This window comes from Sus scrofa, chromosome 9 (assembly GCF_000003025.6).
Source record: "Sus scrofa isolate TJ Tabasco breed Duroc chromosome 9, Sscrofa11.1, whole genome shotgun sequence".
Taxonomy (NCBI): domain Eukaryota; kingdom Metazoa; phylum Chordata; class Mammalia; order Artiodactyla; family Suidae; genus Sus; species Sus scrofa.
The window spans coordinates 53,397,677-54,551,109 of record NC_010451.4 but is presented as its reverse complement, the minus strand read 5'-3'; the positions used below and the strand labels follow the sequence as shown (position 1 = coordinate 54,551,109).

At 46.3% G+C, this 1,153,433-nt stretch overlaps 3 protein-coding genes and 1 long non-coding RNA gene across 19 annotated transcripts; 1 reads left to right on the top strand and 3 right to left on the bottom strand.

The window, feature by feature from the left end:
• Positions 52,953 to 74,396, bottom strand: LOC110262291. The gene is made up of 3 exons (XR_002347114.1): positions 74,327 to 74,396; positions 74,042 to 74,221; positions 52,953 to 53,158 (listed from the first exon to the last, which is right to left on the bottom strand). It is a non-coding gene; the product is annotated as an uncharacterized LOC110262291 (long non-coding RNA).
• KIRREL3 (kin of IRRE like 3 (Drosophila)) lies at positions 484,620 to 1,057,375 on the top strand. 5 transcript variants are annotated; one of them, XM_021063118.1, is made up of 18 exons: positions 484,620 to 484,767; positions 487,256 to 487,684; positions 929,521 to 929,598; positions 961,710 to 961,859; positions 967,383 to 967,532; positions 1,013,580 to 1,013,737; positions 1,022,426 to 1,022,576; positions 1,030,150 to 1,030,255; positions 1,035,206 to 1,035,354; positions 1,036,691 to 1,036,818; positions 1,038,022 to 1,038,148; positions 1,041,962 to 1,042,062; positions 1,044,119 to 1,044,317; positions 1,045,684 to 1,045,719; positions 1,049,607 to 1,049,714; positions 1,051,116 to 1,051,225; positions 1,055,419 to 1,055,505; positions 1,056,119 to 1,057,375. In XM_021063118.1, exons 2-18 carry the CDS (start codon positions 487,630 to 487,632, stop codon positions 1,056,560 to 1,056,562), a joined length of 2,337 nt encoding a protein of 778 aa, XP_020918777.1. In that variant the 5' UTR covers positions 484,620 to 484,767; positions 487,256 to 487,629; the 3' UTR covers positions 1,056,563 to 1,057,375. The 5 variants fall into 5 exon arrangements, with proteins under 5 accessions (XP_020918777.1, XP_020918774.1, XP_020918778.1 ...); XM_021063115.1 differs by having other exon boundaries at positions 1,049,607 to 1,049,789; XM_021063119.1 differs by lacking the exon at positions 1,045,684 to 1,045,719.
• Positions 1,059,263 to 1,108,315, bottom strand: ST3GAL4 (ST3 beta-galactoside alpha-2,3-sialyltransferase 4). Of its 11 annotated transcripts, none has more exons than XM_021102151.1 (13): positions 1,105,261 to 1,105,519; positions 1,096,970 to 1,097,057; positions 1,095,747 to 1,095,816; positions 1,075,246 to 1,075,318; positions 1,074,601 to 1,074,685; positions 1,074,164 to 1,074,244; positions 1,073,857 to 1,073,954; positions 1,073,606 to 1,073,666; positions 1,073,044 to 1,073,139; positions 1,072,759 to 1,072,948; positions 1,071,926 to 1,072,069; positions 1,067,771 to 1,067,914; positions 1,059,263 to 1,067,505 (listed from the first exon to the last, which is right to left on the bottom strand). In XM_021102151.1, exons 2-13 carry the CDS (start codon positions 1,097,020 to 1,097,022, stop codon positions 1,067,419 to 1,067,421), a joined length of 1,182 nt encoding a protein of 393 aa, XP_020957810.1. In that variant the 5' UTR covers positions 1,097,023 to 1,097,057; positions 1,105,261 to 1,105,519; the 3' UTR covers positions 1,059,263 to 1,067,418.
• DCPS (decapping enzyme, scavenger) lies at positions 1,113,949 to 1,150,360 on the bottom strand. Of its 2 annotated transcripts, none has more exons than NM_213790.1 (6): positions 1,150,123 to 1,150,323; positions 1,148,160 to 1,148,334; positions 1,126,422 to 1,126,567; positions 1,120,797 to 1,120,910; positions 1,116,094 to 1,116,204; positions 1,113,949 to 1,114,240 (listed from the first exon to the last, which is right to left on the bottom strand). In NM_213790.1, the coding sequence occupies exons 1-6, from the start codon at positions 1,150,321 to 1,150,323 to the stop codon at positions 1,113,974 to 1,113,976; spliced, it is 1,014 nt and encodes a 337-aa protein (NP_998955.1). In that variant the 3' UTR covers positions 1,113,949 to 1,113,973. The 2 variants fall into 2 exon arrangements, with proteins under 2 accessions (NP_998955.1, XP_020957818.1); XM_021102159.1 differs by lacking the exon at positions 1,113,949 to 1,114,240 and adding an exon at positions 1,114,976 to 1,115,811 and having other exon boundaries at positions 1,150,123 to 1,150,360.

Genomic DNA, 1,153,433 nt, shown 5'->3' with positions numbered 1-1,153,433 from the left:
ATAAATTAAAGTCTGGGTCATTGACTGAATTTAACATATTTTACTATATACTTCTATATTCAAGAATAGACCTTGATTTTATACTCAATTTTGCAATATGTTCAGTAGTTATTAATGCTTAACGTTTTATATTAATGAATTGTTCTCATTCAGAGAAAGTAAATATTTAAGAAGCTTCTTTAGAAAATATGCATGTTTGCCTGTTATCTTTGCACACCATGAAGAGCTTGGCTAGTATAATTCCTGGGTTGTCAACAATTCCTGTTTTTATCTTGAAAACTTTTAGAGATTGATGTATATCTTCAGGTATCTTGTTATTATAAGTCTGATGTTTGTTTTATTTACTTATTTTTGTACTGTTATCCATGGTATTCCATGCAATCCTCTAAATTTTTCATCATTGTAATTGAAAAAAAAAAAAGCCCAAATAATTTAGGTAAAAGCTTCTTTTGTTAATTTAGGAGAAAGTGAGCGATTCCTTTCTAATTGTAGTTTGGTCTCCTTTCTAGTTTAGGAATTCTTTTCTCTCTCTGATTATTGTTTCTATTCCAAAATTTCTGGTTTTCTTTTTTTCACAAATACTTCCAATCTTTAAATTGCATCTTCTCTCCTGCTGCTATATTTATAATCTTCCACTATTGTTTTCATCTCTTTGTTCATTTCACTTTGCATTTTCAGAAGGAATCATCGGTTTGTCTTTTGCATATCTGATCTGATTGCCATAGACCTATTCCTACTATTTCCTTTTTATTCTTTTGCAGGCTTTTCTACCAACAGTTGACTTATTTGAGTCTCTGATTTCATCTTAGCAGGTTTCCTGCTATACTTTTCTTTCCCATTCGTGAAGGTCAAATCTGTTTTTCTACAGACTTCAAGTAGGGATCTTATTTTTTTCCTTGATGTTATTCTGTTTAGAAACTACTTTTCTGAGACATTCTTACTTTGGGTTTTCAGGCTATGCATTGGTTCTTCTTATGTTGTAATACGTTTTCCAAAGTCCCTGTCTACTTTTATTTTTTCATGTTGGTTTGTCCTGGATAGGTGAAATTTCAATGCAGGCTTTGCATTTGCCAGAATATGATGGGAGTGGGGGTGTGGTTAGTGTCCTTAGACCTTGCTAATGGCATTTTTTTTTCCCCCTCTGGCCATGCTCCTAGCATGTGGAAGGTCCTGGGTCAGGGATCTGACCTGAGCCACAGCAATGGCAACACTGGATCCTAAACCACTAGGCCACCAAGGAACTCCACCAATGGCATCTTAAGTGCTAGGATCAAACTACTGTGAGATGTCAATGAGAAGGACACACACAACCCCTCCATAAATTAGGGTGACTGGCACAGTTTATTGGTAGGAGTCTTCCACTGCTTCTGTTACTGCTACTATATCTTCTAGGTAAGAAAATCAAATGCTTATTGTGAGCAGTGTCAAACAATAAAAAGCCATTCTTTCCAGTAAGAGCTGTTCTTTATGTTATTTCTACCTCTGCCCTTACTTTTGACTTTTTAATCTTAAATGATAAATGATTCAAACATGCAGATAGAATGACCTGCCATTACTTCCATCTCCATTCCTTGATATGCTGAATATTGAGAATCCTGTTCTCTGAATACATGTAGAAAGAGATCCATTGACAAAAGTCCGAGAATTGAATGTTCACCTCTCTTGCTAAAAATGTGCATTTCATGGGAGTTCCTGCCATGGCACAGTGGGAACGAATCTGACTAGGAACCATGAGGTTGTGGGTTCGATCCCTGGCCTTGCTCAGTGGGTTAAGGAAACGGTGTTGCCATGAGCTGTCGTGTAGGTCACAGACATGGCTCAAATCCCGAGTTGCTGTGGCTGTGGTGTAGGTCGGCAACTGTAGCTTCTATTAGACCCCTATCCTGGGAACTTCCATATGCCACGGGTACAGCCCTAAAAAGGACAAAAAGACTAAAAAAAAAAATAGAATAAAATATGCATTTCATGACATTCAGAGTCTGGTGGCTTGTTTGCCTAACAGTGTGACCTCTGCCTCCCAGATTTAGGGGCATAAAGATGGGTAGGTTCTATGATCCTCCCACCTTTTCAGACATTCTAGGCTATGCTAGATTGGAATGTTTCACCCAATTTATAGTCCAAAGGATTATGCTTTGTTCTGTTCCCATCAATAAAGCAGCTAAGAAAACAGTGTCTCAGCATTGACAGTCTGTTCTTAATTCTAGTTTGTAATTCTGTTGTCAACAAATTCTGTTGTTAAAAATAAATTTGTAAATTGAATGAAAACTGTTTCTTAAAAAAATGTTCAGAGAGGTAGAGTAGGCATATCATGTTAATCTTGAATACCTCACTATTTTATACTGAGTTTAAAAAATGTGAAACTTCCAAGAAAAATAAATTACAAACACCTCCTGTCAACATGTCAGTGAACAAAAGCCACTGCAATGTGTGAGTCTTCTCCGAAGGACCATGCTAAATGTTGAGTCCATTGAGAATAAGTGTTTGCAAAGTATGACCTGAATATCCCTGACAAGATTTGAATATCATCTAGGAGGTGTGTTTATCCATGACTGTACAATTTTGTGAATTATTATGTGTGTTATTAAAAGCAGTTTTATAATCCCGATTAATTCTGGTGGAATTTTTTTTTTTTTTGAAGTAATAGGGAAGAGCAGGTAAGGTAAGTATTCCATGGACTACAAATTGGAAATCACTATTTAAAAGGAATAATGAAATATGTGAGTTGTGTATCAATGATGGGGTACAAGAAGATATTTCTTAGAATGTTAAAATGTGTGATGGAAATGGCATAAAGTCAGAGGTATTGATATTTAGCCCTTTCTTATCTCCTTCGTTCCAATAACACGGGGTTAAAATATGAAGTTTCTCTCTCCCAGAAGTTTATCTGCTGGGTGATAAACTGGCCATTGCTTATAAGGTGATAAGAGCTTCAATAGTGCTCAGTCCAGGGTCCAAAGGGAGCACTGAGCCAAGTGGTCAGAATCAATACACAGGAACTCACAATACTGACCAGCTGGACAAGGGCTTGAGAGAGAAAAAGAATTGCATGTTCGGAAACAAGAAGGTGAAACAGTGTTTGGCTCATGGACCTGAAAGTAGTTGGTAAGCCTAAGGAGACAGGCTGAAAGAACAATTGAGTGGAAGCTAGTGGGAAGCCTTCTATCCCATGCAAATGAGATGCAGTAGGTGAGGTAGCAAAAATCTATGAACCCAAATGTAAGAGAACATCAGTAAGAGAACAGATAAATGAGTTGTGGTATATTTATCCAATTGAATACTACAGAGTAAGGAAAAGACATCAGTTACAGTCAGGTGTATCAACATGGATAAACTGCATCCAGAGAATATGGTTCCCTCCATTTATGTTATCTAAAAATGTACCATCAGGGAGTACTCTTCTGGTGCATTAAGGGGGTTAGGGATCTGGTGCATTAAGGGGGTTAGGGATCATCACTGCAGCTGCTTAGGTCACTGCTGTGGTTCAGGTTCAATCCCTGGTTTGGGAATTTCCACATGCCACACCCTTGGCAGAAAGAAAGAAAGAAGGAAGGGAAGGAGGGAAGGGAGAAAGACAGACAGAAAGAAAGAAAGAAAGAAAGAAAGAAAGAAAGAAAGAAAGAAAGAAAGAGAAAGAAAGAAAGAAAGAAGGACAGAAAGAAAGAAAGAAAGAAAGAAAGAAAGAAAGAAAGAAAGAAAGAAAGAAAGGGAGAGAGAAAGGAAGGAAGAAAAAACTTACTACCGAAAATTTTTTTTGGAGTTCCCATCATGGCTCAGTGGAAACGTATCTGACTAGTATCTATGAGGATGCAGGTTCACATCCTGCACTCTCTCAGTGGGCTAAGGATCTGGCCTTGCCGTGAGCTGTGGTGTAGGTCACAGACATGAACTTGGATCCCGAGTTGCTGTGGCTGTGGTGTAGGCTGGCAGCTGTAGGTCCTATTAGACCCCTATCCTGGGAACCTCCATATGCTGTGGGTAGAGTACGGAAGACAAAAAAAAAAAAAAAAAAATTCTTATCAGGAATAAATATATGTTTAAAATAAGAGAATAACAAACCCATACTTCAAGAAGGGGTTATCTCTAGGTTTCCCTCTAAGAAAGATAGGGTTGGACACCATGGGGTGTGGAGACTCCAATCGGTATTATTCTATATCTTAGACTGAGTGGCAGGTGCTCTAGTGTTCATTTAGTTTGTATTATTTAGTTTGTACCTGTATATTAAATACTCTTTTGCATCTATTGAAAACTTAGTAGAAGTAGTAAAAATATTCTTGTCCTAAACTTAATTACTCCACCCAAATTAGCCTTGCTAATTGTGAGCTTCCAAGGAAAAATAACTTATTGTGAGCTTTCAATTTCAATTATAATAGAAATCTTAATTGTTAAAACTCTTTCGATGCCCAGAAAGTTAATCCAAAAGTTCAAGAGATTTTTTTTAAAGCCTTTTCTTTTGAAACTAGGAATAAAGAAGTGAAGGAAAAAAATCCTCAAGTGTCAAAAAGTAGGCAAAGGCCAATGGCTGAGAACTCTAAAGCCCTTGATTGTACTCTGGGTTCACTGCTTTGGCCACAGAGGAGACTTCACCTTTCCATTTAACGGACAAAGCAAATGTAAATTTGTTCTCGATCACAATACACCCTGTATTAAATTTAGTAAGAGAAAATTGCACTAAGAGCTGAATTTTAGGCTTAACTTTCTGACGCTCTCTTTTTTGTATGGAATTGATCAGCTCAAACCGAGAGCTCATGACTGGGAAAATGACACAGTCCACTGGTGCCTTGTTCTAAATTTTAATGGTGCCAGAGCCCACTCTGACACTAATTTTACAGCTGCTGTTACCTCTGATTGTCTAGCAGGAACCAGCATTCTTCCTGGGCTTCTCTGTGAGCCAAGCAGCTGTGGGACAAAGTCCGTTTAGTATTAATCATTGCAGTTTCCCAGCTAGCGCTGTGAAAATGAAATAGACTAGCCTCATAATGAAGCAAAAGGATTATTTGGAGAAAATGTGGAAATCGAAAACTTGGTGTTCTGACTTATCAGCTTTGGCAGAAGTCTTTCTTGACGCTGTTGGATCATCTTCTGCTCTGTATCCCTATAGAATCACTAGAGACATCCAATTATGTGCATGGTCCCTTCCATTGTCCCCAAAGAACTGACCCTATGCTCATTTTTTGGTTAGTGATATTTACAAAATATTCTCAATGGCACAGTGAGCATGATATGTTGCACCCAAAATTGATTTCTGGACCAGAGTCAAGTTCGTAATGTGTGTTTATCAGAGTGCTTAATTATACTCACTGCAACACAACTTGCATCACTGGCACAAAACTCTGCTCATCAGCTTTTTCAATATTTTTTCTTCTTAGAAAACGGCCACTCCCATCTCTCTCAACTAGATAGTTTTGTCCCTACAGATAATGATCTCATGGGCTTCAGATACATGGTACGTGGGAGGTTCTCCCTGAGAGGATGAGACTGGGAGCTTAGACTGAAAGTTAGACACAGGCATGTTTTGAAGGGAAATGGTTGTGATTCTCTTTCATTGCAATAAGTGAAAGGATAAAATTATACAGATAGTAGGTTCATAGGCTATGAATCAATATGTACTCGGAAAATGAGAGAGAGAGAGAAAAGAGGAGGAAAGTGAGAGTAAGAGAAAAAAAAAGTTCATACTGGGATGCAAGGGAGAAATACTCTTTAAAAGAAATTTAAAAACAGATGGTCCTCTTTTCATAGGTTTATTTACTATTTCTATTTTTCATTTCTTTTCCCATGGATTTCCTGTTCCTGTTCTCTGCCTAATTTTCTTTTGACTTGTCCGTCATTTTTCCTACTTAACACATCCTTATACATTTTAAATTCTGGAAAGTTTCCTTTGGCATGTGTGCTACTTACATTTTTTGGGTGTTATTTGTTTATCATAGTTGCTTTCATTCTAAAGCTGTTAATTTTTATTGTGGTAAATTCTGTCAGTATTTTCCATTATGAATAATTTTTACTTTGTCTCTTTTATTTTATTTTATTTTTTTTTTTGGGCAGTGCCCACAGCATGTGGAAGTTCCTAGATCAGGGACTGAACCTATGCCATAAAAGCAACCCAAGCCACTACAGTGACAATGCCAGGTCCTTAACCCACTGAGCCACAGGAGAACTCCACATGTAATTTTTTTTGGTAAGGGCCACACCTGCAGCATATGCAAGTTCCCAGGCTAGGGGTTGAATCGGAGCTGCAGCTGCTGGCCTACACCACAGCTCATGGCAACGTCAGATCCTTAACCGACTGAGCAAGGCCAGGGACGGAACCCACATCCTCATGGATCCTAGTCGGGTTTGTAACCGCTAAGCCACAATGGGAACTCCTCCATGAGTAATTTTTAAAGCATATTATTCGCTGGGTTAATTTTTCAATTCCAGAAGCAAATGCCATGCCTCTTCAACTACCCTGGGAGTGCTATGCTGGAGGAATGTGGTATGCCTTCCTCACCTCTTGTCCTTTTTAGAATGTCCTTCACAAATGTTGAATTAGTCCCCCAATAGCAAACTGTTGAGTAGCTGACTTGAAACTGAGGCAATGACTCTTGCAAGTACCAAATGAGAGATGAGCAGAGACTGGCCTTTGGTTTATGCTCATGGACACTGGCCGTTGGGAGATTCATTGTGTTTTTCCTTTTTCCCCCCTCCTATTTCCTGATTTTTGTTGAAATATTCATCAATTCTTAAGGAAAAAAAAATCTTTCTCCCTTTAGAAAAATTTATTTTGCAAGAATTTGAACTAAGTAGAGCTCACAATTAGTTTCTGAGTAACTGTTAATTCGCACAGATGTAGGAGGCAGGTTTCCTACAGCTGCGTGTAATTGAGTTCAGTTCATCATCAGATCTCATGGGTTACTTTAATATTTAACCCTCCAGCAACACTTTAAATGCCACTACCCTCTCCAGACTTACAAAGTGTAGAATGCAAAAACCCTTGTTGAGAACTTTGAAATGTCTCCTGTCAGGTGTATTTGACAAAGATTACTTGAAGGTGGTGCAAAGTAAAAGTCTCCTTGCAGTTATTTCTGTAATAATGGCTTACATTTATATGGTACAATGCATTTCTCAGAACATGCTCATGCAAATAATTTGACTAGGTCCTTCAATAGTCTTTCGAAATGGGAAGGCAGAATTTATTTTCTTTATCAAATGAGACAATAGAGGCTCAGATTCCTTAAGTGACTTGTCCCATCGTAGCTGTCAGATATTGCTTGAGCATGCAGTACAAAAGACCATGAGTTAAGCTTTCTGAGTTAAATACAGTCCAGAGGGCAAAAGTCTTACCACTCTAGTAGAGTGTGGTCATTATGCAAATAGCCCTATTTGTGGCTGAGTGAGGAGTAACTTTTTATAAGCATCCCATGACATTCATAAAGAAGCAAGGATTTGAACATGACTTTGGAATCAGAAAAGTTCTTTGAACAAGAAATTTTACTTCTCAGGCCTCACATTCTTCTCTATAAAATGGAACAGTGATGGGCTGTCAATAAAAGAGGATTGAATTTGAATATCTTTTTTTTTTTTTGTCTTTTGTCTTTTTAGGGCTGCATCCATGGCACATGGAGGTTCTAGGGCTAGGGGTCTAATCAGAGCTGTTGCTGTTGACCTACGCCACAGCCACAGCAACGCCAGATCAGAGCCGCATCTGCGACCCCCACCACAGCTCATGGCATCACTAGATCTCTAACCCTCTGAGGGAGGCCAGGGATTGAACCTGCAACCTCATGGTTCCTAGTCAGATTCGTTTCTGCCGCGCCACAAAGGGAACTCTGAATCTGAATATCCTTGTTTAAAATCCTCCACTACCACTTGCTAGCTCGACAAATCTGCCATGTTACTGAACTTCTCTATACTCCTTTTTTTTTTCCTCATCAAGTAGGAATAATAGTTCTGCCTCATCTGTATTTAGCGGATATTAATGAGATAAAGTTGCATGGTACCTGCTGCCTAGAAATTGCTCAGTGCATGTTAATTGCCTGAATTGCTATACCACTAATAATAGTATGTTTGGAAGCTCAGAAAAGATTTGATTGACATTATGACAATGAATCAGTTATAAACAGTGAGTCAGACTATGATTGCCAGAAAGTAAGAAAAAGGTACAACTTCTTAAAATGCAGGATTTTTTTGAAGAACACCAAATTATCACCTTTACTGATACATATGCTATTGGTAAATTACCAGAGGGATGCTTAGTTGAAAGAATTATGAAGGCCTTTGAATGGTGGCTTAGAAATTTGTGGCTAAACGGTCAGGGATCTCTGGAACACCCATAGCAACAGTTATGGTTGTTAGACTTCTAAAGATCTATTAATCTGTTTGGTGTAAAAATGGTATCTGATTGTGGTTTTAATTTGACTTTTCTTAATTATCAATAAGATTAGGAATCTTTATATAAATGACTAATGTGCATATATATATATATATATACACTAGCCTATTTGTATACTAGTCATTAATATATATATGTCATTTATATATATATATATATATAGTCTCTCTATATATATGTATATAGAGAGACCATATATATGTGTGTGTGTGTGTGTATGAATGACTAGTATCCCTAAAGCTTGTCTTGATTTCTGGTACCTAATATGGCCTAATAAATAAATATTAAACAAATGAGTAAATGAATGAATGTTCTAAATAAATGCAAGACATGTCCCTTTATCCTAGACAGCGGGGATTATTAACAAGCATGAAGTGAGACAATGTGCTTACTGCCTAAGGAAAGGGTATAACCTCTGTGATAATCTTCTCTGTGGAGGGAGACATTGCCCTGAAATATCCACCTGCGCCCACCTCTTACAGGCATCAGTGACCCTTTAATCACGCCAGGCAGGCATCTATCTCTGCTAGATATGCGAAGCCTTGGCCCTTTCCAGAAATGAGCTTTATAATGCAGGGAGCAAGCATCACATGATTGAAAGAGGAGATAATTACCAAGCAGCTGTTTTAGCGTGAGCTGATCCTAGACCAGCGACGACAATTTGAGATCCTTACTGAGAGGGTTTGGCCCTGCAAATGGATTCCTTAGCCATTCCTCTCCTTATTGTCTATAATCAAGAGACAATTAAGACCTGACTGTAAGTACCCCAGCTGATGGAACCTGTTTTCAAATAGAGGTTGCATTATTATTCATGTAGGGTAAAACCAACAGATCAAGAGACAACTGCCATTGAAAGGATGATATACTCACAGATCCCAAGAGAATGGGCGCCCCACACTACATGGGGGTATCTGCAGAAGTAGTGGGATGAGTCAGGAGGCAGAGAGAATGGAAGACGTGGTGGGCAGGAGACTTTTTCGTGGTTGTGGCAGGCAGAACAGGCAAGGCAGGTAAGCAAGCTTAGGATTGGGTACTTTGAATCATATCAATAGACTCTGGAACTTAGAGGCTGTCCCTCCTTGTTTGGTACCTGGCTCGAGGGTAATTAGGACATGTGGATAGTGGCCTGGTTAGTGCCTCCAATAAAGAAAGTGTTTGCTGAGTTCCGGTGTGGCTCAGTGATTAACAAACCTGATTAGTATCCATGAGGGCACAGGTTCAATTCCTGGCCTCCATCAGTGGGTTAAGGATCCGGAGTTGCCTGAGCTGTAGTATAGGTCTTAGATGCGGTTCAGATCCCTGGTTGTTATGGCTGTGGCTGTGGCTAGGCTGGCAGCTAGAGCTCTGATTTGACCCCTCGCCTGGGAACATTTCTAGGCCGTGGGTGCAGCCCTGAAAAGACAAAAAATAAAAATAAACGGGAAAGTAATTGGGATGTAGGCTCAGGACTGGTTGCTTCATATATGAAAGGCTTGCTCACATTTACTCTTTCTAGGAATTAGCCAATACTGGGTGGGACACTCTTCAGAGTCAGTGAGGCCATGGACATCAAAATATTAGAAGAGAGAAAATAAAAGACACAATAAGATAGTTTTCCATTTTAGAGCATCATTTACTCATATCCTAAAGGAAGCATATGAACTAATAGCTGCAATTTGTTGGCTATATATAATATACACTAAATTTTGAATGAGTTATCATATTTTTTTCAACAACCTGATGTTAGTGTTATAAACAAAAGGCCTACACGATCTCAAACATTTGCACTAATAGAGAGAGGATATAAAGTCTCTGAAATCCAAAGGACGGATGGGTATAAATGCTAGGGAGACAGAACACAGTTCTACATATGGAGGTCATCATAAAAAGTAGGCCTTTCCGGAGCTCCCGTCGTGGCACAGTGGTTAACCAATCCGACTAGGAACCATGAGGTTATGGGTTCGATCCCTGCCCTTGCTCAGTGGGTTAAGGATCTGGTGTTGCCGTGAGCTGTGGTGGAGGTTGCAGACTCGGCTTGGATCCTGCATTGCTGTGGCTCTGGTGTAGGCTGGTGGCTACAGCTCCGATTAGACCCCTAGCCTGGGAACCTCCATGTGCCACGGGAGAGGCCCTAGAAAAGGCAAAAAGACAAAAACAAACAAACAAATAAACAAAAAAACAAGTAGGCCTTTGCACATGACACATAGAAATTTCCATCAGAGGCCACGCAGATTCTCCCACCTCACACTCAGTCCGGAGGATCCTTACATTGGCTAGAATTTTAAAACTAATGACCCCTAGTATCCCATTGGATCCCAGACTAAGCTCCCCGAGCAATTTTGTTGTTGTTGTTGTCCACAAATGCCTTAAAAAGCAGAGGTAAACGGAAAATAAAATTTGGCCTAATGCTAAATGGTTGAGGGTTAACAGCAATTTTTGGCATCGGCTTGTATTGATAAACTTATGAAATACAGAAACACTTCAAAATTGTATCCCTTCTCCCCCCAAAATTGGATGAGCATAGGAGAATAGCCTAAGATTGCATGCTCACAAAGCAGTTTGCTCACATGGAAGTTATTTTAATATTTTCAGCAAAAGTAAGTTATAGAGTTAAAATTATATTCAAAATTGAAGTTATAATTAGTTAATACCCCTATAAACATTTTACTTAATGGTATGCTCATCTTACACCCTTTCCCCACCAACTTCCTCTATCTACAATTTTTTTTTCTTTTTATGGCCACACCTGCGGCACATGGAATTTCCTGGGCTAGGGGTCAAATTGGAGCTGCAGCTTCAGGCCTATGCCACAGCCATGGCAATATAGATCCGAGCCCCATCTGTGACCTACAGCACAGCTTGTAGCAACGCTAGATCCTTAACCCACTGAGTGAGGCCAGGGATTGAACCTGCATCCTCACAGACACTATGTCAGGTTTTTTAACCCACTGAGCCACAATGGGAATTCCATCTATTCACAGTTTTGATTAACTGAAAGTATTCTGTATAAGAAAGAAATTTTAAATGATTGAGTATATGCAGGCATAACCTTGCTTGTGTAAAAACCCAGACTGAAGAAATTTTAAACTGTGGTATGTTTTAATGATTCTAAGGAAATTTGCCAAGCTCACACTTCTACTTTATATTGCATTATTATTTTTAAAGACTAATCTCATGAAAACACAAATTTGCCTTTCTCCATAAACAACCACAGATTATTAAATGAAAATATGTAATTTCATCCCAATTCATCTCATACTCAGTGAAAATGGTATTGTTTCTTTGGAATAATTGCCAATTGGATAGTAAACCTCAAAACTTTTCCACCTATATAGCAACCTTCTAGCTTAACCCCAGAGGTAAAAGATCTTGCCTTAACTATCACTATTTTGCCTCAAAATCAGCAATCTGTGTACATTGTATATGTACATTATTTCCATCTGTCACCTTAATGTGTCCATTGACTGTGACTATCAACTTCATTCTCTGTGCTGCCTAACAAAGTGCCTGATTCAAAGGAGATGCTCAAAGAGTTCCTGCTGTGGCACAGTGAGTTAAGAAGCTGACTGTAGTGGCTAGGTTCACTGTGGAGGCACGGGTTCAATCCCTAGCCCAGCACAGTAGGTTAAGGATCCAGCATTGCTGCAGGTGGGCATAGGTCACAACTGCTGCTCAGATTAGATCCCTGGCCTGGGAACATCCAGATGCTGTGGGTGGGGACATTTAAAAAAAAAAGGTAGTTGCTCAATAAATAATTATCTTCGAACAGCTACAATTCTGTCTCATTTAGCAGACCTCAAAGACCAAGAGGAGAAGAGCTTAATTTCAAAAGATAGAGAGCTCTCGTTTATGCCATTAATTTACTTCACTATATGTGATCAGCCCTGGACTCCGTGGCAGTACCATCTCCAGAGCAGACTGGCCACGACAAGGCTTTCGGGCAGAAGCAGGGATAGGTCCTGCTCTTAAGTTGCCAGCAGCCCCAGAATACAGACAGCAGTGCCTGAGAAGGCAGAGCCCATGTGGAACCACAGAACCTCAGTCTACCTTTATCTCTTTGGGACCTGAATTAACTTAAGTGAGGAAGAAATCTTTTAGCTTAAATTAGCCTTTTTTTTTTTTTTCCTGAATTTTAGGGCCACACTCGTGGCATATGGAAGTTCCCAGGCTAGAGGCTGAATTGGAACTATAGTTGCCAGTCTACACCACAGCCACATCTGTGACCTACAACTCAGCTCATGGCAACGCCAGATCCTTAACCCACTGAGCAAGACCAGGGATCGAACCCATGTCCTCATGGATCCTAATCGGGTTTGTTATCACTCAGCCACTATAGGAATTCCCCCCTTTTCTTTTTATTTTTCCCCCGTATTTTCTCCCTGGCCATCAAGGAAGTTAGGTCTGCGGATTTCTCCAGCTTAATTCCAAAGCAAGTGTTCAAACATGACACATAACGTTAGAATAACTATTTCCACCATATTATCTCACAAGTCCCTCCCATTTAGTATCTCCCTTAAACATCATAATAGCTACATCATATAATGAGGTAACAATAACATAGGAAAAGTAAGAAGACTTGTTTTGAATTAGGGATGTTATCCTCAAATTTCTGTCTATTATCACCCTGATCTTATGATATTACACCCAGAAATATTGACGTAGTGTCTTCAGGATATCATTTCACTAACGCTATGGTTTGAGACATTGATTTATGACCATTATCAATAGGTCATATCAACATTTAAATTTTTCAAATTATAAATATCCAATAGGAGGATTGGAGGGAAGTAGACTAATTTTTTTAAAAAGATAAGTTATAGGGAATTCAGTGGTGGTCTAGTTGTTAGGAGTCAGTGTTTTCACTGTTGTGGCCCAGGTTTGATTCCTGGGTTACATTAAGCTGCTGCAAACCACATTTAAAAAAAAAAAAAAAGTTATGAAATTGGCTTTGTTTACTGATAAAGGATTGTAGGAATCCTGGATAATATTTGCAAAGAAATAGTAACAAGAACATCTATGACACTAGATCGCTGTATTATCATTAAGAATCCTGCAATAGGGGTTCCCTGGTGGCTCAGCAGGTTAAGGATCAGACATTGTCACTGCTGTCACATAGGTTCGATCCTTGGCCCAGGAACTTCCACATACCCTGAACACAGCCAAAGATAAATAATTTTTTTTGGGGGGGGCACACTTGTATCATATGGAGTTTCCCAGGCTAGCGGATGAATTTTTGCTACAGCTGCCGGCCCATACCACAGCCACAGCAATGCAGAATCTGAACCGCATCTGTGCCCTATGCCACAGCTCATGGCAGTGCCGGATCCCCGACCCACTGAGCGAGGCCAGGGGTCGAACCCTTGTCCTCATGGATACTAGATGGATTCATTTTTGCTGCGCCACAATGGGAACTTCAATAATGTTTTTTAAAAAAGAATCCTGCAATAGATTCTAAATGACAATCTAAGGGATCATCATAAGACAAAAGTATAAAAAAAAAAGATGAAAGACTTTAATAGCCAACAAAGCCAAATGTTTATAGTAGGAGCAGAACCATATAGACCGAGGATCCCCATAACAACAAAATTTCCTTCAAGTGGAGAAAATGACTTAACTAGAAAAAAACAGAAGATATTCCCAAATGAATATTTGTTGTTTATAGTGCATTTTTTTCCTATTTCCTCACATTTAGAAGTCTCTCCAGAAACTTCTTACATTGACAGGTAATTATTTGATAATGAAGTGAATAGCAATGATGACAATTAAAATGGTGATGATCACTATACGCTGTAATGAACCGTGATTTTTCTGTGCCACCAAGGTGTCCTCATCTGGAAGACTCCTTTGTCATCAGCTGAAATTATTAGCAAGTACAGTGGGATTTCCAAATTATCTAGTATGTATCTGCTCTCTGTCAGTTTTGAGCTGCAAATATAATCAGTTTTTCTTTAGATATATATACATATCTATGTGTGCCAATGTATACGAATGCAGGAGTTCTCTTGTGGTGCAACAGGTTAAGGATCTGGCTTTGTCACTGCAGTGGCTCAGGTCATAGCTGTGGCATGGGTTTGATTCCTGACTGGGACTTCCACATGCAGTGGTTGTGGTCAAAAATGTGTATGAATGCATGTTTAATATACATAGATGTGTGTTGTAGGTATAAAAAAGGAGAATCATTTTCACATATATGTTATCTCATTTATGCTTCAGAGAAATCATGTAAGGCAGATATTTTAATCACACCTTTGCGTACAAAGAAACAAAGTTTCAAGTATTGAATAGTTTCTGAAGAATACAGAGACCATCATGGGTAATAGCAGGATTCAAATCCAGATACCTGTTTGCAAGTTCTGTCTCACCTAAGGGGAGAAGAGTGGGTAAGTTTTGTAGTTTCGAAGAAAGGTCAAGTAATGTCATTACCCATTTGTCGTGTTCAGTGGCCAAGCTACAGATCCAAATATAGCATTAATTGGTTATGAAATTATTTTCATTTTTTTTTTTTTTAGGGCTGAACCCTTGGCATATGGAGATTCCCAGGCTATGGGTCGAATTGGAGCCATAGCCGCCAGCCTACACCACAGCCACAGCAATGCAGGATCCAAGCTGCGTCTGCAACCCACACCACAGCTCACTGGATCCTTAACCCATTGAGCAAGGACAGGGATTGAACCTGCATCCTCGTGGATCCTAGTCAGGTTCGTTAATTGCTGAGCCACGAAGGGAACTCCCTAGGAAATTATTTTCATGTAAACTTGATATAAATCTGTTACCATAGCTGAGACAGAATATCATAGTAAATGAATTTATTAAATGAGTGGCCAAGGCAAGTCACTTAACCTCAGCAAGACTCAGTTTTCTCATCTGTAGAGATAATACCCACTTAATAACTTAATAATTTAATTTAATAGTGAGGATAACATATATATAACAAAGGATATTCAGGATGGTAGCTGGCATTTAGCAAACCATCCTTAAAATTCAACTGCAACTGCTTTTATTATTGTCAATTTTGTGCCAATACTGCACAGAATTTGTGAGGTACTCCAGAATGAAAGCAATATTTTTTTACGTCTTAATTTTAATATAGACAATGGAGGGGGGGGAGTGTACACTAATTTTTCTTAACTTCCTGTGAGTTGCTATCTAGCCAAGAAGACGCTGAAGTATCTTTTGTAAGACTAGGCACAGTCCCAAAAAGAAAAGTGGCAACAGACTGAAAAAGCAGGGGCTGATTTAAAAAAAAAAAAAAAAAAAAAAAAAAAAAAAAAGATGCAGGGTAGAGGATCTTGAAGGGAGAAATTGACACATTTATGGATGCTCTGTGACACAAGCTGTATTTAGCCCCTCTGCTGCCTTGTGCCAGTTGATTAAGACTGGGAACATTTTCTCAAGTTGTGTGAGAGAAGCACAGCTGTCGTGTTCAGGAACTTGAGTACGAAACGTATGCTTCCTGCCAAGCTTTCACGGGGTACAAGCTCAAAGCTTCACAAAAACAGAATGGTTTTAAAAATGATTGGAAAGATTCATTCTCAGTGACAGATGGAAAGTATCAGAGATTAGGGAAGTGTGCCGTTGTGAGCGTGCACATATGTGTGTGTGTGTGTGCACACCCACGCTTGCACACATTCGTTGGGTGAGGTGGCTGATGATAGAACTTGAAAACTGTATGAAGAATGTTGGGCTTCGCTGTTGCTGCACTGTGTTTTCTCACAAACCTATTGGTTTTAATGAATAATAAGCATGACAATTGTTCCACAGTCTGGAATGGCTATAGACCAAAGATTTTCCCTGGCCTTGGCATGCACATATATGTGTGTGTGCATGTGCGTGTATGTGTGTGTGTAAGTGTGTGTTTATAGAACGTGCTTCAAAGGCTTAACACACCCACATACACAAACTTAAACAAAAACACAGACAATTTTTCCATCCTACCACTATAAACTCAAAATGGCATATTCACTCAGCTTTCGTAACAAGGAAAATGGGGCTGGTTTCAGTTTGAAAATATATTAGGGAATTTCCCAGAAAAAATGAAAAGCAAAGATGATTTTTTCCCCCTAGATACTTCTATTCTTGGATATTTTAATCCCACCTCCCATGTGGGATGATTACACCAGTCAAGGTAACTATAGCAACACTCAATCCCAGGGTTGATGGGCTGCCTGAAATTTAGCCAATAGCTGACTGCATCATTACCTCTTTGCCTAGAAATTGGAGGTTTCATATGCTCGATATGCTTGAGGTGGCCACTGTGATTAAAAACCATTTTGAGGGACAGTCTTCCATTTTTCTGAAACCATAAAGCTAACTTAGAGAACAAAATATTGGTATTGCTGGTGTTGGAAACTATAAATATACATGCGCTCTCATCCTCAGAGGTTCATCCTTAGAATAACTTCCTGGCCGTCTACTGGATCCCAGAAGATCAGTGACTGTACTTCAGTGGCAAGGCAGAAATACCTGTCCATTTCATAGAGCCACAAAGAGCTAGAATTCAGGTTTGTTGATGCTTATAAGCATTTTTATTTGACAATCACTCTTTTGCAAAAAAAAGTAATAAATTTCACTGGTTTAAATGGAATTCAAAATTTCACTTTGGCTTTCAGCAAAACTAAATCCCCCACACCCATCAGTAGACGACCTAGATGAGAAAGAACATTTCAGATTCTAAGATTTGAACGTAACCCCATAGCAGCTGGCACAAAGATATAGGTTAGAAGTTATTCTTTATAAATGACTTTATCATCAATGGTAAGAATATGTATTCCTTTGTTTAAAGTGGGAAAGACATAGACTCACCAAGCTTGCAATTAAAAGCTTTAAAAATCTTTAGAAATAACCAAACAAGAGGTAGATGGAGGATTACTAGTGCTATGAGCCAGCTTTTTCCAAGTTTAATCTCTAGTTAAATAAAGGTCCTTATTTCCCCCTCTATATACACAACAGAGGAAAAGGTAAACTATCTCTTAATGAAAATAATATTTTCTCATTCCTCTATACTTTTTAAAACACCATATTTAACATTTGAAATAAACTCTACTTGGCATGTGAGTAGGTAGGACCAAATAATTGATACATGTGAGAGAGAAATAACTATATGCATATATAATAGAAACAAGTTTACAAGTTATTCAGATATTGAAGTTGGCACAAAAGAATTTGAACTAATTATAAATAATCTGTGTAAGAAAATAGAGAAATAGTTGAATAGGTATAAAAAAAGAGAATTTACAGTATAGGAATCTATAAACATGAAAAGCAATTTAAAAATTAAAAATTAAAATTAATGTGGCTAGAAGCCAATAGAGTTGTTATTTTTATTTATTTATTTATTTTTGTGTTTCTGCCTTTTCTAGGGCCGCTCCTGCGGCATATGGAGGTTCCCAGGCTAGGGGTCTAATCGGAGCGGTAGCTGCCAGCCTACACCACCTACACCAGACCCACAGCAACGCAGGATCTGAGCCGCGTCTGCGACCTACACCACAGCTTGCAAAAACATCAGATTCTTAACCCACTGAGCAAGGCCAGGGATCAAACCTGCAACCTCATGGTTCCTAGTTGGATTCATTAACCACTGAGCCACGCCAGGAACTCCCCTGGAGTGGTTATTTTTAAGGTGGAGGGGAACCATGGGAAAGGAATATGAGGGCATTAAGGGTAATGGTATGATATTTTCTTAGATGGTATGATATTTTCTTAGCTACTGCTGTAGCTCCGATTTGACCCCTAGCCTGGGAACTTCCACACGCCACAGGTGCACCTCCCCCCAAAAAAAAGCAGTTCTAAGTGGAGAATTTAAAAAATCCAAAACTAAAAATCAATGATATTCTAAATAATAGTATAGAAGAATACCTTCATTATTTCAAGATGGTAAATAATTTCTTTATTAAAAAAGAAAACATCAATGATGAATTGCATTATGTCAAAGACAAAGCTCCTGTTCATTGAAAGACAACACAAAGAGAAAAAACCATACATAAAGATAATAGCTGGAGTTCCCATTGTGGCACAGCAGAGATGAATCCAACTAGTATCCATGATGACGCGGGTTTGATCCCTGGCCTCAGACAGTGCTGGTCAGGGATCCAGCATTGCCATGAGCTATGGGGCAGGTCACAGATGCAGCTTGGATCCCAAGTTGCTGTGGCTGTGGTGTAGACTGGTAGCTGCAGCTCTGATTTGACTCCCAGCCTGGGAACTTCTATATGTTGTGGGCGCAGCCCTAAAAAAAGAAAAAAGAAAAAAAGAGAGAGAGAAGAATTAAAAAGATAATACCTTTGTAATGTATACAACTGACAAAGAGCATGTGTACAGAACAAATAAAAAATACAGGGAGTTCCCATTGTGGCGCAGCAAAAATGTATCTGACTAGGAACCATGAGGTTACAGGTTCGATCTTTGGCCTCGCTCAGTGGGTTAAGGATCCAGCGTTGCAGTGAGCTGTGGTATAGGCTGCAGACTCGACTCAGATCCTGCGTTGCTGTGGCCGTGGCATAGGCCGGCAACTGTAGCTCTGATTGGACCCCTAGCCTGGGAACCTCCATGTGCCATGGGTGCGACCCTAAAAAAAAAAAGAAAAAAAGAAAAAAAGAACAAAGTGAAATAAATAAAAATGTGAATAGGCACTTCACAAAATAGAAATCCAAATGACTAATAACTATATGAAAACACTTAATTCATTAGGAATGGAGAAATGCAAATTAAAACCATGCGATACCACCAAATTGCCAACAATTAAAACATCTTATGATACCATAGACTCCACGAAAGAAGCCAGACAAAAAATAATAGATATAATATGATTCCTATCATGTGGTAAGAATAGCAAGTGAGAAATAAAATATTGCCTGGAACATCAGTAAACAAAGGATGTCACAGTCTTCAGGGATTGCAGTCACCTCCAAGGGTGAGCTGGTGAGCCCTGAGGACACTCAGGATATGAAAACACAGGATGCTGGCCCCAGATAGCTGAAGTGCATATCAAAGGAATGATTTCTGTGAGCCGGACCTTCTAATCTTCCTATACACAGAAAAGTGCTAAATTCCTTAACTGGAGATATTGAGTTTTCTGTTATTAACAGTAATCTTTGGGAGTTCTCTTGTGGCACAGCAGGTTCAGGATCTGGCGTTGTCATTGCTGCAGCTTGGTTTGCATCCTCAGGCAGGGAAATTTCACATGTCGTGGGTGTGGCCCCCAAAATACAAACAAATGAACAAAAAACAGTATTCTTTTTTTCCTACTGCCTGCCCTTTGTTGCAAAACTCCTATATATCCTAGCCCCCTCCACGGCCAGCTCCCTCAGAGCAGTTTTCTTTTTCTTTTTTTTTTTTGTCTTTTTTTTGTTGTTGTTGTTATTGTTGTTGTTGTTGTTGCTATCTCCTGGGCCGCTCCCACGGCATATGGAGGTTCCCAGGCCAGGGGTTGAATCGGAGCTGTAGCCACCGGCCTACGCCAGAGCCACAGCAACGCGGGATCCGAGCCGCGTCTGCAACCTACACCACAGCTCATGGCAACGCCGGATCGCCAACCCACTGAGCAAGGGCAGGGACCGAACCCGCAACCTCATGGTTCCTAGTCGGATTCGTTAACCACTGCGCCACGACGGGAACTCCCAGTTTTCTCATGGTTATTTGAGATGTTGCCTCCCGGGCTAAAATCCTCAGTTTTGTCCACCAAATAAAACATAACTCTCTACTTTTAAGTTGTGCAGATATTTTTTTTAGTTGACACAAGTGATATATAGATGGTATATAGATAGATTAGATAGATAGAGAGAGAGAGAGATAGGGAGATAGATAGATAGATAGGTGATAGGTTTTTTTAATGGGATACATACACAGGTGTTTTGGTTTGTAGACTCAGGAGATTCTGTGATGAAATCTGAAACTGGCCCCTTGGCATGGAGGGCAAGAGAGACAGAAGAGCCAGACTCTCCAGGTTGGTAAGTGGCAGTTTTGATAAACATGGGAACTTACCTACAAGGATGGTCTGGGTTGGCCAAAAGATGAGTAGATCTCTGCATCACCCCACCAGGGTCTTTAAAGTTCATAGAAAGGCTTTACCTGGGTTCAGTGAGGCGTATCGCCCAGATGATCTAAACAACACCCTGCTCCAGGATCACATCCTTGAAAACATGGGAACAGTGGGCAGAGCCTACATTCCAAAGACAGAGGGCAGGAGTTCCCATGATGGAGCAATGGATTGGCATCTTGGGAGCACGGGGACGCAGGTTCAATCCCCTGCCCGGCACAGTGGGTTAAGGATCTGGCATTGCGGCAGCTCTGGCTTAGGTCATGACTGCGGCTCAGATCTGATCCCTGGCCCAGGAACTCCATATGCCCTGGGGAGGCCAAAAATGAAAAACAAACAAAAACAAGGACAGAGGGTAGGCGAGGAGCCTCCACCTGCTTGTGGTTTACCTGGTGGTGGTCACGTCCTCTGGCTCTCAATGACCTCCTCCAACAGGTGAAACAAGGTTTTATAAGACATATAAACACTGCTATACATAAAATAGATATAGGTAACAAGGACCTATTTACAACATAGAGTAACTCCTCAATAGTGTGTAATAACCTCTATGTGGAAAAAATCCGAAAAGAAATGGATATATTTATATGTGTAACCGATTCACTTCGCTGTACACTTGAAACTAACACAACTTTCTAAGTCAACTATACTCCCATAAAATTTATTTTTTAAAAAAGATTTTAAAGGAGAAGCAAGAAAGGTTTACGACTAAATCTAGGAGAGTGGAGGAATGGGACCTTGCTCACCGAGGAGCAGAAGGGGAAAGGTGTTAGCAATGCCCTGTTTGTTTATTCCCTGTTCAAGGAATAAAGACATGCATTAGCTTTATAATTCTGTTAAACTACACATATGCTTTGTTTTTCTGTACTTGTGCTATGTCATGAAACAAAAAAATAATACTTTAGAGATACAAAATTTACTTCTTGTTAGGATAGAGATGGTAGAGTGTTGGATTGATTCCTAGCCTGGGAACCTCCGTATGCTTTGGATGCTCCCCTAAAAAGACATTAAAAATAAAAAAGTTTTACCATAACAAAGGCACACCCAATTTTTTTTTCTTTTTCGTTTTAGGGCCACAGCTATGGCAAATGGGATCTCCTGGGCCTGGGCTAAGGGTCAAATCGAAGTTGCAACTGCAGGCCTACACCACAGCCACAGCAACACCAGATCCAGGCTGCGTCTGTGACCTGCACCACAGCTTGCAGCAATGCTGGCTCCTTAACCCACTGATGGAGGCCAGGGATGGAACCGACCTCCTCATGGATACTAGTCAGTAGTCGGGTTCTTAACCCACTGAACCACAATGGGAACACTTATGCCTTTCTTTAAATGGCTGACTTGAGCAGTTGGGACAGAGACCGTATGATTTATTAAGCCTAAAATATCTGCTTCCTGGCCTTTTACGGAAAGTTGATTGATTCTGCTCTAAAACACATGATCCTTTCCTTTTCAAGGCCAAGCTGCCCTCTGCCTTTAGAAGACTGCTCTGCTGCGTGGCTGCCCTTGGCTCTGCTGCCTGGGGAAGATCCCACCTGGGTTCTGGCGATTTGCATGGACGGGAGCCAGCCTCATCTGGAACAGGGGCTGTTTCTGAAAATTGCTGGCAGCCTCCCTCTATCTGCACCACCCTCTCCTGCAGCTGTTACTGGAGCGATTAGGAACCACTCTGAGCTCCCTCCCCACCCCCACTCTGAGGTTGCTGCTTTATGGAGATTTGGGCCAAGTTGAGAAGTCAGGTAAAGCCAGGACTTCTGGGTTGGAATTCCAACTCTGTGGTTCATCAGGTATAAAATCAGAGGTTATCTGTATTAATGTTTAAGAGTTTTGGTTTCTCTTTCTACAAAATGGGACTGATAACACCCACTTTGAAGAACTTTCAGGAGAATTAGGGGAATATATGCAACATTCTTGCAAAGAATAATGGGTTCAATTAATAGAAGTTATTAGTATTCATAATTATCAATTCAGAAGGTATCAGGGCAGAGGAAAAAAGATCCCAACTAGCCTCTGTGGTAATACTGGGTTTCGGCTCTAAGTCCCTAAAAGACCTCAGTTGCCAGGAAATGGCACAAGAGTGTAATTAATTAATTCCAGAAGACAAGACCTCCAAGTTTCTGATCAGCTCTTTTATCACCCTAAGTGATTTACCAGCCCCTCATCCACTTTGCTCTGATTCAGTTGTATAGGGACCCTCCCAAGGCACTTAGGCACCTCTTACTCATAGTTCAGCTCATTTTACAATTCCTGGTGATTCTCATTGTATCTAGAGCACTCAGGTTAAGAGCCAAGGTCTCTGCAAGTTACTAAGAAAACAAAAAGGGAATTCCTGAGATGGTGGCTCAGCTTTTAGAGCCACTGAGGAAGAAAGGCAGCTTCAATCTGAGGTGTGAATGTAGAGGCGAGCCTGTGGAATTATCTACATATTCACATTAGAATATTTGATAATGAAGATAAAACATGGACATCAGAGAGTGAAAATGACTAATTAAGATGAGAATGCATTCAGTTTGCTTTCAATTTAACTATGTATAAAATTATATTATTAATGTATCAAAACAGGACATCATAAATTATCCCTTGTTGCTAATTCTTGAGTCTTACATTAGAAATCTTGTGTAAAAGGATTAGACGTAAGCAAGGAAATGATGTTAGGATTATTTCATGCAAAGCAACATATCCTAGAGGAAAGTTGAAAGTCCTTGTTTCTGGGGAGGTGGCCCTGGGTTAGGAGGGAATTTGCATCTCTGGATAAGCTGGACAGCCCCATCCCACACACAAGGTTAAGAGCCTCTGTAGAACCACAGTGGGGCAGTGGCTAGATGTGCCCACTTGGGGCCACTGGTAACAGAAAGGTAATTCTCCTTACTAAGCACCTAAGAATGGAGTCCAAGCATAAAGTCTGTGGGATGCTTCTGCTGCAGGAAGAGGAACTCCTTCCATGGCCTGAGAGTGGGCTCTTGTCTAACATTCAGAAATGAATTGTCCAAGGAGACACATGTGCTGATAAAGCAAAAGACTTTATTGGGAAGGGGTGCCCGGGTAGAGAGCAGCAGGGTAAGGAACCCAGGAGAACTGCTCTGCCACGTGACTCCCAGTCTCTGGTTTTATGGGAACAGGGTCAGGTTCCAGGTTATCTCTGGCCAATCATCTTCTTTGGCTCATACTTAGTCTGGCTCAGGGTCCTTCCTGATGGCACAAGCACCTCTCAGCCAAGATGGGTTCCAGTGCCAAGGATCCTGGGAGGTTGGTTGCCTCCTCCCTGCTACTGGCCCCTCCCAAAGCCTCCTGGTTAGTCTTCAGGGCAGCCCCATGTTCTTTATCAGGGTCTCCTGTTGTGAGACAGCTCTGCAAGGGGCTATTATTGTGTCTGGCCAGGGTGGTTAAGTTTCAGTCAATGGTCCGCTAACACTGCTACATCTGTTCTCCTTGGAGAAGCCCAGAAGGAAACATGGGCTCTTTTTGAACTTTCTACTGCTCATGGATCAAGGAAGACTGAAGTTCTTCCCAGGGACCTCACAAGTCTGTTCTGAGAAATCATACTGGTCAGGAGTTCCTATCGTGGCTCAGTGGTTACTGAACCCGACTAGTATCCAGGAGGACGCAGGTTCGATCCCTGGCCTTGCTCAGTGAGTTAAGGATCTTGCGTTGCCACGAGCTGTGGCAAATGCTGTGGGTGCAGCCCCAACAAGACAAAAAAAAAAAAAAAAAAAAAAAAAAGAAAGAAAAAGAAAAGGAATCATTCATAGTGGTCAAAACAATAGTAATACTCAAGTTAACAGTTCCCAGGTAATTATTCTGTGCTAGACCTAGAGCTTGTGCTAGATATTTTCTCTGTGCTCTCATTTAATCTTCAAAACCTTCAGGACCTTATGAAGTCCCAAGTGTCCCTATTTATAGATGAGGAAACTGAAGCTTCGTAAGGTGAAGTATGTGCCCCGGAGGCCCGACAGCCAGTGACAGTCAATTTCAAACTATGTCCCCAAAGTCTATGCTCTTCACCCAAACCCTATTCATACTCCCTTGCGGTCACACTCTCCTCATCCACCCCGCTGGCAGGCACTCACCCTCTCCCGCTTACCACACATGATAGTTTTATTTGATAAAGGCTTTTTCCTGTCATACACAGATTTCTTCAATTCATGTTTTGCCTGTACCCGTAAGTGTCAGTGACCATGGCTATTTATTGCTGAGTTCTTGGAGAGCACAGACTGTGTTTAAGGAAGACGACTTGTATACCATTCAGCAGGGTCACACACAAACGTACAAATAAAACACATTTTCTGGCCAAAACGATGTACTTTCACTGTTTGCTGCTTGCTTCCACGTCTCAGGGAGAAGAAAGCAGCACAGAGAATCTGCCTGAGGTCCAAGTGACACCGATTGGTGGCTCCCTCACCTGATCCGCCCTCTGAACAAGTTGGAGATGAACAAATAGATGAACAAACAGATGGTTTTAACGTGCTGAGTAGCCATCCCAGAAGATCTCATTACGGCTCCACAGTAGTCTAGACTTTGCATTGAGTTCTGGCGTCACCACTTATCATGTGTATAATCTTGAGTGAGTTCCTTAACCAACCCAAACCTTGGCATTCTCATTTGTAAATAGAGTTGGGATGGTGATTGTAGGGTTTGTTCCCTGGGCTTGGCCAAGACTTTCTGGCCCACATTTGCTGACCAGGCCACTGTATCTCCTGGCACTAAAGATGCCTTTGGGCCTTGGCCATATTCCTCGTCTTGCCTGGGGTTTAGGCCAAGCACCCTGCACTGGGGAGGTGGTGAGGCCATCGCTCTGCTAGACTTGGCATCTCCAAGGCAGGCCCCAAGGTTCTGAAATTGGCCACCTCTGCTTATCTTGAAGCCCATTCAGAGATACGTGGATCCCATCCACAGGAGCTGACAGATGCCCAGGAAGGCGAATACATGCTGTCTCTCTGCCCAAATGTGCTGTGTTTCCACTGGTACTCTACTGAGGCCCACTGTTGGCAGGAGCCAAACCTGTGCAGTGCTCTCCTCCCAAATTATACATATAAAGAAAGCATTTTATCCCTTGTCTACACTCTCCCCTCAACCCTTCTAGCTCCACCCCCTTGATTTGCCCTAAGGTCAAGATACACACATTGAAACCTCACGCTTGCCACATACCTGCCTCTTCTGCCTCCAATATGTTCCCTGGGACCTGGAAGGGCCTTCTTTTGTCCCCATCTTTGATGGAGGTCAATCCCCTATGTGACATCATCCTCAAGAGGTAGTTGTCACCTCCTCATTCTCAAAAGTTCTAATAGTGGAATGGCTGGTGGGGGCCATGGTTCATGATTGGGAGGGTGAAGAAGATGAAATTATTATCAATTTAATGTTTTCAAAATATTATTGCATGTATACTTTTTCATTTACGAGTCATGGAAACCCAGTGAGATAAGCATTATCATTGCCATTTCATCAGGGAGAACTGAGGCCCAGAGAGACTTAGATCTCTTGACTAGGCCACTCAGGAATTGATGTCTCCTTTGACTAATGACAAAGACTTAGCTTTTTCCACTGCACAATCCACCTCACACCTCTGAAGGTATTCAAGCCGAGGCCAAACAACCCCTTCACATGTCTTTTATTCAGGTTTTTAGACCATTAGGAATTTAGACCCTGTGACCTCTGAGGTCTTTCTGGGTTAAAATTTCAATGATTCTCTATTTCTGCTTCTCTGTCACATGAGTTTGCTGAGTCCAATGATGGTTCTTCCTTTCTCATCGTCTTTTCTTCCAAGAATGCCTGAAAAGCCCAAAAGAGGTGAAATGGGCCCCTTTTAAAACTCTCTAAAGGGCTCTGCAATCGCATCCTCCCAGCCACCTAATAATCCTGAGAGGAGGTTTTTCACCATAATTCACTCAGTGCCTGAGAGCTGGAGCTGGACAAGAGATACATAATTTATACAGGCAATTACACATCAATTGGTTATTAAAAGTGCCCTCATTGAGATGTACTGTATTGAGGACACAGAGATAAATCTGGTTCCCCAGGTAACAAACTCTCGCACACAGACAGAAGGCAAATTTTCTGATTTGGGATTGGCGTAACTTCTCCTGACCCTGCTACGCTTCTTTGCCTACAGTGTGGGGTTCTGCCTGTGTGTGGGTGGCTGAAGACAGGTGCCGTAGTGAGAAAACCACGGTATAAATAATAGCCTGGTGGGGATTTTTTTGGAGCCCTTTCCTCTAGGGAAAAATAATTATTTTTCTAATTAATTAAACATTCATCCAAGCATTCATTTATTCATCAATTCATTCATTTAAATAATGTTTTAAACGTGCAAGGTGCTGGAGGAGACATAAGAATGAAAATGACATTCTCTCTCCCTTGGAAGAGCTGGCTATTGCGTGAGGAAAGACAGGGGCAAACAAATAATTTCAAATATTTTGATAAGTGCAGAAATGGAGAGACATACAAATGAAAATGTGGTGGAGGGGGGCATTTGTTCTCTCCAGGGCAGCTCGGAAAGTTTTCACACAGGAGATGGTAGATGAGCAGAGCCCTGTGATAATAAACAGGAGGTCACCAGCTGGAGAATGGAGAGGCCACCCAGAAAGAGGGCCAGGGATGTGCAGAGTCACACAATTTTCCATCTAATTAAAGGTGAAAGTTTGGAGTTCCCATTGTGGTTCAGTGGGTTAAGAACCCAACTAATCTCTGCGAGGATCTGGGTTCGACCCCCAGCCTTGCTCAGTGTGTTAAGGATCCAGCATTGGCACAAGCTGTGGAGTAGGTCGCAGATGCAGCTGGGATCCTGCATTGCTGTGGCTGTGGTGTAGGCTGGCAGCTGCAGCTCTGATTCGGCCCCTAGTCTGGAAGCTTCCATATGCCGCAGGTATGGCCCTAAAAGCAAAACAAAAAAACAACAACAAAAGACTCATGGAGTTCTCCTGTAGCACAGCAGGCTAAGCATCTGGCACTGTCACTGGAGTGGCTTGGGTCGATGCTATGGTGCATGTTTGATCCCTGGTCCAGGAACTTTTACGTGCTGTGAGCACTGCCAAAAAAAAAAAAAAAAAAAGAAAAAGAAAAAAGAAAAAGAAAAGAAAAGAAGAAGAAAGAAACAAAGTAAAAATTATTCATAATGGAAAAGATTGATAGAATTTACCACAATGAAAATTAACAACTTTTCCGGCTCAACTGGCCATATAAAAGAAAAAAAAAAAAAAAGAAGCCAAAAGAAATAACTGGAGGAAAAGCCATCGAGAACACTCTGATGCAGTTACCCCTGTGGCCAAAAGAAAGTGAAGACCAATTCGTGACGCTGTTGTTGATGGAGGGGGTTGGCTGCACCAGGATCTTCCAGGTAGTCGTCTTTTGTTGTTTGTGTTTTATTCGTATACAGAAATTTTGATTCAGAAGGTCCAGGGTTGGACCTATGAATATGTCTATTAAAAGCCCTCTGGGTGATTCTTTTGAAAAGTGGACTCAGACAACACTTGAGAAAAACTAGGTTAATGTCTAGGCTGCTCCCTTTCCCAATTCTCTTTTTTATGCCTGGGCTGCCGCCTCGAGGCTTCGTTTAGTCATCAACTCTTAGGCAGTTTGCTTAATGTCATCCAGTCAATTGTATCCCCAGAAGAGCCTAATGTTTTTCCAGTTGTGTTTAACATTTGGGAGGATGCCCAGACCCTGGCAGTCCTTTGGCACCAGCTCCCAATGAGATCCCTCAGAAATATGGCCACAGCCAGTCCCGAGACCCAGGCTCCAGAGGCACGGAAGTGCGAGCCACCTTTCACTGTGCAAACTGCTTTGGGGATTCCCATGACCTAAGAATGAGGGTTCGATCCTTGGCCTTGCTCAGTGGATTAAGGATCTGGCGTTTTTGCAAGCTGTGGTGTAGGTCGCTGATGTGGCTTGGATCCAGCTGTGGCTTAGGCCAGCAGCTGCAGCGCTGATTCGACTCCTAGCCTTGGGAGCTTTCATATGCTGAGGGTGTGGCCTTAAAAAGAAAAAGAAAAAAGAAAAAAATTAGTGCCAGACTAGAAATTCCCAATACCCCCACCCCCTGTAGGTTTTGTGTAGAGAGTCTTAGTGGAAGCCCAGATCTGCTTCCACCTCATTGGTAGAGATAGACTCGTAGCAGGAAGATCCAGATCAAGAAGAGACGTGAAGCTGGTGAGATTTCTGGACTTAAGACATTTTCATTAGAGCCAGAAAAGAAGCTGGGAGGCATTTTCTGTCTCAGAGCAGCAAAGATTTTACTTCCTGCTCTAATCCAGTGCTTGGAGGACTCTGAACCCCACCCCTTCCAGAAACTGGTCTTACCACAAGAGTATTTCTTTAAGGATACATAAGGAATACAGGATGAGATCTCAAAAAGCTACATTCCATATGAAAGGAGAAGAAGAAGCTGATTTTTTCCCCCCTCCAAGTCTCCTGTGGTGCAAAGGGACCCAATTAGCAGGAGAAGGTAAATCAGAATAATTCAGTCTTCTCCTCCATTTCCCTGTGGCCATCCTCCTAGGACTGTTTGTTGCTGGGTGTTTTTGAAGAGCAGGCTCCCCTTGGACTTGGGTCCCTTTCATCCCTCCCCAGGCTGGGCAGGTGGGCTAAACGTGCTGGGAAATGACGGACACACCGCTGCCACCATGCAAAGGGTACAGCGAGTGCAGGTGGCTTCCGTATCTGAGAGCCCACATCTCTCTTGCTCTCTGATGCCTTTTCACTTTGGCAACATTAATGGGGCCAAATGTACCCACACTTAAAAAAAAAAAAAAAAAAAAAAAGGCTGGTTCTCATCTTGGATTACTAACCATTTCTTTCCTTCTACTTCATGGCTTTTCCTTTCTTTTTTTCTTTTCCTTTCTTTTCCTTTCCTTTCTTTTCTTTTCTTTTTTCTTTTTTTTTTTTTTTTACCCAAACTCCCTCTTCTTAACAGACCTACCTGCCCACCATACACCGATCTTCCTTACCTTTTTTAATTTTTTTTTTGTCTTTTAGGGCCGCATCTGCAGCACATGGAGGTTCCCAGGCTAGAGGTCGAAGCTGAGCTACAGCTGCTGACCTACACCACAGCCACAGCAATGAAGGATCCAAACCTCATCTGTGACCTATACCACAGCTCATGGCAATGCCGGATCCTTAACCCACTGAGCAAGGCCAGGGATCGAACCCGTGTCCTCGTGGATACTAACTGGGTTCGTTAACCCCTGAGCCATGACGGGAGCTACCTCCTTACTCTTTTCTCGGTTTCTTTTTCCATCACCTTTTTGATTTTCTAACCCACTCCCCCGTGCCCTCCCCACATTCTCACGCCCCTCCTTCCTGGGGTTTTTAGTGCATCCTAAATGGATAACTAAGCTACACTGATGATCAAAGATAAAAATTGCATGAATTTGAGCATCACAAATAAATAACATCCAAAACAAACTCAAGCTTCTCCCTTGTAAGGGTACCCATAATCGTCACCGTGTGTGCGTGTTTGATGGAGGGGAGGAAGGGAATGGATCACAAATATTTTCCTGGTTCTCACAATGGCCTCAAAGAGCACACTTTTTTTTTCTTTATCCAAACAAATGTTGTAACATTTCTTTTGTTCTTGTTACAGGTCTATGTCTCGAGCCAGCACTGATGGTAACAGAGGCCCTGATTCTGTGTCGAGTGATGTCTTCATTCAATTCTGACGGCACTGAGATGTATTGATAAACAGAGTCCCCGTCCTGTTTTTCTAAAACTCCCCTCTGTCATTCAGCCCCTTCTCCATCATGGTGTCCCCATACTGATAGGTTCCCAGGAGCATGGAGACAGACTCCCCCCACCCCCAAAGGTGGCTGTTCACCTTGGACACCCTCTCCCGGAATGTGGAGGCTCAAGTTGGGCAGCAGAAACAATGACCTGCGGAAAACAACTGCCTGCATAGATTAACCTCCTACAAGGATCAATGACCTCTTGTCATGGGACCCGACCCCTTCCCCTTCCCTTGACCTTCCCCTCCTCCTTCATCATTCCTGCCACAGGTTTCCGCCACGAACTACAGCCACAGAGTCCAGTGGCAGAGACTTTTTTTTTTTTTGTCTTTTTGCTATTTTTTGGGGCCACTCCCGTGGCATATGGAGGTTCCCAGGCTAGGGGTCGAATCGGAGCTGTAGCCGCTGGCCTACGCCAGAGCCACAGCAACGCAGGATCCGACCCGCGTCTGCAACCTACACCACAGCTCACGGCAACGCCGGATCGTTAACCCACTGAGCAGGGGCAGGGATCGAACCCGCAACCTCAGGGATCCTAGTCGGATTCGTTAACCGCTGCGCCACGACGGGAACTCCGGGTGACAGAGACTTTATAAGCCTAGGACTTCCTCACAGTCAGAGCTGGTGCCACCTTGAGCTCTCAGCCCGTGCCCCTCTGATGCCTTCCTAAATCTCTCTTGCTTTACCAGCTTGGCCCTGTGCATTCCTCCCCCAGCAAACCTAACACACACCAGCCTTAAGAGGCTCGGGGGCTCCTACAGGGCCCAGGAGACGGGTCAATTGTTTCCAGTGTAATTACTGCTCCCTGAGGGCTCCCACCCAGAACCCGCCTACTTGTTCTGAGCAGTGGGACCCTGTCGAGGTGGGAAAAGGAAAAAGGACGACCAGAGACACTCAAGGCAAGCTTACTTACCTGTATCCTATTTTATCAAAGGCCACCTTCTAACTTTCCAAAAGTGCTTGGATAAATAAAAGCTACAACCAGAAGTTTTGCTTCCTGGACCTTCATGCCTGAGTACCTAGCAGAAAAGTGGCTCTTAACTACCTTTAAATCATTCTCAGTGTGGCCCTTTCCCAAAGCCCTCACCCTAAATGGTTATCATTGCTTAGATCTTAAAGCCTCCGTTGACCATCACTGTCTGCTCTTACTCTTTTCCCCCGGGGAGCTGTACTTCAGGAAGGGAGAGAAACCTTACGTTTGAGGGGGCAGAGCTTCCATATGAGACAGCGTGAAGCTAAATCCAGAATGGCACCAACTTGAGCAAAAACATAAAAACAGGCCATACTTTTCCAGGACAAACACAGGAAAGACAGTATGTAAAACCTGTGGTAGCTCAGGAAAGCTGAGAAAGTAGAGTCGCCCTCTATTTGCATAGCACTTTATCATTTGCCAAGGGTTTCCCCTAATGACCCCACTTAATTATTCTATCCAGTGTGAGCAAGATTGTAATCCCTTTATGGATAAGAACACTGAGGCTTTGAGAGGCCGGGTGATGCCCTTAAGGTCCTATACTATGAGATGGGATGGGCTATATAATTTGCAGGCCCCTGGGGAAAAATGAAAATCCAGAATCTCTTGTTTATAAAAAAACAAAAACAAAAACAAAAAAAAAAAAACAAGGAATTCAAGATGGCAACAGCAGATCATCAAACAAGATGTGGAGCCCATCGAAGCACGGGCTAACCCTAACCCTAACCCTAACCCACTTGACTGTATGGGTCATACACTCACGAAGCTGGCCTGACTGCTACAGGGAGGTGGAGTCAGGACTCAAACAGCTGCTGGCGCTTGGCCTCTGCAGACTGGTGCCACATAGAAAGGCAGAGACAGAATGAAGGAGAAGAAGAGAGCTTTACTGCTTTTCCAGGCAAAGGGGGCCACAGCAGGCTAATGCCTGAAAGGCTGTGCCCTCCTAGAGAGAGATTAGGAGGTGGTTTTATAGTTTGGGAGTGAAAAATAGGGCCACAGAGAAAGATCAGTGTAGATGAGAGCTTGCATTGTTTTTCAAAGCTGGTGTTTAGGTGGTCTCGGGATTCGCTCTGATGATCCTGCTTTTAGAATGAAGAATGCTTCACCAACATCTTCCATGTGTCGGGGGTTTCAGATCTGTGGAAGAACTCCAAGATATTGCCATGTATATTCCTTGAGCTGGACCCAGGACTCTGCCCCAAGGCTGCATTGTTGTCTCTGGACTGTTCCTCCCTGGTCTCTGCATCCCCTCCTTCCTTTATTAGCAACCATTTGAACCTGCTTTTTGGAACTCAGGAAAGGTCATGGAGGCTGAAGCCCATTCCGCAAAACAAGAAAGGCTTGTGTGCCCAGGAGCCCCACGGGGCCCCACTCAGTTTCAAAACTCAAGTCCGTATTTCTCAGCAGGCTCTGGCTGCATCAGAATTCCTTCCCTGGTCTGGCTCCAGCCATCTCTGTGATGTTGGACAGACACTGTTTAACTACCATGCATCCCAGTTTCCCCTAATGCAGACCCCGGGGTGAGAGAAAATCATCACTGCCGTCTCTTTCCTCTCCCAAGTTCCGTGATCTTTACCCCCTAGCTTCTGAAATTCTAGTGGACAGCTATGTCTACAATAATTCCAAGAACGGAGGGGAAAAGCAATCACCGGGGTGTTCCCACTGTGGCTCAGTGGGTTAAGAACCCAACATCATGTCCATGAGGATGCAGGTTCAATCCCTGGCCTCTCTCAGTGGGCTCAGGATCCAGCCCTGCCACAACCTGTGGTGTAGGTGGCAGACACGGCTCAGACCCAGCATTGCTGTTGCTGTGGCTGTGGTGTAGGCTGGCAGCAGCAGCTCCAATTGAACCCTTTCCCCGGGAACATCCATGTGCACATGTCCGGCCCTAAAAAAAAAAAAAAAAAAACTGCATGGATTCTTCTGTATTTTTATTTTATTCTTTATTATTTTGCTTTTTAGGGCTACATGTGTGGCATATGGAAATTCCCAGGCTGGGGGTCGAATCAGAGCTGCAGCTGCCGGCCTACACCACAGCCACAGCAATGCAGGATCTGAGCTGCATCTTCGAACTACACCACGGCTCAGGGCAACACTGGATCCTTAACCCACCAAGCAAGGCCAGGGATTGAACCCGCATCTTCATGGTTACCAGTTGGGTTCTTCACCCGCTGAGCCATAATGGGAACTCCAGTCTCTGGTCAGGATATTGATCATTCTTTTGAAATCCCACATCTCATATCCACCTCTTCCTCTTACCCTGATTTAATCTATTACTGAGGGCTGAATGTTTAGAAAAAGAAAATAAAGGAAAATAAAAGGAAGGAGAAAGGGGGAGAGAGAGAGAAAGAGGAGGAAGGAAGAAAGAAATAGAACTAAAGAACTAAAAGAAGGCTTAGAAGTCACCCACTGTGCAGATGGCCCTGGAGCCTCACTTCCACTCTATTATCAGCCGACTTCCCTCCAGGGGTGACACACTCTGCAATTTGTTTGGCAAAGATACGTTTTTGAAACCAAAGGGGTTATTATTGCAGAGACTCCTGCTTCAAGCAACGGTCTGGATGTTTCTCTCCCTGAAATCTGAACATATTCATCAAATTGTGTTGCGCTCCTGGACTTGCAATTCATCACAGCTCATTTCAAGCTTTGTTAATTAATACCAAGGCCCAGGACCCAGTGGAGGCCTCAAATTTAATCTGCAGCACTTTAAAATTATTATAATCTGCTAGACGAAGAGCTGTTGGATTTTCAATAGCCTTAAAAAAAATTCCAATACGGTCTTGCCAACACATTAAAAGAAATCCTAGGAAAGTCTTGCTGGAGCAGCTGCCCAGAAACAGCCTCCCTCTGCTGGTGCGAGGTGGCGTCTGGCCAGCAGAGGGAGCTGAACTGAACTGTGAGCCCCAGGTTCTCAGAGCTAAACAGAGTCAAGGATGTAAAGGCAGAGAAAGAAAACCAAAGGGAGACAGACCACCAGGCAGCTTCTGGCAATAACAGAACCAGGGCCACTGAGTGCAGTCTGGTTGGACAAAACTGGACAGAAAGAGTTATGTCTTTTTTCTCATTTTTGAACTTTGGGAAGAATCCCTGAGTATGAATTCCAGGCAGTCAGAGAGAGGGAATTGTTAAAACAAGTGATTCCAGAGGAATAAGGCATAGTTTATCTGAAATCATGCTCAGTGGTTACTGAGGAATCTCACTAGACTGAGCTCGCTAGTGCCTTGCAGGCTTTGTTTTCTTTGGTTGTCTTCCTCCCAAAACTAAAGCAAGGTAGGCACACCTATGTTTCTCGTATTTGTTTTTTACAACCTAAACGTTTGTAGCAACTCTACCCTGTTATAATGATACTTGCTTCCAACTACTGCTTCACCTGCTAGCTCAATTGTTTAAAAGTGTTGGATTTGAAATGAACCTTAAGCAGATAAATGACCTCCAATTATTAATAAAACAACTGGAATGTTCCAGAGAAATATGAGAATTTATGCATAAATATAGATGTATGAGTAAAGACTTCCAAAGGAATAACTTACTAAAATGCTTAGCATGGGGAGTTCCCATCATGGCTCAGTGGGAATGAATCTGACTAGCATCCATGAGGACGCAGATTCAACCCCTGGACTTGAGCACATGTATAGATCCTTATAATAAATTATGATGATAATGAAAAGGTTATAGATAAGGATGTGGTGGTGCTGTGAGCTGTGGTGTAGGTTGCAGATATGACTCAGATCTGGCGTGACTGTGGCTGTGGTGTAGGCCAGTGGCTACAGCTCTGATTCAACAACCCCTACCCTGGGAACTTCCATAGGCCAAGGGCGTGGCCCTAAAAAGACAAAATAAATAAATAAGTAAATAAATAAGTAAATAAATAAATAAATAAATAAATGTATGTTTAGCATGGAGTATGCAGCTCTATAAAACCTTTCCTTGTGGACTCTTCAACCCCTTTTTCCAATACTTCCTGCCCAATTTCAAGCCATTCCAAATTTCCTACATCCCCAAACACCTTAACTTTTATGCATCTTTGGCTTCACACATGATACCTCCTTAACCTGGAATCCCATTGGGTTTCTATTTCTACTTCAAGACCCACACAAAACTCAGCTTTAACTCTGAAGACTTTCCTGCCTCCTGCAAGAACACCTATTCAACGCTGCACACTTTCCTGTGCATGTTTTTTCTTGCTCTATCACACTGCTTTGTAAATAGTATGGATATATTTTCTTTGCAAAACATGTATGGATCCTTATAATAAATTATGATAGATAATGAAAAGGTTATAGATATAAAGACAGAGGTCTCTACTTCTGAATTTTAAGATGCCCAAGAGTGGTGCTATTATGTTTCTCATCTTTTATACACTGAGTTCCTAGGACAAGCTCTGTGACATAGCAGGTGTTTGCTGCATATTACTTGAATGAATCACCTGAGTGAATATGTAGGGGTCAGTCAAGGTCTAGTCTTGTTTTATAAGAGGAAACTGAAGCACTAGCAGGGCAAGTTACTTGTCTAAAGTCACACAATTAATTATCAAACACTTTTGGCATAATTTCAAGCCACAGAGTGTTCACTTCTAGAGGTAGACAAACTCAGACACGTTTCTATTCTTTAGAGCTGACTAATCTGCAAGAAACCACATGGTCGCATGCAAGGGGAAGAGGGAGAATGAAGAATACCTAAGTCAGCTATGAGTGGGCGGTTTGTAGAACCATGGATAGAGCTGAAAGTTATCTACCTGGGAGGTACAGTATAATTTAAGAGTACAGCTGAGGAACACACTCAGGTGGCTTAGGTGCTCCAGACTATAGGGCTAATGAGTCTTGTCTCTGCACCCCCCATTTTTGAGACCTAGGGAGAACAATTTGGAGTTTTGAATTAAAAGATCCAAATGCAATCCGAGGTGTTCATTCCACAACCAAACGTTCACTAATCATTTCCAAATAAGGAGATGAACCATCCCATTATGGCTTTCATGACCGTGCACTCCAGCCCAAACTCAAATATTTGCCAGGGGCCCAGGGCAGAGGCTCCTTGTCTAAGCCAAGATTACAACACTTTCATGGACCTTAATAGGAACCTGACAGCGAAGAGCTACTTGAGAGTGAGAAGAAAACAACGAAACATGAAGCATGATTCCAGGGGCAGATGCCACCTAGCCTCGCCTCAGTGTCAAAGATGCGGTGGGAACTAAAGAGGGGTAGTGAGCCTGCAAGCTGTTAGATCTCAAGGAAGCAGCAAGTGATAATGTAATCCAATGTTTCTAGTCTTCTTGTAATCCAAAAGAGCCAAAAACCCAATATGTGTGGGTCTAGTTCTCCATGTGAGGCAACCCAGAGAGAAACATTTTGGCAGGACACAGCTGTGCTGTGAACCACACATGTCTGACGCCTACCTTAAACTCACATGCCCATAGAGCCATCCATTGGGTATTGGAGCCTGGAGCAGAAAATCTGCTTCTCCAAGCAACTGTTGGGGGGGATGATAGATGTTAGTGAGGGAAGAATATATGTATTTTCACTGGAACAGTTTAGAAATTCATAGAATTTCTTCTCTATCCTGTCCCCACATAACCTCTGCCTCAGGACAAGAGGCCAGACTGTTATGTGCCAGATTAGTGAGAAGCTCCCAGTTGAAAATGTCCTTACTATAGTCAAATCATGTAACAAATGCCGCATCCCGATTTGAGGGTTGGGAAATTCGGTGACAGGAGCCATTGCTCTGTTGCTACCAAAAGGATGCCAAGTCACCAGTGAACAGATTTCTGCAGTGTGACCCTCTGCTTTGTCAAGAGCAGATGCTACTATTCTGCCAGGAGACCACTACAATTCTTCCTCCCTCTTTTGGGGCTTCCACATACCTTGGAACATTCCAAGGTGGAAGTTTCCACATGAGGTGAGTGGCCAGGGATCAAGCCAGGTCTCATAATGTAGATGGCTGCCAGGTAGTCCCTGCAAGAGAGGCTGCTCACTGTGGAAGGGAAAGCTACCCTGTCCCTGGAAAGCACTAAGACAAGGTGGTGGCCACTGCGCTGAGCACCCTTTGGTCCAGAGGCTGCTTGCCTCCATGGTGGTCCTCATACTATGACTCACAGCTCTCACAACATCCGGGCACGCCAACAGTGCTGCCCATACCCCACCCCCGTCTTCTCTTCCTGGACCCAAACCCCTTCCTTGTTTTTCTCCTGTGTCTATCTTCCTACCCTATCTCAGGGATTCTTTGTTTTTGCTCTTGGGAAAGATGGAGAAGGAACCCTTTACTCTCTTAGATGATTGTAGATATTTCCCTCAGAGGACAGAATGTCATCACTCAAAGGTAATGTCTCTGCTTTCTAGACTCTAGTATAATCTGCTTCAAGGTTTGGGCATTTGGAAACACCAAAGTTCAGGAGTTCCCACCGTGGTGCAGTGGGCTAAGAATCTGACTACAGGGAGTTCCCTTCATGGCTCACTGGTAATGAACCTGACTAGTATCCATGAGGATGTGGGTTCTATCCCTGGCCTCAATCGGTGGGTTAAGGATCTGGCGTTGCTGTGGACTGTGGTATAGGTCACAGACGTGGCTCGGATCCTGAGTTGCTGTGGCTGTGGTATACACTAGTGGCTACAGCTCCATTTTGACCCCTAGCCTAGGAACCTCCATATGTTGCAGGTGCAGCCCTAAAAAAGACAGAAAAAAAAAATGGGCTCTGGCTACAGGAGTTCCTATAATGGCTCAGTGGTAATGAAGCTGACTAGTATCCATGAGGACGTGGGTTTGATTTCTGGCCTCACTCAGTGGGTTAAGGATCTGGCATTGCCATGAGCCGTGGTGTAGGTCATAGATGCAGCTAGGATCTGGATCTGGCATTGCTATGGCTGTGGCGTAGACCAGCAGCTACAGATCCAATTTGACCCCTAGTCTGAGAACTTCCATATACCCCAGGTACAGCTATAAAAAGAAAGAAGGAAAGAAAGAAAGAAAGAAAGAAAGAAAGAAAGAAAGAAAGAAAGAAAGAAGGAAGGAAGGAAGGAAGGAAGGAAGGAAGGAAGGAAGGAAGGAAGGAAGGAAAGAAAGGGAAAGGAAAGGAAAGGAAAGGAAAGGAAAGGAAAGGAAAGGAAAGGAAAGGAAAGGAAAGGAAACAGAGATATTCAAAGGTCCACAAGCTATGCCCTGCTCTTAGCCTTGTCACACCTGTCCCTGAGGTAAGTCCAAACCTGACTATCTGTTTAACATGAAAATTCTGTGGGTGCAATTCTGATGCTCTCCACTCTCTCTCTGTCAGGGAGAACCAAACTTGGGACTCTCCACCCAAAGGGGCAAACAGGACTTTCGCAAGCCCTCCGGAATCCACACTGGCAAATCTCCAAATCAGGTTTTGGTTGGGTTGGTCTCTGCCTATTCAAAAAGAAGGCGTGTTCAAATCCAGCTTGAGGTGAGAAGGGGGAGGGTTAGTGAAGAAGGCAGCTGTGAGCCGGGCCCAGGCACCGGGGCTCTGTGGGCACAGCCATCGAGGTCGACCGTCGTCTCAGCCCCACCGGCTCCCTCCTGATGGAAAGGCCTGTACAAATCTCACCTTCTCTTCTAAGCTCCTTTATTCCTGCGGCCTCACGCAGGGTCAGGAGAAAGGCAACTGCTGTGTAAAGAAATCAGCAAGTCAGAAGGGAAGACAGCGAGGAACAGTTAACCAAGTGGACCTAGTAAAGATTTCACCGTGTACCGGCAACACCCAGCATCCGCCCTTTGGTCCTTCTCGCGCCTCACCTCCTCCCCACCCAGGAACAAAGGAGTGTAGTCAGGAGAGCAGCTGGTGGGTTCAGAGCGTGGATTTCATCCTGCTATCGGAGGCATAAAGAAAGGCTCCCCTAACTCTCCAAAGACGTATCCTGCCACCTGCCAGAGAGTCTGCCCACCAGGAGGGCATTGCTTTGGGATGTGATGTCCATCTGCAGGTCACTGTGAGCCAGGCACGGTAACCCAGGACAACCCCATACATGTATATACGCATGTGCAGACATAACACACTACATATGTCCATACCTGTGTATATGCAAAGGTGTGAGTATGTATACACACCAGCTAAGAAAAACAAACAAAAAGACGATGTTGCTTTTGCCTTCCAGAAGCTTACAATCTAAGAAAGCCTGCCACCTAAAAGCAAATTGCATTTACATGAGTACTGTGTAGTCACACTGATAGAGTACAGATATTGTACTTGAAGATTTTGTTGGCAGTATGGCGAGAAGGGGTCTGGGTTTGGAATCAAAGGACTGAGGTCTGAATTTCAGCTTTTCCTCTTACTATCACCTGCGAAAACTTGGACAACTCACTATTACCTAAGCTATTACCTAAGCTTTTTTTTTTTTTTTTCCAGGCCCACCCAGGTCATATGGAAGTTCCCAGGCCAGGGATTGAATCTGAGCCAGAAAAGCAACGACACCACAGCTGCAGCAACGCCGGATCCTGAACCTACTTTGCCAGGCTGGGGATTGAACTGGCAATGATCCAGAGACAAGCCAGATCATTAACTCACTGCACCCCAGCAGGAACTCCTCTCCTAAACATCTCAGAAGAGTCCCTAGCAGAGAATGCACACTTGTTTTGTTTTGTTTTTCTTTTTTGGCTGCCCCTTGGCATATGGAGTTCCTGGGCCAGGGTTCAGATCTCAACCACAGTTGCAACTTAAGCTGCAGCTGCAGCAGTGCTGAATCCTTAACCCACTGTGCTGGGCTGAGAAACCTGCATCCAAGTGCTCTCCAGATGCCTCAGATCCCATTACACCACAGCAGGAACTCCTTTAATTATTTTTAGTGTTATTACTGTTACCATTATTAGTAATGTCATCATTGTTATTATTACTTTCTTTTTTCTTTTTCTTTTTTTTTTCTTTTTTTTCTTTTTTTTGCTTTTTAGGTCCGTACCCCCAGCATATGGGAGTTCCCAGGTGAGGGAATGCCACAGCCACAGCAACCTGGGATCTGAGCTGCATCTGTGACCTACACCACAGCTCACAGCGATGCTGGATCCCCAACCCACTAAGCAAAGCCAGAGATTGAACCCTCAACCTCAAGGATACTAGTCAGATTTGTTTCCTCTGCACTACAACAAGAACTCCCATTATTGTTATTATTAAGTGGTGATAGCAGTACATACTGCACACAGCTCTGTAGCTCTGAACAGAACAGCATCTTACCAACACTAACCTGTCCCAGTATTTACTAATTTGCATGGTTATCACCTGTTAATAGCATCCTAAATGGATTCTGTGCTTGCAGTCCTATTTTGCTTCTAATCTATGATTGCATGCTGTTTCCAAACTTATCTTTCTGAAATAGAAATCTATTTGCCATGTCAGTCCCCTCCCTGAAAACCTCCAGAATCTCCCTTTGCCTACAGAAGAAATTCTAACCTTAGTGGGGGGTTTTGACAAAGGAGCTATTTCATCTTCAAGTGGGAGGAGAAGAAACAGCGAGAAGTAGGGCCATACCTAACTTTAGGTTTTCACTTTGATAACTTTGAAACATTTTCAATATTCTTGAATAAAAGAAAATAATGTCCTAAGTAGTCTCAAGAATGTTCTCACTCATTCATTCAATAGTTATTTATTGAGCACTCAACTATGGACTGTATACGGGAGATACAGTAATGAAAAAACAGAAGACGGCCTGTCTTTATAGAACTTAACCTCTATTGCGAAAGAGAGACATAAAGAGACAAATAAATAGATAAGGTGATAGTAAATGATCCCAAACTACAAACTGAGGGCTCAGAAACCTTCTGAAAAGGCCACAATCCAGGCATTGGTCCAAGTCGATTGTAATGAAACATATTTGTCATATTTCACCAGCGTTTATATTTTTTCTTCGATAGAATCAGTTCTCAAGTGCTTGAGCCAATTCTAATTCTCTGAAGCATGGCTGTACATTGTTAAGTGTGTGAGTGTGTGTGTGTGTGTGTGCACTGGTGTGCACCCTCTCTTGTGTGTGTCTGTGTGTGCATGTGCATGCCTTGGTGGAAATACTTTCCTGGAAATGGGTTCACGAGCTAAATCAGTGCTGCGTGGGGCCTGAGAGCAGGGACTTGAGGAGACGCCTTATTCCTGGCTTCCTAAACCAGACAAATCACTCTCCCCTTCTTTTCAAATGCCCTGAGGTCTCTGCCTCTAGCCATAGTTGCATAAAGCTGCCCTTCATTCAACTGTTTTGATCACTCTTACCAGGCTTCAGCAAAGCCTTTCTAATGTCAAAAACTTCCACCCATCCCTGCCTGCAAGGAGAGTAGTGCCCTGCTGTCTGCTGGCTGGTGGAGTCTGGCATTAATCTTGCCAACATAAACACAGCATCTGTTTTGACTTAGGCAAAACTTGGGTATCCACATGCCTGCCTGCTACAAATTCTGCCCTTGAGTCTTCCTGCCGGCCCTTCTCTGCTGCTGCATGAATATCTCTAGGACTAAACTTTCATACAGAGATCTGTGATTGGAGTCCTCATAGCCACATAAACTGAAGGGATGACATCTGGGTTTTCCCGGAACAGCCTCCTTCCTCTGGCACCTGGCACAGCCCTGCCTCCTTTCCCCTGGTTCTCAGCCCCTTGTTGGAGGACTGTGATGAATGACGCCATCCACGAAAAGGATGTTGCCAGGATTGGGGTCTTGCTGACCACCTGGAATCTCGAAGCTCATCCTCATCTGACTGATTGACATCTTTACCTCGCCTGGCATCTCACACACATCAATTCTAATTTTCAAACTATCCCTACAAAGTCACTATCAATTCTTCCCATTTTTTTAGATGGAGACACCACGGCTTAATATCAGTGAATAGTTCTGTCACAGCCCATAATGTCAAAAGGAATGGAAGCACAATGCTCTGGCTTAGCTGCCAAAGATGGGTACGTCCTTCCCGTCCTCGTGGTGGAGGACAGGGCCTCCTTCAGCCCATCTGGTTTGGAGCCTTGCTTTGCCACTTGAGATGTCTGAACGTGCTGAGCCAGCCTGAGCCAGCCATGCCACTGAGGTCCCAGCAAGTCTCACTAAGTTTAAGGGCAGCGACTTCCAGGCTTGGTGTCCTTTTCACATTAGCAGCCACCACGGGTCCCGAGAAGCCACACATATCGCTTACCTAGACTTGACAGAAGACTCTAGCCTAGGAAACCCTAGCCTTTGTTCCAACCTCATTTGGCACTACCAGTTGCTAATTTCTCTGAAACAGATCATATCTTATCAGTCTCTGACTTTAAAAACTAACATTTCTGGAGTTCCCGCCGTGGCACAGTGGTTAACGAATCCAACTAGAAACCATGAGGTTGCGGGTTCGATCCCTGGCCTTGCTCAGTGGGCTAAGGATCTGGTGTTGCCGTGAGCTGTGGTGTAGGCTGCAGACTTGGCTCAGATCCCACATTGCTGTGCTCTGGTGTAGCCCAGCGGCTACAGCTCTGATTAGACCCCTAGCCTGGGAACCTCCATATGCCGTGGGAAGTGGCCCTAGAAAAAGGGAAAAAGACAAAAATAAATATATACATAAATAAATAATAAAACAAAAACTAATATTTCTGGGAGTTCCACTGTGGCTCCATGGTAACGAACCCAGCTAGTATCCATGAGGATGCAGGTTTGATCCCTGGTCTCGCTCAATGGGTTAAGGATCTTGCGCTGGGAGTTCCTGTTGTGGCACAGTAGAAACAAATCTGACTAGAATTCGTGAGGATGTAAATTCAATCCTTGGCCTTGCTTACTGGGTTAAGGACCCGGCATTGTCATGAGCTGTGGTGTAGTTTGCAGACGTGACTCAGATCTGGCTTTGCTGTGGCTGTGGTATAGGCCAGCAGCTGTAACCCCAATTCAACCCCTAGCCTGGAAACTTCTATATGCAGCAAGTGTGGCCTTAAAAACACAAAACAAACAAACAAAAAACCTAACATGTCTCCATGCCTAAAAAATAATGCAAAATTCCATATCTCATCATTTAAATTTTCAAAACATATCACCATTCTAAATTTGTAATTTTTGTCTCACTACAGTGTTCATTCACCATATAAATCCATGTGTAATTCTCTTGCGAACATGTTGGCAAAGTCGCATGCAGCCTTTTTTTTTTTTTGGTGCCTGGGGGCCTCACCTGAGGCATACGGAAGTTCCCAGGCTAGGGGTCAAATCGGAGCTGCAGCTGCTGGCCACAGCCACAGCCACATAGAATCTGAGCTTCATCTGCGACCTACACCATAGTTCATGGCAATGCTGGATCCCTGACCCACTGAGCGAACCCAGGGATCGAACCTGCATCCTCAGGGATACTAGTCGGATTTGTTTCCGCTGCTGCAGCACAGCAGGAACTCCCCAGGAAGCCCTGTTCTGAAGCTGTGTCTTTCTTAAATGCCTTGCTTACCTCCTCCCTTCTCTACCTAAGTCCTCATCCTCATCCTTTAAGGTTCAATTTAAGTTTAAAGTCTTTCAAAAGCTTGCTAGTCCTCCCACCCAGGCAGTAATTAATTAAGACAACAAGAAACAACATAGCATGTCGAGTACAGGCCTCTCTCCAGCACCTCAAAAGCACAGACATTAACTCCATACAATAGAGTTACCTTGGGATACAGAGTATTGCAAACTAGCAAAAACTTAATCTGTTGTTTTCCCACCTCCTTCCAGGTCATTCCAGAGGTGTCAACGGTGAAATGAGCCAGCCTTATATTAGACCCCCAAATTGGAAAGGGTTATACCTGACTGAAGAAGCCCATTTGATGAAATGTGTTTTTATTTTTTAATATAGGAAGATATAAGACAGGCCAAAAAAAAAGTGTTAGAATGATTATTTGTGATGTGATATGCCATGGATATATAAAATGTTTCATTAACTTGGTAAGTGACATCCCTTAAGTCCAAGACTAAATGTGATTTCGCATGATGCCAAGAAAGACATTCTAAGTGGCATATTTAGATCTCTCCCATAAAGGAACATCACTGTGTGGCATTTGTTGCCTGCCCCACTCACATTGCACGTATCATGATCTTTTTTTATACTGCAGATGCTTTTGCTCATCCTAATCTTTTGTACTCGATTTTACATTCCTGGAAGTCAGGGCCCACATCTGACTTATCTCTGTCAAGCGTCACAGAGCCCATTAAGAAGGCCTCCAACGTATTAGTCACCCAGGTAATGCATTCTAAGTGACAGCTGCAGGTTGAACAAATATATCATGGACTTTGGAGCCAGCCTACCTTGGGGTGGGTTGCACTGTTATCTCTGCTGGTCAACGACTCTGTAAGGCACTCATACCCCCTGGATAGAGGTGAAGTAAAGATGAGTAGGATGAGATTTGTAAAATATCACTTCGGTGTCTGCCATGTAGTAGGTGAATGGTTCTAATGGCAGTCATGGTAATTATATGTGACAGGGCCAACTTTTTAACATGTCACTGACCTTTCCCTTCACTGTCTTCTGAAACAAATTTCCTCTGAATTTTTAAACACCCCAATCTTCCCCGAAGTGTCATGCTTCGTCAGGATAATGCTTGGGCCTTTCTGGGGCAGGACTAGAAGCAAAGGAGAATTAGGAGAACAAATAACACAGAGGCTAAGACTGGGGAGGAGACATCTACACGAGGCAGCAGAGGACAAAGGAGACCATTGTGGGAAGAGTGGATTTCAGGGGTACTGTTGTGATCTGAGCATCTCCTCGTATTTATAGGCCTGGCCACAGTCTGTATATATATTTCCTGCTGAAAGTCTTGAATTGTTTTGTAATTACCTCTTTGGCTGCTTTGCGACTGGCACCGATGGGTCACAAAGCTTGAAACGCTAATACATGTGATTAAAAAATGGATACTACTCAACACCCATCTCCAGAATTTGATCAAGGACACACACAGATCTGGAAAAGCAAATGACAGTGATGTCTGTTCTCTGAAGGAAATGCTTCCTCATGGGCTTTCGTACCCCCAGATGGTGCTGGCTCCACCCATCCCTGAAGGAGCCGATGTGTGGTCCTGATGATTGGCCTGGAGGAAATGGGTAAAAACCTCCCTGAGCTCCAGCCTGTGCAAGAGTTCTTCATTGGGCAGGTTTGATCCACATTTTTGGCTCTCCGTGTTGTTAATCTTTAAAAGTCAAGCCTGCCGAATCTCAGTCCTCTTAGTGAGGCCTTTGGGGAGCCAAAAATATAAAGCAGGAAAAGACAGATAGTAGGAAGAAAGAAACTTGGTTTTAATCTGAGATTTCAAGAATTCTTGATTACAGACCTTCAAAGGTCTATAGGAATCATAAGCCTCTGTGAGATGATTTTATCCCATTCATTTATTCAACAAATATTTACTGTGATCATACACTTGACAGTGGCTAAAGGAAGTGCTGTAGGTACGATATTATATTGAATCCTCCCAAGCTATATGACAGATCATATTACTATGCCCATAACAAAGATTAAAAACCAAAGCTTCCAAAGAAGTAGTAAACTTGCCTTAAATTGAACAGCTAATAAGTAAGTGTCTGATTCCAGGGTGAAAATGTAATAGGATATAAGCAGAAATGTCCTGAAGAATTCCTTGGGATTCTCTGCAGGACTGGATACTTAATCTGTAGGGCCCAGGGTAAAATAAAAAGGCAAGGTCCCTTCTTCATAAATTACTTAGAATTTCAAGATGTCAACAGGAGTCCAAACAAGGATCCACATCCATGGAGCCAGCTCTGGTTTTGATTTCCATCAGCCAAGATTTATCCTAAGGGCTTAAAGTCCCGAGGACAGAGATTTGTAATTATGAAGTTTTGGTTCTTTTCTATTCAATCTCCTTAATTCTGTTAGTGATTTCATTTGCATCCTTAAGTTGGAAGAAGCAGAGCTTAGCCAAATGGTAGGCTGAGAAGAATTGGGCTGACTCTTACGAGCCAGAAAAAGCCACACTTCTGAAGTAATGACATTTACTTGAGCTTCAACATCCCTTGAGCAAGTTTTTGGGTGGGGATGTGTGTGTATGTGGGGGGGGGGAGAATCTGAAAGAACACAACCAGACAAAAAACACTCCGAAAAGGTAAAATAAACTCATTTCTGGCAAGAAAGAGCCACCACTCTGGACTCTGCAGAATAAAAATGATACTCATGATTACTTAAGCTGGCCTGTGCACCTGACTTGCAAGGCGATTTCACAGCACAACACACTGCCTTTTGACAGCCATCACATTTGCTGAGATTTGAGCTTTAAGGATGTTGTGTATTATTACATAAATATTATCTTTCATGCACAGCAGTGCTGTATTTTGAGTGGTGCCATCCAGGCTGATAGAATAAGATGCCAATACCACAGTTCTCTATATTGTGTTTATTCATTTATTTTATAGAATACATTCTTTGGTTCCTTGTGCTGTGACAGCTGGAAGCTCTTACAAAATTTAAGGGACACATATATTATCTATAGCTGCTCCAAACTATTGGCATTCAAACCCTAGTTACTGACACACCACAGGACTTTTCTTTCACTCGATTTATCAGAAGTCATGTTAGCTACTGAATCATTCTTCCTGGCCCCTGGTTCCCAAAGCATCCCAGAAGTTGAAGGTTCAGCCGGCCCAGCCAGTTCAAAGGAGCCATTAGGACATAAATCTTAATACAGAAAGCATCACTAAAATCAATAGGAATTGGCAGGCCCTGTCATACATCAAAGAATGCAGAAAACGGGAAAGAAGTCGCAGTCACCCTCTGTGACTTTACACCATAGTTCATCCACCTGTCACTCAAGCTGGTCTGGGAGTGGGGAAATGTTTTTGCCCTATTCCTGGAATGACCATATATTATGGGTTTTCTGGGACAGTCTCAATTTCAAATATTCTGTCCTGTTGTCCCCCTAAGTGTATTTGAACTTGTCAGCCCCTGAGTCCTGATTTTGGGGGTTGAGAATATATGTTCTCCATGATTACTTCTCATCATATCCTTAGTGAATTTGGGCTGTGGACACGTACATAAATTTTTCTTTTTTAAACTTAACTGGGCTTCAACATTTCTTCACTGAAAAATACTGGGAAAGCAAAGTGGCTGTCAAGGACCCATGGCATCCCATTGTTTTAAAGCGCAAGAGCAGGTTTTAAACAATAGCTTCTATGGAACCACAATAGCACATAAGGATGAAAGCGGAGATGTTCTGGTGGAAGTGGGTGACTCATCCAGCCCCACACCTGAGAAAAGTGTCCCCTGAAGCATTTCCTTTGACACCTCCGGCTCAGAAGCATGCAGTTTGAAAATCCTTGAACTGAGGGTGTCTAAGTCCCCTTCCAATGCTAATGAGTGCAGCAGAACCCTGGAAAGTGCCCTGAGCTCAAAGGTGGTACACGGTTGGGCAGGAGAAAAGCTGGAGGTAATACGGTGACTGGCTCTCTCGTATTTACAGATGGTCGGAAATGTTAGTGTTACTGGTTGGCCGTCTAGTGAGTTCCGTCACCAGAGAAGTGATCGTGGTGTTCGTGGAGGCGAAAGGCAGCACTGATTAATGGAGCGTTTTTCTGTTTGGACGTAAGACAGACGATTTCAGTTTGGGGCTCAGTTCTGCCACAAACTGGTTGGGCAAGTCCCTTGATTTTGAATGTCCATTTCTAACAGGATAAAACTGTTCATTTGCAAAACGCGATCGGAAAGATCGTGTCCACCTTCAACAAAGTCAGTCATCACACCAAGAGAGGTAAACACTTTTTGAGGAAACCAACTCCATCTCTAAATATAAGAAGAAAGAAACAACAGTATGCTTGTTTCCTTTTTCTCATTTTTCCCTCCACCCAACTCTTGGCTCCATTCTATTACATGGTACATTCTGGTTGACCTTGCCTGAGGTTCAAGAGATATAAACAGCAATTTCATAGAAAAAAAAAAAAAAAGGAGGGGTGGCTTTTTCTCTTGCATGGTAGAAAGGCAGAGAGAAAAGAGCATAGAGTTTGGAATTAGATAACCTTGGCTTCCCATGGCCACCTGCCACTAAGAGAACCTTGGAATAAGGCTGACAATCTCTAAGTATTCTCCCCATTTAAAGTGCTCACATCCAAGGAGAAAGGTGGAGTTCCCGTCGTGGCTCAGTGGTTAGCGAACCCGGCTAGTCTCCATGAGGATGTGAGTTCAATCCCTGGCCTTGCTCAGTGGGTTAAGGATCTGGCATTGTGGTGAGCTGTGGGGCAGGTTACAGTTTCGGCTTGGCTCCCCATTGCTGTGGCTGTGGCTGTGGTGTAGGCCCGCAGCTGTGGCTCCGATTTGATGCCTAACCTGGGAACCTCCATATGACGTGGGTGGGGCCCTAAAAAGACAAAAATAAATACATAAATAAACAAATAAATAAATAAATAAGTAAAGAGAAAGGTAATTTAGTCCTAGAAGAGCAATCTTCCAAAAAGATTCAGGAGTGTTACCTTGTTCACATGTTAGTGGGAAAACCTTACATGGCCCAGTGTTAATTATCACTCGCTGTAGTCAGTGGCAACTGACGCTTGGACCATCCAGTGTATTCAGAACTCAGGCAGAATTCACAATTAGATCGCCTCAACTCAATCCCTACATGCTCTTCAGTTTTATCAAGGGGCTACACTTTTGCCAACTATTATTAAATAATAGACACCAGTGTTAACAACGAATGCAATCCTTTTTGCTAATGAATGGCAGAGTCAAAAAAACAAATGTAGACACTCAGAAACTGAATGTGTGACTGAAAGATATTTTCCTCTTAGGCCATCTGCTAACACAGTGTGCTTTAGGTTCATTCATAAAATTCCTCATGTGTGAAAGTTTATGCATGGGAAACACTGTGCTCTTACATGGGTGGTAGTTTTTATCCAAGGTCCCTCCAGATATCCCAGGACCCTGTGATTTCTTTGTATGTCTTTGAGGTTGCACAACTAGAGGAGACCTAAAATAGAGCTTCTCAAACACAAATGCGTGTATGGGTCACTTGGGAAACCTTGGTAAAATAGAAAATAAGACCTGGGAAGGGTCTGGGGAACAGACCTAGATGCTGCATTTCTAATAAGATTTCAGGTGATCCTGAGAGTCTGCCAGTTCTATGTTTCAGAGGAGATACAACTAACTATCCTTATAACAAGTTACTGTGACGTGTGGGCTCTCTAGCTGGATTGTCTGGGTTCAAATCCAAGATCTTTCACTTCCCATCAACGTGACCCTGGTCAACTCTACTTCTCTTCTTCTTCGTTTCCTCATGTTGTTCTAAAGCACAAGAGTTCGGAGTTCCCGTTGTGGCTCAGTGGTTAACAAATCTGACTAGGAACCATGAGGTTGCGGGTTCGGTCCCTGCCCTTGCTCAGTGGGTTAAGGATCTGGCATTGCCGTGAGCTATGGTGTAGGTTGCAGACACAGCTCGATCCTGTGTTGCTGTGGCTCTGGCATAGCCAGCAGCTGTAGCTCCTATTAGACCCCAAGCCTGGGAACCTCCATGTGCTGAGGGAGCAGCCCCAGAAAAGGCAAAAAAGACAAAAAATAAAATAAATAAAGCACAAGAGATCATGTGTGCAGTGATGCACAGAACACTGCCTGACACACAGGCACCCACTCAGTCAGTATTAGTTGTTATTACTCCAACAGCCAACTTTTTAAACCTCCATTGAAAGAGTGGGAGATGTTATGAGGCATCTGGAAGCCAGGGTTGAGGAATACATATTTATATATGCTTCTTTATTCAGGAAATGATTTAAGGCAGCTGGTTGTTAATTGCTTTCCCCACATATCCATATCTCTAACAGATGACGTGAATACCAATGCATAAACATAGACTTGAAAATAACTAGGAATGTGTATGTCCCAAAAGATGGGTACACCCCAGGTAAATGTTCAATTGGTAATGCCATTAGCCAGCTAATCTTAAAGTCATGGAATTAATGGTATTTTTTAAAGTATTAGCTTACCGTGTCTAGCTAATTTTCTAAAATGTTGTATTCTTTGAATTTCAGTTGGGGGTTAGGGTTTGAGGTTGAGTTTGGTTTCAGAATAAACTGAGAAAAAGGCTATCTGGGTGTGTCTGTCTTTCCTGTTACAATCACTTAATTTTCATACTGTTAAGATCCTATGCATTCTGTTACGTCCGGTTAGATACTTATCAGGTACCCCATGGGGTAAAATCCTGGACCAAAAATGCAAAAGACTCTGAAAAGCATTAACTTTGCCGACATGGGTGGAAGAATCTAGGTTGACTCTGAGATGTCTTGACCATGGACAGGATTTCTGTGTAAGTAAAACATTATGAATGTGGTTTCCCTGAACAAATATATAATTTATCTGGGGCAGCAGGACCTGCAGGCTAAAGCATCCATCTAGGAAGCACTAAATCCTTTTACCCATGCTGAACGATGATCTAAGACATGGTTACTTTGAAATCATTTCATCTCTCTCATTCCCCCGTGTGCAAAGGAAGGATTAAAGATGCCCATGTCACCTCCTCAAAGCTCTGGCACAAACTAATTATGGTTTAGAAACGGTTGCAAAAGATTATCACCGAGACATGTATATGACAAGAGGATGTTTACACACACCCATGGCCCAATTGGAACATAAGTAAATGCCAAAGAAAATTGATGACAAATATCGCAAGGCAAATTGTTTACTCTCAAGTGAAGGAAGGTGGTGTCCTTCAGGAAAAGGAGTCAGCTTAGCGCACAGGCAGCATGAATGTGTGATTTAAAGAGAAATGGTGTGTGGAGGAGTTCCCGTCATGGCTCAGTGGTTAACGAATCCGACTGGGAACCATGAGGTTGTGGGTTCAATCCCTGGCCTTGCTCAGTGGGTTAAGGATCCGGCGTTGCCATGAGCTGTGGTATAGGTTGCAGATGTGGCTCGGATCCTGTGTTGCTGTGGCCCTGGCGTAGGCCGGTGTCTATAGCTCCAATTGGACCCCTAACCTGGGAACCTCCATATGCCCAGGAGTGGCCCTAGAAATGGCAAAAAGACAAAAAAAAAAAAAGAGAGAGAGAGAGAGAGAAATGGTGTATAGAGTCTAGGAGTTGGAAAAAGGGGCCATATACTAGGTCTATTAATCTAACATGATAGAATGGAAAAAAAAAATAAAATAAAATAAAACGGTGGAATGGGAGTTCCCACTGTGGCACAGTGGGTTAAGAATCCCACTGCAGCAGCTTGGGTCGACGTAGAAATGCAGATTCAATCCCAGGCCTGGCACAGTGGGCTAAAGGAATCTGTATTGTCTCCCATGCAACATAGGTCACAGCTGTGGCTCAGAGCAGCCGTGGCTTGGATTCAGTTCCTGGACTAGGAACTTCCATATGCCGTGGGTGCAGCCATTAAAAAAAAAAAATCGACAAACAACTCCCCCCCAAAAAAAACCAGTAGAATGAAATGCAGTTGTCAAACATTTGTTCATTCGTTTATTTCCTTAGCAAAACTTGAGAAGGGATTGAGAAGCAGTAATGAAACAAGCAGGGCTTTACGTGCCAAAAACATCAAATCAAACAAGGTATTTATTGTCCTTCATTTCAAGAAGCCCATAGTCCAGGGTGGAAACAGACATGAGGAACAATGATCACAATCAGGTGTCACAGGTGTCACTGGTGAGATCATACACAGCGGTGCTTAAGAGCAAAGAAGAAATGCACCTGTTTAAATAAGACTGTAGGTTGGGAATAAGATTGCAAGATCTGTGTATATTTGGCTGTTCCTACAGCCTACAGATGTTCCTAGGCCAGGGGTCAAAGTGGAGCCACAGCGCTGACAATGCTGGATCCTTAACTGCTAGGCCACCGGGGAACTCCCTTGAGAGCAAGATTTCTGGAGATGATGCTTACCTTGCATTTGGAAGATAAATCAGAGCTTGCTTCATTGAGCAAGTTCAGGGTATGAAAAACATCTCAGCCAGCCAAGCTCAGAAACCTCCAGAGGCTTAGATAATGTATGGGCGTTCTCTCTCTGGCAAAGGAGGTTAAGATTTTAACAGAGACTTTTCCATCTGAACATGGAGGAAAGTAACCAAGGCATCAGAAGGCTTTGGAGGTTTTCAGCTTAGGATTTTTGCCAAAGGCCCTTGGGCTTTTGTGTCTCCCAATCAGAGAAGCTTCACTTTTTTCTCTTTTGCATGTTGGTCACCCTTGTGAGAGTCCAATTCAAGAAGAAAAAAAAAAAATCTGTAGCGAAATGGAAGTCTAAAACCAAGGCATAGTGTTCAGGGAAACCTTCCCCCAGTAGAGAAATTGGTCACCTCTCTGAAAGTAAGTTTTCCTTTTCTTTGCTTCTGTACAGGTCAGAGCCCTCAGCACTTTTCCTGAAATCCCGGTATCTCTCCGACCCCCCTAGTTCGACTAACTTCACAGACATACATCTCAACCTCGCTGCATCGGAAAACAGCTCTATGATCCGCTTGTTCTGCTCTTTGCTCGAACTTCATGATAGATTTCCATGTTACGAGTAACAACAGCTTCATGGTTTACCCTTCAAGGGGAGCCCACATGTCCTGCGTAGCCAGGGGCAAAGTTTCACCTCAAATAAGTGAACACAGGGCATTAGCAGCACCCATGAAGTTTTGAGAGGAGGGTGGTCAAAATGATATGTTTAGCTGCATCCTAGAGATTCTCACATTAGGTGAAGTAAGTCAGAAAAAGACAAAGACCACATGATATCACTGAGATGTGGAAGCTAAAATACGGCACAAAGGAACTTATCTGCAGAGCAGAAACAGACTCACAGACCTAGAGAACAGACTTGGGGTGGCCTGGGGGTGTGGGGTGGGGGAGGGAGTGGCATGAACTGGGAGTTTGGGGTTAGTAGATGCCAACTATTATACTTAGAATGGATAAACAATGAGGTCCTGCTATATAGCATAAGAAACTATCCACTCTCTCGGGATAGCCCATGACAGCAGATGATATAAGAAAAATAATATATGACTGTGTCACTTTGCTATATAGCAGAAATTGGCACAACACTGTACATCAAGTATATTTTAATATAAAAGTAAATAAATTTAAAAAATGATATGTTTAAACCAACTGCCTCCTATCTCTGCAACGGGTGGGTCCTGGCCGTGGCTCCAAGGGCAGAGGTGCACTGAGACATCTTGCTGCAGCAGGTGTAAGGAGATGCTGGATGATGCAGCTGCCAGAGGGTCCTGGAGGACTTGAACATCTGTTTGATCAGGAGCTCACACATCATTCTGCAGGAGAGAAGGTTGGAAGGGTTGAGGGGGGAAAGGAAGAAAGGGGCAGGTCAAGAGAGGTGCTGATGAACAGACATTCGGGGGGTTTAGAAGTTGTCTCAATGCCTAGAAAGGAAGGGAACAAAAAATGCAAGATTACACTATTGTTTATAAGTGCTAGATCGCAAATCCTTCCCAGAACAAGAGAAATGTTAGAGAAATCAAGACATTCAGAGAGAAAAAGAGAGAGCAAGAGAAAGAGAGAGAGAAAACTTCCCCCACGAAATTGCTTTACTTAACAGTTTAGGTCAGTTTCAACTAGGTCACAGGGATGTGTGTATCTTCAGAATAAAGTCTTTAATCGGCTGATGGATATGAAAAAATAAATTACTGTGGCAAAATGTAATAAACGTTAAAGGGAAAATGATGAAGGTAATATAACTACATTGATTTAACTAGGATGATATAGAGGAATTGTCTGTTTTATAGGTTTCTAGATGTCTATTAGTGGCTCTGTATTAAGGAATAGGGCTGTTCTCTTGATATACTTAAGAGCTGTCAGTAATTCCTATTTCACAGTCCACTGCCTCAATTCAGAAAGTGTGTTCCAGCCCTTGGTGACCCCATCCCAGGGGCGCTGGAGGGTGACCAGCTGCCAAAGGTTTGCGTTCAAGCAGCTTTTGGGGAAGCAGCTGTATTATTCAAAATCGGGCTGCATTTAAGAGGAGCCAATTGCTCCAGCCACCTCCCCCTACCCCGCCACCTTGTGAGACCGCAGTGTCATTTGTTTTAATCACTCCTGGCATTGGGCTCATTATGTCCTGATCTTCTCTGGAGAGAGCAGCCTCCTTGGTGGGTGGAAGCGGTAATTGAGGACACTTAGGGAGCAGGCATCATGCCAGTCCCTCGGGGCATATGTCCCCCAGTGACAGGGCACCTTCTCAGGATGAACTAAGAGACATGAGCTTTAGGTAGTTTGTCACTTTTCCACTATGATAATGTCTCTGACCTATAAAAAGGACCCTCTGGTTCCCCCATGACCCATGGAATTAAGCCCAAACTATCATCAGGAAAGGAAGAAAACTCACCATTTCTGTTCACTTTCCAGGCACCCCGCACTGTGCTGGACACGTTCTCGTGTCGTTAAAGTGTTTAATATCCATATGAATACTTCTCAAATAGGTGGCAGCTGTGGCACCCCTTAACAGAGACCCAGCTTAAGGATACCTTTGGCTCCTTGACACCTAAGTCTTTTTAATTATATTTTTTTCTTATTTTTTCCACTTAATGTGGCAAAGACCATTTGGCCACTTTCCAAGTGTCTGGATAAGGATAAAATGTTGGAAGTCTCTAGACTTGGCTCTGCAGCCTCAGGCTGTGTGTCCTTGGCCCAGGCACACATCCTCTCTGGGCTCCAGTGATAGTCTCAGCAAAGGTGAGAATGTTGGGCTGAAGCAGTGGTTCTCCACCAGGAACAATTTTGCACCCAATGCCTGGAGATATTTTTGATGGGCAGTACTGGCAGAGAGTGGGTGCTAGTGTTGTCTAGTGGGTAGAAGCCACTGGAACACACAGGACAGCCTCCGCAATGATTTACCCAGCTTAGGATGTCAGTGGTGCTGAGGTTGAGAACCCTAAATCGGGGTCATCACAAAGGGCTTTTCCAGTCCTCGCTCACCTAGCCCATCTGAACTGCTTTCCACCCCCAATTTGTCCCCAAACATGCGATCTTTTCCCACTTCCCTAACTTTGCTCATGTTGCTCCTTAAACCTAAAACGCCATCCCTCCTCATCGCTGCAATCGAGATACTGGCTGTTCTTCAAGCCCTTTCTCAAATGAAAACGAGCTGTCCTTCCTTCCCCCATGTGAAGCCCACTCACACTGCCTCAGCATCAAAGACATGGAAACTCCTTTTGGATCTTTGACCTCAAATAAGTTTGTTTCCCGACTTTGATCTATTGTTCAAGGTCTTCTTTTAATATTAATGGTAGCTATCATTTATTAAATTCCTATTATCTGTATGCCACTGTATTTCTGAAATTTATTTTTAAAGGTATATCATTTAATCTTTACACAGCCCTGCAAGATAAAGAGCATCCCCAGGAGTTCCCACTGTGGCTCAGCAGGTTGGGGATCCATCGTTGCCACAACAATGGTATAGGTTGCAGTTGTGGCTCAGATTCAATCCTGGCCAAAAAAATAAAATAAAATAGTATTTCCATTGTGAAGAGGAGGAACTGAAGCTCGGCGATGTTATATAATTTGTTCAAGGCATTCTTTGAGTCCTGGGTCATATTGTTTAATATTTACTATGTCACAAAGTGGCCAATCCTGATTCAAAACCAGATATGCCTGATGCCAAACCTATGAAAATTCTTTCCATTATGTAGTAGAAACACTACCTGATTTTTTTTCAAGGGATAAGGCCACTCTCAACTACTTGAAATAAGTCAGCCCTCAGAGTTGTTGCTAGGGGCAACCTAGTAAGCCTTGTTAGATAAGTAATCTCAGTGTTCTATGCAAATCAGTCAGGTAGCTACAAACCTGAGAGGTGGGTTTGGGAGTCAGGGGGAAAAAAGTCAGAGAAAATTCTTCATGATTACAGCAAACTAATTGTGGGTCTTGCCAAACAGCTTTTAGCAGGAAAAAAAAAAACAACAAAAACTAGTTGGTGATGGAGAACTTTATGTATTGTACTCATCTCCTGTGCATGAACTATCACCTTAAAATTTGTGTGTCACCGTTTCTGAGCATCAGGAATTTGGAAGCAACTTTTTTTTTTTTTTTTTTGCTTTTTAGGGCTGCACCTGTGGCATATGGCTAGGGGTTGAATTGGAGCTACAGCTGCCAGCCATAGCCACAGCCGCAGCCACAGCAACGCCAGATCCGAGCCTCATCTGTGACCTACACCACAGCTCATGGCAATGCCTTAACCCCCTGAGTGAGGCCAGGGATCAAACCCACATCCTCGTAGATACTAGTCGTGTTCTTAACCCACTGAGCCACAACAGAACCCAGAAGCAGCTTTGAAGGGCGTTCCGGCTGTCTCGTGAGGATGTAGTCACCTATATGCTTGATGGGCTGCAGGGTCTGTTTGCAAAGTGGTTCATTCACATGACTGATGCAGGGTCACCTGGAGCAGGAAGCCTTGTTCTTTGCCTTGTTTGTCTTTCCAGAGGGTTATGCCACTGTCCTCATTACTCCAGAGTGAGTGATCCAAAGAGCAAAGCAGAGGCTGGGATAACTGATATGGCCAGCCTGGCTTGGAAGGTAAACACCTTCGTTTCCTCCCTGTTCAGGGTGGGAGGGGAATACCCAGGGGCATAAATCCCAGGAGGCAAGGATCATTGTGGCCACACTCTGTTACAATTACTTTAAAAACAAAAACTTTCAGTCACAGAAAAGTTTCCCTAAGTTGTCATCCTTATACCTGGGCTGGAGGACACGCTGCTCCATCAGAGTTTGCTGCCAGACTAGTTCAATCTGGGATTGTTGGGAATCAGGATAAGATGCAGAGTAAGGAGTTCCCGTCGTGGCGCAGTGGTTAACGAATCCGACTAGGAACCATGAGGTTGCGGGTTCGATCCCTGCCCTTGCTCAGTGGGTTAACGATCCGGCGTTGCCGTGAGCTGTGGTGTAGGTTGCAGACGTGGCTCGGATCCCGCGTTACTGTGGCTCTGGTGTAGGCCGGTGGCTACAGCTCCAATTCAACCCCTAGCCTGGGAACCTCCATATGCCGCAGGAGCGGCCCAAGAAATAGCAACAACAACAAAGACAAAAGACAAAAAAAAAAAAAAAAAAAAAAAAGATGCAGAGTAAGATATAGATATTGCATTTTATGTAAATTCTGGAATATAGATATATGGTTTCAGGGAGTTGAAGAATTGCATGCTCAAAAAGGGACTTTAAGGGGTTCCTGTTGTGGCTCAGCGGTAATGAACCCGACTAGTATCCATGAGGATTCAGGTTCAAAGCCTGGCCTCACTCAGTGGGTTAAGGATCCAGCATTGCTGTGAGCTGTGGTCATGGACGTGGCTCAGATCTGGCATTGCCGTGGCTGTGCTGGTGGCTGCAGTTCCGATTCAACCCCTAGCCTGGGAACTTCCATATGCTTCAACTGAGCCCTTAAAAAAGGGGGAACTTAAGACACTCTGGTTTCTCTTCAGATTGAATCAATCTTTCACATCTTATTAAAAAAGACCCTGAGGCCCCCAAAATGAAAAGGTTAAGTAAGAAAAGAGATTACACATAGAAAAAAAGAAAATGGGGACCACCAGAAAAAGATTGAACATTTTTGTGTTATTGTGGTTTTTTTTTTTCTTTTTCCTTCTAGAGACGTCCAAGAGTGTTTGGTGATTTGTGCCTTTGCTAGAGAAAGGGCTTTAAAAGCAGACAAAAGCTAGTGGGCAGCCTACAGCTTCCCACAAAGCAGAAAGCAAGAGGATTACAGCCTAAGAAATCAGGATGGAAAGGCAAATACTAGCAGGGGGATAGTGCTTCCATTGAAAAGAGCAAGGAAAGAATTACTTGTCCCTTCTAAGACAATATATTTCATGGAGACCCATGAAATTTGGGGACTTGAAGCCAAAAGTATAAACATCATTTGTTTTACAGGCTCACTATGAAAAGGAGGTGGTGTCTCAGTCTCTGTGATACACCCAAAGCCACCAGCAAGTTCTCCTATCCATAGAGAACGGGAGTTCTCATTGTGGCTCAGTGGTTAACGAACCCCACTAGTATCCATGAGGACAAAGGTTCGATCCCTGGCCTCGCCCAGTGGGTTAAGGATTGCTGTGAGCTGTGGTGTAGGTCACAGATGCACCTCAGATCCCGCATTGCTGTGGCTGTGGCATAGGATGGCAGCTACAGCCCTTTTTCGACCCCTAGCCTGGGGACCTACATATGCCGTGAGTGCAGGCCTAAAAATACAAAAAGACCAAAAAAAAAAAAAAAAAAGACAGAGAGCCAATGTAACATGAGATCAATAAATTTTGGTACATATATGTTATATAGCATTTTCTCAATTAAACTTCTTAGTATAACTTTGTATTTGGAACATTCTTCTCACTTTTCAAATGTTTCAAGGATCCTTGTTAAGGGTAATATACTACTTGGAATATCTCATGAAACTTATTATCATGGGAAATTTGGGGAGTAAATAAACTTGAATAATAGTTTTATAATTAGTTATCCTATAAGACAAACATTGTAGTATGAGTAATAATAGCCTCTGAGTAATAATAGTTACTGAGCAATAAAAGTCAAATGAGAAATGGGGTAACATCATTAATAGGCTCTATAAGCAGAATGAATGCCTGAGATATGAAACATAATTTTATCACTTACTAGATTTAGAACTTATCCATATTATTTCATACATTTCTGCCTTGCTTTCTTTATCCAAGTATCGTAATATTAATAGTTCCTACTTCATAGGGTTTTTGAGATCTTTGAAGGATCCACCATTTGGAAAGTGCTTTGGCTGATCCTAGACAACAGCATGTTAGTTATCATTAGCTCAAAGTGTAGATCATGCTATTCACAAAGTATTATCTATTTTGACATTTGTTATGTTTTCACTTTTAATGAGATATTTAAATAATTGTAGAAATGGATATTTTAGTATAAATCAGCACTGGGCTAGAGCAGCCATTGTATATTTTAGGGAAAATATACACCTTTGAGTTTGAACCACATTGAGGTTGCACGCTAGCACTCCCTAGTGGCAGCATGGCTAAATTACAGCCTTCTAGAAGACGCATCATCTCCTCTAAGGTTGAAACTACAAAAATAATCATGGGGTTATGTTTCTATATGAATCCAAATGGCCATTGTCCAAACTGAATAATTCTATAAGAAACGGAAAAACTAGATGCATCATTTTCTAGGCCTCTTTCAACAATCTGAAGAGGTTGGAATTGATCAGGCTTATCTAACATTGTGATTGGCCCAGCTCTTTTGTGTTCAAATCTATCAGGCCAGGTCCATGAGAGCCTATCATCCTAAGCCTTTTCAAAATAAATGAGGCTCATGTATCTGTCAGGAATAGGGTATTTGGTGTCACTTGTAAAAATCACACAAAAAGCTTTTCTAGTTTCTTTGCAATGTCTTTAGCAGATTAAGAGTTACAAACAGAAAACAAGGAGCTGTAATACCAATCTCTGCAGGGCTTGTGCTTCTAGCCAGTCCCAAGCCTTAGTATTAATAGATTTTCCACTCCAAGTGTTCTTACTTGAGTGACTGCAAGTTAAACTGATGAAAGGAGAGTAGCAGTTACTACTCAGACATGTTCTTGTGGACAGCTACTCGTCTTAAGTCACTTTTTCTTTTCTCTTTCTCTCTTTCTCTCTTTCTCTCTTTCTCTCTTTCTCTCTTTCTTCTCTTTCTTTCTTTCTTTCTTTCTCTCTTTCTTTCTTTCTTTCTTTCTTTCTTTCTTTCTTTCGAGTCCTAGTTGTCTACTTCTACCTTGCTGGAGAGTGAAGTAATACCAAATAAAGGTGTTGCCAAAAAAGAAAGAGTTCCCAGGGTTTAGAAGTCTTCCTCTACTGACCAACTCATATCAAAACAGTATCCTTGAATATACTCTCTTGACTACTCTCAGGATCTTCCCAAGCCCTGACCCTTCTTCCTAAGCCACTGAAGAGAAATCAACCCATCCTTTACTTAAAAATATCCAAACAGATAAATCCAATATCTCCAGGCTCACCTGTGAATACCTGGTTACACTTCTACTCATCTTACGCCTCAGGGCAATGATTTTTCACAAAGCTGCACATCAAAATCATCTGAGTTTTGGGAGGTCCTGGAGTGGGACAGCAGAAATGAATCTGACTAGTATCCATGAGGGTGCAGGTTCAGTCCCTGGTTTTGCTCAGTGGGCTGGGTGTCTGGTGTTGCCGTGAGCTGTGGTGTAGATCACAGACACGGATCAGATCTGGCATTGCTCTGGCTATGGTGTAGGCTGGAAGCTAAGGCTCTGATTTGACCCTTAGCCTGGCAACTGCCATATGCCTTGGGTTCAGCCCTGAAGAGCAAAAAAAAAAAGGAAAAAAAAGAAAAAATCATTTGTGTTTTTCCAAACCACTCATACCTGAGTCCCCCCTTCCACATCCTCGAAGCCACACTAAGAAACTCCAAGTGGACAGCCCAGGAATATGCATTATATAAAAAGCCCCTTGGAGCTCCTGATGCTTAGCTCTTCTTCCTCCTTACTGAATAATGGGGCCCCATATTGCCAAAGAGAAAGAACCTCATTCATTCCCCAAGACCCTGGAGCAGGCAGCAAGGTTTGCTCTGCTTACCCATTGTGTCTGTGCTCATTGCTGTGTCTCAGCTTCTGAGTGATGCAAACTACACCTTGGCTTTTCTTTTGCCTATTATTTCTTCCAATCCTTCTCATCTTTCTTCCTCAAACCAAAGTAACAGACAGGTTATACTTCTCAGGACATGGGCAGAATTGGGAATTGGAAAATCTTGTTCCGATATAAAAGATGTAAATCACATGCCCAGTGCAAGGGGTATTTGTAAAGACTGTAGGAACACAGCTCCAGAAACACAGAATTTCAGCAAGACTGGAAACTCTTTTAAAAAGGATCTGATACAAGATATCACAGCTAGGATTCTCAAAGTGTGGTTTGAAGACCCCTAGCAGTTCCAGGGACATTCTTAAGAGTTCATGAGATAAAAACTCTTTTCATAAAACTACTTGTCATTTGCCTTATTGATGGTATTGGCAAATAACGTTTGTGCCAATAAGTCAAAAGCAATGCTTCCACCTTAACAAGCATTAAAACACTGACAAAAAAAAAAAAAAGCCCATTTCACATAAGAATGGTCTTAAAGAAGTAGTAAAATTTATTAATTTTATTAAATCTTTTTTTTTTTCTTTTTTGGCCACCCCATGGCATGTAGAGTTCCTGGCCCAGGGATCAAATCTGAGCTACAGTTTTCACTTATGCTGCAGCTGCAGCAATGCCAGAATCTTCAACCTACTGTGCTGGGCTAGGGATTGAACCTGTATCTTGGTGCTTCAAAGATACCTCTGATCCCATTGCACCACAGTGAGAACTCCAATTTTATTAAATCTTAATTGTTCATACATGTATTTTAATATTATATTTTACCAAATGGGAAATTCACACAAAGCATTTCTTCTGCATAACTGAAGAATAATGTGGTTTTGTGAGAAAAATGACTGTGCAGTTGTTGGCGTTGAAAGCTGAACTTGCTGCTTTTCTCATGAAATACTTTTTTTTTTTTTTTTAAAGGCCACACCTAAGGCGTAAGTAAGTTCTGGGAATAGTGGTTAAATAGGAGCTTCAGCTGCCAGCCTACACCACAGCCACAGTAACCCAGGATCCAAGCCACATCTGCAAACTTCAACAAAACTCGTGGCAACACCAGATCCTTAACCCACTGATTGAGGCCAGGGATCGAAGCCATATCCTCATGGATACTAGTTCGGTTCTTAACCTGCTGAACCACAACAGGAACTCCACCATTTTTTTTTTTTTTTCTTGAAAGAATGGTGGGCAGACAAATCAATGGTGGGTTGTTCAAACTTGGATATCCTGGCTGATTTTTTTAATTAATAAAGTTAGTTTGTCATTTAAAGGAAAACGATTTTGCCACTGGTAAAGTTGGTGCATTCAAAGAAAAAAAAAAAAAAAACTTTGGAAACTTTCACCAGGAGCTTGACATATGCCCAATTCTAATGAATGTAATTTTTTGATGTTTTATAATAAATTGTGTCAACATTTGTAAGACCTATATGAGTCAGTAAGCTGATATTTTCTAAATGAGCAGTACATGTGTAAAAAATGTACTCAAAGTGCAAGACAGACCCATGGAATTCATGTAAGAGATTATAAATATTTCTTGATATGGTTTCAGATCCCATATTGCCACTACCTTTAAGAAACTAACACTTTTTGAATACTGGTGTTACAACTAAGAAAAAAAAAGTCCACAATTGTACCAAAAGCTATTAAAATATTCCTTCTTTTTTCAACTATACATTTTGTGATTTAATGTGAAATCCAATAGGAAAATCCTATCTGTGTTCCATTAAGCCTGGTATTAAAGAGATTTTAAAAAATATAAAAAAACCACTCTTTTCACTATTGCTTTTGTGTTGAAAATACATAATCATTTTTAAGAGGTATGTTTATATGTACTGCATTTAGTAGTATTTTTAAGCCAATTAAGAATACGTTTTTTGAATTCTGATTTTTAATTGTTTATTTTTAAATATTACTGTGAATATAGATGTATATTATATTAACCACATAAACAAAATTTCTTCACTATCTGAATATTTTTTATGCATGTAAAGGGATTCTGAGATCAAAACATTTGAGAACCATCATACCATGTAGTAGGAAAATATCTAAATTTTCCACTGGAAATTATTATTATTTTCTTAATGGCTATCACACCCATGGCATATGGAAGGTCCCAGGCCGGGGAATGAATTCGAGCCACAGGTGAGCCTATGCTGGCCACGTCAAATACTTTAACCCACTGCACCAGGCCTCACACAGGAACCCAAGCCACTGTATAGTTGGATTCTTAACCTACTGTACCATAGTGGGAACTCCTGGAATTTGTGAATATGAGGGCGAGGAGCTAAAAAGGACGGAAAGAAAGAAGTGAACCTCATCTGTTCTGTTCTTAAGGAGAGTGAAACTTGGGAGGAAGAAACTTATCAGGGGCTAAAATTTGGCTAGGAAATTCATGAACCATGAACTGGAACAAAAATATTAATATGTATCAAAATTCATCCAGCCTTTGAACAGCTTCCACACCATCCACACCAGACAGTCAACAAGTCTGTGAACACTTCCACTGAAGCAGGAACTTGTGACAGTTGAAAAAAAACCTCTTCTATCCTTGGACATGTCTGACTACTAATAAATCATTTATCGACATTTATTTCCTTATGACTTGTTCCTGGTAGTCTGAATCTTTCCTTTTGACACCACATAGAATTAAAAAGAAAAAAAGAATATTTCTCATACCAGCTTTGCAAACATTTAAAAAGGAGTTCCTATGGAGTTCTCACCGTGGCTCAGCAGTTAGCGAACCCAACTAGTATCCATGAGGACACAGGTTCCATCCCTGGCCTTGCTCAGTGGGTTAAAGATCGGGCATTGCCATGAGCTGTGGTGTAGGTCGTAAATTCGGCTCAGATCTGGCGTTGCTGTGGCTGTGGTGTAGGCTGGCAACTGCGGCTCCGATTGGACACCTTGCCTGGGGAAGCTCCATATGCCGTGGGTGCAGCCCTAAAAAGAAAAATAAATAAAAAGGAGCCCCTATATTTTTCTGACATAAACATTCCCAATTTCTGTAACTGTTTCTCATTCATAAAGCAATGTGTGATTTTAACTGAGACAGTAACTCTCACATAATCACTATTTTTCTTTAAATATACTCTATTTACTGATGTATCACTTAAGACATGACCCACCCCTCAATAAAGAAAACATGACATTTCAGACATGGTCTGATCAATATGGAACAGAGCCATCATCTCCCTTTTCCTGAGATTCCCTTAGAATTTATTTGAAAGACACAATAGCCTTTTTATTCATATTGTACTTTTTGATACCAGGTATCTCTAAGTTTCTTCTTGTTGCTGTTTATTTGTTTCCCATGTTTCTATTAAACCTTATCTCATCCATCATGAATAAGTGAGATTAGATTTTTGTCCTGAATTTAGGGACCTTAAGCTCACCATCTATTAAATGTTATCTTCTTAGAACTGACACCACAAAATCACTTATTTAAATCTCTTTGGATCCCACTTCTATCCATTCAACTTTCTAAAGTGTAGCATCTACAGATTTGATGTTTATCCAAGTCTCTGATAAAATATTTAACAGGATAAGACCCTTTAATACTCTGCTAAAACCTTTCTTCTATGTGAATTGAGCCAGAGCATACAAAACTCCAGATACATAGTCTATGGCATTTCTAGAGTCACCAGCAAAAAAAAACCTCCTATTTTTTGAAAATTGCAAACAAATACGCTAACTGCCTATTTTCCAGCATTCTTCTTGTTTTCCAGGATTCCTTGAAGATTTCCAATGATGGTTACAAAAGTTAGAATCTCCTGCCCATGAATCTCTCATTTGCTTAGGATAAAAACTAGGTATCAATTCTCTTAAAATTATTAAGTATGCCATTTTTCAGAACAGAGATCACTCTTTTTGACAGAGAAGAGAAAATCTGATGATTAAGAGAGCTGTGAAATTCTATCTATGTTGGATATAATAGCCTTTAAGATCTAAGCAGGAGACCTGTCCTATTTCAATTTTTGGTCTCCAAAAAGATGCCATTAGCCCCCAGTTCATTTTGCAGTTTTGCCTGTTGAACGTTGAGGTATGCCAACATTTTCTTTTTTCTTTTTCTTTTTTTTTTTTTTGTCTTTGTCTTTTTAGGGACGCACCCACAGCAAATGGACATTCCCAGCCTAGGGGTCCAATTGGAGCTGCAGCCACTGGGCCTACACCACAGCCACAGCAAAGTGGGATCTGAGCCACATCTGCGACATACACCACAGCTCATGGCAACACCGGATTCCTGACTCACTGAGCAAGGCCAGGGATCGAACTGGCATCCTCATGGATGCTAGTCAGATTCATTTCTGCTGCGCCACAAAGGGAACTCCTGCCAACATTTTTATTGATCATTAGTCATTTTATTTATTTCCATCATTTGTTCAGAGAGCTCCCTGTGCAGCACCATTGAAAAAAAAAGTCTCTCTCTTTTTTTGCTTTAACAGAATTGCTTATAATTTCACCTCCTACTCACGTCTCTGGGTAATATAAATATCCCTTAAAAACTAAAATGCTCTTCTGACTTAGCCCACTGCTTTGTTCTCTGGATTTTAGGAACACCAGGTTGATGGAGTCACTCTCTCCCATATTTCCATCAGTTCTGTGTCACCATCAATTCTTGTGGATTTGTACTATCTAGTATCCACACCATTTGCTGGTTCCTGTATTCTACAGAAAGTAAACAGAAATGTAAGTGGTTTTTGTGTTATATCTTTTGATTTTACTACTGAGACCTCTTGGAAATGTCCACATGTTTTCACTTTTTTATTGCCAGTGAACTCTGTTTCTGTTATGATTTAAGTTAACAGGCAAGAAATGCATCATTCTCCACTTCTGTCTGGTTGGGCAATTTATAATATAATCCCACAAAGCCAGTCCTCAATTTCACTCTCCTTTTATTCTTACCTGTATATCCTCATGTCCGTGAAGTGTCCATCCTCAGTTTCTTGCTTTTCCAGGTGTATGTGACTTCTTGGCATTTACAACTACACTTGCTAGCCCTACAAACAACCAGTGTTATCCAAACTTTTTTTTTTTCTTCTTGTCATGATTCCTCCATCTTGCCTCCATCACTGCCAGCCTTGGTGACATCTACGAAGTTTGAACATTATTGCCAGATGTCCTACCTTCCATTGCCCTTGTTACTTTAGCAAACCCTCTGCATCTAGGTCTGGGCCCCTGAGGCCATGAGCCTTATATTCAAGCTCCCTTGTTCATATGAGTTGCTAGCTTCCCAACACTGTCACTCATTTATTTTGTCATACCCTACATAGCAACTGCTCTGTTTGGGATCATCTACTAGGACTACAAATACATACGGTGACTGAGCAAGAAGGCTTCTTCGGCCCTACAAAGATTGTATCAGACTCAGGTATGTCTTGTCAGAATTGCTGGCTTAAGAGTTCCCATTGTGGCTCTGTGGGTTAAAAACCTGACATAGTGTCCCTGAGGATGCAGGTTCAACCCTTGGCCTCACTTAGTGGGTTAAGAATCCAGTGTCACCATGGCTATGGTGTAGGCTCAGCTGTAGCTCCAATTCAAGATTCAACCCCTAGCCTGGGATATGCAGTGGATGCGGCTGTGGAAAAAATTTTTTTAATAATGAATGAATAAATAAATACATTAATAAAATTAGTTGCTTGTTTAGAAATGAAAGTAGCATCAATGTTGTTGGGGCCCATGCCATTGACCTTGAGGGGCTAGGGGCTAGCTGGAAGTGGGTCATCATAGGAGAGTGTGCTTTTGTGAACCTTTATTTGCAAATGTGCTTTTAAATCTTGAGCTCTAGCAACTGGGCAGAAATAGCACTCCTGTTGTTTACATGGCAGAGTCTGTGCTGGAAGAGAACATTCCTCAGCCTTTCATCAACAGGAATCGAGCCTGTGTAGCTGGGATTTGTAAGTGCACAGCCCAGCCTAACAAATGCCTCGTCCAAAATGACCCAGCATTTCAGGCCCAAGAGGGACACAGCTGGCCTGTTACCACAGGGCTCTTATTACTGTTGTCACCACCATTAGCATCTCAAATTGACCAATTATCCACAGAGTGTAAGGCATACAGTCATACTCCTATCTGGAAGCTTGTGACACAAGAACATGCCTAGCAGGAGTGTGTTCTTGGGGCCCACTTTTTTTGGCTAGAAAGACCTTATGAAGGCATGGGAACGTGTGCTGCAGTGATTAAAGGGGTTCCTAGCGATTTATTGTCCAAAGGCCCCCAATGGATTTCAAGACCCTGATATTTTTGAAAATTAGCAGCTGTGGCCTTTCCCGAGCCAGTGCCCAGCGTGAAGCTTTCAATACTGTCACAATGCTATGCATTTGCCACTTGGATCAATACCACGAATTCCATTAAGCTGTGCTCTCTCTGCATTCTGCTTTCTTCCTATCCCTGTGACCTCCTTTCCCTGCTTTCATTTGCAAACCTCTGCAGGCCCTGTGCAAGGAACCTATTAAGTGTCCTGAATTAGGGAGGGTTTATGCAAGTCTCACTTCCCTTTCCCTGCTATGAGCTTGAGAATCAGAGTGAATGACACTATAGGTCCACAGAAATGAGCCTGCCTATAAAGGATCACTCTCTTTAATAAAAATAAACTGCTAATGATAGTAACTTGATGATGATGTCCAGGAACTAACTTTAAACTCTTGCCTCCCCATGTCCACCCTTGGGGACAAACCTGTATAATATTTCTCACTTTATCTTTTCTTCCAGATTATTGGTTCATAGTCCACTTTCCCTCCCTCGCTCCTCTATCCCTTTCCTTCCTTCCTTCTTTCCTTCCTTCCTTCTTTTCTTCCTTCCTTATTTCACATAGTGTTTGTTCTTAAGGAATGGGCAGTAAAGCCACAGTTGTTTTTAATCTTTGGCTTGAAACTATGAGGCAGGAATTTCTGCTGTGGTGGTGTCTCTGAGAGCTGAGACCTCTTTCACCCTTATAAAATGAAAATTTCCAAGAGAAACTAGAGGCCCTTTCAAGTGAGCTCACAAAACTGTTTTTCTAACAGGTTCGATCCCTAGCCCAGCGTAGTGGGTTCAAGGATCTGATGTTGTGGCAGCTGTAGCACAGGTCGCAACTGCAGCTCAGATCCTGGGAACCCCATGTGCCATAGGGTGGCCAAAAAATAAAATAAAATACATAAATAAATAAATAAAACTTGAGGCATTTCCCCAGAAAAATTCATCTGTATACACATGCAAACATTTGCATCGAATTACAGGTATCTTGGGGTTAATAGATGTACACTATTGCCTTTGGAAGGAATTAGCAATGAGATCCTACTGTGAAGCACTGGGAACTATGTCTAGTCACTTATGACGGAGCATGATAATGTGAGAAAATAGAATGTGTACACGTATGTGTAACTGGGTAGGAAAAAATGTATTGGGGAAATAACAAAAACAAACAAACAAACAAAAAGGAAAGTATTACTGCTAACGAAATAAATAAATAAATAAAACCCCTAACATGTCTGTCAGGGACTCCCTAAGGTATCAATGGGCTAAAGGATCTAGAGGGATCTAGATCCTCTGTGGGATCCTTAGCACCTCACATTAAGGACAAGTCATATCCCTCTAGAAAAGAGGGAGTAGAAGAAACAATTATATCTTTACCAGTTTAAACAAACATTTACTAAATACAATTTATATACAGTCAAATCCACCCTTTCTACATTTCAAGCATAACCATCATTATAAATAAGATGTAAAATATTTCCAAGCCCTGAAAATCCCCTTGCACTGCATTGAATAAATTATCTCCCCTTACCTCCTGTCCCAGATAATAATCTGAGTTCTCTTTCTCAAGTTATCTTTTATGGAATGTCATATAAGTTAACCAATACAATATGTAGCCTTTGGTGTTTGACTTAAATCACTTAGCATAATGCTTTCAACTTATAAAAATATAAAATAAGTGAAAATGTAAAATAAAGTAGAGTTGTTGGGGAGCAGGTCACCATAGATAGATATGGGGAGGGGAGAGTTTGAGGCTTATCATCACCTTCCCATTAAGTAGCTGGTTCCTTATTAACAAGAATGCTACCTGATATATTCATATATGTGGCAGTAGTTTGTTACTTTTCACTACTGAGCAGTATTTCATTGTATGGATGTATCACAACTTGTAAGCTTTTATTTCTTTGGTTATGCGATTACTTTTATGCGTATCATTCTCTAGCTGAACACAGGTCCAAGGGAAATGGGAAATTCTTTGATTTTCTTCAGAAACGCTCTTCCTACTTCCCCTATGTGCACTGAATAGAACTGTGAACTAACATTTCTTGAGACGCTATTATGTGATGAATGCTATGTAGGCATTTTCTTACTTAAACCTAGAAGCTTCTTGTGAAAGGAATTAGTATTTCCATTTTGTTAGGGAAAAAATTACAGCTTTACCAACTGAGAGAGTCATTGATGCTTAAGGCACAGACAAGGGGCAGCATCCAAATTCTCTGATTGGAGGTCCAGTATCTTTCTTGAACTTCATAATTGCTCACCAAATTTAGCCATTGGCTTAGGGTAGAGAAGAGGTAGAAGGGTCAAAATGGGGGAATGTATAGATAGACATGGAGATTTAGCTCTACCCCATGTAGAATCCCTAAGCAGCATCCTCCCTGTCCATCTTCTCACCCCCACTCCCTGCCTTGCCAATCAGCACCTCCAACTCTTCTCGGTCACAAGCTGGGTCAGTTAAGTGATCCTTTGGAGTCATGAGAAACCAGCCCAGTCATTTTAAGGAAAAAACAAAAACAAACAAATAAACAAAAGCCAGAAAGATCTAAAGAAAGGAAGCATCTTCCTTTAAAACCAGTGGGCAGACTTTTTTCCGCCCTCTTTAGTTCAAAGGAGATAACGTTTGAGTTAATTATTCAGCTCATTTAAACCCTCAATGGGACACAATAGATTCCCATTCTCTCTATTTCCTCAGACAATAAGAGGTGTTGGGCTCCAGGCAGGATTATGTATCTGGGAATCAGTAGAGCTCAAGATAAAACCCCTTCCACTCTCTTCATCCTAGTGGCCTAGAGGTTAACATTCAACTATTTTAGGGTCTAAGAAATTGCCTTTTTTGCCTGAATTAAATGAAATCTGATGAAACAGAAATCCAGGTCAGTGCAGTTTACTATCAAATCTTTAGCTTCTACATTGCTGGCAGCTCCCCTTGTAATAATTAAACAGAAAGTCGTAGGCAGGCAACAGTGAAATCCATTGCTAATCTCACCCCTCATCAGCCTATCTTACTAAATGTTCCTTAATTAAGGTTTCTAAATGCTCTGCATTCCCTCTGCACCCAGGGTACCAAAATGAAGCTGACTGCTTCAGGGATGCCCAGCAGCCAGGGGTAGAAGGTCTTCTAGGGGTATTTCTCATCCAGAACTTAAAAATCAAAGATAAAATCCAATAAATGGAAATGTACATGAGGAATGAGCAGGGAAATGGGGATGGAGAGGTTGGGAGGGGATTTTTTTTTTCTAGAGGATTCCACTTTAAGGATTCTGAAGGCGCATCACTGGCTTTATCACGGCTTCTCCAACACACCAGGGAGTGAATGAAACAGCTGTCACATTTAAACACACACAGCGGTAATCCTCTGCTGAGCACAATGCCAGGACAGAACAGAAAATCTATCAACACTTACAAAGCATTCTATTTATTTAGCAACTCATCCCCCTTTACCAAAAGTTCCATCTGTGGGGTTGAAACTGGGGCCACATGCCACTGGTGGCTTTTTGCGGTTCAGCAACTCCTAGGGGAGGGAGTGTGGAAGTGGTCAGATGAACTAGATGGGTGTTTGAAGATGTTAAAAATCACAGAACTGGCATTTTAGGATGGCCAAAGGTCTGTGGCAGAGTGAACTCACAAGCCCTTTACATCAAGAGGCAGAAGGCATGTGAGAAATGCCCCAAGCAGCGCTTTCTTCAATCCCCCTCTCTCTCCCAAGGGCTTCATTTAAAGACAGAGATTTCCTCTTTTTCCCTGCTCATGGGTCCTTTGGGGAGATGCCTGCTGATCACAGGAGGTCTGAGAGAAAGCAAACCTGCTTTGGGGGCTTGTAAAGCAAGCTGCCTGACCACATGATATATACAAAGAATACTCTGGAGAGAGCCGCTAAAATGCCTCCATGTCAATAGTATCTCAAAAAATTTACTTACTAATTTTGGGATGTTAGACTCTGAGGATGGTGTACAGTAGCTCTGGTAGGAGTTTTAAAATCCAGTGTGCATTTCCATCCAAGGAAACCAAGGCCCAGAGAAGCTGTGGTTTTCCAGAAGCCCATCCCAACTTCCCACGAGAGGAAGAAGAGAGACAGGGCCAGAAAGAGACCTCAGAGACCTGGCTTAGTGTGTGTGATGGTAAGAATGAAATATGGGCAGGGGAATGGTTGTCCACAAGGGGCTCTCACATGGGAAAATGAGGCAGGAGGGAGAATTACAGAAAAGACAACTGAATGACACAGATAAAGAAATCTACCATTATCGGCCTTGAAAAGGCTCTCTGCTGAGTCCAGTTTGGGGCCCATGGAGAGTTTTAGAGAACCAGGGGAGAAGTCAGCAGAGGAAAACAGAGAGCTCTAAAGGTCTGACAAACAGAACTAGCAGGTGAAAATGAGCACAAGATTTTAACTGAAAGACCAATTAATTAATGGCCTTATGAAAGCATATTCAACTGAATTCAGTGATATTCGAAGAAATTTAATTCAGATTTTTTTTTTCAGTTAGTTTGTGTGAAGTTTTATGACAGCCACTCACAGCTCTTCTTCCAATAATTTCTAATGTGGAATCAGGGAACGATCAAGAAGTTGGGAGAAAGAGAATCAGATTGGGGCTCAGACAGATGCAGATGTGAATCTTGATCCTGGCACACTCTACTGGGTGACTTCAGGCAATGCCACGTCCATTGCCTCACCTTATACTTCCCAGAATTGTTATGAAATTTAATGCAAAGACAGAGAGGGGTACAAAGGTCTATCTGTTAGCAAACTCTATAGATATTAGCTTGCTTTTCCCACAAATACTATACCATCAGCCATGAAAAGGCAGGAGGTATCAGAGAATAACGTAGAGTTAATACTAGCTGGAACTCAGGGCTCGTGCAGTCCAAGGAGAAGGATTGGGAAAGCTTAGGAGTCATACATGCAGGGCCTGTAGAGCCTGGCTAAGGGTTGGAACTTGGCTGTGAAGGTTACAGAGAGGCCATAAAACTTTTGATGACAGCAGCGTTGGGCTGTAGGAGGAGAGTGGAAACCCCAGTAAAGAGACCATGGTCACAGCCCAAGTCAGTGTTTGTGTGTGTGTGTGTGTTTTGCCTTTTTCTAGGGCCGCTCCCGCAGCATATGGAGGTTCCCAGGCTAGGGGTCCAATTGGAGCTGCAGCCACTGGCCTATGCCAGAGCCACAGCCACGCCAGATCTGAACCACGTCTGAGACATATACCACAGCTCCTGGCAAAGCCGGATCCTCAACCCACTGAGCAAGGCCAGGGATCGAACCTGCAACCTCATGACTCCTAGTCAGATTTGCTAACCACTGCGCCACGATGGGAACTCCCAAGTCAGTGTTGATGGATCCCATCCAAACCCCCATCCTCCTATCTGCTCAATGTGTTCTTTTCCTCCTTAGCATTAATCACATTATTTCCCTTTTTCTAAATCAATTTTCACGAGGGCAGAGATCTTTGTTCTGTCTACTGACGTAATCCAAGCATATTGAACATCCCTTGGCAGATGGAAGGAGCATATGAAAAAGTCCGTGGCAAGAAAAGAAAGGAAAAAGGTGCAAAGCAGCCCTGGGATTCTTTGCCTGAGGAGCTAGAAGAATGGTGTTTACTGGCATTAGAGAGAAAAGGCAGGTGAACAAGTTCAGACAGCAAGCTGACCAGCTGTTTTCTGTTTCCTCTGAACAAAAGTGGGCTTAACTGCAATCGTGAGAAATAGGAGTTAAAGATTTTTCAGATCAAGTTTGGTGAAGTATTTGTGTGTATGGCCAGATGGAGCAAAGAGAAGGGACAATGGCCAGAGATGCTTTTGTTAGATGCTCGATGTCTGAGACCGAGGGGCTTTTGACATCTGGGGATGCAGCAGAATAAGGTGCTCCAGCCTGTCCTTGCACAGCTGAGCCTCCAATACAGGCAGCTCTGCAGGGGGGGATAACCTCTGCCATCAGCCCTCAGTGCCCCACCTTGGGGATGCTTGTCTTGCCCTGGGGCCTCGTTGTCAGGGTGATGGGCCAGGCTCATCTGCCTTTCCTTCTTAGGATTCTCAGTACCACTCCCGTTAGTGGCTTGGAAAATGTGAAACACATTGTAATCCTTAACTCTGCTGTTTTGAAATGTCCCTGCAATGGCTATAATAATCATCTTACAAACAACCTAGAACAAGCTCTAATTGCTTCTAATGTTGTATTACGGCTGAGATACAGGGAGAGCAGAGACACGCTGGCTGTCACAGCCCCACTCTGATTATATGGTACCTCCGGGAGCATTTGCACAGAGGAAAAGCCAACAAACCTATTGTTTTTTTTCTCTCTTTTTTGGTGAGCCTGGCTCAGAGGAGCCCTCCCCACATTGGGGCAGCAAAATGTAGAGGATTCCGAGCCAGCAGAGGAACCCAAACTACTGGTCCTCTGTATCAGTAGAGAATAAGGTACAGACAAAGGTGCAGGATCGTATTTTCACGTCTCTTAACTACTGCTGGCCATGGTGCATACCAGCCAGCTCCAGTTAACAGTGAACAATTCTTAGCCTCCAGTGACCTCCTGGGACCAGGCACTAACCCAGGACTGTGAGACGCTCTGATCCAATGAGGGAATAAATGAATGGCTGAGTGGATCCCTGAGCCAAGGCTCAAGGAGCCTAAAACGCGCTAGGGTTTCAAATAAATGACTGCATCTGTTCCTCCCGACAACGCCATCAGCAGGTTCTAAAACCACCCCCATTTTATCAATGAGTAAACTGGTGCTCAGAAAAGTTGGGTGAACCCATCCAAAAATCACAGAACACATCACACGTGAGACCATCAGGACAGGTATCCAGCTTCGTTTTATCACATTACCTCCCTTACCACTCAGATTTGGGGAGATTGACTCTGGTTTGGTTTCAATGGTCCTCTCCAGCACAGTTGTGATGCTGAGGATCAGTTTAACTCACAGCTCTCTGTTCCCTCCCCAGGCCCTAGCCTTGCAGCCTATACTTCAGCTCTAAAAGCCCCAGTTCTCACCTCCACAACCTGGCAGGGAGGCTGCCTGCCTGGCCTCTAGTCGTTCCTTTGACCTCTCCATTTCTTCTTATGATTAGGCAAAATCACAGGATCTCAGTTGCTGAAAACTCTGTGTTATCTGCACATGTAGTTGGCACTTTCAAAGAGCTTTCCCAATTATTATTTCATTTCATCTTCCAACAGCCCCTGGGGGCTCAAAAGGCTGTTATTACCATATCCCATGTTATGGTCAGGCCTGGAGAAGAGAAATCTCCCACTGGAGCCAGAGTGCAAGTTGGAGGAATCAGGACCTGCCCGCAGGTGCTTGACTGCCAGGGCCAACACCCTAGTAGAGGGAGCACAACTCACCGCAATCAAACTCAACGCAACCCAGGGTCAGTTCACAAGGCTATTTGAGCAAAACAGATGGGATGCAGCCTCCGCTGGAGAAGTGAAGACCAGAGGGAGAGAATCTGACAGAGCAGCGCTGTGGATGCTGGCTATAGATTCTACATCCCGCTCTATTCCTGCCAAAGGCAACTTCCAATCCTGCTGAAAAAATAAAATATAAAAAAATTCTAAAATCTCCAAAGATAAAAATTGTACCGTCAAGCCCTGTCCCCTGCTTAATGCACTTGAGGGTCAGGGGTGGACCTTGTGGGCAGCGAACAGCTTATCTCTTGCAGGGTCCTCTCCAGAGCACCTCCGCCAGGATCCTCGCGCCACCAGGATCTGGGTCCTCTGGGACAGCATATGTGCCTGAAGCAGAGGCTACATGTTGGGACTTGTTATCACCTGCCCACGGGCCACATTCCTTAGCCCTGGCAGAGGTCCGTGGAGGCTTCCTGCCCCTTCGCTCTGTCTACAAGCTATCTCATAAAGGCAGAGCAGTAATTGTTTACTCTGCTACTCCCAGGATATCAGCCCCTCTCCAAACACTCTGCAGGCATTAACCCCTTCAGACCCTGTGGCAAAACAGGGTAGGGAGCCAGGAAGAATTCATTAAACCAATGTTCCATTGAAGAGTCACCCTCTATGCCCCTATTCCCAGTCTGGCCCTCTGAGGGGTAAGATTTGCTTGCCTTCAGTGTTTTAACAGGTCACTAAAGTGAGCAAGAGATACTCAGCTCCAGACACACATTTCATGCATTTATTCCATAAATAGTTTTATTGTCTGCCTACTGCCTGCTATTTGTCAAAGGCTGGTAGAGGGGTTGGCCGCCTGGGAAGACAGACTGCTACACTGTCCTTTTAAAATGTATCATCCAGCTTGAGCCTGTAAAGTCCTGGTAAGGCCCAGAGAAATTTTGGAAATCAGATAGATAAAACAAAGGCAGGGCTGGGAAGAAAGATTGTATCTACGACTGACATGAAAACTCTCAGCCACTCTGAAAAAAAAAAAACAAAAAAACAAACAAAAAAAAACCATAAATAAATAAATAAAAATGAGAACAAACAATGAAAAAACAACGTAGCCACAGCAGTTGACACTTCCCACAATGCACCGGAAAGTCAATTTGTGTAGACGTGCAGAAAAGGGCTCTTTTCATTTGCCATGGTGGGTTGCAGCAAACTCCTTGTTTCATTCATGTAATTAAGCTAACCTGTCAAAACAATTACCTCTTTTAGACAGCGGCTGGTGACACGCTTCTTCTCTTTCTCAAGTTTCCTTTGAACAGAGTGATCAGGAAAGTTGTGGGCAGAATAGGGGGACCTGGTTTCAATGTGGCTTTCTCTTCAAAAGGCCACCATATCACCCCATGTCTGGGGACCCCCATGTCTGCAGTTCTGTCCTGCTGACAGTGCAGGTTAGAAGGGGTGTCACAGATATGTATGATGTCAGGTTCTCTCGCTCCAGGGAAGCCGTCTGGCAAACAATCCAGGGCAGCATGGGGAACTATTCTTTTATAAATGAATACATGCCTTTGGTGGCTGCAACAGAAAGCCGTCTTGCAAGAGGACCAAATAAAAAAAAAAAAAGCTTCTAAGTCAGGTTGAGACGTTTTGACACTATGAATGCTACAACAATCTATTACCATAGGAAGCATCCTCCACTCGAGGTGTTTGTTTGTTATAAATCACTCGGGCTCCTTTCCTTTCTCCTGCAGTTAATATATTTTCTTCCAGCAATATTATTTGCTGTGCATTACCAGCAATGTTCGGCTGTTAACATTTGTGTCTATTGTTAGCATTTTTATTCAGCTAATATTTTCATTCAGTAACACTCACCAAGCGTCAGTTTTATTTGCATCATATCTGCCAGGAATATTTTCTTCCGTTAGCGTTTGTTTCTCCCTTTAAGATTTTTATTGCTAGGTATTTTTATCCTGTAAAGACTGTCAGCTTCAACTAGCATTATAAGAGATTCTGATCATTTACTGCAAAGAGCTCTGAGTGAGTGGGTGCTTCCCAGGTGACACTGAGCCTCAGTCTTTGGCATCTTGAAAATGGGGATAATAAAAATTTTGTGAAGATAGGGGAGTCAAAGGCAATAACTAAGTCGAAGCCTAAGTTGAGCTTATCCCAATGGCAGAAAAGGAGAGCTAGGAACTCCAAAGAAATAGATGTCATTCAGTTGGTACAAGGAGAAAGGAAATCTTAGAAGAGGTCTCAACAAAGACAGAATTTGCTGCCTTGGGAAACAGAGAGTTTATTCTCCCCAAAGGCATTAGAGTTCTTAAAATTTCTGCTGGGCTCCGCCCCAGAATTTTAGATTCAGGAGTCTGGAGGTGGGTTATCTGAAAATTTAGATTTCAAACAACTTCTCAGGGGAGGAAGTTGCTCTGGTCGAGGGACCACCCTTGAGATGTAGCCTTCTAGAAGGGATTTCCTTCCTTGCTTCTCTTCCTCCCAGATGTTTTCACTGTGCTTTCCTTCAGTGTCTTGTTGGTTGTTTATTTTTATCTTTTCCAAGTCCCCACTCTCTAAAGCTAAAATCTCTAAATAGTTGACATGGAGGTCCATGCTTGGGCTCGAGTAAGGGGAATGTTAGTTCTGAGGGGTGCAGGCGGTGAAGTACTGGGTGCAAGATGCAGGGGAAAGGTCTACAGCCATATGTAGGTAAATGAAAGGAATTCCAATTGCTTATTTGTTTATTTATTTTTTTCTACTGTACAGCATGGGGACCAAGGTAACATACATGTATACATAATTTTCCCTCCCATTGTCATGTTGCCATGTAAGTATCTAGACAGCCACTATGGAGAACAGTATGGAGGTACCTTAGAAAACTGTACATAGAACTACCATATGACCCAGCAATCCCACTTGTGGGCATATACCGGACAAAACTTTCCTTAAAAAAGACACATGCACCCGCATGTTCATTGCAGCACTATTCACAATAGCGAAGACATGGAAACAACCCAAATGTCCATCCACAGACAATTGGATTAGGAAGATGTGGTATATATACACAATGGAATACTACTCAGCCATAAAAAAGAATGACATAATGCCATTTGCAGCAACATGGATGGAACGAGAGACTGCATACTGAGTGAAATAAGTCAGAAAGAGAAAGACAAATACCACATGATATCACTTATACTGGAATCTAGTGTACAGCACAAATGAATCTTTCCAAGGAAAAGAAGATTAAGGACTTGGAGAATAGACTTGTGGTTGCCTGGTCAGGGGGAGGAGGAGGGAGTGGGAGGGACCGGGAGCTTGGGGTAAATGGATACAAACTATTGCTCTGAGAATGGATTTACAATGAGATCCTGCTGTGTAGCACTGAGAACTCTGTCCACTGGCTTTTATACCCTGGGAAATACCTGTGATATCTTTTTAAAAATACTTGTAGCAAGTTTCTCGGCCTGCTCCTTATCCCTAATGCCTAATGCGTTTTTCCATCTTGTTACGTGAAAAAAGGTTATTGCAGATTTGATCCCACCCCGAATGTTTATTATTACCACTATCCAGCATTGCTTAAGGCCTTCTTTAAGCTCTCTCATCACTGGAAGTATTCCTGCTCCAATTTTGTATTTTATTCCTCTTCCTCCCCAGTTTAAGATAATTGCTTCCATGCTGGGACAAAAACTCCGTGTACGGCAGAGAGGGCTGCTAGGTGCTGAGCTCTCAGTTTGAATGCAGGAAGCCAAGTTAGTGTCCATCTACGTGGATTTATGGAGCCTCGGGGGTGACCACATTGGGCTGTCACTGGCAGGACCTTTGAGCTCCCCTTCAAAATGCTTTATTACATTGAAGCTTTCACATCCAGTCCTGCTCAATGGCTTGCATTCCCCCAACCGCTTTTGGAGACTGGTCCTGGGACGACTGGAGTGAGAGGTCACCCCAGAGCCAAGCTGGGATCCTGCCAAGCCCCATCTGTGGGAAATGACGTGATGCCAGTTGGGAGTAAAGGAAAGTGTGGCAGTGCTCTGGACATGAGGCCTAAGAGGGGCCTTGTACTGAATCCAGGAACTGAAAAAAAAAAAGAGAAGAAGCAGAACTGGTGGCCGGCTGCCTTTCTAAAGAGTGCATTCTGGCATCCTGGCAAGTACAATGACAGAGCTGACCCTGGGCTCAAAATGACATTAGAAAGCTGTCAGTCTCCAATTAGCAGCTGGCAGACTCTGCCTGGATTTGGCTTGTCCAGAGAACCTCCCCCTGCCAGTGTCCATCACCTCCAACTCCACCCCCACCAAGACCCAGCAACATACTGCCATTATGACTCTGTATAGTGCTTATGAAGTGGTCTCCAGCACCCACCAAGTAGGAACACAGGGCATGTTATTCTTTTTCTCCTGAGAAAACTCTACCCCAAAGAGGCTGTGATGATTCCCTTCCCCAACAGGAGAAGCAGCACGAGTTTTCACACCAGCCCATGCCCATCCCCCTGAGATGCTTGCTGGGCTTTAATAAAACGGGAATGGTCCTTCAGGCACAGCATCCCTGGGGTTTTTCTTTGTGTTCTCTTTTGCATTTCTCAGTTGGCTGACATCTCTCAGCTGTCAGAATCATTTCCTTGAAATAGATGGGGGATCTGGGTATGAGAGATATCTCTTCATCCAAGAGCATCATACCTGCCTGCTGGAAGGGACCAGGAAAAGCATGCTTTCCAAGCCAGAATGTAGGAGGGGGGGAGGTTGGCAAAATGGTCTGAGGACACAACACAAGCTGAAAAACGACTTCCTTCTACTCAAATGGAAACAGACCACTGGATTTCATAGTTTCTTGGAGCAAAATGGGAAGCAAAAATGTGTGTCCAAGATGAGAGATTTCTCTCATCTCCTATTTCTGATAAAGGTAATCCTTTAGGTTCAGATGTTTCCGAGATCTAATTCTTTTCTTCTGCAGGGTTTAAAGGCATTTATTCTGATGTACCAGGAAAGCATGCTTTGTGCCCATGTCCACTGTTCCTTAATTCTTGGTTCTGGTGCTGGCTCTGCCACTTACCACTTGTGTGATTTTGAGCGAGTTATGCATTCTCATGGACCTCACTTTTCTCATCTGTGAAAGGGAGAAAATGATACCTAACACCAGAGGGTGACTGAGGAGTAGGAGTAAATGAGGCCACAATTGTAAAATCATTATGTGTTTGCCCCAAACTTTAAAGTGGTTGAATCCCTCCCGCCCATCCTCTGCCTCTTCATTCACAGGAAAGGAATTCATCTCATATATAAATATATATATATTTATTCATACATATGTGAATAAATATATAGATTTATATAATGTATGTATAATATATATTTACATAATATATTTATAATAACATTTACATAATATATCCAGAATATATATTTATATTGAATATTGAATATAATGAATATATTTTATATATTCATCATATACATTTTTAATATATATTTATTTCTCAATCCACTGCCTTCTTGCCCTAAGAAAATGCATAATCTATGTCTATATCTGTTATGAGTGCATTTAGCTGTAATAATGGAGACCCCCCTATCTTTATGCAAATAGAGATTTAGGTTTCTCATATAATAATCTGGATGAGAGTTTTGCTGGCATTATTTCAGTAGCTCCATGGACCAGAGCTATTGTCTCTGATTCCCTTGATCTTTCCTCCATGGAGCAAGATTGCTGTTGCATCTTCAAATATAGCATCAGCATTAGAACAAGACCAGGGCAAAGGTGGCAGCTCGGTGTGTCCTTTATCAGGAGAACTGAAAGTTTTCCCAGAGGCTGCAGGAGACTCACTTGTATTTCTAGGTCAGAAAGATGTTAAAGAACTCTGTCACCTCTAGCTGCAAGGGAGTTGGAGGAAAATTTATTTAGTTTTTTCCTGGAGTTCCTGTTGTAGCTCAGCAGGTTAAGAACCCAACTAATATCCATGAGAATGCAGCTTTGATCCCTGGCCTCATCAGTGGGTTAAGCATCTGGCATTGCTGCAAGCTGCAGAGTAGGTCGCCGGCATGGCTCAGATCCCAAGGTGCTATGGCTGTGGTGGAGGCTGGCAGCTATAGTTCTGATTTGACCCCTAAGTGGGGGACTTCCATGTGCTGCAGGTGAGGCCCTAAGAAGAAAAAGAATTTTTTTTTCTTGCTTCTATATTAGACAAGAGATGGGAGAAGGAGGTTGGAAATGCACAGTTACCAATGAACTGGATTTGCCACAAAGCCCAACAGAAATAAGGTCACATTTTTTTTTTCTTCTGGTATCTCCCCTTCATACAGCTAACTAGAATCTAGCTATTGTGAATGACTTTTGATCATGGAAGGAGTCGCTACAGCCAAGAAGAGAGGTTAATAATATTATACAGGAAGTTTCCTCTGCTTTGTAGTTTCCTTCCATCGCTGGGTCATTTCAAGAACAAGAGCCAACATTTATTGCATTTTGACTAAATACAGGCTACTGTGCTGAGTGTCTTAAGTATGTTGTTTTACTTAACTCCTTAAAATTAGGAAGTAGGGTCAAAGGCTCCCCTGAAGGAATTTAAAATTTAGCCTTCCAGAGTACAAAGCCGAAAGAGAGCCCAGGACAGCTATGAGAGAGACAGGCAGAGCTGTCGGTCAAGGTTACAGTCTCAGTTATGTCAGACGAGTGAATTCTGAGCATCTAACGTACAACTCAGAGGCGAATCTTAACAACATTGTCTTGCGTGCTTGCCATTCCCTAAGAGGTGCGGGGTTCTCACTGAAGAGTGAAAGAAAGAAGGAAAGGAAGAGTGACTATGTAAGGTGATGACTATGTTAATTAGCTTAATTGTGGCAATCAATTCCATGAATTCAAACAGAAAGTTGAACTTTTTTTTTTTTTTTTTTGGTCTTTTTGCCATTTCTTGGGCTGCTCCCGTGGCATATGGAGGTTCCCAGGTTAGGGGTCTAATCGGAGCTGTAGCCACTGGCCTATTCCAGAGCCACAGATTCAAGCCGTTCTTCGACCTACACCACAGCTCTCGGCAACGCCAGATCCTTAACCCACTGAGGGAGGCCAGGGATCGAACTTAAAAACTCATGGTTCCTAGTTGGGTTCATTTCTACTGCGCCACTACGGGAACTCCTTGAACATTTTGAATATATACAATTTATATGTGTCACTTATACTTTAATAAAACCAAAAAAACTAAACGAAATCACAAATTAAAAATAAGCACTGTTTTATATGCAATTAAAAAAACAAAGACAGGCAGGGTACATTGAAGTAAACAAAACTAAACAATTCAGTCCTGGGGGTGGGCAGATAAGAGAATTGAATTTGACATCAGACAGACCTGGGTTATAATTTCAATTCTGCCATGTATTTCTACGGGTGAGACACTTGTTATTTGTCCTCTCTGAAATTCTATATCCTCATCAATAGAATGGGACTAATAATAAGGCCTATGCCGTAAGGTTCCTGTAAATACAAATCAGAAAATAACAGGAAATAAGGAGAAAGCACATTTTATGTTCTGTTGTTCTAAGCACCACCACACACACACACACACACACACACACACACACACACACGTGCCCTGTATGAGGACCTCTTTCTCCATTTTATAGATGAGAAAGCTGGCATAAAGAACATCATGCAGAGTTCCTGTTGTGGCTCAGTGGTAATGAACCTGACTAGTATCCATGAGGATGCAGGTTTGATCCCTAGCCCAGCTCAGTGGGTTAAGGATCTGACTTGGCTGGGAAGCCTAGCCTGGGAACCTCCATTTGCCACAGGTATGCCCCCCACCACTCACAAAGAACATCACGCCCAAGGATTCAGGATCCATGCCTCATGGTAGTGACCTCCCCCCTGCTCTGCTGCTTCAACACCAAATATAAAACATTGGCCCACACAGCACTCAACTGGTGTTGTTTCCCTTTTTCTTAATATCATCACTTTTATATTCTTTGATCTTCAGGGAAATGCAGTTTAAAAAATTTAATTAGTTTTTGGGCTGTGACCACGGCATGTGGAAGTTCCCAGGCCAAACCTGTACCATGACGGGAGCTGAGGTGCTGCAGTGATAACACTGGATCCTTAACTGGCTGCACCACAAGGGAACTCTGGGTAAATGATTTTAGATCAATGATTCTCAGTCAGAGATTTGCCCCTGCCCCAGTTGGAAAAGAGATATTTGGAAACACTGGAGACCTTTTAGGCTGCCACATCGGGGGCAGGGACACATGTTAGTTGCACCTAGTGAGTAGAGACCAGAGATGCTGTTACACATCCTACATTGCACAGGACAGATCCCCCCTCAAAAACTTACCAGCCGCAAAATGTCGACAGCAACAAAGCTGAGAAACTCTGCTATAAACTAAGATCGATCTCTAAATGGCAATCAGGATGATAGCATCAGGAAGTAACCAATGCAGGAAGAACACGTAGAATGATCTGGAAGAAGCAAAGTCCAGATGTGCTAGACAGCAGCTATTCTTCTAGTGAAGACTGAGGGTGTAACAAGGGAGAGGAATTGGAAATTGATATCCAAACCTTCTGTGAAGAATATAATTTATGGTACAGGTGTATACCTAAATTAAACTTGTAATGAAATATATATTGTCCTCAGGTCCCAGTGTTGGCTTGTCCAATCTCACAAATACCATTAAATATGTTCATAACATTCTAAGCGGTTTAAAAGGTAAGTATTTGAAATAAGTTAACGTTATATGACTCTTTGAGTCAAGATTTTGGTGCCCAAACAGGTCACACCATGTACACAGCACTGTATGTAGAACCCACTTCAGTCAAGTGTTTCCAGTCTGAATTTTCCACATGCTACCGAGGGCTTAGAGGGATTCTAACAACACAAGAGGCGATACTGGAAGGTATGCTAGAAACTATTCTGGAGAAGCAACATTTGGAACCCTCCTTTCCGGACTGAGCCCTGAATTCTAGTGTCTGGATCAATCTCAATTATAACATCTGCCATGAGCACAACCGCCAGCATTGATGGAATGATTATTACGTAGTGGACACTGTGATAAAGTCTTCACATAGCTAACTCATTAAATCTTCACAACAAAACTGTGAGGTCAGTGTCATGACTGACAAATGGAAGCATTAGATAACTTTCCCAAGATCACATTTGGAATAAGAGTTGAAGTCTTAACAAGAACTTGTGCAATCAGATTCCAAGATCCCTGTTTAGACTTTGCCTTCTCTGGGCTTCTGTAAAGACCCTTGCTTGAATCAAAGAGTCATGGGCTAGAAATGTGTGGAGATATGGCTCTTTTCTATGCCAATGACCTGGATCAACCCTGGGACCCATCATTGATATTCTGCCCATCAGGACCAGCATCACAGTATTAAATATGAGCCCTCTAAACCTCATTTCCCTCCATAACCAACCTATGGGTCTATCTCAACCTAGTGAGACTTTCAACATTTTCAACATGTTTTACCTTTTGTGGGAATGCTTTCTAAAAATTTTCTTCCTTCCCACTACACATGTAATTTTGGTTGTAGGACTAAATTGCCTCTTCATCGCTTCAGAGGGAGCCCCTAGTTCTTCTGCAGAAAAGCCTTGCCAACAGTTCTCATAAACTTATTTCTGTACTGTTCATGTAAACCAAATTTCTTCTCCTCGTCAATCTTTCCACTTCCTTGATCCCTGAAGTGGGCCCTTTTCTGATTATGCTCAGTTTCGTTTTAGAAGATGCCTGAAGACCCAGAGGAAATATGGAACACTCCACAGCTAAGCATTCCAGACATCCGCTGCCCCTGTTCCATCCATTCTGCCACTATTCCATCCTTCTGCCCCTCTTCAGGGCTTCTTCCTAACACCTGGAATCGGGAAGAATGGAGTCAGAAGCACTTGGAAGTATTGCGTATGTGCCTCTACCTATTTCTATAATAATTAAATAGGAGAAGGATGTGGGAAACTGTCTATAAGGAGTCACTTTACAATTATCCCTATAAACCTAATTTAGTAGTCATGAGTCCAGAAAATGGATCATGCTAAGTTCACTTGCTAGATAAGGAAATGGAGATTCAGAAAGATGAGGAAATCGACCCAAGGATACCCAGTTAGTGTTGGCTTGGAATTCGTGCTGGACCCATACTCCATCTGCTATACCATCTTGGCTCAGCCATGACCAAGGAGGAATGTGATGGTTAATTTTATGTGTCAACCTGACTGGGCCCAGGGAAGCCCAGATATTTGATCAAACAATATTCTGGCTATGTAGTGAGTGTGTTTCTGGAAGAAATTAGCAGTGGCTTTGGTGTACTGAGCAAAGCAGACAGCCCGCCCCAGTGAGGGCAGTCTTCATTCAACCTATTAAGGAACTGGATAGAATTAGAAGGGAGAGGAAGGATGAATTCACTTGCCTAACTGTTGACCTGGGACTTTTATCTTCTGCCCTCAGTACTCCTGGTTCTCAGACCTTCAGACTTGAACTGGAATCTACACCAGCAGCTCTACCAGTTCTGAGACCTTCCAACCACACCACTGGCTTTCCTGGGTCTCAAGTTTGCAGATGGGAGATGGAGTGATTTCTCAGCCTTCATAAGATTGGGAGCCAACACCCGACAATAAATGTCTTTCTAGATAGATAGGTAGAGACACAGATAGAGACAAAGACATAGACATCCAGTTGGTTCTGTTTCTCTGGAGAACTGTAACATGAGGACCATGAAAGCACAAATAGGGGAAATATATTTATATTTTTGTCCTGTGTTAAGCAACACAAAGGGTGATTGGAGGGGACTGTATCCACCTGCAGAATTAAGAGCTTGTTATCCTCCAAGCCTCACCTCCTCCACCCAGTCATTAGTGGCTCTGACATATTTGGCTTCCTTGGAGAGGAATGTTACTTGCCTGAGAAACTCTTGAGACACCATAGTCAAGCTTTCGTTGATTAAGTTAAATTGCAATGAGGGGGCAGCAATCAGCCCCCTAGAGGAAACGAAGACTATCTGGAGAGGAGATGATGTTCAGAGAGTTAGGGGTTAACAGCAAGGTGTTTGTAAACAATCGCCACCATCTTCACTATGGCCGTATTTAAGACATAGGCCTTTGCCCTGCAGCTGCTCTCAAACAGAAGTTTCTACCCTTTTTGTTGCATTTGTTAGATGACACATCCTTTTGTATCAGGCACCATTCCCAGAGCTTCACTTTGATTAACTCATTTACCCCTCGAACACCCCTCAGGCACAGGCACCCTGACTATTACTATTTCAGGAAAGAAAATGTTCTACAGGGAGGTTAATAGCTTTCCTGAAACCACCCAAGGAGTGGATTGGAGAGCTGGATTTGAACCAGGCAATCTGGATCCAGATTGTGTGCTCTCAACTTTGATAGAATCTGGCTAAAACCCCCCTATGTGGGATGGAGGTGCTGGTTGAGGTTCTTCATGAGTCCCATGATCATGACTGGGAGCCGAGACAGGGAGAGGCTAAGACTTGGGCGACACATGATGTTGTGGTCATCTCTGGATTCCGGAAACTGGGATTCCACCTTACTTTTCAAACTCAAACCTCCCATCCCCTTAGCCTGCACACTGCCTCTAGCAGAAAGGCTATTATCTTGCCTTTTGGGGACCAAACCAGATTCTGTGTTATCATGACCTTCTTAATCCCTTGTCTTTTTGGGTCCAAGTCCTCACTTTGCTTTATTTCCATATCCTTTTCCAAGGACTGAGTTCCTCCCTGAGCAGGCTGGAGTGGAGAGGTGGGGTGGGGTGGTACCTGATAATAGACTTTTGCCCATCATGACTTGTCGAAGTTGTCCTTTCCAAGATTTCCTCACTGTTGGCCAAGGCACACTCTTAGCCCATCCTGAGCCTCCCTGGAAACCCAGCTGCATACTGAGCTTGTGACCTGTGACCTGGGCCAGAAGATAGTTCTGCTCAGGCTCACACTAGGGCTCAGAGATCTGTGTGCAGAACTGACCTGCCCCAATAGCTAACTCACCAAGTGAGTGGGTCTGGCTTTAGGTCTCCAAACTTCTGTTAACCAATTCTTTAACTAGACCAATCTTAGCTATGTCCTGAAATTCAGTAGAAGAAAGAAATGCAACATACAAAGTAGTAAGGAAGAGCAGGATATTTTTTTTGGAGATTTTGAAGAAATTTCTCGGTTTCTGTTAAGGGTTTGGGATATTCTGCTGACTTTTCGGTCTGTGTTAAATGCCTCTGTCAGAATCAGAATCTTCTTTTATTTTTGTAGCTTTCATTTGTACTAGGAATGCTTTCAACTTTAGAAACAGCTTTAGGTTTAGAGCCTGAAAAACCCAAGGCTGGGCACAGAAGGCAGAAGATGGAGATCATGTTGTTAAACCAACCCAAACTCAAGGGTAATTATTATATTTATTTAATGTACCTGTTTGTTTTTTTTTTTTCTTTTTTAGTGCCGCACCCACAGCATATGGAAGTTCCCAGGGAAGAGGTCGAATCAAAATTACAGCTGCTGCCTATACCACCGATGACAGCACCACCAGATCCTTAACCCACTGAGCGAGGCCAGGGATCGAACCCAAATCCTCTTGGATACTAGTCGGATTCATTTCCACTGGGCCACAACAGGAACTCCCTGTACTTGTTTTATGAATTCTGAAGAAAGGCAAAGGTTTTGAGCCATTTCATTATATTTTTCACCAACTCTAATTGTTAGAAAGCTCATCTTTAATTGGTTGACATCAGTCTCCCTATAATTTCTACTCATTGGTCCTAGGTCTGCTGGCAGAAAAAACAGAAAATAAATACACTGCTAAACTCTCCAGAATACCTCTTCAAGTATTTGCAGCTAAATCTCTGGAACCCTCAACATGATCTTTTTTCCCTTTTCAAATGATTATTTCTTTATCCTGCCACATTCCAGTCATCAATATCACCCAACTAAAACCTCGGGGATGAATTTAAAATGATATCCGTTGTCTTGTTGGAACTCATCCCATTGATTTTTTTTTTCCCCTCCCATGTTTACAAGGTGACATAATGAGGCCAACACAGTAGAGGAAGATGCTGGGTGTAGGTAGAAACCTGTTTAGGAGGGTACAGAGAAAGGCCATGTGCTTCTTACCTGGTTGAAAAGCTCAGCCTGCAGCCCTTTGGACAATATTAAATTAAGAATGGATCCAATGAAGGACAGTAATGAATGTGCCATACGGCTCCTAATGAACAAATTCCAAGTTGTCAGGTCAATGACCCAGTGTTGGGGGCTTTAAGATGTAACAAGATAACCACACATAAATGCCAGGTGTCCAGCATCTGAACAGCCCTGAAGAAAGACACCAGGCAAAATCTTGGGTTGATAAAACTAATGATGCAAATAATAATAGAATGAATAAGAGCCAGTACATATTGGGTCCTCAAGATGAATTAAGCACTGAACTCAGTTTTGACAGGTACTAACTTCTTTATGAGTTCCCAAACCACAACCATACACATTTTACAAATAAGGAAATTGACACAGAGATTAGTAAGTGGCATTCCATCCCTAGTTGTCTGACCCTAAATCCTTTTACCTTCTTTTTCTTTTGTCTATAAGGCCACACCTGCAGCAAATGGAAGTCCCCATGCTACGGGTCGACTGTAGCTTCCAGCCTACACCACAGCCACAGCCTCACTAGACCTACACCACAGCTCATAGTAATGCCAGATCCTTAACCCAATGAGTGAGGCCAGGGATTGAACCCATGTCCTCACAGATACTAGTAGGTTTCATTTCCGCTGAGCCATGAGGGGAATGCCAGTCCTTTCATTTTAACATCTGTTCTGTACTGGTTCAATCACTTTCTAGAGATCAGGACATGCCCCTGGTTATTAAAAGGCTGACATATTTGGTGCAGGAAATCAAAGCAGAAACTCAGTTCAAAGGAGCAGGTCAGCCTCGCCAGAGCCAGAGCTGAGATCTATGCAGATGCCCCAAACCCTCCAGGATTTCCCTCCAGATCTGTCCCATTGGCAGCACAGAAAACCTGGAGCAGAGACACTTAGATCCTGGCAGCAATGGCAGGCCCACCAGGCACAGCATGTCTTTGGTTCAAGACTGAAATGTCTTAGGTAAATAACTTGCTCTCCATCCCTATTTAAATTGAATCAGAAACCCAGTCTGGGTCTGCAGCCAAAGCACACCAACAAGTAGAGCTGCAGGGAGCTGGCAGAGAGCAAACCCAAGGGAAAAGGGTAGGGGCTGCCCCGCACTGGAATAGAGATGTCTAGGGCCCGAGAATCTTGACCCTCTGCTTTCTTATCTTCTCCAAAAAATAGCAGAATAGAGCCTGTATCATGATGCTTCTCTCTGTGTCATTGTTATCCTCAGTGACATCCATTTTTGCAGTTTTATTTGGGCATTTTTCACTTTCTTTTACAAATTTCACTTTAAAGGCCTTTGGTCAGGTCAGCAACTTTCCTCCCACGTTCCCTGTGAGATGAACACCATCTCTTGCCAGGAACTCTTTGTTCTGGAAAGCCATGGTCCAGGAAAACAAATTCTGCTTTGACACCATCTACACAGCCAGCTGTTCCCTACTCATATCTCACTTTCCCTGCCAAACTTGCAGCCTTCAGTTGGAAAAGGAGTTGAAAAAGCAACACTTGTTATTCCTACTGTTTTCTTTTTAAATCTTATAGCCAGAACTTCAAAATCTTTAAAGATACACATCAGTTTTGCTCTGATTACATCATTTCGTCTCACATTAGCCAGTAGAAAAGTAAAAGTCAATGTGTTTGATGTGTTTTGAAAATGTTTCTATTTCTGTATCTCCTTCCATCTCTATCCCAGGGATCAAGAGGAGCTGCCATAACAACCCTCCTGCCAGTCATCATTCTCTTCTGAAGAAAAAGTCATTGACTATTATACCTCTTCTCTTCCTTTTGGAAGAAATGAAGTACACCACCTTGTATATCATTTAAATTGTCCTGTGAAAGGAGGGACATTTCTTCTCAAAGACAACACTGCCAGACTTGGAAAAAATCTTGATACGTATTATACTTATTAAACCTGTGTCTTTGGTTCAAGACTTATTATAACAGATATTTATTATACCTGATACTTATTATGCCTGTTCTATGAGACAGTTTTTCCTACTCAGGTTTGAGATAGCCAACAGGATGGAATTTGGGCACAGAAGGTGGGAGAAGGGAATCTAGGTTCATGAAATTGTGTATATGTAGCTCTTAAGAGACAACACAGTCCGGTGTGCTTGGGAAACAATCAAAAATCTAGCCTTAGGTATCTCCAAACTGTTCTCCATAGTGGCTGTACCAGTTTACATTGAAATCTATACACAAACTTCCATATGACCCTGCAATCCCACTCTTGGGCATCTATCCGGACAAAGCTCTACTTAAAAGAGACACATGCACCCGCATGTTCATTGCAGCACTATTCACAATAGCCAGGACGTGGAAACAACCCAAATGTCCATCGACAGATGACTGGATTCGGAAGATGTGGTATATATACACAATGGAATACTACTCAGCCATAAAAAAGGATGACATCATGCCATTTACAGCAACATGGATGGAACTAGAGAATCTCATCCTGAGTGAAATGAGCCAGAAAGACAAAGACAAATACCATATGATATCACTTATAACTGGAATCTAATATCCAGCACAAATGAACATCTCCTCAGAAAAGAAAATCATGGACTTGGAGAAGAGACTTGTGGTTGCCTGATGGGAGGGGGAGGGAGTGGGAGGGATCGGGAGCTTGGGCTTATCAGACACAACCTAGAATAGATTTACAAGGAGATCCTGCTGAATAGCATTGAGAACTATGTCTAGATACTCATGTCGCAACAGAAGAAAGGGTGGGGGAAAAAACTGTAACTGCAATGTATACATCTAAGGATGACCTGACCCCCTTGCTGTACAGTGGGAAAAAAAAAAAAAAAAAAAGAATAACAGGAAAAAAAAAATCTAGCCTTGCTGGAAACTTTGTGTTGAATGATAGTAGGAAATGAACAATAGTAGGGAATAATGGATTGGTTATAAAGCATTCCCAGAGATAACTTTTCAAGCTTCCATGCTAAGGAGACATGTCTAAACTTTGCAGAAAACTGAAGCCCCTTATGCGAGATTTTGCATCTAGAATAGGACCTGGATACACAGAAAGTATCAAGTGAAAGATGTGGTTGATCAGAGTGTGGATTGGTGTTCGTTAACCATTGTGTCTAATATGAAGGCAGACAAAGGATTAGGGAGTGATGCCTCTATTTCACTCAGGAACTTTCCCTCTGTTTCTCAATGGGAGAGTGAAGATGTATTGAGAATACCCAATGTGAACTCTACGATGCTAAGTATATTGTCCATCCTTGAGGTTCTGTGTCCAGGTCAGTGCTCTAATCAAAGAAGCACTTTTCAAATGCCTCTTGGCCATAAAAAGAAGTGTGATTATTCCTGGACTTAGTATCTGATCTGTGTTCCACTGACCCTGCTTAAGGTCATGAGGGAGGAAGGCTCCAGGTACTCCTGCAGAAACGTGGCATCCTGCACCCATTTGCATGACAGCTCATCATACAATGGATCTTTGCTCTGAGCTGCCACATCTGAGGGGAAGGAACTTGGTGCTTTCCTGGGGCGTGAAATTCCCAAAGGATGATTCCAAGAATGAATTCTCATTCTGGTTTATTAGTTCCTAGCACATCAGAGCTGAACAAATGGGCCAAAAGCTTCCCAGGCTTAGTAGGATTTACAACCTATTACTAGAGTTGTGAAGGCAGCTCTCACCCCTAGAGAGCTCCTTACAGAGGAATACCGAGTTGTGGAAGGAGTTACTGAAGATGCTTCTTCTCTGGCGTGGACACTCAGGGCTCAGGGAGGATGGGTGAAATGGTAGTGATTAACACAGTCGTCCTCTTGCCTCAGGCTTCTCACTCCCTTAGAAGGTCTGCCTGAAACCCAGATGTTTATTATGTAATTTTTGACACTTCAGTGTATACTTGGAGGCTTCTAGAAATCCTAAAATAAAAGTGTTTGGAAATCAGTTCTCTCCTTACCAACCAAATTAGGTCTTGATTTTTCTTTGTTTTTGTTTGTTTGTGTTTGTTTTTAAATGGGAAGCAGGCTCTTCGGCCAGGGAGGTAGTGATACTAATTGCTAGAAGCAAAGATCCTGTAGTTGGTCACACCTACAGTCTAATAGTCTATCAATCATGTTCTTAAAGGCAAAACTTTGGAGATATTGCTGGTTGGGTACCGGACCACCACAATAAAGCAAATTTTGTGGTTTCATGTAAGAGTTAGGGTTACACTAAACTGTAGTCTTTTAAGTGTGCAGTATCATACCTATGTCTAAAAAAGTATACATACCTTACTTAAAAAATGCATTTTTCCAAAAAATACTAATCATCATTTGAGGCTTCAGAGAGTCCAAGTCGATTTCGCTGGTGGAGGGTCTTGCCTGGATGTTGATGGCTGCTTAGTAATCAGGGTAATGGTTGCTGAAGGTGGTTGTGGTTGTGGCAGTGTCTTAAAATTAGACAGCAATGATGCTTAGTGCATTGATTGACTCTTCTTTCACTTGAACACTTATAGCCTATTGTAGAGTTATTAATTGGCCTAATTTTAATATTGTTGTGTCTCAGGGAAGAGGGAAACGTGAGGAAGTAAAAGAGGGAACAACCAATCGAGAAGTCAGAACACACATTTTTTGGTTAACTTTGCCTTCTAAGCGCTCTCTCTCTCTCTCTCTCTCTCTATATATATATATATATATATATACATATATATATATATATATATAATCAAGAAAATATGGCTCAGCAGGTTAAGAACCCTACTAGCATCCATGAGGATACAGGTTTGATCTCTGGCCTTGCTCAGTGGGTTAAGGATGCTCCATTGCCATGAGCTGTGGTGCAGGTCACAGATGAAGCTCGGATCCTTTGTTGCTGTGGCTATGGTATAGGTCAGCAGCTGTAGCTCTGATTTGACTCCTCACTCAAGAACTTCCATATGCCACATGTATGGCCCTAAAAAGAAAAAAAAAAGAGGTCAGAAGATCTAAATATACATTTTTCCAAAGAAGTCAGGCAGATGGCCAAAAAGCACGTGAAAATATGCTCAACCTCACTAATTATTAGAGAAACATGAATCAAAACTGCAATGAGGTTATCATCATGATGCACTGGTTAGAATGGCCATCATTAACAAGTCTACAAACAATAAATGCTAGAGAGGGTGTGGAGAAAAGGTAACCCTACTACATTGTTGGTGTGAATATAAATGGGTACAGCCACTATGGAGAACAGTATGGAGGTTCTCTAAAAAACTGAAAATAGAGCTGTCTGTGATCCAGCAATCCCACTCCTGGGCATATATCCAGAGGAAAGCATAATTCAAAAAGATACATGCACCCCGGTGTTCATTGCGGCACTATTTTCAGAGGCCAAAACATGGAAGCAACCTAATTGTCCATCAGCGGCAGAATAGATAAATAAGATGTGGTGCACATATATGGCAGGGTATCAGCCATAAAAAAGAATGAAATAATGCCATTCACAGAAACATGGATCATACTAAGTGAAGTAGCCAGACAGAGAAAGACAAGTATCTTATGAGATCACTAATACATGGAATCTAATAAAAATGATACAAGAGCGTTTATTTACAAAACAGAAACAGACTCCAAGATCTCAAAACCAAACCTACGGTTACCAAAAGGGAAACGTTATGGGGAGGGATAAATTGAGAGGTCGGGATTGATATATACACACTACTATATATGGAATGGATGAGTAACAGGAAACTACTGTATAGCACAGGGAAATCTACTCAATACTCTATAGTGACCTATATGGGAAAAAAATCTGAAAAGGAATGGATGTTTGTATATGTATAACTGACTTACTTTGTTGTACACCTGAAAGTAACACAACATTGTAAGTCAACTATACTCCAATAAAATTAAAAAAAAAAAAAGAAGTTTGCCATCTAACATGGGCACAGTTCTTGGTGCCCCAAACAGTTACAATACATGGTTACAAAGATCACTAATCACAGATCATCATAACAAACATAGTAGTAATGAAAAAATTTGAAATGCGGTGAGAGTTAGCAAAATGTGACAGAGACATGAAGTAAACAAATTGCTGCTGGAGAAAATGGATCCAATAGACTCGCTCAATGCAGGGTTGCTACAAACCTTCCATTTGTTAAAAAAAAAAGTTGCATTGTCTGAGAAGCATAGTGAAGTTAAGCACAATAAAATGAGGCGTGTCTTTAATAAGGGCTCACTAAGCAAAAGAAAGTGTTGCTTAACCCCAATTTCCCCAGCTGTAAAACAAGAAAAGTCACTTAATCTACATTTTTTTTTTTATTTTCCCACTGTACAGCAAGGGGGTCAGGTCATCCTTAGATGTATACATTGCAGTTACAGTTTTTTCCCCCACCCTTTCTTCTGTTGCGACATGAGTATCTAGACATAGTTCTCAATGCTATTCAGCAGGATCTCCTTGTAAATCTATTCTAGGTTGTGTCTGATAAGCCCAAGCTCCCGATCCCTCCCACTCCCTCCCCCTCCCATCAGGCAACCACAAGTCTCTTCTCCAAGTCCATGATTTTCTTTTCTGAGGAGATGTTCATTTGTGCTGGATATTAGATTCCAGTTATAAGTGATATCATATGGTATTTGTCTTTGTCTTTCTGGCTCATTTCACTCAGGATGAGATTCTCTAGTTCCATCCATGTTGCTGTAAATGGCATGATGTCATCCTTTTTTATGGCTGAGTAGTATTCCATTGTGTATATATACCACATCTTCCGAATCCAGTCATCTGTCGATGGACATTTGGGTTGTTTCCATGTCCTGGCTATTGTGAATAGTGCTGCAATGAACATGCGGGTGCATGTGTCTCTTTTAAGTAGAGCTTTGTCCGGATAGATGCCCAAGAGTGGGATTGCAGGGTCATATGGAAGTTCTATGTATAGATTTCTAAGGTATCTCCAAACTGTTCTCCATAGTGGCTGTACCAGTTTCCATTCCCACCAGCAGTGCAGGAGGGTTCCCTTTTCTCCACAGCCCCTCCAGCACTTGTTATTTGTGGATTTATTAATGATGGCCATTCTGACTGGTGTGAGGTGGTATCTCATGGTAGTTTTGATTTGCATTTCTCTTATAATCAGCGATGTTGAGCATTTTTTCATGTGTTTGTTGGCCATCTGTATATCTTCCTTGGAGAAATGTCTATTCAGGTCTTTTGCCCATTTTTCCATTGATTGATTGGCTTTTTTGCTGTTGAGTTGTATAAGTTGCTTGTATATTCTAGAGATTAAGCCCTTGTCAGTTGCATCATTTGAAACTATTTTCTCCCATTCTGTAAGTTGTCTTTTTGTTTTCTTTTTGGTTTCCTTTGCTGTGCAAAAGCTTTTCAGTTTGATGAGGTCCCATGGGTTTATTTTTGCTCTAATTTCTATTGCTTTGGGAGACTGACCTGAGAAAATATTCATGATGTTGATGTCAGAGAGTGTTTTGCCTATGTTTTCTTCTAGGAGTTTGATGGTGTCCTGTCGTATATTTAAGTCTTTCAGCCATTTGGAGTTTATTTTTGTGCATGGTGTGAGGGTGTGTTCTAGTTTCATTGCTTTGCATGCAGGTGTCCAGGTTTCCCAGCAATGCTTGCTGAATAGACTTTCCTTTTCCCATTTGATGTTCCTGCCTCCCTTGTCAAAGATTAATTGACCATAGGTGTCAGGGTTTATTTCCGGATTCTCTATTCTGTTCCATTGGTCTGTCTGTCTGTTTTGATACCAGTACCACACTGATTTGATGATTGTGGCTTTGTAGTATTTCTTGAAATCTGGGAGAGTTATGCCTCCTGCTTGGTTTTTGTTTCTCAGGATTGCTTTGGCGATTCTGGGTCTTTTGTGGTTCCATATAAATGTTTGGATTGTTTGTTCTAGTTCTGTGAACAATGTCATGGGTAATTTGATAGGGATTGCATTCAATCTGTAGATTGCTTTGGGTAGTATGGCCATTTTCACAATATTGATTTTTCCAATCCAGGAACATGGAATATCTTTCTATTTCTTTACATCTTCTTTGATTTCTTTGATTAAAGTTTTATAGTTCTCGGCATATAGGTCCTTTACCTCTTTGGTCAGGTGTATTCCGAGGTATTTGATTTTGTGAGGTACAATTTTAAAAGGTATCATTTTTTTGTATTCCTTTTCTAATGTTTCATTGCTGGTATACAGAAATGCAACTGACTTCTGAATGTTAATCTTATATCCTGCCACTTTGCTGAATTTATTAATCAGTTCAAGGAGTTTTGGGGTTGAGTCCTTAGGGTTTTCTAGGTATAGTATCATATCATCTGCATACAGTGACAGTTTGATCTCTTCTCTTCCTATATGGATGCCTTTTATTTCTTTTGTTTGTCTAATTGCTGTGGCTAGGACTTCCAAAACGATGTTGAAGAGCAGTGGTGAGAGTGGGCATCCCTGTCTTGTTCCAGATTTGAGTGAGAAGGCTTTCAGTTTTTCCCCATTGAGGATTATATTTGCTGTGGGTTTGTCATAAATGGCTTTGATTATATTCAGGAATGTTCCCTCTATACCCACTTTGGCGAGGGTCTTGATCATGAATGGATGTTGAACTTTGTCAAATGCTTTTTCTGCGTCTATTGAGATGATCATATGATTTTTGACCTTTTTTTTGTTAATGTGGTGTATGATGCTGATTGATTTGCGTATGTTGAACCATCCTTGTGAGCCTGGGATGAACCCAACCTGGTCATGGTGTATAATTTGATATGTTGATGGATTCGGTTGGCTAAGATTTTGTTGAGAATTTTTGCATCTATATTCATCAATGATATTGGCTGATAGTTTTCTTTTTTGGTGGTATCTCTGTCTGGTTTTGGAATGAGGGTGATGGTGGCCTCATAGAATGTCTTTGGGAGTATTCCTTCTTCTTCAACCTTTTGAAAGAGTTTAAGGAGGATGGGCACCAATTCCTCTTTATATGTTTGATAGAATTCACCTGTGAAGCCATCTGGTCCTGGACTTTTATTTGTAGGGATTGATTTTATGACCTCTTCAATTTCATTTCTAGTGATCGGTCTGTTCAGTTGGTCTGTTTCTGCTTGATTCAGTTTTGGCAAGCTGTAAGATTCTAGAAAATTGTCCATTTCTTCCAGATTGTCAAACTTGTTGCCATACAGTTGTTCATAGTATTCTCTTATGGTTTTTTGTATTTCTGCTGTATCCGTTGTGATTTCTTCTTTTTCATTTATAATTTTGGTTATTTGGGTTCTTTCTCTCCTCTTTTTAGTGAGTCTGGCCAGGGGTTTGTCAATTTTGTTCACCTTTTCAAAGAACCAGCTCTTGGTTTTATTAATTTTCTCTATTGTTTTTTGAGTCTCTATTTTATTGATTTCTTCTTTGATCTTTATAATTTCCTTCCTTCTGCTGACTTTAGGACTTTTTTGTTCTTCTTTTGCTAATTCGTTTAGGTGGAGGGTTAAGTTGTCAATTTGGGATCTTTCTTCTTTTTTGAGAAAGGCCTGGATTGCTATAAATTTCCCTCTGAGCACTGCTTTTGCAGCATCCCATAGATTTTGAGAGGTTGTGTCTTCATTATCATTTGTTTCAAGGTAGTTTTTAATGTCCTTCTTGATTTCCTCATTGACCCATTGGTTTTTTAGTAGCATGTTGTTTAGTCTCCATGGAGTAGATTTTTTCTCTTTGCTTTTCCCATGGTTGATTTCTAATTTCATGGCATTGTGGTCAGAGAAGATACTTGAGATAATTTCTACGCTCCTAAATTTATTGAGATTCGCTTTGTGTCCCAATATGTGGTCGATTCTTGAGAATGTTCCATGAGCATTTGAGAAGAATGTGTATTCTGCTTTTTTTGGATGTAGTGTCCTGAAGATATCAATTAAGTCTAACTTTTCTATTGTTTCCTTTAGGATCTCTGTTGCTTTATTGGTTTTCTGTCTAGAGGATCTGTCCATTGATGTGAGGGGGGTATTTAGGTCTCCTACTATGATTGTATTCTCATTAATCTACATTTTTTGAGAATTAAATGAGGTGATGCATGTCAATCACCTAACATATTTGATTATAAAATGTGGTAGATTTACCCACAAAAGCAATTCCGGATATTTGTGGGCCTCTCTAAAGAGGGGCCGCCCTTGTAAAATTTTACATGTGGGAAAATCCACAATGTGAGTTCTCTTAGCCAAAAAGGTATGAAAATAGGAAAACAGAGGAAAAGGTGAGCGTTCAAATCCACCCATCTCTCCAGTTACTCCATTCAAGGGGTGGAGTATGTGAGGGAGAAAAGAAAGACTAGAAATAGCCCATTGTCTGCCAGGATGGGCACATTAGGAGTAAGCCTTGAGTTCCATATATTCAACACCATCCAGAAGTTGTTAAAGGATTTTCACTTTAACCATACATATTTTTCTGTAAACATTGTTTCTAATGGAAAAATTCCAACATGGGGATGACTTATATAGCCATTCCCCTGCTATGAGCCATTTCATTTTTCCAGTGTTTTGCTTCAATAAATAACTCTTTTGCAGAAGTTTCCTGGTGGTTCAGCAGGTTAAGGATCCAACATTGTCACTGCTGTGGCGTGGGTTCAATCTCTTGCACAGGATCTTCTACATGCCCTGAGCACAGCCAAAATAAAAGATAAAAATAACTCTTTGGTCAATATCTTAACATGTAAATCTTAGTCTGAATTTCTGATTATTTCCTCAGAATGAATTTATATAAGCAAAATTACCAGCTCAAAAATGATTTTAATATACTCATTACATTTTACCACATATGGCAAAAAAAGAAAATACAAGTTACATTCTCAACAGCAATCAATGAAGTTGCTAGTCTCAGGAGCTCTCAATTGGAACTAAATATTATTTTAAAAGCAGGAGTTTCCAACGTGGCTCAGCAGTTAATGAACCCAACTAGCATCCATGAGGACACAGCTTGAATTCCTGGCCTCGCTCAGTGGGTTAAGTGATCTGGCATTGCTGTGGCTGTGGTGTAGGCTGGGGGCTACAGCTCTAATTTTGACCCCTAGCCTGGGAACCTCCAGATGCTACAGGTCCTGCCCGCCCAAAACAAAAAGTGTTATTACTTTAACAATGGGTATCTTACTGTAATTTAAATCTATACTTAAATCTGTATTTGATTCAGTAGATGCATTCTTATTTTTAATAGCAATGAGCAATGTATTTGTTATGAATATCTGTTCATGCCCTTTGCCAGAATTTTGAGTGTTGGAGCTTTAGTACGTTTCCTAACGTTTTGCAAGAGTTTTGAATATATCAGCTAGAATTGTGACAAATGGAAAAATCAGGATAAGGAGTTCCTATTGTGGCTCATCAGGTTAAGAACCCAGCAGAGTGTCCATGAGGATGTGAATTTCATCCTTGGCCTCGCTCAGTGGGTTAGGAATCTGGCATTGCCACGAGCTGCAGCATAGGTCACAGATGCAGCTCAGATCTGGTGTTGCTGGGACTGTAGTATAGGCTGGCAGCTGCAGCTCTAATTTGACCCCTAGGCCAGGAGTTTCCATATGCTGCAGGTGAGCTGTAGAAAAACAAAACAAAACAAAAACATCAAGATGAAGCGTTGATATCAGGTTTGCTGGAGTTGTGAATTTTAGACAATGGAAATTTTATGAGCAGAAGTGTACTTACAGGAGATCTCAAGTGATGTATGAGAGTACCAAGTAGTCCAGTTGGATAAGAATCCATGTGGAGAGTACCAAGGATTAAGATTTTACACTTTGAGGAGTTTCCGTTGTTGCCTCCAGGAAATGAATCCAACTAGGAACTATGAGGTTGTGGGTTAGATCCCTGAGCTCACTCAGTGGGTTAAGGATCCAGCGTTGCCATGAGCTGTGGTGTAGATTTCAGACTCCGGGGGATCTGGCGTTGCTGTGGCTGTAGTGTAGGCTGGCAGCTATAGCTCTGATTAGACCCCTAGCCTGGGAACTTCCATATGCTGTAGGTGTGGCCCTAAAAAGCCAAAAAAAAAAAAAAAAAAAAATTTAAAATTTCGAAACTGGACCTTTTAAAATGCCAGATTAAGAAGTAGGAGCTTCATTTAATGATTAGTGGGAGGAGTTCCCATTGTGGTTTAGCAGACACAGCAGACGTTACCACTGTTAGCAGTAACGAACCCAACTAATATCCATAAGGATGAGGATTGGATCCCTGGCCTTGCTCAGTGGACTAAGGAACTGGCTTGGATCTGGTGTTGCTGTGGCTGTGGTGTAGGCCGGCCGCTACAGCTCCAGTTTGATCCCTAGCCTGAGAACTTCTATATGCCATGGATGCAGCTCTTAAAAAAAAAAGAAGAAGAAGATTAGTGGGAAAACACCAGTGGTTCTCATGTCACCTGAGTCAATGTTTGGTAAATCCGGGTTCCACCCTGGACCAATTAAATCAAAATCTCTAGACTTCCATTGATTGGTAAATCAAGATTGAAAACAAATCCTTTGAGAGGTGTTGTAGTTTTTAAAGCCAAATTTACCTCATGGTAGTAGTAGGAAGGAAAGAAAAGAGACGGCCAAACAAAAGGGGAGGAGGAAGCAGAACCTTCTTTAGAAATGAGACAGAACCATCGTCATGCAATAGAACAGCACAAAGGAGATTGTTAAATGGTTGCAGTAGTTCAGGAAGGAGCAATAAGAGGCAGACTAGGATGATGGAAGTGAGAAGATGTGGAGGGAAGAGATAGGAGAAGCAATGTACTCACGTAGCCATCAGCTGAGAAAGATGAAAGCAGGAGTCGAGTTTGAGGTTTGAGGGAGAGGAAATAAAAAAGTTATAAGGACTTCCATGGGAAATTAACTAGAAATTCATAGAATAGTTTCCAGGCAACGATAAAAACTGAAATAAAAATGGAGGCAAAGGAAAAGAAAAGGTCTAAGATAACAGATAGATGTAGAATCTAGAACGAGGTCTAATACCTAGAAAATGCTTCACACATACATCAAAGAGTAAACGAAGAAAAGGGAGGCTGAGGATTGAATCTTTTCAAGGGCCTCCTTTTGACAAGAAGAAGGAAGAAGGCACAGAACTGGAGATAAAAATGGAAAGATAGGAGTTCCCGTCGTGGCGCAGTGGTTAATGAATCCAACTAGGAACCATGAGGTTGCGGGTTTGATCCCTGCCCTTGCTCAGTGGGTTAACGATCCGGCGTTGCCGTAAGCTGTGGTGTAGGTCGCAGACGCGGCTCGGATCCCACATTGCTGTGGCTCTGGCGTAGGCCGGTAGCTACAGCTCCGATTTGACCCCTAGCCTGGGAACCTCCATATGCTGAGGGTGCGGACCTAAAAAGACAAAAAAAAAAAAAAAAAAAAAAAAAAGGGAAAGATAAAAAGAGACAAACGTACTGATCTACATTCCAAAATGTTTGTGGGGGATGCAATCATGACACAATGGAAATTGAAGAGGGATAGTCGTGTTTTATTAGGATAGAAGCTCTACTATGAAAGCAGGCTAAAAGTTTATAAAAGGTTGATTAAACAGTAGAGAATCCGGGAAGGTGAGTATAAATCATTCCTGGTAAGGAAACTTATAGCGAGAAAGAAATCTTGTGTTTGTTGTTGTTTTGTTTGGTTGGAGAGTTTACTACTACGACTACTGTTATTATTAAAGCATAGTTAAGCTATAACCGCATTTGTGTCAACAGCAGGCAGATGTTACTAGATAGAGACAGAAAAAAATATACAAAGGAAAAAGGGTTTAATTTTGATGGCAAAATCCAGAAGAAGTCAGAAGGAAATAAAATAATGAAGAGAGACTGACAAGGGGAGAGGAAAGGAGGAAAGCCAACTCATGCCCTGACAGAGAAGGAGAGGAGTGGAGATGATTAAAAACACAGAGAAACATCCAGGTTAGGAGAAGGGACTCAGGGGAACCAGAAATGCCTAAGGTTAGACTTCTCACGAAAGTTGCAGGGTGCATTGCCAGCTGAGAATGCCTGTGTAGGAATAAGTTTGCAATGTTTATGAACCACAGGAAAAAAATCCTGCATGTCAAACTCTTTCTAGGCAACCGTGAAGACCAACTTAATGTTGACATTTCAGGTTATAGGGTATACAGGCAGCAGGGTATTAAATAACTTAAGTCCCACACCCTGAATTTGAGATGAGAAGAGTTAATATATAAGGTTCCCCAAGTGCATTTGTAGAGCTTAGCAGCTTCAAATGTCATTTATGTTGGCATGGCTTAACTGGACCCTCTACTCCAGGTCTCTCACAGGCTGCAAATGAGGTGTTGGCTGGGCCGTGGTCATCTCAGGGCTTAACCCAGGAAGGTTCTACTTCCAAGTGTGTATGGTTGTTTGCAGGATTTAGTTCTTTACAGGCTGTTGAACTAAGGTCCTCTGTTCTTTGCTGGGTGCTGGCCCAAAACCACCCTCTCTTTTCCTTATCTTGCTGGTCTCAACTGCAAGACTCTGTTTCATCAACATGTGCAATCCAAGATGGCAATAGAGAGGGTTGGCAGCAAGACAGAAGTCACAGCCTCTGTTGCCTAGACGTGGAATTGACATTCCATCAAAATTATATTAATCTATTAGAATAAGCCAATGGATCCAACCCATACTCAACAAAGCTGTGAATGCCAGGAGGCAGGGCTTACCTGGGGCTATCTTAGTGTCCAGCTCTTAGATCAGGATTACACTAGATATAATTTGGTTGGTATTTCAAAAAGTGTCCACGTTGATTTCTTTAAATGCTTTCTAAATCTGTTGGGGTTTTTTGTTTGTTGGTTTTGTTTTACGGCCGTCCCCATGGCATGTTTAAGTTCCCAGGCTAAGCCAAGCCTTGGCAGTGACAATGCTGGATTTTTAACTAGCGCACCACCAAGGAACTTGCTGTTTTTGAAATGATGCTTCTGCTAAAGAATTGAGAACAAATTAAGTCCCTGGGGATGAAAAAAAAATGTATTTACCTTTGAAGGTAGGCTGGTGTAGGTATCAATATCAGGAAGGAAGATAGGTAAGCAGGAAGAAATGAAGGAAAATATAAATTTGAATGTGAGCTTATAAGTGAAGGTGAGATTTAAAGTCTGATGGTCCTGCTGCTGAAAGAGTCAGGTGAAGATCCAGGGAGCTGTGAATGTTGGAGTTCCTAAATGTCATCTTGGGGATCAGGACCGCTGCTAATACCACTGACTACAATGAAGGCATGTATGGAGGGTCTAGTGGTCCCAGGCGCTAGGTACTTTACATAACAGTTATAATGATGATGATGTTGGTGGTGGCATCCATCAATCATAGCAAGAGTTTGTTCCAGACTCTGTACTAAACACTTTACATACATATGTCATTTATCCTCATAATAACTCTATGGTAATATGATTATGTCAGTTTCACAAATGCAGATGTTAAGAATTGGAGAGTCTGGAGTTCCCGTCGTGGCGCAGTGGTTAACAAATCCGACTAGGAACCATGAGGTTGCGGGTTCGGTCCCTGCCCTTGCTCAGTGGGTTAACGATCTGGCGTTGCCGTGAGCTGTGGTGTAGGTTGCAGACGCGGCTCGGATCCTGCGTTGCTGTGGCTCTGGCGTAGGCCGGTGGCTACAGCTCCAATTCAACCCCTAGCCTGGGAACCTCCATATGCCGCGGGAGCGGCCCAAGAAATAGCAACAACAACAACAACAACAACAAAAAAAAGACAAAAGACAAAAAAAAAAAAAAAAAAAAAAAAGAATTGGAGAGTCTAGGCAACCTGCCCAAGATCACAAAGATAGAGCATGGCATAGTAACAATGGTAATCTCAATCTTTGTACTATGGAAACCATTCATTGATTGTCTTGCTATTCAAAGCTCAAATTGTTACAGTGAGCTTGGGAAGCCTGAAGTCAGTAAACAAGCAAGAGTATAAGAGTATAAAATAAGAGTATAATTTTAAACAGGATATGGAGAGATGAGCACATTTTGGAAGCTAGAGAGGTAAAATGCAGGTGATCAGATGAATGATGGTATTAGTTTTTAAAAAGAGGAGGGAGAGAAAGATGATGGTAAACAGGGAGTAGTAACTTTTAATCAAGTGATCATACTTAATCTAATTTTTACAGTTTGGAAAGGATTAGGAAATTAGTTTAGGAAGTTTTTATTGGGAGAGAGAAAAATAATTACGAGGTCACAGTAAATTAAGGATGGAGAGGACAGTGTTTTACAATTTTAGAATATCCCTTGTGTGAGGTTTTTTGATAGTGACAATTTAATCATAAATTAGTTATGTCTTTAAGAAGACTTTTGTCCTAGGAACTTGATATGCAATGGTAAAATTTTAAAATATATATAACAGCAGCAAAAGCAAACAAACAAAATCATTGGTATTGCTCTCATGATGCTTATAATCCAAAGTGTAATGTGAACCTTTAAACTCAGACAATTTTCTGGGGCAATAGGCATTGGCTAGGTCTATTGCAAACAAACTATAACTTCTTACCAATGAAGAAAATAGACAATAAAAACGCCAACAAACAAATAAATATGTAATTGCAGTTTGAGTCCTTTAAAGGGAACAAATGTATTTGTACAGAAAGACCAGGGAGAGATTATCTGCAGAGGTGATAGTAAAACAAGACCTAAAAGATGCAAAGGGAAAATCCATGTGAAGAGGAAAGAGCATCGTAGTTTAATAAGATGGGGTCTGGGAAATAGCTCTGCCAGTCCCAAGTGCTGGAAGGGAGCAGTGTCTCTTGAGTGCCCCACTGAGAGGAATGGCATGAGAGAAGGCTGGAAAAGGGGGAGAGCCGGTAGATCAAATATCATTTTAAGTACAATAGAAAGCCATTGAAGATTTTTTTTTTTTTTTTTAGGCCACACCCGCAGCATATGGAGGTTCCCAGGCTAGGGGTCGAACTGGAGCTGAAGCTGCTGGCCTACACCACAGCCACAGCAACACGGGATCCGAGCAGCATCTGTGGACTACACCACAGCTCATGGCAATGCTGGATCCTTAGCCCACTGATCGAGGCCGGGGATCATCCTCATGGATGCCCGTCAGGTTCACTAACCACTGAGCCATGACGGGAACTCCATTGAAGACATTTAAATAATTGAGTGAGATGATCCAATTTCTGTTGAAATGTGCCATGGATGGAAGGAGGGGTGGTTGCTGTGAAAATATTTTGAGGAAGGACAAAAGTAGCAGTGAAGATTGAGACAAATGAACAGGATCTATATATAATCTGGAGATAAAGCAATCGCATATGCTGATGGCTAAATGTAGGGGATGATAGAAAAAAGAATCAAGGATGACTTCCAGTTTTCTGGCACGCGCCAAGGTGAAGAGAGTGGTGACAGTCTCCAAGATGAAGAAGACTCAAACAGGAAACCATCTACATAGGAGAGGTGAGAACACAGATTCCAATTTTAAGACTTTAATCTCTCTCCTCTGGTTTGAAAGCAGGAACTAAAACATCTGCATCAGCACTTAGAGTTCCTTAGTGAAAAGCATCAGACATAGACCAGGAGAGCTTGGGCAAAGGTGGTGAATAGGAAAACTAATGGAGACTCACAGAATCAAGGAGAATCTGGAGACCCAGACTGGAAAACAAATAGAAAAGAAGGTGTTTTGTGGAGGCAGGAGCTTCCTGTGACTGATTAGAACCATTTACTCCTGGGATAAAATGGAATGACAGTCATTTTCAGGGATTTTGAATCTCTGTGCAAGAGGCTGTGCTCAGGAAAGGAGTGTCTGACTGGCTTAGACTGTATCCAGGGGGGAAAAGCAAATTGCCAGAGTCCCCATCATGGCTCTATGGTAACAAACCCGACCAGTATCCATGACGATGCGGATTCGATCCCTAGCTTCATTCAGTGGGCTAAGGATCTGGCATTGCCATGAGCTGTGGTGTAGGTCACAGACGAGGTTCGGATTCCAGGTGGCTGTGGCTGTGGCATAGGCTGGCAGCTGCAGCTTTGACTCAACCCCCAGCCTGGGAACTTCCAAACTTCCATTTGCCACAGGTGCAGCCCTAATAAGAAAAAAAATCAAATTTCTTATATGAAGAGCAGGGAACACTCGTTGGGCAGCCAGACCAACATCTAATGTGGGCATAGGAAGCTGTTGAGAGTAGAGACTTAAAACTGAAATATCCAATGGTCCAGCAGTCATTGGGCATCTACCCAGACACTTGGAAAATTTTGAGATGAGGAGGGAGGTTGGAGGGTACAAGTGTTCTTGAATTGTACCTAAGAAGGTGACAGGTACAGGGATATGGTCCTCAAAGCAGAAGGGCCTTTTTCCACAGACTACATTACTCCACCTTGATGTAAAAATAGCATCATGACTAGCCCTTTTATCAGACATATTTAATTTTCTTTTTGGTCTGCATTTGGTGATAATCCAGGGGAATTAGTGAACCTGGGTCCTCTTCACTACACTGGGCTGATTTAGCTAATGATCTGTTAATGAGTTGTTAATCACTTATTCAAATTGGGAAGGTTGGGTGACTGAACAGGTGCTAAACCTGAAGGAAGAATCTGCGGCAATAAAACCTTCCAATTTCCATTTCCCCAGGAGCAGCCTCCTCCCTGCTCCCTCTTCACTTTTCTCTGGGTATTTTTTTTTCTTCCACATTCTGGCAAGATTTTGAACAAACTTGGCTCTTGCTGAGTCCTGAAGTGCTGATAGCCAGGGTCTACTAGTCTTGAATGTGTTATATCTTAGTTGCTGATGGAATAAGGAATTGTATTCTCTCTAGCAGCAGTTTGGCTACTGCAATTGGAGAACTATTGAGCTTCAGAAAAGTAATAACTGATTGATCTGTCAGTGTTCTCTGGTAATAACACACTGTAAATTTTTTTTAAATGTACAGAGTTATACGGTGTATGAAGATATTTTCACAGGCACAATCGCCTTTGATCAGAAACAGCAACCATGTGAGATGAGGTGATGGGTACTTTCCAGATGATATGATGCAGAGTGAATAAGGTTAGGAAATACTTCCAAAGTCACTTAACTTGAAAGTAACAGAACTGGATTTTAATCCAAGTGTGACTGACTCCAAATGCTACTTACTGGACCATGGTATCTCTCTTAGAATCTGAAGTAAACATTTTAAATGATACAGAATTGATGCCATGAGCATCATGCAGGAAACATGTCTTTTGCTTCTTCTTTTTTTTAAAAAAAATTATTATAGTTGATTTACAATGTTCTGTCAATTTCTGCTATACAGCAAAGTGACCCAGTCATTTATATATATTCTTTTTCTCATATTGTCTGTCATCATGTTCTTTCACAAAAGACTGGATACAGTTCCCTGTGCTATACAGTAGAGCCTCATTGCTTATCCATTCTAAATGTAATAGTCTGCATCTACTAACCACAAACTCCCAGTCCAGCCCACTCCCTCCCCTCTCCCACTTGGCAGCCACAAGTCTGTTCTTTATGTCTGTAAGTCTGTTTCTCTTTTATAGATAGGTTCATCTGTGCCATATTTTAGATTCCACATATAAGCGATATCATATCTTTTGCTTCTATATAAGTGTTATTGAACTACAGACAAGAGAAAACCTCCTTTAGAAATACATGGAGCTTTGCTTTAAACTCCCAGTCTCCATTCCAAATCTACCAGATTAAAATCTCTGAGAGTAGCTTCCATGAATCTGTATTCTATACATTCCCCAAGCAGTGTATATACACTGTAATGTTTGGGAACTTGAGTTCTCACTGAGTACTTCACCCATTACCATGGTCAACACATTTAATCAGCTCTACCGAGACTATATTAGAAGCATGACTTTGGAAAATGAAATGGGAGAGGAATGGATTTTGAGGTGAGCACACATGTGAGGTGTGATGTTATCTGACAAACTCCTAGTGAGAAATAGGAAAGACACCCTAAAATATAGATACAGACTTATATTTATTACAGTGAAGTAATAACTGAACAATGGAAATAATTATGCCCATCTTAACTCAAGAGGGAAAAAAATTTAAATTATCTTCAGTTCCCTTTCTCAGAGAATACCAGGAAAGACATAATAATATTTAATAATGTTTGTAAAACAGCTTGAAACTGAAACTTATTTGGTGCTTGTAGAAGTAAAATTCATCTTCAAGAGTTCCCTGAAGAACATTTGCCTACAAGTTAAAACAGTAAGGTTCAAATCCCACACTAATTTTATAAACACAGAGAAGTGTTTCAACCTCATTTTATCACTTATGGTTTTCTCATAGCTGTAAAATGGCCTAAGTTATGAGGATGAGATGAAATAAAGGATGCAAAAGCCTTGTGCCTATGGAAAAGTGTTCCTTGAATGTTAGGTATTGAGCATATCTGAAAATTTTCCATACAGCATTTGATTCCCTCATGGTTCTGGATTAATAAGGCATCACTGTATTCTACTTATTAGCTATCAGAGGGATACGGGGCTTATCTATTAAATAAACATAGTCATGAGTCCAGTGAAGCAACCCACCAGAAAATTCATGTTCCTGGCCTCTGTTCTTAGTTAAAATGTGTGACTTTGGGCAAGAATCCCTTCACTTATTATAAGGTTTTTACCTTGAGAATGAGATTAGAAGTCCCCACTGGATTGTATACAAAAAGCATGTCATGAGAGTGGTAGAAAATGTCTTGGAAAACTGAACTCGTTGGACATTCCTACTCCCTAGATGTGAAACTGTATTATTATAAGGCATGGAAAAGTATTTTCATGGAAGTGGCTCATCACCAGTGCTGGCAGGTGACCCAGACAACTTTTATGATTACTTTTGTGTCATTGAACCTAGAAATTCTAAAGCAATCATTCCACTGACAAATTCTACAGGAGATTTTCAGAGGCGGGATAATTTGGGATAAATGCAAGAATGGATATTTTTTGTTATTGTTTGTTTGCTTTTCTACTTTGTTTTGCAGTGTGTGTGTGTGTGTGTGTGTGTGTGTGTGTGTGTGTGTGTGTGTATCCTGATTCAGTGTTTCTTCAAATTAATGGTCTAAAAGAAATCTAAGGTAAATGAGCAATATTTTTTAAATTTTCTATTTTTCTTCTGAGTCCGATTTTCTCATTTTCTAGAGAAAAACAAAGGATGCCTGCAGCTTGCTGACCAGCAGGGATATTTTTCCCAAAACTATAGAAACAGAAAATTTTAAAACCAAGGGGAAAATGGATAAACCTGTCACTCCAAACAATATGTGGGGTTATTTTTTTATTTTTTTGGTTCTTTTCCTTAACACTTTGTAGGAAAATGAAATTTAAAGGAACCAAATTTTCCAATATATTTATATCCACATTTTCTAATACATACTAGGTTTCATAAATGCTTTTGTGGTACACACTTGCTAGATTTACTCACCTCATGATTTTAAGAGAGCAAATAGTTGTGTTTTCTTTTTCCTCCAAAAGCAGAAGTGAAATGTTATTTTATTCTATAATCATAGCATCCAATAACAGTCACCTGAAATCATGTTGATAGCCTTTTTTAGCACATTACAAGTTTGAATATTTTATCCCAGTCGAGGGATTAAAATTTGCTTTTAATTTTCTTTTCAGCGTCATTGATTCCTGTTACGGAAAGAAGACCCAGAATTCAAAACCGTTACCCAGAACTCCCAAACAAATGATATTTTAAGGTATGTAAAAGGGCTTGGTGAAGGGACAGTTAGTTCTCCTCTGTGTTGGAAAATTCTGCCAGTTCACCATCCTTCAAAGATAAATGCATTCGTTATCCTAATCTGAGAAAGAGATGTGGTGAAATAAATGAAAGTTATTAAAGAAAGGGAGATGGATGGCAATGGAGACACCCGTTTGTTTTGCCACAACCAAATTTATTTCCAGAAAAATGCCCTTATCAATTTCTAGGGAATGGTTTATTCTGTCAGGGTGGATGCAGTGTTAATGTTCTTTACGGCTCTCTCAGAGCCAGTGCAGTGACACCAATCTAAATAAAGGAGAAAGGAAGGCTTAATCACGCCTGTCACTGACCAGTTATTAACATTTTCCAACAAGGGCACTGGAAGAAAAATTCAGAGAGGTCAATTTGTATTTCAAGAGTGGAGCCAAAAGGAACAAACTTACTTGAAAGCAATGTGCTTATGGAAAGAGCAGGTGTGTGAAGTCCACTCCAATTTGGCAAGCTTTTATTAAGCATCTTCTGTGGTACAAACATCATCGTTCAAGAAGTTCATTGTCTAGCTGAGAAAACTGTTAAGGAAAAAATTAATTCAGAAAACATTTGTCAAAGCAATTTGAATAGACATATATAAGAGACAGAGGAGAGATTGATTAACCCGTCTCAGAAAACTAACAGCAGGGAAAAGCTTGAGTTAGAAGTTTGGCTGTGCAAGATAAAATGTCTGACGCAAGAGGTGGCAAAGAACATGAGCAAAGGCTTGGCATTGTAAGATACCATGGAAAATTCTAGAAAACGTGTTTCCATATGGATGGAGCATTATATTCCTGGGGTAAGAAAAGAAGAGATTTAGGGGCCATGCAGGACCCTGTGAAACAGAAGCTTAGGCTGAAAAACTCCTGATGAGTATTTTGAAGAACAGTTACATGACCAAATCTCATTCCACAAAGATTGTCCAGACAGCTTTGCAGACATTGAGTTAAAAGAGCTCAAGGGATGGAGACATGGAGATAAACTAGAAAAATATGTTAAGATCTAAAAGTGAGAAACATGATGTTCTAAATTAAGGCGAAATCAAGGGTAAAAGTGATGATACATGTTGGCTAAATTTTGTTTAGAATTTCTAGGTCTTGGTATGCTTTGATATAGAATAGATGTTTAACTGGATGTAGACCTGATACCATGTATTTTGAAGTGACCACTGAGTCCAAAGCTTCCAAGCCTAGTGTGTGCTTTTTTGGCTGGCTGTCCTCCATGTAACACCTTCATATAAATCTGTGTAATCCCTTACTCCTTACTCAGTCTCCCATTCTCATATCATTCTGCTATGCCCCTGGAACTGTCAATCTGCCAATCCTGCTACATGTGATACGCACACATAATCCTCAATCCAAAGTCAGTTTTAAATTATAAATGTCATGGGTACAGTTCATTTTGGCATCATTTACTGACTTATTTTTACTACCTTAAGTTTTAGATAATTACTTTCTCCATCTGTTTTAAGTTTGGATAAAAAAATGAAAGGTTCTGTCCCTCTGGTTCCATGTGGCTTCTTATTGCACCTCCTATTAAAATTAAACTGTTTCCTAGTCTTACACTAGGTCTTTAATCCATTTTGAATTTATTTTTTTGTATGATGTTAGAAAATGTTCTAATTTCATTCTTTTGCATGTAGCTATCCAGTTTTCCCAGCACCACTTATTGAAGAGACTGTGTTTTCTCTATTGTATATTCTTGCCTCCTTTGTCATATTAGTTGGACAAAGGTGCTTGGGTTTACTTCTGGACTTTCTATCCTGTTCCATTGATCTATATTTCTGTTTTTGTGTCAGCACCATACTGTTTTGATGATTGTGGCTTTGTGGTATACTCTGAAGTCGGAGAACCTGATTCTTCCAGCTCTGCTTTTTTTTCCCAATCTTGGGCATATATCCAGAGAAAAACCATAATTCAAAAAGATACATGCACTCTAATGTTCATTGCAGTACTCTTTACAATAGCCAAGACATGGAAGCAACCTAAATGTCCATCAACAAAGGAATGGATAAAGAAGATTTGTATACACACACACACACACACACACACACACACACAATAGAATATTACTCAGTCACAAAAAGAATGAAATAATGCCATTTGCAGCAACATGGATGAACTTCTAAACCATCATACTAAGTGAAGTTAGTCAGACAGTGAAAGAAATACATCATATGATATCACCTATATGTGGAATCTTAAAAAAAGGATACAAATGAACTTATTTGTAAAGCAGAAACAGGCTCACAGACTTTGAAAAACTTGTGGTTACCAAAGGGAACAGGTGGCAGGGGAAACTGGAGGTTTGGGATTAGCATATGTACACTGAGGTATATGGAATGATTGGCCAAATGTGACCTCCTGTATAGCTCAGAGAACTCTACCCAGTAGTCTGTGATAATCTGTATGGGAAGAGAATCTGAAAGAGAATGGATATGTGCTTATGTATGATTGAGTCACTTTTTGTACAGTAGAAATTACCACAAACTTGTAAGTCAACCATATGTCAATAAAACAAAAAGAAAAGAAAGAAAATTAATCAATCTAAAAATAAAAACAATAAACTGTCTCCTTTCAGGTTTCAGCTCTTTGACTATACCATTCTCTAAATACTATTATCTATTGATCTTCAATTTATTCCTCTTCAGTCATTAAATAGCCTATCTCATGAACTTTCAGTCACTAAATATTCCAACTCACTCTCTTTATTGCCAACAGAAACTGTCAAAATTCTCACATCAACTCCCACTGCTTCAAATTCCACAAGGACATTCTATTGAACACTTTGGTTCATTTCCTTAACCTCTTTATCTCTAAATGACCTTCTCCAATCCATTCAAGTTCATTCCTTGAACTCAGTTATATGGTAGACTGCTCCACACTCCAAAACACTGAAGTCCATCAGTCCCTTCTCTAAGCAAAACTTTTAATCTTCCACCTTGCCTATCAAATCATTCCTAATTTAACCTCTCAGATACCTCTGCTCCACTCCAGTCTTCTTATCTTTGGAATCTAGAATCCATTATTTAAATAACACTGCCTGTAAATCTTAAACCCTAGTGTTTTGTTTCATCCCTCTTTCAAACTCCCCAGTACCGAATGAAGTCAAACAAATATGTCCTCCAAGCCTGCACCTGCATTGCAGAGTGCAGATTAAACACACACACACACACACACACACACACACACACACACACACACACACACACACACACACTCTCCCACAGAGACAGCCTGGTTCTACCTCAATGTTAAGGTCTTTAAACGGTGATGAGTTCATGACATTGACTGCAAGTCTACTGTTTCTCTAGTAAACTCCTTCTCTAGCTCCCCAAATATTTCTAACCCTATTTCAGATGGAAAATAGAAGCTATTTCAGGAATTCTTTCATATCCCCCTTACTAGACATAAAACTCCCCATTATCTGCAGCCTTCTTCTCTTCCTTTTCTGTTACAGTAAAAAGCTTGTCTGAATTCCTGAAAAAAATGTGCCTTCCAGTCCATTCCTTCTGACCTTCTGAAGAACTTAATGCCGTTTTTTAACCCTTCTCTCTGGAACAGTTAATATCTCCTCCTCCTTTAGATTCTTCCACCAACTTTTAATTAAGCTAAATTTAATGTAAACAACCAGAAACAAAACAATGCCCAACAGAACCCTCCCTTGACCCCTAACAATTGTATCCAGCTAAATTGCTGTCTTTAAACTCCTCTTCAAAAGCATCAAAGAGATGTGTATATTTCCTACATCAATTTTCCAAATCTTATTAAATCCTCAATGACTTCTGCTTGATGCTAATTCTAACACACAACTCTCTACTGAAACAGTGTTTACTAGGACAATCAATGACCATCACATCGTTAACTCAAAGAATGGTTTTTGGTCCTGATCTTAATTTATCAGTTTAATATCCGAAACACTCTCTTCTTGAACTCCTGTGAAGTCTGTGCTGAATTTTCACTCTGCCTGCTTGATTTCTCTCTCCTTTGCACATCAGCCTCCTCCCCTGGGACGGTGAATATTGGAGTTGCCTGAGACTCATAGTCCTACTTCTTTCAAGCTGTTTTGTGTCTCTACACAAGGGACCAGTAAACTTTCTCTGAAAAAGTCCAGAGAGTAAACATTTTAGCTTTTGAGCACCATACAGTCTCTGTTGTAACTATTCAATTCTGTCACTATAAAGTGAAAGTCACCATAAACAACATGTAAGTTAATAGGTGTGGCTGTGTTCCAATGAAACTATTTACAAAATCAGCCAGCCAAAGGCTGCATTTGCCTCATGGAATTTGCCAATCCACAATCTAGATCATCTCTTCCATATCCTTGGCTTTAATTGCACCTAGAAATGAATAAAAAGAAAATCCATCTGTGACCTCCCCTCTAAGTTCCAAACTGACATGGGATATTTGCACTAGGACAGGTAAAAAGAACCACAGACTCGACAAAGGTCCTTATGATCAAAACTAAAGCCCTTACAATGATGTGCAAGGCTCTAAAGGAGAGGCCCAGCCATTAATTAATTTCAGGCACAATCTCTGTTATTTCCTCCCTCATTCACATCACTCACCCAACAGTCCCCTTGCTGTTCCTTGGATCTGAGCAATTGCAAGCCACCGTCTGCCCCAGGGCCTTTGCACTGACTTTTTCTTCTACCTGAATACCTCATTACCACACAACTCCACAGACATCTACATGTCTAGGTAATTCACCTCCTTCAAGTCTTTGCTCAAATTTCACTTTCTCAATAAAGACTACTACCCTCTTTAAAATCCTCCACACTTTGATGGTCCCAATCCTCCTTACCTTGCTCTAGTTCTGTTTAAGTAGCTTTCACTTTCTGAAACATTGAATGATCTTCTTAATTATTATATTAATTTTTTATTGTCTAGCTCCTTTCACAGGAGGGCACCTATGGTTTGCCTATTTTATTCCTCCATGTAGTCCAATAACCTAGATGAGTGCCTGACACTTAGTTCAACTGAATAAAATATAAAGAGCATAAATAATAAAAATGCCTAAAGACAAACTCATAATACTTAAAATTAACCTTTAGGTAAAGACCCAGATCCTAGCTTCTCCATACCAGCTGGCTGCACCTAACTCTATCTACTCTTGTTATGACTGACCTTCTTTCATTTCCTAGACTTCACCATAATCCCTGCTTCCTAGGGCCTTTGCATGTACTGTTCCCTCTGCTTGGAATGCCACTGACATTGCCTAGATAACTCCTTTTTAAACTTTTTTGACTTTCCTAAGTCACTTGCCAATATTAAAGGTTTTCACAGTGCACATTTATTTACTTTCGTGGTTTCTGTGTTATTGTATGTCTCCGACACGGGAACTGAAAACACCACGAGGACATAAATAAATGTTATCTTCCTTATCTCTCTCTCTCTCTCTCTCACACACACACTGTCTCTCTCACACACGCACGAATGCAATCTTTGCAGTTAGCACAATGGTAGGCACACAGTGGGCACTCATTGTATGAGGGGAAAAGGAGAGAAAAAAAATACCAGCCTTTACTCTTTTTTTTCCCCCAGGCTTTATTCTTGAGTGAGATGAATGATGTGATCTCTAACTGAATTAAAGAAAATACACAAGATAATGTGTTTGAGTTTTAATTTGTCAAGTTAGTGATGCTTATATATTGGATTATTTGTTATTTGGCTGTGTAGTATTGGAACATGGGAGAAGTCAACAATTTTCTATTTTATTCCTTTTGTATGAAAACAGGAAAGTTCCCTAGCTTTTGAAAATTTTTATAATTAATCGTAACTATTATTACATTTAATATTCAAGTTATTATATATTTCCTAATAAAGCACCTTTGAGGCAGTTTTTTTAATTTTTTATTACTTCCCTTGATAGTCTTAAAAATGTCCTTATAAATGTCAGTAATAGTTTTCCACTGAAAAACTACACGTAATTCAGAGGTAACATAAAATCTAATACAGCTTTGAAAAGTAAGCAGTGGTTATAATCCAGAAGGCATTTTAAAGCCAAGATAACATGTTCAAACTTAATTCTATGCCCATTGTAAAAGCATCGATGGAATTTGGTAAAAGACATGTGATGAGAATTGCATCTTTTTCTTTTTTTTTTTTTTTTGTCTTCCATCTTTTTAGGGCCACACCTGTGGCAAATGGAGGGGCCCAGGCTAGGGGTCGAATTGGAGCTGTAGCTGCCGGCCTATGCCACAGCCACAACAATGCAGGATCTGAGCCACATCTGTGACCTACACCACAGGTCACGGCAACGCTGGATCCTTAATCCACTGAGAGAGACCAGGGATCGAACCCTCATCCTCATGGATCCTAGTCGGTTTTGTTAATCACTGAGCCACAACAGGAACTCCACATCTTACTTCTGAGTTGTGGCAGATGGATCCTTCAAGAAGGAGAAGAAGAGTAGGAAGGATGAAAATGAAGTCATGATAATAATTAAGATATCACAGCAAGAAATGATGGCAGCATGACATAGACCAAGGTTGTGAAGGTGAAGAGCAGCAGAGGAGAGAGTAGATCCAATCCGTACTGAGGAGGTTAACAGAAGGTTTTATGGTATGTCTGGTAGATTTGTGACATTGCTTCCAAGGGGAAGGTGGGAAGAGAGAAGAATCAAGGATTAGATTCAGATTTTCCAGTAGAATGAGCCAGTAGTCTTTGAACCAACAAGTGAGCTAGAGAACACAGGAAGAAGGCTGAGTTTAGGAGGAGCTGCAACATGTTTGCTCCTGAAATCAGGTATGCGCATTTTTTATCTAGTTGACCCAACATATAGCACCATTCAAATCAAATAGCAGACTGGACAAATTGAAGTTGTACTAGAGTCTCAGATCAAGTATCCAAATTCTCAAATTCCTGTTGAATCAATTCCCCCACAGGCAAAAAAGAAATGGCCAGTGTTGGGGGCAAAAGCAGGAAGTAGGAGTCAGGCATTCTACTGGTTTCCAAGCCTGCCTGGTGTTCTGAAAAAGGAGGTACTTGCCAAAGTTCATGGTGACAGAATTGTGGAGGAAAGGAGGCTATTGGAGTGGAAAAACAGAAATGCTTTGCAGAATTTTGATTTAGAACCTCAGCTGTAAATGCCAGTTGTTCCACTAAGTTCATTTTGCTAATGCAAGAACAGCTTTTGCAGTAATAACATATTTCAGTGTGAATGTCTTTTTAATAATCCTTAATTTGAGTCCTAATTCCCTTGATAGCCACTTTGAGGAGACAACTGCATTCCAAAAGTAACACTGCATGAGCACATTTGAGAAAAGACTAACCATATGCGCGTGCACACACACAATCAGAAAGATGTTACATATATTTTAACACATTATCATATTTCTTAAATGTCATCAAAGGAAGACCCTGAACCCTTTAATAGCAATCACTCAGAATTTCATAGGCCTCAGCAATTAACAACCCATACCTTATCGTCAGTCAGAATCTGAGCAGGATGGAGATAGAAGGCGAGGATGCTGTGATAAAAAGAGCAATAATAGACAAAGACAAAAGAGATGAATAGAGAATAAAGCACAACTCATAATGTAACCACAGAGGCCAGGGCAGTCTTGCACCAATGCAGACAGCTGAATATATTTTATCATGGGATCCGATATAATTTAGCAACTTTTTTTTTCTCCTGTGGAGAGAGCCAACAAGCTAAGTCGGGATCAATGAGTTGACATTGATGGGTCTAGAGTAACACAGCTGCCAAGAAAACATAAATGCCAACAAAGAAATATGTGTGTGCCCTCACCTTTCCCCTCCTGAGCCCTTGGTAGAACAAATTTATTTTTGTATTATAGAAAATTGCTCACAGTAGCACCCCCACACTCCTCATCCATTCCCAACTGTCTTCCATTCTTCTCACCTGCAGAAATTCTTAACTCTTGCTCGGAGAACATTTTCGTGAGACAAGTCTTGAAAACTTGGGCCAGAAGGCTCAGAGAGGCTTAGTCACCATGGAAGAAATATCAGCAATGCCCTATGTTTATACAACACGCTTTACCTATCCTGTCATGTGGGAGGAACTAATACATAAAAGGTAAAAAGAATACACATATTCATTATTTTTCAATCTCTTACCTCCCAGGGCACACTGAATGTCCTTGCTACTAAGGCTCCTTTTTATCATCTCGTGTTCCTTTTCTTTCACACTTACATTCTTAGACAATTACATTTGCAAGTATTTTTGTTGTCGTCTGTTTCCTTGACTTTAAGTTCCCCAAGAATAGGGATGGTATTTTTCCTAATCTCATGGACCCTCATCAAAAATGTGTTTAGGGCTGATAAAAGGAAGATACAGAAGAAAGGGGGGGGGGGAGAAAAAAAAAAGGAAAAAGGAAAAAAAAGAGGAAATGTCCTCTCTTGGTTACTCATGATTAGACTATAGAGCTAAACATCTCTCAGGCATTTTGGCTCTGCACATTTAATAAACATTTGGGTCACATGACCCCATCAAAGTTTTACTCATACATAAGAGAAATTATTATTTATGATCTAGGTCCTACTTGCCTCAGTATATATCAGATGCTGGCCTGCCGTTTCTGTGCCTATTATGGTGAACAGGGGAGGGAAGATCAGCTCTATAATTTATGGAATTTCTGTCTCAAGCCCCAGAAAGGACAGAAAAGCATAGCAGAGTGACCTAAAGGAAGAAAAAAATAGGAGGCAGAATTTATTTGACCACAGTTCTCTACCCCTTGCATAGACAGTTCTGTCATTTACACACTGGTCCAAAAATAGCCCCATTCACAAGAATAGGGCTCAAACATCATTAAACACTACCTACAAATAACAAAAAGAATTGTGTCTTGTCTCCAGTGATACCACAAGTACAAAAACAGACAATAAAACCCCCACGAAAACATAACAGTGGCCTCTTAAAATGTAGTCTTACTTTCTTATGAATTTTCCAGAGGACATAAGTCTACAACACTGTGGAACAGAATTTTCTGTGATGATGAATATATATATATATATATTTTCTTTTTTAGGGCTGCACCTGCAGCAATGGAGGTTCACAGGCTAGGGGTCGAATCAGAGCTATAGCTGCTGGCCTACACCACAACCACAGCAGCGCCAGATCCCAGTCACATCTGCCACGTACACCACAGCCCATGGCAATGCTGAATCTTTAACCCACTGAGTGAGGCCAGGGATCAAACCCACAACCTCATGGTTCCTAGCTGGATTTGTTTCCTCTGTGCCACAATGGGAACTCCAATGAATATTTTTTTTTAATCTATACGATCTTCAGTATGACACACATGGCTATTCAATAATTGAAATGTGGCTGTTATAACTGAAAAATTATTTTTTTCATTTCATTCAACTTTACTTTGCTCACATTTAAATTTAAATAGCTACATAAAATTAGTGGTTACTCTATTGGCCAACTCAAGGTAACACCAAAACAAATTGGCTAATGAAGAAGGCTAGCCTCATACTCTGACTTTCTGATTCCCAAAACAGTCTGAAGGGTGCTTCTGGTAGCATCTGACTATACTTCAGATAGGTCCATAACAGATTTATTAAACTATAGTACTAAATCTTTAATCCTAACTTTTTACAACCTGGAAATATGCATTTCTGGAACCACCTCTTTGGTTTATAAAATAAAGAATGGGAGCATTTTCTCCAAATTGTTTTCTTTAAATAAGAATACACATGCGGAGTAACCGTCGTGGCACAGTGGTTGACAAATCCAACTAGGAACCATGAGGTTGCGGGTTCGATCCCTGCCCTTGCTCAGTGGGTTAAGGATCCAGCATTGCCATGAGCTGTGGTGTGGGTTGCAGACGCGGCTCGGATCCCGCGTTGCTGTGGCTCTGGCGTAGACTGGCAGCTACAGCTCTGATTCGACCCCTAGCCTGGGAACTTCCATGTGCCGTGGGATTGGCCCAAGAAATAGCAAAAAAAAAAGACAAAAAAAAAAAAAAGAATACACATGCCTTATGAGAAAGGAAACATGTAACTGTACACTTTGTGGGTCAAGGTGGTACCAAATGTGGAAGACAGTTTGGGCAGGAAGGATCATTGAACATTTGGGAGGTGAAGAGTCAGGGGGGTTAATTCACATTCTGAATCTTGCAAATCAGAAGATGGGAATGCAGTGATCATTGATTCTCACAGAGGCTCCGCAGAGAGGGTACCAGACTATATTCTAGTGAACATTAGTCTGAATGCCACCACTAGCACTGTAGTCTATCAACACTTGTCCTGGACCGTGAGGCATATAGGAATAAATTTTCACAAGATAACTGCTCCTAAGAGTGCAAAGAAACTTTAGGAATTATCAGAAGATTTTAGTTATCAGTGTTTATCCTTTTCTCTCTCCCTCTACCCTCTCCTCATCTTTTACTTGATCAATAATTATTTATTAGCAACCTACCATGCTCTGGGCTCTGTATGGAGCACTGTAAACAGAACATTATACTAGTCTTAGACTTCAACTTTACAAAAGCCACGCATGATCCATTGGGGCAAAGCAAGTAAACAGCATTCAGTGGCCTTATAACATCTTATTGAAAAACTTAATTTCAAAAATCTAAAGCTTCTGCTGATGAAAGCTGGTATTGATACAGCTTTCAATGGTATTGATACATGGTTTGGGGACCAGAGAGCACTACTAGCAAATCTACTGCCCTCCCCAAACACACACACACACACACACACACACACACGTTTTTTAAACTCCGTTGAAAAAAAGCCCAGAAAAATGACACGATAGATTTGTTTTTTCTCTTTTGTTTTATATTTGTAGAAAACATTCATATGATGATTTTTGCTGCCTTTGCCTTTCCAGACTTTCAAAGGCAACACTGTTCAAAATTACTAGAACTCTTTATTCATTTATTTTGGTTTTGCTAATGGTTTTGCATTTCTAAAGAAATTGGGTATTGGTCAATGAAATGAGATGGGAACCAGGTAACAACTCTGAGCTCTATAACCACCCACACTGAGAAAACTCTAGCTTGGGCACTGGTGTTGGATTGTTGACACTCATTTGGAGAAGGGGGATGTGATCCTGACATACTTCTATTCCAGAGGGACCCCTTGATTCTATAATTGAATTTAAAATGTGAAACAGATTGGCTTTGCTGGCAAACACAGAACACAGGTGTTTTTATTTCTTCACGAAACAATGGTACTCCCATACAACGCCTGGGACCCCAGATGGATCCCCTATTGCTCTCCACATAGTGTCATCTCCTGAATTATAGATGGAACTCACTTAATGCACTCCTTACTCCTCTCTCTCAGGATCATCTAATCCCTCATGGTTATTTCTGTGTTATCTTTCAAGGACATTTTAAAAAATTGTGTCTTTTCATTTACCAATGGGGCACACATTACAAAATATCATGAAGTTCTCTGGTGACTCAACGGGTAAGGATACAACCTTGTCAGCGCTGTGGCTTGGATTCAATCCCTGGTCCAGGAACTTCTGCATGCACTCGGTGTTCCCCCCACCCCCCAAAAAATCTATGCTTCCTTAAAAAAATGCTGCAAATTGAATGGGCCCCGAATACCCAGAGCCATGTGATGACGTTAATATGCTTCATTTTCATTATATTTCATGAAAGTCTTCTTATGGCTATTTAACATGACTGTTAATTTTTCAGATAACCTGCCAACCAATAGATAATTTTTCAGATAACCTGCCAACAAATAGATTACTTTCTTCAGCTCTTGAACTTACTCTTTATTCCTTACTCTCTATTTTTGACTAGAAGAGACATAGTTCAATGCTGGTAGAAACATTCCCTTTTGTCAAATAAATCAACATACAAAAAAATCAGATGCCTAATATGAATAAATATCTCCCTTTAGTAGGGAAAATGCCCTCACTTCCCTAGATTTTCAGTTTAATGGAAATCCTAGCCTTGGTCCTGACTTCATCCTTTTATAATACACCCTCTGCACTATACCATCTCAGGCCCCACAAAAAGCATTTCACTTTCCCAAATTTTCCCATATTGAATTACATAACCAAAGTACAAGATTTCCTCCTATTTATGACTCGGACCACGCATAACCCAACCCCCACTATATATCTTAAGTCATAAAGGAGAATATGACAGCAGACTATTTTTTTTCAAAGACTACATGAAAAATAAGACAGGTATATAAATAATAGGCATGTAATGATGTATAATATGTATATAATTATATAAGTATGATAACAAAGCTGGGATGCAGACCTGAAGAAGGAGGGACCCTTGGTCTGGAGGACCAAGAAAGCTTCATGGAGTAGACTCTCACTGTTGGGTTTGATAAGAGCCAGTCATATACAAAAGCAGACGGAAACTATTTGAGGCATAAATGACGTGAAATTTTATATTCACAACTATAGGTAGGTATAGGAAACTAAATATTTATTAAGAGCTTCCTACAACATATAGTAGCAAGATTAGATAGACTTTGGACATAGTTTCAGTTTCTGACTGTATTTCTTTAGGCAAATTGTTGACACTCTCTGAGCTTCAGTTCCCTCACTTGTAAATTGGAGAAGTGTTACCTTCAATACGGGGTTGCAGTAAGAATAAATAAAATAATGAATACGAATTCATAGTAAATATTTACCACATAATGAGCCCCCACTTCTATTCTTGCTATGAGATAATAACACACAATTTTTTTCGGCGGGGGGGACGATCTCTAACGGTAAGTTCTAGAAGTTCAGGATGCCAGACTCTTTTCTGATAGGATGTCCTCTCCTATGAAGGTCACCATTTCCTTGGCCATCATTCCTAACTTTTTTAGGGAAGCTAAATTCTGCCTGACAGTCTTCAGGCTCTAGGCTCTGGAAGTCAGTCCAAAGTCAGGAAAGCCAATAGTGCATTTCCTGTTCATTAGGTTCATTGACACTCTGCATATAGTGCATGCTCCATTAAAGAGCTGTGTGATCTCTAAGGAGAAGCAAAACAAGAGCCTGAATGACAATAGTGGCATCTCTGAAAGCAACAGAGCCACATCCTTGGCTGGGTGGGTGTGGGGGGGAAATCCTTAAAAGTTAAGCTGCTTTCTGAGTAATCTCTACTCGTTATTCATACCAAACTACACTCAGCAAAGGAAAGTCAAGGAAACCCTTCACTGTAGTGAATGGATTCTAACTTTACACAGATGCCAGTTTTCTGACAGCTGAGGAGTTGCTCTTGGAACTTGTTCTCCTTGGGAATCAAACTGATGTCTCTTGACCATGGCTGGTTAGCCCTGTTGGTTAGGGGGCTATGACAACGAGGTTATTATGGTTTTGATGTCAGTGATGTCCAGTCAACCATGTCTTGTCCCTTCTCATTCATTCCGCAGCCATTCACTGAACTTTCACTAGGTGCCAGATCACATGCGAGGCAGTCAACAAAAGGGAAATGGACTTGTTCTTACTCTGAAGGATCTCACAATTTAATGGACAGACAACGATGACAATAAAGTAACAGAATAAGTCACCAGTGGACAACTAATGACAGTGCTCTGATGGCAGCATGGAGAAGCAATCCCAGAGGTTTGGCAGTTGTTGGGAAACAGTAGCATCCTTGGAGGCTGAATTAACTATATAGTGAGGAAACAATGGGCCTTGCCAGTCTTCCAGGTCATTCATACTCACACAGAGATGTTTGCTGCTAAGTATGGAGCAAACCACCTGTGAAAAATGTATGAACATCCTGGAAAACCTGTGGCTAATCTCATGTGGGTAGAGCCATTACAACCCAGGACTTCCACCTAAAAGCAGTACTATGTGATCAGACCTCAGCATCTGGAGTGAAAAGTGCCAAATAGGTTTTATCACAGGCCAGCATCTCCTCTTTCAGAGACATATCAGGGTTAGTGATGTTAGTGAGGGCCAGTGCAGGTCCCCAACCCAGTCCTCAGGAAGACCACATGTAGAAATCTATATTCTGCCACCTGTTGCCATGGAGAGAGACAGTCCATGTCTACAAGGTGAGAAAGTGTGAATGGGGCAATGCAGATGGACTACTCCTGGAAAAAATTAATATTTCAAAGTGTAAATCATGTAAATATTAGACACATAGTGTAGCATAGTTATACAGTATTTTTCTTACTGCAGTGCTTTGGCCAAATTACTCTGCTGAATGTCTGATATTTGAAATAGGTTGTTCTTCTTATTTTACAAAGAAGGCACTGAGTCACGAGCATAGGATGACTTCCACAAGGCTCTGCCATGGATCAGAGAAGTAAGGGTAGAAATATCACCAGTGCATAGGGTGGCCCAAGAATAAGGAAACAGTAATCCCCTCCTTAGCAGTTGACTGATCTCTCTAGAAGAGAAGGATGGGAGGATCCCTGGATCTGGATTAAGAAAGTCTTTGGATCTGGCCCTAGCTCTTCCACTTATGGACTGTGTAGCCCAGCACACATTGACTGAAAATCTCCTGGGCTCAGTTCTTTCTTGTAAAATAGAAATCATCATTCTACCCCCGCAGAATGGTTGTGAGGGTTAAATAAGAGATCCAATGAATGTAAAATAGCTCAGATGACAATAAGCAGAAATCAAAACATGCCAGGGGTCTCCCCTTGTTTTGTTTGCTTCTGAGAAAATGAATACCACCTCCCCAGGTATGTCAAACTTTGAGGTCCCAAGGGCCAGACCTAGAAATCCCAAGGGAATGCGTGAGATGTCACTTGATTCTGATATTCAGAAGATTTCTATAGAACAGCCCCAAACAGGTGTTTGGATAGCATTAGGAATGTGCATCAATTTGCTCCTGCTAACCCCTGGTCTTGCAAAGCATCAGAGGGTTGAGCTAACTGACACATTATATTTTAAAAAAACAGGCAGCTCCCACTCCGGCTGAAGATTAAGCTGAGCCTGCCTATAGCCAGAGCCTTGTTTACAACTCCTGCATGTTAACTGCTGCCATTTAGCAAGCCTGGGTGCTGTAATTATTACCTGAAGCAAATAATATAGTCAGCACTTCATAAGAAATGCAAACTCCTCACCCTTTCTTTGGTTCTCAGAGCAATACCATTAATTATGATAAATTTTTCTGATATTTGTGTGACTGCGGTAGGTAATTTCTTAGGTATTCCTCTGCAATTTGACATCAATCATTGTCCATTTAGCATAAATTAGGGCCAAGACTCCGTGGCTGAATTTCACCACGTATCATGCCTCAATCGGGAAAGCCAATTCCTTTCTTAAATATGTATTAAATTGTTTTTAAAAGATATTTCTTTAGCAGTAGAGGTTCTCAGGGCTTCATGTATGTTATTCCCAATGCACAGAACACTTCAGAGAGTTTTTAGCAGCCATCCTACCTTTCAGATAAATTTCTTAGACAATCCCTGGAACTTCCGGATTCTGTGAATTCTTTCATACCACGTTCAATTAACATCTCCCACCACTTTGTCTAATTGTCTATTGCCTTCCTCTTATCCACAACTCTTTTAATGAACCTGGTCAGGTTGATTCTCATTAACTGAAAATGTGAAAAAATATCAGGGTGTTGATTGCTTCTCTTCTTGGAGTTAAATACTCAGAATAGGTACATCCCAAGAAGAAGGGATGGAGCAGAAATATCTCCACAGAGCAGAGTCACATGGCATTAGGCCACCAGGAAGAACTTCCTAAGATTTGTCTGATGCCTTCTTTCTTTTCTTCCCCTCCTCTCACAGATTCAAGCACTTCAATTTGCCCCTGGGAAAATGGCTGACAACCCTCCATGGTCATGCAGAGGAACCTCCTAGCTTATACAATCTGCACTGAGAGTTGGAGAAATCTCATGGTTTCTGGGATGCAATAATTGATCAGTAAGCATGTATACAGTGACGTTCCAGAATTGAATACAGCACTGCTGACACAAAGCAAGCATGGGGTACAGCCTACCGAGGAGCACGTAGGCTGTTGATCGATGAGACTTGTTCTTCTGAAATGTCATAAAGATGACAATCCCCACAGCTCTGGGATTGAAAACAGCTACTTCACACAATCGGAGATGGAGGAGATCATGGTTCTGGAGAAATAAGTTAGGATTCATAAAGAAGGTGGAATTAGAGGGGCAGCCTGATGTATCCTTGTTGGGGCAGAGCAGATGAGTGAGGTGGATATTATGGAAAATCACAGGAGCGTGAGAAACACTAAACAGGTGAGGAAAGTGGCTCATGAAATGCTTCTGCAACCAGTGAGAAGGCTGCTTGCTCTGGGATAAAAGTCTCACTGGAGAGTAAAATTTTGTACCGGATTACCGAAGCCAAAATTACAATGTTCATGTTCTTTCAAACCTAGGACATGTCACAAGAATAGTACAGCAAATTGAAGGAAAAGGGTGAGAACCTCCAATTATTAAATAAGCAAGGCATTCTGATAACCACTGTATAGAAACACAAGTTCAAAAGACACTGGCTACTTAGCAAAAGAAAACAAAAGGATCACTAGACTTTTAAAACTCAGAAACTCAAATTTTTTCATTGTATAGATGAGGCTGGGCCTTTGGGCCCTTTAGAGACTTACTAAGGACACATAGTCTGCTAGTGGCTGAGAACTGTTTCCTAACTCTGAGGCCATTTTCTTCTCTCCTCCTCACCTTCAACTCACTCCTACTTGCTTTTCTCTCCCTTAAGAAGGAAAGTTTCCCTAATGATCATTTACTGAGTCTGCTCCTTCATCCAAAGTCCTCCTGTATCTCAGGTTAGGATCTTACCACACCAAAGGCTAGCCCTAATGCCACCTGTTGAAAAAGGGCTTGCTAATTTTGAGACCCAACCGTGATGCTGCCCCTCTGCTGCCACCATCTGTAGGTCTGATTGCCCTGGTTCTGGTCCTATCTTGTTCCTAGTCACCCATCTACTTGTCTCATCTTGGGGATAACAAATCCTCCCAGGATGAGAATCCTGCACTGTTCATCTTGACACCCCCTCTCCATTTCGCACAGTGTCTTCAAAGAATAGGGTCCCTAAATACTTAATGGATGTGTTGAACTACTACAACAAATGCGTTTATAGCAATCAGTAGCTATTAAACACAAGGTTCCTGAGCCACAACCAACATGGCAAAGTGTAAAATATAGCTAAGGATGAGGCTTCTGAAATGCATTTCAGAGCATCTCCTAAGTGAGGTAGCCCTCAATATACTACTACTACTAATAATAATTGTCATTGTTATTGCTTACAATGTGCTAGGCACTCATGGTGAATTGGAACGTTACACATTTATGGACATTCTGCCTATGAAGGAGCTACCAGCTGAGACAAGATACCTTGCCCTCTAGACTCACTCTGCAAATACTGGCAGGTCTGATGGATTTGCCAAGCTAAGCCGGCTTTGGTGGGAACTGAAACAATTTGTCAAACTCTAAGGGGTTGTGAGCAGAAACGTGTATGGGAAAGGAAGTTTAATGCTGCCTGGAATGTGAAATCCAGAACTTTTAGCCAAGGCCAGACAAACCAGAGGAGAAATGGCCCAAGGACACGGAAGTGGGCGGCACAAATTCATGTGCGATTGGCTCCGATTAAAGGTTGACAGGAGGGCAGATTGTCATCCCAGATTTACAGGCAGTCAGAATCCCAGGTTCCCATAGAAACAGGCCCCAGCCTCAAATTAAAGCTTAAGCTGTTTATAGGAATAAAAGGGGGAATCAAATCCCCAAACCACCATGCTAGCCTTTGACCTCTCTTCTGAAGCTTCAGGTGTTTTGGGAGAGACATATGCTGAATCGGCAAGTCCAGAGAATGGGAGAACTGCATGTGATAGCAGCCTGGGATGGCTGCTGGTAAATGAGCATGGTCCTGGGGCCTCTTCGGTCAAAAGCTCCAATTCAACATCATTTACTGAACACTTCTTATGTGTCAGGCATGATTATAAGTGTTCTGGATGTACGACCTACATGCAATTTCAAAATAATTCTATCGTGATATGCCAATATCTATATTTTAAGGATAAGAAGTTGGACAGAGTTCCCGGGTAGCCTCACAGTTAAGGTCTCAGCATTGTCACTGCTGTGGCTTGGGTTCGATCCCTGGCCTGAGAATTTCTACTGCAGGGGCAGCCAAGAAAAAAATAAAAATAAAAAATAAGATAAGAACAGAGTACCCGTCGTGGCGCAGCGGAAACAAATCCGACTAGGAACCGTGAGGTTGCAGGTTCAGTCCCTGGCCTCACTCAGTGGATTAAGGATCCAGCGTTGCCGTGAGCTGTGGTGTAGGTCGCAGATGCAGCTGGGATCCTGTGTTGCTGTGGCTGTGGTGTAGGCCGGAGGCTACAGATCCGATTAGACCCCTAGCCCTAGAACCTCCATATGCCTCGGGTGTGGCCCGAAAAAAAAAAAGACAAAAAAAAAAAAAAGATAAGAAGACTGAATCCTAGATTCCAAATGCAGTTCTGTACAAAACATGAGCTCTTAGCCAAGAACCTGGACTTCCCCATAAGTGGCATACATTTGCTACACACACCATTTTACTCTGAAGCCCATTCCAATCCTACTTTCATTCATCCCAGTTCCATTAAAACAACACTTTTGAAAGCATCAACCACTTCCTCGCTGCCGGATCTTATCATCTGATGTAGTTAAGCACATCTGTCTGCTTCAGACACTTTCTTCTCTAGGATTCCATGACCACACACCCTTCTGGTTTGTTTCCTACCCTGAAAGGTGCCAGTCCTCGGTTTCTTCTTTTCTGCTTCTTCAACTGGCCTCAACATGCTGGAATGACTAGATCTCAGTCTTGCATGCTCTTCCCTTTTTATTTCCCTTCTCTCCCTCAGTGTTTTTAGTGTGATGCATCTCAGTGCCATGCTGATCCCCAGTCTCTTGTATCTAAACTTCCACCATGACCTCTCTAAGAACTAGATTTGTACATTTCCACTTGAAGATCTTAACGAGTCAACAGAACTTGTCCAATATGGAGTTTTTGATAAGCTACCCCTATCTAAATATCTTTCTCCTGCCTCCCTTCTACTTTTTCCTATTAAAAAATAGTATCACAGTGCATCAATTTAAATACTTAAAAATCTTAAAAAATAAATACATAAATAAATACTACTGTTACATCTGCCACAAGAACACTGTGCCTTCAATCTCCACCTTTCCTCCGTCCTAAATCCAACTGGTTTTATTTTTAGAATATATCTCAACCTTCTCCAATGTCATGGTCCTCTAGTACAAGTGACCATCTTCTTTTCTACAGATTACTGTGTTAGACTTCAAATATTCTCCTAATCTACCTGTGTGTTATTACAGCTCTTCACATGGCAGCCAAGCTGATCTTAGAATTACAGATCAAATTGCATTACTCCTTGGATTAGAACCTCTCAATACTATCCCACTGCACTTTGATCAAAAATCTAAACTGGTTCCATAGCTAACTTCTTTTTCCTGTTTGGACCAAATTTCTTCTTTTCACTAATTATGCTTCCCTTCCACTACCTACCCTTTACTTCTGGGAATGCCAAGCCATTTCCCACCCCTGGAAATTTCCATTTGCTGTACATATTCCTTGAAACACTCTTCCTCTAGCTTTATTCAGTGCTGGTACCTTCTTCCAAGGCCAACTTGGATAGCACCTTCTTGAAAAAGCTGTTGCTGACCATTTTATTTGAAATAGCTTTCTCTACTCATTCTCTATCTCATTACTTTCTTAATAGCTTTCCTAGTATGACCACCATCTATTATAAAACACGTTTATCCATGTGTTTGTTTAATTGTTGGTCTCCATCTGTAAGTAAACTTCAGGGGAATATGAATCTTTTCTGCTTTTTTCATTGATATGTTCACATAACCTCTCATATGGTAAATAGTCAACAAATATTTTTGAGTGAATGAATGAATGAACTAATGGATGAATGAGTGAAGGAATAAAGTCATGAATTGTGATCAACTGTGGATCAACTGAGCACACTATTAAGCAGGCAACATGTTAAGTCCTTGAATAAAATCCTATAAAAATGGATGTCCCACAAAACACGAAATGGAAAAGTCAATCCTGTTTTCAATAGACCCCCAACTTTTCTATAGATAGCTGAGCTCCCTTTCACAGCTGAAACCATACACTCTCTTTCTAGGGTTCAGAGTGGAGGACAGGGAGGGGCCCTCTGGATATGTGATGAGCCTGAGGCAGCTCAGGAGAAAGACAGTTGGAGGGAAATGTCCTTTCCATCAGAACAAAAGTCTCCAGTAACTCTTCAGCATCCTGCATGATCACAGCCCTGAAGGCTCCACTTGGAAGATTTTAATCTGAGAAAAATGGTTTAATACATAACATGCTGTGGGGATATTTGTTTTGGAGCAGATTGAGCTCAAGTCAAATACTCTGCATTTACGAATCCAACGGATTAATAAACAGCCACAGCATTTTGCTCTTTCACTACAATACACTCAGGAAAATGGATGTATTTTATTATTCTGCTTATTATTTTTTATCAGTGAAAGCAAAAAAAAAGTGATTTCTCCCATCCCTCCTAAGCTGTAAAATGAGAGAGGCAGTATGATTATGTATTGTTGGAAAGAGATGCAATTGTGGAGAATTATAAATCATATTCTTTTGTTTGGTTGGCATTTTTTTGTTTATTTGTGTCTAATGCAAAGAGCAGGAGATTTACCATAATTTGAGTTTTATAACCTGCAGTACAAGTGACAGGAAGGGAAAAAAAAAATCTATTAGCAAAAATGTGTTTTGCTTTTCTGGGCCAAAAGCAAAATAACACAGGGTTGAAATATTCATCTGTTTCTCTTGCCAGGGTTTATTCCTTCTAGCGACAGTCCTCTGCCCTTAGAAAACAAACAGACAAAGAAAAACTCTTAGGGATTTTCTCATAAAGTATTGGTAAAACCACGAAGCTTTGTCTTCCAGTCTGCTCTTTATAGATCATTCATAACTGTGGTGATGCACTCCTTTCTGAGAAGGAAAAAGACTCCTTCTCTTAGGTTTGGGGTGTTTGTAAATAAAACGCGAGTGACCAAATATCTTCTGCACAGATTCTAAGTGGGGGGCAGTATGGCTGGGAAGGAAATCTACAGCATCACAGGCATCTGTAGTAGGAACACTGTGTAAGGGAGAATTCTTCTGCATTATGAACCCACATGTCAGGGCAGGGTTCAAGTCTGTGAAGGAATAATGCCTGAGTGTGCAAGCAGGTTTTGTGATCATTTTCTCTGTATCCATTCAGGGCAAGTCAAGAGGATACATATTGAAATGATAGTGTTAAAATCTTCACGCTAGACAATTGGAAAATCACTTAAATGCTGAATGTAATACGACATAAGGTGGTGTTCCTAAGGAAATCTTGATGTTATAATCCTTTCCGGATAATTTTAGTTTTGTGTTACATAACTAATCCCAAATTCAAGGGCAGATATACAACAAGCAAACCCACATCTCTTTGTGTGCGATCTATACATTTACATACAAAGATGCACTTATACACACACACACACATAAAAGTGGTAAAGATACTTATAATAGGAACTTCCCCTATGGCTCAATGGGTTAAGGATTCAGGGTTGTCATTCCTATGGCATGAATTCAATTTCTGGCCTGGGAACTTCTGCATGCTGCAGTGCAGCCAAAAAAAAAAAAAAAAAAAAAAAAAAAAAGATATTTGTAATAAATTAGGGGTAAAGATATTTTATATTCTACGACTTTATTTTTTAGAGCAATTTTAAGTTTGTAGGAAAATTAAGAAAAATATACCAAGATTTCCCACCTGCCTCCTTCTGCACATGCATCCTCCCAATTTTCTTGTTTTTTAAATAAGTTTTTTAATTTTATTTTTCTATTTTTGGCCTCACCAGAGGCATGTGGAAGTTCCTGGATCAGAGATTGAATCCATACCACAACAGCGACCCAAGAAGCTGCAGGGACAATGCCAGATCCTTAACCCACTGTGCCATAAGAGAACTCTGCATCCTCCCCAGTTTCAACACCCCCAACCAGGGTGGCACATTTGTTACAACTAATAGAACATCATCACCACCTACAGCCCATAGTTTACATTATGGTTCACTCTTAGTTTTGTCCCTGCGGCCAGCAAATGTATAGTGACATATATCTACCATTACAGTATCATACAGAGTGTTTTCATGGCCCTAAAAATGCTCTGTACTCTGCCCAGTCATCTCTCCCCTCACCTCTGGCGACCACTGATCTTTTTACTGTCTCCATAGTTATGCAATTTCTGGGAATGTCGTATAGTTGGAATCATACAGTATGCAGCTTTTTCAGACTGGCTTTCTTCAATTAGAAATGTGCATTTAAGTTTCCTCTCTTTCTTTTCATGACTTAACAGTCTATCCCCTTTTAGTGCTGAATGGTATTCCACTGTCTGGACACACCACTGTTTATTTGTCTACTCACCTACTGAGGACATCTTCGTGGCTTCCAAGTTTGGCGGTTATGAATAATGCTGCTATAAAAGTCTATGTGCAATTTTTATGTGGACACAAGTTTTCAACTCCTTTGGGTAAATACTGAGAAGCACAACTGCTGGATCATATGCTAGACTGCCAAACTGCCAAGTCTTCCAAAGTGACTGTACCATTCAGCATTCCCACCAGCAATGGATGAGAGTCCCTGTGGCTCCACAGCTTCACCAGCAGTTGGTGTTGTCAGTGTTCCTCATTATACAATGTTTATTTCATTTCCCTAATGACATAGGATGTGGAGGATCTTTTCATACGTGTATCTGTGTTTGTCATTTGTACGTCTTCTATGGTGACATGTCTATTAAGGCCTTGGCATATTTTTTAATTGGGTTGTTTGTTTTCTTATTGTTAAGTTTTAAATGTTCTTTGTGTATTTTGAATAACAACCCTCTATCAGATGTGCCTTGCAAATATTTTCTCCATTTCTGTGGCTCATCTTATTCTCTTGATATTGTCTTTCCCTTAGCAGATTTTAGACTTGATGAAGTCAAGGTTGTCAATTATTTCTTTCATAAATCAATCATGCCCTTGGTATTGTACCCAAAAGGGCATCATCATAGCCAAGGTGATTTAGGGTCTCTTTCTTGTGTTATTTTCTAGGAGCTTTATAGTTTTATGTTTTGCATTTAGGTCTATGATCCAATTTTGAGTTTATTTTGGGAAGGTGTAAGTCTGTCTCTGAATTCATTTTTTTGACATGTGAATGTCCGATTTTTCCAGAATCATCTGTCAAAGCGACTATCTTTGCTCCATTTATTGCTTTTGCTCTTTTGTCAAAGATCAGTTGATTATACTTATGTGGGTTTATACTTTTGTGGGTTTATTTCTGGGCTCTCTATTCCATCCCATTGATTTGTTTGTTTATTTTTTTGCCAATACCACACTGTCTTGATTACTCTAGTTTTATTGTAAGTCTCAAAAACAGGTAGTGTCAGTGCTCCAACTTTGCTTTTCTCCTTCAATAGCATGTTGACTATTCTGGGTATTTTGTGTATCTATACAAACTTTCATATTAGTTTGTCAATATCCATAAAATAACCTGCTGGGATTTTGACTAGGGTTGCATTGTATCTATAGATCTAATGTCTTCCTATCCATAACATGGAATATCTCTTCATTATTTAGGTTTTTCATTGATTTTGCTCGCCAATGTTTTATAGTTTTCCTCATCTAGATTCTGTACATATTTTGTAAGATGAGAACCTTCTTCATTTTTTCAGGTGACAATGTAGATGGTATGCTTTTTTGAATTTCACATTCTACTTGTTCATTGCTGGTATATAGGGATGTCATTATCCTGAATCCTTCAATCTTGCTCTATCTGCTTTTTAGCTCCAGGTTGTTGGTTTTTTTTTTTTTTTTTTTGTCAATTCTTTTGGATTTTCTGCATAGACAATTATATCATATGTGAACAGTGACAGTTTTATATCTTCCTTCCCAATCCGTGTGCCCTTTTTTCTTCCTTTCTTTCTTTCTCTTTTTCTTTCCTTATTGAATTACCTAGAACTTCTGTCTCACTATTACAGAGTGTCAAGAGGAGATATCCTTACCTTGTATCTGATCTTTGTGGCAAAACTTTCAAGTTTCTGACCATTAAGTAAGAGAGAAGAGTTCAGTTAATCAGAGTGACCAACCACGGTTCCCTACTTTGGGGAGCCCAATCTTAACTGCATTGATGGGCCATTGCTAAGAACCAAATCACCGAAAGATAGGAATGGCTTTATAGCTTATTGCCTAAAATTCATATGTATGCAACTGAAATCATAGAAATAGGAAAGCACAGTGTGAAGACTTCAAAGGAGTCTGGAGCAGAGGTGAAAACTGCTGGAGAGAGTTTTAAGTGATGATCTCTTTTAAAGAGAGACTAGGCCCAATGGTACAGTGCACACGAATTTACTAGTCCCTCCCCCATCGTCACTGAGGATTAAGGAACCTGGCTGATGGTCTTCATACCTACCAGAGAAAAGACCAGTATCCTGGGAGACATGAATGTCCATCTGGACCACCTTTCAGTCCCTTGAACTCATCATCTCCAATGACATTTTCCATTCCACTCATGCTGTCCATCCCTACACTTACATTCTGGACCATGTCATGTCATCATTCATTAGTTCTATCTCAAAGTTTCCCATTCTTCTCTTAATATTCATGTTCTTTAAAGTAATTGAGAATTTCAGTCTGTTAACCATATATTCTCATTTAATCCATCATCCTTCTTTTTTTTTTTTTCCTTTATGCATGTGAGGTTACTCCTTTATTATTCATCTCCAGTTGCATGGTCTGCATTTTTAATCATATTCTTACCAATACCCTTAAAGACTATTTTTTTTCTTTTTTAACCATTCATTCTCTAAAGGATTTAGTCTTTTGAAAACCAAACCTTCGGTGTGCCTTCTCTTCCATAAGCTTTCTTGCGACAATGCTTGAATGAGGAAAAAAGAAAAGAGAACTGCCTGGAAAGAAAAAAAAAAAGTTGGCTAATATTTCAAAAAAGAATAACTGGCCACATGAAGAGTTTATATATTAATTTTGCTGGTTACTGTGAAGAAGAAGCTCTGTGTACCCTCAGAGCATGTAAAAGTGATCCTTACTCTTCCTTCATCAAGGGCCCAAGGAATAGGGTGAAGGCTTCCAAATAATCAGACAACAATGCCCACACCCCCCTTGATAGTTATACTTCAAGAGGTCACATCTGACTCCCATCACCAAGGGAACATAGATGGCTAAGCCTTCACTCCTCTTACACATATTTTTCAGCATCCTGCCATCTGTGACTTATTTTTGTTTTTAGGGCCTCCCTAGATAATTGTTTACTTTCTTTTAATTTTGTCTGAAAAAGAGTGACAGATTGTGTAAGTATGTGAGGATGGGGTAAAGTGAGAGAGTGAAGTGAAAAATGTCCTCCAAACCAGACTCCCCTTAGCATGAATCTTGGCCCTGCATTTGCACCCTAGCACCCCCCTTCCAACAGCTGCAGCTGCAGAAATGACCAGGTATGCAGGTATGATGGTGTTGAAAAATCCTGACATTCATCCCCTGTTGCACTTCGTCAAAGAACATTAATTTCTTAACATAAGTAGTCTCTCTCTGGAAGTTAATGAGAGCGAATGATTGTCTTCAAAGATGGGAAATAGCCTAAGTTACCCGTAAGAACTAGGCACAAATCCTTTGTTTGGACTCCAAATCTTTTTCATTTTTCCACAAAGGGGTCTGTTCCATCCACACTCACTGACCATCAACTACAGACTGTTGCCTGGCTCTGGAGCAGTTAGTGCTCAATGGAACCGTTTTTTCTCATTCAAGAGCCTGAGAAAAGTCTACAGACTTCTTCCTTTCAAACACCCCTCTTGCTCCTTTATCTCCCTGCACCCATTCTGCCAGTCTCCAAGAGCTGTGAGGAGCAAGATAACCGCCAGGCCCCATGGTCGTGTATGGTCTGTCAGTTGCCAACATGTGTTCTTGGTGGTTGGCCCTTCTATCTGTATGAAAAATCATAGCAATTCATTTAGGCACCGCTGTTCCTTGCAGGCAAACATGCGATAACACAGTCGGCCCATTAACATTGCAGCTGCAAAGAAGATTAGTCACTTGTGCTTTGCTGCCTGGTTAAAGCATCCACAGCCACTTATGGAATTAGGGGCTGGAGCTGCTGCAATGAGCTGGCACACTGTTTACAATCATTTCCCAACACAGACAACACAATCTTCATTTTCCAAGTGGAGTGGGTGGCAGAAAACATCTCCCACCAAGTTGGTACTCTCTACATAGCTCTAGAGTGAGGAAAAGAGCCCATGGTCAATCTTCATTCTGTTCTCCATGAGACTCTCTACTGAGGAAAAGCTGTGATGGTCTTCATTGACTTTTCCTGGAAAATAGAGTGATACCTTCATCTAATACACTATGGCTTTTGATTGGCTACAATGGATCCCGAAGTCTCTACAGAACAAGGACTTTCCATGATTGCCCTTGAGCAGCATTCAACATTAAGGCATTTGCTGTCAGGCTCTTTGATTTTAATTTATCCTGAGAAACACATTCTCCTTTCATACAAATATTTTAGGATAAATAGAAGACCAATGTGCAGAAGCTTCCATTTTTACTACACACCTTAAACATGAGGAGAAAAAATGCTCTTGGCCCCAAGGCTAAGTATATTTCCAGACCTTCCCTAGAGCTGTGCCTCTTGAGACAGTGCAAGGCATGACAGGAAGTGGCCTCTCAAGACTGCACAAGACATGATGGGAAGTGGATTCAAGTACAAAAATAACTATTAGCAACTCAGGGAATTAGGCCAAAGATGCCCTAGATCTTACCCTGGGCTATAAACTGGAAGTTGATCATGTTTCTCACATTTCTCTAAGATATTGCGCATTACAGAGAGAAAAAAACATATTTAAGAACTTTCGCATAAACATATGTAAGCACCTTCTCAATGTGGAATCACAACTGAGTTTGCCAAGACCTTCCCTGAAATTATAAACTCACTTCTGTTGCCCCCAAGACATCACAGAAAGCCCCTGAGTTAATTTGCTAGGGTTGCCATAACAAAACACTATAGTCTGGGTGGCTTAAACCAGAGGCAATTTATTTTCTTACAGTTCCAAAGGCTAGAAGTCCATGACCAAGGCATCAAGAGGTTTGATTTCTTCTGAGGCCTCTCTCCTTGGCTTATAGACAACCGTCTTCTCATTGTGTCCTCATGTGCTCTTTCCTCTGTGGTTTATGTCCTGATCTCCTCTTCTTATAAGGATACCAGTCACATTAGCTTAATTGCCCACCCTAAAGGCCTCATTTTATCTTAATAACCCCCTCCTCCCATTTAAAGACCTTATCTACAAATACTGTCACAGTCTTAAGTCTTGGGGATTAGATACAGGTGAATATTGAGGGGACAAGCATCCAGCTGTAACAGCCCTTCACACATGCAGGATGTGTCTTCCAGGGAAGAGGGAGAAGGCATTTTCCCACAGACAGTTTAGCTCATTGCTTTTAGCACTGGCTGCCCATTAGAACCAATTAGGGAACTTTGAAAGCTATCAATACACAGAGCTCCAACCCAGATGAACTAAAGCATCATCTTATCTCAGGGGGCAGGAACTGGATTTCAGCCTTTCTTAGACAATTCCACTAGGTGATGATGGGGTCCTTTCAGTATTGAGATACACCAAATTCATTCAAAAAAGATAGAGGAAGGAGTTGCAGACTACAACTTCAATGCCTTCTCTCAGGCTCACCAAGCCCATGAGTTACATCTCTTCTCAGGAAGATGAGTAAGGAAAGACACCGACCATCCCCTAAGTATCCTCTTGCAGATGTTGAGGTACCTCTAGACAAGTAGCCTGGCTCAGCAGAGACACATTCATCACGCATGTTTGGGGGAAGGGGGGAGGGAGTGAGGAGGTCTCTTCCTCCTCCACTTCCCCCAACATTGATGAGGGAGGCAGTGGCTGGTTTCTCCAATAACCAAGTCTCATTTTGCAGCGTCTGGGCACCACCTCTCAAAACTTCATCTCAGACTATCTCGCTGGGGCAGCAAATTGTTTCACCCTGTCTTTGCATGAGACATTTATGGACCTCAGAAAGCCAAGATTTAGTTCTCCATTCCCTGCACCCCTCTGGCTACTGGACCTCAATTCCAGGCAGCCAGGCAACACATCAGGAATCCACTAAAGCAAATCATTTTGCTTCTCCACAGCAGGCTGACTCCAGTAACCACCAGGAATTCATTACTGCTCTGGTTTGTTTACACTAGCTAGGAAGAGACAATGTTATGAATTATTTGGAGCCACTCTTTTCCCTATAAATTAGCTTCATTCTATGCTTCAAATGGATGGGTCAGCTTCAAGAGTTTCTTTTTCTCCCTTTCATTCTTTGGGCAAATGTGTATTCAGGCATGCCCCTTTACAGAGTATATCCAATCAGAAAATAAAATGCTCAATTTGTAAATAAATACATACCCTAAACCTCAGCTATATGGATCTGGAGCTGTAGGAGGCCTGGGTGTCAGCACCAGCACCGCCATTAACCACCTATGTGAAATTTAGAAAAGTCACTTATCTCTAAAAGGATGGGAGTATTGGGCTGGCTATGATTTATATGATGTGGAATCCCACATGAATAATGACAAGTGAAGAGAGAAGAGAGATTCAGGATATTTTTCATTTTAATTGAATTAACTAAAGTGTTACTGATGGTAGAAAATGAGGATACTGACAGGTAATGCCAGATATAACGATCTCTGAGATTCTTTACAAGAACAAAATATTAGAGTTATGGCTGCATTTATATAAGTTTCTTTGGAGAATATGAGGAGCATCCCTTCCTCAGAGACAACACCCTGCATAGCAATGGTAAAAAAAAGAAAATGCAAACAGAAGCCCAAAGTGAATGAAGAGTATCAATATTTAATCACGGCCAACTGAGGGTTGGTGAAGCAACAGGTATTAAATGTAATTGAAATAAAGTATCCTGGGAGGTCTGTTTTCCAGGTGTCTCTTTCCCACAATCTGCTGGAATATTCTGAGTGGATTGTGCCATTAGGAATACATCAAATCAATAGCCTAAGAAGGGTTCATGTGTGCAGGGCAGAAGCACACCTTGGGTACTTTCACCTCAGGTAACACATCAGTATCTTAGCTGTATAATACATACAGAGACATTTTCTTTCTACAAAATGGATAGCACAAAAGAGTAATCTAGCTAACATACTAATAAAGGGAAACAAAGGGGTCTGGGAAAACTTTTTGAAACCTCGATGGCTAATTTGGGAATTCTAGACTCTGTGTACTGGAGAGACACAGCAAAGATGTTATTAAACAACTCGAATGCAAGAGGTGCCTTATATCAAGCACGCACTCTGGTTTTTGTAATTGCTGCTCATCTCAGACCTTTCATTCGGGATCTCCGAGGACATTTCCAAAAGCTAATACTGTCACTCTAACCTGATCAGGGTTGTGTGAGGCTTTCTTTTTCTTACAGAAGAATTACCTTCCTGGTCACTTCTCCCAAACACTCCAGTTTAATAACGTGTCTTTTCTGGCCACTATTATTAGCCTGAGGTTCAGGATCCCTTCTCCTGAGCATCAGTTTAAAACTATCACCAACTATGAACTAGAGATAGTGGCATCTGTGTTTTTTATATGTCCCATTTTTTGGATGCCAACACTGATTACAGTCCTAACATGGTTTTGTGTGTGTGTGTGTGTGTGTGTGTGTGTGTGTGTGTGTGTGTGTGAGAGAGATGATGATGATGATTGATAAATATTTGATAAATAAATAGATAGATGGGTAGATAGATAGATAGATAGATATAAATAATAAGGTCTCAGGTGCTACCAGTTTTCTATTTCTGTTTTTAAAGGTTAGTGACCAAGACCATGTTCTTGGCCCATAATCCGATGCTCACCTCTCCAGCTACAAACTGTTTCTGCATCCATCCATCCCCATCACATACTTGGCAGAACCAGACACAAAACCAATATAGAGATAACCTTACAGGTACAGGGGAGAGACAAAGTGACCCCCCAGCCTCAGGCACAAGCACAGGGTAGAAGTTCCCTTCATTGGACTCCAATCCCTTAAACACAGGCAATGGCACTTGTGGACGATCAAAGGCCCTCATGATAAATTGCTCCAGTAACGTCAAGTGAATCTGAGGCAGAATTTTATTTCCTCATAATTTTTCTCTTTATCGGAATTGCAGTCTGTTGTGATACTCAAAATATGCAGCCAAAAACATGTTTTACAATCTGCTGGACTAAAGTTATTTAAGGATTTTTTTTTCCTAAGAAAGAGAAAACTTGTTGGGAAAGAGATGTATACCCCTGACAGCATTTCAATTTGTTGAGATCATCTTCATCATAACAAACATTGAAACATTAGGCAAGGCCCAGAAGTTTTTTATGTCTGTATTTCCTCAGCTGCAAAATAAAGTTGAAATTGTCATTTAAGGGCAAGATGGCCTATGATGTATCATACACACATAGCAGCAAACAAATTGCACACTGAGTTGAGAAATATATTTATTTATTTTAGAGAGGTTATTTGTTGTTTTTTTAATTATTTTTATTTTTTCCATTATAGTTAGTTTATAGTGTTCTGTCAATTTTCTACTATACATGAAAGTGACCCAGTCACACATACATATATACATTCTTTTTCTCACATTATCATGCTCCACCATAAGTGACTAGATATAGTTCCCAGTGCTATACAGCAGGATCTCATTGCTTACCCATTCCAAAGGCAACGGTCTGCATCTATTAACCCCAGACTCCCAGTCTACCCCACTCCCTCCCCTTCCCCTTGGTAACCATAAGTCTGTTCTCCAAGTCCATGGGTTTCTTTTCTGTGGAAAGGTTCATTTGTGCTGTATAGGAGATTCCAAATATAAGTGATATCATATGGTATTTGTCTTTCTCTTTCTGACTTACTTCACTTAGTATGAGAGTCTCTAGTTCCATTCATGTTGCTGCAAATGGCATTATTTTGTTCCTTTTCATGGCTGAGTAGTATTCAATTGTGTAATATACTACATCTTCTCAATCTATTCATCTATCGATGGACAAATGTCCATCGACAGATGAAAAGATTGAGAAGATGTATTTATTTTTTAAAGGAATTCATTAAATAAGAAAAATAACAAAGACTATTTCAGTAATATGGCTTTATAAACTTCCCATCTTCCATTCATTATGGGAGGGAACCAAGTTCTGCACAATCCACAGAGTGTGTGAATTTCTACATAGATTCTGTGGGGATCTAATAGGTATAAGATTCACTTGGGGAAGATTCTTCAAGTGTCCATAAAACCCAGAGTCATTCAGAGTGTTCTTGTGACAGTGAAGTCTACAGACATTTTGCCTACTCTTTCTGGGACCTGCAGTGATTAAGGCTACTACAAGACAAGTCCAGGACCTCCTCTACTGGCAAAGGGCCTATCTAGAATTCAGAGGTAGGTGTGGCCTCTGGATAGGGCAGACTGATTGGGTAGAGAAAAATTGTGCCAGGGTTGTCAACATTATTAGGCAGGAATCTGCAATTTAAAGTTGAGTTCTGAAGCTAAGCTTTTATATTTAGGCCATCATTAACTTGTTCTCTGTGGCTTTCTTACTTGGCTGGGTTGTGTTTGTAGAGTTGCAGAAACGAGAGTAGCTTCTGGCTCCTATTTCTACTGTGACTTCCACCAGCACCAGGATTTTGAAAATGTAAGCTATTTGATGCACTTTTTACTTCCTTCTTATAATAAACACTATGAGCCCACAGAGAGGCTGCAGGTATTTGCTTTGTAGTACACAGTAGGTATGATTCCAGAATGTGGGTCTCACCTCTATAGTTTTTTTCCAAAGAGTTATTTAGGAGAAGGTGATAAAGACTGTGAGGTCTGAGTGAGATAACCTGGAATTTAATTATTCTGGCTCTATCACTTACCTACTGTGTGACCTTGGGCAAGGTATATAACCTCTCTGTGCCTCAGTCTTCTCATCAGGAAGAGGGGTAATAGGTATATCTATGCTATAGGGTCAATGTGACCATTGAATGAATTCTTACTTGTAAAGTTCTTAGAAGAATGTCCAATGCATTCTAAGTACCAATAAATATCAGTTAACGTGTGACAGTAAAAAAAATAAAAATAAACTTGTGTTAAGAATGAGACTTTCTTTAAGACAATCAAAATTTGCTTGAAAAAAAATTCAAGACTCTGATTTTACAGAGGCTTTAGAGATGATGCAATCCAACCCATATTATTATAGATTAGGTTACAAAGGTCCAGGGATGTTAGCTCACTGGCGAAATTACATTGCTAATAAATTACAGGGGTGGAATTGATACCAAATTCTTTGGCTCAAAATTCCATCTCTTTCCTCACCGTAAGGTGCTGCCTGCAGGGAACCCAGAATTCTCTGCCAGGGTCTGTCTTCAGGAAGGGCTGTCCAGTCTGCTCCGTATAGTTTGTTCAAGCACAAAGGAACTGCTGAGCTGCACCCTGCAGGTCCACAGAGGCCCTGTGCTTGCCCAGCTCTGAGACCAAAGAAAGAGCGTGGACTCAGCAACAGAGTTATCAATGGGAGAGCTTATAGGTCTAAAGTAAGTCCTGGGGAGACACTCTACCATGTGCTATGAACATTGGGCAGGACAAGGAGGCAGGCTTCACTCCTGGTGAGTGGGAGAGATTGCTCCGTTAAAGGGGGAGGGTCCTCAGCTTTGCTCATTAGTTACCAGGGAAACCAGCAGAGGGGCACACCCCTCACCACTCCTTTGACAAGTTATCACTAGCTGGGGCCAAGGGCAAGTACCTTGGAAGGTAAGCCATGAGAGTAGGGTAAAGGTGAAGCAGGCACAGGTCAAGCAGAGGATGTACAGAGAGCAAGAGAGCAGCTGTCTTGGGTGACCTGACCATCCATGAACCATCTCAGGGAAACATCCTGTGATGCACTGCACTGCTAACCTGACTCCTGGGCTCACAATAGTTATAGCATCTTTATCTATGTGCTGAAGAGTTTGGCATGTATTTCTGTGGTATATACTTTTTATCAGTTTGTGATATTGTGATTTATGAGAAATATACATTTGCTCATTCAGATGACCAAAGTATTTTTTTTCATATATATTTCTTCCTCAGCTAAAGTTCCTGGCTCAGAGCCCCCCAAACCCTTGGAATTTCCCAAGTGATAAGAGTAATGGGAACATCTCTTACTGTAATATTTGGTCACTTTCCTCAGCTTCTGAAAAACTCTGGAGCCATAAAGGTGAAAGGAGTGTCTTGTATTCATAGCAAGGGTCTTTCCACCACTACTGGGTTTATGTGACTCAGGGAAAACACCTAAAGATGGGAACTGGTTCCCAGAGGAACCAACCATGAGCAGAGAAATTTTCAGCCTCAGGCCCTGATTTTCAGGGAGGGAAGAGAAGCTAGGGATTGAACAAGTTACCGATGGCCAATAATTTAATAACTCATGCCTGTGTAATGAAGTGTTTCTAAAACAACAAAAGGAGGAGGTTCAGAGAGTGTGCCCAGGTTGGTGACCCAGAACATGTGCTGACCACTGGCTCCACACTCCATGGCAACAGAAGCCTCTTGTGAGGCCCTCATCCTGTATGTCTCTTCATCTAGCTATTGATGCCTATCCTTTAAAATCCTCTGTAATAAACTGGTAGTCTAGTGAGTAAATGTGTTTCTTGAGTCCTGTGAGCTGCCCTAGCAAGTTAATGGAACCCAAGGAAGGGACTGTGGGGTCCTCCATGGCATAAGCAGTCAGAAGCAAGATGACAAATCCTTTTGTTTTGATCCCTGGGTGGACACTTTTCTTTTTGCTTGTTAGGGCCAAACCTACAGCATGTGGAAGTATGGAAGTTCCCAGGCTAGGGGTTGAATCAGAGCTTCAGTTGCCAGCCTACCCCACAGCCCAGCAACATGGGATCTGAGCTGTATCTGCAAACCACACTACAGGTCATGGCAACTCCAGATCTTTAACCCACTGAGTGAGGCCAGGGATTGAACCCACATCCTCATGGACCCTAGTTGGGTTTGTTTCAGCTGAGCCACAACAGGTGCTCCCAACATGGGTGATAAGTTGGACTTGTGACTGGTATCTGAAGTGTGTGTGTCAGGGGAGGGAGAGCAGTCTCAGTCTGTACATTGGTGTCATCTCTGGGTGGAACTTAGTAAGATTTTCCTGGAGAGTTGATGTCCCAGCTGAATGTAAAAGAAAGGTATAGAAGAAAAACAAGGGACGAGGAAGTGGATGATACCATTAGTCCCAGAGCCAACAGAAGGTTCAAGTGCACAGGATCCTGAACGAGAAGGTAATGTTCAGGAAAAGGAGTAGTTGGAGGTGGCTCGGCGTGGGTGTGGTGAAAGCTGAAGCTTGTGAAGTACATAAGTGGCAAAACTATGAGGGAAGTTTATATCATACTGTTAATGGGCTTCAGCTGTAATTGGATGGCAACGGGAAGCCACTGAAATGATATAACAAAGCATCTTTTTATAAAAGTTTCATTTTAGGCTCTGTGTGAGAATGGATGTGGGGGGAGATCAGTTAGGAGGTTGTTTCAGTGATTCAAAAAGAGTGTGGTGAATGCCGTGATGTCTCACTGTGATCCCTCTTCAGGGACAAAGAACTTAACGCCCCCGCCAGCTGAGACAGCTGCCCAAGGCAGACCTCAGCCCTTGGCTTCTTTGAGGATGGACTTGGCTGAGGAAGTGACGGGGCCAAGGCCACGCCTTCTTCTAGGAGCAGCTCACATCTAATGGCTGCTCTGGGTGGGTTTAAAGGCCCAGCTTCCTTACCCTGACTGGGAACACGGCTGAAAAACCATCCCAGCTATTCGGCTCCCTCCAGGGTCATCGAAGCCTTCACTGGGATCCCACCACGTCTCAGCTTCTCCTTCTGCCCAACCCTGCTTCCTTTTGCTCTGTCAAGGTGTTGATGCCAAAAGAAGTCCTGTATGAGTGACCTGTGCATTGATTGCTAATCTCCATCTCAAGTCTGTCTCCAGGAAACCCACCCATGACAATGACACAATGGTTTTTTATATATATATATACATACACATACATACACATATATAAATCACATATACATCTCATACATATATGTCACATAGACAACTGTTGACCTAAGATGTTATATATAATATATATTATTATATTAAATATATATTATTTATATACCATGTTATTTATGTTTTATAAATATAAATGTGTATAAATTATAAATATATACAAATATTTATATATACATAAATTCAGTCTGATATATATGTATCTGTACGTGTGAATTTTATTTATACACACACACACACACACACACACACATCCCTGGTCCTCTGTATCCCCATCTGTGGATTCAACCAAATGTGGATTATAAATATTTGAGAAAAAATCCAGAAAGTTCCAAAAAACAAAACTTGAATTTGCCACCCCATGCAAACAATGATTTAAATAGCATTTACATTGCATTTACAACAATTTACATATCATTTGCATTGAATTAGGTATTGTAAGTAATCTAGAGTAGAGCAGAGAATGTGCTTAGGTTATATACAGCATACTACACTATTTAATTTTATTTTATTTTTTGTGTTTTTGGTCACACCCGGTGGCAGGTGGAAGTTCCCAAACTGCTGCAGTGACAACATGAAATCCTTAACCCACTGAGCCATAAGACAACTCCATATACCATTTTATAGAAGGGATTTGAACATCTGAAGATTTTGCAGATTTGTTCTGGAACCAATCCACCACAGATACTGATCCTATCAGATACTAGATGCAATTTGAAGCTATTTTAATGAATGAAGCCAAGAGAGAGAGGAAGGACATCTCAGGACCAAACCCTGAAGAATTCCAACATTCACAGATCTCCTAGGGGCAGAGGGATGGACAGAAGAGGCTGAGAAGGGGCCACCAGAAAGAAGGAGGGAAATAAAAACACGACGATGTCACAAGAGCTAAAAGCAAAGAGTGAGGCTACTGTGAATTAACTTACAGCCTACTGAAGAGTCTAAGGAGATGAGAGGTAAAAAATTTCCACTGAATTTTTCAGCATGGGGGATATTGGTAACCTTCGCAAGGGTAGTTTGGGTGATGTGACGACATGGGGGCCAAATCAAAATGGGCAGAAGAGTGACCGTGGAAGATATTTTTGAGTAAAGGGGTTGACATGGATGAAAGATGCTGGCATGAAACAAGTTGCAGTCTACATTTCTACACAAATCCATAGAAATTATAGAAACTGTTTATTTTTAAATATGTTTTAATCTGAAAGAGAATGGATGTGTGTGCATATACAACTGAATCACTTTGTTGTACAGAAGAAACTGTCACAACCTTGTAAATCAACTCTACTTCAGTAAGACTTTTTAAAAATTAAAAAATATAAAATATTTGTTTAAAACATCTCTAATAGTACTGGAAAATGAGGAGGGGTATCATCAATGAATCGAACCCTGGGAAGGACCTCTCAAAAATGGAATGTATGTCGGATAAGATGGGAGGCGGGTGCCAAGGCTGAAACTCACTCAGGGGAGGGCTGATAGGCAGGTGTCAGCGGGGGGGGGGGGGGAAGAGTTGATTCTCTATGATGGTGGATATAAAAAGCAAGAGGCAAGGAGACGAGACCGGTGGGCATGTGGTCGGAGAACACCAAAAAGACCATTGGCCATCAGGACCTTGGCAAGCAAAGTTCCACTGCAGATCTAAGGCCAGCATCTAGATGGCACTTGACTGAGAAAAGGTGGATAAATGAATGGGAAAGTGAGAAAGTGATGGGTGGCTCTTTCTTAAAGTTTTATTTTTAAGGATGGAGGTGTGGAAGGAGTGTGCAATGCAGGTGGATCAGTGTGACTCCCCATCCACCATATGCAGAGGAGGCTAGGAAGGTTTAGCTGGAGGAGAGATTATAGAAACCCATCGCCCGGGCCAGTAGTGACGGCAAGTTTTCTCAAAAACAAAATAAGAACACAGGAGGAACAGTCAAATGCCACCAGAGGAGGGAGTCAGAGAGCTTGCCTCTGTCAGAAACACCTCAGACCCTTCCTTCTCACAGGCATAACCACAGAACTACCCGAAATACTTCCGTGCCCTTAGTAAGGTTGGGTTTTGAGCTCTTTCTAGGATCATCACTCTGAATGTCCTTTGAAGTGTCTTGACAATTGAATGCAGTATCCTCAGGGTATTGGTTGGCTCCAGAATCCTCTTGGATAACAAAATCTGCAAGTGACATAGTATTTGCATATAACCTACACACATCCTCTCATATACTTTAAACTATTTCCAGATGACTTAAAATACCCAATACTATGGAAGTGCTGTGTAAATAGTTGCCTAAAGGCTATAAATTCAAGTTGTGCCTTTTGGAACTTTCTGAATTTTTTTTTCTTGAATATTTTGGATCCCCGGTTGGTTGAATCCTTGGATGTGGAACCAAAGACATGGAGGGCCATCTACGCTGCAGACTTTTTAGCTTGAACCTGGACCTTTTCTCATGTTGACCCTGTCATTTCAGACCCTCCTTTGCCTCTGGACTCATGTTCATTAGAACCCAGATAGCAGCAGCCCTGTGTTTCCTGCTCCATTACTGGCAGGAACTCGCCCACCATACATCCCACCCTGGCAATTAGAATCCAGGTTTAGAGCAAGTTCTTCCCCCTTGTCCTGCCCAGGGAAGGAGGGAAGGGCCAAGAATAGGAGGAACCAACTTCTTAGAGGGGTGCCTAAGAAGAGGAAATTACTCCCCTGGGTGTCTGAGATGCAAAGAGGGTAACAAGAGCTCATTCGGGTTCTGTGTAGTGCCTGCATACAGGAAGCATAAAAGTCAGTTGTGGGGATGATGGTGGTGGTTATTCAAAGGGAACAAGCAGCTCATCTTCCATCAGTCACAGCAAAATGGAAGCAGTCCTGAAGAGGTGGACTGGGCTAACCCGCAGCCGTGTGCAGGCTACTTGCATGCGATGATTATTTCATCTAATCTTCACAATAATGCTGCAAGGTACCCACTCACCCCAAATTTCACCGCTGATGAAAATGAAGCTTGGAGAAGGAAGAAACTTGCCCAGAGCTATTCAGTGGCTGGGGCAGGATTTGAACCAGTCTATCTGCTTCCACACCACAGGGGAAACATTTTACAAGTGATGGAGAGGGACTCCAGGCTCTTAAGGCATTTGCTTCTCCAATTAACGTTACCTTCCAGAACCCAGATGCCCCATCGCATCCGCAATCCAAACTGAAAGAAGCCGACTAGTTTTCAGCCTTGAAGGAGCAAAAGGTATTCCAGGGGCATTTCGTGTTCCTGCCTCCTGCTGCGAAGGGACTATCAGATTACAGAATCTGGCCCGGAGGCATTCTTCCCCTCCCCTTTTCCATTCTCTCGAAATTAGTTTTCATTTCATAACAGTCATTAGCTGAGCTCTGGGAATGAAGTGTAAAAATTTTCCCCTCACCTCTGAGTCCTAACTGGCAGCGGTTCCTTGCAACTCCTGCTACCAGAGATCCATTTAAGCATCAAAACCTCATCAATTAGGCGTCGGTGTGCAGGGATCATGTGTCTTGCCTGCCACGCTGAGCCGGACCCACGCGGAGGTGGACCAGGAGCCTCATTACCGGCCCTGGGCTTTTGTGAAATTCCTGAATAAGCAGCCGTGGAGTGTCTGCCGAAGGCTGTATTTTCTTTTTCTTTCTTTCTTTCTCTCTCTCTCTCTTTTTTTTCTCCTCCTGGTTTTAACAACTGATCTTATGGACAGTTTAACACAGTGGATTGCCAGCTGTGTTAACGCCTGACCCCTTTCCTCGTGACGTCCGCCTGGTGAAATGGCCATCAGATGTAGTAGAGTCCATGGCTCCCTTTTCCCAAGAAAACTGTGCCTTTCCTCACGTCCTGGGCCAGGGCTCCACGCCAAGGACAAAGAGAGCTCCTCATCCCAATTGCTACTTAGACCTAGAAGCGAATAAGACCATGACATCTGGGTTCCCAACATAGACCATTGGTTATTGAGGAAAGGTGGCAACGGGGGAGAGCATGTTGATGCCTCCTGGTGGATGGGGAAGCAGAAGAGGAGGGAGGATGAAGTCTTGGTCTCAGTAACTGCAGGTCCGCTGCCTCTACACTGATGAGGCTGTTTCAGCCTGTCCAGTCCCATTTGTTCTTGCCCCATTGAACAGATGCCCATGTCTTGCGTGTCCTTGGGCTGCTCAGGCTGAGCCTGGAGTAGCAGGATCAACTCAGATCCAAGGCTTGATGCTTCACGTGAAAGATTGAAGAAGTGAGCTTTTTTGTTTGTTTGTTTTCAATTTGTTCCCTGCTAATTAGGTTCTAGAGGCATTTAGCAGACTGACCTAGTTCCTGTCAGACATACTGCTAAGCCAGACTTTACCCATGCCTTATCCCACAGATAAATTCCAAAGAGTAATTTATGGTGATAAATATTAGAATACTCGTGTCCCATGGTCAATGTCTTCTCTATTCGCTACCCTTAAGTAAAATAGAACACACACACACACACACACACACACACACACACACAGAAAGAGACTTGATATCTATTTCAAAACCATTAAAATACTCAGAAAATGTGAACCTACAATTCCACCTAAAGAAACTTGAACTGTGAAAATCATTAGAATTATATACAGATTTAGTTAGACAGCACTGCTTATACAAATAATAAATATTTTCCTAATATTTTGGGGAAAAAACACACAAATCTAATATTTGGTGGGAAAAAAAACCCTGAATATTCATAAATAGAGGATTGACTTTAAAAATTGATTTAGCCATGCATATTAAACTTCGGATTACTATCTATCCTATAGAAATAGGGCATCGTAATTTAAGTTAACCAGGGCACAATAAACATCTTTTAAAAAAATGTCAAACTAAATAACCTGACTTACCCTCCTGCAGAAAACAAATTCTGGGTAAAACATAAATTAAATATCTCTTGAAGGCCTGCAAAAAAATGAACCACCAATATAAGAACATTTATATTGCTCAGATTGTGTTTTTAAACTATGAATTCTTATTGAAAGGATGCAGAACCTCTTGGAAAAAATAGCTGATTCTAAGTCTAGGGCAGAAAAAGTAGAAGAGGAGCCTGGAATATCTGGGGTCCTGTTGAAAGGGATTTGAAGGCAAAGCCCTTGAAGAGACTTTCCGTGGTCAAAGATGGAGCAATTTTTTTGCTTCTCTGAGGATGCAGGCAGAACTTGGAGAGAATGTGGGTTCTCTTCCAGACCACCACAATAAAGCAACTCCCACAATCAAGTGAGTCACATGAATTTCTTGGTTTCCCAGTGCTTACAAAAGTTATGTTTACATTAGACTGTAGTCTATTAAATGCGCAATATTATTATGTCTTAAAAATGATGTACATGCCTTAATTAAAAAATATTACTAAAAAATGCTAACCATCATCTGAGGCTTCAGGGAGTAATAATCTTTTTGTAACAGCAATATCAAAGCTCACTGATCACAGACCACCATAACAAATATAATAATAATGAAAAAATTTGAAATATTATGAGAATTACCAAGATATGACACAGAGACATGAAGTGAGCCAGAGCTACTGGGGAAAAAAAAAATGATGCCCTTGACACAGGGTTGTCATAAACTTAAATTTGTAAAAAGCACCATATCTGTAAAGTGCAGTAGAGCAAAGCACAATAAAATGGGGTATGCCTGATATCTTTTCAATGGATTTGAATCTACCAAAGACATTTGCATCTATGCATTCATTATAATATGCACTAACTACTCATGTATGTGTATACACAATTTATACTATTACATATATATATGTTTATATGTCTATAAACACACCACACACATACACACCCCCCCGACACACACACACATTAGTCACCTTCAGGTCAATAGGAAATGAATTCCCTATAATAAAAACTGATATATAAACAAAGCAATCATTCTGTCTTTTCTAGGTGAACTGTATCACCAGATAAACAGCTAGTTGATGAGAACTATCTCTTCATAAAAGGATTCCAAATAATAAATGCAAGAGAAATTATTAGGTATCACCAGTGACAACCCCAAATTAATGAACGGATCAATGCACTGAGTATAAGCATATGCTAAAATCACATAAAGCAACAAGACATTACATAGTTCTTGATGAAAGTACACACCATCACCTAAAGACCTGCCCAGGAGTTGGACTCGATGCCTTATGTGGCCTTGGGATCCAGAGAACAACTTGTAGACAATAAGAAAACAAAGGAACATGTTGGACATCACCATGAATATGTAATCAGCAAAATCCATTCTGTGGATTTTGCTTTCAATAGATAAATATTAAGGTGGGAAAAAGAGCTGTAGGGGGGAACATGCAAATTATAAAGGACTTAAAAGACAAATCAAATAAAAGATGAACATGATTAAATTTTAATGTCTGTGAATGCACTTTTGCGTGATTAAATTATATAGAAATGCTAGAAAGTGATTATTGTAAAAGTCAGGATAATAGTTATTTGTGGAGGGGAAGAAAGGATGTGTGATTGACACCAAGCAGATGGAGAGGGTGTTAAAGTCCTATTTCCTGACCTGAATATTGGTTAAAAAAGGTGTTTCCTTTATATATTAAGCTATATATTTTTGTGTCTTGTTCTGTATCTGTTTTTGACTTTATGATAAAAGGTAAAAATACATTGAATACATCATTGACATGACAATAAAACAAACAAACTCTTAAGAGTTTCAAAACTGGAGTAAAAAGGAGTATTTCATAGAGGTTGCGGAGGACTGAAGCTGGCTTTTGGCCTGAGGACAAATGCCGAACCTCGATGTCCTTGAGCCTCTCTGTTTTAAGGGCAAAAGGAGACACTGGTTGTTGATTTCCCAGGATCCCTGTCAGAAGCAAATTAAAATCCTCTCTGAATGAGTACACCTTCAAATCAGGCGACAAAAAGCTCCCACAGATAAATTCCAAAAAGTATGAGCTCACAGAACAAGTGCCAAAATACACAACAAAAGAAGGAACCATGACTAGGAGACAGCAGAACAACAGACAGAATGATCAGGTCTGTAAAGAACTCAGAAAATGCCACCAAAAGAGAAAAGAAAAGATAATAAGCATGCTTCATATGGAAGAAAAACAAAGTATTGGAAATCTGATCAAGTCGGGTTTTAAAAACATCTAATTATAGAAATAAAAAGAAATACACCCCAAATTTACGACACAATGGAGAGCTATCCAGCTTCAAGCATGATGAAAGAGCCTGTGGCAGGCAATGTTCTTGCCAAGAACAATTGGAAAAGCAGAAAAATATATATATATGTACGAAAACCTATTTTAGGAAATCTTAGAACTAGAAAGTTAATCAAGTTTAGAGGAGAACAAAATAGAAAAAAAAAAAGGAATCTCAGGAAAAATTAAACTAACATTCTGCAAATGAGAGTTTTCCTTCATTGTGTTTGCTAATTTGTGGCGCAGGATAACAGAGTGATGAGCCAAAGCTCTTTCCACTCAGTACTGGCATTGGTAGTGGCCAGTACTCTAGTAGGTGGAGCAAACAGAGCAGCTTTTACAAGTCTACTGGCCTGCAGAAAGACGAGGTTACAGACTTGAAGGGCCAGGTGCTTAAGTGAGAAGGGAGGGGAAATGCTGTGAACCCAGCACTGCCATTTTTTTCCTTCAAGGCATATAGCAAATTCTAGACTTCCCTCATGGCTCAGCTGTTAAGCATCCAGTGTTGTCTCTGCAGTGGCTCATGTTGCTGCGGTGGCATGGGTTGGACCCCTGACCCTAGAACCTCCACATGCTTTGGGCATTGCTGAGAAAGAGAAGGTTAGATGTTGAGACCTGCCAGTGGGCAAAACTGTAGTGAAGATCCCAGGCCATCCTTTGGGACACCTGAAGCAGGGACAAGCCAGAGGCAGATGAAAGGAGATGGTATAAAACAACAGCAATACAGTTTTTAAATAATTTAAAAATATACACAGAATTAAAATACAAGGTAATAATAATATGAAAGACAAGAGAGGTTTACTGGAATTGAAGTGTTGTGTGTTTTTTGCTTTGTTGAATGATTTTCTACTAAGCCATGGAAAAACAAACTATAATCTCTAAACTTAAATTGAAATCATAGTACAATTACACATGCTCAAATGGAGGAAAAAATAAAATAAAAAATATTCAATTAATCCAAAAGCAGGAAATGAAAAGAAAAATAAAATAACATGGAACAAAAATAGAACAAATAGTAAAATGGTGGATACCCACTTAACTATGTTAGCAATTTCATTCAATGTAAACCAGGCTAAATTCAGTTAAAAGACTAAGATTGCCACACTGGAGCAAGGGGTAAAGCAAATATATGTCACTTTACAAAAGATATGATTTAAATATTATGATAAGGGAAGATTGAAATATAAAGTAGAAAACCATGTTCCAAGCATGCATGGACACTCTCTATTCCCCCAAACACCAGGAAATGCATGTAGTTTAAAAGGTGTGTCAACCTCGGCCTTTAATAAAAGAAGCTTTTCCAGAAATAAAGAAGGTGTTTTGTAATACTAACAATAGGGTCAATCCACTAGAAAGATACTGCAATTCTGCATCTTACGTGCAAACAATAACATAGTTTTAAAATAGATAAAGCAACAATTGACAAAACTATAAACAGAAAGGGACAATTCCTCAATCAAAGAAGGAGACTCGAACATAGCTCTCTCCATAGATGCTAAAATATGGATTAAAAAGTGTATAAATGCAGACGATCTGGGCAACATAAATAATAACTATGATTTAACTGATATTTGTAGAATGCTGATTCAAAAACTACAACATATATTGACAAAGTTTTCTTTGAAAGACTAGACAATAAATATTTTAGACTCGTGGGCCGTATGGTCTCGGTTGCAACTACTTAACTCTGCTATGGTAGGTGAAAGTAGACATGGATAGTATGTAAATGAGTGGACATGGCTGTGTTAAAATAAAGCAATTTGTAAAGACAGGTGGCCTATCTTTAACAAATTTATTGGGTTTATTGGGTTTTAGCCTAAATAATATATAAGTTGCCTGCTTTGGCCACTTCTTAAGTTCCATTCCTATGAGAACTCTGTGTGCATAAATTATTTTTTTTTCTTTTTCTCCTGTTAATCTGATCTTGTCAATTCTATTGTTAGTAGAGTCACAAGAATTCAAGAGGGGTAGAAAAAGTAATTTTCCCCTCTCTGACATTAACTATTACTCTCACAATATATGTGAGTCAAATCATTATGCTCTACACCTTAAACTTGCACAGTGTTACATGTCCATTATATCTCAACAAAAAGAAAAAGAGTAGCAAGTGGAGAGTAGAGACAAGAATTAGGGAAAAATGTAAAAATTCATGAAAGACATAAAAGGCATGCATGCATCCGAGAAAATTAACAAAACTAAAAGTTGGTTCTTGAAAAGAAGAATAAAATAGGCAGAACTCTTACGACTGAAAAATAAATGGGAAAAAAGGCACAGGTTTTGACAAGATCAGACCTGAAAAGGGAGACAACATTAACAAATTTCAAGATGGTAAAGACATATGTTAAATGCTTTCTGATAACAAATTAGAAAACTATGATGAAAAGAAAAGTTTTCTCCCTGTAGATAGTTGGTCTTTCCCTTCCCACTCTTGACATAGTCCACACCCTTGATTCCACGGGGAATTTCTTCCTGTCTTGATTTGACCAATGAAGCAAGCTGACAATTAGGGAGCAGAAGTTTTAAATGTATTTGCATGGTTTGGTTTTGTCTCTTGTTCTTTTTCTATCCACTGAAGAACAGGCTCTTGGAAGAGTGAAAGAGGCTTGTAGAGCTGACCTGAACTGTACCTACAGTGGGGAGGCAAGGCCAGCTGACTTCATCAGAATCAACACATCTGTGAAAATCGGCAAAAATAGAACACTAACTTGTGGAAAGCCACTTAGTTTTAGAGTTGTTTAGCATCATTTTTAATTTTTTTTTCCATTTTTGGCCCCCCGAGGCATATGGAGTTCCTGGGCCAAGGACCAGATTGTGTCCTCAGATCTTCTTCTTCTTTTTTTTTTTTTTGGTCTTTTTGTCTTTTTAGGGCCACACCCGAGGCATGTGGAGGTTCCCAGGCTAGGGGTCCAATCAGAGCTGCGGCTGCTGGCCTATGCTACAGCCACAGCAATTCGGGATCTGATCCGCATCTACGACCGACCTACGCCACAGCTCACGGCAACATTGAGTCCTTAACCCACTGATCGAGGCCAGGGTTCAAACCCAAGTCCTCATGGATGCCAGTTGGTTTCGTTTCTGCTGAACCACGGTGGGAACTCCTGACCTCAGATCTTTTTAACCCACTTCCAGCAACCTCAGATCTTTTAAACCCACAGTGTCCTAGTGCTCCAGAGACATTGCCAATCCCATTGCACCACAGCAGAAACCCCAAGAGTTGTTTAGCATTATTGCAGTTGGTTTTGACTACAATGGTTCTGAAAAATATCATTTACAGAAATTGAAAAAAAAAAAAAAAAGAAACAGAAAATTGAAATGTCCCTATATCTACTATGGAAGGGTGTGATTTAAATACAAAATAATAATTTAAAAATAAACTTCCTGGAGCTCCCATGGTGGTTCAGTGGTAATGAGCCCAACTAGGATCCATGAGGATGCAGGTTCTATCCCTGGCCTCACTCAGTTGGTTGAGGATCCAGCATTGCCATGAGCTGTGGTGTAGGCTGCAGATGCCACTCAGATCCCATGTTGTTGTGGCTTTGGCGTAGGCCAGAAGCTGTAGCTCTGATTCGACCCTTAGCCTGGGAACTTCCATGTGCTGTGGATGCAGCCCTAAAAACCAAGTAAATAAATAAATCGATAAAATTCATTTATAACTTAATCAGTAACTTCTAAATTATTTAGGGTAGAAGCATTCTTGATATTGCAAAATTTATTCCCCAGAATCAAGTGTGAGCATTTCGTAATTCATTTTAAAAAATTATCACCTGGATTACAAATCCTGACAAGGACATTACAAGAGAAATTAATACTAATCTCTCTTAAAAACATGAATGCAAAATAATTAATAAAGTGTAAGCAAATAGAATCCAGTAATACATGAAAAGTATAATATATTGTAGACCAAATGGACTTTATTCTAGTTATGAAACAAATGGTTAAACTTCAAAAAATCAATCATCATAATTTATCATGGGGAGAGAAAACAAGAAAATCATATTATTTTGATAGAGGCAATAAAAGAACTTGACAAAATTGTCTCCATTAATGATTAAAAAACACTTAGCAACTTAAGAATATAAGAAAGTGTTCTTACTCTAATAAATGGTGTATTAAAAAATAACTGAAAGCAAATACCATTTATGAAATACTAAGTTTTCCCCTTGAATTTAAGTAGAAAACAATTGTGCATCCTACTGCCAGTTTTATTCAGGCCTGAGCTGGTGCTGCCCGCAAGCGTAGTAAGTAAGAAAAAGAAAAAAAAAATTATAAAAATTAGAAAGACATAAAATGGCAATGATTCAGATATAACATGACTGTGCACAAACAATGGTTTATCAGCAAATTACTATAATTAGTAGTAAATTTAACAAGATTCTTGGATAAAATCAACCCAGAATCTATTTTTGTACAATTAAAAGTGAAATTTTAAAATAAATTGTACTATTTATACAATAGGATAAAAATATGAGTAAGTCTAGTGATCAATTTGCACGGTTCTACAATGAAATCTACAAAACATTGTCAATAGAAATTAAGACCTAAATAAATAGGTAAATAAGTCATTTACCGTTTAGCCTTGCCTCACACTATGTTAAAAAAGTGAAAAGAGTGAATTCCCGCCGTGGCTTAGTGGAAACTAATCTGACTAGCATCCATGAGGACGCAGGTTCGATCCCTGGCCTTGTTCAGTGGGTTGATGATCTGAGGTTGCCGTGAGGTGTGGTGTAAGTTGTAGATGCAGCTTGGATCCATGTTGCTGTGGCTGTGGTGTAGGCCAGAAGCTACAGCTCCGATTCAACCCCTAGCCTGGGAACCTCCATATGCTGCAGGTGCAGCCCTAAAAAGACAAAAAAAAAAAAAAAAGACAAAAATTACAAAAAGGTTAATTCTACTCAAGATGACATACAGATTTTTATGAAATTCCAGTAAAAATGCCCCCAAATATTTTTTGGTGGAAATGGATAATTTGCCTTTAAAATTTTTATGTGGTATATGGAATGACTGGCCAACAGAGACTTGCTGTATAGCACAGGGAACTCTATCCAATATCCAATGATAATCCATACTGAAATAGAATCTTAAAAAAATGGATGTGTGTATATGTATAACTAAATCACTTTGTTGTACGGTAGGAATTATCACAACTTTGTAAATCAACTATACTTCGAAAAACTTTTAAAAAATGAAAGACTGTATGTGTATATATATGCAAACGCAATAAGTTTTTCAATAAAAATGTGTTAGGTCAATTGGGTAGTCACATGAAACAATGGATCTTTACCCTTGCCCCACACTATGTAAAAAATAATTCCAGGTGGGAGCTAAAGCTCTAAAGTTAAAAGGTAGAGCAATGATGCATTTAAAAACATAAGAGCTGTGGTGTAGGTTGCAGACGCGGCTCGGACCCCGAGTTGCTGTGGCTCTGGCGTAGGCTGGTGGCTACAGCTCCGATTCAACCCCTAGCTTGGGAACCTCCATATGCCGCGGGAGCGGCCCAAGAAATAGCAACAACAACAACAACAAAAGACAAAAAGACAAAAAAAAATAAAAAATAAAAAAAAATAAAAACATAAGAGGATATATTTTTTTACCACACCCATAGCACGTGAAAGTTCTAGGGCCAGGAATCAAACCTGTACCATAACAGCAATCTGAGCCACAGGAGTGACAATGCCAGCTCCTTTACCAAATGAGCCACCAGGGAACTCCAAGAAAACATGAGAGCATATTTTTTACAACATCAAGGTAGGCAAAATTTGGTTTAATGCACCCCACCGCTAACCATAAAGAAGAATATAATTGATACATTATACTACATTAAAACTGAGAAATTTTATTCATTGAAAGACATTGCTAACAAGTGTGAAAAAGTATTCCATAGAGTGGGGAAAGGTATGCCTAGTATCCCATAAAAAACTTTCATCTGGAATATTTAACATATTTCTATTTGTCAATATGAAAATGCAGACTAGTCAAAAGAAAAATGAGCCAAAGTGTTGAGCAGGCATTTTCCAAAAGAAGATCTCCAAATGGCCAATGGAAATATGAAAATGTATCTAACGCCAGTGATACTGTGATTTATAATAATAAATATACTTGGTCTTTGTCCCTGTTCCTGGCACAGAGATCCTAAGATCCTCATAATTTCCCAAGTGATGAGAGCTATGAATGTGTCTTTCATGTTAATGGGGTGACTTCTGGAAAGCCCTTCAGTGGCCAAAGGATGAGGCTGGTTGCCAGGGGAATTGGAACGTTGGAACTTTCAGATCCATCCTCTGATTTCCTGGAAGAGGTGAGGGGCTAGAAGTTCAATCAATTTCCAATGGCCAACGATTTAATCAGCCATGCCTAGGTAATGAGACTTCTGTAATAAACCAAAAAATGGGATATGGAGAGTTTTCAAGTTGGTGAACCAGAATGCTTGCATGTAATACCATCCTGAGCCCCAAACTCCATGGAGACAGAAGTGCTTTTGTTTGGGATTCTTGTTCTATGTATCTTTTCATCAGGCTGTCGGTTCATGTTGTTTAGTATCCTTTATGTAAGAAACCAATATGCTAGTGAGTAAAAAGATTTCTTGAATTCTGTGAGCTGTTCTAGCAAATTACTTAAACCCAAGGAGGGGGCCATGGGGACATATGATTTAGAGCCAGTTGGTCAGAAGCAAAGGTAAAACCAAGGCATCTGAAGTGACAGGTGTTCCTGTGGAACTGAGCCCTTGACCTGTGAAATCAGATACTACCTCTGGGTGGGCAGTGTCAGAACTGAGTTGTCTTGTAAGGCAACCAGCTGGTGTCTGGGAATTCTTGATGTGAGCAATCTTTCGTATATTGATTTTGTATCCTGCAACTTTGCTAAATGTGTTTATTTGTTCTAACGGGGTTTTATTTTAGTGGGACCTATAGGATTTGGTATCATGCCATCTGCAAACAATGACTGTTTTACATCTGATTTGGATATCTTTTATTCCCCTTTTTTTTTTAAGTCTGATTGGTCTAAAACTAGTTCTAGTCTAGCTAGGACTTCCAGTACAATGTTAAGTAAAGTGGCACAAACTGGCATCCTTGTCTTGTTCCTAATCTTAGAGGAAACGCTTTCAGCTTCACACCACTGAGTGTGATGTTAGCTGTGGGCTTGTCATAAATGGCCTTTGTTGCTCTATACTCACATTATTGAGAGTTTTCACCATGAAGATATTTGAATTTTGTCATTTGCTTTTTCTGCATCTAGTAAGAATACTTTTTGTGTGGGGTATCACACGTATTGATTTGCATATGTTCAATCATCCTTGCACCAATAGAATAAATCCCAGTTGATCATGGTGTATGGTCCTTTGTATTGTTAAATTAGGTTTGCTAATATTTTGTCAGGGATCTTTGCATCTACATTCATCGAAGAGACTTCTGCCTGAAATGTTGCTCTCTTGTGATGCCTTATTTGGTTTTGGTATCAGGGTAATGCTGGCTACCTACAATAAAAACATCTCTAATGCGGTATTGAAAATGAGCAAGAATGGTATGAGAAAGGAACATTATATAACTTTGCTTACAAATAGAGAAGCAAAAATTTTAAACAATGTTAGTAAACAGATAAAAGTATGCAAAATAAGTTAATGAAATATATCTTAATTGGTTTTTCAACCGATGCAAAAATAGTTTATAATTACAAAATAAACTAATGTTATTTTTAACGTTACCAGATTAATGATGAGAAAAACCATATGATCACCTGAATAGGGAAAAAGAACTCAAAAAATAACCACTACTTAATTATAACATGTTTTAGTAGATCAGGAATAGAAAGGAACTTGGGACTATCTCCATCTTTCTAGCAGCTTTTGCCAAAAAACAAAAACTATGAATATTAAGTTATATTGTAAAACTTGGGAAATATTTACAGCAAAATCAGGAACACTAAAATAACTCTCATTTTTACTATTTCTTCTTAACATTGATAGTCCAGGGGGAAAAAATAAGAGATAGGGACTGTGAAGAAAGAAATAAAACTGCCACCTCTGGCTGCTCAAGATTGTTGACCTAGAAAACCAAAATAATACAGAAACATAGAAAAATCAATAGCATTTGACTTAATGAAAGTTGTCTACATTTTCTGCATTTTATACACAACCCAATTATATTTATTATACTGGTTATAAATGTATAGATCACATCATTTTAAAAAAGATCTCATTACTGGAACAACTAAAACATTAATTACTGATAGGATAAAGCTACAAATTATATGAAAAACTTTATGGAGGAAGTCACATACACTGATTACAAGAAATTAAAGAAAACCTAGATGAATGTAGAGATGTTTATTTTGGGAAACAGCAGACTTAGCATTGCAAAACTTTCAGATCCTTCTTTATTGATCTACAAAACAATTTAAGCCAAAATCCCATTTTTTTTTTCTTTTTAACTAAAGGTACATCTAAATTTTTGGAAGAGCAAAGGTCCAAAAATGGACAAGACATTTCTGAATTAATCAAATAATTAGGGGGATTTTTCTTACCAGATATCAAGAAACAATGGCAAGGAGTTCCCATCGTGGTTCAACAGTGAACAAACCTGACTAGCATCAATGAGGACTCAGGTTTGATCCCTGTCTTTGCTCAGTGGGTCGGGGATCCCAGTATTGCCGTGAGCTGTGGTGTAGGTTGCAGATGCAGCTTGGACCTGGCATTGCTATGGCTGTGGCGTAGGCCAGAAGCTACAACTCCGATTGGACCCCTAGCCTAAGAACCTCCATATGCCATGGGTGTGGCCCTGAAAAGACAAAAAAATAATAATAATAATAATATAAAAATAAATTTTAAAAAATGGCAAAACTATACAATATTAGTTCAATGGATAAATGAACCAGAGTGAGAATTCAGAAAATGGCCTGCCTGTAAATGAAAAAGTGGACTTTTATTCTGTCCCAGAACTGGCATTTCCAATTAGTGAGGAAAGGATAGACTTTAAATCAATGATTTTAGAGCAATTAGTTTTTTATCTGAAGGCAATGGAAATTGATTCTCATCGTCTTACTATATGCAAAAATTTTTGTAGTTGGATTCAATGGCACACAATTTTTAAAAGACAGCATAATCTGAAGAAAATGAATACACAAGTCAGAAGAAAGGAGATGATATTTGCAGATGTTTGTGATATTTGACCTAGAATTAGTATAGAGAATATATAAAAAATAATCATAAAATATAACCAAATTAAATTTGGCAAAGAATTTGAATTAACAGTCCACAGATGAGCAAAAGGATTGGCCACAAACAAGAAAATAAGCTCAACATTATTAATCAGGAGATACATGCAAACTAAAACCACAATACAATGTCATTTTATTCTCCAAAAATTGTAAGTCTGACAATTTTAAGTGCTGGAAAGAATAGGAAATAAAAGTACATTGCTCAGGGTAACATTGTACATTTTGGAAAACAATTTAGCCTTATCTAGGCTCCCAGAGCTCCAATTTGAGGCATATTCTGATATGTGTCCACCAAAACAATGAGAGAAATTTTTTTTTTTGCTTTTTAGGGCCACACTTGTGGCATATGGAGGTTCCCAGGCTGGGGTCGAATTGGAGATGTAGCTGCCAGCCTACACCACAGCCACAGCAGCATTGGATTCTGAACCCACCGAGCAAGGTCAGGGATCAAACCTATGTCCTCATGGATCTTAATCAGGAACATTAACCACTGAGCCAGGAAGGGAACTCCCAGAATGAGAGGGATTTTTAAGGAAATGTGTAAATGACATAGTACATTTATATAATAGAAAACTGTAAATAAAGGTGAATGAAATCCAATTATGTATGAATCTCAGGAACAAATGCGACATTAAATGAAAAAAAAAACCAGGTACAGAAGAAAACGTTCAGTATGACTCTACTTACACAAAGTATAGATGCATGCACATGTGGTTAACTGTAAAGAAAATCAAAGAAATGCAAAACAAATTTGATGATTGTAATGTTATAACTGAAGAGAGTGGAGAAAGGGTGATTGATGCAAATGGATGAGAAAAGTGCACTCAGGCCTTCAAAGTCTTGATAATTCAATTGTATATGTGAGTAGTTTGTTTTTAATTTCAGATGATGTTTATTGTTTTTAAAACATCTTTTTTATCTTAATCAAATTTTTATAATGATCATGTGTTACATTTATAATGCAGGGGAGCTTTTGATTGTGCATGAAAGTAAGCTTTGGAAGTGAAGTGTGCTTATACCAAAAAAAACAAAAAAAACCACCCAATTGAAAAATGCTCAGAAGATATAATCAGGCATCTTTTAATATATTCTACATAATTGATCTTCATTCTGACACCAACTTATGTGGATAGTTGTTTTATTGCTTTTTAAACCTGTATACGTATTGAGAATTTTTGTGTAAACTGAACATTTCAGAATGTTTTGTTTCAAATCAGACTCTAAAACGTACAATATAATTACAGAAAAGGAAAGAAGAAAATTACACGGATTGTAAAATTTTCAAAAACAGGGAACTGATCATGTAAAACAATTTTTTATTGAGAAAATAATACGTGTCTCCCGAGACCTAACTTATGCTTAGGTAGGAAGTGTGCCTTTAACATATTTAACAGATGTGAGGCTCAGAGAAGTGATTTTCCACAGGTTGCCTAATTGCTAAATGATGTTTAAACTAGGTCTTTTGATTTCAGAATTTGTCCTCTTTCTTTTTCTTTCCCCCTTTTAGGCTGCACCCATGGCATGTGGAAGTTCCTGGGCCAGGGATGGAACCCTTGCCATGGCAGTGACCGTAGACACAGCAGGGACAATGCCAGATCCTTAACCCACTCAGGCACTCAGCCAAAGAGAATCTGTTCCCTTTCTTTACTCCTAGGCTGCATTCTATAAAAATGCAGATCCAAAGTTTAGACGTTTGGGAAAGTCTTTAACATTAATCAATATTCTCCATTATAAGGGTGTCTTCTATCAAGACAAAGCTTTGAAAGAGAGGTTATTAGGTTATTTTTGTGCACTGTAATTTTTTTTTTTAATTGTGTAAACTAACATCCTAGAGTGACTTCTTGAAAAACAAGGTTACTTTCTAAGAATAATATAACAAAAAAGAGATAAAATACAGAACATATAATTCAAATGTTTGTAGATTGAAATGTTAATTAGGGTACATCTTTTTTTTTTTTTAACTTCTAAGTGAAAAATAAATCACCATAAATAAATTTGAAAACAAGAGGAAGTTGGAAAATAAAACTGTTTATACCTGACAATGACCTCTGGGGGAGAAGAACAACGAATGAAATAAACCTCCCTCAAAAAAAAAAAAAAAAATACAGACAGGTAATATGACCTTAAATGCTAAAGATCCAAAATAACTAATTAATCAAAGAAACACAGGTAATGAGGAACTTTTTAAATTATTTGTTTAATCTATGAGTTTGTGAAAGATTGGAGCAATTTACAGTGTTTGGCCATGTTTCTATTTCTGTGCCCTATTGATACTAAGGTAATTTGGTTTAAGATTTCAAGAGTACATTTGACAATATTTTTCAAGGCACAAAATCATTTGACTAGAAATTATATTTCTAAAAATGTTTTCTAAGAAAAAAAAACAGCTTTCCAAGGCATGAGTATTAGGTAGTTTATCACAGCATTATTTACAATAATTAACTTTTGAAAACAATATTCACCAATAGGATGTTAGTTTGATAAATTATGGGATTATATAAATGGAATATTATGCAAAATACAATGCATTTAACTAGTCATATCAATCAATGTTATTGACACAGGAAATGTCTGCTTGTTGACTGAAAATAGATTAAAGAACATATATTCATTCCAATGGATGATGAATTTTATGAGATTTTTATTTTCTTCTTTACAAACTTCTCTATTTTACTTAACAATGAGCATATCTATACATAAATAAGCAAAGAAAAACAATATTCCTCCAAAAGAAAGAAAATAAATCCTCTAGTACACATATTGTTAGCAAATGGGTTTTCAGGAATATAACAGCTACCACTTAGCAGTTCCCCTTTTTATGTCAAGTATGATTTTCCAAAAATCTTGAAAGGTATGGCTCAGTGATATGCTGAAGTGTAAATGTCCAAGGATTTGCACAGAACCACATAATGTGTGGAATCAAGTACACAATGAAAATTCAGCCCTTTGTTCAAAAATTAAGACTCCAAGATGCAGCAACAGTGCACTAAACCAAACAAGGAGCCCGTCTGAGCACAGGTCACGTGTCAAGGGTCCCTGGTGTGCATTTTAACAAGCACCCTGGTGAAGCTTCTGCCCATGATCCCGGGGCCATGATTTGAGTGTTAATGAATGTTCTAAATCACCTGCCATCCACTTTAGATTTACAATTCTGTTTATTATTTTTTCTAAAAATAAGATACTTATTTGAGGAATTAACAAAGACATGCCAATGCTAGCCATACGTCAGAGACCGATATTTGTCTTTTTTGTTGTGTGTGTGTGTTTTTTTTTCCCTGCAGGATAGTCAATAAATATATGTTACATTTGTGAATAATTTGGTAGGTGGACATGTAAGAGATTTGTTCTTATTTTCTCTCCTTCCCTCTTTCCACTCTTCCCTCCCCTCCTTCCTGTCACTTTGTTTGTATCCCAAATTCTGGAATTTGAATCACCTTCTTCCTTCAGTTCTACTCATATTCATTTCTTCCAAGAAGTCCACACTCTTGTCAAACACCTTCATCTTCCTATGGGAACGTAAGTGTAAGTGTGTGTATCACTCAGTGGGTCCGCGCTGGTAACAGAAGTATCGGAGTGATTTATCTCCTTTCTAGAAAGTAGGGGATTTCATTGTTAAGTATCCATAATTGATTCAAGCAGTTTGTTATGGAAATTTTTTCTAAAATATATTACACACACACGTTGCCTTACAAAGAGAGGATGAAGGACAGTGCCTAGATCCTGGGGTTCAGCTAACATTTTAGGGAGCTCTGTAACGTGGTTGAATCCTGAGAGGTACTATGACTGGGGAGGCCACTTGCTCTTACATGAAATGACTGAGGGAGCTGAAAATGTTGAATTCTTCCTTTCATGTTTTTGTGTTTTAAAAACTTTTCCTGAGTTCCCATTGTGGCCCAGTGGGTTAAGAACCCGACATAGTGGATTTCCTGTTGTGTCTCAGAGGAAACGAATCCAACCAGTATCCATGAGGATGTGGGTTCAATCCCTGCCACTCAGTGGGTTAAGGATCTGGGGTTGCCATGAGCTGTGGTGCAGGTTGCAGATGCGTCTTGAATCCCGTGTTGCTGTGGTTGTGCCATAGGCCTGCAGCTGCAGTTCCGATTTGAAGTCTAGCCCAGGAACTTCCATATGCCACAGGTGCAGCCCTAAAAAAAGTTAAAAAAGAAAAAAAGAAGAAGAAGAACCCAACATTGTGTCCTTGAGGATGTAGGTTCAATCCTTGGTCTCGCTCAGGGGGTTAGGGATTACAAGATTGCCACAAGCTGTGTACACCGCAAGTGGCAAATGTAGCTCAAATCTGGTGTTGCTGGGGTTGTGGTATAGGCCAGCAGCTGCAGCTTTGATTTGAGCCCTAGCCCAGGAACCTCCATATGTCACAGGTACAGCCTTAAAGAGGAAAAAAAAAAACTTTTCCACAAATTGTCACCTATATCTTCTTAGTGTTGCTGTTGTCATTTTGTTTGGCCAAAATAGAACTCCCACTATTAAACTTTGCACTTTTAATACGGTTCTGCAAAAGAATAGAGCCAACTTTATTACGATAATTCTTTGGCATTAACAGTCCTTTATGTAGACTGACGGTGGAGGTAAGGACTTCACTTATGAATAAAGAATTGAACTTTAAGTGTTTTTATTTGGCCTCTGTACTATCGATTCTGAATATAGTCAGGGAACTTTCTTTCTTCTGTTGTCTTGATGAAACTGTCAGTGATTCAGATAGTTGTAGTCTTTTCATGAGTTTGTCTGACAATGAAATTCTTAGTTTTATTTTACATTTGGGTTCCAACTGATCCCTAGGTCTCTGTGTGTATTTTTTGACTGATTAGCCTTCAATCTCCAAGTTTTTTAGGTTTTTTTAAAAAATGAAAGAGCTTTAGTCCCAGTCCTTAAATGTTTCTAAATATATATGTAATAAATCACTTAGATACTGGACTATTTAAAGGTTGGCCATCCAGTAGATAGATAATTTGGTAGTTTTTTTATCTTCACTGTATCTCTCCTATATAATACACACACACACACAAAACATAGAAATAGGTACGTGTACATAGGCATACAAACATATGTTATCGCACTGAGGAGAATTTGGAAAAGAAAAACGAAAGAGGAATTCCTAAGGTGAGCAATTTAGGGAAGAGAGATGAGATGCCAACAGTGGTGAAATAAAAACACAGCACAGATTCCTGTTCCTTATGAGCTTATGTTTCCATCAGGATTACTGAAGCAGCAGTGCTCCTTTTGGCACTTTCTTCTAGAATACTAAAGATTTCAGAGAACAGAAAAACCTTCCAGATTTATGTAGGTAAAAGAAGCAAACTATAACCCATGAAACAGCAAAGCACCTTTGGGGTTAAGGCAGAAGGAGGAAGTGCAGGCGGGAAGAGGTGCTGGGTGTAGAAGTTATTCTCTAGCAGTGACCCCTAACCCAGAACCATGAATGTAAAAAGAAATCTCAGTCCAGATAGGTTGTCTGCACTAAGGAGACTAAAAAGCTCCTAAAGCAACCCAAGCAGAGAAGGAAACTCAATGCAACTACATGGATCAGATGCATTTCAGGAGAACCTGTTTTCTCTATGTAATTCTTAGATTTCTTATCAGAAGCCCTGTTGCTTTCCCAATCCCTCTGCTTTTTTTCTTGCTCCTTGACCTCATCCACTCTTGGGCTTGTACATGCAGGAAGAGAGAAATGGCTTGGTCAGAGGCCTAAAACCGTGCACAATTCTGTCATGAGTTCATCCTAAATCAACTGAGAGCAGCAGAAGAAATAGCTTGGAAAAAACCTAGAAAACAGCAAGTGGTTTTTTTTTTTTTTTTTTTTTTTTTCCACATCATATAGCTTTGCAGCCACCAGATGGCGATGTTACAGACCAGCTCTGAGAGCCGCTGGGTGCCGTGGAAACATGAGGAATGGAAGTGGGTGTTAAAGGGAACCCTGGAGTGTGTCGGTGCCTGTGTCCCTGACTGGAAAGCCAGGTGCAGTGCAAAGAAGAGCCGCAACTCACAGGTGGCTAACATCCTTCCAAAGTTCATTCTGAAACAGCAGGAAGCTACCAAGCAGCTTCCATGGGGTTAGATCAGTTTAACCTCACCAGCCAGATCACCTGTGAATGAATGGAAAGAGTTTTCAGAGAGCCCATGTTTACTTGATGACTCCAGAGAAAAAGATAAAAGTGCAATGAACCCCATAAAACCAGTCAAAACAAGCTCTCAAGAGCTTCACATCATCGCTATCTTCTGTTTAATTCCTTCCATCACTGGGCCCCCAGCCACCTCTCACTGCGACCCATGCCTACACTGGCAAAGCATACACACCGTCACATTTAAAAATGCAAAAGTTACACGAAGTTCTCGTTGTGGCACAGCGACAACGAATCCGACTAGGAACCATGAGGTTGCGGGTTCGATCCCTGACCTGACTCAGTGGGTTAATGATCTGGCATTGCCCTGAGCAGTGGTGTCGCTTGGATTGGGCATGGCTATGGCTGTGGTGTAGGCCAGCGGCTACAGCTCCAATTAGCCCCCTAGCCTGGGAACCAGCATATGCCATGGGTTCAGCCCTAAAAGAAAAAAAAATTTTTAAAATGCAAAAATTACAGAGTTGCCAATAACCAACACTGGCAAACCAAAGAAAGCTTCCATTGATTTCCTGTGTTGTAAATTGATCCAGATAATTTCTATGGCTTAAGGGGCTCATTAACTCACTAATTTGAAATAATCTGAACATAAACTGAGTTAAAGTTTTCCCTTGCCCTGTGTCCAGACTCATTTAACTCAATTTCTTGGAGCACAGTGCAAAGGAGGCTAAAACTCAGTGTACATTTGATTTTAATGTGTTCCATTGGAACACTTCTTGCTCTTAACGCTGGCTGTCTGTCTAGGAATAAGGTCAGAAGAAGGAAGTTAAGGAGAGTGGACAGAAAAGAGAGTGTGAATAAGAAGTACAAATATACTCTAATTACCAGGGGGAAAAGATCCCAAATCCAGTCTCTGGTTTTGGTTCAAGGTAAGATGAAGTAAACACAACCACACCATTTCTCCCATTCAATGCAGCTCTATCACCTGTACAGACTGCAAGGAGCGTCCTTTTGAAGACTCCAACTAACAGGACAGTTGGGGAAGAAGATGAAAATTCAAAGTACCACCAAATTACCAGGGAGTTTCACATTTTAACTCCTCTTCCACCTAGTGTGGGCACAGCGTAGCATAACATCCAGAAGTAGACACTGACCTGTGGGGAGAAAGCATGTGAAGAAAATCCTGGGGAAGAAAGAAAGCCATCCCTATTTACAGAAGACGTGATTTTCTATGTAGAAAACCTCAAGAATCAAGAAAAAAGCTCCTAGAAGTGAGTTAGCAAAGTCACAGGGTATAAAGCAATACACAAAAATCAATCGCATTTATATATAATGGCAATACATGTTTGGAAACAGAAATTAAAAAAAAAAAAAGCACTACTTACAATAGCTTTAAAAATATACAATACTGGGAATCCCCGTTGTGGCTCAGTGGGTTAAGAACCCAACTAGTATTCATGAGGATGTGGGTTCAATCCCTGGCTCCACTCAGTGGGTTAAGCATCTTGGCTTTGCCACAAGCTGTGGTGTAGGTGGCAGATGTGGCTCAGATCCAATGTTGCTGTGGTTGTGGTGTAGGCCTGTAGCTGCAGCTCTGATTTGACCCTTAGCCCAGGAACTTCCATATGCCGCAGGTGTGGCTCTAAATATATATATAAAATACTTAGACGTAAATCTCACAACACTTGTACTGTATCTCTGTGCTGAATGTTGTCAAATGCTGCTAAAAAAAAAATCAACGACTTGAGTAGAAGACCGAGAGTGCACAGATATTGGAAGAAAATAGGGTGAAGATGTCAACCTCAAATTCATCCATAGACAACATCATCCCTATAGTAAAAAACAAAGAACCAAACTGAAAATGGGAAAAACACTTGAACAGACACTTCACCTAATAGGACATATGAAACAAAATGAACATACACAGAAAGATAATCAATAATACCCAAATATAGTCATTGGGGAAATGCAAACTAAAACCATGCACCTAGTAGAATGGTTAAAGTAAAACATACAGATGGGGCCAAGCCCTGGTGAGGACACAGAGCAGCTGGAGCCCTCAGACCTTGCTAATGGGGGTGCACAATAGTATAGCCACTCAAGAGAACAGTTTGGCAGTTTTTAGAAAGCTAAATATATATTTATTGTAGGACCCAGATGTCCTACTCCTGCGTATTTTACTTTAGAGACATGAACATTCGCATTAGCACAAAAAGCTGTAAATTGAATGTTTATAGCAGCTGTATTTGTAATTGCCAAATCTGGGGACAATCCATGTGTCTTTCAATGAGTGAATGGCTAAACAAGCTGTGATACACCCATGCACTGGAATGGCCCTCAGCCAGGAAAGAAGCTAACTATTGATATACATCACTGCTTGAATAAATCTCAAAAGACATTATGTGGAGCGAAAGAAGTCATTCTCAAAAGATTATATAATACCTAGTTCCATTTATATGATATTCTCATAAAGACAAATCTATAGTGATTGAGGATATATCAGCGTTTGCCAAGAGTTGGGGGTGGGGAGGTCTTTTGGGGAGATGGAACTGTTTTGCATTCTGTGGTTACAATAATCTATAAATGTGATAATATTCATAACCCTCAAAAGATTCGATTTTACTGTATGTTAATTTCACATTTATATGGCAGACACTTTACATACGTTATATCATTTAACCCATACAACTCTCCAGTTGGTTGCGTTTTATTACTCTCGGGTGTTAAAAATGAGAAATGGGCATTTAGAAGGGTTAGGTAGATAGCTAGTAAATTGAGGGATACAAATTTGAAAAGACAGTTGCCTGCTTTCAGAAACTAAATGCTTACCTGCTATGCTGTATCTTTCCCATCACTTAATTAAAGGAGATAGGTGAATGCTACTTAAAATATGAACCCCTTTAATGACTTTTAAAACTATATTTACAACATAAAACATATCTATTAAATTATCCCTATTAGAACTTCTACTTGGAAATATGTTATTAGCTATTGGTTAGTTTTTCTGTGTAGTTTTAGAAAGTCTTGCCCAAATTTTATAATTCTAGTCTCTACCTAATTCTGATCAACCCTACCTTGCTTATTACACTCAGAGAAGGCTTTTATGTTATTACATACTTTTCACAGATGAAAGGATTCATTCCTGAGGTTGTTCTATCTCAAAGCTGAAGTCTTACTCAGGTCCTAATTAAATATGGCATTGCTATTTGAACCCTCTGATTTAAGAACAAGATGTAATGGTGTAATCTTTTGAAGTAAATCACTACTGCATAAGCAGTTAGTAGAGTTGTAGTAAGCCACGTCTGTGTGTGGGACCAGAAAGGACTATCTAGTTTTCTCTTCCAAAGAAATGAATAGTATATGTCAAGTTCTGACCATCACCTTGTCATACATCATTCATGCCAAAAAAGTAAGTCTGACCTTAAAGCAAGTAACTTTAACAACTTCTACAATAGGTGTGATCATTTTCACCACATGACACACTCACCAGCCCTGGATCTGACATTCTATGCCCAGGAAGTGAAATGGTTTGAAAGAGAGAACACATCCCACTTCCAGGGAATAAATCCTATATGTGACATTATCATTGTCAATGTTGAGCCCAGTTCTAAGTCACCTGTAAGTAAAAAGAGAATTAGAAAGAAGCTCTGATTTAGGAATCTAGGTGAGGAGATTCGTTAAAACATTCAAATTGTTCCTAACTTCTGACCCAACAAGTAAAAAGTACCAGGGATGCATACCCTGGTCAACTTCCAAATCTAGCTGAGTGTATACTCAATTTTCTTTCACTCGACAGCCTTTCTTTTAAGTCTGGGTGAGCAAAGGAAACGCATCAAAGGTGACCCCCGTGAACTATAATAAGATATTTTTTAATGATTTTTATTTTTCCATTATAGCTGGTTCTGTCAATTTGCTACTGCACAGCAAAGTGACCCAGTCACACATACATATATACAAATTCTTTTTCTCACATTATCCTCCATCATGCTCCATCACAAGTGACTAGATAGGGTTCTCAGTGCTATACAGCAGGATCTCATTGCTCATCCATTCCAAATGCAATAGTTCACATCTATTAACCCCAGATTCCCAGTCCATTCCACTCCCTCACCTCTCACTTGGCAACCACAACTCTTTTTTTTGAGGAAAAAAATTAAGTACCACTTATTTTTCTGGCACTTACCATGGACCCTAGCATATAGTAGGTGCTTCACAAATGTGGAAGGAAGAGAGAGAAGGCAAACAGGGAGAAAAGAATCAAAAGAAGAGAGATTGCTGGCCAGGAGGCCAGTTGTCTCCCAATTATGCAGAGAATGAGCCTACAAAGAGCAGAAGAGATTCTCCCAGAAGGCACTGGTAGTGTCTCTAATGGCTCTGCATCTTCTCAAGCTACCAAGGAAGCAGGTTTACAACGCTTACGACTATAAGGAGCCATGAGGCACTGGTAAATATTTCACCAGCTTACCACCTTCTAGCCTCTGGCAGGAATTTAAAGGAAAATAAGCCTATGTCCCACCATACCAGCCTCTATGATTTCCTGGTCTGGACTGCAAGCTAGTTGGGTGGTTAAGACAACCTCTGTGGGAATTTTTCGCTACTTTTTTTAGTTTTACTTCACACATAAAATCAATGGCAACAATAATAATTAGTATAAGTAACCTTATTAATATGATAACAGTGTCACACCTACTACAAACACAGGCACTATGCCCAGTATGTTCTACAAATTGTATCAGAGATTAATGGAAATCCAGGGCCAATTTATGTTGCCATGACTGAAGAGTCATTTTCTTTTTCACTAATCAACACAAACAAGTCTTAATTCAGGTTCAAGGGAAGCAGTGTCATAGGGAGGGAAAGTAGCACGCCTGGAGAAAGTGGAATTGTGAGCTCTGATTTGTCATTGTGTTACACTAGCTAATAACTCTTCAGATCGGGGCTGCAGTGTCCTAATCTATAAAGTAAGGGGTTCAATCTAGAGCAGAGCTCTTGAAACTTTAATGTGTATATGAATCACTTGGGGATCTTGTTCAAAGGCGTGATCCAATTCAGTAGGTCCAGGGTGAGAATTCTACATTTCTCCAGGCTTCCTGGGAAAGCAGTGCTGCTGTTCTTTGGGCTACATCTTCATGAGCAAGGATGCAGACCATCTATAAGGTAATATTTCACTCTAAAGTTCTGAAGTAAGGGAGAAAGTATCCGGAAGCTGTGTAAAGATCTCTGGGTTGCAATTTCAGAGCAAGAGCCTGGAGGGAGGGGTGTATCTCCTTCTGGGGCCCATAAGTCAATGGATCCTATGAATCAAAGATGCAGAGATTTGCCGCCAATTAACTTTCAAGAAGAAAAGTCATCGGAGAGCAAACTATGAGAGCACCAAATTTGCACCCCTTCCAGGGACTTCCAATGCCACATTCCCTGTTGTGAAAATGCAACACGTTTCAAAAGTCCTGCTTCATTCTAAAATCCTCCTTTTCCTTCTTACCTCCTGCCCACACTGCCACACAAACAAATTTTTTAAGAAACATCCTTGCGTGGCAAACCAGAGCTCGGAGCAGGGTTGAGGGTGGGGAACTGTCAAGACGTGAACAGCTCAAACTCGGGTTTCTTTTCTCTTCAAATCTCAGCCTGTTCTAACATTTTAGAGACTACAGCTCATTAAGAAAGAAGGATGAAATTCTGAGCAATACCTCTCTTTCAGTTCCCCAAACAGTGGCTTTCCAAGTTGAATGTTAACACCCACTTTACAAGGAGGTAAGCACACAACTAAAAAGACAACTAAAAAAAACAACAAGAAACGAAGAAACAAACCAACCTGGATTAAAGAATATTCTTGAATCATAAAGCCAGCCCCGCTAGCTTATTATACATCCTAGGACTTAATTGGAAACCAGTTAATCTCTAATCTAAGAAAATAATATAGTCTATCTTGCTTTAATATGTTTGAGCTTTGACTGACATTTCATTTGTTCAGGAGGATTTTCTTGCTCTTTCCTGTCAAGAGACATTGGCAAAGCTGTATGTAATCAACGTTTTCATTCTGCCTGGCAAGGACTATTAGATGCTAAAACAGGAGATGTGCAGTGCCTCTGTCATGGATTTGGATATAGAGCATATGGATATACAGTAGTAAAACTGGGAAGTTTGTAATGAGACACCTCAGCCCTCAAATGTGACCTGTTTGTATCCTATTCAGACTCCTCCGTGGCTCTGCCAGCATTTGCAAGGAGAAAGGAATGAAGCAAGAGCACATTATCTTCCTGAGTCTGCAAATGTCATTCCCACGTGAGGTGCCTCCATTTCCCCCTCTGGAAAATGGTGATGGAAATGACCTACCTTATTTAATCGGTGTTTATAATACTTGATGAGCCCCTCAGGCCACAGCAGCTAGGTTTAGCTAAGAATGGAAAGTTCTCTACATGGGGCTTTTACCTTCCCTGCTTCTGGGAGAGATTCTGTGTGCAGCTGACAATAGCAAAGTGACTTTCTCTCCCATCCGCCCCTGGTGGATGGAAAATACAGAACAATGAGGGGGAGTTAAAATGAGCCATGGTTCAACGGGGCTCCCAGGAGAGCAGAAATGGAAAATGGGCCAAACAAAATAATGCATATTTTTAACTCATAAATAGGCCGGCCACATCATAGTCAGTCTTTATAAAGCACTGTGGCACAAATTTGGCCACAAAGCTCCTCCTGTCTGGTCATCTCCACATTTCTTAATGCCATTTTATTTTACTACCTGAAGGGAATAATAGGAGGCTTTCTTAGGTAATGACTCTACATTCAAAAGGAATTAAAAATTTAAGTAATCACTCTGATTGTTTAAATGATTATGGCTACTTAACTCCAATCACAAGGGTGTTTCAGGAAAGTTTTTATGTACAACCTTGGCTCCTGCCCCCAGTAAAAATATCTCCATAAATATTGCTGTTTTCCTAGACTCTTTGTGTGTAGATAAACTAGATCCTCAGCTTTCCTATTTGGAAACTGACTATTAAATCTTTCTCATTTCTAGGTATATGAGTTTTAGGTCACTGTCTTACCTCCAGAAATTTACAAATTAAAAACTCATTCATTCACTATTTTTTTCTCCAAGAAACACTTATTGAGTATCAGGTATTTGCCAGGAATTGTGCTATATATATGCCCTCTAAGAGTGACCTCAACCAAATAGCTCCTCCCTCATGGGAATTACAGTCTACTGGGGATGACAAAAGTCAAACAATCAAATAAATCAATCCTAATTAACAACCGTACTAGGTACCAATTCTATGAAAGCTTACGGCTTAAGATCAGGGTACTTCATGGGTTCTGTGAAAGTAATATTTGACCTGAGGACTGAGGGATCAGGAGGGATTGCAGTCAGAGAAAACAGCAGGTGCAAAAGCCCTGTGGTAGGAGAGGGCACCGTGTATGAACAGAAGTGAAACAACTTTAGTCTAACTATTGTAGCAGTTGAGCTAACTGTACATATGGGTGCTATTGAACATGAGAGGTCTCTATTCAGGACAGGTGGTCAGGGAAGCCTTCCTGGAAAGAATGGGACTTGGAGCTAAACTTTAAAGACAATCAAGATTTTTAGAAAGTGTTAAGCATTTCTTGCAATCCAGCAAAAACAAAGGCACAGAGGTATGATGGCACAAAATACTTTTTCTCATTTTTACTACATGTATTTTAATTCATGTATATGTGAACTTGTTCATTTGAAAATCAAGGATATATACATGGACATATTTTAAAATTGAATTTATACAGAAATAAAAAGGATAGGTTTTCCTTATACAAAAATTAATTCAATAATGGGTTATAGACTAAAATGTAAAAGGTAAAACTACAAAACTTTTAGAGAAAAAAATAGAGCAATTTCAGGATCTAGTGCTAACTAAAGAGTTTTTAGGCTCTGTAAAACACTCTGTAAAAGGAAAATTTGATAAATTGAACCTCATCAAAATTAAAACTTTTGTTCTGCAAAAAGGTCATGCGAGGAGTATGAAAAGACAAGCTAGAGATTTTAAGGAAATATTTGCAAACCAAATATCCAACAAAGAACTTAAAGCTAGAACATATAGAGAACTCTCAAAATTCGACGAAAAATAAAATTGGAAAATGAGCAAAAGACAGGATGAGACATTTCGCTGAAGAGGAAATACATATAGCAACTAAGCACATGAAAAGATGCTTTACATATTATCCATCAGGGAAATGCAAACTAAAAACCACAAGGAGCTACCACTATACACCTGTGGAACAGTTAAAACAAAAATGTGACAGCACCAAATGCTGTCAAGGATGTGGAGAAACAGGATCATTTATACATTGTGGTGGGGTGTAAAATATTACAGCCATTCTAGGGAACAGATTGGCAGTTATAAAATTGCACATTTAATTTCTCTGTGTTCCAGCAATTGCCTTCTTAAGCATTTATCCCAGAGAAATGAAAACATACTCACATAAAAACCTGTGTATACCTGTGTCTACCAGCTTTATTTAGAATAACCCAAAACTGGGAACAGCCCAGATGTCCTTCAACCAGTGAATGGCTAAACCATGATACATATGTACCATGGAATGAAATGAACAACTATTTAGTTATTTCAGAAATTCAACATGACCAACTATTGATCTACAAAACAACTTGATGAATATCCAGGCAATTATGCTGAGAAGAAAAAAAAAATCCAAAAGTTACACACCTTATGAGTCCATTTACATGACTTTTATGCAATAAAATTTTAGATGTGGTCAATACGTTAGTGGTTGCCAGGGGGTTAAGGATACGGAAGGTTGTGCATTAAAAATTACAGAGATATTTTCAGTCTAGAGTGATATTATCTTCCCTCAGAACATTTTCTTCTGAGAGGTAACTACTAAAGTAGCAATCCAAGTCACCTTAATCCAATAAAAATATATATGATTAAAAGCTAGACACTAGTCCATGAAAAGTTGGGTTCATTTGGGATTTACGCTTAATCCTAGTATACTATCCTTCCATGTCCTAACCTAAAGCAAAATGGATTCACCAAGGACCCTCTACTTGCAGACTGTGAACTTCAATATTTGTTCTCAAGTTAATCTGAAGCTCTGCCCAGCTATGCTTCTTAAATTCACAGATGTCCCTACCATTAAAAGCTCACTTCCCTCTGTTTTCTTCTTAGGGAAACTTGGCTTCATAATTCTTCACCACTTTGTTAATTCTCAGTACTTCAGACAGATTCTTTCCTCCAGATTTTCTAGTTTTTCTCACTGGAAGCTGTACAGCCTGCCTTTACTGGAAGAAGAAGTTTCTGTTGTTTTTTTTTTTTTATGATGATATTTATATGATTTATCCCACTTTTTCTCTAGATACTGTCACCCAGACATATCAATCCTTCTGTTCCAATACGAAATATTTACTCCCCAAACTCCAAAACTTGTGAAAGACAAAAATTCTTTGTCCTTGGATGTCTTGAAAATATTTGTATTCCTTTTGACTGGAACTGTTTCTGGCCCTTGCAGTTTAGTCCACCCATCATTTTCCCTCAGATGACTGAAGTCATATTGTCTTTAGTGCTTAGAGCTGCTGATGAGAACACAGCTTCATTGGATCCAGGATGTTTCTTCTTTCTCTTCATCCTTTTCTTTTACCTCTCTATATCCTTTTCTTTTCTCTTTCCCCACATCCAGTTCTCTTCCTTCTCCCACCCACTCTTGTTGTACCTCCCTCTTCTTTGTTGACACACAACTTCCCTTGCATTTCCTATTGGTTGGATGCTGACTCCTCATTGCCAATTATGTATATTCTTATTCCTTATTTGCTAAATGTTTATCTTTATAGGTTTTCCTAATAAATTCTGAACACTATTCTTATTATGTTTTATATCTTCTAGGGTGTGTGTATATATATAAATTATATGTATATTATATAATTATATATATATACATGTATAATAATATATATAATTATGTGTATATATAAATTATATATATAATTATATATATAAATGCATATCTATTGTGGCAATCATATTAGTGATTTTTCCCTTAATTTTCTGGAGTTTCTTCTTGTTACCTGGCTTTTCCATTCTTATAATAGTCTATAGTTATTTTAAAAATAAAATATCTACTTTATCTAAGAATACTGATTTTTGTATGTATCTCTTTGTGGGAGTTTTAAAATATGTCCACAAAATTTTTTCCAGTTTATCCTTCCCTCAAAAGGTAGAGACTAATTCCTCTTCCTCTGAGTATAAGCTAAATTTAGTGGCTCACTTCTAAAGAATATAATATAGCAGAAGTTGTCACCAGTAAAATGGCAAATTAAATGCTTTAAAATCTAGGTGTACTAATGTATATATCCTCAAATCTCATTTATCTGCCCTCATAAGTTGTGGAATTACTTCTCTATAACAATGCTTGAGAACACGTTTAATTTCAATACACATTGAAATATTTTAGAAAGATAATAAGACACCTGAAAACATAGGAGCAAAATTTACTTCAATAGTGAGCTTAAATTCCACAAGCTACTAAAGATAGCTTTTCTACAATGAGATATATTGAGCATTTCTTTCCCAGCAAATCAAGACTTGCCATAAAGGACAAGGCAGAAAATAGAGAACACATTCACTTCGTGAGATACGTAATTCCATACAGAACAGACAGATAGATGGTTGGCTGAAATTGGAACAACCCCAACCCAAAGGTAAGAACACCCCAGTGGAAGAAATCTATCCTGAGGCTTGATACATAATAGGATAACAGGCATCCTTGTTAACTTACTGGCATACATTACTAGTTCCTGGGTCTACGGATATTAACACACAAAGCATTTTTTTGTTTGTTTTTTAGTATTTACCTATGTCAGAAACTGAGCAAGTTTCTAGAGATAAAACAGTGAGCAATAAATAGACATGGAGCACTATTGAAAATGTATTTTCTTGAGAAAAATAGAAACATTAATCAAATAGTCACACAAGTAATTGTTTGACTAAGTCAGCATTTTTCAAACTTTGGAACACAGAATTTATTAAAAATGAAAATGTATTGATGCAATGCCAATAGGAGATCATAAGATATAATGTGCATATGAATGAAAGTAGACAGCAAGAAGTGGTATCAGAGATTACTTAATTACTGTGACGGGTGATAAAAACTTGATTCCTGTGGGGGTTTTTATTCTATAATGGAAAAAAATCAAAATTAGAGAAATATTTTATTAAAAACAAGAATAAACAAAATAATTCAGTATCACAATATATGTGAAAAATAAGACACGATATACAAGACAGGCCAGCAAAGACAAAACAGACCACATACATCAATATGATAGTTAGTTTGTAAATGCTACCTATGCATCAATGCACAAACTGAATGTCATTTATACACACATCTGGTGATCAATCATGCAACATCTTGGCATTCTTCATGATTGCACCCCATTTCCTGAAAGGCAGACTACAGCATAGTAAAAAAAAACAGTGATATAAATATTCTTAATATTTTTCATACATATACTTTTAAAATACTTTTTATAAGAAAACCTATTCCATGCCTCACTTTCCTTTTTGATGGGCACTCCCTCTCACCAAGTATATTTTGGCATATTCTGTACAAACTCCAGTGGGAAAATCTCTGGGGGAACATAATTTAACTTTTTATAGCACAACAGGATAATAGAAAGCTAAGACTGGGAATGGACTTCAGAGACCATTTTAGTTAAAGATCATATCATAAAAGAAGAAATTCAGATGTTTCAGAAAATTACAATATTCTAGAAATTAAAAATATCCTAAAGTCTGTCTAACTAGACCTCTTTTTGAAATTAGCACTGCACAAAATTCCTACCCTGGATTCAGGTAGTATCTGCCTTGAAGTTTTCACTGGTATGTGCATTTCCATATTTGTTTATTCATAAATATTAAGGGACTACTTTAGTTATGTTGTGCTAGAGATAATTGTAAAATCTCAGGAAACATAGTTTTGTAAGCCCTTTAAACAACCACATTTTAATAAGGGATCATAATAGCAATCTGGTCATACTTGACACAGGCCACAATAGAGGGGAAAAAAACTAATTATTGGAACTTCAAATAAATTAAAAATTAGATGCTTAGTACTCAATCTAAGCTTTATAAAAATATGTTATTTCTTCATGTGCAATGATTAGGATATAGGGGAAAACTATTTTAAGTAAAAAAAAAAAACCTAACATTAATAGAGGCATATGGTAAACAACCATCAAGAATTATCATAACTACTAAGTGGCTCAGTTTGGCTAGGGCTAATGGAATGTCTTCACTGTTAAATTCTATAGGTTTTCTTTTAAGCAAGAAAACTAACCTATCTATCAACCCAAAATATTTTCTTGTGCTTCTTTGTAATCCTTCACTCCCCTTCCACCCTTCCACTAAGCCTAAGCAAACATTAGTCTGCATATAGTCATTATCTAGTTTAGTTTATTTTCTAAAATGTCTCATATATGGAATCATACAATAAGCACTCTTATTTTTCCTGGATTCTTTCGCTCAGTGTAATTATCTTGAGATTTACCCATATGGTTGTATGTATCAATAGTTCATATTTTATATTGCTGAATAGTATTCTGTAACTATGAAAAAGAATGAAGAACACTGAAAATAGTAATTATGTGGATAAATATAAAGATTTTTAATTATTTAAATCTGTTAAAAAGATAAGCCCAAATGGAAATGACCCAAATGTCCATCAAAGGTAGAATGGCCATATCGTGCTGGGTTTATACAATGGAATGCTATTTAGCAATGAAAATGACTTGACTATAGTTAATACAACACATGTGAATTTCATAAAAGATTTTTGAAAGTCAGCAGACACAAAGCTATGGGTATGTATATACATGCAGGTATATTTGAATACATACACACAAATAGGAGATAAAGGCTTGGGTATGAGGGCAGGGGTGTGTACACATTCACACGCACCAAACAAACAAACAAAGAGACAAATACTTGGATATGAGAACAGAGGTATGTGTCTTTCACATCAGTAAGAAAGAGAATGCAAAATTCCAGGGCTTACCATTCTTTAATAAATAAGTCAGGTGTTTATTTATGGTTGGGTCACCCATCTAACCTTTTGGCTTGCTCTTATGTTTTCTGCATATGACTGAAGAGAGTAACTTTGGGGTTTCTGAAAAGTATGTGTAATAAGCAGGTTGCCCAGCAATTCGAGGCTCCAGTTAATTCAGCTAAACTACTAAAGTGAGAAAAATTGCAGTTCCTTATATTTGATTGTGGTGGTGACTAGAAATCTATACATGAGTTAAAACTCATAGAATTGTTCACAAAAAAGTTAATTTTATAGTATGTTTATTTAAAAAAACATAACATTCCAATCTATTTAATGACCAGAACTCTTATTTATACCTCTGGCAAAGCCCAAAACACAGAAGATAATGCTAAGCACAATTTCACTGATTTCTTTTAAAATTCTGAATAGACAACCATGTGAAAATTGAAACAATTTATGACAATGAAATACATATGAATATTTTAGCAGCATAATCAAGAAAATCATATCAAGTTAAATTCATAACAAAGTTCATTTAACATGTATTACAGTTATGAATCATTATTATCAGTTTGCATGATATGTAGTCCATTTAAATGAGTGTAATTAATATTACTTTTATAGTCAACATGTTTTTTAAAAATTCACTGATATCTGCAACTATTGTCAATGTTTTTAATCCTGATGCTCATCAAACACAAAAGTCCCATACATCTTTCATATTTGGTGGCCTTAGTAACAAGAGAAAGAACTGTTAGGAAGCAACATCACTAAAGTATTGAGCTACTCAAGAGAAAAGTTGGAAAGCTTCTCCTAAGCCATGGCAATTTATTGCATCCTCATGCATACAAGTAGTGTATTAGAAACTCCATAAATACAACTGCAAATAATCCAAGATCTCTGACTCGAAGAGATTCACAGAAGAGTGAGAAAGACAGAATCCATGAAATGGCCGATACAAGTTTGTGAACTCTAACGTGTTAAGTGAAATGTACATAATGTAAAGTAGGATTTGGTACACACAATAACCAAAATAGTCACAAATTTCATTTGGTTTTTACAAGAGGAGGAGATTGTAATTGGAAAGATCTAGGGCCCTGCTGGGAAGATAGTGATGGTGTCTCATAACAGACACCAGGGCATACTGAGACATGAGGTATCAGTAACTGAGTTAGGTGACATTGGAACAGAGGCAGAAAAGATGAGCAATGTGGTTGGGACAGGTTGAGTTTGAGGCATGGGTTAAATGGAGATGCCTACTGGTGAAAAAAAAAAAAAAAAGTGGAGAATTCCCCTTGCAGCACTTCAGGTTGAGAACCCAACATAGTGTCTCTGAGGATGCAAAAGTCCCATACATCTCTCATATTTGGTGGCCTTAGTAACAAGAGATTTGATCCCTGGTCTCGATCGGTGGAATTAAGTATCCTGCAGGCTATAGCGTAGGTTGCAGACACGCTCAGATCCAGTGTTGCTGTGGCTGTGGCGTAGCCTGCAGCCACAGCTCTGATTTGACCCCTAACCCAGGAACTTTCTATGCCCCAGGCACAGCTGTAAAAAGAATAAAAAAAAGTGAAAAAGATGAGATTGTCAAGAACATGGATAGAATGAGAAGGAAGGAGGACTGTGCACAACATCTAAATCCCATGGGTTTTAGTAGGAGAAGGAGTCAAAAGATATAGGCCAAGCATTGGCTAGAGAGGCAGGTGAGCAGGGAAGGTTGACGGGAGAAGTAGGGAAAAGACCATACCAAACCCCGAAGGATGCTGGTGAGTTCCTTTTCATAAGGCCGGTGTCAATGGGAGCCAAATTTCGGATAAATGAAGACATAGTGAGAGCCAAGAAAGCAAAAACATAAAGTTGTTTTAGCTTGAAGCATCAAGTGTGAAAAGTTCAGTAAGCCTGATTCTTTAGGACATGATCAAGTATCAAAGAAGGTCTGACCTTGGAGTGTCCATTGGTATTCAGCAGTAACAAACCCAACTGGTATCCATGAGGGCTAGGGTCTGACCCCTGGCTTTGCTCAATGGGTTAAGGATCCAGCCTTGCCGTGAGCTATGGTGCAGGTCACAGACATGGCTCGGATCTGTGGGATAGGCTAGCAGCTTCAGCTCCGATTCAACGCCTGGCCTAGGAACTTCCATATACTGCAGGTGCAGCCCCAAAAAGCCAAAAAATAAAAAATGAAAAGAATGGTCTGACCTCAGCAGACATCTGGCTTATACACAGAGTTGTCCCTGTCTCTTCTTGGAACAAAGCATCTGTGCATTGCCCCAGTACAGAGCCACTAAATAAATACCTGCAGCTATATCTGGACAACACCAGAGCACAGGAGGTGATGGGAGAGGCATTATTTTTTGATGGTTTGTAGTCTTCCAGAGGCAAATAGTGTAAACAGAAATGTTGTAAGCAGGGTTGGTCTCCAGCTGTGACCCATTTCCCTACATTGCATTAGGGCACGCAGCTCAGAAGTAGCAAATTCAGACTGAGCTCCTTGCTCAGGCAGGAGGGAATACACAGTATCACCTCTTTGTCAGGTCATAATTTTCCTTTTGTCTTTGGGGGCACATGGCTATCCCTTCCATAACTGATTCCTTGGAAAGTCTGTCAGCAAGGCTTCATGGAGTATCCTCAAGGTTTGAGGTTCCGGAGTTTTGTTTTTTGTTTTTTTTTTTTTTTTTTTTTAAGGGTTTCACCCATGGCATATGGAAGTTCCAAGGCAAGAGGTTGAGTCGGAGGTGCAGCCACTGGTCTACCCCACAGCCACAGTAATACCAGATCCAAGCCGCATCTGCAACCTACACCAAAGCTCACGGCAATGCCAGATCCTTAACCCATTGAGGGAGGCTGGGGATTGAACCCGAGTCCTCAGGGATACTAGCTGGGTTGGTTACCGCTGAGCCACGACACAAACTCCTCACAAAGTATTTCTTATTTGCTATGACCTGCTCTGTCATCAATGAGGGTAGAAATACTCTTCATGACTGGGGGAGGTATGCCTGAGCAAGGCAGACTGGAGAAATTTGAATAGGCTTCTCTCTAGAGGCCCTCATTCCATTTTTTTCCCCCATTGGTCACACATGATAGTGGCCCCAAAGGTTGAAGTATGACATTTCACATCCAAGAAAACAGAGAACAAAGACAGCTCCCCTCTTTTGCTGCCCAGACTCTTCTTCCAAGACTTGATTACTCCAAGACAATAAAATGCCCTTCTGGAAACAGGCTAAGTGGGTTTTTGCTGGTATGAGTTTTTGTTTCGTTTTACTGAAGTTTTATTCTGCTGCTGTGGAGACCTGGCTTGAGGGTATTGGATAAATGCTAAATAATAATCGGGCTGAGGGAAAGAAATGGATTTCCCAGCATAGTGGGTCTAAAGAGAACAGGCTTAATTATCGATTCTCATTCCTGCCTTGTTCACACCTCGGCTCACATTCAAATAACTTGAGGGAGAAAATAGTTCAGAATCTAGTAAAGCAGAAACTATTCTAAGGCTGTTAGAGTGTCAATTCCATCTTTCCTTTAATTTGGGAATGCGTTTTTATGCTGTTGTACTAGATCAATAAAGAAAATACAGGAAGAAAGTTTACCGATATATAGTCTAGTGACTGGAGTTGTGGCTTGCCAGATGGAAGATTAGGCACAAGAGGAATCAAGGCACCTGGCCCATGGGAAGTTCTGAGGCCACCTTTCTATAGGATTTTCAGTTTAGAAATGTGTACTTTTAACCACCAATTGAAACTTCAGGAAATCTTTGGGGCGGTGGCATAGCATGGATTTTGCTTGGGCATTTTTTAACAGTGAGTTTTGACTCATTCTAGCTTTTTGCTAAAGATAACACATTAAAAATAGATGTCTTTCCAATTTATGAAACTAGTTCCAAACTATCTCATGATATGCAAGGGTCAAAACCAATGAGTTAATTTAGATGGAAAAACATGTCCATCCAATAGACATATTACCTTTTCCACTTTCAACATGAAATAATTCAGGCTTTTTGGTGAAATAATAAAAAGAAAAAGGCTGAGCCATATGAATAACAGGAGCATGTTTGTAATTGTTTCATAAGCTTGACTTTCAAGATGTTTCTACAGAAGCACAGTGAAAACGAGAATTGAGGCAATTACACATTCAATCTAGATGTCAGCTGAGGGCCTTCTGTCCTCTGAGACTTAACATAAAATTAACTTCAACCACTATTCTCATCTTTAATAAGAAGCTCAATATCCTCTCTAAGATTTTTACACACATCTTAAATGTACCTCTTTCTCATGGTTATCTGTATTTTTAATTAACTATTCCCATTGCACTTGCACCTCTCCTCCCAAGACTGTCCTCTTCTTGTTGTGCAGGGCTAACTCACATGCCCACAAGGTCCCTTTATTGCCTTGAACTCTATTCTTAGAAGACATGTTTAAGTGGCAAAGGGCTAGAATATTTCAGCCATGCACAGAATTACTCTTAAAATAAATCTTGCTGGAATTCCTCCGGCCACTCCTATCACCAGGAAGTTCTCATCCAGCCTTTCTTTCTGGAATTCTTCCCCTGTCCACCTACACTGCTCTCAACTTGCCTGGCCCTCTCTCCTGCTCTCAGAACGCTTTCCCTCTTTTAACATTTTGCTCCCTCAAATCAGTGTTAATATTCACACAAAGCAATTTACCTGTCTCTTCATTTCCTGGTCTTCTTCCAGAAGGCCATGTTCTTAGAGCTTCCTCTTTCTCACTGATGAGCAAGACCCAACAGAAGAACAGAAGGCCATCCTCTTAGGAAAGAATCATGCCACTTCCCTAGGAGACAAAAACAGCAGTTATTTATTGCGCTTTTTAATTTTTTTCCTATGCTACATATAAGCACAGCAGACCACAAAATCAAGAATACCTCTATATCTAGATATTTTAGACCATTAAGGTAGTGTCAGGTAACAAATGATGTTCTAATTCTTCCCTGTATATGCCATGTTTATGCCCAGCCTCAGACATACCTCTGTTGGTAACTTGACCCATGAAAATGATACTGAATTTGATGTGAGTTCCTAGTAAATACAAATTACTAAGCATGTGATTCTGTCTCAAAAGATAAGCAGATAAAAATGTATTGATATAGGATACAACAGGGTGCAGAGTTTTAATTGACTGGAGAAAGAGAAGATGTCTCACTCCACCCAGTAAATAACATTGAGATAAGGAACTTTGAGAAATACTCCAGCCTCTTCCCCAGCCTCATTCCGTACAGTAGGACAGCAAACTAACAAAGCATACACTCTTAGAACCGGGCTTAGGAGTTCCTGTTGTGGTTCAGCAGAAACAAACCTGACTAGTATCCACGAAGACATGGGTTTGATTCCTGGCCCCACTAAGAGGGCTAAGGAACCGGTGTTGCCATGAGCTATGGTGTAGGTTGCAGACAAGGCTCAGATCCCGAGTTGTTGTGGCTGTGGTGGAGGCCAGCAGCTGTAGCTCTGATTTGACCCTTAACCTGGAAACTTCAACATGCCATGGTGCAGCCCTAAAAAAAGACAAAAGAAAAAAAGAAGAAGATGGCTAAGAGGATATCAAAGACTGTCTTCCATGGAATTCCTTATAAAACACTTTATGAATTTTCATTAGAAGAATGACAATAGTGTGTTGTAAGAACATTCAATATTAGAAAGTAAGGTGTTTGTGGGTAGAAGACAGTACTATGTCTTGCACATAATGGAAGCTCAACAAAGAAGTTTAATTTCATCCCACTCTTCCCATTACCTCTTACTGAGGTGAAGATTCTTCTTTTGAACTTCCATTTACTGGACATTGTTCTACCTACCAACGAAAAAGGAGAATATTGGTTCCCTCTTTTACATGAGAACATTTCAGATGCTTAAAGTAGCTACGTGACTTTCTCTTTTATAGCTCCTTCAACATGATTTTTACATCCTTTACTATTCTAATTTTCCAACTGTAATTGTGTTTCTTGGCTCCTAGGATTTTTAAAGGAACCAAGCTCCAAATTTCGTCCAACTAGCACATCATACAGTGAGGATAGCCTCTACTTTGTACTGACAATCAAATTGTTAGCACCACCCAAATTTGCATTTGTCTTTTTGGTAGCCACTTCACACCATCAGCTTCATCCCAAGAAATGAAGCCATCCAAATGTACAGCTCTGTACAGAGTCTCTCTTTTTTTTTTCTGATGGATTATTTTGAGGCCTATTTCCCCCATTCTGCATTTAATGCACCACTTCTTTTAAAATTCCTTCAAACTTTACCCTATGCTATTTGTCTCTATAAGTCCAACCTGTTAAGATATTTTAAACTTTTAACTCTTTTTTTTTTCTTTTTATGGCTTCACCAGCAGCATATGGAAGTTTCCAGGCTAGGGGTTGAATTGGAGATTCACCTGAGGCCTATGACACAGCCATGGCAACATGGGATCTGAGCTACATCTACAACCCATGCCATAGCTTGTGGCAACACCAGATCCTTAACGCACTGAGTGAGGCCAGAGGTTGAACCCACATCCTCACAGACACTATGTCATGTTATTAGCCAGCTGAGTCACAACAGAAACTCATGGATTTTTAATTCTTATTCAGAATAGGCTTTACTCCAGCTCTGATTTATCAAAATCCATGCCTCTTTTTAAAGTTTATATGATGTTAATGACAATCATGATAAGCTAAGCAGCTGCAGAGTCTTATGGAATGCTGTTTTAAAATGTACCAGGATTTTTTTCAATCAATATGGTAAGACATGGAAATGACTCTCACGAAGGAAGAAGTTGATGCTCACAGATCCCTAGAAGGAGGAGGCACAGCATGCGAGGCAGGGCCACACAAGGAAGCACCAGGTCATTGAGAGTGAGGGGAAAGCATGTGTGTGAGACTTGTGCTTTTCATGTGAAGAAATGGGAAGGGCAGGTTAAACAGGGCAGACAGGTTTGGGATCAACTTGTCTGAAAAATTTCAATGTGCTCTGGGATATAGGGAGGAGGTGTCCATCTGTCCTGTGCCCAGTCCTGCAGTGATTTAAGACAGGGCCATGGAGTTCCCTTTTTGGCTCAACAGTAACGAACCCAACTAGGATCCATGAAGATGCAGGTTTAATCCCTGGCCTTGCCCAGTGGGTTAAAGATCAGGCATTGCCATAAGCTGTTGTGTAGGCTGGCATCTATAATTCCGATTGAGCCCTAACCTGGGAACTTCCATATGCCACAGGTGTGGCCCCTAAAAAGCCAAAAAAAAAAAAAAAATGAGGCAGGGGTGGGCGGGAGAGTTCCTGTCATGGCTCAGCAGAAACAAATCTGACTAGCATCCATGAAGATGAAGGTTCAATCCCTGGCCTCGCTCAGTGGGTTAAGGATTCTGTGTTGCCCTGGGCTGTGGTATAGGCTGCAGACACGGCTTGGATCTGGCGTTGCTGTGGCTGTGGTTTAGGCTGAAAGCTATAGCTCCGAGTCCACCCCTAGCCTGGGAACCTTCATATGACATGGTGTGAGCCTAAAAATACAAAAAAAAAAAAAAAAAAAAAGGAGAGAGAGAGAGTGAGTGAGTGGCATAGTGTACCAGACTACAGGGACCTAATGAAAGAAGGCTGCTAGGGATACAGGTTCTGAATCCGTGGGTTGGCATTTAGAGGGTGTTTGCTGTCTCTAAGAATTAGCTAATTCTGGGAGGGGTAATCTCCTCCCAGTCAGGCCCCAGATGTCAGAGCACCAAGAAAACAGAAAATGGGAAAACAAAGTTAATACGCACACACTACTAAGGTCTTCAAGTCACCTAAAGTAGCCACTAGGACAACTTGCCTGCGCTGTACACCACTAGGCACTGTCTGCAGTACATTCTATGAATTAACTTTAGTGTTCCTCATTTCCATGTAAAGTAACTATCCTTACTGAAAGACGTGCAGAAGTTAAGCAGCTTATCCCAGGCCACAGACATAGCAGTGGAACCGGTCTGGTAATTCAGAGCTCATCCAGCTCTGAAACCTGAACTCTCTTTTGTGCTTGTCTTAACTTTGCACTGCTTGGTTCAGATGTGGGTGCTCAACCAATGCAAACCCAGTGTATGATCCATGCTTGCCATATTATGCAAAAGAATACCAAATATGCCAAAAAGCTAGTAGCAAGTGAAAATGGACTAAACCTAAAACATAACTGTATCAACCACTGATTTAATCCTAGATTTGTTTTTAAAATGACGTAAGGAGTTCCCTCATGGCTCAGTGGGCTAAGGATCCGGAGTTGTCACTGTTGTGGCTCATGTCATGGCTGTGGCATGTGTTCCACCCCTGGGCCAGGAACTTCCATGTGCCATGGATGTGACCAAAAAGAAATAATATAAAACGACTTGAAATTTGTATGACTAAATTTCTTAACAACCTAAATTCAGTTCAAATTTTAATTCAAGTTGTCTCATGTTAAGCACATGTATTATATATATATCTGTATATATATATATATATAATACACACACACATACAGCTTTTCTTAGCTTTCAGGGATAATTGTCTATTCTCTAGTCTGGAATGCACCTTTTTTTCCATATTTACATAGCAAAACAGTTTATCTCCAGTAGCCTCTGGTATGGTTCCATTATTCAAAGTATATCACAGTTGATCCCTGAATTGTTTTTACCATTTTTTCCATACCCTGAGATGTAGTTTGTTTAAAACAAGTAACTTGGACACAATTAATACAGCCAACTATTCTTTCACCAGCTCCACTGATAATTACAAAGTTTCCTCTCCTTTCTTTGCCTCTCTTTATCTCTTTTTTTAAAGTTTTATTTTCTGATTATAAAAGAAGAAAGTTAAGTAGTAAAGAAGACAGTGGACTTGAATCATGTTCTTTCTTTCAGGGTTTATTTGGGGGGGGGATTTTAATGGGATTACCTCTAGTGTGCTTTGCCATCAAATATGATGTTAAATGTTGATTTCAGATAGACATCCTTTTGCAACAGAGGGTTTAATCTTCTAAATCTAGTTTCCTTAATCTGTACTTTTGCAAAAAAAAAGGATTATTATCAAACATTTTATAGCATCTTTTTAGATTATTATTCTTTCAATCTTAGGTCAAATCCTACTTGGTCATGGCGGATGATTATGTGAAGATACCTTTCATTTGATTTGCTAATAGTTTAAGAATTTTGCATCACGTTTTCTCAGTGAACTCCCTTACAGGTTTTGTTCTTCTCTTTCCTAACTGGTGGAAGCTTTCTCATACAGATATTCTTGTGACATTTGAGCTTCAGAAAATGAAGTGGGTAACACTGCAGTTTGCAATGCTTTAGAATAGTTTGTGTAGCATGGAAATTATCTCCTCTTGAAATTCTAATGGTAAAATTATTTGATTAAGGATCAGTTTTGAAGACTTTTTGGTAATTTATTTCATATTATTGTTCAAATCAAATTTTCCACTTTTCCTTAATTTAATTTTGGCCAATTGATATTTTTTTTCCCTAGGAAGTCATCCATTTAATGTAGTTTTAAAGTTATTTAGCATAATTTTGTGCCATATTTCTTTGAATTAAAAACAAATCTCTATTGTGTCCTCATCTTTCTAAAAAAATATTTCTGTTTTCTCTTTTTTGTCTCAAAAATATTTGCCTTTTGTCATTTTCATTGGTATTGGTGTGCTGTACTTAAAGAAACAGCTCTTAGATTTACTGAGAAATTACATTATTTAGTTTTGAATTCATTAAAAATCTCTCTTTATACTTATTACATGTTTTCCTCCCTTTTCTTAGATTTATTTTGTGGCTATTTTTCTGAAGTATTGACTTTGCTAAATTCCATCATTTTATTATTAGCTTAATAATGAAGGCATTTAAGATTATTGCCTCTGAGAATAATTTTGGTTGCATTGCACTAGAATAATAAGCAATGTGTTTTTTTTAATTTCTGTTATTTTCTAAATAGGCTTTTATTGCAATTTTGATTTCTTTTTTGATCTAATAGGTTTTTTAAAGAATGTTTTAAATTATCAAATCACTAGGCTTTATTTTTGTTTGTTTTTTTAACCTTTGGCTATTAATTCACAGTTTGTAATATTGTGACCACATAACATTTTCCTGCTCAATTTCTGATTTGGGAATTTCACGTGTGAGCTACAATCCAATCAATTTTTATAATTGTTCCTTAAAATTTGAAAAAAAAAGATATACACTCTGAGTATAGAATACAAGGTTCAATAGATGCAAGAATTAAAACTTACTATAATATTAAAATTGTCTGAGTTCCTGTTGTGGATCAGTGGAAACGAATCTGACTAGCATCCATGAGGATGCAGGTTCCATCCCTGGCCTTGCTCCGTAGGTTAAGGAACTGGCATTGCCATGAGTTGTGGTGTAGGCTGCAGATGCGGCTTGGATCCTGCATTGCTGTGGCTGTGTCAAAGGCTGGCAGCTATAGCTCTGATTTGACCCCTAGCCTGGAAACTTCCATATGCCATGGGTTTGGCCCTAAAAAGAAAAAACAAAAAAATTTCAATCATCTATGTCTCAAAGACATATTTTAACAATCATGTTTCAATCAATTTCTCATTGATTCATTTAGCAAATGTTATTAAGCACCTTCTTTGTGCCAGGCTCACTTCTAGGGTACTGGGGACATAGCAGTGAAGATAATGTGGGGGGACCTCCAGGGATAGGAGTTGAACCCTGATGCATGGGGGGAGCTGATGAACTTATCACACACTGTAAGAGATATATGACTTGGTGATGTGCACATATGTCCCTTTTTAACAGAAACTGAAACGCTTCTACAAATACTGTGCTTTCTGAACACCTGGCTTTATACTGCGACTTTTACCATTTTTCTTTCAATCTTAGCCTTAGTGCATCTTATTTTCTTGTGTCTTCGTGGATGTCACAGTAGAAGAAACCGAAACCAAGAGTCAGACGTTTTTAAATCGCCAAAGTTCCCCCTTTATCACGCTTGGCTTATCCTTCATAGTTTCTTTGTTTGTTTCGTTGCTGTTTTTGGTTTTTGTCTTTGTTTTTTTCCCCCTTAAGAAAGAAGTTGTAGTTCAACTATGTTCGTTTCCCTTTCCGCTCTCTGTATACTTTACTGGATCTTCCTCAGCAGGTCACTCGCCCTTCTTTGTCCAACACCGTTTGAACAATCGGTGAGTCCTCTAAGCTCCATCTCTTACTCCAGCCATGGCTGCAGCAACCTGGTTCAAGCAGACTTCCACTAACCTAAAGCCCCGCATTGCTGTGCTGGGCTCCCGCCCCCCGCGACTTGCTGCCCGGGTCCGCTCTGATAGCAGGGGTAGCCAGCATGCTTCTCACTCAGTCACAACCCAGAAGTGCAGGGCACCAACCTCAACCACCAAAGGATGAGAAACGATGGTGATAGACGTGGCTTTCATTTCTACATCAGACAGACTTTGAGACCCATCTCAAAAGGCTCCTCAGAAGGATTCACAGGGTCCAGCCCTACTCTCTCTCAACAGCGACCTACTTGATAAGCATCCTAGTCCTGGCTTCTCCTCCTTCCCCGTTTCACACCTCTGCCTGGAAGCCTGCTTTTGGGATCATCTCTAAGTATGTTGTTGCACTCACACCTTTGTCTTGGTCTCTGCTTTCTGGGAAACCCACGCTGGGACACCTTGCTTCTTCATCTTGCTCAGCACATCACTTTTAAATCTCTTTATGCTTCTTAAAGGATCTCTCTCAAATCTTTGTCTCATTTGAACATTTAGTCTCCCTAACATTTATCCTTACAACTTGGTGCTGCTCTTTTGTACTCTCTTTATGTTTATTCTTCTCCTTCAATATTAATATGTGTCCTTTTAAAATACAGGTTCAGCTTTCAATGATGTTGGTTCCTTTAAATTGATATCCATTTTTTTATCATCAGAAAAAAATTCTGATTATATAGGTTTTTCTCCTGAGATTTTTTTTTTAACCACCTTATTTCTCTTAAGCTGTGTTATTCAAGCCTCTTTCCTTGGGTTAATACACCCCCACACATTTTGATTATTTTTAACTTTGCTGTTCTGAGGTCATGTCTGTGTCTTTCTGGGCTCTCCTGACTATCAAAAGATTGCTTTCTCCAAACACTCTCTCATGACAGTGACCAGATTTGCCTTAATGGTCAGAATTAAACCAGTGCAACAATTCCCTCCTTGTGACATTCTTCATGATTTAAAATACAAAATAAGAGCAAGTCATGTCATGGCTTTAACAGGATGTTCCACTTTTAGGAGATGCAGATCCTGAAGTGCTGCCTAGATGGTCAAAATATTCCATTAAGGCAGTATCTTTCCCCTGAGGGGTTTTGTACCATCTTTAAGGTGCATTTATATGGTGCATTTATATGGTGGCTTTAGAGAAGCTGTAGCCTCCCTCTGCCGTCTTAATAGTCTTATTTATTTCTGCCTTTATGCAACGTTCAAATACGTGCCACCATGCTCCAACCTTCAATTGAAGATTTCTACAGAGATGTGTATCTTTACATCATCCGATTCTCTTGCCATTTTTATTAGATTAGTTTTGTTGATGCAGTGTTTTTCCATTGCTCATTGTAGCCAAGTTTAAATTATATATATATACATATATACACATATATATGTCACTTTGTATTGAAATATACAGCCATATTTTATTTATTGACAGCGATCAGTGTCTGACATAGATATCTGAGGCCTACTGATATTGTTCCTATTATATTCATTATTTCCTCATTGTTCTCCCTGTCAGACATGCCTTTTGCTTTCCATGGTATTAATGCTGCAGTTTAATCTAGGTTTTCCTCTGTCTTTTCATATTTTTTTTTGTTTTGATCACATTGATGAGTGTGTTTACATATTCTTCCAGGTGTTTGAGTGATGTTCTCCATCATTTCCTCAGAGAACATCATTCTTTTATAATAAAGCGTGATGCAGAAAACCAATTTTTCCTTATTATTAGTGTAATCAGAAGATTATTCCTCACATCCTCCTCCTAGTAATAATAAAAATAACAACTACAGTAATAAGTAATTGAATTTCTTTGACGCACTAGTCTTAATGTTTTTTTCAGGTACATTATATCAAATCCTCATAATAATCATGATAGGTGAGGTCTCCTGGCCCCTTTCCAGAGTTAAGAAGATCGAGTTCCTGTAGCTATAAGTTGTGGATCCGCCATTTACCCTAAGTTATCTGATCTCAAATCTTTTGCTCTTTTCTCTACTGCAAGATATTTGCTGATTATGCTTTCAAGATTGTTTTAATATCCCTTGGTTGCTATTATCACAGGGAAGATGAGAAAGAAAAGAAATATATAGATTTTAAAGGCAAGATGTTCTGCCTCCAGTCGGGTATGCAGATTCGATAAAGACATTTACTGATTCTCTGTACCTATTCCTTTTTCTCTTGTGAAACAGATGTAAGTTGTGCTCTGAGTGTTTTGTGATACAAGGGTACAAAGAAGGCAGCACACTTTGCATTTCGCCATGTCACGTGTACTTTGGCCATTTCTAGGGCGCTCAACTTTATACATCTCGTCCTCTTGGGCCCATAATGGGGATCCCCACACCTGCTCTATTTCTCTGCTAGCACAGGCTGCTGTCACTTCGGCAAACATCCTGGCTCAGTCCTCTAATGGGAAATACCCCAATCTTTTTGGTAGAGCTTTTGTAGTTGTAATATTTAGTACCCAGTGATGGAAGAACAGACAGAAAATGCGCTACAAATGAGTTAATTAATAATGAAAATAGTTGAACATTGTAAAGACAAAACCTGAGAGGTTATAGAAGACGGGAGAGTTACATTCCTCCCACCCACTTGCAAGGACTTGGGAAGATGACAGAGAGTTATATTCTTATCAAAATCAATGCCATTATTACTTAAAATTTCATTTAACTCATGCTTCCAGAAGTCAAGAGTCTGGCATGGATGATGCCTACACTGTCCAACTGAGTACCTCTTGAGTCAAGGTAAGATCAAAAGGCAAGGAACTGGTTCTTTTTGTGGAGCTAATTTAAACCAAAAGGCTTTGCATGTGATCGCAAGTTCTACCACTGACAAGCTGTGTGTTCTTCAGCAAGTTATTTAGACTCTCTGTGCCTCAGCTCTCTCATCTTCCACAGAGCTGTACCTTAATTTCTGTAGCTACCACATAAGTTCACAGACGCCTTAGAATCTCAAAGATCAATGACTGGCATGGTTTTTAAATTAGTAAAGATGTTTGTGGCTGCTCTAAAAACCTCTGTAAACTTTATGTCTCTTGCCACATTGCTCCTGTCATGGTGAAATTATCATTACTCACCAGTTTACTCAATTCTGCAACTACTATTTATGAACAAGGTCATATATAGTCTTAGGCCCTGAGGTCTGTCTCTGAAGTGGCTGCTTACTATATTTTGTGGGATATACCTTCTCTTTATTGTGAGAGCAAAGTCTTGATGGTAATAACCAAGTTACTGGTTTACTTTTATTTCCAAAGGAGAGTGAATTTATACGTTTGTTTTTTAGGTGAAAACAGAAAATACATCTAAAAGAGACTAAAAAATTTCCCAAGGTCATATGATGACTTGGGTGAGAAAACCAGGCTTAAACCCAAGTCTTCTGGACACTAAATTCTATGTTTTTAATATTTCCACTATTATTCCAGTGGGAAATACAGATACATTTTTGTTTGTTTCCATTTGCCGCAGCTGCTGCATGTGGAAGTGCCCAGGTTAGGGGTTGAATCAAAGCTATAGCTGCTGGCCTACACCACAGCCACAGCAATGCTAGATCCAAGCCTCATCTATGACCTACACCACAGCTCACGGCAATGTGGGATCCCCAACCACTGAGCAAACGCAGGGATCGACCCACATCCTCATGGATACTAGTCAAGTTCTTAACCCACTGAGACACAACCAGAACCCCCTGTTAATACATTTATCCAAAAAATTCTAGTGCCTGACCATGAAGCAGATAAAGTTTAGGAGAGAAGAAGGGGTTTAGGAGAGAGCTGAAATAAGACGGCGTTGAGGAGGTGGGGGTTCTACAAGGAATTCCACACTGATGACCTGGTAGCTCTGAAGAAGAAGGTTCTAGGAGAAGAACAGCACCAAAGGGGTGAAGGCTCTCTGAGGACAAAATTAACCAGTTTTATAAATTTGTCTAAGGATGACAATATATACTCTTGGAGTTCTTCATGGGTCAATATTCAATACATTATCCATTATCCAGGACAGATTGTCTCTGCTGCTGAGGCAATTACATTCCAATCTTTATATGTATTCCAGCAACCACAAATTTTAATAAATATTAATGGATGAGGAGGGGAGAGAGGAATAGAGACAGCAGTGGTGTTTGGCCTTGGGACATCATGCAGAACCCACCTCTTTAGTTTAGATATCCCCAGTGGACTAGATACTAGTTTTGTTGCATTGATTGCTGTTTCATAATATAAAATTTAATTATCTCTATTATTTTACAATAAGCTTTTCTGCCTTGGGGCCTCTGGCACAGGGTACACTTAGTAACAAATCTAATAAATAAAGAAATAAAACACTTCATTTCCTTTTCAGAAGGAAGCTGTGCTTCGCTCTAGATGCTTTGAGCTTAGGGGAATTCACTTCAGCTTCCCCCAATACACTTGTTCTTTGACTGAAATGAGGCAGAGGTGTCTTCCAGAAGAAGTTTCAAAAGGCTACCCTAGGAAGCTCTAGGACTTTAAGCCTTGGGAACCACTGTGCTCCTCCCAGCAGAGACCACAGTAAACAGGTCCCATGTCCATATGTGTGCTCAAGGGCTTTTCTTACTCTTCATGCTTTTATTGCTGGATTCCCCCTCATTATGTTCATTAAGTCCAAGGAACATAGAATTAAGAGTCTTAACTCTGATTAGTCTTTCATCTACTTACATTTGTCTTACCCAGTGGTTTTCTTGGGAGTAAAGATTTCAACATTAGCCAAGTTCAGGTTAGCAGATACAAAAACACCGCTTCTGAGAGAGAAAAAAAATGTTATTGAGGATGTAATTGATGTCAAACGTGGAGCCGATCGTGCACAATATTTAGTAAGATGAGGAATAGACGAGATGTATTTATTATTAAACCAGACTTTGGAGAATATGCGATATTATCCATCTAAATATATACTGTAGATCTCAACAGTTTGCTTTTAATAAGCATTTTATAAGCTGAAATTATGCATAATCACTAGGTCTAGTGCTTTTGAGGATACAAAGAGATCTGAGACAAACACTTTAAAGGGCTAAGAAACCCAGAATAAAAATAAGAGAGATGCAAAACCATACACAAAGCAGAATGTAGGAACTCCTAAAAAATAAGGAAAACTTAAATTCTCTATCATGGAGCACATCAAATCTGGTAGAAGGATTGTAAAGACCCCATGGAAGAGATGGTGCTTAAAGTTGGCCTAGAAAAAAAAAATGAATGCTCTACAAACATAATATTGAGCAAAGAGATAATTTCAAAAGGTATAGTCTCTATAAATTTCACTATTTTATTTATTTTTATGTAATTTTTTATTAAAGCATAGTTGATTTACAATGTCTCTTCAATTTCTGTTGTACAGCAAAAAGATCCAGTCACACACTGTTCTCTATGCTGCATGGTAGGACCCCGTTGCCCATCCATTCCCAATGCACCCACTGACCCCAAACTCCCCAGAATACATACACAGATGGAACTAGAAATAAAGGATAATTATTACAAAAATTAGGAAGAGGTATTTTTACTCTGGGAAAAGGCAATAGGATATAATTGTGTTTGTTCCCTATCAGTGTCTTGGAGGGAATAGGCAATAGATATATACTCTTTCAAAGGTTAAAATATACACTTATAATTGATTTTAAATAGTATGATAAAAAGAGAAACGGCTTGCCATTATAGAGATCAAGCTATGTGGGACAATGAGGTTGTATTATAATTCTAATAGCCCTTCTATGATTAAATGAAACCGAATTAAAAATAATAAGGTAACCTATTAGTATTTCAGCATGGGGGTGAAATTAACATCTGAACTATGTTAATATCAATAGAGATTTAAAAAATAAAAAGGTGGTTCTGAGGCTTTGAAGATGAACAAATCCTATTGATTAGAGTTTTATTTTTTAAGCCACAAACACTGGTTCGTCTCTCTTCCATCTTTCAAAGGTCAAAGTTTTGAAAGAGTTGTCTATGTTGGGTGTTTCTAATTTCTGTAATTTAATGACATAACATTGCCTTTCTGTATTCCAAGATCTCCATTTCCTACCCTGATTTGTTTTAAAACCACAGCCAAGCTGGAAATATGACAACAGCCAATCATCTCCTTTCTCTCATCTTCCTACATTAGGATGAGGATGTAGACATAGCAGTAGCAAGGTTGAAAATTGGTCTCTGATGCTGTAGAATCAACTAAAAGAATCCTAATAGCTCTCCCCTGGCTCACTCTGATCCAGCCACAGTAGCTTCCTTGCTAGTTCTCAGATAGTCCAAACTCTCGCCTCCATGCCTTTAGATGTACTACCCTGGCACTCTTCTTCCCCCAAATGTTCAAATAATCCTCTTTCTCACTTCACACCGGTCTTTGCTCAAATATGCACTCATCAGAAACACCTTCCATAGCTTTACCTGACATTTTCCCTTGACTCGCAATTTTTACTGCCTAATATATGTAATAATGTAGGTAATATACCTAATATTTCATATGTTCAGGGGTGTCTTTTGTTATCTGACTTGCAAACTCTAAGGGGGGGGGACATTTTCTCCTTTTTTTTTTTCTTCTGTGTCTCTAAAATTTGAAATAAGACCCTGGTACATAAGAGGGTCTAATCATTATTTGTTAAATAAATGCGTTTGTGTTTGAAAGATTTTAGTAGATTCAACAGCTCTGGTGCCCAAAGAGTTGGCAGCCAACCTGGCAAATGAATACCATGAATATCCTTCATCTTTCTCTCCCTGATGGCCATTAGAACACACATGCAATGAAGCCTGGATCAAAAAAGAAAAAAGTTAAAGAGAACAGCAGAGCTAAAAAATTTAAAAATTCAAAAAAACCCTTCCTTTCCACTTCAAGTGAGTCTTACAAAGAATCCAGAATTCCTAGTTAATCTGAGAGAAGCACCTAAGGTGGAAGATTCCAGCAGCCCTTTAAAACTACCCCAAACAAACAAATAAATAAACACAATCAGTAAAAAGGGGGCTTGCAAAGTATATGTAACATCAGGATAAATCCCTTCCCAGCCTTGCTTCCTGCCCTGGCCGCCTTCTAACAAGGTTATCTCTCTAATATAAAAATGCAGGAGCCACCACAATTGAAAAGATGAGTAAGAGGTATTTTGATTCAGTGAGCGTGGGGAAGCTGTTTCAAGATTCAGATATAATGGGAAAGGCAGCTCAAGTGCGGGGTGGAGAGGTTCTGCCGAGTTTCACTAGAAGAAAGAGGATTGGCAAGAGTGGAGTAGAGATGAATAGAGATTAGGGGAAGGGAAGAAAAAAAATTCAAGGGGGTATCTAAGAACCAAGATTAGGAAAAGGTGAGTGAAGATGTCTCCTACTTAGGGATGCTGTTTTCAACCTCCAGCTCTGTATACACTCTTCCTAATGTCTCCATGCCAATCTGCTCCTTCACCACCCACTGCCATCACGTATGAGCAACTGATGCATGTGGCTCATTTTCTTTGATCTTTTATGAGGCTTTCCTTGGTGAGACCATCCCACTGTGTTCATGTTCTGTTTACCTACAATACTAATATATGGCATTGAATTGAAGAGCATTTGAAAAGTGGGATGAAAGGAAATGAAAGCTCGTCCTTACCTTGAATCACATATCGGGAGCTGAAATTAGATCCCACCTACTGGTAAGGAAGAGAGCCTGTGTCACCCAACAAAGCCCCGTCCCCTAGGCACATCCAAAGCCTTATGTCCCTGCCCCCTGGGCTTTGGCACTAGGGGTTCCGTGGCTGTGCCCAAGATAAAAGCACTGTCCCCAGTTTGCTCTCAGGCAAAGACAGCCTGCTTTTAATTAGGAGCAGGAGCCGTTGTTAGATTTGTATTTTTCTTCCCCTCTTTTATTTTTTTCCCCTATGCTTGATGGCATGATATGTGTTACATATTTAATTAAAGAGGATCTAATGAGTACTTCTAACAGCCCTGGGGTCAGAAGAGCCACTGCAGAGATCCATGCAAATGAGATGGGCTTTATTGCCTCCCCAGTGAGCAGCAGTGATGTTGTCCAAAATGGCAGAGTCGGTGGGAGCCCATCAGCTTCCAACTTCCACAGGAAAACCCCAGGGAAGGCAAGGCAGAGAGGTGGGGAGTAGAATTTGCAGGCTTATGTCTGGGCCCAGAAATGAGTCTAAATATATAACAGGGGGAAGTCCAAACCCTATGACGAAAATGTACGAATGAGCCAATTGGGTCAACGGCTTACACCTAAGAGCAACATCACTTTTGGATGTAGGAAAGTGAATCAGGGAAGAGTGAAGGAAGGGGAAGCTAAGCAAAATCTGCCAAGGCATTGAAAGTTCATTTTAAGGGAAATGGATCATTAAATGAATTTATACGCATTTTCTCCCCCATGCTGTCTTCTTTTATCTGTTATAGCACGTGTCTTGTGATTCATAAGCAGACATCCCTATATCCCTGCTAGACTCTGAACTGACTCCTCTAGAGGGGGGACCTCGTATCTGTCTGCAGCCATGGCTCCTACTGATTATCCTTTGTTATACTTGGCATCCCACTAGAATATAATTACCTACTGAATTGTATTTCTGTCTACCTTGTCTAAATAACAATTGACTGAGTATGAAAATCTTTTTCCATATTATTTTTGTTATTCATGTTTATATGCCTAGCATCTCACCCAGTGCCCAGAATATGGTATGCCCTCGATATGTTGTCATTAAGTGCCTGAATAAATAAATGAATGAATGAATCTAATGAAGTTAGTTTGATTTGAGGCCAGTCTTAGCATAGTTATTGCCTCCAAAACAAAGACAGACCACAAATTTGCCCTGAAAGCATTAAAGAATTGTTTAGATTTTTAACTGAAAGTCAGCTCCTTGGGCAAATGGTAAGTGATATTACATGAATTATACCAGAAGACTTCTTTAAAACCCTCCTTAAACTAAGACATGGAATAAGAAAAACAACACATTGGCCATGGTTAGATTCTAGTTTTGAAAAGAAGAATCAGTTATTAAAGATGTTTTTGAGGTAATTGAGAGATGGTTGGTATTAGCTAAAACTCAGAAATCATTTTTGTTGATATGACAATAGAGTTATGTCATGTAGGAGACTGTCTTTGTGGTGGCTTTTTAAAGTAGTTACAAAGTCTTTGACACTCACCCTGTGGAGAGAAGAGATATATCCTCTCCCCTTCCCCTTGAATATAGATGTGTTTATGCCTGAGTTGATCAACAGGGTCCAGTGGCAATGACGCTGCAAGTCTCCCAAGCCCCCAAATAGGTTCCACCTGGTTATTCTGGAATGACCATTCCTTTCTTGAGATATTCCCCATCAGAACCCATGTCCCAGGCTGTCAGATGCCCAAGTGGAATGGAGGGACCATATCTGGGGGCTCTAGTTCACAAGCCCATCCAAAACCATATATGGGTGTTTCCTAGGCTTATTTACAGAGGCCACCAGATAATTCCAGCCCCCGGCCACTTGAACATTCACTACTAAAATTCCAGATATCATGGAGCAGGGCGAGCCCTCCCTCTGTGTATTCCTGACTCACAGAGTCCATGAGTGCTAATGGGATAATTGCTATGTTGTGCCACTAAGTTTGGGGTGGTTTGTTAAGCAGAAATAGTAATGGCAACTGTCTTTAAGATTTTCTGGCAATGCATGCTAAAAACTGAGGAATGAAGTGCCATGAAATCTTCAGCTTATTTTTAAATGGTTCCCCCCAAATGTGAACAAAGACAGCCAGAGAGATGGATCAATCAAATTCAGCACAGCTCTGGCAATTGTAAAATACAGATGGTGAATATTTTGTTTTTCATTGAAGTAGTTTTCTACTTTTCTATAGGCTTTAAAATATGTATAACAAAATTTTATTTTAAAAGTGTTTTTAAACATCTCCTTCTTTCCCCAAAGTTCCGTTTGTCGGTAAAACCTAAATTTATCACTCACCCATATCTTTGATCCCTTACAAATCTCCTTTGTACAACTGTCTTTGAATGGGCCCTGCTCCTTCCTCCTTCTACCTGGTGGTTCCAGTAAAAATCATTTCTCTTTGTTGAGATCCATCATTTTACAAGGCAGAGAAAGGGAATAGGATTGTAGTAACTAAAACTTTAATAGGGTCTCTTTCAAAATAATGACATAATTTTTAAAAGAATTTTAGGAACTACTAAAATTAGGGGTAAAAAAAAAAAACAGAAGATCTTCATTAAATTTAGTATTTATTGGTAGAACCAGGGCAAAAGACTTCCTGCACTTGAAACTTAAAATTTCCAAAGCAACGCTATGGATTTTTATTCTCATCAAAAGAAAGCAAAGCATTTTTCTAACTCATTGTAGGGCAAATCAAGACCAAAAAAAGGAACATTAAAAAAAAAGCTTTGATCAGAAATGTTTCTGCCTCTATCCTGACTCCCAACCCCAGGCTCCTTTTACTGTATAATTCACTCTTGAAGTTCCAGTCTGAGCCCCTCCCTCCTTTGCCAGCTCCTGGTCACTTCCCCAACTAGCTGTTTCCTTCTCCTTTTGAAGGTCACTGTTCCCCTAGAGCAGAACCAGGGTGAAGCTTAGAACCATAGTTGTATTATAGACAAAACTTCTTACATTCTTGATATTTTCTTTGAATAATACTCCCCACCAGGTTACATAAACAGAAACCAGTTTTCTCCCTAATGATACCACTTTCTGTACACCCCTTCAGATGACAGTAGTAATAGTAGTAGTAATAATAATAATAGCAATAACTTTTTTTTTTTTTTTTTTTTGGTTTTTAGTGCTGCACCTGCGGCATATGGAAGTTCCCAGTCTAGGGGTTGAATAGGAGCTGCAGTTGCCAGCCTACACCACAGCCACAGCAAGACAGGATCCCAGCCGAGTCTGCGCACTACACCACAGCTCACAGCAACACCAGATCCTTAACCCACTGAGCAAGGCCAAGGATCAAACCTGTATCCTCATGACACTAGCTGGGTTCGTTACCACTGAGCCACAGTGGGAACTCCATCCATAGCAATAAAGCTAATTTTATTGAATGTTTACAATGTAGTGTGTTTATATGACTCTCATTTATGAATTACTTCAATTAATCTTCACGGTAGACCCATGAAGATACCACCATTGTTGCCACTATAGAGATGAGGAAACTGAAACACAGGGTGGTTGAGTAGCTTACCCAGGACTGCAGAGCTAGGAGAGACTGAACCAGCATAGAAACCAGGGGTGTAACCAAAAACCTCTGCTTGTAACCGTCATGCGTTCTTATCTCCCCTAGAGACCTTTCAACAAGCTCCATTCCTGCACCCCTCTCACCCCCAACACCCAGAACAAGAAGAAGGAGTCTGCTTCCAAACACTGCAGCATTCAAACCAGTCCCTGAAGTCCACACCTTACTGTCCTCATTATCAGCACCAGGACACCTAAGGATTCCTTGCCTTCAACAGGTGAGAGCCATTGTATGTCTGCTACTGTTCCCTGATCTGTATACCAGCTTTCATGCTGATGATCTTGATCTCAGAGACCAGCTAACCTTCTGGCCCTCTTACACTGTTCCTTCCTGATTTCTCCCTCTTGATCCTCTATATCCCTTTGGCTTTTGCTTCTACTAAAACAGTTCTTTCTTGTAGCTGTAAGTTCCAGGAAGCAGACCATTCCCCGTTCCCCTATAACTCACAGCCCCTCTCCCCACACACACCTCCATGTAACACGGAGCCATTTCTCCATCACCCTCCAACTCCTTGTCCTCCTTGCCTGACTTCTCCTCGACAGTTCTCAACTTTGGGAAACTACCCTCGGTTTTTCCCATTCATCCTCCTAGGCTGCGAAAGGCAAGTGGAGCATTTCATAAAAACATGTTTAATCTCTGTTAACCACAAGTCATCTTAGTTCACCTCAGCTGGGCATTTCGTCTGAGCTGAGATCTCATTACCTATTTATCTCAACTCCACATCTCATCTCCCCTGGATGATGCCTGAAAATTTTCTATTTCCTGACCCACCCAATTGACCCATGCTTTAGCAGATAAAAGGGATGGAATCTGCCAGGGGTCTAGAATGCTCACTCTCCATGAAATCACTTATAAAAGAAGCAGCCACCCTGCATCTTCTTACAACCAAGCTCACTAAGCTCACTACATACATTTCTTCCCCACCACTGCCTCCTTTCTCAAAGATCTTGCTCTATCAAAAATCTCACGGCCTTCTGTCTTCTAGCTTCAGCCATTCTCTCTTCTCTGGCTATTTCCGCTCTATTTACAAACATGTTTTTATTTCTTCTCAACCATAAAATAAAATGTCCTTCTGCTCTCTTGCTAACCTATCTCTCACCACCTTTAAGCTGCTACACCACCCCAACCCTCATCCAAGACATTGTCACTCATATACTAACCATCTACCCACCAATCCAATCTCTGCAAAATGGCATTCCCTCACCAGTCTCCCAAAAAGGCTCTCCTGAGGATGCTGGCCATCTCTCAATCACTAAAGCCAACAAGTGTTTCTTAGTCCTCATTTGCTGATTTCTCTAAAGAATCGGAAACCTTTGATTACCCTCTACTTTATAAAATTCTATCCCATATGCATCTCCCTGTTCCCCTTCCTCTCTCTTTTTCCTGTTCCTCTTTCTCGAAAAGAGAGCCCTGAGGTCAGGTCTTTTATCACCTGGTCATAAGGTTCCTTCCCTTTCAGAAGCTCCTTTATGTTGTCACTTCTACGTAACTTTATATATAAATGTGTATTTTCAGCCCCTGACTATTTTCTCCTGATCTCTAGTGAGGAATTTCTGAATGCTCCCAGATGTCTCCCTTAATTGCACAGACCCAATTTCAGACCCAACATGTAAAGCTGAACAGCCAGAGCGAGCATCTTACCATAACCAGCCTGTCTCTGTCTCTTGCCAAGTCTGTTCACAGTCTCAGCACCCCGTCCCTTACTGAATGAGGTCACTGATCCTCCAACTGGACATCCAGAGTCCATAGTCCTCATCAAGGTGTGCCTCTGCTCAAGGGTCTTCAGAGCCTCTCTAATGCCATTGAATCAAATCCAACCTTTTGGAACCGGCAATCAAGTTCTTCAGTGCTCTCATGCACTGTAATTTTTCAGCATTAGCACTTCTGCTATACACTTATTCATTTATGTGATAGGAACTAATGTGTGCAGAGCTTAAGTTCTTTATAAAAGAGAGTGTCATCAGTACATTTATAAACATGGTGCCTCCCCCAATACACCTCTAAATACTCTCCAGGAGAATGTAGTGTTTAAAGGCATGGGCTTTGTGGTCCTATTAAAGCATTTTAGAATCCTAATTCTACCTATCTGGGAGCTGTATGCCCTGGACAAATCACATAATTTCTCTGAGTTCTGATGTTCGCATCTATGAAATGGGTGTTTTAAGAATCAAAGCAAGCCAAGTGTTGTCCAGAGCACCTAGCATCATTTTATAATGATGGATCTGTGCTGCTTCACTTTGGGTCCCACCCGAAGAATCTTTATTTCAAGCCCACTTCATAAACAAGGAATGCATTTGTATAGTGCAGAATTGGGACCTCATCAGGCACTGTTGTGTTGTCCTTGGTTAGAAGCATCTGATCAAGAGATTTAGGTAAACAGTCACTTTCCTGGAGGCCACCTAATTTAATAATTAAAACTACCCAAAGCAACCAAAACTAGAAAATGAGCGCTTGGGTTTTCTGAGCAGCCAAACAGCAGTCCAAGAACTCCTTTACTAATTGGAGGTTCCTTCCTTGGTTTTCTTGGCTCTGACTCTCCCACCCACGAACCAGCTGACCAGGTTCTTTCTGAACTTGGAATCAAGTACCTGGCTTCTAGCTCTGAATCTATCAGGATTTCTGAGCTTTTGTTTTCTCAACCCCAAAATGAAATAAGAATTCCCCCTTCCCTCACCTAAAAGCCCACAGAATGACACGTTAGGTGTTCAGTAAATAATTTGTTAACTGAATAAGTGAATACATGAATTAATATCTTCTCTGAAGGCTAAATGAGTTATTAGGTGTAACCACACCTTGAAAAATGAAATAATTTAAATTTACCTAAGTTATTAAATAGCAGATGATGAATATACCAACCACTTAGGTTCAAAGACAGCAAGGACCTTGCCGAAACAGTCTGTATCCACGGGTTCCAAAACCGCGGATTCAACCAACCCCGATACACAGGGCCCACTGTACTGAGCCATTGTACATAAGGGGCTTGAGCATCCGTGGATTTTGTTAAATGCACAAGATCTTGGAACCATGCCCTCATCCCCCCCCCCCCACCACCACCGGGGGCAGAAAGACAGATTTACTCCTCTAACTTCCCAAACCTCCCAGCCTCTCCTAGAAGCCTTCCCCAAACACTTTTCAGTAGCAGTGCACCTAAGGAATAGCATCCTGCCCAGCAGCTCTCTTTGTATTGCCAGCACTTGAGGACCTAACTAAATACAATAATACTAAATCAATAATTCCTCCAAGATGCCTGTTACCCATCCCTTTTAGCCTCAGATGAGGCCAGAGAGCTAGGGAGGCTGCTGGCGCCTGTCCTGGTGCGTCTGCTCTCCCGGTGACCTCAGCCTCAGCATCCCCCTGAGGCGCCTCCCTGGCACGCGAGCCCCGGAGCTCAGTCCCATTGGCTGGCGGGGTTCAGCCCTCCCTGCTGGGAAGCAGTGACTGAGGTAAACCTTGGCACCGCAAACCCCACAGCCATAAATTTCACTTACATCTAGTAAAACACAGGCATCCAATTAAAGCCATAATCCTATAAACTTGCCAGCAATCAAGCTCACAGTTTAAAATGAAGACGGACAGGCGCACTCAATCAATACCATCGAGGTTACAGCCTGCAGTTTGTAGGTTGTTCCTAACACGGAATCCGCTGCTGTTCTTGCTGCTGTCTGTTTTCTGCCCGGGTAGAAATAACAAATGCTCTTGTTTACGCTTCCGTTACATTGTCCTGCGCACCTGAGCGTGGCTGAACCCTGAGGCCAAGCAGTTGTGGGACACGCAAGAGCAGAGGAGCCCCTTCCGCGGCTGCGTGCCCTGCGCCCCACCCGGCGCCGTGCTCTCCCACCCCGAAGGTCCCTGCTGCCCACAGGCTGGTGGGGGAACACTCGGCCCCAGCCCCGGGCAGGGCAGGGTCACCTCCTCGAGGACATCCTCTGACCTTTCTGTCATTCCCTTGGCCCTCTGCCCCCCCTGCCCTGCCCCCAAGGAACAATTTTCACTCTGCTGGGTTGCTAGGGTTATCCAATGTACAGGGGATTTGGTTTAAAGGTGAGCACATTTGAAGAGTATGAAAAAAAAGTTAAGCAGTTAATATCTGGGCAGGCTACCGCCCTCTGAAACTACAAGAGTTGGTGTTGGGGGTCTATAACTTCCAGCACTTTCTTCAGTCCTCACCTCTCCTCTCATCGTGTCTTCTTCCTCACTTTCCTTGGCTGTGCTCCAGCCTTTTTCCCCTTGGTTCTCTTCAGCCTGCCCCTCACCTCTCCCCCTCTCCATAACCCCCTTCTTTCTCTCCCCTCGCCCTCTGTGCACCTGCTCAACACCCACAGTATGCAAAAGGCCCTGTCCGCTGGGTCCTTTTCCCTTTTCTTTCTCCAGCTGTACAATGGACACTAGCCCTACCTGTCTGTTAAGTGAAAGTGAAGTTGTAGTTTTGTCTTCACGGAGCTCTAATTTTTCCAAGAATAAAGAGGCTGCATCAGCCTCTCAATAGATTTCTTCGAATATGATTTAATATCTCCCAGAGATTTCTTTGCCTCTTGGAAATAAAGATCTGGAATGGGAAATTTAAATGATCAGTAAGGAAAATACATCTAAGCAACACATCGAGGGCTTGTCATTTGTTAGAATCCGAAGAGATTCTAGTGACTAATGCCTTTTTTTTTTTTTTTTTCCCCTCTGCAAAGTCCTAATGGAGTCTCCAGTTGGGCCTTCTGACTCTTAGCTCCTCTGATGTGGACATCGCTCCTGTTGGCTCAGGTACCCGGGCCTGGCATTTGCCAAGTCTTGTTCATCATCCCAGGGACATGAGTCATTACAACATATAGAGGAAATGTTTCTGGCAGCATGCACGTCTGATCCCTGCAAGTAGCAGCATCAGGAGGATAGGAATGCTTTGGAAGAAATTCAGGTCTATTTCTCACATAGGCATCTATGTTTCCTTTGTCCATGCAGCTCTTGAAATTGTGGGAAAATGGTGCATTGGTAACATAAAGAGGGTTGTTAAGAAAATCCAACCACATGAAAATGTTCTTCTCTTAAAAATCATACAACTCATGCCCATATACATACATCATATATAGTATATATATATATATATCTGTGTGTGTGTGTGTGTGAGAGAGAGAGAGAGAGAGAGAGAGAGAGAGAGAGAAAATACATATATATGGTGTTGTAGAATAGTGGAATTAGCTCTATAAACCGCATAGGTCAGACCCTAAGCCTGGAAGAGAACATGAAGTCTTCTTTTACACACTCTGCCTCCCAGCAAGTCTGCATGTGGATCAGAAAATAAACACCTGCTCTAAGCCAAGGCGGCTGATTTGCCAAAAAAAAAAAAAAAAAAAAAAAAAAAAAAGCTACAAAAAAATAAGTTCTGAGGCATCCAAAATACCACAAATAACAACCAGAACTTGGGTCCAGGCCCTTGATCTGGTGTTCCCACTTATGTAGTCTTGTTCAGTTTTCAAGGCAACCCCATGACGTGAGTATCACTATTTTGCCCATTTTGTCAGGGAAATGTCAGAGCCAGAACTGAGACATAACGTGGTTCTTCGACTCTGCAGTTTGATTCTGGCCCCTGAGCCAGGCCATTCCCGCTGGGCTTGGACTGGCTTGACAGTGAAGAGAACTAGTCCACCTGCCATTTGGCACGTGAGCAGAGCAGACATTATCTGGCAGATTTGCCCCAGAAGAGGGGCGGAACGGCCTTTCCTGCCTCTCCAAGACTGGTGACAGGGATAAACCCCACAAAAAAGGTAGGCTTCAGAGAGTGGGGATAATCTTCAAACACTGGTGGATGGGAAATAGATATCTACTTTGTCATTAAAATAACCCCATTTTTCTAAGCTGCTAATAGGATTATTCAAAATGTTTAAAGCAAAATCCCAAAGCCTGTTATTGGTTTGCCAAAGAAACTAAGTCTTTATTTTATATTTTTATTTTAATCTTTCTGTGAATGTTGATTCTGAGTCAGGCAAACAAATGGGCACCAGTTTCTGGGCTGTATCTGTCACTCCACATGCAAGGGTTTCCTGAATAGGTTTTGCCAGCACTAAGTCCCTGGGCACTGGCCCCTCCCTGTAGTCACCCTGTCTGCCTCCCAGCACCTTCTTGCACCATCACAAAAACACACAAAGCATCAGAGTGAGCTCAGACAACCTTCCTGAAGTAACGGGGACAGATGGGCAGAAGCAGGCAGTAATTGTAGCTTCTTCGGAAGTTTAGCCCTCAGGTACTCAGCTTGGTAGTGAGAACTAGTCGTTTCTGAAGGTTGTGCTCTGAGTGCCTCAAGTCAATTCAAGTGAGCATGGTTTCTCCAAGCAATTAGACTTGAAGGCATGTGAGGACAAAGGCAAATTTCTCTTCTTTAGTCTGGGTCATTGCATCTCTCCTTCTCCTCCTTCTCCATCACCACTCCACTGCTTGAAAATCCAATGCCTTGGCATGGGCACCCTGCCTAGGGCTGGCCAGTTAGGGGACAGCACCAGAGTGAGAAGTCAGCCTTGGCAAAGAGGGAGTGGTCACAGGACCAAGTACACAAGAGGGCACATCTTTTTGACATGACACCCAGGCAGATAAAAATTGAGGGGTGAGATGCCTAGAGGTATAAACACTTGTAAACATAGGGTTACAGGTGTTGATAGGAACTTTACAGACTGTTGGAGTTCCCGTCGTGGTGCAGTGGTTAACGAATCCGACTAGGAACCATGAGGTTGCAGGTTCGATCCCTGCCCTTGCTCAGTGGGTTAACAATTCAGCGTTGCCGTGAGCTATGGTGTAGGTTGCAGACGCGGCTCAGATCCTGCGTTGCTGTGGCTCTGGTGTAGGCTGGCGGCTGCAGTTCCTATTGGACCCCTAGCCTGGGAACCTCCATATGCCGTGGGAGTGGCCCAAGAAATGGCAAAAGACAAAAAAAAAAGAAAAAAGAAAGAAACTTTACAGACTATTTACGAAAATGCAAAGCAGAACCCCCTCCAGACAGATTAAATATCCCCACATGCTTTTGCTGCCTCCTCGCCTCTACTCACCTCTTCTTCCTTCCCATCTCCAACCTCTCGTCACCTCTAGACCCTATGCCATGGCCATATAATATTGCTAAGACTGGACTTAAATATCAGATCCTTTGCGAAAGCCTTTTCTGATCACGAACTGCACAGCCCACACTTCTGACACCCCGACTCCGACAGACAGGTGTCCCTCCGAAATCAGAGTCCCCATGACACTTTGAGGTCACCGCTACTTGCTATACTATCGTCTCCTACTATAAATAGTTCTTGTTGATTTTTCAAATCTCCAGTGCCAAGAACATACAGTGAGGTCATTGAGCACATATTCAACCAATGCCTAAGATATGGAAGATTTAACAAATGACCGGATGACTCAGATTGCTGAGCCCTTCTTTCCCCTCGGCCAAGTTTTCTCCCCACTTGTTATTCTGCCCTATGTTTCTACCCTAAATGCAAACTGCTGAAACTGGAATTTACTCAGCCCTCCACCTGGTACATCTCAGATTTTGCAAATAATGCTAGGTAGTTAGTTGCTGTGCAATAATTTGATGGTATTTATTTGTAGAATATCATTTCCTTCTATAAGCTTGTGTTAGAACTTATACATATACAAACACTAGTGTGATAGCATTCATTCGACCTGGTTGCATGGTGACGTCCTCCATGGATTGCATTTGGAGGGCTGGGTCATTTGTCTGGGAGGTATGGGAGGAAGAGTGACATTGTGGGGACAGAGACAATTAGCATAATAGGGTCATTAAATTGACCACGGAAGAGACTATCACTCCATGATTTCCCCCCCAAAGCCATCAGGGTGGCCTAAAAATGGGAGAGTGGCAGTGATCATAAAAGAAATGGAACATATTCTACCTTGCTTTTGTAGTTCCCCTGAGCCTGGATTTCAGTCAAATCTGCATCTGGGGAAGGCTCTGAGCATGTCTGCTGCACTCAGATGCCTGGGTTCTTGGAGCTGAGAGCCAAATGGAAGGAAGAGATGGTAGAAGGTCTAAGAGGGGCAGAGGTAGTCAAAATGCAATGGGGGGAATTGGAAAAGTGATCAGTGAAAATTTGTGGGTCAAAAACTATTCGGGAGGGTTTGAAGGGAAGCTAATAGTTCTTGAAAATTGTTTTTTCTGCAAAAAATTTTCATCTGAGATCAAATTTTGGGGAAAAAATACAAACCATCACACGTGAGGCTTCTTGCTCTCTGAACATCAAATCTACAAATCTGTTTTCCCTTCATTTATCTTCTTCCCTCCTATACAAAGGGACATGCCAGCCCCTCGTGTGTCAAGGGGAAAAAAAAAAAAAGAGTTATCTTGGATCTCTCCCATTCTTTCATTTCCCTCAACTGGCAGAATACCAAACTCATAGTGTTTCTTGAATGTATCCACGTGCTCCTTCTCCTGGGTCACAACCCTTATTGAGTCAGTACTTCCCTCTTACCTGGACAAATGCCACAGCATCCTCCAAGGTGTCTGCTCTCCCACCCAAACCTCCTCTAATCCACAGAAGCCAGAGGGATCTTGTCAACTCTCAAGTCCTTTAATGTTCTGCTTGAAATTCCTCAGATTACTTCCTGTTCCACTTAGAATAAAGTCCAGTCTCCTTATCACGGTCTTCTGTGTTCTTCAGGATCTGGCCCTCCACCCTCTCTCCAGCTTCAGGCCACATTTTTCCCTGTTCCCTAGCTGACAGGCTCTAGCCAATTGGACTTCTTATGGGTCATAGAAAATACCAAGTCTTTTTATTCTTATACTTATGGCTGACATGCTCTCCCCTGCTCTCCACTTTGCAAATGCTTATTCATCTGTAAGCCTTTCTAGAAGGCTTCTCTGTCTAAAGTAGACCCCTTCCATCATTCTCTCCTTGATCATCACCTTATTGATTCTCATAAACTCTTCACCGCATGCAAGAATTTCATGCAAGTGTTTATTTGTCTATTTGTGGGTCACTGTCCAGACTGCAAGCTTCCTGAGGGCAGCACCATCTGGGATGGTTCTGTTTATTGGGTCTCTCAGGGGTTCACTCTTATGTCTGTTAACATAGTAGGCTTTTGGTTAGTTGGGTGGATTCTAGCAATTCAGAGGAATTCAAATAAAGTAGGAGAGTGGTATGATGATAAAGACCTGCCCTTTTGTGACTTTCAGGACACATCACGTGTTCCTGACATGGCCTGACTTCTTGAATGGATGAGACTTAATCATAGCTGGCAGCTTCTCTTTGTACCCATCTGCAACCCAGGCAGTAACGCCAAGTTCTTAGAAGCAGTCTGTTCCCTTACCGAGGCAGAATCTGTGCTTAAATTCGATAGAAGTGGCCTGGGTAATAGGAGAACTTGACAATATTGTCTTGAAATGTTCTCTGTTTTTTTTCGCATGTGAGAGTCTTTTCAAATAATTGTAAGACACTTAATAGGGAGGATTTTGCCCTACATTTTCTGTTTGTTAAAACTTTAAAAACTGCAAACTTTTCTTTCAGTTAATTCTAAACAAAGAAGACATCCTTCCTGCATGAGATGTGTGTGTGTGTGTGTGTGTGTGTGTGTGTGTGTCCCCGCATGCACAAGATTGTAACAGCTCACCAGCATTGTCCCTACCATGCAATGAATACTGTGTTAGAATCTCATATCACCTTTTAATTCAGATGAAGAATATATTTCTGCTGTGCCATCCCTGTTATTTTCTGTTGCTATTCAGAATATGATGGAAAAGAAAATATGGTTTAATTCCATATACATAGGCTAAAATATGAATTCTATGAAGGCAGGACACCAGGTCTCTTTTGCTCCTTGTTGATTGACCAGTTAGCACAGAGCACCACATCTGCTGCTCTGGAAATGCTCAATAAGGACTGAATTGATGTAACAATTCCTGTAAGTTTGGATCATTTCCATAGGCTATTTTTTCTGTATCTTCTTCCTGGTCCATACTCCATAGGGATCAGGGCATGTACCTACAAAATAAACACCTGTTGATTTTCCCTTAGGCTGTCAGTACCTTCCCATGGCTCCAATTCCTCCAGCTAAGTTCTTTTGGGGAAATAATATCTTGCCAGCAGTTTCAGTGGCCATGTAGTTTATCTGCAGGCAGTTTTTAAAAAGCCAAAACATGAGTTCCCACTGTGGCACAGCGGGTTAAGAATCCAACAGCATTGGCTCTGGTCATTGAGGAGGTATGGGTTCAATCGCTGGCCCGGGGCAGTGGGTTAAAGTATCTGGTGCTGCTGCAGCTGTGGCATAGGTCACAGCTGCATCTCAGATTCAATCTCTGGCCTGAGAACTTCTGTATGTGGCCATAAAAATAAATAATTAATTAAATAAAACAGCCAAAACAGGAGTTCCCTGGTGGCTCAGTAGGTTAAGGCTCCTGCATCATCACTGCTGTGGTTTGGGTAGCTGCTGTGGCACAAATTTGATTCCTAGCCCCAGAACTTCTACAAGCCAATGGGTATAGCCATATAAATAAATCAAATAAACTAAAACAGCCCAAACAAACCAGGGCTCTGGGACCCAAAAGGAGTTGAGTACTTCCCAGCTTGTAAGGGATCCCACCTTTCTGAGCCCTGCAGAGTCCTTGGGGAAGGAAACTTTCCTGTCTCAACTCCCTCTGGCACTTGCAGAGTTAATGCTTCAAGCGTTTATCCCTGTACCTTTTCTGTTCTGAGATAACTCAGAAATGGTTGGATTAAGAATGTCAAACTTGGCCTTTAGGTAATCCTCAGTGCAGAAGGCAGCAGAGTTAAATTTGAAGGGAAAAATGGTTAAAAGATAAAGAAGTTCTGAAGCAGCGGGAGGAGCTGGCACTTCTTATTTCAGGGAACACGGAGACATTTTCAAAACTCTTTTCATCAATTAGGTGCCTGGGTATTTTCTGCACAGTCACCAGGGCCATTCTGGTGTGGGCTGCAGGAGGCCAAATATAGAGGGAAAAGCTGGAAGACTCTTCCATCTTTGGAATCTTGCTGTGGCTGGAGGAATCTCCATGCTTTTACCTCTATCTAGGTCTTGTCTCAAGCGCCTTGGCTCAGATCCTTTTCCTGCCCCTTGCAGTGTGTGGGAAGTTGGACAAATGACTTAACCCCTTAGAAATTATTTCTCATCTGTCAACTGGAGGTGTTAATGGTGTCTGTCTTAACACAGCTGTTGCTATGAGTTTACTCATAAAGATTCTTCCTACAGGGCATGGTCCATGGTAACTGCTGACTCCTTGTCAACACTTTCCTCATCACCATCCTCCATCCTCATCGTCATCCTTACAAAAACCCATTCCTTTTCCCCTCCTCTCAGCACCACAGGGGGGCAGATCAGGACCCACCATCCTCCTTGGCAATAATGTGAGGACTCACCCCATCGCCTTCCATCTCCACCATGATGCAAGCTCTCACCAGCTATTGCTTGCATTAGACGCCAGCTCGGAGGTTGGCCCTGAGCTTCCAGACCACTCCACCCCACATTCCGCCTGCCCACCACTTCCCTTTTCCATTTGACTCTGGTTACTCTACTAAATGAATCCTTAGTGCTGTGGCCACTTTGCCCTACTTAACTTATACCCATCCCTGGCTCCTGGCTCAGCCCTTTTCACTACCTAGATCATCTACCTCACATTTCTGTTTCATCTACATACATTCAGTTTAAATATTACTTTCTCCGTGAAGCTTTTCCGATATTGAATCCTGAATTTCTCTAACACTTTATAGCCTGTTTCTCGCTTTTGAGGGCGTGGTTCATCAGACACCACCTGACGCATGATTAACGTATTATCTGTATTGGAGAGCAAACAAGCCTTGGTTCTGTCTGTGTGACTTTGGAGAAGTTGTTAAAATTCTCTGGGACTCAGTAGAACAGTACGAAATGGAAGTAAATGGAAATAACTGTGTATGCCTTGACTGGTTATATAGATCAGCGGATCTAAGGGAATTCGTGTTAACAGAGAGTCAGGTTCATTTTAAGCATGTAATAAACAGAAGATGCATTGTCCTGAGTGTGTGCATGTCTGAAACCCCTTCGAGTATGTGACTTTGTATTTCTTTCCATGTTCTGTTGCCTAGAAAAATGCCATACTTGCTATATACCTTTATTTACGGTGTTTAATACCTACTTATCGAACAGATGAATGAAATACACTTCTACCCACCAATCTTTTCCATCTCAATTAATATATTTGCCATCCGGCTATTCTGCTGTTCTCTGTCTCTCTGTGTGTGTGCACATATGTTTTGCAATTCCTCTAACAGACCCGGCCTCATATGTAAAATATGTAAAATATGTAAAATATGTAAAATAATTAGAGATCTTAAAATTGACTTCCAATACCAAGTTGTCAGAATGACTGAAATTGTACCATTAGAGAGATTTTCATGTGGATTTAGCACTGGGTTCACCCAGTCGTCTTTTTTTTTTTTTTTTTTAATGCAAGAATCCCATTTCAAGGTCTATATTCATCAGCTCAGGCTTCCTTAAGAAAATACCACAGACTGGGAGACTGAAACAACAGAAATTTGTTTTCTCACGGATCTATAGAGCCTGTAAGGTCCAGGATCAAGGTGCTCTTGGGGTCAGTGTCTGGGGAGAGTTCTCTCCGTGGGTTTCAGACAGCCGCCCTCTCACTGTGTCCTGGCACGGCCTTTTCTCGGTATGTGGGTGCAGAGAGCGGGACATCTCTCTCTCTCTAAGTTCTTATCAGGCCACCAAGCCTATCAGATCAGGATCCTGCATTACCTCCTAGAAACCTTAAGGGCTTGGGCTTCAATACATAAATTTGTGGAGACACAATTTGCTCCATAGAGAAAAGTCATTCGTATCTTAATATAAATTCCATTTTCAGGTACTTTTTCCTCCCTGGAAAAGACAGCAGGCTAGGTGGGGAGTAGGGTCCTATAAATGGGGAAATGACTGCAGGCAAACTTCATCGGGGCTTCCTGAGCACAAATTCCTTGCTGCCAAAGTATTGTCCTTGTCCAAATACATTGTGCTGTGTCACTCTACATTTGTCAAAGCAGCTCAGACCCCCATCAACCAAACCTTCAGAGCTGTGGGAGAGGCGGGTGGGTGTGTGCTACTTACTTTTCTTCTCGTGACCCCACCACCGAAGTTAAATCCCAGCCTTCCAGCAGCTGCTGGAGATGGAGGTCACCTCTCTAGCCAATGGACAGTGTCATCAGTTTCAAGTAACTATCTCCATCCATGATGGGACATGGGAAAGATCAAAGCCATAAGGTCTAACACCTGCTCAAAACACAGAGCAGAGACCTCTGTAAGGAAAAGGGCGTTTAGTGAGAAAAGTAAAACAGAAAATGAGTTTCCAAAATTCAGTGTGCATAAGCTTTCATAAATCACTGCCAGCCCAGAGGGGGTTCTTTATTGTTGTTGTTCTTTGTGCTTATTTGTTTGCTCTCTAGTTGCTCTTAAACTAGAATCCTCCCCCACCTTTGTGTCTGTTGCTTTTTATGATAATAATTTTTTAAAGAGTACAAACCAGTTGCCTTGTAAAATGCCCCTTGTATTACTTTCGTATAGCTGTGAAACAGATTACCATAAATTTAACAGCTTAAAATAGCATCTTCCCTGCTTCCCAGTTTCAGTGGATCAGGAGTCTGGGCCTGGTCACTTGGTCTTCTGCTTAGCCTCTCACTAGGCTGAAATTGAGGAGCCGGCCAAGGCTGAGAAGCCTCAGGGCTCTCTTTCAAGCTCACTGGTTGTTGGAAGAACTCAGCTCCTTGCAGTTGTTGGTCTGAGGTTCTAAGGCTCTAAAGGCCACCATCTGCCACTTGTCCTCTCCACCACACAGCAGCTTCCACCTTCAAGGCTAAAAGAAGAATGTCTGCTGCACCTTAGCCCAGGGAAAGGGCTAAGCCCTTATTTAAGGCCTTCTGACTAATTGAGTCGGGTCCACACAGCATAATCTCCTTCCAAGTAATCATCTAAAAGTCAACAGATTAGGGACTTTAACTACATCAGCAAAATCCTTCCACCTTCGCCATATGCACAGTCACCCATTAGTATTCCTGGGGGACTTGTTCTAGGAACCCCCAAATTCACAAATGCTCAAGTCCCTGATAAGTGGACATATATAAAATTGCCTTGTGTAGTTGGCCCTCCGTATCCACAGGTTTTGCTTCTGAAACCCATGGTTATGGAGGGCTAGCTGTATATATATAATTAAGGGAGGGACTATCTATCATGTACAAGTCCTGCCCACCCCCACGCCCACCAATGTGGGTGATTACATGTAGAATGCGAAGCAGAAGGATCTGGGATCCATCCTAGGAATCTGTCCCATCCTTCATTCTGGATTTACCAGACTTGTCTGTTTTCTCAGACAATTAAAGTCATGTTTTTGGCAAGAACACTGATAAGGTGTTTCAAACAGGTTTTCTGGTCTCCAGCATTCTGGTTATTCCCTTGTTCCATTTTCTCCCATGCACGCAATCTACTCACCTACCAGAGCCCTCAGGGGACACTCCACTTCTCCTAAAACACAGCAGGAGAGGAAGGCTGTCCATTTGTCTAACAGCTCTAATCCCATCAGGATATTTGTTGACTGGACACCTCCCCAGGGTGTCCCCCACCCAAACCAAGAGGAAGAACCAGATACTGGTTGAGTGTGCAGATCCTGCAGAAAGACTGCCAGGATGCAAATTCTGACTTCAACACCTACTAGCAAGTGGCTAAACTCTCCATTTTCCACTCAAAGAATATATATATATTTATATCCCTACATAGAGTTCATCCCTAACATTTTTAGGGTCCAGAGGAGAGTACAAATGTCAGCTTATAAACAATATGTCAAAATATTCAAAAGAAAAGAGTAAGCTAACAAATCTCTATGGGAGTTCCCACTGTGGCACAGTGGAAACAAATCTGACTAGTATCCATGAGGATGAGGGTTGGATCCCTAGCCTCACTCAGTGAGTTAAGGATCTGATCTGGCACGTTGCTGTGAGCTGTGGTATGGGTCGTAGACACGGCTCAGATCCCATGTTGCTGTGGCTGTGACATAGGCCGGCAGCTGCAGTTCCAATTAAACCCCTAGCCTGGGAACCTCCATATACCATGAGTATGACCCTAAAAAGCAAAAAAAAAAAAAAAAAAAGCTGTCAAATTTCAAAATAGGACATGTTTTATCCTCCTATCTTGACACATGCATATTTATGATGACCTGGAATCTCACGGCCTGAGTTCAGAATTTTGGCCTCCACGGAGGTCGTTGCTGAAATGAGATGCTCTAGGGGAGACCATGCCCCAGGCTTCTGCTAGAGGTTCACTCTCCTCCCTTTTCTTCCCCCTGGCTCCATCCCACATTGCAAGTCACATGGAAGTAAATTTACTGACAGTCCAGCCCACGTGAAACACTTTCTGTGTGTCCATCAGCCACACAGAGGCCAGCCCTGGCTTGGAGAGCCAGGATCATATAGCAGACACAGCCTGCCAGCAAAAACACACCTGGGTAGAGGGCCTGCTCAGAACCTCAGTTTACCTCAGGGATATTAGGGAAGGAAACCAGGGTATGACCTGGTAGGTATGTCCTCTTGTCCCCATAGAGCAGCTTCTTACCCTCTGGGGAGGGACACATCTGGAAAAGAGCCAAAATAGGGCCACCGAAGCTGGAAGTCCAAGTAGAGGCATTTCTTATCTGCATCTAAGGGTGAAGCTGACCTGTCTCATAGAGTTGGATGTGAAACAAATGAGGAAAAGTGGTTTGAGTCCTCAGACCAGGGTCTGGTACAAAACAAGTGTCACTCGAGGTTAATTCATTATTTTCAGATGCCCCATAGATGGAGAAGGGAGGAATATCCAGCTTCACCAGCATCTGGGGCTGAATTCTCCTAAACTCTTGCATGTTCTAGCATCTTCTCAAACCTAAAAGCAAACAGAAAGGGACAGCTGTAGGCACGTTGTGTTCTCAAATCAATTTCTGCAGCCAGGGAGGGTGTCATGGTCTAAGCCATGTGAGTCAAATTAAAACCCCGCTATATTCCCCTACCTCACATAGAACCTGCCTGATCAAACCACTGATCACAGACAGGGACCCAACACACAGCTCACCATGCCTGACATCCCCGTTCCTTCTTCATTTGGCCCGTATTCATTCGCTGTCTCTCTGAATCTTCCTTCTGTTTATGAGTTATTGTTAATTACCGAATAAATCACGAATACATGCTAATCTGAAGGAGCTTGTCTTTGAAAAGCTCCTTCCTGCCTCCCCAGTTTGTAGAGAGCTGTGTTGGGAAGGCAAATGCATCCCCGGCTGGCAGACTTTGTCTTCCTTAGAATTTAGGTGTGATCTATATTCAAATGACAGTTTAATGAGGCTTTTCCTATTTCCAGAAACCTTATCACATCATTAAAGCGTAGAAATGAATAATACATCTAGCAGTTGGATTAAGCTGAACTTGAGACCTGATGCATCTTCAAAGAGAAAAAAAAAAGCAGAGGAGAGGCAAAATCGAGGGATGCTGAGCCCAGGAGAATGGGTTAAATGAGAGGGTCAAGAAGGGATATTTTTATTCTCATGAACCAACATAGGTAAATGTCACCAGCATTTTTCAAAGTCTTAATATGGCATTCCTATTTCTCTGGGCATGGACTGGAAGAAGATTTTGGAAAATGATCTGCTGCCAGTTGTCACGGCAAAGAATGAAGAGTCTACCTGCCATAACATCATTGTGAATAGATGTAAACTGCCTGAGTTCATGTCCACACCATCCCTAACTTCTTTCTCAAGGGTAGGGGAGCTCACAGTGATTAGAGGCCTGAGCCCAGAGGTCAGAACCCCTCCCCTGTCTCCAGCTGTGGTCCTTGGGTTAAATAGCTTGACCTCCTTCCGCTTCGGATTTCTTCATCTGCAAAATGAAAAGAGTTAGTGTAGCTGCTTTGATGGATTGAGGAGAAGATCCAGTGAGTAAGCCTAGAGCCAATTCTTAGCACAGGGCTTGGTATACAGTAAGAGCACAGTGCCTTCCAGCTACTACATTTCATTCCTTGGTAACTTTGCACATGTTATTTCCTCTGCTGAGAATGAACTTCTACCTTCCTAGACATCAGCCCAGTCCTCTCTCCAGCCTCAATTCCCCAGCACTTTCTCTTCCTGAGAACTCCTACTCAACTTACAAAACCCAGTTGAAATTGTTCCCCACCCTGATCCTCCCAGACACAAATGTTTCTTTCTTCAACCACCCTAATTCCTTTGACACGCTTGTGATCAAAGTAACATGTTCCTGAGATTTTACAATGAGTTCTTAAATGGTAATTGAATGAGTCAGGATTGACTTTTCTCTCCTTCCTGACATGTAGAAATACAAAAGTCAGCGCACATGTCCAGGTGGCCTCAGGGCTCTCGGTTCAACACTGGCACATGGCTATGTTGTTGAAAATAGCTTTTCATCACCCTGGAGCAAAGCCCTGTAGCAAAGTCAGCCAAGACAACAAACATTCTAACCCAGACAGATCCCCTCTGGACTGTAGGCGTGAATGTGGCAAGTAAGGTCCCCTCTCAGTCCCACTGCCCTGGACAAATCCTCCTAGATGCTAGAAATCTGGAAGGTGTCATTAGCGACTCCCTTCCTCCCACACACACTTGGGAACAGCCAGGGTCTGTGCGTACCACTCAGGGTGCCCCCATCAACCCCTTCTGCATCCTTCTCATCACAGCCAAAGGTCTATATAAACAGGATCTCTCTCGAGGCCCCCTAACTGGCCCCCTTTTATCTTCCTGAAGAATAAAGCAAATAATGACATTCTCCTACTTTCGAAAAAATGGAATTTTTCCTGACAAAAGGAACCCAAACTTCTTTTTTTCTATAGACAAGAAATAGATTTATTGAGATAGGAGGACTGTGAGGGATATAGGTGGGCAGGCAAGGAAGCCCTGCTCGAGGATCAGGTAGGCTACATTTTTATAATCTAAGGAAAGTGGGGAAACCACTGCCTTCTTCCTCATTCTTCCAGTAGAGTCAGGCTTACCTCATTAGCTCCTCCTTCGTATCGGATAAGAGAGTATTTGACCCTATGAGGTCAAATTAGAACGGAAGGAACCCAAACTTCGAAGCTAAGAGTTCGACCCCTCCATATTCCGCTTGCAGTTTCTTTTAGATTTGCTTCCTTCTATTCTCCCCTGTGAATGTGTTATCTTGAAGCTACACCTCTGTGCCATTGCAACCCTCTAGCCAGTGATCTTTTAAATGTATGAATGAGATCCTGCCACTCTTTTGTTTCTACCGATGTTTATAGATCTGCCCCGGAGCCCTCGAAAACGGTTCAGCAGTTCTATGAAAGGTGTTATTGGTCCATATCCAACGTAAATCTATGCATAGGTTCACCTAAGAAAAACTTATGTTCAGAGATGTTCAGAGCAGTGTTATTTGGGATAGCACTGAAGAAAATCACCTAAATTGGAGTTTAACAGTAACGGTAGAATGGATCGATTCTGTTATAATCACACAAGGGAATACTATAGAGCAATGATAATAAATTTTCTAGGGCTATATGCAATGGAGTGAGTGAATCTCGCAAATATAATTTTGAGTAACGGAAGCCAAACACAAATAGTACAAATGTGTGATTCCTTTTAGGCGAATTAAAAAAAAAAAAAAACAACACTTGGAGTTACCTGGTGGCCTAGCAGCTAAGGATTTGTCATTGTCACTACTGTAGCTCAGGTTCAATGCCTGGTCTGGGAACTTCCATATGCCTTGGGCATGCCCCCCCCCCACTAAAAAGTTAAAACTATTAAAAATTGGAACAGTTTTGCCTTTGAGGGAAGTTTAACTAACAGGGGAGTGTAGTGGGTTAAACTGCCTCCCAGAAAGGCATGTCCAAGGCCTTGGCCTGATACTTCGACTGTGAGCTGATTTGGAAATGAGGTCTCTGGAGATGTAATTTAGTTAAAGATCGCAAGGTAAAATCACCCTAGATAAGAGAGGCCCTCGACCCAACAGCCTTACAACAGAAAGGAGAGGGAGGTTGGAGACACATAGAGGGAAGATTATGGGAAGGTGAAGACAGAGGTTGGAATGATGCATCTACACAGCCAAGGCCAGCAATGCCAAGGACTGCTGAGCGGCACCCAAGGCCAGGAGAGAGGCATGAAAGTGATTTCCCGTCAGGGCCTCAGAGGAAACTAACCATTCCAGTACCTTGATTTCAGTCTCCTGGCCTCCAGAACTATAAGGGACTAAATTACTGTAGTTTTCAGTTGTTGGTATTTTTTTGCTTTTTAAGGCCGCACCCACAGCATATGGAGGTTCCCAGGCTAGGGGTCCAATCAGAGCTGCAGTTGCCGGCCATGCCACAGCCACATGGGATCCAAGCTGTGTCTGCAGCTTACACCACAGCTCATGGTAACACCGATCCTTCACCCACTGAGCAAGCCAGGGATCGAACCCGCAATCTCATGGATCCTAGTTGGGTTCATTAACCACTGAATCACGAAGGGAATTCCCAATAACTATAGTTTTAAGCCATCCAGGTATTTGTAACTTGTTACAGTGACCCCGAGATCCTAATATAGGGCGTCAGAAGGGGACTTGGGATGCAGGTACAATTCTTTTTCTTGTTCTATGTTCAGTTTGGGAAGATTCATTCAGCTACACTTCGCTATATGTGCACTATTCAATACATACTTCAAAAAATTTAAAAGTATATATAATTTCTCTTTATTATACTCTGAAAGAAGACCTTCTTACAGCAGTAAGAATAAGATAGGTGAGAGGTCCCGTTGTGGCTCATTGGATTAAGGACCTGACACAGTGTCCATGAAGATTTGGATTTGATCCCTGGCCTTGCTCAGTGGGTTGAAGACCTGAGGTTGCCACAAGCTGCAGCGAACGTCACAGATGCATCTCAGATCCAGTGTTGCTGCAGCTCCAAATCAACCCCTACCTGGGATCTTCTGTATGCCACAGGAGCAGCCATAAAAAGAAAAAAAAAAAAAAGAGTAAGCTAGCTGTTATCTAATAACCAATCATCCCCTGTGACCGATGACAACAAAAGCCTATACGTCATCCAGGCAACGCACATTTGGGGGGTCAGCTGTGGCTCTACTTCACATCATCTTTATAAACCAGGTCAAATTTTAATTCCTGGAATGCCCTTGAGGCACACCGGGTTAAAGATCTAGCTTTGTCAGTGCAGCAGCTCAGGTGGCTGCTGTGGCAAGGGTTCGAATCCTGGCCTGGGAACTTCCTCAAGCCAAGGGTGCAGACCAAAAAAAATTTAACTCCTGAGTGAAGCTCTCCAGAAATCTCTAGGCATACAAGTGATACAACAGAAATGTCTTTCTCCAATTTTATTACTTTTATTTTGGCTGCTTGCTTGCACATTTATTTCTGGCACTAGGTGTGAATACCCAGACTGCAGGAATATCATCTTTACAGAGCAGCACTTAATGATGGGGAGAACATTTCATATCAAACTTGCCATCAGATTCAGATTTTAAGGCCATCTCTAGTGGCCTCAAGCTACTTCATGAATCCCATTTAGTCTCAGTTTCCTCACCTGTAATATAAGGAGGACAACTGCCACTGACCTTACAACATTATCGTGAAGATTAAACACAGGAGTTCCCCCCATGAGAGTGGGTTGAGAACTTGACTGCAGGAGTTCCTGTCATGGATGAGTGGTTAACTAATCTGACTGGCATCCATGAGGACGCAGGTTTGATCCCTGGCCTTGCTCAGTGGGTTAAGGATCTGGCATTGCTATGAGCTGTGGTGTAGGTCGCAGACATGGCTTGGATCTTGTGTTGCTGTGGCTGTGGCGTGGGCCTGTGGCTATAGCTCTGATTTGACCCCTAGCCTGGGAACCTCCATATGCCATGGGTGAGGCCCTAAAAGGACTAAAAAAAAAAAAAAAATAGAGCCTGACTGCAGACTCAGGTTGCAGCAGAGCTGCAGAGGTGCAGGTTCAATCCTGGCCTGATGCAGTGGGTTAAAGGAACCAGCACTGCTGTGGCTCAGATTCAATCCCTGTCCCAGGAACTTCTACATGCCTGGAGTGCAATCATAAAAAATAAACAAAAATAAATAAAGAATAAAACATGTATGGGCATTTTGGGGGTTTTCTGGATACAAACTCTTATATTTGGAATCGATGGGCAGTAGGGCCCTTCTGAACAGCACAGGGAAATGTATGTGATTGGGTCACTTGGCTGTACAAGAGAACTCAAAGAAACATTGTAAATCAACTATATTTTAATTTAAAAACACTTTAAATAAAAAATACATAAATTTCTTAAAACAACCCAAAGTCTATATGAGGTATTCAGTAAATATTCCTTGCATATTGAATATTATTTCATACCTACTTCAGGTCATGTAGGATCTAGGGTAAACAAGACAAAATCCTGGATCCTAGTGGGCTAGGCTGCTATTGTTACTATTATCAGCTGTGATTTGTATGCCCAGTAGCTTGGTCGGTGCTTGACACATAGTAGGCTTATGATAAATATGGTTGAACAATTAATACTCATCTTCTGACTCCAAATTGCCAAGCTTACTGCTTTCTTCTGGCCCTTTCAGACTTTGCCTTTAATATTTTTTCTCCCTTGATTCTCATTCTCATTTTTCCATGAGTCATTCCTTTTAAAAAATTAGCTTTTTGGGTGAGTGTTTGAGCCTAATCATTTTAGCATCGCATTCATAATAATCCATGTTAACAGATGCCCTATTTATGGGGAAATGTAAAGCCATGATGTGGGGAAATTATTCATCTCATGTTTTTGTTGAAGAAGCAAAACACACAGTAAATTAAGTCTGGTCTTCTTGAAAGTCTGCATTTTCAAAAAAAAAAAAAAAGAAACTATGATAAGAACTGGGAAGCACACTTTGTACCATGTGGCATTAATTATTTAGTCATTCTGAATAGGTTTCAATTGCATTACATGGAACAATGTAAGAGCCCTCCAGTGGCCAAACAGTCCCTCTCAAATCCCAAGGGTTATTTGCTACAGACAACATCTCCAACGGAATGAAATGCCTACTTCATCTTCTGTAGGGAGAGAAAGAGGGTGAGATCTATTAAAGTCCCATTTTCCCATTTTAAAAAGGACTCTTGTCTGATTCCAAACACTCAGACATGTTTGAAGCAAATTGCTTTATCCCTCCAAGCAGAGATAACACCTTCTTTCTGGCAGCCACCCAAGGCAATCAAATCATACTCTTTTACTGAGCAGCTACTATAGGTCCAGCACCACGCTGGACTTTCTGGAAGGAAATAGCTTATAGAGGGAGGGAGAAAGATGAATGGGACACAGAGCTCTTATCCTCAAGGTTCTTACGATCTGCTGGGGAGACAAGACTAACTCCTTGAGACAACATAATGATCATTGATAGGGCTACACTCCATCATTCTCGTCCGTAACCACGCTCGGCTGGCCCTCTCTCCAGGGCAGGGCAAAGAAAGTGCCTCATAAAGTAAATAAAAGTATATTTGGAATTTGCTGATGGTAAGCACTTGTCTAGGTACTGGAGGGGCAGAATCAATACAGACTTGGCCCTTTGCTTTCCTGGCCCTTACAAACTGTTGGAGGAGGAAAACAAGGAATAAACAATTGTAAAAAGACCTGACAAGTGCTGGACAGATAATGTATGGGAGCTATGAGAGCCCACAGAGGAAGCGGAAGTGTCTAAGACTAAAGGGGGGATGGTGGTCAGGGAAACTCCTAGGGGGAGTGACATTTAGGCCAATGCCTGAAACATCCCTGTGGCATGTGGAAGTCTCCAGGTGAGGGGTGCAATCAGAGCTGCAGTTGCAGGCCTATACCACAGCCACAGCAATACCAGATCCAAGCTGCATCTAAGACCTACACCACAGCTTGCAGCAATGCTGGATCCCTAACCCACTGAGCGAGGCCAGGGATCGAACCCACATCCTCATGGACACTATGTTGGGTTCTTAACCCACTGAGCCACAACAGGAACTCTCCGAATCTGCTCCATCCTGAGGTCAACTCCTTGGCGCCAACCTGTTTCTGGTTCCTGGTCCTCACTCTCACATCCTATCAAAAAACTCCAGTCCTTTCCTGGGACCATTTTTCAATCACTGTTTCCAATACTATTTCCTCCTGCCTCTCCATCCACACACACCCTGGTTGAGCCCCTCTGCTGGACCCACCCAGGGTTCACAAAAGGGTTCATCAGCCAGGCCTGGGTCAGGCAGGAAGATGCTGGAACAGCTGGGAAAGCCATCCTATAGCCACCTCGGGTATCAAAGGGTCTCATCACTGCTTTCGCTCTCACCTGCAAGAATCGCCAAATCAGGAAGGTGGGGAGGAGGGGTCCAACATCCAGGTCAGGACAGGAGAAACCCAGGGGTGGTGTAGGTGTGTAAATTGTCCCTGAGATGAACAGCAAATCTGTGTTCACCTTGGGACTTGGCTGTGAAATGATGTTCTAACTAATGTCTCTGTGTATAAGCCCCTCAAAATCAATCCATCCATACAGACACCAAGAGAGGGCGACACCCTCTCTAGGATCTGATGCAGGCCCACGCGAAACCTGTCCCAGTGCCCCATCAGACCTCATCCCCCCGTGGCCATTAAATCTTTTCATGCTGCACTGTCATCCTGGAAATGACCCCCAGCCTTCAATATGGGAAAAGAATGGTTTTCGAAAGGAAGTAAACACATTTTCTTTTTTCATCACAGAAAACACTTTGCAGGGGTAAATAAGGAAGGTTAGACCTTTGAACTAAGGGGCTGGGGGACAGGCTCACAGTTTATACTTGTGCAGAAAGTCATTTGGGCCCAGCAGCTTTGGCACAGCAGAGGGCAAACCTGCAATTCCCTTGAGCCAGGTCCTCACGTTCCCTGCTGCTGAGTGACCTCCTGGGGTGGTCCCAGGTCCCAGGGAGGTGAGCTTTCCAGAGGAGATGCGTGCAAACTTTGAAACTGAGGAGGGAAGTTCCCGTTGTGGCTCAGCAGTTAACAAATCTGACTAGCATCCATAAAGACGCACGTTCAATCCCTGGCCTTGCTCAGTGGGTTAAGGATCCTGCGTTGCTGTGGCTATGGCTGTGGTGTAGGCCGGCAGCTACATCTCCAATGTGATTCCACCCCAAGCCTGGGAACCTCCATATGCCATGAGTAAAAAAAGCAAAAAAAAAAGAAAAATTAAAAAAAGAAATTGAGGATCTTGAAACCCTGAACAGCAGCTGTCACATCACCCTGGCCTAGAGTTAAATGCAAATCCAGCTACCCTTAGACTTCTGCACTTGCAACCCTTGATTTTTCTTAGGACACATTGTCTTCACTGCTCGGGTGGGTTCAATCATTGGTAACAAGACTGAGAAGGGTAAAGGGTATATAGATTCCAGTTCAAATGATTCTAGCTTTTTGCTGCCTGCGTGAGGATCCTGAGAAACACACACGGTGCAGTTTCCACCATCCCCTTACGGGACCCATCTCCTCTGCCTTTACTTCTTCTCCTTCTTCGTCTGCATTATTATATTTTAGTATGGCAAGCACACGTAACTTGAGATCTCCCTCCTAACAAATTTTTCAGGGCATATTTCACTGTAAATCTAGGTACAGTGTTGCACCAGAACTTGCTCATCGCACATGACTGAAACTTTATTCTCATTGAAGAGCAACCCCTTCTCTCCCCACCAGCACCCCCAACAACCACCATTCCACCCTGTTTCTTGAATGGGAAGAAATCGCTGCAACTCAATAGCAAAAGAGGAGTTCCCATTGTAGCTAGAGTTTCCATTGTGGTTCAGAGGGTTAAGAATCTGACTAGTATCCACGAGAAAGCAGGTTTGATCCCTGGCCTCGCTCAGTGGGTTAAGGATCTAGTGTTGCCGTGAGCTGTGGTATAGGTCATACACAGACTAGATTCAGATCCCGCGTTGCTGTGGCTGTGGCTCCTATTCGACCCCTAGCCTGGGAACTTCTATATGCCATGGGTGCAGTCCTAAAAAGAAAAAAAAAATAGAAAAAGAAAAAACAAATAATCCAATTTAAAAACAGGCAAAGGAATTGAATGGACATTTCTCCAATGACAACATAAAAATGGTCAACAGGAATATGAAAGGAAACACAAAGACACAAATGGTCAGAGAGGTGCGAACCTTCCCCCTTAGTTTCTGAGTCATCTTTAGGCCTAAGGAGAGCTCATGGGAGGGAGAGGGTGGGACATTGGGGTGGGGTGGGCAGTGGAGTCCCAGAGATTGCATTACATGTGCGCTGAAAGAGCAGATGCTCTTCAGCCTGCTAGTCAGAGGTCTGTGTCCTGTGTCTGACGCTGACCAGCTGTGAAATCTCAGCCGAGGCAGTGTTCTGGCACAGCCTGAGATTCTTCACCTGTAGAAAGAGGAATATTAACAAAACTGACCCAATAGCCATCATATGTGCATTCACAGACACAGTAAAGGAGTCAGACAATTCCAATAGCAGTAGGGCCCACAGCAGAAAGAGCAGTGATATCAAAGTTGAAACTCAGCTGGGTGTGAGCTAATGGAAAAGCAGGGACTGGGGCACACTGATAAGTGAATGCCCCATATGAAGCATTTTATTTTTATTTTTATTATTTATAAGTTTATAAGATTTTTATTTTTTCCATGACAATTGATTTAGAGTGTTCTGTCAATTTCTGCTGTACAGCAAAATGACCCAGTCATACATAAATATATATTAATTTATATATAAATACTTAAGAATATATATATATATATTCTTTTTCTCACATTATCCTCCATCATGCTCCATCATAAGTGACCAGATACAGTTCCCTGGGCTATACAGCAGGATCTCATTGCTTATCCACTCCAAATGCAATAGTTTGCATCTATTAACCCCAAACTCCCACTCCCATCCCACTCCTCCCCCTCCCCCTTGGCAACCACAAGTCTGTTCTCCAAGAATATATTTTCTGCAGAAAGGTTCATTTGTGCCATATATTAGATTCCAGATATAAGTGATATCATATGGAATTTTCTTTCTCTTTCTGACTTACTTCACTTAGTATGAGAGTCTCTAGCTCCATCCATGTTGCTGCAAATAGCATTATTTTGCTCTTTTTTATAGCTGAGTAGTATTCCATTGTGTGTATATACCACATCTTCTTAATCTATTCATCTGTTGATAGACATTTAGATTGTTCCCATGTCTTGGCTATTGTGAATAGTGCTGCAATGAACTTACAGACACATGTATATTTTTCAAGGAAAGTTTTGTCTAAATATATGGCCAAGAGTAAGATTGTTGGGTCATATGATAGTTCTATATTTAGTTTTCTGAGATACCTCCATATTGTTTTCCACAGTGCTTGTACCAATTTACAACCTCACCAATAATGTAGGAGGGTACCCTTTTCTCCACAATCTCTCCAGCACCTATTATTTGTCGGCTTGTTATTGATGGCCATTCTGACTGGTGTGAGGCAGTACCTCATAGTAGTTTTGATTTGCGTTTCTCTAATAATTCACAATGATGAGCATTTTTGCATGTGCCTGTTGGCCATCTATATAGCTTCTTTGGAGAAATGCCTATTCAGGTCTTTTGCCCATTTTTTCAGTTGGGTTGTTGGGTTTTTTTGCTGTTGAGTTGTATAAGTTGTTTGTATATTTTAGAGATTAAGCCCTTGTCAGTTGCATCATTTGAAACTATTTTTTCCCATTCTGTAGATTGTCTGTTTTTTGTTTGTTTGTAGTTTTTTTATGGTTTCCTTTGCTGTGCAAAAGCTTGTCAGTTTGATTAGGTTCCACTGGTTTATTTTTCCTTTTACTTCTGTTGTCTTGGGAAACTGACCTAAGAAAACATTTGTACAGTTGATGTCAGGGAATGTTTTGCCTAGGTTCTCTAGGAATAAACCTGACCAAGGAGGTGAAAGACTTACATGCTGAGAACTATAAAACATTAATCAAGGAAATTGAAGAGGATTCAAAGAAATGGAAAGATATTCCATGCTCCTGGGTTGGAAAAATTAATATTGTAAAAATGGCCATAGTACCCAAAGCAATCTACAGATTCCATGCAATCCTTATCAAATTACCCATGACATTTTTCACAGAACTAGAACAAACAATCCAAAAATTTATATGGAACCATAAAAGACCCAGAATTGCCAAAGCAATCCTGAGGAACAAAAACCAAGCAGGAGGCATAACTCTCCCAGACTTAGGTAATATTATAAAGCTACAGTAATCAAGACAGTGAGATACTGGTACCAAAACAGACATACAGACCAATGGAACAGAACAGAGAAACCCAGAAGTAAACCCAGACACCTATGGTCAATTAACTTTGACAAAGGAGGCAAGAATACAAATGAGGAAAGACAGTCTTTTCAGCATGTGGCGCTGGGAAAACTGGACAGCCACACGTAAATCAATGAAACTGGAACACACCCTCATACCATGCACAAAAATAAACTCAAAATGGCCTAAAGACTTAAATGTAAAACAAGACACCATCAAACTCCTAGAAGAGAACATAGCCACACAAAGCATTTTAAATTCAATTTAAAACAAGCCGATCAAGGGAGTTCCCACTGTGGCTCAGTAGTAATGAACCTGATTACCATCCATGAGGATGTGGGTTAGATCCCTGGCCTCGCTCAGTGGGCTAAGGATTGCCATGAGCTGTGGTATAGGTCACAGATGAGGCTTGGATCTGATGTTGTGGCTGTGGCCGGCAGCTGTGGCTCCCATTTGACCCCTAGCCGGGGAACTTCCATATGCCGTGGGCACATCCCTGGAAAAAAATAAAGGCAAAAAATAAATAAATGATTAAAAAATAAAACAAGTCGGAGTTCCCATCGTGGCTCAGTGGTTAGCGAATCCGACTAGGAACCATGAGGTTGCGGGTTCGATTCCTGGCCTTGCTCAGTGGGTTAAGGATCTGGCGTTGCTGTGAGCTGTGGTGTAGGTTGCAGATATGGCTCGGATCCCACGTTGCTGTGGCTGTGGCGAAGGCCAGTGGCTACAGCTCCAATACGACCCCTAGCCTGGGAACCTCCATAGGCTGCGGGAGCGGCCCTAGAAAAGGCAAAAAGACAAAAAAGTAAAAATAAAATAAAGTAAAACAAGTCGATCGATGTGTATCTAGTAGTCAATATGACCCACAGCCCACTTTTCTTTCTTTTTTTTTTTAACCCCATAGGAAAACTAAAATGAGGCCCTGAAAATGAGGTTGCAGTGGTTTTGTTATCGTTGTTTCCTCCAGGGGAAGCCCCAGCTCAGACATTCCAGATCCCTCCAAAGATCCCTGGCCTGCCTGAGCCAGAGGCTGCTCTGGAACCAGACCCCACTCTATGGCTAGTAGAGCTAGAGGCCCTCCCGCACCGAGCTCGGGAGAGAACTGCTGATTCACAGCTAGAAACAATCTTTATTTCCAGATGCTTCTGTAGCTTCCTTCTGCTATGGTGCCCCTTCTGCACCCCACTCCCCCTCACTTCTGTTGCCAGCCCCAACCCAGGTACTGGCAGGGAGCTGACAAGGCCCCCAGTCAAGGTGCATGGCAGGAGCCGTGAGCCAAGCATCTGTCCCGCCCCATCCCCTTTGGTGTGTCCTCTCACCTGCACTCCTGCAGGTTGGAGCCTGACCACAGCGTGATGAGGTTTTCAGGAGAGAAGCTTGCCCCATTCTAATCACTCAGAAGCTGGAAGTGGAGTCTCATAACAGCAGACTGCTGACCTGTGGACCAGATCAGGAGCAAATTAGACAGAATTTCACCTTTCTCCATGGGCAAGCCTTTTATCCTGGAGGTTAGACATGGCAAATAGCTTTTGACTCATGCTGACCGTCTCTGCAAGCCCCTCCAAACTGAGTTTTATCTTCCAATGCGAGGCCTGGACCACAAAATAAAGAATAAAGGAGGGTGCTTTAGCCTTCACATTTTAACATAAATCATGGCTGGGGAGTCATCCAAGCATGCTCTGACTGGTCTCCTGTTGTTGATTTTCCTGGAAGCCCAGAGGGCCAAGAGATGGGACCAGCTGGAGCAGGTGATTTTTCGTATCGAAGTTGTAGTCCCACATCCCTCCCTTCAGACATCATGCAGGATATTCCCCAAGTTAGATTAGGAAAGAGAAGTAGCACCTGTCCTGCTTTCATGCTACAGACACTCCCTCCACCCACCTCTGCCCGCCACCAGATGTCATTCCTTTCTATGACCGTCCTGGTCGATCATGTTGATGACGTGGTAGAGCTCTGACTCTTAACAATGGGCTTCCCCAAATCCCCCTGTGCAGTTTTACAAAATGCATGTGCCTCAGACACACCCCCCATGGGAATTCTTCCTTTTTTTTTTTTTTTCCTTTTTAGCTGCACTCACATCATATGGAAGTTCCTGGGTCAGAGGTCAAATTCATGCCACAGCAGCAACCTCAAGCTACCAGACCAACAAAGCCAGATCCTTAACCCACTGAGCCACAAGGGAACTCCCCCATGGGATACTTGTTCAGTTGTTGGGGGTGCATTTTTTTAAAAATGTCTTCTAGTGTCTACATAGGAACCCTTGGCTCAGAATCCCTGTTTTAGAGAATAGAGGGGAGTAAAGAGTGAGGCCTGGAGTCTCTCATCTTCTGGGCTGTAAGAGGCAGGGGTCATGTCTTCTAATCACCTAGCACAGTATACTCCAAAGGATTGTTCTCATAGCCACTGCCTGTTGGAGTTCCTGCTGTGGCTCAGTGAAACGAACCTGACTAGTATCCATGAGGATGTGGATTCAATCCCTGACCCCACCCTCAGTGGGTTAAGGATTTGGTGTTGCCATGAGCTGTGGTGTAAGTCACAGATGTGGCTCAGATGCCAGGTTGCTGTGGCCGTGGTGTAAAGCTGGCAGCTGCTACTCCAATTTGACCCTTAGCCTGGGAACTTCCATATGCCACAGGTGCATCCCTAAAAAAAAAAAAAAAAAAAAAAGAATAAATAAATAAATAAACCTGTTGAATTTCCATGGAAATTGTGAGTCCAGGGCAAGGGCAATCCAGAACATCAGGTCGAGGTGTCTCAGTCTCAGGCTTGGTCCCATCACCACCTGCTCAGATGACCTTGAGCTAGGCAGACACCTGAAGACTTTTTCAATCTGTTTCTTCATCAGTAGTTATGGTGGGGTTAGAATAAATAATAAGTTCCCTTCCAACACCAGAACTGCATGATTAAACAATTACAAAATGGACCTTTAATGAATTCAATATTTTTTTCCCCTTTGGAATCTCAATCCTTGGTTTCATGGTCTAATAGTGAAATGCAAAGTGATAATTATCTTAAGAATTAAACCAAGAATTTTAACTCTGTCATCAGTTTGTATTTGGCTAAGTCTCTGTTCTTCTTGGTGCTCATGTGTTAAGGGAGGGTATTAAGGTGAGAAACAGGTGCGGGCAGAGCACCCAAGCCTGCAGAACTAGGAATGGGCCCATGGAGATCATGGCCTGACATTACCAACAGGGCCCAAGGCCAAACCTGAGGTCTCCAGCTCAGAATACAGGAAAACTATGGCTAAAACTCCCAGCCACACAAGGGCCTTTTCTCTTGCAAAGATCTTGCTAAATAAATAAATAAATAAATAAATAAATAAATAAATAAATAATGGGGAAGGAGGAGAAAATGGTTGTATTCGAAGAAGAATCATGAATCTAAAGAGAATCTTTTCAAAGATTTCTACGATGCATCAGCAGCCCCTTAAAGTAACAGCGAAGAGTTTAGATCCATTATTTCGTCTCCGTGGAAAATAAACAACAGGGTCGGGTAGAATAGCAATCGTGGATTTCGCCCTCAGTCTCCATTCATCTTCTGTGGCCATGCGTTTTTCAGACAGGAAAGCATTTGCCCAATTACAGCTGGAGCAGGAAGGAGGAGAGGGGGGTGCGCCAGCCCGGGCTTGCCAGATGCTTGTGTGTCTAGGGCCTGAGGTCAGAACAGACCCACTCTCGAAGGGACAGGGGCTGAGCAGTCTTTAGGGTCAGGGAGACCAAGCCCTGCCCAGGTGGAGGCTCCTGATGGTGCTGTAGCAGCAGAAATGTTTCCAACCTGAGTGCTTCCACCCCCAGATTTGTGCCTCACGACTGCAGAGGTCCTCCATGCCCCTGCCACCTGGGCAAGGGGCTCAAGTGGCCCAGAACCTATCTATTCAGAAAGTCCGCAAAGTAGCCCCACAGCCCAGCACAAAGGCCTCCCTCTCCCCTGTCCTACCCTCCCCTGCAAATTGGCTCAACCGCCTCCTGGACAGCAGAGCAAGCAGGGAGACCAGATAAGCTGTGTGTCTCTTTGGCCAGGCGAGCTGCTCACCAGAGCTCCTACAGGCAGGCTCTCCCTCCCATCTGACCACACTTCCTCACTTCAGAAATGACTTCACCAACCCAAAATAGCAGCAGCCACAATTTAAAAAAAAGAAAAAAACAGCTAGGCTCAGCCCATGAAAGCCAAATCAAGACAGGAAAGCCAAAAGGAAAATGCAAAACACCCACCAGGTATCCAAGGAGGGATTCTGGTCCTCTTGTGAGGTTGGAATAGGATGAGCTGAAAGTCTGGGGCGGGGTCTCCTAGAAATGGCTCTGTTCTAAAAAGGCAGCAGAGAAATTAGATGCAATTTTTCTAACACCCTGCTTTGGTGATTTTCTAAAAGATTTGGAATACATCAGAGTTAGTAGTGGCTGGAGTTATCTGAGACTTTTCCACAACCAAGGGCACAGGGCATCTCAAATTCCAAAACTTATCCCATCTTCTAGGTCCAAAGGGATGCACCCTACTCTGTCCACAACATTGACCGTGGGAGAGAGAACCACATCTTGCCAGCTCCAATCTCTCTCATCTCACCTTTCAGACTAAATTCCTGTCTAGTAATTACTGCCTGTGATTCTGAGCCGTAATACATAGTTATCAGCAAGCACTCATCAGAGAGGTTAGCAGAGCAGGGCTTCCCACTGTAGCCTCGGAGAAGAGGCTTCATTATGTTTTTGCTGAGGTTACTTCACCCTATGGCTGTTTACAGTTATCGCCTCTCTGCAGAGCTGCTGGGCTATTCCGGGTCTGCATTATGGACCATTTCCCCTCCCCCACTGGAAGGAGGGAGAACTCACAGACCAGACACCCCTCGAAGTCATCAGACTGAGTCACAGTCTTGGAGTCAGTCCTTCACTCTTGTGTTTCTCTTCCCAGACACACACCCTGGTGCAGCCTGGATCTTTGACTTAGGAGCTGAATGACCTTAAGACATAGACTGAATCATTTTGGACCCCATGTCCCCGTCCATAAAATGCAGAGTGGTCATACCTCCCTCATACTGCTTTTATGAAGATGAAATTAAATAATATAGAGGAAACAGGAGTTCCCGTCGTGGCGCAGTGGTTAACGAATCCGACTAGGAACCATGAGGTTGCGGGTTCGGTCCCTGCCCTTGCTCAGTGGGTTAACGATCCGGTGTTGCCGTGAGCTGTGGTGTAGGTTGCAGACGCGGCTCGGATCCCGCGTTGCTGTGGCTCTGGCGTAGGCCGGTGGCTACAGCTCCGATTCAGCCCCTAGCCTGGGAACCTCCATATGCCGCGGGAGCGGCCCAAGAAATAGCAACAACAACAACAACAAAAGACCAAAATAAATAAATAAATAAATAATATAGAGGAAACAAACAGGACACACAGTAAATTTGACTGAGCCTAGCATCTTGGGCCTTGTTGAAGCTCAGGAAATTGTAGATGAACTTAGTATCATTTCCTACTGAGGTTTTGTTAGGAAATTTGAAAGTAACAGATACTATGTTAGAAACAAGACTCCACGAAGATGTTAGCTGCCCTCCTCCCTCCCTTCGGCCCCTCCTCCCCTCACAGGTATACATGCTGCACTTGGGGAAGGGGGCACCTGAGCCCAGGCTCCACACCCACCTCGGTGGCATCTCTCCCCCTGCACCCACAGCATCAGTACCTTACACAGTGTGATTTTTGCATGTTGAGGAAAGAATCCTCCTTTCTCTCCTCAGTTTGTCTCCTGCTCCGTTCTCACCAAACGAACATCCCAAGAGAGGAATTGGTTGGTCTGAATCCACCCGTTCCCTCGGACCCACTTTGTAGCCCCCACACTGACAGAAACAGAAGTCTCTCCCGTTTCTATTGTTTCACCTTCCTACCAGCCCTGAGAGGGAAATATGATTACGCTCCTTTTCCTATGATGTTTAAAAGCTTGATCTGCCTTAGCAATCTGTCCTAGGGTGTATGACATACATGCAGGGGGAGGGGGAATCTGAGTCTTGGACACCCGAGGGGGTCAGGTAAGGAGAGGTGATGCATGAGAGTGCCTAGCACAATGCAGACATACAATCTCAGGAATCCGATCTTTTTCCTTCCCGTTGTCACCTCCCAGAGTAAACCATTATGTGGACACGGTCCTGCCAAAATATTTACCTGCCCCATCTCCCACCTCTGCACCCCTCACACCCCTGCTGCAGCCGCGATGAGTTTCTTGCCGGTATCTAAGCGTGGCCATTTTTTATCTATGCACGCTGTGCCTGGGTCACCCCCTCCTTCCTCCAGCTACAGTCCCCACCTGCCTTTTTTTTTTTAATTTTTCTGATAAGAAATAGGCTCTACCTAAGACCTAAATAGACAGTTCTTCAAAGAAGACACAGAGATGGCCAACAGGCCCATGAAAAGATGCTCATCATTGTGAATTATTAGAGAAATGCAAATTGAAACTACCATGCAGTATCTCCTCACATCAGTCAGAACGGCCATCATCAAAAAGTCTGCAAGCAATAAATATTGGAGACAGTGTGGAGAAAAGGGAGCCCCCCTACACTGTTGGTGGGAATGTAAATAGGTGTGGCCATTACTGAGAAGAGTATGGGCATACCTTAAATAACTGAAAATAGAGTTACCATATGACCCAGCAATCCCACCTCTGGGCATATATCAGGAAAAGATGAAAACTCTAATTTGTAAAGATACATACATCCCAAAGTTCACACTAGCATTATTTACAATAGCCAAGACAAGGAAGCAACCTAAGTGTCATCAACAACATATGAGTAGATAAAGGAGATGTATAATTATTATTATATGCAATGGAATATTACTCAGCCGTCAAAAAGAATGAAGTAATTCCCTTTGCAGCAACATGCCTGGACCTAGACATGATCATACTTAGAGAAAGAGAAATATTATATGATATCACTTATTTGTGGAATCTAAAAATAGTACGAATGAACATATTTACAAAACAGAAACAGACTCACATTCATAGAAAACAAACTTATGGTTACCAGAGAAGTAAGGGAGGGGAGGGGCTTCATTGGGAGTAGGGGATTAACAGATATACTCCCATATATAAAACTATCAATGAGATTTTACTGTATAACATAGGGAAATATAGTGAATACCCTGTAATAACCTATAATGGAAAAGATTCAGAAAAAAAGAACACACACACACATATATATATTACTGAATCACTTTGCTATATAGCAGAAACTAATACAATTCGCTACACTACATGTCTGATTATACATTCCCTCTCTGTTTTACCCTTTAGTTTATTACATTCAGAATCTTGAGTGCCAGAGTTTACAGCGGGCACGTACTAGGCACTTAATACATGTTTGTTAAATGATTTAAAGCTATTGTATAAAATTTGAGGAGTCCCATTATTTGCTGACCCCTGCTGACTCCCTTGAACATAGATGATGAAAGGCTAAAGTTGAAGTGATAGCAATTGAGAATCTAGAAAGAAGTGTGTGCAAAATGAAGGTCCTGCTTAGAGAGTCACCAATTCTGTGCCTTGTCTCTCCAGGAGCAGGGGGATTTCAGTCCTTTCCAGGCCCCTGAAAACTTTCACCACCTTCTGTGGAGCTAACAACAACAACAACAAAAAAAAACAGGAGGGTGGAGTTTCCATTGTGGCTCAGGGGGTTACAAACCCGACTAGTATCCATGAGGGTGTGGGTTCAATCCCCGGCCACACTCAGTGGGTTAAGGATCTGGTGTTGCTGCAAGCTGTGTCGTAGGTCTCAGATATGGCTCAGATCCAGTGTTGCTGTGGCTGTGGCATAGGCCAGCAGCTGTAGCTCCAATTTGACCCCTAGCCTGGGAACTTCCATATGCCATGGATGCAGCCCTAAAAAAAAAAAAAAAAAAAAAATTAATAAAATTAAATTTAAAAAAAGTTTTAATGGAGGGTGTTCCATTGGCTGAGGCAGCCTGTAGATGGCAGGAAGGATGGAGCCCTGCGTGCAGAGGCGGGCTCCTCCGGGTCTGACTGTGATGGAAAAGCACTGCAGGCACTTCCAGGTGGTACTCTGGATGGCTACAATGGCCCAGTTTGTGCTCAGATGCAGAGAGTTCTGTGGGTTCCATGAGGGTGCCCTGGCATCAACGTCCCGGATTTCCATTTTCCTTTTTCTCATCTCCATACATATTCCCTGACAAGATAGGCAATTGCTGTCACAACTGCCCAGCAGCATAGTCAAAAGCCAGACTAAGAAAAAAGGGATTCTTGAAAGGCCAGGAGAAGGAAGATAACAGGTAACTGGGAAGTGGGATAAAAGGACCTGACAAACCTGCAGTTGAGTCTAAAGAGAAGAGAGTGGTCCAAACTGTGGCCCTTGTAGGTATGCTGGGTTCTGATTCACCCTCTCTGAATGAACTTGGACTTGGCACAATTCTCTTCTATAAGATCAGGAGTGTAGCGTTTCATAGTCATAGGGTAAGAAGGATCCTAGAGTTGTTTGTCCAAAATCCTTCATTTTAAGGTGAGGAAACACAGGCTGGGAGAAGCCATGTGATTTGCAGAAGATCCCATGGCCACTTTGCCACGGCAGTGAGGTGAGCACCCAAATATCCCACTGCATCTCTCAAGCATCATGTTGCTTCTCAACAGCATTTCAGATTCCTAGAAGAAAACTCTCTGTGCCAAATAAACTTAAAGAGTCTCGCTCTGTGTTGAACCTGGTAGCTAGGAGTAACATAGCAGCTCTAGGAGGGTAAGGGCTGTTGAGATCATTTGTCCAAGGTTTGTGTCTATGAATTTGTCTTTGTGGCTTGATGCTGCATTGAACATTAAAGATGGGGGGGGGGTCTTTTCCATGCTCTATAACCCCAAACTTGATGAGGTCTCTAGGGATTTTTTTTTTTTTCACTAAGCTTTCATTCCTGAAGCCTCTGCAATTTGATTCCTCAACAGCTCCTGCCCCAACTCTCCCTGTTCCACATGCCAGCATGCCCACCCACACTTACCAAACAGAAATAATTTTATCAAGTGGCCATGCTGCAGATTGCTTCTAAACAGCTGGGCTCAGGAAAAGCTCTGGGGATGAGTTCAGATCAGGAGTTATCTTGCCTGGCATGCTGTTTCTGGATTTGCATACACGTGGGCTGAATGTTTTAATTAGGGCTGTCAGCCAGTCTGGTCACAGCTCCGCACCAAATGCTTTCCTTCTTAGGTGAGTGGTCGAAGGCTGTTCTGCAGAGGTTGAGTGTTCTGGCTTCTAAAGAAGGAAAACAACACCTGGGTGACCGCATCTTATTTGTTCATCCACATTTGATAGCTCTTCATGAGGATGTATGAAGTACCTGGCTTTGAGCTAGAACAGGGGGGATTCTAAGAGCAGTAAGACCTGGTTCCTGTTTATAAAGAGAACACAGATAATGGATGTTAAATGAACATGTTATAAACAGACAGTGGGTGGTATATGTGCCCTGTGATGATACCAAGATGCGTGGGGTGTCACCGGAAACCACAGGAGAAACATTTAACTCAGTCTTGGGTACGTGGTGGGAGGGGGGCCGGGGAATGGTTTTCATTACTGAGAATCAGGGAAGGCTTCCTGGAGGAGATGTTCAAAATGAATCCCAAAGGATCCACAGGAGCTAATAAGACAAAAGATGGAGTTGGTAAGGCTTTCTTGGCAGTGAGAACAGTATGAACAAAGAAATGAAGAAGAGCCGCAGCACAAGAGGGAGGTGGCTTCATTTTCAAGAAGGGGTTGGCAGCTGAAAATATCATTTGGGAGTGTGTGATGGGTGGAAGGGGAGGAAGAAGGGATGCAGCCAGGGAACACATACTTGATATTGGTCCAGGTTCCAGTCTCTGGTTTTTCATCAACCCACAGAGCAGCCTCATAACATGCATAGAGGAGATGCTAGTTCTGTGTGAGTCCACCACTGCCCCCTAAGAGCCAACCCAATGATTCATCTTCCATCTCCATCCTGCTCTGTCGCCCACTACCCAGCCTCTCTCAACCTACAGCATCTTCTCATTCCTGGCCTTCCTCAGAGCGCTCTGATTTTCCCTTTCCGTCTCAACAGCTAATTCACTTCAGTGTAACCCCCAAATGTTCCTTTCTCTGGAACACTTCAGGTCACAAAATTGAGGTCTTCCATTCTCATCACCAAACCCCAGCCGCAGCTTCTCCTTTCTCTGCAGATCTGGTCACAAATCCCCACCAGACCAAGAGGACATGTCCACCTGAGTGATGGCATCTCCCTGAACGCTTTCAGATGTGAACTCATGATTTCTCCATCTGACCTTCTTTGGTGAAGCAGATCCCATTCTTACTCTGCCTTACCCCTGAGTCCTTCTCTTATCCTCAAACCTCATCCATCTTTCAACCGTGTCTTCTAATTCAGGGCCCTTCCCTGCACCAGCTCTTCTCACTCAACCAAACCACCTGCTGCCCCCATCGCAAAAACTTCCTCTATAAATACAATAAGGGCCATACTCTCTCCCCCAGGGATATTATCTCCAGTTTTAGAAGAAATCCCTTCTCCTCCCCACAAAAGGCTCTCATTTGGTCTGTTTTTCTGATTAAAGTTTTCCACTGACTCAGGGTAAAGCCCTAACTTAACAAAGCCTGCATGACATGACCCTTTACCAGCTGCCCCTTCCAGGGCTTTCCAGCCTTACCATCTACATCTTCACTCATCAACATAACACTGGTGGCCTTTCATCATCTACAGCCTGACACAGCTGATCCCTCAGCTTGAAATTCTCCTTCTGCCCCAGATGAGCCGGAAGTACTCCTGTATATACTCACTGCGGCTTTCAATGTTCCATCCCAGAGTGGCCTCCCCCCCATCACACTAAACATCTTAGACACAGGATATTTGTGTACACCCAAAGCCTGGCACAGCACCTGGGACATAATAGAAGGAATGCACACACATACAAACACGCACACAAACACCCCAGTTAAAGTGAACTGAACTCCCCATCTGGTCAATTTGTAGGTTGATTCAAATGTCACCTCTTCCGTGAAGCCTTGCTTGATTCCAGGAGACATCCATAAATGTTTTCAGTCTCTATTATCCCACTTGTTTCACTGAATGAGGATTACCTTTTTAATTCATCTGCCACTGGACTGAGTTCCTAAAGAGTAGCGTCACCTGCCACTGGGCTAATCCAAGGTCCAGACTCAAACAATTTTCTGGTGACTAAATGCATCATCAGTTTACAGAAAGGAGAGCTGAGGTTTGGAGAAGTTGAGCCTCTTGTGTCAAGTCCGACACTGGTTATAGCTGAGACTAAAAACTTGGCTCTGGGTTCATGGGTATTTTTTTTCCTTTAAAGCCAAAACTGTCATCGCTGATTCTACCCCATGGCACCACATCTGAGAAAATGCTCCATAAGGGAAAACTCTCCATCCCCTCTTTTCTTAGGCAGCAAAACCTCCAGGGGTTCCCATCCCAGTGCTTGGAGGGCAGCCAGCCATTTACCCTGGAGAGGGACACCGGGAGTGACAGCCCTCATGGCCGTGCATCCAAGTTGCTTTTCAAATGACATGTAACAACATGTGAACCCATAAAAGAAGAGATACACTCAGTCCCAGGCTGAGTTTCTCATCCTGAATCAAACATGCACTTGACTCCTGTTCTGCTGTTTCTCAATTTTTGACCTTAAGTAAGTCACCCTGCACAGAACTTGTGGGGTTTTTTTCTCTCTCTCAACAATGGGAACAAAGATAACTAGCCCTCACAATTATTGTGCAGACAACAGAAAACAACAGCAGCAGTGATATACATATTTTTCATATGCTCTATTACTGTATCTCTGTGAATATACAGACACAGCCAGAGCTCCATAAATGCTCTCCATGAGGACATCAAGCTACGCTTGATCTGTACAATGATCTGTTCTTTTCAGTAATGTCTCTGAGCCGTGGATCCTCCTTAGCCCTCTTTGTTGGTATCCTAGCCCTTGAAAGTACAGAGTAAGAAGAATTCAAAGTCAAATAAAGAAAATATTTAAATGGATTAAGGATGCAGCACTGCAGTGCCTTGGGTCACTGCTGTGGCATGGGTTCAATCCCTGGCCCAAGAACTTCCATATGCCATGTGCATAGCAAGGAGAGAGAGAGAGAGAGAGGGAGAGGGAGAGAGAGAGAGGGAGGGAGAGGGAGAGGGAGGGAGAGAGAGAGAGAGAGAGAAAGGAAGGAAGGAAAGAAGGAAGGAAGGAAGGAAGGAAGGAAGGAAGGAAGGAAGGAAGGAAGGAAGGAAGGAAGGAAGGAAAGAAAATATTTAGAGCCTCTCTGATACACTGTATATCCACCCTGGTCCTCTCTCACATGGCTTTTGTAATCCTTACTGTGATCACTTTAGCAATATGTTTTGATATCCCCAGGGGGAAAAAGGCACTCAAAAGAAATCCAAGATCCAGGAGAGGTAGAAGAAACCTATGGAAGAGGTGTCCCTGAGGGTTCAAGGCATTTTCCCAAATGGCCTGTATGGATTCCACAGGTTTCATGCACAGTTTTTTGGGTTTTTTAAAAGAAAAAAAATTGGTGCACTCCTGACATTAGAAATTCAGCCAAGTGGTCCAAGCATCCTGAAAAGGTTTGGGTCTATTTCTAGAATTCTCGCAGGCTTAGTCACCCCAACTTCTATTTGGCTTATATTATAAACCAAACATTTCCAGCCTGTGTTCCAAGGGCCCTTGAAGGATTCTGCAAGCAGTTTCAAATTTGAGCGTGCGTTAAGTGTCATCTCTCACCTAAGGAAAAAAAAAAAAAGTGCTTTGCAAATACATCCACACTTATTTTATTTTCAAGTGTATTTTGTATGGTAAATAAAATGTGTATCTGTGTAAGATCATTACTGAATTTATAACAGCTGTTTGTCATTACGCATTTCCCTACAAAATAAATATTAAAAGGAGTACTAATAACTTAAAATTTTATTGTGGGGAAATTGGCAAGGGGTGTGTGCTCCAAAATGTTTGACATAAAAAGCGATGCGATGCCAGTAAAAGTTTAGGAATTACTCTCTAGGTGGAACCCAGGATCTGAGCAGACCTGGCACTTGGCTTCCCAGAGCAAGTCAGAAACATATGTGTGTTGCAGAATGACCTTGAGAAATCTTCCTGCTCCCGAAGATGAAGCTATTCGGGTCTGTCTGCCAACCTAATCCACCACACAGCCCTGGCACAAGATGCAGGGAGAGCTAATCTTTCCTCCTTCCATCTGGGGGGGCCCGGGGAGGGAACTCGGCAGCAGCTGCCAGCCGAGGGCCAACAGGAGGACAAGCAGAAAGGGCAGCGGCAGCGCCCCCAGGAGCATCGCTCCTCCTCTGATCCCAGATCCCTGTCAGCCCCCATGACCAGACACCAGCAGAAAGTAAGTCTGGCGAACCCTCGGCCGTGAGAACACAGCGGTGATGAGCAAGGTGACTAACCTCATCAAGCCGTCACAAATTAAATATTGTCTGTGCGGAAGGGTTCACCTCCCCGCTTGCTTTGGGAACAGGAAGCCGAGATTTTCCACGCTCGGATCGGATAAGAGGCTGCAAGCCGCCTAGTCCGCTTAGGTGAGGACAGGACCAGTGAGCCACACTCACAGCGGGATCGTGTCAGGTTGGCAACCCATCAGCAAAGGTACACATCGGTCACCCAGGCAGGTCACTGCCTGCCACTTCAGTGACACAGACATGGCCCCCGGTGAATGGACTGAGGGCTCCTTTTTCCCCACTGGGCAGAGTAACCAGCCTCTAAACCCACCACTGAACCCCTCCCCACGCCTGCGTCCCTGCGCAGGAGGCAGGGTGCTATTAATGACTACCTACATTCCTTGGGGAGCCTGAGCCCTAATTAAGGCCGTTTGTGAAGTGCTCCGAGGTTGCTGGGATGAAAGCTGAGCTCTGAGTGCAAACTGTTATTGCTAATTAATTATTGTCAGCAGAACTATTTACTCTGTGTTTTCAGAGCTAGGCGACCTTGTTTACTGGTCAAAGAATGTTTTCCTTGTATATTTTCCATCCTTTTCTCCCACCCACCGCTCTGGCTTGTAATCAACCTCTCGTCTTTCTGCCCCTCTCCCCCAGCCCCCTTTTCTTCCTTTCACCTTTCTCAGGTGGCTAACTGGAAAGCGAGGTATCCAGCCTCCCCCTAGCACCCCAGACATGAGCAGACTTTCATAAAGGGAGGATGAGAAATCTTTAGGCATCTGATGCCAAGCTAGAAAATAAGAGGGGATCTGAAACCAAATATCTGTAGTGTTGGCCCAGAAACACAGAGTCCCTTTGGGAAAAAAATAGGCGATTAATCCTAGACAGAATATAGAGCTAAAATATGGGAGTCTTTCTGCTAAGATGATTTCTGCCGGTGCATGATTATGACCTCTGAGGGGCAATGATACGCATGATCAGGTGGCAGTGGCAGCGGAAATTCTGGGAGCAGTGAGCCTATCGCCAGGACAGCAGGCCTCCTCTTTATTCACCCCTCCCCGTGCCACCCCCCTCGCCCAAAGAACCCAAGGCCTTTCAACTTTAATTTCTGTCTTCAATTAGTTAGGAAAACAATCCCATAGAATTCCTAGAATTAAGTGTGCCTCTGAGATTAAAAAGAGGGAGACCAGAGGCATTAGGAGAACAAAGCACCCGGGCTGGAACAATGCACGTCTTCCCATCTTGGCTGCCACCTGGCGCTCACCAGGCTGGCATCTGAATCAAGGGCATTGTGGATGCAAGACAGGAGGATCCCCAGTGAACTGTAGCTTTTATGAATAAATTGTACTTGCCAAAATCGGTCGGTTGTTTGTGGACATTGATTTATTTTCTCTGATTCTTTCTGATTGTTATATTTTGGATGGTGCTTACTGATGTGAAAAAGCCATCTACTGTTGCTGATAAATCTAGAGATAACGGCAGAGGTCAAAAAAGTAGAGAGGAAGGAAAAGAAGTTGCTTGCCATACGACAGGAAAATTTTTTATGTAAAAAGCAACAGCCTGTGCCCATTTCAATGCATTCACCCCATTTTGTCATTTTATAATTAGTCAGGTCATCTGCTTGTTTTTGTTTGTTTTTGTTTGTTTGTTTTTCCCATTTTGGAGTTAAGGATAGAATAAAGAACATCATGAAAGCATGTGTTTTATCTGAGTGCTCGGAGGTTTCTGCTGGATTTCTTTTTTACTTCTTTGCCTTTTACTCCCTTGACTCTGTGTGTGTGTGTGTGTGTGTGTGTGTGTGTGTGTGTGAGAGAGAGAGAGAGAGAGAGAGGGAGAGAGGTAGCGAGCATGCGCCGAGAGAGAGAGAGAGAGAGAGAGAGAGAGAGAGAGAGATGGGCAAAGGAGCTTGCAGTGTAGTAATGATGAGTACCCTGGAGAGGGAATATTCTTGTATTGCTTTGAGTGTGCACACCTAATATTTTCAAGGTCATGATGGGAGCCTTCAAGGTGAGCCCCAGCCGATGGATTCCCTGGGTCTCGGTGCTCTTTATACTGGAGTCCTGATGCCAAGTTTGCATCTGGCGGGTTTTCTAATTTGAGCATTGAACTCACTTTAACTTCCAGGGGGATCGTTAGGCCTGAAAGTTGAATGTGAGCCCTGGGGCGGTGCGGGGTGGGGAGGGAACATGGAATGGGAGGGTGGCAAGAGGCTGCTGACTGACTCTGTTTCCTTCTCAGGATCACGACGCTTGAAACATTACACCTAAAATAGGTCAACGGGGATTTGGGATAAAGTGGGATAAGCTATAGTTAATTATCCCAATGTGCAGAACGCCTGCTTTTAAATCCTGAGTTGGATTTAATCACAGAAGCTGAGAAGATCTTCCAGCAACCAAATCCATTTGAAAATTGACCGGAGGGGCACTCTCTCCAAAGAGATAGCTTGTTCGGTAATAAGGTAACAAACGCAGCCACCGCGCAGAGACGGGAACTTACAATGGCGCATCTGTGGTCTGGCCCCCGCTGTCATCCAGGGAGCACAGCAGACAGAATTAAGGAGCAAGGGCTGGCTCTGATCACTTTCCACATCCTCCCTGTCAGATTGGGTCCTCTCAGCAGAACAAACCTCAAGTTCAATACAACAGAGACAGAAGAAGAGACACCTCATCTGCAATCAATGGGTGGGGAGACATTAAAAACACAGATGCTGAAAATGGGGGAGGGAGGGTACTTTAAAGCTCACTTTTAGACACACTTTGTATTTAGAGTCATCTTGGCTTTTTGAGAATCTTGTAAGAGTGAGAGTCCAGCGGGGGGTCCATTTTAAGGAGGAATGGGAGCCCTGCTGAGGTGCATGGTTCTTAAAAAGACTAACTTTGGCTATAGGTCTACCAGCAGGTTGATTTATTTCAAGAACAATTTGAAAACCATCCTAGAAAATGGTTTGGATTAACTTCTACCGATGTAGAAAAAGCTTGAAACAACTTTCCATGACCTTAGCGAAGCAGAGATACAAACACATCTCCTCAACCCAGATTTTTTTCCTCAACCACAAGTCCATCCCACCTTCTCCATTCACAAAAGGGTCGGATGCTAAAGCTATTTCTTTTCATTTTTCTTCCTCTGCTCTACACATCCCAAATCACCCATTTGCAGAGGGCCAGAGCCATGTCCATTTAGGTTTAGGGGTTCAAAATCTCAAAGAGGACTGTCACTTTGCAGAGCACTTCGATGGGGCTGCTGTTCAGGAAGGGGGATAATAATGAAGTGAATTGATCTAACAAATATTTGTTGAGTGTCCAATAGGCAATGTCACCTTTGTGACACTGGCAAAATTCAGGAGTCCTTTACCCTCTGGAAGCAGGTGAGTCAATGGAAGGGAGGAGCAGAAGCAGAAGATATAGGAATAACTATAGTAGAGGTATAAGTGCCACATTAGTCGTATAAATAACCTGCTGGGAGAAAACAGAGCAGGAAGAGTTTCAAGGAGATGAGAGGTGGGGGGCCTCACGGAGGAGCATAGGAGCTGGATTTTATGGGAAGACCAGGGCTCTGATGGAATAGGACAGGAAAGGAATTCTAGGCTGAGGAAGCTGTGTGAACCACAGCAGGCAGAGGGGAAAGTGATAGTGGAGTTAGAACACCAATAGTTAGGGTCTGCTTTGACACTGGGTGTGCCTAGAGGGCCATGGGAGAAGCCCATCCAAGTTCCCCTGCAGAATGACTTCATTTGCCTGCTTCTAGAATGAGCAAATTCTCTTTAATCCCCAGGAATCTGAGAACTAAATTTCACTTGCAAAATCACCTTAGCACTCCAGGGCAGAAGCCACAAAGTGATCCTGGGGTCTTGACTCCCAAAGATCACACCGATGAGGACCCTGCATTGCCCAGATCTCACTCTCCTGAAATACCTAACGTGGACCCCCACACACACACACACACACATCCCCACTCCCATAGGTCCCTGGAGAGAGCTTACACTGTCACAGATTCAGAGCTTTCTACCAGACTTTAAAACAAGAATTTCACCTCCGAGGTGAGAACGGATATGAGAAATTTCAGCCCAAAGAGTGATTTTTCCCCCAAGGCTGTCATAAGAACCTGAAAACAGGGGTTTATAATGGAAGTGCCATCGCAACTGTAACTACATTGCTGCAGAAGTGTGACACTGTCCTCAATTACAAGCACTATAATAAGACGAAGCATTTAAATGATGCTTGGAAGGACAACCAGGGTATGTCGTCGATTTTTCTAGATCATCGCTTCTCTCAATCACTTCCATTTCCAGCTAAAAAGACACCCAGGTTTTATGCAGGAAAGATTAGTGCAGGAACAGGAAGGTTTGTCACTAGAGAAAAATCAGTTATGAAGGATGCTGGTTTCTGACTTGAGGCAACTGTCACAAGGAGGCTGTGATAACCTCAGGGCTCCTGGAGAGTTCGCCAGGGTTCAGTTCCCTTCTGGCCAGCCCCTGAGCCTCTCTGAGCAATTCCCAGGGATGGTCCCAGACCTGGTTATCGCAACATTCCCTTCCAGTTTATAATCAAGGTGATGGGATCAGGCTCTGCCAGTAGACAGTATAACATCAAATGCAACTCTTGGCAAAGAAGCTATAGCCAATATTAACACATAGAGAGGTTTTTCTCCAACAGGTATGTGAGCTACTTCACTGATCTGCTTCCAGAGACTGTATCCTGAAATTATGTGGAGTTTCATCTGTCCACTAAATACATACGCAGAGCCTAAAAGTTGAGAGTTATGTTTTATTCGATGGACAAACCTGAGGACTTAAGCCCAGGAGGCAGCATCTCAACCTGCAGAAAACTGCTCTGAGGGTGGGGAGGGGGGAGCTAGGATATATAGCAGTTTTGCAAAAAAGGACAGGTGGTAGGAACAAAAGATTACCATTAATAGTGGAAAACTAGATATCCCGACCTAAGGAATTTAGCACTTTTCTATATACGGGAAGACCCAAAGGTCTGGGCTCACTGAAATTGTTCCTTTGATAAACACCTCTGTTCTCTGGGGCCAGCATCCTGTGTTTTCAAATCCCGAGTTTCCTCGGGCTCACCTTTGGAGTGGCTGCAGTCTGATGGTTCCTGGATGGCAGGTGTTCTTTGTTCTCTTCCTGAATTCCCTCAGGGCTCACCAGCTCACCCCTGGAGGTGGCTGCAATCGCCAATGACTGAGACATCCTTTGTTAACTGATGTGGCAGGCAATATTTTATTTCTCACATCAAATTAGTAAAATTTGGGGAAAAAAATGAAATTCTCATGCTCTCATGAGATCTCAGGAAGAAAAAAGGTGATGGAAAATGAAAAAACCCTTTCACCATCAGAAAACTGTGTGTGTGTGTGTGGTGTGTGTGTGTGTGTACATTTTATATTATATCCATTTGTTTCAAAGTAGTAAGCAAGGATCCACATTACATGAGCCTATATGAATATAATTTTGGTAGAACGAAACGCCACACCGAAAACTATGAGTCTTGGTCTTTCCCTCTTGCTAATGGGTGCAATTTAGCTAATTTTGCCTGACTTTTTTCCATTAGTAGAGTTCCAATCTCTTTGAATTATTCGTTAGTTTAAAGAATAACAAGCTTGCCTCTATTCCATATTTAGCTTGACATCATTTACTGAGGTGCATTGGCGCCTCAAGAGAACAGGCTCAATCAGTGGGCAAGGCTGCAAGAGGAAGCAACCACTTGGACACTTGCAGTGCCTATTTGCATGTTTAATATAAGCTCTGAGAAATCAATTCTACGAAGAAAACACAGACTTCCCCAAACTTGTTTCTCCATGATGTTTCGTATTCCCCACCCTGCTCTTATGTTCCTAACATGACAGTTTTTTATAGACGCATATTTGGGAAATGGTGGCATGAATTCAGCATGCACAGTGCATAGAGTATCATGCAGGGTTAGGGGTCAAGGTCATTTCCCTGGCTTGTGTTTCTATGTGGAGGGTCTTACACTAGAGAAGTGCCTCTGGCTTCCCTCCCTTCTCTCTCTGGATCTCTCCTCTTCCATGCCTCACTTGAGGAAGCTGAGGATGAAGGACAGTAAATCCATCATTCAGTTCTGGGATGAAGTTTTAGCAATTGCCCCTGACAGTAAGTCTAAAGCTACAGTCTCCAAAGTGTTTCATCTACAAACATTACTTTCTGTTTTTGGGTTTTTTGGCTGCACCCTTGGCATAAGGATGTTCCTCAGGCCAGGAACTGAACCCACACTGCTGCAGAAATGCTAATCCTCAACTGCTGTGCCGCAGGAAAGCCAGACTCTTCTCTGGCCTTTTGAGATGGCCCTCGCTTTGTCTATCTCTTCATAAATCTACTTCTTACCTATCACTTTGCCTGCTGCTGAATTCCTTCTGTGCTGAAATACAAAGAAAGAACAAGAACTCCAGTAAATCCTGGGACAAACTGTATGATTTTAATTTTAAAAAAACAGGTGCTTCAAGTCTCAGTCTTGGTTTTGTCTGGGTTTGAGTGCTGGCTGGTGGGTTTGAGGCCCAATCTGAGTTGGCTGGGTTAGAGTCCCAACGCATGGGTTCATGTCTCAAACTGAGGGGTATGATTTCAAGAGTCCTCACAAAAGGTAGCTTGATTCAGGCAAGCCACATGCCAAAGCCCTTCCCAATCGTGCATCTGTAGGTCCTTTGGAGAAAATCCATCACCATTTCTTAACTAGATGCCCAGGGCATATACTCTATGGACGGTGGCTGAGCAGGGCTGTCTTCATATTCATAGTAGCTTTAGGCTCATCTCTTCAAATAAAAGCACATATGTCCTGCTCGTGTAGCATGCATAACCTGCACTCAGTTTACTGTTTTATGAGCATCATCTCATTTAATTCTCACACTGAGGATAAATTATACCTATGAGATAGGTATGATTATTATTATCCCCAGGCCACAGATGGGGAGGCCCAGGCTCAAAGAGTTTCAGTAATTTATCCAAGGTTGCACAAAATTGGTGGGGGAGATTTGGACCACCAGGAAATATTTGAGAAGGTCTAGAGACATTTTTGATTGTTACAACTGGCTGGATGAGGATATGGGGGTGAGGGATGGGGAGGGTGCTACTGTCATCTAGGAGGTTGAGGACAGGGATGCTGTTCAAAATCCTGGAATGCACAGGAGTTCCTGCTATGTCACACTGGGATCAGCAGCTTGTCTGCAGGGACAGGACACAGATTCTATCCCGGGCCCGGGGCAGTGGGTTGAAAGATCTAGCATTGCTATAGTTGCAGCATGGGTTGCAACTTGCTGCTCAGATCAGATCCCTAGCCCAGGAACACCCTATGCTTCAGGTGGCCAAAAAAGAAAAAGGAAAAGAAAAGAAAAAAGAGTTCCTGTCGTGGCACAGTGGGTAACGAATCCGACTAAGAACTATGAGGTTGCGGGTTCGATCCCTGGCCTTGCTCAGTGGGTTAAGGATCTGGCGTTGCCGCGAGCTGTGGTATAGGTCGAAGACGTGGCTCAGATCCTGCATTGCTGTGGCCCTGGTGTAGTCCAGGGTCTACAGTTCTGAATGGACCCCTAGCCTGGGAACCTCCATATACCACGGCCCTAGAAAAGGCAAAAAGACAAAAAAAAAAAAAAAAAGAACAAAAAGAAGAAGAAGAAAAGAAAAGAAATTCTGGAATGCAAAAAACAACCATATTTCCCTCAAAAAGAATCATTTAGCCCAAAACATCAACTTTGCTAAAATTGTAAAACTCTATGTTAATACAGGATTCTCAAAACAGCAGATATTTGTAAAGCACTTTAAAGTTTACAGAAGAAAGAGTGGGGGAAAAAATGTAATTGTAATGTATACATGTAAGGATAACCTGACCCCCTTGCTGTACAGTGGGAAAATAAAAAAAAATTAAAAAAATAAAATAAAAAAGTTTACAAAAGGTCTTTGGCCATGTTCTCTCATTTGCTTTCATAGCATTTCCCTGAAGTAGGAAGAAATGTCACCATATTCATTTCTTCACAGATACCGACTGAGGCTCAAGTGGCTGAGTGGCAAGAACAACACCAGAACCCCTGGGGTCTCACACACGGGCCACTCCTCTGGTGAAAGACACACTCTGACACAGCCAGGCTGGGGTGCACAGGTGACATAACAACCTCTTTCCAGGGAAGTTTATGCCCTTACAATTCTTCCAACAGCCTGTGAAGATAACAGGGACCAAATGTTTATTTCCTCCTCAACGGTATGATAGAGCCTAATCATTTGAAGTTTGTGAGGCACAGCTTACATAAATAAAAGCTCTACAATTTCTCCTTTAAATCAATGAATACTACCTTCGCTGCAAACACACACAACTTACTAGTTGTCTTTCTTCTCTCAGTAGCACTCAGCGCTGGCAGAGGAGAAATGATATTCATAGGTGTACCTGATGTTTTAAAACCCCCTCCATCTGCAAAATGATCTTCAACTTTTGTGTTTTTTCTCTCTTCTGGCTATCCTGCAGCATACATGGAGTTCCTGAGTCAAGGATCAAGTCTGAGCCTCAGTTGTGACCTACGCCACAGCTGTGGCAACACCAGATCCTTCAACCCACAGCAAAGGGCTGGGAATCGAACCCACATCCTGGAGATGCAGAGATGCCACCCATCGTGTTGCACCACAGTGGGAACTCCAGGAGCTTCAGTTTTAGAGGAAGCCCAAGTGTGTGGCTTTGTAGTGACAGCCACTCCCCTTATAGTGCTCACCTTTAAGTAGCCGATACTTCTCCTAACTGAATATTTAGGAGAACAATGAAGAGAATCATAAAGCCTTTTCATTTTTCATTTTACCACATGGACCAAAAGGTTTTTTTGTTTTGTTTGTTTTGTGTGTGTGTGTGTGTGTTTTTTGTTTTTTTGTTTTGTTTTTTTTTTTTTTTTGCTTTTTAGGGCCTCACTTGTGGCATATGGAAGTTCCCAGGCTAGGGGTCGAATTAGAGCTGCATCTGCTACCTACACCACAGCTCACAGCAATGCCGGAGCCTTAGCCCATTGAGCGAGGTCAGAACTCAACCCCACATCCTCATGGATACTAGTCAGGATCATTAACTGCTGAGCCACAAAGGGAACTCCCAGGAGCAGAACTCTCTACAAGGTTTTTCTAGTCCTCACAATCCACATTGTTGCCGAAATCTCAGCCACCGAAATCTCACCGGTGCTAAATAGAAATACAGAGACAGGGTTTTGGAGGAAATAGAAAGAGTAGCTTTATTTCTTTGCCAGGCAAAGAGGGAACGCAGCAGGCTAATGCTCCCAAGGACTGTGTCTGGCCCTGGAGGGAGGAGGCAGGAGTCTTACCGTGTGTAAGGGCGAGGTTGGCTCGTGGACATTCTTCTGACTGGTGGGTAGTGAGGTCACGGAGAGTCAGTGCCATCGACCTTCTAGCTCCAAGCTGTCTAGGGTCTACGTGCTTGTGGGCAGCACACCATGAACTTCTTCTACCCGGTGGGGGCTTCAGCACCTGCAAAACTGCTCTGAGGACATGGCTCAGAATATTATCTATAGTCCTTTAGCAAGGACTTGACTTTATTGAAGGCTAAAGTATTACTGTTTGGTCTTGCTTGACAGTTTTCCTTTCTTTCTGCATTGTCTCATTTCTCCAACTACATTAATTCTTTGACTAAAGTTTTTCTACAGACAAAAGGCAGATGGTGGTCACGGGTGGAGGTCTATTCTGGAAGGCCTCATGGGGTCCTGCTCGGTTCCAACATCACAGCCATTGAGAGGGAATCTGAAGGAGAGAAGGGGAGCGCAGAGCACTAACATAAGCTCACCCGAAATGTAAGTACAGCGTTTGTGATGTACTTTGAGGATCCCTTCTGACTCCTCTCCAACCAGAGAGAACTCTCGTTCCTCAAAACTGAAGTCCCACCACTCAACAGCCAACTGTCTAAGTTCAGATTTGCACTTGTAAGACTCTGTCGAAAAAATTTCCTCCAAGTTCTCAGAGGAGAGGATTACCAATTTAATCTTTAGCAAACCTTAGCACTGGCAATAGACTATATTAGACAATCCGTGGGCTTTGCCATCAAATTGACCTCAATTTAAATCTCGTGTCCCCCACCAAGAATGAAATTTGATATGCATACAATGACACATCATTGGAAACTTGTATGGGTGAGGTGGCCTCAAGCATGTGGGCAGCAGGTGCCCTCAACTCCATATTAGCGTGAAGCTATACATTAGATTACTGCCATCAGTGCCCCTCCCCCCTGTCCAGCCCTGGGTGTAGGAGAAAGAGTACAGCATCCTCAGATGGAAACAGAAGAGAGCCCTGGGGAGGGGTCTCTGATGGACAAAGGGCCTGCCTATCTCCTCCACAACTGGACTTGAGCCTGTGTATTGGAGCAGGAGCCTATGGGGCCTTGGGTGGGGTGGGGAGTCCCCTCCCTCATAGTCTCTGCTTTAGCTACCCTCCCAAATACCTATATAACAGTAGCTGATACTCATTCCCTAAGTTATTTTATAAATATGACACCCCCTCCCCCAAAAAAGGAGCATGTTAACTACTTGATAACCATGCAGCCCCCAGGCCTTCTGGAGCCTAAGGATGGATGGACGGATAGAGTTACCCCTGGTGACCCCGCCCTCTTTCCTCACCATCAGCCAGAGAATTGAGCACAAGCTGATCGCTTACCCTGCCACACTCCCCACTAATTTGGCTTTTAAAAATGCTTTACAATTTTAGTTCGGGGAGTTCGGGCCTTTGGCAGGGCATGAGCTAGCCGCCTCCTTGCATGGCGCTGTAATAACATTTCTCTGCTCCAAATTTTGACGTTTCGGTTTGTTTGGCCTCACTGTGCATCGGGCACATGAACTTGCACTAACACCAATTCCGACTAAAATCTGTGGGCTCCTATTCTTCTGGCCAGTAGGGTATTTCTTAGGACACCAAGAAGGCTGTGACAAGTACAGGGACTAGCTCCAAATTCTGCTCTAAGATTCATCTAAATATGGCTCTGTGCCCAGCCACCTCCTGTCCAGGCCCCAGGCCAGCAAAGCCAGGCTCAGGGCCTCTCTGCAGACCACTCCCACCTCCATGACTTCGGGGGCAGCAGCAGCCCCATTAGGGACAAGCATTGCTTGCAATGTATGTCATTTTACGTCTACACCATCTGTTCTGGGCCCTCATTATGAATTCACAATGAACATAAGTGACAATTACATCTGTAAAAGGAAAAAAAAGTGAGAATTTTGTGATTTAGTTTCAAGTAAATACTCTTTGAGGAAGCAAGTGTATTTCTGAGGACTTCAGTTTTGGTTTTGATTTTGTTTGTTTGCTTGTTTGTTTTTCTCCTGATACCTGAGAAATTATTTGTGGCATACAAGTTTTAGTTCTAGGCTCAAACTTTCAGCTTAGAGTGACCAAAAGTGGGAGGCTACAGCTCCCTGCTCTAAGAATAATAAATTAAAAAGTAAAAACCTGGGTCCTCCCCAGGAATGACCTTGGAGTCAGGACGCAGTAAACGATTGGGATGGAGGGCATGGGCCATGGCGCCGACCTCCTCCCAGCTCTGACCTCAGGCAGGTCACTCTAAGCCATGTCCCCTCTACCGAGTAGAAATAATAACAGTAACTCTGCTGTGGCATCAGAAGAAAGAAGGGAGACACGCAGAGTGACCAGCACAGCACACAAGGTGGCTTTGAGTCCTGGGTCTCGGTTTCACCAATCTCGAAGAGGGAGGAGGGCTGACATTTATTTTACAGACAAATAGTCAGAAATAGATCTGGCCTTCTTTCCAGAAGCCAAGAATCCTATGGTGATAAACCAGAAGCTTCAAGTTCGTGTGTGTGTGTGTGTGTGTGTGTGTCTGTGTGTGTGTCTGTGTGTATGTCTGTGTGTGTCTGTGTGTGTGTAGCTATGTAGAGATAGATAAATAATAGACAGGTAGATAAATACATAGATTAGATACATACATAGATTGGATATATAGATACAGAAATATGGAAACATAGAAGATGGATGATAGACAGACAGACAGATAGATAATAGGTGGATGGATAGATAGATGATAGACAGACATAAAGATGTGTTTCACACACAAAAAACGGGGAGATCATAGTTATCATTTGAATGATTATCTGTGATAGTGTGATTGGAGAGACAAGAGGAGAAAGTTTAGAAGAATAAAAAATAACCTGAATACAGGCTATATAAAGACCCAGGAGGTTAGTATTCTGAAGGGTCAGGGGTTCAGCACATGGATGAACGTAACTAAGAGGGGCTCTCTGCCCCTGGCAGACAGACCAGGGAGACATCACAGAATGTTCTGGATTTCACTGCATGCATATAAGCCAGGTTAGGTTAAAAGGAAACAGTTTTGGGAGTTCCCGTCATGGCGCAGTGGTTAACGAATCCGACTAGGAACCATGAGGCTGCAGGTTCGGTCCCTGCCCTTGCTCAGTGGGTTGACGATCCGGCGTTGCCGTGGGCTGTGGTGTAGGTTGCAGATGCGGCTCGGATCCCGCATTGCTGTGGCTCTGGCGTAGGCCGGTGGCTACAGCTCCGATTGGACCCCTAGCCTGGGAACCTCCATATGCCGCGGGAGCGGCCCAAAGAAATAGCAAAAAGACAAAAAAAAAAAAAAGGAAACAGTTTTGAAATGTGGGAAACAGAATTCACTGCCTCAAGAGTGTTGGCTTGGTTCGGAAAGGCACAAGCCAACCCCCACTAGCAGCAGAGGGCACCATGAACTTGGCTGGGAGACTGGCTGCAGAGCCACATCAGCAACAGGAGTAGGGATGTGCCAGAGTCCAGGAAACACTTGTGTGCAGGGCCCTGGAGCTACTTAATCCCATCTGAGCACAACACAGGAGGAAGGTGTTTGCCCCCTGAAAGCAGGTAGAAAAAGACCTATGACATGCCTATCCCACATGGAGTGGATTTAATGAGCTTAACACTTCAGTCAGTTGCTTCTGCCCCCAAAAGCAAAGAAAAAGCTTAGGGCCACCTGGTGAATGGTAATTGCTAGCTCTGCATCTGGAAGCAGATCAGGCACAGCAATAATAGATTTCTTTTTTCGTAGAAGAGGTAGCAGTGGACAGCTAGCAATGCTCAGCCAATCCAAGCTCTGCTTTGCAAAGGCACTCTGTGGCTCCTGTTAGTGCAGAGTAGCGCAGGCTGCTGAGGCACAGGGCTTAGAGTCTGCCCAAGGACACGGCGTAGAGAGTTTGGGAGTGTGCCATTTCCATGTCATACCAACAGTGCGTGACAGATGGGGAGTCAGGCTGGGATTGATCCCTGCAGAGGTGCAGTGACATGTGTCAGGGCTTTGAAGTCTCCTAATGTCACCCTTCACCTTGTCCCCTCCAGAGACCTGGGGACACACACAGATCGGCAGCTACCTGAGAACTGAAAAGCCCCCTGATTCACCTAAGAAATGACTTTGTGCTCCACAAAGCAAAGCTTTTGGTAAACTCCATTGTACAATACAGCTTTTGCTTCTTTGCGGAAATCGAAACGCGGCAGCCTCCTTACTACCCTGTCTCTATGCCTTGTCCAGTTTGCCTACCTTGAAGAGAGAGGAAATGAAAGTGCCCATGGCACTAAGCCCAAAAGACCACAAGCAGGGGAAAAGATGCTGCTGGGTTGATTCCTGCCCCCTAGGTATGTAACTCCAGCCACCAGCAAGCGTGACCTGGTAGACCTCCAACATTAAGTGTTTGGCTTGGCTGCTTCTACTCCTGTGGGGATGAGGGACTGGACAGAGAGATTGGCAGTGGTTTTGCCAACATTCTTCTGGTACAGAGCTAGCAAGTGGTCTCTCCTTTCTCGGAGTGGAGCCGGAAAACAAGTCCCCCTTTCCAACATGGTCACCCCAACTAGTGTGCTTAAGAAGATGGTGGTTCTCCCGGATCTCCCTATGCTCTGTGGCAGGAAGGGGATACCCAGGAGGCTTTGCTGCGGATGGAGCTATTTCGGGAACTGCCTTCTGACCTCCACTGCCAGCCCGAACCCCTCAGCTCCTTTTGAAGTGTTTCCCCTACAGCAAAAAGAGGGTGAGCATTAGGAGAGGAACCACCCCTCAGCCAGTGCTGAGAAGACTCTGAAATCTCAGGTAGCTCTGTTTTTTGGGGGGCACCAATTCAAAGGCTAATTTAGGGAGAACTTCATAAGTGCACCTGCTTGCACACAAAACCTGTATCACCTTTTTTTTTTTAACTGAAACTTGAGTGATCGTGTTACAGCTTCTTAATATCCTCTAGATTAATCCTCCTCCCCCACTGTATAGATAAATCTATGAATCCTCAAGGTGCAGGCTTTCTAAACTTTGTGCAGCGTTTTTCCCTCTGCCTTGTTGATGAATCAATGTCTCTCTCTCTTTATTACTTTTTGGCCTCAATTTCCCATTTTTATTCTATTGAACTATTGTTGGTTTACAATAGTATGTTAGTTCTAGGTGTACACCAAAAAAGATTCAGTTTTGGATATACACATATTTTTCATATTATTTTCCATTATAGGTTACACGATATTGAATATAGTTCCCTGTGCTATTCAGGAAATTCGTGTTGCTTATCTATTTTACATACAGTAATTTTTTTTTTTTTTTGGTCTTTTTGCTATTTCTTTGGGCCGCTCCCGCGGCATATGGAGGTTTCCAGGCTAGGGGTCAAATCAGAGCTGTAGCCCCCCGGCCTACGCCAGAGCCACAGCAACGCGGGATCCGAGCCGCATCTGCAACCTACACCACAGCCCACAGCAACGCCGGATCGTCAACCCACTGAGCAAGGGCAGGGACCGAACCCGCAACCTCATGGTTCCTAGTCGGATTCGTTAACCACTGCGCCACGACGGGAACTCCCACATATAGTAATTTTTATCTGTTAATCCCAAACTCCTAATTTATCCCTCCAGCCCTCTCTTTCCTCTTTGGTAACCATAAGGTTTTTTTTTTTTTTTTTTTTTTTCTATGTTTGTGGGTCTATTTATCTTTTGTATATAGATTCATTTGTATTGTTTTTTATTTTATTTTATTTTTTGTCTTTTTAGGGCCACACCTGTGGCATATGGAGGTTCCCAGTCTAGGGGTTAAATCGGATCTGTAGCTGCTGGCCTACACCACAGTCCCAATGTGGGATCCAAGCTGTGTCTGTGACCTACACCACAGTTCATGGCAACGCCAGATCCTTAACCCACTGAGCAAGGCAAGGGATCGAACCTGAGTACTCATGGATATTAGTCAGATTTGTTTCCCCTGAGCCACAACATTGTTTTTTAGATTCCACATATAAGTGGTATTGTGTAGATTTGTCTTTCTCTGTCTGAATTACTCCACCAAGTATAATATTCTCCAGGTCTATCCATGTGTCTCAAATAGCAACATTAAATTCTTTTATATAGCTGAGTAATATTCCATTGTGTATATAAGCCACATCTCCTTAAGCCAATCATATGTTGATGGGCACTTATGTTGCTTCTGTATCTTGGCTATTATAAATAGTGCTGCCATGAACATTGGGGTGCAGGTGTCTTTTTGATTTAGAGTTTTCGTCTTTTCCAAATAAATTATTTTACTTATCCTATAATGTTGCCCAATCATCACTCTTCAAGTTCCCACTCCTCTAATTTGCAGTATTCCCCTTCACTCAGGGAAAAGGTAATGGGTGTTACCTGATTACTTTGGGGTGGGGTAGTGAGAAGAAAGGATGAAATCTTATGATTCTCCTTTGGTCCCATTTTAAAATTATGGCAGAGATGCCCTCCAAGGATGCTCTTCTGCCTACTTCTCCTGCCTCCAGTATCCTCCCCACCCCATCATATGCAATCTGATCCTGACAGTCGCCTGTCTATTGATCTTTGGTAATGTCCCATTTGAACCCAGGTATCTGACACTTGGGGGTCTTCAGACATAATTCAATAATATTAGGGATTTTCCATGTATGTTGCTATTTTTGATAATATAAAAATTAACACAAGCATTTTGAGGGTCACCAAGATACTCACCTTGGAACAGAAAACTGCCAAGCAATTAAAGTGCTTGTGTCTGTGTTTGTGTTTACAATAGCGATGGTGACAAGTTGGGCTTCTTTCATACCGAAAGCTAATGAGAAAAGAGCAGAGGCTGACTAAATACATAAATTATGCTTTCTTTCAAAGTGAAGGTCAAATGACCTCAATGTTCACCATATGAATGAAGATTTCCCAGTAGCTCTGGTGGAGAGATTTGGTGGAAGAATTGAGTTATCACACTGCACAGGGTAATAGAAGAATGACAAACACAAAAGCTACACCATGGTGGGTGATCAGTCACCCACACATAATTGCAATTTAGGCAAACAACCCAGTGCATCATATTAAGCTTTGTTTAATTCTTATGTTACTGGCTTTTAGTTTCAAGGGTATTTAGTTACATTATTTCTTTTGATTTTCTTTTAGTTCTTATAGAGCTACAAGGACTGCATCCCTGAATATGTTTGTACATATAAAGTTATGTTATAACAAAAATATTTTTGTCGACATTGAAAATCTATAGGTGGTCCCTCCAAGGAAGGGCTGGAACGTGTAGAAGGGTGTACCTGAAAATAATTTAATGGAGGGGTGTGAGCATGGTGAAGGTTAGTGAGGAATCCAAGAACTAACAGCAGTGGACCCAAAAGTGGCAAAGGGGGAGTCTCCTGGGGAGCAGAAGGAGCAGAGCAGTGGAGGAAGTGCTGCCTGATGGGAGCCATAGCCTGAAGACACTGGACCTCTTCTAGAACACAGCACCAGGCAGGGAAGGGCACAGGGAATACATACCTGCTGCTTTTCCCATCCCCCTCTGATCACGCCCATCATTGCCCCAGTCATTAACTCATTACTTATCCTGTAATGTTGCCCAATCAAGCCAGAGGACAAGGGAAACTGGAGAATGCAAGGCAAAGAAGGGTCAAGACTGGATAACAGGTGGAATGAAGAATAAGTGGAATAATGGTTTTTTTAATTTTTCCTTTAAAAAGTGGAACATACATTCTTCAAATTTGAGGAACATCACCCTGAAAAGTCTACATGCTGTACCCAAGACCCTCCCCTGGCTCGACTTCACCCTTCCCTCCATCCTAACCTTCAGTCATGTGAAACCGCTAACTGTTTTCATGCTAAACCATGTTTCAAGCCACAATTCCTTTTCTACCATTAAATTTCCTCCCAAACATCCCACTGAATCCCACCTGCTTGTTTATCATCAACATGTAAATGGTAACTCACCTTGCAAGATTCAACACAAATGTCAATCCTTCTATTAAAACCCCTCCTGGCTTCCCTTAGCACAGATGAAGCAATTAACTACACCCTTCTCTGGATTCCTAGTGAAATATATTTATACGTCTACAATAGCCCTTTAAATGGTATGGTGATGCTTCTCCTTAGCACTAGACTCTAAGTTCCTAAAGGGAAAGATGTGTGTCTTCACTATCTTTTTATTCACACCAGTTAAAAAAGTATGCCAGAGTTCCCTGGTGATTCGGTGGGTTAAGGATCCTGCATTGTCACTGCTGTGGCTTTGGTTACTGCTGTGATGCCGGTTCGATCCCTGGCCCAGGAACTTGAGCATGCTACAGATATGGCCAAAATAAGAAGTATGTCATATAATAGACCTCAAGAAGCACCAGTTAAGAAGGAAGGAAGGGGTAAATGAGACCATATGAGTAAGTTTTGCCTTTATATAATCTTAAGCAATTTATAGTTTCTCTGGGTCTCAACATCCTTATCAATAAAATGAAGAGAATAATATTAAAGTTCTCATGAATATTGAGAAATCCAAATGAATAAAGAAGAGCGCAAGGTCCCAGACAGTAGCTGACTTACTGAGGACGAATAAAAGTATCCATTTATCTAATCATCCATTATCTCCACATATACACTGTCTTCCAGAAACTGAAAACATTTGTAATTCTGATCCAGACAGTTTTCTGCACCTACTCCTGAGTCTACCACAGCAATTAGGTGACTCTCATGGTTGCTTGTATTTCCCACTAATGGGAAAAAAAAAAATGCTGCTTTTTTCCTTGGCTGAGCAGGAAGGGAGAAAGTGAACTGTTAAAGATAGATGGATGGGAGTTTCCATTGTGGCTCAGTGGGTTAAGAACCTGACATAGCATCCGTGAGGATGCGGATTCAATCCTAGGTGTCATTCAGTGGGTTAAGAATCCAGAGTTGCCACAAGCTGTGCTGTAGTTCAAAGAGACGGCTTGGATGCCATGGCTGTGGTGTTGGCCGGCAGCTGAAGCTCCAATTCCACCCCCCTAGCCTGGGAACTTCCATATGCCATAGGTGGGGCTCTAAAAAGAAAAAAAAAAAAAAAAAAAGATAGGTGGATGGACATGTGTTCTGTCCTTCAGCAAATGTGTATTTTCTTCAGATGACTCACTGACTAAATGGATGGATGAATGAATTTTCTTCACTAAGTGAGTGTGCTACCTGCATGACTGGGGTCCTTGCTATCCAGCTAATTTTATCCATGAAGGGAAGTTTTAGACCAGACAGAACCCATAGGAACCACTGGTGATATGGGAAAGAGCCAAAAGAAGTCAATATCTCCTTCCTAAAATCAAGTCAAATCAAATCAACCCTTAAGATCTTAACCTACAAGGTCATTTATTGTTCAAAGAGAATGTCCCACCAACAAACAAAAACCAGACTAAAACAAAGTGAAAAATGAACTACTATGAGAGACCCTGGGGTCTTTCTTGAGTTCTGCCCAGATGTCCAACAGATCTACAGTGATACATTTCGGCACAAAAGTTCTAATTGAACATCAAGTGCCTGACAGTTGATAGAAAGGGATTTACTCCCAGGCTCATTCTGTTGGAGACACTGGCCAGTTTGGGAGATCTCTGTTGTAATGAGGCAATCCTGCCAATGCCAATGTTATTTTTTTAGCAGAGTAACATATGACATCTCAACCATTTTGCAATGTCATAGTAGGAAACTTAATATTTCACATAACTTGAATTCCAGATGTGTGTATTTTACAGATAAGACAACAAATTTTACAGTGACTCCTGTTTGGATCCCTGTTTTTCAGCAGCTCAGTTTCATGTAATGTTGTAAATGAAAAGAGGAGAGAAATAAATAATCTGAGCCAAGAGCATGGAGGGGAGGGCTCTCCAGGGATGGAGGAGATTCCTCTGACCCAAAGATTTGTGATGTTGCTGCTTTTTAAATTCTCCAATTTTTCTATACCGTCTTTAAAATGCCATATGTAAAGTCCTAATAACATAGGGCAAACTCTTCTGGAAAGATTAAACTTTTACAATATCTTAGTGCTTTTATTTTCATCTTGTTATAGCATTTTTATTGTGATTCATCTGCAGCTTGTGATTTGGTGTCTTTCAGATCTTTCCTGTGAAACTCCCCAGTCTTACCCTATCAATCTCACATATTTTCATTTTCTAGCTTTAAGCATATTACTCGGTACCTCTTCATTTTGAGCTTTATGACAATTTGTCAAGGTCATTTGAATGACTTGTCAAGGTCATTTTGAATTTTCTTTTTCTTTGCAGTGAGGTACATGTTAGTGTTATTTTCACATTTTCTCACTCTGTACTTGGGACCTGCAATGACTTGACCATCATCTAGGACCTCTCTTTCTGAAACATAACTTGATATGCTGCTGGTCTGCTGTCAAGCTGACAGAAATTACCTTTCTGGAAAGGTGTTGATTATCCATCCAACTAACAATCAAGGATATACCTTTTAAGCCTATGTTGAAAATATCATTTATACAATAAAAAAAAATCGTATTGAGAACAAGAAAGATCACTGTTAAGAGTTTCTATTGTGGCTCAGCCTGTAACAAACCCAACTAGTATCCATGAGAATGTGGCTTCAATCCCTGGCTTCATTCAGTGGGTTAAGATCCAGCATTGCCATGAGCTGTGGTGTAGGTTGCAGACAGCTTGTGCTGTGGCTCTGGTGTATGCTGGCAGTTGCAGCTCTGATTTGACCCCTAGCCTGAGAACCTCCATATGCCAGGGGTGTGGCCCTAAAAAGACCAAAAAAAGAAAGATTATTATCTACTTCATCTAAGTGTTATAATAAGAAACCATATTGATCTAGAAGCCTCACTTGTCAAAGGTCCATGGACAAGCAGCATCAGCACCATCTGGTAGCTTCTGAGAAATGCAGAATCATGGGCCCTACCTCAGACCTAAATAAAAACCTGCATTTAACAAAATCTTGGTGATCCATATTCACATTCAAGTTTGAGAACAAGTGCTCTAGATGATTTATTTTTTCGATAAAGGATCCTTGCTTTCCTAGGTGATTGTAAATTGATAGGTTAATGGTTTGCCTTAAGATTGCCCAGATATTGATGGGCCTGCAATTATCAGGGTAATAATTTTTCAATGATGGCACCACATGTGCCCTTCAGCACTCCTCAAGCATTTTCTACTCCTATGTGGTTTCTTTTACAAAAGTATTTTGAACTTACATTGTCCTCTCAGTATATTTCCAGACTTTAATCTCTATTCCTCTCATACCCAAAGGAAAAACTTTGAATAGTTTAACAGATTACATAAAGGAAAAATAAATGATTGACTTTCTTCATACAGGTACCACATACCAAATTCTTAACTGATTAAGTGCAATGTTAGGGAAATAGAAGCATAAACATATGTGTGCATGTATACACTGAGTAATTTGATTGAGAAGACACTGACTCTTGTAATAAGCTGTTCTATAATCTCATGGGCAATCTTTCCACTTTTCTGGACTAAAAGACTTCACTGTGTAATGTAGAAATGTGGGTTTGAAGTTAGGGTTGGGTTGTAACACTAACTCTACTAGTAATTATGAGGTCCTTGGCATGTTATTTAATCTTCTTTCAGTTCAGACTTAGCATCTGTAAAATAGAAACAGTAAGAGTACCTCTTTCAAGTATACTTAAGAGATGAAAAAGAACAATGCATGAAAAACACCACTCTGAACCATATGGAAACCTCAATAAATAATTGCTGTTATTGTTGTTATTTTTATAATGATATTCAAGTATTATCAAGGTTTCTGAGGATTGAGACCCCCTCCAACTAATTAAAAATTTTCTCCCCTGTTCCTGGCATACAGTAGGGGTTCATAAAATATGTGTCAAATTAATGATGAACTGGATGGATGGATGGATGGATGGATGGATGGATGGATGAATGGATGGATGGATAAATGGGTCTGTGTTTCCTAATCTGTAAAATGAAAGACTTGAGCTAAGTGATTGCCAAATTGTTTTCTAACTTTAAATTTTTGATCTATAGGGAGTTTCCATTGCGGCTCAGTGGTAACAAACTTGACTAGTATCCATGAGTATGTGGGTTTGATCCCTGGCCTCATTCAGTGGGTTAAGGTTCCGGCATTGCCATGAACTGTGGAGTAGGTCACAGACAAGGCTCAGATCCTGCATTGCTGTGGCTGTGGCTGTGGCTGTGTCTGGCAGCTACAGCTCCAATTCTACCCCTAGCCTGGGAACAGTCATTGCCACAGGTGTGGCCCTTAAAAAAAGGAAAACAAAGAAACACAATTGACCTATATTTTAATTAATCCCTAGGTTTTTGTTTAGCACTGATTTCCATATATGCTCCAACCTTAGAAACAAAAACATGGGCATGTTCAGGAGAAACACTGTGCTATGGCCAAGGATAAAGTTACCAAGCCTACTAGGGGAAGCCAAGGGGAAAAACTGTGATACCCAGAGAACACATTCAGCCAGGCGTTCTGGTTGTGAATATCATCCATTGTTGCTTTCAGCAAACCAGGGATCCATAAAATAGGTAAGTGCTAATGACCCCAAGGAAAATGCAGCCTATCTATTTTCATACGCACACCTAGAAGAAATTACACCTTCCTGACAACTTGATTTAGATGAAATGTCATGAGAAAAAGAATGTGCTCAATTTTTCAACAGGGAGAAAAAAAAATCCAGTAGGAAACTCAGTCAGGACTTGGGGGCATGATATTCTTGATATTAAGCTGATGATGCCCTGTGTATAATAACCCCTCTTGACTTTTATTTGTATAAAAATACTTTTCTTCATAGGTTCAATCACATTTACTTATTTATTTATTTATTGTCTTTTTGCCTTTTCTAGGGCCGCTCTTGCGGCATATGGAGGTTCCCAGGCTAGGGGTCTATTCCGAGCTGTAGCCACCGGCCTACACCAGAGCCACAGCAACTCAGGATCCGAGCCACGTCTGCGACCTACACCACAGCTCACAGCAATACCGGATCCTTAACCCACTGAGCAAGGGCAGGGATCAAACCCGCAACCTCATGGTTCCTAGTTGGATTCGTTAACTACTGAGCCACGACGGGAACTCCGGTTCAATCACTTTTAATCATTACCCATGTTTAGGACCTCATTGCATACAGAGCAAGAGCTCGGAAAATAGTTCTCAATGAAATTACCTCTTTAACCCTTATACTACAATTTGGGATGGTGGATGCAACAGAGTTGGTATGCTACTTTATGGATATCAAGGCTCTGAGACGTCAAAAATGGCCTAAGTGCACTTGGTAGGTACTAGCAAAGTTAGGTCTGGAACCACTTTTTGTTGTCCAAAAGTCACTGCACAAAGCAGAATACCCTACTGCCTCCTGCAGCTACAGAAGCTGAACTGAAACCAGGAGTCACTCATTCAATTAATATTCATTGGGTGCATGCTAGGTACTAAATATATAATGATAAACAAATCAAACATAATCACTGCCCCAGGTAAAGTTGTTAGGGAGCCATCTAGGTTGAAAAAAAGATGATGAAATATTGCCTGCCTCCCACCAAGGGTATCCTTTGACATTCCGATTACCCATTTAAAATATTTGGGGAAAAACCTATAACCCCTTAGAGGACCCAGTGATAGACTTTCAAATGGAAAGGCTTTGTAAGCAGGCAGATTTCTGCACACATCTGTCCTCTACTGCTTGTTGGCTAAAAGCCCCAGGGACTTTCAGGATGTTCACTTTTCTGAACATCAGTTTCACCATCTGCAAAAACTGGGATATAATGTATACTGCGAGGAATCATGAGAATGAAATCAACTTTCACACAAGTGATCCTGGAAGGTAGGTCCTACAACATAGCAGGAGCTTAAAAACATATTTTCTGGCCCCTTTCAACTTTCTACCCTACAAATCAATGGCAAGCACTCTGATTTCTTTTGAAGACATACAGACCTATGAAAAGCAAGCAACAGAGGCACAGGAAGGAGAAGCAGGGTGATTGTGACTGGGCGCCTAATGGGAATCAGACTGGAACGTATCTGCCAGTGGCCCCTGCGACATCTGAAGAGATGCCTCATCACCATGTCGCTAATCCCGCTAAGCTGCAGCCAGAGGACAGCTGTGAGTTCATGTCTAAGAGCACGGGGGTTCTGGCTCTCCCCAGAAACCAGTGGCGTGGACAACTACTGAGTGTCTCTGGCTCTAGCATTCTGAGTGCGCACAGCGAAACACCCAGGATTTTTAATGAAAATGTGCTTATTCAAAATGATTGAGAGTTCTCATTGTGGCTCAGTGGTAACAAACCCTACCAGTATTCATGCAGACTAGATTTTGATCCCTAGTCCCACTCAGGGGGTTAACAATCCAGTGTTGCTCTGAACTGTGGTATAGGTCGTAGTTGTGGCTCTGATTGGACCCCTAGCCTGGGAACTTCCATATGCCGTGGGTGTGGCCCTAAATTAAAATGAAATAAAATAAAATATTGTGCTGCTTCTATGATTTGTTACCCGTCAGCCCCTCTATTCTGTCCCACCAGACATGTCTCCTCAAACATCCTATACTCACTCCAAACTGAATGTTTCATTTTCCTCCACTTTCTTCTGAGGTCCCATGACTTGGATCATGCTTCTTGCTCCCCATGGAATGACTTTTTCCCCTTTGCTACTTCAAATCTTAACCATCCAACAAGACCCAGACCAACACTCCTTTCCTTTTTTCGTTTTAATCATTTTTTAAGTTGAGGTATGGTTAATGTACAATGTTGTTTGGGTTCAGGTTTACAGCAAAGTGATTGAGATATGTGTATATATTCTTCTTTTTCAAAGTCTTTTCCGTCATAGGTTATTACAAGATATTGAATGCAGTCCCCTGTGCTATACAGTAGGTCCTTGTTGCAAATCTATTTTATGTAGAGTAGTGTGTATATGTTAATTCCAAACACTCCTTTTCCATCACAGTTTCCCTGAAATACCCACCTCCTACCCCGCTGACAGCTAAAATTAAACTTTTTTGACTCTGGTCTCTCATTGCACTTCCTATCTCTTTCTACCTGCATTCTCATTTTCTTTTTTTTTTTTTTTTCTTTGCTTGCTTTCTTTCCTTTTTTGTTTTTTGCTTGTTTGTTTGTTTGTTTTGTTTTGTTTTGTTTTCCTCTGTCTTTTTAGGGCCGCACCCATGGTATATGGAGGTACCCAGGCTAGGGGCTGAATCAGAGCTGTAGCCCCTGGCCTATGCCACAGCCACAGCAATGCAGGATCCAAGCTGTATCTGCGCCATACACCACAGCTCATGGCAACGCTGGATTCGTAACCCACTGAGCTAGGCCAGGGATCGAACCTGCATCCTCATAGATACTAGGCAGGTTCGTTACCCACGTAGCCACGATGGGATCTCCTGCATTCTCATCTTCTATCTCGTATTAATGTTATTTCTGTATGAGTCTTATCTTCCCTTTTACATCTGAACTTCCCTAAGCGGGGGAACAAAGTTGGATTCATTGTTATGTCACTATGGAACCAAACACGGTGACTTACACATAATGAAGGCTCATCAAGTCTTCATGAAAATGAATGGAAATGATGACAGCAGTGATGCTGATGACAATGATGATGATGCTGAGGAACTAATATTAACTAAAAGTAACTATGTGTCAGGCCTATAGAATGCTTGGTTCTCGATGTGGCTTGTCTCGTTGAATGCACTCAGTAAACCTAAGCGAGAGAAGTGGCAATTATTATCTTCCTCTGTATGGATTATAGAATTCAGGCTCAGAGATACCAAGCTTCCTACCCAAAGCCACATAGCAAGAACAAGGATTTTAACCAAGTTATATTTCTTCAGAGGGAAGATGGAGAACTCTAAAAATGACTGGGATAGTTCATTTTGTGCATCAATTTGACTGGGCAAGGAGGTGCCCAGATTAGTATCATTTCTAGGTGTGTCTGGATGAGCTCTTATTTGAACCCGGGGACTCAGTGAAGCAGATGCTGCCAGCATGGGCAGACATCTCCTAATTCATTCAAGGTCGAAGGAGAACAAAAAGGTGAGGAAGGAGGAGTTGGCTCCTTCTTCCTGCCTCTCTGCTTGAACTTAAACATCTCTTTTCATCTTCTCCTGCCCTTGGACTGGAATTTATACTATCAACTAGCCCTGATTCTCAGGTCTTCAGACCTGGACTGGAATTACACTTTTCCTGAATCTCCAGCTTGCAAACAGCAAATTGTGAAACTTCTCTGACTCCATAATTGCAAGCCAATTCTTCATAATAAATTCTATCTCCCGATCTGTATCTATATTATCAATCTCTCTCTCTTGGTTCAGGTTCTGGTTCTCAGAGAACCCTGACCAATACAATTTCCTGGCTTACCTATGTTTTGGTCCTTACTTTCCCATAATTTTAGGCAAGAACCTAGAGAATTATGAATTATGAAAGAATTTAGAATGATGTGGCCTCTGAAGAAAACTTTCAGATTCATTTTTTTCTTTGTAGTCCCTTTCCCTCCTATCTTTCAAAAAGCAGGCTTTTAACAACCACTTAGTGAGAAGACATTTGTGGTAATCCTGCTCTGAGCAGAGCTAAAAGGACACCCCCAGCTGAGTGGACACAAATCTTTGATGCATACAGGGTCCTGGCCTAGTCAAGTGCTTTCAACTTCCCTTTAAAAGGCGTTATTCCCATGGGGTTCTTTTTAAAGCCCTGCGGATATTAACAAGCGGATGGAATGGAGCAGCATGACTTCCACTGAGGATGGCAGGACGGGAGGGTATCCCAAAGTCCCCCCCTCATCCCAAGGGTCAGAGTAATGCAGTAAGTCTTGCTGCCAAGGGTGGGCATCGCAAAGAAGAGAGTGTCGCTGCATCAGTTAGCATCCTAACAGAGAGATGCATGGTGCGTGTGATCAAGGACTGAAGTGGGGGGGCTTCCAGTAAACCTCAGGCAGAAGAGCTGGGGAAGGGGAGAGAAAATAACAACAACAACAAAAATCTAGCCTGGGGTCTGGCACCAGCAAGGGTGTCATGATGAGAAAGCGAGGTGACAGGATTCCAGGATCTGTGAGCTCTCTACCACTCTGCAACCCCATCTGGAATGGTCCCCATAGGGGGTCCAAAGGTGAGGGGAAGCAGTACCATTTGCGGGTTCAAGCATTTCTATTGAAGTTCCTAACACATCGATGCAGGGTAAGGATCTGAGCCATTTCTTGACTTCCCCTGCCCTTTCTTGCATACCCTAGCCCCGCGTCTCACTTTGCACTGAATTCTCTTTCTAGCCCTGGGTCGCATTTTCTCTGTACCCTGAATTTCCTCAACCATTTCTCTGACTCTCTCCATAATGGACACAACACACGGCCTTACCTGTGGGTGCTCAAGGAACATTTATGGTGGGGGTGACGGTTTGGCAAAGATAGTGAGTCTTTGTGTCTTTGGCACACAGCTAATCAATCAATGCTGATTGGAATGGAATGAGGGGTGCATGGCCAAAGAAAGGTTTTTTGGAAGCTCGGCGAGCTCAATTGCTTGATTTCAGATGGCAGTTATGCCTTGGCAAGAAGGTATCCATTTCCAAGTCCGAAGCGTAAATTCCATTTAATTAGTGACATGAACTAGATGGCCACAGCTGCTGTTTCTTGCAGCAGCCAAGGGCCTGAGGGCAGAATAGCAGCAAAATGCAGCAAATGGGCAGGGAGCGGAGGGTGGTGGGCACAGATGGACTTTGCAGACCTCTGCCTACTCCACAGGTCCTGACCTGGAGGAAGTGACAGCAGAGATTCAGAGACGTAGCTCCTGGCCTTTAATTTATTCAGAAAATTTTCACCTTTTTTATTCTCACGCATATATTCCAAGAGAAGCTCCGAAGCAGCATCGTTTAGGAGACTAAACATAGAATTTAGCATCAAAAGATGGAGCTGAAGAATTCTGTTATGGTGAACAGATAGTTTTTAAAAGCGTTAACTCTGAAAGATGGATGGCATGGGGGTTGACAGAGGTGTTTGCTGACAAAGTTGTCTCTAAAAGAATAGCAACTGGGGTCAGTAAGAAAATCAGGCAAAATGATACACATTTCATCTTTACAGATGTAGTTGGGATGGGAGAAAGGGTAATATGTGGACGCTTACGTTATTATTAATGCAAAATTAAGAATCTCTGTGCACTCAGAAGTTCTCTCTTTAGTGGGGAAATAAAGTCCAAGTGAATGGCTAAAGAAAAAAAGGATAACCCCTGACTCCATCTGTAAACTCTAGCCAGCACCAATAGGAAACCCAGTACTTGAATTTGATTCTTGAGCTTCCAGCCAGTTAAACAGGAATGACAATTCCAGCCCTACTTACCTCAACAGACTACTGCACTTAGCAAGTGGGTTCATACATAGATAAGCATTGAGTAAAGAGTAAAGGATCCTATAAATGCAGATGAGCTAACAAATACCAAACAAGGGCCTGGCCTCCTACCCTATCAGGGACACTTTTGCTCAATAATCCCATCCACTTTTCATAATACCTCTGTGCAGTTAGCTTTCTCCTCAAATTACCAGGCAGGAAATTAAAGATAGTTTTTAAATTTGCAAAAAGTCACAGAGCTCACATGTCTGGATTCACTATCCCTTTCTGTTTGTCAACTCTTTTCATCTATTTTCTGTCCCTACTCCAGTTAATTCTGCGTGTGCTTCGCATTTGAGCTTAAAGATTTGACCTACAGTATAATGATCTGTATACTGGGTTCCACATTCATGGAATTAACCATGAATCAAAAATACTAAAAAATAAAAATAAAAAATAAAAATAAAAAATAAAAATTTTGGAGTTCCCCAGTGGCCCAGGGGTTAGGGATTTGGCATTGTCACTGTTGTGGCTCAGGAACTTCCATGTGCCACCTGTCATGGACACAGCCAAAAAAAAAAAAAAAAAATCTGGAAAGTTCAAAAAAACACAGCTTAAATTTACCAAGCTCCAGCAATTTTTACAAAGCATTTACATCATATTTACAACTATCTACATAGCATTTATACTGCATTAGATATTGTAAGTAATCTAGAGATGATTTAAAGTATACAGGATGGTGTGTATAAGTTATATGCAAATGTCACTTCACTTTATATAGAGGACTTGAGCACCCTCAAATTTTGGTATCTGTGTGGGGTGGGGGGAGGTCCTAGAAGCAACGTCCCTTGGATACCAAGGGACAAATATCCTATCCTTTGAACTACCAGATGATTCTTTCAGCTCTCCAACCCACGTGTTCACTCTATGTGTAAGGCATTATTTTAGGTTCTATGGAAGACTTTAAATGTCTTAGCGGCGGTATCTTCCTTCCTGGAGCTTGCATTCTAGAAGAGAGACAAACCAGGAAAAATTACTCATGATATATATCAAGGACAGATGACAAGCTGTGGTATTGAACATTGACTATGGTTACTACATAACAAACTCTCTTCTTCTTCCTAGCACTTGACATGCACTAATTGTGGAAATAAATGAAGACCACCCAAATAAGAGAAAGCAATTTTTTCAGAGCTTGCTAAGGCAAGGGAGGCAGTCACCATCACTTGCATCTGGCGGACACTCAAATGCAGGCAGAGCATGAGATAGTTTTATAAAGAGGAAAGGGGGAAGGCTTTAGGAATGCCCTGATTGGCAGTTGTTGATCTGGGCAAGCTGAAGGGGGCCATCCTATGTACCAGTTAGGGGAACATATTTGGCTCTCTCCAGTTGGTCCTAAGTTGGAAACAGGGGTAAAACTCAGGGAACCTGGCAGTTATTGCCACAGAGGTTGTGGTTTGGACTAGTCACTTCCTAGACTAGCCATGATGATTGTGGATGTTCTATTTTTAGATATGTTTGGCCATTGTCTGTTGTTTTTTTCAGTCATTCAAAATTCGCTTACACAGAAAGAGGAAGACAAACAGCATATGATATCACTTATATGCGGAATCTGAAATCTGGCACAAACGAACCTATCTGCAGAACAGAAACAGACACTGGGACATAGAGAGCAGACTTGTGATTGCCAAGGGGGAGGATGACTGGGAGTTTGGGCTTGGTCAGTGCAAACTATTACATTAAGAATGGGTAAACAATGAGGTCCTGCTGTATATAGCACGGGGAACTATATCCACCCACTTGTGATAGAACATGATGAAAGATAATATGACAAAAATAATGTATATATATGTATGACTGGATCACTTTGCCATACAGCAGAAACTGACAGAACACTGTAAATCAACTATACTTTAATAAACAAATTTTTTTAAAAAGAATTCACTTAAAACAATCATACGGCATAGACACTGTGTTAGCCAGAGAAAACTGAGGGGCAGAGAGGTGAATTACCTTGGCCAGAATCACACAACTAGTAAGAGGCAGAACCATAATTCTAACTTAAGTTTCCTCCAGAAATTGTACCCCCAACCACCACACTAATAAGATTGAATATTTTTTGGAAAAAAAAAAAAAAAAAAGATCAACACAAAAGATAACAGGCAAAGAATCAGAGCAGAAATGTCACAGAAAAGAAATATAATAACCCAACATTAAAAAGGATGTTTAGACTCAACCAAATTAAGGGAAATAGAAAACAAATTAAAGATAACCTTTTTATTCACCTACCTGGTTGGTTGGTAAATACCAAAAAGTTTGATGGTGTACATTGCGGGTGAACTTGTAAATTTAAAAAAAAAAATCTGTGAAGGGGAATTTGACAGTATCTATCAAAATTACAAAGACACCTCTCCTTGTCCCAAAAGTTTTGTTCCTAGATATTTATTATACAGCTATAAATCCATGAGTGAAATGACATACACACAAGGATATCCATTGTCACATTTATAAGACCAAACCCTAGGAATGACCTAGATGACCATCACTAGAGGGCTGGTACGTTCATATCAAGAGTTATTTATACAACATGGGCACTTACTGCTGTCAATGGTTTACATGTATTAACTCATTCAATCCTGTAACGATCCTATGAGGTGGGCACTCTCTCCCCATCAGTCAACTAGATGAGTCAACCAACATACAGAGAAGTTAAGTAAATTGCCTGAGGTCATACAGATAACATTTAGACTTGGGTAGTCTGTCTCCAAAGTCTGTTCTTTTTTTTTTTTTTTTTAATGGAAGTTCCAAGGCCAGGAACTGAATCTGAGCCACAGCTGTGACCTACACCACAGCTGCGGCAATGCTGGATCCTTTAACCCATGGCGCCACAGCAGGAAATCCCCAAGTCTGTTCTTAACCACTGTGCCACGCTGACTTCTTCGTGGCAGTTACAAGAATGATGCAGTTCCATATGTACCAGTATATAATAATCTCCAAGGTACAAAATGAGAAAGAAAAAAAAAAAAGAACGCAACACAGGGCACGTTACAGAATGGCAGGTATGTGTGTTAATTTTAGATATAATATATAAGTTTATGGAAATATTTTATATTATATATATGATATGTATGAAATATATTCAGAAGGATATACGACCTGCGAGGGGAAAGAAAGGACAGGGGAAAATAAGAAGGAGATACTTCTATCTTCTATCAGAAAAAATTATTTTTTGAATTTTTGGCCATAGACATATTTTTCTATTAAAAACTGAATCCGCTCTTATCACTTCCTGATGGAAATCCTTTAATTGCTCCTATTGTACTTAGAACAACCAACTCCAGACTCAGTAGCACAGTCAGCAAGACCCCTCCTGATCTATGAGGGTTCAAGTCTCCTTCTGGTTCACTGCCCAGCTTCTCAAGACCCCTTTCTTTCTTCTTTCTTTCTTTCTCTTCCTTTCTTTCTTTCTCTTCCTTTCTTCCTTTCTTTCTTCCTTTCTTCCTTCCTTCCTTCCTTTCTTTCTTTCTTTCTTTCTTTCTTTCTTTCTTCCTTCCTTCCTTCCTTCCTTCCTTCCTTCCTTCCTTCTTTCTTTCTTTTCTTTCTTTCTTTCAGCTCCCCCAGAGGTATGCAGAATTTCCGGGGCCAGGAATTGAGCCCGAGCCACAAAGGTGACAATGTCAGATTCTTAACCCACCAAGCCACCAGGGCCTCCTTTCAGCGCTTAACCATGATGAGCTGTTTCCAATCTCAGGACCTTTGCACTTGCTGATTTTTCTGTGTAGTTTCATTTTTCCTTTAGTTTACAATCTCTTGTCTGCTTCTTAGCCAGCAGGCCTTTTCCTTGGCTTCCCAAGCAAACAATTTAAAATTGTTGTCCTAGTTCCCATTATTTATCAAGTATTCTTCTTTTATTTATTTATTTCTCAATTAGCACTACTTATAAGCTGTAATTACTTGTTTTGATTCTACTTTCTTAATGTCTTTTTAATTTGTTATTTCCTTTACCAGAATAGGACGGTACTTGTCTTCTTTGGCCTGACTGTGCCAGCACCTGTCACAGTTCATAGCAAATAGTAGGTACTCAATAAACATTTGTTTAATTGTTTACTTAATTAACTAATTAACCCCATCATTCATGTAGAAGCAAACCCAGCCCATAAAGGGGTTCCAAGGACAGGATTTTGCATTCCTAGCCTACAGTGCAAATAGGAGGCAGGAGGATTTCACAGGAAATCTTACATTCACTTATTGATAGGAGTGCCCCCAAAATCTTGAAGCGAGGTTGTTGCATGATCTGTGAGGGAAAGATAAACACATACGCTTTGAAGTTACATAAGCCGGAATTCTAAGCGGAATTCAAATTTCTCACTCGCTGCAAGTTCTATGGCTTTTGGTAAAAATGTAACACCTATGAGCTTGAATTGTATCATCTACAACACTGGGATGGTGAAATTACTGTGAGGTTCAAATAAGAACAAAACATGTACATCTTGGCCTGGAGTAGCCCCTCAATTAATGGCAATTATAAATACCTCCTCATCCTTTTGCTAAGGGCACGGATGCCTTCAGAGACCACAAACAGCAGCAATCACAGCAAAGGCTGGCTTTCAGGTCTGGCATCCCTCGAAGTCTGGAAGGAGGGTCCTTGCTCCAAGACTGTTATCTCTTTGGGCCTGATGATGACAGGGGACAGCAGCAAACCCTACAGCATCATAGTGCTTCACCTACTCAGGCTCCATGGTGTCGTCCTTGCAGATGGAGCTGCATTTCCATAAAGAGTGCATTGTATTCCTGCGGACTGCCGTTTCATTAGTATTACCCAAGTTCTGTTGTAGTAATAAATTTGGAGCACAATGTCTGCATGTCAGGTCCTTTCAAACACTTTGAGTAAGGAGGATTTGGATGTCATTTATTATTATTATTATTCCATTTCTCCTTGGGCTGTGCAACCAAAGTTGGCTGGATCCTGTGAAGCACACAGGTTATCACTGGCCTGCCTTTTCCCTGGGACCAGAGGCTCAGTGCCCCTGCACATAACCCTCACCCTCACCCTCACCTTAACCCTAACCCTAACCCTAACCCTAACCCTAACCCTAACCCTAACCCTAACTAAGGAGTGGCAACTCCGGGCTCCAGACTCCAGGCTGCAGGGTACCAGGGCCAGCTGCTCCCAAGATGAATGGAGACACTCGCACGCAAGTCACACTTCCCAGGCAGTCTGTCTGTCATGACTCACATGATCAGGACAAGGCACTCTACGCAGCTATGTCCTTGGAGGCAGTGTCCTTCCAGCCCGCATGGAAGGGTATAACACAGACCAAGAGGAGAAGAGGGAAGCTGAAATGTCCTGGATGGCTTTGCCCGATGTTGCGAGACATGTTTTTGTAACATTTTCTTAGCCTCTTTGCTGAAAACTCCATCTTGTCCTTCCTTACTTTGTCCGGTCTTCCTGCTTGAGAAACAGCCACGTGATGGTAAATGACTTGAGAATTCTCTGAAATGCTCTGCAGAGACAGCTAACTCAAATGCTAATGATTCTTAAATGCCTAAAGTTTAGAGTAAAAGTTTAACCATCTACCAGCCAAGTGACTTTTAAAATAATAAAAGAACTTTTAAAATAATCTAAAAAACCTATATCCTGCACCCACAACCCCCTTTTCACTTGATCCTCAAGAGCACAATAAAAGCAGTGTGGTTTCTTGAGGCGGGGCTCTTGGTCCCTGAGACCTTGAGTCCCCCGGTTCCCACCTTTACTTAAGATAAATGTCTCTGTGTCTTGTTTTATGTTAACTTTTTTTCCTTAAGTTCCATAGCACCCGTTCTTCAGCCCCATCCTGCTGAACTGGTCTCGGCAGCCCGATTCCAGAGGAAGAATTGTGGACTCCTGCCTGCTGGCTTCTTAAGTCAGACTTCCAGGCCCTTCAGACTTCATCCCACCATTCCAGAAGGAAAACTGAAGGAAGGTAGCCAGCCGGAAAAAGGCAGAACTCTGCCAGCCAGGCTCATTGGTCTGTCCTCAGGCTCTGAGCGCGTGAAATGGAAATGGATGGTATCCAGTGAGCTTGCTCTGATTTTATTATTTCAAAATGCTCTGGACCCAGATTAATTCTCTTTGCCTGGTGTGTAGATTTTTCCCCTGCTCTTTCTTCTCCTAGGGGCTGGAGACAAGATGCTCAGCGATGGATTCGCTGGACAACACTCAGTCTCCACCATGACTCCACGACATGCCCCTCTCTTGCCTTCTGGACAGAAGCCTTCCATCTCAGAGCCGTGCTCCTCACTGAGTCAACCCAGCCACCCTCCTCCCATCCCTCCCCAACAGCCAAGCTACCCCCATCAGGAAGCAGAGAGGAGGGAGCAAGGCGGGGTAACCACTCCCCTCTGTGCCGGCGTGGACCACGTACATCCATCTCCTGAAAGGATGAAAATGCAACCTGACTCTCCCAGAACCCAGGAAGTTAATAAGAAGCTCTAAATGCCCTCGAATTCCAGACCCTGTTCCCTATAGGTAAAAGATCATACTTTTTGCTGTTTTAGGGCTTGCTTTCTGCTCTGTACAAAACTTTGTGGAAGGGGAAAAACAGGCCCCTGAGTATGTGCCTCTATGCTTGAAACTTCTTGAAACTGCTCCTAACTGCTTGTTTGGCTTCTGTAAACCTGCTTGCATAAGATAAAAAGAGGAGAAGTCAATCGCCTAACCGACCCCAGTAAGATCGGGCGTGCCACAAAATGTTGAAAATCCTGATAAATATATCTTGGTGACAATATGTCTCCCCCACCCAGAGACAGGCACAAACATGTAACTCCAGAACAACTTAAAATTAATTGGTCCACAAAGCGCAGGCTCTCGAAGTTTTGAATTGACTGGTTTGCGATATTTTAAAATGATTAGTTTGTAAAAGCGCGGGCTTTGTTATGAACCCCATAAAAGCTGTCCCGACTCCACACTCGGGGCCGCAGTCCTCTACCCCTGTGTGGCGTACGACTGTGGGCCCCAGCGCGCTCGGAATAAAAATCCTCTTGCTGTTTGCATCAAGACCGCTTCTCGTGAGTGATTTGGGGTGTCGCCTCTTCCGAGTCAGGACGAGAGGGATTTTAACTCGACTGGCCTTTCACTCCCAGCAGTGCTTTCCATCCCAAGTGGGTTACCATCCACTTAGCAGGGATGCAGATGGTCTCTCTCCGGCAATGTCTAGCTGCTTTGCTCCCAGGACCTCAAGGAACTCTGGCAGGAGGTGGGCCACCTACAGCGAGGGACGATGTTGGCCTCCTCCAAGCTGTAGCTGATGAAAGTCATACTCAATACACTAGACGCCATCTGTACAGAACCCAGACGTCCAGGAAGTAGGCAGCTCATCCTGCAAAGTCACCACAGTGAATTTGAGTAAGGCCATGCTCAATAGGAAGGCACCTAAGTCCTCCTTTTCCAGTGCTGATCTCTCTTAAGTCATTAAGTGCATTTTGTCAGCCTTAAAGTTTCTCCATCTGTGAAATGGGCTGACTCCTTACTGAAAGAATAGCATTCTCTTTTTCCCCGTATTTCTCATGCATTGCTTTGAATCCTTTGGCATCTCTGAATATGCATAATATCTTCTCTTCCAAGGCAGCCTGTTATAGCAAAAAAGCAGACAGGCTGCAGAATACCAGCTCAGCTTTTTGCCATCTGATCTTGAGCAGGTTATTTTACCTCTTTATGCCTCAGTTTTCTCAATTGTAAGACGAGGGTTAGTGCTACTTCCCTTGGAGGAAGTAAGATCATATTTTGAAATAGCTTAATGCGTGTATTCTAAAATAGTAGCGACCCCTGTTGTTACTAACTGCCACCAGAAACTTACTTGACACAAACGCCCGATGCCCCTTCGTGCCTAGCCCATCGTTGGCATACGGCAGACAGTAAATATTTGCTAATTGATATACTTTCAAGCTTCAAGGCAGAACAGAACTGTATCTGCTAATGGTGTCATTCTTGCAGAATGATTTTATAACCCCATTAGTTTGAGAGAGGTAAATGGAGCTCAAAATGCTCACGTCAAGAGTGGTCAGATCCAGGCCACTAAAACATTTGATTCTCTCCTTTTCTCCATCAAGTGCCAACACGTGAGCGAATTCATCTCTCCTCTCCATTTTGATGTCTGTCTTGACGTGAAACCCATTCTGGGAATGAGCTGATGACACCCAAACCGTATCCTATTAACACATCTTCCCTGCAGAAGCTGCTGCTATTTTACAAAATGCCTTTGGGTGTGTTGCGGAGAAAATGCCTGTGACAGAGGAATCCAGGCTTTGATCAGAATTGTTTGCCTTAGCACTCTCTTTAGGCACTGCAGGAAGTTTACTCTCACAACAGATTGACACAGTTATCAGTGATTCTCATGAAAATCCTGCTGAAATATTGCTTCTGTTGTCCCTGCCTTTCTGGGTCTGAGGCCAGCAAACCACACAAGCGCTGGTGTCCTGGACTGTGCACTGTTCAGCTCTGATCACCTCGCAGCTGCGGCTGTGACCGTTTCAAAAGGGTCCGTCTATTTATCGGATTATCAATACCCTGATCTGGGAAGCTGGGGCCACTTTGCCACTAGCCTCCCAAGACTGATCCTGTCTTCAGGCAGGGTGAATACAAGTTTCCTAATTCAGCATGGAGTCGAAGTTTCTGAAATTCCCATCCTAACAATATTTATTAAATAAGATAGTCTGTGAGCAGGTAGCCTGCGTTATTTCGTTTACTTTTCTCCACAACCCTATAAAGCAGTTAGTGGTATGATTCTCATTTTACTTATGAAGAAACTGAAGTTCAGAGAGGTTACATTTCTTGTCAAGGTCCCTCAGCCAGGAAGTTCTGGAGCCAATGGTTAGACGTGGGAGCCTGGCTTTTAACTCCAGACACACTGCTATCTCCCTGGGCTGCCTCTGGATGTCCCACCACATGTTTCCGATGCTGTATCTTCTGCAGGGCTGGACTTCTTGATCTTGAAATCTGTACAGAGCTGATCAGACTTTAATGTGCATATGAATGACGTGTGGGTGACCTGCGAAAGGAGAGAGCTTCCTGGAGAAGTGAGTAGGGGCTGGTGGTAAAAAGGCAGAGAGATGGCAGGAATCACAAATAAAGGCAGGAGTTCCCGTCGTGGCTCAGTGGTTAACGAATCCGACTAGGAACCATGAGGTTGCGGGTTCGATCCCTGGCCTTGCTCAGGGGTTAAGGATCCGGTATTGCTGTGAGCTGTGGTGTAGGTTGCAGATGCGGCTCAGATCCCGCATTGCTGTGGCTCTGGCGTAGGCCGGTGGCTACAGCTCTGATTCAACCCCTAGTCTGGGAACCTCCCTATGCCATGGAAGTGGCCCTAGAAAAGGCAAAAAGACAAAAATTAAATTAATTAATTAATTAAAATAAATAAATAAACAAAAATAAAGGCAAGAGGGAGTTGCAACTGTAGCTCAGGGGTAACGAACCCAACTAGTATCCACGAGGATGTGGGTTCGATCCCTGGCCTCACTCAGTGGGTTAAGGATCCGGCACTGCTGTGAGCTGTGGTGTAGGTTGCAGATGCAGCTTAGATCCCACGTTGCTGTGGCTCTGGTGTAGGCTGGCGGCTACAGCTCCAGTTCAACCCCTAGCCTGGGAACCTCCTCATGCCGCGGGAGCAGCCCTAGAAAAGGCAAAAAGACAAAAATAAATAAAAAATTTAAAAAAATTAAAAAAATAAAGGCAAGAAGGAGTTCCCACTGGGCTCAGGGGTAACAAGCCCAACTAGTATCCATGAGGATGTGGGTTCGATCCCTGGCCTCACTCAGTGGGTTAAGGATCCAGCATTGCTGTGAGCGGTGTAGGTAGCAGACATGGCTCAGATCTGGTGTTGCTATGGTGTAGGTTGCAGTTACAGCTCTGATTCGAACCCTAGCCCAGGAACTTCCATATGCAGTGGTGTGGCCCTTAAAAAAAAAAAAAAAACAATAGAATAAAGGCAAGAGGCATATAGTCACCAGGAGGTCCACATGCCAGCCATGGCAGCCATCTCTTCAAGTTCCCATCCTAGTGACATCCTGGATGGCCCAGAACAGAATATCCAGATGAGGCAGGAGATAGAGGCAAAGCCTGTCCACCAGGATTGCAGGCCTTACAAAAGAAGCCACAGGTGGGCTACCTGAGGAAGGGGTCCCGGGCTAAGGGAAAGACCAGTCTAGAAGTGGAGAAAACTGACTCAACATGAAACTTATGTTATGTTCAAAAGTTCAAGGTGAGTCCAAGATCAGCCAAGCCAAGTGCCAGGAGGCACGAAGCTCCTGGCATGGAGGCAGGGAGGCCATCCTTGGTAGAGATAACAGAAGACAGCCTCAGTGTCCAGGCCTGCATCCTCTCAAGTTTTGGTATTCCAAACATGGCCCATGACCCAATATCAGTATTCCTGCCAACAACACATAACATGAATCTAATTATGAGCAAACGTCAGACCATCTCAAATTGAGGGGCGTTCTATCAAATAACTGGCTTCTACTATTCAAAGCTTTCAAGGTCAAGAAAGACAAAAACAGCTGAGCAATTCTGGATTTCAGGAGACTCAAAAGACACAACCAAATGCAGCACGTGATCTCGGATTGGATCCTGGACCAAAGGGGAAAATAGCTATAAAGGACATTACAAGTGAAAAACTTTGAATATGGCCTAAATTAGATAATAGTGTCATGTCAGTGGTATCTGTTATCAATGTTAAGTTTCCTGATTTTGAGAAACATAAGAGAATATCCTCTTTTCTTAGGAATTTAAGAGTAGAAAGGCACATTGTCATCAACTTACTGTCAGGTACTTTAGGAAAAAAAATATATAATTTATAAATACGTAGAGAAAGAATAATAAAGCCAATAAGACAAAATGTAAACAATTGTTAAATTTCAATTTGGATAAAAGTATGTAGTATTTCTTGCACAATTCTTGTAATTTTTCCATAAGTTTTATTTATTTATTTATTTATCTATTTATTTATTTTTCTTTTTCTTTCTTTCTTTCTTTCTTTCTTTCTTTCTTTCTTTCTTTCTTTCTAGGGCCGCATATAGATGTTCCCAGGCTAGGGGTTGAATCAGAGCTGCAGCTGCCAGCCTATACCACAGCCACAGCAACGCAGAATCTGCAGCTCTATCTGTGACCTACACTGCAGCTTGCAGCAATGCTGGATCCTTAACCCTCCAAGTGAGGCCAGGGATGGAACCGTTATCCTCATGGATACTAGTTGGGTTCTTAAACCCTGAGCCACAACAGGAACTCCACTTAAGCTTTGAATTAGTATCAAAATATTTTTTAAGTTCCAAAAAATAAAATAAAGAAGACATGTGAGATTAGGAGATATCTATGAAAGAAGAATGGGCTTTTAACCAGTGATTTATTAGAGTGACCGACTCTCAGACCATACCAGACACACAGAATCAGAGCCTACATTTTAATAAGGTCCCCACATAATTTATATTCTCATGCAAGTCTGGGAATCTCTGCCCTACCTTAGCTTGGTGTTGATTTAAAAAAAAAAAAATTGCACAATATGAGAGTTATGAGTTAAGTTTCATTTAGATCAAAGTGAGGACCAGGAGTTCCCATCGTGGCACAGTGGTTAACGAACCGGACTAGGAACCATGAGGTTGCAGGTTCGATCCCTGGCCTCGCTCAGTGGGTTAAAGATCCGGCATTGCGTGAGCTATGGTTTAGGTCACAAATGCAACTCGGATCCCCCACTGCTGTGGCTCTGGCGTAGGCTGGCAGCTACACCTCCGATTAGACCCCTAGCCTGAGAACCTCCACATGCCATGGGCGAGGCCCTAGAAAAGACAAAAAAAAAAAAAAAATGAGGATCACAGCCTAGGAGGCAGCATTTCATTTGGCTCTGAGAAACTGCTCCAAGGGGGCGATGGGGTAGGTAGGATATATAGGACTTTTGCAACCAAGGGCCAGTAGTAGAAACAAAAGATTACTGCTGCTAAAAGAAAACTAGATACCCCAGTCTGAAGAATTCAGTCTTTTCTTTGAATGGGAAGATGCAAGTGTCTGGGCTCAGTGAAATCATTCCTTTGATGAGCACCCCAGCTATCTCCAGCATCCTATTTTTTCACACTCTGAGTTTCCTCAGGGCTCACCTTCCAAATGGAAGGTGTTTTTTGTTTCCTTCCTGAATTCCCTCAAGGCTCATCAGCTCACCCTTGGAGATAACTGCAATCACTAATGACTGTCACATCCTTTGTTTACTGATGTGGCAGGCAATATTTTATTTTTCACTGAGTGGGGCATCTGGTCCTGACTCTCAGATGTCTCAATTATAAGTCATCTCTAAGCTACGTCCTAAACTCCTATTCATCCCCTAAAACCCAATTCAGAAATCATCTTCTCTATGAAAACGTTTTTTATCCCTGCCTACAAGCTTCCTTCCAGAATAATGTGCTATACTCAGTACTTTCCGAGGGAAATTTATTGTGTCTCCCTTTTCACATGATATTGGAATCCAGGTTCATTTTCCTAATAGGCCCAAATACTTATTCTTTGTGTGTGCTCAGGCAAATGCTTAGTGCTTAAGAAACTTTTTTGAGTGAATGAATGAATACATATTTGTTTGTTTGTTTTCTTTTTATGGCCACACCAGCAGCTGTGGAAGTTCTCAGTTTAAGGATCAAATCAGAACTGTAGCTTCAGGGCTACACCACAGCCACAGCAACACTGGATCAGAGCTGCATTTGCGACATACACTGCAGCTTGCGGCAATGCTGGATCGTTAACCCACTGAGTGAAGCCAGAGATTAAACCCACATCCTCATGGACACTATGTTGGTTTCTTAACACATGAGCCATGATAAGAACTCCTGAATCCATATTTGAATGAATAAATTCAATGTGTTGTCAACCCCCATGCTATATTGATGGCTCCAGGAATATACTACTGGAGTCTCCCAAGGGCCAAGAGGTAATTTAGGTTTGAGCAGGCACTGGGGTCTCTCACTAGCAGGGAACAAAGGCAGTGGTAAGAGGAGGAGTCGCAGAGCACAGATAAGCCGCCACTAACCTACTGATTCTCCTATTCACTACAAAGATAACTAGTTTCAAGTTTCCTCACAATTCTTAACAGTTGTATAAATTGCCACTGGCTTTATGACCCAGTGATGCATTGTGATAGTAACAATTCATGGATAATGTCTACAAGATGTGTGGGTGTTAGGAAAATACAATAAATAACAAAAGATAAGCTTAGCCAATACAATGGTTTAATCTTGGTTACTAGGGAAAAAAGAAGAAAGGCTAAAGAGGCAGATCTCAGGACAGGCTTGTTTGAAAGCTCCTGACTTTGCTCTTCTAATGGCTCTGTGCCTTTAAGAGGCAGCCCTTTCTGGAGGCTCTGGCAGGTGCAGGTTGGGGGATACAGGATAGAGAATCAGAAAGCTCATGTGACTGAAAGGAAAGAAGAGGCTTTGGTTTGGGAGACATGATCTCCCCACTTGCCATCAAATGCACAATAAGGAATGGATTTATAATGAGCTGCTTCTATCCCAGAACGAAAGCAAATTTAAAAGGACCTACTAGTGACAATCCTGCCTCCCCAGTGTTTTCAGTGAAAGGATAATTTCAGATATCAAACCAAAGCCTCCCAGGCTACACAAGGCGGTGTGGACTTCAGGGCTTTCAATAGAGACAAGATCTGCTACCACAGTACTTGCAGAAGAAATGCTTCATTTTAAATCAGCATGGGACTTTTTAAGAATTCCCTCCGGAACAGAGTTTTGCCAAAAACTGGAGCTTAATTTAATGAGGGTGAAAAGTTTAAGAAAGAAATATAAAAGGAGAAGTCCTGAAAGGACAGATGAGCCTTGGACCAGGAACTTGTGCCCCACTAGTTGAAACATGTCAGCAATGGCAGTGAGCAGGTTCAGGCCATTATGAGGCTCTGAGCCTCTCTGGGGATTTTCAGTGAGACTCTCCTCCGGCTGCTCCCTGTGCAAGAAGGAAGTTTCTCACACATGCAAAGAAGAGCCATGTAGAATTGCTTGAGGGAGCTTGTTTATTTTAATACCTACTATGTGCTAGAGAGCTGCATCTGAGTCTGGGAGGTAGGCAAAATAGCTTTGCTTTGCAGACAAAGGCACATCTCTGTGCGTCTGCCTAAGATAATACAATCTTCAGAAAAGTCCCTGCCCCTAACTTGAGTGAACCACAGCAGCCTAATAAAAAGCCATCTATTTAGGATTTCCTGTTATGGCTCAGTGGTAATGAACCTGACTGAGGACTCGGGTTCGATCCCTGGCCTCACTCAGTGCGTTAAGGATCTGGTGTTGCCTCGAGCTATGGTGTGGGTTGCAGATATGGCTTGGATCCCATGTTGCTTAGGCTGTGGCATATGCTGGCAGCTACAGCTCCAATTCTATACCTGGCCTGGGAATTTCCATATGTTGAGGTTGCAACCACCCCCCCAAAAGCTATCTCTTTGTTTACAGAGCAATCAAGTCACCCCTCTCAGAACCTCTTCCTATTTATCCTCTGAACATCCTGGCCCTGCTGCTTGCAGACACCTCCTGGGATCTTTGCTTGGGACCCTTTGCATCTTCTGGTCTCTCATAGATTTTTTACCTCAGTTCCCTCCTTCACTTCAAAGTCCACCTTTGCTTCAGATGTGCCCTCGATTCCTTTTGGTCCCTATTATCGCAGCCAAGAGTGCATGCACCCAATTCCTCTGCCCAGCCCTGACTCTCAGAGCATCCACCAAGAGAGTCCAGGCTCTTGGTCTACAGCAGAACCAGGATTTAAATCCAGTTGTTTACTCCAAAGCCCAAGTTTGTCCTCCTGTTCCATGAAGCTTCTGCATGGGGTCCAGAGTGGGGGCTCTGTTTCCAAACATAGACTAAGAGACTCAATAATGCTAAAAATAATAATGCTAAATATCACACAGAATATAGATTTTAATGAAGTATCAAGACCTTAAATTTGGAGTCCACTGATCAAGAATGTGTGATTCCTTATGTCTGTTAGAAAAGCCATGATGAAAAAGACAGGAGATAACAAAGGCTGGCATGAATGTGGAGAAAAGGAAAGCCTTGTGCACTGTTCCTGGGAATGTAAATTGGTGCAGAAGGTGGAAAACTAGAGGTTATAGAGGTTTCTCAAAAAATTTAAAATAGAACTACCATATGATCCAGCAATCCCTCTTCTGGGAATATAGCCAAAGGAAATAAAAACACTAACTCGAAAAAATATCTCTACCCCCATGTATCTAGTAGCCTTATTTACAATAACCAAGACATGGAAACAACCTAAATGTCCATTGATGGATGAAGAAATAAAGAAACCACGGGATACATATAGACATACACACACAATGGAATATTATTCAGCCATAAAAAATAAGGAAATCCTACCATTTGTAACAACACAGATGGAACTTGAGGCATTATGCTAAGTGAAATAAGTCAGACAGAGAAAGACAGATATTGTATGATCTCATTTATATGTGGAATCTAAAAAACAAGTGAACAAAAAACTCCAAACTCAGAAAAAGAGATTAGATTTGTGGGTTACCAACCGCAGGGGGTGGGGGAGGGGGGATTAAGAAGAAGGTAGTCAAAGGATACAAACATCCAGTTATAAGATAAATAAGGTCAGGGACAAAATTGTGAACTGAAGGTTGGCACTTGCCATCAGCTTCTACATGGATTAAATCATGAGTCACCACAGCTGCCAACACACAGCACCCCTTGAGCGGAGCCCAGGGTGGAGACGGGAGTGAGGCCCTCTGCTCTGGGAAACCTGGAAGAACAGTCTTCAGAGAGTAAGATATTTTTAGATGAAGATTTTATGAGTCCACTCCTTGCATCTCCTCATATCTAGAAAAATACTAAAATCCTTCAGTGATGACTGGGGTCTGTGACTAGTGGTAACCTTCTCCAGACCAGCAGCAAACTCCTGTAAAAAGGCGCATGGCCGCAGGCACCTCCCCCTTCAATTCTATGACTTACATCTTGATAGTCCGTCTTTCCTCTTTGGGGCAGTATTTCTTAGGTTGTAATTAAGGGGCTAAACGAAAGAAGTCAAGGTCCACTCTGAGAACAGCCACTCCCAAGGGAGCCCTGAGGGAACCCAGGAAAGAAACAAAGCAGACTGGTCCCCAGCTGAGATGCATATCAAAGGAGTGATTCCAGGAAGCCCAGACCTTTACAACTTCTCTTAGAAACTGGTTTTCTGTAAATCTTTTTCTGTAAATCCGGTTATCTGTAAACCTTTTTATTTCTCCCACCTTTCTTCTGTTGTAAAAACTCTTATATCCTAGCTTCCTCCCTTACCTCCTCAGCATTTCTCAGGGCTACCTGAGATGCTGGGCTTAAGTCCTAATTTCACCCCAAATAAAATGTAACTTTCAACTTGCAGGTTGTGCATTTTTTTAGTCAATATAACGCACAACGTGATGACTCGATAGCTAACACTGCTGTATGATATACGGGAAAGTGGTTAAGAGAGTAGATCCTAAGAATTCTCATCACAAGGAGAATTCTTTTTCTTTTTATTGTATGTATATGAAATGATAGGTGTTACTTAAACCTATCGTAGTAATTATTTTGTAATATGAGGAAATCAAACAATCATGTTACACACCATAAACATTTTTTTTCCCTTTTTTTTTTTTGCTTTTTAGGACTGCACTCTTGGCATATGGAGGTTCCCAGGCTAGGGGTCGAATTGGAGTTGTACCTGCCAGCCTATGCCATAGCCACATCAGGTCCGAGCCAAATCTTCAACCTGCTCACCTCAACGCTGGGTCCTTAACCTACTGAGCGAGGCCAGGGATCGAATCTGCATCCTCATGGATGCTAGTAAGATTCATTTTCCACTGAGCCACAATGGGAACTTATACATTGATGTATGCCAATTATTTCTCAACAAAACTGGAAAAAATTCAAACAGACAAAAAAAAGTGGAGTTCCCATCATGGCTCAGCAGAAAACAAATCTGACTAGCATCCATGAGGATGCAGGTTCTATCCCTGACCTTGTTCAGTGGGTTAAGGATCCACTGTGGCTGTGGTATAGGCCAGCAGCTACAGCTCTGATTTGACCCTTAGCCTGGGAATATCCATATGCCACAGGTGCAGCCCCCCCAAAAAAGATAAATAAATAAATAATGTGATTGTTTCAATGTTGGCAGGTCTGAAAATTTCCTTAATACCATCTATAAGCAAAAGAATGATATAAAGAGAATCAGAGAAGGGAGAAGAAAAGCCCAGGGGGCAGACTCAGCCTGTTTTATTGGATAATGGCCATCTGGAAGTGGCCAAATTAGTACAGTTGCAAAAAGGGGGACCCTTTCCAGGGCCCAAGAGTGCGCTCTTGTCAAACACTTGGAAATGAATTGTCTGAAGAGACACACATGCTGACAAAACAATAGATTTTATTGGGAAGGGGCCCCCCCGGGGGGAGAGTACCAGGGTGAGGGAACCCAAGGGAACTGCTCCACCACAAGGGTCCCATCTCCAGTTTTAGGGGAATGGGGTTAGTTTCTGGGTTGTCTCTGGCCAATCATCTGGCCCTACTGGTACTGGCTCAGGGTCCTTCTTGGCAGCATGTGCACCTCTCAGCCAAGGGTTCCTTGGATTCCATCGCTAAGGATCCTGGGAGGTTGGTTGTCTCCTCCCTCCTATTGGCCCCTCCCACATCCTCCCAGGTAGTCTTCAGGGCAGCACCAAGTTCCTTAACAGGGCCTCCTACTGAAAGACTGTTAGGGTAGATACCCAGCAGCCCTGGGCTGCAGCGTATCAGCTCTGGCGACAGCTCTGTGGCTGTAGTGGATTAGCTCTTTTACCCGGCGAGAAACCAAGCGAGCACTCGGAGAGTTGGAGAACTCAGTTTTATTACGCAGGCGGGCTCAGAGGAGATCGCTCTCCAGAGTCTGAGCCCAGAAGCAGGGTTTCACAAGGCTTTTATGGGCTACATCTTCCGGGTCCAAGCTTGGCTAGTTGGACTGGAGTGACGTCAGGCAAGGTAGTAGATGCGGAAACAAATTTACAGAAGCAGATGCAAGAGGGAGGACTGGTTGGGGCAGTTAGCTAGACTTTGCTTAGTCATCATGGCTGGGGTCTCTCCTTTCTACATTTTAGTGGGACATTTTCTCCTACAAGACAACTCATGCAAGCAGCTATCATCATGCCTGGCCAAGGTGGGCAGCTTCCGTCAATGGCCCCCTAACAGTACTAGAGGAATAAAAGTGCCCACAATGGAATCTGATAACACTACAAAAGGGCAATGAAAAAGGAAGCGGTCAGGAGCAACATCTTTAGCCATTTCAGTGAGAAAACAGTTTCCAATATTGTGAATTATTTAAATATTACTTTTTAAAATGTCTAATTCTGAGAAGGTAGCTGAAGGCTTTGATTTGAGTGGTTATTCCTCTATTCTGAACTAGGTGTGGGCCTCTTAGGACCCCCAGTGCCTGTTGGACTGAGAATTCTGATCCAGCCTGCTTACAGCATCATGCTGTACCTGGCACATAATAATTACCCAATCAAAGACATCATGATATAAATTATATATTAGCTAATTATGCTGTTTGTTTATCTTTCTTTATATATACCACCAGCCTGTGAGCCTCATGAGATAAGGGCCCATGTCCTGTTGTATTTACCTCCCCAACCCAGCCAGAGTCAGTACATAAGATGAAAGCTATTTGTCTTACATGATAAACCCCTGAAGACTGAGTCCAGCATTCAACATACTTAATAATCTGACCCAATCCATCCTCACTAACATAATTTCTCATTAACCCATTATCCCAGTCCTGCACTTTGCTCCAGCCAAATCGGTCTTCTCATTTGTCCCCCAACATGCCATGGACAGCTCCATTCCAGGAGCTGCATGCTTTACTATTCCAAGCTAAAGGACCATTTCCCTGCATTCTGCCTAGCAAAGCCCTATTCTTCAAGTTTCACTTTCATTAGCTTCCCAGGACCACTCTTTTCAACACCTTTGCAGTTAAGATCTCTTTGCCACTTTGTTTAACCTGCCTTGCACATTCCTTTCTCTTGTTTAGTGTTCTGGTTTTCTCAATGTTTTGGAAAGATATAAGGCAGCCAAAAACATTCCTTATATTTCTTTGTACAGACCATACCTGAAACAGAAAACAGAAAAAGAGGAAGAATGTAATAATTTTGTGGGATTGGAGATGTTAATAATAAAATGACATTTAGGTAATTATAAATTCAGAATGTATTGCATCTAATATTCAAATTAGGACCTAAGTTGTTGCAAATTACTCCATTGTTCTAAAGAAAGGATGGTAGTTAAACTAGAGATATTTACTTGCAGTGCTGCTCATTGTTTCAATATTCATTTTTGTCAGTTTAGGGTTTGTTTGTTTGTTTTAATTTCTATACTCCCCTTTCCCTTCTCCTCAAAGTCAGCTGTGGATATTCTGTGCTCTCTCTTCTCTCTGGCTGAATAATTAAACATATTGAAGTGTCTTCTTTTCTGCTCTAAGAAATTTGTCTTCTAAACTGAAAAACCTAATTCTTCCAAGATTCATACATCAAATCCAAGAATTCTCCTGCTTATATTCCATTGTTCCACAAAGAGTTTAAGAGCCAAATGAAACTCTGTTATCATTAAATGGTAACATACCATTTAATGTAAGCCCTGGAGCAATAAGAGTGCAAATAAGAAGATATAAAATACTCATCCCTATCAAATATTTAGTTTTTTTAAAAAAAGAGTGCATTTGGAGTTCTGGTAGTGGCTCAGCGGTTAATGAACCCAACTAGGATCCATGAGGTTGTGAGTTCGATCCCTGGCCTCACTCAGTGGATTAAGGATCCGGCTTTGCTGTGAGCTGTGGTGTAGATAGCAGACATGGCTCAGATCCCACGTTTCTGTGGCTGTGCATTTCTGTGGCTGTGGTGTAGGCTGGCAGCTACAGTTCTGATTCAACCCTCAGCCTGAAACCTCCATAAAAGGAGTGCATTCATAGTGCAGGTATGAGGTGGGCAATTGGAAAGTGAGATATTGATAGACTGAGAGGATATTGGTAGGTCAGAAGTTGTATAAGTCAAATTCTTTTGTTTTTCAGGGAAATCAATTAAAAGAAACTTAGAATGGGGAACTCACTGGTTCATTATGAGACCATAGATAGAGGGTGTTTGGCAGAAGATCTAAGTCAGCTCATCCAAAGACTGGGTGCTGACTGGGCTTTTGCTCTCCCTGTGTTCCTTGATGAGTATCACCTTCGAGTTTTCACACTAGCTTTCCCCAAGAGGCGGCACCCACAGCCACTGGCAGGTCCAGGGCTTGTGTCTTCTCATCTTTACTGCTAGGGTGAAAGGTAATCTCTTTGCTTGGATTTATTTCAAAAGAAGTTCCCAGAGAAAGATTCTGATTGGCCTGGCTTGGGTCACATGATCAGTCCCATCGACAGTAGGTTTCAATAGCATAATTGCCCATGGATGGAATTTCAAATAAGTTTCACAGGAGAGAAAAGGTGAAATCTTCAGAGGAAATAAAAAAAAAAAAAAAATGACCTCCACTATGTACTTGAAGGAGAGAAAAAAAAAATGTTTTTAATTCACAAGTTGTGGTGAGGATAAAAGAAAAAGCTTTACAATAGTAAATTCTTTCCTTTCCTATAGTAAGCCCCAGTACAGAGATGAAGTACTTTGCTATACTTGGTGAAAAAGCTCAAATCAATATCTACCATAGCCCCCATCACACTGCATTACAATTTCCTAGGCACAGGACTGTCTTCCCAATGACAATTGAGCTCTTTCAACTCAAGACTCTATTATGTCTTTACTCCTGAGGCCAAGGCCAGCACCAGCATAGAGTAGAGGATTTTCTGCGAATGGGTAAGAAAGGAAGAGAAAAGATCCTTTACTCAAGTTGCCCACCATCCAGTGAAAGGTTGCACATGATGCCAGCAATGACAACTCAAGACAGAATTATCAGTGCTAAGTAGAATTATAAAAGCATTCTTCAGTAATTTAGAAGAAGTGATTTATTCTGCTGAGGAAAATCAAATACAGCTTCATAAGGAAGTTACCTTTTGAGTTTTCCCATAGAAATTCAATTTAATAACCCAAAAAGCAGAGATGGTATTCCGATCAAAACAACAGGTGGTGCAGTTCCCATCGTGGCTCAGGGGAAACAAATCTGACTAGTAACCATGAGGATGCAGGTTCGATCCCTGGCCACACTCAGTGGGTTAAGGATTTGGCATTGCCGTGAACTACAGTGTAGGTCACGGACTCAGCTTGAATCCCACCTTGCTGTGGCTGTAGTGTAGGCTGGCAGCTACAGCTCTGATTCGACCCCTAGCCTGGGAACCTCTATATGCCGCGGAAGCAGCACAAGAAATGGCCAAAAAAAAAAGAAAAGAAAAGAAAAGAAATTGTCCTGCATAGTCTTGATGACAATGCAGTTGTGATCTGCAACCTAGTTGATGACAGCTATCCCCCTCTCAAATGAGGACCAATGACCAGCCTCTGAGGCTTTCTCCTATTTGCCCATGGAGCAGGCCTGTTAAAAGGAGTGCGTGCTGTCAGATGAAAGTATCCTGAATATAATAATAGACATAATCAATAGAATAATATATAGATTTTATAGTTCCATCTATGCTGCACTCAACTTTTTTGCAAAGTATTGTTACATCCATGATTGGTTTTGAAACCGAAAACCAGGGAAATGCTAAAGGCATAAATGAAGTTCGAGGAAAAAAATAAACAAAAGGGGATGGCATGAAGAAAGAAGGGAGCTGAGGCTAGGAAGCATTTCTGTCGAAAGACAGATGCTAGAAAGAGTATTTCTGTGGAGAGTTCTGGGCTCCAAGGGGACATTTCTGAATTAGATTTGGAGATGGATAGTGAGTAGATGAAGATGACAAACAGTATTAGGAGGGATGTACGTCTCCTGGAGCAACAGAGCAAAACAATACTTTTGGAAGATGAATTTAGGGAAGACAATCTTCCTAGGTGTAAGCAAAAGTATATTCAATGTGGATATGTTTTCATTTGTTTGAAATACATTTCTTTCTACCTCTCCCTTTTCTTAGAAAAAGAGAGCAACGGTGAGGAAGGAAAAGACAATAAAGAGGACAGGAGAGGCAAGGACACCAGACAGGCATGGAAGGCTTTCTCCCCAGGGTTCTTCAAAATCATATCAGGCAGCAGGGAGGTGGAAATGGAGCAGGGGGCTCCCCAAGCCACGAGGGTAGGAATCTACAGCATCAGAACTCAGCCAGCACCTGAGCTTGCTGTAGCACGACTAGGACAACAAAAGCAGTGCCACGATATGCACAGCCAGGGTTCACTCTGAAATGACAGAAGATTTAGGCAGACGCGCTAAGGGTTTGAACATCACTGCCCCTGTTGGCATGATGACAGAACTCCCCCCACAGCTGTCCCCAGAGGAAGGTCAAGTGTTAAAAACATACCAAGGATGGAATGGTCTGATCGTAGCACACAGACCCTTTCAACTGCTCAGGGATATCAGGACAGCAGTTTGATATTTATTAAACATCAGCAGGGAATCTGGGAGAATACCAATCCCTGTGAAAGCACAGGTCCCAGCTCAGAGAAAATTTAAAGGCACAGAGCAAAAGGTAGCAGGTCTGAGCTACCACCATCCTCATACGGTCAGGCCGTACTTTTATAATCTGGTCACTGTGGGCAGAGATGGAGTCAGTATTCAGAATGAGATGCTGTATTAATCTTCTCCCTCTTGGAAGCGTTTCTACAGCCAGCCACCAGAGATGATCAGAAAATGAGGATGTATTTTCTGGATTGGCGAGTGTCAAAAGAAATTGGAAATAAACGACGTAGAAGGAATAACAGCCACAACCAGCCCATTTCAGCATCTTTGCCAGGCACAGACACTAGAGAAAGTCACTACATAAATTCACTCTTGAAGGAGAGTCTGATTCGGGACAAACATAAGGAAAAAAAAAAAAAAGACTAGGCTAAACCCATCAAGGAAAGTCCAAGGAGTGAAAAGTAATTTAAAAAATTTTATCCAATGCCACTGATCAAAATCAATATGAATGCAACATGATTTGGAGAAAGAGTGCAACACTGAAAATTAGAAGCAACGGGTTCAAATTCTGGCTCTGCCACTTACCAGCTGTTACTTGATCTCTGTCTCAGTTTCCCCCTAATCAATGGGATTAAAATCCTAATTCACAAGATTCTTACGAACATCAAGGAGAGAAGTCCTAGGAATGTGCCTGTCAGCTATAAATGCAGCTTTTCAAATGTTAATGTCCGTAATTGGTATTATCATCATGTTTGATTTGTTTAAAAAGTGATCCTAGCACATAAATTTGCATATTCATTAAAAGCTATGAAAATGCTGATGTTGTAACTGTAGTCACTGCTGCGGAACCCGTTTTCGCAGTCTAGATCTGTCGGAAAGAAAATTACAGAAACATGCCTGGAGTAGACCTGCCCTCCTCAACACTGATAAGAGAAATGAAAAACGGACTGTATCCTTTGCAGGAACCTCCCCTTCACTGTCTTCAAGCTAAATATTCATTCTTGCCAACTCTCAAAGCTATTTTGAGACAAAGCAGAGATCATAGTTTATCTCTTGGGCTTTTAATATCCCCCATTTGTATGGATTGAAAAGTTGAGGTGCGTGCAGCTCTAAAGCAGCTCACACCAAACCTGCATCTGCTGGAAAAGCCCGGCTTCCCTACCCAAGAACAAGCTCCTGCCAAATGCCCCAGCTTCTGATGAGGAGCAAAACACAGAGAAGATGTAAAATATTAAACAAATAAAGACCAAGGAGGGAGAAGAAAAGGATATATTCTGGGACATATTTTCAAAATAAGAGAGATAAATTCTGAGAATGAAACACATTGGGAGAACATGACAAATGCTGAAATAAATAGGAAAAGAAGACACATTTGGGCCATACGGAAAGTAAAATTCGAAAATGTTAGACAATGGTCAAAGAAAAGGTAAAACTCGGAAAGTAAGATAAATACCAAAGGGCAATAAATCATAGAAATAACACTTCAGAGAATTATTGTGAATAAAACACATCTCACAAAGTTAGTCCACAAGAGGAAGACAAATGCAATGCGACTCAAAAATACAGATACCATGACAAGGATGGAAACCACTGTTGGGAAGATAAATATCCAGAAAAACTCTGGCCGCCCTGGCCTTCTGTAGGGAAATCCTATTTACATGCATTTCCTTAAGCCCTTCCTCCTGGCTTATTCGCCAGTCTTTTTCTGTTTAGTACTCGCGTGGAGGTCACCTCTCCCTTACCTGATAGTAGCTCTCATTTACTTTGTAAGTGACAGATGGACTCATCCCCTTAGGAGAGACACTGTTCTCCTTCTGTCACTGATAACTTCTCCCTGGGAAAAAGCCAGAGCACTGCTCTCCTACTCCCAAACCCTGGCCTTGTCACATGGAGGCAAGTGGCTTTAAATCCAGCATGCATCATCCCCAACCTGTCCTGTCCACCTTTCTCCAACTCCCCACAGGTGTCGGGATCAAGGTGTTGGGTTCAGGCTCATCACCAGACTCTACCATGAAAGGCCCTGGACAACATGGAGGAAACAGTAGCTTGTGGTGAATTCTGGGCAGACTTTGAAGTCAGACACACGAGGACTTAAAGTTCTATAACCATTCCAGATCAGCTGTGTGATGTTGAACTAGTCAGTTTAACTCTCTGAGGCCCCTGTTGCCTCATGGGGGAAATGGGAATAACACAATATTCTGAGATAATTAGAAAAGCACGTATGCTTTACAGAAAACATCTAGGTGCTCACAGGACTCGAAAATGGTAGCTCGTGGAATAAGGAGGACCCATCACACCGCAACCCTCACCTGCATGTGGGGTCTGGGTGCTGGTGGTCTGGGCTCTCACCATCACAGAAAAGATCAGACGGGGCAGAGATGCTCTGAAAGCAGGAATGAGTCCGATTAAAAACTATGCAGCACCCAAAATGCAGTGATAACCATGACACTAATATATCTACCACATGTTACAAATTTGAGTGCTTTTACTCAAGAAGGGGCTTCGATTTTTGGGTACAAATGACAGAATACTAAGGCTGCTTACTCTCTTTATGGAACAGTTTTGTGTTTGTGTTTTTTTTTTTTACTTTGCAAAGTAGCTTCACATCCATTATCTAACACCAACACTCCCACTCTGACGTAAATGGAGCAGAGAATATCCACGGTGTTCTCTTACATAAGGACCCCCGAGGCCAGGAGCGGTCCTGACCCACCTAAGGTCATGCAAGGTCACAAAACCAGTAGGTGGCAGCTTCTTGGTGGCTCCAGATCCACAACAGAGGATCCCTCCCAGGCTTCCCCAGGCCTCTGGTAAGAGAAACATTCATTGTTTTCTGTGCTGCATCAAGAGGATCCTCTTAGCTAAAAATACCTCATGCAAATGAACTCTCCTAGAGGGAAGAGAATACAAAAGCAAACAATCAGTGGGGGAGTAAATGCAGTTAATATCAAAATGGAGCCCTGGAAAGTGCCTCTCCTCTACACCCCAAGTGAGGTCCTGAGACCTGCAGCACCATGCCACCAGGGTGCTTGCAAGAAATATAGAATCTTGAGGTCCATTCCAGACCCACCGAGACTTAATCTGCATTTTAACAAGATTCCCAGGTGATTCACATGCAGATTAAAATTTGAGAAGCCCCGGTCTAGGTAATTCAGACAGGAAATCATTTTGCCATTGACATAGTCCCGAATTCATTTTGTCAGGGAAGAGACCTATGTTGCATTTCTGACCCTAGACGACTTTTAGGATCTACCTACCTAATGACCTACCTTCACCCCCTAAAACTTCACTAATACAGACAAATTAGATGAGCACATACATCTAATTATCTAATCAGTTTGTCTACTCAATCCCAGTTGGCTCTTATACATATACAGGGAGACCATAGTTGGGGGAGGTCTTTTCTTCAGAAATAGACTTTATCGAGCTGCAAAGAGAAGGAAGTAGACCTAAGCTACATCATCTCAAAGTTTCTTGCATTCCTAAAATCCCACGGTTCTGTTTCTATGTTGCATTCTTGGTCCAAGCTCCTTGTTCTATATAGCTTTCAGAACTTCACCTTGCCCTGATCTCTGACACATCCCCAGTTGTCAGATAGTTACCTGGGGATAAATTTACACACATAGCTGACTGTTCTCCTGATTACTTCTGACCTCTATAATCTGAAGAGTTGCCGAGACTCTACACGGTCACTCCTATTCGAACTGCTTCATCTGGAATCCAGAGGAACAACCCTTCCCAAATATTCTTGGGAGAGGCATGTTCAGTCTTTGACCCAGTTTCATCTGCTTTGCAAAAATCAGACAGCTATACCTGGCTCTTTCCCTTGGAGATGTGGGGCCACATTACGTCATGCATACGGAGGTCCCACACAAGGGTGTGCCATTATTGAACAGTATTATTACCCTATTGCCCCTCAATTAAAATAAGTAGCACTTTAAAATGCAGTAACAGTGGCTCCCCGCAGGGTCCCCTTGCAAAGCATTTGTGTTCTCCGTTTTTGCTTTTCCCTGTGGGCTTTTACATCTTTGCTTAAGCTGTGCCTCACACTTACCATTGTGAATCCATAGGAATCTTAAATATGAAATGTCCAATTCCATCCAAAACCAAAAATAAGCCCAAGGACCAAGGGAATTCTATACAATGTTCATACCTGGACCCTCAAGGCCCTTTCCCACAAGAGCATTTGCAGCAGTTGTTTTATGAGGGCTTCCTGTGATGCAGTCAATTCCACCGGCTTCACACTTGGGCCCTATAAGAAGCCAGCCTCACGCAGGGAAAGGTAACACAATATGTCTATTACAGATGCTAGCACTGGAAAAAGATCCAAGCGCATCAGAGGCAAGCGAGGAAGATCTCCATGCTTACTGTCTTTGGTCTATTTCAAGCCATAAAATAATGAGTGTTAAATATAGATAATAAAAATAATCAACAGGAATAAGTTAACTATACCTTCTATTCTCTTCTCAAACTTCCAACACACTTTCCCCTGTCTAACTCTTGGCTGATGACCTTTCTTCTTATTTTTCTGAGAGCTACTAAAGAAGAACATTTATAAAGTTGTAGCACATCTTTGTCCTTTTTCTGTCCCCCCCCCATGTTAATCCTTGAAAAATAGTGCTTACTACTAGCCAAACCCAACCTGTAACCCTGGGCACAGATCTCGTTACCTCTCCCTACTGGAGAAATCACTGCGGAAATTCTCACATCTCTCACATCATTCTTTCTTTCTTTCCATTCTTTATTTCTTAATTCTTCTCCACCACTGGGCTGTTTCCATTAACATCCAAGAATATTGTAATTTTTCTCATAAATAGACTCTCTTTAAATTACAGGTGCAACTCCCTCAATCTACTGACGCTCTCTTTTTTTAATTTTTACACTCCTTTAAAACAAAATTCCCTAGAAATATGTATCTATATTCACCATCTCAATTTATATTCTCTTCCTTTCCAATCTAGCTTTCTCACCCTCTCCCCATCTCCAATAAAACTGCTCTTATCAGAGTCAATAGTGACTCCATAGAGTTAAGTCCAACTTCTACTTTTCAGTCCTTATGTCATTTGATCTAATTAGCAGCACTTGATAGGATTGATCACTTCTTCCCCTGGATACAATCTCTTCACTAGACTCCCAAGACTCAAAAAGACCATTCTTGGTTTATTTTTACCTCACTGGTGGACCTTTCTTGGTCTCCTTTTCTGTGTCTTCCTCAGTTCCCTGATTTTTAAACATTTGCTTCCCTGGGGCTTGAATCCTAGTCCTCTCCGTTCTCTGTCTACATTCGTTCTCTTGGTGATCTCATTCAGCACAATGGCTTTTTTTTTTTTTTTTTTTTTTTAATTATTTGTAACATTTTTTTGGGGGGAGCAATTTTAGGTTCACAGTAGAATTAAGAGGACTTCCTCTATACTTCTTGCCCCAAGCCCCCACGTATACTCATAGGTTCACTCATTATTAATATTCTCCACCATGACGGTACATTTATTAGAATCAGTGAAATTGTATTGACAGATCATTATCATTCAGAGTCCATAGTTTACATTAAATGTCATGTTCAGGTGGACGACTCCCAAGTTTACATAGCAGCCCTGTCGCCTATCTTTAACTTGAACTCTTGGACACGCATCTCAAACTCAATGCACTCAAATCAATGTCCTGATCTTCCTCCTTGAGGCCACTCCTCCTGCAACTGTTCCCATTTCAGTTAAAGGCAACTCCTCCTTTATTTGCTCAGACCAAAGCCATGGGTTCATCCTTGATTTCTTTCGTTCTCTCACACCCCACAGACAATCCATCAGAACTTTTTAAAAAAAATTCCATTAAATCATTGAGAATGTGATCAGTTCTCATCAACTGCACTGTCCTCACTTGGGTCCACACCATCATCATTTCACACTTTCTAAATGACCTCTGGGTTTCTGTCCCTGTCCTCTGAAGTCCATACAGCAATCAAAGGGAGCTTTTCAAAATACATTAATTAGATCATGTCACTATTCAGCTCAAAACTTTCTTATGGCTTCTTCCAATCCTCTTTTAAGGCTGAGTCAAATGACCCCTTCCAGGACTCCATTTATTCATCTACAAAATGATGATAACAGTGGTATCTACCTCATAGGATAATTGTGACGAGTAGATGCAATAATGTTTGCAGTGTGTTTAGGAGTGTTCCTGGGATAAGTTAAAAGTTCAGAAAATGTAAACTATAATTATCATTATTACAGACATACTGATGATATAGTTAATCAAAATAATCAATAATATTGTATGTCTACCAATTATAATTAGATCTAAAAGTAAAACTATATTGGAGCTAGCAGATACAAACTATTATGCATGGAATCGATAAAAAACAAGGCTCACCTATCTAGCACAGGGAACTATATTTAATGTCCTGTGATTAAACCATGATGGATAAGAATTTTTAAAAATTTGAATATATATAGATGTTATAACTGAATCACTTTGCTGGACAGAAAAATTCATATAACATTACAAATCAACTATACTTCCATACAAATAAATAAATAAATAACTAGAAATTCTGTTCTATTCTCTGTCCATTTATTTCTGAAGAGGCACATGTAACATCAGGCACAGCACAAGCCCTTTTGGATCATGGGGCATCTGGAGGGATAAATAAACTGTCTCCGCTGGCAATGACAGTCTCCAGTGGCGGAAGCCAATAGGTGATGATAATGATAACAACAAAGTCAGGGAGAAAGGAAATGTCAGTAAGAGCCGACAAGAATTCAGACAGAAAATCCATCCTGGGCACATCTGTGGGCATCTCTCTACCTGGTTTCTCTTCTGCCAACTTTATCGCATGGCAGCTCTGCCTCCAGGGTAAAAGCCATCCGACACTTCCAACAGTGTGGTGCGTCCCATTCCTCTGGTTGCCACATCCCCTTCTGCCCTCTGGTGCCCCCAGTTCTGCCCCCTTCCCTGGTCCTCCCTACCAGGACCCGCTCCTGCTGTTCTGTGCCTGCTTTTTAAGGAGAGCTGTGTCAGCTCTGTACCAGCTGGCAGAGACCCATAGGAAAAGGTGAATGCATCTTTGTGCTGGAGTCTGGTGATTTTTCCCTATGTGTCTGGTTTCTTTTTTCCCCCCTAAATTGACTATTACCGTTTTCCTTTTTTTTCCCTTTCCCAGCTGAATGCTACCACTAATGCAGTGAGAGCAAAAGAAAAAGAGCCAAAGCCCATTAAAATATAACATGGAAATAACCCAAGGCTGAGAACGCTGAGGTGGCTTAAAGGAGTCCCCCCTTTCCTTTCTCATTATCTGTCTAATTCAGCCACTTACCCTAACAAAGCAGTCCTCCCCCACTTCTCCCTCTCCCTTGATGGTTTTATTCTCCCCACTTGGCTGCCTTGTTTCCCATATTCTCTTCCTTTCCTGCCATGGTCCCGTCGCTTTCTCTGTCCCTCCTTCCTGAAAGATTTCCCTTCACAGCCTCTTTTTCCTTCGAGGCTCTTCATAGGTTATTGTTACAGGGTCTGTGTACTATTCATTCTCAGCAAGAGCAAGCCCCTGAGGACACAGTGAGAATAGCAATGGATGAAGGAAGACCAAAGGAAGCAGGAAGGAAGCTGGCTATTCCTCCTCACAGTAACTCACTAGCCAGAGGGAACAGATGATGAAAGACAAGTAAACCACAGGAGGGGCAGAGGACAGAGAGCCCTGCTGGGGGAGCACAGAGACCAGGGCTCAGGGACAGCAGGAGGAGTACAAGGAAAGCTGGCCACCGTGTTGCTGGGTAACTATAGATGGGTCGTTGAACACTGAGCCTCATCTGTAAAATGGGCATCATAAATGGTACCTGCTTCTTAGCCTTTTGGGACGATCCAATGATCGGTATGTGGGAGAAGTCAGCATAACCAGAAATTGCTATAAAACAAAGTGGTTGCTAGTTTTACTATGGAATCTCTTCTGAGGAAAAGATAAGTGTTTACTCATCCTGGCCTCAGAATCAACAGATGACCTTGCACATGGCCGGCAGTCATTGAATTATTGTGAACTATAATCGAATTGAGTTCGCATTCTTTTCATGTTTTATGGAACCACCCTACATCTTTTACCTCAACAACAGTCATATCTTCTACCTCTCAGAATTATCAGAACTAAAGCAAACATGGCACTCCCCTACAATGAAATTAAAATTATCTGTGTAATAAGTTTGAATAGCCTGACAAAGTGTTCTTGTTATGTTATTGTTTTAAAAGCAAGATATAAGACTGCCTATGTCGTATGCATCCGATTGTGTTGCATGTATATAATTGAAATATTAATATCTGCAATATTAATACTCCAAAATACTATTACTCCAAATTTTGATATTTCTGGATTATGAAATTACAGTATATACACATACATATATATGTATATACCATATATGTGTGTGTGTATCTATATATTGCTATTTAGAAGTTTTCAACAAAGATCAAGTAATATTTTAACAATTTAAAGAAAAAATAAAATGCTGTTTTAAACAAAGATTGTAGAGTTCCCGTCATGGCTCAGCAGAAATGAGACTAGTATCCATGAGGATGCGTGTTCCATCCGTGGCCTCACTCAGTGGGTTAAGGATCCGGCATTGCCATGAGTTGTGGTGTAGGTCAAAGACACGGCTCAGATCCTGAGTTGCTGTGGCAGTGGTGTAGGCTAGCAGCTACAGCTCTGATTCGACCCTAGCCTGGGAACCTCCATATGCCCCAGGTGCGGCTCTAAAAAAAAAAAAGACCACAATGGCCAGGAACAATATGTATTCCCTCCCCACTCCCACCTGACTGACAGTGCTGAGTTGTTTTAAGACAGAACAAAGGGATAGGAAACCCGTAAGACACCAGTGAGCATATGAGTTACTTTATTTCTAAGATATCACATCTAGAATCCCAACACCTCTATTCTCTCATATACCAGCGACATCATCTCCCCATGCAGAAAGTGTGCATTTTCTCCCCATGCAGAAAGTGTGGACTGGCATTTTGTGTTAGTCAGTCCCAGTCCCAAAATGGGGTACCACAGAGTAGAAAGCAGAGGAAGAAGGCGGTGGCTATATGCATAATTCACCTGAACTCCCTAACATCGTCTCTCAATCATCTGGCAGTGAAGGTCGACAGGTAGTAATTCATTTTTACTTCTTTTTTTTGTCTCTTTAGGGCTGCACCTGTGGCATATGGAGGTTCACAGACCAGGGGTCAAATTGGAGCTACAGCTGCTGGCCTACACCACAGCCATGGCAACACGGGATCCAAGCCTCGTCTATGACCTACACCATGATTCACAGCAACACTGGATGCTTAACCCACTGAGTGAGGCCAGGGATCATGAACCCGCACCTTCATGGACGCTGGTCAGATTCGTTTCCTCTGAGCCACGACAGGAACGCCTCATTTTTACTTCTTCTTGAAGGAGTTGTGCTCACTGATCGGGAGGAGGTTTAGCCCGTTGTTTTAACTGGTGTGGACCTGGCAGAGCGTTACTGAGGCCTTGATGGAATCCTCCAAAAAATATATATAATCCAAGTAGAATATAGCATCTGGTAAAGGACAAGGAGGAGGTAAGATCTATGGAAAACACCACCTTTCTGTGCAAAACCTGTATATTATGTACTCGCTGTTCTTCTAAAAGATATACGTATCCAGCTGTTGACTCATTCATACCAACCCCCAACATTCCCGAAGACAATGGGGAGAAGTCCCTCACCCTTATTTTATATTTTTACATGCTCAAGGCTTTAATATTCTCCATTTAACCATCCCGGTCCATTATTTATCAGAGAGGGTTTTTGTCTGCTTGTCTGGGACTTTTCCTATGTTAGGTGAGGTATACCGAAGGGTTTTGCTTCGAGAAAAGTAAACAAAAGTATCCTCTCAAGGAGAAATTTTAAGTATTTTAAACCTTCCAGACATTGTGGACTGAATCAGAAGGAGATGCAGTGTAAAATGTAACATCATGATCAGAAAGTAGGTATCCTATGATGCTGTGACTTGACACTTAATTCAACTATAATAGGAAGCCAGCAATTAGCACAACGAAGCAAGAGCTTGCAAGATAAAGAGACATTTCTTGGACTCCAAGACTGAACCTCTTCCCCAGAGGTGGAATCTGTGCAGAGAAAATTCCATTATTGGACCCACCTTTTCTGGAAGTCCATCCCTGGAAGATATTTTTTAAAGCATCTGAACAAAAATGTGCCTATTTTCTGAGGAAGCATATTGGCCCCAGGCTCATATCTTTTAACCAGAAGGACCCCTCTAAGCAACAAAATCCCAGGTAATATTCTTTGTGGTATGTGGACAATTTACAATGTTTAATTTTCTGAATGTACTTTGGAGAGGGTATCCAGTTTGTAATATGGATCTAGGGTTTGTCCTAGGTATTTATATTTATGTGGCCCACTTTTGTCTGGTATGGCAACATGTTTAGTGCATCCCATTGGCCCCCCTACCTAACCTAATCCTTTTCTAATACTGAATTAATGTCTAGGAAATCACACAAAAGTCCTATGCCAAGATCCCCTTCCCAGTAATAATAAAAAGACTTGGTGATCATTTTCCCTTAAGATATCAAATTCCCCCCCCCATATATATATGTGTGTGTGTGTGTGTGTGTGTGTGTGTGTGTGTAACCACTCCTGCTGTGTTATTTTTATTTCAAACTTCTACCTGGGTTCACTCCAGCTCTCACTCATACCTAAGCCATTTATCTTAGCTTGGACTCCAAAAGAATTTTTTTTTCATTGTATAAGCTTTCGAATGTTGGTTGAATACTGCTCCTTGGACACGTCTGAACCTTCAAAATAAATCTTTCTTTTTGATGTTGGGTCACTGAGTGCCTCATACCTTTCCTACAGTGCCATTTGTCTTAACCAATGTATTTTCTCATTGGCTGGATAAATACATATATGTTTTCCTGTTTTATTCACCTTGCAGTAGAGGGGAAAGAAATGAACTCTGACAATATAACCTGGTTATTCCTCTTCTGCCACTGTCCCAAGAAGAAAAAGTAACACAGAGAATGTCAAAACCTGGAGAATGCCTGAAGTGCAGACTTTTATAACTAGCTTTCACAATATAAACCACTTTGAGAAGCTTCCAGAATGGCAAGCACAACAGTAAATCGACAGTGCCATCTGCCAAATGGCCTGGAGAGGCAGAGAACCGATGGGCTCATTAATTATGGATGACAATCAGAGTCAATTTGACTTCATTATGGGCCAAGAAGAGGAAATCATCAAGGAGCTTGTTCTTAATGGACCTAAGTGTAACAGGGGGCATTATAGGGGTGCGAGAGTCCATCACCCCACCTCCTCTCTTCCATCTCTTTGAGAGCAGCTCTGTGACCAGGACTACATGAAGTATCTAAATAATTTAGGCAAAAGTCAAATGGTGGGAGGCCATGAATTCCAAAACCTAATGTCTATCTGCATCATCGGGTAAAGGTACGATCCTCTCTTGCAAAGAGGGAGATGGCTTAACCAAACTGGGTTGGTTCTTCAAGAATTTGTACCCCTCTTGTTGTGTCTACTCTGCTGGGGACGATGCAAGCAAAGTCCCTGAAGACAAGACATGCCATTCAGGTGTGAGGATGGAGGGAACTGTGGGGCTACACTCCTTTGCACTTACTCAGCTTCCTGGGCCCTTCCCCCAGCCCTTGCCTGGAGCTTCTCCTTGTTAGAACACAGATTTGGAAAAGGAATGAAGCTGAGCACCACATCTGATTGGACCTACAGGCAGCTTTTAGGAGACAGGATGCAACCCTCTCACTTGGATGGCAGCCAGAGCCAACACTCCTGTGATCACTCTGCCTCCTTTGTGATTCTCCAGCACTTTCCATAGCATAGCTCCTTGTCCTACTCCCACTGGAGCTTAAGAAGAGCGTCTATGCTTCTCTAGCAGCTTCTCTCTTAAATGATTCAACTGAACAACAACAACAGCAAAGCAGAGACTATGATGTCCCCACTGTTGTGCAGGTCATTCTGGGGGTTATAAGCAAAGCTGAGGGTATAATCTATGTGATCAAGAAATTTAATCCATTTGTGGGAACAAAATGTAAAGCAAAGAAATAATCAGAGCCAGAGGAAGCATACATAAGTACTAAAACCAGGGGCCACAAGTCAATGTTGTTGCTATTCCTGGGTGGGAAAGGGGAATGCACACTCTCTCCTTGGGCCCAGGAGGCACAGAAAATCTTGTCTTGAATTTAATGTGTTAACGACCATGCCTGTACATTGAAAAATTTATTAGGATAGTATAGATGTAGTTAGATTATCTACACTGTGCCAATTCATTTCTCAGGGCCCACATCTGGAGTTTCTCTCCATTCTAAACCATTTTTTTTTAACTGTGCTTTGTTTCCATTTTTTTTTTTTTTTTTTTTCCTGCACTCACAGAATGTGGAAGTTCCCAGGGCAGGGATCAAACCCATGTCACAGCAGTAACTTGAGCCACAGCAGTGACAACACCAGCTCCTTAGCCTGCTGAGCCACCAGGAACTCCTCAATCATACTTCCTAGAATCATTCCTTAGCAGATGGCTTGGTCACCATAATACTCCATACAGCTCCTCTTCACTCAAACATGGATATGTTTGAGCTCCTGAGCAATACGCATGCCCCTTGACCTTTAGCATGCTAGGCCTTTACTCTGATACATACTCATGTAACTTTCTCATTAGGAATTATAAGCAATTATATTATAAAAATTTCTTCTGCTCATTTTTAAGTATCCTGGGCAGTCCACTTATAGTTATCCTTTGAAATTATTACTTTGGGCTTTTTAATGGACATGAAATTAATTGGACACTATTGTTACATCTAATAGGAGCCAAATCAAATGCAATATTGAGAAATACCCATGATCATTAATGCCCACTATGCAACTAATGTGGTCCTTCCCAAAATATACTTTAGAGAGAAAGCATGCTCCTTTGAAGAGTATGTTTGGAAGACTGCTATTTTCAATATAATAAAATACCTTCATTACTAGTCAAACTACTTGCACAGTATTATCATATTTGATTCTCACAGAGATACTCTGAGGCAGATAAGGCATATTTTCTTACCCTCACATTCCTAGTAAAGAAACTGAAGTTTACCATGCTCATGTGACTTGTCCAAGGTCATACTACCAGGAAGTATCACAACCAGCTATTCAGCCGACTCCTGATCCACTGCTCTCTCTGTTATAACCTCTTGTGACATTTCTAGATACCAAGTGTCAAAAAGTGAGAAATTAAATGGGATATTTAATTTGCCAGCTGGCAGTTAGACTGCAAGGTATCATGGATGATGGCAGAAGACATGAGACTCCTGGTTCAGAGATAAAGGACTATTATACACAGCAAACGTCATAGCCAGAGTAACAACATTTTATCCCCAGACCCCATGCCCAGTCCCCTCAGTATACTGGGCCAAATGACTCCAATGGAGCAATAAGCTTCAGAAAGCTAACCATAGGGGACCAAGACTTATATAATGTGTATTAAGTGTGCCTGTCTTTGCACATTATTGTACTGACAATGAGAAACTTCCCCGGGTCTCCAGAGCATTCACTGTGTGTGTGTGTGTGTGTCCTTTAAAAAAGGGTCTAAAACAAAAGCAGTCAATACCTCTATTCGTAGAAATAGAAGAAACTGAAGAAGGGTTGTCTCATTCTATGAACTAATACTATGATGAGTAGGTCTTACAGTTTACTTGAGTTTAAGTCACCTATGCCATGTGACAAAAACTAGTAATGGTTGGATTAGTATTTAAACCCCCATCTTTTCACTCTGTATTCCCTATTCTACTATTCTCTGCTGCTTGGCCAAGGTTGAGGCAGGACCAGGAGACAATGAGTGGTTCCACATCCATTAAATCACACCGTTTGGTCAACAACCTCTCCACCAGTCCTGATGTAGTAGAGAGCCCATGCATCTTCTTCCTATGCATGCATACTACCTCCTGCATGTAGCACGAAGTGCACTTTAACTCTAAAGAGGGTGAACACAACCCAGACGAGCCAGGCCTGTCAGTTGGAGTTCCATTGTGGCTCAGCGATAACGAACCTGACTAGTATCCATGAGGACATGAGTTTGATCCCTAGCCTCGTTCAAAGGGTTAAAGATCTGGCGTTACCATGAGCTGTGGTATAGGTCCCAGATGCGGCTCAGATCTGGCATTGCTGTGGCTATAGAGTAGGCTGGCAATTGTAGCTCCGATTTGACCTCTAGCCTGAGAACTTCCATATGTCATGGACTCGGCCCTAAAAAGACCAAAAAAAAAAAAAAAAAAAGAGAGAGAGAGAGAGTGAACGTGAAAGGACTTTAATCCATTGAGTTCCTTGACAGGAGTATGAGTCCAAGATTTGGATCCAGTGGGCAGGAGGAGACAGCAGCCAGAGCATATCCCCAGCTCCCTCCACTGTTTGACGGTCCTGCTCTACCTAAGCTCACCGCTCTTGTCAGGCCATTCTCTCCAGACATCTACTCTCACCAGCTCCATACCATGACCTCAAGGAAAACCTAGTTGCCCTCAAAGTAGGGCAACGTGCCATCTCTTGGATTCTGAGTTAGGCTTCACCACTTGCTAGCTGTGTGATGGTGGGTAACTAATTAACTTCTCTGTGCCTTAACGTCTTTCTAGGTAAAATTGGGCTAAAAATAGTCCCTATATCAGAGGGGCGTGTGAGAATTAAGTAAGATAAGCCTTTAGCATAGTGTTTAGCATACAGTAATAGCTGACAAGCATTAGCAAATTTTTATCATTTTATTATTGTGGTTGTTATTTTTAACATCATCAGTGTGGAAAAGAAGAAAGTTTTGCTCCCCAAGGCCCATTAACTTTTAAAACTGAAAGACCCAGCTAGACACCCAGTAAATGTCAGTAAACACATGGCCCTCCTAAACTAGGAAAAGTCTAGAGCCTATCATACTCATAGCATATTCAGAGCATAGGTTGCAAATATTTCAACTGGCATGTCAAATATTAACAGCGTATGTTTGAATATGTTCATTCAGTTCTAGAAAAGATGTCATCTCCACATCAAGGGATTAAAATCATTGTGTGAATGTTTCCTCTAAGCTGAGATTTCTTTCACATTATAGGATTCTCTATTATTCATCATTTTCTTTAATATTTTAATAATGTGATAGGAAAATCAAATTAGGTTGGTAGGATTTTTCCATCAAACCATATTCACTTGGTCTAGTAGAGACTTCAGTTTTCTTCCTAATGAGAATGCTAACAGCCAGTTTAGCAGGCATGGATCAGACACATTCCCAGCCCTGCATTTTTGGACTGTCAGAGTCATCCTGCATTCTCTCCCCTTTGTAGCCATTTAGAGCCAATCGGTTTGCAATGTTTGTCTATTCTGCCTTTGTGTCAACTTCCCATTCTCTGTTCTCTATACCAACTGCAGGACCCTCACTAACCCTTGTTTAGACCATCCTAACCTCCAGCAATGGCCCCTACCTGGCCTATTAACACTGTAATCGATCTTTCATATATTTGCCATGTTAATCTATCAAAGGCGCATTTCTTTCTTTTTTTTTTTTTTGTCTTTTTGCCTTTTCTAGGGCCATACCCGTGGCATATGGAGGTTCCCAGGCTAGGGGTCTAATCGGAGCTGTAGCCGGGCCTACACCACAGCCACAGCAACGCAGGATACTTAACCCATTCAGCAAGGCCAGGGATCAAACCCGCCACCTCATGGTTCCTAGATTCGTTAACCACTGACACACGATGGGAACTCCTCAAAGGCCTATTTCTAATAGGTCATTTCCCTGTTCACAAGTCGTCTATGATACATCAGACAGGGATTTAGGAAATACACTCTTAGCGCTTCATGTACTGGTCCTAAATTACTTTTCCAGCCTGATCTCACACTATTCTCTTTACTCACTTTCTTTGGCAGCGAAACTGGATTTTGTTTGTTTGATTAAGGCTGCACCTGAGGCATATGGAGGTTCCCAGGCTAGGGGTCCAATCGGAGCTATAGCTGCTGGCCTAACCCACAGCCACAGCAACGTGGGATATGAGACTAGTCTGCAACCTATACCACAGCTCACGGCAACGCCGGATCCTCAACCCACTGAGCAAGGCCAGGGATCGAACCCACAACCTCATGGTACCTAGTCGGATTCGTTAACCACTGAGCCTCAACGGGAACTCCCAGGCCAGGGGTTCAAACCCAAGCCGCAGCAGTGACCCAAATTGCTACAGTGATAATACCAGATCCTTAACTCGCTGACCCACAAGAGAACTCCCACAGCATAAACTTTTTTTTTTTTTTTTGTCTTTTTGCCATTTCTAGGGCCGCTCCTGCGGCATATGGAGGTTCCCAGGCTAGGGGTCCAATTGGAGCTGTAGCCACCGGCCTACACCAGGGCCACAGCAACCCCGGATCCATAACCCACTGAGCGAGGCGAGGGATCGAATCCGCAACCTCATGGTTCCTAGTCAGATTCGTTAACAACTGAGCCACAACAGGAACTCCCCAAAGCATAAAGTTTTAACTGCAGTAATGCACCATCTTTATTAAAGTAAGTGGAAATAAAAGGAAATTTACAACATGGATGAATCTTGAAGACAATATGCTAGTGAAATCAGCTAGTCACAAAATGGCAAACACAGTATAATTCCATTTATTTGTTTACAGATGGGGCTTGGATCTGGCGTTGCTGTGGCTGTGGCATAGGCCAGCGGTTGCAGCTCCAATTGGACCCCTAGCCTGGGAATCTCCATGTGCCGTGGGTGCGGCCCTAAAAAGACAAAAAGACAAAATAAAAAAAAAAAAAAAACCCTAAAGAATATCATGGCAGGCTCCTGCCTAAAATCTGCCAATATTCTTCTTTTGAACTTAGAGTATAATCCAAATTCCTAATGCTCTCTTACAAAATTCCATATAATTTGGACCCGCCTACCCCTCACACTTCACCTCCTATCATGTTTCTGCTTTCCCATTACATTGCAGCCTGGCTGGTCTTCTTATTCTTCTTAAAATTACACCCAATCATACCGGCTTTAGAGCCTTTACATTATATATTCCCTTTACTTACACTACGCCTCCCCCTGAAAATTCCAGACTGACTCTTTGATAAACTCCAAACTTCAGCTCAAAATATTACCTCTTCAAAGAAGTCTTTCTGGACTGTCCAATCTAAAGTAATCACCAACTTACTCATTAATCTTCATTAATCGTCCCCATAACACTTTCCTTCCTTTTTTTCTTTTCTTTTCTTTTTTCTCTCCCTTTCTTCTTGTCTTCCTTTTTTCTTTTTCTTTCTTTCCTCCTATTTTCTTTCTTCTCTTCTTTTCTTTTTCTCCTTCTTTTTTGGCTATCTCCCCAAGTAGAACAGAAGGTCTGCCTTGGTAGAGACTACTTCTACAGCAAATATATTTCCCACTATATTAAATGGGCATAATACATAGGAAGCAGTCAGTATATGTATGTTGAATGTTGATTATGAAAGGCATCCTCATTTCTAATAAACTGCTTGTCCAAATGGCATACATATTCACTTATATTTTTGAGTTTCATTGGCCTTTTAGTCCAGGAACCAAATATGTTAAAATTCAGGGTTAGGCATTACTCATATTACTAAAATGAGGAAACAACTTAAATATCTACCAACTGATAAATGGACAAACAAAATGGGACTATCCACAGAGTGGAATATTATTTAGCAATAGAAAAGAATGAAGTAGTTCCCGTCGTGGCGCAGTGGTTAACGAATCCGACTAGGAACCATGAGGTCGCGGGTTCGTTCCCTGCCCTAGCTCAGTGGGTTAATGATCCGGCGTTGCCGTGAGCTGTGGTGTAGGTTGCAGACGCGGCTCGGATCCCGCGTTGCTGTGGCTCTGGCGTAGGCCGGTGGCTACAGCTCCGATTCAACCCCTAGCCTGGGAACCTCCATATGCCGCAGAAGCGGCCCAAGAGATAGCAGCAACAACAACAACAACAACAACAACAAAAAAAAAAAAAAAAAAAAAAAAGAAAAGAATGAAGTACCAATACATTCTACAATATGGACAAGCTTCAAAAACATGATGCTAAGTTTGAAACATGAAACTAGATACAAAGAGCCACTTACAGTACAACTACATTTATATCAAATGTCCAGAATTGGTGACTCTATAAAGACAGGAAGTAGGTTTTTGTCTGGTTGCCTGGGGCTGAGAGGAAAATGGGAATTAACTATAAACAGGCCTGCAGGATCTTACAGGGGTAACAAAAAAAATTGTTTAAAATTGGGTTATGTTGAGAGAGAGGACAAGATGGCGGAGGAGTAGGAAGACACGCTCGCCCTCTCCCACAAACACAACAAAAAAAGCACATCTACAGAATAAATGACTCACACAGAATAGCAACCAATCGCTGGCAGAGGAACCTAAACTCCAATAACGGCAAGAAATTCGTGACATTATTGGGCAGAACAGGAGAAAAGAGGAGAGTGAGAGAAGGCGAATCCGAGCAAGACGGGGGCTCCCGAAAGGGAACTGCGGAGGAGAAAGGGATCCCGCACCCTGGAAAGTCACCTACCTGGCGAAAGATCAAACGAACCGGAGGAATCTCCAGATGCAGAGAAGAGTGTAGCAGTAAGTTGGAGTACGGAAAAGCCGATCAAGAACCCAACGGACCATCTGAACTACGGGCAGAGTCACCAAAAATTGAGACGCCTGGGTGGGGGCTGGGCACCGAGACCTCGCCTCTGAAGGTTAGTCCCCGAGAGGGGGCCAGGGGACGCCGGGTGGGGGCTGGGCACCGAGACCTCGCCTCCAAAGGTTAATCCCTGAGAAAGGGCCGGGGGACGCCTGGGGGGGGGGCTGGGCACCGAGACCTCGCGCGAGGTTATTCCTGAGGGGGGGGAGCTGGGGGGGGCTGGGCACCGAGACCTCGCCGCAGAAGGTTAGTCCCCGAGAAAGGGCCGGGGGGCGCCGCCTGGGTGGGGGCTGGGCACCGAGACCTCGGCTCCAGAGATTAGTCCCCGGCTAGGGGGGCGGGGTAGAGCGGAAACTGCTTGGGAGGTCTAGAAACCAGTTGACGGGGCAGAGACTGCCTGGGAGACTAGAAAACAAAGCTGTCGCAGAGGAAGGGAGCAATACTCCAGGAGTGGGGAAGGGGAAAGCCACATCAGAGGGAACCTGGGAAAAGAGCCTGGTCTGCGCCCGTGCTGGGGAGGGGAGAGAAGAAGGGTGGGTCCCCATAGAATACCCCCACGCCACAGCAAGCTTACAGGCCCGCTAGCTAGCTGAAAACTCTGCTTCCCAGGGCATCCCCTCCCCCCACCCCCGCCACGCCCTACGCTCTCACCTGGGGCTGCCTGCCATCCAGGAGGGCTGGCCTCAACAATTGCCTGAAGCCTACCACCGCAGGGGCTGTCCCTGCACAGGCCTGCTTGCCCTTTGGAGGGCTACACTTCCGCAGAGCAGCACCAAACAGCACCAGCCCCCGAGAAAAGGCCTGCAGCCTAGAAAAGCTAGAACAAGCTTAGCCAGGCTGTGAATAGATCGGCCTAATTCTCGGACGGTTTTTCTGAGTCAGGTTGCCCCGGGGAGGAGCCCCTTCGGTTTCCAACGGCCCTGCTACCCGCCCAAGCCCCCAGGGGGTGCTCTAGTGGACCAGCTGCATAGGACTGCCAGCTCCAGGCAGGACCCCCTGCAGCCCAGAAAAGCTGCAACAAGCTCGGCCAGACTGTGAAAAGATCCGCCTACATTCTCAGGCTGTCCTTCTGAGTTGGGCTGCCCTAGGGAAGAGCCTCTCAGGTTCTCAGTGCCCCAGATAGCTGCTCCAGCCCCCAGGGGGTGATGCACCCCTAAAAAGCAGCTGCCCAACACCGCCAACCCCCTTCAAGAACCCCACAGCCTAAAAACACCAGAGCAAGCTCTGCATGGCCAAGTGAAATCTGCTACCATCGCGGTGTGGACCTCTCAGACCTGTCTGCCCTCAGGAAGTCCTCCTTTGCTTCAAAGAAACACTGTTAGCCCCATCAACACTCCAGAAAAGCCACACTGCCTCAAAAAAGATTGACCAACAACGCCAGCCCTCAGGAAATATTCCACGGCAGTGACAAGGCAAACACTGTCACGGAGAGTACAACTCCCTCAGGAGAAAGAAAACAACAAGCAAGATGAAGAAGCTGAGAAACCACTCCCAGTCAAACCAACAGGAGAACTCACCTAAAACAGTCAACAATGAAACAGATCTCGGCAGTCTGACAGACCTGGAGTTCAAAAGAGAAATAGTGAAAATACTGAAGGAATTAAGAGAAGATATGAACAGTAATGCAGATACCCTCACAAAGGAACTAGAAAATATAAGGAGGAGCCAAGAAAAACTAGAACATTCATTTGCAGAGATGCAAACTGAACTAGGGGCAGTAAAAACCAGAATGAATAATGCAGAAGAATGAATCAGTGATATGGAAGATAGAATAATGGAAATCACTCAATCTGGTCAACAGACAGAAAACCGAATCAAAAAACTGGAAAGCAATATAAGAGACCTATGGGATAATATAAAGCGGGCCAATCTACGCATAATAGGAATTCCAGAAGGAGTAGAAAAAGATAAGGGAATGGAAAATATATTTGAAGAAATTATTGCTGGAAACTTCCCAAATCTAAAGGATACTGGATTCAAGATACAAGAAGCACAGAGGGCCCCAAACAAACTGAACCCAAACAGACCCACACCAAGACACATCATAATAAAAATGGCAAAAGTTAGTGATAAAGAGAGGATCCTCAAGGCAGCAAGAGAAAAACAGAATGTTACCTACAAGGAAACCCCCATAAGAATATCAGCTGATTTCTCTACAGAAACACTACAGGCCAGGAGGGAATGGCAAGAGATATTTAAAGTGCTCAAAGGAAAAAATATGCAACCTAGAATACTCTATCCAGCAAGAATATCATTTAAAATAGAAGGGGAAATAAAAATTTTTCCCAACAAACAAAAACTTAAAGAATACAGCAACACAAAACCCAGGTTAAAGGAAATATTGAAAGGGCTTCTCTAAACCAAAAAGAAAGGAAGGAAAGGGAAGAAAAAAGAAAAGAAAAAAAAAAAAAAAGAAGAAGAAGAAGAGGAAGAACTAGGACTGAGGAAACTGCAATCAGAGAGAAGTCACTCAAATAAGCCAGCATACAGATTTAATCATGAACATGCTTCAAACAAAATAAAATTAAAAAGAAAAAAATAAAAAAGAGTCATCAAAACCATAAAATGTGGGCAAGGGATGTCAGGAGGTAAATAACCCTTTTTGTTTATATGTATGTCTCTCTTCTTAATTTTAATATAGTAATGAAGTGTTTGAACTTACAGGACCATCAGGCTAAAACACACATTTATGGGAAGGGGTTAGCATACTTAAAAAACAGGGCAATCACAAGCCAAAACCAAATATTGCATGTGCAAAAAATGAAAAAAAAAAAACCACTCAAGCAGATAATAACAGGAGACCATCCAACCAAAAAAAAAAAAAATGGAGAACCATAGAATCAACTGGAACACGAGGTTCAAATGGCAATAAATAATCATCTATCAATTATCACCTTAAATGTCAATGGACTGAATGCCCCAATCAAAAGACACAGACTGGCTGAGTGGATAAAAAGGCAAAAACCTTCAATATGCTGCCTACAAGAAACTCACCTTAGGACAAAAGATACATATAGATTGAAAGTGAAAGGGTGGGGAAAAATATTTCACGCCAATAGACATGACAGAAAAGCAGGAGTCGCAACACTCATATCAGACAAAATAGACTTTAAAACAAAAGGCATAAAGAAAGACAAAGAAGGACACTATTTAATGATTAAGGGATCCATCCAAGGAGAGGATGTTACTATTGTCAACATATATGCCCTAAATACAGGAGCACCCAGATACACACAACAAATATTAACAGACATAAAGGGAGATATTGATGAGAATACAATCATAGTAGGAGACCTAAATACCCCCCTCACATCAATGGACAGATCCTCTAGACAGAAAACCAATAAAGCAACAGAGATCCTAAAGGAAACAATAGAAAAGTTAGACTTAATTGATATCTTCAGGACACTACATCCAAAAAAATCAGAATACACATTCTTCTCAAATGCTCATGGAACATTCTCAAGAATCGACCACATATTGGGACACAAAGCGAATCTCAATAAATTTAGGAGCGTAGAAATTATCTCAAGTATCTTCTCTGACCACAATGCCATGAAATTAGAAATCAACCATGGGAAAAGGAAAGAGAAAAAACCTACTCCATGGAGACTAAACAACATGCTACTAAAAAACCAATGGGTCAATGAGGAAATCAAGAAGGAAATTAAAAACTATCTTGAAACAAATGATAATGAAGACACAACCTCTCAAAATCTATGGGATGCTGCGAAAGCAGTGCTCAGAGGGAAATTTATAGCAATCCAGGCCTTTCTCAAAAAAGAAGAAAGATCCCAAATTGACAACTTGACCCTCCACCTAAACGAATTAGAAAAAGAAGAACAAAAAAGTCCTAAAGTCAGCAGAAGGAAGGAAATTATAAAGATCAAAGAAGAAATCAATAAAATAGAGACTCAAAAAACAATAGAGAAAATTAATAAAACCAAGAGCTGGTTCTTTGAAAAGGTGAACAAAATTGACAAACCCCTGGCCAGACTCACTAAAAAGAGGAGAGAAAGAACCCAAATAACCGAAATTATAAATGAAAAAGGAGAAATCACAACGGATACAGCAGAAATACAAAAAACCATAAGAGAATACTATGAACAACTGTATGGCAACAAGTTTGACAATCTGGAAGAAATGGACAATTTTCTAGAATCTTACAGCTTGCCAAAACTGAATCAAGCAGAAACAGACCAACTGAACAGACCGATCACTAGAAATGAAATTGAAGAGGTCATAAAATCAATCCCTACAAATAAAAGTCCAGGACCAGATGGCTTCACAGGTGAATTTTATCAAACATATAAAGAGGAATTGGTGCCCATCCTCCTTAAACTCTTTCAAAAGGTTGAAGAAGAAGGAATACTCCCAAAGACATTCTATGAGGCCACCATCACCCTCATTCCAAAACCAGACAGAGATACCACCAAAAAAGAAAACTATCGGCCAATATCATTGATGAATATAGATGCAAAAATTCTCAACAAAATCTTAGCCAACCGAATCCAACAACATATCAAAAAAATTATACACCATGACCAGGTTGGGTTCATCCCAGGTTCACAAGGATGGTTCAACATACGCAAATCAATCAGCATCATACACCACATTAACAAAAAAAAAGTCAAAAATCATATGATCATCTCAATAGACGCAGAAAAAGCATTTGACAAAGTTCAACATCCATTCATGATCAAGACCCTCGCCAAAGTGGGTATAGAGGGAACATTCCTGAATATAATCAAAGCCATTTATGAGAAACCCACAGCAAATATAATCCTCAATGGGGAAAAACTGAAAGCCTTCTCACTCAAATCTGGAACAAGACAGGGATGCCCACTCTCACCACTGCTCTTCAACATCGTTTTGGAAGTCTTAGCCACAGCAATTAGACAAACAAAAGAAGTAAAAGGCATCCATATAGGAAGAGAAGAGATCAAACTGTCACTGTATGCAGATGATATGATATTATACCTAGAAAACCCTAAGGACTCAACCCCAAAACTCCTTGAACTGATTAATAAATTCAGCAAAGTGGCAGGATATAAGATTAACATTCAGAAGTCAGTTGCATTTCTATATACCAGCAATGAAACATTAGAAAAGGAATACAAAAAATTGATACCTTTTAAAATTGTACCTCACAAAATCAAATACCTCGGAATACACCTGACCAAAGAGGTAAAGGACCTATATGCTGAGAACTATAAAACTTTAATCAAAGAAATCAAAGAAGATGTAAAGAAATGGAAAGATATTCCATGTTCCTGGATTGGAAAAATCAATATTGTGAAAATGGCCATCCTACCCAAAGCAATCTACAGATTCAATGCAATCCCTATCAAATTACCCATGACATTGTTCACAGAACTAGAACAAACAATCCAAACATTTATATGGAACCACAAAAGACCCAGAATCGCCAAAGCAATCCTGAGAAACAAAAACCAAGCAGGAGGCATAACTCTCCCAGACTTCAAGAAATACTACAAAGCCACAGTCATCAAAACAGTGTGGTACTGGTATCAAAACAGGCAGACAGACCAATGGAACAGAATAGAGAATCCGGAAATAAACCCTGACACCTATGGTCAATTAATCTTTGACAAGGGAGGCAGGAACTTCAAATGGGAAAAGGAAAGTCTATTGAGCAAGCATTGCTGGGAAACCTGGACAGCTGTATGCAAAGCAATGAAACTAGAACACACCCTCACACCATGCACAAAAATAAACTGCAAATGGCTGAAAGACTTAAATATACGACAGGACACCATCAAACTCCTAGAAGAAAACATAGGCAAAACACTCTCTGACATCAACATCATGAATATTTTCTCAGGTCAGTCTCCCAAAGCAATAGAAATTAGAGCAAAAATAAACCCATGGGACCTCATCAAACTGAAAAGCTTTTGCACAGCAAAGGAAACCAAAAAGAAAACAAAAAGACAACTTACAGAATGGGAGAAAATAGTTTCAAATGATGCAACTGACAAGGGCTTAATCTCTAGAATATACAAGCAACTTATACAACTCAACAGCAAAAAAGCCAATCAATCAATGGAAAAATGGGCAAAAGAGCTGAATAGACATTTCTCCAAGGAAGATATACAGATGGCCAACAAACACATGAAAAAATGCTCAACATCGCTGATTATAAGAGAAATGCAAATCAAAACTACCATGAGATACCACCTCACACCAGTCAGAATGGCCATCATTAATAAATCCACAAATAACAAGTGCTGGAGGGGCTGTGGAGAAAAGGGAACCCTCCTGCACTGCTGGTGGGAATGGAAACTGGTACAGCCACTATGGAGAACAGTTTGGAGATACCTTAGAAATCTATACATAGAACTTCCATATGACCCTGCAATCCCACTCTTGGGCATCTATCCGGACAAAGCTCTACTTAAAAGAGACACATGCACCCGCATGTTCATTGCAGCCCTATTCACAATAGCCAGGACATGGAAACAATCCAAATGTCCATCGACAGATGATTGGATTCGGAAGATGTGGTATATATACACAATGGAATACTACTCAGCCATAAAAAAGGATGACATAATGCCATTTGCAGCAACATGGATGGAACTAGAGAATCTCATACTGAGTGAAATGAACCAGAAAGACAAAGACAAATACCGTATGATATCACTTATAACTGGAATCTAATATCCAGCACAAATGAACATCTCCTCAGAAAAGAAAATCATGGACTTGGAGAAGAGACTTGTGGTTGCCTGATGGGAGGGGGAGGGAGTGGGAGGGATCGGGAGCTTGGGCTTATCAGACACAACCTAGAATAGATTTATAAGGAGATCCTGCTGAATAGCATTGAGAACTATGTCTAGATACTCATGTTGCAACAGAAGAAAGGGTGGGGGAAAAAACTGTAACTGCAATGTATACATCTAAGGATGACCTGACCCCCTTGCTGTACAGTGGGAAAATAATAAAAAAATAAAAAAAATTAAAAAAAAAAAAATAAAATTGGGTTATGTTGATAGCTGCACAATTTGGTAAATTTACTAAAAAAGTCATTTGTGCACTTAAAGGGGTGAATTTTATGGTATATAAATTGTTCTTTCATCAAATTTAAAGCAGGTCTGCTTACAGCGCCCCCCCCCCAAAAAAACCTTCAATGAAAACACTTGAAAATTTTTCTCAACTAATGCCTGCTTTGGGATACAGACTCCTTCCTTTTTTTTTTTTTTTTTTTTTTTTTTTTTTTGTCTTTTTTGTCTTTTTAGGACTACTCTCATGGTACATGGAGGTTCCCAAGTCAGGGGTTGAATCCGAGCTATAGCTGCTGGCCTACATATGCCACAGCCACAGCAACTCAATCCAACAGGCCATATCTGCAACCTACACCATAGCTCACGGCAATGCCAGATCCTTAACCTACTGAGCGAGGCCAGGGATCAAACCTGCTCTTTCATGGATGCTAGTCGGGTTTGTTAACCACTGAGCCACGACGGAAACCCCACTCCTTCCTATTTTTGATTAACTAAATTGATTTCTTTTTTTTTATGTCGGAAATCTGCAGTTTTTCCATTTCCAATGGCATCGTGCTTAGCTCATCAACTTTTTTCAGCTCTTCGTTTTCACTGACACTTGGCACCTCTATTGCTGTAATATCAACACAGAGTAAATGAGTTGTAGTTGCAATTTATAAAGCCCACAGAAAGAGCAAGAGACTCCCAGGAACAGAGATTTTAAGCACTAACATGTGAATATATCTTATTCTTATAACTGGCATTTTTCAAATCTTGTATTTACCAAATTGGTAAAGACGTATATCTTATTGCTTTATTGCCTTAAACAACAAACATTTTTGTGCATCCACTGTTCACACATGACACCATAACCCCTCTACGTGATCAAACTTTAAATAATGGGATAAAATTTCTTAAGGGCAGTGTCCATGACTAGAGTAGAAGGGATGAGATTGCAGGAAGCGCATGGAATCAGGCTATCCAGGAAGCATACAGACATTCTTACGGCCTGGAGATAAGTAGACAGAAGGGCAAAAGGCATCAAAAGTACAAGGAACAAAAGAGCCTAGAGGCTATAAATTACTACAAAATGTCAAGAATCAAGAGGTAGTCATGAGAGAGACTCCAAGGTTCTCACTGAGTATGATTTTCCTTGTATATTACATTCTTGTCTCTTAAATCATAAGAATAAATGTTTTCTTACCAAAAGATTTCAGTTGTGTCTGTGGCTCATTCACATAACCAGCATATACTGTGAGCCTGCTATGCCTCTGAAAATATATTATGAAGAGCAAAATGGTATACCATAGGGAAAGCAGTGTGGCATGCTTGCTGAGTACAAGTTTCAAAGCCAAACTCCTCAAGGACAAGTCCAAGCTGTTCCACTTATTAACAATGTGACCTAAGGTAATTTACTTAGCTTCTCTTAGCTTAGATTTCCTCATCTGGAAGGTGGGGATAAAATTATGCTCCTACCTCATAGGAATACTTGGAGAGTAAGACAGAATATATAAGAAATTCTTAGTAGTGTCTGGTAAATAACTCCCCAGTAAAAGTGATCTTTTACTTTCTGAAAGAGTTCCTGAAGAGTAGTATTATTTCAGCAAGAGAAATTACCAGTGAAACAAATTAGATTTGGAATTTTCTTTGTAGGATAATAAGTTTAATTGCTTTAATAGCTATAGGGCTATTAAGATTTTCTGTTTCATCTTATATCAACATGTAATAATTGCATTTTCCAAAATATTTGTTTCTTTCACCTTAGTTGTGAAATTTAATATTATTTAGTTGTTCAAAATCTTATTTTTCTTTATATATGATACATTTTATATATATTATAATATATGTGTGTGTGTATATGTGTGTGCGGGTGCATCTGTGTGTGTGTATAAATATATATATGATCTATGGTGATAATTACTCATAATTCTGATATTGTTTGTTTTGTCTCTTTCCTTCTTCATAAGCTTATCTAGGGGTTTATCAACATTGTTGAGTTTCCTTTTTTTTTAATTTTTTGAAATTTCATTGGAGTATAGTAGTTGATTTTTTTTTTTGGCTCAGGGGGTCAATGGGATGGAAGCTGCATCTGGGGCCCATGCCACAGCCATGGTAACACCGGATCCAAGCCACATTTGCAACCTGGAACCTTAACCCACTAAGTAAGGCCAGGGATTGAACCCACATCCTCACAGAGACACACTGGGTCCTTAACTCACTGAACCACAATGGAGACTCCCACACATCCCTTCTTTTTCAGATTCTTTTCCATATAGATAATCACAGCATATTGGGTAGAATTCCTTGTTCTATGAAGCAGGTCCCCCCCATTGGCCAGTAATCCCATACACCACAGAGTGCATATGCCAAACCCAAACCCCCAGTCTATCCCTGCCCCCAGTCTGTCCCCTTTGGTATTGTTGATTTTCTTCATGGAACAAACTTTCTTTTTCTTTTTTTTTAATGGTAGCACCCATGATATATGGAAGTTGCTGGACCAGGGATTGAGTCTGAGTCTTGGCTATGACCTATGCTGCAGCTGCAGCAATGCTAGATCATTTAACCCCCTGTGCTGGGCTGGGGATCAAACCTGCACCTCTGAAGCCACCCTAACCACAGTAGTCAGTTCCTTACCCCACCACACCACAGGAGGAACTCCTCACAGAACCAACTTTTGGCTATGTTAATTTTCTCTATCTGTGAGTTTTCTCTTTCATTCATTTCTGCTTTTATCTATTATGTCTTTCCTCCTCCTTTTTTTTTTTTTGCTCCTCTTTTACTATCTTCCTAAGATTCAAACTTAGTCCATTGATATTATACTTTTTTTTTCTAGTAGAAGCATTTTAAATGTTATTAATTTCCTTCTAGGCACGGCTTTGAAAACAAATTCTGATATATCGTGTTTTTATTATTATTTAGTTCTATTTTCTAATGTTCTCTGTGATTATTCTTTGATCCATGTATCATTTACAAATTAAATTTCTCTGCTGCAGTTCCCTACTTGTTCATTCATTACTGTCTTATTTTCTTTTACATCCTTGAACGTAAACATCAAAGCTTCTTTGAACTCTTTATTTGCTAAAGTCAACATCTAGGTCAGTCTCTATTGATTGCCCTTTCTCTTGAATACAAGTTGCTACAATCTAGGTTTTTTCCTACACCCTAGTAAAGGTGTTATTTGTAATTGGGTTCCAGATTTATTGAGATGCAATGGACATATAATACTGTATAAGTTTAAGGTATACAACATGTTGAATTGAAACACCAATATATGTAAAATAATTACCACTCTAGTATTAGCTAACACCTCCACTGTCACATAATTACCATTTCCTTTTTGTCATGATAATATTTAAGATTTACTGTCTTAGTAACTTTCAAATATATAATATAGTATCATTAACTATAGTCAGAGGGCCTGAGCTGGTGCTGGTACAATTTCTGAACTTGCAGTGGGGGTGGGGATGGGGAAGAATGGCCAGGAGCAGAGAGAGTCTCAGATGGAGAGTATCGCAAATGTGAAAACCTGTGGAGTTAAAGATGATGAATTTACAGGGAGTCCTATGTGATGGCCGGTGGCTTTTTTGGTGGTGTAATCCACTAGGTTTGTCTACAGAGCAGGTCTCTGGGAACTACAGTTGCTTCCACTGTGTGGCTGCTACTGGTAGCCCATGCTTTTCTTCCTTGTTTCCAACTACCTCTGTTCATCTCAGCTTTGCCAGCCTGGGTGGGGTAAAACCAAAGCAGGACCTTTGTGCAGTGACCAGAGACTGTGGAAGTTCTTACTTGCTTAGCAAAGGGAACCCTTCCCAGTGAGGAAGTGCCCTCTAGGCACTGAGCAATGCTGACTTGTAGGGGGTGGGATAATATAGATGAAATAAAGCCTTCTTCTCTTCTTGTGTGGTTATTCTTAGTGGGGTTTTTTTGTTTGTTCCACTCTGTTACTAAGTTTCCTAAGTGAACTCCAGAGCTCCCCCAGGGCTATTTTTGCTCATTGATCTTTGTAGAGAGTTGGAGTCTGGGGCTCCCATGCCACCACTTTTGTTTGTATCTAGTAAATTTGAATGGTCTCCTGAACACTATCTATGATACATTGCAAAAACCCTGGATCCAGTTTTATCCCTCTAAAGAGTCTTTATTTTGTTGTTGTTGTTTTAGAAGCCAATTAATTCTGAAGCCCAATCTATTTTTAGTGGGAAGAGGCTGAAATATCTGTCCACTCTTTGTGTCTAAACTGGGATGTTTGGAGTTTACCCTATGCATGTGTATTTCAGGAGTTAGTCACAAATTTCCACGGTATGTTTATTTACGGAAACAAACAATCCTTGGGGCTCCCCTTCCAAGGATTCCTCTCCTTTTCACTTTACAGCTGTTGTGAATGCCATAAACTCTGGTCTCTTGTTCTTCAGGAAGGTATTATTACAGTGTTCTATCTAAGTTTTTCCCACTTTGTCTAGGATGTACTGGGGTCTGTGCTCAGGAAACGAAAAAATCAAACATAAACCAGTCACTTGAGAATGGGTTGAATAACACTGCGGAAATTAAATTGACAAACCTGTAAACTAGTTAGAAGTAAGGGAGTAAGAGAGAAATCAAAGGTACACACACAACAGCATTTCTCTTGTCTGGAAAGCCTTCCTCTCTTGCACACATCGAAAGCCAGTCCATCCTTCGAGGCATAGTTCAAGCTTCTTTTCTCAGTCCGTTTCTCCCTTCCACCAAACATCAAGCAGGCCCCTCCTTGGCTTGTGTGGGGCTTTGTGGAGTATACAGTTTGCACTACCTAAGTTGATTTCAAGGTCTATGAAATTAAAAACCTGCTTTATGCACGGTTGTATAGTCACAGGGCCAATCATAGAGAAGGTTCTTCATAAATACTTTGTGATTAATTGATTCTCCCACTCATCTCACTTCACAGTGTCTCTGATAATAGAGGAAGAGCTCCTAAGCATCTCTAATCCCCACCATGCCTCCTTAACACTTCGCCAACCTCCACTCAGAAGGAATTGCTACTCTTGCAGTCAAGTTTGCTGATCCGTTTGTGAGGTCAGGTTTTGCCAAAGTTGTTCATTTTAAAGGGACAGAAGAAATACTGCATTGAGGAGGGGGAACTATTCTTTTTCAGGAGCTAAAGACCTGAAGAAATATACTGAACTGGTAAATACGTCCCTATAGCATGGCTCTAGCTGGTCGTCCATCAGGAAGAAGGGAAGGAAAGAAAAACATTGTCTGTGGCCACAGGGCGTTCCCTTTGGCCCTTACCTGTTGATGTTAGTGCAGAGAGAATCCTGTGCAGCTCTTTAAAAATGTTGATGCACTAGACTGCAGTCATAATAAATGTTAATATGCAGCTGTTCACACCCAAAGCCTTCTTTGTATAAATAACAAAATGCAAAATTATAATAAATGGAGGCTCTGTACTTTTGGAAAGTTCCCAAAAGGCAGCAAATTGAAACAGCACAAAACCCCAAAGCAAGAGTAACAGGAAGGAACGCCAAGGTGCCTTGGATCACAGACCCCGGGAGAGCTCCGAGCAGAGAGAGGCCAAAGGAGCAGGCAGCTGGAATCCCCCAGGAGGAAAGCCCGGGACTAGCTGACAATTCGATGGAGCTTGTTTTAAAGCTATACACACACACACACACACATACACACACACGAGTTACATATGCACATACATACATGCTCACAGACGCATACACACAGAGTTATATATGCATATAAACACATGCACACATGTTCATGCACGAACTCGCACACACTCTTTACCCCATCATGGAAAAAGATAAGTCTTAAGACACAGTGAAGTCTCCAACCTGTATTCGCCTTACCTCTTCAAAATATCAGGGTTAGCTTAATTGAAGGCAGAATACATTCAGAAACCTCTATAAATTAAAGACAGGATTTAGGAAACAAAGCAGAGGCAAATGTGGGACAAGAGCAAGCGTAGAACAAAGACAGGTTAATTGCTGCCACCACAGTTATGCCCTGCACACTGCTCCTGGGGCCACAGCTGTGTTCCCTTCAGCCTCTCTTGGACTCCGGGCCCGTGAGCCCTGTGTCCATCCTTTATTAAACAGGCCCCGAAGGGAGAACAGGTGCATTCTGGATCTCCCTCATTCTAACATCTCCGAAGCCTCCATGACCCTGGGGTGAGCTTGGTTCAACACAAGAACACGATTTGTTCCCTTGCTGGTTATGCCTCTGTGAGGATGGCAGAGCCACCCTGATCATCCCTGTGACCCTGTATCCAGCAATGCAGAGCTTGGCACATGGTCAGCACATAGTGCAGGTCTCTTCATCTTCAAATCAGGCTTGGTTTCTTCATCTTTAAATCGGGATAATTAAAATGCCCAGCTCACAGAGTCTCATTGTTAAGATAAGTTAATTTACACGTTTAAAGCATTAAGTCAACACAGGTCATAGTAAATGTCCAATAAGTGCTGCATATTATTTTAATAGTTGATATTACTAATATTATTTCATTGGATCATCCCAATGAATGGTCTTTTTATTTTTTGGCCACACCCATGGCATGCAGAAGTTCCTGGGCCAGGGATAAAATCTACATTCTTTTTTTAAATTGAAGTGTAGTAGACTTACAATGTTGTGTTAGTTTCAGGTGTACAATAGTGATCCAGTTATAGATATATGTATACCTATACTAAGTATATACAAATGTATACTTCATATGTATGTCTATGTATGTATATATACTAAGTATATGTTTATATCTATGTGTGTGTATATATATGTGTAACATACATGTGTGTATGTGTATATATACACATACATATATTCCAGATTCTTTTATCTTATAGTTTATTCTAAAACATTGAATATAGTTCCTTATGCTATACAGTAGGTCTTTTTTGGTTATCTATTTTATATATAGTAGTGTGTATATGTTAATCCTAAAACTGCTCATTTATTCTTCCTTGCCTCCCTTTGTCCCCCTTTCCCCTTTGGTAACCATTAGTTTGTTTTCTATGTCTGTGTGTCTGTTTCTGTTTTGCAAATAAGTTCATTTTTATCTTTTTTTTATTGTTTTTTTTTTTTTTTTTTTTTGTCTTTTTGCTATTTCTTGGGCTGCTCCCGCGGCATATGGAGGTTCCCAGGCTAGGGGTTGAATCGGAGCTGTAGCTGCCAGCCTACACCAGAGCCACAGCAACTCAGGATCCGAGCCGCGTCTGCAACCTACACCACAGCTCACGGCAACGCCGGAGCGTTAACCCACTGAGCAAGGGCAGGGATCAAACCCGCAACCTCATGGATCCTAGTCGGATTCGTTAACCACTGCGCCACGACGGGAACTCCTATTGTTCTTTTTTTAAATTTTTTTTAAAATTTTTTTAAGGGCTGCACCTGCAGCATATGGGAGTTCCCAGCCTAGGGGTCAAATTAGAGCTGCAGCTGCCAGCCTACGCCACAGCCACAGCAACACAAGATCCAAGCTGCATCCAAGCTGCATCTGCAACCTACATCACAGTTCATGGAAACGTCGGATCCTCTAACCCACCAAGCAAGGCCAGGGATCAAAACCACACCCTCATACATCCTAGTTGGGCTCCTAACCCACTGAGCCACAACGGAGACTCCTTGAATCTTTTTTTTTAGATTCCACATATAAACGATATTTCATTTCCTCTGTCTGACTCACTTCACTTAGTATGATAATCTCTGGGCCTATCCATGTTGCTGCAAATGGAGTTATTTCATTCTTTTTTATGGCTGAATTATATTCCATTGTATATATACATATATGGCAACTTCTTTATCCTTCATCTGTCAATTGGTATTGAGGTTGCTTCCATGTCTTGACTATTGCAAATAGTGCTGCAATGAACATTGGGGTGCATATATCATTTTGAATTATGGTTTTCTCCAAATATATGCCCAGGAGTGGGATTACAGAATCATATGTTAGTCCCATATACATATTTTTTTCTTTTTTTTTTTTAAGGGCCACAGCTGTAGCAGATGAAAGTTCCTGAGATACGAACTGAATCAGAACTGCAGTTTCCAGCCTATACCACAACCACAGCAACATGGGATCCAAGCTGCATCTGTGAATAACACCACAGCTCACGGCAACCCTGGATCATTAACACACTGAGCAAGGCCAGAGATCAAACCTGAGTCCTCACTGATCCTAGTTGGTTTCATTACTGCTGAGCCACAATGGGAACCCCCGAATTTATTTCTTTAAGGAACTTCCATACTGTTTACCATAGTGGTTGTACCCAATACATTTCCACCAACAGTGTAGGAGAGTCCCCTTTTTTCCACCTTCTCTTCAGTATTTATTATTTGTAGACTTTTTGATGATGGCCATTCTGACCAGTGTGAAGTGGTACCTCACTGTAGTTTTGATTTACATTTATCTAATAATTAGCAATGTTGAGAATCTTTTCATGTGCTTTTTGGCATCTGTGTGGCTTCTTTGGAGATAGAGTCTTTTACAAAAAAAAAAAAAATTGTGATGTTTAAGAATACCTCTAAAGACCCCCATATTTTAACATACTTCCCTCATTGAAATAAAAATAAAAATTCCACATAAAGATTATCTTTTATTTATTTTTTAAAACATTTTAATTTTTTTTTTTTTGGCTTCACACATAGCCTGTGGAATTTCCCAGGCCAGGGATGGAACCCCCATCACAGCAGTGACCCAAGCCAATGCAGTGACAATACCAGTTCTCTTGCACCACAAGAGAACTCTAAGCATCTTTTTTTATAGCATTTTTTATTACTAAATTACATTTCTAGTTGTACAATAATCATCACAACCAAATTTTATAGCATGTCCAACCCAAACCCCCAGCCTATCCCCCCACCCCCAACCTGTCTCATTTGGAAACCATACGTTTTTCAAAGTCTGCGAGTCAGTATCTGTTCTGCAAAGAAGTTCATTGTGTCCTTTTTTTAGATTCCACATGTAGGTGATAGCATTTAATGTTGGTGTCTCACTGTCTGGCTGACTTCACTTGGCATGATAATTTCTAGGTCCATCCATGTTGCTGCATATGCCGTTATAAGAACTCTAAGTAACTTTTATTAAACATTTTCTGTTTTACTTACTGATGCTTTTGAATATAAAACCTCTGGGTGGAGAAACACCACACGTCTCTAAAACCTTTCTGACTTTGAGTTTTTAAGATTTTTTTTTCCCCTCGGCAGATGGAAGCACCGAGAACCGTGGTAAGGAAGGGACAGCACAAAGATAGAAACTGTTAGAGAAAGGTGAAGCCAAGAGGGATAAAGAAAAACTACTCTGAGATTCAATTTTTTTTCATTTATAAAATGATGTGGCTGGCCTACACGACTTAAGGAGCTTTCACTTCTAATAAGTCATAAGCTCATTTAATAAGCTAACTTGGTTGAATTTAAAATTTCATCTAAGCTCAGACTTGCCAGTTGCTAGGATAAATTCCAACTCTCTTGTTTTACCTTGGAAGCTAGCCTTCTGGTTATCTGAGCTTCCATTTTCTTATCGTCATATGGGTTGAGCAGATAGACAGCAGAGCCTCTTAGGCAGTGTGGCTCAGAATGAGACACGGGGAGTTCCCATTATGGCCCAGCGGGTTACAAACCCAACTAGTATCCATGAGGATATGGGTTCCATCCCTGGCCTCACATCAGCTCATCCAGTTGTTTCTGTGGTTGTGGCTGTGGCTGGCACCTACAGCTCCGATTTGACCCCAGTCTGGGAATTTCCATATACAGCAGGTGAGGCCCTGAAAAGCAAAGAAGGAAGGAAGGAAAGCAAGCAAGTGAGCCAGAACTATTACCACTCCTGCCCTCAGCACTTACAAAGCCTACAATCTTCCGCTCACTGTCCTTTCTGGGAGCCCCCCTGATGTTACATGTAGGCCAGACCTTCAATACAAAATGACTTTGTTTCTGTGCTAGCTGTGTGTGTGTGTGTGTGTGTGTGTGTGTGTGTGTGCGCGCGCGTGCGCGCGCACATGCACAATGTCTGATCTTCCTCTAAACATCAGAATTATGAAGACAAAATGTATGGTGCCCATTTTTCAGATAGAGGAAATAGTCTACAGTGTCTTACACAAAGGTCTTCCCATAGCACAGCCCTGAGGACTCTGTCTTCTAGTTACACACCTGTAATTAGGTCTTTATATACTTGGGAGTAGGCTTGCCCCAAGAAGCACTCAGTATGTTCTCAGCACTTACTTGAGAACAAAGTAACAGATTTTCAAGGTGCAGAGATCCTAGAACCAACATCAAACTAATCAGGTCTTATGTTCCCATCCATCGAACCTCCATAGAAAACCCAACCTGGACTGTAAAGTATTGCACATTCCCTAAAGAGCAATTTAACACTAAGGGCCAAGAATCCTCCCAATAGGAAAGATTACCAAAAAAGTCCCCGTTGTTCCATCTAAATATGCAAATGAGACCTCGTATATAACATCTCATCTGGCTTCATTGATGGTACCCAGATTCCTGCCCTCCGCGTCTCAGCCCAGTGAGGACCAACCATATGCCTCCAGGCTGTGCCCTCCTTCTTTGTTCTAACTGCTGGAAAGATGAAGAAGCCCAGTGGGTATTTTCAATCATTCAGCCTCCTCACCTCCAAACGTAAGAAAAAGAAGTGGGGGTAGGGAGAAGGTTAACGTGCCAACTTTTCCCTCCTACCTCTTTTAGCTTTTCAAATAGAAAGACAGGGGAAAGGTGAGATGTTTTGGCTGATATCCAAGCCAAGAAAATAAAGTTCTGAGGCCCTGCTAGGGAGAGTAAAGAAAAGACTCTCTTATACCTAGAGGTGAAGAATTAGACAGTTCTGCTTGCCAATTGAATCTAAGAAAAACATTTATTTACTGAGAAGCTGCCCAGGCCCCTGGGGCTCTTGCGGGGAAGAAATTAGGTCTCCAATCTCCAGCTGGCTGTGGGAAATCTCGAGAATCCAAATGCGGAAGCACAGCACGTAAGAAGAAACTTCTCCTTGCCTGGGCCAGGCTCTGTGTAAAACACGGCAGTGAGAAAGATGGCTCTGTAGTGCTGGGGCCATGGAACCCAGAGCTTGCATCATGGAGTATGTGAGTAGCCCCCAGCAAAGACAGAACCCAAGAGATTTTAGGGAGTTACGGGTCTTGCTGAAGGCTTAGGATGAACGGCAGAACCAACCATGGCCATGGCAGCAAAGAGGAGTCCATGTGGAAGGGGATTCATTGCACCTAGACTGGGAGGCCAGGCAGCCATATAACTGCTGAGCCCCAGAGATACATGGGGCTGAGCTAGAAAGACACCCGTTAATCTAGAGAGGGGTTGCCATGGGTAAGAAACTAAGCCACTGCCACTGGAGAATCCAGGAGCAGGAGGAAAGAGGCAAGACTCCTCTCATGGAGCAACTGCTGTTAGTCGGGCTGCAGCAGCAAAGTGCAGAGCCATGGGCTGAGACTCCTGGTCCAGAACACAAAGCAGCCTCGAGGATGATTTTTGGCAACTAAGTGCCCACTCAGAGGGAATGTTTGGTGCCTGGCTCTCTACCTAGAATCTTCCTCTGGGTCACTTAGCAAGGGAACGGAAGGTGTTCAGGTTGTAGAATGACTTTCCTGAGGAAAAATACTCCAGGAAAGTTGTTTGGGGTCCATAAAAGCTGACTCTGATCTGTCGATTATTTGCAGCAACATGTCAACGAACCACATCTTGCTACATTTAGAGGAACTGGATAGATTTCTAAATGATGAAAAATTAAATAAATTTAGTCCAAGGTTTGTAAACAATTGGCCCAGGGCTAAAAGTGGAATTGACTCCAGAAACATTATCTCCATATATATACATACACACATGTCCTGCCATCTTCCAATCTCCAATTCAACGTAGTCCCCATTGTTCCCTATTGTGAGGAATATTACTCGTCTGCTAGGCACTGTAGGTATGTGAGCTTGTTATTGGCTGTGATGTTTACTCCAAGTCTTTCTTGAATTGATGAGGACACCCAGACCCAGAGAGTTAGGGGCAAAGATGCTTCTTTAGGGTGTCTCTGGTAAATAAATATCTGTATTATTTCTTCCAGCTCTAAGGCTTTTAGTTCTATACTAAGAATTGAGTCATTTTCTTCCTGGAAATTCTGACAGTACCATTCCCTCCCATGCATCAGCTTTGAGATGGGATCAGTTCTTTGCAGACTGAGCCCCTGGTAAACGTCCAGGACCTGAATGAATGTTTCCATCTGGGTCCTTCTGACCTTTACCGCATTCATCAAGTTCCACTAGGTTGTAAGAAAGGTAATAGCACCTTTTCTCTCCTCTGTTCTCACAATTCATCACCTGATCCTCAATTCAAGTCTATTACCTTTGAAAGGATCGTGAAGAATTGTTTTCCTTTTGTCAAATCTCATCGAAGTAAATACTCTTATTCACGCTTTTTAACTGGCTTCAGCTCTAGGACCACCTGTTAAACACCCATCTTGGTTTACTAAGTTACTGGCAAATTGTAGAGAGTTCAGTTTGTGGTTGTTGTTAATTAGTCCTTTTTTTTTTTTTTTTTTTTTTTTGGTCTTTCCTAGGGCCGCACCTGCGGCATATGGAGGTTCCCAGGCTAGGGGTCTAATCAGAGCTGTAGCCGCCGGCCTACACCACAGCCACAGCAACACCAGATCCAAGCCACATCTGCGACCTACCCTACAGCTCACAGCAACACCGGATCCTTAACCCACTGAGCAAGGACAGGGATCAAATCCGCAACCTCATGTTCCTAGTCGGATACGTTAATCACTGAGCCATGATGGGAACTCCAGATAGTCTTTATTTTTTAATGTTTTTATCAAATATAGTTGACTCACAATGTTGTATCAATTTCTGCTGTATAGCAAAGTGATCTAGCCATACGTAATACACATACACACACACACACACACACACACATATATATATATTCTTTTTCTCATATTACCTTCCATCATGTGATAGTCTTTATTTCATATAATGGAAAAATCTACAGCTTTTCCTTTCTATGTAGGGGGAAAACCCAGGTCCCTTCGTGTGTTTCTACCTTCATGAAGACCACTTCGGTTCTGATGCGTCACATCCCTTCTGGTCGGCACATGTGTGAAGGATTTTCCCGACATCAAACAATGCTCTGTGACCCCAGCTGGATGTCCAACCATCTAACTCAGTCTTGATACTTTACCTAGAGATAGCATCCAATCCCACAGGTTAAGGGCTCACTCCCACAAGACCGGCCCCTAACGCTACCAATACACACACACACACGCACACGCGCACACGCGCACACACACACTTCAGATGTGAGTCACAAGTCAAGGTTGTTACCTGTACTTCTGACCAATCAGCTATAGATCAGAGGTTCCAACAACCCCAATCCCTTCTTTGTGTTCAATTAATTAGCTAGATCGGCTCATGGAACTCAGGGAGATGCTTACCAGTTTAGTATAAAAGGATATGATAAAGGACACAGATGAAGGCTCAGGAGGAAGGGATGCATAGGGCAATGCATGTATGTAGAAAGGTGCGTGGAGCTTCCATACCATCTCCAGACACACTACTCTCCAGTTCGCCAACCTTGAAGCTCTCTGAACCCTGTACTCTGGGGATTTTGATGGAGCCTTCATCATGTGGGTATGATCCATCATTAATTCCATGTCTATCCCTTCTCCCCTCTCAAGCGAATGAGGGGCAGGACTGAAAATCCTAAGCTTATGGTCACAGGTTGGTCTTTCCAGGGAGCTCTCATCCAGGAGTCCATCTGTAGTCATTTCATTAGAACAAAGGACACTCCAATCACCCAGGAAATGACAAATTTTCCTGTATCAGGAAGCAGGGTCAAAGACCAAATATTAGGAAAGAAAAAAAAAAAAAAGATGCTCCTAGTACTCTCATCACCCAGGAAATTACAGGGGTTTGGGAGTTCTGTCAGGAACTGGGGGCAGAGACCAATATGTATTTTCTATTATCTCACACCTTGGTACCATTTACAACCCCAAACTGAAAAGAACTTCAGCCAAATGTTATAGATAGGGGGCTTCCTTAAAGACTGTAACACATGTGTCCATCAGACTTAATGCTGCCTTCTTTAAGGCAGCTTTCAGAGAAAGGCAGGAAATTTTCCCGAGTTTCTGATCTCACAGCATCCCTTTAATGTGCACCTCCGTTATTTGATCAAAAAACAAATGATATCTCTGTTGCACAAGTGAATGAATAATTGAATGGGTGAATGGATGAGCACATGAATGAATTCATGAACGAATAAACAAAAGAAAACAGCAAGCAAAGTGGGATAGATGATAATTAATCAGCTGAATTGTTCAACCGTCAATTCTGTACTTTTATAGTGTAGAGAAGAAAGATGCTGAGCATTGTTTAAGGTAGTACAAGAGTTTCATTGCAGGAAGAACATTTAGAGTCCAATTCATTATCTTCCTTGTTCCATAATGTCACTTGACATTTTCACGTGCTCTAAAGTGAAGTCACCCAGACACAGGGAAAGAACCTAGGTCTCTGACTCCCAGACAATAGGCTCTCCACCATGCCAGGGCCTCTTCCCAGCTGCAAAGTTGTCAGAGAATTTTTGAATCTAGCTGGGCAGGAATTTCAATAGCCACCCTGCAACTCTGTTCTTAAAGTGCTTATTTATTTTTGTTTCCTAAAGCAGGTGCCAATCTATGAGGGATAATGCACCTTTTAAACAAAAATTTTGCCTGACACTATATTCTCAGAGAACAGTCAATAAATACACATTTCTCTAAAACACATATAAGTGACAGAAAAAATGATTATCTTTCAAGCCAGTTTGGCAGCAAGAAGAAAGGTTTGCATTATGCCTAATGGTCAATAGCCTGGAGTCATTAAAAAATCTGAAGTCTTGACCTAAAAATGTTGATCGTCTTCAAGGAAAAATGATGGTTTAACCAAAGAACAGATGGCACGGAGCAGAAAAAACTCATGTGACAGGGGCTACAAGTGCTTCTGAGATGGAGGGATGGAGTTGAGCAGGGGAGGTGATGGGCCATTTGACAGATTGGAAAGGAAAGCTAAAGTTATCAAGGTCATCTAGTCCACTGATTACTCTGGGGGAGTCTTCTCCACCGCCCACCAACTCCAGAAGGCCACTTTGTGCTCAGAACCCTGGATCTGGCCTGGGCCAACTCCACAGCACCTTTGCAAGGACTGACAGCTTGACAGACAGATGGCTCACATATTGATGGCACAGACATTCAGCCCTGCCACCACACTGTCCATTCCTTAGCACTTCCAGAAGGACGAAAAAATATCCCTTAGTGGAAACAAAGGAAAGAAAAGAGAGCAGAATATGCCTTCCTTAAAAAAAAAAAAAATCATAGAATTTGCTTTCGTTTGAGCCCTGCCCTTCCTTCTTCCTCTCCTCCTCCTTCTCCTTATTTTTCTTCTTCTTTTTTTCATTTTTTTTATGGCTGAAGCTGCCATATAGAAATTCCTAGGCTAGGGGTTGAATTGGAGTTGCAGCTGTGGCCTATGCCACAGCCACAGCAACACCAGATCCAAGCTGCCTCTGTAACCAATGCCTCAGCTTGTGGCAATGCCACTGAATGAGGCCAGGGATCAAACCCATATCCTCATGGACACTATGTCAGGTTCCTAACTCAATAAGCCGCAACGGGAACTCCCCCTTCCTTCTTTTTAGTTACAGTTAGGTCTGGGCTCTCCTGCTAGTCTGATCTTGACCTAGGGCTGTCTGACATCTGCAGACCAGTCTGGGCCTCTCGGCATCCAAACAGTCATCCAGTGGGTATCTACCGCTGTGGCCTCTTCCTCCTTTCTGCTGGCTGGCCCAGGTATGCCCCAGAAGCATGACCTTCACCACAAGCTGTGGTGAAGCCTGGGGCTCCAAATTCTCTCTCTGAGCAGGGAGTCCTCAAGATCCCAAGAGGCAGTCTGCATCTGATTGGACTGGTTATAACCAGTTGCTAGGGACGGCAAACAGCCAAAGCAATCAAAGATTTCTTGAATGAATGAAAGAAAGAATGACTGACTGAAAATTCCTGTGACATTCAGCTAAAAACCACTCCAGGAAACTTGGACTCACCACCTCACACTCTAACCAGAACTGGATGGATTCTGAACCCTAACTTTCTCTGTACTTGCTATGACAGTTGCCATTCTGATTTATTATAATTATTTTTAACTTAGTAATGAGCTCTTTAGAGCAGAATCTGTGCTTACTTCACCTTCATGTCATTCATTCAATACATTTATTGAACACTAAATGTTCTGAGAGTTTTAGAGAATAAAGAGATAAAAGAGGTCCATGCTGATTTCTCTAGTGTGGATGTTGGTTGGAGGTGGTGGTGGGAATGCATGTGGGTCCGGATGGAAGAGTGTGGGGACCGGGTGGAAGGGGGTGAGACGTAGATAATCATTCTACTAGCACACTGAGTGCTTGCTGTATAGTGGACACTTCATTAAATGCATTGCAAGCACCATCTCAATCCTGGCAAGACCCCCATGAAATCAGCATCCTTATTATTTCCCCTTTACAGATAAAGAAACCAACGCAGGCTCAGAATGGTTAAGTAATTAGCAAAGTAGAAGAGCCAGACTGGGGACAGGGAGACAAACTAGGAGTTTGGGATTAACATATATGCACTACAATATAGAAAATAGAGAAAAAATAAGGACCTACTGTACAGCACAGGGAACTATATTCAATAAAAAAAAAAAAAAAAAAAAAAGAGCCAGGAAGACTTTTCTGGCTCAAGAACCAATTTATTTCCTCTTCTCTCTCTCTCTCTCTCTCTCTCTCTCACACACACACACACACGTTTGGGGTTGAATTTATATTTTAGTGACATTAGCGTTATATGACTTGGAAACCAGACTCACATGTACAGCAGTTTTATTGAAGGAACTGGATAAAGTGCAATCAAAAGAGTAAATTTATTCTTTCTTCCAGAGTCCCTACAAAATCACTCTGGATTAGTCTTCTCTATCCCTGGGATAAAATTTCAGGAAAGTCTTAAATCTGCCCAAGCTCCTTTTAATCACAAAAGCAGTCTCAATTCAGGAATTGAGTCCAAAAACATCCCATGCACTATAGTTAGCAGGATGCCAAACAACTTCCACTTTCGGGAGTCTCTTTAAACCCCAGCCTGAGCTCCGGAGGCTTGCAGCCCAGGGTGAGGCTAGGTGTACCTGGCTTTCTCCCTCCACCCGCCCAGTTCTCTTCCCAGGCCCCCCGTCGTGTCCAGGATGAGAGGGAAATAGAAGGAAACCACAGCATTTTTCACGGAAGGCATAGTTGTAATCTGGAGATGGGCACGCTAGATAGCAGATGTACATCAGTTGGGCTTTTTGCTGTATATTGTTTGTTGTCTGTTGTTTTTAAAAGCCTCCTGCAGAGACCTCTCATTGCCTCTTCCTTGAGAGAAGCAAAATCTTTCCTCCTGAGACCACCTAGGATTTCCCTTCCAGAAATCCAGCCATCCATCTAGCTCTTGCTGTGGGGTTCCGCCCTTTCTAGCAAAATCCTTTGTAAACATCCCCAGGTCAAACTCCCCACCCCCTGCCGGGGAATCCGGAATGTGCCTTTCTTTGTGTGTTGGAAAGACATCGGTCCCAAGAGCCTCTTTGTGCTGACACCAGAACAGCTCCAGCCTCAGCCTTAGTTTTCCCAAGCAGAAGTTCAATACCAGTCATTAGGTTTCCCAAGATCTAGAAGAGTCCTGACAGTTTCTCTGGGTAGCCACCTAGAAGCTTCCATCATTCTGCCTTGAAGAAAGAGAAGTGCCTAAGCACTCCAAAAAACTCCCTCCCAGGCTCTCCAATCTGAACTGCTCCTATGGGGTGCACGAGAGAGGTCCATACCTATGAAGATATTCCAGAAGCCTCCCAGCAGCTCCTGCGAAGCTGGGGTGACAGTCCATTCTGGAAACAGAGCTGCTAGGCCCTTATGGTCTTATTCTTCTACTTCTTTTTGGGGGAAGGAAGACTTGGAGTTTGGGCTCTATGGCTGTCTTTCATCTCTTTTTTTTTTTTTTCCGTGTCAATATATATTTTATCAACAGATACTAACAGCAATGACAAGAAGATTAAATATTCCATCCACATATCTGCAGTTACATTCAGGGTGATTTTTGTCTTTGCCCCTCCCCCTCCCCTCAAGGAATGATTCTCAGAACATTCTCTTTCCTTCAGAGGCATTAAAAAAAAAAAAAAAAAAAAAAAGCTGCCATTGGTCCCTGGTACGGAATACGACTTCCGGGAAAGAATATAAACCTTCAGCCAGAGGACTTTAATTCTCTCCTACTCCTTCCTATCAGTGACTGTGTCAGCTGGGTGCTGTTACAAGAGACTTTATTACATCTTATCCAACTGTTGGCAAGTTCTGAATCTTACAGAGAACTGTTTTGTAGTACAAAGATTAGAGTGCGTCATAGAATACTAAAAAGGGAAAGGGGAAAAAAACTAAGTCATCAAGAAAAGTTTTTAAAACCCCTCTCTGCATATGCTTATTTGAAGAGCCTGTATTATGCACTTGGAATTTACTTTAATTATTAACATTGAAAGAACATGTTCCTTCTAAGCATAGAAACTTCAAAGAGTAAATAGTGATGGGGCTTCAGGTACCTTTTCCTTAAAGTGCTGTCATAATAGCAGATGCAGCCACGCAGCTCTTTGGAGGTTTGGTGATGATGGTGCTTGTTTGTTTTGTTTGATTTTACTCCATGATGGCAGAGTGCTTTCTAAGGGAAAAATAATCGATAAAGCTTCTACCCACTTGAAGCACACTGAGACACAAACTCTGACTTGGCCCAGGGTCATTCTGCCAATCCTGAGAATGTCCTGCTCTTGACTGTGACTGAGGAGCTAGCTTCCAAGGGAGAGTAAAAGAAGGCATCTATGTGTGGCAGCTTGCTAAATGATGAATATCTGAGACATGACAAGGATCTCAGTACCAGGAGGAGAGGGACTGATTGGTGAGACTCAAAGAAGGAGGATGCAAAGAGCTGGATGTCTGTGCAGAGTCCAGCCAGATATGTGCATGCAACCTTGGTTGTCCTGTAAATGGCTTGGAGACCCCAAAGCAGTCTCCATCACTGGAGCATTTTAAACCCAAACTCAAGGGCACCCCAGCTCCCTTCCTCAGAGACAGGAGAATAACCTGCTAGCTATTGGCTGTTTTCACCTCTTCCCATCTGCAGTATAGGTAGCTCCAGTTAGACTTTCTGGTGTGAAACAATGGCTCAGAAGTCAGAGAATCAGTCTCAGGCAACACTGACCTCTTGGAAAAGGTCATTATCATTTTCTGAGTTAAGGTGTAATTATGTTCCCATCCAGCTCATATTTGTCCAGGTTCCTTTGCATCCCTTAAACATCTTTTTCACCTGGAGTGCCCTTCACCTTGTTACCCTTAGCTGAAAAGTTTCTTTTCAACCTTAGTCTTATGACCTTGTCTCTCTCAATTAGATTCTGTGTTGCAAGAGTAAGCTACATAGACACTATAACATTTATGCTCATACATTCCTGCAGGTTGCCAAGGGACCTGCCACTAGAAATCCTAGAAGTCATTTGATTCAGTTGGGAGACGTACACGCTTACACACACACACACACACAGTCCACACTCAACATTGGTGCTTTAGTACGGCTGGCTTATTCTGAAGGTGACAGAAGAAAGGAGAAGAACAAGGGGCGTGGACAACACTGAACATTTGCTCCCTGATTAATTCATTCAACAAAAATGTATTGAGTGTGTAAACTCGAAATGCTCGCTTGTACAGGCTTGTCCCTCATTGAACTTGATTCTATGCAGAGTTCAGCAGAAGCAATTATCTGATGAAATCGAGCCCCATCGATTGACAATCTCATCTAAGTAAATGCTGTATCCTCTTTTTTTTTAATATTCTGCCTTTATTTTCAATAAATGCAGGATCCTAGATCCAGATCTCCTTCTCAAATTACAGAATCAGCCTAATTTCAGGCCTCTCCTTCCTAACAACGCCCATTTAATTGGTGTCATCATTGCTGCTATCATTGTCATCAATAAATATTTATAGAGCAACTGCTGGGTAACTTATACTGAAACAAAACCTTTAAGGATTTTACCATAGAGGCTGTGCTGCCCGGAAGGTTAAAGAGGTAGGTGTTAAGTAGATTAACTGATTAATGGTAGAGAGTTGTTTAAAAGCTACAGAGCTGGACCAAGCCTGAAAAAAAAAAAGGTCTCATGTATAATCATTATTTTTGATTTCTGGAAAATGTACTCTCTTCCCCTCTAATAACAAGCAGGAAAATAGTTATTTTCTGTTTCGCCTAGGGATCTCTGCATACAAATAATTCAAACAAAACTCAACTTTCAAACTTCACGGTTTCCCAAGGGAATCATCTTTTATTAGAAATAGTCACTTCAAAGGTTTGAATAAATGTGGGGTTTTTTTTAAAACACTGCGAGCAATTTACATTTTTGTGTGTGCATTCACTAAATGATTCTGATCAGATTCAGGGAATTTATCCTGCCAGGAGTGCTAGGAAAGTGTGAAACTTCATAGCAAGGCGATATCAACCAATTAGTGACAGAAATTGGCTGGGTGTTCAACCCCCCAAATAAACTTTGGAGCCGATGAATTTCTGACCCAAACTCAAGAAATGATAGCAGGAGCCTGTGTTTATGTGGAACTGCTTCTCCAGCAATATCAAGATCTTTTAAAGACATGCTGGTCTCTGACAAATGTCATTTTTAACAATAATAATCTGACATTTCCTTATCAAAGTTTGCAAAATTCTTTTGCACCCAATATTTTATTTCTGTCCTCTTTAAACAATTCCCATGAGCTCGATCTTCTATTGTTCTTATTTTATGATCAGAGAACTGGAGATCAAACTCGACAAGAACTGCGGAGCTACAATGTGGAAGAGCAACGTCTTGGAGCCAGATTTTATCTGAATATATTGGAATCTATCCCAAGCTGTTTGGGCCTAAAATTTTCAGATGGTTTTTCTATCAAACATTATGGGGAGAGCAATAGTGATGGTAAAAAGAAACTAAATTATCCAGCATGACAGTATGTGCATTACAAATATTCTATTAATAACAACCTTTCTGCATCCCTTGATGCTAAGCAGAACTACTTCAGTAAAAGACTTAAATCAAATTTCTAACTAGTCCTGTCTTCCTAATCACTAAAACCATGCAGTGTGAATAAATTAGTGAAGCCCCAAGACTCAGTGAACCTCCAGAGCTGATAATCATGGGTAGACGCCGGTACAGCTAGTCTAGTCATCAATGACTAGCATCCTTTCTCATGAATGAGCACCTGCAATTAGATATCAAGTGCTTTTTGTGAACCTGACTCTAAGCTGAGCAGTTTGTGATACTGTAGCTCATGGAACTCTTGCACCATTTTGCAATAAGATCAACCTAATTTTTTGTTCTTCTTTTATTTTTTGGTACACTTTAAAGAAAACAGGCAAAATCTCTGAAGATGAAGTTCTGTAACTCACAGAGGCTGTAACTATAGGGACACACACTAGAAGCCAGCTATTTTTAGATAGAGGGGAGTGGCAGTAGGACTTTCATTTGAGGGGCAATTATAATCTATTGTAGAGCCACTATAGGAGAGATTTTTTTTTTTTAATCTGCTTATCTTCCATGTAGGCTTTATTTGCCTTTGCCAAGACCTCTCTCTTAGCATCGCGTTGCATAATACACAGCAGAAGGCCAATGAGGCGTGGCAAGCTCAGTCCTAGGAATCCTTAGGAAATCATCAATTCCCCACAGGGACTGGAGTCATTGATTCCCTCCTGGGAACTGCTTTTAGAAAGAATGATCTCAGAGGAATTTAGAAGAAGCATTAGCTCTGTCAGTAAGCCCAGAGGGAAAAAGTAGAGACAAATTCTACTCTCAGTTCAACTCAATTCAGCAAGTATTTATTGAGCCTAACACAGTCTTCAGGATATAAAAGTAGAAGGAGGCAGCCCTTGTCCTCAAGGAGTCTGCCATCTAAGGGTGAGATGAAGGGATTCTGGTACTCAACCTGGACCAGGTCCTCAACCTCTTGGAATCTGACTCCTACAGGGCAGACGAGCATTGCCCCCCCAAACAAGCCTTCAGCTCTTATTTGGTCCACAGGACTAGCTCCTTACACTCACCCACCCTGTTCTCTGGCGCTGGCACTGTAAGTGTTTGGGCTAGATCTCACTGTGGACCACTGATATTTTCCAGCTGTTCTCTGCTGAAGTCTTTCCTATACTCTGTTCACAATAGTTGGTCAGCTCCCCTTTGTTTGTTATACATATTTTCCTAGCATGGCAAACACCGGTCACCATAGCATAAGGCACTGGGGGCCCCAAATACCTTCCTACTCTCCCTAAGACCTCACTGGCTTCTCTCTCTCTCTCTTTTGTTTTTCTTGGAAAAGGCAGAAGGATCTAGATTTGCTCCTTCCTTTGGAGTCATTTTAACTCTGGTTTGTGTTGTGCCTACACTTGAAACAAATTTCCTAATAAACACACTCATAAAGAATGAGGTTCAGCAGAACAAAGAGGGTCTGTCATGCTGGAGCAGTGACTTAGAGAAGAGGCTTAAGGACCAATTAAGAAGGATGATTTTCAAGAGGGGAAAAAAATGACAGCTTACTTTCTACCAATAAATGAAAGTTGTGTGTGCGGTTCAGAAAATACTAGTTAGATTTTCTTTATTTTTCCTGAACTGGAAAATACTAATTAGCTATATGTCAATTACACACACACACACACACACACACACACACACACACTTACATACAAAAGATACAGATTTTATCAGCCAGAAGTAGTCTTGCCTCTAAGTATACGAGACCCTTTATAAGAGGAGAACCACATATATATCTAAATATTTAAAAGCTTTAAACCAAATAATAAACTACGTAAAATCTGCTCTACCTTCCTAGCTTAATAAACATAATCCATAATGACCTAAAAGATCAAATTTAAATTTAGAATTGTGGGACTCCTCTGAGTTCTATATTGCAACCTGGCAGCAGAGAGACAACTGGTATCTAAACCACTCTGTGCCTCCCACCTCTAGTTCAGACCCACAACCCCAAAAGCCTCAAATATACAAGTCTCTGGACCCCAGCCTGCACACCCACACAAAGTCCCTTCCTGCTGCCAACAGCTTCCTGGTCCCCCACAGGTATAACAGTGTGCACATCAGTAATGCACTGGGTGATATCCTCAGGAGGCCAGACCAGAAGAGAGAGGCTTTCAGATGCAGTGAGCAACCCAAGAGCCATTTGAGTGGAGAATGTGGGGATCCTGGGTAGCCAGAAAATGATGTAGAAAGGGGTGAAGGCTCAGAAGATGCACAGCCCCTTGGCCCCACAGACTCCTTGCCCCATTGGGAGAAGTAGGACTCAACCTCCTCAGAAGTGGTCCATGGATCAGCATCACCCACATCACCTGGGAGACTCAGATTGCATTTTCACAGTATCCTCAGATGAATTGAATGCACAGTGAAGTTTAAGAAGTGATGCTCTAAAGTGTGAAGCCTGAAAGTGGGTTGTCCTACCTGGGTCAAAAGTCAGTGCTGTCCATAAGCAGCGTGTATCCCTATGTCCATCTCCTCCCACCCTAAATAGCCACACGAGGTACAGAATCAATGAGCCTGGGATTCTTCCCTTGCTGCCTGACCACCCTCTGATATTGGTGGGTGGCTAATGGTAAATCAGATTTCATCTGAGTCATCCAGCCACACATGAGGCTACTCAGCCGGTTATTCCAAGGCCGTTTTCCTGGCTGGTGAATGGATATAGAAGAGCCTTGGAGATTATTGCAAGAAGCACAACTTCGATACCAAAGAACATGCCTTTCTTTGTGACCCCAATGCAAAGTAGGTCAATAAACTCAAAGATAATCAAAGCATTTTAAATTGGAATCAGCTCCCAGATACCCCATAATGGTTTGCAAATGCAGCCTTATCTCTTCCCTGTTTAATTCCTTTCAGTAGGTGCAGGCAGAGAGAGGCCTCCTTATTCCAAAATATCATTGAGTCATAGCCCCTGGACTCCTGTTACTGAAGACATTACAGCATTGATCGGGGCTATGATTTTGAGCTAAAGGGTGTCTATTATTGGAGGACCCTGCTGCTAGGCAACATTAAGAGTGCTAGAGGGACTTTAGAAAGATATTAAGAGACCCTAAGATATGAAACAGTTCCCTTAACTGTCGTGACTCCGACCCACAGATCCCTGAATGAGGAAAGGTAGAGGGAAGTGCAAACACCCTATAAGAAAATGAAGACACTGACTCAGAAGAGTCTGTATTTTAGATAGGTTCCTTCCAACCCATTGAATACTTGATGCTAAGGTTTTGGGAAAGATCAAAAGGAATTGACCTCAGGTCTTAGAAAATTATTTCTTCTGCCAGGCGTACCTCTTCTGATACAGGTAAGGGAGAAAGGCTGTTTTTGACATCTCTGTGTTTTTAATCTTTGATAAGAACTTTATTTAGACATGTTCCCCAAAGTACAGGATTTATCGTCTGCATTTTTTTCCCAATTCATAACCAAATAGAGACATTTGGAAGACTGAGTTTTTGTTTTGATATTTAGAGTGGGAAGACATGTTCCAGAAAATCTGACTTTAGAAAGATGACTAATTATTTGATTAGAGTCATTACTAATAGAACAGGTTGACATAACTCAAAGTGAAAAATAAGGAATTATCAAGATAATTTTTATTCAGCCCAAATGAGCACTAGAATGTCTGCCTTCAAATCCCAACCTGCTATATCAGTAGTTCTCCAAGTATGGTCCCCAGACCAGAAGGAATGGCATCATTTGTCAGAAATACAATTTTCAGACCCTACCTCATACAGGATCAAAATTTCTGGGGAGAGAGCCCAGCAAGCTTGTGTCTTAATCAGGTGGTTCTTATGCACAACAAATTTGAGAACCACTGCACTGGATCCCTGGCTCTCAAAGCTGGTAACAAATACCAATGCAGGGTCCATCCTAGACCCACTGGGACACGATCTGTTACATGGAGCCCACACTCCTCAGTTGTGTTTAAAGCTCCCTAGGTGATTCCAATATGCAGCCGGAGGCTGAGACCCCCACCCCACCCCCACCCCCATACTGGATAATTGTAGTTTATAGACTTAACTCTCATGTGCTTCCCAGAAAACTTTTATCCAAGAATCGGCAGCCCATTCACAAGCAGGGGCATGTAGGCAAAGACCTATGCCACCAAGATAGGGACACAAAGTCGAGCTGGGCTTTGGGCTTCCTTAGCTTAAAACTTGTATTCCAAGCTACCAAGCATCATTTGCACAGCTACAATTATTTCAACCATGGTTAAAAATGAGAAAGGAATTAAATTAGCTTGCATTCTTTTTACATGTTTCTAGAGAACATGTCACCTGTCACTCGGAATGAGAAGTGCTTCTCCCTCTCTCAGGATGTGGTGTAATGAGGTCTCTCTCTGAGTGCTGAATGCAGAAATGTATTTATGGCACAAAGGGAGATTTATGTATTTTCTAAAAATCCTGGCAGCCAATAATAGCCTTGACTGACTCTCTGGGGCTCCAAATGCAACTAGAGTGTATTTGGATATAAATCTGGAGGCATTGTAATCTTAGCCCTGTTTCCCTCCATTAAAGGCCAGATGGGGCAAAGGGGTTTGGAGGGGGAAAGTAATAAAATTATTTATAAAATGCATAAAAATAAAATACTAAGCCAGAGAAGGCCATTTTGGTATAATCTGTGCAAAATTCTCAAAGATATCATGCATAAGTACCATCTTGGTGACTATGCTAATGAATTCTAGGATAACAAGGATTCTGTACAATCACAGCTTGGTGGGTAACATTTTATTTTCCTTAATGTCATAGAAAGTTGTAAGGAAAATATATTCAGTAAAGGATTTGTCCCAGGGTAAGAAAGAGATTCCAAAATTGCTTAACATCTGCCATCTGATATTTCCTCTCGCCTGGATCATTTCATCATTCAAGAAAGTCTTAATAAGAGAATGAAAAGTTGGGAATGGAACCCACACACTTCATAGCCCAGTCTGTAATGGACAGGGTGACCCTAGGTTTCAAGATGACAGGGCAGAGGCAAGGGGCAAACAGGTTTAGAATGACTGGACTCAGAGATGTGACATGCATTCCAACAGTTACATATTGTAAGTGCTCAACAAGAACTTAAAAGAGCTGACACAAGGCAATCTATGAATTTGTGCTAAATAAGGACCACTGTCACCTTAGGAATTCAGAGAAAGGCATCTTGAGCTGCATTCAAAATTGTACCAGGAACACCAGTTTCCATTAGGTCTGTCCCTACTCTGGGCCTGAGCATTCTTGGAAATAAGGAAAATCATATACAAAAGAATGTTTATGTGTATATGATAGTGTCAGTTTGCTGTATAGCAGAAATTGACACAACATTATGAATCAACTCCACTTAAATAAAAAATAAATTAAAAAAAAATTTAGCTCAAAAAAAAAAAAAAAAACCCTAAGCACTCTTCTGCACTGTTGAATCTGGACAAATTGTATCCATCACCCATCAGCTGCAACCAGCTATAGACTCATGGCCACACCCAGGAGGACACAAGCATAATGTGAAATCATGGTGACAGAAACCCAAGGGCCACTGTTAGTGCTCTGACAGAGGGTGGCAGGTCAGCACTGCCATAAATTCCCATCCTCTTGGACAGGAGAATTCATTTGGTCCACAGCCATTTGGGAACTTGATTTAAAAAAAAAAAAAGTATCTGTCCTATGGAGCAGAACCAAGAGGATCACAAATGCCCTACAGACATTTTTTCCCAACTAAATTACATGCATTCATTTTTCACCATGGGGGTCAGAATCAAAAAGCTAACAGGCACCAGAGGGACAGCACATGCTAATTCCACCCATGGTAAAGGTCCTTTAAAATGCCACTCATGCCTGAAGCACTGATGGGTTTGCGAGTTGTCCAGCATCCTCCCACTGGAGCCATTAGGTGACCTATAGATAGTCGGGCTCTGCACAGCCACACAGGCATCTACACCATCCCAAAGTTTTCAAAAATTACTAAGTAATTACACAGATTTCCTAGCCCTAACAACAAGGCTAATGGAAACTCATTTGCTACCAAGCACAGTAGATTGCTTGGCACAAAGAGAGTTAAACTGGAGTTCCCGCGGTGGCTCAGCAGAAACAAATCCGACTAGGAACCATGAGGTTGCAGGTTTGATCCCTGGCCTTGCTCAGTCAGTGGGTTGAGGATCTGGCATTGCTGTGGCTGTGGGGTAGGCTGGCAGCTGTAGCTCCAACTGGACCCCTAGCCTGGAAACCTCCATGTGCCGAGGGTGCAGCCCTAAAAAGACAAAAGGCAAAAAAAAAAAAAAGGAGAGAGAGTTAAACTGTTTAGCATCGGATGCAAAGTTTCCATAAGGACTCACATTCAACTGCAATTTACAGAAAATTGTGGGGATGGGCTGTGTTTTGTGGTGCACATACTCCTGACCCATGTGGACCCAGGCCACCCTTGACCCTCCAAATATTCAGAGATGCTTTCCTAATCAGCTTAAGGTATATCCAGATGCCAGAACACCAAGTTTGGGTATACATAAGGAAGCATAGACATTTATAGCTAAAAGCAAGCCTCATGTGCCCATCTCTCAGGCACAGCTAAGGAAACCGAGACTTTCAAATTTATGCATCAACACACACACATGCACGTATCTGTACGCACATTTGCACACACACACACACGTGGTTATTCATGGGTGCGCACACGTGCATGTGTGTGTGTGTGCATGCACAGACACAAACAAGTGACCAACTGTCTCTTTGCCCAGAACTGTCCCAGTTTCTGCACTGAAAGCCCCCTTTCCTGGGAAACCTTTCAGACCTGGGCAAACTAGGACACCGGGTCATCCCCAAACACACACCTCTCTAATGAACAGTCTCTAATCCAGAAAAGCTTAAAAGGCCAAGTACGATTAAAGACTCTTCCACAGAATTGTCACTCCAACAAAATTCTCTTCACAGAAAACCTAACCCAGTAACCCAAGTCAGGTTACTCCAGATCCAAAAGCATAAAGTAGAGATACTCTCTGGGTTGCTATCTGTTGTTCTACAAATCAGAGTTGTAATTAATGATCTACTGCACAATCCGTTGTTTAATATCTGTCACTTGCTGGGTAAGCTTCATGAGGTCAAGGGGTCATCACAGGTTTGTTCACTGTTTGATGCCCAATGCCCAAAACAGTGCCCAACCCACGACAGGTACTCTACAAATATTTGTTGAATGCAATGAACAAATTAAGAAGAAAAAGCTGTAGGTGTCGTGGTATGGTGTTGGGACCATTTCATCTGAGCCACCTAGGGAAGTATCCCTCTCTACAGAGAGGAAATCCAGAGAATAAGTAGGCTCATTTCACAGGTAAAAGTCACCCCACCCCATCCTACAACCATGATCTCCATCTTTGTTTTTTGTTTTTTGGTTTTTTTTTTTTTTTTTTTGTCTTTTTTTTTGCCTTTTCTTGGGCCGTTCCCACAGCATATAGAGGTTCCCAGGCTAGCGGTTTAATCGGAGCTGTAGCCACCGGCCTACGCCAGAGCCACAGCAACGCAGGATCCGAGCCGCGTCTGCAACCTATACCACAGCTCACAGCAACACCGGATCCTTAACACACTGAGCAAGGCCAGGGATCGAACCCACAACCTTGTGGTTCCTAGTCAGATTCGTTAACCACTGCGCCACAACGGGAACTCCTCCATCTTTGATAATGCTATTCTGTCTGATAGTAATAATAATAACCATTGTAAGAAAGTCAAGTCCTTCCCACAGGTCAAGAAGTATAAGGCAGAGGTTTCATCTTATCTCAGGACAGAGTCACCATTCTCATAGCAAAGGACATTTGGAGAAGGCTTGTACCTTTCCATGTGGCATCAGTCAATGGAAGGGACAGGCTGGACTCATTGCAAAGAGGTTAAGTCTTTCATCACCTTATAAAGTGTGTGGGGTGCAAGCCAGGCCTGTATCTGGCTGAGGGGACTGACCTCTTCTCCAACAGGACACTTGTCATGACCAGCCCTGCCGAGGATTAGAAGGGTACCCAGCACTGGGGGCGGTGGGGGGGGGGGGAAGAAGGGCGGCGCAGCGGCGGTGGGGGGGGGGAGTTCCAGAAGTGTTGTTGAGGAGTTCCCATTTTGTCACAGCGGAAACAGAAATGAATCCAACTAGTATCGATGAGGACACAGGTTCAATCCCTGGCCTTGGGTTAAGGATGCAGTGTTGCCAAGAGCTATGGTGTATTTTGCAGAAGTGGCTCTGATCCTACATTGCTATGGCTGTGGTGTAGGCCAGCAGCTGCAGCTCCAGTTGGACCCCTGGCCTGGGAACTTCCATATGCCGCACATGTAGCCCTAAAAAGACAAAAAATAAGTCTATTTATGGAGAGCGGATGTGGAGTAAGAAAGGATGATGGTTGAAGGAAGAAAATATATGATGACAGAGATGAGGTCCTGCTTACTTTGTGTCCCCAGTTCTGGCACAAGACATACATCACGGAAATTGTCAAGGACACAGAGGGAGCATACTGGGGATTTCCATGCTAAACTCAACCACACCTTCCTGCCATCTCAGGGGAAGGGTCCAAACTGACGCGTGTTGAGCTTCATATCAGTGAAGGAAAATGACCTGGTCCTGTCCGTTCAGCAAGTCAACCGAGGTCTCCGGGCACAATGTAGGTTTCACATTTGACTCAGCCAGTCCCCTCCATCCCATCTACAAGAAACCTCCCCATCCAGTGGCAGCCTGTCCACTCTGCTTCTCTCCTCATCTGTTTAATTTCCTCCTGCAAGGCCAGGGCAGCTCAGTCGTAGACTATGTAATTCAATAGATTCGCAGATATGTCTTGAGTCAATTTTAATTCTATTTAAAGGACAGTCGATAGAGTCATCTCTGGGCTTTCTGAGGTGAATTTCATATTCCATACTCTGAAAACGTGGACAGGGAAAAATGTACTTCTCTCTAAAGAGAGACGGCTTAGATTTCCAAAATGTTCCCTGTTCCATTTCTCCATTTCAATGAGATTTAGGCTAAAACTTTGGAGGTAATTTAGAAAATATGAAAGGCAAAGAAGGCATGCACTTAGACCTATAGAAGGCTTTTGACTGATCATTTTCTTTGGGATTTGCCAAAATGGAGCTGGGAGTCACATCTTTCTTAGAGATTTTTCACCCTTGTGCCTCTTCCTGAATTTATGCCATTCCCTCTTCCTGGGATACCATTCCCTGCCTTCCTGTATATTCTCGTCCTTCCATGCCTTCAAGATCCAGCTGAAGTACCACATCCACTGTGAAGCTTTCTCTTACCCAACGTCCTATTCATCGCCTCTGTCACACTGGAGGGAACCCCCCAGGAACATTGCCTCTTTTACTCTGTTTTGCTGTGGAATGTTTGTTTTTTTTTCTTCCTAGCTCATCTGCAAGCTTCTTGAGGGCAGTGTATATATCTGATTTACTTTGGTACCCTCCTGAACTAATCTGGTTTTGTCAGTGATTAGTTTGCTATTCCAATGAAGGTAATAAATATGCCCAGACTTTCACTAACTTGCAACAATGAACACTGATCTTCCTCATGTGTGAATGTGACAATTAGCAGTGGTAATTCTTCCGGGGTCTGAGTTCAATCTGCTCACTCATCTCTCAATCTGGGACCCAGGCTGAAGAAGCAGCCACCACTTGGGTAATGCTTTCTCCCCAGAAGATCGCCAGGAACAAGAAGTCAGGCTAAGCCACACGAGCACATATAAAGCCTCCACTCATATCACATCTGCTGCCATGATGTTGGTCAAAATATGTCACGTGGCCAAACCCAAAGTCAGTAAGGAGCGGGTGGATACTTTTCCCTAGAAAGTTACATGGATGCAAAATTCTGTCCCATTGGCTCCACCTCTCAGCCTGCCGGCTTCTCACCATGCTTGGATGAGTGACTGGAAAGCCCATCTGATGTCACATTCATTCCCAAGAAGCTTAACCACACTGCCCACTGCCTGTATTTGGCCCAGCACAATCCTGTAGTTGTTTGAGAGTCCAACATAAAAGCGAGTGAGAGTAGGGTCAAGAAAGTGACATGTGGGACACAATCTGACTGCTGGAGTCCACCTAGCCTGGCTGTATCCTCCACCAAGGGGAAAAAGGGTGGGAGGAGCAAGCAGCCGTTGCCATGTCTACACACTGGTTGGAAAGTTTGGGGAAAGTAATCCATTTCGAGACATCAGTTCTAGTGCAAGTGCTTATTACTAGACTTCTGGAGATGGAAACAAGATCTTTGCTCCTGAAAATTTTTATCTGCTCCCACTGCTTTTTTCCCACTTGCAGTGCCTAATCCTCTTCTGGCCACGTCATGACCGCCTCTGTCATGACAATGCTCACAGCATTGTCCAAACACTAGCTTGTGAGTTCAGGTGGTGAATGACCAGCAGGTGTGTCTAAACAGATTAAACAACTACAATGTTGATTTCTCTGAGATGATAAAAAAATAAAAAAGAGAGAAAGAAAAACAGATTCTCTAGGGAAGAACCTCTTGGATATACTCCACCTAGCCAAGTTCAAAGTGTTCTCCCCACATTCATCGAATACTGAAGAGGAAATAGATTGGAAAGAAGGTTGGTGCACAGCTGCTCTTCCTCAAAGGATGAAAAAGAGGAGCCCAAGAGAGGTCATTTCTTATTGGAAGGTCAACGTGGACTGGGTGGTTGGACCAGCGCCTGCAGAGACGCTGGTCCCCAAGGCTCGGTGCTTATCATCCGACATCACTCTGGAAAGTATTATTATTAAAGCACTTATTCTGATATTGGATTTCATTCCAGTCAGTGTTCAAGTAGGTTTTTAATTGTACAATAAAGTCCATTTGTTTGATCCATGATCCCAGCTTTCTAAATTGTGTTTGCCTCCCCCACACACTCTAATCCACGCTGCTCCCTGTGCAGTAATTAGGTGAGTCGATCATAGCCCTTAGTGCAAATTAACCAGGTTCTACTAGAGTGGGCTTCTGAGGTCTTGATGAGACAAAAGAATGGTTCTCCCTCCCCTCCTCCACTCTCCTGATAGATAATCGATTTCTTTAACCTGAATTGCCTGTTCAATAGTCCTCTCTTCTCAGAGTCATCATGTCTGCTGTAACTTACCCTTGAAAGGGGAGCCAGTGACCAGGTAGTGTGGCTGCAGAGAAGCTGGATAGAAAGAGAAGCGGGTTATTTTTTGTTTGTTTGAGTTTTGTTTTGTTTTGTTTTGCTTTGCTTTTTTAGGGCCTCGCCCAAGACATATGGAGGTTCCCAGGCTAGGGACTGAATCAGAGCTCCAGCTGCCGGCCTAAACCACAACCACAGCAACAGGGGATCTGAGCTGCCTCTGTGACCTACACCACAACTCATGGCAACGTCCATCCTTGACCCACTGAGAGAGGCCAGGGATTGAACCCTTGCCCTCACGGATACTAGTCAGGTTTGCTATCACTGAGCCACAATGGGAACTCCTGAGGGAAGCCAGTTTTGCACACCACCTTGGATGAGCACAGTAACATTTTGAGCAAAGACAACAGTGTCAGTGGTAGCCACCGTCCTCCTCAGCCAGGAACAATTATCTGGGGATCGTGTGTTGCTCAGGCTTTCCTGTAAGTTCTCCCGATGTGATGTTAGTGGAATAATTAATGTGTATCAAAGCGAAGCCCTGCCCAAGTGGATATTTAAACAGTATACCGTGTTCCCTTGTCAGATGGTTTCTTTTTAACTGCATAGAACGCCCAAGTGAACATTTACTTCCCTATTATGCCTTGGAAATGAACTTCGACGGCACTAATAATAGCATCACTTGGAGACATAAAGTTGAGAGGACATATTCTCCAGTGTCACCAGTGTGGCATATTTGTCTTCTGCTTAATTTGCCCTCACTGTGTATTATTAGGAGTTAACACTGTAGTTTTGTTTAATAACCGGCTTCACCGCCCATGGCTGACTCCAAACTGATCACTCAGGCCTGCTGATGAAAGTCCTAATTCATCCTTGTTAGAGCAATTAGAGGGAAATTGGATAACCGTGCCTCTTCCAGCAAAGGTCTACGTGCAGCTCTAGCCTATCCCCCAAGAGGTTAAACAAACGCTCACTTCGGCTGCAAGTGAAATAGATACTTTCCTGGTAAGTGAGATTGGACCAAATTAATTTAGACTTCAAGAAGTTTTTAAGTGGGAGCTCAGCTTCTATTCTCTTCCTCGCTCCGTTCCCCTCACTGCACACGGCCAGGTTAAATGTTCTCTGCCATCAGAAATCAATTATGATGCTCCGCTGTACTGTGTATGCTGTCCTGGCATGAGCTACACCCCAGCATCTGGACTTCAGTTGCCTTTTCTTCTTGCCCTTGAACATTCGCGTAGTTGTTTGAAAGAGGAAAACTTCTCAGAGCATGAGGACACATCCTGTCTCCGGCCAGTTCCATGTGCCTGATAGGAAGATAGCCACAGATGGCTTGCTTCTGCCTGGGAAGGTGGTGTTTCTTCTGAGGGTGGAAATTGAACCACGTTGGAAACGTTCTGGAGTTGGGGAGAGGGCTGTGATGCGCCAGGGAAGCTAGAGATGGGAGGACAAATGCCAAATTTACATGAGATGTGAGGAGAGGTGACTGTTGTGTTATGGTAGAATTGGTTTGAACCCAAAGAAGAAGGACAAGAAGCAAGTGCCATGGAAGAACTGCAGATTTTCTAATCCCTAGCCCAACATTTCTGCTCATTTTGCTGGGAGGCTTGAGTCTGTGTTTAACTTCTTGGGTCTCTTGCCTGTTTTCTTATCTGTTGAATAAGGGCCTTATGACCCCCAAAATTCCCGCTGACTCTGTAACATGAAGGGTTTTTTTTGCTACAAGTAACAAAGCAAATGGAATATTTGTGAGTGTCACATCATGAGAAATCTAGAAAGTAGATGCTGTTGACCTTGGTTTGGCCATTCGTAGTTACCAAGATCTACATCTCTGCAATTCTTTGGGGCTTTTTCCCACTTTGCCTCCTGATGGTCACCCAGATGGATGCTGGCTTCCAGGTGTGACATCCACGCTATTCCATACAAGACTAAGGGGACAAGCACCTCTGCCTCCTGAGGCTTTGTCTCTCTTAGGAAAGAGATGCTCTCTCATAGGTTTCCACCTACATTGAGTTTCCCCAGAATCTGCACTTGGTCACCCCTGGCTGCGGAGAAGCTGGGAAGTCAAGTGTTCCATTTTTCAACCTCTGGAGAAAAGGAGGCAAGGCAGGAGGGTGTTGGGATGGGTTCTGAGTTAAGTTGCAAACTTGCCACAGGCTTTGAAGCTTGGACCATGATCCCCCTCGGCTCGCCTGTCTCAGACACACAGAGGAAGGTGATGGGCAGGCATTATTATTGCCCAGAAACATTCCCAGCTCTTCTCCCTTTCCAGCCACACTGAGGGACAATACTTCGCCATCAGAGGAAGACAGTGCAGCCAGGTAACTGTCTCTGGCCAATCACATACCTGCCAATGTGGTGCGTTTCCATTCCAGACGAAAACATTTATGAGCCAATGTGCATTTCTCAGTGTTTTCTCATCTGCCTGCCCCTATAGCTAGAGATGTTGTTGGGTCAGAAGGTCCATCAGTTGTGGTCCAGATGTGAGGATGAAATGGAGCAAGCTCTCTGAGGTGGCACACAGTGGACATGCAGTAGCAGCGTGATTCGGGGAGTTGCTAATTATCCTAGTATAACTTAGCGTATCTGGACTACAATCAGAGATTTTTCTTTTTTGGGCCACACATGCAGCATATGGAAGTTCTCAGGCTAGGGGTCTAATTGGAGCTACAGCCACCAGCCCACACCACAGCCACAGCAATACCAGATCCAATCCATGCCTGCAACCTATGCCACAGCTCGTGGCAATGCCAGATCCTTAATCCACTTTGTGAGGCCAGGGATGAAACCCATATCCTCATGGATACCAGTCAGTTTCATTTCCACTGAGCCCGACTGGGAATTCCAAGAGTGTTCCTATTGTTGAAAAATTCCACCACTATTGCTCGGCTCAGGCTAGAGCCTGGTATCTCTAGCTTTTCCTGAGTTTGGTCGTTTTCTTTGATCCTTCCTTCCTCTCTGCCCTGCAATCTTAAGAACTCCCCAAATGATGGAGGGCTATTCCGGCCATGGAGAGGTGATAATGGAAAATCTGCGGAGGGCTGAGCCCCTTTTAAAACTTTCGGCTCTGTGCTGTGATGGGGACCACGTGGAGGTAGCCCTTTCCACATCTGTCTGTTAGGTTTCTCTCTGGCTCCTCAAAGCAGGGGAGAGTGGGGATCTTCCCTAGGCTGCAGCCCTTGAAATCATTTCAGGCTGCAGCAAATGTGATGATAATGAAGGCAAGGGTTTTGTAAGAGAGTTCCCTGGGATCCGTTTTCCCCATCATCATTCTCACTGCCCCCAGCATGGCCATCATCGTCATTATTATTATTGCCTCAAATAACACGGAACATTCAGGGAGCACTGCCATTGGGCTGTGGAGGGCAAACATGAGATCGCTTCCCACTGAACACACATCTTTAAAAAGCCCCTGGGATAAGTAAGTCATAGAAACTCCAGTACGGATCCTCACCTCTAAATGCTAAGAAAGGCAGAGGAGGGGCGTGGAGAAGCGGGGGGTGGGGGGGGGAGATGAGACATTCAGGAAATTTGTTCCTTATTCATTTGCAGACACTTTCCGTGACCTAAACCAGGCTCCTGTCTTTCTAGGGTTCCCCTTTCTCCAATTTAGTACTACAAAACATAAAGGGCATCTGTACTCCAATCCTTCCTGTGTTTTAAGAACCCCAGAGAGACGAGCACTGATCTTTGAAAAATCTACCTAATGGTCATCCTGCCCAGGTCAAGGGTGGGTGTGCTGAGTGTCCCCACGGACACCAATTTCTCCAGATCAGAGGGCATCTGAGGCAGTGGGTAGGCTTCCCCTACTCTGTAGAAGCTATTTGCTTACTTGGACAGAGAAAGGGACAGGCAAGCAGGAAGGGCTAAATGACATTAGGCTGTTTATTTGCAGACAGCAGCAGTCCTGTAGTGTCCGTATAGGCAGGAAGATACTGCATAGGAAAGAAGCAGCAGCATTTTCTTTTCAACCAGGGGCTTCTCACTCACGGCTACAAACACTCACTCACCACCATCTAGACACCCTAGCCTCAGTGTTCTTCCCTACAAAGCATCCTTCCCTACGAAGCTTAGTAACAGTCTGAGCCTCCCCTGGCACTTGTCATATGCCTGTGCCAAGCGACTCAGAGACCCTCTGAGCAGTCTGGAGAAGAGACTGCTCCTCCCTCCTCTGGTCCAGGATCTGGCAGCTTCCAGGGCTAGATAGAACACAGGGGTGATGGAGTCCTCTAAGGACTTGCAAATATCATTTGGAGGGGGTCCATTTCCTTTTGAAAGGAAATGCAGCAATCATGATTGCCCCCCATCCTGGGAGGCTACTCTTTCTTAATCTGCTATTCACCAGTTTTCCGTACCTATCCTTTTTCTGCCGGAAGATACCACAGGGCATGGGCTTGTCATGCCTCGTTTGTCTTCTCCTGTGTATGGCACTGTCTCTCTTGTTTTTCTCCATCTTGGCAGTTTTAAAGAGTGCTAATCAGTGGGGTATAGACTGTCCCTCAATTTGGATTTATCGGACCTTCTTCTCTTGCCTATACTGGAATTATGGGTTTGGGAATGAAAAGCACAAGAGGTGATGTGCCCTCATCATGTAACAGGGGCCATGTGGGGTCAACGTGACTGTCTGGTGATGTGAACCTTAAGGTATCTTACAGTTTCTTCTCTGCAAAGACACAACCATTCTGCTTCCAAATGGTATTCTTGGGAGGGCCAGTCCACACTCAAGTAGGGGGCGATTAAGCTCCACCTCCTGGAGAAAGAATGCTCATATGTTATTTGGAATATTTGTATAAGGAACATTTGTCCCTTTACCACCATTTGTTTATTTATATATATTAGTATGGATTTTATAAAAAAAAAAACAAAACAAAACAACTTTCTGTCTTTTTAGGGCTGCACCCACAGCATATGGAAGTTCCCAGGTTAGAGGTCAGATTGGAGCTGTAGCTGCTGGCCTACACCACAGCCACAGCAACGCCAGATCCTACACATGCCCTGTGACCTCCACACACACTTATGGCAAAGCCGGATCCTTAACCCACTGAGCAAGGCCAGGGATCGAACCTGCATCCTCATGGATACTAGTCTGATTTGTTTCTGCTGAGCCATAATGGGAGCTCCGGTATGGACTTTATCAATGTTTTTAGACTCTGGGTTATAATTTAATGCCATGCTATTTATTTTCTTACTTAGAGTCTCCCCGCTTTGGTCATTGCAGCTCTTTCTTTTGTGTTCTCTTGATATGCTTCCATTTTCCTCCCTCCCTCCTTCCCTTCCTCTTCCCTCTCTCTCTTTCTTCCCCTCTCTCGCTTCTTCTTTCCTCCTTTATATCTTTTTAAAAAGGTTTAACACTTTCTTGCCTTCTGCCCCTATAATATGCTCCAAGCTCATCCTGCATTTCCCCTGAGAACAGGCATTTCTCCAAGGAGCCCTAGTTTCTTTAATTGGAGAGAGGCATATAGAAACCAAGTCTTAGTACTGAGTGTGCTCCTTGCTACTGGGGTGTCACTGCTTCTGGGCCATTTTAGCTAACTGAGCTAGAAAAAAAAGTATGTATACTAACCCACATATGCACACATATCTATATCTAACCGTATGTGTGTGTACAAGCATATATGTGTGTGTGTATATATATATGTACAAATATAAACATGAGTTATAAATACTGATGTCTCAGCATGAATCCAGGACCACAGGGTTCATTCTAGCCTTCTTCTGCCCCTTACTTACTGAAAACGTCTTTCTCTGACAGTTACCTCCCATCATCTGAAATGGATTTACTTATTTGTTCAGCTCTTAACATCATCTTAAATCTCCCTAATCCTTCGTCTCTATAGGGCTCCGATGTATAATTTTGCAGCATGCTATTCACATCTCATTTGGAATATCTGGCAGAGTGACTATCCGTTTGATGTCTACCTCCCCTGCCACGCTGAGTTGCCCCGAAGGCAGGACCACGCTGCCCTGCTCTCCACCGTGCACTATGAAAAGATTTACGGACTAAATGAAAGAGAGAAGACCAACCAAAGAGACAGCTGCTTTTACACAGGCCCCTCCATCCAGCCCTCATTTGCACTGTTGTTCTGTTAGAGAGATGGAAGATTTCCCTGTTTAGTCTATACCACTCAATCCCTTCACCCAGTGTTAGCACATTCAGAGGAACTGCTGACTGCGTTATCTGCCACCATCCTGACTGTTGGTTTTCTGACTCCTCGACTAGGCAGTAAGCTCTACATGGGCAGAGATCTTGCCTGCTTCTTTACCACCGTATCCTAGAGCAGTATACAATCAAAAGCAGGTGTTTGTTAAAAATTCCCTGAATGCTGGAATTGCCCTTGTGGCTCAGTGGTAATGAACCCAACTAGTATCCATGAGGTTGTGGGTTAGATCCCTGGCCCTCTCAGTGGGTTACGGATCTGGTGTTGCCACAAGTTGTAGTGTAGGTCACAGGCAAGGCCTGGATCTGGCGTTGCAGTGGCTGTGGTGTAGGCCGCCAGCCGCAGCTCTGATTTGACCTCTAGCCTGGGAACGTCCATATGCGGTGGGCGGCCTTAAAAAGAAAAAAAAAAAAAATTCGCTAAATGCTGATGAAGCCACGCTATTAACAGTAAATAGTAAGGTTACTGAATTATTAGTTTTCATACATTGTATCAACACAGATATTAGCCAGATGGGTGATTTGTATTTTTATTTTTGAAATGTATTGGTGACTTTATCTTACAGGTGAAACAAGCAATCAAACACCCTAAACAAAGAAAAAAAAAAAGACAGGAAATCAAAGAAAAGCAAAAATAAATGAAAATCCTAAATAGCTAATATTAGGCTTCAATAAGAGAACCACTTTCAGGAGTTCTCACTGCGGCACAGTGGGTTAAGGATCCAGCCAGCATTGCTGCAGCTGTGGTGGATTCAGATTTGATCCCTGGGTTGGGAATTTTCATATGCTCTGGGTGTGGCCAAAAAAAAAAGAAAAAATAATAAAAGAAAACAACTTTTAATAGAGAAATAGATTTTGGAGATCAAAATTTGAATCATTTATAGCCTGGTTGGGATTTTCTGATCCTTTTTTCTAAAGCTTCTCATATTTATTTGTATAGCATTGCCTCTGTAGGCAGCTGGTTTAGGCTCTCTCCCCTCCAACGTCCACCTTTCCCACCCACAAAACTTATAAAACCTTATAAAAACTTATGAAAAAATATAAGTCACTCAGAACACAAATAAAGTGGAGATTCGTCAGTTGAAGTACAATAGGAGGCTGTAGGTGGGTTTGCAGAACATTCTGGGTCTCAAACTCCAGCCCACGGTCTTCTTCCCAAGTCCTCTTTCTCAGTTTCAGTATCTATAAACAGCCTCCCTTCTTGAAGCAAAGCTTCTTAATTTGAACATTGTTATATCCACTTTAAGAAACCTTGGAAACGCCCTGGGGTAATGATTGTTTTAACACTATTTGAAGAAATCGGTTCCTGATACAACCCTGGCCAAACATCAGAATCACCTGAATACTCCTACTCGTTGAAATACAGATTCCTGAAAGTCACCCCAGTCCTCCTGATCCCAACTCTGCGGAGGGTCAGCCTTAGAATATAGGCTCTCAGCCCACTCCGGGTAATGCTGATTCCAGCAGCCCTGGTTTGGGTAAGGCTAACTAATATAATACTATTATAAAGGAGTTTGTAATGGCACAGTTTAAACTAAATAAGACAATCCCTTCAAGAGCTGGAACTCTGCTTAATCAAAATTCTAATCCGTGTACTCCAGTGTTCATTTCAGCACTATGTACAATAGCCAAGACATGGAAGCAACCTAAATACCATTGACAGAGGAGTGGATAAAGAAGATATAGTACATAGACACAATGGAATATTATTCAGCCATTAAAAGGAAAGAAATTATGGCATTTGCAGCAACATGAATGGACGTAGAAATTATCTTGCTAAGTGAAGTCAGTCAGTGAGACACCAACATCAAATGCTATCACTTATATGTGGAATCTAAAAAAAAAAAGGACACAATGAACTTCTTTGCAGAGCAGATACTGACTCACAGACTTTGAAAAACTTATGGTTTCCAAAGGAGACAGGTTGGGGGTTGGGGGGTGCACTGAGGGTTTGGGATGGAAATGCTATAAAATTGGGTTGTAATGATCGTTGTTCAACTATAAATGTAATAAAATTCATTGAGTAATTTTAAAATAACTAAAAAAAACCTCTAATCCATTTTTTCTCTATTTATTATTTAAGTGTGAATTAATTATTGAATTTTTTTGTTAAATAAAAAGAAGTCAAGGAGTTTGCTGGTGGCCTTGCAGGTTAAAGGATCTTGCATGGTCACTGCTGTGGCGTGAGTTAGATTCCTAGTTTGGGAACTTCCACATGATGTGGACACAACCAAAAAAAAGTCAAACTTACTTTTTACCATAATCCACAGGAAGAAATACATTTTACATGGATGCCACTATAAAGTACAAATATGCATATATGGACATGTACCTATATATAAAGTAATAGAAAATTCATAAAACAATATGATAAAGTAAAATGAATTTAATATTAAATATGGTGTTGATGTGATAAAATATCAGCTATCAAATAAATATCGAAACAGCCACAAATAAAAAATACAAGAATAGTCTAGTAAAAACTCATAAACATTGGAGTTCCTGTTGAGGCTCAGGGGCAATGACCCTGACTAGTATCCATGAGGAGGTAGGTTTGATCCCTGGCCTTGCTCAGTGGGTTAAGGATCTGACATTGCAGTGACCTGTGGTGTAGGCTGCGCAGGGCTCAGATCTGGCATTGCTGCGGCTGTGGCTATGGTGGGCAGCTGCAGCGCCAATTGCACCCCTAGACTGGGAACTTCCATATACCACAAATGCAGCCCTAAAAAGCAAAAAAAAAAAAAACAAAAAAAAAAAAAAAAAAAAACCACAACCATAAACATTGACTTTATGACCCCTAATGAGATGCAGCTTGTGATTTGAACAACTGAACTGAACTAACTAGCCACTACCCTAAAAGCCCTGTTTGTTGCTTAGAGATATTTCAAGTGTTTGAAAATAACCAAACTGCACTTTTTAAATTAAAATTTAGGAAATGGGCCTAAATTATGAGATGTCAGGAGGTTTATGAAACTAACCTAAAGCACTTTGGATCAAAGGAAACATACTAGTTACAATATTTGACAGTTCCATGTTTGACTATGAATTTATTTATTCTAAAGCCTCACTTAGAGGTCTCCTGTTTCCCACCCTTGTTTCCCAGCCACTCGGTCCACTTCTGCTCTCAGTGTTGACTCAGCAATTATTGACTCTGTAAGGACCAGAGTGAAAGGGCCTCTGACCTGGGATTTTAGACAAACGCTATAAAGAAGGACTGGTGTTCTCCACTGATGTTCCCTGCACATCTTTCCTCACTGGTGTCTTTCTGTACAACAGGCAGCAATAGCCCTTCTGGTGTCACCTCTCTCCTCTAGAACCCTGGTGAAGTTCAACCTGTTCTGCAAAGTCTTAATAGAACAACATCTTCCCAAACCAACTACCCTGGTCGCAAGTCTTTTCTTTTCACTTCCCATCCAAACATTAGTTTTACTCCTAAAGCCTATTAACTCCTCATCTGCCTACTCACCTTCGATGCTTCTATCTGCTCTCATGTTGGAAAGTCCGTGGGGTCAGGGACAATACTTCGTCTGCTAAATAATAATATCAAAAATAGGAGGAGTTCTCATAGTGGCCCCAGTGGTTAATGAACCCGACTAGTATCTATGAGGACTCGGTTTGATCCCTGACCTTACTCAGTGGGTTAAGAATCTGGTATTGTGGTGAGCTGTGGTGTAGGTCACAGATGTGACTCAGATCCTGCATTGCTGTGGCAGTGGCTTAGGCTGGCAGCTACAGCTCTAATTGGACCCCTAGCCTGGGAACCTCTATATGCCATGGGTGCGGCCCTAAAAAGACAAAAAAAAAAAAAAAGAAAAAAAAAAAGAAAGAAGGCAAGCAATGGGAGTTCCCACTGTGGTACAGCATATTAAGGATCCAGTGTAGCTTCGGCATTGGCTGTAGCTGCGGCTCAGATTAAATCCCTGGCCTGGGAACTTCCGTATGTCTAGAGTGAGGCCAAAAAATTAAAAAAAAATAATATCAGAAATGCTGCTAATGATGAGGATATCTTAAATTCATTTCAGTTCCTCTTCCAGCAACTTAGGATGTCCCAAGCTTATGAAAATACTACATACAAAAAACTTTCATTGTTTTATTTTATTTATTATTATTTTTATTTATTTATATATTTATTTGTGCTTTTTAGGGCCATACCTGCAGCATAGGGAAGTTCCCAGGATAGGGGTCAAATTGGAGCTGCAGCTGCAGGCCACAACCACAGCAACGCCAGATCCAAGCCACATCTGCGAACTACACCACAACGTACAGCAATGCCAGATCCTTAACTCACTGAGTGAGGCCACAGATCAAACCTGCATCTTCATGGATACTAGTCAGGTTTGTAACTGCTGAGCCACAACAAGAACTCCTGAAAACTTTCATTGTTTTAGACCAGAGGAAAGAGGAAACGAATGATGTATTCTTTAACATCTGAATTAAAGACAAATAATAAAGCAGTTCATTTTTGTTTCTTATAAATGCAAATAATAACAAAAGTCAAGATGAAAAATTAGTGTTGAACTGAGGGACCTATCTTCATACAAATAAATGCTATTTATATACCTGGCATGTCAGGTTTGATTCTAAACGAATATTAGATGGCAGTTCATAAGTAACAATGGAAATAACCAAATTTTATCAGACTGTGTTATGGATTACTGCATTTGAGCCAACTGCAGTGCACTAGAAATATGCCCATTTATAGAGGCCACTGATGTACTGAGACATTACCTGCCCAGAGGGGCACAGCTCATAAATATTGGGACCCAAACTCCCATTTTGGAGCCCTGCCCTATAACCTCACTTCTCAAAACCTTATTTATTTTATTAATTTGCTTGCCAACCTCTGTAACAATAAACTTCATTCCAAACCGCCATCCACCTCTTTAAGAATTTGGAAAGGTGATCAGAGGTAGAGAAATGCTACCTTAACTGCTTGGGGATATTGGAAATAAAGGAATGAACTGCTAGAAATGGCTCCATCCTTTGGGCTCTGAAAACAACTTCCCTGTGAACCTTTTTTTTTCCACTCTTATAAATCTTAGCAGATCAATTCTGTGGGGATGCCCCTGCTCCCACCTCACTTGGACTCAGAGAGTCATTTCTGAGAGTTTCCGCAGAAGCGGAGGTGCCCTTTGTGAGCTACAGGCCTGAGAAAAATTAACGTGTTTCAGTGCGCTTGTTTTGTTTTGTTTTTAAAAAGTCAAGACCTTTTTCCCCCAGCTCCCCATAAGTCACAAATAGCTTTTCTTTCAAAGTTCAACCTTGTCAGGCTGTTAATCCTCCACCAGGAAAAGTACATGCAATAGGTTTAGAAAGGTTTAGCTTTCCAATAAGGAAGTTATTAACTTTTCCATTCCTGGTTGGCGTCTTCTCGATGGTTCTGGAAGTCTCTTGAGGACTCAGCACCTGAGGGGCTCCAGCACTGAGACAGCAGAGCAAATTTTTCTCTGGGTGACCCTTTGCTCCAGCCCTGCACTTTCTCTATGAGGACGAAAGGTGTTCTGATAGAGAAGTCATCATAGAGCACAGGCAAGATGGAAAAAAGGGGGCAAATACTTGAGGGCTACTCAGCCTTCAGGGGGAAGGCAGCCTGGACTGGGGGGTTCTTAGCATCAGAGGCCGACGTACAGGCTCACAGGGAAATGCTATTCATGTGGGCTAAAGAACAAAATTTAAACCTCAAATATTCTTGGACATGATCAATAAGTTAATAGTATCCTTCAGATTCATTATCCATCAGGAAACCAGAGTGCCCAAGACAGCTTTGGGAAAAGGATGGAAATAGAGTGGAGATTTCAAGTTAAAAGATCTGGCTTTGAATCCCAGCTCTAGGCAAGTTGACACTCTTGAGCGAATTGATTTTTCCTCACCTATAAAATGGGGATAATAATGCCTATGTTTTCAGATTTCCATGAAAATAGTAATAACTGGCATTTATTAAGTGTTTGCTCTATGCCAAGCACAGTGATTTATGTTTTTTTTCCTTTTCATTCTTTCTTTCCTCTTTTTTCTTTTTTTCTCTCTTTTTTTTTTGTCTTTTTAGGGTTGCACCTGCAGCGTATGGAGGTTCCCAGGCTAGGAGTCTAATCAGAGCTGTAGCCACTGGCCTATGCCACAGCCACACCAATGCCAGATCCAAGCTACGTCTGCAACCTACACCACAGCTCATGGCAACACCGGATCCTTAACCCACTGAGCAAAGCCAGGGATCAAACCTTCATCCTCATGGATACTAGTCAGATTTGTTTCCACTGAGCCACAATAGGAACTCCCCCTTTTCTTTTTCTTTTTCTTTTTCTTTTTTTTTAGGGCAGCACCCACAGCATACGGAAGTTCCCAGGCTAGGGGTCGAATCGGAGCTGCAGCTACCAGCCTACACCACAGCCACAGCAACTCCAGATATGAGCCAAGTCTTCGACCTACACCACAACTCACAGGAATGCCAGATCCTTAACCCACTGAGCGAGGCCAGGGATTGAACCAGCATCCTCATGGATACTAGTTGGATTCGTTTCCACTGCACCACAACAGGAACTTCCCTTTTCTTTTCTTTCACAGGAACTCCCGTTTTCTTTTATCTCTCTCTCTTTTTTTTTCTTTTCTTTTTGGCCACCCTGTAGCATAGGGAGTTCTTGGATAGGGATCAGATCCCAGCTGCAGGTGCAGCAACACTGCATCCTTAACCCACTGTGCCAGGCCAGGGACCTGCATCCCAGTGCTGCACAGTTGCCACCAATCCTGTTGTGCCACAGTGAGAACTCCTATAAATTTCATATTTAATCTTCTCAGAGGCACAGATCATTATCATCCTAATTTTCCAGATGAAAGCTGAGGTTTGCAGATTAGGTAACTGTTTGCCCAAAGAACAAGAGGGCTCCCCAGCTAGTACAGCTCAGAGCCCATTCTCCTAAGATAACGGGTGTCAGAGCATTTCATAAATTCTAAAGAGCTGCATAAACTTGGTTATTTCTCTTTATCTTTTATGTATTTATTTATTTATTTATTTATTTTTTATTTTCCCACTGTACAGCAAGGGGGTCAGGTTATCCTTACATGTATACATTACAATTACAGTTTTTCCCCCACCCTTTCTTCTGTTGCAACATGAGTATCTAGACATAGTTCTCAATGCTATTCAGCAGGATCTCCTTCTAAATCTATTCTAAGTTGTGGTTATTTGTCTTTATCAATGTGCAGCATCCTGAGCATAATTCCAGGCTCTCCAAGTGACCTTGAAATAAACCCAGAAGAAGAAGGGCCATGAGCCCCTAGTGGTGATTTTGTGTAATGCAATTGTTCTCAAACTCAAGCCAACTTCAGAATCACCTGGAGGTGCTCCTGAAACACAAATGATTCAGACTCCAGGCCAGAGTTTCTACTTCAGTAGGCCTGAGGTGGGGCCAAGAATCTGCATCTCTCACAAGTTCCCAGATGAAGCTGGCATCCACGGCCTGCAGCACACTTTGAGAACCACGGGTGCAGAAGTTCAAAGCACAGCATTGGAACCAGGAGGCAGTTTTGCCCCTCACTGATGGAACAACTTTGCTGTCCCAACATTCTCACCCAAGAAATGTAGGTAATACTAAAATCTACCTTGCAGATTTTCTATTAGGGTGAAAATCAGTATAAGACATGGACAGCCTTACACTCAGACCCGGAACCCAGGAAACGCTCTGTGGCTGCTGTGTGTGTGGACACCGTCCTCTGCAGACCCAGCTTTGCAACCTTGGAGAAGCTTTAGCAGTAAATCCTGCAAGAGTTAAAGAGACCATCGAAATTTTGTGTCTTTTAAAATCTGCAATTTCATTTTTCATTGAAAGGGGGATGAAGTCATACTAACATGTTGTATCTGTCAGGCCCCAACAGGAAACAGATGGTACGCTCAAAATAGGAAAATTCCAGGAGGGTTTATTTACAAAGGGACTGTTTAGAAGGTGTGGGTGCTGGGGAGCCACAAGGGATAGTGCAGTAACCTGGGGCTTAATAGCAGTTAAGTTGCAATCACTCCTAGGCCAGAAGGAATGAGGAGGGAAGAAGCAGTGAGAAAGAATTCCTTATTGCCTTGAAAGCAGTAAGCTTTGATCAAGGAACACAACTGGCTATAGGCTACCTGGGAGGAAGAGAACCCAGGAAATGAATGCTCTCTCTCCTCCCTTCCTCCATCCTGCCAGGGCTCCCAAATAAGAGCAAGGTTGACTCTCTCTGTCCAACAGAGACCAGACCAACTGGGAGGGAGCCAGAGAGCAAGGGAAGTGGGGTGAATCCAGCAGGCAGGTTGAATTATGTTCTATCATTTGATCCCTACACCACACCTATATTCTCCCCATTGTACAGATGAGGAAACAGAGTCAAATTGGTACAAGTAACTTACCCAATGCCACACTGTTTGGAAGTGGCTGGGTATTCAAGCCCATGAAATCTCATTCTGCTGCTTGTCCACTCAACAACTACAGCAGAGGAAGCCTCTGGAGAGAAATAACAGAAATCGGAATGCTTATTCCTAGTTAGTATGAAAAATAAATACCATAAAATGGTGAGTACTACATAGTTGTGGGACCTCAGGCCCCAGTGACCTGATCTGTTCTGTGAAGTTTAAAAATAAAAATAAAAGGAAACAACCTTATCTGTGCACTGCGATTACAAGTTGGTAAAATATGTTTATGGTAATTGATAACGCTGGCTGTAACATGGCGTTAGGATGATGGATGATTTTCTTTTTATTTTCTCCATTTTCTGAAGTTCTGTAATGTGGCCAGATTGAACTCACATCTTTTTAGCATAAAAGCAATCAAATAAAATTTTAAAAAATATAGTAAAATGAAGGGTGAACCAGACAATCTCCAAGTTCCCTTGAATGTTTTATGAGCCTACAATCTTGATGTCAATCTCTTTATCTCTCCTCTTTTACATTAAAGAAATCCTACAAATATGAACAAAGGTCCATAGAATCCATGTCAAGCCTGCAGACCTCATGCTTTAAGAAACTGGGGTGATAAGAGTGAAAGGAGGGAAGGGTTGCAAAATTGCCACGAAGCCATCCAGAGCAGATACAGTTGTTTTTGCCCTCTGGTGGCATCTGATCCATCCTCTACATTTCCATGACTTTTGGAAAGGTCGTAGAGATTTAGAACAGGGCTGGGCCAAACCAATATGGGGAGATCATCTTCTTTTGAGGCGTCCCAGGTGGAAGTTGCCACTAGAGCATGTGGAAATGAGGGTTGGTATGTCCCATAATGTCTTGCTTGGTACATGAGCATGGGTGGCAGTGGCCGATGAGGGAACCCTGAGAACTGAGCCAATGATACCTTGGAGATGCCCCTGAAGAGGTCACAAGTCTCTTTCAGGCTGTGGACCATTTTCCACAGTTGTCTCCCTACAGGTGGGTCATGGAAAGCCACCCCAGTTCCTCTCCCCTGAAACAAATTGCTCCATAAAGACTAGGTAGAAGGTCAAGAGTCTGCATTTCTGAATATGATACCAAGTTTCATAGTCACAAATTTGAGAGGCTAGGAGTTCCCGTCGTGGCGCAGCAGAAACGAATCCAACTAGGAATCATGAAGTTGCCAGTTCGATCCCTGGCCTTGCTCAGTGGCTTAAGGATCCGGCGTTGCCGTGAGCTATGGTGTAGGCCGGCAGCAACAGCTCTGGATAGACCCCTAGCCTGGGAACCTCCATTTGCCACAGGTGCGGCCCTATAAAGACAAAAACAAAAAAACAAAAAACAAATATGGGAAGCTAAAATAAGACTATCAATTCTTAATACAGTAACAACATCTTTTTCCTTACCTTTCACTTGCCCACCATCCATGTCTAAAATGGCTTAGCTGGAAGTGGGATGGTCTGGGAATTTGGGGTTAGTAGATGCAAACTATTGCATTTAGAATGGATAAACAATGAGATCTTACTGTATAGCACAGGGAACTATACACAGTTTCTTGGGATAGAACATGATGGAAGATAATATGAGAAAAAGAATATATATATATGACTGCATCACTTAGGTACACAGTAGAAATTGGGACAACATTGTAAATCAACTATACCTTAATTAAAAATTAAAAAATAAAAAATAAAATGGCTTAGCTCCATCCTAAGCAGAGAGATAATCTAATCTGGCAAATTACCCAATTTCTACTCATATCTCTTCAAGGGCACAGAGTCAACGATCCCCTGTTGACATTTTGCTTTGTACCTCTTCTCAAACCTTGTTTACATAAGAACAGTCAATCCACTGTCTACAGGCAAAGGAAGTGCCCTCTCCTTTTTTAAAACTCTGTTCTCAACATAAAAGAAAATAGTATTTGGGGCAGATGGAGGTGAATAGAGAAGCCAATAAAGCTTCACCTTCAGTACCTCTCAATTGTAAGAACCTATTCCTAGGCCTTAAAACTGATTTTATGATAATTTTGCATTCTTTTTTTTTTTTCAAAGAGAGTTCTGCCCAATTGTATGGCATTTCAGATATTGCAAGCCCTAGATCCACGTTGTGCATAAATATAAAGATTCCGGACTCTCCCAAGCTCTAGAATCCACCTGTGTTGAAATAACAAAAGCCTCAGTTACGTTTTCCTCCACTGCTCCCCCACCCCCACAACTAGTCAGTCAACTAGAGGAGAAGAGGAACTGGTGACTGAACAGATAGAGCTGAAAGGTGCTCACTCGGATGGACGGTACTGCAGTAATGAGATGGGAAATAATTTGAGGATGAGCCACAGTGACACAGGAAAGTGAGAGGACAAGGCAGAGCTGCCCACCAGGCATCCAGCACAGCACAGAGACCGAGTCACGCAGGGTGGTTAAGAAAGTGGGCTTCAGGTACCCAAGGACTTTCCTCCCTGCTAAGCCTGTGACACTGAGTCTCCATTTCCTCATTTATCAAGTAAGAATGAGGAATGCTGGGAGTCCCCTAGTTAAGGATCTGGCATTATCCCTGCTGTGGCTTGGGTTTGATCCCTGACCTGGGAACTTCTGCATGCCATGGACACAGCCAAAAAAAAAAAAAGAAGAAGAAAAGGCAACAGTAATGCCTAATTTTTGAGCTTTCTGTGAAGATCAAATGGGACAATCCATGTAAAATGTCCAGTGTGTCTTTCTGCCCATCATAACTGCTCTGGAAACAGTAGCTGCTTCTCTTACCACTAATCCAGAAAAAAAAAAAAATGATAATCAGCTCATTTCAGTGAAATGTTGATGTACAAGGTAATGCTTTACTTAGCATCTATTTTTTTTCATTTTTTAAAATTTTATTGAAGTATAATTGATTTACTATGTTGTGATCACTTCTGCTGTACAACAAAGTGATTCTTCCGTTACACATGTACACACATCCTTAGAATTTCATATTATTCTTTTGCCCCAAACATCTCATGTCTTTTATCCATACATCACTATAGCTATTATAATTTTATAACTATCTTATAAATGGGAAAACCTGTCTTAGAATTATGAACAGAAATGAAAAATGACTTTCTCAAGTTGACACAACAATGAAGTACAAAACCAGAATTGTGACTTATATTCCTGGGGAAACCAAAGAGTTCCCAGTGTCAATAAAATTTATTTCATCTTATATTTATTGATCACCTACTATGTATAGTACAGTATACTTTATAGTATCTGGCTTGATACTCTAGGGGAATCAAAGGTAAGAATGATTCTCCATTGAAGTTCCTGTTGTGGCTCAGCAGTTTAAGAACCCGTATCCAGGGGAGTTCCTGTCATGGTGCAGTGATTAACGAATCCAACTAGGCATGAGGTTGTGGGTTCAATGCCTGGCCTTGCTCAGTGGGTTGAAGATCCGGCGTTGCCGTGAGCTGTGGTGTAGTTTGCAGATGTGACTGGGATCCAGCGTTGCTGTGACTCTAGCATAGGCCGGTGGCTATGGCTCCGATTAGACCCCTGGCCTGTGAATCTCCACATGCCACAGGAGCGGCCCTAGAAAAGGCAAAAAGACAAAAAACAAACAAACGAACACCTCCCCCTCCACCACCGCCAAAAAAAAAAGAACCTGTATCCATGAGGATTAGGGTTCGATCTCTGGCTTCAGTCAGTGGGGTAAAGGATCCAGCATTGCTGTGAGCTTCGTTATAGGCTGCAGATGCGGCTTGAATCTGGCATTGCTATGGCTGTAGTGTAGGCCAGCTCAGGAACTTTCATGTGCCGCAGGTGCAACCCCCCCCAAAAAAAAAAACTTGTAATAAATCAGAGTGGATTTCCCAAAATGAATTGATGAATTGTCTAATTGTCTCCATGGAATACTAGTTAGTAGGTGTTATGTGAAAAAGTTGTTCTACGGACAAATTTCAGAAGCTTTGGGCTGAACAGAAGTAAACAGGTTTCTCAACCATACAACTTCTCAGAATCTTTATAATGCTTTTTCTCTTTACAAAGTTCTCGGAGGAAAAAATTAGTCTGCAACACTTTCCAAACTGATTTTACCATAGAACTCTTTACAACTGTAGAATCTCTTGGGTCTAGTGTTCCTGGAAGATATGGTGGGAAATACTAGATTAGAGAATTAGAGAACTGCAACTAAGACCGAAGACAGATTGAGCCCCATTCAATATTTTATAAAACCTGTAAGGAGAGAGCAGGTGTCCTAGTTAGTAAGATTCTGGAAAGCCTTCCAGGGAAGGTATGGTTTGAGATGGTCCTTAAGGGACCCTTAAGAGCTGGGTCAAAGGTTGTGTGATGGATACACAGACAAGAGAATTCCAGGTGGTAAATAACAAACCAGTAAGGAAGTGAGGCTGCAAATGTGGAATGATGGAATGGTTTCATTGAACTGGTGCATAAAATATTTGTAGACAATGCAAGGGAAACAAAGTCAGAGAGATTGGGTGGAGCCCACTTCGGAATAGCATGAAAACCCCAGCAGAGGGTCCTTGAAGTGATGGAGCTGGGACTGATGGGTCCTCCAAGAAGAAAATGTGAAGCCTGCATTGGAGTGGGGAAAGTTGGGAGGTAGGGAGACCAGGCCAAGTTATTTCAGTCTCAGCAAGAAGCAATATGTTCTGAAGGCGGTAACAACTAAAAAGCTGAGGCTGAAATATTGTAGAGATAAAATCGGGGTGATTTGACAGCTTCTGTATGTTTTATCCTATTGAGTGACATCTTTTCATAGTCATAAATGGTCAAGTTGTGTATATTGAGTTTACAAGATTGAACTCAGCTTATGTTATTCTCAGCGTGGTGTGAACCCTGAGAAGAGGAGCAAGTTGCTAACAGACAGGTATGTAAATTCTCACTACAGAAGACTTCACAGGCAGGAACCAGTGACACAGGATGTGACCAGATAATGGCAGACTCTGGATCTCCCAAAAGGTGACTGCAAGGTGAAACTGACCAGGAACCAGGGCTGAAATCCAAAGGGCCTTTCTTTTCCTTGTCTCGTGGCTGCCAGTATCTGTGAGGGAACCCAAACACCGCTCATTTAGAATCCAAGGATCTGCAAAGCTGAAACCAGATTTAAAACTGCTCCCCACACAGTACCCAAGCAGGCCCCCTGAGCAATTAAAGTCCGGCGCCTCTGCTGTCTTGCAGACTAATTGGCCAGTGGACTGCCTGTGACGCTGTAAATCTAATTGCTCAGGGTTCATCCGACTCTCAGCGCCTCCTGACCTGGATCCTCTGAGCAGAGGATGCACGCCCACTGCCATCTCTGGTGAGCAGGCGCACACGGAGGCTGTGCTCCATCCCTCAGATGAAGACCTTGCTGTCCCATCCTGTGAGAGGCAGATGTTTTCCTCCTTAATTGTTGAGGATTCAAATTTACAAACCACAGAATAAAAACCCTTCTCCCAGGCAATGATGGCCAATGAAATCACAGGCTTTGGGAAGAAAGATGATGACTAAATCTCCTAGCAAAGCCCGTGCTAGGTACAATGATAAAGATTCAGGTGTTAAAGAGACCTCACCCCAGTGAGAGAAAGTGGGGGAGTGATCTTTGAGCTGCACTTAAAGACCAGAAAGAATTTAAACAGGCAAAGAGGAAAAATAGGGCATCTGGGGGCGGGGGAGAGAAATAGTATAAGTAAGAAAATATTAAGTAAATAATTAAAAGCCATGTTTGGGGTCCAGTATGGTAAGCCAGACTGAAGGCATCTTAGATCAAATACATGCAATCTATGCCTGCATCATGTGACTAGATGAATAGATGGATCTTGGATTATTTGCATGACTGTTGTAATAGTAATAAGCCTTTCATGTTTTATGGAACGTGTCCACGATCTAAAAAGGCTTCAAAGAATTAACTTGGTTGCAGAACAATGTGCAAAATCAAATTAGAATTGAAAACACACCCATACAAACACAAATTGTAATTGTTCTAGAAAAGGAAAGAATTGATTTATCAGCAATTGTTCCTAATTAGACAAGTCCACTCAACTTTCTGGCTACCCAGCTGGCAGACACAGCAATCTTTACTCATCTACACTTGGCAAAAACAAACTATAGTTCGTTTTAAATTTCCAGGTCTGTTTGTACATATATATCCCCCTTGGAATATAATGAGATACAATCAGGATGATATATACAGGTTGATTAATGTGTACAGAAATTTAGTCTAATAACTGTTTAACAAAAAATTATTTGGCTATTGTTAAATCTTAATAAATGTTTTAAGTAATAAATTGGCTTGCATCAATGGCTGGCTATTACTTGTTATTATCTACTCACATAGTGCTTTAGATTTAATATGGTATTTATCATTGTTTACATTCACAGTTATTGCTTTGACCTCATACTGCATTTTTATTCCTCCCGATACTCAGAGCTCTCTTCTAATGCTAGTAATGACTTCTTTCTTTTTCTAAACCTCCACTGACCTCCACCCAGACACCCTGCACCACTGAGTTCATTCCAGTGCCCACCTACTCAAACGAAGACTCTGCTTCCAGAATATTCTAGACTCTTGTCTTTCTAGGTCATGGCTTTGACTAGGTTTCCATCTCAATGAAGCTTCAGAACTTACTGCCACCTGTTATTCCTTGGGGTGATGGGCACCCATTGAAAGGACTCACCATAAGTGAGTCCCCCTCTGTCCTTTTATCATAATGTAGGGACTGAAGAGTGTATTGAATGAGAAAGAACCAGAGGTGTCACAAGAGAGGAAAGTGTCCATGGTGCACGTGACACTGGATCCAACGAGGGTAAAGCCCAGCCCCCTGCTGGAGCTTCTTTTGCACTTGAACCCTTAGAACAGGTCTTGGCTCCTTTAAGAGCCACCAGTGAGAATTCAATAATTGTCTCTGTGGAAAGTACGGGTTCCCCCTAGTGTAGCGTGATAAATCACGGATAATAATAGCTCTTTCCAAAATAATCCTTAGGCAGAAGAAAATCCAACTGAGAAGGTTGTTCAGAGTCAAAATGTGGGACCTGGATCTGTCTTTCATTTAGCTCTATAAATACAATGAGTGTTTCTTTTGTCACTACTGTTGACATAATGTATTATTATTACTATTCAGCAATTATTCCCTTAACGCCTATATTTTTGTCTCTTTATTTCCTGCCAGACCTTCATTCAATGGGCCACATGTCCACTTTTAACCCTTAGTTTTCTGCTGATCAGATTATAGTTCCGAGTCTCTCCACATTTACTACCAAGAGTCAGGTCCATACATTAGGGAGAGCTCTAGAAACAAAATCCTAGCATGAAGGGAGTAGATCCAGGTTTCCAATTCCCCTGATTTTCACTGCACGATGGTTGGAATGATTGGGGTCATAACTCTTTTTTTAGGCAAAATCCCCAACATATTTGTTAAGTAATTTTCATGGTATAAGAACACATTCAACAGAGTTCCCGTTGTGGCTCAGCACTAATGAATGAGGATGCAGGTTCAATCCCTGGCCCAACTCAGTGGGTTAAGGATCTGGCCTTGCTGTGAGCTGCGGTATAGGTTGCAGACATATCTCTGATCCAGTGTTGCTGTGGCTGTCGCTGTGGCATAGGCTGGCAACTGCAGCTCAGATTCGACCTCTAGCCTGAAAACTTCCATATGCTATGAATGCGGCCCTAAAAAGACAAAACAGGAGTTCCTGTCATGGCTCAGTAGTTAATAAATCCGACTAGGAACCATGAGGTTTTGAGGTTCGATCCTTGGCCTCACTCAGTGGGTTAAGGATCCAGCATTGCCATGTGCTGTGGTATAGGTCACAGACTCAGCTTGGATCTGGCGTTTCTGTGGCTCTGACATAGGCCAGCAGCTACAGCTCCAATTAGACCCATAGCCTGGGAATCTCCGTATGCCGTGGGTGTGGCCCTGAAAAGACAAAAAAACAAACAAACAAAAGACAAACAATAACAACAGAAACTAACACATTGAACTTTTTGTGTCCGAATGCAGGGAATTTCACAGCGACTTCCAGCACTGTTCTGACTGTAACCCATTGTGATGGCTCATCTTATGCGTCAACTTCCCTGGGCTGAGGATGCCCAGAGAGCTGGAGAGAGGTGTTTCTGGGTGCATTTATGAAGGCGTTTCCAAAAGAGAATAGTATCTGACTCAATTCACTGGGTTAAGATCTGCCCTCCAGAGTCCCCATTGTGGCTCAGCAAGTTAAGGACCCGACATAGTGTCCCTGAGGATGCAATTTCAATCCCTGGCCTCAATCATTGGGTTAAGGATCCAGTGTTGCCATGAGGGGTTCTATAGATGGCAGATGAGGCTTGGATCTGGTGTTGCTGTGGCGTAGGCCTCAGCTGCATCTCCGATTCCATTGAAGATGGAACTTCCATGTGCCACAGGTGTGGCTATAAAAAGAAAAAATGAAGAAGGTAAAAGATCTGCCCTCCCCAGTGTGGGCATTATCCAATCCACGAGAGCCTGGCCTGAATGTAACAAAAATGCAAATGAAGGGTGAATTATCTTTCCCGGTTCCTTTGATTTTCTCCTGCCCTTGAACACTGGAGCACCTTGTTCTCAGGTCTTTGGATCTGGGAATTGACAGGTGGCCCCTTGCTTCTAATCACTTTCCCAGGTCTCTAGTTTGCACAGGGAAGATTGTTGGACTTCTCAGCCTCCATAACCACATGGGCCAATTCCTATAATAGATCTCTTCATTTATAGATGATAGATAGAGAGAGAGAGAGAGATGTAGAGATACATAGAGATAGAGATTCCGTTGGTTCTGTTTCTCTCAAAACTCCTGATTAATACACTTACTCATTATCTTGCATTGCCCAGGATGGGTTAGAGTACAATTTAATAGGCAGAGATGTGGAAGTTTTGCCAAAAGAGTATTCAAGGGAGTGACTCACCATGAAATTCGCACTTATGGTTCTTAGTGTTACCCTAAGATCGAGCCCCCATCCTGAAGACCCCATGTCTCTACAGTTTCACACCTCAGGCTCCCCCCATCTCTCAGATGCCAAACTTAAGCATAGCTCAGGAAGTTAGGTCCCATCCCTGGGAACTTTAAGTCACTAAGACCCCAGGATATTACATCACCCACAAGTTCATGCTTTGCTTCTTTTTGATTTATGAGACAAACCAGAATCATAATTCTATTTTAAAATATCGTAAGGCAGATTGTTTCATTTTCCTTCTTTAGAGTGTAATTATTCCTAATTCCACAATTACTTTCCAAAGTGACAGTGTAGTGATTAAGAACGCTCGCTTTTAGCAAATTTTTCTTATCACCAAACTCTATAAAAATTTTACTTCCTCCAAAAATTATGACGGTGTTGGGTAGTTTTTATTAGACAATTTTGGGACTTGAAAGTTCTTTGTGACTAGTTCTCCCATATTCCAGCACATATATAATTATAATTAATTGCCTTTCTGCGCATTTCCTTTTTCTTTGGAAGGAAAGAAATAGTTTGGGGAAAAATAAGAACAGTAGGAAAAGCAGGGAGGGGCCCTTTCTTTGTTCATTGTATGGGGCCAAATGCCTATCTAGTGTACAGTCAGCATTTCAGTAGTGCTCCTTTGCAAGTCGTGCCTCTGAACAGCTGGAATATGCTATGAGACACAGGCCAAGATAAAGGGCCAAGGCGTTGCATGGTTTCAAGCTACAGTCAATCTATGACTCCCTGTCTCTCTCTCTCACACACTCTCTCTCTCTCTCTCTCTCTCTCTCACACACACACACACACACACACACACACACACACACACTCACACACACAGGGGTTGGGAATTAAACTATTCCAGGGTCATCATTAAGCTGGATCAGATGTGCTTTATAAGCATGTGAGTTGGTAAACCTCTGCTCCTCACCTTCTCTGAATTCCAAGTGAGGTCCGAACCTTAAGTCATGAAAAACGTAGAAAAACGAGTAATCTCATCACTCGAGCTCATGTCTCCCAGGGGCCTCATCATTGATCATGGAGGCTCATGGTTTGAAAAATTAAGCTGCAGGTCTCTGGAGCCTTGTCCCAATGTGCGCCTGGGAACGAGGATGAGAGAAAAGGTTCAGATGCCCGAAGAGCTCATGGCCATCAGAGGAACAGACCCGCCTGGTCATTAGTTTTCTCCCATGGCCCCAGCTGAATCAGCCTCTCTTTGGGGCCCATTGTTGCAAGTTAAGAAGAAAACAATATGTCTTTTCATTCAACCTCCGGGGAAGGCTCACAGAAAAAAAATACAGAGCCTGGCATTTGATGGAGACCAGAAAGATAAATAATCCCTCATGCTTGGCTCTCTTAATTATCTGAGGGTCAATGAAGTCTAGCTAACCTACCCTTCATTATTTCTGACCCCTGCTTTCTGACTTTGGACAATGGAATTTGAAGCTCAGAGCTGGATGAAGGGCGTAAGCAGATTCTCAGACTGTTTTCTGGAGGAAGTACCAGAGAGAGCTTGTGAAACTTCCTTCCAGCAGGCCCAAGAGGTGGGGCTAATAATAGCTCACTACTGTGCGTGTGTCTTAAATGCTGCTAAGTGCTTCCTAGACATGAGCTCATGCAGCCTCACGGCTCCCTGGTGAGGCAGGTGAAAAGCTCTGATGTCTATTTTGCATGCGTTGAGCATCAGTATAGAAAGCGGACCTGTCTGTGCTAAACCCGAGAGCGTCCCAAGTACAGAGAGCTCACTTCCCTTCACACACTCAGATCTGATGGGCAAATATGGATGAAGTCCCTACTGTGTGCCCCGAACTGCTCTGAGTGAAATAGACATACTGGGAAAGTGTGACTTTCTTCTTGAGGACCTGACACTTTGGGGTCAAGAAATAAAGCAATACGTGCCTGGAAAGAGGTAACATGGCCCATGGGGAGAGCTGGACAGAGACTGCAAGCGCAACTGAAATGGCCACATTTTGTATCTCAGAGCAACCTTGGTGGGAGACTGTTGTGGCCCCTTTTTCAAGGCTACAAATACACCATGTGGGATGCGTGGGCATCTGTAAAGAACCGCCAGCATGTCCTTCACTAGCGGAGGTCTTGACTGGCTTGGGTTTTCGAGACTCTGTTCTGAAGACGATCCTCCTTGGAGTTCTCCAGCGCAAACAGTACAAGGACAAACGCGTGTCCTGGAAGCGCTGATGGCCCCTCAAGGATGCAGTTGGAGCCCCTAGACGGTCCCGGTGGGGCAGCTGATGGCCTCCCGTTGGGAGGGCGCACTCCTTCCCCGTGAACTTGCGGCTGCGGTTCTTCCATTAACGAGCCCGTGGGTCAAACCGAGAGGCAGAGGTGGAGGGGGACTCAGCACCGCCCTGGCCTCCCGCCTGAGGGTTGCGGAGGGGAGCCTGGAGGGCCCGGCGGGGCGGGGAGAGGCGGTCCCCCCTGTCTCTCTGTCAAAAATAAAATAATAATAATAATAATAATGTGGAGGATGAAAAGCCCATTATGGCTGGAGGGCGAAAATAACATTTTCATTCCAAAGTCTATATGAGACATCTTCCCATAGAAAATGATGAACTTGCACATCAGGAAGTGCAAAGACTATTTAATCAAAGCCTTTAAGAAGATCAAACCTAATCATGAGATGCTAAAAAAAAATATACAAAAGCAGATAAGAAGAGGCTTGGACTGCATGACCAGAATCTGAAAATCAGAAAAGAGCCTTTTAGGTCCTTCTGTGACAAGGGAAATATGTCATTCTTTTTTCTCGCTCAGCAATCTAATTTACTCATGATGGTGGTACGAGATGGGACTTAATAGCATGGCCAGTCCAACAGCCTGGAGACCGGCGATGCTCTGCCAGCCTCTTGTTCTCCATGTGGTCGTTGCTGACTGTCCCCATTATCTTATTTTGATTCTTTTGGGGTTTGACTTTAAAAAGAGAGAGAGAGTAGAGACATTCCATAAGACATAGATGAGGAGGAGCCATGGAAGGAATAAACAAGGGCAGAGGAGGATGCGGAGTGTAGAGTTCCCTCTTGCTGATCTGAGGGTTCAGACCTGCACTCCTAAGACCAGACCGGGACCAGCCCCATAGAGGGGCCCTGGACAGACCGTGGGGGCACAAAGGAAAGCTGTAAAGAAAATAGGGGTGGAAACAGCACCGTGAGGGCAAGATGGAGGACTTAGGGGTAGCCAGGATTTTAACCCAGTCGTGTGTCCTTTTGTGAATAAAAAGTCAAGTGTGCTTGGCCCGGGGTACATGGGGAAATCTTAACACCTAACTACCACTGAGCATTTCATGTGCCAGGCGTGAGCTAAGCGCTTTCGTACGTGATATCTAATTCCTCGCCACCTTCAAAACAAGGCTTCTTTCACCTCGTTTTGCCCAGAGCCGGAGAGGTGAAGTCACTTGATAAATCTAAGTCATAGCCAGAAAAAGCCAGACGTGGAATTCACCTTAGAGCGGCGTAATAACAAAAGCTTTGCTCTTTTACTTACTGAATAATCCAACCCCCGCCCCCCCCAGCTCCTTTCAATTCTAAAGCCTTCTTTTTTATACCCACCTCCCACCCCCAAACAATTCTAGAAGTTTTGCAGAAAAGTAGTTGCCAGGTATGCACGTATCTTCGGAGCCCCCAAGCAACTTTTCTACAGCCCCAGAGGTTCTTGGCCTTTATCGCAAAGAACGTCCTATCAAAACCACTCCAAGACAGGCCAACATGAGGGGCAGGCAAAGTGTCACACGTTCAGGCTCCCATTCTTTGACTGAACAAAGAAAGACATCAAAGACTTCAGTTGGCACATAGGCTCCCAGTGGCAGCAGCCACCTCCGTCCTTCCTGGCAGCCCCTCAAGCTGTTTAGGTTCTCTTTTGGGGTGGGTGGGGTTATTATTATTTTTTTTACTCAGTGAATTTTATTATACTTACAGTCGTACAATGATCATCACCACCCAATTTTATTGCCTTCCCATCCCAAACCCCCAGCCCATCCCTCCCCCCACAAGATTCTTAGTCTTTTGTAATGTCCTCTTCCTCCAGCAACTTTGCCAAGTGACTGCCTTCCTGCTGTTGACTCTCCAGGCTCCTGATTAGGACAGCATTGTTGTTTAATCAGATTCCACCTGTAAAGAAACCATGGGGTCATTTCCCAAACCCCTCACAATCAGCCAGGAATGGCTGTGAGTACAGCAATGAACAGGGCAGACACATGAAACACACACAAACACACAAAAATACAATGAGATCTCAGTGCATGCAACACACACATGCAAAACCCAATGATACCTCAGTGCATGAAACACACACACACACAAAAATACAGTGAGATCTCAGTGCATGAAACACACAGATACACATAAGACCCAGTGAGATCTCAGTGCATGAAACACACATACATAAAACACAATGAAACCTCAGTGCATATAAGGAATATATATATATATATATACATATTATATAGATAATTGTAGTAATTACTAGAGCATAAAAGTGCACGGGTATGTTAAGAGGATGGGATAAAATGGAGAAGAGGTAGCCATATACAGTTACTTAAAGAGGGTTGGCACGTGGGAGGAAATGAGTTAAAAGCAGATGTTGAGCAGGGGAGGGAAGATGAAATGAACCCTCCTTCAGTGAGAAGTAATCATTTAGTAGTAATGAATTATACAGAACATGAGTTTTGATATGTTTATAATTTCACTGAGGATAAATAAATAATCCACATTAATAAAAGAAAAACAAAAGCAAACACTACAAGGCAGCCTAGAAAATGCCACTGCTAAGTTTTGCGCTGTGTGACCTTTCTCGTTCCAGCCATCTCCCAGGAGGAGTGCTACTCAGCGGAGGAAAGAAAAGGCCCCAGGACAAAGGCTGGGCTTCCGGTCCTCGGCCTCTGCCCTGGCGTTTTCAGAGCCCAGGTCAGGTCCAGGAGAACCCAGCAGGAGACACACAGGGCATACATTTCTGCCCCAGCCTCACTTTGGAAGTTGTAAATGTGCTGACTACTATCCGGAAAAGGATAAAAAGTGAAAATACGAGATGGTATGTATAATGTCTGCATGTGCTTCTCTCTCTCACCCAAACCTGTCACTTCCAAAGAAGGGAGTGGAAACAGGTAACAAGGAGGCTTTCTAAGGGAGAAGTGTTGCATTTCAGAAGAAGCAGCTGTGCACCTGCTGCCCGGGCTCCCTGCCCAGAAGGAATTGGCCTTCTGCAACTTTGGGATAGCCATTCTCATACTCCTGAGAACAACTCTATTTTATAATCAGCCAATAGGCCGGGGTGGGGGGGTGCTCCAGGCTTTAAGTAGCCTCCCACTACTTTGGTAAAATTGCCTTTAATCTTCTCGTATCACATATACATAATCAACAGCACTTAGAGATTATGGATCCAAATCCTGCAGAAACCACCAGGACACTGGTGACCAGAGCAGGGGTTCTGGATGCCAGAATATTTAGACAGTTATCTGCACAGTGCTTCTCTCTATTTTCTCATCTGAGTAGCTGGATATGTTTTGGGGAGAGAGGGCTGCTAAACTCTCTCTCTGCACTAAACCATTCCACCATCAGGATCTCACTTAATCCCTTCAACTTGCCTCCAGGGTTGATAGCTTTATGATTATCATTACTTTAGCAAGGAGGCAACTACCTTGTGTAAAATCAAATAGCCAACAGGGTTTAAGTCAAGGGCAGATAAGCCTGATCCACAGCCCAGACTCTCCGCCACTAAGAACCCTGATCCCAGACACAGATGGCACAGAGGGAGGCTTGCTTTTTGGAAAGTGCTTTGGAAAAGGGATGTGTGGAAAGAGCCAGTGTGTATGATGAGTCAAGATTCTCTGCAGAGGTTGACTTGTGTCGTGAAAGCAGAACGGGTCCCAGAGCTGAAGGTGTGATGCAGAGGGCGAGGCTGGCTCCAGCAGTATCCTGGGGACACAGCATGCCCTGCTGAGCACAGCAATGCCCATCTGGCTGAAGACCCAGCTCTTCTGGCCTTCGGTAGAAAGGGAAAGCAGGAAAGCTTGACCTTGGTGTGCCCTCCATTCATCCCCGACCCCATCTTGCCCTGAAGTCCTCCTTTCTCATCACCGATTTAAAAACCCATCCCAGAAGTTCCCGTCGTGGCGCAGTGGTTAACGAATCTGACTAGGAACCATGAGGTTGCGAGTTTGGTCCCTGCCCTTGCTCAGTGGGTTAACGCTCCGGCATTGCCATGAGCTGTGGTGTAGTTTGCAGATGTGGCTCGGATCCTGCGTTGCTGTGGCTCTGGCATGGGCTGGCAGCTACAGCTCCGATTCGAGCCCTAGCCTGGGAACCTCCATATGCCGTGGGAGCAGCCCAAAGAAATAGCAAAAAGACTAAATAAATAAATAAATAATAAAAACCCATCCCAAGGAATATCTTCATGTGTGCTCTTTTCATCAACATTCTAATTTGTTGGCCTTTGTGTTCTTCCCCTAATCTTGGATCTTGTTTTCATCTTTCTCCTTATTCCCCCTTTTCCTTTCTGTAATATTCCCTTACTTCCTGCTCTAGTTTCTCATCTATTTTTCTCTCCTGAGATAGCAAAGAGAACAAAAGAATGAGAATGGGAGAGATCCTTTGCATCTCCCTGAATGATTCATTATTTGATGTTTTTTCATTACATTCTTTGAATGAGCTTCATAAGATCTATGGTAACTAGATACCCCATTTGTGTCAAATGCTCTTTTGATATGTTGGCACTGACTAAATAAGCACTTCAGAGTATCTTCATTTCCCTTTCTCTATTTCATAAGTCTGATGGTTAGGGTTTCCAGCTAAAGAGAGGAAAAGAAAGGAAAAAGAGAAAAGATTTGCAGAGAGACCCAGACACCCAGAGAGCAGACCCTTGTCTGGTTCCTGGGCTGTTCGGACCTTTCTTTCCTTTTGGAAAGAGGAAAGTAGTTAGGGAAGAAGTTTAGAACATGTCACCCCAAAATATGCCACTTTGGCCTGTTAATTATTTTGAGCTGATGGCACTTGAGAAACAGCAGCTACTGGAAGGGGCCTCTTCCCTCTTCTTTTCTACTGTCAAATTTTTAAAAATCAGTGATTTAAAATTTTCAAGATCTAATTGTCTTTATTGAATGATTCATGAACAGGGCAGCATCCCATCTAACAAGCTGAGAGGATCTCTGAGGAGTTGTAGAAAATGGAAGGCTTTTATGGGCTGATGGGGGAAAAGAGTGGGTTGTTGCTTAGGAGGCCTACCTATAGGGGATGAGAGGAAGCAATGTGGCAGATTATCTCATTGGAGCTGACCAGAAAATTCCAGACTGACATGTTAAGACTACACTCCTGGGAGAAATTGTAACTACAATTAGGTTAGATATTAAATCTTGATTTACTGATGTGGGGCTTAGCACAAGTGACTCCATATTGGGTCTTTCATTTCCTTTTTGAAACTATCTAAAAGCAGGGGAAAATATCTGCCATGAAAAATGTGCCCTCCCTGGACTAGGAAAGAAAGAACCTTCTTATCACCAGACACTGGGAGTCAGCAGCAAAAGAGACCCATACAAACAGATTTACCAAAATGACCCTGGTCTTCTGTGAAGTTTCCCCCGTGTATTTCCTAGTCATTTTCTCACAAGTTACCACCCTTAGAAACTTAATCCCCGTTTCCTTTGTCTAATCATTTCTCCACAAATTTATCTTTCTTTGTTAAAAAGTATAGAAGCTCTCAGTCTGAACCTCTCTTTCACATCTTCATTTTTCTTATGAAGGTTCCCATGTGTGTGAAAAAATATTAAACAAAATGTGCATGCTTTTCTTCTGTTAATCTGTCTTTTGTCAGTTCAATCCATAAGCCTAGCCACAAAACTAAGAGGGTAGAGGAAAATTCTTTGTTCTCCTTTACAGCATCAGTTCAGTGTTTTGTATACACACACACACACACACACACACACACATACACACACACACACTTCATTTTCTCTGGGAATGTCAGAGCTGAAAGTATGAGATCATGTAGACAGCCCAATCATTTTGGAACTGCAGCGACTAAGACCCAGAGAAGCAAAGTGACTTCTTTAAGCTCATAAAACCTATTCCTGTTTAAACTGGGGCTAGAATCCAAGCACCCTGAGTCTTACTAGGCAATGTTCTTTCCACTCACCCACCTAGAAATGGAGCTCTGAATCTTTCTGCCTTTCCTTATAGTAGTCATTTTTGACTCTATTTTCCATGAACTTGTCTGAAGCCTTCTTAAAGCTATTTCTGGTTTCAGTGTCATGCTCCCAAGCACAAGCCTAAAGCCACTGGGACAGAGGAAGATGGGACCAGGAAGGGTTTTATTTTTGTGCTTGCACAGATTCATGACCTCTGAGGGAGTCAGAGGCCTTGAAATTTAAGAAAGAGATGTTGAGGTAAAGGACTTTGTTTTGGGAGGGGGCCTCCTGGCCAGCTGTTTAGACTTTCCTGGGAAATGAATTATCCTTTCTCCCACAGATAAAGGTTGGCAACCAGTGTAGATATAAAGGGTATAATCTGGTCTGACTCTGCTCTTAGACACCTGACACCTGTCCACTTCTTCTATTGCAGTCGTCAGTGAATTTAGAGTCAGAGTTGCTAGTCAGCAGATGTCTCAGCAGAGGCCCCCACTTGCATCAGCATTTATTAGCCCCTGGCAGACAGACATGGGGCCAAACTACCCAACCAGCTCCTAAATATTATAAAAATAGTCAGTGGTAAGAAATGGGTTATCTCCAGCAGAAGATCATGAGAGAGTCATGAATAGAACCCAAGGGTCTGGATTTCTAGGCAACAGAGCAGCTCCACTTTGCTCTGGGAGAGCTTTGCTTTGGCCAGCTGTTCAGAACCTAGAAAAATTTTTGGCTGTCTCTTGAAAATCAAAAGTTGGGAAAGGTCTTCTTTTTAAGGATCACGGGCGCCCTCCTGTTAATTTCTCAGCAACCTGAGCTTTCATTTTACCTGAGGTTCAGTATAAAAGGACTTGGTTAGGGTGGAGGAAGAGATAGGAGGAAAAAGATAACCACCTCAAGGCTTGGGGCTGGATTCTTTCCCTGCAAACTAGGAAGATACCAGCTGCTTGGGGGATTTGCATAATTAGAGAAGCCTATGGATGCAGAGAAACTGGGGTGACTGGGGCTGAGGAAGGCTGAGGAATGGGGGGACAGTGAGGTGGAGTGTGCTGCAGTGAAGAGAAAGAGCCTTTGGTGCCACAGGATAGAGCCCAACTGCTCCCTTTCTCCTTAAGGAAATTATCATTTCAACTTTGCTCTGTCTTCTCTGTGACCATTTAGAGGCAGGGAGGCTAGCAATCTGCATTTAAATGCAATGATTTCAGGAGGCACAGAATAGAGTGTAGGCTTATCACTTCCCCTCCAGGAGAAGGCCTTAGAGGCTTTAAAATTGACAGCTGCTCCCTGCAAAAGCTGAGGGCAATTTCCACCCATCTCCAGTGGCCCCAACAGGCCACAGGCTTCTGTGATTTGGTCTCAGGGATGGAGAAGGTCCTTTGCTCAAAGGAAGGATTGGATGCTGCCTGGAATGCCATTTAATCGAATAGAACTTCCTCCTGTGTTGCTTTGATCTGTCTTTCCACTACGGATGTCCCAGGAGAGGTTAAGATCAGCCATTTACATCTAGGAATGACTGGGGGCCTTGAAAAGAGGTTTCCATCCTTTTAACAAATATTTAAAAAGCAGCTGTCAGCTGGCAGGCACAGTGCTGGTTTCTGGGAATAAGGCAGAGCCTGGCCCGAAGAAATCCACAGTCAGCCGCAGAGAGTAAGTTTTGCTGCTTTGGGCCAGGTGAGAGGGCGTGACGTGCAGACAGAAATTGAGCTCAAGGGAAGGGAAGGTGGAGCAAGAAAATGGAAGCTGGGGAGTCCTGAAGAGGCACGTTTATGACATATTTACGATTTTCCTTTTTCGTCCAGGGCTGGTCCTGCCTCTGATGAATGGCTCCCTGCTTGACTCCCAGGGAGGGCAGTCACCTGCCCTTATCCTGCCATCACTGAAAGGAGAGCCAAGGGCCTGGGAAGGAACTCTTCCCAGAAGCCAGGATGCCATTTTCTGAGTTCTGTGCATCCCCGCCCCAGGGCAGCTTTCCTGCAGAAAGCATCCAACCCTCTTATTAAAATCGCCCCTCTGGTTTTGCTTGGTCAGCACATGAAGGACGGAGGAATGTGCCTTTTCATTAAGATTATTTCTATTTCTGACAGGCCCCCGGGTGGGTCACAGGATGGACGCCTCCGTCGGGTGCTGACAGCTGTGCTCCTGCCACCAGCGGTCCAGTAATTACTGTGGGAGCTGGCTCTCCAAACGCCTGTGTCGCCCGGGGGCCAGGAGGTCCCGTAAACCCTCCAAGGGACCCTCCAAGGGACGGTTGGAGACAGTTGCGGGAGAGGGGGGCAGGTGGCAGGTGGGGAGTTGGATGTGGAGGGGCCGTTTGTGTGAGAGACCCTGTGAAACACCCCACTCTTGGCTTTCAGAAGAGATGAATCAGGCTCCCAGGGGGTGGGGAGGGGGGCGGGGGTGGAGGGTGGAGGGAGCGCATCTCCACCAGCCTGGAAGATTTCCTGTAGAAACAGTCCTTTCTCAACAAGACAGGCTTCTGCTGTCACTGCATTTGCCCCCAAGGAAAGATCTTTGCTCCATTCTTTCCTTCTGAGGAATGACTTCTGAGCTTTAGCCTTGTTACAGGGAACATTTACAAGTATTGTGGAGTCAGGCGTGGGAAGAACGGATCGTTGTCAGAGGATGGAGGAGTGTTGGAATGTCCCACGATTGTCCCAGGAAGGACCCCCTTGGCCCCTCACCATCTGGTAGGCAAGAGTTTAGGATCTGCCATATAAATGAGCAGAACTTCCAGGATAGGAGTTGATGATCACATGGACCTATGGCCAAGCTATAGCGCTGCTTCCAGCCAAATAAGCATTGATTGGACCCACATTCAAGCAGGAAATTCCTTGTTCTGATTACTTATTTATTAGCTGAGGTAGTTTCCACGCAGCTACGGGATTTTCCCAAGGGCCCTCAGAGACAGAAAAGGGGACCAGAGCCCTGGCCTTCCTCCCATGATGCAGGGACTCTGCTAAGCCCGCATTCTCTCTGTTTAGAGTGTGGATAACCAAGATGCTATAGGACAGATGCTGCACCTTCCAGGAAGCCAGAATAGATGCTGCGGGGAGGAGGCCGGCTGAGGTCCTGCTGCCTGGGGTTCCCAGCTTCCTGCTCACCCTCACTGGCCACCGGCTGTCCAGCCTCTGCAGGGAGTCAGTGGTGGTCAGTGAAGACAGAGTCAGCTCCACTGGAGAGACGCGACAGAGTGTCTATAGTAGCTTTTCTTGGGGCCAAAAAAGACACTTTTCAGGGTTGCTTCTCTTACAAGTCATCTCTGTCTTGGGGCAGGTGCCAGAAACTCTTGGCCACCAACAGCTATGTTTACCCATCTAAACGCTCATGTGTTCTTTGGTGTTGAGCACAGCTAGGCCAACCAAGTGGGGCCCCCGACCCCAATGCATGGGGGATGCAGAGATGGGCAGGACCAGACCTGCCTACGGGGAGATTTCCATCCAGCAGAGGCCACAGCATCTCTCCATCTTCACGGAGCAGCCCCGCCATTGTCCTTTGTGCTTCCCAGATGTCCTGTCCTAACTCAGAACAAGTCCATGGGGTAGTTGCTGAGTAGCCCAAGGTCACACAGGTTGAAGGAGCCGTGATTCGAAGCAGGTTCTCTGCCAGAAAGCTCTCGCCCTCAGCCACCATGCTGAGCACAGATACCCAGACCAGGTACCCAGATCAGGTACCCACCCATCAGAGGGTGCTAGGGCCTTTCAGAGAAAGGAACCTTCTCTTCTACTGCCTCGGTCTCTGCCAGGTGGGTTTGGAGAGCTGCTTCCTGATGTGCCACCAAAAGACCTGGCAGTTTTCCTAGGCCAGCTTATGGACAGGGACAAAAAGATGCTTTGTTCAGAGTGGCCCCTGCGTTCCCACTCCCTGGCTTCTGGATACCAGGCTCTCTGTGTCTACAGGTGAGAGAAAGAGTGAGGCTGGGAGGGCCTTAGAAATAATCTAGTCCAGCCCCATCGCCTGCTTGATGGGAAGGAAAGAGGCTCAGATCAGCTTACCAAGTGTCACAGTTAGAGGCAAAGCAGGATCCCTGCCCTGGTCCCCTGTGTTCCACCTACTTCCCTGGCTGAAGCTTACCAGGGAAACAGCAAGTCTGTCTTCTTAAAGAGCGTGACTGGCTTTAGCATGTGCTATCTATGAGGTCAAACTGGGGATAAACAGAGAGAAGCACTGATGTGGGGGTCTTAGCTTCTGTCAATCCCTCCTCTTTCCAAAGCCCAGCGCTGGCTGAACACTGGATTCTGAAAACTCCTATTCAAAGGGACGCTCTCTTTGCTGATTTAACCTAACCAACCACATTTATTGAACACACCCCACTAAACTAAAGGTCTCAGGGAATTGATTGCACAATCCTTGCTCTCCTGGTCAAGGGATCAAGTCTTTGGAAACACTTGGACTGGAGTTTCTCTCCATGGTCTGGTCCCCACCTTCCTTCTTCTCAGCCCCATCCATTAGGTGCAGCCATGAGCGACTCAGGGATGGTTTTGAGGCTGATCACATCTGGCCATCGGGGCGGGGGGGGGTGGTGTTAGAAAAGCTCTGGATGCCACAGGACCCAGAGTCATGCTGGACTTTGAGTTTGGGGGGTGGGGGGACGGTACATTCCCTAGGGCCATCTCCTGAGTAGGAGCGGTTGTGGAAGGAGCAGGGCAGACCTGAAGGGGACGGCTCTGAGGGACATAACCCCTCCCACCTGAAGAGCAAGGAGGGTGATTTACTGGCCTGGAGCCTAGCACCTGATTCAGCAGAAGCCCTTTGTTTTATGGCACCTGGTGAAATTCAGTCATTCCCAGGGAGGGCCTCCACCCGGGAGGAGGGAGATCCGGGCTCTTGTTAAGTGAGGATTAAATTGCTGACTTCAGCAAATGAAAACTAATGACCACTGCTGGCCTCTCATTGGCGGGGCGCCTGTTGAGGAAACTCAGCCTTTCCAGCGAGGAAGCTTGGAAAGCTTGACCGGGAGGAGCTTCTAGGGGTGGCCATGCTCTAGGGCAGCCCTTAGAGTCTGACATTTCAAAGGACACATTTCTTGCTGGGGCTTATTTTCTCTCTGAGTTGGCCCAGAAGGGGGGAATGAGGGCGAAGATGCGAGCTCAGGTTTCCCAGCAGCTGTGACGCTGGGTTGTCAAAGGAGCTCTCGCACAACTGGCAAATCACCTCGGCCCCCTGCACCCGTGCACTCATGTCAGCTTTCTGAGTTTTCCTTCTGGAAAGCGGGGGAACATCTCCATCCTCCTCCCCCGGTGCCCTGGGCTTGGCACGTTCCTTCCCAGGGAAGGAGAAGATGCTCACTTCGGGGCAGTTCACATTCTCCCCTTCCAGCATCTTCATCTTGAATGCAAATGTAACTGAGGCCGATGCCCCATCCGACAGCACGTTAGTGTGGCTTAGTAACAAACAACCGAGACCAAAAGTGAGGCTCGGCATCCACAATCGTATCTATCATCTATTGAATCCTGACTCTGTAGCAGGCGCTACCCTACGCTCTCTACAAACAATATCTGTCTTTCTTCTTTTCTTTCTTTTTAAAATCCTCACCGCAGTTCTGAGGCAGGTACTCCATTTCACCTTCAGAAAAATTCAGTCTTGTATCCAGGGTTACACCCCAAATAAGTCTGAGTCAGGAGCCAAACCCGAGTCGTCCAACTGTCTCCTGCTTTGCTACCAACTGGTGCTGGCAAGCTGGGGGAAGGGAAGGCTGGAGGCGGGAATTTGGCCTCAAGGGGAGCTAGAGAGAAGCAAAAGAGCGTGCTGTGAGGGACAATGGAAGTCCCTGGTGGGACCCAGACCGACTCCAGCCCCAATTCTGACAGAATCTCCACAGCTTCATGTGATCTGAGGCAACTCAGGCAACTCACTGGTCTCCATCCGTGTCCTTATCTGGTAACAGGGAGAGTGACACCCCATTCACCACCCACGCTCAGGTCTTCCGCTTCGGGTTTCTTCTCTGAAGCCTCTCTGACCTTTTACCCCACACCCTTTAAAGGCAGGGCTGTGTCTTGTCCACAGTTACATCCTCACGCTTCGTAAACCTTGCATGAATGATGAATGAATGAATGAATTCGCTAACAGGGAAGAGGAAGACAACCTGGAACACAGAAGACGTTCAGGAGATTAACTCCGCTTGTCCCTTTGGTCATGTTGCCTGGGGTCGGCTCCAGCATCAAGGCTCAGAATCTCTCCCGTAAGGGAAGATAACCGCCCTCCAGGGCAAGGAGGCTTTTATCTTTCATATTTCTAGTGTTGGTCACTCAGGCTTGTGGTCCAGTGCAGTGGCAACAGGGCGCTCAGAGAGCTGAGCTTCTCAAAGGCCGCCAGTGTCCTCCTCAGCCTCGGTTTACCAGCCATTCAGTGAGTGTGCAACGAACGGGACAAGGTAGTTTGCCTGCTTCACGTGTGTGTTCACCAGAGCCCCAAGTTCACTCTGGGCCCACGTGGGGTCTACACAGGCAGAGCCGAGGCCACAGCTCTTCTGTGACTCCGCAGGGCGTCAGGTGCAGTCCGTAAGAAAGTGGAGCTTGTGCCTAGAACCATCTCGCTAAGGCCTGGCCACTTTCGGAGCCTCCACACAGCATCTCAGAAGGTGTGGGGAGGTGGGTGGGGCAGAAGGTCAGGGCAGAACAGCCCCTGCTGTCTCTGCATCCTGCCAGAGTCCTTGCTGCTTCCGTGCTGGCAGAGCAATAGCCCCAGTGCCTCCTCTCCCCTTCCCCTCCCTCCCCAGTTACCCCTCCAGCCTGCAGCTAGTTTGCCTCCATGTCTTATGCTTCCCACTGGGCTCTGCTCCACAAAGCACTATGGGGCAGCAATAGTAACCACAGCTACTACTAAACAACAAGGTCCTCCTGCATGGCACAGGGAAATACATTCAATACCCTGAGATAAATCGTATAGAAAAGAATATATATACACACATACCTGAATCACTTTGCCGTACAGCAGAAATTATCATTGTAAATCAACTATATTTCAATAAAAACATAATAATAAAAGCTACTATAGACAGAGAGCACTCTGTGTCAGGTCCTGATCAGAGCCCCCATAGCAACCCTCTCGGGAGGTGTTATTTTTTTTCCCCTTTTACAGATGAGAAAACTGAGGCATAGTAAATTTACGTAGCTGGACCAAGGTCACACAGGAAGAAAAGCCTGAAATCAAACCCGAGCAGTCTAGCTAGAGGGTCTATGATCCCAGGAGACAGAGGAAGAGCAGACAGGAACAGGAGAGGACTGATGTGCAAATAGGAAACAAGAATGTCCTGAGTGGGCAGTGCTGGCCCCTTGAAAGGTGTTCTGTCCCTTTACCCTCAACCTCTGGTTTCCGTGCATCCGTTTCTCCCACTCACCACTTCATACTGTGCTGCTTGGGGAGCAGGGCGTGAGAAAGGTGCTCTCTACCTAGAAGGCAGCTGACAGTGTCCTCTGTCCTCCAGGTAAATGTCAGACCTGTCCCCCACCTGGCAAGCAAGTGTAAAGACCTCCCTCTCCAGCCAGCCCAGGGGTTCTTCAAAGCAGAATGAAAGTGAGCTCAGACATTGAGGGTCGCACACCCACCTTTCTTCCTACTTACATGCGTGCGCATGCACGCGTACACACTCCTGCAGGACACGCATGCACACACTCATGCACACACCTCCACTTTAGGCCCCGCCACAGACACCAGCTTCTCCCCCTCCCAGGGAACGCTGCGGTCACCCCATGTCACAGGGACAGCCTCCTTCCTGTGCCTCTTCCTTACCCGCCTTGGCTTTTGACAACCAGGCAGATAGTTTTCAAACCACTTTTGTTTTTTACTGAACAAAGGGGGGAAAAAATTTTCCTGTCATTGTTCGCTGTGCTGTTCCTTCCCCCTATTAGCTCTGCTAAGATGCACCCGAAGAAAAGAAAATACAATTGCATACAATTAGCAATGGAAATTATTAATAGGAGCAAGAATTCAATCCATTCTACAAGCAATGCTGTAGTGATTTTAGTAATTGATAGTAATTAAACACTAATTAATTCATTTCCTAACTAATGTATTTACTTTATTTATGGGTATTCACTTTAATTACACTTGTTTGCATTCCTTGGGTTAAGTAATACCAATTTGCTCTGTTTTCTGAAAATATTTATTTGGGTTTCTTTGAGTCATTCTTGGAGAACAGGAGGGAACAAAGACTAATTGCATTAGTTTGCAGCTAAGCACATGGATCTCTCACCTTGAAAGGTGAGGCTGAGGGAAGGTCAGGCTTTGCTGCCTACCGGATTCAGCCTCCCCTTCACTCCCCTGATATTTGGTCCAGCTGTCTGACAAAGACTCTCTGCCAGCTCTCCTTCGAAAAGATCAGAATCTCCACTATGGGAATCTGTTCCCCCATGGACTTGAAATGTCAGGGAAAGAATGACGATCCCACCTTTGGGCCTCATGTTGGAATGAGTGTGCTGACCTTCAAGAGACAGGGCGGCACGTGTCTATTCTGAGCCTGTTAGCTACGTGGGTTTGCCTCCCAGATGGGAAGGGCTGTGCAAGCCCTACCCCCACCCGGGTCCAACCACTCGGCTGATGCTTACATGTCTCTCAACTGGCCATGCAGCCCTGTTCAGACACTTCCTTGAAAGGACACTCTCTCCACTATTCCATCTCTGGGCAGCTCCAACAACTGGAAATTTTTCTTCACACTGAACATGAAACTCTTTCTTCAACAAGGAGTTCCTGTCATGGCGCAACAGTTACGAACCCGACTGGTATTCATGAGGACATGGATTCAATCCCTGGCCTCGCTCAGGGGGTGAAGGATCCAGTGTTGTGGTGAGCTGTGGTGTAGGTTGCAGATGCGGCTCGGATGCCGAGGTGCTGTGGCCATGGTGTAGGTCAGCTGCAAAAAAAAAACCCTCTTTCTTTAACAATATCCTCCTCCCTGACTACCCCAACCCCACCCCCAAGTGCTCAATCCACAGAGCCATAAAGAGTGACTCCAATCTCTCCCACAGCTCAGACCCTCTGATGCTGCATATCGGCAGCTCTGGACATGCCAATCCATTCACCATTCTCCCGTGGAAGGCATTTGCATCCCTTCAGCCTCTTGTTGCCTAAAGGAAATCTAGTCTCTTTCATCACCTCTAAGATATGCGAATGGCTCTGGTCTGACGAGCACGATGAAAAATGGAAATGACCTCTCTCAGTCAAGATTCTCTACATCTGTGGATGAGTGCATTAGCTTGGGTTGGCCGCATAACAATAATGACTCATTTGAGTTGTGGGCTCTGCTGGTAGAGCAACAGGTGAGTTGCTGAGTGTTTCTGAGGATGGTTATGAATAGTGGGTAGGTCACAAGTGTGAAAGAGAATCCCGGTCATGAATCAGCTTTGGAAATCCCGGCCCTGGCATCCATTGTACAGAAGGAGAGGTTTGCTTCCCCACGCCTCCTTCTATACAAACCATGTCTTACTGCAGACTGGCTGGGAGCAGATGGGTAAGGGGTCTGCGGGGGAAACAAAGCATGTAGGATGAGATGACAAGCAGGGTCACACTCGTGGAGGATTCTTTAGGCAGCAAAGTTGCCTTTTAAGTTCCCATCACTCTGTTTTTATTTGCTCTTTTTTTTTTTAGGGTCGCACCTGTGGCATATGAAAGTTCCCAGGCTAGGGGTCGAATTGGAGCTACAGAAACCTGGGATCAGAGCCACATCTGCAACCAATGCCCACAGCTCACAGCAACACTGGAGCCTTCACCCACTGAGTGAGGCCAGGATAGGACCCACATCCTCATGGATACTAGTCGGTTCTAACTGCTGAGCCACAGCAGAAATGGCCCCCATCATTCTGGACCTCACATATCTTGTCTATTTTGGGGTGGGAGGAGGACAAGATGAGGGACCAGTGGTTGAAGGTGGAAAGGTCAGGAGAGCTGGGAGGTGGGTCCTGAGTAGAATGTCTGTGAGGATGTCACAATCGTGAAAAAAAGGGAAATCCCTTAGATACTTATTTCCTGTATGCAGGGACTCCCCAGAAGACATGATTGATGTGTCAATTTTTTCACCTATGGGTCTGGACAAAAAGAGGACGAAAATCATTGCCTCTTCCCTGGCCGGGGGGTGGGGGGGCCCTGTTCTTCAGGCTGGAGCCTGGCCAGAGGGAAGGGGCTGAGACCAGGGACAGGCCTGAGCTGCGAGGCTGGAAAAGTGCTGGGCTAGCCCTCACTCTGAGCACATGGGGTCTGTGGCAGCTGCTGCCCAGGGCCCAACTTCTGGTAACCCCCGCTTTTCCAAGAAAAGCAGGAGGCAACAGAAAGAGCTGCACAATTGACTTGTGGCAGAATCCTATTTGAGGTTTGAATAGCTGAAAGAATTGTGGTGGGAGAAGGGGTCGGGGCTAGTCCTGGAGGAAAGCCCCATCCCTGCCCAGACGACCACAAGTGCTGCACTGGGCGGCCAACAGCCAGGTGCACACAGAGGATAGAGGAACTGCAGGCTCCCTCCCTTGACTGCTGGAGCCTCTTGTCCACAAGAGAACCTTCGACTTGCAATCCCCTCAAGATGTCCCATGGAAATGCCTTTCATCCCATTAAACAACTGCCTAACTATTTTTTGAAATTGAAAAGGGAAGGATTTCCAACTGTGTGGAAGGGATTGTGCCAGAACTACGGATGTGCGAGGATTTTAATGAAAATAGTTTGTGTGTGTATATGCATGCCATCTAGAGATACACAGAGGTGTGTGGCTGAGTTTCATCGGCGTGCAGAGTAGGATTTGCATCTGCTAAGCAATTCAGGATCCAGAAAAGTAGCTTCCGATAGAAGAATTCCATTACCAGTCAGCCAGCTGTGAAATACAGTACCTGTTCCATACTTTATAAGGAAAGTCCTGTTTTCATCTACACACACACACACTCACACACACACACACACACACACACACACACACACACACACACACGACCCTGGCATACCACAAGGGAAATCAGGTAAGAATTCGTGAAAGAGTCCCTGAAAGGGAAAAAAAAATCAAAGTTCTTTGAGTTTAGCTTTTCTATGAACTAGAATGAGATTTCAGGACTAGAATCTTTAACATGCTGTTTTATAATTAAGGAAGAAAGGAAGGGAGGGAGGGAAGGCAGGAGGGAGAGAGGGGGGAAGGAAGGAAGGCAGGAGGGAAGGAAAAGAACTCTTGCAGACACAAAGGAGTGTGAGTTCTATAAAGAGCTGTCAAGAAAAATAATAATTATAGGAATAATGTGCCCATGACCAATATATAGGCCAAATTGTCTCACCCTCTCTCCTTCTCTCGTCATCTTTGCAGTGGTGACATTTAAGCATTGACCGCAGTTACATCCCCTGAGCCGTTGATCACTGGGATTTGGCTTTGAGAGTGTAATGTTAACTAAACTTTAAGAAAATGAACGTATGAAAGAGAAAAGAAATCAGATGGAATATGATGGAAGAAAAATAATGAAGCATTACTGAGAAGCTAAGTCCATTATATTATTTGTTGCTAACTCGGATCCTTTACCTTGGTTTCTTATCCCAAAAATAGATTCTCTCTCCATTCAGTGTGAGCTGTGTATTTGATGACATGTAGGTAAGGGGATTCCTAACCCAGAAAAATAAGTGGGACACAGCCACCCTTCTATAAGGGGAACAATTCTAACTGGCACTCGAGCAGCACCCCCACCATTCTGTGTACAGTCTGGAACAAGCAGAGTATTCAGACTGGCTTTCTATTTAAAGTGAATTTCATAATCAAGAGTCTAATTACTGAAAGGCCTTCATTGACATGAGATAGAAACTGGAGCAAAGCAAGTGACCTAATAATTCCACACCTAATAAAAGACTAGGAGCCTAAATGAAACAAAATGAGCTGAGGACACAGACAGAGTCTAATCAAGGTTCAGAACCAAGTGAAGAAATCCACATAACAATCAAGAAAATATTCAGTTACGAGATCCGGTCATGGCTCAGTGGTTAATGAACCCAACTAGTATCCATGAGGATGCAGGTTTGATCCCTGGCTTCGCTCAGCGGGTTAAGGATCTGGAGTTGCCGTGAGCTGTGCTGTAGGTCTCAGACATGGCTTGGATCTGGCATTGCTGTGGCTGTGGTTCAGGCCAGCAGGTGCAGCTCTGATTCGGCCCCTAACCTGGGAGCCTCCATTTGCCTCGGGTGCAGCCCTAAAATGACAAAAGACCAAAAAAAAGAAAAAAAAAAAAGAAGATATTCAGTTGGGTATATATCTGTCAGATATGTGATGTTCCACTTATTGCTGGCTCTCTCCCCATTGACAATTTCACTCAATTTCTATTCCCTGCTTATGTAATTCTTTAATCCTTTTCCTATATGTTCTCTCATAGCAATGACATTCATTTATAAGGCTTCAATGATCACCTCTACACATATGATTATCAAATTTAACTTCAGTCCTGAAATCAATCCCAAGAACCACTTCCAAATGTCCAACAGGGCTTGTAACTTTCTATATCTCGTTGTTCCCACCAGAACTTTAAACTCAGTACTTTCCAGTCTGCACTCACCATTCCTTCTACAGTTCATCCAAAAAGAATGAACGTCTCTGTGTATGGCCTGGATCTGTCATGACGCCTCCATCATCGCAGGTCCCCAGCCCTCATCATCGCCCTTCCTCTTCCTCTGCAGCTGATTTATTTTTGAGTTTCATCAACACTGGTTCTACAATATTTCCTTTATCTGCCTCTGCCACTACCCTAGTCAGACATTCCCCATCTGTCTTGGGGGTTCCCATAAGAGCCTCTTAGCTGCTTTGATGCCTCTAGTCTTCTTCATCTTTAATCGTCTTACAAATCCCTGCCAGAGTCTTCTTCCTAAAGCACTGCCCTGATCATCTTACTGACCCGTCTAAAAAACATCCACCTCTCCTGGTTCCCTCTGTCCCAAACAAAATGAACCCAACAACTTCATAATCTACAGCCACAGCCCCTGCCATAATCTAACATACACGGACCACATCACCCGCTGACCCCCTCCCCCACCTTGGGTGTTTCAGCCAGAGGAGACTGCCTACCACCTCTTTTGCATCTGCACCTTCATGCCTGGGGCTCACCTGGCCTGGAAGGCAGTGTCCATGGGCACAGACGCAGATCTCTGACTCATATGCCATCTCCTCCTGGAAGTCATCCCTGGTCTCCAGGTGAAAGCAATCGTATATTCATCTGATCTCATTTATCTGCTGGGTTTTTTTTTTTTTCATGACCTTACCACTTTCAAATTTATATCAAAGTTGCATAATGGCATCTCATCTCTTTAGGAAACAGAAAGCCCTTGAAATCAAAGCCGGCATCTTCATATGTGCAACCGTTGTTTATCACACATCACTCACCTTGTGCCTTCTGCAGGGCCCATGCTTAGCATGAACTGGATTGACGATCATATGTGAATAAATACAGGGGTCTGAACACTCATACATGCTCACTAAACATGCAGCCTTTCATGGTGACAAAAAGATGAATCAATCACTAGATCAATCAATCCCTTAACCACAAATTTACAATGTTACCACGGTGAGAGCCATGGGTATATAATTGCCTGCCCTCGTGCCCTCATGCTTCCAAAGACAGAAAAATGAATTCTTTGAACAAATGGGCAAAGACTATTTCTCCAAGCAGTGCAAGGCCTCCTCGCATGGGCACCAGCTTAAAAGAAGGTGGAAGCACTGACGTTGCTCTGAGAACACCAGACCAGATGAAAGAGCAGCGGGGGCTGGAAGAAATCCACAAGCATTGGACATTTATGAGAGCAAGGACGGGGGCCAACACAAGCTTCCACTGATGGGCTGAAGCAATCGAGCTCAAGAATGTGCTTTAGAGGGAAGAAAACCAAACTGCAGACAGCCCCAACATGGCTCTTTATGAAAATATACAGCAAAAACATTGGCATGCCTGGCATGGAGCTGTGTGTGTGTGTCTGTGTGTGCGTGGGGAAGGATATGGGAATGAATGAATGAATGAATTCAGGGCACCCTGATAAATTCCCCCTGGGATAAAATCCAAACGTCTGCTTCTAAGAGATAAACAGAAAACCCTGCTCCTCAGAGGCATGGCCAGTGGCTGAGCACGCTAATCTCCTCTGCACCGGGTCCCAGGCACCACGGCAAATGTGTGTCCAAAAAAAAAAAAAAAAAAAATGGAGGCAAAGAAGACAAACTCACTAAAGGCAATATTGTGACTTCAAATACTCTTTGCAGTTTGGATGAAAGGAACCCAAATGATGTTGTTTCTAAGAGGGTAGAGGAGCAAGAGCCAAGAAATTGATTATGTTGGGTGGGGAGGTGGGGAAGACTCCCTGGCTGAAGGGGTGGGAACCAAGCAGCTGCCAGTGAGCAGACGATGCCCTAGGTTTCCCACGTACTCCTTCCCCTCTCTCCTCCGCTGAGGGCTTTTCCGTTTATTGTGTCCTCTGATCTTCTACGCACAGCAGAGAAAAGCAGCACAGGCTGGTGTTTCTAGGACAATAACATAAATATCACATCACCAGGAGGACGTATTGAAAGCCAGATTCTAATTGCACATCTGAGATGGGGTCTGAGACTCTGTATTTTTACACTCCCCCAGGGGAAGCTGAGGCCGCTCATTAGGGAATCACACCTTGAGCAGCATGGCTTTATCGGTGGGTGCTGGGTTTAAAAGGCTCGAATCAATGAACCCAGATAATTGGTTCTTCCCTTGAAGAGACGTTTTTTCATGCAAACTGCTAGAATTTCATGTACATGCTAGAGAGAGGTCAGCGGGGGTTCCGGGGTAGGACTGAATGGTCTTTAGCTCCAACAGGCATGATCGGACCAGGAGAAGACTTCCTGTGCCTGTGAGGTGACCTGTCACATGTCCCAGATGCTCTAGATGTGTCTCTAGATGTGAGCAAAACTAGAGCTCACCCTCACTATGGCTCAGCAGAAGGAGCCGGAGAAGACTCCTTGTTTTGATCGTTGGGGCTCTCAGAAAGCCCCCCCGGAGTCCGGAGCACAGATACCAAAGGAAGCTGATCTGCACTGTGACCCAGGCAAACGTGACTCCTCCTACTCTCTCTGAATCTCTGACACTTCGGGATAGGACTCCAAAGTCCCACTGCAGACCCCGAGCTTTGGTTCAGAGTTTAGAGAAAAGGCCAGTTCCTCACAGACCAAGTACAAGGTCTGCCTCCCACCCTTTAAACACATTCCTTTGGGACTGTCAGTCCTTTCGAGCTTTAGAATGCGGCTCATGCCATGGATTGTTATTCAGACCAAAAGGAAGGCAATCCTGTCACACGCTACCACATGGATGAACCTGGAGGACATTGTGCTAAATGAAATCAGCCAGACACAAAAAGACAAGTAACATATGATTCCACTTAGATGAGGTCCCTAGAGTCGTCAGATTCATAAAGAGAGAAAGCATGGTGGTTGCCAGGAGCTGGGAGGTGGGAAGAATCGGGAGCTATTGTTTAATGAGGGCAGAGTTTCAAGATAAAAAGTTTTCTGTGGATGGTTGACAGTGAGGATCACACGGCCATATGAAGGTGCTTAATGTACTGGATGGTACACTGCAAAGGGGTAAGATAGTAAATTTTATGTTATGTGTATTTTATCACAAGGAAAACAAGGGGGAAAAGTGTTTTTCTAAAATGATCATCATTCCTGGCAGAAATGTTTAACTTTTAAATTCTAATCATTTAAGTATTAGATTTCTTGGGACAATCAGCTGATAAAAAGCTCTGCTAGGCAAAAAGACCAAATAAATAAATAAATAAATAAAAATGGAGTTCCCATCGTGGCTCAGTGGTTAGCGAATCTGACTAGGAACCATGAGGTTGTGGGTTCGATCCCTGGCCTTGCTCAGTGGGTTAAGGATCCAGCATTGCCGTGAGCTGTGGTGTAGGTTGCAGAGGCAGCTCAGATCCCACGTTGCTGTGGCTCTGGCGTAGGCCGGCGGCTACAGCTCCGATTCAACCCCTAGCCTGGGAACTTCCATATGCCACAGAAGCGGCTCTAGAAATGGCAAAAAGACAAAAAAAAAAAAAAAAAAAAAAAAAGTTCTGCTAGGATGAAGTGAGGGAGGGGCAGGAGGGGTAGGCAAGGACCCCAAAGACAGTTGGGGGAAACCATCAAAGGCTACCAGCTTTGAGGAAAGTCAGGCCTGTTTGTTTCCATCTGTACCCCGGGGCTCTGTTGTTTATTGCTGGGGGAGGGGGAGCGGGGGGGGGAAGGTTCTTGGACTGAACTCAAAACTCTCCCGGCCTCTGAAGGCTCCCAGGCCAAGTAAGGTCCTTTTCGCCAGCCCCGCCCCCACGTTAGGGCTGAGCTGTGATTGGTTCACAGAGGGCCTGCGGAGCCCCCTGGCTGTCTCACAGGAAGTGGCTTAGGGCAGAAAGACTTGGTCCATGGACTTTGCAGCAGCAGCTCAGCACTAAGACCGCTTCGCTGTTGCGTTCTTAACGGGCTCATGGAGACGATGACAAGAAGAGCTCCACTATCCCGCCGCCCCACTCCCCTGGCCTCATTGCCAGCCCCCAAAACCCTTTAGAGACAGCAAAACCTCCAGGAAAAATTAAATCGTCCCCAAACACCCTTTAATTTTATCCACTTGGCTTAATGAAGGTTCCGGTATTAATGACCTCGGAGGCTTTTCGTCTGACAGTTCCGCTGGTAACTAAACCTTGTGCTATTTTTCACCCCCCCCCCCCCGCCAGCCCGAAATCTCAAGCATCGCCTCTAATCTTATTTTCTATTTCTGGGCTCTATTGCATTAGCACCTTTTTATTTCTCCTGGCATGTTTGACAGTGAGTTCAGGCTAGTGAGAATCATCTCTTTGTGCTGGCAAATGGGGATTGCATTGGTTGTTTTAGAATAATGACTTACAGTTAAAATTACCCCCAGGGTGTCATAATTACATGGGCGCCGCTTTCTCCTTTGACAAGGTGGAGCGGCAGAGCCCCGGTGGCCTAAAGGATGTTGCTTGGCGTGGAGGAGAGAGAGACGCGGATGTGTGCCCAGAACCCTCCCCACCCCCAAAGCATGAGGATAGGGATCAGAGGGATCATTTGGGGAAGAAAGCTTTTCATCCCCATCACCCCCACCATGTGCCTTCTGCCCATCCAACGGTGGACATGGAAATTGGCAGGATTTCCTCAAATGCCCCGTAACCATGAATATCACGCGTTATGGGATTCACCGCAATATCTGAAATTCACGAATGACACTTCCGTTCGCCTAACTCATTCAAGAGAAGGTCTCCACTAAAAGGGAAATGTTTTGGGGGTAGGGCGGGGGGGGGGCACTATTAACATTAATAATGCAGGCCCGGTTAATTCATAGGTGCTTTATTGCAACTTTATTTTACATTTGCTTTTAGTAGTGAGATAAACACGATCCCCCATGAAGCAAATGGTAGAAGGTAATGGTGTATAGTGCTGTGGATAGGCTTCTGCCCATTAGCCCTCCACCCCTGCCCGCCCCCCACCTCCCTCCTGCTTCCAGTGAAGAGGGTGGGAAGTCCGGCTTAGCAGCTATTGCTCTGCTCTGTCAACCTCTAGCAGGGCCTGTAGGGTGACATTCAGAGACCGGAGGGGGAAAGGTTTAAAAGGCTGATTCGTGCCAAGGTAGAAGGTCAAAGGGAAGGCCAGGGTGATGAGGATGCAGGACTCCAGGGGGGAATCATTGTAGGGCCAGAAAAGGCCCAGATAGGACAAGGAAGGAGGTAAGTGCATCCTAAAGGGGGCGGGGCTGGGGGGGGGGTTAGTCGCACCCAGGGGCCAATACAGCTGAGAGACTGTGAACCTGGACTCTGGGGTCAGTCCTGGGTGTAACCCCTGCCCCATCACCAGGACCTGTGTGTCTTTGGGTAGATCGCTTCTCCAGGACTCAGTGTCCTACTTTCTCAAATGAGCTCAATAACGAAACCTCCTGTACTGCCAGGACTGTTGTTAGAATGGCTCCCCCAGACCCCACATTGCTAGAGTGTATTTGGAAGTCCTCCAAATGCCCCAGTCAGCCCCCAGGGAGGGCCTGGGAAGAGACTCTGGAAGTCATGGAAGCTGGATTTGTCAGCAAGGGTGGACGGGGTGAAGCCAGGCAGGGCCCCGGCCTGCATTGGTAGGAATAGGAGCCCAACACTGAAAAAGGAAGTGAGGTGCCCTGAGAAAGTTGGGGGGGGGAGTTGCAGGTTTTTTTAAACCCTTCTAATCTGTGTAATTACTGCAGCGGGCCACTGCCAGAGGTAGGAGAACCCTTGTACACCATCTCTCCTTTTGTTTTCCTCTCCATCTGAGAGAACCTTGAGATCTCCCCAAGGTTTTGAAACAAAATTACATTTTTTCCTAGAGCAGGTCTGACCCAGCCTGCAGGAACTAGGCTGCCTCCCAGCCTCCCAGGCTGCCAGCCCCGGCTCCCCAGCAGAAGCAAGCATGCAACGGGCCATTTTTCAAATGACGCTAATTAATATGAGGATTATTGGAAAAGCAAATCTACTTCAGCTCCTTGATTAAAACCCTCTGTGCTCCCCAGTGAAGCCATCTGTCCGATGGGCTTTTCTGTGGGGGCAGCTGAGGCAGGAGGCACGTGCTTGGTGCCTGTCCCCATCCCCAGATTGTCACTTGGGCTCGTCTGTCACCTGAGAGCCTGACTCAGGTTTCGCCTGGTCTCATGAGATGCAGGGTGTGATCAGCAGAGCAGAAGGGGGCAAAGAGGCCGTGTGATCTCATGCAAGGGCCCAGAAGATGTGAGTTGAAGGCCAGCTTCATGTTTTACTGGTTAGGTGAACCTGAATTTCTTGGACTATTGTAATAATAATCCTGATACAAGCAAGTGCATCCTGTCATAAGGGGTACTGAGAGCTTTCTAAACCCCCTAGCAAGTGTGGTTATCAGGATGGTAATGGAAAACCAAGCCCGAAACACCATGACCTGCTATGCAGGTTTTGGTACTGCGATGGGAGAAAGTCTCCTTCTAATGTGAGGTCAAGATCACACTGGTTGGGAGTTCCCGTCATGGCTCAGTGGTTAACGAATCCAACTAGGAATCATGAGGTTGCAGGTTCGATCCCTGGCCTTGCTCAGTGGGTTAAGGATCTGGCGTTGCCATGAACTGTGGTGTAGGTTGCAGTTGTGGCTTGGATCCCGAGTTGCTGTGGCTGTGACGTAGGCCGGCGGCTATGGCTCAGATTAGACCCCGAGCCTGGGAACCTCCATATGCTGTGGGAGCAGCCCAAGAATTGGCAAAAAGACAAAAAAAAAAAAAAAAAAAAAAATCGCATTGGTTTCCTCTAGTGACAGTTGTGGAATGTGTTGTCAGCAGAGTGCTAGGCCAGGACCCCTCAGCCCTTCTTTCTGACTGTGAAGCTGCCCCCATGGAGATCTTCCTAAGCCTCTCCCTCCATGATGCCGCCCTAAGGACCCCAGCCCTCGAGGAGCTCCCAGGAGGCTCCCTGCCCTCTGTGGTCACGCCGTGCACTCAGCGCCATGCACTCTCCACCAAGCACTCCACCGAGGCATCGACACATAAGAAGACGTGTTGATGCCTTGCCTCCTCGCATGCACAGCAACATCTTTGAGGCTCCCTGCAGTGCACGTCTTTGACTGGCCTGGTGGCCGGCTGCCCGTAGCCTGGTGCAACCAGTGGACGTGCGAGCAAGTGTTGACAGATTGAGCCAGGCTCTCCCCATTTCACTCAGTGCCCAGCTTTGTGGGGAGCCCCTGACTTTGTCGTTTCCTGAGACTCTTCCCTCTACGGCTCTCCCTGCCTGGAAGAACCTCACAGGAGCGGAGGCCCCAGCCCGGCCCCAGCCTCTCCCAGGATGGCTGGGCTCCATCACTCCCAGGGCCCCATCCAGGGAGTGACACGTTTTCCCAACCATCTGTGTGCCCCGGAAAAAGAAAAGAACCAGGGCCAAGTTCTGCAGGGCAGACGTGTGAGGAGGCTGGCCTCAAAGATGCATCCTCTAGTCAGCAGAACTAGATTGTCATTTTCTTGAACTCTCTGGACCTCAGCTTCCTCATCTGTGCAATGAAGGCCCTGGACCTGGTGACCCTGTGGTCCCTCTCACCTCAAAGACCCTGAAGTCCATCAAGCAAGAGGGGAGGGCGGCCAGGGGTTACACGATGGAGAGTTAAGTGAAGGATCTGTCCCCAGACTCTGGGCTTTTGTTCTGCAGGCCTCTCCATTCCTGTCCCTTGCCTCACCAAGGCCAAGGCCAAGGCCAACATGGGCAGGAAGAAGGGGTGAGGGTAGCTGAGCGGCTGGACCTAAACCCATGGTCGGCGGGGCTGGTGATGGGACGGGGGTGCACACCCACCCACGTTTTTGCATGTTGCTTGACCTGCACCCCCTTTATCATTTGTCACTTAGACCTCAATAAAACTGTTACATTTTGAAAAAAACATGGTTATAAGAGAACATCTGCTTTTTTCCCATCATTTTTTGCAATATCATGTTGCTGTGTATATAAAGGAAAGAAAAAGTAGATTATGCAGGGGGATTGTCTATACCCTGTTTTCCTGCTTTTTATGGCTCTGAAATAAGTTACATGTTATTCTGGAAAAAAAAAAAGAGAGAGGGAGAGAGAGAGAGGGTAAGTCCTTTGATCGGAGAGTTGGCAGCTTCTGTTCAAATCCTGACTTTGCCTCTCATGGGCTGTCCGACTTGGGCCAGGTAATCAATGTACTGACCCCTTACTTGATCATTTGTAAGAAGGACGACATGTGTACTATGACATGGGACAGTGGCGAGGATTAAGCCATGGTCTGGGCACCTGGCATATTATGGATACCCACCCAGTCGGAGCTAGTTTAGGGAGATTTACCCTGCTTCTGAGTTCCAGTCTGGCTTTGTGAAACTAAGTCATTTTGTTTTAAATAGAAGAAATTTCCAAAATTACTCTTCAGGATCCAACAACATGAGCAGTGACATATTGGGGTCCAGTATCATCTAAGTGGCTCCCAGGCTGATGTCCTGGGGTTGCTTTGTTTTCCACCCCCCACGCCCCGGACCAGCTCTTTCTCAGTTTTCCTACAGTTTTCCTGCACCCTGCTTCTCCCTCATCTGCCCAGCTGTGCTGCCTCCAAGGCACGAGCTCCAGGCTGTGACCCTGGATTCCAGGAGCACACAAACAGTCTGATTGCTTGGCATCTTAATGCTGTGTCATGCCACTGTCCTGAGATGGCACTTTTGTTCTGTTGTTCTGTTGAATACATTTTTAAAGAAGATTCCCTTGGCCGCCGCTGCCTTGTTTTTCTTTGTGGTCAGATGCAGTGGACTAGAATCTTGCACATACTTACAAGTCAATTTTACTTTAATGATGATTTGACCTGTGCTGAAGCTTATCAGAAGGAAGGTTCACGCACCCGGGGTCTTGGCTTGGAGCTTTCAGTGGGTCTCGGCAGCTGTTCTATAGGCACTTGCACCTGTTTTGAATGTCCTCAATGTAATGCTAATATGCAAAGCGATTTGTGATGCAGAAAACCAGAACTAACAGTGAAAGAAACTGTGTTTGGGATTATAAATCACTTCCCCATCAGCCACTGTGCTTTCTTCGGGATTCAACTGAGGAGGCTCTGAGGGCGGTGGGACCCTGAGCCATCCCCTTAACTGACTTCTGTTGTCTGAGAGAAGGGTCCAGAGGGACATTGTTAAGTCTGGCAGGAAGGAATTAGAGCGGGTTCAAGCAGAAGAGAGGCCTTGGGCGGAAGGAGGGATCTAGGGGAGTGAGAGAGGGAGAGAGAGAGAGGACGGGCGTTTATTAGGCAAAAGGTACCAAGGAAACACGTTTAGATCTGCTTCTATCTCTATGGCTGACAGCTTTGTAGAGGTTTGAGCAGAGAGTTTTGGAAGGGCCACTCTACATCTTACCAAGAAGAAGTATTCCATTAAGTCTCATTAGAAACTCAAGTGTGTAATCCCCGCCTCAGACAACCCTCCACTTCAAAGATTTGCTCTTTTACGGCTTTGAATTAACCTGAGTTCATTAGCAAAACAGAATGGGTGATAGCTCAGGGTTGAGCAAGTACCAGCCATGGCAGAGCTCCTTCCAAAGCTGAGTTTCTTCATTTCTGCTCTGCCAAGGATGTCTCCTGCAATGCATCTCCCGAGGGAGTTCCCACTGTGGCACAGCAGAAATGAAACTGACTAGGATCCTTGAGGATGGGGGGTTGGATCCCTGGCCTGGCTCAGTGGGTTAAGAATCCCGAGTTGCTGTGAGCTGTGGTGTAGGTTACAGACAGGGCTGGGATCCTACATTGCTGTGGCTGTGGCGTAGGCCAGCAGCTGAAGCTCTGATTCGACCCCTAGCCTGGGAACTTCCATATGCCAGGGGTGTGGCCCTAAAAAAAGCAAAAAAACAAACAAACAAAAAAACAAAAGCAAACCATCTCCTGAGGTGCCGGGCCTGGAGAGCTCCCCTCCACTGGTACCCTGTGCTGGAACCCTGTTCCCTTGCTTTGCTTCCCAGAAAGAATGCGGATGGGTGCAGCAGAAAACAATGCACAACCCTGGGACATAGCTCTGAAGACTCTGAAGCCTTCTACATTGTCCCTCAAGCTGCCAGCTCCTCACAATTGAAAATAGGTTTGGTCAAGGCATAGAGTTGACTCTGGCTTGACAGTGCTGATAACTCAGAATTTTCTGGAAAGCTGCAGAGAAGATTTGGGTTTGGGGGGACAGGGACACCAAGCTGGGAGGCAGGTGTGGGTAGGAGAGGCCACTTCATATCTAAGATGCTTCTCTCGCAGGGGCTTAAGGGAAGACTCTGCTGCAGGATGTCAGCTCTGAGGGACCAACGCACCTGGGGCATCTGGCAAGTGCAGGACATTAGTCAATATCCCCCCCCCGAAAAGTTTATGCAGCCATAAAAAAACTCAATAAAAGCACCAGGTGGCATATCCCAAATGTAAGATGTCAGTGGTTGAAGGCTGCAGGATTTCAAGGGAAGGAGAAGTTATCATAGCTGGGGGGGGGGCAAAGAGGAGGTGAAACTCGATCTGGAACTGGGTAACTGGAGTGGAGGTGGGGAGGGTGTTCTGGACAGAAAGAGTGACATGGATGACATGTGGTATTCGGGACGGGGGACAAGGGCCGGCAGTGCTGCCTGAGCAATGACCTACTCAGACCTGGGGTTCGGGAAGAAGTCAGGGGTGGGTCAGCACGAGCTGGGGCGGTCAGCACAGTAAAGACACCCTGAGCTGCGGGTCTTGTTCCTGCACACCTGGGGGGTGTGGGGACTGGGGGGTAGGGACGGGGAACCCCCTGAGGGTCTTACCCCCAAGCCAAGCTGCAGGGTCTCTTCTCAGAGCTGCAAATAATCCATCTTCATCAACACTAGAGGGGGTTAGCTGCCAGCCTGTGAACCCACAGGTGTCTGGGAAAGGACGTCCCCATCAAGGCTCACGCAAGCGTCTGGGGACAGCCAAGGCTCCCCGAACCTGGGAACAATGATGAGAATCACCCTAAGAGTCAGTGCCTGAATGTCTCCTGGTCCCGTTCCTGGTATTACTCTTTTCCACACTGCCCTAGACTCATGTCCCTCTGGAATTCCTGGGGAGAAAATACTGTTATTTACTTCAGAGTTTATTAAAGATGCGCCCATTACCTGAATGCCTCCAGGCAACAATACAGAAATATATCTTTAAAAGGATGAGAATTTAATTAAGTTGAGATGCAGACATACCTCTGGCAAGTGGGCCAGTGGGGCTGTATCTCCTGCAGGAGGAATGGGAGCCCAGATGTGAGGTGTCTTCATCTGTGACTCTGTGCCCTCCAGCTCGGTCATCTGGCAGAGGGGAGCGCCATGGAGACGTAAAGTCCAGCATGCACCATCCCTTTGCCCTGCTCTTTCCCACTCCAGCCTGGGGCTTGCAGCATGGATCTCAGACTGGGCTTAGTGTCTGCAATGAGTCTGGGAAAGGATGGATGGTGTCAGATAGCTCAGGTAGAAATACTAGGAAGGGGATTGGGAAAACATGGTTAAGGTGCTGCTTGTATGTTATTTTGGCTTCATACTCAGCATGATCTGCAAGAGGCTTTTTTAGTTTTTTGTTTATTTGTTTTGTTTTGTTTTTTCATCTTAGGGCTACACATGCGGCATATGGAAGTTCCCAGGCTGGGGGTCGAATTGGAGCTATAGCTGCTGGTCTACACCACAGGTACAGCAACACCAGATCCGAACCACGTCTGCAACCTACACCACAGCTCATGGCAACGCCAGATCCTTGACCCACTGAGAGAGGCCAGGAATCAATCCCACATCCTCATGGATCCTAGTCAGGTTCCTTACGGCTGAGCCACAGCAGGAACTCCTGAAACAGTTTTGCGCTGTAATTATTCCTACAGAAGTGTTGTGGGGCAGGTAGTGATCTTTGCCTAAAACTCAAACCAAATCAGTGATGTCCATAAGAATCTCTGCAGATCCCCAGTACTTTAGGGTTCAGATCCCTCTTTAACGTAAGTGTGATATTTTATGACCAGACTGTTGGCTAACTCCCCCGCCCGCCCCCCCACCTCCAGTCACTCATAGCTTTTTATATGTCCTCAAGCTATGCTCAGGCAGTCTGTACCCCCGGTGGTTAAAGCTCTTTCATCTCTCTGGAATATCTGGAATATCGACATCAACATCACACTTCTGCAGCAGGTAATGTCTGTCTTTCAAGTCACTAGAGGTGTCACCTCCTCCTGGAAGCCCTCTGTGGTCTTCCATTCTGGGGTAGCGTCTTCCCAAATCTCGAAGAACCTGAAGGTCACCCTGCGTTAGAACCCTTTGCTCCCCTGTCTATCTCTCTGGCCCAAGTATGAGATACTCAGCAGGGACCTTATCATTCATCCTAGCCTAGTGCATCAAAGGAGAGCCTCCAAGATAAAATAAAAGCCTGTGTTAAGACCTGAATCTGATGCCTGAGTTCCCTAAACCTCAAAATGGAGATAATACCACCTATTCATTAAAAAAAAAAAAACCAAAAAAACACAATGAGAATGAAGGAAGACAATGTATAGAGATGACCCAGTCCACCGTCTTGTGCCAAATATGATCATTGTCAATGGCCATGGCATATGTCCTTGACTTTTTCAAAAAGAAAAGACAGGCTTAGGAGTGAGTCCCTGTTGTGGCTCAGTGGTAACGAATCTGACTGGTGTCCATGAGGATGCAGGTTCGATCCCTGGCCTCTCTCAGTGGGTTAAGGATCAGGTGTTAACTTTAACATTGCTATGGCTGTGATATAGGCCAGCAGTTGCTGCTCCAATTCGACCCCTAGCCTGGCAATTTCCATGTGCCGCAAGTGCAGTCTTCAAAAGCAAAAAAACCAACACAAACAAACAAAATTTGCCCTAAGTCACAAGGAAGCTAAAGAAGCAGGAAAACAGGAATTCAATCCTGGACTTAGCTAACTTCAAAGGCCCTGCCCAAACCCCTGTGCCACCCAGGGCTTGGCAGACCAGGGTCACCGCTCCCCGGCCAGACTCTGCTCCGATGGCAAACCTGTTTCCTGGACAATAGAAATGCAGAGTCTCAGGTTCTTCTAGCGGAAGTATCCAGGGAACCTACCTCACCCTAATCATCTAGGGCAGCGATTCTGGATAGGTTCACCGTAGACATATTTGTTTATATCTGGAAAACACAGCAGTTTAATGGAATCAACAAAGAACTGCAAAGGATAATGAAACGTTATCACATCTGTTCCTTCCTAACCTGCCTTTGTCCATTATCAAATGAGGATTTGGGAATAAATTATCTCTATGCTCCTTTTCACCTCTAAATGTCAGTGCTTTCGGTGTGAAATACAACAGCTAATACATCCCAAGGTCAACCCTGGTTTTGGGTGGCTCACTCTTGGATAACACGCACTTCTGCTTCCCTCCTTGCATTTGGTTAATCCAAAGCTGTCAGTACATTTCTGCTCACCACCAAGGTAAGGTCTCAGCAGTGAGGTCAGCCACAGGGAGAAAAACATTCCTTGCCAAACAAAGATGGTTTAAGCCTCCCTGAGCTCCATGCCTCCCGGGAGAAGGGAAGAAGGTGCCAGACCCAGAGCCCCCATGTTCTCCCAGCCCCCCGCCCAGAGGGTGGTCCATCTACACCCCTCAGGTCCAGGGAGGAGCTTATCCTGGAGGAAGAGACACTTAAGAGAACTGACACCCTCCCATCAGCTACACTGCAAGAGATGGATGGGCTGCTGGCCGAGCGATTGCTACTAAGAGACCACTCCCCGTTGGGGATCGCAGCTGTGTTTGCATTAACTGTCTAGGGTGACCTGCCTTCCCTGGAGACTTCCGTGCACACTGAGCCCCAGGGCTCAGCTCAGAGCAGGCTCCGCTTTCAAGGAAAGGAGCGTGTTTACCATTGCTGTGATCATGCAACAGGGAGCCTAAGATGCCCGGCTGCTGTGCAGCTGTGTAAAGGGCTGTCAGAAACTTTCCTCTGTCTGGCCTGGATCATCTAGAGCCATTACATGACCCTCTCTACTTACCCAGTGGTTAGAGTCAGGGAGCAGCCATAAAGATGCTGCCACCACAGGCTGCCCTTTATTCTCCCAAAGAGAAAGCCCCAGGTTGCAGGCACTGTCACTGTAGCTGTGCTCAGAGGATGCTCACATAGATAACTGCATCCACCATCATCTCATGGGTTTGAGAAGATGAAATGAATTAATACATTTGAAGCCCTGAAAATGGGATCTGGCACAGTGTAAGTTCACTGCAAGTGTTTATTGTTGTTTTTATTCATTCGATCCAATGAATACTTAGGGAGCACCTGCTGTGTACCAGGTACTGGCCCAGGACTGAACATATGACAGTGGGTGACAAGGACCTACTTCCTTCCTGCCCCAGGGATGCTCAGAACCCTTAGGCATCCTTGGGGACCTTTTCCAGAGCACAGAAGGCTTCCCTGCAAGGTGGGAAAAGTGGTCTCTCAAATTCCTACTTTTCAAGGCAGTTTGTGAGAAGTGAAAAGTCCAGGAATCCTCTTAGAAATTAATTTTAATTGATCCCTAATGCAACAAATATGGACTACATGGTATAGACATCAAAGGTAAAAAGAAGAACAATCATCTCTTCAAGGAGCTCACAGTCCTGAAGAGGGCACAAGTACAGAAAATTTACAGTGCAGATGATTGAGTTTGATAATAGAAATATGCATTCAGTGCCTCCTCCTCCTCCTTCCTGCCACTGAGTAATTTGTTTAAAATGTTATTCCATTGCTTACAGGCTTTCCATTCTCAAAAACTACTCTCATCTATTATCTGGAAATTTCTTAGATATGCTGTGTTGATTAATTCCTTCCCTTCCCATGCCTTTCCCCCTACTTCTTGTCCATATGGTAAACTCCTATTCATCCTTTAGAAGCCTTTCCAGTCTTACCCCAATCATTTAAACATTCCATTTCCTATATTACTTCTCTACCTTTTTCATATTTCTCTTTTGCACATCTTATTCTATAGACTGATAAATTATTTGTATATTCACGTTCTTTTCTAGACCATATGATTCTTTAGGGATTAATACAGTACTTAACCCACACTAGACATTCTTAAATGTTCTTTGAATGAAACTGCATATAAAAAATAATAGTATTAATATTACAACCACCACCATAATGACTATTTATGAGAATTTTTATGAGCCAGGCATTAAGATAAGTACTTTACATATATTTCTTCAGTTTTTCCTCAAAACAACTTTAAAAGCAGGAAGTATCACAGATGGCTTCTCCAGCAACTGATACCTCACACAAAGAACGTATCGTATGAATTACTACTTTTCCTCCATTCTTTTGTTTTGCCTCTCTCACACACACACACACACATCTTTGAGCCTCTCATATTATTTTGGAGTTGATAAAACGTGACAATGGGAATATAGAAATGACTTAGCTATCTCATCTATATTCCCATAGTACCCTGTATCTGTCCATATAAACATACCAGTATAGTATAACTATTATTTTGGTTGCTTATTTCCTTTTCTTTTTCTCTTTCTTTTTTTTTTTTTTTTTTTTGTCTTCTTGTCTTTTAGGGCCACACCCACAGCATATGGAGGTTCCCAGGCTAGGGGTTGAATCAAAGGTACATCTGCCGGCCTATGCCTACGCCACAGCAACACAGGATCCAAGCTGTGTCTGCGTTCTACACCACAGCTCACAGCAACGCCAGATCTTTAACCCACTGAGTGAGGCCAGGGATCGAACCTTCATCCTTATGGATGCTAGTCAGGTTCGTTAACTGAGCCATGACAGGAACTCCTGTTTTCTTTATTAGACTATAAATTCCTTGAAGTCAGGTATGCCTCATTCATTTTTTTTTTATCCAAAATAAACCCATGATGCCTAGAACACAGCAAGTGTTAAATGAATATTTATGATAAAAGGAAGGAGAAAGGAAAGGAGGAAGGACAGACAGTATATCTCATAGGCCAGAGGAGTTACTTGGAGAGAAACTATTCCTCATAAAACGCAAACTGGAGTTCCCATCATGGCTCAGTGGTTAATGAATCTGACTAGGAACCATGAGGTTGCAGTTTCGATCCCTGCCCTTGCTCAGTGGTTAAGGATCCGGCGTTGCCGCGAGCTGTGGTATAGGTTGCAGATGTGGCTTGGATCCTGCATTGCTGTGGCTCTGGTATAGGCTGGCAGCTACAGCTCCGATTTGACCCCTAGCCTGGGAACCTCCATATGCCACAGAAGCAGCCCTAGAAATGGCAAAAAGACAAAAAAAAAAAAAAAAAAGCAAATACTCTTCAATCAAACAAAGGAAAAACAAGACCAGTGAGCACACTGGAGTCTGGAATTACCGAGTTAACTAATCACTTGATACTTACCACTTGGTATAGCACCCTCATTTTATAAAGAGAAGATTAAAGAATCTTGGTGAAATAAATGGCATTTGTATTTTCAGTTGCATTTAAGCCAAGAGATCTTTTACTTCTGGCCCATCGCTTTAGATATGAAACCCAATGCTTTTCAAGGACAGTCTCATTGGCCTCTGAGTGCCCAAGTTCCCCAATCAAAAGTGGGCAGGACTAATAGAACTCGAGTATCCGTGTATGTAACAGCACCTTTACTCCCCATCCTGTGCCAGGTCCTCTACCGGCACTGGGTTCACAGAGGCCAAGTCTCTGAGGGCTCACATTTTTAGAAGAGGTGATTACACCACCATCTTCATGAATCCTGCTACTCAAACTCCCCAAGGTCAGCACATCAATGGCAGTGACATCTGTGTGCTCCACTAGCCCATAAAGCTTGTAAATCTACTTAAAAAGCAATGGAGAGAGAAATAATAAACACCTGAAATTGAATTGGCCTCTGATTTTAACCCAAGAATTGGAGTGACTCTGGGAGAATGTTATACATGGAAAATAAATGTAAAAATGTGCCCACTTCCTTTTTCTCCTGCATTGTATTTAACAATTATCTGTGATAAATGCTTTTCAGAGAGAATCCCCAAATTTATGAGACGCTACCTGTAGACTAAAGCCAGACAACCTGCATTCCCTCCCCCCACATTCTGTCATCTGACTTGCAGCCAACCTCCGGCAGATCCCAGGGCCCCCTAACAAAACTCGTCCTTCTCCTAAGACACTAAGGGAGGGGCTGTCTGTGCTCAGAGCTTCCTGCTGGTAAGGCTGCTCACAGTGGTCCAGTCTGGATTTTTTCCCCATCTTCTCCGCTACCGGGGACACAGCTCTCCTCCCACTTTCCAACTTCCAGGGCAGACAACTGCTCAAGGTCGGTCTAACTACCCAAGGGCCACCCCGCTGACTCTCAGCTGGTTATAGTTTTACAGAATAAGTCAGATTCCCACAAGAGGTAGAGAAGGAAACCCAGTTCCTTTTGGGGTAAAAGTAAGTGCTTTGGGCAGAAACATCTATTTCCCTTACCCTTCACCCTGCCATTTCCCAGACACCTGTGGTTACAAAGCCCCAGGGAAGTGTTAGGTTGTCACACCAAACCTTGATGCCCAAAGCGCTCCCTACCCACCGGGGCTGCTCAGGCAGCGGGAAGGCGATTATAACCTGTAATTTCTCATCTCGGTTAGCAGGTGACAGGCTCCCATATCGTGGCATCCATATGGCATCACCCCTTCTGTTGAACACAATTTTAGGGCAAGATTCATACCGCTTCTCTCTGTGCTCAAAATAGATGCCCAAAATTGGGATAGAATTTACATAAGTTGGCTGAAGAGACTGTGTTCAATTAAAAAGCTTTTGTTGCCAAGGAATTTTTTTAGTTGATACATATGCTCCTTTATTGCAGTCCTTTGGGGGGGGGGAGATAGTGGTTCTCCCTCTCTCTCTCTCCCCCCACTTCCTCCCTCTCTCCATCCATTCTTTAATAAGAAGGAGGGAGAGGGAGTAGGTATCTGCCCTGAAGGCTGAGTGAGCAGCAAATAAAAAAGCAACCCATATGGAAATAACAGGGAACCTGGCCCAGGAGAAACAGAAGCAAGGAGTGCCCTCTTGACTAGCCTGGGGCAGGGCAAGCTGCAAAGCCCTTCTCCGTGTGTATTCTGGGCTCTGTCCCAGGGAGAATGGGCTGCCCCACTTTGCCGTCACCGTAAATTCAATGGGATGTGTTTTCAATTGCACTGACACTGAAGCATAAATTTCAAAATATAAAGCATGGTTTTCAAATCATGAAGTAATACTGTTATTGGGCAAAAAAAAAATGAGGCAACAGAAAAGCATAATGGAGGGGAAATTCATAGGTAATTTGATGGTTCAAAGATGAATTCTGTTAACATCTCAGTGCCTTTCCTTCTAGCCTTTGCTGCACCTGTGTATATTCACACAAATTTAAGACTGCAACATAGAAATACTTTTGTAACTCAGCATTTTTGTTTAACATTGTATTATCATTTCTGGAGCATTTTTCTGTATGGTACATTTGAGAAACATCCCTTTTAATGGATGTGCTCTCATGGATTAAAACCCTCCTCCGTTTTAGTTATTTATGTTATTTCCAATTGTGTTGCTATCCCTATATAAATATTGTTGCAATTAACAGCCTTGACTTTGCATGCGCTTCTCATTACCTCCTTAGAATCAATTTGCCTGGGCTGAGATTTGAGGTGTATAGTTGATAGTGAGTGAAAGAAGTTGCACTGAGGTTTTTACATGCTTCAGGACTGGTTCATCTTATGATTAATGCCTGCGTTTTTTACAAAACCTGTTTAGCATCAGACACAAAATAAGTGTTTAAGAAAGTAATTTGTTTCTTGAATGATTTCCTATGGAAGGCTAAATAACCCTGGGTTGGCAGCTGTTGTCTTTCCCCCTTTCTCTGTATGAGAAATGTGCAGTTGCTCCCACTCTCCACTCTTGTGGCTGCAGTGGAACTAATGACCAAGCACCTTTGGATGCAGGAGTGGCCAATAATTCACAATGAGGGGTGGGCCTTAGATGTTCACCAGGACTTTTTCTTTCCTCTGAGATTGCTGAGCAGGTGGAGTATAAGCCCAGAGATTCTAGGATTCATGGAAAGTGTCCACCCAGGTATCAAGACGACATGGAAAGAGGCAGAGCTGAGAGATGGAGACTGATAGATTCCTGATGACATTTATAAATTCTGACTTACCTGTGCCCGAAGCTAACAAAACAAGCTCCACAAAATTTTCATTTATGTGAGCCACACAATCCCTTTATTACTCCAAATTATTTGCATTAGGTTTTCAGCAGGTACCACCTGAAATGCCCAGCTAACAGAGACAACTTTTAAGAGTCTAACTCAGAGCCTTGGGTTCTTTATACTGAGGACCTGGGCAAACAATCAAACTGATAAACTATTCAATTATCTATCATCCACTGTAAGTGGAGTCGCCTGCTAATATCTGCTGGAAAAACTCCAGTAAGACCAGCTCCAGGCTTCCAGAAGTTTAGAGCAAAGAAAACAGGCTGTGGAGCAGAACATAGGCCCATGAGAGAGAAACCACGGGGTGTTTCAGAGGATGGGCCTCGTTAAAAAAAAGTAGAAATAATTTTGTTTTGGTGAAATTTAACTTGAGCCCTGAAACACTGGTAGAATTTTCATGGGCAGAGCCAGAGAAGGAAGGAATAGCAGGCCACATAAAAACAGGGTGAGCGAAAGGACAGAAGCAGCAAAGCACGAGGATCAGGGTAACAGTGAGTGTTGAGACTGCCATATCTCCCAAAGTGTCAGTACACCCTAAACTGAAGAGGGACCAGCCATTACCCGAAGTGCTATAATTATGGAATCATAACTGTCCAGATTACATCTCGCAACGGGATATTCTACTGGTTTCCTCACCTGTTGAACCGAAGGCCCCTTGAGACCGGGTGCAGCCTTTGCTCTGCACACCAATTTCTTGGAATATTGCCCTGAATTCTATACATATTCCCAAAGATTTGTTGAGAAAAACAAAAAGAAACAAACAAACAAAAAACTACCTTAAAGCTAATTGCAAGGTAAGGTTGGATATAATCGAACAGACATTGAGAATTAACAATTTCCCTGGTGTCAGTACCTTTCCTTGGAAGTAGGTCAGGCAAGGAAGTGCATCTGTTGTTTTAAACCACTGAACACTCTGTGACTCTGAGAATTGGCCCTTTGGTTTTCCATAAGGACATTCCCGACCTGACATGCAGGACCTATCAAGGCACCTTGCTCATCAAAAGAACACAATACCCATTTAGAGAACTGAATTAATAAGCCCTCTGCTTTGCTTGTTCTTCTGGTCTTTCAAGATAGCCACCTCCTCTGTCTACCCCCATGACCTTATCGCATATTCCCAAGCCAGCTATTCCAAGAGAATAGACCAGGTGGATAGCTGACTGTTGGGGTCTCTTGGTAGAATTCTCTAACCAAAGGTTTGTTTCCCAAACTATCCTGATCTTGAGAATCACCAGCGGTATGTGTTAAATACACAGATCACTGGGTGGGGGATCCTGATTGGATTGGGATGCAGCTTGGATTGGGATGCAGATATCAGCATTGTGGACAAGCCTCTGAAATCAAGTTTTGAGCAAGTTTGAGAAACTCTGCACGTCAACAGAGCTCTCCTGGTGAAAAGCACGGCCATAATGGACAAAGTTGATTAACCATAATCACTCACAACTAGTTAGCATATAAAAAAGCAGTCCTATAAAGTGAAGAGACCACAGTCAAGGCAATTCAATAATCTGGACCCTGATCCTGACTCTGGGACTCACTAGCTGGGTGGCTTGGCACAGATTATGTAACCTCTTTGAACTTGTGCTTCTGCCTTTGTACAATAAGGAAAGCAATGCTCGTCTCTTTCCCTTCAAGAAATCCAATTAGATGATGCATGTAAAAGCGTGCTGTAGATGGGAGGAATTTTCAGTTTGATCTTGACTGGAAGCAAAAGCCGTAAAATGATCAGCTAGATGGAGGCGGTAAGCCTCGTCACAGTCACCAGTTATTTGTAAATATTCACCCCACAAAACCATTCATTGCATGCTCGTCCTATTTGGTGCCAATGCAACAAAGACGGAAGGTCATCCCAATAAATAACAATTAGCATTTATTGAGCACTGATTCCACATCAGGCATAATTCCAGGTGAATTGTTCAGATGGATCAATTTTACCCTCACACAGCTCCATGAATAAGTATGACTTTGATTGCCATTTTTTAGTTGAGGAAACGGAGATGTGAGGTCTATTTAAATAATCTTCCCGAGGTATAAAGGAGCTCGAGTTAAATAAACTGCCAGAAGTCACACAGCTATCAAGGAGCAGAGCCAGGCTTGGAACCCAGACAGTCTGCCTCCGTCGTCCCTATTTCTGACCCACTAAACCGCTTGATTTCTCAGGATGCTGGGTGGTTCCCACAGGATGGGGGGAAGAGCCCCTGTCTCCACTTCCCCTTTTTAAAAATGAAAAACGGATAAATAGAAGAGATGAATAGGCAGAGCCCTGAGAATTTTTAGGCCAGTGGAATTCTTCTGTGTGATACTATAATGATGGAGACTTGTCATTATACATTTGTTCAAATCCATAGAACATGCAACACCAGGAGTGAACCTACCGTAACCCCTGAACTCTAGGTGATAATGATGTGTCACAGCCTAGCTTCATTGATTGCAACCAGTGTACCGTCTGCTGGGGATATTGATAATGGAGGAAGCAGGGGGTAGATGGTGGGTCTCTGTACCTTCCCCTCAATTTTGCTGTGACCCCAAAACTGCTCTAAGAAAATAAAGTCTTAAAAGAAAAATGGGAGTTCCCGTCCTGGCTCAGAGGAAACAAATCTGACTAGCATCCATGAGGATGCAGGTTTGAGCCCTGGCCTTGTTCTGTGGGTTAAGGATCTAGCGTTGCTGCGAGCTGTGGTGTAGGTTGCAGAAGTGGCTTGGATCTCACTTGCTGTGGCTGTGGGGCAGGCCAGTGGCTACAGTTCTGATTAGACCCCAGCCTGGAAGCTCCACGTGCCATAGATGCGGCCCTAAGAAGACCAAAAAGAAAGAAAAAAAAAGAAAAACAAACCACGAGGTAGTAGTTTTCTTACTACTACCTCCATGTCCATTCGCCTTTGAAGGCGTTCAGCCTTATCCTGCGTCGTTATTCCATAACAGTCATTAGAGAACATTAGGACTCGACGGAATGCTGATGAACACGGAGTCTAGGGGGATCTCAGACCAGAGACCCTGCACCAAATATGCCCTTACAACCTCGAAGCGCTCTGGTGCCAGGGGAACGCCCTTTGGAAAGGCACCCTCTACACACCTCGGCACCATCTACCCCTGACCATTTCACACTTGTGTGACCTGCCTAGTCCCTAATGGCATTTGAGTTTGCTCCTCTAATCCAATCTCACTCTTGGGTGAGGCAACAAAGAGCCCAGACAAATGAAATGGATTGCCCACATTCAAAGCAAATTAATGGCAGCGTCTGGAATAGATCCCAGCTCTGCCAACTCCCAGACCAGTGTTCTTCCAAACCACAGAGAAGGCGGAGCCGCATCAGCATTCCAGCCATCAGGATACAAATAAACAACAACAAAAACCATGAGAAAGAGAGCCTGAGGATGGCCGGAGAGGGAAGAGAATGGCTCCCAGCACCCACCACCCCCGGCTGGGCTTGTCCAGGGCCCAGGGCCACTCCGCTGCCCTCACAGTCACCAAGTCACCCATCCACCGCACGGCCTGGAGTGTGGGATGTGTCAAAGCACCCATCCCCACCCAGAGAGGCAGGAGAGGCGAGCTGCCCGGTGGTGATTGTGGCACCTTAATTGAAGCCAGAGAAGAAGAATGGAGTAATCGTCCCTGCAGAAAAAGGATGGGGAGCAGGGCTGCACAAAGCGCGCCCCAGGCCGCCTTCAGATGGCCGCCTCCCAGAGCCTTGTAGCTCTGGAGAACTTTTAATAGAAATCTGCAGAATGAAATGGGCTACAGCTGTTTGCCTTGATAAATATATTTTATGCTACATGCCTCAGCCGCCATCTGTTTGCTGATACGAGCACTTCTTCGTGGCAACTAAGGAGAAGTCATCAAAAGGAATAGCAGGAGATGGGTTTTTGAGCAGGTAGAGAGGGAGAAGGGGGCAGGGCAGAAGGGCTGTTTTCAGGCTAAAAGGGGCTGGCCTGCGGAGAAGCAGCGTGAGCGGCAGGTGCAGAGCAAGGGGCACTGGTCAAGCCAGAGGAGCCACCACCTTTAGCCATTTTCCAGGGTGCGCTAACCACATCCTAGGACCTCCAGTCTCTCCTCCCTCCACCTCCTGCCTTTGGCCTTGAAAACTAAAAGCAAGATGATGACAGGAGTTACAAGAGCACCTGCCTCTGAGCCAGCAGTGAGTATATCCAGTGGCCTGTGGCTTGTGTCATCTCACCTGTCAGCCCAGCCAGGAGGAACCTGGGGCCCCTGCCCCTGATTCCACTGTCCCCTGAACCCACCTCTCACCTCCTCTGATCTGGGCTGAGGGCAGAACAGACACAGAGAGGGGCAGAGGCCCATGCTCTGAAATAACACAACCTATTCTGAGACCACACCAAAGCCGGGAGCGGTTTTAGAGAATCTCTGCTGAGCCCTGTGGCCACACAGCTTCCCTGCCTTGTAAGGATTGGAAGAATGGTCCACACATGCTTAGAACAGATATGGAAGAGGGGGATTCACCCATTCTGGAACGCTATAGTATTTTCACGAAGACAACAGATTTGTTCTCTCTCAAACCCTCAAAGAAAAAGAGCAGAGGGATCGCCCTGAGAGGCATCAGCATCTGTGCAGAAAGGCTCAAACACTTGGACACATCTGATTTCTGAGTGCAGAACCTTTGCGACTATCTCCTCTCCTTCTTCCCTCCCTTCCTTCCTTCCTCAGAGAAAAATGGGAGAGGCCAGTATGACTCACCTACCACGGTCCTGAGTGGCTCCTATTTCTGGCATCCTGTGGCATCACTTCCTCCTGGTTCCCCACCCACCAGCTCTCCCACCACTCCACCAAGAGAAACACAGCCGGCTGGGTAGTGGAGTCAGTATGTATGGACCCCATAAAGCTGCCACAACAGCAAACTGACTTCCAAGGCCTCTCCTTGACCCCCCTCTCCCTCCTCCACCCCCACCTGAATGCTGTCAGGGAGGAGAGCATGCCAAGCCCCACCTCCTAGCGGCGACACAGGGGCCGGTGTCACCACCAGCTGCCTCCAGTGCCTCCTTCCCCATCCTCTGGAGGCCGTGAACCTGTAGTAGGACAGGTGGGGATCGGGCTTTGATACTGGGGGGCAGAGCCAATAGGCTAAAGTGAAAGGAAAACTGGATCTGTGAGAGCAGATGAGGGGGGACAAGCCTCCCAAACTTCCAAAAGCCTATTAGTCAGAAACAGACTGGATGGAGCCCATGCTGCTCGGTGCCACCTCTCACAAGGACATGGGCAGGGTGACTGCGGGTGACATGCTTTGAGACTCTCTGACAGAAGGCACTAAATCATCGCGTACTGAAGATTGTGATTTTTGGTCCAAGAAACCAAATGCTTTGGACGCACTTCAGAATTGCTGGCTGTTAATCGGAGCCAGAGCGAGCCTCGGGCTCCATCAGAGTACCAGCCCCCGGCATTAAGTGTTTCCATGGCACTTGATATTTTGCAATTATCTTTTCTAACACGTCTGCCTTAGCAGGAGTAGCAGGCCAAATGTAAATCCTTCTGCCCTCCCTGATGCCTGCCAGCCTCTGAGGAAGAGGTCCTGGCCCCATCAGCCACCTTAAGAGGACATTAGTAGGGCCTGCTAGGTCCCTGAGTGTGCAGCCTCTTGCATCTACACTCAGTTGCTCACTCCGCACTCACTGCTTCTCCTATTTCTCTGTTCACCTGTCAAAGCCAGATCAAAACAGACTGCATCCATTTACTCATCCCCTTATTCATCCCACGAGCATTTTTTGAGCACCTACTGTGTGCCAGGCACTGTTTTAGGCACCAAAGATACAGCCGTGAATAAAACAGGAAAAAACAAATACCTGTCCTTGTGTAACTTACATTCAATAAGGAAGTAGATAAGTAATAAGCAGATAAATATTCAGTCCTATGAATAAAAAGAATGCTGGCTGTAGATTAGAGAGGACCTTAGATCTAATGGGCCAGTGGTCTGATATCTAAGCAAAACTGGAGTGAAATGAGGGACTCAGTCAGACATCCAGGGAAAAACATCCCAGACAGAAAGAGCAGCAGACGCAAAGGCCCTGAGGTGGGAACACACTGACTGTTGAGAAACAGCAAGGAGGCCAATTTGGTTGGACTGGAGCCAGGGCAGAGCAGGTGTTGTCATGGTAACAGATGTAGTCAGAGAAGTAGCCAGGCCTCTAAACAGAAGCCCTTTCTTCTCCAGCTGGTCCAGCCCCACAGGACCACCCCATCTTCAAACTCTTGTGCTGGTCCCAAAGTGGCTCATTTGGACCTTCCTGACACCTGTGCTGCAGCTTCACCATTTTATAAACTTATGTTTTCCATGTCCAAACCAATGAAGTTTCCCGAGATTTCCTCAGGATTTCTGTGCCTTTCCTGAGGTCTATGGTCATTCCATCCACCTAACACCCTGGAAAGCTCTGCCTTTTTTACTGCTGGCCTCAGACAATGATCTCACTGTTCAAATTAATCTGTTTTTTTGTTTGTTTGTTTGTTTGTTCGCTTTTAGGGCCACACTGGCGGTATATGGAAGTTCTCAGGTTAGGGGTCAAATCGGAGCTGCAGCTGTCAGCCTAAGCCACAGCCACAGCAACACAGGATCTCAGCCACATCTGCAGCCTACACCACATAACCCCGGATCGTTAAGCCACTGAGAGAGACCAGGCATGGACCCCACATCCTAATGGATACTAGTCAGATTCATTACTGCTGAGCCACAACAGGAATTCTTATTCAAATTTATCATAAACGCTATCTTTTGAGAGATCATTTATTCACTCAGGAGTCATTGATCAATTCACTAACTTAAAAAAAAATCTACTCTGTGCCAGACACTGCTGGGGAGCAAAAGGGAACGAGACATGTCACCTCAAGAAGCACCAAGTCTAGTGGACAAACAAGTTATGAGAAAAGAAGTAAATGTTAACACAGAACATACAAATAAAGGGCCATGAGAAAGCTGAGAACAAGGCAATTAATATTCCATTCTTTCTGGAGAAGGCAGGGAAGGCTTTCCAGAAGGAGTGACATTAAGGGTAGGTGTTGAAGGATGAGTAGGCGTTTACCAGAGAGAAGGGCGTGAAAGACATTAGAACCAAGGTCCTGGCTGGGGGGTGGGGGTGGGGTTGGGGGTTTATCTCTAGAAAAGAGTTGAGCATTCCCTTTTTTAAAAACTTCTCTTTCTGGAGTTCCTGTAGTGCCTCAGCGGTTAACAAACCCAACTAGGATCCATGAGGATGCTGGTTCGATCCCTGGCCTCGTTCAGTGGGTTAAGGATTGGGTGTTGCCATGAGCTGTGGTATAGGTCACAGACGCAGCTTGGATCCCGAATTGCTATGGCTCTGGTGTAGGCCTGCAGCTGCAGCTCCTATTCGACCCCTAGCCTGGGAACCTCCTTATGCTGCGAGTGTGGCCCTAAGAAAAGATTTAAAAAAAAATTCTCTTTCTTCTTTCTTCCTCCCTCCCACCCTCCCTTCCCTCCTTCCCTTTCCCCTCCCTCCCACCCTTCTTTCCTCCCTTCTTTCCTCCTTCCTTCCTGTTTCTTGAAACAGTGTATTTTGCAAACTATGGGTCTTCATCAAAACTCATTTGCTTTTTTCCTAAGCACATAACCCGCTGTTATTTTCCAGCCCCCTTGTGGCCACACGATGGAATTCTGGCCAATGAGATCTCAGCAAAAGCGGCTTGTACCTCATCCGGGTGCAGCCCACAAAAACCATAATATGTTATTCTTGTTCCCTCCCCCATCTGCTGCGGGCAAGAGTGTCGAGTTCAGTGGAGACCCAGAGGCAGGGAGAACAGGCCCGTGGGTCCAGGATGTCTGCCCGTCAACCCAATATTTCCTCCTTGGGTTTGATGGGAACAGCAAGCTCGATTGGCTTAAGCTACTGAGATCTGGAAGTTTGTCTGTTACTGTAGCTAGATTTACTTTCCCTCCCTAAAATAGGGAGCACGGAGGACAGGCAAATAACCTAGAATTGAGTTTCCCATCACACAGAAAATTCAAACAAGCCGCTTCTCAGGCAGAGTCCAGAGACAGGCAGGGGTCACAGGTATCCAGGAATCAGAGTCCTCCCGTTTGTCTGTTTCACCATCTCTAATGTGTGATTCTGACATCAAATGTGCCTTTAGATCCAAGTAGACAGCCACATTTTAGGCAGAAAGAAGGAAAAAGAGCAAAAGAGAAGCGCCCCTTAGTGAGTCAGCACCACTGAGGGGCTCGCCTAGAAGCCCAAACTAATGACCTCTCTTCATGCCTAGGGGCCTTGCTTCCTTACAAGGGAGGCTGAAAACCTCATCTTTTCCTTGGCATCTTGCTTCCTGGGATAAAATCAGGGTTCTGTTGGCAAGAAAGAAGGGATAAGGGATACTAGGTAGGAAACTAGGAGTCTTTGTTAAAAGAAGGGAGAAGATGATGATTTTGAGTATGAAGATTTGCCTCGACTGGTTCTGTGATGCTGGCTCCCCTTTATGTGCTGGGCTGTTTCTGGCTTCGGTGGCCTAGGAGGCAAAGGGCACTGCCCCAGGAGGCACCCACCCCACCTCCCTTGCTGACTGCCTTTAAGACAGGCAGGATGTGCCTTTCCCTCCCTTGTACAAACCCTCTCTGCACGGTCGCACTCATCTCCTTTCCCAAGAGCCCATCCTGCAAAAGATGCAAAGCATCTCTGCCTTCTCCCTTAGTGCTCCTTTCAGCAGAATCTCCCCTGACAGGGAGCAGGTGCTGTGAGCCAGGGCTCCTGAGCACCCGCGGCTTCCACCCTTTCACAGTTGACACCAGAAAAACACACATTCTCCTGCCATCAGATGAAGCCAATTTCTCAGTCATGTGTGGAGTTAATGCTGCTCTCTCTGCCTCTCCTGCTTGGTGTGACTAAATGCTGTTCCCTGTGGCACTCAGCACAGGCCTGCAGGGAGAGAACAACACAGAATTAACCTTGAACATAGGTGTGGGGGTGAAAAGCAGCTTTACCAAAAGGAGACTAATAAAGGGCCAGTCATCACCCCCTTGACATTAGCACTTGGGGGTGCCACGTGGGAGAAAAACTGAGCTGGACTTTCCTGCTTTCTAACAGGACTTCCTGAGGTTGATTAGACCCTCTTCCCCACCTCAGGGCCCAGCAACAGCAGCAAAGAGGCAAGCTGAAGAAAGAGAAACCAAGAGTTCCTGTCATGGCTCAGTGGAAATGAATCTAACTAGTATCCATAAGGATGCAGGTTCCATCCCTGGGCTCGATCAATGGGTTAAGGATCTGGCATTGCTGTGAGCTGTGGTGTAGGTTGCAAACGCAGCTCGGATCCAGCATTGCTGTGGCTATGGTGCAGGCCAGTGGCTATAGTTCCAGTTAGACCCCTAGCCTGGGAACCTCCATATGCTGCAGGTATGGCCCAAAAAGACAAAAAAAAAAAAGTAGAAGAAGAAAGAAAGAAATGGAAATCAGTCTGCCCTGGCATCCTCTGTGCTCTGGGAAGCCAGCAGGGGAGGAGAGGGACCACCAAACTCAACGAGGACATGGCCATGAGCTAAGGCTGGCTCCTGTAGCCCCAGGCACTGGGATTTTAGGCATTGACTTTACATTGTTTGGTGTATAATTCAATGTCCTCCCAACAGGTCATACTGCCTCTTTCTGTTTTTCTCTGCTTCTATTTCATTGCATCTGATCTGTTCCTCTCCCTCTTCTATGACAAATGTCTTGTTCAAGACCCTTCAAGCAGACTTTGGTAATCTAGAATAGTGCTTCCTAAATTTTTTTTTTTTTTTTTGCTGTTTTGTTTTTTAGGGCCACACCTGCGACACATGGAAGTTCCCACGCTAGGGGTTGAATCAGAGCTACAGCTGCTAGCCTATACCATAGCCACAGTAACACAGGATCTGAGCCAAGTCTGTGACCTATACCATAGCTCACAACAACGCCAGATCCTTAACCCACTGAGCGAGGCCAGGGATTGAACCCACATCCTCATGAATACTCATTGGATTTGTTTCCCCTGAGCCACCATGGGAACTCCCCAGTGCTTCCTAAATGTTAATATGTGTACACACCCCTTGGGGATCTTGTAAAGATGGAGCTCCTGGTTCAGTAGCTCCGGGGCAGTTCTGAGATCTGATTTGAAAAAGCTTCTAGATAGCGCTGCTGCTGCTGGCCCAGGGACCAGCCCTTCACCTTGGCATTGTTGGCAAATAGGCTTTGATTGCATTAAACAACTGAGATAAGAAGATATGATAATCGGAGCATAACCAGGACATTGGATGGGAGACCCGGGACCTTTAGAATTGCTGATCCCTGCACCTCAAAAGGCCATGAGTCTAAGACTTGGAGGCATTTTCAAAGGCAGAGCCCTCTGACAAACGAAGCCCTCTGTGCAACCCCAAGTTGTACATGAGGTGGATCCAGTGATTCCAAGAGGCCCTGTTGACCTATCGCAGGCTATAAGCAGGTGACTCTCCATCGTAAGGCACATCTGGGGAAGTTCGGCTTGCCACCAGCCTGGAAAGCAGAGGGGGCCAAGGACATGTACGCTTCCTTCTTTCTTTGTTATCAACAAATGACCATGTCAATAGCATCCGAAGACTGATGATCTTGGGGACACAAGGAAGGGCACAAGGTATTCTCCAGAGCACACATCAGAAGTTCCTTTCCCCAGGAGTTCCCATTGTGGCTCAGCAGTAACAAACCCAACTAGTATCTATGAGGATGATGGATTGATCCCTGGCCCCACTCAGTGGGCTAAGGATCCGGCATTGCTGTGAGCTGTGATGTAGGTCATAGACACAGCTCAGCTCCTGTGTTGCTGTTGCTGTGATGTAGGCTGGTGGCTGTGGCATAGGCTGGCAGCTGTAGCTCTGATTCAACCCCTAGCCTGGGAACCTCCATATGCCTCAGGTGCAGCCCTGAAAAAGAAAAAAAAAAGTTCCTTTCCCTTTAAATCAGGCTCACCATGACGTGATCACCCTGCCAAGATGAGGAATGATGGTGCTGAGCCAGCACTGCTTTTTAAAGTGTCCGTGACCACCTTCCAAGCAAGTACCAGGCACCGTGTGAAAGGGCTCTCGAGTCTAGAGCATCCTCAGTGACAAACAGCCACCTCATCTGCCCAGTCCTCCGCCTCTCACCTAATCTTCTCTCTTCTTCTCATCATGTAACTTTCTTGCCTCGATGTTTCCAGTCGATCTTCATTCTGTCCTTGCTTCTCCCTTCAGATATGACACATCCTACTGCCTTCCCAATTACCAAGGTGTAGCTTTAGTTTCTTTTGTCTCCACTTTTCACTTTGAAAGAGAAATATGTCCTTTGTTCCCCTTAGGTAAGATTCTTCCCTCCCCAGGTGATCTCACCCACCCCCAGTTTCAACTACCATCTGGGTGCTGGGGTACCCCAAGTCTGTATCTCCAGACCAAAGCTTTCTTCACTGTTCCAAACTCAGGTATCCACAGGCACATCAAATTCAAGGTGTTCTGAACAGCACTGATCATCAGATCTGAAAGCATAAAGGAAAGACAGAGGAAAGGGCCTGCTTTTTCCTGCACTCTCTTATGAAATGACAGTCACTCACCCAGCGGCCCTAGCCAGGCCCTGGGGGACCACCTTCACGCCTCCATCCTCTCACCCTCCCACAGCTCAACCAGTTTCAAAGTCCTATAATGTCCACCCTCCAAACTGCTGTAGCACCTGCCATGTTTTTGACTCTTTCAGGGTCTTCACACACCTTTTCCCTCTGCTTGGGTTCTCGTCCTCTTCTTCCTAAATGGTTTACCATTTGCAACTCTGAGGACTGTGCCCCAACCTCCTTTGCCTCTCCAACAGTGTATAATTGTCTGTATCCAAATGAGTGCCATGAGAAAGCGGTACATGGGTGCTTGAGTTAGCAAAGTCTCCCGGTAGGTTGGGAGTTTTACCTGGAGCTCGATGGTCCTTGGCCTGCATGTCTTTTAGGTGACACGGTTGGGGAGACTAATATTTTCCCCGGGAGAATGAGTTCCAGTTATTCCGAGAAAGAAGGACTACCCCCATGACTCAGCAGAGAACAGCAAACTCTATCCACTCATGATGTTTTTATCCCTCCAGAGCTCATGTCCCCACAGGGGAAAGTTAACCACACTCATTCCCCTCTGACTTATTTCTGGTCCACAGGGAGATGGGAGAGATGAGAGGTTGTTTAGAAGAGGTTAATGAGCCCATGGGCTGCTGTTCTGGTGGTGTGGTTTTCTCCCTCTTTTTGCCTCTCCTCCTGCCTAGGGACATTTCTCACGCAAGAGTCCTTCTCAATTAGTCTGTGAATTGCAACTCAGTTTTCAGCAGTGCATCTTTATACAATGTACCCCAAAATGCTTTACAAGAGCTAATAAATGATGCAAACAGGTTGTGTCATGTTGTGTAAACTAGAACACCAAGACTTGATTTCCAAGTGCTGGGTCTGCCACTTGCCTAAGACATGAAGGTGGGCAAGTTACTTAACATCTTCAGTCCTCAGTGTCTTCATCCATGCTTGGGATCCCTGCCCTCCTCATTTCCTATGCTAATTATTGGAAGCAATATCAGCATTTGATAAACTCAAAGGCGTGCTTTAAAAAAGATGACTACTACTGATCAAAGTAGTGATAAACAAGTTATGGGGGGAGCTGGTTATAAACAACCCTGAAATTATTAAACATTACAAAGAGAAGAAGATGAAGCAGAAGGAAGGTGACATGAGGCATCAAATGAAGATGCCAAAGTCCCCAAGATATGAGAGTTTGGTGATGGAACAGGGCCACCCCTGATTCTAAGGGTGTAGAGATTTAAACTGCATCTGTCCATGCAGACCTTGGGAGACCATGTTAGAGGGTTGGGGTGTTTTTCTGAAGACCATGGAAGTGACAAATATGTCTCAAGCAGAACACTGTGACCAAGTTTGCATTTAAGAAAGTCGCATATGATGCAGTGGAGATATTAGACCCAAGAAGGTCAAGACCAGAAGAAAGAAAACCAACTTCGGACTCTGGCAGTGACTAACATGAGAGATGGCAGTGATCAGGGCTTGGAGGTGGATGGAGAATGACAGGTGAATTCAACAACTAAGTGGGCGGTAGAGTCCAAACATCATAATCTCATCTCTGAAAACTAAGGTCAGCCACTGCAAAAGAGTCCCTCTAGGAAAGCAGACTGGATCAGCAGGAAGGCATAGACTTCTAATCAAAGGATCTGTATTTAATGCCTAACCTTACCATTAATTAATTAATAATTAAAATTAGCCTCATGAGAAAAGGAAACCCTCCTACACTGTTGGTGGGAATGTAAATTGGTACAACCACTATGGAAAACACAATGGCAGTACCTCAGAAAATGAAATGTAGAACTACCATATGACCCAGCAATCCAACTCTTGGGCATATATCTGGACAACACTTTCCTGGAAAAAAGACACATGCACTCTTATATCCACTGCAGTACTATTCACAATAGCCAAGACATGGAAGCAACCTAAATGTCCACCAACAGATGAATGGATTAAGAAGATGTGGTATATATACTCAGTGGAATACCACTCAAACATATAGAGAACAAAATAATGCCATTTGCAGCAACATGGATGGAACTGGAGACTCTCATACTAAGTGAAGTAAGTCTGAAAGAGAAAGACAAATACCATATGATATCACGTATATCTGGAATCTAATATATGGCACAAATGAACCTTTCCACAGAAAAGAAACTCATGGACATGGAGAACAGACTTGTGGTTGTCAAAGGGAAAGGGGAGGGAGTAGGATGGACCGAGATTCTGAGGTTAATAGTGCAAACTATTGCCTTTGAAATGGATAAGCAATGAGATCCTGCTGTATAGCACTGGGAACTATATCTAGTCACTTGCAATGGAGCATGATGGAGGATAATGTAACTGGTGGTGTGACTGGGTCACTTTGCTGTAGAGTATAAAATTGACAGAATACTGTCAATCAACTATAATGGAAAACAAATTTTAATTAAAAAAATAAAATTAGCTTCATGGATTTGGGCAAGTCACTTAAACTTCCCAAGCTTCAGTTCTCTTATCTATAAAATGGGAATAAAAATCATTGTTCTACCTCACTTACAACGAAGTTGTGAAGCTCAAATCAAATACAGTATAAAAGAGATGCTTTGTGAATTGTCAAACACTGCAAATTGTAAAGCAGCCATAGCAGTCTCCAGAGACGCAGTCAAACCAGACACAAAAGGAATAGACAAGAGAAAAGAACATGCAGCTTCTCTTTGAGCCTCCTGCCTGATGCTTCCTTGGCCCGCTTGACTTCTATTAGGCCAGGGCTTATTTTCATGGTTTCTTAAATTGTATAAAACCTTCCATAGTGAGAAAACTTTGTGAGAATCTTATTAGACACAGCAAAGACCAAAATCAGCACAAAGCTCACATCTAAAAGCTTTAGGAAAAAATAAGAATTTCTCTAGAGGCTCTATATGTGCTTAAATGGCGCAGAGAGCTAAATTGTGAAATTACAAATGAGATGTGGAATGGCATATTTGATTATACAGAGTTATCTGCAATGCCTCATAACACGTAAGACATCTGAGAGCCTGTTTATCTGACACGTGCTCAGGAGGAATCTGAGGAAATAAAGGAGCCCTTGGAAGGCATTCCCAAGACAGAGGGGTGCTTCTGCAGGGACCACTTGGCCTCATCTTGGTGCCAGGGACCCCAGTCCCACTCCCTCCCCCAAATTCCAAAGACTCACCCGAATTTTATTTGACTTGACTCTTTTAAGAAGAAATCAAAAGATTACCCTTGTTTGACAGGTAATGAGACTGTGTTCAAAAACCATCATAAGGGATGGTCTCTACTCCCAACCAGCTGACGATCTAAGAGGGTCCCTGGAGAGGTGTGCGATGTAGGTAACTCCCCTGCATGGCCCAGTGCTAATACAGTGTCCTTCAGTCTATGGGAGATAGGAGCACACAGGCTTTGGAGCCAGGCAAACTCTGACTCTGTTGTTTACAGGAGGCCTTGGAGAGGTCCCTTTGCTTCTCTGAGCCCTGATTTCCTCCATTCTAAAGCAAGGATAAAACACGCATCCTGGAGGGTAGGTATAATGAAATTAAACATTTACAGGGTGCAGAGCCCATGGCCTCCATACTGAAAGTGCTCAATAGTCAGTAATACTCCGTTAGTGTAATTGAGGGTGCTTACGACTAGAGGTAGACGAAAAAAGTCATCCAGTGAGTCAGGGGTTGCACAGAGGGAGTATTTGACCTCCTCTGATCCTAGAACAGGCCCTGTGCTCTTCATCAAAGTTCCAAAGCTCATCCAGGTACACCAGCATCCTAGCCACAGTATCAACCTGGGATTTCTGTGTTTCTCAGAGTAGAAGGTACAAGGATCAGACAAAAGCAGGTGCCCTCCCCAGACCTAAATTCTGCAGGAGCACCCAGAGCCAGTCTCCTCTCCCCCTACCCAGCCAGCCCTGAGAGGGCCGAGGCTGCTTTGCCAAGGATGCCTTCATAAGGGGGACCAGTCTCCAGGTGGCTGACGTTGCAGCAGTGCCCAGCGGGCAGGTGTGCAGGCCGGAGGCGTTCACAGGAGAGAACATATTGAGAAAGGCTTTGGGAAGTCTCTGACACAGATGCCAACACAGAAGGGAAACGCTTCCCTGTGCTCCATCTTCCCATCCCTCCCAGCAATCCAAGGAGCCGGGCAAGGAGTTTGAGCTGGATTGGTGCTGTTCATTTGAATCCAGCAAGGCCTAGCACCTCCTCTTCAATCTAGGCAAGTAAGGCTCTGACCCTGGAGATCGACATCAAGGTGTATTTATTAGAGCCCATGTGGGAAGGTCCACATCACCCCCAACTGCAAGAATCTGTAATCTTGCAGAAAGCGCAGGTGTGTTTTGCACAGATGCCAAAACAAACACATAATAAATCTGTGTTTGTGTGTATCTAGGCGTGTGTGTATGTGTCCATGTATGTGTGTGAATGTGAGCATGTGTTGGGAAGGAGGGCATGAGAAGACAGGAAACTTACACATTTTTTTTTTTTTTGCTTTGTTTTCTTAGGGCTACTCCCCCGTATATAGAAGTTCCCAGGCTAGGGGCCAAATTGGAGCTTCAGCTGCTGTCCCACGCCACAGCTCAGGGCAACGCCGGATTCTTAACCCACTGAGTGAGGTCAGGGACCCAACCCACATCCTCACAGATCCCTAGTCATGTTCATTAATGCTGAGCCACGATGGGAACTCCACCCATTTTTAATTTGATTTCAATTTCAAGTCACTATTAAAAGAATGAGGATGGGACTTAGAATAAATAAGTAGGATAAAGGCATAAAGAGAAGACTTTTTCCTGTTGGACCCTCCTACTTTTCCTCATGCATTAATAACTCCCCAGAAGGGTCTACAACAGCATTTCCTAAAATGATTTCATTTTGTAACTTTTATATATACACACAGGAGATTTAAGTAACATTTCTCAGTTTGAGGAGGCATTGTTTGTCTAACATTTTATCTTAGACTTTGTCATAGAAATGTACTCAGGAAACCCCGATTAAAAGATTCCCCTGGATAATCAGGTCAGATGTCTTTCAGGTTCTGCCTAATGTCTCAGATAGATGTTCAACACCCACCATGCACAGTATCCTGCATGAGACTTTCCAGGTCTGAGATGATTTTCTCTGCAACCATCAACCAATCACAAAGTTCCAGTGATTTGCTCTGCTGAATCTGATCTGCCAATCCCTCTCTGTGCCCTTCGCCCTCATCATCTTGTTCTCTGACCTCCAACTGGTCAACTCAGAAGCCACTTCCTCCAGGAAGCCCACCCTGATACAACCCCTAGCTTTGCTCAATGTTCCTCATCTGTGTCCTCAGACACCCAGAGCTTACATTTTTGTAGCACTTACCATATGGTATTAAAAGAATGTACTTTTAGGAGTTCCTGTTGTGGCTCAGCAGGTTACAAACACAACCAGTATCCATGAGGATGCAAGTTCGATCCCTGGTCTCGCTGTGAGTTATCGTGTAGGTCACAGACACAGCTCAGATCCTGTGTTGCTGTGGCTGTGGCCTAGGCCAGCAGCTGTAGCTCCGATTCAACCCCTAACCTGGGAACTTCCATATACTGCCGGCATGGCCCTAAAAAAATAAAATAAAAATAAATAAGTAAAAGTGTACTTTTAACTTCTTTAATGTCAGACCTGCCTCTGACACTAAACTGATTGTAAGCTCCAACAGGGCTTTGTAACCCTTTGGCATAAGACACAGCATCCTCCACTCAGTAGACACTCTATTGACTTTGCTTCCAATGCTCAGCTTCCATCACAGCATGTCTGTCTGTGTTTTATTTACTTATGGATCTGGCCATCTCACCAAGCAGACTGTGGGCTCCTTAAGGACAAGACCTACTCACCTTGGAATCCCCAGGGCCTAGCACAGTGCTTGGTACCTAGTAATGGACAGATGAAAGAATGATTGAATTACACATGCATGAATATATCTCCCAATTCCCCCTGATTTCTCTGAGGCTCTTTCTAATTCTAAAATAAGAGTCAGTGTGCACCACATGAACGAGCACACAGACAATAAGTACCATTACATCTCTCGGGAGGGGAAGATCGCTTTCAGCTAGAACGACTGGGAAAGGTTTTAAAGAGAAAATGTGATTGCAGCTGAGACTGGAGAAGGCACAGTATTTGGATATGTTGATGGAGAGGGGAGGAGGTGAGGGTATGGAGCTGAGAAAGAGCTCCGTCTGGGCGTGTTGTCTGTGTGTGATCTGTGTGGACAAAGGAGAAATGAAGTTGGCTTTTTTTCCTCTTTCTTCTTCTGCATCTGCTTCAGAGTTCTCAGAACAAGCTTGTTGTCTGATTTGCTCTTCACACCTGGTCCTTCTTAACTTAAAGATTCTGGGGCAGGCGTAGGAGGGTCATAAGGTGAGACCAACTGTCCCAGCTGATCAGGGAGTGATGGTTTCTCAGGGCTCTTGGCAGGAAAACTGGGAAAGTCCTAGGCAAATATGGACACAATGGCCAGCCGGCCTTGGTGAAGAGATGGAGGAAAACCGTGTGGCTAAATGAAGCCTTTAGAACCGACTAGTGTAGACCCTTCTCCTTCCCTACTATAGGCCCTACTTCCTGAGTCATTTTCTACTTTGAGGACAAAGGAAATGGTTTTATAGCTGAAGGAAAATGTTTCACCCTCTCCAAGAAAGTTTCTCGCAGAGTTGCTGTTGTGGCTTAAGAGCCTGATATGAGCCTATGTGGGTTCCATCTCTGGCCTCTTTCAGTGGGTCAAGGATCCAGCATTGCTGCAAGCTGCAGCAAAGGTCACAGATGTGGCTCAGATTTGGTGTTGCCATGGCTGTGGCGTAGGCTGCAGCTGCAGCTCTGATTCAACCCCAGGCCCAGGAACTTCCGTATGCCACAGGTGCGGCTGTAAAAGGAAAAAAAATGTTTTTCTCATGCTTCCCCCTCCTATTTACAGGGACCAGTTTGGGGCTAAGATATGAAATTGCTGCAAAGCATTTACCGACTATCGTGTGGAAGTGATCTGAAATCCATGTTCCCCAAATACACACTAAACTCTTGGCTCTGCCTTATTTATCCTCTCAGCCTCAATATAGAGCACACTGCCAGCCACCCAGGGCATATTTTTGAGCACGGATGCTTTTGTTGGTTGGGCTATTATTGGCCAGTTCGATGACCGTGACTCATTATTTGAACATTTGTAGTAACTAATGGATCCTTGCAGAACCACTAGTGTAGACCCTTCTCCTGGAAACCACCCACACCACTTGCGGTTCCCCATTTTAAGAGAAAGATGAAGCTGCTTTTGCTGTTGAGCAGAAAACCACTGTGTTACACCAGAGTATCCGCTCTCAAAGGCTGAAGGGCTCAGCAAATCTAAGGCCACTGAGGTCTCGTAACCCCCAGGCACTCTCTCAGGTTCAGCGTGGAGCCAAACAGCTTTTACTAACAGTCCCAGCAGGGGTGACAGCAGAGCCCAGAGGTGGCAATGGATGGCCAGCCCTCTTCGCAGACTTGTGGGAAGACTTGGCCCCAAAGGGCCATTAGGAGCCTAGCAATTCTGACTACATCACACACAGTTTCAGGGGCAGGGATGAGCTGAAAGGGGAAGAATTCCAATTAAGGTCCAGGACAAAGATAATTGATGAGTGAAACAATGTCAACTATATGTATTTTCCCCAAGTTTTTATTTTTAAAATGTTCAACCCTATGAAGATTGAGAGTATAATACGAATGAAAATGCATATGCCTTTCCTTGAACTTATTTCTCCAATTATTAACATTTTGTTCTGTTTGTTCGAGATTGCTCTCAGTGTTCTTACTACACCATTTGAAAATTATTTACCGATATCTTAAAATTTGACCCCTGAAATACTCCAGCTTGTACATCTTAAGAACGAGGGACAATGTTTTTTCACTTCAATATATTTACCTCCCAAGACACTGATATGATATTATCTAATATATTGTCCATATAAAAATGTTCCCAATTGTCTTATTCTGATCTAGGACCCAATCAAGAATCATTTACTTCATCTAATTGACATTCTCTTTAGTCTAGTTAGTCTCTCCCTTTTTTTTTTTTTTTTTTTTTTTTTTTTGGTGGTTGTTTTTATTGTTTTTGCTTTTTAGGGCCACACTTGCAGCATATGGAAGTTCCCAGACTAGGTGTTCAATTGGAGCTGCAGCTACCAGCTTACACCACAGCCACAGCCACAGCCACAGCCACAACAGATCTGAGCTGTGTCTGTGACCTACACCGAAGCTCACTCAGCAATGCTGAATCCTTATCCCGCTGAGCAGGACCAGAGATTGAACCCACATCCTCACGGATACTAGTCAGGTTTGTTACTGCTGAGCCACAGTGGGAACTCTTTAGTTAGTCTCTTTAATCTAGGAGAGCCTCCTAAGAGTACAGGCTAATGTCTTATGGAATATCTCATAGACTAAATTTGGATGTTTGTTTTTGTTTCTTCACGATCAAGTTCAGAGTAGGCATTGTTGGTGTGGGTACTGCAAAGATGATGTTTCCTTCTCATCCCGGCAGATCAGGAAGTTCCTTAAGTCATTTTATTTCAGTATTGATAAGTGATGTCCCAGGCATCAAAGACTTAGGAGCAAGAATAAGTGGGGCAATCAGGCCGGACATTTTTGCCATCACTTGATTAAGGTGATGTCTGCCAGAGTTGCCCACCATGAAAACTCTGTCCTTTGTAGAGGAGTAATCTGTGGGGTGAGACCATGTGAATACCCCATTCTCTAATGGAATTCATCTGATGGTTTTATGATCTGTTGGTGATCTTTGAATAAATCATTACATGGTTCTTGCAAATGGTGATATTTCTGATGCCACTCTTTCTTCTCCATATATTGGCCAGCATTCTTCTAAAAGAACATACCACCTCCCCATCCATGCATATACATGCTTATTTGTCAACTTTTTATCTTGAAATAATTAAAGACTCATAAGAAGTTGTAAGAACTATTACAGAGATGTTCAGTGTACCCAAGCCTAGCTTTCACTCAATGATGACATTCTGCAGAGTTCATGATCAAAACCAAGAAACCGGTGTTCCTATCATGGCTCAGCAGAAATGGATCTGAGGACGAAGGTTCAATTCCTGGCCTCGCTCAGTAGGTTAAGGATCTGGCATTGCTGTGAGCTGTGGTGTAGGTCAAAAGTTCGGCTCGGATTTGGCGTTGCTATGGATGTGGTGTAGGCGGAGCAGTTACAGCTCTGATTGGACCCCTAGCCTGGAAACCTCCATATGCCATGGGAGCAGCCCTAAAAAGACAAAAAAAAAAAAAAAACTGAGCAAGAAATTGATATGGCACAATATGGCAACTAGCCTACAGACTTTACAGGAGTTTCAATACTTTTTAAATTTTTTAAATTATAGTTTAATTGTTTATCATCAAGTTTCACTCATTTTTTTCATTTTTTTTTTTTTTTTTTTTTTTTTTTTTTGTCTTTTGTCTTTTTTTTTTTGGTTGTTGTTGTTGTTGCTATTTCTTGGGCCGCTCCCGCGGCATATGGAGGTTCCCAGGCTAGGGGTTGAATCGGAGCTGTAGCCACCGGCCTACGCCAGAGCCACAGCAACGCGGGATCCGAGCTGCGTCTGCAACCTACACCACAGCTCACGGCAACGCCGGATCGTTAACCCACTGAGCAAGGGCAGGGACCGAACCCGCAACCTCATGGTTCCTAGTCGGATTCGTTAACCACTGCGCCATGACGGGAACTCCTTTTCATTGTTTTATAATTTATTACCATCATTATTCTTTTTGATGCTCAAATTATCTTGTTTGGCTAGTGAGAACACCTTCAAGCTCATGTATCTTATTGATATGCTGCCATCCATCTCTGAGCTATTCTTTGGTTTCTGGTATAGGATGTGCCAGGCTCCAGATCTATAATTAGCCATTTCTCCAAGAAGAACTGGTTCCTTATTTTTTATTTTCCTCTTGCAACTGTGATCCTGATTCCAAGCCCTGTTTTCTTTCTTGGGGAATGGTATTTAGGTATAGGATCTATGTGCTAGGTGAGCTAACTGCTACTGGAGTTCAAGGTCCTTTCAGTGAATAAACCTAAGTTCAGTTTGATTCCCCCTCATTCAACTCCAACATCCCAGAACTCTTCCTTATCTTTTCCTGGCTTATATTTTTATACCCCTTCTCCCTGCCTCCTATCACCATCAATATATTTAACTCATCTGCTCAGGCCTAAAACATATTCACAATTATTAGAATTACTACCAACAACAAACCTATTAAGTAAATTGAAGGTGTCTTCACAGTTCTTTTTTAATTTTTAATTTAAAATTATTTTCCTTTTTATTTTTTGGCCACACTTGCAGATATGGGAGTTCCCCAGCCAGGGATCAGATCCAATCTATAGCTGCGACCTATGCCACAGCTGTGGCCATGTCAGATCCTTAACCCACTGCATTGGGTCAGATTTTAAACCTGCTGTGCCACAGTGGGAACTCCTACAGTTCTTTTTTTTTTTTTTTTTTTTTTTAATAAGCCACTCAGGATATACAGTTGTGACACTGTGCTCAAGAGTTTTAAATTAATTATTTATTTTTGGCATGGTTATATTATGAATTTGATATGTGTTTTGGCTTCCTCTGTTTCATTTTGTATTCAGTTTTAAGATTTTCTTTGTATTCATCCCCACCGATCTAATTTTATTTTAGAATATATGAAACATTTCTATGATTTAGAAGTCAAAACTCTATGAAAAGGTATATTCAGAGAAGTCTCATTACCATCTTTAATAATCCCAGCCCTGCCCTTTTCCCACGTACCCCATAATAGGCAACGATTTTTGTTAGGTTCCGGTTCACGTTTCCTGTCGTTTGTATTTCTTTTAGCAAAAGCAAGGATGTAAGTATGTTTTCTTGTTTCTTTCTTATATAAAAAGTAACAGACTATACGCACTCTTTCACACCTCACGTTCTGCTCTTAACAACGTACCCTGGAAATCACTGCAGATCAGTTCATAGAAAGCGTCTTCACTGGTTTTCACATTGCGTGTAACGTGCCATAGATTACTCAACATAGAAGGCATTTCAGTTGACTCCAATGTTTTCCTACAATAAATAACATCCCAGTAAATAACCTTATCACGGTGGTTTATATTTGCGGAAGCGTATCATAGGATAAACCCCCACAAGAATAATTGCCAGTGAAAAGGGTAAATGCCTAGTTTTGTTCCCTATGCTGGAGTCTCCTCCACCAAGACTCATCATTTTATTCTTTTATCAGCAATTTATGAGAATAACTGTTTCCTTGTCCAAAGTGTGTATTGTCAACCATTTCAATTTTGCCAGTCCAATAGGTAAAAAATAGTATCAGAGTGTAGTTTTATTTTGCATTTCTCTTATTAAGAGTACATTTGAGCAGTTTTTTACATGTTTGAAGACTGTGTGTATTTTTCTCTCAAGTGTCGGCTTCTTTTGCTCATGTTTTTTTCAGGTTTTGGACTTTCATTTCTCGATTTTCAAATGTTCTTTGAGTACTAGCGAGAATCAGTCTTTTCTCTATGATGTATATTGCATATATGTTCTCCAAGTTTGTTGCTTGTCTTTCGATTTTGTGATTTTTTTTTTTTGGCAATGCAAGAATTTGTGTTATTTTTAAAAATATGTCAAATTTATCAATCTTTTTTCTTTTCCTTTTATTTTTTTTAATTTTTTGTCTTTTTTTTTTTTTTTTTTTTTTTTTGTCTTTTTGCCTTTTCTAGGGCCGCTCCCTCGGCATATGGAGGTTCCCAGGCTAGGGGTTTAATCGGAGCTGTAGCCACTGTCCTATGCGGGATCCCAGCTGCATCTGCGACCTCCACCTTAGCTCAGGGCAACACTGGATCCTTAACCCACTGAGCAAGGCCAAGGATCGAACCTGAAACCTCATGGTTCCTAGTCGGATTCGTTAACCACTGTGACATGACAGGAACTCCTCTTTTTTCTTTTTAAATCTGGATTTTGAATCATGATTAGAAAAGATTTCTCCATATCTATACTATGAAGAAGTTCACCAATTTTTGTTCAAGTACTTGGTATGGTTTCTTTTCTTTTTTTTTTTTTTTTTTTTTTTTTTTTTGTCTTTTTTGTCTTTTCAGGGCCGTACCCAGGGCATATGGAAGTTCCCAGGCTAGGGGTCGAATTGGAACTGCAGCTGCTGGCCTACACCACAGCCACAGAAACTCAGGATCCAAGCCACAACTGCAACCTACACCACAGCTCATGGCAACACCAGGTCCTTAACCCACTGAGCAAGGCCAGGAATCGAACCTGCGTCCTCATGGATCCCAGTTGGGTTTGTTAACCACTGAGCCACAATGGAACTCCAGGTTTCTTTTCTTTTCTTTTCTTTTCTTTTTTAACTTTTAAATCTCTAATCCATTTCGAGTATATTTTGTAAGATAGTATGAGATATGAATCCATTTTCCCCCAAATCGCTACCAGTTGTCCAAACCTTTATGAAAAATTTCACTTATCTCCTAGGAGTTTCTTAAATCTGGAGGCCTTTTACACTAAACAAGTCCTACAGTCAATACTAGTCATGTCAAAACAGAAATGGATGGATTTTTCTTTTTGTGCCTTTTTGGTGTGCTACTGCTGAGCCCTGAAAGAGAAGACATTGGGAAAAAGAAAAGAAAAGGAGACCAAGGGTTAGAAATTCAGAGTTTTGTTACATATTCTACTAATTTTTAAAAAATACATGTTAATGAAAAACATATTTTTTAAAAAAACACATGCTAATGACAAAAATCCAAGCAGCACAAAAAGTTGTACAGTGAAAATAAAATTATCCTTTTGTATCAGATTGCAGCCTCTCTAGAAGCCATCACCGTTGCCAGTTTCTTATGTATCTGTCCACATAATATATGTCTGTGCAGAGAAAGAAAATGAGATAGGGAGAAAGAGATGCTTTAAATGAAAGAGGGGGGAAGTGAGCTCATACCTATTGTAAGACTCCGAAGTGTCAGGCACACACAGGTTATCACTCTATCTGCCAACCATCCACATCTTCCAATGGCTCCATGTTGTCATTTGATTGTACAGATGAGACATCAAAGTTTATAGAGGCAGAGTGACTTGTCCAAAGCCTCAGCTAGCAGGGGGAGGATCGGGATGCGAATCAACACTCGTCCTCTCTGTACCAGAATGTACACACAGGGAGTGGGTGCTCACCACGTAGAAGTGGCTGCTTGGAACTCCTGGAGGCATACTGATCGCCCCCTAAAATAACTTGGCAGTGGAGTAAAGGGATGTCCAAGCTGTGCCGAGAAATGAACATGTCACCTCATATTTATGTGCTACTTGGCAGCAAGCTCCCCAAGATGGGAAGGGAGGTTCGTGCATCAGGGCAAAATCTCCCATCCTGGAACACTTTGAAATTTTTCTGTAAGCCCTGATACCAGGAGAGCAAAAAAAAAAATCAAAGGAAAAACTGGTTTGTATCAAGAAACATTAGCAGCTGTGACTCAAAGATACATGGCGGTGGTGGGGGGGCAGATCTGTTGACTCAGAGGGGTCCATTTCTTAGTCACTTTGCAGCTTTTACCACACTTTAATCTTTTAGAGAAAGAAAGTGGTTTACAAAGTAGGGGGGAGGTAAAAATAAAGGATTGCAACAGAAGGATTTGCTTCACAACAGCAGTTCGTGGCAGCATGCAAGGAAAATATAGAGAAGAAAGCATTGTTGTTCTATTCCAGAGAGAGGGTTTTTGAATACCGAAGTGGATGGGTGTCAATTTCTGTGTATTAAAACATTCAAAACACAGCTTTCTCGCAGAAGTTCCCTCTATTGTAGTGGAGATGTATTTTTTTCATCTTCAGGGATTACAACTCCGTAGAAAAGCACAGGCTAGAAGGGGGTGGGGGAGCAGGGGATGAGGCTCCCCTGGAAAGTTCACAAGCTCTTTTTTTGGCTCCCTGGGGAATTTTACTGCTTCTGGACTAAGGTCATTGAACTGCTTCATTCCTTCACAGCCTGGATTATCGGACTGGGATCGGCCTCTCCAGAAGGCATTTCATCAGTACATGGCAGAATTCCAGCTCGTGATCAAGCTTATCCATGCCCACCCTTCCCTCTTTTCAGTACCCCCCAATTGTTACTTCCACAAAGGGTTGTGGAGGTCCTAGAATTCTAGATTCTGCACCTGAGCTAGACACGAGTATTATCTATTCGCTTTTTTTTTTTTTTTGCTATGTCTTGGGCCGCTCCTGCGGCATATGGAGGTTCCCAGGCTAGGGGTTGAACTGGAGCTGTAGCCGCTGGCCTACGCCAGAGCCACAGCAACTTGGGATCCGAGACGCGTCTGCAACCTACACCATAGCTCACGGCAACGCTGGATCGTTAACCCACCGAGCGAGGGCAGAGACCAAACCCGCAACCTCATGGTTCCTAGTCGGATTTATTTGCACTGCTCCAAGACGGGAACTCCTCTATTTGCTTTTTGATCACCAACTGCAAACCTGCATTCCTCTTGCCAGCATGCTGTAGGTCTTGCATGGAAGCCATTCTTGGCCATGATGCCCATTCTTGCATAAATGCCCATCTTAGTGTAGACAACCATCTTCATGTAGATGTTCATACAATCAGCTCTTTGCTCAAGGACAAGCTCCACCTCAGCACCTAACCTCTGCCCGCCCAGCCTTCCATCAATTCCTGCCTTTTCTCCATCCTTGACCAAATTCCCTTCAACTCCTACTCTCCTCAGATTCTAGCCAAGGAAATAGGCTGTTCCCACTCAGATTTTCTCATTGGTACAGTCAGGAATATTACTCTACACTTCCAGACAAGCCTCCTCACCCCTTCCCATTTAAAAATTCTATTAAAAACCCATGATTTATAGCAAATCTTCGAGTTTTTCAAATGTTTCAACTAACTCCATTCTTACCCTTTTGCATCTGTCTACCCATCCATCAACTAGCATATTTATTGGACACATGCTATGTGCTAGACGTTGTGCTAATATGAGGGAAAGTGACATTTGTGTAATGCTTTACATTGGCAAGGCATTTTCACATCTGTTTTCCTCTATGATTGCTACAATAGCCCTTAAAGTAGGAAAGGCAGAAATCACTACTAATCCCATATTGCAGATTAGAAAACTAAGGCCCAGAGAGGTCAGGTGGCTGCTGAGAAGAGGCAAACCCCAAAATTCAAACAGCGCTCTTGTTCTGTAGCTTTAGGCACAAGTGTCAAGTCATACCTGTGCAGGTGCATGTGCCCCTCCCCCCAGCCAACATGCAAACACACACAGTCCATCTTTACAGTTGTAATTACTTGTAAGCATGTTTTTCTCTGCTTTCCTCATGTGTTTGTTCTGCCTTCCCTTTAATCAATAAGGTCCCCTCAGACTGGAGCCCAGAGTGGCTCTTGGAGCTCCGTGCTGAAAGAGGTGAGGAAAGTCAAATAAATCCACAATTCTTAAGAGCAAAGCTGAATAAAGCTTTCGATTTGCACAGGTGCCATCCCATCTGAAACTGCAATGAGAGATACGGAGAGCCCATGCAGGTGGGCTCCCTGGAGTTTTACTCATTTAATAAGTATTAGTGGTTTTTGGAGCAATTTCCACTCCGTCAACACAACAAGGAATGAGTCAGTTCTGCCATCTCCACCCCAGTCACACCGCCTCCCCTCAACACAAAAGCCAGTGCTATTGAAAAGCCCCCATAGCGGGCATCTAATTATCATCAAACTGCAAACCCATTTCTCAAGGATCCTTCCCCATTGCTTGAGAACTGGATTAATCAGCATGGCTCACAGTGGTTTTTGCATCTCTTAATTTACTACCAAACACTCCTTCTCTCCTGAGAGGAGATGTTTTGTTACGTGTAATTAGACCATGTACGCAATCCTATGTGGGGCTTGTTATTTTTGCACAGGAGGATTACGGAGCTGTCTCCAGGTGGGGAACAGTGACATGCTGCAGGAACAAAGGTATGCTGGCAGCGTGTTCATTTGCAAACCTCTTCTGCCCCAGCGCCGGCAGGCTCAGTGGGAGAGGGTAGGGCTGGAGGTACACGTGGGCTCAGCTCCTTAGACTAATTGTCTGGGGCCGGGAGGTTCAGGAGGTAATGGCTGAAACATATGGTTTCTACTGCTTCTGAGGTTTTCTGCCTCCCAAGAGCAAGGTCAGCAGCAGCCTCCTGAAGTGGGTGATGGTGACTTCCTAGCCCTCCTTTCCAGGACACATACAGGGGGCCAGGATTTGATGTTAGGGAACCGAGAGGTGGCTGGGCTTTGGGGATCTCAGCGCCTTCATCTCCAGCTTTGAGCTTTTCCTTGTGAAATCCTCATCCCCCGTAATACTCAGTATCACCCACAATGAAACCCTCGAAGCTTTCCATTCCACCAAAAGCAAGATGAAAAGAGAGCGCTGAAGCTCCATCTAGCCTGTTTCAAAACCTCTCCACTCACTCTCTCAGAACCTCCACTCATGACTCAGATTGTACTAGAAAAAGCTGTTGAGAATTCCAGTCGATCGGTGAAAAAAACAGCCTACATTTGCATTTGTCCTCCTCTTTCTTTACTTCCCTGTTAGTGATGGAGAAGTGGGGTCTGTCGGGATTACTTAGGGTCAAGTTCTTGGCAGGAGCAAGAGGCATGCTGGTCAGACAGGAGGAGCAAGAGACTTGACACCTACCCTGGACCATGCTTAGGAGGCCCTAGAGGGCAGCCGTGCTTTGGATCAGAGGTCCCTGGTTCCTGCTTCATCACTGACGGGCTTCGTGACCTTGGGCAAGTCATCAGCAATCTGAGCCTCCATCTCTCCAGACAGCTGAGGATGATAATAGCCGTAATGTCTGCCCTACCTCCCGGGGCCTGGGTGAGCATCCCATGAGCTAATGGACGCGAAAGAGGTTTGTAAACCATATTCCGCTTTACAAAGGAAAGTCGTTGTTATTAATAATAATGACTCTTCCCGCTGGTAATGGCTGTCATCTGGGAGTTGGGGGGTTGCTCTGCCAGCTCTGCCCGGCTCTGTTAAGGTCCTTTGTAAAGGAGCAACGTTGAGGAGCTGGTGCCCTGTCACTCACCGGGAGACACCTCAGGGGACTCTGTCAGAGGTGCTGGAGGAGAGGCGCCCGGGCACCCTGTCCCTCAGGTTTGACACAGAATAATTGTTTTGACATATGATGGAATTTGTCCTCGCCTGGGTCAGAAAAAAGCCCAATACCAATGCTTTTCATCTAATTTCAATTACAGTCATTAAAACCCTTACTCCTGAGTCAAGCCTTTCCAAAAAGCCATCAATGACAGCCCATTACAGAAGAGTTATTTATAGCGGTGCATGTTAATTTTACAGTACCACAGACCAATGATTCATGGCTTGGCATTAGTGAGAGACATCATTCACGGGGCTGAGTGATCACTGACATAACAAGCGCAGCTCTGTGTCTCTGCAGGGACAGCTCAAGGCCTCAGACTTAGAGGCCAGACCCTGTTCAGTGCAGAATAACCGGAGCCTCTTGGCCTTGGCCTATTCCGGCCAAGGAGAACTTCTTCCCTAAGTGGGGGAGAATGGCACAATCACTTTGGGATGGGCATGGACATCTATGGGATTTCTGACTGAGATGATATCTGGCCCAGGCCAGGATTTCAGCCTTGCCTTCTCATATTAACTGCTGTTAGTAAGGGCTTTCTGTAGACCTCCTAGCATTTGCTGCTATTCAATAATTCTAAGAGGTCCCTGAAACTCACCTGGACTTGATGGGAAAAAAATGGCTCAGGGGCCATCGAAAGCCCAGCATCCTTTTATCCAAACTACTTCAACCTCAGGTTTGTAAGTGCCACTTTGACCGATCAATACCAGGCCTCTCGATTCTTGGTCTATTTGCAGCTGAAATTCTCCCCCTTGATTAAAAATTCACCAGGAGGCAGCCTGATGTGACATTTATGAGTTCCTGGAAGTCCATAAATGTTGAATGTTAGAAATTAGCCCGAGTTGTTTAGATGATAGAAAGCAATAAGCAAGCCGGAGGGCTAATATTCAACACTCTTATATTTTTATTGTGTATCTGTGGAACCCAGTGGCAAAGTGGAATTGAAACTCCATACAAAGCACCTACATGTTTGATGGAACCTTTATACCGGCCCCTACCTCTAAATTACCCTCCCTTCCAGAGGAAGCTAGGTGGGGCCCAATGCAACCAGGTACCCTCATTTCTGCCAACGTAGTACCACTTTGACAATGAGTAACTCGCCCAAGTTCCCTGCTCTGTTTTGACACAGACCACGGTAACAATGTTGAAATTGATTACTTTTGTTTTATCTCCGTAGAGGAGTAGCTCTCCAATCACTGGGAGGATAGATTGGCAAAAATAAATCTGTGACCTCATTATTTTGGAGTTTTCAACCACAGAGTTTTTATGCTCTACCCATGAGTATTTCTTTCCAATTATTTCCTGCCCACATCCCAGCACTTTTCTGAGCTGCTATTCCTTTCTTTTAAGCAACTTCTTCAGACAGTTCTATAATGTTCCCTCTGTAGACCCTTCCGGGCCATTGATCATGGTTCTGGGAGCTTTGCAGGCTTCCTGGAAGGCCTTGTCTAGTCTAGGCTGAAGTCAATGAAAAGACAGAGAAGATTCAAGGACTAAAGCTCTAATCAACTTGCCTGAGTGCTAGTCTTCTTCTTTCACTGCACAGCCATCCAGAGAGCAGCTTGTACATGGAATCCCAATTCTGTCCAGTGGTTGATACATTTTACAAACCTGAGACACTCTTCTTGACTCTCAACTGGGGAAGCCTAGGTATGTGTCATATTGTGGATGGACGAAGGCAAGTGCGGTGGTCAGAGGACAGAGTCCAGAGCCAAGTGGTTTGAGTGGACTCCAAGAGCTACCATTTATCAGGTATGGGACCTTGTTCTTAACCTCCCTGTGTATCCATGTTTGTCTTCTGTAGAATAGACATAGTGATGACACCTCTCTCAGAGGGTTGTTATGAGAGTAAATGATCTCATATTTGAGGGCCTTACCTAGCACATAATACATAGCATTTGTGTTTGTTAAATAAGAGACATTTGCATTTAAGAATATTTGTGGAATACTCACTGCATGACACAGCATTATGAGATGTGGGAATGGAAAAAATTAGCAAAATATATCTGCCTTTAAGGACAGGTTTTGGCAGGGTGTAGACATACTCCAAACAACCAAGAGCAGGGCTGGTACGTGCTCCATGCAGGTGTATTCACATAAATGATGAGCAGGTGGATGGAGGGACCATGCCAGCTGGGACAGGTCCAGGTTATACAAGAGATAATAGTTGAATTGTTCCTTAAGGGATGAGTAGTAGTTCCAAGGTCAAAGAATGTGGGTGGGTGGCAGAAGGCTGTCCCATGTGCATCCAGCACAAGCACAAAGCCAAATTGCTACCCTACATGTCCGCCAGTCACATATCTGTCCCCCTCTGCATGCATCACTTCCCAGGTCTACCTGCCTTTCTTCCTCTTTTTCCATCCCTCCCTCCACTCAATAATTTCTACCCCTGGCCCCCTGCCCTCCCTTTTCCTCCTTGGAGTAATTCCCCAATCCCTTCCTTTTTGATCTTCTTCTATTTTTTTTTTTTTAGGGCTGCACCCACAGCATATGGAAGTTCCCAAGCTAAGGGTTGAATCAGAGCTGCAGCTGCTGCCAGTCTATGCCACAGCCACAGCAATGCCAGATCCAAGCCGCATCTGCAACCTATACCACAGCTCACAGCAAAGCTGGATGATTTAACCCACTGAGCCAGGCCAAGGATCCAACCCACATCCTCATGGATATTAGTTTGTCACCACTGAGCCACAATGGGAACTCCCTACTTTCTTTTTACTTTACCTTTCTTTTAATCTCAAAAATAATGCAAGCAATTTTAAATCAATCAAATAATATATATAGAAGGGTACAAAGTGAACAAAATCCACCCTTCCTCCCCAGAGGTAAACAGTGGTATGGTGGTTATGATATGGCCACAAATTCCCCATGCTTCTCCCTCTGCCAGGGGCATTTATCACCTTCCTTTTGAAGCTGAAGGCTGACAACTACCGCTTTCCATAGAGGAATGCAGAAGTGGTGGTCTGTGTCTTCTGAGGCTGAGGCATAAAAGGCCATACAGCACCCTCTTTGTTCACCCAACACCCCAACCCCACCTCTCTCTCTCTCTCTCTTTCTCAGCCCTGAGCTCCATATAAGAAACTCAGCTTCCCTGGGACAGCCTTGCTGGAGAGCCTACATGCCTGCACTCTGGGCAATAGTCCCAGCTGGGTCCAGCCTTCCAGCATTCCCTAGTACTTACCTAGCTACCTGTCTTAGTGAACATATGGCATTGCACAACTAATTTAACCAGCCTTTTAATGGTAACTACTCTAGTAGCCTCCAGATTTGGGGCATTATAAAAACCTAGCCATGAATGTTCTTCTCCATACATCTCTGTGTATTATATGGGTTTGTCTGCAAGATGAACCCCTAGAAACAATATTGCTAAACCAAACCATATGTAATTTAAAAAATTATTGATAGATATTACCAAATTGCTGTTCAAATTGGCTCTGCTGATTTAGACTTTGCCTGGTGGTGCCTAAGAATGCCTGTTTCTCACTATTCATAGTAGCAACACGGAAACAACCTAAATCTCCAGCCACAGATGAATGGTTTAAGAAGATGTGGCATATATACACAATGGAATACTATTCAGCCATAAAAAGGCAAAAATAATGCTATTTGCAAAAACATGGATGCAGCTAGAGATTTTCATACTAAATGAAGTAAGTCAGAAAGAGAAAGACAAATACCATATGATGTCACTTATATGTGGAATCTAAAATATGGCACAATTGAACTTATCTACGAAACACAAACAGACTCACAGACATGGAGAACAGACTTGGGGTTGTCAATGGGGATGGAGTGGGATGGACTGGGAGTTTGGGGTTAGTAGATGCAAACTATTATATTTAGAATGGAAAAGCCATGAAGTCCTGCTATATAGAACAGGGAACTATATTCAATCTCTTGCGGTGGAACATGATAGAAGATGAGAAAAAGAATGTGTATACATATATATGTGTGTGCATATATATATATATGACTGGGTCACTGCTGTACATCAAAAACTGACACAACATTATAAATCAAGTACAGTACACTTTTTTAAAAGGAATGCCTATGGCAATTCCCACTGTGGCTCCATGGTTACTAACCCAGCTGGGATCCATGAGAACATGGATTCAATCCCTGGCCCCACTCAGTAGGTTAAGGATCCTGCATTGCTCTGGCTATGGTGTAGGCCAGCAGCAGTGCCTCCAATTAGACCCCTAGCCTTGGAACTTCCATATGCCAAGGGTGCACCCCTAAAAATACACAAAGAAAAGAATGCCCGTTTCCCTGCAACCTCTCCAACACTGAGTATTGTATTATCAGACTTTTTCATCTTTACTATTCTGATGTTATCTCTGCCTTCCTTATGATGGGCCTAAGTTGTACCCAGTGTAAGGGAGTGGTCTCAAGCATGACTTGTCCCAGCCTGCAAACCTGGCTGGAGGGGCATGTGGAAGTGGGAGGGGGTGTTCAGGATGGTAAAAGACAAACGTAATGCAAAAGTGTGAGCTATTAATAACTCAAGAGGACGAGAACTAATTTAACATAAAGTTGAGCCACAGAACACTGCGATCTTGCACTGCAAATGTGTCAGAAGATAATGAAATTCGGAGTTCCTGTTGCGACTCAGTGGGAAAAGAACATGATATAGTGTCTGCGAGGATGCGGGTTCGATCCTTGGCTTCACTCAGTGGGTTAAGGATCCAGTGTTGTAGTGTGGGTCACAGATGTGGCTCTGATTCAACCCCTAGCCTGGGAACTTCCATGTGCTATGGGTGCGACCCTAAAAAGAAAAAAAAAAAAATGAAATTCAACTCAATGACATCCAGTGAATGGCAGGTGTTATGTGAAGTCCAGAATGATCCAGTTGGAAGAAAAGAGTTGGGGGCTTATGGCATGAGGACAAAGGAAAAAGGACATTCTCTCAGCTAAGCAAAGTGCTCATTAGACAGCGGAGTATTTTATAATGATCCATCTCAACCTGGATGGTTCCAGGGTCCCGTCAAGAATGATGGGTCCCAAACCCAGCCGCCTAACAGTATTACCTGGAGTGTTTCCTGAAAAATATAGCTATTTCATTTTCCACACCATAGCCCCCAAATATGTACATCGTCACCACAGATTCTGATTCAGTTGGTCTGCCCTTCTAACCAACCCATAAGGAAATTTTGAAGCAGAACAAGGCTAAGGAAAATCTTTCTGGAGCAGAGTTTTTGAAACTTACACATGCATCAGAATCACTCAGGACCTACTAAAACACTGATTGCTAGGCCTCACCCCAACAGCTTCTGATTTGGTGAATCTGGGCAGGCTTAAGAATTTGCATTTCTAGCAAGCTCCCCTGGTGATGCTGGTCCAGAGCCAGAGTTTGGGAATTCACCCAGGAGCTTGTTAGAAATGCAGAATCCAAAGCCCCACCTCTGATATAATGAATCAGAATCTGCAAAACTGTAATACGAAAAGATACATGCACTCCTGTGCTCACAGCAGCACTATTCACAATAGCCAAGACATGGAAACAACCTAAATGTCCATCAACAGATGAATAGATTAAGAAGGTGTGGTACATATATACAATGGATTAAGGAGGTGTGGTACATATATACAATGGAATACTATGCAGGCATAAAAAGAACAAAATAATGCCATTTGCAGCCATATGGATATAACTAGAGACTCTCATACTAAGTGAAGTAAGTCAGGAAAAAAAAAGCAAATACTTTATGATATCACTTATACGTGGAATCTAAAATGTGCACAAATGAACCTATCTATAGAACAGAAACAGACTCTCAGACATAGAGAACAGACTTGTGGTTACCAAGGGGTATGGGAAAAGGATGGACTGGGAGTTTGGAATTGGTAGATGCAAACTATTACATTTAGAGTGGATAAGCAATGAAGTTCTACTGTATAGCACAGGGAACCATATCTCTCTTGGGATAAAACATGATGGAAGACAGTAAGAGAAAAAGAATGTATATATACATAGGATGGGGTCATTTTGCTGTATAGCAAAAATTGACACAATGTTGTAAATCAGTTATACTTTAATTTAAAAATTAAAAAAAAAAAAAAAGAATCTGCTTTGAACAAGATCCCCCAGTCATCAGTGTGCTCAGTGAAGATGGGATCTGAATCCTGGCTGGGGAACTCCATATGCTGCCAGGCAGCCAAAAAAAAAAGTTTAGGAAGTACCGCCCTGCCACCTAAGTCTTCCTCTGTTGCCTAGGACACCATTCAAGGGGAAGAGGCCTGAGGGAGCAGAAAGCTTCCAGGAAGAACTAGGTTCTGGTCCCAACACTACTATGAATAATCTTTGAGATTAAATGAATTGCTTCCTCTCTAATGGCTTCTAATTACTCATAAATAGAATGGAGATACTGGGCTAAGTAAACCTTTAGATTTTTTCCTTGTTTCCTATGATTCTAATTTGGTAATTTCCACATGGTTAGGGGCTGAATTCTGCTGGCCCCAAAATACAGTGAGAGGACATAGGGAGAAGATAGCCATGTACAAGCTAAGGGGAAAGGCTTCAGAAGAAACCAACCCCACTGACATCTTGATCTTGATCTTCTAGCCTCCAGAACTGTGAGGAAATGAATTTCTGTCATTTAAGCCACTCAGCCTGTGGTCCTTTGTTATGGCAGCCTTAACAGACTAATACACACATATTGAGCTTTGTAACTCAGTCTAGATTAGAGTCTAATGCAGAAATCTAATTTCTCATTATAACTCATTTCACATCAGACCCTATTAACTCCTGTAGGCAGATTCACCAAGAAGGCAGGACAAAGGGTCAGGCTACTTAGAATGGCTGTTCTCTTGCTCTCTGTCCATCCCCACCAGACCAGACCCTGCTTCACCTGCTTCTACTCACAAGACTGACCTTCCTACGTGCTTGCCCCACACCAGCTAGTGATGGTTCTTATAAAGGGGCAGTGAAGGCTGTGCCCTGCTAGTTTCCCTGGTAACTTGTGAACCAACCTGAGGTCAATTCTCCCTATAACTGGAAAACTCCCCCTTCCTACAGGAGAGAAGACTGGCACCTACTCCTGCCTGCCATCAGCAGTGCTTGCCGTGCTCAGTGGGATGTTGCTTTATTTTATTTATTTATTTATTTTTGTCTTTTGTCTTTTGAGGGCCAAACCCGTGGTTTAGGAGGTTCCCAGGCTAGGGGTCTAATAGGTGCCGTTGGTGCTGACCTACACCAGAGCCACAGCAACGCCAGATCCGAGCTGCATCTGTGACCTAAACCACAGCTCACGGCAACGCCGGATCCTTAACCCACTGAGCAAGGCCAGGGATCAAACACGAAACCTCATGGTTCCTAGTCAGATTCATTTCCACTGCTCAAAGACAGGAACTACAGTTGCTTTAGGACTTTGCTTCATACAAGTTAAGTTCCCCCATCCATTAAACCATGGGTGTCTCTGTTGCTGACTCCAGGCTCTTTCCTGGGTCTTGAAGCTGGGCAGGCACAGCTCTTGAAGGCCTGAGGGGTGCAGGCTGACTCAGGGCTTTCCACATGCACTGCCAATGCAAGTGCAATACCAATGCTAGTGCAAATTCTTTCTTCTCAATTCCATCTCCAAGAAGTATGGAACCTTCATTTACCATCAAACACTCATGCCACTTTTCCCAATTTAATTGCCACTCACACATCCCAGCACCCACCAGTCCCTCCCACTCTTTTTTTTGGGGGGGGGCCTCACCCACATTATATGGAGGTTCCCAGGCTAGGGGTCTCATTGGAGCTACAGCTGCCAGTCTACACCATAGCCACAGCTTTAAATTTAGCTTTAAATTTTGATCTCTGTCTTCTGATCTCCTTAAACCCCTCTTTTCACAAATCAAGCAAATTTCACTTCTACACCCTGGTCCTGGTTGTTTCATACACCCTTTGCCCAAGAACAGGTTTAGATTTATTGCAGCTTCATTCAGATCATTGTTTTCTCAGCTAAACCAAAGTACTCTTAAAAAGCAAACGTGGAGTTCTCTTGTGGCTCAGCGGGATAAGGACCTAGCGTTGTTATTGCAATGGCTCCGGATGCTACTGTGGCAGGGTTTCAATCCTGGCCTGAGAGTCTCTGCATGCTAGACTGTGGCCAAAAAATAAATAAACAAAAGGAGAAAGAAGGTAAGGAGAGGAACCACCCCCCCAGAGTGTGGGTGCATTCAGATTATCTCCATGCTTCACTGTAGTCTCTAGAGTAAAGCAGTTAGAAACAAGCATCCTAGAATTCCTCTTAGTCAATTGCAAAAACTCAGGCCTCCAAATATTAACATAAGAATTGCCACTGTTTTGAGAGCCCTAAAGGTAAGCCTATTCTTCACTAGAAAAAGATGTAGGTACTTTGGGCAGTTTTCAGTAGAGATACATGTAGCCAAAGTCCCCAAAAAGCAAAAAAAAAAAAGACATTTTCTGAGTAATGGAAGAAATATCAAAACTTAATTTTTTTCCTATCAAGGTAATCTAAAGCTGTGTTTCTCAAACATAAATGGGCGTTCAGGTCACCCAGGATCTTGTTAAAATGTTGATTCTGGTTCAGAAGGTCTGGGGTGGGACCTGAGAATCTGAATTTTTTTTTTTTTTTTTGCCTTTTCTAGGGCCGCTCCTGCGGCTTATGGAGGTTCCCAGGCTAGGGGTTGAATTGGAGCTGTAGCTGCTGGCCTATGCCAGAGCCACAGCAATGCCAGATCTGAGCCGCGTCTGTAACCTACACCACAGCTCATGGCAACGCCGGATCTTTAACCCACTGAGCAAGGCCAGGGATCGAATCTGCAACCTCATGGATCCTAATCGGATTCGTTCATCACTGAGCCATGATGGGAACTCCCTGAGAATCTGAATTTTTAAAAAGCTCCTAGTGGAAGCCTGGTCTCAGTTGGTCCACTGACTGCACTCTGAATAGCAAAGATCTAATGGCAACAGAGATCTGTGGTTTCTATGGTTTCATTGATACTGAGGTTTAAATGTAAAGGTTGGCTTTGGATGGGTTAGGCCTCCTCACTTTGGCCAAAGTGGATGTTTGAGAGATGCAAAACCTGGACCCCATTCACTTGTGCTCTTAACATCTTTGAAGAGGTCAATACGACCAGGAGAAGGCATCTGATCTGTTAGTTATTATAACAAGTGTCTGTCCCAGCTCACTCTCCTGCACTGACATGAAGAAAGGGAAGCAAATGATTGAGGCAACCGGGAGTTTAAATTGCAGAGCCTGATGAAAAACACTTCCCTACCTTTCCACATTCCTGGAGACATTCCCTGGGCCTGGTTATACAAGCTCAGCAGATTTCTTGCCTGGTCCTGTTAGGGGGCCATTAACCAAAACTCCCCACCTTGGCCAAGCACATTAATAGCCACTTGTATGAGTTGTCTCACAGCAGGAAGCCCTGATAAGGAATGGGGTGCTGCCCTGAAGGCTAACCCGGAGGATATGGGAGGGGCTGACAGCAGAGAAGAGACAACCAACCTCCCGGGATCCTTGGTACTGAAATCCATTTTGGCTAAGAGGTGCATGTGCCACAAGAAGGACCCTGAGCCAGACCAAGTATAAGCCAAGCAAGATGATTGGCCAGAGACAACCTGGAAACTAAGCCCATTTCCATAAAACCAGAGACTGGGAGCCTCGTGGCAGAGAAATTCTCCTGGTTCCCTCACCCTGTTGCTCTCCACCCGGGTAGGGGGGGTAGCCCTTCCTAATAGTCTTTACTTTGTCAGCATGTGCACCTCTTCCACAATTCATTTCCAAGTGGTAGACGAGAGCCCATTCTTGGGCCCTGGAAGGGATCACCCTTCCTACAGCAGTCCCAGCTGGCAAAGCAACTACACTACCATAACCCGTAGCAGCCACCAGAAAAAGGCAATCATAGGTATGCTCTTCAGTTCACCAAGCATCGGAGTAAACCCATAGAGCAGTACTCTCCAAACGTGTCTCTATACCACAGAGCTGCAAGACTTACTGATCACAATATTGTGATTTAATTGGTCTGGTGTGTGTCCTGGACTTTAGAAATTTTTAAGACCCCATCCCTACTCCAAGGGAGTTCAAATGTGTAAACAAGTTTGGGAACCACAGCTGTAGGGCATATTGGTTGAGTGCAGGGATAGAGGTGAGAGAGAAAGTGGAATTTTCCGAAGGGCTCAAGAGAGCTGTCTGTCAATTGACAGTTCATGCATGTATCATATGCGCAACAAATATTGAGAATGGGATTTGTGCCAATGTTATGCTGAGTCCTTAAGATTCAAAGAGGAAAGATATAGCTTCTGCCCACATAGGGTTTATAGTCCAGGAGAGGAGATGTAGATGAGTGACCAGACAACAAAAGTACAGATGATGCTTCCAGGGTAGTGGAACCATCACAGCAATGGTGAGGTAGTGGTGCCACAAACACAGGAGGGATGACACTAGTGACACAGAGCCACATGTCTCATGTGCAGTCACCTCTCTCAGAGTCAGGAAGCCAGGCAGCTGTTATTATGACAGGAAGAGCATACTGTATTCACTCATTCAACAAATATTTAGTGAGCACAGATCATGCACCTGTTCTTGAGTGAGTCGCTGCATAGATTGCAAATGAAGCAGTCAGCTCAATAAACACTAAGTCTCATGCTCCTGTCTGAATTTTTAGACATCCTGATAGAGTAGATGTTTCTTGTCTTTACATGCTTGTAATCCATTCTCTCTTCTGGTACCAAAACCCAGAACTTCCTCTGAGAAACCACCACTCTGTCCACATTGTCTGGGGGATCTCCTCTACCTTCCCCAGAGCGCCAAGTCTGCCTGGCTCCGATTTTACCCTTGGACTTAAACCTGGTGTGTATGTGAACATGGAGCTGTTGGCCGCCATTTTGCAACCAAAGGAGGAGGCTAAGGATGCAGGCAACCTGGAGAAGAAACCCAGGAAGCAGAGACTGCCATCTAATGACACTTGTCCTGGATGAAGCCATGCATTTATCCCCTGCTACATATGCTCATAAATTTCCTTTTGGGGCCTAATCCAATCTGACTTAGCTTTTCTGTTATTTGCAAAACAGTGTCTCATATCTGCTATACTTACAATACATTTTTTGTGTGATTAAAATAATAGAGAGGGGCCCATTAATATCTGTTCATGAACTTCTCAGTTTCCTGTTCTGTGCAAATCTGTTTTTTAGAGATTCTATTCTGTCTTTAGGTGTATAAATGGAATTCTGTAAAGTCAGATCATAAGCTTAAGATGTTCTTTAGAAAAATATTTAAATAATACGATACCTTAGTTAGCAGCTGCCAGCTAAACCTCAAAGAGCAGATGGAGAGAAACATTCCAGATTGTTCTATTTGCCTTCTAACAAGTACCTGAGAAAACCTTCTAGGTTCAAAGAGACTGGGTTGGGGGTTTTCACTCTCTGGACAGTATTGCCGTGTGATGGGAATCATAGGTGAGGAGGAACCAGTGAGGCCCTGAGTTGCAGAAGCAATCAGCTTGGAGACCCAGTAGTGGGTGTGCTCAGCTCCTAGAGGCCAGTATGTCCTGGACCCCAAAGCGCACAGCGATCACCATGAAGGGAGCAAAGGTGATGCAGTAAGCTGGAGGAGAGACCGTTAACCTAAGTCAATCTCTTCACCAAGTACGGTTGGTCCTTCTGAGTATCTCTTACATGGTCTTCCTGATTCCAAACATCCTAACATTTTTGTCCAAATTCTCATCGTCACTAGCCTAAACTAATGCAACCATCTCTTATTTGTTCTTCCTACTCTTAATAGCATGTCCACCTCCAGGCACACCGTCAGTCTATCCTCTACTGCTGCCTGTGTGGTCCAATTAGGCAACTTCCTTAGAAAACTTTATGTTCATCCTATCACTTACAGAAGAAGGTCCAAGATTTACATCAAGACACTTTGTCTGTATCTACCTATGAAGCCTCTCCATCTTGTTCCCAGCATGGACCAGGCTGCTCCAAGTATTTGTGCCTATGCTCACTGCATTTCTTCTGTGCTGAAGCCTGGGAGGGAAACTCCTCTTCATCCTTCAAAACCATGTTCAGATATTCCCTTCTTCAAGAAGCAATCCTCCCACCTTTAAACCAACTCCTTCCTCCCCCAAACTGTGTTTATCATTTCTACTTACTTTTATCCCTTAACATCCTGTTACTGTATGTTTGCCCTCTGTCTAAAATTTGAGCCCCTTTAAGATAGGACCGGTTTCTTATTTATTTTCTATCTCCAGTGCTTGATATATAGTAATCACTCAGTAAATGTTGATTGAATTGAACTGATTGCTTTTTGTCTCCAAGTCAGGACTGAGGGTTATTTAGAAAGAAGCACCTTAGGATTCCCTGGTGGCTCAGCGGGTTAAAGATCTGGTGTTGTCACTGCTGTAGAGTCAGGTCACTGCTGTGGTGCAGGGTCAGTCCCTAGCCTGGGAACTTTCGAATACTGTGAGCACAGTCAAAAACAAAAAAAGCCTCTTGAGGATCAGTGATAGGATCAGATTTAGGTTAAGATGTGATGAGTAATAGTTTAAAAATAGTGATAAAACTGTACCCACGTGTTTGTGTCTCCTCTTAAAGGTTATCTGATTTAATACGTAAAGCTTACTGTGTTTAGCTTCTGCATTACAAGTAATATATTGTGACTAATATCTGAAAAAATGTATTTATAAAATGTGTAGGTTTGAGTTGAAATCTCCATAGAAATCTCAAACCCTCACAGTGACTTGTACCTAAACATCTTCTAGTTTACCCTGGGAGAAAATAGGATTCCAATTACCTCCCCTAAATTAAGTAAAAATGTCTATGAGAAAAAAAATCTTTAAAAAAAATTAAAAGACATTCTTTAATCCTAATTATGCAAAACTAAAATTAACTAGTTGAAACAATCTAGGCTAAATCCCAAAGGGTCAGAGTAGGCAAAGGCAAAGAGCCTCCTTCACCAACCTGCCTTCCCAACTCGGTGATCAGCTTCCTGAGCAATAATTTCCAAATCATCTGGCCCAGGGCCAGGGCCATGAACCAGAAGCCCCTTAGTTTTTTTCTGAGTCTACAGTCACCCCTCCTGGCTAAACCCTGTTGGAGCTGGGTTGTGTTTATTCCTAGTAACCATTAGAGTTACAGCATCACTTTAAACTAGCTGCAGTAAAAGAAGGAAAAAAAAAAAAAAAAAAGCAAGCGAGAGGGAGCTGGAGATTGCCTTGTAAAATTGGCAAGGACTTCCACTTGCTTTTTGCTATTGCTCTTAAAGTCAAGGCTGGCTTCCCTGTTCCAGGAGCCCTGCTTTGTGACAGACTGACAGCAGAAAAGGTAGCAGGTACTGAAGCCATTTCCCCTCCTTTCACCTCTTTGTTTAGCTAGTTCCTCTTTAATGTAACAAGATTAGCCTTTCTGCTGCAGCAAGTGTGGCTTCCTTCAAGCCAAGGACACCATCATGTTCATAAGTATACTAAATCCTTTAAAAAAAAAAAATCCAACAATCAAGAGACAAATGTAACAACCTGGAATTTCTGGATTCTCCACCAATCTAATTAGAATGGCAGCAAAAGGATGCTGCCTAATTAAACTGCCAATCAACCCGAAATGATAGCAACCTATACAAATGTTTACTCCTGTGGCTTGAATCAGCTCTTGTAGCAGAGGAGGCAGCAAATGGTGATTAAAAAACAAGTGAGCTCAGATGTCTTCACCAACTAAAGTAACTTAGCTTTACTTGGCTGCTCCAATACGTCTGATTCTTTTTTTTTTATTGATTTTTTAAATCTTTTTAATCAAAATGCACATATTAGAGATGTGTGGCATGGAGTTCCCATTGTGGAGCAGTGAAAGCAAATCTGACTAGTAACCATGAGGTTGCAGGTTGGATCCCTGGCCTTGCTCAGTGGGTTAGGGATCTGGTTTTGCCATGAGCTATTGTGTAGGTCACAGGAATGGTTTGGATCCTGCATTGCTGCGATTGTAGCATAGGCTGGCAGCTGTAGCTCCAATTCAGCCCCTAGCTTGGGAACCTCCATGGGCCGCAGGTGTGGCCCCAATTTAAAAAAAAAAAATGTGTGGTGTGATTTTTTTTCCAGTCTTGAATATACACCCATTTACTAGTACCAATCATAGAACGGGTCCAGGGCCCTGGAAGTTCACCACTCACTCTTCCCAGTAATTCATCACTGTCCTCCCACGTGTAACCGATATCCTATCTTCTTTCTGCAAAGCTTAGTTTTGCCTGGTTTGGTGCATTATATAAATGGAATTATCAGGTATTCACTCTTTAGGTGACTGACTTCTTTACTACTCAACATGACTCTGCGAGATTCATGCACAGTGCTGTGTTTACAATGTTCTTACTGCCAGGTAGTGTGATCCTGGGATTACGCCATACTCTGTTGGTCCATTCAGCTGTTGGGTCCTGTTGTTTGAGTTGTATCCTGTTTGGGGCTATTAAGTGCAGTGTTGCCATTAACATTCCAATACATGCCTCTTGGTGAAAGTTGTTCATAAGCCTTTTGGGTTGTAGTTGCTGGATTATCAGGTACACATATGTCATGGATGCTGCCACAAACTTTTCCAAATTACGGCAATTCACAACTCCACCATCATGGTGATGCTACATGAAGGCTCCCTGCATGGCACCGTTACCCAGTCTTCACAGCAAACCACGGAGGTTAAGAGGCTTGCTAAGATCACACTAAGTAACTGCTAGGGCTCCACCCTAGGTGCTTGTCACCTGAAAGCTGGAGCTCTTAATTTTCCATACTCATGCCTCCCAGGTGTTCTGATTCAGTACAGGTACCAAATACACCTTATTCTTAACCAAACTCCCAGGCTCCTATTGAGGGGCTTGTCAGCTTACTCACTCCTACCATTCACTTTGTTCTCTGAAGCTTCTAAAACCAAGTGACAAAAGCTTCAGTTGACTTCTGGGGAACCACACTGTCCTCCTCCTTTTCCTTCAGTCTCTCGGCTGGTTCCTTCTCAGCCCCTCATCCCTGGGCTGCCTCTATTCATCCCTCAGTATGGTGGAGCCATGGCCCAGATGTTTCCACCCCTGGCTCTCAAGCACCTGGTAGGACTGTGCTTGCTGTGCTTCCTGACCTCTCTTGCACTTGAATGGGGCTGTGTGGCTAACTCTGATCAATGATTGTAAGCAGATGTGACATGCATCCCTTCTGAGCTAGAACATTTCAGTGTCAGACAAAAGCCTCTCCAGAGCCCTCTTCTCCCTCTGCCAGCTTTGTCAGCCTGGATCCTGGAGTAAGGAAATATGGAGCCATGCTGACCATCCACCTGCAATGAATGGCATAAACAAGAAGGAAAAATGATGTGATAAGCCACTAATATTTGGGAAGATGGGGAGTCTTTGTTACTTAGTAAAATCAAGCCCCTTCTAACTGATGCAATGAACCCATTTAGTTTTTTGAATTTAGTTATAACCTATATTTTGACAGTTCCCAAATTTTAGCTCTTGGCTGATCCTGAGTCCTGAGTTCCAGACCCAGTTATTCCACCATTTCTCTAAATCTTCTCCCAGGAAATTAATCTGCGTCTCAAACTAGGCAAGTCTGAATTGGAATTCCTGATTGAGCCTCTCCTCAAACTTGAGCCATCCACAATCTTATCTCAATTAGTAGTAGCTACAATATTCTGAAAAATAATCTATGTTCTTTTATTTATGTATAACTGGATCAATTCTTTTATATATATATATAATTGGATCTATATATATATTGATCCATGTATATATATATATATATATATATATATATATGGATCAATTTGCTGTGTGCCTGAAACATTATAAATCAATTGTATTTCAGTTAAAAAATGAAAATTAAAAAATATATATCCAGAATATGACCTTCCTTTGGTTATCTAATTCTAGATACCATGGCTTTTTCAAAAATTCATTCTTCTAGATGTTATTATTTTTAATACTCTTTCTTTGAAATTTTTTCACAACACCCTCTCTCACTCTGCCTCCAACATATCTGCCATGACGTTATAGGGTCCTGGTTCTCCTGAGGTGAACCCTTTTCTTTGTAATTTACTAACCGTTTTCTCTTCCTCACTTTAGCTTCCTGATCTTCTTGCTATTCTATTTCCATGAGAAAAATCAGTGCTTTTTATGGCTTTAATTTTCATTTTTATCCATGTTTTATAAAATGTGTATATATAACAATGATGATATTGGGAATGATTTGGGGAGGTAAATGGAAGAATATTTCTGTTTTAATAGTTATCATTTTATTTTACTGGGTATTAGACAAAATATAACTAGCACATAAAGGCTGAGATTTCACAGATATTATTGCTTAAATGAAACCAGAAAAATAAGTTTAAGTCAAATTACAGTAAACTATTAAATAAACAATATTATAGAAGAGATGAGAAAGAGGAAAAAAATGTAAGTAGTGCACAACTGAAGTTTAGGGAATGTACATGGACCTCAAATAATAAAGGCAGTCAGTTCTCCTCCGTGAATGAACACTTGTGATGGTCTCCTGGAGAGTTCCATTTGCCTGGTGGTCCTCCATACCCTTAACATTAATAAATAAACCCCAAATGGATTTCCCCCCAAACCAGTTCCTCTGTTTATTCCATGATGCCACCCTTCTTTGGGGCAAGTCCAACAACTGGGCATCATTTTTTATTCATCTCTTTGTCCCCTTTATTCACTAAATTTTTTTTTTTTTTTTGGCCTTTTGCCATTTCTTGGGCCGATCCCACGGCACATGGAGGTTCCCAGGCTAGGAGTCTAATCGGAGCTGTAGCTGCCAGCCTACGCCAGAGCCACAGCAACGCGGGATCCAAGCCACATCTGCGATCTACACCACAGCTCACGGCAACGCCGGATCCTTAACCCGCTGAGCAAGGGCAGGGATCGAATCCGCAACCTCGTGGTTCCTAGTCGGATTCCTTAACCACTGAGCCATGATGGGAACTCCAATTCACTAAATTTTTAAATCCTGAAATGATGGGCACATTGACCCTTTCCCTTTTATTTTCATTAATATCATCCCAAGCCATGACCCAATTACCTCATACTCAGATCTCTGTAATGACCTCCAAAACCATCCTCCTGACTCCGTCTAAATTCAATTGCATCCTGCCGATGCCCTAAAATCACCATTCCTCATGTTACAAACCTTTGATGGCTTCCCTGATGGCAAGGTCCAAGATCCCTAACCCTATGCTGATAATAACTGGTATGCGTTGCCTTTTCCATGCTCAAGGTCTTGCAGGAATTTTATTTCATCTTCATGACACCCCTACAAGGTGGACACTGCAGATGAGGAAACTGAAGTTTAGAGGTTAAATGACCTGGCAAGAGCTGGTAAATGGCTGAGCACGAATTCTATCCTAAATAGCTTGATGCCAGAATCTTTAATCTAAACTGCCACGCTACACGGCCTATTGACAAAGTTAACATTCTTTCTGATTATGGATCATCTTCGTGTTCTCTGTTCTGTTGCCTTTCTTCCCATTTAAGAGAATCTCATTCTTATCAAGTCCCATCTGGGTTTTGATTGTTTATCCCCTCCCCACCCACAACACACACACACACACACACACACACACACACACACACAATGCAAAAGTAACTTCTGCTACAATATCTAAATTGTATCCCTTCTTCAGGACCCAGCTCAAGTTCAGGTCCTGGTATTACAACTAATGCCAGGATTACCACTGGAAGAAATAGATGGCTGTCCTTCCTGATCTAAAATGAATGTACTTGGCTCTAAATTGTCCAGCTTCCGTCCTGACGGGAACCTGGCTCTATGGGCAAATGACTAGAAGAATTCAATATCCCCACCCCATCCTATGAGCAGGAGGACTCTTCAACCCTGAATGAAGAACATTTCAAAGTAATGCAAGTGGACGCAGTTCAAGGCATTGCGTCTCAACTTTTTATGGGCACAGCCCTTTCCAGCTGCCCTTTCTTTGTGTTCAACAGGCATTCAGTAATCATAACAACACAGACTGATTTCCAAACAGTTCAGAGACCAAGAGTCAGGTCTGAATCCTGCCCAGAGAAATCATGGCCTTAGGGAGAATTTGGACCCCAGGATTTGTTCACTCATCTTTCAAATGGTCTATTCAGTCCTTGAGTTGCTGTCCACAGAGAGGCCAGAAAAGAAATAGAGCTGCTAAAGCTAAACTGTCTCTTCTGTTCTTTTTGAACAATAAAAGAACACCGAAACAAAACAAAACAATCCTTAGAATTAGACAGAAACTTAGACATCATCAAGTCCCACCTCTTCATTTCAGAGATGACAAAACTGAGGCTCGGATAGAGTGACCCAGACAGGATCACATAATCAGTGATAATTAGCATCAGATCCAAGATTGGAATCCAGGACATTGAGGCAAGTGCAGTTTTTATTTTATTCTAATAACCGTGTTTTTTAATTTTTAAAGTTTTTGAAATTTTTTTTTTTGTCTTTTTGTCTTTTGAGGGCCACACCTGTGGCATATGGAGGTTCCCAGGTTAGGGGTCTAATTGGAGCTGTAGCTGCCGGCCTACACCACACCACAGCAACACCAGATCCTTAACCCACTGAGCGAGGCCGGGATCAAACCCACAACCTCATGGTTCCTAGTCGGATTCATTTCCACTGTGCCAAGACGGAACTCCTAAAGTTTTTTAAATATTTTGCCTGCCTCCACAGCATTTTGAGCTCCCAGGGCAGGGATCAGATCCAAGCCACAGTTGTGGCCTCTGTCACAGCTGCAGCAAAGCTGGATCCTTAACCCACTGTGCTGGGCTGGGGATGGAACCTGCACCCCAAGGCTCCAGAGATGCCACCAATCCTGTTGCACCACAGTGGAAACTCCCCCAGTGCAGCTTTTAAATCTGAGGTCTCTTACTAAGGTTATAGCCTTGAAAACATGGACAAATCATTTTTTTCTAGAATTCAATTTTCTTCTTCTTCTTATTTTTTCCTTTTTAGAGCCATACCTGTGGCATATGGAAGTTTCTGGCAGGGTTCAAATCAGAGCTGCAGCTGCTGGCCTATGCCACAGCCACAGCAACGCCAGATCCAAGGCGAGTCTGCGAGCTACACTGCAGCTCGGGGCAATGCCAGATCCTTAACCGACTGAGCGAGGCCAGGGATCGACTCTGTATCCTCAGGGATACTAGTAGGGTTCTCAACCCCGCTGAGCCACAGTGGCAACTCCCAATTTTTTTTGAATTCTGCAATGAGGCTAATATTAATGACTATACTAATTTTGAAGCTTTGTTACTAAGAATCAAGTCAAGTCAAGTGAAAAACGTACCTAGGAAGCATTTAGCACATACTAGTTGCCCAGCAGATGTTTGTTTATTCGCCCAAATGGTTGTCAGTGGACATCCAGGAAGAATCTAGAAAAGACATATTTTCAGAAGATGATTAAAACATTAAGAATCTAATTACAAAGTTCCAAAAATCTGAGAAACCTTTGAAATCAGGATGGGGAGAAGGGAGGCAGCAGTGAGGGGGCGAGCTGTTTAATGGTAAAGGTGTCTCAGTTTGTTTGTTAAAGGAAAAGGGGTGTGTCAGCTGGGTGACTCATGAAACACTAATTAAATTTTTTACTCTTTTTATACCAGTAAAACAAACAAATCACTTTTGGTTTTTTGAGCTTTCAGGAGACCCAGGAAAATAATTACTTGTGTCGAACATTAATTACTTTCAAAATTAGTTTTAAGTTTTTAATTCCGGCTTTGTTCTTCAGGATGTGAAAGAAGTGTTATAGCCAAGTCTTATGGGGGTGCAGTGGTGACCCCTAACCAGGCAGGAAGAAGCAAAGCTGAGGGAAGTGGTTCCCCAAACTCCCATGCCACCAAGTTCAGACCTCAGCCTCCTGGCTGGGGCTCTGTGTAGGATATGGCCAGCACTGTGCCTGGTCCCAAGGCTGTGACATCACACACACACACTCTCTCTCTCTCTCTCTCTCTCTTTCTCTCCTTAACTTGCTGGAGTCCTTGGAAGACAGTTTCTCCAAGTGCCTCTTACCACCCCTGTCCACTTGCTCTGAAGCCTGTAAGACTGTAAGGCTTACATGGGGGCTCTGAGTATTGACATAAAACGATCAGGAAACTCTGATCTCGCAAAATATTTTGAGCCTTTTAATTACGAAACATGTATATGCTTAAAAGTACAGACTATCATTTAACAGCCACCCATACACCAACCAGATCGGACACAAGTTCAGTGATCATTTTTTTCTCTATCAATTTAGAAAGGGATTTTAAAGCAAAAAATGTACAGATATAATTGAACGCCCCAAACTATTTTTTCTCCCTCCTCAAAGATATCACTGTCTTGAAGTTGGATTTTATCTTTATACTACATAGTGTATATTTGTACTATGTATGTATTCACAAAAATATATAATTACATGAATTTGTTCTTGAATTTTTTTTGATTTTTTAAAATTGAAGTATAGTTGATTTTAAATGTTTCAGGTATACAGCAAAGAGATTCAGTTATATATACACATATTCTTTTTTAGATTCTTTTCCATTATAGGTTAATACAAGATATTGACTATAGTTCCCTGTTCTACACAATAGGTCCTTGTTGTTTATCTAGTATATGTTAATCCCATCTCCTAATTTATCCCCCACCCCCACCACTTTCCTCTTTGATAACCAGAAGTTTGTTTTCTATGTCCGAGAGTCTATTTCTATTTTGTAAATAAGTTCATTTGTATCATTTTTGGCACTTCTTCAAAATTTTATTTCCATTTATTATTGTGGTATGAGCACTTAACATAAGATCTACCCTCCTAACAAACTGCTCAGTGGACAATACAGTATTGTTAACTCTAGGCATGATGGGCCACAAGGCTGTAGAACTCATTCATCTTGTGTAACAAACTTGCACCTGTTTAACAGTGTCTCCCTACATCTCCCTCCCCTCACCAAGCCCCTAGAAACCACAGTCTTACTCTCTGATTCTATGGGATTGACTATCTTGGACATTTGTATCTTTTTTTTTTTTTTTAGATTCCACATATAAGTGACATCATATGATATTTGTATTTCTCTGTCTGACTAACTTCACCTAGTCTGATAATCTCCAGTCATATCCATGTTGCTGCAACTGGCATTATTTCATTCTTGTTTATGGTTGAGTAATATTCCATTGTGTATATACATCACATCTTCTTTATCCTTTCATCTGTCAATGAACGTTTAGGTTGCTTCCATGTCTTGGCTGCTGTAAATAGTGCTATTCTTTACATTGGGGTACATGTATCTTTTCTATTTAGCATTTTCATCTTTTCCAGATAAACGCCCAGGAGTGGGATTGCCAGATCATATGATAGCTCTATATTTAGTTTTTTAAAATTTGTTCTTGAATTTTATATAAATCATATCATCTACATATGTATTTTTGCAACTTGTTCTTTTTACTCAACATCATGTTTTTGAGATGTATATATGCTGATACATTTAAATCTAGTTCATTTTATTTAAATTTTTTACTAGAAAATAGTTTTATTGTCTGAATAGAGTATACTTTAGCCATTACACTATTGATAGACATTTAGCTTGTTTGCAATTTTTCATGATTACTATAAGATTGCATGAATATCCTAGATCATATCTGCTTGTGAACATTTGAAAGATTTTCTCTAGAATATACATCTAGAAGTCAATTTCTGGATCATAAAGCATGGATATCTTCAGCTTTACTAGATATTGACAAATCCTTCTCCAAACAGACAGCATTAATTTATACTCCAATCTCCAGTTTATAACAATTCTTGTTTCTTCAGTGCTTGCTACATTGAGACTGGAAAACACTTTTTTTTTTCCTTTAGAAGTTAGTCCTTGACCACTAGTTTGACACCATCTGTATTTTGGGTGACCTGATTTACCAACAGGCCTGTTACCCTCCATGACTAATTGTGTAAGTAAGTGTTTATAACGGAATAAATTAATTTTTGATATCTCTTCCTTTTACTAACAAGTTTCCGCATTTAACACTGTTCATTGGTTATTTGAATTTCCTCTTCTGTAGATTTTTAAAATGTGGGTTATTTTTTTATTTTGTGCATTATTTTTATACAATTTTAAAAGTTATTATCCATTTACTGTCATTACAAAACATTGGCTGTGTTCCTCACATTGTCCTTGAGCCTGTCTTACACCCAATAGTTTGTACCTCACACTCCCCAACTCCTATATTGCCCCTTTCTCCCCTACTGGTAACCACTAGTCTATTTTCCCTGTGAGTCTGCTTTTTTATTATATTCACTGGTTTGCTCTATTTTTTGATTCCACATATAAGTGATATCATACAGTATTTGTCTTTCTCTGTTTGACTTATTTCATTTAGCATAATGCCCTCCAAGTCCATCCATGTTGCTGCAAAAGGCAAAAATTCATCCTTTTTCACAGATGAATAGTATTCCATTGTATATATACCTCATCTTCTTTATCCATTCATCTGTTAATGAACACTTAGGATGCTTCCATATCTTGGCAATTGTAAATAATGCTGCTATGAACACCGGGGTGCATGTATCTTCGTGGGTTTTTTTGTTTAGTTTTTTTGTTTTTTTTGGCTGTTGTTTTGCTTTTTTTTTTTTTTTGGCCACACCCAAGGCATATGAAAGTTCCTATGCCAGGGATCAAGCCTGAGGCAGAGCAGTGACCTGAGCCAGAGCAGTGACCTGAGCCATTGCAGTGACAACACTTGAAATGTAACCTGCTGAGCCACATGGGAACTCCTGGGGTGCATGTATCTTTTCAAATAAGTAGGGTTTTGTTTTGTTTTTTTTTTTTCAGATATACACCCAGGAGTAGAATTTCTGGGTCATACAGTAGTTCTATTTTTAGCTTCATGAGAAACCTCCCTACTGTTTTCCATGGTGGCTGCACCAATTATATTACTACCAACAGTGTACAAGCGTTCCCTTTTTTCTACATCCTCATCAACATTTGATATTTTTGATAGTAGCCATTCTGACAGGTGTGAGGTGATACCTCCTTGTGTTTTGGTTTTTTTTTTAGGGCCGCACCAAGGCATATGAAGTTCTCAGGCTAGGGGTCTAATCAGGGCTGCAGCTGCCAGCCTATGCCACAGCCACAACACCACCAGATCTGAGCCTCGTCTGTGACCTACAACACAGCTCTTGGAAACTCTGGATTCTTAACCCATTGAGCAGGGCCAGGGGTCAAACCCGTATCCTCATGGGTACTAGTCGGGTTCCTTACTGCTTAACCAAGCAGGAACTCCTCCTCATGGTTTTGATTTGCATTTTCCTGATGAGTAGCAATGTTGAGCATTTTTTCATGTGCCTGTTGGTCATCTGCATTTCCTCTTTGGAAAAATGTCTATTCAGTTCTTCTGCCCATTTTTCAATGAGGTTGTTTGCCTTTTTGATGTTGAGTTGTATGAGCTGTTTATAGATGTTGGATATCAATCTCTTATCAGTCACATTACTTGCAAATATTTTCTTCTACTCAGTAGGTTGTCTTTTCATTTCATCAATGGTTTGCTTTGCTGTGCAAACACCTGTAAGTTTAATTAGGTCCCATTTGTTTATTTTTGCTTTTTCTCCCCTTTCCTTTAGGAGATAGGTCTTAAAAACAAATTGCTGCAATTTCTGTCAAAGGGCATTCTACCTATGTTTCTCTTTTCGAGTTTGATAGTGTCCAGTCTTACATTTAGGTCTTTAATCCATCTTGAGTTTATTTTTGCGTATGGTGTGAGAGAATATACAGTGCTGGGAAAACTGGACAGGTACATGTTAAAGAGTGAAACTAGAACATTCTCTAACACCATATGCAAAGCTCAACTTCTGTGGATTTCTTTTCACATCCTTTGCCAATCTCTCTCTTAGTTTCTTAAAACATGTTTGTAGAAAAATATTTTTAATATTCTGGAAACGAATTCCTTGTTGACTATGCGATATTGATTTCCATGTTCCTGAACTCTCCTTTATTTCTATCGGGCAGACTTGAATGTGAAGCAGCCATGGGTAAAGCCCTCATGTTTAGAGTTGCCCAGGCCCAATCTGTGATGGGAAACCAAATTGAATCCGTAAAGCAATATGGTGGAGGGGTGGGAATACAAAAGCTCTAGTTTCTAGATGCACCTTGACCCTTGATTAGCTAAGGATCCTCAGACCTCTTTTTCTTCATCTGTAAAATGATAATATTACTGCCAGCCTCCAAGGCTTTTGTGAAAAGCAAATAAGATTCATAAAATTGCCTTTGAAAATGCTGCGCAAATGCTAGCTGTTATGAATAGCAGCAGCTCAAACATAAGGTTATCTTATTAGTCTGCTGTGCTGCTGTCACACAATACCACAGACTGGGCGCCTGACACAATAGAAATTTATTTTCCCACTGTTCTGGAGGTTAGAAGTTCAAGATCAAGGGCCAGCATCGTTGGTTTCTGGTGAGCATTTTCTTCCTGGATGGTAGACTCCTGCTTTCTTGAAGGGTGCTGGAGAGAGCCGTTGGGTCTCATTCTCTTCTCACCAGGGGACCAGCCCTATCAGATGAGGGCCTCACCCTATGTCCCCTTTACTTCCTCCTCAAATATCCAAGTGTGGCTACATTGGCGGTTAGGGCGTCAACATAAGAATTTGGGGGAGACACAATTCAGCCCAAAGCAGTCACAATACATTGGTATTCGCTCACTTATTTCCAAGTGGAACTTGAGTTTCTTAATCTTTCATCAGCACTTGGGGATCTAGATGGAGGCATCCTTGATTTTGCAGAGTTATTACAAGTATTACTGTTAACAAACTAAGGGGTGACCATTTATTCCTGTGACTATCATTCCAAAGGGACAAACGCTGATGGTCACTATTTTTCCAATAACATACTCACTTAAAACTGATTGAGTAAAGAGACTAGACCAGAACTGACCAATAGAACTTTCCGTCATGTAGTAAATGGTTTGTAAGATCTATACTGTCTAAAACAACAACGTCCTATTGTATAGTGATGGGAATGCCAACTAATTAATTTTAAAATTTAAAAAAAAATCTATACTGTCTAATACACTAGCCACTAGGCTCATATTGGCTACTGGACCTTTGCAAGTGAGTGGAATGATGCAAGAAGAAATTGTACTTAATTTAATAATGTGAAGTTTAAGAGTCACATGTAGGTAGTGGCTCCTGCATCAGGCAGTACAGGTCTGGACCTGCTTCCCTGTCATGAGTACCAATTCCAGCAGCTGATATTTCCTTTTTTATTGTGTGGTCTTAGATCCCAGACTCTGCAGGAGATAGTGCCTGGTGTCTCCTCTATCAGGAATATCTGATGAACAAAAACAAAAATAAGAGAGACCAAAAAGAAGAGGCTCCTATAAGAATTCCAAACTGGGGGGATAAAAATTAAAAATTAAAGGTGATCCCGTCATGGCGCAGCAGAAACAAATCCGACTAGGAACCATGAGGTTTTGGGTTTGATCCCTGGCCTTGTTCAGTGAGTTAAGGATCTGGCATTGCCATGAGCTGTGGTGGAGGTCGCAGATGTGGCTCAGATATGATATTGCTGTGGCTGTGGTGTAGACTGGCAGCTATATCTCTGATTCGACCCCTAGCCTGGGAACCTTCACATGCCGCGAGAGCAGCCCTAAAAAGCAAAAAAATAAAATAAAACATTTTAAAAATTGGTACCCATTTTGGCTCAGTGGAAATGAACCCAACTAGTATCCATGAGGACATGGGTTTTATTCCATTTGGTGGGTTAAGGATTCTGCATTTCCATGAGCTGTGGTGTAGGTTGCAGATGCAGCTCAGATCTGGTGTTGCTGTGGCTATGGCTGTGTCTGTGGCCGGCAGCTGCAGCTCTGATTTGACCCCTGGCTTGGGAACCTCCAAATGCCACAGATGCAGCCCTAACAAGATGAAAAAAAAAAAAAAAAAAAAAAGGTCCAAACTGGGGAATGGATATGAGTATCAGAGAATGAAGTCAGGAGTGTGAAGCAAGGAAGGGAAAAACTCTGAGGGAAATACTCGCACAGAAACTGCAGCACTGGCATATGCTTCAAAGGTCAAGCATTTGGAAAACATCAAGTTTTTACCTTTCCCATTTTTCTTTCACTTTCAGGAAATCTGAGAAATAATCCTTAATGGTAGAGGGTTTCTAGATTTATGATGGAGAGGTCCCCTTGCAACCAGGCTGAACTAAAATTCAGCACGCCTGAAATGAGAAGAGAAAAAAAGCCGCCACTTGTTACTTCAAAAGGTTTCCACTTTTAAAATGATTTTCCCTGGGTCCCAAATAAGAGTAGTTCACAGAAGGGGATCTGGGAGCACAGACAATTCAATTACCAGCCAGACTGTGAAACCTGCCATCACTGGCCCCCATCTCTTATTAGGGTTATCCCAGGGAATAACAAATTCAAGTTCCCAGAGCTTCGGAAACCAAGAGCAGTTAGTTCAAATAAGCAAGGTCCCCTCGGCTTGTCATTAGGAGGGAAGGATATCACAGATTCACGCAGGCCGTGATTCTGAGTGGTTTGTAGAGCAGAAGAGAGACTGGGAAAAACCTGCCCTGAAAAAGCAGGTTGGAAGATTACAGCTTTTCCACCAGTGTTGAGAATCTTGAAAGCTCCTTCTCCAGACTCCAAATCTGAACCCCTCAACCACCAACTCATCTCTCTGGCCACTCACATGTTCCCAAACTGTAATCAGTGTGTTTGTGATTTAGCAAATGCCTTTGTGTGCAATATGGGCATTCAAATGATAAGACCTCTTGTGTTCACATCAATAAGCCAAACCCATATGTACATTTTAGCTCAGAAAAAGCTTTCCTTCCCCCCACCCCACCCTGTAATGGCCTTTAACATCTGTGCCAGTAACCACCAAGCCAGGACTAAATGTCCCAGAGCTTTGAGTAGGGAGGTGAGACAGGGGCCACAGCGCGGTGGATACCTTCATACAACTCGCCAGAATCTTAAAGGCTGAGAGATGCCTGAGGAAACCACATCCCCCAAAGTCACTGGTGACTTCCCTCATCCACTCCTGCATTCAAGGCACAGACTCATCTGTGCCCTTGCTCTGTATCTTGCTGGCCCATCTGGTCCTCCAAAATGATGTCAGGATCCAGATTTCCACGGGGACACAATCTGGGTTCACCCAAGAGAGACACAAAACAGGAAGAATCCCAAAGCCTTTTCGAAAGTCTTCTAGGAGTTCCCATTGTGGCTTGGTGGTAACCAACCCTATTAGTATCCATGAGGATGTGGGCTCAATCCCTGGCCTCACTCAGTGGGGTAAGAACCTGGTGTTGCCATGAGCTGTGGTGTAGGTCATAGAGGCAGCTTGGATCTGGTATTGCTGTATCTGTGGCATAGGCTGGCAGCTGTAGCTCCAATTCGACCTGGAAACTTCCAGATGTCACAGATGCAGCCCTAAAAAAAGAAAAAAAAAATTCTTCAAACCCTGTTATGCACCCTGTGGGCCCAGTTGCTATTGTTATTCCTTACAATCCATACCAGCCTCCTGTCTAAGAATCAGGATAATAGGCAAATATGGTGGAGAAACCTGCAATGAACAATGCACTTGGTTGGGAATGGGTCCTGGAGCCACTCCACCCAGCCCTCACTTGGCCTTGGGAACATCCCTGAGCCTCTCCCAGCCTCTCATTCTCATCCTTACTGTGAGGATAATAATAGCAACAGACCTATTACCAGGATATCTGAAAGGGGATTCTCCTTAAAGAACCACCATGGCTCCAGTGGTCCTGACTCAGATTCCCCGTCTCTGTTCAAACTCCCAGCAAGGAGAGAGGGAGCCCTGGCTTTCTCACCCCCCAGCTCTCACCCAAGCTTAGTAACAACAGATCATAATAGGTTTAACACTCTCCAGGGTGGCACTGGGGCATGTCTTGCACCTATAAATTTGAAAAAGGAAAATTAAAAAAAAAAAGTCTCACTTGGGCTATAACACAGGATAGGCAGAGAAGAATCCAAGAGCCCAGCTGGGCACCTTCTGCATCGCTCCAGATTCCCTTTACCAACGGGCTTTTCAAATGAGAGCGTGGGCCCCTCGGAAGGTCCCACCTCACAGGGCCCAGTGCTTCTTCAGGAGTTACAGTGAATCCTTATCTCATTCTTAGAATAAGCCCCTGCTCCCCCCATGCCAATCCACAAAACCATGCTCTCCTCCCAGCACCTCCAGGTGTGTCTTCTTGACCTTGTTGCTCTCCAGGTAACAAGCAGACAGCAGGGGAAGGTAGAAGGGACCAGGCCTTACTTTTTTTTTTTTTTTTTTTTTGGTCTTTTTAGGGCTGCACCCATGGCATATGAAGGGTCCCAGGCTAGGGGTCAAATAGGAGCTGTAGCTTCCGCCCTATGCCACAGCCACAGCAACACAGGATCCAAGCTGCATCTGCAACATACACCACAGCTCACGGTAACCCTGGATCCTTAACCCACTGAGCAAGGCCAGAGATCAAACCCACAACCTCATGGTTCCTTGTCGGATTCATTTTTGCTGCACCACGACGGGAACTCCCAGACCTTACTGTTTAAGATCAGGGGCTGTTTTGTCTTTGGAAGACTTGGCCTCTGTCCTCTTATCACAGGCTTTGCGGGTGGCTGACTGATGGCTCACTTGCTTGGTGATTTTTCCTGGAGGTTCCTAAGCCTGTGCAGGGCCTGCTAGTGAACGTGGTAGAAATCCTGCCTGTGCCTGAGCAGGACTGTGTCCACCTACTGGTGAGAAACAGGAAGAGACCCTCGGAAGGAGCCCAGCCAGGCAGCGCTAACGCCTGGCAGGAAACAGTCCGGAAAAATCGGCCCTGGGATCATCAGAAGAAAGAGAAACCCAGACAAAGAAAGGCATTTTGAAAACCAAAGCTGGCATGTTTGGGGGCAGAATTTGCTTCAAAGCAGCATTGCACAGGGGAGGTTTCGAAGGAATTCTTTGCAGAAAGGCCTGGATTTTAAAATATCAGCGTCAAATGTAAAATTTTTTAAAAAAAGAATGGTATGGGAAACTCAAGTAACATAAAATAATAATGGGTTTTAGAAAAACTGATCCGATTGTCTCCTTAGATTTTCTTTTTAATCAAATACAAATTGGATATAACTGCTTTTCTGGCAGTCTGGACACCCAGAATGATTCACGACCCGGTCCTAAGGACCCAGTTCACAGCCTCAATGTGTATTTACCCCAGTCGCTATGTCCCTACGGCCTGCAGGCAAGGCTGCTCCCAATGGCAGCACTGCAAGTGGGAGACAGAGCTGTTTCCCCCCACGCATATGTTGATAGGCAGAAAAGCAAGCGGACAGCCCTGCTCTGTGCAAGCTGTCCTATTGAAGCCTCATTTCCTGTCAATCTTCCTTTTTTTTTTCCCCACGAAGCTTTAATTTTTTTGCCACAGCACTTTCTACATTTTAGTTTCCTGCAAACCTCAGGAAATAGACTGAAATTAATATCGTCAGATGCTTCTAAAAGTGCTGGCTTGGCGGCATTGCAGAACGCTTTAGGATGCCATTTTGGGATTAAAATATACCAGTTATGCCCCCATTGTTTGTAGGAGAGATCTGTGAAAGGGATTGTGTCTGGGATCGGAGCGAATGGAAAGGCAGGTTTTAAAACATGCGAACAGAGACCCACAATTGCAGACCAGGCGAAGGCAGCAGGTAAGCAAACTGGAAGAGGAGGGGCAGACATCCAGCGCCAGATCCCTGTGTTTCCCCAGCGCCCATCAGCGGTGAAAACTGAGGCCAAGACACCTCCCTCTTGTTTTCCCCACAGAGCCTGCAGGCATTGGGTAAGACATCCGCGTCTTAGTGCTAGATCTGACTCCAGAGAGAAGCATAATGTGTCATGAAAAATAAGAAGGGGTGGAGAGATCTTTTATTAGCTATGCATTTTGTAACAGCAACGACTTGAGGAGGAAGCCACCAAATGCTAGCTTTTCTCACGGCGCTGGCCCTGAAGAGCCCAGGCGGGATGCGGACAATTTAATTCCAAGTGCCCGCTGTGCCCTGACGTCCAGCAGATCCCCGCCTTTCCAGATTGCAGTTCCTCTGTCAGTCTAACGGGAAGAGAGGAGCCTTCCCCTCCTGCCTGAGCAAGGACATCGCAATGAGAAACTCCCAACAACGATGCAAACATGCTCTGGGTTCTTGAGGGGGAGAGTGTGACATGAATCGAAGTTATTTTTATTATTGTTGGCTTCTGCATCTATGACTTCCTAAGAGTGTTAGATGAGGCCACGCTATTTCAGCAGTCTCGAAAAGTCTGTGTAAAATCTTTGTAATATTGAAGAATACTTACATTCTTTGGGTTTTATTTGCCTTTGGGATCAGTCAACAGAAACTCCGTCTACACCACACAGCCTATATCCAATCAGTGCCAGAGATCCAGTGATGGCAGAGCCAACTCCTTTTCCTGTCTGCACCCCTGGTTCAAATCCTCACCACCTTCCCTCTCTCCAAGTCCAACAGCTACATAAACTGGCTTTTCTGCTCCAGGATCTCACTATTCAGCCAGCCTCCACCTTGCCTGCTGCCATCTTCCTAATGTGTTACTCTAGTCAGGAAACCTCAATGGTCCTTGAGAGATTTTCTAAGAAAACGTCTGTCTATCTTATAAAGGAGGACACCATTTTCAGAAAAGCTTAGGGGATCCCCTCGAGTCACCCTGCTGGATAGGGGTAGAGCTGAACTGAAAGCTGGACTAGATCACAAGATCCCAGGTCTTTACTGTGGCTTACCGTGTCCAACGATTCAGCCAGACTAGAAGCACAGCCCCTAATCCTGAGTCCACATACACTGTCACTCATGAGCATTCATGGGTTCCCCACAACATACAGAATAAACTCGAGCACTGGACCATTCTATGCACCTTCATATAAGAGAATTGTGACTCAAGAGGCTTAAAGATTGGGGTTCCCTTTTTTCATGTAATGGGAAGTCAGGAGGTGGGCCTTTCAAAACGGATGCTGCTGCTTCGTGACGTCATCATGGATACAGGTTCCTTCTCATGTCCTTTCTGCCCTCCCAAGCCTGGGCCTTTGCTTTGTGGCCCCAGGGTGCCTGCTCCACTTCTGGGCCTCAAATTCACATTCTAGACAGGGAGAAGGAGAGGGGAGCAAGGGGAAAAGGCAGGGACCAGGTGACTCCCTTTTCATCAGTCACCCAAGAGCTTTCCCAGAAACCTCATGACTTCTAGTAACCTGTTGAAGGTGAGCATTAAGTCATGTGCTACCCCTCTAGTTGCAAGGGGGCCAAAGAACTTCATAGGTTTAAAGGGACATTATACCACTTTGAACAAAAATTGAGGTTCTGTTAGTAAGGATAAAGAGGAGCAGGAATACTGAACAGAGAGCTGGAAACCTCAGCCCCAAAGAGCTTAGTGTTGACTTTCAGTCACCATATAGTCCCACTCCAGCTGAACTTTCTAGTCCTACCTCTTCCTGCCCTGGCCACTCGCTCCATAGCCCAGGCCCCCCAGGGCTCCCCATGCCCTCCCAAGGAGGAGGGGGTGCTTTTCCACCCTGCTGCTTTTACATAGCCCGTTGCCCATCATTTCTATAAAACCCAAATGAAACATCACTTCACGTTTCCTAATGCTTGCAGTCAAAATTAACCTCCAACTTTTCCATTCTCCCATAACATATTGTATTTATCTCTATTAAAGCACTAATCACATCCCTCTGAAATATAATTTGTCGTGCACATATCTGCCTCATTCAGCAGAATGTAAGCTTCAAAAGAGCGAGGACCCTTATCTCCATATCCAGTATGATGTTTAAAATGCCATGTGGGAGTTCCTGTCGTGGCGCAGTGGTTAATGAATCCGACTAGGAACCATGAGGTTGCAGGTTCAGTCCCTGCCCTTGCTCAGTGGGTTAACGATCCAGCGTTGCCGTGAGCTATGGTGTAGGTTGCAGACGCGTCTCGGATCCAAAGTTGCTGTGGCTCTGGCGTAGACCAGCAGCTACAGCTCCGACTGGACCCCTAGCCTGGGAACCTCCATTTGCCGCGGGAGTGGCAAAAAAAATAAAAATAAATAAAAATAAAATGCCATGTGTTCCATTGTAAACACCTGTGTTTATAGCTGGGATGAATTTTTTTCATGTTGTAGTAGGCATGGCTAATGATGGACCAAAAAAGAGCATCTCATGAAGCCGTGTAAGCAAAATGTTGTGACCTCCTATCTCCCTGGAATAGTCTGGTACTGCCCTCTTTGGAGGCAGGAGGATGAATTTTGGAATTCCCTTCCAGCCTGCAGGCTCTACGATGGTGTTAACACCCAAAGTATCAGGACCCTGCAGTGTCAGTGACTGATGGTTTGCTCTGCGTTCTTCAAGCTCTAAACACATTAGGGTGACATGAACAACAATTTCTTCGGCCTTTTGATCTGAACCTGAGCCTCATGAGACTGCCGCGTTTTTCTGCCTGCCCCTGTTTTAGTTTCCAGGCTGAATCTCCAGCTATTTTCTATGTCCTCTCACCACCATCTCCACCACCGGGATTCACTCTCCGACCTTCTCCACTTGGCTCTGTGCCTCGAGGTGCCCACTCTGTGGGATTCACTTCCAAATCCTGCTTCCTTCTGATTTCCAGTTGGATTTAGCCATTAGGGTCACCAAAAAGAGATGAGAGAGAGGTGGGAGTGCTTCTTTCAGTGTTCCCTTTCTGCTTCGGGGCTGGGTTCTGGCCTCGGTGGCATCCCATCCCTCCAGGACTCAGCTCTAGCTAGGTGGCCCGGCCCCCTGGTCTTTGGGTCACGAAGGTTCCCAGTACACGGGCCCCTCCCTCACTCATTACCATGGCTGGAGGCTGGTAATGGCCTTAAGCACTGTTCTGCTTCCCCAGCGTCTCGCAGTCACCTCACAGGCTGCTGTAACCCTGCCCATCCTCTCTACACAGTCTGTGAAATTTCATCCCATCTTATTTTATGCCAGGATACAGACTGGCCTGGCAGCCAAGGTTCTTGCTCCATAACCTTCATGAAATGTCTTCAAGATGATAAGTACTATTCAGAATGCTGAACTGGCTCCGCAAACACGCCATCTCGGACAGTCTCCAGAGAGGCCCTGGCTGGTGTTTCCCGCCTCTCTGCAGACTGAGTGAATCTTCACCAGAAACCCAGATGTCTGTTTGTTCCCACAACTGCACTACACGGGCACCTTCCAGAATAAGCCTCCTTCTGTGCCGCAAAAACCACGCTCGGTCCTGTCTAATTGAATTTCGTATGGTTGAGGAGGTGGGGAGAGGGGTGGGGATTAGGGCCCTGTGGATATTAACGTCTCTGATTAATTGCATCTAGAACCAAATAAATTAAAGAATGCTTCCCCAAAGACCTCATCCCTCCACAGAGTTGAAAGGTTTGCATATAGAAAGAGCTGATTTAACAAACATCAGACAGTTTCACCATGAACTCAGAACAAACCCTTTTCTGCTTTGTGTGCTCTGGATGTGCAAACTCGCCCCAAGATGGGCACCCGAGAACCTTAGCCTCAAGCCGGTAGAGGGCAGAGGCATTTGACTTGTGTGTGTCTCTCTCTCAATCTTGCCTTCCTTTCTTCTTTGCCTTCCCCACAATCTCTCTTTTCCTTTTCCTTCTCCTTCCTTCCTTCCCTCACTACCTCCTCCCTCCCTTCCATCCATCCATCCATTCTGAAAAAGGGCCATAGTACCCTAAAAGGATACCACTAAAACACTTGTACATTTTTGCACATAGAAAATGATGAAGAAATGTGCACTTGAGAGTGACTAATTTGAGGTCAGGGCTGTCTTCCTCCTTGAGGCCAGCTGAACATAGTTTGCCTAAAATGACAAGAGTACCTCTTTGGCCTTGCTTCCCTTCCCTTTATTTGGGCCTGATTCAAAAACCCGGAGACTTCGTGTAGCTCATATTTTTCTCCTGTGCCCTCACCTTTTCCCTTCTGCCCCTTTTCCCTGCCCACGACAGCAATTACTGTTGCACTGGGAGCCTGGATCAGATATGGATGAAAAAAGCAAGTCTTGCCTTGGAAAGCAGAAGACAAAAGGAAATGAATGCTTCAATTTCTGCTTCCTTCAGGCATATTAAAGCAGACTATCACTGGAAAAAATCTATGAGATATATTGTTAAATTCAAAGACGATATAGTTGCAGAATAACATATATCATGTGTGTTATTCCATTTATGCATTTGTGCAGAGTGCTTGTTGTTTCGTACGTATATAAACACACAACAAAAGACACATCTTCTAATAGCAGTTAACACTGGGAGTAGATGTAGGGCGAGGGTTGGTAAAGGAAGGTGTTCACATTGTCCTCTCCCTGCTTCTACAATATTTGGTTTTATATAACGAGATTATCTTTAGGTTTTGCTTACAGAAGTAATAGATGGATTCAATCACAAACAGTGAATTCTTTACATTTTTTTTAGATCTTTTCTTTTCCTTCTGTTCTACAAGAAAGAACCAAATTATTTTCTCGAAGTTTTTAAAAAAATTGAGAGTTCTTCACTTGAAATACATTCTCTGTCATTTCAGCGTGTCATTGTGCTTCCTGATCGTGATTTAAAATAGGTTGTAATGAATCATCTTCCACAGCAAGTTTGACTAAGTCAAGTAAAAATGGTTCAAAGGAAATCAAAATTATGAATTAATCTCCTCCTCTATTATCACAATTATGCTTCTCCTATTGAGTTTTATTGCTCGTGTTCTGGGAGATGGAGCACGAGTGAGGAATGAGGACGCCCTGGGTGTCAGGGGCTCTGGTTTAACTGGGGCAACATGTGTCAGGCCTGAGCCCTGTCCCTTCCTGCTCCAGCAGAGGTCCGTTATGACTCTCCTGCCCCACCAGCCCACAGCAAACGCTCCTTTTTCGGAGCATCTGTATCTCCCCATCATGTTCAGCTTCTCTCGGGAGCGTATACTGGTGTCCCTGAAGTCTCGCGAGATCATGACAGGCTCCTCAAAGACAGAAGGTAGATCTTTTTCGTTTCTGCAGTGCCAGCGCCTGCACTGAGTGCCTGACATGAAGTCGGTGCTCAATAAACAGTTGTCATGAGAGCATCTGCCTAAATGAACTGATGTTTGGCTGAATCAAACCATGTGTCTGCTCTGAGTCTTCAGCTGCATTGGAAGGTACTTGAGGACTGGGGCCTATGTCTTAAATCTTCTGCATCCCTTTATAGTGCCTTGAGAAAAATAAGCAATCAACAAGTATTTGTTGATTGATTTCTCCTATTTTATTTTTTTTTATTTCTCCTGTTTTAAAGGATAATAGTAATAACAAAAAATAGTCACAAGAGTTCCCACTGTGCCACAGCAGGATCCGCAGCATCTCTGCAGTGCCAGGATGCAGGTTTGATCCCTGGCACAGTGGGTTAAAGGACTTGGTGTTGCCACAGCTGTGGCCTAGGTCACAACTGTGGCTCAGACTTGATCCCTGGCCCAGAATGCCATATGCCATGGGGCAGCCAAAAAAGAAAATAAAAAAGTCCCAAAGATTTATAGCTTGATTTTTTTTTTTTTTTTTTTTTTTTTTTGCCAGCCTATTGACAAGCAAGGGGAAGAGAGAAGTATTTTTCCTCTCATTTGGTAGATAACTCAAATGAGGCACAGAAAGGTGAGTGGATTTGACAAATGGGGAGAATGGAAATGCACCTCCTGACCTTTGCGGGCTATTTCTCTGAGGACCTCTCTGGCCCCCTCAAGAGCCCAGTATTTTCTGACTGTGGACTTTTTCTTCCCATCAGGGAGCAGCCAAAGCTCAGTAGACAGTCCATTGCGGAGCAATCTCTGAATTTCAGGTAGTTAAAGTAGAAAGTGGCACTTCATAATTAGATGGTAATAGCATAATTATTTAAAGGCGCCTTATAATTACATCCCTCCTCCCCAAGCTCCTTCAGCTCCTTCAACTGGGATCTCTGGTTCCTGCCCCCTTTCGGTCCTGTATCAGTGCAATGTCACTGGGCCAGCATTGCTTACCAGGGATGGCTGTACCTGAACAACGGAAGAACTCTCCAGTGGATTCCCCCCAAAACTCAGAAGTCATGGGCTTTCACTGCTACCACGTGGCAACCTCGACCTCAAATCGTTTTGCACCTGGTGCCCGATAAAGAAGATGGGAGGCTGATAGATCATCAAGAAGCCATTAATTAGATCTAGACGCTGCTCAAAAGGCCTGTGTAACCTCAGTACACACTGCTAAGGTTCTCATCTCGCTGCCGTAAGCAATTCTTCCTTATTTGGTAACTCCCAGTCCCATGACAAACAGATCCCCTATTGGTTTAGAAAAGAAAAATCACCGTCACCACACCCCATCAAAAAAAAAAAAAAAAATATATATATATATATATATATATATCAAGCAACACACCTGCATATCAGTGAGTGCAAACAATCAGCTCAGGTGGAAGCGCAAGGGGACCCAGTCAGTAGCGCACATCACCCACTTCGAAAAATGGTTGACTCAGTGAACAGCCTGTCTCAAGAAAGAAAGGGGTGAAGGGAGTCATTAATGAAAGCAAGAAACACAGGTTTACATCTCATTCCAAAGATGGATTCACTGCCCTCCTCTCCATCCAGGTGGATGAGTTGGTTTAGCGTGGAGTTTGTCTGCCCTCGCTGAAAACTCTGGTTAGGCAATGAATTATTCCAAGTAAATTAAGTGTATCGATCCCCTCCCCTTTCTGACACTTTGCAGATATTGCTATCAAATCTTGCTCCATGCAAGTGTCAGTTTTTGCCACAGACATGTGAAGAGGGGAACAAATATTCTCTTGAGTTTCTCAGAATCTAATAACTACTCTGTGGGGTCTAATAGGGCTTAAGGGAATCAGGCCATGACATAGCCCTGTGATGAGACTGCCCGCTTACCATGGAGGGCCAGCACACTCAGCTGATAAGAGCAAGGTCATAGGCATACTCCCCAGGATTTCTCCAGTAACATGCGACCATGGTTATGGGTTGTATCTTAACTCTGGCCAGTTTTCACACAAATGCAAATGGACCTGAAAGATCTGGCCACAGAGCATGGACAAAAACTGTCAATCTATCACAATTCTGGGAAAACAATCAGACTACATAGCCTATGAATAGGATGTAGCACAAAACTTGACAAACTCTAAGGAGGCAGCCTCTTTCAAGATGAAGTTGGTATCATTTTGTTAAGGGCCGCAACCAGAGTTTGCTTCTTTAGTGTTAATTCTTCTTCCCCATTATAATGACCAAATTTATACTTTTCCAAGTACTACATTCTTAATCCAAAAAAGGATCTTTCTGTGTCTTATCTAATTGAGCGGTTTTAGTTGTTTATTTATTTATTTAGGCTGAAAACTACCCTATTAAGGCTATTGAATGTATTCAAAGAATAAATTGTCTAAGTTGTACGGTCTGGCCCAGATAGCTAACAAATGTATATTATAAAGTGTCATTTTCATCCACAGTAATGGTTCTTATCGCAAACCGAAAGTCTTATGGATGAAAGGATATCATGTCTGAATTTGTTTCAAAATAACCCAGTGAGATGGAAGGAAGCATGGAGGATAAGTCAAACAGCCTGGGCTATGGCTTGATCATTGCTGAGGCTGGATGATGGTACGGAGGGGTTCTAGTAGCAGTGGTTCTTAAACACTAGCATGCACAGAATCTTGTGGACGGTGGTCAAAACACAGAGAGCTGGGCCACGCCCCAGAGACTCTGCTTCAGGAGATCTGGGTGAACCCTGAGATTCTGCCTTTGTAACGAGATGCTGATGCACTGGCCCAGGAGCCCACGGTGAGAATCATTTTATTATCTAATACCGTTTGTACATGATTTTTAAAAAAATCAGGTGGGGCTGAACAAAAACAAGGTAGAAGAAAAGGAGTTTCTATCTCTGCCTACACAGAATCTCAGACAGCAGAAAAAAAAAGACAGAAAAGAGACAGACAACAGGAAAAGCACTGAACCATCAACACAACACAAACTGGACTGAATTTCAGATATATTAATGCTGGTTTTCTTCATTGACTTTGAACATATATCTATATAGGTTTTTTTGTTTGTTTGTTTTGTTTGTTTTTAGGGCCACACTTGCAGCACGTGGAGGTTCCCAGGCCAGGGGTCAAATCAAAGCTACAGCAGCTACAGCAACATCAGATCCGAGCATCTGAGCTGCGTCTGTGGCCTACACCACATCTCATGACAATGCCAGATCCTTAACCCACTGAGCGACGCCAGGAATTGAACCCACAACCTCGTGGTTCCTAGTTGGATTTGTTTCCACTGCCCCGTGACAGGAACTCCTATATCTATATAATTGTTATGTTATGTGCTAGCTTCTCAACTGGCTTGGGACTGCGCCATTAAGCAAAATGAATAACCAGGATTCCTTTCTAACTATGCTTTTAATACAAGAGTTAGACTTAGGTTGTGATTTACACAGATGGCACCATCCCCCATATTTACCTGAGACCCAGGTTGGGTTTAAAATGCGTAGTCAGAAGTATTTTCCTTCAGCCTTTCAGATGCCTCCAGTTCCAGAAGATGGATATAGAATTTTCTATATCTAGTTGGGTCTCAAGGCATCACATGCTGAAGAAAGAAAATTTCAAGCTTGAGACAAGATGGACATGAGGAGAGACAGCAAGACCTTTGGTCTAATTTTCTTCTGTTTAAACACCATCCAGCCAATGATTTCTATCTATACACCAAGCATTGAACAACAGACTCCAGAATATGCCAAAGCAAATTCCAAAAAAAATGTCCCTTGACTTTGAAGAGCTCACATATAGTTTGGGAGGAGGACATGTAAATAAATAATTATACTACAATAGTCATCATTACATGATAACCATGGAAACCTGGAATGAATAAGCTGTTCATTTTTGACTGAAGGGAAGAACAGAGAAAGCAAACATTTTATAGGATGAAAGTCCAACTAGTTCTTGAGCAGTTAGCACCTGTCTATTAGGCAAAGAGATGAGTGAAGGGGAAAGGCACACAGAAGAGGAAGTAATCAAAGTGGCTGCTGCCTCTAATCAATAAAGAGTGATCTGACAGGGAGTTCCCTGGTGGCTCAGCAGGTAAAGGATCCAGCATTGTCAATGCAGCAGCTGGGACTGCTGCTGTGGCATGAGTTCAATCCCTATTGTCAATGCAGCAGCTTGGGCTGCTGCTGTGGCATGAGTTCAATCCCTAGCCCAGGAACTTCCATATGCCACCGGTGCAATCAAAAAAACAAACAAAAAAAAAGAGTCATCTGACAGGCTGACCGGACTAAGGTGAAGGGCTGTGAAGGAGGAGGGTGGCGACAAGATGGAAAAGGTGTTTGTTTGATGCACCCTATACACCATGATAAAAAGTTTATGCACTATCTTGGGGACCATTCACACTTTCAAGCATGGGGAAGATATTACAGAACAAAATTTCAGACAAATGCAATGAAACAGTGGGTTAGACAGTGGAGAGTGGTTTTGTTAGTCTGTAGATCAGGCAATGAGTTGAGGAGGCCCTGAGTTCAGTCAGAGATGATGAAAATCTGGTCTAGGACTGAGTAGTTCAGAATTTTTGGATCGGAGGCCCATTGCTAGCATGTCAATAGAGAAAGGTGTGTGTGTGCATGCACACACATGGGCATGCTTGTGTGTAGGGGGTTGAATATACGTAAACTTAAAAAACTTTTAAAAGAGATAAATAGAAGAGTTACATATACAATTTTTATGTCACCTGTCAATCTATAATATGAAGAGAAGGAAAGAAGAAGGAAAGGAAGAGACAGAGGAATGGAAAAAAAGAGAAAGGAAGGAAAAATACTGTATACACAATAAACAGAAAAGAGAAAGTAAAGTTTGCTACCTAGGGAAAAAAATCTAAAAGGATTCAAGTAAGACACAGCTGCTCCCTGGACTGTTCTAAAAGTTTACTAATTTATATCATAGGTCTAGGGGTGTGTGTGGTGTGTGTGCGCGCGCGCGCGCGTGTGCGTGTGTGTGTGTGTTTGTCTGGAAAGGGGCTTATGAGAAAGAATAATGGAGAAAAAGAATAAACGCAGTATAATTTTAAGACTTTGAATACCATGAATGAGTCATAAATTGGAATTTCACTTTGTCTTCCAATATTTTCCACATAATTAGCCCATTCATATACACAAAAAGAGCACATGGCACATTCCAAAATGACACAAGACTCGTGCAGACATGGAAGAGGGATGCAGAGGTTTGCCTGCGGTGCCATCCCCAGAGTATGGATGAAGGTCCTGGCCTGTGTGTTCAGCTGGCGATGAGACAAGGCCTGGGGACACTGCCACCTCCTTTCATAACGTTTCCCATATCTTTTCTTCCCTGTAAATTATACACTCCAGGCCTTTGCTGAGGGAGATAATGCTGCTCCCTTGTGAATTGAATACCCAGTGCCCTGCATGCATGAGTGTGTCAAGGCTAAACAGGTCTATTGTTCTTAAACAGTGCTGCCAGAGAATTGTCTCCTTGTGCAGAATGATGCTGAAGAGATAAAAATATCTTTCATTTCTCTAGTGCTGTGCATCTTAAAGTGTGTTCCACATTTTGCAAACTATATATAGGCTCCATTCATTACCCATCCCCATAAAATACAGCCAGAGCAGTGGCAGGCACATGCCAGATGTTTGACAATGGTTTAATAACGGAGTAAAGAATAAGTTAAATTGGACTTGGAAAACAGGAAATGGGATGTGGGGCACTAGGTAAAACTTTGCCATTCATCCCACATTGTGTATTGAGGGCCTACTGCCCACCAGGGTAAGGGTTAGATGCTATGTGACCTGGGGAGGCACCGTCTTACCATCATGGAGTCACCAGGACATCCAGGAAAACTCACAATCAGAATCTACAGTCAAGTCTCATTCCTGTTGGACTGAGTTAACATACAAGGCACCGTGGTCCGTATGGCCATTCAAGGGAATTGTTAACCATTAGCCATCCTAGCATCAGCATTCCCTTGCATTACCCCCCTCTCCTTTTTTTTTTGGCTTTTTAGGGCCAAGTTTGCAGTGTATGGAAGTTCCCAGGCTAGGGGTTGAATTGGAGCTGCAGCTGCTGCCACAGCCACAGTTATGGCAACTTGGGATCCGAGCTGCATCTGTGACCTACACCATAGCACATGACAATGCCGGATCCTCAACCACTGAGCAAGCCAGTATCATGTTTACTAGTCAGTTTCATTACTGCTGAGCCACAGCGGGGAACCCCGGAGCATTCCCTGTCTTTGCTAAAAAGACTTGCATCCAAATTCATTACAGAATGTATGTTGAAGAAAAGCAGGTCTGGAACCCAGAATGCAGGCTGGGGGTGGAACATGGTTTTGTGTAAAATAAGACGAGAAATACCAAGTTGAGCAAGTTGGGAAAGACTGAGGGCTCTCAGGGTGGGACAAACACGAAACAGTATGGGGAAGAGTAGGAACCAACAGGAGCAGAGGGGTCCACACAGATCCCGGGGCGGGGGTGGGGGAATGGCTAGTTTTCTTGGGGGAGGGGATCAGTCACTGGCAATCATCCACCCTAACGCTGAAGTCACCAAGTCACTAGGGAAGTACTTCCAAATCTCTCCAGGCTGAGAGGTGTGGCTTCTGGAAAAGAGACAACAGGATGTTAGGATTGGAGGGATCCCAGAGAGCTACTGCCTCATTTCATAGATGTAGCCGGATACACCCAGGTTCATTAAGCAGTTACAAAAGGTAGCAGTGCCCAGGACAGAACCCAGGTCAGCTTTCCCTTGACCCTTCACTCAGGCCTGGCCTGGGGTGAGCAGTGGTGCCGACTGGCCCTGAACTTTGGAGGTTGCTTCTGAAAGCTGATTACCTGGTTCTCGGGCCTTTCTGTAGGACTGCAGACAGACTGACCACAGTGTCCAGGGGTTAAGGTCTTATAATCTACCTACACAGTTATGAGCAAGAAATTTGGTTCAGGTAACCGAAAAAGAAATAGGCTAGAAGATTGTGACTGCCCAGGTCAGACAGGCTGCCACCCGGGGAGAGCCTCTGAAGCTCATTTGGTCTCTGGAAGTATATGTAGCTTCCGGCCCTTATTAACTTATCCAGGCAGGACCGGAGAGTCAAGTTACCCTGAACTCCCAGGAGGGGCCTGTTCAAAATGTGTTTAAATCCCTGGACAAGGAGGTTTTTACCCGCACTGGCAGGATATATGAAAAAAACAAAAGGAAATGTGGTTTATAATATATCTGTGCAACAAATATTACAAGAGGCATTAAACAGGAAATTCTCTGCTCGTGATGACTGCCTGTCTCATAAAACAGCCTCTCCTTCTCATTCGTGGTAACAGACCTTGGTGGGGAATACAGGGGGGCACATGAGCCCTGCAGGGGAGTGGTGGTGGTGATGGGGGGCAGGACAGTGGAAACTGTGGCCTGAAGGCTGTAGCCCTGTACTGCATCTCAGCCCTGCAGCTTCTTGTAGGGCCTCAGGCAAGTGGTCCTACAAGGACCCTTCTAGAAAGGATTCTTGACAGATGACCTCAGGCGCAATGTCTGTCTTATTAAAAAGCCAATGAGATGTTTCATATTTTTTTTTCCCACGGATGCGCCTATGTATGCTTCTTCCCAACTAGAGGGCAAACTTTCCAAGAACAGGAATTCATACATTCATTCCACACATCTGTAGTAAATATCCAAAACCGACCTTTGCACAAATCGAGGGAATAATAAATATTACAGACATTGGGTGAACAGCCGGGAGGAAAGTCACTGGAAAGTAGGGATGAGTTAGGGTCTGAACTCCACCGGCCTGGGCGCTGAAGAGCGGTGCCACGACACTCCTGCACCAGAGCCCGGGACCTCCTGCCTCACTCCCTCTGTCCCAGACCCCAGAAAACAGTGGGGACACGCTTGCTGCCCAGAGAGCAGGGCTTGGGGCTGTCCGGAGGAGACTTGCCCTTCTGAAATTTTCTTGGCTAGGGAGCAACTGACTCCGGATCCAGCCCTCCTTCTCCGGAGCGAGATCCCGCTCCTGCCCGCCGGGCTGGACTGGTTCAAAGGACACGGCACTTGGCACTGAAGGTCTGGAGGGGAGGCTGGGAACTGAGGCAAAAGCCACCGGCCCTGCGCCAGGTGCAGAAACGCTAGAGAGGATGCCACCTGCTGGCGAGGGGCCCCGGCTCTCGCGGTGGGCGCAACGGAGACCCGAAGCCTGAATGTGCCGAGAACAAGAATTCGGGCAGTTTCCCAAGTGGCTGGTTTTCTGCTGTCTTTTTAGGGCCGCCGCCTCCCCGAGCCGAGCCCAGAGCCCCCCCTCCCCCATCACCCGCTCGCTCCGCGCACCCGACGCCGAGGTTTCCCGAGGGGGGAGGCGGGCTCCTCGGCCCCCCCCCGCCCCCGCCCCTCGCGCTCGAAGCGCTCGGAGGTCTAAGACTCCACTCCTCTCCGTCAGGTGGAGCCGTGCGCTCCTCGCCGCCTCCCTCCTCCGCTCCCTCCTCGGCCGCGAACTGCGCGGAGGCACCTAACAGCGCCAGGAGGTTACCCAAGCCCGCGGAGGAGGTGAGGCCAAAAACCAGCCCGGGCGGAGGTGGCGGGGCCGCCGTCGGGGCTGGCGCCGGAGCCCGGCCGGCTGTGGGTCCTCCAGGTACCGCTGTGGTTCTCGCTGCCCCACGTGGTGGCTGCCGAAGATTGCCGTGGTTTTTCCGGCACTCGGGGTTGAAACGCCTCCCGGTCCTTTTAGAGACAGGCAGCTCACCACTTAATCCAAGCTTTTTTCCTTTCTGCCGGAGACCGGAGGCTGCGGGAGGGGGTAGAGGGGGTGGAGAAGGGAAGAGGCCCAGCTGGCGGGGGTGGGGGGTGGGATTGAGCCAGCTCCAGAGCCCTCGCCAGAGCCAGAGCCGGAGTCTAGAGGCCAGTCCCAAGGACCAGGGGGCAACCAGGTCCTTCCAACCTCGAACTTCCCCCACCCCTGTTCTGTCCCAGCGTGAGTGTGTGTGGTTTGTAGGCGCCTGGAGGTGCACCTGATTTTGGTGAATTGCACAGGTCATGACCCCGGCCTCCTGACCCTTGTTCCTAATGTTTCCTTTCTCAAAGGCGGAATTAAGCAAGTCTGGGCTCCAGGCCACTTAGGAATTAGCAGTCAGAATTAAACAACAGCTTAAAGGATAAATGTCAGTTAAAACATCAAATGTTGCTTTGTAAGGTGCAATCTACATTCCAATATTATTAGTCTTATTCAAGGCAAGGATGACTTGAGGAATGATTCCCAGACCTTAGATTTCTTCCCACCTCTTACAGATTCAACAGAAAGCTCCCACTAAAATTACAGCATATGAAAATATGTACCATATTTTCACCCTGGATATATCATTTGGCAGATGCTATTTAGAATTATTATTCATCTTTTGCATGTGATTCTGATGTGCCTCTTCTGTTCCATTGCATTGTCTGTTAGAGCAAGTCCCTGGACTAAAGCAGTGCTGACACTTTGCTCTGTACCTTATTTGCCAATTTAGTGATGGGGTGCCTCTTTGGGGTCCTCTTAGTTTCTGTTGCTCAGCATTTTCCCCAAGCTTGCTTACAAATTTCCCTTTGATATGTTTAACAGCCTCTAAGGGATGCAGTTAAATAAACTATTAAGTTAAGAATAGAAAAGTCAACAGAGCAGACACCTACTAATTTGTGGAGCTTTGATGTCAACTACCAGATGTCAGCAGCTACCAGCACACACTTCCACACGTGCCCCTACTTCCCTCTTTCTTGTTCATAAATATTAAGGGATGCGTTTTTTAAAGTTAAGATCCACATGGAAACTTGGAGTTGGAATGTGCCTTGTAATTAGCAAGGTCCCCCAAATATGTAATACTGGTGGAAGGAGGGTTTCCCAAAAGACCTCCCCAAGGTCCAGCGACTGATGAAAGTAATGATTGATTTTATAATTGCATGGCACAAATCCAGAGAGTATCTTTCATTTCCCTCTCCTCACTCATTACATCCCTTCCTTCTGCATAATGCTATGTATTTTTGTATGATATTTTGTAACTATCTTTATAGTTTGTATCTTATGTGTATACTCTTCTTCCACAGGAAACTATGAGTTCCTGAAGGTATGATCTGTGCCTGAGATTTTATTTCCCCCAATGCCCTGTCTATACCAGGCATATCTAAATGTCTATCAAGTAAATAGACCTAGATAAATTTGCTTTGATATCCTGGAGGCAATAGAGTTTGATTTCCGTGTGTGTTTCAGGACAGGCAAAAGTCCTGAAGGTTCTTAGGAGGCAGTTGCCTGTGACCTTGGCCTCTCCTTCGCAATAGGATTCACAGCACCTCTTGGAGAAAAGATACTCTCAGAGTGATGGAGCGCTGCTTAGAGGAGAGGCTCCAAATGCAAAGCCAGGCTGCTCCCCTATCCTTGGTAGGAAATGCATAAATCTGAATAACAATAATGAATGATCATGTGTCACAAATCTACCTGTTTTCCCTCTGGTTCCTTCATTTTGTTTTCTGGGAGTATCACAAAGGGAAACCGAGGTGCCAGCGTTCCCATTTTATTACCTATCCCCCCTGCCAGGAAAGTCTCAAAAATGCAAAGCATGCTTATCTCTTACTCAACTCCAAGAGAGACTCCTACTGCACACATTGGCCAAGTCCTTCCACGGAAAAGATGCACCCCCCCACTTCCTTTGCCCCATCCAGCCCAATTTCTAGTCTCCCCCCCCTTTGCACCCCCCCCGCGCCGCCCCGCAAAGGCAGGGCACACATATTTTAAATATGGGGACATGCATATAGCCATCCTTAACTTCACTCCTTTAAACATTATGTCCTGTGGAGGAAAAGTCACAGCTTCGCTCCCGGTTCGAGGTACCTTTTGGTCAACAATGGTGACAAACGCTGGCTTTCCCCCTGTGTAGGGGGGAAAAAAGAAGGAAAGAAAGAACAGAGCCTCTTCTCCTCCCCACCACCCTCCGTTTTGCATAGATCGCCTTTTTCCGAGTGTTTCCTCTTTAATTACGACCTGTTTCCCCTCCCTCTCCCCCCGCCCCAGCTTCAGTGAAAGGAGCCCTTCTGTCACTCGTCACTCGCTCCCTGGCTCGCTCGCGCGCTGGCTGTGGGAGGAGCCGCCGGAGGAAGCTGTGTGCCTGGGATGCCGAGCGCCAGAGGATGGATCTGCTCCGAGAGGGCACGTCGCTGACGATCCCGGCTTCCCGAGGCGGCTAGAAACAGGCAACTTGCCTCGGCTGGCTGCTGACCGCACGAGGCCAGGAGCCCGAGGCCGCCCGGAGGGACCGACGGACAGACACATGGTCGGCGCGAACCCGGGAGGACCGCGGCGGAGGCTGAGCACCGCGAGCCGCCGAGCAGGAGAAACTCAGGGCGAAGCCAAGTTGCCCCGCCGGCTTCCCCTCGCCGCGCGGAGGAATGAGACCTTTCCAGCTCGACCTGCTCTTCGTCTGCTTCTTCCTTTTCAGCCAAGGTAGGACCCATGCGCCGCTGGAGTTGCAAAGAAAGTCGGCTGGGTTGTCAGGGCGCGGGAGGCTGCGGGCAGGAATGTGGGCAGGCTTCGCAAACTCGAACTGATGGATGCGGCTCCCGGTGCCCGGCCGAGATGCACTGGCATTGCCTCTTTGCCTTCGAAAAATGCAACAAAATGGTACTGTTTATTTTCCTTCGGAAGGAAGGGATACAGGCGGGGAGGGTGACTTTCTCCCCTGACTTGTCAACATCCAGCTCAAACTCTCCAATGCAAATGAGTTCTTTATGCTCCCTGTATGTTAATTAGGCAGCATCTATGGGGCTGTGCGGCTCTGAACTTCTGGGCGCCTCTTCTCCTTCAGACACAGGTTGGAGAAGGAAGGAGAGGGTAGGGAAGGAGAGCTTTGTTTAGGTGGATATTTCAGCTGGAGTAAGGTCTGGCTTGCAAGGGTATATTGGGAAGGGAACGCGTGCAGGGGGAGGGGGGCCGGCTGCAAAACCCGAATGGTTGGAGGGGGTGATTTGCAGTGGTTGGGAAAAGCTTCTAGAGAGTTTCATTGAATGTAATCTGAATACGGCTGAATTCAGAGACCTACACAAGCACTAGATTTCAGGGTACGAAATGAAATTCCGCCCCTGCTGCTGATTGCTTCCTTTCTGCAGCATAGCAGGGGCAGAGAAACTGGTGGACTTTCCGGAAAAAGAACTTTGCCACCTGCGGCTCCCTGCCCCTGGGCAGTGGGGCAGGTGGGAGTGTGTGTGTGGGGGAGCAATACAGGAGAAGGGCAGTGGGTGCCTGCTTGGCCAGTGGCCTCCAGAGTCACCTGTGGAATTGAGTTTGAGGGGTAAGTCGGCCCAGTCTGCTAGCTCCTTTGCCCTCTTTTGAAATGCCGGTGCTGTCTCTGCCATCTGAGGCAGCATTTGTGCCAGCCAGCACAGCTCCGAGAGGAACAGGACTCTCTCAGAAAAAATCCATAACAGAGCACGTCCATCTGTTGACGAAATGAAGGGTAAAAGTTTTCGAGAAAGCAGAGCCCCGCCATGGGTGGCTGGCTTTGCAAGCAAACAGCAGGTCTGCCTTTCTTCCCTCCCCATCAGGAGAAGCCAGATGAAAGCAGAAACCCACGCCTCCTTCCCCAGCACTTCCACAGGTACTTGTGGTCACTGCAGGTTTTCCCCTTGTCAAACTTTGTTTATGACTGACCACCCTGGTTAAACCTAGGGCAGGGGGGTTGACTCTGTGTGTACCCCTGCTTGTATATCATTATAATGTACACACACACTCACACTCATGTATTCCTGTCGTTGTGTGCCTCTGACCAGGGCTCCCTACAGCAGCAGGAAGATAAATTGCCTTCCCCAGACTTTTCGGGCTGAATGAATAAGAACTATCTCAGAACATCAGTATAGAAACACCTGGCTTCGATTGCCATTTGGTGAGATGACCCCCTTTCTTGGATGCGTGTGGGTACACACACACAACAACACGCATGCTGCCCACTTTCACTCAGGAAGTTACATGCAGAACCCCTAGAGGATCCAACCATTCCCCCCTACACCCAAGTTCATAGCATGAATGCACATCTAACTCCGTCATTTGTATTCTTAGAAGCTTGAGCTGAGACGTCTCTGGAAGCCTATAGGTGTCTGAGTGCGTCTTCTACCTTGCTTATTCCTTTCTCAGGACAGAGCTGTCTGTCTCTTGATATCTCTGATGACTCTTTCAGTATTTACCTATGAAGGTTAAAGGCTCTGTGTCTTCTCCCCTTAGCCCTGAGGGCACTGGGAAGAAACCACAGCATCGGGCAGTTCGTAGTTCTTTGTTTTTCTTGAGTGTTCTGAGCTCGGCCAGCTCTGCCCAGCCTACCAGATGGCAGAGGCATAGTCCACGGGCATCCAAAACAGGTCTAAGGAAAGACAAGGCGATCAAAGTGGATGTTGCCAATCAGAATGCCCTCTCTCACTGGACATCGCAGGGTGGGTTCCTTCAACAGACAATGTCTGGCTATGGGAATGAAAGGTCAAGGAGGGCAATAGTCAATGGACTTCAGTGGGATAGGGTATCTTTTGACTTGATCCATGGGCTTTTATTTGACTGTGGTTGTGGTGTTGAGTGTTGTGAATCCCCCAGAGGATTTTTCTCTTTTTTTTTGACCCTCTACACATATATGCTTAAATTGTGTACTGTTCCCCATGTCTGCCTGGGGCCGTATGTTGATCAGGTAGAGCGTACCCACTTTCAGCAGGTCATGAGAGGACTCACCCATAGGCTCAAGGTGGCACCTGCTCTCATCCCCTGACTGTGATTGCTCCTGACACTCCCACAGGGCCACCCGTCTGAGCTCACCTCCTTGTGCCCTTCCTCCTGAGATGCTTTCCAAGGAAATGTGCAGAGACCCAGGGGTGGCCCTCCACCGGGACAAAACAAATGCCCAGGGTTCTCGGTAGGGCCTTCTCTGGCCCTCTGGTGACACATCGATCTGCCACCCAATGCGTCTCACGTTGGGAAGCCTGCGCGTCCCTTTCGAAGTTGCTGGGAACACAATTCTCATGCTTTCCATGCAGAGAGAGTGTGCCAGTCCACGCTCTGAGGACTGGGAAAGCAAAACATTTAGGTAAATTCTTAAAGCCATTTCAGTCATCCTTTCTTTTCTCATTTGTCAAATATTGATTCACCTGTACTTTTTTTCATAACCTTTTAGAGAGTGAAGTTAAGGTATAATTAATTCATATTGGTGATATGCTGTATCCCTAATCTTTTAAAGTTTGGGCTTTTTGTAGAGATTAAGGTTAAATATTCATTCTTAAGGTGGCAGTGGAAAGGCCAAATGTCATCCCTCTGTCCCCGCCCCAGCCGATGTCCCTGGGCCTGGCTCTCCACAAGGAAGCAGCGAGCTGCCAGCGCACAGTTCGTGGGTCTCTCTGGTGCTGGGGCTGCCCTCCTTCAGCTGTCAGGACCGCATGCTCTGTACGGAGAGGGAGGATGTCACAGCACAATTTGCCTCCTGCAGAGAAGAAGCATGTTCTGCCCCTGGGTGAAAAGGAATCGATTCTCTTGTCATCCATACACTTAGAACTTGCTAGATTTTTTTTTCCCTTTATCATTTCAGTTTGCCCACAATGGTCTTTTTCAGAGCCCTCCCTCATCTTCAAGACCTGTCTTATCCAACGTGCCCATCCATGTTTTAAGGGGCTTTGGAGGGATCGCGTCCTGGCAGGGACAGGCTAGCAGTGATGCCCTGCTTCCTGTCAGAGCTTGGGTTCTGGGACAATTCAGGGAATGTGCCGTGGGACAAATGGCACCTCTGACTTCAGCCACTCCCAGGGAGGGTGTCCTCTTTCCTACTGCCAGCATCTTGCCCTGGTATCCCAGAGTGTCCTGTCCCACCTAGTAATTTTGTGGGTCTGAAAGGTCCATTTCTGCTGAGTCCAGCCCTCTCTCTGGCTTGACGTGCGCCATGCTGCTCTGAATGTGTTGGGGCGACTGAAAACTTGCATTGCCCTGTCAGTGGCATCCCCCGAGTTGAGCTGAGGATTAATCCCGAGTTTCCTCTCCCTGTTGGGAAGAATCTAAGCCACTCGCTTTCCTGACTGACTGGCAGGAATTACCAAAAGGGGCTGTCACATGGCCATGGGGAGTGGGGTGGACAGAGGTGTGTGGTGACTTGAATCCCCAAGGGAGTAGAAGAGTATCACGCAGAGGGAGGGTAAAACAGAGTGTGAGTGGAGTGAGGGGAGGTGGTGGGGGAGGGGAGCCACAGGGGCGGCTGGAAGCATGGAAAGGCAGGAGAAAGGGCTAGAAGGTTAACGTGCATGAAGTTCCCTTGGGGGAGGAAAAGCAATTGAACATATGAGAGGCAGCCAAAAGGATGGGCAGGATCCTAGGGGCAGTTAGAAAAGGAAACTGGGAGTGAACAGCAACTTGGGAAGCATTTACCCTCACCCAGAAATGACTTAGAACAAAAGATGGAGCGAGTAATGAGTGTGGTGCTTCGCCCCCCACAACCACCCGCGCCTCCCCGCTACTGTTCCCATGTCTTGGCTGAAGGAGGAAAAATTGCTTCTGCTTCTTTTGTCCCAGAAGGTCCATGCACAGCTGCCAAGGGTGTGGGGCCCCTTCTTTCACAGATCTTCTGGGCAAGGGGAACTGGGACATGTCTGTTGGACACAGGGTGGGCACAGTGTCTGCTGCCCAGCAGGGAGCTCTCGGTTGCCAGCCAGACCTATTGAGGGAGGAGGAGAAAGGTCCCCGGGGGAGAGGGGTGCAGGGTGGGGTCGGTGCCTCCCTCCTGCACTTAGAGGATCCCATGGGGGCCTCCCTCTGGGGTTACAAAGGAAGATCTGGCTTGGAACATGGCAGCAGGGAGCTAGGCATGGTACCAAGGAGCAGCTCTGCCTGGGGCGCCTGTGTTGGTAGGAGCCAGGGCCAGCAGGAGACCGGGTGGAGCAGGGCATCAGGCCTGAAGATGCAATTTTTCTTTTTTGTTCAGCCCAGTGGGGGTGACTTAGGCGGCATTATATTGCAGACCCAAAAAAGCACATGAATAATCCCGAGTGAATTCAAGAGATTTCAATAGCAAAATAATAACAATACTAATGATTCCTTTGATTTGCAGAGTACTTTTCTTCCAAGGAGATAAAAAGATAAACTGTTTTGGAAACATGAACGAGGAAAAGAAAATTGCCTGTGATGGGGGATTGGGGAGGAGGGCCAGGAGCCTTCATTTTAGGGTCTCCATATACATGGAGGTGCCGGGAGCGGGGGCGTTACATAGGCTTCAGCATCATTTTCCAGCTACAGTCCTTATACATGTAAGATGGCTTTTAAGATGTCAACCTTGAGATGACTTTTAGGTGAAAAGCCAGTGCAGACCTTTTCGGTCAGGGTCAACCTAGAAGCAGAGGGGCATGGAATTCCTCCCGCCCTGCCCTGGCCCCCCCCTGGGAATAGGGATGTTCTAATTCAGCAGTGGACAAGGTCAGTAAGACCAGGAATGTGCTGGAATCCACACTTGGACTCTCACCACTGTAGCAACCCCAACTTTAATGATGATTCTCATAGCAGAGTGATTGAGCCCAGTCTTCCCTCAAGGTCAGTGGACACCGCAGCCTTCATGAGAGTCACCCCAGCCTTCATGGTGGGGTCTCCCCAGCCTTCTTGGGAGTCACCCCAGCCTTCATGGTGGGGGTCTCCCCAGCCTTCATGGTGCCGGATCTAGCTGGGACTGCTGTCCTGGGGGTGTCTGGGCCTGCGGGTTTCTTATCACATCACTGCTTTCCACAAGCGAGTGAGGAGCAAAGCCTCTAGCACCCTGTGCCAGGTTGAGATAGCTTCACCCGGGGTTCCAAAGAGAGTGGGGTTTTATTTCCAGTTAGGGGAACAATGCACAGGTCCTGCATGGAGACAGTACGGCTCTGTATGCCATCATGTGTCACTTTCTTTTCCCCGGGGAAAGCCAGACTCTACCCAGTCAGGTGAGCCCCATCAACTCAGAATAGAGATGCCTTGCAGATGGTCGGAATGCTTCTGTCACGTCCCCGCAGAGAATGCTCTGTCCTGCTCTCCGCGAGCTTGAGGCATAAACAGAACCCACCCTGTTGCTGTAGAATCGGGCTCTCCACCAGCACACTTAACATTAACTTTCATTAACTTTGTACTTCAAACCCACTGACAGAGCCGGAGCTCACACCTGCCCCCCCCCCCCCCACACCTTTCTCTCCTTTCTCATTGGTAAAAATGAGTATTCTGGCTGTATACTTCTAGAAGTCAGTAAATGTCAATATTAGATAAGTGTTTCCTTTATATCACTGCAATTTAGCATAAGCTGCTTGGAAACAAATGTCTTCCGTAGGCATACAATGTTTCCGTGAGTGCACAGTCAATACCACTATGTGGATTAAATAAATGTCAGCTTTCCCCTGGTACATTGGTAACAAGTTAAAGCCATGGAAAGAGTGGGCAGCGGTGAGTGACACCTGCTCCTTGCAGGGTTATTGTGTTGCAGCCCTGGCTGGGGCAGGGAGGGTGGAGACAGACCCTCATCCATCCGCTGGCTGGAAATTCAGTCGAGGAGGTACCAAAAGTAGATACCTCATGCTTTGGGTGGGGGGGGGTCCTGGCTGTCTGGAAGCCTTACCGTGCCCACTCTGAACCTACCCCCATCTGTGACCCCAACTCCACACACCCAAACACACACATGCACACACAAACACACACACACTTCTTGCTAAACTGTAGTGATGTCGGATCTTAGAACACATCAGCCATTTCACTCCAATGGAAGTGAGCTCCCCCTCTGATCTTGTACCTGGTGTTGGTGTCCTCATGGGCAGGTGAAGGAGATTCATCTGAGGTCATGTTCTGATGGCTAAAACTCCCACTGCCCTGGCCTGCCTTTGCCAGTGGTAAAAGGAGGAGTGCCCTCAGGCTGGTTTATCCAAGTGGTCTGCTTACTTGGCCTGTGTTCACCGGAAATGCTGCAAGTTCACGTTCTTTCTAAATGTGCCTAGAAGATAGGAATTGGAAAATCGGACCCTGCCCATTGCAGCAGTGACAGCCAAATATTTTTGCCCATACATACGCTTCCCCAGGGGCTCCCTAGGGCCTGAGTCCCAGAGGCCTGCATTTATGACTCCCTCCTTGTAATCAAGCAGCATTGGATGACACCAGAGCTCAGCCCTTGGCCACTTGGCCAGCCCCCCCTGGGGGCCTCTTCTGTGGTGGGCACTGTGCCAGGAGCTTTTGATGTTAAGATGACTGAGGCCAGGTTTCTGCTCCAGGGGAGCTCTCTGGCTCATCAAGGAGCAAACACCTGGCCTCCTGGTGATACAGGAGGCTCCTAGCAGGCAGAGTCTTCCAAGAGCATTAGGAGTGGCTGGAAGCATCAAGAAAGGTTGTGTAGGAGTGCATGGCGTGGCTCAGCAGCTGCAGCTCTGATTTGACCCCTAGCCTGGGAACTTCCACATGCCTCGGGTGCAGCCCTAAAAAGTAAAAAAAAAAAAAAAAAAAAAAAAAAAGAAGGTTGCTCAGAGGAGGTGACTTGATCATAAAAGATGTCTGGAATTTTCCCAGTGACACAGAGAAAGAGGGTCCCAGGCGGTACCTCAGAATGTGTGTGCGCAGGCCAGAAGGCAGGCCAGAATGTGACGTTCAGAAGCACTGATGTGTGTGAGGGCTGGAGTGGGGTGGGGGGGTTAGGAGAGGAAGCTTGGGAATGGCCATGAATACCATGCTAATATTTTGAGGGTGGACTGTCAGCATTAAGTCTCTTCTTTAGAAACATCCTCAGTGGCTTATAGGTCTGTAATTCTCTCTGTACCATGGGTTCCATGGACTGCCCCCCTCCCCCTAAAAAAGTATCCCATGTTATTTATTCTTGGTATGCATTGTGTTTCACCTGGGGCTTTAAAAATGTAAAATTGGGAGTTCCCATCGTGGCTCAGTGGAAACAAATCTGACTAGCATCCATGAGGACACAGGTTCAGTCCTTGGCCTTGCTCAGTGGGTTAAGCATCTGGTGTTGCTGTGAGCTGTCATGTAGGGCAAAGATGCAGCTTGGATCCTGCATTGCTGTGGCTGTGGTGTAGGTTGGCAGCTACAGCTCTGATTCGACCCCTAGCCTGGGAACCTCCATATGCCGTGGGTGTGGACCTAAAAAAAAAAAAAAACACGAAAAAAATGTAAAATTGAATGGAAAGATACTGACTCGTCTTCCTTCCTAGTAGTGGGTAAAGGGATGAGAAAGTGAACAGGAGAATAAGTGGGAAGGAATGGCCTTAACAGGTGGTCTAGATTGCAGAGACGGGTCATACATAGGTGGATGCATACTTAAAAGAGTGATGTGTTGCATAAAGAATGTGAAAGGACCACTTAGAACACATAAGCAGGGGCAGCTGAGGACACACGGGACTGTTCATGGGATGTTTCTGGGGTCCCTGGAAGGCTGGGCAGTGACGGAGGCATTGAGGACAAATGGTAAACCAGAAAGGAGACCAGGACAAGGAGGAGACGAGCAAGATGTACCTAGGGACATCTTGCTGCTGACATCTTTCCTGTTCTCAAGAGGAAGCTAAGCTATGCCTGCTGTGGAGGAAACAAGGTTCCAAGCTAAATGACTCTAGTCAGATGTTAGAAATGCTTACAAGTGTCCAGCACCAAGTAACCTTTCATTCAGGAGTAAAGGTCACCAGCGGATCACCCACGTGCTCCATGCTCTGGCCTGTTCTCTTCGGGAAATGGTGGGGCTGGCAGGGCAAGCTCGAGAGGGAAGCCAAGCCCTCCACTGTTGTGCAGGAAGCAGACAGGGACATCTCTGAGGCAGCTGACATCTAATCCTAGTGTCTGAGGCTGGCCCAGTGAGCAGCCTCCCAGGAAAGGCTAAGAGTGGAATTTTTTCCATCAGGAAAGAAAGAGTTAATTCCCAAGAAGTTCACTGGCGAGGAGACTAGACGACATTGGAATTCTCTCCGAGAGTTCCTAAATGTTACCTATTAACCCCAAGCTCTTTATTTTGGACTGTACATTCTCCCACCATCTAGAAGGTAGATGGTGTGTTAGGGAGCTCTTTGTCCAGCGCATTTTTCTTGTAGGTGCCAGATGGATTCTTCTGGTGGGTGGTGGTGCTGGTGATGGCGATAATTACAGGAGCAGGATGATTATGATGACATTTGTGTAAAGCTTCACACGTGGCAGATGGCCTTCCACAAGCACTACTTCATTTCATCACCATGATCGCAGTGAGAGGCGACTGTTGTCACTGTCATGCCCCCAGAAAGGCCATGTTGCCTGACCGAACACACTCCCCATCAGGTTCACTGTTATGTCCCTCGGTGCTTCTCACGATGCTGGCAGATCCAAGTCAGCCACACTGCAAAATGCATGGGAGGAGCCTGAGCTGTGGCCTAGGATGAGCCATGTTCTTAGAGCTTGTGGGGACCTCAGAGTCTAGGCACAGAAGGGGGTTTTAGGGCTTCCCTGTGAAAACTGGGGAGCTGACCTTTGAACCGTGACCCTGCATTATAACACGCTTTTTTGACTCCAGCTCTTTCTGAGTTGGTCCCTTCATCCATCTGGCATTCAGCTTTACCTTGAGGGCCTGAGGCTTCTGGGCCCCTCCCACCTGGGGAAATAACAGGCCAGCCTTTTGAGCTGAATAGCAATCAAGGAGATGATGCTGGGGTAGCTTCCTTTGTGGCTGTTCCGATCAACAACAAACAAACAAGAAACCCTAGACAGGAACTTTTATTAACTAACTGGTTAAAATATCCATTTCTTTCACCCCCCTGGTGCCTAGGACACTCTTCGTCACATAGGAGGCCATGAATAAATATCAAAATGCTGGAATGACATGTGAGGGACAGTGAAAGACAGACAGGAAAGCTGTGCCTCTGACACCCCAGATCACCTCGCACCAAAGGCTGAGAGGCCCCTGGAGGAGTTCAGAGGAAAGACCCCGACTATTTAAAGTGTGGTCTTGCCCTGTAGGAAGCTGTTCCTCTCCGAGTAAGGCCTTGAATGACCACCAACTCACCAGGAACACTGCCAAGAGAAACATCCTCTGGTGAGCCACCCATTCCTCCCAAGATACAGTAGGGCCCTTCTGTTCTCTAATGTGTGTCAGTTCCCATCTCTGTCAGTCACCTGCACATGTCACAGGTGACTCGCTCTGGTGCAGTGTGACAGGCCACCTGTCACCCTTGGCGATGCTTGGAGCTATGACAGCTTCAGAGTGACATTGAGCTGGGGTGGCTCATCATGTAGGCGTTCTGGGGACAGAAACTTAGAGCTCTCTCCTGGAGACCCATTCTGATGCTGCACAAAGAGCGACTGCCATCCTTCCCTGCCTCACTGTCCTTGTCACACAGAGAGAGGGCAGCTGCCCATTAATCTCCCTGTGGCTTTGTTTTCCATGTCCTAGGACCCGTACTTTTCTGCCCTCGCTTAAGGATGCTGGGGTCTACCCACATTCACAGGGAGTTACATTTCTTTGGGGTGCTGGACTCTTAAGCCTCCTTCTTACATGGACGCTGCACCTGTGTGATGGGGCCTGGGGAGAGGGCGCTTGTGTTTGTCTCGGGACCCCATGGGTCAAGATCTGGCAGAAGGTTTTGGGGATCTGAAACCAAGTGAGCCCTGCAGTTCCTACATCTGCCTGATGGTGGCAGCAGCAGCGCTTGCAAAGCTGGAGAGTGAGCTGAGAGCAGGAGGCTGGGGGGCGGCCCCTCAGTACCAGGAAGAGAGCGGGGCTCCCTGGTCAGGAGGCCTGGGCCCTTCTCTGCCCTGGGCAGCAGGAGCTGGGGATGCTGAGCGTGAGCAGAGGGCATGGAGGAGAGGAGCAGACTTTCCGGATGGCAGCAGCTCCCCGAGGAGTCTCGCTTCCTTTCTCCCCTTTCCGAGGGCTGTCAGGGCAGAGGGTTAAGGGGGATGCCTGTGCAGAGTGGCAGGAGGCAGGTGGGCGCAATTAAAAATGCTCGAGAGCCTGAGAAGAGCTACAAGGAGAGAGAGTGAAAGAGCTCTCAGCTAGAGCGTCCGGCTCTGCGACGAGGTCTGTCCTGTGGATGATGGATGGGTTAGTCCTCCCAGGAGGGTGGCTGGCAGCCTGGAGCTCCACTGCTCCCTGGGAGCCCACTCCTGGGCCTGGGCCCACAGCCCCTCCCAGGCGTTTGCCCCTTTAATGATCCGGGAGCCAATATTTCTGTGGCTGCTCCCCTCTCCTGCTGAACAAGCCAAACAAACATGCTAAAATTAGTCCTCATTATTCCTGATCTCCTGGGCAGGCTCAAGAGGAGCTACTCTGTTTTCACCTCTGGACAGAAACAGGCACCATTAAAAATTTGCCATGAGCCGTGACTATTTGTTTGAAATTGTCTCTTCTGCGCATGGTCACCAGATCCTGATATGGGCACTGGTGGCCGATGCCCTGCATTCTGTTGGAGGGAAGTGGAGGTGTCCTCTTGGCTCCAAAAACCCCTTCCCTCTTCCTTTATCTTCTGGGGGAGGCAGATCACCTTTGTGAGAATTACAAGCCAGATGGATGGAAGGCCCAGGGTCGATCCGTGTGCAGCATAAATTAAGATAGCAGGACACAGGATGAAGGAAGGGTGGGCTATCGTTGGAGCAGCCCTCTCCTGTCTTTGTTGCGTGGCCTGAGGGGCTAGTAGGACTGCATATTGATGCTGCCTGAAGTCATCAGACATTGTGTGACTGTCCTTTAGGTTTTGGTCGCCAGTGGGATTTTAGATGAGATTTGTTCAAACACGAGCAGCCTCCCACACCTGACTCCCCACCACAGTTCCTTGCTGCTTTCTCAGAAGTGAGGAGAGCTGCCTTCTGCCTGGTCTTCACAGTCTGTCTTCCTGGGGGTGGGGGAGGGCACAGTGGGGTGAGGGAGAGGGGAGAAGGCTCTGTGCATCCTGCTAACAGTTCCCCTGGCCAGTGGCAGGTGATAGCCTGTACATTCTCATGTCAGGGAAGAAAACTTTTGGCATAAGGTTTGCAAAACCGTATTTGAAACTGCAGATTTGATGCAAACATGGGTCAGAGAGGAAGAATAGAGCTGTTTAATTTAAGCATTTGCTAAAAGCAATAGCCATCTCTCTCTTCCTCACATAAAAAGATGTTAGAGCGAAGCGGTGTGTGCCCGTGGTCCCCTGCCTTCTTGGCTCCCTCATTTGACCATCACCCCTCCTTTTACAAACACAACCGTCTTTCTGGGACACTTTTGTAGAGAGGGGAAGTGATGAAAACAGAAGAGGAGCAAAACCTATCATAGTCTCAATGCATTTCTCTATTACTAACCCCTGTGGTTGCTGAGCTGGAACCAGCCATAGGGAGGTGCTATTGAGGCCCATGGCCAGGTTCTTTTCTGAGCCTGCCTGCCTTTTCCTACTTAGTCCTCAGAGCAACCTGATAAAGCTGGGATGGACATACCCATTTGCAGATGAAAACTACTGAGGCTTAGGTTCCATAACTTGCCCAAAGGTTGAACCACTGATAAGCATAGAACTGCCATGTGTACACTCAGATTTAAGACCCGGATCTCTTGCCTCCCATCCCTTCAGGAGGAATTCTGGTCCCACTGGTCCCTTGTAAGCCACAGAAACCCCTGGCCTCGCCTGTGGGCTTCCTCTTTCCTAACTTGTAGGGCTTGGGATGAAGAGCTGATAAAAATGGAAGAAATCGCCTCTTAATACAAAAGCACAAGTAAGAATTTGAGAAGCTTTGCTGCTCTTTACCTCCACAGCCCAGCTCCAGTTCAGCTTAAAATCTTGGAAGCCAAGTGCTGATTTCTTAACAGGAATTCATCACTATCTAACTTTCCTTCAGTGGATTAAAAAAAAAAAAAAAAAAAAGGGTTAAACCCATTCTGCCTAAAGAGAGGTCCGCCTGTTGTTAGCCGTGTGCTGTAAGAACAGAGCTGCTCTGCACGAAAAGGCACTAGGACATCAAAACCCTCCTTTTCATCAAGTCTGGAAGTGTAAAAATGTCAGAAGACCACATGGTTCTGAAATGATCAATACTGGTCGTTAGGAAGAAATAGAAAGGACTCTTGGAAAGCAGGGGTGTCTGGATGCCATTCAGCCTTGAACATTCCTCCCTTTAGCTCCAGCAGGCACATCTCACCTTGTGCCAGAAGTCATTTCTGAAGATGGCGTCTGTCTACCGATGCCCTGCCCCAAATCACAACATTGGTTTAAGAGAGACCCTGTGGATAAACCAGCAAAACATGAAAGTTCTTTGAAGTTTTCCAAGTGCCTTTAGATTGAATCTGAGGAGGGCAGAAGAAGGATGCTGGGCAGGTAGATCTCCACACGAAAGGCAGAAGCCTCCTTCTCATTCCACGTGTGAAGGGGAGCACACGGATCACATGGCAGTGCGTGGTCAGCCATTGCCAGGGCACCAAAGGCACACGGATGCCCTTTTTTCTGGGCATGAGCTTTGCTTTGGGTTTTCTCTTCATCAAATCAGGGCAGAGGTACTCACAGGTGGAAATCCATGCTTTATAAGACAAAAGCAGCTGAAGGCTGAGCTGATCAGAATCAAGAAATACCATCCAGGAGTTCCTGTTGTGGCACAGCGGAAATGAATCCAACTAGGAACCATGAGGTTTCGGGTTCAATTCCTGGCCTTGCTCAGCGGTTTAAGGATCTGGCGTTGCTGTGAGCTGTGGTGTAGGTCGCAGATGCAGCTCAGATCCTGCATTGCTGTGGCTGTGGCGTAGGCCGGCAGCTGTTGCTCCTGTTCGACCCCTAGCCTGGGAACCTCCATATGTGAGGGTGTGGCCCTAAAAAGAAAAGAAGAAAAAAAGAAAAAAAATACCATCCAGAGAAACAGACTACTTTCTTCCCCTGTTCTCCTGCGAACAAAATAGGGACTCTATGTTCCCCTCTCATCATCAGCAGATACTTATTTTCTAAGGTCCATACCACCAAATTCTTGCTGGGGAAAGTAAAACTATAGCCACTGCTGCATTTTAAGTGAATTTGTCTTAGTCTTAGTTTTATGTTGTCTTCCTTCAGTGGTTACCCTGGCAGGACAGGATGTTTACATCTTTCTTAAGGGCTGTTGCAACCATAGGAGCTACAAAAAGTACTTTCACATCCGAATATGAGTATTCTTTACACCAAACAGTTTTTTGTTATTGTCATTTTTTGGTCTTTTTAGGGCCACACCCACTGTATATTGAAGTCCCCTGGCTAGGGGTTGAATGGGAGCTGTAGCTGCCAGCCTACGCCACAGCCACAGCAATGTGGGATCCGAGCCAAGCCTGCAACCTACACCATAGGTCACAGCAACGCCAGATCCTTAACCCACTGAGCCTGGCCTTGGATTGAACCCGCATCCTCGTGGATACTGGTTGGGTTTGTTATCACTGAGCCACAACGGGAACTCCTACACCAAACAGTTTTGCTGCTTTTGTTGAATAGGACGCAGAGTATTTGAATGTCCAGCAGGCACCAGTGTGTGGGACGTGGAGATCGCAGCTTTCCTCCCAGTAAATACTGAGATGCTTTAAAAGAACAAGTTAGTGTGTGCTTGTTCTTAAGAGGAAAACAAGCTTCTGGTGGTGCATTTTCTAGCCTAGGAATCCCCTCTGCCCCCAAGGCCCGCCTCACCTCTGCGAGAATACTGCTTGTATTAACTCAGGCTATACCAGGGTCTTGAGCGCAATTTTTAACCAGAGGAGGTGAGGTGACGCATGGGAGCTGCCTCTAGGCGTTTTTACATCACGTTAACTCAGGATGACTTACACACTGAGAATGGACCCAGGAGCCCATTCTGAGCTAAGAAACCAGACAAGCGCTAAGGCCAGGAACGTACAATTTAGAACACAGAGGCTTTGCCCACCTGTCACTGAGAGGAGCTCTGAAACCTGCTCCTTTGCATGTGCCTCTCAGCTCTGTCGCCTCGGGGAGCCCAGGAAAGCCATGGAATCGTCTGTGCTGACAGGAGAGAAGGTAGCTCAGGATGGCCATAGATTTTCTTCCACCTGCACTGTGGAATGTTTACTTAAGCCAAGGCCGTACACCAGAGAGACTCATGTCCATAAAGGATGGATTTTCTGTTTCATCCGGTGAAAAGATTCCGCTTGAATATAATAATGCACCCCGAGAGTTCTTGTTCTGTTTTCTAAAAAATCTTCAAGGTCAATACAACCACAGACATGGATATTTGCTTCATGGTGAACTGGGATCTGCTAGCTGCTTACTGTCATTTTATTTTTCAATTCATAAAAAATGATGTTCTCATCAGTAGGCCTCTGGGCCTCTTTCTTCAACCCAGATCACCAGTAGGAAACCAAAGGCAGGAGCTGACGCACACGGTGATGGGAGGCGAGGGAGAGGTGGGGCCGGTGCCAGATTTGAAGGCACACTCATCCCCCCCCCACCCCCACCCTCAGGGGCTGCTGTGCATGCATTGCGCACATTTCCAGACGTCTGAATCACAACGTGGTGATAGGAGAGAGGAAGGAGGAGGGAGACGCAGGTGTGTGGCTGTCAGACTCAAGAGGAGACAGATGGACAAAGATTGAGCCAGCCGAGGTGTCTGGGGGAGATAGTCTCTCACAGAGTGTAAGACTGTAGGATTCAAAAGAACAGTTTTGGAGTTCCCATCATGGCTCAGTGGTTAACGAATCTGACTAGGAACCATGAGGATGCTGGTTTGATCCCTGGCCTCGCTCAGTGGGTTAAGGATTCGGCGTTGCCGTGAGCTGTGGTGTAGGTCATAGATGCGGCTCGGATCTGGTGTTGCTGTGGCTGTGGCGTAGGCCTGTGGCTATAGTTCCGATTGGACCCCTAGCCTGGGAACCTCCATGTGCCAAGGGTACGGCCCTAGAAAAGACAAAAAAAAAAAAAAAAAAAGAGGACAATGAATCCAAGTCGTGTGACGTGACCTCCCTCAGGCCACACAAGTAGTTGGTGTGAAAGTGAAGGTGGATACCCCGGAGTTCCAGATGCAAGCCCAGGGGTTCTGTGGTACCCATTCCTCCCACCTCCTGCCCTCAAAGAGTATGTTCACAGAGGGTGCTTGGCAGAAGAGGTGCCTGGGGGTATCTCCTGCATCATCACAAGGAGCGGGATGGGGTCAGTGCATCCTCGGAGAGGCGAGATAGCGACTCATGAGGAGCTTGGGCAAGGATCCTGCGAGGGCGTGATGGCTGGTTCCAGCCCAGGCACAGGGGGTCTCTGTGCGGAGGCTGGTGGGGGCTTGCTCTTGACTGGGACTCTCTCTTGTAAATGAGGCACAGTAAGGGGACTTGGTGGCTCTGTTACAGTGAGGACCTCTTGGTGCCTGGAAACTCCTCCCAGGGCACCTGCCATGGGCATCAGTCTATCAGCCTGTCAGTTAAGGTGGGCCTTGGCGAGGGTCTAAGCACCCTTCACAACTGCTCATCCTCAACAGGTGACTTGGGCTCTAGACCAGAGGCCAGGAGGCCATGGGCTCTGTCACATGCCTGTGGTGTGGCTCTGGGTGTGGCCCTCATATGTAACGGGGAACCAGGTTTCTTCTCTTGCCTGTCAGCTAAAGCTGTGACTTACTGTGTTTTGATTGGTTAAGAAGGTCACTAGACAGAGATGAGGGATTTGCAATCCTCTGCTTCAGCATCTTCAGATGCGGTGAGCTGGTGCCCAAGGTTGGGCCAAATCTGCTGGAATGCTTTGTCTCTTTTCAGGGCAGGACACTGTGTGGCTTTTAGGGATAATAGGTGAGGCCAGGCAGCCTTCCTCAGCAGGGTTTTCCAGGAGAATAAACCCAAATTACCCTAAGAGACAACCATTGTATTAATGAGTTTACTTAGTCTCCATGCATCTACAGTGGTACTAGGTGTGTGCTGTCCTTGGGAGAAGGGAGAAAAGAGTTACCCTGGTTCAGAAGCGAAGCCCCAGGTGAGCAAAAGCTGCATGGCACTCTACTAGTTTCCTATGGCTGGTGTGCAAATTACCACAAACTTTAGTGGCTTGAAACAACACAAACATATTAGGTTACTGTTCTGGAGGCCAGGAGCCTAGAAGAGGCCTCACTGGACTGAAGTCATGACTGGCAGGGCTGGTTCTTTCTGGAGGCTCCAGAAAAATCCATTTCCTTGCCTTTCCTGGCTCCCAGAGGCGGGCCGCCTGCATCCCTTGGTTTGTGGCTCCTTTCTTGCATCCCTCTGACTTCTCACCTCTATCGCCACATCCACTGTGACTGGATCTCTCTCTTATAAGGATGCTTGTGACAACATCAGGTCCACCCAGATACTTCGGGATAACCTCGTCATCTCAGGATCTTTTACCTTCATTGCATCCGCAAAGCCCTTTTTGCCTTGTAATGTGACATATTCCAAGATTAGGATGCGGGCGTCTTTGGGTTTCATCATTCTGCCCACCACTGGGACCAAAGACCAAATGGAGCTGGGCGGCCTCTTCTTTTGAGGAAAATGTAGGAATTCCTTCCTGCCTCTCTGAGTGAGAAATCTGTGCCTCAGTTTCCCCACCATAAATTAGACAGGACGCTCTCCATTTCTATTCATCAAGTCCTTTGGGGTGATCTAGTAAAAGGTGCCTAGCAGAGAATGGCTATTGTAATATCCTACTATGAGTTGGTACAAATGATGCTCACGTTAATCAGCGGAGCTACTACTTAGATGCAACGCTCCTCAGTCCCATGGGGGAGAGACTGGGTGCGGGGGGAACATCTATTAGAGTCTGTAGTTAAACCTCACTAAATGATTCTTAATAGCGATTTACTTCGACTTCATTAGCGTGGAGTAGGGGAACTCACCTTTAAAATACCATATAGCCTGGTCTCCTCCTGTCTTTGGAGTAATTGAAATGGAACAGAGATAAACAACAGTGATAGTGTGAAACAACAGACGCATTGGCACCCGGGTTTTCTATCTGGATTTGCTCTAGGAAGGGGATTTACGACGAGCCCTTGGGGTTTTGTCTCTTAGCTCTGTGTCTGGTTGAGTCTCTGGCTTTTGGCTGAGGATCTGGTCAGAAGGAGGCACAGGGAGTGGGTGTGAGTGTGTAGCAGTGAGCGTGGGGTTGTGAGCCTGGGGTGTGTTGGCATGTCCTTTCACGTGCCCAGCAAAGCAGAGCATATGCTCTGGTCGTGTTAGACACCACTTTGGCTCATTTAGGTCTTGAGATTCCATCAGTGTCCTGGAAAGGCATTACAAAGCCTCCCTCAGGTTGGAGATATAAGGAACGTGGACGATGAGCCCCTCCCCTCACCCCTCCCCTCCAGATGCCTTAAGCCTCTGTAGAAGGCTTGGGGCTGTTCGCTTCTTGCCCTGGTGCCCAGCAAGGGCTTGAGTGACCGAGCCTGCCCTAGACCAGCTCCAGGGCCTCCAGGATGCAGAAGGGGAAGCTCTGCACAGCCTCTGAGTGCGTCCCCTTCCCACCCCCACCCCCACGTTCCCCAAGGCTCTGCCTCAGAAGCCCAGGGAGAGACACCATCGATGGGCAATGATAGCATCTTCAAACAGGTTTACAAAATGTTCAACCTTGGAAGAGCCTGTGTCCAGGAAAGGTGATGTTGCTGCTAAATGGTCCCAGGGGAAGTGTCACAGCCAGCTCTGCGCCAGGGGCTCTGGGGAATTAAAGGAGAGACAAGCCCTGAGAATGATTATAATCCCATTATGCAGAGCTCCCCCTATTTATTTCTTCATATGGATGAATTTGTATATATTTGCATTTTGTTCTATCTGATAATATGCATAGAATTCAAATTGAAGTGACTTGAATAGATTTGAATATTAATGAGGCGTTTAAAGGCTGCCATCCCTGGCAGAGTCCCTTGGCAAGGGAGCTTGTGGTGCAGAAGCTCGGCCAGCTCCCTGGGCACTGGCCCCACCAGGCACAGCCACCAGAGCCCTGGGAAGGGAGGGCTTCCTTGGGGTAGGGTTTGCCCCCTCCCCAACCCTCGCCACAAGCACAGCTCCCTGCACCAGGTAGGAGCCCACTCTACTGGGGATGGGGGGATGTAATGAAAATAGTTGCCTGTGTGTGCTTGGATTCTCTTTAGCCATCCAGACCATGGTTTTGGCCATGCAGGGCAGGGTGCTTTCCCACACTAAGAAAAGACACACTGCCTTTCCCTCCTAGAAATGGGGGGTGAAGGGCAGAGTCATGTTGCAGCCAGACAGGTCCAGGTGATGGTAGCTCTTCCTTGGTGGTGCACCCAAGTGCTGAACTTTCTTCCACCTTGGGTCCTGGAGCTCAAGCTCATGTAACACCTCCGAGTTATTTTTTCCAGGACACTGACAGTTCGCCCATGTGCTCTCAGTGGGCCTGACGGCTGTCAGTTCTTCTCAAGGCCCTGGGAGGGAATCACCAGACACTGGTCCCTGGGGCACCTCAGCATCAGCTAGAGTCTCCTTGGGCCCTGGACTAAACTCCAAGAATAAATAAGAGACAAAGGCTGGTGAACAGAAGAATATTCTGGCCATCCTTCCTCTCTTTGTCTAGACACTCGGGTAATAGTTTGTCCTAAGAGGTGTCCTGTGGTACCCAGCTTCAAATATTTAAAACTCAACATCAAAATATGTAGACCCATCATGTAAGAATAGCATTCTCTGGCAATTTAAATTGGATTAAAGGCTGTTTATTTATACGGGATTAGGGATTAACATTTCTCAATAATCCCCAAATTACTTGATTTTGTCCTAATTCAGTCTTGACTAATTCATGTTTACACCCATAGCACCCATTCTAGTGGCCAGTTATGACAGCAAGTAACAAGGAGAGTATACTTGAGTCTTTTAGTTTCCTCTTCTACGAGATCTCATGGATACCCCATTGTTACTTGAAATTCAACAGTCTGAAAACTAAAATTTTGTCCCCTACTGTGGTCCTAATCTCAGTACAAGGTACCCCCATATTCCCAGTGCCTTGGTCTCAAACCCGAGTCATCACCAGCCTCCTTCTCAGCCTCCTCAGCCAATCAGTTCTCCTCTCATGGCACATTTTCTCTGCACTAGCTCTGTTTTCCCTTCTATTGCCCTACTTATCCTCATCATTTTCTCCCCGAGTATTAGGGGCTCCTGTCAAGTGCCTAACTTTTTTTTTCTAAGGCCATCCTTCCCCACTGTCATTCTTCACCACTTGTAGCTTCCTAGGGTATGTCAGATTTACTCTTCCCCATCTCAGCCAAGTGCACTGGTTCTCCTTTGCCTATAAACAGAGCCCCAGCACTGCCTGCCACGTGCTAGCCGATCTACACCATCACCTGACACTGGAAGTGCTCAACCATCTGGCACCAGTTGTCTTCCCAGCATCCTCTTCTCTCTCTCTTCCTTGACATCATTGGCAGCTTCAAGGCCCTCCTTTCTCAGTCCTCCCTCAACGTGATATAAATATCCTGTTGTATTGGGTTCAATCCTATCCAGTTTCTTGGTTACCTGATATCTTACCCACTCAACTGTGAGTACCGCAAGGAGAGAAACTCCAGTGTTTTAATGTTTTTATATCATCTGATCATCTCTGTCAGTGCTCAGCTAACGTTTAATGAGTGAGTAAAGGAAATGAATGAGGAGAAAAGATACACGGTTGGCTAGCGCTTGCCCAGTTCTCTACAGCGTCTTGTTCAGCTCTTGCTCCATCCAGCACCCAGTTGCCTTGAAAAGACCGTCACATTTATGAAGCCCCTGCTAGATGTGTCAGTTGCTTCTCATGCTTTCATCTGATTCTCCACAAAAAACACTATGTGGAAAGATCATTAGTCTGGAAGAGAATGGATATGTGTACATGTATAACTGAATCACTTTGTTGTGCAACCGAAACTGTCACAACATTGTAAATCAAGTATTCTTCAATAAAAATTAAAAAAAAAAAAGATTGTTAGATCCATTTCGCATGTGGGGACACTGACTTGCAATGAGCTTAAGAAATTTTCCCCAGGTCATCTCTCTGGTGGGTCATAGAGCCAAAACAAAAGCTCAGACCTTCTGACCCCCTGACTAGTGTTCTTGCCACAACCCCAAAGCCAGCTCTTGAGTCAGCCTGAGCAACCTGAATCTCAGCTTCCCCAGCCTCTGTGTCAGGCTTCAGTGCTCTGGGAGAATGAGTTTCCTGCAAATCAATCCTGGATGCAGTTATTATTTTATAGGGATGTTGTAAGTTGATAAGGTAGCTGTTATATGTTAATAGCTATTGTAATGCTGTTCTTAAGGCCTATTACTTGTGCTGGTTTGTATTTTAATGTGTGCAAAGGTGATTACAACTTTAATATGAATGTTAAACAGATTAGCTGATTTCTATGTAAAATAAATAAATAAAGGAAACCCATCCTCTCATTTCTATTCATTTCTCTCTCCCTCTCTCTTCTCCCTTCGTCCAAAGGCAGATGTGGTCTGTGGAGCACTGACAATGAAACAAAAAGAGAATGTTTTCTGGGTGATAAATAGCGGTTGTAGACAGGTCTTTTGTTCCAAGTGAATTTGGACTCTGTGTCCTTAATAGCTGCTTGTCTGAGAGTTTGTGCTTTTGACTGCGTTGAGGAGTTCAGTTGCGTTTGTGAATTGTGCAGTCACCATGTTCTCCCTTGAAATTGTGTTTCCCACCTCTGGGAAGCCCCTGATGTTTTCTCAGTACACACTGGAAAGTGTGCCAAACTTTTAGAGAGGCAGGTATACCCCTATGTATCCCAGTGTAGCCAGGAGCACAGGGCATATAAGGGAAGACGAATTAGAAAACAAGCAACTTGGGGTACAGGAAAATGGGGCCGGGGTGGCCTGCACAGAGTTATTGCTCTGAGGGGAGACAGGAGGGAAGCTAAGCCACCTGGTGGGGAGAGCTTTCAGAGGAAACTTCCTCCACCAAGCGTAGCTCCCGGGATGAGCTGAAGTTAGCTGAGAAAATAAATAGGGTGGAGGGGGTTTGGGGAGGGAACTTAGGGGAAGGAAAGAGCATTCCAGGCAGAAGGAATGGCATGTATTAAATCCTAGAAGACTGCAGCCCATTCCAGGAACTGCAAGGAGCTTGGTGTGGCCAGAACCAAGGGGCCTCAAGGCCATTGGCAGCACCCGTGCATTCACGCACTGTGCCCGGAACCGGAAGTCAAGAAGCTTCCTGGCCTGGAAGTGTAGCTGTTATGTTGGACAAGAGAGGCAATGACTGGTGTGAGGTCGCCAGGGTGCTTTCTTTAGGATGTAATTGCTGCAGAGGACTGGCAAAAGGGAGAAAGAATACTGGTTGGTTACAGAGATCCCGTCCATGGGTGTAGAGGAAACCTGACAGTCGTGGAAACTGAAGTTCCAATGGCAGGATGAAGAACTTGCCCATCTGAGAGGACAACAGGACATCCCAGAAAGAATGTTAGTGGAGAAGCACATGATAACCCCTCAAAGAAGATATCAGAGAAAGAGGCACAGAAATAACACTGAAAGGACATATGATTTCCCACACCCAGTGCATAGTGATACACTGAGGTAGCATTAAATCTTAACACCCCTGTGCTCTACAGCGTGTTCTTGTCAGCCAGTCATTCCATATACCCCATCACTATGTTGTATAGCAGAAATTATCAACCTTGTAAATCAACTATACTTCAATAAAATGTAAAGAAAAAATATTAAATTAAAAAATAAAAAAACAAATTTAAATATTAGTCAATTCAGTTTTAGGCATTTAAAATAATTAAAAAAAACTAACACCCCAAAGGGTTAACCATTATCCCCTGGACTTGTTGTCATAGGCTTGGCAGGAGGCACCTGTGAGGGGCCACACTGGAGGTGAAGATGGCTGTATTGGACATCAAGGAAGCACAGCCATAGCAGGAATGTGCACTTCAGGGGCTGGGAAGCCTGGTGGGTAGAATCTGACGAGGATGCAAAGAAAAAAGAAATGAAGGTGATTATGTTGACTGTGGCATATAGGATATGGATCCTTTTTCCTGATACAAAGTATAAATTGGCCCAGAAATAAGTTTCAAGCCATGGTGGAGACCTTCAACTTTCTGGACATTGACTGGAAGACCAATCTGGCCAAAGCAGAGTTCTTGACATAATCTTTTATTGCCTTATAGGCAGCTTGATTTTGCAGAAGTTTGGGTGGGGGGAGGAAATCAATGAAGGACTCTGCCACTCTGATCTCAAGTCTCAATAATTTTCACTTTTTCAGCAAATATTTATTAAACAGCTAATTTGTGTCGCCATTGATGACTTAGCCACTCAAAAATGCATGTTGAAAGAATACAGGAATGAATGGACTGATGTAATGGCAACTTTGGAGGAAAATGAATGCTCATCTTTAGAATTATAATAAAAGCAAATGTCCATTGACAGATGATTTGATTAGAAAGATGTGGTATATATACACAATGGAATACTACTCAGCCATAAAAAAGAACAAAATAATGCCATTTGTAGCAACATGGATGGAACTAGAGACTCTTATACTGAGTGAAGTAAGTCAGAAAGAGAAAGACAAATACCATATGATATCTCTTATATCTGGAATCTAATATATGGCACAAATGTACCTTTCCACAGAAAAGAAAATAGACCTGTGGTTGCCAAGGGGAAGGGGGAAGGAGTGGGATGGATTGGGAGCTTGGGGTTAATAGATCCAGACTATTGCCTTCGGAATGGATTAGCAATGAGATCCTGCTGTGTAGCCCTGGAAACTATGTCTAGTCACTTATGATGGACCATGATAATGTGAGAAAAAAGGATGTGTACATTTATGTATAACTGGGTCACCATGCTGTACAGTAGAAAAAAATAACGTATTGGGGAAATTAAAAAAAAGAAAAAAATATGTATCAATACATTAAAAATAAGTAAATACAAAACAAAAATATTTTGAAAATATATATAAAAAGAATTATAATCAAAACAGGACACTGAACATGATCAGACGCCTATCCTAGGCTGTAGGTCTATTGCTGAAATCCATAGAAAAGAAAGATGTAGAAAGTAGGGCAAGCAAAAGGAAAGGTGGCTCTAGAAAGGTGGGAGCTTCAGTAAACGAAAGACACTTTGACAATGCAATACAAAGCATTGTGAGGAAGAAGAAAGGGGGCAGCATCCAAAGAAACCAGTGTGGCCACATGGACAACAGGTTGTAACAAGACGCATAGAAAGGATGGAAGGTGGGCACCTAGCACAGGGTGCGTGCAGAAGAGGAGGAGAGGGTCAGGTGACCCAAGGACCCCATTGGAGCCAAGTCTGCAGACAAAGAAAACAGAAAAAAGCAAACCACGAGAAAAAAGACAAAATGGAGATTTTTAGTCATCCTTGAGAAAGGAGCCTAATGTTAATCAGTTACAGAGAACTTCTCAGCTTCTCTTTTGGTTCTTTCTTTGTCATTATGCTTTTCCTATTTGAAGGAGAATACTCTTGGTTGAGAAGGAATTGAAAGCTGAGAGCCATGGTGTGAGGCTAAGAAGCTGCACAACATAGTAGTTCCAGGTCCCACAGATCAAGGATTTTGTGCCAGCTTGTGACCTCTCCTGGTTCAGTTTACCCTTTTCTAAAATAGATGACAAGAGTACGCGCATCATAGACCTGTTGTGTGGATGAAAAGATATGATGCAGATGTCACACTCAAGGTCTGACACATAAAAAATTCAATAAATACTATCATGAAGATGATGATGATGATGATTGGATGTTTAAAACAAATCTGATGACGAGGCCCAACAAAATTAACTTCCCAGGTTATCGAAACAGTTTAACGATAAGATCCTGGAACCACTCTGGGTGAACAATAGTCAAGAAATAATGGAAAATATGAGGGTCTGGAAAAACACCACAATTTGTTTTAATGTGAAGGAGTAGATGGCGGTAGATTCTAGAAAGAGTGGACAGGTGGATATCATAGAGGCCTCCAGAAAAAAAAAAAAAAACCTGCAGGAGATTAATTTGATGGTTCATAAATACCCAGAAAGTGATCTGTGGTCCCTAGAAGCCACCTTGAGCTTGCTCAGAGCAAGTCATGCTAGCATCTCATTTAAGAAAAAAATTGACATTGTAACTTCACAACTTGTGTCTCCTTTGTGATGTTGTGTTGGTCACAATTTGGTAAACTAATCTTTGTCAGATGCGTTCCAGAGTCTTAATTAAAAAGGGGTGTTTATTGAAGTGTCAATAAAAGCTAACAGTGGGACATGGTTACAAGGAATGGACTCTTCTGCTTCCTCAGTAGAAAGCACTGTGTTTCTGTTGGGGACACTATCAGTCCCCCAGTGCTCTCTGCTGATGTGACCGCACCTGGGAGGAGGTTCCACTCACCCCCGCTCGAGAGTCACATCTTGACTGCATAGAGATGAGCGCATGCGTGTAAGGCTGGGAGAGGGTGGTGACAAGCCTGAGAATTATGTACTCTGGGGGTGGGGTAGGAATTGCGCATCATTTAGACTAGACGTAGGGGCTCTCCAGCTTTATTGTGCATCAAAATCGCCTGGGTGCTTGTTTAAATTGCAGATCCCAGCGAACCCCATCCCTAGATTGGTAGAGATTCCGATTCATTAATCCCAGGAGGAGCCCGGGAAATTACAATTGAACAAACACTCCAGGTGGTTCTCATTCCAGTGGTCCAAAGACCGGATTTTAAGCAACACTGACTTAGAAGAACAAAATAACTCTCCTCAGAAATAAAAGCTGGACTCCTCCATGTGGTTGAGAGGACACAACCCGAGTTGGCAAGTCCTCAGCAACCCCACCAGCCACTGGAGGGTGAGAGCCCCGGCCCCTCATCCCTGTTTCTGTGCTTTTGAACACAGTGGGACACAGTGGGAGGCCAGCAAGCACCTGTTGAATGAAATTATAAGCGGGTAGGAGAAAGCAAGCTTCTGGAAAACAAAGCATGTGGCCTTGTGAGGCAGTGAGCCTGCCATCAACGGCCATTATGGGGACACTGGATAAGAATGCCTAAGAAGTGACATTAAGGAGATTCCCCTGGGAGTGCGGTGCGGCTAAGGTGACCTCTGGCACTTTCCACGCCCTTAAAACTCAGTTAAAGAATTACACTGAAAAAAATTCTTTGACCACAGTCCAGAGATAATGGAATCAGAGGGGTAGGAAGAGGAAAGGAAAGATAGCGACGAGCAAATGTTTGAAATGCGAAGAGGTGCCAAGTCTGCAGAACACTTAGCATAAGGCACTGAATGGCTTAGTTGTGGACATGGCACCTGCGACCTTTTACTTTCTATGCCACTTAATTCCACCCCACCCATCCATTGAGCACTTATCCACACAGACAGGAAGCAGAGTGAGGGCTGGTCTCTGCCCTCAAGGAACTCACAGGACGACTGAAGAGGTCACAGGTCCGAGCCCTGTCCCCAGCATCACAGAGTATGGACCAGACTCTTCTCGTGCAGAGAAAAAAACATGATCACCACAAGAAGGGCATTATCTGTCACATGCATCACTAGATCCCCAGCACCAAGCATGGACCTGGCACCCTGGGCACATCAATAAACATTTGTGGCTGGGAGTTCCCGTCGTGGCGCAGTGGTTAACGAATCCGACTAGGAACCATGAGGTTGCGGGTTCGATCCCTGGCCTTGCTCAGTGGGTTGAGGATCTGGCGTTGCCGTGAGCTGTGGTGTAGGTTGCAGACGAGGCTCGGATCCCATGTTGCTGTGGCTCTGGTGTAGGCCGGTGGCTACAGCTCCGATTGGACGCCTAGCCTGGGAACCTCCATATGCCGCAGGAGCGGCCCTAGAAAAGGCAAAAAGATAAATAAATAAATAAATATTTGTAGAATGAATCAATGGATCAGTGAATGACTCAGTGACCAATAGAAACCAGCCTTAACTGAATCCCTTTTTGCCAGTTTTACATGCTGTGTGCCTGTCATTATTCTAATTCTTCTGCCCACTGTAAAAAGCCTTATCCTTGTTTTCTGGACGTCATAATGGAAGCTCTGTTGGGTTACTTGCCCAAGTCATAAAGCTTACGTTTGAGTTATGTGTCTCCTGAACTCAGGCCATTCCTGCTACACCATGCTAGGCTGGATAACTCAGTTTCAGATAAGTGGATTGAGATCAGAGAGGTTCTGGGTCTCGGTCAGGGTCACCCTGATAGTTTGTAACAGAACTGGGTCCAGACCTATAAACTTGGAGCAGTAGTTTTGGCAGCCCTGGGCCTCTTTGTCACAGGGCAGCCCTTATCTTACTTCACTACTGACTCGTTTCCTCTGACCCTTGCTGGCCACTGGGGTGTGGGAGTGGGGGCCTTACCCAGTTTTCTCTTTGAGTAGAGGTCCTCAGGGTACCTCAACTTTGGGTGGATTGTTTGACCTTGGCAATGTGAGGCTGAGACCGTGGTGATGCAGAAGTCCTAAGAAAACTCCTACACCGTAAGAATGAGCAGATTTTCATGCCAGGGGACGTTTGGCCCATTATTCAAAGCCCGTGACTAACATACTCGTGCAGATTGGCCTCAGGATTCAATTTTGGCCTCTTCCCCCCCCCCCCAAAAAAACGGTAGAGTTGGCAGGGAAATAAGCTGTGTGCTAAATTGTTCTCCAGTCTCTATGGGTTCGGCTCTGCCCTTAGCTACACAAACCTAATTCCTATTGACTTCGGCCAGCGTCCTGCTTGAGTAAAAGCGAGGGTGGATTTAAGGCTATCAACTTAGAGCAGAATATTGTTCCTTCTTCTCGGTCAGTTTTTATGTGAATGATGGGAGAAGATCAGTCATGGGCTTCCCCCCCTTCCCCCCGCTCCTCTGCGGTTGTTTCAGCTAGCTGTGCCGTAATGTGTTTCAAGGCAAGAAAAGAAGACTCGGGAAGGACGAGAAGGTGTGTGGAGGGTGGTATGTGTACACACATGTGTGGCGTGCCTGCCTGTCCGCGTGGGCACTGTGTCAATCAAGGCCCCTAGTGGCAAGCAACACAAGCCATCCAGCTGGTATAAACAGAAAAGAATATTGGGCGGGTCACAGAATTGCAGAAGATCTGGTGTCCAGGTTCTGAGGTAGTCAGTATAATCCCCCAAACCCTCGTCAGAACTCCCATGCATCCCTCTGGCCCTGCCGGAAGGGATGCTCTGCTCACCTCATCTCAGCATCACTAACTCTCGAGGCTGAGTTCTGGGAGTGGGTCCTCTTAGCAGTGACTGGGTCCTGGGCCTGCAGTGTGGCTGCAAGGAAATCTGGGAAACCCAGGATCTGGATGTTTGCTGCTTCTACCTCGAGGTGGGAGGGCCTGTTTCCCACCCAGACTCATAGATGATGAACTCCCCCCATCCCAGTACAGGAGGGGTTCCTGCTGCTGGGCAGCCAAACAGGAGTAACTCCAACAAAAGGAGTTGGTCATTAGGGTTCTTGTAGTTGAAATACAACGATGATTTTTCACGTCATTGGTCGTGGTTAGATTCCATGTGAGAATAATGACAATATATATTGCATTTATTTTAAGTACTATTTTTGTTATTGGGTTTGTTGGGTTTTCTACAAAACCTTCTCCTATTTATGGAGGTCTTGGGTTAATTGTGAGTGGTGGGGTTGGTTGTGGTATTGTATTGAATTTTGGTGGGTCTTTTTTTAGGTTTGATAGTATTTTTGATTTATTTACCACTGGCGTATCTAGTGTGGTTTTCCCTCTTAATCTGGGGGGACACACAGTACGTGAAGGAATAGGTATGCCTAATCCCCCTCTCTCTACCAGGCCTTTTCTGTACAGTCACCAGGTCTAGGCAGTGTGTACGTATTAATCATACCCTGTGATATTTTCCAGTGAAGCAGATGCTGCCAAGATGTCACACCCTCTAACTCATCTGGAATTCTCAACTTTCCAAACAAAAGCAATCAGATGAGCTTCGGTGTTGCTTTGCAGCAGTGGGTTTATAATCATACATTGGAGAAGGGGCTGTATAAATTCTCTACCATGAATCTGTCTCTCTTAGACTGATTGAATTTTCAGATGTTGCTCTTAACCACTCAGGTTCAGCTGCTGATCATCCTGTCTGTACAATGGACTGAGCCCAAATCACACAGAACCGGTGTATTCGGGAAATCATTGCAGTGAATCATTAGAGTCTTTTGAAATAAATGACAAGATTTCCCTGCCTCTTTATCTTCAGACCTTATAGGAGGGACCATAGGAAAGATGATGCAGAGGTGCTGCCTCGGTGCTTTTTGCTAATTTAGGGTAAAGACATTGATTTATGACAGGTGCCTTCCATTATAACACCTTAGGTTGATCTCAAAGGAGAGAATCAGAGTGATTTTTTTTTTTCACTTCCATGGTTCCTTTCAGAGATCTTACTAACTCCCCCTCCTCAGATTGCTGAGTTAAGGTAACGTGATCCTATTTTTTATGGGTGCAAAAAAGAAAGAGCCTCAGTGACATGCTGAAGGTCAGATGATAGGATCAGGGAGCAACACTCAGAACAGAACATAAAAAGCCTGTCCAGCTTCCAGTGGCTTCTCACTCACATTTTCACATCTAGCTGTTACCTCTTGAGACTTTCTAAGCCATTTGTAATGATTACAATCTCTTAGGTAGGATCCTTATTCTCAGGTCATAGCTGGGAAAACTGGGCACTTAATGAACTTCCTCTGCACCCCCATCCATTCAAGAAAAAGGCACAGATCTTGATGATTTTTCACTAATGGTTTAGCCTCCAAACCGTTGCACTTTTCATGATGTTTATTCAGCTCTGTTTCTGGAATTTATGTCGCCAGAATTGTAGATAATACGTTCGGCTCATAAATAGTCAAAAACCACCTAAATCTGCTTCTTTGAGGGTGATGACAGTAGCTACAAAGGCAGGCAGAAGCTTATGGGTTGGGGGGAATAAACAATAGATTAAAGGAAAATTGAAAAGCGGTGTTTGTTTAATATTTCAGCTCTTAAAACTACCCGAGCTCTTCGCAGCCATGAGAGTGAAGGAGGTACTAGAGGCTGGACTCTGAGGTAGAGGCCACAGCCCCACTCAGGGCATGTCTGTCCCCAGCTGCTGTGCAGATGTCTAGTAGAGACTCACCAGATGCTAAAGTGCAAGTGTCTCTTCACTTCCTTAGATGTCATTTCCTTGGAACTCAGCAGACATTATTTTTGTGGAAGCAGTCTTCCAAATTAAGCTGGATTCCTTAGCCCCTCCACAGAATTTTATTTAACTAGGAGAGTGGTTGAAATACTCTATGTTTACAATTTTATGCATCATAGAAAACACTCCTCTCACCATCTCAATAAACTCATTAGCAATTCAATAATTGAATTGAAAAAAGGTAAAATCAAAACTATTCTGTAATTTGGTACTTAATATAAACTAGATTTCTTTAGAGTACAATTTATTGGTGCAAGTCAAGGCTTTTCTGGACGCTCAGGGCACCTGTAAGTGTTTTAAAGGTTGACCGTAGTGGTTTCTTTATGTCTAATTTAGCTCCAAAGTTATAGATTTCTATTTAAGGGACACAGCTATATCGCTTGGCTTTATACTCATCTATGGACAACAGAGGTTGCCCTTGAACAATACCAAGGATATCAGTGATAATCTCTATGCAGTCATCCCCCTGTGCCTTTACCACTGGCCTTCAGTATCCGTGGTTCTGCATCTGCAGATTCAGCCCACTGCATATAGCATACAGCTGTAGAACTATTGAATGAAAAAAAAAAAAAAAAACAGCTGTGTATCAGTAGACCTGCACAGTTCAAACCCATGTTGTTCCCAGGTCGACTGTAATTAGAATGCTATTCAATGAGGAGAAGGTGAGAGACCAGAAGAAAGGGAAGAAAAGAAGAGAAAGGAGGGGACTTCCTAGAAAATGCAATTAAATTAAGAAAAATAAAAAGGAAGCCACAGAGAAATATGGAAAGCAGCATGCTTAAAGTATAATTAGTTGAGCTGTGAAGAGTGAAAACCAGGAGGAAAGATGTTTCAAATGCATAATATCACCAGGGAAAGAGGTTGGTGGTAGGGAAGCCTGCAGTTGCCTAGTCTACCTCTAGGTGGCAGTGTCAACCCTGGGCAGTTCGGCTGTTCAGTGACTTGGGTAAAAAGAAAACTAATGCCAGCCAGGTCTTCTTTTGTATTGTGTTGTCTGAACTCAAGTAGAATCGTACACATTAACACAAACCAAAATCTTCCCCTCTTTTGTTTTGCTGGAATGAAATAAACAACCCTTCAAAACTTGTTTCTTCATGCACTTGGACTCTGGCACTTTACTGTTCCCAGGCAATTGATAGTAGGGAGAAGGTGGAAGATTAAAAAACATGGAAAGACCCTCCTGCTGCCCCTTTCCTCCACCTGACAAGAGAATCCTGCAAGGACCCCATCTCCAATGTTGAACTGATCCACAAAAGGCATAATCTGGGATGACATGTCCATCACTAAATGACTCAGCCTGTGCCATCAGGAGTGTCACGGCCACCACCATGGTTCACTGGACGCCCTTTCACTGCTACGCTTTCTTCCCCTTTTCACTTGGGTGGAACTTGTCTATGAGGAGGACATTTCCTATGTCCTAACGTGGCATGGCTTGCCTGGCCCTGACCCTCCATGCGCCATTGCTCTACCCACAGCTCTACAACCCTGACACAAGGATGTGACTCTTTCGGCTCTGGTTCACACCCACGCTTTCTTCTGGACCTGCCTGGCTATCACCTCCATGGTAGCCTTCTTTCGCTCCTTCTGTGCATTCCTGTAGCACCCATGCTTACTCTCATCTGGGCTTGCTGCACTGTGCTCAATTGCCCACCTGTCTCCCCCCGACCCCATAATAGCCCCTCTCCATGGAAGACCAGTGTTCCTAAAGATAGAGAAATCTGGTTCTCTCTCCTTCCCCTGCACCCACCAGAGACAATCAGCAAGTGTTTATTGACTAAGTGAATGCAGTGAATCCCCGCCCCCCACTGCACTGATGTCCTTTGACCCAGTTGCCTCTGGTTTTCACAGTTAAGTGGCTTCATTGGCCACTGAGCGCCCTCATCTGTCTGAACAGAAATTTGCTGTGCACTGAGCCTGGTTCTCTGATAACAGAGTAGGTTCTCAGACAACTTGGCCTGAAATAACTCCCTCTCCTTTTGTCAGAGACCTATTCCAAGGATGTGGCAGCATTGTTCTGTCTGATAAGATGGTCAAAACCACGTCATCTAATCAAACCCTGTTAGAGCTGAAGGGACTGTAGAGATGGTCCAGCCATACCCATTCTTTTTCTAATTTTTTTTTGTCTTTTTAGGGCCGCACCCTCAGCATATGAAGGTTCCCATGCTAGGGATCGAATCAGGAACTGTAGCTGCCAGCCTTCGCCTCAGCAATGCAGGATCCAAGCCATGTCTGTGACCTACACCACAGCTCAGGGCAATGCTGGAGGCTTAACCCACTCAGCAAGGCCAGGGACTGAGCCTGCATCCTCATGGACGCTTGTCAGATTTGTTTCCACTGAGCCACGGTGGGAACTCCAGCCACACCCATTCTTTTTACAAATGAGAGAACCTTGTCCCAGAGAGGGGTAGTCCCATTCCTAGAGTCACACAGCAAGCTTGCCAGCAGACCTGTCCCTGGAAATTTCATCGTATATCCCTGCCGCTTTTCTCTTGCAAAGTCCTGTTGTGTCCTGTTCCTTATCTGTGGGCTCCTGAGAGCCTACTCCTGGGATAAAGTAAGCAAATGGGGTGCAGTCTTGTAAATGGGCTAAATAAATAAATATGACAGCTTACCCATCTTCGAGCAGCTTTCTTCAGGAGCAGCTTAGCACATTTAATAGGGTACTTGTAAACAGGAGCAATTTGAATAGTTTCTCTAGCACACTGTTAACATTTATACGTGCCCCATTTCATCCGTAATCTGCTTTTACAAGGCACTGGTGAGCCTTTGATGGCAGCAATGAATGACCCAGACGGCTTCATCCCACATGTTCAAACCGAGCTGAAAATTTGGGAGAATCTAAGGTATTCATCTCCATAAAAAAAAACCCAAACACATTGACTAAAATTGCTCTTCTCCATCCAGAGACATTAACTTTTTCCTCTTCTTCCCTTCCTTTCTTTTGCATTTCGCCATTACCATGTTCTGGTTATTGCCCACATCTGGAGCATGGCAGCTGTCCTGTAATGTGCAAGCTGCGGTGTGTAATTTGAAGAACTTGAATACAAATATCTGTTAATTAAAAAAAAATACAGAAGCATGTTTGTCAGCTTGTAATTATGTAAAGAAGAACACCAACTCCCAAACTAATTTAAAAAGCAAAATGAAAATAACTTTACCAGCGGCTTTACAAAATCCAGCAACTCTGCATTTAGCTCTCAAGCTTCTTCTGAGTTTCCCAGCTTCCTTTGCCAGCATCCATGGAGCGTCTCTGGGGAGAGCAGGTGGGCCCGATAGGATAATCAGGAAAGCAGGCCCGAGCTGATGGCCAGGCCCCTGGATTCTGCCCTCTGCCCCTTTGGCTGAGTCTCGGGCAAGGCTTCTCATCTCGGTACCGGCACTGTTGATATGTGAGGCTGAATAATTCTTTGTTGTGATGGGCTGTCCCGTGTAGTGTAGGATGTTTAGTAGTGTTTTGGGGGTGCCAGTATCACCCGCCTACTCACCAGTGGGGACAAACAAAGTGGCTCCAGATGTCCCTGGAGTAGGACTGGGGAGAAATTGCCCCCCCCCCCCCGCCAGTTGAGAACCAGTCATTTTCATTCACTGTGTGATATGAAGAGCACAGGGCCTGGCCCCAGAAGACTTGGGTTTAAGTGGACATTTCATTCTAATTATATGACCTGGGCCAAACCCCCAGCTTTTCTCGACACCTGCTCCTCTCTGCAATAGGTCACTGTAAAGGTCAAGCGGGATGTGGAAAGTTTTCCATGGAGAAAAGGCCACCATGAAGCTAAATTTTATTGTTGTTATTATTATTATTGCAAGACAACTCCTGCAGTGACAGTTTAGAGGAGGCCACAGGGGCAGCTTTCTGCCGCGGGAAGCGATTCCCTGTGAGGACTTTGGCCTCGTTAACACAGAGCACAGACATGCTGACTTCCCTGTTAGCATGGAGCTGTCCCAGACCCCGAGGCTGGAGGGGTGGGTGGGGCGTCAGTGTTCCTGGGAGGATCTGGGGTGTGGGGACAGAGCATGGGGCAAAGAAAGTCGCTGAGGAACAGCCAATAGTAGTGAAATAATTTTACCTACACATGCCAGAGGGCTGTACGGCGGCTCCAGGCTCCTCCCCACCCTCTCCTGCCTCTCCCCTTCACAGGTAGAGAGGTGTGTGAACCACTCAGGCTGCTGTGAGGTTGTGTAAATGCTAGGCCTCAGGTCAGAGAATGTTCCAGGATCTTTTCTAATGGTCTTTTGAAAGAAATTGTCAGCTGTCTGGGCTGAGGGGAGGAAGGGTAGGCGGATGGATAACTTCTTGAGGGGCCTTCCAGCTCAGGAATTCTAGGATTCTCAGAGTTCCCATCATGGTGCAGTGGAAACAAATCTAACTAGGAACCATAAGGTTGTGGGTTCGATTCCTGGCCTCGCTTAGTGGGTTAAGGATCCCCGTGTCGTCACGAGCTGTCGTGCAGGTCACAGACGCGGCTCGGATCTGGCGTTGCTGTGGTGTAGGCGGGCAGCTGAAGCTCCGATTAGACCCCTAGCCTGGGAACCTCCATATTCCGCAGGCACAGCCCTAAAAAGCAGAAGAAAAAAAAAAAAAGAATTCTAGGATTCTGGTTCAGGGCTGGGTACTCTAGGGTCCAGACCCTCCCTACGTTCATCCCCTGATCTCTGCAGACCAGTGATCCAGCAGCTGCCGCCTGCAGAGGATGGCTCTGGGCCAGAAAGTGTTCCAAGTCCTTTAGGTTTCTTCTCTCATTTAATCTTCCGGACAGTTCTCTGAGGTAGGTATGATGCCCGTCTTCCAAATGAGAAGGCTGAGGTGGTTACAGATGAAGTAACATCAAGCAGAACAAGAAAGCCGTGTTCCTAAGAGGAGGTTGGTCAGTGTCTAATCCATGCTGATTAGGAGCAGGTCTGTGGCAGGTGGCTGGACTCCAAGCACATGGGTACCTGGAGAAGGAGGGCCACCGAGCTACCACTCACAGGCAGAGCCGGCATGTCCCAGCCTAGCCCGTCTCCTCTGCTGAGCACTTGATGGCCCTGTGGCTAAACTCTGAAGGCCGAGCATTATGGGAGGGTTTAGGAGGATGCTGTAATGTAGAAAATAAAAAATAAAATAAAGACAGGAGGGAGAAGCTGACAGCTTGACTGGAGCACACACAATCAATACACCCAAGATAACAATTGCTGCAGAACAGCGCCTTGCTTACCCAGACCCCCAGGAGACGCACGCCTCTCTGACAATCAGCAGGAATTCTGACTTGCTACAGATCTTTTCATCTCCTGCCTGCTCCTGCCGACTTTTTCATTTTACGTTATTAAATATTAAACCCCGTAAACACTTTCATTTGTCTGCGCCATATTGTCAGTCAAATTACTCTTTTTGTAATAATATCAAATCATATCAGTATCACTTACTTTCCTGAGCGATTCCAAAATCCTATTGCAGGATCAAACAATGATTGTACCTAAACTGCTGCTCAGGACTCCTAAATTCCTTTCTCAGACCCTGACATCAGCTAACCACTGATGTCTGCAAGTCAAATTACTTTCTTTCCCACTGAACAGAATGGGTGTGCTGTTAAGACCCCACCTTCCCACCAACACATTTAAGGTCAACTGGAATAACTTTGAAAATTCAACATTCTAGAAGGTGAGCACCATCGACTCAACTGGGATTAGGGCATAGCATCAAGGATACTGTCTTGGTACCCAGAACACGTCATTCTGTCACTTCCCTGGCTGTCATTTGCTAGTGCTCTGGAATTGTTCCTTGTTTCCCAATGTTGATTATCCAAAGAAAAAGATAATGAGGCCAACATGATACGTAGGGAAGTAATATATTCCAAGGTCGAAAGAAATCGGATTGTCGAATTGGCTGATTGTTTGGATTATCTGTGTCTCCTTTCTCTCCACTAGCAAAGCGAATCAAAACTTTAGAATATTTAAAATTCAGATTTGAGACAACATAAAAAGGATCATTGAATCCATGAATTCAAGTGCCAGTTCCTCATATGTTAGTATATGGTGATGTTTCTTAGTACCAGCATCCTAGGAACCCACTGGGAAAGCCAAGGCATTCTGGAGAATTGAAATCTGATGGTAACTATTGAGCAAATAGAAGACTCTGTTAGGGGTCTCCTGGGTCTGCACTTTATTGCCTGTTGGGCTGGCCCTCCTGGAAAGCCCCTCCCCACAAGGAGCGAAGACTTTCCCCTCCCGGTAACTACCAAGGTGCTCTTCAACTCGTAAGCCTAGGACCAGAGTTCAAAGGACAGAGCTTATGATGTCCAGACACCCCAAAGCATCCCTGTAAAGAAGCAATACAATTGTCCAACCCAAGCAGACCTGTCAACTGTGGGAAATAAATTAACTAAATTAATTAAATCGAGTGGACTGACGATTTTACCAGGAACTGTAATTAAGGCACCATCATATAGATCTTTGCTGGTCCCCCTCAAGCACCCAGCCCACTCTTATCTCCAATCCATCCTCTCACTCTTGTGCCACTTTTTCTGTGCCCTAGGTAGAGTTATTTAACCTCTTCTTGGCTCTAATGACCCATCTGTTGAGTTGGGAGAGCAACAGTCTGATCCATCTGGCAGAGGGTGGTACACTTTAATGAATGTTTGGAAAGTACTTTGAACATGAAGTACTCACTATTAATATTGCTTTCCAATGCCCTAGACAGTCTAATGAAATGATATCTTTTTTTTTTTTTTTTTTTTTTTTTTTTTTTTTTTTTTTTTGTCTTTTGTTGTTGTTGTTGCTATTTCTTGGGCCGCTCCGGCGGCATATGGAGGTTCCCAGGCTAGGGGTCCAATCGGAGCTGTAGCCACCGGCCTACGCCAGAGCCACAGCAACGCAGGATCCGAGCCGCGTCTGCAACCTACACCACAGCTCACGGCAACACCGGATCGTTAACCCACTGAGCAAGGGCAGGGACCGAACCCGCAACCTCATGGTTCCTAGTCGGATTCGTTAACCACTGCGCCACGACGGGAACTCCTGAAATGATATCTTAATCTATGTCACAGCTAATTCATTTTGGAACCGAGTCTCCTGAATACAGATTTCAGTTTGGGGGTCACTTGGAAGATTGATTTTTCCTTGGGGCAAATATTGACCTCCTGAGCCTCCGTCAATATTTACCTTTGGGGGTCAATAAATCTCAGTGTTGACCTTGATAAAAGTCAACAGTCTCCACAGAACCTCAGGGTCTTCATCTGTGCTGCCTTCGTTCCTAGGCTGTCACTTGATTCTGTTTTAATAAATCCTTATTTGCAGGAGTTTATAACACAAGCTGTCGGTGTGCCCTCAAGGGCAGAGTTGCTGGGTGTATCCCCCGAGGCACTTGGCTAGAAATGCTGTGATGAAACTCTCAGAGTGCTTCTTAGAAGATTCCCGATCTCAGGTTCACACTTCTCTCCTTGCAGAGAAGGGATTTCCAGGAGAACCAACCCAATACGAACGAAGTGCAGACCAGGCAGACTTCTTACAGACGTGGTCCAACTGATCGGTTCCATTCCCCGCGTTTCTGAGGGCTGTTTGTCTGTTTGGGAGAAGGGGCCACTGCTTACATCCAGCCCAGTCTTGTGTTTGTAAACATTGAACATGAATCTCAACATGCTGGCTGTGATCAGTGATGCTCTTCATCACCAAAGAGATTGCATAGCTTTCACGGCAAACCGTGAATATCCCTGGAAGAGTCTGTCGGCTGGGCCGAGACCTATTGTCTCACATGCGCAGATTGAGTCATTCAGTAGTCGTGTTTGTTTGGATATGTTTTCAGAAACTGCTGTGCCAGGCTCTCTGTCCAGGTGAGGTTCTACTTTCTCTCAAGCCCCACAGTTGCCCACCACCTGGTAGCGGCTGAGGATGCAGAAGTGCAGGAGGCACTGGGCTGGCACGGAGGGATGTGCATAGGAATATGGACTCAGCTGAGTGCCTTCCACGTCTTTCCTATATCTCGCCTCAAACACTCACACTCCCCCCTGTCCCACCTGAACGCATTCGAGCTGGGAGCTGGTGCTCGTGTACGTCTCTCTCGTTGGGGTCACATGCTGGCAGCTTGGAGGAAGGCCATTCCCTGCAGGGACAGCGCATCCCACTGCCTCAGACACTGGCAGTCTTCAGGGGACGGTTGGGGTGTTTGCCTTGGTTAAAGACATGGGAGCAGGAGGTGTCTGCCTTTGAGCCTGTGGAGATGTTATCTGAGAGGAAGGGAGGACAGTGGTGAAGTGACAGATCAATAGCCTGGCTGCTGTGTTCATCATGTTTTGTCTTTGGGGTTTGAATTTAATTGCTTTGCATCTAGAGTCAAGGCGAGAGAACGGTTCATCACAAAGTATTTTGTTCAGAAATGTTGCTCAGATAAACAGATTTCTAGAATAAATGTATGTAAAACTCAAAACCCTGTCCAACACGTCTTATGATAAATGAGATTTTTGTATGTGTTTCCCATTGATTTATCTGCTTTTAATGGGCCCATTTGCAAACAGCAGTGCTTCCAAACTCTCAAGGATGGTGTGTGTGTGTGTGGGGGGGGGTGGGTGTGTGTGTGTGGGGGGGTGGGTGTTTGGTGAAGGATGGTGAAGAGAGAAAACTAGCAGTTCATTCATTTCAGAAAACTAAGTGTTGGAAGACTAGGTCTCTTCTACAGTTCTTCCTCTCTTCTCTGTTATTTGTCAGTCCTATCAGTAATTCAAGTTATAAAAACCTATTTTTTTTATTTACCTAGATTTTTCCAAATAGTTGAGGAATATACGCTGATGAGAAAGTGAAAGGAAAGGGACCTCTGGAATTATCCTCAAGTCAGGTCTATGTGATCTGAATTTTCGGCTTACTTGTCAGCTTTCCATCTGCATTTTTCTGGGTACCCTGGGCTGAATTGTCTCCATCCAGCAGCCAACTCAGCAGTCTGGTCGCTGGACTGTTAGCAGCTGCCTGGAACCACAATTCACATCAAATCAATCTTGATGAGTTTGATTAATTGAGCTCCAGGAGTTTTGCTCAGTGCTAGTCCTTTGAACCAAAGCCTTAAGATCCCAGGCAGTGTGTGTTGGGAGAGCCTGAAATGTACCCCCAGAGCCTCTTTGGAAAGGCTGGGTTTGTCTCAGTGTCCCAGGCTCCATTTCTAATGATGGCCAACAACAACAAAAACCAGCAGACCAACCAAATCTCTTAGAGTTGAGTTTGTCCTGCCCGCCCCACCCCCTCCCCGCGCCAGGGTAGTTAGAATGTTAGCTGCCCTGCTCTTCGGATTGACTCCCTGTTTTTATTTTCCTCATTTCACACTAACACTTGGAGAATTTGCCTTTTATTTATTTATGACAAATAAATTAACTTCTTTTCCCCCCTCTCTTGTCTCCTGAGTCATGCCCAGGTCTTATCAGGTATGCTGCCTTCTTCCCTACTCCTGGTGGACTCCCAAGGGAAGTCATTCATTCATTCATTCAATCATTCGTTCAGACAACAGCCATTTATTAAGTATCTGATATTTGTGAAGTATTTTGCTGGTAACTGCGGAATTAAAAAAAATAGATCAATCACGATTCCTGCCCAGGAGGGGAACAGAATTTAGCATAGAAAGACAGGCCTATATAAACATACACAATAACATTAGAAGAGAGGATGAAGAATGAACTAAAACAGTGCTGATGTGCATGGGGGTGGGGGTTGGATATGAGGGAGTCAAGAGGTCAAGGCCACTGTCCTTGAGCACTGGTTGGAGTTAGAGAATGTCAAATTCATGGCGCCAAAGTTGGCTAACCGAGTAGATGGTGGGGCATCCTCTAAAGTAGGGGCAAGTTGGGGGGGCAGTTTTGTGTAGAAACTGCTGTCATCTCCTTTAGACTCAATGTGAGGGAACTTGGAGACGACCAGGGAGGGGTATCAAATTGACAGCTGAATATATGATATTGCATCTTGAAGCTTGAAGGGACAGATCTGAATTAAAGAGGAAAATTTGGTATTTTTCAACATAAGGGTGGTGGTTGAAACAATGGGAGTGGGTGAGGTTATCCATTATATTTTGTGGGAAGAAGGAGGAAAAAAGCTAATACAAAGTCCTTTTACTAACATTTAGAGATGTATTAGGATTTTCCAGAAGGAAAAAAAAAAAAAAAAAAAAAGAACCAACAGGATGTATCTAGAAAGAGAAAGATATTTGTTAAAAGACACAGGCTCATACAATTATGGAGGCTTGGAAGTCCTGCAGTCTGCTGTCTTAAGCTAGAGAACCAGAAGGGCCATGGATGTAGTAAGTTCTTGTCCCAAACCCAGCAGGATGAGACCCAGAAAGAGTTAGTGTTTTAGTTCCAGTTCAAAGGCAGGAAAAAAAGTGATCTTTAATCCAAGTAGTCAGCCAGGAGGAGTTCACTTTAACTCGTGGGAGGGTCAACCTTTTTGCCATAGTCTGCTTTCAACTGATTGCACGAGGCCCACCCACACTGGGGAGGGCAATCTGCTTTCCTCAGTCAACTGATTTCAATATCTGTCTCACCCAGCAACACCCTTGCTCACATATCCAGAATACTACTGGGCCAAATATCTGGGCACCCTGAAAATCAATGAAGTTGACACATAAATTAATCATCACAAGGGTCATGTGGAGGAGAAGGAAGAGGCACTAGAGACAGAGAAAGTAAAAGATAAGTGCTCTCATTTGTAGAAATAATCCCTCAAACCACCTTCGATATCTTTGGCTAGGGAGGTTTTTCCATGAGTATTTTGCATTCATGTGCACACTTTAACTTGATTGAGCAAAAAAGCTATGTGTGAAAAACAGGTGAGGATGATTCCATACCATTCAATTTAGTGAAGGAGGTAGGCATGTCTATAGGCAAAATGGAAGCGTGGGGATAGGGCCGATGAATGTGCTGACCAGACTTGGGGTCCTGAAAGTGGGTCCCTGTTATGCATCATCATTTAATGTGGCAAGTGAGGGACAGGTCCCCTCAGCCAGAGAATGGGGGGGTGTTGGGCTCAAAAGAAGGAGCTCATACAATGTCAGATGACTCATAAAATACTCATACATTACAGATGCTCATGCAATGTCAGAAGGAGGATATTTCCATGGAGCCCATGTAGACTTCACTTAGGATCTGGGCTCCTCTGGGGAGATCCCACATTCCAACATTCTGTCTTTGTGCTTGATGAATGGTCATGATCATACAGTTATTCTTTCATATTCACACTCCCAGATGTCCTCTTAGCTTGTTTTTTTTTTTTTTTTTTTTTTAAGTTCTAAACTGCAGCTACTAGAAGGGATCAATTAACATTTCAGTGCCAGGCACTATGCTCAGCATACATTATCTCCTTTAACTCTTCCAGCAATCCTTTGGGATTGTCCAGCAAACCTAAAACTTCAGTCCGCTTAAGATTGCAAGAAGCTGTGAGGCTTAAGAGGAACTAGAGGACCCTTAGTCTCCACTGTGCTTTGCAGACAGCAGAGAAGCACACAATTGAACTGTGCTCTTAGTGCTGACATAATAGCTCTCAAGCTGGACGGCACCCTTCCCATTTTACAGAGGAAGAAACAAAAGTTCCTTGAGACTGATTTGCTAACGAGTAGTAGAGCTGGCCACAAACCCAGGTCTTCTGACATCTAGATCTGATGACCCTAACCTTGTCCTTCAGGTTACTCCCAGCTACCTGTGAAGGAAGAGGTCAAGTCTTAGCCTCAAATCTTGCTTCTGTCCAGAAAGAAGTCAACCCAGATTCAACCCCTATAACAGGGCCAACCTCCCTCCTGCTTCTTAGAAACCTCTCCCATCCAAGAATTCACCAGACTGGCATCATGTCAAGGTGCCAGCCTTTCTCTATAATCTATACCCTGTCTTACAGTCAGAAAGTGCAGATCTGGCAGTGCTAGTGGTCCTATTCTCAGGTACACTGGGTATCAGGTAAGATAGGTTTGAGCTTGCACCTTCTCCTGGCAACACTGACAAGCGTTTGCAATAAGAGAACTAAAAATTAATAGTTGACAGTTAATCTCTGACCTGAAAGAGCCATATATACCATCTGTGTAACCCCTGGACATTTCAATTTCCAATCTGCACAAGTAAGATAACATCCTGAAAATGAAACTCAATCGCTAATGAGTAGTGTTCCTTAGGATAGATTGATCTGCAGTGGTGAGCAGTTTCCACGATCTGAACGGTGACTGATGGTAAGGATGAAGCAAGAGGAAGGAGAGGGATGAGTATCTGAGCCTTGAGATCCGTCATGGAGGTGGGAAGGTGGAAGGCCAGCTTCCACAAACCACCAGCCAGCTCTGTGCTCCTGGTCCTGAGCTCTGTGAAACCATCAGTTGGCATCAGCCATTGGCTCGGCCAGGGTGGGGTTAACTGAGGCACAGTGGGGAGACAGCAAAGAGGCAGAAAAGATGGCTTCAGCTATGAAGACTTTGTAATTGCATCACAGAATCAGATCACAGATATATGAAATAGATTAAACGCACCACCCAAGAGGCACCCACATGAGTGTCAATTAACACAGGGCCTGGTGGTCATGGGCCTGTTTTCTTGCCTTTGTGTCACCAAGGATGACAACTAGAATTGCCTGGCACCAATTGTAAAAAGTACTTGTAGATCCTTGGCGAGAAGTCATCAGGCCAAAACAGTGCATTGTGATTTCTTATTATATTTAATGGAAAATTGAAGCACTCGGATATTTCCAAAGTGTAATTTGTTCTGATGGGTAGGCCGACAGTGAATTGGACTGCTTCACTAGGGAAGAGGCAAAAAATAAATTAAACAAATTAATGACTGTGACGCATTCCAGGGGAAAGAGAATGCGGTTGATAATTTCCCCCCACCCCCACCCCTAACAAAAATCATCATTTTTATGGCAGTCACATCTCCTTGGGCTGCTGCTTCTTGTGGGTATTTTTAAAGAAAACTTTCCCTCCAGTCATTTTCTTTAGCCCAATAAGCACAGTTGCTAATTTTCTCTCATTTGGAGATTCCCCCCTGGAACCATATGCCATTAAAATGCTTAGACATGTGGAAATGGGCTGATGAAGATATGAGTAGACAGGGAGTTTCAGACGAGGAGAGACTTTGTCAGACGGAATGACTCTGACATGGGATTCACTAACCAAAAGAGAAAGATCCTGCCACCGGATGGTGGGGGAGGGGCAGCACCCCATCCCCAGAAGCTTCCAGGAGGCTTTGTGTGCCCAGTGTACAGCTCACTGCCCAGCCTCTGGCAGCTGCTCACTGGCCAAGCGAGTGAATGAGTGAATGAATGAATGAACTTGCAAGACAGATGAGCCACCCAAGCAGCGAGGTGGACAGGAGTCCAGGAAGCGGGCGGCAGTGCAATGCAGGTGGGCGGAGGTGTGAACCATCCATGGAGGGTAGCACAGAGCACAGTGTGTCCTTTGCGGCAGTATGGACCCTTCTTCACAGAACTTTTTGCATTTACTCCTGTAATTCCATTCGTGTTTCCAGGGGGTCATATGCAAACTATTTAAGAACTGGTATATCAGTGGCACCACCCAACCAGAACAGACAGAGTCCCAAGGGACACCAGCTGAAAACCTAGCATGGCCATTCAGAATATCAGCCCTGACTGCGTCTCTGTCATGGGACCCAAGTGTTTTGAGGATGAGGATCATGTTTGTTCTAGTACCTTGTTGAAGCCTCAGCACCTGGCTCAAGTCTTTGATATAAATATAGTTCCTCGTTTAGACTCTGCGGCTGCTCTGTGTGCAGTAGCGACTCAGTAGGTATTGGTGGAATGAATGTGTTAGTGAGCAAAGAAGGGGTTGGGACAAAGTGGAATGAGTAGGCACGAGGGTTTCCCAGACCTACTCAAATGGCCACACAACCTGTCTTCCCTCTGGGGAAGGAAAGGTCCCAATAGGACCACCCTAGGGCCTGGACACACAGGGACGGGAGGGCAGAGGCAAACCCAGGTCCCGAGGCAGCCCAGGCATTTATTCCAAAGCACTTTCCTCGGCTTGGGTAAGTAAAGCTGTTAATGCTCTCCAACCCCACCTCTTTGTTAGGGAGCCCAATGTACTAATTAAAAATTGTGGGTAGCTGTAAGTATCTCCAGAATAAGGATTAAGCCAGCTTTCTATCAATTGCTTTCAAAGCCATTGCTTTCATTCGAGAAATGCTTTCTTTAGAGGTTAAAGCAATGTGCATTCTACTCTTCCATCTCTTCTGTTACCTCATTACCCTGGTGGCCCCTTCCTCCAATTCATGCTTCGAGCCAGCTTCAGTGGGAAGACCACCGTGAAATGCCACACGCCTGCAGCAGAGCCCCCACAGACAGACATGGCTCACTGGGTGCTGATGCCGTCAGGGCACGGCCCACATTGTGAGCGGGTCAGTTCCCTCTGCTTCTGCTCAGCTTCCGCTGAGTGAAGGCACAGGTACCCTCTTCACGTTGACCCTGTTTAGATGTGCCCATGAGGAGAAAGCAAACAACAGGCTTGTTTCCTACAGAAGGTGTCTCAATGACCTCCTTCGTTTTTACTTCCATTGCATAAGTGTTGCTTCCATGATGCCAGTGACACAGTTCTGCCTTTGATGAGAAGGAAGTTGCTGATAATGCCATTCCAGGGGCAGCCAGGCCATCCACAGGGATGCAGCCTATCAAGCAGGGTAGGCACTCAGTATGGCTATTAAAATGAACTGCCCGTGAGATTTAAGCAGATGGTCTTTAAGGGCCCTTCCTAGGCTGAACTGTGTTGTAAATCAAGCAGTCTTAGGAGCTTTGAAGGTTTGAGCTGAGTCGAGAAAACCGTCTCTCCTCTTCCACAGACAGGTGAGATGGTGCCCTTTCTGGGCTATCCACTCTTCCTGGTCTGTACAGTCACCTCCCCATCCCCCTTATCAAGAATTTCACTTCTCCAGTTTCGGTTATCCACAGTCAGGTCGACTTCAGTCTGAAAATACCAAGTGGAAAATTCAAGAAACAAACAATTCCTAAATTTTAAATCACGCACTGTCCTGAATAGTGTGATGAAATCTTGCACCCACCCTGCCCTGTCCCCCCACCCACCCACCCCCAGGACATGAGCCTCCCCCTTTGTCCAGCACACTCTGCCCTTTAGTCAGCTGGTAGCTGTCCCAGTGATCTGATGGACTGTCTCGGGACCGCAGCGCTGGTGAGCAAGTAACCCTGATTTTACTTCATAATGTCCACAAAGTTTCAGAGTAGTGATGCTGCTGGCAACTCAGACACACCAAAGAACAGCTGCAACGTACTTCCTTTAAGTGAACATGTGAGGGCTGTCAACATAAGAAGGAAAGAAAAAAAAAAAACTGGAAAGCTGAGATTTCAAAGATCTACGGCAAGAATGCGTCTCCTTTCTGGAAAACTGTAAAGAAGGAAAAGAAATTTGTGCCAGTTTTACTATTTTACCTCGACCCACAAAAGCTAGGGCCACAGTGCTTTTTAAGTGCTTCATTGAGATAGAAAAGGCATGGAGGTTGTACAATAGGATATTTTGAGAGAGAAAAAAACAAATTTATGTGATGGTTTTCATATTATATTATTATAACTGCTCTGTTATATTGTTAGTTGTTGATCATCTCTTACTGTGCCTAATTTATAAATTAAACTTTATCATGGGTATGAATATGTAGGAAAAAACATAGTGTATATAGGGTTTGGTTCTATCCACACTTCCGGGCATCCCCTGGGGGTCTTGGAATAAGACCGGAGATAAGGGGAGACCACTGTGTAAAGAAAAGGCTGGAAGGGGATGTGAGATGGGCATGGGAGATAGAGAGGAGAACACAAGAAGGGCAGGGCAGAGGGGGGCAGCTCTGAGCCCCAGACAATTTGTGATTTGTGGGTCTTTATGTTTTAAGCACTGAATATTAAGTACATCAATAAATTCTTCATTGACGTGATAAATAATCAGTCAGCTCTAATAGCACAAGATATGTCTAAATTCAACTCTAATACAGCCGTGAAGTAGAATGTCAGATCTGAGGCAGACTTTTGAGAGACCTGACTCAAACTTCCCATACCCCTCCCTCATCAGCACCTGGGGCCAGGCAGTGGCTGACCGCATCCTCCTGGATCCGTGGTGATGACTTCAACATCAGAAACTTTGAGGGATTATGTAAGATGCAGGAGATGGTCACAGGTGAGAATTTAGACTCCATGTGCACACACTCATGAGCACGCACACGCGCTCTCTCTCTCTCTCTCTCTCTCTCTCTCTCTCTCTCTCTCACACACACACACACACACACACACACACAGGCAGACCTGCACTTTGTATGCCCTTCAGCAGACTGTGCTGTGAAACCCAGCCTCAGCAAAGAAAGAAAGGGGGACAGAAAGGCTCTAAATCAGGATAACATAAATAAGCCTGTGGCGGGCAGAGAAAAACCCAAACAAGTCATGGCACCAGGGAAAAGTCACTGCAGAATTTATATAAAAACTGTATATCACCAGAGCTGTTTGAGAGACCTCTGAGAGGCAGAAATCATGAAAACTCTTTTCTGCCAGCCAGTGGTTTAGAAGTGTAAGAATTACTCTTTTGTGAAAAACTGGTGACCAATTTGATTATTTTCTGTCAGCAATCAGCCTTTTTGTGTTGTCATCATACTTAGTGTCTTGGTGGATCTCTCTCTCTCTCTCTCTCTCTCTCTCTCTCTCTCTCTCTCGTGTGTGTGTGTGTGTGTGTGTGTGAGTGAGGTGTGTATTCAACTCACATTTAAATCTTTGATCTTTTCTACAGGCTCTTCTCTTTGAACTATCAACATGTTTAAGTCAGAAACAAATAAACAAAACTCTTATCTGTTCTTAAACCCTCATTGTTCCTCTATATCCCATTTTTCCTCAACCTTTTACAGGGCAAACATATAGGATAAATGCATACATATTGGTCCAAGCTCACTTTGAGCCGCTGGCCCATGACATGCCTTTTCTAAAAGCATAATTTTGGTTCTTCTTTTCTTTTTCCTTTGGTCAGTGACTTCTTTCCTCAAGGTGAGTTCACCGCTGTAGATTTCAGTAGAGCGGAAAGGATGTCCAGGAAGCATTTGAGTAAACCCTGCCTCTTTGTAGGATTGATGGGACCAATCCATCTGTGGCTCCTTCCATCACTCAGAGGTTGGTTTGCCTCCTGGTTGCTTTGTCTCCAGTGTTTCATATGCCAGCATGATGATGGGCACAGCTGTCTTTACACCTCAGATACAGCCAACCCTTCCATGAGGAGGAGGAGGTAGGCACATGTTCCTCATTGGGACCTTGGCCTCCGATCATAGTCTCCTGACACAGCAAAATCTTCTTGTTCGGGATCATCCACCACTCTCTGAGCCATGCCTAAGTAGCAGACACCCATCTACTAGTAGCAGACACCCCATAACTTCTTCCTTATGCCAACACTCACACTAGTCAGTAAGACGTTATTGAGCATTTACTGAGTGTTCTGCAGTGAGCCAGATGCTGTGGGCAATAAACTGGAAATTGTAAGACATGATTTCTGCCCCTCTGAAGCTTGTGTTCTAATTAGAGAAAATCCAAAAATATGAGAGTCCATTATCAAAAGCTCAAAGCATTTCTTTTGATGCACCCGCCTCTTTTTTTCAAACCTCAAGTCTCTGGATTATTAGGCTTTTTCTTTTACTTCTGTTTTGTCCTAAAGCCAAAGGTATGTGTGGTTCCTCTCTCCCATGGCTATCCTCAGCACATGTACTCTATTTATGCCTTGTGGTAGCCAGATGATGGCCCCCAACGATGTCCATATTCCTAATCCTGGAGCCTGGGCATATGTTAGCTTCCCTGTCAAAAGTGGCTTTGAAGATGAGATTTAGTTAAAGATTTTAAGATGGGGAGATTATCCTGGATTATGGTTTGGGCCCAGTGTAATCACAAGGCAAGAGGGACAGAGAAGGGGATGTGACAGCAGAAGTAGACGTTGGAGGGCTGCAGTACCACCAGCCAAGGATGCAGGCAGCCTCTGAAAGCTGGAAAAGTCAGGGAAGTAGGTTCTCCCTGAGCTTCCAGAAGGAACCCAGCTCTGCCAACCCATCTTCCATTTCTGACCTCCAAAAATAAAAGACGATAAATTGGTGGTGTTTTCAGCTACTGAAGTTGTGATCCTTTGTTACAGCACCAGTAGGAAGCTAATACACGCCCATGCCATTCCTGGTTACCACCCCCAGTGGCATCTTTGATTTTCTTTTCTACAGGCTATGGATTGTCAGCATATTTAGGTCATAAACAAATAAAATCCTATTTGTTTTTAAACCCTCATTGTTCCTCTACCTTCTATATGTTTTTCAACCTTTCATAGCCAGATTACTTTAAAAATATTCCAAGGTGTTGATTCTCAAATCTATCCCCAAAATCACCCATAGAATTTTTAAATAATACATCTTTCTGCGCAGACTTCCCCACAGACCTGCTTAACTGGGGCCTCCCATTCACTCACTGATCTTTGGCCCCTACCACACTAGTGAAAAGATTCTCAGGGAAGGTAATGATGTTGCCACTCTTCCCCCATCTGCAGCATCACTAAACCCATTGGCTTTTTTCTCAGTCTGCTGCTCTGAAACTCTGCTGCATTTAACCATATTTCAACTTCTTTCTGAAGATTCTTTCTTGGCTTCTAAGTCCCTTTACTAGTCCAGCTCTCCTAATTTCTCTTTAACTGCTCATTTGTTATTCTTCTAACCTTAAAGGTGAGTCATCAGATTGATCTACCTATCTGTCTGTCTGTCTATCTATCTATCTATCTATCATCTATTGATCTACCTACCCATCTACTTATCTGTATATCTATCTATAAATCTATTTGTCTGTCTATCTTTGGTATTTTCATTATTAATCTCCTTTCCTTTCCATGGAGCTCAGCTATTCCCATGGCACCTCAACATCCCTCCAACTTCTGTGGGGACAATGGCTAAAACTGTAGCTTCTGCTCTGACCACTCTTCTAACTCCAGCATCCCTATGGCAACTGGATGCTAAACTCTTCTCTATAAATAGCTACCATGTGTTAGATGTTTTTAGTCTTCACCACAATCCTACAAAATCTTAGCCCTTGTGTTACAGATGAAGGAACTTAGGCTCCTGGAGGTTATGCAACCCACCAGAGGTTATATGTCCCTGTGAGCCAGAGTCAGAAGTTGCCCTCAACATTCTATTAGTCACCAGAATTCTGGATTCTTCTTCTGACAAGCTTTCAGAATCTACCTATATAGGGAGCTGATTTCCTTCCTTGGGGGGTTCTGAAAGCCCAAGTCCATGATCATGTCATGTTTCGTACTAAATTGAATCTATATGTATGTACACCTCAGAGATGATCTGTCCAAGAGAAGAAACTAGCTTTTCTCACGAACCCTTCCTTCAGTGCTCAACTGAAATGTCTCAGTGCACAGAACTCTCCAGACCATGCCCCACACAGAAGAAATCACCCCTTTTCTGAACTAGGGCTTTTTCAGACAGGGACGATATAGTCAATGCTTCAGTGCACACCCATCGCAAACCCAGGTATCTGGGACCATGATTCTAGGGTGTTGCCGAAGGTGATTTGAATGATGCTACATCATATTAAACTTGGGAATACTTTTTTCTGCTATCTAGAAACTGTTTTTTCTTTACAGGACACCTAGCTTAGAACTTTTTCCTATATCTGAGTAACTTCTCTGCCCTCATGGGACAGGAACCCTCTCTCGAAACTGAGCTGGTCTTAGAAATTCCCCTTTATTTGGAAAGGTGGATCTTTGGTCCCCAAGAGGCCTTTCTGTCCAGGTCTGTTTCATCACTTTTCTGCCAAGGAGCTCTATGCAGATGTAACTGGTCCTAGCTTCCTGGAATTCCTAAGAGGAGTGTGTAGATGGGTGGTTCCCCACCTCCACCCTTAACTGTGAAATAGGAGATGGGAGAAGAGAGAGGGAAGTCTAGATGAGCACCAGCTGGCAAAGGCATACATTGCCAGCTCAACCTTAGAGAAGACTGTATCTTCCTACATGGAAGAGAAAAATGTAAGCTTCTCTTTAATGCACCAAGCGTGAGTAGAGAGACCTAAAGGGAGAAATAAGAAAGAGTGATGGAGCAAAGGTGGGCATGCTGAGGAAACTAGCCTGGTGAACTCGAGCATTTATGAGACATGACATTAGTTAAGTATACAGGGTGAGATTCTGTAGGATCTTAACCACCAGCCAGCAGATTAGCCTGGCTGTTAGGGCGTTTGGTATCTTTCTGTATTTTAAAGCTGGAAAGTGATCTCATGCTTAGGTTTCCATAGATAACAACCCAAAAGAAAGAAGGGAAAAGTGGCCAAATATCTTAAATTCCTCTTGGGCCTATTGCCTGATTTATCTTGGACCTCAAACACTCAGACATGTGCAGATTTTCTCGGATTATTTATTTTGGTTTTAATATACACAGTGGAGAACTCGATGTGAGCTTGGCTGGATGCTTCAGAGAAAAGGCCTGTGTTGTGTATGCATCTGTTGATGCAACTGGTACCCAGACCATCTGTGGGTGGTTCCTGCCATTCTTAGCAGCCCTCCTCTCCTGCAGAAAGAAAGCTCCTACACTGAGTCATTTGGGGGCCACTGAATTTTATTTTAGGAGTGTGTCCTAAATACTGCAAACTTCCCACTCACTATGCAGAAGAGGGTGCCCTTTGAGCAGAGGATTCCTATTTGTCTAACAACCACACGCTGCCCAGGCACTCTCTTCCTTTTGTCACAGGCTGCATGAGGATGTGCTCTGCCTGTAGTCCCCAAGGGGGAGAGCATCCAGAGAGGAAGCTAAGAAGCCGGTTAGGGCTTGAGTCTGCAACGCACTTTTATGTCACCCGCCACGAAGATGCGTGTGCATCACCATTTCAGTGTTCCAGAAGAATCAGAATCATAAAATTTAAGAACCGGAAGGGACCTGGGAGTCCAGCTGCCCACACATCCCTAAACTCCCTTCCCAGCAGATCCAATTAAGAGTCAATCTGCTTCTTCTTGCTAGCTTCTTAGGACAGAAGACTCACCATCCTACAAAGACATCTAATCCATGATACTCAGGAAGCTCCTCCACCGCCTTCATACAGCACTTCTAGAGAGATTGAGTTCTGTATCTTAAGCGCCCCCAAAATCATACCTGCAGACCCAGCAAATTTATCTCAGGAAATAAAAGAATCAGTCAGTCAAGTTGTCAGTGTGTAGTATTCCTCTCAGTAGTAGTGAGGAAATTAAGTGAATTAAAAACCATGCTGTAGAATAAATAAATATCAATAAGGAAAACCAGTAATAGCTCATATTTTCAGCACTTGCTCTGTGCCTTTTCTGAGAGCTTTCTGTGTATGATCGCATTCATTATTCACTCAGCTCTGCAATGTTTATGGTGTGTGTGTGTGTGTGTGTGTGTGTGAGCGGGTTTGGAAGGTTGGAATGGCTGGGGATTCTGTAAACACGTTAGGGTTTTTGAGGACCAGCTAGTGGTGGCTCTTCCTTCACATTCCCCACCCCAGCCTCTGAATTGCTGTCCCTACCCCCAGCCCTCTGCCTCCCTAGTTGATGACCCCAGGAATGGGGTCAGTTTCCTTTCACTCACATCCTGTCAAGGCAGGCCTGGGGAGGTGGGATTTCTAGGAGTGCTTTGAAGACAGAGGGACATAGTATTAGCCAAAGCTGTGAAGAAGGAAAGATGAATCTCATGGGTCTTTCAAATGCAGTATAGTGTTTAATTGTTTTTGATGTTCTTTGGGAAGCCACAGCCACCTTCTGGACCTGGTAACACTGGGGAAGAGCTGGACCCTGAAGCAGGGTTCCTGCCTGGTGTATGAAGCCACTGACTCTTTAGCTGTGAGCAGAGCCTTTGACTATCCTGGACCTTAGCTACTATCATGGTGACAAGAACCGCATCCAGGCTCCCCCCTAGCTCTTAGTTACACTGAAATGCTCTGAAGGGGAATAGGTTCATGCCAGGGAGTCTTCTGTATGTTGTTCTTGAGACTTGACCTTTTTTTTTTTAATAATCAAGTACAATTTCAATAATATAGAACTGGTTTCTTATTAAATCAAAGGAGAAAGATATCAAGCGTGGTAGGTATTATACTTTAGGTTGATTACAAAAAGCATTTACCGAGCGTTAACTACTAGGCAATGGATAGAAAATCAATTACACGGTAGTTAAACATCCAAAAATATATGTTTTAATGAACAATTCATACTTAGCACCCCTTATGAAATAATGAGCTGTATTTGGAGTTTGGGGTAGCTAGCCAGCAGTTGGGATATACTGAGTTAACTCTTCAAGAACCTAATACCACTTTGTAAAAAAAAAAAAATGATGTGTAGTTGATTTACAAATATGTTAGTTTCAGGAATATCACTTATATGTGAGACCTGATGCCATGTCTGGTCAAACAGCATCTCATAGCCTCATGGTAAGTGAGGCTAGTTCATTTCTGTTCTAGCATCATGCTTCCTGACAGCCTACATGACCACACAGCTTCTAAGAGTCACCATCTAGACTGGAATCAAAGACCACACTGATTTCACATGGGTCTGAAAGAGCGAGTCCTTATTTAGAAGAACCCACCAGGATGACACTGTGCATTATGAACTGACATATCCAGACTTGCTTAGGTGACATGAAGAGCCGTGGCATCCTGGGTTATAGAGACCCATCTCTCCATCCTCTACCCTCTTGTCTCCCATGTGCTACGTCAGAACCCAACCCAGAGCTCTTTTCTTTAAAAGGCATTTGTATGCACCGTGTGCGTGTTTACCTCGACTCAGTTGCTGTCCATGTTTTCCTGTCTCCCTCGACTGTCCCATCAACTGTTGTTTCAAGATAGAAAGAGGCCATCCAGTTTCAAAACCTACCAAGATACCCACACTCCCAGCTTCTTGGAGAATCGTTCTGAAATTCCCTGGCTCTACTTCTATAAGAAGCAGCTACTATTTTCAAAGGAGTTCACAGTTTGTGGCTCTAGAATCAGACCATGGGAGAGTCCTTCAGTTTAGCCAATTCACGGCTATTTTACAGAGTTACAGGAGAGGTGAAGGAGAGAGCAGAGAGTGAAAGACAAGAAGAAAATAGCAGTGTTCAGGTGGCAATTGAAAATGAGAACCAGTGAAGCAGGGAGAATACAGAGTGAGTATTTCATTGGCAGAGGACGGCCACAGGGAAGGTTAGTTCACATGTGGGAGAAGCTGAGTGGGAAAGGACCATTGGAGTGAGTAAGCTATCGACTCAGAAAACACTGGCTTTGTCTGGCGTTATGAAGATCCCCAAACCAAGCTGAGGGAGATAGAAAGGTTAGTGGTTGGGAGTTTGGGCTGTGGAGCCTGGCAGACTAGATTCTTTCTGCCACTTGTTGGCAGTCATTTAACCCCTCTATGCCTGGAGATGTGATACCATGTACCTAGTACAAGACCTGCCACATCCTAACCACGTAGCACACATTGGTTGAACAATGTATGTGCGATGATTTTTATTGTATATGGTTGTTTTGTCCAGACAAATTGCAAAAACCCACATGGAACATTTAGTGCATTGCCTGGTACATAGTAACTATAACATCAATAACAACAGTAATTATTATTACACCTCTTATTAGGATATCCAAACATTTGATTTTCTGTTGTCATTTAATCTTATCTAAGTGATGTCTTTCCTATTTATGGATATTGGACCATATTTTGTGAGCTCTTCAGATAGTGACTGACATAAAACATGTCCTCAAGCTATGTTAAATCAATGAATCAATTAATTTGTAGAATTTTAGAGTGGAAAGTCACCTTACTGAACATCTAGCCTAGCCTGTAGATTTTATGGTCGTAGCCTGTAGGCAATGCCTCTTCTGAATATTTATAAATAACTAAAACAGAAGAGCATTTTATTAACAAGGAAGCCGAGGCCTGGAGATGTTGGTTGGCTGGACTAGGTGACCCAGTGCATGAGGACCAAACCACAATTATAGCCCTGTCTTGCAGCTCCCAGTGTGGTAGCATGTCATGTCAACCAGATCATCCTGGCCAGTTGCAGAGGCTGGAGGCCACTGCCTGAGATGTGACTTCGTTTTGCAGTTTCAGGGGCTTCCCCATCATGTCAGGGGAGGAAATGCAACTTGAATCTAAGCTCTGGGTTCTGGTCTCCACAAGAGGGGTCTGAGCCTTAGTTCAAGGGCCCTGGGCTCCTGCATTCTAATTCAGAATTCTCAGCAGTCTGGTTGGACGTTCTGACTTGATCTGAATTTCTGAAGCCCTCAGCTCAGGATCTGAGGTTTGGAGAGGCCTCATCTAGCAGTTGTCACCATGGGTGGTAGGAAGGACACATGAAGAGTGCCAGGGCTAAGATGAAAGAGGTCAGTGCCACTTGGGGAGGCAAGGGCCAGTCCTCCCTGGAGGCACATCCTTACTTTTTATGACTGATGTACTGGGTTGATCAAAGGGAATTTGCATAGACAAAGGGACCTGGAAAGAGAAGATATGGTGACTGTGGGGGACAAGAAGTGAGAAGGATGTGTGGGCACCACATCCAGGAAGCATTTGATCTCATTTCCCTTCCAGCCTGGTTTACTCCAGCCCATTGCTTCAGCACAGCAATCCAGGGAACTCTTAGCACAAAGCCTGACACATGACAAGTACTCAATAAGTGTTTGATGAATGAGTGAATGAACCCATGGATGAATAGACCTTTAAAAAAGAAAGGGACCTTAATGGACCTCAGGTGATGAATATAACCACTGTCGTTGCAATTATTAATTCCAATATAACAACTCTAAAATAAGGCACTAATAGAAGCTTGAAAATGCAGAATTTATAGTCATCAGTGCTCTTACTGTGGTCACGGTTCTTGATGGTGACCTGCCTGGAATCACCCCCTCTTTTCCAGAAGCCCTAAGGAGGTGGCAGGGCTGAAGTTCAGGAGCCCACCCAGCAAAGGAGGGGAACATCTATTTTGAGTCTAATAAGGCTGTTAGGGCAGAAGGGGGTGAGCAGCTTTCCCCGAAGGCACCAGACGAATCCTGAGATCTGTTTCCCCACAGCCTGGGGGAACATATCTAAAGATTTGCTAAATTGCGACTACAGATTAAAATGATATTGAAAGGCCCCAGGCCACATTCTTCTAGAGACCCTGTGGAGACTTGGGGAAGAATGATTTCTTTCAGCAAGAGGGCTGTGCTAGCTGGAAGGCAGGTGAAGAAAGAAGGCAGAGAAACCCTTACTGGGTCTCTCCAGGAAATAAGTGGAGGTCCACGTGCCTAGGACACAGCCAGCCATCAGACCCGCCCCTGGGGCTGAAGGCTGCTGACACTTAGCTGAAGAGCTGTAGACCCTGGGATGCCTGAGATGAAGGTTTTGTCATCACAAGAATCACTCTGGACAGTGGCGAGATGGGGGCGGGGGCTGCAGAGAGCAGGGCCCTGAGAATCTGCGAAGGTGTCAAAGCAGTTTTGTCATTGGAAAAGCAAACCGAAAGCGAAGCATAATGGAGAACTCGAGGCAGATAGAGTCTGTCAGTGAGATTTAATTTGTTTCGGAGCAGAGGGATCTGCAAGGGCCCCCGTCCTTGATTGGAGTGGACAGCGAAAGGGTGGACCGCGGAGGGCTGGAGCTCTTCATCCCGGATGGGACTCGGGTAAACCAGTCGGATCAACTTCTTCATTAGCGTCTGGCATAAAAGGCAAGGGGAAAGAGGGCCGAGCACAGCCTGTGGATTAAATTTGGTCAGGGCCAATATCTGACAATCCCCCATGCTGTTAGCCAAATGAAAGCTAATGCAACTAGGAATTAGCAGCTCCGGGAGCCATGGAGGAGGGAGGTCCATTCTCCTCCGACTCAGCTCCAGCCTCGAGGGGAGGCTGCTGTGCTCCCCTCCAGGCACGCAGGTGTTGGAGGGGGCAGCAGGGTGCAGGTGCCCCCCTTAGGCAACCCCGCTCAGACCTCAAGGTAGCCTCAGTCTCACCTTGCCTCTGATTGGAGCCTGCGATGAGCTCTAATAAGTGCTCCTTCTTCTAGAAAGGTTCAGTGGTTCCATGGCAAAGGAGCCTTGATTCCTCTGAGACATCCCCACCTGGCCTGAATTCAATGACAGTGTAACCCCCAAACCTTGAGACTGGCCATTTCCCCACCTTGTTCTCACTCATCCCAACAGGATGTTAATGAAACAAAGAGGACACGGGGGACACGGCTGCCTTGCTTTCACTTATGGAGATTGCTCTTTAATGCTTCCCTTGGAGGAAATGCCTGCCCTTGACCCCTCACATCAGTCATTCTGGTCCCATTGACCCTGTGGTCATGCCCGTCTCCCAACCTTCCACCCCGCATGGCACTTATGCTCAGAAATGTATTCAGTATTAATGCGTGGCATTCATTTATCTTTCAGTCCATGATTTAATCTCCTCCTGGGCTTGTCCTCACCCGTGCTCCATGGCCCCACGGAAATGCGCTTGCACCCCCCTCAGAGGCAAAGCCGGCCATGTCTAGGCAATTCTGTGTGTACAACGCAATCTGTAAAGGGGCTTCTTTTGATGGTGTTGGTGATAACGATATCAGATTGTGCCGAGAAGGGCAGAGAAAGGCTGTGATTAGTTCCAGGAATCACGAGTTCTGTGGCAGAGATGGAATCTCCGTCCCTCCCCGGGATGTGGCTTTTGCTGAAAGTGAGAGGAGGGAAAAGATGAAGATGAATGTCTCGCCATGGGGGCTGCCCAAGGCCCAAGCCATCTCAAGAGCCAGCCCCCAAGACCCCCCCACCCACCCACCCAGGGAAGGACCCGGTGGAGCAGCACCAGGGCCTGTGACACTGATGAGAACATCTATCAAAAATCTGTGCAAACGAGAGTGCTGGAGCAGAGACTTGTCCCAGGAGACTTTGTCTGCAGTAGGTGGGAGGTTGGAGAGAATATCTTAGAATAAAATCTTTTAATGTTTCTCTCCACAGCAATATGGCCTTCTTAATATGACAGATTGGAGCTCCTGCCTACTTTACAGGCTGCATGTTAATGAGCGGAGCCCATGTAACAGTGCCGTTGGGTGAAGGCAGTTTACCAACAGTGTGGCTTTGACATGCTCAGAGACAGAGGAGGAAGATGTGGTTGCCTGAGAGTAGCAAGCCTGGAGTCAGCTCTGTCCTCCGTGTAAGCCCTGGGGTCTCAAGGAGAACCCTCCAGGGAGAGTCTCTGCCCTCGGAGTGGCCTCAGAGAGACCCAGGGGAGATTTGAGATCACCTTCCACTGAAGGATGCCACTCATTAAATTAATAAACTAAAGACCCTCCAGCACAGGCCACACGACTCTCAGGATGAATGCAGGTTAAGGTTTTGACTGGCTGCTACTTGAGTGACCCTCTCCCAGCTGGAACAGCAGGAGAGGGTGTGAGTTCTGGGCATTTACAGAATGAGTAGCCCCTAGGTTCTGAATCCAATGTTAAGGTTATGCCCTGATTCTTTGTTACCAGGTTCTTGAGGTCACTTTGTTACCTTGACAAGATGATATGGTGGCCAGTGTGAATTGGGCCCTTTGGGACACTGGAGATTGTGTTGTGTGATGATGTGATGATGATGGTGATGCCGATGGTGGTGACGTCATGCAATATGTTCCCAATGCTTGCCGTGTGCCAAGCATGGCAGTAGGGTTTTCAGGTGCATGCGTCATTTAATCCTTACTGAACTATTTGCTTGATGATGCCATTACTCCGTTTTTATTAATGAGTAAACTAAGTCTCGAAGAGATTAATAATTTGATTTCAGTTATAAAGCTCTTAAGTGATGGAGAGTGTAAAAGTATTCATCATTCGAGGAACGTGTATGGAGCTCCCTTGGAGTGTGTTATATTACAGAGTACTTGAACCAGAAGGGAATTTAGAGATCATCTGGCTCAACACTTTTTATTACTCAGGTGAAAAAAACTGAAGCCAGGAAAGCTGAAGAGACTTCTGTAAGGTTAAAGCTCTGGAAATTGGCAGAGAGCTGGTATGAAAGGCTAGTTCTGCTGAATTCTAGGTATTTGGTCTGTTCACTTTGGCAAACTCTTTGTCTCATTGTCCTTCTATTTGGAGTATTTCAGGATTTTAATTTGTAAGTAACTTGTTGATGGCTTGTGGCGAATCAAATGCATGATGGAACTAGAATGTCTAAAAATTGGAAAATAACCAAGGGGGACGCTTGTGTCTGTTGAGCAGTTATGGTTGTGCTGAGCCAGACAGCTGGGAAGCCCTCCATCTTTCCCAAGGGTGCATGTGCCACCCCACACAGGGGCAGCCACCTGCACCTGGCCTACTTGGGGAAGGCTGCAGAGTTGGAGGTATCTGGTTCTGGTCCTAAGACCCTTGTTCATCCAGGATGGTACCCAAAGACTGAAAAAGGATGAATAGGAGAGAGTGGGAAAATGTACAGAGATAGGCCCTCTTTTATCTACCTGTGTGCTCTCAGCCCATGCTCTGGGCCGGAGTAATATAAATGCCAGTTTATGCCCCACACTGGGCTGGCTGCCAGAAATCACCTGGAGAGTAAATTAAAGGCAGATGCCTAAGCCTTTTTCCCAGAACTTCTGATTCAGTAAGTCTAGGTTATGATTCATCTGACAGTGATGGCCAGTTAAATGAGAAGGTGGCGTGGGGTTCTGGGGGGATGTTTTTGGTTTTGTTTTAACTATAACCTCTGAACTATCACTAAGAATGACACTGCGGGTGATTCTGACATTGAGGAACAAGAGAAAAAGGACTTCTGGGTGTGATGTATTATTTGAACCCAGATGAAATTTTCCATAATTACAACTTCTTGTCCAACATGAAGGCTCAATTGAAGTCAAATCAGGAATGGTGTCTGAATGATCCAGATCAATTCTCCTGTATGCATTGGGCCTGGTAGTCAACAGATAAAGCTTCCATCACACTAGGTAATTATCTGGATAAGTGGGACAACTAATAACTCCACAGCAGCCCAGCCTCATGTGAATTCTCTGGGTGAGCTCGGGCTGATGGAGCTGGAGGAGGAGGGAAGCAGAGCATGGTCCGGAGGGCTGCATGGCAGTCCTGGCCTCATCTGGTGCTGTCTGCATTTAAGGGCTGAATTACTGCCTTATAGGAGCAAAGGGTGGGTGGGGGGAACAAGGGTAAATTAGAAGAAATCTAAAGTTCCTCCATTTTCCAGCTGGCAGTCTCCCAAAGTGAAGTGTTATGAGCCATGTGACTGGAAGAATATGGCAACTTCAATGCTAAAGCACATGGCCATAGCACACAAGATGAATGTCTGGACCCTGTGATAGCAGCAGGGGGTGAACACGCACACATACACACACTCACACACACTCATACACACACACAGAAATGGGGAAAAGTTACTTCTCTCTGTTGTAAATTTAAATGAAGTCCGGACTAGTGAAGGCCATTTGTAAGGTCTGCTGAGCTAATGGATTCATAATGACTTTTAAAGCTTCACTCGGATAAGAAATACTGTTCATTTTTTAATTGCATATAATTATACTTTTTCATAATCTAGGGCAGCATAGCAAAAGTAAATCTACTGGCTTAATTATAAATCTTTTTATTATCTGGAACCCCGCTGAAATAAAAGGAAAAAAGAAACAACCATTGTTTTTCTAATCTAGGAAAAAGGATTAAAAAAAATACTCTCAATGTTAAATGAGTTATGATGCTTTTGATGGGAAAACACCGCTTGGTTTCACCACTGATATTCCTTTGGGGGAAGGCTTTTTGTAGCAGGGCGGGGCGTTCTGACCTGCCTGTGGTCCACACTGCTTCCTGTCCTGGGGGAGTGGGCATCAGATGGTCTGTTCAATAAACTAAAAGAGTCCATTTTTATCCCTAGTGGTGGACTCTGGGAAAAGCTTCAAGCTTGAAGGAGCAGGAGGTTGGGGACTGGGGAGTGAAGCAGGTGGTGAGAAGTGGAGAAGGTGAGGCTCCCAGGAGCGTAATCAGATTTTTCTTTCTCCTGGGTTTCTCCTAATGCTTTTTCCCCAAGGCCCGTGTTTGACCCTGGGGAAGAAGACGCATCTCTGAAGGGACATGGGATGATAACTTGGCCAGGAAGATTCATTGCTTCCACGGAGAGAAGATGTGCTATATTCTCAGTGTTTTGCAAAGTAGAAATGTGGAATCAATCCAGATACAGGGAAGCAGCCCCAGCTGGGAGGGGTGGCCTACAGGACCGAGCCGAGGGAAGGAGGGACTTTTCACTCACCCAGGCATAGTGTGGTTCTCCACGTCCAGCTCTCCTTGTGTCTCATCTCACAAATCCAAGAGATGTCCGCTACCTGTCAGAGGTGCCGTCGCTAGGAGACAGCACTGGGGTGGCCAGCGGAGTCCCCGCTAGTGCTGGAACCTGCGAAAGTGAGGCAATGTCCTGGCCCTTGCAGAGCTGCTCCGTGGGCCTATCTTCTCCTTGGCCCAGGATTCCATGATCCCTTAAGAAGGCATCAATTCTGAATGCCCCTTGTTTGAGTGAATCAATTATTCAGTCATTGTTGGGGAGGCAGGAATCCAGAAAGAAAAACTAATTAAGCTCTTAAAGGTTGAGCAAGCCACTGGGTCTGATGGAGATGAATGATGTTGCAGCCCATCTCAGAAGGGGAAGATTACTTCTTGTGAAGAGACAGCAGTTAGCAATTAACATCTCTGAATCCCTTTGAGCTACTTTTTACTACCCTCCCGCAGTTCCAAACCAACATGCACATCAAGCCCCACGACAGCTCAAGGATGCTGCCAATTACCCATGTTGCACCTCGAATAGCAATAATGACCACCACGAGTGGTGCATGGTGTATGTGCCTGGAGCTGGCTAAGAGCTTCTTTCACTGAAGCCTTTGCCCAGGCTGGCACCCAGGCTGGGCTTCACCCTCCACAGGGCTTCCTTTCTTCTCTTGCTTATTCTAGGTTCCAGGCGCTGTCCGTATGCCTGGTGCTGCCGAGAAGTGAGGTTTTGAGGTTTTAGTCTTTACCTTTGTCTCTAGTAGGAAGCAGAACCACACATCGGCCATGGAGAACTCCCTTACTGTCCTCTACATCCTGTCCTCAGAGTGGAGAAGAGAGACTTTACAACAGTGAAAAGATCAGGTCTAGAAAGTGTCTTTGTTTTACAGTTTAAAGTATGAACATTGCAACATACGCATAAGCATCATGAGTTTTGCCGTCTAACCTGAATCCCACTAGGAATCATCAAACATGTTTTCAAGTGTCTGATGTTTTCAATCAGTGGAGACCTAGACCAGTTGATCACTTTATCCTAAGGCATGTGCTTTATTCTTTTCATTTTCCCCTATAACAGGCAAGGCACATGCCAGTTGAGACTCCCGAGCTATATGACCACTTACGAGCTACATGACCATGAGCAATTTACTTAACCTTTCTTAGCCTCAGTGTTTTCAACCATAAAATGGGTATGGTACTACCTAGTTTGTAGAATTAGAGAAAGATAAAAGTCAAGTGCCTGGAGTTAGAAGCCCGGTACCTAATTGGTGCTCAGTAGGTGGGTTTTGTCCTTAGCACTGTCCTTACTATTGCATGACTGGATTCGGAAAACTGGATGGAAGTCACTCTTCCCCTTCCACTTGCTGGCAGTTTGACCTTGGATGAACTGCACAGTTTTTTTTCAAAACCTCAGTTTTGGCACCTGTGAAGCATGACTAGTAATTTCTAATTTACCAGAAGTAATAGGTTTGGCAACAACAAGCAGGAAAGCCAACTGCAATGGTTTAAACAAGTAGGGATCCATTCATCTCACTTAACAAGCCGGCCGGGGGACGTGATGCTAGCTAGAGTTGGCTCAGCAGCTTGACCTCATCAGGACCAATGCCTTGGCGACTCTCTGGGGTTCTCTTGGCCTTTTCTGCCAGCTCTGCCCTTCATGGTCCCAGTATGACTGCTCTCCCTTTAAAGCATCATCCTCGTCCTGGGTGTGGAGAAGGCAGGGGAGAGGAAGGTACAGACGTTCTGCCTCTTTGTGTCAGAAAAGCAAAAGCTTTCCCCACAGGCCACCCAGCAACTGATGGTCACATGTCACTGCCCACAGCCGGGATGAGGGTTGAACCAGCCAACTAACAGCCTTTGCCACATCTCGTAATAGGGTTGCTGAGAGAACGAATGAGCTGTTGTATGTTAAAGCATTTCGTGAGCGCTTTACAAAAGAAAGTGATTATCCTTAGCCCAGCCCTTGCACAAAGCAGAGGCCAGTCGAAGGGTAAGTGATAACTATTGTTCAGGTCTTTTAGCCCACATGGAGATGAATGGAAGGCAGTTGGAAGGCAGTGGTTGTTTTAGTTCTAGACAACAGGTCATACCCTCTTTCTGACCAAGCTGGGGCGGGAGGGCGGGGAATCCTGTTTCACTCTGCTGGTGAAATGATGCTGGAATTGGGCTTGGTGGCTTCAATTGTCTCAGCTAGATCTAACTATGAGGCTACACCGTCCTAGATAGATAGTGAGTTTCTGGTACCAGGCAAGGAGGTATTCCTGAAAGACTCATTTGCCAGTAATGGGGCAGTGTTAAATCAATCACAGGGAGTCTCCTTAACGTGGGCCCTCCCATTCATGCACCCTCATGACATCCTTAATAAGCCTCTGCTATTTTTAACAGCTTTATTGAGGTTTAATTTACATATGGTGAAATTCACTAAACATACAGTTGAATGATTTTTAGTAAACATACACTGTTGTGCAACCATGGCTACAATCCAGCTTTGGAGTTATCCAATCTCCCTGAAAAGGTCCCTCATGCTCATTCACAGATAGTCCCCAGAACTGCTCCCCACCCCCACGCCCACCTTGCCCTGGGCCATTTCTAAGCTGCTTTCCGTCTCTAGATTTAGCCTTTTCTGGATATTTCATGTCAATAGAATTACACAGGATGTGGTCTTTTGTATCTGGCTTCTCTCCCTCGGCGCGTTGTTGAAGTTCATCCACGTCGTAGCCTGTGTCAGCAGTTCATTCATTTTTATTTCTGAAGAGTACACATTGTATGGCTATATAGTTGATGGTGAACATTGAAATGCTTTCTCTCCCCTTTTTGCTTATGCTGAATATGCTGCCGTGAGCATCCAGGTGCATATCTTCTTGTGGGCGCATATATTCACTCCTCTTAGATAGATATCTTAAGATATCTTAAGAGTAGAATTATTGGGTCATGCAATAGATTTATGTTTAACATTTTAAGAAGCTGCCAGACTGTTTTCCCATGTTGCCAGAGTGACACATTTGTTATAATCCATGAATCTATATGAACACATCATCACCCCAAGTCCATAGTTTACATTGGGGTTCACACTGTACATTCCATGGGTTTTAATAAATGTATAATGATGAGTATCCAGGCATTCCCATCATGGCTCAGTGGTTAACGAATCCAACTAGGAACCATGAGGTTGTGGGTTCCATCCCTGGCCTTGCTCAGTGGGTTAAGGATCCGGTGTTGCCGTGAACTGTGGTGTAGGTCTCAGACATGGCTCAGATCTGGCATGGCTGTGGCTGTGGCTAGGCTGGTGGCTAGCTCCAATTATACCCCTAGCCTGGGAACCTCCATATGTTGTGGGAGCGGCCCTAGAAAAGGCAAAAAGACAAAAAAAAAAAAAAATGACGAGTATCCATTACACTGTCATACAGAATAATTCATTGTCCTAAAAATTCTCTTTCTTCCGCTTAGTCATCCCTCCCTCCCCTAGCCCCTGGCAGCCACTGATCTTTTTACTGTCTCCATAGTTCTGCCTTTTCCAGATGTCATATAATTAATCATAAAGGATGTAGCCTTTTCACTTTGGCTTCTTTCACTTAGTAATATGCATTTAAATTTGCTCCATGTCTTCTCGTGGCTTGGTAGCACATTTGTTTTTAGCCATTGTCTGGATGTACCATGGTTTATTATCACCTGCTGAAGGGCACTAGGTTGCTTCCAACTATTGCCAGGTATGAATGAAGCTGCTGCTGTAAACATCTGTGTGCAGGTTTTCACGCGGACGTAAATTTTCAGCTCAGTTAGGTAAATACCAAGGAGTGTGGCTGCTGGATCTTACTGTTAAGAGTATATTTATTTTGTGAGAAACTGCCAACCAGTCTTCCAAAGTGGCTGCACCATTTTGCATTCCCACCAGCAAGGAATGAGAGTTCCTGTTGTTCCACATCCTTATAGTCATTTAGTGTCACTAGTGTTTTTGGATTTGGACCATTTGAATAGATATGTAGTGGTATATCATTGTTCTTATTTGAAATTATCTAATGACAGGTGATGTTGAGCATCTTTTCACAGGCTTATTTTCTATGTGTGTGTCTTTTTAGGTGAGGTGTCTGATAAAGTCTTTTCCATATTTTAAAACCAGAATATTCATTTTTATTGTTGAGTTTTAAAAATTCTGTGTATATTTTAGATACTAGTCTTTCATCAAATATGTCTTTGGGGAATATTTTCTCCCAATCTGTGACTTGTCTGCTTTTGCCCATTTTTAAATTTGGTTGTTTGCTTTCTTATTACTGAGCTTTTTCAAAAAGTTCTTCGTATGTTCTGGGTACAAGTTATTTATTAGGTATCTGATATGCAAAATTTTCTCCCAGTGTGTGGCTTGTCTTTTCATTTCCTAATGGTGTCTTTTAAAGTACAAAGTTTTAATGTTGATGAAGTCCAAATTCTTAATGTCTTTCCTTATGGAAAAGAAAGTATGCCTAAACCAAAGTTACAATGAATTTCTACTATATTTTCTTCTAAAAGTTTTCTAGATTTAGGTTTTCATTTAGGTTTATATGAATTGGGGGCAAATTTGTTTGTGTGGTATGAAGCAAAGATCTAAATCCACATTTTGCATGTGACTGTCCAATTGTTCCAGCACCATGTGTTGAAAAGACTCTTCTCCTGTTGAATTACCTTGGCATCTTGTTAAAAAAAAATTAGTTGACCATAAGTATAAGGATTTAGTTCTGGATTCTTAATTCTGTTCCATTGGTCTACATGACTATCCTTATGTTAACACCACACTGTGGGGGTTACTGTAGCTTTATAGCATGTTTTAAAACCAGAAAATGTACGTAATCCAACTTCGTTCTTTTCAAAATTGTTTGGGCTATTCCAGGTTCCATGCATTTCTATATAAATCTTGGTATTGAGTTGTTAATTTTTGCAAAATAAGTCTGAGGTTTTGAGAGGAATCATGTAAAATCTAATTTGAGAGGAATTATCATTTAACATTTGTGAGTCTTTCTACCCATGAAAATGGCATGTTTTTTTCCATCTATTTTTAAAAAAAAGCTTTTTAAATTTCTCTCAACAGTGTTTTTTAGCTGGCAGTTTGTGAATTTTTCATTTTTGTTAAATTTATTCCTGTTTATTATTTTTATGCCATTGGAAATGGGATTGTTTTCTTAGTTTTGTGCTTGGGTTATTGCCAGTATCTAAAAACAAAATTAATTTCTGTATATTGATCTCACATCCTGTGACCTTGCTGAATTTATTGATTAGTTCTAGTAATTTTTGTTATAGATTCCTTAGGATTTTAAATATATGGGATCTTCTACCAGTAAAGATAGCTTTCCTTCCGTCTTCCTTCCAGTCTGGTTGCCATGTATCTGTTACGGAATTTGAAATTTTGTAAAGTACTCAAAAAGATCATAGGAGAGGTCCCCTGGGGAAACGGTGTGACGACTCAGAGGAGGAAGAACCTGCCAGATTGGGGCTGGGCTGGCAGGAAGGACGAGGGAGTTCCTCATTAGACCGTAATGAGTTTGGACTCACTTATTCCCTTTCCAAAGTGCTAGGATGAAGGAACTGCTGTGAGAAAGGCACATGTAGGTTTGATGGTGGGGATTTTGACTGTGAGCTAGAAGCTGCATTATTCCTGGGCCCCTTTGAGAGAAACTGAAGTACATACTCCAGTATTTCTTACTTTGTGCCCTGAGCCAATGGTTTGTTCCCTTCCCATTAATTTGCGTGTCTTTTTCTGCTGGGCAGGGAATGGCTGGTACCCCACCCTTTCTAAGTGAGGGCGGGGATGTAGAGACACAAAGGTACCAGGTGAACTGTCAAGAAGGTCTTGAGTACGTGAGGGTATCTGCCGTGACGGCAGTAATCGCAGACCAGAACAGCCATGCTTCAGCCTCTCCAGTGAAGAGCCTTTTAAAGAATCCCTCGTTATTTCACATGCAGCGGCTATATGGCTATGTGAGCTGTTATCTATTTATGTTGACTATTAATAAATTATTAGACCATATTGTGTGGGTTTTAATAACTCCATAGGAAGGGAAGTGTGGCCAGGAGGTGAAATCTCAAGCAATTACACATTCGTAGGTTGAGTTAATTTTTTTCTAACACAGAAGCTGTCCCCTTACAAGTAAATTAAACACATAGGCCTGTTGCCCTTACTTGAGATTCTGGCCATGCAAAGAGACAGCGCTCGCAGCAGATGCACAGTTCCTGGTGGGGCGAACCTGCAGGGAGCAGGCGTGGCAGCGACTGCCCAAGGCAAGAGCTGAGGCTCGTTAGGTTGGACGCATTGCATTGTGCCTTGGCTTTTCTCGTGGGCTGAAAACGCTCCAGCAGCATGTGAGTGTTGATGGTCGCGCATTTCTCGGGGAGGCCGCCCAGGGCTTTTAAAGTGTATTGTTCCAAATCAGCCTTGAAATAGGGCCCCCCAGGTTGGCCTGCCTGACTGCTTTCCAGATGAGACCCAGGAGGTAACACGGCACCCCTTATCCGCATGCCCCTCCCCATTCCAGACAAACAAGCAAGAGGCTATTGGAAAAATCAGGATTAGAGTGTCAGCCAGGGCGGTTCTAGATGGACTCTCCTCTCGGAGGTCAGACAGAGGCAGAGAAAGCACCAGGCTTCAGCCACCAAATGGAAAGGGACTCAAATCATTTTCTTGTCAGCAAGGATTTTAAAATCAATACCATGCCTCCTTGATACATACTTATTCTTTTTCTTCTTTTCTGGCCGTCTGCTGAGGGTGGTGCTGAATTTCCTTCTCTAAGTCGCTGTGGCAGCAAAATCCTTACACACCCCTTGGTGCAAGGGTGCCTTGTCTACAGCCATCCAGGCGAGAACATGGCACTCCCGGGGGTCAGCCTGCTTTGGGGGCTCTGCAGCATTTGTCACCAGCTTTTTCTCTTTGCTAAAAGGGGATTGAAGCCACCTTCCCTGCCTTGTTGCTCCCATCTGGAAACTGCTGACAACTTTCCCTGGGATGCTGTAAGGAAGAGTGAGTGCAGGTATATGACTGTTTCCATTCCGCCCTGGAATTATTTAGACAACCCATGCTGCTCAGGACTCTCACTCTTACACTTGCTACTAGAAAGTGGATTTGAACACGAAACAAATTCCTTCTATGGGATGGCCATCCGAGAGAACTCACTAAGGGAGTGTTCAAAAGAAATGCGTTATAAGATTGTTCCAAGCGTGGATCCTGCAGCACCCTGGCTCTTGGAAGACAGGGAGATTCTCCTCATGCCCTCTTCCCTTCCTGTGACCGACCATGAAAGCTTGTGGAGTGACGGAGGGAAGGACAGAGATGGATGGAGGGAGGAGAGACAGGTAATAGATTGCAGTGTGTCCATCCCATCCACTCATTCAGTCAGTCTTAATTTGAGTGCATACCATGTGCCAGGCACTACAGTAAGTACTGCAGATACAGCAGTGCCCAAGAAACAAGTCCTTCCCTCAAGGAGCTTATTGATGAGCTGGGGAGGCAGACAACAGATATAGGCAGACACACATGGATGGTGCATATACATTCTGTACTGGGATAAGGACAGAGGGCTGTGGGAGCTCAGAGGTAGGGTCTTCAACTCCCCCAAAGGTTTCTTATACTTGTTCTTTGTGAGAGTGGAAGATGGGGAGGGGAGAGATGTTGGGCAGGGGGAAACAGAACATGAAATCCTGGAGAAGAATGATGGTATAGGCTGGGAATTCCAAGTTGTCCAGTGCAGGTGGGAAAAGCATGGGAAAGAGGGTGGGTGGCCATGAGGCTGGTGTGGTACCCAGTTTGCAGATGATCGAGAGCCTAATAAGAAGCTGTGTGAAGGATTTGGGACACACTCTTGAGAGCAAGGAGGGTAGGGGCTTTTAAGCAGGGGAGTGGCCTGACCAGATAAGCAGTTCACTGAGCCCCCTCCTCTGCATTGGGAGGGGGCTAGGTTGGAGCCACAGAGCTGAAGGCAGGAAGACCGTGAGGGGTGTTGCGAAGAAGATGGCAGACCCAGGAGCTGGTGTGGGAGTGAAGCACATCAGTGCCCCACCCCTTACCCTCAGCATCCTTCCTTGGCACGGGGTCCAGGCACTCGCCGTAGGGAAGGGCAGAAGACCTAAACCATGAAAGTGGCTGTGTCATGGAGACAGCTTTCGAGCTTGGAGGACCTTTGAGAGAGGAAGGGAAAACTGCCATGGAGCTCTGGGGAGCTTAGGAAGAGTAGGGGAAGGCCTGTCCCAAACTCTGGAGTAGGGCACTGAGGTGATGGGCCCCAAGCATGGATTTGGAGAAATCTAGGGGGAGCCCAGTTCTAACGCACGGCACCCAGGGCTCAGCAGGCACGGGTGCGATCCAGGCGTTGCGAAGAATGGGGGGAGAGAAGGCTTTGCAGCACGCAATGGGGTTCATTCATGAACGTACCGAGTTGCTCCTGTTACCACAGTAACATGTCAAGGGTTTTGCAGATCTGAGAGGGAAAAAAAGAAAAAAACCCAAACCCTGAGTTACAGTACTCAGAGCAAATTAGGTCACTGTTACGAGTTATTAATTTTAATGCATTAAGAAAAGTGCGCAGGGGGGAGTGAAGGGTTTGTGTTTTGTTTTTTTTTTTTTTTAAACACAGCAAATGGGAAACAGCAAAAAGTACAACAATAATTATGCTGAAAGCAAAGTGAAGTGTTCCATAAAATGTAAGAAATGAACCAATTACACGCCCCTCCTCCCTCCTCCCTCCAGTGCCGTAGGAGTTGGTGGGGCGTGGGGGGAGGGGGGGGACCCACCACCCTCTCAGGCCCTGAGCTCAGGGCTGGCATCTTCGTGCATGTCGGGGCGTGTGACCTAAGCCAAGCTGAAATTCGGCGCTGGAAAGAAAGCACAGAGGGGCATTTTTCTGGGCCGAGTTATGTTTAGTGTGGAATCGCTTGTAGGCAAATGTGCAGTCTGATGAGGGGAAATTGGAAGCCGTGAATAGATTCTCCAGGAACTTCCGTCCCCAAGGGGACCCCGGGCAGGCTGGCTTTCTTGGTTTCTGGGCCTGGCTGACTCACTCTGCAGCCTGCTTCCCTGACGGGGCTCTGGGTCTCCCGGCTGCAAAACTGGGTCATGTGGCTCCCCGGCCTGTGAGAACGGGCTCTCGTGCTTTTGTTCTGTGTTGTTTGATGCCCTCCGCTTGTGGTGGTGGCAACGGTGTTTGTGGGTCGGTTGGTTATAATGTACGGGTTTTGCTCTGCATCTCTTGGGGGCAAGTCAGAAAATTCCGTGTTCCAGGAGATATCATGTGAGGAAGGTTTTTTTTACACAAAGTCTCTCCCTCACCTCCACCCTCTGACCTCTTCCTGAACACACCCTCGTTGTCCACACACGCACATGGTCCCCACTTTGCTCCCTGTCCCAGCAGGTTTAGGTCACTGGAGGTTCTGCAGACTTTGGAGCAGAAGCTAGGATTCAGCTTGGCACTGCGGCCGCTTTGCCACACTTGACTCCTGGGGTCTGTCCGTGCCGCCCTTCTGGAAGCCCTTCTCCTTTGCCTGTCAGAGCATTTTCTCTCCTGTGCCTTTTCTCTTCTCTGTCCACACTCACAGCTGGCTGTGTGTCCTCCCTGCTCTCTGAACACTCGTTAAAGCTGCTGAGGGATCAGTACATCTGAACTTGAACTTGTCCCCGCCCCCTGCCCCATTTTCTTTGGGTGACTTCATTCTTTCTTTCTCACAGTTTTATCAATCAGGGATCAGCTCATGGCTCCCAAGCCCAGAATTTAGCCTTCATCTTTTACCTAAGCGCAGAGGAACCAGCTAGATATCACCATCATGGAGCTTGGAAGGACCACAAAACCATTTTTTTTAAACACTAAATTCAATTTCCCCCCTCTCCTCAGTAGCCTCGTCTATGTTCATTCTCTCCAAGCAAACAAATAAGACAAAGCAAAGCAATATTCTATAAAAACAACAACTCTGCTTGTCTTTTATTCCTTATTGCCATTAAAACAGAGCATTTTCCAACCAGTTGCATAGGTGAGAGGCACTTGAGTTAGCTGGAATCTCACCTTCTCAATCGCTACACATGGATAATGCTACTGTGATAGCCCATGATCCTCCCTCTCCTCCTGCTGCCACCATCACTGCTGTGGCTCTGGCCATCCCACCCTCTCCAGCTCCTTTACCTTTCTCTCAGAAGCAGCATCAGTCTGCAGGGTCTCCCTTCTCTGGTCCATCCTCTACACTGATTTCAGAGTTGTCTTTCCAAAACCTGGACCTGATTAAGGCATTCTCTACTTATGGTCCTGGAATAGCTTCTCGTTGCCTAAAGGATGATGTAAGAAGCATTTCAAGGGACAACAAGATCTGGCCCTAGTCAGCTTTGTTGCCCTCATTTCTGGCCACTCTTCCCGTCCCAGGAGCTGGCTACATAACCCTCCTGTCCCTAAATACTCTGTGCACAGGGGTCTGTCTGAGCCATTGCTCCTAATCTTCCCTCTGATAAAATCCACACTCTCCCTTCTCTAGAAATGTCCTACTCATCCTCAGAGCCTCTCAAGCTCCCACAAAGAGTGAATCTCCCTTCCCTGGACTCTGAAAAATTGCCTTTACTGTAGCACTTTCCACAATGCTCCGTGTTTAATTGTGCACATTTTCCGTTCCCCGTCAGATTCTACACTCCTCCAGAGATATCATCTTTGAGCCCTCATCCAACATGGGGAAGCTTTATTCTTTTTGAATTCTTTATCCATGTTTTTTTTTTTCGTTTCCTCAACTAAATGCTCACTTACAAATGGAGACGTTCTGAGACATCATCATAACTTATTCAAGATGGTAGATCCCAAAGGTGGCAGTGCCTCCCCTGGAGGGTGGTCTCCCTCCAAGGTCACACCTGGAAGGGATGGATGCTCTGAGATTTGAGCTCACAAGAAGGGATCGGGTGGAAGACAAAGCAAGCTTTGCCTGGCTCTTCTGCAAAGGTTGCTGGAGGTTTGGGACTCAGAGGGCAGATGGGTGGGCAAAAAACACTGGAAATTCTGTTTTTTTTCTACTCCATTGCTGGGTGGCTGGAGTAAAAGTCATGTCCACCTAGTCCGTAAAAGTAGTCCAAAGGGAGCTTGACCAAAGAAGACCTTTCATTTTTCATTTATTAAAATGTTTATTTTTATAATAAAGAGAGAAAGGAAAATGTAAGCCTGCTGGAATCTCACACAAGTCTGACAGATCTCATGCCTCGTGTTGCTAAGGAGGACAGATATAGCATGGTGGATATAAGCGAATAGAACATATAAATATATGAGTGTATTATGCAGTCATAAATCCAACCAATATTTATTCAGTAACCACTGTATCCCAGGTACACAGTGTGTGTGTGTGCGCGCGTGCACACGCATGTTCCGTGTACTACAATAGGGAGTTCTCCTTTCAGTAATTCGTACAACCCCATCTCATCTGTTTTTAGTGCTTCTGGACACTGGGAGGGAAAGCAGATTTTTTTTTTTCCAGAAGCTAATTTCCCCGGTCAGTGGAAAGCTCCATTTTAATTGATTCTATCTTTCAAGATCCAAGTAACCTATAATCTCAGCTCAATGGTCAATATTTTGCCTGCCTTGTCCCTCAGCCTTGAGCATGCAGATGGGGCAGGCAGAGAGCTGCTATCACAGCTCAGGAGGAAAAGGAAGAGCAGCTCAGGGTAATAATCTGCTTTTGATTTTTTTTCCTTCCTTTTCCAGCAGCCTGTCTCAAATCCACTAAAATGGGGGGAAATCCATAGTGATTAGAAAAACTTCTGACTGAGACCTCTTTCTCCTCTGTCTTTCATTTTTTACCCCATCCTCTTTAGTATTCAGAAGCCAGCGGACATCAGAGACTTCCGCGACGCTTGGCTGTGCTCAGCCTCCTGACCACATAGTGGGGAAAGAAATTCTCACTGGAGATGTCGCCATTCTTTTCAGGCCGGTGCCAGGTGGCTGCCGTCACACTCCCAGGCGTCCTTTGGCAGTGAGTTGCTGGAGCAGTGATGGCCACCGTTGAGGGCCTTTTTTGGAGGCAAAGAGGGCGTGTAGCAATGTGAATGGAGTGGGGAGTAGCTGCTGGCTGCTCTCTCACCTGTCCTCTGGAGCCGGGGATCGATCTGGGCAGAACCTGGGGAGGTGGGCACATAGGGCTTCAGGTGGCCCTATTGAGAGCTGCAAGAGTCACCAGATGAGAAGATACTCACATTCGCCCGACTAGGTTCAACGATGATACTGGGCTCTATGTTAGGGATCCTGACTTTCCTTCTACAGTCCACTGGTCTGATGCTCATCTTCCCATCTTACTGAAGACAAAGCCAAAGTTCTTAGCTGAGATGACACAACCAGCAGGTGTTTGATCCAAATGTCAAAGGCAGTGGTGTCAGGTGCCTGCCCTTCGTTACTGATGGGGCGGGTGGCCCTCCAGTGCTGTTTCCCGGTATCTCTTCCACTGCCCACTGGCCTGATGTGGTGTGTGGACAAGGAGCAGGACCCCGGGGAAGGGGAGGGATGTGCAAGATCAGGGTTGTACCAAGGACACTGGGGAAAAGAAGCAGAGCATCTCAGCCCTCTGCCTGTCACCCGTAGGACAGATTATGCCTCTGGACACAAATGTCCCAGATCCAGGTGTGTCTGATTTCTGGCGGCCTCACCTGGCAGAGAGCCTGTTTCCTGACCACCGCAGCTACAAGGAGGAGTAAGTGCCTGGGAGCAAACTTGGCAGGAGGGGGCGAAGACAGGTACCTGCACTGGTGGCCACCACCGAGTTCCTGCCCCCTAGGGCCAAGGAGCCACAGAGGAGATGGGCAGGTGGGAAGGGGCAGTGACGCAGTCTTGATGCTCACTCCCTATTGGTGACTCCAGATGCCGGTGGTCTTGGGCCCCGTGGAGGATGAGGCTGGGGAATGGGTGGGCACTCTCAGCAGGAAGACACAATGCCAGGAGGAGAGGGCAGGCCGGGCAAGTGCCCAGGCCCTGGCATCTGCTCTCCAGCTCATCCCTCACTCTGAGCTCAGCTCAAGCCTGACAGCCTCCTCTGTTTAATCCATAAATCCCCCCATCTGCCTCAGGCGGCCTCTGTGACTCCATGCCTGTGTCACGGGGAGACTGCTGAAATTCTTGGCTGTCCACCCCACCCTTCCTCGTCCCCAGCCTCCTGTCCCTGGAGGGGAGCAGCGGCTGCTGCGTGGCAGCTTCATCACACGTGCGGCCCTTCTCACCTGTCAGGACACTTGCACATGCGGGCTGGATCCCGGGCCAGTGACAGCCCAGGGAAAGGGCAGGAGAGCCTTCCAGTCCCTGGTGGATCGTGATGATGTGTGGCAGGTGGAGGGATGGCAGAGGGGCATTGGCCAGACCTTCACAAGGGTGTCTGCGATCCTGTAAACCCTCACCCTTTTCCCTCGAGGAAGGAGGGAGCTGGGAAGATGAGCAGAGCTCTCTGGAATAGTCCCTTTCAAGAGCGCACGCACCCTTTCCCTTTGCCCTGAGAGCACAGCTCCCAGGGACATTTGCTATTGCTTCCCATCTCCTCTGCCACAGCAGACACACACACACACACACACACATACCCCACACACGTACACTCCAGACACAGACACATACACCATACACGCACACACAGGATATACACACACACCCCAGACACACCCACCAGACACACACACACACAGCACACACACTAGGCACACACAGTGCAACACACAAACACACACATGAGACACACAGCACACACAGCAGATACATGCACACCCCAGACACACTCACCAGACAGACACACACAAATTCCATACACATAGCACACACACACACACACCCCAAATATACACACACACCAGGCACACATAACACACAAACACTACACAAACACACACACATGAGATACACACGCAACAGACACAGATGCACACACACATACGCACATACACCAGACACACAGTCACGCTGAATATCCATGGTGTTGGGGAGGGAATCAGGCTAATAATAACTTCCATCCTCAGCCTAGGGGAGAACTAAGCAGGAGGGGTGAGAAGATGAGGCGGGGCAGTGATGGGACGGAGCAGAGAGCACACAGCTGCGTCCATTGTCACCACTATGGTCAAGCAATGGCAGGAGGGCAGGTGAACACAGGCACTGCCACATTTCCTTGGGGAGACAGGGATTTTAACAAGCCAAGCTGCTCCTTTTTCGTTCCTTTCTTCCAAATCCCCACATGGCCCTGCCTTGAAATAAATGCCGCTCTGGGGCCAGTCTCCGGGAGGAAGTGAACAGAAGCTGAGGAGCAGCCTGTGGGTCTGATGTGTGAAGCCACATATGTTCCTTATTGCAAACGGGCAAACATAATAATGACATAAAATTAATGGGCATTAGACTTCCAGCGTGCCTGGAAATCCTCTTTATTTTATATCCCAATCATTTTTTTTCATTGGACAAATATTTTTGGAGCACTTGATAAGTGCCTAGTACTATGCTGATGCTGGGAGAGAGCTCCCCGCAGGATGTAAACAGGACAGTGGACCCTAACTTGTGTCCTGAAAGATCACCGTCTCTGCAGTTAGGAGAGTGGATGAACCACGTGAGGACCCAAGGGCCAGGAAAGCCATCTGGGTGGAGTCATCCAGGTGAGAGAGGATAGTGACCTGAACTAGGAATGTGGAGAAGGAGCAGAGGGAAGAGTCAAGAGACATCTAGTCTCCTAGATGCTATTTACTGAGCATCTACTATGGACAAGGCACTGTGGCAAGTGCTAGAAGTAGTGTGGTGAGCAGTACCGAGGAGTTAGATGAAAAGAGCTTAGTGATGGGCAGGTCATGGGGGCTGAGGAGCAGGGAGAGGCCGTGATGACCCATGCTCTAGTGTCTGGTTGGAACCAATGGGTAGATGGACAAGCCCTTATGGAGACAGGGACCATGAGAGGAGGAGAAGGTTCAGGGGCATGGCCAGTGAGACCCATTTTGTACAGATTGATCTGGAATTGGTTGTGGGGCCTTTAAATAGAGATGTCCAGTACATATTCGGTTAGGTGGGGCTGGCGCTCAGGAGAGAAAGCTCCTCCATGATTATGAGAAGAATCCAGGCAGAACTCCCAAGGAATATCAACATTTAAGAAGGGGATAAAAGAAGAGTATGTGATGTGGCACAGCAGGATCAGTGGTGTCTTGGGAGCGCTGGGTCACAGGTTCTATCCCCAGCATGGCACAGTGGGTTAAGGATTCGGTGTTGCCATAGCTGTGGCTTAAGTCATGACTGCGGCTTGGATCTGATCTCTGGCCTGGGAACTCCATATGCTGTGGGGTGGCAAAAAATTTTAAAAAGAGGGGGGAAGAGGCAAAAGAGAGACATCCACAAGGCAAATTAGGCGGAAACATCCAAAAAAAGTAGGAGGGCAACCAGGAGAGTGTCCTTTCCTGCAAGCCAAGGCAAGAATGTTTCAAGGAGAGAAAAACAACCCTGCCAACCTAAACACCAACCAGTGGCCATTGCAATTCAGAGCAAGGAGATCCTTAAACCTCAGAAAGACGTTCAAGGGGAAGGGAGACATGGCCACCAGGGCGCTGTGGGTTGAGGAAGGAATGGGGGAAGGTGTAGGTGTAGTGAATGCGTGCACCCGTTTCAAGAGATTCTGTAGTAAATAGAGAGGAGAGAGTAGGGAAGTAGCTTCAGAGGAAGAGGGGGTGAAGAGAAGGTTGTTGCTGCTACTGCTTTTTGTTTGTTTTTTAAAACGGAAGAGACTTGACATGTCTTAATCTTACTGGGAAGAAGGAGAGAGGGTAAAGTTGATAGGACAGGGTCCCTGAAAGTGGGAGGGGAGGGAATCCACTGCACGGATGGAGGGATCAGCCTTACATGGATGGTGGTACACTTTCTTGTGGAGATCACGAGGGCAGATAAAGGCGAGATGGTGGGTTTGCATGAGGACAGATAAGGTCAAGGTGGTGGGTTTGCATGAGGACAGATAAAGGTGAGGTGGTGGGTTTGGAGACAAACTATTGAGGAACCACTTACCTGTTGACTTTTATTTTCTCTAAGGAGTAAGGAGTGATCGATCACCTGCTACCAGTGGGAGCTGCAGAGGCAGTAGTAGAGTTAAGGAAGCATGGCGAAGGCATGATGTAGCCTTTGTGGAGGATGGCAGATAGATCTGACCACAGAAGCACAGAAGCATGGCAGACAGTGTGGACGGGCCAGTGAGGTTAGAGGTCTCACATACACATGGGGGCTGGTCAGTGTGCAGGGGAATTTGGTCTAGCAACTCTCAGCAGCCCAGAATTGGGTACAAGGAAGGCAGGTCATGAAGTCATCTGGGGTTGGGATTTTCATGGAAGGTCGGATGTAGGGACAAGGGGCTAAGTGCAGTGGGTGACGTGGTGGCCTGGGAGTCCCAGCTAGGTAGGGAAGAGTGTGAAGACTTGGGGTCTGAAGGATAAGGAGAAAGAAAGAGGCCAGCGAGGGGAGGTTTTAGTAACCTTCAAGAACATACTGTCTGAGAACACATTCCGAGATAGAGCCAAGAAAGATCAGGAAAATTAGGAAGCTGTGGACAGGAAATAAAGTGTCTAAATTTATTATTTCAGGAAATAAGGGCCATGGCACAGCCCACAAGGAAAAAGTGAATGCCAGTGGTATCTCTTCACAGGAAGACCTCTTTAACTGGAATCCCAAATCCAGATCAAGTGGATTAAATTCCACAGTGAAATGAATGACCTTTGCATTTAGAGAGATTTCACCCTGCCTTTTGTTCCTCAGAGCACTGATTCGATAGCACGGTTATAATGCCGGGCACTTATCTCTTGCTGATCAGTAGATCTCTTGGAATCTACAGATGCATCTTATAGTGGTATTTTATTAAAGACATTTTATAGGTAGAGTCAGCAGGGGGAAAGCATAGCAGACTGTAAAGGCAGTACAGCGTGAGCGTTGGGAGTGCGAGTCTGGGGGTGTCCAATTTCTACCCTTGCCCTTCTTGTCTGTTTGACTTTAGGCAAGTGAGTTAACCTTCCAGAGCTTTCGTCTGCACAATAGAGAGAACGATGAGCCCTTCCCAGGACTGACATGAAGATTAAGTGATGAAAATAAATGGTAGAATTATAAACACAGCATCATGTTGGACATGAAACAATTGCTCCGTAAATGACACTTAGTGGTATTGTTACTGATTAAGGCAGCAGGATGAGCCAGACTCTAGGGCACATCTCCAGGTAGCAAGACCCTCAGCCCTAATTGCCTTTTGCCACCTAAGCTGGTTACCCCCAGTCTGTGCCAGCAGCTTCCGCCTGCCCTCTCTGGAGCCTGACACCCTAAGACTTCTCCGCAGCTACTCTGAAAGTCTAAATGTGCTCCAGCTCGGCCCCTCTTAGGAAAAGGGCTTCTCTTCCAGACCACAGCTGACAGTGAGTGTTCAGAAGGCTCCTGCACAATAGGCCTCACTAAGCGGAAGCACATCTCAGCCACTGCAGCTGGGGCAGCCAGAACCGCCCGCTCGCAGCCTCCTTATCTCCCCCAGCCAGAGAATCAGGCTCACCGCCCACATGGGGAGGCCTTGGGTGGTGGCTCGACATCAAGGACCTGGTTATCAATTATTCTAATTGTTATTCCTCACCTCAGCCAGTACCGCTGAAGTTTAAAGGAGTTTCCATCCTCCAGATCCATAAACTTGCCCTTGGCTTATTGAGCCACCCGCACTAGTTGAACAGAGTGGTTTTAATTACTCAAGTGGAACTACAGAAGGGAGGAAGTGCCGAGGGTACGGGGCTGTGATCAGTGTTTAAGCAAAGGGCCGGCGTTCTCCTGTCTTGGGAGCGAAGCACTGCTGACGGCTACACCTCCCACCGTCTCTCCCAACCACAGCAGGAAAGCATCCACACATGGGAGTCCAGCGTAGTGACACCCACAAAGCTCCTATGCCTCAATTCTAAAAATTAGGCACTTATTTAGTACTTGGAAGGTGTGGAAACCTAAGTTGATGTTGTAAAATTTTATTTGGTCTGTAGCAGTTCACCCTTTCCCCCCATTTGGTGTTGTAGGAATGTCTTGCTGGTCTGACCCTGCCACTTTCGCTAATGTACATCGACCAGGATCGCACATACTTACTGCAGTCCATTGGTAGTGGCTGCCTGGCATTCAATATAGGATATGGAGCTGAAAGAGAACACTGCACTTGACTAGTAATGTCTGCCATGGGCACAGGCATGAAGAATGGAAGTACCCCTTCTTTGTATTTGCAAACCTGATCTTAGATATGGGAGGCAGGGAATGTATCCTTTGAGTTCTCTCTGTAAATGTACCTAACAAATGTCATGAGTTATTGATGATGAAGGTGATGAATATTTATGCAGAAATACCATAATTTAACTAGGTAACTAAAATCTGGTGATTGCCCTCTACTCCATAAGCTTGCTCATCCCTTGCCAGAGACTAAGCAGTCCAGTTTACAAAGTCCTCACTCCTTACACTAAAACTGGTTGGATAGTCTAAAGCACTGTCGTAAATATTAGGCACCAAATTGTTAAAATATATAAAGAGGGGAGTTTTGTGTTATGGCACATTTTTCTCTTCTCCTACTAAATCGTGTTTATTGGCTTACTTGCAATTCACTAGATGTCCCTGGCATCTAATGATGATTCTGAGGCTCAGCTGGACAAATGCAGGGGAGGGGGACAGCCTTATGAGCAAATGAATGATAAACATTTCTTCTGCTTCAACCTCATCCATCTCACTCAAGCCAGCTGTCTGTTAGCTGCTGTGATGTGGGTCTCTGTCTTCCCCCTGAGAGGCACATATATTACTATGTGCTAACCTCACATTTCTGAGAATGCATAATACACCTGCCAGAGATCAGTGTGGGGTCTCACGGAAGCCCAGCTCGAAGACATGATCATATGATGCAAATTTTGCCCTGCCCCCACGAGCAGTGTAATCTCGTGCCCGACAAAATAGTTTAGCTACTAAACAGAGGTGCAGCTGGATTGGATGGAAAAGAAGACTTCTCCAGTTATCGTCTCATTCTCCAGAAACTTCACCCCAACTCTAACGTCTATCTCTCCACTTTAGTGGAGGGCAGAAACATGAGTGTCTGCTGCCACCAGAAATCATGGCAGCCACCAAAAGTCTCATCCTGGGGACTAAATGGCTCCAGTTCATCATCACTCATTGCCCACAAAATGTATGTCTGTAAAGTGGCCAACTGTCTCTGCAGGAGCAGCCACTGGAGAAGCAGGCTAGGGCCAGGCATCCTCAGCTGTCTAAGCCTTCATCTTCTTTTCACAGGTGTGAAAAGGAGAGGGTTGGACCAGGTGTGAAGCAGTTCATGTTCTTTCCAGCTCCAAAGTGTCTATTCAAGACCTAAATTCATACTTGGTAAAATTCCACCTAACATCCGTCCTAAGTTGGACTGTTCTAAGTTGAAATCCCCCACCTGTGACCTCTGTTAGTAAGTTTGTTGTTTTACTTATTCATGAAGAATGAAAAAGGCTTCTGCAATGAAACCTCACAGCCTGGCTTTCTACACCGATTAGTGGAATTTGATAATCTGGTTGTAGGCTCAGAGAATGTTCAGAAGAGTCTCTCATATGTCTGTGCTTTGCTCTTCATAAAATGTGATAAAATGTGATCTCAACGAGCGGTCCTCAAAGTGTGGTCACAGAACCAGTAGGATCAACGTCACTTGGGAACTTATTAAAAGGCAGATTCTGGTGACCCTTCTAGACCTACTGAGTTGACACTCTGGGGGTGCAGCTCAGAAATTTGTATTTTAACAAATTCTCCAGGTGATTTTGAGGCATGCCGAACCTTCAGAAATACCAGTGAACATGAACAAATAGCACTGGCTGAGAATCAGTTGACCTGAAATCTGTTCTGGTTTTCCCATCGATTGGCTGTAAGATCTTAAGTTACTGACACACTATCTGGACCTCAGATGCTTTCTAAGTAAACTAAGGATGGCTTTATTGTTGTTACCCATTCAGAGTATCAAGATGCTCTAATTCCTCTGTAGGTGGAAGTGCTATGAACAGATTGAATATATTTTTTCATATGATTAAAAAAAATTTTTTGTGTGTGTTTTTAGGGCCATACCCATGGCATATGGAGGTTCCCAGGCGAGGGGTCTAATCAGGGCTACAGCTGCCAACCTATGCCACAGCCTCAGGAACACCAGATCTGAGCTGTGTCTGCAACCTACACCACAGCTCACGGCAACTCCGGATCCTTAACCCACTAATTGAGGCCAGGGATCAATCCCGCAACCTCATGGTTCCTAGTCAGATTCGTTTCCACTGCACCACGATGGGAACTCCCATGTGACTAGATTTTTATTCATTCCTTCCTTTAACAAATGTTTTTCACAGCCTGTATGTGTCAGATGCCGGTCTGGGTCTGGAAGATGCTGCAGGAAGAAGACAGACAAGGCTTTCACTGTCCTGGAGTCTACACTCTGCCCTGGGTCCTTCATGATACCATTTGATATTTGCAAGCACTTATATGATCTATTTCAAGATTAGGTTCAGATCTCTTAAGGGAATGGCAAGATGTGAAATGCTTTTACCGAAGAGTGAGTTCAGGTTATGTCAGGCATAACAAAGAATGAGTTGACTACAGTGCAACTAAAGTGATACCTGCTACCAGGACAGAACAGAGGAAGAGATTTAGGAACTCTCACGCTGGGCCTTGCTTTGCTAGGGCAGAGGCTTGATAAATGGTGCTCTAGGCCTCTTTCAGCTTATGATACTCCCGTTCTGCTCTCTCCACTCCAGCCAACTCTGCTGGCTCGTCTTGGACAAAACTGCATACTACAAAGAGTAAAGCAAAGCATAAACTTCCTGTGCTCATTTCCAGAATCACAATGGGTCAGATCTCTACCATCTGAGATATAATGGGCCCAGTGAGAATAAATAAATGTTCATCAGATGGATGGACCCCAGGACAAATTTTTAGAAGTAGGGTTTTAATCCTTAGCCCACTATCATTGACAAGCAGCTTGCCTTTTCTTTTCTTTTACATCCAGAGCTAAAATTCAATTTCCGAAATTTTATGAAAAAGAAATGAAAAATATGCTGGGGGGAAAAGCGTGGCTCGGGAGAGTTTTTGGACTTCAAAACCTTCAAAAATCTTTTAATGATTTAAGTGTAAAGGAATCAGAAACATACTGATGAAATTCCCCTTGATATCCACATGGTGCTTACAAATTCTGGAGGGAAGATTCCAGCAACGAAATCTGCTATTTTTTATCAAACCCAAACCATTTGAGATGCCTGGTGAACTCCAATATGGTGCAATCATTTCTTTTTCATAACAATCCCTTCTCTCCAAAGGCAGAAGGAGAAGGAAAGGCCTAATTAAGGAACGCTGGTTTTTAAAGTCAGAGTCTTGGGTGGGGGTATCAGGTGATCATAAGCTGTGTTGTTTGTGATGTTTACGCTGACCCACAGATGTGCCTCGAATACCCAAAATTAAAATAGTAATTGTCTAATCTCATGTTACTTTTCAACATACATTTGGCAAGACTTGTTACATCTTAAGTTCGAAAACAGTAAATTTCCAAGCTGTCATAATATTGAGGTCTCATGTGTATTGCTGGCTCTGCATAATTAATTGTAAAGTGATAATTTGTACACTAGGCTATTTTCATTCAAACATGAGCAGAAGTCTCAGCATCTTTGCCTCTGGCAGACAGAAGGGAAAGCGAAGTGGTGTGTGCGGTCCAGACGTTGGCAGTGCCTCTCCTCGCTCTCAGGCCAGCTGACCAGGTGCTTGCAGGATCTTCAGCTGTCCAGGCCTCGGCACCTCCCTGTGGTGAACCCCACCCACCACTTTCCAGGTCTCATCCATTCCTGAAGGTTGTCCCAGCAAGTGTGGTCATCTCTGGTCTTTCTCTCTCCAAATTCTGCAGCCCTCACAGTCTCTGTGTACAATGTATCCTGAGTTACCTGCTCTCTCTCATGCTGGAGCTTCCTGTGTTTGTAAACTCTCTGAGAACAGAAACCATGCCTCCCAATTCTACGTCTTCCAAATCACTCTGCAGTCCTGAGACTATGGTTGCACTTGGTTTGTGTTGCTTTAGCTTGACTGCCCTAACAAACAACTGTAGCATCTCAGCAGCCGATGGCAAGAAATATTGACCTCTCATTAATGTCACAAGGGGGTTGTGGGTCAGCTGTAGCCCTACTCCATATGACTACTTTTTAGGGCCCTGGGTGAATTCGTAGCACTTTCCTGAAACGGTCCTTTCTCGTGACAGAGGGCGGAAATGGGCCAAGCCAGGTCAGTTACTTACCGTCCGAGCGTCTGCTCACATGTACCATCCATCATATAGTCCCACATATGCCATCAGCAGAAGCAAGTTGTAAAGCAAAGGCCAATGCACGCCTGACTAAGGAGTGAGAGAGAAAATTCCATCTACAGGGAGCCCTGCAAGTCACACGGCCAAGGGGGAGGGGGTCGAATAGTGGGGGATAAAATATAGCCTACCCTAATGCAGTGATGGACGGTACTGCAGGTGGGGACGGCTCACCTGCTTCTCCTAAGTGTGGATTCATGCACTGCCCGCTAACAAGCCCCCTTGGAAGCATGTATATAGGTGTCAATCACAGGGACTCCTCCTTGACTTTGCAGCCCTTCTGATCCAAGTGCCCTCTGCTCTGCCAGGCCACTTCCTGTGTTCTTGGGTCAGTGCTTAGGTCTTTTCCCAAGCAGACTTGGGAGAAGGTACTTTTTCTTACAGGCTTCAAATAACAGAAACTGATTCCAGTCGTGTAAAGCCATAAAAAATGTTGCTGACTAACATGGCCAGAAACCTAGAGTTAGGTGCTATTGAATGAAGATACTTAATTTGTTTTTTTCTACCTCTCTTTGGAGTCTTCTTTCATGGATTGCCTTTTTCCCAAGCCAGCTCCCTTCCTGGCCATAAGATAGCTGCCAACAGCAACCTTGGCAACATGATTCTGGGTTTACACCCAGGGAGAGAATGTGTTTAGCTTCCCCTTCCTCTCCCAAGAGTGAGATGAGTTCCCAGACACCCCTTGGCAACCCTCTCTTGCATCTCATTGGGCTAAATAGGGTCACTAGCCCAGTTCTGAACTGATGACTTGTCAAGTGATTGGATAGCCCTTCGTCCCATCATGCAGGGGGCCGGTCATTTCCTTATTGAGGATTGCTGCTCTTAGTGGAGGAGAAATAGAATGGATCTTGGAGAGTTGAATCGCATTCTCCAACTGCATTTGGGAAATCTGGTATCACCTGCAGTCATTAATGATCCCCATAACTCATGGAGGAAGAATGGTGGAAGATGGGTGAGGTGAGCCCAGCCTTCCTGGCCCCTGTTCCACACGTTGGATGACATCTGCATTCAAATTTAAGGCCAGAGGTCCATTCTGTACTTCACCTTCCCGCCAGCCCTTCCTATTAACTACATCTGCTTGGCTGAGAGCTTTTTTAAGGAAGCTGATGGTTCCCTAAGGATTGACTCTCTTCGACTGATTAGCACACCCCAGATGTCACAACTCCGCACCCCGTAGTATGTCATCATGATCAAATGGTACTAGTAGTTATGATAATGAGAGAAGTTCATCACTAGATTCCATCACCACATCAACTCCTTGGCTGTGCTTCACCTGCCACGCCAGTGGGAACAAAGAGAAAGGCTGGTAATTAGGTTGATACAGCGGGATGCTTTGTGGTGCCTCTGATTCGAAACAAAGACCCTGGAAACATAATGAGTGGCAGAGGCAGGAGCCCCATAGCTACCCAGCATGGCCTCTTGGAGGAAGGCGATGTGTCTCTCCCTTCCTCTGTCCATCAGGATCTTATTCTGAACTAATAGGCAGGCTGGGTTATTTCTGTCTCGCAGTTCATGGTGGGTTGCTTGGTGTGTGTGTGTGTGTGTGTGTGTGTGTGTGTGTGTGTGATGTCCTCCTGGTTGATGCTGAGTGTGAGAGGTGCTCGGGGCTGGGGCCACTGAAAATGCAGAAATCTTCACACAAACTCCCTGGAAGTGTGTGAGATGAAAAGGGGTAATTAGTGTGGAGAGGAGTGAAGAAGTAACTGTGATGGTGACAGACAGGGTCACGAGAGGTGGAGAGAAGGAAGGGGTGGGGAGGGAAGACTGGCTTGAGGTCCTTGAGCCGAATCTTTATGTCCCGAGAGCCACGCTGGGCCAGGCTAGCTTGCTTGAGGTGAGCATGGTCAGCACATCCCTGGGGACAGTGGCCATGCAGCTGACTGCTCATGCTTTCGCCCTATTTTGTCTTTCTGAAAGGAGGGTTGGTCCCTAGACTGGCCTCGGGGAGGCCCAGCTCACTTCATCTAGGCTTCCTGACTCCACCCACTCTTGCTCGGGCTCTGAATGATGGTTTGGGCTCCCCCATAGGTGCTTGGGGCTGGAAGCAGCTCTCCAGGGCTTCGTTCCTGGTCTCTACCGAGTAGTCTCACCATCCATCAGCTCCAGAAGAGGAGATTCCTTCATAATACTCCTCCTGGAGTTCCCGTTGTGGCTCAGCATTAACGAACCCAACTAGGATCCATGAGGATGTGGGTTTGATCCCTGGCCTCGCTCAGTGGGTTAAGGATCCCACATTGCTGTGAGCTGTGGTGTAGGTCGCAGACACAGCTTGGATCCCACGTGGCTGTGGCTGTGGTGTAGGCCGGCAGCTGTAGTGCCGATTTGACCCCTAGCCTGGGAACCTCCATATGCCATGGGTGGGCCCTAAAAAGCAAATAGATAAGTACTCGCCCTGCTCCCAGCCCCGACCTCCTACCCCTACCAACTTCCTCGGGGTTGGTCCACATGTCAAATATTCCTCTTGGAGGGGAGAAGAGTGAAGCCCTCGGAAAACTGGGCTGAGCCTCCCTCCTCTGGCTGTCGGTGGCCAGCAAGGCGCGGAGGTAATTTAATGGCTGGGCAGCCTTAATGCTAGACTGCCTTGCTCTGTCTCCGCGACAGAATCCACACTGGCTTTGGCCATATGGAGACTTCACCAGCAGATGCGTTGGCTGTGTCCCTCTGTCGGCAAAATTTCCATTAGGTTTTTTTAATTAGACAAATGTCAGTGTTTTATTCGGGATGGGAAACTGTTTGTCTTCTGAGCGTGACAACAATGCCGCTTTCAAAAAAGAGGCTCAGCAGCAGGGGGACTGCCTTTCCTCTGGGTGCCTTCTTCCCCCTTTGTGGCTCCTGCTTGGAGAGGAAGGGTGGACGTGGAGATGCATTAACCATCATTGTCATCGCTGCTCCCCCAAGCGCCGTCTCCGTTGGAGCTTCCCGCTTCTGCTCGTCTCCCCTGCCTCCCATCGCCTTGCACGTGATGACCACTGTGACTTCCCCCTCACCTTCTGATCTCAGTGACCCCCCTTCTGATCATGGTGACCCCCCCCTTCTGATCATGGTGACTTTCTCCCCCCACCTCTTCTGATCACGGTGACTTTCTCCCCCACAGAGGATAAATCAGGAGGAGTGACTGTGGCCCAGGGCAGTTGCAGAGGGCAGTTGTCATGCCCAGCCTTCCTCCTGCCTGGCTCTTGGAACGCATAGCTTGCTGTCTTGCTCATTGCTAAGCCCCAGGGTCTGCTCAGAGCCACTGCTAGGCTCCTTCTGCTGTTGATGACCATAGCAAGGGCGCTCCATCAGAGGTGTTGCCCCCACTGGCTAAGTGGGCCCGAAGTGTTGAAACCATGCTGCATTCCATCCGAGTAAATTCACTGTTTTGTGGAAAGAGGGCATGTTGTAGCTGAGGTGTTAATGTAGTTTGGTTCCTTGGGGTTTGGAGCCCAGCCCAGCTGCCGTATTAGCCATGTGTGTATTTTGGAGAGGCTGAGAAACCTGCCCAATTTCATCATCCACAAAATAGAGGTACTATTATTTACCTCATAGAGTTGGTTTTTTCTTTTTGGTGGGTTTTTTTTTTTTTTTTTTGTCCTTTTAGGGCTGCACCCACAGCACATGGAAGTTCCCAGGCTAGGGGTCTAATTGGAGCTGTAGCGGCCGGCCTACACCACAGCCACACCAACGCCAGATCCGAGCTGCCTCTGTGACCTACACCACAGATCACGGCAACACCGGATCCTTAAACCACTGAGAGAGGCCAGGGATTGAACCTGCATCCACATGGGTACTAGTCAGGTTTGTTAGTACCTGAGCTGAGCCACAATGGGAACTGAATGGGTTAGTTTATGAAAATCCCTCAGCAGGGTCTGGGCCTTAGTAAGCTCTTAGTGAGCAGTAGCAAGATTGGTCATGAAAACTCCCCATGGGTTCTGCCCATGGGCTTCCCAAATCCTTGTCATGCCCCTTGTCATCCAGATGGACAACCACAAAGTCCCCATCGAGGGTTTCAAGGCTGTCCTTATGCTGGCCACTAACTCTAAAAAGGTCTTCAGATCTCCCCAGACGGTGCAAAGGACTCCTCGGTTAACCCCTTCACCTTCTTTTAAATGGGTGATGAGTCCAGACCGATAACAGCTTCCCTTCCCTTCCTGAGCACCCAAGGTCCACCTCCACAGAGAAGGTCTTTTCAAAGCCTGGATGCTCCTGGGAGCAGATGATTGAACCGTATGTCGGTTCCAAGGCGCCGACACAGCGTAAAGCAAAGAGTATCTGGTGATAGGCGCAGGACAGAGTTAGGTTTGTTGCTTTGAGTTCAGGTAGACAATTTAGGGTGATTTTAATGACTCCAAAATGTTTTATCTTTTACAACCCTGGCACGCTGCTCTGCAGCCTTAACAAATTGCCCGCTCTCCATCCCTCGCTCCCTGTCATCTCCAGTTAGTGCAGGGTCCATTAGGAGTTGAGAAACTTATTATTGCAATAAAAAAATATATCCTATCCATATCACAGACCATATATCTGAATCTTGCATAACACCCTCCCAGGGATTAATGCATATTTTAACCAAGTGTTTTACTGTGGTGATGCTTCGGCCCCCTGCACAGCCATCTCCACCGATGCTGAGGCAATGGTAGCCAAAGGTCACCTCTGAGGTCAGAATACTGCCTCTTCTTGGTTTATGGAGGACAAAGAGCATCTCCCCCTCCTCTGGCAGAACTCCCGGGAGACACCTCACTTCCCAAAAGAGTGGAAGATCCCACAGGGATGGGGGCTGTTACACCCCAGGTCAACAGAGCCCATTCTCTGTTGTAAATTACCTGGAAGTGTCTGTGTCTGGGCTGTGTGTCTGAACTGAGAGCACCACCTCGTCAACCAGGACCACACTCTGTGAGCTGAGCTGAGCAGGTGCTGAAGGAGCAGGTTCTGCCCTCACCCTGCAGGGACCCTGGGTACACGATGCACCGTGCCTGGCATTTTCTACAAATGCAAAGAGTCTTTCACAACTCCAAAGGGCCCTTGCTCTCTTACTTCGAGGAAATACTCGATCCCTTGGCTGTATGCCCCTGGTGGAAAAAGCTGGCCTCTGGGACCTGGGTTTTAGTTCCACAACTCCTATTAACCCCTTCCTTCCCATCCCTACTCCTTCTCTGCCCTGCCATGATGAATTTCTACTCTGCCACCAGCTGCCCATATGCCTGCTATTTCTGTTCTAAGGATGCCTCCCATTTCCACTCAGTCGCTGGAAAGTACAGGTTAGGTCTCCCATCCTTCAGGTTCACAATGCCCTATGTGTTCACAGCAGTCTCCTGAATGGTAATTAAATGTTTATGTGGCTTTTTTTCAACATGCATCTCTCTGTTTAGATCACAGTTTCCATAAAGGAAGGAACTATTCTATGTAATCAGTTGCAGAATGCCCAGTTTCTGGTAATAGGACACACTACAATTTATTGAATGGATGGATGAATGAACAGGTGATTTTGAGCAAATTACTTAACTCCTATAGCCTTCATTTTTCTTTTCTTTTCTTTTTTAGGTCTGGTTAATTGGTCACATAGGCTGTTTTATTTTATTTTATTTTTAATTTTTATTTATTTTTTTGTTTATTTAATTTTTTAATTTTTAATTTTTATTATTTTTTATTTTTCTTAATAATTAGCAATAATCTCCAGTGCTTCTACAATGCTTCCCTTAAGCCATGCCTATTCTAAGTATTTCAGATAATACAGTAATGAATCTTCATAACTCCATGAGAAGCTCACTGTTATTTCTCCCACATTACATATGAGAAAACTGAGGCACAGAGATATTACTTGACTTGCCCAAGTTCACACAGCTAGTAAGTGATGGAGCTCAGGTTTGAACATAGGCAGTCTGGCCCCAGTGCCTCTGCTTTGGTTGGACAAAATGGTCACTAACTCTAGCTCTCGGAGTCTATGGATTTAGAAGCTACCCATTGGAAAGTCCAGCTAGATTCATTTCTTTAATAAGTATTTAGCAAATGTCTGTTGTGTGTCTGGGTCCTGGAGACAGCACAGTAAACAAAACAAAGATTCCTTCCTTCATGGAGCTTCCATTCTGATGAGAGGAAGTTAATGTAATCAATGAAATCAGCAGGTCCGGTGGGTTAGATAAGAAGTGCTCTGGAGAAAGATAAAGCTGGGGAGAGGTTTGGGGTCTTGTGGATGGTCGTGTCATTTCATATCAAGTGGTCAAGGAGGTTCTGTTGGAACCTTTAGTAAAGATCGAAGATAGGGAGGGGGCCAGCCATGCAGATACTGCAGGAAGCAGACCCCAGGCAGAGACCCTCACCAGGGAAGGGCCTAAAGAGACAGAGGAAATGAAGAAGAGATGAGGCTGGAGGGTAGCAGAAGCCAGATCCTGCTGGCTTTGCGTTCATCTCTGTCACTTTACACTAATTCTCTTTTTACAAGTTCGGTTCCTCATTCCATGAGACTACGGGAAAAGACGCCTTCATCTTTGCAGCTCCAGGGATCAGCTTTGAGCTTTGCCACAGCTGGCATTCGGAACACTTTTTAAGCAAATGCTAGAAGTGCTAGAAAAGCTCCAATCCTTGACTTCTCTTCTTAATTTTGTTTTCTTAAGCCTCACAACCTGTCCTTCCAGAGAAAGGTTTCTTGCCTGGCCTGGAATCTGCAAAATATCTTTTTCTTGTATTTCCCTGTATTATGTGCCACCAGAAGTGACCTTCCATTTCAGCTTCCTCTCTGTTGCTGCCATCCCATCGTGTGGAGGAAGCTATGACAATCTTCGGTGAATATAGTCATAACTGTATTGGACATAGATAACGGTTGAATCAATGCAGACCCCGCCCTCTCAGGTGGCACCATCTTCATGGCAGACATGGAAGCACGTGGAACTTAAGATCTGTCATTGTGTCTGCATGACAGGGGGTCTGGGGAAAGAGGTTAAGGGCATTTCCAAATGGAAGAGATAAGGCTTTGCACTCTGACCAAATCTCAGGTTAAAATCCAAGTACAACCATAACGGTAGAGAGTAACACCCTCTACTGACAGGTTCATTGACCATGTGCCGGGCCCCAAGCGTGTGATGGAACCCACATCAGAGAAGTGCCCTCTTGTTTGAAAAGATAAGGCAGCTGCGGGCTCCTTTGTAGGTTTGCTTCCCTCTTCTTTCTGAATGGTCCAATGATGAGCCTTTCTTCCTGCTTTTCCTCTGTGGAATAGCGTAACTCAGAAGCAGAAAACTAGGGTTCAGCCCAACCACTCTGACTTTCCCCTGTGACCCCCAGAAAGACAGAACAACTCAGACCAGGCAGATGTCCCAGAAGGGAACCAAATGCACCTTAGGGCTACATAGGAGCGCTTTAAGGTCGAAAGAGTGTCTGAACTTTCAGGATCTGATTTGTGATATAATGTGTATAATACACATCTTCTGCTTTTAATAGTTTTCCTGATTATTAATGAATTTGATGTTTCCAGACATGCTCAGAACAGTGAGAGGAAATGGGATCTAAAGCAAAAACGCTGTTTCCTGCGGCAGGGGAATCCGAATCCCCATCCGCTTATCTGCTGGAAGGAGAGTCAAGTTACTGGCAAAGGCAGTGAGGAAATCACTTGTAAGGTCCTTGCTGTCTGAGAAGGTCTGTGACTTATCTCTTTACGAGACATCTTACTGTTAATACTTCTTTTTTTCTGGGCCTCAGTTTCCCTCTATTGAAAAAAGACGAAGGATCTCAGTTCTTTCCCGGCCTCCCTACCTTTGAATGTATCCCTTTAACAAAACACCAGCAACAACAACAGCAAAAGACCTGTGCAGCCTCGCAACGCAGGAGGACTGATTTCAGAGACTGGAAGCCACATCTTTGAACCTCCTGCCTCTTGAATGGTCAGCAGGCAGAAAGAGGCCATCAAAAAGTCTTCAAAGGAAACAGAGGGCATGGGGAGAAAGAGGGCCAGTGTCTGCAGTGACAGGACACGGAGCAGGGCAGCAAGGGGCTGGCCCTGCTGCAGTGTGATCGCAGCCTGGGGCTTTTGCACACTGCCCCACCTTGAATCCACCAGCATGTTGGGCATGTTCACCTACAAAGCTTCTGGTTTAACCGATAAGAAGATTTTTGACCCAGAGACCCGAACTGACAACTTTGTGGACAAACCCCAAACAGAATGACTGTGCGCGCCAGCCACCCGTCTCCACCCTTCCTGTCTACCCCGCTGCCCTGGGGATGTCTGCGCGGCTGGGTGTGGACCAGCGGGGTCCTGGAGCCCTTCTGGTAGTCACATCCCAGCTGCAGCCGCCCCCCAGCCTTCCAGCACGGAGGGACAGCAAGCAGGTAGGGCTCTGTGTGGTCAGGCCCTGCAGGAGGTCAGTAACACCCCTTCTCATACATCCAGGGCGTTTTGTTAAAGGCTCACAGCCAGACAGGTTAGACCGCGGGGCTCCCCTTCCGTAGCTGAAACACACAGGGATCCAGCACGCCGGCTGAGGCTTGCGATGTGCTTCCAGGTCACAAGTGGGACAAGTCTTATAAGGCCTAAAAATAAGCACCTACCTAGTGTGCAGACGAATCGCAATCCTTTAGCCCCATGATGCCGCTTCTCAAATGAGCAAAAAAGACAGGTGAAGGTTAGAAGATTTCCATTCATCTCACAGGAAGTCTGTCTGCCTGGTTGAGACCTGCCACCAGCAGCCCCTGTATAAGCTTCTCCATCACTAAAACACCTTAACCCACCCCCTCCAGCTCCCACCCTTGCACAGCAAGTCCTGCCCTCAAGGAGGGAACTCTCAGAATCCAGCTAGCTCCCCTTCTACAGATGGAGCGGGTGCCCCCAGCGCCATCCAGCAATGGCACAAAGTGGACACTAGATGTGACACTGCCCTGTGTGCCAAACCAGCGAGTGACCCAGAGTCCCCCAGCCTCTCCTCTGAAGCCTCGCCAAAAATACCTCTCAGAAGATGGGTTTTTCTGTTACTTTTCTGTTACTGGCTCTTTCTGCATCATCGACATCATCGTCTACAGTCAATTATTTTTTATATACTTAACAATACTCGGAGCTGTCCTAGATACCTTCAAAGAACAATTTCACAGTTTCTATTCTCTGGGGTCCTAATGTCTCGGAGGGATAGCATTGATGCTTACAGACGCAGAGAATGTTGCAAACATTGAGTGCGCACAGCATAAAAATAGATAAGGCAAGATTAAATATGTACATTATGCAAACCTCCCCCCTTGACCACCTCCCCGCCCCCACGCTGTAGATGGGCTGAGCAGTAGCAGGAGACAGCTTTTCTTGGCCCAAGTAAGAACAGTCTTATAAAACAGATGATTTTTTTCCCTGGCTGTCAAAAACATATATTTAGAGTCGTCAGTGGAAAGCCATCAGCAGCTGAGCTAAGGAGTGTGGCTAAGAAGTTTAAGGATATGGGAGCTCCCATTGTGGCGCAGGGGAAATGAATCTGACTAGGAACCATGAGGTTGAGGGTTGGATCCCTGGCCTCTCTCAGGGGGTTAAGGGTCCAGTGTTGCCATGAGCTGTGGTGTAGGTCGCAGACTCGGCTCAGATCTGATGTTGCTGTGGCTGTGGTGTAGGCTGGCAGCTATAGCTCCGATTGGACCCCTAGCCTGGGAACCTCCATATGCTGAGGGTGTAGCCGTAAAAAGCAAAATTAAATTAAATTAAATTAAATTGAATTAAATTAAAAGTTTTAAGAATATGTTATTAGAAATGACCTCTTATTCAGAAAAGGATTTTGTGACCAGAAGTCTGTTACGTTGATGTTGCCTCAGACCAGGTCTCTTTTAACAACTGTAAAAAGAGTAATCAGTCTGATTGGAGTCAGAGAGGCAGTAAATATCAAGGCACAATTTAACCAGCAATAGCAGAATAACAAGTAACCCTAAGGGTGGGGGCCTTTAGCTATAAACATGCAGATGTTTACCTTGACTGTTGATTTAAAGCACCTAGATTTTGTGCCAAATGGAGCTTGAATTGTATCATCTGAAGTACAGTGGCCAACTGATAAAAATAGTCCTAAAAGCTTTGCCTTTGTATTCAAAAGAGGTTTCCAAGGGGATGGTCCTCTAAGAGCCAGGCAGTTTGCTCTCTGCCGTTTTCATAAAATCATAGCATTTTAGAGTTGCAAAGGACCTTTGGGGTCTTCTAATCCAGCCACCTCCCAATGCAGAAATCCCTGCTAGAGCATTACCTCCAGGCTGGGCTTGAAATGTGCTGTCCACCCAGGGCAGGTCTATTATACGGTCACCTCGGGGAGGGTGGATTCTACTCCAGGGTGAACCAAGGGACCACGTTCATCATGGCCTCCGGAAACTGAGGCCAGCCTCCCAAGCAAGGTGCCCAGACAATCCAGTCTCCCTAGAGAAGGTGGCAGGAGGACTTGTGGATTTGGAAATCTCTTTGATTTAAGACCATCTTCTTATTTTTCCAGATGACAGCATCCATTGTTCTGTTGACCTATTAAGGTGATTACAGAAAGTGTAGGTGGCCCAGCATCTCATTTTCATCATTGCCAGCCTCCTGCAATCCCAGCCTCTGAACATGTCGTAAATCCAACAGACCAAATGGCTGGAACACAGTAAAGAGCCCGCAGCCTTTTTGTTTCCACTTAGGCCAGGGTGATGAGTAGAAATATAAACTCAGGAGTCAGGGCCAGAAATGTGATAATAGGGGGGAGGGAAAAAGGGCTCGAGAAAGGAACACAAAGCCAGAAAAATGCTCGGTTCTCCTTTGCTTTGCTGAGTTTTTAAATTCATTAGCAACCCCAATTATTCAATTCCTCAATTTTAATCTCTAATTAAACACTGCCACAGACACTGTTTCTACAGAAGGTGGAACTTAAGTGGCCTCTTCTTAATAATTGTGCAACTGTGATCCCTGCATTGTTAACCTAGAAAAAAAGAGATTAAAAGTTTATTAAAAAGAAAGACAAGAAAAACGCGAATGCCTAAAGCTCATACCAAATGGTAATTGCAGAGAGATGTTATTTCCCTCTAAATATAGCAAAGATGACTACAAGGCTTCCAGCATTTTCCTGTAATAATTTCTTAAATCAAAAGCATATTCGCCGATATGAAGATGTTGTCCATAGCTCTCCTTTCTGGAATAATTAGACAAGCTAGAAAACAACAGACAGAGGTACAATATGTTGCTGGCTGAATGATGAGGCTATTTTTTGCTTATTTCACAAGGTCGCAAAATCCTGGGCTTCCTTTTTAAGAAAAATTATTATTCGGATGAAGTAATGAAATAAATATAGGCAGAGACATTGGATGGTAGCATTTTTGTAACCAGATCCCTGTTTATTTAAAGAAAACGTCCCTGAGAGTGGGAAGGCACAGCTACAGATCCTCAGAAGGAAATATGATTAAGTCACAGGTAGGAGGAAAATAGAACACAAAATTCCATCTCTTCCACAATGATAGCCATGTACGAACTAGATTTTTTCCCTACAGGCTATGGGAAGGGAGGCGTGTCATGTGTGTGCCCGCATTTTGTCTACTTCCTCACACCCTGCATTGCAACTTTCGGTTGTCTCATTCATCCACCCCATAGACTGTGGACTCTTGAGGCAAAGGAGTGGCCTTTCACTTCTGTACCCACAGGAATTGGCACCTTGCCTGACACGCAGCAAGTACCAAGCAAATGCTTGTGAAATAAATCTGCTTCATGAAGGCAGTATCCTTATGAGTACATTCTTTTGAATTCCCTCTTATCACGCCTTAAATCATACAAAATCCACACTTTAGAGTCATGAGCGAATGTGTATTGCATACATACGTGTATATATGTCTGCATACACATAGTTCCAGTAGTTTATATTTTAAATAGATTAATTTGATCCAAAGAATCAAACCAGAAATTTTACGCAGTGGGAATGACACTCTTCCTCTGTAGTAAAGACGCAAGAGTATGCTCCTTTGACCAGAACTGGGTCTCTCTTGTCAGTTATCCCGACCCCACCACCCAGTGGGCGTTTCCTTGCTAGGGTCAACCACAGCATCTTTAGGTGGCCCCAAAGCCCTGTGTGGACTCCAGGATGATAACACCATTGGACCAAGGCTCTGTGAGTGCTTCTGAATGAAGGGTGACACCCAGGAGCCAGGATGTGCTTTGTAGACCCCAGCGTGCTGGGCACTGGGGGTGTTACTCATTGTCCTGTGGAAGAGAAGAATGGCAGTGTGGAGGCTGGGCTCCAATGCTTTGGAAACATTTCACACTGCAGTGGGGGTGACCCAAGAGCCACCTGGTACCCAGCTGGGGTCACCACGGCTGTGAACTCTAAGATGGCATCAGTGCCAAGCAGACTTAGCAGTTGTTTCTTTATTTCAAGGAAGACAACCAGTTATTGAAAGAGTTTGCACTGGGCATCCTTAAGATGCACGTATTTTATGGAGACTCACAAGTGGCAAAGGACTTTTTAAGTCTCTACCCTCAAGAAGTTTACAGTCAGGTAGGGGAAATGAGTTAGAATTACAAATCCACATTTGGGGCTAGTCCTCAATTTGTCAGTATCGTACAAGATGGATTTAGACACCCAAGTTGTGCCCTAAATAAAGTCATGACTCAGGTGATCAGATGGGGTATCAAGGGCTTTTAGCCCCATTGCAGGTTCCCTGCAGGTTTAGGATTGTCCCAAGCCATCCCCCATTCTTTCTCCAGCCAACATCTTGTTTCATTGCTGATGGACTTGTCCCTGAGTGCCCTCTGACTCTCCACATCTCCTTCCCAAGAGAATAGGGCTGGATTTGCTGAGACGGGGCAGATTTTTCAGACTAGCAGCTAGCTGTCTCGTCTTCAAGAAGCCCCCTGTGCCCCCAGGGAAAGTGGACAGCTTCTTGCCTCCAGGGTGAAGATGAAGCCTTTGTCAGCTTCTCCCACAGAAAAGAAAAATGCTGAGAACTGAGCACTAAACAGAACCTGTGACTTGAAGCAGGTACAGTATACTGGTTCGAGCCAGTATCCCAATGCCTGGCTGTTGGTTCTGTATGTCAGTCTTTGCCATTGATTTCTACCTTGAGCCTCCTCCACGGTTCTTTCTTCTCTCCCCTCCTCTCTGAACTTACCCTCCTTTCCCATAGTTTCCAAGATAAAGCAGTTACTTGACTTAACTTCCAGCTATTTTGAAAGTGTCTTTAAATAAGTGCAATGCATTCCTTCCAACAGAATCCTCTGGAAGAGCTCAACAGCCCTGAAGATATACAATCAATACTTTGCCTGAACCATTGATACCCTTGCCCATCACTGAAATATCATTACAGGAAAGATTTCAACAAGATCACGGCACATTATACTTTAAAGTTTGACTTTAAAGGATGCCTCGGCTTTGCTGAAAGGCATTAGTAATGGAATTCTTTATCTCTGAGCTTAATTTATTCGGAGGAGAATAGGGCCATTATCTTAAATCTATTTTTTTTTCCAACGGAGAAAACAGGCCTCAGAAGTCCAGCACTTATAAAGAAATCAGTGTTTAATTACTCTTTCATTTAACCCTTTGCAAAAGGAAAGGGAGTGAGAGTGCGTTATTGAGAAATGAATATGTATTCCTATTGGGTTGCCATCCATAGACTTGCAGTACTTCTTTTTTTGTCATTTCTATTCCTATGCTCCTCAGCGTTTCTCATATACAAGATCTCTGCAATTAAGAAACCTCTGAATAGTTCTGAACCCCAACCAAATCTACTTTCCTCTTGATGCTTGGTGAGGAAGGGGTCTTTTGAAGAATGTAGGTGATCTGTAACTGAGAGATTAGTGCTCTGGTATTAGGCTGTGTACTTGGTATGAATTAGACACACAAGGGCTGTATGTTTACATACATGGAACGTGCATGTAGTTCCTTGATTTTGGCAATGTGTCTCCACTGTGTAAAACACCTGCTTTGAAGAGTAGAGAAAAATCTATCAACTAACTACTCCTTTTTACAAAACACCAACCACCAAACAATTCATATAACCATAGTTATTTCCCCCCACCACCCCATCAGCAAATTTGCTTAACTGAAGGAGAAGGAGATTTAAGCTCCAGGGAAGACTCTTAAGAATATGCCATATGTCTAGGACTTCTTCCAGGGTCTCTACTTGCTTATTTTTTTTTCCCATTCTAATACATTAAAACTCAACTGCCGGGCCTCTGTGACACATTCTGGGCCAGCTTTGAGGATCACTTGTGAACTCAGTGGTGTGTCCAGGTGTTAGAGAACTTCAAAAACAGCTGCTTTACTAGCCTTAGGTTTAGTAGCTTGATAGCACCTTTCACTACAGCTGCTTCCAGAACCTCAGCCCAAGGATTCATCTGGTCTGACGTACCAGCTGGTGAGAATGGCATGGCTTTCCATTTGAAGGGTGCTCCAGGTTTGAGGAAGGTTTGTCTTCCACTTCATTCCTGCAGATTGGTTAGATGGCGGGAGAAAAGTTGGCACCATTGTCATTCCAGGAACAGGTTGCTTGTCTGAGTTCCACATCTAACTTTCCGCTCCTTCCTTGCCTTTGTCAGTTAGGATACGTGACACTTTTTTTTTTTTTTCCACTGCTGTTATCAGAGGTTTTGTGTTTAATGGTTGCTGGGTCACATTGTACAAGTGCAAATGACTTTGATGACCTCTATGCCCTTCTGCTTAGTTATCTTCACATCTGCAAGGAGTGAAAGGCTATAAAGAATTCAGACCAGCTCCTGTTTTGATCAGCCTCTCCGGATAATCATTATACCCAAGTCAAAAAGTCAATGCACTTCCCAAATAGGTGTCATATATATAGGAAATCTCCATTTTACAAGATGGTAGAACATCTCTTGGGTTTCTTACCATCCTGGTGGATCAGTTAGTTTGTAATTGAGTCTAATTGACTTTCCGCTTTCTGTTAGCATTTATTACCTGTAGTCACAGGGAACCTTGGAATCGGAGAGCTTTTCTGCCTGCTTTTGAATCCCCTCCTGTTACAGCAAGATAAGGAGATAATCCCCTACTGATTACACAAGATAAGGAGGTTCAAGGATCATTGGGAAAGGGAGCTTGGGTTGTAATCATCAGAGTCCTACCATTTATGTTGAAGTTTACATGCTTCATGTTCTAATTTCATATGCTATTTTTAAAATCTAATATGAGCTGCAAAGACTTGGGCTAATCGTATTCCTCACCCAATGGACATTCTCACCCATCTGAGAAGAACTCTCTTTCTGTACTTTTATTTCAACCTTTATCCCTGGTCCTCACTCTTATTAACCTTCCTATACCCCTGTGTAACTACTCTACGTTTTATATATGTCTTTGAATATGTATGTTAAAATATGTAGTATTTTCTATGTGAATGATTTTAATTTACCTAAATGACATTGATTTTGTTTCTTCTTTTGCTCAACTTTGCATTTAAGCATTGCTCATATTGTTACTATTTCCCATTATTACCTCTAATTGATGCATTTACAAAGTTTTATGTATCTATTTCCTTTTGATGGATCTCTGGGTTACTTCTAATTCTATTCCCCATTGCCATGAAACTGCTTGAGAATTCTGGCATTCATACCACCAGACAAGATTTCTGGGTCTTAGGATACATAACTTTATTAAGTGCCATCAGGTGTATTCTAAAATAAACGACCAATTTACATTCTGACCACTCGTTCCTAGGGGTTCCCTTTCCCCTACATGTTCACTAGCCCTTGGCATTCTTCACTTTTCTAATTTTTGCTAACCTAATTGGTACAAAGTCGTATTTCATTGTTACTTTCATTTACTCTCCTTCCTTACAACTTTGATGCTAAATCTTTACTCTCAACTTTCCACAAGATAGGAAGAAGGGACAGCAGAGAGCAGAACCAGGGCAAACAGCCTGAGGATGCCTGAAATGAGACACTTGACTCTCCCAGGCAGCTGTTCAGACTTCCCATCCTATGTGGGCTGTAGGCCCCATGATGACCACTCAGATTCATCAGGGATTCAGTGACTCAATAGTGTCTGATGGGCTTGGTCAGCACAAGCGTCTGCTCCCCCTTCCCTAGCAGAGGCGAAGTTAAATGCCCTCCTGGTCCCCGCAGCGACCGGAGGTGTCATACATCAGTGGGTATGTGCAGACTCACTTAGTTTAATGTTTCTGTCAAAGTAGCCCACAAGTGCCATCTTATCAGAGGATCAATTTTATATCAGAGGGTCATTAAATTCTTTTTCATGAGAATAAAATGGGCTTTTGCTGCTGCATGTTGTACTGCTGCTCATCTGAAACTGGAGATGAAATCAAAGTGGAAGAGATTTAACCAAATTATCCATCTTCAGAAAATAAGCTCCACTGCAAATGTATTTTTGATGTGGCATTGTGTACCACAGAGAGAGGAGAAATAAAAATATCCTAATGGTCCTATTAGACACAAACAGGGGGAGGCTGTGAATTTAAGCTTCTCTGGACACAGGGGCTCATGCTCCTTCCCACTGGGCAGGGAGGTGGGGGCTGGGGTGGGTTAGGACTCTGGCAGGTGAATGAGCAAAGCCCGACGCTCATGTTGGACTGTGTCGGGGTCCAGTTGAATTGCACATTCATGTGTTATTTTTCTCCAAAATAAGAGAACATTTGGAGAAGGCCTTTGATTGTCTCTGAGAGTTTGAACACCTCGAAGGGAAGCCTTCCTCAACTGTGCGACCCAAGACTGGCCTCCTTCCGAGACTGACCTCTTCATCCCGGGGTTTCCCATCAGCATCAACCTGGGAAGAACACTCCACAGGCCCACCCCCAACCCAGTGAGCCAAAGCGCTGCTCTTCCCATTGGGGCCACATGGGCTCCTCTGGTCCAGGGTCTGGAAGGGATAGTCTTGGTTGTGGACTTGTTTGCAGTCTATGTTTGTGCGATGCTTTTCTTATGTTGATAACTTGGATTGTTGCAAGAACGGGAAAGGAAAAGATCAAGGCATGAGAAAGGTTGAAGCATAAGAAAGGTTGAGTAAAGGCCACTGCTGCTCCTTCCCTGACCTCTTCCTAGGGTCCTGTGACTGCAGAGTCCTCGAGGAACAAATGAATGGAGCTAGAAGCATCAACCAGAAGCCATGGTGGTGTTTATTAATGTTTTCCTGGGCCAGTACATGATTAAGTGTGGCTGGAGATAAGGTGAATGGACAATAGCAGAGGAGCAAATGTGCTTGGATAAGACCTAAGGAGGCAAAAGAGTCACGGAGGTAAAACCTCAGGTGAGAACAGATGCCCAAGTGCCTAAGACTGCCCGTCTCGCTCCCCCTCAACAGGCCATCTGAGCAGAGTCAGAACTCTGGGTGGCCTTCAAGTCCTGGCCAGTTCACACTAACTCCCTTGGCCTGGATGGAGCTCACCGAAGCCGCTGACGGGCCCCACATTCTCCACACAGTTTTCCAGGGCGTCTCTGCCATAATTCCATCCATTGGGAACCCCCAGCTCTGCCTATTTCTTAGACGTTGGTGTTTTCTCCATTCCAAGGAAAAGCAGGGGAAGTCTTTGAAAAGCATGCCCAGCAGTGGTTCTGCCAGGGTCACAGGTACCTGGAGGGGGTGTAGAGGAGGATGCCTACCTTAGATCCAAAGCCCAAGGTTGGGAGAGTTCAGAGAAGCCTTCTAACCGGCTCATGTTTACACTGACATGCTGTTCTTTCTCAGGATTATTTCTTCCCTTGCAGACTAGCAAAAGAGGCACTGATGCATTGGATGCCGTGGGGTTAGTTGCTTAGATAGCCAACCACCTGGCAGTGAATTAGAGCACCCACAGACAGGGTCCTGGAAAATGACGTCTCTGTGATAAATGGAGGCCTTGCCTTTAAAAGGCCCAGCTACATTTTATATTTGCCATAAGCCATGTGCGCACTCTTCAGAGAAAACAAGAAGAAAAAAAGAAAAAACCATTTGCAAGATAAGTAAAGAGAAATGTAATCCCTCAGTGGAATGAAGGGTGCTTTGAAATGAATGGGGGATAATCCTTTTGTTGTCTATTACAAATGCACTTTATTTCTGCATTATCTGGCTATGAGAATGTGCCATTGCTCTGGTGACAAAGCCACTGCAGTTTCTTCTGATGTCATATTAAGTGTTCGCTGTAAGTAGTGTTTATCGCCTGGGGTCTGAGGCATCTGCCCGATGGGTGCAGCTGGGTCGTGTGACCGCCGTGGCTCCTGACAGAATGAGTTCTGTCTCAGGTTCAGGACAGCAGTAAAAGGGAGGCGTCGGGTGGTGATGGAACTAATGTCCACCCCCAACCTGCTCCAGAGATGGAAGAACCCGGCTTTCTCTTCACAAGGGCTTTCAAATAACCAGAAGAGTCATAACCTCAGACTCTTGCTTTGTCCCAGCCCTGGCTAGGATCTGGCATTCAGTTCTCCTAAAGGGAGAGCAGGAAAATTCTCAGAAGCTTTGCTTTGAATGGTCCTTTCTTCCTTCCCCCGACCCCCCTCCCCTGTCTCTCAAGCCCACTCTGTTTTCTCCCTCCCACAAGAAGGATGCCCCTTGTTGGGAGGCAGAGATCATGGAAACACTAGGAATAGTCCCATACTGTCACATCTGAGCATCTCTGCTCCTGGGAGTTACTCTCCTTGAAGCCTGTTTTTTCTTGTGCTAATCTGTTGATGCTCACAGAGAGCTTTGGAACCCTACACCCTGTCAGTTCCCAGGGAGGATGGAGCATGTTGTGAATGATTTTATATCCAGAAAGCTTAAGAGCTCATCTGATCACTGGTCAAGAAGATACTGGGGGGTGGGGGTGGTAAATGATTATATTACTGATCTGCTTTAAATGCCCCAGTGGCCTCCCATGGTCAAGGATAAAAATGAAGTTCTATGGCAGGGTCTGCGGGGAGCTTCCTGCTCCAGCCCCAGCCGCAGACCAGACAGCCGCAGCCACCCTCCTCTTTCTTTAGCTCTCTGCTATTTTCTGCCCTGGGACCCTCATGCCTGCTGCTCTCTCTGCCTAGAATGCCCTTCCCTTCTGCATCTGTCTGATAACACCTACTCCTCCCTCAGAGCCCAACTGAAGCATCGCTTCCTCAAGGAACCCTTGGTTCCAGTGAGTAGACCTGGCCAAGTCTTCTTTCATGGCTCCCCGTAGCTCTTTTTTTTAACCGTATTTTTTTTTTATTAAAGTATAGTTGATTTACAATGTTCCTTCAATTTCTGCTGTACAGCAAAGTGACCCAGCCACTCAAACACACCCAATTTTTTTTCTTCCTTCCTTTCTTTCTTTTTTTTATTTCCTTCATTTTCCATCAGGTTCCTACCCAAGAGCAGGGCCCCATCACCCATCTGTTCTAAATGAAACAGTCAGCATCTACCAACCCCAAACTGCTCGTCAGCCCCCCCTCCCCACCCCCGCCCCAGTCCCCATAGCTCCTTATTTTACTAAACATGATTAAAAAGTAAGAATGAGTTGGGGGATCAGCTGCTTGCTGAGGTCTCCTCACCTGGAATATAGACCCGAGGGGCAGGAATCTCACCAGTCTTGTTCACCACTGCGTCCCTGCACGGGGATGAATATTTACCCAACAAATCAATAAATTAAGACAGCCCTAGCTTTCTCTCTTTGGCATGCATAAACCTCAATTCATCACTTCCTTCCACTCCCTCAGAAGGAAGACAGGAAGCCTCATTCCCAACAGTGTCTCTCAAAATCACATCATCCCCTTAGGTCTCCCCAGACGTGATGATGTCGGCATATCAGCCCTGGAACTAGATTTTGTCCTGTCTTCCAGCTGCACCCCGGCAGAGTTCTGCTGAGGCGGCTTAAACCTCACCCTTGGCCTTCCCTCCGTCCATTCTCCCCAGCAGCCCCCAGAGCCCATACAAAACACCAGCCACATACGGGCTCTAGGTGAGACATGTACAGAGACCATCTCACGGGTTTACGTCCTGCCTCCTGAGAGCCAACAGTTTAAGAAACGGAAACTGGTTCTAGAATTAGTAACTGCATCCAGAATATTCCAGAACATGAAACGGTTCATGCTAAGGCATTTATAACATACATAGTTTAATGATTTAACATGTTTGTTAGCAACAAGGAGCAAGTTTAAGTGCATTTGGAGGTGGGAGATGGTTGGCCAGCTGAGACCACTGGACAAAGAAGATGTGAAACTTTGAAATCGGGGTGGGGAGCGGGGGGGGGGACACATGACTCACCATAACCCAGATAGCCAGGCCTTAGAAAGGCTGTGTTCCTCTGCAGTCTAAAACTTCCAGCCTTTCAGGTGGCTGGTTCACTGGTTCTGTTTAGGGCAGCTCAGCAACAAATTAAATAAAGTATCCCCAGTAAATACTAATAAGCCCCAAGAGGAAATAGGGGCACCCCCGTGCATACCAAATGCACTCGTCAGCATCCCCGCTATTATTAGGCATGGGAGCAACCTTGCAATCCTTAGAAGCTTAAAATGCTGTGACTTAAGTTTAGGGGGACACGCATTACATTGTAATACCTAATTACTGTTACCTTTGCTAATTGCTGCCTAACACTGAGCTGGATAAAATAAATGCATGATGGACGTTCCGGGGCAGCAGATGTAACCCCATCACCAGTTGTTAAAGGCAGTGAAATTATAAGAGAGGCACCATTTGGAAAGGTGTTTGTCTGAATTGGTGTGATCCCTTTGAGGGAATGTGAGGGTAGACGCACAGGCAGTCGGTGGATTTATTTGTATGAATCTTAAATGCTGACATCTCCGGAGGACACGTTGATCCCAAACAATAGGGGAAAATGACGACAGCACCCAGGTTCCCCCACCCCCGCCTGGGGAATGCAGATATCCCTGGCATGCAAACAGCTGTGTAGAGAGACAGTGGGAGTGGGACCCACAGGCAGCTAGAATACTCGGCCCAGACCTGCAGCCAGAGGGTCAGGCAGCGTGCTGTGTCCAGGAGTGGGTTTGTCCACTAGACCAGCTCTGCTTGGGTACCTCTCTGGTCCACACGGGAGGTCCGGCGGGTTGGGGTGGGAGCAGATCCACAGCCTCTTTACCGTCCGAAGTGCCAGGGGCACAGAACTCAGGCCTGGCTGCCATCTCTCTACCCTGTTCTTGCAGATGAAACCAGAATAGCCAAACGGGTTGAGCCTCCAACCACACCCACCCACTGCACGTGCACGTGAGCGCGCGCGCACACACACACACACACAGCCTTGCCTTGCTTCCAGCTGTGCCCCGCATTCATAACAAGACTGTGAAAGAGAATCATTTTCTCAGGGTTGTCATTTTTTTCCTTCCTCCTTAAGGATAAATGATAACTGATTTTCCAAGGAAAAAAAAGTCTTGTCACGGTGCCTCTCTCAGGGCCCCTCCTGAGTGTATCCTAAACGGTACAGATTAAAATCAAGTCGTTAATATTACAGTCAGAGCCGTCATAAAGGTAGTTGAGAGCTTTGTTTTCATGGTAGGTTCTGGGGAGAGCTGGGTGCTCTGAGGTCCCTCAGCCTCTGGGGGGGATGGCAAGGTAGGAGGGGGGACTTCCTGCCACTAGGGCACCCCCTCTTAGCTGTTTTAAACAGTGAGTTTGCATGTGAAATTCCATTTGGAGAAGAAAATGCTTCCACTGCAAAAAACGGTAGGAAATCACCAAGGCTCTTAAAGGCCAGGAAGGCTATGGGACTCCCCGGAGCTGCACCCCGCTCCTGTGGGACCCAGGAGAAGCATTCAGGCCTCCTGGTTCCGTGACCTGTCTCCAGGTCAGGGTAGGAAAAAGTGAAAAGTGTCAGCCGCCCCCAAAGTTGGTGATAGCTTAGAATCTGTAACAGGTGTCTCCCTCAATAATGTCAAGCCCAGCCTTACTTTTGCAGACATTCTTAGATATTTTGCATTTTGTGGGTGTTCTTAGATTCCTTCCTCTGAACTACATTTCCCAAGGATCCTGATCCTCTATCAAGGGTAACAGGGACTTGGGAGTTCCCTGGTGGCTCAGTGGGTTAAGGACCTGGCACTGTCAGTGCTATGGCTCAGGTCGCTGCTCTGGAACAGGTTCAGTCCCTGCGCCAGCCAAGAACTTCCACAGTCTCAGCCAAAAAAAGAGACAAATAAATTTTAGCAAGAAAAGGATAACAAGGACCTCACCGAAGGGGGGGGGAGAATTGGATTTTGCCCACTCCTGCTGCCACCCCAGCATCACCCCCACCACTACCATGTCTCCAGAGCCAGCAAAACCTGTAGCCATTGTTTTCTGACTCACCTAGTCAGGGCGGGATTCCGAAGCTAAATTGCCTCAGTGTGGTTTCTAGAGTCTGTGCATTTGCCTTGATTGAAGCCCATGTGGCTTCTCTCGGACAGGCTCCTGCCCTCTGCAGCCTGACAGCACTGGTGCCAGCAAGACAGACTAGCAGCTGGAGAATCCCCTACATCTGCAGCCTGAGAGTCCTCCCAGCCAGGGATGGTGGGCCCGTCATAGGCAGCCACTGTGCCAGGCTTGCCGCCTGCTGTTTCACCTCCCTCCCCTCCTCTCTGTCCTCCCCTCCAGCTCCCCTGTCCTTTACAAGCACTGGAGTGTGTGTGTGTGTGTGTGTGTGTGTGTGTGTGTGTGTGTGTGTGTGTTTTAATGGAGCTGCTGATAATTAAAATTAAATCTTTGTTCTACCAGTGTCTGAAACTCTGGGAAGTCATTATCAGAGTCAGACAGTGATATTTTGATATCCCAGAACCTTTTTGATATAAGGAATAAAGTTCTAAGGCAGGAGAAGCTACAGCGCCACGCTACTTCCTAATCAGCCTTTATAATTTGCAGTATCTCAGGATGCTCCTCAGATGTTTCCACTGTGGCTTATGTACACTTCAAACCCGTGTGCCGTTAAACGCAGAAGCTGGGTACTGAATTAATGAAGGAAGCTTCAAAAGCCCACCTCTTCGGCAGGCTGCAGATCTGAGGGCGAACTCAAAGAGGGTGATGGGGCTTTGAAAATTACTAAGCACAAACAATAAACCTCATTAAATAAAGTCAGCAGAGTGGGCTCGGGAATGGAATAAGGCAAGTGGGGGACAGAAGGGACAGGGGAGACTCAGCCTGAGAACTGGCTCCGTGGGGTGGGGGTGGGGGCAGGGGCTGGGGTTGCAGTGGAAGGGATTGTGTTTGGGAAAATCACCTGAGCTCATAGAAGCAGGGCTGAGGAAGGTGGTTGGGAGGGGGCTGGGCGAGCACGGGGTACAGGCAGGCGCTGCGGGGACAGTGATGGTGACAAGGCTGTCCTCCTGGCACAAGGATGCTGTGGGCTGGGAGGCACTCTGAGTTTAAAAGTGGGACTCCTGGAGTTCACATCGTGGCTCAGTGGTTATCAAACCTGACTAGTATCCATGAGGACTTAGGTTTGATCCCTGGCCTCGCTCAGTGGGTTAAGGATCTGGCGTTGCCATGAGCTGGGGTGTAGGTCGCAGACGCGGCTCAGATCCCGAGTTGCTGTGGCTGTGATGTAGTCCGGCAGCTACAGCTCCAATTGCTCCAATTGGACCCCTAGCCTGGGAATATCCATATGCCACAGGTGCAGCCCTAAAAAGACAAAAAGACCAAAAAAAAAAAAAAAAAAGTGGGACTCCTCTCTAACTCACCCCAGCAGCTTCTGTAATGTCTGAAGAAGGCAGAGCTCTTGGACAGAGCCTGTAAAGGAAGAGGGAAGCCAGGGGAGACTGCTGGGCCAAATGAAGTCCCTAAAGGTTTGTCAGCATGCGCATCACTTGGTAAAACAAAAGCTTAGCTGGAATTTCCACGACCCAAAGTCACCTCTGTGCATAGGGAGTAGGAATTTCAAGGAGTCCATCACTATTCCATGGGCTAGCTCTTCATGAGTTTCTGTCCAGCACTTTGGACAGTCAACCTGCCAGGCCAGTGGGTAGTGTTTTCAGAAGTTGCTTGGGGCCGCTGGGTGATACATGGAGGCATTGTGTTAGGACACAGCAGGGGCGGGAAGCACTGCTCAGCATTGGGCCCCAGGCTTTGCCTTGAGACCTCCAGCAGGAAAGCCAAGGCCACTAGGCAAGTGAGGGCTTACCTTCTGCCAAGGCTGGTGCAGACCCCTTCTTGGCTATCATTGCTAGTCAGGGCAGTCGGTCACAGGTACCAACCACTCCCTAAGGGTTCAGGAAGAGGCCAATTCTCTCATGGACCTGCTGAGCCCTACAAGCGGGTCCCCTCCTGTTTCCACCCGTTCCCCATCTAATAATTGTATCTTCATTTTAATTCGAGAATTTAACTACAGAGATTACACTGACCCTTTCCCCTAGAATGAAAGGACGCAGGATCCTCCACCAGATAGTTATTTGTGGTTGTGGCTGGGGGGTTATTTAAACGAATTTTATTATTCATGACACTGACAATTTATGCAGTGAATGCAATTATAGGCTATGATTGGCTGCCACAGCTAAGGGCAAAAAGTGCCACTTCCCTGGATGTGCAAGAAAGAAAGGCAGAGAATATTAGAAAAATAATCAGTCACAGAGATATTTTTTATGAAGTGCTCCCCGCAAACCTTCACGTTAAAAAAAAAGCTAATTTAATTTCCCAAACACCCTGCAAAAGATATCTAATTATCCACTCCTAAATTGCTCTCATAATTTTTCCAAAGTTCTCTCTTGTTTATGTGTCTGTGAGTTCTCCTTGACTACAAGCAAAGAATCTGGCATCTCAGGAATTTCTAATAGAACCTATTCACGATGATGCTATGTTCTGAGGTTCCATGTAGCCTCGTTTACACTGTCCATTTGATCAGAAAATATATGAGGAATAAGACTTGAGTTATCATCTACAGTTCGAGGAGGAATAGAGGGAATTGATCTTTTTTTCCCCCAAAGACAAGCAGTTAAAAAATATCATTGGACTTCAAATCAAGACGAATTGTGTTGTATCCACGTGGTGGAATACACCTGGGCAGTGGGAAGGAGCGAGCTGCTGATAACATGCAATTGCAGAGATGAATTTCAACAGAGTTACGCTAAGTGAAAGGAGCCCAGCAAAAAAGAGTGGTGATTCCATTTATATAAAGTACTAGGAAAAGCAAATGCATTTTTAGAAACAGAGCAGATCATGGAGTTGCTTGAATGGGGGGACGCAAAAGGGAGAGATTACAAGGAAGGTAAGAAAACTTCAGAAGGAATGACAGAAAGGTTCATTATCTTTTTTTCCTCTTTTCTTTCCAGGCTGCACCTGCAGCATATGGAGGTTCCCAGGCTAGGGATCAAATCCGAGCTATAGCTGCCATCCTATACCACAGCCACAACAACACCAGATCCAAGCAGCATGTGAGATCTACACCAGAGCTCACAGCCATGCCAGGTCCTTAACCCACTGAGTGAGGCCAAGGATCGAACCCACAGCCTCATGGATATTAGTTAGGTTCTTAACCCACTAAGCCACAACGGAAACTCCGAAATGTTCGTTATCTTGATGTAATGATGACTTCATGGGTGGATACATATCAAAACTGATCAAATGGCACCTCTGGTATGCTGATTATACCTCAATAAACCATTACAACAGACACACACCCCTTAGTTATATCCTGACTCCAACATTTACTAGGTCTGTGACCTTAACCTCTCTGGATGGTCGTTTATTCATCTGTAAAATGGGGGCGATGAGGTCTTCTCTGCCTATCTCATAGGATATTATGAACATCAACATGAGAAAACAACAGTGTGTACTAATAACTTCACGAATGGGCTTCCTCAGCCTTAATCCGTGGAGAAGAAAACCGGGTCAATGCTCCTGTCCCAGAGCCCAGCACTTAACCAGGGCTCAGTCTTTTTTCATTCAAATGATCGACATCTGATGTTTAACACTTAATAAACCACCATTGCCACCATGGAGTCTCATTATTATCGATTGATTGAGCTGATAGGGACTCAGAGAATCCTGAAATAGTACGTCTTAGAAGGGAAGGGCATCAAGAGAGCCTGGTGCCACATCCTAGCCTCACAGAGATGAGTCCTAAAGACGTCTAGTGCCTGATTTAGGGCCTCTGCCCTGGCCTTTCACAAGGATGCTTAATGAAGGAGAAAGTGGTGATCAAGACAAAACTCCTAGGACTTTTGGTATGCTCGCCCATGCTGTTCCCTTCTACAGGAATTGATCTGTAGAGAGCTGGCAAGAGCCTTTTAAATTCACCACACAGCAAAGTGGAATGGAGATAGGGGAGCCCCCTCACTTCAAAGCCTCTTGCAGGCCTGGGAGAGCTGTGAATTGTAAATTGTCTGATGCCAGCCTTGGTGGCTGCTGTCTAGATTAACATCCCGAACTCTCAGAATGTTCTCTCCAGCTTCCTGGCAATCAGCTCAGCCCACTTGATGGCACACCTGCCTCACTCTAGCCCCTACTAAACATCCGTGTATGTCATCCTTGGCGGATCCCAAAGCACTTTCACGTAATTATCACATTCAGGCCTTACCTTGCTGTGTGAGGTGTTCAGGGTAAGTCTTGCTACGATCCCTGTTGGTGGTTAAAGGAATCGATGCCCATGTCGATAAAGGATTCGCCTAAGATCCGTCACTGAACAGAGTGGAGAAAAGAACCAAGTCTCTACCTTCTAACATCATTTCTTTCTTTTCTTTTCTTTTTTTTAATTGTTGTTTCCCCAATACAGATTTTTCTCTCCTGTTCAGCATGGTGACCCAATTACACATACATGTACACATTCTATTTTCTCACATTACCATGCTCCATCATAAGTGACTAGACAGAGTTCCCAGTGCCACACAGCAGGATCTCATTCTCTCTGCCCACACCATCCCCAGCAGATGGTTGACCTCACCTCTGCTTAACTGATTCTGAAGGCACCGAAGGTTATGCCTCTTCCCACTGTTCGGATGTGATGGAGAGAAGTAATGTGACTTACACAATAAGGTCACACAGTGACTGAGTGGAGATTAGATCCTGCCTAACGCAGCCTCCTTTACGTGGTACCAATTTCATCTCCAACACAGGCAGAGCTCCTTTATGGTTGCTTCACTTTATTGGGCTTTGCAGATACTGCATTTTTTTTTTTTTACAGATTGAAAGTTTGGAGCAACCCTGCGTGGAACAACTCTGTTGGTGCCATTTTCCCACCGTTTGCTCACTTCGTGTCTCTGTGTCACATTTTGTTGATTCTCATGATACGTCAAACCCTCTGCCAGCCAAAAGATTACGACTCACTGAAGAGTCAGATGATTTTTAGCATTTTTTTAGCAGTAAAGTATTTTTAATTAAGATATGCACTTTTAAAAGACATAATGTTCTTGCGCACTTAATACACTGCAGACTGGTGTAAACACAACTTTTACATGCACGAGGAAACCCAAAAATGCATGTGACTGGCTTTATCTGGATGTTCGCTTTATCGCAGGTGCTGAACCTGCAGGATCTCCGAGGTATGAAGTTCATTTCAGACTTTGGAAATGTGGGTATCATTCCGTTGTTTTTGCATTCCTGGCCAGGGCTGGGAAACCCTGGGGGTGGTAGGGGTGTGGGGAGGAGAGGTTGAGAAATGAGAACTGACTCAATGGACCAGCCCGGATCCCTGCATCTCCCATTCTCTCCCTGCGGTGATGGGTGGGCTGCAGAATAACACACCTCACCACTTGCTGAGGAAAGAGCAGTGACCCTTTCAACTTCATGGATTTGGAAAAAGAGTGGCATGGAAGCTAAATTAGGGCAGAGAGGAGAATCCTCCCTAGAAAGCACGCTGCCCGTGACCATGATCAGTAATGCTCCTTCCTCCGTCACCTCCAGTCCCCAAAGCAGCTCCTGCCAGTGCACTGACAAAGACATGCTTGTCTTTTTGTCTTAGAGTGATGAGTGCATGCTTGCTCTCATATTCATGGGCTACATTCAGAACTGAACCCGGGCAATTATCAGGAGTTTTGGGAAGTCAGGCTCTGATGTTTCAGATGACATGATACCTCAGTTATTCAGAGGCAACCATTTCCAAGCAGCCTTCTGTAATCTTGTGCCCCATTCACCTTGTGTGGGTCCCTCCACACTCCCCTCCCCCGTCACTCGCTGCCTTTCCCTCCCAAAGAAGTCTTCTGGGAGGCTGGTCAAGGTGAAGCCACATGGGCCAGGGAGAATGAGCTCTAACTCATGTGTTAACCTTCCTTTTTGACTTTCCTGAGCCCACTTGGAACCATTATCCTCTTTTTTGAATGTTGAAGGTTCCTTTTTTCCCCTGAGGAGACATTTATGAAACAGATCACCATTGGAATGTGAATTTTCCTGTCAAGGGTGGGACGGAATAAAGAATGTGACCATTATTCTCTGCTCATAAAAGCGACCTCCCTCCAGCTGTTATTCAAAAGCCAGTCTAAGCCCTCCTGGCACCGGGTCACCCTGCAGACTGACGTTCCCCAGTCGAGGGGCCAGCCCAGCGCTCACTGCACGGGTCCTAGCTGCCGACTGATGACAGAGCTCGGCTCTCCAGCCCAACTGTTCAATAATGCTCTAATTAACTACTGCAAACTTCAGAGGACCCACTAACTATAATTGAGAGATCAACGGAGGCTGCATGGAGTTAGATGTGCATACTAATTACTGAATTATCCAGCACCTGTTTTAGAATGTCTCGCTGAAACATGGCTGTGTTTTCAGGCAGAAGATCTTTAAGAAAAAAGTTTGTCTTTCATGAGAAAAGTGTGGCCCCCTTCTGGTCTGATGAACCAAGACCCTTTCGTTGGCCCTGGTAGGTGATAAAGCAACGGTTGGGATGGTACATATGAAGGCAGGACACGAAATAGCCACGCACCTGGACCTCAGGGGAGGCTCTAAAGCAGAGGAGAGGGGCTGCTTAGAATGGATATTGATGAGGACATGCCATCGGGGAGGGAGCCATGACTGGAATCTGTATGTTCCACGGCTGTACCAGAACGTGGCCACACATCTGCATCTACTGCATCTCATTTGCACCATGATCTGGATGCTATTAATGGGTCCAAACCACTTAGCATCTTCACTAAGCCTAGGGGAGCAGGATGGGGACAAGATCTGTCAAAGGACAGTGAAGAAGAAAGGGTGTAAGAGTCAGGAGCTCCAGTGGGAGAGAGAGGAGAGCCCGCAGAACTCAGGGGAGACGCACAATGGACAGGGGAAGAAAAGAAACTATTTCCTAGCCCCATTCCTCAGTTTTATGATTAGTTTCCATAACCTGTAATCAGTGAACGCAGACAGCAATGAAACCACTCTTAGCATGTGAGCCTTATAATTTTTTAAATAAAATATTTGTTGCCAAAAAGAAAGAATGAAACCTTTTTAAGCCCTACAGACTCTAGAACAAGCACAATGAGGCATGCCCAAGGCATCCAACTCGAGATAGCTGGGAGCCAGCTGGCTGCCCTCTGCTCAGCGCCCCAGCTAACTGACACGGTCTTATTCAGAAAAGAGGGGACTCCCAGTTACCATGAAACAATTACCTGCAAGAAAGATAATAAGGCGCATTCAAGGTTTTGGCTTTTTCTCCACCGGGAGAAGAATATTTGATGATGATAATGATGATGGTGTTGGCAATGGTGGTGATTAATATGATCATTGGCATTCACACACAGTGCAAACAAAACTTAACAAGATCTAAGGGATGCTGGGATGAGCTGTATTTAAGCTGTCTTTTCTAAGGAATTCATTACCTTTGATAAGAACATGTCTGAAATTTTCTCCGGATATCCATTTGGGGAACATGCTACATTTTCATCCCTCTGTCCTTTCTCTGGGGAGAATGTGCTAAGAATGAAACCACTGTGGACACTGCAGAAGATGTCACCACACCGAGATTCCCTTTGTTCCCCTCCGTATCCTACTGTGGGATCCAGGTAACTTTGAAAGGAAATCTGCTCTGCCCTGGGGATCTTTCTCACTGCTGAAATGGACAGATGAAGTGGTTGTTGTCCAGGATGGAAAAATATAGTACCCATAGTCGTCTCTTTGCCCAGATCCCTCGCCCATATGCAAAGGCTTAACGACCTTTGAAATAACCCTATTCCCTACCACTGTCCAATCTGAATGGGGGCTTCTATAGTAACACTAATGCCACAGAAGGGTTTTCTATTTAAAAACAAGCTACTAGGGAGTTCCCGTCGTGGCGCAGTGGTTAACGAATCCGACTAGGAACCATGAGGTTGCGAGTTCAATCCCTGGCCTTGCTCAGTGGCCGTTGCCGTGAGCTGTGGTGTGGGTTGCAGATGCGGCTCCGATCCTGCATTGCTGTGGCTCTGGTGAAGGCCGGCAGCTACAGCTCCGATTAGACCCCTAGCCTGGGAACCTCCATATGCCGCAAGAGCGGCCCTAGAAACGGCAAAAAAGACACACACAAAAAAATAAAAACAAGCTACTAGCCCTCTTCACCCAGCATGCATTCACAAAAGATAGGTTAAATGATCAACTCCGGATGATGTTAAGCTTTGCACACACTGTTGTGTTGATTGTCTAATTTGGAGAAACCCCATCACCAAGTAACCGCTGTTTGTGTTTCTCATGTTGACAGGGTGCTCCACCTCTATGCTAAAATATGCTTGTTGTGGTTTTCTAGATGAGCTTTCTCACTTCATTAGCCTCTGAGGAGAGGTGACATCTCTCCTGGCTGTTGAGCTATCCCACAACCTTGGCGAACCTCCTTGTCTCATTTCTCCAGGAATATTCCTCAAAGTCCATCATCTAGCTGATCAGTTAATTTCCCGGGCCATGATCCTTCCTTGCTCTGTCATTTGTCATTTTTTCCCATAGAGCGCTGAGTCATCCTTGGCTTTGGAGGCTGAGACCTATATCCATTTTGTGCACCTGTCTGTTACCAACCTGCCCCCGCCTTGCTCAGGGCTCCTCAAACACATCCTGCGTGCATCCTGATAACCTGGCTCTGGAGATTTCACGTCTCTCTGTGCTGGGACTGGGAGCCCAGGTTATCCACTTCACCCTCATGTATTGAGTGATGCCTAAAGCTTGGGTTGACTTCATGTCAATATAAAGATCTGTCAAATAATGAGGTTTAGGGTCTGTTTATCAGCACCCTTTAGAATGGTGTTTCTCCCATGATAGTCCTGGAGCTACCTCCAGCAAAATCATCTGCAGTGATTGTTTAAAATGCAAATTCCCAGCGGCCGCCTCCACATCACTGAACAGAATTTCTGGGAGAAGAGCCCAGGATTTTAACACGCTTCATAAGAAAAATCTTATACATGCACAAACCGCGGTAGCTAGAGAACTTTAATGAATAGACCCAAATCTTTGTTCATCTTCACAGACCAAATGCCTCCTAGAGTCTTAAGGTTGAGATGAATCCTAAGGATCACTGAGGTCATTTGTTCTAGCTCTCAAGGAGACTGCACATCCTCCACTTTAATATTTGCCGAGATGGGGAGCGCATGACTTCAAGAGACTTGCATTGAAGATGCGCTCATGATCGCAGAGTGCTCTGTACTGATTTGAAGCCTCCCTCCTCACTTCTCAGTTCCAGTTTTGACTGAATAAATATCAAGCAGCCCTTCTTTTACACAACATGCTTTCTAAGATTGGATCATAAATTCAAAGCAAGAAGCATTTTCGAACACCCTTTATGAAATCCGTAAGCCAACCTGTGTTTGGCTCTGGAATTCCAGATCTCAGTTTGGGGCCTAATGCTTGTCCATGAAATTTTCATAGTGTGATCTGGGGAAAAGAAAACTATGCAGGGACATGAACGCTTAAGTAGAGGTGTAAGGGTGGGCTAAGGTGAGAGCGATGATTTCTTTACTGCAGACAAAGTACGCCTCATGAAACTCGAAGAGTGTGTTAGAATTTTTTCCCTGGTGGAGAAAATGAGTAGAGGACATTCCAAGCAGAGGTGCCAGGATGAGTAGTGTCATGGAAATTGTGATAGTGGCCATGCGTTTAAGGGGCAAGTGCAAAGTCCTGGGTGCATAGAAAATAGGTGGACAGAGATGCAGGGGAGGGAGGTGGCAAGACGTAACGCAGAAGCACTTGCCAGGAACGAGCTGTAAATGGCTTTAAATACTGTGCTGTTTGGAGAGACCTCTCACCACCCTGGTGACCTGCTTTGCTTTCCCTGTTGCCTCTCTTTCCGAATCTCCCCTATTGCTGGTTTCTCAATGACTCCTTACAATACAAAATGATTCTCCTATCTTCTCCTCAACTGCCAAGAAGCTAAGCCCCAGATTCAGTATCTGGCTCAGCCCCTTTTGGGGAGAGAAGAATAAAGTAAATTCAAGTAACAAACCCTACATACTCTCCCTTAAACAAAAGGAGATTTATTATTTCTCAATACAATGACACCTGCTGTAATGGAAAGCGTCCGTTGAGTTGGGGTGTTAGCAGGTGGGCTCAAGAGGCAGACCTTCAGGGGTCTATCTAAACTCTCACCTCTTGTGTCTATTGCCTTGTCACTGAATGTCCAACAGATCAGATCCAGGGAGGCGAGGGGCTTTGCATCCATGGACCCTGAACCTAGGCACTCCAAAGGTTTCTTTGTTTGGGTGACTCTTCGGGTTTCTGCAAAATTGGAAAGCTGCCACTCAAAATGCATCCATTAGTCAGTCCAAGCATGTGACAGAGAATTTTCCGCCCATCAGGGAGTCACAGAAGGGGGGCAAAATCAGCTCTTTGCTGCACTTCAGGCAGTCAAGAATGTCCAAGATTGACCGTCGCCATTGCAATATTTGTTGACATCACCAGAAAGCATGAAAAATCATGCAAATAAGATCACTGGTGAGCAGAGGGTTTAGGGACACAGTTTCTGCCTGCTTTCTGCTGGGAGGCCTCCCTCCCCAGATTCTCTTTGTACTGAGAACTAGAGCGTTTCCCCTGGTTACACTCGCATGCACACAAAGGACAGAATGGACAATCCAGCCCAGCCTTTTATAACAGCAAAATGCAAATACGCAGTATGATGTGTGCTGTGAGTTCAGTTAAGCAGGGACGTGGACATGGTAAGTACAGGGTTAGATTTCCTCCCACCAGACTGCCCTCCTGTGCATGAGCAGGATGAAATGCTAAAAACGTGCCCCCAACAGGAGGTCGGGAGTTCCTGATCTCAAGGAGAAGGTGATATAGGTATGCACCTGCTCATACAAGTGGCTGGCAATTTTTAGATACATTTGAAAGGATCCTTCAGTGCCAAGTGTTCTCAGAGAATGTCAAGAGGGCATGAGTCAGGATGAGCACAAAGTTTCCAGAACTAAAGTGCTCATTTCCCAGATGTGCCAGAGGACAAAGAAATGATATGGGAAATGACCTTATCAGGGGCCTATTTAGGACTTGATCCCACCCATCCCACACCCTAGGAAAGCTCTGGAGTGGCGCTTCTAGTCTTCAGCACCGCTTAGTTCATTCTACTTTTAGTTCAAAGTAATCAATGCGTTTCCCCTGGAAGTTTTGATACTTGTTTTTCAAAACCAGGCATTTTTTTTTTTTTTAAGTTGCATTAAGCACTTTATGCAAAACCAGCTCAGCCAATTGCTGAGACAGGTCCTAGCCTAGGACCTTCTGTCTCAGTGACCATGACCAAAGAAAGCAGAGTAGGGCTTGTTCTGAACTGCCGGAACCAGGCCACTTGGCCAGGAAGCCCGGTCTGAACTGAGCGTCCATCATGCCAGCCCGTTGGGTTCTGCAGCCTTTGACAAGGGCACGGCTCTGGAGGAGCACAGAGAAAGTAAATGGGATCAGCTGGCACCTGAAAGAGGCCCCATTAGCGGACCAGGAGGAGAAGAGAGAGGCCGCCGCACACAGAGTTCAGCCCATTTATGTCACTCGCTTCCCTTCCGGCTAATAAAAGATACACTCCCATTAGGTACATTACACTGACACTGTGATTGGTGGAGGGAGCAAAGCACTTGTCAGCCGAGTGAGTATTGGCTGTCACTCCTGTTATCAAGCTGCCTGCTTATTTGCGATTTTATTTTCAGATGTGATTGACAGCTGGATGGCTCTGACATTCTCGGCACAAACATACAGCCTGTTATTATGCTTGCATTAACATTTTGATAAACACACGGTGCAGCATTGGAAAAGTAATTACATGTCATCACTTCAGTGCTTCATCAAAGAAAAGTTTACTGTGTAATTGCTCTGTGATTTACCTAGGTAGAATGTGTTACATTCCACAAAGGCGCTCGCTATTTAATAGTTTACATTTACTCTTTAAAATACACAAGATTCCCTTCCCAGGGGCTTCCTTGGTCTAAAATAAACTTGGCAATATAATTTAGCTTTCCATAAATATACTTTGATATTACTGTGGAGTACTTTTGCATAATAGTTATTTAATGCCAAGAGTAAATATGCAGTGCATTATATTGGCTGAGCTATCAAAAAAAGGAACTTTTTGACGACAAGGAAAAATGGGATATTGTTACCTTGGTTTCCACATTAAGAAAAGGGCCTTTTGCTCCTATATTTATATCCATGCTTTTCACAATGACATCTAATTTTACAATAAAGTGACTTGAGCTGAAGCGCCGAGCAGCAGAATCTAAAATATTGGTTCTTGTTAGCGTTTAAAGAGCTCTTCTGATGTGGCAGTGAAAGAGGTGTATTCTGGAGGAAAGCACGAATGATTGCAGGGTACTTGGGAACCAGAGACGAAGGGATGGTTTGACTGATGTTTTCTCAGTGGGATCTGTCTGAACAGTTGGATATCCAGGGAGCAAAAGGTGGGGGTAGATGGGTTGAAGCAAAGAGTGGTTGAAAGCCCCCAGCAGAATCTCAAAACATAAATTGCTTCTGTGGCTGGTATCTGTCAGGCACTCAGATCTTCATATACTTTGTAATTAGCGAGGAGCAAATGTTTACACCTGCAGCCGAGATCATCGAACAGGTAAAGCAGCCGAGATCAAATAGGTAAAGCCTTTCCAGGATGCTTAGTGATCATTTGCACATCTGGATTAGCTTCCATCTGAGAAAGGATAGGCCCAGAGAAGGGAGAGGGTGGGCTGGGCCCACTTTAGCTTCCTCCTCAAGGGGTCTCCGGCACAACGCTTCCCAGTAAACACCACGACTTCCTCCTTGAACAACGGAGGATGGAGCGGGGGAGCAATGGTCTCTTCTGAGATGGGCCAGTCCCTCAGTAAGGGACGTAGTAGTACAGGAGTTAGAAAGTTTCTCAGGAGATAGAAACTTCTGAGTCATGAGATCAGTTGAGTCCTTGACATGGCCTTTACCATGACTCTAAGTGGTCTCTGTACCAAAAGATTATTCTCTCAGATAACCCACCCAGTCCTGTGCCAGTGTTAAATGACTGGACCACAAAAATCTAGGTGAAATCCAGAGCCTTTGATTCTCAGGCTATTTCTCCATTCTTTGGGGATAACTCAGGGCTACATGGGAAGTGGTTTAGCAGAAAGAGAACTGGGGAGAAAGGGAAGAGATTGCAGCATGACCTTAAAACAAAGACGGGAAACTGACATTCAGACAGAGGTAAAGGAGCAGTGAAGGGGAGAAGCGGGTGAGGGCCATGGTCTGGATCAGGAGGGCCTATGGTTATGCCAACAGCATGACATCTATTCAGCTGGGCCTCCAAACCAATGGCAACCGTATCAGCTGCCTCTCCAGTGCAGCTGGCAGCCACAAAAAAGAAACAGTTAAAACAGGCATTTCCAGATGTGTGGAACGCTTCAATAATTCCACATTAGTGTATATTAATCCTCTCTGGAAATTGGCATTAACTCGGCTTTAGCACCAGTCTAAATAAACATGTCAGCTCTTAAAGCAGGAGCTTCTTTGCATAACAGCTGCATATAGCATCTGCATCCTGGTTATAGGTTCCCTCTACATTACCTCTGAAACGAGCTCCACTTTCCCAGTTTGCATTTGGCTGGACTTGGAATATTTCCTCCTTTTGCTGTCAGTGATGAGAAGAAAGATGCCATTGTAATTGCCAGTTGGCCTGCAGAGTAATGCCCTGTAATTGACAAAGATTGCTTGGCTGCAAGAAAGAAAGATACACTGATTAGGAGAGATCATCTTCAATATTGCATTTAACCTGCACTCTTTTTCCCCTTTACTTTTCACCTGAGTCCAGTAAAGGATGTCTCCCATTCTTTGCTGTGCAATTTTACTCTTTGCAGGAGAAAAAAGAAGGGCACTGAGGTCCATAGGGGAACACTTGGGCCCCCGGGAGTCCTTTCACTGAGTTGGGAGACTTAAAGGCTGTGGAATATGCTGAACTAGCCAAAGACAGAATTTGTTCCCCATCACATTCAAAATGTACCCTTTGACCTGCCAATCCCAGGGGGTGGCCAAGGCTTATGCCATTTTTCATCCGTGCCTGAAACTATCAGGTCAGATCTTTGGATCTTCATTAATTGGGAGAGTTTTTGGTTTTGGTGGGTTTTTTTTTTTTTTTTCCGTCTGTTTGTTTGCCTTTGCTCCTGAATTCAGGGTTGTGTTGCATTTTTCCTTGAGAATCACATTGACTTTTTTTTTCAGAGAGCTTTAAAAAATTGCACTGTTAGAAAAAAATATATATACAGGTTAAAATGCATTTTTCATGTCCTTTCATGCTTTATTGATTTTTTGTTCTCTCATTTTTCTTAAAAAAGAAAGTTTTAATGCAGTCTTTTTTTGGGAAAAGCAGTCAGCAGTTGATCCTTCCCCCAGGGTGAAAATACTGGACCCCTTGCTTAGAAATGCAACAGCATATATATTCTTTATCTATAGCAGCATCTGTATATGGGGGGTGGGTGGTGAAACCTCATTAGTTATCTGTAACACAGCTCTTCCCACTAGACAGTATTTTAATAGCTACAGGGGACTTTTAACTCGCCACAGTTTTAAACTCTGCAGTAAAGTTTAAATGTTCTATGGGGAGTTTTTGGTATACCTATGGGATGTTCAATCTGAAGATGGAATAATCGTGTCTAAAAACTAACACTGCTGTGCTGCAGCGGGTTAAGAAGACAATCTGGCTGCAGCAGCTCAAGTCACTGTAGAGGCACGGGTTCAATCCCTGGCCCTACCCAGTGGGTTAAGGATCCAGTGTTGCTGTGAACTGGGGTGTAGGTTGCAGACACAACTCAGATCTGGCGTGGCTGTCGCTGTGGCATAGGCTGGCAGTTGCAGCTCCAATTTGACCCCTAGCTTGGGAACTTCCATATGCCTCAGGTGTGGCCCTAAAAACTAAAACAAACCCCCAAATAAAACAAAGACAAGAAAACAAACAAAAAATAACACTACCCAAAGAATATGTATTTATGTGTCTCCCATCCACATAGCTACCTGTCTCTCTCCCCATGAATGAAAGGTCATGTGTGGAGTGGAAAAGCACTGAGTTAGGTAGGAGTCAAGGGTATCCAGGTTTTAATCTCAGCTCTAAGACCCTGGACAAGTTATCTCGCCTCTTAGAGTCATCAGGTTATCGAATCTCTTTGTGTCTCTTTGAGTCATCAGAAGCTTGGACTATATCTCTAAGGAGAAATCCAGCCTTGACACTGCAACTATTTAGCACCTACTCTATCAATATGCTGCTTTCTGATGCATAAAAAAATGTGAATGGTGAGTGTAAGATCTCATTGTCACATGCTGCTGTATGTCACTTCCTTTATGTTATGTTGTTTCCATAACAGCATTGTGTTTCTGTTTGCCATCTTGAGGCCAGAGATATGCTTTATCGACAATTCCACCTCTGTCTCCCTCTTCAAAGTTATACTGGCACATTCATGAGTTAGGCTGGTCCAAAATAAGTTGGTAAGTTGGGATGATTTTCCACATAACCCAAGTCAATATGGGTACATTGAAATCAGCTGATGCTGAGATTATTTTCACTCCCAATGTAGTTGACTTCATTTTTCTGGGGTAGACCCCGTGTGCATTGGGTGCATCTGGGAAGTTGAGGAGACGAGTGAATGAAGGAGTGAGATATTTTCCACTGCAGGATCACAGATCTTAATTATAAACTACTTGGGGTTCATAGATCAGATGACTTACTTCCCCTGCCTCTTGACCAACCAAACCCTGTCCATTCAGACTCACTTCTGGCTTGAATGTCCAGAGGCCACGGGGGACTTGAGGAAAATACAGCATCCCTTGGCGCTCACAGGGATTTGATTCCAGAATCCCCCACAGATACCAAACACCACAGATGCTCAAGTCCCTCTTATTAAATGGTGTAGTGTTTACATAAAACCTACATACACCCGCCTGTGTACCTTAAATTATCTCCTCAGATTACTTGCAATACCAAATTCAAGTTTTGTTTTGGGGGACTTTCCGGAATATTTTTTTAATCTTCTCAGTCTGTGGTTGGTTGAATTCAGCAATGCAGACCCTGCAGATATGGTGGGCTGACTGTACGTGTATGTATGAAATCCAGTTTTCGTATCTGAGCTCAGTTCCAGGAGTAGCTCAGCTCTTGGCTGGCCATTCCAGAAAAACAAAACAACAACAACAACAGAAAGAAACGGAAACAAACCAAAAAGCCTCTTACCTCCAGTGGATCCACACTGCCTGCTATCAGCTGAGAAGCATACAGTGCTCCTTCTCAAGCCATGGTCCCTTAACAGAGCTGGACATCTGCTTGGCTTCCCCCTTCCTGTTTGGAACATCTGTGAAGCCTCCCATCAGCCCAGCAAGGGGTCCCCAGCCTTGCCTTGGCCAAGTGCCACAACCAACTTTACATTTACGCCAACTCAAGCAGCTTCCCTCCCCTTCCTTCTCTGTTCTTCCTTTTCCTCGATCTTCACTAATACAACTCTTTGCATCATTTCAGGTTTAGTCTGTCTTAAATAAAGCCTTCTGTCACCTCCTGTAGGCGCTATCAATTATGAAATATTTTAGCGTAATGATAAAGTCTGTTTTTTTTTTTTTTTCATTCATTAAAAACTATTTACTGAGCGCATATTGTGAGCCAAGCCCTATGTTGGATGCTGGAGGTGTGATAATGAACAGCGTGCCGTCGTCCATGCAAGCTGCCCAGCTCTGTGCTTATTTTTCCCCGAGTGTGATAGAGCTGAAACGGTCCAGATGGTCACCAAGCTCTGTTTCTACCTTGCTGATGCCCTTTCACCACATTTTCCTTTTCTCGAGTCAATACCTTTAACCTGGGAAACTGATTCTAGCGAGCCTGCACCCCCAGATGCATTTCTGCAAGCCAGCTGTTGCACACCCTGGTGGGTAAAGAGAACTCCTAGTGCTGATTCTGGAGAGAAAGACGGGCGCCTTGTCTCGGCGGTCTGTTGAGCCAGTGGTGTTTCCTCCAGAAAGTTCTGAAGGGTAGGTCAAATGAATATACTTTGAAGTGACTGTTTCCAACATGAGGTGGCCTGGTGCGCCCCTCCCATCACCAAAGTCATGCCTGGCTGGGCTGTGCTCGCTCCCTCTAGGGATCCGAGGTTTAATTTCACTTTCACCTCCAAGCCTTTGCCTGTTTCTAACATCTAATGATATAGGGACAAGCCCTCCCTGGAGGTAGCATGTTTTCTCTCAAAGTATTCATTTCATTAATGATCTCGCTGTGTTACTCTGTTTTCCCTGTACTCTTCCATAGATCATTTTTATGATGTAGATACAAACTCTTTGATATTATAATTGTGAAGTACGTCTTATGAAGACAAATGCATTGGGCATAATGAGAATGGATTGCCAATAAAAGTTGAAGAACAGTGAACCATTTTTTCACAGCCAAACCCTTATGCAGAACACTGTCACTTTGAATGCTCTGTAGAAGGCCCTTGGATGGAAAAAGCTTATTTTTAGTCGAATGTTGATAAAGGTTTGACTTTGGTAGCATCTTAATTATCTGATAAAAGCCAGAACCCTGTGCCTTGCTCACCTCTAATGTCTAATGCCTTCTACTGGCATTAAAATTATTGCCACGGCTCCAGACAGAGAAACGGAAGATAGCAGCATTGGGTTTCTGAGATTGAATTAGAGTTTAAAGAGTCACTTGGTTTTGTTTAAACAAATTACAAAAATAATGGGTTGCCCTTAAAAGGTCTGTTTCACATATTGTTATCCTTCAGTTGCGACACCCCTGCCAGTGCCATTCCCAATGTTATGTCTCCCATTAGTCGCTAGGGGAGAAGAGTGATTTCTGGGGGTCTCCTCTGTGCTTTTTTTTTGCACTTTGCCCCTGATGCTGAAGAGCAGGGAGACAACGTGTAGGATCATACCTAGAGGTATGCGGAAGAATATGTTGGTTGGTTGGTTGATGGATGGACTGATGAACTGGTCAATGTAAATTCAAAAACTCTGAATTCACAGAGGGTTGGGAGACTGTGGAAGAGGGGGCCAGAGATTGAGATGGGGTCCCCTAAAAGGCCAATGGGTGTTCCTAGAGTATGGGGGAAACAAGAGCAGCAGGCCCCAGACCTCTGCCAGGTCAAGGTCAGTCATATAACAGGAGAGCATGATGTTAACGGGCCCATTTGCTGTGTGACCTTCTCAGGTCACTCCCCCTCTCCGGACCTCTGTGTCTCCCCTACAAAATGAGGACACGGAACTGGGTGTGCTCTGAGGTTGCTGTGCCTTTAATATTTCATGAGCCTCTGCGGCTGGAAGTACACGGCTCTCAGTCCAGGCAGAGCCAACTGAGAGGCTTAATTCTGAAAAAGTTTCCTCTCAAAGAGAGAACGTGCCTGTTTTAAGTATTTGAGGAAACATTTTGTAGAGTTGACCCAATTCCCACATTAAGGAAATAATGCCCAGGCCCATATGGCTAATTCCTTCCCAAACTGTTTGTTTGCCATCATGCAGACCTACCCTGAAAATAAAGTGTCTAGTCGAGTTTCAGAACCCAAATGGAGCAGAATGCAAATGAGCAAGATAATGGTGAAAAGTACATTTACTTTAAAAATTCTTCCGGGTGCAGTCATCAGTGGCAGAGGCACTGGGAGTGTTGATATTTAAACTACACCGATTCGTGATTCAAGTGCGTAATTTTTACCTTGGAGAAGAGATGCCTTTTGTTGAATGCCTTCCCCCACTCCTTTTTTTTTTTTTTTTTTTTTTTTTTTTTGTGCTTTGGCAAGCACCTAGCCTTGCTCAGAAGCACAGATGGCAATCTGAAATCCAGGATTTTTTGCTGTGCTCAAAGGAAAAGATCTCTGACTCTGCTGTAAACCACAACCTAGGCACCGGAAGGTTATAAGAGTTCCTGAAGGCCATGTAGTTACCTCATCTCCAGGTCTTATCTGTCTGATACCAGTTGGGAATAAGAAAATAAGAATGAGGAGTTCCCGTAGTGACTCAGTGGTTAGCGAACCCAACTAGGACCCATGAGGATGCGGGTTCGATCCCTGGCCTCACTCAGTGGGTTAAGGATCCAGCGTTGCCATGTGCTGGTGGTGTAGGTCACAGATGTGGCTCAGATTCCGCGTTACTGTGGTTGCGGTGCAGGCCAGCAGTTGTAGCACAGGCCAGCAACTGTAGCTCTGATTCAACCCCTAGCCTGGGAACCTCCATATGCGGCAAGTGCAGCCCTAAAATTTTTTTAAAAATTTAAAAATAAGAATAAAACTTCGGCCAGAGGGTTGCATTTGAGTAATGGTTGAGGTGGGTACTTTGCATCACTTGGTACATGAAGTAACACAGCAGAGCAAGATGTGATGCTGTGGATACCATCGGGTTAATCTTGATGGTGCAAACCACCAGCCTGGGGAGAAAGGACACCTTAGAGGAATTTTGGGGGGCAGAGAGAGGCTGAGAGGTGATCTGTCCCAATCTGTACCCTTGCTGATTGGACAAACCTTCTAATTTCCTATCTTAGCATCTTTTAATACTAGGTAAACAGGTACTGCTTCTTCACTTGAAAAAGCATCGGTCCAGCACACAGGTGGTGGAGTCAGGCCCGACAGGTGTTTGGATTCCTCCTTTCCAGGAGGTCGCTGGTCCCTGAGTACCTGGAGTTGCCCCAGAGGCCTTTGTTCTGGGCGTTGAGTCACTCCTCTCCTTAGCTTTTAGTGTGTTGAATTTTCCATGGGCCAGTAATTATATCAAAATTGCTTTTGCTTTAAATAAGAATTATGCTTGAACCTTTTGAGCCAGAAGAAAAATGTACGGAGGGAATCATTAATTTTGAATAAAAACGCTTACTTTCCTGTAGCCAACGAGGGAGGGAAATGTGAAATTGGTGTTTTCTCCAAACAGCCCAGCGCCGCTCCCCAGTCTGTTTGCTTGATCTATTATCCAGTCACCTGGAAAGTTGAATGTCTTGTTTGGCCTGAATCTGACTTTTATTCTTTTTCCCTCTACCTATTTCTTAAGGACCGTGTTATATGCATACCTCAGACTTCATTTGCATCACATTAAAGTAAAACATTTTAAATTTCTTCACAGCAGAAGTAAATCTGACAGACTTTATGAAGCTATTATACCTGCAGGTATTTTATACTTTTAAAATACATTCTTGTCAAGCTATCTTAATTATATTATTATATGTACTTTTGAACTTGTATCCGCTATTCCATGATATATTACACTTTTGACAGAGCCGTCCAAAATAGCTCCAATTTATATCAAAGTTCTTTGGCTGAACAAAGATGTATCTGTTGTGGGTTCTGGAGGAATTTGTTAATTTACACGCTGGCGTGTGTAACCATCGGCAGAGCAGCGGCTGTAATTTTCCGACCAGGTGATGACGCGTGGCTGGTGGCCTTTCAGGACTGGCAGCCAGACAGTGGCAGATCTTCACTAACTGCCTAGTAACTCAGCTCCAGAGGTGGACATTGGCCATGCCCTGGGCGCCCTCCAGGCCTGCTCTTGGAGTCAGGCTGCCTTTCAAACGACCACAGCTGTCACCGGGGCGCTATCCACTCACCAAGAATGCGGAGGGGCGCTCAGTATCTCATTTGTTTCTCATTTCTATTCAGCACCATGTGGACCAAGCGGGAAAGTGCCCGCACTCACAGAGAAGATGAGAGTAAGGCTGGGCCGGGCTGGGGTGGGATGGAGACAGAGAAGGAAAAGCTAGAGACTCTACAGAACTCTTTCAAAGGGAACACAGGCCGAGCTCCCCCTTCCAGAGGCCACCGCTTCTTTGATGTACCTGCTCTCTGTGTTCTGCATAAAGTGGGGGCCACTTTGGCCTGTCCTGGCAGCCTGGTCAGATTAGGGGGGGTATCCTGAAATCATCAGAGCACACCTCCTCTTCCACTTAGGATAGTGGGATGTCCTCGGGTTGCAAGCTCCCTGAGGGCAGGCACAGGGATGTTCTGGTCGCCTGTGTCCCCAGCATCCTGCATGGACCCTTGAGGAAACGTACCGAGGGAAGGCTGAGCTGCTTTTGGTTTCAGGCACATCAGGCTCTCTGTCTCCACTGGACTTGGGTCTCCTTTCTTTTTGTCAATGACCTGCTTCCCGTGTCCCTCGAGAGCTCCCCCCCCACACTGCTGATTTAACGGAAACAAGCTCCTTGTCATGGATGTGCTCAAGCAAATCCTGCAGAAGGGATTTCTGCTTCCAAGGAGAGGCTGGTGCAAATGACAGAAAGGCGCCGGCCACTCCAAGTACCTAGATTCTCTTATAGCAGGTCTGCAGGGTAACCCGGCTCTCCTGACGAGATGCCAGGAGAATGCCAGCAGCTTTATTCAGAAGTCTCAGACCTTCCTTGGATAAAGGTTGTATCTCCTTCTTTTTCATGATCTCCCAAGCCCTGTGAGGTATATCTGTATCTGGCATCATTTTGTTTATTGTTGTTGTGGTGGTGGTGGTGGTGGTTGTGTGTTTTTGGTTTTGGTTTTTTTTTTTTTTTTGGTAGGGGGGAAGCTGCACCTACAGCATATGGAAGTTCCCAGGTTAGGGATCAAATCAGAGCTGCAGCTGCCATCCACAGCCACAGCCACAGCAACACCAGGTCCAGCTGCATCTGCGACTATGCCGCAGCTCAAGGCAACACCGGATCTTTAACCCAGAGAACAAGGCCAGGGATCGAACCCACATCCTTGTGGTTACTAGTCAGGCTCTTAAGCTGCTAAGCCACAATGGAACTCCTGTATCTGGCATTGTTGAAGGTGCAGAGGGGGTAGGTGACTTCCCCAAAGTCACACAGCATAATGTAGCATGGAATGCCCTGAGCAGCCCAGCTTGCCTGTCATTCGTGCCATGGCCCTCCCCCCCGATTTCCCTTGAGATCCAAGGGGGCTCTGCACATTCCCCTCCCACTCAGACCTAGAGGTCCTTTATCAGTGGACCTCCAATAAAGGTGGAGGGAATTGCTGTTTGTGCTTTTTCTTCCTTCCCAAGAACACATGACCCTAATCTGGGCATCAAAGCAGAGGCGGTGCGCTGAGCACACCCCAGCCGGCAGGACACAGCTGTTTGAGGGGTTGAGATTGCATCTGAAGAGTCTGTTTGGACCATTTTAGGCATCATCTGCTCGCTTTACCAAAGGAGACTGCACGGATGCTCTTGATGTCTGCTCCTGGCTCAGGACCCCAGGCCAGGCCAGCTTCCAGATCGTAGGCAGACCTGCTTGTCTGGAGACACAGGCTCCATGCCTTTTCAAGCCAAGTAGAGAAATTTGGCTCCAGTCTCTCTCTGAGGCAGGAAAACAATCCCACTGCCCAGTGCAGAAAACACGTCCCAGTTGTCACCGAGTGTATCCTGTGGCCCGTGCAGTGCCCTGGTCCCAACTCTCCCTTGTTCTTTTGAGGGAGCTTCACACCTGGTGGGAAGAGCCCCAAGGCCCTGACTGAGCACAGACTGTGCAGGCAACACCCCAGCTCCCTGCCCCTCGCTGCTTTCCTCGTGGGTGGTAGCAGGGGATGGGCTCACCCCAGGCCTCCTGGAGTTCACGCTCCCATTATCGAGGCCGCCTTAGCAATGAGTGGAATTGGAAGAGAGGCTGATGGAGCATCTGTTTGTCCAGCTTGAGGCTCGCCAAGCCTGGCATGATGAGGGTGTGGTAAAGCCAGGAGGGCCAGTGGGTTGTCTTGGAGGTTACTAGGGATTGTTGGCCTGAGCTGGGCCAGGAATCTGTGTTCCAGTGAGATGCTTGCCTCTCGCAACGTGGAGTCTGATGTTTCATGAAGGATCCGTCTTCTGGGCAGCTTACGTCTCTAGGGGCCAGGGATGGAAACCTCAGGCCAAGGGCTCCAGCTCTGGTTTAGCTTTTTGGCTCTGACCCCACAGTGGTGCGCCATCCCTGAGTGATGAGTCACTCGGCTGGATGGGACCTCCAGCCTCAGGTCTCAAAAGCCAGGCTGGTTGATTTGCTGCCTTCGATAATTATATCTTCACCAAGAACCAGCCCTCTAATGGATCAACTGTGGGCGGATGTGGCCCAGGCGGCCCGGGGGTGTGTGTGCAGGGAGGCCGTGAGCTGGGGGTGGGGAAGATGCACTCTGCTGCCCTGGCAGAGCACAAGGCCAGGCCAGAGGAGACGTGGCCTTGGCCTTGGACCGTAGACAGATGCCCTACCCCAGGACAGTGATCACTGAGCCACACACTAGCCAACGCTCATATCTGCTCCTTAATCACAAGGCTCTCAGGTCCCAGTTTTAAAGGAGGTGTTCAAGTGCGCATGGGCCAGATGAGCTTTATTCAAGATAAGACCATTTAGGGGCATTTGAAACTGACTGAGGGAGGAGCCATTCGAAAGGCTGCAGGGAGTTGGTACCCCAGGATAAACAAAGTAGCGGACCCATCACAGGCACTCGCAAACACTGCAGCTTCAGGAACTGAACTTTTATCACTTTGGCAGCCAGAGAAAAGCATAGAGATTAGCTCGCTTTTGGACAGGGGGGTATCTTTTTCTGCTTAACACAATCCAATTCCCAGACCATCCATCGAGCACCCGCTCAGCGAGAGGGACTTACAATAAAGACTCAACATGGCACAGCCCCTGCTTCCAAAGGCTTTACAGCTCTCATCTGGAGCAGAGCGAGGTAGGGGGCTGATAAGTCCAACACCTGCATGAATAACCCACGAGAGGGATACTGTCAGCCTCCCGTGAACGTGCGGGGTGCTCAGAGCCAAAAGTTAAGAAGTCATGAATGGCCCACCTGGTTTACTACACTTGGGCAGTTGGGGGAATTGATGTATTAGCAAATATGCCTACCTCTGCAGTTACTAAAAACCACAGTCCCCTGCTTTGGGTTCTTCTAGAAACAGACCCATGCTTCAGTCCATTTAGAATCTGGTCCCTGGAAACACTGTAGGAGACAGGGAGAAAGCCAGGGGAGGGAAGGCCGCCCACAGACAGCTCCTTATGCAGTCATCCCCGTGGGGCAGCCAGAGTGCAGGGCTGCACAAAAGAGACCTCAGAATCCTTTGAACCAAGGGGTATGGAAATGGGGGCAGTTGTCTCTATGCCCCATCTCTGCCTCGTTCCGCTAGAAAAAACTGCTTCAGGCCCACAGTTCCCTGCTGCCCCCCCCCCCAATCAGGCAGCCTCTGCATGCAGAGCTGAATGCTGCTAAGATAGCACAGGGCACCAGCCACGTCAAAAACAGTGATAAATAATGACCAGACCCTACGCATATGTAGGACCTCCACTGCCACACTGCACTCCTAGACTGGGTCGTTCTTTATCCTCATGACCGTAAGCAAGACTGAGCAGGGCCATAAGTTAGGAGCCATCATGAATAGTGGCAAAGTCTAAGCAAACACCACCACCACCACCACCACCCCCCCGGCCCCGTGCCATCCCACGATCCCAAAAGAGTGAAGGCAAGGAGTCCGGGGTGGTCCTTGTCATGACTGTGCCCCTCCCCCGTCACCCTCCTGGGCCCTGCTGCCCACCCTCAAACCCCACTGGCCCCCCTCCTCCTGAAGCTCTCGCCACCCAGGCTGAGGACCCACATCCATCAGCAGGGTCCTTCATTTCCCCTCCCCGCGCCCTGTACCATACAACCAAGCAAGAACCAAGCCTTCAGCGAGGGCAGCCTTGTTTTGCTCTCTGGTTGTGTCTTTTTCAGGCTCAGCTTTGCCTCCTTGGTGACAGGAAGGTTTTTGATTCCCACCTGCCCCCCACCCACCTGCCTGGCCTGTCATCGTATGTGCTTAACAGATATCTGGTTGATCACCACGAACTGGTCCAGTAGCAGACTTTGCTAAAGAGAACTGGCCATGCTCCCCCACCTGCCCCACCAGTTTGCCTTGCGTACTTTTCCGTAATGAGAAAAGGGAGAAGTTTCCAAATCTGGAAGCTCTCTGGCCAGTCAATAAACGGTCAAGTTTATATCGAATGCCTATTGCATACCTGGCTCTGAGGTGAGGGGCTCCGGGGCTCCAGATATATCTGACAGGCGAGGCCTCCTGAGGGAGCCCACAGTTTTATTGCGGGACTAAACTAAAACCTAAAAATCAATTACCTCAGAAGTAATACTGAACTGAGAGGCAGTAAAGGTAGTGGTTAAAGGCTCATGGGGGCGGGGGTGCAGAAAGTCTGGGTTCAGATTCTGGCCAACCTACCTCCTAGCCAAATGGAGCTTTAAGTAATTACTGCTCAGAGGCTAAGCCTCCACATTGGTCACCTGGAAATCTTAACAGCATATCCTGACGGAGTTTGTGAGAGTGAAAAGAGGTGCTGCATGGAAAGCTCAATAGTCATTCCATGAAAAATATTCCTATTATTATCTAATGTTAATATTATCTATTATCTAATTCGAGTCACTGCTGACTCAAAGTGCTACGGAAGTTTGGGGAAGTGAATAAGCAAAACAGCTTAGTCATGGAAAGAGGGATGGGTGAAGTGGGTGTTAGATTGGCTCTTGAGAGAGTTTTGGAGATGGAAGGGAAGAGAAAGAAAGAGCCTTCCAGGCCAGGAGAACAGCTGGATGGGAAGCTTGCTGGCAAAGGTGTGCCACATGCAGGCATCTCGGGGCACCTGGCCCCCTGGAAGTGCAGGGTAAATGGGAAGCGAGTCAGGAGTGCAGGTCCTAAAGGCTGACATGCTTGGCCAGGGGCGGTCGATTTGCCCAGAAGCTGGTTTTAGGGACTTCCGCAGGGAAATGGCATGATAGTGGTGGAGTTTCAAGATCGTGATTCTTCTGCAAGTGTGGAATGGTTCTAAGTGCAAGAACCTGGCAACCAGGAGAGCACACAGACTGTGGGGAGGCCCCCCCCCCACCTCCTGGCCAGGTCAGGTGGAAAGGGAGGCACAATCTCCCCACAGTACACAAACCACTCTCCTCTCATTCTCTTTCTTCCTAAATGCTGGGCAGTCTTTGGCTTCTCCATTGTGTTTAGATAAGGGAGAAATCCCAGGCCACCACCCTCCTCCAATCAGTCTTCTAGGATCTCGGTCCAGATACACAACAGAAGCATGCATATTTCTCTTTCTTCTTTTTTTGTGCTCCAAAGACGGTCTGACATTGGTAAATCACTGCAGCAGGCTTTAAATGATGTATGAAATGAAAAATCCCTTCCCTGTGTTTTGGGAACCTCCTGACCAGCAAAAAGTTGTCTCTGCTGGGCTGGCTACTGTATTATTTAGCTCAGAAGCAGCCAGAAACTCAGTGGAGGTGAGAAACTTGGGATCACAAAGGAAAGCAAAGTTAAATTTTTTTTAATGTAAGAAAAGTATCTACCGACACACTTAAAATGTCTTTCTCTCTGGTTCTCACCTTTTTTTTTTTTTTTTTTTTTTTTTTTTTAAATTTCTGCTAAAAGCTTTTTGGATAAGAAAACTTTTTCTCCACTTCCTTATGCATTTTTCTCCTACCCAAGTGTCTGCTCTCATGCCTTAACTTCCCCAAAAGACAGAAACAAAGCCTTTGTTAATCATTTCAGAATCCTGTACAGTTGGTGGTATTTTTGTTCCTTTCTCAAGGACCATTTTTAGAGTGACCTTGCTCCTGTGAGTAGTTCAGGATGGCCAAGGTGGAAGAGAACTGGGAGATGGGTTTGCCCAGATAGGCCCCCCACTTCTCAGAATCCTGGGGTATGGCCCTGAAGGCGGTGCAGGGGGTGCAGGATGCTGTGACAGCCTGGGTCTGCTTTAAGAGGCAGGGAGGAAACTGTCCGCTGGACCTCTGCCCCAGGCTCTGGTGATCCTAGGCTAAACACATCCGTGCCTCTCTCCATGAACTCCAGCAGTGCAGAGAGCAACAGGCAGCCTCAACTCAAAGCAGCCGCCTCTTGCCTTTCAGACAGAGCTGCAAATAGACTGAGAGCCTCCTTAGTCTGCAGGGAGAGAGGGCTTGATCAATTTGCTTTTAGCCGATGAAATAATCATTGACGTTTAGACGGACTTCTAATCTTGGTGCAGCACAGTCAAGAGGCATTTTAGCTATAGATGGTAAATGGGATCATCCCGGGATATATTTAGCAACGTGCCCTGGGGGCAGAAGAGGAGGCTTTGGGACCCAGGAAACACGTGGGAGCTAGAGCCTCTGCGCCTGGAGGAGAGCCACATAATTCCCTCGGTCTTCTCTGAGGGTCCCCTGGGTGTGTGTGTTGGGGTTGTGCACACGTACGTGCAGGGAAGGGCAAGGAATAGCTCCGTGCTGGGCGCTGGGCAGATGGTCATGAATGCAACACACACACTGTGGGTGCCTACAGCTGGCAGGAAAACACGCGGGGCATTAAAAGCTGGTAGGCCAGCAGAGGACGGTGCATGCGTGAGCGTGACAGAGAGGCGGAGTCCGGAGCGCTCGGAGCATGCGCCCTGCAGCCAACCAGCCAGGATGGGCGCCCTGGCGCACATCAACGTTAGGGGCCCACGCTTGGGCGATTCGTTTCCGCTCTGTCCCCTGATCTCTTCACGCATGAAACGAGGATAAATCTACAGCTCCTCCATAATTATCGTGAGGAACCAGTGCATATAAGGCTCGTACTTCAACAAAGTTTGGGTCACTTGCTATTCCTGATGGGGAGAAGAGCAAGCCACGGGCATTTGATCCAGAGAGGAAGTGAAGTCTGCTGGAAACCAGTACCCACGTAGTCGACTGGCGCCTTACGTTTGCCTCAAAAAGGAGAGGGGCCACGGACGGACATCCCTCGGGTATTCCTGGGTATTGGTCCCAGGACCCCTGCTGTTATTAAAATTCACAGATGCTTAAGCCCTTATACAAAATAACTTAGTGCACTGGGCCCTTCCTGTGCGTGACCTCTCCATCTGCCCACACATCAGGGCACTGCACTTTCCCCAGTAATAAGAATGAAAGAACTCTGCCACCACTTTCACCTCCACCACGGTTATGTGTCACAATGGCAAGGCAGCTGTTTTAGGAGGCATGCGACCCACCTAGCTCCACTTCTGCTTTTCTCCATATTTCACAGGGAAAAGGGGAGGGGTAATGCTCCATTATCAGAACTCTTAGGATCATTCTGGAAGCCATTATTGTCTCATACAGGTGACAGAGATTCGGGAATGAACTAGGTGCTACTAATTCCTTAATGAGCCTCTGTTTCCTCATCCTTAAAATGGGAATAAGAACCCCATTTTCCTGACTTCACAAGATAAATAGATAATGAAAAGACATAAACTGCTATGTGCTCTGTACTTTGTAATGCATGTTGTCTGGACAGACCCTCTTCTTCAGCTTCAGGCAGGATGCACAAAGAGGAAGGAGAGAAAGAACATTAATACCCACCTTACCCCTTATATCATCTGAACCAGCCCTGCGATCCATGGGTTTGCTCCTGGCCGCCTGGGTCTAAGAGAGCTTTGGCCCCCAGTTGAGACCTGCAGCCCCACCTTGTTGTGTGAGCTTTGGCATAGGAAGGAGGCAGGGTGGAGGAATAGCAGCTGCTGGGGGTTCTGAAAAGCCCATAAAACCTCCCATGCACTTCCAGTATCACATGATTCAAGGATCTGGGCTTCACTGACTCCATTCTTTTCCTTTCGCCCCAACTGCACATCTCAGTGATGCTACTCAGATGATGCAGGAGAGAAAGGGAAAGACTCCTGAAAATGTCCTAAGCAGCACATGAGCACAAACACACACATACACATTTACTACTCCATTCAAATATCCTGAACCCTCATTGGGCTGAGCTGTCTTTCTGGGCAGCTAAGAAGGCTGGACCACAGCACAGACCAACTGAGCAGTCCCCAGTCTTTGCACCCAGATAGCACCTTCCAAACCAGCAGCTGAGGTGCTGCAGAAATACCTCCATATTTTCTTCCACCTCCATGTAGGAGATGAAGGCATGGAGGCCGTGGCAGCCAGGCATCAGCAGGAGTTGCTGACAAGCCTTTCAGACAGAAGGGAGCGAACAGGGAAAGGGGAGGCCAGTCCCTGACCATCACACTTCCTATGCCTGGAATTAACACCTTGTCACTCACAGCTCAGGTCTCCCAGTACTGGCTGTCACAGCCACGAAGCACTCTGTGGTCAGAGAGCCACAGTGAGAAACTGCCAGCAGAACTCCCACTCTGTCTGTTTCTTGAGTGCCTGGCAGTGTAGACTCAGCTTCAAGGGTCTACACTATCAGATGCATCACTCTCTGGCAGATGATCTCTCTGTGCCTTCTCCATCTCTCAGAATCAGAGATTGCAGGACCAAAAAGGACCTTGGTGTTATTGATGAAATAATGAGGTCTAGTGGGGTTAGAGGTGATGGTAGGAACAGTGGATAGTCACTAGAGACCAGAAGTCGGTGCCTGGTGCAATGGAGACATCAAGCCTCTTTATTCATCAGGGCTGCTCATGGATGACAAAGACCAGGGGCTAGAGTCCCCTTTCCAAGCCCACTGTCCATATGCCCATTCCATTAAATTAGCACACCTGGTACTACTCAGATAGGTTCAGATTTTCCCAGATCCCAGGAGGAATGTAGATTTTGTCAATACTCATAGCGGAGGTGCTGGCTTGGTTTCCAGTAAGAGTCAGTGAAGCTGGGAAAATTACTCATTACAGTTTTATTGATATTCACTTCGCTCTGCAAATGATGTGGGATGGTTCTGACAGGATGTCTTAATGGGACTGGCTAAGAATCCATTTGGGTGGATGTGGGTTAATGGGGCTGAAGAGACTAAAGGGTTCAGTTGCATTGGTCCTATTCCCCAGGCATCTCCTTGCACCATCAGGAGCAAAATGATGTAGGACAGTGCCCAGCATGATGCTTGGGGTAGAACTGCTGCTCAGGAAATTCTCACGTGTCTTTTCCTCTCTCTTCCTGCATCACCTCTCTTTGAGTAGCATCAAAGTCTTCGCCTGGCTGTGACTTTATTCATCAGGGCTGCTCGCTGCCAAGAAGGGCAGGGGCTGGAGAGGCCCTTCTCCAAACCTGGTGCCCACCTACCCATGTTTATTAGTCTAGTTCTGATACTAAAGGTTTAGAAGCAGATCACTAGAGTCTCATCTTCTGCAGAAGGATTTCTTATCACGTAGAATCCAGTGCTCCTGGACATCTGTGACAGTGTGTTGGATGAACACGTCTCATGGACTAGCCACAGGGAAAGCCCATCCCTACTCCAATCCAGGCAGGGAGAGAATTAATGACTGAACAGTTAAATATGGGTTATCTTTGCCTGATGAAACTCTAACACACAAACATAAATAAGCTCAGGGCTGCATTGGGGTAGCTTTCTGCGATTTCTGTGTATGTAATTTCCACATATCATTCCATTTGATTCTCATCAATATCGTGTGAGGTAAGTAGGCCTAGAGACATCGTCTGAATTTCCTGTATTCGTCATTGGCTCATTTACCAGCTCCGATCCATTCCCCATCCTTCTCCTGCAAAATTCACCTCCCAGACTTCCTTCCAACTGGCTCCCATCTAGGTTCAGCCAATGGAACCTCTGTCAAGGGAATAGAGGATGGAGAAGAGAATAAGCCAGTGTATTTCACCCCTTCTTTCCTGGCTTTGGGTGGCCTGTGAGACTGTAGTTGTGTCTCATCTGTGGTCCACTTCCTACTGGGTGGCCCCGTGCCTCCAGCCCTGGCCTGGCTGTCTCCTGCTGCTAGCCTTTAAGCACCCTCACTCCCCCATTTTAGATTACCTGACATGAACACTGTTCACCAGGCTGCAACCTGACCAGTATGTTCCCGGAAATTATGGAACCAAGCCTGGGGCAACATGGCTACCATGTTACCGTGTCTTTAGTGGAAAGAAAGTCCTCACACTTCTAGAACCCTGCCCTTTCCCAACTCACATGAGGGCAAAGAAAAGAGATCAATTTAACAGAAGTTGCTGCAACTCAAATTTATACAATTCTAGGGAACCTAAAGGGAAAAGCATAGACACAGAGAAGGAGAGTACTGAAGAGGGAGTTTGTAGCTGGGGCATCAGTTAAGACTTTGGGAAGAGGTGACATTTGAGCTGGGTAGGATATGAATGTGCTGAAACTGGTGTGAAGGAGATACTACTTCCCACACTGGGAAGGGTCCCATGTGGGGTCCCATGTGGGGCACCCCATCTTCCAAGGGCCCACGGATGCTGCCCAGGACATGTCCCTGGGCCTCCCTCCTCCCCATGGCTGCCAAGACTGTCAGCCTCTCTCTCTTGGACCAAGGCAGTTTTCTCCTGGCTGATCCACCTGTACACTCTCCCTGCGCTGTTAGGAAGCATCTCTCTAAAACACACATCCTACCAAGCCAGTCTTCCATCAAGGCACCTTTTGACTCCCTGTTGCTCCTGGGATTGGTTCCCACTCCCAAGGCCAGGACTCAAGGCCAAATTGGGAGCAGTCACCAAGTCTTGAGTAGGCCACGTGCATCTCTTGTTCTGCTCAAACTCTGCCCCTGCCTAGAATGCCCTCCTCCCTTCCCCATCCAGCAAATTCCTTCCCATCATGTGCTGCTCTTAAACGATATCGTGTCTGTGTGCATGTTTGTTAGTTTGTACTTTTATTACAGAACATGTCACATGATTTATTAAAAAGGAAATAGCCACATGCAATGTAGAGGTGCTTGACTGTACCTGCAATTCTACTAAAATGAACAGCCAACAATAACAGTAACATGCGCTAAGGGTTGAAGTTCCTGTAGAAACTGGTGTGTTCTGTGTTCTTGGGTAACCTAGAGATTCTGTCTCCCTGCCTCTCCTGTAAGTGGAAACTCTGCCCCTCTTTCCACAATAATATCACTTCTGTTACTATCCCCTACCCTGACACTTCTGCCTGAAATGCAAATACTTGCACCCTTCTCTGTGCTCCTGGAACCCTGTTGCCCACACCTGTATTGAGTTGTATCAAATTGTCATATCCTTATGCATTTACCCATCCATTCCTACACCAGGAGCTCACAACTTGGCCTCTGCATCCCAGCACCAAGCATCCAGCCGCTGGCACATAATAAATGCTCACTAAATGTTTGTTGCACTGGAATGAGTTCCCTCCTTCTCGCCTCCTTGTACCCCATACTCCCCTTCTGAATCTTGCTGCTAAAACTGGAGGTCAGAAATGTCTGTGCTGGGCTCTCAGAATCTTTGGGGCCAGGGATGAGGATGCTGAGCATCCCCTGACACTAACCCAGCTTCATTTGGGATGTGCTTTTCACACAACAGTGCATTGATAGAGGTGAATACAGCTAGAGAGATAAATACTAACAGGGAAGAAGGGAATTAAGAAAATTCTAGAAGGAAAGAGATTGGTTTTCAACCTGGATGCAAAGAGAGAAAAAAGAATTTTAAAGACCAGCATGCTGTGAAGAAGTGCTGTGTTGTAGAAACAGCAGTGACAAGAGTCAGAGTGAGGCTGATGCTGAGACAAGCAGTCTCCGCCACCCCACCCCGCGGCCTCTCTGTCCACCTCTCCTCACTCTGGCTCACTCAGAAGTCGCTTATGGAGTTCCCATAGTGGCTCAGTGGAAACGAATCTGATTAGCATCCATGAGGATGCAGGTTTGATCCCTGGCCTTGCTCAGTGGGTTAAGGATCTTGCATAGCTGTGGCTGTGGTGTAGGCTGGCAGCTGTAGCTCCAATTTGACCCCTAGCCTGGGAACCTCCATATGCCCCAGGTGCGGCCCTTAAAAAAAAAAAAAAAGACAAAAAAGAAGAAGAGGTCTCTTCCTCTTCCAGGCTGCTGGGCGACTACACCTGGGGAAGAAATTTCTTCCCACAATTATGTTTCTTCTCAGGGTTGGGTAGTACTTTTGTCTCTAATGGCAATTCGATTTACAGATGTTGAGGCCAACATTTTAAGTCTCTTCCTTGTGTATATGTATGTGTATGGTTCCTCCATTAGATTATTAATGACCTCCTCCGGCCAAAATGCTCTTTTGAGTCCGTCTCTTCCTTGTCTCTCTTGCCCTGGCTTCCTTCCTGTCCTTTGACACTGCTCACTGTCATCCAGTCCAGCCGTCCCTCTGGACAGATAAGTTACATAGCATCACAGAAGCATGGACTCTGAAACTAGTTACCTGGCCCCCAGTCCCGGCTCCGCTAAGCATAGCCCTAAACCCTTTTGTGCATTTCCAAGTCTCAGTTTCCTCATGGATGAAAATAGAGCTAATGATAGGCACTCCCTCATGGGCCCTTTGTGAGGTTAAATTCACTAATGTATATAAAGTGTTGAAGACAGTACCTAACACAGAATAAGAAGCGTGCAAATATTTGCAGTTATTATGATGAGTTTTTTTCACCCACAGAAGCTGGTGCTCCCCCCCTCTTCCCATCTGAGGACCAGGGACAAAACTCTGTTTTCTTCGAAATTGTAGCAAGTCTCTTTCCCAAGGCTCTGCCTACAGGGGTAGCTGAGCAAATGTCAACTATAGTCCTTGCATAACTTCCTTAAAAGGGTGTCTGTGGCCCAGCAGCTCATCTCATAATTTCGAGGGAAACCAGAATCTTTGTCCCCAGTTTGAGTCCCTCAGTGGCTGAGATTTCTGTGCTAAGAGATGGTGGCCCTCCGGCCACCCCCAGGAGTCCCAAGCCAGGAGCAGTGCGGGAGCCTCATCTAAACCATGCTTTCCTCCTAAATCCGTATCCCCAGCCAAAGCCACAGCAGCCTGACATCCTGCCTCTCCAGCCATAAATAGAACGATGACTGATTCGGTTTTGAAGGCAATCTTTCCATCAGCATCCCTTTGCTGGAGACTCTGCAAATCAACTGTCTGTACACAGGCTTGTTTGCAAATCTTCCAACACAGCCAGTTCTGGCCCTCCTCCTCCTCCTCAGAGCCCCAACAGAAAATCCCTCCAACCCCCCACCACACACACACACACACACACACACACACACACACACACACACACACAAAGAGACAGAGACAGAGTGAGAGCTGACCAGCCTTCTAAGAGATCAAAGAAGTGTATCAGTCTGCCTTGTGGATAACAGATAAAGATTCACACTGGCTCGCTCTGTGTGTGTGTGTGTGTGTGTGAGAGAGAGAGAGAGAGAGAACCACTAACGTCTCAAGAGGTCAGAACCAAGGGATCATTCTCTTTTGCTGATGATGACACAGCACCATGTGGCAAGCAGCACTCACCTGGCCCACCGCCCCCACCCCGGCTTTCTCAGCATTTCCGGTGAATCTCTAGTGTATTAAGAGGGAAATGCACTTGGCAGTCTAATGTCTGCTGTTTAAGTCCTATTGCTTCGTGGAATCAGGCCCAGCAGCCTCTCATTTTGTCCAACTCCAGAGCAGCCTTCGACAGGATGTGCGGCATCCTTCAAGGTTAATGAGAGAAAAGCTCCTTTGGACCAGTTTCGTCTATATTTGTGTATTTTGCTGCCATGACATGGGAGCCCAAATGGACCAAATTGCTTCCCAGCATGAGCCCACAGTAATATTTCTCAAGCTTTTGTACACGAGCCTCTTGGCTTGGTTGGCTGGGGTGGTTTATGCGGTACGTGGAGCCCTGGCTGGGAGCCATCATGTTAGAGCTGCAGGTCTAAGGCTTATTTCACCTTCAGCACCAGCTCTGTGCCCTTTGGCTTCCCGGAGCAGGGCCAGAGCTCCCACATGGGTAATTTCCCCAAGGACCATGGGGAGGGGCTTCTCTGCCTCCCTCTTGGAGCCTTGCACTGCCCGCTGGCCTGCCATCCTTCCAGCATATCCCGGGCAGAGCTGGAGGACCCAGGCTCAGCCCTGCACCCTGACAACCAGATCTGCCCAGAGACCCTTCCCCCAGCGCGTCTGCTGCCTTCTTGGGAATCAGGCAGGAAGTAGCAGTAGGAACTCTGGGGTCTGGAAGACTCCATTCAATACCTCGATACGCTGCTTGTGAAAAATTGGACCTTGGAGGAAATACCTGTGTCAGATCAGTCCCAGGTCAGCCCCTAGGCAAGGATTCCTGAGCCAGTGCTTCCAGGAGAAACAGGAAGGAGAAGGGGCAGCAGGTAGAGATGGAGAAGAAGCCAAGCAGGGCTGTGCTTTCAGGCAGAGCCCAGTCCCACTGACCCTGCTGAGAAGCTCCCAGATATAAATCACACCCAAGGGTGTATCTGACTCTCAGCACTCATCCTCCTCCACTAGACACTGGCTAAGGGCCCTGAGGAGTGTAAACATTCAGGCATCTCCCATTCTACATAAGTGCTGGCAAACAGTGGGCCCAAGGGCAGTGGTGCCCAGAGACTCGCAGGTGTGGACCAGTAGAAGCAAAGCACGCACGCAGGTCGGGATGGTACATGGGGCCAGCGGAAGGATGCAGAGGTCTGAGTGGACCACAAGTCATGCCCCTGGACCCTGAAGCCCACCGAGCTTCATGGCCCTTCGTATAAATGGAAGATACCAATAAGTATCCCACACCTATAAGTGCACATAAATGTCATTAATGTTCTTTCCCATTCACCTGTCAGTTTCCTGCCTCCCATTGACAATTCCACTCAGTTAAGAAGCTTAATGCTCGTGCTATGAAGTTAAGTGGGAAAAACATTCAGCAGGAGTTCCCGTCGTGGCGCAGTGGTTAACGAATCCGACTAGGAACCATGAGGTTGCGGGTTCGATCCCTGGCCTTGCTCAGTGGGTTAACAATTCAGCGTTGCCGTGAGCTATGGTGTAGGTTGCAGATGCGGCTCGGATCCCGAGTTGCTGTGGTTCTGGCGTAGGCTGGCAGCTACAGCTCCGATTAGACCCCTAGCCTGGGAACCTCCATATGCTGTGGGAGTGGCCCAAGAAATGGCAAAAAGACAAAAAAAAAAAAAAATTCAGCATATAGACCTGTATCCTTGGCATACTCGTTATTGTATAAAAATCTTACATATATATATAATATTATTAGAAAATATTGAACATGCTAATAGTGATTACCTCTGGGTATTGAAACTATGAGTTATTATTTTATCCTTATACTTTCCTGATTCTTCTATCATGAGCAAGAGTTATTTTTATTTTAAAAAAGATACTTTAAAACACCGAGGCTTAGAAAGATCAAGCAGTTTAATTAAATGCTGTGAGAAAAAACTGAAAGGCCATCTTGTCTTCACTTGCTCCCAACTCCTACGTTTAGAGGCAGAGGCAAAGTCCCGAGGTTGAAAGATTTTTATCTTTGATTCTTAATCCCATCCTCGTTACGAAATTGCATTTCAGCAGAGGTCTTGGTGGATAGTGTGGCTTAAATAAAGTTAAACAGGCTTTTTACTATGGAATTGTCCAGATGTATTAAAGTGCATCCTAAATTTAAAGACAGGTAACTTATGAAGTGCTCCGAAAAATTACCTGGCACGAGGACCTGTCTTTCAAGGAAGATCTGAGGCACTTTTGTCCCAGGACCAGCTTTGGGAAACAGCAGTCTCAGGGCCAAAAGAAGGAGAGCTCTTCTCTCAGGGCAGATGTTTTGGGGGGAAGGACATCTTTGGATACCTGCAAATTTCCCCAGGTCTTCTGCTGGGCCCCCCATCCCTGCCTCTGCCCACAGCCTGGATCAGGTCCAGAAGAGCTCAGAGCCTGAGAAGCTCTGATGGATGAGCCACTAGGGCCCACAGAGGTGATGAGGGGAAGAACACCTGAGCCATCACCCCCGGGTATGGCTGATCATGTCACATCTGCCTAGACCTTACCCAGAGGTGGCCAGCAGATCCCTGGGAGTGAGTCCTCAGGACTGGAAGGGCTGGTGACAGGCCCACTGGGAGAGCATGACCGGTCCTCACAAATGACAGGGAGTAATGCTGCTTCTTACAAAGCCGTTCTGAGTGGCAAATTAGCAAATCTGTAAAACAAGATCGCAGGAGGGGCTGCCCTTAGATGCCTTCCCCTGAGAGTGGGTATAACACTACGGGCTTTTCCACCAGGCTCCCCTGCGGGGAATGCCACCCCCACTGTGCTCTGGGCCCGAAGGCGGTGCCTGAACTTCCCTGTCTCCTGCTCCTCGTCTGTAGCAGGGGCGTTACTTAAAGACAGGGATGAACCTACCTCTGCGGAGGATGATTTTAGTAAGGGATGTGGCTAGTTAGTCCAAACAGAGAGGAAGAGAGGTTGAAATGACTGCAGGGAACAAATTGGAGCCTTGTGTGTTGCTGGCAGGAATGTAAAATGTCCAGCCGCTGTGGAAAACAGTGTGGTGGTTCCTCAGAAAGGGAAACGCAGAATTACCATTTGCTCTAATATCCCTGCTGCTGGGTATACACCCAAAGCATTGAAAGCAGGGACTCACACAGCGGTAGGCTTGTAACCAGGAGGTGGAAGCACCCAGGTGTTCATCAGTGGGTGAATGGATAAGCCATACAGTGGAATATGATTCAGCCTTAAAAAGAGAGAAAATTCTGATACAAGCTATACCATGGATGGACCTTGAAGAGGTTATGCTCAATGAGGTAAGACAGATACAAAAGGACATATATGTACCACGTGCTAACCAACTGTGTACCTGGAGCTTTGTTGGAAGGGCAAATACTGAGGTCCCTAGAAGAGGCAGATTTTTAGAGACACGAAGAATGGTGCTTGCCCATGGGTGGAGGTGGGGGACAATGGATAATGGGGAGTTCGTCTTTAATGGGTACAGAATTTCAGCTTGGGAGGATGAGAAAGTTCTCGTTATGGATGGTAATGATGTTGGCACAGCATTGTGAGTGTACTTAATGCCGCTGAACTCTACACTTAAAAATGGTTAAATCAGTGAAACTTTACCTTACGTATATTTACCACAATTTTAAAAAGAAGTATCAATGTGAAGAGAAAAACAGAATCTGTATGCATTCTTTTTTCTCCCATTATCATGCTCCATCATACATGACTAGAAATAACAATAAAAAATTTTTTTTAAAGAGAGAAAAAATAGAATCTAACAAAGTCAACTTCATGGGGAGTTGGGATAGTAGGTCAGAAGTTTTCCCTGGAGGCCCGTCTCTCCTTCAGCGCTCTCGGGTGGGCTTGGGTGAGATTCCTGTATGTCCTTTGCTGACTGGAGTTTGAACTACTTGATCTGCGAGATCAGTCGCCGTGTATTTATTTTCTGCCCACCATGACTATTGTTAAGTAAAGATAGAGAAATGGATTAATTTCTGACATGTAAAGTCCCTGTCATATATCTAGAATGAAACATAGAATTGAGTGTTCCACAGTATAGGTCCTGAGATCTGGAAAGATCAAGAGAGAGTTTTTCTTAAGTTTATGTAAAAATAATGTTGGCAGTTTTTACAAGATTGGTACAACACCATAGGAAACAGGCATGGTGGCAAAAAGTTGGAGGAAGCGTACTTAAATGTGAAGCCCTCTCTGAGTGGGTGCAACTGGGTGGGGGGGGTGGATATTTTTCATGTTTTAATGTCTTTTGTGATAGCAAATATTGTTTTAATAAGAAATAAAATGGACAAAATGATAAAAGTAACATTTGTGAAACTAAACGCATGAAAAGCCTAGGAAGACATATTAATTCTTTTACCCACTTAAAAAGCCAGATGTGGAGTTCTCGTCATGACTCAGCAGTGAACGAACCTGACTAGCATCCATGGGGACTTGGGTTCGATCCCTGGCTTCCCTTAGTGGGTTAAGGATCTGGTATTGCCATGAGCTGTGGTGTAGGGCGTAGATGCAGCTTGGATCCTGCATTGCTGTGGCTGTGGCGTGGTCCGGCAGCTACAGCTCCAATTTGACCTCCAGCCTGGGAACCTCCAAGTGCACGGCCCTAAAAAAAAAAGACAATAAAATAAAATAAAAAGCCAGGGAGTTCCCATCGTGGCACAGCGGAAACGAATCCAACTAGGAACCATGAGGTTTTGGGTTCGATCCCTGGCCTCACTCAGTGGGTTAAGGATCCGGCATTGCCGTGAGCTGTGGTGTAGGTCACAGAAGCAGCTTGGATCTGGTATTGCTGTGGCTGTGGTGTAGGCCCGCGGCTACAGCTCCAATTAGATCCCTAGCCTGGGAACCTCCATATGCCGCAGGTGTGGCCCTGAAAGGACAAAAAGACAAAAAAAAAAAAAAAAAGCCAGATATGGGGAGTGGGGTGAGATAGACACAGAACATCCTGTTTAATATAAATGAAAACAGTTCCTCATAGAAAAGACACAAATTACAGCCACAAGATAACTCCACAAGATGGCAGTTCACAGAATCAGTAAGACTCCAGTCTGTTTGGAAAGCCAAGTTGCCTATATGCCAAAATACATATTTTGCAAATTGCTTAATTTACATTTGAAAGGACCCAACCTTAATTCTTCAAGAAACTGAGTGGAAGGATTGAGAGAAAGAGAAGGGGGGAAAAAACCCTACAACACAGCAGTTTAAGCATCCTTTCTTGGTTCTGCAATATACATAATTTGATTGAAATTGATAGCATTTGGAAAAAAGAAATATTTTTTTCCATTAAAAAAAAGGCAGCGACACACAAAAAAAACCTGGCAGAGTTACCTGACATCTTTGTTGTCAGAGACAATATTCATTTTCCTGAATCTAGATTAGAGGTGACACATTCTGCCCGGGGTTCAGAGCCTGCCGTTGCTTTGCTGAGGGGACCTTTAGCATAGTGTCGTAACTTTCCCGCTTCAGCTTCCTCTTTGAAAATTAATAGAATAAAAGCAGAGCAGATATTTGAAGCTCAGATGTAGTGTCTTGAATTCGAATGCACATAATGCTTTCTCTGCTGTCACCACGTCATTGTGTCACCGTGCTCTGAACTCACCATATCAGAGAGGGAGGGCTGCTGGGTGACCTTGCACAGGTGACATCTTATCTCAAGAATGAGTTTCCTGGGAGTTCCTGTCTTGGCTCAGAAGTAACGAAACAGATGAGCACCCATGAGGACGCGGATTCTACCCCTGGCTCCGCTCAGTAGGTTAAGGATCTGGCGCTGCCATGAGCTGTGCTGTAGGTCGAGGCTCAAATCTGGTGTTGCTGTGGCTGCGGTGTAGGCCAGGGGCTACAGCTCTGATTAGACCCCTAGCCTGGGAACCTCCATATGCCGTGGGTGTGGCTCTAATCAAAAAAAGAAAGAAAGAAGGAAAATAATGGGTTTCCTGGTTGTGGTGAGAAGTGAGAAAATTTATAGATGTGGTGTTTGGCACAGAGCAGGTGCTCAGGAGTTTATCCCTTTATTTGACAGAGGGGCTTCAGGCAGATTAGATGATTGGTCTCAGGCTAGACAGCTAGTAAATGGCAGAGCTGAGCCTAGAACCTCAGTCTCCAAATCCCATCAAACCCAATGGTTGTTCCCCTCATTTCTTCCTCTCCCTCTTCTCTAGAATTCTGGAAAAGCTGTGCTTTATAAGAGAATGGCAGATGGAAAGTGGCGGGGTCGGGGGGGGGGAAGGAGGGGCCGCTGAGGGGAGGGGAAGAGAGGCTGTGGCTGGCTTCATAGTGCACCTGCATCTCCCCGCCCGTTTGCTGGAGCCACCTGCCCAGTGGATATTCATGGCCATGGGGGAGCTCGGAGGAATGGTCCCGCTTTACACCATCCCATCACAAGTGAGCAAATAAAGAGCTCGCCTCTGGAGTTCCCACTGTGGCTCAGTGGTAACGAACCTGACTGGTATCCATGAGGACGTGGATTTGATCCCTGGCCTCGCTCAGTGGGTTAAATATCCAGCATTGCTGCAAGCGATGGTGTAGGTGAAAGACAAGGCTCTGATCTGGTGTTGCTGTAGCTGTGGCATAGGCTGGCAGCTACAGCTCTTATTCGACCCCCGGCCTGGGAACAGAGCTCTCCTCCCTGCCAAAATGACTTCACTGCTCTCCCTGGGGGCTTGAGCCCACCATTCACAGCCCGCAGTATAGAAAAGAGAGAGAACCACTCGGGAGAGACAAGATGCGTGACCTGAAAAGAGGCACCCTGGGCTGGGGGGTGAGTGTGTGACTCCCTGGCCAGTGGAAAAGGACATTGAGCATCCTCTCTGTGGCTGCAGCAGACTGTGTGGCTGGAGAAGAGGGGAGAGGAGCAGATGTTCCCCAGGGTTGACTCCCAGAGCACCCCCCAGCAGTTCCAACAATTCACCACTTCCTCTAATTTAACTATAAGTACATATTGTGGTAGCACCAGAGCGATGTCGCTGAGCACGCTTGTGCATAGCCATCTAGAGAAGCCCCTCCTCTCATGGACACTTCTCCCATGTCCCCCAAATGCCCAGAGCAGCCCACTTCAGTCCAGCAGTTTATAAATGATGTTCTCACCCCTGGTCCAGGACTTTTCCCACTGAAACACACCCCGTCATGCAGGGAAGCACAACCCGGCGATCCACACACTCCGATTTCCAACACACACCCTTTCTTTCAGTACGCACACACTGATGGTCTGGTCTTCCCACATGTAACTGGACGTGGATAGAATGATTTGAGATCGAAGCCTCCTCTGTACAGAATCCTTCTCTCCAGTCCTCGGAGCTCCTACCATAGACAGCCTGAGGCCCTGGCAATGCAGAGAGGAACACCTAGGGACCCTCATGGGCTGGCCACAGTAGTCATCTGAACTTCCAGAAGCTTACACCCCCCTGCATTTGATTCGGTTTGCAGTGTTTATGTGGCCCATTTTATCCACTCATCTTCTGGTCTGACTGCCTCTGCGGCCTGGCTATGGGTGTGAGGGTTTCCTGGTGAACCAGATGCAGGTGGTTCCTGCCAGTCAGAATCCTCCAGGGTCCCAGTCTCTTAGCCTCACTCCCCTGCCCAGCAGTGCTCACCAGCCAGATTCCTGGATCCAATCTTTCAACCACTTGGGCCTGACTTTTGAATTTGGTAACAGACCTTGGCCAAAGTACTGTCCTCTGGAGTCCTGGAGACAGTGGTCCTCCATTGGCAGCAGAGATGGTGACCAGGGGCCGTCCACCCCCTCCCATCCCCTGACCCGTATCAGTTGTGTGCAGGGAGCCTGAGCCCAGAGCAACGAGGTACAAGAGGAGGAGGGAACAGAGCACCTGCGGGGATAGGCCTGAGCGAGCTTTGCCCCATCCCCCCCAAAGGAAGCTCCCCCAGTGGTCCATTCCCATCCGGAGGGCAGGCGCTTCTGCTGCAGAACCCCTCAGTCTCCTCTCTCCACCCCTACGTTTTCCCTGAAAAGTGGAGATAATAAAATCCACCTGCCGGGGCGGGGGGGGGGGGTTGTGCAGCTCGATGAGAAAATGCGGGTGAAATCGCTCTAGAAATTCTGAAGCACCCTGAAGATGGTGGCAGTTGTGACCGAGCCTTAGCTATTGGACTCTGACTCCTCTGCCCCAAGCCCAGGCTGGACAGACCACAGGGGTCCCAGGAAAGAGATCCTGTTGTGATCTGACAAAAACAGATTGTTTGTTTGTGATGACTGTTCACTGCTTCTTTTAGAAAGTGAAATGAATAAAATGTATGCAGTTCATGGACACTAAAGAGCCTTTTCATATCAATTTGGGAGGAGTTGTCAGCTTTGATTTATTAAGTAAAGTTCTGAGACAGGTTACTGGTGTGCTGTCAGCCTCCTGGTAATGGATGGGCCTCAGCTGACTGTGGCCATGAGCATGCATCCCACCTATGGCTTTCCAGACAGGCTGCCCTTGGAGTTCCCACTGTGGTGCAGTGGGTTTAGAATCCGACTGAAGCAGCTCAGTTGGCTGCAGAAGTGCGGGTTCTATCCCCAATCCGGTGCAGTGGGTTCAGAGGATCCATTACCAGGAGGAGTGGTTGCAGCTGCAGCTCGGATTTAATACCCTGGCCTGGGAATTTTCATATGTGGCGGGTGCAGCCATAAAATAAAAAAAAAAATTAAATAAAATAAGAGACAGCCCTTGAAAACACAGCACATGCTTTCTTGGTGTAGGCCTACTTCTGTCACCCCCTGCCCCCTTGGTCTCCCTCTGTCATCTCTGCAGTGCCCCCCACCCCACACCAGTTCTCCTCCCTCCCAGCCCCCATTGCCAAGTGCTTGTGATCAGAAAACACCACTGGGTGTCCCAGGCCTGACTCTTTCCACACCTGATCCAGGTGTCCTGCCACTCAGGAGGGCTGGGGTAGCTAAGCAACCCCATCAGAGCAGACTCCCCTGCAGACCCCCATTTCTTGGCTAGGCTTCGTGGTCTCGCTCACAGCCAACAGCACTCTGGTCACTTTAAGGCTATGCAAGTCTCCCAGGGGACAAGACGGGGCAGACCCACGCCGATTGCCAGAACTGGGGCTGGAGTTGTTCCTTCTTGTAATCAGTGTTCGAGCGAAGAAGCTCACCTGCTCCAGCACTCACGAGGGAATCTCAGCATTTCGCAAGCACTTTTTTACTCAGAGAGCTTCCAAACACCCTTGATCTCCAGGCGAGAGTGAACCCCATCTCTGGTTCTGCACACCCGCCTTTCATAAGGTGGGGATACGCCTTAGGCTATATCAGTGGGTTTTCCATGAGTGTTTTTGCTTGGTTTTTTCCTGCTCACAGACCATGTCTTGGTGGCAGAGAGCTGTTCTGTGTTGCCTCTTGCTGCTGTGATCATGTGGGATGTTGTCCTAAAGGGCAGGAGAGAACAAGGATGCCGCTCTAGAGAAGTAGGGACCAGCCTCTCACTTTGGCTTCAGATTGTGTACAGTGAGGCTGGGAGTCTGTGGAGCACACAAGTCCTTCAGAGCACCAGGTGAAGGCCTTGCTTTTGCAGAAAGAAAAAAAAACCTCTGTGATGCTTGGTCTTTCTGAACTTGACCCACATTCTCTCCTGATTGGGAGGTCAGCTCTGAATGTGACTGGAGGGCGTCATACTGAGTTCGACTCTCGGTCAGCCCAGTGTCTGTCTGTGACGGGGCCAATAGGACACTGGGCCCCTGATGGGTGGCAGTCCGCTCTCTGAGAATAAATGTGTCCTCATCACCAATCACTTGCCCTTCATGGTCCCTTGACGAGCTCCATCATCTCTGCACCACCTGTTAGTCTATCAAAAAAAAAAAAAAAGGATGAGCTCTAACATAGCCATTGTCTTATAGTGGATAAGTGCTCATCACGAGAAGGAAGGGCCTGGATGTTGGCCTCTCCACCTGCAACAGAGTAGACGGACAAGCATTGGCATCACAGAAGCCTGAGAGATATAGACTCTGTACAGGAGGTGGTTTTTTCCTGAATAAGAGAGTTATCCTAAAACAAGTTCACAGAAATTCTTTAGTGATTCACAGAAATCCTTTAGTGGTTTGACATAGACAGTTGAGCAGAAGGAGCCATGTCCAAGGGGCAGAGCAGAGCATCATGGGTTGGATGTGCCGCCTCAGGCCATGGTCCTGGGTGCAGCGCCTGATGTGGATGAACCTCCACACAGCAACCCCATGAAGGCAGGTCCTGTTCCCTCCACCTCCTCCCAGGAGCGCCCCGTCTCTCCTCTGTCCTACCTCCTCACCTCTGCAGAGCTCAGCAGAGCCTGGACACGTTCAACCACTCCTCACCCGTCCCATCCTTCCTGGCCCAGCACCTGCCTGGGGACACAGGCTGAGGGGGAAGGAGGGAGGTGGGTTACTCTGTAGAACTGCTTCTTATTCCCTTTCTTCAACCCAAAGGCTCATCTTGATATGTAGCCACTGTCTTTTCCTTCGGGACCTATAGGTCAAATAGACCATTGTTGGGTGGGTGCGCAAAAGAGTAGTCCTTTCCGGCCAGTTGAGAGAGAATCAGGACAACCACGGTGAACAGTAATTAAAAGGGATCTCTAAAGGAGTTCCCGTTGTGGCTCAGTGGAAACGAGCATGCTCAGAGCAGGCTCTAGGAGAGAGAGGACCCCAAGCTTGAAGGAAGTGCTGTAGTTATTCCACAGACACACAGAGGAGCGAGGGCTCTCTAAAGAGAAGGAATAGAAAGTACAAGCCTGTAGAGGTGCGAAAACCTGCCCTCCTTGGAAAAGTGTGTGAAATGTCTCTGTTTCTTCTTTTGTAACCCCAGCCCTATCTGCCCTTTCACTTCAGATCCTTAGGGTCTCTGAGTCATAGGAAATAGCACTATGTCACTGAGATACCGTCTGGAAACCTGAACAGAGATCCTTAAACTTGACCCTGAGCATGAGAATGTTCTGGAACATGTTTATTAGGATGAGTCCGTTCTTGTCCATGAGATTCCTGCAGAAATCATGTGTGTGCCAAAAGAGACATGTCTGGATTTAGTAAGTTCTAGAGCTGTGATTTACATGAATTGCCTCTTTCTGCTAATAGGAAGGATAAAAATCATAACTCTCTCCTTGAACTCCAAAATGGCATGAAAAGACAATGATAACCAGTGTCAGTAGACACCCATATAATTTAATCCCGCTAGTGGATCTTATTTTTTAATGGATCAATCTCCCAGGGATTTCTCTATGTTCATGTCCCCAGCGAGAAGGCAATTTTATTGCTCGAGCTGTGTGCACTTTCCTTGCTGAAATCAAGAATACACAAAGCGTTCTGTAAGACACACAGCAGGGAGGGGATTCATCCTTGTCCACTTAAATATTCATGACAGCTTGCCTTTTGGTTCAAAAAGACACTTGTTTATTTAGATAAGATTTAATTTATTCATAATTTACCTAAATTTGCAGGAGCGTGCATTTACATTTTAGCGTATAAGGAGCATAATACATAAAACATCACGGAAGCATGCAAATTGTACAGTGACAGCAGTGGAACCCGCCTGGATGTTTTAGGGAGATAACACGCTTCCACCAGAGCAAAGACCTAAGCACAATGGCCTGGGATTGTTTGCCTCTAACACGCTGACTCATCATTATCTTTTCACCCAAGGCAGACTTCTCATTAAAAACTGGAATGTATATAATATAAAGTGATGCTAAAGAACAGCTTTCTGGAGCCAATGTTGTGCTGTCTTCTCTTTTCCCTGGTCCTTCGTTGTTCTGCAGTCAATCCTTTCACCTCCCCCGACCCCCAAACAAAATAAAAACAAATTTCAGTGCCCTCTGTTTCCAATTAATCAGTGACGACCTTACATTTGCATTCATTTACATTTGCATTCATTCCGCTAATACCCACTGTCCACTTGTTGCATATAGACTAGAGGAAGGTGTGATACATATATACAATGGAATATTACACAGCCGTTAAAAATTATGAAATAATGCCATTTGCAGCAACATGGATGGACCAAGAAATGATCATACTAAGTGAAGTAAGTCAGAGAAAGGCAAATATCATGAGATCACTAATATGTGAAGTCTAGTAGAAACAAAATAATAGGACTTATAAAACAGAAACAGACTCAAAGATTTCAAAACCAAACTTATGTTTACCAAAGGGGAAATGTGGGAGGGGGAGGGGTAAATTAGGGGGTTGAGATTGATACATACACACGACTATATATAAGAAATAGATGGGTAACAAGGACCTACTGTATAGCACAGGGGAATTTACTCAATACTGTGCAATAACCTATATAGAAGAGAATCTGGGAGTTCCTGTCGTGCCTCAGGGGAAACAAATCTGACTAGGAACTAGAAGGTTGCAGGTTCGATCCCTGGCCTTGCTCAGTGGGTTGAATATCTGGCGTTGCTGTGAGCTGTGGTGTAGGTCGCAGACACGGCTCAGATCTGGTGTTGCTGTGGCTGTGGTGTAGGCCACAGCTACAGCTCCAATTTGACCTCTAGCCTGGGAACCTCCATATGCCACAGGTGCAGCCCTCGAAAAGACAAAAAAAAAGAAAAAAAGAAAAAGAAAAGAATCTGAAAAGGAATGGATATATGTATATGCATAATTGATTACTTTGCATCTGTAATTAACACATCTTTGTAAATCAACTACATTCCAATACATTTTAAAAGTACAAAAAACAAAAAGACTCTTCTAGAAGATTCCAGGAGCCTCGTGGAGCCCCTCATCTGTCTCCTCCAAGAGAAAATGAGTTCTCTGAAGGCAGGTGCCGTGCTCATCCACCCCCGTATTACTGGTCCAGCCTTGACCTCGTATGCAGTCGCTGATGGATAAATGTTGTGCGTGGTCTGGATCTTTTTTGTTGTTGTTGTTTTGCTTTTTTAATGCTTCGCAATAGCGATTAAAAAAAAGAACTTTCCACGAAAGTTTTTGCCACAAGAACTTTCTCGTGGCTTGTCTCTGGCCTTGGGTCTGACAAGCCCTTGATCCTGACTCGTCCCCTGACTTCTCGCCCAGAGCCCTTTCCTTCTTGCTGCGCAGGGTCTCTCCAGCCCGATCACTGTTTATAGGCTCTGGGGGAGGAAGTGGGGGACGTGATCTGAAGAGAGTGTAGGAAGATTTAAAGGAAGGGGAGTTGTTTGGAGTCTTTGCTACCTAAAGGCATTAAAACTTTATAATGCCAAACAATCCCGTTTTTCTTTATTTATGGATCATATATTCCCCCCGTTATTACTGCCATATATTTTTCCAACCTGACAGCTGATAACACCGAAAATTCACTGCTGGCAAAAAATTCCATTTACCACTCTCTCCAAGATAATAATTTTAAAATTAAAGGAAAAAATACATATACATGTCTTTGCAAAAATATCCCAATTTATTTTTAGCCCCTGATCTCATACTTCACACTGAATATGGATTTGTGGGTCTAGATTCACTTTTTGATCAGAGTTCAGAGGGATTTTTTTTAAAAACCTACTCTCAAATATCCTCTCTTACCTGTTACCTGTTACTGTTAACTGTTAACTTGGGAACAAAATATCAGAGCAGGTCATCCCGGTTTCTCCAAGAGTTGGTGCAATTTAATTTCAATTTGTCAAATGTGGCACTATGGCAGAGATTTATTTTTCCTCTTGATTTATTAGAAATGTCCTAAAAGGGGCAGTCTGTCACTCAGGTTATTTCAGCCAATCCTCTGGTCGAATATTCCATTCCTTCGGCTTGCCATCCAAGTCCACAAGAAGGGGGGAAACAACCGAAGAGACAAAAACCACAAGGGGGAAAAAGAAAGAAATCAATGTGCTTTAAACATGATGACAGGATGGGTTGTTTAAATTGCTTCTGCTCATGATTTAAAGCATGCCCAGTAGAAACCTCTATTATATTAACAATCTTTTCCCTTCATTTCAATCACTGTAGTTGCTGTATCTTATTACCTTTCAGACAGACGATGTCCAAATATAATGTTGAATCTGATTTTTATTATGATGATGATTATTTGTTTGAAGACTGATGGGCAGTGACTTCAAGGTCTGGGGCCAGGATTAGTAACATAAATAATGTGACTTCCAAATAACCCAAGGTAATGATAAATCAGCTGCACATTTAACTGTAGATTGTATTCTATAGGATGTATTCCTAAAAAGGGCAGTTCTTTCAGGCTTCAGGAGGGAGAGAAATAGGATGCAATCCTTGCCAGAGACTGCATATTATGGGGGCAAAGACAACAAGTTGCCCTCCCGTGTAACATGAGCAAAGCTTCCAGTAGGAGAGGTTGTGTTGTATTTTGACAGTATCTCCTGGAATCTCCATAGTTTGTCATTGAGACACTATGGCCAAGTCCGCTGATCTCTCTTGTAAAATTACTTCTGGCCGGCCTCCCTGTACTTCAGCTCAGAGGCAGTGATCCCTTACGTTCGCTTTGAGAGTCTCATACCAGAGTGACTCCTCAATGATTGTGTTAGGAGTGGAAAGGGTGGGAAGGAGTCTTTGAATTCTGGACCCAGGTCTTCAGCAAGACCTGGTTCCTAAGTAATGGCTATGGAAGTAGCTCAATGATAAAGACTCTAACCCACCAATTCTATCTCTGCCCTGAGTCTAAGCCCATCCTTATATGTGAGGATCATGGTTTTCCATTCAGGGTGCTGAACTATTATCTCAGCTACGTGTGGGAGTTTGCTTCTTTGCATACTGAGCACGTGTTGTTGCGTAATACAGTCTCCCTCCGTTTTATGAGGCTGGTCAGATTCAACCCATTTTGCAGTTTGAGGAGACTGAGTTTTAGACCAAAATGTCCCTCACCCAAGGTCACACACTTGCCAAACACTGAGATTGGGTTTGAACCGAATGTGTTTGTTTTTTACTTCAAAGCTTCTCCACACCGTATTGTCTGAAGCTGTTGTTGTGTTCATTTAACCAAAAAATACTTACTCACTACCTTACTATATTAATTATTAATATTAACTGTAAGTATTACTATAATAGTAATATTACTCTATGTTGGGCCCATCACCATCCAAGGTGCTGAGGATCAAAGCAAGGACCCATTGACCCTGCTGTTAGGGGCACAGGAAACAGAAATGTGCTGTGTGTTGACAGAGCTGTGCACAGGGACGTCGTGAGGGCATGGCTGAGGTCTCTGGGTCTGCCTGGCTCTGGGAGAGCTTCCTGAAGGAGCAGACCCTATGTCAGATTGGATCACGAAACACTTGCATGCTTCCTCCCTCTGGGCAGCGTCCACTTTGTGCATGTAACCAGGAGGTCTGTTGACCCATTCTGCGATGGAGAGGTCAAGGGAAAAATCTCTGAATGTTCTCTCGTCCCTACACAAGTCATATACACAAAGAAAAAGCTGACCTTCTTGTTACCATGTTCTTCCATGAGGTTAAGAAAAAAAGAAGAAGAAAAAACTCCGTCCTCTAGGCATCTCAGACAGGCGTCTTAATGAGATTGTCAATACAGTAAAGACTTTTTGAACTGTTTGGTTTAACTGCTTAAGTTCAAGCAGTCTGCTCACCTTCCTTATAGCTGCTTGGCTCAGGTCCTTATCATATGCCTTAGAATCCTGGTAGGGAGTACAAAGGCTATTTATCAAGGCTTTGTTGGAGTCAGGATTTATTCCAGCCAAGAATCTTAAAGGTATCAGATTTAGAAATTAGTCTGGGGCAGCTTTATTCTCTGCCTACCAAATTCCCATTCATCCTTATAAGTGAGTTTGACCCTTTACATGGTCAGAGGGAGCAGCCCTCCCAAGAGGCCACCTCACTTCTGACATCAACTGCAAGTTCAGGAGGGTTCCCCAAATCACCCTCAGGATTGACCATTTTCTAGAGTGACTTATGGAACTCAGTGGAAGCTGTTACAGTCATGATTAAGGTTTTCTGTGGAAAAATGCTTAAAATCAGCCCAGAGAAGAAGACCTTAGGGCAGAATCTGGGCAAGCACCAAATGCAGAGCTTTGATTGTCCTCTTCTCATGGAGTCTGGAGGGCGACCTTCCTGGTACCCACATTTAACCATACGCAGGGAATATTGCCAATTGGGGAGACCCACCTGGGCCTCAGTGCTCCTCTTGGGGCTCCATAATGTAGGCATGATTTGGTGGATAGATGGATGATTGCTCACTTGGTTGGTCTCAGTCTCCAGGTCCACTGATGCAGGCAGCCCAAAGCCCCAACCTAAATCACATGGTTAGACTGTGTGGTGTGAACCAAAGCCTCCAGGCAAATAAAGGCACTGATGATGGCCAGACCTTTGGGCACAAAGTTAAGGACTCTCCAGCACCATCCTCAGGACCAGCTCAGAGGTGCACCCTCCCATACAGAATCTGCTCTCCCCTTCTCAGCCCCCGCAATGCTTTGTCCACTGTGGGCACTGATTACATTGTAAACTTCTTGGGGCTGGAGACCCCCTCTGAATACCTTTTCTGTCTCCAACACTCTGCACCTATAGGGTTAAGCACATAGTACATGTTTAATAAACTTTAATTGAGTTGAATTTTTCTATTTGAGGAAGAAACCCAGCTTTGGATTTGTATGCATTTGGACCTTACTAGGTGCTTTTCTTTTGTTTTCTGGCAGACATTTACTTTTTGGGAATGTCATTCTTCCCTTATATCCAAGTGTAGGACACCAAAAAAAATTTTTTAACTGTCTATCAGCCTGTAAAACCCTTGGCTATATCTTAGCTTCCACTGATGCTCACAGAATCTTCTTAAGCCTGAGCAAGTACCATATACCTTCCTGAGTACATCGATGATGTTTATGGGAGAAAACTGTTTCCAAACCCTGGGAGGTGTAGAGTCCAAAGCAGCTATTCCTTGCTTTATGTTCTTTCTCCACGTGGTGATATTATTAAAGATAAGTCTGCAGGAGAATTCAACCCACTGAGAATCAATCGCAGGACTTCAGGGAGAAAAGCTCCATTCTGGCAGAAACAGACAATTTCAAACAAAACACAAACAGTAGAGAAGTGGCAGGGAAGCCACTGAGAAATGCACAACTGGATGCACCTGGTTTTTCCCCTGATATCTGTTTGTTGTTGCATGTTTGTTGTCATGTGGGTGGAGCTGCTATGCTCTGAGCATGATCAGTAGGCGGAACGCTCCCCAAACAAGCCATGATTTGCTTGCACTGAGCTTCTAATTACGTGCCAGCTGTGGAGTGTTCCTAATGTGTCTGGAATGGTGGCACAGACTAGGGGCCACTCTGCCAGCTGTGCATGGGAGAGGGTGTTGGCATCTTGGCAGTGCAACGCCGCGCAGCCTGCCACCATCCCCGTCAGCGAGGAAGGGCTGCGAGTCGGTGGTTGCCGAGAGGATTCTGTCATGAGAATTCTCTTCTTTACAAATTGGGAAAGAATAAGACTCTTGGATGGCAGAATTTCAAACCAACAGCATCTCAAAATAATATTCAGTAATGGCATTCAGAGAGCCCCTGAGTGATCTAATTTCCAATTTTTTCTCAATAGTAAGCTGCTGAGATGATCTACAGTATCATCAGCGGTTCTCTCTCCTGCCAAGAGCCAGAGTCTGACAGAGGAGTTTCTTGGGGCTTCTGAAAGGATAGAAATGTCTATATTATATCTAGGACTCGGGTTTCTCTCTTAGCCCCCAATGGAATTAGATGTTAACCGTTATACGAATGAATAGTTTCACCCTAACTTGGACCTCTTCTGGTGGCTTTGGTCATCTGGAAGGTAAACTCTTTACTTTTTAAGTTTTAATGAAGTAGAGTTAGTTTTCAAGGTTGTGATAATTTCTGCTCTTCAACAAAGTGATTCAGTTATGCATGTACACACATCCATTCTCTTTCAGATTCTTTTCCCATATAGATTATCACAGAATAGAGGGTAGAGTTCTCTGTGCTACACAGCAGGTCCCTCAGTGTGCATATGTCGATCTCAAATCCCCAGTCCATCCCCTCGACCTGTCCCCTTTGGTAACCAAAGTTTGTTTTCAAAATCTGTGGGTCTCTTTCTGCTCTGCAAATAAGTTCATTTGTATCCTTTTTTAAAGATCCCGCCTATAAGTGATGTCATCAGGTAAACTCTTGAACGAAACAGTCCCCACCCAAATTCCAGGTCATGTGAGCTACAGCAGCCCCAGCACCCAGCCTGCAATAGGAGGTCATGCAGTGGGGTCACAAAGCCCTACAGAGTGGCTCCAGGGATTGTGAGTGATTTACCTCCAATCACTTGAAATTCTATATATATCACTGTAGATGTAATCGTTGCCTTTCAGCTGTCCCTGGTACAATATTATAATCATGTAGGAAAAAATACCTTAGAAAACAAACTTTCTCCCAAACACTTGCACATCTGGGTGGATGCATTTGGGGGAGCAGACGCTCAGGGCAAAAGACGTTGAGAAAAAAGATGTGGTGGCCCCTGAGGGCTGAAACAAAATGTAGGCTTTACAGGGAATAAAACCTCAGGAAGTAGCAGGGTGTTAATTCTTCCTCATGAGTCTGGAGTCAGATGGAGGCCGAACATCAATTTCAAGAGCCTAGGACCTAATCGGACCTGTACCAACACGGGGGAACGTGGAACTTGGGAAGATGGGGGCGATCCGTGTATGACCTCAGATCGGGGTTTGCTGAGCACAGCGAAGAGCTCCATGTGTCAACAGCCTGTTCATCTGCCTGGAGACACGCTATACTCAGGGGGCTAAAGGTGTGAGGACGTTCATTCTTCATACACAGTAACGTGTCACCAGCTGTCTTCACAAAGGAATTCCAATTTGCATGTTTCAGTGTAAAGGAAACACTTTTGAGACTCCAACCATTGCTGTCTTAATGGGATTCTGCTGACATTCAAAAGGGTGCTTTTTAAGTGGGAGCCACAGATGAGTGACTAGCACGACGAAGTTTAGCCAGTACAGCAACTGTGCAGATAGAGGTAATAATGCATTTTTCTGTCCATGAGAAGGTGGCCGTGTAGACCCACAGTTGCCAACGTATCTGGGGACCACAGAGGCATCCCCATTTGCCATAGATGATTGGGGCTTCTACTTGTGTGTGCCTGTTTGTGAAATGCAGGTGTGGGTATGTTGTGCTTTGAAGGGCTGAGCAAAACACTTCACCAGGAAAAGGGAAGACGATCGGGCAGGACATGAAAGCCTTGTGCTGTTTGCGGGAGGAAGGTGGGCACTGTGTGACAAATCACTTCTGTTTGAAATAGTGGGAACAGGGCATCTCAGAGACTAGAGAAGCAAACTTGAACCATCCTGTTATGAGATAACAACAGTGAGAAGAGGATAGGGCCGTGGGTACCTGGGCACACCTGAAACTCAGCACTGTCTGCTTCGGATTGCTTCAGTGCAGACCTTTGGTGTTATTTAATTGCTTGATTTTGGCACCATTGGTGGAGTTCCCTTGAACAAATCCATGTTCAGAGGAACCTGTCGTGTGGGCACCAGCAGACCCCATCACTGCTAGGTCCTTGAAGAGCAAGCATGCTGGGAAGAGTCCAGGCTGAAAAGGAAAAGGTTTTCTAGGTCCCAGCAGCAGCGTTGTGGGCCATGCTGACCCTTTCAGAACCCACATCTGCTCATTATGACATCCCCAGAGTGCAAGCCCAGTGCCACCTCTGAGAGCAGGCCCTTTGCAAGGAAAACCCTTTAGGAGCATAAATTTGCAAGAGTAATACAGTGGCCCCATGAGTTTATTCTTTTTTTGGTTCTGCCCTAACGAGATATACAGCTCTGACTCTGAGTAGATTTGAATGTGCAAGGAACCTGCTCTCCTGAAATATACTCCTGCCTCAAGCTTTCCTTGGGATAATTTCAGCTACAGGGAGAGGGAGGAGGCTTGCCTTTCTGCACAGGCCCTTCCAGGGATTTCCTTATAGGAACAGGCTTATTTTAAAGCAATTATAAATTTTTACATGCTCACTTATTTATTTTCTCCATCATATTTTTCTCCCAAGTGTGTAATCATTGTGAGAGCTTCACTTAGAAAACAAACATACATTGATGCCTAGGCCTTACATTAATAGATGCTGTTTATTCTTATTTAATGCAGCACTGAACCAAGGGAGAAACATCTATGCACACAGTATTGGTACCCACGGTGATTCTGAACCTACCATCAAGCATGCAAATAACTTGACCCTGCTGTTCCATCTGGACTCCACTTGCTGTGGAATCTGGATGTGGACTCACTTTCCTTATTGGAAAAGAAGATGAAGTAATATTTGATGGAGAAATAACATTTAATTTGGGGGAGTTTCTAAGGTTTAAATAGAGTAAGACCAATTAAATACAAAGATTTGAGGAGTATGTTATTTGTACTGTTATAGAGATTAGATAGAGACAGACAGATAGATGGGTAGACAAATATATAAATAGATGAGATAGGTGGATAGATAGACAGACAGACAGAGACAGATAGATAAGACAGACAGATTAATGCTTTCTTGTCAACTAGCTATATGCCATGAGGAATTGCTAAATAATATTTTCCAAATACTAAGACATTTCAAATGCTCAGCCAGTAGTATGAACTTGTCATTAGTTCTTTGACCACTTACTGTCTCTATCACCTCGAATTATTCTCTAAACTTACAACTTGAGGTTGTTGCTTTAACAAGGTATTAGGATCCTTTCAGGAAATATTCCAGGCTCAGTATCCTTCAAAAAAAAAAAAAATAACCAGCCAACAGAAAATACATATTTTCTGCTGTGTGTAGCCACAACTTATAAGTTTGGGGTAAGAAATATTCAAGAATATGTTCAGCACTCACTGAGCCAGTTAAGGAGGGTTATATTTTGTTTCTTCTCAGGTGCCTTGGGGTCTTCAAAATTATGTACCTTTTTTTTTTTTTGAGAAAAAAAAATGGTTCAGAAGATACAGGCTATGCAGAGGTCACCTGATGGCCTAGGTTGCTATTTAGAATAGAAGAGGGTGGGAGTTCCCACTGTGGTGCAGTGGGTTAAGAATCCAACTGCAGTGGCTTGAGTCTCTGCAGAGGTGCAGGCTCAATTCTGGGCTCAGTACAATGGGTTAGAGGATCCGGCATTGCCGCAGCTGTGGCTTAGATTCAGTCCCTGGCCTGGCAACTTCCATGTGCCATGGATGTAGCCATTAAAAAAAAAAAGAAAAGAAAAGAAAAGAAAAAAGAAAAAAAAAACTAGAATAGAAGAGGATGAAATGGATGCATGGAGGGATGGATGGAAAGAGAGAGAGAAAGACTGATTTAACAAATAATGAGAATATCCTCCAAGAAAGTTGCACCTGGACTTAATTTATTGAGCCCAGCATTTCTTTAGCCATCACTCTCTTCCTAGAACACCATCTTGGTGAAGGTGATCTTGCATCATGGACTAGATGAGATAACAGTGATCTCAGAATTGAACTTGAGCCAGGAACCATCCCTAAGTACCATGCCAGGTATTTGATACTTACTTGGCATCCCTAAAGTCAACATCACTGTCCCTGTTTTAGTGCAGACACAGAGGCCATACAGAATAAATGATGCGCTTAAGACCAGAGAGCTTGTGAGTGGCAGTGGTGGCAGTGCCAGTATTCAACCCCAATTTGGTGCAATCCATGATCCATGCTCCTGATCCCCGTGCTAAGGTTTAGCATCTGCAAAGTCTGGGTGATGATAATACGCAGGTCGGTATTATTCACATATGCGAAGACATATGTGGATGTACTCTCTGGCCACAAAGCAACATTCCAGTAATGATGACATGGTCTTTCTTCTTCTAATTGCTCCAATGAAGGACAGACTGCGTAGAGGTCCCAGGCTCCAGTCATGGGTGACATAAACACTAAAGCCACTCCTTGGCACAGGGAGGCACACAGTTAGGAAGAAATCACTTCAAGAGCTCTCACACTTCAGCTGCTATGCTAAGTTAGTTTTGCATCCAGGCAGTTAGACAACGAATGCATTTGGCACCAACACCTTTCTAAATGCCTGCCCATCCAATCCCTGCTTAGCTGGCTCTCAACAGCCACACTGAAATGGAAACACTAAGAGATGACTGTCACCAAGCCACCTGTAGAACCAGGGATGCAAGAGGATAAATCCCTCATTTAATTGTAAATGGGAGCTCCTTGCAGTCCAATTCAGAGGACCATCACTCAGAAATGTTAACGCTATTTATTGCAGCATGCCTAGGATAATGGCATTTCTCAACATCTGTTTTCATTTAAAATTTCCAAGTTGCCTTTGTGTTCCATTCTGTGGGCACCACTTAGTAATGATGCTGTTCCTGCTTATAAAGCAGGATGGGAAGTGGCAAGTGGGAACCCAAAGAAAATATTATTAATGACTATTTGCAGCTGCTGGTGGGACTGGGTGGGTAGCTGCCAGCATCAATGGCAGAATTCATCTTGTACATTGTACCTATGATAAATATCAACCAGCAGTGACTGGCAATGGTTGTTAATTCATGAATGACTTTCAAGCAAACCAACGACTTGATCAGCAACAGTAACAGAATGCAGTTTTTTTGCCTTTGCAAGGCAACCAGGAGCTTAAGATCAGAACATGGTCATCCTAGCCTCTCTCTTGTCTTTCTTTTTATACCTTGAGAGGTTTAGCCTGGAAGAAAAATAAAACAAAAAAAAGCAGAAGTATCTGTGCTTTCGGGGGATGAAGTGTGGAAGGACCATGCACATCTTTCAAGGCTCAGATCAAAGCTCACATCTTTTCAACAGGCTTTTTGGCAGCTTCAGCCTTCTGGTTCCCACTGCATTCTTCTGACTCTGTCCCACCCATGTAGCATTTAATCATATTTTGTCTTTTATGGTAAAGACTTTTCCTTGTGCCTTTCTCATCTTCTGCGTGTACTGCAAGTTCTTAAAGGGTATCCATTTTTACCTCTTTTCCCCACATGTTGGCCCCTTCAGGCCCCATGCCTGGTCTCTGGCACCTAGCCGTTCTCATTAACTATTTCTTAAATGAATAGTCTTGTGAGGGAACAGGTGAGCCGTGGCCTTCCCAATGCCAGGAGCTGACCTACAGGCCAAGAGTTTTAAGCAACTCCAGGATAGGTAGGAATGCAGTTTGAATCTTAAGACCCTTGAGATCACATCTTGAAAGCAAATAGCTTATCGTCCCTCTGACCTGGATTCTAAATGCCTCTGGAATCTACTGGAAGACTTTTGGTTGTTATTTCTTTTAAAATTAAAGGGTACTTGATTTACAGTGGTGTGCCGGTTTCTGCTGTACAGCAAAGTGAGTCAGTCATACATGTATATCAGTCTCTCCATATATATGCTGTTTTATATATATTATTTTCTGTCATGGTCTTCATCAAAAAGATTGACCAGGATCCTTTCAGTCATTGGAAGTAATTAGCACAGGCTGTGAATTCACGAGCAGCTCTCACACAAATCGATTTCTTTTCACATCCCTCTCCTCGTCGTCGTGTGACTGTTATTCTTTGCCTTTTCTGGGGTGGAGGAAAGTTCTCTTAGCCTGCCGTTCATGCCCCATGACACATTCCATCAGTCTGCCTCTGGTTTTAGCCCAAAAGGAAATAGCCTGGGCGGTGCCAGGGTGCACCAACTCTCCTCCAACTTCGGTCCTCCTAGGCAGCCGTTCAGAATAGAAGAGGCCTCAGAGCCTTCCCAATACTATGGGGTCACCTCAGCCTGCAAAAAAGTGTGTCTAGAGGGTCTGAAAGTTCCCACTCCCTGAGGCATCTGCAGTCAGTAGGGGAGAGCAGGTGGATGAACCCCCAGCCTCCTTTGCACAGGGGACAGATCTGGGAGGCCTCCTGTATATTGTCCTTGGAGGTCCTAGAGCAGGTCTCATTGCTGTGGCCCCATTCAGGCTCTCTCCTACCGGCCTTTCCTCTTCCCCGTCTCCCTTCCTCCTCCTTCATACCTGCTTCTTAGAATTGCCTCCCAATAAACCACCCGCACTCCTGCTTTCAGGGGACTCAAACTACTCAATCTGGCTCAGCTCTGATCAGAAAAAAAAAATACAAATAAAAGAAAATATAAAGAAATTAAAAGTCCCCAAATTTAGACATCCAAATGAGGGTGGCTTTCAGCATCACCACCCACTTTAGACGGATAGACACTTATTTCACAAGCTCATTGGCCTTAAAGTGGCCGAGGATCTTCCCTCCAGCGCTGGGCGAGGGTGTAGCAGTGAGGTCCCCAACATGCCAAATGTCAGATGTGAGTGCAAGTCGGCCCTGGGTGGGGGGTGTAGGGGGCGAGGGTCTCTCCTTAAGTGCCTCGCATGCCTCCCCCTCATCCTGGCCCTGCTGTTTACAAAGCATATTAGACAGCCACTTCTATATTTAGAATCTCATTTTATTTTAAATGGTCACACTCTAAGAAATCCAGACCCCTTATGCAATGACTTCTAAATGCCTTCAAAGGGGAGAGCAAGGGCAGACGTGGGGATGAGGCCAGGAGAACTATTTTCCAGCACTCCCTTCCCATTCAACCTCAAAGCAAGTCATGCTGCCTCACTATTCTCAAGTCCAGATGGGGAAATAACGCCCACCCCACCGAGCTCATGGAGGTGTGAACCAGGATCCCATCTGGTTAATCACTCAGTAAACTCTGTGAACCAGGACACATGGCAAGGCATGGAATGGATTTAAAAAAAAAAAAAAAAACTGCTACCCTTTAATGAATGGTCACCAAGTGTCATACACTGTATTAAATGCTTTTCATATGTTATTTCATTCAGTGCCTATAATAGTCCTTTAAGGTAAGTAATACTATTCCCATTGCACAGATGAGAAACTAAACTGGAGAAGATAATTAAGTCCATGTCCAAGTCAGCTACGATTGAACACAAGTCCGTCTGATTCAATTTAACATTGTGTAATTCATTGAATTTTACCCAGTGGAGCCTATGTGACAAGGCTCAGGCAAAGATAGGATGGAAACGTCTCCTGTCTATTAACTGTGACCTGAGGGTCTCCTTCCCACATCTGCCCCTGTTTAACTTACTCAGACACAAGTCCAAGAAAAGGACACCTACCAAAACTCACACATATTTAGTTAAAGCAGTCACTCTGGGACATGCCCTCCTATTTAATGGTGCAGCGATAGCCTTACTCAGCTTCAGAAATCCTTTAGCATTAGGTCCAAAACTGGTTCGAAAGAATATCCTCCAAGTCCATTACTATTTATGTCCCCCACACACAGACGCCATGCATCACCCTTTAAAGTAATCCAGACCTGCCAAAACAAAGCTTAATGAAGCATCTGAAGCTAGACAGACCTTCCGCTGCATGTTTCCTTAAATCGGTTCTGATATTTGGGGACACCAAGGGGCGGATGACATTTGGTTCTTCCTTGTTATTTCTCTAAATACCAAGTTGAAAAACAGGAAAATGCAGACAAACCCGCAGGCAACTTGGGTGGGAAGCACCCCAAAAACTGACCAAGGAAATCCCTCCCCATGGCCATGCTCACAGCCTAGAAAGGAAGGGTGAGCCTTGCTTCTGATGGCTCACTCTCAACACTGCCAAGGCTTCCAATAGCGACAAAAGGCGGCTGTACCACATCTCTCCTAGGCAGGCTGTAGGCTCACACTCAGTGTCATCCTGAAAAACATTTTGTTTGGGGAAAGCACTTTAGGCATCGGATGAATATCCATTTGTTCCCTTTCTGAGGGCGATATAGAACTAGGGGCATGAGGCTGGAGCCCCACGGGTGCCCATCTTCCTGCAGACCAGAACATGTGCTTCAGGAGAGAGCCAGCGTGGGCATTCAGCAATGCCTCCCAACATCTCAAGCAGATATTTCCCAGAACATTCAAGTCCTGGACATTCAAAGCAGCAACATCTGAAAAAGTTGGAGGAGATTCAGAGGAGAGAAAGAGTGATGAGCTAGAGGCCAGGGAGACACCCACTTAATAAGCAGCCCTAAAGGGATCTAGCAAATGATAGGTTCCTTGGTGACATGGGGGGAGGGGTCAAGTAAGTCAGTTATCACAGGAGCAAATAGGTGATATCTCCAGGATGAGCTATGGCTGAGCCCCTAGCCATTCGTTTGGCACGCAGGTATCGGGCATCCACCTGCGCCCGGCACGCAGATGAGGGCTTGGCGATACAAAGGCGATCAAACCAGGCAGCGTCCCCTCCTCATGGCGCTCACTGTCTAGCGAGAGAAACGGATGTTAATGTAATGACACAAAGAGACGCTCCCTGGCCGTGGTGATGAGCCCTGGGAGGGGGAGGACAGAGCTACAGACGCATGTCATGGGGGTCAGGGGAGACTATTCAGGGCAGACTTCTCTGAAGAAGGGGAGCCTAGGGGATGGCTAGGAGTTAACCCGGCCCAGGGGTGGAACCAGCATTCAAAAACTCTAAATGACAGTCCTTATTAGACTTTGCTAGATCCTGCTATTCATTGTGTTGATAATGAAACATGTGATTACTGTCCCGCAGAAGTGGTTATGAATATTCTCATAACTGTTTTTCAGTGTAATTGCCTTCTTTTGTAATCCTATATATTTTGTTTTATATTTGAATTTTTTTTTTTTTTTTTTTTTTTTTTTTTTTTTTTTGAGAAGAGGGCCATAGCATCATCAGACTACCAAAGTTTAAGAACTCCTGCTCTGTCTGGGTCAAGTGTTCAGACTCTGAATATAATTTTGAGGGTATTTCATATCCCAGAGCCCCATTTGTATTGCTCTCCCTGGCGTCACAGTGTGTGTAGCTATAGATGATGGAAGGCTTGCCGGAGCCAGTCAGAAGGCCTGTATTTATATCTGGTTACTGCCCATGGCTAGCTGTGTGGCTTTGGGCAAAGTATTACCCTCTCTGAACTTAAGGGTCCTCATAGCCAGTCTTGGGTGGTAGAATACCTGCCTCGTGAGTTGCCATGAGTGGAAATGAGAGCATCTTTGTGCAAGCACCTGCACAGGTAGGCCCTCCATAAACGCTTTTTTGAATCAGATTCAAGGCTGTGAGCTCTTCAGCCCATTTGCATATGCAGACCTCAGCTCCTAGGAGGAGAGACTCCTGCTGAGCCTGGGGGGGGCCTGCCTGATGCTTGGGGATGGCTCTGACAGCAAGGTGCCAAGAGAAAACCTGCCTCCATTTCCAGCCCTGTCCCCATGGGTGAACCATGCTGAGCCGAAGGGTTCACAGGGATCAGCAGGAAAAGGGAAAACAATTTGTTCAGGGGCCCTAGAGTCAGATGCTCAGCATGCTGGGCTTGTGGGGTTTTTCAGCTTTAATCAGCATCAAGTTGATCTCATTTTGAGAGATGCTGACAAATCCAGAATATCTACAGGTAGCTCCCACCAGACACCCCTGGCCCTCCCTGGTCCCGTCCCTTCCCCTGCCCTCCTGAAGGCCGCTTGGCACCGGGATGGTGGACTACTGCCCCAGACCCAGTCATCGGCATTCGCCTCCACGCTGCCACTGGGGGCAGTGGGCGGCAGCAGTGTTGTTTTCCCTTTCAGTCCTGTCAGGTTGGTTGTTGTTTTTTTTTTTTTTTTTTTCCCCGCCACTCTCTTCTTTTGTTGAGTTCCATTTTTCTGAAAATTAATTTATTGTGGCTGAAAGGACAGCAGACAGAGAACTCTGGAGACTGATTTCCCCCTATTTATCCGAGGCACCGGCCCAGTGCTAGCAGTGACAAAGCATGTTCTTCATTGCAGGGACCCAGCAATGAGACCAGCCGTGCTCTGGAGTTAAATAGCTTCTCTTCTCTGAGGAGCTCAAAGCACTTTGGAAACGAGCTCATTTGGGGTCCGTTCTGACCTGGATTCAGCCTGCCCCATGGGCCTCCCTGGACACAGATGTCTAAGACAGCCCTCCTTCCTGCTGAGGCCATTCTGTCTGCCTAGAGTCAGAAAAATGGAGGCATAAAGCCCAAGTTAGACGAGCTTGTAATGAAAAGCAAATGCCCTGGAGGTTAGATGAGGGACTTTGAATTGGTCCCCCGGGTCTCCAGGCTTTGGTGTGTGCCTTAGCCGAAGCATAATGCTTTCTTTTCAAAGGGTCAGATGAAATTATGAATGTGAAAGCTCCTAGCACCATACCTTGCAGAAAGTAGATGCTCAGTAAATGTTAGTTGAATCCAGAATATCGAGAGTGAGGCAGGCCAGTGACTTCAGTGTGCGATGTACCGCCGACAATGGACAGTTCTGTCCCTTACATGCAACTCCCAGTTCTCTTTCTCTGGGTTACCTTTAGTGAATACCAGACATATGTGGTGGATCAGAGAGGGTCACAAGGTCCTGAACCTTGTTCCCATTGACAGGTCAGGTCACTGGATCCCACTGAATCTGGGCAAGATCTTTGACTGCTTTGACCCATGGAAAATGGCAAATTTAGTGCTGTGCGTTTCCTGGTCTGGTCCATAAAAGGCTGTTTCTGCCAACACTCTCTCTGGAAGCCCTGTTCTGAAGTCCAAGCTGGCTCTGCTCTGAAGATGTTCCAAGTCCAAGAATGGCTCTCTCTCTATGGCTTTTCCATAGAGAGAGAGCCATGCTAACTGGCCCCCAGCTCTCCTGGCCAACCCAACCTAACCACCGGGCACATGCATGAAGCTGGCTTGGACCCTCTGCTCTAGAGCAGCTGCATAACTGATACCATGTGGAGCAGAAGAACCACTCCACCAAGTCCTGTCTGAATTCCTAGCCCGTGACTCATGAGCTATAATACAGTGATAGTTATTTTAAGTCTCTAAGTTTGGGGGTATTTTCTTGTACAGCAATAAAAACCTCAGTATTACATGAGTTACAAAAAGTACCCAGGGTCAGACCACTTTCCTCCAGAAGACATACATGTTAAAATTAAATGAAAACAGGAATTGGTCACAGGGTACAAGCACAGGACCTTCTGGAATTTGAGAGATGTTCCTGGATTGTCAATGGGAAGAGAAAGTCCTAGAGTGGTAGCCAGGGTCCCTTCACCTTCCTGTGTAGCAAAGATAATTGTTGTTATGTTTTAAGATACACTGCGTCTTTACAGAACAGCCCTCTGCTATAGAACATACTATGCTTTTTAGAACAGTAATGCCATCAGCCAACGCTGATGTGCCCCCCGCCATGTGTCAGGGTGACCCCGCCATGTGTCAGGCAGCCCTCTTCTACCCTCACACATATGGGCCATTTATTCCTGACAACAGCTCCACACTCTTACTATCATCCCCATTTTACAGGTGAGAAAACTGAGGAACAGAGAATGGAGTCTTTTCCAAGGTTACACATTTGGAGGTGTGCTATAATATTTAGCTCTCCCATTAACACTGTGTGTCATTACCTAGTGTTGCTGTAACAAATTACCAGAAGCTCCGTGCCTTAAAACAACCCTGATTTATTATCTTGTAGTTCTGGGGGGTCAGAGACTCAAAAATGGACACCCCCCCACTGGGCTAAAGTCAAGGTGTCCGTGGGGCCATGTGTCTTCCGGATGCTCGAGGGGAGTGTTTGTCTCTTTGCCTTTTCCAGCTTTCAGGGGCTCCCCGCACTCCTTGGCTCCTGGGATGCTAACTTCATCTTCAAAGCCAACATGACCAGACAAGCCTTTCTTGCACTGCATCATTCTCACAGAAACTCTCCTGCCTCCTCCTTTCATTTATAAGGACTATTGTGACTACACTGGGCCACTTGGATAACACAGGATAATCTCCCCATCTCAAGGTCGGCTGGTCAGCAACCTTACTTCATCTTCCACCTCAATCTCCTCCCCTTTGTCTGTAACATAACATGTTCTCATGCTGCAGGAATAAAGACATGGACGTCTTTGGGGAGCACATTATACTGCCCACCACACCCTATAAGATGGGAATATCTCTCTTTCACAAATGCACGAGCTGAGGATCATGGCAGTTAAATAATTTTTCCAAGGTCACACACGCCCAATGTCCCTCCACCTGAAACCTGTAGAATCGCAAGCTAAAAAGCAGGCATATTCTAGAAAATGGCCAGATAAGCCCTTCTAGAGGCAAGGATGTCGTTTGGAAGTGGACTAAGCAAATCACTATGCCTCTTCACCAGCCCATGAAAATATAATTTTCTAGCAGCTTTGTGGTGGTGAGAAGCATTATTGGGGGTTTCCCCCCCGCCAGCTTCTCCAGCCCGAACAAAAGAGAGAGAAACCTTGTCTAGGAAAACCCCTCTGAGATTGCTCGCTTATCTGTCCCTGAGAATTGAAGAAACACCATTTCTCATATCCAGTAAAGCCTTCCGATAATGAACTCTGCGATAAGGGGACTCCATTCATCGTGAAGCCACAAATCGTTCCAGTGCATCAACCCTTTCAGTCCCAATGGAGATAAAGAAGGGCTGTTTTTGGAGCTCTCAAAAAGCATTTTTGTGTGCCTCGGACCTAGAAAGCTCAAAAGGTGTCCCAGGCGGCACTCTGCCACCCTGCCCCATGTGCACGATCCCCCCAGTCCAGCTGCCGGCTTGTTCTCCTGCACGCACGTGACCCAGCAACCAGCCAGGTGCTTGAGATACCTGCCCTTTGGTCCTCACCAAAACCCCTGGAGCTAGCTCACCTCTCTGACCCCTAGTTTCTACATCTGCAGCATGGGGAGAAGTGTGCCGTCAACAGCTAAATAAGTGGTGGTAGGATTCGAACCCAGCTCTGTTTGGCCCCAACCCCACGCCCTGGCCGCATTGCCTTCTGCCTCGAACCTGCTTGCTTTGCCTTTCCACCCCACCTTGCCTGCCATGGAACCTGCCCTACCTGCTCCTACTTTGGTGCCTCCTTTGGCCGAAATTCCCTACCTCTTATAGGGCAGCCTTTATTCCTCTCTCTCCCTGGGTTTGAGTTATTCTCCCAGGATAGACTGTGAACTCGTCTGGGACAGAATCTATCCCCTACACAGGATTTCCCTTGAGTTCATCGTGGACTCAGCGTAGGGTTAGGGACACAGGATGCTTTGATCTGCAGATTGACCTACTTTATCATTAGAGCTTCTTGGTTATTGTGTAAAAAAATCTCACTATAAATTTCCATTCAGAAAGGTGGCTTGGGTCACTGCCATGGCATGGATTCAATCCCTGGCCCAGATACTTTTGCACGCAGCGGGCACAGCCAAAAAAATAAGTTAAAGAACACATGGGAGTTTCCATCGTGGCTCAGTGGAAACGAGTCTGACTAGCATCCATGAGGACACAGGTTCTATCCCTGGCCTCGATCAGTGGGTTAAGGATCCAGCGTTGCCATGAGCTGTGATGTAGATCACAGACATGGCTGAGAACTGGCATTGCTGTGGCTGTGCTATAGGCCAGCAGCTAGAGCTCTGATTGGACCCTTCGCCTGGGAACCTCCATATGCCACAGGTTCGGCCCTATAAAAGACAAAAAGAAAAAAAAAAAAAAGAAAAAAGAAAGAAAGAAAAGAAAAAAAAAAAAAACACATGGAACACCCACAGCCACGTCACTGTTGGATTACCCTGAGCCTTAGGTGCCCTGACTCCCACTGCAACACCCCTTCTCCCCCCTGGGCTGGCTCTAATTGTTTTCTGAAAGAAAATTGCCATAGGAATAAAGTGGTACTTGGATTTTTGTATGTTTTGTTCTTGCGTGGACCCCTGGCCCTGGAAACTGTGCCTGCCATGTGGTAGGAGCTCTAAAAAATATTGTATGAATGAATGAACATTATTAAAAAATATTTTTAATCCAAATATCAGAGGAGTACCTTAATTAGCTATTATTAGATGACTAACTTGATTAGCCCTCATCAAATGGAATTCAGATGTTCTGGACCCCAGTCAAGTGCAGAGTCCAACTCTGAATGTTTGGAGTGGGGTCTTAGATGATTGTATTCTTAACACCTTGCTGGGTCATTCTGGTCCATTCCAAAGTTCAAGGACCACTGTTTGGTAGCAGAATTCTTAGTTGTTGGTTCTGAACCTGGAAAAGGGCTCTAAAGTCACACAGGTGAATCGTCTGCAGGTAAAATCCTTTTGACAGGCCCAGAGGTTGGCCAAATTGACTCTCTCACTGTTACTCAGAGAGGTATGTGGAGGGCTGTATCCTCCACTCAGGCTCCGCAGGTATGGCCTGAACCCCACCCAAGGACCTGCAGCATTGGATTTGAGGAGGAGACTGGCTGAGGGGCTCCTCACCGGGGAGGCTGCCTGGAGAAATCATCCATCACTTCTGCCCGTGACAATGGCAGGAAGGCGCAGCCTCCCACGATGGGCCTGCCCACCCCTGCTCGTCCACACCGCATTATGCCTGAGAAATTGATACTCTTGTTGTTTTGTCTCAACACGCAGGGTGGCACCATGTCAGGTAGTTGCTTCCCGTACCTTTGCCCTCTTTCTGCCTGTGACCCTGAGCGGCACAGGGGGCTGCACCTGTGCTCAGGAAGTTTGAATGCCTCTCAGCTTGGGAGAGGGCGGTGCACACTGAGAGATGCCCTCGTGGGCAAGCAGGAGCCTGGCAGACCAGCCCGTCACTGCAGGCTGCCTGGCAAGCAGGGACTCAGGTTTCCTGCCACCCTTCTGATGACATCATCTCCTTGACGAGCCCACTCATCTCTTACTCCTTCCCCTCCTCCACCGGGTTGGCGGGGGTCTAGACACTTAAGCCCCCCACAGGTCCTCACCAAGTACATGCCTTCTTTCTTCCCCTTTTCCCCTGGCCCACCACGTAGCCTCAGTTCAAGTCTACAAAATGTATCGAGTGTTCGCCATGGACCAGGGCAGAGATATGGGGATAATATTTCCTGCCACTGGGGGGCTCACCTCTAATGAAGTCTAACATCTAAGGAAGTTGAACGGCTGCGAAAATCCCTGCAGAATTTGAGGATGAGACCAGTGATGGACTCTGGGTGGAGGCAGACCTGGAGTCAACTTTGTAGAGCCCATGCAATGGGGGGGGAATCCTGACAATCCACGAGGATTTCTTTCTCTGCAGGATTTCCTAAGCCTCCAAATCAGTCTTAGGGACCTCTCTCTCTCTCTGTGTCTCTCTCTGTCTCTGTCTCTCTCTCTGTCACACACACACATATACACTTCACCAGCTTGTACTTTAAACAACATATATAGTAGAGCAGAGTAGTTAACATTTTATTGAAACCCTATAGCATTCTGGGTGCTTTGTATACATGCTTTTATTTAATATATGCAGCTCTGTGAGAGAACTATCATCATAATTATGTGAGAAAATTGAGGCTCAGAGAGGCTAGGGAAATTGCCCAAAGCCACACAGCTCATATGTGGCAGAGGCAGGATTCAAGTATGGGCTGTGTGACTCCCAAGCTAGTTGAGCACCTCATACTCTGCCACGCAGCTTCCCTTATTTGCTTCACTGTTCACTCTTCCTAAGTCATTATTTGCCTTTCTGATGAGCCAGAAGCAGTTGCAAAGGGCTGGCCTATAACCCACACCTCTCCTTCCCACTGGAGCCCACCACCCCCGCCACCTCCTCAACGGTGAGCACCTTTCATCTGGCCCATGGCCAGCTGCTCCCAAGGCTGTGCTCCCCTGCGGCACCCCGGCCCTCAACTCACGGCAAAGGCTGACCTCCAACAGATGCTCCCACCCAGCTGAGAGCCACGCGCCATTGTCTGCTAGGTCTCCAGTCATCAAAGGGTCCTAATACTCGTCAAGATTGAGCCTCACTTCTGTAGCGGACTGTGACTGTCCTTATCAGCTGGGGCTCTTCTCTCCTGCTGAAACCACTGATGAGAGAGCTGACTGGCCCAGCAGAGGCATTTGTGAAGAGAAGCACCCCGAGGTGCTGAGATCTGGCGTATGCACCCTTGGACTGATAACGGGTGAGCCTGTCAGAGCTTCTTCCCTGGGAGTTACCAGTGGGTCAACACAGTGACCCCCTCAGCCCTCAGATCAGGGTGAGTTTGGGGCGGCTGGAGCCCCAGGGAGTCAGATCCAGATAGGAACCCATCACCTGTTTCCTCCGTGTACTCTACAAATATTATCATTTTCTGTGTGTGTCAGGACGTGAACAAGTTTGAGAAACTCTTGGAGCTCCCTGATCCCTTTGAGACCTGACATCGGGTCTCATTGGTCTTCTGTCTGTCCTTTCATGAGTGTCATTTTGCTGTCCCTTAGACTCGAAGGACAAGAAAGCAAGGTGTCCCCTCCTGAATGGGGTGGGTTTCGGAGGGTGGGAGCTGAGACAAAGGTTCCAGCGATAGACAGTAGGATGGCAGAGACTGGGTCCCAGGGACACGTAATTGGTCAGAGAGGTGGCAGAAATGGCCCGTCCCTCCGTCTGGCCCTTCCCAAGAGCAGAGAGAAGCAGCATTTTACTCCTTCCTTTTTGACTCTGGAGACCAGGAGACAGAAGCCATTGGTCACTTGCACCCCTCGGCCACTCAGCCAGCAGTGTCATCTAGGTCATGACCAGCTTTTGCTCACTGGCTCTGCCATGGCCACTGCCCTGGGCTTGCTGCAGCCTCCCTCCTTGGAAACCAATTCTGGCTCAGAAAATCCACATTTCCTTCCTTTTCACCTGGCAGATGCAAAAGCAGACACTTTGAACACTGGGCCTGCGGTTCATTCATCCTCTCCTCTTCCTCTGGTCTGAGATGGGCTGTTTATACACAGGGCCTTTTTGCTGTGTATCGATGGCCCAGCCTTTTAAATGTTCTTCCCCTTTTCTTGTTAATTTCAGCAGTGTTGGCTTTTTCCTGGTGAGTCTTCTTCCCCTGTACTCCTACAATTACGTGCTCTTTACCTGAGCCCAGTGTTTAACGTGGCAGGTTCTCCCTTTCATCAGGTACCTTGTTCCCCGGAACAGCTTTTGATTGGGCCCTGGCGCATCCACATTTGTTTAACGAGGCTCCGCTCCCCTGCTCCTTTTAGGTGCCATGTCTGTGATTAGAAGGGATGCCGGGCTTGTGCCATTTCCATGTGCCTCTTCAATAAATCACTTCTTTCTCTTCTCTGAGTTTGTTTCCTGGACAATTATTGATTGTGGTGAGCCTCCCACAGCTCCCAGAGCGCCTTCGGTCTGGAACAACGTGGCGGGCAGGCCTTGGAGCAGAGGAGAGTCTGAGATTGTGCTTTCACGTGGCCCCTGACCGCCCCGCTGGGGTGGAGGAGGGATGGGTGGAAAGGAGAAGATTGGCAAGCATCCCGAGATTTGGTGATCACTTGGGAAATCCCTGGTTTGGAGATTTGTACTTGGGTCTGACCTTAAAACTCAGCGTTAGGGATTATAAATGAAAACAGAGCTCGAACTTTCTTTCTCCCCTGTGGGTCTCCAACTTTACAATTCTAAGCAGTTCTAACACACTTAATTCAGAACTGAGGCAGAATCCGAAGCACAGACAGATGAAACCTGCCTTCAGCCCCCTTCTAAATCCGGGGGCCATTATAATACTGTCGGCTTGTCAAACAAGCGATGCCTCACTCCACCTCAGGAAACAGAAACTCTGGAAAAGAAGTCTTCCTGCAAAAGGAGAAAAACAATTTACCTATTGTCTGTGAGATTTTAGGGTAATTGAGCTGACATGCATTTGAAAGATAATGAATAAATTCTGTTCCTATTTGTTATTTACCTACTTTCTAATTTTAATACAGAGCACTAGTGATAATTATCAAATTCTATATTTATAGGAAACTGACTCTTACTTAAGACTCCAATGGGGCAATTATCTCCATACTGTATGTACTGTTTCTTTATAAATGTTGAAAATTCAGTAATTACCACTAGAACTAGCTGTGGCATTTTGAATACAGATACATAATAAGGAAGGAGGTCATTTGTTCATTAATATTCAAAACACACACTAATTCCTCCTCTTCTGTGGTGGTTGAGCTCAGCTTCGGGTTTTGTAAGAACTTTACTATGCCAGTTAAAAACTGCTATTGTGCAGTTTCTACTTATTGACAGTTGATAAGAGCGGTAACAAAGGGAAAATAGAACAAGTATATCTTATAATAAAAATAATAGCTTCCATTTATTGAATACTTATGATGTTTCAGGCATTGTGTGGTTTTAAATTTGTCCCCTTCATTCTCTCAATACTTTTACCAAACATGCATGATCCTTTCCCCGTGTTACAGAGAACTCAGTTGAGGGTTCAGAGAAGTTAGTTATGTGCCTGGGTCACACAGTCAGAGGAGTGAGAGCCAAGAACAGAATCAGGGACCGTCTGGTTCTGCAGCCTTGTCCCTTCCACCTGCAATCTAGAGTTGACTCCGTCATCTCAGTGGCTGAGCCGGAATCTTGACGTCCCTAGACTTTTCACTTGGGAAATGTTATAGAAATGGACTCACAGGCAGTACTTGTTCCTTATGATCCTAAATAAGAATGATAAAAATAGTATAAAGCAGAAATTTTCTTCATCTGTTCCAACACCGCAAAAGTAGACTTCCATGAATTCCCGTTGTGGCATGGTGGTTAATGAATCTGACTAGAAACCGTGAGGTTGTGGGTTCAATCCCTGGCCTTGCTCAATGGGTTAAGGATCCAGTGTTGCCATGAGCTGTGGTGTGGGTCACAGATGCAGCTTGGATCCTGCGTTGCTGTGGCTCTGGCGTAGGCCAGTGGCTACAGCTCCGATTGGACCCCTAGCCTGGGAACCTCCATAGGCCGAGGGAGCGGCTCAAGAAAAGGCAAAAAGACAGGAAAAAAAAAAAAAGTAGACTTCCACAGCCAAAATAAGGGATCAACAAGTTTAGATGCTTCTGTATCAGTGATTAATCCGCTAAATTTAAGGTACAATTGCAGGAACGTAACCTAAAAGAACATACTCTTTTTTTTGTTTTGGTTTGGTTTGAATTCGTTTTAGCACTTTACAGATTTTGAACAAGCAGCTTTGAGTTAAAGCCCCTAGTCACTTACTCATAATTGCGACCTCTTTGTTTGAAAATCATCATGTATATAAACCTCAGTACAAATTATCAAAGTTCGTGAGTCCTAATGGCACTGCTAGTCAAGGTGCTTATGATGATATTCAGCACTAATGAGCAAGGGAATTCATTCTTCAGTCTTTCTTTGGGCAGAATTTCCACTCAGTGCAGTGAAAGTCAGGTGTGCAAAAATCTCAAGGTGATATTTTGGCCCAAAATACTTAGAATTTTTTAACAGAAAATACCGTCTTGGCAGTGTGAATGTTTGATAAGAAGATAAATGAGGGACTTCCCAAGGAGAAAGAAGCAACAGGGAACAGAGATGGATCAGAGATGCCATCAATTGATTTGCTTCATACGCAGGTGGTAAGAGGTGCTTTGGACTAATGAACATGTTTTTAATGATTTTGAAGTGAATCCCAAAGCCTCGTTAATGCTCCAGTCACAAAGGGAAACAAGGCTGCAAATGCCTTTATCTCTCTGAGTCCTGGGTATCCGAAGGCACAGTCCTTGAATCAAGTTATTTGCAGCTCAAACCCATTGCTGAGAATTATTTTCACTAAATCTCTACCACCTTCCTAAAGTCTTGGAGTTATTACAAGGAGCTGCAAGGAGAAGCAAGCTCTGTTTCAGTGATGGTTGCCAGTTGACGGGTCTGAACGGGGGAAAGCAGAGCCTGACACTCAGTGAGCTGTGACGAATGAAAGGGAAAGACTGGCATCATTGCCTTGATTTGCTCGTTAGGTTCTACCGTGTAGTCCCACCTGGCTGTGGGCTCGCATCCCATGATCCCTGAGGTGAGCAGGCTCACACCCTCAGAACAGTGCCCTCTTCTGGGGCAAGTGAATGGAGATTGTTCACTTGGGGTCAGAGAAACAGCACCCAGCCCAGAACCTGGGCTACAGTAGAGCGTGATGGAAACACATTGGCCAGCCTGGGTCTCAGTGAATCAGTGATGTAGCTGCCCATCCCCAAAGACAAGGACCTGAATTTCCAACACAGAGGCTCAAAGTCCCAGCAAACTAAGAAAGCCTGGCTGCTAAACATTATCATTCACTGAGAACTCACAGTTTGGAATCTAGTCATGAGATTGTTGCTAGCATTTGTGACGCATCTACTCTGTCCCAAGTGCTGAAGGGCTCTTTACCCTTCTAGATTGTCTTGTTCTGTCCACCTGACAGCAGTGACTGTGGATACTGTCAGAGCTCATCACGAAGGGCTGTCATAACTTGGGGTTGCCAGGGGGTAGCAGGGAGGCAGTGGGATAGACGAGGAGTTTGGGGTTAGTAGATGTAAACTATTATGTTTAGAATGGATAAGAAATGAGGTCCTACTGTATAGCACAGGGAACTATATCCAGTCTCTTGGGATAGATCATGATGGAATATAAGAAAAGGGAATTTGTGTGTGTGTGTGTGTGTGTGTGTGTGTGTGTGTATAGAACATGAGAGAAGAGTATATAGGAAAATGTAGTTGGGACTACATGGTAGAACCTAACAAGCAAATCAAAGCAATGATGCCCATCTTTCCCTTTCATTCGTCACAGCTCACTGTCAGGCTCATGATAGAAAATAATACAGGAAAATGATATAGATGATAATATAGGAAAATGGATAATATAGGAAAAGGGAATTTATATACATATATGTGTGTGTGTGTATAGAACATGATAGAAGATAATACAGGAAAATTAAAATAGAAGATAATATAGTATTATATAGGAAAATAGCTGGGTCACTTTGCTCTACAGAAGAATTTGGCACAACATTTTGAATCAACTATACTTTAATACAAAATTTTTTAAAAAAGAAGTGCTGTCATAAAGTGTGGATAAATTCTGGGGGAGCTCTACTGCCTAAACCAGAAGTGATTGGCCCAGGGAGCCTCCCGACCCCACCCCTGCCACTGTCAACACCAGCTCCTCCAAAACAATGTTAATGAGAGCCTGTTTTGTACTCAGCTCTGTCGTAAATGCCCCCAAGTTCCCAAGTAGGAGAGTAAAGCTTTTGGCCTTCTGTTCCTTATGATCTCAATAGAAAAGAATAGGTTAAGTTGGTAGAAAATAACAAACTGTCTGCTTCATAGGTTGAATCTATTATATCTGGTCATCAGGGTAAATGGTTCAGATGTCAATCGGGTTGAAATAGTCTCCAATCCTGAAAGTGCCTTAACCTTCTCATATTTACCAGTGACAGTGGAAGGTCTGTGCTGTGTCAGTGTCAGTGCTGGAGTGGCAGGAGGGCTGGATTCGGAAGTAGTCTCTTGACTGTAAATTAATGTTTTGAGGTCTTGGTCTGATTTATTTGAGGCTTAAAGAAGTTTGTTGCTAATGTTGAGTACTATAAAAGTAGGCTTAGCTGTAACTGGCACTGTTCCTGATTCCCCTTCAGTTACTCGTTCACTTGTCTGTCCATCCATCAAGACAGAAGTGACAGCTATTTATTGAGACTTCTTTATGTGCCAGGCCTTTTGCAAGGTTCTAGGGACATAGCAAGAAGCAACCCAGAAACAGTCCCCCTACCCTTTTGGAGCTTACAAGACAGCAGCCACATGGAAAATTCAGACAGGGACCACATGGCTCCATAACGAAGTCATTTGGTTTCTGGGTCAAATTCTCCCTGGAGAAAGAGGATGCTGGGAGGGAGGGGAGAAGAGTGCTGAGAAGAAGCTCCTTGAGAAGAGCAGCCTTCTCAGAGCAGGAGGAAAGAGGCAATCATGAACCCGGAAGGGCCCTGCTGAGGCACCAGGCTTGGAATTGCTTGCTGGCTTCTTAGAGCCTGGCCACAGCAGGAGTTTAGAATCAGGGATTTAACACTCCTATTGGGCCCTCTTCTGGGACCAGCACATGCTCAGGGCTGAGGGCTGAGCAGGCAGAGAGCCTGGGTGGCCAATGGGATGGAGCAGATGGGGTTTGTCGAACGGGCTGCACGCCTCATTAGCGTGCTTCCTCCTTCCTTCGCACACTCCGACGTGCACGCCAACACCTGCAGCTGTCAGGGAGAGAGCTCCGGGCTTGGGGGCTTCAGACAACCTCCAGAATAGCATCACACTCTCGGGGCTGCAGCCAGGACCGCAGCAAAAGGTGGAAGCTGCTTTCTCGCTCAGCCTCCCTGATTAATTTGGTGTTTCAGACTCAGTAGCCCATGAGGTCTTCATCTCTTTCAGTTACTCCTCCAAACAGATGTCCGTTTTATGAGCCATTCCTGAACCTTTCCTGGAGAACCAATTTCCCCTCCTCCACATGAATGCCTCTGGCTTCCACCAGCCTCCAAAACCCTGGCAAGGCCCAGGTAGAGGGTTGAGCACAGAAAAAAATCTCTGGGCCGATCATTTGGTCTCGTGGCTCCCTACTCCCTTTATGGGATGTTTACAAGATGCTCAACCTGAGAAGAGAAAACACGGTACAGCTTGAAAACATGTGGAAGGCAGAGATTCTAGAGATACCCTACGGGACCTGGGAGTTTCCACAAAATGTTTTTAGAGAGCTGTCCAGAATGAAGGCCTCCTGGAAAGTTCTCACGTGTCTGCAGGAAGCTAATATATGGTAATCAGGGCAGTGTGGAGCGGCTGTAATTTTCGACAACATAACAAGGAACTTATCGCTGTTTTCCGCTGGTGCTGCATATTCCTAGAATCCTTGCTTGCCGGAGAGGCGTGAATAGAAGATTTATTTTGTATTGTTAGACTGTCAAGGCACTCCAGAGCAACAACTTTTAAATGATAACTTCCCAAGCTTACAGAAGTTGTGAATTACATGCTTGTAGTCCAGTGTGAGCGAGGGGCTGACAGCTCGCCCCTCCCCACCATCCCTCTCCGTACCCTGTATGATGAGTGACTGAACACGCTGCCCTTCCCAAACCCAATGGGACCGTTATTAAGAATGACAGAAATCTATTTCTAGCCATGAAGCGAGTTGAGAAAGAGAACTCTTTCACTCCTTGGCCCCCAGGGCCCCAGGGGAAACTTCTTTGCCCGAACTGAGACCATCTCGAGTTAACTGAACGTGAGAAAGAATTCTGAGGTTGGGTGGGGAAGGGAGGGAGGGCTGTGCAATGAGATGGGACATGATTTCGGGGGAGTTTTGTTAAATCTTCCATGTTAGCAGCCACTTAGTCTTGGGAGCAGCCCAGCCATTCCCTAGAAGTGGGCGTGACAGCAAAGCTTCATACAGCGCAGGACCCGACACACTATGTCCTTGACCTCTAAGCAGCTGATGGCCTCTTGAACCCTCCAACCTCTCCAGTTAGCCTAGAAGAATTGAGTTAATGAATTCGTTAATAAACAAATCTCTTTTTTTAATTAATTTTTTTTTTTTTTTGCTTTTTAGGGCTGCACCCACAGCATATGGAGGTTCTCAGGCTAGGGGTCGAATTGGAGCTGAAGCCACCAGCCTACACCACAGCCATAGCCACAGCCACGCAGGATCCAAGCCTCATTTGTGACCTACACCACAGCTTACAGCAACGCCAGATCCTTAACCCACTGAGCAGTGCCAGGAATCGAACCTGCGTCCTCATGGATGCTAGTCAGACTCGTTAACTGCCGAGCCGTTATGGGAACTCCTTTTTTTTTTTTTTTTTTTTTTTTTGGTTTTTAAACAAACAAATCTCTTAAATGGGGCCCCAACCATATCATCAGTCTAGGTCTAAAGACACAGCATGGGGAAATTTCATTTTTCACTCCTGCCTCACCCTCCCTTTGCATCCATACAGCTCGTAGAACTCTTCCAGTTCCGTGAGCCCAGCAGTTACTGGAGTGTCTGTCTCCCCATCTGCCCGCTGGATTGCACCATCCTTTGGGGACATGTCGAGGGCCTCATTTATGGTTTTCTGTGTCACCACACACACAGTACTTAGTATACACCTAAATCAACTAAATAAATGGTCATTGAATTGACCCATCTATCAGGCTGATCCTAAGGCCAGCATCCCCCTTGATGGCGCCCCTTCTTGAGCACAGGGAGGGTGGTATTTTCCCTTCAGCCTCCTGCCTAATTTCATTTGCTCCCGGGGCATGTGAGTCAGGGCTTGTTTTCCAGATGGGATGAACCTCCTCTTCTCCGCTGCCCCTTAATGAAGGTTCTGCTGAAGCCAAGCACTCCTTGTTGTGAGACTGTCATTGTGGTATCGTTTGTGCCTGCCGAGTTTGGGTTTATTATTAGGGGCCTGTACACAAGGCTGGCTCCTTGCCCGTTAGTTTTTTTTTTTTTTTTTTTCCTAAGGCAGCTGAAAACAGAATAGTTGTATTTGTTTGGGGGTGGGGGGAGAACAAGAGATTTTGCAAACAGTTATGAAAGAAAGTCAAATCGGTTGATTTTGGAATCTCCCGACCTTGACAGTGTCCCTCTAATACTCTATAAACATTTGTTTGGGGTATTTAATAAGCTGCCAGCTGACAAATTGCAGAACTTTTTGCAAGAGCCCCTTATCTTTTCTAGAACCACTGAGATGGCAAAATATATTCTCTGTCTCCACAATTCACTCTATATTTGCATGTGGAAATTGGAAAGCAAGTTGTTTTTCTTCGTTTGCATGACAAAACTCAGACCCCAAAATACAATTCAGCATTTAATTTGAGCTAGTTAGAGAGTGCAGAAAAGGGCCTCAGCCCCCGGTTGGCTCCATTTTGCGGCTGCTGTTTCTGTTGTTACAATTAAAATTGATGTATAATGTTAAGGATATAAAGTACCTCCTAGGGCAGCGCTGTGGCGAACCTGGGGAGTCGCTGCCTCAGGAGGTCACTGGGAAAAAAACAAACCCCATGAAAAGCTGCCTTTATCTGAGGACCTTCATAACTCGGTTACAAGTTGGCAGAGGCCTCCCCTCAGCGTGAGAGGGGGGCCAGTCAGCCCTGGGCAAGGACGGAGTTGCTAGAATGACCCCTTGAAAGCCGCCCGGATCACAGCTTGCCAAATGCAGAACATAAGAAAGAACTTAGGACCGTTAATGTTTACATAAGTGCTCTCCTTGGCCAGTGACTCCCCAGCAGCATCCTCTGACTACACTGAGGCTCTGTTCCTTTCCCTCCTAGCCTCCAGAGGGAGCTCTCTTCTCCAAACTGCAGGCACTTGTCCCCCACCCCCACCCCAGGGCAGTAGCTGCTCCCTGATGCTTGCATGGTGTTGGGGGCACCCCCTGCTGACATTGGACCCTCTTTGCTCCCTTTCTTCCTGATCTACACCAGTTGGGACATTGGCCCATTCCACCTGCATCCGGTGCTGACAATGAGATGAGCACCATGCCAGGCACTAAGGGATGCAGATGACCTATAATGGAAAGGAATCTGAAAAAAGCGTGTGTGGGTGTGTGTGTGTGGGGGGGGGGTGTATAACTATATATACACACTGTATATGTATGTACATATGTATATATACACTATATATAGTATATATAACTGTGTATATATACACCATATATGTATGTACACATGTGTGTGTATATATATATATATATAGTATATATATGTACATACGTAGTGTGTGTGTGTATACATACATACATATATATATATATATATATATATATAGCTGAATCACTTTGCTGTACATTTGAAACTAATACAACATTGGAAATTAACTATACCTCAATTTAAAAAAAGAACTTATCAGAAAAAAAAGAGGCTCTTCTCCATGCCTTCGAGGTCCAGTGCAGGAGATAGGCAAATGAACAGGTCCTTATAACACCAAGCTAACCCATGCAGTGAAACTTTGGAATCGGAAATTGAACCAGATTCTACCTCTGACATCCAGAGGTCCTGTGTCCTTGGGCAGGTTACTCACACTGACTTGAGTTTCCTTTCATCATCTTCCTCTAAGAGCCCGATGCATTATTTAAGATGCTATGCGTGAACCATCTAACAGCCTGGAACCGAGTAAGCGCCGAGTAATTGGTAGTCACATCTGTCCTAATAAAGAACAACCAGACCTGACTCCTGTTGCAGAGCAGAAGTGTGGAAAACCTCAAAAGCCTTCTAGAAATGCTTAAAAGACTATTTGGCAACATTCAGGTGCTGGATGAGGGGAAAAGATGTTCCAGGAAGAAGTGACAGTTCAAACACCTGAAGATGGGAGAGAGATGAGGATCATAGGTACCTGCAGGTGGTTTCACGTGAGGATGCACGAGGCAAAGCTGGTGTTTCCTGTTGTGATGGGTACAACCACGGTGTGGGTGGGTGCAAAGTCATGGGTGGGGGTGGGGGTGACTTTCTTAAAGTTTTTCATTGAAATACATGTTAAACTTTTCAGTGCTCATATATGTACAAGCTAATGAGCAGGTCTTGAGCACCAGAGGCTGAGGGTAAGTCACAGGGCTGCCTGCCAGTTAGAACGCCTGTTCCCTGCAGAGAAGGCGGGGGCAGGGCTGGGCAGTCTCATACTAGAACTATCAATTCTCCTAACATCTCTCCCATTGTGTGGAAATGCAGCGGTAATTCTCCTTAGTGATCTGGTGATTCCCTGCCCCGCATTCCAGAAATCAGTGTGAAAAGTTCCTTCATTAAATGAGTCAGGTGTTATCAGTGGGGGTCTGACAGAAGAACTAAAACTCTGGCAGGGAGTGGGGTCCGAGGCCTTCTGCTTTCTCAGACTGCATCCTGCTCGCAGACACGCCTGTGTGCTGGAAAGACCATCACTCTCTCTGGGTCTCCGTGATACCACCTCTGCCAAAAGCACCATGGCTACTATCTGCTCCTCGCCTAATAATACGACAGGCGGACCTTAGAGGTCTTTCAGGTTCATTTCCAGATCACTCCAATAAAGCAAATATCGAAACAAAAGCAAGTCACACAAGTGTTTTGGTTTCCCAGTGTGTATAAAACATACGTTTACACTATTCTGTAGTCTATTAAGTGTGCAATAAATAGCATTATGTCTGCAAAAACACGGTGCCTAATTTAAAAATATTGCCGAGAGCCTTCAGAGGGTCATGGAAGTAACATTAAAGATCACCGATCACAGATCCCTGTCACAAATATGTTCACAATGAAAAGATTTTGAAATGTGAGAATTACCAAAATGTGACACTGAGACACAAAACGAGGAAATGCTGTTGGGGAAATGGCACCATTGGACCTGCTGAACACGGGATTGCCACAAACCTTCTATTTGCTTTTTGTTTTTTGTTTGTTTGTTTTTTTTTAAGGCATTATATGTGAAGCAAAATAAAGCAAAGTGCAATAAAACGAGATTTTCCCATATTGTTATCCCTAACTTATAGGTAAGGACTCAGAGGGGTTCATAAACTTGCCTGACGTTATATGCAGCAAGTACGCCACTGAACTTGGGGGGCAACACACCAAAGCCCATGAGAAGTGACTGCTACACTGTGGGCCATCTCTGGCTGAATCAAGGACTTCTGTGATTATTACAATTAACTGAGCATCCAGCTGTGGAGTAGCACAACCTTAGAACTAGAAAGGACTTATCCCCCACAACCCCTTCCCCAGTTTACAGAAGAGAGCTGCAGGAGTCAGGGACTGCTTGTCCAGGGCCCCAAGGCTACCTGGGGACGATTCCAGGCAAAGGAGTGCACTTGAAGGCAATCGCTTCTTCTCATCACTATTAGTCCTCAAACTGTTGTTGTGAGTATATGAGGGAGAATATCTTCCATGTTTTTATTATCTCCACGGAGGCTCATCAAGGCTGAAGAATCAAGACAATAGCATTCCCCAAAGATTTTATTCATTCCCCAGCTTCTCTTTTTGCAATGTGAACTCAAACTGGGATTCAGGGTCTGGATGTTTGTACAACTACTGGGCTGGTGACTGTTCAGGCGTTTAATTTGACACGTGACGGGTCTGTGTGGATTTTAAAAATTTGCTGAAATAGTTGAAGGGAGGAGTTTGGGACACAGGCACAGCTATGTTAAGAGGACAGCCGTAGAGCAGGAAACAGGAGGACACGCAGGCCACCCACCCCACCCCTGCCCATTGAGTTGGGTTTGAGCCTCTGGTCCCATGGAGGTGGGGAGGGGGCTTGGATGGAGAGGCTGAGCTGACAACTCTGAAAGGTCCTGAATACCAATTACCCCTTCCCTCCTTCCCTTCCTTCCTCTTTCCTTCCCTCCTTCTTTGCTCCCTTCCTTCCTTCCTCTCCTCCTTCCTCCCCTCCTTCCCCCCTTCTTGCTTCCTTCTTTCCTTGACTTTTCTTCCTTGCTTCTTTCCTTCTGTCTCTCTCCCTTACCTGATAAATAAATATGGTATGTCTATTACATACTTCGTACTGTCCCGATTAGCAGTCACTCTGAAAACAAGTGTTCTTCAGATGACAAGCTGACAGGGTAGGGAAGAGTTATTTCATTTATTCATAAATGAATAAATGGCAGCAGAGACACAATGGTCTGCAATCAGATCAAGGTTTCTTTGGATGGGACACCACACCACATTAAACACTGGAATTCAGAGCAAAACCAGATGAGGTGGGGTGAGGCTGGTCTGGAAAATTGTCCAAACAGTGGGCCAGGACCTTTGAGGAAGATGAGCAGAACATTTGAGTAATTAAAACCCCACCACCCAGAATGGCTTCAAGTAGGTTAATCGCCTTTCCCCTTCCAGTTCTATTTATTAATAAGAAGTAGCCCTTCTCTCGACCTTCAATATGGGACCTAAATGTATAAACAAGTCTTTTATAGTTTTAGAACAGTTATCATTGCAGCATTGTTTTGTGCATTCATCTATGAGAGAATTAATCTGAAGACAGAGATGCTGTTTGTACTATAGTACATTTGCATACAAACATATACACACATGCACATATAATTCCTTCATCATAGGTGAAAACCCATCTGCAAAACCTCCTCAGACCTTGTGAACTGTGCTCCTTACATGATAAGCCAACCTTTTAAAATCTCCATCCCCTTGTAACCTTTCCCATAACCAAATATGTTTGCATCCAACCTCATCCAGCCTCTGGTCACAACCCTTAGCCAAGAAATGTCCAATGTGATTCTTTTTTTTTTTTCCTTTTTTTTTTTTTTTTTAGGGCCACACCTGCAACACATGGAAGTTCCCAGACCAGGGGTTGGAATCAGAGCTGCAGCTGCCGACCTACATCACAGCCATAGCAACATGGGATCCGAGCTGAGTCCTCAACTTAACACCACAGCTCACGGCAACATCCGATCCTTAACCCACTGAGCGAGGCCAGGGATAGAACCTGTATCCTCATGGATACTGGTCGGGTCCATAACCTGCTGAGCCATAATGGGAACTCCCTAGAAGGTGATTCTTGACATTTGTTGTATTGGCCATCCCTTTGAAAACCTAATAAAATCCTGGATTCCACTCCTTAGAAAGACACATCCAGCATTTGCCGATGATTTACAGTAGTTCATCTACTCATAGAGATCTGAGCAACTCCAGGTTGGGAACCTCTGCGGGAGGAGAGGTTGTTGTAACCAAGGGCTTCCCCATTCCTCTTAGTAAGTGTTGTAAACATGATCTATGACTTCTGGTTTCATTCAGCTGACAAACGCCCATATATTTTCTAAACAAAACGAAGTTGCAAGTTAAAGCAGGGAGGCATATGGCATAGTTTCTTTCTCACTAAAATGCTTTTGGGAAAAGATATCTACCCACAGATCACCTCCTCCTCCTCCTCCTCCTTCTCCCCGTTCATAAACCAGTTTCAGACCTATTTTTCAAGGTGAAGTTCACCAAGGGACTCAGATCCACTTCCTCTGACATCTTCTCGTAAGCCTCTAAATGGATCGCCACCCCCTCCTTTTCATGAACAAGAGGAGCTTTGCCATCTGAGCGCATCTCAGTTTGTAGGCATTTCCCTTCCACCCTTATGTATTTAAGGAAGAAAATTGCCACTTATTTGTACAGAGTAAATTGGCTTATGCGCCATAATAGGCTTCTCCACTCTTGCCTCTGCCAGGAAAAGGTCATCTTTAGACTCCCGCACTCCACAGAACTCGGGGATTCTTGACAGCAAGTAGAGAAATCACATGCTCCTAAACTGTAATTTCCTTGGCAGATTAAGACCTCACCGGTCACAGGTTTTTGGTTTCAGCAGGTTTATTTCCTAGCCTTGCTGGCTGTTGACTGGGATGTAAATTGTACATCCTGTGCCCGTATCGACATCCAGCCAGAGTGTCTGAGACACACATAGGCACAAACCTACATGCATGCTACATGCATGCTTGTGTGTAGGAACACAAGCAAACATACGTGCGTACCTACACATTCACAAACACAGACACACACGTACATGCATACACACAGACACAGACACACATACAAACACACACTGCAATCTTTGCTCTTTTCAGTTTGGATAACTCTTCAGCGTACTACTCGGCAATGTCCTGCTGCAATTTGATGTTATTAGCCATTGCCTAGGCAACAGACATAGATGTGGGATGTGTGGCAGTAGGGTCCCAGGTCCCTATGGAGCACTTACCCTTGAGTGTATCTAGTTTATAGCTGAGACAAAGTGAACATAAAGCAAGCAAGTTAGAAAAGAAGTTAACACCCATGTGGTGTCTGGGGGATAGTACAATTGACAGCCACTGTGGCTCAAGGGGTGCCTGTGGGAGGTTAGCTCGGGTCATACTGGGATGGAAGGCCTCCTCTGATTAAGAGGTCATCTGCTCCAGCTTTTCTTAACCAAGGGACTTACTAATTTACAGGAGAATTTCATAGTAGCCGACAATGACAATTTTTATATACTGTAAATCTCACTCCCAATAGGATTAACACATATTCTTCCAGTCTTTGGAAAGAAGATAAGAGTTTCCTAACCTCAGGCCTTTGAGGATGCTCCTGGGACCAGGCACCTCTTAGGAGCTCTATGCTTTGGTGCTTTTGCAGAAGCCATTCCCTCTGTGAGTAATGCTGTTCCCTCAATTTTGCACATGGAGTTCTCTCACTTATATTCAGGACCTGGCTTGGTTGTGTTCATCCCTGTGAAGCCCTTACACTTCCTCTAAACAGACTGGATGTGGCACACGTCCTCGTGTGGAGCCAATGAGAGAACATGCCTCCCAGAAGCATGCCTTCCATCAGTCAAGCCTGGGCTCTTTGGATGGGGCACTGCTGACTCCTCTGCTCCTCCCAACACCTGGCATCCTGTCTGGCTGGGCTGGCACTTCTTTTGTCATGTGCTCAGTGTTTCTGAATTGATGACTGGAGGAATCAATTAGGCAACCCTGTAACACTCACTCAGGGAGTTCCTGGGGAATACAGCTCGCTTATACATAGAACCACTTCTCGTGCTGCGTGAACGATGAGCTCTGGTTCCCAGGCCGCCTCCCTGGGCTGGACTTCCTTTGTCTCTGTTCCCACCTGCCTTGGCCCACGCCGCATGTAGGCTCTTTAACTCTCCCTGGGTCAGCGTCGGCACTTGGCGGGGGGCCAAGGCAAAGAAAGGAAGAGAATCACGAGCAGATGTACTGTTGAAAGTGAGTTTCTAAATGTCCACTGTCTTGGCTCTTTTTCTCTGTCACAGTTATGGACACCTAAACAGTGGCCTCACTTGCCTGTGGAATAGCAATCAGGTTGTAACCAAGTGACTGGAGGTTTGGGGGGTTTGGAGGCAGTGGAGTGGAATCTTGTTTTATTTTTGCTTCTCTTAGATTTTAAAATGGTTTGAATTCGTGTTTTAAACAAATTACCTAAGAACAAATCCTATGACAGGCATATGCTAGGCGTGCATGTATTTCTCTCTTATTCCCACCCCACATTGTTGGGTAGGGGTCTTGATTCCATCCTACAGATGAAGAACAGGCGGGAGATAAAGCACCTGGCCAAGGTCCCACAGTGGTGAGTGGCAGAGCAAGGATTTGAACCCAGGTCCTTGGACTCAGAACCTTGTGCTCCGAGTTCCTGTTGTGGCTCAGCGAGTTAAGAACCTGACATAGTGTCCGTGAGGATGCGGGTTCGATCCCTGGCCTCCCTCAGTGAGTTAAGGATCCAGCGCTGCTGCAGGCTTCGGTATAGGTCACAGATGTGGCTGGGATCTGGTGTTGCCATGGCTGTGGTATAGGCTGAAGCTGCAGCTCCAATTCGACCCCCAGCCCGGGAACTTCCATATGCCACAGGTGCGTCTACAAAAATAAAAACTAAAAAGAACTTTGTGCTCTTTGCATTACTGTATCTCTCAGTGCTAACACGGCTCGTGTTGGGAGAGACTTACTTTCTTGTCTGACTCAACACATTAGAGATTTAGGGCTGGACACCCCATACCAAAAACTCATGAAGCCTAAGGTTTGTCTTGGACTGTGTGCTCAGAAGCTACGTCATCCACATCCATGCTTGTGTCTCTGGTAGAAATATCCCTGCACCTTGCCTGGTGTTTGATTTACAGTAGAAATTCAAAATACATTTGCGTAAATGATCCAGTGAGAAATGGTGTACCTGTTTGATGACCTCAGAGACTCTGGAACGGCCAATTAAGTTAACCGTACTGTAACTCTGAGGATAGAAAAGAAAGCAAGTACATTTTTGAAGAAGGTTTTCTACAAACTTATGGTTAAAGGGGAAAAATGGGGAAAACCAGGGGAGGGGTAAATTAGGAGTTTGGGGTTAACACATACACACTGCTGTATATAAAATACGTAAACAACAGAGACCTACTAGGTAGCACAGGACACCATAGTGAGTATCCTGTAATAACCTATAAGGGAAAAGAATCTGAAAAAGAATATATGTTCCTATTTGTGTGTATAACCGAATCACTTTGTTGTATGTATGAAACCTTGTAAATCAACTATACTCCAATAAAAAAATATATTTTAAGCCCAAATATACAACCAAGGAAAGAATCAAGTACTGCTTTGAGGAAGATAATCACATCTTCAACTTCCTGTCCAATTTAGTACAAACATGTTATGTCTCTGTGATGACAATGTTTAAAGAATTAGGAGTAATTGGGAGTTCCCGTCATGGTTCAGAGGAAACGAATCTGACTAGCATCCATAAGGACGCAGGTTCAATCCCTGGCCTTGCTCAATGGGTTATGGATCCAGCGTTGCAGTGAGCTGTGGTGTAGGTCGCAGATGCGGCTCAGATCTGGTGTTGCTGTGGCTGTGGCATAGGCTAGTGGCTACAGCTCTGATTGGACCCTTAGCCTGGGAATCTCCATATGTCATGGGTGCAGCCCTAAAAAGACAAAAAAAAAAAAAAAAAGGAATCTGGAGTAATAAACTACCAGAATATTTAAAAACCTGAGATACAAGTAAGTAAAATATATTTTTCTAGGACATTAGGGCTCCCCAGAAATCATTTTGAAATAAAATTCTTAAAAGTGAAAAGAAAAAAAAGATGTTCTATAAAAATGGAAACTTAAAAGGGGTAGAGCTTCTAGTGATTCCTAAGTTAGGCAGAATAAACTGAGTTAACCATAAATCCACATCTATTTCAAGCACTCCACTTCGTCAGAGTTTTACCGGAAAGCAGGACGTCCAATGAGGCTGAAGTTTGCCGCATCAGATCTGAGGGCACGTGGCACCAGAGATGCCAGGCCCTCATGGTCCTTACCCCTGAGCATCCTTCACCAGCCCCGACAGCCAGCAGACCTCCTATTGGCTGGAGCTTCCGGAGGCTGCCACTCAGAATCCAGCCACTGGGCCCTGCCACCCATTATCCCCATCACAGCCGCAGCCCCTGTGTAATGATCCCTGGCTTTCCGTTGGCTTCCTCATTGTCCAGGGCTTGAATAGTTCTGTTCAGTCAGAAGGCCTGGAGTTCATGCCTGGCCCTCAGAGGTGGCCTGTTTGTATGCTGGGGACAGAGTGTTGCATCTCAGCCGCTAATGGAGCTGAAAAGGTGCCTGGGGCTCATTATTCTTGAGGTGATCCTGAAGGTCGAAGTCCCACAAATGCCGTTTGCAGGCGGAAAAGGCAGGAGAGAAGCATATTTGAGGTGTCTGAGAATCCTAACACTTGGGTATTTTGTTTCCCACATATAAGAAGTATAAGGTTTCTGGTATTCCATTGCAATTAAATCTTAATCAAGGGAGGAACCGCTGCCCAGAGACCTCCCTACCAGCCATTTGTGCCATTTACATGACCACCCTAGTGCTATTTTCTTTCTCTGGGCACCCAGCCCCTCTGACCCGGGTTATCAGAGTGCAGCCCCTGCCTTATCATGAAAACTACCTTTCCCCAGACCAGAAGGTGGAGCAGGTGCCCAGGCAATGCTGAGAGCGCAAATGAGGACACGGGGGTGGGCCAGGTTTCCAGTAGAGAAAGGTCCCACTTGGGTCAGATTCTAAATAGCCCAGCTTAATTAGTTTTCTGTTGGTCTGGACCACTTCCCTGAGATCTCCCAGCAAATTCTTAGTGATGCTAAGCCTGTGGCCACAAGGGATGTGCCCTGGATGCAGCAAGGCAACCTGCCCTTGAAGATACGGTTACAGGTGGCCTGAGGCTGTGTTAAAAATGGTCCTCACCTCTGGCTCCCATTGGGATGGGGGGAACTGGTGGGGGGGTTTCAACCTCAGCCTAGGGCCACAGAGATTCAGATGCTTTGAAGCAGGACGGGGATGGTTTTTTGTTTTAACTCCTCATGCGATTGTAAAGAGCAGTAGCGTGGAAGCCGCTCCTTCAGAGCTTCTGCAAGACCCAGCAGCTCCCTTCTGCTCACCCAGTGTCCTCAGATGCTGTTGGTCCTGTGACCCCCTGGAGGGCAGCCTCCACTCCTTTAGAAGTGTCCCCATAAGAAATCACTCACAGCAAGCCTCCCATCATCCCACTGCAAGTTCATCAAAATTGAGGGCAGAGGGGTTTCCAGGGTGAGGATGGACTTCTGCCATCTCGCTGACTAACCCTTCTCCTGCCCGGCTTCCCCTCTCTCTGCAGAACCACATGAGCCACCTCCCTTGTTTTCTGCTAAACAGTGAGTTCCACCCTGGCTTGAGTACCCAGGAATCTCCTCTTCCCCCAGGTCCTCCTCCTCTTATTTTTCCAACAGAAATCATTCATATCCAAGAGAAATCTGGGAGGAGCTGGTAATATAATAATGTTTTCTCCCCTTTATCACACACACATACACACACCTCTTCGCGGTTCACCAAGCTCCTGCGGGGACATCCTCACAGGTGCTCCTCTGTGATAGGCCTTGTTGCAATCATCGTTTTACAGACAGAGGGACTGAGGCGCAGCATGATTGAAATCACAGAGCCACTGTGGATGTGAACTCTCCTTGAGATCCCAAGCCCATGCTCTTTCCTCTGACAGCACTTGGTTTCCTCAATCAAAAAGCTTTTCTTAGGGAGTTCCCATTGTGGCTCAGCGGATTACGAACCCAACATAGTGTCCGTGAGGGTGCAGGTTCGAGCCCGGGCCTGGCTCAGTGGATGAAAGACCTTGCGTTGCCACAAACTGCAGCACTGGCCCAGGTCTGGCGTTGCTTTGGCTGTAGTGGAAGCCAGCAGCTGTAGCTCTGATTCGACCCCTAGCCTGGGAACTTCCAGATGCTGCAGGTGCAGTCCTAAAAAGACAAAAAAAAAAAAAAAAAAAAAGAAAGAAAGAAAATGTTTCTCAGGCTAATGGTATTCCGCCCTGAGTATCGGAAAGATGTGCTCACCATCCAGTTAGAATGAAACCGAAAGGACTAGGGGAACCCAGAGGGCAGGCCTGCAGTGAGATCTTTAGAGGCTCCTCGTATTAAAATGATGGTCTGTAGCCCTGGGCGCCTGTCTGGTGCCCCAGGCTGATGTGGGCTTGTAAACAACACTAATCCTCGAAGTCAGCAAAAGGCCTGTTCTGAGCCCCTCTGCTTTTACTAATGAGGTCTCTTCCATTCTTCTCATGAAATAACACATGGGAAATTCTTTCCCAAAAGAAACGTGTTCCTAATTCTTTAGTTACCATTGCTTTTCTGGAACCCAGAGCATCTGTGTCTGCCGCCGCTGGACACGGAGCCACAGGGAGGCCTCCTGGGAGGATCCCTGGGCATCAGCCAGCAGGTTTGGAATCTCAGCAAGCGCTTTGCTGGGTTCTGGGAAAGGAACAGGCTGGGACGGACAGAGAAGATTCAGCTGTTTGAAAAGGGCAAGGAGCTGGGGGGCTTCTGAAGTAAAGGGGGCTGCCCAGACCCCTACCACAGAAAATCTTCCCTCTCCACCTGGCTGGGGTGGGTGCAGAGAGCCAACACTTCCAAGGTCATCAGCATCACACGGTCGGGAGTAGAAATCCACCTGCTCCCTCCTGGCCAGGCACACAAGGGAGGCAGGAAACACAAAAGCCGCCCCCAAGTTACTTTGCAGTGTCCACAGTCCCTCAGGATTTGCGTGGACATGCAGATGAACAGTTTCAAGCGAGTCAGAATGCAATTATTTCATTTTCCTTCCCATTCCGAATTGTCGATGTTTAGAAGTAAATTGCTCCCGGTGCTTCTGATTTACAAGGACAAAATGCGAATGCAGAAAACAGGTTCAGTGGAGTGATTTGAATTTCCATTACAATTACAGTTCTTTTCAACCATATGATTCTGTGCTTTCCTCTTATGCATCAGCCCAAGGCTGACAAGGGTTTGGCGGCTGTGACCCTGGCTGCCACGACCCTGTGGGCAGCCCCATCACATCACACAGCCCCCGCTGCTGCAGGCCACCCGCTGGATTCGGACTAAGCTACATAGCAAGCCACTGTTAGAACTGGAGTGCCAGCAGGGCTTGCTTTGGGCGACCAGCAGGGAGGCAGGTGTGGCTGAGCTTCACAGATCTGAAAGATGCTTCCCCCTTCCTCTCCCCGAACAGGCACCATCTCCTGCCCTAAGTAGTACACAGAGACCTGAACAGTACCAGCCTTTCCAGCCCAGCTCTGCCGTGACCTCACACCCCAGAAACATTGCATTTGGGGTCTCACCCACTCCCAGCTCTGTGCTGGTTCTCCACACTCTGATCGCACTTTCCCTGAGTCCCGGCACTGTGACACTCTATGAGCTGCGGCTCTGCTTGGGAGCATCACCATTTAAAAAGAGCAGGGGAGAGGGTGATACTTAACACAAGAGGGAACTCACACCAGTATCTCCAGTGCCCTATTACTCAGCGAGTGCCTGTTTGGAGCTTCAGGAGCAGGAGGAGGAGAATTTTGGTCTCAGTGGCAGACACATGGCAGTGTTCAAATCGCACCCCTTAGGCAACCTGGCATGTTTGAGGGGAAGGCCAGCTCGGCCCCCACAGTGGTGACATCCCCTCCTTCCCCCTCCTCGAGCCATGCCACCCAGCTTACCAAGCCTCTCCTCCTTCTTCTGGATTCAGCAATGCCCTCACCCAGTGCAGCAGGATGGGGCTGCAGAACAAAATCCTCCATCAAGGGAAGCTTCAAGGCCATGCCCTGCCTGAGCCAAGGAATTGTCACCAGTCAGGGAGCCCCTCCCTTTTTATCCCACTTGCCAGGTTTTTTAGTTTCCCCATTTTAATATATAATCATCAGTGAGGCTTTATTTTATGTCTCACCTTTTTTTCCCTGCCCCCTCCCCCTGCAGTTCCCCAGGTCACCTCTAGAGACTGAAGAGTACGTTCAGGATTCCAGCGTTATTGCATTTGCAAAAAATAAAGCCCTTGTCCCCGCCCCCCACAGATACAAAACTCCCAGCGAAAGGTTAGTCTAAATCACAAATTAAATGAAGACATGATAGCAAAGTGGCTTATTGTTGGCGGTATGAATAGCAAACTCACCAGACAAGGTAATAGTTCACCATGAAAAATGTGCTGTCATTTTTGAGTCACGCTTTTCCCAAAGCCTGTGTGAGCCTTTACCCAGGGTGGGGATGAGCCCGGCTTTGCCAAGGCTGGGCTGGTGTGGGAGAGCTGTTTCTCTGTGGGTACCAGGTAGGGAAGAAGAGTTGGGGGTTCAAGCAGCTCTGTAATTAATGTTTTTCATTCTTAGACTTTTATTTCTCAGAGCAGTTTTTAGGTTTATGGGAAAACTGAGGAGTTCCCATCGTGGCTCAGCGGTTAACGAACCCAACTAGCATCCATGAGGATGTGGGTTTGATCCCTGGCCTCGCTCAGTGGGTTAAGGATCCGGTGTTGCCACGAGCTGTGGTGTGGATCACAGACGCGGCTTGGATCCAGCGTTGCTGTGGCTGTCACGTAGGCTGGAGGCTGAAGCTCCGATTGGACTCCTAGCCTGAGAACCTCCATGTGCTGTGGGCGTGTCCCTAAAAAAAAAAAGTAAAGAAAAAAGGCAAACTGAACAGAAAATGCAGGGACTCCCAGACTCACCCCCGCCCCTATTATTAACATCTTAAATTAGTGTGTTATATCTGTTACCATTGAGGGTCCAATATTGATATGTTTTTATTAATTCAAGTCCCTGGTTCACTCTCTGTGTTGTATGTTTTATGGGTTTTGCCAAATGCGTGATGGCATGTATCTACCACTACGGTGTCATACAGAGTAGTTTCACTGCCCGGAAAATTCACTGGGCTCCCCTGATCCTGCCTCCCTCCAAACCCCAACCTCTGGAAATCTTTGTACTGTCTCTGAGGTTCTTTTTTTCCCAGAACTTCAATACTTGGAATCACACAATATGCAATGTTTTCAGATTGTTTCTTTCACTTTGCAATATACATTTAAGTTTCCTCCATGAAGTCTCATTTCTTTTTATTGCTCAAGAGTATTCCATTGTCTGGGTGTACCACAGTTTGTTTATTCATTCACCTATGGAAAGACATCTTGGTTGATTCCGATGTTTGAGAATCCTGGGGGAAAAAAAGCTGCTTTAAACACTTGTGTGCAGGTTTATGTGTGAACAGAATTTTCAACTCATTTCAGTAAATATCTAGGCGAACAATTGCAGGATCGTATGCTAAGAGTCTGTTTAGTTGGTAAAAAACCACCACACTGTCTTCCCAAGTGGCTTTACCATTTGGCATTGCCACCAGTGGTAGCTGAGTGTTCCTGTCCCTCTGTATCCTCTGTAGCATTTGGTTGTCATTTCCTTTCGGAAACATCCAGGTTAGAATAGTTTTGTAATCACACAAACCAACATCATGTGACATCTTCACACATATCCTCTCATTTGATATTTGTTACCATCCTGTGAGGAAGCCCATTTTATAGACGAGGAAACTGAGACTCAGAAAGATGCTGTGAAAAACCCAAGCTCACCCACTAAGTGACAAGAGCAGGGCCTGGAATCCAGTCTTCTGAGGACAAAGTTCATGTTCTTTTGCTTCTATCCCATTGAATCAACCAAAGAGATGGTACCCAGGTAGGAACTATGGACCCAGGCCAGCAGGCTCTACCAGGCTCTTCCAGGACCTACTTACCCAGGAAACAGACTGAACAAGTCCTAAGGGTATCTTAAGGCATCTTTTAGATAAAATTTTGTATTCAGCGTTTTAAAAAATTAACTCCAGGAGTTCCCATCATGGCTCAGTGGTTAATGAATCTGACTAGGAACCATGAGGTTGCAGGTTCAATCCCTGGCCTCGATCAGTGGATTAAGGATCCAGCATTGCCATGAGCTGTGGTGTAGGTTGCAGACACGGCTCAGATCCCATGTTCCTATGGCTGTGGTGTAGGCCAGCGGCTTCAGCTCTGATTAGACCCCTAGTCTGGGAACCTCCATATGCCACGGATGCGGCCCTAGAAAAAGACAAAAAAAAAAAAATTAACTCCAGCCATCAGGAAGAATCATCAGAACATTGTTGGACTCTTTACCATTAGTTTGCATCTTAGAATAGTTTTTATTTTTCAACAACAGAAGGCACACTATAGTATTTCTAGTGCTTAGTACCCTTTAAAGGTTTCAGTTTAGCCCTGGTGTCTCCCTATTCAGATATCTCTCATTCTGTCATTAGAAACTCAACTATTAGAGGTTCGTTCATTGGGGTTCCCATCGTGGCTCAGTGGTAACAGACCTGACTAGTGTCCATGAGGATGTGGGTTCGATTCCTGGCCTCACTCAGTGGGTTAAGGATCCAACATTGCCATGAGCTGTGGTGTAGGTCACAGACACGGCTCAGATCTAGCATTGCAGCAGCTACAGCTCTGATTCGACCCCTAGCCTGGGAACTTCCATATGTGGTGGGTGAGGCCCTGAAAGAAAGAAAGAAAGAAAGAAAGAAAGAAAGAAAGAAAGAAAGAAAGAAAGAAAGAAAGAAAGAAAAAAATGCATTCATTGATTCCTTTATATCACTTTCCAGATCTTCGTAGGTACCTATTATAGTCCACATACTGGTGGAGAATAAAGAGAAGCCATATGTGTTTTTGGATTGCACACGTATTCACAGTAGAGCTCAGAACTGTGAAGGAACTAGAGTTCCTCACATCTGCCTGTTCCTCATCTGAACTTCTCACGAGGGGGCTTTAGGTTTGCTCCAGTACCCTTGATGGGGTATAGTAATTTACACATTTGCCCGTGTTAATTCTCAGTCTCTTCAGGGAAACGGTTTAGTCTGTCAAATTGCACCCTCTTCCAGTAACTTTTTGGAAAGACACTGGCCCTGCACTGATTCTTCTGTGGGGCCATCACTGTTGGTGAGCAATGGGGTCTGCTCGGCCCATGAGCCTTCTACGGAGCCCCTGGTGACCTCCGTGTCGCATGTCTCCTCTCTCTTTCCTTTTCACCCAGTGGCTGACTCATCAGACCCCTGATTCAGCGTTCATGTCCAGGGTTACTGAGGAGGGTTCCAAAGGGCAGAATCGACCGTCCCCCAGCTGGTCCTGAGGCCTGGTGGGCAGACCAAGGAGGGTGGGGCTGGCTGGGCCCAGACCACATCCTTGCCCACCGACTCAGAAGCTGCTCTCAGACCCCTTTGCCTACAAACGAGTGGCTGCAACCTCCTATTAGTCACTCCTTTTCATAAGGGTCCTGGAAATTCTTTTCCTTGTTTAAAGAAGGGCCAGAAAAGGAAATAGGTTTGCATGATGTGTTCAATTTTCTGCAAATCCCATAACTGTCAGGAGTGGCCAGGCTTTCATTTCCCATGAGCTGAGGCCCAGCAGAAGCTCCTGTGAGCAGAAGTCCGCTGAGATGGTAGCTGACTGCATTAAGCCCAGTCCAGGGACGATGGATTGGTTTTTTTATTATAACACTCTCTGCCCTTCCTTCAGGATTTAATACCTCAACTATTTCCCATCTCATCAGGTCAAAAAATAACAACTAGATTGTCAGTACAGGCTCCCCCAGAAGTGCACTCTTTCCCCAGTAAGAGGTGTCCTAAACCCAGACCTTTCTTCGGAAGCAGACAGTCAGTGTGCAGGAGGCAATTTCAGATCTTTTGTTCACGAAGATGGTTTTCCTCTCACCTTCCTAGCAGTAGAAAAAGGCCATTCCGGGGACCACTTTTTTTTTTTGTCCTCCCAAACCCAACAAGTAAGCTCATTTGCATTTGCCTTCTCGTTTGCACATCCCCCACACCACCCGATTTAGTCGGTGTATTATTTTCTCCGTCATTTTTTAAAAGAACACAGGCCATTTCTAAGCAGAGCACAATAGGCATTGTTCTTGTGTATGATGTTTCCATCCATCATTTGCTCCTCTGGGAGCAGGAGGAGGAAAGAGAGACAGTGGCAAAGCCTGGGCCAGCGGTAGAGACAGACGGGGACAGGGACAACAGAAGAGCACCCTGGCTCCCATCCGAGCTAGCGATGGTCTCACCACATCCGGGGTCAGGGCTGAAATCACCCTTTGCTCTGACTCGTGGGTGGTGAGGTGCGTCATTACTTCTTCATCTGTGCACATGCTGTTCAGGTTTACCTCAGGCTGGTGTAACACATGCCAGAACAATCAGAAAAAAGAATGGATCGCAGGGTTGGCTTGTTTGCATTAGAGTGTGTTTCTTGTTGAATTAAGCACGAATGGGGCACTAACAATATGCTAGGTGTTATGCATATTGAATCCTTGCAATAACTCTCTGAGTTAGGTGTAACTAGTCTCCTTCGCTAGATCAAGACACTGAACCTCAACAAGATTTAGTTCCCTGACCAGTGGCACCAGACCAATCAGGATGAGCCTCTTTCTATGAGGACTGGGAGGCTATAACTTACGACTGGGAATCGGAGATTTTATGGCCTCCCTTTTACCCATTCACCCATCATCTGACATATTTCCAAAGCATGTGGACCAAGTCTCTTTAACATATTAGTATCTGTCCAGGACCCAGTGCGATGCCTGGCCATCTCAGATTGGCAAGAAACAAGGGAACGAATCCGTGGGTGGCAAGAAGACCACGCAGACAGAGGGGGTGAGGGGAATTAGAGGTAACTAGGTGGACAGAGATTTTAGTTATGAAGTTAGGTCTCAGGGAAGCAATGTGATTGAAGAGGTTGGTTTGGAACAGGATCAGTTTGAAGTGCCTGTGAGACATTCGGGGGGTGGCATCAAGCAGGCAGCTGGATCCAGTGGAAAAGTTTGGGCTGGAAATATAAATATGGCAATTGTTGACCATAGATGATGGAAAGGATGAAATTATTAAAAAGGATGGGAAGTCTGGGGTTAAGAAATGAAAACTGTTGCATTTGGAGTGGATGGGCAAGGGGATCCTGCTGTATAGCGCAGGGAACTATATATCTAATCACTTGTGGTGGAACATGATGGAGGATAATGTGAGAATAAGAATGTATGTGTATGTGTATATATATACATATATGTGAGAAAAAGAATGTATGTGTATGTGTATATATATACATATATGTGACTGGGTCACTTTGCTGTACAGCAGAAATTGACAAAACACTGTAAATCAATCATAATAAAGATTTTAAAAAGAGAGCACGTCAGAGAAAGGAAAAGTCAAGGTTGGGGTCCCATGTTTTAGGGAATAGGAACCTGCTAGGGAGGCTGAGGAAACGCTGAAAGAGATGGATGAGCGGGAACAGCAGAGTGCCTGTCATCCAGACTGAAAGCCGGGGGAGGCAACCATGTGGGATGTTTCTTGCAGAACAAGGAGGATGGAGACAGAAGGCGGATGGACCCCAAGATCTGGCAGCCTAAAGGTTGACACTGGTCTTGACAAGAACAAGTTCTTGTAACTGTTGAGTGGAAACCAGAAACTCCTGGCTCGGGAGTGAATGGGAAGAGCTGAACTGGACCCAATGTATGTAGATAACTTTGCCAGAACTTTTCCTGAGAAAGATGCAGAGAAAGGGGCTGCCAGAATAAGGTGTGGGGTCTAAGGGAGACTTCAAGAGCAAGTGGCAGTTGAGTGAGGATTTCTTGATTGTGCCTAATGGGAATGATCCAGGGAAGAGACGAAGAGCTTCAGGATGCAAGAAAGGAAGGAGGTAGCTGAGGAGCCCTTGAGAAAGGGGAGGAGATGGACACAGCGCACAGGAGGAAGGACTGGCTTTTGTCACAGGAGACTGAATGTGAGGGGACGGAAGAAGGAAAAGATGAACGCAGGTAGGTTTGTAGGTTTGGTGGTGGAAATACCTACTTTCTCCATGCAGTATGAGAGTCATCAACATTTCTCAGACTTACATTAAGTGCCGACTATATGCCCAGACTACTAGGCATTAGAGATGCAGAGGGGATAAAGAGTAGTCTTTGCCCCTAAAGGGCTCATGGTCACATGGCGGGGACAGACACCTATATTACAGCCTCATCACATGGCAGAGGTAGTCACAGGACAAGGATGGGCACAGCCCAATCATCTGGTCAAAGAAAGTGGCTTGGGTTGCTGGACAAGGGTGCCCAGGCTTACACACCAGCAGGGACTGAAGCGATGTCACCCTCTGATGATGACAGTTATTTAAGAATTCTGATTTTCTACCAATGATGGTCATAGTATGGGGACTGAAATCCCCCAAACAGACCCTTATTTCCCCCTCCTTTCTGTGACACCAATCACACAATGTGCAGCTGTCTGGAAGACTCCAGACTGAACCCTGATTCCAAATAAGCAGTCAGTTTCTTTCTTTGATAGTGATTGTAGGGCCTTTGTGGTGAGCAATGTGGAGAAGTCATGATGATGGCTCTGGTGAGGCTAAAGCTGGGTTTTTTGTTTGTTTTGTTTTGTTTTGTTTTGTTTTTGCTTTTGAAGGCTGCACCCATGGCATATAGAAGTTCCCAGGCTACAAACTGAATCAGAGCCGTAGCCACCAGCCTATGCCATAGCCACAGCAACACAGGATCCAACCTACATCTTCAACCTATACCACAGCTCACTGGCAACGCCAAATCCTTAACCCACTGAGCAAGGCCAGGGATCAAACCCTCATCCTCATGGATACTAGTCAGATTCGTTTCTGCTGAGCCATGACAGGAACTCCCTAAAGCTGGCTTTTAACCCACGCATCCTACAAACCACAGTGTGGTCCACCTGCCATCCTTCAAGCGGGCTTCCCCCAAATGAGCTTAGCACAGCAGGTTTCTCTCCAGCCCAGCATCCCAAGCAGTGGCCCTGCTGCTCCCTAGGATGTCTTGGACAGGAGCGTTTGCACTCTGCAGAGCCACTGGTAGGAAACAGACAGGAGAGGCAAGGAAAGGAGCCCATCCCTGACTCCATCTCAAAGCCAAGGGCCTCAGACTGCAGATAAGCAAGATGCAGGTTATGTGCCCTCTGAGTCAGCACAGTGGGAAGAATCATATCTCAGCCAGTTAGAGGTGGAAGCCCAAGGAGACCAAAATGAATGCAAAAGAACTTGGACCTGCAGAGCAGCTCTGGGGGGCAGTGTCCATAGGAATGGAAAAGAAATGGTTAGAAATGATTTCCTTCCAGACTGTGACCACGCCAACTGAGTTGTTCCCATCTTTCTTCCCAGTCCCAACTTCATCACCTGCAATGCTAAGCAGAGATCAGGGGAGGCAGAATATTGTCATGGCTCAGAGTGTGGGCTCTGGGGGCAGGCTGCCGAGTTTGTCCCTGTATCAGCTGTGGTGCATCTTGACCTCTCAGTGCTTCCATTTCCCCGTCTGTAAAGTGGGGGTGATGGTGGAGATGATACTGGTAACTGTGCCACAGGGTTGTTAAGTGGACCAAGTGGAATAGTCCCTGGCACATAGTACCTGGCAGGTAGTTAATAAATAAATGAAACTGTGTAAATGCCAAGAGGAAGCAGGGTGAAGAGTAGATGTGATAGAATAGAGCTGCTTCCGTTGTTAAAAGATAATGCAACTAGTGCTGCGATGAACATTGGAGTGCATGTGTCTTGAATCATTATATTGTATACTTGAAACTAATATAATGTTGTAGGTCAGTTACAAATCAATTAAAATAAATAAATCAGGGAGTTCCTGTCTTGGCACAGAGGAAACGAATCCAACTAGGAACCGTAAGGTTGCGGGTTCGATCCCTGGCCTTGCTCGGTGGGTTAAGGATCTGGCGTTGCCGTGAGCTGTGGTGTAGGTCGCAGACAAGGCTCGGATCTGCTGTTGCTGTGGCTGAGGTGTAGGCCGGCGGCTACAGCTCCAATTAGACCCCTAGCCTGGGAACCTCCATATGCCGCGGGTGCAGCCCTAAAAAGACCAAAAATAAAAATAAAAAGACAATGCGCACTGAGGTATAGGGAATGATGAGGACCTACTGTATAGCACAGAGAACTCTACCCAATGTTCTAGGATAATCTATGTGGGAAAAGAATCTGAAAGCAAAAGGATGTTCGTATATCTATGACTGAATCACTTTGTTGTGCAGCAGAAATTATCACAGCCTTGTAAATCAACTATACTTCAATAAAACCTAAAAAAAAAAAAAAAAGAGAGAGAGACAGCCAATGAGGCCAGTTCATCAGGAGTGTGCTCTTTGAAGGCAAGCATCTCTGCTGCTGATGGGGTGGCAGGCTCAGAAACAAAGGCCCAAATGGAGAGCGTCTGTGCTTCACTGGGTGGTGAAAAGGAAAAGAAATAACAAGAAGCAAGTATTGTCTCCCTGAAACTGGCTATCCGAACTGTACCACTCCTGCCAAACAAAGGCACCGAAAGAACATTTACATTCATTAAAAAATGTATCTTTCCAGGAAAAAAAGGACCAGTCTTCTTTGCCTCTAGTGAAAAACGTAAAAAGAAAATGCTAGAAGTTGGCATGCAAAGTTGGCTCTCCCCTCCAGCTATGGGGAGGAAAACAGTGTGGTGAAAACTTGGGTTGGATGTTGGATGTGTTTGTGTTGACTTGAGTGGGGTTGGTTTGAATGGATTGTTCTTAGCATTTGGCAAGGATTTAAATTATGGGACTAACAGACACCCCGGGGCCAGTGGCCTTTGTAATATGATTAATTGTGCAAACTCCCCATACAGAAAGCAGGCTGTTTGCTTGTGGTCCACACACTGCCAATCAAAGGGGAACCTGAGAACATGTACCACAGGGATGACAAAACCCTGCACCTGAGGATCGATGGGCCCCAGCAAGCATCATTCTGTCCTTCATCGCATCAGCTGTCCCCTCCAGTGAGTGGCCCTCTGGCTTGGCTAAAAGTACATCTGGCCCATCTTGTCACTGATAACATAAGTACCCCTGCCCCCATGCTGGCCCTTTCCTAGCTGTTATACAGGCAAATGCCCCAAACCCGCCATGCTCCATCAGCCAAGATTCCCTCTAACTAGAGATAAGGGGAGGGAGAGGGTGCCACTGCCCCTCCCTCAGACCCGCTCTGCTCCTGTTGCTACTGATTGCTCATCTGGAAGAAAAAACCAACTCCATTTTCTGTCTCCTTTCATACTGGCCTTCATTACCGGCTGCCTGTCCGGGGGCTCCAGCCCAATTAGGAAATCAACTGAAGGCTTGATACAAAGTGCCCTGCAAGTGGGCCCAGCCCAGCTATTGCTCTGTCGCTTCAGCGCACGGAGCCCTGGGTAGGAGAGCGTTGGCTCGGGGTGCGCAAGGCGTTTGCTCCCAGGCTGCCCAGCTGTGAGCAGCGGGCAAGCCTGAAGTTGGCCAGTTTCCTCCAGTCAGCCTAGACTGACAAATCACCACCCACTTTGATGAAAAAAAGGCCCGCAAAGCTGATCCTGGAGGAAGTCAGTATGTCTATCTTAGGAAATCATCATCCCATTCTTGCCCAGCCGTGTTCCCTTTTATGTTATTCATTTTTATTAAGGTTCTTTTATTATTGATGGCCATTATTATATTTTTCTACGCATGCTATGGAAGCCCATTCTACTATCCATATGCATTGGGGGACAGGACTTGACATATTTTTAAAATAATCACTTCCATTAGGCTGTAATATTAGCACATCATAGAAAATTTGGAAACCAGAGAAAAGAAAAAAAGAATCAACTCAAATCCCACCAGTCTAATACAAACTCCATTAGCATTTTGGTGGAATTTCCTTCGAGTCTTTTTCTTATGCATATTTTAACATAGTAGTAATTATCTTTACTTATATTTTTATCTTCCCTTTTTATCATTTAGCATAGTTATCATATGCAATCTCTATGTTATATGATTCTCATAAACAATCATTTTAAAGGTTCCATAATGGTCCATCAAATCAGTGAGCCATAATTTATTTAACCCTATCTCAGGGCCTGAATATTGAGGCTGTTTTTGTTATCCCACTTAAAGATTTTTTTGGTGTTTAGAATTCTTTTCTGAGAACAGCTTCACAAAAGTGGGATAACTAAGTCAAAGGATATGAACATCTTTTTGACTGCTGGTACACACTGCCAAGGTGCTTTCTAATCTATGTTTTCATCTAATCATATTCTGTAGGCTTTTTTGGGGGGGGGCCTCACTCACGGCATATGGAGGTTCTCAGGCTAGGGGTCCAATCAGAGCTACAGCTGCCAGCCTACCCCACAGCCACAGCAACATCAGATCCGAGCCAAGTCTGCTACCTACACCATAGCTCACAGCAACCCACTGAGCAAGGCCAGGGATCAAACCCACAACCTCATGGTTCCTAATCAGATTCGTTTCCACTGCACCACTGCAGGAACTCCCATATTCTGTGGGCTTGCAATCAGCAGTGTGTTTTTATGTTGGGGAGGGGACACATAGGGCCCGGGCATGACATCAATATGGTGACAATCTGGGCTATCTTGCTCTTTAGAAAGAAGGCCCCTGGAGAAGGCCCTGGAGCACTTCACACCACGAGGCACTGCTGGGCAAGAGAGGAACAGACAAGGACCTCTGACCATGCCGGAGGTGGAGGCAGCCTTGGAAAAATCGAAGTGTGTTTCTTTGTTAGGGTGAAAAGCAGAAAATTAATGTCAGGTTTGTCATGCATAATACAAAATGCTCCTCACTTCTGCTGCATTAAGACATTTGCTTACAGAGAGCCACCTGGCTGACTGTCACCAGATCACATGTAAATAATAAAAAACGACTCTCTGAAGGCAACGCTCTGGATGGATTCCCCTACTTTGCACCCCCTCCCTGCCCCCGACACCTCCCACGCCGCTTTTCCTCCACAGCAGTTCGGTAAAGCTTGGTATAAAGTCCTCCCCTACTTTACCTCTGTGGATAAAGTGTAATTAAGAACATTCTCCTGGAGTTCCCGTCGTGGCTCAGTGGTTAGCGCATCCGACTAGTAACCATGAGGTTGCAGGTTCGATCCCCGGCCTCGCTCAGTGGGTTAAGGATCCAGTGTTACTGTGAGCTGTGGTGTAGGTTGCAGATGCAGCTCGGATCCCACGTTTCTGTGGCTGTGGTGTAGGCCAGCAGTTACAGCTCCCATTGGACCCCTAGCCTGGGACCCTCCATATGCCACAGGCACGGCCCTAGAAAGAAAGTTTTCCCCATAAGATCCTCATCTCCTTTGACGCATCTGGCTTTTCTACCTTCCGACAGGTAAAAAACCAGAGCTATGACTGCCCATATTTGGAAGGCAGTGCCTCTTGAAGGTGAATCCATTGGCCAGTGGTAGCTCATGAAGTTTCTCCTGGAAACTCATAGGTGATCCTGTGTGGTACATCTGTTGATGAATGCAACTGACTATTATTTTATTTAGCATAAATTAGTACTGTGTTCAAATGCTTGGCAAGCTCTAAGAAAAATGGTGACAGTGGGTAATTCTGACTTTAGGAATGCCACGTGGGCTTGTGCAGGTTGTCCATGGCACAAGAGCGTCTGGCTTGAGGGGAGTGGTTGAGGGGGAAAAAAGTTAAGACTGATACCCAGCCTACTAGCTACTGCCAAGTTTATGTACCCCAGCAGTAAGCTGTCTCCAATTAATATTATTATTCTAGGTGTCCCTTTTTTGTTGTTGTTGTTGTTATCTTTTATCTTTTTAGGGCCGCACCCACAGCATATGGAGATTCCCAGGCTAGGGGTTGAAACAAAGCTACCGCTGTTGGCCTACTCCACAGCTATAGCCACGAGGGATCAGAGACACATCTGCAACCTACACTACAGCTCACAGCAATGCCAGATCTTTAACCCACTGAGAAAGGCTAGGGTTTGAACTTGAGTCCTCATGGATACTAGTCGGGTTCGTTAACCACCAAGCCACGACGGGAACTCCTAGGTGTGCCATTTTTAAAATGAACTTTTTACTTGAGAACAGTTTTAAATTTACAGAAAAATTATAAAATAGTACAGCATTCCCACATATCCCCACCCTGTTTCCTCTAATGTTGCTTTCTGCTGTCAGATTTGTTCTAATTAAGGCATCAATGTTGATACAGTATAAAGTCCATACTTCATTTAATTTCCTTGATGTTTACTTAATATCATTTCCTATCCCAGGACCCCATCCAATATACTACATTCTATTTAGCAGTTTTGTCTCCTGGGGCTGCTCTTGACTGTGACGGTTTCTCAGGTTTTCTTTGTTTTTGATGACCTTGCCAGTTTTGAGGAGTACTGGTCGGGTACCTTGTAAATGCCCCTTGGTTGGAATTTGTCTGGTGTTTTCTCATGCTGTAAACTAGAGTCACTGGTTTGGGGGAAATCCATACAGGTCGAGTGCCACTGCCATCACGTCATATCGAGGGTGCATTCTATCAACATGACTTGTCACTCTAGAGGTTAACTCTGATCACCTGGCCAAGGTCCTATTTGTCAGGCTTCTCCATGGTCAAGTTACTCTTTTTTCCCCCACTTTTCATATTGCTCTGGAAGGACGTCACTATGTACAGCCCATACTTAAGGAGTAGGGAGTTATGCTCTACCACCTCAAGGGCAGAGCATCCATAGGAATTATTTGGAAGTCCTTTGCTCAAAGATATGTCTATCCTCCTATATTAATTTGTTTTACTTCTTTATTCAACTATCTATTTATCATATGGGTCCATACTGTATGCACATCATGAGTATGGACTCATGGATTTTTCATCTCATACTTTGGGTTATGATCCAACACTATTTATTTTGTTGCTCAAATTGTTCTGTCTTTGGACATGGGGAGTTCTTTCTGTTGGCTTCTGTCCCTTTGGAATAACCCATCACTGTGCAGGTTTTTTAGACGATGTTGCATTGCTTCCCCCCAAACAAAATATGCTGACATCTTAATCCACATTACCTCAGGATATGACCTTAGTTTGAAATAGGGAGGTTGGAGTTCCCACTGTGTCACAGCAGAAACAAATCTAACTAGTATCCATGAGGATGTGGGTTCAATCCCTGGCCTCACTCAGTGGGTTGGGGATCCAGTGTTGCTGTGAGCTGTGGTGTAGGGTAAAGATGTGGCTTGGATCCTGAGTTGCTGTGGCTATGGTGTAGGCTGGCAGCTGTAGCTCTGATTCAACCCCTAGACTGGGAACCTCCATATGCCACAAGTGTGGCCCTAAAAAGAAGAAGGAGGGAGGGAGTGAGGGAGGGAGGGAGGAAGGAAGGAAGGAAGGAAGGAAGGAAGGAAGGAAGGAAGGAAGGAGAGAAATACAGTTGTTGCTGATGTAACTGGTTAAGATGAAGCCATATCATAGAGTAGGATAGCTTGTTAATCCAGTGTGACTAGTGTACTTATAAGAAAAGAGGCGAGACAAGAGGGAGAAGATGGCCATGTGGTGGCAAAGGCAGACATTGGAGTGATGTATCTGCAAGCCAAGGAATGCCGAGGATCACCCGTAAATACCAGGAACAGGGAGGGAGGGAAGGAGTCTCCCTTATAGGTTCCAGAGGAAGCATGGCCCTGCTTACACCTTAATTTTAGACTTCTAACCCTCCAGAACTGTGAGAGAATAAGTCCCTGTTGTTTTTAAGCCACCCGATTGGTAGTCTTTTGTTGTGACAGCCCAAGGAGACCAACACAGAGCACTTCCTTATGCTCTGGCATCACAAGATGCTCTACATTCATCTTGTAGATGACCTGCCCCAATCCTAGAATCAGCCATTTCATCAAGGAACTCTGGCTCCTTTTTTTTTTTTTTTTTTTATTACTCAAATGAATTTATCACATCTGTAGTTGTATAATGATCATAACAATCTGATTTCACAGGATTTACATCCCACAGCCCAAGCACATCCCCCCACCCCCCAAACTGTCTCCTCCGGAGACCATAAGTTTTTCAATGTCTGTGAGTCAGCATCTGTTCTGCAAAGAAGTTCCGTCTGTCCTTTTTTCAGATTCCACATGTCAGTGAAAGCATTGGATGTTGGTGTCTCATTGTATGGCTGACTTCACTTAGCATGATAGTTTCTAGGTCCATTCATGTTGCTAAAAATGCTGGTGTTTTGTTCTTTTTGATGGCTGAGTAATATTCCCTTGTGTATATGTCCCACATCTTCTGGATTCACTCCTCTGTTGATGGACATTTAGGTTGTTTCCATGTCTTGGCTATTGTAAATAGTGCTGCAATGAACATTGGAGTACATGTGTCTTTGCGAGTCGTGGTTTTCTCTGGATAGATGCCCAGGAGTGGGATTGCTGGATCAAATGGTAGTTCTATGATTAGTTTTCTGAGGAATCTCCATACTGCTTTCCACAGTGGTTGCACCAATGTACAATCCCACCAACAGTGTACTAGGGTTCCTTTTTCTCCACACCCTCTCCAGCACTTATTGTTTGTAGACTTTTGGATGATGGCCATTCTAGCTGGTGTAAGGTGGTACCTCAGAGTGGTTTTGATATGCATTTCTCTAATAATGAGTGATGCTGAACATCTTTTCATGTGTTTCTCGGCCATCTGTATATCTTCTTTGGAGAATTGTCTGTTTAGATCTTCTGCCCATTTTTGGATGGGGTTGTTTGTTTTTTTGGTATGGAGCTGCAGAAGTTGTTTATAAATTTTGGAGATGAATCCCTTGTCAGTCGATTCATTTGCAAATATTTTCTCCCATTCTGTGGGTTGTCTTTTTGTGTTGTTTAGGGTTTCCTTTGCTGTGCAGACACTTTGAAGTTTGATTAAGTCCCATTTGTTTATTAACTCTGGCTCCTTTTAGTAGAGAATGGTATTAGAAACCAAAATCTGAATGCTTGATGCACTTGTTGCTCCTGGAGTGCTGTTGCTTCCAGGCCCTCTCAGAAGACAGAGCAAGGAAGTATATGTGTGCAGAGTAACCCTCACCTATGCACATTATCTGTAAATAATTCTGTATGTAACCATCTATATGTGTATTAAGCTAAAGATGCATTTGTGCTCTAATCCAGCTCTAATCCATTACCACCTTCTAGCTGCTTCCTTTTCTTACGTGTAACCTCTCACCCCAACAGCAAGTTATCTGGCTTCCACCATCTGCCACCCATGTGCTTAACTGTTCAGCTTTAGTGTACCTGTAGAGCATATCAGAATGGTTAACCTGGAGATGCCTTTTGTAATTCACACAAAAGGTGCCATCTGGGCCAGGAGCATCACTGTGCCTCCTCCAAATTGAGCTTCCTCCCTGCAACTTTAAGAGCCTGCAACCTCTGTACTTCTCCCCTCATCTCCTCTAAAATCAAACTTAGTTTCTCAAAAGGATCTGTTATCAGTTATTTATATCTTTGTATCAGTCAGAATAAGCTCAGCTTAGCAGCATGAACAAACGAACATCAAAATCGTAGATTTGCTTAATACAGCAAAGCTTCACCTCTAATAGGCATCAGATTCTGATACAGCTTTGGTGGCCTGTCTCCACGTTCAGCTTTGTGGTTTTGAACATGTGACCTTTACAGTGGGAACCAGAGGGGAAGAGAAAGCTGAAAGATTATGCAGGATTCTTTTTTAAAAACTTAGGCCTGGCAGCCACTTACCTGCCTCGTGCCCACATGCCAGTGGAAGAACTGTCTCTTAGCCTGAAGCTAATATCTAGGAAAGCTAGGCAGCAGATGTGGCCCTGTGAGCCCAGGAAAGGAGACCATAGGCTGAGCACATAGCATTGCCTCTGCTTTCATCTTTGTGTGCGTTTTTGTCCAGGGGTTAACTTTCCCCAAATCTTTCTTATTTAAAATCTTACCTTTGTAACCAAAAGTCTTATTTTACTATTAAAGACTTCTGAATACTTGTAACCAGGGAGAAAGGAAAGGGCAGTTTGGGAAATGTTTCTAGCCCTCTTCTGAAATCTATCCTACAGGTACCCCTTTTTCTACCAATACACAAAGTCAAATTCAGGGTGATATTTAATTTTTTTAGAGCTTCATCATTTGTTGGCAACTCCTCAAAAGCAGCTCCACAAGAGTTCCCATCATGGCTCAGCAGAAACAAATCTGACTAGTATCCATAAGGATGCAGGTTCAATCCCAGGCCTCACTCACTGGGTTAAGGATCTGGCATTGCCATTAGCTGTGGTGTAGATCACAGATGAGGTTCGGATCCTGTGTTGCAGTGGCTGTGGCATAGGATAGAGGCTACAGCTCCAATTTAACTCCTAGCCTGGGAACCTCCATATGCTGTGGGTGCAGCCCTTAAGAAAAAAAAAAAAAGAAGCTCCACAATTTCCTTTTCTTCTCCAGAGCTAAGGTGGCAAATGGCAGTGTGTGGGCCAGATGGTCCACAGAGGTACCTGGTTCCCTTGCATGATGCTTGGGCCAAAAGGAATTGGGACACACTACCCAAGGGCACCTTCCTCCATATGATTTTTGCAGCTATGGGAAAACAACTGTTTTTATTAGGAAAGGAGATGAGCCCCATTCTTCATAGAATTTTAGTGTCAGAAGAAACCTTAAAAATGAGGTCCAAATATTTTTTTAATGACACAGGGAGAAGGCTTATGATAATCTAACATTAAGGGGGAGGAAAGGCACATTACAAAATTGTTCGTCTTCACTCCACAATGCACTAGGCACAGAGAAAGCAGACTACACCAAAATATTAACAATGGTTTTCTCTGAGTGGTGGAATAATGGGTGTTTTTAATTATCTTGTTTATACTTTGATGTATTTTCCAGGCTTTCTATAATGAATATACGTGACTTTCATCATCTGAAAAGGAATGCTAAGAAAAACTTAAAAAGACGTCCAATCCAGTTCACTTCCCCCTTGTAGAGATGAGGAAACCAGTGCCCAGAGAGATGAGATGGTTTGTCCAATATCACGGGGATATTAAATCGAAAGGTCAGGAACCTAAGTGTTCGCATAAAGCTTCTCTTCTCCACAGCTCCCGTTACAGATTAAGCAGATGTAGGTTAAGCCCCAGGGGAAAACATCCCCCCCCCCACTTCCACATGCACCACATACACATACACCCACACTCCCCTTTCACCCTAATCCAAAATATCCAGAGTTAAGAATGGCTCACAACCCCTCCCTCTGTTCCACCCAGAAGTATGAGAGCTTTTGCAATCTCTGGGGAGGAGCGGGGTAAGGAAACTTCTTTTTAGCATCTGAGATAGGCAGGCATTGTGCTGAACCTTTGTTATCTCACTAAAACCCAGCAGTGAGAATGGGAAAGAGAAGATGGGAGGAGGATGACCGACATTTGAACTCATAACAAATTAAGCCATAAGGCTACTTTGTCCCCATTTTGCAGATGGAGAGACTGAGGCACAATCATAGCCACCGGTAGCAGAGCTGAGACTCAGACTCGCCCCAGGCTTTCTGGCCTATGGCAGCACCATTACCACTCAGCCTCCCTGCTGTACTGAGTTTCAGATGCATGTCCAGAGCTCCATGTGTACGTGTTAAATTCATGTCAAGACACAGTTGCGTCCTATGCCTGAAATTTCAGCAGCCTCTCAAATCTCACTCTGACAACACCTGCCAGCCTAGCGCAGGTGGCCTGGCCTGCATCCCAAGGTGATGGATGTGTTGCCAGATGTAGGCATCTGGGCACTTCTGGGTACCCATTTACCTTTGTGCAGGACATCCCCCAAGCTTGATGCCCTGTCAGGAGGCTGTTCGGGGAAGATATATACTGATGAGAAATCTCAGCCCCCAAATACATTTTTCAAAGAACCCAAGCAGATCTGGTGATTTATTCTCTGTCATTCTGATCCCAGCATATGTTCCACATCAGGTAAGTGAGATAGAAAGGATGGTTCAGCAAACATTAAGTTAAAAGAAACCCTGTCAGGCTCCCCCACGAATAGCTGGTTTTTATTTAAAGCCACAAAGTAATTAATTACACTAAGTAAAAAGCTACAGCTCTCTCCTGCCCAACACGTCTCAAGTGTTTCCCACAGAAGACGCTGTTCTTACACAATCACAGTACACACGCCCACACAAGCTTGGGTTTGTGTTGCTTCCTCATTTTCATCCTTCGCGTCTGCCATCCCTTCCTGTTTTCCTTTGACTCTGAATCCCTCCCTGCCTCTCTCTCCCTGTGCCTCCTGCCCATCTTCCCTCTCCTAACCCCTCTTCATCTCTTCCCTTCATTCTGAAGCCTATTTCTGGTCTCAGAAGTTCCATCCTCCCTTCTACATGCCGCCGGGAGCTTCCCACTGACACATGAAGCCAGGCTCAGCCCAGCTCCCCTCCAGCTTTGCCTCTGGTAACAGACCTAGAACCTGTTCACTCCCTTCCTGCTAGCTCTGCCCCTCTCCTGAAGGTACAGATGGCAGCAGAGCACGTGATTCAGGTGGTTGTACTTGATCCCAAAAAGGGAGTCGAACCATGTGTCATTGGTTCACGAAACTCATCTGGGTAGGAGAGAAGGTTGATTCTGGCTCGCTGCTGTGGGGACTGTTGTGGATAGAACCGCGTAGATGGACAGATGGGAGGAAGGATAGATGGACAGATGGGAGGAAGGAAATATAAAAGTGTGACAGGACTTTATCATTTCATCCACACATTCGTTCAGAAAGCCTTGATTAAGCTCCTACTGTGTGCTAAGCCTGGTGTCAGATGTTGAGAAGATGGACAGAAAGTAAAACAAAGCAAAACAGTCTGTTTGGTGAGATGAGCCTGAAAACAATAATTATAATACAAAGAGAGACCTTATAAATGGTGATCGGACAAGATTTTCTGGGACTCCAGGAGAGGATATTATCATTTGGGTGGGGGAGGGAGAAAAGGGATTAACACAGGTTTCCCAGGACACAGTGCTGCAGACAAACATTGTAGAAAAGGAAATAAATGTGATGCGGGAAGAGAGAAGAGCCTTATTCCCAGTCACAGAGGAGGAAAGGATTAATCCTTTTACGAGACCCACTTAGTAGAGCAGGGCTGAGACATGGGTGCGGGTGGGATACCCACAGTACATGAAGTGCAAGGTCTCAGAGGCAGGTCACAGAGCCTTGTACGTCCTGCCAAAGAGTCCAGACTTCAGCGTGTGGACAGTGGGGAGCAACTGACGGCATTTAAGCAAGGGAATAACATGGTCCATCTTGCGTTTTTGATCAGTCACTCTGGCAGGTGTGCAAACTGGCTTATGGGTTTCTAAGACAGGTGGCTGGAGATAGCCACTCAGATAAGAGATGATAAAGGCCATGCCCGCAGCAGCAGTGATGGGCAAAGATGGCAGGAGCATTTTTCCAAGGCAACTGGCCTAGATGCTTTCATACGTATGTGTTACCTCATGTGTGTGTTCAGAAGCATGTACGTGACTGCACAGCACATCACGCCAAAACAGAGCACACATCTGATCAACTATAAAATAATAAGAGGAACAGTTCCTCTGCACTTGAATGGGATAGACAGGTCCTTGAATGGCATCAAAATTGCTTGTCTTGGTGTTACACGGACTACGTGATCACTTTTATTCAAAAAGAGTTAACATGGCACTCTCCATACACCGCTTGTGGGAATAGACATCAGTACAACCTTTCTGGAAAGCAGTGTGGTCCTACTTTTTGAAAGCTGTAAGATATGCAGTTTTTGTTCCAGCGATTTCTATTCTAGAAATTCAAACTAAGGAAAAATTAGGGATGTGTGCAAAGATTTAGCCAAAAGGATATTTATCGCAGCATTGTTGTCATAGCAAAAATATAAAAGCAATACAAATTGCAACAATTGAGGCTGAGTTTAATACTTTATTGCACAACCGTACGGTCACATGGTTTGCAGCCTTTAAATGCCATGGCGTGGAAGTATATTCATGGACACGGAAAGATGTTCACACAGATTTAGCCCCTCTTCCAAGATGCAGTTCTAAATAAAAATGGGTGATTGCTATGCAAACACAACTTTAAGACAAATCCCCTGGCATTCCCTTGCACTAGTTTCCAATATATTTTTAAGTGAAGAAGCAAGCTACAGAACAACATATATAGTGTGATCCTATTTTAATTAAAAAGAAAAATATGGGCATGTGTATCTCATGAATATATAGCCCTAGAAAGGATGGCATGATATCTCCTAAAATGTTAAATGTTTTTATCACTGGGTAGGGAGTCATAGGGGCTGGATAATTTTTTTTTTTGTCTTTTTAGAGCTGTACTTGCTGCATATGGAGGTTCCCAGGCTAGGGGTCTAATCAGAGCTACAGCTGCCAGCCTACGCCACAGCCACAGCAATGCGGGATATGAGCCGTGTCTGCAACCTATACCACAGCTCATGGCAACACCAGATCCTTAACCCACTGAGCGAGGCGAGGGATCGAACCTGAATCCTCATGGATACTAGTCAGGTTTGTTAACCACTGAGCTATGGTGGGAACCCCAGGGGTTGAATGATTTCTATTCTTTTGGATTGTCTATAGATTTTTCATTTATTTGTACATTAGAAATGCATTTCTTATATTTTAAAAAAGAAAACAGGAGGAAGGAAGCCCTGAATAATCCTTACTACTGTGTAGCAGAAAGACTCACCCTTTCTGGCTGCTTCATTTATTCATCCATCATGCTTGATGTACCTCTTGTTTCTAGGCATCATGGAAGGTACCAGGGGTACAAGGATGATTAAGCATGATTCTTGTCCTCAAGGAGCTCCTAATCTAACAGGAAAACTGATAAATAGATAAATAGGTATAGTATGGTGTGGTAGGTAAAGCAAGGATGGAAGTATTTGTATCATTTGCTGGACTCACAAACGAGTCCTGTAGGTGATTGAACTTATATTGGGTGGCTGCCATTCTGCTCTCCATGCATCTTTTGTCTTGTCTAAAAAGTGGCTGAGGGAGTTCCTATTGTGGCTCAGTGGATTCAGAACCCAGCATAGCGTCTGTGAGGGTACGGGTTTGATCCCTGGCCTGGCTCCATGAGTTAAGGATCCGGCATTGCTGCAAGCGGATGTAGCTCAGATCTGGTGTTGCTATGGCTGTGGAGTAGACGGCAGCTGCAGCTCTAATTCGACCCCTAGCCTGGAACTTCATATGCTGTGGGAGCAGCCCTTAAAATAAAAGAAAAAGGAGAAAACTGGCTAGAGAAGAGGCAGCATGGTGGGGTGAAAGAGTATTATGCTGGGAGGGGGCTCTCATCTGGCTCTTCAGCGAACCCAGGAAAGCTTTGTTGTCTATGGAGCAAAGCTTCGTCACTCGGTGTCCAAGACCTTTCTCTGGTTCCAGCCTGCATTTCCGGTAGTACATCCTTCATACCCAAACTATCCATTCCTGACTTCTAGACCTTCCAGACCCTTGAACAACTTGGTGACTTGAAACACCTTGTTTTCTGCATCTGTCACCCAGGTTCTCTGCCCCAGCCCTGCTGCCCTTTGGGGCCAGATGATTCTTGGTGGTGCCCGTTGCGGGGGGCGGGGGGGCTGTGCCTGTGTGTCGGAGGCTGTCTGCAGCATCCCTGGTCTTCGCTCACCAGCAGCAGCAGCCTCCCTCCCATCATGATAATCAAAAATGTCTCCAGATGTTGTCATATGTCCTCTGGGGGAGAAATCTGCCCAGGTGAAGAAGCACTGCAGTCATCAACCGTGTAACCTCAGAAAGGTCACTTACCATCGGTGGACCTGAACCAGCAGCCAGAAAGTTGGGATGTGGCAACAGAAGCAAGCAAATGCCCTGTGGCTCTGATGTCCACAGTTCAGTCAGTGTTTAGTGGGCTCTCCCATGTGCTTCATGTTGTGCTGTGGTCAAGGGGATGCTGGAAGGAACCCTGTTCCTCCCTCTCGAGTTTCATATCAAACAATGACCAGGCAACCGGCCGAAGCGTGTGAGCCCAGCCCAGTCCCGAGGCCCTGAGCATCCCCACGCGGCAGTCCTGCTGCGGGTGCCACTCCAGGGCCCTAGGGAGGGAGAGAGTTTCTCTCCTGACCTTTGAGCTTTGGTACCCCTCACAGATGGCAGTGCTGGCATCTCTCATAAAGCCATGTGGGGCATCTATGGCTGCAAAGCCAAAGTTCTGCGCCCTCATAGAGGCCTCATGTGGATGTCACTCTCCTAGGCTTCTGGGTACCGCCCCGGGCTGGCCATGCCATGCAAGCCAGGCGCTGCTGGCCAAGTGGGAGCCCCATCACCCAGGGCTGGTCTGAAAACGCTTCCTGTGGGGAAGATCGCCGGGCAGAGGACTAGGTGAAAGGAAAAAAGGCATTCCACCAAACCATTCCTCAGGTGTCTGGATTACCACAGACTTTTTTTTTTTTTTTTTTTTTTTGCTTTTGCTTTTCAGGGCCGCACCCGAGGCATATGGAGGTTCCCAGGCTAGGGGTCAAATCAGAGCTACAGCTGAAACACTTTTCCTGCTCCGTGTTCTTCAAGCCTCCGAAGTGAAGGGTAGCCTCTGCCTCAGGAGCCTGGCCCCTCACCCTCAGAAAAGGCGATTATCCATCAGGCTCAGACCCGCACCCCCCACAAGCCAGAGAGGTCAAATGTCTCCAGGCAGCCTCTTTCTCAAGCTCTTCAGGTAAAAAGAGCAGGACCTTGCCAGGGCAGTGGGAGAGAACCCAAATCAGGCTTGAGAAGAAGCGAATTCAGATCCCAGCTCATCCCCTCCCCTACAAAATGCGAATAATAGCATTTCGCCCTCCAAGATCTACGTTAGGTTTAAAAATGATTTGTTTTAACTCCACTTGTAATACTATCACTTTAATTCAGAAATTTAAATTTACGCATTCATAGCAACTATTTGAAAAAGTATATGCCTTGTTTAAAAAAAATGGGAAATGCCATTTTTTTAAAAAATGATTTTTTTTAAGAAATCGCATACATGCGGTATTTTCCAGGACCTGGTACATGAAAGGTATCTTTTATTAGGTAATGTTTCTTTTTTTAATTTATTTTGTGAAAGTATGATTGATTTACAATGTTGTGTTAACTTCTGCTGTACAGCAGTGATTCAGTTTTTTATATATATATATATAAAAATATATATACCATAATGGCAAAGAATATATGTATGTATAAAGAATATATATATGCACATATATTTTCTTTTTTTTTTATTCTTTTCCATTATGATTTATCCCGGTGTGTTGACTCTAGCTCCCTGTGCTATTCGGTAGGGCCTTGTTTATCCACTCTGTGTAGAATAGTTTGCATGTGCTGACACCAAACTACCAGTTCAATCCTCCCCCCTCACCCCCTCCCTCTGGGCAACCAGAGGTCTCTTCTGTTTGTTCCTGAGTCCATTTCTGTTAGGAGATGTTTCTCGAGCACTTATGATGCACCAGAAAGGAGAACAGGTCCTGAGGACCTGGGGGAGTGAGACGGGCTTGGTGGTCTGGAGAAGCCAGGCAAGGCCTGACCAGGCTGCTCAGACTGGCTGAGAGGGATGGCTGGGAGGCTCGGAAGGAGGGGCAGGGCTGTCACAGGAGGAAGAGGGAAGTGGCACTGTCCCAGGACTCATGTATCTCCTGGCGAGTCGAGACAGGCACCCTGGTCAGGGAGCTCCCACCACCTGCACTGCCCACACAAAGCTGGCTTTGCTGGAAGTGTCCATGCTGCTGGGAAAGATATGTAACTCGATGCTTAACTCAGTGGGACTGGGGAGAATTCCATTCTGCTGTCAGGAACCTACTTCCAAGGCATCCATCTGAATTTTTAAATCGATGGACTCCGTAAGTGAGCGCATCTGGCAAACAGCTCCTTCTGCTTGCCTCCCACGGCTTGCATATTCCTTCACAGAACAACCACGAGGTGAACGCAGTGGTTTCTCACAATGAGGGGCTTTCTGGGGCCTGGGGAGTTGGGGATTTGTTGTTTGCCCCAACAGCTTAGAAACAATCACGCCTAGTGGATGACTGGATATCAATAGCTTGATGGGAAACTCTGTTATTCTTTTAGTAAGATAAACCATATTTGGGAGTTCTGGGGTGCAGCAGGGGTCCATCCTGGGGTGCCGTGGGGTGGAGCAGCTTGTAGGCAACGTCCAAGGGCAGGGCAGCCAGGAGCAAGAGCGGCACCTTCACAGATAGGGGTCAGAGGCTGGGCCACAGCTGGAGCCGGCTGTCAGTCTGGCTTCCATTGAAGATGCAGATCCAATTGGCTCAGAAGTTGGGTCAGCATCTCCGAGAGAGCCCTGTCCTAGAGGGATCAACCCAGCCCAAGGGCTCGGCTGTCTAAAGGAGAGCTTTTCCAGCTGGACCTGAAAGAACTTGACAGGAGCCCCATTCTGCCTCCGCCCCAGGGGAGGCACAGGTCCTACAGATGCAGTGATGGCGTCCGGGATGCACAGCCTGAAGCCATGCCCGGCCCCTCCATTTGCACACTGCACTAGGCTGGGGTGAGGTAATGCATAGTGTCTTGGGTACAGGAGGCCCAGAGCTCTGAGGGTCAAAGCAAAATTCCATAGCTGATGTCAAGCCAGACCACTTCCCCCTCTGCCTGCATATCTGAGGGCAGAGCCCATCCCAAGGGCTGCAGAGGCCCCAGGGCACCGGCTCTGGGCCCCGCTGGAGGTGACTGAGGTGGCCACTGGTGTGGATTCTAAGTTCTTTCTCCCTCCTCCTACACATGAAGGTCCTAGGTGCAGGGTTAGGGCCCTCGTCCCTCACCCCCATCCCTACTTCCTACCCCTCCTTCATCCGTTCAAGCAGCTGGAGGATTCCATGCAGGAGCCTGTACACAAGTTCCTGCAGGGCGTTTGGTCCAAGGGGCTTCCCTCCCATCCCCTCGCTCTTTCTTTCCAGGCTTTAGTTTCACTCTGTTCCCCCTGGGACCCCCAGCACTTCTTCTAACCCATCAGAGGCCCCACAACCCTCTCCCCTGGCCTCATTCCCATCTGCCAAGATATTTAAGGGGACAGGGAAAGTAAAGAGGGGACCAGAATGTATCCTGCTGCTTAGAGATTTGGAAAGTCTCCAGAATTATCCAAATAATTGAGTCTCTCAAAACTTTTTGCTTTCCATCAATCACACACTCAATGGGGAGCATCTGCCAGGTTCAGTTTTAGGGACAGTTAGGGGCATAGAGATGAATAAGGCACGTGGGTCCCAGCCCCCCGAGGAACTCACAGGGAACACACACGCATGCACAGCTTGATGCTCTTCCTACAGCAGAAGCTAGCACACTCAGGGCAAAGGACTGTCAGTTGTGTCCATTGCTTCACGTCTCCGCTGTGACCTAGGCTCTAGACCCAGCCCAGGATCTCATACCTTGATGGGCCTTGAATTAGTCAGAGTTCCCCAGAGAAACAGAACCAACAGGATCATAAATACACAGAGAGAGATTTATTTGAAGGTTGGTTCACACAATTGCGGGACTGGCATGTTGAAAACCTGCAGGATGGGCCAGAGGGCTGCACACCCAGGGCAGAGCGGCAGTCCGAGCCTGAGGGCCATTTATCACCAGGATCCCCTCTTGTTCAGGGCAGGTCAGTGTTTGTTCTGTGCAGGCCTTCAGCTGATTAGATGCGGCCCACCCACAAGTCAAGCACATGGGAGGGCAGTCGGCTTTAGTCCGCCAACTTCAGCGCTAAATCCCAAAGCACCTTCATGGAAACAACCAGAATATGTGTGACCAAATATCTGGGCCCTGGGATCAGTGGACGCATGAAATGAACCGTCACAGTGCTATAAAATCAAGACATTGAACCACAAGTGATTTTGAAGATTCCTTTATTTCCAGTATTTTAGGAGACGGGCCCCTCTGGTAAACGAGACACAGACAGTCCTTTCCCTGTTGGAACTTTTTAGAGAACCAAGACATCCTTAGAGGTTTGCTCAAGATCAATGATGCCACCAAATGATTCTGCAGTGCACCCCCCTTCCCACTTGTTCCAGATGACAAACCCCCAGGACAGGACTTTGCTCAGTGGCCCAGTTCTAATGTTCATGGGAATCGCCTGGGAAGCTTTCAACCAAGCAGTTTCCCAGCCCATCTGTGACAAAGATTCTGATTTGTTGGATGTGGCAAGGCTGGCGGGGGCCTGGGCCCTAAAACCCTACCCAGCAAGAAACACCCCCAGGGCAGGAAGATGCTGCAAGCCCCATGACGGCAGCCCCAGGAGGCTGCTGGATTAAGGAGCCACCAGGTGACTTCATGGAGGGTGGTCTGTGGGTACACTTTTGGCCTCTCCACAGCATTCCCCGGCCGAAGCAGTGCAGGTGGGGGGTGAGTGCAAAGGCGGCAGGTGCCTTTGAAAGCAGCAACTCGCCACTCCCCTGCCTACATCTCACCTGGTCCTCCCCACCCCCACAGCCCCCCTTGGCTGAAGCTTCCTCCTCCCAAACTTCTTTTTCAAATTACCCCAAATTACAAGCCATCCCTGCTGAGTGGTGGGGGGGAGGTGGGGAGGTGCCAGGTTGCCATTTCACCTGTATGCAAGCTTCCTATCACTCTCTCTATCCCAGACACCATCTCTGCAGCCTTGGATTTGAGAGTCTACTCCTCCAAAGACTGACCTGGAAAGAATTTAGCATCCTTACCGAGCCCCATACCCCAAACCTTCATGCTGGGTTTTGTTTATAATTTGTAGCACCTCTTTCCTCCCAAATAATACTTGGAGATTTCACCAGACCTGCTCCAGAAGGTTTAGAGTCCAGAACAGATAAGAGCTCCCATCATGAGAGCTGCACTGGGGCCATCTGCCTGGGAACCAGCTGGAACCTCTCTGCTTTCCAGGCCGGTGGGGAGATTGTGGTTCCCTGAGACTGACCCTCACCACCACCTTAAGACTGGAAGCAGGTGGAGAGGAAGGAAGAGAATTTTTTTTGCTTTTTAGGGCCACCTCCAAGGCATATGGAGGTTCCCAGCCTAGGGATTGAATCAGAGCTATAGCTGCCAGCCACAGCCACAGCCACGCAGGATCCAAACCATGTCTGTGACTTACACTGCAGCTCACAGCAACCACAGATCCCCGACCCACTGAGCGAGGCCAGGGATTGAATCTGCATCCTCATGGATAACTAGTCGGATTCGCTTCCGCTGAGCCACGACAGGAACTCCCGAGAGGAAGGGCTTTAAGGAAGTAGGATGGCCTGTGGGGATATTAGGATGTGATTAAGGCAAGTGGCTGCTGTTTTCTATTGATGGATGCTCAGCTCGTCAACAAAGGGAGTAGAGAGGTGGGCCTCTGATCTTAGGTCAGGAGTCAGTGCCCGCAGGATGAAAGCCAGGTCTGGCTGGTGAGAGTTGAGGGACTGGGTGAAATATCAAGTCCTTCAAAGCCTGTGCATAACAGGCCGCCCCCGTAATCACTTGCAACAAGAGGCATGATGTGCTTTGCCTTCCATTTTATAACCATCGAGACTTTTTTTTAAAGATTCTGCTAATTGCCATTTGCAGACAATTATTATCTCTTCAGAATCCCCTGGCGCAAATGAATCACACACCGTACATCGTGTCTGAGCTCTCGCAACCCACTCACTGACCCCGACTGCTGCTGGGACTGAAGCAACAGGAAGAGAGAGGGACTGAAGGCCAGGGAAGGGCTTGGGAGAAAACCAGACGGCTCCTTCCGGGGTCTGCAGGTCGGTGGGGGGGAATCAATTTATGATCTGCCTGGAGTATGTCGAAGACAAAGGAAGAGAAAGGGCCTGAATGGCTGAATTTTTTTTTTTTTTTTTGTCTTTTTATGGCCACACCTGCGGCATATGGAGGTTCCCAGGCTAGGGGTCGAATTGGAGCTGTAGCCACCGGCCTACACCACAGCCACAGCAATGCCAGATCCAAGCCGTGTCTGCAACCTACACCACAGCTCACGGCAACACCGGATCCTTAACCCACTGAGCAAGACCAGGGATCAAACCTGCCTCCTCATGGATCCTAGCCAGATTTTTTTCTGCTGAGCCACGACAGAAACTCCGTGAATGGGTAGATTTTGCTCACAACTGGAGCAGCTGTGGAGGGAAAGTTGAGGGACTGGGTAAAATATCAGCCTGCCACACACAGGGAGGCTCCACCCCACACCCAACTCAGGCTCCCTGGCTCCATCACTGTTGCAAGCTGAACTATAGTCATCCCAACTCTGAGGCTGGGAATGTGGGAAGGAAGGAAACTGGACATGCCCGCAGAGTCTAACACAGGTGTTTTTAATGGGATCTGCAAATCCAACCATAGAAGGAGCTGGGAAAAACAAGAGTCAATAGCTGTTATCCACAGTCTTTTAGCTCTTTGCCCATCACCCTGTCAAGTCAGCCTGATTTGTTATGTATGATTGTCCTTAACTTATAAATGAAGAACCAAGGCTCAGGAGGTTAAGTCACTTGCCCGAGATCATATAACTTGTCACAGTCAATGTCGAGACCCACATCTTGATTCCAGAACCCCAGCTGGAAACTGCATTGTCTTCTTCTGCCTCTCCCCCAGGAGCTGTCCTGTGGGAGCTCACCTAAGACAAATCCTTACTTCCTTATCCTTCACAGGGTCTGGTGTCAAGAGCAGGATATTCAGGAGACATGTAATTAAAAGTTGCTAAATGAAGGCAGGAAGGACCTGGGGGATTGAGAAGTCTGTCCATGCATTTCAGTGTTAAATGGAAAGATGCAAAATGCATGAATATCATATGCAAATCAACATCTATCATTCTCATCAACTGCCTGTATCGGCATCACATTGGAGAGAGGAGAGGGTTCCATGGGTTTCACTGGAGTGGGCTCCCCTTCTTGATGACAATATCTTTCAATCACATCTCATGTTGAGCAGATATTGTAGGATTTGTGTGACTCTGGCCTCTCTTGATCATCTATCAAAATTCTATCCATCCTTCAGGATTTGCTTCCACGGAGCCTACCCTGACTGCTGGCCCTTATCGAATCTATTAAGCCCCTACCTTGTTCTGGATCTTTCACTTGGGGAGACACGTGTAAGCAGGTAATGGCAATGCATTAGACTTCGTGAAATATGAGAGGTGTGTATGAAGCAGAGGAAGAAGAAAAAGGAATGATGGGCTAGAGACGGGGGCTGTGGACAGGTTAAGGAAGGCTCCACCGAGGAAGAGATAACTGAATTAGAATCTTACAGGCTCTGCAGGAGACTGACAGGTAAACAAGACACAAAGGAGAGCCCAGGAGACAGCCTGTACAGAGGCATGGCAGTGTCCCATGGAAATGTATATTTTGGAAGCTACAAGTACTAATTATTTTAAAAGATTTTGAAACATAAAGCAGGTTGTGTTACTTCTCTGCTTGAAATACTTCCCTGGTTCCCACACACAGAGAAAGCAATCTCGACACCTTGCCATGGCTGCCATGGCCTGCCACGTTCTGGCTCCTGCTTTTTGCTCAGACTTACACCATGTCCCCTTGCCCCCAGGTTCATCAGGCTCCGGAGACACAGCCTTCCTTCTGTTCCTGAAGGACACCCAGCTCATTCCCACCTCGGGACCTTTCCATGTATTCCACTCGCCTGGAATTCTCTTTTCTCAGCTCCCCTCCCCCATGTTGGGGAGAGGACTCATATTCAAGTCTCAGCTCCACTGTCACATCCCCCAAGAGTCCTACTCTGATCACTCCATCCAAAGTACTCTTCCAGCCCACCTTTGGTCACTCATCATCCTGTTTCACTTTCTCCAGTGCACATCTCACTGTTTGAACCTGTCTTACTTATTTCTTTGCTTTTTATTGTCTGTCTTTTCTACATGCACTAAACACAAGTCCGTGAGATCCTCAGACTGCTTGACTGATTCACATGCACCCCCCCAGAATGCCGGGACACACAGTGCCTGCCCCAAACAGGGCATCAGTATTTGTGGAATAATATGGATGGATGAATGGATGGATGGATGGATGGATGGATGGATGGATGGATGGACAGATGGATGGATGGACGGACGGACGGACGGACGGATGGACGGATGATTAAATGAATGGACAGATGGGTAGATGGATGGATGGATGGATGGGTAAATAAATGAATGAATGCTAGTTGCTGGACAAGGCTGATATGAGGAACCATAAAGTTCTAAGGATGGAGAGACATTCAGGGAGCTGACCACACTGGGCTTTGATTGTCATGCAGATCGTTTATCCTGTAGCCAATGGAGATGCTGGGAAATTATGATTCTCACCAGACAATTAATTATCATTTAATTACCTCTTGCTTTGCATTGGCTTCTGAGAGTTCCTTATGCCTGAACCTTATCTCATCCAATTGCCAACCACTCAGCATGAACCAATTTTGGCAGAGAATTCTACACAGTCCTTATTTTACTGGGTTGTCAGGGGCAAGTTTCCACTCTTAAATCCCTCTAGCACTGGTGTGAACATAGAGTAGGTTCTCAGTAAATATCTGTTGACTGAATATCGGAGGTGGTCCTTGAAAAGAGTAAAAAGGCGGAAACTAGCATGTCCAGCAGGGCGACGTCTGGGCATCAGGGTAGGGCTTTCCATATTCAGTCTCCACCGCTGCCTTATGCAGTGTGTGTTATTAGCCCCACTCATAGTCTAACGAGGGCATAGAGAGGATCAGCAGCGGGTCTCACTCAAGCCTCAGGCTCAGGACTCCTTCCACTGTTCCGTGCTGCTCTTCAGTCAATGGTCCTGCCCTCCACACTCCCTGAGGGTGTCTGTCCCGCAAGCAGCCTAGTAGCCACAACTGAGGCGAGAACTCAGCGGGCTCCCTCAGGTCTCTGGGACCTGATCACTAAGCAAAGAGCTCTGCCTCTTGCTCTGAGGATGCCACCACCCCCTCCCTTCCGATTCGGTAAAAAATGCCCTTGGCCTTTCCAAGGGGCCCTTTGACCGTGGGGCTGGGTACCTGGTATAAAACACATAGAGGAGTTCCCATGTGGCTTAGTGGGGTAAGAACTGACGTAGTGCCCATGAGGATACTGGTTTGATCCCTGGCCTCACTCAGTGGATTAAGGATCTGGTGTTGCCATGACTGTGGCAGATATCTGGCAGCTGCACCTCTGATTCAACCCCTAGCCTGGGGACTTCCATGTGCTGCAGGTGCAGCCCTACAAAAAAGGGAATGCATCAATAAATAAAATAAAATAAAATACATAGAGAGGGAAGCTGATTTCTAGCTTGCCGTCTCTTCCCGTGTCCAAGTGTATGCTCCTCCCTCATTTGAGCCTGGCATCCCCTGAAAAACCCAGCACTCGCACCAGTATGCTTGTAGCCTTGTTCGTAAACATCCACGCTCAGCAGAGCTCTGGGAGCCTGGGTCCTGCACGTCTCTTAGTTGTGTTAAACCAGCCTGCATATCTCATGTTGAAGGTTCCCCTTCCCGAAAAGCAGGACCCCCCCAAGCCCCCTCCCCTATGCAGACTCCTCCCTCTCTGTGCCTGGACCAGTCCCTTGTGGCCAGAGAGAATTAGTGCTCTGCCCTTGACCCAGCTCTCCGTGCCTCAGTTTGCCCATATGCCAGATGGAGCAATGGCTTTCTCCTGCCTCCACGAGGGAGTCCTAGGCACTAATTATCATGAACAAATCACTTTCATCATCATGATTATCAAAGCACTCCGTGATCCCCGGTCAGGAAGATGATCATTAGGTTCTGCAATACCCCTTCCCCTGCCCGCGGCAGAAAGCGAATTCCAGACGTGCCTGTTGAGGCCACGAAAGCCCCGGCAGAGAGCGTCCATGAACAGGCCCCTTTTCGGGGGAAATGATCATAGCACCACACTGCTAGCTCCACCATGAGGCACAGTAATCTCTTTCCGATGCCGCCGCCCCTCTTGGAAAACTTGGCTGGGTTCAGGATATATGGTTGCCTGCTTGTTTATCTTTTTCATGGAATAAAAGAAAACGAAAGAGGAAGGATGCCACATCTGAGGAGGAGAAAAGAGAGAAAACAAGCAAAATAGCACAAGATTTCCACCCGGCCCCCTCTCTCCCAATTTTTTTTTTTTTTCTTCTCTATGTAGGAGTGAGCGTTCTAATTCTGCAATGCTGTCATTACTGTAATGGGTTTGGCAGCCCCGTATTACAGCACCAAGGCTGTCAGGAACGGATGACATGCTGTCTGTTACAGGCTCCTACTGTTCTCAGCCAACCGAGGGCCAAGAAGACAGGGGAGGAGGTGGTGGGGGGAGACTCCAGTTGGCGTAGGCATCCTGGGAGATGATCATTTTAACCCACTCACAAGGGTAGGGATGAAATGATCCCTAGATGCCACCCCCAGAGGGCTGGCGAACGCAAGGGGTTATGGGGGTTGGAACTAAATAGCAGAGCAAGGAGGTGAATGGACTCCAGGGAAAGCTTCCTTCCAGCCTCCACGCTCGGATTGCTGGCAATGGTTCTGTAACCTAAAGTGTAAACTAACAGATGAGGGGGCTTGGAGGGAAGGGCAGGGGAAATGCCTCCTGATCCAGGGAGGAGTTTTAACTGGGAAAAAAATGGGGAGCTTGAACCTAGTGCGTGCCTGTTTACAATCACCGTTCAGCCAGCCTGCAGGAGGGGGAAGAGTTAATCACCCCGAGGAGTGAAGGGTGTCCAGCTCTCCAGGCTGAGGTCGATTTTGTTGCCGTGTGGCTCCTTCTAAACCTGTCTGACTCCCTTTGCCTGACCCTTGACCTCATTAAAGGGAGACAGCAAAGAAAATGATGGTAGTGCCTTCTTCCTGGAGCCCTAAGAAAAAAGGCTTTCTTTAATAAAAATAGTTGTAGAAGTAAGTAACGGTGCCCCAGCAATTATCAGAGCATCTTTTATTCCACAGCCAAATGCTGGGGCCACAGCCCTGCTGGCACACAGCCTGAGGAAAAGCCCCACGATAATTCCTTAATAATTCGCCTGCCAAGCGCTCAGCGAGGGCCGTGGAGCAGGTGCAGCAATGGGCTTGCCGGCTGTAAGAGGCCCCGCGATAGGTACTCAGGAGGACGGGATGCGTCGGTCCAGGTTTTTCTTTGCCCTGAGCTGTCTGCACTGGGAACTGCCCCAGAAAGAAGAAATACTGGGAAGAGGGTGGGAAAGGACACCACGTTTATGAACTCGGGGGGATTCTAGTAAGTAGATAAATTCACAGATGAACTTGATGACACTTGGGCCAAGACTCTCCTTGCTTCAGCCCCTGAAGGTTGACCATCATCCTAGCCTTCATTGTACAGTTGGGGACTGCTACCTAGCCAGTCAAAAGAGTTTTACAGAACCATGGTCTGTGGTAGGCCAGGGGCATCTGGTAACCATGGAGAGCTTCCAAGTTATTAATCTGGCCACAGAAGGCTGGAAGACTTTAGATGCTTTTTATCAGCCTCTGATCTTTAGAGAATGGCATCCTTTCTCCATCTCGAGCATGTCACAGTTGTCCCTTTGTACTATAGCTCTAAACTGACTCCTTGTACTTTTCTACCTGTGCACTATTTGATTATACCCCACAATCCTTCAAATGACAGCAAGGAACTCTTGCACTTAACAAACAGAGCTGATGTATTGATGGAAATGACACCCAACTAGTTCATGACAGAAGATCCAGGAGTGTGGGGCCCTTGGCCCAAGGCCCAGTCTTAAGGAGACTTGCCCCTTTGGGTCCGGAAGTAGGACTGTGGAGGAGCCATGTTGATGGGGCCCCTCGAGGCCCCTGAATTATTACGTCCCAATCGTGTGTGCAATAACTTACACACCCCGTGTCCAGGGCCTGCATGTTCAGAGAGAGGGCGAGGGTGCTACCGACAATCATGTAAACTGAGACCCCGGGGATGAGTGGGGAATTGTTTTCAGGATTGAGGTCCAGTTGTCACTGGCTCACTGAGGGCCGGCAGGGGCCTCCCGAGCAGGGGAGGTGGCACGGAGAAGGAGGTGGGCATCGGCGATGGGCAGGCGGGGAGAAGGTCCTCAGCACCCCTGGGGAAGGCGCATCTGCCGAGAGCACACCGGGAGCAGCACAGCCCTGAAGCCACACTGCCACCTGTTTGTAGCACAGACATCCAGAACCTCCACAGAAGGCAGAACGCAGCACAAGGCCGTCACCCTTTCCTGTCCCCATCTAGCTGTGGTGGTGAGAGGCAGGCTGCCGAGCAGAAGTGATACTTACCGAGACTGTCAGCACCGCTGCTGTGGTCCCGTGGACCAGGATGACCTGCTGTTGGATGCCCTTCCTGGAGAAACTGAGTTATGGTTCCTTTTGCCCCAGGGTGTATGTGGGTGAGTGGGTTAGACAGGGGGAAAGTTAGCATTTTATTCATTCTGATCTGAATCCTTTTCGAAACTCAAATGGCATGCATAATCTTCCCCTTAATTAGAGCTTCTGAAATATCACTGGGCATCTCTCTAACCCCACCTTTCCTTGCCCTCTGCAAAGGATGATGGGAGGACTTTGCTGGGGAAGGGGGGGTGGGCGGTGCAGAGTTGCAGGGAAGAAAAGATACAGGAAAAGAGAGAAACGATTCAGGGGACAGAAGCCAAGAGAGGTGGAATGTCAGCTGTAAACGAAGTGGGAGAATTAATCAGAGCCTGATGTTTTCAGAGAAGAAAGGGAGTGAGCGAGCGAGACAGAAACTGAATTCACTCAGCATCTACCACGGGTCGGGGCTTCATGAACACTGCACATGGGGTGTGCAAAAAGAAGGGGGCTGCTTCTGTCATCCTGACTCGACAAGTGAGGAACTGAGGCTCAAAAGCTTGGAAACATATTCAAGGTCATATAGAAAGGACAGGGCAGGCAGACTTCAGTCCTGTGCTGAGGGCACCATGCTCCCCTCCCCACCCCAACCTGTGCTTTGGCCCCTCCTTAGGGGCACATTTCTTGAGTAACTACTAGGCTATTCTCACAGATCCCATGTGTGTGTCATGTGGCTCCAGAGAGACTAGACTCCTCAAGGGATGACCCTGCCAGCTGTCACCTTTATAATGCCCCTGCACCCCATGCCCTGTCCCCACCCCCTCCACCAGAGAGCCCTTCAGAGCTCAGCAAATGATAAGAAGTGGGCGCTGCTGCTCTGCCCTGACTGTAGATACACACGGACCTTCCTGAGGTCGCTTGCTTCACGTGTTGAAGATGCCACCACAGTCTGAAGGCTGGTACGGAGTTGTCACATTACTGAATGCCAGGTTGGAAGGAATTCCAGCCATCATCCAGCCTAACTCCCTGATTTGGCTCCGGAAGGAAGAGAGTTGTTCAAAAACACACAGCTGGTTAATGACAGAGCCAGACTCAGCTCTCAAACCCAGCCCGGCCCTCTTTCCTCTCTGCCAGACGATGCCAGGAAGGGGAGTGTGTTGGGGGGTCAGGACAGGACTCCCGGGCCCCAACCCCCCTCCTCCTACCTCGTCATGCTCTCAAATGTCAATCCCAGGAGCCCTGAGTATGAATGACCTCTGAGAGTATGTCCCCAGAGCGGCAACCCCAACAAAGAAACAAAGGGGAAATGCGGGGCCAAGCCTGATTTGGAAGGGATTGCTGCAAAAGATGACCCCAAAGTCAGTGGAGTTGGGCCCCAGCTCCTACTAAGCTTTTACCCATGGAGAGCCTGCCTAGAAGGCTCTCCACTAAAGGGCTCCATAGCAGAGTCCTGTTTAGGGCCACATGACAAAGACCCAACTTAACAGTGTCATAAACCCCGAATTGTCATTTCTGTGTCTCAGACAGTCGGGAGGCAGGCAGTAGAGGGTGACTCCCATCACTGACCCGCAGTGGCCACTCCAGATCCTAGTGATGTGCCCAAATTCCAGTCAATGGGAAGGAGAGAAATAGGAGGAAGGCACTTCTCTCTTTCTTTGAAGGGAATGGTCCAGAAGTTATCCACATCCCTTTTACTCCCATCCTGTTGGCCAGGGGGTGATCACAGCTGCCAGGGAGGATGGGAATATGGAGCTTTTTCTGGGCAGCCTTATTTTCTACCAATATAGGACATACTTTAGTAGTAGTCGCTAAAAAAGCAGAGAAGAATGGATATTAAAGGACTGCTAGTGACTTTTGTCTCAGTGGTCATTATTTCTAATGAATGTTGTGCATCTGCTCTGGCAACCCAGTGCACCCCAACTCTCCCAGCCCAGGGATGGGTCCTGCTGCAAGGCATCCCCAAGTGAAAGGCGAGTAAGCCAAGAGGAATGACTGGGAGACAGACCCAGACAAAATTCAATTATGGGAGATTCAGAGCCAGATATCAGAAAATGAGATTGAAAGCAGGGAGCCACCTCCTGGGGAGGCTCCCCAAGAGATTTTATAGGAAAGAAGATAAAGCCAAGAAGAAACAGCACAGATTCTAACTCTGCTCCAGCCCCCAGGGGCTGAGTGGGGTGCCCACTGATCTACTTCCTGCGATCTGGTGATATACAGAGGCTACACGGTAATTACATTTCCCCAAGATTTGTTAGCATTAAGAGTAACTACGTCCCAAAGTAATAACAGTGTAACTGCATAATCTGCTCTGTGGGTTAGGCTTGCACTTGCTTCCTAAATCCTCTTCCCATTTACTGATCCTGACACTTCGGGGCACTTCCCGTAAACTGTCAACTGCTAACCTGGCATTGACAGAGAAAGGAGCAAGGGGTGAGGCAGGAGGCGTGGACTCTGGACACTGCCCTCTGCTGGTGACCAGAGGTGAGTCACCATACCCACCAAGCCCTGCAAGTCGGTGAGAAATTCACCAGAGAGGCCAGTCCCGCACAGTACCCACTGGCGTGAGCCTCAGGGAGGGCTGTCAGTAGCCTTTGCCTGGGCAGAGCGCTGGGGTCTGACAGGCTGACTGCCCTCCTTCTTCCTTTATTTAGGCCGCGCATGACCCCGAGCCCCTGTCAACTCCATTTCCACCCAGAGTTTCCATTCTTCTCAGACAGGTCAGGACAGGGATTCCAGGCCCTAGCAGATTTCTCGGAAGGGGTGAGCTGGAGGAAGCGGACCACTTCCATGCTCAGCCCAGACGTTCCCCATAGTCCAGCATCAAGGACTATGCAGCGGACCTGACCTTCAGCTTCTTACTCCATTTATTTGTCCCAGCGGGTGAAAATGGACAACAGGTCGACCACCTTCCTAACCACCCCTAACCGGAGTGACCACTCTCCTTTATGAATAACTCCTATAGGAGTTCCCATCATGGCTCAGTGGTTAACAAATCCAACTAGTATCTATGAGGACATGAGTTCAGTCCCGAGCCTCACTCAGTGGGTTGAGGATCCAGCATTGCCATGAGCTGTGGTGTAGGTCACAGATGCGGCTTGGATCTGGCGTTGCTGTGGCTGTGGTGTACTCCAGCAGCTATAGCTTTGATTCGACCCCTAATCTGGGACCCTCCATATGCCATGAGTGCAGCCCTAAATAGATGAAAGACAAAACAACAAAAAAGGAATAACTCCTGTAGTGTGCATAGCACTTTCCAGCTTATAAAGCATTTCCATACCCATTGTTTCATTTAATGTCTGATACAATCCCACCATCTGGCATTATCACTCCTGTTCTACTGATGAGCTTCAGAGATAGAAGTAATTGGCCAGGTTCATGTAGCTAAAAAGTGATGGAGCTAAGGCTGGAATCGTGATCATAGGATTTCCAATCCTAGAGTTTTTCTAGGTCCTAGACATCTCAACGGCCTCCCAACTCCTAGCGGACCCTGAGTGGAGCACTGGCACTAGTGGGTGTGGTGCTGTGTGGTAGCGGGTATGTCTTGCTGTGTGACAGTGCCCCTGTGTAGGCTTGGGTTTGTGGTTGAGTCCTCCAGCTATGGTGCAGGTCAGTGAGAACTGACTCTTAGGTGCTTCTTTGGATCCCTCCAGCATCCAGCTCAAGATGGAACATAAAGGAGGGTCTCAAACATGAGTGGAATCATTGTTGGCCTGCAGAAATGCCAGCTGTATGAACTCGCCGGAATGAAACCCTTTGAAGGAACCAGCTCCTGGGAAGACATGAGGACAGTGTGGATGGGTGGGGCCTGGAAGACTCCCACCCCTCTCCTCCTCCAGTTGGAGCTCTGTTCAAAAATATTCGATGATCATGAGATCTCAGTATGGGAGCCAGGAGTTGGCAGCCTCTCAAAATTACGGAATGGAGACCTAGGAGTGACCCCCACCCCAGACCAAGTGGAGGGAGGAAAAGAGAATCTCGGACTGATCGGAACCATCCTAAACATCTGGGATTTGTGGTTGAATGAATGAATGGGGAACCACAGCAAAAGGCTCTTGGGAATAAGAACTGTGCTAGAGGAGTTCTTGTGGCTCAGTGGGTCAAGAACCCGACTAGTATCCATGAGGATGTAGGTTCAATCCCTGGCCTCACTCAGGGGGTTAAGGATCTGGCATTGCTTCAAGCTGCAGTGTAGGTTGCAGACTCAGCTTGGATCTGGCATTCCTGTGGCTGTGTTGCAGGTTGGCAGCTATAGCTCTGATTTGATTGCTGGCCCGGGAACCTCCACATGCCACAGGTGAGGCCCTAAAACGAAAAAGAAAAAAAAAAAAGGAGGAGGGGAAGAACTGTGCTAGATAAACAGCAGGTGCAAGGGAAGTCTTAGAGGTCTCTCTGTGTAGGGGGTCCCGGATTGGGTTGGGGTTAGGTGGGGTGACTTTGAACCATAGGCCTCTGCTTGGCCTTGCTTAGCTGACATCATGTATCTCCTGCTGCCTCTCCATCTTGGCCATTGTTCTCTGCAAACACCGCATCCTAGCTTCTTCCAGATGAGTTTCCTTACCCCAAAGAGAATTGAATCTGCAATTCTTCACTTTGAGAGACTATATTGATAATGTAGTTTTTCAGTAAAACGTATTTCTTTATTGTCTGAATAGAAAGGTGTGTAAAATGTTAGATATGTTTATGTCCAGTTCTTAGGGTCAGGCTTCTTTATGTCATAGAAGGACCCTCTCTAAGAGTGTATTTGTAGATGCAGCTAATGAGCTTTTCCTTCTAGAAAATTCTCTTTAGAAGTAGGCTATCCTCCTGGCCAGCACCAGGATATATGGTGTCTAATAATGATTGCCAAAGATTTTTCTTTTCTCACTAGCCCCTATCAGTAAAAAAATTAGCATACACCCAGAATATATGCATTTCTACATAAGTTATACACAGGTACTCCAATTCCATTGTATTATATGCATTAAAATATATATATGCAGAATAAGCAATATAAAATTAGGAGATGAGGAGTTTCCATTGTGGTTCAGTGGTAATGAACCCAACTAATATCCATGAGGATGTGGGTTCGATCCCAGTGGGTTAAGGATCCGGCATTACCATGAACTGTGGTGTAGGTCAGAGATACAGCTTGGATCCCATTTGCTGTGGCTGTGGCGTAGGCCGACAGAACTGCAGGTCCAGTTCCACCTGTAGCCTGGGAACCTCCATGTGCCACAGGTGTGGCCCAAAAAAGAAAAAAAAAATTGAAATGGAATTCTTTTTTCCTGTACCATAAAGGATCAGATGACCTTCTGAGGTGCCTGCAACTCACTTTGGAGGCCACTGGCTTATACAAGATGGCACCAAGTGCACCCAAAGCAAACACAATCAAAGAAGCATTTTATTTATTTATTTTTATTTTTGGCCGCACCCACAACATATGGAAGTTCCCAGGTCAGGGATTCAATTCGAGCTGCACCTGCAGCAACACCAGATCCTTTATCCACTGCATCAGGCCAGGGATCAAACCCCCATGCCTCTGCAGCAGCCCGATCCATTGCAGTAGGATTCTTAACCCCCTGCACCACAGCGGGAACTCCAAAGAAGCCTTTTAAATGGCTTTCTTGGGTAGCTTCTGTTTCCCAAATAAGTTCTCAAACATCTCATTCTAAAAGGTCCCATTGCATCTTGTAAGGGTTAAAAAAAATACCGACACGCCGCATTTCATATTGGTCAAAGATTTTTCTGCCACAGAAGCAGTTTTGAGGGAGAAATTGTCATCTAGCACCACAGTTATGCAAATGCAATAGTTATTTTTGACACTGGTAAATAATTGTTCTGTATGCACAGGCACTGTTTTCTTACCTTATCATGCAAGGTCTCAAGTCATAATTTAGATGTTTGGAAGTGATTAACATTTGGGGGCTATGGCAAGCCATTTGTGCAGTGTTCCCCATCTATCTTCTCCCTTGAAAAGGTGATTAGCACTTTAGGGGGGCGGGAGGGAATACCTAACAAAATGCTCCTCTGATCAAGGCAAATCAGGCTGCCTGAAAGGATGATTGGCTGACATATGTGTACAAGCCATACCCTGGGTTGTCCTGTGTGCACATCAGAATTAACGAAGGCTGCCTTTGTCAGAAATTCATCTGAGTTCAAATACTATGAAAATCACTACCCCTCAAAATAGTACTACTACGAATTATTTGATGAGGAACAAAAATAGAATGAAAATATACACGTGACACTGGTAATACGACAAACATAGTACTGTTATAAAAATCTTTTTAAAAGACTGCAAGACAGCATTGCCAGCCCACTCTAAAAATAGCTAATTAAGAGAGATTCCTTTATGCTAATGCTCTTAATTGCCTGGGCAGCTTTATAGAAAAGTCAGTTAGTTACTGGCTAGTACTTTGAGAATCTTAATAGCCAAAACCAGGAGCCCAGTTAAATAGTGTCACAGCGGGAACCCTGGTTCCTTCCTGCATGGCTATACTGGAAGTCTTTCTGGCTAATTAGTGAATCACAGCCATTATGCAAATGAGCGCCTCCTGATTGGCAACAGCTTGTATCTCTCCCCACCACCCATGCAAATGAGGCCAACTGAATGGTTGTTTGTAGTCCAATGCAGAATGAGAGAATGATAAAATGTTAGAGCCAGTATCCTTTAAAGATCAAGTGACCTAACTTCTCAGTTTATGGATGAGGAAACTGAGTCTTCAGAGATTAGGATCCCTGCCTGAATTTCCTCAGTTAGCTAGAGGTAAAGCCAAGGGTGATTTCAGGCCTTTAAACTTCTAATAGACTCTGGTTTTTCCCTGCCTTTAGTTTGTATTTCATCTTGTAAACTTTGGGATTCTACACACAGAAACACATGAGACCCCGTTACAGCAACAGGGAAACTAAAGTTGATGGAATGGAGTGTCACCAGATCAAGGACTCAAGAGACCTGTCCTTGGAGGGACCGGAAAACCAATGGGCTCTGCCCATCATATGGGAATTGAGCCCTTTCCCATGGGAGAATTCCGGAGTCTTCTAACACCATCATGAAAGGACACAGAAGTGACTTTCATGAGTCCTTGAAACACTTCCCCACACTGCTTAGGAAATACCCAAGGTTTTTCTATTTTCCCCCCAGAGTTCTGAGCTGAGGCCAATGGCTTCTGTCGCAGCAAATCTGTATTATGAAACCTCTTTACTTCTGAATTGTTGGGACTGGCTTTTTCTTTTCTTCCCTTTTCTTTTCTTTTTCCAATTCCTTTGTAATCATCTCAAAGCCAAGTGCTCATTTCCACCAGAACTTTAAACATTGTGCCTTTATGTAGCACAGCTTTTAATTTTCCTCCCTAACAGAAGTGATTGTTTATGTTGTAAATGCCACATTAGTCTCCATGAAATGGAGATGGAATTGATTTTCATTTCAGAGATTTCACAGCTTGCCCCAGAACTTTATGCTTGATTGCCAATGCTCAGAAATGCATGGGCTTCTGAGAGGTTCAGAAATGATGTGTGTAACATGGCATATAAAAATGTGAGAATTGGAGCCAGATTTGTTGGGAGACAGACCCCTGTGTCTTAGTAGCTGTGTCTGCCCAGGCACTCAAAGAAACCATTGCCTTGAGTACAGGAGACATCTTCAAGAAAGAGACTTCAGTCTTAAGTCATCTTACCCATAGAACCATCATCTTTCCCACCAGAAAACTCTGGAAGATTTATTCATGGATTCCTTATGTCAACAGCATTTCCTGAACACCTGCCCAGAGCTACTGGGACTTTATAGGAGTGAGAGGAGGAGTGGCAAGCACCCTGAGAAGTTTATAACCTAACTGGAGATGCCACCATCATCCTTGGCAAAGACATGTGGATGCATTCCAGGCACTATTCAGAGTATATACTGCTCAAAGCAAAGGAAGGGGAAAGCTGCATTGGCTCATGAGGAATGAAAGTGGCACGGAGGGCAGATGTCAGATTGACCCAAAGGAAATGTTTTATTTTTGCCTTGTCTCCCTTGCTGCCTACAGAGCTCCAGGCCCCTCCTCCTTGGGGAAGCTGTCGAATTAACTGCTGAAGCCAAAATGACAGATGGCTCCACTCTCTTTCAGAGATGTGAGATAATGCCACTGGCATTTCATGGGCTTAGAACCAATACTACATCTATCCTGGTCTTGGTCATCTATGGGTCTGACCATCCAGAGAGCATGGCTTCCAAGGGACCTGCCTCACTCTCCTGGAAGCCCCTTCCCCCTCAATAACTCCTTTGAAACTAGGGTTTTTAGAACACAGTTAACATTCAATACAATCCAATTGAGAATTTTCCTATCATTCTACTCTTTAGTCACTGGATGCACCATTTTAAAGGTTTATATTTACATACAGGGTGGGCAGAAAAACATCTCTGCAGCACACTGATTTTTTTCTGCGCAAGTTGTTTATTTTTTAACACAGATTTCAAATATTTTAAGTATAATTGACTTATTGTTTTAGTTTCAAGTAACATAGTGATTCAATATTTTTATATATTACAAAATGATCACCATTGTAAGTCTCGTTACCACCAATCACCATACCAAGTTATTCCTATATATATATGTATGTGTGTATGTGTGTGTGTATAATATATCTTCAAGCAACTCAGATTGCCTCCATATCTTGGCTATTATAGATAATGCTGCAACGAACACTGGGAGGCAAAATCCTTCTCAAATTAGTGTTTCCATTTTCTTCAGATAAAGTCCCATGAGTGGATTTCCTGGATCACGGTAGTTTTAGTTTTAATTTTTTGAGGAACCTATATACTATTTTCCATACTGGCTCTATCAATTTAAATTCTCACACAAGACTTTCCTTTTCTTCACATCCTTTCCAAAACTTCTTGTTCTTGTCTTTTTGAGAATAGCCATTCTGCCAGGTGCGAGGTGATATTTCATTGTGGTTTTGATTTGCATTTCCATGATGATTAGTGATGCTGAGCATCTTTCATGTGCCTTTTGTAGTACCACATAAATATTAGCATTATTTGTTTCAGTTGTATGAAAAATGCCCTGGATATTTTGATAGGGATTACACTGAATCTGTGGCTTTCTTTAAGTAGTATGGATATTTTGACAATGTTAATTTTTCCAATTTATGAGCATGGTATATATTTCCATTTATTTGTGTCATGTTCAGTTTTTTTGATCAATGTCTTGAAGTTTTCAGAGTACACATCTTTCACCTCCTGGGTTAAATTTATTCCAATGTATCCCACTCTTTTTGATGCGGTGGTGAATAGGATTGCTTTCTTAATTTCTTTTTCTGATAGTTTGTTATTGGTGTATAAAAAAATACAAAATATTTCTCTCTATTAATTTTATACCCTGCAACTTTGCTGATCATTTATTCTAATTGTTTCTTGATGGAGTCTTTAGGGTTTTCTATAAGTAGTATATGTCATCTGCAAATAGCAAGTTTTACTTCTTCCCTTCCAATCTGGATGCCTTTTATTTCCTCTTCTTGTTTGATTGTTGTGGCTAGGACTTCTGATACCATATTGAATAAAAGTGGTAGGAGTGGGCATCCTAGCCTTGTTCCTGATCTTAGAAGGAGTGCTTTCAGCTTTTCACCATTGAGTATAATGTTGGCTGTGGGTTTTTCATATGCGGCTTTTATTATGTTGATTATTTTTCTCTATACCTACTTTGTTGAGTTTTGTTAATCATAAATGGGCATTTGACTTTGTCAAAAGCTTTTTTGGCATCTTTGGAGATGATCATATGATTTTTATCCTTCTTTTTGTTAATGTGGTATGTCATACTGAATTTTCAGATAATGAACCATCCTTGCATTCATAGCATATGACCCCACTTGAACATGGCATATGATCTTTAAATCGTTAAATTAGTTTGCTAATATTTTGTTAAAATTTTCTGATTCTCTTTTCATCAGGGATATTGCCCTGAAATTTTCTTTTTTTATAGTGTCCTTGTCTGGTTTGGTATCATAGACCTCATAGAATGAATTTGGAAATGTTCCCTCCCTGTTCAATTTTTTTGGAATAGTGGACAAGGACAGGTATTATTAATTCTTCTTTAAATGTTTGGAAGAATTCACCTGTGATGTCATCTGGTCCTGAACTTTGTTTTTTGGGATTTTTGATTACTGATTTAATTTCATTACTAGTAACTGGTCTTTCCATGTTTTCTGTTCCTTCCTGATTAGTCTCGGAAGATGGTGTGTTCCTATGAATTTACTCATTTCTTCTAGGTTTTCCAATTTGTTGGCATAAAATTGTTTGTAGTAGCCTCTCATGATTGTTTGCAGTTCTTGGTATCAGCTGTAACTCCCCCTCTTTTATTTCTTTCTTCTATTTCTTTTTTTGGTGTCTATTTTATTTTTTCCATCTTGTTCATTACTTTCTTCCTTCTACTAACTTTGGGCTTTGTTCTTCTTTTTCTAATTCTTTTAGGTATAAGGTCAGATTGTTTATTTGAGATTTTTCTTGTTTCTTAAGGTAGGTCTCTATTGCCATAAATGTTCCTCTTAGAACTGCTTTTGCTGTTAACTTATACATTTTGGAGGTTGTGTTTCCATTTTCATTTATCTCAAGATATATTTTTATCTCCTCTTTAATTCTTATTGACCTATTTTTTAGTCTCCATGTGCTTATGTTTTTTACAGTTTTCTTCTTATAATAGGGTTCCAGTTTCTTACTATCATGATTAGAAAAGATAAGTGATATCATTTCAGTCTCCTTAAATTTACTGGCACTTGTTTTGTGGTCAAACATGTGATTGATTACCCTGGAGATTGCTCCATATGACATGAAAAGAATATGTACTCTGCAGTTCTGGGATGGAATGTTTTTATATAGCTATTAAATCCATATGGTTTAATGTGTTGTTTAAGGCCAATATTTCCTTGTTGCTTTTCTGTCTGAATGATCTATCCATTGATATAACTGAGGCATTAGAGTTCTCTACTATTATTGCATCACTGTCAATTTCTTCCTTTAAGTTTGTTAATATTTGCTTTATATATTTAGGTGCTCCTATGTTGGGTGCGTAAATATTTACAAATGTTATGTCCTCTTTTTGGACATGTCCTTCTTTGTCCTTTTTGTAATGTCCTTCTTTGCCTTTTGCTACAGTTGTTGTTTTGAAGTCTATTTTTTCTGATATTGGTATTACTACCCCAGCTTTCTTTTTGTTTCCTTTTTTATGGAATATCTTTTCCTTCCCTTCACTTTCAGTCTATGTATATCTTTAGATCTGAAGTGAGTCTCTTAAAGGCAACGTATAGGTAGGCCCTATTTTTGAAATTCATTCAACTATTCTATGTCTTTTGGTTGGAACATTTAAGTCCATTTACATTTAAAGGGATTATTGATAGATAAGTATTATTTCCAGTTTGCTAATTGTTTTCTGGTTGTTTTCATAGTTTTTCTCAGTTCCTTTCTTAGTTTGTTCTCTTGTGGTTTAATGATTTTCTTTAGTGTTACACTTGGGTTCCTTTCTTTCAATTTTTTGTGTATGTGTTAAGGAGTTTTGGTTTGTGATTACAATGAGGTTCATGTATATCAGCCTACATATATAGCAGCTTATTTTAAGCTGATAGTTATTTAAGTTCAAATGCATTGTAAGAGCACTACATTTTACTGCTCCTCCATGTTTTATGTTTTGGACATCATATTTTACTTTTTTAAAAAAAATTTCATGTATCCCTTAACAACTTAGTAGTTACAGTTGATTTTACCACTTTTGTCTTTTAACCTTCATACTAGCTTTTTAAGTGGCTGCTCCATTGCCTTTGCTGTATGCTTGCCTTTACCAGTGAGATTTTTTTCTTTTTACTAGTTATGGCCATTTTTTGTACACTTTCTTATTACTAGTTATAGCCGTTTTTTGCTGCTTAAAGAAGTCCCTTTAATATTTCCTATGCGGCTACTTTAGTGATGATGAACTCTTTCCCTTTTTGCTTGCCTGGGAAAATCTTTATCTCTCCTTCGATTCTGAATGATAACCTTGCCATGTAAAGTATTCTTGGTTTGAAGTGTTTTCCTATCAGCACTTTAAATTTATCACACCACGTTCTGGCCTGTAAAGTTTCTGCTTAAAAATCATCTGATAATCCCATTGTGGTGCCGTGGAAACAAATCCAACTAGTAACCATGAGTTAAGATCCTGTGTTACTGTGGCTGTGGTGTAGGCTGGCAGCTGTAGCTCCAATTCAGCCCCTAGCCTGCAAACCTCCATATGCCATGGGCACAGCCCTAAATAAATAAATAAATAGCAAAAATCATCTGATAGTCTTATGGGAGTTCCCTTGTATATGACTAGTTGTTTTTCTCTTGCTGTCTTTAAAATTGTCTCTTTGTCTTTAATTTTTTGCCATTTTAATTATATTTTATCTTATTGTGGTTCTCTTTAGGTTCATCTTATTTAAGATTCTCTGGGCTTCCTGACCTGGATGTCAGTTTCCTGCCCCAGGTTAGGGAGGTTTTCAGCCATTATTTCTTCCAATAAGTTTCCTGCCACTTTCTCTCTCTCTTGTTTCTATGAAACAGCTACCTCTCCCAGTCTTAAGGGCATGACTTTGTGTAGGCACATTCCCTGTGTAGACTGTGTGTGCTGGGTGGCTTTGGCAGGCCAGATGTGCCTGGCCAGGAGCGGGAGTGGTGTTGGGCTGGGGATGGGGAGGGTTGTCCCATGATGCACCACATAGCCTATAATTTACATGGCAGTGTTGAGGGATGGGGTTGTCTGCTGGAGAATATCAGGAAATTTTATTTTGAATGATTATCATCATCGTTATAATAGAACTTTCTATTTAATTAGATCAAGTTCCATTGAGTTATAAATATGTATTTTTTTACTTAATGAATTTTATTACATTTATAGGTGTACAACAATCATCACAACCAAATTTTACAGCATTTCCATCCCAAACCCTCAATGCATCCCCCACCCCCCAACCTATCTCATTTGGAAACTATAAGTTTTTCAAAGTCTGCGAGTCAGTATCTGTTCTGCAAAGACGTTCATTGTGTCATTTTGTTTTATTCCACATGTAAGTGATAGCATTTGATGTTGGTGTCTCATTGTCTGACTGACTTCACTTACCATGATAATATTTAGGTCCATCCATGTTGCTACAAATGCCGTTATTTCTTTCCTTTTATTGGCTGAGTAACATTCCATTGTGTATATGTACCACATATTCTTGATCCACTCCTCTGTCAATGGACATTTAGGTTGTTTCCATGTCTTGGCTACTGCAAATAGTGCTGCAGTGAACATTGGAGTACATATGTCTTTTTGAGTCATGGTTTTCTCTGGATAAATGCCCAGGAGTGGGATTGCTTGGATCAAATAGTAGTTCTATTTTTAGTTTTCTGAGGAATCTCCATACTGTTTTCCACAGTGGTTGCACCAATTTACATTCCCACCAACTGTATACTAGGGTTCCTTTTTCTCCACACCCTCTCCAGCATTTATTGTTTGTAGACTTTTTGATGATGGCCATTCTGGCTGGTGTAAGGTGGTACCTCATAGTGGTTTTGATTTGCATTTCTCTAATAATGAGTGATGTTGAACATCTTTTCATGTGTTTCTTGGCCATTCGTATGTCTTCTTTGGAGAATTATCTGTTTAGATCTTCTGCCCATTTTTTGATAGAGTTGTTTGTTTTTTTGGTATTGAGCAGTAGGAGGTGTTTATAAATTTTGGAGATGAATCCCTTGTCAGTTGATTCATTTGCAAATATTTCCTCCCATTCTGTGGGTTGGCTTTTTGTTTCATTTAGGGTTTCCTTTGCTGTGCAGAAAAATTTTAGTTTGATTAGGTTCCATTTGTTTATTTTTGTTTTTATTGTCATTAATCTAAGAGGTGGATCTGAGAAGATGTTTCTGTCATTTATGTCAGAGAGTGTTTGGCCTGTTTTCCTCTAAGAGTTTTATAGTATCCCATCTTATTGCTAGGTCTTTAATCCATTTTGAGTTTATTTTTGTGTATGGTGTTAGGAAGTGTCATAATTTCATTCTTTTACATGTGGCTGTCCAGTTTTCCCAGCACCACTTATTGAACAGGCTGTCTTTTCTCCATTGTATATTCTTGCCTCCTTTGTCATAGATTAGTTGACTGTAGGTGCGTGAGTTTAATTCTGGGCTTTCTCTCCTGTTCCACTTATCTTTATTTCTGTCTTTGTGCCAGTACCATACTGTTTTAATGACTATTGCTTTGTAGTAAATTCTGAAGTCATGGAGCCTGATTCCTCCAGCTCCATTTTTCTTTTTCAGGAAGTCTTTGGCTATTCTGGGTCTTTTGTGCTTCCAAACAAACTTTAAAATATTTTGTTCCAGTTCCATAAAATATTTTGTTCAAGTCCTTGGTAATTTGATGGGGATTGCATTGAATCTGTAGATTGCCTTGGGTACTATAGTCATTTTGATAATAATGACTCTTCCAATCCAAGAACATGGTATGTCTTTCCATCTGTTTGTGTTGTCTTTTATTTTTCATCAGCATCTTATAGTTTTCAGAGTACAGGTCTTTTGTCTCTTTTTGTTTGCTTGTTTGTTTTGTTTGTCTTTTTGCCATTTCTTGGGCCACTCCCACGACATATGGAGTTTCCCAGGCTAGGGGTTGAATCAGAGCTGTAGCCGCCAACCTACACCAGAGCCACAGCAACACGGGATCTGAGCCATGTCTGCGACCTATACCACAGCTCATGGCAACGCCAGATCCTTAACCCACTGAGCAAGGCCAGGGATCATACCCGCAACCTCATGGTTCCTAGTCGGATTCGTTAACCATTGCACCACAACAGGAACTCCAGGTCTTTTGTCTCTTTAGGTAGGTCTATTCCTAAGTATTTTATTCTTTTTTGATATGATGGTAAACAGGATTGCTTCCCTAATTTCTCTTTCTGATCTTTCATTGTTGGTATATAGAAATGCCATTGATTTCTGTGTATTAATTTTGTATCCTGCAACTTTCCTAGATTCATTGATGAGCTCTAACAGTTTTATGGTAGAGTCTTTAGGATTCTCTAGGTATAGTATCATGTCATCTGCTGGAGAATATCAGGAAATTTTATTTTGAATGATTATCATCATTGTTATTATATACCTTTCCATTCAATTAGATCTAGCTCTCTTGAGTTATAAATATGTATATTTTAATGTTAACAATATGAGCTTTATTGGCCAAAGACATAATCGGTGATTAAAACAGAAATCTCTCGATGTCTAAAACCGCCACCCTAATTAATGATAGAGTGTGAGGAGACCTAATTCCACAGACAGTCAATGAGAAAAACTCCTTTATATCAAGATGACAACTGAGTGTGATTTAATATTCCTGAATGAGGCTCCAAAACTGGGCTCTGGGTCATCTTGGCTGGTGGGAGACTCTTTCTCCCTGTCTGTCCATCTCTCTCTCTTTCTTTCTCTCATTCTCTTCCCTTGAATGGCAGATGGCAAACACACACGCAAGGTAGGGGAGAGGGAATGGAAAAAAGTACAAATAAGCTGCAAGGAGAAGAGTTACTTGAAACTGTCAGGGAGACACATTTTGACAAGGAGAGCTGGAATTAGTCCACTGCCAGGGGAAGTGCTGGAGCAACAGGAATGGGGGTGGGGTGGACAGGGAGGGTTAGGCAAGCAGCAAACCATTTCCTGGGTAGGCCTTTTTCTTCTTTTTCTCTGTGTTTTCTCTCTCTCTCTCTCTCTCTCTCTCTCTCTCTCACACACACACACACACACACACACACACAAATTTTCTGGTGTGTTTCTTCTTTAAACAGAGTGGGGGTGGAGGTGGCTTTATCAAGTCCAGTTCTCATTTTGCATCGAAAGAGTAGTATTGATTTTTCCACCCGTGACTGCTGAAAATTAAAATTTCTTCATGAATCTGGGTTTCTATTCTTGTTGTGTTCCTTATCTTTTTAAATATGATTACCTGCACTTCAGGGCTTCATGGCTAAAATCATAATGAACTTCCCCACCCACCCACAGTGCACAGGATCAAGAGAGAATTGCCTGCAGACCCATGTTTGTGGCTGTAGGAGGGCCAGCAAGGGCCTTGGGCTGGAATAAATGTTTTTCCTCTGGTTACTTAATGCCCTGTCTTTGGGCCACTGGCTTATTGACTTACTACTAATTTTCTTGTCAGGATAATTCTTCCAATCAAGATTTAAAACAAACTAGGAGGTTACTAAAGTGCTGAGATTAAAGCCTAATGCTTTTTTTTATTTGATTAAGATACTCTTATCTGGCTCCTTGGGTCCCGATTTCGACCAAGCACAAACCTTCCTTAAAGGGCCAGGCTTGTTTGTTTCAAGCAAACACTTTGTTCACATCTGCGTCTCCTGCTGTGCACTTGCTCACTACGAAGAAGAAATAGATTATCCCCACTGCATCAACTTGCAGGCAGCTGCTCAGGACAATTTTCTTCAATGTCTTGCCATGGAAAAAGAGACCAGTCATTTCCTAAGTGGCGATTTGGGGTGACCTATATTTTAGGTAACTGTGGGATTCACCATCAGCTTCTCTCCTTCCAATATGTAGACCCAGAACCTTAATAGAGAACGGCACTTAGAGAGGAGATTATTGAGAAAGGGAAACAATTCAGAACACAGCGAGGTCACCTGACACCACCAAATGTGCTGACTGACCATGACGTTAAAGATGGTCTTTTAAATTTATCTCTTGGAGTTCCTGTCGTGGCACAGTGGTTAACGAATCCGACTAGGAACCATGAGGTTGTGGGTTCCATCCCTGGCCTTGCTCAGTGGGTTGAGGATCCCGCATTGCTGTGGCTCGGGCGTCGGCCGGTGACTAGGGCTCCAATTAGACCCCTAGCCTGGGAATCTCCATATGCTCTAGAAAAGGCAAAAAGACAAAATAAATAAATAAATAAATTTATCTCTTATCCCCATTCTTTGCTTCTCAAAAGATGTTGAGCCCCTTCACCAATATCTGAAGAGGATATTGTCCAGTTTATAGCCCTTAAACCAAGTAGGCTTTGCCCTTGCCCTTCTGATATTTTCTGTACACGTTCATTTGCACAACTAAGAGAAAGCTGTCCAATCAAACATCCAGCCCAGCTACATAGTCTAGAGTTAAAGACCAGAGACAGACGTACAGAAAGCATGAAAGCAGTGAGGCGGGTTCTGGGGCTGCTGTTTTCCACACTGAACATCTTTATTTTCCACCGAGTTTTCTTTTAATCTCTCTTTCTATTAAAAGTCTTCTCAATGCTAATGCAATAAAATTAGATCTGTAGCCAGATGCAAAGCAAAACTTTTGGCAGGGAATACTCTATCAAAAGACATTGCAAATGAAATATGCTCTCCCTTGGGGATTATTCTACAGTTTAATTTAATTTGAAATATCAAATTAAATTAATTCAAATGGTTATGCAGTTTCCAGGGAAAACAGACTTCATTTATGATATTCTGCCACCAAATTGTTTAGCAGCCGTCATACATCTTACATTGTTAACTAAGAAAGATAAATAGTGACAAGGTAGGCTCTTCCCCTCATTTCCCAGTCTCAGCCTTAAATAGAACCCAAGGAAATCCTTCCAACATCATAGGCTCCCTTATTGGGCACCATAAATATTTATTAAGACCATTATAGTTAAGACTGATACTATCTGTGCAAGCTTCTATCTGATCATTTCCAAGCATGAGATGAAGATGTATGAGGCCTCATGAGAGGAACAGATGTGATGATTCCCATTTTGTAGACCAGGAGACAGGTGGTGATGGGATTTACCCAGCCTCCTACGGGGAGCCAGGAAGAGATGCAGGAGCTCAGATCCAGTGCCCAGGTTCTCAACCCTCCACTTTATCAGCGTATGCTCCCAGTTTCTAACCTTCCGCTAGGTCTTAATATAATTTGAACTAGGTCTGCACTGTCCAAGAAAATAGACGGAGTCATTATTGAGTAAATGAATCAATGTAGACATTCCATCTGGAGAGCTCGGGAGAAGGCTTGTCCCACAGTGGTCTTTTATTTAATTTTCTTTTTTAGATTAGCAGACATTAAAGTTGCCTCTTTTCTTCAGCTGTCATTTTTGTTTGTTGTTTTTCCTAACGGATGTAAGCTACCAACTCTCTTTGTGCAAGTGTGGGTAGCCAGGAAGGGGGACCTACGTCTTCATGGTGCAGAATGGAGCTCATGGCTCCTTGGGGTAACAACAGGACCCTCCTATCTGGTTCTGGAAAGCCTGGCTGGCTGCAGGTTGGAGAGAAAGAGGTAGAGCCCCTCCAAGGCCGTGAGGATGCGTGATGCTCTGATGCTTGGTCACTTTGATTCCTCTGGCATGGAGAGTGGACTAGCAAACATTTACCAACATGTTATGTCCTGGGGAACTTTCTTTGGCCGTGTTTTTCTTCTTTCTTTTATAGCATAGGTTTATTGAACGCATGCTGTTCCTTGAGTCTAGTAACCTCATGTCCCTAAATGTTGACTGGAGGAAGGCAGACTCTTTGCGGAAGGCTTACATCTCTGCTATTGCCTTCATACCCACTGGCCACATGAAAATTTCAAGGCTTTTCTGCTAAAACAGAATTTAATATTATCACAAGAGACTCTGGAAGAGCACAGAAAGCTAGATTTACTGCAGTTCATTGCTGCTTCCTTCAACAGAGAACACGTGTTCTAGGAAACAAAGAGGGTTTATCTGTACCAACGTCTCCGCACCACCTCCAGCGCTGCCCAGCTCAGCCCCCACTTCCTCCTCAAATCCCCAAGGAAAGGTACAGACCCCATTATTCCTTTTTTAAAAATTCTATTGGAGTATAGTTGACTTATAACGTTGTATTAATTTCAGGTGTACAGCCAAGTGAATTGGTATAAATAGATCCATACTATATCCATACATATAAATATCCATACATATAAATACAACTTATTATATTGTATTAATTTCAGGTGTACAGCCAAGTGAATCGGTATAAATAGGTCCATACTATAGCCATACTAAATCCATACTATATCCATACATATAAATCCATACTCTGTCCATACATATAAGGAAAGATCCATTCTTTCTTTTCCCATATAGGTTATTGCAAACTATTGAGTAGATACTCCTGTGCTCTACAGCAGCAGGATCTCGTGAATCATCTAATTTATCCAGTAGTGTGTATATGTTATTCTCACCCTTCCAGTTCTTCCCTCCCCACAATGGTTTCACCTAAAGGCACAAATTTCAAAACCCATTATTCTTTTTTATACTTTTCACTTCGGGGAGAGATCTTTTGGGGGGTACAGCTGGAAGAATCCAAGGACTTAGATTTCTTTGTCAGGAAAAATGGAATTTGCATTCCTCTGACATGTGAACCTGCAGGGGAAAAAATAGTCATTATTAGAACAATGATGCTTAATACAATAGATGCTTGTAAATTGTACCCAAACTTGAAAGAGTTCAGTGTCCTATAGTTCTGCATTTGTTTTCAGGTACAACACCCAGCGGGCTTATTCTGTTGTAAGGATAATGCTATTACACAATCATTATTATTAGCACAGCAATGATAATGTAAATTCTACAGCTACATAATTAACTCACCAGCCAGTTAGCACCTAGGATCTCCTGAACTCATAAATACCTAACTAATCCTGACATTTTTTTAAAGCCATCTTTTCAATTCTTGAGAAAGGAACCCACAACATCCCCAAGTGAGGAGGCTCCTAAAGATAGTTTCAGAAGCCAAGACCCATCGCCAGGTACTTGGCTGAAGAAAGTCACAAGAGCTACAACGTTTTGAACACCAACCAAGAGCCTGGAGAATGTTTAAATGCAATCTCTTTTTCTATCTGTCCCTGTTTTGCAAAAGGAGAAGCCGAGCCACAAGGAAGTGCAGTAGCTTGATCAAGGTCACATGGGACTGAAAATGGGTTCTTTTTTGCTCTCAAGCCCAGGTTCTGACAGACTGTGTGTAATTCTCTGTCTGCCCTGGTTACAGATAAACACAAGTCAAGAGACCTGGACTCTTGTCTCACTTTTTCTATTCATCTTCTTTCACTTTCCCCTTTGCATTTTTTTCCCCGTCTCTGGCTCTCTTCTTACAATCATACAGACACTGGAATTTTTCTCACTGTTTTTTTTTTCTTTCGCTCAACAAAAATATTTGGATATCATCCATTTGCAGCAGGTTTTGTAACATCACTTTGCACAGCTTTGTAACCGATGGTCCCACTTGCCCCTAAAATCCCACATTCCATAATTATGGTAACTCTCTCATCAAAGGGCTAGATGTGGAGAAAATGATCTCTCTCTGCGACAAATACCAAATGAATCGAGTTTATTTAGCTAGCGGAAGAGAAACTTGAGCAGTGTTTTTAAAACAGCTTTCAAGTTTATCACAGGGATATTGAAAACTTCCCAGCTGTTCTCCATTGCTCGCAAAAACAGAACAGAAGGAAAGTGGTTCCCTCAAAGCAATAGACACTCTGATTATGTATAAGAACTTTCTGGCTGTGAAGGATTGTTAGACAAGGACATGGTTTACTGAGGTAGGGTGTCCTTGACCTTTCTGAATCAAAGGGTTTGCTCCCCGGAGCATTTTAGACTTAGGGGGAGTGGATCTAATGAAGGTCATCCAGTCTGAGTCCTCATTGCACTCAACGCCTTCAGTTTGTCTACACTGTCAACGTGAAGTGGAAGTTTCTTCGATGTTCAGGTCAATTCTGCAACACAGATGTAAGATAAAATATATTTGATCTACAGGATCCAAATTGATTTCTCTGTCCAGATCACATGGGCACACATCCGTATACAGAAACTTCATATGAGATCATATGAAGATAGCAAACTTAATTGGATTTATAAAATCGGTGAATGTTTTTAACTTCTTAGGGGTAGGTGCCAGGTAAATAGAAGCCATCTCTAGGTGATTGCTGCTATGAATTTTATGAACACATTCATGGAAATAGAGACAAATGAGCATCAGTCACTAAGGACCTGGGTTCAAGTCCTTGTGCAATCCATGGGATATATCCGAGTCCGCCTTCCTATCTGATGTTAAATGAAAAACATGACATCGCCTGGTATGGGTCGGGGGGAGGGAGGTTCAGTTGCATAGCATCTGTAAGTCACCCCACAGAGTGCCTGCCAATACAGGTTGATTTTTGCCCAATAAAATGTCCAAGGGAACCTCCTCCATTCTCGCGTGGGCTGGTGACCCTCGTCCAGCCCAGGTGCCCTGTAAGGCTTTGCTGCTACCTTCACTGGCGAGTTCATACCACATCCCTAAGCCTCTCTGAGCCTCCCTCCAGTCTGGGCCTTCATTTCCAAAGAAGATAGGAGAGGAATTCTCTTCTCTAATGTCGCTTGAAGTGTCAGGGTGAACTTTGAGCCCCTATGTGTTTTTGAGCATCAAGTATTTTTATAGCCCGTGTGTCATAATGGAGAACATTTTCAGGGCATCCCCAAGAACTAGCAGTATGTGCAGTGAGGGGCCATTGAAATGGTAGCACCACAGTAGAAGCACTGAATGGGAGCCTTAAAGGACCCAAGTTCTGGCTGCGAGGTTGCCAAGGTAACTTGGGGTAGGTCCCTTCTCTGCTCTGAGCCTCAATAGCCATTAGCATTTACTCTGTGCCTACTGTGTGCAGGGGGACCTGTTGATCATGTCCATTAATTTCAGTATCCACAGAAAGCCCCCGACTAGATAGATAACACAGCCTTCATTTTACAGATGGGGACACTGAGGATTAGCAAACTTGGGAGACTTAACAAAGAGCCTCTGATGGCTCTAAAACAGATGCGCAGACATCAGCACCCATGACGCATGGCCTCACAGCATGCACTTGTCGCATACACTTGTTGCCCTTTACAGCCCTGACTCAGTTTCCTCGTGAAGAAAATGAGGTCAGATGAAGATCTCTACGATCTTCTATGGCCCAGGGAATTAATGATTCCGCCTCTGGACTTCTTCCCAGCCTCGCAGCCAGCCTGATGCCTTCAGGGTGGAGTTATGGAAATGAGCCCAACAGTCAATTTCCATCTTTCTCACTCCCACCCCTTCATTTGTGTCCTTTCCTCTGCTATTTAGAAGTTCTCTTTTATTTCCTTCTCGGAGAAATAATTGTTGACTCTTTTTTTTTTTTTTTTTTTTTTTTTTTTTTAAGACGAGCTTTTTGGTGAGGGGTCAGAATCACAAGAATACTTGGGTTAAAAAAAGTCACTTGAAAAATACTCTATTTCCTTTGGAGATGCTCTCATAACATAATTATGAGCCATCTGTTAACCTCCTCTCCCCTTGCATGATCTTTCTGCACTCAGCCACCGGTGTCCCCAAGAGAAAGCAGACAGGAGGCGGGGATGAGCCCTCCTTATTGGGGATGGGGGTGGAAACTTCAGCAATGCTGGTCAGTGCACAATAACCAAGGTATAGACAATCCAAGCCAAACATCAATACCAGCAAATGTTCTCCAGATTAGCAGATAAATTGTATCAGGAGAGGGCCGGGGAGCCAAATTTATACAGTTGACAAAGGATTCGGCTCCATGGGAGCACAATCCTGGTCTATAAATACCTCCACAAAACAGCATAAGTGAAGTAAGGGAATTAATCACCATCCAAAGCCAGAAGGACAAGGTGCACCAGCCCTCAGCGTGGAGAAAGGGATGGAAAGCACATAGGAGAAGGTTCAGAGCTGAGAGAGCCAAGTACAGGGAGAGCCAGGATCTCCGGGGGAGGTGGCCGTGCTCCACCTTTGCTGTCTGGAGACCGGGCTGGAGGAGATGAAATGCTAATAAAGCAGAGTCCTAGGAGGCCCAGAAAGGCTGCATGGAGGTCAAATAAGATGACCCAAGTGGTTCTCCCACCTATGAGTCAATGAACTGAGGAGTAATTACTTGCTCTCAAAAATTGCTTGGTAAATACGCTGAGTAAATCAAAGAAGCCATTTCAGCAGCAGAGTAGCTGCAGACACGAGCAGATTGCAGGCTTTAGATTCCAAAGAGGTCCCACACGGAGTGGGGTTGGTCTGGGAGACTTTTTATCGTGATGTTGGATGGCACCCTGGCCCGGTTCATCCACATTTATTAACATGAAAAGCAGCCTCCCCTTGTCAGAAGGCAGGCACTCAACCACGGGCCCTACCCGGCCTTGCCTCCCTGCCCCATCAGGAAGAGTCCTCCTCTTCCTGCCCCCCCCACCTCCAACAATATTAATGTCTCCAGCCTAAGAATGTGAGCCGAGCCAGGCCTCTCCTCCACAGAGCCCCTTTAGACATGGCCTGAAACGCCTGCCGGGAATAATTCTGGCCGTAGGCAAGCTCAAGAATTATTGATGAAATAACCTTTGGGGGCTGAGGCTGGGGTTGTGCAGATGCCATGGCAAGATTATTGTTTAAGTGGGGACTTGATCAGGCGGTGACCTAGAAAACATTTAGTTCTTTTATTGCTTTCGCAGCTTCCTAGGGCTAACACCGTCTGCTGCCGGGGAAGTCTGGGCAGCTGACTGAGAAAGGGAGTAAGAGGAAGTGGATGCCGAGATGGTCTGCAAGCCCAGAAGGGCAAAAAGTACCCAGGCAGCATCTCCGCCCAGGATGAGGCGGCCCTGGGCCTCCCTTGAGGCACCAGGACTGGAATGGCATAAAACAATTCAGCTTTGCCATGTCTTGCTATTTTCACCTTAAAAGCTCAACCTCACCAGATTCAGAGAGCAGATAAATCAATCGCGAGGGAAGTGGTTATTCATGGAGCGGTTCTTTACAGGGGCCACAGGGATAGGCTGATTCGGAAGGAGACTGAGAAGTAGATGAGGAGAAAGTCGTCTGGGAAGCCTACATCCAGGGCCCAGGGACAGGAAAAGGGGCAACATGCTTCTGTGTCAGAGGCTTCAGGCTGACCGCCAGGTCTCTAAGGGGTGAAGGCCACTGCAAAGAATAGCACTGCCGCACACAGCAAGGGACATAGGGTCCTGTCTCTACTCTCTGCACATAGTTGTTCTCTCTCCCATTCATTTGCTTGGTCAGTTTTGTTTGTTTCTTAAGGGGTTTTTGTTTGTTTTTTTGTTTTGGTTTTTTGGGTTTGGGGGGATTTTTTTGTTTTTGTTGTTGTTGTTGTTCGTTTGTTTGTTTTGCTTTTTAGAGCCATACCCATATGGAAGTTCCCAGGCTAGGGGTCAAATCAGAGCTGTAGCCAGTGGCCTATGCCACATCACAGCCACAGCAACATGGTGTTCCATGCCACATCTGCGACCTACACCACAGCTCAGGGCAATGCCAGATCCTTAACCCACTGAGCGAGGCCAGGGGTTGAACCTGCATCCTCATGGATACTAGTCTGGTTTGTAACCATTCAACTCTCTCAGTTTGTACTAAGTGCCTACCTCATGCCAGGCCCTTTGCTAGCAGATTCCAAAAATAAATAAGACAGTTTCCAGTCCTAACATGCTCAAGGGAGATGCACTCCCAATCGCATTGAGTGCTTAGTGCCACAATAGAGAGATACACACAGCCTTCCCTGTGAGTACCGTGGCAAGTGCCAAGAACACTGCTTTATCCAAAGGTAACTTATGAACAGGCCTTTGAAGGGTGAATAGGAGTTTTCCAGTTGGAGAAAGACAGTACAGATAGTGGTAATGAGTTGCATGACTTAATCAAGGTCCAGGATAACTGGGGTGTAGAGTGCCTAATGGGGAAGGTGTAAGGTAACAGCTTTCAGTATTAAGTGTTTACTGTACTCTGACCAAGAGCTTTGCTTCTGTTATTTAATTCTTACAACAACCCTCAGAAGTACAGAATCATTGTGTAACTTGATGAGGGTCACAGCTTGTCAGAACAGAGCAGGGATGTGACATCTGCTTGCCTAGGATGAAGCCAGACCCCAAGCTTTATGCTCCAAGTCAAGCTTACTGAAGAAAAGGCTAGGACGCTTGAAATTTTAGAATCCAGGGCTCCAGAGCTATAAAGTACCTTAGAGGCCACTGATCCAAACTGCTCATTGGATAGAAAAAAAAAAGTTAGTTATACAGCTGAAAGGATTTCAGTCATTTTAAGACAGGTCTTCAGGACTATATTAAGAAGGTCAGGACCACTCAAGGCAGGATGTGAGCATGTCTGCTTCAGAATATACTCTGGAGACAGTGAGGGCTACTTGGAGCAGGGCAGAGACTGAAGGCAGAGAGACACCACTTATCCACCATGTCGTCCACAAATCACTCACCTTGGAACCACTGTAGGCCCTTTCCCCAGACCTACCTATCCAGAAGTTCTAGGCAGGGGGCGGGAGAAGGTTTGCTTGTAATCTGCTCCCCATGTGAGTCGCAGGTGCAATAGAGTTTGAGCATAATGAGTGGGGAGTTATTGTCATCCTTGCAATTCTCCAGGTTAGAGGTAGCAGTGGAGCGACTTGGGCAGTGACTTGGCAGTGATCATGATAATGTAGGAGGCAGGCCAGAGCTTTCATAGAGATAGCGTCATCAGGACATGGTTAGATGAGGCAGAGAGATCTCCAAGATGGCACTGAGGTTTCCAGCCTGGGTGCCTTGGCTGGTAATGGTGATGCATGGAGGTTGGAGTTTAGTTTTGAAACACTATGAGTTTTTGATGTATCTGAGGCTATGCCAGTGGAGATGTCTGTCGAGTCATTGAAACTCGTGTGTGGTGCTCAGACAGGAGGCAGATCATGGATAGAGATAGGAACTGGGGAGTCCTGATTTATTGCTCCCTCCTGCATAAAGTTGATCCTGGTGCATGAGGCAGAGTCAGTCACTTTCTCCACTATGCATCAGCAACACTTGTACAACAACACACATCACACCACATTGAGTCTCTTTGTTTTCTGTTACCTACTCTGCTGCTAAACCACAGACTGGTGAAGAGCAAGGACCTGTCATTCATGTCCAGATGCCCAAACACCCAGCACTGTGTCTGGCACACATGATGCATTAAAACCTCACTGAATACGTGCAAGAGAATAGAGAATTAGACAAAACGGAGCAAAGTTCTGAGGACCTGATCTCAGGGACTATCAACATTTACGAGGGCAGGGGAGCAGGTCTGCAAGGAACCCTAACAAAGGGTGGTTAGAGCGGGAGGAAGTAAAGCAAAGGAAAATACTGACAAGGAGGAGAGCGAGAGAAAAACCCTTCCTTTGCTGCCAAGAGGCCGAGCAGCGCTCTGGTCAGCAGTGGTGCCCAGTACTGTTGTCCCTTTGAGGAGTAAGGCTAGACTGTGCAAAGATAAGTGTCTCCCTCCAAGCCTGGCTTCTGGAACTTTCATCTAGTTATTTTCTTGAGAGTCTAAGCAGCCCTTGCATTGTGGAGGTGAATTGTAAAGTTGTGATTGTGTCAAGCAATGAGGTGAAAGAATCTGGAAGGCCACTGCAGGCCAAGATCTCACGTGGTCCTCCCACAGGGTGAAGCCACGGTTAGGACACTTTTTCCTTCTCTCTTTGATCTCTGGCTTTGGCCTTGTAGGCTTCTCTTCATACAGGTGTTTGGGAATTTGGTGAGAAAAGCAAAGAACCACTGGAAATGGCCATACCAAAGACACCAAGTATTTACCATAATATAACCAATTAACTGAAGGTTCTGTTTGGTTTTGTTTTCTTTCTTTTTTCCCTTTTTCTCCGCCCCCCCCCCCCCGTTTTTTTGGTTTGTTTGTTTCACTGGCCTCAGCTCATGTGAGCACATAGTAAAATTCCATTTTGTCTTCTTTTCAGATGTTGAAATGTGAACCAAATGCTGTTTTTAATGAGTTAGGAAATTGTTCAGTCTTCTCTCTCTCTCTCTCTCTTTTTTTTTTTTCTTTTGAATTGCTATAGGGCGTACCTCAGAGCTTCACTTGGAAACCTGCAATTTCAGAGTCATTTTCCTTAAGCAAAAGAGGCTCTTCTGCCTCACAGAGACATCGCTGCAGCTCAAATTCGAGGAGTCTCTGGTGGAGGAACCAGGGTTTGGGGAGGATGAGGTGGGAGAGGTTCCCTGAGATCCTCTCAAGGGAGTGACCAGAGGCAGGGGGCTGCTGGGCATGGCCGGAGGTACCCACTGGTGGCCAGGGTCTCCCTCTTTGAGCTGGGCCTCCAGCCTAGAATAGTCAATGCCCCGGAAGACCTTTCCACCAGAATGGCCCCTATCACTCAAATCTAATGTCTTGAACAGAGTCGGTTGCTTTCCTCACAGAATCTGTTCTGTTACTGTTTCAATCTCTCTTTAGTGTCTGTAGTGTGGCAGACACAATTTCTTGGGTTGGGGTCCAGTGGGCAACAAAGATGCACTACCTGGCTCATGAAACCTCCTCTCTAGCAGGGAAAGCTGATCTGAAATGTCGACCTTGTCCTGAGTGTCATAAATAACATTAAGAAGAGTCATGATCACTGAGTCCTTACTGTCTACCAGTCGCCATTGACCTCACCATCAGACCTGGGACAGGGAGCCCAGACTTAGTCTGGAGGGTCAAGAACGGCTCTGAGTCCTCTTCCTCAGCCCTGTGAGGTTGTCCGTATTGGCCCCAGATGCACTTTGGAAACTGAGCTCTCTGCCTCTTCTGTCCACACGGTCGTCTCTAATGTCACCAAGGCATGGCGCCGCCTCTGCCACCTGCCCCTCCTCTCCATTCTTCCTGGCCTCTCTGGTTCAGCAGTCTGTCTCCCACACCTGCAATATCACAACAGCCCTGGCCTCTCTGCCTCCAGCCTCCCTCCTGTCCTAACTGGTCTGCACATCTCCTCCAGACGAACTTTCCAGAAAGGCTGCTTCCTGCTCAACGACTCAGTCACTTATTCAACAAAGATTCATCAAAGGGTCTACCTCACCCAAAAACCTCAGGTTGTATATATTTCAGAAGAGAAGGTGATGCCACCTGCATCCCTTGACTAAAGACAGCCCAACCTCCTTTGTCTGACACCCCTTCCCTCCGCCCAGAGGCCAGCCTTCCAGATTCATCTCCACAGTGGCCTATGCACCATCTCCCCCAAGCACAACATTTGCCTTCTTGGGGCCCCTGCTCCTCTCCCATTTCTACTTATCATTCAGTGATAAGGCCCTCATCAAATATGACCTTTCAGAGTTCCTGTTGTGGCTCAGCAGTAGTGAACCTGACTAGTGTCCATGAGGACAAGGGTTCGATCCCTGACCCTGTTCAGTGGGTTAAGGAGCCAGCATTGCTGTGGGCTGTGGTGTAGGTCACAGATGTGGCTCGGCTCCCGATTCGCTGTGGCTACAGTGTAGGCCAGTGTCTGCAACTCTGATTGGACCCCTAGCCTGGAAACTTCCTTGTGCCACAGGTGTGGCCCTAAAAAGACAAAAAACAAAAATAAAATGAAATAAAAACAAATATCACCTTTCCATGAGGCTGTCCCTGATGAAATCGAGCAGAGGTGCAGAAGTAGTTTCTTCCATCACTGAAATTTTTCTGTGGCACGTCCACACCACACCGTATGCTGGTGTGTGCCTCGCACACTCATGTACATGCCACATGCGTTGCTGAGAACCCCTAGGAATCCATGTGAATAGCTGCTATTGGGAAGCTTGGTTCTCCTCCAGGAACTGTGCAGAGCCACCAGCTAGATCTTCTCTTGTACGCATCACGAAGCAGGCACCATCCTCCCGTCCCTGCATTACAGGTGAGATCAAAGAGGGTAGATGAACTGCATAAACAAGGTCACTCGGCCAGGAATTAGCAGAGGTTCAAACCTGGTTTTGACCAAATCCCATCTCTCTACTCCTGCACTGCCATTTGGCAGGCAAGAGTTCTTTAAACAGCTGTGGCACCCAGGTGCCTTGTACAGTGCTTTGTGTGCAGTACACATTCCCGTTACCTTCCAGGACCTCACACAGAGTCCAGAATGGCTCCCACATGCGCAGCAAACAGCTGTGGCTGAATGAACGGGTTTTTTTGCTGGGCCCCACGGCAAACTTTCTGAATGAGGACAGCTGAAACCAGGGCCTAAGAGTCTCTGTTAAATGTCCAGGTGATTCGTACGCAGCCAACCAGCACCTGTCCACAGATTGACATTACGAACCTAATCCAGCAAAAGGGAAAGTGGGGCCCACAGAACTTAATTGACTTGCCCCAGGTCAGTGGCCATGTCTGGTGGCCGGGGCTTTTGCAGTCAGCTCCTCTAAGTGTCCACCTCGCTGTAAGATAAGATACTAACATTGGGCAGAAAGCAAGTCCATATCTCCATCTGTCCTGTCTAAGGGGACCTTAAATTGGTTTTCCTGACTCTTCCTTCTGAGGAAGCCCTTACTGAGGGTGTCATCTCAGATAAGCAGAGCAGGGGACAGCCTCTGAGCAGCTGACCTCAAAACTTCAAACCACAGCCAACTAAGTCTTTGACCTGGAAGTGCCTTGTTATTGGGTTTTGCTTAATGCAGATCCATCATCTTCAGAACTGCCTTCTTGCTTCTTTAGAGAGGAGCCCTGTTGCCCAGCAACCAGTGTGTCAGTGACATGATCGATAAAGACCTGGCCATGTAACCATGTTTGGCCTATCTGGTTCTAAAAGCCACTGTCTACTGATTTTTTAGCAGCTGGGGTGATGGATTCAAAAGAAAATAAGATTTGGAGGTAGACATACTTGGGTTGATGTCCCAATTCAGGCATTTCCAGGCTGTGTGATCTTGACAAGTCACTTGCCCTCTCTGGGCCTCAGTCTCCTCATTCCTCTGGTAAGAAGAGTTTAATGGGAAATCTCTGGTTCCTACCAGTTCTGACATCTTTGTTCTGTGTTCCATGACCTGGGGTGTGAGCTCCTCCTATGATCCAAGTTCAGCATGAGGAAGAGCCTCAGTTCTGCTTCGTGCTGACCATTCCCTATTATCAATTCAGCCCACTGAGGCAAGAAAATAAATCAGAAGCACTGAGAGGTTAGGGTCCCTTGTCCTTCCCTGAATACCACCCTCCGGCCAACCCCCAAGTCTCCCCTTGATAAGAAAACTCCCTTGCATACAGACAGACAACATGACGCTCTTGGAAATCCTTAAGAAATGTTGTCCATATGTTTTTGAGTCATTTACACTGAACCCATCATAATATTGTTCTTTGAAGATCCATTTACATTTGTTCTAAAGGCTTATTTTAAAGCTTATGCAAATGAACTAGATTAAGGTTGCATTCTGGAAGCTGAGGCTGGAAAATGGGAAGTTCATTTTAAAGCTTGGTGTAAATAGAGTTTCACATGTGTTCGAAATAGTTCTCCCTTCCTAGCCCAAGTGTCCTCCATTCAACCCCCTGGTATCCTCAGACCCAGAGAAGTTCTCTGCGAGGGAAATGCTAATTGATGGCAGTTAGGAGGAATGCAAAGAGCTGATGAATGCAAGTCTAATTCGCCCCCTCTTAACTAGCCTTATGGCATTGGTGAAGTTGCTCAATTTTCCTAGGTTTCAGTTTCTTCCTGGGGGACCCACACCAGACATCTGTGGTTCCCTAATGTCCATCACATTAGAGTTGCATGAGGAGCAGATTCCAAATTTCTCACTTGACCTACTGAATTAGAGTCTCTGGGAGTAGAAGGCTCAGAATCTGAATTTTTCACAGGCTCCTAATTCCCATGCGTGCCCAGGCCTGAGAACCACTAGGCTAGATAGTCAATGGGGATCTCGCCTCTCTGCCTCCAAGATTCCACAACTTGTTCCGGAACTCAGATTTCCCCACTTGCCTCCTACCCTCTTGTATGTGCTAAAATTCCCATTCATCCTGCGGTCCCCATTGTGGACTCTCAAGCATTTTCTTTGAAGAATTTCGATGCACTTGTTGAACTCAGGTTGCATGTAAGACACCATCACCCGTCATCCCAACACATTCTGATGGGGAAGCTGAAGTTTAGAGCTCAGTATCCAGCTGCATCCCAGAGCCCCCAAGAAGCCACCGTGCTCCCTCTAAGGGATCCAGCAGACCCACTTGCAAACAAACACAGCTGCAACAGCAAAGAACACTCACCTGCCTATGTCGGTATTGGCTGAGTGACATTGTGGAGACCTGTCTTAGACCTTGGACCTGCGCTCCAAAGCACAGGTGAAAGTGGAGATGGGGGAGAAAAGAGAGAAGAGGCCTGGGCTTTGGAAAGAACTCCTTGTCTTTGACCTAAATTGCTCTTCCTACCGTTGAGAACAGAGTCGGCTTGCGTTACGTAATGCCTGGGATGGTTTTCCATTCAGTGCCCCCAGACACGAGTTCCTGGTGAGGAAACCTGCTCCCCTGCCTGCCACTGTCCTCTTCTCACACAGCCCCAAAGTCAGTACTGTCTGTTGGTATTTCAGAGAGCTTTGTCTCTTGTGATACCACGGAGGACTCTCATGGAACTATGAGCATCTTCTGCTCAGTGAGTCTGACTTTCTCCCAGTAGCATGACCTTGTTTTAAAGTAAATCTAGGAGTTCCCGTCATGGCTCAGCTATTAACGAACCCAACTAGTATCCATGAGGACACGGGTTTGATCCCTGGCCTTGCTCAGTGGGTTAAGGATCTAGCATTGCCATGAGCTATGCTGTAGGTCACAGACGTGGCTCAGATCCCACGTTGCTGTGGCTCTGGTGTAGGCCACAAGCTGCAGCTCTGATTTGACCCCTAGCCTGGGAACCTCCATATGCCATGAGTGTGGCCCTAAGAAGACGAAATAAATAAACAAAGTAAATCTAGCTGTACATTCATATACCCTTGCTGTGTGGCAGAAATTGACAGAACATTGTAAATCAACTATAACAAAAATTTTTTTTAGAAAGTAAATCTAGCAACGGTTACCTTCTCTGCTCCCAACAAGAAAAGGATATACCTGACCCCAGGCCATGCAGATTTAAGAATTTGTCTAAATTTGTCTTGCAGTTCATTTTTGCACCCTATCCCACTCACCTCTCTACACCATCAGAGCATCAAGTGCCCCGCTCCCCAAACCCTACCATCGTGGAGAGCCAGTCAAGCAATGGGATAATTGTTTTCTTAGCCTTCTCTCCCAAGATAAAAGAAGATGTGGGGAGCGAGCAGTGTTTTACCTGTGGGGATAAATCATAGCTATAAGCCACAACGCTTCCAGGTAGGAGAGAGATCTGTGAGCAAGGGGCTTTCGTGCGACCCCCAAGCCTGAGCACATTTGTGACTGCTGAAGGCTGGTCTGGAATATCCAGACGGACTTTTCTCCAGACAACTTCCAGACAACTGCAGCCCCCAAAGGAGAGCAGATACCCTCTCCACTGAATTTAGCAATCGAGCAGTTTAGTTTCTTTCAATCCTATTTATAAACCCACATTTCACACCGCCGCTTCCATTCAGCCCCATCTGCAGTTTCTTCCATTAATCACAGCACAACTCCCCACCGTAGCTTTCATTACCTGCTCAAAATGAATGTGGAGAGAAAACATAATTAGATGGCACTTTAAAAAAATAATATCTTGAAAATAGAGCAATGACTTAAATAAAAAAGGAGGGAGGGGAAAAAAGCACCATTTGAACTAATGGGCCAAATTACCTCAGGTTAAGGTGGCTTTTAAATCAGCTTTTTCCTTCTGACTTTCTCTCTCTCTCTCCCTCTGCCCCCACCCCTCCAGTGAATCATGACAAATCTAGAGTCGGGCTCGACGGATGATTAGATTTCCTCATCTCTGCCGAAACAATGAAATATTTCTATAATATTAAACCCATCAAACTGATCAAAGTGCAGTGTCAAAATTCAAAGTGCCCCTTCTTGTCCAATCCCCTCAGCTCTGGCAAAGTGGAGCACATTTTATTTGCTGGCCCTCACTTCCCTGAGGTTTTTCAAAACCCGAGACGTGTTGCCTGACTGGCAGGGGTGGCTGCATTGCTCCTGGAGGTGTCTGCCACCATCCAGATGCCCGCAGGAGTATTCACTGAGGGCCACCTCGTCTACCAAGCCCCCCACCCCACACTTTTGACTGTCGTTTGTGCCTCTTGGCAGCCGGAAAGGGAGATTTTGTGTGTTATCACACCCAGCAGCTGAGCAAGGCGAGGAACCCTCAGGAAGGGTGTGTTAGGCTAAGACCTGGCAGGGCTCCTGACCCCTGCCCCCGCCCCCAGGAACATGCTCGTCCGGAAACTTTACCCCAATCTCTGTTTTCTCACCTGCAAAATGAGAGTAATTCAGTCACGGCTGCTCAGCCTACTGCACGTGGCCATTTACACAGATGCAAATGAAGCGATTTATGGGGGAGCCGGTAACCCAGCCAGGAGAGGGTCCCATGAACACTGTTATGAGTCTCAGCTAATGCTCTGCGGGCGAACCATCTGCGGAAGGCAGGCCACTCCCACGGGTAAATCCACAGTTTAGACAGTAATTTGGAACCATGAGAAGAGTTCAGCTTCGGAGCCAGACCAGTCTGGATTGGGGTTTCCATTCTGGCACTTTCTGGCTGTGGGGCTGTAAGTAAGTTACTCCATCTTTCAGAAACGCAGTTCCTTTGTTTGCACGATGGAGATAATACATACCTGCCTTTTAAGACCACTGAGGTGTTATGAGAAATAAATGAAACAGGTATTTAAGCACCTGGAACACAGTAGGCACTCAATAAATGAGAGCCTTATCACTGAGGGGCTTTGTTTACTAGACCTTGTCTGGAAGAATAAGGAAGCAGGAGAGGTTGCTCTGCCTTGAAGGAGTTTCGTGCCTGACACCAGGTCAAGCCTGGAGACCTGGGGGCCTGCAGAATAGAGTTCACTTTTTTTTTTTCCATAAACCTTTTTTTTTTTTTTTTTGCAAGTAACGACCTCGATCATGCAGTAGTAAACCTCTTTCTAGGTTGGTGGTGGTGGTAGTGGTGGTGGTTGTTTTAATGCGTTTTTGTTTTGTTTTGGCCTTCTGATCCTAAGACCTGCTAGGGCTGAAATAGGAAAGGACATTTCTGGGAAGGGAAAAGGATGGAGGAAGCCAAAAATGGATGAAGTCCATTTCTTAACAAATGAGAAAACAAGCTCAGGATTTACAGACTAAGTGCTATTAATTACCACCCAACAAATATTGAACCACCGTTGTTGTGCTCCTAGAAAAAAACCAGGGGACTCAACCTGGTTCCTGAAGGGCTCCATTAGCGCTCTGTGTGAACCCCACATTCCACATGTGTGGCCCTGAGGATGCCTAGAGAGGCATATGTAGGCACACCCCTCAACCAACCTTCTGATCGGTCCCTCTGGGAAGCCCATCTGTGGCCTGTGTCTGGGACTGTAGGCGAGGGTGAGCTCTCTACGGAAGGAAGGCAGAGGACCAGACAATTTGCCACAGGTGGGCAGCCAAGGGCGATGTTGGAGGCATCTCCCCATGGAATCAAAGATAAGTCGGGTTTTCTTCCTGGGCTTAGCTGTGGGCCTTGCACACTTTGTAGCTAGCACACAGGAAGCCTTGGGTCTATACACTTACACATTTAAAATGATCCACCCTGACCAACCTTCCACATACACAAGCCTCCTCCAGCACATCCGTGTCCCCAAATGCTCTCATACACTGGAGGACACCGAGATGGGGAAGACGCTCACCCCACACAGATGCGTCCTACGGGTCGTCACTGTGCTAAGTGTTCAGTGACATGTGACCCTGGAGCCTCTGTCCTCTCCTCGATACATGTTGCCCCTCCCTAGACCCAGGGCAGGACCTTTCGGGCTACTTGGGTAGTAGTGCACTGTGGTGGGTGATGGGGGTGGAAGGGCCAGCTCACACCCGCTCTGCCTTCTCCCCGCCTCCTTGGCCTGGGCCCTGGGTGCTCTGGAGCTGAAGCAGCCAGCACACTGTCTGCCCTGCTCGCCCCCTCCACTGCCTCCCCCCACCCCCGTGCTCCTGGGTGACAGCCACCGTTGTCCCTAAAGCCGACCCCCCGTCAAGAGGACACGTTCATCCTCCCTTTGGCAGGCGCACCCCCACTCGGCACACTCCCACCCAGATTCCGCCGAATCAGCATCAGAAAATGGCCACACAGAGCAAATGAGAAACTCACCACCTAAGAAAACTTAAGCCTTTTTTTTTTTTCCTGAAGTCTAAACAAGCACACTGCTCCTGAGGATAATGCTTTCTGATGTAACGAATTGCTGGCTCCCTGGGTAACTAGATAGCACCTTTCTCTCCCACACTCCCTGACAGCCAGGGTGGGGCACGCCCTTGGAGTTCTTTTTCCCAGGTACCTCGGGGACAAGTAGGGTGAGCCCCATCAGCCTCATCCCTATGACCTTTAACCCTATCCCCACTCCGTTTCCTCATCCATAACTTCAAGAGACTGGTCTAGACAAGGGTGTGTCAGCCTCAGCACTGTTGACATTTCAGATTGGAGGACTCATTGTTGCAGGACCATCCTGAGCATTGAAGGATATTTAGCAGCATCCCTGGCCTGTACCCACTCATGCCCCCACCCTGCCACCTAGTTGTGACAACCCAGAATTCTTGCAGACCTTGTCGGATGTACTCTGGAGAACAGAATTGCCCCCAGTTAAGAACCACTGACCTACCTGATCACTGAGGGTCTTTCCAACGTTCAGGTTCTCTGTTTCTTTTTATTTATTTATTTATTTATTTATTTATTTATTTATTATTTTGGCTTTTTAGTGCCACACCCACAGCATACGGAGGTTCCCATGCTAGGGATCAAATCGGAGCTGTAACTGCCAGGCTACACCACAGTGACATGAACACACAAAGAGTCTGGATGGGGTTGGACTAGACATGGACCTCTCTTCACATTCTGACACTCGCACTTAGATTTTAGCTTATAAAGTGGTCAAATGACTTCACTTCTCTGAACCTCAGTTTGTTTATCTGCAAAATGGAGGCAATAGTACCCCCTTCATAGGGTTGGTTGAAGGATTCATTGAGAAAAATGTATATGAAACATCTGGCACATAGTAGATTGCTCCCCAAGTGGTACTGTTGCCTCTATGATTTCAACTAAAAGTAAACCAGATCATCTGCTTTCTCTAGACAGGCCCTCTTGGGATGCAAATCATGCAGGTTCACCCAAAGCTGGCCAGCCAGCTGCAACACCTATGCAAGGAAAGAAGCTAATATGTGTATTAAACACTACTACGTGCTGGGGACCGCATTAGGCATGAAAATTCTCAGGCCACCTCAGGAATGTAAACAGTATTGAGAACTGAAATTGTAGTGACAGCTACGGGCATGCCCATTGTGCCAATGCCTAGCAGATCAGGATCTGGAAATACCGGAGGAGGAGTTCCTCTTGTGGATCAGCCGGTTAAGAACCCAATATCGTGTCCGTGAGGATACAGGTCCAATCCCTGGCCTCACTCAGTGGGTTAAGGATCCAGCATTGCCGTAAGGTTGCAGGTGCAGCTCAGATCCAGTGTTGTCGTGTCTATGGTGTAGGCTGGCAGCTGCACCTCTGATTCGACCCCTAGCCCGGGAACTTCCATATGCTGCAGGTGCAGCCATAAAAAGAAAAGAAAAATGGAAAATAAAAATATCAGGGTATTTACTTGGTACCTTCAGTAACAGGACTGAGTCCTCTTACTTCTGCCATTAAATTAAGATTCCTCTGTTACCCAGGATAAATGCCGTGTCTGAGACAGGAGGGAAGGAAAAGTAATTTTGAACTGGATTCATTCACTCCCCGTGAGTTCAAGTCTCCTCTATGGTTTGGTTCTGCCCAAAGAGCAGTTTACTTCAGCTCATATAAAAGGAGACAAGGAAATAGTAACTGTCCTTAAAGTGAGTTAGAGGTTTTGATTCCCTCTTCTCTCTTTTCCCATCTTCTGGGGCCTGACAGCAATCTGCTATTCCAGAGCCACTTCTTCCCCCGTCCCCGAGGCACATGACCGAGATCCCATCACAGGTCTGGCCCGCCCCACATGAGGCTTTGCTCTTCAGTTACAGTACTGATCTGTCTCTGGGCTCCAGGCTTAGTTTCTATAAAGTGCTAACAAAGAGTGGGCAGAGGAGGCTGGGAAGGGGGCCAGTAGAAACTCTCCTTTCTCTCTGCCTGGTTGACCAGCCTCTGGTCTCTGCTGCTCCAGGGTCCCAGAGGGCTTACCTGGGCTTGTTGGTTTCCTTTGCTATCACTGGCCCCCCTGCTCTACTCACCAGCCTCTTGTTCACGCTCGGATCCAGTCATGTTTGGCACACCTGCAAGGTGCCGGTCCCTTTCACGTATTTGGTATCACCTAGCCTTCCCAGGAACCCATCTGACAGGGTTAAGGGGAGGCAAAGGATGTCATCAGTGGGCACCACAAGCAATTGGTAGAAGTGAGTACACCTGTCACCCAGCTGAGTCCAGGTGCTGGTTCCTCTCTCCAGCAGTGGCCAGCCACAGTCCCGACAGGAAAACCCTTTCTTCTCCAGGATGGGAAACATCTCCTAGGAGCCTCTGTGCTACAGATGCTGTGATTCGCCCCAGGCAGCGCCTGTCAGCCCCACCTTGGACCAGAGCCAGAAACAGGCCTGGACCAAAGGACATGTCATTCCCTGAACATTTATATCTGTATCTTTTATTCATCATTCCTTGGCCCCAGTTAACCCCCAGCCACCCCTTCTCTCCAACCTGGCGAACTCCTATTCATCTTCAAGAACCAGTTCAAGATTCACCTCTTCAGTGAAAACTCTGACCTCTTCATGAATCTCCCCCCACTCTGTGTCTTTAGCACTTCAAACATGTCTGTGCTGTAGCAGGTGTCATCTCGTGTCTTATTTGCCACTTTCTGCAGTTCCTAGCACATAATGGTACTAAGGTAAGATTTCTTAAATGAACAAATGGATGAATGGAAAAATGGGGGGAGGGAATCTTGGGCCAAATAACAGGGTTTTTGATGTACTTTAGAAATGGCCCCCAAAAAATCTGCCATAGACTCTGAAAGTAGAGGGTTGCTGGGTTTTTTTGGGTTTTTTTTTGTTGTTGTTGTTTGTTTGTTTGTTTGTTTTGTCCATGACAGCCTGGGAATTTTGAAGGAATAGCAGAGAAAAGTCTATTTTCTTCCCACCCACTGGTTGATTCTTTTAGTGCAATACTTCTCAAACTTTGATGGGCACGCAGGTCACCTGGGGGTCTTGTTAAGATGCAGATTCTGACTCAGTGATTCTGGGTGGGGCTCCCAGGTGACCCTTGAGCTGCTGGACCACTCTTTGAGAAGCAGCCTCTGATTTTTTTCTAGGCTGCATCCTACCTCAGCTGAAGCTGCTGGCCTGTCACTCTGAGCCCCCAGCAGGGCCAGAACGCCCTGGCATCCCGGTGCCAGCTTGGCAAAGCAGCTGTCTACTGGTTTATTTATTCCCTCTCATTATCACCAGGGGAAGAGAAACCATAGGCATGCCGCATCTTGTTTACAACGAGCCTCGGAAAAGTTTAAAGTGCAAGTTTTTTTTTTTTTTTAAATTGCATCAGCAGCCCCTTAGAATCACACATAGTAGGGGACAAAAACGGGCTAAAGGAAATTCATAAAATATTAAATGACACTGTGTCAAGACACAGATAGGGGCAGAACGGTAATTAAAGTAAACAGCACATCAAAACCCTGGCTAAAACCGTTATTTAAATTGAAAGTAAATGTAGGAACAGATCATGTAGCCTTGTACAAATGTGTTTCCAAGAGCCTTTTAAGAATATTAATGATTATGGAAGTATAATGGCTGCATATCAATGACCATTTTTACAACAAGTGACAGCTCGGAGGGAAAAGAAAAGAATCCAGATCCTTCCAAAGATTGCATCCGGCTTGATCGCCCCAGCGCATGGTGTCCCTGCTGGGAATGGAGGGTGGGCTGGGCGGATGAGGACGGTGTCCTGAGCTTATGAGGCTTCATAAGTGGTGTGAGGGACAGAGGCTGTTGGGACAGGGCGCCTTGGCAGCGACTGCGGTCCTCGTCCTTCTCGTCTGAGATACCCGCTGAGCCCCTGCTGTGTGTGTGGCCCCGTGCGTCCTTAGTGTTTCCAAAAATCCTTTCCCACCTTGCTTTCAAGTTTCTGAAAATGTCAGCAGCGCCGAAACCCAAAGAGAGACTGTAGAGGACCGTAGCTGCCTTCTCAACAGAGGTGCTAGACATCACCCATCTGAATTGGAAACCGGCCCCCTTCTCAGGGGGGAAACATTCCGAATAGCTCCAGACGCCTCCGAGCCCAGAGTTCATGTCTTCTGCATTCACAGTGAGGGCCAGTCCCCCTCCTCTGAGAGCAGACCATCCCCCAAAACTATCTGAGACCACAGTGGGTAGGCAAGCTGCTCGGGATCCAAAAGGAAACACTTCAGCACAGTTTTCCCCGTTAGGGTTCAGCCTCCGGCTCACTTCTGGTTCGCTGGGTTTTCTGATGAGAAGGGGCTCCCACAGGCCCTTTTCTGTCTGCCGCCCTCTGGGCTCGGATCCCGAGCCTCTCCTTAGGCGTCTTTTTAGCAGAAACTCCTGATGGGCAGCCTCCCAGCCTCAAAAGGCCCCCTTCCTAAAAATGTCTCCTCTCTTCTCCGAGATGACAGCCAGGCTTGAAGACTGTGTCTGATACTGGGCCAGACTTCCAGGCCAACTCCAGACCAGGATGGGAAGGAAAGGCTGGCTCCTCACTGTCCCCCTGTCCCCGGCTTCAGCCCTCCTGGGGCTGGTGAGGCACTGGATGGCCCCTTGTCATGAAGCTGTTTAGGCCTGACTTGCTTAGTGAGAAAGAATCTGACCCAGCTGACTGGAGCGCTCCAGACTCTTGAGGCTGAGCCCAGCCAACAACAAAGCATCCCTTCCCTTTCTGTGCTTGCATTTTCTCTGGGTGGCCTCTCGAGGCATGGACAGGATTGGGCAACCCTGTGCTCACTATAGGAACTGACCAAATTAGTGCATTATTATAAATGATGAAATCATATTATTAATAACAGGTTCATATCAACAACTATATTATTCTACCCGTTCCCTATAATCCTCCATCCCGAATCTCTGGCTTCGATGGCCAGTCGTGCAGGAAGCCGCAGTCTCCTCATGGACAGGTCAGTGAGGCTTGGGGGCTGGGCAGCAAGGTGGTGACATTAATGAGATCCCCACTCCTGGTGCACCCTGGAACCCGCCACGCCGCTCGCAGGCCCCCCCAACTTGGTGATTTTATTCACCTTCTGGCGGCTACATCCCCCTCTCCTCTGTGCTGGGGGCTCACTCCTCACTTGATTCCTCAAAGTGCTGCCTGCATCAAAGTGGCCACTGTTTCCAGCATCTTTCTTTCACGGTCCCTTTTGTGCTTTGCTTTTGATGCAGCCCGTGCTGGGGGGGCCAGGCTTTTGTCTTTCAGCTTGCAAATAAATGGAGGCACTTAGGCAGCAGCTGCCAAAGCCAGCCAATGAGTTTCTATTCTTCCCTAACTGGGAGTGGGAGGGGTCAGACAGCTCAGGACTGACCACTGGTCTTCTTGGGGCCATCAGGACTGCCGAGCAGGGCAGAGCTCAAAGAGTCCCAAGAGCTGAGGGCCAAGCCTGGTCCTTCCAGCAACAAGGAGTGTGAAGTTCAGCCAGGCCTGCTTCCTTCACTCACTCATTCACCAGCAGAGTGCAGAACAGTGGGTCTCCAATTGTCAACAAAATCACACCTGTGGCCTCAAGGAGGCTGCAACAATGTGGGGAGGTGATACACATGAGAATACACACACCTCCTGGAGTTCCCCGTCTGGCTCAATGGTTAACGAATCTGACTAGGAACAATGAGGTTGTGGGTTCGATCCCTGGCCTCGATCAGTGGGTTCGGGCTCAGGCATTGCCATGAGCTGTGGTGTAGGTTGCAGACTCAGTTCAGATCTGGCGTTGGTGTTGCTCTGACGTAGGCTGGCGGCTACAGCTCTGATTAGACCCCTAGCCTGGGAACATCCATATGCCTTGGGTGCGGCCCTAAAAAGACAAAAAAAAAAAAAAAGAATACACAGACATCCTGGTGGAGGGGACACTCGGCTGAAGCTAGGAGGATAAAATAGGCGCAGGCCAGACACTGACAGTGGACATGGTGGTTGAGCCCTGGGTCAGGGTCATGAAGGAGCAGGATTTCCCCAAGGAGCTGCAGGTTCTCCCGTCTGGCTGGAGCAGAGAGGAGGAGAGAGATAGAACATGAGGGGTGTTAGGTGGGGGCCAGATTATGGAGAGTTTGCAAACTGCAGACGTCCCTCTGTATCCAACCAGCTTGGGATTCAACCAACCTCGGATCAATATTTAATTTTAAGAAATTCCGAAAAGTTCCAAAAAAGAAAACGTGAATGTACCACCCAGCAGCAACCCTTGCCACAGTGTTTACCTTGTAGTAGGTATTCTAAGTAATCTAGAGATGATTTAAAGCATATGGGAGCGGAGTTTCCGTCGTGGCTCAGTGGTTAATGAACCTGGCTAGTAACCATGGTTGCAGGTTCAATTCCTGGCCTCACTCAGTGGGGTTGGGGATCCGGTGTTGCCATGAGCTGTGGTGTAGGTCGCAGACACGGCTCGGATCCCCCAATGCTGTGGCTCTGGCATAGGCTGGCAGCAACAGCTCCAGTTCGACCCCTAGCCTGGGAACCTCCATTATGCCGCAGGTGAGGCCCTAGAAAAGACAAAAAAAGAAAAAAAAAAGTATATGGGAGGGATTATGTTGGTTACATGCAAATACTTGAACTTTTTATATAAGGGACTTAAGCATCTGGGAATTTTGGTATCTGAGAGGGTTCCTGAAATAGTCTCCCCTGGATGCCGAGGGAGCACTGTCTGCTGAGGAGGTGGGAAGTGGAGCATGCAGACGGATTTGTTTGTAGTTAAGAATTCCCGGAGTTCCTGTTGTGGTTCGGTGGGGTTAAGGCCTGATGTTGTCTCGGTGAGGCTACGGGTTCAATCCCTGGCCTCGCTCAGTGGGTTAAGGATCCAGCATTGCCACAAGCTGCAGCATAAGTCACAGATGTGGCTCAGATCCGGTGTTGTCATGTCTGTGGTGTAGGCCAGCAACTGTGGCTCCAATTTGACTCCTAGCCTGGAAACTTCCATATGCCGCAGGTAACACTGTAAGAAGGAAAAGAAAAAACTGTCTCCTGACGTTGCCAACCATCCCCACAGAAGCAAGTCTCCCCCGGGTGAGAAGCACCCATCTAAGCACAGGATGGTGAGATCCTAAGTATAGTGTGAAGATGGAGCCAGACTGAAAACACTGAGAAGGACCCATGATCCACAGACATGCGAGGCAGGGAGAAGGGCTGAGGCCAGGTGACCCTGAGATTTTTGGTGGACAACCAGGGGATATTGAGGGTGCACTGAGACAGGGGGAAAGAGGGGGCAGACCAGATTCTATGGAGAGGGTGCTCAGAGGTTCTTTGGTCTCATCAAACCTTAGGGCCCCCTGTTGGGTCCCCGGGTGGAGGGACAGTAAGACTGAGGGTCAGAGTCAGGTGTGGGTGGGAGACTCAGATGGAAGGTCTCTGGGGCAATGAGATCCTAGGGACACCAACGTCTTAGCAGATGGGGAAAGGACAGGTCACTGAGAAGAAACAGTCAGAGAGGTCAGTGGAAGATCAGGAGGCTGATGTCCCAGAAAGAAGGCAGGGAGAGAGAGTTTGCAGAGGAAATGTCACAGAAATGTCAAAGAAGGGAAGGCCGAAAGCATCCATCATACCTCCAAAGATTGCTTCGGAGCAAATGTGAAAGATCTGGAAAAGGTTCACAGCACAGGACAAACACAACAGCTTTCAGTGGCATCTAGATTCCCCCTGGACGAGCTCCCTGTGCCCCTGGCTGCCTCTCCAGCTGGTAAACTAGCAGATGCATGCTCGGGGGTGCTGCACTGCTGGCTCTTCCCTGCCCCAGGAGGTGCCCTGTGCCTCATGGTGGTCACTGCAGCACCCAGGCCCATGCCCACCTGGGGACCACTGGCCAGCCAGTCCCCTGTATACCCGCCCCCCACCCATCTGTCTCCAGCAGCAAAAGGCCAAGGGGCTGCTCCTGTGTCCCTGTCCACCCTGCATTAACGAGGAGGGCCCCTGCGTGTTAAGGTGACTTGCTCCTGGAGGAAGCAAGAAGCCCTGTTGACAGCCTGATTCCCTCCTGGGCTCTGTGAGGCTCCCCTGCAGTGACCTGGCAGAATGGTCCAAATTCCCACTCTACCTCTCCCGTATCCTCCCTAGGATGACCCTCCCGAGGCTCCCCTCCCTCCTTTCCATTCTTTACCCACTCACCACCTCTCTTCTCCCAAAGAATTAAGGTGTTTGTTAAACCAGAAGTCTTGTGTTTCTTAGACATCTCTTTACCCTACATTCTCAGGCCATCTCTTTGTAGCTGCTCTTCTCCCCCACCTATAATTCGGGCAGCCCCGACTCAAGTTTACACACACGCACACCTGCTCCCAAACCGCCTCCCCTGGGGTCTCCTAGACAGCCCCCTGCCCAGCCCAGCCCCACCCCTCCTCCCACCTTCAAGCTTTGGAGCCTGGGCTGTGCTCCCAGGACACAGAAGTCAGTGCCTACAGGGTGCGTGGAGGTCAGCCCAGGAGCCGCAGCCCTGCCTGGTGTGTGTGACCTCAAAGAGGGGCAGGGCCTTGGAATCAGCACAGGGTGTGGGAGGAACTGGGTGCGGAATCTTTTGTCCAGAGGACCAAGTCACTTCCTGGGCAGACCTACCCCTGCCACTCCATGGATCAGTACTCAGGGCTTCCTCTGCCTCTCTCCCCCGCCCTGTACAAAGTCCAGGTTGTCCCGGATTTCTTGGGTCGTAAGTCGGCATCACTCAGCCTGGACAGACAGGCAGCCAGCAGTCTAAGCTATATCATTCCAGCTCAGATGAACAAATACCATGAAACTCTGTATGGGTGGGGCAGGGTGCTTAGCGCTGGAATAAAGCAGGAGGTAAGACACACCCTGCCTCTCTAGGGGCCCACACTCCTGGGGAAAAGGCATCCACGACACCTCTCTTTAGTATGGTGGGTAAGTGTGGCATGAATGCCACTGGAGGACATCCATCCATGCGACACCCCCATGCCCATTCTGCAGAGGGGAACACTGAGGCTCAGGGGCTTTGAGTGACTCACCCAAGGTCACAGAGCTATTGAGGGGTCCTCTGACCCTCCCCCTCTGTGGTCACATTTATTTCACTGGGGCTCACCGACCTGCTGTGATGGCCCACCTTGCCCACCGATGGCCCTGCCCTGCCACCCCCAGCGCCTCTGATTCTGTCCCCCTCTGTGACTCTGATACACCCTGTGAGGGACTGCTTTGCCCCACTGTCCTGTGGAATATACTGGAAGCTCCCAGGCAGCATTGCCCTGCTTCTCAGAGCCATGGGGTGTGGGGTCCGTGGGAGAAATGCTTGCACCTGGGGTGGCTCTGCTTCAAGTTCATGCCATCCCTCTGGGTCTCCTCATCCCTGGACTGGAGGGCTCAGGGCTCCAGCTCAGTATCCTGCTGCCTACAGGTGTGGCCTTCTGCATCCATGCCAGGTTAGTCCTTCAGAAAGAGCTGTGCCCCGCCCCCACTGCCCACACCCCTCCCTGCCTTGAAAGTCAGCGATTTAGCCCTTTTGTCCTCCTAGAGACAGCGTTTCGGTAGCAATTGTGGAAATGGCTCAAGCTACATCAAATCTGATTTTCTTTGGGGGAGAAAATTGAATTCTCCACTTTGTGAGGCAGACAGAGAGATTAGAAGGAGGACCAGGAAAGCAGAGCGCACCCAGGGTGGGACGGCCAGACACTTGGAGGGGTGGAGGAAGAGGGCTGTGCGGGGTGGGAATGTCACCCGGCAGGCCGGGCCCTGGGGGAGAGCTGGGTGGTTCTGGGCCTTTGAGCCTCCTCACTCGTCACAAAAGCCAAGTCCTCCAAATTGAGACTCAGCACTAAGCCAGGGCACCACCATCCAAGTCCTTCCTCATTTAAATTTTAAGATCTGTAAACCTGGAGTTCCCATCGTGGAGCAGCAGAAACAAATCCGACGAGGAACCATGAGGTTGTGGGTTCGATCCCTGGCCTGGCTCAGTGAGTTAGGGATCTGGCATTGCTGTGAGCTGTGGTGTAGGTCGCAGACGCTGCTTGGATCCTGTGTTGCTGTGGCCATGGCATAGGCCAGCGGCTATAGCTCCGATTAGACCCCTAGCCTGGGAACTCCCATGTGCCGTGGGAACAGCCCTAAAAGGACAAAAGACAAAAAAAAAAAAAACAAAAAAAAAACAAAAAAAACAAACCTGCAAACCCTGAGGCCTTTCGGCAAAACCACGTATTTCTGGTGGAGAACTCTTGCCAAGGGAGCATGGAGGTGAGGAAGAAGAAGCAGCCTGAGCTTCTGCGAATCTGGTCTGGTGGCACTGTGGGACTGCTGGGTGCACCAACGGTCCAGTCAGCTGCCCATGGGAGAAACACCCCACTGTATGTGCGTCCCTGCTGTTATTCTCAGTCATCCCACACACATGTATTGATTGACAGTTTCTCCCTGGGAGGCTCCGTTTAGGGCACTGGGAACTGGAGTAAGTCCCTGGCCTCAGGGAGCTCTCAGTCCCTGGGGAAGAGGCTTGACATCAGCTGTGGCAGAGGTCCTGAGACCTCTGATAGAGATGTGGCTCAGAGGATAAGGTGTCTCAGAGGAAGAAGCAGCTGACTGCCCTGTAGAAGTGGAGGAGAAAGAGATGAAACCTTTCAAGAGAGGGGACATCTGAGCCAGGCCTTGAAGGATGAGTAGGAGTTTTCCAGGACAAAGGTAGAAAGGGGGCATTTCCAACATGGGGAATAGGACAAGCTAAGGCATGAAGCATAAACACGCGGCATGGTCAGAAACAGCGTGGGGTCCAATTCAGAGTCTCACTGAGAAAAGGAGAATGACAGGGGAGGGGTGGGGAGAAGGGGCTGGAAACGTAGGCCAGAACCACTCACGGAGAGCCATCTTGGAGTTCCCATCGTGGCTCAGCAGAAAGGAATCTGACTAGCATCCATGTGGATGCAGGTTTCATCCTGGCCTCGCTCAGTGGATTAAGGATCCTGCGTTGCCGTGAGCTGTAGTGTAGGTCACAGACATGGCTCGGATCTGGTGTTGCTGTGGCTGTGGTGTAGGCCAGCGGCTATAGCTCCAATTCAACCCCTAGCCTGGGAGCCTCCATATGCCCCAGGTTCTGCCCTAAAAAGTCCAAAAAAAAAAAAAAAAAAAGGCCAAAAATGTATCTTCAGAGAACTTCCAAAAGAAACAATGTGAAATTCATGAGAGAAAGTTCTAGAAGACATGGCAGGGCTCGTCCATGGACTTGTGAGGGATTTATAATGGCTTCCCTAGAATCAGTGAATGTCAGAGACTGAAGGAACTTGAACTTAAGAGAGTATCTTGGTGCTTGTCCAGCTGGGTTCAGTGGAGCCCCAGGGTTCCACAGAAGGGCTTCAGGACCCAGTCTAGGGTGCTGGGTTTAGAATGAGAGGGAGAGTGCTCAGTGGGGTGGTCTGCAGGGCCCTAGGGACAGAGGCCACCAGCCCTGGGGTCCTCCAGGGAGGTCTGTGCCGTGACAGGCCATCCCACTGCATCTTCCAAGCAAGGTTGGCTCCCGAGGAAGGCAGGAGAGCTACTGAGCACATGTGCATGCTCAGAAGAAAGGCGGGGGGGGGGGGGGGGTCCAGCCAGCTTGAGGGTGAGTGGGCCAAACTGATAGCCATGTAGTGCTTTTGTTTATGGGGCAGCATCAATGAGATGTAAGGAGATGCAAAAAAAAAAAAAAAAATCCAGGTGGGTGTTGGCACAATTCCCAACTCCTGATGGTCTGCCCAGAGTCAGTGAGTCAGGCCACTAATGCACAGGGTATCAAATGAATCCTTTTGTTCTGCTTTGATCGCTCCTGATAGCATACTCTGCCAGAGATATCATAGCTTTGATCTCTCGGCACTGATGTTAAGTTTCTGGAGCTCAATAGCATCTCCTTGAGATTAATTCCGCATGGCACAGCCGGCACCACGCTGTCCTCTCCCATATACATCACACCCAGCCAACATCCCTCTAGCCTGTCCCTCAGTGTTTGCCCACAGGCCTAGGAAAGAACCCCCTCTGCCCTGCCCTCTGCCCTCCCCTCACCGAAACCCACACTGGGTAAAGCCATAATAAAATGAAGAACCCGTTAGGCAGACACCAGAAGACAGGCCTTTGATTCCTGATTCAACCACTTTTCAGGCAAATTCCTCACCTCTCTGAACCTCAGTCTCTCTGTCTGTAAAACAGGAATGAAAGTACCTACTTCCACATGCAGCATGCCACCTGATGCAAAGTCAAGGCACCATAAATATTCATTGAATGATTAATTGACTGGTTGATTGATGATAAAGGGGAGTGCAGGAAAGTTGTTATGATTAAGATTATTCGAGTTTAATAAGAACTCTCCGCACATAAGCAAGTCTTGGTCCTGCTTCCCAAGCTCAGCATTCAAAAGATGTCTCTTTGGAATTCAAAAGGGGAAAGAAAGACATCAGAAGAAAGGCAGGAGTTCCCGTCATGGCTCAGTAGTTAATGAATCCGACTAGGATCCATGAGGACGCAAGTTCGATCCCTGGCCTCGCTCAGTGGGTTAAGGATCCGGCGTTGTTGTGAGCTGTGGTGTAGGCCACAGACGTGGCTCAGATCCTGCATTGCTGTGGCTGTGCCGTAGGCTGACAGCTGTAGCTCCGATTGGACCCCTGGCCTGGGAACCTCCATACACCACGGGTGCAGCCCTAAAAAGCAAAAAAAAAAAGAAGAAGAAAGTAGTTGTAGTTCCCTGGTGGCTCAGCAGGTTAAGGATCCAGTGCTGTCACTTTGCAGCTCCAGTCACTGCTATGGTGTGGATTCAATCCCTAGCCTGAGAACTTCTGTGTGCAAGGAGAAGAGAAGGAGGAGAAGGAGAGGAAGAGGAGGAGGAGGAAGAGGAGAAAGACTAGAAGAGGAAGGGGGATGAGGAGTAGGAAAAGAAGAAGAAGAAGGGCAGCGAAAATGTACACCTGCACTGAGTGTCAGCATGACATATCTCCTGAGCAGTGGAAGAGACCTCACCATCCCTGGGGGAGAGAAAGGTTCACCCCATCTGGAAATTCATAGAGCCCACCCATCTCATCAGCAGTCCCTTCCAGATCCTGCCTGGATCTTTGGAGAGGGCTGATAGGGAGTGACATGGCTCAGAACCTCCGGGGCGTCCATCTGCTAGCTCACTCACTCTGCATCTTATCCGTTAGAGGAATGAGCTATGACAACAGGTCTGTTTCTGTGTGTGCGTGCACACGCGTGCCTGTGTGTGTGATGCACCAAGGGCTTGTCTTGTAATAGTGTTAGTGTGCACAGCACAGAGTTTAAGGTATAGAGAAAATGAACCAACATCAAGGAGATGGAAACAAGGAATCTTACATAGGACCCTATCTTCCCTTTGCCAGAGCAGAAGAAAGCTAAGTCTGAAGGGTGAGATGGAGGTCACATTCTCTGCTCTTGTCTCTTAGGTCACCCATGGGCCCAATGAGGGCAGGGTGCACTCTCCATCTCTGTCCTCAGCAAGGAGGCTTGGGTCTGAGAAAGAGCCAGGCAAGACACAGAGGCTCAAAGAGACAGCCTCAGCCATTTCTGTTTCCATTGTGCATGTCTGTGGATCTGCCTACGCCTCGTTTCAGCATCATAAAGCTTCGTGAAAGCAATCAGATCAGAGTCTGGTTTTCTGCAAGTGTGTCTTGAATGGAAGAAAATTCCCAGGAACCCTGGATGGGGAGATAACTGTGCTGGTGTTTACCTTCTCTTAAAATGTTCTGGGAGTTTCTGTCATGGCTCAGTGGAAATGAACCTGACTAGCATCCATGAGGACGCAGGTTTGATCCCTGGCCTTGCTCAGTGGGTTAAGGATTTGGCATTGCCGTGAGCTGTGGTCTAGGTTGTAGATGCGGCTCAGATCCCGCATTGCTGTGGCTGTGTTGTAGGCCAGCAGCTACAGCTCTGATTCTACCTCTAGCCTGGGAACCTCCATATGCCATGGGTGTGGCCCTAAAAAGACCCCCCCCCAAAAAAAAGAAAAGAAATATTCTAAGTATCTTGTTGGTTTGAGGGCTTGTTCCCTAAGTTTCAAGTCCCAACAAGCATGTGTACTGATCCCTTTCTTCCTTCTTTCCCTCCTCCCTTCCTTTCCCATATCAGGTCATTTATGTAATTCAACAAAATTAATTGAGCATCTTTAATCAAGCACTGGTCTAAATGCTAAGAATATAAGCCCATAACACACAGTCACTACTCTCAAAAAGTTCACAGTTTAGAAGAGTATCAATGGGAGTTCCCATCGTGGCTCAGTGGTTAACAAATCTGACTAGGAACCATGAGGTTGCAGGTTCGATCCCTGGCCTTGTCCAGTGGGTTGGGGATCCGGCGTTGCGGTGAGCTGTGATGTAGGTCGCAGACTCGGCTCAGATCCCGTGTTGCTGTGGCTCTGGTGTAGGCTGGTGGCTACAGCTCCGATTGGACCCCTAGCCTGGGAACCTCCATTTGCCGCAGGAGTGGCCCCAAGAAAATGGCAAAAAGACAAAAAAAAAAAAAAAAAAAAAAAGAAGAGTAGCAAATACTTCAGTTGCTTTGGGTGCTCTTCTAGGGCCTTTATTTTAAAAGCATGGAGGAGAAGGGTCCAGAAACTGTTTTCTTGCCTAAGGTGAGATGTTAGGTAAGGTCAGCCCCAACTGTTTATTGATTCCACAGAATATGTGAGTCAGGAAACCAAGGAGGATTAATTTGAAAGAACTGATACCTCTTCCTAGCAGAGTGTGATGGACAGAGCGTGGTCCCTCCCTTCCTTGCTTAACCATTTCTGGCTCCCTCGCCATCACCCCTGCCCATGAATGCAGTGTTCTCTGATTTGTCCCTGTTCCCTTTCCTTTCCACTGCATTCCACAGACACAGATGAGCCCTGCTAAGTACGAGAGCCAGCAGGGTTTCAGTGGGGATGCTCTACTGTGTTCATTGAGTACCTACTATGTGCTGGTGCCACAGGCTCTGCTCTAAATGCCGGAGCAGAGATGACTGGCCCACAGTCCCTCCCCAGGAGGATCTCAGTGCAGGAGCCCACCTGTGCCAGACGCTGAAAAAAGCCCATATTCCGTGTGCTGCCATAAATGATGGAGGAGGAAGAGGGAAGAGGCGAGGGGTCAGTTCTGTTTTGGAAGACAAAGGATGGTTTCCTGATCTACGTGATACCCAGAGCTTAGCATCTAGTAAGAGAAATGAGATTTTGTACAGAGATTAGTATGCTCCAGTGCACCATGGAACAAACAAGAAGGAGCTTATATCTGGCTGAAAGATGAGGAGTGTTTCATGAAAAGGTGGTTTTAGAGCCAGACCTTGCCAATAGGTAGACTTTTCAACATCATTCGCTTGGCCAATATTTCCTGAATAATTATCATATTCTTCTAGGTACAGAGGAATTCAGTAATTGAGAATATAGACAAAAGGTCTTGCCCTTATGCAGCTCACCTTCTAGCAGGGAAGACAGAAAATGAACAATACAAATTAGCTAGAGCAGGGGTCCAGCAAACTTCCTGGAAAGGGTTAGTCAGTAAGGAGTTTAGTCTTTAGGGCCATCTGGTCTCTGTCACAACCACTCAGCTCTGTTGCTGCAGTGCAGAAACAGTTGTTGACAATGCATAAATGCATAGGTGCAACTGTGTTCCAATAACACTGTATTTACAGAAACGGGGGGGCGGGCTGGATTTGGCCCCTGGGCCATGATTTGCAAGCCCTGATATAGTATGTTACAGAGTCAGAAGTGCTAAGAAGAAAACAGAAGTCAGCCAGGTAAAAATAAATGAGAGAAATGTCGTAGGTGGGGGTGAAATGTTAGTAGGGGAGCCAGAGAAAATGTCTCCAAGAAGAGGGATGAGACTTCCTGTAGGAAGTGAGGGAGAAGCTGCACCAGGACCAGAACTGCCTTGGACAGAAGGAAGAGCAAGACCCGAGCCTGGAGCCCAAGTAAGGCCTTCGGGTTCAAATGTCATTGAGGACATGATGCCTGGGCAAAGGATGTTTGCAGGCAACCAGATTGGATAGACTGGGTAGTGATGCCATACGAGGGAGTCCTAATTTTCTTCATAAGGAAGGGCTTTTCTGCAAATTCCTCCCTTCTGACCAGAGCAGACACAGATGGTTCAGCAACACAAACAAGCTTTTCAAGTGTGAAGCGCCTTCCTGCTATCAGCCATGTGTCATAGCCCTGAGTCCACAGTGATGGGGGCCCTTCATGTGCAGGCATGAAGATGCTGTCGTCCCCCCAAAGTACCCCTGTCACTGTCCCTCCTTCAGTGCATAGATGTCCTCACCAGCCCTTCAGTTCATCCTCACCTCCTCTCCGCAAGCCCAGCCTGCAGCCCCCATCCTTGGTCCTGTCTTCTCTTGCTTGGGGAGCAGGCTCCTAGAGACGAGACCAGGAAAGTATCCGTTCTGGGCCACGCACTGTGCTTGATGCCTTGCTGCCTTATTTACTCCTCAAAACTGTTTTGTTTTGTTTTTTAGGGCCTCACCCACTGCATATGGAAGTTCCCAGGCTAGGGGTAGAATCGGAGCTACAGCTGCCAGCCTACACCACAGCCACAGCTATGTGGGATCCAAGCCATGCCTGCAATCTACACCATAGCTTACAGCAACACCAGATTCCCAACCCACTGATCGAGATCAGGGATCAAACCCGAATCCTCATGGATACTAATTGGGTTCGTTTCCATGGTGCCACAATGGGAACTCCTCTCAGAACTTTTTAAGGAAGGTGCCAGGAGGAATGTGAGGCAGGGACAGTCTGTGACATCCCCATAGTCCAGTTCCCGAGTGTCGGGAGGTAAGACTGAATTAGGACTCAATGTTCTTTCCGAGTCACCATGATGCTCCTCACTCAGTCGGCCCCAGAATGCTCTTTGGCACCAGCCAAAATTCTTCTCTTTCGTAGCCCCCTCCCTGATCAGCTCAACTGGTACCCAACTAGCTCCTCCCATAGGAGCCCAGTTTCTGTCTTCTCTCAGGCATATGAAACAAACCCTTCTCCCAGACTCTTCCAGCCCCTGCCCTTTTAACATGTCAGACCAAATGCCCTATGCCTTTTCCTGGCTCCTCCTCCCTTCCTGGACCCTTCTCTGTCTCCTCCTACTTTTCCAAGGCATCTTCTTCAACCGCATCCCTTCAGCATCATCCCCAAGGCTACCAGGCCCAGCCACAGGCCAGTCCCTTTCTCCCTGACTAGAGTGATCACACCATGTTTCCCCAGGGCAGTCCTGGCTTGTGCCCATTGTCCCGGCATCATTATTGATAACTCCCCATTCCCTCCCCCAAAGTGCCTCTTTTCCAAGGATGAATGTCATCTTCACCTAGGCTAAGCATGGGAGTGAACACTAAACCCATTGGATCTAAGTTGAAAATAATTTTCAGCTCATCAGGGTACTTCTTAGGAGCTGTTGCTGTCATCCAGGTGCACGATGCCACCACCTGGGACAGGGAGGCAGCCACAGAGATGGTAAGAAATGGTCATTTTCTGGATACAAGATTGAATGTAGAGTGTTGGAGAAAGAGAGGCATCAGGGATGACTTCTGAGGTTGTAACCTGAGCAAGAAGAGGAGTGAAGTTGCCATATCCGGAGTTGAGGACAATATTGAGAGGATCAGGTTGGGGGCCTTGGGCAAAGTGTGGGGATGGGCAGGCTCGGAATCAGGAATTTGGGGCTTGGGATTTGGTTTTGGATGGGTTAGATTTTAGGTTCCCTTAAGACATCCAAATGGAGATGTCAGGCAAGGGGGTAGTCTTCAGCCTGTGGATGGTACTAGAAGCCATGGGACCAAGTGAGATACACTAGGCAGTAAGTGTAGGCAGCCAGAGAAGCCCTGAGGCCTTCCAACATTTGGGAATAAAAGAGATGGGGAAGAACCAACAAAGAGAAGGAGCAGCTGTGACACAGCCTGGACCCCCTAAAATGGAATATTACTCTGTCATTAAAAAGGATGAAATAATGCCATTTGCAGCAACATGGAAGGACCTAGAGATGATCATACTAAGTGAAGTAAGTCAGACAAAGACAAATATCATATGCTATCACTTATATTTAAAAATGATACAAATGAATGTTTTTATGAAACTGAAATAAACTCACAGACTTAGAAAACAAACTCATGGTTACCAAAGGGGAAAGGTGGTAGGGGAGGGATGAATTAGGAGTTTGGGATTGACATATACACACTACTTAGGTAAAATAGTTACTCAACAAGGACCTACTGGAGCTCCCATCGTGGCTCAGTGGTTAACAAACCCAACTAGTAACCATGAGGTTGCAGGTTCGATCCCTGGCCTCGCTCAGTGGGTTAAGGACCCAGCGTTGCTGTGAGCCTTTGTACACGTCACATATGCAGCTCGGATCCTGCATCACCATGGCTGTGGCGTAGGCCAGCGGCTACAGCTCAGATTAGACCCTTAGCCTGGGAACCTCCATGTGCCCTGGGTTCGGCCCTAAAAAGACAAAAAGACAAAAAACAAAACACAAAACAAAACAAGGACCTACTGTATAGCACAAGGAACTCTACTCAATATTCTGTATCAACCTACATGGGAAAAGAATCTGAAAAATAATGGATATGTGTATATGTATAACTGAATCACTCTGCTGTGTGCCTAAAACTGACACAGCATTTTAAACCAACTATACTCCAATATAAAATGAAAATAAATAAAAAATAAAATAAAAGTGGATCCTGAAGAGATTGTCCTCCCAGAGGCTAAGAGAAGAAAGCATTCAAAGAAGGCATACCGATCAACCACGTCAACTAGAGATGATCACTGGATTTGGCAGGAACCTTGAAAAGAAGTGCCTCAGTGAACTGGGAGCAAACTGAGTGAGTGGGTTCAAGAGAAGATGGATGTATAGTTTTCTAAGGTATCTCCATACTGTTCACCATAGTGGCTATACCAGCTTACATTCCCACCAGCAGTGCAGGAGGGGTCCCTTTTCTCCACACCCCCTCCAGCACTCGTTATTTGTGGACTTATTAACGATGGCCATTCTTACTGGTGTGAGGTGGTATCTCATGGTAGTTTTGATTTGCATTTCCCTAATAATCAGGGATGTTGAGCATTTTTTCATGTGCTTGTTGGCCATCTGTATATCTTCCTTGGAGAACGGTCTATTCAGGTCTTTTGCCCATTTTTCCATTGGCTTTTTTGCTGTTGAGTTATGTAAGTTGCTTGTATATTCTAGAGATTAAGCCCTTGTCTGTTACATCATTTGAAACTATTTTCTCCCATTCTGTAAGTTGTCTTTTTGGTTTTCTTTGCTGTGCAAAAGCTTTTCAGTTTGATTAGGTCTCATTGGTTTATTTTTGCTCTTATTTCTGTTGCCTTGGGAGAATGACCTGAGAAAATATTCATGAGGTTCCCCATGCTGTGCAGTGGGGAAAAAATAAGTTAAAAAAAAAAAAGAGGATGGATGAAGGCAAATTGGAGACAATGGGAGATGGCTCTTCTGTGTCATGTAGAAGAGAACACAGGAAAGGACCTATAGCAGGAGGGAAACAGACTGGGGAGATTTGTCGTTTTTGTTTTTTGGTTTTTGGGTTGTTTTTTTTTTTTTTTTTTTTTTTTTGCTGTTGTTGTTTTTTAGCACCACACCCACGGGATATGGAAGTTCCCAGGCTAGAGGTCGAATCAGAGTTACAGCTGCTGGCCACAGCCACAGCCACAGCAACACAGGATCCAAGCTGGATCTGCAACCTACACCACAGCTCATGGCAACACTGGATACTTAACCCACTGAGTGAGGCCAGGGATCGAACCCACAACCTCATGGTTCCTAGTCAGAGTCTTTTCTGGTGATTGACAACAGGAACTCCTGTCCATTTTTTAAAAGTAAGCTATCTCACAGCATATTTGTAAGGAAAGAATTAAAGAGAGAAAAGGGAAATGGCGCTGGAAAGAAAGAAGGCAAATGTTTGGATCGATGTCCTTGGGCAGGAGACAGGGGTTGGGATTCAGCCCCAAAGAGAAGGGTTGGACCTCAGAGGGGGAAGAAGGACTCAGGAAAGCCACCACCCACCCCAGTATCACATCAGTGGGGGTGCCTGGCAGCGTGATACTACCCAGAGCCCAGAAAGCTCTGTGAGGGCTCTGGTGAACTTGACCAATCGCTTTGTCTAGATTGCCTTGTCTTAAGTATTAGCTGACCATGCCTACCTCAAATGACCCTCATGTAAAGTCTATTAGTTCAAAGAATATAAGCAAATGCAGTGCTTATCCCATTGTAGGGGGTCAGCAAAGCCTAGTTCCTTTTCCCCTCCCTCCCTAGGCCTGCCCTCCAGGGTTTCCCTGGGAACCTCTGACTCATTTTGAGAAACACGGATGGCCCTTCTGCTTTCTTTGCTGCTTCAAGGCCAGCAGGGCTAAAAGGAGGCACAGCCAGGAGGAGCTGGAGTTCTCCCAGACACCCTTTTGTATATTTGTCTCCATAGATTTTTTTTTTTTTTTTTTTTTTTTTTTTTTGCCTGTGCGTTTGGTGAGTCATTCTTCTGTGACAATTTTTCATTTCTGTGCAGCCTCGTGGAGCTGGATTCTGTAAGCTGCACCTGCTGGCAGCTCAGATCTTCAAAGAGCTACTTCCCACTGAGTGGGGCCCAGCCCGGAGCCACTGCCCTCCCTCAGGGCCCCAGTACAGGGGAGGGAGGTGCCTGGCTGCCATTGCAGGGTTCCAGGATGGCCCAGCCTGCCTGAGTCCGAGGCTGAGGGCAGAAATAGGGCTTCCGGAAATGGAAGTCTCCCTTCTGACAGCCCCGGGGCAGCCAGAGTGGGCAAGGGACTCAGGCCCAGGATGCAAGAGCTCCATGAGCCTCCCTTGCCCAAGTCAGAGATCCACGAATCCCTGACCCAGAAAGACAGGGCTCCTGTCATGAGGAAAGGGACATTTTTAACTTGCATCCACAAACCTCTCGAGGAAAAAATTTAAAGTTCTGTCAAAACAGGTTAGCATATTAGCAATCACAGTTCAGGACCATCTGTATGTGTTCCATTTGTGGCGTTTAGGATGGTTATTCACATTAATTATTTCCCTGCTAAAGTCCCTTCTAATTTCTGAACACTGTTATTTCTAAGAAAGATGGATATTAAATATGCCCCATATCAGCACAGGGTGGCATTACAGCATGCTATTAAGTTCGGGTGCTGTGGCTTGGCAGCAAATAACTCAGCTATTTGTAATCACAATAAAGTGTTTTATCTTGTGGCTCAAAATGAAAACTAGCATTGATGGAAACTGATTTCTTAGTTTGGCAGTGACCTTGCAGTCACCAGGAAAGACAGGGACCATCAGGCTGGGGTGAGTGGTATCCTGAGGACAGGGAGCGGGGAGGAGGAGAAGGTATAGAGACAGCGATTCCCCACGTGGCCACACAGGGTTGGTAAAAGGGCTCAGTTTCCACAGAGAACCCTCAGATTTGGGTGAGGAGTAGCCAACTGCTAGAACATTCTCTCACTTCTGGTTCACACAGCCCCTTGAGCCCCCATAAGAGAATTTACAGACAGTGGAGGAGGGTGGACAGAGGCCACTTCCAAAGAGCTTCAGCTTGCCAGCCACACTCACATGGCACTGGACGGCATGTGTCATGGCAGACTTGGAAAGGAGCCTTTATTATTATCATTACCAGGACAACAAGATAACTCCTCCTAACTCCCAACCCCGCTTCCCAAAGAAGACAGCCGTAGGTTAAACAGTTAAGCCCCAAGAAGGCAGTCTTGAAGGCCAGGTCCAACAGGAAGGTCATTGGAAAGCAAATGAAGCTCCCTTTGTGGAGCTCTTTGCTTAAACATGACACTTGAGATTCTGATCTTTGCAGGGTTTGGTAGGATTAAATGCTTCCTCGAGATCCCCTCCTGGTTAAGCATGTCTGCATCCTCTCATTTGCTCATTCATTTATCAAAAACGTACCTCACAGTGTGCCAGGCCAACAAATGAATGAGACAGGAATCGCCTTCCTAGGGAGACTAAGAGCTAACCCCGAGCAACAACCAAGTCTGTGGTCACAGGTTGAGATAAGGAAGCAAGTGGATAGTGATTGAGCATAACAGATCTCATTTATATGGGTTCCAGGATAAAGTGAAAATCAACTGATATGAATCAGCTTAGTCAGCTGTGGCACTCCCAGATCTCCATCAAATTCCCCACAAATTCAAGCTAGCAAATAACTCCTTTGCCTGGCACAGCTAATTCTAAGATCAACCGTGGTTCCCATTTCTGCTGGGGAGATAGCTCCCCCTGGTGGTTGGAGGCCTAAGTTTTCACTTGTTTAAGACAGTATGGGAATCTTCTGTGCTAAATTGTTACCTTAGATGGGGAACCAAGCAGCCCATAAAAGCAGGTACTTGCCTCTTCCCCTGGAGTAGGAACCATCCTGGATCATCTTAAACTTCCTTTATCCCTGAGTTCGAATCCCAACCTACCTACTTCCTCAATATTGTGATTTGAGACAGAATTACTTAAATTCTCAGAGCCTCCATTTCATCATCATATAGAACAATGAGGGTGACAGCACTGATGCGGTGTTGGTGTAAGGATTATAGAAGATAACGAAATGACCCCTAGCTCAGCGTGTGGCATCTAGCAGGTCTGCCAGAGATGATAGCTGCTTTACTCCTCTTAGCTTAAGATTTTCGAAATCTTTCTTTGCGGCTTCCTGCCTTCCCCCTCCTCTCCATCTCTCTCCATCTCCTCTCTTCTTTCTCCTTTCTTTCCCATAACTTCTCATGTTTCCCCTCACCTCCCTGTGCTCTTCCTTTTTCCACATCTCATCCTCCTCCCTTCCCATCCCCAACCGCTTTCTAATAACTAACATGGGGCGCATTGAAGGTGCTCTTAGGAGATAAAAGGCATCCTGGGCTAAGCCAGAGAGGAGCCACCTTCTGTCAGTCAATAGCACTGCAGACGGCTCTTGCATTCTTCAGAGGGGCTCCAGGAGCCTTCCCACCACTTCACACTGGAACACTGGTCCCCGCCACCACCATCATCCTCAATGATGTTTGCACACTCGCTGTCTTCCCGCTGGCTCTTTTGAATGCCTTCTGAGGTCTGCATGCTCTGCCTTCCTCTTCCTCTCCTTCCTTTGCCTGCCAGCCCTCTCCCTTCTTAGCTCACCTTGCTTCCCTCTTCTGTATCATTTCATGTGCTCTCTGTCCCTTTCCTCTTGTTTTTGATTTGCAAAATGGCCTGTGAAGCAGCCTGCGACAGCTCTTCCCTGTCACCATAAAAGCTTTTTCATCTCCATTTGGAGCCATTTACCCCAATCATTTCTGTCTTTAAGATCACACTGATGAGCCCATGTGGTCTTTTGCTGTCAACAATCCCCAGGAAAGGAGAGTGCGTCCTTAAAACTTGCTTTTTAATCTGCAGACCCCTCGGGGGCTGGCAGGTGCCAGGCTGGAGCCACAAAGTGGCTCAAGTGGGCCAACTGGGCACTGAGATCTTTGGGAAGGAACTAGAAAGCAGGAAATTGTTGTGTTTCCTTCCCACATGAGACAGATGGAAGGGGTACGGAGGCCAAGCCTGCTTTTCTCATTTGATTCTTTCTCTACCTAGTTTTCTCTAAAGAGAAAGGAAACAGGATTAGCAGAGGACAAAATAGAGACATCACTTATCTAGGCACTGTTCCTGAGGTGGTGGGACAGGAGGCTTGCACAAGGACCTGACTGTAGAGTCCCCAGCAATGCAGACACACAGAAAGGTCATGTGTGAGTTTAGAATTTTAAATATATGTATACATCAAGCCCGGTTCTTCAGCCTGTGACTTGAGGCCCTGGGGGAATAAAAGTCATACAAATGAAACTCTGCTAGTTAATCCAGAAGGCCTCCCTTTTCCACAGTGAGACTTAGTACATGTACCCCAGCCCCCAACCCTTGTGGCATCTTGGGGACCTCCCCTTGTCTTATTTAGATTATCTTCAAAGCAGATTCTGAGACAAAGATTCAAATGCATGTGGTTCGTTTGCAGAGGTGATCCCAGGAAACACTGGGGCAGAGCTGGGCAGGGAGTGAGCAAGAAAGGAGGGAACAGAGCCAAGGGAGGGCTCATTATCACAGTCAGGCCCACTGGGCAGCTCTGGGGCATGGCCTTCCCCGGTTGAGAAGCGAGGAACCCGGGATGTTTGTCTTCGCAAAACCCATCCATCCCTTGGTGAGAGTTGGTTCCAGTCTTTGCCCTGTGCGGGAACTGAACACGTTTCTGCAGCTGAAAAAGATGCCCCTCCTCCAGGCCCTGCGGAAAACACAGGTGTGTGCACAGGTGCCTTCTGCGCACAGAGCTGGGTGCTAAGGGGACATGGGCAGTGCGGCAACAGCCTCCTTCCGTGCTTGGCCTGCACCCCGTGACCCCTCGTCCTTGCTGCTCTAACCCAGGGGCAGCACGCTTTATCTATAAAAGGCCAGAGAGCACCTGTTTTAGGCGTTGTAACCAGTCTCTGTTGCAGCTACTCAATTCTGCCCCTGAAGTGCAACATTGGAGGAGGTGCGCGCTGCCAGGGCTGGGGCTGTGTTGCCACTCCCCTCCCCCAACCACTGATGGGCCTTTCGGTGTGGCACCCTGGGCACCTCACTTCCCTCACACTAGTCCCTGCCCAAAAAGTGCAAAAGTGGTCACACCCAAAAGTGCACAGGTAGGTGCAGCTGTGTTGCAAGGAAACCCAAAAATCAGGCAGACAGCTGTACTTGGCCCGCAGTCCCTGCTTGAGCCAGTCTGGTCTCTGAGGTCCTCAGAGCACCCTGCTCCCCGCTGCTCTCCCTCTTCATGTGCTGTTCCCTGCACCCCACCCATCACCCCTGGATATTTCCTCCTCAGCCTTCAGGTCAAGATTATTTCCTCAAGGGAGCCTTCCATGTGCCCCTGGCCAGAGCCGACCCTCACACCCTCCGCTCTCCTTCAGAACACTTATCACAGTTGTAATTGCATAATTAATTGTGTAATTAGTTGTTTAATGTCTGTCTCCCTCCCCAGAACGTAGGCTCCCATCAGTTACCAAGGCCTGTGAAGTCTGCTTCCTAACACGTCTGGATCCTTTCCATCCTCCCTGCCTCCACCAGCACAGCCCTGGGCCAGGCTGTCACCCAGACCCCTGCAGCAGCCTCCTGACCGATCCTCCCAGGCATGTCGTTCCTCTGCAGAACAGCATCCCTGGGCTCCCCGGGGCCTTCATGAGGCCCCATCCGGCCCTCATTCATCTGCCAGCCTCAGCCACTCCCTTTGCTTGGTCAGGCTTATCTACCCGTCATCCCTGACTTCCAAAAAGAGAAGGTCTGCAGGCCTTTGCACGGGCTGGCTCCCCTGCACGGATGCCCTTTCTCTCCCCTCTGTACTTCCCATCAGTCCAGGCACTTCCCCAAGAGGCCTTCCTGGACCATTTGTCCTCATACCCCGCAGCCCCGCAGCCTCATGACACCATGGGCCTCTCGGTCCCCAATTTCATGCTTCTTACACTATATTACAGCTGATTATTTACCTGAGTGTCACCCTGTCAGTCTATGAGCATCCTAATACCAGGAGCCAAGCACCTAGTACCCAGCACTCAGCACCTAGCACCCAGCACTCAGCACCTGCCACAAAGCACCTAGCATCCAGCACCTAGCACCACACCAGAGCTTAGGAGGCTCTGAGTAAGTGTCTGGTGAATGACCAAAAGCCCTGGAACACCTAAGCTGTAGCTTCCCTCTGGATGACTGGCAGGAGGTTTGAGTGGCCTCTGGCCCTCCTGTTATGTTGTAGGAGGAGCAAGAATGGAAAAAAAGGGGGTCTTGGCCCCAAAGTAGCAAGATCCCCACCTGCCTTTTCTCTCTACAGGCAGCTTCTGGGTTGTCACCAACCTCAGGAAGCCAAACTCCCATTCCCTCCCCCTCCCACCCACAAGCTCCACACAGCACCTGGACAGGAACCCTAGATCCTGACGTCAGGGGCCCAGGGCATCATACCTGGGCCTCACCTGCATTCTGACCCCTAAGGAGGAGGTACCAGACCAGGAGGATACGAGTAGCAACCACGGGCCTCCATTTGGTCTTTTGCTCCCCCACCCCTGGGAAACAGAGGGGACAGGCTGAGCTTGGAATGACATCCAGGGGCAGCAGGAGTGGCCCCCTGGATTGAAGCGGCCCTGGCCTTTGGCTGTCATAGCATCATCCAGAGAGAGGGCCCTCTGAGTGTCTCGCCCCTCCCAGCCCCTGCCTCACTCAGAAAGGCCCCCTTCGGAACTGCCTTGATAGGCCAGGACATCCCCCCCGGCTGTGTGCACATACATGCACACACACTCACACACTCCCCCTTATCTGCTGCACACATTTCCTCCACCTCCGGGCTGCCAGCAGCCAGCTGTACTGTCACTTTTATGATTGCAGATAATTCACATTCAAACAAACTCTGACTCACCAGAGACACAGAAAGAAAATGCTAGGAGAGTGGGAACAGCACAACTTGCTGCTTTGCTTTTCCCTTTCCTGGAATCTTTTCTGGCCAAAGAGAACCATTGGGAGAGGGGCTTGGCCAGCACTGGTGGAAACCCAGGTACCGCTGCACCAAGGAAGAACGGGCCAGTGCTACTGGGAGTGGACTTCCTTGGCTCCCAAAGGAGGTACTTTCAGTGGAGGGCTAGTTCCTTCATGTGCCTGGGGTAGCCTGCTCTTAGGTCTGTGACTGCTTTCTGTAACGAGGGGCTCCATAGCTGGCCCTGCCCAGAATCTGGAGAGGCAGGGCAGGTCGGAGGTGACTCTGTGGCTTAGCCCTGGCCTTTGCCTGCAAAGCATCATCAGGCAATGGGCACTGTGCTCAAAACCCCCACCTTACTACATCAGAGTTCTTAGTCCATCCCCGCTAAATCAAATGTCTATCAGATCAAAGCTTTCCATTTGTTTTCCCCATACAACCTAATGTGATACTAGTTCTGCTAACTATCTGGGAACCGTCCATGTAATAAATTACACCAAGGATCCTCCTTAAACTCAGGTGGTTACTTGTTCACGCACCAGGCAGGATGGAGAGCCTTCTGTTGCACTGACTCCACCCCTGTGCCACCACTTGGTCCAGGAAAGGATGGAGCAGAGTCTTTTCTCCAAAGATCTAAAAGCTCTTCACCAGCTCCTGGGGTTCATGATCAAAATCTGGATGCCCAGAGAGTTAGACAGTTAAGTGGTTAATTTGGTAGTGTAGACCACCAATTTTTCTTGAGGGAAGGTAAACCCTGCCAGTTTCTCCCCCAGGATCAGCTGAGCAGAGGCCGCTGCAGCTCTCACTGCCCAGAAAGGGGCCCCTAGCTTCTAGGGCCCCCTTCCGCATTCTCTCGGGTGAACCATCCCTTCAGGCCTCAGCCCCAGCGCACCCCACTCACTGTGAAGAGACCCATCAGGTCTGTGAGACTGTGGCTATGCATTAATTAATGTTTCATTAATTATTAAAGTGGCATTTACTGAGCTTTAGCAACTCCCAAATCAGCCTTCGTGTTTATGGCTGTTGTTACACTTCAGCGATTCTATTCTTAATAATCGACTGTGATCTGTTTGACTTGGAATCACTTTTCTTATTAAACTAAAGCAAACCTTGATATGAGACACTTAATTATGAGTGAGTCTCATTTGCTTCCCCTCAGGGCACCAGGGACTCCAAGTCCACATTGGGGATGCAGGAACCCCACATCTGAGACAGCGGAGGGCACCCTGCCTGGGAGACAAGCAAGGCCATGGTCATTCATGCAAAGCGTCATTTAGAGAAATATCCCAAGCGCCTATGTGCACACGTTAACTGGGGCTCTAAGGACTGTCTTCTCACCTTATTAAGAATGTCAGCAGCCACACAGAGTTATTTGAATGCGATTGAACTGTCTTAGGAAGCTAATGCCGGCTTCCTATTTGGCTGCTTCCGGGACCTGGCTGAACACACACAGGAAGGGGCGGTGGGCAGTGGAGAGGACGTTGGGCTGTTCCTCCTTCCCTGGGCTCTGTGAAGCCCTGCATTTCTGACCCCATGAACATGACCCTCTAGACATGGCACTGCTCCTAAAACCCACCTGGTGGCCAGGACTCTGTTGTCCATGGACAGGTCTGGGGTCGACAGGTGTCAGCCCACCTGCTGATGGACACGCGTAGCCTGGAAGCATGAGCAGGGGCCCCGCAGGAGGAGGTTGGGGTTCCAATCAGAGAGCTGATGCTCATTTTCTGTCTCCTGGGGACATTTACTATCACTCTGAGCTATGGATCCCGTATCTCTAAAATGGCTGTGACAATAACTACCTTGCAGAGTATTTATGAGGATTAGAGATTTAATGCGAAATGCTCACGTGGCAGTGTGATGTCTGGTGCACAGAAGAGGCTCAGGAGAGGTGGCTCTCGTTAGCCATACACACCCTCGTCCCCGTTGCTCCACTTCCCCCACTTCTTCAGCCAATACTTTGCACAACAAAGCCCCACAAACTGGCTTTAATGACAGAAATGTATTTTCTCACCATTCTGGAGGCTCCAAGTCCAAGATCAAGGTGTCAGCAGTTTGGGTTTCTTCTGAGGCTTCTCTCCCTGGCTGGAAATGGCCATCTTCTGCCCGTGTCTTCACGGGGTCTTCCCTTTAGTGTGTCTGCATCCTCTTCTTGTAAGGACACCAGTCATTGTGGATTTGAACCCTCCCAGAGACCTTGTCTTAATTACTTCTTTAAAGGCCCTCTCCGCAAGCACAGTCATATTCTGATGTCCTGGACATAAGGAATTCAGCACATGAATTGGGGGGGACATAGTTCAGCCCATGATGGCCCCCTCCCGCCACCACAACCACATGTTAGCAGCACCTACCTGGACGTTAGCCAGGTTGGGGTGAATTCCGTCTTTTCTATTTGATGGCACCTTCCACCATAGGGCCTGCCCTGCCACCTGCCCCCTCCCTCAGGAGACAGATGGGAGTCAAATTCCCCTTGGGACAGAGTTTGTGATAAAGCCAAGTAGCCAAATCAGAACCGTATTATGGGGCGGGGGGAGGGGGGAGGTTGGGACTCCAGGAAAAGAACTTGGAATTGTTCTCGTAATATCTTGATCCTTTCGCTTAGGGATATAATAAAACACACTTCATAAGGTTGTTGACAGGATTAAATGAAGTAAGCACAGAGTATGAGGAGGCCCGACGTGATGTAGGCTTTCGAATACCTCTGCCCTTCTCTCCTGCTCAGGAAAGATGCGGCGAACACAGTGTTACAGAAGATTCCTCCGGCCATGATGGCAGAGGCTGGACCAGGGTGGGGCCGAACCCGTGGAATTAAGATGGATCAGGGCAGTAACAGTGGGATAGAGGAGAAGAAAACTTCAAGAGACACCGGAAGGAGGAAACGCTGAATTTAGGGACAGTGACAAAGAAGCGGAGAGATGATAGTTGATCCCATGGTCTTAGACCTAGCCAACTGGAGAACAGAGCGCTTGACAGAAGGGGAAGCCGGAGAGTGGATGGGATGGCCGTGAGCTCCCTAGAGGTCATGCTGAAGGGGAAAGGAGGGCCTGGGAGGCACTGGAGGAACGGGGGGAGGAGGTTGGGTGCCTCTCCTGGACCTCTAACTACCCGCCTGCCTGCTGCCTGCTGGACCGCAGGACCGCAGGCAGCCAAATGGGAACTGAAGCTTGTTAATTAAGCCATTGTTACGGATGGTGATGACTCCCTGGCTGGTGCGCCCAGGGCCAGGATTTGAGACCTGAGATAAAGGACTCCATTTCCAGTCCTCCCCTCCAGTCATTCCCTTTAAAAAAAAAAAAAAGAAAAAGAAAAAGAAAAATAGGGTATTCACAGCTGAATTACAGATCTACTTTCCCATTTTCCAAGAGGAGAACAAATAGAATTCCTGAGCAGGAGCACTTTTCTGGCTAAATGCCCTTGGCGAGGAGGACATTGTTATTCCAATATTGTTTGTTTCAGACTTTCAGGCCTTCTCCGATGCTTGACTTCACATCCTCATTTTGCCTGCTTTCATGGCAATATAACATTGTAAACTGCCAGGGAGGAAAAAGAAGAAGCACAGGCTGATAAGGTTTCGGGCGGCATGAATATTTTCTGACTCCCTGTTGGGGGATTTCTTTCACATGTGAAAAGCAGGTGGAAGAGGGAGACAGTCTATTTCTTGATTGTCGAATGGCACACGGATGCCCTAGGACCTGTGGAAATTATCACCTTAGTCAGGGCCCCTGCAAGAGGTCCATCATCCTCTTAGTGGCCTACTCACCACTTATTCCACCCAGCAGCCCCGTGTTACACTGCAGCTGAGTGAACAGGCGAGAGAACGAATGAGCATGGAGTCCACAAGATTTTTTCTCTAGAGTTCCCACTGTGGCTCAGCGGAAATGAATCTAGTATCCATGAGGATGCGTGTTCGATCCCTGGCCCCACTCAGTGGGTTAAGGATCCAGCATTGCCGTGAGCTGTGGTGTAGCTCTCAGACATGGCTCGTATCTGGCATTGGTGTGGCTGAGGTGTAGGCCTGCCGCTACAGCTCTGATTCAACCCCCCATTTCCATATGCCACAGGTGCAGCCCTAAAAAGGGAAAGAAAAAAAAAAAAACTATTTTCCTAGAGGATGCAGGAAGAGGGAGTTCTTGGCCTCAGTAGAAGCTTCCCAAGAAAGCAAGAAAAGCTAATCACAGTGACAAAGAAGAAGAGCATCAGAGCATTTATTGAAAGGAATTTTTTCACTGAGAAGAAATGACCCAGGGGAAGGAGATTTTTCTAAAGAAGTGCAGCAAGAAGTCTATGGAAGAAAGAAAGGGTTAGATGGGAATGAAATGGAGGTATTATCTCTGGGGCTGGCTACAGGGCTGAGTGCCCCAGACCTGGTCCCAAGAGCAAATTGCCATCCTACAGGAAGTGCCCCCTGGAACAGCAGAGAAGTAGACTTTAGGTGCTGGCTACAAATAGATCAAGGAAACAAAGTGGTAGAGAAATAGACCCAAGTGTAACTGTAGGAGATATTTATGATAAAGTGGTGTTTCAGAGCAATGGGGGCAAGCGCAATTATTCAGTAATTGCTGTTGGCAGCTGGCTAGACCTTTGGGAAGAAAGACATTAAGCAGGATCCCTTCCTCACTCCTTATACTAAAACAAATTCCAGTGGGATAAAAAATAGACAAAACTGTAAAACTAGAGAAAAGAACATGTTATCACATATATCCATGTGTGTGTATTGGTATACCAAAGTGAGAGGCTAAAAATTAATCTGTGTAGAAATATTTGTAACACAGATGACAAAGGGCTAATTTCTTTCATTTGTCATCTGAGAGTTCTTATAATTCAATAAGGAGAAGCGTTCTTAAAATTCATTGAAGAAGAAAGCTCTTATGAGTCAGTAGAAAAATGAGCAAAGGACAGTCACGGAAAAAGAAAACAAATAGCTAATAAACATATCAAAAGATGAACCACTTCAATCACCATTGAAGAAAAGCAAACTAAAACATGGTTGTTTTTTTAATCTATCAGATAAGAAAAGATTAAAAGTTTGATTAAATCCCTCTGCCCTTGTGGGCAAGAGTATAGAAATCAGGCACATTTGTATAATTTTAGTAGGAGTGCAAAATGTGGCAGGACACATTTGGAGGATAATTAAGCAATATCTGACAAAATTTTAAATTCACTTGTCAGTTAATAAGAATTTTATTTGTAGGAACTTGACCTAGAGAATATATTTATACATGTGCGCTAATACACTTGTATAGATGTCCTTTGCCATGCCCCTGCAAGGAACCAGATAGGACATAAATGTTCTGTAATATATTAGTTTTATAAAATTATAGCCAATCAGTGATGACTCTGTAGTTACTGAAATGAATAAATCCATCCACACGATTCAGTAGTCTCTTTGTATGTACCAAGCTGCCTTACAACATGGTAGCTTAGAGCAAAAGTCACTATTTACTGTCTTTCATGGTTCTGTGGCTTGGCTGCTTTCAGTCCAATGGTTCCTTTGCTCTGTCTGGTATCACCTGGGCTGCTACAGTCATCTGAAGGTTCGACTGGACTGGAAGGCACAAGGTAGTTCACTCATATGGAGGCAATGGATGCTGAATGTTACCTGGGAGCTCAGCTTGTGCTCTTGACCTAGTCCCTCACTTCTGCATGGGTCTCTCCATGGGATGCAGAATTCCCACAGCTGGATTCCAAGAGGAAGCATTGCAAGCACCCGAAAGCACAAACAGCAAGTCACTTAAGTCTGTGTCTCAGAAGGTACACAGCATCACTTCCTCCACATTTTATGGGAGAAGTGACAAAGTCTTTGTGGCCATCTAATCCCCCATAGTGTGTTTTCATTTATATACATATACATATATCTATGTATACATATACATTCAGACATACATACATGCCTGCGGATACATAGATATATACATATAAAATTTCTGGCATGATTGTAAGAACCTATTTATCATTTTGGCATCAATAGAAATTTTGTAGCCTTACCATAAACACATGATGTTTTTTAATTTGAAAAATAAAGCCAAAATCTTTTTAAGAAAACCAAACCCATTTATTAAGTCAAAGAAATGATATTTAGTAGGTATGCTGTTGATTGACCGCTCACATTAAAGTTTGGCCCCAAGATTCCTCCCACTCTAATCATGCCGTTTACATAGCTTTCTTAGTAGTTTCAGGCTACTCTAATAGAATACCATAGACTGGTAGTTTATAAACAGTAGACATTGAGTCTCACAGTTCCGGAGGCTGAAAAGGGCAAGATGAAGGTGCTGGCAGATTTGGTATCTGGTGAGGGCCCACTTCCTGGTTGACAGACGGTCGTCTTGCTGTGTCCTTCCCTGCTGTGAGGACAGAGGGCGCTCTCTGGGGTCTGTTTGATAAGGAGGTGACTGATAATTTATAGAGGCAGAAAACTGGCCCCAGATATAAAGGATGCTTTTGTCCTAATGGCATGATTTCAGGAGGAAGTGGGTGATGGGTGGGTGATGGCCTGTTGTGAACTTTAGCTGCTTTCCTTTTGGAGAACCCCTGGCCTATTTTGTCACCAGTGAACACGGTTTCTGTGAGAGGCCTTGGGATTGGTGTTGTGGTGGCACCAGAAATGACTTACTAGAGGAGTTCCCATCATGGTGCAGTGGTTAATGAATCCGACTAGGAACCATGAGGTTGCAGGTTCAATCCCTGGCCTTGCTCAGTGGGTTAAGGATCCGGTGTTGCCGTGAGCTGTGACGTAGGTTGCAGACATGACTCGGATCCCAAGTTGCTGTGGCTCTGGCCTAGGCCAGAGGCTACAGCTCCGATTCGACCCCTAGATCTGGGAACGGCCCTAGAAAAGGCAAAAAGACAAAGAAAGAAAGGAAGGAAGGAAGGAAGGAAGGAAGGAGGGAAGGAAGGAAGGAAGAAAGAAAGAAGGAAAGAAAGAAAGAAAGAAAGAAAGAAAGAAAGAAAGAAAGAAAGAAAGAAAGAAAGAAAGAAAGAAAGAAAGAAAGAAAGAAGGAAAGAAAGAAAGAAAGAAAAGACCTACTAGAGTTCCCCAGTGGCCTAGCAGTTAAGTACTCAGAGATGTCACTGCTATGGCTCAGATTCGATACATGGCCCGGAACTTCTGCATACCACAGGTATAGCCAAAAAAAAAAAGAAGAAGAAAAAGCCTTGCTAATGCAGACACCCAGCAGTCATGGAAGGCCATGTGTCAGGAAGGATTCAGCCTCCCTCTTAACCCCAATCTGTAAAAACCAAAACATCCGAAAATAAAGTGCCCTCTGTGTATGGGAGTAAGCCTGAGCTGGATACACACGTGTGCATGGGCACACGGACAAGGATGAGATGGTCTCCCCGAGGGAGACCATACAGGGCTGTGGCCCCCAAGCTGAGCTGCACTCTGCCAAAATCTCTTGGCCAGAACTTCTAAGGGAGAAGCCCGTGAGCCCCTCATCAGCTAAGCCTGGACACTTCCTGTCTGACTAACCTCAGACAGGTTGCCTAATCTCTCTGGCCTCAGTTTTCTTATCTGTGACATGGGGATAAGGTGATAACAGTCCCATCTTGCAGGATGTGTGAGAGGGTAAAGGTAAAATGCATGACACAGAGCCTGACACATCACAGGTGATCAGGAATTGGTCGAGTTGGTGCTGCTGCTGATAGTGATGACAATGATTTCATGGGCTTCTCATAAGAGCCCCTGAGCAAGGCTGCTGCACCCTACTGCTCCCTGGGCACTATCATCCGTGGCGTTTGTTTCTGGCTGCCCTTGGCCTCGTGTGGTACACTGTCTGCACAGCCACCCACAGTAGCCCAGGCTGTGGGGCAGGCCAGTCAAGGTGAACAGGAAGGAATCCAGGTTTCCCGGCTCCTCCCAGGCCTCCCGCCCCATCCCACCTCCACTGGCCAGAGCAGCACGCACATCTCAGAGAATGTGCCATCCTGTCACCTCATCATTAGAGTCCACAGTCACCATAGGCCACCCTCCCTGAAAATAAAGACACAGTAATCCTTTAGGGCTTCCAGCTGGAATCAGCGATGGCAGCAGGCATGACCCTGAACGAGTGCGCCAGAGCTAGGTCTGTCCTCACCCCCAGGATTTCCCCTCCTGGGAACAAATAGGGGTTGGGTGGGGAAGGGGCACCTAGTCCCACCAGCCCTCTGCTAGGGATGCCATGCTCCCAAAGCGGGCCGGGCAGAGAGGGGCCACGTGGGCACCAGGGTGCGAGAGCAAGGCACAGGCAGCCCCGCCAGCATTTCCCTCTGGAGCCGCCAGCCCCGAGCACCGCACTTTGCTTTGCTTTGTTCAGAAGAGAATGAATGGTTGGAGGCACATCCGGGCCAGGTAATACACGCCTCCCGCCGCCCTTGGACTTCACGAGAGGACGCGACACAGGCAATGTGATAATAGTCATCGTCATGCCATGTGTTTCTGAACTCCTGTGCATTTTTCAAGGAGGCCGTGCTTTCTCCAACTTGGGCCACCCCAAGCTGTATGCATAGCTGTGCTGCCATCAGAGGGGTGTGTTCCGCCTTGACAGGCCCCACACTGAGCGTTTCAACTGCATCATCATTTAATTCTCACAACAAACCAACAAGGCAGGTACTAGTCTTCCCCGTTTTACAGATGAGGTTGGCAGTGGGAAACAGAAACCTTCCCAGGCTTTCCTAAGATAATGTAGCTGTTGGTGGTGGCTGAGCCCAGATTCAAAGTCAGGCATCTCCAGCCCCAAAGCCCACACTCACAGCCTTTACCTTTCTTTTCATAAGTTTTTTGTTTGTTTTTGTTTTTTGGTTTTTTTGTTTTTTGTCTTTTTGCCTTTTCTAGGGCCGCTCACGCGGCATATGGAGGTTCAGGCTAGGTCTAATCGGAGCTGTAGCCACCAGCCTACACCAGAGCCACAGCAATGCCAGATCTGAGCCGAGTCTGTGATCTACACCACAGCTCACGGCAACACCGGATCCTTAACCCACTGAGCAAGGTCAGGGATCGAACCTGCAACTTCATGGTTCCTAGTCGGATTCGTTAACCATGGAGCCACAACAGGAACTCCTCTTTTCATAAGTTAAATAGAGAGGTTAAGACCCTGTTATAAAGAAGGAAATCGAGGCCCGACAAATGTTAAAGAACCTACAGGGCCCTGCAGCAAGTGGATGACAGGTCCAGAGCCAGGACCTGACCAGCATTGACTAACCTAAGAGTCTTAATGAGATAAAATGATGAAAACCCTAAGTTTTTATAGCACCTTAACAGGATGTTTGCCTTTCCCTTTTTATAGATGGGAAAACTGAAAAGGACTCATGCAAACTCTCCCCATGACGGTGAGGGTATCGCTCCCCACCAAGCTGGGACCAGCTCCAGGACTCCTCCCGGGAGCCACCCCAGCCCATCTCTCGACCTTCTGCCCTTCCCTCCCCTCCTCTAGTGAGGGGGGCTCTGTGGGCTTTGCTCCCCTTTCTTACTCACACACTGTAAGAGTTCCCAAGCATACCAGCAGAGAAACTGCCTTTAAAAGCACCAGCCAGAGATCCCATTGTGGCACAGCGGGTTAAGAAGCCAACATATGCCAGTGAGGATGCAGGTTCGATCCCTGGCCTCACTCAGTGGGTTAAGGATCCAGTGTTGCCAGCTGCAGAATAGGTCCCAGATGCAGCTCAGATCTGGCATTGCTGTGGCTGTGGGTTTAGGCTGGCAGCTGCACCTCCAGTTCGACCCCAGCCTGGGAACTTCCACATGCCACAGGCGCCACTATAAAAATAAAAAATAAAAGCACCGATTTAGAGATCCCCCTGTGGCATAGTGGGTTAAGGATCCAGTGTTGTCACTGCAGCAGCTTGAGTTGCTGCAGTGGCACAGGTTCTGTCTTTGACCCAGGAACTTCCACAAGCCATGGGCGCAGCCCCAAAAATAAAAATAAAAATAAATAAAATAAAATAAAATAAAATAAAAGCACCAACCTAGTGACTCTCCAAGGGATCTTCCATTTCAAGATGACGGGCTGCAGGATGACAGGTTGCAAGCTCAAAGCCATCAAGGAGAAAGAGCCATTGATTCAGAGCACTGATGCCCAGCTGCCTCCCTGCTGCTTCTCTTAGATGTCCTTTGTAGCAACATAACGCCCACTGCCCTCCCAGAGAACCGGGGGGCTCAGGGCTTCTCCACCTGTCAGTGCTGACGTTTGGATGTATGCTGAGAGATAGGTGCATAGACCATTCACTTGTGACATCACTCATCTAGGAGTTCGTCCTGAAAGTGGGGAGGAGGTCACACACACACACACACACACACACACACACACACACACACACAAGCACACACTCATGTGATTCATTTACTTAGGAACAAACCTGGCGTTGGAAAGTGGTTGAAATGCATTCAGATGATTTCTCCGGAGCTACTTTGTTCAAGTGGCCCTTTCATGACAAGGCAGCGTGGCTTTTGCAGACACTGACGTATGCCCAGGCTTTCAGAGGCTATTTTGGGATGAATGGGCTGCTGGGCTGGCTTTTGTGGGTTCTTGTTAAGTGAAATGAATCTAGAGGCCTTGATACTGGGCTTTGTCTACACGGCCAGACACAAAGCAAGGAGTTGCTGGGAAGATCAGGGGCAGGAGCTGGGTTTAAAAGGACTGAGCTCATTAGCCCTGCACCTCCCAGGAAGGTTGGGAATGAGGGCTCTGCCTGTAAAGAGACTTCAGGGAGATATTAGCCCAGAGAAAATTTAGGCCCTTGTGGACATTGTGAAGGAGGAGGTTGCTGGAGAAGAGATTTAATGTGCTGAATGGTGCCTGAAGCTCACAGACAGACAATGCCTGGTCCCTCAGGGCTCCTGGCTGCCTCTTGAACCCCCAGCCTTCTGAGCACGGCATCCATCAGGTACACCCGCAGCAGGGTCCAGCCAGGGGAGGGCCTCGTCCTGGCAAGGGGGCCAGTGCACCCAGCTTGGCTCAGGGACAGAGGACCCAGAGCTCATAAAGGGCGATCATAGTTTGAATAACATAGAGTGGTAACCTCAGATCATTCTCCAGCCCTACTGCTGAAGAAGGGAGCTGTGAGGAGGAAATAAGCCAAATGACAGAGCGAAGGAGGGCAGGGTACCGAGCCCCTCTGGGGAGTGACTTCATCACGGCTCGAAGGGTGGGATGCTGTTTCCTTTTCACTAACTTGCCGTCTTCGGAGTCGAGGCATTTTCAGCCTCCTGTGCGAGACTTTGCTGACCCTGTGACCTGGAAGAGGAGGATTTGAGGGGGTCTTGGCTATAACCCATGTTCCTTAATTATGACCCGCTAAAGGGTGGCTTTGGAACCCTGGGTGGATGAGTGGTGGAATCTTGGATTCAGGGCCTCAGCTCTCAACTCCATCCTCTCTCGGAGCGATGGCTTTAACATGTGGCCCTTTATGCTTCTCTTTCACTTACTCTGTGTTTCCTGAGCAGCGAGCAGGCACTGTGTCAGGGGCCGGAGGATGCAAGGATAAACCAGTAATAAATACCTGAGACACGTTTTCCTGCTCTTGAGTCCAGTCTATAGACAGATGTGGACACATAAGTTGTGAGAATACTGTTAATATATTATAAAGAATTATAATAACAGAAAGAACGTGATGCTCTGACAGTAGCTGTTGATTGAGGGACGATCTAGAAGGTCTTAACAGAAGAAGAACTCCTGAGCTGGTTTTTTGAGGACACATGGGAGGTAGCAAGGAAGGGGGAGGGGAAGAGATGGCTGCCAAAAGGGACAGCCTGCACAAAATCTCCAAGGCATGAAGGAGCAAGGCCATAGCAAGAAGCAGGGGTCTGGGAAGTGGTGACGACCTTTGCTGGCTCCGTTCTTCCTCCAAGAAGGAAGGGCAGCAGCCAACCGGCAGCCTTTGAATAATGCTCCCCAGTCTGCATAGCTTTTCACATCCAGGATTCTCCTTTGATTCCCAAACCAACCCTGTGGCTATTAGCCCCATTCTACAGATGAATTATGAGCTTGGGGTTATACACCACATTAGCTGCGGTGCTAATGAGAAGGGAGGAGGGGAGGGAGCTGCCAAAAATCTATATACAGTCATCCCTCAGTATCCCCAGGGGATGGTTGCAGGACCCTCAAGGGTACCAAAGTCTGTGGATGCTCAAGTCTCTAATGTAAAATCATGTAGTGTTTGCATATAACTTAGCACATCCTTCCGGATACTTTAAATCATCTCTAGATTACTTATGATACTAATACAATGTAAATATATATATAAATAGTTACCAACACATGGCCAATTCAGGTTTTGTTTCTTGGAACTTTCTGGAGTTCTTTTTCCACGTATTTTCAATCCACAGTGGGTTCCATGCCCAGATGCGGAGCCCATGGATGTGAAGAGCTGCATGTGGTCTTCTCCTCTAGGGCTGGCAGGAACATGAAGGCAAGGGAAGGAGAGGAGAAGGAGGGAGTCAGCCAAGGTGTCCTTTCCGTTGATCCTAACAGGAAATGACCTCCCCCTCATTCCAGATAAATGGCTCCAAATTTTCATCAAGTAAAATTTATGGATGATTTCTCTTAGATACTAGAAACGGTAGGTAGAAAGGGATATTAACCAGTCCCTGCGCCTGTGCTCCTGCTTGTAGCCACCTGGAAAGTGCTGGGAGCCCCATGGAGAAGCAGTCACTCTCCGAGCAGCTATTGTCCCTGTTAGGGCCACCCTGATTGCAGTTCATGGTAATGCAGTTCTTCCTATCATTCAAGTTCAAAACCTTGAAGTCAAACCTGACCGCTTCTTTCCTCCTGCATCCTCTAAGTCACAACAGCAAATTGTTAATACCTCTCCCCTCCCCCAACCACTCCTTTCCATTGACACAATGCACTGACCTAAATCACCCCCAGGCATCTCTGCTTCCCCTTCTGTCCCTTTTCTCCCATTGCCATCCACCCGCGTGACCCCAGGAGGTCACATGATCTAAGGCAAAGCTTCAGCCCCTAGGTTCCCCCATTCGAAACCATTCTAGCATCACACCTGCTCAACAGATGTTTGGTGAATGAAATAATCTTTTTTTCCATTTTGAAATAATTGTATTTTATTTTTCATCAATTAATATTTATGTATTACTATCAATAGAAGTAACAATCAAAAAGTAATCATGAAACAAATAATATTTACTATATAATAGGCACTGGGTTAGTTTCTAGAGTTAGAGATGAAGTACCACAGTTCCTTGCCCTTAAATGCATGTTTTCCCCCAAATTTTAATATTTCTGGAATTAGAATTTATCTTAACACAGGTTTGACCCCTTGTCTCACTCCGTGGGTTAAAGATCCAGCATTGCTGTTGCTGTGGCACAGGCTGGCAGCTGCAGCTCTGACTCAACCCCTAGCCTGGGAACTTCCCTATGCCACAGGTGCAGCCCTAAAAAGAAAAAAAGAAAAAAGAAATAAATAAAAATACAAAATAAATTTCACATTTCTTTTTACCTATTTAATGTGGCTGCTGAGACATTTAAAATCGCACATGTGAGTGTTATTTTTCTATGGGACACTGCTGCCCTAGAGAACACGAGAAGCGTGTTGTGTTTTGTCTTTTTTAGCACCTTGTGGGAACACTGTCAGTATTTGTCTGATGAATGGTGATGTGCGTAAACACTTCCTTTTATCCACTCAGCCGTCCTGGGGGAGGCTGGGTGATGACATTGGATGTGTGAGGATGAGCTGCGGGGAGGGGCTCTGGCTTTGCCATAATGGCCTCCCCGTGTGGTTCCCCTGGCCCAGTCTGCCTGTGGCTAATGGGTCACTGGTGGCACCCCGCACCACCCCAGCACCTCTAAGCCTTCAGGAGACACTTGGGGTGCTGGCCTCACTCCTCCTTTCACCCATCCTGTTTCTCTTCCAGCACCTCTCCCAGGAACGAGGAAGGGAATCATTTATTGGGAGCAAGGGGAGGTGAAGTAAGCTGTGATTTTTGTCCACAAAGGTGAAACTTACTGGTGAGCAACCTGTAGACTCCTACCTGTGCAGCATCCTAGGACCGGAGCGCCGTCACACCCCCTTCTGGGGAGCAAGGGCCTGTGAAGCCCTTTGCATCCTGGCATTGAAGAGGCAGCGACGTGGGTGGGAAACCTGGAGCCTTTCCCACTGGGCTCCCTGCTGGAGGCCACCTGTCTTCTCTGGGACTTGATGCCAGAGCAGGGAGAGGAGCCAACAGCAGTTGGAATCGCCCAGACCGCTGGATGGGACACTGGGCAGCACTTCCCAGGCTGGCAGAGCTGCTGCCTAAGCCAGTGCCTTAAAGCCACCAACAGTCCAAACCCCTCCCTGCTTCATTTGGGTTCCTTCCTCCCCACGCAACAGAATCTTGGCTTTGGGGCCCAAGACACACTAAAGTGACATACCTGAACAGACGCTCTCATGACCTGCCATCTTCAGGACACCAAGGCCCATGTCTCCACCAGGGAGTGTCACCACCAGCCTCCCATCATCTTCCCAGGGCTGACCCACCAAGACAAGCCCACAGAGTCAAACACCCAAAGTGAGACCTCATGTGGCCCTGCCTCCTTTTGACTCCATAATGGCATTTGAAGGGATTATATGACTTTTTAAAATAGAGTCTTAGCAGGCCTAGGAGAGGGATTTGTCTCTCCTGAGTGTCTTTTCTTCGGGATATGTGTCAGAAGGATTCTTAAATCTTCAAAAAACCCTCATCTCTCTGTGAGGCTGAGAATGCGGTAGCAGTAAGGCACAGTGAAAAACCTGCTGATAGACAGATGGAATGGTGTAATTATACGCAGGAGGGAGAGAGGGAGCGTTTGCTGAAATTATTAGTGTGGGCAGACAATTAGAGGCTTTTCCAGAAGATTACACTTTTCCCTCCCATCTGCGCTCCATTTAGGAGTTTTTACATTCACAGTGCTATTTCCTCCTCAGCTGTGCCATTTGCCATTTTGCCCAAATTATTATTGTGCCTGACTTTGCGTTTGCTCCGACTTCACCAGCGTTCCCGTCTTCTCCTCCTGGCGCTGGCCCTCTCCCTCCTCATCACTCCAGTCTCTTCCTCCTTCCCTCTCCCTTCCTCCCGCTTCCCTCGTCCCCCAGCAGAGAGCTGCAAAGGCCTATCAAGAGTGCGGCGGATTCTTCCTGGGTCGAGCAGGATGCTGTCTAATATGAAATGCTAGGAAGGTGAGCAACGCGATCTGCAGCCCTGCTTCCTGCCCCAGGACCCACTCTGATGCCGTGGGAGAAGCTCAGCCCCCAGGGAATCGGGGCTGGATGAATTCATGGATGAATCTGTGGTTTGGAGCAGGAGGAAGGAGCCCGTGTTCTCTTTCCACGCAGTTTCACCTGAGCTCGGTCATGGTCATGGGTCCCAATCCGACTCCTGAGGATCCAGAAGCTCTAGATCTCAGGGCCTCATTCACACTCTGTCATTCATTCATTTGTTCATTCATCCAACAGAGTGCTCGAGCAGCTATTGTATCCCAGCCACAGGTCTTAACACTGCAAGGGTGAGAGAGCCAAGTTCATTCCATATCTGCCCTGAGCGATGGTCTGCAGAAGGTACTTCAGCAAGTAGGAATTCTTGCCTTCCCCATTCTAGATGGGAAGCCAGATTCCAAGAGGTTGAGTTACTTGCCCAAGTCAGAGACATCCTGTCAGACCCTGGATCTCTGGCTTCAAGGCCTGTGCTCTCTACAGCATCCCTTTGGCCCTGGGGAAACAGAGTGGTCCTGTAGCAGCCCCCTAGCAGTCCCGCCATCTGAATAAACAGGCATGTGAACACTTACAACAGGGGGTTACCATTGTGGCTCAGCGGGTTATGGACCCATTGTCATCTCCGTGAGGATGCAGGTCCAATCCCTGATCTTTCTCAGGGAGTTAAGGATCCAGCACTGCTGCAAGCTTTGGTGTAAGTGGCCAATATGGCTTGGATCTGGTGTTGCCGTAGCTGTGGCGTAGGCTTGCGGCTGCAGCTCTAATTCAACCCCTATCCCAGGAACTTCCATATGCCACAGGTGCAGCCATAAAAAGAAAAAAACATTAATTACAACAGTAAGTGAGGAGCGTGTGAGCAGCCGGGGGCAAAGCTGTGTGGGAGCCAGGCAGAGGGGGTGACTCAGCCTTCACAAGGAGCCAGAGAGGCGTATGCTGGAGCAGTGGCCAAGGATGAGCAGAGATTGGCAAGGGAGGGGGGCAGGAAGGGCATTCTGGGCAAAGGGGCAGCAGGCACTTGGGGCAGGGCTGAAAGGAAGGAGGTGGCACTACTTTAATGCATTTTTTTTTTTTTTGGTTCCTTAAACCATTCCTGGGGGCAGCCCTTAGGTAGACATCACTGCCTCCATTCTATAGATTAAGGAACCAGGGCTCTAGAAGGGTGGGTGACTTGCCTAGAGAAGAAGAGGTACCGTGGAGCCAAGACCTGGGCCCTGGTCAGTCCTACTCCAGGGTCCAGCTCCTGCCCTCGGTCTGGAGAGAGCCGAGGTATGTCTAGACGATGAGAAACACGCTATGGGGCCAGCACACGTGCACACAGGAGGTTCAGGTGAATTTAGGGAGAGAAGGGCACCTGATTCAACTAGTAAAGGCCTTATGAGCTGAGCGAAGGGGCTGGGACTATGCTGAGGTGCTGTGGCTTCTTTCCAGGCTGTGTTGCTCCGCGGGGCAGGCAGTTGTATGGAGGCCGGCGGGAGAGGGAGCCCGCGTGGAGGCAGGGAGGTCTGTCTGAAGGCAGGTCTAGAGGTCCAGGAACAACGAGCTGTGCCTGACCTGAGGCTGTGGAAGCAGCAGGAGAATGTGGTACCGCTTGGAGGTTGGAAATGACGGCACAGCAGGAGTGGAGGCTAACTGGAAAGTTAAGGCTGGAGACAGTGGGTGGGTGGTGTTGACCATTAAGAAGCCAGGGGCTCAAGGAGGAACAGTCGGTTCCAAGAAGAAATGGCAGGGAGGGGGGAGACAAGGCCAATTAAGCTAGAAGGAAGCTTTAGGCCATCAAGGCTTTCTTAGGCAAGGCATCAGAGGAAGCCAAGGAATTGAGTATATGACCGTGAATTAAATATAACTTCAGGAGTTTCCGTCATGGCTCAGTGGTTAACAAATCTGACTAGGAACCATGAGGTTGTGGGTTCGAGCCCTGGACTCATTCAGTGGGTTAAGGATCTGGCATTGCCGTGGGCTGTGGTGTAGGTCGCAGACACAGCTTGGGTCCCACGTTGCTGTGGCTGTGGTATAGGCTGGTGGCTACAGCTCCGATTGGACCCCTAGCCTGGGAACCTCCATACGCCATTGGTGCAGCCCTAGAAAAGACAAAAAAGAAAAAAAATATATATATATATAACTTCAATCCTTTCCCACCAAAGTAAACTAAAAATAAATCTTCTGGGGGTGTGATGCTAGTCGGGGAAATGAGGATTCTCCAGGAATCAAGCTTTCTCTCCCTGCTTCCTTCGCCTCTCAGGTTTCTGTCCCTGCTCCTCCTTGCAAAGCTGCAGGGTCTTTGAGACATGAAAACCTGCAGACAGGCAGCCCCAGGCAGACACACAGACAAGGAGACCCCACAATGAGGAGCTGGCCTGACCTCACGAGGGTTCTCTGACTTCCACCTGGAGGGCGAGAGGAGGCCAACACACCTGGCTGGTCATGTTCTCAGCGGCACAGGGACCTCAGTGTCTCTGGAAGTGTTTCTGAGTCTTCAGGGGTGGCCCGGGGCTGAAGAGAGGGGATTGATGAGGGATCTAGAGGGTGGAGCCTTGGGAAAGATGGGGAGGCCGGTGCCAGCTTTACCAGCCAAATGGAAGTCAAGCCACCACGTGACTCAGAGACTTGCAGAGCGAATGCCGATGGCTTCTGTGTCTCCATGCGTTGGGACCATCAATTAATGAAACCACTGGGCCAGGAATCAGGAAACCTGATCATATTTCTGCCGCAGACACTGACTCTGTGATTTCCGATGGATCACTTTCTATCCCCGAGCCTCTACCCCTCCCAGCTCTAATGTTTTGTACATCCGACTACATGGACAAGAGAAACCCCAGACATACTGATGAATTAGGGCAGGGGTTGGCAAACTTTTATTGTAAAAGGCCAGGTTATTAATATTTTCGGCTCCATGGCCTCTATAGTCTCTCACAAATACTCAACTCTGCCTTTGTAGCATCCAAACACCACAAACAGAACATAAACAAACGGGCATGACGGGTCCCAAAACAGCTTTATTTACAAAAACCATTGACCATTGTTTGTTGACCTCTGACCCAGAGCATTCTGGGCACAGTGAACCTGGTCTCTGATCTTCCAATCAGGGCAAAGGGTAAGGGTGTCTCCATCCTTTCGAGAGTCCAGCCGTCTTCAGAAGGGAATCTTACATTTAGTGAGCACCTGCCCTATGCTGGGTAAGACTTCCCATGTACCATAAGCCTCCATCATCATCATTGTTAACAACAGCCTGTGTTAATAACCCCTCCTACAGGTTAAAAAGAGGTGGCTCGTAAAGTTTAGGTAACTGTCCAGGGGTCTCATGCCTTAGAGTAGAGCCAGGACAAAACTTCAAAGACTTTGAACGGCACGCCACCCTTCACTAATCCCCCAAAGCAGATGTCTCTTTGTTCGAAGGCTATTCGCTGCCCTCCAGTCCTGCCCTCAAAGCAGTTTTCCCTACATCCACCCAGAGCGGACAGAGATCTGAGCAATCATTCTCCGCACTTTCCTTGCTTCCTCTGCAGAATTTTCTTTCCCCACTTTTAAATGTCATGGAGCGTGATGCTGACACAATCAGACAGAATCCCCAGTCCAGACAGCCCCACAGCCAGGGGAGACACAACTCCAGCACACACTCTCTGGGATACAATGGAAAAGTGCAATTCACTTTAAATAGATTCCCATAAATAAGCAATAAAACAGGAACAGCCATTTGCAGTGAGCATTTCCAAGGTTTGATGAGCTAGGAGTTCGGACTAGGGGAGAAACAAAGAGCCTTTTTCATTATTTCCCCATCCCTGCAATTTTCTTTTACTGCCTGCCGACTTTGAAGGGGAAAAAACAAATGCAGCTCCCTTAGGGATGGAGCCTGTGCGCCCATCACCACAGCAACCTGCCAAATTCCAGGTCCCACTTGTGCAAGTGTCACTTTGAGAGCTGAGCCTCTGCCCTTCTGCCTCCAACCCTGCTGCTCCGACCCTGGCTGCGACACCTTGCCTTCTCCCTCTGCCAGCCTGTCCTAGGCTTTTGCCATCAAGGTTCAAATGTCTGGGGAGATGAGGTGGACAGACAGGGTGCGATCTGGGGAAGGGGCGAGGAGGAGGAGATTGGGATCTGAGTTTTATCAAGATGCATCTAGAAGTGGAGGGGGTGCCATCTGGGCTGGGCATGGTTAGAAATGTCTTTCCCTTTTTCTCTGACATCAAACATAACTTCATCACTGGGAGATGACCCTACCTCAATTTATAGGAATGTGGAAAGCCACAGAGGCTGTGGACTGATAAGAGTTTCCCCTTTGTAAACTCACCTGGCTTGAAATGCTGCTACTCTGGCTACAGGGGTGTGTGTGTGTGTGTGTGTGTGTGTGTGTGTGTGTGTGTGTGCGCGCGCACATCTGCATCCATGCAAAAGGTGACATAGACCTATAAGTTCAGTCTGTTTGGAGTGAGTCCAAACACGTTCCCCGCCATGAGTCCCATGCTCCTCTAGCCTCCCCACATAGTCTCTCTTTCTTTGTTGACTTTAAAGCATCTTTCACATCTCAATGGGAAGTTTCCCACACTACAACATCCCACAATCCATCCCACTTTTTTGACAACCTCCTGACTTTGCTCCTCACCTTGAATCCCAGCCATACTTAAAACCAAAGAATTAGCTATAACCAAGATCTGGTTTTTCTACTAATATCAAGACACTCTTTCCATATACTGAAACTTACTGCCCTTTGTAGGACTATTTAGCGAGTGTGGAATCCCAGCAGAGTGGCTGCTCACTGATGCCATCCTCCACAGCCATGCTGCAGGCCTGTGTTATAGATGGGTCCCACAGTTTAGCATTTGATTTTACATTATCATATGTTGTTCTCAAGTTGTTTCATATGTGTTAGACTGTTAAGTGTGCTGAGACAAAAAATACACACATAGGCATTACTCAGTCATCCTCACAGTAACAGCTAGCTATTGCTGTGTAAGAAATAATGCCAAATGCGGAGTTCCCGTCATAGCTCAGTGGTTAAGAAATCTGACTAGGAACCATGAGGTTGCAGGTTTGATCCCTGGCCTTGCTCAGTGGGTTAAGGATCCGATGTTGCCGTGAGCTGTGGTGTAGGTCACAGACATGGCTCAGATCCAGTGTTGCTATGGCTCTGGCATAGGCTGGCGGCTACAGCTCTGATTAGACCCCTAGCCTGGGAACCTCCATATGCCACGGGTGCGGCCCTAGAAAAGACAAAAAACAAAACAAAACAAAATGAAATAATGCCAAATTCAGTGGCTACACATTTCTTATTACCTACCTACTTATGTGTCAGCTGGGCGAATTTGCTCACCTGAGCCAGGCTCAGTTGAACTTCGCTGGACCCAGTCACCTGTCTGTAGTCACCTGGATGTGACTTGAGAATGGCTGGTCTTAGATGGCTTCGCTCCCCTATCTGGTGGTTGTATGACTATTGGCAGGCATTATACCCGTGCCTGGATTATAGCTGTGCCTGGGTTATCTGGATTATAGCTGTGCCTGGGTTACCTGTCTGCCAGTATCCAAGCATGTTGTCACAGGCCTGTACACACAGCAGCATAACGGCTCCAAGGAGGTGAGTGGAAGCATGCCCAGCCTCTCAAGGCCTCAGCTCAGAACCAGCATACCCTCACTTCCCCCACATTGTATTGGCCAAAGTAAGACACAAAGCCAGCTCAGATTCAAGGGATGAGAAAACAGACTCTACCCATTGAAAGGAAGAGGTGCAATGTCACATGGCAAACCCTCTGGATCCAGGGAGAGGTGGAGAACTGGGGACATCTTTGCAGTCAGTCTTCCATTACCATCAATGGATGGATCTATAAGCACAAAATCCCAAACACAGTTCTGTTGTAATTAAACCCATTTATACATCCTCATCCTTCTTTGTACCTAGCTTTGATCTTTTCCATGTTTGGCCATGGCGTGGTCATCGCAGGACCCAGCTGCAGCTCAAGAAGAGATGACCTCCTTGCTGCCAAGTAGGTCATCCAGTTGAATAGGATCAAGGGATGAATTTCATCTATCATTAGATGAACTAACCATGAATTCATTGGATGGTAGTGAATCAAATAGGAATCCAATAAGTTTCATTACTGCTTGTAATAAACAATCAACAAGCATTCAAATCATCTCCAGTCAAAAATGCTCACCTGAAAACAGGCCAAGGATCAAGGGGAAGGGGTTTAAAAGGGGCTTCTATTTCTGGCCAGCCTCTCTCCTCCATGTTAAGACTCAATAATCGTGTGACTTCAAGATTTTCTGCAGTCCATAGAGTTCCTGTTGTGGCTCAGTGGTGGCAAATCCAACTAGTATCCATGAGGATGAGGGTTCGATCCCTGGCCTTGCTCAGTGGGTAAAGGATCCTGTGTTGCCATGAGCTGTGGTGTAGGTCGCAGACATGGCTCAGATCCCACATTGCTGTAGCTGTGGCATAGGTCAGCAGCTGTAGCTCCAATTCAACCCCTAGCCTGGGAACTTCCATATGCCATGGTTGAGGCCCTAAAAAAAAAAAAAAAAAGATTTCCTGCAATCCAGATCAGGGCCATCTGAGAGGTTTCTATTTGTGGCCTTTCTTCATTTCATGAGTACCAGTGAGACATACTTGTACTAAATACAACCACTAATCACACATTCCTATCATTAGTCTACAAATGGCTCTTTTTATTTATTTCTTAATTTATGTGTTTGTTCACTTAAGTATTACTTTTGTGTGGAAGCCAGGGGTTGCAGCAAGGTTGATATGTTGGAGTTTTAGGAATTGAGTTGATTTTTATTTTATTTTGTTGGAGTATAATTGACTTACAATTGTTGTGTTAGTTTCAGGTGGAGTGTGATTTTTTTTTTTAATGCTAATTGAACCTGATTCTTCTCTCGAACATTTGGCAGTGATTTAGTGAGTGCTTATACAGTGTGGCTCCTGCCCTTGGTAAAATTTTAAAAAAAAATTTATTGTAATAAAAAAAAATGACAAAACCTACCATCATAACCATTTTTAAGTGCACAGTTCCATAGTGTTGTATATGTTCACAATGTTGTGAAACAAACCTCCAGAACTTTCATCTTGCAAATCTGAAACCCTTCCCCCCACTCCCAGCCCCATAACCAGCATTTTACTTTCTTTCTTTCTTTTCTTTTTTCTTTTTTTGTCTTTTGTCGTTTTAGGGCTGTACCCACAGCATATGGAGGTTCCCGGGCTAGGGGTATATTCAGAGCTACAGCTGCCGGCCTGCACCACACCCACAGCAAAGTGGGATCCAAGTCAAGTCTGTGATATACACCACAGCTCACAGCAATGCCAGATCCCTGACCCACTGAGCAAGGCCTGGGATTGCACCTGCATCCTCATGGATACTAGTCTGGTTCCTTAACCACTGAGCTAACAGGAACTCCCTCTGCTTTCCGTTTCTATGAATAGTATTCCACTGTATGTATAAACCATATTTTGTTTATCCATTGATCTATAGAAGGATATTTAGGTGGCTTTGATCTGTTGGCTATTGTGAATAATGCTGCTGTGATCACAGGTATACAAAAATCTATTTTGAGCCCCTGCTTTCGCATCTTTTGGATATCTATCTAGAAGTGGGATTGTTGGATTATAAGATAGACTATTTGTTTTTTAATTTCCTAAGTATCCTCCATACTGTGCTTCACAGCAGTTGCACCATTTGGTATTCCCACTAATAGGGAACAGAGTTCCAAATTTCTCCACATCCTTGACAACAGTTGTATTTTCTGGGTTTTTGATAGTAGCCATCCTAATGAGTGTCAGGTGGTATCTCATGGTGACTTGGATTTGCATTTCTCTGATAATTAGTGATGTTGAACAAATTTTCATAAGCTTCTTGGACACTTGTATATTTTCCTTAGAGAAATAGACTTTTGGCCATTTTTCATTGAGGTATTTGATACTTTGTTTTTGTTGTTGCATTGATGTATTTTAATACCATAACAAAAATCATCAACAAATAAGAAAATTACGACATTGGCATCAGTCTGTGTTGTATCCCCATCTTCCATTGTCCAAAAAACCAAGCGCTACCTTGAACCTTATGTTTGTTATCACCTTGCTTTCTTTTTTTCAGCTAAAGTTTTGTTACAACTACGTATTTTCTTTAAAAAAAATAACATTTGGGTGGATTGATTTTAACTTTTATTTCTTTTATGTATTTTATGTATAGTAGATTACTTATTTCATATTATTTATTTAACTTATGAATTTATTTATTTATTTATTTATTTATTTATTTATTTATTTTGTCTTTCTAGGGCCACACCCACAGCATATGGAGGTTCCCAGGCTAGGGGTCGAATGGAAGCTGTTGCTGCTGGCCTACACCACAACCACAGCAATGCCAGATCCAAGCCACGTCTGCAACCTACACCACAGCTCATGGCAATGTTGGATCCTTAACCCACTGAGCAAGGCCAGGGATCAAACCCAAAACCTCATGGTTCCTTGTTGGATTCGTTTTCCCCGCGACACAATGGGAACACCCTAAATTTATTTTTTTAAATTAAAGTGTATTTGATTGACAAGTTTATGCCTGTATAGCAAAGTGACCCAGTCATACACATACATATGTGTACACACACACACACACACACACACACACACACATTCCCTTTCTTATATTATCTCCCATCATGATCTATCCCGAGATTGAATATAGTTCCCTGTGCTATACAGTAGGACCTCATTGCTTATCCATTCTAAATATAATAGTTTGCATCTATTAACCCCAAACTCACAGCCCATCCCACTGAATATATTTAGTATGATACAAAGGGTAGCAGGCAATATTTATTTTGTGGGTGCTTGCATTTTTTTACTCAAATTCTATGATTAAGACTAATCCATAGTGTTACACATATTTTGGCAGAGGTTTATTATTGCACTGTACACCCACAGCACTATGTAATTATCCATTCTTCTGTCAGAGTAAAATTGTATGATTTCCAGGTATTTGCTGTTTATGAATACCATTGGTCTGAGCATTCCCATACATGTCTACTGGAGAACCCATACAGGAGTTGCCCTTGAGTGTATTCCTGGGAGTGGGATTGCTGGGTTATAGAGCATTTGAGGGTCCAATTGCACGAGATGATGCTAACTGTTTCCCAAGTGGCTGTACGGTTTCACACGCCCACCAGCAATGTATAGAAGGTTCTGTAGATCCATGTTCTATCCAACACTTGATATTGTCAAGCTTCTTCATTTTTAACAGTCATATGGCTGAGGATGGTATCTCATTTGCCCCTGATATGCATTTCCCTGGTAATTAATGAAGTTGGACATCCTTTCATATGTTTATTGGCCATATGTGTTTCTTTAATCAAATTAAGAGCTTCTGTTCATTGAGACACTACAAAGAAAATGAAAAACAAGTTAGACACCAAGACGAGTTGTTTGCCACACACAGAGCTGACAGAGAGTTAGTGCGAAAAATTTCTGCAAGAAAGGGACAGCTCACCTCGTAGAAAACGAGCAAAGGAAATGGCAGGCATTTCACAGAAAATCCCCTCCATTATTACTGTAACTGTGAATGTGTTTCTATTCATAACACCAGCTAGTCATGGAGTGAAGTTTCCTAACATCAGATGGAAACTTCTTTTAGAGTAGACACAGTTTTCTACAGCCTTGTCCTCAGTTAGTTCAGAGATTCGTCAGACAAGCCTGCTACTTGCTCCTTTGCCAACTGGAGAATTCATCTGAGTCCAGAAAAGATGTTCACAGGGACAAAAGCCCAAAGCCAAGGAACTCCCACAGATGCTCATCTAGGAACACTTTAGAAAAGCCTAAAGCTGACGGCATGAGTAGCCATCCTTCCCAAAGAGAATTAGGTTAGGCTTTCCCATCAGGGCTCTTCCAGAGTGTCCCCATCACTCTCCATGCTCTGAGGAGACAGTGACCATTTCTCTGGCCCTCCAACTGCTCTCAAATTACTGTCCCCCCCCCAAAAAAAATCTACCTGAAACTAATTCCTCCCAAACATTCCCCGAGCCAAAGAAACAGCTAAGTGTTTGGGCTTTGAAGGACTTCTCTGCTTGGGTGAGGTTTCTGGGGAAGAGTAAAGAGAAGGAGGGTAAGATAACAGCAAATAAGTGAATTCAGGGGAACAGATACAGGCTGCCAATAATTTTAGCAGCAATATATTTCTGTAGTCTGCTCTGCAGAGTGTGCCCACATGGGGCCGTTCCAGAGGTCAGCTGAGGCTCCCTTCTCTGGCTTCCTCCAGAGGCTTAGGAGAGATTTCTAGAGGGGTGGCCTAAGCAGGAAAAAGGCATGAGGCAGAAAGAGAAATGGGGACTAAAACAAGAGTCAGCTCACACTCCTGTTCCCGTGTCACTAACTAGCTTTCTAGGGTGTTGCTTTGCCATTTGCAGTTAATAGCAAGTGTCTGCCCATATTTATTCACTTACCTGTCAAGGGTACCTATTCTCTGTGCAGCAGTGGGAAATCTGACTAGCAGATTATGCCTTTGGTGCAGACCTGTCAGTCCTAGGATATCCTCTGCTGGATAAGCGACCCAGGCAGCCACAGAAAAGTGACAGGCAGGCAGGTAGCTAGTTGCACTGACTTGAAGCAAAACTAAGTAAAAGCTGGACCCTTGCAGTGGAAGCTACCAGAGGAACTGGCTAACAAGGTATCTTCTCCAATCTCCAAGAGAGGTTGGGATGGAATAATTAAACTTGTCTACACTGGGGAGTGTCAAGGAGAGACAGAGCCAGGTGACAAGACAGATGGGCAGCTAGAAAGTCTAAAGGCTTCTCCTCCCTCTGAACATTGGAAAGGTGCTCTTGGGAATTTAAAAGAGCTAGAATGACCTGGCCTGTGATCTCCCGCACACACACCATGGAAGATGCTCAAGGAGAGGTGGAAAATGCAAGTCTATGACCAGACACCTGAATTCTTGTGGCTTGATGGGGTTCATCCTCCAGGTGACTCGTCCCCTCGGTTGTGATGCAGCAAATTCCTCCACCACATATTCATTTCAGAGGCTGCTGGCAAAATGTACTGGCTCATTTGAATAGCACCTTACTTAACTATTTCCAGAATTCTTTCCAGTTGCTCAAACGGCAGATCACAGGTTGTTGGCATTGCCCGCAGGATCACGGAGATTCAGCTTATCACCTGGTAAAGATGGAGCAGCTCAGACCAATATGTCATTACTCTCTCTCTCTCTCTCTCTCTCTCTCTCTCACACACACACACACACACACACACACCCTCTACATTACTTCTTTACATCCACCCAACCCAAAACAAGATTGGGAGCAGAAAAAAATTCCCTTCATATGACCACTTTCTTGCTTTTATCTCCCTCCTCCTCCTCATCCTCCTCCCACTGCTGTTTGGAGCCAGAGAGCTCTGAGTGGTTAGTGTTCCATGTTATTAAGCAAAAATATCTTGGGACAGCTACCATGTCATCCTTGAGCCTTTCGCCACTGACAGAGACAGGAGCAGAGCTTATAAAATACACAGATGTCCTTCCATCCAGGAAAACTGGGACAGCAACAGAGCTTTAAAAACACATGCTGTCCTCCTTACAGAAAACTGACACCATATATTCAGTGCCAGGAACAACAATTCCTTCCTTTATTGTTTAATTATGAGCTGATGCAGCCAAGATAAAGGCCCAACCAATCCAGGGCTCAAAAGTGCCAATCACTCTCTGAAGAAAGCCGAGGCTTACTCGCTCCTTTTATTATATTTGTTATGATTTTAGTTTGTTCAGCAGTAAATGCAATATTGACCCTGAGAATGCCTAGTCAAAAACAGAAAGATGGAAAGAAAGAAGGAAAAAGGCAAGCAAAATATCATTGGCTTCAGATCCTTGGGCCGTTTCCAACCGGAGGCCATAGGTGTTTCCTCGCTCTTTTCAATGTTGTTTCCCCTCCCCCCTTCCAGACATTTCCACAGAGGCGTGTCTTCCAGTCAACAGTGTATCTGCAATCGATAGCTCTTATGTACAGCATGCATGCAATCATGTTCTAAATGGAAAGCGAAGGTTATTGAATGCACTTGTCGAGATCGTCTGACTGTGGCTGGAGCTGGGTGAAGAGGTAGCCAGACAGCAGAAGCAGAACAGGTGGGAGAAGGATGCCCCTGGTGTTGCTACTTGAAGTGTTGGCAGTGATGCCGAGCTCTCCAGCTACATCCATCTTCGAGCCCCGATTACTTCGGGCTTCTCAGTATTGACTTATTAGCAGAGGCAGGGGTTCTTCTTCAAGAAGTTATGTATCTTCTTCCCCTTGACATTTTCATAAATACAATTATTTCTCTCTCAAATTTAACCAGTGCCCAGGATTCCTATTATAGTCATTAGCCCTTTATTTTATTTTCCTAGATTTGGGGCGGGGGTGGGGGCAGTTGGAGGGAAGGGGCTTCTCTCTGGCCAGCCGTGGAGTGTGACTTGGGCCTGCCCCTCTCCAAGGCCACCTTCACGCCACTGGGACCCTGCTTCTCCCTTCGCCAGACAGCGTCCGCAGGTTCTCCCAGCTGTCTCTAGACCAGGAGCACTTTGGGAGCCCAGGCCTTGTAGCATCCATTTGTGCATCCAAGCATCCAAACCAGTACCTGGTATGTAGGAACAATAGGAGTGTGCTGCATTAAGAAATTAGAAAATAATGCACTAATGAATCAATCAACCAACCAACCAGCGATCAATGAACTGAGCATGTAAGAGTTATTCTCAGGACAATGTTCCTGTACATTGTAAAACCCTCTGGGAGCTGGTAGAAAATTCTGTAACTTCTCCCTCCAGAACTGGCAGTTCCAAAGGGCTGGAGGAATTTTTAGAAGCTTCGGTCTCTATTCTTATGGTTTTTTCACAGGAAAGCTTCCAACTGGGTGAGACTGTCTTGCTTCCAAGCTTTAGTGGCTCAGAAATAAAAAGATTTTTAAATAACTTTGGGCTAGGTAAATTTGGGGCTGTTATATTGGGGAGTGTGTGTGTGTGTGTGTGTGTGTGTGTGTGTGTGTTAGACAGAGTGGGAGAGAGAAAGAGGGAATTCTTCCCTCCAATCAGCAGGAGATTTTTTGATGCAAATGACCCTTGAATTAGAGCAACTCTATGAATGTGCTTTGACAGCCAGGAGAGGAAATAATGATCAGCTCATGGCCCAACACAAAGCAGAGCCCAGAAAATGATTGAGATAACCTTGTATAAATTAATTAGTTCCTTTCTGTGGCATGGTCTTTCCCAAACCTGTTCATGAACTTGAGCCCTCCTAGGTGTGTCCTACCTATATCTGCAGCCTGCCTTTCATCCCCTTGAATCCCACCTCCAGCTATACTTGCTACTTGCAATTCCAGAAATGTTGTGCCTTGCTGCACCTTCATGCTTTTGAACGTGATGCCTCTTCTCGATGGGACCTTCTCCTATTATCATCTTCTTGATAACTCTTACTTATCTTTCAAAATTTAGCTTAGGATCAAAAGCCCAGGACACTGCCCCTCACCTGCCCTCCCCCTGGGTCCATACTCTACCACCCCACCCGTCATAGCAGCCAGCATAGGCTCCTTCAAACCCTCAGCTCCCAAGACTCTCATTGTCTCTGTACCTTCCTTCCTGTTGGTGGATAAGGTTCACGAAGTCAAAATAATGTCTTTTTTCTCTGCATCTGAGCACCCAGCTCAATGCCTAGACTAGTCCATAAATGTTTCCTAACAAATGAATACATGGATGAATTCATAAAAGAATGCTAAACACTGTTAAAAGTCGGGTGATGGCCTTGAGAAGCTACACAATACATGGAAACCTGCCTTTAGACTTGAGCCATGAGTCAGAAAACATAGGCAGTGAGATGGGCTATGGTGATTCTCAAAGCGGGACAGGAGGCAGAGACTCCTGCCAACCAGCAGGACCAGAGGGCAAGGGGAAGCTTATGCACTCAGGCTGCCTGAGACGGCTTTGCTCAAACCCTAGGGATGGGGCCTCGGAGCCAGAGCAAAGAGGACATCTCCTGGCCTAGACAGCACAGACCAAGAGGAGTGAAGTTTTTACGTGGGAACTAGATTCAGCATTGATCAGACAGGGATGCTCTGCGTAAAGGCTCAAGTGGTCCCTGACTCCAGGGAGTTCGCCGTCTGACCCCCAGGAGTGTGAAGGGAACCTGGAAACTACCGCTGGAGTCAGAATGCTGCTGACTGTGAGGAAACACATTCACCATCATAAACAAGAGATCAAGATGAGATGGAAATGAGCTGTCACCACATTTTAATTCCACCATTATATTTTGGAATATTTTAATTAAGGTTTATCTGTTACCATTATGACTGTAATCCTGAGAAGCACGAAGCCTGTCCTGGCAGAGGGAAGAGAGGAGAAAAGCCCATCATAATTAAAATGATTATTAATCTAATCTCATTAAGTATAGATTATTAATATCACTGCTGTTACAATGCACTGGGGGTGGACCCCTTTCCAGTCACGTGAGTTGCATGGGGGTGGAAGGTATAGCAGTGCCTGGGGAATCCTTCTTCTTCTAAGTCAGTGACCCCATCTCCCTCCCATAGAATTTCTTCCTCCAGCTCTCCTTCAAGAAGTTCCTCATAGGAGTTCCCATCGTGGCTCAGTGGTTAACGAATCCAACTAGGAACCATGAAGTTGCGGGTTCGATCCCTGGCCTTTCTCAGTGGGTTAAGGATCTGGCGTTGCTGTGAGCTGTGGTGTAGGTCGCAGACGCGGCTCGGATCTGTCATTGCTGTGGCTGTTGCGTAGGCCGACAGCTACAGCTCCGATTAGACCCCTAGCCTGGGAACCTCCATATGCCGTGGGAGCAGCCCTAAAAAAGGCAAAAAGACAAAAAAAAAAATTCTGCATAAAATCTGCCTCGTGCTGGGTTTGAGAGATGCCCCATGTTTGGTCGTGTGCTCCCCCCCCCCCGCCCTTCATCCTCCCTCCTCCCTCCTCTGCTCTCAGTACCCTGGAGGACACCTCCCCAGTCCTGATTGCACTGGGGGTGCTTGCAGGTCCTACTCCCCAACCTGGCCTTGAGCTCCTTGAAGGGGTTCACCATGTCCTACATCCTTGTTTTCACTCCAGCATCTTTTTCCATCCCTATAGATACAGGAATGTGTGTGTAATATTGCTTACGTATTGGAGCAAGGAGGGGGCAGGGACGGGGGGAAGAAAGAGAGAAGAAAGGAAAAGAGGAAGGAGGTGTAAAGTGAGGCAAAGGGTCGCTATAGTAATTTCCTTCATGGCTCAGTGATGAACAAACCCGACTAGTATCCATGAGGTTGCAGGTTCGATCCCTGGCCTCTCTCAGTGGGTTAAGGATCTGGTGTTGCCGTGAGCTGTGGTGTAGGTCAAAGATGTAGCTCAGATCCTGCGTTGCTGTGGCTATGTCGTAGGCCGGCAGCTGTAGCTCCGATTGGACCCCTAGCCCAGGAACTTCCATATGCCTTGAGTGCAGCCCTAAAAAATAAAAAAATAAAAAACAAAAAGGATCACTACAGACCTGGACCAGCGGCATCCCCATCTTCTCAAGTGCCCACTCCCAACCCCCTGCCTACCCTCCATCCCCGCCCCCCGCCACACACACACATACACACACACACACACACACACACACACACACACACGCATCAACCTGCTCTCTCTTTCCATTTTTCATGGCTACAGATGACTAATGAATATCAAAGCAAAGTGATTAGGTGGCCTTTACAAGCTTCAGTACCTACTGAGATAACTATAAGTCACTCTGACATCATAAATGCCTCTCGGAAAATGTAAACAAAAGAGGAGACCTACCCAAAGAAATGAATTTAATTCTAAAGTGTATTCTCTCTCTCTATCTCTCTCTCTTTTTCATCATCAGTGAGTAAAGTGAGACCTATCTGGTAGAGGATTAAAGGGTGCTGACCCTATTCCAGCATTGGTGTTTGAGATAGGGAGTCCCGCACCACCACCAATTCTCTGCAACCTCAAATGGGTGACCTATAGTGCAGTTGAATTCTGGCTTTATCCACACAGCAGTAGGGTCAGACCCCACAGGTAAAGGGCTCATTCCCACAAGACTCTCCCCACTCCACATGCCTATTGCAAGAAGTAGACCCCAAGTTACCCACAGCTTCTGTCTGACACAGCTACACATCAGAGGCTCCCAGAACTCCACCCTCACGTTGGATTAATTAGGCTCACAGCACTCAGGGAGACACTTATTCATATTTACTAGTTTGTTCAAGGATATAATAAAGGATACGGACAAAGGGCTGGAGAAATACAAAGGATGAGGTCTGGGAGGGCCCCAAGCCCAGGAGTTTCTGACGCCATGGCGCTGAGATGCGTCATCCTCTAGGGTGTGAATGTGTTCACCCAGCAGAGCTGTCTCCAAACCCCATTATACCAGGATGTTTATGGAGCCATAGGCATGATACATCTGCCACTTCCCCTTTCTCAAAAAAAATGGGGGTTGGGGGCAGAAAATCCCAAACTTCTTTTTTTTTTTTTTTTGTCTTTTTAGGGCTGCACCCGAGGCATATGGAAGTTCCCAGGCTAGGGGTAGAATCAGAGCTGTAGCTGCCAGCCTGTGCCATAACACAGGATCCTTAACCCACTGAGCGAGGCCAGGAATCAAACCTGTATCCTCAGGGGTGCTGGTCAGATTTGTTTCCACTGAGCCACAATGGGAACTTGTATTTTTTTTATTAAAGTATAGTTTTTTACAATGTTGTCCCAAATTCTGCTGTACAGCATTTGACCCAGTTATGTGTGTGTGTGTGTGTGTATTCTTTTTCTCATACTATCTTCCATCTTGGTCCATCCCAAGAGACTGGATATAGATATAGTTCCCTGTGCTATACAACTAGGACCTCACTGCTTATCCATTCTAAATGTAATAGTTTGCATCTACTAACCCCGAATTCCCAGTCCATCCCACTGAAAATCCCAAACTTCTGCCTTGGCTTTGTCTTTCTGCTGATCAGCCCACAGCCAGGAGCTCACCCAGAGTTGCCTGATTAGAACAAGGACACTCCTTTCACCCAGCAAATTACAAAGGTTTTAGGAGCCCTGTGCCAGGAATCAGGAACAGAGACCAGTATCTGTTTTTCTTTCTATTATCTCCCAGGGATGTTCATGCAAATAATGAAGGGACACACTGGTCAGATGAAGTCATACAGTATTAGACACAATTTACACTGGCAGGTTCCCTAATATTCTGCAGAGACCTGAGGTTTCATCGAGATGGCTTAGGACCACTTCGGGTTTGGGGAAAAGCGGGTTAAACCAGTAAGTTTTGCCTCCATGTGTTTCTGTGCAGCAGTTGTTGGTTTAGATCTGATATGCGGAAAGAATTCTTCTATTTAAAATAATAGCAAGCTGGAAAGCCCTGCTCTAATCTGACTCCCTCTTTTGGAGCAGAGGAAATCGGTCCCCAGTGTTGGGGCAGTCCCACAGCTGGCCTGGTGGCAGAGCTGGGCAGAGATGGTGTGTCTGCTGGTTGCAGCCCTGGCTCTTCCCGCCGCATCACACACCTCCTTCCCCGTGGCTCGTGCCATCAGTATCCTGTTCCAGGGCTCTGAGCAGCCTTGCCTGAGGCCTCTCCCCAGATGGCCTCCCACTAACCAGGCGTCAGATCCAGGCTGGCCTGGGCTGTCAGTGGGCCAGTCACTCCACACTGAGCTGCCTTCAGAGTGAGGATAGAGATGCCAGAGGCCCAGAGCCAAACCCCGGACGGGCTCGCGTCACCCTGGGAAGGACCTCTGAGGCCCTGAGGGGGACCAGGCAGGAACCACCTCAGGACTCGGTAGACCAACCACAGACCGTGCTTATCTGGGGCCTGGCCAGTGTTTCAAAGATGCATCTTGTTTTTACTCCGTAAGCAAGTTTACCTCCTGAGAGAGAGAGGAGGCTGCCAGCCCTGCTGAATGGAGCCTAATTGGAGATTTCACTGCTCATAGACAAAACGGAAAAGGGGCTGATATCAGCACACTTATTTTCAGCTCCTGTGTTTTAGACCCCCATCCCTAGGTCGCCGTGGTCCCCGTGCTCTCAGCAAGCACACTCACCGGTCGTTAACACTGCTTGAACGCTGATGTGTTTCAGGCAACGGGCTGCGACCCTTGCCTGCTGAATCTCCTGTTAACCCTCCCACCACCTCATCAGTATAGGGACCATTGTGCTTCTCATCTGGCAGCGCAGAAACAGAGGTTCCAAGAGGTCTGGTGACTTGCCCAAAGTCACATAGGGACCCTGTCTCTAAAAAGTACTGGACACCCCAGATCCACAGCTGAGTCAGATCCCAAAGCGTTTCCCCAGATATTTGTGGGAACTCTCCTGATGCCACATAGTTGGTCCCACATACTCACAAACTATCCAACTCTCCAAACATTCCAGTACTTCCTTTTTAAAATAATGATTTTTATTTTTTCCATCATAGCTGGTTTACAGTGTTCTGTCAATTCTTCACTGTACAGCAAGGTGACCCAGTCACACATATATGTATACATTCATTTTTCTCACATTATCATGCTCCATCATAAATGACTAGATATAGTTCCCAATGCTATACAGCAGGATCTCATTGCTTATCCACTCCAAAGGCAATAGTTTGCGTCTATTAACCCCAAATTCCTGGTCTATCCCACTCCCTCCCCCTCCCCCTTGGCAACCACAAGTCTGTTCTCCATGTCCATGATTTTCTTTTCTGTGGAAAGGTTCATTTGTGTTGTATATTAGATTCCAGATAAGTAATATCATATGGTATTTGTCTTTCTCTTTCTGACTTACTTCGCTTAGTACGAGAGTCTCTAGTTCCATCCATGTTGCTGCAAATGGCATTATTTTGTTATTTTTAATGGCTGGATAGTATTCAATGGTAGTATATATACCCATCTTCCTAATCCAGTCATCTGTCAATGGACATTTGGGTTGTTTCCATGGCTTGGCTATTGTGAATAGTGCTGCAATGAACATGTGGGTGCATGTGTCTTTTTCAAGGGAAGTTTTGTCCGGATATATGCCCAAGAGTGGGATTGCTGGGTGATATGGTAGTTCTATGTATAGTTTTCTAAGGTACCTCCATACTGTTTTCCATAGTTGTACCATTCACTTTCCCACCAACAGTGCAGGAGGGTTCCCTTTTCTCTACACCCTCTCAGCATTTGTTATCTGTGGACTTTTTAACGATGGCCATTCTGATTGGTGTGAGGTGGTACCTCATAGTAGTTTTGATTTGCATTTCTCTAATCATCATTGGTGTTCGGCATTTTTTCATGTGCTTGTTGGCCATCTGTATATCTTTGGAGAAATGTCTATTCAGGAGGATACCCACTCTCACCACTTTTATTCAACATAGTATTGGAAATCCTAGCCACAGCAATCAGACAAACAAAAGAAATAAAAGGTATCCAGATTGGAAGAGAAGTAAAATTATCACTGTATGCAGATAACATGATACTATATATAGAAAACCCTAAGGACTCAACCCAAAAACTACTCAAACTGATCAACGAATTCAGCAAAGTAGCAGAGTATAAGATTAACATTCAGAAATCAGTCATATTTCTATATACTAACAATGAAATATTAGAAAGGGAATACAAAGATACAATACCTTTTAAAATTGCACCCCAAAAAAATCAAATACCTGGGAATAAACCTGACCAAGGAAGTGAAAGACTTATGTGCTGAGAACTATAAAACATTAATCAAGGAAATTAAAGAGGATTCAAAGAAATGGAAAGATATTCCATGCTCCTGGGTTTTGGAAAAAATAATATTGTAAAAATGGCCACACTACCCAAAGCAATCTACAGATTCAATGTAATCCGTATCAAATTGCCCATGACATTTTTCACAGAACTAAAACAAACAAGCGAAAAATGTATATGGAACCACAAAAGATACAGAATTGCCTAAGCAATCCCGAGGAACAAAAACCAAGCAGGAGGCGTAACTCTCCCAGACTTCAGACAATATTACAAAGCCACAATAATCAAGACAGTATGGTACTGATACCAAAACAGACATACAGATCAATGGAACAAAATAGAGAACCTAGGAATAAACCCAGACATCAATGGTCAATTAATCTTTGACAAAGGAGGCCAGAACGTAAAATGGAAAAAAGACAGTCTTTTCACAAAGTGGTGGTGGGAAAACTGAACAGCTGCATGTAAATCAATGAAACTGGAGCATACCCTCATACCATGCACAAAAATAAACTCAAAAATGGCATAAAGACTTAAACATAAGACAAGACACCATCAAACTCCTAGAGGAGAACATAGGCAAGACATTCTCTGACATCACCCTTACAAGTGTTTTCTCAGGTCAGTCTCCCAAAGCAACAGAAATAAAAGCAAAAATAAACCAATGGGACCTAATCAAACTGACAAGCTTTTGCACAGCAAAGGAAACCATAGAAAGAAAAAAAAAAACACACACAACTTACAGAATGGAAGAAAATAGGTTCAAACGATGCAAATGACAAGGACTTAATCTCTAAAACATACAAACAACTTATACAACTCAACAGCAAAAAAGCCAACAACCCAATTGAAAAATGGGCAAACATTCCAGTACTTCCAAATCCTGTTTCTAATTCTCAACTTCAGTTCCTGCCCTTGGAAGTAGCTCAGGAACTCTGGTCACACCATCTGTCCCAGTTCTGGGGTTGGAAAATTTGGGTCATGATACCCATATGATATAGATCAAAGGGGTTGACATTGATTTTTATCTGAAGATATCTCATAGAAGGATACCCGAAATTCTGTCATGAGTACTCTATTCTCTCTTTTTTAATCTTAAACATTAACGACTCCTGCATTATTTTCATAAGATACCAACCTGGTAGCTACATGGCATCGTCGGGTGATTCAATTTACCAGATTCTCTATCCTCTCTGAGAAGGCTGATGAAGGAGGTCACCCCTCAGAGATCATTGCTCATCTGTAGAAAAGGACCTAAAAGCCAAGTGGGAGGGAAAAAAGCAAATTCTGGTTGAACAACTGCTCTGTCACATCAGGAGCTGGACCAGTTGCCTTACATGCATCTCAGTTACTCCTTACAGCAACCTGGGAGGGGAAGGTATTACCCCCATTTTACAGATGAAGACTATGTAATTCCAAGAGGCTACAATTCTTGCCAAGGTCACCCACCCTGAGCTACAAAGAAGAGAAAGTGACCTTGGGGACAGTACACATCAAAGAGATGCTTCAGAACAAGGAGTACAGGTTCCTGAGTCTTGCAGACCTCACAGGTCTAATGTACAGAACGTGGGCATAGCCTCCACGTTGGTTCTGTGCTGCCCACTCTTTCTTCTCCCAGGTCCTTATCAGTCACCACAGGGAAGGGATATTTTATTGCTCTGCATCAAATAATGCATAACATAGAACTTTAAATCAGGAAATGACTGAAGATTTAGTCCAATTTTGACATCTGGTCTCCTGATTCCCAAACTAATATTTTCTATTTTCCTACGAGATGGTATGATGTTGGAAATCTAATGTATAAAAAAAATTCTGAGCAATCTTTCTGTTGCATGATTTCATTTTTTAAAGGTACATTTGATTTGCTTGCAATGCATTGCTTGTCTCTCAGGACCTGGGATTCTGAAAGTCAGATTCCTCAGGAATACTGATCCGATAGTGTTAGACTTGTCATGGCCTGAAGCAGAAAGAAACAGGAGTGGGATGAACACTAAAGGAATTCAATTAAGTAAAGATTGGCTGAGCACCTACTATGTGTGAGGCACTTGCTAGCTCTGGTGACAATTTGTGAAGCTGAAGCATTGACCTCCAGACTGTATCATTGATCCTGTGTGTGTGTGTGTGTGTGTGTGTGTGCGCGTGCGCGTGTGTGTGTGTGCACACACAAATGCAAGTGTGCACACACATTCCCATGGGTGCACACAGTTCACTTTTCCCACCGTGAACTGAATAAATCCCCATAAACTGCCCCCCTCATGAGCAACCTTGGAAATAAGTCCTATTTACAAATATTTCATCAGCCCCCCTACCTCCAGTACCAGGTTCCCCTGATGACTGTAGGCAATAACATGAATAAAACTCAGAATGATTTCCTTCTACTGGGCATCAATCATTTCTTTCCCGGGCAGAGAGGTAAGTGATTCAGTGCAAGGCTACTCTGGAGGCGTTAGGGAGCATCTGCAAACTCCTCAACTCTAGGGCTTGGACCCTAAACGGCCTGGCTAGGGAAAGAGTAAGCTGTCTCCAGGCAGGGCACCAAGGGCACCTTTGGAAGCTCCCGACATTATTTCTCACATTTTACCACCTAGGAGGGAGCCACAAGTCCCTTTAGTCATTGCTGAAGAAAAACGTTTTGACACAAACTCTCATACATCACGACGGAGGTTAGTAACCAAAATGCACACATTTGCCTTAGCCAGTTTCATTTACTACCCTTTAAATTATTTCTCAGCCTTGCAAATCTTGCTGTGACAGACAGAGCAGGGGGGGAACCACTAAGTGTTCGTTTTTCATATAATATATTCCAATCCTGTTAGGTCGTGCTGCTGAAGGTAATATTTCTGGCATTCATTTAATGAAATTGACATTGATGAATGGTTAATTATACAAATTACATTCTTATTAAATCCCCTAGAATCAGTGCCTTAAAATTTTCTAGCTATGGGCTTCTTATGGTTGATACTTTTTTTTTTTTTTTTTTTGCTCTATCTCCTCTGTTGGCTGCTGTAAGACTCACTCTGCATATTTTTCCTTCTCTACGAAACTTTGAAAAGCATTAAAAATCCCCTAGTTTAAAGCAATTACTGCAGATAAGTTAATCTTCATGGGATGTTTAAACCCCAGTTCTTGCATATGTTTATTCTGAATTTTTTTCCCCCTCTCTAGACAGTGTCTGCCCTGGAGGTAGGAGGAAAGAGGGGAAAGCTCTATGTCCTGAGGAATAAGGGTTTGAGGGGCTGGAAAGGGAAAGAATTAGCCCTATGGCCAACTCCCTCCACTGGCTGCTGCCTGTGTCTATAGACCTAATAGCAGAGTTGATGTACTTTGGGCTGATGGGAAAGAATAAGGGGTCCCTCGCATGCTAAGTATCACTGGCTGACACGTGTTACCATGAGAGCAGCCTGCTTTTCACCCTTCCACTGGGGAATAGAAGGATGAATTATATTCATTAAGAGAATATTCCTGGGAGTCCCCATTGCGGCTCAGCAGATTACTAACCCGTCTACTATCCATGAGGATACAGGGTTCGATCCCTGGCCTCGCACAGTGGGTTAAGGATACAGCATTGCCACGAGCCCTGGGTTATGTAGGTCGCAGACACAGCTTAGATCTGGCATGGCTGTGGCGTAGGCGCAGGCAGGCAGCTGCAGCTCCAATTCACCACTAGTCCGGGAATTTCCATATGCCATGGGTGCAGCCTGGGAAAAAAAAAGAGAGAGAGAGAGAGAGACCCTTCCTTTCTGTTACCCTGACTGGTCACAAGGCAAGTGGCCATCTGCTAGGCAGCCGGCGCTGAGTAGGCACCTTGGGGAATTGGGAACCGTCTCAAGGAGTTCACACGTTTGGGGGAGGTTCTCATCAGAGAACAAATGCACACTTGGATTGTTCCCTCCAACCAGAAGAGGCAACAGCAAGAATTGTTGCCGGAAGAACCAGACGCGGTTTTCAAAGCCATCGTCATCATTCTCAGTTTTCAAACACCGTGGAAGAAGCTGCTTCCTGGTCTGAACTCACAGAGGCGAGGAGGGGCTTCTGCTGGACTCCACAGGCTCAGCTCAGGGGCTTCTCACTCCCTCCCTCTCTCTGGGCCCTCTTCTCCTTGCATCCATGTCACTCTGACTGTCCAGTTGGCTGGAGCAGGTTAGGTTAGTTTGTCTAATTTCAACCTGTAAATCAACTTGGCTTGTGTGGACTATGTGTGGTAGTGGGGGCAGCAGGGGACTAGGCTGTGTCAGATCAGGAGTGAGACTGAAGTTCACCTTGTGATGGTGGGTCATGTGGGCAAACCCTTTGGTTTAGGCTGAGGACTCTTAAGTCAGCCAGACGCTAAGCAACCTTCATTCTTATGCATCAGCGCTCCAGTGAACCACCTGTGAAGTCACAGAGCATAACAGTTAATGGTACTTTCTAGAGTCAGAAAGACTTGAGTTCAAGTCCAGACACTGCTCCTTCCTAGCTGTGTGACTTTAATACCCTCGAACCCAATGGCCTCATTTACACAGTGGAGGTAGTACTAGCACCTGCTTCAAAGGGATGTTGTGAAGCTTCCAAACGATCACAAGGCACTTATCAAAAGCATGTGCATGGGGCTCAATAAGTGAGTCATTTATATTATATAGGAAAGCTTTTCAGCTGCAAGTTACACAACACCCTTCTGACTGAGGCTTAAACCATAAAGACGTATATTGCGGGCTTAACAAAAAGTCTGTGCGTAGATGGTCTCAGCATTTGTCTGCCAGCTGAGCAATGGAATCAAGAACCCAAGCTCTCTTTATTTTCCTATTCTACCATGCATAGTATGTTACCTCTTTTTTTGGGAAGATACTGTATTTTTATTTTATTTTATTTTTTGTCTTTTTAGGGTCCCACCTGCGGCATATAGAAGTTCCCAGACTAGGGGTCAAATCGGAGCTGCAGCTGCCGGCCTACACCACAGCCACAGCAACACCAGATCAGAGACGCATTTGTGGCCTACACGGCAGCTCACGGCATCACCGGATCCTTAACCCACTGAGAGGGGCCAGGGATGGAACCCACATCCCCATGGATACTAGTCAGGTTCGTTACTGCTGAGCCACAAAGGGAACACCTGGAAAGATACTGTATTTTTAACAGACTGTTTTTTAGAACAGTTTTAGACTCACAGAAAAGGTGAGCAGAGGATACGGAGGTTTCCCATGTACCCCCTGCCCCCACACATACACTGCCTCCCCCATTGTCAACATCCTCACCTTATTATTTCATCCTCATGCTCACAGAATGGCTGCCAACGTTTCAAGCATCACGTCCACATGCAATGCAAGAGGAAGGAGGAAGGGGCAGCACCAGCAAACCTTCATGGCATGCCTTTCCATTTGTTTCAGAAAGCAAACTATCTTTCCTAGAAACCCCTTAGCAGATTTCTCCTTCCCTCCCCTTGGTCAGAACTCGGCCCTCTGCCCAGCTCTTTACTACTGTGTTGTTACGGGGACAGGACGTGGGGAGTAGCTTTGAGTAGCTGTATCATTAGCATCATCTAATTCAGCCTCATGCCTTCTTGTCATAGATGCCCAGCCATCTTTCTTTCTGCTGATTAAGGGGTGCGTGGCCACCTCCCCTGAGCATCTCTCCCCATGCAGCTTTTGCTTGCTTCTGCTGGAAAACGTGGGAATGGGTCAGTTCAGGCAAAGAACAGCAGAAGGGGCCTTTCTCCTCGAGCCAGTTACTTTTGAAAGGTCACCTCCTTAGAAGGAGCGCAGCTCTACCACCCTGGCCCAGGGAGAAAAGTCTTTCCCCACATCTTCTCTTGGCCTCAAACCCAGTCCCCATCTGTGCTGGAGTCAGCTCGTGCAATCAGACATTACGAGTTTTAATTGTACAGCAAGGGGGAAGATGGGAGATATTAATCAGGTGCTGTAAGCTCAGAGAGTGAATGTAATAAATAGACTATTAAGTTAACCAAGTTTTCGGCTTCACTAGTGAAAGCTGCCATCTATCTTGTGTGGTTTTCTGCATGCTTCATTACCACATATAACCATACTGAAAAAATATGCCTTATCCTTTATAATGAGATGATAAGTTCCCCGCGGGAGATGTAGCAGAGTCCTGATTCTGAAGGTCCTCGAAGCTGGAGCACGGTAGTGGTGATGGTGGGGGAGGGGGTCTGTCTGTGTCCCAGAGGCTGACATTGAGGCCAATGACCACATCCTGAATCATCCTGGTCCAGGGAACCAGGGCACCTGGGGGGCTCAGACTCCTGCTCTCTCGCTTCATGGAGAAGTGATTAAAGAGGGACATTGTTCTTGGAATCCTCCTTGCCCTGATCTGGTCCGCAGGTTCCGAGGACTCACTCTGGAAGCCCCAATCATGTGACTGCAGGTGTTCTGTCTTCTCTCATCCACCACCCCTCCTGCCTGCAGCACTCAGCGACTCAGTGGATGGCCGCAGCCTCAGAGCTGCGTGACCACCCCTGCACTACCACTCATGATCCTGGGGGCCTTGGACAGTTCATTTAATTTCTCTGACCTTCTCTCTCTCATCTGTAAAAATGGGGTTAATAAGGCTGCCTTTCCCGAGCAGTGGAGAGAATTCGATGAGCTAAAGGAAGAGCTCCCAGCACTGTCCTTGAAGTCAGTATCCTGCCTCCAGAGTGAAGATTAAATTATCAGACCAGACAATGAAATCTTGAACAGTTACAGTCAACCACATATTATATGGTTCCATTCATGGGACATGTCCAGAACAGAGAAGTCTAGAGAGAGAGAAAATAGGCTCGTAGTTGCCCAGGACCGGGGGGAGTGAGGCCAAGTCTACAGGATTAAGAAGAGTGAGGATTTCTTTGGGGAGTGATGAAAATATCCTAAAACTGACTTTGGTGACAGTTGCATATATCTGTGAATATACTGCAAACCATTGAATGAAACACTTTAAGTGGGTGAACTGTATGGTAGGAGAACTATTTCGCAATGCAGCTATTTTAAAAGAAGAGCCATTTGCTGTAATGAAAATAAAATGTTACAGCAGCAGAAATGGTACCATGTGGTGGCATGTGGCTGTACATGGGCCTGGGGCATATCTCTGGTCCAGACACACAGAGTCCAGGGCCATGTCAGATAGTCTTGGACTTGAGAACTCAAAGGCCCCTCAGAATATGTCTCCCCCACTATCAGGGACAGTTCTTTAGAGAACTCTCAGCGCTTTCCTACCCACCCACCCCCCACAAAGACAACAGACAAGAAAAAACATGTCTACAGATGGTAGTTTGAGAAATGCGAGTTTAAGAGCAGCCTGGGTAAGGCTGGTCTACAGAGCCAGCCCAGCAGCCCCCAGGGGTGGGAGAGGCCCCAGGATGGGGGGGGATTCTCCCATGACTGAGACAGGATGGAGAAGGATGGATGTGTAAGAATTCCCTCCAGGCTATCAATGGCGTTTTCTCCATCTCCCCCCTCCTAGGGCTTCTTTGCTCTGCCTGCCCTAGATGGTATGCCCCTGACAGTTGTTTCTTTACCCTGGGTGAAACCCCCTTTGCCCGTGAGGTCCACTCTCAGCCTGGTGCTCATGACACCTCCTTTGGTAGCTGCAGTCAGGTGTCCCTCCAGAGCTCCACACTAGACTGGACCCACACACCATCTCCAGTCCATTCTGCCCCAAACTAAACATAGCATCCTCTCCCGGTCTCCAGCTTCCTTCATCTACTGGATTTCATATTCTGGCTTTATCATCATCCATCCAATTTCACAAACCCAAAGCAAGGAATTGGCCTCAGCACCTTCCTGTCCTTCTGTCTCTCCATCAACAAGCTGCCTCCTGCCTACTAAATAGCATCCTCCTCTTGCTTGGGAACTTCTGTGGTCTCCCAAGTGGTGTCCAAGCCTCCAGTCTTTCCCCATTAACCCATTACCCATACAGCCGCCGAGGGGATCATTTCCTGCCTCACACGGCTTCCCATTGCCTACAGATGAGAATTCGGTCCCCTCTGCATGGCTTACAAAGCCTTTCATGAACTGAGCCTGTGAGTACCTGCTTTCTCTTCCCACCTCCACCATGACCAGCCCCCAGTCAGCCAGGAAGCAGGCTCTTTGTTCCGGCGAGGGACAAAGCCAGACAGTAGGCACTGGGATGCACCCCCAGGACAGGCTAGTGATCGAGCCTTTTGTCCCCACCACCCTCAACCCCCAACGAGTGAAAAATGGTCTCATACAGCTGCCCGCCGTCTTCAATCCTGTGATTCGCAACCCCTGCCTCCACTCCCCTCTGCCAACCCTCACCCCCAGATGAGAGCAGATGTGGGCCAAAGCTAAATGTTTTTCATTGGAGCCTCCATCCAAAATTGTGGGCTTTTAAAATCCAGAATTGAGCCATAATTAATAATATGCTGAGTGTATAATCATAGAGCAAAGCAAAGACGGCCCACCCCATTAGGTCAAGCGTGCTGAGTGCTGTGGAATAGCAGAAACCCACTTCTAAAGACACGAACAGTAGCAGGAAACATAAAAGGTCAGATCACTGGCTCAGTTGGACTTGATTATATGAGACGAGTGTGGAGATAAAGGCCCCAAAGCTGGGCTGGTGTGTTGAAGAGATAAATGAAGCCAGCGGGGAGGGGTGGCGCCCATGTCATCCCTCCGAGGATCTAAGAGGCCAGCTGGAGCGGGCAGGCAGCAAGCCTGGAGGTGCAAGCACTGAACTTGGAAGTGACCCTGCAGAGCCGGTGCACCTTCCTCCTCTTGGCCGGAGGCAGACCCCAATATAATCTGTACCGTTCAACCAGCCCCCTAGTTTTTTTTGGGGGGGGTGGAAATAAAACTCACTGTGCCGTCTCCTCAAGCCACCCAATAGGGCAGACTAGAGCAACATGTTTTCACTGGTGTCCAGGTTGGGGAGCTGGGGGAGGGTGTCCCAAGAAAGCAGATCAACCTGTTAGAATTCATTGATCGTGAGTATTTCTTAAGTCGAAGTTAGAAGTCTTAGCCCCCAAGCAAATTCCCTGCCATCTTTCCCCACTAATCCCTCAGATGCTCTTGTGGTGAAATTTGGAAGAGAAATGAAAAGAATATTTTCCTTTTGTGGGTCCCCAAGTAGTACAAGGGCTTGGGTGAGTGTCAGGACTAGGGAATGATTTCTTGTGTGGGAATGGGAAAGAGAGTGGGCCCTGGGCCAGTGTCCAGATTCTGAGGGTAACTGGCAGGCTGTTGGCAGCCCTGGCTCACTCAGTAGCCTGTGCACCAGCCCCCCTCATCCCGGTGACCATCTGACCTTGATCGTGCCCTTCCTTGGACATCTCAGTGTGGAATTGTGACTTACAAGCTCAGGGTCTGGCACGTGAGAGGTGCCCAATGGGAACTTGCAAAGGCCATGAAATCCTGGACAGAGATTCCTTAGTATGCCTGTGAAATCCCATCCTCTTGAGATGTAGATTGGGGATAAATCTCACAAAAAGGTAGTCTATAGTGTCTTTGAAGTTCATTCCAAGCTACAGAATTCCCAAAACATTGCATGGAAAAGACCTGCTCTTCTCTTCTTTCTATAACGTGCCAGCAGAGCTAGACCATTTCTAATGCAGACCCTGTGAGCATCAAAGTTAGAGTTTGAAAGAGTCCTGGAAGTCCTCGCATCTGAGCCTGTCCATTAGTGAGTGAGGATATGGGGGTCCAGAAAGAGTTAAGGGGTTCACACAAGATCCTACAGTTCGTTAATGGCAGAGCCATGACCAGAAGTAGCTTCATTCTTAGAGAAGCCTTTTGAGCCTTATTGGTACATGCTTGGCTCTCCCTCAACCTTTTCCTGTTAACTCATGGGGAAGCCTAAGTACAGAGGGAAAGAAACCTGCCCTGGTGTTTAGAGCTTCTTTCAGTGCATCTATGAGAAGAGCAAGGATTAATGCATTTCCCAGTGGAGGACGGTCTAACAGACCCCAACCCAGAGTTATTCCTGGGTTGGGAGAATACTCCAAAAATCCTTCTCTGTTCAGCTCCAGGAATCTCACATAAGGCACATGTGTGATGAGCGAGGCCCTGGGCTCCCATTTGCTTTTCCCTCCCCAGTCCCTGTGCCAGCCTCAACTTTTGGCAATGAGTGAAAACACAGATGAATTTTGGAAACATGTTAAGAAGCAATTATAGATTCCTTGCCTTTAGATGCTTCCTCCTTCCCCTTTGGTCCCAAGAATTAACATAAATGCCTTGGTCAGGAGAAGCTATGAAAATACTATCCATCTGGATCTAATTTTCAGAGCTGCTGGGCTACAAAGTGACCAGAGCTAAAGGTCTATTCATAAATTTTCCTCTTGGTGCCGCCTGCCTGAGCCCAAACTCTGCCTGCAACCCGCCTGTCCTGACCAGATAACAGATGGGACCAGCTCAGATTCTGCACACGCAGCAGAGCTCTCTGGCTGACCAAGCTCTCTCTCTGCCCTTCCCAGCCAAATGTGGCCTTGTTTCCTTGAACTTCATTTGTCTGGGTCATCTGCTTTCCTGTACATCTCTGCAGGTGTGACTGTCCAAGTTCGCTGACTACAACCCAGTGCCCATTCTCTGCACTTGCTTCTCCTTTGGCTATTCAAGCCCTTGAGTGCATTACCCCTTCCTGGCTCCAGCTGCACCCCTGCGGACCATTTCTGTCTTTAATACTTTCCCCAGAGAGCAAGCAGGGCTAGCAGAGGAGGAAACTCAAGCCTGTTTATCTTATTACTTTCCATAATTTGATGAAGGGCAGATTACCAAAAGTTGGCTACCGTATGAAGTTCAAGACTGCAAGGTCAACTCAAAGCAATTAGGACACAGGACAGTGGTTCAACTAGGATTGAGAGGGCTCACTGCTTAACTAGTTAGCTGGTTTGTTAGTTTAGGTAGGTGACAAATAAGTATCTTTTGCTATTGATACTAGAAAAGAAATAATCCACCGGTTATCTAGCTAGATAGCAAATTCCCTAAGTACCCTTAAGGCTGTTTTTTATTATCCTTGCATCCTCCTAGCTCTGTGCCAGTAACAGAGGACAAAGATCATTGCATTAAAATTCCCCGTGCTTCTTATATTCAAGCCTCTCCTTTACCTAAGCCTATGGTAACCACTTACCTGTTGACCCTTTACATGGTTTTGCCTTTTTCAGTGTCACATAAATGAAATCATACTGTGCATAGTTTTTTTCAGACTGTCTTCTTTCACTTAAGCAATATGTGTCTAAGATTCATCCATGTTGTGGGCTAGTACTTCATTTCTTTGCATCCCTGAATAGTATTACATTATATAAATTTATCAAAGTTTGTTGATCCTGTTCATCTATTGGAGGACATCTTGGTCGCTTCCAGTTTTGATGGTTATGAACAATCTTACTATAAGTATTCGCATGTTTTTATGTGCCCATAAGTTTTCAAATCAGTTGGGTAAACCCTAGAATTGCAATTACTCGATCATATGGTAAGAGTATGTTTAGCTTTGTAAGAAACTCCCAAAGCATCTTCCAAAGTGCCATTTGCATTTCCACCTGCAATGAATGAGAGTTCCTGTGGCTCCACATCTTTGCATTGTCTTGTCAGCTTTTCCAATTTTAGCCATTCTAATAAGCCTTTTGAAGTATCTCATTGTATTTTTAATTTGCATTTCCCTAATGACAGATGATGTTGAGTATCTTTTCATATCTTTACTTGCCATCTGTATGTATTCTTTGGTGAAGTGTCTGTTCAGATCTTTTGCCCAATTTTTAACTGGGCTCTTTGTTTTCTCATCGTTGAGTTTTAAGAGTTCTCTGTATACTTCGGATATGAGTTCTTTATCTGATGTGTGATTTGCAAATCTGTTCTCCCAGTCTGTGCTGATTTGTTTTTAAAAGATCGCTGTGCCTGCTATGTGGGGTGTGTTTAGGGAGTAAGAAAAGAAGCAGAGAGACGGGTTAGGAAGACTAATGCAAGGGCCCACACAAAAGCTGATGGTGGCTAGGACTAGAATAGTGGAAGTGGAGAGAAGAGAAGAGATTCTAGAAGTATTCAGGATCAAGCGCCCAACTTTCTGGCATGTTGAATATGTGGCAGAAGGAAAGGGAGAAATCAAGAGAGACTTCTAAATATGAAACTTGAGCCCCTGGCTGGATGATGTTACCATGTACCTACAAGCCAAAGACTGGAAAAGAAACAGACTCTGGTGGTGGTCCATGGGAGGTGAGGATAACGAGTCTGTTTCAGATATGTTACAGTTCTCAATATCTATTTAGAGTTCCAAAAAAGATGCAAAAAGGCAAATGAATAAACAAATCTGGAGCTCAAAGGGTAGGACAGATCTGGATTTATAATTTTAAACATCATTTGTGTACCAATGGTATTTAAAGCCTTGGACTTTGATGCAATTACCTTGGGAGAAAAAAATTTAAGTGGAGAAGAAGGGAAAGCCCACAGCTGAGCCCTGGTGTCCTCCAGCATTTGCTGGTTGGCTGGGTAATCTGACTCATGGGAGGACTTGAATGAATCAACCACAGAGTTAGCAAGTATTCAGTGTGTTCCACTGAGACCTATAGCCTTGTGCCAGAAAAGATGGATTCATTCCAAATCGGGAGTTGAAAGTCTAACCATCTGCAGTTAACAGAGACACCCTGAAATACCCAATCTCTATGACAAGAATTAACCACAGATAGGAAAAGTTTGTGGAATGTGCTAGTGGGTTAAAAATATGTGGGGTTCAAGAAGGGAATGTTTGCTGAAGGAGGGGGTCTAAGATGTGAGCCCTCAGGAAGAAGCGAGTGCCCACGAAGGAGAAAGACCAGATAACCATTTGAAGCCACTTCGGGGAAAGCTTGCCTCAGGCCCAGACCCCCTGGAACTGGGCCCCTTTTGCTTTCATCTGTACAGTGGGTTGAGTGACTTTCCCAAGTAATCAAAAACGGACAGTCCTGCAAAAACAAGCTAAAGAAAGATCCACGTGCCCTTGCATGGGAAGACAAAAAACAAAGAGCAGGGGAGTGTGAGTGAAACCTTTTTCTGGTTAGCTCCAAACTGCCTGACTTTTTGCCAGGAGTAGGAATGGAAAATCCTAACAGGTGGAGGAAACTTCAGGACATCCCTGGAAACCCCCTCCTTTGTCCAGAACATTCTCGCTCTCAGTCCACACAAGCTCGCTGTGGGCAAGAAGGGAAGGTTGACATTTTCGTTAACTCTACAGTAACCAAACGCCCACAGGAAAAGACTCTGAGTTGCACACTCAGGACTGGGGTTTCAGATGGCGCTGAAAGATATTAAAAGCCCAGGTGAGCCACCTGGGGGAATTAAATTAAAAAAAAAAAAAGAATGGTCTGCCAACAACTCTTTATAAATTTGAGACAGCAAATGGCACGTTATCGGCTCACTCTCGGCCATAATGAAAACCAAAAAGGGACCCTTCTGTCATCCAGGGGAGTAGGGAAGGAACTAATGAAGAAGAAGAGGAGGAAAGGCCACCACGCTGCCTGGGGTCCAGTGAATGGGGCTCTTCTTCCCCCTTGAAGCTCCCCAAGCTTGGGCAGCCCATCCAACTGTGGGGAAAGGGAGGCAGTCTGGGGAAAGTTCAGCCTCTTGCTATAGCTACTGGTTCTGCCATCCACCCTTCTTGAGGTGCTGACGTTGTTGTGAGACGAGGTCCCCAATATCCGTGATCATGAATGAATGTAACCAAACAGTCCTGCCCCACGCCCTGGAGAAAAGAAGCTGTAAGGTTTCTCTCCAGCATGCAGGAAGTTTGGGGTTTTAACTGCTTTGTCCCAAGATCAAGAAACACCAACCTCCCCAGATTAGCCGGATACAGGCTTTACGTCTTTTTGCAATGTGTTTCCAGGGTCACTGCACTCCTGTGCAGAGGTTTTCCCTAAATATCATTGGCTTTGTTTGTTCCTGAAAACAATGTCCACACGCGCATGCACGCACACGCACGTGCTCACACACGCACACACAAACACATGCACAGATTCACACACTTCTCAGAAATGTTAGTTGTGAGTATTCCAAATGAGGCCCCAGGAGGAGTTTCCAAATCCAGGTAGGATACCAGTTGTGCTGGGCAACTTGAGATTCTGGCCAAGAGCAGAGGCATGGGCTAAATTGTTTGTTGAATTCATCACAGCAAAGCTGAGGCCATCAGAGCCACGGCCATCCAGGGAAAACTGGTTATGAAAAGGCTGCGTTTCTCCTTCTCCCCTAATCTTCCCTCCACCTCACCTCGGTAGTTGAAAATTCATCCTTAAATACCCACTGCTTTCCAGACAATTCCCTTCTGCAAAAGTCCATTAAACACATCAGCTACACCTATGTGCAAACGGCCTAGCTCTCTCTAAAGCCGCATTATTGTTGTTCCAGAAGCACTTCCAGGCAGGCAATTTTGAACCAAAATATTTGTCAAGCAACTTAATATCCAACACTGTGCATACAGTACTTCTGAAAGATATTTGCAACTGGAAATTGTTTGTCTAGAATTCAAGAGAATGGAAATGGACTTTTGTTGTGATTGAATTCATTAGGGGCACATTCTCTGATTTGGGGGCATTTTGGTTTTGTTTTTGTTTTTTGTTTTTTTTTATTTCCCATAATGCTCAACTTTCAAAGCTATTTACTTGAGACACCTTGTCCTACATCATGGAATCATCTGGAGCTTTTTTTTTTTTCTTTTTTCTTTTTTTTTTAAACCCAGGGTGATATCTTTCCCTTAAATAAATGGTACAAAAAGATACAGAGCTCTTGACAAATAAAAGTGCCTCATTGAACAAGTTTCATGATCACTCCAGCATTGCCTAGGATCAGCGTTGGGTATCTGAACCTTGTAGGACTGGGGGTGTGGGGGACCTGACCCTGAGGCTGTCAGCAGGACCTCTCCCTCCCCAGGAACCTATCAACAGTTATTTTCCCACTCCAGGCCCCAAATGCACGTACCCACACTAGTAATGCGCATTGATCAACACATCAGCTCAGTGACTGGTTCCTCAAGAACATAGTCTTCTTTATTCTTCTGATGAAATACCTCACAATCCATACAAATAAAAATGACAAAAAGCAAAAACCCCACCAGAGAGAAAAGAGCTGTGTTTAGCCGTAAGCGTTCATGTCACACAGCAAGAAAATAAGCTGTGTTGGGAGAGAGACTGGATAACCAGGCAGCACAAATCACTGATACTGTTTTCCCTGTGCCATGGAAGTGAGAAAAAAATGTTTCTTCATTGCTCCTAAGTGAAAGAAATGGGTTTGTGTTCCATAAGCGTGGCTGTAACTTTCTTCTCATTAGCCTTGTCCCATCTTGGTAAACCCTTGGAAGGCTCGGCAGCCCCTAAACAGCTCTAGGGGCATCCAGCTCTCTTCTCCTTGGGAGCTGGTTTTAAAGCATTACGTGGATTGCACACACGCTTTCCTTCTTCCCTCCCCTGCTCTCAGCACTTCCATTCCACTCATTCCCTCAGGAAGAGGAGCTGGTGTCCAAACAGGGGCTGGAACCCAAGGCTGCCCATTGTAGATACAGCAAGAAGGAGGATGACAAGATGACTTGAAACAAGTTGCCAAGGGAGAATAGAATTCCAGGAATCCATGCTCTTCCTGATTAACTCACTGCACTTATTTATTGTTGATTAATGTTTCCTCAGCTGCTATTAAAAAGAAGACAAATGGCTCTGAACCAAGGGTGCAAATCAGCATCTCCTGAGAAAGCTTTTTCAGCATAAAATGCCTAGATCTTCTCAATCCAGGGACTCTGATTCAGTAACAACAAGAGCATATATATGCTCATACTTACATAGCATAAGTAGAAAAGGTTCTCAACTCTTTACATAAATTATTTCATGTAATCCTCATAAGAGCCCTAGGGAGTAGGTTCTATTATGACCCCCATTTTAAAAATGGGAAGAAATGGATGCTCATATTGTTTAAGAAACTTTCCCAGGGTCACATACACAACTGTTAAATGCAGGAGGCAGGCCTCAAACCCATGTCACATGTTTCCAAGCCCTATGCTCTTTCCCACTATCCATTGCTTATATTTCTATTCAACTATTTCCTGAAATGCACACTTGGCTAAGAGTCACTGTACTAAAACTTATTTTAAGTATTCTCATAGTAGAGAATGTTTCCCTCAGACTTGGCAGCCTCAGGTGGCAAAACATACATGTGGCACAAAAACATCATGCCATGAACATCATTTGCAGACTGCATTAGCTGTGTTTGGATTTTCTTGTTACTGCACGTCAATTGGTTTGTTGGTACCAGTGGTGAGGCTCGCTTCAGAAAGGTGGAGGGAAGTGTATGGCAATTCAACAAAATTTTACAAGGAATTGCTCTATGACTTGCACTGCACTTAGTACAGAGGATGCAAGCTGAACAAAATAGGTTCTGCTCAGAGTGTGAAGGGGAAATGAAAGACATCCCAAATGTCCCATAATATCATAAATAACACACTGAATGCTGTGGAAACCTAGAGTATGGTCACAGTTCTTGTTACCTGGAGGGAACAGGTTGGAAGCCTTCAAGCTGGATGCTGAGGGATGAGCTCCAGGACCTGTGGGTGAATGTTCTCCCTAGGGCATTCCTGTCAAGAACATAGTGTTTGTGGACTAGGAAGCAGTTTCGTGTGGCTGCAGCTAAGGATGGAAAGGGATGCAGTTCAGCCAAGTGTCACTGAACCAGTCTTGGTGGGACTATTTTCCCAGATGCCCTGCAAAATGTTGGTCCTATCTAAAACATCCAAATGTCTGCTAACCAGATGCTTTGCAGGACATTTGGTCCTATCTAAAATGTCCATAAGATATTTGGTCCATGCCAAAAGGTCCTTGAAATTTGGTCCTGTCCAAAACATTCATGAGTGTATTTGGTCCATGCAAAGGTCCTTGAAATTTGGTCCTGTCCAAATTCATGAGTGTATTTGGTCCATGCCAAATGGTTTTGGACAGGACCAAATATCCAAGGACCTTTTGGAGTGAACCGAATGACTTACGGACATTTTGGACAGGACCAAATGGTCCTCCAACTATCAAGGACCTATTGGGTTGGACCAAATGTCTTATGGACCAAATGACTTATGGATATTTTGGACAGGACCAAATATCTGCCAACCCCAAGATATCTCGTAACCTAGGAAACAACAGTTTGCTGGGTTATGAGATAACCCAGCATCTCCAAGAGATGCTCTTGGGCATTTCCAAGATCTAAGTGGCTTAAGGGTTATAAAAAGGGCACAGCAGAGCTGGTAGGGATGCAGATACTCTGAGTAGCTCTGATGTAGAAATGACCTCAAGAAGATGAGGCCTGAATTTCTTCATCCTTTTCAGCATCCCCAGCCCCAGCAGAAGACCTGATGTCATCCCTCCCTCTGATGCTGGTCCAATCCAATCTCATTCAGAGGAGGCATTTGGAGGAAGAGAGAAGCTTTTTCTCAATGCTGAAAAGTGAAGTCCATCCCGTGAGATTTCATGGTACTTCACTCTCCACCTCTACATGCTTCCTTTTTGATTCATTTCCTGTCCGTCACATCGGACAAGGGTAGGTTCTGTATGATCCTCCTTGTACTTTGCCTGCTTTATATAATAGGTCTTGGGATGATGATTATTATGGAAAAATGCAAATGGCCCTAGCAAAAGTACGCATCCTCCCTCTGATCCCCAGATTGGTAATAGAGGGTGGAAGGTGCATTATGGATATTTCCACTCAACTTACTCTAAACAGCTCTAGTATTAATGGAAATTTTAATGAAAAACTAAGCCTTGATTAGGTTGCTGTGCAGAATTCCCACACTAGGCAGAGTCTGGTTAATTTCCCTTGTGACAGGAGTGCAGGCTCACACACACTCAGCAAATTCCCTCCAACCTCCAAGCCAGTGACCCTCATGCTTTCTTCTGGTAGCCTCACCCTAGAGTTTTATCCAGGATTGCAGGGGCTCTCCTATTCTTATAACAGGCTCAGAGGTTAGGAATTTCCAGGAAGCTCCAAAGAGAGCATCCAAGTTCTCTCAACCTCCTTCAGCTGTTCAGACGGAATCAGCAATTGGCTACAGGGAGCAACAGGTTCAATGGGAAAAATCCAAGGGGCTATCTGCTGTTACCTGCCCTTGCTGGGCAGCCCTGGAGTGCCACTCCCCACTTCCCTGGGTACCAGCTATTTGTGCAACTTCCCAAGAAACACTGAAGCATAGTCTCCCCTGAGATCTTTTAATTATGACAAGCAGCTCCATCTATACCTGTGCCGTAGAAACCGGCACCTCCCTAGGGAGAACCAGGAAGTGTAGGAAGGAAATAGTCAATGGCTTTGTCTTGTTAAAGCCAGACATGGGAACTTCCTCCACAGCTCCCTCCCACCTCAGCTCACAGACTACACTCCAGAGCCTCATCACTCCCAGGGATGGGACCTCTTCCCATTGCTTCTTCCTGGGACAGGCCTGAGCAGTGCCTGACATCTGCTCTTCACAGCATCTCTGCCAGTGAACAGGGAGAGTAGACCCCTGACTCCCGTTCTGAGTAGAAGTACATGAGAGAAGAGACAGAGAACAGGGGAAAAAAGAAATGACTTCAGGAAAAGTCAAAGGCTACACTCTAGACAGTCAAAGAACCTACTGTTGAGAACTCCTTTGAAGTGGAGGTAATGTACCAGGCCTCTTCTTATTTCCCTCCCCATAACCTTTTTCCTTGATATGTCTTACGCTCTGCTTTGCCATTTCCAACATCACCATGTTTTCCAAAGGGCCTGCCCCCTTTTGTGGTTTCCTTGATGGTCAATGGGCAGATTCCCCAAAGTTCTGGCAGATGTTATGGTTATGGGCTCTTAGTTATGGCAGTATGTTTTTCCTCTTATTAGTCCCCAGTGCTGCTGTTCACCAGTTGCCTGACTCCTCTGTGATCACTGGTGGAAATACTACATTTTCCTAAATGATAGCACTTTTATGGAGTCAGAGTAAACATAGCATTCACCTCTCAGACTCTGGGTGCAGAAAAACTATTCAGGGAAAATCGACCTTATTTCTCTCTTCTCAATAGGCTTTTGGCTCTCCTCTCTGTTTCTGTCTTTTCCTCTTTCTTTCCTGTCTGCACCTCCAACCCCCCTGCCCCACTGCCATTTATTTCCTGGCATCCTAAGGGTAAGAAATACTGTTTCAAAGACTAGGTTTGGTCCTCAGCTTTCTGAACTGAGCCAGGGCCTCCTGTTTGCTCTCCTATCACAGTAGAGGCTTTTGCTCAGGTTTTCTCAATTCTAGTTGCACGTAGAATTACCAAGGTACTTTTTAAAATTACCCACACTGGGGAGCCCACCTTGGACCAATTAAATCAGAATCTTTGGAGGTGGAGCCTGATTGTCTATTTTTTATCTTCCTCCAACCATGATGTGCAGTCAGCAATGAGAACCAAACCATAGACAGGTGCCCTTAGAACTCTGCATGAGTCATCTTCACAGCTCACGTCCCTTGGTTCTGATAGGGGTTGGGCTCAGAGGTGACCTGGAAGAAACAGAGCCAGCAGACCCTCTGGCTTATAGGGGAGCCCCTGAAAAGACCCCACAAGTACAGATTAACCCCAGACATAGGCCCTCTGACCCACTTGGGTAATGCACCACCTCCTTCAATTACCTTTCAGCCCAGGTAATTCATTTCTCCTTATTATTTGGAACAGAACACAGACTTGTAAAAGTTGTTGGGGACTTCTCTCATGCTTCTTTCAAAAGGCAGCTCATGATCCTATATGACAATAGTATCTATTCTCTGTGTGATAAACAGCACACAACCAAACAATGCTTATCAGAAACCCACATGAGGCATGACCCACTGCTAGTTGCTATTAATTCTAAGAGACAGCGTTTGTGCCATTTGGGAGCTTATGTCATAAGAAAAATGACACCATCCAAAATACCGTTAACCAGAAGGCAGTTACAACTTTCTGCTTTTTTCTTTTCTTTTTCTTTTCCTTGGGATATTTTGGTTTGGGGATCTATTTTGGGTATTTCACCAAGATGTTAAATGAATGAAGAGTGTAGCTGTGACACATAAACATTGGTGGTTTCTTTAGAGTCTTAGTTTCTATAGAGACTCATTCCTCCCAAGCTTTTCGTCTGATCTCAAATGATCTCCCCACTGGCCTCCACCTCATCCTTGCCATGCAAAAGTCAGAGCAAAGCAGAGTCATTTGCCAAACCTCCATCCCCTGTAGCTTCCTGGATGGTGTTAATATACAGCCCAAGGAAAACCATATTGCATCTTTTATTGGTTCTTGGAATGGCTTCATCCTTTACTAACCAAGCCTCATCTTTCTCAGAGTCAGTGCATGTTCTAGCTGTGGGACAGTTTTATGGTTTACTGCCTTGGCAATCAATGTGACATGCTGAACAAGATTGCTTTCTCTGGCCTGGTAATGGTCAGGTCATCCTTAAAAGTTTGCTCCTCCTCCAATGGGCATCAACCTGATGTTCCCATCCATTTACTTGGCTCTCTCAGGAGCTTTTATCATCCAGACAATGGGTTCCCATCTTGGAAATGGTCCAAGACACACAGTCAGTTCTCAATTAGCCATGCTAATGGAGGTGAGCAGTGGTGCAGATAATCCAAAATAGCAGATTATCTGAAAATCACTTTTATTGGCTTTGGAACAAATGCAGTGATGCAGTGCATGTAAGTGTGTATGCATGAATGTGTTTCTCAGCAGCATCACATTTTCCGTGGATTGTCTGCATTTTATATGTAACAGAGTTTGCATTCTCTGAAGTAGCATCAGTTGAAAGTAGGAATAAGCCTTCCAACCACATCATGAGTAACAGAGGGAAGCCACCATGGTGTTACAGATGCTCCCTAAGGTATCTGTGGAGGCAACCAAAAGGGCCATGGACCTCTGTTTTGTTTCTGTAGTTTTGTCTCCTCCCACCAGGGGCCCCACTTGGCCAGTGGGATGACTGGTGCCCATAATCTGCCCCAGATCCTTGTGGGGCTGTTGGGACCTACTCCCAGGTACTCTCTGTAGGCTACACAGTTATCCCTGCATGGTGGCCATGCTGACTTTTGATTGCTCCCTTCAACACCAGAGTACCATCTGGGATGCAGAGCCTCTCACATGCTCCTGCGGAGTAAGCATCTCACAACCCCAGCCTTTCTTGAAAGTCCATTGCAAGTTCTTAAGGACTGGCTTGAAAGGAACCACAGAGTAGGAAGTGATTCTCAAACTTTATTGACCATAAGAATCACCCAAGGAGCTTGTTTTAATTGCACAAGTCTGGGCTCTACTCACAGAAATTATAGTTCAGATGCCTGCGATGTGTCCTTCTATTTGCATTGCTGTCAAGCACATCATGCTTTGAGAGATGCCCTCTGAGAACCTCTGTTTAAAGAACCAATCTGACTCTACTTCTGATCTGAGGCTGGGCAGTGGCCTGAGTGGAGATGAAGGTTGATCTTTTCAGGGCCTTTTCCTTCACAAACCATTATGTTTTGGTCGAGGTCTGACTTGTGATGGACCAGTAGGGACCACAGATGCAGGGTTGGACAACCCTTACCAGGTGAGCTGGATGAAATGTCCAGACACTTAGGCCAGTTCACCTTCTTCCTAGCCTGAGCATGTTAAGAAATGCACGGCCAACCCACAAGTCACAGAGCCTTCTTAAACGATGCAATAATAATAGCTATTGTTAGTCAACTACTTATAAGTAAGCCAGCATTATTGTAAACGTTCCGCATGAATTTTCTCATTGAATCCTCTTAATCCTACGAGGTGTTATTCTCATTTTGGGAAGACCCATGGAGAAGCTATCTCAGTCTTTGTAGAGCCAATTTTAAAATAAGAGAAAAAAATAAACAAACCCAGCATGTTTGAGATCCTTGAAGGAAAGACAGCATGTAAACCAACTAATTATTATTAACATTCATAACTATATCCTTGCACGCAGGAGGAGAAAAGTATGATTTTTCTGGAGCTTTCTAAGAGATGCTTAAGACTAGAGCAATTAGTTAACTAATTGGCCAGTTGAAATGGTTTGCTGTGATCCTCTTGTAGGATGCTCTCTGGCCTGTTCTCCTTGTGCAATATAAGGGTTGGGTCAATCCAACAGCTGTGATCAACTGCCTAAAATGGGGTTATCACTCTGGACAATTTCCTGTGCTCCAGAGATCAGAGTGGACAAAGTCAAAAGTCCAGTCATTTATTTAATAATTGACTTTCTAAAAAAGCAGTAGGATTCGTGGTCACATAAAAGATCCCACTCCTGGTAGATTAAATGAATATTGTCAGTTTTGAGGCAGAATCGAGCAAGATACAGTGGAGAAGCCAGAAAGGAAACAAGGCCCAGAGGCGACAAGAAGAAAAAGCTGTTGACATGGAGCCCTAAAGAGAGAGAAAAGGTCTTAACGAGATGCAAATCCCATTCAGGAAAGCTCTCCAACTCAGTAATTAAAGTCTATCCAGGAATGTAGGGCTGGCAAGGTATAAAAGATCAATAGGTTAAATACTTTATGTTGTTTAATCAGATACTTAACACAAATCAAATATTACCTTATTGAGGTTATGAGGCTAAATGAGGGCACCGTGGTGGTGAACATTCATTACTGAGACACCAATGGATCATGAAAATAGCAAGATACGTCCCTGAGTCACCTCCAGCCTTGAGATGAGGAATTAGACCAGAAAGCCTGTGTAGAACTGAAGTGGCATCTGTGCTTTTTCTTCAGGAGCACAGGAGCTCAGGAAGTTGGGGTTATGAGTTTCCCCAGAGAATTAAAGATAGCAAATCCTGAAATGTATAAAAATGACAATCTCCTAGAAGCTAGATATATCTACTTACGTACAAAAGTAAAGTGGTAGCCAGAGTATTCAGGACCATGGAAAGTGCCTTTATTCATGTAAGATGGAGCCTTCTCGTTCTGTGCATTACCATAAGAGACGTGGCAGTGTCAGGGTACGAAGCTGTGAATCTTAGAAACATTCCCTGAGAAGGGATCCCATGGGGATAGAGGGCCTACTAGATCCTTCCGGAAGTGGGAGAGCTTCAAGTCACAAAGGAACCCAGTGATCCCCCAGGCTTTGGCAATGCCCATCTTCTGTGTTGAATACATGGGCATCCAGTGCGGAGAGTGTTGTGGATTGATCATTACCTGTGCTCTGCCAATTTTGCTGGCCTTGGTCTAGTCAAATTATTTCCTTGTCTTTTCTAGCACATAGAGGTAAAATCAGAATAGAATCTTGCTGAAAACTAAGAGGAAGCAAAAGGGGAAAAGGAGCCATAGAATTGCAAATGTACTGTCATGACTAAACATGGTTCTGCATGGACACAGTCAGACTGCGCAGCTCCCTCGACCCCATCTGCAGAAACCCCAGCTGATTCTCACTCCCTCCCAGGCTCAGGCAGAGCCCTCTCTGTGGTGGAGACAGATGGTTTCTGCATTATTTTCTCTATCCCCTAACTCCACCTCAACCCCAACCCATCGGCAGGCCCTGGTTTACACGATTCCTCGACCCACTCTGGGTGAGAAAGGGAAAAAGACTCTGTCCTTTCTCTTCCAAAGAGCACCCCCTGGGCATTTGTTCCACCGGCTCTCACCTGGCAAATCAGTGTCCCGGTCTACCCGGGGACTTCTCCTGATCATTTCTCTCTATGTTGATTTGCTGGGTTCACCACAACGTGTGAACTAGCTGGATATTAAACTGGGTTCTCTTTTTTTTGGAACAATTAATCATTTCTCTGGTATTTTAAGGCAGCAGTTTTCTAACTGGGCCCGTAGAGCCTGGGAGGTCAAGACGGTCCAAATTACCTGTACAATCAGTGGAGAGGCTGAGAAGGCAAGGCCTAGGACCGGAACCCACTGCCTTATGCCTTACTGATACCAATTTTATATGTTGAGTTTCCATGGAAGATTTCATCTGAAAAGAAATCTACTACTCAAGAACAAAGATTAGACACTCTTATTCAAGGTTTTCTAGAGACTCCAATGATCTTTTATTCTATTTCCTTCCCCAAAGGTAGCAAAACCATCATAATAGTAACTAGCAATTGCTGAAGGCTTAAACTGTGAGCCAGGGGTTTTCAATACATTGTCTGATGGAAACCTTTCTGCAAATGGAGAAACTTCATTTTGCACATGAAGAAGCATAGAGACAATGGCGAGAAACCAGCCCAAGACCTCACAGGTATGAATGGCAGAAGCAACAGGCATCTCTTCAACTTCCTTGTCCTCTGACCTCACTCACCAAACATGGATCCTGGGAGCACCTGCTATTTCTGGCTCCAAACACACCTCCAGGGTTTGACTCCTTGGCAGAGCATAGAAAATTGACAGCCCAGAGTCCAGGGAACCCATGGGACTTTCTAGCTCAGTTCTCATTTCCACCCACTTATGGAGGATTCTAATTAGCTTCCAACACCTCCTCAGACCCCTTCCCAGCCCCACCCACCTTTTAGAGTCCTGCTGTTTTATTATGACAACACCTTAGCCAGTAATAAAGTGTTAGGAATGAAAAGAATGAGAAAGTTAATTCTGGCCTCTAAAGCCAAATAAGAGCTAAGCATTGCTGTTGCTGCTGCTGCTTTTCCCCCCATTTCAGCAGAGCGGGCAGATCTCCATCGCAGCATCACCACGTAGAGACCTGAGCCCAGACAAGACTAAGGAGACCAGGCCACCAGGACTTCCCCCAGAATTCTGTACCCGCTGAAACAGCTGGGACATGGCCTTCATACAGCTCTCCAGGGCAGCCTGGCACCTCCTGCTCCAGAGACGACAAGTGTGTTGTGAACATTGTACCTCCTTTCTCGTCTCAAAGTGGCTTCCAGTCCCCAGAGGGAGAGCAGTAGCTTCCTTCCCTGGGCAGGAAGGGAAACAACTGGATAGGAGGAGGGAAAGCTTTTGAGTTGACAAGTGAAGTGGTTTTTAACCTTCCAGATTCAGTTGTTTAGGGGCGGGGGGAGGAGGAAGGAGAAAAGAGGCAGGCGCGAATGCTTCAGCAAGTCAGACTTTTCAGAGAAACAAAGAAGGCATTTGTCAGAGCAGAGAGCTGTGTAAACCCAAGGAGAATTCAGGCAGTTAGCACCTTGGCAAGCCCCTGCCTTTGCAAGCTGTGACCTAATTTCAAGAGATACCACTTACATTGTTTTCTGGATAAAAGCAAGCAACAGGGAAAGCTCTCCTGGATGCAGCTTTGACATCAGAAAAAATTATCCTGACTCAAGTGACTAAGCCCCTTTCTTACCCTCTCCCCATAACCCAACCTTGTCTTTTTTCTTCTCCTTTTCACAAATCTTTGGCAGAGCTGCCAGATCACAAGCTGCCAGCACAAAGAGACAGATAGACGTGCCCCACCACTATCCATCCACTGTGGGTGAGACCTGTGTTTAATGCCACCTTTGCCCATGAGTGAGCTAGGAACGTCTCTCAATGTCTTCTTCCATCCTAATTAAAGTCTGGAAGGTTGAGCTGAAAAGACCAAGGAGTTCCCACTGGGGTGAATGCATGGCCCTCTGCAGACCCCTGGCCTATTACCTAATAGGTCACTAATAAAATTTAGAGAGAGGAGGCAAAAGCTTTAAAGAAGCAAATCCTGGAATTTGTGGCACAGTGGAAACGAATCCGTCTAGGAACCACGTGGTTGCGGGTTCGATCCCTGGCCTCGCTCAGTGGGTTAAGGATCCGGTGTTGCTGTGAGTTGTGGTATAGGTCCCAGACGCGGCTCAGATCCTGTGTTGCTATGGCTGTGGTGTAGGCCAGCAGCTGTAGCTCCAATTAAGACCCCCTAGCCTGGGAACCTCCATATGCCATGGTGTGGCCCTAAAAAAGTGGAAAGGAAAAAAAAAAAAAGGAAATCCTTAAAAACACTCATGGTTTAAAATAAAATTGAAAAGCACTGAAGCAGTATGGAAGGGAGAGGGAGTGGTGCTTTAGATACACAAGATTCCACTGAGTCTAAAAGTCTGTGATTCGAAGGGGCTCAGACAAACCCCCATATCAGGCTGTGTGGCTGCAATTGGAAAGACCTGGAGAGATTTGGTTCAAGGTCAGTCTCCAAGGCAGTTTTAGGGCCATCACATTCTTAGGTGGGGAGACGGGGGAAGGAAGGGCTTCTATCCGAAGCGAGAGAGCTTCCTAGATTACACACACTCCCCTTCATCTTTAAGAGTTATTGGTGGGAGGAAAAAAATCCCATCGTGGCTCAACGGAAACGAATCTGACTAGCATCCATGAGGACGCAGTTTGATCCCTGGCCTCGCTCAGAGGGTTAAGGATCAGGAGTTGCCATGAGCTGTGGTGTAGGTGGCAGACGCGGCTCGGATGTGACATTGCTATGGCTGTGGTATAGGCCGGTGGCTACAACTGTGATTCGACCCCTAGCCTGGGAACCTCCATATACCGTGGGTGTGGCCATAAAAAGATTTAAAAAAAAAAGTTACTGGTGGGAAACTCCTTCCTTGGAGGTCTTCCCAAGCCTGTCTCCATCTTCAGTATTTCAGAGGCAGATACATGGAGGTAGGAAAAAAGGAATTCACTTAAAGTTCCTTTCAGTTTCAGTATTCTAGATCCATCTCTTGGGGGTGATTCTTCATCCTATCACTGAAATGGGAAAAGTCTGGAATGCTAAGGAGAAAACTCATCCTTTAGCAGCTTTTAGCAATAAAATCAGTGTTCCCATGGAGTTCCCATTGTGGCTCAGTGGGTTAAGAACCCGGCTAATATCCATGAGGATGCAAGTTCAACCCCTGGCTAAGGATCTGGTGCTGCTGTGAGTTGTGGTATAGGTCAGCAGCTGTAGCTCTGATTCAACTCTGATTCAACTCCTAGCCTGGAAACCTCCATATGCCACAGGTGTGGCCCTAAAAAGCAAAAAGCAAATCAGCGTCCCCACTAGAGAAAGTGCCCCCACCTCCTCCCCATGTATCCTAACTGGAAGCCCTCACTCAGCAGCCTAATGAGACTGAAGGCAGAGGTCCAAGTCAGAGAGATTCTCAAAGAGGAATTAACACTTAACCAGTCCAGCACTCCCTTGGAACCAGAGGCCATGGTGGGAAGATTCAAGGACATTACACACTAGAACTGAGGGCTATGGCCTCACTGGGACCAAAGTTGGTTCGTTGACCCTGGCCAACACCGTGCCACTCTGAACACTGCCAGGACAGAGCTGAGCCTAACTGTCCAGGTTAGCTGGAACAGAATTCAAGGTGGGCACCTGGAGATTCATGTTTATAGGAGGCCTGCCTCTGGGGTTGCTTTTTCTCAGGTGGTATCTGGCATTTATATTGCACTTGACATCTTGCAGAGCAGTTTTTATATCCATTTACCTATTTGCGTTTCATGACCACCCCCGAGAGATACCATTATTTTCATCTTACAGAAAAGAGTAAATCCCCCCACACACACACCCCAAAATCAAATACCTAGTTACAGACTGAGTCCAGGAGCTCGGCTTCCTCACTGGGTCCAGCTGGTGCCCTTTCTACCATCCCATCCCTGCCCATCCTTCAAGCAGCAATTCACATCCTACATCCTCTAAGAAGCCTTCCAGGACCACGCCAGGCCCCAGTGCTGTCTCATCCTTTTGACTGTAAAAAGCTCACTATCTGCATCTCTCAGTTGCCTGGTTATTCAATCACTCTCTTGTTTACTTAACTTCTCAGGTGTGTACATATATTCTTCCAAGAAAATTATAAACAAGGTGTCTGGCATAAGCTTTATTATACCTGCTCCCTTTCCCCCCTTTCCCCCCCAGCAAAACCCAATTAAGAATGTAGGAGACATTTAACAAATACCGGCTGCTGAATGCATGAATGAATGACTTTTTTAATCAAATATAAATTAAACTGGTGTCTCATCCAAAGCAGAATTTCTTTTTGCATTAACCCCTGCAGAGCTTTTTCTCATGGCAGTAGGAGACCGCCGAGGTAGCTGGTCCTTTTGTTGCTGCTCCAGGGAAGAGAACCTGGGGGAGGGAACTCTAAAGGCCTCTGACCTAGTGGATTGCCTATGGAGTGAAAATTTGGTATTAAGATTTCAAAAAAGAATAACTCTTCAAAGTTCCCCTTTTGGGGTGGGGGGTCGCATTGATGAGGTGATAATAACAGTCACATTGTTCAGGAGACAGCGGGAAATACAGGAGGCTGTGTTGCATCGTGATTAAGTGCGGGCTTCAGAATCAGACATCCCCCAGGTCCCAGCTCTGCTACTTACCAATTGAATGGATGACTTTGGGCAAGTTGTAGGATGTCCTGTCCAAAGTTCCTGACCTGTGAGGTGGAGATAATAGTAGTATCTACACCAGAGGGTTGTAAGGAGGATGAAATGATATAATGTATATAAAGTACCAACCACTCTGCCTGTCATTTAGAATCTGCCCAAGGTTTGGCGGTTCTTGTTACCATGACCATGGACTCCCTGGCTGAGCTCAGTCCAGGCCCCTTCCGGCTGGCGCATGGGCCAGAGGGCACCAATTCAACATAAAAGACAAAAAGAAGCCAAAGCTACTGAGGCCTCCATCCAGAGAAGCCCATCCTTCCATTCTGAGAGGCTGAAATCCCTGCTTTCCAGTGACCCCCAAAGCACAGGTTCTACTTAAAGGAATTCTCTGTACAGATGGGAGACCGCTCGTGCCTATCTTCCTCCTGGCTCAGAGCTAATACCCCCTTGCCCTCTCATGGATCTTTTCCCCTTTGGTTAGAAAAAGATGAACCCCCTTCGCCTTTTGCCTCATTCTCCAGTTGGCATAATGACTTCCTCCACCTTCTCTTAAATATCTGAATTCAGAAACGCTAATTAGGGACTTCCCATGACTTTATGGAGGTGTCATGATTAGACCTATTATTACCACCCCAAATGGGAAAATTGAACATCTACTGCTTTATGAACCCTTCATCGCAATTCATGCTGTCTCCGAAGCCTCCCATTTATTGGGTGCTCTGGTATAATCATTCCTTATATGTGTTTCAAGACCTTGTACAAGTACAAATAATTTAAACTAATTAGCTTATTATAAAAAAGGAATGAAAACAAATGGCACATGAATGAATTGTGAGGTTTCATATGGAATTACTATCTCCCTAATACCCCACAAATTTGGTAAATTCATTATGCATCTATAATCAAACCTGATGAATCCCATAATAATTCAGAAGTAATTATGCATGAACTGCTGCCACTTATTTTAAAGTGCTACCAAAGAAGAGATTTCTCCTCAAGATCCAGTTAGGCTCCAGGATAACCAGCCCTAACCTGACATGTCCTGTCAAAATCAGCCATTAGAAATTACACTGGCTTCGGAGTGCCCATCGTGGCTCAGTGGTTAACGAATCCTACTAGGAACGATGAGGTTGCGGGTTTGATCCCTGGCCTTGCTGAGTGGGTTAAGGATCCCATGTTGCTGTGGCTATGGTGTAGCTCGGATTCAACCCATAGCCTGGAAACCTCCATATGCTGCAGGAGCGGCCCAAGAAATGGCAAAAAGACAAAAAAAAAAAAAAAGAAAAGAAAGAAAGAAATTACACTGGCTTCATATCCCCAGTGTCTCCACTGACATCTGTAAGAAGCAGCCATAAACCTCAGAAAGATTCCCTGCTCGAGTTGAGTTTTCCCTGGGGTTTGTTTGTGAGATTTGGAGGGATGGAGATGGATTCCCAGCTGGAATAGCCACCAAGGCCCAACGAAACACATCATACATAATCACCAATTCCCAAGAGCCAGGGTTGATCTAGTTGAGGGATCTTATAGCAAAAAACCATTTTTCTCCTTTCAACATGGATCGTAGGGGGGACTTTTTCCCAGTACAATATACCTGTAGCAAAACCTGGGCACTGAATTTAGCAGGCTCATTCAACCAGGCAAAATGAAATTGTCTACCCTTTGAACTACCATAGCTTTTTATTTCTAGCTTTCTTAAATTAGAGCTCATTACTTATTTTCAGACATTGCTCCTATTTGATTATATATTTCTTAAGGACTCTAACAGTGCTATTTACTACATCTATTCATTACATATATATGTCTACATATATACTTATATATAACAAATATTTATTAAATATCTCTGACCTAGGTGCTGATACATTGTAAGTAAAATAGACAAATTTGGAAGTCTTCGTGGATTTCACAGTTTAGTGGGGGAGACATAAAATAATCAAATAAATAAAATGAATAATATATCATATGGGGATAAACACTCTAGAGGAAAATTAATCAAGGACAGGGATGTGGAGAAAGGAATATAGTACATGAGTAGGATGCAAATTTTAAATAAAGTGGTTAGTCCCTGAGAAGCTAACAAAGGAAGTGAGGGATGGAACCATGAAGGCAACTTAAGGGCAGAACGTCTCAGGCAGAGGGAAAGCAAGTGCAAAGGTCCTGAGGCAGGAATGTGCCTGATGTGTGCACAGAACAGAGAAGAGGCTGGAAGGACTGGAGCAGAGTCAGCAAAAGGAAGGGTAAGGGATGAAGTTAAAGAGGTAACGAGAAAGCTAGACCATGTAGGATGCTGTAAATCATGAAAGGGGTTTGGCGTTCTAGTCTGAGATCATGAGGGATGGAGAAATGACACTATCAGACTTAAGTTATTAAAAGAATCACTCATACCATGCAGTTGAGAAGAGAGTGTGAGGCTGCAGGGATAGAAGCAGAGAAACCAGTTCGGAGGCTCTGGCACAAATCGAGGTGCAGGCTCGTTGTAACTTGGTCCAAGGTGTAGCAGGGAGAGGCTGAGAAATAATCCAAGTCTCAATTTTAAAGAAAGAGCTGGAGTTCCCATTGTGGCTCAGCAGTAACGAACCCGACTAATATCCATGAGGATGTGGGTTCAAGCCCTGGCCCCACTCAGTGGGTTAAGCAGGTGCGGCCTTAAAAGCAGAGAAGGAAGGAAGGGAGAGAGAGAGGAAGAAAGAAAGCCAACGGGATTTGCTGACAGATTTGATCTCTGCAAACTTGACAGCTCCCAGAAGAGCACCTTATACCAAGAAGGTGCCTGATGCATGTTTGCCAAATGAGTAGACTCAACATATGCATAAAGTATTCAGATAATTTGGACCTCAGTCAGAGATGGGGGTGGAGTTGAATTCAATTTGATTAGAGGAAAAAGCACACACCTCATACAACTCAATATCTCTCCTAGGGCTGTGTTTCCTTACCTAGTAGAAACTCATTAAATATTTGTGGAATAACTGAATAAACAAGTTAATTAAAATAGATGTGCAAGACCTGGACCATTGTTCTGACTTCCAACCGAAACCCCAGCAGACAGGCCTGGGTCTAGGGGATCTTCTTTCTATAGCCCGTGGCAGATTTGCAGGGGTAAGACTAGGCTTCATAAATATTGCAAAATGATGCTGAGGCTGAGGTGCCCAGAAAAATGCCTAAAATGATCATTCTGAACTCCTGTTTGTCAGTGGTGGGAAAGGAGAAATACTTTATAAGTGCTTAAATGTCATCATCATTACTAAATTCTGTAGGAATCAAAATTCAGTTTATACTATTGAGGATCATTAAACTCTCTTCTGAATCTGATGCCAAAATTGAAATAATTGGCTCATCAATGGTACAACACGGAATAGAACTACATCAGCTGGTGGGGGAAAGTGTTGTTTCAACATGAAGAATGGAACAGGAACTTGGGTAAGTAGGTTGGTTGGGTTGGCAGAGAGTCGCTGTGTTGCAATTACAATTGACAGCCCAGATCATGATTAAAAATACTTGGAGCACAAATTCAGAGCTACAGGAAAATAAATGGATTTTGCAATTAAACAGGAGTTTGAAATCCATTGGCTTTTCCAAGGCATAGTTACATTCTCTTACAGGAGGTCAAGTGCAGATCATCCGTGCAGGAAAGTTACCAAACAAGAGCAAAATAAATAATGATAAGGACCAATCGAGCTATGGTCCAGGAACAAAGATGTGTTTTAAGTGAAAATCATTAGTCACAGATGCCCAAATCCAGACCAATTCAGAGCTGACTCTAAGATAGAGACCCACTGGACGTTCCTATCTTAACCTGCAGATGCTAAGGCTGACCTGTGGGGGCGGGCGGGGGGGGCAGTTAATTAGCTGCTGGTTGTAAAGCATTATTGCTTTGCTGCGTATTATTATTTTAATAAAAGAGGCTCATGAAAACGTCTCTGGTGGTGACTCATGAAGAATCATTTTGAGGACAAGAGTACTCGTACATCATTCTGAGTGCCGCCTATGTATTTGAGTATCAACAAAAAATTTACTGTTTAAACATAAATCTCTGGAAGAAGTTGAAGTTAATTAAAAAGGTTTAACAGCATATGCATTAGTATTAGCCCTGGCCCTCTTTAGCATGGAAGGAAGGGAAGGAAATAAAACAAGGTATGTGGGGAAGCAGCCAATGTAGGCATTTAATTAAATGTGGTCCAAAGCATAGGCAAAGATACCACTTTATCTGCCATTCAGAGCCAGGAGCGAGAGTGGGAGGCAGGGAGTGTTCCCTGAAGAACTATTCGTGTTTTTAATTAACAAAGGCTTTGAGAGTCATTCCTACATTTTTTTTTTTCTTTTGAAACCTAGAATTTCACCTGGCACCATGATGCTTTCTGTTCAGATGTCAAAGGCCTCCGGCCAAAAACTGTAGCCAGTTTAAGTGCATATCCTCTGGTTTATGCCCAGCCATTACTCCCTGATTGGTTCACTCATGCCACAGATATTTGTAGAGCTCTCCCCCATGGAGTCCGATAAACTGAGGGGGCTGCGGAGATGGGCTGGTCTCTCCAGTGGCTCACAGTAAAGAAAGATGGGCTTACCAACCAACAGTGCCATCATGTGTTAACAGCTGAGAGAGATACAGATTCATTATTTGGGGATCATAGGTGGGGACATTTGGGGTCCATGTAAAAACCAAGTTCTGTTGGCCCAAGTCTGTGACTACAGGAAAACCACCTTGGGGATCTTTTGTTGCTTTTGAATTCTCACAGCATCAGTCTGCATGCCTCCATTTTCTGGTCCCACTATCATTCCTAACTTTATCCTTCATAACTCCCAGGTTTGCATCCCTCCTGTGCTTCAGAACATGCCACGTTCATTCCACTTCTGCTCATTTCTTCCCCTTCCCACTGTCCCGATTTCCTACCCCCACCCCCTCAAGGTTCACCCCAAGTCCACCTCTTCTAGGACATGCATCTTGACTCTCCTGGGCTGCAGTGGTGCCTCATAGGAGTTGGAATGTTTGCCATTTGTCAAGAGGGCTGGTCAGAGGCACCAGGATCAAGCTGTGTGTGGCCAGCACTATTATTGTAGCACTTAAAATGTTTGATGTCTTTATAACCTCTTGCTTATTACTTGTTTCAATGCTAACTCTTGACCCTCCAACTTAAGACTTTAACTCTTTGAAACATTTAGCAGGAAATCAGCACATTCACACTTTATTATTGTTTTGGGCGGACCCACTTCACTTTAAGCTCTTTGTTCCAACAATTCCATCCATTATAATTTCTCTCCATCCTTCTCACCTTATCCACTGGTTTTCTGGATATGACTCTCTTCCTCTAGGATTTCAGCACTGGCTCTGCGCCCTTGCCCTCTCTTTCTTACTATCTCCTTCAACTTTGGTGAGTTATAATCCTTCCAGGCTCCTGATGTCTTCAGTTTCAAGCCCTCTTCAATCCAGGAACCTGTCTCTATCTCTTCTGTATCTTGAAACACAACCTAGAACTACTAAACATTCAGATTTTTCAATCATCAAACCCCTTTCTGTCCTTACCTATTTTCTCATTCCCTCTCAACCTACTATCTGGTTTTCCCATGGCCTTTTGTCTTTTCCGAATATCTTATTTTCCCACTTCCCTCCCTGGTTTCACTCAGTCTAAACTCAATGACCACACGTTTTATCTCCACTATTGCTAACACACCAGAATTATTCATCTTTTTGTCCTTCCACTTACTTGACTTTGCAGTCCCCTATTCATAACTCCCAGCCCACTATTCACTGAATCCACTATTCACTAGATCTACTTCAATTCTAGCATGCTGGTCCCAAAACTAAGAGTTATTTCAGCCCATCCCCAATTGCACCCTTCCTTGGACTTTCAGTCATCACCCCTAGGATGACGATTCGATGAACTTTATCTATGGTTCTAGATTGCCTGGTCTTCGGGCACATAGTTCCAGCTGTATGTTGTACATCTATACATGAGTTTCCTGCAAGCTTTCTAGCTCACCATCTAGAGCATAGCTTACCTTCCTTCAAAAACTCTTGCCATTTTCTATGTCCCATGTATTCCATGTGGTCTATGTTCCGTGAACAATAGTTGACATCATGGTCTTCTCATTTGTCTTTTCCTAAGTGCCCAGGATCAGCTTTGATCCTCCCTCACTCTCTACATCCCATTGGTCACCAGCTCCAGTTGGCTTTGTTTCCCTTCCCTTTGTTTCAGCTCTCACTAGTCTTGTTAAGATCTTCATTTAAGCTCACTGAGATTACTGTTGCCTCCAAACTCACTCCCCTGTCTCCAGTTAGTCTCTGGTATACTCCTATTCCTTTAGTTGCCATATTGCTTTTCCTAAACATGTCACTCCTTTCTCTAAAAACTCTAAGAATTCTCTTTTGCCCAAGGATCAAGTCCATCCTCCCTAGCATAGCAGTCAAGGCTTGCCACAGTAGAGTCTAACTTATGTCTTTGGTCTTATTTCCCACAAGTACTTGCTTCTCCTGTGTGACCTACTCTTTTCCACTTCAGTACTCATGCTGTTCCCTCTGTCTGCAATAGCTTTTATCTATACCTGTCAAAATCCTCTTCATCTTTTAAAAACATCTCAAATTATCTCCCTCCCAACTGTTGATGAGCTCTCCTCTGTGTTTCCCTAACATTTTTCTTTATTTATAATTCATTCACTCAACTAATAGTTATTAAGCATCTACTATGTGTAAACAACTTTAATACACATTATCTTATTTCATGCTCACACTAATCCTATAAGAGAGGTATTGTTAATATTCATGTTATATAGATAAGAAAACCAAAGCTGAATGAGTTTAAATTTCCTGTCCAGTATCACAGTTAGTAAGGGTCAAGCAAGTTTACAAACCTAATTCCAGTGCTCTTCGCCTCAGCCCAGAGTTACCACTTCTTTAGTAAATCTGCCTTGAGTTGGATGTAAAGAAAGAAAAATAGGAAAGAAAAGGAAGGGAAGGGAGGGAGGAAGGAATGGAAAGGGAGGGATGGAGGGAGAGAGGAAGGAAGGAAGGAAAGAAGGGAGGAAAGGAGGGAGGAAGGGAGAGATACCCAAATGCCTTTTTTACCCTCCTGGGTTATAGCATCCCTGAACTCAGAAACAGACTACAGACTACATTCCCCTTTGAATTCTTCACTTGGAGCCTGACACAGAGGAGATGCTTGATAAACATTTACTTTGTTGAACTGGATTTACATTAAAGAATCTTTCACATGCAAATCCAGAAACCTGGGAGGACATAAAGACATTATGTCATCCATTCCTCTGCCTCATAAAAACTCTTCCTCTGGTCCCACCCTACCCCCTTTTGTGTCATTGCTCCCTAAAACTCCAGTATATACAAAGCCACTTTCCTGTCCTGTCAGATGCTCTTGGCCTTCCTTAGGCTTCTTGTTTGTTCATGGCCTATTCCCAGATATTAGCTTGGAGACTGTGGTCACCCAAGGAAATCCGACCTGTTCCTCTTAGACCAAGCGCTTGCTTGGGAAGAGCAGAGGAGAGAGAGGGAACAGAAAGAGGAGGGCGGAGTAGAGCTTGAGCTTGGCCACATGGTAATCCACTCTCACAGGGAGGCAATTTCACTCCCCTCCTGTTCCTAGTAGGAGTCCAACAGCAAACTCAGAGTCATCCCCCAGGAAGACTTTGCTTCTTGTGGGCACAGCCACAGTATTTGCAGGGAAACTTGGCACAGACAGAGCTGCTTACTGGTCTCAGAAGAGGGAACAGCGAGAACTAATCACCAACCCCGGTGAGCCCAGTGCAAGAAAGCTTTTGAAGTTGGGACCAGAAGATAGGGGAGCATCTGTTGAAATCTCTTTCTTGACATGCTAACAAGATGATTGGCGCTCCCTCTGCTCCTGTTGATGGTGGGGATCTACCATTTCCAGAGGGCCTTTGGCTCCCCATGAACAGCCCCCTGGGACCTGGGCTCCATCTGAAGATCTAAGGACATCTGCACATTTCACAGTGAGGCTCCTTCCCCCGGACATCTGCTTCATGCATGATGCAAAGAGGACCCCTTCATAACTGCTACTTGGAGCCGCAGAACTGACCTGCTTGCCCTAAGAAAGAGTGGAAGTCGGGCATATGCACATCCAAGCAGGGGCACCTGTGATGAGGAACTCAGTGAGCATCACATGGGTCCGTGCAGAACTGGATTAGCAGGGGGAGCCAGGGGACTCTGATAAAGGTCAAGAAGAGGAGGAGAAAGCAGCGGGGACCCAGGGGAAAATGACAGAAGGGGAACCCAGGAATATTCTTTCTTGCTTACCTCTCTCACGGACTACCCCTTGCATTGAGCTGGGTCCCCGTGGTTCACCCTGAGATTCAGGAAGAACCTGTGTGAAATCGATGCAGTTAACACAAGAGGGCGTATCTTTAAGATCTAGTTGTGTGGTTCAGACAAAGCATGGTGGGGTATGTTTATCTGACTCCTGGACCCTCCTAGCCACACTTTTCAGGTGCCGGCAGCCCACAAGGAAAGCTGGCTTAATTCAGAGGCTGAATTCCTCCCTCAGATCTATGCATGTAATGTATGCAGCAAGCAGATTGGAATGATTTTGATGTTGATAATCGGACCTGACCGTCTGTTTGCTATAGTTCCAGATGAGGACACCTTTCAATTCTGCGTGTGTATGTGTGTGTGTGTGTGTATGGCATTCTATCAGCCTTGACAGCCTTCTTTCCTCAACCAAAGTGGGACCCCAGGACCCCCACTTCTCCACTGGCCACGGCTATACCTCTAGGTGGCCCAAGCCAGTCTCAATCTGTAAATGACTAGAGGCCTCAGGGACTCCGCCGCCGCTGAAGGAAACTGATAGGCTCAGAGAATCATAGAATTTCTATGCCTTGTTTTTTTTAACCCAGTAAAAGGAGAAATAAAACAGTAATGGCCTGGGAAGGTGGGAGATTAATTGTCTTCTCTGGGCCGGTTCATTTCATATTCATTGTCACAGTACTGATGGTAATGAAGTTACTTAGTATTCATGCAGATGCCACATCAAGTTCCTCCATAGATGTTTTACTGTAATTCAGCATAAGTTAATGGATATCTATATTAAAGCGTTCCCAATTAAGCAAGTGGCCTTTCTATTCTCCGGGCCAGATTGGATGGGATGGCCATGAAGTGTAAGCAAACTAAGCCTCCTCAGATCCCAGCTTCCAAGGTCAAACCTGAAATGAGTTTAGCTCCTTCTTGTGTCTATTTCACAAGAATCCTAGGGGCTCAAAAATAACTTTGTAATTGACTGATCCAGACAGAGGAGTTGGAAAGGGGGTGATTGATGGGCCCAATATATTTGAACAAAACCAGCACTGGGGAGAATGCTAATTGCAGGAGTCAGGGCCAGCTAGCAGAGCGGACACAAGAATAGAGCCGGGATTAGCGGATCACATCTCCAGCCTCAAGAGCCATGAGACTTCAGGAGCTGTCCTGGGATGCAATTGGTGCTGGTTTAGCATCTGCCTCCTGAACTCCCCTGGATTAGAAGCTGCCACATTAGAGATGGTTTATTGGGCTCAGTGGAAGTTAGTTTTCAAGGTTTAAGGGATTGGGTTCCATTAAAAAAAATACAAACAACTTTTAAATGAGGTTTGGTCAAGCAGAGGAACTTTTTTTTTCCCTTCATGCTTACCTAGAAGTCAAAAAAGGAAAGGACCAAAAAATTCAAACAGAAATACACACAGCTGCTTAGACCTTCACTCAGATAGGACTGATGCGGTCAATACATAAGGTTTCTTTTTTAAAAAAATGTTATCAAAAGGTCAAAGCCAGTGGCCTTTGAAGGCAAATCTCATCTGACAGAGGTGGCCCTGCAGAGATTAAGTCTCCAGATCCGTTAGCGGTGAAGTGTTACTTCTGATGGGGCTTGGGGATGGTTGGGGCCTGGCCAAGTCACTAGGGAAACTGTGGACTCTGGCAGCACAGCCTGGGACTGAGACCCCGGCGGGACAAGTGGTGATTCCATCTCACATTATTTGAGAATCTTAGTTCATCCAACTAAAAAGTATTAGACCGCACTCTCCCAGCCCTGGGGACATCCTAGCAAGCAAACTAGAGCTTACACACTCTAGAAAAGGAGAGGGGCAATAAGTCAACATGAAAACACTATGCCTTTGTCACTGGGGCTGTGTGAGACCGAGAGATGCTTCAGTCATCACCTGGCTCTTTAAGACTGAAGCTCTTTTTTTTTTATTATTGACAGATAGTTGATTGACAATGTTGTGTGAATTTTCACTGTACAGCAAAGTGATTCAGTTATATATATATATATATATATATATATATATATATATATTCTTTTTCATATTCTTTTCCATTACAGTTTATCACAGGATATTGAATACCGTTCCCTGTGCTCTACAGAAGGACCTTATTGTTTATCCATCCTAAACAGACTAGTTTGCCTCTGCGAATCCCAAACTCCCACTCCATCCCTCCCCTACCCCCTCCTCCTTGGCAACCACAAGACCGAAGTTCTTTTGAAGAGTGGTCCCCTCACAGCAGCAGTCTTCTCACCATCATTCCTATACCATGTGAATTTCAAACCCTCAGCCTGGGCTTCTGCTCACCAAGGCTGATCCATGACCATGACCATGCCCATGCCAGAAGACTGGCGTGATGAGGAAGTATAGGATAAGTGGGGGGAAATAAAGAAGAGGGAATTGTCCATGGACCATGGAGCTATACTCCCCTCATGCAAGTGCTTCTGCTTTGGGCTGTCAGTGCTCCCTGACCATACAGTAATTATTTCTGCATGTGTAGATGCTGGCAGCCCAGGCACACAATATAGACCATCTCTTGTAGCCTTGAACTTAGTTGAAAAGTACATTTGGGCTCTCCTAAGAGGAAGATCAACTTCAGTTGTAGCCAGAGGACAGACAAGTGGGTTTTTCAGCAACAGGAGATGGAGGGATGAAAGAGAAACATGGCGGAGCTTTGAATTCTTTAAGAACCAGCCAGGTGTTTCCATTCCAATCTCGCTGGCATCTTTTAGGAAAACCTTGTCAAGAAGAAGTGGCATTACCTAAATGTTCTAGTTCTCTGATTCTAAAGCAAAATCAGTTATTGTTCCTGTTCCGAGAGCCCCATTCCCAGGATGTTATAGTCCTCCACACACATAGGAAGAGGTGTACATTTTGTAAAGATTCTGGAGTTTAGTGATCCTGGTACCATACATGGGCCAATGAAAGGGAACATGACAAAGTTCAATTTTCCTCATTCCTTGATCTTTAATTCAAGTGTCCCTTTCTTCAGAGCAGCTGTCGCTCTCTGCCACTGACTCAGATGTCTCTCCTCAGGCTCCCACTGCATTCTTAGTGTGTCTGACACTGTACAGTGATCTCAGTTTACCTGCCAGTCTTCCCACCGTTGTCTGTGTGTCCCCAAAGCCGTGCTAGGCTTGGTACACTGTAGCCATCCTGCAAGTATTTATTAAATGAATAATTGGATGGATGGATGGATGGATGGATGGATGGATGAACAGACAGGTGGATGTTGGAGCCACTGATTATTAGCTTCTGCTAGGAAAAGCTTACTCTGCATTTTTATCCTTTTTAAGTGACCAACCTTCAGGGGTAGCCAGCCTGGGGGAGAGAAGCAAGTCTTCATTTTCCACATAGAATTTTATCAGCCCAGACAGGCACCGAGGCATATTTTTATCAGGATGTAGACCTGTTTCATTGATTTCCTTTCTTCCAGGACTAGGAATTGGAACAAACTTGTAAGTAGAATTTGCAAGAGGACAAGCTGGCTGAGTGCACCTGCTGGGTCTGGGAAAACAGGGGGGAAAAGGCTTGGGAAAGAGGCTGGGGAAGAGAAGGGAGGAGGCAGCTCAGAGACATACTGCTAAGCAGGGAACCTGGCAGCTGCAGTGGGAACATGAGGCCAAGGGCCAGAGGAGGGGGCAGCAGGGTTATAAAGGTATTTGGAGCCTTTGCATTCAGAGCAAAGGAGAGATGTGAGAAGAGAGTGGTTGCAGCATGATTCTCTGCCATGCTCGTTCAGTGCTACCACTTCTAATTACTGAAATTTCCTAGATACTCTGAAATCATCCCATATGGAAATCAAAATTCAGCACACCAGTGAAGAAGTTCTGTTCTCCACCCCCCCAAAAAAAAAAAGAACATGTCCAGTTAAAATCCTCCTTTAGCTGGATCCAGGACACAACAAGGAGGGTGATGCAGGGAGAGATGAAGAGTAGGGGCTGGGTCAGCTGGGCGGGGAGGCAACCTCCCCACCCTGCCCTCCACCCCTCCCCTGAGCAGCTTCAAGGCAAGAGGAATGAGGAAGGAAAGGGAGATCACCTAGTATTTACTGAGTACCTACCCTTCTAGGTGCTTTCACATGTCATCTCTTTTTATTCCTCTGTAATGTGATGAAATAGGTGTCCCTCATGGTACCAATGAGGACACAGACCCAATGACATCAAGCAACTTGCCTAAGGTCATACAGTAGGTGGTTAAACCAAGATTCAAATTCAAGCCCAGATGATCCAGACTCCAGCCCTTGTAATCCCCACTCTGAAGAGGCACTAAGACTATAAATATCAGCAGAACAAGGGTCCCAGGCAGAGACGCAGCCCAAGGAGCACTGGTAAGAATGCACAGCAGGCAGTAGTGCTGGTGCAGGAGGGCAACACAAAGACCAGAAGCCAAGAGAAGGACCAGAGGGTGGAGAGATCTGAGAGGCAGGAGGAGGGACCAGCACTGGACATTCTGTAATGGGAGCCCACATTAAGGTGGAGCTGCCACATGGCTTCATGCGCTTTCCTGGCAAGGAGACTTGCAAGGTTTGGGCAGCGCTGAGCCCTCAAGAAGACAAGTACAGGAAGGGAGAAAGAGGAAGACAAGCTCCTCTCTGGGCCTCCTGGTCGTCTATGCCAGGGGCTGTCTACACGCCTTCTCATTTGATCCCCCCCCCCAGGTCTCTGAAATGGATATTTCCTCCCTATTAATCAAAGATGATTAGTTCAAGAATAGTAGTTCCCATCATGGCTCAGCGGTTAACAAACCCGACTAGCATCCATGAGGATGCGAGTTTGATCCCTGGCCTCGCTCAGTGGGTTAAGGATCTGGCATTGCTGTGAGCTGTGGTGTAGGTTGCAGATGCAGCTTGGATCTGGCATGGCTGTGGCTATGGTTTGGCCAGCAGCTGGCAGCTCCAACTAGACCCCTAGCCTGAGAACCTCCATAGGTCGCAGGTGCGGCCCTAAAGAGAAAAAAAAAAAAAAAAAAAAAAAAGAATAAAAACAACCATAATGTTCCCATTTACTAAGTACCTAGTATGTTACATCACTCAGCCCGTAATTCTTTGGCTATGGAAGGAGAGTGCTATTAACATTCCTGTTTTTGCAAATGAGAAAACTGAGATTTAGAGTTTTCTGTGCTTTTCCTAAGATCATCAAAATGAGAAGTGGCAGAACAGAGATGTCTTCCCATGTCTGTCACACAAAGGGGCTGGCTTCTGAGAACAGACTGACCCAGAGACACTCGAGTCTCAGAGAAGATACATCACTTCCCTCACAGATCTCTTTCACTACCTGCAGGCCTGTTGGCCCCTCCCGTGACTTAAAAATAGCCAAGTCAGGAGTTCCCTGGTGGCTCAGAGGAATAAGGATCCAGCCTTGTCACTGGTGCTCTGCTGCTCAGGTTGTTGCTGGGCTGCGGGTTTGATCCTTGGCCTGGGAACTTCCACCTGCCACAGGTGTGGCCAGAAAAACAAAAATAGCCAAGTTACTTGGCAGAATTCTTTAGTGTTTACACACTGGGAAGAAGAAGCCAGGGAGGATATTTCAGGGGCCAAGGGAGGGCCACTCTTTCACCCCTCAGGCTTGGGACACACTTGGTTTTTTACCAGGTATTTTCATACCCATTGGCTCTTCAAATTCACACAACAACCTCCTGAGATAGATGGAGCAGCCCATTTTACATGTGAGGGAGCCGAAGCTCCAAGAGGATTGGCAACCTAACCAACTATCCAGTTGGTATTCAAGCCACATCTTATATCCATGTCTCTCTGACTCCTGACCCAAGACCTCTGCTCTCTCTGATCTGGTGCTTAATGCTTGGACATACAATAGCCAGCTGAGAATGCATCCCAGCCTCCAGCCATCTCTTGCCTCCTAGTCTCTTTTCCTCCAGCCATCTCCTGCACCAGGCCTTTGACCCTGTTCAGCCCCATCCCCACTGTCCTGTGGCCTAGGAGCCCAGAGGTATCACCCTGGCCCTTTTAATGAGAAAGCTAAGTCAAATGTATCCTTCCCGTCCAACCTCCATGGGCTAAGGGGGGCAAAAACTGGGGACAGTGATTTTTTTTCTCTGGACCAGAAGGGGAATATGCTCTTGCCTTTGAGATTTGGAGAGGGTTTTTGTTTGGTTGGTTGGTTTTGGTTTACTAGTGTGTTTTTGTTTTTGTTTTTGTTTTTGTTTATATGACCGCACCTGCAGCATGTGGAAGTTCCTAGGCCAAGGACTGAATCTGAGCTGCAGTTGAGACCTACACCGAGCTGCAGCAACACTGTATCCCTGGTGCCAGGCCAGGGATCAAACCCGTGCCTCCAGCTGTTGCAATCAGAGTCTTAACCCACTGCATCACAGCAGGAACTCTGAGATTTAGAGCTTTTTTTAAGGTCAACCCTTAAAAGAAAGCGTTCATTATGCTTTATTCTCAGACCTAGCATTACTCCTGATCTAGGAGAAGTTCAGGGACAAATAGAGCCCAAAAGTTGAAACTATCCCCACTTCCTAACCAAGTGCAGCAACTAGAACTCTGGGCTGCATGAGGGGCTGTGCTAGCTTTCTTCTCTGGGTGCATAGACCTCTCCCCTTTCCTCCCCATGGAGCAACGAGCCATTCTTGAAGACCAGAGAGGCAAAGGATGTAATAGAAAGAGCACCAGCAAGGGCCACCATAGCCAAGAGTGTCCAGACCTGTAGCCCAGGGCTGAGGGTAGCATTTTTTTTTAAGTCTGATACTTTACTGAACAAGAAGCAAGTGGTCCTGGCTGGGTGGAATAGGTGTGAGGAGGGCTAGGTAAGGGAAACTGTGATCCCCCAACAAATTCCTGCCAGATGTACCCAGGGCCAGGCTAACCAAAAACACCTGGTTCCCTTTCACACTTTTTTGGGAAGAAAGGCAAACCTTAAATCCTTGAGACTCAAGGGTCAAGCCTTATCTCCCAAACAAAGCCCCCCAGCCTCTCCAGCCCAGTGTCCTCAACTCTGGGGTTGTCCCAGCCCAGCCATTCCACCTGCCCTTTGAGCCATCACCTGCTTCACCTTGGTTAGGCCCAGCTGTATCTCAGACATTAGGAGTGAGGCCAACATTCACCCAGGAAGGCCAGCAACAACAGTGCTGTGAGGCTTCTGCCTCTGACCAGCTGTAAAATAAGGAAGTTTGAAAAAAGGCACCTTCCTCATTGAATTATTGTGGCGACTAAGTGGAATCATTCACATCAAGGGCTTATTACAGGGTCTGACAGAAAGTACAAGCTCAACTGGGAGTGCTCACCACTTGCTCAGGGAAAGCAAAGACAGGTCCAAGCCATCTGCCTGTTGACAGAGCAGAATGGACAACCCATACAGTCTGCACGCCAGGAAAAGAGACCAGTCTCCCATCAAAAGGGAGCTTTGAAGGAAGCTAAGCCAGATCACCAAACTGGCCCTCTGGAGCTAGAGGGAAGGGTTCCCTGTTGGTCAGGTGTGACTCATATGGAGTGGACTGCACTTCAGTTCACTAAAGGAAGCTAGAAATGCATCTGAACAGGGACACTGTGGCAGGAATGTGACTGAACCTTGTGAAACAAAGAATCTATTGGATACATTCATCCTTCCTGTTCTTCCCATGTCTACACTCTAGATAAATTCTTAGCACTCAGGTTCTACCTAAATAAATATACTGCTGGTACAAAAATATGCACTGATGGGATAATAAAAAAGAAAGACAAGATAGTACTCAAGCTGAATTTCAACATCTAGGGAGTAATCTCTTTAAAAAGATATTTAGATCCCTAGTGGCTTAGCGAAAGAAGGACTGCTGGGGAGTTGTAAGTCTATTCCTCACACTGGCAGCCAATCTGAGGTTGAGAAGTCTGAGAGTAGAGAAAGCGGCCCTTGGCAAGTTGGGAGCTGTCCAAGGTGCTGACAACAGCCCACTGTAGCCTGAGCGTGCAGAGCACCAGGAGGCAGAAATGAGGGGCCCAGATGAGTAACATGTTTCCCCAGAACTGGCCAGCTGGAGACAGAAGCTGGATTCAGAAGGATTAAAAGGGATACAAAGTAAGGAAACAGACACACCTTCCTTCAGCAGGGCGCATCAGCCCTGCCTTAGCACTGCAAGAGCAATTGCCTCCCTGCATGGAGTGTGCACCTAGGTCAGCTCACACCTGTCATGAAGCAGGCAGCTGAGCTGTGGTGCACTGCCCCTGAATGGATGTCCAAGGGACTTCAAAGAAATGGAAGATGGGGAGGGGGTGGTTTACAGGGAACAATATGAACGAGGGTTCAAACAGGTCCTGCAAGAGCTCCCAGCAGGCTGGCTGAGGGACTTGGACATGCTGCACACCCCTGTGTCCTGGGACCTGCAGCCCCTCACTGCCTCACTCCTCCATAGGTCTGCTTTGCAGGCAGAACAGAAAAGAAGTGGTGGAGGGAGGGAGGGAGCAAGAAGGGAGCAGAGACAAGAAAGTAAATGCTCGGTGCCGAGAGTATGGAGAGGGGAGGGTAAGAAGGTAATCTGTGTTATTGCCAGTGTGTCAGTCACAATTACTCACTGGCGAGAAAAGTAATAAAGTTACATTATTCACACATTACGTGGAACAAGCTATTCAATGCTGCCTTCCTCTGAGCCAAATATTGTGATAATTTTAGAGATCATAACTTAATTGAACAATGAATTAATAATCTCACATGTGGACATTTTCCTTTTGTGTGTATGAACCAAAAGCCAGAGGTTTCCTTCCCATTCTCTAGGCCACACAGCAGTCAGTCGGTGAAGCAAGACACACATAGATTTGTCCCCTCAGGGAGAGACCCACAAGGTCAGTTCTCTCTTTGTCAGAGGTTTTTTTAGCCCAGAATATGAGCTCAGGTGAGAGAAATCTAGCTGCATATCCATCAGACGTTGACTGGCATCAGTGGTTCTCAGAGTGTGTGGTCTGTGGATCAGCAGCAGCAGCAGCATCACCTGAGAACTTGTTAGAAAAGCAGATTCTTGGGCCACCAAGACCTCCTGAGTCAGACACTCTGGGCTGGGGCTCAGGAGTCCATGTGATGACCTGCCAGGTGATTCTGATGCCCAGTAAAATTTGCGAAGCACTGCTTTGTATAGTCTAGGTGGCTTGGAACTCAAGACTGAGGGGTTTCTGGGAGTCTGGCGAGCCAGCTTGCCCTCCAAATGGCTCAAAATCCAAAAGGAATGAAGAAGAAAGTGAGGTTTGCTGCACAGACCTTAAGACCAGGGGTCAGGGACCCCAGTTTTCATCCAGGATCCCCCACTTGGGACACATTACATAACCTCACTGAGCCTGTTCATCTGCAAAATAAGGATAATAACTCCTGCCTTTTGGCAAGATTGTTGGGGGGATAAAATGAGCTAATGGATTTGAAAGTGCTTTGAAAACTACAAAGTGCTACACAAAAGTAAGGGATTGTTATTATGTCAGTACAGGGAGAGACTGTGACAGCATGACACGTACTCCCTTCTACAGACGCAGATCGTGGCAGAGTGCATTGTCTCCACCTGCACCCACCCCACACTTGTCGCTCAGGGTTTTCTCTCCCTGTCTCCTCCATCTCTGTTTCTGCACATGCAGTCACACTTGCTCTGAGCAGAGCCAGTGGAAGTGTGACTTGGGGGAAGGAGAGACAGGATCTGCTCAGGACCTACTACTTCTACCTAGGAATGATTTCTAACTGTCTTTGCATCAAAACGTTGTGTGAAGGAGTTCCCATCGTGGCTCAGTGGTTAAGGAATCCGACTAGGAACGATGAGGTTGCTGGTTCAATCCCTGGCCTTGCTCAGTGGGTTAAGGATCTGGCGTTGCCCTGAGCTGTGGTGTAGGTTGCAGACGCAGCTCAGATCCCATGTTGCTGTGGTTCTGGTGTAGGCTGGCGGCTACAACTCCGATTAGACCCCTAGCCTGGGAACCTCCATATGCCACAGGAGTAGCCCTAGAAAAGGCAAAAAAGACAAAAACAAAAAAAAACCAAGAAACAGACATTGTGTGAAGGCTTGAGAGTTCAAGTTCTCATGTCATACTCCCTGCTTCAGTCCAGGCTCCAGTGTCTCAGCAAGCCACTTAGTCCCTCTTGGACTCAGTTTGCTCCTGGGTAAAATGGCAATAATAATAGAACAGAGCTGATAGAGATATGTGAGGGTGCCTAGTAAATAGCAGAAAAGACGATTGAGTGAATGAACAGATGAATGAATATTGACTGGATTCACAGACAGCTGAAGCGTGAAAACACAGTGGCCACTGTATCATATATGAGAAGAAAGATCCATTCCATATACACACAAAGAAAATTCCACTCCATTTTTTGGTGTGGAGAACACTGGGCAGCGGGGGAAGCTGATATTTCAGGCAGTTTCAAGACTATCATTGGGTCCTGGGAAGCAAACTCAGTAGCACTTCCAAACCCAACTTATCTACTTACAAGTAGGGACCTTTATCACCCACAAAACTGTACATTCTGGGAGTTCCCTTCATGGCTCAGCAGTTAACGAACCCAACTAGGACCCACAAGGATGAAGTTTCAATCCCTGGCCTCGCTCAGTGGGTTATGATCCAGCGTTGCCATAAGCTGTGGTGTAGGTTGCAGATGCAGCTTGGATCTGTTACTATGGCTGTGGTGTAGGCCAGCAGCTGTAGCTCCGATTAGACCCCTGGCCTGGGAACCTCCATATGCCACAGGTGTGGCCCTAAAAAGCAAAAAAAAAAAAATTTACATTCTGTTCCACATCAAAGCTGGCATCCCAGGAATAACCTGACACCAACAGTATCCTTCTCACCATGTGACTATCTGGTGAGAAGGATTGGCCTGGATGCAAACAGCTGATTCTATCACAATGCTGGCAAAAAATAAAAATAAGAACAAAAGATGGCACACTTGAACTGGGTAATCTGGAGAGAGGTTAATAGAGGGACTGTTGGCAAGACTGTGTTCAGGATGTAACACAAGGAATGATGGCCTGGGGCTAGAAAAAGCGGCAGCCCTTACCACTCCCTGCGTAGGGGGGCAAGGGGAGGGAGCAGTTAGAAGGAGGGGAAGAACCAAGAAGAAGAGCATCTCATGGAGTGACCGCCTAATAAGGAATTGCAGACTCCAGTCAAGAGACTGACCAGCCTCTGAAGATCTCAAAGAGAAAGAGCTGGGAGGCTCAAGGAGGCTGGTAAGTGGTCCAGCCTCCTTGTCCTGCTTCCCTCGGATGTCGCGCTACACCCTCCTCATTGACTAGACCCGATCCAGAGCCTATGACAAGGAAGTCTGCTAAAGGAGTCCACACAGTTCAGATTCCCAGGGCAGGGAACGGGGTCGAGGTGGAGCTGAAGGAGCAAACCGACAGTGATTTTTCCAACGCAACAGCCACTCCACCCCCAGAGAAAGCAGTGCAAAGCCCTTTCTCACAGATGCCTTTGCTCCCCACTCCATTGAGCCATCTGGAAAGAAAAGTATCATGAGAGGCCCAAGAAACACCCCTTTGGCCCTAAGGTCCCTCAGCTGGTTCCCCCCTCAGCTTCACCCCAGGAAGCTCAGGAGGCTGTCAGCTGCCACTCATTCATGAGCCTGCTTGGATTCCCGCTGTGCCTCCTGGGGTGCAGACATCTGCTTGGTTCCTGGGAGCAGAGTCCTCTAGTGCCCCCACCCACATGTGCACATCCTCTGTCAAACCAAGTCCATGCGGTAGGCTCAGCTAAAGGAGAGCTCTACGTCCCCTAGAGAGCATCTTCGTCTAAGGAAATAAGAGACACGCGCCTTTTGTGCAAGCCTGGTCTGGAAGCAAGAAATATGCGTCCTGGGCAGGGAGTGGGTGCAGGTGTTAAGGAGGGACAGGGAGGAAAGGAAAGGGGGAAACTAAAAAAAAAAAAAAAAGGAAGCATCGTAATTAGAACCTGCAGCTTGCATTCCAGGGCCAGCCTTTCCTGGCTCTTCATTAGGATGTGCCCTTTAAAGGCTCATTATCAAGGATTCAAAAATTGTGTGGGTTTGACACCTCTGCTGGGTCAGTAAAGTTTGCTTCCCTGCTACAATTAGACACTTTCACAACAACCGCATTTGCTCAGAATGTATCCAGAAAAGACCCTGTAACAGAAGCCAGGAGCCCAGAGCAGACAATGATAGGGGGTGGGGGCGCGGAACTGGGGGGAACTGGCTCTAGGTTGCAGGCTGGACTCTGGGGAAATCTGGAGACTAAGGGAAGACGGGGGCGAGCAGGGGTGCTCAGTATCACCCTTCCAGCAGAGGCGGAGAGGATGGCAATCAAGTTTCTATTTTCTGGTAGGGAGAGACAAAGAGGAAACAGAAATGCACCGCCTCAAGGGACAGGTGGGTCAGCCTTCAGAAGGAGGGCTATAGAAAGGCTGACAATAGAACAAGACCTTAGGAGAAATTGTGAGCTCTCCTGCCATTGTTGTGAGAGCCAGGAGAATGAGATAGATGGCTTTTCCTGCTCAAAGGGCATTTACCAACTGCCTACTATGTGTTCTCAGGGTAGATAGATGGCTTTTCCTGCTCAAAGGGCATTTACCAACTGCCTACTATGTGTTCTCAGGGTAGAGTTTAGACAGGGGCTCAAAAGCCAAGGGGGAGGGGTGGGCTTCGTAGGGGAGGGGGCAAGCGAGGCTTAGTATGACTGTTTGACTATATGACTATGCTGCCATCACTTGGAAGTGGGCTGCTTCCCCTGAGCCCAGAGCAATGCTCCCACAGCCAGAGGAAGGAGAGCATTTGCCTTTGGGATCTTCTCATGGAGCAGGTGAGGCTGGGCTGAGCTGGCAGGGAGAGGGTCTCGGTGGGATTAGAGAGGGGAGAGCAAGAGCTTGATGAATGAGGGATCAGAGGCTGCAGCCCAGAAGCCCGAGAAAGACAGGCAAGATGTGTTCCCAGAGTTAGCACGAGACTCCCCCTGCCCGAGCAGAGAAGGCTCCCAGATGTCCCCAGATTAGAACCACGCATTGGCCTGCTTATTTCATAGGACTGGGGGATCTCATCCCTCAGAACTGCTATTTTCTCATTAGACCCACTCAACAAGCCTGCAAGGTAGGTAAAGCCGGGATCGTCCCCATTTTCAAACAGATGCCTGGGCCCTTGCCTGCCTCTCTTTGGGCCGCTATGCCCCTTACCACAGACCAACAACGAGGCTGGTCTGGAGGCTGGAAGCCTGAGATGAGTGCGCCGGGGGGTTGGATGCTTGGTGAAGGCCCTGTTCCTGCTCATGTCCTTATATGGCCCTTCCTTGAGCTGGGCAAAGGCATTAATCCCAACACGGGGGCTCCACCCTTATGACCTCCTCTAAACCGAATTAGCTCCAAAATCCTGCTTCTTAAAACCATCGCAGTAAAGACTGGGGCTTCAATATATAAATCCGGGGGAGGGGGAGCCTTGCCAGGGGAGGGGAGAGGGCATGCGATCCAGGCCTCCTGATTTCTGACCACGCCGCCTCCCACCTGTCCTGTCCCGACTCCAGGGAGAAGCGCAGAGACCTCCACCAGGCCCCGCAGGTGCTCCCTGAGCCTCTGACATCTCTCTCATCCTGCCAACACCCCCCATGAAGAACATCCCTCCCCCTCCACCTGGTCACCAATGCCATCTCCCTTCTCTCGAGCTAATGAGGCAGCAGGCCTCACAAGGGGTCCCAGTAACAGCTGCTAGGAGCATGTTTACCAAAGCCAACCGCTGGACCTGACAAGACGTGTTAATTAGGAGACGATGTACCACAGTAGGACACATCGGCCTCGTGGCAGCTGGACGGGCAGCATTTGTCACCATGGAGCCAAGGAGGCTGCCACGACATTCCTAATTAAGGAGAAGCTTGTCCCCCTCACCAAGTGATGGCCCCAGACTTGGTGACGATGGCACCACTGGTGTCCCAGCGAGGGCCACCCTGAGGCCTGCCTGAGCAATAAAGTTTGGCTAGAGGCCTGCCGGTGGAAACACAGGCAAGGAAACACTTCCACAGGGCTTCCAAGGCCTCTCAGGATCTGGCTTCCATCCTGCCTCCTCCCTGTGTCCCCAGCGATTCCAGCGATTCTAGCATCGAGCAGTCAATCACCTTTGCCAAACAGGCCCATTCACACTTCTGCAAACTCATTCAGTTCTAGAGGCCTGGACGTCTCTGTTCTCCACCTCCTTCTCCTGGTGCAGAAATACAACCAAAACTTAGAGGCTCAACTCAAATGCTGCCTTCTTATAAAAGGTTTATTTTGTTCCTACACACACACCTTCCTTCAAAGGTGGCTTCAAAATTTTCATTATTCTTTAATGAGACTTATCAACAGGTGGCTATGCACCAGAACAGCAGTACCAGGGCCAGTTGTTAAAATAGTGAAATATTTTCATACCGACAGATAAGGAACTGCTGGACCAGGCCCCCTCAGTAAAGGTGCTTCTATTCCCAGAACTTCCTCCATGATACGCCCTCCTGTCCAGCACACAGAGGGTCAGTGCTTAGCACCAAGGACTCTGCTTTAGCCCTGTGGCCTGTGTCCATTCTGATTGGCCAATGCACTCACCCTGCCAGTCATTGAACATTTGAATATCACCTCTGTTCATCGGTTGCTATACATCCAAGTAGGGTGCATTGCATCCCCCATCAGAATGTCAGCCTCTATTCCCCTAGGGGTCCATATTGCATGTATGCCCAGAGCCACTCTTTTCAAAGAACTTGGTAATAAAAGGGCACACAGACCCCCCAAGACTTCCCAACATGCTGCTGAGTTGAGGCTCTGCTTTTCAGCCTCTAGGTCTCAACTCCATGAGGGTCCATCTGGGACCCAGGACTACAGAAACATGCATCAGACAGGGCTAACATGTGTGCTCTAAACCCCACTGCCAGCTCCCACCCCACAGCCTTCTGTTCCAGAACACAATCCCCCATTCATTGCAGAAGCACTTGGAGAACACCTACCGTGTGCCCGGAAGTGGGATACAGACATGAAAGAGGCACAGCCCCTCACCACAGAAACTCATATTGCAATGGGTGTAGACAAGAAAACAAACACAGTACAACAGGAAGGCTGCTGTAATAGAGAGAAAACAAAGGCTGAGTGGTGTCCTGTGGCATCTCAGAGAAGGAAAAGTTCCTAATTCTACATAGAGAGGCAAGGCTGGTTCTCAGGGCGGGAGAGAAGAGCTGGCCCCTTTTTAAGGATGGGTAGGAGTTTCCCTGGCAACAGGTGGGGGGAGATGTTGAAGAAACAGGGAATTTTATGTACAAAATATTCAGAGGAAAAGAGGGCACAGAAGGGTCAGTGATGACCAGAGTGACTGGAAACAGAGGGGCAGGACATCAAGCTGAAGACAGGGGTGAGGTTGTGAAGATCGTGCCAAAGAATTTATCCTGTCAGCAGAGAGGAGCTGATGGAGGTCTTTGCGCCAGGAAGTGACAAGATCAGATTCGTCTTGTAGCAAGATAATGTGAATAACAGCATGGAGACTGAATTGGAAGGTAGAAAGATGGGGCAGCCGGCAGAATTGGACTGAAATGGGATTCGTTTATGAGTAATTGATTTCTTACCATTACTAACCCTGAGGTTTTGTATATAGCCTTCTGGAAGGAAATATCACTTGTTTGGGGTCATATATTCAAATCGTGTCCAGAGATCCTACCTAAAGGTGAGCGGGAATAGACCCGAGTGAGAAATCCTGAGACCTGGGTTCTAGCCCAGGCCTTGACTACCTCACTGTGTGACCTTGAACAGGAAATTTAACCTCTCTGTGAGCAGTCACAGGAGTCGTGCACTGGAGCAGCCCCATGCTCAGATCCCAGGGCCTACGACTGCAGGACTGGAGGCATATTCTGCTCCAGTGTTGTCAGGGACATGTAGTGTTTCTGGTTGAAGAGGATGAGAACCGCTCCCCCCTCCCCCCACATTCTCTGCAACAAGGTAGGCTCTAACTTCCCAGGGCCCTGCAAGCCTTCACGATAAGAGCATAGGATACCTGTGCTTTCTAATAATCAATGACCTTTGTGCTGTCAACAGTCACCTCTGCTTCACCACCGCCACCCTGCCCCATCCCAGTTCCCACCATCCTTATCTTGGTAGGTCTTGAAAAAGTTCAGACCACCTCCCCAAGCCCTGGGTATGTACCCAAAGGCCCCTTCTGCCAGTCCCACCCTCATGGTTGGCCTCAAGTCAAGCATCTTGAGGTCGCCCTATGTTACATCATGACAGATGTTATTGATGCTTGGAAATTACTCAGCCCTTTGAAAAATCACAGCCACAATATTTATCTCCATTAACATCCATGGCAGCACTTCAGTGAATCAATAGGATACTTAATGCTGAATTACACAACATGCCCAGGCAGCCTGCTTCTGTAGAGCATCATCTGTCAGGTGAATAGCATGGGCGAGTGTTCCAAGCCCAGGGGAATGGCACCCGGACTAGGAAGGGGAGACTTGGGTTTTTACACTGACATAAATAGGCATTTGTTGATCTGCTAGAAATGACCCACAGATTCTTGATCTTTCCGATTATAATTGCTTTTTAAGCACCTGATAGTGTTTTCCTGGTTTTTCCGGTGTAGAGAATCATGTTCCATGGTATAAGAAAGACCTAGAGTTTGGTTTTTTCCTTAGTGGAAATCGGAATAGAAAAGAATCTCTGTTTAGGGAGAATAACAGGTGACCCCAGCTGTGCAAACATATCGCCATTCTCTCACTACCCAACATCTTTCATTCTGGCTCCCCCCACCCCCTCATGTCTCTGTCCTTCATTTCTATTGATCTCAGCCACAGTGCCATTTCCGTGTTAGTGACTTGACCTGCCCTCCAGGGATATCAAAGCACTAAATCAATGTCCATCACCAGTGAGGATGGTTCTTCCCAGGCCCCAGATGCAAAAGCAGCCATTGCAGGTGAAGGGAAGACTAGCTCTTCTGCCCCCAGCCTCTGCCTCTTAGGTTCCGATCAGCTTAAGCATTAGTTATTGAATTCAGACAACTGCTCACTATTGTTTTCTCAATGGGCTAAAATATCTACCTACCATTCCTTCCTGAACTGGGGGTGGGGGCACAATTTTTATTGCTGGGTTCAATATGAGCCCCACTTCACCGAAAAGGACTTTTCTGGTTGGTTGGTTCATTTTCCTGAAGACCAAGAGTTTCACCATATGTCTTTGTCTGCTGGCTTGATATTTCATCAGTGACTTTCTCCTTGCCTCCTTGCTCTGTTCTTTTATTTTATTTTAAGAAAGCATTAGAAACAGTCCTGTACACAGCCTAGCCCTGGCCACAGCCCCCCACCTCTTTGTTGGTGGCCTATCAACTCATGCCCCTTTGGCCCTCCTCCTCACTCTTATCTGATTTCTCCAACTTCTTCCTCATTCAAGATTCACATAGATGCTTTTCTGATCATTGCAGTGGCTGCAAATTCTCGTCAGCACATCAAACAGTCAACATCACAAAATACCAACACAGTCCCTTCTTTCAAAGACTTTGAAATTATGATAACAGAGCAACTGAGAAAAGCACATTGGAGGAGGTACCCGTGAGATGCAGGAGAAAGAAGAGTCCCCCCTTCATCCATTTATACATGATCTGGGCTGAGTCCATTTGCTACTGGACGCTGCTGGGGCTGGGGGGTGGGGGCGGGGGGCAGGGAGCAGGGGTTGTCACATACAGCACCAAGGAGGGGGTGTGTTTTCTGATGAAGCAGACTGCTCATGTGCAGAGAAACTTGGCCTCCCTTCCACATTACTCTATCTTCCACCCCTGGAGGAATGTTTCAGAGAGGGAGAGGGGAAGGAAACTGTCCAGGTTTGGGCTGTGTCACCATAGACACTTACTTCTGTTTTCTGATTTCTTATCTCTACTTCTGACTTCTTATCTCTAAAATGGAACCAAAGGTTGTCAGAAAGATCAAATGAGATAATTAGTGAGTTAGACTTTATGAATTATACATAGGATTATTTAAGAGCCTGGGTTTGAGTTCTGCATCCACCACTCCCTAGCTGTGTGATCTTGTGCAAAACTCTTAACTTCTCAGTGCCTCAGTTTCCTCATTGTACAGTGAGTTCCCAGTGGTATCAGCCTTATGAGATCTATTAAAGAATTAAAAGAATTAATATAGGTAAAGCACTTGGAACAGTGTCTGGCATGTATTTAGCATTCTAAAGAGTGTGGCTGCTGTTATTATTTTCCCCTCTTAGAATCTGAGCTTCTGGGAGTCAAGATCTAGTGTTCCCTCAAGTGTGATGAACGGGCCAAGTTAATTGCATTGAGACCTGATAAGAGAGTGTGAGATCTTGCTATGGTCACAGGGGCCACTGATTGCTGTCCTACAGAGGGGTTATCAGTAGTGGCCCTTTCCTTAGAGGGACCAGGATTATCATCACTCAGAAGTCAGACCCCACCACTCTCCTTCTGCTTCATCAAGACTCAAGACCAGATAATAGAAACTGAGGGTTCAATGTGAGATAAAATATGTCACCTTTTTTTTTTTTTTTTTTTTTTTTTTGCTTTTTAGGGCCATACCTGCAGCATATGAAGGTTCCCAGGCTAGGGGTCTAATCAGAGCTATCGCTCTGGCCTATGCCATAGCCACAGCAACACCAGATCTGAGCCTTGTCTGTGGCCTACACCACAGCTCATGGCAACGCCAGATCCTTAACCTACTGAGCAAGACCAGGGTTTGAACCTGCAACCTCATGGTTCTTAGTCGGATTTGTTTCCACTGCACCACGATGGGAACACCTTAAATTTTATTTTTTATATTAGAGTATTTTTATTAGAGTATAGCTGATGTTCAGTGTTGTGTCAATTTCTGCTGGACAGCACAGTGACCCAGTCGTGCCTACATACATACATTCTGTTTCTCATACTATCTTCCATCACGTTCTATCCCAAGAGATTGGATATAGTTCCCTGTGCTGTATAGCAGGACCTCATTACTCATCCACTCCAAATGTAATAGTTTACCCCAAACTCCCAGGCCATCCCACTCCCTCCCCGCCTAACAACCACGAGTCTGTTCTCCATCTCAGTGACCTGTTTCTGTTTTGTAGATAGGATCATTTGTGCCATATGTCACCATTTTTAACAGCATTTAGAAGGCACCTCTGAGAAGAGTAACTAAAACAGCACCCAAAGGTGTGAGAACTTTTTCTCTACAAACACAGAGTTCTCCACTGGCTGGTTTAGCACTGAACAACTACTCTATGCAAAGCACCTTAAAGATGCAGCATGAGCCACAAATCCCAAGAGAGATTAGCAACTGTAGCAAAATAGGGACACAAATGCAATCATAATACCTCCTCTAATCTACGTGAAGGCCCTGACTCCCACACCTGCCAGCACCTGGCCAGTAGGTGAACAGTACCTCAGCGCTCTCTGCTCCAGAAATAACACAACTGACAGTCTCAGGACTGCAACCCCTGGCCCCAATTCCATCAGCAGCCCCAAATGAGCATTTTCCACCCATGTTGTACAAGATAATTGTCATCATAAGGTTTGAGAAACAAGATGATGTATCTCATTTTATATAGCACATTAAGGTTAGGATTTAGTGCAAGCCAGTAAAACAAATCTAAAAATATAAGGTACGATAGTAAAATCAATAGGGATTATTAGGAGCAGAGTGTTATATCTGAGGCAATAAAGCCTTGGAAATCCAAGAAAACAATGTCCTAGTAAAACTATAATAAATGACTTCGATTTAATCACTTGGTAAATAAGTTGGTATGTCTGTGGTTTTATAGTTTCATGGTATAAAAAAATGCACATTAGGGATTCATCCAAGATAATGCTTATAAAGAGTGTATCCAAGAGTAGTATCGTTTGGGGCAATTTATGCTTTTAAATAATAGTATATTATTTTCTTCATAGATCTACTTTTTAAGCCTCTCACATGCTTTTAAGATTTCACTTACCATTAGGCGATCACTCTGCAGATTCTCAAGTCTTTGAGCACATGAGATTGTATTATCCACTCCCTTCTCCTACTTCAAGAAGAGGCAGACTTGGGAAGTCCTAGAGGAACTTGATTTTCCTATTTTGCATTTAGCTCGGTGGTAATTCCAAATGTTGGTTTAGAAAATAGGAAGCCATTTTACTTGAAGTTCTCATCACCTATTTAAATAACCCAAATCAAAAGGGGCTCCCCCATCCCCCACTCAGAGCTGTTCTGAATAGTCAAACTCTTGATTTAAGCAGCTACATCTTAACAGTAATTAACATGTACATCAAATACTTTCTTTTCCTTTGATATGATGTGGTACTAGAATTTAAACCCTGATGAAGGTGCCAAAATTAACTGCAATGGGAAATGAATAATAATTCTTTTACGATGACTTTGCCCTTTGCATTAGCTTACATGTGAGCCCTTTACCAGACTCTGTGCTCTGTGCTCAAGAAATCTGCAAGTCAGGCATACAGGTCAGTTCCAAAGATCTATAAGTCCAGAGGAGAAAAAAAAAAAAAAAAAAAAAAAAAAAAAAAAAAAAAAAAGTGGCCCTATCCCCATGTCTCTATATGTTCAACCCTTTTTGTTGGACATGCTAGTCTCTTCTCTAAGAAAAAAGCAGAAGTTGCCTTCCCTGGATTTGGATTATTTATAAGAAGCTAAAGAAGGAATTTAAAGTGGGGTGGGAAGCAGAAAGAAGAGATTGAGAGACCTATAAAGGCATTCGAGGCAGGAGAGAAGAAAATGAATGGGGGACAAGAGACAGCACCAATAGTAGCTCCTCACTAGTGTAAAAATCCCTTGATTTAACTTCCTAGGGCAGTGGTTCTCTATCTCTGAGGGCAATGAAAAATCTGAGACCTGAATGAAAGCTGTGGACTCTCTTCCCAAAGAGAGCACACATGTATGAGGTGGGTGGACACATCCATGGCCCAGAAGCCCCACATTAAGAAACCCTGTACCCTATTCCTAAATCTAATACTCTTAATTATCCATGGAGTTAACATTCCCTCTTAATCCTAGGCTGGTCAAAGTATGTTTGGTACTGGATACCGTATTTTAGTAAGGTGACTGATAAACAAGAGATAAGTCAATGGAGAATGACCAAGATGGTGAGGACTCTGGAATCCAAGGACCAATCATAGGTAAAGTTTAGAAAAAAACTACAGGGGGAGTTCCCGTCATGGCGCAGTGGTTAACGAATCCGACTAGGAACCATGAGGTTTCGGGTTGGATCCCTGCCCTTGCTCAGTGGTTTAACAATCCAGCGTTGCCGTGAGCTGTGGTGTAGGTTGCAGACGTGGCTCGGATCCTGCGTTGCTGTGGCTCTGGTGTAGGCTGGCGGCCGCAGCTCCGATTGGACCCCTAGCCTGGGAACCTCCATATGCCGGGGGATCGGCCCAAGAAAGGGCAAAAAAAAAGACAAAAAAAAAGAAAAAAACGAAAGGGAAATGCGAGAGCTGATAAGGAAAATTTGAATAGGGAAGTAAAAACCTTGGTTTTGATTTTGTGTTGCTTTGGGGTGTTGGAGACGTTACTAGAAGAACCAAGAAAAGATATTGTTAGGAAAGGGAATAATCTTCCCAACAAGGAGAAGGGCCTCCTTGCCATCCAGTCTCCACAGAGCATCTTTTAAAAATATGAATCAGATGACATCACTTTCCCATTCAAGCCCATCTGAAAGCTTCCTACAACACTTAGAATAAAATCCAAAGTCCTCACTATGGCAGGTGGGCCCTACACCATCTGGCTTCCACTTCCCTCTCCGAGCTCATTTCCTCCCCGTCCTCCTCCAACTTGATTTCTCTCCAGGCTATTGGCCTTCTTTAATGTGACAAACTCAGTCTCACCTCAAAACCTTGCTAGGTCCTGTTTCTTCTGCTTCAGATGCTCTTCTCTGGATCTTGGGAAGATGGGTTCTTCTTGTCTTTTAGGTCTCAGCTCAATTGTCACATCTTCAGCAAGCTCTTTCCTAACTGTTCAGTCTCAAGTGTCCCCTGGGCCCAGGGACCCTCTGCCACCATTTCTCCAATCCATTCATCACCACCTGAAAACTCTATTTTATTTACTTTTTTATTTTCTAATACTTGTTTCTCTCACTAGAAGTTAAGACCCATGAGAATCGGGCCCTTGTCTGGCTGGCTAGCTTCTAGAACAGTGTCTGACACAAAGTAGTCATTTGTTAAATGTTCCTTGGGTGGACAAATGAGGATTCAAACAGTGGAACTTCCCCATGAAATCATGTATGCATCATCCATCAGTAGAGGTGGGTAAATCAAGTCAGCCCTTATCAGGAATGTTCTGAGAAGCTCTGTGCATTGGATAGGTAAAAGAGCTGAACTCTAATTTTCAGTTCTGAGATTTACTATTTCATAACTTCATGTCACAGAGGGGAAAGAGCAGGGACTTTTAAGTCAGACAGGCCTGGATTGAAATCTTAGTTTTGCTACTTACAAATGGGGGACTCTGGGCAAATCAGTTAATCTCCCCAGACTACAGTGTGCTCTTCATCTGGTAAATGGGAATAAAAATACCTATCTTGCTGGGTTGTGAGGTGTATTTAAAAAGATAGCATGTATGATGTTCTGAACACAGTGCCATGCACCTTGCAGGGGCTCTACCATGGCAGCTCTATTTATGCATCATAACATGCTCTATAACCATCAACATTAAATAGGGAGGCTGATTTGTGGGCAGTATTCAAGACAGAAGAATTTTAGAAGCCTTCTTCATTTCCTGAGAAAATATTATGCCTCTTAAAATTCTTTTTTGAAAACAAATAAGTATAAATTCTGAAAGACAGACACCAAAATGAATATCTCAGTCAGTTAAGGACCCAATGTAGTCTCTGTGAGGATTCGGGTTCAATCCCTGGCCTTGCTCAGTGGGTTAAGGATCCACCGTGAGCTGCAGTATAGGTTGCAGATAAGGCTCAGATCTGGCATTGCTGTGGCTGTGGTGTAAGCTGGCAGCTGCAGCTCCAATTCATCCCCTAGCCTGGGAACTTCCATATGCTGCAGGTGCAGCCCTAAAAAGCAAAAAATAAAAATAAATAAATAAAAAGTAAATCCCGCCTTTCCATGGGAAGTTTGATTTTGGCCATATTTAAGAATGCTGAAATCTTTAAAACAATGCACGCCTGTGTTAAAGGAATCATTACTCCCACCGATTTTTTCCTCCCCTCCCCCTTTCCTTTTCCTGCCTCTCCTGGCCCCGTGCTAACCCCCTCTCCCATCCATTCTCCCAAATTTCTATTTCACAGTTGCAGCCTTCCGCTAATTGGCAGTGCCATCTCAGGAATATTCTTTCTGTGCCTTTAGCTATGCCATCACTTTGATGAAAGACTTCCTGGGAGCCCTCCTTCCTTCATCAGCTGCTTCCACCCTGAGCCACACGATAATGCAATCACTGTGTCTCTGTGACATGAACAGAGAAGTAACATAATGTTTCATGGCCAAAGCAGTCATGCATCTCCCCCCACCCGCAACACCCAGGATTCCTCTCTCCATCCAGTCCTGTCACCAGGGACACACAAGGATTCTGCTCCCAACATGTGACCATGGGCCTTAATGAGAAATGCAGGTGGGTGGCAGAGGAGGTCACGACACCATTACCTGAGGATGACCACAGCTGCTGCCCAAAAACCGTTCCATTCTGGAGCCTGTGCAGTGCAGAGAGTGAGGCTTTCGCTCCAGACCAGACCAAGACCTTGCTTGCTGGTGGAGCCAGGGTAGGAGGCTGATGGGAGCAGTAGCCAGGTGACCTGAGACTCTAAAAATCTGCCCAGCTTCTGGCTCCACTATCATCTGGGACCATCCTAACTCAATCTATACTCACTGCCATGGCATAATGAGTTCACTGGAATAGTTGAATACCTTCAACCTTGAATACCTCTGAGACTTGGGGAGCCCTCCACCCCCCAAAACAGCCCACCCCGGGTGCTGGTGGGCAGGGCAGTGCAACAGTTAGGAGCAGATTTGGGGTCAGACAGACCTGAATTCACAGCCCACCTCTGCTACGTGCTGGTTGTGAATTTGCACATAACTTAACCACCGTTACGTTCTGATTTCCTTAAGTGGAGGGCTTTGCGTGGTGGGCATCAGTGACGGTTATGAACCATCATAGAAATGATAATAAACATTTGCTGAAATGAAGACTATGTCGGGAACTGGATTAGGTACTGGGAATACAGAGGTGGAAAAGATGTGGTCTCAAGGTAAAGAAGAAGGTCATAGTGAGTTCCTGTCGTGGCTCAGTGGTTAACGAATCTGACTAGGAACCATGAGGTTGCGGGTTCGATCCCTGCCGTTGTTCAGTGGGTTAACGATCCGGCGTTGCCGTGAACTGTGGTGTAGGTCGAAGACGCGGCTCAGATCCCTCATTGCTGTGGCTCTGGTGTAGGCCGGCAGCTACAGCTCCGATTAGACCCCCTAGCCTGGGAACCTCCATATGCTACGGGAGCAGCCCCCAAAAAGGCAAAAAGACAAAGAAAGAAAGAAAGAGAGAGAGAGAGAGAGAGAGAGAGAGAGAGAGAGAGAGAGAGAGAGAGAGAGAGGGAGGGAGAGAGAGAGAGAGAGAGAAAGAAAGAAAGAAAGAAAGAAAGAAAGAAAGAAAGAAAGAAAGAAAGAGAAAGAAAGATGGTCATAAAAGCAGGTGACAGGGGATATGGGAACATAGCTCTATATGACAACAATTCTTCCTAATAATGCAGCAAAATCAGCTTCCCTGACTCTCTACTCACTGGCCCAAGTTCACCCCCTGGAGCATCTAAAATCACTCCAATCCCTCTTCCACATGTCAGCCTCTTAGCCTCTTGAAGACCACAAATCATGTCCCCCTAAGTCACCTCTTTTCTAGGCTAAACAGTCCCAGTTCTCCTCCAAAAATAATAAGCCTAGCTTATCTTTCAACATATGCCTTTCTCCAAGGAACACAAGGTATTTTACCAGCTCCAGCTCATCTGTCTTCTCAGCGCCGTGGACCCACAAAGAGGGGAGATTTGCCTGCTCAACCCAGCCCTGATTCTGAGAGAAATTCACTTCCATCTGGGATCCTTCCAGGGTCCTCCAGCTGAGACACCTCGGGCCCCAGCTCAGACTCACTCTCCAGTGATTGTGGCCCTCTTGGCTATGAATACATCACACCAGCGTTGGCTGGTGAGACCTCACTGCCCAGCTTATAGCATCAGGCAACCAGAAATGCAATGGAGCCCTTGAGATCATTGGGACCAAGGGTTCTCAGCCTGGGCTTCACAATAGAATCCCCTCGGAAGTGTTTAGTAAAGACCCCAGCATCCAGTCCCCTTCACTCACCCACAAGAAATCCTGATTTAATTGAGCCAAGGGAATGGACATCAAAATAGTTTTCAAAGCTCCCCAGGACTTTTTTTTTTTTTTAGGGCCACACCCATGGCATATGAAGGTTCCCAGGCTAGGGGTCTAATCAGAGCTGTAGCTGCTGGCCTACACCACAGCTCGTGGCAACACCAGATCGTTAACCCACTGAGCGAGGCCAGTAGTCTTCATGGATACTAGTTGGGTTCATTACCACTGAGCCACAATGGGAACTCCCCAGAACATCCTATTACATAGCCAGGATCAAAAACCCACGATTTCCTTTGCACACTTGAGCAAACTGTCCAAAGCATAGAGATGATGTGTCCAAGGTCACCAAGCTGGTTAGAGGAGGAAGCAGGGTCAGCAGTCCTGACTCTTGCCTTCCTTCTTTTTTACGAGGCTACGTAGAGGTTAACACTCTGACTTCAAACTAGAATCCAAGGTGTGTGCCATGAGAAATCTAGAGAAAAAGGTGATGGGTCTTACTCTTCCAACCCCTAAAACCTACCATGTTATCCCACTCTCTTTTCTAAGTCTCCCCCACTCCTCCCTCACCTCTGCCCTCCAGTCTTAAAATGTGGTGCCAAAATGCCATCCACAAAGGGAGAGCTCTATTCAGGTTTCAGCCAAAAGAATTACACAGGAAAGAACCTCATCGTAAATCAAAAGCCAAAAGCAATTCTTAAAACCAAATTAAGGTCCTGAGCATTCAACTGAGCCTCTTTAGAAATCAACCCTTCAGGTTCACTCTGCTGCTAGATAAAGGCTATGTGGGGGGTGGGGGGAAGAAACAGTATTAAATTTCCAGAAATGTAATCCGAAATAAATAAGTGATATTTTCTGGCCAGGGTAATGCAAGGGTTTTAGTTCCCAATGTGAAGGAGCTACTTTACATTTTAATAAATGCACATTGAGAAAATAATATTATTTCTCTGATATTGGGAGATTATTTGTGAACATAAAATATTAGAACTTGTCAGGAAGGCATTTATTTTCTTTTTCTTTCTTTCTCTGCTGCAATAGTCTTTCACCTAATAGAAGATGATTGCAAAAAATAATTATATCAAACAGTGGCCAACACACACAAAATAAATGGGAAAAAATGAAGGTTATCTGGCATTGGATTGCAAACATGAGAAGGGGAAAGCGTTGTCAAAGCAAGGGGGATAATTGCACATCAATCAGATGATTACAGAGTGGGTGGAAAAAATTAAGGCAACTGATTGGCTGCTGAATGTTCAGATCCCAGATGGAAATCAGAACATGGATCAGAACTCATTAGTCAAATTACCCATTTCCTGTATCCATGTGGAAAAGCCAAAAATGTAGATGGAGTTCTGTGTTTGAGAAAATAATCTAACCTTAAAACGCTGCCACGAGTGAGCCTATAATCATGGAACTTTGGGATCCATAGCCAGTTTCTGATGGTTCTTGAACCTCTGAAATTATGTGTATTCACACATATACATTTATCTGGAAAGAGATTTCATGGTCCTTAATATACTTCTAAAAAAGCTATTTATCAAAAATAAATACAAATTTGGGAGTTCCCGTCGTGGCGCAGGGGTTAATGAATCCGACTAATGAATCCGGTTCGATCCCTGACCTCGCTCAATGGGTTAAGGATCCGTCGTTGCCGTGAACTGTGGTGTAGGTCGCAGATGCGGCTCGGATACCACATTGCATTGCTATGGCTGTGGTGTAGGCCATCGGCTACAGCTCCGATTAGACCCTAGCCTGGGAACCTCCATATGCCACGGGAGCAGCCCCAGAAAAAGGCAAAAAGACAAAAAAATAAAAAATAAAAAATAAAATAAAATAAATACAAATTTAAAATTAAGAACCACTAAACTGGTCTATCCCCTTTAGCTGAGAAATAAAATATAAATAAAACTGTACCCATAAAACAATTTAGCAATTCTGCAAAAAGTTAAGTTACCATGTGACCCAGCATTTCTACCCCAAGAGAACTGAAAACCTATGTTTACACAAAAACTTTACACAAGGTTCATATTAGCTGTTTCATAATAGTGAAAAGGTAGAAATCAAAATGTCCATCTAATGAAAAAGCAACATATATGGAATATAGAATATAATTCAGCCATAAAAAGGAAAGAAGTACTGATATTTGCTACAATGTGAATGAGTCTTGGAACCATGCTGGTAAATGACAGAAGCCAGCCACCAAAGACCAACTATCATATGATTCCATTTATGTGAAATGCCCAGAATGGTCAAATTCCTAAAGACAGAAAGCAAATTAGTGGCTGCTGGCGGTGGGGAGAAGGATTGGAAGTGACTGCTAGTGGGTACCGGGTTTATTTTCAGGGTGAGGAAAATATTCCATAATTGACTGATGATGGTGACTGTGCAATGTTGTGAATATACTTAAAAACCACTGCACCATACATTTTAAAAGAGTGAATTTTATGTTATGTGAACTCTAGCTCATCTTTTGAGTGTCAAAAAAAAAAACCAACAAACAAACTATCCCCAGCTACTTACAAGTTCACCAGATAGTGGCCAGGTCACAGGAGAGCATGTTGAGAGCAAGTATAAGATAGAGAAAGGTAACCCAAAATGATGTCACGATGTCATGTGTATTTATTCACTCAGGCATACTTATTCTTATTATATGCCAGCACACCTGGGCCCTGCCGACCCCATAGAGAACCAGTTGACATTCTCCTAATCTCTTGCCCTGACATACTGTTAGGATCGAGAAACTTCACCAAACACACAACAAATCGTGTAAGGACAATCGTGATGAAAAAGGTGAAAGAGAAGCACAGGTAAAATGAGTGTGTAACACATCAGACAGGGCCGGGGGTGGGGGCCTCCTTGAAGAGGTGGGTCTGAGGGGTAGGAGCCTGGCACGTTTAAAGAACTAAAGAAGATCCGCATGGGCAAATGCACCGCAAAAGGAGAGGGGGGTATGTCAGGGTCTACAGAGACGGCAGGGGCCTGTAGGCCAGGTAAGGATTTGGATCTTTAGCCTAAGCTGCTGGGTCAGCTGAGACATGATCTGTTCCTAAAACATCAAACTAGCAGATCTGAGGAGAAGGCTGGAGACGGGCAGCTTCAATGTGCGGAGGGCAGTAGGGGGGCTACTGTGGTCCTCTCAGCCAGAGAAAAGGGTCCGGGGACAAGGGAACCCAACGTGCACACAGGCCGGAGGGCAGCCCACTGTGGGGTATGAATGGAAAGGACACGGGAAAGCAAATCTCTGCAAATGATGCTCGCATGGCGTCTGGGCTCTGACACGTCATCCCACCTGCCACACCTCTTAAGACACAGGGATGCAATTCGGAAGGTAGAAAATGAAGTCCATGAGGTGGGAAACGTGGAGACACCCAGTTAGCTTCAAAGTCCAGTTTGAAGAAGCCCAGCCTGGAGGGGAGTATAGCCTCTGTGTGCGCTCGCCAAGGTGGGAACATGGGAACAGGGACCATGGAATTCTATGGAGAACCGCCCTTGATGTTTGAAAGAAACCTCACTCTCCAAAAGGCATTATCCCTCAATGGTGTGAGAAGCTGAAAATGTAAATTGGTTATAGAAGGAAAGTGATGGAGAAGGTTTCAAAGGCGGTAGTGACATTAACAGTAATAATAGCTAGTGTTGGCTGGGCACTGGGAGAGGGGAACTGAGCTAAGCATGTTACATGTGTTATTTAATTTTTCCCACGACTCTCTGAGGGAGGTTCTATTAACGTGGTCACCTATCAGCTATGACTTGAGTTAAGGACGTTCTCAAGGTCACAGGACTAGGTCGCAGACTGAATGCAGCAGTCTGCCCCCTGCACCTGCCCTCCCAGCCCCCAAGGCAGACAGCCCTGTCCTCTCATCGTCTCCATCACAGGGTGTGGAGGCTGCCGGACGTGTCTGGATTCCTCCTGAAGCTCATAGATCCACAGCCAAGAGTCCTGGCCTTCAGCCCCTGCCCAAGTCAGATGTCAAGGCCAAGGGCATCTTAACCTCTGTGAAGACCAGATATTCCCTGAAGGTGAAGCTCCTGCCAGGCCTGCAGGGACCTGGGAACCCCCAAGGCAGCTTCAGATGAACCTGATGCGACTGCTCTCAAGAAGATGCAGAGCCCTCCACGTGACCACAGAGAAGCGATTTCCCCAGCACAGCCCTCTTTCCCAGTTCCAGGCACTCCAGACTCTCCTTGGCTCCTCCATCCCCATTCGCTTACAGGGCAGGAGCCTTACCCTTGCCCACAGCCCACCGACCTCCATCGAGACATCCCCTCCATAGATGTGGTCAGCATCTCATGGCCATGGTCACCCAGTGCTCTCCCAGGGATGTCCCTATTGTCCTTGTGCCCAAAGGTTCATTTGTTAATATGAAGCACCGCTTAGGAAACTCCTAAACAAGATCTTCTTCCAGATGGGACCTCAAAATGTCCCCACCCTCTTGCCATCTTTCCATTGATCTTCTGAAGGGCATACAATGTGGTTATAAATGTTTAAGAGCACAGGCTTCGGGGTCAGGCCCAGCTTTGCAATTGAATAAACGCATGACCTTAGGCCAGTTTATTTAACCTCCCTGGGCTGCAGTTTCTTTACCTGCAAAATAGAAATATTACTAGCATCTTCCAGCAACGTTGGGCTGTTCTGAGGATTCCCTGAGACTACCTACATAAACTCTGGCCTCTGCCTGTCACGTAATAATATTCGATTAGTGTTCACTGCTCTCATTAGTAGTGGTTAACAGAATAAACGATGACCATAGGAATGCACTGAACAGTGGTTCTCCACCTTCACTGTGTTAGACTCACCTGGGAGCTTCTAAAATGCCGTCGTGGGAGTTCCCGTCGTGGCTCAGTGGTTAACGAATCCGACTAGGAACCATGAGGTTGCGGTTCGATCCCTGCCCTTGCTCAGTGGGTTAACGATCCGGCGTTGCCGTGAGCTGTGGTGTAGGTTGCAGACGCGGCTCGGATCCCGCGTTGCTGTGGCTCTGGCGTAGGCCGGTGGCTACAGCTCCGATTCAACCCCTAGCCTGGGAACCTCCATATGCCGCGGGAGCAGCCCAAGAAATAGCAACAATAACAACAACAACAAAAAAGACAAGAGACAAAAATAAAATAAAATAAAATAAAATAAAATAAAATAAAATGCCGTCGTGGCTCAGCGGAAACGAATCTGACTAGCATTCATGAGGATGCAGGTTCGATCCCTGGCCTCACTCAATGGGTTAAGTACATGGGAATGCCATGATCTGTTGTGTAGGTCGCAGATATGGCTCAGATCTGGTGTTGCTGTGACTGTGGTGTAGGCTGGCAGCTGCAGCTCCAATCCAACTCCTAGCCTGGGAACCTCCGTATGCTGTGTGTGCAGCCCTAAAAAGACAAAAGACAAAAAACAAAAAACAAACAAACAAAAAAATCTCACTGGGAGGCCACACCCCATACCAATTAAATCCAAATCTCTGTTGAGGGAAGTGTCTGTCAAAACTCTCAGATGGGAGTTCCCATTTTGGCTCAGTGGGTTAAGAACCCGGCATATTGACCATGAGAATTCAGGTACAATCTCTGGCCTCACTCAGTGGATTTAGGATCCAACATTGCTGCAAGCATAGATCACAGATGCGTCTCAGATCTGCTGTTGCTGTGGCTGTGGTGTAGGCCTCAGCTGCAGCTCCCATTCAGCCCCTAGCCCAGGAACTTCCATATGCCACAGGTGATACTGTAAAAAGAAAAGAGAATTTTAAAAAGGCCGGGGCGGGGGGGTTAGGGGGATGGGGGGCTCTCAGCTGATGCCAGTATCCATGCCAAGCCACTCTTGGCCTCAAAGTCACTGCAGGTGGACTGAGAAGGAAACCTTCCTCACACATCTCCCAAGGCAGAAATAACTCTCGTCAGCCGGCCCCATTGTCCCTCTAGGATAGACCAAAGGAAATCATAAGTAATAGATGCTACATAAACAATGTGCAATTGGAGTTCCGAACATGGGTGATAAATCCAACTAGAAACCAGGTTTCAGGTTCGATCCCTGGCCTTGCTCAGTGGGTTAAGGATCTGGTGTTGCCTTGAGCTGTGGTGTAGGTCACAGACGTGGCTCGGATCTGTCACTGCTGTGGCTGTTGCGTAGGCCGACAGCTACAGCTCTGATTAGACCCCTAGCCTGGGAACCTCCATATGCTGCGGGTACGGCCCTAGAAAAGATGAGAAAGAAAAGAAAAGAAAAGAAAAACAAGGTGCAATTAACCCAGCTGCCAGCCCCAGAGAAAGACACACATCAGCCATCTTGATAAGAAGTTAAGCTGATGGCATGATGTCATTCTTTTTTATGGCTGAGGATTGGATTCGGAAGATGTGGTATATATACACAATGGAATACTACTCAGCCATAAAAAAGAATGACATCATGCCATTTGCAGCAACATGGATGCAACTAGAGAATCTCATACTGAGTGAAATGAGCCAGAAAGACAAAGACAAATACCGTATGATATCACTTATAACTGGAATCTAATATCCAGCACAAATGAACATCTCCTCAGAAAAGAAAATCATGGACTTGGAGATGAGACTTGTGGTTGCCTGATGGGAGGGGGAGGGAGTGGGAGGGATCGGGAGCATGGACTTATCAGACACAACCTAGAATAGATTTACAAGGAGATCCTGCTGAATAGCTTTGAGAACTATGTCTAGATACTCATGTCGCAACAGAAGAAAGGGTGGGGGAAAAACTGTAACTGCAATGTATACATCTAAGGATAACCTGACCCCCTTGCTGTACACTGGGAAAATAAAAAAAAAAAAAAAAAAAAAGAAGTTAAGCTGAGCCTCAAGGGAAGCCACCTGAGGTTGCACGGGTGTGACAGCTAAACCTCAGTCCTTCAGAAGCCATCCCCTCCCTCCCAGCCCCCTTCCTGGGGTCCCAGCCTCAGCAGGAGTGATGTTCACCCAAGGTGGATGGCCAGTTGTCAGTTTAGCACAATTAAATATGCAGTTGGAGTTGGCAGTAACTTTAGCCCCATCTCCATCTCCTTGAAAGATTTTTCTCGTCCTCCTACAACACTAATTGCATTTCTCTTCCCTACCTGCCCCTCTGGCTGAATGTTTCTGCTCCCTACCCCAACAACGGTCATTTGTTTACCGGGGGCTTGGCGCATCCTCTGCCTGGCTCAGGAGCTGCCCTGCCGGCTCCCTCACCTCCTGCCTCAGGCCCGGCCTCCTCCCTGTGCGGCCCCATTGCCCATCTCTGCATCAGAAGTGCACTCTGTGCGCCAGCACAGTCAGGCCCCAGGAAACTGCAAATTATCTGTGCTAGTTTCCAGCTCGCAAGTGTGCCCAGTACTCTGCCTCTAGACTGGCCTCTCCTTCCTGGTCCTGCCCCAGCCGGGACCACCATCCCCTTAGACAGGCGGCCACAGGGCTTGTGACCGGATCAGGCCAGGCCGATTGGTGATTAAGGAAGCCATTTGCAGGAGGGGAGAGGAGGCAGGTCCCTAAAACCCAACCTGGGAACCCCTCTAGTAAAGCCAGGCCTGCACCTCCCACAGACAGAGGAAGGGCACCAGGGGCTAAACACAGTCGAAAAGCAAAGTTAGTGAATTTAATGAGGTGATCTTAGGTGGCTTAATTCAGCTCCATAGCCTGGGGCTGGAGGAGGAGCCCTGCAGAAAGTCAGAAGCAAAGGCTGTACTAATTAGATTTCACAAATGCTTTTGTTATTCAGCTTGCCAGGTGGAAGGGAGGCTCCCCAGGGGGGCTTCTGAAGCTGCCCCTCTCAGCTGCTTCCCACTCCCCACCCCTGCCCCCAATGCATTGTCCCGGACTGCCCCCCGCCCCCGCAAAAAAACTCTCGCCTCGGCCTTGGACCCATCCTGGCTCAGACCCCACCTGACCCGCCCCTTGGGGTGGGAAAGAGTGTGGATGGAAGGGCAGCTCCCAGCCTCTTGGTTGGTGAGAGGCTGGTGTGGCAGGCAGTTTGGGTGGCAGAAAGTCTCCGGGCAGAGCTGCAGGGGTTTGTCGTGCCCAGGTTGCTGTGATGGGGTGTCCAATCCCTAACCCTGCCACTGCAGAGCTCACCCAGCTGTGACTGTCCTGAACTGAGCAGCCATCTCAAGGCTCCTCCTTGTGACAAGGCCGTCACTATTCACCTGTGCACCCTGCAGGACTAGGACTAGAGAGGGAGAGGCCTGAAAGGAAGGGAGGGGTGGCCCATCTCAAGGAACGGAGGACTCAGCTTCTCCATCTGTAAAAGGGCTAATTGCACAAGGCTCTGGGCCATAGACTGCAATAGTGTTGACCTTGCTGATGTGTTGAACTTGTTGCTGGAGGGTTAGTGCTCTGAGGACACGGAAGCCACCAGATGCCTACATGATAACAGGGAGCCATTAATAAAGGCTGTAAGAGTTCTTGAAATGGGAGATCGGCCCATCTCCAGGCCGGAAGATGTGCAGAGCCTTCACTCCCGAGGGACAGCACTCCCGAGGGACAGCCCCGCCTGTGGAGAGGCTGCTCCCTCCAGTGGAAGGCGAAGGTTATGGTCAGCAAGCTCCGGCCTCCTCTCCTTCCTGATCTTGCCTCCACCTTCCTCTCCCAGCCTGGAGCTTCCCATCCGCAACAGAAAACAGCACCAACCATCAGACTCACAAATGCGCTAAAGGGAATTGATTACCTCGGTTTCCTCTCCTGTAAAAGGAGGCGATAGGCCCATCTCAGCTCTGCAACCCCATCATCCCCACCTCCTAAGCCTGGGCCTGCCAAGCCCTGGGGCTGGTTTGCAGCTAGCTGCCTGCCCGGGAGCCCCTTGCCAGCCAGGGGCTCCTTAATGAAGCAAACATGTGCATGAAATGGCAAAGCTCTGGAATCCAGGCAGGTTCTCAGGCTGCTTTTTTCATCTAGAAGGTACCTGCCGGGTACCCTCTCCCCACACATCTAGGGCCCTTCCCCATCCCCCAAATCTCTCCCTTCTTTGCTCAGTCAAAGCTTTTAGAAGAGGGGGAAAAAAAAAAAGTGAGGAGGAAAGCAGGCCTATTGATGCATAGCAGTTCGGGCAAGTTTTAAGGCCTCTACAGAGTTTGAGGAGAATGTCCCCGGAATGTTAAACATGCCCCCTGTGATCCGTCCCCCACTGCCTCGAGCCAAGTCACGTGTCCTAGGGACTGAGAGTGAGGTTCTGAATCCCTGCTCTGCACGCACAAGCATGTCTAGGGTCTCAGCCTGGCATCAACCCCAGGACATGTAGAGCCACCAGGAGGTGACCCTGTGACCAACCTGAGGTGGTGAAATGTGGGAGGCAATTCCCAGGGAGCCTGGACTCTCCTCCCCCATGTCCCTGTGAAATCAATGACAGTAATAACAATCCCTAATGTTTCTTGAGTGGCCACAATGCCCCAGGCCCTGTTCTAAAGGATTTATGCATCCTGACTTCTTTGATCCCCGTAGCAGCTTCATGAGACAGGTATTATTATTCCCTGTAGTTTACAGGTGAGGACACTGGGATACAGAAAAATGACGTGATTTGTCTAATGTCACAGCTAGTAAGTGACAGACCCAGGCAGTCTGGCTGCAGAGCCCACGCTCAGAAATCCTGTGCTAAGCTGTTTTTTCACACACACACACACACACACACACACACACACACACACACACACAAATCGTATTTTAAAATGAATATGACTGGCTCTGATTTGAGTGCTATTTACACTGGGCACTGTACAAAGAGCTTTGCGTGCCTTTTGTCAGGGAAGGCTCACAACAGCCCTGGGAGGTAAATGCTATGATCTCCTTTTACAGATGAAGCCATGGAGGCTCAGAGAGATTAAATAATGAGCCCAAAGTCACAGAGATGGTGAGTAGCCATCTCTTCTTCCCAAATCTGTCTGAGCCCAGAGCCTGAGCCCACTTGGAGATAGCTGCCTCTCATGCTCCCTCCCAAAGGGCACAGACTAAGTGCCTCCCTTTCCTGAGACGAAGAATGAATGGACAGTGGTCCCCTGCTTGTGCGTTTCTGCTCTGCCTCTGGAGCAAAGGCACAACCAGAGGAATCTTCTGCTTCACTCCCAAGAGGGACCCTGCCCTCCCCGCCCTGCTCTCCCCTGCTGGCCCTCTGTTTGCCCCCCTTCTCCTTCCCCCAACTCCCAGCATCTCTCCTCAGCCCTGGCAGGGATGCGCAGCTCCAGGCCCAGCAGGATGGACATGTATGGCCAAGAATGGTGATGTATTTATTAAGTGAAACCGACAACTTTCATTAACCCAAGCAGACATTATTAAAACACGCCGGTTGTCTCTGGGAAATGAAGTGCCCAGTGCCGGCTTTGATCAGAGCCCCTACTTTCATGCTCTGAGCTGCTGAGAATGGGCTGGGCCTCCCTCCGGGCATCCTGAATGTCATCCATCATTTCCCATGAAGTGGGCCCCATCCCAAGCCCCCACATTTCTGCCACAGGACTCCTCCCTCTGGCATCCCTCTGACACAGGAATCCTGGACCCAGATGGCCTGAGACCCAGAGACAGACCATGGACACATGACGCCTCCCACCAGCTGCACCTGGGGATGGAGCTGCCCTGGGTCCCTAACTGACTACATTAAATCCAGCATATTAAGGAGTTCCCGATGTGACTCAGTGGTAACAAAACCGACTAGTATCCATGAGGACACAGGTTTGATCCCTGGTCTCACTCAGTGGGTTAAGGATCCGGCATTGCCTCTCTCTGTGGTTTAGGTTGCAGATGCAGCTGGGATCCAGCATTGCTGTGGCTGTGATATAGGCCGGCAGCTGCAGTCCGATTCAACCCCTAATCTGGGAACTTCTATATGCCACAGGTGCAGCCATAAAAAGAGAAAATATTTTAAAATGCAGCACATTAAAGGAGTTCCCATTGTGTCTCAGCAGTAACGAACCCAACTAGCATCCATGAGGATGCAAGTTCAATCTCTGGCCTCTCTCAGTGGGTTAAAGGATCTGGCGTTGCTGTGAGCTGTGGCATAGGTCACAGACGTGGCTTAAATCTGGTGTTGTCATGAGCTGTGGTGTAGGCCAGCAGCTGTAGCTCCAATTTGACCCCTAGCCTGGGAATTTCTGTATGCCATGGGTGCGGCTCTAAGAAAGACCAAAAAAAAAAAAAAAACAACAACGCAGCACATTAAACCTGACCAGAATCCTGGCAATGGCTAAAGACGCACCACTGAAAATATGGCTTGGTGGAGTCCCAGCTTTCCACCCACTGGAGTCAGTTACTAGGTAGTTATCTGTGGGGGCCCAGTAGGGGCAGGTGGGAAGGTGGGATTCTAGAGAGAGGGAAGAGGGTGGGGAGGAACCAAGTAGAAAGGGCAGGACCAAGAAGGCCAGCGATAGGCTGATGGGGTGGGGCCACCTCTGCACTGTGCGCTGTCTGTCATCCTGGGTCTTTGCTGAGGGCAGGAAGCAGTAATAATCCAGATTGCAATTGACAACGTACTATTTCATAGACCGTCTAATTTGTTTCTCATAAGTCCTGCTATGGGGGGGGGGGTGGATCTGCCTGCTTTTCCCCTTGTAACAATGCTGAGAAGAGACTCAGACAGATTAAGTAACGCAAGCCAGGTTGCAAAGTCAATGATAGCAGTGCCAGAATGGTGCCTGGGCCTCCAACCCCAGGATCCAGCCTTGTGTCACGGCCTCGCCTCACTTGGCAGACTGCTCCTTTTATTACGTTTCAAACATTGGCGCCTGGCAGAATTAAGACACTGCTTGAAGCGAGCCATTCTGCACAACCTCAGACCCGCGCCCAGTGCACCAGGGGCTCAGGCTGCGTGCTGAGCACATATCCCCACCCTCGGGAGAAGAGGCCACATGGCCAGCAAGGACCGAGCTACCCCAACTGACCCACCTGGCCCTGCGTTGCCTTATCTGCACAGTGAATTCTCTAGGGGCCCATGGCAAGACTCAATAGATGCTATGCACAAGTTGTCCAGCACAGCCTTAGTGGCACACAGTAGGTGTCACTAAGTAGTGGCTCCTGGCATTCTTCTTAAAGACCAGAGCACAGCTATGCGGGGCAGCCAGGATTTACTTTATTTTATTTTATTTTATTTGTCCTTTTATCTTTTGTAAGGTCGCTCCCGTGGAATATGGTGGTTCCCAGGCTAGATGTAGCTGCCAGCCTACGCCACAGCCACAGCGACGCCAGATCCAAGCCGCATCTGTGACCTACACCACAGCTCACGGCAATGCCAGATCCTTAACCCCCTGAGCGAGGCCAAGATCAAACCCGAAAACCTCACAGTTCCTATTCGGATTTGTTAACCACTGAGCCACGATGGGAACTCCATGGATTTATTGACTACTCAGTTTTCATCCTGGTTTAGGAACAGCGTGCCTCAGCTTTCAGGCATGGTCTGTTCCCATAAGTACACTCACCCTTGTCACCTCCGCGCCTTCAGTTTTGGTTGAGAAATGCGGTGGTCATAATAGCAGCCACCCTGAGGAGACAGCACGAGGACAAGGCTGTAGTTCACTCATCTTTTATTCCCACCGCCTAGTATCTTGCCTGATGTGATGGATTATCAATAAATGTTAATAGATGGATAGAAGAGAGGGAGGGAGGAAAAATGCCAAGTAAACAAAATTGGATGGATGATAAGAATCATGACATCCTATGGCTGCTTGGCCATCAGAAAAGATTCAGGAGCTTCTTTGTGACGGGACAGCACAGGTGATGTTCGGTCTTGGGGTCAGGGGGAGGAGTGTCCATGGGGGACATGGGTAAAAACCTTGTGTTGGGGAGGACAGGTCCTCCTCCCTGGCCTGTACCACTTTTTTCTTCCCATCAGCAGGCCTGGCCAATCCAGAGCAGCCAGCTCTCCAAGGCCAGGAAAGGTGACAGCCCCGGCTCCCCTGCCAGCCAGCACCGTGGCTGCCAGGCATCAGGCAGAGCCCAGAGAGTGAGGCGGCTGTGCTGCCAGCAGCAGATGCTGCGTGTTAGTGCTCTGATGCATGGCCCAGCACAGCTGCTCAGAGAGCCGCGCCCCACACCCCTTCCTTCCCTCTCGGCATGTCTGCAGGGAGAAGGTAACAGAGGTGGGGCGCAGGTCGGGGGGCTGGCTGAGCATTCCGTGCTCCTCTGCGCCTTCTGTGCCCTCTCTGCTTTGACAAGTCCCCCATCCTCCATGCACTCTGCACGTGGCCCCAGCCCCTTTCTGTGACCTCGCTGTCCCCTAGGCTCCGAGGAGGCTTCTGCTCCCTAATTTATCAGGAACAAGGACTCTCGCCACAGGAGAGAGAGAGATTTCTCTCCCAACCAGCTGCTAGGAGATGATGCCAGGAGGGAGCCAGAGCTGGCATGAGCCCCCACCTGGCTGCTCATTGGTATTCAACGTGAATTTATTGTTTTAATCAAAGCACTAAGTGAAACAGGGAGCTCCCATATCCTCACCCTGGCAAGGGGCTTAGCAGCTCTGGAAATCTGTAGAGGATTCTCAGAATTTCGGTCCATCGAATGCAAAATGGATTCCTTTCTCGAAGTGTGGCCAGAGCCCCAGCTGCCCTCCGCTGGGCAGCTGGGAGTGGTGGGGAAGTGGGATGTAGGTTCTGCTCTATCTGCCCTAATAGAGAAAGGATCTCAGGCTGGTCTCTATGCCTCCATCAGCCTGACCCCAGTACTCAGGTACTGAGACCCCTGCAGACACAGGTGAGTGGGAGAGGCTTGCATCTCCCTTGGCCATACATTCTTCAGGGCTGCCCCTCACCGTGGCCTTAAACTTTCCCAGAGCAGTTCTAGAAAAGCTCATCCTCTCTTGCTCATTCTTCCAGCCTTCAGGGACTGCCCAAGAACAGCATAGCAAGCTCAGGGTAAATGGGCTTCTCAAAGCCATGCTTCCCAAGTCCAGGGGCGGGTCACAAATTGGAACCCCAGCCCAAGTGACTTGGTTCCAAAGCTAGGACAGGGCTTCATCACTGATCATAGAGCCAGATGCCCTCCTTCCTGTGATGGAATTGTGAAGTCTAAACACCCTGATGCAGGCCCTAATTCAGTCACTTGTTAGCTGTGTGACTTCAGGAAAGCGCTAGACATCTCTGAGCCTGTCCCCCCATCGTCAGATGAGAATGGCTTCACGGGGCGGTTGTGAGGACCAAATGAAATAATGTATGTGGATGTGCTGTGTAATCCAGGAGGTGTTGGATAAAGGCTAGTTGCAGTTACTGTGGCATCGCTGGCCCAGGTGGAAAGTACAGGGGTTCAGAGGCCAGACCTCGGGAAGCGGTGCTGGAAGACCCACTTCTTCCTCTGTAACCCCACACACCACAGGCTCTGTAACCCCCAGACCTGAAGAGCTCGGAGGGCTAAGGTCTCCCTGCTGGAGCCACCTCTGCTGATGCACAGACAATGCACTCTCTCCTTCAGAGCACTGGCTTCACATTCATCAAAAGGCAAACAGAGAGGCCTCCAGGGCCAACCTCTGCCGCGACTCCTGGGGAAAGACTTTGTTTTGTGACAAGGGAGGGGAGCCATTCCCCATCTCGGTAAACAAACTCAGCCATTCAATTAGCTCCTGCGTGGTGCTGATCGTGCACCGGGAAAGGCCACTGCCCCACCGGGCCTCGCTGGGCCCCGCTGGTTGCTTCTGTGACTTTGCCAGGAGAATCAAAGAGGCGGCCTTGGGTGACCTTGTTTCATCTCAGAGGCTCACAGCATCCCTTGTTTCCTGAAATGCTTGCTGTCCTGCGGGCAGAGCTCTCAGGCCGAGGCATCCACTTTTCCCATGGAGGCCTGGATGGCCAGATCCTGGGAAGGAAGGAAGGACGGAGCCAGGAGGGAAGGATATGGCCTTTATCCGGAGCATCCAGGAGGGGTCTGCCTGGCTGAGGGGCCAGCGTGGGCCACCTGCTGGCTACGCCTTGCTCCCCGCTCTCTTTAGCCTGGATCCTTCCATCTCACATCTGCAGCTGGAGCAGGCCATTTTGGAAGATGGCTCACATCTTCCAAAATGGGGACATAGGGAACAGAACTCCAAAAACGAGCACAGCAGTGGGGGTTGTGGTTTGGGGGACAGCAGGAGACTCCAAACGGATGTCTAGAAATCGAGGGGGCAGGATGAATGAATGGCATTGCAGGAGGACAGAGAAGAATGGACGGGGCGGGGCGACGCAGACCAGGTAAGGAAGGCAGAGACCCGCCAGGCTCGCTTTCCCAGATTCTCGTAGGCGCCTGGGGGAGAAGGCCTGGCTGAGTGGCGAAGTGGAAGGCTTCTGTTTACAGCCATCTATCTCCCATAATTAGCCATTTAGGAAGAAAATAGCCTTCAAATTCAAAGGTAAATTGACTTACATTGGGATAATAACGTTTGATTGAGCACGGGAAGTTCATCTTTAGAGTATGAGAGCAAACAAATTGCTTTTCTTCCCCGGTGCTGGGGAAGAAATAAGATGAGATTGCAGGTGCTCCCAGAGCTGTGTTCCCATCGCCTGGGGCATTAGCAGGCCCAGGGCTCAGCCACCAAACCGAGGGTGCCCACGGCTCAGTCTCCGATGGTTGTTTCCTGATCCTTGTTTTGGAGGGTTTTTAAATTATATTGCATCACATTGATGCAGCAATCCGTTATTATTGTCAACAAGAGCATGAAGACACATAAATTCCCTCCCTTAGATAGAGGCTGGTTCATAAATACATTTCTTTATTGCTTCCTAGATTGGAGAAATTGCTCTGTGCTTTGGCTTCCTGGAACATGATGAGGGGGGCTGGGAGGGTTTTTTAAATTTTGCTTCCGACTAAGGTGGTGAAATCCTGCATGATTTCCTGTAGATATCACTGCATTCTGAGCTTCCTGGGGTGGGGGATCGGTGAAAGGATGGGAAAGTGAGGAGGGAACATATCAGTAATGAAAATATATATCTGATATGGATATAAACCGGTTGGGACTCAGATAGGGAATAGGAGCTCTCCCTGGATAAGTCAGGCAATGTTTTCTCAGAGGAAGAAAGTTTGAGTCACATTTGGAAAGGTGAGCGTGGAAGAGAATTATCAGAGGTGCACACACACACACACACACACACACACACGCTTGCACACACGCACACCCGCCCATGGCCTCCTTGGTCAAGCCCCTTCTGGCACTTTGGGTTTTGGCAGAAATTCAAATTTTACTTTAGTTACTAAGAGAAATTCAGGAATCACCTCAATAGAGCCTCATCTCAATAGAGCTAATCTCTTTCTTTCATTTATTCTGATAATGTATTTTTAGAATAGGGACAAAGGGACTTCAGTGGCCCATAGAGTCGAGTGTGGCTGTGCGGGTGGGTGTGGGTGTGTGGGTGTGTGTGCATGAATGTTTTAAGTCCTTGAATCTAAATAGAGAGGAGCAGGAGTTCCTGTTGTGTCTCAGTGGTTAACAAATCCAACTAGCATCACTGAGGTTGTGGGTTCGATCCCTGGCCTCACTCAGTGGGTTGAGGATCCCGTGATGCTGTGAGCTGTGGTTTAGGTCGCAGATGCGGCTCAGATCCCAAGTTGCTGTGGCTGTGGCTTAGGCCTGTGGCTACAGCTCTGATTAGACCCCTAGGCTGGGAACCTCCATATGCCATGGGTGTGGCCCTAGAAAAGACAAAAAGGCAAAAAAATAAATAAATAGGGAGGAGCAAAATAAATATTTTTAAGCTAATAAAGACCTGTATTAGTTATCTCATGCTGTGAAACAAAGTACCCCAACATTAGCCACTTGACACATTTATTATCTCCAAATCTCTGTGGCTTAGCTGGGTCCTCAGCATCCATGACACCCAAGGCTGCGGTCAAGGTGTCAGCCAGGCCTGTAGTCACCTCAAGGCTCACCTGGGAAAGGATCTGCTTCCAAGCTCACACCTATGGCCGGGAGCCTGGTTCTCTGCAGGCTGCTCAACTGAGGACCTCAGCTCCTCGATGCGTGTCGGGGAGAGGCCACCCTCCTGCCTGCCCCAGGGGTCTCTCCAGCATGGCAGCTTTCTTCTGCAAAGCAAGCAGCCAAAAAGCCCAGAAAGAGTGTGTGTGCCAGCACAGAACCCAGAAGCACTGCCTTTTAAAACTACAGTTTGAATCTCTCATCACGCTGGCCATATTCTCAAGTCACTGGGTCCAGCCCACCCTCGAGAGGAGGAGAGTTTGAAAACCAGGAGACAAGGATCCTCGGTCTCACCAGCCCTGGGCTACCAAGTCGGATCCCCTGAACGTACATTAAGACAGTGGAAGTCCAGCCCGGGCTTGAACCCAGGAACAGAACGCCAGGCTTCCAGTCCTCTCCCCAGTGCCTGTTCAACCACAGAGAAGGTCAGACGTCGGAAGGGTGGTCAGTGAGTGGACCAGAGCCAGGGCAGTGTCCTGGAGAAGCCAACTCTGAGCTGATCTACTCACCAGCTGTAAGCAGGTCCCTTGCAGAGGTCCATGGGGATCCCAGGAATCCTCCTGAGGCACGAAAGACCCCCTAGAGGTTTCCATTTGAGGGGAAAAAAGAGGTTTTCTTTTGAAAAAAGTGGGCCTCATTTTCTCTGCAGGCCCCTCTGTGCCTGACCCACATCCAGCCAGATGCCAGGAGAGAAAAGGGAGAAGCAGAGAGCCAGCCACACAGGGGGTTAGAGGAATAAACAGTCCAAGAAGAGCGGACACCTTTTCACTTTAAGAGTTAAAGGCAACTGAGAAGAGTCAGAGCAGCAGAAAGCGCCTGCCTCAGAAAGAGCCATTAGGGGCCAAGACGGGAAGCAGAACAATGCAGCTGAGACAATGGATGCGCTGAAAAGCCCTGGAAATCGGGTGCACAGACTCTCGCTTCTGGGACGTCTTCACAGATTAATAAGGCTTTTGAGGATTTCCAGAAACGTTTCTATGAGTCAGAGCCTAAGATGGGCCAACGTGGGGCTCTTTGAAGCCTCCTTTTCAGCAGCTTGAAACGGCAGACGTCTCTGCACCCAGCAAGGAGGGGCAAGGCCTGGGCAAGCCAGGAAAAGCTATTGTGTCTCTAGAAAATGGGAGCCCACGAGGGTACTTTATAACAGCCCCGAGCAAGGCATTGAACTTGGAAGGCAGGCATATGCCTTAGCCCAGGAACAATCTACCACAACAATGGGAGAGAGGCAGCCACTGCTCAGACACAAAAAAATGCATGATTTTCAGACAGAGGGGGACAGCCTTCTCAGAAAACTATGAGTAGGCCCCAGAAGTCAGAGATAACATTTACAGAACACGAATTATTATTCCCATCGGAGAGGTACAACAACTGAAGCTCGAAGACATTTAATGACTTATCCAAAGTCTCAGGAATAATTGAGCAAGCTGGCAGTCATTCGGTATCACTGGCATTCAGTGGTTAGTAGAGGAGCTTCGAAACACTGGTGGCATAAACAAGCTAGGAGTGAACCTTTCTCTCACATGACAGGAAGAAGGCAAGAGCTCAGTAGTCAGCCCATCCTTAGCACTGGCTTCTATACTTGGTTTACACCTCACAGTCATAAAACAGCGGCCAAAGCTCGAGCTATCACTCCACATTTCAGGCAGGAAAAGGAAATAAACAAAATGCATGCAACTCCCAGGTGGATTGGCCTGCCTTTTTTTAATATTAAAGTATAGTTGATTTACAATGTCGTGCCAATTTCTGCTGTCCTGCAGAGTTTCTCAGCCATACCTATATATGTGTGTATATATATATATATATACACACATGTATATATATACATGTGTATATATATATGTGTGTGTATGTATATATATATACATTAGTTTTTTAGTATTATTTTCCATCATGGTCTATCCCAGGAGATTGGATATACTTCACTGTGCTACAGTAGGAACTCATTGCTTATCCATTCTAAATGTAATAGTGTGTATCTACTAACCCCAAACTCCCAGTCCCTCCCTGCCTCCCTTGGCAACCCCAAGTCTGTTGTCTATTTCTATGAGTCTCTTTCTGTTTTGTAGGTAGGTTCGTTTGTGCCATGTTTTAGATTCACACCTAAGTGTGAATCAGCTGTCTCTGAAGAATGGTTTCTGATTATATCTCATTAGCCACCGAGCTGTTCAAGGGGGTCTAGGAAATTCATATTTTTTGGCTTCGTTACTTTCCCACCTCAGCAATGTAAGAATTCTGGAAGTACAGAAATGGAAAAATTGTACTTTTTGCCCTAAGACCCAAATTTCCTGACCCTAAATCCAAAGTTCTGTCCACTACCTGCACTGCCTGTGGTGACCACGGACAGAATGTCCCAAACTCCTGACCACTACCGTATCCCCTGACTCTAACACAGAGTCAGGGCTACACTGAACGGTCCAACATCCAGAGTGTCCCACTGCCCAAGCGTTGGTGCTGTGCCAGGGACCCAGGAGAATATCACAGGGCCAACTAAGTCCTGACCCCATTACCTCCTCTCTAAGAGGTGCTGTCTACGCTGCTCGAATGAACTCAACCCTCTACTCCTCCTAGGGCTGTGCAGAACCAGGCACATGTCTTTGCTTCCACTGTAGGAATGTGACAGGGTGTTGTAGGGGAAGTAAGAGGCCGTTATGTTCTGCTCTAGACAGAACTGTGTTTCCGAATGGTACGCTATCAGTTAAGTTACATAGTAAATTGTATGCAGGAATCAGAGCAGAGCAATGACAGTCAGTTGCATATATGTTTATTAATTCCCCAGAGATCGGGGCAATTTCTGCCCCCTTGATACAAACTTTTATTCCCTGTCAGGGAAGACAAGTGTCCCAGTTTTCCCTGGTGCAGTTAACAAAGAGCCCATGTAACCAGCCATGGGGAAGGAGCTTGAGAGAGCAGCATGGGGCCACTTCCCCTTCGAGACCAAAATAGTTTGGGGCTCCCACTGGAAACTGTGCTGCTGATGGCAGGACAGTGTGACAGGGTCATTCGTCCCACCAGCTTCCTCTTTCCCCATTTCCAAATTTCTCCCTGTGACATTTCAAGCTACAAGGCTCCCATCTCAGAACTTTGACTTTGAATGTCTTTTCATATCGGCCTTAAAGAAGATGGTGTCATCAGTGACCTTTTTAAAAGACCACGGGGGCTTAATTAAAAACTAAACTTGGCCACTTAATTCAGATGATCCTGTCGACTCCTGGGTGCTGAAGTGAACTCAGCCTTGTCAGTTTGCAGCAAGCTGCTGGCACTGCCCTTTGGTGCCCCCACACTGTGAAGCTGCAGGGTGGCAGGCAGGCTCTGGCCCAGGCCTAAGGACCGCCATGCCCCCTTGGTGAGAGAGAGAGAGAGAGAGATGGGGCCACTGGGAGCCAAGGGGCTCTGCGGGAGAGGGGAGGAGCCCACTGGAGCCTGAGGCATCTGTGCCAGGAAGGCCTGGCAAAGGAAGAGATGGGTGACCACGTGGGCTTCCGTGATGGTGAGTTGATCGTTTTTTTCCTGAGGACTTGCCTCTATTTTTAAAATTTTTTTTAGTATGGGTGATTTACAATGTTCTATCCTTTTCTGCTCTATAGCAAAGTGACCCAGACATACATTTATATACATTCTTTTTCTCACATTATCCTCCATCATGTTCCATCACAAGGGATTGGATATAGTTCCCTGTACATACAGCAGGGACCTCATTGCTTATCCACTCAAACGTAGGAGTTAGCATCTACTAATCCCCAACTCCCACTCCTTCCCCCTCCCCTTTGGCAACCACAGGTCTGTTCTCCAAGTCCATGACTTTGTTTCTTTTCTGTAGATAGGTTCATTTGTGCCATATAGTAGAGTCCAGATATAAGTGATATCATATGCTATTTGTTTTTCTCTTTCTTGTGATGGCAAGTTTAGAGCAAGGGAATTGCTTCTGGGTCCTGGCTTTTCTCTCAGTGACTCAGTTGGCGGACTAGAACCCATATAATGACCCCATCCTGCTCCCTCCTCCTGCTGTAAAGGTTCTAGTGATTGACAGATGGCTGTACCCACATGTGTCCCCTGGGCCCTGGAGACTGCATCCTGGGCTCTGTCTCTCTCTCTCCCAGAACCCATCCCTAGAAGCCATGGAACTCATCTGGAAAACAAGGCTGGAGACTTGTTGTTGCTCTTTTTACTTTATTAGTGGTGGCTTTTATTCCTGCCTCCCCGAAGAGGAAAGCGGATTTCCCGGTGTGTGGGCATGCTGGGAAGAGCCAGGTGCTCTTATGAGAGTGTGGCTGAGAGCATCCTCTTCCCATGGCCAGCGTGCCTGCCAGGAGACAGGGAGCGAGCTCTCTCCTGATGAAAGCTGTTTCTTCTTTGTCCAGTAACTGGAGACTCAGGCAGCTAGGAACTATGGATAGAACTCTTCAGAGGCCAGATCAGCTGCTTGACCCTGGGATCAAGGTCCACCCTTCCCCCTTTTCAGAAGGAAGAGCATGTAGAAAGGAGACCTCGACTCTGGTACTTCTCCCACCACTAACTGGCTGTGCAACCTTGGACATGTTATTTAGCCTCTCTGGGCCTCCGGTGCCACCTCTGGAGAATAGAGTGAATGATATTCTGCAGGTGATGATCTTCTAGGTTTCCTGGCACTTAATTCATTCATCTGAGAGTTTGCTGAACATCTGCCATCTGCCAGGCATGCATTAGATGGAGGACAAGGCAGTCAACAGAGCATTCGTGGTGACACTCCTTCATGGGCATGGATGTTGGAGGTCAGAGTTCCTGGGACTTCTGGAAGGCGACCCTTGAAATTGGCAAGGGGCCTCTGGAGAAGACAGTTCAGCCCCGAGGTGGGATCCCCAACCTCAGCTTGTATGGCTTCCCATGAGGTCCACCAGAGTCCTGGGCCAAGGGATTCTTCCTGGGAGGTTTTCTTGCCTCCCAAGGGGCCAGGAGCCCCCTTTGGAGAGCTCAGCGGCTTCGCCCAGCTCCTGAGGGAAGAAACCCATTGCCAGCCTATGCCTCTGGCTCTTCGATCATAGTTGATTACAATTCTATCTGACCATGCCCACACCCAAGAAAGCTTTAGAAAAGTAGGCAGAGGCTGCAGAGCTGGGAGAATCTTCTGGCAAGGAGCTTCTGGCAAGAAGCACCTGGCCCACTGCTGTCACAGCCTGTCACCTAAGCCTTGGTCGTTTCTTGCCATTCTCCTGTCACTCTCAAGGGGGCAGTGTGGCCTGGCTGAAGGGACTGGAGGGCAGGTTGTCAACCAGGTTTTTGGACAAGGAAACTTCATTCTAGTTCTGTCTCAGCCACTTGCGGGCTGTGTGAACTGGGGCAAAGCACTTTATGTCCCGGAGTCACGGCAGTGTCATCCCTAAGCTGGTACTAACCTCACGGGTCGTGGTGGAAATGAAATGAGATGATTTGTGTAAACGTTTGGTAAATTAACGAGGCTCGGGTCAAAGGTCAAGTGTTGAGCTAGGAGGAACTCAACGAGGGAGACAGACCCAGACTCAAGTCATCAGTTGCACAGATGCCTGTCCAAGGCCTCCTGTCTGAGTGCTTATTCCTCCCCGCCATGTCCTCCCACTGGGCACGGCCAGATTTGGCTAGACTCAGCTGTGCCCAGGACTCTGCAGCTGCTCCTACTCTGTCCCCAACTCTGAGTCTCTGGAGCCAGGCTGCAGAGGAAGCTGCTTTGGGCTCATTTTTCTGCCCAGAGTGGACTTCCACACACCGCCCCCCCCCCGCCCCTCCTCCTGCTAGTGGGGTTAAGATCCTTAGAAAGAGAAAAGGAGGTCGATGAAGGGGTTCTTGAGTGCTCTCCAACTGGGCTGGCAGCCCACAGACCTTGTCACCATCCCCACAGCTGCGGGAAAACAATGCCCCAGGCAGCCAAGGGACCCTGCATCCACATGTGGTGGCTGCTTGTGAACCACACACTACAGCCAGGAAGGCCCCATTGGGCCCAGGGTCCCTGAGCAGCTGCAAAGTGGCTTTTGCCAGGAAACACCATGCTCTCCCCCCCGACCCCCACCCTGCTGGCACAGAGGGCTAAGAACTGCATGGCACTTCTGCTTGCAGAAAACACCACCCAGCCCCTAATCACAAGTTCCTTCTCTGTGGCTTCAGAATTCTCTACAATCATTAGGACGGTGATTTTTTTTTTTTTCTTCCTATGTTCTATTCAGGGTCTCTGTCTTTCTATGAGGACCCAAGACTGGACAGAAAAGGGGAATTAGCCAGGAGGATGTGTGAGAAATCAGAGAACAGTAGAGCTGGCAGGGGTCTTGGGGAGTTTCTGCTACTGCCTCTGTGTACCCTCAAAAGTCCCACTCATGAGACCTCTGAGGCCCAAGGAAGTCAACTGGCTAGCCCAGACCTTCCAGTAGGGGGCAGCCTAGCTGCCTGGAAAGAAAGGACTCACTTGCCCTTCACCACCTCCTTAGATTTTACCAACTCCCCATTCCTCCCGGCCCACCCCCCGGCCTTCCTCCTTCTCCAGGTGCAGGAGCCTCACCCTACTGCAGATACTGCACCACAGAGCTCTGTGCCCCTCTGGGTGGGGATGGGATCTCGGAGATCCTGAGATGGAAGGAACATGCACTGTGCCAACACACAATGGAAGGAAGGAAGCCAAGGGATGTAAGTTCTTTCCCCTGTGAAGGCAGAAAGGAAAGGCAGGAGGTTCTGCAAATGCTCCATCTCCTCCATCTCTCCCTGTGTTCTGTCAGTCAGTCAGCAAACACCCGCCCATCCATGGAGCACAGTTGACAAAGCAAGGACCTGGCCTTTTCCTCCAGAGGAGAACCATCAAATGGCATCTCCTGACACCCTGAGGACTGCTGCAATGGTGACAACAAGGCAGTGGGTCAGCCTGCGCAGCTGCCCGGAGGGGTGGTCGAGAAGGATGACTTCCCAGCTTTGGGAGAGTCACAAACCCTTTAGAGAAACTGCTAAAAGCTATGAAGACTGAACGTTCTCCTTCCCTAAAGCTTTTGTGCACATTCACTCAAAATTAAAAAATGGCACAAGTCCTGCATGTCAGCCAGTCTGCGCGTGCCCAGAGCCCAGCTGAGGACGCTGTTCTAGACTGTCTCATGCACTCGGGGCAGGGCGGCCACAGGGAAATGATCAGCAAGTTGGGCCGACCAGACAGCAGGGAACAGGGCCAGGCCTGTTAGCCCTTAGCCATCTGAGCCCAGAAGGGAAGCAGCAGGCTGGCAGGAGCAGGCCTGCTGCTGGGTCTCCTTAGCACCCTGCCCTGGTGCCCGCGTGAGCAGGGAGGGACTAGGGACTGTGTGGCACGTGGCCTGCTGCTGCCGTCAGCCAGAGAGAGCTAGCCGAGTGGAAATGCCGGCGCCCCTGCAGTCTCCTGATAACAGTGCTAAATAAAAGTAATTTTCAAGTCACCAGTTAACAATGGCTGAGCGCACTAGTGGTGACCATGGAGCGATCGCTTACTGGGCTTGCTGTCAGGGGACAGCTCTGAAGAGCCACCTGGCCCATGGTCCGCGTCCATACAAGGATGACCTGCAGAAAACAGTGTCCAGGCTCCATGGAAACATTTGCTCCTCCAAAGCCCTGGTGCTTTTCCTGTTGGAGAACCATTCTCTGTGGAGCAGGTGGGCTCCAGGGGCTTCTGGCCGAGAAGCCCTTCATGCAAGCGTCCAAACGTGGCTGGACCACACATCTCCTCCCCTCTTGGCTCTCCCCTCCCCCCAGCTCCACACACAAGGCCTGCCAGCCCCTTTCCTCTGGGCAGCAGCCTGCTTCTCATTGCTTCAGGCCCTTTGCCCTGTGGCCACACCCAGTTGCCCACAGCAGCTTTCACTTCCTAAAGCACTCACAGCCCAGCCTAGGACTGGTTCCAAACTCACTTCCTCCCAAAGACCTCCCCAGATGGACCTGCTGGGCCCATTACCCTGGATCCCTTGGCCCTGACCCAGACCAAAGGACTACTCACTTCCAGCTCCAGGGAACACTGCTCCCCACACAGTAGGCTCACCTGCTGCGCTTTTCTTTGCCACAGTCCCGTGCATCCTGATGTGCTCGGCATTCCTCGCTGGACCAAACTTGTCAAGGAAACTGCCTCTTCTAGACCCCAATCTTCCTTGGGAGGCCACCCAGTGTAGGAGAAAGAACATGAGCTTTGGAAGTGGCTGGAACAGTCCAATTTTGGCTCCCCTACCTCTTAGCTGTGTGACTTCAGACTTTGCCCTGCCTCTGTTTTCTCATCCATATATAGGAAACAAGGATGCCCATTTCCCTGTGTTCTTTGTAAGGATTAAAACAATAACCGTTGGGGAAATAGCTGGAACAGGTTCTGAGACCTCATAGGTGCTCAGTGCACTGCAGTTCTCCATCCAAGTGGCCTGGTAGCAGCTCTGGAATTTTATTTCATGGCCCATCCAGGGCTGCACACCAGCCCTTAGCCATCTAGAGTATGCATCTCTGAAGAGTTCAAGGCAAAAGCCCCCAGCCCGAGCATGGCAGACCCCAGAATCTGTCCCCACCCTGAGGGGCTAGAAGGGGACTGGGGGCTGTTGGCCCAGCGAGGGCCTGGGGCTGCTAGGGCTCCAGGAACGGTGAGCTGTGTGACCTTGGGCAAGACACAGACCTTCTCTGAGCTTCCTTTCATCATCCTAAGGAAAATCTCCACCCTCTCAATCTCAAACATTATCCTAAGAAGCAATGTCAGTATCTGAGAATCATAAAGGGCTGGTCACAGGAGAAGCAGGGCCCCAGGCAATATAACCAGTTCTAGTTTACCATTCCCAGATGCCCTCCCTGCCAGAACACAAGGGAGCGCACCCTGGGATTTATGCCTGGAGGTTAAGAAATTCTCTTGTTAAAGTCTTTATACCCATGGGTGACAGCTGCTTATAAGCATCAAGCCAACTGTTAGACTTGAACACCCTAATACTGTATTAGTGCCTTAGATCACTTTCTAATAAGGCAAGTCCCCCAGGGAATGGGGTGAAATGAGACACACAGGACGTGTAAACTGTGATGAGAAAAGGCACAGAGAGAACAGAGGAGGGAGAACCCAGGCATGGGGCGGGGGGTTGCCCAACAAGGGAGGGTCTCCAGAAGCCTGAGCTCCCAGCTCTCTAGGAGATGAGGGGAGGGGACAAGGTGGAGACAAAAGCTGGGGGAATGAAAAGGCAAGACAAGACAAGACTCACTTTTACTCCCTTCCAAGTTTTTCTGGTGACATTTCCTACCTCACTCCATCCCCCCCTCACTCCCTTCCCCAACTCCACCACCACAGGCCTGGGGAAGATCAGGGATCTGCAGTTCCAGGTCCAAGAGAGCTTCCAATGCTATTCCTCCTCCCCCTGGAGGAGCAGGCACACTCCCTCCCCCATCCAGGAGGACAGAGACTCCTGTCTGTGTCCCCAGCCTCCTTGAACAGCAGCCCTTCCACCCCCACCCGCCCCAGGCACCGCTCAGGCCCTAATTACACCCTCCATCACTTTCCCACTGAGGCTGAAATGGGGACAGATCGCTCACCAGGCAGTGGCAGCGACCTTCACAGGCCGTTTCACCTCCATCCAGCCCCCTACTTGCCCGAGCCCATGTTCTCTTTCATCTGGAGTGTTTTCTCAGCACCACAGCAGGGCCAAGGGCAGCCATCGGAGACACAGGCTCCTCCAAGGGGGGAGGAAAGCTGGGCTTCAGCCCTCGGCCACACAAGAGGGGAGCAAAAAGAGCTTTACCCCCAGCAGCCGGTTCCTGGAAGATGCAGGAACTTAGGACTGACCAAAAAGCCTAATGGTTGCCAATCCTGAGGCTCAGGGACCCAAAAAAGTAAGTGCAATCCTAGACAGGATTAATTGCAAAAAGATGTTGAAAACATAGGGATGTGACATGTCCCTGCGCTTTGCCTGGTCAGGCCACATCTGGAATTTTGTACTCAGTTCTAGAAGTCATTTTGAAAAGGGATATTAACAAGGCAGAGAATGCCACGGTGGTTTCAGTCAAAGGACCATGTCATCTGAGGAAGAGGCAGGACATACAATGGTTAAGAACACAGATCTTTAGGAATTCCTGTTGTGGCTCAGCGAATTAAGAACCTGACCTCTATCTATGAGGATTCGGGTTCAGTCCTTGGCCTTGGTCAGTGGGTTAAGGATCCAGCGTTGCTGCAAACTGTGATGTAGGTTGCAGATGTGTCTTAGATCCCTCGTTGCCGTGGCTGTGGTATAGGCCAGCAGCTGCAGCTCCTATTCAAGCCCTAGCCTGGGAACCTCCATATGCCTCAGGTGCGGCCCTACAAAGAAACAGAAAAAAAAGAAAAGAAAAGAACATAGATCTTCAGAGTCAGCTTCCTGGATTCACATTTGGGATTCAATAAATTCTCGACAAATATAAACTAGCATTAGTATTAGTATTAATTACTATTAGTATTCATATTGTATTCGTATTCATATTCATATTCATGTTCGTACTCACGTTAGCATTGGTGTGGGTACCCAAAGATACTCTCTGCTGCAGTTGGGCCATGGTTGGTATTCAGGTGGAGCCCCACTCCTGAGGATGAGCAGAGAGAAGGGCCCTTGGGTATAACTGAAACAGAACTCAACTTGCAGCCCATGGCGGGGTGGGGGGGGGTTGCGGAGGGGGTGAGGACACAGACAATGTGAGGCCAGGTGGCAGGATGCTGTGACCCAGCTGCAGGAGCTGGGAAGCAAGGAGCTGCGCTCACACCCTCCAGGAAGGGTCCATGCCACTCGGGCCCATAGTGCTAGAGAGGACAGATGTGCTCTGAGCACAGAAACACAGGGGTTCTTTCCCCAGCACTGCCACTTAATAATGAGCTGTGTGACCCAGTGCAATTACTCAGGCTCTCTGAGTTCCCATTTTCTCTTTTGAATCAAGAGTAGCAGCCTCAACAGGGCTATAGGGATGAGGAGGCAATTAGCAAGACCCACAGCCTGGGCCTTGACGGAACACCGGCTCCCCATGAGCTGCAAGAGCAGAGGACCTGAGCCGTCAACAGGACCCTGATGCCAGCCCTGCCTGCAGCCCCCTCCCCCCCTTGGCCAGAGTGACACTGAAAGTCCTAGAAGAGTCAGAGGGTGGCTGTCATTTTGGTTCCCTCCTTGCAGACCCCACCAACAGCCCAGGCTCTTCAGCTCTGGAGGGCTTGGAGGGCCCTTCATCTGCCACCCTGTTATTTGTTGTCGCTGTTGTCATGTGGAACAGAAGAGAAATATTGTCTTCAGCCAGAGCCCCAGGAGGCAGACACCTCAAGAGGCAGGGGCTGGGAGCGGCAGTAATTGCTCTGATTGGAAGGTGTTTCGTCAGGTTGCTGGGAGGGACGGGGAAAGGTGGCCAGGTTGCAGGTGCTCAGGGATTCCCGGAAAATTCTGGGGGCTCGGGGCTCCCTTGAAGAATAGGCGCCAGGCTCCATGCACCAAATTGCTGTTATTTCTTTCTGCCTGCAGCGAGCTCCCCGCTGGAGTGACTGATGCCCTTAGTTTACCCTGGCTCCCCCACCGCCATCTCCCCAGCCTCACCTCAGTTATCTCCAGAGACAGAATTCTAGCCCAGCTCATAAATCCAGTCCTTGGGCACATATTTCCTGAGTGCCTACTCACAGCCAAGCTGTGCTGTAGGTGCTTGGGATGTGCCAGAGAAGAAAGATTTCTGAACCAGGGGGACAGATCCTAAAGCAAGCATAATAAGAGTTGCCGTTGTGGCTCAGTGGAAACAAACCCGACTAGTATCCATGAGGACGTAGGTTCGATCCCTGGCCTCAATCAATGGGTGAAGGATCCGGCGTTGCCATGAGCTGTGGTGTAGGTCGCAGATGCGGCTTGGATCTGGCGTGGCTGTGACTGTGGCATAGGCTGGCAGCTATAGCTCCGATTAGACCCCTGGGAACTTCCATATGCCAAGGGTGTGGCCCTAAAAAGACAAAAAAGAGAGAGAGAGAGAAGAGATGGATGGCAATAAGAATTGTGCTCAACTATTTCACTTAAGTCATAATCATTCCTAATCTAAATTTGCAGGAATGTATTACAGAGTCTAATCATTCACATATATTGTACTGCAGTTTCGATTTAGTGACAAGTAAAAGCCATTCAGAAAGCAGAAATATGTTAAATGAACATCTCCCAGATTACAGTCCTTCAGTTGATAAAGCACAGCCAGGGGTTTGGGGTATTTTTTTGTTTTTTGCTTTTTCTGATTCGGGGGTTAGTGGTGTCGGCTCTGGTTTGAGTGCATCTCCACCGACTTCCTCAGGTAAAGTTAAAGGCGGAGGGAGCCCAAAACAAAGTGAAGACTCTCCAGGCTTTGGGGTCAGGATGAAGGAAAGGCAGTGGGTTTGGGAAGACGTGGTGGCTCCATAGACTCACCACTCGAGGTGGCAAGGTCACCTCTGCTAACACCTCTTGGCCAGACCCTCCTGCCCACGACTCTCCCTCCAGCTCCGCTCCAGTCCAGACCAAATGTGTCATCATGTGAAGAGAACACTCTCTTTCTCAGTTCCTGGCCTTTTCAGGTTGCTTCTCCTGAGCCCCATTATCTGCCTTTCCTCCGGTTGTAGCCTAGCTGTCATGTCCCCCCGGGAACCTTCTCCAGAGCCACCATGTGGTGGTAGCACTCCTGTGCATCAAGGTGCCAGGCTTCTCTCGTTCTCTAGTCTGATTGTCAGTGACTTGTCTCTCACACTAGACCACCAGATCCTTCAGGGCAGGGATCGGTCTTGCCCCCAAGCCTAGTCCTGGTAGGTGCTCAGTGAATGTCCACGGGGTGGATGAACTGCCCTGAGCATTTGCCCGCTGTTCGCCCTTTTCAGAGCCCTGGCCACGCGCCTGCCTCAAGACTCCCCAGGATTTCAATCAGGTGACCTCTTTGTCTGACTGAGTGACCACAGTGAGCTCCCAGCAGATCAGTGGCCAAGTTATGTGGAACTTGGGACCGGCCCCTGGCCCTGAGCCTCCCGCTGCATCGCTGTGTGATAACCGCCCATCAGTATGGGTAGTGGCAGCCCAAAGTCTGCATGGCCCAGAGAGGTGATGAGGCTTAATGTGGCTCTCAGCCCAAAAGACTCAAGTTCAACTCCCACTTCTGCTACACGGATTGTGTGACTCTGAACAGGTCATCTGATTAATCTCTAAGCCTCCATTGTCAGGTTTTTATAAAACCCTTTGGGCCAGGTAGCAATACAACCCATGTCAAAGGGTTGTATAAAGATCGAGTCACACAGACATAGAGAACAGACTTGTGGTTGCCAAGGGGGAGGGAGTGGATGGACTGGGAGTTTGGGGTTAGTAGACGCAAACTATTGCATTTAGAAGGGATGAACAAGGAAGTCCTACTGTACAGCACAGGGAACTATTTCCAGTCTCTTTGGATAGAACATGATGGAAGATAATATAAGAAAGGGGATGTGTGTGTGTGTGTGTGTGTGTGTGTATGACGGGGTCACTTTGCTGTACAGCAGAAATTGGCACAGCATTGTAAATCAATTACACTTTAATTAAAACATACCAAAACAAACAAAAAAAAGATCAACAATCGAAGGATGAGGGGGGTTGCATATCTTTATGCTACATACTCTGTGTGCGCTAGAAGACACAAGACAACGCCCCCCCCAACACAAGGACAACACACGGAGCTCAGCAAGACAGTGTTGTATTTGTTCATGAATATCCAGCTCCAGTCAGGGAACCTAGTTGCCCAGTTACTCCATAATGATTTAGACCAGGGACGTGGCAGCCCGCAGCAATATGATTCTTACTGATTTGGGCTCCGTGTTCCTCACCAACTAGGCCATGTGGATGGCGAGGGGCGGGGGGCGGGGTGTCTTTCTGATTCAAGACCCTCAGGTGCCTCTTCTGGGCCCAACATCTTGCTAGGTTTTCCCAAACGTGCACTATAATCTGAGCTCATCCCTCACTTCCCATCATGGAAATGCAGCCACGCTGGGGAGGGATCCGGCCGAGTGATGCTCTCCCACAGAGAGTGTGTTTTTAAAGAGAGGAAGTAAAGAGTAATGTTTCTGCTCGAAGCTGCTGAGGAGATGGAGGAGGCAGACGGCCATTACTCAGGTTGGAATCCTGCCAGGGCTTATGATTTTATATGTATTTGCCAAGAAAAACAACTCTGTCGCTTCTCTCAGACAGTGAGGGGGAGCCACAGCCCAACCAGCCACGTTTTGTGCGGAAAGTTGAAAACATACAGGTGGAGCTTAGTGATAACAGCAGCCATTTCCTTTATAAAGTACCTTTTAGCTGGGTGGGCCTGCAGTGTGACAGGCATTGTGGACAGGTGAACAGATGGGCAGGGAGGGCTAGACACAGATCCCTTCTGTCCCAGCACTCTTGCAGGTGGCCTCCCTCACCTGTAACCCTAACCCTAACCCATTTGGTATGAAGATAGAAGGTCAACGGTTTCCTACTCAGTCCTCTGCTTCCAGACACTTAAGAAACCAAGGGATGAGGGAATTCCCACTGTAGCTCAGTGGTAACGGGCCCGACTAGTATCCATGAGGATGCAGGTTCAATCCCTGGCCTCGCTCAGTGGGTTAAGGATCCGGCGTTGCCCTGAGCTGTGGTGTAGGTGGCAGATGCGGCTTGGATCCCACATTGCTGTGGCTGTGGTGTAGGCTGGCAGCTGCAGCTCCCATTCGACCCCTAACTTGGGAACTTCCATATGCTGCGGGTGTGGCCCTAAAAAGCAAAACTAAAAATAATAAAAGAAAACAAGGGCTGAAAGCGCATCCTGTTGATAGAAGTCCGCAGACTGTCTTGGGAGAGGTTGACTCTTCTATGACGAGCTCCAGAGAGCTGCACAAGTGAGCCCGGAGTGGTCTGAGAGCTGACACTGTTTAGTGGCCATTCCTGGGGTCTGACCTGTTGGTTGTGAGACATGTGGTAGAGGCATCTGACCTGCAGCTGCAGTGAAGTCATGATGAGGAAGCTCTTCCCACCTCTCACCATGAGCCCTCCTGCTTCAGCTTCGGTCCAGCGGTTCGGAAAGAGAGGTGCCGGCGGTGCCGCCATCCGATGTTCTGAGCACCCTGGTACTAGAAGAGGGTGGAGCCCACATGGAAAGTGTGGAAGAGCCACAGGTGCTTTCCTCTGATGCCTGGACAGCAAGGCTGGGCCAAGCCCACCCCGGGGGCTGAGCCAGAGACACACGTGCAAAATGGGTTTTCAGACCCCCGGGGGCCTCAGAATGGGAAGCAGGGGAGGGGGGTCACCTGAGAATCCAGGAGCATGAGCTTTGACAAGCTCCAGCGTCAGCAGGAAAGGAGAACATCAGCAGGAGTCAGTCAGACCACAAAGACCTATTTTGTAGGATCTAGCTCTGGGCAGCAAAGAGATGGGGACCCCAACACCCAGGCTCTGGACCACCAGCCATGAACACCCTCTCCCCAGGAGCTAGACCGTGCTCCCATGGCCCATGTGTATTATTTATTTTCCTCACTCGAGCACGCAGCCTGCAAGCGTGCACCCGCTGCCCTGATGGCCACCAAGTTGTATTTCTCGAATTTCACTCCCGAGGACGGCTTTGTGGCAGATACATCATCTCATTTTCCTGGAGGTCCTGAGGGGCAGCCACCAGATTGCATGCGCTGAATGTCAGCTACGTTGAACTAACACATTCACATCATTGAAAAACCCTATTTACACATAATAAACATGGGGATAGATGCCACGGAGGAAATAATATAGTATTGATTAAAACAATGGCCTGTAATGCCTTCTGAAAGGCTGCAGTCACTAGCAGCTTCCTCAGCGGGCCCCGCTCACAGGCAGCCTCCCTCTCCAGCAGCCTCTGGCTGTCACACAGCAGACTGAGACAGCGGGCATTTCCATGGGCAGCGAGCGAGATGGCAGGAGATTCCCCGTGTGGAGCCCTTGCGGCGGACCAGGCACTGTGCTCAGTGACTGATCTCATTTTATCCCCATAGCAGCTCCTTGAGTGGGTGATATTATTATTTCCATTTTACAAAGAAGGAAAGAGAGGAGTTAAATGCCTTGCCTGCGGTTGTGCAATTAATAAGTGGTGGAGCTGGGATTTGAAGCCGGGTCTGCCTGAGCCCATCACATTTCCTATCTGCATTATGCTAACCTCCTTTGTGTATTCGTTTTGTATCTATGTTTACAAATACATAGATGAGGGAGAGAGAGAGAGACAGAGAGAGACAGACAGACAGAGAGACAGACAGACAGAGAGAGGCGCCTGTGTGTTAGTGCCTGTGTGCTGGGCACTGGGGGGTCTGGACCAGATTGTTATCACTGATTTGATGATGTTGGAGCAGGGGTTCTGTGAGCAGCTCAGCCTTGGCCATGATCCCAGCGATCCTGTGCTGGGAAGAAAGCCTACAGTTTGGTAAATCTGAGGTTTCAGAGTCTCAGAAATGGAAGAACTCATTTTAGAAAGATAACTCATTGCCCTAGAGCAGCTGGCAAGCAGAGCTCAGGAGCGAACTTACCCTGGTAACCATACAACCCCCTTGGTGCTGAGAGAGTCCACAGCCAGCTGAGAACCGCAGGAGGGTCTGTGACCACCGATGGGTGGGTCAGATGGAGGAAGCTCCCTCCGAGACACACAGGAGGCGCGAGGGGCCAGGGGAGCAGGCTAAACCCATCAGGGTTATTGTCCAGGATGACAGGTAGTTGGTATGGGGCAGTGGAGGATGGGAGGGTCTGGTGGCCAAGAGCAGAGAGCAGTATCCCCCTAGCAGGGGTCAGACGGTCTTCCCTGCACTGTCGCTTACTGATCGTGTGACATTGGGCAAGTCCCTTAAAGCTGTCTGAGCCTGGGACCATGAATAGGAATAATCCCCTTCTAGGTCAGTGCTAAGGACTTAAGTGTGTAAGAAAATAAGTGTGACTGCAGGAGGTGCTGGCCTGTCCTGCAAAAGGGAGCCCTCGGACCTCAGGGAACCCAGGCCTTTGGAGACCCCAGAGACCTCTGCATTCAGCTGCCCCTTCTGCCCCCTCAACCCGGAGCTGAGGGTGTGCGCCTGCACCTCAGCCATCCCTGCAGCCTGGATTTGAAAGGTAAATGGGCAGATTTTGCATCTGCCCAAATCCTCGATTTGCAGGGTTTTGCTTTCTTCTACTATAGCGGAGGATTTCCACTAAACCCTCCAACCGTGTCTGGATTATTGCTTCCGGCAGCATCAGGGGAGCGCGTTCTGATACCAACTCACACAGGCAAAACAGGGAAAGCAGAAACACAAACCAGGGCTTAGCGAGGCTGGTGAAGGCAGCTGCGGGGGCTGCTGACAAAACCCAACAGCCTAGCAAACGGCTCATCCTTGGAGTAGCAGTGGTGGGAGAGGGACCTGGGTCGGACCCGGGTCTGACCCAAGTAGGGAGGTCACTGGGAATTCACTCCCTGGCTGGAGACATGAAAAACCTGAAGTTCAGAGAGGTTCGATGATTTGGTCAAGGTCACCTGGTAAGGCCAGATGAACCTCACAGGCAGACCAGGGCCAAATCAAGAGAAGAAGCCTGGCTTTGGAAATGGATAACCCTCTGCTTAGCTGTGTGACCTCGGGCAGGTTGCTTAACTCCAGTGAATCTGTTTCTCCAGCTGTGAAATAAGACGATGAATACCAACCTCATAGAACTGGGGAGCCTGGAGGCCAGGTCTGGTCTATCTGTAAGTGGCAACCCCTTTCCAGTACCCTGTGTGGGGTGTCCCTCCCTCATTAGGACACCAGAGGCTCCCTGAGGTGCTATGAGTGAGGTGCTAAGAGTCTACTCTCGTCCTGAGACCCAGTCCTGGCTCAAGAGGAGACTCCTGGGTTAGCCCCTGGCCAAGTCGGGGAGCAAAGTGTCCCCCAGATCAGAAGATCCCAGGGCTTGGTCTTCCTTCCGGACTCCGAGGGGAGACAGGGCCAGCTGTCCCAGGCCACCGGTAGCTCTGCTTGTCCCTGGGGTACAGGAACCATCCCAGCCCCTTCCCTGCAGGAGACTCACCTGGAGGGCAGTGTATAAATCTGGGAAACCAGGTGGGGCTTGGCCTGGGCCAATGGGAAGACTCTTTGTGCCAGGGGGAAACGATCCAGGCTCCACCCTCCACCTTCACAGCGCTCCACAGTGGACCTCACCCAGCTTTCCAGACTTCCCTGCAAGGATCCCACCTCCCTGCCGCATTCAGAGCTGCCTCTTGCCGCTTCCTACCCTCAAGCTTCACCCAAGCCGTTCCTCCTGCCTAGCATGCTCTTCCCTCTTGTACTGATCAGTCCCAGCGTTCTATGTGTGGCCCAGCTCTAGGACAAAGACCTCCCTGGCCAGACCAGCCATGGTGGCTGTTGGCTGCCCTTTGATGGCTGTTGGCTGTCCCAACTATGGGGGCCTTGGGTGGGCTGAAACAGAGTACAGCACAGCTTTATACTTTCAGTTGTTGTCCACTGCTGGCCCATTCAGCAAGTATGTGTTAAATTCCTACTATGGACCAGTCACGGTGACATGGGTCAGGTATAAAAAGATGGCATGCCCCCTGTTTTCAAGGACCTTACAGTCCAAGGAGACAGACAGACACATGAGCAGATACCCCTAACACGGTGACGGGGAGAGGAAGAGATGGGGAACAGAAAGGATGTTGGGGACGAAGGTTACCACAGCTGATAACCTGCAAGAATTGTCCAGATCCAGGTGCAAATCCAGATGTGGAGACAGACACAAATGCCATCCTGCTCAGGGGACTTCCGCTTGGGCCCCCCCGTGACATGGCCCCGTTCCCTCTGGCCCTCGTCCCTTACACTCCATCTCTAGCTCCCCTCTCCCGCTGAGCCCCAGCCTGTTCATAAGAGAAGTTATTGGTCCAGTGAGAGTTCAGGTCATGGGGACTCGAGCTCCCTGCTGAGGAAGGTCCAGTAGAAATCTAATTAAGTAGGAGTTCCCATCATGGCCCAATTGTAATGAACCCAACTAGGATCCATGAAGATACATGTTAAATCCCAGGCCTTATGCAGTGGGTTAAGGATCTGGTGTTGCCGTGAGCTGTGGTGTAGGTCACAGACACGCTCGGATCCCCCACTGATGTGGCTGTGGCATAGACCGGCAGCAGCTCCAATTCGACCCTTAGCCTGGGAACTTCCCTTTGCCATGGGTATGGCCCTAAAAAGACAAAAAGAAAGAAAGGAAGGAAGAGAAAAGGAAAGAAAGAAAAGAAACCTAATAAGTTAATCAGAGGGATGAAAGCTCAGATGGCAAGGGTTTGGGGAGTGAGGAGCTGCTGCCCAGGGTACCTGCCGAAGTCATACTTGACAGAGAAGCCTCAACTCTCCCGGACGCAGATGGGATTTTAGAAATTGGATTTTATACCCACCTGTGTTCAGGAACTAATAACCCTCCCAAGTGATCAATTCCAAGAGCTCTTGGTGGGCTCGCTGGAGTCCACCCTGCCATCATCTGTTTTCATTCCTACCTGCCCAACCTCGGGGCCAAGGCCAGCTGGCGGGGAGGGAGGCCTGCTGCCCTCTGGCCAGAGACCTCCCCTGGTGGCTGCTTCATGGTGGTTGTGCAGGAGGACAAGCGCGGCTTTGGGTTTGATCTAGATCCGGTTCCACTGCTCTCTGGCTAGTGTGCTCCCCAGCAGTTGTGCTCCTTTGCCGACCCTTGGTGTCATCCAAGTTAATGGAGATAAATTGCATGAAAAGAATGCATGGAGAGGCGTTCCTGCTGTGGTGCAATGGGATCAGCGGCATCTCTGGAGCCCTGGGACACAGGTTCGATCCTCAGCCCTGCACAGTGGGTTAAGGATCTGGCATTGCCACAGCTGCAGCATAGGTCAGAGCTGCAGCTTGAATCTGATCCCTGGCCAGGGAACTTCCATAGGCCATGGGGCAGCCAACAAAGAAAAAGAAAAAGAAAAAAGAATGCATGAAGAACATCTCACGGGGTAGAAACTTGCCCGTGGACAAGGCTGTCAGCATCAGTAAGCCCAGACCTGCTGGGATAGGAGAACTTTCACAAGTCCAAGAGCATAAGGTAGTTTTAGAGACAGAAGAAGCAGGAATTAAACAGTCAGAGGTACAAAAGCCCATTGGGCTGAAACACCTTGTCACTGCAGGCAGAGAACTCTCCCCTGGGGAGATGGCTTCTGGGTCACAAGAGCATCATTACAGCCCCACCCCCAGGGCCTGTGAGCAGCAGACACAGGTGCTCACCCACATACCCCACACTTTCACACATGTGAGACAGGGCTCCCTGCATGTCCACCCCACGGGGACCCGCACACCTATCTTCCCCGCCATCCTGAGACATACACACTCCCCCCTGAATGAGACACCCGGGATCACTGTCTTTCCTTTCCAGATGTGTGAGGCAAGGATTCCTCCAAGGAATTCCCATTCATCGTCCTCCTTCTTCTGAGATGCTAAGGAAGGCACAGTGAGAGAAAGCAGAGCCCTGAATACACAGAGAGGCTAGGGAAACTTTCTGGGCCGCCAGCATCCCAGGCCCCAAACCCCCAAGGGTTGTTTCTATTGGAGAAGAGGAAGACCATCTGCTCAACTTCTGAGTAGCTGGAAGGAAGTGGGCTGGTCTTGCTCTGTGTGGTCCCAGGGACAGATTTGGGACTAATTAGTCACAGTTACAGGGCCATAGAGGATATTTAAGTTAACTATTAAAGAACCTTTAAAAAAAAAAAAAAAGAACCTTTAAAAATATTTTAGCTTTCCGGAGTTCCCGTCGTGGCGCAGTGGTTAACAAATCCAACTAGGAACCATGAGGTTGAGGGTTCGGTCCCTGGCCTTGCTCAGTGGGTTAAGGGTCCGGCGTTGCCTTGAGCTGTGGTGTAGGTCGCAGACGTGGCTCGGATCCCGCGTTGCTGTGGCTCTGGTGTAGGCCGGTGGCTACAGCTCCAATTCGACCCCTAGCCTGGGAACCTCCATATGCCGCGGGAGCGGCCCAAGAAATAGCAAAAAGACAAAAAAAAAAAAATTTAGCTTTCCAAAAATGAAAAGCACAGCCTTGCAAAGTAATGAGCTCCCTGTCACTAGAAGGATCCACTAGAAGGGGAAACCATGTGACTGCTTCTCAGAGATGCTGTAGAGGGGATCCTATATCAGCTGTGAGGGTGGGACCAAGTGACCTCAAAGGCAGGGAGTCATCACCCAGCTTCTTGCTCAGCTACTCTCCTTGGAGGCAAGCATGGAGTCTGGAGTGGAGGAAGGAGGGCTAGTTTCTAGGATGCTGGTCTCCAGGTAGGACTCCCCCACCCCAGTTTATTGAACCTGCACTGGCCCAACAGGTGCCCCAGACCTTCTTCTTCCCTGGATTCGGCTCCCTGCCCCTGTCATCGACCTGAGGGCCAAAGTCCAGAGACTGAATTTGTTTCAGGTGACATTTTGATGAATTTAGACTCAACTCACTCAGCTTATTGATCCTAGAGAAAATGTCCATCTTTTAAAGACCACCCAACTGCATACTAATCCATGTGCCACGAACAGGGTCGATACAAAAATGTTGCCAAGACAAACATGTTTTGAGTTCTTTATTGAAGGAGGCTTTGTGACACTCAGGCCAGCAGGGCCTTCCTGACACATGGAGAAGTGTCCCGCAGAGGCTAGGTGGCGGTCAGTGCAGCTGCAGGTTCTGAGACCACTTGGCTGCTGGCAGCTGACCAGCTGTGGAACTGGGAACCAGCATCTACCCACCCTGACCCTTAGTATTCTCCTCTGAGAAATGGGAGACTAACAGCGCCCTCAGCAGGTCCGTGTGAGTAAATGACATGATGGTGTGTAATGGCGCCCAGCATGGGGGAGTGGCTCACTAAGCCTGTTCCTTGTCCTTTGCTTTACGTTCCAGCACAGAAAACTTCATCTCTGCCCCAGAACTCTAGTGGATCTTGTGCCTTGCTGATTAAAAAGCCCCCAGAAGCAACGCACGAGGGAAGAGAGGAGGCAAAATGACCAGTACCCACACGCATGTGCACCCACACTCAGACCAGCAGCCTCGCCAGCCCCGGCCATATGCAAGGCCAGACATGGTGCCAGACACACACCCAGCCTGCTCTATGGATAGCATTTTGCAGATGGTGACACTGAGGCCCAGTGATTTGTCCAAGTGAGGTAGCACTTCCTGTGGCTAAGTGATGCATCTGAAGCAGAAGCTCAGAAGGGCAAGCATTGTCTGTCTGGTCACCACAATATCCACAGTGAGCAGAACTGAGTCTGAGTGATCACTCAATAAATGTGGAAGGAATGAGTGAGTGAAGAAATGATGGGTAGAACAAAGGAAAACCCGAATGACTTGCAACATAACCAGAGAAGGCTGATCCCCTTCTGAGGCTGATCCTGGCACATTTCTGAAAAAGGAAGGGCCGGTGAAGGAAGAAAATGCACAAAGTCCTACTCTCAAACCACCAGATAAACTCTCAGACCTGAGCCCTCAGCACCCAAGACATAAGGGTAGATTGTCCCAGCCCATTGTTAAGTCACCCATCATGTGTATTTATTGAGTGCCTACTGTGTGCCAGGCTCTGTGCTAGGCAGTAGATTTGCAAGGATCAGTGGAGATGGTCCCATCACAGTCAACAATGGTGGCACAAAAGAGAATAAACCCTTGTTGCATCCATAGGACGTCTCATAGCAACAGTACTTGCAAGGCATAGGAGTGTCCAGAGGCAGGGGTCCAATTGCATGGACGGGTGGGAGAGGACTCATGGAGAGGGAGTTTCCAGGGGAGTGGGGGTGGTCTTGAGCTATGATGGGATGGGATGTTTGAGGGGAGTGCAAAATCCCTGGTAGAAGGAACAGCAAGGGCCAGGGCTACAAACTGGAATAAGCAGGCACATTCTTAGAACTAGTCATCACAACTAGCCCTGTGGTGGGCTGCGGGGGCAGGAGGGGGGGGTCAGGAAATAAGACTGGGGAGGGACGCAAGGGGTGAACACCCCTGCCATCCAGGACCGAGGCCCCAGCCCTGCGACCAGTGGCTCCGGGCAGATGACACTCTTCGGATCATTAGTTTCTTCCTCCATACAAGGTTGAAGGGGGTGATTTCTAAGTTCCCTTCTGGCTCTAACATTCTGTGACATTTCTGACTAATGCCCAAGATCAAATATGTACACAAGACCAGAGGCATAAGAAAATACACAAAGAAACGTGGGTTAATCTAGTGCAAACTGAATAAGAACTGAATAGCATGGCTACGTTGGCAACTCCCATTATACCTGTGGAGTCAACTCTCAGGCCTGGACCTTCGGCTCTTCCCCAGCCTCAAGGAAGGGGAGGGTCCTAGTTGACCCCCGAGAAGTCTCATCTAGCTGAGCTAAATGCCCCCAGTTGGTGGTTGGTACAGAAAGGAGCAGACAGGAGAGCCCCCAGTGGCAGGAGCCCCTGACTCTCAGAGAAGAACGCTTTGGTCAAGAGCAGTGAGAATCTGTTTTATAAATAAGTTTTTTTGTATCACTTTTTATTAGATTCCACATATAAGTGATATCATGTGATATTTATCTTTCTCTGTCTGACTTACTTCACTCGGTATCATCATCTCTGGGTCCATCCATGTTGCTGCAAAACAGAAAGACTCACAGATTTCAAAAGTAATATTATGGTTACCACAGGGAAACTCTGGGGGGAGGGCAGAATCAGGAAGGTGGGAATAACATAGATACGCTGCTGCATAAAATAGATGAAGAACCTACTGCATAGCATAGGAAAATACACTGAATAGTTTGTAATAAGCTATATGGGAAAAAAGAATGGATATATTTATATGTATGACAATTCGCTTTACTATACACCTGAAACTAATACAACATCGTAAGTCAACACTACTCCAACAAAATTAAATTTAAAAAATAAGTGAATAGGAGTTCCCTTCGTGGCTCAGTGGGTTAAGAACCCAACATTGTGTCCTTGAGGACGAGGGTTCAATCCCCGGCCTCACTCAGTGGGTTAAGGATCTGACATTGCTGAAAGCTACAGCATAGGTCACAGTTGCAGCTTGGATCCTGTATTGCTGTGGCTGTGGTGTAGACCTGCAGCTGAAGCTCCAATTCGACCCCTGGCCTGGGAACGTCCATATGCCACAGGTGTGGCCATAACTAAGTTAATTAATTAAAAGTACAATTAAAATAATACCAAAAAAGGGTAGTGGGATGGAGTTCCCATTGTAGTGCAGTGGAAATGAATCTTACTAGTATCCATGAGGATGTGGGTTCGATCCCTGGCCTTGCTCAGTGGGTCGGCGATCCGGCATTGCGGTGAGCTATGGTGTAGGCCACAAACTCGGCTTGGATTGCCCGTTGCTATGGCTGTGGTGTAGGATGGCAACTGTAACTCCGATTTGACCCCTAGCCTGGGAACTTCCATATGCCAAGAGTACAGCCCTAAAAAGCAAAAAACAAAACAAAACAAAAAAGGGGTAGTGAGAATCCTTTAGGGCCCTCAAGTTCCTACATTTGGCTTCCTTTCTAAGCCTCAGTTTCCAGGCAGTGGCGGTCTTCAGACCCAGCAAATCCTAAAGCCAAAGGGCTCTTTGGGATCCCTTCAGTGAGAGGTTATTAGTTTGGGATGGGGGAGCACCAGCCCCTCTGACAATATGTCAAGCTACAGTTTTCTCCCTGGAAAGATGCCTACCTACCCCTCTGTTTTATATGCAAATTCAAAAGAGTATAAGACCCCCTGATGGAGGTCCCCTCCAGGTCCTCAGACACCAGGTTAAGCTTCTTGCCCTAGTTCAGACTCTCTGTTTTGCCAGTGAGAAAGTTGAGGCCCAGAAAGAGTAGGTGACTCACCCAAGGTCACCCACCTAATTAGAGCAGAGCCAGATCCCTAGGAAAATCAGGCCACCATCTGCCCCAAGTAGGGAGGCTCCCAGCAGGGCGCTGGTCATTGGCACCTGACCCAGAGCTGGGCCCCTAGCAGGAAAGAGTGGACAGCCAGGCCCCAGAGGGCAAGTGCTCTCCTCTGGGAAGTGGCCAGTGCCCAGAGCTTCGGCTGCCTCTCTGTCTGTGGCCTTCCCTGTGGCTCCAGCCAGGAGAAGGGACTTGGGCCACGACTCCCTGACTCGGCATCCTCCAGCCAGCCTGCAGGCTCCATTCCCCTCAGCACACAGAATGCTCCTTATGCTAAACTGAGGGAGCTGTGACTCCTTGATGACACATCCCCCTGCCCCATAGTGTGACCAGACGATCTGGGTGTGTAATCCTAAAACTCTATGGGGACTCGGGGTACGGGGGAGGGGCAGGATTTACTAGAACTCAGGCTGGAAAGTCAGACAAACCCAGATTCAAATCTTGGCTCAGCCACTTTATTTTTTTTTTTTTTTTTTTTTTTTTTTTTTTGGTCTCTTGTAGGGCTGTACCCGCGGCATATGGAGGTTCCCAGGCTAGGGGTGTCTAATCAGAGCTGTAGCCACCGGCCTACGTTAGAGCCACAGCAATTCGGGATCCAAGCCACGTCTGCGACCTACACCACAGCTCACGATAACGCTGGATCCCTAACCCACTGAGCGAGGCCATGGATCGAACTTGCAACCTCATGGTTCCTAGTCAGATTCGTTAACCACTGAGCCATGACAGGAATTCCAGCTCAGCCCTTTAGAGATGAGCTGACACTGAGGCAAGATATTTAACCTCCCAAGCCTGGCCATCCTCATCAGCACAACCACCGTGGTACTTCTGCAGAGGATTGGTGTCAGAATTAAAGGAGATAATTTATATAAAGTGTTAACGCCATTGATACATTTTCGCTGTTTTTGTCACACTGTCCAGGGGGTCCCCAGGGCTGTGGAGTCTCACCTTCAGAATCTCACACCCAGTTACTGGCTAGCACCCTAGTGACAAGAGCGGGGAGAAATCCCCCTCCCACTCTTCCAAGTGTCTGCCAAAGTGGGTGGCAGGCAGTCCCCAGGGAAGGCGGGGAAGAACTTGCCACCCATCAGCTGAGGCCACCCAGGGAGAGGTCCAGAGTTTGCCCCCTCTAGAGATTTCCAAGCAGGTCAGTCCTGACCTGTCTGAAGCTGTCGAATGGCAGCTCTGCCAGGGGGCAAGGGAGTGAGCATGTGGGTTCCCCCAGCCCCAGCCGCGTGCTTCTCCAGCTGGACCCCAGCAGCCTCAGCCTGGGGGTCAGCCAAAACAGCACGAGGCCTGGAGGGGGCGACTTACCTGAAATGAAGTAGAAACCACGGGTGGAGGCCTTCGCTCACATCTGTGAAAGGCCTGGAAGCCTGAAGCAGGGTCAAGAGCCCTCTCTCCTCAAGTGTTGAGAGTCAGCAGGCAGTGAGCTGGCAACCCAGCCCTTGGAAGGAGAGGCCTGATCACCCCTCTGCCCATGTGCTGGCTGCAAATCCTCCCACCATGGCTGGTTTGAGCATCCTACCTGTGCAGCATCCTTGAACGCAGTGCTGGGAGGAGATCCCCACCTCGGCCCTTCAGGCCCCGCTCCACCAGCTACAGGCAGCCTCTATCCCAGGCCCCAGGGCGGGACAGGGGGCTAGGATCCCTGGGCTCCAGCCCCTCCTAACTCCTTGTGAAGAACAGGCCCTGGGCAGCTTGCCCTGAAGGCGAGCCCTTTCTTCCACTGAGTTGCCCCCGCCTCCCTATAGTCCATGCCCCCAGTGGGACCTCTCCCCAAAGCCCTGCGGTCAGTCTTCTCTCTCTCTCTCACCTGCACGACCTGCCTCCTCACCTCGTAGCCAGGCTTATTAGATCCTGGCTGGCCTGGCACTGTCCTCCGGGTGTTCCCAGCTTTGTCTGGGCGCCCCTTAAAGGAAGGCTTATGGGAGTTTTCACCATGACACAGTGAATTAATGATCCAGCTTGTCTCTCTGGAGGCACCAGTTCAATCCCGGCGCAGCGAGTTAAGGATCCAGCATTGCTGCAGCTGTGGCATAGGTCACAGCTCCAGCTTGAATTCGATCTCTGGCCTGAGACCTTCCATGTGCTGCAGGGGTAGCCTAGAAGGGGGAAAAAATAAAAAAGGAAGGAGGAGGAGGATGGGCTGGGCCACCCTCCCTCTGTTCTGAGCAGTACCGGTGGAACTTCTCCTCACCTGCTTGAACGGGATATGCCTTGAGAGGATCCTTATCTGGGTCTTTCTGTGTATTTGTTCTGACTCCTTGACTAGTTTATAAGACCCCAAGAGTGGGTCTGAACCCTCTTCCTCCCCCCAGTACCTACCTAGAATGTGCCCTATGTTCACACTGTGGTTACAACTGCAACAACCATCTTCAGGCCTTTTGCTCTTCTGATTCTGCCCAACAGCAGCCTGGAACCTAAGCTATTGTGCCAGCCAGGGGTGGCAGTCCCATCAGGATCACCAACCCCTTCCGCCAGGAGCTGGGCCCCACTGTCCCCTGAGCCGCCGCAGGCATTATCTTTACAACAGTCTGGAAAGCCGTTCTTCAAACTGCAGAACCACGGGAGTTCCTGTTGTGGCTCAGTGGTTAATGAATCCGACTAGGAACCATGAGGTTGCAGGTTCCATACCTGGCCTTTCTCAGTGGGTTAAGGATCCAGCGTTGCCGTGAGCTGTAGTGCAGGTCGCAGACACGGCTTGAATCTGGCGTTGCTATGGCTCTGGCGTAGGCCAGCAGCTACAGCTCTGATCAGACCCCTAGCCTGGGAACCTCCATATGCCAGCAGGTTCAGCCCTGAAAAAAAAAGGACAAAAAACAAACTGTAGAACCAGAGCCCTCACCCAAATCTCCTGCCTAGAGGATTTTATTCTTGTCCTGATTTGCAGTACACCCCTGCTCTTTATAACAGTACATTGTGTTATTGTTCTAAGTACCTACCATGGCTTTCCATGTGCCCAGCCTTGGTGGCCTACCTTTGAACAGGCAACGGGGACAAGCTTCTTATCTTCCAGCTTTCTTCATCGCTGTCTCCATTCCTCATCCCAGCCCACGAGGTCTTCACTTCACAGACTGAGGAATTAATGAAGGTGGACACTTCAGATCAAAAACTAAGGGACAGTGGGAGGGGCCCACTACTGCATGAGAAACCCCAAGGGCTGTGGGGTCAGTGGTCCACACTCCCTGGGTTGGCTTCCTTGGTCTCAGGAGCTGGGCTAGGACTGGCTGTCACATCTGAAGCCTGTAAACCAGGACAGCTCAGGACCTCCTGCTCACCAGGTCCCTGGGTTTAAAGGCCCCTCTGTGTCTCAGACCAGCCCACCTCGCTGTGGCCTCCAGCCAGAGAACCTTCTCCAGATAAACTAGGGTTTAAATCCTCCCACAGGTCAGCCCTGGGCCATCAGCCTCCTTCATGTGGCTGTGAGGTCCTCTGTGGACTGGCTGGAGCCCAAGTCAAGGACCCCAATGGTTTCTTATAGGCAAACAGGTCATAGAAGTATCATGGATCCCACACCTGCGTGCACTGAAACCTCTGAGTCCCTTGCTCCTACTCAGAGCAGGGGTAGCCCGGGTCTTTTCTGGTCCCACCTGTGCCTGCTCCCAGAAGTAGTAAACAGCCCCAGATGATCCGACCAGCAGGTTGGCGGGGGCAGGTGGGAAATAAATACCATATTCTCTGTAGGGGATTTGCTTGGGTGTCAGCTGGAGTCCAGGATGCCTTCCCAGTCTCCCACTGTGATGCGTGAGCCTGTGCTTCCCTCCCCTCCCCCACACTGGCTCAATGCCCTCGACCTCCACCCTGACGGGGCTGCCCGAATGAGGTCACCTCTCCAGGGCTCGGCTGTTGATGTGCGGGGCCCATGCCGCCCCTGGCATGCCTGTTAGCAATCAGCCTCCTGCTGGGCTGGCCTCATGGTAAATAAACTTTCATGTTCTTATTAAGTGATGGCTGGTGGTTCAGAATCACTACCCTGGATCTGTTTGAGGTTGATTCCTTAATCAAAACTCTCAGGCTCTCCTCCGCCCCCTCACCGCTGAAAAGTTATCATTAAAGAGAAGAAAAGCACTTTGATTTCGGTTGCTGGGCTGCCAGCTTGGATCTGGGGCTCTGGGGCAGGTGGTGGGCTTGGTTTTACCCCTAGCCTTGTGTTCAAATCCCTGCTCTGCCAGCACCAGCTGGGCAACTTGGGGCAAGTCGTGGAACCTCTCTGACCTCGGTGTCCACCTCCAGGGCCATCTCAGGGTTAAAGGAGAACTTGTGTCCGGTGGATGCTGCTAAGTCGGACAAACCCCGCAAGTATGTTCGTCCTGATGGCCGGTCACAACCCCATTCCCACACCCATGTTCAAGTCCTTCAGGGTCAAAGGGCTTCCATGGAACCTTCTGGAAATAGTGACCCTTTCATAAGGCATCTTGGACAAGAACAGGGGATTGGAACCAGCCTGTGGCACTCACCCTAACCCTTTCCCAGAGTTACGCCCAGCAAGGATTCAGCCCCCAGACCTACCTCAGCCCCGCCTCCCTTACCTCCCCCCTCCTGTCTACGTCTGTGCCTTTTTTTTTTCGGTCTTTTGTCTTTTTAGGGCTGCACCTGCAGCATATGGAGGTTCCCAGGCCAGGGGTCTAATCGGAGCTATAGCCGCTGGCCTACATCAAAGTCACAGCAACTTGGGATCCAAGCTTCGTCTGTGACCTACACTGCACTCACAGCAACACAGATCCTTAACCCACTGAGAACGGCCAAGGATCGAACCCACATCCTCATGGTTGCTAGTCAGGTTCATTAACCACTGAGCCACGACGGAAACTCCAATACATCTGTGCTTTTTGAAGGCAAGAAAAACGTGGGGCTAGGGCCTCCGAGTGGCTCCGTGGGTAGCTAGATAAATAATACAAAATAAATAAATAAAAATAAACAAAGAAAGCCTCCAATGAGCTCGAATTGCTGCCGTGCTGAGAGGTAACTGGCAGATTCAATTTAATTATAAGATACAGAGTGGTAATGGGGTGTGCGAGGCTCAAGGAAAATTTCGGTAATGGGAGGACAGCAGGGTTCCCCGCCTCTTCCACTGGCTCCTCTCCTAACCCCACCATCTACTTTCCTTCCTCACCAGGTGGGCAGAGGCAGGAGGCTCAACACTGCTGTGGGGAGGAGGTCTGGCCAACCCTGGACCTCAGCTCCCAAGACGGCCCAAGTCACGACGCCCTGGTGGGCAGCCCTAGGTTGGGAAGTGTGAGCAGAGGGCTGGGCAGGGAGGGCTACTCATTCATCCATACCCCTACCTTCCTCCACCTGGGAAGGTGTGCGGTTTCTGGATGGACACGGCCCGAGCTGCCAAGCATGCGTGCCACAGTAACCGGACCAGTCAACAAGGCAGCTATGACTGTCCTTGCCTGGGGACTAGAAAGTGCCATCCCCTGGCTTCCCTCCTGTACTGCTTTTCTCCCCATAAAGCGGAGGGAGCATCCTCCAGCTCATCGAGGCCTGTCCACCCTCCCCCATCCCAAGGACCCTAAAAGACCCTACATCCCCCGCACTCCCAGGACCTTCCCCTCCTTTCATCCTCTTCCTTTGTGTCAGGTGAGAACAGACCTCTCTCTCCACCCTCATCATGACCAGTAGGAAGTGGATTTGAGGACAAAGGCTGGCCATTCCAGTCTGACTCCAGTGAGAAGCCCTTTAAAACCAGCTCATGACCCTTACCAGACCCTCTTGGTTCATCCTCAGCCTTTATGAGTTTATTTGGACCATGAATTGTTTCTGCAGGTCACCTGAGCTGTGTGTGCAGCATCCAGGCTGCATCTGAGCAAAAGGGCACAGCCTGGGCTCTGGGATGGAATGAGCCCCTGGGTTTTAATCCTGGCTCCTCCGTTGCCCAGTTGCATGATGTCTGAAAAGTTACCTAACTTCCCTAATGCTCCCCTGTAGGATGGGGCTGCGAATCTGTGTGAATATCAAACCCACAAATCAATCTTACTTTCATAGCCTCTTATTGGTCCTCTGCCTTCCCAAAGATCTGGGCTTAAAGGGACGGACGGGGGATGGAGTCGGGGCATGTGGATGCAGGGGGCCTTGCAGGCTTCCCATTGCCCTCAGCCTTAGTCCTTTGGGGACTTTGTTGATCCTGCTAGAAAAAAGAGAGGAGAGTAGCCCTCTTTTTTGCCTGGCCTCCCAGCATGATTGACTGGCGGTACCAGGCTGAGCCTCCCCAGGGGCAAGGCCACAGCTGTCGAGCATCTGGCCCCACTCAGCCATTAGTCACCAACTCCCAGCTTTCTCTTAGGAAAAGTCTAAAAGCCTTCCAGGCATCTGGCCTTCAGCAGTCCCCGTTCCTCACAGGATAAGCAGACTGATGACAGGCTGGCGGGGTGGGGTGGGGGGGAGTGGCCTCCATGATCTCCTTTCTCTGTCCTGTCCCCTACAGAGCAATTAACCACTGGGACTAGACATCTTAAATCAGAGATGGCTGAGGTAGTCTTGTACACGTGATAAAACTGTTTCCCATAAAATTCCTCCACCAACATTATTAAACCTCCCCGATTCCCTGCACCTCTTACAAAGAGATTATACCAGTGCCCAAAGAACCTCGTTTATAATCCGTTTCCCTGGCCTCCACACTTACTAGCTATGTGACCCTGAGTATTTAATCTTTTGGATGATCAGTTTCCTATTATTAGGAACAATAATAGTACTTACCTTATAGAATTTTTACAATAGAAGATAATGCATGCAAAGTACTCAGCCCAGAGACTAATCAATCATAAGTAATCAGGAAATGGCAACTTTAATTGCAGTGGTGAATTAAGTGAGCTTGGCCCCAGGTGGATGGTACCGGCCAGTGGAGAGGAGCCAGGCTGGTCTGCATCCAGCCCCCAGGGGAGAGGTGGGCAGCCAGTGTCCCAATGCCAGCATGCAGAGGGGTGTGACAGACTCTGCCAACCTTGGGGGTGGCATTGATGCCCAAGTTGCCCTGGGGAAGGCCACATTCTGAGTCAGCTGGTCACCCTGTTGGAATTCCAAGAAATTAAGCAGCTGGGGGAGTTCCTGTTGAGGCTCAGAGGATAAACAACCCGACATAGTGTCCAAGAGGGTGCGGGTTTAATTCCTGGCCTCACTTAGCATGTTAAGGATCCAGCATTGCCATGAGCTGTGGTGTAGGTCCAGAGCAGCTCTGACTCACCCCCAGCCTGGGAACTTCCATATGCTGTAGGTGCAGCCCTAAAAAGAAAAAAATAAATAAATAAGCAGCTAGGACAAAAACTCCAGGCAGCGTCTGAGGGTCGGGGATGAGCCCAGCCTAAAAGAGAAAGACAAAAAGGATGACAAGAGCCAAGCAAGGTCTCAGAGAACCAGTCTTGGGGTCTGAGAGTCAGAAGTGCTGGGAGGAATTAGAGCTCACAGACAAGGGAGATCAGCATGGAGTCAGGCACCCAGTGTGCCCCAAGCCTTGCCACTCAGAGCCAAGGGACCCTGGGCAAACTCCTTACCCCTCTCAAATGTCCAATCCCTTTTCAATCAAGACAGGAATTATAATACCTCTGTTCATAAGGTTGGTGTGAGGGTGGAACAAGATGAGGAAAGTAAATGCCCAGGGCTGCTTGTTCTTGCCCACAAAATACAGGCTCGGGTGGTGATTTGGAGAAGGCGGAGGAGTGGGGACCACATGGATGCCAGTTTTCCTGCAGCCACATGAGGATCTCGGGCCAGGAGCATCACAGACAATCATGGGCCCCACAGCTGGCGGTGAGGAGTTTGCTAATATGCTGCCTGCCTTGGCCACACTGTGGTAGGGCCGTGCCAGCCCGTAAATGGCAGGGCTGAGGCAGCTGAGAAGCGGGGGCTGGCAAAGGGCTACCTTGATATTGATCCTTGCCGTTATTGTTGGGGGTGCAAGATGCTGACCATCAGGTATCTGAGGAAGCCTTGATCCCTGCAGGAGCTGGTGAGGATGGGCTGGTGGCCACAAAAACATTGGAGCATTATCGTAAAGATCGCCACTGCTTCCTACAAAAGGATCACTTCCCAGGAGCTTTTTATGCAATTCATTGTTTTAAAAACTTAATTTAAGACCACAGCTGTTCCAGGTTTCTCTTATAAGACTTTAATTGGTATGTAATAGCATAGTTAATTAAATAGAAATCAATAGTTTTAAAGGAACTAATTGATACTTAATATGAATGGGGGAAAACGTAGTTCTAATATAATTAGCTCATATTAAATACGCAATGAAAGAGCAATTATGTCTTTACAACAATGTCAAGTTTACAGTGCTTTAATAAACTTAGCATTCGCAAGCAATGAGATTCAGAAATTATGAAATAGGTATTATTGGGCTATTAAACATTTATTACGCCTCCTCAAGGCCCAGAGCCATGCACTAGTTAGGATTAATAAACCTTCACTATGCCTCTCTTCAGGACTCTTGACTAGAGAGCTTGATCAGGAAACTGTGATCTTTGCATGATTTACGGGCATCCTTACTGCCTGGGATGTGAGTAATTGCACTGAAGACAGGATGAGGCAGACTGGGTGCAGAAAGCAGTTTAGCAGAACCATGGTGAGAACTTTCCCAACAGAGGTCTCCAGCCTCCTGCCCTCGGGGGCCAGGGCTGGGAGGAGCAGCTTGGGATAGATGGTCCCCTGTGAGAGAGGCCCTTGGGTGCAGACACCCGACCAAGGCAAACCCCAGACAAATCTGCAGCCCCCCCCCCCCCCCAGGGCCATGCCACCACCCACAGCTCTTTTTCCTCCTCTGGACTCCTCTGCAGTGACTTTCCGATTCCCCATTTCCTCTCCATTCCCTGCACCTCTGGCCCCATGGCCTTGCTGGTGACACCCCCCTGGCTGGTCTTCCTGACCCACTTCACTCCTCCAGCCCAGCTGGTGTTGCTGACACACTAACCTTCAAAGATGTCACCTGATAGCTCATTATGTCACCTCGGGCAGGTCATTTCATCTCCCTGAGTCTCCCGTTTCACATCTGTAAAAAAGGTGGGGGGGATTTGATGATCGCTAGACCCTAGCCTGATATTCTCTTTCTATTTCTTGACTCGCCCTTCGCAGTACTTGGTTCTAGGCTCTTTTTACCAGTGCACCTCATTTAATTTTCATGTGAACCATGTGAGGAGGCTCTTACTGGTATCCACCTTGTGTAGGTGAAAAAACTGAATCCCAGAGAAGCCCTGAGGACTGTTAAGGGCTGAAGTGAGGCTCCAGCCGGTGCTGGTAATTTGAGGCACACGTGGCCTCCCCTGCCCCCTGGGGCCGCCCCGTGACTGCTGCCAGGTCCAGCTGACATATTCTCCATCTGCTCTCTGGAACCATCTGGGGAACTATTTTTAGCCCCGGCCCCGCTCTCTCATGTCAAGGTGGCAGCAACATGGAGGCTCTGAATAACCCCTGGAAAAGCCCAGGGTCCTTTCACCTGCTTTCTGGTCTCAGGCAGTCTTGGGAGGGAAGAAGGGGGAGCAAATATCAGCCCATCACCTCCTACCAGCAGTGTTGCAATAGTTGCGCTCGCTTGTCTGGGCTCACCTTCTCCCATCCATCATCTGCACCAGTACTAACACAATCTTTATACGATACAAGCCTGGCCCTTCTCCTGCTAAACACTCTGTTGGAAAAGTCCAGACTCCTAGGCAAGGCTCACCAGGTCCCCCAGAATCTGGTCCTGCCTCCGTCTCCTGCCTCACCTCACTTTCTCAAAATCTTCGCTGCAGCTACATCAAACTGCCTGCCCATCCCACTCTAGTTCTTGTTCAGTAGCTTCTGGGGACATGCTCCATCCAATAGCTTTAGGTGGTAAATGGTTATACCTTAGCAATCACCCCTGAACCACCATGACTGGGCAAGTTGGGAACAAGAGGGCCCTCCATGCACCAGAGAACCTCAGAAATGGTGAGGGAGCGGGATCTGGTACCTGTCCATTATCACCAGCTCCATCTGTGGTTACTTCACAGCTCATTAGTTTCTGGCTGGGGCAATAAGCAATCACTCTCCTGGCCAGCATCACCCTCACGCTGGCAGCAGGTATGCTCAAGGCATCCTGGATCGCCATCCAGACACATAGTCAGCCCTCCCGCTCCACCTGCCTTCTTTCCCATGATCACTTGTGTCACAACCCCCACTGCCCCATCTTAGTGGCCCCACTGGCTGCCCTCCAGTCAATTGGGACCTCTCACGAGCTTTTTGAGTGGTCACATGATGCTCTTCCCTGTATCCCCTGTGACTGAGGGATGTGCTTCAAAGCATCTTGGCAGGGAGTTTCCTTCCTGGCTCAGTGGAAACGAATCTGACTAGCATCCATGAGAATGCAGGTTCAATTCCCTGGACTCGCTCAGTGGATTAAGGATCCAGCATTGCCGTGAGCTGTGGTGTAGGTCACAGACGTGGCTTGGATCCCGCATGCTGTGGCTGTGGCGTAGGCCAGCAGCTACAGCTCCAATTCGACCCTAGCCTGGGAACCTCCATATGCCGCGGTGCAGCCCTAAAAAGACCAAAAAAAAAAAAAAAAAAAGACAAAGCATCTTGGCAAATGGAAATAGCCAGGTCCTATAGAAAACCAACTTCTCTCCTCTTCCTCTCTGTATTAGCTTGCTAGGGTTGCTGTGATAAAGTGCCACAAACTAGGTGGCTTAAACATCAAAAAGGTCAAACAGTTTGAGAGGCTAGGGGTCCACAAAGCACATCGGCAGGATTGGCACCTTCTGAGGACGATGAGGAAAGGATCTGTTCTAGGCACCCCTTCTTGGCCCGTTTGTGGCCATCTCCATGTTCACATGGCATTGTTCCCTAAGGTGTGTCTGTCCCAAATTTCCCCTTTTTAATGAGGACACCCATCATATCGGATTAGGGCCCCCCCATTTTCACTTGGTTACCTCAGTCAAGTCTCTATTTCCAAATAAAGGCATATTCTGAGGTACTGAGGCTAGGACCTCAACATGGGATTTAGGGAACACAGTTCACCTTCCACCCCCATTCCAGCCTGACCACTGACCTCCACTGTTTCTTCTCAGTCTGTCTTGATTTATGGCCTTGGCAGCCGGGATCCCGGAACTTCCCCCTAAGAATTAAGCCAGAAATCAGACCTGGATTCTAGCCTGAGCACTGCTACCAACTTTGACCTTCAATTGTCATTTTACTTCTCCGAGCCTGTTTCTGAAACCAAAATGGAGAGAATCATTTCTGCCTTGCCTGTTTCACAGAGCTCCTGTGAACATCCAATAAGACAGGGAATATAACTGCATCGTGAAAAAATAAGTACCCCACAAATGTGAGGCCATATTACTGTACTATCATTATGATTACTAGTAAGAATAAAGGAATCCTCAGGCTAGAAAAAGTCCCATCCTCACCCTCTGAAACTGAAGGAAAACCATTCCATTTATGAAGCCATCCCTTTTTATTCCTCCCAAGAGGAAACCTCACATTTCCCAGACTCCTGTCCTGATGACTTACAGTGGTCATTCAGACGACACCATCCTCACCTAGCCTAACCCACTGTGCCAATGAACCCCCCTGATTTAGTTCTGGCCTGAGTAGGGGAAATCTGATCGCCACCCAATATTTCTTGGTTTCATTAAATCAGACTTGTCCTGATTGTTCGCCATGTGCCAGGCACTACACGTGGACTACGGACTCTGAGCCTAAAAAGGCACCATCTTCTTGCCTTTGTGTTGCTCATAATCTAGAGACCAGGAGTTTCTGGGGTGCACTCTGCCCTTCTCCCTAAGAAACATACCCCTCCCCAAGAAATATTTCCTGGTGTAGCAGTGTTTCCTAGTCCTTTGTTCTCCTAAGACAGTACCCTCCACACCCCCATGGGCCGGTGACCCTGGCTGTCTTTGTTCTGAACTGCCCTTCAGCCAGGATGACTCTATTTCCATTAATTTTCTATGGTACTTTCAGTGCATCTGGTGGTTCTGCTACGGACGAGTGCTGAGCCCAAGGCGGCAGCCCCAAAATCCACGCAGAGAAGCCCTCATCATATTGCTCGTCTGAAATGGGCATTTGGGATCTGACTCCACCACCAGTCCCAAGCATGTGACAAGGAAGATGACAGTCTGGGGGCTGGTCTAGCTCACAAAGCGAAAAATGCCTGTTCTTTCTGGCACCTTCTTTCATCTCTCCCCTAAGAGCCTGATTGAGCTGGCTTGGTGGAGTTTTCCCAAACTGAAGCTGTAGCTCCTTTGAAACTGACAGCACTAATGGCCTGATCCCAGCCAACACCCAGATTGGGACTTGAACCCACATTTTAAGTTAGGATCACTCGCCCGGTGTCTGGACTTACAGAAGATCAGGTTCTTCACGCCTCTTCCCAGAAGAAAGTCAGCGAGAGACAAAGCAATAGGCAAGAAATAGATCTATTAGGATAGGATGCTTGTGAGAGATGCAAGCGGGCAGGCAAGGAGGCTCTGCCCCAGGATTAGGTGGGCTACCATTTTATCATCCAAGGGGGAGTGAGAGGTCTGAAAAGACCTCCTCTTCCTTTCTGGGAGTAGTAGCTCTTCCTAGGTATCTGGTAAAGAATCAGCAGAGGGGCGGTCCCCAAACTCCTGCCCTTGGTCTGAACCTGAATTCGGGCCTCATCCCGTCCCCCACCCAATGACCGCGGCAATTCTCGCACCTCCACCAGTCAAGCAAGCCTGCCTGGTTCTGATGGCTTTCTTGAGCAATTATTAACTTAGCGCTGATCTCCCAGCATCCCCTGGGTTTCCCTCTCTACCTGTGATCCTTTATTGAGACTTGTACAACCACCTGTGCCTACTCCATCCCTATCACCTTCTTCACCCCCACCCACTCCCACACCCCAACCCTGTTCTCTCTGGGTCAGTGTCTTTGACCACACCCGTCCTTCCCGCCTGTCTTGTTAGATTCTCCTCCCTTCCCCCACTTCAGCCCCTTCGCATGGAACCAATACCTCTAATTTAGCTCTGCACACCTCTCCCAAGAACACCCCAACTTTCCGTATGCGGATAGCTAGCTAATTCTCACCTCGAGAATCCCTCAACCTGCTCGTTCTTGCAAAGATCCCTATGGCTTCTCCCCACTTCTCAGGAGAGACTCAGTCAGAGAGCCCTCTCACTTAATAAATTTCTGCCGTGTGCTTATTAGCGCCTTGTAATGTAGCCGCCTAAATAATTAAGACTAACCCACACGTGTCAAATTAAATGAGCCAAATACATTGAGAAATTGCCTCGTCTCCATTTCTTTTATTAATCAGGTTTTTTTTTTTAACTTCTTTTCCTGCTCATTTGCAAAAATCAAACATGGTCAGTGAGACTCTTACTTGTAGTAGCTGTGTGGACCTGCAGCCGCTTTCCTTGAGCGGTTCCTCCAGGGGCATCGTATGTGACCTGAGACCCTCTGGGTTGGGGTGGCAGAGACAGCCAACAGAGACAACATAGAGTCAACAGGTTGCCCACAGTCTTTAAATCTTTAGGAGAAACATGTCTTTCCATCTCCCTGAGAGTTTAGGGGACTGACCAGGAGAACCAACTGGACCACCCACCAGCCAGTGTTCTTCTGCCCCCCACTCCTCAGTGCTCCTCTAAGCCAGCTCCTGGGCTCCACGCAGAACCCACGCTCCCTTCCTCATTAGGAGCCGCTGCTGATGTGCTTCAGATGAGCCTAAGAAGTCAGAAGGAAATATAATAGTAATCATCAGCAATTGTATCATTTTGATGAAAAACAATACGCACGCAATTGTAATGTGCCGATTACGTCTGCCTGTCGTCAGCATGTTGAGGTTTCAATACAGTCCCAGGCAAGAGGCTATTGTTTGCCAGAGCTCAGCTTGGGCTTCCGCTGGCCCCCTCCTGGCATGCTGCATTCCTGCCTCTTGAAGGTGGTTGTTAGAAAAGATCCACAAATAGAGTAAGTAAACATCAAAGGAGCTTTGATCCACGGGGCCCTCGACAAGCAGGAGCCCCAGAAGAAAGGGCTGAGGCCTTGGATGAGGGAACTTAACATCGTCAATTTGGGCGCCTGAGATGTAAGGCTGTTTGAAGTGAGGCCGTTTTGGCCGTGCCTTCAGACGAGCAAGCGTGGAGGGAAAGGAAGAGAAGTGAGTGCCTTTGGAAAAGACACTCTCAGATCTGCTTCTCTGCTCTTTACTGATAGTCAATAAACCCCTTTAAAGAATCAGGAGATCAAAGCCAGCAACCTCCCAGGGCCATGGCATTCTGCCACCACCCACCACGCTTTGTTTTCCTCTGGGGCAAGAGCCCCTAAGCTTAACTTATCTGTGTCTCTGGGGCCCTTTCATCCTGCTGCCCATAGAGGCTGGGCCTGGGCAACAAGGGGTGGGCAGAGAGGTAGGGAGGAGGAGGAGCCCACCCCTTCAAGCTCCAACAGCCTAGATGGTGTGGACTGGCTGGGGCTCAGAGAAACACCCAGCATCGTGGGAGACGTTTCTGTGACACACCGTTCAGTGAGACCTTCCTTCTCTAAGAAACCGATGGAGGGAGCAGCTGGGCGCCCAGAAAGCTAGCAAAGCCTAGAAGGAGCTGCAGTCACAGCGCCGCCTCCAGAAATCCTACCCCTTATCCATTTACTCAGTTTGTGGCAGCTGCCACGTTTGTATAACTTCAAAGCAAAGAGGTGGGGGAGGGGAGCTTAAAATAATCATGAGCAGTCATTTAACATCTTTGAACTTCTGTTTTCTCATCTGCATACTGTGAATGGTAATAACCTGTCTGCCTGCCTCATGCAGTAGTTGTGGGGGTCAAGTGAGAAAGATTGGTATGGAGTTGCTTCAAGAGTGCTTAAGACACATCAGGAGGAAAGGATAAATGCCAGAGAGGAAATCTTGCCTGATTGGCCAAGGTACCCCAACCTAAGGCTCACACCCAATGGGCATTGATTTACAAAATACGGTTGCGGGGAGAAAATGGTCTCTTGCATTTGTTACCTAAAATTGTTTTTCTTACTTGTTTTTCCATTGGGTCAAAGTCTTTTGGGACCAGACTTTGTCTTCTGTGTCCTAACCCCTATGTGCCACACCGAGTCTACACCTCATTAGTGCCTGATGATGATGCCAGATGGTGCCTAAACACAAGGATCAAGGGATTTCCCAGCCCCAGTTCACTCTCTCCCCAAAGGCAGACTCCTGCCTACAACTTGACCCCTGTGTCTTCCCCTAAATTCACCTAATCACTTCTTCACCCTCTGTGTCTAGTTGGAATGTTCCCTCCTGGACACCACTGGCTGGACTCTGCCACTTGTCTGGCCTGACCACGGTCCCCGGTGTGATCAGGCTTAGCCCCTAAGGATGTATAGAGCCTCATTAACCTATAGTAATGGTTATGAGCGTGGACTGTGGAGTCAGACTGCCTAGGTTCACATTCCAGCTCTGCCACCTACTAGCTCTTTCATCAAAGGCTGCCTACTTAATGTGTCTGTCAATGGGGATAATATAAAATGGGGATAACAACGGTGGTATATACCTCATAGGGCTGGCGTGAGAATCGAATGAGGAAATGATGGGTCTTAAGTTACACCTGGACCACAGGTAGTGCTTTCTAAATGTTTGTTAAAGGAGTAAGCAGCCCTGTTTATAGGAGCACCAAGCTTCCTATCCCTTGCAAAAGGACCTTCCCTGACCCCTGACTCATTCCCAAGCTCACCCACCTGTGCTTTTTTTTCCAGAGCTGGGCCTCCAGAAGAGAGGATGCTGTCTGGTGCTGGGCTACATGGCCAAGGACAAGTTTCGGAGAATGAATGAAGGTCAGTGAGAACCTGCCCTCTCAGGAGGACTGGGTGGGGGGGTCTCAGGAGGACTGGGGGGTGGTGGGGAGATGCCCTATGACTGTGGTACCTGGGACATGTCAGAAAGGACAGTGGACAATTCAGCTTGGTTTCGTAAGCAGTTCATACCGTACTGTAGAGGAGAGTAGCTGGTGCCTGAAACACTGGGTGCTGATTCACAGTTTTCTTATGCTATCGCCCCTCTTCCCTTTGTGTCACCTACTTCTCTTCCTCTCTTCTCCCTACCTTTTGTTCCTCACCTACCCACCCGGCACAATTAAATCTGCTTCTACTATGTTTTCTAATCCACACCTCCCTGCCTTTCTCCTTAATCATTCACATTTCACTAATGCCTGTCGGAAAAAACAGCACCTCACAGGGCACTTGGGAGGTTACTAAAGAAGAATAAGGCAGGAGTTCCCATCATGGCTCAGCGGTAATGAATCTGACTGGGATCCATGAGGGTGCAGGTTCAGTCCCTGGCCTTGCTCAGTGGGTTAAGGATCTGGCGTTACCGAGAGCTGTGCTATAGGTTGCCAACACAGCTCCAATCCCACATTGCTGTGGCTGTGGCTATGGTGTAGGCCGGCAGCTTCATCTCCCATTCTACCCTTAGTCTGGAACTTCCATATATGGCACGTGCAGTAGAAAAATCGAGAAAAAAAGAAGAAGGCAGAGCTTTTAATCTTAAAGAACTCACACTTGAAAATCTGACCTCTTTTCCAACTCCATTGGCCCTACTTTCCCTCTTACTCATAGGCCATTCTGCCTTCCTCTAGCACTGGGTCTTTCTTATGAGGCTTGGCTGGGTCACAGGAGACTGGGAGAAGGTATTGGCATTGATGTGGAGTCTGCGATGGGAGCCGAGTGCTGTCACTTATGGGCCTGCTGTAATAAAGAGCCAATCCCCTTGTCCCCAGCCATCTGTCTCTGTGCAGCTAATAACCCTCTCCATCAGATGCCACAGACTGTTTGTCAGGATTCAAAAGCAGATAAACAATGGCTGGGGATGCCATTTATTCATTAAAGTCAGACAAATGAAGCCCTGGCTTCTCACCAGCTCAGCTTGCTGTGAGCCGGGCCCCTGCCCTCCCAAGGCCCCTGTAGCCCCATTCCCATTCCTGGCATGGAAAAGGCAGTCACCTGCACCATCTCTATCCCCAAAGTTAGACCATACCATAGTTGCAATGCCCTCATCCTACATTCCTCAGCAGGCTCTCCTCCCAGCCCACAGTCCATGACCCACACCCAGTGTGCTTCCCAGACCTGAGGCCTCACCAGCTATAGGTTTGTTGCCAACACCCATCATGGTGACAGTCTGACAGCAGTTAGGCCAGCACAATTAAACTCAAGGAGTATCACCTCCCTGGTTTTGCAGCCTGTCAGTGTAAGACGGCAACTGTATCCAGAAGCCACTTCCTATTTGTAGGAGCCCCACAGCTGAGCACAGCCAGGTTTGAGGGCTGCGTTTTCTGCATCTTGCCAGTCAGTCTCCCTTCCCGACTTTTCTCTTTCTCAGCCTATCCCCTCCCATCCCACCACCACCGTCTTGCCAAGGCTAGGCAGTAACTTCTCATTTGTGGGAGATGACAGCACACCTCTGTCCGTGGTGCTGAATAGACACCTTCTCTTGCTGGCGATGCTCATTAGAGAAGCTGAAATGAGGTTCACAGAGACTGGGGAAGCCAAAAAGTCAGGGGCTGGCTGGGCTGCATAGGAAAGCTCAAGCTCCGAGTGTCTGACCCCAGTAGAAATTATACTGACTCCAGGTCTTGGGGCCTAAAGAGAATCCTATCACAAGGCTGATGACCATGATTTGACTCCCGCCACCTATCATAAATGGTTAGGAGAGGGTACACAGTCAGCCCTGGAGCCCATAACAAAATACCACAGACTGGGTGGCTTAAACACAGAAATTTATTTCTTCGCAGTTCCGGAGACTGAAAATCCAAGATCAGGGTGCCAGCATGGTCAGGTTCTGGTGAAATCTCTCTTTCCAGTTTGCAGACAGCAACCTTCTCCCTGAGTCATCACATTGGCAGAGAGAGCAAGAGAGAGGGAGAGAGAAAGAGGGAGACGTGGTGTCTCTTCTTACAAAGACAGTAATAACATCAGACCAGGGTCCTACCCTTATGACCTCATTTAACCTTAACATTTCAGTAAAGGCTCTATCTCCCAATACGGTCACAATTGGGAATTGGGATTTCAGCATAGGAGGGGGGATTTCAACATAGGAGGTGGGGGGAGACACAACTCAGTCCATAGCAAGGAGTTTAAATATATTCACTGCAGCAGAAAGGTACAATCGTAATCCTCTGAACCAGAGGTTCGGGAAATGGTAAGAAAAATAAGTGCAGCCTTGATACCTCCTTAGATGTTGTTCAAGTAAAGAAGGAAGGAAGCCAGAGAGGACTTGGAAACAGGACCAGGATCTGATCACCTCTGAGGATAGCTAGCCTTATTTTGTGCAACAACTAAGCTAGCATTTTTTTTTATTTTCCCACTGTACAGCAAGGGGGTCAGGTTATCCTTACATGTATACATTACAATTACATTTTTCCCCCATCCTTTCTTCTGTTGCAACATGAGTATCTAGACATAGTTCTCAATGCTATTCAGCATTTAAAATTGTTTTTTCTTGTTAAAAAGAGAGATGCCAAAAGAGTGGCTCTTCCTTCTGAGCCCTCTCTTCAAATACATACAATCCACCCAAATGGGATATTCCTTTCAATTGATTGTGGTCGACTTGGTTAGGAATGAGAGATTCCTAACCTCCAACACACACCTTACCTCCAACATACACCTCCCCACCTCCGCCCCCAGGGAATACTAATTGCAAATCCTGCAAGGTATCTAGAAAGACAGAGGCAACAGCAATGGCCAGGAGGTAACAGAGCAGCTAACTCCCAACCACCCGTGTTCCTCTCTGCATGTGGTCCTCATCTCTCCCAAGACCCAACACACATTCATGCTCACACACAACCACACACACACACATACCATACACACACACACACAGTTCTGCTGCTGCTTCTGGGCAAACAAGGAGACAAGAGGGTGGTAAATAAGTTAAACCACTATGTGTGAGGAATTACAAACCTCAACTAACCAAGAAGAGGCAAGATAGGAGGTGGGTGAGTCAGTGGGACAGAAGGAGAGACTCAGGAGGTGGGTTGGCATTGGCTCTGGAGGGATGGAAGGTGTGAGGAGGGGAAGGGGGGGACCTACAGGGGAGGGGATGGCCTCCCTGCTCCCCCTCCCACCAGCCTTGCTACCCCAAGTACCACATTATACATTTTTTTTTCCTTCTAAAGCTCACATGCTCAAACTTCAACATGTCCACATATAAGAAAAAGCATCGGCAAGCATGGGAAGCTGTTTTATGGTTTATAATTATCTTGTAATAATACTCAAAATAATTATAACTTCCATCTATTAAAAATTGAACTGGAATAGCAACTATGACATAGATCAAGAAACAGAAATCTCTGTCCACGCTGCACTATGCACCTTGGTATAAAATAAACATTTGGTAAAACAGTAAATAAATAAATAAATATAATATATATATATATATATATAATATATATATATACACATATATAATTTATTCTTCCATATGTTGGAATTTGTGAGCTATTGGACAATTAGCTGCCTCTTCCATTAAAGATAAGGTGGTGATCATTATATTTGCAATTTAGAATAAATATTAAAGATCTACTTGCACTGTATTAAAGCATATTTGTTCTATTTAAGAGTATCTAATAGGGTGTCTGTCACCCGGGGAGAAATGGTCCCCTATTTCATTTGCTTCCTTGTTAATTCATATCTTTCATTTTCCATTCCCTCCACTCTCCCCTCCTCGCCACATTCACCCCAAAAATAACAGCTTGAAAAGAAGGAAGAGAAAAATAATGAATGAACAGGAGCTTTATAGATCTGGGGTTTATCATAAGCTAGAGTAATCGCAACTGTTGCTGTTAAACTACACAAAGCAATAAAAAGAAAACACCATTCAAAAATCGTTTAAGGAGGCATGTGATAGTTAATGAGAGGTTTGCTCTATTTGGGAGTTCATAATAGCTTTTCAGGTAGAATCTGCAGCATTTGCAGGAGTGGAGGTGGTTGGTAATGTGTGTGTGTGTGTGTGTGTGTGTGTGTGTGTGTGTGTACACTTTCCTGTTTGAACTCAACACATCTGAGGCATCGAATGGAGCTATGAACAAAAATCAATGACTGACAGACAAGAAAGGAGCAAATAAAGACAGACTAGGCATAAGAATATCAGATTTGTTTGACATAATTGTCTCCGTGTGATTAAGTACATGTGCTTTAAGTAGGAACTGCTAGAAGGAGGTCATTTATTTATTCATCAAACATTCAGTGAATACCCACCATAAAAATAATACCCATTTTTCATAGTAAATGCCAGCCACTGTTCTGAGCACTGGAGCTTGAAAAGTAACTAAGACACAGACCCTGCCCTCGGGCTCCTAGTAAAAACACACAGGTGCATCTCAGTGTTCCTGGCACTGCCACAGGGAGATCCTGCCCAACCACCCAACCTAAATTAGACACTCCTCCTCCTCTACTACTGTGCTCTGTTGTGACCACCAGCCTTGACTTTGTGGCACTTACCCTGACTGGTGGTTATTTCATAGACTGTCCCACTTCAGAGTTAAGCTTCAAGAAGACCAAGTTCCTGCTCCTTCCTTATCTCCCAATCCCTGGGCCTTAGCACATAGGGAGTAATCAATCAATTTTAATTCAACTAGCAAATTAGTGTCCGGAGTGACAACGGAGGAATAGATGAAGTCACCCACAGGCATAAGGTGGGTCTGGAGAAGGAGTTCAGAAGGCAGACCACCCTGACATAGAGCCTGAGTGTCAGGTCCCCGGTAACTCCACAGCCTTACCTTTCAGCCTCTGCTCTGAGGCCAGGCCTGCAGCCCCTCCTGGGAGGCCAGGACCGGGACAGGTTGGCTGAGCAGGAGGGCTTGGAGGCAAGCCCACCAGGGTGGTGTCCGTCCTGTGCCCACCTGCCCTCCCTCCTCACCCCTCCTACTGCTGGGCCACCTTCTCATCTGGGGTGAGGTAGGTATTTGCCATCAGACCTGCAATGGGAATTGCTCTCACTGTCCCCTCACCTGACACACCCACATACACACCCCTACACACCCACACCCCCCCCCACACACACACACCCCACTCTTTCCTGTTCCTGTCTATTCCCTGATTACCCATTTCTCCTGGAGAAAATCAGAAAAGACGTGAGGAGAGGGACAGAGGCCAGGGAAGACCCTTTGTGCAGAACCAAAAAAGGCCACCAGCCCCTAGGACTCTTGAAGGGGAAATGAGGGGGCTGAGGAAGAGGATGTTTAAAGGAGGAGAAGGGAGACAGCAGAGCCTGGCCTCCCTTTGAGGCCGAGGTGGGCCTGCCCTGAGGGCTCCCGTCCTCCCTTCTCAGGCTGCACATCTGGTGGGAGGCAGAGTCCCCAGACCTGCAGAATCACAGGGACCGGCTGCTTCTCCCAGCCTGGGGAAGGGAAAGCAGATCTGCCTCCCAGCTCTGTCGCTTTTGTCTTCCCTGGAAGAAACCAATGCCAGTGATTAGCAAAGGCAACTTCTGTTCGCTGGAGCCAGGGCGCCATGGGAGGGGATGGGAAGGAAAAAGTGGACTCCATCACACCACACCAGCTCTGGCTGCACCACAGCCCCCAGGGGATACCACATCCTAGGCTAGGCTCTGTGTGCCAGCTTCCTCACCTCTCAGCCCAGAGAGCCTTGAAGGGTAAGAATCTGTGTGCCTCAAACTGCTTGGAAGTTCTTGAGATGGCAGGAGGCTCATCCACTCTTGCCGCAGCCCTGTTCCCTGGTCTGTAAGAATGAGCCTAAAACGTCTCCTGCTTCCAGCCTGTCCCCTCGCGGAGCTGATAAGGGCATGTGTTTGGCCTGATGCTAGTCCTTAAACCCCCAGATGGCAACCTTCTTGTGGGCAAAATCAAATAATGTCAGATAAGATCTCTGAAAGCCTTTGAAATGGGATGATTCCAAAATTTATCCTGTGCAGTGAGCTGCGGTGTCGGTTGCAGACGCAACTTGGAGCCCGCGTTGCTGTGGCTGTGATGTAGGCCAGCAGCAACAGCTCCAGTTCGTTCGACCCCTAGCCTGGAGGCTTCCATGTACCACAGGTGCAGACTTAAAAAGAAAAAAAGACAACCACGGTCTATAAATTCTGGCTGGTCTCCTCTCAACAACCCGTGCCACATCTTGTTCTTGCCGCCCCACCCCCATAATTTTAAAGGCTTTGGTCACCAGCACTAGGAAATTCAGCAGCCTCAGGAAGTGGATGTGTGTCTTTTTCTGTCTGTCCCCTGAGAATGGATTTGGGCCCATGTCAGCTGCACGCTGGGTGGTGGTGAGGCTGTCGAGCTGGCCTGCACTTTTCAAAGTAGAGGGGAGTAGGAGTCCTGTGGTCTGGACTTGACCCAGGGACCTGACAGGGGGTGGGGGTTCGTCTGGTGGCACACGAGCTCCTCCCTCTCTGAATGTCATCCCATTCAGTCCGGCTCAGGCTAAGGGCCCACAATCATTTTCCTACAACGGTCCCTTCACTGCCTGCCAAGAGCCTCCGGGATGTTGGCTAATCCTGTCATTTTGTTAGTTGGGGCTTTGGGGTGCTTTCTTTCTTATTTCATTTTTCTTACTGATGTGTTGTTGTTGTGGTTTTTTTTTTTTTTTTTTTTTCTGCTGGGGCTGCAAAGCTGGTTCTTTGTATAACGTCCCTGTTTATTATTTATGGCAAGACTCAGATTTCCAGGGCATTTTATGATTGTTATTTAATTCACTCAGTGCCATGGAACAAAAGACCCGCCATCTCCATTCTCCTGTCGTAATCTAATGGAAGATTCCAGAGTATTTTCCTAAACCCATTCCTCTGGCTATTCCTCCCAGGATACCTGCTTCTCTAAGGCAGGCTGGGGGCCACCGAGACCACAGGCCCTGCCGAGCTTCTCGTCAGACTTCCTTTTCCTTCATACCCACATCCAATCCTCACCAAGACCTAGAAATGTTACCTCTGGAATATGTTTTGAACCCAGCCTCCTCTGTCCGTCTGACGGCCACCACCCTTCCCATCACCCACCCCGCGCCACCCGGACCTGGACCACAGCTGTGCCCTCCTAACTGCCTCCTTGCATCCATCATGCCCAGCCCTTTCCCTCCCAGCTTATTTTCCACACTTCAGCCAGAGCAATATTTCAAAATGCAAATCTGAAAATGTCACATTCCTCTTGAAAACATTTCAATGGCTTTCTATTGCCGTTAGGGAAAAGACCCAAACCTGCGGTGTGTTTTATAAGGCTCTACGTGATCTGGTTCCTGCCAACCCCTTTGGCCACGTCCTGCTCCTCTGACACTCTGTACCCCAGTCACATAGGCCTTCTCTTGGCTCCTCCGACAGGGCATGCTCCTGTGTGCCAGGCAGCCTTTGTCTACCCTGGATGGTCCCTCATCTTGGGATACTGGCCACTCTGGCCACACCTCATCCCCAAATCCTTCACATACTGACCCCTGCTCATCTTCCAGATCTCAGCTGCAGCATCACTTCTCCAGGGAAGTCTCCTCAGACCCACCCCACCCCCCGCCCCGATCTAGATCAAGTTCTTGTGTTACATGCTCTTGTATTCCTTTCCTTCTGAGGGCTTAGCTCAGACTGTACGTAGAAGTTCATTTTGCAATTACTTGGCTCATACCTGTCTCCCCTCCCTGTCTGTAAATTCTGCCTGGTCTCCATTGTCTCCAGAAGCCAAGCATCATGTTTGCACAGAGTAGACACTGGAAGAAGAGTGAGGACAATGAACTTCTCTTCCCCTAGTCAGGGGCTTTCAAGATGCCGGGACTGGGTGACTTGAGAAGCATAGGCTCCTAGAAGCAACGTCAGAAATCACCTGGAGGAGTTCCTGTCGTGGCTCAGTGGTTAACGAATCCGACTAAGAACCACGAGGTTGCTGGTTCGATCCCCTGCCTCACTCAGTGTGTTAAGGAGCCTCATTGCAGTGAGCTGTGGTGTAGGTCACAGACTCGGCTCAGATCCTGCGTTGCTGTGGCTCTGGCATGGGCTGGTGGCTATAGCTCTGATTAGACCTCTAGCCTGGGGACCTCCATATGCCACAGGTGCAGCCCTGGAAAAAAAGACAAAAAAGACAAAAAAAAAAATCACCTGGAGAAGAAGCCAAGACTCAGGAAGGTGACATGGCTTGTCCAGAGTAGCACAGCTGGCAAGCGACAGAAGGGAGACTCAAACCCAGGCTTTGGAGCCTACGTCCAATTCCCTTCCCACCTCACTGTACTAGATCCTTGAATCGTGGGTACGATAAGCTGAACAGATCCACCGGGAAAGTCTGCCCGCTAAAATGTGTTTGGGGCCATGTTTTGAAAGGGACAAGAAATGAGGCCCCCTAGAGAAGAGATGGGAAGTAGGTTCTTTGAACTAAGCATGAAACACATCCCCTAGGAACCCAACACTGTGCTGAGTTGATTTTGTGGTTGTTTGGTTTTGTTTTTTTCTCTTTAGCCTTGTGCTTAGGATGCTTAATGGGTAAGCACTGTGGCTTGGGAGTCACAGAAATCCAGATTTGTATCCCAGGCATAGTCACAGTGGGTTTAGAACCATATGGTCCAAGATTCTTGAGGCCAGATAGGACCCAAGGTCACCAAGTCCACACCTTCTTCTGATGGCTCAAAATCCCCACCAAGGACCAGTGCACATAAATACTTCTGAACACAGTGGTGCTGGGTGCTCACTCATTCACCAACCACATATCAAGCACTGATTCTATGCCCAGAACTGTGCTGGGCCCTTGGCACATAAAGACACAGTCCCTGCCCCCAAGGATAGCACAGCTATTACAATACCATGTCATAATGGCTATAACTAGGTGTGTACAGAGTGTGGGAACAGGGAAGGGGAATGCAGCCAAACCATAGGCCAAGTGAGCAGGGCCCAAAACAGCCTCCTGGGGAAAGTCATATCTGAGATGAGCCCTTGGAGCAAACTTTATTAAAGAGACCATGGCAACCTATGCTTGAATCCCTCCAAAGACAGGAAACCTACTGCCTACCAAGGCTGCCCGCAGCCCCTCGGCCAGGCTCTCATAAGGGAGTTTCAAGTAGAAAACACCCCTCCAACCCCAAGAGTCTACAGATGTTTCATTCTAACTGCGCTGAGAATGATGGGACTGAGTGACAGGTAACAGCCACTGGCCAAAATCTCAGGTCTCATCCGATGTCAATGACGTCCTGAGGAGGCATCCTCTCCTCTCTCCGCCTCCGCTTCCCCATCCTCAGCCAGCCTCTCAGGCTTCATCCCTGAATGCTGAGACCCTCCATCCACCCCTCCTCCCCAGGGTGGGAGAGTCTGAGTAAATGAGGGTGCCTAATGGCCTGCGGTGCCATAAAGTTTTAGAGCTGTGTGCCGGAATGAGCAGGTTCAGGCTGAGATGAATTATCCAGACCTTTTATCAAAGGAGAGTCAATAAAAACCTGAAGGAGCTCGCCCCATCTCCACCGAGTGACCGTGTCACACCGCCGGGCACTGCGCTCTGGAAATAGTCATAGGCGGGCGCGTTTCCCCCCAACCCATCTGCTTTCTTCCCTTTGCCTTCCCTTCTCAGATGCATTCGTTTCTATGGTAACTGTGTTGTTACTGGTATAGGAGGAGTTTAATGACATTCAAAAGTACCAAATCAAGTCCATTTATATAATGGTTTGAAATACACATAATGGCCTGTGGAATATAGGACACGGTGACAGTTTCAGTAACTGCGTACAGACTGTGGAATAAATAGAGCAATGTGATACTCCCCCCACCTCCAAGTCAAACGTACCAGGAATAACCACTATTCTTAGCACAAGAGCAGCTCTTCTCAATCATTACTCAGGAAAGGTCTCAAAACATGACACCAGTCTGTTCCCTCACTAAGGAAGGATGCTGGCTAGACCACGGGTCCTCTTCACCCGCCAAGGTTTGACCAGGGTGTCAGGTGGGGCAGGGGCAGGGGAGAGGGCAGGACCTTCCAGAAGAACATCCTGCCCTGGGCTCCTCGGGTACCCCTCTTTGGTCAGCCACAGTAGGACATGCGCTCCAAGTACCTGTGCTTATGGCTCCTTTATGTTGGATTCAGAGACTTATCAGGGTGCCCAATGTTTCTGAGATACAAAACACGTGAAGGATGCCTTCATCTCAGCTCAAGTTCCTCCAGAAGCAGGCCCTAGGCAAGGACTCACCTGGGAGGTGTAGAAAGTGCCAGAAGGAGGATAGGGCATTGATATGGGAAGGGGGAAGAGTCCAACACAGAGGGAACCCTCAGGCCCCTCAGTGGTGGGGTGGGCCAGAGCCTCATCCCAGTAGCAGGCCCTGGGAAGTGCTGTCTCCACAGTTAGGCCACCCGAGGAAGGGGGTGTCTACACAGCAGTCTTGTCAGTAACTGGCTGGGGGCTGCTTGGGTCAGAGTGTTTGCTCGCTGGCATTCCCGGCCTGCTCTTTGCAGCTAAAGAGAAAGACCTCCGGAGAAGGGTGGTCGATTCTGGGGGTTGGGAGTTGGCCAGAGAGATAGAGGAGGGGCATGGACAGAAGTGACCATAGCCCCGGGGGAATTTTTAGTCCAATGTGGGAACAGGTTTACAGTGAGATAGCAGGAGGCAGAGTGACAGGAGAACCAAAGGGGTGTGCAGATCAGATGCTCTTGGGACATAGGGGTGGGGGAAGCCATTTGTTCTGACTGGAGTGATATTGGGGGGACTTGGAGAAGGCGGGGGGGTGGGGGTGAGCTAGCTTGCAAAGGTGGGGGGCTAGAGATGCACTGTCACACCCATGCCATTTAATCCTCACGACATTGCAAGGTAGGTAGTGTTGCCTCCATTTTGAGGAAGAAGTGAGGCTCAGAGGGATTAAGTCAACTACCAAAGACACAGCTATGACCCCATAAAGCTGAGACTCAAACCCTGGTCTTCTTACTCCTGCTTTGCCTCGAGGAGCTTTGTGTGTTTGGGAGATGGGGGTGGGGTAACTGCCCCTATCACTGTCAAGGGCAGACCTGACCCAGAGCCTGCTCTACATCCGTGGTCCATGGAGATTTCTTCCCACGGCCACAGGCTGCCCTCTCCCGTATCCCCCCACATTGCACTGCCACAGGCCCCCCCTCAGCCAATCAGGCAGCCCCTCTGATCCTGCCCCTGATGTAAGCTGGACTGACTGCTCCCAATATTGAGTGAATTGTCTGGAACTCACTGCCCTCGGGGGGTTATAGGAAAAGGAAGAGGCAGCCTGGGGAGGGAACACTGTGTTTCTGATGGCCCCACAAGCATGTTTCCTGCCCTGTTCTCACCCTCCCTGCTCTCCCCTCCCAGCCCTGCTCCAAACCCCATTGCCTCAGAAAATACGGCAGAGGAGGGATCGGGTGCACACATTTCCCTGGAGCGGCATTTCTATAGCATATTAATGATTTTCTGTGAAATACAAGCTGAGTGTATGGGGAAATAAGGGGGTGGGGGCTTGGTTAACCCCAATTAAATAAGTCCCTCCTACTAACCTCTCAGAGCCTTTGATATACCAAAGGGCACGGCGAACCCCCCCCCCAAAAGCAGATATGGTTCTCTCGTTTCCCAAACTTATTTGACCACAAAACATTTTCCCTAGAGCAAGTATTAGGACTAGGATTTCTTGGAATCACTTTGGGGAAGGACTGAAGGTTGAAGGCCAGATATGCCACTAACTCATTGTGGAAAATTTGTCAAATAAGCATAAATTAAACCTGCCTCATAAGAACAGGGATGAAAACTCTTTACAAACTATACAATAAATGGTGCTATTATTTATGTACTTGAAAGATGATACAGAAGTTCCCATCGTGGCTCAGTGGTTAACGAATCCGACTAGGAACCATGAGGTTTCCGGTTCGATCCCTGGCCTTGCTCAGTGGGTTGAGGATCCGGCGTTGCCGTGAGCTGTGGTGTAGGTCGCAGATGTGGCTCAGATCCCACGTTGCTGTGGCTGTGGCGCAGGCTGGTGGCTACGGCTCCGATTAGACCCCTAGCCTGGGAAACTCCATATGCCTAGAGAACATTTCATTAGGAGTCCAATAATAATAATATAATGACGATGATGATCAATAACTTTTTAAATAACAAGTTCTGTTCCTGACCAGGCATGTGCCTTTGACCTTGACTTTGATCTCTCTTAGCCTGTTTTCTCATCTGGAAAAGGCGTGTGCTCACGACACTAACCCTCTTTCCTCCACTCATTTGTTGCCATGATAAAATACGCACAATGGTTGTACAGGTGCTTCGAGAAAGTATAAAGCACTGTAAAATGCAAGTCATTGTTATTAGTGTTCCAGGTTAGTACCCTCAATTCGGTCCCATTTGTGCTCAGACCCAAACAGGCGATGTGTTGGGGGCGGGGATTGGCTAGTGGGAGAAATAACAATGACTAATAATTTTCATCCATATTTATGATGTTAGGAGCCTTATATGAGCATGTCGCTGAGGAGAGGAAATGAATATTTCATGAGTGAACACTAAACGTAGTATTAAGATGAAATGGACAGAAAGACCCCCGCTTGCCTCTGCCTCCGGGTTCAGCTGGGTAACCAGCCCAAGTCTGGGCTCGTGCCTGGCTCCAGGGAGCAGGGCAGCCAGTGAGGACGGAAATGCTCAGGCGGGGAGCCATCCAGCACGGACTGGCCAAGGGACTCCTACCCTGGGAAGCAGGAGAGCCACCGCTCATTCCCTTTACCAGCTGGCTAGCCTTGGGCAAGTGACTGTCACCACCCTGCGCCTCCCCTTCCCCTCTGTAAAATGAGGGTGATAAGAGCAGCCTTGCACGGCTATGAGGTCTCAGTCCGAGCTGAGTTGTTTGGAGGAGGGCTTTGCAATGCCCGCAGGTGGGAAGTGTGGTAATTTATGTACTCAGTGGGCAGCTATTGAACACCTACCATGTGCCCAATCGCTGCCACGGCCACAGTGTGCCAAACCCTGCGTTCATCACTTTGTACACATCACCTCGTTTACTCGTCACCACAGTCCTGAGAGGTGTCTGTTATTACTCCCATTTTCCACATGAGGAAATGAAACTATGGAAAGATAAATAATTTGCCCAAAGCCATATGGCTAAATGGCAGAGTCCAGGGCAGATGAAGAGCCTTTCATTCTAGACCAACAGCCCATCTTTGTTCTTCCGAAGAGCCAGGTCTTCCTTGTTCTGTCCATGTCTGTGCCCCTTCGCCCAGCACTCCTTCCTCACCCAAAGGAGAAAGCCTTGCCATCCTCTCATGGCCTCTGGAGAGGATACCCTCTCTCCCTTTGTTTTCCAACCCCCACTCCCCTCCTCCAAGCCTCTTTTAAGAGGTCTGATGGTCTGTCCCCATAATGCAGCTGCCCTGGGGTTCTAATGTCTGTCCCCGTCCATCAAGACATTTGCCTCCCAAGACTCTGGGCAACCTGCATCTCTTATCTGGGCCAGCCACTGAGTGGCATGACAATTGAACGCCTCCCCCTTAAACACCCTTGGAAGATGAAGCAAGGGCTGATGGGGATGCTGGGGTTGAACCTAGCCAAGTCTTAACTGCTTCCTGATGGACGCCTCTGGAGGAGGCTTCTGGCTCTCTCCATCCATCCCACAGCATGAGGACACAACCATCCCTGCAAACCTCATCCCTAGAGGGCAGTTCCGTATTATCTCAGCTCATCCCCTCTCCAGAGACGAAGAGATTGTTTTAAACCTGCCACCCCACCAGCTCTGCTCCTGGCTTCCAAAGCCATTAAGTTTCATTATAACAAATAAACACCACAATGACATTTATAAGTTACCACTGAGCACAGAAGCACAAATATGAAGCAGATAAACTGCATTTGATCCAAATAATTACTGCAGGCAATATTGGGCTTAGTCTGAGCTGGCAGCCGGGTACCAAGTAATTTATTAGATTGCGTAAGGCAATGTTGCACGTTGCGATTTTCATTATTGTGTCTTTTCCCCTCCCCATGGTCTAAATAGGTTAGAGCAGTTTAGACAGTGTACGGCCAAACAAAGACAGACTTTGCCCAAGCAGATTAAGCCTGGGAAGTATCCAGGAATGGCTACTTCCCACCCAACATGGCACCTGCGAGAGAAGAGAGGGTTTAGGATTATCGTGATGCTGCCAGCGGAAGACAGTTCCCTGTTCTTCCCACCCGCTGGCCCAGATACGGAAAGAGGCCCCACGGAGGGAATCCATGGAAGGGCTGGATGGCGCCCCCAGGACACCAAGCCTGGTTCCTGCTGCTGGGTTCTGGCTGGGTTCCTTTGTGTTCAGCCAAAGAGTCTCTCTACCAAAAGGCCCTCGATAGCCCCGGGCAGCCCTGGGCAGCCCCAGACCCCACTCCCAGACCTCTCCAGCAATAAATAAAAGGAAGGAAGCAGTCTGCCAACCAACTCTGCAAAACAAAGCAATGAGAGCTGGCTACCAGCTGCCGCCTCCCTGCCAAACCCAAACTCATAAAGTTTGATTCAAGGGGTTACAATACCTCCTATTCAGAGTCCCTCCTGCCCCATTCTCCCAGCCTTAGTAAATTACCCAATAAGCAGCAAGGACCTGTAGTTATTGTGCAGTTAAACGGTATTTGCCCAGTAAATCCTGAGCGGAGTACTAACGGTGATATACAGTAACTAATTACAGACATGAATTCTCTCCCCACGACGCCAAGTGGTACCAGATATTGTTGCGTTTCGGGGAGGAGGCTTGAGAGTGGCTGTGTTCCCTCCAGTGGAGCCATGAGTAACTCTCCTATTAGAGGGACCGTGGGCACATCCACTGGCACTCCAGGCTGGAGAACAGAGATGTCCCAGGGCCCAAGCAGAGAGGGGGCTTCATCTCCCAGGAAGACTCCCATTCGCTGCCCCCAGTCCCTTGCCTGGCAGAAGGGCCTGGCTGGGCACCAGCTGGTCCTCCTCGGGTCGCCTTACAACAGAAAAGACACTCCACATCCCAGCAGCTTTTGCAAAGGCCCAGGGCTCCAGCCGGGTAGGGAATGGAAGTCATTATTCACACGGCCCCAGGTTGAGCCAAGAACACTATTCCCTGGGGTGTCAGGTTTTGCAAAAGCCTTCTGAACAAGGAGGCAGGCGGGTGGACCATGCCTCTGCCAGGGTGTGGATGACTTTTGCCCTAAATTGTCATTCACAGAGCTGATCTCAGGCCCAAGGGTGCCCAGGAAAACCAGAGGTCTCTCTGGCTGATTGTGGTCTGCAGGTGGGACAGGGCCTGTGACCAGCAGCAGAAAGCAGATGTCCCTCAGCCTTGTATGTGCTTTTGGAGCTCAGCTGGGGGTAGCTGGGGGACACAGTAGTCAGCCTTTGCTTGCTGAAGAGGAAACCACACAGCTCAAACACCCTCTGTGCTTCCCGGGGACGGGCTAGTAAACAAAGGCCCAGAACTGAAGTCAGCAGTGGTCCAGGTACCAGCCTCCAGCCCTGTGACCTTGGATGGGTTTCTCAACCTCTCTGTGCGTCCATTAAAATCTATAAAATGGGAGTGATTCTCTCTACCCCTTGGGATTGCTGGTGTGAAAATAACTTGTCTGGAGCTGAGGCTACTGCTTCCAAGGCTCTCTGTGTCTGCCAGCCCCATCCTTCCTGCCATCAACTCATCTTCTGTAACACATGGGCTCAGTGACCCAGCCTCAGCCTCCTGAAAGGAATACAACCTCTCAACCCATCTGGTGCCCCCAGCAGCATGCACCCCCACACACACCCCTTCCTGTCCAAGTACTTTCAGCACAAAAATCTCTCCTTTACCAACATTTCCACCTCAAACAATCAAAACAAAGACTTGGGACCGTAATTGCTACTTGGTTTAGTTTATTTCCTTTGCTGCTGCCTTCTCAGGGTTGATGCAAATAATCTGAACCCTTACCAGGGCCACCGTGGTGTGAAGGGAGAGGCCAGGTGACACAGAAGAGGACTGGGATGGGGCACACACCTTGGCCCATCATCACTTTGAACCTCGACATTCAAGTGTCTACATCAGCCCTGATGATAGAACCTTCTGGACTGGGTGTTGGGGGATGGATAAGTAAAATAGTGTTTGAGAAGAGCTATGTGATGTATAAAGGCTATACAAGACTTAGTTGTGGTTAATAACCTAAAGCAGCAAGAAGACAGGACCCAGAATCCCAGGGCTGTGAGAAGAAGAATCACTTTTTTAATTAGGACACATACATAGTCAGCTCTCAATTATCTGTTGGCAAATTGTCCCCATTCCTGGCAAATGCTATCACCAAGATTGCTTAATGAAGTCCTCTGTTAACATTTCACAGCTTCTTACTTTTTTTTTTTTTTTTTTTTTTTTTTTTTTGCTTATTTGCATGAGGCCCAAAGGGAATGAAAGTCCTCTAAAGGCAAAATCAGCTGAAAGCCCCATCCCCTCCTGGAGAAGGTGTGAACCATAAAGACAGCAAGCTGGAGAAGGGCGGAGGACCAGGGGTGATGCCCTCCACCCAGCTGAGCAGGAGACCAGAGGGAGCTTCATCACTAGGGGGGATTGTGGCTTCTTTTTTTTTTAAGTATTAAAAATTCCCAGGACATCAAACACATCCATATTCAAATCTGCATACCAAAATGCATTCCCAAGTGGGAAATAAATGTTACTTAGGATTATTCATTATGCTGAAATGCCCATCATTTCGGATTATTCACACCCCTGCTCCTCTCCATTAGCAAAGATCATTAAGAGTTGATTGTACTGGGGCTCCAAGAGAGGAGAAATTCGGGACATTGTACCAAGATGATCTGCTTCCAGTGGGAAAGGACTCAGCAGGCACGAGAAGATTCCTCCATGACCGCTAGGTCTGAGTTGTGGTCCCCAATGCAGCATCACTGAGTGACACAGAAATAATCGAGCTTCAAGGCTAGCCTGCCTCAGCCACAGTGTACCCTGGATCCCAGACCTGCTTTGTGCCGGCAATGTTCCCCTTCCTGGAACACCTGGCTGCCAGCAAAACTGACCCAATTCCATGAACATTTCACAGAAGGACCTTAGAGTCCACGGCAAGGGGGCCCAGAGACAGGACTCAGTCCTTCCAGCTTCACCCCCATCCCACATCCCAGTTCTGTCTCCAACCACCTTATACATCAGGGATCCACATGAGTTTCCATTAACAGAAGGGTGCCTGCACTTTAAAAAGTGTGAGCGCTGCTGACCTCATCCAGTGTCTTTTTTTTTTTTTTTTTTTTTTTTGCCTTTTAGGGCTGTACCTGTGGCAAAGGGAGATTCCCAGGCTAGGGATCAAATCTGAGCTGGAACTGTCGGCTTACACCACAGCACAGCAATGCGGTATCTGAGCTGTGTCTATGACCTACACCACAGCTCACAGCAATTCCCAATTCCTGACCCACTGAGCAAGGCCAAGGATTGAACCCACATCCTCGTGGATACTAGTCAAATTCATTTCCACTACGCCACCATGGGAACTCCCTCGTCCAGTGTCTTTACTATGCAGCTGAGAAAACCAAGGAATACTCAGAGAGAGACAGCAGCTTGACCGAGGCCAGACAGCAACAGAGCCAAGGCTGGAAAGGACCCAGACCTCTGAGCCCCAGCTGTTTGCATACAATAGTACTTCTCAGATATAGACCAAAAACAACCTGGGAAACTGTAAATATCCAGATTCCTTGGCACAGCTCAGACCTACTATCTCCAAATTTCTGGCTTGAAGCCCAGGAAACTGTATTTTTCTCAAGTTCCCCCAGGTCATTCTCATGCACATGGAAGTCTTAGGATAGTTCCCAACTGGCAAGGCCTATAGCAACATAAAATGGTTTACTATTTTAAGATTTTTTTTTAAAGATGTTTAGGATATAGATCTCCCCCTAACAGACCAAATGTCCTTGAGAGGTTTAATTTTACTTCCCTGTGCCTGTTTTCTTCTTTTTGGCCTTAGCCCCCACCTCCCCAAATAAAACTTTGGATAAATCAGAACACAGGGAGTTCCCGTCGTAGCGCAGTAGAAACGAATCCAACTAGGAACCGTGAGGTTGCGGGTTCCATCCCTGGCCTCGCTTAGTGGGTTAAGGATCTGGTGTTGCCGTGAGCTGTGGTGTCAGTTGCAGATGCAGCTCAGATCTGGCCTGGCTGTGGCTGTGTCTGTGGCCAGTGGCTACAGCTCCAGATTCACCCCTAGCCTGGGAACCTCCATGTGCCACAGGTGTGGCCCTAAAAGGACAAAAGGCAAAAACAAACAAACAAGAACACAGAATGTTAGGGCTGAAAGGGGGCACCTTACAGATTGACCTGCATTTACAGATGGGAACTGAGTCTCAGAAACGGGAAGATCAGGCTCAAGGGCACGTAACTAAGAGTCTGCAGAGACAATGCCACATCAGTACCTCCTGGGCCCGGTGCTCATGGCCAAGACACAACCCCCTTTGTCTGGACAGTAGCTCTTATAAAAGAGAACAAGACTCACTGGACATCACAAGGTCAGCGAGCCACAACCCCACCTCCAGCCTACCCATGGTCCCCAAGCTGACACGCTCTAAGAGGGGGCCATAGAAGCTCCATCTGCCCATGGCCGATGCCTGCAGCTACCTCTCAGGCTAACGACAGCCCATCACTGCTCTTCAGCCCCACTTTCTTTCTCTCACGCTCCTCTCTCCCCTCCCCTAGCAATGGGTGAGTGAGCACGTATTCCAATCACCAAGGCACAAGAGCCCGAGACTCAGAGGAGGAAAGGGGCTTAGCCAGGGCCCCCAGAACAGCCAGCAGCAGGTCTGAAATGACATCCAGGCCCTAGCCTTCATGGGCTGCCATCTCTGCCCTCCCCCACCGCCACTGCCGAAGCCCACACTTCACTGCCCTTCCTGTCTCGGTCAGACTCCAGGATGACCTCAGGCAGGGATGGATGGGCTCCTTCACAGGCATCGACGTGCCAGTATTTCCAGCAGCCCTTATCAGTGTCTTCCTGGCATCCAGAACTTGGCCGAATGGATGGAGGATGGAGGATTGCCTCTGCCGGCCACTAACGAGCACAGTGCAGGCTCGGGCTGGGGCCACAGGCTGATAATCAGGAGGCAAAGGATTTATAGTGACTTTGGAGTCACCCTGCCTGCCTCAGCCAGCCCCATTGTTTTTCATTAAAGCCCCACGCTGTCCAGGACAACCTTGGCGGACTGTGTGTCCTGGGGAGAGACACATGAGGCTGGGAGGATCACAGGCTGCCCGGATGCCCCAGCTCAGGCAAGGAACAAGGTGGGAGAGAATTTGTCCTCCAAATTTCTGCCCCTCACCCAGCCCTGGGAAGTGCAGTCAGCCTCTCCGATGTGAGCCCCAATAAAAATCCAGCAAAATTTCTAGAATGTTCATGGTAATGGCAAGCTTCTCCTCACCTGTGTATCAGAACCAAAGCTACCAACAGCTGCAAATGGCAATGTTGGGGCTGAAAGTTTTTTCAAGCAGAGGTCCAGGAGAAACAGACAACAGAGAGAAAGCCCATCTTCCACCCCTTCCTACTGTTCTGACTTCTCTGTATTTCCAATCCTGGTCCAAAGGAACTACTAGATTGACCTCTTTCCATCCAACAGGGCTCTAAGCCTGTGTAAACTTTGATAGGAGTTAGACGTGCCTCCCAGGGCAGTTGCCCCCCAACTCCCAGCCTGGAGCAACTACTTAGATAGTCACATCAATGCCTATAGCTTCCCAGATTTGGAAATGAGTTCTCAGGACAAGACCCAATGAGAGAACCATTGTAAAAACACTTCTCCCACTGCCCGAACCACAGTGAATGCTCTCCCTCCAGACCCATGGATCCAACTTCATCCAGGATGCCTTCTCCTGAGTGATTCCAGGCCACTCTCTATCAACATATTTACAACTGAACTCCCTGCCCTCAAACCTACTTCTTCCCGTGAGACTGGTAACCAGTTACCCATTGCATTCACCCAGTTCTGCAGGCCAGGGAGAGGGGGTTCTTCATGCCTCCATCCTCCTCGTCCCTCATCAAGTGCTATCTGTTCTACCTCCAGCAACAACTAAATCCATTCTCCTCTTGCCCCGGATGCACCTTTATCCTGAGTCCTTAGGACTGAAATCCTCCCAATCAGTATTCCTGCCTTCACCCTACTTCATCCATTCTCATCACTGTTTCTGCTGTGATCCTTCTCAAACTCAGATCTGAGTGTGTGGGTCAAAAGCTGGGATGATTCCTCATTAAGTGCAAACCTCTTAGCAGGCACTCCATGGGTCTATGGAGCCAGACCTACCCCGTTCTCTCAATATGCATCCTATTGAACACACCCACATGCATGCATGCCACGCACCAGTCACACAAGGCTTGTAGCAAGAGTGACAGCTGCTGTGTGGAGGGCATGCAGAGTCCTGGGCGCTTTCCTCAGAGGGTCTTGTTTCATTCTCACAAACCACCCAATGAGCATCCATTACCATCCTATGGGGAAGCTGAGGTTCGGAGCTGCTAAGAAATTTGCCCAGGGGCGCACGACTATAATGGCAGAGCCAGAGATCAAGCCTGGACCCTGGGGCATCTACATCTTTATTCCCTGATCACGTTCTGACCTCCACACTTTACTCACGCATCCCCATCCCAGGGAACCTCGCGTCGTTGCCCTCATCTTGCTTACCCTTCCAGGCCATGTCAGAAGCCAGCTCTTCTGTGACGCCTCCCCGCACTCCCTCAGAAGGAAAAATCTCTCTTCCTTGAGACTTTCTCTTTTTATGACGATTATATACGTTTCAGGTGTACACCATAGCGATTCGCAGATTTTAAAGGGTACACTCCCTTTATCACTATTACAAAATGTTGGCTATAATCCATGTTGTGCCATGTATCCCTGTAGCTTATTTATTTTATACACAGTAGTTTGTACCTTCCATCCCCTCCCCCATCCTGCCCCTCCCCCGTCCCTGTCCCCACTGGTAACCATCAGTTTGTTCTCTGTATCCAAGTCTGTTTCTTTTCTGCTGTGTCCTTGGGGCTTGCTTTACAGCTCACTTTGGGCACCTTTTATCTTAGTTCTCTGTGAGGTATGTGTCTCCTTCAGACGCTAAGCTCTTTGTCATGGAAGATACATCAGACTTTGCTCAGCACCCTCGCACCAGGCCAGGGGTCTTGGAGATTGTCACGGTGAGACCTGCCCCCTGACACATTACACCCCATAATAATCGGTTTTATTGTTAGCCGGGGACTAGGACACAACCCCCAAGGCCCCAGTCCCGCTCCTCTGAGTAGGTCACGACAGGTCATTTTGGAAGTTTCCCAAAGCTCACTCTCCTGGGTTAGGAGCTGGCCCTGTGCTGAGCAGGAAGTCAACGGAAGTCAAGACTTGGGCTTCCAGGCACGATCTGAGCCATCCTGCTCTGGTCCCTTCCCACCCCACCTGGCGTTGTCCTGGTGTCAGCCGGGCACTGAACTAGCTCCCACCTCCCCTTCCCTTCTTCCCATCTGCTCACTTCTCGGGACCGAGGCGGCTTCCCTTAACCTCATAAGAGGCAATTTGCATGCTCCAGGCTGGAAGAAAGCAGGTGACAAATATCCCTGGTACAATATTCTTAAGCCTTCCCCAATTGGTCACTAATAACAGAGCAGATGGTGACATTTGAGCCTTTTCTGCATGACTGACCAGGTAGCTCCGGAGGCTGAAGCCGGCTGGGCCTGCGGCAAAGTCAGGGCGGCAGGAGGCTCAAAGGCTCACATCTCTCACCTGCGTGACTCACGGGAAGAAGTAGATTCTAATCGGTCCAAATTCAGACCCGCCAAGCCTCCTTTCCCAGCCCTGGAAACCCACGTGACAGATGCCACTGTGGCTCCAGTTTTTAACAGTTCTGGGCTCAGAAAAGAGTGATGAAAATGAGAACAAACCTTTATGAAGCACCTTGTGTTTACCTGCATCATTTTTATGTGAGGCCTCTCATCCTCAAAGCAGCTTTGCAATGGAAGGGTGTCACCCCCATTTTCCAGATGGGGAAACTGAGGCTCAGAATGGGTGAGGAATGTGCCCCCATTCATACTGCTAGTGACAGGGCTGGAGTTCCCTCCCAGGTCTGCCTGGCTCTGTGTTTTTTCCACAGTCCAGATGCAGGTCCTGGCAGGTAACCCATCAGTTGGGTACTTAGGGCAGGTACCTGAGGTTACCCATCACTCACGTCTTGGCTTGTACTTTCCCTGCCCCAGCAGAGGCCCCCTCTCCTCTATCACAGGCTCGCATTGTGATTCCTCCTCCAGGAGGCCCCTCTCTTTCCTCCCCTACCTCTATGCTTGCAGCAGGCCTTTCTTAAACCCCCAAAGAACTTTATGTGACCTCTTTATGAAACCCATCACTTTCTCCCTCGTAGTCCAAGGGCTTGGGTCAAGTGTAGCCATGAGTCTGAGTTTCAACAATTGTTCTGGGAGTTGCAGCTGGGCTTCCCCCACATTCAGGAACGGGGTGATGGTGGTGCTTCCAAGGGCACCATAGAGGTTCTTACTCCACCTGCTTCTGGACTCCTGCGCATCCTCGGGGCATTACTTGGCATCTCCATCCTACTGTCCCTTCCCCACTGAAGGAGAAAGTGAGGGCAGCTGTGCACCAGGCTTCATAAAAGCCAGGCAGGCTTGCCAGGTAGCCCAACATTTCTGTCCACATCTGGCTGGGATTAACCCTAAGGGCAGGGGTCACCTCCCCTCCACCTGCAGCTGGAGCCAAGTAACCAGAGTAGGGGAGGGGGAGAGTGGGCACACCCTGCACCATCTCCTGACTGCCTCCCACTTGACCTCTGAGCACCACTGAGAGAGGGGATCGAGAGCTCCAGTTGTGGCTCAGTGGGTTAAGAACCCAACATTGTGTCCATGAGGATGTGGTTCGATCCCTGGCCTTTCTCAGTGAATTAAGGATCCGGTGTTGCTGTGAGCTGCAGCATAGGTCATAGATGTGGCTTGGCTCCAACTCCGGTGTTGCCTTGGCTGTGACTTAGGCCAGCAGCTACAGCTTTGATTCAAACCCTAGCCCACGAATTTCCATATGCCACAGATGCAGCCCTAGACAGAAAAAAAATAAATAAATATTTTTAAAAAGAGGAGGATGGCAGGGACATGGGGACATCAGTGTAGACTTGGCAACAAGGCTTTTCTCCTGTTACACTAACTAGCCCCACACCCTTCGGCCTTGGTACTAGTCCCTACAGATAGCTGCCTCTCACAACACCAGAGAACAGTCTGACCACCAGATCGGTGCCTGGGAGAGACACAAACACATGTGGCAATAGACTTAGGACACTGGAGAGCCAGAATGTGTCTCCAGAAGATCTGGGGCTGACAGTTATAGATGGCAGGGGTAGGTGAGTGCCATGGCTCCTCTGAGCCAGGCATAGGAACCCTGACCCTCACAGGCACAGGGCCACTAGTCCCTCTTCCTACACACACACACACACACACACACACACACATGCACACACCATGGCATCCAGGCCCTGAGGCATGGCTGTAAAGGCATCACTATGGGTGATTTGGCCCCGGTAACCTCAGTCTTCCAAAGCAAAGTACCTCTTCCCTGCCCAGGAAGTACCTTGGAATTGAGGAGTGACCTCAGATCAGAGGCCAGAGGTGGGTGAGCTCATAGACAGTCCTGAGGTCTTCAGCATGTTCAATATTTTGCTGGATGACAGTGGGGACCTCCCAGAGCCAGATGGTGATGCCTCATTCCATTGCTAACGTGTCCTGAAAAAGAGACTCTGAGGTGAGGGGCCACGTGCTCAGGGCTGGGAGGGTGGCCTCCTGCTTGGAGCCTGGTGGAAGGGATGAGCGAGGAGGGAGGGGCTTTTGAGAACACGGCCTGGAGAAGGTGGGAGAGAGATGCTGAGCAGAGAGCAGAGGGCCGGGACAGCTGGCAGCAGGACAGGGCAGCAGGGCACGGGAGGGCAGGCTCCAAGCTGCGCTGGTGTAGGGGTTGAGGGCACCCAAGCCCTCCAGTGGCTTCTCCAAGTGCCCCCTCCCACGGCCCACACCTGCTGCTGTCCCTTAGCCCTGAGGAGCCAAGAGTCCTCCCTGGTGCCGTTTCCCCCCGCTCAGCCTCCTCCCTTTGGCCAATCACCAGCACCGGCCGCCTCTGTCCCCATCCTGACTCAGAGCCACCTCCTCTCTTCTTTTCACCCCTCCTACCCCTGCTTCCTGCAGTTTGGATGGAAGGCTCCAAAAGCCCCCACTTCTCAGACTTCCACCTCTGCTCCCCCCACTCACCTGCCAAGCAGGGGGACCCATCGGAGCCAGACTCCATCCTGACTCAGCGAGCCTTGAGGGGTTCATCATGTCTCTTTTCTGGGTTTAGGGAGACAATGCCTCCGTGTTACAGAAGTCAGTTGCAGGGCTGGTGGAGCTCTCTCTTGGCCTGGGAAAGCCACAGCAGTCTGGGTATGCTGGGAGACATGCGAGCTAGGGGCAGTCACCTCAGAGGATCTGACATGGCCCCAGGATCCCTCCCTTCCTGGGACTGGGCCATCCTCCGCCTTGGAAGCCAACAGGAAAGATTGCCTGCCCCTCCTCCAGGACCACGTCCTAATCCTCTAGCCCACCAAATGTGGGCGCATTCCCAATGGGTTTCCACCCCGGCCCTCTCCTTTAAAATTTCCTCTGGACTTCTCAGTTCTGGCCAAGGATAGGAGGAGAGAGGTTGCAGACAGGGTCTGTGAGTTCCCAGGGACGGAGGACTCTCTAGTAAGGACCTCAAGATGTCCTTTCTACATCACTCCATCACTCCAGTGATGAAGAAAGAACACCTTTCTGTATCACTGCCCCTTCTCCATCACTCAGTGCCCTGGGCCCCTGACAGCCTCATCTGCCAAAGGGTCTGATGTGGTGCCCATCCCATAGGACTGACTGTGGAGAGAATTCAACCAAATAACCCATGCAAAACTTTTAATACATGTTTTATATTCAATTAAAGCCAGCTATTATTAATTCTATAATAATAAATATAATATATTACATATATGAATAAGAGTAATATTTATATAATATTATATCATAATTACTATCTGTATATTAATAAGTATATACAAATAATTATACTTCCTTTCTCTTTTTTGGCTTTTAATTCGATGAATTTTATTTTATTTGTCGTTGTGCAACAATCATCACGACCTAATTTTATGGCGTTTTCATCCCAAACCACCAACCCATCCCTCCCCCACCCCAACCTGTCTCATTTGGAAACCATAAGTTTTTTCAAAGTCTATGAGTCAGTATCTGTTCTGCAAAGAAGTTTATTATGTCCTCGTTTTAGATTCCACATGTAAGTGATAGCATTTGATGTTGGTGTCTTATTGTCTGACTGAATTCACTTAGCATGATAATTTCTAGGTCCATCCATGTTGCTGCAAATCCCATTATTTCATTCCTTTTAATGGCTAAGTAATATTCCACTGTATATATGTACCATATCTTCTTTATACACTCCTCTGTTGATGGACATTTAGGCCGCTTCTCTGTCTTGGCTACTGTATATAGTGCTGCAATGAACATTGGAAGTACACGTATCTTTTCAGGTCATGGTTTTCTCTGGATAGATGCCCAGGAGTGGGATTGCTGCATCAAATGGTATCCTATTTTTAGTTTTTGAGGAATCTGCATCCTGTTTTCCACAGTGGTTACACCAGTTTTTATTCCCACAGACAATGTAAGAGGGTTCCCTTTTCTCCATACCCTCTCCAGCATTTATAGTTTGTAGACTTTTAAATGATGGCCATTCCAACTGGTGTAAGGTGGTACCTCGTGGTGGTTTTGATTTGCATTTCTCTAATAATGAGTGATGTTGAACATCTTCTCATGTGTTTTTTTTTTGGCCATCCATATGTCTTCTTTGGAGAATACACCTCCTTTCTTTTGTGCACTGTCCCCTGGTCAATGGTGGCCAGCACTGGACTCCACCCTAAACCTTAACTCAGCTGGGAGGAGGCTATGGAAACTTAGGGAAGAACCAAGAAACCACTGTTCACTCCACAGATCCTCCACCTCTCTTTACATTGTCTGAGGCGACTGCCAGGTGGGTGGAGTAAGTTCTTGTTTGAAAATCAAAATCTGGGTTCCAGGCCCTTAATTCAATAGCCAGCGTGGATAGCGGCGGGAAAACAGGGTTTGCAGACAGAGGCACTTGGGTTGAAATTACACACTGTGACCTTGAGCTATACCTGACCCACTATGTGACCTTGAAGTATACCTGGGCTCACCAGGTGACCTTGATTTATACCTGACCCACTGTGTGACCCTGAACTATATACTTGGGCCCACTGTGTGACCTTGGGCTTGTCACTTCATTTCTAGGAGTCTCAGTTCATCTATAAACTGTGGGTAATAACAGCTAACTAGCATTGTAGCTACACTGTCCATGAATAACTTAGTTCATAACATCTGACTCCTTGAGCCAATGGACCCTCTCTTTTTTTTTTTTTTTTTTTTTTTTTTGTCTTTTTGCCATTTCTTGGGCCACTCCCGTGGCATATGGAGGTTCCCAGGCTAGGGGTCTAATCAGAGCTGTAGCCGCCGGCCTACGCCAGAGCCACAGCAACGCAGGATCTGAGCCCTGTCTGCGACCTACGCCACAGCTCACGGCAATGCCGGATGCTTAACCCACTGAGTACAGCCAGGGTTTGAACCTGCAACTTCATGGTTCCTAGTCGGATTCATTAACCACTGCGCCACAATGGGAGCTCCTGGCCCCTCTCCTTTATTTCTCACCTCACTCCTCTGTGTGGTGTGCTCAGCACCATATCTGCCCATCAGTAACTTAGAGTGTGAAAACCATCTTCCTGCCATGACCACAGATCCCAGGAGACAAACTAGAGTAGGTAAGCTGCCTGGGCCTCGGGCGCATTACACGGAGACTTAGCCAAGTGTTTCCTTACCAGCCAGGCACTGAGAACAGAAGCTGGAAAGGCAGCCGTCCCCTGCCCTGGAGGAGTTTACCCCATCTAGTTCTTACTTACTTTGGTTTCTTTGGCATCAAACACACAGTAGGTTCTCAATAAAGATTTGAAGACATTAAGGGAGATGAGAAGGCAGAAAAGAGCAGCGGGGAGGAAGAGAGAAAGAGAGAAGACCCCCTCCTGGGGACAGGAGCCTTAGAGCCACAAGTGAAGGTCATGGGCCGAGAACTTGGCTTTCAGTGATGGGCAGGGCTGGTCAGGGGGCTGCAGGAGGGGAGTGTTCCAGGAAGACAGGGCCCAGGAACCTCAGGGAGCAGCCCCCAGACGGCTGCCACTGCCAAGGAGTACCCAAGAGAAAGGGGGCGGAATTTGGAGAGGCTTGTAATCCAGGCTGAAAGGTCAGGTGCAGACACTGCAGAGCTATTCATGTGGCCACCTCTGCAAAGGGGGAGAACATGAGACAAGTGGTGATTTAGGAAGAAGAATCCAGCACAGTGCCTGATAGCACATATCGTCTGTTGTAGGAACCCAGGCTGGAGTGATGAGGGCCTGGGCTTTGCTGGTGGCAGCAGGAATGGAGAGGAAGGGGTGGATCTGGGAGATATCAAGGAGGAAGCCGGGGCTGGACTTGATGATGGTGACAGATGAAAAACATAGCATGAGGAATTCCCATTGTGGCTCAGAGGTATTGAACCCCGACTAGTACCTACAAGGATGAGGGTTCAATCCCTGGCCTCTCTCACTGGGTTAAGGATCCAGTGCTGTCATGAGCTACTGTGTAAGTCACAGGTGCAGCTCAGATCCCTCATTGCTGTGGCCGTGGAGTAGACCGGCAACTGTAGCTCCAATTCAGCCCCTAGCCTGGGAACTTCCAAATGCGGCAGGTGTGGCCCTAAAAAGAAAAAATAATAATAATACAGCATGAGAAAGGAGGTCACACGGGCTGCTGGGCTTCACACCAGGAGGACGTTATTGGACAAAATGGGAAACTGAAGCAGAAACCTGGGATGGACGGGACAAGGTGTTGAGTCCATGGTGAGAGCAAGACCTTGGCAGATGCAGCCCACACTCTGCTCAGATCAGAGATGCCAGGTGTCAGGACCACAGACCTGTGGGCACCCGGAAAGGCCGGTCACATCCATTCACTTCTCACCAGACTGCAATTCCTGCCTCCCGGCAGGTCTCAATAAGTAGATACTAAAGAAACAAAAGTTCTCAGGGAGCTTCCTATCTACACAATATAATGCCCAGGAGGTTATAGAAAAAGATCCCTGCTCATGGCCTTTAAATTCTCTGGAGTAGGGAAAACGAGACTGGAAAACAGGAGTGAGAGAAACAGTGAGGAAATTCTTTGGACAAGAACCTGTGCTTGTGGCCTGCACACCGTGTCCCCAGGGGCTCCTGGGCCTGAAGGGGAAGCCCCAAGGTCCCACCAGCCTAACCCTCCACTTCCTCTCCACCCTCAGCATCTCAACTCCCACATACTCCAGAAGTGTAGGGGTCTGCTTGAGAAAGCACTTCATTGTTTTGAAAGAAAAAAGTGCTCTTAGTGGCTTGTATTTAATGCATAAAAATTAAAACTGTGCTGAAAGGAGTTCCCGTTGCAGCTCAGTGATAATGAACCCAACCAATATCCATGAGGACGCAGGTTCCATCCCTGACCTCACTCAGTGGTTAAGGATCTGGCATTGCCATGAGCTGCAGTGTAGGTCACAGATGCAGCTCAGATCTGACATTGCTGTGGCTGTGCCATAGGCCGGCAGCTGCAGCTCTGATTCAGTCCTTAGCCTGGGAACTTCCATATGCTGCGGGTGTGGCCCTAAAAAGCAAAAAAAAAAAGCTGTAAAAGAAAATTGTCAGAGCACTTGCTATGCCCTTTCCCAAAATACTTTGCAAGTCATGTCCTTTGGGGTGTTTTCTTTTAGACTATTCTGTGTACCTATCTCCCTCCAGAAACATTCTTTCCATAGAAAAGCCCAGGGGATCCACTGGCATTGCCGCAGCTACAGCATATGTTGCAGCTGCAGCATAGTACACAACTATAGCTCGGATCTGATCTGTGGCCTGGGAATTCCATATGCCTCAGGGTGGCCAAAAAAGAAAAAAAAAGAAAAGCCAAGGGGATCCAAACAGACAAAGATTAGAGCCAAAACCTCTCGCTGAAGCTTCTGGGATGGGAGATTTGTCCTGCTTCCCTGGCCCCGAGGCTCCCTTCTGAGGGCCCAGGGTCTCCTGTCCAGGGGTCTCATACCTGCCCTCACTCCTGGCTCCAGGATAGCCTCCAGGTGAGATAGGGACCGCCCAGGGTCCACCTCCACATCTGCTCCCGAGGTCCTCTCCTTCCAGCCCCTCCAGAGCCCAGTTTCCATGGTGACAGGCCCTCTACTCCCTGGGGTACCACCTCACCCACCACACTTGGGCTTCTCACCCTCGGCCCTGTCCCCACCTTTGCAGGATGTTCCCTTCGCCCCAACTGTCCAGGTACCCCCACCCACAATTGGGCTGGGGGCGGGGAGAAGGGGCAGGTTCCCACTGCAGGCCCTGTTCACCGCATTCCGAGAGCTCAGGCTGCACTCTGGAGGGTCTGTTCCTTCCAGCCCCCCTCGGCTCCCAGCTGACAACCTGATAATTCTCTCTGATAACACAATCTCTGGCAACTCTTGCCGGCTGTCTTGACACTGTCCTTCTTGCAAGCAAGATTTTGAGATAAAAGGATGCGCTGTGAAATCATCATTAGAGCCCGGAGAAGGAACCGGGGAGAGAACAGGTCTCCTGCCCGCTCCCCCTCTTGGCTGCACCCCAGCCTCTCCCCACCTCTCCCCTCCTCTCGTCCCTGCCACCTTCCCTCCTTCTCCGGCTCTTCTTCCTTCCTCTCCGCTCCTTCTCTCCTCCTCTCCTCACCCCCCACCCGCCTCCAGTCCCTCCCTCCCCCCTTTCTCCTCTCATCTCTTCCTTCCTTCTCTCCCTTGTTTTGGTGCCAGAAACAGTCTAATTACAACAGAGAACTTGAAGAGACAGAAAGGGAAGAAGAAAAAAAATCACCCCACCACACACAGCTGATTAAAATGTTCTATGAAATCTAATTTGTAAAGCTCAAATCAGAATAAAAAGTGTTACTCCCACAATTCAGGGCCAATTTGATTTTTAATGAGATTCCTAAGAGACTCAGCCAAGATCTCATCAGGTTGAAAACTCAGCTACCTTCCCGCCTGTCACAAACTCTCCGACGTGGACCTCTGTCTCTGTTCTGCCACCATCCCCAACGCCACACACCAGTCACTTTCTTCCTAGGACTCATCATCTGCTACCGAGAGCTTGGCCCTGACTGTTGTCCAAGCCTGGGGCTTTGTGTCCCCAAGAAGGGTGACAGCTGGGTCCGGGACCTCTGTGGCCATCCCTGACTCTCCTAGGTGGGGGAGGAGGGGCCACGGCAGCAGCCTGCCCACCAGGTCCTGTTTTCCTCATCTGTGTACCTGCATCTACAGAGCAGGATGTGGGAAGGAATACAGGCTTTAAAGTCATGAACCCCAGATCCAACCCCACTCATTAGCTGTGTGACCTTGGGCAGCTTACTTCGCCTCTCTGATCTGGGTTTCTTTGCCAAAAAATGGATAGAGTTCTACTCTGAATTGTAATTATGTGGTTACAGGAGAGACGGCATGTGAAGCACAGATGGCATTGTGGCTGGGAGCTCAGTGGACGTCCATGTCCCACGTCCTGTCCATTCAACTGTGACCTCCCAAGGAACCTGGGTCACGTCACCCCCCCTTCTTAAGCATAGAGATCTGCCTGCCGCATAGTTCAGTAGATGAGAACGTGGTTCTTAGAGCCAGAAAGCCTTGGGGTCACAGCCCTGGCCCTGCCACTAGATGCTTCCTGGACAATTAAATGAACCTCTAAGGCTCCTCGTGCTGAGTCCCTGCAAAATGGGGTTGATAAGCCTCCACACAAGTGTTGTAGGGACCATGACAGCCACAGGGAAGGCCCTCGGGGCCTTGGTGAGTAAGTAACATGCGCAGCTCCTGTTGCTATCTTTCCCGTCCTTGGGCCTCATTTCCTCATCTGGAAAAAGGGGATTAAAAATAGTACCTACCTCATAGGTTGTTAAGAGGATGAAAATATTAATGAGCTAAAACTTTAAATCTCAGAACAATGCCTGGCATATTGTGCACAATATGGGCACGTCTATTTAATAAAATAGGAACTGGCTACTTTAGATGGTTCAGTGAGGTGTGTATGGGGAGGTGCGGGGCCCTGGTGATTTGCTCCCAAGGGAGGCTGGAGTGGGGTCTGCTGCAGAAAAGAAAGGGACAGGAGGACAGGTGGAGTCAGGTACCTGCTCCCTCATCCACATCATCCAACACACTACACCAACCCTCATCCCATGGCATCTGGCCCTTGTCCCATCCTGAGAGCCACTAAAGCAATAAAATTAGTTCCTGGTTTCTAAATTTTTTTCTTTTTAGGGCCACACTTGCAGCAGGAAGTTCCCAGGCCAGGGGTCAAATCTGAGCCGCAGCTGCCGGCCTGCACCACAGCCACAGCAACACCGGATCTGAGCTGCATCTACAACCTACACCACAGCTCACAGCCACGTGCCAGATCCTTAACCCACTGAGCGAGGCCAGGGGTCAAACCCACATCATTATGGATACTAGTCAGGTTCTTAACCCACAGAGCCACCATGGGAACTCCAGGTTCTCAATTCTAATCGAAGGACACAACTCCCCCACTCCCCAGGCCCACTGCCCTGTGGAAGCACCCCCGCACAGAGTGCTTGGGGCTGGAGGGTCTCGCTCCTGCCTCTGCCCCCTTGTGGACGCAGGTAGGAGGAAATGGTATTAAGTGGACGGGGGAATAGCACATCCCAAGTATTTCGGGGCCATGGCCGATCTGGAGGCTGGAGGATGGCTGAACCACAGCATGCAAGTTCTGGGGACAGATGATCAGGGAGGCTGAAGCTGGGAGCCAGCTCCTGCAAGCAGGGGGGGGTCCTGCTGGGGGCAAGGAGGAAGGTGTGCTGGGCCCCAGGCAGCAAGTGAGGTGCTCTGGCCTTCCAGTCTAGGCTCTGCTTCTATAACTCAAGGGGAGGCCCTCCAGGCACCGCTCCCGGCTGTTAACTGACCTCTGTACCTGTTTCCTTCCTAGGTCAAGTGTACTCCTTCAGCCAGCAGCCCCAGGACCAGGCCGTGGTGTCAGGGCAGCCGGTGACCCTGCTGTGCGCCATCCCCGAATATGATGGCTTCGTTCTGTGGATCAAAGATGGCTTGGCTCTGGGCGTGGGAAGGGACCTCTCAAGTGAGTACCCCCAGATCTCACCACCAAGGCCTGGAACCCACCCCTGCCCTACTCACCTACCCTCCTAAGGAACCCCATCTTCATAGGCATTTGGGGATTAAATCTCAGCCTTCACTGAGATGCCAGGGGTGGAGGCAGGTGAGGCGGACCCTGAGTCCAAGATCCATAGGACTTTGAGGACTCCTGTAATTACTGATGATGAATTACAAGTAAACCCTCAAGTCTAGTGGTCAGTCCTAAACATAGCAGTGTTGCCCTGGAGGGGCCTTTCCAAAGTCAAACATGATTTGTATAAAGTCAGATGTTCAGAAGTAAAGTGTTCCTGCTTCTTGATCCTAAATGTATTCCCCACTGAAGTCATAATCTGGTTCTTCCCACCACCCCTCCCCCAATCCATTAGTGGGAAACAAGGAGACGGAAAATGCAATGATACCTTGTTGGGAGTTCCCGTCATGGCTCAGTGGTGAACGAATCTGACTAGCAACCATGAGGACACAGGTTCAATCCCTGGCCTTGCTCAGTGGGATAAGGATCCGGCATTGCCATGAGCTGTGGTGTAGGTTGCAGACATGGCTCAGATCCAGCGTTGCTGTGCCTGTGGCATAGGCTGGCAGCTACAACTCCAATTCCACCCCTATCCTGGGAACCGCCATATGCCCTGAGTGCGGCCCTAAAAAAAAAAAAAAAAGAGAGAGAGAGAGACATCTTGTTGACTTTAGGGGTCACTATGTGATGGGGAGGGGGAAAAAAGAAGGGTTTAAAATAAACCCCACCCTTATTCAGCCCCACCCAGGCTGGTATTCCACACAGATGTGCTGGTGGGCACCTGTGGCTGTTGATAGCTGGCATCTGAGCTGCCTGGTTGGTGCCCACACCCCCATCACCTGTGAACTATTGCAAATGCAACCCTGAAGCCCATACAAATGTCTTTCCAATCTATCCTCTCCCTTGCGAGAAAAAAAAAGAATGAAATCATTCTCTTGGTCACTCACCCATCTGCCATAATTATTCTCCCCTGGGGATGGCAGGCATGTGGCTGTTTGCTAAGCTTAGCAGAAACTGTAAAATCCGGAACAAGGAACGTGGGTGTCCCTGTGATTGGGGAATGTCTGAGGTTGGAGAAGGAGAGAAAGAAAATATGTATTCAGCTGAGAAGTAGCTTTGCCTGTCTCATGGCGTACAGCTGCAGGAAAATAAAAATCGAAGTGCACTCAGGAACATGATGGTTGGGAAATTAATATTTTAAAATGTGAGTTATGTCTTGCCAAAAAATGTATATTGAAACATTATAGCAATGGTCAATTGCATCACAGAGTTTGAGTGCTACAGCCCAGCTGAGCATGGATAAAATACACAATAATATCTCCAAAATATACTGTGCTGCCATAAAATTTAAGTATTATGGGAACCAGCCAATTTCAGGGACTCTGAACTCCCTTACCCCAGAGGAACTAGGGGAATGATACAATCTTCCCAAACCAGAATCGTTCACGCTCCACGTGGCTCTGAGCCGGCCCAGCACTGCCACTGGTTTAGGAGGCTCTCTGGGTTCCCGGTTTTTAGGTCCGCTCAGGGGCTGGGGTCTTGTTGGGTTCGTGGCTAAGAGGGGGCCCCAGGTCACCATGGAAGGTGCAGAGAGCGGTCATGACCACATGGATAACTGACCCTCTGGCATTCGCTTCCATGAATGCCTTTCTGGGACCCAGGATCGGGTCCTACTAAGTGCTGGAGGGCAGTGGGCTCTGATGAGCTGAGGTGTGCTTCCTCTCCACCTCCATCCACTGATGGATAGAAGGTTGGCCCTCTCCGTGCAGAGCCAATAAACTCATACCTTTGGTAATGTATTTGCTCTGTATTCGATCACCCGTCCCAAAAACAGCATCATGACTAAGCAATGAGGTCCTCCTCTACAGCACCAAGAACTATCTGCATCTCTTGGGATAGCCCATGATGGAAGATGATATAAGAAAAGAATATATATATATATATATATATATTTCATATATATATGACTGGATCATTTCACTATGCAGCAGAAATTGGCACAACATCGTAAATCAACTATAATTTTTAAAAATACAATTAAAAGAAGCATCATGACAATAATGACACACACATGCTCAGTAAACACTACTCGCTTGCCTGATGAGAAAGTCAGGAGTAATAAATCCCAATTCAGCTCTGCACGTATTTGCTGAGCACTTAATACTATGGGGAAACTGGAACCCAGTGTTGTGGAGGTTCGGCCTGCTGCAGCTCTGCCTTCTTCTATTTTAAATGTGTTGCCCCATCGGGTCTATCAGGAATGAGACCTTAACTGAAGACCTTACTATCTTTCTGGTCGCCGAGGCTGAAAAAAACAGTCGAGGGAAGTGATTTATAAACACATTCCCTCATATTGATGGAAGATTTTTCTTGTGAGAAGTTCAAAAACTTCTCTGACATTATCTCATAAATCTACAGTGATCCATGAGTAGAAAAAGAAGGCTTTTCCCTATATTTGGCAATAAATAAAGTCACAGCTGAGAAACATATGTCCAGTCCCAATACATGGGACCCTGGCTTTTAGCCCCCAAAGTCCTTATACACTGTCTGTTTTCCCTCCTAAAGATGGGGGCCTCTTTGGCTCCCCTATGTTACCATCAGGTTAATTTAAACTAGCATTTATAGGAATTCCCTGGTGGCCTAATAGTTAAGGATCCAGCATCGTCACTGCTATGGCTCAGGTCACTGCCATGATGTGGGTTCAGTCCCTGGCCCAGGATCTTCTGCATGCTGTGGGTGTGGCCCAAAAAAAACAAGCAAACAAAACAATTTATAGACTACTTACTATGTGCTGGGCACATGACATAGATTATCCTATCTCCTTATAACTCTATGAGGTACTAGCATCATCTCCATTTTATTGGCAAGGAAATAGAAGCACAAGCAGGTTAAAGTAACCTACCCAAGACAACAGAGCTAAGAATTGATAGAGCTGCCAATTTATCTGTAGAACCCAGGCTCTCAATAGTTTTGCCACCCCTGGGAACAGCAAGGGAGAGAGTAGTGATACTATGGAAGGAGCAGAACTTCCTCAGAATCTGAGCTCCTGGGCCTAGGCTTCCCAAAGATGCTGCCAGTCTTTGGGAGAGCATCACGGCGCGCCGCCTAATTAGGCAAATACAAACAAACCCATCACTGATGTTTTCAGCCGCTTATGAGAGCGGAATCCTGCTGCTGATAGCTTGCAAGACAACAAAAACACAAGCTCCAGCCAAGATGCCTGCAGGAGATGAGGGGCTAATCACAGGACAGCGGGACCCAGAGGCTGGGCCAGAGGGGCTGGGGGTGGTGAGCTAGCTACAGTGAGGGCAGCCACAGCAGGACGAGGGCTGGACTAAGACCCACTTCCAGCCCCTTACCAGGCCTTGGGGTGAGCCAGCTCCCCCAGTTGTTGTAAATTATCCACTGGGCTCCTTCCCAAAGCCCAGCAGAGGGCAGGAAGGGCAGGCAGGAGGGGAGGTGATGTTTGGGGGGATATGGCTCATGGCCATGTAGTTTCTCTGGCTAGACCTGAACAGCTGTGGAGGGCAGGGCCATTTGATGGCATGATGAGGACAAGGCTAGCCATGAAGACGTAAGCCTGAAACACTCAGCCACACAGGATGCACCCAAAAAGCATACTGGGGAAACTGGCAGAGGATCATGGCTACTTCCGCTAGTCAGGAAGGGGTGCCCCTTATCAGCCCCCCCCCCAGGAATCCCTACCCTACCTCTCTCTAGGTGATCCTTAGGTAATGGAGGCAAAAGGGGCCTTAGAGCTCTAATACCTCATCCAGGGTAGAATTCTCCTCTTTAGTGTCCCTGACAAGTGATCATACTACCTATGCTTAAATATAGCCAGTGATGGGGACCTCGCTATCACCTCTGGCAGCCCAGATCTTTTCTGGACAACAATAAATTAATAGCTTTCCCCCACATTAATTCTGCCCCTTTGTAGTTACATGAACACATCTAAAGCCCACAAAGAGATTTAGAAATATTTGAGGAGAGCTGTTGCACGTCCCTCCATCTCTGTTTCTGTCTCTTAAGCCCTAGTCTTCTCTTTAAAAGGCCAAATGGAGGAGGTTGAGGACCCAAGACCTGGGAAAGAGAGCCAGCGTGGCTCATGTTGGCATTTATATTCAAGCCTGCACAGCAGCAGGAAAGTTGCTTAATGATTTATCATTCTCAAGCTTTTATTTATCTATTATTCATCACCAATGGCATAAGAGGCCCCAAAATTTTAAGTGTCCTGAGCACCTAATAAGTGCTTAATCAGGCCCTGGGGTTCAGGGGGTGGTGGTAGGAATGACCAGCAAAGAGCCACTTATGGTTCAAAGTAACCAGAGGTTCCTGGGCACTGGCGGGGTGGGCCTCATTTTCCAGTTCCTGTTCTTCCTGAAACAAAATTTTCCCCAAAAGTCATTCTGGCTGCTTTGCCCAGTATTTCTCTGTTTCCTTCTCTCTCCCTGTGACTCCATTTTCTCTGTTTGTGAATCTCAGTCCAGGTCTCTCTGTGTGTCTCCTTATCAGAACGCATGTCTGGGAGTGCCCATTGTGGCTCAGTGGGTTAAGGACCCAGCGTTGTCTCTGTGAGGATGCAGGTTCAATCCCTGGTCTCCATCAGTGGATGAAGGATCCAGCATTGCCGTAAGCTGTGGCATAGGTCACAGATGCAGCCTCAAATCTGGTGTTGCCATGGCTGTGGAGTAGGCCTCAGCTGCAGCTCCCCTAGCCTGGGAACTTCCATATGCTGTAGGTGCAGCCATAAAACTTAATTAATTAATTAATTAATTAAAAGAATGCCTGTCTGCTGCCAAGTACCCTGCTTTCCAGGGTGACACCTTGCTGTGTCTATCCACACGCAGCACCTTCTGTGCTCTCCTTCCTGCTTTAATAATAGCTTCCCCGAGAGTTCCCATCGTAGCTCAGCCGAAATCAATCTGACTAGCATCCATGAGGACGTACGTTCGATCCCTGGCTGAGCGCAGTGGGTTAAGGATCCGGCACTGCCGTGAGCTATGCTGTAGTTCACAGACATGGCTCGGATCTGGCGTTGCTGTGGCTGTGGCGTAGGCCGGAGGCTACAGCTCCAATTCAACGAACCTGGGATCCTCCATATGCCGCAGGTGCAGCCCTAAAAAAAAAAAGACAAAAAATAATAATAATAATGCAATAATAATAATAATAATAGCTTCCCCAACATTCCTGAACTTAAGCCTACCATACTCTCTCTCTCTCTCTCTCTCTCTCTCTCACACACACACACACACACACACACACACACGCACACAAACCCGCTCCCCCAGCACCCTGGGGATACCCACTGTTGTATTCCTTACACTGAGATCGGGGCCCTAAGAAGTCTCCTGCTTTGCCAGCCCCGAACACCAGCACCCCCACTCTCCCTGTTCAGGTGTCCCCACCCTCAGCTGTGCTTATCTGCCCATCTCCCCCAACCCTGCCCCAGCCTCCCTGATTTGCCTGCTGTCTCCACAGGTTACCCGCAGTACCTGGTGGTAGGGAACCACTTGTCGGGGGAACATCACCTGAAGATCCTGCGGGCAGAGCTGCAGGATGATGCTGTGTACGAGTGCCAGGCCATCCAGGCTGCCATCCGTTCCCGCCCCGCACGCCTCACCGTCCTAGGTAAGAGCCGTCTGTACACTGGTGAGGATGCTATGGGAAGCACTCTGGGCTCAGCTCCAGAGACCAGGAGCCAGACTGGAGGGGCCTCCCCCCCAGACAAAGCACCCCAGCATTGACCCACAGGGCTCTGGCCGTGGCTGCGCCACGGTGTCCGTACCTCCCCGCCAAAAGGGAGAAAGTGAACGTCCCCTCCCTGGACATCAGAAGGCCAAGGCCAGCTGACCTGTGACCTTGCCCAGTCCCAGCATGTTCGACTGCCAGAGAGAAAACTAAAAAGGGCTCCTGGGTGCTTCTTTATTCTATCAGGAAGCGTGTTCTGCATGTGTGACCCATGTCAGGGCCCGCGCTCAATGATGGAGATACAGAGAAGGAACGGGCGCAGCCTTGTTTCTTCCTTCTCAGTTGACCTCCCCTGCTGTTAACGAAGCCCCGTCTAGCCTCTTCCCAGGGCAGATTCAGCCCGGAGCTCCTCTGTTTCCCCTTGATTTCAGCATCCACAGGAACCACCCTGACCCTGCTCCTTCCCACCCTCCAAGCTCCCTGGGATCCTGGCCCTCGGGCCTGGGAGGACCAGGCTGCCTACATCAGCTCTAGGGAATGTCATTTCAGCCTCTTCTAAATCACACCTTTGCCCCTTGGTCTTTCTTCACTTTGGCTTCCCAGGAGCCCAGCATCCCTGGGACATCCTCCAGGAAAGGGTCCCACTCTTTAAATTGGGCACACATGCCTGGAGGCCAGGGGATGGGCTTAGCTACCCCAGAAACTGCCTCGTCCTAATTTAGAGTTCAGTTGCCGTCAGCTGCCTCCTCGGGTCAGATGTTACCAAGGAGCCAGGCCAGCCGCGAACCACGCAGGGCGCATAAGTAATAATAGCTCATCTTTGGATAGCACTGCATAGCAACCCTCATGGCATTTGCACTTCTGTTACCTCGGCTGTTCTGACACTGGTCTGGTCTGTGGGATGGGGATTGCTGCCCCCGAGGAGAGTCTAAGGATCAGAAAAGCAAAGGGAGCGCGTGGGCTAGCACACAGGCCGCCAGGAAAGGAGGGAAGTCCAGCCTCCAGCAGCTGTTGTGAACTTGGACAACAGGGTCAGCAGCTGGAGTGCTGCCTCCTCGCCGGCAGGCAGATGAGGCACACGGCTGCTCAGAGATGAAAGATTTAAGAGGGTGTCAGGTTATCTTCAGATCTACACGGCCAGCACACAGGGCAGATTGTCCCAAGCACAGCAGCAGACAGGGCCACTTACTCAGCTCAGAGCGTGGCTTCTTGACACGGGGAAGGGAAACTGAGACCTCCTTCAACCTCTGAGCCTCCCCTGGCCTGTGACGGAAGGAATGAGAAAAATAAACCTGGATGGAGGGTCGATAGGCTGGGATCCCTTGACCAGAAACGGGCCTCTAGCATTAGGGGGAGAGGCTACCGCCTTCATCTCTCCTGGGATGTGGCTACAACGGGACCAGGTCTACAATCGGTGTGGGGATTGAGGGAGGAAAGGAGAGTTTGGTGCCTAATATATTTTCTGATCTTCGAGGATTGCAAAATGCCAGAACAGATGTGCTCAGGAGAGTCGTTGGATCTTCCTCTCTGGGGGATTTTCAGCACCACCCCTCCCACCTTGTACCGGTTCTAGGGGGTCCCAGAGATGCTAAAATGAGAGGAACCCCAGCAGTGCCCACTCCTGACTTCATGCAGGACCAAAACCAGATGGAGATGTCTCTGGGCCTCAAGTTTCCATTGTGGTATCAGAGCTTCTCCTGGTCACATCCAGCCACGTACAGTTTCCTTTCCTCTCCACCGTCTTAGTGAGATGACAAAGTCCACGTTATCCCAGATGTTTTACAGATAAGGAAAGGCTCTCATGGGAGGTCACACAGCTTAACTAACCCTCAAAATAGACCCCAGAGTTTCCAAATTCAAGCCAGCACTCTGTGCCCAGTCTCCGCATTCCTAAATGCTAGCAGATTCTCCTTTGTCTGGCTGGCTAAGAACCAGGCTTCTGCGAGCAGGACCTCGGGATCTGATCTGAACAGCCTTAATTTTGCCTTGGGTCACATCTAAAAGGCATTCAATTCCCTGTCTCCCTCTCCAGTGGCCTGAGCTGGCACTGCTTTCTGGGCGCAGAGCTGGTTTGTGCGGGAGATGTTTTACAATCTGGAGGTCAGTAGACGAGGGGGAAGGTAGCGTTTCCAGGAGACCCTGGCAGGATGGCCTGGGTGAAATTTCTGAGAGCCAGAAGGGGAGACTGTGCTGGCATTTGTCCATCAGCCTTTCATGCAGATGCCAGGAGAAGCCTTCCTCCTAAACAGATTAACCCCAGGTAGGAAAGAGCTTCCCCAGGCTTGGCCCACAGTCCTCTGGACTCCTCAAGGCTACCTTAGGTCCCCACCCCTCACCTGGTTCCGTGGGTCCCCACCCCTGAGCTGCTGCTGAGGGCTCTGGTTGAGTTTCTCCACAGTATACAGCCCCATCTACTGCCCTGGAAGGAGGCCCTGCATGCAGAAGCTGACCCAGCCTTCTGGAAAGGGAGCCCTGGTCTATTCATGGTAGTGGATAGACAAGGTTTCTGCTCCAGCAGAGAGGAGAGGGGTGTTTCTATCCTGGCCAACCGGCTTCCCAACCAAGATCCCATCTGTTTTGCCATGGCATCTCAGCCTGGGAAAATGTCCCAGCCGGCTCCCCAAGGGGGACACTGCCTTCCCTGTGTTCCAGGAATGAGAGAGCTTCCTAATTTAGTCTGTATTTGCCTGAGATAGATTTTTAATTAAATAAAGTAAGAGCCTGATTAGAACCTGTGGAAGATGTGAGAGCAGAATGAGATGGTATTCCGGCAAAATTGCAAAGCAAACACATTGGCTGGAACAGAGGGAGACCTCCAGGGTCTTCCATCAAAGCACCAAGTGAGAAGGGCAAATACGAGAGATTATATAGCCAACAGATGTGCATTGTTAAAATATGCAGCTGCCTGCAGCCTGCTAGGAGAAGCCAGAGGGCCAGCTCAGAGTCTGCCGTGCTCCAGAGAGGGCATAGGGACCGGGCCCGGCAGCCAAGCCTAGAGTCACAGACACATTAATTAGCCTTGTGTTTCCAACTCTCAGATGCAATCAGGCAAGAAGCAACTGTGAGCTGAGTCTTTGCTACCCGCAGGGAGACAGAGAGGGGGCCAGGAGACCCAGAAGAAAAAGGGGAAGGGACAGATTCTGTGAAGCACAGCAAGGCAAGGATTGGGCATCTTTCCACGCAACATCTCAGGAGTCATGGCATCAGGGACAGAGCAAAAGGCTTGGAGGCAACAGTCGCAGTCCTGCCATTAACCTAGCTGTGTGATCTTGACCTTGTTTCTCAGCCTCTCTGAGTCTCAGTTTCCTCATCTGTAAAATGAAGATAAGGATAAATAAGATGACCTCTTATTATTTGACCCTTTTTTGTTTGTTTGTTTGTTTGTCTTTTTGCCTTTTCCAGGACCGTACCCATGGCGTATGGAGTTCCCAGGCTAGGGGTCGAATCAGAGCTGTTGCTGCCAGCCTATGCCAGACCCACAGCTACGTGGGATCTGAGCCATGTTTGAGACCTACACCACAGCTCACGGCAACGCCAGATCCTTAACCCACTGAGCAAGGCCAGGGATTGAACCCATGTCCTCATGGTTCCTAGTCAGATTCGTTAACCACTGCGCCACGGCAGGAACTCCTTGATGCACTATTATTAAGAACTGTCCAGCTTCCAGAAAGCTATAATTATACAGCCATGCACACAGCTACATCTCCCACCTGTAGGAACCCCTGAGTTAAAAAATAATAAAACTGTTACAGGTCCAGAGCTATAAGGATGATGTTGCATTTGATTCTCCTAACTTCCTGAAACTCAGAACCCAGAGCAGGAGCAAATGGACACCAAGGATTTGTTTGACAAGCATTTACTGAGCACTTGTCGTGGGCCGGGCACTGATCTAGGCACTGGAGAGTCATCAGCAAATGAGAGAGAAACGCACCCCTGCCCTGGTGGAATTTGTGTTCTAGTGGCAAGAGAGACACTCGATAAATAATAAACATTGAGCCAGTACACTGCATAGCTATGTAAGACATCAGATGGTAATAAGTGCTATGAAAATGAAAAAGCAGAACCGGATAAGGAGGATTGAAAATAGGCAGGCAGGGGAGGATGGTGGATGTCAGGTTAATTATTAAAAAGGGAATTTCCCAGCCTTCCTACCCCATTTCCCTCTTCTTCCTGGCCCGTTCTAATATTAACTCTGCTGTCTTGGGGCTCCCGTTAGAAATAAAGCTTCCTAAATCAATATGAATTATTTAACGATGGAGAGTAAGTCAATTCAAATAAAGAGGGCATCTTTAAAATGACATCAAACCCCAAATACTCAGGGGCAAATGGATAAGGTCCAGATGTGTCTTTCCCTTGTGCCTGTTTTCAAAGCCACAAGCTCCATCTGCAACTCTTCCAGCAGAGGGAGCTGCAGGCAAGGTCTCTTAAGCTCATAGCACCGGCAGCACCCCCACCTCTCAATCCCCTAACCTTCCGAGTTAGTGGGTCCAGAGAGAGAGAGTGCATAACTCAAGTCCTACAGCAGGGGAAGGCAGAGCTGAAACAGCCCAAGAGCACTGGTTTCTAAAATCATTCTCCATGGAGTTCCCATCGTGGCTCAGTGGTTAACGAACCCAACTAATAATATCCATGAGGATGCAGGTTCATCCCTGACCTCGCTCAATGGTTAAGGATCCGGCGTTGCCATGAGCTGTGGTGTATGGCACAGATACAGCTTGGATCCTGCATTGCTGTGGCTCTGGTGGAGGCCGACAGCTACAGCCCCGATTAGGCCTGGGAACCTCCATATGCCTCGGGTGTGGCCCTAAAAATACAAAAAAAATAAAAAATAAATAAAATCATTCTCCAGAAACCAGTGGTGAGAAAGGCTGTTGGTAGCGGGTAGTGAGGAAGCCTCTTCTCAGAACAAAGCCCGAGTTCCCACCTGCCCTCCCCTCTGCTTGCTCTCCAGCCCCTTCTGCGGCACACACTTCTGTGCCTTCTCTCCTGTGTTTCTGTCTGAAATGCCCTTCCCACCCTCCCTTGGCTAACTCTTGCCCACCTGTCAGGATTCATCTTAGATATTGCCTCCTCCAGGAAGCCCTCCCTGAACCTCACATGGCCAGACCAACCCACTCTGTACTCCCCTAGCCTCTGTCCTCATATCAAACAGAATCCTCACTTGACACATTATATTGGAAGTCACTGTTCACACTTCCACACACACCCTCACTGGGTTCCTGGGAGGTAGTAAGCAGTCCCCATGCCTAGCACAGCCCGCAGGCACATATCAGGTGCTCAGTAAGTGTTTGTCAGGGGGTCTGACATGTCAGCCAGTCAGGAATGGGGCTGACGAGGGTGCCTGCACTGACCCTCACCCCAGAGAACAGTATCTGGCAGGTAGGACGTCCTCCACACACGTGAAAGTTGTGTTGTTCTGTGTTGTGTTTAGAGAGGCCATGCGGCTTCGGTGTTAAGAGCCAACTCTGAGGGCCAGCTTGCCTGCTCTTGAAACCTGTGGTATGGTTTTACACAATCATTCAACCATCCTGTGCCTCAGTTTCTTCGTGTGTAAAATGGGGGAATAACTTACCTATCCTCTTAGGGTTATAGGAAGATTTCATGAAATAAGACAGGGAAGCCTTTTCTCAAAACAGCGCCTTGGTGTTCCCGTTGTGGCTCAGCGGGTTAAGGACCCGACGTGATCTCTGTGAGGATATGGGTTCAATCCCTGGCCTCGCTCAGTGAGTTAAAGGAGCCATCATTGCCATAAGCCATGGCATAGGTCAGAGATGCGACTTAGGTCCAAGGTCGCTGTAGCTGTGGCATAGGCTGCAGCTGCAGCCCCACTTTGACCCAGAGCCCAAGAATTTCCACGTGCCACAGGCACGGCCCTAAAAAAAAGGAAAAATAAAAACGAAACAGTGCCTTGTATGCAGCAAGGCATGTAAACGTTGGCTCTTATTATTATACCTGTTTTGTTGTGTTACTCTTATTCCTACAATGGTAATAGACACCAACAAGAGACTCCTCCTCCCTGGGGGATCAGGTTTGGTGTCCTAGAGAAGCGTTTCCATCCTGCACGGAGGCAGAAAGATACGAATCCTGAAGCCTCTCCCAGCTTGCGAGCCTGGGAAGACAAGCAGAATTGATTTCCTTATCTCCTCATTAAGCATGTTTTGCCTGGGCCTCGGCCTGGTCTTAGGTGCCATATCACATTTGTGCTGTGTGCCTGTTTCCTGCCACATTCATTACCCTGCAATCACCCCCAAATAGGGGCAGCAAATAAGCCAGAGATGGGAGAGAGGAGCCAAAAAAGCATCCTTATCTCCTGAAGTTCCAGCTGGGAGACAGTGCGGAGCTGCTGTGAGCCTCACCCCACATGTCCCGCCCCTGCCACCCACTCTCCCTGCCCCCTTCCTTCTCCTCCACCCTGCGGGGGGGCCAGGCCACCCCAGTGTCCCCTGGGCCAGGAGCAGATTCTGCCCCTCCCTTCTCTTTGGCCACTGCTCACCCTTCTTTGGCTTCTTGGTTTAACGCTGTGCCCACCTGCGCGTCCAGGTTACCTGGTGGGTGTGGCTTGGAGTCGTTGAGTTACCTGAAGCTGACAAATGGTCCCGCTCTTCTAAATTTTATTAGAAGCTCCCTGAGAGTGAGGGACCTGGTCTCTGAGGTCCACATTTGGGTTCAGTGCCATGTGCCCGCTGAGTGGTGGCCATAGCAGTTGTTGATGGGGGATCAGGGGGAGATAAGGGTCTTCCTGGAACTCTGTAGCCACTGGGAGGAGGTGCTTGGCTTTGGAGCTGAGTCCCAGTGGGCCCTCCCTTGTGCTGCATGCTAACCTTGCCCTCTACCTCAACAGCCTGCCTGTTCCTCTAATTGGCCATGTTGCATGGACAGGAATGGCCCCCCTCTGCACCTTCTCTATCTCCTTGTGCTTCAGCTAAGCCTCAGGGGGAGGTTAGGAGAGGCCGCTCTTCCCTAGCCAGGGCCCATCCATCTAGGAAGGAAGTGGAGTCAGGGGAAAGGGGGAGACTCACAGGCGCTGCACCACGGCCACTTCCAAGGCTTCACAGTGGCTAGGGATCCATCTGGGATGGAGGCAAACTCGGCGCTGAAGGTAGGTGGCAGGGAGCAGACGGGATCCTCTCCAACAAGGGGGAGACCCGATGCAAAGGCTGCACCTCCCCCACCTTACCCCACCCGCCATCATCAGGGACAGTTGGAACAGCCTCAGCCAATGAGAGGAGAGCCAAGTGATCTAATTAAGCGGCTTTGCTGAGGTGGCCCAAAGGCCCGCCTTGGCCTTGGGCAGTGCTCACCACTCAAAGCTGAAGGCAGCACTCACAGGGCCAGCCCTTCCCCTCCTGGTCCAGCATCTCTTGCTTTCAACACCAGCCCAGGGGAAGTCAGGGAGGTTCTGTAGGAGCCCCCCCCCCCATGGTCTGCCGTATGCAAGGTGCTCAGTTTCCTGCTCCTGGCCCCCGCCACTCCATTTCTAGTCCTACTGCCCCCCCCCAACACTAAATGGCTTAGGCTGTCCAGGGCAGCCCTGCAGTCTTGAGTGTGCCTCCATCATGCCCAGGGCGCTGGCATTTCTCCAGGTCCAAGCAGGATAAGGGCCCTCGCCTGGGAGTCAGGGGACATGCATCATTGCCCTTGTCCTGCCACTGAGCAGCTGTGAGACATGGGACCATGGTGCTTAACCTCTCAGGACCCGCTTTCTTTCTCCTTGGGAGAACCAGGAGCTGGAAAGATACGTGCAAATCCACCCACAGTTTGACTCTGCTTCTCCCTCATTCGATCATGGTTTAGGGCATGAGGGGCATTGTTCCCTGAGTCCTTCTTCCCTCGCTCCCAAGAGCAGGGATAATATGTTAATTAAGTGTGACCTTGGAGGCGCTGAACAGACTCCACTGCACGTGGAGGGGCCAGTGGGCTCAGTGCATTGGCGATTTGCAAAAGTCAGGACCTCGATCCTCCGGCGTCAGCCCTGCAGCATGAAACCAATAGCTCTATGGCTGCCAGTGAAATTCAGGCCACTTTCCTATAATTTCAGAATGCAGCTGCCTTGATGTGGCCCTCACCCACTCTGCCATCACCGGGCTGCTTCCTCTGGCCTGGGAATGGCCTCCAGCATCCCTGCCCTCCAGAAAAAGTACAGGCAAGAGCCCACCTCTCTCCAGGTGCCCTATTACCTCCTCAGTCAGGACAGCCAGCTGCCCACTGGTCATTTACTAGGCTCCCTGTTTATCATCCATACACACACCATGTGTCAAGGACAAATGCACTAGGGTATGCACATGCACATGCACACATACACGCATGCACACACACAAGTTCAGAGCCTGGCCAATTTATCAGTGCCCCCACAGTGGACAGACATAAGAACACTCAGTCAAGAGAACAGTCCATGTAGGGAAATAAACAAATCTTGGTGACTCAATGAAAGTATTGAGGCTCCTCCTTATTGGGCCCAGAAAAGAATGGAGTGATGGGAGTCTGACTCCTGCCCCAGCATGAGGCTGGGAAGAGTCACCGACACTGACAGGGAGGAGCAGGGCCAACCACTGCCCCCTCCCCACCCCCCAACTCCTGGGAGTTAAGTGCCCTTTCCTGGCTCTAGCCTTTGGAGCGGTGTGGGTGTCACACGCAGGACCCTGCCCGAGGCCAGTCCTGGGGAAAACCCAAGAGGCTGGGGCTGGGCAGGGAGGTCTCGAAGCAGAAGAATAACTCACTCCTTCTCTGCTGTGACCTGGGTCCCAGCCCGAGACGAGAGTTTCATGGCAAATTATGGATTTAAAACTAGCAATGAATCTCCATTACAGCATGAAATGAGAAAGGAAAATGCCACTGAATGGAAGCCTTCCCCCAGTAGCCAGTGGGCAAGGGAGGGATGTTAGAGATGAAGTCACACAACCCCAGGCAGACCCATAGAGCCACCCCAAGAGACGCCACATCCCAGGCCAGCAGAGGACACTACAGTGACAGGATGCAATGCCTGCCAGCAGGGGCCAGGAGCCAGCCTCTTGCTGGGGGCAGTTTTCTGCAGAGGCAGGATGCACAGAGCTACTCTGGCCTGGGAACAGCCAGAGCTTTGGCATCTTGCCACTGTGTTGGGACGGGTCTCTGCCATAGATCCAGCTGGAGAGGGGCATTTCAGGCACCTTGACCCCCTGTCTGCATCATCCACACAAGAGCCTGTTTTAGCTCCTCACCATCTCTGCCAGGCAGGCCCGAGGTCTCCTCTTACAGATGAGGAGGCTGATACACAAAGAGGCCCATTCAACTTGCCCCAAGTCACACAACGAGAAAGAAAAAGAGCGAGAACCTGAACTCAGGTTCTTTCTGGTTGGAAAACCCTTGCCTTTTCTGCAAAGTCATGCCCCTCCCCTTTCCCAAACTTCTGCTCAGAGTTACTGCTTCCTGACTCCTCCCCTTAAGATCACAGGTCTCGGAGTTCCCATTGTGGCACAGTGGTTAACGAATCTGATTAGGTTGCAGGTTCGATCCCTGACCTTGCTCAGTGGGATTAAGGATCCTGGGTTAAGGATCTGGTGTTGCCGTGAGCTGTGGCCGCAGACGCAGCTCGGATCCCGCGTTGCTGCAGCTGTGGTGTAGGCCAGCGGCTACAGCTCCAATTCGACCCCTGGCCTGGGAACCTCCATATGCTGCAAGAACCGCCCTAGAAAAGGAAAAAAAAAAAAAAAAAAAAAAAGATCACAGGTCTCTTTCCAGCCCCAGGGAGCACTGCCACCCCGCACCTGCCTGGAGCCCAGTCTAAGCCCTCTGGCTTCCCAGGCCCCCAGCGTGGGAGAGGCAGCCTGCTCAATGAACTAAAGGCTTCCAGAAAACCTGTCCAGGCAGCCCTGTTCCCCAGACACGCCTTGGGAGCCAGGACCTTAGACCCACAGCATCCATCTTCCATCCCAGTAAGCCTCCCTGTCAGGGGACTACCCGTTGCTCCTTTCCCCTGTCGCTCTGGGCCTCTAAATTATCCTGTCCATGCGGAGGTTGTCCTAAGTGGGAGGTTCATAGGCACCAAGAAGCCCGCACAGCTGCCTCCATCGCACAACAATAAATAGCTGAGCCCCACAGCCCACAAAGTCTGGCTTCCAAAAGAGTGTCACATTTTCACAAGTCGATCAAGGTGTTTGTAAATGTTTATAGAAAGGGAGAACTTTCCATATGTAAATATGGCAGGAACAGTGTTAGCAGCTGACAGATCACCCAGTGCCAGGAACATCGCTGCAGGCTCTGTGGTGGAAAGCAAGAAAACGGGGAGCAGACTGGTGACCGCACAGCCTCCCCCTGCCACCTCCAAAGAGCCGGCCCTCCTCTACTCCTAAACACACCCTCTGCTTGCTTCTCCTCTAGCTACACACAGAGAAAGACACACACTCTGTACGGTGATCGAGAAAATTCAATCTGCAGGTGAGTCCATTGAGGTCCCCCAAAAATAAGCTGGAGGCTGCACAATGCCTGGGAAAGGAAAAGGTCTCTCTGAACCTTCATGATCAAGATCAAGAGAAAGGCGGGCTTTGGCAAGGCTCATCTGGCACTGCCCTGTCCGTCCTCCAGCCCCAGCCACAGGTACCAACTAGACCCGGGCACCACTTCTGCTAAGGACCAAGAGAAGCCTCTGAAAGGACCACCCCCCAAACCAAACCTCAATGAGAGAATGTTAGAGCTGGAAGGAACCCGCCAATCAAGGCTTCTTCCTTCATTGTGTTTTTCAACACACACGTATGCATCTTCCATGCACCAGGCACTGTTCTAGGCATGGGAAATATACATCAGGGATCAAAACAGACTAAAACCTCCTGCCTTGATGGAACTTTTATTCTAGCAAAGGGAGTTGGGCAATAAACAATGAACATAAGAAGAAAATGTTATACTTTATTAGAAAATGGTAAATGCTATCAAAAAATGCAGAGTGGAATATAAGGGAAAAGGGCAGGTTGGGCAGTCCAGGTGGACTTCTCAGAGGAAGTGCCTTTTTCATCTTACACTTTACTTTTTAACAGCCACACTGAGATAAAACTTACCATTAACTCCATCTATTTAAAGTGCACAGCTCAATAATTTTTAAAAAATATATAGAGTTATGCAGCCATCACCATCATGATCTAGTGTTAGGCCATTTCTTTAAAAGATCTCTTGTCACTCTCTGCTCCCATTGCCAGGCCCAAGCAAGCACTGATCAGCTTTGTGTCTCCATGGATTTGCCTTTTCTGGATATTTCTTATAAACAGAATCCTACAGTATGCGGCTTTTCATCTGTGTTGTAGCGTGTGTCCACAGTCCATTTGTTTTCTTGCTGAGTAGCATCCCACTGAGTGGTTAGACACATTTTGTTTATCCTGTCATCACTCAGTGAACATTCAGATTGTTTCCAGTTTGGGGCTGTTAGGAATAATGCCGCTGTGAGCATTCCCATACAAGTTCATGTGTATGTATATGTTTTCATTTTTGCACGGGTAGATTCCTAGAAAGTGGAAGCTAGGCTATGTGGAAAATTAACGCTTAACTTCTTAAGAAAATGCCAACGACGTTCCAAAGTGGCTGCGTCATCGTGCTCTATTCCCACAAGGAGTGTATGAGAGTTCCAGTTTCTCTACATCCTTGCCAACACTGAGTATTGTTTGGCTTTTTTTTTTAATTTCTTAATTGAAGTATAGTTGATTTACAATGTTGTGTGTGTCGTTGTTTGGCTTTTCTGTTATGGCCAGTCAAGTGTGTTTAAAGCGGTACTTCTGCTAAGTTTTCAATTTGGATTCACCTAATGGCTTATGTGTTGAGCATCTTTTGATCTGATAATTATCCTTCTTTTAATTTTCTTTGGTGAAGAATCTATTCAAATCTTTTGCCCATTTTTAAATTGCATCATTTGTCTTATTGTTACTGTGTTGTAAGAGTTCTTTGTATAACGCAGATTCAAGCCCTTTATCAGCTATATAATTCGCAGATATTTTCTCTCAGTTTTGTGGCTTGTCTCTCCATCTTTTTGATGGTCTTTTGAAGCACAAAAGCTTTTTATTTTAATCAAGCCTAATTTCATAGTTTTTTCCTTTTATAGGTTGTGCTTTTGATGGTCTATCTAAGAACTCTGTGGAACCCAAGGTCACAGAAATTTACTGCTATATTTTCTTGTACAAATTTTACAGTTTTAGCTCTTACATCTAATCTATGGTTCATTTTAAGTTGGTTTTGGGATAATTTTTATTTGTGAGGCAAGGAACTAAATTCGTCATTTCTATATACAGCTATCCAGTTGTCCCAACGTCATTTGTCCCCACTGTATCGCCTTCATACCTTTGTCAAAAATCAGCTAATTGCAATGTATACATCTAAGGATAACCTGACCCCCTTGCTGTACAGTGGGAAAATAAAAAAAAAAAAAAAAAACCAGCTAAGGGTTTATTTCTCAACTCTGTTATGATGCATTGATCTATAGGTCTATTCTTATGCTAGTACCAAACTGTCTTAATTACTAATAGCTTTACCTTAATTTTTAAAATCAGGAATGGTAGGTCCTCCAATTTGTTTTTATTTTTTTTCTGAAATAATTCTGGCTATTTCGAATCCCTTGTATTTCCATACAAATTTTAGGATCCACTTGTCAATTTCTGCAAAATGGTTGCTGGATTTTTATAGGAACTGTGTTAAAGCTACAGGCCAATTTGAGGAGAATTATCATCTTAACAATATTGAGTCTTCCAACCATGAACATAGAATGCCATCTCCATTTATTTAGTCCTCTCATTTTTCCCAGCAATATTTTATAGTTTTCACTGTATGCCTTCTATTTATTTTGTTAAATTTATTCCTAAGTATTTTATTCTTTTTGACGCTATTATGAATATAGTTGTTTTTTTAATTTATTTTCAGATTTTTCATTGCCAATATATAAAGACATAATTGATTTTTATATATGGATTTTGGGCTCTTGCTAGACTCATTTGTTTAAGTTTTAATAGTTCTGTGAATTCCTTAAGATTTTCTGCAGGCAGTACCATTTTGTCTAATGTAGTTTTACTTTTTCGTGTCTGATCTGATGCCTTTTTTTTAGTCATTGGACTGGTAGAACTTCCAGTATGAAGTTGAACAGAAGTGGTGAGAGCGAACATTCTGGCTTTCTTCCCAATCTTAAGAGAAAGCAGTCAGTCTTTCACCATAAAGTATAATGTTAGCTGTAGTTTTTTCATAGATGCCCTATATCAAACCAGGCTGAGGAAGTTTCCATCTGTTTCTACTTTGTTAAGAGGGTTTACCATGAATGGTACTGGGTTTTATGAAATGCTTTTACTGCATCAATTGAGATGATCATGAAGTTTTTGTTCTTTATTCTATTAGTAGGGTTGTACTAATTAATTTTCAAATGTCAAACCAACCTTGAATTCCTGAGGAAAATCTCATTTGGTCATGGCGTATGATCTTTTTCAATGTTGCTGGCTTCAGTTTGCTGACTTTTGCTTGAAGGCTTTTCATCTATATTCACAGTGAACAACGGTCTATAGTTACTTGGTGATGTTTTTGTATGGCTTTAGTATCAGAGTAACACTAGTCTTGAAGAATGAGTTGGGAATGTCCCTTTTTTACTTTCCGGAAGATTTTGCGAAGAATTGATAACATTTATTCTTTAAATATTTGATAGAATTCACCAGTGAAATTGTCTGGGCCCACGTTTCCTTTGTGGGAAGATTTTTCATCATTAATTCAATTTCCCAGCTTAGTTCTAGTTAGATTTTCTCTGTATAAGGTGGCCTCTGAACAGACTTGAAGAGGTGAAGGATTTAGCTGTGATTCTTGGAGGAAAATCCCTACTCAAAGTGAAAAAGCAGAGTTATTGAAGGATTCTAAACAGAGGAGTGATATGATCTGACTTACATTTTAAAAGGACCACCCTGACTGCTGGATTGAGACCAGATTATAAGAGAACAAGGGAAGAGGCCTGTAATAAGAGGCTCTTGCAACAATACACGAGATATGAGAGGACCCAGACCAGGACAGTAGCAGTGGAAGGAATGAACAACAGTATTAGAGAAGGACAGGAGGCAAGGATCGTGCCAAGGATTTTGACTTGAAGCCTTTTATCCCTATAAAATTAGATACAAAAGTCTGAATGAAGAAGTGCATTTCCAGAGCAAGTTTTCATATTTTTAAAGGAGATGTCTATATGCTTCCCCAAATGTAAGAATAGCTAATCTAGACCAACGCTGCATTTTTAGGAAACCATGGCTCAGAAGGGTTGGGTTCCTTCCCCAAGGCCACACAGCAAACTAGCAGTAAAGCTAGGGCTGTCCCAGATGCCTTCCCAATGCCTTGGGGGTTTGCCTAGTGGTGTGTATAATGGGTACCCTACCCCACCCGTCCAATGAGATGCACTCACCCCTGCCCAGGAGCCCCATGGGAGAGAGCAGATGTACATAGATAGCCCGTCCTCTGCATCCAGCTTCTGGTGCCCACCTGCCTCCCAGGCTAGGGTACCCCTCCCAGTGCCCATAGCTGCCTTCACAGTCACCTGCTCTCCTTTTCCAGAGCCACTGATCCATATGAGATCCACAAGCTCCAGAAAACGCTGCCCTCCACCCCCCAAGAAAAGATCCAAGAGAAAGCCTTTCTGCCACTCACAGCTCGCTTTTCACACAGAATCGCAGAAAAGCGCAGCTTATCTGCCTAAGAGAATGAGAGCCCTTGGTTTTTATCTGTGCAGGGATCTTATCTGAACAGGTTCAGGTGGAAAGAGTGAGAAAGAAAAATAATTAAGGGGGAGGCAGGTGAAATGTTGACATTATTATTACTTAAGTGCTGCAACGCTTTTAGTTCATGTTTTTATACCTGTGACACCCAGTGAGAGGAAATCAGCTTGGCCCATTATCTGAGCCGCACACCGGCTCACCCCACCTCCCCACCACCTATAAATCTTATTAAACGGGTTCCATTGGCAAGACAGAAAAATAATTAAGGCGAAGGTGGGTGAAATGTTGATGTTATTACTATAATGCAACAGCCTGTTCAGTTTCTACACCAATGAAATGCAACCGAGGGAAATCAGTTTTAAAGATTACCTTTCCGAGATGCAAATCCGAGGGCAGAAAGCTGGGCTTACAGAAGAGCATGTCAAACCAGGAAACATTTCCAAGTCTGTGCCAGTCTCTGAGGGGCTTTTAAGCCCACGATTTACCTTTTGACTGCATTCTATTTTCTTGCAAATCCTTTATTTCCCACTTATTTATTGACTAGAGACACAGCACCAAAATGGAACAAAAAAAAGGGGGGGAGAGTGATTCTCCAGCCGTTGGTCTTAAAAATCCATAGCCGGAAATGGTTCTCTAGAGGGAGGATTTTAGCACTTGCTGTGAACCAGTGCTTAATTGAATCGCTTTCTCTTCGAGGTGTGCCCGCCTGGAGGGGATGGCTTCTCCTGATGGCCACTGGTCAGAGGAGCTGCCACATCTTATCTTGCCCGGGGGAGTGGGCTGCGGGCTGTGGGCAGCATTCACAGGAAAGGCCCTGAGCCTGACACACATGAGGAGTCTGAAACTCTGTCCAATAGCGTGTGTCAAATGCCTCCTCTGTACAAGGCAGGGTGGGGTCAAGATGAGACCATCAGAGTGAGCAGAGGCCCTAGGACTCACTGAGCCCAGGCTCACAAGAGGCAGCTGGCAGCTGGCAAACCAGATCCGGCCCACAGCCCTGTCTGGATGGCTCCCAGAGTAGCTTTGGAGTTTTTTAAATTCATCGCCAACATTTAAGATTCTGGAGGGTTTTGTATTAAAAATGCAGATTTCTGGCTTCTCTTGCAAAGATCTGGCAACATTAGGCCCCTTTGTCTGCTTGGCAGCAGTTGTGTGTGATGGCTGCTCCCTTCAGGCAGTGTGGCCTCCAGCCCCGACTCACCTTGGCCACTTAATGCCTTCATGTCACCTGCATGGAATTCTGCCATCCGGATATTGCCAACCCTGGACCTGCCGTCAGGGAGCTCAGAGTGGGGGTCAATGGTTAAACTAGAAATAGAAACCAGGAGAGGAAATGAAAGAAGGCAAAAGGCCAGCAGCACCCAGTTGTGCCAGTGAGTCATCAAGGGCAGGCTTGCAAGGGTTTTAGGTGAGGTTTCAAGCATGAGAAGAGCTTGGCCAAGGTGAGTAGGCAGCGTGTTCCTTCCCTGCGCAGAGCAGATCTCATGCAAAGAGCCCGGAGCTTGGAGTTGAACTCCTCTGCTACTCGCTTCCTAGTAAGGAAAGACCCCTATGCAGGGTGTGGCCCAGAAATTGGACCCAGGATGAAGGTGGAATGGGATCTCCTTCATGGGCAATGAACTAAGCAAAATTATTCACGTTCCCCAACATGGTCTTTCTGGTTAAGCTTGCATTCCGGTTAATGGAGAGTTATCAACACCAAATCTACATCAGCATCAAAAAAAAAAATAAAGATGTGTTAAAAATAGACCCCCCCCCAAAAAAAATGGAGTTCCTGTCATGGCGCAGTGGTTAACAAATCCGACTAGGAACCATGAGGTTGTGGGTTCGGTCCCTGCCCTTGCTCAGTGGGTTAAGAATCCGGCGTTGCCGTGAGCTGTGGTGTAGGTTGCAGATGTGACTCGGATCCTGTGTTGCTGTGACTCTGGTGTAGGCCAGTGGCTACAGCTCTGATTCGACCCCTAGCCTGGGAACCTCCATATGCCGTGGGAGCAGCCCAAAGAAATAGCAAAAAGACAAAAAAAAAAAAAATAGACCCAGTTTCAACTGAATGAATGTGAGTCACTGGAATAACTTGTGAGCAGCCTCATTTGACACAAAATAGGCTTCTGTCCCAGGCCCTTCCTGCTGCCCTGGGCAGTGGGTCTCTGAGGACTCTCAGAGAGCCTCGGGAGCTTGCTGTCCAATATGGTAGCCGTCAGCCACACATGGCTACTTTACTTTAATTTCAAATTAATTAAAATTAATTAAAACTAAAAATACGGTTTCTCAGTGGCACTAGGCTCACTTTAAGTGCTCAGTTGTCACATGGGGCTTTGGGGGGTGGGTGCTGATTTAAATAAGATTCAGGCATTCCTGGCCAAACTCCATCTAATCCTATGCCAGCAACCCAACAGCAGCCAACAATGGAAACAGGTTCAAAGACTTGGACCCGAAGGTGTAGAGGTCAGCTTCCTGGAAGCATCTGCATTGATGTCAGAATGCAGCCCATGAGTGGAAGCTCTCAGCAACTCCCTCACTCCTTTATTCTCCAATCTTTATAAATTCCTACCATGTGGAAAAGCATTGTGTAGACACAAAGGGGGAGTGTAAAACATCATTTGTGCCCTCAGGGAGTTTATCGTCATTGGAAAAAGAAAACATACAAACCATTTACAATCAGCCAAGGTGGAATGAAAGAAGTATAATGTATGTATTGACAAAATACAGAGAAAGTGTTCATTTCAACTGAGAAAATCTAAGAAGACTTCACAAGGGAGGTGAGTTTTGAACTCTTCCATGGTAGAATGAGTAAGACTTTAGTAGACTAATTATTTAAATTATTTGGTATGTTATTTCAAACTAAATGAGTTATCACCTCACACCAATCAGAATGGTCATTACCAAAAAGTCTACAAATAATAAATGTTGGAGAGGGTGTGAAGAAAAGGGATGCCTCCCTACACTGCTGGTGGGAATGCAAATTGATGCATCCACTCTGGAGAACCATATGGAGGTTCCTTAAAAAACTGAAAATAGAGCCACCATATGATCCAGCAATCTCACTCTTGAACGTATATCTGGAAAAGAAAAAACTCTAATTTGAGAAGATACGTGTGCTCCAGTGTTCATAAAAGCACTATTTACAATAGCCAAGACATGGAAGCAACCTATGTGTCCATCAACAGATCACTGGATAAAGAAGATGTGGTATACACATACAATGGAGTATTACTTATCCCTGAAAAAGAAGGAAATAATGCCATTTGCAACAATATGGATGGAACTAGAGATAATCATACGAAGTGAAGTAAGGCAGACAAAGACAAATATCATATGATATCATTTGTATGTGAAATCTAAAAAAAAAAAGCTGATACAGATGAACTTATTTACAAAACAGAAATAGACTCTCATACACAGCAAACAAACTTATAGTTACCAAAGGGGAAAGGGGGAGAGAAGGATAAATTAGGAGTCTGGGATTAACATATACATACTGCTATATATAAAATAGATAATCAACAAGGAACTACTGTATAGCATAGGGAACTCTATTCAATGTCTTGTAATAACCTAAAATGGAAAAGAATCTGAAAAAGAATGTGTGTATGTGTGTGTAACTGAATCGCTTTGCTGTATACCTGAAACGAACACATCATAAATCAACTATACTTCAGTTTAAAAATAAAAGTAAGAAGAAGAAGAACCAGGAGTTCCCATCGTGACTCAGTGGTTAACGAGTCCGACTAGGAACCATGAGGTTTCGGGTTCGGTCCCTGGCCTTGCTCAATGGGTTAAGGGTCCGGCGTTGCCGTGAGCTGTGGTATAGGTCGCAGACGTGGCTTGGATCCCTCATAGATGTGGCTCTGGTGTAGGCCAGCGGCTATAGCACCAATTCAACCCCTAGCCTGGGAAACTCCATAAGCCACAGAAGCGGCCCTAGAAAAGGCAAAAAGACAAAAAAGGAAAAAAAAAAAAAAAAGGAAGAAGAACCAGAACAAAGACACAATGAGATGAAAGTCTGGTGCACCCTGATTGAGGGGCCTGTGCTGGGATGGTTGTAGTGGATGAGGAAGTACCTGGGAGCTGGGGCTCAGCAGGAAAGGCCTTGAGCAATGCCAGGAGTTTGAACTTGGATATGAGCAGTGGGAAGTCATCTCGGGTGCCTGGGAAAGTTCATCACCAGCTCTGATGGTACCAAGGAAGAGAACCAGGTGGTGTGTGGGTCTTGGATCTGAAGGCAGAGAAGTGTTGGCTAGTTAGACCTGCTTCACAAAAGGTAGGACAACCAAGACTTTGCCAAACCTTTGCTAGAGACCAAAAGAGAAAGAAGTGCCCGGAGAGAGGGTACCAAAGTGGGGTTGAGAGTCACTGTCCTCAATTTTTGTTAGCCAGGAAACTCCTATGAATGCCTTTAATCCCATTCAATTCAACAGGATTCTAGCAGCAAATATCCTAAGCAACATACAGTTTCTTTAATGATCCAGAGGTTTCCATGCCTCGGGGTCCCGAGACACTTAATAATTGGCTTTTGCGGCAGGCTCACTGCAGGCGGCCCCCAAGAGACCTCCCCCTCTGACGCATGGGGGAAAATGCCACCCACAGGTGCCAGGTGACCGGGACACCTATCCAACATCTGTCCCCATGGGCCCGCCCACCTCCTAGCCCCTGAGCCATGAGTTCGGGAGTCTCCTCACTCACCAGTAGGTGAGAGGATGAAAACCAGGGGTGTGAGGTTGCCGACCCCTCACTAGCCCCGTCCCCTGAGTCTGTGGCTCTCAGCAGCCCTAGAGTCTATTAGCACCTCTCTGGGAATATTTAGCTGGAAACAATTTCTAGTCGGGATCTGTTATAATTACTAATTAGATCTGATTATAATTATCTCTCGCTGCCATCCCTTACCTGACATGCAGGATAGGACAGGGCCTTGCAACAATTAGCCGTGAGTCTTTCCCAATACACTGGCTGATTAGGAACACAATTGCAGGGTCGGGGGAAGAGCCTGGCTTATTAGAGGGAGGCTGCTGTTTACCAAGGAATGTTGTGATCAAATTAGATTAAAATTAATGAAGGGGGAGACTCGGAGTGTGGAAATGCACGTTTTTCCCCTCAAATGTCTCCTTTCAGTCTCAGCTGATGACATCATGGGGAGAAGGAGCTGAACTCCCATTGTGTTCCCCGGCTTTGCCCCATCTGTGGATTCTGGGGTTTGATGACCACCCCAACTCTGTCCTGTTCTCCTCAACCAGCCAGAGTGACACAGGAGACATGATGAAAAGACTCCCTAGGGGGAGTTCCCACAGTGGCGCAGCAGTAATGAACCTGACTAGTATCCACGAGGACATGGGTTCAGTCCCATGGCCTCCCTCAATGGGTTAAGGATCCGGCATTGCTGTGAGCTGTGGTGTAGGTTCCAGACGAGGCTTGGATCCCATGTTGCTGTGACTGTGGTGTAGGCTGGCAGCTGTAGCTCCGCTTCCACCCCTAACCTGGGAATTTCCATGTGCCATGGGTGCGGCCCTAAAAAGCAAATAATAATAATAATAAGAGTTGCCTACATTAAAGGCTGTCATGAAAGTGAGAGGAGTAGTCAATGTGAGTGTGTCTTATAGTCTGTGAAGGTCTGAAGAGAGGCTAGGAGCTGTCACCCTGGCACAGATCACAGGAGAGCTGCTGATGGACGTCCCTTCTCAACTCTGCGTTTGGTGACAACATGTCCGCAGCTTGAAATTGGCCATAATGGGAGGATTCAGACCAGAGAACTACCACACACTACAAGCAGGGTTTTTTGTCTGATGTGTCATGTTGTGTTTGGCGAGCTGGGTTCACCACCATGCTGTCGCCCTGGTCCTTCCCTTGACAATCTGGAACCTTAGGTCGGTCGTGGCACCTTTCTGAGGCCCTGGTTTCCTAACTCTGAAGTAGAAGCAAGTATTCCCGTCTGTCCCCACTATTCAAAGAGGCTATTTGAAGCGAATGGATGCACCCTGCGCTCTTTAGCAAAGCCAGGCTGGTGAAGCCCCAAGTGCGAGCCATTATTTCCCGTGATGCATGTCCCTTAGTTAATCACCCTTTATCATAAAACAGGCAAGAACAGGGACGCAGCCATGACTCACAGCAGGGACACTGCCCAGGCTGGAGAGGCTGAGGGTTAGCTCAGCAGCGCCTTCCAGGGCCTGGTCTGGGTATGGACCCTGGAGAGCACACCCCCCCCACACCCCGCTCAAACCACAGGCCACTCTGGAGGGCTGGAGTGACAAGGCTGGACCCCAGGGGGCCTGCCTCTGACCCAGGCTCTACCTCTCACTCTTAGGTGACCTTGGGCGTCTCACTTTACCACCATGAGCCTGCAGGGATTGGCTAGAAGGTAAGATATGATTCTGCATAGAAAACTATTGGAAGAGTATAGATGCTAACCTAAGGCAAAGTAGGGGCCGTGGGGTGCAGAGATGGACTTACATCTCATTCGTTGGATGTAAGTCCATCCACCTACATGCAGGTGGGAGCACTGTGTCCCCCATCACGCAGGTAGTAGGGGATAAGCCGTTCAGATTAAGCACCTGCTGTATGCCATTGCTCTTCTAGGCACCAAAGATACAACAGTGAGCAAAGGAGAAAAAGTCACTCTTCTCGTGGGGCTTCCACCTGTGTAAGGAGATGAACGAACAGATACTGTAATATCCTGAGTGAGTGTCATAACTTAAAATGAAGCAGGTCGAGGAGGAGGAGGAAAGGGGTAGAATAGGGGTGCTATTTTATGTGGATAACCACAGAGGGCCTCTTTGAGCAAGTAACATATAACCAAAAACATGGAGAGCTAGGGAGCTAGCCCAGCAAACATTTGGAGAAAGAATATTCCAGACCATTGGGGGTGGGGGTGGGGTAGGGAGTAGATACAGCAAAGGCCCCGAGGCAGGAGTGTTCTCATCGTCCAAGAACAGCAAGGAGGCTGCGTAGCTGATGCAGCGATATTAAAGGACAGAGGGATGGCATGAGGTCAGAAGGAGCAAGGGGCCAGATCTTGTGGGATCTTGTAGATCACAATAAGGACTCAGATTTTCCTCTGCTTATGATAGAAACCACCAGAGGCTTTGAGCAGAGGAGAGACACAATGTGCAAAGGATCATCCCAGCTGCTATTTTGAGAAGAGATCAAGGAGATGGGGGCGGGGGCGAGAGTGCAGGGGGAGAGCAAGAACGAATGCAGAAAACCAGTTAGGAATCCACTATGCCTTCCAGGTGTTGTATCGTGGTGCCCTAACTGGGGCGGCAGCAGTGCAGGTGTGAGAGGGGATGAGAGCCCGTAGCCATTGCAGTGATGGATCCACAGCATTGGGGTCTGAGAGGGTGCAAAGTCAAGGGCGCAGGAAGGTGTCTGGTCTGAGCTGCTGGTAGGGTGGAGCTGCCATTTGCTGAGACACGGGAAGCAGGACTCTGTGTCCGGCACCCCAGGCAGCACATAGTGATGCCTCCCGTCAGGAGAGCCTCCGATGAGATGGGGGCACCCACACAGGCTCAGAGAGGGGCCAGTGCCCCTCCAGTTGCACAGGCTTGACTGCACACTAATGGGGCCCCCTCCCTCAGCAGCCACCCCCCAACCCTCCACACAACTTGAGACCACAGGGCTGAGAGCACTCACAGCCTCGCCTTATCCTGAGACATTGCTGCTGGCATGTGAGGCTCTGAGAAGGAAACCCTGGGTATAAACTATCATCCAGGCCCTCAGATACTTCAGAGTCTCTGGGGGGCACTGGGAGAGGGGTGGCTTATGTACCCAGGAGAAGCTTCCATGCAGAAACTAGGTCGGCGAGAATAAGTGGAGCAATGAGGGCTGTGAGCAGTCAGGGAAGGCTTCAGGGAGGAAGCAGAACTTGAGTTGGAGGAGAAATCATTTGGGGCTCAGCCAGAAAGGGTGGAGGGCCCTGGAGGTGGGCAGCAGAGAGGGGGTTCATGCAGAGGACCTTTGGCAGGTGGGAGTGCAGGAGAGGCTGGAGCCAGGTGACAGAGGTTTGAACTCAAGCTGCAGGTTCAGCTCCATTCTGCAGGTGGAGGGTACCCTTAGAGGTCTCTGAGGAGGCAAGGAGAGGGTGCACAGCCCACCCCTGACCTGTCAGCCTCCACCTGAGTCCACTTCCTCCCCTCTCTTTCTGCCTTCTCTCCCAGCCCCTAGCCCAGCCCAGAGTCTGAGCAGCAGATCCGAGGCTGCCTGGAGGATGGAGCTGCCAGGCCAAGTTTGCAGCACCCTCTGGAATCAGTCAGTGCCCAGCCTGGCTGCACTGACTGAACCTCAACCCTTCCTTTGTGCAGCAGCTTAGAGCCTGCAGGAGCATCTGCCCCCAGCTTCCCCTTGTCTCCTTGTGCCTGCATTCTGGGGGTTCCTGGCCTGGTGAAGGTGTCAGCGCACCAGGGACTTGATGGATGGCCTCAGGAATGGATGCTCGCCTCTATCTGTAGGGCCTCAGAGCCCATCCATCTTCTCTTGGCAGCCCGTTCCCGCCCCAGTGCTCACCTTCCCAGGGACTATTCCAGGCCTAGGTGGGTCCCAAGAGCCCGAGGGGTTGGCCTGCATCTCGTGCCCCCAAGGAACAGAAAAGAAGGGCTGCTTCCCTCCCTGGAGAGCATTAAAGCAGGACCAAGGTCAGGGCACAGCCCAAGATAGAAGGAGGATCCCAAACCTCAGAAATCTAGATAATATTTTATGCAGTGCTTTTAAAAATCCAAATTAATGCCAAAAAGTCATTAATTTCCTTACAAAATATCAAAATATTACATTGACAGGAAACGGTAGCGGTGCCAAGCCAAGACAAATATACTGGAGCCTGAGGCAAGAAGGGAAAATGCTGCCCCTATTTCCATGATGTGTATTTTTTTTAATGGTGCATTTTCTTTTCAGAACATTAAAGTACTTGGGAAAATATTGAAACATTCTGAAAGGAGGTGTATTTAAACTCACAGTATTATTTTAAGCCTAAATATTTTCTTTACAGCAAAAATGGTGTTTATTGTCATTCTGCTTTCCTGGCTTTGATAGAAGCCAATGCATCAGTAATGATGATAATCTACTTCCCTTTGCTTATCTCATTTTCAGTTGAAAAAATGACCATGTTTGATCATTTCTCATGACCAAGTGCCGTCTTAAATCGTTTTTAATTAATTTCGGCGTAATGATCCTGTCCTGATTTAAAACTGTGCTGGTTTGTTCATCATTAGGTATTTTTGCATTTGTCTTGGTGTTTTCAAAATTTTTCATTCAAATATGATTTATCTGCATTTCTGAGGGGTTGGTGCACCCATACATTTCGTGCCCGGCCTTGTGTTGAAGCAGAGGCTTTAGACTGCCTGTCCCTGGGCCTGAACCAGAAAAGGGTTCCAGGACCCAGGGCTGGGGAGGGCGCACTAGAAATAGGCCAGGTGTGGCCAGCTGGGGATGGTGAGTACAGGATTTGGTAGCTGGGGGCAGGGTGCTGGGGGAAGCATTCTGGACCTAAAGCTCAGGTTCCAGCTCAGATTCCTGCCATGTAATGTTGGGGACTCTCTGATGTCAGGGAACTCCCTGATCCCTTCTGGACTCTGTGCTCCTGAGTCCCAGAGAGCTGCTGACGCCCACCCTGCCCACCTCACTGGGTCAGGGTAAGATTCGAGGTAAGTAATATAAATGAGAGTTCCCTGGTGACCCGGTGATTAAGGATTCAGTGTTGTCACTGCCGTGGCTCAGGTTTTATCCCTGGTCTGGGAACTTCTGCGTGCTGCAGGCAAGGCCAAAATAAGAATGACCGCCCTGTGCTGCGCAGCCTGGGCACCCAAGTCTATTCCGCAACCTCTCTGTCAGAAAGTTCTGCTTCATGTCTAACTTAATTCCTCCACCTTCCCTCCATGGTCCATCTTTTCGGGAAGACCAGCCTCCCAGTCCTTCGTAGAGGTCCCTATTCAGTCCTGCGGCCACTGGCTCTCAACCAGGGCTCCAAGGCTGCCACCTGAACACCCCTCTCCTGAGCCTGGGGAGTGCTAGGGGATAGAGCAGGAAGAGCCCAGAGTCTCCCCTCACAGCCCACCTCACAGCCCCCTTCAGCGCCTTGATCCTTCACTGTTGAGGCATAAACCACTTGTAAGGAAAGACCCTTGCAGAGTCGACTTGTCAAAGTTTGATAGGAAGCCATCCAAATTGTCTGGTGGCTGGTCCCCCTCCAGAGCCTCTCCACCCCTCCCCACTCCAGGCCCTGCCCCCTTCCCAGCACCCTCAGCCCCTGCACCCTCCTCCCTTCCACCTCCACAAGGAGCAACTGGCCTCTCAGAGAAGTGGCCAGGCAGAGGCTAGTTGAGAGCAGGCGAGAAACGTCATGCAAACTAAAGAGCAGGCCTGTGAGTGGACACCAGCTGAAAGGGGCTTTAGGAAGCCATCAGGTCCAACCCTGCCTCAGGGCCATGTCACCAGGCCACATTCAACTCACGGCTGATAGGGAGGAGAAAAGAGGGGGGGAGTGGTAGAGAAAGAGTCCAGCCCCCATTCCCCTCCTTGTATCTCTAACAACAGTTCTACCTGCTGTCTAACCTCACTCCCTCAGGCTGTCCTTGAGCCCATCTTCGCTTTCCGTCCAGACGGAGACCGTGCACAGACCTTCCTCTATGTCTCAAGGGCCTCTCTGTTACCAGATGTCTGTCATAAGTATTTGATAAGCCCTTGGAAACTGATTCGAAGTTCCTATTGTGGCTCAGCAGGTTAAGAGCCCGACTTAGTATCCATGAGGAAGAGGGTTTGATCCCTGGCCTCACTCGGTGGGTTAAGGATCTGGCATTGCCATGAGCTGTGGTATAGGTAGCAGATGTGCCTTGAATCTGGCATTGCTGTGGCTATCGCGTAGGCTGACGGCTGCAGCTCCAATTTGGCCCCTAGCCTTGGAACTTCCATATGTTGTGGGTGTGGCCTCAAAAAGACAAGAAAAAAAAATAGAGCAAAAGGATGGGCCTTTTGGCTCATTGAAGGCAAATAGAAAAAAGTCTGGATTCTGAAATCACCCTTTCTGAAAAACACATCTGGGCTGCAGGGCACCCAGTGAGATGGGAGCTAGTAAGCAAGGCCACGATCAGTACCAGGTCTGACTCCAAAGACAACTCTTCCTCCCTGGCCCGATGGCATGTCCACTGACACAGTGTCTTAGAACCCAGGAAGTCTGAGCTCCTGGGATTCCCATGACCAGCCTTGTGGACAAGTCCAGGCTGCTTCTGCAGTGAAAGCTCTGCCCGCCTCTCCAGGGGACTTTGTCCAGTGAATGCAAATTAACTCTAATGGGAGTCTAAAGAAAACACAGTCCAGAAGGAAAGCCACTTTGCCTCCCCTACACACACACACACACACACACACACACACACACACACACACACACGATGTGTTCCAAAGTCAAATGCAAATGATACATTCAATTATGTATCAAATTTGGATTAGCCATGCCTCTAGCCACAAACGTTAATGCCCATCACAGAAGCTGACTGTGGCTTCAAGACACATCTAATACATTTCACCTCAAACCGGCACAGAACACTTCACCCCACCCCCACTCCTCTGAGCAGCTGATGGGCTGCTCCCTGGCGACACGTATATATGCAGCACTGACACCCCAGACTCCTGCACAGTGACAGTGATGTAGATTCGAACTGAAACCCATATATTCTGATCCCCGGACACTCCCAGCAACTCTGTGCTGTCCTGTCTCTTTTTATGGCGTGTCCACCATGCACAGAAAGCTTCCCACGGTGAGTCGGTTGCTAATCAAAGGGAAGGAGAAGCCTGAGAGGGGAGACAGCAACAACAACGGGGGTAAGTAAGGATCTGAGCTGGGTCGAGCCGACGGGTCCCAGAGAGAAAGGTGCTTAAAAGTGAAGAGCGAGGAACACAGAGGATAAACGACCTATCTGAGGTCTGGGGACACCAGCTGTCCTAGGCCCCAAACTCAAGGTGATTCAAATGCCTGTAGCCATCTCCAAGCTAGCGATGCCCTACATCGGCCTGTGAGTCCCACGTGGAGGCCCAGTCCGTACTAGTGTTTGCTAGTGTTTCTAGATCTGCCCCTCTCCAAGCATCCCCATCTGGAAGCTTAGTCTTCCTACCAACCCCGATTCATGCAGGCATCTCTTCCTCCCCTTCACTCAACACCCATCTCTTGAGCACCAGCCCTGGGCAAGCTCTCAGCTGGGGCAGGAGACAAAAGGAGGCATGAGACAGGGCTGCTCCTGAGAAGTTACCCCCTCAGCCAGGCTCCTGCATCCAAACAGGCTCCTGCACCCAGGCAGGCTCCTGAACCCAGGCAGGCCCCTGCACCCAGGCAGGCCTCCATACCCAGCCAGTCTCCTGCACCCAGCTAGACTGCCAAGAAGTCACCCCAGTCAGACTCCTGTACCCAGCCAGACCCCCACTGGGTCTGGGAGTACCTCCATCCTCGAGGCCTGGGAGCACCTAAGAAGGAAAAGGGAGGCTCCCACCCAGCTCAGCCCCACAGCCGAGACACCGTGCTGGGCCCTGGGTCACACAAGAACGAGACTGTGCCCTGCTTCCTATATCCAGCCACAGCGCATTAGGGGTCATGGGAGGCACTTCATCAAAGCCTGAAGGTCATTGGGTGCCCACAAGTCAGAAAGGAAGGATGGGTGTTCCAAGAAGACAGCAGCCCCTCCCGCTCACCTCCTAGGGAAGTTTCCTGGGGTGGCTGCAGGCAGAGAGCCCAGCAGAGTGGCTGTGCCTTGCGAGCATTGGGGACAGAGATATTGATGGCCTTTGGGGACTCACACAACCCAGATGAGGGCCAGCCTCCCCGAGGCCAGCAAGAGTGAGACAGGCCAAAGGAGAAGGGGAAGAAAAAACATTCCTCAGACTCAATAGAGAGAATTTATTATCCAGCTGAGGTCCGGGCACAAGCCGTGAGTGGGAATATTCATCCTGAGGGATGACTGCGCTCCAAGGGTCCGGGGCGCCTCCCTCCCCAAAGGGTGGAAGAGGACTGACCCCAGAGTGTCGAGGATACTGGGAGCTTGCGGGGTCCAGATGAAGAGAGACCTAGAGTGCGTCAGAGTCAGGGCCAGGGGACAGCTGACCCAGGAGGCCACCATCCAGCCTGGGGGCCCCCTCCATCCTGGGCCAGGGCACCTGAGCCCTCACACTGCCCCAGGCTGCCCAGCCCCCACTGAGGAGCAATCAAGTGGAAAGGTCTCTAGGCTTGAGGGCAGACAGAGATTAAAATCCTCATTCTTGGAGTTCCCTGGTGGCCTTGCAGTTAAGGACTCAGCGTTGTCCCTGCTGTGGCTCGAGTTCAATCCCTGACCTAAGAATTTCCATATGCCACACCAAAGAAAATAAATAAATTAATTTAATTAAATAGGAGGAGTTCCCATTGTGGCTCAGTGGTTAACGAATACAACTAGGAACCATGAGGTTTCGGGTTCGATCCCTGTCCTCGCTCAGTAGGTTAAGGATCTGGCGTTGCCGTGAGCTGTGATATAGGTCACAGACATGGCTCTGGTACCATGTTGCTATGGCTGTGGCTGTGGCATAGGCCGGCGGCTACAGCTCTGTTTAGACCCCTAGCCTGGGAACCTCCATATGCCGCGGGTGTGGCCCTAAAAAAGACAAAAGACAAAAAATAAATAAATAATTTTTAAAATTAAAATAAATAAATAAAATAGGAGTTCCCATTGTAGCTCAGCAGTAACACACAAGACGAGTATCCACAAGAACGGGGGATCAATCCCTGGCCCCGCTCAGTGGGTTAAGGATTCTGCATTGCCATGAGCTGCTGTGTAGGTCACAGATGGGGCTTGGATCTGGTGTTACTATGGCTGTGGCCTAGGCTGGCAGCTGCAGCTCTGATTCGACCCCTAACCTGGGAACTTCCATATGGCTCGGGTGCAGCCCTAAAAAAATAAATAAATAAAATAAAATAAATAAGAATCCTCATTCTTGACACCCAGCTTTAGTTTCTCATCCCTGAAACAGCCCCCTTCACCCACTTTTAGGGATGTGAGGGTGCCTACCCACTGGGTGACTATGGCTGCACCTCCTAGGCTTGCAATCATTGACGTTGTAAAGTGCAAAGTTACTATAAACATCAGCAATGACCAGGGAGAAGCCTTCTCCATCCCAGGCCAGTCTCCCACCCAGGTCTGCACTTTGTCACACTTACCTGCCCCGTATGGATTTCTGGGCAGATCTGATAAGGTCGTCCATGGCCACTGTCACCATGAGATACCAGGGCCCTTTCCTCATTGCTTCTCTTACATTGCACATAGTATTTTACTTGACCTTTCTTTTTGTCCAACTTTATTGAGATGTAACTGACATAGGACACTATGCAAAATTTAAGGTATACAGTGTGTTGATTTGATACATTTATATATTGCATATGATTACCACCTCTGCATTAGCGAGCACCTCCATCCCATCACATAATTACCATTTCTTTTTAGTAGTGAGAACATATACAATTTACTCTCTTAGCAGTATTCAAATATATGATACAGTATAATTACTGTGGTCACCATACTGTGCATTAGATCCCCAAAACTTGTTAATCTTAAAACTGGAAGTTTGTACCCTTCCACCAATATCTCTCCATATTCTGCACTCACAGCCCCTGGTAACCACCACTCTACTGTCTCTTGGAATTCAGCTTTTTTTTTTAGATTTCATAATGTGATCTAACGCAGTATTTGTCTTTCTCTGTCTGACTTACTTCACCTAGCATAATGCTCTCAAATTGAATCAAGTTGTCACAAATGGCAAAATTTCCTTCTTTCTCATGGCTGAATAGTATTCCATTACAGAATAATGTAATATAATAATATAATAGTCCATTATAGAAAGAATAAAACATACAAAGAATACCATTCAATAGCAAAAAAAAAAAAAGAAAAAAAACCCTCAAAATTAAAGCAGAGAAACTGAATGCATAGTTTTCCAAAGAGGACATACCAATGGCCAACAGGCATATGAAAAGGTGCTCAGTGTCACTAATCATCAGTGATATGCAAATCAAAATCGCGATGAGATATCACTTCACATCTGTTAGAACAGTCTTTCATCAAAAAGACAAGAGACAACAAGAATTGGCAAGGATGCGGAAAAAAGGAGACCTTTGTACACTGTCGGTGGGAATGTAAATTGGAGCAGCCACTCTGGAAAACAGTATGACATTCTCAAAAAATTAAAAATAGAGCTACCATATGATCCAGCAATCCCACTTCTGGGATTTTTCCAAAGGAATTGAAATCAAGATCTTTTACAAGCAGTTGTATTCCCATGTTCACTGCAGCATTATTCACAGTAGCTAAGAAGTGGAAGCAACCCAAGTGTCCACTGACAGATGAGTGGATAAAGAAGGTGTAGTACATACATACAATGGAATACTACTCAGCCATGAGAAAGAAAGAAATCCTAAAATTTGTGTGAAGTCACAAAAGATTCCAAATAGCCAAAGCAACCCTGAGGAAGAAGAACAAAGCTAGAGGCATCACACTTCCTGATTTCAAGCCATCCTACAAGGCCATGGTTTAACAAAAAAAAAAAAAAAAAAAAAAAAAAAAAAAAAAAAAAAAAAACATTAAACGTAAGACTAAAAAGTTTCTTTAAAAGCTGGAGTAATCAGGAGTTCCCGCTGTGGTGCAAAAGGATCAACTGAGTCTCCCAGCACCAGGACACAGGGTTCGATCCCCAGGCCAGCCCAGTGAGTTAAAAGATAAGGTGTCGTGGCAGCTGCAGTGTAAGTGGAAACTGCAGCTCCATTCTGATCCCTGGTCCAGGAATTCCATATGCTCTGGGGCGGCCAAAAATGTGGGGAAAAAAGCCATAATGATCAAAACAGTACAGTACCAGCATAAAAATAGACACCTAGATCAATGGAACAGAAGAGAGAGCCCAGAAATAAACTTGCACATATCCAGTCAACTAATATGTGACAAGGGAGCCAAGAATATCCAATGAAGAAAGGATGGTCTCTTTAATAAATGGTGTTGGGAAAACTGGATAATCATAGGCAGAACAATGAAGTTGGACTCACAAACATGAACTTGAAATGGATTAAAGACTTGAACGTAAGACTCTGAAACCCTACAACTCCTAGAAGAAAACAAAGGGGAAAAGTCCCTTGACACTGGTCTTGGGAATGATTTCCTAGATTTGACACCAAAAGCACAAGCAACAAAAGCAAGAATAAATAAATGGGATTCCATCCAACTAAAAAGCTTCTGCACAGCCAAGGAAATCAGCAACAAAATGAAAAGGCAACCTATAGAATGAGAGAAAATATTTGCAAGTCATGTATCTGACTTGAGCTTTGATGACAAAGCTTATTCAATCCTGCACCACAAGAAGTCTGTTTTAGCTCCACTTTACAGATGAGGAAACTGAGGCTCAGGAAGTTTAGAAACTTTCCCAAGGTCATCCCGTGAAGAGGTCCCCAGGTCTGTCTGAGAGCAAAGACCGTGCCCACTCCTCACCCCTTATCCTCTTCCTTGGAGCCAGAGATGCAGGGATTGGGTGGCCCCACAACCAGCCCACCGACACCAGCAAATACCAGCAGCAGGGATGACCAGAGGCAGATGGGGAGTCCTTCCCTGACCTGGTGAATCAGGTCCAGGTCCAGAGCACAGAGCAGGGCCAGCATCTTCTCCTGGCCAACCACTCGGCTCTTTTCTGAAGGGGCTATATTCTGTGCTACAGAGCACCTGGGATGAAAGCCATCCCCACCCACCAGAGTAGTGATGAGAAAGGGGGAGCCCCACCCCCACCCACTCCGAGAGAAGAGGCCACACACCCCCCTATGCACATGCCCCACAGTGGACACTGTGATGGCCACCCCGACTTCCCTTCCCCCTTCCAGGACAGAAGGACTCCTTCTATCAGCTGGCCAGCTCTCTGGGCATCCCTCTAGGGATTACCTGCTGCCAAGGGGAAGATGTCCACTTCCAGTGACTGGCCCCCAGGACATACAGTCCAGCCTGCTCTCCTGGAATGGGACTACCCACAGCCCCCCGCCCCCCAGCTTCACAGCTTCCTGTAGGATCTGCTGAGACTCTCAAGGTGCCGGCACCACGGTCCCACCCCTCTGCCCAATCCTGCCCCCTCTTACTCCCATCAAGGGGTGGTCTGGAGGGGCTTCCCCTCTAAATATCCTCAGGTCTCCATCTTGGGGTCAACTTGTAGGACCCCAACCTGTGTAACCCCACCTGCACCCTGAGCGCAGGCATCGACCTGAGTACCCAGGTTTGCAGAGCATTTCCACGTTCCACATCGCACACAGCACCCTAGCAGACTGTAAAGCAGGAATGTTCGCTATAAAGCATGCCCTCCCTGTATAAAATGTGAAGCAATGCTCACCAATTTCTGAGGTGAAAAACGAGGAAGATAGGAAATTTCAAAAATATCCATAATGCTAAAGTACGGATGAGCAGTGAAACACTTCCTATAATGAATTCTAAAAGAATTGCCCTTTTTCAAATTTAGAGGCTTGTGCTTTTTCAAAAACAGGCTCAGATCAGAAAAAGAATGATTTCTTCCTCTCAGGATTCTGGCAAATAGTGGATTTGGTAAATTTGCATAAAGTCGAAAGGTGCGTTTAGCGGTTTTCTGGGATTCCCTGAAATGAATTTTTGTGGCAAGCAGCCCAGAGAAAGCATTTTGCTTTTTTTCCTTGCTTGGCACACTGCCACTTGGCTTTACGGCTGCCCGTGACAAGGGACAGTGTGTTTTCTCTGCTCCGTTTATCTTTTTCCCGAGTGGATGACTTTGCCCTCGCTCGGCTTCAGCTCTTCTCCTCCTGCCTGTCTGGCCCTGTGTGTCCCCCTCCGTCAGCTCTGTCACTTCTCTGTCTCCTCCATCTTCCCTGCACTGCTTCAGTTACCATATGGAACAAATAGACGGTTTTATAATGCAAACATCAGTGTTCTCTCGTTTTAAAAGCCAATGATTGGGATGTCATGTGTTTATCCTGCACGCCCCTAAAGAGGTGACCCTTTCCCCTTGCTCCTCAATCTCTGTGAGGACTCCTAAGGCTCCAGGTATTGGCGGGAAGGTTCCACCTGGCCTCCATCCCCTCCTTAGGGACAATCACAGAGCCCCTCGAGGGTGCTCCGTGGCTGGCTGGGAACCATGAGCAAAACAACCACACCAGCTCTGCTTCCTATTTATGGGACCAGCCCAGACACTCGCCATCCCCAGATGCTTTGCTGGGTCTGGGTGGCTGCGTTCATGCCGTTGGAGAGCGGAGGGCAGAGGTAGCCTCTCAGGACGATGCAGCCAGGCAGCCCCGGGGTTAGGAGAGCACCTCCAGGCTCCCAAGGGCCAGTGCTGGATTCTGGCCCCCTGCTGTGAGTTCTGTGACTTGTCCCATTTTATGGTGCAGCTTCCCCACCTGTAAGATACAGCTGTGACGAGGCCCCAGGGCATGAGGCTTCTATGAGGCTAAAGAAGGAAATGATGACTCGTGACACCCCGAGAGACTTCCTCCCGGACCCAGGCGGGTTGAGCAGGAGAATCCCAAGTCAAGTCAAAGTCAGGATGAGCTGGAGTCATTGGGAGACGCTTCGAGGCAGATGCGTGCCTGAGATGGGCTCTCACTGCCCTGTGGCCATGGGCACAGGAGCCGAGCTGCAGGCCGGCAAGTCCCTTCCTCCGCAGGACAAGCCATCCCTCAGGTGGCCCAAGGGATGTTTCCCCTCTTCCCCCTGCCTGCCCCTGGGGTCCCACGTGCCCCCTGCTCCTCTTGCTGCCCTCGCAAGTTGCCTTCCCTTGCCATTTTCTCCTCCGGCCACCAAAGGGGCTGTTGCGGGCCCCTCACGCCTACTCCTCACACGCGATGACACCACTGTCACCCAGCGCCGACCAGAGACACAGGCTTGGGTACAGACAAGGCACAAGCACACGAAGACACACACACACCCAGACACAGGTATACATAGACACAGGTACACTCCCAGGCACAGACACACATGTACACACCCAAAGGCACACACAGGCACAGGTACACACAAAGGTACACCCATAGGCACACATATACACACACATGGGCATAGGCATACACAGATACGCACAGGCACAGGTACACACATAGGCGACACACACACAAGCACACACAGGTACACACAGGCACAGGTACATACATAGGCATACAAACACACACACAGATACACATAGGCATAGATACACACAGGCCCACACAGACCCACACAGGCACAGGTACACACATAGATACACACACACACACACAAGAGCACACACAGGTACACACAGGCACAGGTACACACATAGGCATGCACACACACACACACACACAGATACACATAAAGGCACACATAGGCACAGGTACACACAAACACCCATGCACACATGCCCCCCTCTGCTTGCATGGAGCCAACTGCCCGCGCCCTCCGCCCCCCCAGTCACCCCCTCCCACCCTGTACTCTACACACATCTTGTGATTCACTTGTGTGCTCAGTATTAATGAGACATCCGTCTCCTCACAAACAGCTCCTCACTGATGAGATGGCTCAGATCCTTTTAGGGTTTAATCGGAAATAAACAGAATGCTCACCCTTCCTGATGTGAGGAGGGAAGCGAGTGACTTTGTTTGACTTTGTCCCTGACAGCACCTGTCTCCCTTGCCTTCCCCCTGCCCCCCGTCCCCGGGCATCCCTACCCATCCTGGCCTCTTACCCTCTCCTTGTCACCATGGCAGTTTTTTGGGTGCCTCAAGGCAAGGTGCTGACCACAACGTCCAGGGAGGCCAAGGCTGGGGGTGCAGATCCAGGAGGTAACACAGCAAGAGGTTGAAACAAGCGATTTCACATGTAAGTGCGGCTCTCTGGCTCCAAGGGGAGTCCCTTACTGCACAGACAGTAATCACACAGGGAACCCACGAATTCTTCATCTGGGGTCAACTGCTGGGACAAGGCACTTGTATTAACCCTTTCATCTGCACAACAGTGCTGTGAAATCAATACCATAACATCCGTAACACAGATGCTGTCTTGCCCAGAGGATGAAGCCGTTTGCCCACAGTCACAAAACCAGGAGCCGAGCCAGGCCCCTGCCTACCGTCTTTTCCCCCACACGATGGGAGCTCCAGGTAGAAAGCAGGCTTCCCTGTGTCCTGACCTTGGCAGGTTGATGGAGTCAGGGACCCCTAGCTCAGGTAGCCCAAGACCCCCCAGGCTAGGGGCAGGGCCAGAGCTGAAACGCAGCCTCCAGCCACCTCTCTTCCTTTCTTCTGGCCCCAGCCCCCCAGGAAAAGTGTCTGGGCAACGGCACCACTGAATACGTGGGGCGGCATAGCTTAAACACATGCTATTTGCAGCCTACCCCAAACCTCCTTTAAATAGACCTGACTGGGAGTAGAAAAGGTCTGCAAAGGGGGAAGACACCTACATTTATTAAATTATGTACGTCTAATTAACACGTGTATAGACTTGCCAGACCAAATCCAGGATGCCCAGAGTTGCATTTGAATTTCAGATAAACATTCACCTGCTGAAAAGTATTTGTTCTTAATCTGAAATTCTAATTTATCTAGACCCCTGTACTTTTATACACTAAATCTGACCGCCCTGCATGTACCCCCAACACCACTACTTTCTAGCTCCATTGCTCTGGGCGAGTCATTTCACAGCTGCATGCCTCAGTTTCCTCATCTCTAAAATATGCGTAATGACTGTGTGTACCTTGTGTAGGATGGCTGTGAGGATTAAATGATTGTTTTTGTAGCACTGGAAGAGTTTAGGAAGTGTCATAAGCGCTCTATCAATGTTAACTATTATCTATATTATTATTGTTACTTGTGCTATTTTCTTAAGGCTACATCCAAGGTAGCATGCTAGGTGGGGATAAAAATGCAAACATGCAGCAAGACTTCTCCTCTGGAGCTGTAGGGAACCTAAAACAGGCCCACAAATCAACAGAGGGGGACTGTGGCAGATGCAAACTTAAAAGGCTAGTGCCAAGGGAGCAGGGGAAGTTTGATTCCAGCTCAGTGGGATCAGACAAGGCACCAGCCAACCAAGATTCATGCAAGCTCACTGTACTAAGTACTAGGATAGAATGAACCTGGCGAGGACCAGCCTTCAAGGAGGTCACTCCTGTGGGGCAACCAATGGCAATGGCACCGAGGAACACATGGGCTCGTGGAGGCGTCTCCTGGTCTTAGGGCAGGGGCGGAGATTGAGAGAGGGCTTCCTGGAAGAAGTGACAGTGACAAATTACCAAGCATTAACAAGGTAACAGTGGCCTTTGAGCCGATTGGAGAGAAAATGGGGTTGCAGCCAGTTAAGGCTCGGGGTAAGGACATTCTTAGCTGAGAGACCTTCACCAATGTAAGCATGTAGTTGTGAAGGTCAGGCTATCCTTGCGGAGAGGGGAACAGACCCGTGCAACGGAAGCACGTGAGAGAGAGCTGGAGAGAGAAGGCCTCATTGTAGAGAGCCTTGGATGCGCTCCCTGCTGAGGAACTGGGTTTTACCCCGGAACAGCAGGAGCCATGAACCTTGGAGAAGCGAAGATGGAGCCTGTAGGACAGTCACCTGGCCACAGTGGAGGTGGAAAGGAGCTGGAGCGGAGTAGAGAGTCACTACTAGGGGGCCCAGTGCTGAGGAGCCCAGAGCTCTGGGCAGTCTTTCAGGAGCAGTAGGTTCCTACTGAGCATATCAGTTAATAGCTTTTGCTACTTAAGAAACTGCTCCAGATGTTCCCGTCATGGCACAGTGGAAGTGAATCCGACTAGGAACCATGAGGTTTCGGGTTCGAGCCCTGACTTCACTCAGATCGCAAATATTCTCACATCTGCCGTTTCTGTGGCTATGGCCTAGGCCAACAGCTGTAGCTCCAATTAGATCCATAACCCAGGAACCTCCATATGCCTTGGGTGTGGCCCTAAAAAGCAAAACAAAACAAAACAAAACAAAACAAAAAAACCACTCCAAACTTAACGATTCTGCCCATCAGGGACTTGACCAAGCTCAATGGAGCTGGCTCACCTCTGTCTGCGTGGGGTCAGCTGGGCACTGCTTTACAGCTTTCTGGCACAATGGCCACCCTCTCGTGGACATAGAACGTGGGGGGACAGAGAGGGAGGAAGGACAGGCAGACAAGGCAGGAGACCAGCCCCGGGGAACAGCAGGGTCTTCACCCCATGTCTCGTGAGGATGGGGCAGGGGAAATGGAGAGAGACCTCTGTGTCCCCAAGGAGACAGAGCACCAGACATTTAAGCCCCAGGCACCCTCACACCATCTTTCAAGGAAATGAGCCCAGTCTGCTTGGAGAACAAATAACATGTATACAACACTGGACCATTTATTAAGTGTTTGCCCACTTTGGGTCTCACTTGATCCTGGCAGCTACACAGCAAGTCTGGGTTTATTATATTTTCTATTTTACTAATGGGGGAACTGAGGCACAGAGAGGCTGAGAAACGCCCATGGCCACAAGCTAGTAAATGTAGGATTCGGCGTTCGAATCAAAGCTGCCTGACCTTCAAGTGGGCAAAGGAAAGGGAAAGTGACAAGTGGGGAAACAATTGCAAGTGATTCTTATCCACAAGAATAAATTGTTAAGAAGTGATGGAGAATGAGGCAGGCGAGGTTGGCAGGAACCAAGAAGTTCAGACTTTATCTGGATGGACCTGTGAAAGATTTGAAGACAAAGGAATGCTAGATAGTTGGCAGATGGTGAGTGAATGAACAATTGAATGGCTGGATGAATGACCGAACTTTTGTCAAGATCACCCTGGGAGAGTGTGGAGGTTGGGGGAGAGGGTATTAGGTATTGTGACCCAAGCAAGAAATGATGAGGACATGAGCTGGGGGGAAGACTATTAAGGAAGGAAAAGGAGAGGCAAATTCAAGAGAGATTTCAGAGCTTTAGCCAGGATAGTTAGCAATGCCAGATGAAGGAGACTAGAACCCAGAAAGACATGCGGACTTTTGGCTTCAGTAATTGAATGGTGGTGCCATTCCCCACAATACAGGTTTTGCCTGTTTGGGACTTACCAGCATGCAGATGTTGGCCAAGTGCGTCTCCGTGGGTAGGATAGAGAATACCTTATGCCAGGAAAAGCACACCCTGGGGAAGACCACCAGTTACAGCAGCAGCCAGAGAGAATGGGAGAAAGCCAGAAGAGAGCCCTGGAGGCCAACTTAGAATTTCTCTATTCCCCACCCAGTCTTATTTCTCTTTAGTATGTACCAACACCCATCACTGTGCTATGCACGTGTCCATTTATTGTCTGTCTCTCAACTAGAATGTAAACTCACTGGGGGGAGATTTTTATGTCCTTAGTGCTTTGACTAGGGCCTGGCACATCGTAGGCACTCAATACGGATTTTCTGAAAGCATGTTGAGCTGGAAGTGAGAAGCACACCCTTAAAAACTGGCACATGCCAGTCCTGTATTTACAAGACAGTTCTGCGCATTGGCAATTATGTGCAGTTCTGCACTTTGGCCATTAGGTGGTGCATCGATGTGCGCGAGGAAGCTGGAGCCTGGAATGACACCGGGGCCAAGAACCTGACCGCAAGGCAGAATGACAAAAGTGAGAAATAGGAGGATCTGAAGGGCAAAAATCATTCCTCCGCTCCCTTAGCACACATCTCTGATCACAAACTACAAGCCCACCAATGCTTCCCCACGCCCTCTGAAATCAGGCTGGGGGATGGTAATGCAGGGTCCTAATGCCTAGGGATAAAGGGTCTGGATGAAGGCTGGAGGGTTGATGGCAAAGGCTGTGAGGTGCTGCCCCAGCTTCATAGGCAGGTGTGCGGTCTGCTGACTAGTGAGTAAACCTGCATTTAAGTTCTAACTCTACCCCTTACCTGCTGAGTAATTTGCCCTCTCTGAGCCCCAGTTTCCTAATCTATGACATAGAGATCCTAATAGCACCTATTTCAAAGGGTACTTAGAATAAAACAAGAAGGCACCTTGGCCCAGTGCCATCCACATAAACAAAACTAAGTATTATTCTTAAAAAGTAGACATTAATAATCAGAGTTCCCATTGTGGCTTACCAGGTTAAGAACCCACCTAGTATCCATGAGGATTCAGGTTGAATCCCTGTACTCATTCAGTGGTGTTGCTGCAAGCTGCAGCATAGATGTCACAGCAGATGTGGCCCAGATCTGGCATTGCTGTGGCTATGGTGTAGGCTGGAGGCTGCAGCTCCGATTCGACCGCTAGCCTGGGAACCTCCATATTATGTGGGTGTGGCCCTAAAAAGGCAAAAAAAAAAAAAAAACGTAAACATTAATAATATTTGTCTAGCCCTTTACATACCTTCATATGATAAAGGTAATTGTCACAACAACCCTGCAGGTGTCTTTATTGCCCCACTTCCCAGATAAGAGGGCTAATGTTGTCAGGTTAGGTAACTCGCCCACAATCATACAGTTTGTAAAAGGATAGACTGAAGCCAGGTTCAGCTCAACAGACACATATGGGATGTCCCCAGTCCCTGGAGCAGCAGGCTCTCGGCCTGGTGGCAACAACCAGGATGGTTGAGATTGCAGGCTAGGGGAGACAAACACCTGCGGATCATTTCCATAGAAGAGGTGAGATATAGAGACAGAAGGATACCCAGCGTGATAGAGGCTCAAAGACAAAAATCACTTGGTCCAACCAGGAGATTCCAGAAAGACCTTATGGACTGGGCAACACCTTAGCTAAATCTGGAAGAATGCCTAAGAGTGATCCAGAAAAGAAGGACTCCATCATCCCAAGTTCAAGAACCACCCTGCAACGGAACCAGTTACGAAACACATTCATCCTGGAGTCTGCCTTCAAATCCAGTATCCCATAGCAGTGCACTAGCCCAGGGAGTCACTAGCCCAGGGAGTCACGAGGTGCCAACCAAGGGACCAAGGGCCCCATAGGTGTTCTCATTGTCCACTGAGCCTTTTCTCAAAGCTCTCATCAGTTAGTAATCATCCAAGGAACCCCTGAAAGCAGTGGGGATTAGACATTAATATAGATACAAATTATCTTGGACATTAATGTAGATACAAATTATCACAGATTCAGATTCAGGAGGTCCCATGGTGGACAAGCTTCTGGGTTTCTCATAAGCTCCCTGGTGACACAGAGGCTGCAGGTCTGTCCCAGGCACACACTTTGAGTAACCAAGTTCTCTTTATCCCCTCCAGGAGGGCAGGCTGTGTCTGGTTTTACTATGTATGTTCAGACTGTGACATAGAAGAGACTGAAAGAAAGACAGGGAGGGGGAGTTCCCATTGTGGCTCAGTGGCAATGAACCCGACTAGTATCCATGACGATGCAGGTTCTATCCCTGGCCTTATTCAGTGGACTAAGGATCCGGCATTGCCATGAGCTGTGGTGTAGGTCACAGACTCAGCTTGGATCCTGTGCTGCTTTGGCTGTGGGATAGGCCAGTAGCTGTAGCCCTGATTCGACCCCTAGCCTGGGAACATCCATGTGCCGTGGGTGAGGCCCTAAAAGAAAAAAATAAATACAAAGACATGGAGGAAGAGTAAAAGGAAAGGAAGGAAAGCTGGCTCCCTGTGCACCCAGGACACGGGGAGGAAGGTTCTGAAAGTGTGGGAGGTGTTGGTTAGGATGGGCCCAGAGGCGTCCCCTGCCCCTCCAGTCAGCTCTCCCACCCCCAGCACCAACTCAGCCTGCTCCCAACCCTCCCCCACTCCCCGGGGGCCCAGGGCTGAACGCTGATGCCAGGACTAGCACCTTTCATGGCAAACCTCCTCTTTGCTCCAAGCCAGAAGCTCTCTGCCACCCTGCCGGGGATGTCCCTAACCAAGGCGCCTGGTGCTAACGAGAAATCAGGCCGAGAACCACCACCCCAAGTCCTCCCCACTCAGGCTTCCCCTCTCCAGAAATGGCAGGAAACAGCCAGGTCCCCCAGGTCCCACCATAATGAGTTCCTACACAGCTGCCCCAGCTGCCCATCCCGCCCCAATACACACTCATCTGCCACCCCCAACTCTACCCAGCACCCCCCTACACACAGCATAAAAACTGCTGGCCCCAGAAGCAAATGTCCATGACAGACCACTCATCCAGGGATCTTTCACAGATTCATTCATAAACATTCACTGAGCAGCTACTGTATGCCAGCCACGGATCTGAATAAGGCCATACTGCAGTGACCAAGACAGATAAGGTCTTTGTAAATTTTATTTTATTTGGCTTGTAGGGCTGCACCTGCGGCTTATGCAAGTTTCCAGGTTAGGGGTCGAATTGGAGCTGCAGTTGCTGGCCTACACCACAACCACAGCAACATGGGATCTAAGCTGCGTTTGCTACCTATGCCATAGCTCAGGGCAACGCCAGATCCTTACGCCACTGAACGAGACGTGGGATCAAACCCACATCCTCATGGATCCTAGTCAGGTTCTTAACCCGCTGAGCCACAACGGGACCTCCCAGGTAAGGTCTTTCTTTGTTGTCAGGGAGCCTTCTTTCCATAAGGGATGATAACAAACGAACCCAGGGATAAAGAAAAAAGAAGCGGGCTGGCGTGATGGAGAGTAATTGAGGGGCTGTTGAGCAGGGTGGCTGGGCCTCACTGAGGATGTGACATTTAAGCTGCACCGTCATTGACAGGAAGAAACTGGCAGGACAAGGACGCAGAAAAGAGCCTTCCAGACAGAAAGGCTGTGGGGGTGGGACGTGGTGAGGGTGAAATGGCTGGAACAGACCCATGTCCCAGAGGCGCGCTGGGGCCTGGGTGCAGGTGCTTGTGGGCAATGGAGAGAAGTTCACCTTACGTCCCGGGAGCATCCAGAGGCCCTTGTCCCCCCACCCCGGAGAGCTTGGAGCAGAGCAGGGACACCAGCAGACAGTGTTTTGAACTGACTGCTTGTGGAGAATGCACCGTGCATAAGGCGACCAAGACCTGGGCCTGCCCTCCACAGAGCTTGGCATCTAGGAGGTGCCCCGGAGCTATTGGGGGCCAGAGGACCACATGGCTGACCTCCCGACCGGTTCAGCTGCCACTGGTAACATGAGCTGCGTGTCCGCGCAGCTGATCTCTGTCAGCAGGTGTGTCCCATCGCCATGTCTGGAGAGCAGCCATCTAGGCTGACTGAGCATTTGGGAAATCCTGGCAGCCCAGAGGGGGCCCCTCAGGTGACCCACTGGAGTTTGGAGAAAACCCCCATCAGAACACCTGGACCTGGTACTGAGGGCATTTTCCCAGCCTCTCCGGGCAAACCCACACCAGGGTGTCAAAGGAGCTGCGCCCAGAAGCAACAAGCTGTTCCAGAAGGAAGTGGAAGGCCTCTGGGCCCAGCTCCATTCTGCTCTCTGTCCAGTTGATGTCCTGTGGGAAGGACGGTCAGGTGGTCACCCCTAGCTTTTGCTCTGGTCCAGAAATCCAAGGCTTTCTGATCAGAGGAGCACTCCTTGGTGACAGCAGTGGGGCTGGTTCTATACAACTTTTCACCACAAAAGCCCTTGTTTCTGTGAAAGGGTGTAAAGAACCCTCATGCCTAAGAAAGGACAGCTTTACCTCCCAGCTGGAGCCGGGCAGCTCTCCCTTGGCCTCCTGGCCCCTCTGTCTGTGCCTCCCTGCCTGCCCCTCCACGCCAGCCCCCTTGCCCTTGGCAGCAGAGCTGGGAGAAGGTCCTCAGGGAATCCCTTCCACACAAGGGGAGCGGGTGCCCACCCTGCCCACCTCGCCGGTGGCACCATCCGCCAGACTGGTGGCCAGAGAGGGGCAGAGCAAGGAGAAAGACCCCCAGATGGCTGCCCGGATCCCAGATGACAGGAGGGGAAACGGCAAAGAGCCAGCCACCCTGTGACTGTGGACCCCTAACTCACACGATGTGTCCCTGCCACGAGCAGCTCCGAGGAGACAGCCCCCCTACTCCTGCCAGCCCTGTCCGAGGCAGGGTGGGATCCCCGGGCTGGCTTCCAGCTCTGGGGACCAACTTTGCCTGGGATCCACACAGGTCCGCCCAGGCCTCAGTCACCCAACAGTTAATGCATTTTTTTTCCTGACTGACAACAAGACAACACCAAAACAGTCAACTATTTTTATCTCCGGATTAATCACAAAAGGCTAACGCTTCCACCTTCCCTGTGATTAAAAATTAGGAGACCAAGCTCTATAGTGGTTCGGGATAATAACCAGTCCTGGGAGGGGGGTTATGAATAATGCATCTCCAGGCTCGGGCTGTTCCAGGCTTTCTCCCCTCCTGGCCCCTCAGCTCTGGGCCCCAGTCTGAATGGAGGGGTAATGAATCACCCCCACCTCCCATCAGAGCTGCAGCTGCCAAGAGCCACTGTTGATTTCTATTCAGCCGGCTGGCCCCCAAACCTCCCCACTCCTCCCCCACCGCCCCCGCACATCAGCCCCATCCGCACCCCCTCCTACCCCATCTGGTGTGCACCGAGGCGAAGGCCGATCAATAATGCATGGTTACATGAATAACCAGCGCGATAACCACTTATTCAGGAAGATGTAATCAGGACCCATTCTGAGGGTGTGTGTGTGTGTGTGTGTGTGCGCGCATGCATGTGTGTGCCTGAGCACTCAAGCAGCACAGACCCACTCCCCTCTCCCCTCCTCTAACCCTGTATCCCAAAACACAGCACTAAAGAAGCAGGAAGGAAGGGCCTGGCCCCTCACTGCCCTCACACTTAGGAAAGGCCTCCTCTGCCTGTGATCACAGGAGGTTACGCTGAGCAAAGGCCCAGAGACAGTCCGTTCTCAAACCTGGTCACCCAGCAGAATCCTCTGGGACTTTAAAAAGCCCTGATGCTCGGGTCCACCTCCAGTGATGGGGAATTTAGCCAGTCGGGGTGTGGCCTGCAACGGGACACTTGAAATCTCTTCCAGACTGTTGTAAGATACAGCCGAGGTTGAGAACCCCTGTCTCAGGCCCCGTGAAATGTCAGTGCCAGGGGACCGGTCCAGGGGCCCTGCTGTACTTTCACCTTTTGTATCTGAGGAAATAAAACCAGGAAAAGGACGGCCTTCCTGCTTTGGCCTCTGATTTAGGGCACTTTCCCTAATCACGCCCCACTTGAGAGGCCCACACATGCCATGGCCCCGTTCTTATTCCACTCCGGACGTTTCAGATGGTTCTTTCCAGGGTCCCTGGCGCTTGGGCAAGCTCAGCCTGAGCGCCTTCATCCTGGGCGGCTGGCGAGGAGAAAGCTGCCACCACAAAGGGAGGGAACAGGAGCCCCAGCCCAGCCCTCCCTCCTGGAAGGGCTGCCCAAAGCCCCCGAGATAAAATCCCCTCCTGGCACTGTTGCACCCACCCCCATCCATGGAAAGCCCTCATTAGCTTCCCTGTGGCTCTCTGGCCGCTCAGCACCCAGGAGGCCACAGGCACTAATGACGGGGTAGAGGGCTGGCAGGGGAGGAGGGCTGCCTTTATGGTCCAGCCCACACCCACCATCTGTCTGCACCCAGGGCCCCCTAGGAGGTTGGGCAGGGTTGAATGAGGCTGACTTCCTCCCTGGGCCAGGATCCTGGCAGGGTCTGGGGGCTGATGAGAGCAACTTGGAAGCCCTGAAGGGTTTTTTTTTTTCCCCCCTCAGGAAATAGAACCTTGGGAGTTGGCACTCACTGGGCTGTTGTTCTGAACTAGGCCTCCTGGAGGCCAGGGAAGGACCAGGGAGAGCCATAGCTGAAAGTGCTGCTGCCTCAGTCCTTACTTGGCCTCAGAGTCTCCTGCAGTTTCCTGAGGAACCTGGAGGCAGGCGGAGGAGGCCCAGGGAGGGAGGGAAGCCAGGCAGGTTGTAGGAGGTGCCCTGAGGAGGTGGGAGTGGGCTAGAAAGCTGAGCTGCTAGGTCAGGCTGCCTGGAGCTACCGCCTCCCCAGCCCACAGGCACAGAAGCCTGTACAGGGCTCCGCTGGAAGGATGGACTCTCTCTGGCTGCTGGGCAAAGGACCCCAACTCCTCACGCAGTGAACCCTTCATCCTTTCACTGAGCAAACATGCAGTTCAGCCCTCCCCAAGACTCCCGAGCTGACAGGCCAGCCTCTCCCAGGGGAGGAATATCTGCCTGGGATTCCTCAGTTGGTCTCCAGGGAGCCCTGCCCTTCCTGGCTTGTTGGGAAGGAGAGGCAGGGAACAAAGGCCTGAGACCCTCATGCATCCATGGCTAGAACATCGGAAGGGGCTCTGTGACCTCAGGCCAGTCACATAACTTCTCTGGGCCTCTTCTCCAAACAATGGTCATCCATCCTCATAACGGTGCACCCTGCATCCCACCGTTGTCATGGGGATCAAAGGCATGACTGCATTGAAGGAGAAAAGGTTTATGACGCTCCCATCAGCCACTGGGCTCTGTGCTGGATGCTGCGGGAGACGCCCCTCCCTGGCACCCCCCATCTCTCAGTGGGGACCACACTGCTGTGAAATGGACTGGAAGGACCAGGCAGGAGAGATTCATTCCAGCTCCGAGATGAGGGAGTTGGAATAACATGCTAAGGAGACGCCCAGCGTAGCACAGCTCCCTAAAACGCTGTGTCCGCCTTGAAGGCAGCAGCCAGCCTGGTGTGCCAAATGTCAGGGGACCTGCTTCCATCCCTGGCTCTGCCACTCATTCACTCTGTGACCTTGAGCAAGTCATTTCATCCTGCTGAGCCTCGGTTTCCAGATCCATGTAATTGGGACAGTAATATTTGCCTCGAAAGACTGTTGTGAGGATTAAATCAGATGACAGATGTGTCAGTGCTTTGCTTTAAAAGAGAGAGCAAGAGAAAGAGAGGGAAGTTAAAAAGAAAGATATGATTGGAGTTCCTGTTGTGGTTCAGTGGTAACGAACCTAACTCGTATCCATGAGGACACGGGTTTGATCCCTGGTTCCATTCAGTGGGTTAAGGATCTGGCATTGCTGTGAGCTGTGGTGTAGGCTGCAGATGTGGCTCGGATCCCACATTGCTGTGGCCGTGGTATAGGCCAGCGGCTACAGCTCTGATTCAACCCTTAGTCTGGGAACTTCCATATGCCAAGGGTGCGGCCCTAAAAAAAAAAAAAAAAAGTAAAGAAAAGAAGAGAAAAGAAAGAAAAATATGATCCAGACAGCAAAGCCGTGCTTCCCGATCTGCAAATTGCAGCTAATGATGCCTGGCCTGTCCCCTCGTGGGCTGCCGCAGGATGAGACGGTGACATGAGCGTCCTCTGCAAATAAACACGCGAGGCATATGTCAGGGATTACTGCTGTGGTTGCTGTTACTGTTGTAATACAAGGGATTATACATTTTATTAAGGAATGATAATTACTGTTTGGCATCAGCTCCATAAAATCCACCCAGCCCTGCCCGAGGGGAGAGGCACCCTCAGCCTGACCTCTGCGTTCCTCTCCCTGCAGTGCCGCCAGACGACCCCGTCATCCTGGGGGGGCCTGTCATCAGCCTGCGGGCCGGGGACCCCCTCAACCTCACTTGCCATGCAGACAACGCCAAGCCTGCAGCCTCCATCATCTGGTTGAGGAAGGGAGAGGTCATCAACGGGGCCACCTACTCCAAGGTAGGTGGGGGGGACAGGAGGGGAGGGGGGCTGCACGGAAGAGGCCACTCTCCCCACCTCTCTGCTGCTCTTGCTCTCTGTATATGACTTTCTATTGATGTTTGTTTCTGGCTCTTTGTCTCTCTCTCTCTTTCTCTTTCTTTTTCTCTCTTTTACCCTGTCACTTTCTCTCTCATGACCATGACCCATTTCTGTCCCTCTTTCTGTCTCTCTTTCCTGGGGTTATACCTGGGCTTGGTAAAGGACCTGAAGGATAAAGGATGGTCGCAGGAGGACACTTGGGGACAGAAGTGGCCCAGGCCTAGGGTTGCCAGATAAAATACAGGATGCTTGGCTGAGACAACGAATATCTGTTTAGTGTGTGTCCCAAATATTGCATGGGGCATAAGTGTGGGCCATATTTATACTAAACATTATTCATTGTTTATCTGAAATTCAAATTTAACTGATGTCTGTATTTTTATTTGCTCAAACTGAACACCTTCCCAGGGCTACCAAGTGAGGCTATTAAGGTTCTTTCTGTCCCAGGTGCCTGGCTCAAGCCAGGGATGGCTGAATACAGCCCATAATCCCTTACCAAGCCCTGCACCCTGTTGTGCCTACCTGCTGGATGCTTTACTCTAATTCACACCGGTTCTGGAGGCTGGAAGTCCACGATCAAGGTGCTGGAGGGGTTGGTTTCTGGTGACAGCTCTCTTCCTGGCCTATAGATGGTGGCTTTCTCACTGTGCCCTCCCATGGCCTTTCCTCTGTGTATTCAGAAGGGATCTCTGATGTCCCTTCCTCTTCTCATAAGGACACCAATCCCATTGGATTAGGGCCCCATCCTTATGACTTCGTTCAACCTTGATCACCTCTTTAAAGTCCCTATGTCCAAATATGGCCCCAAGGGGAGTCGAGGCTTCACAGTATGAATTCCAGGAATTTAGCAGGGGGGGACACAATTTATATATAACGGGGGCCTGCCAGTTCTGACAAGCCCCGTGTGAGTTGGGGCACATGGAGAAGGCTGGGTAATCCAGTGGTGCTTGCACAGAGCTGGCTCCAGGGGCTGTCAGATTATGGGATTATTGGCTGGATTCATCCGTCCTGGCCTGAGCCAGGCACCTGGGACAGAAAGAACCTGCTGCCCCCTCTCTCCCCAGGACCATAAATGCCACTGACCTAGGCAGGTCTGAAGGCATAGAAGTCCCAGATAGGCTAGGAATAAGGGGCCCCAGGGCAGGAGCAGCTCCAAGAGAGATGGAGACACAGAGAGAATGAGAGAGATGGAGAGGGCACCCAAGTGCACACACCATCAAGCAGGGTCCAAAGTCCACAGAAGCAATCCCGCAGGGCAGCCTTGACAGCCCTTAGGGCTGAAGCCTCAGTCTTTGTCACATCATGGGTGGTTACACCTGTGGGCTCAGGATCTGGGCAGCCTCAGTTTGAATCCAGGCTCTGCCACCTTCTAGTTCTGTGACCGTGGGTCAGCTACCTAACCGAGTTGTGCCTCAGTGTCCCTATCCATACAATGGGAGCAATGGCACCTGCCTCAAAGGATGGTGAGGCTTGAATGAGCAAAGTACCTGGCAGAGTGCATCACTCCACAGAAGCACTGCCTGTCCCTCACTTGATCCACCCAGGTCCCTGGGTGCACCCCGCCATCCACATTTCCTGGATGAGAATGTCAGTGTCACAGTGTCACAGTAGAGCAGGCCTGGGTCCTACAAGCCTGGATACAAATCTGTGTTCATCACATATTACAGTAAACTCATCTCTCTGCCTCAGTATTACCCCACCTGCCAAATGGGATGATGGTAACCACAGACGCCTGTTAGAACCTCTGGGAACTTAAAAGGGAAAATGGGAGTCCCGCTGTGGCGCAGCGGGTTAAGAATCCAATTCCCCTCATGGCTCAGCAGTAACAAACCTGACTAGTATCCATAAGGACTCAGGTTCCATCCCCGGCCTCACTCAGTGGGTTAAGGATCCAGTATTGTCATGAGCTGTGGTGTAGGTTACAGACATGACAGATCTGGCATTGCTGTGGCAGTGGCATAGGCCAGCAGCTGCAGCTCCAATTCAACTCCTAGCCTGGGAACCTCCATATGCCTCAGGTGTGGCCCTACAAAGACAAAAAAAAAAAAAAAGAATCCAACTGCAGAGCCTTGGGTTGCCATGGAGAAATGGATTTGAGCCCCAGCCCAGCGCAGTGGGTTAAGGGAGCCAGCATTGCTGCAACTATAGCACAGTTTGCAGCTGCAGCTTAGATTCGATCTCTAGCCCAAGAACTTCCATATGCTGCCGGTGTGGCCACAAAAAAGGGAAAATGTGTTGAAAGCAATCCATAAAGAGCCTGGCTTAGAACCGGGACCTCGTAAATGTTCGCTAGCATTACTGGGTGCTTCCTCCTAGAGCCCTGCCTCACCCAGCCTGTCCCCCCTCCTCAAGGTCACACAGCAGCCCAGGTTCCATTTAGGTCCTCACTGTGGCCAGCGGAGGGGAGGACAAGCTGGTGGGAGGGAGGGTGGCACGTCCTGGCACGACAGGACGGTTATGCCCCTTGCCCTGGGAGAGCTGGGAGGAGGACCTCCCTCCTGCCAGCGCCCAGCACCTGAAACACACTGCCTCCTGAGCCCTCATGACCCGCGTGCTTGGGTGGAGCTGCAGAAGCCGGGGAGTGGGTGGCAAGGCCCCAATCTCTCCGAGTCCTTTCTTCCTGGACACCCAGCCTCAGGCTACGTGGCATGACTCAGGAAGGCCAGCACACACACAGACCAGGGGAGGCAGGACAGGCTGTAGCAGAGGACAGAGGACAGTAGGCTGAGGCCAGAGAGGAGTCTTCCCCAGGGGCCAGATTCCTGCTCCATCTGCTCCTTCCCCAGCTGCTGCCATGTCAAGGGATGGGGCCTTGACCCCGAAGGGGGACAGGAAGGAGGGTCATTTGGTCTTGGGGAACCCAGTTGTGTACATCCTCGCCTTACCCTCCAGCCCTACCCCTCTGCATCCTCCAGCTTCATACCGCTTCCTGCCCGAGGAGCCACCCACCCACCCTCCGCCAGGACCACTTGCGTCTTCAGGGCTCAGGCGAAGAGGAGCTCTGGGACAGCACCCCTCAGGGCCCTCACTGGGCCCAGCTATGCAGCCTTTCCCCACCCATCACCCAGCACCATGCGCCCCCCCCCACCCCCATTCCATGTGTCCATCTCAGGGGCCGAGAGTCTCCACCCAGTGAGCAGCTGCCACTCATCCCCACCGTCTTTTTTTTTTTTTTTGCTTTTTAGGGGCCACACCTGCAGCATATGGATTTGACCTCTAGCCTGGGAACCTCCATATGGAGTTCCCTGGCCTTGCTCAGCGGGTTAAGGATCCGGCGTTGCCATGAGCTGTGGCGTAGGTCGCAGACAAGGCTCGGATCCCGTGTTGCTGTGGCTCTGGCGTAGGCCGGTGGCTACAGCTCCGATTCGACCCCTAGCCTGGGAACCTCCATATGCCGTGGGTGCTGCCAGCCTATGCCACAGCCACAGCAACACAAGATACAAGCCACATCTGCGACCTACACCACAGCTCACAGCAATGCCGGATCCTTAACCCGCTGAGCAAGGCCAGGGATCAAACCCGCAAACTCATGGTTACCAGTCAGATTCATCTCCTCTGCGCCACAATGGGAACTCCATCCTCACCTTCTTTGTGAAAAGCATCCCTATGGCCCCAGGGCAAAAGACAGGACTGCAGGGTTTGGGGCCAAGGTACTGAGTACATCTCCTCCTTCTCTGACAGCCCTAATTCCAGTCATGTGACAACAGGCCCCAACAGAGTCCCCAGGCAGCTTTAAAAAGGGGAAACAAAAGAGATGATTAAAAAAAAAAATTTAAGGGACACAGCAGGTGGGCTAGGTGAGTGAGGACAAGGAAAAGAGGAGGCCTGGTTGCCAGGCAATCAGGCCACTCAAGCCCTTTCCGGGCTGTTTGCATATCAATGAACATCCAATATTCAGCTCCCAGACTGGGGCACCTGCCCACTGCATTCTCTCCAAACCTCCACCCTCCCTCACCTGGGGTCACCAGGCCTCCCATCTCTTGGGGCTCAGCCAGGCTCTCTCTCACCCAGCTGAAACCCCTGGGGCTTTGGAAAGAGCAGAGTGGGGGCAGCTGCCCACACTGGACAGCTGCACACAGGATGCTGTCTGTGCACCCACCTCGGCCAGCCCAGCACCTCGCCCCCCAGGCCAGTGCCCATTGGTTGCCAAGTGCCTGCCCTCAGGGGTGGGACAGGGAGGCTGGGTGTGCACAGACAGGGAGGAGCAGGGGGCAGGCAGGGTCCAGAAGAGAGCTGCAGGCCTCCCACAGCCACTGGGACCGTCAGGAAAGCTGTTTGGAAGCAGTCAGTGGAGCAGAGGCCCGTGGACACGCACACAGGCAGAGAGCGGAAGCCCAGCCAGCTAGCCTTCTGCCCTGGCGCCTCCACCCCTATGCAGGTGAGGTGTGTACACCCCGCTCCTGGTCCACGTCTGCACACACAGGCGGGACCCCCAGGAGCTGCCATGGGGGTCACACTACTGCCCACCGAGCTGGAGGAAGGGTGGCCCCAAGCCTTGGAGGTGGAGGTGTCACTAAGGATAACTCACCATGAATAATCTGCTTACCCTCCCTGAGTTGATGCGCCTGCTCAAGAAGGTTTCTGAAGCAGCAGGTGGGGGCTCCACCTAGGTGTGTCCCCAGAGCCAAGGTCAGGGGAGGGAAGCCCAAAGAAGGTGCGGGAAGGACAAGGATGAGGAAGTGAGGCCACAGTGTCCCAGGGCTTCATTTGCATTTGAGAAAAGGGAAGTTTTATGAGAAAGGAATGAAAAAAAAGAAAAGGATGGAAAGGTGAGGAGAAGGAACAAAGGAAGGAGGAAAACAGGGTGAAAAAAGGAAGACCCCGCCCATTACCAGCCTGGCTCCCTCCCCAGGAACACGCTGGGCCTCGTCCTGGAGCTGGGGACCCTGGGCCAGGTGCCCAGGGCCTCCCCTGCGAAGCGGGCACTGAGCTTTCCCCTGGTTTAATGAACACATCTCCCCTTCTCTAATTAGGTGGAACAAACAACTTGAACCAGAATTTTTATTTCCCAGAAAAGCACACACCCAGACACAGTAAATATGTCATTAATCATCATTCAGAAGCGAGGAGCACCCTGGGTGTGGGGAGCAGGCAGGAGTCGGGGGCCTAATTAGGAGCTCGGGCCCTGGCTCCCCTCCCACCAGCACCCAGATGGCCCTGCTCCCCTCCACCCTCTGAGCAGATCAATCTGAGTGTTCCTGGCAGAGTAAAATTTATGTAAATGTCCCTTGTTAGCACCACGGAAAAGTAAAGGAAGGTGGGGGGGGGGGGAAGCAGAATATGACCCCCTCCGCACCTCCTCCAACCCAGCCCCAAGGTCTTATTTTTCAACCAGGAAATTGTTCTTATTATCGCCTGGCTATTTATAGACAGATGAGGTCTGTGGAGGAGCCCAGAGCCAGCCCGTTACTATGGTGCAGCTCCCAGCTGCTCCCAAGCAGGGCTCTGGGCTAACCGCCCCCCATCCCAAGCCCCAGCCCCCGGTTGCTGGCCTCCAGTTTAGCCCCCTGGCCTGGAGGCAGTGCTGAAGATCCTCACCCCACCGGCTCCCTGGACTGACCATCCTCCTCGACCCCCTCTCCAAGATCGCTCCGCTCAGGGCTGAGCCCACCACCCACGTCCTGAGAAAGAATAGGCACGGAGCCGGCCTGGGCCCAGGCAGCTTTAGAACAGAGGAGAAACAGTCCGGGGCTGCTGCCCGGCTGTGTGCCTCGCCACCGTGTCTGAGTCTGGCTTGGTCTACAGCAGGATGCATGGTTCTGGTTCGAGGCTCGGGCCCTGTTCTAGAGCTGGAGGCCACTGAAGTGAGGACCCAGAGCTGGGCTCCAGTTGCCTACCTGTCACTTACGTCACTTAATTGTCTGTTCCCACCTTTTTTTTTTTTTTTTTTTTTAGCTTTTTTAGGGCTGCACCTGCAGCATGTGGAGGTTCCCATTCTACTAGCTGCAGCTGCCAGCCTAGGTCACAGCCACAGTAACACCAGATCCGAACCGTGTCTTCAACCTACACCACAGCTTATGGCAGCACCAGACCCTTAATCCACTGAGCAAGGCCTCATAGATACTCATTGGGTTCATAACCTCGTGAACCACAATGGGAACACTCCAATTGTTTTCACCTTTAAGTGGAGATCACACAACCTGCTGTCAGGGTCTCAGGAAGCTGTGTTGACAGGGTTGTGAGCTCAGGGCTCACCACTCTCAAGTGGAAAGCCCAGCCCTGCCCTGCAAGTTCCTGACTCACTTTGAGTTTCTTTTTTTTTTTTTTTTTTTTCTGTCTTTTTAGGGCCACACCCATGGCATGTGGAGGTTCCCAGCCTAGGGATCTAATCAGAGCTGTAGCTGCTGGCCTACGCCACAGCCACATCCACAGCAACACCAAATCCGAGCCACGTCTGTGACCTACACCATGTCTCACGACAACGCCGGATCTTTAACCTGCTGTGCGAGGCCAGGGATTGAACCTTGTGGTTCCTAGTCGGTTCGTTTCTGCTACACCACGAGGGGAACTCCTCTTGACTCACTTTGAACTCAGTTTTCTCTTCTGTTATTTAGGAGACAAGGCTCCCTTCTTTCCAGGGGTTAGAGATTAGAGATGATATCAAGGTTATTTTCTGGGAGGTTTTGAGGAAGTGAAGTCTGTCCCTCTACTCCTTGGCTCCAGTCATGGCAAAGTAAGACTGTGTCCAGCACCTCCGCCCCACAGGGTCAAGTTCCTTCCTGGAGTCCGCTGAGCAAGTCCTGTCTCCCCACCCCAAGAAGTGGTCCTCTTAAAAAGAATATATATACATTTTAAAAAAGTGGCCCTCCTGCCCAGGCACCTCCCCAACATGCAACCACCTTCATGGGCTGCCAGGGAGCTCAAGGCACAGGGCATCATACTGTCAGGGAAGTAGCTGGAAAGGGGTGCAGGGGAGGGAGGGTAGCAGTCGTGGTGGGGAGTAGCCACCCTGAGGAGTGACCTCTTAGTTGCATGGAAATCAGGAGACCTTTTGAAGTGCATTCATTTCCAGGGCTGCTGTGACCAAGTTTTGTAGCATGGTTCTTCAAACAACCAAAATGTGGAGTTTCCGTCATGGCACAGGGGAAACGAATCTAACTAGGAACCATGAGGTTGCGGGTTCGATCTCTGGACTCACTCATTGGGTTAAGGATCTGGCATTGCCATGAGCTGTGGTGTAGGTCACAGATGCAGCTCATATCCTGCGTTGCTGTGGCTGTGGCGCAGGCCGGCAGCTGTAGCTCCGATTCCACCCCTAGCGTGGGAACCTCCATATGCCACGAGTGCGGCCATTGCAAATGCTTGAAGTCTGGAATCAAGGTGTGGGCAGGGCTGTGCTTCCTCCAAAGGCCCCCGGGAGGCTCTTCCTGCCTCCTCCAGTTCGTGCTGGCTCTTGGCATTCCTTGGCTTGCTGAAGAATCATTCCAGTCTCTGCTTCCTTCCCATGGCCTCCTTCCTGTGTCTCCCCGTCTTCTCCTCTTCCTACAAGAACACTAGCCAGAGGGCCCACTCTACATCCAGGATGATCTTGTCTCAAGATCATTAGCTATGGGTTCCAGTTGTGGCGCAGTGAAAGCGAATCCAACTAGTATCCATGAGGATTCAGGTTCAAGGCCTGAACCTCATGAATCCCCGGCATTTGCCATGACCTGTGATGTACGTCACAGATGCGACTCGGATCCTGCATTGCTGTGGCTGTGGTGTAGGCCAGCAGCTGTAGCTCCGATTCAACCCCTAGCCTGAGAACCTCCATATGCTGCAGGTACAGCCCTAAAAAGCAAAAAGGAAAAAAAAAGAAAAAAGAAAAAAAAAGCTCCTTAACTAATTACTAATTATGAAACTAAGTCCCTATGTCCAAATATGTTCACATGCTAAGGTTCTGGGTGGACATGAATTGCTGGGGGAGGATGCTATTCAACCCACTCCAGAACCCTCTTACTTAGGTCACCACCAACTTGAAGTGAGTTTGATCAAGCTGCATAGCCTCCCTTGATCACACCTGTTTTGTCCCCTGTCAAATGGAAGATAACAGTGTCTGTCCTGTCTGTGGCTCAGTCAGAGCTTCGATGAGCTCAGGACATGAAATGATTTGAAAGCTGAAAGGGTTTATACAGTTGAAGTAATGAAACAGTGTGCACAGATTCTGCTCACACCCCCACCCCAGCCCTGCCCTTACCCCATCCCCCAAACCTCACCCCTTCTCCAGCCTGGGTCACAGCACCGTCTGTGGTCCCCATCTCCCACAGACCCAGAGACTCCCTGGACCAGAGGCAGAATGGTTACAAGTTCATGTCTACATAGGACCTGCAGCCTGGTTTCCATCGGGCCCAGCCTGGTTTCTCTTATGCGTCGGAGTCGGCAAGTCCAGGCTGATTTTCACCCATGCTGGAGAACTTTCTAGTTCCTTTCTCCTCCCTCAGCCAGGCACTCGGAGCCAAGGGTAACTCCCCAGATTGCATAGAGACAGGCGCCCCTGGGTGTCCTGAGCTGACCCACCTCCATCCACGACTCTCCCTCCTCCTGTCTGAGGCTGGCTCGGGACCTGCCTGCCCACCCAGGCCATCCCGGCCGAGTGATGAGTAACTGGGCCCTTCTCTCCCACTTTAGACCCTGCTTCGCGATGGCAAGCGCGAGAGCATCGTGAGTACCCTCTTCATCTCCCCCGGCGACGTGGAGAACGGGCAGAGCATTGTGTGCCGAGCCACCAACAAGGCCATCCCCGGCGGGAAGGAGACCTCCGTCACCATCGACATCCAGCGTGAGTAGTCACCCGACCCGGCCAGGCCCAGCCTGGGCCAGGGACCTCCCGGGCCCTCTGCCAGGAGCATGGGTCAGAGGCAGGGGAATAGCCAGCCAGAGCCACAGCCTGCAGGATGGCTAGAGGCAGGAACCGGGTTCGTCAGCTCTGGGGACTGGCGGGTGTGTATGTACAGGTACTCAAGGGACCACCTTGTCTTCCTTACTATCACAGGTGAGGGTGACAATCTTAATAACCAGACAGATGAGGAGTTTTGGTTGTGGCTCTGCGGGTCATGAACCCAACTAGTATCCAAGAAGATGCCAGTTCACTCCCTGGCCTCGCTCAGTGGGTTAAGGATCTGGTGCTGCATGAGCTGTGATGTAGGTTGTAGACGTGGCTTGAATCCCATGTTGCTGTGGCTGGGGTGTAGCTGTAGCTCCAATTTGACTTCTAGTCTGGGAACTTCCATATGCCGCAGGTGCAGCCCTAAAAAGCAAAAATAAAAATAAAAAAATAAAAAAAATCTGATAGGCAAGAAATAGGTTTATTAAGATAGGATGCTTCTGAGAGGTGCAAGCAGGCAGGCAAGGAGGCTCTGCCAAAAAAATCTTTTTTTAATTAAAAAAAAATAAGACAGATGAGAATCCTTTGCAAATGACATGTTCAAACCACATTTCCACTCCTAAATAAGGTCGAACTTCCAGACCAACCAATAGGTGGTCAGCCCCGCCCTGCTGGCCCAGTCAGGCCACCTCCCCACCTGCTGTGGAGAGGAAGCCAGGGTGAAAATGCTGGGAACAGAAGGGCACTCAGGGCTCCAGAGTGGGGACACAGCACCAGGCCCTGTAGAGAATCGTGGGGCCTGGCTTGGGGAAGGAGAGAAGAGGAAAGAGGCTCCGGTGGCTCAGCAGGTTAAGGTTCCAGCATTGTCACTGCTGTGGCTGTGGTTACTGCTATGGTACAGGTTTGATCCCTAGCCCGGGAACTTCTGCATGCCATGGGCACAGCCAAATACAAGGAGAGAAGAGGAAGAGGAATCAAGGAATCATCACTCAGCCCATCCTTTGCACATATTATCTCATGTAATCTTTACAGCGACCATTAGGAGTAGGTATAACTGTGGTCCCATCTGGAGAAACTGAAGCACGTCCACACCAGAAGCCCTTAGCCAGCATCACTTATTACAATTCATGTAAACAAGGATGATGCTTTAAAACCCCAACAGCGGAGTTCCCGTTGTGGCTCAGTGGTTAACGAATCCGACTAGGAACCATGGGGTTGCAGGTTCGATCCCTGGCCTTGCTCAATGGGTTGGGGATCCGGTGTTGCCAAGAGCTGTGGTATAGGTCGCAGATGCGGCTTGGATCCCACAGTGCTGTGGCTCTGGCATAGGCTGGTGGCTACAGCTCCAATTCGACCCCTAGCCTGTGAACCTCCATATGCCGCGGGTGTGGACCTAGAAAAGGCAATAAATAAACAAACAAATAAATAAATAAAAAGAATCTGCTTATTAAAAAAAAAAAAAAAAAAACCCACCAGCATCGCATCCCAAAATTCCCTAAAGGAGACTCCTAAAGGTCTAAAATCTCTCTCAAGTGTCTGTCATTCCTTGGGAACAAAGACAAGCTCAACCAGGGACCCAGTGCCTCCCTCTCGGTACTGGACTGGTTTAGGTTGGAAGTTTCAGCGCTCGGAAATGAACTTTTCTTCTCTCAACCCCTCCCCTCCCTGCCTTGGAGAACGATGCCACCACATGCTGGGGGCATTGGCCAGAGGCTCTGAAGGACAGGCCAGAGCTGCAGGCTGGTGGTCCTTTCCTCCTTGTTATATTACTCATTTCCAGTCTAATCCGTGTAGAAACACCTCCCAGCAGCCCTGGCTCATCTCAGGCCCTAGATTCTGCACTCCACATGGCCCTTTGGGGACCTGGGGTCTGGAGTCCCAGGGTTTCCAGAGCCCGTTTGGAAACCAGAGAGCAGACTTCCCTCAGCGTTTGGAATCCTAGCAGGCTCTGTGCAGGTTCCAGGGGGCGGAAGAAACTGTTGAAACCCTCAGATGGGCTTGCTGTGGACACCCAGGCACAACAGCTGAGGCATTTGAAAAGATTTCGGATTCTTGACCTTCAGCAGCTATTAACAACCCCTCCCCATCCACCCCAGCCAGGGAGGGTGGGCGGGGCTCTTCCATTCCTCACCCAGTGAGAGCCAGGGGCATCAGGGCTGGGACCAGGGTCATGGGAGGGAGGTGCTCGCTCTGAAGGTCCTCTAAGTTCAAGGTCGCCCTAAGAGAGGTTCCTCCCTCCCCAATGCCAGGGCAGGCCCTGGGTCTTCACACCCGCCTGCTTCTTGCAGCAGCCACAGCACAGAGCAGCAGGCCAGCCGTGAAGGGGAAGCAAGATGCCAGGAGGGGGTGCTAGTCCACCATCCAGAGAGGCTGCACAACCCGTGAGCTGTGCAGGCCTAAGTTGTCACCTCACCCCCAGGGACACCAGTGTCTGATTTGATTGAATGGCATCCAAGCACTCTTCTTGCCCTACAATTGACTGTGAATCCAAGCTCTCTCCAGACACAAGCCAAATCTGGGGGGAATGAGAGTGGGAGACACAAGACATCCAAGGTGCCACTTGTGGCCACTGTGCAGCCCTCCCTCCTCAACCCCACCCATCCCCAGCAGGTCAGGAGGCCGAGGCTGGGACCCCCACAGAAGAAACCGCCTGGTCGGCTCCTGGGCCCTGGCAGGAGAGACCCAGAGGAAGCAGTACTTCTGCCCCAGCCTGTTGTCCATCACACAAGCAGAAAGTCATCATCAGGACAACAGCCCGCTGACTATTCAAACACATTCTTGGAAATGCACTTTAATGAGATGATCCATTTACCAGGGCACAAAGACAGCAGAATGCCCTGGAGGAGGATACCAGCCTTGCCAGGTCTCTGGGCCTTCCTGGCCTCCTTTCCAGGGATGACTCAGCCAGCAGAGGAGGGAGACATCGGAAACGAGGTCAGAGTGAGGCTGAGAACCCAGGTGCGGTGTGTCCTAGATGGGCCCCTGTCCAAGGCAGGTCAGGGGCATGGTTAAAGCCACAGCATTGGAGTTCCCACTGTGGCTCAGTGGTAAGGAACCTACCTAACTAGTATCCATGAGGACGCAGGTTTGATCCCTGGCCCACTCAGTGGGTTAAGGATCCGGTGCTTCTGTGAGCTGTGGTGTAGGTCTCAGACTCGGCTTGGATCTGGCATTGCTGTGGCCATGGCATTGGCTGGCCAGCTGCAGCTCTGATTCAACCCCTCGCCTGGGAACTTTTATATGAGGCAAGTAAAGCCCTAAAAAAATAAATAAATAAAGCCACAGCATTCCCCCTGGTTTGAATTCTGGCTCTGCCACTTACTGAGGGATGCCGACCTAGTCATTTAACCTCTTTGCGCCTCCGTTTCCTCATCTGTACGTGGAGGTAACAGTGCTCGGCTCATACGCTGGCTGGAGGGATTAGAGTAAATCATTTCAGTGGTGACCCTGGCAGAGTGCCTGGCCCCTGTCAACTGCTGTGCACAGTCACAAGGGTGTGGCTGCCCCTCCTCATCCCCCCAACAGCCCCAACAGAGAGGGTCTCCATCCGTCCGTGCCTCCCCACTCCTGAAAGCGCCTGCCCGTGCCTGCCCAGCAAAAGAGCGTGCTCTCTCCACCTCCGCCCTCCTGCTCTCCCCAGGCCCCCATTTCTTCCTTTGTTCATTCAATACACATCCAGCTGTTTGCCGTGGACACCGCGGGCTGGATCAGAGCTGCCTTTGCAAACCTGCTCATTTTCTCAGTCAACCAAGAAGCATCCACACTCAGCAAAAACACATTTGTTGTTTGTTTCCCTTGGTCTTTAGATGTTACCCAACCGAAGACAAAGCCCCCAGATTGAGTAATGGGAGAGAAAGCTTAACACCCCCAAAGTCTTGCTACATCTGGACTCTGCATCCAGCTGCCAAGTTTCAAATGCATGTGCTATAAAATCACTGAGTCATAGAGTTTCTCTCTTTTCTCGCCCCCTCGATGTAATACTTCCCCTGAACGTGCGCACGCACACACACAGACACACACACACACAGAGGCAGGTTGCTGATGGAAACACTAACAGACTCTCAGCTGTAACATCTGTTCAATGTGATCTCAGTTCCACCAGCTACATCAAAGCTGCCCCCCTGCAAGTTATGCAGCCGACATCACAAATGGGATTAAAATCATGTTTAATAGTCGGATATGACATAAACTATTTATACCTCTGGAGCCTGGTAGACTCCTGAAAATTCATCTCTTGTACATGCAGAGGAAAGGGGCAGAGAGAGGGACACAGGCAGCTCTGGGCCCCGAGTGGAGGCATAGAAGACACTGGCAAGGGTGGGAGCTTCCCAGGGATCTGTTCTCCTGGGTCCCAAGGATGCTGCAGAGACATGGGGAAGCTGCAGGAGACAGGCATCCACAGGAGGAGCTGGGAATGCAGCTCCGTGGTGGAGCAGGGTGTGGGAAGGGTCCTCCAACAGGTGTGTGCTCCACCTCCCTGCCCCCGAAGCCTCATCTTTTTATGAGGGACACCTAGGTGGGGGCCAGGGCTCCTGCAACTCTTCCCAAAGTTCTTTTTTGTTGTTGTTGTTGCTTTTTAGGGCCACACCTGCAGCATATGGAGGTTCCCAGGCTAGGGGTCCAATTGGAGCTATAGCTGCCAGCCACAGCCACAGCCACGCAGGATCTGAGATGCATCTGCGACCTACACCACAGCTCACGGCAACACCAGATCCTTAACGCACTGAGCAAGGCCAGGGAGCAGACTTTCATCCTAATGGATACTAGTCGGATTCATTTCTGCTGAGCCACTACAGGAGCTCCCTTTTTAAAAAACTTTTTTTTCTTTTTTTTTCTTTGGTTTGTTTGTTTTAAGACTTTTATTTTTCCATTATAGTTGACTTACAGTGTTCTGTCAATTTCTACTGTACAGCAAAGTGACCCAGCCACATATATATATATACACACATACATACATACATACACATTCTTTTTCTCACATTATCCTCCATCATGTTCCATCAGAAGTGACTAGATGTCATTGCTTCTCCAAATTCTGTGGCAGGTTTCTAGGGTCTCTTGAACTGGCCTGGAAGCTGGCCCTCACCTGGGTGGGTGGGCACCAAGGCGATGGGCAGCAGCTGAAGAGAGGCTGTGGGGTCCTGTGGGCATGGCTCTCCTGGAGGTGGGGGGAGAGCTCTCGTGGCTCCTCCTGGCCAAGGATCTTTGGGACCACTGGAGTCACTCATTGAAAACCAAGACTGAGGAGTTTCCGACCTGGCTCAGTGGTTAACAAACCCAACCAGTATCTGCGAGGACACAGGTTCAATCCCTGGCACTGCTCGGTGGGTTAAGGATCCAGCATTGCCATGAGCTGTGGTGTAAGTCGCAGATGTGGCTTGGATCTCATGTTGCTGTGGCTATGGCATAGGCCAGCGGCTGCAGCTCCAATTCAACCCCTAGTCTGGGACCCTTCATATGCCTCAGGTATAGCCCTAAAAAAGGCAAAAAAAAGAAAAAAAAAGAAAAAAAAAGAAAAGAAAAGAAAGAAAACCAAGACTGAGATTGCTGAAGAACCCATCACTTCCCTGGTAATTAATTCTCCAGGAAAAGGCAAGCAAGCTGGCTGTACCAGCAGCAGATGCTGCCAGGATCAATGTCCCCAGGCAGAACTAGGGGAGAACGTGGGAAGAACAGGCCCCTGCGCCTGCCTTATCTGCCCATGTCTCAACAAGCTATCTGCAGGTGCCAATGCCACCTCTGGGGTCATTTCCCAGGCCAAGACCCCAGGGCCCAGCCCTGGGCAGTGAGGTGCAGCCCAGCTTGAACACCACAGGGTACCAGGAGGCCAAGTGACCATGATCCCAACTCCAGGGTGGGCGAGGCTCGGTCTGCAGCTGGGCAGCTGTGCAGATGATGCTCTGAGGGGCTCGGGAAACCCATGTCATCTCTATCATCTCAATCAGATGCTGGGCCAGGCAGCTGGGGTGTTGTGCCCCCCATGGTGCCCTGCATATGCACCCAGAGGAGTCAGCATCTTTCTCAATGGCCTCTGAACCCCTAGAAAGTCCCCCTACCCTTCCAGCACTTTGCTGTGCTTATTGGTGAGGACGGGCCAGAAAATGTGGTCCAGGGGTCTGGCAAGGATGCAGGGACCCAGCTGCCCTCTTCACTCAGCCTAGAGCTGAACTCCAGCCTGACCCCTAGGCGCCGACCAGGCAGAAGAACAGGCACTGGCTATTGTCCCCCCCTGCCCTTCACCCACCCGGGAACACGGCTGCCTAGTGTGCTGAGACCTGGGCACCTGATGCGAAGCTTCTAGAGAAGGTCCTGAGCCAGCTTCCCCTGAGTTGGGAGGGCCAGGCCACCTCGAGGCCACTCTCTGGGTGATTCCCCACCTCAGTCTCCCTGCTCTGGATCCTCTCCCTCTATTTCCCTCTCTGAGTCTCTCCATGTCTGTTTCTTTCTTTAGTCTACTCCTCATTATTTTGTTGGGTTTTTCTCCCCAGCCCTGTGTCATTTTCTGTCTCCCTCTGTTTGGTCTCCCTCTGTCTGTTTTCTTTGCTTTTTTAGGGCAGCACCCACAGCATATGGAGGTTCCCAGGCTAGGGGTCAAATTAGAGCTATAGCTGCCAGCCTACACCACAGCCACTGCAATGCAGGATCCCTAACCCACTGAGCAAGGCCAGGGATCAAACCCACATCCTCATGGATACTAGTCGGGTTCATTACCTCTGAGCCACAGTGGGAACTCCTCCCTCGGTCTTTGTGCTTTTAGTCTGAAATCTTTGACTATGCGTCTCTGCATGTCCATCAGCCTCTCTCTGTACCCCTCTCCGTCTCTGCTGTCTGTTTCTCTGTGTTTCTGCCTCTTCTTCTTATTCTGCCTCTGTTCCACTCACCCTCTCTCTCCCTCTCTGCTGCCCCCATCCCTTTGGCACAGATCTCCATGCATCTCTGTGTCCCTGCTTCTCTTGTCTCCTGTCTCTCCCTCTCTCTGACTTCCTGTCTCCTCCACCTCCTACCATTTAGCACTTCAGAGCTGGGCTTCTCATCACGCTGAGTGAGAGAGACGAGCCCAGCCTGGGGAGCTGAGGGCTGGGTGACACCAGTCAGGACTCAGCAGAGATGATTAGGCTGATGAAAGGCTGTAAATGCACCAGATGCACCAGAACCTTTACATGAAACAGACATTTCAAAGACAGAACGCTTGTATTTAAATGGGGCTTAGTGTCCACGTCCCCCTCATGCCCCCACACCCTCTCTTCCCACCTCGCCTTTCTGAACTGTTTTGTTCTTCCTAAAGCTGGAAGGTGGGCAGCTCCGGGGCCCAGATAGCAGGGCCTCGAGTTTACAGCGGGAGCCCTGACCCCACCCCCAGGACTGCCTGAATGGGGCATGTCCAGCCCCCTGCTGAGGCCCCCAACTTTCAGGGGACTACCAGGGGAGTGGCTGCTCTGAGGCTCCCAGGCAGTCACCCCGGGGGACTCATTCCCCCCAGCCGTGCACACATCCCCCCACTCTGCAAGGTCTTCTCTTCTGTCTGCAGACCCCCCGCTTGTCAACCTGTCGGTGGAGCCACAGCCGGTGCTAGAGGACAACGTCGTCACGTTTCACTGCTCTGCAAAGGCCAACCCCGCTGTCACACAGTACAGGTAAGAGCCCCTGTGAGTCACGGCCTGGCCCCCAGACCCCTTCCACCCCGGCCTGTCACGTGAGTGTGCTCTGCGGTCCTGGGTGTCCAGCGCAGGGCTTGGTTCACTGTGAGCGTCCAGATCCTTCCCGGCACAGCGCCCACCCCTGGGCAGGCAGATTCTCCTTTCCTTCATTAACGCGCACTCCGTTCCTCTGAGGCAGAAGATACCATTCCTTCGGTTTGCGTGGCTTGTTTATCCCCTATTTCTGTAAAGAACAAAAGAGGCTCTGGGGAAAAAAAAAAAGTTAAAAGGACTGGAGAACCAGTATGATCAGCATCTGGATTCTAGTCCTGTGTTCACCAGCTGCTCACCTGGCGGGGTAGGATTTCCAGGACAACCAGCCCTGACCGACAGGTTCCCCGGCTCATTCACACCTGAGGCCCCTGTGCAGCTCTTGCTCACAGCACTGATAGACCACCACTGCATTTACACGCTTGTCTTTCCCTGTGGACCGAACTTAAAGGCAGGAGCTGCAGTTTAGCCACTCATGGCTGTGAGCATGGAGCAAGTGTGTGGCAGGCACTAGGTGCACCAGAACGTGGGCTTGCCCACTCCATCAACACACAGAGCTGCCCCTCTGGGCACCGTCCTGCCCAGGCACCACCATCACACAAGATTTTCAGGGACCGAGGCGCTCAAAGGGCAGACTCAGACCCTTACTTCCCTGAGGGGCCCTGTGCCACCTGCCATGGCCCTCACTCTGCCTGGCCCTTCCCCGCAGCCCACTGTCGCCTCCACCATCGAGATGGGTTTATTAAACCACAGCATCAGCCAGTGCCAAGGATGCTAATAGTCCCAGACTAGGAAACGTGGGCGGATGGGAGTGGAGGCCAGGGACAACAAGACACAGGGCAGCCCAGAGGACAGAACGCGAGGAAATGGGCCAGAGAGGCAGACAGAGAATTAGGTTGGACATAAGACAGTGCTCCCTGCTGTGCAGATAATTATACCTCGTTGGACCCAGAAACCCAGGAAAGGCATCGTCTTTATCCTCGAAGATATTTTTAAATAGGATGAAAAACCCATCTGTCTGTCGATTTAACCATTCACCAGGCTAAAAGCCAGAGAAAGATCAGGTGACTTCCAGGATGCTCCCAAGGTCCAGAGGACAGGTCTGGTTTAGCAGGGTGACGAAGTGACAAATAGGCAGAAAGAAACACCCAAAGAGCCTCTCTTTTTCTGGGCTTCCATCCTGCACCTGCGAAGTCCAGACTCTGGCAGCAGATCAGCTTCTCCCTGCCGTCTGCTCTCTGCTCCCAACCCCTAAACTCACCATGTGGCCAGAAAAGATCTCTCATGCCAGTTTCCCTGGGCTGCCCTTCTCTCCCACTGACCCCCCAATCAGACACCCCTCATTCACCCTCCATCGTGACAATGATAAGGTGTTAATCTACGTATGGAGAGATCATCAAAAGGCAAATGTGGCAAAATGTTAACAACTGGGGAATCTAGGTTAAAGGGAACGTGGCATTCCCATAGGACCATTCTTGTGACTTTCCTATAACTACCAAGTTACAGTTAAGTTTCCAAACTAAAGAGTTAAGAAGCCAACAAGCAAGCACAGGACACACAGGTCTCCCCAGGCTCTGGGGACCCTGTGGTTTCCCTCCACCCGCCTCCTTCCCTGCAGCTCAGAGTCCCCGTCAGCCCCTCACACACAGAGGAACCAGGAGCCGGGGCCCCTGCAGATGCGTACTTGTTCTAACTTGTCAGTGTCCCTCCTGGCCTTCCAATTCGCAAAGGCCCCACAAATGCTTTGGAGCAGATCAGGCCTCCTCCAGGACTCCAGAGGCTTTGGGGGAGTCCTGGCCTCTAGGAAAAAGTGGGCGAGCTGGGATGACCCGGGGAGGAAGGGGTTGGAGGCACTGTGGCCAGAGCCTATCCCCACCAGCTCAGACCCTTGGCCTCAGGGAGGGCTCAGCCCACAGGCAGATGGTCCTTCTTGAGGTAGTGTTGGGATCCAAGAGGAGACGCCTTAACCACATCTCATCACCTGAGTCCACCGATTTCTCCCAACTGACTTCGACAAGACTACAGGGATCTCTGAATGTCCACTGGTGTTGATTGCTTCCTCCCCGTTCTGCATAAAAGCCATGATCCTGAAAATTAGAGGCATGCCTTTCTGTACCCCAGCACCCAGCCAGAGGCCCCAGGTGGGCATGGGAGCCCATCCAGCTGACCCAGCAGTCACTTTGGTGGTCCCACTGGACCAGGAGCCCGGGGCGAGCAGAACAGGCCCCACGCACACCTGAGTGCATCTTCACCTGCCTCTCTGCTCCCCTCTGAAGCCCTCAGGGGCCCCTGTCCCCCATCTAGCAGGGAACAGGGCAGGGTCTGCCTCCCAGTGTGAAGGGTGGGCTACTGCGGACAGCCTGTGGGCTGCGACATGCCAGCCTCCCGATTCTGAGATATAAATAATTAATCCTCTTACATTTGCTCAGGCCAAATTAGACATTGATTGGGAAAGGTTTAATCTGCCTCCTGTTCTGAGGGGCTGGGAGAGGCGGTGACAGCAGCAGTGGTAGCTGGGGGGTAGATGGGCAGTAGGAGGGGGAAGGGATAGGAGGAGAGAAGAGGAAGAGGAACGGAAGCTGCAAAACAGAAGAGAAAGATGGGAGAGAGGGCTGGGAAGAAGTGGGACTTGCTCCCTGGCTCACCCTGGATCTTGTGGCCAACTGCTTCAGGGAGTGGTTTGAGCTTCTAGAAGGGATCCCCGTAAGGGACTTTTTTGATGAGGGAGGGGAAGAAAGATGGGGAGAAAAAGACTGGCTGTGTGAGACGTGAGCAGGGGATTCATGGGGTGTCCCCCAAAGGCTCAGCCCCCCTACCTGGCCTCCTGTGACCCTGGGAGAAGACATTCACAATTCCCCCCCTCTCCCTCCACCTCTAACCTGGGGACGGGCCTGGGGAGCTGAGAGCAGCCGCTGCTCCGTGGGCCGCACTCAGGAAGTCTCCTTTCCCATGGCCACTTGGCCTCTTCTTATGTCTCCCTTCTTTGGCTTTGAGAGGGGTGGCGGGCCTAGCAAGAGGACACCCATGCGACCTGGGGTGCTGGGTTCCAGGCCTGAGGGAGCCCCAGCAGTGCTAGGTTCCTCGGAGCCCCACTGGTGGAGCGTTCACCCTTCTTAGGGGCCCCAGATGAGTGGGGAGAAAGCCTTCTGTTCTCCAGGGACCCCCAGTAATGGAAGAGGACCGCCCATCCGGGCCCGCTCACTGAGGCCAAGATCACCCCAGCCCCAGCCTCTGGGGCTCTGGACAGACAGGAGCAGTGGCCCAGGCAGGCAAGAGGAGCTCGTCCAGCCTCCTCCCAGCCCAGCCAGCTGCCTGGTACTCACCCCGCAGTGTCCCACCTTCTGAGCCCTCACTGCAACAGGGTGGATGGAGGAGGGCAGGGACCCTGATCCCCAGCTGTGTATCTGGTACCGAACTCATCCGCCTCGGGCAGAAGTTGTGCCCGACTATTAAGTCTGGCCATTAAATTAAAGTTGGTGATTGAAACAATTCATGAATAACTCATAATGGTTTGTTGGGAAGCTCCTTCAGCTCTGGGGGAGCGATGGTTTGCTCTGTTGTTAAACTATAATTGTTATTATTAATCGTCTTCTTAATAACCACCCAATATTAATTCACAATAATAATGGCATCGGGCAGCCTTGTGTTCCGTGGGAGGCCGTCTCTCGGCAGGATAGGCGGGCTGAGCAGAAGCAGGTGGCAGACAGGCAGGAGGTGGGCCTCTGCAGCACCAGGAAAGGCTCTAAGAAGGAAGCCTCAGGGGGCCGTGGTCCGGGGGTGACAATTGTAGGGCCAAGGAACCTCCCCAGCTCTGCTAGAGACGTGCACCCCAAAAGAGGCCTCAACTGCAGTAGGAAGAGCCTGGTGGGAAGTTGTGTGATTTTTAACAAGTTGTATCCACAATAGGATTAAACCCGGGGAGGGCCCCCCCCCCCCGACATCTGTAAGGAAAGCCCCAGCCTCACACACGCAGGCACTGCACCCCTGGGGTGCATGGACCACAGACAATAGGCTGCCTGGCCACCGGCCCAATGCAGGGATCACCGCCCCAGGGCCAGGCCCAGGACACTAATTGATTGGCCCATGAAAGAAGTCAGCTCAGCTGTCTGCCCACAGCTGACCCCCCCCACCCCCAACCCCAGCCTCCAGCAAACCAGCTGATGGAGCCAGGGTGGGAGATGGAGGCTGGGCAGGAGAAAGAGTCTGGGAGGGAGGCTGAAAGGGGCTTTCAGGGAGAGCGGGCAGGATGAGAGGACCCCCCCTCCGCTGCGCCCCGGGGGACAGGAGGCAGGACTGGGGAGCTGAGAGAGCCGGCCAAGTGGGAGAGAGTCGGGACCACTGTTGACCCCTGTCCATCAGCTTCTCACCTTATCTGGAAATCAAGCTTCCTGAGTCCTGTGTGTGCACATGCATGGGTGCATGTGTGTGCAGGAGTTGGAGTGTGGATGGGCACACACCATTAGACCTTGGCCTCTTCAGTCACAGACTTGGCCTCCTTCCTTTCCAATGTGGTTGAGGACAGGGCCCCCACGAGAGCTCAGGGCAGGACGGCCAAGCTGTCTGGGAGCTGACAGGTGGACCATCCATCTCCCCACCCACTGAAAAGTCAACCCACCTCCCTCCAGAAGAACCCGCTCATCAAATCCCGCTGACTATCTGGTGACCCATGGACCAGAGCCCACCGCCTCCACCACCGACCCCTCCCCTAGCTCAAGAAGTGGCCCCTCTGTGGAGCCTTCCCCGACGGGACCCCTGTGCAGGGAGCTGCCACATCGCCCCTCGCCAGGCCCAGTTTTCCTGTGGGATGGACGCAGCCCACGACCAGAGAGAAGTCCGTGGGCGGGAGGGACGCCCTTGCCGCTGATGGTCCACACCAGCCCGGGGCCTGTGTTGCAGGTGGGCCAAGCGGGGCCAGATCATCAAGGAGGCGTCCGGCGAGGTGTACCGGACCACCGTGGACTACACGTACTTCTCAGAGCCCGTCTCCTGCGAGGTGACCAACGCCCTGGGCAGCACCAACATCAGCCGCACGGTGGACGTCTACTGTGAGTGCGCTGCTGTCCAGGGGCCTCCCCGGGGCGAGCGGGCTCTGAGCGGGAGCCACCATCGTGGGCTCATGGCCCACGACACAAGATGCCTCACAAAGCCCTAATGCCATGCGTGTCACTGAAAACATCCCTGGGAGCTGTTTCAAGTTTATCCTGACCCTCCTCATTCCCCCGGGAGGCTGGAATTCTTATTCCCAGTGCCCAGTTGAAGGGACGGAGGCCTGAGGTCTCAGTGAGTAAGTGGCAGGAGGAGAACTGAGACGGGGTCCGCCTCCCATCAGGGGCTCTTGGAGAGGTCCACTCCTGCCCCTGCGGCAGCCTGGCAGGGCCCCACGGCAAGCCAGCCCACCACTGACGGCCGCTGCCTGTGTTCGTTGGGTAGCAGACAGCCGCTGGCTGTGTTCACTGGTTATCAAACGGCCGCTGGCTGCCGTCCACTGCCCTTAACAGATTCCGAAACGCTTCTACAGACTTTATACCTGCTCCCCCTCGCCCCCGGCGGCCTCAAGAGCAAGCGCTGTGACACCCCTTTTGCACCAAGGGACTAACCTGGGTCCCCTGGCCCTGATGTCCCCCCTCTGTTCCCTGAAAGCCGCTCTCTGCCCACCCTTCACCACACCTGAAACCCCACTGCTACCCCCGCTCTGGGGACCCAGGCTCAGTCAGCAGGAGGCACCGATCAGGGCTGGCACAGGGGGACCTCCACTAACTTAGCAGGGGCGTGGGAAACCAGAAGCCACCTACTCGGGTGGGTTGAAGAGGTGGGGCTGGGATAGAGGATAATTTGAGGGGTGAGGAGGAACCCCTCGCAGGAGTCCTGGCCTCCCCCATTCCTTATCTCAGCCCCATGGTGGCCCCAGGAGGGCCCAGGAAGCTGAGCCAGGTGCATGGAGAACTTGGCTCCAGATCACCAAACCAAGGCCTGCAGGAGGTGGGCAATTGACCTAAAGGCAGATGCACAGAGTCTAAGACCCAGGGTTTCTGGGATAAAAGAAAGGCTTTGCCGCCCACACACTGGGCCTTTGGGGGGCTTCCTGGGACCAGGACAGAGGGAGGGGGATGGGAGAACCCTGGTGGCATCTCCAGGCACAGATGGGACCAGAGCACCTTTATCTGTGGCTGGTGCTCCCTACACACGTGATGCATCCGAGGGAGGCCACGGTGGCGAGAGGGGCCTCCTGCTTAATTCCCAGTCCCACTCCCAGACCCAGGCCCAGGCAGGCAGAGGATTGATGTGGGAGGAGGCTGCCGTGGATGGCAGGAAGGGATGGGGGAAGGGAGTCGGTAGCAAGGAGGGTCCCCAGAGCCCTATTTCCTCCTCCCTCTCCTCCAGTCGGGCCCAGGATGACCACAGAGCCCCAGTCGCTGCTCGTGGATCTGGGCTCTGATGCTGTCTTCAGCTGTGCCTGGACAGGCAACCCATCCCTGACCATCGTCTGGATGAAGCGGGGCTCCGGCGTGGTAAGTCTGCAGCTCAGACCCTGGACAGCCCTGGCAAGGGTAGGGGGACCTCAGGTCAGGAGGAAACTGCCTCCCAGGGCCCCTCTCCTTCTTGAGTTGGGGGTGTCAGCCTCCATTGTAAACTGAAGGAAGAAAGCCCCCAGAAATAGGAGAGGGAACCCCAAGTACCGCATGTACAGCCCTCAGCCCTAAATACATCGAGCCAGGGCAGTTTTGTCCTACTGTGAACCTCAGAAGAAAAGTAGGCAAGGGAGTTCCCGTCGTGCGCAGTGGAAATGAACCCAACTAGCATCCGTGAGGACTGGGGTTCCATCCCTGGCCTCACTCAGTGGGTTAAGGATCTGGTGTTGCCTTGAGCTGTGGTGTAGGTTGCAGACGCGGCTCAGATCTGGTGTTGCTGTGGCTGTGGCGTAGGCTGGCAGCTGCAGCTCTGACTCAACCCCTACCCTGGGAACTTCCATATGCCACGGGTGTGGCCCTAAGAGACAAAAAGACCAAAAAAAAAAAAAAAAAAAAAAGAAGAAGAAGAAGAAAAGCAGATGATCCCCAAGACACTGGGGGTGACAAGTCACTTCGCCCCAATAGTCATAACCCTTCAATTTTGAGGAGCTTTGCTCTCTTCCCATGTTCCTCTTTATACCACACTAACCTCTGAGCCTCACTGCCCCATTATGGGGATAAGGACGGAGCATCAGAGAGGATAGTTAACACCCAAACCAACACAAGTGAGGATTCCAACTGGGAGCAGCTAAAGCTCGTTTCCTCCTCATCACCCCAAACCTCATCCCAAAGGGACACAGCAAATGACTCCGGAAAGACAGGTCTGCGACCTTCAAAGAAGCTCCATTGTAGGACAGCCTCACCCATGACCAGCCTGATACAGGCTGGTTGGCAGCCCCCCTGAATGAGAAAGTCTGGGGGTCCCAGCCAGGGAGACCCCCTCCTCCACCCACAGGCACCCCTCCCCTGAACAGCCACCCCTCAGCACAGCCATGGGACAGAGCATCTCCACCTACACGGGGTCCCCTGTGCTGTGGGCTCCCCCACCGACAGCGCACCGGGCACCCTGTGCGATAAAACGTTCTGCCCCCTGCCCCAGCCCTGGTTGTCACTGAGATGCTGGAGACCCTGCCTGCCTCTCAGCTGTTCCGAGACAGAAAACTGGCCCTACTCCTGGTGCCTGACCCTCCCCGCCTCTCCCAGGTCCTGAGCAATGAGAAGACTTTGACTCTCAAAACCGTCCGCCAAGAGGACGCGGGGAAGTATGTGTGCCGAGCCGTGGTGCCCCGCGTGGGGGCTGGGGAGCGAGAAGTGACCCTGACTGTCAATGGTAAGACCCCACTTACAAAGGGGGGAGTTGGAAGGGGCCCAGAGTGTCCCAGGCATTGTCCCCAAAGGGCCGACGTTGGTTCTGGGCCCTGTGGGTCTATAGCGATCACACCCACATCTTCAAATCTGTGTCGGAATCCAGCCTGAGGGGAGGCAGAGCCTGGGTGGTTTTCTGGTCACCCCCCTCCTCTGTGCTCCTTCTAAGGGGTCTCAGCCTAAAAGCGATGGCTGATGAGCTTTGTCCTGGCCAGGAAAAAAAGGGTCAGAGGATCACTGGGCAGCAGCCATAGATCCCATAACCACCCTTTGACCTTGGCCTTGGCCTTGGCTCTGGTGGGAATTTTAGGGGACATCTCTGCAATTCCTGGTCTGTCATTTCCCAGTGCATTAGAGATGCTTGGCCAGGAAGACCTGCCACCATCCCCATGAGACCAAGTTCAGGGGTCTCTTGAAGGCAGGGAATGTGACTTATTATATATAATAAGATCATTCCTGCAGGAGGGCATTGCCATCTCTCTCCAAGAACACAGTGTGAGTCACCTGATAACTGTCCCTTGAGACACTCAGGGGACACGGCCTGGATGATGGGATGCAGGTCACAGAGAGGCTGGGACCTAGCTCAGGTGAGACTCCAGAAGGCTGTGGCACCAGGATGGAAATTCGATGTCCCTGCCAAGACGTGTGCCTGGGCCACCCTGGCCACCAACGCTGCTGGCCTGAGAGGGTGAGAAGGCTAAGGCATCTCCCTCTGTGTTTCAAACGTCCCCCTCCTCTGGGTGTTCAGCTTCCTTGCAGGCCCCCTGCTCCCATGTAGCCTATCTCCAGTCGAGCCCAGAGGCCCTGAGCCCCAGCAGGAACCAAGGCACAGACCCGTGTCTTCAGGGGCTCTGCATCCCCGCCTAGACCAAGGCCCTAGTAAGTGGCTCAGCAGAGATCCGGAAATCAGCCCAGGTGGTTTCATCTTGACCCAAAAAGCTGCCCACTAACAGCCTCACCTAGTCTCCCCTTTGCTAGAGACTGAAATCCGCTTGGTCCTTCCTCAGCCACCCCCCCCTCTGCTGTCCCCATTACCAGCCCCCCTCCCTCTCTTTCCTTCCTCCCCCTTCCGCAAGAGCCCTGGCAGCCCCAGAGGGAGGATGATTCTACCTGGACCCCAGAGCCATCTGTCCTCAGCAGAACCCTGACTCGGGAGCCTTCCTGCCTTCCCTCTGTGTCCCCAGGATGCCACCAATAAATTGGCACTGCAGGGCTAAAAATAACAGCATCTGATCGCGCCTCCGTATATCCATGGCAACACAGGCTGCAGCCTTTTCCTGCCGCTCCAGTGTCTGACACTCACTCAGGCGCCAGGCCCTGGTGAAATCAGCCGCTCCCCCAGTGCCCTCTCTGGAAGAGCTCTGGGAGTCGCGCTGGCCCGTGACTGCAGCCAGCTCCGGTCTGATGGCCCTGTGACCAGCCAGGCTGGGGACCCTCAGACTCACACGTGGCCCCCAGGGTTCCCAAGCTGAAGCTTAAACGAGCATCCTGGTTTCTAGGAGAAACACTGTGAATAAAGGAGGGACCAACATTCCCTTTGTCACTTTAGACTTTCAAGCCTCTCCCAACAGAGATTCAAAGTGATTTCTTGAGGAGGGAACATACACCTCAGAGGAACATTCCTCTTGGGTGGGTCCCCCCTAGCTGGGGCCCCAGTGTCTCTCCGGGGTTTAATCTACACCCTCCAGCCTCCATCTTTGCAACCCCCTCCTCTGCCTCCAATCCTTTGGGCCCAAGCTCCCCTAGGCTGCCAGGAAGAAAAACACCCCAGAGATTGGAGTAAAGCAAGAAGGCCGTTTGCTTGTTTCTGCTGAGGGAGGGTCATCGCGCCCCGAGGCAGGGGGATGGATTAAGTGGCCCACGGAGAGGAGCCTTCCAGCCCTAAACTGGCGTGGACTTGGGAAGGGACCTGCCTTTACCTGCCTCTGGAGAACACGGGGAGGGATGGCGAAGCCCTTTGAGCCAGGGCCTGGACTAGGTTGAGGGGTTCGACCAAATGAATGGATCCAGAATGAGATGGGGTTCTCATCAAGATGCCTCCCAATCAAGGGGGCCAGGGAGGGGGGAGGACTGCTGGCCATCGCCCTTTGGGGAATAAACTGGCACAGATCTCAACTGATTTCCTTCAAATCTGGGATCTGCAGGAAGGGGAAGATGGACCATAATACTACACACTCTGACTCTCCCAACCCCGATCTACCCTTACCCGGATTTCTGCCTGCTTTTGAGAAGCCCTTAAATGTGTATGCATTTGCCAGCTCACTTTTAGAACAGCAGAGAACCGCTCCATCCCCACCCCCTCCAGGGAAATCCTAGCTCCTAGGATGTGAAGGAGAAAAGGTTTTACAGTCTCATCACTTTCAGCCCAGGAGCAAACAAAGCACCATCCAAGTTCCTAAAACCTCAAGCCTTCCTGCCTTTTGGCCAAAGCCTTCATGGAGCTAAAGTATCTGAGAGAGGAACTCCAAAAGCCCCCTGAGGGTGGAAACCCTTATCAAGAGGGTCCCCCACAGTGGGCCTCACCCAGATCCAAGCCATTTCCCAGCCTGGACTCTACAGGAATCACCTGAGTGCCTCCCAGTACCTTTCTCCCCTTGGCTGAGAGCTACTCATAGAAATGCAAATCTGTTTTAATTAAGGTGGCTAATAAACAGCAATTATGTTTGCAGCAATTTTTGTTTTGTTCCCAGCATAAACTGCCTGTCCTCCAGGTCCCTTGCTTTAGCTCTCTTTCCTTTTTTTATGCCATCCAAGCCCCAGACTTTACCCCAGGATTTGGGAAGGGCGCACAAGGGTCTCCACCCCTACACCCCTTGCTTCAGCCATCCAGCCCAGCCAGGAACCAGCAGCTCCTCCATCCCCCTTGCTCTCAGATGGGCATCATGCAGGAGAGACTTGGGTTAGATAGCAGGCAGAACTGGACAGGATGCACTGCTGGATTCCTGCAGGACCCTCCAGGCCGTCAGATGCAGTAAATGAGCCAGGTGTCCCCAGAGACAACCATAAATGTGACCCATATAAGACACTCAGGCCTGGACTGGGTAAGATAATGTCAGGGTTAGCGATGGAGTCATGATCCCACCTGGGCTGTCCAGGTATGTATGTGGAGGCAGGCAAGGTGATGAATGAAGGGATCTCCTGAGACTCATGTGAGAAGAAGGCTACGAACGTGCCCAGTGCCCAGCCCGATCCTTCTATGCAGGGTGATTCCCTGCCTGGTGGAGGAACATCTTTTATTTCTCTTCCTGCCAGGGTTGCCTGGCCTGCCAGTCCACCTGTTTGTTAGGCAAGCGCGCCCTCTGCTGGATATAGCCAGAAAGTGCTTGAAATTAAACAGTTGGCCAAGGGGGAGGTGAAATTAGAGGAGGTGACATTACATTCCTTCCTCCCTGACACCTCCCCCACTCCCTTCTCAGGTTTATGCCTCCATCATAAAGCTTTCCCAACCAACCAGGTAGTTATTCTCTCTCCTCTGAAGTCAGTTAGCACTTTGCCTGTGTGGCTCCCTGATGCTAACCTCACCACCTTCTATTGGAGATATTTATGTTTCTGGGTATCCTGACTGAAATGCCCTCACTCACGATCCCTGGAAAGGTTTATAACCGAAAGCCTCATTTATCTCAGCCCCCTGCCTCGCCCATTACCTTGCTTATACAGGCCTCCAGTACATGTTTGCTGAATGCCTGAATGCATGTATAAACTTCTAAACTTGCCAAGAGGGGCCCAGCCAGGGGCCTGCCCTTCCCGAATCCCTGATGTGATGGTGTCTCCCCAACAGGACCCCCCATCATCTCCAGCACCCAGACCCAGCATGCCCTCCACGGGGAGAAGGGCCAGATCAAGTGCTTCATCCGGAGCACACCACCACCTGACCGCATCGTGAGTGCTCGGCGAGGGGTGAGGGGGGTGAGGGGCACAGCCAGCACACTGAGCAGCCTGGCAGGTCATCTCTGGCCAAAGCCACTCAACCTCCAGGCTGGCTGGTCTCGCCTCTGCACTGCAAGTGGGAAAATTATTCCCCTCTCTTGGAAAAGCATCATGAAGGCGAAAATCACGAGCAGTCTTCCTTCTGGGGACAGGCTGTGCTCCTCACCTGCAGGTGTTTTGTGTGTGTGTCTTTTTTAGGGCCTCATGCATGGCATAAGGAGGGTCCCAGGCTAGGGGTAGAATTGGAGCTGTAGCTGCTGGCCTACAGCACAGCCACAGCAACATGGGATCTGAGCCACATCTGCAACATACACCACGGCTCAGAGCAACACCAGATCCTTAACCCACTGAGCGAGGCCAGGGATCTCACCTGTGTCCTCATGGATATTAGTCGAGTTCCCTACCGCTGAGCTATAACAGGAACTCCCTGCAGGTGTGTTTAACTCTAGCCACTCAGCTATGCCCCAACAGGATGGGTTCCAATCAAATTCTGTATCCTGGGGGCAGAAAGGCAAATGAGGGCAGCAGAAGGACAAGATAAACAATTTCTTCCTTTTCCTGAGTTCAAGGCCAGCCATTAGTGAAATCCTAAACAGGGCTCAGTTTATCATTGTCAAACCCCTTTTTTGCACCTCTCAGAGTCCTCTGCTTTGATGTCCATGGGGAACTGCCCCATTTATCAAGTTTTCCCTCTAAAAGCATCACTCTCTTCTCTTCCTTCCTCAAAACCCCTATCCCTACAACTCAGGCAACCTGAACAGCTCACACCTAGCCCTCTCGGGTGTTTGCATTTGTAAAGCAAGGATCTTCCCCCAAGTTCAGCTGAAACTGGTGGAAGCTGGGACATGAAGACAGAGGGGCAAGCATCTCCCAGCAGGGATAAATGTTGTTAGCAAGCCCCAGGGCCCAGGCAGTCCTCCTGGAAGAATGCCCCAGTGGTCAAGTTCATAGGGCAGCTTCACCTTTCTCCAGTGCAGCAACACCAGGGAGGGCATGGGGGGCATATGCTCAACAAAGGTGTCACCCTGGAAATCAAGATGTTGTTATTCACAAGACTGTGTTACACACTGCCTCAGGCATTCCGTTCACTCACCGTCTGAGTCACACAAAAATGGCAAGAATTCATGCGCTTCCCCTCCCTGCTCCCTTCACTCTTCAGCTTTTTTAATTATAAGTATAATACGTGCCCGTAATGGACTATCCCATTCACTCCTGAGCATAGTCAACAGTCTTCCTCTCATAGCGATGGAGCTCCAGGCCAGGGGTTCTCAGCCAGGGCAGTTCTGCTGCCGGGGGACATTTGGTGATGCCTGGAGGCATTGTAAGATGCAGTTAAACATCCCACAGAGCCCAGGACAGCCCCCACAACCAGAGCAGCATCAGTGCCCAGCGGGGAAGTAACCCCAGCTCACCGCCCCCCCCTCCCCTCCACCTTCCCACCAGCACTCACTGCATTCCACTTTCACAATAGCAACTGAGAAGGGGGTGTACACGTTGAGGAGCTTACAGTCCCATGAAACAGCTCTGAGAAAAATTAAACCATCACCCTGGTAAACCAAGATAGATTAACATCCTAGCAAGTGCAACTCTCAGAGTGTGTACACACAGACAAACAAAGTAACAAAATCAGACTCAGTCAGCCTGGGGCAGGTCTTCACCACCACCTGTCAGGGGTGCCAGCTGCCAGAAGAGCTCCCATCGCTGCCCCAGAGTCCCCTGCTTGCCTGGAAAATGCTCTAGGTCAGAGCCACATCAGGCCCCCTTGTCGACGGAAATAGCCTTTGAGGTGGCCCAACCTCTGTGCCTATGGGTGTGGTCGTGCTGGGGGGCAGGGGGTACCTGGATGGGATGTGTGTTTGTGTGTGCTGTGCTGTGTGCACACGTGTTGTGAGTGTGGCATTGAGAGGGATGGGAGCAGGGCAAGGTCTGCCCTGAGGCTGGGAGGCGGTACAGGGGTCCCGACGGGGTGGGCTCTGGCGGGGTGTCCTAATCCTGCACACCCGGACAGGCCTGGTCCTGGAAGGAGAATGTGCTGGAGTCGGGGACGTCAGGGCGCTACACGGTGGAGACAGTCAGCACCGAGGAGGGTGTCATCTCCACGCTGACCATCAGCAACATCGTGCGAGCGGACTTCCAGACCATCTACAACTGCACCGCCTGGAACAGCTTCGGCTCCGACACGGAGATCATCCGACTCAAAGAGCAAGGTGGGGCTACCAGAACCGCCAGGGATGCGGACCATGGCCTCTCCTGGCCAAAGGCCGGGCCCCAGGCAAGGCCCTCCAGGGTCCTGAGGGGACAGAGCGTGCCTACGTGTACAGGCAGGCGGGGGACATGGGGGGAGGCGGTGGCGGCGGCGTGGGGGGGGGGCGGGGGGGGAAAGATGCTTCCTCACCTGCCATGAAGCCTCCGGCGGTCGGCAAGAGCATCTGCCCTTGGCCAGACCAGGAAGCTGCTCGGGTGGTGGTGCCTCAGGCAACCACAGAGGAAGCCCAGCTAATGGCCAGGATGAGTCACCCCACGTTCCCCAGGGCCCTTCGGGGGTATCCCACGGGGTGCATGCACCAGAATGGGTGTCTTGGGGAACCTGGCCCAGCCCTTTAGGACAAGTCAGTTCAGTTGCCCCAAACCCAAGGGTGCCCATGCTAAGCATAGGGCTGTCCAATCCCTGCCCGGTGTGTGTGTTGGGGGACGGTGGAGATGCTGTTTCCCCGGGACACAGGAGATGCATGGACCCCTGTGCTCCGAGGGAGATGCCAGCCAGAAGGGCAGCACTGGACAAAAGGGCTCAGAGCTGCTGGGCTGTTGCGGTGGGGGGAGTGGAGGGGGAGGCTAGGGGGCAGGGAGGCTCACCCCTCTGTGACTCCATGTGAGACTGCCCAGTGCCTAGAAAGGAAGATGCTGAGGACTAGTCTCTGCTCCAAGGTCTCAGCCTCAGAAAAGCACAGCGGCACGGTTCGACAAATATCCATCCGCACGCTGGGTCCTGAGACAGGATGCAGATGAAGTTAGTCCAGGGCAGACCGGACGGTCCAGGGGGCCTTGGCCCTGGCAGTCTCTGACTCCCTCCAAGATGAAGGCCCACCCACAGGCCGACAGGCCCTGGAAGAGATTCTGGGCCAAGCAGATGGTCTCAACTGGGCCCCTGGGGCCTCAGTGCTACCCTGGGGGTCACCCATCGCTACCCAACACCTCTTCCCTGATAGGTGCTGCTTTGCATAATGCTTTGCACATAATTTGCATATCATCCACACATCATCCCAACCCTCACGGCCCCCTGTTGCTTACCCTCCGTGTCTTCCCCTCAGCTCCCCGACTCCTCTGCCTTCCCGTTAGTGTTCTCACCCCCGCCTCCACCTCTCTCTCTGGTCCCACCCCTCTGGATGGAGTCCCCAAGTCAGCCTGAACGAACTCCACGTTCAGTTCGGCTAGCCTGGATCTGAGGGGTGTCCCGGACTCGCGATGCAGGAGAGGGTCCCCAACATCAGACCCTCCAGGTGGCCGACCCCCAAGTCCCACCCCGCCCCGGCCAGCCAGGCCCTGGCTGTGGACGCTTGCTTTATTTCCAAACAGGTTCGGAAATGAAGTCGGGAGCCGGGCTGGAAGCAGGTACGAAGGAGACATGAGAACTCCCTGGGATGGGGGAAGGGACCGCTGGGCTAGTGGGGGAGGGAGCCCGCAGTGGGGGGAGGGAGGCCGGTGCAGGCCACTAACTTCTCTGCCCTCCCCCCATCTTGAGGGTGTAGCGCAGTCAGAGCAGCAGGGGGAGGGTCCCCAGGCAGCATGGGTCTAGGGACCCCAGAGACCTGTCTCCTCTGTCGCTGCCCAGGACACCAGCTCTTGCTCCTCCCCCTCTTCCCTCCCACCCCTCCCCTTCTGAAGTCCTGGCTCCGCCCCCTGGAGTCAGCTCGCCCGCCTGACTCCTCTGGCCTCTCGACATCACCACCGCTTGGCCATCGCTTCCGGGGACACCAGGGCCCCCCAGCCCTGCTGTGGCCTGCATAATCCATGCTAACCCCACGCTTTCCGCTGGCTGACTCCTTCCCCACTCCTGTGTTCCTCACAGAATTGTCATCTCGCTACTAGGCTGAGGCCACTGGGCAGGCACCCGGTAGCCGAGGGGACACTGGGCTCCCTGGGTTGAGTTGTTCTTAGGACTCCGCAGGAGACGACCGCCCCCACCGTCCAGGCAGAAACCCAGAACAGAGAATCAGGACATGGCAAGCCAGACCCCACAGGGTTGACAAAGGCCGTGCGGAAGGTGTGGCGTCCTTTGCCCTAGTTCTCGCACCCCACTGGCCCAGAAGGTGCTAGGGGTGGTCAGTTCTGTCAGCAAGCTCTGGATGGGCCCCACAGGCAGACGGCTCCTTTAAGAGCACCAGTTCCGGCCGGGGAAGCTCCCAGAGGCCACACTGTATCAACTCCTGCTGCATTCTCCCTGCCACCTCTCAGGGCCCCTCCTGGCACTGAGCTGGTATTGCTCTCTCTCTGCATCTCTCCTGCGTCTGTACACTCATCTGAGCTCCCTGACACCTTCCTTGGTGGCTGAGATGCCTCGTGCCCAGCCCACCTCCTCAGATGGAAGGGAGGCTGAGCCAAAGTGTGGCCCCTCCATCCAGTCCCTCTCCAAGAACATCTAAGGGGAGCTCTGTCCTGAGAGGGGCAGCCTGCACAGGTGACCCAGGCAGGGAGGGAACACACACAGGTAGGCTGCAGAGGGAATGGCACCCTTGGGTCCCCCACCCCCACGGGACCCTCTTCCCCTGCCCCCATCCATCCACTCAGGACAGTTCTCCAGATAAGACGGCACCCCCACCCCCACCCCAGCTGTTAACCACTTGAGGAAATGTGGCCTCACAGAACACGAGAGTCAGAGAGCACTTTAGATACCGCTTACCTGGTTCTCTGGTTTCACAAGTAAGGCACTGAGGGCCGGAGATGTCAAGGAACTTTCCACCGTCATCCTTTGGCTCTGAGCTCAGCAGAGACAAGACCCGAGTTTTTCTAAGGAGACTGCCTAGGCGATTAGGAGAAACTAAATCCAACCCAAATTAATAAAATTTAGGAGTTCCCGTTGTAGCTCAGTGGGTTAAGAATCCAGCTAGTATCCATGAGGGTGCGGGTTCGATCCCTGGCCTTGCTCAGTATGGGTTAAAGATCCTGCATTGCCGTGAACTACAGCATAGGTCGCAGATGTGACTCCAATTGGACCCCTAGCCGGAACGTCCATATGCCACGGGCGCGGCCCTAAAAAGCCCAAAAATAAAATCAAAAAATGAAAAATTTTTAATTTAAAATTTTTTTAATTAAAAGAATAAAATCAGTGAATGCCCAAAGCAGTTTTCCTTTTGTAATAACATTAAAACCTGGAGAGAGGAGTGCCTAGGTGGCCTAGCAGTTAAGGACTTGGCATGGTCACTGCTGTGGCACGGGTTTGATCCCTGGACCAGGAACTTCACATGCTGCAGGAGTGGCCAAAAAAAAAAACAAAAAACAAAAAAAAACCCTGGAGACAGAATCATCTCACTGTCAGAGCAAGCTCACAGGGCTGGCTGAGCTCAAGGCCATTGTCTCATTCCTAACAATTGAGATCAGCCCAAAGGCCTCCCATTTTCAGTCCCTGAGTGTTTGCCACACCCACCTCCTCCCCATCACATCCCCTGCCACTTCTACCCAGGTCTCAGCCACCAGTAGGCTGGTGCTGAATGGGCCAGTGTGCAAGTTCCAGGCTGGAAGGAAGTCCCAGCATGGTGGTCAACCTGCCAACCATTGGGCACCCGCTCCTTCTGGAAGAGGAACCCACCCCCCTTCCCAGCAGCATCTCCAGGGGCTGGTCTGTGGGATTCTTCCTCTCTTTAAAGAAAAGAGCAGGGAGTTCCCTTTGTGGCTCAGTGGTTAGCGAATCCGACTAGGAACCATGAGGTTGTGGGTTTGATCCCCGGCCTCGCTCAGTGGGTTAAGGATCCGGCGTTGCTGTGAGCTGTCGAAGACTCGGCTCAGATTCCAAGTTACTGTGACTCTGGCGTAGGCCAGCGGCTACAGCTCCAATTAGACCCCTAGCCTGGGAACCGCCATATGCAGCGGGTGCAGCCCTAGAAAATACAAAAAGACAAAGAAAAGAAAAAGAAAGAAAAAAAGAAAAGAGCAGTGAAACACGAGAGGCTAACCTCCAGCCCAAGACAGATACCTGGAGTCCCCAGTCATCCACACTGGGAATATGGGATCAGGGAGGAAGCTGAGTCTCTAAAAGGGACTTTCCTCTCCTGGCATCTATGGGGTCCTCCTTCCCACATAGAAGCCAGAGCAAAGGCTCAGATGAGCCTAAATGCCAGGCTCGGTGCCAGCCCCTTGGAGGCAGGTGCTATAATCATCCCATTCAACAGAAAAGGAAAGAGAGGTAAAGTACGGTGCTCAGAAGGGATGGCATCTGGGCCCTACAGAGGAGGTGAGATTTGGAGAATGTCATATGATACAGGATTGCGGGGGAGGGAGGAACCTGGATTTGAGCTGGCTCTACTGCAGCTGTGTATCCTTCACCAAGTCACTTGACTTCTCTGGACCTCAGGATTTCCATCTACAAATGGGAAGCATGGACGCCAGGAGCCCTAAGCTCTTCCTGCCCCTGTATTCTCTAATCGTTCTGTTCCCCCAGGGATTACTCAGGGCCCCACATCATGTGCTCCGGCTCCCTCTGCAGCCGCAGAAGGGTCAGGACTGTCTGGAAGAGCGCCCACCCCACCCCAACAGCAGCCTCCCCACCCCCATCTCTACTTGGCTAGAATCTCGGCAGGGAATAAAGGTTTTCCTCTCTCTGTGCGGGGAGCCAGGACTCCTGCCCAGAGAACTGACCTAGGAGAGACGGGAGCAGGGCTGGGCCTCTCTCCTTAGAGAGGTGGGGGTAGCCAGGATCCTGCCCTCTGGCCGCTAAGACTGGCCTCTGGCGGCCACCACCTGTGATGCCCAGACCCTGAGGGGAAGCGGCCTCAGACCTGAAAACCCTCCAAAAGCTGTCTGTCCACGCTCACTCTCTCTGCACTTGGGGAAGAGAAGGAAAAAGCAAACCGAACAAACAGAGGCAATGATTATAGTCATTTTCCCAAAAGCCTGGGCTTCTGACTCTGCAGCCACTGCACCACGGATGCTCCTGATTTAATACCGCAGAGAGCTCGATTGCACCCAGGCTTGCCTCTCATCTCCCGCATTCCCCACCCCTCCTGTGTCTGCTTGCCTGCCTGCCCCCCACTCCCCACTGCTACCCATCTTCCCCGGTTCTGCCCACCCCCTCCTTCATCCCCTGTCCTGCCCGGGCTGACCACAGTTGGATCCTGCCCGGTCCTGCCCGGGCCCTGTGGCCTTTCCCAGAAGCACCCACGCACAGTGGTCTGGCCCCAGCTTGGCAAGGGCTGCGCCCGCGGAACTGGGTGAGATCCCAGGGGGTGGGGAGGAGAGGGGGGCATCCCAGCTCCCTCATCCGTGTGCCTGCTTCTCTCCCACAGAGTCCGTGCCGATGGCCGTCATCATTGGGGTGGCCGTAGGAGCTGGCGTGGCCTTCCTCGTCCTTCTGGCAACTATTGTGGCCTTCTGCTGTGCCCGCTCCCAGAGAAGTACGGGAGGGAGAGCCGGGAGCTCAGGGAGGGGGACAGAGAAAAAGGCCAGGCTTAGACTGCCCCGGAGAGCAAGTAAGCTGGAGTGCAATGAGCAGGGGCCCTACCAGCGCTGTCAGCTGCTGGGGCAGGGATGGGGTCTTATGTGCCTTTTTACGTGAGGTGCTTTGCGTGGCATCTGCTATATAGGGGGTGCTCGACTGATGTTGAGCTGGACGAAAGTGAACTTCACCCTGCAGGGCTGTCAGCTAGAACCTTGGATTGAAAACACACAGCATCGGGAACTGTATTGAGATCAGGGAGGGGGGTGGGGGTTGGGGTGGGGGGGTGATCTTTGCCCTCCAGGATCTGCTAGTCTAACCAGAAAAGCAGGTCACCCACATATGAGAAAGAAAATAGGGATTCAAGGAACTGCTTTGCACAGACTTTTAGAAGTCTTTAGTCATTAGCAATAAAATGCCGGTATTTGTGGGCTCTTGAACCATGTGTGCCAGGAGATTTCATCCTGGGCGTAGCTCTGAAGTTTTGTGTGATAGACACGTGAAAGGGTGAATGGGACGGTGGGGACAGTGAGAACAACACAGACACAGTCTTCTGGCTCTGCCTCTTCTACCCCATGTCCCGTGGGAGGCAAGCCCAAGACTCCACCTGGCTCTAACCATCTCTGAGCATAAGGTACAAAATGAATGATCAAAGTAAGCCTGTGCCCTCCCTCCCTTGGCAGCCTTCACGTACTGGAAGAACGCTGCCTGTGTCCTCCCCTCCAAGCTCAGCAGCCTGACTCTCGAGGGCCCCCAGTGATGTGGTCCCAGGCCCTCCCTCACCACCTGCTCAGTGGACACCATAAGGGGAGCGTGTTGTAGCAAGAATCTTCTAACAGAGCTCCCCAGGTATAAATCGGCTTCCTCCCCTGGAGGCCGCAAGCTCTCCATCACTGAAGCATTGAGAGCATCTCAGAAGCTGGACCACCACATGCCAGGACATTTCTGCTTTGGGCAGGAGGTTGACCGTGGGATCTCGAGGTCCTTTCTAACCATCAGATGTGTGATTCTCTGAACAGGGAGATGAGAGCTTGATAGAGTAGGTCAGGGAAGATTTCTAGAAAGAGGTGAGAATTTAGTAGGATGACGAGGTGGATGGATGAATGAGGATGACTGCCAAGCCGCGGGAGCAGCCGTGAAAGGCTAAGGGGCAAGCAAACAGGAGCCAACAGAGGCAGAGCTCTGAGGCCCCAACAGCCCACAGCACCCAGACCGGTGTTTTGTTACTGGGGGGCCTTGAAACTGCTGAGCTCAAGGGCTGGAGGGTAAACTTGAGGGGAGGGGGGAACTGAACACTTAGGTCCGAATGCCTGAGATAACAACTGAATCTGTCGTCTACACTTTCCTATTTTATGTCCAGATCTCAAAGGCGTTGTGTCAGCCAAGAATGATATCCGGGTGGAGATTGTCCACAAGGAGCCTGCCTCTGGCCGGGAGGCTGAGGAACACCCCACCATCAAGCAGCTGATGGTGAGAATGCCACCTTGTCCCCACACCCCCCCGCCACTTCTGTGCCCTGAAGGTCCCAGAACCAGAGGCCTCCTGATGCTCTAGACGGTCCTGAGAAGCAAAGCATCAGTCAAGACGTGCTTCTCCCCCAGAACAGGCCAGGCACCTACAGGCAGACCCAGGAGACCCTGCAAGTTCAGTTCCAGACCCACAATAAAGCGATTCACATAATTTTGGGGGGTTTCCCACTACATCCAAAAGTTATGTTTATACTGTTCTGTAGTCTATTAAGTGAGCAATAGCATTATGCCTTCAAAAACGTACACACCTTAATTAAAAAATACTTTATTGCTAAAAAATGCTAACCATCACCTGAGCCTTTGGCGAGTCGAAGCAGTAGCATCAAAGATCACCAATCACAGATGACCATAACAAATATGATAATAATGGAAAACCGTTTGAAATATCGTGAGAATGACCAAAATGTGCACAACGTGAGCAAATGCTTTTGGAAAAAATGGTGCCAATTGACTTGCTCCATGTAGGGTTGCCACAAACCTTGGATTTATAAAAAATGAAATATTTGCAAAGCGCAATAAAACAAAGTTTGCTTGTATTCTGAGCCAGCAGAGATTTATGGTGCGTCTACTATATTGCGCTTGGGGTTCCAGGAGACTCGAAGCATCTAAGATGCAGACCCAGCTTTCAAAGACCCCAACTCTTCTGTAGGGAGAGGAGATGTGCATAAATTGCCACAGTGTGTTGTGATACAACATACAACCCTACACACACTTATTATCACTATTCAGTACATGCCCTGCTCCCCACACTCCCCCAAAAGTCTGCAAACAAGCATAAATTCCTCCTGGGAACTGGATTGCCTATCAGCAGCACACTCATAACTTCTCCAGCCAGCCCAAGGCCACTCTCCTTCCTCCTGGTCCCCACTGATGGACCAGAACCCATCCATCTGTCCAGACAGAATCCTGGAAAACCCTGCTAGAAAACTGGTGCCTACCGTGTCACGGTTGTAGGATGCTGGAGTAACAGCAGTGAGCACAGGGGTCAAGAGCAGGGGCCTCTCTGTGTCTCAGTCTCCTCATCTAGGAAATGGGGTGAAGGTCATGGTACGCGGGGCCAGGGTGAGGGTTCAGTAAACCCCTGAAGAGCCTGGAGCCCTTGGGACCCAGTGAGGGCTCAAGGAAGAGTGGCTTATTTGCATTGCTGTGAAGTCACCTGTGTCCTTATGTGTCTCCGCGAGATGGTGAGCCTTACTCATGCCTGTGGCCCCAAAGCCTTATACAGTCCCTATTAGATGCTCAGCAATGTTTAAATCAATGAAACTTTCTCTGCTGCCTTTTTTCCATCCAAATGATTTTCAGGTCCTATCCATTCCACTTCTGACCCTTTTCAAATCGGTGCCCCTGTCTTGGTGCCCACTGTCATTTCTCAGTACAGGCCTTGCCATGGTTCCCCTGGTCCATGACAACATCCTTCTAAGTGGTCCCACGTTCTAGTCTTTTACCACTTTCCTCTCCACCCTGCAGAGTCCCACAAAAGGTCTTTCAAAAACGCAAATCTGATCCTGTTACCGTCCTACTTAAAAGCCCTCGGTGGCTCCAGATCTACTGGACATTCCCACTGCCAAGCATGTCATCAAGGTCCTTCTTAGGAGGCGGCCGCTGGCCATCCCAGCTCCATCTTCCTGCCAAGAGCATCTGGCCCTCAACACCCCAAAGAATTTACAATCCTTAGCCTCAATCTTCTATGCCTCAGAGGCTTTGCGCTGCTGGTCCCTCTGCCTGTTGCTTCTGTCTGTTGAATTGCACATTCTCCTAGGAGAGTCAGCTGGAATGTCACCTCCTCCAGAATTTTCCAGGCTTGTCCCCCGACGGCTGGCAGAGCTACGTGCTTTCTGCTCTCCCCAGACACTCCGCATGTTCCTCCTCATGGTTCATTGCTCTAATTGCATGTCAGCCTCCCCATTTATCCCAGAGATCCTCAAGGGCAAAGGTCTCCAAAGGTCTACTTCTCCCAGGCCTAACACAGCGCCTGACACAGCAGAAAGCTCAGTCTTACAAGGGAGGGGACCACAGCCCAGACCTGGGCAGGAACAGACATCTCCGTAGATGAGCTTAATCAAGTCTGATGTGGAAGCACCCACACCTGCCCTTCATCCCCAAGGGACCTGCCATCTCTCCCCCCCCCCGGGGTGGGGATGTTCTGACTGCCTCAGAGTGTTTCCACGCCACTCCCCAGCCCAGGCCCTCAGAAAAGAGTGGGAGTCACGCAGGGTGTTCCCAACATGGTACAGTGGGTTAAGAATCTGACTGCAATGGCTCAAGTCCCTGTGGAGTCTTGGGTTCGATCCCAAGCCCCTCCATTGGGTTAAAGGATCCGGCATTGCTGCAGCTGCAGCTCGGATTCAATCTCTGGCCTGGGGAACTTCCATGTGCCGCGGGTGCAGCCGTAATAAATAAATACATTTTAAAGAGGGGGTGCAGGTCACTCAGTGGTCAGTTAAGAGTGGAAGATAACCCCAGCAGAGGAACCCGCTGAGGTCTCCCCTTGGGGCAACCTTCATTCCTCCATCCCCTTCACCCCCGGCTGCGATATGGCCCCAACACTGAGCAGAGGCAGGCTTAGAAGTTGAATCTGATGGAAAGGAAGAACTCAATCCACATAAACCCACAGCATTTACTGGAAAATGAAAAAAGTAGTGTCAGTGGGAAGGTAGCAGGATGAAGGAAGGCACTTTGGCTGCTTCTGAGGGGCTCCAAAAAGAAATCAGGAAATGAGTCACAAATAAAAAAACCCAGGAGTTCCCATCATGGCTCAGTGGTTAACCAATCCTACTAACCATGAGGTTGCAGGTTTGGTCCCTGGCCTTGCTCAGTGGGTTAAGGATCCGGCATTGCCGTGAGCTGTGGTGTAGGTCGCAGACGCAGCAGACACTTCTGTCAGGTGCAGAAGTGAAAACAGGGGATTTGCGTTCTGTGCTACGAGACAGGCACCAATGTGGCTCTTCAGATTAATTAATAAACCCACTGCAGGTTTGCTTTCTTTTTTGCCATCAATCAAATTATTAATTTTCAGTAAGTTAGAGCTTCATTCATTCATCTGACATAAACAGAACATTTGTGATAGCCCTACTGTATGTCAGGCACTGAGCTAGGCACTGGCAAATCAAAGAATTAATAAAACATGATTGAATATGATTCCACTCCAACAGGATTTTGGTTGGTGACCACAATCTATAAGGCGCTGTACCAGGTGTGCTGGGAGCCATAAGAGGAACAGGAAGACATCTTTGTCCCCAGGCTCTGTTTGGTTTTTTTGTTTGTTTGTTTGCTTGTTTTTGACTTTTTGCCTTTTCTAGGGACACTCCCTCGGCATATGGAGGTTCCCAGGCTAGGGGTTTAATCGGAGCTGTAGCCACCAGCCTATGCCACAGCCACAGCAACGCGGGATCTGAGCCACGTCTGCGACCTACACCACAGCTCATGGCAACGCCGGATCCTTAACCCACTGAGCAAGGCCAGGGATCGAACCCGAAACCTCATGGTTCCTAGTCGGATCCGTTAACCACTGAGCCACGACAGGAACTCCTGTCCCCAGGCTCTGTTAAGGAAGATAACTTTGAATCTTCTAAGTTCTTGCTGCGAATAACAGGAGAGGCCCTAGTTGCCATTGTCTTGCAGGTAGTTCAGTGATTGCTTCCGCAGGCCTTCAGGAAGGCCACCACCAGGGATAAGGCTACCTGTGGGGCACTAATCCCTCCCCAGAGGTTCTGTAGTTATTTATCTACAGGTCCACCTCCCTGAGGGACACAGCTGATTCTTAGTGTATCTGGATCTCTGTTTGCCTGGCCCTGAGCGCAAGGCCTGGCCTGAAAATCAGTAAATGCTTGGTGAATTGAATTGAATCAAAAGGAAATCTCTGGAGGTGATAACACTAGCCCAACAGAAGAAAGTGGGTCTTAGAGACCTGCCCACATGCACCCACCCCTCTGTCACCATCTCTCAGGAGGGGGTGGGGTAGGGGCTCAAGAACAACCCTGAGATCTGGACTCTCCTCCTGGCAGTGCAACGTGGGGGGAGAGGAGACAAAGACGGCAAGCCTCTGTTGAGTTCATTTCTCCAGCTTTTCCTTGGAGAGGGGGATGGAGAGTTAGCCCACCTCCCACCCACTGAGCAGCCATTTTTGGGTTGTAGATGGACCGGGGCGAATTCCAACAAGATTCAGTCCTGAAGCAGCTGGAGGTGCTCAAAGAAGAGGAAAAGGAGTTTCAGAACCTGAAGGTAAGAAGAGCCACCGGTTACCACACAGCCTGGAGTCTGGTCTTCAGCTCTGACGACCCAAGCTCCAGATCCAGGCAAACAAGAGCAACAAGTAGAAGAGAAAGGCCAGAGGTGACTGTGGGGACAGGTGCTTGTCCTCTCACTAAGGTGGGACAGTCCCCCATAAACCAAGGAGGCCAGAGAGTTAGGCTGAGGTCTCACAGGTCTCCCACCTCCCACAGCCTCCTCACCAGGAACATCTTTAATGAAATGTCAATGTTCTAAACTAAAACAGAAAACAATGAAAGCCTGGTTCTCACAGAGCCTTGAGCCGCCCTGACATAACAAGAGTCAAGACATACCCCCCCATTCCCTTCAGCACCTCCCCTTTCTGCTGCCACTGACATGGCTACCAGCCACCTCTGCTTTGGGTCCCTACCCCCACCCCCTGGCGCCAGGCTAATCCTCCTTTATCCCCCGCCTCCCCTCCCTGGCTGTCCCCTTCCTCTTGTTTGTCCTTGGCCCTCCCCATGTAGGATGGGACTGGCTCAGCCTGGAGAGCCAACCCCCCCACACCGCCTTCAGGGGGGGCTCCTGCCCAGGGATGTGACCTGTTCTTCCTCTGGCCCCCCAGGACCCCACCAATGGCTACTACAGCGTCAACACCTTCAAGGAGCACCACTCGACCCCCACCATCTCGCTGTCCAGCTGCCAGCCAGACCTGCGCCCAGCGGGCAAGCAGCGGGTGCCCACGGGCATGTCCTTCACCAACATCTACAGCACGCTGAGCGGCCAGGGCCGCCTCTACGACTACGGGCAGAGGTTCGTGCTGGGCATGGGCAGCTCGTCCATCGAGCTCTGCGAGCGGGAGTTCCAGAGGGGCTCGCTCAGCGACAGCAGCTCCTTCCTGGACACGCAGTGTGACAGCAGCGTCAGCAGCAGCGGCAAGCAGGACGGCTACGTGCAGTTCGACAAGGCGAGCAAGGCCTCGGCCTCCTCCTCCCACCATTCCCAGTCCTCGTCCCAGAACTCCGACCCCAGCCGGCCCCTGCAGCGGCGGATGCAGACTCACGTCTGAGGATCCCAGACCTTGGGCGAGGGAGGGTCGGGAAGGGGCCAAGGGCGCTGGCTGGCTCTGCAGAGACTTAGCGGAGGACCCCAAAACCAGCCGCCTCCAGGACAGCCCCGAGGGCCTCTGCCACCACCCTCCTCCGCAGCTGCGATCGATCGGCACAAATATGGGCCCAGCTGCAGCGTGTCCGGGGCGTGAGAGCGGGGCTGTGGTCAGAAGCTGCTGCTGAGCGCAGAAGGCTCCGCGCGGGACGCTCCGGCCCCGGCCCTTTCCTGGAGGCCTTTCCTCCGCTTGCAACTCCCGCGGGCACTAGAGTGGCTCTAACTCTGCTGTAATGAAACTGCCCTCCATGCGCCGGGCTCCCAATGAGCTTACCCCTTGCTGCCCATAAGCCCCACCCCTGTGCCTGTGCTCCTGTACAGCCCTGGGGAGCGGGGGTCAAGCGCTTCCCCGGCACTGAGCTAGCTGCCCCAGAGCCCCCAGCGCCCCCTGCTGCTCACAGCCCGGACCCACAGGCTGAGAAGCCAGATACGGCCCTGCCACCACACCGGCCCAGAGCCCATCCCCAATTCGTTTGGTGTTTTGTGTCCATACTCTTGCAATTCTGTCCTTGGACTGGAGGCCTCTCAACTCTGAGGTGGGACTGGACCAATCAGAGACTGGTGTCTGGGAGGGAGAGGGAGGGAAGGAGGGGGAGTGCGACACTCGGGGACCCTTCTCCACCCTGTGCAGCTCAGAGCTTCCCCACCCATCCCCCTTCGTGTACTCCCCGCCTCCCCTCAGCACATTCGGAGACAATACAAGGAGTGTGAGAGCTTCTCTGGTCAGGGTTCTTGAAAGAGCTGTTGCAAAGACTGTGTCCGGGGAGAGGTGGGGGTGGAGGGGACTAGAGGGCAGGTCTTTAAGGTGATGAGACCCGCCTTCTCAGCCGAGCCTAGATTCACAGAAGAAACCACCCACCCTATCTTCAGTCAGTCCCCAGGGGCCAGAGAGAAAGCATATCTGCACCATACTCCTACCTGCCATCCAAGATTAAATGTCCCTTCTGTCCTTTTGTTCCTGCAGGGCCACGGGAAGACCCCAAACACTCAGAGTATGCTTTGGGCACCCCCCTCCCCCAGGGTTCCTTGCAGTGCTTCCATTCAGTTTTCTCAGACAGTGGATAGCTCTGCTTGTGGTGGCCACAGGACCTACAGGCAAATTCCCCTCCTCGCAGGCGTGCCCCACCAGGCACCCGACTCACGCCACATACAGCTCAGAGGGCAAGGGCTCAGGCTGCATTGGAGGGGTCCTTCTAGGTCTTTCTCTCAGCAATATTCTGCAAGGGAAGCTCCCCCTGTTAGGGGTTCAGGGGGGGATGCGCTCTTCAAAGAGCCTGTGCCACCAAGCGCCCCAAAACACTGAAACTCAAATAATATCTTAAGAATGGCCTTGGTGTGGGAAGCTTGATGTGGTGATGGCAGACAGGGCCAAGGTAGAGTGCTGGCCCAGCAAGCAAGATTCAAATGGAACTCTGGAGAAGTCCCACTGTCCCCAAAGGAAGGTCCTCCTAAGCTTTAGCCCCTCTCCTCCAACCTTCCCAAGAAGTCCTTACGCATCATGGGAACCTTCATCACAAAAGCCTATGCTTCTTTCCACACATAGATTCCTTGGATGGCCCCAAGCCACAGATTCTATACATAACCTTCCTAGCACTTCTACCCAGAGGATTTTTCTGCTTCTGCCTTATTTCCTATTGCCTCAACATCCCCCCACCGCCAGTTCTCTAGATATCTTCCTTTGCATCCCCCAAGCCCAAGGGAGTGGAAAAGAATAAGAAATATAAGTGTACGTCCCGGTTCCACATCCTGCTCCTGGTACCATTTCTGGCCCAGCACAGATGCCCCTGTGTGCTCTAGGTTAATCAAGCCTTCTTCCTTCCTATATATGCTTTTCCTTTGCTAACAAGGAATAAGGATCTAAGATGTGATGCAAAATGCTTTGGTGTGCTAGAAGGAGAAGAATGACCTAAGAAGATTTCCCCAATCGTCTCTCCTGGCCTTCCCCACTTGGAGGTGGTGGGAAATCTAAACCTAATCCTCACTACAGCCTACCTTAACCCCTCGCCACATGAACAACCCCCCAACTACAGCTGCCATAATAGGCTGGAGGTGCCTACTCTTTCTTGAAACCCAAGGTTATGGCACAGAAGAACCAAGAGAACAGGGAAGAAACTGGATCTCCCAGAGAATAGAACCCTCTTCCCCCTCTGAAGCCTGACCCTCCCGGGGTGGGAATGTGGCTATTGTGGCAGATGGGGCTTCACGGTGCCCACCATGAGGGGGAGGGTGCAAAAAAGCTGGTAAAGGAGTTCCCATCATGGCGCAGTGGAAACGAATCCAGCTAGGAACCATGAGGTTTGGGGTTCAATCCCTGGCCTCGCTAAGTTAAGGATCCAGTGTTGCCGTGAGCTGTGGTGTAGGTCACAGGTGTGGCTTGGATCTAACATTGCTGTGGCTGTGGCATAGGCCAGCGGCTACAGCTCAGCTCTGGTTCGACCCCTAGCCTGGGAACCTCCATATGCCGCGGGTATGGCCCTACAAAGAAAAAAGAAAAAAAAAAAAAGGTAAAGGGAAGTGGGGTTTTTGTTGTTGTTTTTTAATTAAGTCAGTGGGAGCCCTGAATCACCCTGTAGGCGATTTCAAATTAACTGAAATGAGTCCTTCACAATGGTAATCTTATTTAATTCTCACAATTCTACAAAGTATCAGCATTTTACAGACAGGAGAGTGAGGCTGAAAGAAGCCACAAGACCAAGGTCACAGAGCTAACAGACAATAAGCACAAAGACTTAAACACACATGCTTTCCTTTGAAATGTTTCCTTCCTCCACTGCAAACCCAAGGCCGCTTTCATCCTAGAATGCGATGAAAATGGCCAATGTGAAAGGGCCATGAACTAGGACCCACTCGGGGACAGGCTGAGCAAGAACAGGCCACAACTGCAGTAGGAGGGCAGGCCTGGCATCCTCCCCCTCCAGTCCCCAAATGACCTGGGACGACCACAATTCCCTGGGAAAGCTTGTCTGTGAATCACCCCACCCATCCCAAGGCCAGGATCCAGTTTTCTGATAGCTTTACAATTTGTCATTGGCTCTGAATGATTGGATGGGAGCCCAGTTTCTAACTCTCAGGCTCGCTATCAGGCTGGAAAGGCCAGGATTATTTCCACTATGTCTTCAGCGTTCATGGAATAGGAAATGGTCTCACACCAAGCCCTGGAGCACCACAACAAACCCATCTCTGATGGAGACTATTAAGACAAGTGCTCTGAAGGAATAGGTCTTGAAGCTGCCTTTGAGTTACCAGAGTGGAGAGGAACAGGAGAAGTAACAGCAAACGTGGAGCTCCCGTCGTGGCGCAGCAGAAACGAATCTGACTAGGAACCATGAGGTTGTGGGTTTGATCCCTGGCTTTGCTCAGTGGGTTAAGGATCTGGCGTTGCCATGAACTATGGTGTAGGTCGAAGACATGGCTTGGACCTGATGTTGCTGTGGCTGTAGCATAGGCTGAAAGCTATTGCTCCCATTTGACCCCTAACCTGGGAATCTCCATATGCCACGGGTGCAGCCCTAAAAATAAAAAACCCGAGCAAACGTAATTCGGCCCTGGAAGATTTCTCAGACAAGAGAAAAGGAATCAGTGGGGATTCCATTTCTCACTTCCTACATGGGGAGGGTCACACATGACGCATGGTGTTTGCTATTATGGGATCAGAATTGAAATGGCAAGATACACACTCCACCAGCTCCATCAGCCCTTCCCAGGAATCCATTGCGGTTTCTGATGGCACCAGAAAAAAAAGACAAGGGGGAGCCCTGTGATTAGTTCCTCTCTAGGAAGTTTCCCTATAAAATAAACTCTTTATTAAAATAAAAGTATAAATATTTAAATAAAAACTATCTTAATTTACATATCAATTTTTATTTAAAATGCCACTTGGGGTGCCTGTTTATTTCCCCTTTAAAAAAGTCTTTTAGCAGTTCCTGCTGTGGTGCAGTGGGTTAAGAATCTGACTGCTGCGGTTCAATCCCTGGCTTAGCGAAGTGGGTTAAAGATCCAGCATTGCTGTTGTAGGTCACAGCTGTGGCTCAGATTCAGTCCCTGGCCTGGGAACTTCCATATGCCGAGGGTGCGGCCATTAAAAAATAATAATCATAATTTTAAAAGCCCCTTAGAAGCCTCGTGTGGAAATAGTTTTTAGGAGATGTAACCACATACCAGCCATTCGTAGCTTCAGCATCCAAAATACAAGCAGCCTCTAAGAGTCACTGATAAAACCCTCCCTCGCTCTGACAATTACTTCTCATGCCCAGCAAGTCTCCACTCATCTTTTCTCCAACCCCCTCTGTTTCCATCTTCCTAACTAGGTCATAAACTGGGAGAAATGAGAAAACCCCAAGCTATCCTTCTTTCTAAAAACAAGGATGTGTCTTCCTGGCTGAATACATGTGTGCTGTCCGGGGGTAGCGGGGGGGAGGCCATCCACACTTTCTCTCTCTAACTGTTGTCCTTCCTGGGTCTGTCTCCCCCTCCTCCTTATCGACAAAGTCTTGGACACACTCTGCAAGGTTTCATGCCACAGGCCTTGAAGTTTTCACTTCTATCACAGCCCTCATCTTTAAAAAGCCTTTTGTGAACACGTGCCATTCACATCCCTGGTGCCCGTATCTGCCTGCCATTCCAGGTTCCCAGAGCTCCTCTGTAGGACAGTCTGCCGGGCCCACCCACAGGGCTGGGACAGCCTCAATCCCTGAGCCCAAGGCCTCCCTTTTGATTAGGGAGCCCCAGTCACACAAAGGCATCTTTTTCTGCTGTTCCTCACCTGATGGCCCTTGAAATGTCTTGGAATGCTATGAGAGCACTCTCACCGTGCTCCTTTAGAGCTCTCTTCTTTGTGGTGAATCTCCAAGCATTAATGTTCAAAGACAGGAAAGTAGTCTCAGGAAACAGGACTTTGGTGGAAGAGCTGGGGTCTTATTCAATGGACCGTCTCTGAAATCTACTCGCCGTTGTGCAAGAGAAAAAGTGCTACTCAGGATAGGTGCTGAATATAGAGATATGTTCCCCTGTGGGTCACCCTCGGTTAGGCAAAGACAAGTTCAAGCGGACTAAGTTCAAGATAGCACCTTAATGGAGTTCCCTCAGGGCTCAGCAGCTTAAGGATACAGCATTGTCATTGCTGTGGCTCTGGTTACGGCTGTGGTTCAGGTTCGATCCCTGGCTCCAAAACTTCCCTACGCCACGGGGCACAGCCAAAAAAAAAGAGAAAGATACCATCTTTACACCACCTTTATGAAGAAATTGAAAGGCTAGGGCCTGGCTTCCCAAGGACTGAAAAACAAATTCATGACACTAGTAGGTGTTGCTCCTGGGAGAAATACTTGAATGAAGAAGGCATTAGAGATAAAGTGATACCAATAAAGATTCAGGACTTCTACAGCAGAGTTTCAGAAAACAATTTCCAATCTGACTTTTGTTTAAAAGCTTCTCTAGGAGTTCCCACTGTGGCACAGTGGAAACAAATCCGACTAGGAACCATGAGGTTGTGGGTTCAATCCCTGGCCTCGCTCAGTGGGTTAAGGATCTGGCGTTGCCATGAGCTGTGAGGTAGGTTGTAGATGCAGCTTGGATCTGGTGTTACTGTTGCTGTGGCTGTGGCATAGGCTGGTCGCCACAGCTCCAATTAGACCCCTAGCCAGGGAACCTCCACAGGCCGTGGGTGTGGCCCTAAAAAGATAAAAGACAAAAAAAAAAAAAAAAAAAAAAAAGCTTCTCTAGCTCTCTTGCCATGCAGGGTTACAAGGGGAACACAGATCTACAGCGAAAAAGGCCAAAACTGGAGAGAGTCTCCCTACCAGACTGTAACTTGTCCTCTTGTGATATTTTTCTTCAGGAGAGAAATGCATTTTTAAGCAAGTGAAGACACTCCTTAAGTGTTAAAGTTGGTGACGTTTGTAAATAGTGTTTTCAAAAACTAAATAGTGTTTAGGCGGTTCTGGAACAGCTCAGTTCAACTTCGATCCCCTGGGGCAATTTCCCTCCCAGCCTTGCAAGATTGAGAGGAAGCAGTGCCTTCCTTGAGGGGTGCAGTCCTTTACATTGTCAGTCTTCCTTGGGAACCTGAAATCTGGCTCCCTAAATTTAGTTGCCCCTGAAAACGTTGGCCAATCCTCTGTGTTAACCCTCCTAGAGGAGACCATGGTCTCCCCAACCTGTTCGCAGCTCCCTGCAATCCCTGTACTTGAAGAGGTGAAACCCTCCAATACACAGGGGCTTCCCCAAGTCTGACATCTAACCAGACCCAAGGTTCATCTCCCCGCCTCATTTCTCAGGTGCAGGATTCCCATGAACTTTAATGAGAGAGATAAGCTTGTTGAGAAAGAACTGGACAGGAAAATGGGTTAATAACTACTGATGTATACATACACAGATCCTCCTTAAACAAATTTGAAGTTGGAAAGATTTCCTGGAAACAAGTCTGATGTAAAACCATGGAAATGCTCAAAACTGATAAATAGGTTTGTTTGGGTTTTTCTAGTTGAAGTATAGTTAACTTACCATGCTGTGTGTATAGTGCAATGTGATTCAGTTATACATATTCTTTTTCAGATTCTCTTCCCTTATAGGTTATTACAAAACGGATAGTTCCCTGTGCTCTATAGTGAGTCCTTGTTGACAAACAGTTTTCTGAAGCTCTAATTGAGATATCAAAATGGGGAGTTCTCATCGTGGTGCAGCGGAAATGAGTTTGACTAGGAACCATGAGGTTTCAGGTTCGATCCCTGGCTCTGCTCAGTGGGTTAAGAACCCGGCATTGCCCTGAGCTGTGGTATAGGTCGAAGATGTGGCTTGTATTTGGCACTGCTGTGGCTGTGGTATAGGCCGGCAGCTGTAGCCCTGATTCAAAGCCTGGGAACCTCCATATGCTGTGGGTGTGGACCTAAAATGCAAAAAAAAAAAAAAAAGAAAAAAAAAGATATCAAAATGGTCATATGGGTTAGGAGAGAGATTACCAATTCTGAGGGTGTATCTTAGTTAGGAACCTACCCTGGTATGTTGCATGGCAAGGAAATGGATAATGCCACCAAGAAACCTCATTGTCCAAAAACCCCTAAGGACATCTAACCTCAACTTGAAAACCACTGCCAGAGAACCCTTTGAACTCAGTTCATTACTGGATTCTGCAAAGCCTGCATTTGAGCCCCCTCACCAATGTCTTACCCTACTTAGCTTGTGAGTGACTTGAAGACCAAGACTTTTCTGTAACTAGCTGTACCTGGGCATAAGTCTGGCTCTCCAGATGTGCCTCACCTGTTCCATACGCTTTCAGTATTTTCCATCATGCCAGGCATCTTTCCAATCCAATATTTAGATCATACTTTACAGGCTACACACTTTCTCCAGACATATTCCCACTAGATCCTTAAAACCTCATTGTGAGACAGACCAACGTAATCACTGTTTTACAGATCATATGACAGAGGACGCTTGTGCAAGAGCTTAAACCTTACTGCCTCACTGACTGCTTCCAAGCACAAGCTTTTCGTAGGCTGGCCAGTCTCAGGGGGGAAGGCAATTGGCTGTACTCACGTCCTCGAAAAAGTGTAAACAAACACCGGAAGTGTTCCAAATTAAGGCACACCACTTTGAATGAATATAGATCATTTCAATGTCTTGCTGGTCTAGATAACGACCTAAACACTGTCTTACCCAGCTAGGCGGTCGAGCTGGGAGCCCCTTCCCTTCTCTGGGTCTCTGCAAAGGAGAGATGGGACTTCAGAGCCTAGACTGGATGCAGCAGATCTCCTTTGCTCCATCGCAGCCCTAGGCAGTTTCACTCCCGCCCCTGCAGGGAAGTCAACGTAGGTCACGTGAACCAACCCAGCCTGAGTTCTGAAGAGCCCAGGGAGACATCGGCTGAGAAAACAGGCACGCAGCAAACCGGGGAGACTGGCGCGAACTCTATGGCTGTTGCCAGGACGGGAACCAGTTGCCAAGGAGGCGCCAACCTCTCAGCACCTCGAGAGGCCTTCCGGCTGACTGCGGGAAAAGCTCAGCTCCTCCGCGGCCAGATCCGCGCCGCACGGAGGACGCATGCGCGCCCCAGCCTCTGCTGCCCCCTCCCCCCCGCCACCTCCGCCCGCGGGAGAAAACTGCGCGTGCGCCTAATTAACGCGGCTCAAGGGCATCAGGGATTAGGATGGGCTTTGCACGCAGACGGTTGAGTTAGTGGAGGCCCGTGAGATCATCCTGTAGTCTAGACGACTAGAGCAGTGGTTGCGGGAGCTTGTTAAAATGCCAGATTCCTGGGCCTCATCCCCAGCGGCTTGGGTAAAACCCAAGATTCTCCATTCTCAAATCACGCCCAGATAATTCCGGGGTAGGTGGTCCTCATTGGCCGGACCCGCCCTCTTGTTTCAAGGAATGTAGGAGTTGGAGCCGAGACATGGAGAAGTGATCAGCCCAAGGCCCTACAGAATTAAGTGGCAGAGCCCGGAGTAGGACCCAGTTTGTGGATTTGAACTTAAGTGCCTTCCCTGCTGTGCCCTGCTTCCTCCTCTGCCTCCTTTCTGGGGCATGGCTTAATCAGGACCAGAAAGGCTGGCTGGCAGGCGGTTCATTCGCATTGGTCAGGCTAACTGAAGAATGAAAGTCCCTTTCTCAGAACACCAAAGAGCCCCATCCAGCAACTCACATCCAAGTTCCACTGCCTGCTCTGATCTTGAGCGTACTGCCTTCCATCTGCCTAGGGGTCAGAGTACCCGGAGAAAGGTGAACCCACCCCCAGGGAACAATGGCCAGTTTGGGGGTAGACACCCCCTCCCAATACACACTCCTGTAATTGTGAAGGGCTGCCTGAGTGTGGCATGAATGTAAAATGCTCCCAGGTCTACAAGTGTGTGTGGAGTTTGGGGATGGGGGGTGGGTATGTTTGGATTCTGGCGCAAGTTTAGGCACATCCAGTAACAGGCAGTGGCCCCAGTCCAGGACAGCTGGATCATATGTGCTGACAGCCACTTTCAATGGCCTGGATGGGGGAAATGGACACTCCCTTGCATATCCTCACGAGAAGCAGCTGGAGAAGCACCAAGAATCAGCAGAGCTGAGATCCCCCGACACACTCAACATACCCATCAGAGTCAGCCCGGTCACCAGGACAAAGCCTGGGACACGAAGCTTGCGTGTGTGGATGGAAGAGTCTTGGGGCTGCAGCCCTATTTGTTTTCAGAATCCACCTACCCCCACCCAGGCCTTCCCCCCCGGAAAGAGCAGCTAGCCAAGTGGTTCTGCCAGACTTCTGACAGTGCAGGCAGTTTGCCGCGATGAGCCTCAGGACCATTCTATGGAGTGAGGATGGGTGTTGTCAAGGCCACTCCGACACCTTGTTGAGAAGGGTGCCCTCTTCCTCTGTTCCTCCCAAACCTCTGCCCCGCCTTATCCGTCCTGTCCCAGCCTAACTATTCAAAACCTCAAAGCTCAACTCTTTCTGAGAAAGCCAAGAACACAGCTGTGAGTCCTTTCCCTCTGGGGGAAGTCCAGCTCTCCTTCCTGGCTCCAGATGTAAAGGAACAGCTGTGAGAGTGGCGGGAAGCCCAGTTGGCGGCTAAGCAGGGCCTGGGAAGAGGGGGAACAAAGTGGGGTGGAGACCCGGCAAACAATGGGGTTATCACACTTTTAGAGACCTGGGGGAGGGGGGCAGGGGGAGGAAGTCTTGCCAGTCCCTCAGATGCTGCCCGTGCCCTGCCCATCCCAAATCTGGCTGCCTGGGCCACTGGCAGGACTTTCTGTTAACTCCATTTTATGACTCCCATTTAATCTGAGAAGGGAAATTTGGCTTTGCCTGTCTACACCCATGTCCTCAAACACACACCTCCAAGCATGAGATTTTGGAAACAAGGCTGGCGAGGGAGAGGAAGGGAGGTGGAAGAGGGTTCTGGAACTCCCACCTGGCCCCCTTCTGCCCCTCTCTTCCTCTGAGAAGTAAACCAGGATGCAGATGTCAGGCTAGGTGTTCCACAGACGGGACCGCTTGCTTGCCAGCTCCACTAAGGTGACAGTGCATGACCTGACACCAACCTAGCACTCTACTCTGTTAGTAATTATTTTCTGAATAACCCCGGCCCGCTCTGGGTCCCCCTGAGTATTTAACAAGCCTGTCCACTGCCCAGCGAGGGGCCCACGGCTGAGTCTCACTTTCCGTCCATGTCTTCTTCAATCTGAAAGGACACAGGGTATCATTATAGCTGCTTCTGTTTTAGGAAAAATAGTTTAATGATAAACGTAATATCTTTTAGGTCCCCTCCTCCATGGAATCCCTGTGCCAGTGCTCTTCCCATGCCTGCTGGGACAGAGCAGCCCCTCTCAGGAGGTGACCACCCACTCCAGACACCCCTCCTCCTGGGGATGCCTGCTCTGGGTCTAGGCCCCGTGATGGGTCCATCACTTCTGTTTTTATAAAAAGTGGGCAGAACACTGTAATATGCCCCCTTTTCTGAATGCCATGGGACCAGCCCACAGCACTTTCCTACCCCTTAATTAAATAGCCCCATTAAATAATCTCCTGGTGCTGGCAGAGAGAGGGGGCCACGGCAACTAGCCCTGTGCCTTGGCCGGGCTCCTGCAGCCCCAGGGCCTCCACCCTGACTGACTCTGGCCTCCACCAGAGCAGCCAGGGCCACGGCCTCATCGCCGACCTGGCCTCCTCCCCACACAGGGAAGGGTGAGTCCAAGTGGGTCATGCCGGCCCCAGGCACCCCCACAGCCATGGATGGGGGCTGCTCAGCAGGGTGAGCAGACGGACGGATTCAGCTCCTGTCCAAGTCAGAAGTATGTGAGGTTCTTGACCGCTCCGATTTCCAGCATCCGCTTGATGGCCAGGGCCTCTTGGGAGACATTGTGGCCTGACCACTGTGGAGACAGCCAAGGAAGCAAACTGAGGAATTTCCTCGGAGCTCCCTGGGCTGCCCATGACCCCACACCCTGGGAGCTCCGTTCCCTGTGCCAGCTCTCAGAAGGTAGACGGAATACAGAGGATGCTGGCCTGGAAGTTCAGATGCCTCCATTCCAGTGTGACCTCGCTGTGAGCCATCTCTGGGCCCCTAGCACCACCCTCGCTCGCCCAGTGTCCTCAGGCCACTCCACACCACCCAGTTCGCCAGCAAGGACCACCTACCGCCATGGACTTGATGGTGATTTGCTCATAGTAGTGAATGGACTCCTTCTTGTTTTGGGCATCTGGGTAGCCGAAGCCAGCAATGTGCACCAGGTCACACAGGTGGAGGGCCAGGGTGATGGCCAGCAGGCCCGTGGTGGGCTTCTGAGGGACAAGGGGTGGGGTAGATATTAGAGAGAGTCTGCTTCTTTCTTTCTCTATTTTTTTTTTTCTTTTTCTTTTTCTTTTTAGGTCAGTACCTGTGGCATGTGGAAGTTTCTGGGCTAGGGGTTGAATCAGAGCTGCAGCTGCCAGCCTACACCACAGCCACAGCAACTTGGGATACAAGCCACGTCTGCACCTATGCCACAGCTTATGGCAATGCTGGATCCCTAGCCCACTGAGCAAGGCCATGGATCAAACCTGCATCCTCATATATGCTAGTCTGGTTCTTAACCCGCTAAGCCACAACTTGAACTCCAGGAGCGTGCTTCTTTCACCACCTCTAGGCCAGCGCTCTGCAAAGGGTCTTCTATTGTGGAAATTTTCTTCATCTGTGCAGACCTAGCTAGGAGTCACACGGGGCTATGCTGCTCAGGAACCGAACTCTGTATTTTACTCAACTTTAATGAGTTAAAATGTAAATTTAAGTAACAGCACATGGCTCGTGGCCACCATACTGCACAGTATAGCTCCATATATCTGGGGTAGGTTTGGGCCTCTGGAGATGGTGATGGCAATCAGGATGACAATAATGACAACAATAATAATAATATCTATTGCTTTCTGAGCACTTACTATGTATCAGGCACCATGTGAGTGTTTTACCCAGGATATCGTCTCATCCAGCCCTCACAAAAACACTCAGAGGTAGATAGTGATCTTAGCCCCATCTTACAGGTGGAGAACGGAGGCTTCCAGTTATGAAACAGGTCACTCAAGAACTGGAAAGGTTCTGGTCTCCATCTTGGAGTAACTCACTTCTTTCCAAAGCCCTGGGGCCCTCCCAGTCCCAGGGTGTGTCCCCTTCACGAGGGTAGGCTCTCCCCTTCTGTAAAGTGGGGACAGCCGTCCCTCGCCCCACTGGATGGGCTGCTCTGAAGACCTCACTTTCCCCTTCCCTGACTTCTCCACGAGGATAGGCCACCTGATACTCCAACCTCACAAACCACCTTCCTCAGCTGGGACCACCTGCCTTCCAGACCATTGCTGTACCCACTTCCATCAACAGCCCACCCCCTGGACCTTGTCAGACCGCCTCAGGCTGGGTTTTCCCCAGTGCCCCTTTCTGAGCCGTCCTATCTGTCACTTCCTGCCCAGCCTTCCGTTTCAGCCCTGTTGCTTTTACCACCACTGTGTTATCTCATGCAGTTCAGACCTCTGCCTGAACACATATGCATCACCTTATAGCCAGCTCTGCCTGGACATGAGCTCCTCAAACTCACCAGACTCTCCTCCCCACCCTGTATTAGTGAAACATATCACCCCTCCCCCAGGTGTCCAAGCTGGAAACCTAGCACTGTCCTATATTTCTCAATGTCCCCTTAAAATAAATGCTGTAGCAGAATTCTGAGATGACCCCCAGTGACCCTCGCCCTTGAGAGTGTGTGTAGCCTATGAATATGATGCAATATATTACACTGAGTTATATTGCTTCACATGGCACAGGAGACCATATGATATGAGATATCCAGGTTGGCTTGACCTAATCACATGAGCTTTTACATCTGGGTCTAGAAACCAGCAGTGGAGGAAGTCGGAGATGTGAAGCACAAGAGGGGTTTACCATGTGTTGCTGGCCTGAAGTTGGAAAGGGCCAGACAGCAAGGAATCTGGAAGCCCCCATGAGCTAAGGGTACCAGCCCCAGGTTGAAAGCCAGCCAGTAAATGGGGACCTCAGTCCTGCAACCACAAGGAACCAAGTCCTTCTAAGAACAAGAATGAACTTGGAGGAGTTCCCACTGTGGCTCAGTATTAATGAACCCGACTAGTATCCATGAGGATGTGAGTTCAATCCCTGGCCTTGCTTACTGGGTTAGGGATCCAGCATTGCTATGAACTGTGGTGTAGGTCATAAACAGCTCAGATCCCACACTGCTGTGGCTGTGGTGTAGGCTGGCAGCTACAGCTCCAATTCAACCCCTAGCCTGGGAGCTTCCACATGCTGCAGGTGTAGCTCTAAAAATAAAAAAACAAGAACGAACTTAGAAGCAAATCTCCTCCTCACACCCTGGCCTCCAGAGCCTCCAGACAAGAACCCAGTGGGCTGCCAGCTTGATTTCAGCCACATATATCCTAAGTGAAGAATCCAGCCATGCTGTGCTGGACTTCTGGCCTCCAGAACTATGAGCCAGTAAACAGGTGCTGTTTTAAGTGTCATAAACTGTGGTCATCTTTTAGGCAGTGGTAAGAAACAAACACAGCTATTAAGTCCGTCCCTTCCTTTTCCCCTCCTACTGCCGAGAGCTGGTTTCTGGTCCTAACCTTCTCTTTCTTCCTTCTCTAGCCTTCACCCTCTGCCATCAGAGGCATAATAAACTCCTCCCTGCTGCCCCTCTCAAATCCACGTGCACTTGAACTCAGTGCCAGGCAGCGGGGCTGGGAGGGGTGGTGTTTGCTCTTGCCAAATGAAATACATGTCCCCAATTCTCTACCTGCTGGCCCCTTAAGACTCAACTCTAGTCCCACCTCTTCCAGTGGTACCACCTCCACACAGTCCCAAGCAGAGGTCCACCCCTTCCTGCAAAACCCACAGCACTTGGAACAACTCTAATGGAGCATTTTGCCCCTCCCTGCTACAATCTGTGCATTGATTCTACTAGAGAGAGTTTCCTGTGGGCAGAGAGCATGTGTTACTCCCCGTGCAGGCCTGGCACGGAGCAGTCACACAGCACACATTCAACACAGGAAGCTGAATCACAGTAGAGAATAAAGAATAAAATCATTGGAGTTCCCTGGTGGCTCAGCAGTTGGGGATTTGGTGTGGTCACTGCTGTGGCTCAGGTTTGATCTCAGGCCTGGGAACGTCCATGTGCCATGGGCGAGGCAAAAAAAGAATAAAATCATTTCTTCAAAATCTGACAGGAGTTCCCATTGTGGCTCAGTGGGTTACAAACCCAACTAGTATCCATGAGGATATGGGTTTGAATCCTGGCCTTGCTTGGTGGGTTAAGGATCCTTCGCTGTGAGCTGTTGGTGTAGGTCGGCAGCTGCAACGCAGATTCAACCCCTAGCCTGAGAACTTTCATATGCTGCAGGTGTGGCCTTAAAAAGAAAAAAAAAAAATTAACAAACATTTATTGAGCACTCACAGTGTACCGATCTCCCATGATAGGCATATTTTGTAATTATCTTTTTAAATCCTAGAATGGCTCTAAAAGGTCAGTATTAATATTATCCCCATGCAGATAAGAAAACTGAGGCTCTGAGTGGCTGATCGGTCCACGGCCACACAGCAAGGAGCAGAGCGAGTCCTGTCTCTGTCTGCTCATTACCTCTGCCCCCTACCCCACACAGCCTCTATGAGGGCTCAAAGACCCTGCAGGAGTACATGTTTGAGTAGCCACCTAGTGTGTCAAAACCGAAGACCGCTAGTGCACTGAGAGCTGAAACCAAACCTGCAAAACCATAGCTTGCAAAACCACGCCCTGACACCCCAAACTGCCACACTTAGCAAACCATGATATACAGGACCAACTGCACATCCTTTTTACTCCTGAAACCAATATGTTCCGGGATCAGATCACAGATAAAGTGATCAAACGGCAGCTGCAGGGTTCGGGCTGGGCTCCACATTCTAAAGATCAGACTACTCACCATCCCATCAAATCCCGTGTACAAATTCTGATCAGTGTCTGCCAAAAGCACCCCCTGAATCCAGCCCCACAAGCCCTAAAAATACCCCCCCCAACTCCGGCCTTTGGCGATGCACCAGGGCACCTCAAGAGTGTGCGCCCTCCCCTGCTGCACAAGCCGATATACTGACTCAGGTTGCCGGTGTGGGCCTAAGGGCTATGGTCAGCGCCCTTCAGCAGGTGTTCTTCAAGTGCAAGCTGGCTCTCTGCTCTCATTTCCCCTCTCCCATGTCCTCCAGACCTTCCTAAGCCTCTAGGACATTCCACCTACTCCCCAGCCAGAACCCCAACCCTCCGGTTTCGCATCCGCCACCCCCATCACCTGCTTAATCTTGTGTGGCTGTTGCATCGGCAGCCTTAGCAGTTTGTCAGCTGCAATCTCCATGAAGAAGGGGTTGAGAATTCGAATCTGTTTGGGGTTGACGTCCCAGATGAGGGGAGGCTGTTTCCAGAAACCCTTTCGAACCTAGGGGGGTGGGGTTGGAAGGGAGAGAGGGGAGTGGGTGGAAACCTGTTTCTCACATCCAGCCCGGTGGTCCTCAGTAGGGGGTGGCATCCATGTGACGGCACAGGTTCCCGGAAGTGCAGGGTGAGGGGAGCAGGGAGGAGGCCTACACCAGAGGGGGCAGGGGAGACCGGAGGCCATGCCTGAGGGGGGCCAGGTGACAGGGTGAGTAGAGTATGGGGTCCAACCATCGCCCACTTCCAAGGACATCACACAGGTGGAAGGGGCTAGCTAAACACTTGGCAAAAAATGCCAAGATGGGCAGTTCAGCTTTCAACCAGATGGCCAAGAGACACAGTAGACTTCCTGGGGTCCACCTAGAAGGACACAGATCTCAAGTGTTCTAATCTGCCCCTACTCGCAGATGACTACCGACTGGCCCCTCTGCTCCCAGGCTTCTCATCAGCAAACCTATTTTTGGCAGCTTTTCTGTCCCAAACAGCCCTATGCTTGGGGTACCCTTGGCTGCTGCTCCTAGCACCTGGGCTGCTGGGGCGGCTCATCCGGAGCCCAGCAGGACGTCGAGCTCATGCCTTCCCCTCCCTGGCTCTTGAGGACTGCAGGGCACACATGATGCAGTGGGAGGGCCTGACCCAGGCAGTGTCCCCACCCCAAGCCTCCACCCCTCCCCTCCCAGTCCTCCCACTTACCCGCTTCTTGTCACTCAAGATGCTCTCAATCCAGTGGAAGTCCATGGCCTTGAAAGCTACCAGGACGAGGAGTGTGTCCGGGTTGTCCTCCACTTTGGGGTTGAAGTGGGCAGATTCAGGGTAGAAGAGACGCATGGTGGTCTTAGAGCCCACGTCACCCTCGTAGCCAGCCACCGGGGCATTGTTTAGCCTGGGAGGCGAGGAGGAGGATACCCGTCGCCTAGAGCTCCCCTGGGCCTGTTTCCCAACACCCCAAACAGAAGAGGGAAGGGCGGGCATACGGACCTGATGACCACGTCGTACTTGTTGATGGCCTCTCCCAGCAAGCTGTTGCGCAGCCGATGCCCATTCCCCACCACCACGCAGCGGCGGCACTTGAGCCTGCCACAGGAACAGGGTGGTGAGACCCAGACGCTGCCCCTGCCCCAGCTCCGCTTAACTCTCCTGCCCTGGTCTTCCCCAGGGCCAGCTCAGGATCCCTTCCCACGTCCCCTCAGCCCCTGGTCCTCATGGACCAGGCATCTCTAAGGAATGCTGCTTTTGGTCAGGCTGACACTGTAGCCCTGGGCTTTCAAGGGAGAGGAAACTAAGCAGCGCACAGGAGGGAGAGGAGGAGAGGAAGGAACACGCCTGGGAAGTACCAAGAAGAAATCCCATTTCGGAGCCCCTGACTGCTGCCCAGGCCTGCCTGTTACTACAGCAATACCCTCAGCAGCCTCTGCCCGCTCCGGCAGCCAGATGCCCAGGCTCAGCTGGCATACCTGCCTCCCCTGGAGACACGAAGGCTCGCTGGGAGGTGCTGGACCACGACTGTTTCACACTCGTGCAGGAAGGAGTGTCTCCTTACCTCTGGATGCTCTCTGGAATGGAATAGCTGGTGATGGCCAGCACCCGGAGAAGCAGGTCTTCTACGAAAGAACCCGATCGGAAGGGCTGATGACAACAGCTAGCTCTTCAAAGGCTGCCGACTCTCCCTACCCCAGCCCCTGCGTCTGAGCCTGGCTGAGTGCCTGGGCACCGGGATTGAGGACGGCCAGGAACAGGAAGCAGTGTGGCCAAGATGAGCCCACTGTTGCCTCCCACCAGGCGGGTACTTACCACTCCCCTTGGTCCCGTAGGGCAGCTCGTAAGCAGATGGCGTCTTGACCCAGAAGTAATCCTTAAGTTGCAGGAAGATGGGCTGTTCTTGGGAGTAGCTGCACCGAGGTGAAGGCAGGGTAGGGGTGAGAAAGGGATTAACCTTGATGCCAGAAACAGGCTCAGACCACTGACTAATACTCTGTACACACATCCAAGGCCTCCCGATCCCTCATGGGCTTCACCTGACCCCCATCCACCAGCACAGTTCCCTCTGTCTAGCCAGCATGCAGCTCCCCCCTCCCTCACGCCATCCTCACACACTTACTTGCCAAAGAGCTTGGAGACCTTCCTCTCCGCCTCCCCCTGGAGGCATGGCTCCTTCTTCTCTAGGATGGGAAAATAAAAACTGGAGACAGAAAAGGAGAGGAGGCAGGCGCTCCAGTCAGACCTCCCTGGCCAGAGGGCCAGCATCCCAGGCAGCCCCCACCTCCACCCAGGACGTGGAGGTCCCAGGGCCCTGGAGAGCCACTCTGAAACCAAAACCACTGCGAATCCAGCTCTTCTTTCCCCTGAACACCGGGGTGAGGGGCCTAGGGAGGCATCCCAGAGCCTACCCCCCAAACCCACCAACAACCCTCACGGAAGGACTGTATGCTAGTCATGTAAGGAAGAGGTCAGGCCCTCTGCCCCACCCACCAGGTCCCCGCCCAAAGATGCTCCATCCCTGAGCCCCGTTCCCAAGAACCCCGCTGAAGGACTCACAGCTCAATGTATCTGTCTTCTCGGGAGATGGAGTACCATACCATGACCACCAGGACGAAAGCCAACATGGCTAGGAGCTTCCAGCCTGCAGGGCACATGCACAGAAGAGCTGGAGTCAGAAACAGGCAGGTACAGCCCCAGGCCACCTTCTCCTCCTCCTACCTCCAGGCCCTGCAGCCCCAACTCAAAGCAGGCCCTCTCGGAGTTCCCATCCTGGTGCAGCGGAAACGAATCTGATTAGGAACCGTGAGGTTGCGGGTTTGATCCTTAGCCTCACTCAGTGGGTTAAAGTTCCGGCATTGCCATGAGCTGTGGTGTAGGTTGCAGACGAGGCTCGGATTCCGCTTTGCTGTGGCTGTGACGTAAGCTGACGGCTGTAGCTCTGATTAGACCCCTAGCCTGGGAACCTCCATATGCCTTGGGTGTGGTCCTAAAAGGCATTTAAAAAAAAAAGAAGAAGCAGGCCCTCGCCTGGCCTCATTGCTCCAGCCTGGGGCTTGGACCTGGGTGTTTCTGCTGTCCTTTGGGATGAAGAGGGGAACCCCAGCTCCCTGCCTGTCCCTCCACAACCCAGAGGGGGTCCCAGGATGGCTGTCTCTGAGGGGCACATCCCTCAGGGTGGGGGAGGGCTTGGAGAACACTCACGGCACTTGCTGATCATGTTTCTCAAGTAGCAGGGTTCCTGGGGAGAGCTGTCATCCCGGCTGCCTCGGGCCACCTAGGAGGTTGGAGTCATAGGTGCCTGGTCAGCTCCACACACACTCTCCCCAGACACTGCAGCAGGGCACACCCACAGCCTGCCTCTTCTGGCCCCCAGGAAGCACAAAGCTGCTCCCCAGGGCGACCATTGGGAGAGCGGCTCTCAACACCCCAGACATCCCCCTCGCTCCTCTGAGGCAGGGGTCCAGGTGGGTCCCACATCCCAGAAAAGGGAAACCAAGTCCCACCCCTCATGGATTCGGTCCCATGCCAGACCAGCCTCCTCCAGCTTCCCCTCCCTGTCCTCTCCCTCGTTCTGACCTAAGAAGGGCCAGCTCTGGGAGACAGACACATCTCCGCCCATTTTCTCCATGGACGTTCAGCTAGCTGTCTAAAAGGGTGATTCACACTGGACAAACTGCAGTTAACTGTTCTCTCCTATCCAAGGCCTTCCCTAGGTTCTGGCAGCCGCCCAGCTCTCTATCATCAACCTCTCACGACTCCACCCATATAGGTCTGCTCAGGCCAGACTCCAGGGCCAGGGTGGGACCCAGATGCTCCATGAGGCCTCCTCCAGCCCTTGTAGACTCTGGCTGCATGCAAATAGTGTCCAAGCCCTCACGCCCAGGTGCATGGGGGAAACTCACTGTGGGCAGGCTGTTTGGATGGGAGCAGGGGAATGGGGAAGGTCTGATGGGTCAAAAAGAGGAGAGGTCAGCCTTGGGACCTACATGCCCTGAGTGGTGGCAGGGGCTGCCTGGGATGTTGGCCCCCGGAAGCTCTGACTGGAGCTCCTTCCACCTCCTCTCCTTTTCTGTCTCCAGTTTTTACTTCCCCATCCTAGACAAGGAGCCAGACCTCCAGGGGGAGATGGAGAGGATGCACAAAACCCCCCTAGTAAGGACAGGGCTGTGGGAGGGGAGGAGCTGCTACAGGCACAGAAACAGAGAGGTCCCCACGATCACAAATCCAGCCAAGGGCCATGTGTCTCAGTCACCCAGGGAGAAATTTCTGCAGCTCCCAAGGCCACACAAAGAGGCACAAGACAGCGCCAGTTTCTTCTATCCCTTCCCAGTTCCCCAGTGATCTGGATCGTAGGAATCCCTTGAGCACGGACTAAAAATACAGGTTGCAGGGCCCTGGCCTGTGATTGCTTCAGCCAGCCAGGGGGGAGACCTGGGCCGGGTATTTTCGCAAGCAGCCCACGTGACTCTTTTGATGGCTCAGAAAACAGAAGGAAGCACTAGGGTTTGTGCTCGCTTGGGGATAAATGAAACATCTCAAATTATTTTTCCAGGGTGGGAACCACATCTGGACAATGTCCAGCTTCTGTTACAGATCAGAAATAGATTAGCCTGAATCCTGTCCCATTACAGAGTCAACACTCTGCTCCCAGGGGCCTTCCCCAGGCTCCACCCTGAGTCACAAACACCCACGGATGAAAGTCTTGAGGGGACGAGAAAGCCAGGTTGGGGGAGGGTAGAGGGCTGGGGACTGGAGTGAGATCTTCTCAGCAGGGCCAGGAGACTCATCTCTGAATCCCAGGGTGGGTGGAGGATGGCCCTGGCCAGTAAAGAAACGTTCCAGATTTGTCACCAGAAGACCTGGATGAAAGTCAAGACCTATCACCCAGAGTGGGCCACCTTCCTGACCTCCCCTCGGCAACAGCCACATCATTCCCCTCCACGGGATCCTGATCTCTAACGAGCACAGCTACTTACTCACTTGCTTTCTGTCTCCCCCACTGAACATAAGGGGAGGAATCAGGTCTTCCTTATTCCCAGCTGTAGCCCCAGCACCCAGCGCACTGCCTGACACCACAGCCAGTGTTCGGCAAGTACTGACTGAAAGGCATGTTGGGGTGTCTCGAGAAAGTCATTTTCCCCTTTCTGACTGTCAGTTCCTTTGGGCGGTAAAACTGGGAAGTTGGCCTAAGAAATGCTTATGACTCAAAACGATGTATCGCATCAGCAGCCCGGGCCTCACCAGGGACATTCTTAGAAATGTGGCCTCTTAGCATCCCCCACCCCAGATGCACAAATTAGAACCTGCATTTGAATACCATCCCCCGATGATTCACATGCACCCTCAAGCTTAAAGCACTTGTTCTTGACCTTGGCTGAAGAGGAGAATTGCAGCATCTGGGTCCCGTACCTGAGAATTCTGACTTAGCTGGTCTGGCCCGGCGCTGGAATGTGTTCAAGCACCCTGGGCAATTCCAACCGAACCAAGGCTGAGAACCACTGGTCCAGATAATGGCGAAAACAGGCCCTGCGGACTCTGATGTGCACATTCTGACTCAGCGGGTGGGGTGGGCCCGCATTCTAACCAGCTCCCAGTGGTGCCCTGCTGCCCGGCGGAGACCACGCTTTGAGCTGCAAGACTCCAAAGCAGATCCCTCCGGCGCTCACATGCATCCTCTCCCACCCTCCGTGCTCCCCACCCTCCTCTCCTATCAGGATTTAGTCATCGTGCTCCCATCTGTGGTTATGGCACAGGCTGCACAAGGCGCGCCTGAGACACTGAAGCATTTGCAGACATCTGGGCCCCAGTCTCCAAGAAGCTCATGTAATTGGTTGGGGGCAGGGCCCAGGCATTGGCCAGTTAAAAAAACCAACCAAACCAAAAAACCTCACCTTTCTTATGATTCTAACATGCTGCCAGGCTGGAGAACAATACAGAGAGTGTGACCTTCGGTAACTGAGGGTCAAGGACGCAGCCGCCCTCACAGGCCCGACCTCGATGCAGGAGAGACCTTTGGTGACCAAAGGGGACAGATCCCATGCAACAAGACAATGACTCTTTTTTGACCTCTTCCCAGATAAAGTTCTCCACTTTCTTCCTAAACTGTGTTGGCGTTGTGCTAAGAAGACAGGCCAGTTCAGGAGTCTTCTCCGAGAGATACCCAAGGATTTAATTGGCCCACCCGTCCCCTCAGCATCACTCAGCCCCCTGACATTCCAGCAGCACAGGCTTCTCAGGCCAGCTGCTGCCCCAGGACAGCTGGGAGCCCTCTCTCAGCAGCGGCCCCATATCACTGACAGCCCCTGGGAATAGAAGGACAGGAGACAAGTCACAGCAGGGTACCTGGGTGGGAGAACAGGAATCTGATCTGCCAATGTTCAAGATGTACCAACCACTCCCTGCCACCAGCTGCCAAGGAGACCAGCTCCCCCGACCACGAGGTGACACCGACCCCAAGGCAGGAAGGCCATGTGCCCTCCCAGTGCTCCGCCAGGAACCCTGATGTCCATGGCTGAAGGGAGGCTGCTGGTCACTGCCACGGAACTCGTTGAAAGGGCAGAACTGGGGGATGGGGTGAAGCACTGGCACTCAGCCTCACAGCCAGAAAGCACTCAGTAGGTACCCGCTGTACCAAGAGGAATGGGAGTGGATGTCACCCATGGGCACAGCACAATGCCACACTCTCTCTGAGCCCTGGGGCCCATCAAAGGGATATGGATTAATGTTCCTGAGAAGGAGGATGGGAAAACCAGTGGGGCAGAAGCACAGGCTCTGTTCTTACTGCTTCAGAGACCTTCTGCAAGGCACGTCATCAAAGTCACTGCTCCTCAGTTCCCAGGGGCAAACCCGGAGCTGCCTGCCTGCCACCTCTAGACTCACCCGTCACTCTTGCTCCCTAACTTCCACCTGGACACAGAATCCCTGCCACCTTTGCAGCACTGTCCCCAACCAGTGGTGGCCTTCTGCCTTACTTCTCCCATCTCTCCCTCCTCCTCCACTCCCTCTGCTTAGAAACACTGAAACAAACAAAACCCCTCTCTGCGTCCATCTCTTCCTCAAGCTGCCTCTGCATCTCCATCTTGACCTCCAGTGGTCCAGCTCTTTAATCTGTGCTATATCCGCACTTCCCACTCCACCCTCTACCCTACGCTGCCCCTGATTCCCACCCTGATTTTTACGCTGAAATTGCTCCTGCCAAAGCTGGCAGTGGCCTCCTACTCGTCAAACCTGAGAAAGGTCGATTTTCACCCTTCTACTCAAGACTCTCCCCCCAGGTTTCCTCCTACCTCGGTGCTGGCCTCTGCGCTGGCTCCACTTCGTTTAAGTGCCAGCATTCTCCAGGGAGCTGCCCTTGCACCTCTGCTCTTCCTCTGCCTGTTTGCACAGGACAAGTTCATTCATTTTCAGCAGCTTAACTACTACTCAAATGGTGATGAGTCAAGCTCTTCTACAGCTCTGTAATTTCTCTCCCAGATCCCATTCTAATATTTCTAATTTTCTACTGCACATCCTCCCTAGATGATCTTAAGTTCTTAAAACTTAAAACATGTCCCAAACTGGATGCATCTCCCCCCACACCCCCCAACCCCCACATTATCATCAGCTCATCCTTCCAACGTCTCCCTCACCGTCACACCATCCCGACTGCACACTATCCATTCCAACCTCATTTCCTCCTTCCAGCAAATGCTTGCTGAACTCCTACTAAATGCCTGCCATTGTGGGAGGCACTGGGGAGTTTACAAAATGCAGAGTTCCCATTGTGGCGCAGCGGAAACAAATCCGACTAGGAACCATGAGGTTGTGGGTTTGATCCCTGGTGCACATGCAGCCCTAAAAAAAAAAAGTTTTGTAAAACTTGGTGCAGCATGAAGGCCACATAGTCTAGAGCCTCAGAAGTGCTTGGAACTCAGCCTTCATCTCCTCTTCTAAAGCCAGAGATTGATTCCAGAGCCCACGTCAATTTACCCCCTTCCTAACTGGTCTCTATACCACAAGTCTTTGCTCACTGCTGAAGCCCCTTCTTTGGAACTGCCAGCATGGATCTTTCTAAGAAACAATTTGGACCAAACTTCCTTCCTGCTTCGATTGCTCCCCATTCCTTAAATGAAAAAAACCACAGCTGTTTTTTTTTTTTTTTTTTTTCTTTTTAAGGCCACACCTGCGGCATATGGAAGTTCCCAGACTAGGGGCCGAATCAGAGCTGCAGCTGCACAGCCACAGCAATGCCAGATCCGAGTTGCATCTTTAGCTTATGCCGCAGCTTACAGCACCTTGGAATCCTTAACCCACGGAGTGAGGCCAGGGATCAAACCCTCATCCTCATGGATACCATGTTGGGTTTTTAACCAGCTAAGCCACAATGAGAACTCCGTAAAACCACAGCTTTTTAGAGGCAACCAAGGACCTTCAATCCCAGGCCACAAACCTTGAACTTGCATCTTCTACCTCCTCCCACGTGCATGCCAGAAACTGCCTCTTCTCCCACATCCCGGCCTCCGCACGGCCTTTCCTCTATCAGGAAGACCCGAGGCCCTCCCACCGTCAGCTTCAACAGTCTCTCTCTTCTCACAGCAGCGGCTCAAACGGCCCCTCCTCTATGAAGTCTTTTCCAACATTTCTAAGCAATGTTTTTCTTCCCACAAAATACTGTTTATATCCTGATTTTAGCACCTAACAGGCTGTAAAATGTTGTATTATATAATTACTATTTTCATGCCTGGCCTACTATCCTCTGACCTCTGAAATTGGAGGCCTGTTTATACCAAGAGTCATCAGGGTACACAGACTAGAGAAGATGCTTTATCACATAATAGAGCTTTATATCACAGTATTGTGTGTTTTCGTATCTAGCCCAGGAGACTATGACCTCTGTGGTCCAGGCCCACTTTATCTCCTCAGACATGACTCTAATGCCTAGAGCACACAGATGTTTTTATTTTCTTACTTTATTTTAAGTTTTATTGACGTCTAGTTGATTTACAAGGCTGTGATCATCTCTGCTGAACAACAAAGTGACCTAGTCATACATACACATATCCATTTTCTCTCAGATTCTTTTCCCACATAGATTATCACAGAATACTGGGTTTTATAAACATCTGACACACAAATAACACGATGAGATTCGAACTGTATGACATCCCTTACGGATCCTGAAATGCATTATGCATTTACTATGTGCAACATCGGGGGGCGGGGGGGGGGTCTCAACCTCACTGCCATTGCTTTGGGGACCAGATAAGTCATTGTCTGGGGGCGCTGTCCCGTGCACCCTAGGATGGTCACCAGCATCTTTGACCTCTACCCACTAGATACCAGAGAGAACCCCGCTCCCCAGTTCTGACAACCGGAATGCCTCCAGACATGACAAAGCATTGAGAGCTACTCTGCAAGACACTTTTAAGGGCCGTCCAAGTATGATCTCAACCCTAGGAGTTAAACACTATTATTACCTCCTTTTCAGAGACAGAGAAGTGAAGGGGGGAAAAGGGTCAGCAACTTGCCCAGGGATGCAGAGCTAGCGAGGAGCTCAGCTCCAGAGCCCACACTCCTAACCCCTGCCCCCTACCGCCCCTAAAGCATCCTGTGAAGACGCCAAGATCCTGGAAAGCCCACCTGCCGGCCTCTGGAGCAACCAGAGGAAGTCACCCTCCATCACATCTAAGTCCTTCAAAGGTGTTCAAGAGCTAAGAGGAGCCTCCCTCACTGCCTCCCAAGCAGACATCCCAAGAGACACAGCCTCTGCCCGCCTTGGCCCTGGCTCCCCGCCAGTGTATCGTCAATGCCCACAGCTGTATTCGTGGGAATTGCTATTGCCCTCCATCTGGACACCAGATTTCCACTAATGCTGGCAAAGCCTGCACTCGCTTCCTCACAGGCATGCCGCTCCACTGGCACGGGACCAACACCCCTCGGCTGGTAAGCCAGGTCTCCGCGGGCCCTGAACTTGTGTGGCTACGCCGGCCGAACCAAAGAGCAGGATTGTGCTATACCTGCTTGCAAACATCTCACCTCAGGAATCACGGGCCACCTTTCCAGCCTGGCAAGGTGTATGAATCTCAGGGGCGCCAGCTAATCCACAGCGATTCCTCTCAGCTCAGAGTCCTCAGCCATTATTCCAGAGGGGGCCCAAGCTGGACAGTGAATTTATCATAACCAATACAATGGGGAGGTAAGGTGAGGGAGGATACAGACCACTGGAGGGTTTTTTCCCCCTTCTTTTCTTTTTAGGGCCGCACCTGTAGCAAATGGAAGTTCCCAGGCCAGGGGTCGAATGGGAGGTGCAACTGCTTAAACCTACCCCACAAACACGGCCACACCAGATCCAAGTCAAATCTGCGATCTACACCACAGCTCGCGGCAACGCTGGATCCTTAACCCACTGAGTGAAGCCAGGGATTGAACCCACATCCTCACAAAGGCTATGTCGGGGTCTTAACCTGCTGAGCCACAGTGGGAACTCCTGGAGTTTTACTGTGTTATAATCAGCCACTTGCAGGTGCAAATGTTCAACTAATGGATCAGTCCTCTATATCACCTCTCCTCAGCTCAAGAAGTCTCCAAGGCTCCTGTCTACTGAGAGAGAAAGGCCAAGCCCTTGCTCTGTAAGGATGCCCAGGATGTGCTGGCCAGGACCTCTCTACTCTCCTTCCCCATTTCCCTCATTTGTTCTACTCAACTAACAGGGGCCTCACCATTCTTGATCGGGCTAGGCCCACTCCCTCCTCTGGGCCTTTGCACTGGCTGTTCCTTCAGCCTGGAATGCTTTTCCCCTAGACACAGCCTTGAGATCTACCCATTCAGCTCTTTATTCACCTTCTCCACCTCCAGTCAAAAAATCCCCCCACCCCACATTCGACATTTCAAATCCCCCTCCCCTGCTTGCAAAGAACCCTCTGGTTGTTTGGTACGCTACCGCATCACCAAAGTCTAGAACAGTGACTGGCACACAGTGGCTCTGGATAGAAATCTGCCGAATTAATCAATGGATCTATTCATTGAGAACGTCACTCCACAGAGCAGGCAGAGTAAGAGGGGAGAGGGTGGTAGCAATAGGCCAGACACCTACTCCAGCTTCTCTGGCCTGGCTCTTGGCCAGACACGGCCTGCACTGAGCCCTTGACTCATTCTGAACAGCACAGCATGATCTCAGCAGGCCCAGGAAGGAGCGAGCTGGTCTTGGTCTCAGGCTCATGTGAGGTGGCGCTGGGAAGAGTAATTGACCAGGTGCCTCAAGGCTCACCAGAGGGCAGATGGGCATCTCTCCAGGCATCTGAGCTTGGAGGAAAAGGGGCTAGAGCAGCTTCCCCCTGCAGCGCAGGAAGGCTCTCTCTTCCCCATCCTTGAGGTCCATAGGATACCTCCCCCCAACAAGCATCCCAAACAGCCCAGGGCTGCAGCCTCCTGTAAAAAAAACTTCTGTATTTCCACTTTCTCAGCTGCTGGTCACAAGACACCAGGGGGAACCACATGAAAATCACACTACTGGTATCTGCCTGGGTGGGGCAGGAGCTTTGAATTCCATTCTCCGCATAAGAAAGCTAGAGTGTTAGGATGGGGTAGGGTATCAACAGTACAGGTTCATGCCCAGAATAAATAAAGAAAAAAATCCAGTGTGGCCATAGGACCTGCCCCAGGCTCCTAGGCAGGGTTCCCTCCTCCCACCTCCCACCCAGGAGCCCGTGGATTTGGTCCCAAGGAGCCAAAGCTCAAGGCACCACAGGAACTGGGACTTGAACCCAGCTCACCACCAGTATGGCCAGTCCCCTTCCACTCTCTGGCCTCCAGAGACCCCCTCCTGAAGATGGTGGTCCACACTAGCATCTCCGGATCCCCGTCCAGTGAGGTAGCCCCGGCCTCATGTGGCTATGGAGCACTTGCAATGTGGCTGATCCACGTTGAGGAGTGCTGCCAGTGGGAAACATAAAACTGGATTTCAAAGACTCAGCACAAAAAAAAGGTAAACTATCACCTTAAAAATTATTTACGTTGAGGCCACAGCCAATCAGCGGCGTGTGTTTTCCCACTTCTGCAAAGCAGCAAAGCCTGGGCCCGGCCATGCTGCATCTGCCACTATTTTTAAAAATCATAATAATTTTTTAAATTATTGATATTGATTACACACTGAAATAATATTTTGTCTATATTGAGTTAAAATGGTAAAATTAACTTTACCGCCTTATTTTTACTTTTTAAAAATGTGGCTATCAGACACAACTTAGAATAGATTTACAAGGAGATCCTGCTGAATAGCATTGAGACCTTTGTCTAGATACTCATGTTGCAACAGAAGAAAGGGTGGGGGAAAAAATGTAATTGTAATGTATACATGTAAGGATAACCTGACCCCCTTGCTGTACAGTGGGAAAATAAAAAAAAAAATAAAATAAAAATCAGGAATTAAAAAAAAAATGTGGCTAAATTGAGAGTTCTCTTGTGGCTTAGTGGTTTAAAGATCCAGCATTGTCACTGCTGCAGCCCGGGTCACTGCTGTGTTGTGGGTTTGATCCCTAGTCTGGGAACTTCTGCGTGCTGTGGACGAAGCCAAGTAAATAAATAAACAAATGCAATGGGAGAAAATGTGGCTAAATTAACTTTTTTGGTTTTTGGCCCATGGCACATGGAAGTTCCCAGGCCAGGAATCAAATCTGAGCTTCAGCTGTGACTTACACCATGGCTGCAACAACACCAGATCCTTAACCCACTGTGCCAGGCCAAGGATCAAACCCAAGCCACTCTAGAGACAATGCTAGATCCTTAACCCACTGCACCACAGCAGGAACTCCTAAACTAACTTATTTTTAAATTTAAAATTACCTATGTGGCTTCCCTTTGTGGACCCCATTGCATTTCTCTCCCCCTCGCTCTCTCTCTCTTTTTTTTTGGGGGGGGGCGCTTTTTACAGCCACACCCGTGTAACATGGAAGTTCCCAGGCTAGGAGTCAAACTGGAGCTACAGCTGCTAGCCTGCAACACAGCCACAGCAACTCGGGATCCAAGCCGCATCTATGACCTACAGCACAGCTCACAGCAACGCCAGATCCTTTAACCCACTGAGGCCAGAGATCGAACTCACATCCCCATGGTTCCTAGTTGAGTTCATTACTACTGAACCAAAATGGGAACTCCCCCATTGCATTCCTATTGGATGGCGCAGGGCCAGTTTCCAAGGACCCACTGGAAGTCCCAGAAGTGTGTACGAAGGTGCACCTGCTTCTGGACTCCACTTCAAGAGGGCTACACCAGGCGGCTAGGAGGCCTGAGGAGGGACCCAGTCACCCTGTTTCACAGTGACAGTGAGCACCACCCCCAGATCACAAGTGCATCAGAGTTGAAAAGACCCTGTTCCCCCTGCCTCCATCCCCTCCCTGGTGGCACAGGTCAAGGTGACATTGCCACCTGATCCATCAGCCCAGCCTCCACTCTGCCCATACTCAACCCCTTCCCAACCTCATCATCTTGCCCAAGTGCCTGCCCAGGACTGGCTCGTGGCCCCATCCCGCACACCACCCCACCCGGGCCCACACAGATGGTGTGGTCAGCTAGCAAGCAGGTCACATGGCACTGCCTCCCCAGAGCCTTCTCTCCTCCCCTGGGCAAGAGCAGTGCCAGGGCACAGGTCTGCAGGACTGAACCCTGCCTTGGTCACTTGCCAGATTATGACTTTGGGAAAACTACTAAGCATCCCTAAGCCTCAGTTTCTCAATCTGTATAATGGAGTGAAGAGTTCCTACAGGTTTGATTGTGGTGTTTGGCAACCAGAACAACTGTAGGTAAAGCAACAAAGGAAACGCTTAGAAAGTTTGGCAATTCTCTTGCTTTGTGTGCTCAGTAGAATCCAACAGCTGCAACTGTGTGGCATGCGGGGTGGATTAAAACATCACTGAAAAAACTTTTTCAATCTGTTCCGTGAGCAAAAGCATAGCAGTAGGACTGAACCTTCCGCGGTGCAGAAGTGGAGAGTCGCTCAACTCAGGAAACCCTGAGGGGACCTTGAGGCCTCACTAGCACTTCTTAAACACCCCTCCCCTCCCCACAGATATGAATCTTAGTTCACAAGCCTCCATCTGCACCCAGGGCAAGGATGGAGGCAGGGTGGGGGCAAGGTCAGTGCCAACAGTTTCATGTCTGAGTCCTTGTCAGGGGGGTTGATGACAGTATAAATGTTGGGGGATCTGGACTCACTGTTGGGACCTAAGCCTAGGCCACTCCCCTCAGCCCCCTCCCCAGGGTCCTGGCACTCAGGCTTCTACGCTTCCTCCCGGCGCAGGGTCCCAGACCATCCGACCACTTCCACTGTCTGTCCTGTTCCACTGCTCTGTTTCATTTCCTCTGTAGTAAGTACACCACACTGTCTCTTGTACTCACGAGGTTGCAGGACCCAAGAAAGCAGGGCTTTCTTGTGGCCCACAGTATCCCCAGCACCACAGTTAATAACTGATGCGTGGCGGGTAATTGAGGAATATTGAAATGAACAGATGTCTAAACGAATGAGCAAATTAGCAGAACAAGTGTGAACAGACAGTTTCATCAAGTTAAAACATCCCAGACCTTTACCTTGCAATGACCTGGGCAAACAACATGCCAGGGGCTGGTGGGGTGCTCAGCTCAGGACATGGCAGAGCCAGCGAGTGCCAAACACATGCTGCTATGCTTACAAACACACCCTTATACCAAGAAGGTGTGGTTTCCGCAGAACTGGCTATCGTCATCTTTAAGTCACTTTAATCACTCCAAGGCTGCCAGACAACACTGCGGGCTGATGTCAATACCCCCTGTGGGGTCTCAGGAGAGCTACAGGCCTGGAGACACCCTATCGCCCAGAAAACCTCCCTTCCTCCCACTTGCTCAAGAAGGCCAGTCTGGGAGTTCCCACTGTGGCTCAGCAGATTATGAACCTGACCTGTATCCATGAGGACGCGTGTGCACTCCGTGGCCTCGCTCAGTCGGTTAAGAATCCAGTGTTGCTGTGAGTTGTGGTGTAGGTCACAGATGTGGCTCTGATCTGGCATTGCTGTGGCTGTGGCATAGGCCAGCAGCGGCAGCTGGCAGCACCGATTCAACCCCTGGCCTTGGAACTTCCATATACCACAGGTGCAGCCCTAAAAAGAAAAAAAAGAAGAAGAAGAAGAAGACCAGCCTGGGCTAAAACCTCAGCCAGCAATCCCCAAACACCCCGTGGCCTCCTGGAGGCAGAGGAAAGGGTCTGGACACAGAGCTGAGGTCCAACCCTGCCTCTGCAGCCCCAGGCCAGCTGCCCCTGGACAAGGTCCTAACTCTCTCAGGACCTCATATTCCTCATCTGTGAAATGGGAGTAGCAAGAACAAGCTCTGGGAGGCGTGTGAGCCTCAAAACACATCCCAGGATTGAAAGCCCACAGCCTTAGTCCCAGCAGGGCCCAGAGCAAGCACTCAGTGGCCCCCAGAAGCTGAAGGTGACTCCTGGTCTGGGCCTCCTCCCGTGCCCAGCACGAGGCAGCCCCTCTCCCCTCAGGCACTGCCCCAGCCCAGCCCAGGGAGGGGTCTACAGCGCCCACTTGCTACCACAAACACAACCACAACCGCACTCACCTCTCCTCCTGGCTGCTGTGCCCACTGCACACGGTACACGGGACACAAAGCTGCCTAGGGGGGCAGAGGGGCACTGCCATCCAGAATCTGCCTACACAAAACGTGAATCCCACGTACTAGTCAGGCTCGAGGTGTGCGGCTGGGGTGGGGAGAGCGATGAGGCTACACTGGAGAAGCCGCTCTCCCTTTCCAGTACAGCACCTCCTAGAAGGTGCCAGGCCCCTGATCAGACCCCTCTCCTGAGCAGTGCCTCCTCTGCAGAACAGAGGCAGTGGTATAGAGGTGAAGCGTTCTAGCCTTGGACAAGTCGGAGATGGCAAATAACAACAAATACCTGGCTCTATCAGTAATCCTTCAAATCCATAAGAAGACCAACAAACCAAAGAGAATAAAGCAAAGGACAGGAAAAGGCAAATCACAGCTTAAACCCATACACCCAATGAGCATGAAAAGATGTTCAACCTCACTAAGTGACCGGGGAAGACAGATTAAAAGCAAATCTCACTTTTTGCCCATTGCTGGCAGGAGTTCATTATCTAAAGGCCCAGAGGAGCAGTTCATGATATCTAGTAAGGCTGAAGGTGTGCAGACTCTTCAATCCAGCAGGTCCACGTCCAGGCATAGCCCAGAGTAGCCCACCCTTGTGTGTGTACACGCACTAAGGTTGTTTATGGCAGCCTTGTGGCAAAAGCAAAAGAATGGAAACATCTTAAATGGCCAAGAGCAGAGGGACAGCTGAAAAGACTGTGTATCATCACATAACTGAGTACTACCGAGCCACTTACACTGAAAAAAATTACTCTATAAGGACTACTTGGATAAACCTGATGTTTAAGTTTCTTAAAAAGATACCTATAGTATGATCTCGTTAACTTTATTTATTTTTATCTTTTTAATAGCTTTTATTTTTGTTTACTTATTTTTGCTTTTTAGGGCCGCACCCATAGCACATGGACGTTCCCAGGCTAGGGGGTGGAATCAGAGCTACAGCTGTCAGCTTACATCACAGCTCCTGTCAGCTCACAGGATCGCCGACCCATTAAGCAAGGCCGGGGATCAAACCGGCATCCTCAAGGATACTAGTCGGATTTGTTTCTGCTGTGCCACAACAGGAACTCCGGGTCTCGTTAACTTTAAAAACACACAGGACAAGACTATACATGTAGCATGTGAGCTAAAAGAATTTTTTAAAAAATGGAGGAATCACCCAACTTTTGGTGGCAATTACATTCTAGGAAGAGATAAAGTTGATTGGAATGGCTTGTGGCTTAGATCTAGTCTTCTAATATTTTATCTCTTGTAAAAGATCAGACATAATATGCAAAAACATGAACACTATAAATCTGGCTGACCATCCATGGGATCCTATTATCTTTCTTTCTTTTTTTTTTTAAGGGCCGCACCCATGGCATATGGAGGTTCCCAGGCTAGGGGTTGAATTGGAGCTGTAACTGCTGGCCTATACCACGGCCACACCAGATACAAGCCACTTCTGCGACCTACACCACAGCTCACAGCAATGCTGATCCTTAACCCACGGAGTGAGGCCAGGGATCAAACCTGTATCCTCACAGATACAAGTCAGGCTTGTTAACCACTGAGCCATGATGGGAACTCCCCTCTCTTTCGTATTTTGACAAGAGAGAGTACAGATTTCAGGAAAAAATTTTAGAAGCTATAAAAAAAAAAGATCAATTCAATAACAAAGACTTAAGGCGGTGGGCTGGGGATTTGGGATGGAAATGCTATAAAATTGGGTTGTGGTCATCGTTGTACAACTATAAATATAATAAAATTCATTGAATTAAAAAAACCACAAAGATTTAAGAAGCAGAGGGGGAGGGAGAAGGGGAGAGACAGAGAGAGAATGAACAGTTAAAAGATAAATGACAAATTAGGAAAAGCATCTCTGTAACATATATGTAACAAGCCAATGAACTCCCTTAGCCTCTAAAATGCTCACACAAATCATTAGGGAAACAAGTCAACAAATCAAACAGAGAAATGGGCAAGGGACACGAATGAGCAGTTTACGTACACAAGATAAGGGCATAGAGGAAATACTCGTTCTTCACTGATCTTAACAGCAAGGCTCAGAGCCCTGAGAGCCTATGGTGCTAGGGGAGGTGGGGAAAGAGGTCCTCCCACAGATCAGCAGGGGACTGAGGTGACCTTTCTGGAAACGACTTGGCAGAATCTGTCAGAATCCCCCATAGCCTGAGAATTCCATTGCCAGAAGTTTACCCTACAAAAAAGTCTGTTGTGCATGAACTTTCTATCAAGATCTTTACAGATAGCAACATTTGTGACAACAAAAGTTGGAAACAACTTGAAAATTTACTGAAAATCCACAAGGACCTGCTTAGACACATGACCACACAGATAATGGATGGAACGTCATGCAGCTGTGAAAAACAAGAGGCAAATCCATGCACACTGCCATGAAATGATCTCCCAAGCAAATGATGGGAGATGCTGCCTTACAAAAGGCAGGTGGAGAGCAGTTCTGTGTATCTATCTCCACTGTGCTTTATGTGTGTGTGTGTGTCTTTTTTTTTTTTTTAGGGCCATACCCACAGCACATGGAAGTTCCAGGTTAGGGGAAAGACTTGGAGCTGCAGCTACCAGCCTACATCACAGCCACAGCCACGCAGGATCCAAGCTGCATCTGCAACCTACACCACAGCTCACAGCAAACCGGATCCTTTAAACCAGTGAGAAAGGTCAGGGATCAAACCTGCATCCTCGTGGATACTAGTCAGGTTCATTACTGCTGAGCCACAACAGGAACTCCTCCACTGTGCTTTTAACAAAAGACTTACATGCATATATGGATATGCCTCTACAGGAATAGATTATCCAAAGGATGCAGAAGAAACTCAGGGAGCAGGAGTCTGGAATGGGAGAAAGACTTTCTTTATATAGTATACTCTTTTATATGTTTAATATTTTTTAACTGGTGAGTGTGATACACTTTCAACTAAACTACTCAAGTGAAAAGAGAAGAGAGAACAAATAGGAATGTAAAATCTGGTGTCTCACACACCCAGACCTGAATTCCAGACAAACTACTTACTGGCTGCATAAGTATCGGACAAGTCACCTCTCTGGATCTCAAGTTTTCTTTTGGGTCAAATGGAGATAAAAACAGGGCACTTCCTCCTAGGGTGGCTGGACCTGCCAGGTAAGAGGAGCTCTAAGGTCGTTACCATGGAGACGTGAAAGCAGCCGGTCTCAGGCTCCAGACCATGCATCGCCTTTCCCTCTCCAGAGCCCTTCTCGTCTCTCTTTGTGACCCACTCTACAGAAGGGGAAAGGGCAGGGGCAGGGCCACCAGGCACAGCTATGCACACACCGGGGGTGCATGGCCTGACCGGGGGTCGGGGGAGAGTGCGGGCTGAAATCTAGCCCTCCCTCGGCTTGTCAAACCATTACCCTGGTGCAGGGCTGTGTCCAACTGCAGGGGTCATTTATTCGGCTTTCCTTACATAAAGGCTCTGTATGGGCTGGCAGCAACACCACCTAGAGCCGAGCAGTTTAATCCTCCTCTGCTCTCCGTGCCAAGTTGTAAAGAGCCCAATGCAAAGATCCGGGTGTGCACAGGTCAGGGGTTGCCCTGGGAGAGCTGGCAGACTCAGCCCATCTGTATTCACCTTTCTGTGGGTCATTTCCTCTGAACTCATAAAGATACCTTTTTACTAGCAGAGGGAGTTTCCAGGAAACTGAGTCCTGCCACCGTTGGCCCATCGGTACCCACTTCCTAAACCTCAGGCAGTGTAAGCTCATGCTCTAAATGAGGTCACACTGAGGACTAACCCTGTGTGGGGCCAGGAGGGGACACCTCCCTTCTCCCCTGCTTGCTTCTCAGGAGGGGTTGTCAGGAAAAAAAATCCCCGTCCCAAGGCAGGCTGGGGTCCCGAGGCCTCCAGGGACACAGTGAGGCTGGGCAGTACAGTGGAAACAGAGGCCCACAGGGACCGCCGCGGGCACTGCCCCTCAGCAGGAAACAAGGTAATAGGCCTGTGCTGTGGAGTGGACACCTGGGGCAAAGAGACACCTGTCAGTCACAGAGATAAGTAAGAAAACGTGAGGATGAAACACAAGATGAGGTCCACAGAACAGGGCAGCGGAGCAGAGAGAGGGGCCTCTGGGGGATTGCAATTCGGCAGATCCCTGAGGGGCTGGCTCTTGACCTCAGGCCTAACTGAGAGGCAGCTGTGCAAAGAGAGGGGCAGTGGGGGAGCGGAAGCTCCAGCCCTCCAAACCAGGGCAAAGACCCTGAGGCTTGGTGGGTGTCAGTAACAAATCTGAAGTAGAGTTCCCGTTGTGGCCCAGCGGTAATGAACCTGACTAGTGCCCATGAGGATATCTGTTCAATCCCTGGCCTCGCGCAGTGGGTTAAGGATCCGGCGTTGCTGTGAGCTATGGTGTAGGTTGAAGATGTGGCTCGGATCCAGTATGGCTGTGGCTGTGGCGTGGGCTGGCAGCTACAGCTCTGATTCGACCCCTAGCCTGGGAACCTCCATATGCCCTCAAGAGACGACCAAAAAAAAAAAAAGAAAGAAAGAAAAGAAAGCAAGTCCGAAGTGACTGGAGACAGGGAAGAAGAGCCAATGCTGGTGCCAGGGAGACTCCTGGGGGCTAAGACTTCACAGGCCACCCTGGGAGCCTGGACATTAGTCACAGTCCCTTGAGAAGTCACTGGAAGGTATGAACAAAGGACTGAAACTCTGGATTCATTTTTAAAATATCCCTGGGCAGCTGCAGCTCAGATTCCATCCCAGGCCCCAGAACTTCCATATGTCGTGAGTGTAGTAAAAAAAAAATTGTTTTTAATAAATTTAAAAATAAATAAAGATCCCTGGGGCTTTTCTGCAGTTCTTATGCATCATCTTATTCAATTTTTAAAACACTCTATGTGGTAGTCCTCTTTCATTCTGATTTACAAAGGAGGAAACAGGCTCAGAGAGATACATGAAGGGTCCTGAGGTCTCCAGAAATAAAGAATTCAAGCAGGCTGAACGGATCAGAAGCCCCACACCCTGCAGCACCCATGAATTGAGAGAAGCTGTCTAGGGTCGATCTAGACAAGGTCCTGCATCTCTGGGGCCTCAGATTTCTCATCTGTGAAATGGGAGTAGCAAGAACAAGCTCTGGGAGGCGTGTGAGCCTCAAAACACATCCCAGGATTGAAAGCCCACAGCCTTAGTCCCAGCAGGGCCCAGAGCAAGCACTCAGTGGCCCCCAGAAGCTGAAGGTGACTCCTGGTCTGGGCCTCCTCCTGTGCCCAGCACAAGACAGCCCCTCTCCCTTCAGGCACTGCCCCAGCCCAGCCCAGGGAGAGGTCTACAGCGCCCACCTGCTACCACAACCACAACCACACTCACCTCTCCTCCTGGCCGCTGTGCCTACTGCACACGGTACACAGGACACACAGCCAGGGCGGGGTGGGGTAGGGAGGGCACTGCCATCCAGACTCTGCCTACACAAAATATGGATCCCACATACTATGCAGGCTCAGGGGTGTGCTGCAGGCCTCTCTGGAGAAGCTGCTCTCTCTGGTACAGCACCTTCTAGAGAAGATGCTAGACCCCTGATCTGCCCACCTGGAGCCATCCCAAGGGGCGTGGCCACAGACCCCCTGCCGGCACAGAGCCCAGCCCCACCCCCACCCCGAGCGGCCCCTCCTCCCATAGCACCTCTGGAGCAGTGCCCTCACCTGTGCAACACCCCACTTCCAGTGTAGTGTGCCCTCTGCTAGTTAAAGTCCCCTCTCCAGAGCCAGTACTCCCAAAGTCCCCAAGCAAGGAGGGTACAGGGCAAAGTTCAGTCCTGGGATCCCCACAGAGGTGGATGAAATTCCAGCTCTGGCCCATGACGGGTGGCTATGGGCATGGCAATGTTTGGGAGCATCTGGGAGCAGGGATTCAGGCACAGAAACCACTGTCCCCCGGCCTCTAGCTCCAGCAGGACTCTCACTTCTGCGGGACCTAAGCCCCCCTCCTTCCCTCGCAGGAACACTGACCAGCCCTGCAACACACACGGGCCTGCAAGGGTGCTTCTGGGAATAGGAGGCTTCAGGGCGTCAGGAGGGGAGGGTCCATGCCTGAACCTATTAGGACCCCAAAAGGGTCAGGATTGCTGACTATGAGATTAGGGCAAAAGGAGAAGGCTGTGGATTGGGGGGGGGCAGGCAACCCACACCCCCAGATAAGGTCTCTAGAAGAGAAATAAAAGCATGCAGAAAGAAAACAAGACCTCCATTTCCTGCATCAGCCTATCCCCTGGGAATGGAGAAGCTAGTAAGAGAGGCCCTTCTGAGGTTGCTTCACATTAGTAAGACTTTTCGACAAAACAGTTGTCCATATAACTCTCCTCAAAGTAAAGGTTACCCATGAGGGAAGAGGAGGGGCGGCCAGCATTCTAGGTGCCGCTGGGGAAGGTGCAGACCTGCCAGTCTCTGCATCAGTCCCTCTGGAGCAGGGCCCAGGTGGGCGGCTGGCAGGAGGGCTGGCTGGTGCTCAGGTTATGAGAGATGAGCCAGGGCCTTCCCTGCCAGAGGCTTACCCAGCCCCCGCTCGGAAACGCAGAGGCAGATCTGAGCACCCACAGCCCCATCCACACCCCAAAGCCAGGAAGCACCGGGAAGACACTCTGAGCCTCTTCTCAGGCCAACCCTGCTCTGGTCCTCGGTATTGAAAACCTACAAAGACCTCACTGAATACAAACACACGGATCCCTGCTCAAACACAGGAGGACATCGCAGAATGAACACAGAGGAACATGACCCCTACACACACACACACACACACACACACGCACACGCACACTCACACGCACACGCACTCGTTCCTCCTCCTCCCTGCCCGCCCCACTTCTGGCCCCAACATACAGCCTCTGGGGCCTGCAGGGCCCCCTCTGCCAGGACGCTCTCTTCCTCCATCCCTCATGCAGGGCACTGCCCAGCAGGTTCCTTCAACTTCAGCTCTGGCTCCAGCCGAGTTTGTTTGTCAGGCTGCAGGTCCCTTGGGTCATAGTCAGGGAGCCTGGAGCTCTGAAGGGTAGGGAGTGGTGCAGCCAGCCCTCTGGGGATCTCTTCACCTCCAGAAGTTGGGTAAAGGGAAACCCTGCACTCCTGGCCCCAGGGCAGCCAAGCCCAGCTCCTGAGAAGGAGGACCTGCCCCTGCCGTTCTCAGGCAGACTGAGGCTGCAGAAAAGCAAAGGAGGAGGATATGGGGCCTGGTAGGTGTGTCCTCAGGGGCAGGGGTTGGGGGGATGTCCTGGGGTAGCCTGTGGCTAAGGTCAGGCAGGGGGGCAGAGGCCGCTGCGCTGCTGGAGGGCACCTCCGCCAGCACCCACGGCTCACTCACCATCCTCCTGGCCTGTCCCAGCCTCTCTGCACCTGCGCCTAAACTTGATCTTCCCACAAGCAAATCCAGGAAACTCCTCGGCCCTCCCCTGCCACCTCCTGCCCTGTTCAAGCCCTTGTGGGCTCAAGCCCTGAGGCATTAGCAATTCCAGCATCATCCTGGCACCCAGTCCTGGGGAAGTGAAGAGAGGGCAGGTCTGGGGCAGTTAGGGCCGCGGGACTGAGGATTCCAGAGCCTAGGGCTTGCTCAGCCAGTTTGGGCCTTGCCCAACCCAACTGCCTCTCCCCGAAACTGCTCGCTGGCCTGGGGTCCCGCAGAATGTCCCTGGGAAGACGCCGTAAATCTAATGGAGGGTGGTGCCGAGGGGATGTCAAGCCAAGAGCCAGAACCCCGGGTTCTCTGTCATTCACACCCAGAAAAATCCCAGGCCTTGCCAGCAGCTTCTCTCTGCCCTTTTAGGAGCCACCCTTGTTCTCAGGCTGGAAGAACGGGAACGGTTAGTCCTCTGTGGTCTGGGGACAAGCACCACCCTCAGGGCCAGATCACAACTGGGGCTCTTTGCAAGGACACCTGGTGCCAGAGCACTTGGAGAAACTAAGGCACAGAGGAGCCGCAGACCCTGAGAAGACCCAAGAGACCAAGCCACCACCGGCCCCGGCTGCAGGCATCTGAAGGTGGGATTGCTCCCTGCTGCCGAAGGGCTGTCAGGATCAGGGTGCCTCCCACCCCCAAGAACACAGCCAAGCCTGGCCAGCTCACCTGGCCTTCCCGGCCTGTCAGTCCAGCTGTTCTGGAAAGAGAACATTTTCTTCGGGCTCTATTTGGACAGCTGCAGGGACAGTGGCGGTGAGAAGAGAACATCTGATTATTCAGAGGGAGGTGGCGCACAGGGGACAGGGCCACAGGGCCTCTGAAGAGATGGAGGCTGAGGAGCTGGAAAGCCTGGGGCCACCTTAGGGGTAGAGGCAGAGGCTGCGGTCAGCACACCCTCAGCCTCAGCAGCACTTTAGACAGAGTAGCCAGAGGGGCTTCCGGAGCCAGGCCCGGGGCCTAGGAGGAGGGAGCAGAAGGCCTGAGGCCAGGGCAGAGAATGAGTCCCTCTTTAAGGAACGTGATGGGTTACAGGGGGGGATAGGACACCTCTCAGGCCCAGCCCCAAGCCCTGTCTGGCCTCCCTCCCCGAAGGGCACACAGCCCTGACCTCGGCAGGTCCAGGGCTGACAGGTGGGGCCCCAGAAAGGAAGGCGAGGCATCAACAGGTCAAGGTCAGAGGACCCCACAATCGGTGTTCTTCCCACCCAGGGAGGCAGAAAGTGGAACCATGGCGCTTCTCCTCCCTCTTCCCACTCACCCTCCCTCTCAGTGGTCGATCTCTCTCACTGCCCTCCCCTCTCCTCCCAGCCCCTGTCCCCTTTCCAGCCACCCCATCCTGGTGTCTCCTTGTCCCCGTCTCCAACGCCTCCTGCCTGCCTCCCCGGCCCTGGTTATGTAAGGGGCCTGAGAACACACAGAGGGAGCTTTGTTGTCAAACCAAATCCATACGGAGAGCCGGGCTCAGCCAGCGCAGCTGTTCTCCATTCCCTCCGCCTTGGCAGAGTTGAGACGTCGGGCAGGAAGCCCCCACACGCCTCCATTTGGGGAGGTGGGGGCAAACACCGGTCCCAAGGCCCCCAGGCAGCTGAATGGGTGGCCAGGGATCAGTCACCACTGCGTGAGACCACAGCAGGGGACCAGCTGGCCCCCAAGACAGAGCAAAGCCTCAGTGCAAAGCCCAGAGGCGAGAGATCTGGGCTAAGAGCAGAGCTGCACAGTGAAGGCCTGGAGGGGGGCCCAGACCCATACCAGTGCACCCCCTTCTTCTGCATACATGGATACAGGCCTGTGTCTTCTCTGCCACACAACCCATGTACACACTCATTTGCACACTTATAGCGTGTGTGCGAACTCTCTCTCACACACACACTCTCGCTGTATGTGCTCACCTGGAAAGCATCTGAGCAGAAATCTCCTCCCTGCTCTGGCCAGCCTCCTCCATCCCAGCAGGTACCTTTGGGGGAAAAAGATTGTGCTCTGGAGAGAGGAGGGCAGAGGGCAGAAGTCAGAGCCCAGAGAAGCTCCACCAGCCGGCTCTTCCTTGGAGGCTCTCTGGCTCCGGGACCAGATCCCACCTTCCTGCCCAGGAAGATGGCCAAGAAGGTGCTGAGGACCCGGGAAGCTGAGCTTAAGATCAGAGCCCTCCACATTTGGGGCGGGCTCTGTCCCTTCACCAGACCCAACGGCTGGAAGAGCATCTCACTCAAAATGCTGAGGCTGCCAGCAAAAGAAAGTGCTCCTGAACCTTCACAGCCTGCAGGACACCCACCCGAAGCCCAGCCACCTCGTGAGGCAGGGCAGGGTGGAAGCCGAGGCCTGGGGAGGGGCGGGGGAGACAGGGAAGGGAAAGAAGAGGAGACAGGCATGGACGAAGAGGGATAACGGGAGGAGAGAGAACTCTAAAGGAAGGGAAAGAGGGGAGCTGGTGTTGTGGAGCAGCAGAAATGAATCTGACTAGGAACCATGAGGTTGTGGGTTCAATCTCTGGCCTCGCTCAGCAGGTTAAGGATCCCGGGTTGCCATGAGCTATGGTGTAGGTAGGTCGCAGACGCGGCTCGGATCCCATGTTGCTGTGGCTGTGGTGTAGGCCGTCAGCTACAGCTCTGATTGGATCCCTAGCCTGAAAACCTCCATATACCCCACGTGCGCCCCTAAAAAGACAAAAAAGACAAAAAAAAATAAATAAAGGAAGGGAAAGAGGACCCAGTGTGGAGAGAAGGGCCCACACAGCCTCTGAGCTAGCTCCCCTCCACGAACCCCCCAGCAGCCCTCACACACCCTCTCAGTGAGGGACAGCAGGTCAAGGAAAAGCAGGACAGGGAGGGAGGGGCGTTTCCAGAGCACTGGCCCCACCCCACCCAGTCCCACTGTCAGCCCCGCCCCGGGGGTTTCAGCCTCAACAATCCCAGATATTTAGAACCTGGAGGACAAACCAGGGCCTCAGAGAAGGGACAGATGAGGGCAGAGGTGGGATGGAGCTCCAGAGAGGTCCAGGGCTGCTCCTGAGGTAGCCCCTGACTGGGGTAGGGTCGCTCTGTGACCCTAAACAGCAAGGTATTTTTCTGAATCCCAGCACCCTCCTTTGCAAAAGGAAAGAGCTACTACAGGATACTGTGCGCGGTGCTGGGTGCTGGGGATTCAACGGGAGTAAGATAGTGGCAGGTCCTACGCTACAGTCTAAACATCAGCCCAGACCTCTGAGCGACCCACACTGCCAGCCTGTACATGGCTATCATCCATGATCCCAGGAGCCTCAGCAGATGCTATTAGTCCAACTGTCAGATGGAGAATCTGATGGCGAACCAAAGCCCCAGACCTGCCTGAGGCCACACAGCTGGGAGCAGACAGAGGCAACAAAGTCCACCTGCCTGGGTTGCTGGCCAGGGAGGAAGGCACTCTTCCATCTCTGGGCCCTGCCCTGAATCACAGAAAGCCCACCACTGGGCATTTATAGGGCTGGACCCCGGGCGCTGAGATGTTATCTGAAACATTCACAAGTGTGAGTTGCTCAGAGGAGAAACAGAGGCTCTGTCGGATCCAAGGCTGTGCAGCCTGGGAAAGCACACAATCCACCCGTCTCAGAGCCCTGCCCTCCCAGCCCCATCTGAGCCCCTCTGGGCCCATGGGGAACAGGGTCCCCTGATGTCACAAGTTAGTACCTGTCGGGGGAGAGTGGAGGGAACAGGGGAAGTGACAAGTGTACATGGCCATCAAAGAGGCCTCAGAGCAGGCCCATGCAGGATGCTGAAGACATCTGCCATGTAGAAAGCGGGCTGCCAACTGGGCCCAAGCCACTGTCAGGGGACAGTGGGAGCAGAGGCGAGGAGCTGAAAACACATGGCTGGGGAAGTAAGAACAGTCCTACTGGAACCCAATGGGGGTTTTCAAATGGAAAAAAAAAAAAAAAAGTTTGTCTGTACTCACAGCAAGTGGAAGTTTCTGGGCCGGGGATAAAACCTGCTCTATAGCAAGACCCAAGTCACAGTAGTGGCAACACCAGATCCACACCAGGGAATACCCAAATAAAAATATTTTTAAGCCAAGACACCCTTTGTCCCACTTTCAAATGAAATCTTATGTGTAAGATATGGCACAAACAATCTATCTACAAAACAGAAACAGATCATGGACATGGAGGGCAGACTTGTGTTTGCCAGGGGAGGCGGGGAGGGAGGGGGACGGTGGGGGACTTTGGGGTTGGTAGATGCAGACAGTTACATTTAGAACAGACAGATGATGGGGTCCTGCTGTACAGCACAGGGAACTCTATCCAGTCTCTTGTGTTAGAACATGATGGAAAATGGAAAAAAAAAAACAAAAAACAAAAAACAAAAACAAAAACAAAAAACAACCAACATGTATGTATGGGTGGCTGGGTCACTTTTCTGTACAGAAGAAATTGTAGGAACATTGTAAATCAGCTATACCTTAATGAAAAAAAAATTTTTTTAAAAAGAGGAGTTCCCCTTGTTGCTCGGCTGTAAAGCATCCATAAGGATGTGGGTTCGATCCCTGGCCTTGCTCAGTGGGTTAAGGATCTGGCATTGCCATGAGCTACAGTGGAGGTCAAAGATGTGGCTCAGATCTGGCATGGCTATGGCTGTGGTGTACGCTGGCAGCTATAGCTCTGATTTGACCCCTAGCCTGGGAACTAACACATGCTGCAGGTGCGGCCCTAAAAAAAAAAGAAAAGAAAAACATTTTATGTGGAAAATCACCATGCAGTGGAAGAAGGAAACTGTTTGGGTTGAAGCAAGGCCAGGGGCAACCCACCCCGACTCCTGAGTTTTCCCCACTCCTGAAATGACACCTGAAAGGGTTCCACCCCGGGGGGTGCTTTTCTTGGACCCAAATAAAGAGAGAGCTGACATAGGGACAGCAGGGAATGTTAGGATCAGGCTGTGCAAAGTCCTGAAGGCTGGGCTGAGGAGGAAGGACAGGGGCGGGAATGTGATCAGCTGGCCCAGGATGGGGAATGGGGGGAGGCCCTCGGGGGAGGGGGGGCAGACTCCTGCCCCCCCCACCCCCACCCCCCAGGTCTCCTGCCTGCCTCTGTGGTGTCTGAATGGGCTGCAGGGCCAGGCCCTTGGACAAAGAGCTCAGCTGTCAAAAGGGAAACTCTTCTCCCTTTGCCCCAAGAAAAGAGGGAAAAGCGAAGCAGGGGCACAGTGAGGACAAGGTCAGAATACTCGACCTCCATCCTCCATCCACTCATCATACAAATATTTACTAAGCACTTATTATTTGCTAGACATCATGTCAGGCATGAAGAACACGGCAACAAACATGAGAGCTTCCGGGAGGTTATACAAACCCCTAAAATCTCAGGGAAGAAAAAGCCTTGCAAGTTTTCAAACCCATCCCACACCACAAATGTGCCCTCCAATGCCTGCAACACCTCTGCACCATCCCCGTCAAGGTCATGGGTCCAAGCTTGAACATGTTCGGCAATACGGCACTTGCCCCCTCCAGAAGCAGAGGTCTGCTCCTGAAACCTCCAGATGACCACACTGAGGACCTGGGTCCCTCCCCACCCAGCCGAGGCCGAGGCACACACCACTACATGTGCACGTTTCATCTTCTATCACAACAAAATGTGAAGCTCATCTCTAGTTCTGCTATTTCTGTATCAACTACTCTCACTTGCCCAGATGTCCTGGGTCCCTCGGTCTCTGCCACCACCTGTCTCCTGCTTTGCTCCCTTCCCATGACCCTTGAGCCATGGGTTCCCAGGGTGGGCCCCTGCTGGCTCCTACATCTCTCCCACTGTCCCCTCCTGACCCAGCCTCCCTCCTCCTGACCTGAGCGACCTCTAAGGGGCACAGGGGAAGCAGGTCTTCGAGGGGCCTCTCTGGCCTTGAGCCAGGACGGGGGCCAGGAGAGCCCAGGAGCAAAGATGCTGCAGCCTGGCGGGAATCTGGGGAGGCCAGACGCCAGGAGCAGCCACCTTGGCAGGGTCCCCCGGGCTCAGACCCCTTGGGACTCCTCCCCTTCCCCATGTGTCACTGCGGTGGTAGATGAGGTCTTGCAGCCTTGTGGGCAGCAGCCGGGGAGCTGCATTTTCAAGGAAGAGGAACCAGCGGACAGGCCAGATGGAAGCAATTACCGGCGGGAAAGTGGGAGAGGTGGGGGCTGGCAAGGGCTCGGAGGGGCCGCAGCGGGGAGGAAGGAAGGCGAACAGGCCCTGCCCAGCTGAGAGGAGCCCGGGGCCTGGACTCGGGGGACAGGGAGCCAGGAACAGCAGGGCCAGATGTGGGGCTCAGGGTCGCACAGAGCTCTGGGCTGGGCATTAGGAGGACTGTGTTCCCCTTTGTCACCAACATCCTGTGGCCTTGAGCAAACCCTTTCACACCTCTGAGCCTCGGCCTCTTCAAGGGTCACAGGACGGAGTAAGACGAGCTTGAGCAGCCGAAGAGAACAGGGCTGAAAAGTGCAGGTTTTGGAAACAGGCCTAGGTGTGAGTCCCAGGTCGGCTGATTAGGAGCTGTGTGACCTTGGCCAAGTGGTTCAATTTCTCTGAGCCTCCACATCTTCAATTACAAACGGGCTTAATGAAAGGGTTATGTGCACTTACACGAAGGGATGAAAATAAGTGGATAGCATTTTTTCTTAAGGTTTACTCATCCAGACTATTTATTTTATTTTACTTTATTTTATTTTATTATTTTAGGGCCACACCTACAGTATATGGAAGTTCCCAGGCTAGGGGTCCAATCGGAGCTGTAGCTGCCAGCCTACACCACAGCCGCAGCAACGGGGGATCCGAGCCGCATCTGCAACCTATACCACAGCTCACGGCAACGCCGGATCTCCGACCCACTGGGCAAGGCCAGGGATCGAACCCGCATCTTCATAGATGCTAGCTGGGTTCTTAACCTGCTGAGCCATACGGAAACTCCTGGGCCAGGCTTTTTAATAAGTGCTTGATAGAAAAACTGTAACTGCTTTCATTATTTGTGAAGTCCCTTTTTATTATAAGGACAGGTATTTGCAGAGGCTACACCGGCAGAGGACACAGAGCAGACCATGAGCATAAGGACGATCATGACAGGCCCCTGAACCCACACCCTGGAGGAGGGTTTGGAACCAAGGCAGAAGCAACAGTGTGCTGGCCCAGCACTCTGCAAACGGCTCCCTGTCTTTCTTCTAGCAACGTCCTCCCCATCCCTGCAGGAGTCCCCGGACCCACTCGGGCTTCGGAGTAAAGCTAGAGGCAGGAAGAAGAGATGATCCTACAGCCCAGGCCTTCCTCACCCTCAAGGCCCCGGGGCAAACCTGGTGTCCTGGCAGCAGCACCCTCCTCACCCTCCAGCGCCTCAGATGCTGGAGCAGTCAGATCATCTCTCTCAGGGTGGCTTTGCGGAGGTGCAGGAGATAGGACAGCTCTGGGTCTCCTGGTCCCAGGTGAGGGGCCAAGACTGAAGGGACACCTGCAGCTCTGCCTGGCCCTCCACACTCTGAGAGCGATCAACCTCACACACCCCCTGGCAGAGTTCACCCCCTGCAGGCCTCAGGGGCACCAGTCGGAGGCCCATGGCACTGGCTGGAGCCCAGGCATCACATTCAGCTGTGCACACATTTGACCACTTCCTCCCTCTGTAGAAAAAACAGCGTCACTCACACTCACACACACACTGGAAATGTGGTGCACGCCGAGAGTGAACCTGAGGCCAGGGGTGGCCAGAGGGCCCTCCAGGGTCACTCAGAACACTCACACAGAAGTGCCCAGCACCTCCAGGAAGAGGTGACAACCAAGAGAGGGGAAATCATGACTGTGGCCACCAAAACCTGCCTGCCCTCATCATTTCCTCAAGGAAACCAAAACTTTCAGGTCAAGGCCATGAGTCCAAGGACGGAGGACCCTGAGGTCAAGGGGCATGAGAAGCCAGCTAGCTGCTGCAGGGCAATGCGACCCCAGGGCAGCTGGGGAGGTGAGAAGGGAGGGGCAGGCCTGGGGTTATTTCTGGGTGCCGCGCCCCCCGACGGTCCTGCTCCCCCGGGGTAGGAACTCAGCTGGGTTCTGGTGGCTGCCTTGGTCACAGACTCGGGGACTCTCTGGCACACTGATCTGAAGGGTGCCTTTCAGGAGGCCGGAGCCCTCCATTCCCCGTGGGGAATTATTCAGAGGTGGACAGAACTCTTCCCCTCGACGATGGCGGGGGGCAAATTTTGAACCGCTCTGAGAGGCGTTCACCCAGAGAACATGCCCAGAGAGGGCCCAAGTGGGTAGTCAGGGCAGGGCAGATGCCAGGCCACTCTAAACCACAGATGACCCCAGGAAGGGACACAGGAGGGAGTGTCCTGCTCCAGCTGAGGAAGGGAGAGTCCTTGCAAGATTTGTTAATGCTAAAAGGAGCAGATTCTCGGTTCTACTGGAAAACTGGATCCTAGGGATCTAAAAGGGCTGGGAGTGTGGCAGGGCCAAGGAACTCAGCTCCCGAGGAGTGGGAAGTGAGTCACTGCTTTGGGTAAGGAAGGGGGAGAGTGAGGGAACACAAGGCAGCCCAGAAGGCGCCGAGGACTTCCTCAGCCTGGGCCTCCACTCGTGGGCACAGGGCCCCGTGGCTGTGAGCAGCCGCTGGCTCCCAAGCCGCAGATGCTTCTCAGTCCTCGGTCCGAGCAGGAAACTCACACGCTATTTCCCCAGCTCCTTTCCTCTGCCCTCCCCTCCTAACTCCTGGCAACCTGGACTCTGGGGGGATGGCCCCGCCCTGTGGGCTGCCCCTCAACTGCTGGGAGGGAGAGCCAGGGGTCAGGAGATAGCCTCAGATCTCCCACCCACCACGCTGATGCTGAGGGCCTGGCGGTGGAGACATGAGCGGAGCCGGAACAGGTCAGAGGGACCTGGGCCATCTGGGCTGGGGCAGGCGGTATTCGCCAACCAGCTCCCAGCAAAGAGCAACAGCCCCAGAAGTTAACTTCTGGGCCCTGCACAGCTGGCACCTCCTAGGCACCCTCTTTAGAATTATGGGGCAGCTCTGGAGAGTTAGCGTGTGGGAGAGATGTTACTAACAGCAAACACTCACATACCTCTGCCCCGCTCCGTGCAGGCACCTTCTACAGTACTTGGCACCTATCAACTTGTTTATGATCTCCCCTCTGATGCCAGGGCCGGGGCCTGGAGGAGGCAGGTGGCACAGCACAGCTCAGGAGAGAGCGGCACTTGTGCCTCCTGTGACATCCTAGCCATACCAGGCCTGCTCCCAAGGTTCCGCAAAGAGTAAGTCTGCCTGAACTTGGCTTCCACACTGTGCCTCCCTCCAGTGGTGGAAAGCACAGGCTTCCCTGAGAAGCCTGTGGGAGTGCCAGCCTGTGGGTGGTCATGAGGTCAGATGGGCATGGCTGAGCACCCAGACGCTGCCTATAGTCCCGGCCTTCCGGCAGGAACCCCTACCCCAGCACTCAGAACCCAGTCTGTGGGACAGAGGAAGAAGCTTCAGCAGGAGAGCAGGCCTCAGATGGCCCAGACACAGCCTCCCCCAAAACTGAGAATGGAGGGGGCAGTCCTGGCAGACACGCTGGCAGCTCAGGAGGTCCCAGATAGCAAGGGTCCCAGGGGGGCACAGAGCACAGACAGATGAGCCAGGGAATCTGCCCTCAGCTGTGTTCCACCTTCACTCCAACTCCATCCCTCCCCACTGCCCAGCAGCCAGGCATCTCTGAGGCACAGTGGCCTACGCCTAAATACCCCCAACCACGTGGACCTGCTGTCCTGGACACCGGCAGTCGGCCGCCAGCAGTCCCTACCTTTGGGCTCTGCTTGGCGACCTTGGGACTCCTGCACACAGGAGACCCAGCAAAGCCTGTCATCTCCAGCAAAGCCGGCCGGCAGATCTCCCAGACTTGGTGGGGTAGTTGTGGGGAGAAACCATGGCTCAGAGGATGCTGAAGGCGGGATGCCTCTTCAGCCTGGGCGCAGGGGTGGGGGCTAGAAACTTTCCCGAGAAGAAGACCGTCCTGTTTCCTCACTCCCAGGGAGCAAAGAGAATCGGCTTCCCGCGAAAATCTGGTCCAGGGCAAAATATCCCAGAGCTGTGGCGGCCCCACCCGGACCCGGACCCTTGCGGCGTCCACGTGCCCAGCCCGACCCCTCCTCGGCCGCGGCGCCGGGCGGCCGGGACCTGGAAGAGCTCCCCGCCCTCCCTCGCGGGCCCGCGGGGACCCGCCGCCGCGTACTCACCCTCGCGGGTAGCGCGGGGCGGGGCAGGACAGTTCCGCGCGCAGCTCCGATCCGCTAGGCGCACGGGCTAGAGGCGCGGCGCTAGCGCGGCGGCTCCGCTCGGCCCGGGCCCCTGTCCCGGACGAGGGGCCGGCCTGGGAGCAGGCAAGTCCGCCTGCTGGGAGGTGGGGGCCCGGGCTCCGGCTCGGGCCCGGGCGGGGGGCGGGGAAGGGGCCGGACACGCTTGCGCACACTGCCGGGGAGCCGACGGGGAGCGGGCGGGTAGAGGAGGAGGAGGAGGGAGGGCGGAGTGGAGGAGGAGGAAGGGCTGGGGCAACCCCGCGTACGGGCGGGGCGATGCCGGGCGGCTCCGGATGGTGCGGGAGCCGTGGGGGCCAGAGGGTGCAGGCAGGCGGCGGGGCTCGGGAGCGAGGGGCGCAGAGGGGTCAACCGACCGGGCAGGCGCAGAGGGGCGGGAGAGGAGGCTGGGAGGGATGAGAGTAGAGTTCTGGCGGGCGCAGCCTGTGAGTGGCACAGGATGGATGTGCCCTATGCAGCCTTTGCACACTCTCCTGGAAACAATGAGACCCAACAAAGGGTTCTCTGCTCTCCTGCGCGCTGAACCGTGTCCTTCCCTCACTCGGGAAAGTGAAGCACAGTAGAGGGAGGGCCACCCCCGCCACCGCCACCACCAATGCACAGGGGCCACGTTCCCTGGACTGGGCCCTGGGCCCTTGCTCTGCCCAGAAACTCTTCCTCCTGCACCTTTTTTGCACACCCTATCTTGGCCTAGAGAAAGCTTCTCAGTTTCTGTTCCTTACTTAAGACGCCAGGCATCCTGTCTCCAGGGGAAACCCCATCAGGCCCTTACCCTGGTTCCTGGGGCCTCACACACCCCAGTCAAACCTGAGAACTACTCAGGCCAAAGAACAGTCCAGAAGTCACCCACAGGATAATCCATAGCCCCCAGGACACTCTTTCCTAGGTCAGCACTGTTAACTGAGGCTTTAGTATGAACTGTCTGATGCTGGGGGCTCCAGGGCTCCAAAGAAAACGTAAGACCCCCTCGCAAGAAAGCTTACCATCCCATGACAGAGTGAAGGCTCACAGTGGACTCCTACTCAAGAATAAGTGAGGACAGGATGTGACTAAGTTTAAGGTGAATAACTGACAAAAGGGGTTCACAGAAGTGCCAGCTCAAGACTTGCTTTAGCAGAAACTGGAGGGTTCTGGACTGAGACCAGATAGCAGAGGAAGCTCAGTCTGCCTGAGCAAAGCAGAGAAGGGAGGGTGAAGATAGGTGGCCTCCCCATCTCTCCCCGGTGACTATGCATCCTAACTCACACCTTGCGTGGCCAGAGGCTTTTTCTGCCTTCCACCAGTGGCTAACTTAATATGTCTGAATGGAAGCCTTTGGCTTTGTCAATCAAGCATCCATTCAACATTTACGGTGTATCAGAAGTTCCCTTTGTGGCTCAGCAGTTAACAAACCTGATTAGGATCCATGAGGATGCAGGCTCGATCCCTGGCCTTGCTCAGTGGGTTAAGGATCCAGTGTTGCCGTGAGCTGTGGTGTAGGTCACAGACGTGGCTCGGGTCCTGTGTTGCTGTGGCTTTTGTGTAGGCAGGCATCTGTAGCTCTGATTCGACCCCTGGCCTCGAAACCTCCATATGCTGTGGGTGCAGCCCTAAAATAGAAGAAAAAAAACTTGCTGTGTATCAGCACCAGGTATGGCACTAAGCTAGTAGAAAAGAACAGTGAAAAAACCTTCTGCCCTGAGCAAGGCTAGAGAAAGAGGGAGTTGCCTCCCTGTTGCACAGGCTGGAAAACTGGCCCCAAAAGAGTAAGCAACCTACCAAAGCCACTAGGTGAGTCTGGCAGAGCTGGACTGAGAATCAGCCCAGCTTCTAAACTTTGTAAAGTCTTCTCTTTTTTTTTTTCATTCTTCAGGGCCACACCCGTGGCATATAGAAGTTCCCAGGCTAGGGGTCAAATGAGACCTACCACTGATGGCCTACACCACAGCCACAGCAGTGTGGGATCCGAGCTGCATCTGCGACCTGCACCACAGCTCATGGTAATGCTGGATCCCCAACCCACGGAGCGAGGCCAGGGATTGAACCCTCATGCTCATGGATGCTAGTCGGATTCGTTTCCGTTGCACCATAAAGGGAACTCCCATAAACTTTGCAAAGTCTTTAATGAACTAGATCTAAACACAGCTGGCACTTCTTACTATGAACCCCGTAATCTTCATTCAGCAGGCAAAGAGAACTGAATGGCCAACTTTTGCTCCTGGAGCCCTGATTTCCAAGTCTGCCTCGGTCGCTAAATACCTTTAATTTTCTTACTAGAAAATAAAAAGGGAAATAGCTGCACTTATTCAAAGGGCTGTTGTTGACATTAAATTAGGCAATGGATGTAAATTTGCTGGGGCAGTTAAAGGTGTTATAAATTGTGTGCTGTTATGAATGTGGAATCCCTCCTCTAACCTATAATCTATATTCAGATCGCCTCCCTTCCCCCACCCCAGCTCATCCCAGGCCTGGTTACTGGGTGCCCAGAAGCTAACTGTAATCCTGACTCCTCCCCTTAGGCCACAGGGTGCTTACGCATGATCTTTCCCCTCCAGTGTCTTAACGGCACAGCCAGATGCTTAGCTAGCTGCCTAGAACCTATATGATCTGTGAGGCAGGAGGAAAGCGACTCTGGTACGCTTTACCTGCAGCCCCTCCCAGCTTTACTGCCCCTCTGGCCCATCTGTAAGGCCCTGTGGGTTGCTCAGCAAGAGGTGATGTGGGGGCAGGGTGGGGTGGTAAGGGGGGCTTGGGCTCCTAAAACTGCTCCTGTCAAGGGCCAGCTGTGCCATGGGCGTATCGAGACAACTTGAGGATCTGTTATCTTGAGTCCCAGTCCCTTCCGAGCCATGCTGCCTCTATCCCCACCTCTTTTGCCCCCTTTACCTCTCTTGTCTCTGCTCCGGAGGAAGTGGAGGACACCGCCTTGCTGGGGCAACCAGAGGGGCCTCTCTCAGAAGCAGAGGGAGGAGACAGAGGAACAGGGGGCATGGGAGGGGCAGGTGCATCTGGAACTGAGAGGCCCTGGGCCCTGGCTCCTCCCTGGTGGGCAGGGGTGTGGCCGGGAGGCGTGGAGCCACTTGACACATGTGCCTCACAAGCTCTTGGCTCCCGTCCCTCACACGTGCCACGTTAGCATCCTGCCCACCAGGAGGAGGGAACAGCAAGATGCTGTTTGAGGAAGAAATAAACCCAATCCAGCATCTCAGATGCTTTTAAAAATAGCAACTCCGGCATGGTGTTTCAGCTCTATTTTTATCAGATTTATATGGCTGGACTTGGAGCTGAGCTGTTCCCAGGGTTCTCAATAGCAGCGGACATCACGATTGTAGTCTTAGAAACTGCTAGTAGGCCAAGGCAAAAGTGCACTCCAGGAACCTGTTGGCTAGAAGAGGTCCTGAGAAGTCATTGCACACGGCCCTTGTCTCTGTTTGGGGCCACGATCAATTAACCACAGATAGTTTATGGCTTGCTTTTTGCCTTCAAGTCTCTTGGTTGCTATGACTCCACTGCATAATCTAGGATTTCATTGCCTTCTGATCCGGAAGTCCTTTTTAATATCTAACCCAAATATCTCTGGCTGCATTCTTTAGGCCCTTCTCACGGTAGGAAAATAGCAGCTAACATTTATGAGCTCCTACTATGTCCATAAAATGCTCTTATTTAATACTCACCAAACTCCTCAAGGTTGGCACTGCTATCGCTGCCAGCTTAGGAGCAGTTATATAATTTGCCCAAGATCATGTTTGGTTAAGGTGTAAATTCTATACCAGCTCTCAAAAAAAGATGGAACAGAATGCTAAGAAATTTCCTCTTAGCCTTGACTTTCATTTCTTCCTCACTGTTCTGAAGGAAAAACTGGCCAGGGTGCTAGTGGACGTGGGTGCCCCATGCAAGAAGCCAAGTTCTAGGTTCCCAGCCATGCGAGCCTGGTCTCCCTTCTGTTGGGCTTTGGCTTGTGCTGGCCAACTGGCTCTCAAGTTTTAGCTGGAAGTCTGGCTTCCCTTGGCTCAGCTCCCACAGTCCCCTCTGCTTTTTTTCAAGGTACTCACCACTTGTGAACTTACTTTGTAATTATGCCTATGTGCCTCACTAAATTGTAAGCTCCATCAGAGTTCTAGCTCTATATTCTTGCTATAAAAAAAAAGTTCAAAACTGTTTATTAAAATGAAACACTTTAAAAAAGTCAGCCTATGATTATTTTTGTTTTGGTTTTTTTTTTGGGGGGGTGGTGGTCATATGGAATTTCCAGGGCCAGCGATTGAACCCTCGCCATGGCAGTGACCCAAGCTGCTGCAGTGACCCTGCTGGATCCTTAAGTCAATGCACCGCAAGAGAACTCCCAGGATTATTTTTTAAAAGTGGTTAAAATTTGCTAACTTCAAGTTTACATGGACTTCAGAATCCAGTGTAATTTCAGTAAGAATATGGAACAAACATGGGCTTTTATTTTGCTAAGTGAGGTTATTTAAAAAACAACTGCTGTTGGAATTTTCTTGTGGCTCAGCCAGTTAAGGATCTGGCTTTGTCACTGCAGCAGCTTGGGTTGTGGCTCTGGTTGCAGGTTTGATCTGAGCCCGGGAACTTCCAAATGCCATGGGTGTGGCCAAAAAACAAAAAGACACCACCAACGACAAAACCTAACTACTGCGAATTATCACCATCTTCTTACAAAAGAAAGGGCACTTTAGTGTTCTATGTCCACGTCTGGAATAAAGATTTAGTCTTTTCTGAGAAGGTAGAGTTAGCAGAGTTCCACCAACTCTATTCAGAAATAAAGATATTAAAATATTTTGGATATAGAAGTATTACAAGCGATCATTTTCAAATATTACTTTGTATGTAATTGTTCCTTCATTTGCTTCTCTATCCAGGGATCTGTATTCAACCAAAAAAAACAATGTGGAACTAACTGTCCAGCTCATCCTGAAATGTTATTTTTCTCAGTTTCATGAAGGAATGTTGAGAACACTCAACAATTTTGCTTTATGAGGAAACTTTTGGGCAAACTGAGAAGAGCCAAGGAACTCCCGTCCTGCCTCCAACTGCTCCTGTCCCTCCCTAACCAAGCCGGGAAGAAAGTCAGCCAAGAACTGGGGCCTGGTGGCCGGTGGGCAGCCATCCAGGATTTATCTGGGAGGGTGACATCCACCATTGTCCCAGCAGAGCAGGGACACAGGCACGCACACTGAGGGCACACAATTAAATGCATGAGGCCCTCTGTCTAGCATGGCACATATGTACACACTGCCAGAGAGGAGCTGGCATTTGCTCCTGACTCAAGATGGGGCTGCGGGTTACTGGTTCTTGCTTTCTCAGGACACGCCCTTTGGGGAGGCAGGATGCTGGGTTCTGCAAAGTGAAAAGAGAAGGAAAACTTAGGCAGAGGCAGGGCTGCCTCTTATCCTGCCTGCCCTGCACTGAGACCCAGGAGACCGGGTTCAGAGCTGAGCTCCCTCAGGGGCAGGTAAAAAGTCTCAGCTGGTGGCCCAGTTGCTGCAGGCCCAGGGTGCTGTGTGGCGGAGGGAGCTGCTCTTGGACCCCTGTATCCCCTAGGGGCAAACACTCCCTAGAAACAAGTTTAGACAAGGATTAACAAAGTAACTGCCGTCTTGACTCTGGCAGTTCTTTGCCACAGCTCTTTAAGAGTCCCACGACTCAGGTAAGACGGAGTCGCAGCAAAGGAACTGTTTTTAGGTGGTGACAAAGTAGGTCACTCTCAGATGATGAGACTCAAGATCATCACAGCCCCCCTCACATCCAACTGGCTGTATGCAGAAGTAAAAGCGACCTTCTTGGAGTTCCCACTGTGGCTCAGTAGTAACACATCTGATTAGTATCCATGAGGATGTGAGTTCGATCCCTGGCTCTGCTCAGTGGGTTAAGGATCCAGCATTGCCATGAGCTGGGGTGTAAGTCACAGACACAGCTCAGATCGCACATTGCTATGGCTGAGGCGTAGGCCAGCAGCTAAACTGTAGCTCCAATTTGACCCCTAGTCTGGGAACTTTCACATGCTGCGAGTATGACCCTAAAATCCAAAAAAAAGTAAAATAAAAAAAGAGGCCAGGAGTTCCCGTCGTGGCGCAGTGGTTAACGAATCCGACTAGGAACCATGAGGTTGCGGGTTCGGTCCCTGCCCTTGCTCAGTGGGTCGACGATCCGGCGTTGCCGTGAGCTGTGGTGTAGGTTGCAGACGCGGCTCGGATCCCGCGTTGCTGTGGCTCTGGCATAGGCCGGTGGCTACAGCTCCGATTGGACCCCTAGCCTGGGAACCTCCATATGCCGCGGGAGCGGCCCAAGAAATAGCAACAACAACAACAACAAAACAACAACAAAAAAGACAAAAGACAAAAAAAAAAAAGAGGCCAACATTCTTGTGGGCAGTGCCCCTAGCCACTGCTAGGGTCTTGGCTGTGCCCCTGACATCTCCCAGAGCAGTTTCCACCTGCAGGGCTGTTCCCCAGGCCTGTTACTCCCATTCCAGGCTTCAGGAGAGAACTGACCCTCTTCTGCGCAGAAAGCAGAGCCTTCCTCTAGATTAGCCCCCTGCCTAGTGTCCTGTCCTCTGGAGGGTAAGAGCCACAGGTCCTATTACCTTCCTCTTCCCAGCAGCACCTTGCAGAGCCATGGAGATGGCTGGAATGTTGGTAGAAATTAGGTGCATGAAGGAGAGGGGAGGAGACGGGACAGATGTTAGGGAGTCAAGGCTGGAGAGGAGAGGATGCCTTCTGGGGCACAGTTCCAGAGGTTAGAGAAGCTCCCACTGTCTTCCTATTGGTCTTTTCCAAGCACACACCGTATGTGCGGAGCTGCCCCTGTGATAGAACTTTGTCAAGGACAGGAAGCCCCTGGGATTGGTCCCTCTACCCTGCAAAGACGGGTCTCTTGGGTCAGGATCCCCTCCACTGCTCGGCTCCATCATCTCCTTAACAGTTCGGAAGGGGTCTCCTCTTCGGGCCTCCGCACTCATACCACTCTTGTACATGGAGGACACGCAGACTCGCCTTCAGAGCCAGTTGAAGCCGGCTCCCCCCCAGTGCGGCTCCTCTCCCCTAACCCGGCCCCTAGGCACCCTCAACACCTCATTCCACTCTGGCCGTCCTGCTGGACTGGCCACTGGGCTGTGGAGATTCCAAAAGCACGCTGTGCACTTCTGCCTAGGACACCTGCTTCTACCTGTCTTCTCTAGTGCTGTCTCCTTTAACTTCTATGTTGGCTTGTCTCTCTGCCCACTGGCCTGGAGCTCCGCTTTAGTCATCTCTGCATTCCCAACAGTGTCTAACTTGAGAGTCAGTGAGTCAAAGTTGAAGACAAAGCAATATAGGGTCATACTTTACCCAGCAGATCCCCTCGTGGTGGATCCTTATCCCCAATCCCCCTGAAATGTCAGGATGTCTTGGGTTTGATGCAATGTTATGGGCAAACATACTCCAGAAGAGACTATCGACCAGCATCTAAAGCAGTGCCTGGTCCACAGGATGTGTTTAATAAACATTTGAGGAAATGAATGAATGGGCTCGGCTCTGAACTGTCTCCTGGGTCTCAGTCCAGGGCAGGCAAGATAAGAGGCAGCCCCGCCTCTGCCTGTTTTCCTTCTTTCACTTTGCAGAACCCAGCATCCTGCCTCCCCTAAGGGCATGTCTTGAGAAAGCAAGACCCAGTAACCCACAGCCCCACCTTGACTAAGGAGATTCGCCAGAGAGAGGGCCCTCTGTGTTTAGTTGCGTGCCCTCAGTGTGTGTGCCTGTGTCCCTGCTCTGCTGGGGCAGTGGTAGATGTCACCTTCCCAGAGAAGCCCTTGATGGCTTCCCACAGGCCATCAGCCTTGACCACTATGAAGTCCCTTTCTGGCCGCATGATTCTTCGGACAGGGACCCATGATGCTGGTCGTACCTTGAACCCAAGCCCCTCAGAGCTTTCGGACTCCACTGCAACCATGTCACTTTGCCCTGTTGAGACACTGTTTGTATTTGATCTTCTGGATGCTCTGTGTGAGTTTGTTTTGTCTTCCTGCCCAGATAATAAACTCAAGGCCAGGGCCTCGCTGACCAAGTAATAGGCCAAGGCAGGCTTTTGGGGCTTGCATCATCTGATTCTCATTAGAGCCCTCCCACTTCCAGGTGGCAACCCTCCATCCTTGTCAAGAAGAGTTTATCAACAGTGTTGGCTCACACATGGGAAGTGTGACTTCAGTCCTGCGGAGGGGAAAAAGGAAGTACTGTTAAAAAAAACAGATTATTTCCAGAAAGTCTTCTTCTTCGGTTTTTTGGGGAACTCCCAGTTTATACCATTAGCAAGAAAACCATTAGGAAGACAAAAAGTGGGAAGGAAGAGGGCATGGCGGCAGAGTGGGAAGTGGAGATAGCAGGGGGGCTGGGGTGGGTTCAGGATGCCAAGTTAGCCAGGTCGGGCGGCTGGGCAGTCCCCAGACACAGCCCCCTCCTCAGGAGCCTCGAGCCGGGTTCTGCCCACTCCTCCACCCCAGCCATGCTGTGGGTCCACACAGTATGAGACCAATACTTTATTCTCATACTGAGAAGAAGCCAGTACAAAATATATTTTTAAAAAATTCACTTGGTTCTAAAAATCCTGCCACTCCCACCGCCTGCATCAGTGTTCCTCCCCCGACAGCGGGGGAAGGGGGTGTGGACACTCAGCTCCGCTGCGCCTCCTGCAAGAGAGTGAGCAGCGGGTCGTCAGCCCTGAGGGCAAAGGTGAGGGTGCGCCGCTGGTAGTGCTCCGGGTCTTGCTCCAGGTTCTCGATCACCTCCGCCAGCAGGTGGGCCCGCTCCACGCCCGCTCCAGGGGCCTCGAAGCCCAGGGCAGTGAAGTGCACGTGCAGGTGGTAGTAGGAGGGCAGGTAGTGCAGGTACACACGGAGGCGGTCTCCTGTTACCTGGTAGCGCTGCAGGATAGCTTCCTGGCGAGAAAGGGAGTGGCGGGGAGAATCACCTTGCTGCCCACAAACCAGTGCCAGAACCCATTCTGCCCATGGCCCCAACCAGTCTCTCCGCCCCCCCGCTGCTGGCTTTGGGCGCCCATCTTCCATTCTAGGGAATCAGCAAGTACAGGTGGTGGCAGCAAAGTGGAAGTGTTTTCTCCCAAAGATGGGGATGGTGGCCTCCGCCAGGGGTTCCTGCTATCACCTGACAGAACATGTGCTGCCTCAACAGTCGCCACTGGACATCTGGTGCCACTGGAAGTCCCAGGGCTAAGGACAGGCCCAGACTCCCAGGACTGAGGGGACTATCCTGCCCCCGATGATTTACCTGACTTCAGTCAGGCAGGCAGGAGGAAGCCCTGCTCTCCTTCTCAGCACAGAACAGAGTGGAGCTGGGATACTAGGAGCCATCCGGGGCTAAGCTAAGGGCTTGATCAAAGAGAAAGGAGGGGGCAGGGGACTCGGGCAGGGCTGCGCCAGACAGACCAGGAAGGACGACAGGACCCTCCAGGTCTTGCTGGACTCCCAGCGGAGGAGGAAAGCATTGCCTTTAGCCACAGCTCCCTTTGCCCACCCCAACCTGGCACAAGGATAGAGCTTTTCCTACCCCTCTCAGGCTAAGAATTAAGAGAAGATTCAGATTTCCATTGTGAGTAAATCCCTGAGGTGGTCAGTGGGCCTAGAATAAACCCCAGAATTGTTTTCTATTCTGCATTTGGAGGCTCGCTATCCCCCCCACGGGATCTCAGCAGCAGGGTGACACCAGGACCAGGGCACCCAAACGGCTTCCTGGGGTCAGCAGGGCTGGCCTGCCCAGGAGAGGCTTCCCGAGCTGCCAAGTCAGGAAGAAGTGCTGGCCCAGCATCTCCTGGGGATCTGCATCCAGGGGTGGTTTCAGCAGAGTAACGAGTCACTATGAAAAGAGGAAGGCAGCCAGGGAGATGGTGACCCAGGCAGCAGGGGGAAGAGGGCAGGTAGGCACAGTGACAGGGGAGCAGCTAGAGGAGAACGTACAGTGGCCCCAGGCAGAACCCCTCCTCCAGGTCTGTGGTGTCACAGCCTTGGAGCAGGGCTTGGTGAATCTGAACTGGGGCGAGCATCGCCCCCGCGGAGAACCCTGGTGACAGCGGGCCCTGGCTTGGAAGCCACATCACCCAATGTCTCAGGGTGGAAACAAGGCTGAGACCAACCCCACAGAATGATGGACTCAGAAGGACCCCTTCAAGATACTGAGGCCCAGAGAGGTGAACTGACCAGCCGAAGGTCACCAGCGGGCTAAGGTCACAGTGTCAGAATTAGAACTACAACCCAAGATTCTAGACTCTCTTCCCCCATCTCCCCTTGACCACAGGGCCCCTTTCAGCAACTCTATAATTTCATGCGATTTAGCAAATCTCCCAGAAATGAAGTCTCCCAGAAGGCCAGGTGCTGGAGAACCCAGTTTCTGCCCTCAGGGTGGAGGAGGAGGTACGTGCAGACATGTGTCAGGTCATGCACCATGTTGCGGCTGCCATGAACAGGACAGCTAATCCTGGGATCTTAGATGTGACCTGCAGGAGAAAGGGAGGGCGCAAAAGTGGGACCCCGAGCTGAGGATGCCTGTGAGTAGGGAGGAAAGAAGGCTGAGAGGAGAGCTGGAGGGCAGGGCAGGTAGGACCAAGACCGGGGCCCTGAGTCACCTACGAGCTCACGGTGTCCTGCACAAGCGTCCAGGGAGGAGGTCCTTTTGCAGAAAGACTTCTGGGAAGGGTGAGGAAAGGGGCCCAGGGACACACTGGCATGAGAGTGCAATTCCTCCAGGTTCCTGTGTGAGTCTGGCCCAAGCAGCTCACCTGCCCCTCGCGGAGGATGTTCCTGAGCAGTGGCAGGTGCTCTGGAGTAAGGTCCCGAAGCGACTTGATGCCCCGGCGATGGCAGATGGCGATCAGGTATAGGTCATCGAGCTGTGCGGAGAGAGGCAGGGGTAAACTGGGCTCAGCAGGCTGGGCCAGGCCAAAGCTAAGGCCAGGGAGGCTGCAACTCCTGGAATTCCTCCCAGAAGCCAGGAAGCAGCCACACACAAGGCCTGCAGTGCCAGTCACAGCCAATCCCAGGGACGCCGTGGCAGGAGCACCCCTAGTCAAAGTGAGCGTCCACGTGCCCAGGGTGAGGGACAGTCTAAGGACAGAGCTTCTGCTTACTGTCCTGCCAAAAATGATCATATGGAAGAATTTATATACTCCCAGCAGATGGAGGATGGGGGTGGGAAGGGAAGTCTAAGAAAATGCCAAGGACAATGCTCATGGTCTAATCACATGGAAATAAGGTGATAAGAGTACAAGAGAAAGAACTAAAGACCAGCTAGCATGATCCAGTGGCTTCCTGGACAACAAGGCTGGGAATCGGGGTCTTGAAGAAGAGGTAGGGTTTGGCAAAAGGGCCCTGGGGTAGAGGAACAGTGGATACAAAAGCGCAGTGGCAGGAAAGCACAGGGCACCTAAGCAGGAGAGGAAACTCCCTGTGCCTGGAGTCGGAGGCTGGGGAGAGGTGAAGAGGCTCGGGAAGTGGGGAAGGGAGCTGAGGCCAGCTCCGTGTGAGGACTGCCATGGCCTCACCCCTCCCCCTTCCCTGGTCTCACAGGTGGCCCTTCCTGCCATCCTTCCTGGAGATAGTGCTAGCCGAAGACCCAGAGGCCACAACAGTATGAAAACCCAAGGCCAACAAGACCTTGAGCCGGAGAGCAAACGGACTCTTCCTCTCGCCCAGAAAACCCTCCCACCTGTCCCTGCTGACCCCAACCCTGGCCTTGGCTGGTTATCACATCCATGCACACGCGCAGGGCAGGCTCCAGACCCTAGGGCTCCAGCGGATGAGGTGTGGAGAGAATGCAGCAGCCCTCAAGCCTTCATCTGAGCTGCTAGATTCCTCGAGGAGATAATTTGGGGACCCTGAAACACCCAACCAAATCCCCAAGGGCCCCGATTTAGAAAGTGAGAATGAAATTTTCCATATGGTGCCTGATGTCCAACTGGCCTCTTCAGGTCCTTCAGAGTTTTCTCTGTTAGAGCCCTGTGAGTCCAGCTTTCTGTCCCAGACCTGCTAGAGACGAGCCCAGCGCAGACGTCCCAGCAGATGGCTGAGCTGGGCCTCCCCAGGGCTCAGTTTTGCCCACAAGTCCCTTCTGGACTCTCCCTCCTTATGGCCCACGTCTGGGACGTTTACTCTCTTGCTAGCCAGGGGCCCCAGGAGAGGCAGGAAACAAAACCGCTTGAACATGGAGTATGTGTGTGTGCATGCCTGTGGGCGTCTTCAGCTGTTCTACGTGTCACTGTCACGGGACTCCCAAATAACAGCAGCATTTGTTTTAGAAGCTATCTGCTGACAAATCCCAAACATGACATTAAATCACACCTCCCTGCTCCTCTGGCACAGAAGGAAGCATGCAGCCTGTGCTGGGCATCCGCTCACAGGATGAGTGAGGGAAGGAAAAGAAGCGCATTCTTTGATATCAGACACGACCCCAGATTTCCTACAGGCAGCCAAAGGCCCCGGCCTAGAAACGCTAGACAAGGGGCTGCAGGTCTCAGATCGGCACCCAGAAAGTGGCACCTTAATCACCCTGGGGAGACAGGCACCATCAATGTCTTTTCTATCAGGCAGGGCAGTCGAATCAAAGTAATAGCTTCCGGGAGTTCCCGTCGTGGCGCAGCAGAAACAAATCTAACTAGGAACCATGATGTTGTGGATGTGGTCCCTGGCCTCGCTCAGTGGGTTAAAGATCTGGTATTGCCATGAGCTGTGGTGTAGGTGGCAGATGCGGTTTGGATCTGGCATTGCTGTGGCTGTGGTGTAGGCCAGCAGCTGCAGCTCCGACTGCACCCCTAGCCTTAACCTCCATATGCCTTGGGTGCAGCCCTAAAAAACAAAAAGCAAAAAAAAAAAAAAAAAAAAGTAACAGCTTCCCAGCAAGGGGCACAGCAGAGGATGCAGGGGCTTTGGCAAGACATGGCTCCATCTCAGGAGGAACGCAAAGAAGTCTCCTGCCCGGGTGCTTTAGACCTAACAATCTAAATTATGTGAACTCCAAGTGTATGTGTGTCCAGGAGCACATACATGTATGCTGATATGTACAACATGTAAAGACCATCATGGAAGGAGAGAAAATCACAGTCTCCGCTGGGGAAGGGAATGGAGGAAGGTGGGGTGAGGGGACTTGCTTTCACTGCCCACTCTTTGTACTATTTGCACTGTTACCATGTCTATTATTAACAAGACCTCCCCCCACTCCCCGCCACTGCCTCCAATAAGCAAATAAAAGAGAATATATGGGTTATAGCTTAAGAAAACTGAGGAAGGAATTCTATAACCTCTGGGGAGCCAGAGTCTCTGGCAGGTATTAGGCACTTGATAAATATTTGTGAAACGGATGGCTGGCTGGATGGTTGGCTGGATGGACAGATGACTGGATGGACACCTTTAACCCTGGGCATCAATGGGGGAACAGGTACACTTCTGGGAGAAGCAGTGGCAGCAGCAGGAGACTCCAGGGCAGCTAGAAGTCCCCTCAAAGGGGTGCCAGACACCCCTTTCCTTAGTCCTCCCCTGGTGGGTGAGGAAGGACGGAAGTCCAGGCCTGGCCAGTCCCCCTGCTGGATACACTACCAGAGAGCCATGGACGTCAGTGTTGTCACAAATCAAGGATGTGAGATGCTAAAATGTGGTTCTACAAAGAGAACAAGTGCTAATTAAGCAAAGGTTAAGGACAATGGCACCTGTACTACCATCAAGGAGAGCCTGCTATTTAAGCTGGCCCATTTGCAACCCCTGAGGGCAAGTCGCCCCAGCTAGGTGGCTGGGAGCCCAGTGCAGCTCCTGGGCCTTTTCTCTCTTAAGAGGACAGACAGGGAGCAGCTCCTCTGCCAGACCAGGCAGGGTGTCTGCCAGCCCCAGGTCAGGAGGACAGCGGATTTCCGTTCTCAGTGCTGTGGGAGCCAGCGTGTTAGGGCTTCTTGAGTGGAGACATTGCTGCTGTCCCCACAAGGCCCTCAGACCACCATCCCTTGCAAACCACAAGGTCTTCAGTCTTTAGGGACCTCGGGAGTCACAAGTTCCTCTACCGCACCCCCACCTCCTAAGGCCCAGCCTGCAATCCAAAACTTGCAAGTGCGGGGCTGCCCAAGGGGACAGACGGGTTTGCAGAGCGGCACAAAGGTACTGCCTAGAGGGGCCACCAGCCCCAGGCCTGCTTCCTCCTCCGGCCCTGCGGGAGGTGAGGACAGGCTGCAGGGGAGGGGAGGTGGAAGCCTCTGCACCTCAGCACCCACGAGGGAAGGGTGTCTTCTCTGACCTCACTGGCCTCTAACAAACCATTGCTCAGTGCTGCAACTTCTAGAAACTCCCTTCAGATTCCCTACTGCCCCTTGAGCCCAGTCAGGAACTCCCGTGAGCCTCCCCAAGAAACAGTTGGTGCTTGCTTACCTGAGCGCTGAGCCCAAATCCTGTCCTCTCGCCCTGACCAAAGGCTCCCAGACCCTGCTTTTATGGTGATGAAGGAGTGACGCGCAGCAGGTTGAGAAACAAATCAAACCAAGCAAACTGCAGGTGAGCTGTGTTTAGGATACAGAGGGCCTGCCAGGCAGGCAGGCCACAGCGGAGGGCATGCGAGAGAAGCTGTCCATGGGGGCGGTGGACAGGGCCTGACTCCAGCACAATGCCCCTGGGTGATCTCGCAACCCTGTGAGGAACAGGCACCAGAAGGCCCCACCCGAGAGCAAAGGGCAGCTCGGAGCCTGGATCACTCACAGATTTCAATTGCAGGAGAGAGCATTTATCTGCTCCCCACAGCTGACCTGGCCAGTCTGGGTTTGGCCTCCTCGGCCTCGTCCCGGCCCCTGGCCCCCAGCCCGCTGCCAGCTGCACCTAGCCCAGCTTCAGTCCACGGGGGAATAGCACATCCAGGCTCGGTGCTCTGCTGTTTCTGTTACTCTCAGGACACAAAAGGCTACCCAAAGAGTGGAGTAGGACTGGTGGCGGATACTGTGAGGGCGAGGGAACAGGGAGGGTGGACAGAGGCCGCAGAGAAGGGAGGGCCAGCGTGACTGGCCAGGTTCCATGGGAGAGCTGCTCCCGAGGTCAGGAAAGGAGGCACTCGGGGGCCAGGCAGCGGAGCCGGCAAGTGCTTCAGACTGTGGGCCTGCCTGGATCTGCTGGTGTCCAGGGCACCGGGAGAGTGTCAACAGTCCATGTCCAGGTGCTCTTGGGAGTGAGGGTGGGGGCCCTGGCACTTGGCTGGGAAAGGAGCTGGTGTCCTGTGTGGTCGTGGACACAACATGGCCCCATCCTCAGCCCTGGGGTGGGAGGAGGGCCGAAGGGGCTCTAATTAAGCTGGTCCATTAAAATGCAAACATTCGAGCAGGGCAAGGAAGTGGTGCCACCGCAGAGAGCTGAGGCCTCCCCTTGGTACGTTATAACCTGCTCAGCGGGAGACCAAGGTGAGGAAGAAGGGTGGGCCAAGGGAGCCCAGTGGCCTGGAGTGGCCCAACACCAAATCCTTTACCTGCTTTTGGTTCCACTTGAGGTCGGGGATGAGGACAAAGCCGTCAGAGGGATCTGGGTTCTCAAAAACGATCCGGTCAGCTTCAGCCTTCTTGTCGAGGATATTATACACCCACTGGAAGGAGCAGGGAGAGAAGGCTCACAAACCACTTTCCCAGACAGACACCCCACACCGGGCCTCCCTGGGAAGGACAGCACGTCTTAAAAGGCCACTAAACTCAGAGGCTCAACAGTGACCCAGAGGTCTTCCCCTGGGGGCCCGGAAGAAACTGCCCCGCTTCCACCACAACCACCCCCACAGGGGTCACGGCAGCTCAGACGGGGCTGGCTCTTTAGGCCCCTCCTGGCCGGCCCTATGCCCACGCTCTGCTGTGGCCTCGTAAGCCTGGCCTGCTCTTCCACTGCCCACAGGACTGGGGAAAAGCCTCCCATGGGCCCCGTCCCCCTTTATTCAGGACCAGAGAGCAAAGAGAGTCAGGCTGGGAGTTCCCTCTGCAGAAGGAGCTTGCTACATGCCAGGGCAGAAGGCGGCTTAGGTTCTAGAGTTAATAATGTGCTGGGTTTCTCAGCCTGCTGGGATGCTCGTGAGTGTGGGGTAAACACCTCTGCCCCACCTAGAGACCTGGCTGATGACGCGGACCCAGCAGGACAAAGCAGAACAAACACCCCATGGAGAGGCGATCGCACAGACCTGTCCTGGCAACCCCGGGCTGCCAGCTTTCTCGCCCTCTGATCAGCTGTTGTCAACAGTCTTCAGAGGACCGTTCCTTGGGTGTTGTGTGGATACCAAGGGCGTCACTTTACTGTTAAGGTCCTGATGGCCCCTCTGAGGAAGCCAGCCTGCAGGGAGGTTAAGATAAGAAGACTCCTGTTCTCACAGGGCTCCAACCCACAGACCTTGCACTTTTCTACTTCCCCTGAGCTCTGAGCGCCCTGTGCAAACTCAACTTCCTTCTAGGCCAGGGAACTCTGTGCCCGAAATCTGAGAGACAGCCCTGCTGGGGAGCCAGAGAGAAGGCAGGAGCTGGGCTCACACCGCTGCCCCTTCCACCCCGAAGTCACCAAGGGCCTCGAGCTGACCAAAGAGGGGACAGGAGACCAGGGCACCAACACACCAAGACCACTGGAGGGCTGGCACTGCAGTATCAGTGAAGGCTGGTGCTGCACACCTCACTCCCTTAGCCTGTATCCTTGGCTCTCATCCAGCAAGGCCAAGGCCAAGTGCAAATATCTGATATGGAGAAGGATGAAGCAGAGGGTAACCACTGGGGAATTCTAGGGCCTCCTAGGCCCCCTGATAAGACCCACAGGCCGGCCACAACATGGTCTATCCAGCAGAAAAGTGGGGCTCTTCCAAGAAGAGCTTGGCCATCCACTTCCCGGGCAGAGTCTGGAGCACGAGTGCGGTGAGGCCTCCTTGTGGGGCACTGGAGCCAGAGTGACGCACAGCCCAGCAAGTAGAGAATGTCCCAGGGAGGCATTTCCTCTCTGACTAGAAACCTCTCTGGGAATGTGCTGCTGGAGAGAAAAAGCCAGCCAGACCCTGACCTGAAGTGTCCCAAAAATAAAGGGGAGGGAGGGTTTGCTGACTGTCCATGGAGAGTCCTGGTGTAGCCCAGCCTGCGGCAGGCCTCCCTGGGGCCCCATCCTTAGCCCACAGATATGAACTCCTGGAAAGCAACTTGCAATACCAGAGACTGAATGGGCTCAGGAGCCCAACAAGACTGGGTTTATCTCTCACCTCCACCACTAACCAGCTGCACCTTGGCTAAGCCTCGGTTTCCTCCTCTGTAAGATGGGGCTAATAATATCCACACGTAAGGGCCATGGAGCAGACTGTGAAAGAGCCCAGCCCAGGGAGGCGCCCGAAGCAGAGAAGGGGCTAGGAAAGTTCCAAACGGGGGTCAGGCTGGGCCTACCTGAGCCTGCGAGACCCACTGGGGAGAAGGGAAAAAGAAAACAGCTGAGAGCAAAGGAGGTGTGCTGACTACAGGGCAAGAGAGAACTGCCTGCAAGGTGCGCAAGGCTGGAGGGGCCCAGGGCGGCTGAGAAGGTGTGGTGTGATAAGAGCGCCCCACAGGACCGACCTGCGCAGCGAGCCTCTGTGGTAGGCGCTATGGGTGCCCTCATCCTACAGGTAAGGAAAAGGCAGGTGCGAAGAAGTCCACCCAAGTTCACACAATTCCAAGCCAGAGCCTGGCCCCAGACCCATGCCCCAGACCTCTGGGAGAGTGAGAGGGGCCTGAACCCACAGGAGGTCACAAGCCAGAAGCCCAGATAAGACAGGGAGGAGAACCAGGGAACAAATCATAGGGTGACATAACAGGGTGGGAGTGGGGGGTGGGGGAGGGGACACCCTAGGGAAGCAAGCCCAGGTGCCTGGGCCCTGAGGATGATGAGCCGTGGGGATGCTGGCAGCTTCTGGATGCACCTGGCATGACCCCCTCCCTGTGGCACTGGCAACTCCCCTGAAGCCCCTCTCCTCCCTTGAGCTCCCTCTTCATTGTCCTGCTCTTCTGCACGATGCCGGCTGGCCCCTCTCCACCAGCTACCCCTCCCCAGCCTGGGCCACCAGGTGTCTCAGCTCCGCACTTTCCCTCCTCCTCACCCGAACTGCCACCTGTGTGGACAACGGTGGTCACAACCTGGGCACCTTCTCTGTGCTAGAAATAGCAGCAGGCACATCTCTCAACTTCTCCAGGGACCCCTGGGGGAGGTGCTGTCAGTCACATTTTCCAGACAAGGAAACTGGGGCTCAGAAGTGAGGGACAAGGTCACATGGCTCTGGGGCAGCAGGATAAGAGTCCAAACCCTTCCCTGGGTGCCAGTGAAGCCCTGGTTGTATGACTCACAAACCGATCTTGAAGGCTCCAGATCCAGACATCCCACCATCCCAGTAATTTTTTTACTGGTAAATTACAAGTACCTCAATTTCAAGGGCCCAAACAGGGTAGAGGGCTAAGGGCTAAGGGCACAGACACTGGGGCCAGACCGCCTGGCTTTGAATCCTGTCTCCAAAGACCTGCTGTAGGGATATAATGAGGTGATGCCTGTAAAATGCTTAGGAGAGTTGCAGCTCTAGGTCACTTCACGAGAGCTAAGAAGTCCCAAATGAACTCACTGTCCTCCATGTAAGCCCACTCCACTGCCCATGCCTCTGTGCTGGCTAACGATCCTGCTCTCTACAAGTCATCGCCCAGCTACACCTGGAGCCACCCGGCCCCTTAAGTTGCCAGGGAAGCTCCCCACTGCCTCTGCCTCGATCAGTCTTCCTCTTATTCGAATCACTTCCAGCTCATTCTTTAAATCTGATCCCATTACCCATACACTTAAAACTGTTTGCAGGACCCTCATAGGGTTTGAGGATCCTACGATCATCAAAAACAGATTTTTTTTTTTTTTTTTTTTTTTAGGGTTACACTTGTGGTCTGCAATCTGGCCCCTGCCTTGTCCTTCTTTTTTTTAGGGCTGCACCCATGGCTTATGGAAGTTTGTAGGCTAGGAGTTGAATTGGAGCTATAGCTGTCGGCCTATGCCACAGCCACAGCAATGCCAGATCCAAGCCTCCTCTGCAACCTACACCACAGCTCACAGCTCACGGCAATGCCGGATCCTTTAACCCACTGAGTGAGGCCAGGGATCGAACCTGCATTCTCATGGTACTAGCTGGGTTCGTAACCAGCTGAGCCACAAGGGGGAAACATTCTTTTTTTAAATGCAGATTTCCCAGCTCCACTTCCAGTTCCATTCTGAGTTAGTAGAGACAGAGGAGACGCCTGTGCTCTGTATCTTAAAAAATCTCATCAGGCCATCATGACAATCGGCAAGGTTTAGGAGCTCCTGGTCTCCAGGACAAAGGGCACAGGCCTCCTCTGGGGCCCTGCCTGCCTTCTCCTGTCACCTCCTGATCTGCCAGCTCCCAACATGCTTCAAATGAGTCCAGCCCTCTGTCCTTGCTCCCCCTCTGCCTGGAGTGCCCCCTCTGCCTTGTCCTCCTGGCAAACTTCTTTGTCCCTTAAGACCTAACTGGTGGATCTTGTCCCATGCGAAGCCCCCCACTGTCTGGGCTGATCATCCCCCTTGTGTCACCACTGTTCCTTATAGACAGAGCACCAAAATGCTCATCCCATTACACTGTAGTGGTCGGATTGCATGTCTAGCTTCCCTACAAGACTACAGGACATCAATGCTGTTTATCCTGGTGACCCTTCAGAGCCTAGCACAGGGCATGGTACATAGGAGATGCTCAATAAATAAATATAACAACTACTGCCAATTAAGCTGAGTGCTTATAAATTTTCTAGAAATAGCCAAGAAAGAATACATGAATGTTTATGTCAAACAGAAGTTAGTAGAGTACTGGGGTCTTTTTGGTATTATTTCTCAAGAGGAATGGTACAAGGGTCTAAAACAAGGTATACACATGACTCACATCAACTGTATTAAGGGCTTCCTCTCCTGAATCCCATATACGTGCAACCAGTGCAGCAGAAGCTCCTCGCAATCACAAACAATCTCCTCATAGTCACTGTATAGGAAGAGGGAGAACTATTTCCCTTCTACTTAGAAGACAGAGCAAGTGCTGGGATTTCTTTCTTTACTGTTTTTAGGGCCACATCTGCAGCATATGGAGGTTCCCAGGCTAGGGGCAGAATCGGAGCTGCAGCTGCCAGCCTATACCACAGCCTCAGCAATGCCAGATCCAAGCCACATCTGCAACTACACAAGCTTGCAATAACACTGGATCCTTAACGCACTGATCAAGGCCAGGGATCGAATCGGCATCCTCATGGATACTAGTTGGGTTCGTAACCTGCTGAGCTGCAGCAGGAACTCCTGGGACTTGTTTTCTCAAAAAAAAAAAAAAAAAAAAAAAAAAAAATCAAGCCAGTGGGAGCTAGAGGAGTCTTGTGCAAATACTGCACAAGTATCAGTCAGGCTAGGTCTTCCCCAGAGGCCTTCCCTCAGGCCCAAAAGCTCGGATCTCTCAGCCAAATGGCCCCACATCTGGCACAGTGGCTGAATACTTCACAGCCCTGGGAGAAGTGGCCCCACACCAACCCCGGGTCCTACCCTCTGGAATGAAGGCAGCAGGAGTGAGGGTAAGGGAAGTTTTTACCCTGGGACTCAACTTTTGAAAGCCAGTTTGCTGCAGGTGAAATCAGGAGGATCTAGATGGGGAGGCGTAACCAGCATTGGCCTCCACCATTCACAGACCCCTGGCCAGGGCGAGCCATTCTGAGAGCATACAGAGCTATGGCAGAGCAGATAGAAATTCTGCCCATGACTGGACTGCTCTGAGATCCCTGAGCGCCACAGGGGTGTGCCCCAGACCAGCATCAATATAGGTGACACTTATGAGTGGAGGCTACCATCCTCTAACAAACAGTGACAGCCTCAGCCCAGCACTTTCTAAGCCACCTGTCCTGCTTATTCTTCTCCACGGCACTCACGACCTCATGTCTTCCGTGGTTACTCCTAAATTCACATGCTATGTGACGCCTGCACAAGGAGGTAAGTTCCATGCAGGCAGGGACGCTGCTGTGCTCTGTGCTGTGGGATGGTGCTGGCCTCTGGCACCATCTCGACAGATACTCGAGAAATACACTGGCCACAAGGACAGCACCTGGATGCTGAGGCTCTGGGACTCCAGATGGGGTAAGGTGATGTTCTTGTAATCGCCTCCAGTCTCTCGGACCAGGTGGAGGTCCTGGTGCAGGTACTTTTGCAGGTGCTTCTCTGTGGCTGGGTAAACCACCGTGGTCTTCACATCTGCAATGACACAACACAGCCCGGGGCCACAGTCAGCCACGCTCTCTGCCCTGTCCTGCCACACTCCAGCCCCTACAGGCACCACAGAAAGGAGAGGACCCCCGTCCTGTCTCCAATTCCCTAATGGAGAACCAAAGGCTACAAAGTTATATTCATCTGTGATCCATTCCCACGAGGCCCCTTGTGCCATTAAGTTCATGAGCTGACCCACACTCAGAATCTGGAAAACCTAAGGTTTTCACTGATGGGTCACTGGGCCCCTTGTCACTCTAACCCCGAGCCCTTCCCTGTTATTTTCTAGACACAGGAATGCAAGCTTTCCGACTCATCTCACATAGCAAGCATCCAGGTATGTGGGTTTCTGGACCCAAAGCTGAAGATCTGGTTTAAAGTCAAGCAGCCTCCCCTAACGTAGAGCAGTGGAGTACAGCAGTGGTCGAAAGTGTGGAAACCAGGGCCAGGCCATCAGAGTTAAAGTCCTGGCTCTGCCTGCTCCTTCCCTGGGACTCTGACTCCAGGCCAGTTGTCTAACCTCCCTGTGCCCCTACTTCCCCATCTGTCAGCTAAGGATAATAATAGCTCCTATGTCGTAGGGTTGGGAAGATTAGCAGGTTAATACCTATGGAGCCCTTAGAACAACAATGCCTGACACAAAGTAAATACCACCTAAGTCCTGGCTATTTTCAATCCAGGGTTTCTCAGCCTTGACCTTGGCACCATCAACATTTCAATCTTGATCATTCTTCACTGTGAGGGCTATCCTGTGCATTGCAGGCTTCTACCAGGATGCTAATTAAATCCCCTCTCCAGTTGTGATAACCATAAATGCCTCCAAACATTATCAAAAGTCCCCTGAGGGATAAAACTGCCCCAAGTCGAGAACCAGTGTTTTCATCAAAAGGAAACCTGTTAGTTTTCTTAAACAGACTCTAGGCTAGCATCCTGGTCCAACACCACCTGGTTTTAGTTAAGTCCTTTTCCCTATTTATAACATCTGCTACAACTGTTGTCACTACTCTAACATTTATATAGTGCTTCAACACAGATCTTAAAAGCAGGAGGGGAAAATGGTGTCTTAAAATCAGTTGGGCTATTTCTCCAAAGCCCCACATTCTGCCTGACTCTGGATTCAGATGTGCCCTCCTAGGGCGGCCCCAGAGAGCAGCAGCCTAATAGGGGCATTTAACACCTCAGGAAATTCTCAGACTCCCCTACACACCTCAAGACCCAGCTAGGAACCACCAACCTAGATTTTAACATCTGGTCTGAGGATGGAGGTGATTTTAATGCTCATTTCCTAGGAGAATGGAAAGAGTTCACAGGGATTCCAGACTTACCCAACAGCGCGCTGTGGGATGGGGCAGAGGCAGGACTGTAAACACGGTCTTCCTGCCCTGAAGTCCGTGCTCTTTCCACCCCTGCCTGAAGGCCCTGCACCATCGTCCAATGTGAGCATCCAAAGATGCTATGCCATGCACATGATTTCTGGGAGGACCAAAGGCCCCTGGCCCATCAGCCCTGGCAGGCAAAGCAGCATTGTGTGGAGACACAGGCTGCTGTGTGCCTCTCCCCTTCTGACTGTGCCACCCTGGGGGTGTTATTTAACCCCCGAGTCTCAGCTTCCTCATCTGTTAAGGGTGGCCATAAATTCTAACCCACCCTTAGAGCTGTGGTTAACATTAAACAAGGTTTGTCATCTGGACCAGTGTGGCGCTAAGCAAATGTCACCCCACTTCCTGGGGATCTCGGGATCTGGCCCTGAAAGGGAGGCACAAAAGCCTCCTCACAACCCTTTGGGTACTTCTCATTCCTACCACCCTCTAAATGCCCTGGGTCATGGGTCAGAGGTCGCACCAAGATCTCAGGAGGCAGGAGACTTCCTGAAGTAGATGGAATGTTACCACCTTGGCCCTTGCACTGGTCTCTAGGAAAGCCCATGGTATCTACTGGAGAAGGACAGAGATTCTGGTACCAAGCAGCCTAGGTTCACATGCTGGCTGTATAAACTTGGGCATGTGAGAAGCCCGTGAGTAGCCTTTAGAAAACACCCCGCTCCAGAAGAGTGCCCCCCAAATGCTGCCGCATATTCTCCTTGTGTTGCCTGGGCAGGGCAGTGGCAGGAGAGACCATGGAGCAGATGGGCCAGGAGGACCTGGAGAAGGGCCTGGCCCTGCTGGCAACACACACACACCCCTGGGCTCCTGGCTACTCCAGAATGGAAAGCTGCGGGGCCTGCAGGCATGCCTGCGCGCCAAGGCTTGTCAGAGACTTCCCTGACCACTGCTCACCAGGCTAGCCCCTCTTGCCCTCTCCCCAGCAAAAGAGAAAAATAAAAAGGAACTTTCCAACTGCTCACTGCCTGCTGTCCTGCTTCCCTTTCTGAGAAACCCCTTGCAGCCCTCTGAGGCCCTCACTGCTGGTATCACAAATCTTGCCCCAGGCCTCCCTCCAACTCCACTGACCTCCCACCCCGACATCTCTGGTCCAGCCACAGTGGCCTCCTTACACTCCCAACAACTCTGACCTCTAGGCCTTGTAGCAGCTGCTCCATGGCCAGGCCGGCGTCCCACCTGAGGCACAGGTGCTCCCTTGCTGCATTCAGGGCTCTCTGTCCACAGGTTGGCTCCTCAGAGCTCCCAGATGTCCTGACTAAAGAGGCACCTTTCCTGACCGCGGCCTGCCTCCTTCCCCCATTACTACCTGACAATGGAGAACAGACTGATTGTCCGAGTCTCCCGTTTGATGCACTTCCCAGGAGGACAGGGGTTTTGTCTACCTCAAAATTTTGTTTTATTATTTTATCCCCAGCACCTGGGACAGCACTTGGTACACAGTAAGCACTCCATGAATACTGAATAAATGAAAAACTGAATCTGGCCTTTTTAGACTTTAAACCCAGGAAGAACATTTTTGTCCCAAATGGAATAGAATCTCTCTGGGAGGAAAAAAAAGAAGAGTCAATATATTTCCCAATGTGAATTTTCTCACTGGCGGCCAAAAGTAAACTCTGGTGTTTATCTAAATGACCTGCAGCTAAGCTTCACGAGCAATCTGGTCAGAAGTCAATGGCCGAAGAACGCTCAAACCACTGGGTGAAAATATGTTGGGGAACAGGATATCCATGCATGGCCTCAAAAACATCTCCCCAGAGATTACTTATTAATTACAGAAGGTGACACAAAGTGACCTCCGCATGGGATGAACTGACATCATGTGCCCCCCAGGGTGTGCTGTGGGGCACTGGCCAAAACGCATTATCCAGATCCAATCATGAGGAGACACTGCCTCTCAAATCCAGGGACCTTCTATAAAACAAGTGGCTTCACAGCTCTTTAGACTGTCAAGGTTAGGGCTGAGGGACTGCTCCAGGTTAAAGGAGACTGGATTGGATCCTGGATCGGAGAGAATTGTCAGGGGTAGGGAGTCCTGCTTGAAAGATGGCATTAAGACATTGGTAAGATTTAATAATGGTTTCCATATATATTTTTTTTACTTCTTTTTGGTCTCCATATTATATAATGGTTTTGTATAAATGTGAAAGTCCCTAAAATTGATCATTTTACTCTGGTTCCTGGGAGACACACTGACCTGCTTAGCAAGGAGGGGTTGTGATGTATGCAACTTACTTTTCAATAACAGTGGTAACAGTAACACAATATTATTATTATAGGTATATAAGGGGAGAGAAAAAGGAAATGTGGTCAAATGTTAACAAGAGGTAAAGGCGTTTTAAGAGAGTTCTTCATACTATTCTTGTAACTTTCCTGTAAGGTTGAAAAAAATTTTCCTCAAAATATAAAGTTAAATAAAAAAGTGTAGGTACCCTCCAGACCCTGGATGCTAATTGCTAGCGGATGTGCCAGGCACTCTTCTAAGCCCTGTGTGCATATGAACTCACTCGCTCCCTGCCACCAGTGTGAGGTGAGTACTCCTGTGGTCCCCGTCACACACACACACACACACACACACACACACACACACACACACACACACGAAACTGAGGCTCGAGGCTGGGCTCCAGCTTGGCACCACCGGCGCGCCTCCCAAGCCAGCAGATGAGGTCCACCACCCACCAGGTGCCCTCTCTGCTAACAACCCCTACCGAGCAAGTTGACCTAAGGGGCTATCTGCCCAGGATGAGAAGAACCTGGCACCCCACCACCCCCACCACCACCAGCCCAGAAGCTTTTCCCTGTAGCAATGAGGACTTTCCAGACCCTTCCCTCCTGTTGCCATTCTTAAAAAACAACAACAAAAAACCAAAAAACCCCTCTAAAACCCATTCCTCAGAAATGTTCACGATCTATTGAGTTTCCCTAACACCCCTTACAAAGTCTCCCTACCCATTATGTTTTTTCAGACATTTATATTCTTATGTTTTTTTGGGTTTTTTTGTTTTTTGTCTTTTTGCCTTTTCTAGGGCCGCTTCCCGCGGTATATGGAGGTTCCCAGGCTAGGGGTCGAATCGGAGCTGTAGCCACCTGCCTACACCACAGCCACAGCAACGTGCGATCCGAGCCGCGTCTGCAACCTACACCACAGCTGCTCACAGCCACGCCGGATCATTAACCCACTGAGCAAGGCCAGGGATCGAACCCGCAACCTCATGGTTCCTAGACAGATTCGTTAACCACTCCTGTATTTTTAGTTTAAGGTGTGTTTGCACATAGGTTAAAGAACAAACGGAGCTTGTTTTTAAATGTTTTCTGCTCCTTCTGAGGAGCATTTTCATCTCTTCCGGCCATTTCTTTGGTTCCATAACTCCACAGTTCCAAATTACAAACATTTTAATAGTTTGTTCTGCCTTGACCTTTAGTCTTACTATTACTTATTGGAAGATGAGGTTTTAGCTTTTTTAACAGCCTTCTTCCAATAGAGCGCATGCACACACACACACACGCATTCTCTCTACCCTCTCTCCTCACAACACAGCCAGATCACAATTTTGGATTAATCAGTGTTCTTTTTTTTGGTCATGCCTACAGCATGTGGAAATTCTCACGTCAGAGATCAAACCCGAACCACTGCAGTGACCCAAGCTGCTGCAATGACAATGCCAGAAGCTTAACCTGTTGTGCCACAATAGAACTCCTAAATCAGTGATCCACGTCAGCACCTTTAAGATGATGTAAACGCTGTCCACTGCTGAAGAGTACACTAGGACTGTTTTCCTCTTCAGCACAATTTTTGGTGTACAGAGTCAGTATTTATTTCTAAATTTTCTTTTCTGTCATCCTCACACCCACTTCCTTTTTACTAAAAATCTCTTCATGTTAAAACTCCTCAGGCACAAGAGTAATGGTGTGTTCCCAGAGTGACTCCATGCACAGCTGTGCTGGGTACCTTGCTTCCTGGATCCACCATCTTACTCTTTCACATGCATGTCCTTGTCTTGCTAGAGCGATGCTTCTCAAGCTTAATGTGCATCAGAACCAGCTGATTCAGAATGTCTGGGGGTAAGGCCTAAGAATCTGCACTTCTTACAAGTTCCCAAATGTAGCTGCTGGCTGCGGGCCCAGGGACCATAGAGCAAGAGCCACAGCACTAAAGTAACAACTCAAGATGCTTCCAGAGTTATGGTGCAAGGGAGATACATTTAGAGACACAGAACATCTGAAAATGTCTTTATGCTACTGTAGCACTTAATTAAGAGCTTGGCTCAGGAATTCTAGGATGGAAAGCAATGACCCTCAAAGTCTGAAAGCACTGCTCTATGACCTTCTGGATAGCAATGCTGCTGCTAACTCAGGTCATTCTGATCCCTAAACCTTTGTACTGACCTGTTTTTTTTTTCCCTCACTGTCTCCAATGTCCTGATAGCATAGATGGGTCCTGAAATGGGTTTATTTTTATCCACTGAATTGGGTAATTATTGGGTCCTTTCAGTCTCAAAAATCACAATCTTCAGTCCTGGGACTCTTGATTTCTTTGATATTTTCTTCCCCATTTTCTCTGCCCTTTCTTTCTGGAATGCTACTTGGATATTTAACTTCTTCAGTTCATCTTCCAGCTCTACGTTTTTCTGCTCTACTTTTGAGTTTTTCTTCATCTTCTACTCTTCTATTGAATTTTTCATATCCGCTGTCTTTTTAATACCCAAGAGCTTTAAAAAAAAATTCCTGACAGTATCTTGTTCTTTTGCTTTTGATATATCATAATTTCTCTGAGGTTAATGACAATCTTTGAAAAATTCTTCTCCCTGCATAGTTTCTGTCTCCTCCTAGTCAATTTCTTTTCCTTCTTTCCTTTTCCTTGTCTTTTCTTTCTCAGCTGAGGCTTTACTCAAAAGTCTGGCCACCACGCCTACCCCGACACTCATATTTAAGAGCAGAACACTAAGAAGCAGGCTGGAAGCTCGAGGACACAGGAGGGCTTACCTGGAGGTTCATTTTAGGATGATCATGTGCTTCCTTTGCATGATGAGCCCTAAGGCTTTTCTCTTGGGCTGGTCAGATGGCCACAGATTACGCTTCCAATTCCAGGCACAGGAGTCTGAGCCTGGCAGACAGGGTTCTGAGGGATGAGGAAGAGGAACTTCTGGGTGGAGCATGGGCGGGCCTGGGGTCACCTCAACACCACATGCGCAGACTCCACCAAACCTTCTAGGTTTTAGTACAGTGACCCCACCCTCACCTGCACCTAGAATCTCTAGGCTCTCCGTTTAACCTCTCCAGAGATGACATCTCTGGAAGGAGTAGTTGCCAGTCTTGTGAAGTGGCAAAGGGGCTTTAAGTCGCCATGGCTCAGATTCCCTTCCCAGACCCTCCCTTCGCTTCCTTGGTTTGGCTCCTCTCCTTTCCCCTAGTCTTCACGCGATAACTTTATTTAAAGGTAATTCCTTCTATGTCACATTTAGTGAGGGTTTTAAGGTTAGAGGGTGGGCACTTGAACTGCCCCCTTTTAACTGGAAGCCCAGGTCCCTGTCCTTCTGTCTCCCTCCTAACGCTTTATTTTCCTTCTTAGCCATTTATGGCCACTTGACCTATGTATTTGTTATTTATGGTTCATCTCCTCCAGCTAGACGTAAACTTCTTGAGAGCAGAGACTTTGCTTTGTACAGTGAGTATGTTGTGCCTAAAACAGCACCTGATACATACTGATGAAGTAGCAGGTGCCTCACAATATAGTCTATAGAAGAGAATACAGATTATGCCTTTTTATTGTTAAAAAAGTATATGCACAGACAACTGCATACAAATAAGCACACACAGAAAAAAGTCTGAAATTCAGGACATTTTCCAAGATGTTTTGACATTTATCTCTGGGCAGTGGAGCTGGATGTAACTGTAATGTTTTAAATTAGTTTTTTAAGGTATTTATTACTTTTTTTTTTTTTTGCTTCTGGGGCACACCCTGGCATGTGGAAGTTCCCAGGCTAGGGGTCAAACTGGAGCTACAGCTGCTGACCTATACCACAGCTCATGGCAACGCCAGATCCTTAACCCACTGAGCGAGGCCAGGGATTGAATCTGCATCCTCATGGATCCTAGTCAGGCTCATTAACCGCTGAGCCACAAAGGGAACTCTGGGTATTTATTACATTTTCTAAAACAAACATGGATCACTTACATAATAAATATATTAAAAAGAGAATAATGAGCCACCTCTTAAAACTGAAGCCCAGAGAAGTTAAGTAATTTACCCAAGGTCACACAGCTAGTAAATGGTAGAGCTAAGATTTGAACCCAAGCAGTCTGACTCATCTATGCAATACCACAGGGCCATCCTCTTTCAGTCTTTTCCTAAGAAACCTGTGCTGCTCTTCTCCAAAAGCAGCCCTATCAGATAAGGAGAAACATGATTTGTCCCAATGCTTCCTGGAGATACATAAATAGCCGTCAGCAAAACAACAGGGCACAATGAGGTGCCAGAGCGACTGGAGCTGCAGACTGGGAGGTCCAGCAGGACATCAGAGCTCAGAGGGAGCAGAGGCCAGTGACATGATGCTCGCTGCAATGCCCCCTAGAGTGCAGGGAAGTAGAGGCAGGCTACCCTCAGTGCTGGAGGGCCTTCTGAGATGCTGCGACCTGACCCTGGGCTGGAACAGGGGGATGAAGACAAGCCTGCTTCCAACAGGGACGATGGCTGTTTTGACTTTCGTGCATGGTACCCATCTCCCCCCCTCCCCCGCCCCCACCCCAGTGTAGGATGGTGGAGAAGGAGGCCTGGGGTGGGGCAGTGACTGCTCTTGTGGGGCTCAGGAGGCAGTTCTTTCTCAACAGGGATGCTGTGGCAGTGAGAATGGTCACACCGACCCCAGGTGAACAGCAGCCCATCCACACCCCTTCCTTCTCTCCACAGCTCAGAGGAACAGGCTGGGGTGCCGCTGGCGAGCACACAGCTTGGTCCTGCCTGTCAAGACCCTCAGTTAAGACCCTTCTCCAATAAATAAAGCCAGCCCTGTCCCCCCTGCCCCAGACATGAAAGCCCAGCTGCTTTCAGAGGTGGGAGGCTGGGCTCCGGAGAGGAAAGCGCAGCTGCCTTTCTTGCTCTCTGCCAAAGCTAGCTTAGCCAAATCCCTAGGAAAATGCTGCTGCACATGAAACATGAAAATGCAAACCACAGACAGTCTGTCCTCCTTCCCATACACATGTTCAAACAAGCCTGCTTTCCAGCCGTTGCTGATGACTTCTGCATGATGAGGTCATTTCCATGGCTCAGCCTGCGGCTTTTGCTCTCCCTTCATTATGATGAGCCAGTTTCAACTTATTTGACCCATATGTGTAGGCTCAGGGGCGCAGGGAAGAAGTAACAGCAAAGCGTGATCGGGGTGTGAAGCCCACCCCACCCCGCTCCACAGGAGCCAAGCAGAGCCACCCCGGGGATGGGCTGCCAGACTCAGGTCGACAGGGTACATCGTCAGGGCCCTCCTGGAGCTGGGGGTCTCCCAGGACTTGCATCTTCTTTCCTCCTTTTGGAGACCTTCCCCTGGGTGGATAACACCCTCCTCAGCCTCGCGTCATGGTGACCAGGGAGCAGGCCAGAGGCTGGAGAAGAGACCCAGGGCAGGGAGTCCACTGTCCCACGCTACACGATGCTGGAAGTACCCAAGTGAGGGCCAAAGAGACCTCCAGATCAAGGAAAAACAGGGCTGAAGGGTGTGGTCGGCATCCGACTGGAAGCTTTAACCGCCCCAGAGCAAACCTCCAAACCACTAATTACCTGTCTAAAGGAAAGAACAGAGATGCCACTGGAGACAGAGGAGAAGCAGACGCTGGTTTTAGCAAGATCCTAGCTCGGGCAGGCTCTTTCCCCACCCACCCACTCAGTCTTCTGAGGCCCAGGAGAGGGTCTGACAGGACTTATCGGCCTGGCAGCAAATTTAGTGACTCTGAGTACAGCCCCAGGGGTTACATCTATGAAAGGTGGTCCTTTAAGGGTGGGAACGGCTGCTGCAGGATAGCTGTGGGTGTGCAGCACTCCCCACAGTTCCATCTGAGCAAAGGATGAGAGCTGATATCTAATGACGATGGAGCTGCTGATTTACAGCCCTGGCCTTAAAGCTGCAGGACCCACCCCTGCGTGCAGGAAGAAACTGTTCTGAGGTCGAGCTATCAGAATGAACCCTCAGGAGTCCCAACATGCAGCCTCTCTCTCGACTTCCTAAGGCATCTCCTCACTTCACTCTCAAAGGAGCACAGGTGCCTGGTCTTGGTGCAACCCTGAGCACCCGCCATCCAGGCTGTGTTGGTAGGAAGGAAGGGGAGGCCACGGGTACAGGATACAGCCCCTCCCAGGAAGCCAGGACTACCGGAGTTCTAGGCCATCACTCACTGAAAAGCATATCAGAACCCAGGCTGCCACAGACAGAAGTGGAACCAACTGTACGGTGGGTGATCAGCCCCTGCCCGCTGGTCCTGAGGAAGTTGGCTTTCTGCTGACTCAAGCCTTAAGACTGCCAGAGTCCTGGCATCTTGCCCAGGCTGAGAGAGAGACACAGAGAGAGAGAGAAAGGAGGGGAGAGAGAGGAAGAGAAGGAGGGAGAGAGAGAGGGAGGGAGGGGAGGAGAGAGAGAGGGAAGGTGGAGAGAAGGAAGGGGGGATGAGGGGGAGGAGGGAGGAGAGAAGGAAAGGAAAGAGATGGAGGTGGGTAGAGAAGAAGGTGGAGGGGGAGGAGATGGGGGCACTGAGAGGAAGGGAAGGGGGGAGTGGGGAGAGAGGGAGGGAAAGGGAGTGGGGGAGAGAGGGAGGGAGGGGGCAGAGAGGGAGGGAGAAGGAAGGAAGAGAGGACACTGGTCTTGTGGTGGCTATTTCTCACTAGCTCGGGATCTAGTCACTTCTAAATAGGCTCTGAATACAATGGCTGTCCCGGCCTCATGGAAGCTGTGAGTCTAAATGGAGAGCTTAACAGTGGCCTCTGCTCCCAGCTGGTAAAGGGAAGCTATAAGGGCACAGACGAGGAACACGCAAGGGAGCGGAGGCGCAGTGGAAGGAGAGCCAACCACAGAGCCAGAGAGAAGGGCAGAACCCAGACCCTAGGTCAAGAGTGTTACTCAGTGGGGAGGGCCATTTCCATCTTGAAGTTTCTGCTAGTTGTAATTCCACTGTCCTTCCAAGCCCCAGGGAGAAAAGTGACAGAAATCTGCCATCATTAGAGCTGACTATAGGACCTCTCTGGAGAAGAGCTGTACCAACTGGCTCCATCCACAGCTTAGCCTCATCCTCGGGGCAGGCATTCAAAGCAGGTGAACAGAGAGGATTGTGCTCCAAAGACATAGGCCCTTGGACTGGAGCAGGGGTAGGCAAACTTCTGTACAAATTTGACAGTGGGAGTTCCCGTCCTGGCTCAGAGTGGACGTGGGTTCACTCTCCGGCCTTGCTCAGTGGGTTAAGGATCCGGTATTGCCATGAGCTATGGTGTAGGTTACAGACATGGCTCGGACCCAGAGTTGCTGTGGCTGTGGTGTAGGCCGGCAGTTACAGCTCTGGTTTGACGCCTAGCCTGGGAATTTCCATATGCTTTTGATCCTAAAAGAGACACACACACAAAAAAAAACCAACAATAAAACAAATTTGACAGTAGATGGTTTAGGCATTTCAGGCTACACATAGCCTCTTTAGCATATTCTTCTTAGTTTACTTTTTTAAAAAAGAACACTTTAAGGAGTTCCCATTGTGACTCAGTGGTTAACAAATCCGACTAAGAACCATGAGGTTGTGGCTTCGATCCCTGGCCTTGCTCAGTGGGTTAAGGATCTGGCGTTGCCGTGAGCTGTGGTGTAGGTTATAGACGAGGCTCGGATCCCGAGTTGCTGTGGCTCTGGCGTAGGCCGGTGGCTGCGGCTCCAATTCGACCCCCAGTCTGGGAACCTCCATATGCTGAGGGAGCAGCCCAAGAAATGGCAAAAAGACCAAAAAAAAAAAAAAAAGAACACTTTAAGAATGCAAAAAACATTCTTTTTTTTTTTTTTTTTTTTGTCTTTTTAGGGCTGCACCCATGGCATATGGAAGTCCCCAGGCTAGGAGTCGAATTGGAGCTGCAGCTGCTGGCCTACCTCACAGCCACAGCAACACATCTGCAACCTATACCACAGCTCATGGCAACGATGGATCCTTAACCTACTGAGTGAGGCAAGGGATTGAACCCACATCCTAATGGATAACAGTTAGGTTCATTACCACTGAGCCACGACAGGAACTCTGAAAAAAACCACTCTTACCTCATAGCCCATAGAAAAGGAAGCTGGCCAGATATGGCCCACGAGCTGCAGTAAACTAGAGCATGTACGAGCTCTGGGTGCTGATCAAACCACACATTCAGGCAAGGCCTGCCAGGCCAGGCCCTATTCCCCGCCTGCACAGCACCAGGCAGCTACCCATCCAAGAGCGGCCCAGTGTGGAATCTGCTCGCTTGACTATCAGCCTGAGTCTTCATTTGTAAATGCAAACGAACTAACATTCACCGGACATTAACAGAAAACCAGCAGCCTGAAAAAGAATGACCAAAATAAACAACAACCAGAACCAGATCCCAGAGGACACGGGATCACTGAAGGTTCAGGAGATAATTTTTAAAACAATTCTAATTAGTGTGTTAGAAAAAGTCAACCCAGTTTGGCCTCTGTGAAGCAAGAGCAAGATGTTATGAAAATGAAATAACCAGAGGACCAGAGAGAAGAAAATTAAAAATGTGGCTCTCAAATTAAAACCTTCACCACTGGGTCTGGTGACAACGGAAGACAACCTACCAGACTATAGAAAGAAGGGACACAGACGGGAAAAGGGGAAGAACAAAAGCAGCATATGGGATACATCTAAGAAGTCTAACAACTAATAGGATTTCCAGTAAAAGGAAATGAAGGAAACAGAAAAGGAAATCATCAAAGAAATAATAGAGGAAAGGTTCAGAAAGAAAGGCTGACATAAGACTTTAAATTAAAGGTCCAAAAGCACCCAGCAGAGTGAATGGGGAAAAAAAGGTCCAATTTAGACACAGCCTTACAAAACTCCAGAACACTAAAGGTAAAGAGGACAACCCTCACTTCCAGAGAAGGAAACTAAGCAAGCAAAACAACAACAAAAAAAATGAAGTTAGTTGCAGAGAAATGAGAATTACACTTAGCAACAACAGATGTTTTAAATCAAGAGATCAATGCCTTTAATGTTTGGAGGGAAAATCAATTTACTAGTATTCAGTCAAACCATCAGTCAAAAGTGAGAGCAGGAGTTCCTGTCGTGGATCAGTGGTTAACAAATTTGACTAAGATCCATGAGGTTGTGGGTTCGATCCCTGGCCTCGTTCAGGGGGTTAAGGATCTGGCATTGCTGTGAGCTGTGGTGTAGGTCATAGGCTAGGCTCGGATCTGGCATTGCTGTGGCTGTGGTGTAGGCAGGCAGCTGTAGCTCCAATTGGACCCCTAGCCTGGGAACTTCCATATGCTGTGAATGCAGCCCTAAAAAAAAGTGAGGGCAAGGAGTTCCCTGGTGGCCTAATGGTTAAGGATCCAGTTTCTGCGGTGAAGGTTTGATCCCTGGCCCTGGAACGTCACTTGCCATGGGTGTAGCCAAAACAAAACACAACAAAACAAAAGTGAGGGCAAAATAAAGGATTCAAAATTTTCCTCTTTTGTATTTTTTGAGGAAGTACTTAAGAATATAGTTCAAACAAGAAAGAAAAAAACATAGCATCCAGCAAACAGTGCATCTAGACCAGGAAAGCTACAGAAGGGAAGTCAGTTGAGAGTTAATGCACGCCACAAGAATGAGCTGTCCAAATTGTATCAAAGGCCAGAGCATTCTGGAAACAATACTTTCAGAATGAAAGAAGGAAATATTAAATAAGAAATTAATGCACTAAATGACTAGGTAATTTCAAAAAGAGAGTACAGATCTTCCTCATCGTATGCTGGGTTACATGCAGAGAAACCCATCACAGGTCAAAAATGCACTTAATACATCTAACCCATGGAACATCACAGCTCAGCCCAGCCTATCTTAAATATGCAGAGAACACTTACATAGCCTACAGTTGGGCAAAGTCATCTAACACAAAGCGTATTTTATAATAAAGTGTCACATATCTCATGTAATTGAATACTGTACTGAAAGTAAAAAACAGAATGGCTGTCTGGGTACAGAATGGTTGTAAGTGGTTTGCTCGTGTGATCTTAGGGCTGACTGGGAGCAGTGAAATCCAAGTACAGCTTACAGAGAAGTTAGGGAATAGCAAAAGACAGAAGAGGTGCTGGGAAGGGGAAGTTGGAGGCTTCTCACTGCTATTCTTCCCCAACACGAGATGTAACCTAGAATACATGGGATAAGGACAAAAGATTTCAGTAGATCTAGGATTCTAAAGGCAATTAAAAACAAAAAACCCTCGGAGTTCCTGCTGCGACTCAGTGGGTTAAGGACGGGACGTTGTCTCTGCGAGGATGCAGGTGTGATCCACAGCCTCGCCCAGTGGGTTAAGGATCCGGTGTGGCCATGATCTGTGGCAAAGCTCACAGATGCAGCTCAGAATTGGTGTTGCTATGGTGTAGGCCAGCAGCTGCAGCTGATTCCACCCCTGGCCTGGGAACTTCCCTATGCCACACATGTAGCCATAAAAAGAAAAAATTTTTAAAAACCCCTGAAAATAGTAATATAAATATCAAAAATCGGGAGGAGAGGGGAGGGAGGATAGGAAAGTGTAAGGGAGCTAAGCCTTTCATCTTCCACTGTGGGAAACTGACAATGTCAAAAATGATAAATCAAGAAAGACCGGCATAAACACACTACTCAATTAAGTGTCTGGAAGAAACCACCAGAAGCACTAACCCCAGAAATGTCCTTAGTGGTAGTGACTTCTGGAAGGCAGAACAGGGTAGGGCAGACTGGTACCAGAGCCTGTTCCTGTCCAGATAAGCCCTCCACACTATTCAACTATTTGACCATGTGACCGTGTGACTTTGATGTATGCCCTAGCCTAGCGCAGAGACCCTTAATCAATATGTCTGATTCTGTATTCAAGAAAGTTCTGCAAGGAGTTCCCGTTGTGGCTCAGGGGTTAACAAATCTGATTAGCATCCAGGAGGACGCAGGCCTGATCCCTGGCCTTGCTCATTGGGTTAAGGATCCGTCACTGCTGTGAGCTGTGGTGTAGGTTGCAGACCTGTCTTGGATCTGGCACTGCTGAGCACAGCAGTAGGCCAGCAGCTACAGCTACAATTCAACCCCTAGTTTGGCAACCTCCATATGCCATGGATGCGGTCCTAAAAAGCCAAAAAATGAAAAGGCAAGAAAGCTCCTCGAGCAATTCTGATGCACAGCTCTAGGTAAGAACCACATTGCTAAATAACCTCTGTGTTCCATTCAAAGCTGAGAAATGACTATTCTAGGACCTCAGACAATAGAGAAGCTCCTGAGGCAGGCTAGCCAGATACCAGATTCCTTATTTCTCCTTCAGAGAAACTGAGTCTTAAGCAATTCCATGACCTGGCAGTGGTGGCCGCTGGCCCTAAGCCAGGGGTATTTCTCGTGCTGGATCATGCAGGTGCTCTTCCACACCCTGCTCTGGGGTGGCGGTGGCGGGGGTTGGGGGGGGGGGGTCCTGGCCAAGACCGGGCTGGCAAGGCATCCCCTACTGGTCACTGTTCAGACAGCTCTTGTCCTTTGGCTCTGCTGTGTCGGAAGAGCTGCCAAGGACACCAGCAGGGGCGGGGGTGAGAGGTCCCTGCCAGTCTGTGCTGGAGCAGAGCCATGGAGCCTGGTACCAGGCCCCATCCTCCAGTTCTGGAGGAGGCCACATGCCTCCCTCCTCTGCCCGCTGGCAGTGTCCCAAGTGGGCACTGCACAGCATGGGGCTCCCTCGTCCGCAGGAGAAAAGAGGGTCATGCCCGCCCAGTCTCAGGCCCCAGAGAAGAGGCAGAACAGAAACAAAGTCTGCTGGTGCCCAAAACCCAGAGGAGGAAGGAGGCCTTAATCAAACACTTTTACTTTCAGCAACAATGATAAGAAACAAAACTTGACAGTGAGGGCAGAGCCCTATAATACAGTAGAGGAATATTCTCAGTTCTTCTAACGACCTGCTAGTTTTTGTGAATTTTTAATTGGGAAATACATTGTACATATAAAACAATGTGTGAATACACGTATTTCACATACACATATATGTACACACATATACATATACATGTATATAAATATAAAATATATACTGTTTGAAACCTAAAAGAACATCCATGCACAGAGCATTCAGTCCAAAGAACAAATATCACCAGAACTTTGTCCTATCCCACAAGGGATAATCGCTGCTGAATTAGGGGCTGATCTTTTTTTTTTTTTTTTTTTTTTTTTTTGGTCTTCCTAGTTTTACTAGGCATGTATGCATCCCTAAGCAGTGCATTGTTTAGTTTCACTTATTTTTCAACTTTATCTAATCAGAATCACACAGTGTGTATTTTACACCTTGCTCTTCCTGCTCTAAGTGGTGGGACTCATTCTCCCTGACCTGTGCAGCTGATTTTCACTGGTGGAGGCGTAGTCCAGCGCAGGGCTGACTTATCTATTCTATTGTTAGTTGTTATCTGGACCACTTCTAGTTTTTCTTTCATCAGCAATGCTGCCAGGGAAACTCTTAGGGGAAGTGGCTAGTCTTTTAAAATGCTCCTCCTCCAAGAGCCCCAGGTTTTGCCTCTGTACAGAGCACAGGAGGAATACTGGGCCTGCAGCGAGAGTTCTGGGAGTTCCCTGTAGCCAAGATGTGATTCCCAGGATCTCTTTGCTCCCTGGCCCAGCCCCACTCACACACAGAAGCCTTCTGCTCTGAACCTGAGATTCCACACCCCTGCTCTAACAGCAGGGAAAACAATGGCCTTTTTAGAGGCAGTCTGGATTTCTGAGTCACACCCCTCTCCCTACTGTCTCCCCCTCCTTCCCCAGGTAAGAAAACAGAGCTCTCAATGAAAGGGCTCCATTGATGGTCTACAGGCATGAGAGCGTGAGAGCTGTAGCAGGACAGGACCCAGGCTCTGCCCTGCCTGGACGGCCTGAGGATGCCAGCCATCTGGCCAGTTTGGTCACATTTGCCACAGGACCACTGGGGGAACAAAGGAAACCTGCCTGTGGTCGTGGCCAGACATTTTTCCATATGCCACACAGTCTTCTACTTAAGGCTCACATAATTTTAAAGGTGGAAAAACAATGATAAAAGATGACTGACACTTCTTGAATACACACCATATATCACTGTGCTAAGTGCCTTATATACCATGATCTTAGCGGTGACAAAATTAATTTAGAAGGTTCAGACAGGCATTTTTAAAAAAGGAAACAGACAAAGCTGGAATTAAGAATACTAGAGGTAGAGTTCCCATCGTGGCTCAGTGGTTAATGAACCCGACTAGGAACCATGAGGTTGCAGGTTCGTTCCCTGGCCTTGCTCAGTGGGTTAAGGATCCAGCATTGCCATGAGCTGTGGTGTAGGTCGAAGACACGGCTTGGACCTGGCATTGCTGTGGCTGTGGTGTAGGCCAGCAGCTACAGCTCCGATTAGACCCCTAGCCTGGGAACCTCCATATGCCACAGGAGCAGCCCTAGAAAAGGCAAAAAACCAAAAAACCAAAAAAAAAAAAACAAAACAAAAAAGGAACACTAGGGGTTCCCATTGTGGTGCTGCAAAAATGAATCCGAATCCAACTAGTATCCATGAGGATGCGGGTTCGATTCCTGGCCTTGCTCAATGGGTCAGGAATCTAGCGTTGCGATGACCTGTGATGTAGGTCACAGACATGGCTGCGGTGTAGGCTGGCAGCTATAGCTCTGATTCGACCTGACCCCTAGCCTGGGAACTTCCGTATGCCTTGGTGTGGCCCTGAAAAGTGGCGGAGGGGGAGAAGATGAGAATACAAGAGCGTGTCCCATAAAGTGAGGGTAAGTACCTAAGTACCATTCTGTGAACTTTTTCTGTCCCTTATATTCATGTATGTTTATTCACCTGCCCTGGGTCACAATGTGAAGTATCTCTCTCACTGCGGGCAGAGGCTAAGAAATTTTCCAACACCCTTTCTTCAGAACCATCCTGATGTAGGTTCAGTTACTAACCTTATTAAACAAGAAAAAAACTGAAGCTCCTTCCTCAGCTTCATTTGGGTGACACACCTTAGTCACCAACCACCCACCAAACTCCTAATGCAAGGGTCTCCTTTCTATTCCTTTTCCTCCCCCAGAACATTCTCCCTGCTCCCCTCACCAGCTCTCTGCACAGCTGGTTCCTTTCCATCCTTCAGGCCTCAGCACGGGGGTCACGTCCTCGGAGAGCCCCTGGCCCGCAGCCCGAGCAGCCCCTCTCCTGGTCACGGCCATGTTGACGTGTCTCCTTGTTTGTTGTCTGCCTTCCCCACAAGGAGCCCCCCTTGTGTACCTGGCACCTGGCACAGCACCAGGCACACAGCAGGCACCTCCTATTTGTTACATTAATGCAGACACTCCCAAGTGCTCACAGTTGGTAAATGGCAACGCCATGATCCCAGCCCAGGTATGCCCCACCCCTCAACACCGACACTATACATGAAAACTCAGAAAGAGCACGCCACCACCCCAGGCCCCAGCGCGAGTAAGTGTTAGCACTGGCTGGGCTAGACTCCAATGCCCACGCTCTCCCACGTCCATAGGGTGGAGGGCTGTGACTGCCTCACTGAACAGCCTCTTGTGGTCAGCTGAGGACTTGGAAGGGATAAGTGAGGACACAGCAAAACCTCAGGCTGGAAGAGAAGAAATCTGCTAAAGAGTGGGGAGATACCAGAAGAAATCAGGACAGCGGCAAGCTCAGAAGGGAGTTGGTGGAGTTGGTGACAGGAATTGGAGAGGCGGGGCTGAGAAGGCTTGCGACAGAAGCCAAAGGGGCGGCCGCAGGAATACCGTGGCCATGCTGCCACCTCGTGGCTGTGGAATGCTTGGCCCACAGGAAAATTAAGAGGTGGGTTGGTCTATGGGATCACTCTTCAGGGGTCATTTCCACCTCATCTTGGTCTGCCTGCTGGGGACAGGAAATGAGTCTGACGCGGCTCCATCTTTCAAGAACTACTGTCCCCTACATCCAGGTAGTGACCCAACCCTGAGAGGTTTACTTCCCCCCTTTCATGGTCATTCGCAGGGTGCCCCCCCCAAACACACTGGGAGGGCAGGGATAGTATCTGATCCATCCCTGAAGCTCCAGTATCCAGCGCATCGGTCATGGCGACTACTTAATATGCACTAACTGCTTCTACAGACACTAACTCTTTATCTATGAGGTACCTATGCGAGTACCAAATGGAGATGTCAAGTAGGTGGTCATTTCAATATGAGCCTGTGGTTCCTGGGGGAGGTCAGAGATGGGGGAATAAATGTGAGCATCACCCACACACAGATGGTATCTAATACCAGTGACTCTCAACAAGCTTCACATGCATGTGACTCACCAGGGGGATTCTGGCTAAAATGTAGATTCTGAGGTCTGGAGCAGGGTCTGGGAGTCTGTGGGTCTAATAAGCCCCCAGGTGATAACAATGTTGCCAGTCCACAAACCACACTCCCAGTGGGAAAAATCTGGAACAGAAGTTGACAAGCTATGGCCAGAAGGTCAAATCTGGCCTATGGCCTCTTTTTCTACATCCAGCAAGATAAGAGCGACATTTTCATCCGAAAAAGGGTTTTTTTTTTAAAAAGAGAATATGTGACAGACCATTAGTGGCTCACAAAACCTAAAGTATTTATCTCGGGTCCTTGACAGAAAAAGTCTATGTGGCATTCCTATTGTGGCTGAGTGGATTAAGAATCTGACTAGTATCTATGAGGATGCAGGTTTGATCCGTGGCCTCACTCAGTGGGCTAAGGATCCGGCGTTGCCACGAGCCATGGTGTAGGTCGCAGATGCTGCTCAGATCTGGTGGTGCTGTGGCTGTGGCATAGGCTGGCAGCTGCAGCTCGGATTCGACCCCTAGCCTGGGGACTTCCATATGCCGCAGGTGTGGCCCTAAAAAGACCCGAGGAAAAAAAAGAAAAAAGAAAAAAAGTCCATCAATTCCTGATCTGGAATGCCCTACAGGGACAAGGTGCACAGTGAAATGAGAGGTATGAGAACGGGGCCTGGGCCAAACTGTTATGACCTCCAAGTCGCCATGCCTAGTTTGGGTAAAAGTATACGCTATCTGTATGTGTATGCTAAAAAGACAGTGAGTCCTGGAAAAGATGAGCTAAGGGATGAGGCTCCCAGGTGTGAGTGGGCTGCACTGGGGAAAAGGTGCAGACATCCAGGATGCTGAATGGGGATGAGCACCCGTGGCCTTGATACTGACTGCCTCTTTCAGGGCTTATCCTGGACAAAAATGATAAAAATTGAATGACGGGGCACTGGCCACCACCAACTCTATGCAGCACCACAGAAGTACATGTACTGAGAAAACACAAGGAAAAGGAAAGGCTGTGAACTCCTCCGGGCTGCTCCGTGGAGCAGAACCATCTGAATTTTGGCTGAGGGTGGAGAAGGTGCAGAGAGAAGAGGGAAGGTGAGGGAAATGGGTGGCAGCAGAACAATGGCCCCAGAGGCAGCAGTGGAGGGGCTGCCCCAAGTCGTGTTTGGCCACAGTGTCTCTTTTCATGCTTCTGCCACCCCGTGTTGAGGACTACATTTGCTTAAATGTCACTGCCCGAGAAAGCAAATACAGCTGTCCCTTTCTGTCAACATGAACCAATCAAACTGGCCCTCTTTCAGTAAAGGACAGGCTGGCTTGCTTTCAGCTCTGAAAGGTTTGCTTGTCTCGTATCAAGCGTTCACATGTAGTTCCAAAGGACAACAATAGCACCCTTTCTTAAGGGTGCAGAAAAGACTAAATCATCCAAAAGACTGCAGGGGGGCAGCTGTAAAGCCAAACTGCTCTTAAATGCTGGAAGGCAAATAAAGACAAAAGAATATTACGAAACTATCCTGTGCTGCTAAACAGAGCCCAGGATTTCCTGGTTGGGAGGAACCTTCAAGACCAACCAGCCTCCCTCATCCTTCCCACAAAGCTGGCTCTTGAACCTAATTGTCTAAAGGATAAAAGCTCATATCATGCCTGGCTTTTGGCATGGAATATTCTTCTCCTTTCTCTTAATAAATTAAAAAAAAACGCAATTAAAAACAAATCTCTGGAGCTCCCATTGTGGCACAGTAGAAACAAACCCAACTAGTATCCATGAGAATGTGGGTTCAATCCCTGGCCTTGCTCAGAGGGTTAAGGATCCAGCATTGCCATGAGCTATGGCGTAGGTCACAGGCACAGCTTGGATCCCTTGTTGCTGTGACTGTGGTATAGGCTGGCAGTTGCAGCTCTGATTCAACCCCTAGCCTGGGAACTTCCATGTGCTGAGGATGCATCCCTGAAAAGCAAAAAAAAAAAAAACAAAAACAAAAACCCAAACCCAAAAAACACCAAGTCTCTGCCTTTTAACCCACTGACTCCTGCCCTTTTCAAGCTCTCAATCGCACTCACTGTGTCTCCACTAGAGAGACTTCCTTCGGGGAAGTAACTGATCTTGCCGCACCCAGCATACTGCTCACTTTCACAGCCACACGGTGAGTCCTCAGTCCACGAAAGAGCTCAGTTTTCTGCCACCTATTTGCTGTGCAATCTTGGACAAACTTACTTAACCTTTTCAAAACCTCAGTTTCCTCACCTGTAAAGTCCTATCTCAACAGGGCTGTACTGAAGATTAAATACGATGATGTAAGTAGATAATCAGAATGGTGGCTAGCACAACAGGAAGCGTTTAGTAAGTCCTGACAATCATTATTCAATTGGTAGATGAAACTGTTCTAGCCCATGGATCACACTCCCACCTCGAAACATCTCACACCAGGGCTGGGTTTCTCAACTTCAACACCACTGCCATTTCTTTGTTGTGGGGGCCCATCCTGTGTTTTGCAGGATATTTTGCAGGGTCTCTGACCTCCACCCTCTAGGTACCAGCAACACTCCACCTTCCAGTTCTGACAATCAAAAATGTCTTCAGAGATTGCCAAATGTCCCCTCCTCCTTCCATAGAGAACTATCGCAGGAGAACATGCAAATCAGTTATGAAGTGGTCACAGCCCCCGCTAGTTCCCCACCATCCTGCTCTTCCCAAAGGCAGCTGCTTCAGCCCCACTTGCTCACCACTCAGCTGCCTTGGAGGGAAGAGGTGATAGGTGCTGTAGATATCATTGGAGAACTGCAGCTGGAGTTCAGGGCTGCCCATCAGGAGCTGGGCCACCTGGTCCACCTGAAATGGCGTCTTCTCCAGGATCACAATGGCATCTTCTCCATCTCCATCCCCAGAAGCCTCATTCACCTATGGGCAGAGACACCATCAGTGGGCCCTGGGGTAGAACCATAGTTGAAACCTGGACAGCAAAAGTAAAAGCTCTCAGGGCCTTAGCAATCTCAATACTTTGGATTTCCTTCTCTGCAGTCTTCCCTCTAAGAAAGCCTAGCCAAAGGCACCCATGTTTCTTTTCCTGGAGAAGGCATCTCATCAACCCAGATCCTTGCCACAGCTCTTTAAGAGATGCAAGACTTCTCAACTGTCTTCTCTTTTGGGCTCACAAGGCCTCTGTCAAATTCTCCTCATTTTGGAGTTCCTGTCGTGGCTCAGCGGTAACGAACCTGACTAGTACCCATGAAGACATGGGTTCAATCCCTGGCTTCACTCAGTGGGTTAAGGATTCGGCATTGCCATGAGCTAAGGTGTACGTCACAGCCTTGGCTCCAATCTGGCGTTGCTGTGGCTGTGGCGTAAGCCAGCAGCTACAGCTCTGACTGGACTCCTAGCCTGGGAACTTCTATGTGCCTCGGGTGCAGCCCTAAAAAAAGAAAAAAAAAAAAAAAGACACCCCCCCAAAAAAATTCTCCCCATTTTACAGCTGAAGAAAATGAGGTCTAGAGAAGTTTAAGTGACTTGCCCAAATGGTGAAATAGAAATTAGACTTTAAGTATCCCAACTAGCTTCGAGCTCAAAGGTTCCCATGGCTAAAATCTTCAGCAGGTGCTGCAGACTGAAGGTAAGTTGGGCTGAGACAGACAGAACCTTGTAAAACACAAGAGACACAGAAAGAGGCATGGAAGCCTGGCCCAGGGTCTCCCTGCCCCCATCCTCCCAAAAGTGAGAGCGCCTGCCAGGACTTCTGGGGAACCCTTGGACTGCCTCTTTACTAGCTCTTGGGTCAGTATCCAGTCTCTCCTCAGTCCCTGCTGGAGAGCTGAGCACGTGATATTAGAGCTAGCTGTGCCTGTCTGCTTAAGGATGCTCTGCACTCCTGAAGATCAAGGATGGGAACTTTCAGCTCTATGTTGCACCCAGTTCAGTGCTGGCCCGTCTGTGCATGAAACGTGGAATTGAATCAAGAATGGGAACTTTCAGCTCTATGTTGCACCCAGTTCAGTGCTGGCCTGTCTGTGCATGATATGTGGAATTGAATCACCAATTCAACAAACTGTTTCCCCGCTCCCAGGAGCGGGAGTCCTGTATATAGCAGAGATCATACTTCCTACAGTGCCTATGTTATTGCCTGGGGCCTGGATGACCAAGACTGCCCAGAAACATACTGGATTCCTAGCACCTTACAGGGTTTTTGTGTGTTTTGTTGGGGCCCGTTTGTTTGTTTGTTTGCCCTCACCCAAGGCACGTGGAGTTCTGGGCCAGGGATGGAACCTGCGCCACAACAGCGATCCAAGCCCCATCAGTGAAACCTCCAGATCCTTAACCAGCTGTGCCACAAGAGAACTAGCACGTTACAGGTTTAATAAATGAATGGTGAAAGCTTGGGGAATTTAACATGCGACTTTTTAATCGACAATAAATACACTCCGCAAGTGTTAGGTTCTTATTTTAGTACAAGAGGAGGAATTAGGGAAATTAGCCCCACGCGTGTTAATTCCCTTAATTTCACAAGTATCCTTGTTTCCTCCACGAACCAAACCCCTGCCCAGGCATTTTGGCGCACTTGGCCTCCTTCCCACCCGGGGCAATGCGATTAGTATTTTCCAAAGAATCTCAAAAAAAAAAAAAAAAAATCCGCCTCCGAGGCGACGATTGGGTCACTCCTTCCCGCATCCCCACCCCAACGCTGCTTAATGGTACCTTTCCGTGCAGGAAAATGATTTTGTCCCGCGCAGACTCCCTTAGCACTTTTTTCACTCTAAAGCCGGAGAAAGGTAAGCGGACAGGAGCAGAGGTACCATTCCCAACCCTTGCTTCCTTCTCCTCTGTGCTGGGTGCCTCCGCCTCCTCCGGGTCTCGTTCGCGCTTTCTCTTGCTGGGTTGAGGAGCGGTGTCCGCCATATTGCCGGGGGAGAGTGTGCGCCTGCGCCAACCCGGCCGCGGCCCCGCCCCTCTGCCGCCTCACCCCACCTCCGCGGAGGGCGGTGACTACAACTCCCGACGTGCTCCGCGCCGGAGTCAGCCGATCTCCTGGCTGTAGGAAACCTAGGGCCGCTGTTTTTTGGGACTCGTCTAGAGTGAGCATCTTAATTCGAGTTTCCCGCCTTTGGTCTCCTCGTGCTAGCCAACCCGGGCGGAGGCTGGTCCTGAGGGAAAAGAGAAGGTGACAGCAAGGCTAGAGAGGCTGCAGGGGAGAGGGTAGCCCAGCCACCCCACCCCACCCCTACTCCCCCGAGTCCGAGCTGCAAGACGCCCTTTGGACTCTGCGCTGACACTTGGGTTGAATACAGCTTTTTAATCAGAGTTATGCCAACATTGATTAGAGTGGAAGGGATGTTTCTGAAGCAAATCTGTTGAGCCAATCTCTTTCTTAGTCAATTGATTGAACATAGAGAACGCTTAAAACCCTATCCATTTTTCACCCGTTTCCATTTTACAAAAGTCCTCTTTGTGTTGTCCTTTTCTTTGTAAATCCCAGTATTTTTTGCTGAGAAGAATGGTAAGTGAACAGGGCCAGAAGTACATTTCCATTGCCTGCCTCTTTGCTTCTGCTTCCTGTCCATTAGATGATCAGGTACCCTGCCACCTTCTCGTTCACCTTGCCTTTAAAAACACTTCCCTGAAAGCCATCAAGAAGTTCAGGTCTTTTAAGGATGAGCTGCCAGGTTTTCCTTGCTTGGTCTCACTCATTGCCTGCCTCTTTGCTTCTGCCCCACTGTATCCATGTTACAGAACCAAAGTTGGGTCTCCTTGGGCAACTTACTGCAATCTATCCACACTGGGTTGTGATGAGGGAAAGTACAGCGTTTATTGCAGTCTTTGGGGTTTCTTTGCGTTTTAGGGTCGCACCCGCTGCATGTGGAGGCTAGGGGTCCAATCGGAACTATAGCACAGCCACAGCAATGCAGGATCCGAGCTGCGTCTGTGACCTACACCACAGCTCATGGCAACGCTGGATTCTCAACACACTGAGCGAGGCCAGGGATGGAACCCACAACCTCGTAGTTCCTAGTCGGATTCGTTTCCGCTTTTCCACAACGGAAACTCCCAATTGCAAGGTTCTTAAAGTGAGACCAAGCAAGGAAAACTGGCAGCTCATGCTCAAAAGACCTGAACTTCTTGATGGCTTTCAGGGAGGTGTTTTTAAAGGCAAGGTGAAGGAAAAGGTGGCAGGGTACCTGATCATCTAATGGACATTCTTCTGGTTGATAGATGGTATTTCTGGGGTCAGTATCAACCTCTGATTCCAACCAGTCTGGGGTCTACAAGGTTGTGATCAGTATGTAGTTTGCAGTTAACTTCTACCTAGTGGGGATTTCATTATCTGCGAAATAATTCAAGGATATGGCTCAGGGTTTTATTTTATTTATTAAAAAAAAAAATTTTTGGGGGGGCTGCACCCACGGCATATAGAGGTTCCCAGGCTAGTAGTCCAGTCAGAGCTACAGCTGCTGGCCTATGCCACAGCCACAGCAACACCAGGTCAGAGCCGCATCTGGAACCTACGTTGCAGCTTGTGGCAATGGCAGATCTTCGACTGAATAAGGCCAGGGATCAAACACACATCATCATGGAGACTATGTCGGGTTCTTAACCTGCTAAGCCACAATGGGAACCCCTCTTTTCTTTAAAAATTTTTTTTGCCGTATAAAATATTTACTTATGATTTCCCTGCAACTCTTGGTGCTTGAGCATGCCTTCCTGAGAAGTGAGTGCACCTCTGCTGATACTTGCCAACTGAAAAAAACACACAGCCTACAAGTTGCATGTTATACTTTATTCAGAGAATCTACTGAGGACTGTAGCCTGGAAAACAGTCTCTGATGGCTCTGAGGAGCTGTTCCAAAGAGGTAAGAGAGGAGCCAGGATATATAGGAGGTTTTGTTAGAAAAAAAAAAATGTAGTTGAGCATCCAAAGATTACTGCTAATCATGAAAAACAGACATTTCAGGTTAAGGATTTTAGTGCCTCTCTATACATGGGAAGATGCAAGAGTCTGAGGTCATTGAAATTATTTCTTAGTTATGCACCTTAACTATCTAGGGCCAGTATCCTGTTTTTCTTCATCCTGAATGCCCCCTCAGGGTGCATCATCACGGCCTAAAACAGTGGCTAATGGCTTGATGGTGAGCAATATTCGCTGGTTACTGAAATGGCAGGCAGGCAACAATTTTTTGTTGTTGTTGGCAAATCATTGATGTGATATTTTCTGCTAACCACCCTTCCTTTTTTTTTTTTTCTTTTAATTTGGTTGGAAGGAATGTATTGGAGAGCAAAGTTGCAAAGCACTGTGCTAGTTAAATTTTTTATGTCAAATTTTGTATTCTGATTTATTTTGTTTATTTATTTTTACTTCTTAGGGCTACATCCATGGCAGATGGAGGTTCACAGGCTAGGAGTTGAATCGGAGCTACAGCTGCCAACCTATACCACAGCCACAGCAATGCCAGATCCGAGCCTCGTCTGCTACCTATGCCACAGGTCACGGCAACACAGGATCCTTAACCCACTGAATGAGGCCAGGGATTGAACCTGAAACCTCATGGTTCCTAGTTGGAGTTGTTTCCTCTGCGCCACATTGGGAACTCCAGCCTAGTTTAATTTATAGCACTTTCTCTAGCTCCCCTCCCCAGTCCCTACATAAACTTGATTGACCAGTTAGGCTCTCAGCACGACTGGTTGAAATATGATGGCTTTAGTAGAAACTTGAGGAGCGTGAAGTCTCTGCTTTCTAGAAAAATAATCATTGCTCAAAGTAAAATTAAAATTTTCTTTGAGATAATTTTTTTAAAAAAGGAAAGGAAGTGGAGTTCCTGTTGTGGCTCAGTGGTTAACGAATCCAACTAGGAACCATGAGGTTGTGGGTTCGGTCCCTGGCCTTGCTCAGTGGGTTAAGGATCCGGCGTTGCTGTGAGCTGTGGTGTAGGTTGCAGACGCGGCTCGGATCCCGTGTTGCTGTGGTTCTGCCATAGGCCGGTGGCTACAGCTCCGATTAAACCCCCCTAGCCTGG

Excerpts from the sequence above, each read along its gene's own strand:
- KIRREL3 (XM_021063115.1), top strand. The coding sequence starts at position 487,630 with ATGAGACCTTTCCAGCTCGACCTGCTCTTCGTCTGCTTCTTCCTTTTC. Across the intron at positions 961,860-967,382 it reads CGTGGGAAGGGACCTCTCAA|GTTACCCGCAGTACCTGGTG; the intron begins GTGAGTACCCCC and ends CTGTCTCCACAG. Across the intron at positions 1,022,577-1,030,149 it reads CGTCACCATCGACATCCAGC|ACCCCCCGCTTGTCAACCTG; the intron begins GTGAGTAGTCAC and ends TTCTGTCTGCAG.
- ST3GAL4 (XM_021102151.1), bottom strand. The coding sequence starts at position 1,097,022 with ATGGAGGAGGCTGGCCAGAGCAGGGAGGAGATTTCTGCTCAGATGCTT. Across the intron at positions 1,095,817-1,096,969 it reads TCTGCTCAGATGCTTTCCAG|CTGTCCAAATAGAGCCCGAA; the intron begins GTGAGCACATAC and ends CTGTCCCTGCAG. Across the intron at positions 1,073,667-1,073,856 it reads CTACGGGACCAAGGGGAGTG|AAGACCTGCTTCTCCGGGTG; the intron begins GTAAGTACCCGC and ends GTTCTTTCGTAG.
- DCPS (NM_213790.1), bottom strand. The coding sequence starts at position 1,150,323 with ATGGCGGACACCGCTCCTCAACCCAGCAAGAGAAAGCGCGAACGAGAC. Across the intron at positions 1,148,335-1,150,122 it reads TCATTTTCCTGCACGGAAAG|GTGAATGAGGCTTCTGGGGA; the intron begins GTACCATTAAGC and ends CTCTGCCCATAG. Across the intron at positions 1,120,911-1,126,421 it reads CCCAGAGCCTCAGCATCCAG|TGGGTGTATAATATCCTCGA; the intron begins GTGCTGTCCTTG and ends TGCTCCTTCCAG.